This window comes from Cyanistes caeruleus, chromosome 5, assembly GCF_971803275.1.
Source record: "Cyanistes caeruleus chromosome 5, bCyaCae1.hap1.1, whole genome shotgun sequence".
NCBI lineage: Eukaryota > Metazoa > Chordata > Aves > Passeriformes > Paridae > Cyanistes > Cyanistes caeruleus.
The window spans coordinates 52,264,985-53,354,245 of record NC_141705.1 but is presented as its reverse complement, the minus strand read 5'-3'; the positions used below and the strand labels follow the sequence as shown (position 1 = coordinate 53,354,245).

General features: G+C 38.7%; 8 protein-coding genes and 5 long non-coding RNA genes across 69 annotated transcripts; 2 read left to right on the top strand and 11 right to left on the bottom strand.

Annotated features, from left to right (window-relative positions):
• Window positions 1-14,737: 14,737 nt before the first annotated feature.
• Window positions 14,738-26,866, bottom strand: LOC147653113 (uncharacterized). Of its 2 annotated transcripts, XR_015286770.1 has the most exons (4): window positions 24,304-26,866; window positions 18,869-18,913; window positions 17,944-18,065; window positions 14,738-17,439 (listed from the first exon to the last, which is right to left on the bottom strand). It is a non-coding gene; the product is annotated as an uncharacterized LOC147653113 (long non-coding RNA). The 2 variants fall into 2 exon arrangements; XR_015286769.1 differs by lacking the exon at window positions 18,869-18,913.
• A 3,562-nt stretch (window positions 26,867-30,428) lies between these two features.
• Window positions 30,429-92,696, bottom strand: GPRIN3 (GPRIN family member 3). Of its 7 annotated transcripts, XM_086888662.1 has the most exons (5): window positions 90,935-91,165; window positions 73,846-74,009; window positions 69,298-69,522; window positions 63,043-63,537; window positions 30,429-39,133 (listed from the first exon to the last, which is right to left on the bottom strand). In XM_086888662.1, the coding sequence occupies exon 5, from the start codon at window positions 39,039-39,041 to the stop codon at window positions 36,663-36,665; it is 2,379 nt and encodes a 792-aa protein (XP_086744788.1). In that variant the 5' UTR covers window positions 39,042-39,133; window positions 63,043-63,537; window positions 69,298-69,522; window positions 73,846-74,009; window positions 90,935-91,165; the 3' UTR covers window positions 30,429-36,662. The 7 variants fall into 7 exon arrangements, with proteins under 7 accessions (XP_086744788.1, XP_086744787.1, XP_086744785.1 ...); XM_086888661.1 differs by lacking the exons at window positions 69,298-69,522; window positions 73,846-74,009; window positions 90,935-91,165 and adding exons at window positions 92,127-92,318; window positions 92,657-92,696; XM_086888659.1 differs by lacking the exon at window positions 73,846-74,009 and having other exon boundaries at window positions 90,935-91,195.
• A 48,210-nt stretch (window positions 92,697-140,906) lies between these two features.
• Window positions 140,907-151,379, bottom strand: LOC111922499 (uncharacterized). 5 transcript variants are annotated; one of them, XM_086888653.1, is made up of 11 exons: window positions 150,202-151,379; window positions 149,616-149,727; window positions 148,768-148,838; window positions 147,793-147,887; window positions 147,197-147,361; window positions 146,760-146,814; window positions 146,261-146,352; window positions 145,898-145,952; window positions 143,101-143,266; window positions 141,517-141,571; window positions 140,907-141,200 (listed from the first exon to the last, which is right to left on the bottom strand). In XM_086888653.1, exons 1-9 carry the CDS (start codon window positions 150,208-150,210, stop codon window positions 143,261-143,263), a joined length of 660 nt encoding a protein of 219 aa, XP_086744779.1. In that variant the 5' UTR covers window positions 150,211-151,379; the 3' UTR covers window positions 140,907-141,200; window positions 141,517-141,571; window positions 143,101-143,260. The 5 variants fall into 5 exon arrangements, with proteins under 5 accessions (XP_086744779.1, XP_086744775.1, XP_086744778.1 ...); XM_086888649.1 differs by having other exon boundaries at window positions 143,101-143,245; window positions 145,189-145,952; window positions 150,202-151,079; XM_086888652.1 differs by having other exon boundaries at window positions 143,101-145,198; window positions 150,202-151,079.
• Window positions 151,380-155,935: 4,556 nt separating this feature from the next.
• LOC147653112 (uncharacterized) lies at window positions 155,936-165,712 on the bottom strand. Its single transcript, XM_086890441.1, has 11 exons — window positions 165,631-165,712; window positions 164,629-164,756; window positions 162,010-162,070; window positions 160,639-160,797; window positions 159,792-159,862; window positions 158,851-158,945; window positions 158,255-158,419; window positions 157,818-157,872; window positions 157,319-157,410; window positions 156,956-157,010; window positions 155,936-156,262 (listed from the first exon to the last, which is right to left on the bottom strand). The coding sequence occupies exons 1-11, from the start codon at window positions 165,710-165,712 to the stop codon at window positions 156,227-156,229; spliced, it is 999 nt and encodes a 332-aa protein (XP_086746567.1). The 3' UTR covers window positions 155,936-156,226.
• LOC111928948 (uncharacterized) lies at window positions 164,463-173,061 on the bottom strand. Of its 3 annotated transcripts, none has more exons than XM_086888647.1 (11): window positions 172,031-173,061; window positions 171,445-171,556; window positions 170,596-170,666; window positions 169,618-169,715; window positions 169,022-169,186; window positions 168,583-168,637; window positions 168,084-168,175; window positions 167,721-167,775; window positions 165,631-165,775; window positions 165,073-165,127; window positions 164,463-164,756 (listed from the first exon to the last, which is right to left on the bottom strand). In XM_086888647.1, exons 1-9 carry the CDS (start codon window positions 172,037-172,039, stop codon window positions 165,743-165,745), a joined length of 690 nt encoding a protein of 229 aa, XP_086744773.1. In that variant the 5' UTR covers window positions 172,040-173,061; the 3' UTR covers window positions 164,463-164,756; window positions 165,073-165,127; window positions 165,631-165,742. The 3 variants fall into 3 exon arrangements, with proteins under 3 accessions (XP_086744773.1, XP_086744772.1, XP_086744771.1); XM_086888646.1 differs by having other exon boundaries at window positions 165,631-167,027; window positions 172,031-172,276; XM_086888645.1 differs by having other exon boundaries at window positions 165,073-167,775; window positions 172,031-172,276.
• A 2,476-nt stretch (window positions 173,062-175,537) lies between these two features.
• Window positions 175,538-183,377, bottom strand: LOC111922500 (uncharacterized). Of its 2 annotated transcripts, none has more exons than XM_086888644.1 (11): window positions 183,102-183,377; window positions 182,490-182,631; window positions 181,641-181,711; window positions 180,693-180,790; window positions 180,097-180,261; window positions 179,658-179,712; window positions 179,159-179,250; window positions 178,796-178,850; window positions 176,706-176,850; window positions 176,148-176,202; window positions 175,538-175,831 (listed from the first exon to the last, which is right to left on the bottom strand). In XM_086888644.1, exons 1-9 carry the CDS (start codon window positions 183,108-183,110, stop codon window positions 176,818-176,820), a joined length of 720 nt encoding a protein of 239 aa, XP_086744770.1. In that variant the 5' UTR covers window positions 183,111-183,377; the 3' UTR covers window positions 175,538-175,831; window positions 176,148-176,202; window positions 176,706-176,817. The 2 variants fall into 2 exon arrangements, with proteins under 2 accessions (XP_086744770.1, XP_086744769.1); XM_086888643.1 differs by having other exon boundaries at window positions 176,706-178,102; window positions 183,102-183,348.
• A 3,281-nt stretch (window positions 183,378-186,658) lies between these two features.
• On the bottom strand, window positions 186,659-189,960 carry LOC147653111 (uncharacterized). Its single transcript, XR_015286767.1, has 2 exons — window positions 187,301-189,960; window positions 186,659-186,952 (listed from the first exon to the last, which is right to left on the bottom strand). It is a non-coding gene; the product is annotated as an uncharacterized LOC147653111 (long non-coding RNA).
• A 24,095-nt stretch (window positions 189,961-214,055) lies between these two features.
• Window positions 214,056-278,264, bottom strand: SNCA (synuclein alpha). 3 transcript variants are annotated; one of them, XM_086888641.1, is made up of 6 exons: window positions 278,015-278,264; window positions 276,432-276,577; window positions 270,348-270,389; window positions 263,051-263,196; window positions 215,646-215,735; window positions 214,056-214,688 (listed from the first exon to the last, which is right to left on the bottom strand). In XM_086888641.1, the coding sequence occupies exons 2-6, from the start codon at window positions 276,550-276,552 to the stop codon at window positions 214,656-214,658; spliced, it is 432 nt and encodes a 143-aa protein (XP_086744767.1). In that variant the 5' UTR covers window positions 276,553-276,577; window positions 278,015-278,264; the 3' UTR covers window positions 214,056-214,655. The 3 variants fall into 3 exon arrangements, with proteins under 3 accessions (XP_086744767.1, XP_023781960.2, XP_086744768.1); XM_023926192.2 differs by having other exon boundaries at window positions 277,794-278,025; XM_086888642.1 differs by lacking the exon at window positions 278,015-278,264 and adding an exon at window positions 277,348-277,509.
• A 10,226-nt stretch (window positions 278,265-288,490) lies between these two features.
• Window positions 288,491-308,437, bottom strand: LOC111928793 (uncharacterized). The gene is made up of 5 exons (XR_015286766.1): window positions 308,359-308,437; window positions 294,680-295,544; window positions 294,348-294,582; window positions 293,874-294,015; window positions 288,491-288,999 (listed from the first exon to the last, which is right to left on the bottom strand). It is a non-coding gene; the product is annotated as an uncharacterized LOC111928793 (long non-coding RNA).
• Window positions 300,663-340,531, top strand: MMRN1 (multimerin 1). 6 transcript variants are annotated; one of them, XM_086888639.1, is made up of 9 exons: window positions 308,568-309,132; window positions 310,634-310,926; window positions 314,123-314,242; window positions 316,364-316,470; window positions 321,649-321,747; window positions 325,648-325,821; window positions 330,280-332,259; window positions 337,885-338,031; window positions 339,166-340,531. In XM_086888639.1, exons 4-9 carry the CDS (start codon window positions 316,410-316,412, stop codon window positions 339,585-339,587), a joined length of 2,883 nt encoding a protein of 960 aa, XP_086744765.1. In that variant the 5' UTR covers window positions 308,568-309,132; window positions 310,634-310,926; window positions 314,123-314,242; window positions 316,364-316,409; the 3' UTR covers window positions 339,588-340,531. The 6 variants fall into 6 exon arrangements, with proteins under 6 accessions (XP_023781957.2, XP_023781959.2, XP_086744762.1 ...); XM_023926189.2 differs by lacking the exons at window positions 308,568-309,132; window positions 310,634-310,926 and adding an exon at window positions 300,663-301,357; XM_023926191.2 differs by lacking the exons at window positions 308,568-309,132; window positions 310,634-310,926 and adding an exon at window positions 308,340-308,501.
• A 14,546-nt stretch (window positions 340,532-355,077) lies between these two features.
• Window positions 355,078-1,003,641, top strand: CCSER1 (coiled-coil serine rich protein 1). 36 transcript variants are annotated; one of them, XM_086888622.1, is made up of 13 exons: window positions 376,721-377,255; window positions 399,496-399,640; window positions 469,569-470,927; window positions 473,517-473,704; window positions 515,986-516,079; window positions 555,680-555,800; window positions 640,953-641,163; window positions 692,651-692,728; window positions 733,515-733,598; window positions 777,143-777,220; window positions 872,440-872,456; window positions 886,560-886,605; window positions 1,003,050-1,003,641. In XM_086888622.1, the coding sequence occupies exons 1-13, from the start codon at window positions 377,253-377,255 to the stop codon at window positions 1,003,524-1,003,526; spliced, it is 2,901 nt and encodes a 966-aa protein (XP_086744748.1). In that variant the 5' UTR covers window positions 376,721-377,252; the 3' UTR covers window positions 1,003,527-1,003,641. The 36 variants fall into 36 exon arrangements, with proteins under 36 accessions (XP_086744733.1, XP_086744741.1, XP_086744734.1 ...); XM_086888607.1 differs by lacking the exons at window positions 376,721-377,255; window positions 872,440-872,456; window positions 886,560-886,605; window positions 1,003,050-1,003,641 and adding exons at window positions 355,078-355,272; window positions 781,581-781,689; window positions 781,784-784,689; XM_086888604.1 differs by lacking the exons at window positions 376,721-377,255; window positions 872,440-872,456; window positions 886,560-886,605; window positions 1,003,050-1,003,641 and adding exons at window positions 376,670-376,695; window positions 781,581-781,689; window positions 781,784-784,689.
• Window positions 366,273-372,451, bottom strand: LOC111928949 (uncharacterized). Its single transcript, XR_002864387.2, has 3 exons — window positions 372,332-372,451; window positions 370,199-370,266; window positions 366,273-370,011 (listed from the first exon to the last, which is right to left on the bottom strand). It is a non-coding gene; the product is annotated as an uncharacterized LOC111928949 (long non-coding RNA).
• LOC147653110 (uncharacterized) lies at window positions 661,821-671,201 on the bottom strand. Its single transcript, XR_015286758.1, has 3 exons — window positions 670,803-671,201; window positions 669,407-669,798; window positions 661,821-665,973 (listed from the first exon to the last, which is right to left on the bottom strand). It is a non-coding gene; the product is annotated as an uncharacterized LOC147653110 (long non-coding RNA).
• Window positions 1,003,642-1,089,261: the final 85,620 nt, after the last annotated feature.

Below are 1,089,261 nucleotides of genomic sequence, written 5' to 3'. Positions count from 1 at the left end.
CATCTCTGTACTTACACATAACTGATAAATGCTAATGTAAAAGCATTGCAAAGAACAGGCTAATCATGCAATGAATAAAAAAAGGAAAAAAAAATATTTCTTCCCTTCCACTTGTTTACAAATAAGGCATTTAACCTCAGATGTTGTAGCAACATTCCCAGAGGGGAAGAACAGCTGGGGTAGTGCTAGAAGTTCAAAGGAACTGCCTCGAAGCTCTTCTGTAAATGATGCAATATATTGCTTTAACCTGATTATTATTCATCATTTCCACAGTGACAGCAGAATTCAACACCCATTTCATAAGAGCCCACATAAAAACAGGTTTCTGTGAAATAAATGATTGCTGCCAGCCCTAGCATCCTTGACCATTACTCTGTTCCCTCCTGGCTAGCCCAAGTAGCCAGCCACAGGATACTTGCTCTGACCTTCAGGGCAGTCATGGGAAGGTCAGCCCAGTTAAACATGGGCCTTGCTCTGGTAAGACCTGGCAGCTACAGGTGAGAGCAAGAACCAAAACCATAATCCAGAAGCAGCTGGATATTGCCAGACCAACACATGAAAGAGAGTAGGTTTAGATTAGGTATTAGGATAAACTCTTTACCATGAGGGTGTTGATATGCTGAAATAGGGTGCTCAGAGAAGTTGTGGATGCTCTGTTCCTGCAAGTGTTTGAGGCCAGATTGGATGGAGTTGTGAGCAATCTGGTCAGTGAAAGGTGTCACTGCCTGTGGCAGGGGTGTTGAAACTATGTGATCCTTGAGGGCTCTTCCAATCCAGGACATTCTATGACTGAGTCACTAACTACTTCTCACCCAAAAAGCAGTAACAGGACACTATTTCTTATAGAAAAAAAAAAAAAAAAAAGGGCATGCAATTAAAAACATGTGATTCACTTCAATCAAGACATCTGTGGGAAGGTTTTTGGAGTCAAAATAAGGATGACTTTCCCCGGGATGTTGTTCTTGTAAATGAATCTAAAACTAGCATTAACAAGGGGTGGTGGTTTTCCTTTGTGAACAAATACATGGCCACCTTGCATTTCTGTATGTAAACCAGAAAGTGAAAGGGATTAGAAACTATCTTGTTTTCCCTTCATTGTGTTGTCTAAATGAAAAAAAACCCCACCAAAATCCACTGGGCAGCAAATGAAAAACAGAAAATTAAACCAAACATTTTTGTGAACTCTCTTACTGAAAGATGGGGCAGAGATTTATTGTGAGACTCTCTTCCAATATAAACCCTAAAAAAATGTCAGGCTGAATTTTTAATGTCTTCACCTTTGTCCTTCAAGGCAGGGGAAGGATGTAGAAGGAGAAATCTGATTTGATAGTTATGATTCTAAAGCAAGAAAACAAATTGCTCTTGAAATGCAATTTGCAATTTTATCAAGCCTGAATAACACTGTTCTGCAGCTCAGTATTATCTTGTTATTTATGACATCCCATTTTATTAATGCAAAATTTTCTTTAGAAAAGGCAGTATTTGTTGGAGACAGTCATTACAGGTGATGTCTGAATGTTCGAATACTCTGAACGATGAATCATCACCAACATCACTGCAAAAGGAATCAGTGGTGATAAATAGGAAAAGAGGATTTATGTATAAATTACTTTTTATTGTAGGTCAGCAATAAAAATACCTACATTTGGAAATAGTATTGGGGGCAGGGGAGAGTGATTAGAGCCACTCACAAAGATATCAGTGGTCCCAAGCTAGTGATAAAATGATGCATCACCTCATAACATGGATGATGAAAAAGGGAATTTTGTGGGCTCAGGTCCCTTTTATCTTCCCTTTATTTGTGCAAGACTGAGTAAATGCTGGCTAAATGAAGGGCTGAGCATGCTGAACACTTGTCTTTAGCTCAGAAAGGTTGGGAGGCTTCCTTACACCAACATACAGAAAAGAGGATATGTATGTGACATAATATTTCCTACCAAACCTTTCAGGGGCTGCCCATTGTTACGTTATGAAATGAAGTCTGTTAATCATTTCAGCCAAGCTGCTACCACTGCCAGCTAAACTTCAGACCTGCAGATCTGCAGGGGTCTTCCCTGGCCACATTTTAGCCTGGATTTCTTCCCTTGGCCACTTGGGACAGAACATTTGTAGATATTTGATGACTCTTGAAGTTGAAAACAGAAAATAAAGCAGCTTATAGAATTGATTTAACTGACTAAATCAATAGCCAGCTATTATCTGACTAATCATTAGCTCACTAATCTCTACTTAGTGACACACAGGTATTTTTAGAGAGAGGTTTGCCTCTTACTGTTGCTGTAATGATTTAAAATTTGTCATGGATTTGCAAAGAGTTCAAATTGTTTATGGCCAACCACATCACAAAGGTGTTTTGATTTCATCAAAGATAAGAAAGAGGTTTTTTCCCAGATCCCAGTATCATTCAATAATATAAAATTATTTAAGAATTAATATATCTTGCTAGTTTGCATGCTCTAAATAATAGCAACAAAAGGAGGTCCCTGAGCGGGCAAGGATTATGGAGATTCATCCCTGCGGGAGAAGAAGGGTGTTCATACATGGCCTAAACTCGGGCTTGCATCCCCATCTTGTGGCAGAAGGAGATGGGTACAAGGAGCAAAAGGAAAAGCACACTGCAGCAGGGAATGAATGCATAGGGAATATCATCAGCTCGGTAATTGCTGCCGCACCGTTTCTAATCTCACACCTCACCAGTACCCCTGCCTCATCAATAAAAGAGACTCAAGGAAAATCTTATCTTGGTACAAAAAACAAAACAACACAAAAAAACCAAAAAACAAAAACCAACCAACCAACAAAAAACAAAACAAAAACAGAGCAATAAAAAATCCCAGCCAACTAACAAACCCACAAAAACCCCCACCCCAAACCAACACCACACCACACACCAAAATACTTGTTTCTAAAATCTCAGCACAACTGCATTCTGAAGACTTTTTACTTGGTGTATAAAGTGTCTCCATTCCAGCACTGTGCCAGCCAGAAATGCGCTTGCCATACTTTAGGAACAGCATCCTCTACTCAATCCTGTTTTAGCAGGGGAAACCTGAACTTAATTCCACTAATTTTATGGACTGCTGGTAAATTTTGGGTCAGGTCTGTAAGTAAAAACCAAAAAAAACAAATAATAAAAAAAACAACAAGAAAACCAAACCAAAATCAGAAAAGCACAACAACAAGAAGAATAAAACCCCAACAAGACATGGGAAGATCAGAGGGGCAGATATTGTAACAAACCTACAGCAGAATAATAGCAATTCACTAGAAAGCCTGTGAGAATAATGACAAACTTTACAAGCAGATAAGAAATGGTTATTCCCTCTTTCTCTCCCCATCTCAGCCCCTACCTCAGGTTGTGAGTCAGCCTTAGCAATTAAATTGTTGAAGAGCAATAGTTGTAAAAGAAGAGAGAGCAGCATTTCTACCCTATCCCACAATGAGCTACACTATCCTAAAAATTATGTGGTGAAACCTGCACGTGTTTTTAAAACCAGGCAGATCCAGGCAGCAGCTGGCAGGACTGCAGCATGCTCAAATATATGTAGGATCTCCATGGGACAAGATGAATGTGGCAGCCTGTGATGCTTTTTAGACACACCTCTGGGAATATTAATGGGATTGCTACACTATTCAAAACCCTTAAAATTTTCTCTCTGCTTCTTGGCCTAGAACATCATCCAGTCTCTGTGTCTGGCTACACCTCTGTGCCCAGTGCACTCCAGGAACCCTAATTTAGATGGATTGACACCCCACTGGAATCTGGCTGTGTATGGGGCAATGTTGTGCGAGCTCAGCTGACAGACAGTAATGAGGCAGCCTTAGCCAGAAGTGAAGATTTAGGCTTAAGTCAACTACAAAGAAAATCTGAGCTCTTGAATCTGGGCTTGACTTCGTGAAAATGTTGCAACACAGGTCTCTGTGTCTGAGATGCTGCTGTTTGTAGAGTTCCAGTCACTCCAGGCAACTGTCAGAAAGCAGGGAAGAATTTCCAGCATTCCCCAGGGAGATAAATGAGGTAAAAGTAATAAAAACAAGAGGACAATAATTTATTTATTTATTTTCCTATCATATTCTGGTAAAGGAAATCTCTTCAATATTACACAGCAGAAAAGGTTAATCTTTGAGTGACCAGCTACACATGACAGCCCAAGTTTTCTCTTTTTTTTTTTCTGAAATATCATTTTTTTATGGTTATGAGCTTAATCTTGCAGCATGTTTCAGGAAGAGCTGGCAGCTGTATCCCCACTGCAGCCTGTCCAGGGCATGGCTGGCAGCAAAAGCAACACAAAGCAACTAGGGCCTACTGCTCAGAGAAGGCAAGATATTTTGCTTTTCAGTAACTCTCTGTTTCTCAGCGCCTCTCTGCACTACAGATTTAGTGGCAATTTTTGAAATGAGGGAAATACATCCACAAAACATAGACCTTTGCCATGATTGCTGCAGGTTAACTTGGTGGCCTGAAAGATGAAGTACCAGCTGTCAAATTACAGCTGTCATTCACCCCCTTTAAAAGGTAACTGTGAGGAAGAAGTACCTTGCACATGTCTCCCAGCTCAAAATATTGTGAAGTCCTACCCACAGTGGACCATGGCTATGAGCATTGATTCCTGTGTCAGAAAACTTTGTTTTTATTGGCTTTGAACATTGCAAAAGGTGCAATATGAGTAGAAGTTGCCTCTGAATCTCCAAGACAGAGAGGTAACTGAAATCATGTCTCTTATTGCTGGGTGAAATGAAGCATGATCAATAGGAGAGAAATGCGTAGGCTGGGACTAAATAAAACTGCTCTACATTTGGTGTTTTGTTGCCTTGACAGTACAAGTCTGTGTAAATAACAAAAAAAAAAAATATCTCTGAGTACCAGACTGGATGGAGCCACATCTGATGCTGGGAAAGGATCCTGCCCATTAATTTGTGTGAGCAGAGAAGACTACATGACAGGATTTGGGCATTGGAGACAAACCACTCGAGGGAATTTGCACTTAGGCTCCATAATGGAAACATAAAACACTTGCAAATCTGACCCTGCTTTAGGAATTTCTGCTCCATGAAGAGTTTGTCATTCCCCACAAGGAGGGCAAAAGGCATCCTGCACGGTAAAGCTCTGAGGCCACATTGTGGCCACCCAGCTGCTTGCAGAGGATAAGAAGAAAGATCTTGTGTCAGCTGTTACTGCTCAACAAGTTGGTTTTAATTATATTTTTAGTTTATCAGGCCTTTACCAAGTGTGTAAAAGAATCACTTTGGCAGTGAATGGCATTTTGCAAGTTGATTTACTGCAAAAATCAGCATCCCAGTTGAAGCCAGCTCAAATGGCCTTCAGAAAGCAACATGTAACAAAACCATTGATTACATGTTCTGGTTGGAAACTGTGCATCATGGAGCCAAGAAAAATTCAGTCACTCTACATTTTGTGAATCTTATTTTTTCCAGGTTTTACAGGACTATTTGACTGCCTGGAAGGCTTGTGCCAAGGAGAGATCTAGAGCTCAGCAGAGTCTCAGCAGGAAGAAACAAAGGAGAGTTCATCAGAATAAGTTTTTTTCAGTAACATATTAGCACACACCATTTTGGCTAAAAAGCTATTATTTCAAGTCTGAAATTTCCCTACCACATCTGACTTTCCAGCCAGATGATCCCTTCTCCTATCTTCTTCTTTAGCTCAAACTCCAGGATCTGTTTTGGCTGCAGCATGACAGTGAGCCCTGATGAAAATCCTAGGATCTGTAATATGCTGTGTTTCCAGCTGAATCAAAGAAATATCAGCTGTGCTGTTTGAGGTATGGCCATAAACTCGCTGTGTTCAGTCCTGCTTCATGAAAAGTTAATCTGGATGAAGACAAATGCAGAAAAGAACCAATAGGATCAGAGAGGAGAAAATTCAGTTTCATATTGGAAAATGAAGACTGGAAAATATGATTGTTTACTGCTACAGTACAATAAAAACTCCAGAGAGAGGAAAGAGTTGTAATTTATGGAACATTAACAAAAAGTGAAACTGGCCTATGTGGTTTGTGAATAACTTCAGGGTGGAAATAAAAAAAATATTTAAAACCTACCCAGGATCTGAAGTAGCCTTTTGTATGGAGGAATAAAGGCCAGAAACTTAATTAGGCTGAAGGTGGGTTATATGATGGGAATGTTGCTGCAGTCAGAAGCAATTCTGGAGATCCAGTAGATTTTTTCCCATCTGTGGTTCAAGGACAGGCCTGATAGGGAAAATACATGGTATGGCAAATTTGGGTCACACTGTTTTACAGGAACTGAGTTTCCAGATTGAATTTTTTTTTTTTTAGTTTGGGACTTTCCCATTTCCAGCAAAAGAAGACTTACTCAGGGGAAGCAGACACACTCCACAAACATGCTCATTTGGTCAAGAAGATGCTTCCCACTGAGAAATCCTTCATCTGGAAATTTACAAGTAGCCCCTGCACTAATATCTGCTTGGATTTAAACCCCTTGGGCAATGGCCTCCTCTCCTTCTTTCTTCAGTGTCAAAACACCCTTGGCAAGACAGATAAAGAATGTCCAGGTGAGGGAAGTAGGGAGTCCATCCAGCTTGTGCCATCTCCCCTTTCCATGGGCTGTCTGTGAGAGGAGAGGGCAGGGAGTGACCCTGATGCACTCAGCAGCTGGGTTGGAGCAGGAAATGCTGCAAAGATGTAAACCATACCATGAACCTGACCATACAAAACTCAAACATGACTTTGCAATGCACAAGCTCTTAATGAAATAAAGCTGAATGAAAGGGTAAAATAATAAATAACAATGAACAATTGCTTTCAATAAACCAGCCAAGTGTTGTGTTGGATGAAACAGGAGGCATCTCAGGAGCCCAGGCTATACTGAAAATCATGTAATTATTTGAAAAAATAATTATATTCCAAGAGGAGAAAAAGTAGGATTGAAAAGCTTGGGTTTTTTTTTTCAATGATTCCATTACAAAATTCTTCTATTTAAGAAGAAATCAAGTGTTATCCACTGCAGCTGAACCCTTCTGTCCTACCTGCCTGTTCTCTCATCCTGCGAGTTACAGAACTCTGTATATCTTATGTATGTGAAATAACAAATTTTCTTCCTGGAGAAGATGAATCCTTTGTCAGGTCTTCCACATTTTTGCCACCTACAAGTCTTTTGGGAAATGCTGTTCAACAAGCTTGAGTTAGCAGAGAATTCAGCTCAGCTCTTTCACAAAGCTTTTTAAGAGCTTGATTATCAGCAAGATGTGCAGGGCGTGCTCAGCCACATTCATTTCGTGATCTTACACTGCCCAGACCTCAGGAGTTCTGAGTACAGTGCATAATTTTGGTTTGTACCCCAGCTCCTTTGCAATGTCAGCTAGCCAAAAAAATAAAAGAATCATTCCTGCATGCATAGACACACACACACTGCGTTCTTCCTGCTGGAGAAAGAAAGGATTCTTCATGCCTGGGAGTTTCTGCGGAGAAGCAGTGGAGACAGCAGCCCTCCTCCAGTGTGTCCTTGCTTGTCACAGCCTGGCCAGTCAAAAAAGAATGCGCACAGATCTCACTCAGACATGATTGATTGCTCCGATTTACGCTTGTGGGTTTTGTTGAATTTTAGGTTTTTTGTTTGTTTGGGTTTTATGTTTTTGGGGTTTTTTTCCCACACCCTTCCTTTTCTGCTGTAGCTGCCAACTGGACAACTGATTTAGTGTTTTTGCTGGCTCAGAGGCTGTAAGGTCATTTTTACTGTATTGCTCCCACACAGTGCCTAATGATTTGGAGTCACAGCACCCTTGCCTATAACAGGGAACATAAAGCAGTGGGAATGACTGACACTTGCTGGGCCTGTCCTGAATGGAAACAGGATAGTCTCCATTAACTGATAATTGTGTTTACATTTCACGGCCCATAGGGGTATTAAGGGTCATACAGGCATCAGACAAGGTCAGTGAAAACAGCAGTTTGGAGTAAATGAAACAATTATAAAGCCCAGTTTGCTTGAGCAGTTGTATTAACCATGACAGGAGTGGAGCACAATCCCCATTTCCCAGTGAAGGGATAGACGCATCCTGCAGTGCCCTTCCGGCAAGGCCTTCATAAGCTTCTTTTGCAATTTTTGCTCCCCATAGTATGAATTCAAGTACCCTGTAGATACATATAACACAGCAGTTCTGGCACTGGGAATGCTAAATCAGCAGTGAAAAGCCAACACAGCATACAGAGGTACCTAACGGTGCAGGATCACAGTGCACTACTCACTCCAATGTGTGGACTCCACCTTCTTGGTATCTGTCTTCATCAGTCCCCTTAGAGTAGGGTCAGGATTCAGAGGAGGAGAAAGCAGCAACAAGGTGATTTTCTTGGCCCTGTCCTGCTGTTAGTACTTGCTAATAATTGCTTTCATTACAGAACACAGCACACACGGTGGCAGGTCTCATCTATCCAGCCTCATGGGTTTGCCCATACTCTGTTCTCTCCCTACCCAAACAACTTCTTCCTTTCCCACTGTTCAAAGTGGTGTGCCAAAAAAGGTCACTCCTCACTATCAGCACAGGGGTCTCAGAGAAAATTTACAGGTCGCTGCCAAAAGACTGAAGACATTTTCACCTGTCAGGAGTACAAAGTAGAGGTTTGGAGTTTGCCTTTGAGCAACTAAGCTGATCTTTGCTGTCAATTGCTTTTTACAGAGATTGGCAATGGGCAGAAACAGGCACCCATCAGGAACTGAAAGCAAACGCTCTCCTGAGGAGAGAAGCACCAGGGCTCTGCCTGCCAGCTCAGGGCCATAGGGAGGAAATCACCTTTACCAAGCCACCCTGATTCATGGGCAGCCAAATTAATGACGTGAAGGCTAACAGCTCCTATGATAATTCCAATTAAATGCATTTGTGTTTAAGGATCTCACAAGACAACAGCAGAGAGAGACTGGAGAAAGGTACTGAGGTGAAAAATAGGTTGTGTATGCTGGTGGGGAGGAAAGGAAGGTGCAAGATGGAGAAGCAGGAAGAGTGAGGTCTTGCCAAGCCCAGGAACTACTCAATGACAAACTTTCCTCCTGTTGCCTACAGTGAACATCCAAGTGCTTCAGAAGTGCTGAAATACTTCACAAGCACTTGCCAGTGGTTTAGACGTGTTGAATCATAGGTTAACCAGTTAATTGATGAGTACAAGTAGGATCCCTGACCTTCCCAAGGACTAAGGTGCTTGTTCACACCATCACTGCTGCCCCATCAGACTGTTGCTACAGTTAAGCCAGTAAAAACACTTCAGTTTTTCAGTCAGCTTCATAATTCATGTTCACATATAGTCCTGAGTGTCTTGTAAGCACAGAAATTTTCTTCTCCTATTTCATAGTAGATATGAAGCTGTCTAATCTTGAAATCCAGACAGAATTGATATGTTCTTCAACTGCTTGATGATTTGGCTTGGCTTTGCTTTTTCTTTTTTACTTTTCTGTTTAGCAGATCTTCAAACTGCTGTGACTTACTGACTTTCTTATGGCATAAATTTATACAACACCCCCAAATTCTGCAGCAAAAGTACACTGTTTAATCCGCATCACTCAGAACTGAGAAGGAGCTTTAAGAAGGGCTGTCTGTACGGCTTTAACTTGACCCCAAACGCAGATACATCATTATATAGTCCTTAATGACAAAATTACACAGTATTTTTCTTCAGAGAACCCCTTGGCAATTTACCACATGAGGAGTGTTTTCATCTTTGCTGCCGAGTGTCTCACCCTGAGCCTTCTGCTGGACAATCAGGCTGGCATATTTCCTGCAGAAGATTCAGTCAGGGGAGCAAAAGGGACAAACCCCTCTGTTCACCCCACCCCAGCCCTTGCCCTAACCACAATCACTGCTGAATTCAGGCATTTTTTTCTGCCAGATATCTCCCCAGAGTCTGGGGAGCTTGGGAGACATTAGGTTCCTATGACTTGGCTGAGGAAGGGAAAGAGGTAATTTTCATGCCCTCCTGCAGGGTTAATACACTTGTAGGCTCACACCAGTATCTCCCCCTTAAAATCTATGTCCATACCCTCAGATGTCCTTGACTCTGCACTACTGGAAACAACTGCTTGTTTCTGGTACTCATTCCCATGTTGATGCTGGCCACTTAGAATTATTCTGTTTCCTTGCCTATGATTTTTCTTTTTCTTTTAAATCTTTCAGTTCCCTGGGGCAGAGCAGTGGCTCTGTGAATGCTGGAGAGCAACTTGCAGCAGCGTGAGAAATTGAATTCCTTGTAAAAAAAAAAAAAAATTAGATTTCTAAGTGAGACATCCTGTCCTGGAACAACAGAAAAAAAAAAAAAAAAAAGAAAAAAAAAAAAGAAAAAAAAAAAAAAGAAAAAAAAAAAAAGCCAAACAGAGGAACAAGAAAAGTTTGTTCTTTTTAGCAAGAGGGTAAAGCTGGAGTGCATAATAAGGAGGTTCCTTTCCAAAATCAGGGGTGGGGCTGGAGCATCCGGGGACCTTGAAAACACTCTCTTTGGGATAAAACTCCCTTTCTGTGGACTAGAAAAGGGATTAGGACTCTGAAGAGCCAAGAGGTCCAGAGTCTCATGGTACCCTGGGAGGAGAAAAGAAATTAAAGATTGCATAGTTTGCAGATTGCCTTTAATCTGACCTGTGCAAAGGACAGGGATCTTGTCATCCCCCAAAGTTCAGGCTGCCATTCAGACTGTGCACTGTTATAGTCTCCTGTTTAAACACGTAAATTGCATTGTTAATAAAATGCACAAGGGCTTGTATCAGCTCACGATTATAGTCTGGGTTAGCTGAAGAAGAGATTAAATGCTCAGAGATCCATGTCTCTTTATCTGGCTTAGTATCCAGGAGCATCCACTGCTTGTATGTTGGGAATGGGAGGAAGGGAATGTTGTGGTTTTGCAGAGAGGCAGACGCAGTGGGTTGGCAGGGAAGATGACAAAGTGATACTGGCCCCCAAGTTGGCTTAAGGTCTAACAAAGGTAGGTGGAGAGGACTTGGCATAGCGCTGGAAGGAAGGGTATTCCTGGTATTTGTTACCAAATCAGATAGGATGCTTTGGTGACACACATCTGAAAAGAGGGCCCCAACAGCTTTGAAATAGACCTGCAGAGCACTAATGCCATGCGGACTCACAGCAGATTGCCTGCCTTGAAACACGGGTAGATGCAGTGCCTCTCTAGCATCACTGCTGCCAGGAGATGAGGAGAAAAACCTCTTTAGGTGCTCTTTTCTCATTTTACTAGTTACCTCTGCTGTTATAATGCAGATCTTGTGTCCTGCTACCCCAAAGGCAGTAGATGGTGCTATTGATAGCACTACTAATGCATATGTTAATCAAGTAAAAGTATCCCTAGATGAACAATGCTAAATGCTTGTGTTCTCCTCATATTCATCATCTCAAGGAACCTCAAGGCACTTGCCAAAATTTAAAACCTGGATTTTTATGTCAGTTCACATTCACCCTCAGTGCAGCCGCTCTTGTGTGAGTCCACAGACCCTGCTCCAGTCAGAAGACAGAAGACTGATGGTGAATGGCAAAGAGCCTTGCTACTTCAAGTCCCACTGAGGCTTGAAAGATAATTTCAGGAAGAAGGATGCAAACAAGTGAGGCTGGAATCTGGCAGGGCTAGTATAAATCAAACTAATCTCAGTTTTACAAGAGAGCCCTTAACAACTTGAGGTCAGGTTACCATCTCCATTATCTCTTGGGAAGAGATGTTCTCAAAAGCCAGCACTGATTACCCTGTTGGCACATGGTAGCTACTCTGCTGCTTCTCAGAATGGGAACCTGTGATCTTGGTCCCATTACAATAATTGACTGTTATTAGTCTCAAAGTAGCAGCTTAGGCAAAAGCCATGGTTCCCAGGGGAGAAGAGATGGTGCAAAGATACAGCTCTTGCCGGAAACAATTTACAAATGCAACTGTTCCACCCTGAGAAATTAAATTACATAAGCAGTATCACAAAGCTGGCAACACTGATTTCTGACTCCAGATCAGTCATATTTCCAGGAACAAACTAAACTCCTTTTGCACCCTGTACAAAGTTGTCATTACAGTCACAACCCATGCATCCTAACAGAGATGTTAACAAAGGAACTGGCCAAACACAAAGCAAAGTGTCCCCAAGGATGCTGAACTAGCCGACTTAACAAGACATTCAGCAGTGTGCTTTGTGTTATCAGGCTTTGTGGAAAACATCTGATGCCTCATAAAACCAAGAGTCAAATTTCTATAGCTGAAAGTGTCAGTGCTCATAGGAAAGACAGCTCCTTATCTGTGAAAAAGAGGTGCTCAGGGCCAAGAGGACTTTCAGCTTTTCTACATATTTTAAGTCTTCGTGCTTTAAAATCAATGTTTCAGGCTGTATACAGACCTTTTCTAAGTGCATACAAACACACATCCAACTCTACAAAACCCATGTCAAGCATGAGAACATCAGTCTGGTCCAGCTCCTGGTCCACTTTAAAATCTCCAGTATTTTCTATAATTTTCCTTTGTCAGCAGCAATTCTTTACATTGATCTTTTGAATGTGTAAAATTTTTTACTCTGTCGATGTCTCAGAGAAGATTTAAATAGCAGCAGATTGTGTTTGAAGCCTTCCATGTAGATGGAAATTAAAGGTCCATTTCCCAAAGCTTTTAAACACTTGCTTAACTTTGGGCATATAAGCAATGCTATTAAGCAAAGGGATATTCATGTGTCTTGCTGTACTGCTGCACAACAGCTGGATGACAATCCAAATTGCTCAAGTGACATTCATGAGATTACATGTTTTCTTAAAAAAATAAACCTACAAGAGGAACATTACTTGGCAACACATTTTAGGAAGGGAATGAGGACCTGGTGACAAAGAACACAGAACCCTGAGGAACAGAGTGTGTTTTGTCTCACTCTTTACAGGTTAGACCACCCTTAAATAATCCAAGACCCTGAGCCCTGGAAACTGGAGCAAGGAAGAATTAGCTGTGGTGGAATAGGATCAGGTTAGGGGATATTTAAACAAATTGGACATAGGTTAGATGGGTTGCACCCACAAGAACTGAATGCACTAGCAGGTAGTATGACAGCAAGGCTACTCTTGGTGATATTTGGAAGGCTGTGTTCCTTGGAGGAGGCTCCTGAGGATGGGAAGAAAGAAGATGTCATTTCTGTCTTCAAGAAAGGCCATAAAGGGGATCTGGGGAAGTACAAGCTAGTATCCCTCACTTTGACCCCTGGGAAAATGACAAAGAAATTTCTAAATACATGAAGGACGATAATGGAGTAGTCAGCAAGGATTTCTGAAGGGACAAGCACACCTGACCAACCCAATTATGAAGAGATGGCTGGTGAGGGGAGAGCAGAGTACACTGGTTGTTTGTTCCAAGGACTGAAGTAGACTTTCAGTACTGTTTCCCACAACACCTCTCAGAGACAAGCTGAAGAAGTCCAAGCTAGGCAGTCAATTGAAATTGGCCTGAACTGCCAGGCTCAGAGTCATGATCACAAAATCCAGCTGTGGCATGAAGCCTAGCTGGAGGCCAGTCACTGGTGCTGCATCCCAGGAGAGAGTGCTGAGGTCAGTACTGTTAAACATTTTAATGAATGATTTTCATGACAGGGCAGAATCTACCCTCAAGAAGTTTGCTGATGACCCAAAACTGAGAGGAGTGGCTGATACTCAGGAGGCTTGTGCTGCCATCCAGGGGGAACTCGACAGGCAGGCAAAATGGGCTGAACAAAACCTCATGCAGTTCAACAAGGCACAGTGCAGACTCCTCCTGCATCTGGGGAGAAACATTCCTACACATCAGTACCTGGTGGGGGCCAAGTGTTTGTAAAGCAGCTGTACAGCAAAGGACGTGGGGATCCTGGTGGACACCGAGCTGACCATAAGTTATCATCATGCCCTTGCAACAAGGAAGCCCACCAAATTCTTCAAGAGAAATTACAAGGAGCATTGCCAGCAGGATGTGATCCTTCCTCTAGCACTGGTGAGACACATATGGAGTGCTGAGTCCAGCCCTGGGCTCCCCATACAAGGAAAATATGGATTTGCTGGAGTGAAACCTCAGGATGGGCCAGAAGGTGATGAAGGGAATGGACTATCTGTCATACAAGGAGAAACTGTGAGCTAGGACTGTACAACCTCAAAAAGAGACAGCTGAGGGAGGAACTCATCAATGTGTAAAAATATCTGATATGGGGGGAAGGGATAGAGAAGGTGGAGCCCAACTCTACTCAGTGCTATCCAATAGGCACAAATGTAAGTACATAAAATCCCATTCAACCACAGAATGAAACATACTTTTTTCCCCTTTCTGTGAGAGAGTTCAAACACTGGCACAGGTTCCCCAGAGAGGTTCCTCCATCATTGCTGGTACTCAAAACCCAACTGGACATGGCCTTGAGAAACCTCCTCTAGCTGACTGTGCTCTGAGCTTGGGGGTTGATCTCAGCAGACAGTCCAGCAGCAGCTGCCACAGATCCCATGCTAAAATCAGATTTACATTAAGATTTTTCATCTTACTTTTCCTGGTGAGTAAAATAAAACTTTTAAAGTATAGCAGTGCAGCTGCCTTATTCTGCTCAACCATGAAATAATAGTCATTAAAATATACTCAAGCCAAAGGCACTAACAGCCAATTATCCTACAAGTGGTGGTTTCTGCAGAGCTAACCTTTTAGTCTTTACTCTTTTTCCAATGCTACTGTGCTTACATTGGAATCTAAATGGACAGTATTGGTTCAAGTCTAAAATGTCTAAATAAAAGATACAGCCTAGCACAATGGAGTTACATCTGCTTTCCCTTTATTAACTTCTGCCTCCAAGGTTACAGGAACACTAAAAACAACTGCTCTCCTGCAAAAGTCCTTTCTGTTGCCAACTAAATCGTTGCTCTAAGTAAGGCCTGCTCCATAGTTTCCTCTTTCGTCCCAAAAGCAGAAAATGCATTTTAAACTTGCAGAGTATGCCAGTGAACCTCCTGGAACACTTATGGTTCTTCTAGTGCGGGCCAAGCCATATTAGCACCAAGATGCTGGGAAGCCTAAACACTCTTAGAAATACTGACTCTGCTGGTGAATCAAAGACTGAGTTACACAGGTCTGACTAATCATCAGTCTTCTGCAGACCGAGGAGATTCGCTGACCTCTCTCACCATCCAGGGGAAGTGTTTAAATGATCAAGTAAACAAAAATTGCAGGAAAGGAAAAAAGGAAGATTGCTGTAGAAAAGAACCCAATATTTGACAGACTTCAATGACTACCATCAAACTCATTTCAGCCATATTCCAGTCACGCCAGTTCAGTTCAGATGTTAATTCTAAAATCTTCCTGGTTTAGTGGTGGTCTTAGAAGTACTAAGTTTACAGTTGGACTCTATGATCTTAAGGGGCTTTTTCAACCTAAATGACTCCATGATCTATAGTATAATAAATGCACACATACTTTGTTATTGTCAGTGCTAAAGTTTGCAGCAGCAGAAACGTCAAACTAGTATCTTGGCAACCTCCACATTGGCAAAAAATTACTTAAATCATTATTTACTTCTTCAAGAATCAAACCCAGGGAAAACAAGAAATGTTGGTAACATGTACAGAAAGGCCAGTCACTAGAGAACCATAAGAACAGTTTCATTTTCCCGTTAGGAGCTGGCACAGGAGTCATCCACCATTACTTGTTGCAGAGTTGCTCATGATTTTGCTATGCTACAGCCACAGAAACCAGACGCTCCAAACAGCAGCTCTCACTCCTACCATATGGAGGTGACCATTCTACAAGGAGGAGACTTCATCTGGTACCACCAACATTGCTTTCTTTTTTTGGAACCTCAAGCAGTATTGAGATCACGTCAGTAAAATTGGTTTTCTTCACCTTGGAACTTACAGGCCAAAATCTGTTGCTGTTTTAAGCTACCTTTCACTTTAGAAAGTATTCATTGTTGTGAACACTGTCCTCATTTTCCACTTAGTTCAAACAAGAGGTGAAAGTTTGGAAAAATTTCTGCCAGGTTTAGTTTGTCTTTTAAAAAATTTTTTCCTTCTGCGTTCCCAGCGATAGAAACAAACCAGAACAAAAGGAAGGGCCAGGCTGAGCCCCACTCTTACAATTGGCACACAAACATGCTCATTAACCAAATGCATTGTATCTGACTCTGCTGACAACACAGAGCAGAAGCTGAATCACAGCTGAGCAGGGCTAGACAGAGCCTGAATTTGATGTAGTAGATGTTTGTGGAGTCAGTCCAGGAACATAAAAACCTGTTTTCTAACTCTGTGTCAGGAGTTACAGTCTGAGAGGAGCAACCTGCCAGGTACTAAATGAGAGCAGTACTGAGGTTCACAATAGGAAACCAACAAAACTTCTGATCAGCACAAAAATATCAGTGGGGTGTTTTACCCCTTGTTGATTTGTCTTCGAAAGTTTTTACCTATTTTTCAGCTGGTAATTTCCATAGAAAGAAGGATAGGACTGAAGTTTCCTGCAGCAAATGAAGGAGAATTTGGAGAAGCATTACAGAGCCAACATGTCACCCTTTCACAAAATACAAATGATGATTTGACAGTATTTGAAGTGTTCAAAGCAGCTTTGCTGTTACATACAGTATTTTACCACATCCTAATTACAAGTTTCTGGATCACTTGGCTAGTTGCAAAAAATCCTAGAGGCATAAAAATCAGAAAACAGAGGTAAATAGTTTATATGTGTTGTCGTGAAGATGATGGCATTTTTGGTGATGTTTTAAATATTTCAGATAGGCAGTACTGACACAAAGTTACTCAATGGAAAACAAAAGAGGAATAGCTCAGATTATTACTTTATATACCCATTGGACACACTTTCCACTGAACCATGAAGTTAATCTCTTCTTATCAATGCTGATTTATTACCACTTTTGCTTGCAAGGGCATATGTATAAAACATTAAATCACAGTATTATTTGCTCTTTCAACAGCCAAACCAAAGGCCAAAATACCAGGTTTGGATGACACCGACCTCCCACAGCTGCTCCCAGGTATTGATGCTATGTGAACAAAATGAGAACGAGTTGGGAGTGAGCAGAACCTCTATAACCTTGGAGGGCTTTTGCATCAATCACTTCACAATTTTAAATGCCAAATATTTAAAAATCAGCAATGAAGGTGTTTACACTCCCAGCCCACTGCAGCCAGTGTCTCTCGTTTCCAGGATTGGAGAGAAAACTGAAGCACCGCCAGACTGCACCTGTAGAAAATTTTAGCAGTTCTTGATATCTTGCTAGCTGTTCAACATTTTCCTGGACTGAATGGTTTGGTAGCATTTGCATTCTGCAGTCAAATCATACTTCTCCCACTAAGAAACCCACCAACTTCTCTCTGCTTGGTTTGTGTAAGAGATTCTATTGCTAACATATATGGTCTAGTTCAAATAGAAGTAACAGGACTTCTAAGTCCTTCAAACCTTGGCATTAGAACTAAATGTGTCTTAAAATCCTTCTTGGACCAGACCTGAAAACCTGTGGAAAGATTTAGGAAAATCATGTTGACAGTAAAACAACCTAAGCCATCAGGAAGGAGTAAAGAGTCTGATTTGGTAATAATGAGAAAAGGTCTGAGCTCTATTTATACTATTTTACTCTGTTAAAATTATAAGAGACTTGTAATTTTGCTCTGGGTTCCTCTGTCACAGTAAAACACTTTGTCTGGTTTCAAAGGTACTTCAGATACAACAGTGGACAGGCAGTGCTGATAGATGGCTCCTGTGCTATTACAGGACATCTGTCACACATATGATTAATATGTTAAATAATATAATATTTTATATATATATAATATATAATACAACACAACGTATCATATATTATTTGTCAGGGCACTTATTTGTCACTCTGAGCTTCATGCTGAGGTCTCAGAGGTCCTCAGAGACCACAGTGATGGCTTTTTGCTCTGGGACCCATATATTGTCCAGCCTAGCCTGCTGCTGGAGGAATGTGTTATCCAGATGACGTGCTGCTGCCCACCTGCAAACACAGCAGGACAGACACCTGAAGACTGTCCCTGTAGGATGCTTCTGACAAGATATCCTGTTTTTTTGCTGGGCCTCAAAGTTGGCATAAACTTGTTTCTGATGGGTTTCTTTCTGCTGGGAATTTAGAGGGAAAAACAAAATGATCCTCAAGGAAAAAAATTTTGTGAAATCAATATATAAATATAAACACTGAGCAAAATGTTTGCTCCTCATGTATCCATTTCTGGCCTTTCAAGGCCCTACTTACCAGAAAGAATAACATTACAAATTAATCTAAATGCAGTTGTCTGAGACCTCAGTTTCAGCATAGTGAAAAGCTGCCTGGTGAAAATGATGGGCTTGCTGTTACTTATGCCCTCCTTAAAATTGCTATTTTCATAGTACATTTTCACTGCAAGACATTTATTCTTTATAAAGATTTGGCAGATATGAACAAAACTAGGTATTAAAGCACTGGGATAACTTCATTAATTCCCTGAAGGGAGTGGTGCAGAGCAGACCCTCATAGCTTATGCTTTAAATCCAACACTAAAAATACAGTCTCAGCTGGTCCTTTAAAAAAAAACTAAAAAAGCTAATCCATAATGACTTGTCAAGACTCGCAGGACTTCCTTTTGTTCTTCTCCTTTATCCCTGAATCTGGGTACGTCTGAGAAGGTAAAAATATGCTCTTAAAGCCTTAAACTAGCATATGTTCACTCATCTAATTATTTCTACATGTAACATAAGGTGCAGCTAACAATAAATTTAAGGAGAATTGAAGATACTGCTTAGAGCTAAGGCAGCAGTACACTTTTTCCTTGTCATTGAAACAAACCGCAAAAAATGGACACTGATGATCAAGTAACGTTTGATGATCAAGTAATGCCACTGCAGAGTGGCAGTATAGTTCAGCCATGAAATACTCTTCCACACACCATCATGGATGACAGCCACCTCCCCTGCAACAAGCTGAAGACCTGCTGTAAAAGACAGGAAGCTTTAGAAATCAGAAGGCAGAAACTAGGAGATACTGAAAAACTACAGAAGAAATGCTTGATCTTGAAACAATGATGACTTCTCCTGATGAGGAGCTCTCTTGCTTCCACATGCACAATCCTCTAATTGCTTTAACATCCAGACCCTGAGCACTCATGCCCTCAGAGCTGCCAAAAAGCCCATTACTCCCTGTATCTCAAGTCGGGTGTAAAAAATACCCAGGAGACAAAACTGGAGAAAAACAGGGGACAAAACTTTAACATCTCCTGACGATGTTGCATGCATAGAGACAAAAGACCCACTGATGTAAACTGAGTGTTTGCCCCATCCCTCCACCTGTTTTAAGTGACTATACAGGCAATGCCAGCTCTGTCTCCACAGCTGGGCTGTTTCTTATCAGTCCAGATGCCTCAAGCTGTTATTAGCTATGATATTATTGATCATCATTATCTCTCAGACACATCTTCAGAGAGAGGCTTGAATTTGCAGATGTTCTCTGCCTCTCAAACCATCTCTGCTTGAACAGACCCATGAAATTTGGAATGCTAAATGCCCATTACCATAGACTTTCACTGCAATTAACTCCCTGACAACACGTGGTGAAGGGAATGAGCTGCCCTCAAAGCACTGCTGGAGATGTAATGTGCTCACCCAGAGCAGTGGACTGCCAGCTGAAAAGTTAACCCAATCTACATTGATGAGAATGGGATGGAAAGGTCATTTGATGATGACTAGCAACACCCCAAGCCTTCTGTTCAGTGTTATTAGCAGCCCCATGCATAGTAGCTATGAGGAGCTTCCTGTGCCTTCCTGGTAAGACCACATTGCTGGACTGGGTTTACATGGAGAAGTGCATGCGTTAACCAGGCACAAAACTGACATCAGGGCTGCATGTAAGAGTGCAGCCTTTCCCAAAGCAGAGGGGAAGCAACAGGACCCCAAGGCACAGCCACGTGGCCACAGTAGTGTTTTTGGGCCCTGCACGTGCTGAGGAAGGAAACTCCCAAGAGACTCCAGGAACCAGAGGGAGCTGAGGTGACAGGCTCTGGCTCTGCCAGCTGGGGTTGTGAAAGTCATATCCAGATATGGAAACAGCTACAGCAAACTAGAAACTCCCCCAGTCACTCCTGAATATAGACACTATGACAAGAAAACAACTAACTAAATCAAGGGCACTTCAGCAGGGGGTGGCATTAACAGCTCTGTCAGCTTCTCACAGCTTCTCATGAGTGACTGTGTTCAGGTAACAACAAGGTCACTCAGGAGGAAAGGGCCCCTTTACACCAGGAACTGTACAGCCTGGGGTAGTTTCCCTACACCTCTCCAAATCTGCAGTCCCAGGAAGTCTGTAACAAAACACAACAGTGAAACAAACAACTTGAGGTGAAAAAATAGTCAATAAATTCAGCTCTGTTAACTCTGAACGTGGAATTTCTCACAAAGGCTTCAGTCTCAAGATGTATGCCTAACCTCCTCCAAAATGGACAAAGCTCACTCTACCTACGGGTCAGCGGTCAAGATTCAGACCTTAGGTGTATGGAGTTATTCAAAGTTAATTCACCAGCAGCTATAAAGGACTGATGGCTTTGTTGAAGTCAATAACACCATGTTCATTAACTCCAATTGATAATTTGGCCCTTAGGGCTTGATTCAGACACAAATCTTTAATCAACTAAAAGCCAACATGAGAAGCTGCAGATGCATTTGTGGACAGCCCATTGATTAGAACAGGAAGAAAGAGGTTATTTTTCCACATATGTTTGACAGCTATGCTTTTTTATTGTTTTCAAATCCAACTCAGTCAAACCCAATATGACTCTTCAGAGGAAGCTACATAAACCAGAGTCCCTGCCCTTTAATACAAAAGGACAATGCAGTGCAGCTGAGGAGTAAGATGTGAATTATTACTCTCAATACACTGCAGTCTCATTACATTCCAGGGCAGTCGTCCGAGTCGATTGCAATGCCCAGAGTGCTGGCAATTGCAGTCCAGGGGCTGGCTGAACTAAAAGCCAAATAGGATGCTGAAGAATAGGTATGTGCAGATTCTCTCTGCCTTTCAGAGGGGAATTAAAGCTCTTAATTTTGTTTCCTGGTAAGAATCTCCCTGCTGAGCAATGCTGCTGTGCTCTGGTGCCCAAGGTTCTCCTGGAGTGACCACAGTTCAGGAATTTCTTTCGTCTTATCAACTCTTAAGGTTAAGGAGCAGAGCTAGAGATAAGACTTGCAGAGAAAATTCTAACTGAAAGGGTAAAGTAGAGGTGGGATTAAGCCAAAAGCAAATCCATTCTCCATCCAAATCTCTACAAGTCCCACACGGGATCCGAGGAAGAGTACCACATTAACATAACATCACACCTGGCCTGGACATGAGGGAGCTGTGCTTTCTCAGGCAAGGCAAAAAATCCCAGGCAGAGCTGGCTGCTGGCCAGCTTCCAGGCTGTGTCCACCTTGCAAAGGGATAGCTTGGCCCAAAGGCCAACATGGAGGCAACAGGACATTTGCTCCAAGAGGCTTCCCACAACCTTGCTCTCTGTCAAGAAAAGTCACGGCCACCTCCTTTCCTAGTGATCCAGGCAGGAATGTAAGCTGACATTGAAAAGTAACCAAAGCATGAACGGCTTGAGGGCAGCCTGGGCTGTGCCTCACTCACCCTTCTGCAGAGGACACGCTGTGCAGTGTCCCCACACAGCACCAGAGATGTGGAGGTGCCACATCCACCACTGAGGTGTGTCACTGGGCTGTTGGTGATGCTACTGAAGGTTTGTACAGAAGGTGCTTGAGAAAATCGAAAGACAAACATTGGTTTACACATTCTTCCAAGGAAGCATCATTATTTAATGCATTTAATCAGCAGAGATTCCCCCTTCATTCATTCATTTTGTCTGCTTAGCAAAGGGATGCCAAGGCTGTCTGTCTCTACTGGAGATCAACCCCGAGGCCTTTGCTCCCTGTTGAGCTCTGTGGGAGGTGAGCAAGCTCAGCTTCTGGAAGGCATTATCTTCTGTAAGGTTGTGTCCTTTGAGACATGGCAAACCCCTGTGACAAGAAAGTCTTCTGCAGGTTTAATCATCAGAAGGCACTGTCTTAGCCACCTGAACAGATTGTTTGTCTAATATATGCCAGAAAAACATGTTAACTAATTTCTGCACCCGGCTGACTGAGCTGGAACTTACGGGACTTGTGTGAAACATTCCCAAATGATTAAAATTGAATAATATTCCTGGGATCTGACACTGACACTGTGATATCTGACAGCCAGCATTGTTGCATACATTGCACCTTGTCCAGGCCATGAGCTGATGAACAGCTCATGGCTTTAAAAACCCCAAACCTGAGCACTTCCCGCATTCAAAGGAATAAAGTTTTAATGCCTGGGCTCAGTATAGAAGCTATAAAACATCCTGCAGTGTGGCTGCAGCATTTCTGGCTCCCCTGCTATCAGCACATCTGAGAAAAATGTTCTCTTAGACTAAGAGGAACAAACGCTGCACCCTCTGTTACAAGCAACATGGAAGCAAAGACTTTTTCTAAACCTTGCAGGTAATTACAAGATTAAGAAGGCTGTCTGTCTCTCTCAGACATTAGGGGCAAGGCTTAGAAGACCCATGCTGGGGTGCATAAATCATGAGCTGAAACCTACCTACACAGTAGTCCCCAAGATTCCCTGATGTCCAATGGCTTCAGAATTGCCTACCATAAAAGTGGCATCTAAACAAGTGAAAATTAAAACTGCCTCCACAATTGACAGGTTGGCTGTTTTGAGGGGAATTCATACAAAGTGACACAGTCCTGAGACTAACCCCTCCCTTGCTGGTTCAGCAGGCAGAGACAGCATCGCTCACCGGAATGAGACATGTGAGAACTAAACCTTGGGCCAACACAGCTGCCCTCTTTACTATAAATTGTAGTGCAGTGCAAGAGTCCTGCCAAGATCAGCTGTTTCCTCTAGATTTCTGTCAAGCTTTGACAGCTCATTAAAAGTTAGGAGGGGAAAAGGGTTTGATTTGCTTCACTTAGAAGCAAAGCATAGAGGCTTACCCTTTTGCACAAACAATGAAGAAAAAATGACCTTCACTCTTCCCAGCTTTTCTGTGCTGCACCATAGCTAACAGCAGGGGAGGACCCAGCTCTGAGCACAATTATTGCCAAAAGTCTTTTAGAGCTTTAAAATTGAATCTCCAGTCAGATACTAATTTGCACTGCAAGAAAAGATTTAGAGCTACGTGCAGGTTTACGGCATACAGCCGCATCGATTATGCTGAAAGCACCATTTCAGGCAATCTTTGCAGCCTGGAGAGCCAAACCTCACATTTCCCCCCACCCAAATTTGTTCCCCCCATGGACTCTTGTAAGGGCAGATCCACTGCAGGCCCTGCATGCCAAAGGCACAGCGTGAGAAAGAGTTAAGTATCCATGTGACACCGTGGCTGGTGCTGCTGCTGCCAGGAGCTGTCATGGAGTTTGTGTGCAGTGTGTTAGTGCAACATTAAAATCGATGTGCGCTCTGTATACCTGCAGGCACTGCTCAGTCCCTGGTAAACACAGCAGGCAGGGCCATGATGAGAGCTACAAGACAGAGGACTCAGTAACTCTGCTCTGTTTAAAAGAGATCTCATTTAAAGTGTGTGGCAATTCCATACAGCTTGCCAAGAACATCTAAAATATCAGAGCGCCCTTTTGTTCTTCTGTTAGAGCTTTAATGCTAAAAAAAGTGCTGACAATACCTTTTTATACAGGAAAAAGCTTTTGTGTCACATTTCTCTAATACTCCAGGAAGCTACCCAATCAATCTACATCTGCCTTTTCTAACTCTCAAACTTCAGTCAAAGCATTCTTCTCCCATTAAAACCAATGCGAACAATCTACCAGTGATTTCTTACTTCTTTTTACAGCTGTGTCTTGTGGCAAGGAAAAGAGAGGGAAGCAGTAAAACTTCTGGGGTAAAGCCTGGCCTTACAGAGTTTTGTGTGCCTCTCTGGTAAGTCCACACAGTTGAGCCACTTTGCACTCCCTGGGCTGCTCAGGTTGGTGGGGGCACAGGCTCAACTGCTGCAATCTTAGCTCTTTGTCCCTCTTTTCTTTGGACCTTCCTCTACTTGTTCTTACTCTTGGCTTGCAAAGCAAGACCCTTAAATTCAGCCAAGCATTTCAAACCACCTTATTCCTGCACTGAGAATCAAAACCTCTCCCTGAAGCTTTAAATTGCTCTGTATTAATAACACCATACACTCCATACAGCACAATATCCCATGTCTGTGTCCCTCCTCTCAATCAGACCCTCCATCCTCTCCTCTTAACAAAGTTTCACAACCCTTTGAACCAACCTTGAATAAAGGCATCACAGAAACAAGAACTTCATGTTGCACCTTACCGGCAGCATCCCTGATTACCTCAGCTGTTCTGCAGCATAGACAGTCTTGTCTGGAAGCTTTCCCATCTCTTCTGAGGGGGATCTTTAGAGCCCACTGTAATACCTAAGTCTCTGCTACAACTCACTGCATCTTCATCAGCTGCCTTTAGGCTCCTGGCTCCTATCTCCTGCTCAAGTAATAAAGAACACTTGTGCCCCTGCTCTCTCCCCAGCTCTCAGAGCCTCTACTGCCACCTGAGCTCAATGCTCATCACCAACACACCTGGTGTTTGCAAAGATGAGGAAAGATGGGAACCTCCTTTCTCGCTGTCCTTGTAAAGTCCAGCCTGCCAAGACCACTGATTAGAAATCAATCTTACAGAAAAGCTGCTCAGAGGCTTTTCACCTAAATGGATGTTTTCCTTTTAATGAGCTGTAGATCATTTTCACATACATTGCAGCACCTTGGAAAACATGTCAATCACTTGATTTTTGAAAGCCAAACTGTTCTAACAGTGCTGAAATGCCTTTGCAAAACATAGCTCATCTGTCTGGAAGGAGCATCCCAGGAAAAGGAACATTTAAACTAGCCCATTCCTTTCTCCACAGATCTTTCTCTTTACTATCCAAGCAAAGCTCTGCACAATGGTTTTCTTTCTAATTACACTTACTTGTAATTAGAAAGAAATGTAATGTACATGCTACACTCTCAGGCAAGGACACTGAAACCAAGCGTCCTTTTTCTCCTAGCATGAGGAAATGTAGGAGTTTGTGGCAGTTTTGGTTGGGCAGATGACCTTTTAAGGAAATAGGTCACAGCCCTGAAAGACTCAAATAATTTATCCAAGCAAAACTTGCCAAACAAGTTAAAGAAGTATGAAAGCTCTTTCTGGGGCTGGTATTGAATGTCTCACAATAATAGAAAAATATGTGATCAGAGCAGACTGCCAGAAAAAAGCACTGTGTACACTGTGCCATTATATATGTGCTTGGACAAGTAGAAGAGACAAATATGCCCCAGTAGAGGGAGGATTCAATGAAGGTATTTTCCCATTTTCTATTTGAGCCTACACTGGAGATAGAAAGGACCAGTTGTGCTGAAGCTGGACACAACCTTCCTATGTGTAGCTATTAAAAAAAGCTGCATCTATACCACATAGCTCTCCTTTTGTCAGGGGTAGGTTCTACAAAAGCTTCAGCTTCTAGTTCAGAAGAAATTAGGATAATTTAGGGACTGCCTTCAATTTTGGAGGCTCTCTCTACAGTGCCATCAATTAGCTTGCAGTAGTTATTCCAGCCTGTATGTGAGCCAGGCTGGAAAGAAAATACACAAATGAAATGGCACAGATTTTCTTCCTGAAAGCAAAGGAATGGACATTATGAGATGGTTACTGCAGTTTGTACTTTTGGAAAGTGTGCCACCTCAGGGAAATATCCAGTGAAAAAAAGAATAAATAGGACTGCTTTCTGCTCCACCTGTGCTACCCAAAGGGAACAGGCCAGAGAACCTGGCTTTGGCTTTGCAAGGGCAGAGAGATGAGTGACAGATGGGGAAGAGGCTACCTACCCACATCCAGCCCAGGAAGGAGAAGCCATGTACTGTCCATGTAGCTTGGACTCGGTTTAGTGATATCAGGGTATGTCCCCAAAGCACAGGAATGTACCTTAGGAAATGCAAGGCAGCTGCCAGTATCACTCACAGCAATGTCCAACAAGCGAGGAGCAAACGAGAGTGGAAAACCAACAACTTCACTCTTGAGCTGTCCTTCATCATCAACTGAGCCAAGCTGGAAAGGCAAGTGAGTTTGGGAGGAGAGACAGCACTGTCAGCTCCCAGGATAATAAAGCCCAAGATGACAATGCAGAGGACAGTGCTTTCCAGAGAGCTTCAGCTACAGTGAGTGCATTATTCTTCTCTAAAATGAGAGCAGGAAGGAGCTATAGTCTGTCAATGCACAAGCTGCACTGCAGGAAAGTTAGGGTGAATACCAGGAAGACTTTCCCAGCAGGGAAATATGTAAGATGCAGTGAGGCCATGTCAGTGAAGGCAAAGAGATAAACCTGTAATAAAGGATATTTCATGAAACTAACCAAAATTAGAGCATATTTTGCATTTGCCTTATGTAGTTTGTAGGACTCATTACAGGGGGCTTACTTAGACTGCTCTACACATCTTAGCTTCCTTAGCCAGCATTTCTCCTTTAAATAGCCAAAGAAATCACACAGGGTGCAGGGAGATATTTGGATACAGCCTGAGCAAGTGTCAGCTGTATTTATTCCCCATTTTTTCTCTCCTGCAGCCAGAAAAAAAAGGAAATGCCTGTCCACCAGCGTCTGCCTACAGAGCAGGTACTCAGAGTGTCCAAAACCTTAAGGGGAGCCCAGGAGGAGGGTGAATAATCCAATGCATGGAGACAGTATTTTCCCCAGAGGCTTTTCCCTAGCTTAAGACTTACTAAACCTAAGCAATTTCTCTCATTGACTGGCAGCCCAGTAGCTTTAAGAAGTAAGAGACACAAGAAGGGAAGAAACATGAGGAGCTCCCAACCCCAGGAGGGGGATGGCCTCACCTCTGCCAGTTCCCAGGCAGACCTGGTCTCCCCTCCTTCTTGCAGCCAGGGTGATACAGTCCAGCAGTTCCTGGCTCAGGCCAGACGTGGGGGCTTTGCAGAACCCAGCAGACATTCCTGCACACCAGCCATTCTCCAACAAGTGCTGAGGGAAAGGTGGGTGCCGAGTGGTTGTGCTCCAGCTGCCAGGGTGTTTTTCACCAGCCCATGAGAAAAATGTCCTTAACTGCTCAGCTCACTTATGTCTGATGTTATGTAAGTGGATTGAGAGAAAAAACAGTGCCATGAGCAGGTTTCTAATTAGGAAAAGAAATAAAAAGCATTATGGAATTAAGGCAAAACCTCAGCATGAATGACCCAAATCCCTTCCTTGTGCTGCAGTCCACAGCAGGCTATTAGAAAACTTTTTTTAAAAAGAAAGTTAATTCATCACTAAGATGGCACAGCAAAGGCAAATGCTTTTGTAGGCTGGCACCCGCTCTCCCAAGCAGCTGATCCCACTTAATTTGTCTATTGTAAGTGCAAAGGACACTTTAGAAAAAGATGTGCCTTGTGACACAAGCACTCCACTGCTGAAATATAACGAATAACAATGGGGCATACCACAGAGTCTTAGAATCATCAAGGTTGGGAGACACCTTTAAGATCATCAAGTCCAACCATCTACCCAGCACTACCATGGTAACTCGTAAATCATCACCCAGCACCACATCCAGACACCTGTTGAGCACCTCCAGAGATGATGACCCCATCACCTCCCTGGCCAACCTATCCTAGTGCCTGACCACTCTAACAGTGGAAAATATTTTTCTGATATCTAATTTGAATCTCCTGTGTCTCAAAGCCATTTCCTCTGGTCCTCACACTGCAGGCATAGCAGAAGAAACCAGTGCCCACCTCACTACAGCCTCCTTTCAGGGAGTTGTAGAGAAGGATGAGGTGCCTCCTGAACCTCCTCTAGACAAAACAACCCAAGCTCCCTCAGATGCTGCTTATAAGACATAAAACATGTTCTCTGACCTTTCACGAGCCTTCTTGCCTTTCTCTGGACATGTTCCAGTGTAAGAGCCTGACAGAGAGATGGGGACTTCAGACAGCTCTTCTTTAAAATACTGTTTATTGCATAGACTAGGTTACAGCAGCTGGGGGTCATGGGTGAGCCTACAGCTGCTGGCTATAGGCAAGCTGTGTGCCCTGAAGCTCCCTTTAGTTCTGGTTACAATGCATTATATATTTTTCTTTGCTGAGCATCTTAATACATAACAACCAATCAGCATGACACACAATACCTTTACATTTACATATAACTTATCAAAACTTCTAAAATTACTGTATTATGTTAGTGACTAACCAATCATGTGAGTTAGTAATTACATGTTAAACACTGAAACTTGTTTTGCAGTCAAAAATTCTTCTTGCTTTGGTAAAAGACATCTTTCTATCTACCTATGCTTTTTTACATGGTAGAAAACATGCTTTGTTCAAAGACCACTTAACCTGTTGGACCTTAGCCTTAAAACCTCCTTCCAAATTGACTAAACCTTTGTTCTAAACCTTCCAACAGGACTAAACCTTTATTCTCTTAGCTGTTTCAGCAACAACTGGCCCCAAAACCATTTTTCATATATCAAAGCTTGCTTTCATTTCTAGAGAACCTTCTGCTAAGCGTTCATATCTGTAAAACTTTTCTATTAGATTTTCATCCTTCCCAACACTCCAGCACCTAGATGGACATTTTAAAGGCCAGAACTGAACACAGCACTTAAGGTGTGGCCTCACCAGCACTGAGTTCAGGGGAGTGATCACCTCCCTAGTCCTGCTAACCATCCATATAATCACCGTACAATCACCATTTCCTAATTTGCACTGGCAGCTTTCTGTTGGTTGTCTGCACTGTCATTACTACTGAAAGCTACCTACAATAAATTACCTACTGTCACACTGGATATAGGTGTCTCATCAACAGTGACTTGCTTTGTGAACATGTCAATCCACTGGTCTCCATGACCTGGCCTTAGTAGGAGATAAGAGCACCCTACACTTCTCACCAATGAGGTCGTATTTCTTTAAATACTCAAGTTGCAGATGTAAGTGCTTATGTTTTAAAATACTGGCTAGCCAAACTAGTAATTTTATAGTTCTTATAGGAGTAATTTCAAATTTGCTGAGGAAATCTTCTCTTCCCTCACAATAATGCCTATTGTGAGTGGAAACACCTGCCACAGATTTTGCTGACATTTGAATCCCTAAGGGCATGACGGTTTCTCTAGCAGGTTAAGTGAAATAGATACCCAGGGAAGTAGTGTGGCTGTTTGGAAAGCTCACATCCTCAGTAAATCAGTTGATGTTTGAACAAGAAGCCAGACTTATTCTCTGGTTTTGAAGGCACCATCTCCCTGAAACTGCCATGTTACATGACAAAGTCTGCATCAGCCAGAAAATGTGCACTGGTCATCATTGGTTTGATAGGATGGTAGCTTATTTCTGCACTCATCCTTTTTCTGCTGGGTCAGTCCCCTCAGGGTGAGGGATCTTTAGGCTTTCTCCTTACTGCAGCAAGGCTACAAGGATGAAGTACAAAAGGGAGACCTCAGCTTTCCTGCCTACTAGGAGACCTTAACAATGGCAACACAGAGCTGAATGAACCAGACTGCCACAGGGAAGCACCCCACTCTGGCAGCTTGGGGACTAATGTTTGGCAGACACTGGCATGCAGGAATCTGAACCACAGGACAAGGAATCCAGCGAAGCTCATTAATAAAATACCTTCTGCAATTGCCAGAAGGACTAGGCAATTAGTTGAAGCACCCTGACAACTACAAGGCACAAATAGAGAAACACAAACAACTATTTTTGGGAATAGTCTCCATCTTGGGGTGAGCAGACAGAACATCTGTGGTAGCAGAGGCACCATGCAACTGCATTATCTCAGTCTGTTCTGCTCCTGTCCTCTCATCATAGTAAAGGAAGTTGCCAAGGTGGGGTCCTCATGCCTTCTAGAAGATAGGTACATAGATACACCAGATCTGTTACAGCACTAGGTCAAAATACTTACATAACCTGCTGTCTTATGCTGTTTTGTACCACGAGACAAAACTTCCCCTTTTTTGGGTTGGAAAATAATTACGGTGATGCCGATGCTCTCGGCTTTGTGTGTGGTGTGCAGGCACTGCTGCAGCAGTGACATGGCAGGGTTAGCTGCCTTTTCCAGCGTGGCTCAGGGGTGGCTGTGCCGGGTGGGCAATGTGTTGTGTGGCAGGGGGCTGCTGAAAGGCTGAGTGAATTTGTGCGGAAGGGCGGAGCAGCAGCTGATGCAGAAGAGCCTGTGCTCGTGAGCAGCTGTGCAAAGGCGACTGCACTTACACAGAAGGAAGCAGACTGGTCTCTTCTCCGGCAGGGACTGCACGTGGAAGCTTCCACCAGCAGGCTGAGCTTTGCGAGGTGCCAGATCTCAGACCTGAATCCATAAAGCCCTTCGTAGCTGCTCTTACACACATTCATAAATTCAGGCAGAATGTTCATCCTTAAAAGTCCTTTCTTTTCCCATGTCAGCCTACAAACAGAGACCCAGAATAATTAAGACAGTGCTCATTTTATTGTACTCAGCATGGAAACCAGATGTAAAACAGCAAAACATTAAATTCCTAAGGGACTCAATCGGGTGGGTAACATTGCTTTAGTATCACTTTAAGACTTTTCACATGCAAACTTCTGTTGGTATGTCTCAAATGAATGCCATGGTACACCTGGTAGCCTAAGACTAGCTTTATTTTGTACAGTACATCACGTTCAATCAGTGTAACTATAAATTTAATAAAGCCACAATAACAGCTGTTGTTAGAAGCCTCCAAGTTGTTTTTTTTTTCTGATGCTGGCTGACTCATGGCCATAGTTTTTTGAAATTAAAAGTTCAGATACGCTCCCCACCTTTAATTCTGGGTAGAAACTCCCAATACTCTTCAGTGTCACTGAGACCTTTACTTCACAATGCAGACTCGGTGATTTTATGTGCCACAAACACACACAAATGGTTCTCTTCCATTTTATGGAAATTCTTCAGGGCAGTGTCTAAACTTGCTTTTGATGTACTTGAAACTATTGATTGTGAACTGAGCTAAGGGAACTGTCAGGAGGACCCTCCAGCAGAAGGATTGCCTCTTATAGCAGAGCTTCTGGGAAGTATCTGAGAGACTTGTATTCTGCAGCAGACAACTGCTGGAGACTTTGCAAGCAGATTTGTCTTTTATTTCTACTCCAAGGACTGTCAGTCTTAGCAGAAAGCTAACAAAAACTCAAGGTCTGATACTTCAAATGGGGATTAGTTGACATGATTCTGTTCCTAAGGAGATCAGATGCTTCCTATCACCCAGAGTCTGCTTTTTAGAGACCAGAGAAGGAGAAACATTTAAACTTGCCTCAAGGTTGTGGAAAATGCTAAGCCTCCAGCATTCAATCAGAAGGGCAAAGGGAAAAAAATCATATTAGAGCATGAGTGATGCTTAAGACCTGCACACATATACTTGCCTTTTAAACAGGGACACACACACATAAGCTTACCTACATCAGGAGTTTTCCTAGAGGAAAAAATATTTCCTCTCTGTGTGATTTGTCTCAGTAATAACATCACTTTTCTTTAAAGAAGCCTGAATGGTGAAAAGTAGGTTTCACTTTGCAAAATCTTCTTTGCCAGGATTTGATGCAAAATTCACACTATAAACTAGGAAGGAAGAGCTACTCAGAAAAACACAAAGCAGAAAAAACAATAAATCTCAGAGTTTAAAAGTTTTTGAGTTTGGCTCAATTCAGCTGTAATACTTCAGTCTTCCTTTTAAACATCTACTGTGACTCAAGTGGGATTTTAATCCCATTTATTAATTTAGGCCCCTAAGAGAATATTAAGCTAGTTCAAGTAACAGGACCTGACCTTTGGGTCACACCACAGCATCCAATGGCACCAGAGATATTTTGTAGTGTGCAGTATTTGGATCTACCTGCATATCTTTGGGACCACTGAACACTCATACAGGCATCACAGAGACTCCAAAAAATAAACCAACCAAGATGGGTTACCGAGACAGGGAGTTCAGGAAAAGGAGGGAAGAGTTTCCCTCCAACCAGAGCCCTTAACTTTCTAAGCCCTAAGAGTCTGACAATCAATTTTCTGTCATTCAGAGCAGCCATTCCCACAAGCTGTGTGAAAGTTACTCTGTTGTGGTAGTATTTTGTGTTAATTTTTAAAAATTGTAGAAGGATAGACACAGAACAAGTAATGGAGCTAATAAGTTAACAAAATTTGTACTTTCATACAAACCTTGCACATACTGAGCTACCTAATGAAACACTGGTATGGTAAATTCCATGAAGTTTCCAAACTGAAAACCAATCTGAATTCATCATCAAAACTGATTTTCATTTGAATTTCCACTTCTAACTTTAACACTTCAACATAGTAATGAAACTCAAGACAAAAGGTAGTGCTGTCTTTAGAGCATGTATTAATTTTGAATCCCTTCAATATACTTCAAACAGTGCATTTTACAAGCTCTTCTGTTTTAGTGGCAGTAATAAACAAGTTGACTGCTTAGAGGTTTTGTTGAATCCTATTTGGATATATCTATAAATACCAGCAAAATATACAGCCTTTGGAAATATTCATTTTCCTAAAAGACATGGGACACCAACTAATAAAAAAAGCCAGGTGAGGTCAGAAAACAAGTGGGCAAAACAAACATAGGAATGGGAATTCATTGTGAAGCACCTACACCAGCTTTATTTTATTTTTCTTTTTGTCCTTCCCTCCCCATATTTCTCAGCAATTTCCTCTTCTGTATTCAAAACAATGTTTTCTTCTCCTGAAATGGAGAAGACAGATATTCCCCTTCTTGTCCCTTCAGCTCCTTCTCCACTCTTTTTTGCCAAACCAAGTCAGCAGAAATGAGGCAGAACTTCAGCACTTGTGCCCAAACAACATAAAACTGGCAGATCTCAACCAAGTGCACACATGGTTGTCACACTCACATGGGTATCACAGCCTCACATGAAATCCAGGACTGTATTACAAACTGCCTGCAATGAGATGCTCCTTCAACTCAGGTATGTATTGGTAACACTGAAATGTGCTTATTCTCATCTTAGCTAGTGGAAAGCCCCCTAAGTGAAACTAGAAGCAAATCTTCCATTCTTATTCACTGTTTTTACTAATGGTTCTTACTAAATCAGCCTTCCTAGAAGATGCAACTGGCAGGGAGGGGTTTCCTGACAATGAGCTTGTTTCCCAAAGTCTCTCATCTTGCAAAGAAATGAATTTAAGAGTACTTCAACTGGCTAGGCAGGTTTGGTTTTTTTTTATATAGATTTGCTCCTGGGAATGACAAAGCATTTTCTGTTCTGAACCCTCTTTTTATTAGCCCAAATGGATATCCTTTGTTGTTACCCATCCAAATACAATGTGATTCTGAGTCATTGGGCAGAGAAAAATAATGGGGTGGTGGCACACGGATCATCTCCCCCTAACCTGCCACATCACTACTACAAGCACATTTTCATTTTTGAGACTGACACCCAGAAAAGCCTTTCTTGGCTGCTACAAGCCCACTCAAATGCGTAATTGCTATCAAATGCAATATTTGCTAATTGCTACCCCCAAATGTGGTTGTTTTGCTGTTGGTGAAAGATGTTGTCATCAGTGAGGATTCACACTGTCACCTAGACATTGTGTGCAAGAGAAAGCACTAATCACCAGTGTTAAACTAGTGAGTTGCCTACAGTCTGCCCTAGCAAGGCACAGTCAAAACCTAAAATATTTTCCATGAGATGTGCTGGTGATTATCGACTCATTTTTATGTGTTGGCTTTTGGCACTTTATTGCTTGGCTACCAACACACATCTGCAGGACTTCTGCAGCCACCAGACAGTGCCATGGACAATTTCCATCTTTGCACTCGTATTTGCCCAGAACACAGGCTGAGCACTTCATTTTGTTTCAGTCAGGCCCATGCAGCTGTTCAGATGAGCCCACTCAGTAACTTGTCCATCGGCGCTTTGTAGTATGAATGCACTGGTGAAATTTTCCTAGAAGGAAGGTCATTTGGTGTTGGGAAGGGAGGGTGGTCCAGCCACTGAAGACTCACAGCTGAAAGAAGCTGCAAGGAACCAGGGGATATCTCTCATTCCTTGCAAAAAAGCAGTAAGTCCAGTGCTGCCCCAGCTCATTCATTGCCAAGCCTAGTTTGGTCTCAATAAAGCAACACATACACATGTCCTAGAAATACTTTGCAGAGCTGAAGCTGAAGGATAAAATTTATGGAAATCAGTGAATGAATGACAGCTGTTTATTCTCCTCTGGAAGAAAAAAATAGGACAATCCATTTGCATATCCAGACTGAGCATATTTGTAAAGGGGCAGTTCAGAGTAAGCTGGCTCACAGCTACAGCAAGGGAAATGCAGAGGGGGACGCAAGCTGAGCCAAGGGACACAGCTTCAGAGGAAGACAGGCTGGGCAACAGCTAGCAAGGGAAGGGGCAGAAGGGAAGCAAAAGATGCAGCACAGAGCCTTGGACCTGGACAGGACACAGCAAAAACTGCAGACAACTTGGGGAACCTCGTCAGGGCTGACACGGACACAATGTGGGAAGAGACACTGAACTTGTCAATTAACCTGACCTAATGATACTGTCAATATTAATCCCACACAAAATTTCACATGAAACTCACATCTCAGACACTGCTAGGAAGGGGGTGGAAACTAACTAACAGGGCAGTACTAACAGAAAAAAGGTTGAAGACTTTCCTCCTGGTAGGCAGAGATGGGAAGACACTCTCATATGTGGTGCTTCAGAATTAAAAACTCAGCACCATAAGTAGGAGAGAACTTGAAACAACATACAGAAATTGAACAAGGATGTGACATAAAGCCCCCTGGTATATATCTGAGGAAAACTACAAGTCAATTCAGTCCTATGCTTAGGGGCAACACTTTTCATTGCAGTGGATTAAAATGTTGTATTTTACAGTATTTTACTTTTCTGCTGGGGAAAAATTGACCCCAAATAGCTACTATGAAAGCTTGGCAGTTGATATACTCAAGAAGTCTGGCCTCCTAAATAACTAGGGACCACTTCAGGTTGACAGAAAAAAAAAAAAAAGAAAATAAAAAAGATCCTAATACTCATTTACATGGTGTAAACCTGCAAGATTTAGAGTAAGTTGTAAGAGCTACAGAGCGAGTCAGGTGTGTGGTACTAGAAACAGAAATAAATTATCATCATGATTCATGAAAAATCTTTAATGGACTAAAAGTATCTCCTATTTAACTCTAGTACTCTGCAGGATTACAATATCCAAATCATCAGTGCTTTGCGGGATTAATAACTAAATTTTCTACAAACTGCAGGAGTTCCCCAGCCTCCCATAATGAACTTTAGTGGACAAAATACAAAGCTACTGGGAAACACATTTCCCAAGTTTAAAAGTATTGAGAAATGAGACCAACATATATTTGAGACATTATTGTATATCATACTTCTGGAGAAACAGTCACTAAGCTACCTTTTATTAGCAGTTTCTACACCTAAGTTCAGAAATACAGCAAAGATTGTCTCAAGATTTCAGTACTGCTGCAAATTTTTCAAGTTAACAGTGTAATGGTTCATAATATAGAGCATTAGGTAAAATTAAATAACACACAGACTAAATAAATGGTATTCAGGTTATGAAAGGCAGCAAGAAAAGCACCAAAATACTGAAAAAAACCCAGTAGAGTTGGCTAAGTACTTAAAAGGGAAAAATAATATCAGTGTAACACACTAGACATAGAGGCTCATGGACCCCAATTCACAGGAAAGCCTGCTGCTATAGGAAAACATTACTGTGCATCTCTGGAGAGAGAAGAAAGATCCACATCACTTTATTTGAAGAGTGATTTAGAAGAGAGGTGTTCAGCGCTGTGGGAGGCTGGGAGCAGGGGCTGCCCACTGTGCCTGAGGAGGCAGAATGACTCCCTGCTTTTTAAAGACTTGGCAGGAGTACCAGAGCAAGGGTGGGCACCATCCTGCTGGATGCAGGTCCATCTACTGATGTGCTCTCCCATGCCTCGAACGGCTTATACCTTAAGAGTGGCCACTGCAGGGGACAAAAAGCATCTCTCTCACCTCCCCTTCTGGCCATCAGCATCCCACTGACTTAGCTTTTCCCAAAGAGAATCCTTCAGTCTTGATCCTCATTCTTTGCCTGGTTCTGCATTTCAAAAGGAGGGGAAGACCGGGCTCCCTGGGGCTTGCCTGAGAACAGGAGCCCACAGTATCGACAGAAGGGAGGCTGCTCAGTGATCAGTGTCCATAGCCTGTTCGTGGACTTGCCTCAGCACATGTAACTTACAAACCAGAAAAGATGTCTTGTGTTAGGTCTTTACAGCTGTTGAACCTAAATTCCACCTCCCTCAGCTTCCCCAAGTCCATCCCATTGAGTAAGACCTCATAATGCACATAAATAAATTCCCATAATTCTGACAATCCCTCTGCTTCCTGTTTTATCAGAAGGTGCTGCTCTCCCTGCAGCAAGGTGGCAATTGAAATTTGTGCTTTTGCTAAGTGCCTAGCTTTTCATCTGACAGCAGTCAAGGTTGGGGCATAATGTGGAAATACACCAGCTGTGACAATAATAATGGCAGGATGGAGCATGTGGCTAGTCAGAAAACAAAGGGGAATAATTTTCCACTGTTGCATCACAACCCCAATTACACAACCAAACAGCAGGACTTGAGGGGAGGGATTCTCTCCACTGCAGGTATTTAGGCACCCCTGCAAACCATGTCAGTCTAACACAGAAGAGGGAGCAGGTCGGACGCAGCAATTAGGACGCCTAAAATTCTGCAGCATGGACTGGAACATGTTGTGCTGCCTCCCTTTCAGTTTTTTATTTGAGGATGTATCTGAGGAAATGGATTTCCGGGTCTGACTGTTCTGGGCCCGGATCAGTTTCTCGTGTTCCCGTATTTGTCTCTGTAAGTGGTTCTGGATGGCAATTCCCAGGGATTCTGGATCGAGGGAAGCGCCATAAACCTCCCACGTCATTCCTTGCTCATCCCAAACAACATCCCTGACGTGTTTGGACTGCTTCACCTGTACTTTCGCCTCCGTGGCTGGGGTGGAGTGCTTTTTGTTCTCCCCCAGGTTTGGCACAGCCTGAGAGGAAGCAGGAATCACTGCAGTGTGGAGATCGTGTCTGGACTCCCTGGCCTGGGGGCCCTGTTGCTGGGGAGCTGCTGATGCTGCCATGGGAGGGGCAAGAGTTGCAGAACTCACACTCAGCTCAGGCATCAGTCCTGCCTGTAGGCTCTGGCCACCAGCCATCTGAGACTGGCCGCTGTCTCCGTGGCCTCTGCTCTCCTCACCTGCATCCTGTGAGCACGCCTTTGCATGGACAGTGGCAGGATGGCTGCCAACATTCAGTCCTCCTTTAGAATCAAGCACCACCAAGTCTTCTTCCTTTGTTTTTACCACAGATTGATTAGGACTGGCCTGCCCTTGACTCGCACCATTGCTTTGCACAGGCTTTTGCTCAGAGCTGCCCAGGACCTCCTGCTGCTTGACTTCAGTGTCCTTGCCAGAGAGTAAAGGTGAGTGGCTGCTTCCTGCAGGAGGGACGAGATCTCGCACGTTGTTCTGGGTTTTTGGGACAGTATCAGTGGAAGTGGTGCTTGGCTCACCAGTGCCACTCACAGCCTGTGATGGAGTGTGATTACTGGAGTCAACTCCAAGCTGCTCAACTGGGGTGGGCTTTGGTGGGACTGGAGCATCCTTTGGCAGCTGAGCAGCATCCTTGACATCACGGGCTGTACTGGTCATTTCAGCATCACCCACAGATGTTCCTTGGGAGGTAACAGCTGCAGGGGAGCAGGGGAGAACAGGTTTTGCATTATCTGCTGATCCTAGAGATGCCACATCAGATGGGACCCCAGGCAGTTTGACAGGCTGGGTTTGGGCTGAAGCAGTCACAGCCACAAGAGTCGATTTTGATGTGATACCAGGAGAAGATGGGTACTTTTGTTGTGAGGATAAACTGTCAGTAAGTGCAGCCTGGCTCTGCCCCATACCTCCTTGGTAAATTACATGCAGTTCTTCCCTCTCCTCTGGAGGAGGATTCCCTTTTAAGAAGGCAGCAAAGATGCTGGGACTGGTGGAAGCTGATTTGCTCTCCACAGTAGCCACAGCCTGAACCTCAGCATCCCGCCATGTCCTGCTTACAGCTTCCTGAGTAAAAGGGCTGCTCTCTGGCTGAGCTGTCATTGTACCTGTTTCTCTGAATTTGGAAAGCTGGGTGGGGTTTGGACTCCCAGGCATGGGGTCCAGGTTGTGTACAGGATGTGGACTCCCGTGGCCAGACTGGGCTGGTGCCTCGCTGCTCTGCACTGCTTCAGTTTTATCTGGGGGATGCAACTGCGCCGTGTCTGCAGTCCCACTGTTTGCCTCCAGACTGGTCTGCGGGTCTCTCCCCAGGTCAGCTGTGGTTTGCCTTGCTGGCAAGGCTGACTGACACACAGCAGAACCATTATTTTCTGCTGCCCTGTCTTTTTCCCCTCTTTGCAGAAGGTTTGCCTGAGAAGTATGACAGAATCGATTAACCCCAACAGGATCATCGGGGGAAGAATAATTTAACACTTCAAGCGCTGGCTGATCATCAGCTCCCTGAGGTTTCAAAGCAGAGTCCTCGATCTGTGTCAGGGAGCTCGTTTTAGCCTGGCTGCCTTGCACAAACTGCCGGGAGCTCTGGGGGGCTGGCATCATCTCTGGTCCTTGCCCCACCAAGAGGGCTCCCACTGCAGCAAGGGCTGGCGCTGCCGATGCCTGAATGCCCGCTGGCTGGGAACAACCAGTAGGCTTTACATCTGCAGGATGCCCCTCTGCAGTTGTGCTGGCCACCCTGGGAGAAAAGGCTTCCTGCTGGCTGTCATCATCTGTGTGGCACTGCTGGCACCTCTGTGTGCTGGCAGCACCTGCGCAGTTCAGGTCGAACAAGCAAACCCCAGCTGAGCTGGACGGTGTGCAGGGGATGCCATTGCTGGCCCTCTCGCCACTGGGGGGCTGGGGCTGGTGCTTAGCAGGCTGCAGGTCTCCCAGGTGCTCCTCCTCTGCAGCAGTTGAGACCAGGGAAAGCTTGGCAGATCTCACAGGATCTGGTACAGTCCCCATGGACTGTCCTCGAGATGTTGTTTGTCCTCAGCTTCTCACTGAAGTTTTCTTGCTGTCAGGTTTCTCGATGACAGGTTTCCTGTGAAGTTAATCTGTTAATGAAACAAACACAGTGTTAGCAGCAGTCAGATTTAAGAAAAGTACCCAGAACTAATTAATTTTACAGTGTGAAGAGAAATACTTGCAGTCAGGGGGGAAAGTGAAGCACCCAATTCTGCCTGAAAGTCACAAAAAAGATACAGATTTCAAGGATCTCCCAGTTCTCAGGTCTGTGTGAAGAAAACAATACTGGGGACAAAGCAACAAAGCTCCTGTGTTGTTGATGCATTAATGAAAATACTGACATGCCAAGAGGGAGGAAAAAAAAAATAAAATAAATATGAAAGAAGACATACAGACTTTGTGTGGAAGTTTGAGTCACAAAATATAATCTCTGTGATAATATTCTCTAGCAAGCCACCTGTGGAAGGAAATGCCTATGTACAGAACAGATCCCTAGGTTTTGAGTGGATTCCACATCTTCAGTGAACACCAGTTCCCCCTTCTTCTCAAGGACAGCCTTTCCAGCTCTACTACCAACAAGGACAGTCACAGGGGGAAACAGGTCAATTCAGACTAATGTGGATGAACCCAAACCTCACTGGTAAAAGGAATATGGAGGGATCACAACCTGCTGGGTGATGCAGATAGAAACCAAGAGGAGATACTGCACACCAGGGCTGTGCACATACTTACTTACTGCTGTCACACTTAGATCCTTTGAAATAATTACAAGGAAGCCAGCTTGATTAATAAATGGGGGTACAGATGACCTAGAAATCAACTTACAAGTAGGTGGTATGAAATTGAAAGTGGAACATTGCAGCAATGCAGAACAGGAGGGGTTCATGCCATACCCAGGAAAATGTGGGGGAGGGATTTTAAGCAGGTAGAACAGAGTTATCCAGATTGGAATCATGCCATAACTGCAGCGAAACCATCCTTTCAAACAGGAGGTGATCTCCAAACGTGGTTGTTGGATTTCCAAAGGGCTTAGCACTGCCCAGCCTGGATACTGCTAGAGATCAAGGATGGGACCCATGTCAGCAGAGTGTTGGTGGCCAGTGATAAAATCCCACCCCCACTCTTCTTTTTAAACTGCAGACTAACTGTGCTTGTTTAAAAAGCTTTCACTGGCTTATGCTGCCAGCAAAACACAGGTGTGAGACCTGGGAGACACCAGAGTTTTGTTAACCTGATGATGAGAGCATTGCTGTACCTGTTTGTGTGCCCCTGTCTCTGCAGGCACACATTAGGGTCTCCTGTGCTACATTACTAAGGAGATGCTGCTGGAAGCAGTAGAGCAATCACTCATCTATTCCAGACCCTCCCTACCCACTAGCAAAATCCACAAAAGCTCTCTCCAGAAAAATCTCTGCTTTCCTTTTCTCAGCCTGGATGGCAGTGGTATAACTTCCTTAGTTTCTCTAAAATCAGTCCCAAATTTCAGCATTTTAGGATACTTTAAAAGAGCAACAGGAGAAAAATGCTCCATGAAGGAAAATTTTAAAAAATACAGCCAGTCTATTTTTTCTAAGAAAAGGAAAGTGCAGCAACTTATCACTTATTCATTAAGCTTTCTGTCTTCCAGGTATTAAAAATGTATTACTTTATATTGCCTCTTTGGGCTCTGTCCAAACAGAGAGATATAGTCTGCTGGGTTAAGCCAGCCCTGAGAAACGGTAATCCTGCCCCTGAAGGATCCCAAATTCCTTAGCTGTACTCTGTGACAGTAGCACAGCATCACCCCACAACAGCTTTCCAGGAGGGCTAAGGATTGCCAAGCTTTTTGGGAAGTACTGAGAGTATGTAAACTCGGCTACAAACCAGTGGAAGTTTGTGGCTGCCCGCAACATGTCTTGCCTTCATTTTGTTCTCACTTTAAGGACAGCAGATATAGTCCTGAAGGAAGGACAGACATTCCATGTTCACCCTGTCATGCTATAAAAATCTAAGGGCTGCGAGGAGAGGAGCAGATGGCTTTGGGTATCCACTGGACTAAATTCTGTTACACTCTTCTTTCCTTTCCCAAATATCAATGCAAACCAAACCAGGGTATACAACTGGGGAGGTCAGATATCTTTTTTCCTTATTCTTTAGATCCAGAGTTTATTTAAGAAAAATCAAGCAAACATTGGAACAAAATCAATCCACATTTTTAGGATGAGATGTTAGCAAAATGTGTCAGAAGAAATAAAGATTTCAGAGAAAAATCTGTTTGGTTCTTCACTATACAAAACCTGGGCAAGGTAATATGCATACTGGAGCATTATCTTTTAACTCATACCCACTCAACAGGGCAGTGATTCCTAAATTTTTCAATTAAATGAATTAGTTCTGGTCTGAATTTTGCATGAATTCTCCCCATCTGTTCGCCAGAGTTATCTGAAACACACAGTTCAATGTCTGCCTCATATGGTAATTAAAAGAGATTTTGCTACCAGTTCTTGACATAAAACATCAACAGAAGAAATTCTGCCCCAGAAAACCTGCCTGGACCTATTCTCTGATGTGGGACAACTGAGCATAGTCCAGACATTTTGCTTGACCCTTGAATTTGGGTGGAGGGTGGATCATTCTTCTGCCTGGAATGACTGCAAATGAGTTAGTTTATGAGAATAAGGTTTCTATGAAGACTTTGTTGTCAAACTCATGGGAACTATTTTCTAGACTGTCACTAAGCCATCCTAATGACAGAAGCCAAAGGCACTGAAGTAGTCTAAATAAGCATGGTAAATTAAGAAAATAGTCTAACTTATGAATGAATAAAAATCAGAAAAAAAGCAAAGCCTTATGAAAGAAAGCAGCAAGGAAGTCCTACAGATTACAGAATTGGAAAGATATTTTTATTATTGGAACCTCATTTATGATTATTGTCTCATTATTTGAGTCCTGTTATATAGGAAAGAAGAACAGTGTTGGGACTTGTGGGCAACACTACTCAACTGCTAAGACAGTGAGGATTCAAACAAACAAACAACATTGCCTGCAAGCAAATACTTAGGAAAAACAGAAATATAAAACTCAGTAGAAGGCAAAAAAACATGTCAAAACAAATCAAGATCGCTGATGAATTTTTCAAGTCTTGTATGCCAGACCTGGAGCAATCATCCAAAGTTTTATTTTAACAGGAGGTGAAATTAGTATCTCTACAAAGGTCAAAATCAATTTTTAGTAATAAGAACAGATTTGCTACAGAGTTCTCCTTACCCTTATTCTTGCAGATCAAATTAGCCTGCCTGTGTCAATCTCATCTCAACAAAGATTTATTCTGGACCTTTAACAACAAGAGGTTTCTAACTGGTAAAGTCTATGTTTGGCTTAAATGGCCTTGACGGTCCCTCTGCAGCCAGCAGACCTTCACAGACTCTTGCAACTGAGTAGGACCTTTTCATGTGCTATTAAAAAAAAACCCATATTCCAAGAAGTTTCCAGGCAACTCGAAGCTGACAATGTAAAGAAACTCCTATTTATTTATTTTTCCTATTTTTTTATTTTTTTCCTATTGGTAATATCCAACTCCTAATAAAACAATGCTGCAATTTTTACTCTTGCTGCTTATGAGAAAGTCAACAAAACCAGAAGGTCTGCATGTTTCATAATATAAACCAATAAATTTTCAGGAAATTCCTACATGATTCTGCCTTCTATTCTCTTGGAAGAGAGAAGAAATCTGAAAATCTGCAAAAGCACAAATAAGACTTTCAGCATCTCCACCTACCCTCAGCTGTAAAAACAACTAAAAAGCAGCTCCCAAACCAATCCAATTCCAGATTCTCATCACCTTTCCATTCCTTGAGTCTCATGCTCTTTGAGCCCTCTCTTCAACCTTGTCTCTGCAAATGGAAGAGCTGAACACTTGCTCTTAATAGTTCTAATCTTACAAGATCTCTCAGATCATCACAGAAATCATTATACAGCCACATTGCTTAAGAAGAGAGATAAACATCTGCTGAAGTGGGAATTCAGTCTCTGTTCTCATTTTCTGATCTGAGAAAAAAGACATCTGAACTCATGTTGGACCACTAAATATATAGAAAATAAAATGTATTTCTTTAAATTTTAAATATACAAATGCACTTGCATCATTCTAGTTCTGCAGCCAGTGGGTTTTTTATCCTCTTTTCAGTGTCAAAGGGTCTTGGTTATTCTGTTTTTTTGTGAAAAATTTGCTTTATGGGTTATTTTATCCGAATTATCCGTGGGATCAAAAAGATTGGCACTACAAATGAAAGGCAGTACAAAACAAGGACACATTCATTAAAATACATAAGAGATTGCCTGAAGAGGTAAGACACAAGACACAGACCATCCATCTTTCAGTGTGTTTTGGGATGCTGACAGGAGACAAATTATTCACTGTGATGACAGGGAGGGAAGAGGTGGTGGAGATGCCTATAGATACTTTGCATACCTGTGATTCCCACCAGAGATGGGGCTGACACTTCAAGCAGAGGGTGCCCCAAGTCCCAGTTCCCCTTCTACAGTCCAGGAATACACATGCTATTGCAGGTCAGACCTGCAGAGAAAGCAGGAACCTGTGCCAGAGACAGGCAAAGAGCTGGACAGCAGAAGCAACACGTTCAGCAGCACAGGGCTGCAGCACCCTTGGTCCAGACATGAAGCAAAGTGGGTGGTTGTACGCACACCACAGCACTAAATCAGCTGGAACTACCAACTAAACCACATGAACAGCCCTGAGGAGAAGCCAGATGCAGCCAGATCCTCACCAAACCTCAGAGCTCTTCCTCCTGGATGCTGACACACAACCAGCAATGTCCATCAGGTCTGCTCAGACAGGTGTCATGACACAATGAAAAATGGAAATGGCGAAGGTAAAATGGGAAATAACTCCAAACACAAAATCAGAGGCTAAGTGTTTGTCTTTGCTTTGTACTGGTAGTAAACAGAGGAAAGTCATGTGAAAATCAAGGGCAAGATGCACTACCATTTTCAGCCAAAAGGAGATAGCTGTCAATCAGCCTGATACCTACTGAAGATTTTTCTAGCAATATTTGTACATGCTGAAGAAACACATTTTTCTGGCTGTTGACTCCTCCCATCTCTCAGGTATAGAGGTTAACTCCACAGCATGCAGAGCATGGAAACTCCACTTTGGAAGGACAAAGCTCAGCTTAACCTGCTGCCCACAACCTACAGATGAGAAAATGTGTAAAGCCAGTCCTACAAATGGTACAGTAGCCTCTGGGACTAATACAAAGCAAAGCAAACTGCTTTGCACCTTCCTTCATTTCTCTCAGCTTCTGGCAAACCTTAAGTACAACCTGCCAAGAGCCCTGAGCAGGACCTTGCCCAAATATTTCAAAGCAGTCCAGGGACACATGGGTACCTCAGCGGTCACTCAGGGACAGATGTGTGAGAATATCTGCAATTGGCTTTTAACAGGCAGGCACGGAAAATGAAAACTGTGTGGTGATCAAGCATGATTCAGCTCTACCGTCCTGCTGGCAGTTACCCTACAATTAGAAAGATGTCCATCTAAAAGGAAATACAGCTCTGCTCCGAGACAGGATGTTCCAGCCTGTGTCCCATCTGTTCCCTATGGGCAGCACCCCCGTCTTGCCCTGGCCAAGAGACAGGCAGCAACTCCCACATCCAGCTCTGGCACCTGCTGATGAAGCTCTGGCAGGAGCCCGTGCACTGTTAGCGATGCCATGATGCAACTCAACCCCAAAAGCTGGGCTGCCCCTGCTGAAAATGTCACTGTCCCCTAGCCATGGCCAAAGGCAGCAGGCTGCTATGTGCTGTGGATGTGCAGCAAGAGCATCTTGTTTGTGTGGGAGTAGGAATCAATTGTTTATGGATTTAAAGGTGCAACATGGTTTAGCAAAATTCTTCCACATTTCCAGACAGAAAAGGGGTTTACCTTGCACTCCGACTTCTTAAAGCAAGAAAAAAAACAGTATTTAGAAGTTAAAGAAAATTCAGTATTGAGAAGGTTGCTAGAAGACAACATTTGGCAAGGAGATTGAAAATCCTGGTTTAAATTAAGAATTGTGGTATCATCTGCCGCCATTGAAGTTTTGAGTCTTCAAAGTTCACTCCATTCTCACAGATTAAAAGCCTTTTCCATGAAAAGTTCAGATCATATAATCACAGCCTCTAGAATCTCTCCAAAGAGCTTCACACATCATCAGAGGAGGGTGGCATGGGAAGGAACCACAGGAGGACTGGATGACAGCCTAAACATCCATCACCTCCACACTCTTCTCCTGTATCATCCTTCCCCTCTGCTTCCCCACCCAGCTCACCCTCCCAAGCATGCTCCCAGTTGCAGACAGGGGCCTTGGGCAGCAGCAGGGGCTACAAGGACAGGCTCTCTCCCCGCACACCTCCTCCCAGGGCTACAGCACCAGATAAAAAAAGCTTTCTTCGGTGAGGCATGTAAGCATGCAAAAACCCCTGCTGAACACTGGGCTTGCTGCAGAGCACTGCAAAGAGCCCATCAGTCTTTCTCCTCCAAGGTGAAAGGGAAGGATAAATGGCTTTATGAAAACAGCTAAATCAAACAACAACTACACCGACTGGCAGCCAGCTGTAACAGTTGCATAAGCTACAGCGATATTCCTGCCTCGTATCCTGGGCCACCCTGGAGGGGAGGCAACACATAGGTAAAACCCACCAGGACGTACCTTTTTTTTTATTTAACTGCATGTTATTATGTTTAGCCTCATTATTTATCAGCAGTTTTTTTTTTATTCCAGTGTCTGACCCTGGAAGTAATTTTTAAGGAAATGCAGCCTGACTTCCATGTTTCAGGAGGAAGTCTGCATGCACACTCCTGACACATGTGCGTGAGAGGAAACCAGCAACCTGCTGTTCACATCAGGCAGGTGACTCCACTTCACATAACTCACTGCCACTGCTTATTTTTCCTAAGCTTACTACTGGGTAAAAACAAGAAGTGGTTTTAGAGGAATGTGGACAGGAGGCTCATATGGACCTCTCAAACACCACTTTTGTACTTGGTGTCGAAAGCAACAGAATTTCTAATGACCAATGAGAATCTCACTCCTTACCTATTCTGCTATCTTTCTGATAAAAGCATAGTGAAATCTAACCCTTCATTAACATATATTATGCAGCTGACTGCATTTGAATGTTGACAGCTGACAGACAAAAGCCCTCTGTGAGCTTTTTGTGAGAGCAGCTTAGCAGTAACCAACAATAAATACCTTTTTCCTACACAGCAATGCCAACATGACTTCATAAAGCAGACTGATCATCTTTAGGGATGAAAGCATAATGCTGGCTTGTTGCCCATGCAATTCTTGCAATTCTTCTTTGTTGCCCAGACAACTTGCAAAAACCAGGATGATGTGGTTTACGTGGACATCCATCCCCTGGAAGCTGGACTAAGACCAAAATCACATTTCTGTGGTCAGGAAAACATAACCACTGCTGAGTAGGTGTGTCTTAGAAAGGGCGGGACAAAGGCTGTTATGTACTTCTAACATGCTTTCAGGTGCTCAAAAGGAAGTTTCCTGAATTTCATTATGACTTCCTTAAGAGCATTCCCCCCACAGCACTGAATACAAACATTCATCTTGCAGCTGAAGCATCCACAGGAGCAGAGTTACCACCCTAGACAATTAGGCCTGATTTGCTGCTGAATAACCATATTATCAGTGCCCAGAGAAATTTATCATAGCAGCACTTCTTATTTTAAAACCAACCTTGCAAGTAAGGAAATTCTGCCTTGGAAGAGCTGAAAGCAGGATCAATGTCTTTTGCATAAGGTAAAACCCAAAAATGATAATGTTTAACTCTCATGCACCGTCTGAAAAAATTAAGTTCTCCTCATAGATCATATTATTTTAATGAAGATGCTGGGCTCAGTATTAGAGAGGGGAATAGATTTTTACATAACAGGCACCTGGCAAGGGACGTATCCATTGTCATTTACAGGCGTTATCCTAACAGAAAAGAACTACTCCAAATGGCATGTAATTAGAGAAGAAGGATGCAGTGCCTACCCAGTCATTACTGTAACAGAAATTTGCTGTACCGTGTGATTAACCTAAGAAAGGCATGATGATGATCTCACCATGTCTGCTCTTGCCTCCTGGCTATCACAAAACACAACTCATGTGAATAGAGAGTCTGGCAGCTGAAACAGCTATCACCGTGTTTTTTGTTTTTTTTTTTTTATAAAAAAAAACCCCAACAGTTAAAAATATCTTGCCTTCTTCCTGCTGCCACCTCAGCAGTTGCTTCCTGTTTTTTCACATTGTCACTTTGCTCTGCTGCTGACTGTCATTGACAGTAAGAGCAGCAAAAAGAACAAAATAATCTCCTTAGCAAACTGCCTCCTGCTAAACACCTCAAAAAATCCACAAGAGGAAGTGCCATGTACTGGGCCACTTTTTGTCTGATGTATTGAGGCTCTGCAGGAAAGCAAATGGCTGCAGGTTGGAGGCCTTCGGTGTTCAGGGATAAAATCTGAGCAATTCTGTGGTATCTTTACAACGGTGGTAAATGCTCTTTTGAGGGCAATGACTCAAACCTGTGTGTCCAGCTAAGGACTCTAAGCTCCTCACCTCAGTCACTCAAGCTTATGATGTGACTTTACTGAGACCATTACACAAAAAGCTGTCATCTGAGCCTCTTCTTTTTCTTTACTTGAGGCTATACATTTTGTTGTGTTGAACGCTAACCCTAGTGGAACTGGACCACACCAGCGCCTCAGTCATGATTTGTTTAATGGTGCAGAACTATGTGTAGGATATGGGGGAACCGACACTTGTCGTGTACTGCAGATAATCAGTGAGACCGCTGTTCTTTATATCCAGAAATGATGGAACAGCCTAACAGCACCCAAAGTGCCGTAGGTGGGTGATGGCTTCCAGACACCTGACTCTAATGAAGGTCAACACCAGATGAGAAAATGGTGATAAAATATTACAGCTATAAACCACATCAGGTTTCCTTTGGTCTCCAAACAGAGCTGACAGAAGGCTTTGAAAGACACATCTGAGTAACCTCACAGATGACAGCAACTGCCACTATGGCAGAGCTGATCAGGTAAAATTGAGAGAAATTTACTGTTCTGGCTCTTGGCTTGAGCAAAAGGCAGTACAGGTGCTGATACCAACTCAGCATTGCTAAAAATCAACTCCCAAATCTTGCATCACCCTAACCTTGGGTCCTGACATTCTCTGGCTATGTAGCAGAGAGATCTTTGGGAGAAAGAAAAGCTCTTAAGTCTTTTCCATCCTGTACTTAGATGTGCTTGAATAAAGAGACTGCAATGCTTCCTCCAGATGAAGCAGCCAACTCAGTCACCAAGTCATTCTCTCAACACCTCCATCTTCCTACAGCAAAGAAAAACACCAACAGCTGTGCTGTATGATGGCATATTTTAGGAACAACTCATTATCTGCAGTCTATCCCACAGGTGTGTGATGGCAATAGCTTTTTAAAGTTGCCCTTGCAAGGAGCCCAGGGGTGCAAAAATCTCTCATGCTAACAATTGCAGGAACCATCTTCACTTCTGTTAGAATTGTTTCCTAACAATGGCCTCTACAAAATATGTATTTTTATCCCTACATTCAATGTGCTTCTATCCTTCTAGCCCCAAAAAGGGGGGCTAAGGTATCCAATTGTCTGCAGCATTTTATACTGTGATTCAAAAATTATTTTCACAGGCTTAAGAATAATTACATTCTCTGCTTTTGAATTCTTAAAAATCACAGTGCTCTTAAAATGAATCCTTTAATGTATGACCCGGGAAGTCCCATATGTATTGGAACAAAACTAAGCCCAAGATCACTTCCTCAAAACAGACAATATTTAAGAGGTAGCAGTGCAAAATCTGGAGACTAGTTCAATAAAACAGGCTGGAAACAGAGTCACAGCAGCTGTTGTAAGCCAAAGCTTTGCCCACTGCAGTATGGTACAGCCATATCCATACCCTAGACCTCTGCCTTATCCATACTAGGCTTATGGTCCACTCGACACCCTGCAAGTCTTATACCAAGCTAATGTGGCATCCCCACTCCTGCCAAAGGCTGGCATCTTCCCAGTTAAGAGTAGAAGCTTTACACTGAGCCCATTGCTGGGCACACCTCTTCTCCTCATTTCTTCTGCATTTAGGACAGGGAGAGTCACATTTGCATTTATCAGGTGACTGAAGCAATGCATGCAGTGATGAAGGCACTTGTAAAGAACATTTAACTTTGACTTGAATCACTGTCCTTTAGGATGATTGCCAAATTGGTTAATGAGAATAATTAGCATAAATTAAAATTACAGCTCAAAGAAGTTATATCACATCTGAGTTCAACTGAGTTTCAGGCTTACTGGAGCTGGCTGCCTCAACCACCTGGCCAAGCCCAAAGGAGACATCCCCATGGGCAGCGTGACTGGCACTCACCTGACAGCCATCACTCCAGCCCAGCTTCCAGCTTCTCAGGCTACACATTGCAAGCAAATCATGCCCCTAAGCATTCAAAAGAAAAAAAAAAAAAGTGGCACCCCCCAAGCAATTACTGAGTTTATTATCTAATGCCCAGCACCTCCATCATGCTGCACTTCTTTTTACTCCTCTTTGGAGCAGTTTTAGCTGTCCTTGCTCAAGCTGCCAGCATATTTAACCTGCAGATCTTAGAAGTGATCTAAGGTCAAGCTGTACCTTGCTAGAGCACAGCTGTGAGGGAGCAGGGCTGTGGGACAGCTTTGTCCTTGTTTCTAAGTCAGCTGGAGTGGAAGCTGGCAGGGCATGAAAAAGGATAATTCACGGCTTAGGGCTTAATCACTGGTCTTGCATTGAACATCAATGCCCCATGCACAGAGGCACACTTGAAAGAGTGAGAAAACACATGGCAACCTTAGAGCCAGTATGAAAATCCAGACAAGATGGTTTATTTCCACATAGGACCTTCTTCAAGATAAGTACTAGATACTTCAACCAGTCATCTGACAGCTGGGAATGCACAGCAGTCTTCTGACCACAATTTATTTTTATTGACATCCTGTTTATGGATACAATTTGAATTACCACAAATTCATACTTACATGATTGAAGACAGACATACACATACATATAAAATCTGCTCTATGCTAACAAAGATAGTCATCTAGCCTAATCTGGATGATTAAAGCTGGGCATTGAAATAAAAGAGGTCTGATGCTCAAAAGTGCTGAATAATCAGAAATACCAGTAAAGCTACTAGGATTCAAAAGTTGCTGAATATTTTTGAAAATACAATTTTTTTCTCCTGTTCTTATCCAAGAAATGCAAGGAGGTTCTAACATACTCTGCCATTTTGCTGGATGCTACATGTGAGCACAGAGATACTAAGCTTCCATCACTTAGGAAGAAAAGATACAGAGCAAAGGTAGGAACCTCTACTTTTTCTGCCTCTTCAATACAATCTAACACAGATAGAGATCACAGAGAAAGCTATGCAACACCCAGTGTCTAATGTCTAATCACTGGATTTAACTACAGAACACCATTCTTCTACATCTCATAATCTATTGCTAAAAGCTGCGCAATCACAAGCCCAGCAATTCTGGCTTTAATGATCCACCTCTGCAACATTACTGAAAAAGATATACAAATTAGTTCCTTCCCTTTCTAGATTCGAGTCCTGAATCTACAAAGAGGGAAAGAGACCTCTGCTAAATGAAAGACAGAAAACAAAAGAAGCATACAGAATATGCTGCTGCTAGCATTTGCAAAGAAAAAACCCAAACCCCGGAAAACCACCACCTTAAAGCTGAATAAGCAAAGGATGTTACAGACCCAGGAAAAGTACTTGCACATACTCCACTCAAGAAAAGTACTTGCAACCGCTGCAGATTCATAAGTGCTCATACAAGGAGGTAAGCACTTTTGGAAAGGGCTCTGTTATTGCTCTTGCTCTTCCAGAAAGCTCAGGCAGGGCATGGGATCAGATGGGGTATGAACATATGACAAGAGAGAACAGGACATCCAGTGTAAACAGGGAAGCAGTCAATGAGAGACTGAGCCAGCAACTCAATTATCTTTTCATCTTCTTACAGATGAGCTGCTTCTCTTGCAGAAAGCAAGGCTGGCAATTTGTTCTGAAACACCTCTCCCATAAACCTGTAGCCTGTGTGCCAGAGCAAGTGAACTCAGAACAGACCAAGAACAAATGGAAGTAACAAGTGGACAGTGGCAGATTGTGTCAGAGGATCAAGTAATGCCAGGCAACAGAGCTGGGAAACTAAGAGCAATTTATCAGGTGTTCGTTGTATAACCATATTACCAAACACCCAGGCCACACTCCAAGAAACTTGGCTGCCAGTAAGGTGGGAAGCCTTGTCCTCCATCCCTGCTCAGCTGCTGGTCAGCACAGTCCAGGTAATTACTGTCGCTTCATTTTCATTATCTCAGCTCTCTTCACTCTGGTCCCTCATCTATTTATTAACAATCCTGAGTCACAGGTGTGGGCAGCCACCGGAAAACTGTTAGGTTTGTTCTACTCCAAGTCAAGAGGACAAAAATATTTTTGCAAATGCAGACTGCCATGTGAGGTGGTTTGAGAGACAGATGTCTGATTAGTACTGCAGATGGGCTGCAAAATCCCCCATCACCACTTCAAAACTCTCACCCTTTTCCTTTTCCACGAGGACAGAAAATGTGTTCTTTTCCCCTCATGTGTGGGAACTTTGCCTTTATTTTAAGGGAGAAACTGCAACACCTAGAATTAATTAGGCCCCTGAACTTCCCTCTAGGCAGCAGCTAGATGAAATGCCTCAGCTGTTGAATTCCAAGGTTAGCATGCCTCAGTCCTAATTTTCTCCCACAGAACTAGTGTTAATGCTGACCTTGGGAAGACCAGCCTTCTTCCATACAAATTCAGTGACTTCATTCCATTTTTGAGGATGACATACCTCTACAACTGCTGAATGAAGTCTCTTTGGGAAAGAAGGCAGGAGGAGATAAGGGGTGAAGGGGAGACCTCCTCTTTCAGAAAAAAAAAAAAAGAGGATGTGCAGAGGAAGGTAAGCTGGTTGGTCCCTGTGATAAGAGACATGTCTTGGCCCTCTGCCTCCTGGACCTAGGCTTGAATGCTCTTCCAGCACCGATTCCCCATCTGTCTCTTACTGTGTACTCCTTGCCAGACCATTTTACAGCTTCATATCGCTCAAGGCCAGGAAACTGTTTATAAATGGTTATTTTTAATAATGGTTTTATTTTTAATTTAAAATTGTCTTTTGCATCATGGTATAGCATGATTTTTGAAAGACAGTTTAAAGTATTTGTGCTGTCAACCATGTTCCTATCTCTTGCTGCCTCATGTTTCATGTTCAAGTTGGACAGTGTAAACATTGCTTTGTCTTTCTAAGCCTCTGATGAGCACTGTTTCCCATTTTCTGGGGTTTTCTTGATAAAGTATTAGGTCTCTCTCATTTAATGGATGGCCAATATCAAACACAATTCAAACACTACTCTCTGATCATACAGAAAGTATTTTTCTGAGTATAGGGATATAAAAAGAAAAAAAAAATCCACACCAAAAATCTTCAGACAAACAAAAAAAAAACCAAATAGACTTGACTAAAAAAAATGTGTATATGCATAAGGGGAAAAAGGAAAAGCCCATTTTCCCAAAGACTGCCTCTTTTCAGTCACAAACAGAAAAACAGAGGTCTCTCAAAACAGAATCAGTCATAAAGTGTATTTAACCAATTGACACAAGTGTCAACAGTGCTAGATATTTATCCCACCTAAATTCTGGTCCTGGAGCTCAGAAGCCCATGAATGATATTCCCCACGCAATACACAAAGGTCAATCCTACATTAGTTCAAAGGGCAATGTATATAGTTTGTATATTGGTTTAATTCAATGGGTGATGCATATTGATGTATAATCATGTGCTTTTCTCCTTAAAAATGCTCTCCAAATGTAAGCCAACAGATTTACCCCAAAACAGATTTAACTGTGTCTTTAACTCCACAGTACAAAAGAGTCATCATATGGTCTACTAGAAAACAGACACTTCTCATTCATCTCTACCTCATCTGCCCTATATTCATTATGAATCAGCCATCTAAGACAGGATGACTGAAAGGATGATGTGGTTTGGCTTCCTGTCAGAATAGCAACTATGGTATTTGGAACAATTTCATATCCACTTAATATCTCTGGTTAGATACTTTGGTAAAAGGCCAGATTTATACCTCCTGTAAACGACAAAGGAATTACAGCCTTTAACTGCAAGGTCAAATTTCACCCATCTAATTAAGTTTCCTTCTCTGAGCAGCATGTTAGCTACTGACTCTGATACGACTTTGACAATAACAGGTGTGGCTCTGATTGCCAACTAGTTGAACTCATGTGGTCATTAAAGATTAATTTTGATTGAAGTCAAGATTATAGATCACATTGAAAAAGAAGAAGGGTTTTAACAGACAAATAAGAGACAAACTGAGGCTGAGTAGGTGGCATTCATTAGTCACTAGAAGGCGGGCTCTGCTCCTGGAGGAACACCACCACATGAATTGTCCTGGAGCATCCACACAGACGGAATTGATGAGTAACAGCAAATAACACCTCTTGCAGAGCTCCCTTCTTGGGATCATAATATTAGAGGCATAATGTAATTGAAGCTTGCTTTCCTGGTACATGCTTAACGAAACTATTATTAGCTTTGCTGTCCTTTTACTTAATTTTATTCTCCTAAGGCTTTTTAAGGAACGGCTCAGACATTGTGTGGGTTTTCTCCTTGTCAACTACATGTTTGAGCTGGCTGCTGGTAGGAAAGGTCTGCTCATATTCCCGCAGGCATGCCAATCTGGATACAGCAAACACATACAAATAGTCTGCATTCATGAATCTAGTAAAAAAAATAGTAAGAAAAAACCAAACCAAAACCCAACCCCAAACAAACAACAAAAAACCACCCTAAAACCCAAGGGTACTATCTCATGAACACATTCAATCCACTCATCTTCTCATTAGGGAGCAAGTGTGAGTGTGCTTACTGTCCACCTCTTTGGCAAGCATCCTGCAACCTTCCTGTCCCCTCCAGCATGGAAAACTGTAATTCTAAAATAGGTCATTTTATTATGAAAATTTGTTTTCCAAGCAGTATTCCCTTGAGGCCCTTCATATTAAGAGCATCTTCTGAACTGGATAAATACTGTTCTTCTATTTCCCAATATCAACTCACATGTTTATGTGATAATGGCCAAGCATGGTCCAGCTGGAAGCAATTCTCAAATAGACCATTTAATAGAAGAGTATTTCTGAGGAAAAGCTCCCAGGCTTTATGATAGGATATTATCTGCTTTTATTGCTCTGTGTCCCCACAAGCTGAGGTTTGGATTGTTCCTTTTAAGTTGATGTGTACCCTGAACCCAGAGAGGAAGTAAAAACCCCTTTTTTATCACCAAAGGAAAGACCATCTCTGAGTTTCCATGCCTGCTATATGCAGGAGGAAAGTGCTTGTCCCTTCCCCTTCCTAGGCATCAAGCTAATTGAGACTCAAAACAATCAATAAAGGCTGGATTAAATCCTGAGTGCCAAAAGCACAAGCAGCTAAATTAATGAAGCTAATCCTTTTGTAATACCCATTTGTTAAAACTTCTCTGCAGCTCCTGATGCAGCTTGCTTGACTTCTCAGGAAATGAATGAACCACTTTTATTCCTCAGTCAAACTTTGCAGTGCATCTGCGTGCATTTTTAGTACCACTAGCACGTGGCCAAAACTACAGGCTGAATTCAGCTGATGAACCCCATGCTGTCAGGCATGAGATAACAGCACAGATTCTACACAGTCCTGACCTGAAGTCATCACACACAGGTATGGTCTTCCATGTCTAAGCAGCTCTTGGCTGAGGTAGGTGAAAGCACATTTGCAGATACTAATGCTATCACTTATGCATGAATGAGTTTATTTGAATAATGGGGCAGCAGACAGGTACCTGAAAGCCTGGTCACTTTATTCTGCCATACCATGCACTTGAGGTGACCCTTTGAAACACCTCTTACCCTTTCTGTGAAAATGCCTTTGGTGCTGCAACTAAGAATAGTCAAATGTTACCACAGCTGACTTTGTAGATGGGATACCTACCCCTATGGACAGATGGAAACTGATGCTATTTTATGGAGTTCTGAAACAGCAGATCCTGTAAGGCTACTGCTTAGCTTGAGCAGAAATCTGGGTCCTCAAACTCATGCAAACCTTCACAGCCTTTTTAACAGATATTTCCTAACTATTAACCTCAAGGGCAAGATTAACATTTTTGTTTTAATTAACATGGAGAGGCTGTGGTGTGCAGCAGTATTATAAAGAGTTCTGAAATGCCAGCCTTTCGGAGTGGAATAATTCTGTCATCTTGTTTCCATACAGCTCTTCTCAAGACTATCATCTTTCTGACAAGTATTTTATCACTATTATTTCTATCCCTTACTACACTCCCCAGTGTGCTTATTATATTCCATAATTTTCTTAATGAGTCATCTCAACCTTAATCTTTCAATTGTGTGAAGTTTTTCATGAAACTGATACTTCAGAGGAAGGAGAGTGACTGTAATGAAAGTGACCCTTTAGTTTGTTAAACACTAGAGTGCGATTATTCTTCAGCATTTTCTAGCAAAAGGGCTGGCTAAGTCCTCAACAGCCAGACTGCTTCTAGGAGAGCTGAGCTGGGAAGATTTAGATGACTTTTATATCTCCCCACTTCCTGAAGTTGGGACCTGGTGATATCTAACTCATTCCTCAGTGCCCAAAGGCCATCTTAGAAGCTGCTCTGCATTGTAGGTCCAGTAGTCTAAGAAAACAAGGACTTGCTAAAATACAGTATCCACATCCCCTTCTTTGCTGGAAAACTTCTTACCTGCTCTGTTATACCAACTTTACAGACATAATCTGTTATTTGACCCTGGTTTTGGCGAATCTCCACAGAGTCTTGGGGCCCTGTGGAAGGGCAGGGACTGTTCCCTGAGCACTCAGCAGACACACTACTTTCTGGATTAAGATCTCACTGGCAATACACCGAAAGTAAAGCACTAGTCCTTGGACTTCAAAATATTTCACAATTTCTTTACTAAGACAAAATGACTGCCCACATATAGAAAATAACTTTCAGTCAGGCTGGCTTCAGGTTAAGGGACTCTGCTCACCCCAAAGCTCACATTTCCCTGACCAGAGAAACCACATGCCAGCTCTACTTGCTACCAAGAGGAACACTCATTTTTTCCCAAAACCATGTAAAATCAGATTAGTAACCAGTCTACTGTTCTTTTCCTTCTCTGTTTCACCCTGGAAAGGAAAAATCAATTCATCTGAAAATTATACCTAACCACGTAATTTATTTATTTTTTTCACATAAATGTTAGTGAATTGACTCCCATTCATGCAAATTTAAGGTAAACATCACATCCTTTGTTATCCTGTGTTGGAAATTCACGCTGTTTCCATGATAACATCTTGAATGATTTTCTTAGCTTTCTAGTGATTATTTCATGCGTGTAAAGAGGGGTCCTGGAGTCACCAGAAAATTCCTGAATTAATTCTTCACTGACTACACTGTCATCATTTGAGATAAGCCATTGCTTTTTATAGTATCCTTTTAAGATTAGTAATAATGTAGCATAGTATTCATGCCCTCTGTTTGAATCTGTTGGGTTTTTGCATAAAGAATATTAAAAATAATTGCACATCTCCTTGTTTCATTTTGCATTTTTTCTCATTTGACTTCTGTTTTAAAAACTGAACTTTGTTTGTTTGCACATTAGCATCAGTGGGAAAAAGATTTTCACCATTAGAATGCAGTCTGGGATTCCAACTGCAGTAGCCAATATTTGTTCAATGTTCTCCAAAAGAAGTAGGAAGGCACATGTGCATATAGAAAGCCATCCTGTTCATCCAGATAAAAATGCCAACTGGTGATAATTGCATGATGATTTTGAAGAGCTGACAATATTAATTACCATCACTGAGCTACAGGAGAATCTCAGGAGAGAGGTGTCACTGTGAGAATTCAAGCAAACATTGATTACTTCTCAATATTTTAGAAACATCTTGTCCATTTAGCAGAACCTCCCCCCCCCCAAAAAAAAAACAACAAAAAAACCAACAACAAATCAAAAACATAACAGAAAAAGGGAAAATAAGTTAGATCTGTCTTTCCAAAGCTGAATGTTTGGTCACTATGACTATGTTCTGCTTATGTTTGGTACAGGTTTCCTTCAGAAAACAGGAATACTCTCGGTTCCAGGCTCTCTAGGCAACCTGCCGTACACAAGTTACTTCAGTCCTGACCTATGCTGTAGTTCACAGTTGTAGGTAAGTGAAGCACTAAAATAACTTTGTTAGCTCTTGCCAGAATCATCCAGGCTACCAATGCTTCAGGGAATGCTGCTCTTCCCCCAACTTGTGTGTGTGCATGAATGCACAGGCACGCAAATGAGAGGGGAGGTGTTATTACTATGTAACTGTGTTCAATCCACACACAATATGAATGATTTTAAACTTAGCAATGCTGCTGCTTCCTGGATCAAGAGGTCACCACACCACAGTGAAGATTCCTGTCTAGCAAAGCTCTTCATATCTGTTTTATCATAGTTGAGTTTAACTGTGAGGGTTGCTTGAGAGGGAGATGATAAGTATCTCAGAACACATACTTCTTGTGATCTTCTAAAAAACTTTCCCTCCACTCCCTCAGCATAATATTTCTTCTCCAAAGCTAGACAACAGTGATATAACCTAGACTGGAAAATGAATTGCTACCACTTGCTAAGTGATACAAGCTTTCAGCATCAGCTTAGAGACAGACTCCACTATGTCAGACACAGACACCAGCAGTACGTAGCGATGCTGATAGCACAGATACTAACAGCTTAACACAGCACTGGGATGTCTTCATCCCCCTTGATTAACTCCTTGTTCTTCTAAAAGAAGGAGAGGGAGGAAACCAGCAAACTCAGCTGTTACCACCATGTTTTACTAATGTATAATAAGTACAGTAAAACAATCAGTAGAAGTAATGTGTTGCTAACAATTACTCTCAGAGATATAATAGATACAGGCACTTTTCCCTGGATAATTTAATAGATACTCTATCTTCCTGGATCTCTGGCTGACAGCGGCTGTGGTAATAGCTTCCATACCTGCCACCAAGCTTTGTTACACAGGATCATGGATTTAGAGGCATGGGGGAGATGAGGGGAAATAACTGAATCTCTCCTCTATTAATACACTGTAGAACTCTACCACAAAGCATGGCAATATTTGTCATTGTTGGCACTCGTCCCTCCACTTAATTATTCTCATCAAGTGTATGTGTCCACTGCTGACAAATAGGTTCCAAATGGTATTATGGTGGTCCCCAGTCATTGCTACGTAGGTGCCCACCTTTTCATTTGCCTTTCTCCCCCACAGCTTGCATGGAGTTGCAGGTGTTGGCACTGCTTTTTCTTCCCTATTTACTCAGCATCATGCTGACACCTCAACCCTCTAGGATCTGCTGCCAATTTACAAATGTGAGCTCCTAGCCACAGACTCCCAAGAGACAAATAACTCGATGTTAATAAGTAACTGATCATGTGTGATTAAATTTTTTATCGGTACCAGTCTTTGTTTCTATAGAACTGTTACTAAGTTCAAAGTCCATATATATAATAAAACAGATATATATAGACTTTTTCTACTTTTACTATTTGTAAAAATAATCTGCGTTTAGATATACTTTCAAAACCTTTTTCTATTGGACAGTAACTTAATTGTATTCAGAACACATCCAGAACTTGTTTTCCCCGAGTAAAATTATCCATCTTTTTTTCGTTCAAGAAGGTGATGTTGACCTAAATTAGGTAACATCAGGTCTTAATCCAGGATTGCTCCTATATCCACAAAGGCAGCAGATTCAGTCTATATCCTAACTCTGTTTTTAGTGTGTGAGTTATAAATGAAGGAGTGATGTGCTGCTAGGAGCATAATTCTCAGTTATGAAATTGGGTTCTGTCTGTAGCTGTGAGACTATGAGCAGATTGCCTGTACTCCCACAGCAGTGAGGATTTCACAAACTGGAGGCAGGATGTTGTTCCCCTTAGCTTTGTCTGAGTCTGACAGAGGGAGTTTATGTTCTTAAAAATAGCGGTATCAGTAACAGTTTTGGGACCCAAATCTGACAAATTTTACCACTGCCACAGTATTTTGATAGTGAAATCTGTTTAACCTAGAACTCACTGGACAGTCTTCAGCAAGTCTGAGACTGAAAAATACTATCTTCTCTCTGTTCTGGCCCTGTAAAATTAATTACCAACCACTATTCTTAATGCTGGGCTGACTCTGGATGGGCTTCATAATTCAGAAATGTGTCAATTTTGGAACCAGCCACCCTAAGGAAACACACATGTATCCTTCTGATTGCAAAAGGAGTTGAAGAAAAGGTGCAACCATGAGAAGGGAAAGCATATGTGGAAAAAACTCAGAGATATCAGCCCAATCTGGGGGACAGAAGCCGAGTTTGAATGGGTGAGGGAAAGATACCTCTCAGGTAGTAACACTTCAGGATTTCTTATCGGGGGGACGTACAATTGGACAAACAATTGAGAAACAATTCCAAAGATGCTGACACCAGCCTGTGGAAAATTCAGCAGAATTCTAGAGCTCTATTCAATCAGACATGGTATCTGAGCTCTGTGATGCTTTTTCAGACCGTTTAAGGGTCCATCACTGTTTATATATAGTGCATCACTGTCTATACTTTATGAAATCTTATGAATAGACATTTTCTGGGACTTGTAATAAAAAGAATCTTCATGAAATTTCAAGAACACTTTTTGTCATGACATTTAAGCTGTTACAGAGTCAGAACGTACTTTGCTTAATTTTAACACTTTGAAGACAACCAGGTCATTCCAAAGGCTGAAATCTGCTATCATTATTTGTGCAAACAAACCTTACTCACAGACATCATCATATCACTTACTCGATGGGATTCCAGGCCTCTTACATCACTCCACCTCACTGCGCATTAAGCTCATAGACAGGGCAAGTCAAGGTGGTTACAAACACACAGCCCCCAAACAAAAAAAACCCAAAACCCAAGAAAACTTCAACCCAACCTAAAAAAAAAAAAAGCAGCTAATTTCAAAGAACTTTGTTTTGTACCATCTCCCACAGAAGGTGTCTTTAGACTACTCAATCTCATCATTTTGTTGAAATTCAAGATGCTACATCCTGCTGGAAAAAATGTCAATTTTCTGTCAAAGCCACCTACCTCTGGCCCATACTCTCAGGTATTGTGCTTTCTAGAGAGATTTAAGTCCAGGCTTAACCACACTTTGTTGTGAGAGCGACTCACAACGTTCAAGTTAAAGACTCACAAAATAATGACACTTTATATGTCAGCCTAGACATCACAGCCAGCCGTGGGATTTACAGCTCTTTAAGACAGAAAAGCAATTCTCTTTTTCTCTCACCAATACTTGGAGGCATAACTGAACAAAAGCAGTTACAAAAGCAATTCACTGTAATAGGCACTTTCAGTTTGCAGTTTGTGTATTACTCAGTACAACTTCTTGGTACCATTTACTCCAGGTGACCTTAAACTTACTGGAAGTTGGCTGGGGGAGAAGACAGACCTTTAGGGGGGAGGTCCTGGAAAAAGAAACCCTTCTGACTTCTAGAGGACACCAGAGATCTACTGTGATTCCTGAGCTGCAGACTCACATGGAAATGAGGTGATCTGAGCTCTCTACCACAGGCAGATCCAAAGGTATAAATGTAGAAATATTTAATTCAAATGCTCCTTACAGGACAGCTTCTGAGAAAACCTTGGCTTGCACGAAGTGCAGGGATCACTGCCTGTAACTAATGGAACAGAAGTTCCCACCATGTAGTCGTGGGAAAGAAAAGTTTGTACCATTGGGTGAATAGACAGGGGAATACTGAGCACGAGGTTATTATCTCCACACGTGACATTAACAAGAGCCTTCCTGGAATTCACTGTGCAGCACCGGGGGAAAACAAGGACGGTGGTGGAGGCTCAGAGAAGAGCAGCCCAGACGTTTCTCTTGGGGAGCATCTGCATTCCAGAGAGAGACCAAGAGAGTCAGGTCTATTTATCTCATCAGAGACAACGTTAAGTGGCTATTTAATTACTGCCCTTAAATACTTGAGCAGAGAGAGATGATCTGAAACTAGATAGCTATTTAATCTGACAGGCAAAACATTACAAGATCCAGTAGCTGGAAGATGAAGTCAAAAAAGTTCAAAGAGGAAAAGAGATGCAAACGTTTAACAAAGCGATTAAAAATTGGAGCCAATTATCCAGGAATGTAGTCAATTCCCATCGTTGGAAGTCATTAAATCAAGACTGTTTGAAGAGGCTGTTGGGCCAGACCTTGGAATCACTGGGGAATAGTCTCTACTCTGTATTATGGAAGAGGTTAGGCTATGGGATCATACTAATATCTTATGACTAAAAATTCCACCACTTGCATTGTTATCTTCCTTGCCAAAAAAAAAGGATGAAAGAAAAAAGCATTAATGAAGCCAAGGCCTGTATGGGGCACAGAACACAAGATGAATATGGACAACACAAGCCACAGATCAGGAGCTGACATCATCAGTAGTTTTGTCACCAACTATAGCAAAAGAAAGAAAAGGCCGTGAGAGATTCGTGCCCAACCCCAACGCCCTGAGCCAGGCAAGGGACATCACCTGGCCGACCCTCACGGCGCGATGCTCCTCGCCCGTGACATCCCAGCTCACAGCCCTCACGGATCCTCCCGCTCTCGGCCGAGAGCCTCCCCACCACGATCTGGGGAGCACCCGGGGCTACACCCCAGCTCACCCTCCCCACTGCGCCCGCCCGGCTTCGGCCCGGGGGGCGCTCCTGGGCCACGAGCCCCACTCCGGGCGGCCGAAGGCGGCGGCTGGGGTCACCCCCGCGTCGGGGGCTGCCTCCGGGGCATCTTCCGCGCTGCGACATCGCGGCCCCGGGCACGTTGCCGTGGCGACCGCGCCGCGCATCTCCCCGGCCCGTCCCGGCGGTGGGGGGCATCTCATCATTATTCCCTCCACCTTTTTTATTTCTTTCCTTAAGTTTTCCGCTCTCCCGGACCACGCGCGAGCCAAAGTCTTTTACAAGCGCCGGTAAAAACGAGCAGAAGGTGAAAGAGGCGCCCTCGGGGCCGGCCCGGCCGCTGGTGCCCGCTCGGCGGGGCGGCCGCAGCCCCTCCCGCCGCGGAGCGGGGCACGGCTCAGCTGCCCGGGCTGCGCTCCCCGGGCGCGGCTCCGTCCGCCCGGCTCCGACCCCCGCGCCGGGCACGGCCGGCAGGGCGAGGCACGCCCGCCTGGCCCCGGCACCTGCCCACGCACCCACCCCGCTGCTCTCCGGCGCCGAACGCGGGTGCGTGTGCGTGTGTGTGTGTGTGTGTCTGTGTGTCTGTGTCTGTGTGTGTGTGTCTGTGTGTGTGTGTGTGTGTCTGTGGTGTAGGTGCTCACCGTGTAGGTGCCCGCTCCGCTCCCCCCGCCCCTTACCTCCGCGGCGGTGCCTGGGGAGCCGCGGGCACACCGCCGCCGCGGGCAGGGATGACCTTGCGGAGAAATCCATCATCCGGGCAGGAAAACAAGCCGTTCCTCGGGGTGTGCGGCGGCGGGAGGAGGGCTCCGCTTGGGCGGCCCTTCCCGCCGCGGGGGCAGGACGGAGGCGATCCGCGCCACCACCGACGAGGCGGCGGCGGCGGGAGGCGCGGGCAGCCCGCTCAGGCTCCGCCGCCGCCCGCGGAGCTGCCCCTCCGGCCGCTGCCAGCTGCGGCTCCCGGCCGGCTCGGGAGGCGGGGAGCGCCGGGGCTGCGGCGCCGGGCCGGGGCCGGGCTCCCCCCGCGGCCACAGCAGAGCGGGGCAGCTCCCGGGCCCCGCCGGCGGGGAGGGAGCGCAGCAGCCCCGGTGCGCTCGGCCCCGCACCCCGCCCCGAGCCCTCCCAAACGCGCAGGGCGAGGACACGTACCTGCTTCCAGGGAGACATTTCCCGCTGACGCCAGCCCCACCCTGGGCCTCTCCTGGCTTTTATAGCGCGGGAGCTGGCGGCTCCTGTCCTCCATCAGGCGCTCGGGGCTGAGCGGGGTGTCCTCGGCAGCCCCCCGGGAGACCTCGGCAGCCGTGCCAGAGCCCCGGGCTCCTTCTGTATTGCCACCTCTGCCAGCCGGCTTCTCTCCGGCTCCTAAACCAGAACTAGGCGCTGAGCTGCTTCACGGCAGAAGAGCTAGAACCTCACAGCCCGAATCCGCCAATTCCATCCAGCGGTGCTAGCCGTGCGTGTGTCCGCGGAGGAAGGGTTCAGCCAGCGAGGCAGCTCCTGAGCCCTCAGCTCGCGGGGTGGTGCCGGTTTGCGCGGGGAATCGCAGTGGATGCAAATGCGGTTCAGCTCCTGTCACGCTTTCAATTTGGATTGTTGTTTTTGATAGGCAAATTTGGCTTCCTGTGTGAAGCACAGTCCTGTTTGCTTGGGAAGAAAAAGGAGAGTCAAGCGAAAAGCAGCAAAAGAGGTTTTGGTTTGGAACTCTTAATTATCCGGAAATCTTTGATCTAATTTCGGTTTATTCCCACCACAGTGGAATTTTATGTCTCTGTGCTGCTGCAGTCACAGGAAATGGTTCTGCAGTGCCCGGAGACTCAAGTCAAGTACAGGTTTTCAACTGGGAAGATTTTAACTCCTCTGCAATCCTTTAGGGATGAATAGGAGCAGGATTTAAAAAAAAAAAAAAACCAAAAAACAACTGTAGGACAATCTGTGAGGAGAACTCTGTTGCAATATGGAAAAAAATGAGGAGAAAAAAGAACAGGTGGCTAGAGTATCTAAAAAAATAATTTTCATCCCTAAACATTGTAGGCATCAGTGAATCATATTCTCTTGATCCTTATGAATGGACCTGTATTTTATTTACTGCTTTACTAAACACCCTCTGCCTCAGTTATTGGTCCTAGATCTCCTCTACTCAGGAGATAAGTGATCATGAAAAACACCTTACATTTCCTACCATATCAAATGTAATTTTTTCCCCAACAGCAGCCACTAAAATCAGCTCATATTTGTGCAGTAGCCATTCCTGAATGTGGCTTTCTGACAGTTACTTAAGCATGGAAAATTTAAGATATGTTTTCAGTGTTCATATACAATAACCACTTTTTCTCATATGCCAAAGCCAAACCAACAGTACACTTAAGAGCCTGAACATCCCAAGCATCCATCACTCAAAGGTGATTGGAGGGAGCATCAGACTTCATCAGAAAAAGATTTACAGCACTGGCACATCCAAGGCTTCTCAGTAGCTCTTCTTTACTTTGCTCTCTTCACAACCTTGCTACTTTTTTTGGTGCTCTGGAGGGCTGAACAAAGCCTGGTCACCCCTGTGCCCTCATCTGAATCAGGAATACAAGGTCAGCTTGGCAAACTGAGTCAGTGTTCAACTGCTCTTCATTATTCTGCTAAATTACCTATTTTTAAAGAAACATTGCCAAACTTCCTAGAATTAATCCTCCTGCCATTAGCATTACTACAGTGGAACTTCCGCTTTTTTGATAAAGAGGGGAAAAAACGGGATGATGCAATTTCCTTTTTGTCAGCATAAAAATTACAATAAAAATTACACTTTCATGAAGAGATAGCTGTCAGCACTTACAGACCTTGCAGCTGCAAGGACTTTGTGGGACCTCACGGGCTACTCAGCAAGGGACAATTACAATTAGTGTTGTTTTCATAAACCTTCCTAAACATGAGACTCCTTATCTGGATTCTTGAGAGACTTTTCTGTTGACAATCCAGCCTTGAAAGTCACAGCAAGAAGAGCTATATACATTCAGCTGGAAAGACTAGGAAGCTTTTCAATGGGCTATTGTGTCCTTGCTATTTTAGGGTTGTGAAGCACCTTCAGAGCATGTGGAGGACTTAGGCCCCAAACCTGTGGGAAATTGACATTCTGAGGAAAAAAAGAGAACTGGGAGCTTTTTTTGCTCCAAGTCCCTGCATGTTCTTGTACCTCATAAACTAGTGTCCACATGTTTTCCTGCTGTGTTCAGATAAACTTTTATTTTGTCTGTACAAAATTTCTGGGAATCCCCACTCTGCTCTCAAGCAGTCATATCTGAGCACTGGGTCTACTAATATTGTGTCTGATGGACAAGGATTTCCAAGAGAATAGAAGACAGTAGTATGACTGAAATACTCAGTCATGCTCAGCTGATAATCTCTTTCCCATGCTCAGAAGGGCATGGATGTTTTAGCCTCCAGATGCAGTGATGATCTGGGAAAGCTGAGAAGAGGTATTAAAGAGATTCAGGTCATTGCAGAAGCCGGATGAGATGGTGCACTCAGGGCACGGCCACTTCGTTTATGAATTCTTCTCGCATACCTGTTTTTTCCCCAATGTCCCTTACTCTTCCCTGAACCACAGCCTACCATGTAATGGCTTCATTTGGTACATTAGGCAGTATTGGTTTTAAAGACCTCAAAAGGATTTTTCTAAATCCCGTTGTGAGCTCTGAAGTCTGCTTCAGCTGCTGTTCCAATTGTCAAGACAAATCATCACATTTCAACACATCAATGTGTCACCATATCAATGCAAACTAGAGATTTACATAATTCTGATTTATTTATCTGAATGTTTAACCCCATAACCACCTGTGAGTCATGGCCAATTTGCTACTACTTATCCATACTTTTTTCTGCTTCATTCTACAGCTATATGCATTTGGTTTATGTTCACTTTTTGTAGGTCTCAATGCAGAAAGTATTCATACTGAGGGCAGCATATAAATGGTTGGTTAGCTTTAGGCACTGTACTTAGCACTTTCAATAAAGTCAGAAGAACATGCTTAAAATTAAGTGTGTGCATAGGTCTTAATAATATTGAGAAGAAAAAAATTACTCTTTAACTTACTAGTATTGTCTGAGGTGAAAGCATAAATGTAGCTGCGGAGGGTTCAACTTTTGATATGTGTTCGACCAGAGCTCAGGGCAACAGGAGCCTGGGATTTTAGGAGCTGTCAAACTTCAATTAGCAATCAGAATGACAACCACACTTCTGCAGTGCCCTTGACTTTTGTAGAGTATTTTAAAATCTCATCTTCAAACTGTATCGCTATCTGGCTAAAAGAAATTCCTTACTGTGGCTGAAAAGAATTCCTTACGAGCTGAAAAAAAATATAGATTTGATGGTTTATCAAAATGAATAGTGCTATAACTTGTTGAGAAGATGTGCATGTTGGAGTCAGAGGCACAAAGTGTGTGCCCTTATCTTTGATACCTGGCCCTGACATCCAAGAAAGCACTAAATTTCATATAACATCATGAAAACAGCTGTTAAAGTTAAATAGAAAATTAGGAGTGTGAGTGTGTAAATTAAAGAGTTTTCTTAAGTCACTGGGTGAGAAAGTTAAAGGTTTAAGCTAGTTTAGAAAATAAGAGGCAAGATGGAGGAATTAGGGCATTGTCTCGTTTCCTTCTTCATCTTCTTCTAGAGGTTTTTGGGTAGTAGTAGGTGACTGGATAGAGAATGCCACAGTGCAGCACACAGGTGTTGGGTCATTGTGTCACTACAAAATATAATTTACTTGGCATTTGTTAATAGGGTAAATGGACATGTACAGTTGGCCTAAACTAGTGTGGCTTCATTTACTTCAGTAGTGCTAGGCAAAATATACATTGGTGTGGATTAGGCCTGTTTCTATTGTATTGCTTCTACCACATTTCTTAACATATTTTCATGAGCTTTGATGTCATTAATAGAAAATTTAAATTGTGTAGAAGCTTTTTTTTTATTATTTTAATGCAACATCTTTCATGTCTTCTTTAGGAAAAGGAGTTAAGAATACTTCAAAAAGTAAATAGAAGCATAATTTTTCCCCAGCAAAACTTCAGTTAGAGATTGGTCTGAAAAGGGCAATAAGAGCAAATTTGTGAATACAGTCATTTAACATTTATGTGAAGGCACTTACAAGTTTACTTTCCATTAGTGTAAAAAAGAAATTGAAATGACTGGATGAATATGTTTATTTGGGACCAGGAGCTGAGCCAAAAAAGGTGCAGGTCCTCTGGTGTGATAGCTGCAGCTGACAGCTGTATCATTAGAGACAAATTTATCAAGAAAGAAAACCGTACCATACACAAGGGGAAGTGGTGCAGGTGTTTTGTGATCATGCACTCTCCATCTGACCAGCAGAGCAGAGTAAATACTCATTGCATGTGTTACACAGCATCTCCCTCTCTCTCTCCCTCTCACACACCTAATGGGCTGTACCAGGCACCTCACAAATGGATGCACTGTTCAGCCACAGTAATAACTCTGCTGGATCATTAGTCTGGGACTGGTATCACAGTTTATGGCTAGAAATAATGGGTTCTGATGGTCATATTTAAGAATGTTCCCTTTAAACATTTTGGTCTTTATAAAAATAATAATAAAAGGGATATAAAGAAAACTGCATGAAACAAATAGTATGCCACTATGAAGTAACACAGTATTTGAGATGTTTTTCACAGTAGTCCCAAAGCCCTGTGCATCCATGAGTTAGTTGCTGTACCTCTGGCACTTATGCCAAATTTCAGTTAAAAATATGTGAAGGTGAACTTCTACAGCACTGTGAAAATGTTTTTGCATCTCGCCATACACGTCTTGACAGCTTTTGCTTCTGTCTAATCTGTGAAGGTCCTCATGGGGAACTTCAACCACCCCAGCATATAGAGGAGGGACACCACTGTAGGACATAGGACACAGGCAGTCCTGGAGGTCCTTGGGGTACATCAGCTTCTTCATCCAAGTGATAGGAGCAGAGGAGAGGTGCTCACTGGACCTCCTACTCGCCAACAAGGAGGGGCTCACTGGGGATGTGAGGGTTAAAGGCAGAATTAACAATGAGATGGTGGAATTTGGGGTCCTGAAAGGAGGTAGGAGGGTAAAAAGCGAATTCACAACCCTATACATCAGGATAGCAAATTTTGGCCTTTTCGAAGGGTAGAGTCCCATGGAATAAAGCCCTAGAGGAAAGAGCAGCCCAAGAAAGCTGGTTAATGTTCAAGCATCACCTCCTCCAAGCTCAGGAGCAATCTATCCCAGTGAGGAGGAAGCCAGGCAAAATTTCTGCATGAATGAACAGTGAGCTCCCAGACAATCTCAGGGACTAGAAGGGAGCATACAAGGAGATGAAGCAAGGACAGGTAACCTGAGAGGAACAGAGATACATCATCAGAGCATCCCAGGTTGAAGTTAAGGAAGATAAAAGCCCAACTGGAGTTTAATCTGTCTAGGAATGTCAAAGACAACAAGAAGGACTTCTGGGGGTACATGGGTAACAAAAAGAAGACAAGGGAAGAAGCGGATGAATTCATTGTTGAATGAGACAGGACATGGAAAAGGCAGTTAGAATCCCCTCTTCACCTCAGTCTTTACTAGCAAGACTGACCTTCAGAAATGCCAGGTCCCTGTAAACAGAGGAATCTCTGTATCAGAGAAGACATAGCATTGGTGGACAAGGACAGGTTAGACAAATATTTAAGACCAGACATGCACAAGAAAGGCAGAAAGAAGGACCCAGTAAGCCCCAGTTCAATCCTGGGAAAGTGATGGAGTAGTTAAACTTGGGAACTGTTTCCAGGCACATGAAGGATCAGACAGTTGTCCGGAGCAGTCAACATGGTTTCACCAAGGGGAAGACGAGCTTGACCAGCTTGATAAACTCCTATGATGAAATGAATGGCTTTGTATATGAGAACAGTGATTGTTGTCTACCCACATTTCAGGAAGGATTTTGGCACTGACTCCTCTAGGAGGAAATATGAGCTGGATGAACAGCAAGCTGGATTAAATAGTGGCTGAACAGATGTGTCCAGAGGGTTGTGATGAGCGGCAAGAAGTGTAATTGTAGGCCAGTCACTAGTAGTATATCCCAGGGGTGAAGACTGGGTTAATATGTTAACAGTATTAAATAATACTAAATAATAATATATGAAACATCTTTGTTCATGATCTGGATGATGGTGCAAAATGCACCCTCAGCAATTTTGGTGACGGCACAGATCTGGTAGGATGGCTGATGCACCAGAGGGTTGTGCTGCCATCCAGAGACACCTCAGGGGGCTGGAGATACAGGCCAACAGAAACCTGAGGCATTTCATCAAAGGAAGTACAGGGAGGAGTAACTCCAGGCATTGGTTCATGCTGGGGCTGCCTATCTGAAAGGTTGTGAGGGTGACCAAAGACTGACACACTTGTCCAGAGAAGCTGTGGAGTCTCCATCCTTGGAGGTATTCCAAAGCCATTTGGATGTAGTCCCAAGCAGCTTGATCTAGGTGGCTCTGCTTGAACACGGGTGTTGGACCAGATGACCTCCAGAGATCCCTCCCAACCTGTAGCAGTCTGTGATTCTGTGATTCCTTTGGTATGATGAACTTTTGGCCAATGTGCTGTGACACTTCTGTTTTCACCCTTTGACTCTGAGGAGGACAATTGGGTATGATATATTTCACACTCTGCTCTTCCCATTTAACACATTCTATGTATTCATTACTGTGCTTCTACATGTGAAGCAGGCCACACAAAAAAAATAACCTTCTCCCTTCTCAACAAATTAAAACAAACGATTTGATGAGTCAGTAATTTATACTGTTTACCTCCTTTTATGTCAACAATCCTGAGACCTGGAACAACACATAATCATAATGATTATAGACATAATGAGCTGATTTATTACGTAGTCACCACATGGTATTCTGGTGCATATTCAGCTGTAATGATGTCAAACAATATGACTGGAAAATCTATCTGCTCAGACAACCGCTGCCTACTGGGAACAATAAATTAAGCTAATGCAGTACCAGACACATGGGTTCTCTGGACTCAGTGCTCCATCTCTACTTAAATTATGTATATATCAAAAGCATTTGACATTTTCAGAATTTCAGGAAAAAAGAAAATCAGTCAGGGATCCTTTTAAGGAGTGGTTGTGAGTGCTGAAGGTCAATCTAAATGAAATACTCTCCCAGTACAGTTCTGTGATATGGAATCAGTCTTACAGTTGTACATTTCCACTGACTTTAAGAAACTGTTTGTTCTGATCACAGGTTAGTTCTTCTTTGGCTGTGTAAAATGCTATTCCAGAGGGGAACATCCTTTGACAGGGCTATCACAGCTAATTTCATACCCTTGCATTTCATTGCACAAGACAGAAACTTCTCCTCATGCTACCAAAAGAACCATTCCCTGGACCACTACAAAAGATGTGTATGGCTCACAGTTTCCCCCTACAATATGGATTTTTATGTTGATTTATACAACAGGTAAGATGAAAAGCAGATGTAATAGGTGCTGCAAGGTGAGTACATAAATGATGGATATGTACAAGCGTGGAGGGTAAGTACCACAAACAGTAAAGAGTGGAGATAAAAAGAAATAAAGAGAGAAGAGGCTCTTCTTTAAATATAAAGAATGTCAAAAACCCAAGAATAACTACATATACCATAAGTCAGTATATAATCTTATGTCCAAAAAGAAAAAAAATATAATCATATGATCTCTAAACATGTCAGTGCTCCATTGGGACAGAAAGCCTTACGTTAATTCCAGGCAGTTGAAGAAACATCAGGTGTTTCTGTTTCCTGGATATATTTACTAATTTTCACTAGAATCCCACTGATGTATGGTCTTCACTGTCCTGTGATGCAACTGTGCTTTGTGAAACAACATTCCTAGTTATCCTCTTTAAATTTGCCTGTGCATTATTCTTACACGTTATTCTTGTGTGCTGTATGAAAATGTCTGATTTACTTTCTTCTGGCCATTCTTCATGTTGTATCTATTATCATAAGGTATCTATTAGTCATATATCTACTATTTTTTAAAATCTAAAATGAGAAGTCAAACATTTTCAGATTGTTGCCTTTTCATGCATCTATTGCATCTCTTTCCCAGCCATGGTTCTAATAAAATTATTGGTATCACAAACAGGTAATAGCTCCTCTATTTATCTGAATACATAGAAATTATATCTTTGGCTGAAAATGCTTAGCTGTAGCTCAGTTGTACTCCATGTAGTTGTTTCTAGAAGCACAGCTTGATTTTTTTTTTAAAAAAGCCTGTTTTGTCTTTTTTCTTTTTTCTCCTTTTCTTACCATAGAAGTAATTACCTCCACTTGATCAATCCAACTGATTTTACAGTTTCTCAGTTTAAAGTAGGTCAGGCCATGTCTTGTGTTTAGACTACTTTCTGTTTGAGCTTTCATGCATGTTGTAAACAGCTCACCCCATCACACTGGACAGCCTCATCTGCAGACTCAGCCAGCCCCATGGAAATGGACACAAATGTGCCCAAATGGACACACTGCACCTGCCACATGGGCTTCTCTGGACCAGGCTGCACCACGGGGATTGCACTGGTTTAGTGCCACTTGAATGGACAAGGTCTGCCTGAGAGTTTCTCCCTCCCTCCCTCTTTGTCCTTGTAGCTCTTTCTGCTAGGCTGATTTTCCACTCTGCCTTGGTTATGCTCCCTTTACAGGCCTTCCTTGCTGCAGGGATCATCCAAACGCTGTTCCTAGCACCAAGAACGTGAATCATTCAAGCCAGGACTGAACTGATCCACTGGGATATGTGCAGGGCCCATTCTATATGATTTCATCATTTTTATGACCTGTGAACCTCAGGAAAGCGTTTTGAGACGCTTGCTGTGGCACAGACCATCACTGTTTCCCACTCCAGTTCTACCAAAACACATGTCCATTTTAGCTTTTGGTGAATGGCATTAGGAGTAGAAGCATGATTATCACAAGGTGTTTTGTAGGATGATGATTATTATTATTATTATTTCAATATAGTTTTTCCTCTGGAGTTTGAGACCTCCCTCCAGAATATGAGCTAGTCAAGGTTCAGTGGTTCACAGGCAGATTGGGAAGATTCCCGTCTCACAGCTGCAGAACAAGACATTTTTCTGTCAGTGCTAAGAAAATGTATTGTCGAAACATTGTCTCTGAGCTCAACACAACAGACACTGAAGTTTCTAGGTGACTTCTGATCTCAGTGGACAAGGCAAAAGTAATGGAATAAGTCACAGATGGCAGATGAACAAATGTTTCACTGTCCCTTTAAAGTCAACATCCCTTAATATAATTTCAGAAGAACTTGACCTTTTCTTTGAGCTAAAAAATTTTCAGACTCCTGTTAACCAGGGAAAAGGGCAGGGAGAAATAGCTGAAACTAATTCTAATAATTTTATATTATCTTGCCTACTGATAAGATATTTGAATAGTGCTCAGCATGGAAAAAGAAGGTAAATTTTCCATCTACATCTGATGTCACATTGCTTTATGACAGGAACTTTGATTAATTAGCAGCATTCTAAACTCAGAAACTAATCATCTGTGAGTTTAGCTTATCTCTAGAAGATGAATAATTTAAAAACTAGTAAGACTTTTCTTTTTAGAATCACAGACTCATTTAGGTTATAAAAGACATTTAAAACATCAAGGCCAAGCATTAACCTAACACTGAGTCACTCCCTCTGTCCTCTCCCTCTAGAATTGGTAGACCATGGTGCCTTCTACTAGTGAAGGTGTTCTAACCTGTTCTGAAAACAGTATCAAAGTTTTTCTCAGCTGATATTAATCTTCTCACCTGGCCATGAATACAAATGCACTTTACAGCATAGCTTGCCAGATGGAGCAAGAGCCACAACACCTCTCTGCTTCAGACAGAGGGGGAAGGCTATTTTTTTGGCTGTTCTGTTGAGTGTTTCAGGCATATTTCAGGTAATGGCACAAGAAGAAAAAGTATTTTACTATTGGATTTGTGAAATAAAGTTAGTATAGCTGACCAAATGATTTCATGGCTTTGGTTCCAGGTATAGCAGTAAGACAAAAAAATGTTAATTCTTATGATATACCTGAAAAAAAAACATCCCCATCATGTTGTAAATTTTATTATATTGGTCTCAGGAAGCATTGTAGAGGTGAAAGCTCCCCAGATTCCAGAAAGATATGATATTTTAGAAAATATACTGTATACACAAGCCTGGCTCTGTCTTTCATTTAATCCCTTACTATTGTTATTTGTCCTTCTTCTGAGCTGAATATAAAGTGCTACTCTGTGTAGCTAAAGAATGTTAAGATCAATGCTGTGTGTGTAGCCAGAGATATTAAAAGGCACTTGCTGACACCATCAATAGCGCTGAACCTCTTCCACCCCAAGAACTGTAAAGTAGAAACAAATTACCAAGATGACCATCTGAGAGGCTGAATATTTTAGAATAAATTTGTTAAAGATGCACTCATGGGTTTCACTACAGTTTACAGAGTAGGCACCAGAACATTCCTAATTGGCACAGAAATTTGAATGTTTTGGAGCTGTAGGACTCTAAGTGTCTCAGTGCGCTTTAGGGTGGTGTCCTGGTTTAGGGAATAATTTCTAGGCTAAGAAATGTTCAAGGCAGCCTCAAGCACTTTGGGAAAGATTTTTTTATTTCTTTTTTTTTTTATTTCTTTTTCTTTTACAAATATGAGAAAGACAGAAATGGTTCAGTGGTTGGAGCACTGGATGCTAACATGATTTAATATCCATTTAAGCATAACCCCAGGTCTCCTTCATGGTGCTAGTCAATCCCTTAGGGCCTTGGTTCTCTTTACAGTTCCTCAAGAATAGCACTGGTGAAGAATAACAGAACTGGGAGCTGTTTGGAGCAAAGGAGACAGCTCTCTATAAAATAGGGCTGCCAGGTTTTTAGAGATTTTTTCCCTTCTTCTCCAAACTTGCAGTGGAGTAGGACATACCTGAGTACTGTGATCATCAGAGCTGACAGGGAAGACTCAGTCTAGGTTTGCTTTTTCTGAGACAGTATTTTGTGAAACAGGAAGATGTGGAGAGGGCCCACAGTGGGCTGGGGGTCAGGTGAAAGTGTCGACAGAAAGAAGAAGCCAGCAGGGTTCCTGTGTGTCTGTGAGAAGAAGAGAAAGAAGATAAAGGTAGAACAAAACAGAAAACATCTGTTCTGTGAAAAACACCATGGAAAACCAGAATTTATCTGTATTTTGGATTTTTGAGGATGCTTTCTCAGAACAGTGTTTCCACCAATGGACTTGAGGGGTGGTGTGATGATGGCCAATGGGATGGGGTCAGAAGGGTATAAAAATGCTATGTATGGGCACAATAAAAAAACTTGGATGAAGTTTCTTAAGGATCTGCTTTGTGTAATACCTGCTCCCACAACAAGAAGAAGAGACAGAAAAATCAGTGGTAGGCATATTCTCAGTCAACAGCTTACAAAATTTGCAGATTTGATATTTGGGAATAGCGACTACCTGAAACCTGTATCATGTACAAAGTGGCACCTTTTTAAAGAATAACAGTGTTTGACAGATTCTCCTGGGCTTTGACATTTCTTCCCACAAGGCTCATATGACAGAAGCCGGGCAGCTCAGGCTGAGGATCTCACACACCTCTGTTGCACTAGAGCAGCTTTCTCTTCCCCTCATTCTTCCTGTGGAAGGTTGACTGATCTCCTTACATGTGAATCCTAAGGTGGTCCTAGGAAATAAATAATCTACTGTCTCCCAGAAAATAAAAATGTTAAAACCAAAATACTACAAGAGGGAAACTGTTTGGATTTTATATTGATAAAATCTTTTCCAGATTTGTTTGCTCTGTTGGCAGCCTGATGCTCTGGGACTTTGCAAAAGGAAATCACCCTTTTGGCAATAAAACAGAACAAGCATGACAAAATCTGTCCTGCTGTGCTCTGGTGAAGCAGCTGCTTGGTATTGTGGGTTACATATTGACACGGTGTTCCCTTGTCAAATGGCACAGAACTGTTTCCTGGCTGACAAAACGCTCGGGACAGCCTAGTGGCTTTCCCCAATCCAGTTGCTAATTCCTGCTGTATCCTACCTTTAGAATAGCCACAAAACCTTCTCTTCTCACTCCACTGTTGAACACAAAGGCACTCTCACCCTCATCAATCTCCACCAGATCACATTCCTCCACGATCCCATTGGGAATGACCTTGGCCCTTATGTGATGGCACCTTTCACCCTCCTAGCTTTTTCCTATTTGTGATAAATGGTTATGAGTCAGTTGCCATTTTTTCCCTCCTGTGATGGCATCCTGATGAGATGACTGCAAAATCAGGGACCTGGGACTAGTCCTGCCTTCCTGCTCATCATCAGATTTGGCTGACTTGAGATCCTGGATGTAGTCACTGAACAGGATGCCAAAGCAGTGAGAGTATAAAGCAAATAAAAATCCTCTTTCCTCTGTTGCTTCTATATAATAGATGTAAAACTGCAGAATTCTCAGCCACTATGACCAGTGTTTGTGGTTAGATACACAAACACACACACAGAGAAATATATAACCCAGGATAAGGTTTTCCATGCCTACATCATGCTGTATGACTGGTTGCTGCAAAGGAGCTGGAGTGCTCCATTTTTTTAATGCTTGGTCCCCTAGATATACCCAGGTTGGATTTAAATGAGCAAATTGTACCTGTTTTTCTTGCCAGAGTGCTCTGAGCCAGCACCCTGATCAAAGTGAGGCCAACTGGCAATACTGTAAGAAGCAATCATTATCAGTAAAATGAAATCAGTGAATCTCTGGCAATTTATAACAGGTAAGAATCTGCCTTTAGAAAGAGGGAAAGCCTTGATGCTTGTCAGAGGTACAGTAAGACAGAGCAATACTCAGCAGCCAGAAAGCTGACATAAGGAGTCTCAGCTAAAAGCTCAGGGTTAAGTGGGCATCCTGGGACTCACAGAATGGCACTGCCAGATACAGCAATTCCCTGTTTGATGCAACACCCCTGAGAAATGAAGTAGGTGGCTGCCACAAATAATTGTGAAACTGCTTTTGCTGGGCATTGGGAGCTGTAAAGAGCAGGGGAACAAGGTGCTGGCAGAAACCAGGCTGGGTCCTGGGAAGACACATGGAAGTCCAGTCAGAAAAATTCCTCAGTTTTCAAGAACAGTCGTAAATTAATTAACTCTCTCTGTGCATTACCTTTTGTAATATTCAGAGAGGGCATATTTCTTACTTCCAATAAAATATCATGTTTCTATGTCACTGGAATAACAAACTTTTTAAATTTATAGGGGTCTTTTTAGATCAGTCTTTGCTGAGTATAAATCACTTTTCCTTTTTATAGGGGAAGAAAAGCATAAATATGACTTGACATTCTTATCACCTATCCATTCCCCAACTAAAAGATTTACTGTGTTACTCTCTGGGAAACATTCCTGCAGCTAAGGGACTTGTGTAGAAAAGCTTAGCTGTGAGACAACCTTATGTGTCTGGGAGATGTAAGTCAAACTAAGGTAATCTCCATGAATCTGTAGTACATTAGCTGCCAGATTGCAAAGGGTGGATAAGCCTCTGCCTATTTTTTCACTTGACTTTGATGTAACTACCATACAAGCCATATACTCTACAGAACTTTGTGATGTATGAGAGGCTTGTGGACACTAAAATTTACCGGAGTATGGCTTACTATTCAAACCAGAATATCTTAAGGCAGTTCTTTGAGAATATCTTTGGGAGTTCTTTGCTAATATCTTCAGTGTAACTGAAAAAATTGATTTGTATATGGTGAATGTTATTTGAAGTTGTAGTCATCACAGATTTGCTCTAATTCCTTTTAACCTGAATGTATGTGCCAAAGTACCCTGCTTCCAGGAGAAACCAATACCCTCTTTCAGAAGTCACCAAAGAGACTTTTTTTTTTTCTTTTAGTGATGTCCCCAGTTTTCTAACAGTGTGCAATTACTTCACATGTTGCTGCTCTTCTGGAAAGGGTCCCTTTGCTCATTGGTACAGCAGCCTGAGAACTCTCTTCAGCATAGAAAATTAGTTCTTTGAGTGATTTATCCTAGTGGACACAAAGGCAGCAGCCAGTTTCAGATAGAGTACAGCTATGTTGATAACACAGCTTGTAATAAAGCCTCAACCTTGGTAGGCTTGGAAGAAACTCTGCCCCCATGTAACTCCTTTAGAACTCAGCACAGCATCAAACTTTACCATAGACAAAAATAAAAAGAAACTTCAGTAATTAATGAAGACAGTATTGATAAGCGTTCTTTTTATCATTTCCACTAAAGTGAATGAATTTGCTATTGATACTGATGACTGTAGGATTATCTTCCTGTACACTTAAACAGTTGTCCATTGTGCATATAAAGAATTCATATTTTAGATTATAAAAAATATATATGTTAAAAATCTGTTTATCTTAGCTGAAGAACAGTATCAGCTAGTCACACATGAAGAAAATTCACTTCAGATTCTGTTCACCTGACTCAGCCCATCTTTTTATTTTTTTGACTGAGCTGAATCCTTTGCGCTACAATAAATGGCAGGCTGCTGGGAGATTTTCTAAATGAGCCCTGGAAATCCTTGCTGAGTAATTGAAAGCTACTTCTTCCTGTGATCCATCCTTCCCTGCAGGAATTGCCATCCTCAGGTCTGAGAGAGCAAAGTATGTGATACTTAAAGCCGTCTTGTAATTTTAATAAAAATCTTTGGAGCCTCAGGCACTTAAGGAAACCTTTCTCAGTGTTTACTTCTTTCTACATACACTAAGCTATAGTAAGGGAGTGGAATAGGCAGAGGAGGAAGTGAAAAAAACCCAAAAGCAACAGAGAAGTGAATTCCTGCTTTACTTGCACCAGAAAGGGTTGCAAGTCCATTTTTGAGTTCCTTGAAAACATTTGTTGGGACTCTGCATGGGATCATGCTAAAAGACCTTTTGCACATGTTAAAGTGGCTCTTTTCTGCTAGAGATAAACCTATGCCAAGAACTTCTTAATTCATTCCTGCTAGACTCAGACATGCATTTATATATGCTAGTTTTAATGTAGGAGTAGTGATTATCTTGCTTAACTTTGAAATTTGTGCCTGTCTTGAGTGCTGGAGCTTTTCCTACTGGTTCCCTTTTCTATTCCTGCACCAATTCCCTGCATTTGCTTTTAGTTATGCCATTTACCTGTGTGTGAACACTGAATTTATCATCACTGCAGAATACTTCCGAGGACATCTTGGGTTGCCAAGGTTTCTAGCAAAGGTTACAGTGCATTCTACACTTTTGCAGAAGATCTCCTTCTCCCTATGATGCCATGCCAGGTTTTGAGCATAGAGCCCACTGCTGTTCCTTCCTTTCTCAGCTTAGGTTTGCCTTTCGCTGTCCCAGTGTATTCTCATCAGATGATTTTAGCAAGTCTTTTGACCCACAAACAAGCATCACTGTCACAAGGTGATGCTGACAAGAACTTCCTACATTGCCTGTTTTCTTAGGAGTGTGGCCTTCAGAAGCATTTCAACCAACACATAAGCAGAGCACATTCTGTACTTAGCCACTGGTGACTCTTCAGCATCCTTGCCCATGAGCTTGCACACATCCACAGCAGCTAAATAATTCAATGGCTGCTGAGGAATATATTGGAAAAATTCAATTGGTCTTCTAAAAAGTGTATATTAATGAAGTGTGTCTATTTAAGAAACCACTTTAAGAGGCAGCAGGAGAATTGTTGAGAATTCTGCCAAGGGCAATGGGTACAATTTATACTGCTAACAGAGGATATTACTCACATCTAGAAGAATAAATTGGATATCACCAATGCATTGAATTACTCTCTTGAAATAGAGGTGGGGAATAGAAGAAAAAATAATATCCCAAAAGCATTAAAGAATCCATCAAAGAGTTTAGACTTTTTATTAAAAATTGTAATCAAAGCTGGATTCCATTTGTCTCTCACTTAATGGTTGGCAATGCTCCTCTGATCTCACTGGCATTCCTAAGAAGGGAATCAGCAGAGTCAGAAACAGGTTCTTTTTAGTCTCATTTTCTTAAGTTAAAGGTGAACTGAAGAGAAAAACCTATTTATTTACCAAGACTGGTGAGGAGAGGCTAGAGAAATGAAAGCAATATTCCCTCCCGTGTTCAGCTGTATTTCAGAACTGCAGAGATTAACCATGTCACCTCCAGGACAGTCCCCTCCTTGTCACAGATGTGAGCCCTTCTGGCAGCAGGGCACAGGAGAATTTGCACACTCTGTGCCTGCCTGTTTGCCCCATGTGGCCTCCATTAAGTACCACCACACTGTTCACCAGGACTCAGATGTCAAGGCAACAATAGCCAAAGTTGAAGTTCAAATTTTTTTTAAAAGTTTTTTTGAGTGCTTGGTGCAGGCTAGAGTTGTGTAAAGGGAAAGCATCCAAGGGAAAAGAAGGTGCAAGATGCACCCTGTGCTACGGAGAGATAAGACAAAGTCATCTCCTTTTCTGAAACTTGCTGTGAGTTTTGTAATATTCCAGAAAGAGCAAAACTGAGTCCCTAATAAAAAATGTCATCACCTAAACCTCTGAAAAAACCTCAACCATTTGAAATGATTCACAACAATGTTAAAGCCCCTATGTTTTTCAAATGTTTAAAGTTCTGGAAAATTCAGCTTAGCCTCTCCCACGTACTGAGCACTGATATGCCAGCTTTAGGTTACTGATTCCTTAGAGGTTAAAGAAATTTGTGGAGGGAATGGACACAAATGAGTTAATTTCAAGTCTCTCACACAGAAGGGATGTGGTGTGTTTGTACAGTAACCAACATGTTGCTTTTCTGTATAAGTCAGCAGTGTGTGGATTTTTCTCTTGTGCTGCATGTGCTGTTTACTGACTCATTTTAATTGTCTCTCCACAGAGGATAACAATGTGCTTGCTATCTATAGCCACTGAACTCAGACTTGGCCCTTTCTCACCCAGGACTTTTCCCTGGCTGAATGATACAGAAGCAAAGATATCCATTTTGGACACATAAAATAAAGGTGTAGAGGGGGATTCAAGAGGGGCAAAAAGGCAGCCACCTGAGATGGTTTTCTTCCCTTACATGGTTTTTCTGATCCTCATGCAGCCCAGAAGGCTCATACAATACATGCAGCTGGACAACATTTTTTCTGGAGAACTAATGCTGATCAAAGTTCAGACTCCTGGAGGGTCCAGGAGGATGATGTAAGCTGCTAGACGAGGGCATTGTGCCTTGTATTTCATCACTTTACCAGGGTCAGCTAGCACTTTGCTGAGAAATTCCTGTGCTTGGCTGGCTGGCAGATCAGATGCTCCAAGTCCATGCCAAATCACCTCTTTGTGGAGGACACAAAAATTTACAAAATTTGATAGAGCTTGCTTGCTCCATGACATTTGGCTTCATCTTGCAGCAGAGGGGCTACAGACACAGTATTTGCTTGAGGACTGCCAGAAGGATGTGGTTGAATGTAGTTTCAGGGCAGTTTTCAGTGCCCTGCCTGCCTCCTCCTCACAGCTGCACTCTCCTGCCTCTCCTCAGACCAGCATAAACACTTCCCCGCCTCTATGGTGAGCTAGAAGAGAGGGCTAATAAAGGCAAAAAGTATCACTCTCCAAATTATTAATTTTATCTATACCAGCTCTCCAAACCATCTTACCACAGGTGTACAGGGACCTCTGGCCACCTCAAGGGAAAGGTAGGAAGAGAAGTGAAACCTCCAGATCATAGTCATGGCCTAAGTTGTTGTGGAACTGTATGTATGCTGTGGGTAAGGTCCCAGCACTCCTCTACCACTTCTCTTTACAATGCTGATATGAAAAGCAATTGTTTTTAATTCTGCTTCAGAAACAAGAAGTGGGCCTTTCAGTTTCTACAAATAAAAACCTACCCTTTTTAAAATAAGCTGTCATAGCCCAAGCTTTAATTAAAAAGGAAGAGTCACTTTTTCAAGGTTTGAAAGATTAAAATATACTTTAATGGATCTCACCTCATAGCGGTCACTAATGAAGCAAGCAATTTATGAAAAACTGGAGACAGAAACAGTTTGTCCTGGACAGGCTGCATAGTCCTGTACAAGTGAGTAACTTGAGGCAGGTACTGTTAACTCACTTGGTGTACAGCATTCCTCATTCCATATTTGCACAAGGCTTTACCAATGAAACCTCATTCTCTGTTGCTGCATAAGTAACACCATAATGTGACACAGAGCAGCTGAACAGGAAAAGTGAGAAAGTTTCCTGCAGAAATCAGGCAGATGGATCCAGGGCCCTGCCTTCTTTTCATTGGACTGCCACTGGAAGGCAAGTGTCTGTACAGAATTCACCAAAGCTTTTCCAGCTGGGAACTTCAAGTGGGTCAGGCATCCCTGCAGGACATCTTGATAAGCTGAACATACCATTCAAGTTTTACCCACAAAAGTAAAAGCTTTCAGATTCTTCCCTTGAGAGGAACTTCAGGTGATGCCTTGTTGGCAGCCCTCTAGGTGTTAACCTTAGAAGCCCTAAAATCTCCAATTCCACAAGCAGTACATCTGTAAAGCATGCCTATTATTCACTGCTGTGCTACTCCAGCTGAATTCCAAAGCAGCTCTGTAACTGGTGCAAAATCTGACTAATGAAGTGCTAAATCAAGCCCAGCAAGTAGAAGGGTTCAATTCTTTTTTAGTTCAAAGCTTTTGCAATTAAGGATAATTATGATCCAATATTTAAACTGCTTCTGTTTCAGTTTTCCTGCAGACGAGATTTGGGTTTTGCACACATAATACTACTTCGTTTCAGTAAATATTTCAGTAATAGTATAAGTGGTCTATTATCGTGTAGTAAAAATCTGTTGCAACATTTATTTACTAATAGCTATGAACTATTCAGAAATGGCCAAAAAAAAATATTAAAAAATAAAAAAGCAGCCCAGTCTGGAAATGCATGAATGGGTTTGCAAGAGAGCACTGTTTGCTTTTTCCCTGTAAGCTTCTATTGCTGCAGGGAAATTTGATTTATGAAGCCCTGAGTCCATGTCTGCTTCAGACCCTGGCCTGTTGCTTAATTTAGCAACAAGGCATCGGCTGTGGATTGGCTGCCTTGGAGCAGCACAGCAGTTGGGCTCACTCTCGCTTTCCCTTGTGTAAGGTCACTTTCTCCACCAGCTTGAACGTGTGATGTGCTGCATACAAATAGACAGGAAAAGGCAAAAGCCTGTTGTGAAAACTGTCTGGCTCTCTGGTACTCATCAACAACATTCAGCCTGTTGCAGCTGAAATAAAGCTGCCTTACGCTTCCCACCTTATACCTTAAGCCTCCCTTTAGCCCTACTCTCTTTCTGCAAGTGTTTTCCTTCAACTCCCTGTGCTTCTTGTTTGCTTTATTATTTTCTAGCACCTTTATCCAAGAGGCTTTATTTTGCAGACATTTGGAGTGGTGACAGACCATCTGAGCTCCAGGCTGTTCAGTTCAATAGACCAAAAGGAAAGTGACATGACAGCTGGAGTAAGTACTGTACCATTTAACACACATAGTGGGAGGCGAGGGACTCTTAAGTCTTACAGCTTCACATGCTGGCTGGCTGGAAGATGGAGGTGTAATAGGTAAAAAACAAATAACAAGAGTCCTAAACAGTTCAGCACCTAACTTTTAGCTTTATGTTTTTCCAGGTACGTCTCTGTGTTTTCAGAACATGAAGTAAAGTTCCTTTCTATTTTTGCCTTCTGGCCCCTTAAGTGGATATTCTTTATAAACCAGTTAGGGCTGGAACAGCTGCAGTTGGTCCTGCAGGAATCAAATGGAGGATACTGTCCATTGAAAAATTTGCATTTATCAGATGTCAAAGAACAGAGATAAAGGAATTTTTAATGTCCTCTCCCAGCACGTGGAGAGCTTATATCTCTAAAATTTGTTGACTACTTGGGCTGGACTAACCCTTCAGCTTTGACTTCAGGAGACGTTCTATTTGACTCTGCACCATGTACCTTTTTGGACATACATATTCCCATGGGTGAAAGCTGTACAGAGCTTCCTAAGCAAAGCAGAGACATTCTACCACCATGGGGCAGTCCTTCTGCCAAGCAGCAGGCTTACTCAAGCAAACAAAAAGTTTCAAGAACCCTTTCTAATGAAATTTTTCACAGAATATAAATATAGACATTTTTGTCTATTCCCTCATTAATAAATCACAAAGAAGAAAACACAATTGCTGTTTACACAGGAGAACAAACCAAATAATCTAACCTTTATTTAGCATTGGTTTCTGCTATGACTTTTTTCATAGCTGACCTTTTCTACTTCAAGAGAGATCTTTATAAAGAATAAGCATGGATGGGGGGAGGAAGAAATGAAATTATCTTGCTGAAGTGATAATTAAGCAAGACAAGGGGCATGAAAATAATATATTTTCAAAGGTCTGGTCACACGCAGTTGCCTTGGGCAACGTAAGTGACGCTCTGCCCCTCCTACAGCCCTTCCTGTCCCTGACATCAGCACATCACTGTCATTAAGACTGTCATAAAAAATAGACGGGGCTGATGGGCTGGCTGAGAGGAGCTGTGACAGCTGCTTCGTGTGTGTCACTGGGTTTTATCACTCCATTACAGGATAATGATAATGATTAGCCTTGCCTTGCTCTCAGAATGGAAAGAGGTATTTTTGATGAAAGGAACTAAAAACTTGGTTTGGGCATCATGGCAAGATTTCAAGAATCAACAGCATCTGTCAGCACAGCTCTGGGTTATTCTAATCTGCATTCCGATAACACCCGGATGGCAAGTGTATGAGACAGCCCCTGACCGGAAGGGCTCGTAGGTTTGTAGAAAAAGGCACATGGTGTGGAAGAGGAAGCCATTTTTGTGTGTGTCAATGTATAGTACAGACTGAAATACATGCATATGTGCATGGACATTTTGTATACAAATGTAGGGCAAGCCAGTTTCTAGCACTGCCTGTCAAGCAGCTCTTGCCTGTGGGACACTGAGCTACCTTGTACTAATGCCAGGTCGGTTTCCCACTCAGCAGGTGATGTGAGACAACTCATGCAGGTTCTCTGAGCTGTGTGACAGGCACCGAACTCTTCCTGTCACCTCTGTGTGAAACCCAGGTATCCTGAGTTAGCTCCTCTGATTTGATCTGTACTCTTCACAAATAGTGTTTGTTCTGGACTGAAAGCATTACAAAACGAGTCAAAGGTTCTGGGTTAATTGCAGGCTTCCTTGTTGATGCTAAGGATTTAATTCAAGAGATATACACAAGGACCTAATTGAACAGATAATCTCAATTCCTGTATTTTCTGAGAAAATAGTCCTCATGCTCATTAATATAGTGTTTTAAGCTCTCAAAAAAATGTAAAATGTTCCAGATTGTTATATCTGGTAACCACACAAACTAGTAGGTATTCTCACTGTTTCTAGCATTCCTCTCTTCCTCTTACAAAGGAAGTAGAAATCTGACTGCAAACATACCAACACTAAACGACCTGAAAATATATTTGGTACACCAACAAGTGTTTTGTGGCTCTTTTTGGGCCAGAGTCTACCATCTTTATTTAATTCAGAGTGTTTCTTGCTCAGGAGACAGTCCAAATGTAATTAGTTTTCCCTCTGATTTAAGCATAGGGGAAACAGACTCACAGATTTAATGAAGTGTCCTTTTCTATGAAGATGAAAATGGAAGTGCTCAGCAAAGCAAGCACTTTAAACTGTATCGTGGGACAGACAGGGATTCTGAAAATTGTTCAAATCATGTTCTCAACTTTCCTCACAGGGTAACATTGTAGGCTACTTTTTCCACAGCAATTATCTCTATTTTATTTTTTCCTACTTTTAGAATTTTGTCTCTTATTTCAATGGGACATTCCTTGGACATTAATGATTTTTCTCATTTTGTGAATCCTTGGGAGTCCTCTCTGTTGCACATGCAACAAAGCCGTGAGCTTTTAATGACTATTTGGAACAAAACAAAGCCAGTAAAAAAGGCAGACAGAAACACAGACATCTTTCCCTTTAATCAAATGTCCCCCAAATCTGAGATTGCTCTATGGTGCAAGAGACCCAGCTGTGCCACTGTCAGATGAAAATGCGATTTTTTGCAAATGTGACATTTGTTCACCCACTTCGTAGTAGGTTTGTTCCTCTCCTCATCTGGAGCTCTGTTGTGCTGGGTCAGCTCACACTTCACTGACCACAGGGATCACCATCAAGATGGACCCTGTGCCCTGTTGTTCTATCACTTGCTGGCATGCAGGCCACCAGAACCTCAAGCTCTTATCTCATTTACCTCATTTAAATCAGGTGTCAGTGATGACTGAACCACCTGTTGGTCTTGGGACAACGGATATTGTATCTCAGTATGTGCAAATGGAGCTTTCTTCATCTTGTGTTGTAAGTTATTTCTCCAGAAGAACTTTATTCGCTGTCTCCCAGACTCCTACACATGTTCCAGGGTGGATATGTTATATAAACCCCACATATGGGCCATGGGCAGAGAAATCTAAGGTGTCATCTCTTCTGAAAGATTCATTTCCTAACAAAGTGGCCCATAACTTTTCAGCCAAGAAAGAATTGTGGATGGGCCAAGCCAAAGAGCAGGTAACTTGTAAGAAGGAGAACAACTACAACTCCAGAATACACTAGCAATACAAGATCCTAGAAAGACCTGTTGTGATCCATGTGGTGAGTGTAGGATCTGTCTGCATGCTGCTGGTATCAGTGGAAGCAGCAGTCATTCCTCTGTGGGTGTGTAACGAAGTCAACTATAGTTTGGGAGTAATCCAAAGATATCAAGTTAATTGCTCAGTGCTACGTCTGCATGCTGTGCAGAGGAAGGAAATGGCAATTTCATTAAGCTTTTAGTGCAAACAACACACCTCTTTGTCTTGCTTAGTTCCTACATGTTACTCAGGATTTCTTGCCTTCATCGTATTTCATTTGTACAAACTGAACTGTCATTTTGCAAAGGGGATACTGGCTTTCATTTTACAATCAATAACATTATTTAATAGGCCTGGTTTTAGTCCTAACAAGAAAAAAATATATGTGGTCGTCATAATTGGCCTTTTGGCTTACAAGGTAAAGGTATGAAGTGCAAAAATATGGTACTTTATGAGTTCTGGATTGTAGTAGTCTTCAAAAAGCATCAGCAAAAAATAGCACAGTATCCTGACCTATAATTACTTGAACAATATAATTTGTGGTAGAAACACAGAACAGAGTGACATTTTAATACCTCAGATAAATTCCTTTAGGTACGCATTGAGGAACATCATTTTTAACAGCCAGACTCTCCCACCAGCAGAGTAGGCAGATGGTTCTGTCCCATGGAGATGTGGAGGAGAAGTCACAGCAGGCAGCAGAGGGACAACCTGCACATTTGGACAGTCTGCTTGGTTCAAGAGCCATGTAAACACCTCCATTCTTTCATCCCCTCTTTGCCATCCTCACTTAAGGGAATGCAGCTCTGGTTTGAGTCGCTGCTGCTGCTTGAGGGCTCAGTGGAATATTTTGAACCTTTAGATACACAGGTACCAGGAATGATCCATCTCCTCATCCTTGTCCATGGTGTTCCTCTACAGCACTGGGACCTTTGCTATCCCTTGCAGGCTGATTATCTCAGGGTGTCCCTAGCTGCCCAAGCTCTTCTCCTCTGTGCTGCACACCTGCAGTTGTTCCAAGTCTTTGCTGTCTCCATCAAGTGTCCTCTTCAGCCCTTTGCTTGGTGACTCCTGCCAAGGCATGCGAGGGCTTCAGGGTCACCTTAACTTTGGACCAGCACTGACACTCTGTGTCTGTCATTTACTTCATCCTTTCCTGCAATGGCACCCCCCCCGTATTTGTTTAGAGAGGCAGGAAAAAGCCTAAAGCAAAACTGCAAAAGCTGCCTCAGGGATTCCCAGTGCCTGTTCAAGTGGGTGGAACCAGGCAAAGCTATCTCCTAGATGTTTCCAAAACCTGCTAAAGAGCCCAATCTGTCAGGATTTCATGCACTTACACTGTCAAGAAGAGCATCAGGAGAACAAATTGAAATGAGTTTCTAACGTGAGAATATTTTTAGTTTCCAATCGAAGCGTTCTGGCATTCTGAATTGTAACTGCATGGAATGGGCTGCAATTTCCCTTTTCCATGTACTGATGTGATTTCTTGCTTCTTCAATCTTCCTAACAATTTTCAATAGAGGCTGCACATTTTCCATGTTTTTGAGCAGTCATCTTCATTCATTTAAAAGGGGAATCTTTTAATGTTTTCTAAGATAATTCAAAAATTTTAAATATATCATGTTAATAAAATTTGTTTTCAAAACTGTGTATTTTGGCCGGAAGAGGACCTTTGCAAGGTCTTTTTTGCTAAAATCTCCTCAGTTGGTTAAAGAGATGGTTAATATTTCAATGTTCAAACAATGATGTAAAGAGAAAAGAAAATACTATGCCTTCTCTGACTACCTCTATTACTTGCTGTAGGAAATCTTTAGTGAAGAGTACATGAAGTCTGACTTAGAAAACAAAATGTCTCTACATGCTTTACCGATCTAGTAAGCACCATATCAGTGCTGGGGGCTTGGCTGGCTGATTTCAGAACTGGTCTCTTGATTGGCAATTTGCCTTTTTCCTAAATACCTTACAAGGCAATTTTGAGAAAAAGGCCTAAATTGTTTTGATTGTTTGTTGGTTTGCTTTTTAAATTTTTCCTCAAATTGGTTTCTAGGCTGTGGTTCTACAATCCTTGATGCCATAGCTGTATAAATAGGAGCCAGCTAAATGAACGTAAACTGGATTGAGAGTTTACATGTGGTTGTGGCATTTTAAATCTGATTTACAATTGTTAGTTCCTTCAAAATTAGACTTAATTCATTGCAGCTGAACTAGTTTAAAACTAAACAATCTTATAGCCAGACAGAACTGTTTAACCAAATGAATAAAATTACGCCTTAACCAGGCTGTTGGTCCATGATAGGTTTTTCTAGATACCAAACACAGGTTAAGAGAATCTCAGAAAAGTTCATGATCCAAATCATGAAGGACCTGGATGGTTGTTCTGACCCTTCATGGTCTTTCTAAACACAGCCATGCCACTGCCCTCTCTCAGCTAACCCCATGCCAGTGGCCCTGAGCTATAGGACAGCTCCAGGCTGGAGGCACTCTTTAGGCCAGCTTCACTGCACTGCAGATGAAAAGGAGGCAGGCTCAGGTACAGCCAGAGCACACCTTCTGCAGCCACCAGAGCCTTTGTGACCAGCTGGGTGGGAAGGTTTGGACACCCACCCCTCTGCACCCCTACACAGGATGTTTGCAGCCCTGGCTGGCCATTTGTCCTCCTTTGGCGCAGCTGAGGCAGAGCCGGACATCCACATTTTGACCAGATGAAATTACAACTGTGGGTCCAGGGACACTGGGGAAGGAATGAAATAGGTGATTACATGTGTTGTCTCTATTGTATTTCAATTCCTTTAGCCCAAAGAATGTGAAAATGTTTTGTGATATCCTACATCACTGTGAGCAAATGAAATAGAAACAACAAGGATGTGTCTGATTGCGAATGCTAAAGGAAACTGTGGAATGTTTCCAGTCATATTAGATTTAATCTAATATAGATTTTTCCTTTTTTTTCCCCCATAAGCTAGCAGTCAATGTTCCTTTTTCGTACTTTAAAGTGAAAATAAATCACTGTTGAAATACATAACACTTGCTAGCATTCACCTGCAGGAAGTCCTGATGCTGACAAGCAATACATTAAAGCATGATGTAGAAGATGAAAATAAGGCAATGGATGCAAAATAATCACTGATGCAGTCTGCAAAAGGGGCTCCTGCTTTATGAATGAACACCCTGTTGCCAGCCTCCCATCTCTAGGCATAATAAGGGATATAAAAAAGGACATATTACTTTGTTTTCAACTTTTTTACTTTGTCAAGTATAAGGCTTTAACTTTTGCTCCACGTCAGTGGCCTGTTATTTTTTTGGCTTTGCACCAAAGTCTGTTAAAACAGAAGAAGAAAAACCTTTCAATCCTAAAGGTCCACAGGGAAAAATATCTTAGTTTGATCTCATTTTCCTTTAAAAATTAATTGCATGTTTAGTTTTTGTAGGCAGAGGGCCAAAACGCAAAATAACAGCTTCTGCCATGAGCATGACTAGGGCCAAGCAGCAGAATTTAAGGCCATTTTGTTCTTAGTGTTTCTGGCACTGAAAATCCCCGGCTCTGGCTCAGTCCTTCTACTACCATCTTAGATGTGTTACAGAATAACCCTGTGCATCTCAAAGTGCAGAATGAAACAAGAGTGTAGGTGACTGCAGAGCTTATCTACACAAACATAGCAGTTTGTAAATACTGCAGTTCACTCTCACTGCTCATCTGCTGTCTCTTCCCCTTAGCTCTTAAGCTGCACCAACCTCAGTCTTATTAAGAAATGCCACTGAAGACTTGCTATACTTATTTCTTAATCTGAAAATGTTTGTTCTTACCCTTTGCATGTTCCAGAAAATACAACCACTCCACTCAAAAAGAGAGCTAGTCATTTTAAAGAGAACATGCAGGGAAAGGAAGCACATTTTCATTTGGTTAGCTCTCAGCACAAAAGAGATTTGGTTTCTGTCAGTGGTACAACACAAACTGAGCCAAATAATCAGTTCTTCACATTTCAGGAGTTGGCCTTAAGTTCATAACTTGATGTGAACCCAGTTAGAGAGAGGAATCCTGATACATGATAGCCCAGGACAGCAGACCATGAAGGTATCAGGCTGGAGATGGAAATAAAAATTATCAGTGAGAAAAAATGGCTATGGTTCCTTTTCCCCAGAGCTGACCTGAGAATCCCAGAGCCTGTTGTGATTGCTTTCAGGGCCTTGATGAGTACAAGAAAATGCCCTGTCATTGCCTTGCTCATGCTGGAGATCTCTTTGCTCACAGATGAGCTCACCACAATGCCCAGGCAGGTTTGGAGCACCCTAAGCCTCAACCTGTGTTTTCAAAACAGGACAGAACCGGACCATTTACAGAAGGCCTGAGTTCACCTTGGTATGCCACAACCATAACTTCTAACGCAAACAGGAACAAGCTCATTCAGGGCTGTGTTTTTTCTTTTCAGTATATTTTGGGTACATGTATTACAGGATAAGCTCCTTTTGCTGCCGTAAGCATTCTAATAATTTAATCAGCTGTCGTCTACTGAATGATTTCCTTCCTTCTACCAACACTATCATTCTTAGGTCCAAGTTATTTAGAAATTTACCACAAACTTCATTTAGTTAACTAAAATGAGAGGAGATATTTTTATTTGTCTGTATTTGTTACTGCAATAGTAGCACCAATTTTGCTGGTTTGTTTTTGCAATGACTTAAGGGGCAGAAAACAAATTATTTTAAACATGTAATAAATACCTAGAGAAAAATAACAATAATTACACTTCCAATGTCAAATAAGTTTCACCTACTCTTATCCTGTGTTTCACAATTTTATGGTGTTTCCATTTTTAAAGACTGTTTTTAAAATTAATGTCAGTAAGTGTTCCCTAGAAAATAATGTGTTTGATGGCATTTCTTTTCTTCTGTGCCTGAATGGCTTAGGGACAACTGTTCAGTTTTCAGCTATAAATGCAAATGTAAACCTAACCCAGTTTACAGTTTGAATGTGTGCTATTTGCTCCAGCTGTTCTGTGTTTGCAAGGTGGTCTGATCCAATCCCCTCTATCAAATGACACTGTTTAAATTCTCTGGTTGTCTGAAAGAAACCACTGAAAGGTGAAGAAAAGGAAGTGATCTCAAGAGAGGCAAATACTGCTTTTCTGGTTAGATATGTAGGGAAACCACTACCTATCCAAAAATTTCATAGGGTTTTTGAGAACAGAAAGAAAACAGAAAAGAATGTTTGATCCCAATGAGATTTCTGTCACCTGTGGGAGAGTGGGCAGGGGAGGTTTGAGGCGCCTTATTCTACAGCTTCTGTGGAGCTACAGGCCTCTGTTTCTTCCTGGCCACTCTACCAGGGAGAAGTACATTTTATTTTCATGCCAGGAGTACGCTTGCTCAGCCATGAGCTCTCATGCTGCTCACTGTACACAGTCTGGGACTGAAGGCATTCCTTGTGGGAATAGGTGTCTCAGCATACTTACGCTTTGCAGGCCGAGAAATCCTGGTGGGAGAAGAGTGGGCCAGAATGATGAAAAATCAGTCCTGGGCTGGTAAGGCTCAAGGTAAAAGGCACTTACATGCTGGAGACAGGAATGTAGTGGCAAGCTTTAAAGGAAAATCACGAATTGCATAACCTTTTGGGGAGGGAACAGTGCTCTTCCTGGCTGTGCCTGTATGGCATCCACCACTTGTCAGATGATCTGTAATGTCACAATATGGCTACGTGGGAGCAGCGCCAAGGCTGCCAGAAGGGGTCTAACATACAGAGCATGGATCCTCCTCTGAATCTGCCCCAGGTTCCCTCAGGTTTTGATTATTGCTCATCCCAAAGGGTTTCATCATTTTGTTTACCTTCTCGGCTTGGAGCCGCTAATGTTGTTGCCACAGCAGTGCACATCTTGAGCTGAACACACCTCCGGTTCCCCTTGCATATCAGTTGAATTATGTAGGTCACGGTCACTGTGCTGAATTTGTCTTGGGGCAGAGAGCCTGTTTATTTGAAATGCTGCTGCATCTGTGCTCAGTCCACATTAGGGCTGTGCAGCCAATTAAAAAAATACAGGGAAATTGCTCTAAGTGCCAGTTTGGAGGCATAAATGAAATCTGGTTACATGCATTGTCAGATTGATAGGCTCTGCTGCAGGAAAGAATAACTTTCATTTTATGGCAGTATTTGCTTATGAATATTCTGGGAGACCATTTCTTTTTAACACAGTCTTTGTCAGCAGCCTTGTGAAGCTTTGTCATTCCCAGTGCTCTTTGTCTTTCTGGTCAAGCATGGTGACCAGCCAGGACTTGGGAATATGACTTTCTGTTTCTAGCTCTGCACAGGCTACAGAGGCACAACCTTACCCAACTGCAGCCAGATCAGCTGCAGAAGTGGGTAAATTCTACCTCCCTTACCCTTCTCTTTGTCTGATGTGACTTTAAACATTTGGATTTAGGAGCAGCCTCCAAAGGTACATCCCTGCTGCACCTTTGCAGTGGAGAGGAGAGGGAGATATCCAGGTTGCCCTGAAGAATCAGCACTAAGCAGCTCAACCCAGTCAGTGCCAAGTCCCACACCCTGCCTGGCATCATGTAGCCAGAAGCACAGCGCTTCTACAGCTCAGATATTACTAGAAAAGATCTCATCTAGTTCAGTTATTCCTACATTCTTCAGCATGCACTCACCTTTCAACATTTCTGCAGCCTGGTGGAACAAAGGGTTGATGTTTTACAGTGGCTTTGTGATGTGGGGATCAAGCTCCTCCAGGATACTGTGGTCTGCTTTAATGTAATTGAGGTCACTTTCAGCAATGTGACAAGCTGAAGTTTGTCTCATCAATACAGGCAGGAGATGGAGCAGTTTAAAAGCTTTGAAGGCTGAACAAAAAGAGTGCAGAATCAGTTACCCCTTTTTGGCAGCTCTTATAATAGAAGGTAAAAAATTATTGTCCTTGGCAAGCCCCTTTCCTAGCACACAGAAACATGCCCCAACCTCAAAGTAGCCCATAATAAAATAAAAAGAGCAACCAAAGAAGCCCGTTTTCAGGAACCAGCAAGGTTCCTTCATCAAGCCCTTTCTTCAACAGCAGCCAGCATTAAGGCAAGGAAAGCAACGGGATGAAGAGAAGTAAAAATTGTCTGCAGGAAGCCAGCCCATTGTCTGAAGGGCTGCTCCCCGCTTCCCTCCCCACAGCTTGTTTCTCCTTACAGCGTACCGTATGGCTTAGCAGCTCCGCAAATGCTGAGACAAGTGTGCTGGGGAGCAGAGAAATGTTTCCTTATAGCCATGCCAGGCTGTCACTCCTCTGCCTCCCCCACTGTTAGGAGCTGCTAGACTCTCTCAGCCATCTGGTGCAGGATTTGAAATTTCCTGCTGCTAACCCTGGCCAGTCCTGGCATTGCTGTGCACTTGCTGTATGGAGATGAGACAGGTTTTTGAAGTGTTTCTACAAAGCTGGAAAAGCAGTGGAAAGGCTGGAGGAAAATGAGTGGGAAGGTGTGAGCTGGAAACAAGACACACTGGTGATGGAGGCCTCAGCACATGTTTCCCTTTTGTGGGGGGTAAGGGAAAGAGCTTTGCCCTTAGATTTTAGTGGTCATAGTACACAGCCATGAAAGAATAAATTGTAGATAACATGTCCCTCTTTATTCCCTGCTGTGGAATGGAGATGCAGACAGATTTCCAGAGAAGCACAAGGACATGAAGCCTGTTGGATGAGGAAAGGTCTGAGAAGCCATCTGCCTCAGTTTCCTCTGCCAGCTCCTCACTGTGGGATGCCACTCCCGTGACAGTTGGGAAGCTGAAGAAGTCCTTATGAGGGGTATTTAGACCAGTGTGCCAGCAACTGGGATCAGGACCAAGCTGTGCCTGCATAGTGTGCATGGACAAGAGAGGAAGTCATTGCTGCTCTCGTGGCTCTCTCCCTGTTGGAATCTGCTCTGACCACAGCTTACTTGGAATTGCGAAGAGCTGTAAGACAGGTGTTAGACTGCTTTGTTTGTGCACTTTTTTCATTCCACTGGCATTCAGAAACCTGTCACACTTAATGCATGATTAATTTGGCCATGTTAGAAGATGTAGCTCTTTCCATACACTCAGTGCTAGCAGTGCTAGCAAAAGCAGAGAACATCCCTTTCCCTGACAGATAGGGGACATCCACAGCTGTCCCAAATCAGGCTCTGTGATCCCAAACTGCTTATTCATCACTGTGCATGTGTTCCTTGTAGTCACTGTGATGAGTTTTGAGCTGGTGCTAGAAGGCCCTGAAGATGCGCAGAAATTCATATGACTATTTAAAAAGTATTAAAGAAGTGCCACAACTTCAATAGGTGTTTTATCTGGGCAAGAGTCTCACAAGGTTGCAGCCTCTGGTGGGGTGGAGTGAATGTGTTAGGCTATCCTTAGCCAACATGAATACCCCAAATAAATACTGCCTTGAGTGAAGTATAGACTGGGTTTTCCTCTGAACATTGTTACACAGGAGATAGTTTCCGTGCAGAGTGACTTGACTTTTCCCCAGTAAGAATGATAGGATGGTCAAACAGTTATTTAGTTATCAATATCTGATTTTGGAAAATATGTTAGCTCCAGATAACAGGAGAAATATGTTAGAGTATATAGAAAAACTTTCAGTTCTCCTGTTTTAAGCAGCTCTCTCAAATATGTACTCTAATACTTGCAGGGTGTATGGTGGATGTAACAGTATTAATGTTATATCTTTTTCTTCAAAGAAAAATATCCCATCCTTCCACAGGCCAGCATGCAACTGCTTGAAAATAATGAACTGGAGATATTATTTTCTATTTTCTAGTGAATAGTTGCTGAAATTATTTACAGTCCTCCCACAATTCCAATTATGTTCCTGTGTGGCCTTACAGGCTCTCTCAATGTGCAAGATATTTTATTCCTGTATCTCCACACAGAGAAGAGAATTTATTGTCACAAGCTGGCATAGCCAAATTGACTTTAGCTACCAGCAGTGATTTTAAGTCATAATAATCGAGGATGCTTCTCACACTACATGCACCACCCAACTGTGTGCCCTGAAATTCAACTAAAGGGTGCCCATTAATTTGAATATTGTTTTGGTGAGGCTCTAACAAACACTCTACCTTGGTCTTGTTCAGGGAAACATTGCATGGACTTCAATGTGAATTCACTTTTTGAACAAGGAATAGATAAGATCTGCCCCATTAAATATACAGCTACAGTGCAGTGGGAAAGGCAAATGGTGGTGGTGATGAAGATGATAGTGAGGGTGATGACCATGGTGGTGCTGTGCTCCCCAGGTGTCACTCAATGTCTTTATCTCACTACTTAATGTGTCTTCCATTTTGCGGGCTAAATGCTGAACACAGCAGTTCACACTGCCATGCTCTTCAGATTGTCCTTAGGCTTACAGGCTTTGGAAAAGAGGAAGAGTTTCAGAGAAACTGTCAGTGCTCCTGTCATCAGCTGGCAGTCATCAAAGGAACATTATAACCATGGACACAACAAGGAGCAGCTTGGACCATAAACAAGCTGTCTAGGTTCCAACGTGTTATTCTCAAAGAAAACAGTTTTCTTGGATGTGTGCACAGCCTGCTGCTCTTTCGATCTTCAGAGCACTGAAAGCATGACATTTTCACCTAAACATCCACCTGAACCCATCCAGAGAAACAGAAGGCTTGGTTCCCCAAGCAGGGTCTGTTTCCTTTTTCCCCTACAACACACAAGTGGCCACAAGAGTGGCAAATCTTATGCCTTTAGCACTTTTTCCCCCAAATCAATGACTACAGTGGGATGAAAAGAACACATGCTTCTGACTGATCAAACCAAGACTGTCATTTTCACCTGCTAGAAGTCTGTCTACTAACAGTCTAACACAGTTGAGCAGACAGGCTTGACTATATTTAAATTAATAAGAACTTTGTTTATAATTAAGTTCAGGAAAAATGGAACCATATACAACAACAACTATATACATGAAGGAAGAAGTTTATATTGCCTAACCCCCAAAATCCACCTGAGTCTGTGCTGAGAAATAGAAGTACTCATCTATAAATGGGATCACATTCTTTGTGAGTGAGTTCTGTCCTGCAAGTTAGGCAAACACTGGCAGTCTCAAGGAAAGCAGAGAAGCACTGAATGCAGAAGGCACAGCCACAACAGGGTTGACAAAATCAGTCATTCACTTTGCACCACCTGGAAGTAAGGAAATCACAACATGTATTGGGAGGAAAAAATTTGAGTTTGCCCCCCCTATTGGCACCAGGTCTTTAGGACTTGGAGTATCTGAAATCAGTCTGTTACTGTTAGAATAATGAGGGACCCACATATCTGCTGGTGCCATCTTGGCAAAGGTTTCTCCCTCTACCTTCACCACCAAAAAATAATTCTGGAAGCTTCAAAGTGTCAGCTGTGCTCCAAGCCAGCTGCACAGGTCGTTCCAAATTATCTGAGTTGCACAGCTCCCTCTCGGTTCCATTTCCTGTCACAGAAAGAATGACAACATGTGAGTCCTCACCTCTGAGTTGTCATCCACCCAAACTGGGGAACTACCCAGACCAACTGACCATGCACTAGAGAGAGCTGAGCCAGAAGAACATGCAGGTATTCATTCTATTGTGCACTGAGGGTTACCGATAAACAAAATCTCAGAAATGGAAATGTTCCCTATCCTGAATTAGCAACATCCCAGCCCAGAAACACAGTATTTCCAAGAACTTTTATGTTCTGCATGCATTTCAGCATATCTCAAGCCACACTGTAAGATACATTCAATAAGGACTCCACAAACAGAGAAGAATGTTTTTGCTGGATGCTCCAATCCCACGGAGACGTGGAGGAGGAGTCACAGCAGGCAGCAGAGGGACAACCTGCACATTTGGACAGTCTGCTTGGTTCAAGAGCCATGTAAACACCTCCATTCTTTCATCCCCTCTTTGCCATCCTCACTTAAGGGAATGCAGCTCTGGTTTGAGTCGCTGCTGCTGCTTGAGGGCTCAGTGGAATATTTTGAACCTTTAGATACACAGGTACCAGGAATGATCCATCTCCTCATCCTTGTCCATGGTGTTCCTCTGCAGCACTGGGACCTTTGCTATCCCTTGCAGGCTGATTATCTCAGGGTGTCCCTAGCTGCCCAAGCTCTTCTCCTCTGTGCTGCACACCTGCAGCTGTTCCAAGTCTTTGCTGTCTCCATCAAGTGTCCTCTTCAGCCCTTTGCTTGGTGACTCCTGCCAAGGCATGCGAGGGCTTCAGGGTCACCTTAACTTTGGACCAGCACTGACACTCTGTGTCTGTCATTTACTTCATCCTTTCCTGCAATGGCAGCCCCCCCGTATTTGTTTAGAGAGGCAGGAAAAAGCCTAAAGCAAAACTGCAAAAGCTGCCTCAGGGATTCCCAGTGCCTGTTCAAGTGGGTGGAACCAGGCAAAGCTATCTCCTAGATGTTTCCAAAACCTGCTAAAGAGCCCAATCTGTCAGGATTTCATGCACTTACACTGTCAAGAAGAGCATCAGGAGAACAAATTGAAATGAGTTTCTAACGTGAGAATATTTTTAGTTTCCAATCGAAGCGTTCTGGCATTCTGAATTGTAACTGCATGGAATGGGCTGCAATTTCCCTTTTCCCTGTACTGATGTGATTTCTTGCTCCTTCAAACTTCCTAACAATTTTTAATGGAGGCTGCACATTTTCCATGTTTTTGAGCAGTCATCTTCATTCATTTAAAAGGGGAATCTCTTAATGTTTTCTAAGATAATTCAAAAATTTTAAATATATCATGTTAATGAAATTTGTTTTCAAAACTGTGTATTTTGGCCGGAAGAGGACCTTTGCAAGGTCTTTTTTGCTAAAATCTCTTCAGTTGCTTAAAGAAATGGTTAATATTTCAATGTTCAAACAATGATGTAAAGAAAAAAGAAAATACTATGCCTACTTTGGCTATCTCTACTACTTGCTGTAGGAAATTATTTCCTCAAACTGATTCCTAAGGTATAGTTACATGATCATTTATTCTGTAGCTCTTCAAATAGCAACCAGCTAAATGAACTTACACTGGATTGACAGTTTACATGTGGTTCTGGCATTTAAAAATCTCATTTACAATTGATAGTTCCTTCAAAATTAGACTTAATTCATTCCAGCCAAACTTGTTTGAAATAAAACAGTCACACAGCCAGACAAAAGTGTTTAACCAAATGAATTTTTGCCTTAACTGGACTCCCCTAGGCACCCACATGAGCCCCTGTTCACAAACAGTAACTAAAGGTTGCTTTTAAAGTTATCATTGGAAAATCTAGAAAGGGAGTCAGTAGAAAAAATATGTTTTGCCTTTTCTGTTGTTCCATCTAATTTCACATTTCTTTTAAAATTCACTTAGCTGTTGCTCTAAAAATAACAACTACAGTAGTATGTTGCCCTTTACCACCTTCATGTCTGGTGTTTAAGGTCAGAGGATCCAAAACTATGAGTGGAATTAAGCAAAGTGCAAACTTCATATCAAATCAGATTCAGATCTACAGAGCAGAGCTGATTCTAGCCCAGGTATTCATCACAGATGTGCTGAATTAAGAGATAAGGCAGAAGCTACACACTGAAAATCCAAATTTTTTCTGCAGAACTCTCTAAATTGGAAGAATAATGAACCTGTCTCTTCCAGAGGAGCATCTGTTTCTTGAGCTTGTCTTGAAACTGAACACAAAGAGTAATTTCAGAAAGAGTAATTTCAGCAGAAAAGAAAATAAGACATCCTTTCCATGACACGAAAATTAATTTCATTACTTCATACAGTTAATGTATAGGGAGTAGCCACCCTACCACAGCAGATAAACATAAATAAAGCAAAACTTTTCTCTCTCAGTTTCTTCTGTGAATTACTATGCTCAGTCTTTGGTTGTTTTTTTTTTTAGGCTACATTTCTTGTTAATATTCTTCCATCTCAGTAGTCATTTGCCAGTTTTGCCAGCAAATTGAGAAAATTCAGCTATACACTCAGCACCTTCAGAAGCTACCTGCTTAGCTGAAGATATGTCCAGATATCAAACAGAGGATTGTGACTGTTCTAGTACTGTGCCTATAATGTTGAAAGAAACATAATATTTGGATATTTTTAGGAGCTAAATAATCACCCAAGAGTATAGAAAAACCTTCAGATCCTGCAGAATTGCATGGTTGGAGATGACCTTATAAAAAATTCTCCATAATTTATAGAGATGAAAGTGAAATAGTCATCTCAATTCATCTCAATGCATTGTGAGAACTTGGCTACACTAAATTATTTAAATATATATTTTTATTGACTTTGGAAGGGACAGGGATCAATCTGTTGATATTTAGTATTTCTTAAAATGAATCCCCTGACTGACAGTGCTGGGATAAAAACTTCTGGGATTGAGGGTTAAGTGGCAAAAGGAGACCAAGAATTATTTGCCCCAGTGAGTCTCAGTCCCAGTTTCAATTCCCAAGTATGGTGGCAGCTTGGACCATGACCCAGAAATCCTTATTCATGCCCAGCTTGGACTAGCTGCTACTTTTTTCTTCCTAAACTATCAATATATCTAGAAACAGGTGCATTTGCTTTCTGTATTTTTTCTGGAACAGTGGTGACTTGTATATTTATTTATGTATTTATTTATTTATATTGCAGGAAGAAGATCAAGGAGTGTCTGAACTCCTAAAAACCCCACCACATCTGACAATTCCTCTAGAGAGCTTTCATTTCCTCAGAGTCCATGGAGACGGTGCTTTTACAGGTGGGGCTTGGGCCAGCCTGTTTTCACTTTTCATCTCACTCTTTGTCTCCCTGTGTGTATGAAAGCTCACACTTGACAGGTAGATCAATACCTATAAATGGCCATTTGTTATTTATGGTGATTAGAAAGTGTCCGTGCTCTCAGACCTATTACGTATGCAATGATGTAAGGCTTCTATTTTAAAGATAATATTTATTTATCATACCAGAAGGGGCTAATGTCTGGAAAGGTTATATCGGTAAAGTAAACATGGAGCACTACTGAACAAAGTATAACATAATGGCCTGTTTGCATTCAGTATTGAATTTTTAATCTCATTTCCCCATTTTGTTACAAACAGTCAGGGGAAAAACCGATACAGAATCCATAGGAAAAAAATCCAGGGCACTGTACACTGCATGTGAGAAAGAAGTCCCCCTGATATAATTCTGCTTTGTTATCGACAACAGTTTGCTCCCTGTCAATAACAGTATGAGCAGCAGAGCTTGCTTTAAATTCTGATTTTCCTGTTTGTAGCTAAGTAAGTTTATTAGGGATGAAAACAACAGGTGGAAAGTGGGACAGGAAGGAAAGAAGGCCTTTATGGTATGTAGGTTGCACACTATAGAATAAATATTTAACACCCTGGTACCCGATAAAGCCTGTGTTCCCAGGCAGCTCTGCTCTCTTGGGATGCAGCCAACAGATAAGAGAACATACTCCACCTTCAAGTCCCTTCTTATTACAGTTCTGAAGGTCAGGGTGAATGAGAATTAGAAGAGCCAAGAAAATGGTAGCGAGAAAGAAGATCTAAATCATTAGCTGATCTGGAAAGGCGTGGGAAGTCAGACAATTTCTGAGTCCTCTGTGGACTCAGTGCAAGATAAAAGAGTCCTATTTTCTTGGAAGAGATGTGAAAAGAGATCTACAAGTCATGCTGACTGTGCCACTTCAGGTTTTTAAAGCCTTTCCAGATGATCCTAGAGGGAGCCTAGGCTGTGTGAACAGCTGTATAAACAGCTCCATCTTCCACTTTGACATTGGCTTTACTCTTAAATCTTCCTCTGTTTTTGGACACCTGCTGCCACAGCAGTCTTAAAAGAAAAAAGAAAGTCTCATGTTGTATTATTGATTTTAGAATCAATAGAAAGTCAGAATTCTGATAAAATTTCTGTGATGGCACAAGGGAGATAATAATGGCAGCTTGCAATAGAAAGCTCAGGAAAGTGACGATAGGGTGAAATCCTGAAAGGATTCTCTGCTGTTTGTCAAAACCTCTCTGAACAAAGCAAACCTACTTGTTTTCATGCACTCAGTAGACACGACCCTCTTAGCCTCACTTTTCCAATGAGTCCATCAGCCAAACCTACAAACATTTTTATAAACAGTGAAATCAACACAAAGCAGAGTAGAACGAGGCAAATCAGAACTGACTTCTATTGATTTTGTGATAAAGACTCCATGGAGACCAGCTGTTAATTACCTTTTCAGAGGAGACACTTATTTAGCTTGTGGCCAGGGTTGGGGTTTTTTTGCCCCTTTCCTCTCAGGTACAATAGACTGTACTGCTAGGATTAGCATAGGATTGAAACTATAAATGTGTATTGGGACAAAGTTTTAATTGTCCATCCATTTTATTATGGTGCTGCTAAAGACCAGGCAAGGATGAGACTATACACAAAAAACACATGCCCCATTGCAACTGCTTTGCTAGTGAGTAATATTTTCAGCAGTTCAGCACCACTTTCTTTCTAGTCAAAGTTATGCCAAAGCAGCACATACCTGTCCATCTTGTTTTCCTTTCCACTGCTGTTTCTACATATGTTAGTGACTTATCCCTGCCAGGTAAATGGCATGAATGACTTAACCCTGACAGATACAGAGCTCTCCTGATGCCTTCGGGGTGGGGGCAGAGGGGAGACACAATGCTGTGTTTCTGTGCTTAGCTCCTCTCTGAATAAAACCAGCAAGTCCCAGCTGTACGATGGCTCTGAGCAGTGCATGGTGGAAGACAAGCAAGTAGGGGCAAATGAGGCTTGAAAACCATCTGTTCACTCACCAGAGCCTGACATGGGCTGATTCAGTGTTTGCTGCCCTGCCTGGGTGATGTGAGCTGTTCCTCACGGCAATAACAGGTGCAAGCTCTCTGGCAGTAGTGTTGATTTTAAACCCCTGAGTCCCTTTAATAATCCAGAGAAGCGGTGGGCTGAGCCTTCCAAAGCCGTAGGACCGACTTTGTACATGCAACCTGGGCAATTACAGATGCAAAACTAATCCTGCAAGTGAAGTCACACTGTTCTTCACTTCTCAGAATTACTGGGGATAGTATACACAGAGCAGGCTCATACACAACAGCAGGATGACATGGTTAGACTTTGCAAACTTATGCTTTTCCTCGAGAATCTTTCTTCTGCTACTAGGGCTGATGCAGTTTTGCTGGAAGTCCTGATGCAGAGGTCATGGAATCATAGAATTTCCAGTCTAGACTAGGCTAGACTCAGCCTCCTATCTGGCCTTGAACACTTCCATTGACGGGGCATCCACAGCATCCCTGGGAAACTGTGCCAGTGCCTCACCACCCTCACAGTAATGATTTTCATCATAACATCTAATCTAAATCTCTCTTCTTTTAGTTTAGGACTATTCTGCCTTGTTTGAAGGTAGAATATCTTTTTAAGACCCCTTTAAGTAGTGGAAGTCCTTCCATTTTTTTAGCCACCTTGAGGGAGAAGGTCAATGAGAAAGGACTTTGGTGACTGCAGCACACAAGAAGATGAGCATTTAAATTATTCATTTTATACAAAATCTCCCTATACATGATTGAAAACAGGTGGTGCCTGCAATGACAGCTCATAGCTGCTTTCTGATTACTAATACACCATCATTATGTGGTGTAAGGAAAAGTGCTATAGCAGATGGGGCTCTCTATAACCAGAGAGCAGCAGACCATACAGGAAAATGCATGACTCTGTTTTAGCTTACAAGCTGTAAGTATAAATGGTAATATGATTTGACTCAGAGGGGGGCCTTTGTGCAGTAAAACTTGGAAGTCTTCAAACACTGCAACCACTCAAAGTAGACAGACTTTGGTTAGTCACTCTTCTCCTGCCTATCTTGAATTTATTTTCTTTCTCTGTGCTTGTATAGCAGCACATCTAGTGCAAAACAAGCAAACTGAGTAAACTAGAAACAAGCAGCATGATGATCTTGGTTCACACTTCAGCTCACACATCAAGAGTCTGTACCTTAACAAGCTGCCACTCAAAAGGAAGCCAGCTCAATCACAAATTAAAAACCTCTGCTTGTTTTTGATTCCAGATTTATTGTGCCTTGAGAAATATTACATCTAAAGATACTCTGAGTTAAGGTTCTCCATGTGCTTGAAGCAGGGTGTTCTAGAAATGATCTATAACATTTTGCATGTTAAAGGACAGCAGTGGCCTTGGTGAAAAACACTCTTCTCATTTGTATTTATATACATTCCCAGGCTAGCAAAGTGGCCAAGGTGACTTTGGGAGGAAAAGGCTGCTAGAGTACAACCAGTGCAATTGGGGCCCACAACTTTCTGTGCATGTCAAAAGTCGTTTGCATATTCATTATCTTTTGATGAGCATTGTGTGGTCAAGGGAAATGTACTTTCCCCTTTGGTGCATATCTCAATTTGATCAGTCTTCTGTAAATCTCCCATGCTCTGTCTGTATCAGTGGAGGTATAATTTAGTCCATTTGCTGTATGGAAAGATCATTCTCCCAGATTACTGTGGCTTTAACTGTAAACAAAATATTTGGGAAGGCAGAGAGCCTGGCAGGGGGGCAAATATATAATTGCTCACTGTTTAATTAGGACCAGTCCCTAGAACTTTTCTGGGAGATAAAAGAAGTTACATGCTCACCAGTGTTAAGCAGCAGAGGTTCCAGGCAGGTTTACTAATAAAGCCAAGAAATTCTGGCACTGGGATCAGTCCTCAGCTCAGAGGTTATAAAAAACCCACAGCTATTCTGTCCTCACAAGAAAGGTGAGAATTGAAGCAATTCATGATCCACCCTTAGAGACAGAAGATACAGAAGAAAGAGCAGGGACTCAGCAGATGACCTGACCAGTGGAAGGGAATTTGGCATTGGAGAGGTCACGTTATTCATGTTATTGAAAGCTGGATGTGCTTGGTCTGACTGCTTTGCTTCAGCAACAAAAGGAGCAACCTGGCTTGCAGCTCTGTAGGAACAATCCCGTGTCTCTCTCTCAGGTCTACTCTTACAGGACAGCAATGCCACTTAGTGGCTTCATGGAATCTGTTTTCTCATGAAAAGATTGCCTGTATTAGAGAGCAAGGTGTTTGACCAAATAGCAGCTTTTTGCTGAACTCTGATTGTAGATGCAGAGTAAGGATGAGACACCACCCAAAATTTTTGTCTTCAACTTTTCCAGACATTACGCAAGACATAACCTCCAGTGGGATGTTACATCCCTGCCCTTTCCCTGCCTGAGTGCCCAGAGCTGGCAGCAAAAAGCCTGCATACCTGGGAGGCTGATGGGGAAGGCAGGACTTTGGGCACAAAATCTTACCTTGCCCTAAGAAGTGCCATCCTAACAGCAGAATTAGAACAAATAACCACAATTCAGAAGGAAAAGGCATTCTCTGGAAAGGAGAGGAGGCTGTATGGCTCTCACCATCTGCCAAGTGTGTTCACTCTCAGATTTGTCAAGGTGCTGTGCCATCTAGAGGAATCTGAAAGGCATTTTCCTGTGCCTCTCCAAAGAGCTCATGGCTGCCCCAGGCTGCCACTGAAGGAGCCAGGCATTGAGACCTGCTCCTGGGCCAAAAACCACTCCTGGCAGCCCCTGTGTCTGGTGTTCCTCCCAACACAGCACCAAGGCACAGAGGGGATTTGTGTGAGTTACACTAAATGCCTTTAAAATGTGCTGCTTTAACTACTTGAATGTGTTTTCTTTACGTGTTCAATTTACATCCAAGTGTGATTTACAGAAACAAGGGCACATCCCTACCCAAATATCAGGCTCCTGCTGACAGAGACACCTGTTATTAGATGAAACAGGGGCTTCATCCTTTTTTGTTGTTTGTTTTTATTGTTTGCTTTGTCATGTAGAGCATCACAAAGGAAACTGCTGTAATATCTAGCTACCAGTGACTACAGGCAGAGATGGTCTTCATGGCTTTTGGTGTGAGGTCAAAATGGAGCACACTAATACTAATTAACATGAAACAGAAGCTGCAGCCTGAAAAATAGAGTCATAGGGTAAAGAGTTGGTGAATATTGCTAGTGACTGAAACTACTTATTTAATCTTTAAAAGCGTTAAATTGATGCAAAATATTGCCTTCATTCCTTTCCTGCTCAGGAAAACACCTCAGGTTTTATTCACCCCCTGAACTGGCCAGCTCAGCCTTATATCCTCAGCTCTTTCCTGTCCCATGTGCCTGTCTGGTTCACATTTGTCTCCTCCAACTGAGAGCCACCCAAAGCTGATGGGCTGCCTATATCCTTCCTTTGCATTACCAGAGTAACACTGTGCTCTCAGCTGTGCACAATTCTTTTAGGCATCCTAATTCTTTATGTGATTCTGACCATCAAAGATGTGAGCCATAAATCAGTAGAGAAAATGTCTGTCCAATTTGCTGTAAGAAAAATGAAGGAATTTCCCAGGTTCTCACAAGTTTGAAATCATCAGATGAAAATGATACAGCCCACTTTTTTTTTGAATTGTCTTCAGTTTTGATGCCCTCTGCTCTTGATTTTGTCCCCACCAACCTGTGGAGCAGTGCTGAATGGCTCCAGAAAAACAGTCAATTTTTCTGGCAAGAGATGACTGTTACCAAGTGGGTTTCAGAGCAGGAAGTTTGCTGCCAGAACCATTATCCCACACTGTTTGTAGTCTAGCTACAAAAACCCCAAATCCAACCAAAAAAATAAAAAGAAGAGTAGAAGCAAAAAAAAAAAACCCTATTGTTACAAGAAGTAATCCATTAGCATCATATTCTGTGCTTTTAAATCAGCATGTGTTTGGGAGGCCCCTTTGTAAAGTTTACTCTGCTCGTTTTGCTCTACTTTCTAAGTTTTACTTTGCTTTCACAGCAAATCTAGAGAGCTCTTCCGTGTCACTCTTTAAAAAAAGAAGATGGTTTTGCACATCCAGAATGAATGTACTTTCTCCTGTTAATCCAGGGGGTGAGGTCAGGGTCTCACAGGCTTGCATTTGAGGTGCTGACATCCCCACCTTGCCCATGTGCTCCAGGTGTTGGGCCAAGATCTGACTGTCATTGACTTGCTCAGTAACTATTAGAACTTGGTTAAATCATTCTGTCTTTTCATCCATGTCCTGAGCAATAGGGCATACAGCATGCAGGAGAGAATTGTGTTTTCACTGTATTTTTTTCGTTATGGGATTTCTGCAATGTGCTCAGAACAAATGATTCGTTTTACCCCTTGTCCTCACAACCTGCCTGGCTCCCCACCTCAGCCTCCCCAGGAGAACAGAAATACTTCTGGGAATAAGTGAAACACTGCTGAAGTACCAAGGTTTTCATATTTTAGCCTAATCCTGTAGTATCTGAGGCCTGTAGAAAACAAGAGAACCTATTTTAAATTATAAAGGATTAGATCAGGCAAGTATTCCAACCACGATAACTTCAGAACCAAAGGACAGATGGTTTATACACATTCAGCTGAATTCTGACCTGAAAAAGATGATATAGCTCCTCTAGGTGTAGCTATTCCTGCCTTACCATGCCAAATCCAGCTCTGCTTATTCACTAGAATAGACTAGAAAAGCAGGTTCAGTCAGCACCTGGTAAGAAATGGCACCACTGGCTTGAAAGTCAAATCAGTGGACAAGACATACATACATTTTGATTCATGATATATTTATCAAAATTACCCTGTGTTCTGTGAAAGATGATTATGTGTATGTTGCAAAACAAGAAATTAAAATGTGGCTGAGTAACTGGGTAAATGAGTAGTAATAGAAAGAAAGTAATAATGATGTTGATGATGATGATTATAATGATCTAATATTTAGATATTTAGAATTAGAATTATCAGACAATATGTGTCAATGGTTCCTGTTTGAGATAGCCTATGGAAGTTAATTAATGCAGTGGGACCACAAGGTAGGAAGGATTTCTGGGCTGATTGGTGAATACAAAAATGTCAAGGGGTATAAAAGGGTTCATGCTTTGAGTCACACAGAAATTGTATGGTTTGAATCATCAGACAGATCTAATTGAGGGGCACAGAGAGGCTGCCCTACTTAGAGTATGGCTTTGAAAGCTGATCAAAATCTGGACAAGAATTACTACACTTTTATGTAGGAAAACCAGGAAAATTCTTACACAGTGCTATTAAACCAGGCCCTTTAGCACCTTGTAGGAGTATACATTTGTCCAAGCTGCTCTCAGAGAGGCCCTGCAGGTAAGCAATGTTTGACAGGGAATCTCACAACACAGATGGGGATAAGGGCTGTAGAATGCTGAGTGTTGTACAAACATGCAAGGTGTTGTTGACCTTTAGGGCTTTCAGGACAGGCAAGCAGCAGTGGAGAAGGCTTGAATGACATTCAACACAAGGGAAAGGTTTGCCAGTAAAGCCAGGAAGCATAACCAAGTTTCCCAAATCCCTATCTGTCACCTTACCCGCAACCTACTTTGGATGATACGAAAGTTTTTACTGCTTTGTGACTTGTCTTACAGAAGAAAATCATAGGAAGGAATTCTCATAGCAAATAACATGAAAATTAAAGAACTAGACTGTCTCTTGAAAGAAATTTGGGCAATTGCACAATGTAAATTGCATGTATTGTCCTGAAACATCTGTTTTGATGTCTTGATTTCTTCAGAGGATTTTTGGATTGATATATCTCTATTTCAGTTGTCTGAGGGTCCTGGTGGAGAACAAGCTGTCCATGAGCCAGCAGTGGCCTGTGTCCAATGCTGTCCTGGGGTGCACTAGGAAAAGCATTGACACCAGGTCAAGGAAGGTGATCCTGCCCCTCTACTCAGCTCTAGTGAGGTTCACCTGGAGTGCTGTGTCCATCTCTGGGCTCCTCAGGACAAGAGGCACATGGAGCTCCTGGAGTCCACATGGAAGGCAACAAAGATGATTAAGGGAGTGGAGCATCTCTCTTATGAGGATAGAGAGGGGATCTTGTCATTAAGTAGTTGAAGGGAGGGTGCCAAGAGGACAAAGCCAGGCTCTGCTTGGTGGTGCCAAGCAATAGGACAAGAGGTAACAGGCAGAGAATGGAACACAGGAAGTTCCACTTGAACATGAGGAAAAGCTCACTGTGGGGGTGACCGAGCAATGGAACAAGGTGACCAGAGAGGTTGCAAATTCTTTTTCCTTGGGGAGACAAAAAGCTGTCTGGAGACAATCCTGAGTAACATGCTCTTAGGAAGACCCTGCTTGAGCATGAAGGTTGGACTAGATGATCCCCATTGGGCCCCTACAACCTTATCTATTTTGTGATTCTGAAAGCTGAAATCCTTCAGGAAGGCTTCAAATCTTCACAAGATGTGATTTCCCCCTGTTCCAGAGAGTGGAGAGGTAAAATTGTGGCTTCCTTAGTAACACCAAGTAATCAGCCCGTGCTCTTAATCAAGTCCATAAATGAGCTTGTGGTGGACCTGTGCTTGGAAAGTATTTTCCAAGCCTGACATTGTGTGGTGCTGGATCACAGCCTGCCCTCAAAGCTAATCAGCATGTCTCTTAATGTGAAACAACTGAAGAGCACTGCTTTTGCTAGTAGCACTTTCCTCCTAACACTGCAGGTGTCACTGTGAAATAGAAAATCTGCTTGCAACAGACTCTGTTCTGGTGACTTTGCAGGGGGATGTACACAGCTAGAGTTTATGGGAAAATGTTTGTTCTCTGATGCTGGATTAGGTGTTATCCTATATTCTAATGCTGTTGCTTGATCTGTATCTGGTGAATCAAGCATCACAGCTCTCACAGGAAGACCAAAATGTTGATGTTGTAACGGCAGAGTTCCTCCTCTCCTATGATATTGCCATTTGTGAGAGAAAGGCAGAGCATCCTTGGTCTGCAAAGCCAGTGTTGCTTCATACAAATGTAGCAGAGCAGTGGAAGTTCAGCAAAATGTAAAAAAGAAATTTGTTTCTTGGGCATACGATTGTCTATGGAATTTTGTCTTTCAGAGATACCAGAGTAATTCTATGCAGAAGGAAGTTCAAATGCTTTAATTTGGGTAGGTATATCCAGTCTGCCAAGTGATTAGGATAATATAATGAGGAAATCCACAGCAGGCTCCTGTCTGTTATAGGTGAGCAGTATTTTAACTTTGCTGAAGAACAGTTCCATAAGACAGATTATGTCCTATCACAAGGATTGATAAATTGTGAGGATAAATGTATTAAAGAATGGAAATCACTTAGATATTTTAGGTGTGAAGGTCAGATCAGGTGCCAAATGAGATTCACATCTCACTCAGAAAAACTAGGTTTTGCCTGTTGTTTCACTGTTCTCACTCTCTGATAAAAAGACACGGTGTGAAAGCAAAAAAAAAAAAAATCACCCCAATGCATTGCCTTATTGCAAGCAAAATGATCTAATTTACCCACAATTATAAATATGTGTATAAAGGAAAAAATGAAGTGCAAAATCATGATTTTGGTTGTTTTTGTTTGTTTGTTTGTTTGTTTGGGCTTTTTTTTCATTAATTGCAAGCATTTATGCCTTTGAAACATTCCTAAGGATATATTTTAGTAATATGAATTTTGGTACATTTAGAAAAGTCTTTGAAGCCTCTTTTAAGAATGATGCAAGAATTTCCAGAAAACATGACCTTGTCAAATGACATGAAAGACTGTTTTAGTTGTGTGGATATATTAGACACATAAACTAGTATGCTAGCATTTATATATTAGTATCCATATATTTGAGTGTGTTTGGACATGTCAGCTCAGATATCCTGGAAGGAGAAAGATCCTAGCTGTCTAGGAAAATGACATCAGCACCCATGTAAACATCTGTATTTAGGCAATCCAGATGTTTGCCAGAATATCAACATCTCCACACTTTTTATCTCAGGCCAGGCAGTGGTTATTCACAGCTAACGGGATAATCACAATATTAACTTCTGCAACCTGAACTCTCCCGTAAACTCTTGACCACTGGAGTTCTGCCACTGAGCTACACAGCACTCAGTACAACAAAAGGATACCCAGAAACCCTGGCAGGGGACTAATTTCCCTTGACAGCTGTGTGTGAGGGTAACAACAGCATGTGTGCAGGATCTGGAAAGAACAAGGCTGTGAACCTGCAGGAAAAGCAGCAAAGTGCAGCCAAATTGTGTTGTGCCGATATTTCAGTAAGCTGTCTATGTGGGATAAAGGTTCTCACCTCTCCTGGTCTTTCGTGTTGATTCTTTTTCTATAACCAGGAACATGGAAAACTGTTGCTGCTGTTTTTCCACACTTCAAAGAAAATGTTTGCTTCAGGAAGATTTTTACCTTTGGCTTGTCCTGGCTAGTATTTTAACAGGTTCTAAGAAAATGAAAAAGATACGTCTTGATTTCATTATAATTCCTGTGCAGGGATTCATTCCACTGCTAGTGTGGATACAGTATTCCACTTCACATACTGTAGACATCTCACATAATCTTCTGTTTCCTTTACTCTTGCACTGGACATAAGGATAGATTATTTCAATTTCTTTTATTTCTGGTGGTGTGCTGTTCCTAGATACTACAGTAGAATTTTTTTGGTGACTTCCATTTACATTTAACATACCATTTTCACTTTCTTGTCATAAGTAGCATATTATTACAAGCCTGTGGAATGAAAATGGTTTTAGAGATTGCATTTAGGTTCAATGATTTATTATTATTATTATTATTATTATTATTATTATTATTATTATTATTTAGGTTGACACATGAAGACCAGATGGATATGTGTTAAAACAAATTATTAGCCTTAGAACAATTTACAGCCTTAGAAGTCAGTTATAAACTGTGTTGCATGCCAAAGAAATGAATGTAAAACTGAATGTTAAATATGGGTATAACAGCATATATCATATATGATATATATATTATATCATACACATAAATATGCATATGATATATATGATGCAATTCCCTTCAGGTCACAAACCTCAGAATTAATTATTTTCACTGTGTATTTCATCCTTCCAGTGTCCTGAAATGACAGCCTTGGTTCCTAGCCAGGGTTTTGGAGCAAGCACATGAATTCCAGGAGTATAAGGTAAGTAGCTCTTTTGTATTCCTGGATTACTTTTGATCCCTACAGTTCAACAAGAATTTATAGACCGTGCAATGCATTGCCAGAAAATTTCTATAGTCAGAGAGTTTATTATCCTTTCCCATCTCAGGTCCTGTGAAAAATCTATGAAAGAAAGATTTCAAATCCCAAAATCGTGCGTGACAGCTATTCTTATGTGCCCATATTAGAATTATTTATTATTAGGGTCAGGTGGGTTTGAAAGCAAGAGAAAGAGAAAAGGAGGAAGAGAATGGGGTGGAGTTTTTGGGTGACTTAAATGTTTTAATGAAGAAGAATGGAAAGCTTGAGTTTCTCTTCCTGGTACTCCCAATGGGTACTCACCCATTTGGAAAAATAGTGGCTGTTAAAAATGTCACCCTCTTGCAGCTCCTATTTCATCTAAGACAGCTGAGACTTTGGTACTGTGTTCTGTCATGAACACCTGCAATTCTGCAGAAAGAGGTGCAAAACTCAAGAATAGTTTTCTTTGCCATTAGCCCTGTTCTCTGGGAAAACACCTTGGTCTGCTTTCTATCCACGGATCAACCCTCTACATCTTAATATATTGTAGGATCATCTGATTAAAATCTGATTCCTTTCACTGCTCTTGAGTGGATGCCCAAAACCTGGATTTTCAATGCTCCTTTGCTGGACTGGGTACTTTGTTATCATTTGTACAACAAAATGCTGATAACTCTATCCTTGATCCTGCAAAACACTTAAATACATGCTTAAACTTACCTGCACACATGTTTTGATGCACAGCAGCCAGTGCTCAGCAGTTTTCAGGTCCATTAGCTGGGGGGAATAGTTTTGAAATATTCTGCGAGAACTCCACAAACCAAAATTCTTTCAAGCAGACCAGTGCAGAAGAAAATATTTCTGTTGGTTTTTCACTTCTGTTTTTTTCCTTAGGCAGGAAGGAAATGGAGTGGAAAGACAGCAAAAGACCTGATGCAGAAACAACATTCCTATTTCTTGCTGGCATAGCAAACTTAGGACACACATTTGGTTAATAAAGTATCCTGCACTGTGATCTTCTCACTATATTCAGGGTCATCCCATAGCTATATGAGAAGCAGGGAACTGTAAGAATTGCATAAAAGGAGAATTCACACATGCAATTTATTTATTTCCATCTTATCTAGGCCAAAAGTTTGGTTCCCTTTACAATAGGATAGGGTAATTGTTTGAGACATGCTCAGAAATGTGACTCTTTCCTCTGATCCTGGATAAGAAAATATACAAACAAACCTGATAAACACATTTACACAATGTACAGGGAAACCTGCAAGAATAAATATTACAGAAGAAAATTATAAAATAGATTATAGAGAAATATTACTCAGACATTATTTAGGAATGCACTAATTTACCGTCTTAGAAAATTTATTTGAATTAGAGACATATTTTTTTTACATCTACTTTGTGCAGAAATATATAATTTTGTCCAGTTTCATTATAGGAGGTAATTACTCTCACACTCATATATATGGGCATGTACTAACAGAATTTCATATTAATCTTTGCCTCTCTTTTCTCCCAGGGTAGACTTATTGACTGTGAGATTTTTCCTTTGATATTGTTGTTTTTTTAATGAAGTAGAGGTTGCCTCATTTAATTAGAAAAGTACATCTATTTATTTTTCTTGTTTGTTAACCTAGTTTTAAAACCAACACATTTAAGAAATTTTTTTCACACCCTTCTAAGGTAGGTAGAGATGAACTACTAATTTGAAGACCTTAATATTACACACAGTGGCAGACAGCATTTAATATTAAGGGCTGTAGTTTCCCTAAATCAATTGTAATAATGTGTCTATTATCCAAATAGGAATTAAAAACCCCATTTATACTATATTAATAATATTTAATTAAGCATTTTATCTACAAAAGCACATAGAAATTGTAGTACTGCCTAAAAGCCCAGTGTGAGCTGAGAAGTCATCGCTTCATTCTCCTGCTTGTTGACCACATGCCTCCCAAGGGTTTGTAAGGTTTCTGCAGATCAGGGCTGTCACCAGTGAAATCCCAGGGCAATTAAGATTCTAAAGTGCAGAGCAATGAGGTGCTCCACATCTAGATGTTTAATTTCCACCTGCCTAGTCTCTGGTGTCAAAACTGGCATGTATTCAAGAAGTTTCTGTGAACCCTACAGCAACACCTCTGTCTTTCAGCTACTGACTTAATAGTCTGGGATGCCAGAAGCTCAACTACTTTTCCTTCCACTTTTTGAGGTAGTTTCTCTCTTCATATTTCCCTATCTCACCCTGTAGCAGAATTGACTTAATTTCTCTTGCTGCTGCATTTTGTATATGGTAATTGCACAGTCATCAGACAGAGAGACTCACCACGTTTGTTACTTCCTCAGGCATTAGGCACGACGTGGGAATTACATGGTGACAGCAAGTCAAAGTGCCAGGAATGAATCATGTATCTTAACAACTCTGCATCAACAAGGGGTCCAATTGCAGAGTGTGTCCTTCTCATCCCATCAGCAGCCAATTGCCTACAGAGTCATTCTTGCTTTCCCCAGCCAATTTAAAAAAATGAATCAATGCTATTCATCATTTTTGGAAGTTGCCAAAAATCTTGGAGGCTTAGCACCTGAAGAACTATATTAGAGACAACTATTTGCATTTTCAATAATTCCCCTTTGAAAGTCTTGAGTTTTCATCTTGTACTGAGCTGGCACAGCTTCACTTAGTTTCCTCACTATTACAAGTTGCTATTATAAAAAAAACCAACAACCCAACTTCTAACATATTAAAAATATTGGTTAGCACACCTTCATACAAAAAACAGCAAGGAAGATGATTTCTTCTTCAAGTGAATGCTGCCTGTGGACTTGAGAATTTGATAATTTTAGCTATAATTAATCTGATGCAGAGATGGAAGGGCTAAGTCACAGTGCTTCTGCTTTCTTTCCACTAAATGAAGAACAGCTATCGACCTTTAGCCAGCAGCAAAAATAAATTGGTAATTTCAGCCCACTGTTTATGTGGAGGGGAGAATAGAAGTGCTCTATAAAACATGCTCACCAGCAAGTCCATCCATTCTAAGACTGTTGCCAATTTCTGCCCTTAAATGCTAAGCTTATCCAAAGGCCCCACAGTGATAGCATTTATTCACTAACATTGGTAAAGCTTGGAGCTGGACCTAGTTATTACACCAGTAAAATTATATCCAGTTTCTGGGATGTGGAGTCCTAGTCTGTTCATGGGAGTGGGTGAAAGGAAGGATGCGAGCTGTCAATCAGATGCTGGAACCCTTCCAGGGCACTGGAGGAAATCTGATCTGTGGGAGCCAGAGACATGCAGCAGACAAAATGCAGGTAGGAAGGGCACCCATGCAAGCAGGTGTACCCCTGTAATCTCTTTCAGGAAGGACAGCCTGAAGGAGAGACTTGGGGTGTAGAGGACATCTCATGGCCTTGTTATACTAATCCTTGATTTATGAGAGGACCCAGGACCTGATTACTTAGTTACAGCGAACAATCTAATTCATGGTTTGTTTCTCAATTCTGCATTTTTATGCTAGATACGGTCATGATTGAAATGACATATATGGTTTTATGTTCACTAAGCAATCTCTACTAGTTCACTAGGAGTTTCACTTCAAAATTGATTTCTTTATTTACTGTTGTTTTCCCTGACAAGAGGAGGAAACTAAATGTTGCTGTCATCATACTGCAGCAAAACTAAGGCCAGAAAATAGTTTGATTTGTGGATACATCCACCAAAAGACTGAGTATTGCATAAAGGAATAGCTTAACTGTTTTTCTGCACTTACAAAGAGTAGAGCTCAGTTAGGCAAGAGAATTATTAGTATTTAAGGTGTAAGATAGACACAAGCTCTTGGAAGGAGAAATATCTCTTCCCTTTTCCCCATAAAATAAGAAAGTCAGGGGATATGGATCAAATTTTTCAAAAGATGATGTTGATTTCTGGTAGAGTTGAAAAATAAGAGTTTTACCCATTTCTACATTAACTTAAATGATGGATGCTCTTTGTCAAGATCTATGAAGACAAGGCAGTCAGGCTCAGAAAAACTCTCACGGCATCTTCCCTTGCTTTGATCTCTAATGAGAGAACTGCTACAATGTTCATGACTCCTTACAGAAGGGTTCATATCAAAACCTATGTAAAATTTATTGTGCCGACCCCTGGAGGCCCTTTAAAATGCAGAAAAATCCATGAGATGTAATGAAAGAGAATGTGATGCCTTAGGTTTACAATTTGTACTTTCTTTTCAGTTCTTATGGCTTTGCTAAGATTAGAAACATGGGCCACTTTGTACAATTCCCAAGTCACTGTAGCATTACACTGAGGGAGTGTATACACAAGGTATATGTTATATGCTATTAAAAAACCAAACATATATATATATATTTAAAAAATATATAATCTCCCTGTATTATACAAACTATCTCTATATGTATATCTAAAATTAAAGTATCAATGGAAAATATATATTCCCAAAAAAATAACAAAAGGAAAATAAATAGGGAAAGAATTCAATTCATTGTAGGGAAACATGTTCACTTTCAGTTTTGAAAGGCTGGCTGATAGTTCATAAGGAAATTTAGACACATGTCACTAAACATGATGTTACTGAAAAATAACTTCTCTGAAGTACCTGCAAAACCCTCCCAAAATCTCAGTACATGACTCAAATAAGAGACATCCTAAATACTCATCTAAAATAAGACTAAGTGTCTCAAAATGGGTTTTTCTGAGTCAGCAGGTTTTTTTCATGTTTATATCTGATAACTGCAACATTACTTTCTTGCTTTCAAAAGCTGTGCAGAGTTTCTGTTTCTGAAACTGAATGAAACGCAGCCCTTTCCATTTTCTCTACCAGAATTATCAGCTAAATCATGAAATACTACTTTTCAGAGTTGTATCTGTGGAATCTCATTGAATGCTATGCTTCATCTGAGTAAATACATGCTGGCAAGATACAATTAATATCTGTGTGTGGTCAGCAGTAAAATAAATTTGGCAGGCACTGAAAGAAATTCATACCAGTTCTGAAGAGCTCTCAGAGAAAATATGACACATTTCGTAATGACTAAAAAGCATTTCCCCCCAAACACCTCTCCCTGTAGATCATGGGGAAAAGCTGTGGCAAGCTGCAGTTCTGACTCACAGATAAAAGTGTGAGAACAGGTGCTGTAAAGACTGATATTATTCTTCAGAAAGGTGAATTACTATTTGATGCTCTCACTACATAGATCTCAAAATGTTTTTTAAAAAGCTAGAGAGTAATTTACTGTCATTCTCCAGTGGTTTGATAATGGGCCCAGAAACAGCTTAAATTCATTTATCTGGTTTAATACTCACATGACAGTAGAGAGAGAAACATAATTTAGAATGTGCTTTTATTTTATTTTTTTTTTCCAGATGGCTAACTCCACATTTGTTGGTAATGATGGAGAGATAATAATACCAGAACAGAATAAATAGGAATTCAAAGAACTAAAAACCAGTGTTTACAGACATCAGCAAGAAAGACAGATTGGTATAAAATATCCAACTCTTCTGTCCACTGTCACAAGCCATTCTAAGACAGATTTTCATTCCTATTTCTCTATTAAGAAGCATCTATAGACCGAGTGGCATCTTTTTTTATAAAGCAAAATAACGTGTGTCTGGTTGCCATCTCTGGATTTGTATTCTATCACTCTGTTTCACAGCTTGAGCTCCTGAGCCAGTGGCAGTGGCAATCCACACACATCAGCCTCCTCCAGAGGCTTTGTTTACTGCCATTTGTGTTTCCCCACTCCCTGGAAGGCTACACGAGCTAAATCCTGCTCCCAGCCCTGCTTCTGTAACTCTGCAGTTGCCCACTGCGGGGACAATTTAAAATTCATATGCACCTCTGGCAATCTGTCCACCTTTGCTGGTCCAAGGCTGGTAATGAAAAATGCTGCAACCCCCCAAAGGAACAAGTAACAAGCATCAAGTCCTCATTAAACTCTAAATGTTTTCATGGATTCCTTTCCTTGCAGATGAAAATACACATAACTTTATATAAAGCCTTTAAGCTTTTTCTTTTTTTCTTTTTTCTTTTTTTTTTTTTTTTTTCCCCAGTGTTTATCTGGTGCTGTGAGTGCTGTGGGCACACCAAGAGGCTCCTTTGAAGACAGAAGGCTCAGCTGAAGAGCAGTTTAAGAACACATAGAGCTTTTTCATGACACAGGACACTGCACGTGTCCAAACACATGGCATTTTAATCACTGACTGATTATGCCAGCAACGTTCAAGGTTATATTAGGCCTTGTTCAAGTGTTAGAGCAGCTTTTCCACCACTGAACTTACACCTCTGCCACAGCATCATTATTGGGATCCTCTGTAAAGGCCTAAAATGGGAGACACGGTTTTCAGCTTACCACAGTTCAGGCACAGAGATCACTGTGCAAGGCAACAAACTGGGACTTGAGGCACCTCATTTTCCAGCCAGCAAATTCTCTGCCTTGGTAGCAAACTTCCCTGGGACTTCATGCTGTATCGTGCTGGTATCCTCCCAATGTCTTCCCCTGATCTGGGACATTGAGTTAAACCTGGAGATAGAAAATCATCCAAAATCCATTATCTCTGTCACATCTAGCACTGATATCTGGATTTAACTCTAAATCTAAATAGCATACAGAATCTTTCCAACTTCCTGGCATCATGTTGTGGCAATATTTTGAACATGGTAAGGATCTTCTGAGTTCTGTGTGCATATAATTTATTTCCTGCTTCCTGACTCACAACATGAGGAAATTTAATTATATTATTGAACACGTAATTTAGCTTTTAAAGGCTCAGCACTGGAGAGGTGTGAGCTCACAGCATCTGTCAGTGAACAAAATCAGTCATGGGTCATGCAAGTTCCTCTCCCCAGTGGCACCACATCAGCCACAGCCTGGAATTTCATGGAGAGCCTGGACACTCATGACAGCTTGCCAGACACAGAGGCTTGGGCAGATGGCTCTGAGAAAAAGCAGAAGCCAGGGTCACAGAATTGCTTGGGGTGCATTTAAATTAAATTGTCTATTGGCTCCCTGACAAAGGCTAGTTTTCTCCTTGGCTTACTCAAGCACAAAGAAATATACTCTGTAGGGACCTAAAGGAGTGAAAATCTGTAAGCTAGGATTTCATTAGGAGAAATTGCTGCCTCAAGAGTGTGTCCTCAAGACACTGTCTCAGGAAAGTAATTTAAAGCTGTAGAAAGCTGTCTAAAGTATCTGTTTATTTGGGCTATTACCAATCCAATGTTCTGCACTGGTAATTCTGTGTGAATGCAATGGACCACACTGACAATTAATAGCAACTGATTAACATTGCACATAGTTTGTAACAGCAGTCTGTGCAGGAATAGAGATTTTCCAAATGTAAGTTTTCAGGAGAAAGACAGCTTGTCTTATGCCCATCACTGTGTCAAATTTTCAGGAGACTACTGTTCTAGTTCCCAGTTTATGTAATTTTCTGTAATTGTTATCAAAATGAGGCTCATTATTACGTACACATTTTACCTCAACACTGAAGAGTGCACATAGCTATAAATTGTGTGCCTGAGATTTTTTCTGGTTTTCTCCTTTTTTTCTGGATTTTGGGACATAAAAACTTTAAAAAAACCACAAACAAAACCCCCAACAAAACAACACAGTTGAAAACAGCCTCAGCTGTAGTAACTGATAATTTCAGCCATTTTGGCTTTTCAACCATTTTAGCTTTCAAAGTCACTTTGAACACCAAAGTCTGCTAACATTCATGCAGCTGTCTCAAAAGATAGAAAATAATCTAAAATCATTCTAAGTAGATGAAGACAATCAGATTTATTAAAAGGACATGGGGTACAAGATTAATAGTAACTCTGATAATCTCTGCCATATTCAGTGCCTTTGTGGTATTAGATGCTCTTGGCTTTTCCCTGTTTATGAAGGTCTCACTTCACAAATAATACACTTTTATTTATTTATTTTCATGTTTGGTAGCAGGATTTCCAGGATTTTCCCCATGCTACTAAATATAATATCTTTTGGTCGCACTAAATTCCCTTCCTGGAGCAGATTTCCAGCAGAACATCAAATATAAACCAGCAACAGTGCAGGAAAACCTCTCCAAGCAGGCAAAAGAACATTGCAGCAGCTTGTCCGTGTGATCCTCCTCCTTTCTGTAACTGAGGATATTCATCATCTTGACAGCCACGCTTGAGAGAAGATCTATAACTTCTCTCTCAGCCACGTATCTCTGGAGAATGTAGACTCATAGAATGGTTTGGGTTGGAGGGGACCTTTTAAGGTCACCTAGTCAAATTCTCCTGTTGGATCAGTTTGCTCAGAGACTTGTCCAGCCTGACCTTGAATGTTTCTAGGGATGGGGCATTTACCATCTCCCAGGGCAACCTGTTCCAGGGTTTTACCACCCTCATTGTAAAAGATTTCTTCCTTATATCTTTGTCTGAATCTGCCCTCTTTTAGCTTAAAATCATTTAAAGCCAAACCTGCCCTATAGCAGCAGGCCCAGTTAAAAGGTCTGTGCACATGACAGCACAGTTCTCTTCTGCTGTCTGTCATATCACTGACGGATGGAATTGATGTGCACCTTTAGCCTGATGGCTGCTCCACTAAAAAACATCTCTCATCAACTTTATTCAAGGTGTTTCTACAGATGAGGATTTCCCAGAAAGAAGGGAAGGGCTCATATGTCCTTATTTGCACGGTGAGTGTACCAAAACACAGAACTGGAGTTGGAACTTTCACATAATCCCAGAGGGAGGACTTAAGTCATGTTTTCATTAGAAACCCAGGAAAGAATTCATGGGCATGCTCAACTGATACAAAAAACAGCTCAGGTGAGGCTGGATGTGCTGTGATCAGGATCTTAATTTCCCTTGAAAATGCATTTTTCTTGAAACTGAACTTCATGAGATTGTACTAATTTGGCAAAACTCTGCCTGAGAGGGAAAGAATTTTTACAGTAATACAACATGCCACTTTTCATAAGAATTTAGTTTTAGGTGTTTTATTTAGCAATTTCCTGTGGTATAAAGGAATACAGAGTGTTGAAATCTATGTGGTTTCAAGGTCATTCCTCTGTTTAGTATGAAACTTAATTTGGAAATCTGAAAAACCCCAGACAATCAGACTTTCCATTCCCTACCTCACTTTGCTTCAGATGATTTGTGTTATGTTTTTCTAGGCTGCTTGCTTTCTTTACGTTGATTGGTGAAAATGAGAATTTATAGAAATTGCCCATGTCATGGTTGATAGAAATCATCGTGTAAGAGGTGCTTAAAAGCCTTTGAAAAATCTGACTCCAAGTCTCTATGGTACAATGCAGAGATGCATGTAGATAAGATTAATGAACACAAGTTGGGCAGAGAGAAAAACATAATTAGGCTGCTTCTGATGTTTATCAGAGGGGAAGGAGCCATGAATGAAAAGCAGGCATTTAATCAGGGTGGAGAGACGTGCTCCTAGCTGTAGCTGGCTGCGAGCAGACCTTCCCTTGCTCCTGTTGGAAGCTGTTTGTCAGGAGCCAGTGTGGAGCAGTGGGAAGCCACGGGGACAGGAGGCATGTACGGAGCACACACTCAGCACTTCTGCGGCAGCACTGCCACGGGGCAGGAAATAGAAAACTTTGATGTGGCTGATAGTCCCATGAATGCACTTCTCTCCCATGGAGCATGGAAAGAGGATGTGGGAGCTGAAGCACCATCATGAACTGTTGTCCTTTTTTAATTGCTGCTGGCACCAAATCACATAAAGTTACATAAACTGGGAACTAGGACAGCAATTTTCCTGAAAATTTGACACAGTGATGGGCATGAGACAGGCTGTCTTTCTCCTGAAAACTTATGTTTGAAAAATCTCTATTCCTGCACAGGCTGCTGTTATAAACTATGTGCAAAGTTAATCAATTGCTGTTAATTGTCAGTGTGGTCCATTGCATTCACCACAGAACGCAGAGCAGAAGCAGAATGTTGGGCACTCTGGTTTCCCCACGTGGCACCACACTGTGCTACCCAGACTTTGGGTCATGATTTTTAGAGGGTTTTTTTTTCAAAAACATGTAGGAAGAAGGAGAAAAAAAAAACCCCATACAAATTCTCTTCCACTCTGAAAAAATTCATTCATCTTGTCAGCCTGGGGCAGTCCCTAACACCCCAAGAAGAGAATGGCAGATTCAGGGTCTTGAAAGGACTCAGTACAGAGCAGAAGAGTGGACTGCAGACTAAATCAACTGCAAGGATGATTCCAGTTAAGTATCTGACCCAGTACATAGAAGCCAAGTTTAATAGCTTTTTCAGTATGACAGTAACTGAGCGCTGGCACAGTGTTCCCAGAGGGCTTGTGGAGTCTCCATCATTGAAAATTCTCAAAAGCCATCTGGATGTGATCCCAGGCAGTCTGCTTAGCAGGAAGGATTGGACCAGATGACCTCCATGTGTCCCTTCTAGCCTCAGCTGCTCTGTGATTTGTTGTCCAACAAGCTTATTACTGTTATTGTTGTGTCCACTTGCTGTTTCTCTGTAGATAGCACAGCAGAAGCTCCTTCTTTCCAGCCTCTGGGCTGTCTGCTTACATCTGAAGCTGCTCCTACGGCACAGAGAACCTCTGGTTCAGCAAGAAACTGTGACCTCAGAGGCAGCTTATGTCTAATATCATAATACTACATTTGATCTAACAGCCTCCTCACTCAGGGAGAAGGAGATAGCATTTTCACTGAGTATCTATACAGGGTGGCCTAGAGATGGAAGCAAGGTTTGGCTGCTTATTGCCATCACCATTAGCTAGAAACAAAATTAGCCTGAGGGGGCTCACACAGATATTATGAAACTGTTTTTCAGCCTTTAGTGTAAGGCATCTGTTTTAACTACATGATAATTACAAGCAGTAAATTCAGGCAATTTTACGTCCTTTAGTTCCAGTTCTAGGTTTATACCACCTTAACAACAGCTGTAATGATTTTTGCCTTTTTGGTCACGCTCAATTTGATAGATGGATGGAAAAAAGTCTGAGCACTCGAAATGTGCATTAAGGCCACACAACCACTGTGCACAGGAGCACATCCTGGTGGTGCCAAATGTAGGTGTATGTTGACACACAGCATTTGGGCAGTTTTAGTGCTGCTAACACATGCCTCATCTCAGCAAGTGAGCAAGTGAGGGTGCACTGAGCATCACTCTGGCAGTGTTTCATAATCAAGATTCCCCTGAGATGTGAGGAAGCGCTGAGCAGTTTAGACCATCTCACACTGGTAGGTGGAGGTGGAGATTGAGGTAGAAAAACAGCCCATTTCCCCAAGTCCAAGTCCTTTCCTCATTTTCATTAACTGCAAACTGCCTTTTAACTGTTTAACTCTCCATCCCCTCAGTATCTTGAACAGCTTCATATGCAGCCTTACAGCAAATGCTGCTTCAAACACACAGGGAATAAACATCTGGAAAATGTGTGCAAGCATCGCTGCACACTCTAGATTCGCAACACTCTTCCCCCTCACAGAGACCTGCAAGGCTGAGCCTCATCTGGACAGGCTAGGGGCAAGTGTGTCCTTTCCAGGAAGATACGTTAGACCAGCAGTGAGGATGGCAGCAGAAAGATGGATACATTGCACTCTCCCAGCTCTCTGTGGTGTTGGATGCTGAGAGAGGGATGGCAAAAGATGTCACTCTCCATCTAATGTGCTTTCAAAAGGCTGTACCAAATACACTTTCTCTGATGAAGTACCAAATACTTACACTTTTTTTATTCTTCCCAGCTACAACTTGTTTCTTTGAAGAGAGCATGGCTCAATTCAACCCTGGTGTAATTACAGTGGCTTCTCTTGCAACCTCCTTATAACCAGGCTAAAATTGTTCTTTTGTTCGACATTTTCTTTTTCCTAACCAGCCACAGCTCCATTGTCCTGGCTTTTAACACTTGTAGCAAACCAGCCACTGCAGCCTGAAGTGTTTTTGTTGTCCATTTGCAAGGGATGACCTTCCTTTTCTCTCGGCACAAGTCTCCAGATGGAAATGTAATCTTTCACAGTTGAGTGGCTTTCAATACACAAGCAAAGGCTAAGTGAAAAAAACTTAGCACTGCTATTAAAGCTTCTCTCTATAAACAATTACTTGTCTTAATAGCGATTAATGTAAGAAATAAGCATTGAAAGAACGTGAAATCACTGCAAAGTCTGTCTTGCAGCTCTAATTTCTTTCTGCAAATAGAACTGCGAAGCTACTAAGTCAGGCGCTCTTCGTCGAGTGAGTAATCAACAGAGCGAGTGCAGAAACAAACCACCCTGGTATCCATGGAAAGAAAACCTGATTGTTTGTTTATTTGTTATTAATTATGAAGACTACAAATACATCCTGACATACAGAAAGCATGTGCTATATGGGAATTTGGTGCCTTTTTAGCAATAGAAAGTTTACATAAGACTCCAAATAAAGGAGAAACAACTAGTGTATGCAGAACACTAGAATAAAAAAAGGATAAGCTAGGTAGTAACTTTTTTTTGGTGAATTTTAATGCACAGTCAGTTCATTAGGAGCCACAGCAATAGAAAACTAACTATCAGAGATGCACTAGCATAATCAGCTAGATTAAATGTAACCTTCTGAACCACTAATAAGATTACATTTCAGTGAGCTAATCAATGCAATATTGTGATTACATGGAGTTAAAACAGATTTTCAGAATAGAAATCAAGCCAGTCATTTAGATGGAATTAATAGTCTGCCTTTCCTTATTTTTACATTTCTTCAAATTCAAACTCAGTGCTAGGAACTTTACAGAATCCTTTCTTTGTTATGCTTGTCTGTTTATTTGCCATTCACTGCAATCATCTTGTTCAGCCAAGTGAAGTGATTGGTAAAAATCTCATACTTTGTTGTAATGTGTGGAAAAGGGACAGCATCTGGGGAGATGCTTGTCTCATTTTGCTAAGGGACACCAGTCACACAAAAACGCTAGTAACTGAGCAGCACAAAGACTTCTTTAAATGCAGAGTGTGGACCCTGCAATCTGTCCAGCTCTGTGTTCTGGTGACAGTGCTGGCCTGCTCTGTTTCAGAGTCACCTGTGTCTCACCTGTCTTGAGACAGAGGCTGTTCACATTCCTCAGCTTTTCCACAGAGCTCAAGAAGTAGCTCTGAGCTAAAGAGCTTGGCTGTTTAGCGCAGCATTTGCTCTGGACTCAGCAAGTCCCACCGAGCTGTGTGGCTTCCCTGAAGGACATGCATGTGGCCAGTCATGGCACTGCCATCAGAGAAGCCACACATGCCACCTGCTACCAGAGCATCTCTGTGTCCTGAGCACTTGGAATGCACAAATACAGTCCATGTCATGCAGTGCCAGATACTTAGCAATCATTGTTAGCTTATGTGATAGCAGCTCATCTGAACAATCATGAAGACCCACACTCCTCATCCCCAATCCTGCTCCTTCTCCAGCCAGGCTGTCTCCTGACTGCTCACTGCCTTGTGTCCTTTGAGCAGTTTATCTGCTTTATATATCCATATCCATATCCATATCCATACCCATACCCATATCCATATGTTTTGTTGTTGTTGTTGTTGTTGTTGTTGTTAAATCTCGTCTCCCTCAGTTTAAATAATTTTTTTTCTGGTGGTACGAAATCAAATACTGTGCTCTAAGTGTATGTAGATGACACTACTTTCTACTTTCTCATCTCTAAAAAAAAATAATCATGTGTTTCATGGATTTTTCTTCAATCTGCCATAAGCCACTGCTCAAGGCTTTTATTTTTCTCTGTCAGGTTTCAAAATTTTGTGCATTCTGAGGTCAGATGACAGGATGCAATGTTTATGCAATTTGTTCTTTAAGGTTTCTCTTTAAAATGAAAAAAGCTATTCATTTGCTTTTTAATGGTCATGGTATTTATGGCATCTTGTTTCAGTGTTCATTTAAAATAAAAAAAATAAAATCTTTGACACCTTGGGCCAGAGCTCTGGTATGGAGCTCTATCCTATTTCCTCTTTTTTAACCTGTAGAATATTTTTTACCCAGTTCAATACTCAATTATTTATTTCTATAGGCCAGAGAAGCCTCTGCTGCAATCTTCATTGAAAACTGATGCCAACTGTGCTGAATTTGATCCACCTCTTTACACCATTGTCCCCTTTCTTTTTTTTTTCTCTGTGAGACTCTTCCAATTTCCTTTGCATGGCCTGAGCAGCAGCAATTTTTACTTTATCATTATTCTATAATCTCCTAATATCCTTTTTAATATCCCCCTAGTGCAGTTTTTATTATCCTTTCTTACTAAAATAAATAGCAATCAGAATATCATTATTATTAAAATTTAAAAAGATCATAAATTTATAAATTCTATAAAGAGAATAAGCAGACAAATACGATTGAAATAAAAGGTAAGTGCCATTTTACAGGCAGATTATTGTGACATTTTTGCCATCATCAGCCTGTTTTTCTCCAAATTACCAACCTCCTTCAACCAAGAGTTCAGGTTAGGAATTGTTCCCCCATATATGGATGGTCAAGGACTTTGTATTGTTCCTCAAAGCAGAAGGGTTGGAATGGCTTTCTTTGCTCTGCTTGACATGCATTTAAGTATATGTTAAACAAAAGCAGTTACTGGGTTTTCTGGTAAATCACAGAAGCTCAATATGCACTGGGAGCAAAATTCCCATCTATACCCAGCAAGCAGCTTCATGGTGGAATAAAACACTGTCTGAAAAAGGCATATTCAGATCATTTTGTTGTTCTCTTGTGAACTCTTCATAATAACTGCAGAGGAAAATAGCACATTTACAGAAAATAATGGTATTACATTGATGCTGTCTGAAGAGCTTCAAAAGATCTGACAAAGGTTGAATAAGCCATTGAAATGCAATTTTTCTTTCATGTTACCTGTTCAAAATGCAAATTGTACTTTGTTAGTTTTACATTTGTGACACACCTTCTGCCTGGAAATGTAATTTGCTTAAGAGGTAGTTAACTTCTGTGTGAAAAACAGAAATTTAAGTCTCAGAGTGAGATGAATCTATTTACATGATATATTTACTTCCAAATATGGACTTATTTTTCATTTTCCATTTGTGCAAGCATTTTAGATAGTGCTTATCTCTGTAAAAAATTTATTTAAAGAGCCCTCTTATTTTTTTTTAATGTCTTGTCTTCCAGACATTCATTTTAATGTTAGAAGGACCTCTATAACCTTTATTGCTTAATCAAAACACATTTAAAAAAAACCAAAAAAACCAAGCCTAAGTTTTCCTGAATACTCTTCTGGTTTTCAAGCAATGCTAAAACCCCCAGGTAATTCCTTCCTGTTGATCCAAGTACAATGCAGTGATGACAGAGCACAGCTTGAGTTCAGGACCATATCAACAATTTTGGAAGCATGATAGGCAAAAAACCAAGCAGGGTCTGAGTCCATAGCCCAGTCTGTCTGCTTTTAATTTGAGCCACACAAAGTTTTGCCACTTATCACTGTCAGACTTTGCAGCCCAAATGCACGAGTTCATGCACGTAGAACAAATTGCATTTTCAAAAATACTCGAGGGACCTGCTGCAGAGCAGTCTGGCCATAGCACAAATATGGAGAGGTCAACAAGCACTGGTACTGAATCAGCTTGCCATTTTGTTTCCTGCTTCTGAACAATGGAAAGAAATCAAGAAAGCACTTTTGGTTTTCTGTGGATGAAGAATAAATCTGGTATCACATCAGAAAAGACATCATCAGCTCCAGTAGGGTCTGCTTACACAAGTTTGTCATCAGCACATCTGGCTGGCAGGTGAGTACAAGAAGGATGGTGAAGAACAGGACAATAGTTTTCTATAAACAAACAGCAATCACTTCTAGTTACACCCATACCCATACCTTTCACTGCGGTCTTCTGAGCAAGTATTTGGAAATCTGCTTTTCTCAAAATGGTGCAGAAGGGGCAGATCATTCCTTCAAAGATGAAAAGCAGTTCTTCACAATTCTGCATCTATCAACTTTATGAAGAATGATTTATAGATCAACAAATTTCTTCTTTTTTATTTCTTTTTTTTTTTTTTTTCTTTTTTTTTAAACAGGTCACAAAGAAATCAGGTTAGAAGGTTTAGCCAAATTTGTCAGCTGCACATTGCCTTATAGAACTCTGTCCAGACGTTTTTGTTTCCTTTTCTCCTCTGTTCTTCCTTTGAAACAGCCCCTTCCATCCCTCTCTCACTGCATAGAAATTTTCTTTCTCAGTGTTTTCACTGTATTTTTGCTTGAAGTTTCGCATGCAAGCAGCCTATGAGCAAAAAAACTGAAAGAGCATAGCTTATCTAGCTACTAAAAGGAAACCTAGAAGAGGGTAGGATTTTTCCTCAGGAAAATTGCAGAATGGTAGCTGCTACAAATGGAGAATGCTGTTTAAACTACTGGACTGTACTGGCAGCAAATTGAACAGGCACCAAGCAGTTATAAATTAATTTCACTTGGATGTTTTGAGGGTTCAGTGCTGAGTCTGAGCTTCCAGAATAGTCTTCCAACAGGGGCATGAGGATAATTCACCAGAGTAGTATTAAAACAGTGTTTTCCACCACTATAGTAAAAGATTCATCCTGGAGAGTTGTAACCCCAAATGACTGGAGGACCTCTCTAGATTTATTAGCTCACATTACCAGTTGCCCAATTCCTTTTCCTGCGCTGACATTTCCTATGATTCCACATGAAAATTCATGAATTCAAACAGAAACGACAAATAAAAGGCTCCACACTTGCATTTCTCCATGCAGCCTTAGCCTGGCTACATGCACCAGCCATCTCAGTCACAAAGTGGAACTGGTGGTAATTCTCCACTGTAGCTACACTTCATTTTCCCCAAGTCTGCTTTCCAAAAAATAAAATGCATTATTTACACAAAAATGCAACAGACAGTAACACAGGTTTTGCAATGCTGTTGTTGTTACCTCACAATTTGCTGTCTCCTTTTGTGAGGTTCAGAACATCTGTGAGTCAGTTGCTTACAGAAGGTAATTAGCTCTTGATTAACACACCCAGTTTTATATATTTTCATATCTTCTAGTCTTCCCAGCTTAGCCTGCTCTGATTCTTTCTGTAATGGATGAACAACTTTGTCTTACCCTGTGCCCCTCTCAAGGGAAGCATTCTGGTGCTCTTCTGCAGCCTGGTTCTCAGACACATCCTTTTGCACTCTTCTGCATACCATGGTGACTCTTGCTAGGGCTGTATTTCTCCACATACACAGACAAACAAAAGCAGCTTTTCTAACATATTTTCAGTGAACTTCAAATTAAGGCAAGAGTAGCCCAAAACTGCCAAGTGCTCCGAGGACACAATGGGGGCTTGACTGAACGTGCATGAGGTGTTGTGCTTAAGGGTGACTAACCCAGCATAAAACAGGTAAGAATTCAGAGCTAAGCACATGTCTCATCTAATGGATGTTTCTTTTTTGTTCTTCATCTACCAGCCCAACATTTTCTGGCTTCTTAGATGTCACTTCACACCTATGTGTGAAAAGTAGAAAGCTCTTGGAAAGTCCACATCTATGAAAATACACCCTCCCTCCAAAGAAAGGAGTGAATATCTCTCTTCAGCATCAACCACTTTACCTGGCAGCAACATGTGTTTCATTTTTCATTAAAGCTCTATTACCTTTGGAAATCTGTAAAGCTCCTGAACAGGTTGTTTTGAAGGCAACTGAAGGTCATATATTTCGGTTGACAGCTGAAAGAATCAAGTGTCATATCAGACTCTGAAACATAAACTTAGTTTGAATTTTTGCTTTTTACTGAGAACATATGTTTGGGAAGAAGCCCTGAGGCTAAATCATGCCTAATCTTTAGATTTGTATGCTTGTATATATTCAGACAATTAAACCATAAACTCTCAAGGTAACAGGAAAATTATCACTATTGGACTAGAATATTAAATATCAATCTTGGTTAGTTGGTACCTGAGGATACAGCTCAAGCTTAGTCTTATGTGGGTACACTTCTGCCTATTGTCTCACTGTGTTTGTGTGTGCTTTATTATCCATTGGCTGCAATGCCCATCAACTTTTACAGGAGTTACCACTGTTAAGAGGTGAGTGATGATAAATTGTATAACTCTGTCACTTCTGATCATACTTTATCCTTTATAAATGTAGCTAATAAATGCTGACCTTGTAAGCCCTGTCCCTATTCATTGGCTCAAGGTAAACAGCCTTTTCCTTTCACACTTTTTGTCAAAGCATTTCTGACATGTTTCACACACAAAGTATTTTGCTGTTTTGCTGCCTTTCTTAAAACAAGAAAACCTTTGCTGCAAAGTTAGAATGACCTTGATTTTTTTTTTTCCTGCTGAGATTAGACTACACTATTTGCAGGTACTGCTTCCCTTTGGAATGGTTTGCTCTGACTTCTGATGTGATTTTACAAGGTCTTCTTTATCTCTTCATCCCAGACTAATTCATTATAAATGTCTACAGCCTGTCTCAGACATTGTCAGTGCTTGTACTGCAGTGGCTTTCCCAGCTGCTGCTGCTTCTGCTGCCATTGCAGTTTGCTGTATGTCAGGCAGCTGTTTCACACCCTCCACACCTCTGGCAATCTTTCTGCAATGATCTGCTAAATATTGCTGCCCATCAGGTCTGACTGGCTTCAGTTAACATCAGCCATGTTTTGCTTGACTCATTGCTGATACTTATTACAAGATAGCATGGATTAACATCAGCAGACACCTTTGGTCTGGTCACAATGTCATACAGTAAAACATTCCTAGCTCTATATTTTTCCTTCCATACTGGTAATCTCTCAGGCTGGACAGATGAGGTAGTGGGCACCCTTTAAAAATGACACTTTAAGGAGCTGTCTGTAAATGTGCACCTCTATAGCCTAAGCTAGAAAAAATACCTGCTTAGCTAAAGGAAGATATAAGCTTTTATCCCATCAGTACATCTGAAATAAGTTTTGTTTTTTGTTTTTTGTTTTTTGTTTTTTGTTTTTTGTTTTTTGTTTTTTGTTTTTTGTTTTTTGTTTTTTGTTTTTTGTTTTTTGTTTTTTGTTTTTTGTTTTTTGTTTTTTGTTTTTTGTTTTTTGTTTTTTGTTTTTTGTTTTTTGTGGTGGATAGACACCAACCCATTCACATTTTCAGTACCTCTGTGTTAATGACACAGTTAATATCACAGCTTTCCTGCAAGTATTTCACAAAGTCCTTGACATCAGAGCAGACCAATGTCTAGGTCTCAGTTCCTTCTCTTCAATGACAAAATGTCCATGTAAGCCTCTCCTAAGCATCACAGCAAGAGAAATGAGTCAAGATTTCATGGCCTTAAGAGCCAGCTGCCAAAAGCAAATCATGGTGTGCACAAACCTGCTCCCATTTCAGTGGCAGAAGCAGGCAAAGCCAAACCTCTCAAGGATCCTGTTTCCCTGTGTGCTAAATTGAAAAAGACTTTAACACAACCAACAATGATGGCATGTCACCCAGTCTGATTGTTTTCTCCCCAGATTTACTCAAGATTACTTCCCAAAGTAAGGATCTAGACAGGGGAAACATGGCAAATTTTAGATTCCTTAACAGCATTGACAGCCTGAGTTGTGTTTTCTAAAGGAGAGGGAATCAAGCTGGGCAGTGCAGTGGCTGAAACATTTTCAGATGAGTAGCCTTTAGCTGTACTTCAGATGACACATGCAGCCTACTGAAGCAAGCACAGCCACCAAAAGAGGCATTCCTGCCCTTCTCCCCTGTTGTTTGTTTCCACACTCCTTCATTCTGCTAGCACAAGCTTTTCTGTGAATATTCTGCAGGACTGAGAAGACTGAAAATTTAATCTTTTCATTGGTTGTGGAAAGGCTATTATTTAGCTCCAAGAGTGTCACCTGTCACCTGACTACACAAATATTTGCGCTAGCCCAAAGATGAGGCAGGTTTGAGGCCGCAGAAACTACAGCCTTCCTAGCTGTAGTAATCTGCACAGACTTTTTAAAGCCAGGCAATCCACTGTCCTTTGTCAGCAATGCTGTTTCTCCAGGTGAGGGTTGCAGGCCCTGTCCCAAGACCTGTGCCACACCACGACACTGCCATGCAATACTGTACCTTTGGTTTTTCCTAAAGAAAACTACCATGAGTGAATGATCTGCCAACAGCAAAGCAGCGAGAGTCATGGGGCTATGAACAGCTCAAAGGACAGTTTCTCTACACATTAAAATGAGATTTTCTAAGATGCATGTATTTTCAAAGAGTAGCCCTAATTGCTTTTTGTGCAGGCTGTTGTTGTTTCTTTTTGAAACTTTTCCTGGTAGGAACCCCTTTCAGGAGAGAACAGAAAAAAAGAAAAAGAAAAGGAACTTTGTAGTCTCATTCCTGAACAGCTATTTCATTCTGGTTTTTCTATGTCTTTTCCATGCCTTGGTGTTCCAGCAGTAAGAGAGCAAAACCCAATTACACTTAAAGTAAAGCTGTGAAATGACAACAACTGAGAAAGCAAAACAGAGAACAGCAAGCGGCCTAGGAGAGCACATCTGGCTCTGTCCAAGGAACAGAAGTACTCTGCCACTTTGTTAGGCTCATGATGACTGGGCAATTGAGCAGCCAAAACTACCTGAAAATGACAGACTGTGGGTACTGTTAAGAGCAGAAAGTGCCTTTCTGTGTGTAATCAATTTATCTTCTCCTGGAGGAGGTGGGAACATCTGCGTGCATGGACGCTTCAGTCACAGCTTGTGTGCCAGTGAAACCAAGGAATGGAAAGGACTCTGGTTACAGGGGAACACTAACAGGTGCTTCAGACTGGATGGGAAGCATTTTAGGGACCTGGCTTGCATTCTGTCTTAGTACAAATACAAGATGGTACCAAACAGTACAATGTGTCTAGTGAATTTAACTGCAGCTACTTGTAGCCTTACGAGCTTAACCTGCAGTAAGGGGAAGGCAATATTCTTTTGTTGAGTCTAGTGATCAGCTTGATCAGCTGTTTAAATAAACTAACTTGATGAATAAACTACATGCAGGAGTTTTTGGGGGTTTTTTGTTTTGTTTTTTAAACTTTTTTTGAAACTTTTTTTTTTTTTAATAATTTTTTCCTCAGCTACTAAACCTCTGTAATGTTTGGAGACAGGTCTTGAGAAATGTGTCCTGCTGCACGACAAGCTATGATGTGCTGGTGACCTTCACCCAGCTCCCTGGAGCCTCCCTGGATCTGTGATCATCCATTCACTTAGCAGATTCACTCTTCATCATGGACAGGGTTCATACCACTCACCTTTAATCTTCAAGGTATCTTACAGAAGCCATTTCTCTTGGCTTCTTCTGTATGGAGAAATAAAAAAAAGTAGTCTCCAATTAGTAATAAAACCAGAATTGTAAACAGAAACAAGTGAGAGTGTAGTTGCAAATACTTAAAGCTCTTTTAAGTCAGTAGAAGCTGTTTTGTAGTTATTCATCTTTGAAATGTAATGCTCTGATTACTTTAAGACTTGCAATTTATGGAATGAAAAATAATTTTGCTTTTTGTTACTTTCATAGATTGAGTTTATTATCTGCCATAAAAATAATGCAGGACTTACAGAATTAAGCAGTATATGTAAAAATTACAGTACTATGTATATTCCTTGAAATGCTGTGGCTCTTTCCTTACTGTTCCCTCTATGATTATTTTTATTTATCTAACCAGATTTTTGACCACCATTATTACTTGTTTGTACCTCTAGGCAATGAACGGATGCACCTCTCTTTCAAGCAATAATATTCCTTACAGGTGATGGTTTCTTAGTTCATTTGAGTCTAGAATAAATCTCCTCCAAGAGTATCTTTCTTTTGTTTGGCTCTGCACAATACAACTGTCTTCTATTGTAGCCTCATGCTTATACAACTACTCCAAATGGTCTTCCTTTGTTCTGATTTCCCAAAGGGTGTATGAAACACTGACCATTATTCTAAACTTCTATTATTCTGCAGTGGGCACTGAGCACTGTACTGGCAGGTGTTTACAGGACCTTCAGCCAGGTTAAAAGAAAGAAGATTTGCTAATGTTGCACTTCCAGGAAATCCTTTCAGCTAAACATCTATAGTCATAGCTAACTTTACCACATGTAAAGTTTTCCTGGGGCTCAGACCAAATTTTTTAAATGATTATTTATGTAATATAAAACTAATATTAAAAAATACTGTATTTTTAAAACATGTTGCTACTTGTTAATAAGACTTTTCATGCTGATTTTCTAATTAGCGTAATTAATGTGCTCAAACTGAAGTGCAATTAACATCAGGAGCTTTCATACTGCTCTTTATGTAGATAAAATCAATGTATAAATATATTTTATACCTATAGTTGGTCTTCTAACTATAGTAACTTTACCCCACATAGAGTTTTTCCTTCATTCTCAAAGATTAGATACTTTTGGCAAAAATAACCATTCAGCTACTGTATTTGAGGTCTTAGGTATCTTTTCTATGTATCCACAGTATCAAGAGTGTTTCCTGGTTCTAGTGATTCCTTTAGACTTCCCAAAGCTTAAATGATTTGTTCATCTTAATATGCTAAAGTCTGGGCTAGTTTTTAATTGTTTGTTAGTTTGCTTGTCTGTCTGAACAAAGAAAAGATATCCTGAGTATTTTTGGCAGTTAGAATGGGCCACCTCCCCCTGTCAGACAGAGCATCTTGCAGTTGGATTGTCTCAATTCACTTGGGCTCTGTCTCTCTCTGTTGTGCCGTCATCTGTGATGCATGAGCAGAATGACATAATTTTTTCTTAATTTCACTTAATTTCTTACATCATTTATGCCTTTTTGTACAAAGGAAAAGATCATGTATGTGAAAATAAGGGATTTGTTCCAACATTAAGCAATACTCCACCAAGTATATATATATATAAAATGTTTATACTTCTCAGATCACCAGCTTCACTTTTCCCCTACATTTTAAGGGAAAAACTAGATTTGGTGACACAGAATGAATGTGGAAAAGACCAACTTCAAAACTGACAGAAGAAAAAGATCCTCAAACTGGGAGGAGGACAGGACAGCAAACACAGCACCAGTTTTGAGCCCAAGAGCATCACCCTCCTTGGCCACAGCTAATACATGCAACACCCCTTGCAAAGCTATCGGCGGCATTTTAGCAGCATTTCCCGACTGCTCTCGCCCCGGCTGCGGGGCTTGGAGAGGGACTCGCGGCTGGCAGAGGGGGCACAGGGGAGGGAGGGATGCCCTGGCAGCGACCACGGTGCCAAAGACGGGTCCAAGGCTCCTCTCGCCGCCAGGCACCAGGTGGCGATGCACGGCCAGCGAAAGCCAGCGCTCCCGGCAGCTTCCCCACGGGAGATGCTCCCGGCCTGGAGAACATCCCCGGGGCCTGCAAGGTAAATCTCTATTTACCACTGTGAGAGCTGCTCAGAAAGGAGCAAGATTTATTCCTGACATTTGTCTCTCACTTTATTTTCCCACCTATTTCTAAAATTATATATATATATATATATATATATATATATATATATATATAAAATTAAAATCTTTAATAAATACAGCAAATTTTGCTGCACACACCCTATCTGAATATTTGCAATAAGTATGTATGGCTTCCTTGTGAGGGGAAGAGGAGGGTCAGGCACTGATCTCTTCTCTCTGGCCATCAGTGGAAGGGTGTAAGAGAATGGCCTGAAGTTGTGTCAGGAGAGGTTTAGGTTGCATATTAGTTAGGAAAAGGTTCTTCACCCTGAAGGTGTTTGGGCACTGGAACAGGATTTCCAGGGAAGTGGTCACAGAACCAAGCCTGACAGAGATCAAGAAGCCTTTGGGCTCTCAGGCGCAGGGTGTGATTCTTGGGACACTCCTGTGCAGGGCCAGGAGCTGGACTTGATGATCTTTGTGGGTCTCTTCCAACTCAGTTTATTCTATGACTCTGTGTAGTCCTTTGGGCCAGCTGAGATGTGGCAACAAGAATATTCAAGCCTAAGAATTCCTTTGGATGACTGTTCCATTCAGTCATCTGGAAGTGACTCACAACAACCAGAGATCTCCAGTACTCTCAGATGAACTGCTTAGATTGTATTGGGCCACCCTTCCTCTCCTATAAGGAGACTTTCTGTCTGTGTTCTAAAAGGCTTAGTAACCTCAGATCATATTCCCCGAGTTTGGAAGAGCTTTGAGCAATAAGGCCTGTTGAGAAAAGAATATATGAATTAAAAAATGTTAATGCAGTTTCCATCTCTGTCTACAATTGAGGACTCAATTAATTTTCTATAGTCTATCACTAAGATTTCTATAGTGTATTATCACTTGTGTCAACCCTTTCCATCTCTTAGAGCCCAGCAACTATTTGTAATTCAGTTAGAACACTCAGAGCTGTTTCTTCAGAGGGAAGTGAGAAGAAATTTTCATAATATCTAAAAGAAAATATTGTCTAAGTTAAATATAGGCTTTTTCTTGCATTCTCAGAGGCAGCATGGCTCTGCAGTACTTTTGTAACCATAAGCTCCCATCAAAACCATATGATGGGTGGAATTTCAGAGTTACAAGATGAAATATTTCTGTTAGTCATTTCAGTTTTTCTGGATATAGCTCTGCAAAGAAAAAATCACAAAAGATGCACAGTTTCTAAAGGTGCCCTGAAAAGATTTCATATTGAGCACAGCTCTGCAAAAATGTTACCTACCACTAATAAACAGTTGAGTGAAAAGGCACCTACAACTTTCACTGACCTCTCCTGGCCTCTCACACCCTGTAATGAACACCTTCTACCTGCAAGAAGAAGGGAAGAAAGGAGAAGGGATGAACTGCTCAAACAAAGAAAGTCAGAGAATTTCAGGGCACTCAGATATGATAACAATAAGAATGTAGGTAGGTTTATTTTGGCAGGAAGAAGCTGTGACTAATCATGCACAAAGGAAGCCTCTATAGAGTGGGAGTTTGAGGTGCAGGTGGGGAAAGAAAAGGATGACATCAGGAGAAAGAGCATTAACATCACAGAGAATTTATATTTTCGGTGTCTGTCTGGGTTTCCTTTCACGATGCCTCAGTCTGTGTCAGTAGTATTCATTAAATCCAGAAGTTGCCACAATGGCAAACTTGAAATTTTACAGAGTTCAAAGAAGAACGAGCAGATGCTCATCAGATGCTGAGAGTTTAGATTTGACTGAAGAGGAGGGAAACAAGCCCATTATCTGCCAAACCTACTAACAGAGCTGTGTTCACAATTACATCTCTACTTAAAAGCAAGCCCAAACTCTTCTCTAGGTCAACATCAAAGCAACTATTTCAGGAGTATGCATGAGCTCGTCCTGAAGTCTGTCCATGCCAGCATCTGGGACACCAGCAGGCACATCCAGTTCCTGGGCGCTGTAAATGCCATCATGGAGCATAAAAACACAGACCACTGCAACATTTCACCTCCTCAAGTTGTGACCCCCTGTTTCGGTCTTTAGATTAATTAGTTTTTGACTTATAAGTAGAAATTTGCTTATCAAATGTACAATAGTCTTGTTTGCTCTGCAGATGATAAAAATTCCCATGTCTATTTTACCTTAAAGAAATGAGTTTCATGTGCCTAAACAAAAGTAAGAGTCATCCCTAAAATTTCAAACCTGTCAGTGGTAGGTTTTGTTTTATTACTTTTTTATTATTAGGTTTTGTTTTGTTTTTTAAATTTTTTTTTTAACTTGCAACTGAAGAACCTGTCACTCTTTTAAGAGCAACTGGGTTTAAAACCAAGACCCAGTTGTATATTGGCCTGGTGATATTGTGATACCAAAGTGGCTGGCTTGGTACATAAGCAGCTAAAGGCAATTTGTCTCTAGATCACCTGTGCAGACTACTAGGGAGATGTTTCCAGGGCCTGGAAATCCCAGAAGAGTTGAAGAGAGCTTATTCTGTGAGCCTCATCTGCATCTGTTGAACACTCATATCACAATCCACTGTTGGTGCAACCTGAGTACCAACCCCCGAATTTCAGCATTCCCATGACTGAAATATAACAGAAAGGGCCAGAGCAGGCATGAGTGGGGGAAAAAAAAGTACTCAACTGTTAAACAACTGCTGGGAATTAGCTGAATACTGCATTCTTAAAAATAAACCAGACCTGACCTTCTAAGAACTCTCTGGAGGGGTTTCAGCTCAAAGAAGCAGCTTGAAAAGATAATAAGTAAAAGTGTCTCAGGAGAAAGAAGAAAATATTTAGCCTTTTCAGAGCAATGGGAAATCATCAACCAGGTAATAGTTGCAAAGATAAAACTGGATACTGTGTGCTGAACATCACAGAAGGACACATCAGTGAAGTGCAGAACTGTATATAAAGAACAGAAAAGGAGGGGACACCCATCCCCTGTAGATTATTGATTAGTTTCTTGACAATATCTGCTCTACATTGATAGCTTAGAAGCACAAGCCCAGCTCAGCTGGGAAAGCATACACAGGTGAGACAGGACTAGGTGTTCAAGTCCCTCCCTAGATTATATCAGACTCATCAGATTTTCTACTGGAAGACTGTTTCTTCATTTGTGCCTAGAACCAGAATGAAAACTACCAGAAGATGAAGAGAACAAATATGTCCTGAGCCATGAAATAAAAAATATGTGAAAGATGTTCCTGCAGGTCAGATCAATCTGAAGCAGGCTTGCTAGCTGTCTTATGAACATTCTAGTCTGAAAAATAAAATTATATATTCAATCATCATCATCTGAAGAATAAGAACATGCAGCAGTTTTACATCATGGAGCCAGTAGAATTCTTATCCTTAAGACTATGATTTTCCCATGAAATTTCCAGAACTATATGAATGGGTCCCAAATTATTCAGAGTTCAGTCCCATGACATTTTCAGGATTTCTCTTAACATCAACAGAGATCAGTACTGTTATATCTCTGAGTTTTACTGTGTAGTATAAATTCAACTTGGCTCTATAGCTGAATTTTTAACACACACAAAAAAAGATACGTTCAGAGACACGTGAATGTGTCCTGAGGCTTACAGACAAATTCCTCAGCTGGGGAAAAAAAATAAAAAAAATCTAAAACTGCAGTTCCTGTATCTTTGTAATTTTCAACAGAAAATTTGAATGGTGATCATCCATCCCTGCTGGCCAATTTCTAAGAAAGAATCTGTGTAAGTGTGTGGCTGTTACACTCCATATTGCATGCATCTAAATTAAAGTAGGAAAGTATGTAAGTTATAGTCCAAGCCAACTATTAGTCTAATCAATGTATCGTGCTTATTGTAACTCAGTATTGAGTTGTTGAAAATATTTCTGTAAGCTGTACAGAATGGCTTGGAAAAGATCCAGTCACTTTACACATCTGAGAATGTCACCAGGAAGAGAGGAATTAGATGTACAATGCTATTGTAAGAAAATGTTGATATCATTTCCAATGGTTTTTTACTACTCTCACAGTACACAAACATGAATAATTTTCAGTGACAATGTAGGGACTGTGAGTAGTAACATAACCTCAGGAATATTTTTTTGTCAAATACCTGCAGCGTAGCTACAGGAAGGAAAACAAAAATTAAACCATTCTTCAGAATTACCTTTTAAATCAAAGTCAAGCCTGCTAGGCATGAGTTGGAAGGATTCGGAGTCAGTACTGTTGTGTCATGTTTGGAGGTAATTGGTTTGTTTTATAAATCTCTCTGCAAATAAAAAGTTATGCCTGATATGTCTAAGGCTATGCAAACATTCCCCATTTGTGGCATCCAAATTCAAGCTAAATAATTTAAAATGCTGTCTGCAGGAACCTTACAACAAGTAATGAAGAATGTAAGTCTGACATTTCACTTTAGTCCAGTTACTCTGAGATTTTGATTTCTTCAGCACTCTTCTGGGTCCCTGGGTAGTGAGTTAATGAATTCAAGGCTCAGAATCTGACCACACTGCTCCTGCTTCCAGGGTAATAACATCCTAAAAGAGGTGGACATAGGGCTCCTAATAAATGCCAGTGTTCCCATGAAAGAGCTGGGATGGAGCAGCTGGAAGTTTTGGGCTGCTCTGAAGCAATTTATACAGCAGGGATGCCCATGGGACAAACACACCAGGGACACCCTTGCTGCTTCACAGAGCTCATAGCCAGCAACAAGAATATTATGGAGCAGCTTTGAGTAAAATATTTACTCAGCTCTGGAGCAGCTGCTGAGTAAAATATTTTACTTCAAATATGGTGCATTCAGGTCCTTCTGAAATGCAGTTCTCTTTGATTTCTGGTTCACAGATTTCTGCTAGAAATGGAAGAAATCAAATTAAAAGAATCAAATAATGTCTCATAAACAGTGGCTCCTGGCTGTTCAGTGATCTCCATATGGTACTGTTCTCTAGAATAAAAGTTTATTTGAGGACAGTTCCTGTTGCTTTTCTGCAGGTGGATAAAACCATAACAAGGATGTTTGGTACAGCTGTATTGCAGCGTGCCTTAGATCCAAAAGAGCATGATGTAACTTCATCCTTAACACCTGCACAAGATAGAACTATACAAAATTTGCCAAAAACAGTAAATACAAGAATCTTTAAAACAATATCTGAAGTGGGAGTAGAAAGAACTACAGCTCTGATCCATCACTGCTTTCACTCAAAAAATGTATTAACCAAAAAATGATCACCTGCAGCAATATTTAGCAAAGCAAAGAAGGACAAAGAGAATTAATTTAATCAATGGGTTTTCCCTTAAGAAGAGGTTTGGTAAACATCTAGAGGGAGCAACAACAGGCATGCTGCTTCTTTCCTTGCATTTTCTGAACTGTGCCCTAAAGAATTTCAGCTTCCTGCTTAGTTGCATCTCAGTGAAAACTGGCACTATGGGCACACAAAGGTGACTGGGGAATTTCTCACTTACTACAATTCATCTTTTTGGGTAATTAGGTAATCAAGTGTTGAGGAATGGGTGGGGATGACTCTTCCATCTTTTGAAAAAAGCCTAAAGGAGACTCAATGCTTTATAGAAAAATGCTAAGATGCTAAAGCAATTCCAAATGTACATTTAATAGATGAAAAATTAAGCTCCTTGTATGGGTCCCAAAGCACTGAATTGGAGAAATGGACAGTGCAAATATGCTGTCTCTCTGCTCTGGGCTTCTGAAGCTGAAAAAACCCCAATTCTTCTATGCCTATGGATCAATGATGGAATGAGCTGAAAATGTGCTTTTCCTTCTGCTGAGAACTATGCACCAAGATCAAAAACAAATTTTAAAACACCAAAAATTTGAAAAGAAAATTGCCTCAGCTGATGCTGTTGAGCCAAACCAACATCTGTTTCAACTTCTTATCAAATCAGCTGAGTGCCATTTCATTGTAGGTTAATTGAGATCAAATTTACTTGACCATAAATGCTTTCTTTAAATGCTCTTTCCAATGAAAATACCTAGCATAGCATGTCGCCTACAAATAAAGCTATTTAAAAAGACATTTCTGCTTACTGTCATTGCATCCACCAAGAAGTTCAAAGCCTAGCAATACCGAGAAACAGAAAACATTGGTCTAAACTTTATGGCTACCCTATAAGTAAATAATTTGATGTGTGTCTGTTGAAGTGTTATCTTGGAGTACTTTTGACAACTCAAGTAGTTGTCATGAACAGGAAAAATCAAAAGAGCACTTTATCAAGCTAATACTAATGTTTTGGGTTTTTTTATGAAGATCAAAACAAATCAAAAGTAGCAGATACAATGAACCTTGTTTATTACTACCTCTGCCTAAATATGGCAATACTCAGACATCTTGAAGTATGACTGAGCATGCAGGTAAATTACTCAATGAAGACAAGAATATAAAAACCCAACTTCAGGGTGCATGTCCACACAGATAACCCAATTTTAACACAGAGAGGACTTAGTTCAATTTGGTCATCTGACTTTTCTGTTTCATGGCACAACGAATTTACTGTTGCATTGTTGACCTGAGATCTGCCTTTGCCTCTTTTTTACTTTTATATAACACATGGCATTTTCTTTCCTCTCTTATGTCCAATTATTAGATCTCTGGACAATTGCATTTCTCTTCAATGTAACTTTGGATTAAATGCTGTAATTGAAGGAAATGGAGCTACAACACAGTGTGCTGCTAACAGCTCCAAGTCAGGAACCAACTCCATCCATTCAAACGCACATTCCTTCAAAAGCCTCCAGATTTGAACTCTGATGAAACCTTGCAAGACTAAATGCAGCAGTTTGTTAACATGCCAGTTATTCTCCAAGAAAATTGCTTTCTTTGGGTGTGTGCACAACCACATATCTCCATCTGCTCACCACTGAAATCATGACATTTGCACCTAAACATCCACCAGATGGTGGCCTGAGAAGTACAAGGCCTTGCATCCCAAGCAGCACCTGTTTCTTTTCCCTGTACAACACACACTTTGTTTGCCACAATTATTGTTCAATAATTATTCAATTTTTATTTGTTCTTGGCCACAAGAACTCCAAAGCCCATGGCTTTAGCACATTTCCCCCAAAACAGTGACTACAGTGTGAAGAAAAGAACGAGCTTCTGAATGCTCAAACCAAGAGCCTTATTTCCACCTTTTAAACAACATCACCATCAGCACAGTCCAACACAGAAGAGCACACAGACTAGATTTAAATCAATCAAAACTTTATTTATAACTGAACGCACCAAAAATGAAACTATGTACAGAAAGAACTATATACATAAAGAAACAGGCCTCTACTCCTCCTCTTCTCCAAGATACACGTGAGACTGCCCTGAGCAGCGGGAACTCTCATAAATAAATTGGAAAATACATTTCTGCATCGAGTTCCTCTCTGCAGGTTGGGCACATGCCGGTGGTCTCCAGGGCAACGGGGAGGCACGCGCTGCAGAACATGTGGCCACACATAGTTGCCACCATCAGTCGTCCACTTTGCACAATCTGGAAGAAAGAAAACAACAACCACATGTATTGGGAGGAAAGAATTGGAGTTTGCTGCTCTATTGGCACCAGGCAAATGAGACTTGAGAGCATCTGCAATCACTAAGAACAATGAGGGACCCACACATCTGCCAGTGTCATCCTGGCAAGGGCTTGTCCCTCTCCATTCACCAGCAAGAAGGGACTTGTGGAGCTTCCCAGCAAGGGCTGTGCTTCCAGCCAGCTGCCCACATCAGCCACCTGACTTGTGCAACTCCCCTTTTGGCTTCTTCCTCCTCCTACAAAGCACAAAGCATGACAAGAGGTGCATCCTTACCTCTGAGTAATAATCCATGCAAATTGGACAACTAATAACAACTCGTGGCTCTGCACTAGAGGGAACAGAAGTAGAAAGAATGTGCAGCTGTTAATGTCACTACACTTCAATGGTAATTGATAGGTAAAATCTCAAATAATCATGCAACTACACTGAGTAGCCCTGGCCCATTTCCTTTGAAGAAGCCTGCTGTTTTTAACTCTCTGTTTCCTGCATTTATTGAGGATTTGGGGTCTCCCTGCCTTGAGGGAAAGAGCATCCTGGTTTTCACTAGGAGAAAGGTGCAGTCAGTCACCCTGCTCTGGCATTTGAAGTAAGAGCAGTCTCTAGCGCTGGCCAGCTGGTGTTTGGAAACTTGGACTTGCAGCGGCTCATTAGGAACAGCTTTGGAACTACAGCATCCAGCTGTCCTCTGGGAACTATTCAGCCCGGAATATTCATTCCAGGAGCCAGTTCTAATGCTATAGAGTAACATGGCTCTGGCAAGATCCAGCCCCAGGAAGGAGCCTTTGGTCAATGTTGAATGCTGCAGCAATGAGTTCTTTCAGAGCAGTTCCATTCTGGAACAGAGAACTGAAGGAACAAAGTATTCCTTTTCTATATGAACCAAGTGGTGGGATTTGTTCACCTACAGTGGGAACAACCAAAACTTAAACATGTCCAAATTCATTGGCAAAAGGCATTAGGGTTAAGAATAGTGAAGGTCCTTTAGGTGGCATATTTAAGACTCGACACCTAAAAGTTCCATACTCAACTTCTCTCCTACATTGCCTTTCCCAAAGGCTCAAAACCACCAGCTTTGTTTAAACCTATGCCTTTCCCTTTCACCCCCAAAAAACACTTTAGAAAACCTTCCTTCATGATTCTCCTGTTCTTTGTCCTCCCTAGTGACACAGACACCTGGTTTAATTTAATCAGCCTAATGCATTGCATCTTTCTTATTCTGCTGGAGTGCTCCTAGAGCAGGACTTTGCTGTTTCTCTGCAGAACGGGGATTTTACTGTGCAGGCAGCCAACTTGAACTGCAAGATCTCCATGCCAGAAGCAAAGAAGTCAGGGCTTGTGACATCCGGCACTGGCCATAAAAGCAGGACCTCCACAGCTGCCTGTGTGCAAGTGTACCTTGGGAAGAATGGCTCCAGCTGCAGGAGAAAGGGAGCCAGCTGGCAGCGTTCCAGCAGGGAATTTCTGCTGGAATTTGCCCAGCTGCTGCCTGCTGGCCCCATGATGCCAAGCCTCATTGCTAGCAATGGAAGTATCTAACATGGCTACTAGAACTTGTCAGAAAAAGCAAATGCAATCCTGAGCTATGGCCTGTGACCAATGCCCTTCCTTGCCATAGCCCCACTCTCATCCCTAAGGTTCTGTGGCGTCTGCCTTGGGCTGCCTTTTTCTCCCTAAATGCAAATGGTATCATTTGATCATCATGTAACACAGGAGAAGTATGGAAATGAGTAGAGTAGGGAGAAGTAGAGTAGTGAAATCTTCAAAGATAAACCAGGCATAGCAGTATAACTTAGTCCTACTGAGAAAATAAAGAAAAGCACAAAGTTCCGTGTTTGGTAGGGCATGAGCCATACGTACGCTGAACTTCCAGCATGCTCCTCTGCTCCGTGTTCTGCAGGGGCTGCATCAGCCACAGGTGCATCATTAGCTCCTGTGCCATCAGCAGAGCCATCCACCTGGCTGTTCAGTGCAGCATTTCTCCTTTCTTCTCCATGCACTGTAACTGAATTTTCAGAAGTTACATCTATTATTCTCTCTCTCCCTGGAGCTACCCTTCAAATGAGTTCTAGAAATAGTCAGTAATGGTTCCTATTTTAAATGGACTCTGTTCATCTGGGTTAAAAACAACCTGAAATAAACAACTTTCCCAAAGAGTAAGGCTGAACCTTCCCAGACATTGGGACTACTTGTGGATGCTAAATGCAAAAAGCAAGCAGGAACACACAGTCTGTGTGAAAGTAAGTCACACAAAGCTTCTCACTCTGGCCTGAGAAATCATAATGAAAAATCCAAGTAGTCCTTGGTAAAGGACAGCAATCTTTGCAGGTGCTGTTTAGAATCCTTGTTGTTTCATTGCAAGAAACAGTCAAGGGGTGCTGTTCCAATTAACCAGTTATAGTGATGTGTAAGTTTAAGGACCAGTGAGAGTTTTACCTCTCAGACCTTCTGGAACAAATCTATAAAAGAAGATATGGAATAATAAACTTTGCTCTCTTGGACAAAGCAACTAAGAGAGTCATATCGTACTTCTGGTTGTTCCTAATACAGTACGACAACTACTCTGCTATGGACCAACACAAAACATTTGCATTCTTCACTCTACACCCAGCTAAAAAGGTGATTCTCAAGGACAGTCCCTGGAAACTACAAAATTACTTGGAGCATTATCCCCTTAAACATTGTGATCATGTCCCTCCTGACTTAAGGCAATTTGAAAATGGAGTTCTATATGATACTAACTGTAGAACATGTAAAAGAGCTCTTAAGGAAGGATGCTCTTTGTATTGATCTATTTCACCCTTGTATATTTTCAAGCTCAATCAAGCAGAAGGGAGATTTAATCCATGAAATAGACAGCAACTAACAACCAAACTCTCGGTGATGCCCATGGGTTAGAAAAACAAACTCCTTGTTGGTAGAATTGCCTTGTTAAGCTTCAGGCCTTGGCATGCTTCAAGGAGCTCAGAGCCAGGGACAGGTTCACAAAGCTTCAGGAGAAGGATGCTCACTGAGAGTGGGCACAAAGAATGCAGAACTGAGGGGCCAAAAGGACATCCAACACAACTCCCAAGATAAGGAAGACACTAAGATACCCAACTCTCCTGAAATCCGCTTTGTCTGGTAAAAAGTGATTGCTGCAGGGGGAGATTGTGACCACTGACTCAAGGAGCAGCAACTCCAGAAACTGCCCAGCCCAAAAGAAGAGAGAGACTTAGCAATGGACTGATTGGATTAATTCTAGGGAGAAGTGAGACAACTGGGAACCAAAAGAAGATGGAACACAAATTAAGAAGATGACCGTGTGACTTGTAACCAATCAATGCTAATTTCTTTGTTTGTTTAATTTTGTAAATAATAGAAATTTTTCTAGTGAGAATGTCTGATAGGTGAAATACCACTGAGCACCCAGACTGAAAGCACAATACTGAAAGAAACAATCAGTGTCTCTCCCAAGTGTACAACTATTGACCTGTTGCACCAAACCCAGTAACCAATCCAGGTTTTGTGGGCAACATCTTGACCAAATTCAAGAGAGATCAATTTTAAATGGCCTGGTCTGTCACAGCCAGAGGGTCAAGAAATGCTGCTTGCTTTTGAACTCTCAGAAAATGCAGGCACCCATGACTTCTGCAATTGCATTCTCCATGTGATACTAATCAATCACTAATCAATTCAAAGTGTAGGAAGTGTCACCAAATTCCAGTTCCTTCTGCATAAATATTCAGCCTCAACACTTATGGCAGGGATTTTCTACTGTGACTGATAGAGGCCACCACACACACATTGCATCCATTCCCTAAGACACTGGCTAGCAGCTTGAGCCTGTCCTCTGCCTTTTACTAAAAGCACTTTCAAGCCCTGCTGCTCCAGGTTCTTGGAAAAGAACAAAAGTCATGATTACATTCTAGATCAAAGTCCATTACCAAGTGTCAAACATCAACTCACCTTGAAGAAGCTTCCATTGATGCATAACATGAGAAGGGAAAGAAAAGAAGATACAATTAGATTGGGTGAGCCCCCTGTGCTGCATGCAAACCTCAGCTCAGAAAGCAGTTCTAGCAGAGGAGTGAGGAAGGCTAGGCTATCAGCCTCCAAGTTGGCTTCAGAACATTCAAAGCAGGAGCACAAACAGCTGCTGCCCTGAAAACAACCAAGTGGCTGCTGCTGATTCTGCTCGCATTGATGCAACAGGGTACAAAGAGAGGCAGCTTAGGAAGCACCTGAAAACCCTCCTCCCTCCTCCCCTCTTCCTGTGCCCTAATTCAATTTGGCCGGGAGCTGTTCCTTTCCCTTGTTCTCCCCCAAAACTGGAAAATTCTGCTATTTGAACTCAAAACACTTCATGTTAGATGAAAGAGCTGCTGAAGAAAGGAAACCACAACAGGCACTGGCAATAAAGAACTCTATCAGTCAATGCTAGAATTCCAAGGAACATCTGGATCTGACAGTGCCATCCTGGCAAGAGCTTCTCCCCCTATGGACACCAGCAAGGAGGGACTTGCAGGCATGGGCTGCAGGAACTTGGAGCTTCCCAGCAAGGGCTGTGCTGCCATCCAGCTGCCTGTAGCACCCACCTAAGACAACTGAGTTGTGCAGCTCCCCTTTTTTCCCCTCCCCTTCCACAAAGCAGAAAAAACAACTTGTGGATTCTTACCTGTGAGTAGCAACCCCTGCAAATAACACAGAGGAGACTACCAGAGGGCCTTGTTCTACAGAAAACAGATGCAGAAAAACATGCAGCCAATTAATTTCACCGGGCATGAGTGGTCACTGCTACAGAAGTGCCAGAAAATAAAACATCCCTTACTCTGATTTAGCAACATTCCAGCCCAACAGCACAATCATTTCAATTACTTTTACGTACTTCCGACTCTTCAGTGTCCCTCAAGTGTTACTGAAAGATACCTTCAATTAAGATTTCATCTACAGAGTAGAACTGTCATAAAGCTTGGCAGAAGCCTCTTTCTACCATCTAGCAGAGATTAGACTTTGGAGAGACTCTTTATCTGTCACATACGTTTCAATATCTTGTGGCTCCTCTTCATTCTCATTTGCCAGGACTTCAGCTGCATCCTCGGCTGGTCTGGAACCGAGTGGGTATGCCTGGCTCTGCTCCAGCAATGGGGTAAAAATGGACAGAGATTAGGAGGCGCCTGACAATTCCTGAACAGCCTGCTCTTGTGTATCAGCTCCTTAAATGGATTTGGCCTGGAGTCTTTCCTTTCCCTCTTTCTCCCCAAAAAGGCCCAAGGATCTGTCTAAACACTTCATGTGGGACGAGCAGCTTCTAAAGAACACAAAGAACAGCAGGAATTTGGAGCAAAGAATTCCAGTTTGCTGCTCTATTGGCACCAGGCAAACAGGACTTGGAGTATGTGCAATGCTAGAACTGTAAGGAACACACAGCTGTGCCAGTGCCATCCTGGCAAGGGCTTCTCCCTCTATGGACACCAGCAAGGAGGGACTTGGAGGGACGTGCAAGTTGGAGCTTCCCAGCAAGGGCTGTGCTTCCTCACCTCTGCGTTGTCATCCTCAGGAATTAGAGGACTAATGGGACTTGCTGTCCATGCACTAGAGGGAGAAGGACCAGAAGAACATGCAGCCATCAATTTCACAGTGCACAGAGACAGAAAATCACAGAAATTGTGAACAATCCCTTATTCTGATTTAGCAACACCCCTTCCCAGAAACACAGGCAGTGTGCAAGCATTTCAGTGTATCACAATCCATAATGTAAAGAAACATTCAATAATGACTTCCTGAATGGAGAAGGAAGGTTTCTCCTGGATTTTGCTGAGCTTTAGGGGCTGGGCTCCATTAGTTGCCTTCCAGACAGAACACTATGGTTCAAATCAGATTCCTTCCCACAGAATCAAGCAGAATCCAAATTTGGTAAAACCCTGTGTCTATGTCAGCAATGACACTTTGGGGAGACACATCATCTGTTACATACTCATCGTTGTCTCTTGCTTCCTCTTCATCCTCACTCAGCCAGAGCTCAGCTGAAGTCTCTGCCTTGCTGGAATCCTGTGGGTACAGCTGACTCTGCTCCCTGTCCTGCCCCTCTGAGTTGTCATCCTCCCTACTCAGAGGACTAGCAGGATCTGCTGGCTGTGCCCTAGAGGGAACAGAACCAGAAAGAACATACAGCCACTTCAACATGGAGCCAATCATTTCCCTGGGCACCAAGGGTTCCCAACAAAGAAAATGCTGACACTTGAAACATCCCCTATTCTGAATAAGAAACATTGTCACCCAGAAACACAACCATTGCAAGAATTTTTATGTGCTACAAGCATTTTGGTGTGCCATTCCCTGACCTTCTGATTTAGATGGACTGCTTCTAAGAAGCTAAGGCTTCACAAGGAGAGAAGGAAGGTTTCTGCTGGATTTTGATGGGTTTATTTTAATTCTCCTCCAGGCAGACCACTATATTCCCAGTCGGAAGTATTTGCACAGAGTTCTGCAGAACCCAACAGCTTGGCCAAAACCTCTTTCTACCACATATATGAAATCAGAGTTTCAATAGACACTTTCTCTCTCACATACCCATCATCTTCTCTTGCTTCCTCTGCACTGTTCCTTTCCAGTGGCTCAGCTGAATTCTCTGAGGCCCTGGAAAGACGTGGCTGCTGCTGGCTCTGCTGCAGGGGTAGAACGGGGTAGAAATGGACACACTTAGGAAGCAGCAGAACTTGACCCTTCCTGCTCCCCTATTTCAGTTCCCTAATTGGATTTGGGCCAGAGCTGTTTCTTTGTCTCTTTCTCCCTCCAACTGGCAAGTTCACCTGTGATAGCCTGAGCACTACTTTTTGGAGGAGCAGCTACTGAAGAGAAAAGAACCCCTCAACCCAAACCTGCTCTTGTGTTTAGTGTAAGTGGAGGTGGGTCATGCAAAGTGTGTTGTGAAATTGGAGGCCTTTGCTTTGCATGGGTTCAGGAACAACCCTGTCAGGATATAAGTGCCATGCAATGTTTGCTGCAAGTGTCTGCTTTGCACAGCAGTAGAGGCATCAGATATTTCAGCAGACATACTGCTCTGAGGCTTGCAAAATGGATCAAAGTATATTCTTTGAAAATAGTAGGGGAAAAAGAAAAAATCCCAAATGTGCCCCTTTTAAAGACTTAGAGGAATAAGAAACAGAATTAGTGTGTACCCCAGTCAGCTGCAGTTGCTTTTTACACCTCAGGGACAGGGGGACTTTAAACTGATGCTGCAGCTAAAGCACTTCTTCAAATCAAAGACTTCCTGTGCTCTCTTTTGAATCACTGAAGCAACAACCTCTTTTAGCTTGTTCATCCACTCTCTGCAACTGATTCTCAGTTGCAAACACAGATTCTCAGTTCTCCAAACACATGCTGATGTGTTTGGGAGTGTGTTTGGGGTTGACTGGGAACTGTTTCTGAAGTGGTAAATCAGAGCCATTGTTCAAATTTTGAGGCCAGGGGACTTAGTAAAATTGCAGAGGGCAAGAAAATTCCTATGGATGCAACATGGAGAGGAGTGTGCCAGTCACTACTTACCACAGGAGATTCATCGTCACTGGTAGTGATGACTTCAGGCTGTGGAGAATCTCCTGTGAGATCTATGACTTCTTCAGCAGTTGAAAAAGAGAAGGTTAGAAGTGAGGTCAGAGATTGCAGAGGAATGAAATGGGCTGCCACTGTGGAACAGACTGTGCTTGGATTCCCTGCTCCCAAGGTGTCTTTTTTTCAGGAATGTGTCCAACATTTCACTCAAGCTTTGCCCTCAGCAGTCTACAGGGAGCATTGTCCTCTGTGCATTGCCTCATGTGTCCTGGTGAGCATTGCCCTGTTCCCTGAAGGGGCAAAACAAGAGGAAGAGCACCTGAGCTCCTCACAAGTTCTGTTGGATGACAACAGCTTCTGGGAGGTGCACACCAACAGATCATTCCTCTTGCATAGGGGATAGTTTAGCACACAGGAGAAAAAAACAACCAAATGTAGAGTGGATCCTAATTTTACAGTACCATGCTGTCCGTGCTGCCCTGAAGAATGGGCCACAGCTAATGACTAAATTTTTTTCATCTTTCTCCAGCTTGGGAGATACCAAACTCAGCCTGCCACCTCCACTGTGGCAGCTGCAGTCACTGCCAGCTCATCAGAGCACCCATTCAGGTGTTTGAGCAGCACTTGGGGCCTTTGCTACACAGCTCATCTGCCACTAGAGGTCAATGGACAGAGTTCAGTAACAAACCAAAACAGCTGTCAGTGGGCTGGTTGTTTAGGGATGCCATACCAGGTGCTTCCTCAAGCCCAAGTTCCCTTCTTCCCAAGGAAAGGGCCTAGGAACTGGCAAAAGCACACGTTCAAATGAACTCCAAGCCTCCAGGAGCAGTTTCTCTTCTTACCAGGCTCTACTGGCTCTGTCTGCCAAGTTCCACCTGCTCTGGAGGCCAGCAGCCTGCTCCGTTTCTGAGCTGGACTGGAATCCAGCGCCTCTCCAGGGCGCTTTCGCTGACCCTGAGAGAGAACAAAGCCTTAGCATTTTCTGTGGCACTAATATGAACGTGGCACTTGGTTTTTGCCACCCCAATGACAGCACACAAGGATACACAAAACATTCCTGCAAAGGCTGCAATATGCATCCAATGGTGCTAAGGGCCATTCTCACTTAAGTGCATCTCCTCAGAGAAAAGACATCAGCCCTGAACTCCGACAAGCTGCCTCAGCAAGAAGGAGCCTGTCCCAATGGCTTGAAAATGTGGAGACCAGTTCCCAATTCTAGCAGGCTGCTGCTCACACTGTAAGCATTATTGAATTATTGCTAACACCCACAGAGATCCAAAACATTCAGGATTCCAGAACATCATGTTACATTAAGTTTTCAAAGGTTTCCATTCTTGTGCTTTTACTACAAACTCTTGAAATACTTCCTAGAAGTATCCTGTAGAATGTTTCAAGATTCAGATCAGCGTGGAGTAACAATGTACTTACAGAGCTCATGGTGTTTTGTGATCCAAAAGCAGCGGCAAAGAAAGTGGGACAAACACCAAAAAAAGGAACTTCAGGGATGGGATCAATCCCTTAGGTTCCTTTGGGTAGCCCACTGCAGGTGTTTTCGGAGTGACAGAAAGCTCCTCAACACACACCTCTCTCTTCCCAGCAGGGATGGAGAAGACGGACAATCCGCATCTGCTGCGCAGCAGAGAATCCGTCAACTGGCTCAAGAGACGCCGTGTCAACAGAACCTTGGGAGCAGGAGTGCCCATGGCAACCGCTGCCAACATTCCATGCCCAGGTAACGGGGATGCGCTTTGCTCACCCATGGAGTTCCAGAAGACCATGGTGTTGATATATTTTATATATTAGTAAAGGCCTGTGTGCACAAACCAGCCTTCGAAATAAGTCATGATATTAAAGGTAAAGTCCTTGAAACCTTTCTGCAGAAGAGAGAGTAAAGAAAAACAATATCCTTGTGTGTAGGAGAAAAAATGTAAACTTGTGTGTGTTAGCAAATAGTAGCTTGCTCTGCCCACGTGCCCTGTAAAACGCTATAAAAGGTGTGCCAACGATAGAAATAAACAGCGTTCACTTTTACTTCTGTGAAGGGTTGTGAATAAGCAGGCGGTCTCTCATTACCATGGAGGCACCACAGCCATGGCCTGGTTCTGCTGTCGCTGGCTCCATCACGGTGCTCAGGGCCCTGTCCTGCCTGGCCTGGAACCTTGCAGGGACAGGGCATCCACAGCTTCTCTGGGCAGCCTGTTGCACTGGCTCAGCACCCTCCTAGCTCTTGCAAACATCTCATCCCAACCTTCCCCTTCCCCCATGGCTCTCTGCCCCCTCTGGCCACTGGAAGGCCACAGTCAGGCCTCCCCGGCCCCAGCTCCTCTCCCGGCTGCACAACCCCGGCTCTCCCAGCCTGGCTGCAAAGGACAGCTGCCCCAGGCCTCCACACATCCCCAGGGCCGCCTCCAGCCCTGCTCCACAGGCACATCCCGCTCCTGCTGGGCCCAGCTGGACACAACTCCGCACGCGCGGCCTCACGGGCACAGCTGCGCCTCCCGCCACCTTCAGCCTCAGGCACCTGAGCATCACTGGAGCCTTCCTGTGCCCAAAGAACTCCCAGCAAACCACACCTCCCCAAAGCAAAAAGAAATTTAAACCCTTCCTTAACCCTACTCCACCAGGTTTCTTGGTCTCTGGCCAGTTTAACTCTTATGGGACAACTTTAACCTGAACACGAGTAAATAGCAATTAAAACACAATTCGAGTTTGTTGGAGTTTTTTTTTTTTCCTCAAACTGTTGCAACTATCTAAGCATTCAGATCCTTATTTCAAGTCTCTGAAATCTTGACATTGTCAGGTGTTGAACTACTCCTCTACTACAATTTCCCAACAGGCCTGAGGAGGTCTGCTCTGCTCCCAGGGACAGCACCTCCCTCCTGAGGCCCTGCTCTGCTCTCCAAGGTGACACAGCAAAAAAACCAGAATTAATAATCAGTCTTCCCTCTAGCCACTCTGTGACGGGTTCTGTGTTCAGAGGGATGGACTGGGGCTCCTGAGGGCACCAGGGAAGCCATCTGAGCCCTGCCAGATGCAGGAATGCTCCTCAGCCCCTGGTCCCTTTGGTTGGGTGCCCTCTGGTGTGGGGAGAAGGGTGGAAATTGATCCAGGGCTGTGGAGATGAGCACAAGGATATGTTCAGCTCGTGCTCTACACGTGGAGCCTCATTTCTTACAAAACTTTCTCACTTACTACAATTCATCCTTTTGGGCAATTAAGTAATCAAGTGTTGAGGAATGGGTGGGGATGACTCTTCCATCTTTTGAAAAAAGCCTAAAGGAGATTCAATGCTTTATAGAAAAATGCTAAGATGCTAAAGCAATTCCAAATGTACATTTAATAGATGAAAAATTAAGCTCCTTGTATGGGTCCCAAAGCACTGAATAGGAGAAATGGACAGTGCAAATATGCTGTCTCTCTCTTCTGGGCTTCTGAAGGTGAAAAAACCCCAATTCTTCCATGCCTACAGATCAATGATGGAATGAGCTGAAAATGAGCTTTTCCTTCTACTGACAACTATGCACCAAGATCAAAAACAAATTTTAAAACACCAAAAATTTGAAAAGAAAATTGCCTCAGCTGATGCTGTTGAGCCAAACCAACATCGGTTTCAACTTCTTATCAAATCAGCTGAGTGCCATTTCATTGCAGGTTAATTAAGATCAAATTTATTTGACCATAAATGCTTTCATTTAATGGTCTTTCCAATGAAAATACCTAGCATAGCATGTCACTTATGAATAAAGCTATTTAAAAAGACATTTCTGCTTACTGTCATTGCATCCACCAAGAAGTTCAAAGTCTAGCAATACCGAGAAACAGAAAACATTGGTCTAAACTTTAGGGCCACCCTATAAGTAAATCATTTGATGTATGTCTGTTGAAGTGTTATCTTGGAGTACTTTTGACAACTCAAGTAGTTTTCATGAATAGGAAAAATCAAAAGAGCACTTTATCAAGCTAATACTAATGTTTTAGGTTATTTTATGAAGTTCAAAACAAATCAAAAGTAGCAGATACAATGAACCTTGTTTATTACTACCTCTGCCTAAATATGGCAATACTCAGACATCTTGAAGTATGACTGAGCATGCAGGTAAATTACTCAATGAAGACAAAAATGAAAAACCCAAATTAAGGATGCGTGTCCACACAGATAACCCAATTTTAACACAGAGAGGACTTAGTTCAATTTGGTCATCTGAATTTTCTGTTTCATGGCACAACAAATTTACTGTTGCATTGTTGAACTGAGATCTGCCTTTGCCTCTTTTTTACTTTTATATAACACATGGCATTTTCTTTCCTCTCTTATGTCCAATTATTAGATCTCTGGACAATTGCATTTCTCTTCAGTGTAGCTTAGGATTAAACTGCTCTAATTGAAGGAAATGGAGCTACAACACAGTGTACTGCTAACAGCTCCAAGTCAGGAACCAACTCCATCCATTCAAACGCACATTCCTTCAAAAGCCTCCAGATTCGAACTCTGATGAAACCTTGCAAGACTAAATGCAGCAGTTTGTTAACATGCCAGTTATTCTCCAAGAAAATTGCTTTCTTTGGGTGTGTGCACAACCTGCTCCTCTCTCCATCTGCTCACCACTGAAATCATGACATTTGCACCTAAACATCCACCAGATGGTGGCCTGAGAAGTACAAGGCCTTGCATCCCAAGCAGCGCCTGCTTCTTTTCCCTGTACAACACACACTTTATTGGCCACAATTATTATTCAATTCTTATTTATTGGCCACAAGAACTCCAAAGCCCATGGCTTTAGCACATTTCCCCCAAAACAGTGACTATGGTGTGATGAAAAGAACAAGCTTCTGAATGCTCAAATCAAGAGCCTTATTTCCACCTGTTAAACAACATCTCTATCCATCAGCACAGTCCAACACAGAAGAGCAGACAGACTAGATTTAAATCAATCAAAACTTTATTTATAACTGAACGCACCAAAAATGAAACTATGTACAGAAAGAACTATATACATAAAGAAAGAAGCTTCTTCACTGCCTATTCTCCAAGATGCACCTGAGACTGCCCTGAGCAGCAGAAACTCTCATAAATAAATTGGATAATACATTTCTGCATCGAGTTCCTCTCTGCAGGTTGGGCACATGCCGGTGGTCTCCAGGGCAACGGGGAGGCACGCGCTGCAGAACATGTGGCCACACATAGTTGCCACCATCAATCGTCCGCTTTGCACAGTCTGGAAGAAAGAAAACAACAACCACATGTATTGGGAGGAAAGAATTGGAGTTTGCTGCTCTATTGGCACCAGGCAAATGAGACTTGAGAGCATCTGCAATCACTAAGAACAATGAGGGACCCACACATCTGCCAGTGCCATCCTGGCAAGGGCTTGTCCCTCTCCATTCACCAGCAAGAAGGGACTTGTGGAGCTTCCCAGCAAGGGCTGTGCTTCCAGCCAGCTGCCCACATCAGCCACCTGACTTGTGCAACTCCCCTTTTGGCTTCTTCCTCCTCCTACAAAGCACAAAGCATGACAAGAGGTGCATCCTTACCTCTGAGTAATAATCCATGCATATTGGACAACTAATAACAACTCCTGGCTCTGCACTAGAGAGAACAGAAGCAGAAAGAATGTGCAGCTGTTAATATCACTACACTTCAATGGTTATTGATACATAAAATCTCAAATAATCATGCAACTACATTGAGTAGCCCTGGCCCATTTCCTTTGAAGAAGCCTGCTGTCTTTAGCTCTCTGTTTCCTGCATTTATTGAGGATTTGGGGTCTCCCTGCACTGAAGGGTCCTGGTTGAAAAAAGGTGTAGCCAGTCACCCATCTCTGGGATTTGAAGCAAGTAATCCCAATTCACTGATATACCCCCACACTTGTCTCTAAGGCTCTTTGCAAAGTTGTACATCTCCCTTGGGCAGTTTTTTTCTCTCAAAATGTAAATAGGATCATTTCATCACCATGCAACTTGGGAGAAGGAGGGAAATAAGTAGAGCAGAGAAGGTGTCAAATATAAACCAAGCGCAGCAATATAACAGTTCTAGATTGAAAAGGAAAAAGGCAAAAATTCTGTTTTTGGTGGGGCATGAGCCATACATACTCTGAACATGCAATTCCCTCCTCTGCTCCATGTCCTGCAGGGCGTGTGTTAGCCACAGGTGCAGCATTAGCTCCAGTTCCATGACTGTAGCCATTCACCTCTTGGAATCTGCTCAGGGCAGAATTACTCCTTTGCTGGTCATAAACTGAAAATTAATTTTTGTGAGTTATATGGGATGCAAACTGTAGAACATATAAAAGAGCTCTTAAGGAAGGATGCTCTTTATATTGATCTGTTTCAGCCTTGTGTATTTTCAAGCCAAATCAAGCAGAAGGGAGATTTAATCCATGAAATAGACAGCAACTAACCACCAAGCTCTCAGTGATGCTCATGGGTTAGAAAAACAAATTCCTTGTTGGTAGAATTGCCTTGTTAAGCTTCAGGCCTTGGCATGCTTCAAGGAGCTCAGAGCCAGGGGAAGGTTCACAAAGCTTCAGGAGAAGGATGCTCACTGAGAGTGGGCACAAAGAATGCAGAACTGAGGGGCCAAAAGGACATCCAACACAACTCCCAAGATTAGGAAGACACTAAGATACCCAACACTCCTGAAATCCGCTTTGTCTGGTAAAAAGTGATTGCTGCAGGGGGAGATTGTGACCACTGACTCAAGGAGCAGCAACTCCAGAAACTGCCCAGCCCAAAAGAAGAGAGAGACTGAGCAATGGACTGATTGGACTAATTCTAGGGAGGAGTGAGACAACTGGGAACCAAAAGAAGATGGAACACAAATTAAGAAGATGACCGTGCGACTTGTAACCAATCAATGCTAATTTCTTTGTTTGTTCAATTTTGTAAATAATAGAAATTTTTCTAGTGAGCATGTCTGATAGGTGAAATAGCACTGAGCACCCAGACTGAAAGTGCAGCACTGAAAGAAACAATCAATGTCTCTCCCAAGTTTACAACTATTGACCTGTTGCACCAAACCCAGTAACCAATCCAGGTTTTGTGGGCAACATCTTGACCAGATTCAAGAGAGATCAATTTTAAATGGTCTGGTCTGTCACAGCCAGAGGGTCAAGAAATGCTGTTTGCTTTTGAACTCTCAGAAAATGCAGGCACCCATGACTTCTGCAATTGCATTCTTCATGTGATACTAATCAATCACTGATCAATTCGAAGTGTAGGAAGTGTCACCAAATTCCAGTTCCTTCTGCATAAATATTCAGCCTCAACACTTATGGCAGGGATTTTCTACTGTGACTGATAGAGGCCACCACACACACATTGCATCCATTCCCTAAGACACTGGCTAGCAGCTTGAGCCTGTCCTCTGCCTTTTACTAAAAGCACTTTCAAGCCCTGCTGCTCCAGGTTCTTGGAAAAGAACAAAAGTCATGATTACATTCTAGATCAAAGTCCATTACCAAGTGTCAAACATCAACTCACCTTGAAGAAGCTTCCATTGATGCATAACATGAGAAGGGAAAGAAAAGAAGATACAATTAGATTGGGTGAGCCCCCTGTGCTGCATGCAAACCTCAGCTCAGAAAGCAGTTCTAGCAGAGGAGTGAGGAAGGCTAGGCTATCAGCCTCCAAGTTGGCTTCAGAACATTCAAAGCAGGAGCACAAACAGCTGCTGCCCTGAAAACAACCAAGTGGCTGCTGCTGATTCTGCTCGCATTGATGCAACAGGGTACAAAGAGAGGCAGCTTAGGAAGCACCTGAAAACCCTCCTCCCTCCTCCCCTCTTCCTGTGCCCTAATTCAATTTGGCCTGGAGCTGTTCCTTTCCCTTGTTCTCCCCCAAAACTGGAAAATTCTGCTATTTGAACTCAAAACACTTCATGTTAGATGAAAGAGCTGCTGAAGAAAGGAAACCACAACAGGCACTGGCAATAAAGAACTCTATCAGTCAATGCTAGAATTCTAAGGAACACATGGATCTGCCAGTGCCATCCTAGCAAGGGCTTCTCCCTCTATGGACACCAGCAAGGAGGGACTTGCAGGAATGCGCAGCTTGGTGCTTCCCAGCAAGGGCTGTGCTGCCATCCAGCTGCCTGTAGCACCCACCTAAGACAACTGAGTTGTGCAGCTCCCCTTTTTTCCCCTCCCCTTCCACAAAGCAGAAAAAACAACTTGTGGATTCTTACCTGTGAGTAGCAACCCCTGCAAATAACACAGAGGAGACTACCAGAGGGCCTTGTTCTACAGAAAACAGATGCAGAAAAACATGCAGCCAATTAATTTCACCGTGCATGAGTGGTCACTGCTACAGAAGTGCCAGAAAATAAAACATCCCTTACTCTGATTTAGCAACATTCCAGCCCAACAGCACAATCATTTCAATTACTTTTACGTACTTCCGACTCTTCAGTGTCCCTCAAGTGTTACTGAAAGATACCTTCAATTAAGATTTCATCTACAGAGTAGAACTGTCATAAAGCTTGGCAGAAGCCTCTTTCTACCATCTAGCAGAGATTAGACTTTGGAGAGACTCTTTATCTGTCACATACGTTTCAATATCTTGTGGCTCCTCTTCATTCTCATTTGCCAGGACTTCAGCTGCATCCTCGGCTGGTCTGGAACCGAGTGGGTATGCCTGGCTCTGCTCCAGCAATGGGGTAAAAATGGACAGAGATTAGGAGGCGCCTGACAATTCCTGAACAGCCTGCTCTTGTGTATCAGCTCCTTAAATGGATTTGGCCTGGAGTCTTTCCTTTCCCTCTTTCTCCCCAAAAAGGCCCAAGGATCTGTCTAAACACTTCATGTGGGACGAGCAGCTTCTAAAGAACACAAAGAACAGCAGGAATTTGGAGCAAAGAATTCCAGTTTGCTGCTCTATTGGCACCAGGCAAACAGGACTTGGAGTATGTGCAATGCTAGAACTGTAAGGAACACACAGCTGTGCCAGTGCCATCCTGGCAAGGGCTTCTCCCTCTATGGACACCAGCAAGGAGGGACTTGGAGGGACGTGCAAGTTGGAGCTTCCCAGCAAGGGCTGTGCTTCCTCACCTCTGCGTTGTCATCCTCAGGAATTAGAGGACTAATGGGACTTGCTGTCCATGCACTAGAGGGAGAAGGACCAGAAGAACATGCAGCCATCAATTTCACAGTGCACAGAGACAGAAAATCACAGAAATTGTGAACAATCCCTTATTCTGATTTAGCAACACCCCTTCCCAGAAACACAGGCAGTGTGCAAGCATTTCAGTGTATCACAATCCATAATGTAAAGAAACATTCAATAATGACTTCCTGAATGGAGAAGGAAGGTTTCTCCTGGATTTTGCTGAGCTTTAGGGGCTGGGCTCCATTAGTTGCCTTCCAGACAGAACACTATGGTTCAAATCAGATTCCTTCCCACAGAATCAAGCAGAATCCAAATTTGGTAAAACCCTGTGTCTATGTCAGCAATGACACTTTGGGGAGACACATCATCTGTTACATACTCATCGTTGTCTCTTGCTTCCTCTTCATCCTCACTCAGCCAGAGCTCAGCTGAAGTCTCTGCCTCGCTGGAATCCTGTGCGTTCAGCTGACTCAGCTCCCTGTCCTGCCCCTCTGAGTTGTCATCCTCCCTACTCAGAGGACTAGCAGGATCTGCTGGCTGTGCCCTAGAGGGAACAGAACCAGAAAGAACATACAGCCACTTCAACATGGAGCCAATCATTTCCCTGGGCACCAAGGGTTCCCAACAAAGAAAATGCTGACACTTGAAACATCCCCTATTCTGAATAAGAAACATTGTCACCCAGAAACACAACCATTGCAAGAATTTTTATGTACTGCAAGCATTTTGGTGTGCCATTCCCTGACCTTCTGATTTAGATGGACTGCTTCTAAGAAGCTAAGGCTTCACAAGGAGAGAAGGAAAGTTTCTGCTGGATTTTGATGGGTTTATTTTAATTCTCCTCCAGGCAGACCACTATATTCCCAGTCGGAAGTATTTGCACAGAGTTCTGCAGAACCCAACAGCTTTGCCAAAACCTCTTTCTACCACATATATGAAATCAGAGTTTCAATAGACACTTTCTCTCTCACATACCCATCATCTTCTCTTGCTTCCTCTGCACTGTTCCTTTCCAGTGGCTCAGCTGAATTCTCTGAGGCCCTGGAAAGACGTGGCTGCTGCTGGCTCTGCTGCAGGGGTAGAACGGGGTAGAAATGGACACACTTAGGAAGCAGCAGAACTTGACCCTTCCTGCTCCCCTATTTCAGTTCCCTAATTGGATTTGGGCCAGAGCTGTTTCTTTGCCTCTTTCTCCCTCCAACTGGCAAGTTCACCTGTGATAGCCTGAGCACAACTTTTTATAGGAACTGCAACTGAAGAGGAAAAAACCCCTTGACCCAAACCTGCTCTTGTGTTTAGTGTAAGTGGAGGTGGGTCATGCAAAGTGTGTTGTGAAATTGGAGGCCTTTGCTTTGCATGGGTTCAGGAACAACCCTGTCAGGATATAAGTGCCATGCAATGTTTGCTGCAAGTGTCTGCTTTGCACAGCAGTAGAGGCATCAGATATTTCAGCAGACACACTGCTCTGAGGCTTGCAAAATGGATCAAAGTATATTCTTTGAAAATAGTAGGGGAAAAAGAAAAAATCCCAAATGTGCCCCTTTTAAAGACTTAGAGGAATAAGAAACAGAATTAGTGTGTACCCCAGTCAGCTGCAGTTGCTTTTTACACCTCAGGGACAGGGGGACCTTAAACTGATGCTGCAGCTAAAGCACTTCTTCAAATCAAAGACTTCCTGTGCTCTCTTTTGAATCACTGAAGCAACAACCTCTTTTAGCTTGTTCACTCTCTGCAACTGATTCTCAGGCATGCTGATGTGTTTGGGAGTGTGTTTGGGGTTGACTGGGAACTGTGTCTAAAGTGGTAAATCGGAGCCATCTTTCAAACTTTGAGGCCAGGGGACTTAGTAAAATTGCAGAGGGCAGGAAAATTCCTATGGATGCAACATGGAGAGGAGTGTGCCTGTCACTACTTACCACAGGAGATTCATCGTCACTGGTAGTGATGACTTCAGGCTGTGGAGAATCTCCTGTGAGATCTATGACTTCTTCAGCAGTTGAAAAAGAGAAGGTTAGAAGTGAGGTCAGAGATTGCAGAGGAATGAAATGGGCTGCCACTGTGGAACAGACTGTGCTTGGATTCCCTGCTCCCAAGGTGTCTTTTTTTCAGGAATGTGTCCAACATTTCACTCAAGATTTGCCCTCAACAGTCACAGGGAGCATTGTCCTCTGTGCATTGCCTCATGTGTCCTGGTGAGCATTGTCCTGTCCCCTGAAGGGGCAAAACAAGAGGAAGAGCACCTGAGCTCTTCACAAGTTCTGTTGGATGACAACAGCTTCTGGGAGGTGCACACCAACAGATCATTCCTCTTGCATAGGGGAATGTTTAGCACACAGGAGAAAAAAACAACCAAATGTAGAGTGGATCCTAATTTTACAGTACCATGCTGTCCATGCTGCCCTGAAGAATGGGCCACAGCTAATGACTAACTTTTCTTTATCTTTCTCCAGCTTGGGAGATGCCAAACTCAGCCTGCCACGTCTACTGTGGCAGCTGCAGTCACTGCCAGCTCATCAGAGCACCCATTCAGGTGTTTGAGCAGCACTTGGGGCCTTTGCTACACAGCTCATCTGCCACTAGAGGCCAATGGACAGAGTTCAGTAACAAACCAAAACAGCTGTCAGTGGGCTGGTTGTTTAGGGATGCCATACCAGGTGCTTCCTCAAGCCCAAGTTCCCTTCTTCCCAGGGAAAGGGCCTAGGAACTGGCAAAAGCACACGTTCAAATGAACTCCAAGCCTCCAGGAGCAGTTTCTCTTCTTACCAGGCTCTAAAGCAGGTGATGCACTTTCCTCACGATCTACTGGCTCTGTCTGCCAAGTTCCACCTGCTCTGCAGGGCAGCAGCCTGCTCTGTTTCTGAGCTGGACTGGAATCCAGCACCTCTCCAGGGCGCTTTCGCTGACCCTGAGAGAGAACAAAGCCTTAGCATTTTCTGTGGCACTAATATGAACGTGGCACTTGGTTTTTGCCACCCCAATGACAGCACACAAGGATACACAAAACATTCCTGCAAAGGCTGCAATATGCATCCAATGGTGCTAAGGGCCATTCTCACCGAAGTGCATCTCGTCAGAGACAAGACATCAGCCCTGAACTCTGACCAGCTGCTTCACCAAGAAGGAGCCTGTCCCAATGGTCTGAAAATGAGGAGACCAGTTCCCAATTCTAGCAGGCTGCTGCTCACACGGTAAGCATTTTTGAATTATTGCTAACACCCACAGAGATCCAAAACATTCAGGATTCCAGAACATATGTTACATTAAGTTTTCAAAGGTTTCCATTCTTGTGCTTTTACTACAAACTCTTGAAATACTTCAAGTATCCTGTAGAATGTTTCCAGATTCAGATCAGCATGGAGTAGCAATGTACTTACGGAGCTCATGGTGTTTAGTGATCTGATAGCAGCGGCAAAGGAAGTGGGACAAACACCAAAAAAGGAAGGTCAGGGATGGGATCAATCCCTTAGGTTCCTTTGGGTAGCCCACTGCAGGTTTTTTGGAGAGACAGAAAACTGCTCAACGGATGCCTCTCTCTTCCCAGCAGGGATGGAGAAGACGGACAATCCGCATCTGCTGCGCAGCAGAGAATCCGTCAACTGGCTGAACAGACGCCGTGTCAACAGAACCTTGGGAGCAGGAGTGCCCCTGGCAACCGCTGCCAACATTCCATGCCCAGGTAACAGGGCTGCGCTTTGCTCAAACATGGAGTTCCAGAAGACCATGGAGGCACACCAGCCATGGCCTGGTTCTGCTGGTTCTGCCAGCCCCTTCCATCACGGTGCTCAGGGCCCTGTCCTGCCTGGCCTGGAACCTTGCAGGGACAGGGTATCCACAGCTTCTCTGGGCAGCCTGTTGCACTGGCTCAGCACCCTCCTAGCTCTTGCAAACATCTCATCCCAACCTTCCCCTTCCCCCATGGCTCTCTGCCCCCTCTGGGCACTGGAAGGCCACAGTCAGGCCTCCCCAGCCCCTGCTCCTCTCCCGGCTGCACAGCCCCGGCTCTCCCAGCCTGGCTGCACGGGACAGCTGCCCCAGGCCTCCACACATCCCCAGGGCCGCCTCCAGCCCTGCTCCACAGGCACATCCCGCTCCTGCTGGGCCCAGCTGGACACAGCTCCGCACGCGCGGCCTCACGGGCACAGCTGCGCCTCCCGCCGCCTTCAGCCTCAGGCACCTGAGCATCACTGGAGCCTTCCTGTGCCCAAAGAACCCCCAGCAAAACACACCTCCCCAAACCTAAAGGAAAGTTAAACCCTTCCTTAACCCTCCTCCACCAGGTTTATTGGTCTCTGGTCGGTTTAACTCTTATGGGACAGCTTTAACTTGAACCCGAGTAAATAGCAATTAAAACAGAATCCAAGTTTGATGGAGTTTTTTTTTTTCTCAAACTGGTGAAACTTCCTCACCATTCAGATCCTTATTTCAAGTCTCTGAAATCTTGACATTGTCAGGTGTTGAACTACTACTCTACTACAATTTCCCAACACGGCCAATGAGGTCTGCTCTGCTCCCAGGGACAGCACCTCCCTCCTGAGGCCCTGCTCTGCTCTCCAAGGTGACACAGCAAAAAAACCAGAATTAATAATCAGTCTTCCCTCTAGCCACTCTGTGACGGGTTCTGTGTTCAGAGGGATGGGCTGGGGATCCTGAGAGCACCAGGGAAGCCATCTGAGCCCTGCCAGATGCAGGAATGCTCCTCAGCCCCTGGTCGCTTAGGTTGGGTGCCCTCTGGTGTGGGGAGAAGGGTGGAAATTGATCCAGGGCTGTGGAGATGAGCACAAGGATATGTTCAGCTCGTGCTCTACATGTGGAGCCTCATTTCTTACAAAACTTTCTCACTTACTACAATTCATCCTTTTGGGCAATTAGGTAATCAAGTGTTGAGGAATGGGTGGGGATGACTCTTCCATCTTTTGAAAAAAGCCTAAAGGAGATTCAATGCTTTATAGAAAAATGCTAAGATGCTAAAGCAATTCCAAATATACATTTAATAGATGAAAAATTAAGCTCCTTGTATGGGTCCCAAAGCACTGAATAGGAGAAATGGACAGTGCAAATATGCTGTCTCTCTGCTCTGGGCTTCTGAAGCTCAAAAAAACCCCAATTCTTCTATGCCTACAGATCAATGATGGAATGAGCTGAAAATGTGCTTTTCCTTCTGCTGACAACTATGCACCAAGATCAAAAACAAATTTTAAAACACCAGAAATTTGAAAAGAAAATTGCCTCAGCTGATGCTGTTGAGCCAAACCAACATCCATTTCAACTTCTTATCAAATCAGCTGAGTGCCATTTCATTGTAGGTTAATCGAGATCAAATTTACTTGACTATAAATGCTTTCTTTTAATGCTCTTTCCAATGAAAATACCTAGCATAGCATGTCACCTACAAATAAAGCTATTTAAAAAGACATTTCTGCTTACTGTCATTGCATCCACCAAGAAGTTCAAAGTCTAGCAATACCGAGAAACAGAAAACATTGGTCTAAACTTTATGGCTACCCTATAAGTAAATAATTTGATGTGTGTCTGTTGAAGTGTTATCTTGGAGTACTTTTGACAACTCAAGTAGTTGTCATGAACAGGAAAAATCAAAAGAGCACTTTATCAAGCTAATACTAATGTTTTAGGTTATTTTATGAAGATCAAACCAAATCAAAATTAGTGGATGCAATGAACCTTGTTTATTACTACCTCTGCCTAAATATGGCAATACTCAGACATCTTGAAGTATGACTGAGCATGCAGGTAAATTACTCAATGAAGACAAAAATGAAAAACCCAAATTAAGGATGCATGTCCACACAGATAACCCAATTTTAACACAGAGAGGACTTAGTTCAATTTGGTCATCTGACTTTTCTGTTTCATGGCACAACGAATTTACTGTTGCATTGTTGACCTGAGATCTGCCTTTGCCTCTTTTTTACTTTTATATAACAGAAGTCATTTTCTTTCCTCTCTTATGTCCAATTATTAGATCTCTGGACAATTGCATTTCTCTTCAGTGTAGCTTAGGATTAAACTGCTGTAATTGAAGGAAATGGAGCTACAACACAGTGTACTGCTAACAGCTCCAAGTCAGGAACCAACTCCATCCATTCAAACACACATTCCTTCAAAAGCCTCCAGATTCGAACTCTGATGAAACCTTGCAAGACTAAATGCAGCAGTTTGTTAACATGCCAGTTATTCTCCAAGAAAATTGCTTTCTTTAGGTGTGTGCACAACCTGCTCCTCTCTCATCATCTGCTCACCACTGAAATCATGACATTTGCACCTAAACATCCACCAGATGGTGGCCTGAGAAGTACAAGGCCTTGCATCCCAAGCAGCGCCTGTTTCTTTTCCCTGTACAACACACACTTTGTTTGCCACAATTATTATTCAATTATTATTCAATTTTTATTTATTGGCCACAAGAACTCCAAAGCCCATGGCTTTAGCACATTTCCCCCAAAACAGTGGCTATGGTGTGATGAAAAGAACGAACTTCTGAATGCTCAAACCAAGAGCCTTATTTCCACCTGTTAAACACCATCTCTATCCATCAGCACAGTACAACACAGAAGAGCACACAGACTAGATTTAAATCAATCAAAACTTTATTTATAACTGAACGCACCAAAAATGAAACTATGTACAAAAAGAACTATATACATAAAGAAACAGGCCTCTACTCCTCCTCTTCTCCAAGATACACCTGAGACTGCCCTGAGCAGCGGAAACTCTCATAAATAAATTGGAAAATACATTTCTGCATCGAGTTCCTCTCTGCAGGTTGGGCACATGCCGGTGGTCTCCAGGGCAACGGGGAGGCACGCGCTGCAGAACATGTGGCCACACATAGTTGCCACCATCAGTCGTCCACTTTGCACAATCTGGAAGAAAGAAAACAACAACCACATGTATTGGGAGGAAAGAATTGGAGTTTGCTGCTCTATTGGCACCAGGCAAATGAGACTTGAGAGCATCTGCAATCACTAAGAACAATGAGGAACCCACACATCTGCCAGTGCTATCCTGGCAAGGGCTTGTCCCTCTCCATTCACCAGCAAGAAGGGACTTGTGGAGCTTCCCAGCAAGGGCTGTGCTTCCAGCCAGCTGCCCACATCAGCCAGCTGACTTGGGCAACTCCCCTTTTGGCTTCTTCCTCCTCCTACAAAGCACAAAGCATGACAAGAGGTGCATCCTTACCTCTGAGTAATAATCCATGCATATTGGACAACTAATAACAACTCCTGGCTCTGCACTAGAGAGAACAGAAGCAGAAAGAATGTGCAGCTGTTAATATCACTACACTTCAATGGTTATTGATACATAAAATCTCAAATAATCAGGCAACTACACCGACTAGCCCTGGCCCATTTCCTTTGAAGAAGCCTGCTGTCTTTAGCTCTCTGTTTTCTGCATTTATTGAGGATTTGGGGTCTCCCTGCACTGAAGGGTCCTGGTTGAAAAAAGGTGTAGCCAGTCACCCATCTCTGGGATTTGAAGCAAGTAATCCCCATTCTCTGATATACCCCCACACTTGTCTCTAAGGCTCTTTGCAAAGTTGTACATCTGCCTTGGGCAGTTTTTTTCTCTCAAAATGTAAATGGGATCATTTCATCACCATGCAACATGGGAGAAGGAGGGAAATAAGTAGAGAAGAGAAGGCGTCAAACATAAACCAAGCACAGCAACATATCAGTCCTAGATTGAAAAGGAAAAAGGCAAAAATTCTGTTTTTGGTGGGGCATGAGCCATACATACTCTGAACGTGCAATTCCCTCCTCTGCTCCATGTCCTGCAGGGCGTGTGTTAGCCACAGGTGCAGCATTAGCTCCAGTTCCATGACTGTAGCCATTCACCTCTTGGAATCTGCTCAGGGCAGAATTACTCCTTTGCTGGTCATAAACTGAAATTTAATTTTTGTGAGTTATATGGGATGCAAACTGTAGAACATATAAAAGAGCTCTTAAGGAAGGATGCTCTTTATATTGATCTATTTCAGCCTTGTGTATTTTCAAGCCCAATCAAGCGGAAGGGAGATTTAATCCATGAAATAGACAGCAACTAACCACCAAGCTCTCAGTGATGCCCATGGGTTAGAAAAACAAATTCCTTGTTGGTAGAATTGCCTTGTTAAGCTTCAGGCCTTGGCATGCTTCAAGGAGCTCAGAGCCAGGGACAGGTTCACAAAGCTTCAGGAGAAGGATGCTCACTGAGAGTGGGCACAAAGAATGCAGAACTGAGGGGCCAAAAGGACATCCAACACAACTCCCAAGATTAGGAAGCCACTAAGATACCCAACTCTCCTGAAAGCACCTTTGACTGGTAAAAAGAAATTCCTGTAGGGGGAGATTGCGAGCACCGACTCAAGGAGCAGCAACTCCAGAAACTGCCCAGCCCAAAAGAAGAGAGAGACTTAGCAATGGACTGATTGGACTAATTCTAGGGAGGAGTGAGACAATTGGGAACCAAAAGAAGATGGAACACAAATTAAGAAGATGACCGTGCGACTTGTAACCAATCAATGCTAATTTCTTTGTTTGTTCAATTTTGTAAATAATAGAAGTTTGGAGTGAGCTTGTCTGATAGGTGAAATAGCACTGAGCAGCCAGACTGAAAGTGCAGCACTGAAAGAAACAATCAGCGTCTCTCCCAAGTGTACAACTATTGACCTGTTGCACCAAACCCAGTAACCAATCCAGGTTTTGTGGGCAACATCTTGACCAGATTCAAGAGAGATTAATTTTAAATGGTCTGGTCTGTCACAGCCAGAGGGTCAAGAAGTGCTGCTTACTTTTGAACTCTCAGAAAATGCAGGCACCCATGACTTCTGCAATTGCATTCTCCATGTGATACTAATCAATCACTGATCAATTCAAAGTGTAGGAAGTGTCACCAAATTCCAGTTCCTTCTGCCTGAGAATTCAGCCTCAACACTTATGGCAGGGATTTTCCACTGTGACTGATAGAGGCCACAACACACACATTGCATCCATTCCCTAAGACACTGGCTAGCAGCTTGAGCCTGTCCTCTGCCTTTTACTAAAAGCACTTTCAAGCCCTGCTGCTCCAGGTTCTTGGAAAAGAACAAAAGTCATGATTACATTCTAGATCAAAGTCCATTACCAAGTGTCAAACATCAACTCACCTTGAAGAAGCTTCCATTGATGCATAACATGAGAAGGGAAAGAAAAGAAGATACAATTAGATTGGGTGAGCCCCCTGTGCTGCATGCAAACCTCAGCTCAGAAAGCAGTTCTAGCAGAGGAGTGAGGAAGGCTAGGCTATCAGCCTCCAAGTTGGCTTCAGAACATTCAAAGCAGGAGCACAAACAGCTGCTGCCCTGAAAACAACCAAGTGGCTGCTGCTGATTCTGCTCGCATTGATGCAACAGGGTACAAAGAGAGGCAGCTTAGGAAGCACCTGAAAACCCTCCTCCCTCCTCCCCTCTTCCTGTGCCCTAATTCAATTTGGCCTGGAGCTGTTCCTTTCCCTTGTTCTCCCCCAAAACTGGAAAATTCTGCTATTTGAACTCAAAACACTTCATGTTAGATGAAAGAGCTGCTGAAGAAAGGAAACCACAACAGGCACTGGCAATAAAGAACTCTATCAGTCAATGCTAGAATTCCAAGGAACATCTGGATCTGACAGTGCCATCCTGGCAAGAGCTTCTCCCCCTATGGACACCAGCAAGGAGGGACTTGCAGGAATGCGCAGCTTGGTGCTTCCTAGCAAGAGCTGTGCTGCCATCCAGCTGCCTGTAGCACCCACCTAAGACAACTGAGTTGTGCAGCTCCCCTTTTTTCCCCTCCCCTTCCACAAAGCAGAAAAAACAACTTGTGGATTCTTACCTGTGAGTAGCAACCCCTGCAAATAACACAGAGGAGACTACCAGAGGGCCTTGTTCTACAGAAAACAGATGCAGAAAAACATGCAGCCAATTAATTTCACCGTGCATGAGTGGTCACTGCTACAGAAGTGCCAGAAAATAAAACATCCCTTATTCTGATTTAGCAACATTCCAGCCCAACAGCACAATCATTTCAATTACTTTTACATACTTCCGACTCTTCAGTGTCCCTCAAGAGTTACTGAAAGATACCTTCAATTAAGATTTCATCTACAGAGTAGAACTGTCATAAAGCTTGGCAGAAGCCTCTTTCTACCATCTAGCAGAGATTAGACTTTGGAGAGACTCTTTATCTGTCACATACGTTTCAATATCTTGTGGCTCCTCTTCATTCTCATTTGCCAGGACTTCAGCTGCATCCTCGGCTGGTCTGGAACCGAGTGGGTATGCCTGGCTCTGCTCCAGCAATGGGGTAAAAATGGACAGAGATTAGGAGGCGCCTGACAATTCCTGAACAGCCTGCTCTTGTGTATCAGCTCCTTAAATGGATTTGGCCTGGAGTCTTTCCTTTCCCTCTTTCTCCCCAAAAAGGCCCAAGGATCTGTCTAAACACTTCATGTGGGACGAGCAGCTTCTAAAGAACACAAAGAACAGCAGGAATTTGGAGCAAAGAATTCCAGTTTGCTGCTCTATTGGCACCAGGCAAACAGGACTTGGAGTATGTGTAATGCTAGAACTGTAAGGAACACACAGCTGTGCCAGTGCCATCCTGGCAAGGGCTTCTCCCTCTATGGACACCAGCAAGGAGGGACTTGGAGGGACATGCAAGTTGGAGCTTCCCAGCAAGGGCTGTGCTTCCTCACCTCTGCGTTGTCATCCTCAGGAATTAGAGGACTAATGACACTTGCTGTCCGTGCACTAGAGGGAGAAGAACCAGAAGAACATGCAGCCATCAATTTCACAGTGCACAGAGACAGAAAATCACAGAAATTGTGAACAATCCCTTATTCTGATTTAGCAACACCCCTTCCCAGAAACACAGGCAGTGTGCAAGCATTTCAGTGTACCACAATCCATAATGTAAAGAAACATTCAATAATGACTTCCTGAATGGAGAAGGAAGGTTTCTCCTGGATTTTGCTGAGCTTTAGGGGCTGGGCTCCATTAGTTCCCTTCCAGACAGAACACTATGGTTCAAATCAGATTCCTTCCCACAGAATCAAGCAGAATCCAACAGTTTGGCAAAACCCTGTGTCTATGTCAGCAATGACACTTTGGGGAGACACATCATCTGTTACATACTCATCGTTGTCTCTTGCTTCCTCTTCATCCTCACTCAGCCAGAGCTCAGCTGAAGTCTCTGCCTCGCTGGAATCCTGTGCGTTCAGCTGACTCAGCTCCCTGTCCTGCCCCTCTGAGTTGTCATCCTCCCTACTCAGAGGACTAGCAGGATCTGCTGGCTGTGCCCTAGAGAGAACAGAACCAGAAAGAACATACAGCCACTTCAACATGGAGCCAATCATTTCCCTGGGCACCAAGGGTTCCCAACAAAGAAAATGCTGACACTTGAAACATCCCCTATTCTGAATAAGAAACATTGTCACCCAGAAACACAACCACTGCAAGAATTTTTATGTGCTACAAGCATTTTGGTGTGCCATTCCCTGACCTTCTGATTTAGATGGACTGCTTCTAAGAAGCTAAGGCTTCACAAGGAGAGAAGGAAGGTTTCTGCTGGATTTTGATGGGTTTATTTTAATTCTCCTCCAGGCAGACCACTATATTCCCAGTTGGAAGTATTTGCACAGAGTTCTGCAGAACCCAACAGCTTGGCCAAAACCTCTTTCTACCACATATATGAAATCAGAGTTTCAATAGACACTTTCTCTCTCACATACCCATCATCTTCTCTTGCTTCCTCTGCACTGTTCCTTTCCAGTGGCTCAGCTGAATTCTCTGAGGCCCTGGAAAGACGTGGCTGCTGCTGCTGGCTCTGCTGCAGGGGTAGAACGGGGTAGAAATGGACACACTTAGGAAGCAGTGGAACTTGACACTTCCTGCTCCCCTATTTCAGTTCCCTAATTGGATTTGGGCCAGAGCTGTTTCTTTGCCTCTTTCTCCCTCCAACTGGCAAGTTCACCTGTGATAGCCTGAGCACTACTTTTTAGAGGAGCAGCTACTGAAGAGAAAAGAACCCCTCAACCCAAACCTGCTCTTGTGTTTAGTGTAAGTGGAGGTGAGTCATGCAAAGTGTGTTGTGAAATTGGAGGCCTTTGCTTTGCATGGGTTCAGGAACAACCCTGTCAGGATATAAGTGCCATGCAATGTTTGCTGCAAGTGTCTGCTTTGCACAGCAGTAGAGGCATCAGATATTTCAGCAGACATACTGCTCTGAGGCTTGCAAAATGGATCAAAGTATATTCTTTGAAAATAGTAGGGGAAAAAGAAAAAATCCCAAATGTGCCCCTTTTAAAGACTTAGAGGAATAAGAAACAGAATTAGTGTGTACCCCAGTCAGCTGCAGTTGCTTTTTACACCTCAGGGACAGGGGGACCTTAAACTGATGCTGCAGCTAAAGCACTTCTTCAAATCAAAGACTTCCTGTGCTCTCTTTTGAATCACTGAAGCAACAACCTCTTTTAGTTTGTTCATCCACTCTCTGCAACTGATTCTCAGTTGCAAACACAGATTCTCAGTTCTCCAAACACATGCTGATGTGTTTGGGAGTGTGGTTGGGGTTGACTGGGAACTGTTTCTAAAGTGGTAAATCAGAGCCATTGTTCAAATTTTGAGGCCAGGGGACTTAGTAAAATTGCAGAGGGCAAGAAAATTTCTAGGGATGCAACATGGAGAGGAGTGTGCCAGTCACTACTTACCACAGGAGATTCATCGTCACTGGTAGTGATGACTTCAGGCTGTGGAGAATCTCCTGTGAGATCTATGACTTCTTCAGCAGTTGAAAAAGAGAAGGTTAGAAGTGAGGTCAGAGATTGCAGAGGAATGAAATGGGCTGCCACTGTGGAACAGACTGTGCTTGGATTCCCTGCTCCCAAGGTGTCTTTTTTTCAGGAATGTGTCCAACATTTCACTCAAGCTTTGCCCTCAGCAGTCTACAGGGAGCATTGTCCTCTGTGCATTGCCTCATGTGTCCTGGTGAGCATTGCCCTGTTCCCTGAAGGGGCAAAACAAGAGGAAGAGCACCTGAGCTCCTCACAAGTTCTGTTGCATGACAACAGCTTCTGGGAGGTGCACACCAACAGATCATTCCTCTTGCATAGGGGAATGTTTAGCACACAGGAGAAAAAAACAACCAAATGTAGAGTGGATCCTAATTTTACAGTACCATGCTGTCCATGCTCCCCTGAAGAATGGGCCACAGCTAATGACTAAATTTTCTTCATCTTTCTCCAGCTTGGGAGATGCCAAACTCAGCCTGCCACGTCTACTGTGGCAGCTGCAGTCACTGCCAGCTCATCAGAGCACCCATTCAGGTGTTTGAGCAGCACTTGGGGCCTTTGCTACACAACTCATCTGCCACTAGAGGCCAATGGATAGAGTCCAGTAACAAACCAAAACAGCTGTCAGTGGGCTGGTTGTTTAGGGATGCCATACCAGGTGCTTCCTCAAGCCCAAGGTTCCCTTCTTCCCCAGGAAAGGGCCTAGGAACTGGCAAAAGCACACGTTCAAATGAACTCCAAGCCTCCAGGAGCAGTTTCTCTTCTTACCAGGCTCTACTGTCTCTGGCTGCCAAGTTCCACCTGCTCTGGAGGCCAGCAGCCTGCTCCGTTTCTGAGCTGGACTGGAATCCAGCGCCTCTCCAGGGCGCTTTCGCTGACCCTGAGAGAGAACAAAGCCTTAGCATTTTCTGTGGCACTAATATGAACGTGGCACTTGGTTTTTGCCACCCCAATGACAGCACACAAGGATACACAAAACATTCCTGCAAAGGCTGCAATATGCATCCAATGGTGCTAAGGGCCATTCTCACTAAAGTGCATCTCCTCAGAGCAAAGACATCAGCCCTGAACTCCAACAAGCTGCCTCAGCAAGAAGGAGCCTGTCCCAATGGCTTGAAAATGTGGCGACCAGTTCCCAATTCTAGCAGGCTGCTGCTCACACTGTAAGCATTTTTGAATTACTCATAATACCCACAGAGATCCAAAACATTCAGGATTCCAGAACATCATGTTACATTAAGTTTTCAAAGGTTTCCATTCTTGTGCTTTTACTACAAACTCTTGAAATACTTCCTAGAAGTATCCTGTAGAATGTTTCAAGATTCAGATCAGCGTGGAGTAACAATGTACTTACGGAGCTCATGGTGTTTTGTGATCTGAAAGCAGCGGCAAAGAAAGTGGGACAAACACCAAAAAAAGGAAGGTCAGGGATGGGATCAATCCCTTAGGTTCCTTTGGGTAGCCCACTGCAGGTTTTTTCGGAGTGACAGAAAGCTCCTCAACACACACCTCTCTCTTCCCAGCAAGGATGGAGAAGACGGACAATCCGCATCTGCTGCGCAGCAGAGAATCCGTCAACTGGCTGAACAGACTCCGTGTCAACAGAACCTTGGGAGCAGGAGTGCCCATGGCAACCGGTGCCAACATTCCATGCCCAGCTAACGGGGATGCGCTTTGCTCAAACATGGAGTTCCAGAAGGCCATGGTGTTGATATATTTTATATATTAGTAAAGGCCTGTGTGCACAAACCAGCCTTCGAAATAAGTCATGATATTAAAGGTAAAGTCCTTGAAACCTTTCTGCAGAAGAGAGAGTAAAGAAAAACAATATCCTTGTGTGTAGGAGAAATAACGTAAACTTGTGTGTGTTAGCAAATAGTAGTTTGCTCTGCCCACGCGCCCTGTAAAACCCTATAAAAGGTGTGCCAACGATAGAAATAAACAGCGTTCACTTTTACTTCTGTGAAGGGTCGTGAATAAGCAGGCGGTCTCTCATTACCATGGAGGCACCACAGCCATGGCCTGGTTCTGCTGCCACTGGCTCCATCACGGTGCTCAGGGCCCTGTCCTGCCTGGCCTGGAACCTTGCAGGGACAGGGCATCCACAGCTTCTCTGGGCAGCCTGTTGCACTGGCTCAGCACCCTCCTAGCTCTTGCAAACATCTCATCCCAACCTTCCCCTTCCCCCATGGCTCTCTGCCCCCTCTGGGCACTGGAAGGCCACAGTCAGGCCTCCCCAGCCCCTGCTCCTCTCCCGGCTGCACAGCCCCGGCTCTCCCAGCCTGGCTGCACGGGACAGCTGCCCCAGGCCTCCACACATCCCCAGGGCCGCCTCCAGCCCTGCTCCACAGGCACATCCCGCTCCTGCTGGGCCCAGCTGGACACAGCTCCGCACGCGCGGCCTCACGGGCACAGCTGCGCCTCCCGCCGCCTTCAGCCTCAGGCACCTGAGCATCACTGGAGCCTTCCTGTGCCCAAAGAACCCCCAGCAAAACACACCTCCCCAAACCTAAAGGAAAGTTAAACCCTTCCTTAACCCTCCTCCACCAGGTTTATTGGTCTCTGGTCGGTTTAACTCTTATGGGACAGCTTTAACTTGAACCCGAGTAAATAGCAATTAAAACAGAATCCAAGTTTGATGGAGTTTTTTTTTTTCTCAAACTGGTGAAACTTCCTCACCATTCAGATCCTTATTTCAAGTCTCTGAAATCTTGACATTGTCAGGTGTTGAACTACTACTCTACTACAATTTCCCAACACGGCCAATGAGGTCTGCTCTGCTCCCAGGGACAGCACCTCCCTCCTGAGGCCCTGCTCTGCTCTCCAAGGTGACACAGCAAAAAAACCAGAATTAATAATCAGTCTTCCCTCTAGCCACTCTGTGACGGGTTCTGTGTTCAGAGGGATGGGCTGGGGATCCTGAGAGCACCAGGGAAGCCATCTGAGCCCTGCCAGATGCAGGAATGCTCCTCAGCCCCTGGTCGCTTAGGTTGGGTGCCCTCTGGTGTGGGGAGAAGGGTGGAAATTGATCCAGGGCTGTGGAGATGAGCACAAGGATATGTTCAGCTCGTGCTCTACATGTGGAGCCTCATTTCTTACAAAACTTTCTCACTTACTACAATTCATCCTTTTGGGTAATTAGGTAATCAAGTGTTGAGGAATGGGTGGGGATGACTCTTCCATCTTTTGAAAAAAGCCTAAAGGAGATTCAATGCTTTATAGAAAAATGCTAAGATGCTAAAGCAATTCCAAATATACATTTAATAGATGAAAAATTAAGCTCCTTGTATGGGTCCCAAAGCACTGAATAGGAGAAATGGACAGTGCAAATATGCTGTCTCTCTGCTCTGGGCTTCTGAAGCTCAAAAAAACCCCAATTCTTCTATGCCTACAGATCAATGATGGAATGAGCTGAAAATGTGCTTTTCCTTCTGCTGACAACTATGCACCAAGATCAAAAACAAATTTTAAAACACCAGAAATTTGAAAAGAAAATTGCCTCAGCTGATGCTGTTGAGCCAAACCAACATCCATTTCAACTTCTTATCAAATCAGCTGAGTGCCATTTCATTGTAGGTTAATCGAGATCAAATTTACTTGACTATAAATGCTTTCTTTTAATGCTCTTTCCAATGAAAATACCTAGCATAGCATGTCACCTACAAATAAAGCTATTTAAAAAGACATTTCTGCTTACTGTCATTGCATCCACCAAGAAGTTCAAAGTCTAGCAATACCGAGAAACAGAAAACATTGGTCTAAACTTTATGGCTACCCTATAAGTAAATAATTTGATGTGTGTCTGTTGAAGTGTTATCTTGGAGTACTTTTGACAACTCAAGTAGTTGTCATGAACAGGAAAAATCAAAAGAGCACTTTATCAAGCTAATACTAATGTTTTAGGTTATTTTATGAAGATCAAACCAAATCAAAATTAGTGGATGCAATGAACCTTGTTTATTACTACCTCTGCCTAAATATGGCAATACTCAGACATCTTGAAGTATGACTGAGCATGCAGGTAAATTACTCAATGAAGACAAGAATATAAAAACCCAACTTCAGGGTGCATGTCCACACAGATAACACAATTTTGAATCAGAGAGGACTTAGTTCAATTTGGTCATCTGACTCTTCTGTTTCATGGCACAATGAATTTACTGTTGCATTGTTGACCTGAGATCTGCCTTTGCCTCTTTTTTACTTTTATATAACAGAAGTCATTTTCTTTCCTCTCTTATGTCCAATTATTAGATCTCTGGACAATTGCATTTCTCTTCAGTGTAGCTTAGGATTAAACTGCTGTAATTGAAGGAAATGGAGCTACAACACAGTGTACTGCTAACAGCTCCAAGTCAGGAACCAACTCCATCCATTCAAACACACATTCCTTCAAAAGCCTCCAGATTCGAACTCTGATGAAACCTTGCAAGACTAAATGCAGCAGTTTGTTAACATGCCAGTTATTCTCCAAGAAAATTGCTTTCTTTAGGTGTGTGCACAACCTGCTCCTCTCTCATCATCTGCTCACCACTGAAATCATGACATTTGCACCTAAACATCCACCAGATGGTGGCCTGAGAAGTACAAGGCCTTGCATCCCAAGCAGCGCCTGTTTCTTTTCCCTGTACAACACACACTTTGTTTGCCACAATTATTATTCAATTATTATTCAATTTTTATTTATTGGCCACAAGAACTCCAAAGCCCATGGCTTTAGCACATTTCCCCCAAAACAGTGGCTATGGTGTGATGAAAAGAACGAACTTCTGAATGCTCAAACCAAGAGCCTTATTTCCACCTGTTAAACACCATCTCTATCCATCAGCACAGTACAACACAGAAGAGCACACAGACTAGATTTAAATCAATCAAAACTTTATTTATAACTGAACGCACCAAAAATGAAACTATGTACAAAAAGAACTATATACATAAAGAAACAGGCCTCTACTCCTCCTCTTCTCCAAGATACACCTGAGACTGCCCTGAGCAGCGGAAACTCTCATAAATAAATTGGAAAATACATTTCTGCATCGAGTTCCTCTCTGCAGGTTGGGCACATGCCGGTGGTCTCCAGGGCAACGGGGAGGCACGCGCTGCAGAACATGTGGCCACACATAGTTGCCACCATCAGTCGTCCACTTTGCACAATCTGGAAGAAAGAAAACAACAACCACATGTATTGGGAGGAAAGAATTGGAGTTTGCTGCTCTATTGGCACCAGGCAAATGAGACTTGAGAGCATCTGCAATCACTAAGAACAATGAGGAACCCACACATCTGCCAGTGCTATCCTGGCAAGGGCTTGTCCCTCTCCATTCACCAGCAAGAAGGGACTTGTGGAGCTTCCCAGCAAGGGCTGTGCTTCCAGCCAGCTGCCCACATCAGCCAGCTGACTTGGGCAACTCCCCTTTTGGCTTCTTCCTCCTCCTACAAAGCACAAAGCATGACAAGAGGTGCATCCTTACCTCTGAGTAATAATCCATGCATATTGGACAACTAATAACAACTCCTGGCTCTGCACTAGAGAGAACAGAAGCAGAAAGAATGTGCAGCTGTTAATATCACTACACTTCAATGGTTATTGATACATAAAATCTCAAATAATCAGGCAACTACACCGACTAGCCCTGGCCCATTTCCTTTGAAGAAGCCTGCTGTCTTTAGCTCTCTGTTTTCTGCATTTATTGAGGATTTGGGGTCTCCCTGCACTGAAGGGTCCTGGTTGAAAAAAGGTGTAGCCAGTCACCCATCTCTGGGATTTGAAGCAAGTAATCCCCATTCTCTGATATACCCCCACACTTGTCTCTAAGGCTCTTTGCAAAGTTGTACATCTGCCTTGGGCAGTTTTTTTCTCTCAAAATGTAAATGGGATCATTTCATCACCATGCAACATGGGAGAAGGAGGGAAATAAGTAGAGAAGAGAAGGCGTCAAACATAAACCAAGCACAGCAACATATCAGTCCTAGATTGAAAAGGAAAAAGGCAAAAATTCTGTTTTTGGTGGGGCATGAGCCATACATACTCTGAACGTGCAATTCCCTCCTCTGCTCCATGTCCTGCAGGGCGTGTGTTAGCCACAGGTGCAGCATTAGCTCCAGTTCCATGACTGTAGCCATTCACCTCTTGGAATCTGCTCAGGGCAGAATTACTCCTTTGCTGGTCATAAACTGAAATTTAATTTTTGTGAGTTATATGGGATGCAAACTGTAGAACATATAAAAGAGCTCTTAAGGAAGGATGCTCTTTATATTGATCTATTTCAGCCTTGTGTATTTTCAAGCCCAATCAAGCGGAAGGGAGATTTAATCCATGAAATAGACAGCAACTAACCACCAAGCTCTCAGTGATGCCCATGGGTTAGAAAAACAAATTCCTTGTTGGTAGAATTGCCTTGTTAAGCTTCAGGCCTTGGCATGCTTCAAGGAGCTCAGAGCCAGGGACAGGTTCACAAAGCTTCAGGAGAAGGATGCTCACTGAGAGTGGGCACAAAGAATGCAGAACTGAGGGGCCAAAAGGACATCCAACACAACTCCCAAGATTAGGAAGCCACTAAGATACCCAACTCTCCTGAAAGCACCTTTGACTGGTAAAAAGAAATTCCTGTAGGGGGAGATTGCGAGCACCGACTCAAGGAGCAGCAACTCCAGAAACTGCCCAGCCCAAAAGAAGAGAGAGACTTAGCAATGGACTGATTGGACTAATTCTAGGGAGGAGTGAGACAATTGGGAACCAAAAGAAGATGGAACACAAATTAAGAAGATGACCGTGCGACTTGTAACCAATCAATGCTAATTTCTTTGTTTGTTCAATTTTGTAAATAATAGAAGTTTGGAGTGAGCTTGTCTGATAGGTGAAATAGCACTGAGCAGCCAGACTGAAAGTGCAGCACTGAAAGAAACAATCAGCGTCTCTCCCAAGTGTACAACTATTGACCTGTTGCACCAAACCCAGTAACCAATCCAGGTTTTGTGGGCAACATCTTGACCAGATTCAAGAGAGATTAATTTTAAATGGTCTGGTCTGTCACAGCCAGAGGGTCAAGAAGTGCTGCTTACTTTTGAACTCTCAGAAAATGCAGGCACCCATGACTTCTGCAATTGCATTCTCCATGTGATACTAATCAATCACTGATCAATTCAAAGTGTAGGAAGTGTCACCAAATTCCAGTTCCTTCTGCCTGAGAATTCAGCCTCAACACTTATGGCAGGGATTTTCCACTGTGACTGATAGAGGCCACAACACACACATTGCATCCATTCCCTAAGACACTGGCTAGCAGCTTGAGCCTGTCCTCTGCCTTTTACTAAAAGCACTTTCAAGCCCTGCTGCTCCAGGTTCTTGGAAAAGAACAAAAGTCATGATTACATTCTAGATCAAAGTCCATTACCAAGTGTCAAACATCAACTCACCTTGAAGAAGCTTCCATTGATGCATAACATGAGAAGGGAAAGAAAAGAAGATACAATTAGATTGGGTGAGCCCCCTGTGCTGCATGCAAACCTCAGCTCAGAAAGCAGTTTTAGCAGAGGAGTGAGGAAGGCTAGGCTATCAGCCTCCAAGTTGGCTTCAGAACATTCAAAGCAGGAGCACAAACAGCTGCTGCCCTGAAAACAACCAAGTGGCTGCTGCTGATTCTGCTCGCATTGATGCAACAGGGTACAAAGAGAGGCAGCTTAGGAAGCACCTGAAAACCCTCCTCCCTCCTCCCCTCTTCCTGTGCCCTAATTCAATTTGGCCTGGAGCTGTTCCTTTCCCATGTTCTCCCCCAAAACTGGAAAATTCTGCTATTTGAACTCAAAACACATCATGTTAGATGAAAGAGCTGCTGAAGAAAGGAAACCACAACAGGCACTGGCAATAAAGAACTCTATCAGTCAATGCTAGAATTCCAAGGAACACATGGATCTGCCAGTGCCATCCTGGCAAGGGCTTCTCCCTCTATGGACACCAGCAAGGAGGGACTTGCAGGAATGCGCAGCTTGGTGCTTCCTAGCAAGAGCTGTGCTGCCATCCAGCTGCCTGTAGCACCCACCTAAGACAACTGAGTTGTGCAGCTCCCCTTTTTTCCCCTCCCCCTCCACAAAGCAGAAAAAACAACTTGTGGATTCTTACCTGTGAGTAGCAACCCCTGCAAATAACACAGAGGAGACTACCAGAGGGCCTTGTTCTACAGAAAACAGATGCAGAAAAACATGCAGCCAATTAATTTCACCGTGCATGAGTGGTCACTGCTACAGAAGTGCCAGAAAATAAAACATCCCTTATTCTGATTTAGCAACATTCCAGCCCAACAGCACAATCATTTCAATTACTTTTACGTACTTCCGACTCTTCAGTGTCCCTCAAGTGTTACTGAAAGATACCTTCAATTAAGATTTCATCTACAGAGTAGAACTGTCATAAAGCTTGGCAGAAGCCTCTTTCTACCATCTAGCAGAGATTAGACTTTGGAGAGACTCTTTATCTGTCACATACGTTTCAATATCTTGTGGCTCCTCTTCATTCTCATTTGCCAGGACTTCAGCTGCATCCTCGGCTGGTCTGGAACCGAGTGGGTATGCCTGGCTCTGCTCCAGCAATGGGGTAAAAATGGACAGAGATTAGGAGGCGCCTGACAATTCCTGAACAGCCTGCTCTTGTGTATCAGCTCCTTAAATGGATTTGGCCTGGAGTCTTTCCTTTCCCTCTTTCTCCCCAAAAAGGCCCAAGGATCTGTCTAAACACTTCATGTGGGACGAGCAGCTTCTAAAGAACACAAAGAACAGCAGGAATTTGGAGCAAAGAATTCCAGTTTGCTGCTCTATTGGCACCAGGCAAACAGGACTTGGAGTATGTGTAATGCTAGAACTGTAAGGAACACACAGCTGTGCCAGTGCCATCCTGGCAAGGGCTTCTCCCTCTATGGACACCAGCAAGGAGGGACTTGGAGGGACGTGCAAGTTGGAGCTTCCCAGCAAGGGCTGTGCTTCCTCACCTCTGTGTTGTCATCCTCAGGAATTAGAGGACTAATGACACTTGCTGTCCGTGCACTAGAGGGAGAAGAACCAGAAGAACATGCAGCCATCAATTTCACAGTGCACAGAGACAGAAAATCACAGAAATTGTGAACAATCCCTTATTCTGATTTAGCAACACCCCTTCCCAGAAACACAGGCAGTGTGCAAGCATTTCAGTGTACCACAATCCATAATGTAAAGAAACATTCAATAATGACTTCCTGAATGGAGAAGGAAGGTTTCTCCTGGATTTTGCTGAGCTTTAGGGGCTGGGCTCCATTAGTTGCCTTCCAGACAGAACACTATGGTTCAAATCAGATTCCTTCCCACAGAATCAAGCAGAATCCAACAGTTTGGCAAAACCCTGTGTCTATGTCAGCAATGACACTTTGGGGAGACACATCATCTGTTACATACTCATCGTTGTCTCTTGCTTCCTCTTCATCCTCACTCAGCCAGAGCTCAGCTGAAGTCTCTGCCTCGCTGGAATCCTGTGCGTTCAGCTGACTCAGCTCCCTGTCCTGCCCCTCTGAGTTGTCATCCTCCCTACTCAGAGGACTAGCAGGATCTGCTGGCTGTGCCCTAGAGAGAACAGAACCAGAAAGAACATACAGCCACTTCAACATGGAGCCAATCATTTCCCTGGGCACCAAGGGTTCCCAACAAAGAAAATGCTGACACTTGAAACATCCCCTATTCTGAATAAGAAACATTGTCACCCAGAAACACAACCACTGCAAGAATTTTTATGTGCTACAAGCATTTTGGTGTGCCATTCCCTGACCTTCTGATTTAGATGGACTGCTTCTAAGAAGCTAAGGCTTCACAAGGAGAGAAGGAAGGTTTCTGCTGGATTTTGATGGGTTTATTTTAATTCTCCTCCAGGCAGACCACTATATTCCCAGTTGGAAGTATTTGCACAGAGTTCTGCAGAACCCAACAGCTTGGCCAAAACCTCTTTCTACCACATATATGAAATCAGAGTTTCAATAGACACTTTCTCTCTCACATACCCATCATCTTCTCTTGCTTCCTCTGCACTGTTCCTTTCCAGTGGCTCAGCTGAATTCTCTGAGGCCCTGGAAAGACGTGGCTGCTGCTGCTGGCTCTGCTGCAGGGGTAGAACGGGGTAGAAATGGACACACTTAGGAAGCAGTGGAACTTGACACTTCCTGCTCCCCTATTTCAGTTCCCTAATTGGATTTGGGCCAGAGCTGTTTCTTTGCCTCTTTCTCCCTCCAACTGGCAAGTTCACCTGTGATAGCCTGAGCACTACTTTTTAGAGGAGCAGCTACTGAAGAGAAAAGAACCCCTCAACCCAAACCTGCTCTTGTGTTTAGTGTAAGTGGAGGTGAGTCATGCAAAGTGTGTTGTGAAATTGGAGGCCTTTGCTTTGCATGGGTTCAGGAACAACCCTGTCAGGATATAAGTGCCATGCAATGTTTGCTGCAAGTGTCTGCTTTGCACAGCAGTAGAGGCATCAGATATTTCAGCAGACATACTGCTCTGAGGCTTGCAAAATGGATCAAAGTATATTCTTTGAAAATAGTAGGGGAAAAAGAAAAAATCCCAAATGTGCCCCTTTTAAAGACTTAGAGGAATAAGAAACAGAATTAGTGTGTACCCCAGTCAGCTGCAGTTGCTTTTTACACCTCAGGGACAGGGGGACCTTAAACTGATGCTGCAGCTAAAGCACTTCTTCAAATCAAAGACTTCCTGTGCTCTCTTTTGAATCACTGAAGCAAAACCCTCTTTTAGCTTGTTCATCCACTCTCTGCAACTGATTCTCAGGCATGCTGATGTGTTTGGGAGTGTGGTTGGGGTTGACTGGGAACTGTTTCTAAAGTGGTAAATCAGAGCCATTGTTCAAATTTTGAGGCCAGGGGACTTAGTAAAATTGCAGAGGGCAAGAAAATTTCTAGGGATGCAACATGGAGAGGAGTGTGCCAGTCACTACTTACCACAGGAGATTCATCGTCACTGGTAGTGATGACTTCAGGCTGTGGAGAATCTCCTGTGAGATCTATGACTTCTTCAGCAGTTGAAAAAGAGAAGGTTAGAAGTGAGGTCAGAGATTGCAGAGGAATGAAATGGGCTGCCACTGTGGAACAGACTGTGCTTGGATTCCCTGCTCCCAAGGTGTCTTTTTTTCAGGAATGTGTCCAACATTTCACTCAAGCTTTGCCCTCAGCAGTCCACAGGGAGCATGGTCCTCTGTGCATTGCCTCATGTGTTCTGGTGAGCATTGTCCTGTTCCCTGAAGGGGCAAAACAAGAGGAAGAGCACCTGAGCTCTTCACAAGTTCTGTTGCATGACAACAGCTTCTGGGAGGTGCACACCAACAGATCATTCCTCTTGCATAGGGGAATGTTTAGCACATAGGAGAAAAAAAAAATCAAATGTAGAGGGGATCCTAATTTTACAGTACCCTGCTGTCCATGCTCCCCTGAAGAATGAGCCCCTGCTAATGACTAAATTTTCTTCATCTTTCTCCAGCTTGGGAGATGCCAAACTCAGCCTGCCACGTCTACTGTGGCAGCTGCAGTCACTGCCAGCTCATCAGAGCACCCATTCAGGTGTTTGAGCAGCACTTGGGGCCTTTGCTACACAACTCATCTGCCACTAGAGGTCAATGGACAGAGTTCAGTAACAAATCAAAACAGCTGTCAGTGAGCTGGTTGTTTAGGGATGCCATACCAGGTGCTTCCTCAAGCCCAAGGTTCCCTTCTTCCCCAGGAAAGGGCCTAGGAACTGGCAAAAGCACACGTTCAAATGAACTCCAAGCCTCCAGGAGCAGTTTCTCTTCTTACCAGGCTCTAAAGCAGGTGATGCACTTTCCTCACGATCTACTGGCTCTGTCTGCCAAGTTCCACCTGCTCTGGAGGCCAGCAGCCTGCTCCGTTTCTGAGCTGGGGTAGAATCCAGCACCTCTCCAGGGCGCTTTCGCTGACCCTGAGAGAGAACAAAGCCTTAGCATTTTCTGTGGCACTAATATGAACGTGGCACTTGGTTTTTGCCACCCCAATGACAGCACACAAGGATACACAAAACACTCCTGCAAAGGCTGCAATATGCATCCAATGGTGCTATGGGCCATTCTCACCGAAGTGCATCTCGTCAGAGACAAGACATCAGTCCTGAACTCTGACAAGCTGCTTCACCAAGAAGGAGCCTGTCCCAATGGTCTGAAAATGAGGAGACCAGTTCCCAATTCTAGCAGGCTTCTGCTCACACTGTAAGCATTTTTGAATTATTGCTAACACCCACAGAGATCCAAAAATTTCAGGATTCCAGAACATCATGTTACATTAAGTTTTCAAAGGTTTCCATTCTTGTGCTTTTACTACAAACTCTTGAAATACTTCAAGTATCCTGTAGAATGTTTCAAGATTCAGATCAGCGTGGAGTAACAATGTACTTACAGAGCTCATGGTGTTTAGTGATCTGAAAGCAGCGGCAAAGGAAGTGGGACAAACACCAAAAAAGGAAGGTCAGGGATGGGATCAATCCCTTAGGTTCCTTTGGGTAGCCCACTGCAGGTTTTTTGGAGAGACAGAAAACTGCTCAACGGATGCCTCTCTCTTCCCAGCTGGGATTGAGAAGACGGACACTCCACGTCTGCTGCGCAGCAGAGAATCCGTCAACTGGCTGAACAGACTCCGTGTCAACAGAACCTCGGGAGCAGGAGTGCCCCTGGCAACCGGTGCCAACATTCCATGCCCAGGTAACAGGGCTGCGCTTTGCTCAAACATGGAGTTCCAGAAGACCATGGAGGCACAGCAGCCATGGCCTGGTTCTGCTGCCACTGGCTCCATCACGGTGCTCAGGGCCCTGTCCTGCCTGGCCTGGAACCTTGCAGGGACAGGGCATCCACAGCTTCTCTGGGCAGCCTGTTGCACTGGCTCAGCACCCTCCTAGCTCTTGCAAACATCTGATCCCAACCTTCCCCTTCCCCCATGGCTCTCTGCCCCCTCTGGCCACTGGAAGGCCACAGTCAGGCCTCCCCAGCCCCTGCTCCTCTCCCGGCTGCACAGCCCCGGCTCTCCCAGCCTGGCTGCACGGGACAGCTGCCCCAGGCCTCCACACATCCCCAGGGCCGCCTCCAGCCCTGCTCCACAGGCACATCACGCTCCTGCTGGGCCCAGCTGGACACAACTCCGCACGCGCGGCCTCACGGGCACAGCTGCGCCTCCCGCCGCCTTCAGCCTCAGGCACCTGAGCATCACTGGAGCCTTCTTGTGCCCAAAGAACCCACACCAAAACACACCACCCCAAACCTAAAGGAAAGTTAAACCCTTCCTTAACCCTCCTCCTCCAGCTTTATTGGTCTCTGGCCGGTTTAACTCTTATGGGACAACTTTAACTTGAACCTGAGTAAATAGCAATTAAAACACAACCCAAGTTTGATGGAGTGGTTTTTTTTCTCAAACTGGTGAAACTTCCTCACCGTTCAGATCCTTATTTCAAGTCTCTGAAATCTTGACATTGTCAGGTGTTGAACTACTACTCTACTACAATTTCCCAACACGGCCAATGAGGTCTGCTCTGCTCCCAGGGACAGCACCTCCCTCCTGAGGCCCTACTCTGCTCTCCAAGGTGACACAGCAAAAAAACCAGAATTAATAATCAGTCTTCCCTCTAGCCACTCTGTGACGGGTTCTGTGTTCAGAGGGATGGACTGGGGCTCCTGAGGGCACCAGGGAAGCCATCTGAGCCCTGCCAGATGCAGGAATGCTCCTCAGCCCCTGGTCGCTTAGGTTGGGTGCCCTCTGGTGTGGGGAGAAGGGTGGAAATTGATCCAGGGCTGTGGAGATGAGCACAAGGATATGTTCAGCTCGTGCTCTACACGTGGAGCCTCATTTCTTACAAAACTTTCTCACTTACTACAATTCATCCTTTTGGGTAATTAGGTAATCAAGTGTTGAGGAATGGGTGGGGATGACTCTTCCATCTTTTGAAAAAAGCCTAAAGGAGATTCAATGCTTTATAGAAAAATGCTAAGATGCTAAAGCAATTCCAAATATACATTTAATAGATGAAAAATTAAGCTCCTTGTATGGGTCCCAAAGCACTGAATAGGAGAAATGGACAGTGCAAATATGCTGTCTCTCTGCTCTGGGCTTCTGAAGCTGAAAAAACCCCAATTCTTCTATGCCTACAGATCAGTCATGGAATGAGCTGAAAATGTGCTTTTCCTTCTGCTGACAACTATGCACCAAGATCAAAAACAAATTTTAAAACACCAGAAATTTGAAAATTGCCTCAGCTGATGCTGTTGAGCCAAACCAACATCCATTTCAACTTCTTATCAAATCAGCTGAGTGCCATTTCATTGTAGGTTAATTGAGATCAAATTTACTTGACTATAAATGCTTTCTTTTAATGCTCTTTCCAATGAAAATACCTAGCATAGCATGTCACCTACAAATAAAGCTATTTAAAAAGACATTTCTGCTTACTGTCATTGCATCCACCAAGAAGTTCAAAGTCTAGCAATACCAAGAAACAGAAAACATTGGTCTAAATTTATGGCTACCCTATAAGTAAATCATTTGATGTGTGTCTGTTGAAGTGTTATCTTGGAGTACTTTTGACAACTCAAGTAGTTTTCATGAATAGGAAAAATCTAAAGAGCACTTTTATGGATGCTATCTTTGGAGCAGGCTGCAGGCCCCATGGCCTCTCAGTCTTGCCTGAGAGCTAGCCTGAGAAATTCATAGGAGGATTTCAAAACAATCCTCAGAGACAGAAAACAACTGCCAGGTGCTGTTTGTCTGTCCTCTTGTTTTCCTTGCAGGAGAAAGTCAGGAGGTGGTGTACACCACTGACCAATGATGTTGATGTAGCAGGTAACTAACCAGTAAGAGTTTCCTTTCTGTACTTTCTACAGAATGAGTCTAGACAAGCCTAGAGTAATAAACTAAGGAATTCTCCTGTTCTGAGTCCCTTGAGAGTCTGTGTCGTTCTTTTTGCCGTTCCCAATTAGAACAACACACTTTATCAGGCTAATACTAATGTTTTGGGTTTTTTTTTGAAGATCAAACCAAATCAAAATTAGTGGATACAATGAACCTTGTTTATTACTACCTCTGCCTAAATATGGCAATACTCAGACATCTTGAAGTATGACTGAGCATGCAGGTAAATTACTCAATGAAGACAAGAATATAAAAACCCAACTTCAGGGTGCATGTCCACACAGATAACACAATTTTGAATCAGAGAGGACTTAGTTCAATTTGGTCATCTGACTCTTCTGTTTCATGGCACAATGAATTTACTGTTGCATTGTTGACCTGAGATCTGCCTTTGCCTCTTTTTTACTTTTATATAACAGAAGTCATTTTCTTTCCTCTCTTATGTCCAATTATTAGATCTCTGGACAATTGCATTTCTCTTCAGTGTAGCTTAGGATTAAACTGCTGTAATTGAAGGAAATGGAGCTACAACACAGTGTACTGCTAACAGCTCCAAGTCAGGAACCAACTCCATCCATTCAAACACACATTCCTTCAAAAGCCTCCAGATTCGAACTCTGATGAAACTTTGCAAGACTAAATGCAGCAGTTTGTTAACATGCCAGTTATTCTCCAAGAAAATTGCTTTCTTTGGGTGTGTGCACAACCTGCTCCTCTCTCCATCTGCTCACCACTGAAATCATGACATTTGCACCTAAACATCCACCAGATGGTGGCCTGAGAAGTACAAGGCCTTGCATCCCAAGCAGCGACTGTTTCTTTTCCCTGTACAACACACACTTTATTGGCCACAATGATTATTCAATTATTATTCAATTTTTATTTATTGGCCACAAGAACTCCAAAGCCCATGGCTTTAGCACATTTCCCCTAAAACAGTGGCTATGGTGTGATGAAAAGAACGAACTTCTGAATGCTCAAACCAAGAGCCTTATTTCCACCTGTTAAACACCATCTCTATCCATCAGCACAGTACAACACAGAAGAGCACACAGACTAGATTTAAATCAATCAAAACTTTATTTATAACTGAACGCACCAAAAATGAAACTATGTACAAAAAGAACTATATACATAAAGAAACAGGCCTCTACACCTCCTCTTCTCCAAGATGCACCTGAGACTGCCCTGAGCAGCGGAAACTCTCATAAATAAATTGGAAAATACATTTCTGCATCGAGTTCCTCTCTGCAGGTTGGGCACATGCCGGTGGTCTCCAGGGCAACGGGGAGGCACGCGCTGCAGAACATGTGGCCACACATAGTTGCCACCATCAGTCGTCCACTTTGCACAATCTGGAAGAAAGAAAACAACAACCACATGTATTGGGAGGAAAGAATTGGAGTTTGCTGCTCTACTGGCACCAGGAAAATGAGACTTGAGAGCATCGGGAATCAGTTAGAACAATGAGGAACCCACACATCTGCCAGTGTCATCCTGGCCACAGTCAGGCCTCCCTGGCCATAATCCTGGCAAGGGCTTGTCCCTCTCCATTCACCAGCAAGAAGGGACTTGTGGAGCTTCCCAGCAAGGGCTGTGCTTCCAGCCAGCTGCCCACATCAGCCAGCTGACTTGGGCAACTCCCCTTTTGGCTTCTTCCTCCTCCCACAAAACACAAAGCATGACAAGAGGTGCATCCTTACCTCTGAGTAATAATCCATGCAAATTGGACAACTAATAACAACTCCTGGCTCTGCACTAGAGAGAACAGAAGCAGAAAGAATGTGCAGCTGTTAATATCACTACACTTCAATGGTAATTGATACCTAAAATCTCACCTAATCATGACACTGCACTGACTAGCCCTGGCCCATTTCCTTTGAAGAAGCCTGCTGTCTTTAACTCTCTGTTTCCTGCATTTATTGAGGATTTGGGGTCTCCCTGCCTTGAGGGAAAGAGCATCCTGGTTTTCACTAGGAGAAAGGTGCAGTCAGACACCCTGCTCTGGCATTTGAAGTAAGAGCAGTCTCTAGTGCTGGCCAGTTGGTGTTTGGAAACTTTGACTTGCAGCGGCTCATCAGGAACAGCTTTGGAACTACAGCATCCAGCTGTCCTCTGGGAACTATTCAGCCCGGAATATTCATTCCAGGAGCCAGTTCTAATGCTATAGAGTAACATGGCTCTGGCAAGATCCAGCCCCAGGAAGGAGCCTTTGGTCAGTGCTGAATATTGCAGCACTGAGTTCTTTCAGAGCAGTTCCATTCTGGAACAGAGAACTGAAGGAACAAAGTATTCCTTTTCTATATGAACCAAGTGGTGGGATTTGTTCACCTACAGACACAACAACCAAAACTTAAACATGTCCAAATTCATTAGCAAATGGCATTAGGGTTAAGAATAGTGAAGGTCCTTTAGGTGGCATATTTAAGACTCGACACCTAAAAGTTCCATACTCAACTTCTCTCCTACATTGCCTTTCCCAAAGGCTCAAAACCACCAGCTTTGTTTAAATCTATGCCTTTCTCTTTCACCCCCAAAAAACACTTTAGAAAACCTTCCTTCATGATTCTCATGTTCTTTGTTCTCCCTAGTGGCAGACACCTGGTTTAATTTAATCAGCCTAATGCATTGCATCTTTCTTATTCTGCTGGAGCACTCCTAGAGCAGGACTTTGCTGTCTCTCTGCAGAACGGGGATTTTACTGTGCAGGCAGCCAACTTGAACTGCAAGATCTCCATGCCAGAAGCAAAGAAATCAGGGCTTGTGATATCCGGCACTGGCCATAAAAGCAGGACCTCCACAGCTGCCTGTGTGCAAGTGTACCTTGGGAAGAATGGCTCCAGCTGCAGGAGAAAGGGAGCCAGCTGGCAGCATTCCAGCAGGGAATTTCAGCTGGAATTTGCCTAGCTGCTGCCTGCTGGCCCCATGATGCCAAGCCTCATCCTTGAGGCTGACTGAAGTGATGGGGAGAGTGGCACTGGGAAATCACTTTTCCCATGAAATGGCCAAGACTGTCCCAATACAAAGTGTGGTGCTCAGTCTCTCCTTACCTGATGAGAACTCCTGTGGCCTCAGAAACTCAGCACACTCTTCCTTGTTGCCAGCAAGTGAACAGGCTCCTACTGCTTGTACTTAACAACAGCCTTACTGATGAGCGCACCTGACTGTCTGACCCCAGCCTGTTCTCCAGAGAAAGCTTTAACAGTACAGTGCCCCCAAAACCACAAAATTACAAGTGACTAGAGAACGTCTGTGGTGAACACCATCAGTAATTGCTCAGAGATACTGGAGCCAGCAAAGGCTGCTGTGATGAAACACCCTTGAAGCCAGGGGGTGCCCAGACTCCCTAAGTAAGAACTTGATTCCAGCAGGAACATCAGCCAGTGCCTTTAGTGATGATTTCCTCCATATTTAGAGGCAATTTGGAGATGTTATTTTGAGTAGTGATACAACAAAAACAAAATAAAATATTCATCTTCAGTTGCTTTAGAAAATTAACTCCATAGGCATCTTTGACATGATTTACTAGATCTATTAAAACTCTAGTAAACATTTGTTAAATTATATAAATTAGAGGTAAGGAGAGAAGTTGCAAACACATATTTGCTCAGCCTTCCTTCCCTGTTGACAGATGTCTGTGGACTATGATTCATCAATACTGTTTTGGGGCTGGATTTACTTTTAAGCCCAGAAGCACTCTTACCTTAAATGAACAACTTTGCAATGCATTTGCTCCAGATTTTCCTGGAAAAATTAAACTTGGCAGTTCAAGTTACCCTGGCTGTCAGACAGCCTTTAAAATGTTTTTCTCAAAAGCCTTTGCACAGCTAGGAGTGGTCTTTGGGTCTGTTTACTACATTACAAAAGGCAGAGAGGGACTGATAACATCAGTCTCATACCAAAATGTTTCCAAGAAAGAGTAAATATAATTTAAAGAAAATGAATCCAAGAAGACATTGCTGTCATTGTTAATCCCTAAGCAGGAGCTAAAAGGCTGCAATAAACAGAAGGACATAAATATTCTGCCTATGTTTCCACTTGCTTGCTAAATATTTACTTACCAACATTGTGGGATATAAAAAGGGGTTTTAGGGTGCGGTAGTTTTTCTCCCATTTCATTATTCCTATTAATAGCTTAATTGAACATCTGGCTGTAATGTAATTGTATTAATCTTACTTAAGACATTTGCAATTTGCAATGCTTGCATGTAACTTCATTGGTTAAATTCACTAGATAATGTGTGTACCTTAGGCTGAAGATGGAAGGGAGAGGAATAGAGAACACTGGACTCACTGCAATGGGTGAAGTGAAAAATCACCGGATGCATAATTTCTAGGGAAAATTAAGAAACCTTAATATGTCACTGTTCTTGTGAACAAAGGCAAATACTGCAGACAAAGAAAATTATGAGTTTGAGAAAGAAAGCTCTTGGTTGGGAAAAAAAAAGATAAGAAATTCAGTTTTCAATAGAATGAATAACACTGTAAACGGCAGCAGGCTTGTCACTATGAAAAAAAGCAGCAATTGTGTTTAATTAAAAATGCTGCTTTTTCATGTAAGAACACGCAGTCTGGACTGTGTCAACATGCTGCTTGCCTAATCTGAGTACAAAAAGAGCTGGTAGCAGTGAGATAAAGTGCAAGCCAAAGCAATGGTTTGGTTGTTTGGATTTTTTTCTTATTTTCTTATTTTTTTCTTATTTTCTTATTTTTTTTCTTATTTTCTTTTTTCTTTCTTGTTATATTTATTGTATTTATTTATATCCACACTCTACCTTGTGGATTTTTATTTTTTTTTAATTCCCAGGCATTAAGCAGCCTCATCCTCTTTCTCAGATCCATAGCAAATTGGATCATTAAGTTAGGAACTGTAAAACACTAGAAGATGTATCTAAATGACAAAGGGAGCAAAGACACCCCTCTTGAATACTGAGATATGTTGGACCCAAGAAGCTTTGGAGTGCTCTTAGCCAAAAGACCTATGAACTTTTTTCAATTTATCATAAACTGGGTATTTGAAGAATACAAAGGAGGGTTGTGGCGGGGGCATGAAAACTCAGTAAGGCTCTCACATGCAATTGATACACAGAATACACTGAGTATTTTCCTCATCTGCAGAGTAAGTAAATTTCTATGTCATACCCAAGATTCTTACTAACCTTTAAAACATTAGGGGGAAAACAGAACACGACCTGAAGGTCTTTGAAAATGCTGGACTGGACTCTGATGAGTTTTGGCTCAGACTAAGAGGATTCTCACTGTACAGAATATACCAAAACATGGAATCGGTCAGACTAAGGGAAAAAAAGAAACAAAGGAACATTAAATTCCAGAACCTAAACACACACCTCCAGCATATTCTGACAAACCTTCTAATCATCTGGTAATTATCCATGAAACCTGAAAAGTATAAAAATCAGTCAAGCTCTATTCATTAAGCACCTTTTTAATTTCTCGGTTGGTACATTTGCATGCCAATGATGTTACAAATAGTTTTCAAGTTATAGTTACTGTTAGAAAATAAAGATCTCTATTGTTTGCACACTATAGTGTCCATGTTCTGAAAATTTCAGATTATAATTTTAGTACTATGATCTATTTTCTTTTCTGCATGTACCTACTTGTTAGGAATGAAAAAGCTAAAGTGAAAAATGGTATTAATACGAGCATGAGAGACTTCAATTCTCAAATGCAATTACAGCAACTCAAAGCTGAAGACCTGGAGCAGAACAAATTAAATGGTGTAAGTACTAATACTTTTTCACCTTCTATACAAAAAACAAAAAAAAATAAAAAAAAAAAAAATAAAAAAAAAGAAAAAGAAAAAAAAGAGAGAGGAGTTGAGGGAAGAAGTTTTGAAACCCCTGCTCAGTCTCCAATGAGCCACATTCAGCAGCCCAATGTCATCAGAGCCCAGAGCATTCCAATGGCACCAGAATCAATAGGCAGTGTAAAGACATGAATACAATTAATGTTAAAAGTTCTTAAATCTAAGAATAGAATAGTAATCTTTCTGGTGACCAAAAGACACAGAAAACTGCTAAAATGCATATATTTTCATCTGCAAAAATATCCTTAATTTTAAACAAACAGAATCCTTTTTCCTCTGCAGATTAAGGCACTACTGCTGACCCTACAGTGTCCCTGACTTTTTCCCTGCCAATATTTTATTCCTGGCAACTTCTGTCAAAGAACTACTTAAGAAAACAATATGGGCATACCAGAAAAATAACAAAATCAAGTGTTCAGCTAATGAAGACTTTAGTTTCTTTTCAGCTCCTACAAAGAATGCAATAAACTTTCTCCAGCAGATGTAGTTTTAAACAAATAATTAAACAAACATACCTCAATTGTTTTTTGACTACCAAGCAATTAATTAATAGTAAATTAAGTGTTAATTTATATCCATTTTCAGGAAAAGCAAGAAATAAACTGATGTCCCTAAGATTCATGTGAGTAATGTAAAAGCTTATACCTGGGACACCAGAAACTCAAAAAAAAAATTTTATACATTAATTCTGGCATGCAAATTTAGTGAATTTTCCCATCCAAAAATTCAAAGAAAAAGGAAGATGACCTAGGGAAATTAAGTTAATATCAGTCCCAAGCAAAATCATGGGGAAATTAATACAAGACTGAACTGATAGCCAGCAAAGGATGCAATTAATGCCATCAACCCAGTTTTATGGGAAACATCCTTAGGGATGTATGGTTTGTTTAATGGGGGAAAATACAAGTATAAAATTTAGTGTAATATAGTATAGTATACACAGACCTTGCTGAAGTGCTCAGTTAATCTTTGCAGTGTGTTCTGATAAAAACTGATATACATGGATTTGAAATACATGGATTTGATGAATTGACAGACTGGCAGACACAAATTTATTGAAAACCACAATTGAAATCACATTGTTTCTTGAGATTTGGTTTTTGGATTGAAGTAAATTAGAACTGATATAGCTCAATAGTTTTCATTAGCAATCCAGCAGTATTTTTAAAAACTTTGATGATCAGATTTTCAGATTACAATGATGAGTAGAAAGAAAATATTAACACAGACAAGCAGTCATAGAAAATGACAGAGACAATCTGAGAGGGATGAAATTTTCATTTTAACAGGTTTCAGTGCAAAGCACTATATTTAAACACACAAATTACAGACCAAATTTAGAAGATGACAATATCCATTCTGGAGCAGCAACTCAAGGAAGACTCTGCCACAATATTCAGAAATCCCACCCTGAAGTCTCTGTGTCATGGTATGAAAGAAAAACAGGTCCTGCAGCAGACTTCAAGGGCCTGAACACTTCATAACATACTGCTCCAGTGCTTCATAAACTCAGAACAAAAGGCAGCACCCCTTATCCCCAGAAATTAAATAGCACAGATGCAAGAGATGCAAATTTACTGGCAAGTAGAAAGAAGCATTCACATACTCCTGTGGCATTCACATTGATCTGCTAAGTGTCAATAAAAATAGCAAAACAGGTAATAAATCAAATATCACATGGGGAAAAGGGTAAGCATGACAGCCTAAACCCTGCTGCATTTCTCAAGATGAGCAAGAAAAGAGAAACTGTGCAGACACAAAGGTCCCTGAAACAAAGCCCAGCCCTGGAGCCAGCTGAGGCTGTGTGATTCATGGCATTAATGATCCTGGCTTCTGGGAAGGTCTGGGATCATGTGCATAAGCAGCAATAGCCAGCTGGACAAGGAACAACTGTGACAGCAACAGCAGCACATTTCACAGATGGAAATGTTGAATGCTGAGAGGAGGACTGTGGATTAAAAGCACTTATATTAACCTCCACTGCACTGCTTTTTATTTCTGCACCTCCAACCCCTTACCTAATCCCTCCTTGGCAAGGTTTCCCTGTGCTGTTCTCCAGGGGAAGGTTTAGGAGCTGGTTCTGATCCTGACTAAACAGCATCTTAGCATAAGTACAGTGGGAGTCTTCAAGGTCAGCTCTCAGCCACTGGCTCCAATCCTGGCTCTGGCAATAAGCCAGAGCAATCTAGGCTTGTGACAACCAATTAGGACCACCAAGGGACCCCTGACCAGCAGAGATTCGACATCAGTATGAGACACTTCCCCATCCCTTTCTTACTCATCTTCCTAACTCCCCTTGGAGTCCTACACTAGTAAGGATATGCTGGTGGTGCTCCAAAGCTCACCTTGATGAACATAAAGGACAAACAGGAATCAGGCATGAATACATTTTGCTATTTCAGGAATCCTGCCTGAGGCGTAGAAGGCAGCAATGGCCTCTTCCACAGACAAATTCACTGTGAAGTCTTGCCTACAGCACAGGGAAAGATTGGGAAAACTGCTGTCTCTGGAACACCTAGCAGAGTTCTGATTACACAAACTCAATTTTTGGTCAGTAGTTCTTTGCCAATGCAACAATTTTTCCTGTTGTGCCACACATACCTGTGCGAGTTTGTAGCACCTATACTCAAGCTGGAGAACAGAAAAAAGATACTCTTGCCACCTTATTTTACTGAAAAACCCACCAAAAGATAAGAGGCCAGCAAAATCCTTACCTTGGAAAGCAAGAATATTTGCAAATTCTTATTTAATATCTATACTCTTGTTTCACAAAGACCCAAGTTGTTACCTACTTCAGGCACTCATGATACATTCTGTGGACAGTAGAAGAAAGCTGCTGTACTGTAAATAGGTTGCCAGAAAATGCCTCCCAAACACCTGGCTCTAGCCTTCATTGGTGTCAGGGAAGTCAGCAGGGCAGCACTGTGTCAGGTTTGTTCGGAATAGTGTTTGAAGGTGCCTCATGCAATCTCCCCCCTGTCAGTGACAACCACTCAGGGGAGGCACAGTGCTGTCCATACTCATTTCTTGGCCCAGATATGGGAAGTGCAAAGACACCATGTCCTCCTGGAGAGAGCTGAACCCAGAGATCTTTGCTTCCACGTCTCTGCAGAGAACACCTCAGCCCTGCTCTATACATATGCCTCAGTGAGAGCCCCATATGTGACAAGTTAAGGACAGTGGCCAGTGATACAGACACCAGTCACTTAGATCTCACAATACCTGGACTTCTAAGCAGAAGACAGATCAGAAGCTATCAGTACTGATGTCAGATTTTTCTCCTCCACTGGAATTAACGAGGTTCACTGACACCAACCCAACGCCAAACCCGGGCCTCTGCCAGAACTGAAATATCAAGTGGGTTTGAGGCCTGTCCATAAATGTCACATGAATGTATTTTTCTCATCTGAAGTATGAAAAGCCTTAACCAGGCAACAATTACCCAGAGGGGCAGTGTCTGATGTAGGCAGAGAGCAGGAATGTTTTTCAGCAGGCAAGTGACCAGCACCTCCAAGGGAGGCATCACCAAGCTCTGCAGTGCCTCCCTCTTCCTCAGTGACACACTGAGCATTCAGCTTCCCAGGAGAGACAAAAACTTGTGTTCCTGAAGAAAATCTCTGCAGCTTTGTTTACACCTGACATTTAATATATCACATAAAACCTGTTGAGCTTCAATAAATGAAATAAATGATCATCCAACGTCTTGAACACTTCTCTTCACTGTGCACACAGACTGGTGTGACACATTTTTTCCTTTTCCAAGTGTTACAAGGCAACAGCAAGTGCTAACAGAGATTTGCCTTCAAATACTGTGAAAAGTAAACACCTGCCATTACCTGATTCCTGGTAATAGTGTAGCCTCTGGCTCTTCAAAAAATCTCTCTAATATAAAAAAAAAGCAATAAGTAAATTTAGGTATCACTCACCAGTACAATAACCCAAAGGAAATATTAGAAATAATCTGGGGCATGAAATGTATATTTATGACCCTAAAGCACCTAGCACAAGAGAATTTTGAAGCTTGATCAGGCTGAAACCCTTAGATACTTCCACCCAACAATTAATAACTATATTCACACTAAGAATTAAAACACAGGCTGACCATGTTGCTATGGAAATATGGTAAATATGCCCTCCTGAATAACAGTCAATAACTGTGAATGGCAGAAGGGAAATGAGCCTAAAACTAATTATTAAAAGAAATAGAATTTTTTCACAAATGGAAGGAAGAAAGGCTTGCTTAGTCAGGTATCAGGAAACACAGGTGCATTCATATTCGTACTGATATTTACCTCTAATAATAACATTTCCAACAGCATAGTTACAAAAGAGATGGGAAGAACAAAAAGAAGCAAACAAACAGAAGGCAGATAAATACAGTTATTAATCTAAAATCTTTTAAAAGCACAAGCTTTCTGTCTTACAAGAAATGATGTTGCATTCTTTTCTGGTTTGAAAAGGAAAGCTCTACTACAATATAGCAAGATAAAAAATTTGAGTGCCAAAAGACAACAAAATTGCTATTCTTCACTGAAAATTTATATACCATTCAATGCAGGGATACATCAAGAAGAGAAAGACCCTTTTTGGACTTCCTTTTATCGCCACATTTCCATCTGGTAACTTCAAATCAGAGCATGTATCCCTGTGCCTGAGACTGCATTTCTCTTACCCCTAAGGGAGGGCAACACCTTTCCCCAGGTCCTGAGTCTTTCCAAACTCTGTTCAAATCCAGCACATGGAGGCACTTGAGCTGGTAACAGAGTAGTAATAGTGCCTCTATGGATCACAGAAGGAGCAATTTAAACAATTTGTGGATAAACATAATAGAAGGGCAGTGAAGAGGCTCAGGAAATGACAGTGCTTGCTCAGGAAAGCAATGAGCAAAAGGGGACAGAAATGCTTTTGCTTTCCCCATAAAGCAGTCCATCTCCTGGGAGGTTTGCTTTCATCTGTTGACAGAAACTTGCATCCACAACTTCTCATAGGATTTCCTTCCTTGAGGTTCTGCTGTCCTCACACCTAAGAGATCTCTGCTGGTGTGTGTTTGTGCTGTTCTATTCTCACAGCTTCTGGAAATTCCCTCACATGTACTGGGAGTTATTCCTCAGAAGAGGTGATTGACTTTTCAGACACAAAACATCCTGGTGATTTTGAAGGCATTCAATTTTTTGTGCTCATATGCTCTTGTGTTGATTTTCCCTCAAAATCCTGGCTGAGAATATCATTCTGTCATCTTTGTGGAAGAAAACCCCGACACACAGGGACAAGGATCTACCTCTGTTATCTAAATCCTTTTAAAATACTGCCTTTTGAAATACTGATGTATCACTGCTTGAAGACACTTTTCTGAGCTGGATTCCCACTTCAGCAGGAGGAAGCAGGGAAGACATTCCCCCGCCTTGAAGCACACATTTTGGGCACAGGTACCCCCAGTCAGAGCAGTGGATTCACAAGCTCCACTCTTTCTGGATTGCCCTGGACAGCACCAGATGACACAGAACTTGTGCAGAGCAGAGGAGCAGGCTGGTCACACAGATTTAAAAAGTAGGTAGCAGGAAAATACACAAACAGCATCTATATACCAGCTCCCCACCTTGCCCTGAGTAGACTGCTGCACACAGCCAAATAAGATGTGCAAGCCCCCATGTGAGCAGTTTGGTTTTAAAAACAGATGCTTAATAAATCACATGCATATCTATTCACATCCCAGCAAAAATCTGTACTTTTCTTTGCCCACAGACAGTACACAGAAATACATTAATAATAATTTAAATGCCAGAAGTTATGGAAATTTTTCAATAGAATAAAGCCTTATATAGCACAAGAGACACAGAATTTATGGACAGAAAAGCTTTTCCACAACAGGTAGGGGAAGAAAATGGATTATTAAAAGCAACTTGTCATTTTTTGTTTGAAGACACCATCATCAATAAAACCAGTTCTTTGCCTTGATGCAAGTTCCCTTAGAGGCAGACTCCATCACTTCATGTTGGGCTTGGAGTTGTGTCTGAAGCACTAAAAGAAGATTGAAGACTTACCTGGAGTAAAATAAACAAATTGCAGTACAAAGCCTCTGGGTATCTAAATGCTGCCAGTTCCTTTGAAAAATGTTCTATTACTAGAATGGAAGGCAGGTCTGCTTCTCATTCCATTGCTCTGAATTGTCTAAGTATTTAAAGTCCATTGACTAAGAATATTTTTGACCCAGGACCAAAAAAGGAAGTATCAATGGGTTGTGATTATTGAGCACACAAGATATCATTAGTTCACAGAAAAACTCAAGCACTTCCAAAAAAACTGAAGCTGAGTATCATGAACAAACTTCTGATAAATGATTGGATCTTAATTAGAAAAAGGAAAAAGCCAACAATGAAATATATGTTTTTTAAAATAAAGGAAAGGAGAAGAATGATGACTGATGCTATTGCTCCCCATATTTCAACTGATTAAGGTCTCTCTCATGAAAAAAACAACACTAGGGAAAAACAGATCCAGAAAGAAAAAATACCAGCAGCCAAGACAGAACATCACATCAGCTAAAGAGGCAAGTAGGAGAACCCTGCCAGTGCTTTGAAAAGCAGGCTGTACTCCTCAGGGGCTTTGTCTGGAAAGCTGATTTACCATTTATACTTTATAGGCAATGTTCCAATAGCTGGCCTAATCACATCATTCTTTTTTTTTTTTTTTTTTCCTAATATTTTCAGGAAGCCACACAGGTTGGCAATGTAATACAGGGTCTGGTAGCTTGTGAAAGGTCTGTAAACATGAGAAGAAAGAAGGCATTTGTTCCCATCTTTTCTAAAATAAATTCCAGCCCAGGCATTGCTGGGAATTGGATACAATTCTAAGAAAATTTGTACTGCATTGACAAGGCAACAACCAGAACTGAGTTCTTACACTGAACTGGAACCCAGTTTGGACATGAGACATCAATGCTCTATCAGCAAATTTTAAATTGTGAAGTATTAAAAGGAAAATTTTTATTGCAACTCTCCAGCCCTCTGCACCTGCTCTAGATAGAAACAAACTTGTTCACTGAAACTGGAAATAGTGATAAAAATGTATAAAGGGGAAGGAGAACAACAGTGCACCCATAAACAGCATCTGTCTTCAGAAGGGAGACATAAAGAGCTGGGGAAGAAATAATGAGTTTTATGGAGGCAATGAGAAAACAAAGATAATTAAAACCAAAACTAAAACTCTTTACCATTATGATGCCCATATAATAGATTCCCCACAGGAAAATAAAGGAACTACATCTGAATATACATGTACCGGGGGAGAAAGTTCTCTTGGCACCAGAAAATCTTTTTTGCTTGTTTACTTGTTTTTTTTAAAATTCAAATGAGCACCAAAGGGACTTGACCTCAGCTCCTTTAATGCTAGAAACATCCTGGTGCCACTGGCCTCCAGTCACTGAAGAACAGTCAGCAGAGGTGCTACATCTACTGTAGCAATTAATTTCACTTGTATTAATCCTTTCTTACCAGTACTTAAAAGTGGACACATTGCCTGGCCCATGCAGCAGTGTTCTGCTCACCCTGCACTTCTCTAGCTCTCCTACCATCCATGCTCCAATACTCATTACTCACCACAAAACATCCCCTCCAGTCGTGCAATAACTGTATGTGGTGCAGACATCAAGCTATTTTGAGAGCTAAAATGAAAATAAATACCAAAAGTTACACCTTTCTTCCTGCCCATTGGGAACATTCTCCAATCTCCAGTCCTCACATGTTTTTTAGCTGCAGTTAAAAAACACTTTTCAGGAATAATACCACACCATAGCCAAAATTCTGGCAGACAGAATCCATTCCTTGGTCTTGTAGGCAGTGATGGACAGAACTGTACCTGTTTCTCCAGCTCTCCAGAAACATTTCTGGTAGGAGAGATGCAGGCAACCTTACCCAACACCCTGCCACCTCCTAGTGCAAGACAGAAAGGCAGCTGAAAGCACAGACTGCACATACATACAGCCACTGCTGTAGGGATAGCAAAGATCCCATTTCAAGGCTAATCTAAAAACCCTTCCATGGGAGTCTGCCAGGGCTTTAAGAACAGGAGGTGACAGTGTGCCAAAGGCCCATTTCAAAGTACATATAACCATGCATGACAGGATGTAAAGATTGCTTCCTCTTCTTTAACAGTCTGCTATTGTTAATAACACAGCTAAATTTAAAATACTGTGCACCCAAGGTCTCTGGTGGGAAGCAAAGCCGTTGCAGATGGAGCAGCTTAAGCCAAGAGCTTCCTTTCCTGCAAGCCCTGCTTGAACCACCAGCTGTGTCTGCCAGAGTGAGCCTTGCCTTAATTCCCTCTCCAGACAATAAGGTCAGGCTGGCAACAGGACAGTTTTCTCAGAACAATTTTTTTTTAAAAAAAGAAAACACAAAACCCAGCCCATTTACAGCTCCATGTAAGCTGGTGGAGCTTTAAAACCAAGAGTTTCAGCTCTGTCTCCACACTGCCTACGACTTCATGCCAGGGCCCACCCCTGCTGCTGCTTCTTCACCTCCCCTTCTTTGAACTCACCGAGCACATAGTGTACAGTAGATGTGCAGAGCTGCCTTTCCTCCTACCTTCCAGCCACCAGAGGAAGCCCTTAAGTCAAGTCTCTGTTGAAAATGTTCTCAGAGACTCAGTCATACCCTTGACCTTTTCTGCTGTGCTCATTTCTGTGCCTGTTTGTATCACTGAAATGCAATGTCCCAAACGTACTTTCTGTAGCATCTTTACCAGGCTTCATCTTCGCCCCTTTCCTTGCTCTCTCCATGGTAAAACTGATGAGCAAATCCCTGGAGGTCCCACCTGCCCACAGCACATTTGCCACACTGCTCTCTCACCTGGGCAAAGAAATACACTGCATTTATCCTCTGAGAAACAAGACTGACTATAACTCTGGTGCATAGTTGAGAAGTACATAATTCTATTTATTATTTGCAATAGGAGTCTGCAAGACATCAGTCAAAAATTTTAAGCTTTTGGGTGCTAACCAGAGCTGGCTGGCAGATATTTTATGAAGTTTCCTTCACATTTTTGACCAAACATTTAGCAAAGGATATTAAATAACGACAACAACAACCACCATCATCATCAAACACACAAACAAGCAAAACCCCAATACACACAAAAACAAATACACACAAAAAAGAATATTTTGGATTCTTCAAACTCTTAAAGAAGCAGTTTTTATGATTCCAGCAATGCAGGTCAGGTTAACATACTTGTTCAAAACAACTTAAAGTTGATGCAAAATGCAACAAAATCTCTTTCCCTCTGCTAAGGGCACCTATTAAACAGTTCATCGGTTTGAGCCATCTCAGTTTTTCTGATGGCATCAGAGGAGACAACAAGCCTACCTCCTCCAGACAAACCACTCAAGCTAGCAGATGAACACTAAATTTAAGCAGAACCCATTCTTCTTGGAAGGATTTGCTTGAGTTTCTCAATATTCTGTCTGCATCTGTATGCACAGAATCAGGCATTTACCATTTTCCTGGGTTGATTTTGCTTCTGTTTAAGGAATAATGCAGGGCTGAGGAAGTGTCAGAGTTTTATGCAGCCCTTGTTACTGTCAGTATTATTTCATACTGTTTTCTTAGCAGCTCCTGCTGAGATTCATAAACTGTTTGCACATAAGGATTACTAATGAAGTTCAACCCCATTCTTCAGCCCCCCTCCAGCCCACAGTGCAAAATATAGCTGTACTTTGGATTTAGAAGACTGACTAATCATGCAAGATACCTATCATTTATCTGTGGAGAAGGCAGCAGTTTCCACAAGAGGATTCCTGCCTTTTGTCCCTTTGCTCAGCTCTGTATCAAGAAAGAAGAACTATTCTGTGGACAGGGAGAAAACCAAGGCTTCTAATCACAGAATTTTGAATGGGAAAGTTTGGAAGGGAGCACTGGTGGGGTCATCTGGTCCAACCTACCTGCTCAAGCAGTGTGCCCTGGAGCAAATTGCACAGGATTGCACCCAGGTAGTTCTTGAATGTCTCCAGGGATAGAGACTCCATGACCTCCCTGGGCAGCCTGTTCCAGTGCAGGGTCACCCACACAGCAAATCACAGCCTTCAGTCCCAAGGGAAATACTAGCAGGTTTCAATACCCTACTCTTTAGGAAGACTGCCCACCATTAAGAGGTAAAGGATGATTGATCCAGTATTTATAGTATGAATCTGGGAGTAAAGATGCACCTTAAAGTGCTGCCTTAACCTAAATTTTCATATCTTGGTAGTGAGCAAATGCCCTAAAGTCCAATAAGACTGATAATGACACAGATCCCTTGGAAAAACTTGGCTAACACAAATAGCTTTTCACAGATCAGGTAGTTATCCCTTCCAGGCTGTATTTTATAGTCCCAAAATACTTGGTGTTAATATTAATCTTCCATTAACAATATCAAAGCATCATAAGAAAAGTCCTGAGGCATTTTCACACATTTTTCAGGTTTAGGATCTTTTTTCAAAAGCCTTTGTAGATAAGAAGAGACAGAAAGCTTCAAGATAGGAAATATTTTTCTGTGCATCAAATATTTGTCCATGCAGCCTTTATGAAGGACACATGTGGAATAGAGAAAGAAAGTCTTGCAGAAGAGCAGACCTCTAATAAATTGGTTGTATGTCAGAATCTGTCAGCAGTGTGACTCATTCTGTGCTTGTTTCTACTGTAACAAATTATTGCTTTTCCAGGTTTGAATTTTCTCACTTGCTCCTTTGCTACAGCACTGCACGAAATAACCCAGCACTGAGCACCTCACTGCAGGAGTGCCACATGCAGTTTATCATTAGCAATATAATTTTGGCAAAGGATGGATAAGAGTGGTGGTGCAATGCATGAATAAAGCAATATTAAACAAATAAACAACGTGCAGCAGCAGGTGGATTCAAAACAAACGGCAGGCCATAATTACAGTAGGCTATTTTACACCGAGGCATCAGCTTGAGTCCTGCCTCAGTTCATCAATGTTTTTGCTACCAAGCAGCTACTTATTTTTGTATTTCTAGACATGGTAGTGGCCACAGTTGTTCTGAGATGGAAGACCCAGATTTTCAAGCAAACAGAGCACACCTACCAGCACCTATGGGCAGAGAAGAAGGCAGAGTATCACTGTCTCCCTGTTCTCCCTTTCCTCACAACAGAACTTCTCAGCATTTCTGCATGTCACCTCTGTTCTAGCCTTTGCATGGTTGGTGCAAAAAATAAAAACCATTCCCTAGAAGCCCCAGCAATACTGTGAAGGATCAGTGAATGAATGCTGGGCTTTCCCCAAACACCCAAGACTGCCTTGAGTTGCCGCTGGGTAAGAAGAGAAACTGGGAGTACACAAGCAGACAAAAAAAACCCAGGAGGCTTCTGGGTGTGAATAGGACAAACTGGAGGATGCCCCTTGCTAAGCATTTCTATACTGTTTCCAGGGATTGAAGGAGAACAAACTGGCTTCACTCCCACACCTTCCTTGGGGACTTGCCACTGAGTTTTTAACTTGCCGAAAGAATAAATTAAAAACCCAATTAAAAATTGCATAGCAAAAGTATTCCCCACCTCAAAGCACATACCCTCTGTCCCCTGTAAAATGACTGCTGAGGTAGTCCAAGATGAGTGCAACAGGGAAGAGGCTTCCTGAAAGTCAGAGTTGATGCAAGAAATACAAATTCACTAATATGAAATGAGATATATCTAGTAAAAAAGTTAAATGTCTGGTTTTAGAACAGCTTAAACAGAACATATTAATTTTGCTTTACTTTTTATACTCTTTTCTTCCATTCTACTAGATGTTTCCCTCTGTGACACAGCCTACAAGAGACAAAAGGATGATGACTTCTAATCAACAGTAATTTAAAAATCAAGAGCAGTCTGTGTGTTATGACTGCCCAAAAGTACCAGGCAGGCTGCAAAGACAAGAACCTGCTCCCAAATAAAAGGAAAAACCAAGAAAATCTTCCTAGTCATGCCCATTGCACTGACTTCTATCCTGACATCTCTAAAGCTAAACACCTGTGAGGTCAGATTTTAAAAGTGTTTAGACAAAGCTGCTATTTAAATACAGAGGTGAAGCATTTTAGGTGTTAGCACAGTAACCCTGACTTCCTGGAAATATGCTCCGACAAAAGGTTGCATCTATCTGCAACCCTGATATTTGTATTTCTGTGTGTCCACTAAAGGCTTGACTTGGAAACTCCCCAGGCTTCATCAGCCTCTTCAGCTGCACAAGACAGCTCAGGCTGCATCTGCACATGTGCCAAAGGAAGGAGAAAATGGTAGAGCAGAATCAGCAGTCAGGCAGAGATAAGCAGGCACTGTGATTCAGATGCACTCACTGCCTTGCCTCACTTGGAATTAATTTTACACCCTTTTGTCACTGGAGTAGCTGGAATATAAACAGCATGCTATTATCTGGTGAATCAATTGTTCAAAGGTCTCAGCTCTAAACAGACTGAATGCTCCTCAGCTCCTTGTCTGACAGCCTGAATGGCAAATTGTGTTTAAGAAAAGAAAAAACCCAGGCATGTTGGTGCTACAAATCAGATGAGAGGACTCTGGTGGTTCTTTTAAGCCCTTTTCAATAAGCATTCATTTGAAAACAGAACATGAATGATAACACATGAAAAACATACTTGATAGGGCTTTTAAAGTATATTCAGACATGGCCCTGAAAGGTGATGATGGTTTTTCTAACTACAGCAAGGTTATACTCAGCATTTGGTGGGGGTTGTTCATCTAAAATAATAGTAGTGATAAATCTACAAATTAACAGAATTTGCTGGGGGAGGCAACTAAAGGGAGGAAGTCCTTGTGGTGGCATCCTAAAAAGTGAGGAGCATGCTGAGTGCTGGCTTATCTGAATACCTGATGTTTAGCTGCACACAGTACTCTTCAGTTTTCCCAGCCTTTCATCAGCAAATGCAAGAACATTTCATTGGAGGGTCAGAATGCAATCCCCTGCAGGTCAGCCTACAAGCCAGGGCATTTTTTCCCATTTGATTCTGAAAAACAATCTTCCTCACCTTCAAGTGTATGTGATTGGTGGCAAATAGGGGACTGCTGCCAGTTAAAACAATCGTATTCCACAGCCTTTCTCTGTAATGTTATTTGCATGGCACAGGGAATATGCCAGATGTTCTAAAAAGACACAAAAACTCACCTCTCTTTCTGCTTTGCAAACAGCAGCTAATGCATTTACATTCTTCGTCAGGTTTGTTTCTCCAGCCTGGTATTTTAGAGCCCCTCAGCCCAATCATGTCTAGGGCCTGAGGATGCTCTCCTCTCACCAGCAACAAATAGTAACTGAAGCCCCTGGGATTTATGCAACTACTGAGAGGTGAAATAGGCTGCCAACTTGTCCAGAGTATTTATGATCTCATAAAGCCCACAAAAATGACACCAGAAAGCTGGCTGATAAACTGTACGTGACAGTCACAAACACTGATCTTCCTACAGCCAGTATCATTAAAAATGGCACTGGAAATACACCACTCTGTGAAGCTGGGTGAAAGCCAACAGGAAAGTGATAGGTCCCTCTGTGCTTCAGCAAGCTTTTCTTAAGTGATAGGTGAAGCCTTGCATACCCACAAAAATTGTAGCAAGTTACTTTTAAAGGTAAATCTGATAAGCATCAGCAAAGAGAGAGGCAGAAATCTGAAGCCCAAAAGCAGAAATGTGAAGCAGGAGGAGGAAATGGCTTATTTTAAGATTTTTGAGTAGCAAAGTACTGTGCAAAGTGGGATTCAAAAGCAACAGCAAGGTGACTCCCCTTCTGGAAATCAGATTGACAAGTGCGGAAATAAACTTCTTGGATTTCAATGAGCACATTAATTAAATCTGGCCTCTGAGGTCTGGCTGACTTTTAATTGTCCCTATAGTTGAAAGTAGATTTTGCTCCTCTGGTGCATGTTCACACCTGGTTCTCACCTGGGCCATTTATTCCAAAGTTCCCTCTAGGCTCTGCACTACATTGTGATGTGTAACTAAAATCACTGACACAGAAAAATGCCTATGGAGAAGCCATTGCAGTGCTGGTTTCCATTCTCTATCTCTGTGGCTCAATTTCCCTTCAGACAACCAAGACTCCTACTTAATGTCTAGTAATGTGCCCAGAAAAATGAATATACTCATAACCATCTAGTTTTGAAATAATATAAATGGGAAAGAAAACCAAAAATAGAGCAGATTTCCTTTTAAAAAATCAGCACGTCCATTGTACTAACCCTGCACTTTCTGTCTCCAAAGAGATTCCACTGAGAATCGGGGATGTACAAGGTTGTGACCTGAGAGTCAACACATCTTGGGCTTTGTAATGCTGTAAGTGAACACTCTAAGATCAGCAGAAAGACAAGGATGGAAGTTAAGAGAGAATAGATTATTCTTTGGCAAGAGTGTGCTGGAAATAGTGTGTGAGTGAAATTCTTCCCAAATCCCGAAGGAAAACTCTAGGAAGGATGCACTCCTACTCCTGACACTTGGGCACACAGTACCAGAGCTCAGACTGGACTCTTCCTGTCCCAATCGACAAGTTCAGAGCTGATGACAGCAAGGCACAGCTTTCCCCTAGCCCAGGTGTCACTGGGGTACAAACCCCAGTCTTGGGATGAGCACGTGGCTGTGGAATGATCCCAAGCCAGGGAAGATGGAAAAACAATTATCTTCAGGTACCTTGCCTGGAAACTGATGTTGTGCAAATCAATGATGTCCATGTGAATATTCATGTTCCAGTTTATTTAATGAAAAAACTAGAGAACTGTTTGCATGTCACATCTAACTGAGCCTATTCCTTGTTTTCAATTTACATTAAGAAGTTGGAGGAAAAGACCTGCTGTTGCTCTTTTCCACCACAGAATGATAAGTGAGGTAATTAAAAAATACAAAGCAAAACACTTTGGCAATGTTTCCTTTTTTAAAAAAAACCCAGCTATCTATAAATAATATGGCTTGGTCATTTTAACAGGAATACCTGCACAACAACAGGGAAACCTGCAAACTCATTCTTTTACACTTTCTAGTCAATTTTGTCATGTGTTTCCTAAAGTCATGAGAACTGTTTAGCCTTGGTAAAAGACTAGTTACACAAAATGTGTAACAGGAGAAGAGAGGAAAAGAAACATTGAACTATGGCAACTAGCTACAAATTAATTTCCAGTTCCTAATCTTCTTCTGCTGTATTATGTCCACATTATTAAATGAGTCAGGGTAGTTTCAGAACTAGCAGTAACAACACCTCTTAGATCTGCAAGCACTTTGCAAGATCAGCTATTTCTGGTTTACAGTTGGGTTCTTAAGTTCAGTTGAGGTGATTTCCCTACCACAACATCATAAGCAAATAGCAGAATTTGAATTAAATTCTGCCTCTCTATCTTCCGTTACTGAAGGACACCCTTGTTGTCCCAGTGTTGTGGGATCTGTACTTGCCCATTGATTTAGTTTTCTGATTGAAACTCTTCATGCCCATCACAGACACAGAAAGCTGAAGGCACAGCCCTATATAGCTTCTGAGCTTCTGCAGGTGCTAAAGAAGCAGCAAAGCAATACTTCCCACTTACCTCTAGAAAACATCTGATTTTTGCAACATTGCAGTCACACACTCTGTTTCCTTTCCTTCCCTTCCTTTTTCAGTTTCTGAGCTAAAGTAAATCTCACTTCAAAGCCAGAATCTTCTCTGGAATCTACATCCCTGTCAGCCAGGTGGAGATGGAGCTGGTTCAGGCACTAAGCTGGAGATGGAGCTGGTAACACACAGATACATAATTTTAAACAATGCAAAATTCTTTGATATTGGGTAAACTCAAACTCTTTTCATGACAGTACCTGTGCTTTGTCTAATGAGAAACCTGGCAGGAACTTAGGCAACAATTTACAAAGGGTTGAAGTAGCCCACAGGGACTGAGAGCTGAACTCTGCTCCAACACCACTTGTACCATTTTGCTGAAGATTTCAAAAGGGTCTCCAGAGGCAACACACTTGACTCCATTCTCCTGAACTCCAGTTTAATACTATTATCCTTTTACATCACTTAAGTTTTAGTAATATTTGAGGTCCTGTTGAACAGTCGTGGAAGAGGCAATGACCTTTCCTTCCAGCAACCTTGTGACGTGTAAGACAAGAAAAAGTGATTAAAGAAAGAAAACAGATGGGCAATTGATCAACGTATTAAATGCAGCTTGTCCCCGAAAGCTCTCCTCTCTTCACCAGCTCTTGCTTTTTGCATCCTGAGGGAGTGAGCACTTGTGCTCTCACTTCTGGACTGACTTGCATTAGTCAGCTGACATCCTCCCAGAGCTGCCTTGCCATCAAGCTGCTCCATAGCAGAGCTGCTCTGCTGACCCTCATCTATTCAGCTGCATAGTCAAGCTCAGGATAATTCCCTTTATTTAAGCAGCATCATTTATCTCTTTATGACAGAGAGACAGACTACCTCGATTTAACGTGATTGTTTGCATGATGGCCTGACCTTGATGGGAAGAGCTTGTTGGCAGCCACACAGGAGCCAATGTCCTGCTGGCACTTGGGTTCAGAAAAGCCATGCTGTTCTTAGGAGCAGAAGATTGGCCAAAAAATTCCGTGTGTTACCAGGAATTGCCAGGGTGTCTGGGTAGGGTGCTTTTATTATCATGCTTATTTGAGTAGAACTGGAACTATGACAAGCGCTTCAGAAAGAGCACTAAGCACAATGTGGGGGAGAAAAAACATGAATCTCAACTGATGGAGCTGTACCATCAGGAACACCTAGTCCAGAGGTGTAGTAGCAACAGTGAATCTGTATTACACAGTGTATTTCAATATAAAGGAACAAATAATGCCAGTAATGCTGCACTGCAGGTAAGATAAACCACATATGGATTTATACAGTTACGTGGTTATACCTGCAAAACTCTGCTAATGCAGGTTTGGGCTGTTCATTGTGAGGCTTGAATTTGGCAGCTTTCAAGTATGCTACCTAGTATTTATATTAAATGCCTTAAAAATGGATTCCTTGGATTTGGGATAATCCCTCATCCTTGAAGACAATTATTAAAACAGTATCACCTACAGTATCTAATGATATCTAATGATACACATACTCAGGAATGTGTATCCTACTTCAGTATGTTCACATACTGAACAACAATTAACAGCAAGAAAAGACTCATCTGTCTGTGAAATGCAGAGTAGAGGAGAGTTGTCGCTCTAGTGAACAGCAACTGCCTTTGCACAGACTAACAGACTGGAATCATCATTTTATTTGAATTTGTTGAGCTTTCATAAAACTGAGAATGAAAATTGAAGGCTTTCAAAAGTCCATTTATTTCACACCTCAGAACACTCAGTTATTCAAATAAAAGATATCATTCTCTTGCTGCAAAAACCTGGGCCAGAAAGGAACTCAATTTTGGAATGAGGAAGCTGAATAAATAGTAGGAATTTTGTTTCAAGGGTTTTGTCAGAGATGCCGTCACCTTCCTCTGCTAAGCAAAGTTCACACTTACTTAGTGGACTGAGATCACAGATTTCATTTCTTTTTGGCCTTATTATGTTACTGCTTGAAAATCACTGTTCTTTATATTCTCACCATTAACATGTTTTCCTGCGTTACTCAACAGCACTGTTATGCCTGTGTGCTAAGGCTGCTTCTTTTGAGATTTTTCTGGTTTTGGGAAGTAGGCAATGCAGCCATTTCAGCAGGATGCTGTCTTAACAACTGCTAACATCAGATGACCATCTTTGTTATTTTTACAAGGATTCATGGAATTTTACAACTGAAATTAACATTAATAAAATGCCAGGCCAAAAAAAAAAGAGGATACAATCCTAAGGGCATTGTGCAGATTCCTCTTCTGTTCAGGAGACTGATAAAATCAGATTTCATACTTCATTTTTCATTTATTAATCTAGCGCACTCCTCGGTCAACTGCTTTTGTTTTCCTGGTACAGAGGATTTAAAAAACATAAAAATAGAAAAGGAAGTTCAGCATAGAAAGCCAGGTCTCCTCCGACAGGACAGGAATTCTGGCTCACAGAGAGTGAAGCATCCCTGTTCTGAATTCACCTGGCTCCTCGAGGTACCAGTCCCTGGAAGCACTGTAAAGCCATGGACTATTTTCTATCATTAGCCTCTGACACCAGAAGCAGTGCCCGGGGGAGGGAGGCAGGAAGAATGCCAGCCAGTTCTCAGCAAGGCTCTCATGCCTGGCTTTTTTTCTCCAGCCTCCTCGGCCATCCTTGAACAGCCTCCCCTTCGGGCACTGCCTCTGCCTTGCCGTGTCTTTGGCTGCAGTAGGGATGGAGCGCGGCAAGGAGGAGACAAGCTGTCCTCTTTTCAGAGAGAGGATGAAAGAGTAAAAACCCCAGCCCCCCAGGCATGCTTACAGCCTCATCACAATGTACTACACGCAATGGCTGGAGTAAAATTTTGCAATAAAATGGACACTCAGCAATAGGTAGAGGGTAAGATCTGACCTTCTGAAAACTTAGCAGATTAATGGAGATAAAGAAACCAGGGGACAGTGGTGAATAGAAAGAAAAAGTTGAGGTGTCTCAGCAGCTGCCTTTTCATAAAACACTATTCTAGTTAAATCTCACATTAATCATCAGAAGCACATGGGTGCTTTGGCTTCCTGTGAAGAGCTCTCCCATGCTGCAGCTGAAAAACACATACTTGTAATCTCAGACATTCACCTTTTCTGCAGAAATGTACCCTACAGATGTATCAGCTGCTGGTAGACTCTGACCTAGGCAGAGATGTGAATATTAGTGGAAAATCATGAAACCCCACTTTAATGCATCCACTGGAGGAAGCATTTGTGAAAGCATTTATTCCAACATGGGAGAAATCTCATCTGACCTAGTTTCCTACTCAGTTTGTTACCTCCTGGCTGTCTCATCTGAGGTTCCACCTGCTGTTTCACCATCTGCCAGTCTTTCTTATATCAGAAGAACCTTCTGAGTTAGACGTTAAATGTCAGGCAGGCTGGAGGAAAGTTGTTTGTGTCTGCATTTAAACAGATGATATTTCCATTAAAAGTGCATCATGGAGACACTAAGGGCTAAGATGTAATTTGCATTTGGTTATTGCAACTCACAGGTAGGCCCTGCTTGTGTGAAAACTCATGCTATTATTTCATGCTTTGTACATCCAAGCAGAATGACCATACCCTGTGAAGTTCATCATTAGTGTCTTTTCTAGTAATATTGAAAGCCTTAAGCTAGGGACCAGAAAAGTTACCAGGTAATTTAGGTAAAGTCACTGGAAACCAAAACCACTAACAGGGAACCATCTGTTTTCTCCCACTTACCTCCTAAGCTATTTCAGAGCAGCACACAAAGAGTTAGTTTGGATTAATGTGTGAATAAACATCAATTACCTGAAAGAGTAATTAACTCAAAGGTTGCAGTACTTAAGGGCAACTACCCCATTCAAACCCAGCATTTAAGGTATATTTTGCCAGCATACAGCACCACAGCTATGCTGAAAAAGTCTGGTAAGGGGTAAGATGTGGGATTATTAAGGTATCCATTCTTTCTTTTTTTTTTTTTTTTTTTTTCCTGCTACTTTTGCTATTTTTAGATATTTTGCAATGAACTTCCTTTCAGCAACTCAGGGAGCAGGGAGCATCACCTCCACCACATATTATCTCTCTGACAAAAAAAATGCTGTATAGCCAGTGCCTCAGGAAACTCTAGAATCAAGAGTTTCAGCAGCTATTTTCTCCCAAAAAAAGCATACAGAAAAAAACTGGAAACTCACCATGTCATTGCAGACAATTTGTATGAGAAGATCAAATGCATACAGGAGCTACAGCTGTCCTAACACATCCATGTGAAGCCAGTAGGAATCTTTTCACAGATTTCAGCGAACTTCGGATCGAATCTTAGGGGCAATTAAGTAGTCCGGTTTTGTTTATTAAGATTTTATGAATATGTGTAGGCAGCCTTTCTGTACCTGTCTTTCACTGTGCTCCTGGAATGATTTCAGCCATTAGAGGGCCAGCTATGGATCTTCCAGTCTCTCAGTTCTTGGAGGCAGAGGTCTCTGAGTTTGCTGCAGCTGTTTGAACCACTGTCCATGTCTGATTGTCCCATATGAGAATCCCTGGGCCTAAACCGCCCATTCTAAGAAAACCAGGATGAATAAAATCTGTGCTTCCCATAGAGATACAGGCACATTACTTTTCTTTGAGTTTATGACTTAGCAATTTACCTTAATTTGCCTACAACTGTCTTGAGGGAATGAAGGAAAGTCTTGGTGTGGAGAGGAAACTTTTGAAATTCATTATATGAAAGTCATGTAACACAAGTATTAACACCATGATTTACAGTAATAAAAACATTATTACAATGTGCTTAATTAGGAACCATTACAAGACCAATTAATTTGACAATTAAAGTTGTCAAAATAGAACAAAAAAGCAACGTGTGTTTTTCCCCTGGAGGAGTAGGATACGGTGAGGCTCATTATTAACTCTTAATTAGACAATAGAAGATTGCTTTTGCTTTGAGTTAAAATCCAAGCCCTTAGAAAAAAAGAGCTCCGAGTTATATTCCTCTCTGGCAGACATTGTTTAAAAAAAATTCTAGCACACCAGCAGAAGCATCTGAATTCAGCAGTAATATTTAGTTCAGCTTTAGCACCCAACACAGTTCTGACGTTTGCCACCTGCATGCCAGTGTCCATCTCACTGCAAGAAAGACACAGTGACACTTGGTTTACCTGGGAAGGATGGTCAGGCAGCCCTTAAAGGAATGTAATTAAAATGCAGCTTGTTACCAGAGCAGTGCATGACACTGTGTTGCCATAGTAACCAGGGTCCCATGGACTTTTGGGGCCATCTGAGGGCATGTTTGCAAGAGGCACACAAGAACCAAACCCATCACCTTTGGTACAATTTCAATGACCTAAAATCTCTGAATGATTTGCTGATATTACCAATAAAAAAAAATGAATTGTTACATGTTCAGACAACGGACCAGTCTCAGGAAGAAACTTATTACTGTTCCTTGTGATATAACGCTCCCCACAGCTTAGTTAAGATGTGCACGACTTATATGCAACATGTGAACAACCAGTTTAAATTGATTTCCTGATAAAGAAACAATAGAGAAATCAAGACCTGTGGGCTGTGGAAGTAAAGATGAGCAACAGAAATACATATTCTATTTAGACTGCTGTTTCCAGTGCTATTTTCTGAAGTACCAGGCACAAGACTCATCTCAGTTGCTGCTTTTGGTGGATGATTCCCTGCTGCCATAGTGGGGAAAAAAAATAAATCACACTATAGCACTGGGCTTTCCTTTCCAAATCCTTCTCCTAGAATAGAAAGATCCTTAAACAACACAAAGATATATATGAAAGCAGTACGTTACATTGTAATTTTATAATACAATGATGATATAAAACAATGTAATTTTCCAGGAATGCAATCAATAGATTTGTCACTGAGGCATTCATTTTTCACAGTAAAGATGTCCAGGTCAAGAAACTCCTTTGACACATCACCTGTGAAGGAGACTGCAAACTGTTGGTGGGTTGCTACAGATTACCATGAAAGATTTCTTCATGAAAAAAACCACAGGACTTCAGATTTCATCAAGCAATTAAACTACTGATGAAAACACCTGAAAAATGTTTAAAATGATCAAAGGGATTTTTCATTTCTTTGAAGAAAAAGAAAAAAGAGCTCGATAGCAATTCTTCTGAAATAAATGAAATTCCTGAGAAATACTGGGTAGGGACAGGGTGATGACATGGGAAATTAAGCACTGATTTTCTAAGCATCATGAAACCAGCGTGTTCATGTGATTTTGGTTCACAGTACTACATCATCCATTCCTACTGTCTACCTGATGGGATGGGCACACAATTGGAAAGATCTGTTTCATATTGGGCATGATGGCACCAGGAAGGTTACAGAAAGCCAGAAAGGAGCTGAGCTCCAACAAGTTGGAAAGCTCATCCTCCATGGCTCTGTGTCTCTTTTTGAGCATACCAGTAACACACATTATGTGGTTGTGCCTAAGTTTTCCCACTTTCAAAACTAGACAACGATATTTACCTATTTTAGAACACTGAAAAGAGCAGCTGCAAGTCAAGTTCAAAACCTTAAACACAAAACTACTTCAGGTTAGAGGTAACACTTGATCCAAGATAACAAATAATAAAACATGACAGAAGTAAAACCATCTCACATTAAATCTTTTTACTATATGGAAAAATATCCAGGCAGCACATGTCTAAAAATGGCCAGTAGATTGTACTTCTGCAAAATAGGACTTCATACAAGACAAATTCATTGCAACTAAGCCATCACTGTATATCCCAGCCTTTTAACAACCTTGCAACAGTAATTCTTCAAAGGGCCTCATGATTTCCTGATAATCTGCTGCAGCCCATTATTAATGGCTTCATTCACTTTCAGGTTGTCCTTACAACAGCAAGTTTATTAGCCCTACAAACAAATCTGTCAGCAAAGCTGCACCCAGCTGCAGTAGCAGCCCTGATTTTCTCATTTTTCACCATGTTTTTTGTACAGACTGGGCATACATTTTCTGATTTTGCTCCTCCAGTTCCTTCAAAAGAAGCAACACAGCTTAAATGCTTCAACAGGGGCTTTTGGAAGGGAAAGGTGCTGTTAGAAATCATCACTAATTTAGAAATTCATTTTTAATGAGTTATGTTTTATTTGCTTCAGTTGAACACCATTATTTACAGACACAAGTTAATAAAACACATCACAAAACAATAAAATTTCAACAGCTAATATTTATAGGTGCATAGTTCATGCTCAATTACTTTTTTTATATGTATAATACATACACATATATATAAAGCTCTCACAATAAGTCATCTCTGCACAGAAAGAATAGTCATAGGAAACAAATAAAAACTGTATCATAAACAATATCAAATTACTGACAGCCTATCAACAAAACATATACAGAATTAGAAATAAGCAGTAGACACTTAGGTGTTTTTACTTAATATTTTCTTTTTTAACTTTTAAACTTGAAGCCACAATATCCACAGCACAACAATGACCCTGCCAACCGGCTTTCATTTCAGCAGGAGGGAAATGCTGAAACAAGGTGGATGCAGTCACAGAAACTCCAATCATTGCTGATGGAAGACTTCAAAATACACCGTAAAAACTGTAAAAAAATTGAACGACTGGGCACATTGGAACTCAGCACTTGTACAGGATGGGACGTCTTTAGTAGTTAGTTGATTTCAGGTGATAGAAAGGGAGGAAAGGACTCTCATGCTTCAGGTTCATAGTCTTGATACTCTTCCTATTGAGGGGGAGAGAAATCAACACAAATGGTATTTTAGATAAAGACATCTTGTTTTCCACTCCTGGTGGAATCAATGCCCAAATATTATGGATTCTCATGTGACCAAGATATGAAACATATTTGGACTTTGTTACATTTTCCAGATTCTGTACTGTCATGATACTTGGAGAAGAATTAGACTTTTACAATGAATAACACGTCATTCAGCTGATGCAGACAGGAACTCCTCAGCCCACCCATGACAATTCAGTTGGAGAGGAAGGAGGAATACCTCTGGGCTGAACAGCACACCAGATGCTGCACATCCTCGTATGAGTCAGTAAATAATGTAAAAGAGTGTTTAACTATGGGCACATGAGAAGCATCCATAATTTCAGTGATAATCAAGATGTTGTACTCGAGCCTTTAAGTCTTTTATTGGATCATGGCCTAAATTATTTTATACCTCTCATTTCCAGTCTTATTATCTGCTCTACCATAAAACTGCTAGTGCAACTACCAGTGTATCATGCCAGACACTGTAGTAATATTTTAAATAGCCCTTTCATAAAAACCAACAAAATAATTTACTCCCATAACTGCATTAACTTAAGACCATGCTTCACAAAGCACGATGCATTGGTGAGTGGCCAAGCTATTAAAACAATCTATGAAGATTCAGCTTGTCCTGGATTCCCAATTAAACATACAAAATAGGATTCCTCAAAACTGAGAACAAGTGTTTTGAAACACTCAAAATATTTTCCCATTTAACTTCTTTACTATCAAAAAAGCAATTAATTTTCTGATTCCCAGCAATATACTTCTGGCAGATCTTGGCCAGAGAGACTGTTTCTTCTGTGCCCTTGCAGCTCCCAGCATCAGCCTGGACCAGGGTCATGTAACTCGAGCATGCAGCCTACTCCCGTGCCCTTCTCTTACATGCACTCACAGAAAACACCACAACAGATTTACCTCTGGAGGCATTTCATAAGCCTCGTTCTCAGGATCCACAGGAACACCTGTATTGTTCACCATTCCCTCCTGCAGGAAACCTTCTTCATTCTACATTTAAAACAGGGAAAGAAAAGTGACAGTGACTGTTTGCCTCATCATTTCCACCAGTGTGAGTTTCCTCCCCATCAGTGGTTGACTTCTTGGCCCGTCCTTTAGTTGTGGGATGCTGCCAAGGGTTGTGGGGAGTGAGGGGACATTAGTTGCAGAGAGATCTTCCCCATGTTTCACAGGGTTATCTCCATGGGAATGACAACTATCACCTTTTTGAAGAGCTGAGACCACATTTCTCCCTTGCCATGGACAGGCCAAGAAGTCAATCTGAATAAAAGAACAGTACCACCACCAACTTGCTGGATATCTTTGGAAAATATTTCAAGCCCACAGAAATGCTTCAATAGAGACATGAAAAGGTTCATTTTGTGAACCAAAACAAGGGGTTTTTGTGTCTTAAGAAACCGATCTGGGAAACAAAGTCCCACACAGACAGTTCAAGTATCACTTTAAGTTATCACCTATTAATTCATTTTCAACGGCTTTGGGGAACACAGTATGCAGAAATGCCTGTAAAAACAGGCCAATATCAAGACACACAAATGAAACAGCAATTCAATTATTTATTTTTTTAATGGTATGGACACATCCATCCTCTTGTAAACCATTGTTTATTTTAAAGTGTTAGTCTTACAGTTTTGCAATACATTGCAGAAAGGGGGAAATACGCTGATTTTTTTCTTCTGTTTTAGAACTTATCTGTATTGGAAAATGCTTTTTTCCTTTAATGGGTCATACCTTTACATGGTTTCTTATGTCAGCCATCATGTTACTCTATGCACTACTGGTATATGAAACATGGTATGATACCTTTTACCCAGCTTCTTGCATTTTTTTCTTTATTACAGGAACACTTCTATTTTACACAGCAATTTTAGTAAGAGATTCTTGGAATTAACAAGATGATAATGTTGTGAGGAATAACATGTTGAATAAGATTACTAAAGGAAGATTATTATTCTCCTAGAACTACGGATACTCTGCACCATATGAAACAAACACAAAGGAAAAAACCCACAACATTTTAATTGGGTCACTCCTCTTTGCAGTTGTTACTCCAGAAGGAGTAACACAGAGATTCACAGAGAAGAAACATGAGTGCTGCCAGAGCAGAGGCTTCTGGAGTTCATCCTGAACTGTAAGAAAATTGATATGGAAACAGGCAGAGTCTCTCAATGGCTCTTTTGTGACCATGCTGATTTATAACAGGTGTCAATCTAGACAGAAACACACTAAAAACCAATTACAGACACTCAGGAAGAAATTAATTTTAAAACCCCCACCTGGTAGAATAGACAGAAATACAAAATTAAGTAAATCATAAACCAGACTAATGAGGTAATTCTTCAAAATCTACAAATTACAGGATAGTGGTGCTAAATTAAATTTAGGATACAGACAAAATGAGGATAAGAGAAGTTAAACCTGAAATCCACCTCTGAAAGCTTAACACAAAATAGATTATAAAATGCAAAAGAGGTGGCACTAAACCCTCTTTACCTTCACACAGTATTTATTGTGCTTCTCCATTTGCCACATATTGGCTCCCTCTCTGGTTTAACCAGGTGACCTTAGTCAAAACACTCTGTTCCTCACTTTCTGCACCACCCCAAGCTCAAACTGTTACTTCATCTACTAGATACCAACCCTGGTCCTTCTTGGATCGGTCACCTTCCTGATACATGTGTAGGTACGCTTATTTTTCATCCTCATCATCAAAGTTTATGATGTGAAGACTTTATATCCATAATATAGATTCTTCTCTTCAGCTCTTATTTCAGACTTTAAAAAGGTTCAGTATGAAGAGATATCTGGTCCTATTACTTCTCTGTGGGGCCAGATGTGCTTTTTCCTTTGGAGATAAGCAGCAGAGTCTGTGTGGAGTCTGCTCTGCCAAGTTCCCTCCAGGCACACCCTTCTCTGAGTCAACACCCTGAGCTGCTCTATGGCAGAGACAATGTGGACAAATTCCAAAAAGCCAAAGGAGGCTGATGAATAACGTTGCAAGTACCTTTATTTAGATATTGAATAGGCACTGGTGTCTTCCAGGATTGCCAAAAATTTGGGGTGTTCAACATGAAAGGTAATTTTTCAGTCTTGAAATTATGAGGAAAAACTAGGCTCAATTACACTTCTGCCTCATCTTATTAAAACACTTGATCTCCTCATATTACTTGATCTCAGTATTTACTTACCTTAGCTTCTAAACAAATTTTTAATAGCATTTATGTCTGTTTGCTTTTATGAAAAGTAGCATCAGTCCCTATTAGTTTTGACTGAAATAGCCAAATAGAGTGTGCAATGCAAATTTTACAGCTGTTACTGTGCCCTTGATCTTACAGACCAGCTCTAAGGACCAAAAGCTCCCAGCACATACTCTTCTGCTTAATCCAAAATAAAATTTAATTCCCCCAATCATTAAGGAACAGCTTCAGCTAACAATCAGTTCATGAAGTAAACTGTGCCCAAAATAAGGCTTGAGGGTGCACAAGAAAGCATGCGTGCAAGCTTAATGTTATCTGTAGCAGGAAAAAAAAAACCACCCCAAAAAAAAGCAAATGAAACTGCCAGGACATTATTAACAAAAGGAAAAACACTTCCCAGCTGAAATTCAAATAAGAGCTTCAAAGTTTCTATGATGTTTTTTTGTTAGGACCTTCTGCAATGGATCTGGACTGCCCATCAGGATTACTGAGACACAAGGCCTAAAAGAGTGAATTTATCATCTTTCTAAGTCCCTTTAGTAAATTCAGGACAGAGATTTCTCTACAGCTTCAAATAAAACAATCAGCAGCACTAGAAAAACACAACACCAACCACAGCACCACTATTTTTTCAAAGGAAGTAAATCAAAACCTGTAACAAACCTCCAAGGGAACTCCTTGCCTGGGAAAGGTTTATCGCCTTTGCCCAGCTGCAAACAGCAACACAAACACCGCCTCTCAAGTTGATGTCACTGCAGTTCAGATGAGGATGACATTACTCAAGGTTGTTTGTTACATAAAAATGTATAGCAAATGTGACAACCTCATTTTAAATGATGGCTTCTGATGTACAGTCCCCCAAAGTAAGGGTATCACAAAACGAAACCACCCAGCAATGCAGAGCCATCTAAGGTACACCTTAAATCATAATCTACTTCCTATAAAACAAAGAAATGCAATTTTACATTGTCATGATCAGTAATTCCATATCCTAATTCAGTTATGCAAGAGGAAAACCACCCAAAAGGCCAATCCTTGTTTTAGTTTGAAAGATACATTTTTCTCTAGAAGCTGCAACCTCTCTCAACCACACTGAAGGGCATTTCCAGAGGGAAATATTTTTTTATATTAGATCATCTGAAAAGCTCAACTAAAGCTTCTCAGAGATGAAGGCAGTTTTTAACTGGGGAGACTGAATTCTTGCTGGGAAAACACTTTTAAAAGTGAAAATTACAACTCAACAACTCACCCAATAAACCCTGTGTTAGAAGAATGGTGAGGTGAGGACTTCTGCTTGTCCCCTAAGGTTTCCCTTGAAGAAAAATGAATACCCACCTATGTATCAGTTTGAAGCATGGTCACTCTGGGTAGGTCTTTGTCATGGAGTTACTTTACCTTTAAGAAAGTTGGAGTTGCTGGGAACTGCAACTGAGTCTTTTCTCCTGACCAATTATTGGTCATTGCTGAGAATTGACAGCAGTTTAGGCCATTAAAAAGTGGGATCAACTTGTGAACCCTACCTTAAAATGTAAAAGCAGAGTTCTCTGGGTTCTCTTTGTTTTCTGGCTGTGGAGGGTGGCTGAGCTCCAGGCCTCCCGTTCCCTGCCGGGCGGGGATGGGGCCGGGCCTGCCCCGTCTCCCGGCCGGGAGATGGGGGGCCTGGGGAAGGTTTTTCTCGGGCCCGGGCCGAGCCGATCTCTGGCTCGGCTGCAGGTTTTGCTGTAACTACATTCACTAGAAACTGCCCAGTGAAGGAAGAGGGAAGCCCTGGACTTGCAGCAGGTTAGAACAGCGACCACACGCTCCAGAGCAGCCATGAGGAACCTTCTATCGCAGTCGGCTCCAGCTCTTGTTCAGCAGAGATCTCCGAACCATCTACAAAAGCCTGGGCAAGATTTTAACTCTTTCATTACCCAGATGAGACTTGCGGATTAATCTTTTTATCCAGAGAGAGAAAAAGAGAGTGATCAACATGAAAAGAGACTTTATAAACTACCAGTGACAGGAAAGAAAAGAAGCTTCAGGAAAGGTAGAGAATTAAGAAGATGCTTTAATTAAGCTGAAATATCTCTCTGTTAAAACTATGGAGATGGACAATGAAGTCCTGAAAAGAACTCCTTTAATTCATGATACAGTATCTAGAGAGGAATAAAGTGTTCAAAGTGTACATTTGAGTAAAAAGTAGAGTAATTATGGTACAGTGAAGTGCTGGGAGATTTGAAGCCTTGAGAGGCAATGAGAAAACTGTTTTCTAGTGAAGCTCACAAAAACAGATGAAGAAGACTTTTTTTTGCCTTTGAATAACTTATCCTTAAAAATGCTATCTCTGGACTCATGGCCCATACACACTTCAGAGTGATGTGAAAATGGGAGGAGTGAACTCTAATAATAGCAGCTCTGGGCAGCTAACATTAGGGCAATGGAAAACTATAACAAAAATAGTTTTCTTGTGAGAACCTCCATAAATTAACAGGAAGAAACTTCTGTTTCTCTACAAAGACTGTAGCAAGAATTGGGACTGTTTTAACCATCAAAGTTCCAAAGTTTTTGTCTCTGTTGTCATGTGAACAAGGGAATAGTGGGTAGATAGGGGATGAAAAGGTTTTTCTGGAAGTTTATTCTGGTGTTCTTATTATTGTAGTTTGTCAATAAATTTTTTTCCTTTTAAGTTTTATGCCTGTTTTGCTCTTGTTCTAATCCATATCTCACAGCAAGAAGTAAGTAATTTTCTTAGTTATTGGTTTAAAACCACGACAGTCTTGCATTTCGACTCCAAAGAATCTCATGCCCTCAGACCCCATGTTACAGGAAAAAAGCTTCTGCACTATCCCAAGCAGAGTAGCCCACACTGCCATTCTCAGGCATTAACAGGAGTGTCACTTTGCACTATCAGCACTTCTGCTTGCACGTGCCCATCAGAGCTGCACAAAGCCCATGTGCCTCCAGGCCACCTGACAAGCCCACCCACCCTTTTCCCAGGAATCTGTGGCAACTTTACACAGTGTATACCCTCTCTTTCATGAGCTCTCATTTTACCAAGCAACTTGGGTCCTTTTATAAACAAAGGGGAGATGGTGTCCCACCATTGTGAAGTGACACTTTTGCATGACCCTGGGCACCAGATGTAACTCAAAGAACAGGTATGAATATAATTGTTCACAAGAGCATGAAGCAGAACTGCTGCAATGGCTCCAAAACATTGATTCCTCCTCTTTTACTATGGTAATGAATCCTGCTAAGGTCTGTGCACAACAGTGTGAAATGACACAGTTTTGCAATAAAACAGCAATCAAGCTAATTAAAAACTCCTCCAGAAGACCTGGCCCTGTTAAAATACAGAATATTTGACAAAACTTCAAGACTCTTCCTTTTACCATGTATGTGTCACCAAACAGGTTTTTCTCACCTCAGTGTTTTTGGTGAAAACTGCACCCCATTCTTTCCCTTCACTCTCTTTCCCACCTTGCTCGTAACACTCTTGGTGGAAGGGAAGAGACTGTTCAAGATCCCCTATCCATGGAAAACAGACCAAGTGGTCCACTCCTGATACTGCTCCTATGCCAGCACCTTGTAGTAAAAGGGTCACTTTAAGGAGAGTGCATTCTGTCCTTCTGGTGATGTGTTGGTGTTGTAATGCCAAGTTATTCCCATCAGGAAGAAGGTAATTTATCCCATGGCATAGACAAGAGCAACTTCAAAAGGAAGCATTGTAATTGCTATTTAGTGGCTGATCTAAACACTATACTTTGCCATCTCCCTGGTTAATCATGTTTCTTCTCTCCTTTATGAACACTGATGGACTCTTAGAGTCATGCATAATTCTCATGATTACTGGAGACTAATTCCTTCTGGAGTGATTCCACATCCGGAGATAAATAAACCAGGCTACCAAACTGTCTGCTCTTAAAACACTGACACTGGCAAGAGGCAATCACCCTGGAAGCCACAAGCCACAGAGGTCAGAAGAGACCTCCAGAAATCACCCACCTTGCTCAGGGCCACTCCTGATCGAGTTTTAACCATTCCCACAGAGACTCCACAACCTTGCTGGATAACCTCATCAAACATTCAACTCAATACGCAGTGAAAACCCTTTTTTTCTGCATTTAAGTGGAGCTTCTTGCATTTCATTTAGTGCCCACTGCTCCTTGCCATTTCACTGGGCACCTCTGAAGAGCCTGGTTCAATCTCCTTTATCTCCACCCCCACTCATTGATAAACTCCCCTCCCTCGCCTCGAAACTGACATTCATGTTTCACGGTTGCTGATTTTATGTATGGTATTTCCCCTACAGATACTGTGGGAGGACCTTGTCTGTAGTTGAAAACCCTACTACCTACAACAAATAAGGTGAGGCTTGCCTCAAACACCTAAAAGATTAATGTAACCCGAGAAGTCATAGTTCGTTTCAACAAAACAGATTATTAAAATTCGATGAGCACTGGTCACTCTACATCACTTGCCAGTTGGTTATTGAGTGTTTTATAATGTAAAACTGTGAACCAATTAAATCTGATTGAATTAAATCTGTGTAAATTAATCAAATTAAAACTGTGAATCAAAAAAAGCTATGAACCAAGACAAGAGGAATTATGGAAATAGCAGTGAACTAGAATAGGGAAAAAAGCTGGTTTACAAGGTAATCTTCTGGAAAGTCCTTTGAGACCCCAACAAAATGTTCCATGCAAAGCAAATTTAACACAGTCCAATCTGTTGTACATACACACCAGTTGGTAACTGTGGGAGCTCAAAATAAGAAAATACACATCTAAAAGCATGATTACCTTGAAAAATTATCACATACTGATAGAGTAACACCTGCCTGCCAGCCATTGGCATGTCCATCTTTGTAAGCCTAGATGTTAATTGCAGCCCAGTATTAGTGAATTATTGAATTTGCTGTTGTTACAGTCTGGATAATTGCACTAGTAATCTGTCTGTATTTATTTAGGGATAAAATTGTTTATCCCTAAAGCCATTGGTCTTGTGCCTGCTACTGCATCCCAAACCTACAACTGGCACGGGTCCCTCAAGCCGTTACAACTGGTAGCTCCATTTCCCTACAGCCTGACTAAGCCCATTTCATTTCAGTATTACCCACGTTGTGAGAGCTTTTGCCAGGAGCTGTCAGTCATTGTATGGTGGAGTTTAAAATTTTGGGATTCCTTTTTTATACCCCCAGTGCAGCTGTTATTGTTCCTGTGCAAATTTGCCTCCTGCTACAAGCTGAATATTTGCTGTGCTTATGGGCTTAAAATTCCCCTTTGAAAATAAAATAATTTGCACTCCTCCTCCTCCAAAATATACTCCTCCTGAATACTGTACTGAAGTGAAAAAATAACTGTCTTCCCCATTTTGTATCTCATTTTTTACAGATATTTTGACCATAAAGCCCAACTTCTCTGGACGGGAAAGAAACCCTTGAACAAAGAATCCAACAAGAGGAAAACCAAAGATTTCTTAAAATGTCCTCAATTCATTTACTTTCCTAGTCCTAAGATATTACATTCATGAGACTGACTGAGTTATACAGTTATAACTGAGTTGCCAGGTCAGCTTAGTATGCTTTAAAGCTCCTGCTCACTCATTGCAATAGTCAGCGCCTCCAAGACTCAGCTGTAAATGACAAAGCATCATCATCAGTCCAGTTGTTTCACTCCAGAGATAGAGATGTATCTGTGCACTAGCTAGAAATAAAGTTAACTGTTTTAATTATCCCTAAGCAGAACACCTAAGTGAAGGAAATGATGAGGAAGCATTATGTGTGAAAGAAGCTAGCTGTTCCAGTGCACAACTCATTTAGAGTACCAATAATGAAATGAGACTGTCTCCCTCCTTTTCCTCAAATGGAGAGTTGAAATGAAGAAGAGACATTTAATTAAACAAATAATTATCAACATTAGCACAATTCCAGTGAAAGGCTAAAATACTGCCTGCTAGTTCTACAGCTGCATTCTGATTTGCATTTTTATGCCTTTCAGTTGGCAATGACAAAAGTGAAAAGGAAAACAACAGAGGCTTACAGAGAGAGGAATAAAGTGTCTGTGGTAACCTGCAACCACAGTTCCACCTTGGTGTCTACAAATAGCTGGAAATAATTTCTGTTTACAACAATTTACAAACTGTTGTAAATGCCTTGAAAAACAAGTTTCAGTACAACATAGATTATATATATTTTTTTCTTTCTTTAAATTTCCCCAGTATTACTTGTACAGATAAGTTGCCTCCAGAGTACAACAGGAACATTTCTGTGAGAAATCAAATTTGCTGAAACTCAGATTCATATTTGCACTAACCAGTTCATAATTAGAGCTGCTGGAATGTTGCTACTTGTTGATAAATGAGGATTACATGGAGAACCTGCTCATTGCAGAGGGCAGACCAGAAGTTCTTATGAGTTCTACAGCGATGGACATGTGCATCAATTCCAGGTGACTTAAAGTAAGAGGCTGCCTAGGGCATGAGTCAATGTGACATCAGCAACACGTGTGAATGCATCCAGGACACACAGCCCTTTCAGCTTCATCCTTTTCTGCTTCCCAAATCTGTGGTGACACTGAAAACTCCATGGGAAAGAAAAACCTAGAGCACATAATTTGGAAAGACTGAAGTTATTTCTAATTGCAATATAGGGGGAGTGATGTTAACTAAATGTCACATCAGAGACGTGGCCCAGATCTGCCTCTCTTTCCATTCTCCTGAACAAGGTAATAACAACATTTTAGAGTAACAGACCTGCTCAAACTGTATCTGTTACTATTCACAACAAATAGCCACTATCAGCTTAATTATTTACGTTCTCAAGACTGAAATTTCAGACTGTAATTTTTAGTCTGTGTTTTGTTCCACTAAAATCTTCAGTCAAATAATACCACTAATTACAATAAGGATTTGGAAGAGGGGCCAAGGACTGCACTGAACTGTTTGCTTGATCTTATGCAGTAAGAAGGAACAATAAACAGCCCAAGTTTATTTTTATTGTTCTTACAATATAACTCAGAGACACCTTGCTAAAACTGAGTAAGTGACTGAAATAAATCAAGTGCACCTCAATAGGAAAATGTGTAAGTTAGTGTCACCTAGGCCCTTACCAAATCAAAGATGATGGGCAAACAGTGCACAGAAAAGAATTACAAAGTCAAAGAGTAACATTAGCCAAAAATGTCACCTTAGGGCAAAAAAAGGGAAGCCATTCTCTCGTGTATTAAAAAGGTCTATCCAGCCCCAGGGAGCCTTCTCCTGGACACAGAATTCAGTCTACACAATCCACTTGGCTGGGGATGTTGGGAGATCCCAAAGGAGAACAGCAGGAATGAACACATCCTTGAAGAGAGGAAAATGAAGGAATCTGTCAGATGCTATGTCTGTCAGGAGCTCCATGGAATTAGCTAAACCCATCTGTCCCTATCTGTAATGGAGGATTCTCCATTCTGTGTGAACCCATTACTAAGAACATCCTCCAAGGACAGTATCTGAATGTAACTTTCATTAAATAAAACTAGAACACAGCACATGACCTTGATGGATCACTTTAACTAGAAGAATGGTACACATCAGCTTGGAAGTCAGCATAGAAATGAGCAATATTGATCAGACTTGGCTCTACTAGGTCAGTAAAGATGATTTTAAATAGTGTGGTCTCAGCCAGAACTCCAATGTTATTTTACCATACTTTATTCAAAGTTTGAATATCATAATCAAATTTCAATGTTAATTCCAATTTTTAGTACAGATAAATTCCAGAAGCTATTGTATAGAGTCCATGAGCATATATTCTCTAAGAAAAAGTTAAAGGAGAAAAATTAATTTCCTCTTCAAGAATTCTCCAGTTACACAAACAGTTGAACCAAAGCTGTATTATCTAAAACAGCAACATCTAAACCATTGCTACTTCTTCTAATCTTAGAAAAAGTCCTGTACACAGAGCTGCAGACCCAGCCATCCTTTGGCATTATGAACAGCATGAGTTCCCACTCACATGGCCCCAGAGGGAGCACACATTCCAGCTCTGTATCCTGTCTCCTGTGACTGTAGTCACAAAGCACTGAAGCAACATCACTCACTCCAAAGGAAATTCTTAAAGAAAGGGGAAGACTCTCTCTTCAGGCAGTGGGAAGAGGGCAGGTTTTTCTCCCTTCTGCTTTTCCCTACAGTATGAGCAGACAAGCTAATTCAATGAGCACTTATTCTTTTGCTTGTACTCTCCAGTACACTGAGCTGTGGGCTCACAGGTGATCTAGAGGCAGGTAGGATGTCACCTTCAAAGGCTGGAATTGATTGACAGGACACGCTATGAATTAAGTGGTCACCCTTCAGTTATTATCAGTGAGCATCTTCTCTAAAGCATTCCTTCAATTCCAACCTATTAAAGCACTTTACCCAGCTGGGGAATTTTAAAATATATTTCTTCTACAGAGTAAACCAGCACTTACTTAAAAAAAAAGCCCTTGCAACAATTATTTGAACGACAAAAGTTTCAGGAGTATTTCCTGCAATTGTGATCTATTCAGCAGCAGATCAAACACCACAAAAGACTAGAGACACAGCCTGCATTTTAAATTTTATACTCCTGAAGCGACACTCTTCATCTAGAAGCAAGTACACAACTATTCTGAGCTTTCACTGGATTGGGAAAAGTTACTTCACAGTTCAGTGGCATGAAACACAAACATCACGAACATCTCTTCAGCTTATTCTTCTCCCATAGAAGAAGAAATAACTCCTTTTAACTGTGGTGTAGTGGAAAGAATTTTTTAATAAAGTCTACTTAGTAAGGTGTAGTATGCAAGGAGACTCTTAAAGTACCAATGCCTAAATACACAATGCATAAGTACTTGTGTTGTCTTTCCCTCCTACCCCAGCACTGCTTTTGTTATCTTTGCTTTCCACTTCTGGCTCAGATGCAAGAAAGCAGCAGACTGAAGTCTGCCATCCTCTACACTGCATGAGAGTAGATTTCAAAGCAACATTTTCCCAGGCCAAATTCTGCTCTTAGTCAGTATAAGTCTGGTGTAGTTCTCCCCCTCACTAAGCCATTTCCATACTTACACCTGTATGTCTGAGAGCAGCCTGGGTTTATGACCCCCTTTTCAGACCCCCTGCTGCTGTCCCAAAAGGGATGAACACCAGAAAAACCTTCACTACTGCTTCACATACAAGAAAGTCATAAAGAGTGCAAGTTTGGATAACCTCTGGGGAGTCACACAAGTTGCACCTCTGTTTTAGGCAGTTTTCCCCACATAGCTCCCAACAAATGTCTGGGAAAAGACGCTTAAAATAACAAACGTTTGATACTGGAAAAAAACCAATTTACCCTGACCCATTCCAATCTTCTCTGGGCTAACCCAGCTTTTTCTGTCCACACAACACAGTCAGGAAAATCCTGTGGAGCATCCACTACCCTGTACCTGTGGTACTCATTTATGAGAACTGCAGACAAGTTACACCTTGCTAGATGTAGCCGCTTGGTGTTGGAACAGAGTCAAGTGGGGCAGAGATGTTGCTCACCATGTTGCTGAGGAGAAAAAGAAGGGCAAGCCCCAATGGTGCCAAAAGTCCAAAAACTACCTGAACCAGCATCAACTGATGATGATTTCAGACACAGATGAAACTTCAAAGGGGAGCTACTGCTGCACTATTTTTACCAGAAGGAGCCTTCTATTAATAAACTCTGTTAAACCATTTGGCATTAAAATGCAGAGCTGCTTTTAAAGGATCAAAGCATTGAATGTTAGTTATTGGAATTGTTAAAATTACACTTTCCCTCTTGTCCTTATTATTAATCACAGTAGCTCCCCAAAGTTCACCAGCTAAGCAAGGGCTGCCCCTGGAATGCATTTAAGTCACAGTGAAGTTATCACCATAATCTGCTAGAATTCACAGGAAGCAGTCAGTCCCACAGACACCAGGAACAAAAGGGAAATATCACTTTTCACATCTACTCTTCTGATTTGAGAGAGGGGATTCTAATCATACTCCAGCCCTCATCCCATTTATATTTAAGCATACCAGAAGAAAAAATGATGCACTCACACCATAGTGGTAGCGCACAAAAAAGTAGTTGAGCTAAAATAATTTATTCTGTTCACAACATCCAGAATAGCAGGTAAAACCACAATTCTGCCAGGAAGTTTTGAGTGGAATATTGCTTAGTAATTGCACCCATTACTCATCTACTTTGGGGATAAATAGAAAAAACTAAACCACTTAGAACTCATGGCATAACAGTCAGCTACATGGGATTTATGGAAGCTTGGATCAAGCTGAGGAAGAACAATTTCATGTATGTCACATCAGTGAGATGGATTACCAACAATGCTTATTCTATGAGAGAGAAGAATGTTCAGTTAAAACACAGAAGGAGTGAGAGGACACATGTAGCAAATTAATTATAGTTGGTACAGTTCTTTCTCCTACAAGCCATACTTGCAGTTCCTGAACAACAATACATTGCCTGAAGCAATACAACATTTCCTCCATCACACTGAGAACCTAAATGCTGCTCTTTTGTATTTTCAGAACGGAGGATGAAACAAAACAACTGGCAGGATGAGTCCATGCTTCAGAAAAAGATGTGTACTTACAAAATGACTCCCTGTAGTTCAAAAACAACACAAAAACCTATCTGCTACCAGCCATAAAGATGTTTCTCTACACGTGCTGCCTGATGAACATTTGGATAAGAATCAGAGCCAGATCTTGAGAATGACCCATGCAGATCTGAACCCAAATGACCTGAAAGACTGCCACAGCTGGATGCCCAAGTGCTTCTAAATGCTCAAGCAGTATCAGTTAGGCCTTCAGCTGGTGAGTTTATGGACAAACACCATTTTAGAAGTAACACATAATAGAAAATATTCTATGGAATACAAGGCTAAGAATAAATGCACTTTGACATGAACAAACAAACTAAATGAAATTCAGCATTATGCTGTATTATCATCTTTTGATGACAGCCTCCAAATAATTTTGTTTCAGTTATCTGATAGGTATTTGTGCATTCCCTCAATAGGGGTATTGCAATGGCTCTCATTAAAGTATGATAATTTTCGTAGTTGTTTAGCATAAAGCCAAATTATGTGTTTACTGTTCCATGACAAGCATTGTTCAACAAACAGATTCAATGAGGAAACACTGCAGTGATTTCTCTTACACATGTGTATCATTTCTGATACAAGCAGGCAACAACCCAACTGGTCCTTGTCTGGTTCAGTTGCTCATCTGCCTGGAATTATCCAAGAAAGGCAGTAGCATTGGAAAAAGCAACAGCTGACTGCTCTAATGTTATTGATATTATGACCCCCTTTTCCCACACCTGTAACATTTCAAACAAACATGCAAAGTGTGGATGCTTAGTGGGCTACATTTACCTAAAGTCGCTTCTGCCAGGATGTGCTCTGGACTACTGATCATCCTCAAAATCTTTTCACAGAAGAAGAACTAGTGCCTCAAGTATTCAGAAGAATTTTTCTGAACAGATTATTGCAGAAAAGTTCAATGCATTCTTTGCAACAACAACAACTAAATCATATTGTGTGGCTGCATGGAACTTATTTGCCAGCTGGACTTATACCATGACAAATATGGAAGCAATCTGATAAGAGAAGCTTAAAATAACATTACTACTGAAAGCTTAAAAGCTGATCTACTTCAACTTAAATTATTTTTAAGCATTTAAATTCATTGTAAATTCATTAAATTAATTAATTTGATTCAGCAAAAGATTTTCAAGTCTACACTTAAGCAAGTAATAAGTTGTACAGAAGCCAAAGCTTTTTACACAGGTTTAATACTAACAGAACACTATAGCGAATCAAGAATGACCTTAAGATATCCAAAGTGTTTCAAGTGCCAAAAAGCAAAGAACTTAATCTGGTAAGGCAGGACATCTTGGAAATTTGATGCAAACCACTCTCATCCAGGAGACAGATTCAGCATGTATCCATCCCTCTGTAATCTCCCAGATTAAATCAGTTATAAGTGAGCTCTTCTACTGTACCCTCATCACAATAGGAGCATTAAGATTCAGATATAAAGAGACAGTATCCAAACAAAATGTGTTCCTAGCACCAGTTCCAACAACCCTGTGGAAACCAAGATTCAAGGCAAAGCAAACTTAGGAGACAACATTCCCCCAACGACTATTCACTGCAGGAACAGAATCCCTTCAGCACTTGAGGATTTTTTTTAACTGCTGCTGATTACCCTGTGCAGAGGGAAAATGCTCTAGTGCTTTGTGTTGTGTGGGTGATGCTCCCATTTCCCAGCTGAGTTTGGTTCAACATTTATAGAAGGGATAAAGTATTCTGAATTGGCTTCTATCAGTAAAATGACTCAGTGATCACTGTGCAAGTGGGAGGACTTCAAGGATTTGACATTGCTTCTCACATTCTTTCTGTCACAAATGCAAATGTTGGGGAATTTAAACTCGCTCCTATCTTGTCATTTTAAAATCCTAAAGGGACCTTTGATCAGTGGCCTGTTAAATATTTAGCAGTCAGGAAGAAAGGGGTTTTTTTTCCCTTCTGTGATGGTTTATCTGGTTTCAAATCTTATACTGCTTCCTTTATGTGAATACAATGTATCATCATTTGCCCAACATTTTCCTTAGAGAAAAAAAAAAATCCCTTCAATTAAAAATTGATCTGCCTTCTAAACTAATGAAAAAAGAAGACAGAAGTAATATAAACAGACAGAAGATAGGGCTGTGAACCCCACAAGCTACATAATCTGCATGCACAGAGCACATGTACATCTTAGGGGCTTTAAAAATAAATTTTAATTACTCTGTCCCCCTTCAAAACTAAGTGCCTTGCAAATATTGGCTGGGGACATGCTCAGCTTGTTGAAGGCAGCACTGCCACTACCCTCTTCAGAGGTGCAGGGCTTTGATCCTGAGGGCCCCAATACCTCTCTGCTGCACTTGAACCTGTTAATCCCACTGAAGTGCGCGTGATTGTTTTCATCGCAGTATTCCTCACGCTCCATAAGGAGATGTGTCTCTCTAACCTAGGAGCTGAAATTAAGCCCCAGGGAGCAGTGAGCTGTAAGCAGCCCTGTTGCTCTGGCTCAACTCTGCCAGCAGCCTGAGGAGAGATGGCTCCTGCAGCCTCCCACACCAACCTTCTCCCGTGTTTGTTAGCATGCCTGTTACATTAATGACTCATCTTCATCGTAAAGCACCAGCTCAGACTTCTCGTTAATCACCTTGAGTGCGCTGGCTTCTGCGGCTTGCTCAGAGTCCCCGCTAATTCAGGCTTCAGCATTACAAACACAAGGATGGAGCTTGTGGGTCAGGCCCTCAGCAAGGACTTTACAGCTTCACAGAAAATACCTTATGGTCAGAATCTGGTTTTTCCAACCCAGTGTTGGGTAATTCCTGGGTAATTTTTATGAGCCAAAATAACTGTGTTCGAAATGTGATTCTGAAATTGCGTGGGTGGCCAACAGGTCACTGCTGGTGCATTGCCAGTGATAGGCTCAGATAGAGAACTAGCCCTGTACCATAGTCCACCTTTCCTGCAGAAAAAACACTGACTTACCTTGTCCAACAGTATGAAAAACCTAAAGTACAAAATGAATGCACTGTACTGCAAATTGATTTATCCTTCAGGGGAAGAGAAAAAAATTCTCTCCAAATATGCTGAAAAGGGCTCTATACATGTTTTGAGAATGGGAAAGTCACTGATAATAACTGCAGGTTGTGACAAGGAAGCACTGACTTTTCATGGTCTGTGGGCACTTGTATCCCAGCCACCACTAGATTACATTCACAGTTCCTTTTTTACATCTCTTTGGATTTCAATTACTGTTTCTTAATTATTTCTGTACTGACTTCATTTTATTCCATTTTATAGATGACCTTTTTTAATGCTAACTACAAAGTAATACAACTTCCTACTCTAGCTTAAAATGGGTTTCACACAAATAAACTCCAGGGCAAAGTGTGCTGTTAGCAAAAACTAACAGCTAAACTAACTGATGTAAATTTATGTCCACCCACTGGTTAGCCCATCAATTTCTTCTCTTATAAAATGTCAAAGCACCTGTCAATCATGTAGACAATGTGAGAGGCTTCACCATAGGGACTAAAAGAACAGCTCTCTCTTCTAACTTGCCACACCATTCCATGGGTGAAACATTTGATACAGAGGTCAGATCCCAGACACAGTAGATATATATCAGAAACCTGACAGATATGTAAGCAATGCATCAAAGCTGTACCACTCCTTGACACATCACTACCTTAAAATACACACTAGATACTCCATATGGGGTATCCATCTAGAACCACATATTTGGCAGGTGTATACCAGAGCACTTGCACTGACTTCAGACCCCATGACTGATCACTTCTCCATCCCAACAGATTGCTTATCAACCAATTTGTATTATTGGAGCACCAATTCCCAGATAGCTGGTTAACATCGTCTCAAGAGATACGCTTCATCCAAGCCAAAAGCACCCATCTTCACAAGCAGCTCCCTCTACAAAGGAAGGGGACAGCTTCTTCCCTGACTGGGACTGCCAGATTGAACCTACAAAAGCCTGTGACAGCACTAAGGCTGGATGTAGCAGGCTATGTGGATAACTCCCCAGAATTTGTATCTTGAAAACACTACTCAGTTTCATTCCACAGGACAAGTGTCTGCAGCTACCCTAAAGGAAGTGTTCATTCCTTCTTCCCTTGCCTGCCAAAAATAAATACCTTTCTGGCACAGAAAAGACCCTACTTTTAGACATGCTACATATGAGCAATACATTTTGCTGTAAGACAACAGACTGAGACCTGAGCTCATGGCAGCAAAGGGGCAGCCCACAGCTGACAACACTCACAAATCAGCTGAGCTCATGTCATAGGCAGCATTGCTTTTATGCCTGAAATACATTTTGTTTCCCCGTCTGCTTTAGATTTTTTCTTTTTTTGGTTTTGCACTTTAAGATTACTAAGTGCAAGCCCAGCAGCCACGTGTTGTTGCCCCTCAAAGTCCCAGCTCCTCTGGTGAGTGGCCCCTCAGAGAGGACATCACCATCCTCATCTCACTGTGCTTTTCACCTTGGAAAGAGCAGTCCAAGGCCAGTGAGCACTGGCCTGTGTAAGGAATGCTCTCCTGTTACATGGGAAAATGTCCTGGCTCAAGGGGCCAGACTTTTCAAAGTGATGAAGCTTCTCTCCTCTACATCCCCAAAGGACTACCTGCCTTGCTCCAAGCCCTGCTCATTGCTGGATGGCTGTCAGTGCAATTCCATAACACTGGCCCAATAGTTGGAAACTGCTAAAATGCACTACTGACCAAACCTGTAACACCACTCAGCACTCCAGTGTGGGCGACACCAATGCTATGGCTTCATCAACTCTGCATTTGAATTGACTCAAAGACTTGAAGTATCAGTAAACTATCCAGTGGCTGTCAGAGTGTGCCAGCACAGTAAAAGTACTCATGAAATTACTGAAGGAGCTTTCCAGTTCAAATAAATCAACTTTTTATTTCCTTCCACAGCACAATGTTTTAAGTCAGGGCAATCTGACACTGTTCAAATGCCCAAATTGAATCAATGGCAGTTAAAAGTTGTCTTTCTACATGTCAACTTCACGTAACTAACTTCAGCTGCTGAGCTTGTTAAAGACACTTCCATGTCCAACACTCTCACCCCACCTGAGCTGGGACTGAGGCCCCCTGCACAGCAACACCCCCCACACTCACATAGAACAGCTTTCCTCACTGGCTGGACCCCAGGATTCCCACAGAACAGTTTCAGATGCCTCCATCTTTTAAGTACCTTAATCATGGTATAATGACAAAACTACAGCTCAAGCTGGTGCCTCTGAGGAGGGTCTCAGAACAAAGGAGTCCCTGGGATTTTGTAGCCTCACAGTCTAAGGGTGGGGAAGTAGGGAATCATCAGCTCCTGCTGTGCCCCTGAGTGTCTGGTCCCCTGGCTGGGCCACAGGTCCCAGGGCTCTCTGTTGTATCTATACCCACACCAATTCTTGCAATGCAGTTCTTTCACCAGCATATTCTGAAAAACTTTTTCCTTTTTTTTTTTTTTTTTTTTTTTACTATAAAAGCTTTGTTGACATTTGGGATGAAGTTCCTCAGAGAGCTCTACCAATATCTGTCTACCTTCTAAATATAATCTTTCTTCAGACATCTATCACATCCTCCCATGATACACACAGAATCTGTTCAAGCTTTTTGTACAGTCAGTGACAGATTTAACTCTGCATTTGCCAGACTGGGAATAGTATAGATGTGCCAGCACTTCTCTGACACCACTTACATCCTTTCCCATCAATTATTAGACTGTGTAGCTAATTATTGTCTCCCAGCACCACAACACTGCTGAGAAAGAGCCTATTTCAAAATTTGTAAAGTACAAACAATTAAAAATGGGGCAAAAAAAGCCCCTCTGATGATTTCTCTTTACAAACTACACAGCAGGAACCAGCTCCTAGTCCATTCCCTGGACAACCTCTCCATTTCCCAGACAGTTTCTTGAGGTTCACTTGGAAGTGTGATGTGCTTCACACTGCTACAAAGCAAAGTAATCCCAGAGGATTGCCATGAGAGGGTTTGAAGACAAGGGCGTGCCATGTTTACTTGTGATTTCTGTTTGCTTTGGGAAGCCTTAGAGAAAAGGCAGAAACTAAAATGCTCACTGCTGATACAAAGCAGTGCCTTCCAAGCACAAATGTCTGCACACATGCAGAGGCAATCTAGGTACCAGATGTGACCATAACAGCATCTCTGCTTTGAAAAAAATATGATCATTATAACTTTTTTTTCGGTGAGAGAAGGAAAAGGTTTGAATTCAGGTAATGTTCTTCAAAAGACTGCATTAGAGATGCAAAGATAAGCAAAGCACTCAGAAAATTATGAAACACCATCTGCTCTCTTTTATCTTCTAATGTCTATCAGCATCACCAGTGTTGCAAACATTAGTCACCCTCCTCATGATGTTGGGTGTTTTTCTTATGCTCTCAGCTCCCATAATAAAAATTATACAATAGCAGTTTATTTAAAATAAACTAAAAAAAAAAATCCAATACACTTGCTGCCTGAGAAAACTAGTGCAAGTCAGCAGCTCAGAAAAGCAGGAAAGTTTGCACTATTTAGATAGAATTTAACTGCTAAAATTTTTAATGATATTAAGCATACTCCAGGGGCTATCTTTCAGAGTAGCTCAGCTTCCACAGGGGTACCAAAGGGATAATAACCACACTTAAAACCCAGAGTAACACATTCCCAAAAAGTCTGCTTTTAACTGTGACCAGAATATCACAGAATATCCCAGAAATCCTGTTGCAAGCCACATTTTTACATGAGCATAGCTCATGACAGAGAAGTCAACCAAAGTCTGTGCCTTTGGAAGCCAGGCAATACTCAAACACCGAGCCCCATATTGATTACAGTCTCATTATCTCCTCATGTGGGCACCCAGGAGAAGAAGTGCAGCCTCTGCCTCTCTTGCCAGCTTTACACTGTCAGGATTACATCTTACTCAGCTGCTTCACACAGCTTTTATTTTTATATAAAGTGAAGAAAGCTTTTGCTATTCTGAAACACAAAGTATGTCACTGCCACTGCCTGCTGAGACCAGGGCAGCCAAGGAAATGCTGCTCACAGGTGTTTTTCAACAACTCAGCACAGCTGAGCTGGGACCCAAATGATTTGGGCTCCTTTGTATGTAGCCAGCAGCTGGGAAACACATCCATTACTGCCCTGCTCTCTCTCCCCAGTGCATCCTTAGCACAGGTGCCAGCCAAAACCTCAGCCTCATCCTTGGCATTTAGTAAGACCCCAAGTCTTTAACCTCATGGTCCTGCTCCTCCTGTTTGAACTGCAAAGTAGGGGCTGCACTGTGTGGACGAGCTCTGTTCTCTGCAGGCATGTTACAGCTGCATCTTTGCGGGAGGCTCTGTGACTCACGTCTGACTCATGCGAGACCTGTACCACCAGCAGCATCTATCACAGCCAGAAAACAGGGCACTTGCCCTCAGGTTAGGAGCTATTTTAATGCTGTGTGTGTTAAGGAAGAAATATGCACAAGCCAAGGTAGCTGGCACAAGGAGATTTAAAGGAAGATGATGCTGCCCTGATCCCCACAACCCTCACTCAGCCCAAGCACTGGGGGTCCCACCAGGAAGATTAAACTGAAAACAGTCACCCCCCTGAATTTAATTTAAGCACAGCACCCTGGCATCCAAATCCCACTCAGGACTTTTTGCATACACACACTTGAGTCCATATACATACACAGAAGAATGAACCAGAGCACACACTTGGTCCTCTACACAGTCAAGTCCTGGTCTTTCTGGCACTCTGATTTGTACCATGCATTTTTCAAAGTTTCATGTCTTTTCTGATCTGTATTTTTCAATGTGAAACAACAAAGTTTGTAATTTTCTTGTTATACTGTTACAGCTTCCCCCTGCCAAGAGAGAGGGGAAAACCAGGATTCAGAACATTTGAATGTTTCTTACAAAGTCACCTCCCTCTCTCCTTCCAGCCTCAATAAAGCACAGCCATTTCTCCCCCACATTTAAAACCACCCAGCTCATTAACTACTTAATGAGTTTTGTGCCTTCCTGCTGCAACAGCAACAAGCCTCAGTCTATTTTACAAGTTGCAACTTTTTTTTTTGTTGTCATTTCTAATAGACAGTTTTGTGCACAGAGGTTTCCCGAGAGCCATGTAGGCCAAGACATGTTTCTTCACAGCAGGAAATGCAGAAATTGGTAGAACAGCAGCACTAAAATTAAAACATTTATTTGATATGTCAAACAAAACCTACAGCACCAAACCCAGGAGTTCCTTATTATATTATACTAGATTAAGCACAGACAAAATGTGTAAAATATTGTGGAAATAGAAAATTTGAAATCTTACAGGGTATATTATATTTAGCAATATAATTTAACTGCACAGTAAAGCAAAACTGTTTAGGCATTGAACATGTATATCATTATAGTTTACCCACTGCAAGTAACTCTTGACAGTAGAGACAAGAAATTTTAAGTTGCCTGTAGGGAATTCTTTTTGGATGAATTATTAGAGGGTGGTTGAATATTAAAAACAAGACAAATTTTAGAAACTTATTTCTCAAATAATAACCTCTTCAGTTAGTCCTTCCAGAAACCAGGTCAGATTTTTAATTGTGTGTCTGCCAGTGCAGATCATCTAAATCAAACATTTAGATTATGGTCAGCTTTTAGACATTAGTTTTAAGAATGAGAGGAGAGAGAAGAGATCACAAGATGATCTGCTTAGCTGATCTCTGACCACTGCCATCAGTAGAGCTGTTAGGTGGAAGCAGACAGACATCCACCAGACAGACACATGCAGGAACCCGTCTTTTCAACCTCCTGCAAATCAAATCAAATGACCACCTGGGCAGCATTCAACAGCTGACATTAACAGTAGTCACCAATACAAGTCTAGAAGGCATCTTTGAACTAATTAGTCAGCTTCCAACATCTCTTTTATTGACACTTCAAGTTTATCTTTTACCTGATCAAAACCATATAGAGCTAACATACTTGGCATTAAGCAGAAGGCTCAGATCCAAATTCAGTGCCATAACTGCCAAAAACTTAGTTTTGTATTGAGCTGCCATTTGTATCGTAGGCTTAGCAGTCTTGGATGCTTAGAAATGATAACAAAAACCAAAATAGGATGCTGTTAACCCATCTGCATCATATGAACTGATCTAGCATTACCAGAATTCTTAACTTGAATGTTAGTGCAGGTGAAGGCAAGTAGGAAATAGAAGTAATATTAGAAAGTATCATAATTTCAGGAAGCATACAGTAGTTGAAGAAAAGGCCAGTGGCAGTATCTTCCTCCACATCCCAAATCCTTCAATTACCCTGTGGTGAACCATGGGGAAATCAGCCTTGGTCCCAGGAGGGAGAGGATATGTGGACAGCGAGGAGGAGCAGAGGAAGTGGTTTTTAAGAGTAACCATGTAAGCACAGTCCACAAATCACCAGCAAACAGCTACAGAAGAACTGTGAAAAAACCATGAAGGAGTCTCTGCCACAGGCAAAAAAGTATCTCTTTGTAGTAACTCTTCCTGATTGGAAAAGTCAAGCCAAGTGTCTTGTTGCCTGCAAAGTGAGAATAATTAGGGATCCTATATAACCATTTCCTAGCAACACCTGTACAAAGAGGAAAAGCAGCTGCTTCTTCTACCAATTGCAAAGTAATATTTTTTAGATGAAATTTATCCTGACATGCACAAGTTCACAGACTTATACCTTTTTCTTTCTTTAAAACAATTATGTACTTAAATATAGAAAATCATTCTATGCTATTTGGCATCCAATAACTTAGCATAAAATAAAAAAAAACATACATAAACAAAATATTTAAATAGCACAGGAAATATTTATTCTCTTAAGATCTTACTGGGTTAAATTGATATGAAAAAACAAATAAAATAGCAAAAGGTATCATTACTCATCCAATGGCCATTGTCTAATGAAAGGAAAAGTCTCACAGTAGTTTGATGAAACCATTACTCCATGCTTTTGAGTGCCCTCTTTCTCTAGAGATTCTGATAGAAAATATGCGAATGAAGTAAGGAAAGGGATCTCTCAACTACTCAAAACCCACAAAGAAATAAATAAAAGCAAAACCCCAAAGCCAGTAAGACAGCTTCAGACCCTTCTTACATTCAGTCCCTCACCCCATCACTTCCATGTAATGCTTCAATTTTTAATTTTTTCCATTGTGTTACCTATGAGCCCCAGCTATTGGAGGACTCCATCCTCACTTAATCAACTTCTGGCCAACAGATCACCTAGCACAAAATATCCAGACCTAACCTGTCTTGCACAGGAATGATTTTTGGGAAGAGTGGAGCTCAACCTCTGTCATGGAGTTAAAGGGAGATCAAACAAAGTCTAAAGACCTCTGTCAGCCACATACATGATTTTCAGCCTTATGATTGCTTTACTAAACACTGTGCTGATGTTCACCTCTGCAGAAGTTTTCCCCTTGCTTACAATGGCATGCCAAGTTCAAATTTTAGGCAGAAACAGCCTACTAGCTCTGCAGGTAGAGAAACAGACTTACTAGATAGTCAGTGATTAAATGCAAAGTTGCAGCCAGTTTATGATAGACCAGAAACGTTCCTCCTACTTCTCCAGCAGCCTCCGTCCATGGATCTAAATTTCAAAGAAGCTCAAAGTGCATCCAAGGCATTTTAAGCTCTGGAGTTAAAAATTAATTTTGCCTAGCAACATGCCCTTAAGTAATTGTACTTTCATAGAAGTTGCTTCAGTGATCCTTTTTGTTACAGAGGCAGCTTGGGCTTAGTATCAGCCATTTAATTTACAAATGGTACTGAAAGAGCCTGGAAAAAGCTTTATTTGATTAATCCAAACTTGAATTTTCTTCCCTGCTTCCTGCACTTATCCTTAACTGAGTATCACTGTCCCCATTTCCCTCAGAACAACAATTCAGGGAAATTACTTGTGTTTTTACAGTGCAACACAATATATTAATTTCTGATTTTCTCCTGACATCTGTGAGGATGCACAGAGTTCACTGTGGGGTCACCAGCTGCAAATGTCACCTCCCATATTTTTGTGGAGCTTCTCTTGACGACGTGCTTGTCTGCCATCAAGCAAGTTATCCTGCATTATTGCCAGTGTTTCCCAGGACAGAACATCTAATTGTTAATGATCACATGTCCAAAATCCACCAGCTTCATTAACTACACTCCAGCTCATCTAAAGATGCTTTGACAAAGCCTTCACATATTCTATCTTCCCCAGTTTCACCATATGAAAAATCGTCCTTATCCTTTGAATGCCTTATCTCTGAAGAAAACCCTCTTGGCATGTGCTTCACACACACACAGCTCCCTTCCCAGTCCTCAGCAGGGAAAAGGGACATAAATCCGTAATACAAAACGTAGAACAAAGTTTTCCTCATTTAAACAGGTTTTCAGTGGGAGCCACATGAAACTTTGTACCACCCAAATAATATGGTTCAGGATGAATGTTCCTTTTTTTTTATTATTATTGTTTTTGGCCAAAACTCCTATTGTTCCTGAAGAAAAAGGAAGCCTAAAATTGTTTTTCAGCCACATTCTCTGCATTGCATACCTTGCCAGATCTTTGCTGATTGCTTTGTATGCTGACACAACTTCAATTTTTTTTCCTGTTGAACTAATGTTTTTAAAATTATTTTCACATTATGTCGTTTGGAAAAAAACAGAGATTGTTTTCCCAATTATATAGCTCCCACCATTACCTTAGCCACAAGTTGTATCTCTGTTTTGGCTACATTCCCCTCATTACTTCATGTAATTTACAAATTCTGACATTCATTCAGCTCCCATGCTTTCAACCAGAGAAAACTAGCCAGTCACTAAATGCTTGCAGGAACTACACTACCTGTCATTCCTTCTGTAATCCCTGGCACTTCTGTTCGTTGTCCTTAGTTAGGAGAAGAAAAACGAAGGTGGAGAGCATGCAACATCCGTGGCTTCTCTTCTGCTGAAATGACTATGTGGGTTTATTTTCTGTTCCAGCAGGATCTGGAGTTGGGTCCTCAAGGTGTAGCTAAGCCTGTCACCTGTGAGCTGCATGTTCCTCCTTGGGACATTTGGTGGCCATGCCACGAAAGCAAAGCTCTAGGGCCAGGCTTCACCAGGTGGCTGATGCTCAGTTCAAATTGCTCACAGTAGGGTTATGATGGCTGGACATGCAGTCCCAGGTTTTAGTGGTGCAGGGATTGCTTTGCCAGTTTCCAGCAGGAGTCATAACTCATCACTAGGATCTTCACAAAAGAGATTTTTGATAAACATTGTGGCCATATTTTATTTCCCTGCTACCCCCACTCTAAACCTCAGTTTGTCTTGTTTCTTTTTGAGTCAGACTCTTTAAGAGTTTCTCAGGTCATTCAGAAAAATGAATAAGAAGCCTAATAAAACTTGCAGAATAATGTATCAAATTGTATTTTAACAGGGAATAGCTTAATTGAAACGTAAAAGATGCTGAACTGTAAGGGAAATTAAGCCAACAATAGTGAAAAGCTCACCTCCTCAACTTCCAAAATCACGATCATTCATTTTGCCCTAGTGGCTACAGTTACAGCCTTTAGAAAAATCTGAATTTTACATGTTCCTTGTTTTCTCTCAGTCACTCTGTGGTGGTGAAACCATTAGGATTTAAAACGGAATGGTCTGGCTATGAAGTTGATCTGACCTAAAAGAACATTCCTTTGGACTAAAAGCTAGCAGCCCACGATGGTTTCCAACTCCCCATTTGTGAGCTTGGGTAATACCAGAGAGGGGGAGATGCCACCTCAGTGCTCTCTCTCTAGGGCCACAGTAAATAAGGTTTGTGTCTGACTTGCCCTCATTTGTACTCGCACTGTTACACACTTGGAGTCCCCAGACCCCCTGACAACTCTGCACCACATTTGTTTTGAACACTACAAAATCCCATCTTTCTCAGAGGCCCAAACAAATGAAACCAGTGACCTTATTTCATTTCCTTTTCCCCAAAGGAGCACTAATTTCAGTGCTGTGCTGTAGCTGGCAAGAACAGTACGTCTTACAAATTAAGCAGTGAGAAACAGCATTCCCAACATCACATTGCATAATGCAAGACACTGAGATTTACTATGTTATTCACGAGTCTGAACTCATCTATTCACAGAGCACTGAACCCTCCTTTTTAGAAAAGGCTCCTACATGTCCCATGCTAACAAAGATGACATTTATGAGTTTTACCATGAGTCTTTTTTCTCCTCAACTAATTTTGTCATGGTAGGAGTATGTCACTTATTTATGGCACGCATTTGGGTGGAGTGTGGGGTTTTAATCACCAACTGGAAGAATTTTTGTTGTTGGACATTTTGGCCAAAGCTGTGCTCATTTAAGAGTGGTTCAGAATTAGTAACACTGAGAAGCCCTATTGGAAGGACTTTAGGAATACCTGTTTCAGAATAAGTAACCTCAGATTACACACCCTGAAGTCAGAATCCTAATTATGGGTCACTCAAAAGTTGCCTTGGACACTGACCTAATTTTTAATGCTCAAATGATATCATCTACTTTATTGCTGCTGAGAGGGAAACAAAGTAATTAGTTGGTTCTTTTGAACAGGACAACAAGAAATTTCAGTTTCTATCACAGGGAAAGTATCAAAATTGAAGTTATCTGCAAATAAATCTTCACTGAACTGCTTCTCCACTGCCAAAAATAGACCCCCATTGCACAGAAAGCAGAGGTTGATGGGAGAGAAATGCATCATTAAAAAGCTAAAATGTGTATGTTATTCCGTTTTCTCATGCAAACATTGCTTCTCTTTCACAGCCTTAGAGTAAGAGCATCACATTTGAAGGAAACCTTCCCCCTAGTTGCTTTGGAAGGAATAAAATAACTAGTACAAGCCTACACAAAGTTAAAAAAAAAAAAATCCCAATCTCCTAGAAGTAAAATACCTTAAGACTTTTTGAAAGTCTGGTTAGTCTCTGACCAAATATTCTACCAAACACTTGACCAGATGTTTAGGTGGTCCAAAACGAGCATTGATGAAAGTCAAGCGACAAGCACTGGCATTTCATGAACAGTCAGGGGATTTAAGAGCTGCACCAGAGGCACTAAAGCTACTCTCACAGGGAAAATCAGTAACTCTCACCCTGATTGTAAGGGCCAACAACTACACACAGCTGAAAATCCTGCTCCTGGACAGAAACAGAAGAACAGGCAATAATACACCAGAGCAAATCTTGCCCAACAAGATTGCTTCTTTTGCACAGAATCATAAAACTAGTCAATTATGGGTGCACAGTTAAATTAATCTAATTAGATTTTACCCAGGCAACTGGTGTTGTACCTCAAAAATCTTAATTTAAAAATTAACCCAAATTGATTTGAAAAAAAAAAAAGCAACAAAGCCTTTTGAATTCAAGCTGTAAAGAAAGAATAACAACAAATGACAGTGTTTCAGTTTGAAGGAAGGTGTCTCATCAGTTACTAAAAGGATTTTTTAAAAATATCTTCCTTAAAAGATCTGTGGTAGAAAAGACAGTGTACTAGTCACAGATTTAGAAGTGGTAATGAAGTTGAAGAAATTCTGATTACTGGCAGCAAAACAGGAACACAAAACTCTAAAAACTGCATCTCAAACATTAAACTTCCAGAATTTTTCCCAGAAATGATTTGTTCATAAGCTTAAAGTTCACTTAAAAAACCCCCAACTATTTGTAGCAGGAAATCTTGAAAACGTGAGCCAAGTGTGACTGTTACATACACGTGGTAAAATCCCAAAAATACCCAGATGACAGCTCAGAGATGCCACATCTCCCCTTCACTTCTGGCTGTTAGGTCAGAAAACAAAGAACAAAGTTTTAAAGGTCAGCAAAACTATCTCAGTAAGTCTTGCTACAAAACCAGCATCCAGCTAAAGCTCATAATACCCACAATTGAAGACACTGTCTTTACAATGCCTATTTTAATAAGTATCCATAAGAAGCCGCAGCCACACTAAGCCATTACGAAATATTTCAGAACACTCATGCAAACACAATTCTTGTAACCATTTCAACAGCATTCCTCGTTCCTTTTATTTACATTCCATTATCATACATATGAGAAGCCACTGCAAATATGCACACAGCAATGTATTTGCACAGTTCCTTCAAAAAGGGCTTTGTGAGCTTGGAAGACTTTCTACCCAAGAGCAAGAACATTCCGTGCAATCAGTGACCAAACGCACAGTGCAAATAACAGACAGAGCAACTGACAGCTTGAAACAGCCAAATAATTCTGAATAATGGGCAAATTAATGGAAATTGAAATCTGTTCACACATCATTTATGGACACAATAGCTAAAATCTCTGCATAACAAAGTTTTGAAGTAAGTATTAGAAGATACTACAGGAAAAAAGATAGCTACCTGGACCAAGACTGGAAGATTTTCTTTTTTTTTGCCCTTCCCTGTTTCTTATAATCATTCAGTCTAAGACAAAAACAGAGCAGCTCTACTGGATGAGGAAGTTATATAAAATGTAGGATAAAACATGTGTATAAAACCCTCTCCCATTTAATTGCACGGTGCATATTTTTCAAAAAGTGCAAATAAAAACTCAGTTAATGTCAAAAAATATCAGGATGAAGAGCATCTCAAAGAGCTCAGATTCGATATTTCTTTGATCATCAACTTAACCTTTGCCTGCTAAACAGCACAGAGATAAGGAATGATAGATCAGCTGTCTTCACAGATGAAAAAAAAAGGACATCAAATACAGCCACCAGTGCCACAATAAAAATCTTCAGGTGGGACACCAGCTGCAGAGGGTTACACAGATTCAAACAACTGCTAGACAAGTTGAGAGATACCACAATGAAAAACAGTACTTTTCATACAATGGTTCTGACATCTCTGGTTAGGAAGTCCCTTAATTGAAAATCCCTCCTGGCAAGGGAAGAGTGAGACCATGCCCTGCATGTCTTACATCTTCCAGATGAGATTTGCATGCTACATCAATTTTATAACTCTTCTTTTTTTTTTTTTTTACCTGATGCACTTTTAAACAAAAGAACTAAGGCATCTAATGCCCATTTTTTTCCTTCCAAAAATCAGCAAAATCATAACATCATAACAATCTTCAAACATTTCAGCAATGGTTGTAATTTCAAAAAGCACAATGGACAACTTAAATCTACACTGGAAATCTGGCCCAATGCTGAGCACTGAAGCAGCAATACCAAAAGATGTAGCTCTGAGTCCAAACAACTCAGTGTCACATTTGAATTTCATGCTGCTCTCTGCAACTCTCCCTTGCCTTGTATTAGAAGCTTTTAAACAAAAATGTTGTTCAAAGAGATGCTACCAAAATTTGTTTTCCTGTTACTACAAGAAACTTTATTTTAAAAAAAACAGGGACAGTCATCACCCAACTAAAATTTTAATTAGTTTAAATCTAAGAGGACAAGCAATTCCTCTGGGTTGGGCTGTGCCTGACTAGACAGATGGCATTAAGATTTTTTTCAGTGTTCAGAAACTGTAGAAAGCACAGTTTCTAAAATGCTTTAGGAGTGCTGGTGTGCATTAACCAGTAAATAGCTGTGGGTGAAGCCACAGAGGATGCTTTAATCAACATTTTAAACACTCCTGGAAGGTGCCTAAATCAATATTGTGGTAGTGAACCTGTGCTTACATGTCCATGTTTGGCAGACAGTCAACCAATTCAGGCTCATACCTCTGACATCAACACTACTAATAGGACTCAATGTAGCTCATATTCTTCTACTTCTCAAACAGCAAGAGAAATCCAAGCTTCCTGTCTTGCACTTCCAACAGAGTAGAAGCATCTGTTCTGAAGATGAAAAGTGACATTTGCTTTAAAGTTCTTTGAAATAATCCCCATGCTTTTCAGAGTGTAAGGACTAATGATTTTTGTCAGTTTGGATGCTTCAGGATCCTGTTCTAGTGAGCTACATTTCTGTCACATTTTTTTTCCTGGATAAAATACAACTAAATCCCAATGCAACAAAGCTTGTACAGCTGCAAAACCTTGAGAAGGGTATTCCACTCTTTGTATCCAAACTACACTCTTTTGGATACAGCGTGACTTCAGACAATCATCACAGGAGTCTTCACCCAAGGACTACAAAAAGCATTGTGTTCTGCTTACAGTTCAGACTGCATGTGAGGAGAGCACTGTGGCTGCTTAGAGGACGACCCCTGTGACTCAGAAACATGGTTTTTGTGGGTCTGGCCCACGCTTACAAGTACAAAAAGAAAAGTATCAACACAGAAGCTTCAGGCCAACACCAGTCTGTGTGTGTTCCTCTTCAATGCAATCCACTAAGGCACAAGGCATCCTCCTCCCCAGCCATACAAGAGGTGAGGTGATTTACTCTCCACAAGGATTGGACTCAAAGGTAATGTAGTTAATGCTGAGAGATCAACTAGGACACATGGGCTCTCCATCTTCTAAAATGGACTAGGGCCATGCAGATACAGCTATTTCTGCAGCACCTATGTCTATCATATCTGGACTGATGCCTGTTCAGGGAGTCTAAATACATATTGTTTAACTGTATCTTTGTATCAGTATCTGGCACTGAACGTTTAATTCAGTTTCCCACCTCTTTTCTCAAACAGAAATAGATATTTGTATGTGGCACTTGAGCCAATCCTGTCTAAATAATGTGACACAGAAGGAAGAGATTGTTGAGAAAAACAGGCACAGAATGGCACTGCTATCACATTTCATGCTACTGCATGTATGTTCCGGTAGGAAATACTTCAAATACAGCCCAACTACTAAGATGAGACTTAAATCACAAGGAGGAAGGAACTAGTACATGCACTAGAAGGCATGGTGAAAACAAGCAAGGCAAAATTCTTTCCCTGAAATTAAAAGTGTAATTACTTCGGTACAAAGTTTTACACATCCCACAGATATTTTAAGAGCTGCATGTCTACTCCTCTGAAAAGAACCCCTGTTGTAAACATCTCCATCCTTGATTACCATTAATAAGACTGAAAAAAAATAAAAAGAATCCAGACTCCATAGGAACCACAAAATTCCCCCTTTTCCATTTTCCACCTAAACACCTTTTTTCCCAGCGATGGACATGGGCAGGGACTAAAAGATAGGCTATTCTACCATTCTGGCTTCATAAAGTAACTGAAAGCTCAAAGGCCACCAGCCTTCTGATCGCTATCTCATATCAAATCAAAAACTGCCATCACCTCACAGTAATTGTCTGCTTCTGTGGCAGTGTGAAGAAGACTCTAATAGCTTACTGTATTTCAGAGTCTAAGGCAATGAAGAACCAAACTTCTTGGCTTGGAAAAGGTGGAAGGGAAAACAGTAAAAAGAAAAAGAAAAAAAAAAAAAGACAGCTGTAAATTATTACTAAACCTCAGAGTTAATATAGTGATCTTTCAGAAGGGAAAAAGAGTTAAAAGGCAGTATATACCATCACAATAGACTAATTGCATATAGATACAACAGTACTTCAGGAAAACAAACAGATGACAGTCTGGATGATCTGTCCAAGAGCATAGCTAACATCTGTGCTACATTTTTTAATTGCAAAGCACTTCTGTGCAATGCTCAACTGATCATTATTTTATATATTGACAGCTGAAGAAGCAGTCTCCCTGACATGAATATCCTGCTGCCTGGCATTTGTACTTTTTAATAATATCCCAATTACGTTACTACTGATAACCAAGAAATACAATAAAGTATTCAGTAAGAAATATGGCTATGCACCAAATCATCTCAGATTCTCAGATGTTCCGTCTACATAGTCTCGAAAAACAAAACTATTTATATGGCATAATGAAGTACTCAAAGACCAGAAGAATTTTGAATAGAAGGCAAAATAGAAATCAAACACCAAGTAAATGGAACAAGTTTTCTGTTGAGTAGGTTTGACTGACAAGATCATCCTTACTTGCTGTACTTGCTGTCAAAGAGTGACAGTCCACACTGAGGTGGCTGAACAAGCAGTGAAATAAAAACCTACTGTCAAAGGAAGTAAGAAAACTTAACTGCCACCAGCTGTCACTGTACCAGCCTTACCCTCTTGTTCTTAGTCAATTCTAGCTGCTTTCAAACCTTGCCAATCTAGAAGGCATATCAGGTTGATCAGGAGTACAAGACAGATCTGACAGCTGACAGGCTCGTAATCGCCCTTCTTCATGCAGCCCAACATAACAAATAGGAAGAAGGGATGAATTTAACAGACTCCAAAACCATTTTGCATGTTAAGACACTGATGTTATTTGCTGCTCTGTACTATCTGGATATTATCCACCCACTGCTTGATGCCTCTGGAAGAGCAGCTGCCCAGATGACTAATGCTGACTCCCACAATGGAGAAGATAACGCTCCAGATGCTGTGGAGAACAATACAAGGAACAATAAAGAACAAAACATTTTCATGTCACATTTAAAGCCAGAAAAATTACACATCCCATTTATTTCCACTCACTAGAGATTTATTTAATCATTACTCAATAAAACCTGGTGGCAAAACTCTCAGGGTTTTGGTTTTTTGTTTTGTCAAGCACAATTACTGTATTTTTTCTCTCATACACAACTTTACCAGATGATGGCTGAGATTTGCAAAAATCTGAACACTGCAGCATGCACTGCTCCAACAGTAGAAGATAAGCAGAAACAACTCAACTGTTCAAATACAAAGTTCAAAAAAGCCCAGATATGGCAACATCCCAAGGGCTGTCTTATTGAAACCACACACTCCTTTTAACCAGTTCTCTTAGAGACCTAACTGAGAAAGCCTACTACAGAATTACATACAGCATTGTTAAAATACATTAGAGTTCTACCTAACCAATTCTATAGATGCACATGTTATTTTATGTTATCAACATGCCCATTCACTTCTGCTTGTTTTTCCTGCAATCACCTGTCAAACCTTCCTGGCATTTCTGAGGGGCCTCAGTGGCTGCAGTTCTGATTACCTGCTCACCAAAGCACTGCTGGGTGGCTGAAGCACAGAAGAATCTTACCCTTGATGCACCTCTAGTTTTAATATAGATGTACTAAAGCACTTAATTGTGTTTAGCATTCCTGAACAAAGACAATCACAAGAATAATGCACTCAAGCATAAGCATGTTTTCTCAGTTAAGGATTCTCATGCACATCCCAAGTCTTCCCCATGCTAGTCCACAGAACAAGCAGGTGCTGCACTCCTGTCCTTTGATTTTGGAATTGAAGCAACCTGTGATTCTTGAGAGAAACCGATCAAGCCATCAGCCAAAACCAAAGCCAAAGGAGCTTCTTGGGCCATCTCCCCCACTCCTTGCATAGCTTGGATCCTACTAGCAGCAGCCCTTCCAAGCTTCTGTTAGCTACTCATCCAAGACAAGTGGGGAAAGAACATCCCTGCAATGTCTCACTGTGAGGAAGATAGCCCCTCTTAGTCAAAGATAACTTGTATTTCTGGACTTCTTTGCCCCCACTTCTCAAATCAGTCTCCAATGCTGGCCACACAGAATGACACTTTGTGAAAGCACAGTGTGTTCTTCAACAAAGAGACAGTGATCAACAGATATTTGGGTGTTTTGAAAGACAAGCCACAATGTCTGGGGATGAGCCAGCCAAATTCCTGCCTCCTCTCCAGAAAAGATTTAAAAAATGCCAAACAACCCAATGCATCTCAGATATCACAATCAGAAATTACATCATGGTCTTACAATAAAGGACATAACAGATGAGATACTGCAACACAGAAGCTCTTCATAAATTTGCTACATAATGTAGCTTGAAACACAGTCATGATTTCAACAGCTACATTGTTTTTTTGCAAGTATTCGACAGTCCATGTCAAAACAAAAAAATACAAATGATTTCAAGTTTTCTTCTGAAATATGTTTGGTAAATGCTGTGACAGGCTAGTTTCTCTCCTTGAACGCCAGATATGTTCAGCTAAATGTAAAGAAACCCCTAAAAGTCAACTTGAGCTCTTACTTCTCCTGGATCATTGCTATATTTTAATAAAGATGTGTCTAGCCAAGCTACATACTCAATTTCTCCTGCATAGCCACTGTGGATAAAAGTCTTGGACCTGTTTACTCATGGACAAGGTAGCCTTCATTTACAAAAATGGAGCATGAGCATGAGGGTAATAAAAAGCCTACCTTGACTTGCATATTGATGATTTGTAAGAAAAGCAGGAAAGCACCATTCCAGTTCTGATCTCCCACCAGTCTGCCTGGGAGATTGGGGCAGGAAGGGCCCATCACAAACACTCTGTGTAAATTCCATACTTTGTTGAAAGAGTTGGCATTCCCTCGAGTGTCAGTATCAGGCCCAATGACGGGCAGTCGCTCCCCTTACCATCCTGGCAAAAGGGATATTGGCGTCTATCAATACACAGCAGTCATCATTACCTCCACAGGACTGCTGCAGAGATCCTGGCAAAGGACCAGGAAAGATAATGGCAGGGGGGTTGGAAGCAGACAATCCTTAAGGTTGGTCCCTTCCAACCCAAGCCATTCCATGATTCTTTGATAGAGCAATATGATGTCGTACTGGGCTGATGGAATAGGTGGTCAAACACAGTGCACCTGAGGGAAACCAAAAGGCCAGGGCTCCTCTACAGGACACAAGAATGCTTGTAGGACAGATGGACCTAAGGCTCAGATTTTAACAGATTATAGAACTCACTGGACAGATTTTAACTCACTGGAAAATTTAGAACGTATTCTGATTTTATTTTAAACGTGGATAACCAATAAACACAAAGCTCATGGCTGTAGATTTTTCTTAAACTTAATAATCTTTGAAAATTCCTTTTGTCCTTCTTTCAAGCATACAAACCCATCCAAATTCAAGATCCTCAGAATCTGAGAAGTTTCTTTCTCCTTGGGGCAAGGGGTACTAATTAGGTGAGCTAGTGAGATGTCAGCATACACTCCAGGAACATTTGGGTGGGTATGATGGCTAGCACAGAGCTCAAAATATGCCTCAGGCATTGAATGGTGGAACATGCAAGCAGAAGTAGAGGACATGACATGATAGATCCTATACAGATCCATTCAGATAATTTGAAATCTTAGCTGAATCTATGTCCCTTTGAAACAACCACTCAAATGCCTCACTTTTCCAAACTACTCAAATTTTAGGGGCTGGGATAGGTATTCAAAAGCAGTCAGCACTTACAAAGCTCTAATACAAATAAGTTTCCTAGCAATTAGCAAATGGATCAACATTAGGACAGCTGCAGAGCACTTATATAAAAAAAAAAAAAATCTAAAATGCAATTTCTTCTTCCCAAAGGATTTGTGTTGGTTATCAATGCTCACCAAAAAGGCAAAAGATCAGGCTGAAATATTCAAGTTCCAGGGCAGCTCAACTTCCCAGACACTATTTTGCTGGCAAAAGCTTCTGGGTACAAGGCAAAGGTGGAATCCACTGCACATCCCATATCACAGTTTGAGCCCTTCTTCTGAGTTCTCAGAAGCAGAAAGAGATTTCTGGAGAGCGAGTTCTGTGCCAGCATCCCATACCCCAAGGAAACACAATTAGATGTGGCCTTATGGTGCTTGAACGCAAGGGGAGTCAAGAATTACCTTCTCTAATATAGGGCCACTCTTTTCTCCTCCCACTCATTCCCTAATGATCAAATATCCCCTACCCAGTCTTTTCATCCTTCACGAACCCAACTCATCCCCACCATTGCCTTTGATCCCGCAAACAGAGTTTTGCAAACTTGAAGATGCAGAGAAAGGTTGGGTTTGCCATCTGTCTCAGTCAAATCCGTTACTGTTTTCTTAGGCCAACTTTAAATCCAAGATAAACAGAGAAAACTTGAAGCAACTGAATATCCTTAAGTCTCTGTGGAACACATTAACCTGACACCTTGACCAGCTATGATCATCCATTTTACGTCAAGTACAACCAATAGGTCTCCAGGTTCTCTTCATGTAGCCTGCATACCAGGGATGAATTCCCAAGTCTGATTCTCCTTCAGGAGGCCTGCAAAGGCTTCCCTTCCCATAATGTACCACACACAATCTAGAGGCATAGAGCTGAGCTAAGGAACACAGGCTGGGAAAAGAAACAAAAACAAATCCACCACTACTCAACTGTCACCAAGATGTTTACATTACTCCAAATAGATTTCAGAGTAAGGTCTAAGATTTGCTTTTTGAAGTGGTTTCATTACTTCTCCCAGCCTCCCTTATTTCTCAGTTTGGACAACAGCTGGGATTTACAGCAGTCCAACCAGCCGGCTTATAAAGCGTACATCCGAAATGCAGCTCTGGGAAAAATCTACAGAGACAGCTAAGACTTAAAAACTCCATCTCATAGATGGTGTGTAGGAGGTGGAAAGAGGCACTGCTAAATCTGTTACCTTTCCTGTGAATGATGAGTACACCACCCCTTCCAAAAATAGACCACAGAGGAAACATTATGCTGGTGACTGTGAAAAAGCAAGCTCACTACTCTGGCTCAGACATCAGGTCAGCTCTATGTGAACACATGCCCTCCTTCAAAGCTACTGAAAGAGCTATTACTTAGGCTTTTTTTTTTAAAGTAAACACATGGAATCTATTGAAAATAATGGTGCTTTAAAAAAAAAGTACCTTCATTTCAATAAGCTGTTTTATAAATTTCAAAAGGTAACAAAGGTATAAATAACAAAAGGTAACAACTGACATGAGGCCCCTGGTAAAAGTTTCCATCTTCCACCTGTTGGTCTGACCACACTGCACTGCATATTATCACAACAGCCATCACTAATCCCTCCTTCCTGCCTTCACCTTTTAAACTTTTGCTATGCAAGAATATGCTTATAAAGCCTGTCTCCATGCTGTGGACAAGGAAGAGAGTTTAGCTTCTAAACACATAGTCCCAGCATCATCAAAGACAACAAACGCAATTCAGAATAAATTCTAAGACCACAGTAGGGGTGAAGAGAAGGGAAGAAATCTTTCTTCCATCTGAAGATCTGTACAAAGCCAGTGACTTCACTCTTGACCTGTTAGAAAATTTTTTCCAGAGAGGGAAATTAATTCAGCCTCCAGCTCTATTTGATCTCTGACCTTTCTCTACAAAAGAATTTGCATACAATATGTCTGAATTCCGTCAGCTGTCTCTTGAGGGACTTGTAAGATGATTTGCCACAGGCACAAAATTAAAAATGACCCAGCCATTAAAGCTGATGCTACTAGGAATCTGAACAGAATCATTTGTTCAGATCAACCATATTAATTATTAGCTAAGTCAGACAGGGGTCAAACAAGCATCTCTGAGTGCAGTTCTTACATGGCTAGGATATGTTGGTTGTTAAGTAATGAACTGAAGTGTCTGATGCCACCAGAGTAATGTTATTATTTTTAATTGACATAAGTATATTCATTAGGCAAATTATAAGTGTTTCATGCACACATTATCATCTCTAAACTGCATTATGGATATAAATTCTACCAAACTGGCCAGAAACTGCATACACACTTACAATTAAACCACACATTTCAATATCTTTAAAGTATTAACTTATTACAAATTATTAACTTAATATCTAAAACCACTTCAAATTAGAAGCAATCAGAAGCTCACAGCGAGTTCTCAACACCAGAGGTGCCAACAGGTTTTACAGCTTCCAGCCTCCTTCCTGAAGGCTCACACAGAATCAAGAGGACCTACAAGTCTTAAAAATGCTCTGTAACCCAGCTCAGTTGCTGTTGTCATTTCCTTCCCCAAGCACATTTTGCATTACAAGGTGTAAAAATAATTTTCTTTAGATGTGATAGCTTGTTTCAACCACTGCTTCTTGCCTTCTTCATCTTGAAAGGATATTCCCTCTTAGAAATACTGTCTCTATGGATAAGTAGAGATTTCTCATGACTGACACACAACCTGACACCTTAATTGAATTTTTCACCAGGGCACCACTCCAGGGCAGCGCATGTTCATTTAGACCACAATGAACCCTTTGGGCCTTAAAACTATCACAGAGAATTAGAAGGAAAAAAATAAAAAAAAAAATCCACATATCTCTCCTACATGTAGGAGCACATGAAGAAAGAACTAATTACACAATTAAAAGGTATAGCAGAGGTCAGCCAAAATGCCCAGAGCCTCTGCTTCATCCCACAGCCCCTGAGAAGAAATATGTATGGCTGACATAATACTGGCAGGGTATCAGCTGCTCTAGGTGATGCCCCTTCTACAGAGGATGGAGTGGGAGGTGGGACAGAGGGATTAGGTTGCTTCAAAGGCACAAATCCTGTTTTATGTGCTTCTGAAGGAGAGGCAATTACAGACAGCTCCTCTTTCTGTTCTAGCTAACCCACCAAGCAGGGTAAAAGTAGTTCTATACTGGCTGCACCTCCTCATCTTGAGCTTGGGTTTGACTTTTCTGACCCAAGCCTGGCAAACCTCCAGGGCATGTGCTAATAAAGCACAAGGAAATAGCTCTGAAAGCTAACACCAAAAGCTTGGAGGGCAATCAATATGTCCAATACACTTGAGAATCAGGCTTTCTGCCTGCTTCAGTCTTGCAAAAAGCATGTTTTTTTGAAGGACAACTTTAGCAGCTTACACCTCCAGTTTCCTCACAGGGAATATTTTGCATTAGATAAGCCACTGGCAAATAAGATGTTTGCAGTCTAAATGTTCAGACGCATTTCTGAGACATTCAAGGTAGCTTTGTCCAGTAAAAAATTCCAGTGTCCAGATATATCATGGAAACTTTTGAAACACTCAGACAAGTACTTAAAAACTGAATAATTATTACAAATCATCCTTACCCATGCCACTTAACTTCCTCTAACAAACACGTTAGCACAGTTGAAAGCAGGTGAGAGCCAGAGTTTAACAACAGTTTACTGTAAGAAAGATGGATCAGGATCATCTCTTTCATTATGTCCTAGCATCTTGAAAAAAAGTCACAGACATCTGCAGGCTATGTCCAGGCTTTTATCTATTACTCCACAGATTCTTTAGGAAGTTCTATCAGTGGTTAAAATAGCCACAAGAATTGCATATATCATATGACACTAATATTTGCTAATCATGACCAGTACTCTGATACAAACTTCCTTTCCTCTGAAAGTAACAACAGCACTGCCAGTAATAAGGTAGTCCCAATAAAGCATCCCACCTTACTTTCATCCTCCCTCTCAACCTAAAGGATTTCTATGGGAGGGAGACGACAAAGGATTGACATTCTGAAAATATAGATTAATCTCTATCTCCACAGAGAGGTATTTACTCCACATTTCAGTTCTTGAAGTTTATACAAACCTCATCATCACATCAATCCAAGACCCCAATTTGCTACTCATGCCTATTAAACATCCCTCTGCAGTGCGTTGCTGAACAGACTGGCAGACACAAACACACATTGCAGTGCTTTGCCAAAATGTCATTTCAGCACCATAAACTTTCACTGCTAGCTAAAAAAACCTGCCAGCTGCAGTCCTTGGCTTTTACAACATCAGCAACCAGCTACCATCACAAATTCTCTGGAGACAATGACTTCCAGATAGGCACAGAAGGAATCATGTTTAAGCTTCTTACCTTCCAAGGCTTACACTGTCCTTCTTGACCAGCAGAGGAAAGGAGCACTGAAATGTGGCAGAAGATGCTAGGAGACACTTACAGTAACCTGCTAATATTTGGAAGCTTGTAAAACTCTTACCTTAAGTTGCACAAAATTGCTGCATTACAGTTTTCCCAGCTATCATGGGTTACATGAAACTATTTCCCATCTGAAATTGCTGAATCTTTCTCACAAAGTGGGCAAGAACAGGAATAGTTGGCATGAATATATATATCATCCCCAAATGAACTAAAAAGCATTCCTCTCACCAAGTAGCACCTTCCTGAATATTTAGCATAGGATTGGCAACTATTTAGAACAGGGGAAAAAAAAAATAAAAATTCTGTGAGCTCTGCATGAAATCCCATAGATGGATGCATAGGAAAGACTGCAACACTATGAAATGGAACTGGTTCCATAGCTAGCCTGAGAGAATTCCATAATGCAATGTCCATACCTACACAGGGGAGATCAACACAGAAGACTGGGATGTACTGTGGGAGCATATTAGATAAATTACATGGAAACAGGAGATGGAGGATATAGGACATAGAAAGGAGACCAGATTAAAGAAGAGGGCGGAAACAGAGCAGACTGCAGACAAGCAAACCCTTGTAATAAATGCAAAAGGCAGACTCCTGGTAAAGGATGGGAAATACCTTTTGCTTCTTCCTCATAAGTCACATAAAAATAAATTAAAAATTATGTTCTATCTGTAGATTTTACAAATATTATCTTATTAGCATGACATGAACAGTTCCTAATGGAGAACTTGTTTACCCTCCTATCAGCTGGCAAACAATTCTTCTTTGAGACCAAGGGAGACAGGCATATTCAGTTTAAGATGGGGGTACTTAATTTCTCCACAGACAAAGATAAATCTGAGGTTAAGCAATTGCTAGAAAACAAGTAACAATATGATGCCACCCAAAAGCTCCTTAACTCCATCTCTCCACAGATAATTAGGAATCCATAATGGTCAGAAGTCATGAAGGCAGCAGGTAGACCATGAACATCAGACTGCACTAAAATGTTCTCTCAGCATGGAAGCCATTAGGAAACCAGGAAAACTCGCAAGACCTTTCTATTGCACTGACATTTGCTCCTGAATTAATGAAGAGCAATAACCTCCAGGATATTTTTATAACACCTTACAAGTTTTCTTTCCTCAGGTTCTGCTTAAGTCACAGATATGAATTCATGGAAATGCTCTCACAGAGAGAACATGGTCTTCCTTCAAATACTATTGTGCCCTCTGAGAAAAAATACTGGCAACATTCCCCAGAGTAGGAAAAGTATTTTCTCTTTCAACCAGGGAGGTCAAGCATAAGTTGCTATTCAGAATTCTACCAGCAATTCAACACACTCTTCAACAACCACAAAGACTCTAGCACTTCTACCTAGTCACCCATTTTCAACTTTTTTTTCCCCCCCAAGTATTGTTATTTTCTGTGCATATTCATTTCTATATTGCTCAGCCTAATTTTAAGTATTTCAAACAGTGGTGTTCAAACTGACATAAAATTAATCCCCTCACATCCAGAAGTGCTACCAAAATGTGTGCATACCTGCCAAGAGGGAAGTGACAGGTGAGAAAATATTATAAAGCAAAAGAAAGGTAGAAGAAAAACATTATATTTCCTTGCTGGCTTTGTGACTTCTGTACCCTTCCTATTAATCAGCATATTTTCTGTGGGCATCATTAACACATTTCATCAAATAAAACTTCCTGTAAACATTGGAGTCTGCTTCACACACTCCACACTGTTCTTTACCGTGCCAATAGGCAGTGTCAACATATACTAAACTACATATGGGAGGCTTGCCCATGTGGAAACACCAAAAGAAAACAGAACTTCATTAACAAAACTGCATTAAGGGGCCTCAGTTGCAACTGCAGTGTGCTTCCAAAATAAACTCAAACCACTAAATCAAAGCCTCTTGCATTCCAACACTCAGAATTCATATTGGATTGCAACACAATTTCACAGGTCTGCTGACATTCATATCTCTGTACAACCTAGATGATTCATGAGCTTTCCCATCAAAAATATACATGTGCTGTCATGAGGAGGAGATTGGACTGCGTACATAAAGCAGATTCAGAACTTTAATATCACCTGCCTATAAGTGCCTTAAAATTCATAACAAATCAGAGTTTGCTGTTTCTGGAATATGGATTAGCTTTATAGAATGAATTTGTTACAGATATTTTAGTACAACACGCCATCATCAATTCTGAGATCGGTAAGAAAAGCTCTACCAGAATAAATCAGACCAGCTATGCTACAACCAAAGAAGTATGTCAGCTCACTGACAGTTCCACTTCCTTCAAGAATTAAAAAAAACAGCTAACAAAGGCTTTCTCTTAAGAGGGTCTTCTGTGAATCACCTCCTGAGCAGTGTGGATCCCCTAATGGGAAATCTATCCCTCCTTCTTCCACTCTCAATCAATCTACAGACATTAAAAAAGGAAACATTGCTAATAGCTGCTAAAGATCCTCTTTGTTTTGCAGCAGTCACTCATACATTATGCATAGATCGAGAATAAAACAATAAGGGGAAAAGAACACCTGCCCCAGACGATATGCTCTGCACATTATGATGCAAATAGAAGTTTGAGAGCAAGTGTTGTCTGACTGATGTTCAGCTGTGACTGTCTGAGCAGGCCTTCTCCTAAAAAACACCTAAACCCCGTTGGTTTCCTTGTGGAAGACTGACTGTGTGCCAGTTACCCCACCAGAAACCACACCACACAATCTTGTAGGGCCATGTTGATGGCGCATGGAGCAGCCTGGCCCTGTGGAAAGTGTCCCTGCTTGTGGCAGTGGGTTTGATATTAGGTGATCTTAAAACTCCCTTCCAACCCAAATCATTTTATGTTTCCAAACTGCTGCTGTAATTGCTCCCGTGCACCAGCCAGGAGCGTCACATCAGCACAATGGTGAGGCCCACCCAGAACAACCAGAGAGCCCATCTCTCTACATTGCACAAGACAAGCTGGCACTGCCTTATGCCCAAGGCATAAAGGGTTAGACCTAAAACTGCCTGACAGGCCTGCTAGGGTCCTAGATTTTTTATTATATTTAATCAAACTTACCCATTCTCTACTGTGACTTTTATTAGAGCCATAAAAGGTAAGAAGTAGTTGAGGAGGGCAATTAGATATTGTACCACTAAAGCCTGCTTGCTCCACAGTATCCACAAAAAATATTTAACTCCAGAAGTTAATTGGGTGGAGGCTATTTCTGCATTTGGCACATCAGAATCTTACTGAAGTTTCCTTGCTTAAATCAAGGCTTGATATTTTGCTCGTACTAAATGTTCTGGGAAATCTGCTTATTCCAACTAAAGAACAACAGTTTAAGTCTCATGCAACTTGCACTTACCATCCTGCTTTTCATTGGGGTCTATTAGCCTTTTGGGACACACCTGGCAAATAGCAAAAAATGGAATGCAAAGGTGAAAAAATTCTCTAATTCTCTTTCTGAAGAAGGAAAGAGGACATTTGTGCTCCACAGCTTTTCCTCTGTGGTTTTAGCCAAGCTTTTCAAAATCAATTGACTAATGGATAGACTGGAAAGATGGGAAATGGTGATCCTTCAATAAGCCAAGCATCCTGTACAGTATTACTGAACAGTAAGATGGTCAGAGAACCAGCAGATCTTCTTTTTCCATCAAAATATGTGGTTCCACCTACACCCAAATTCTGCAATAATTAGACCTACTTCTAGAATCTTAGTTACAACAAAAAAGCACATTAAAATTAATTTTGAAAGTTTCAGGAATTTTCCATGTGTCATGTCAGTATTATGGCACTGTAGCAAATAAAATATACTAAACAGCTCTCAAAAAGATAAAAAGAGACAAAAGAAGAAAATCCCTGTTGAAGCTTTTCAATTACTAAGCTAGACATTTTTATTGTATGCAGGTAACAAGGAAAGGACTAGAGCAGTGTTGGAGACTTTAATGTTATTATTCATATTTTGGAAACTGATACCCAAGAAATAACTTAAGTTGAAGTCAAATGTCATCTCGAAGTTTTTTCTGCTTAAGATTTCTACAGAAGTGTTTCTAAAATGATTTCTGTTTGGAAAATCAATGTGTAAAGTGCAAAACTTCAAGATTTCATATTCAGCTGTTTTTTTTGTTTTTTAAACAACAGATGGTAATCAAAACTTCTATGGGAACACACAGGAATCTCAATTTGCAACCAGACAAATCAAATATTTGAAAGAAGTGGTAACACACTTAAGAAATTGGTACATAATAAAGTAGAAAAGTATCCTTCCTTTTGCCACTGAAAGACAAATTTTCAAAGATACTCACAGGGTTTGCATTCCTTCTACTAGTATGATTTCCCAAATGAACAAGTAACAGATGACTGGAGTACACTGTGATATTTGTTGTCTTACAACTGAGTTGCTCTCAGCAAAATTAAAAGGTGTTCCATCATGTCTTTAGTCTCATCACTGCACCATGTCTTATGGAGCTTCCCTGCAAGAAGGATCAAAAAGGCTTCTACATATTTTTATATTTGATTATGGTGATTCCCCAAAGTGGATTCATTCACCCTGGCTCTGAACAAAGCATAATGTCTGTGGAAAATTTTGGTTGTTCATAAGATGCACAAGATCAGCTGTTCTAGAAAAGAAATGTAGTAAGACATACTCTAAACCTCTGGCTTCCACTGCACTGAACGTTCATGCTATGACTGCTTGAATTCTAAGGAGTGCCAGGAAATGCAGGGGGTGGGAAGGGGAGATACAGCAAGCCTGCCACTGCTCTTCTATATTAATTTTCACATTAAATACAATTAGCAAGGGCTCCTGGTTAATTCATATTTTCTATAGAAAAAAATACCAAATGCATAAATCATCAGTCTTGATGCAGAGACTTTTTCACCGAAAGCTTCATAATTAAACCAACGAGTTGTTTTAACTGCTCTGGAAGTGTATTGCCTGTTACCTGCTACTGTAATTTTGTGTTTTCAGTGCTATTTACTGCAAATGCGCTAAATTAAGAGACAATAGAAACAAAAGGATTTAGAAATACCAAACGTGATCCATACATAACCCAAAAAATACTAAAGACAAGACCTGTTCATCTATTTACTTGAGTAAAATCTACAGCACATGAAATCCATATGACTATAGCATCATAGGGTACTCAAAGAACCTTGAGGTTTCAGCTTGACTGAGAATTTTGGTGCTAGAACAGTAAAAATAAAATTACTCAGCATGGAAATCATGGAAGTTGGCAACTGCTTATTCTTGAGATGCCAGGGAACCAAATGACATGGATGCAGTGAGGTTAAGAACTTCAATTTGTTAATTACCTATCTGAAAACAAACTTTGTAATCCATGTTTTGTTTTCACACAATATTACGCACTAGATACTCATTTGCTGGTACACTCCCTCCCATTTGTATCCATACATTCAGGCTGACTTGCAAATAGAACATTCATGTTCATCTCTGTATTAAATGCAACTATCAATAATTTTTACAATTTAAAAACTTTTTTAGAAGACACACTGTACACGGAAGTAAAAACACACAGGGATACAGTAAATGTTTTGCTATTCAGTAAAATACTACTTGCAGTGCATTAGCCCTTTTATAATTAATTTGAGCCTACTAAGCACCACTGCCCTGGCTTGTTTAGCAGTGAGCTTCTGCCAAAGCAGAACTCCCCCAGGCAGCCTCAGATGGGCACTCTCAAGTCATCCCTGTCTCTCACTGTCTCAGCTGTCACTCCACACTGCCTGCTTACACCAGCTGCAGGGCAGGTGGGTGACAGTGGGGTGTCACAGCAGCCCTCCAGCCTGGCCTCACTTGGCTGCTTAAGCTTGTGCTTCATGCTCCAAAGCACAAACTTCCATCATGGCACAAGAAAAATGCCAGCCACCAGGCAAGACTGCAGGCTTTCACACAGGCAGGCAGCCTTAATACACACATAACCTTCCAGAGATACTCTGAATGCCTGGTTGGCGCCTCCTGTTATCTCAGAAAGACTCACCCTGTTTCCTTCAAGGGACCTGTGTCCCACTGCTATTCTGGATTCCCACACCTGTCCTACCCAATTGTCAGTTTACCTGGAAAATCCAAGCAAAAAAAAATAAAAATATCTATCTCATGTGTCTCCAAGCCGCAAGGAATGCAAACCCACTAGGTTTTAAAATAGCTTTATGTGACTCAGTTTTGATCTTAACATTTTCAAAATGGCTACTCATCCCTTGCAAAACCAGTATAAGATAGAGATGATGCAAGGCAGTCCAGGAGCAGCCACAGATACTCATCAGCTACATGGCCATACTGCATAGATGACTGAGAATCTCAGTCTAAAAATATCGGTATCAAGTCTCAAATGAATGATTTTACATATCTAAAGAACAAAGCACCAGTTCAGAATAATATTGCTATTTATAGGAATAATATGCATGTACATTATGGATGTTCTTTCATTTCTCAGATGTGATTTTATTCTGTTACAGACATCACGACATATTTAAGCTTTACAATACAGAGAACAGATTTAAATCAAAGTCAGCAGACATTTGTCTTATGCTCTATAATTACAAGGATCTCTCTCTGTAGAGAGAGATAAAAAGGCATTAGTTATGGTCAATACTAAAGGGGGTAATTGTGCATTACAGCAGTGATGATCCATATTACACTGAGTTTCAAGAGCTGTGAACAGGAAAGAATATTCTCAGCACAAAAGTACGCAAGAGCTTGAGCAGAAACGGAGGGCAGAGACTACTGTGACCATGCTGTATTCATGTATCCCCTGGCAGTTCATTAGATTCTCCATTTTGCAAATCTTCCCACACAGCTTTTACAAAGGTCCATGACCACATCAAAAGCAATGTTTTACTTATAGCTGAATAAAAGAGGACTAAAAAAATCCCCTAGGAATATTGATTTGAAAGAGAATAAAATGGCTTGTGTAATGTTTTCAAGACAATCCACCACAGGGAAATGAATGCCCATCATAACGTAATATCCCTTTTTGCTCCCCATGGTAAAGCACCAGTAGGATTTGTCAGGCAGACAGGACTACACTTCAGGAAGGATAAAAAACTTCAGGTTTTAAGGAGTCAATTTTTACAGCTCCCCTGAACCCTAACTGCAAATAAGATACACAATAGAACTTCATGCTAAATTCCATGACAGCCATATTTTTGTGTAAATACTAAATACTCTTCCTAATCCTGTTTATGTCTGACTCTTAAATGTTCATACAGAAAACAGCACAAAAGGACGCATTTGTCTCTTCTGGGTTATTTTTGTCTCCAAAAAAACCACTATACACATTTTGGAAAGCATTGCTTCCACCAGCTGGGGTCACTTTTCACCTAGTGCCAGTGGAAGAATATAACTACAGTGCATGAATAAAAATACCTACAGTGTTTTATAGGCTGACCTAGGGCATATTTAGTCTGAATACTTGAGGCCATTTGGAGGCATTTTTGAGATAGTGTCACTGTATTAATGGAAGACAGTAACTCTCCAGCTAGACTTTGACTTTAGATGCAATGTGTCTAACCAGTCAATGTATTGGTAAACAAACCTCCTCTCTACAATCAGAGAGGATACAACTTGTGCTGTTAAACCTGAGATTTGCTGTTTAACCTTTCAGCACTAGCAGATTGCTTTTCAATTCTAAATTAGTGGGAAAACCAGTTTTATTTCCACAAAACTATACAGCTATCCCTACAGCAGCTGGCCTCCACTAGAGGCTGCTGAGTTCAGAACCACCACTAGATCACGCTTTTAAACCATGATCCAAATTAACTAAGACATTACAGAACAGTAAAGTTCCATGCCTAATCCTACTCAAGTTCCATGATCCTGGGAAGTCACTCAAAATACAAGCTATAAACAGCAGACATCTTCTTTGCTCTTCGTTTGGCATAACACAATTCATCCTGCATTCATACGGCTGAGAGACAGAAAGCACTCCATCTGCCTCTCAGCTCATGAGCCCCTTGCTGCTCACTTCTTCACCTGGAAAAGGCTGCAAATAAACAAACCTGTTTGGCCAACTGATCCTTCTTCACCAAGCCAGTGGCTGCAGCGATGTTCCCTGCTCCTTCCACCGTCTTTTGCGCCACTGCCGTCACTCCTGTCACCACAGCTCCCCCAACATTAGACACCTGCTCTTTGGTCTTCTCGGCCACTGAGGAGAAGCAGAAGATGGAAAAAAACATTATGCCTCTGGGAGCTGTAAGTTTCTCAGAGAATTCATCACTGACAGCCCAACATCATGAAAAGCCATAAGGCCATTATATTTTCTGTACCCCAAGTGGATCTTAAGAAATTAAACTATCCATCTGGTAACACTGGAGCAGCAGAGGTAAGAATAAGCCTCAGCTGGGGCTCAATTTCTTCTATGTGAAAGACATCTGACATTTTCATTCATGTCTAACTGCACTTTAGACATGCATCTCTCTGTATAATATATCCTAGTTTGGAAATGCGTTCCAATTAGTCCACCAAACACTTGCTGCATCATACAGGGCATGGAAGACAAGATTTTTTTGCATTAGACTAAAAAAAACCGATTAATCTTTTTATTTTCTAATATATATTTCATTAAAAAGCAGATCTGTCAATGCTCAACCAGAGAATTTCAAACAGAACCTATTATCTGACTCACTTGAGATTTTTGCCCCAATGCTGAAACATAATATACTAATTTATAAAAAGACTGAATGCCAAAGCAAACTGGATTAATAGCCAACTTCCAAGCCCCAGGGAAACAACAACTCATTTAGCCTACATATACATCAGCAGTTGCCATTCTACCTTTCAGAATATCACTGGGGATTTTCTGCTCATTCATCCCCAAGGGCTCTTTCTGACAGCAGCTTGAACTACAGTGAAACTGCTCTAAGAAAAGAGATGGGATGACTTCATGGCTTGAAGTCACATACCCAGATTTCTTGCAAAACACACATGAACTCCTCTAAACGAGGGAATGTTCTCCAAAAACATCCATTGTATGTTTTTGCCATTCTGACTAATCCTATACTCTCCCTCAGGCTAAATCCCCATCCGATCCATAAAATGGATAAAATAAAATGGATTGGATATAGCTTATCTGCATCCTTTATGAGTGTGGGATGGATTTTGCTTGAAAGTTAGGCCACCATTTGTGAGTCTTTTTTGAGAAAGCACATATGAAAATTAAACTTTCTGTGGATAAATTACATTTCTTTAATTCCTTACATAAAAGAGCATCAGTTGTCCATATTAAAGGGCATGCAGCATGCATTACTATGATTGATATTAAAAAGCAAAAAATTAGGAAAAAGCTAGAAAATTAAACAACATGACTAATATGCAATTTTTATTGAAGACCCAAATTATAAATACCTGCTGATCAGAAATGGAGGCAGATAATTTCATGCTCATTCTAGCTAATTTAGAGGAAAAAGTTAGTAACTAATTAAGTATTATCTCTATTATGACCAGGAGCTTTCATTAATGAGTAGAACAACAGACTACACATTGTCTGAAATTAGAAACAGAAAAAGTCTTTCAAATATCTCCCACAGTATACACACTAACAATCTAAAGGTTCATAACAAATTTCACTGTACACATCCACTACTCTACTGCCATGCTTTTTTTCAGGAAAAAAAAAAAAAAAAAGCTAATCTAAAGTCAGTTTTGCTGAAAAGCAAATGTTGCCCTCAGGGAAGGTTTGACTTAATGCTAGCAAGTGCAAAAAGACATCTGTTAAGATGCCCCATTTGATTATTACCAGCTACAGACAACAAAAAGCTTTGGATTCTATGCATGAAATTTATATAGGAAGCTTTCCACTAGTTCTTGCAAGCATATATCTTATGATGTGTGTCCTCATAACACTGTATCTTGCAAAGCCTAGTGAGACCCAGTTTTGCTTGGAGTCTTTCAGAAAGAAACTATGAAACAAACTCATTCATGTCGCTCCAAATGGCAGAAAGAATTCTAAGAAAATAAAGTAGCACCTTACAAAAGTAGATTCAAAAATCCAATTTCCCTATAAATATTTAAAACAATTTAAAAGAAGTGGGGGTATGTTTTGGGTATGTTTCAGTACTGCTTTTTGTTTTTCCTCTGTGTCATTCATTTTCTGGCAGAGTTCCTGGGCTGCATCCAAAGCAGCAAACCAGCAAGTCAAGGGAGGGGATTCTGCCCCTCTGCCCTGCTCTGCTGGGACCCCACCTGCAGGGCTGCATCAGCTCTGGGGTCCCAGCACAGGACAGACATGGGCCTGATGGAGTGAGTCCAGGGGATGCCACCAAGATGACCAGAGGGATGGAGCACCCCTCCTATGAAGACAGAGAGCTGGTGAGACTCTAATTGTGGCCTTCCAGTACCTAAAACCCTACAAGAAAGGTGAAGAGGGAATTTTTACAGGGCAGAAGTAGATGACTTGAAACTAAAAGAGAATTGGTTTAGATATGGAATAAATTCTTTACTATGAGAGTGGTGAAGCACTGGAACAGGTTGCCCCGAGAAGTTGGGGATGCCCCATACCTGGGCTCAAGGCCAGGGGGCCAGGAGCAACCTGATCTAGCAAAAGGCATTTCTGCCCATGTAAGGGGGCTAGTATCAGATAATCTTTAAGGTCTTTTCCAACTCAAACCATTTCTATGATCCTATAATTCAGGGTCCTTTCATCCTGTAAAATTTTCTCGTATGGAAGTGACACACTTTGTTTTGAAAACTGCCCTTTCCAAAAAAGGTTGAATGGCAGAACACGTAAAAGACAAATTCAGTAGACTTGATGCTGACAAGGGCTCAGTTGGCCTTGAACATCATCCTTTCTGATAAAATGATAAAGCATGGTTGTACAGTGCTGATTGTTACAGGCACAATTAATCTCATTACCTCAAGCTCTTAAAGCAACTGCACCCCAAAATACCAAGAAACAGAGTGGAATTGAGTGCACTGTGGATGCTGTAGTATAAGCCACCTGATTCTCAATGCCATCATTATACTCACATTTCTTACACTATGTTGTCAGGGCCAGTACAACCACCTACCAAGAGCAGCTCTCCAGTTGCTGCTGTTCCCAATACTACAGCATTTTGGGAAGGCACTGTCAGAAGTACATTTCCTCCTCCCAGAAACACATTATCCTAGGAGAGGATTAGTACATACAAACTCAAATGAAAAAGGAAAGAATCAGGCCACTAACACCACTACTTGCACAACAGCAAGATACTGGTAAAAGTAGTAACAAAAACAGCATACTTAAGATTGCTGCTATTTCAGACAGCCATGGTTTAACCCCAGCTGGCAACTAAGCACCACACAGCTTCTCAGTCACTTCTTTCCCCAGCAGGATGGGGAGAACATCTCCAGAACTCCCACACTGGAATGGGAATTGGAAAGGTAAAAGGAAGAGAACTCATAGGCTAAGTATGGTTGAATTTAAATAAAACAATAATAGTAATAAAAAGGAAAATAAAGAAAGACATAAATCCCACAGGTGATGCAAATTAAAACAATTGCTCACCACTAACCAATGCCCAGCCAGTCCCCAAGCAGATGACCCCCACCAACCCTCCCCATGGTTTTACTGCCCAGTATGATGCCATACAGTGTGGAATAACCTTATGGTCAGCTGTCCTGGCTGTGTCTTCCCCCAATTCCTCATGAAGCCTCAGCCTCCTCACTGAGGTATGAAGAAAATTACCTCCATCCCAGCCAAAACCAGCACACAGACAAAGCTGACACAGGAGTTACCATGGAAGATCTCTCACACACTGCTTCAGAAATCAGAGCCATGAAGATAAATTCAGTAAACTACATAAATAGCACAGATTGGCAAAAGCATTCATAGCAAGGAGAGAATTGTCTTTCCTGTCTCTAAGGAATAACTAGACAACATCATTACCAGAGTGATAATGAGCTCCAGCCTGGTGACCCTCCAGATCTGAAAATCCCGCAATAGGAGAAGAAAAACCAAAACAGATTTCCAGTCCCGTGTATTTTATTGCTTACACTAAGTAGTAATGGGGAAAGCATTAAGTGTGCACAAACAAATCAGTTCAGAATGCAGGGGGTTGATTCCAACATAGTAAATTTATCTGAATACCAGGTTGCTTAATGATTTTAAGACATAAGTCTTTGTAAAATTGATATCTGCTTTTCATGGTGTTGAGAACCAGAGCAAACCAGCTTCTGCAGAGCTTTGCTGTACTATGGCCTGATTACATCTTTTATCTATGCAGAGACTGTCCATTCCATTAAATGACCCTGGGACAATGAACAATCACCACACCAAGGCTAACTTTGAGTTTAAATTCTGTCTATAGAACTGTGCAAAAAGTATTGGCATCGCAGTTGCCTTTCCATTACGTATTACAGACAACTGGGTAGCATATCAATGTAAAACCTCTGGAGCAATTCAAAATAATAACTAGCTACTTTCAACCTTGAACAATAAAAGTAGATTCAAACCACAAAATTTCTCTGAATTAATGAACTTGCTCTCATTGTTCCAAATATGCTTTTGAGTATGTATATCAAACAGTGAGTTTGTCTTAAGTACTTGAAGAATTTATTTATGAAGATGCCATAAATATGATGGTTCTTTAATTTATTCAATTTTTTGTAAGATACCTTATGGAGTTAAAGAGCAGGAATTCCAGTGGCTAAGAATGTTAAGAAAAACGAGAATAATCAGATAAAAGAATTAAGCAAGACATATGACTGTGGTTACTACTATCAATATTGTGCCTTCACTCACATGATAGAAGGACTAAGAGCTTTTTTTGCCCTGAGTTTTTTACAAATAGTGCTTTATTTAGAATATCAGGAGATGGACTGTAAATATTTCATCTTTGATACTGTCCAATTCTGGAAGATAAGTAAAATAGGTGAATTTTGCATTTACAGTCAAAGGCCAGGAGACATTTTAATTAGGAAGGCAAATCTAAACACAAGCATATACCTCATAAAACCAATAAGCAAAGCTGCTTTATCATCAGAAGGTCAGAGAAAGGGTGACCTGACAAATAACACACTCACCATATTCCTGTGAATCGCAGCCTGGAATCCTCATTTCACAGTATCCTGATGTCATGGTACAATCAGGTCACATTTAAAACAAGAAACACCTCAGTCCAGTAATTCTGGGTTTGGAAGTTAACTGACTGAGGAATGCATTTAGGTTTCTTAGCTATTTAAGGTATGTCATTTCACCAGCATAGGGGGTTAAATCACAGCTTATTCAAAGATACCAAAACTATCAAGATTTCGGAACTCAGACATTAAGAAGACTGACTGCAAAACTATGAACACTCATTTTGACCCGTGATTCTAGTTTGTATCCTACTGTCTCCAACCTCTCAAACCATTTGTATTTACATAACAAAGTGTTTACTTCACCTGAGGTTTCAAATGATGCACTGGGGAGTTCATATCATAAGACCAGCACAACTTGTAAACTCCCAGTCATATGAAAAGAGACAAGCAAGTCTTTACAAGTGACTTAAAAGGCATTTTTGTCACATCAGCTTTAACAGTATTGATTTAAATGGATTTGACTTCTCTGGCAACTTCACTAGCATCTGTCTTCATGTTATACCTCAAAGAATCACTACAGTGAATCCAAATCTGTTTTTATCTACCTTCTCTTATTACCAGAACAACTATTTTTATTTTTTTATTCTTAAAATGTGTCCAAGCAGTTCCTCCTTTCTTACATTAGCAAGTCCATATTGTTTCATTTTGGAAGCCGTGATCGCTTAGATTTTGCTTGAAGTCTTACCGCTGCCACATTTCAACCTGTTCACTCCCTGATCATTTTCCATTTTCATTCAACAGCCAAACTCATCTCAAACAGCCTGAAAGGTTAGAAAGAAGCAAACTGCAGCACACAACCCATTATTCCCAAGTTTTGGGTGTTTCACTTTGTGTCACCCATTTCCTCAAGTCTGTGAGGAGCAGCTACTGTTTTGTTTAAAATCAACAATAACTTTTTCAAATTTTCTGTTTATAGGCACAGCACATAACAGACACATTCCCATTATGTTTGGGTTTACAGTCTGTTTTATACCTTCCAGAAGAAAATTTAACATATTTTCAAATCCATTAAAAATTCTATTTACCTACTGAAAATTTCCTGCCGAATTAAATATTTTGCCATCATATAAAGAGAGGTACAGCATTTGAAATCAGTAGTTTCTTCCAGGATGAGCAAGTCCCCTACTGAGCTAGCCCACTAGAATCCCACTGCTTCAGCAAATTTCATCCATGTGCAAAATGCCCTTGACTTCAATTCTGCCACATCCCAGCTTGGTGAACATCACCTCTATTAACTCGCTTCCTAGTGCTCTCAGATGCTGCTCCCACATCTGTGATGATATTGAGTATATGTGCCCCAAATCTCATTCTGCTGCAATCCTCTACTGGTCATAGCAATGATCCCTCTGAATATTTCTCTTAATTGAGGTCTAATGAGCTGATATTTCAAATCTCATAACAGCAGCACACATGCTGAGGCTAAACTCTGAAGGACTAGCCCTGATATTCTGCTCCATTTTCTTACTAGAAACACTCTTGACTCACTTTTCAACCATTTACGTGGGTTGTGTATTAAGTACTGACATTTGTTTACCTACCACTGTTTATCCTTTGCCTTGGCTTATGTGAGCATGACACACTGATATGTGAGCTGAATGACACACTGGCTGTACACTGAGGAAAAGAAATCCTTTTCTACTCTCTTATTTGTTTCTGAACGTGTTAGGGGAAAAAACAACTTAAATTTCTTGACCATGCATTCTCCTCACATCACCAGAACTCCCACATTCTACAGCAGAAAATTATACATTTTATTCAATGCCCTGTGGTCAACTAATGCTTTTCTGTACTCCATAGTTATCAAAGACTTTCATTCATTTTTCCCCTTAAAACAAATTATTGGTTACTGGTTTCAGTTCATACTTAAGATGAACCCTGAAAATCAATTTAAAATGCAAATTTACTCTTTCTTAGTGTAGAAATGTTATTGTAAAGATACATGCCTGGCATCAAATTCCAAGTTTGAAAGTGTTCTTGCTACTGAAAGATTAATCAGTGTAAAAAAAAGACATTTCAAAACACTCATAACTGTGACAAATTCCAATCAAAACTCTGAAATTTGTTTCTTTCCTGTAAGCCATTTCCATTCAGTCTTCCCACCCAACCAGATCTCTCAATTTTCCTATGCTTTTCCATCTTTTATAAACTGTAGTGCTCTCAAAAAACCAGAATTTTTAACAGCTAAATGGCTGGTTAATCTCATGGAGGAAGGAAGCTAAAATCAAGAGATGATTATCTTACCTGTTGTAACACCATGAACAACTCCCTCCTTGGTCCTGGAACCTAAACAAAGAAAAATATTAGGTTGAAAACACATATTCTTAAGTACTGGTCAAGACTAGATAGATGATAAAGAGGGATCAACATGTAGGCTGCATACCATTGCATACAGTATTTTCCAATGCCATTAAAAGAAATTAAAAGGGAATTCAGTCTAAGGGAAGAGACAGAACCATGCATGGATGGATATCAACTGTGGAAAGGTGAATAATACTGGAAACACTTCTGCAGTACATACTGACTTCCCTGCCATTTTCTGAATAGCTGTGTTAGGTCTCCCACATGGCAAACTCACACAAATGACTCTGCACAGAAATCATGTTAATGCCCTAAGGAGGATCGTGCACACATTTGTAGAAGCTCTGAGCCACAGTTTCCAGAAGATCATCAAAATTTCATCTTTGCCAGATCTCAGCTTGCAGGGCTTGACAATCACTACTGAACTACACAAAGAGGTTAAATTCACGGGGAGATAGAAATGCCAGCCAGATTTAGATATCAACTAATCCAAAAGAACAACTTTAAGCAATAGATAGGATTTCAACATGGAAATTCCCCCCAGGTCACACCCAAGGTCTGCTGCATCCACTGTTAGAGGCACATGCCACAGCTCACATATGATTTGCAGGCAGAAACCTGGAGCTTGTGCTAAACTGAGGCATAACACCAGAACTGTGTGTGCAATGTAACTCTGCCACGCTGAAGACCAAACTGATTTCTGCAACAACCCTGAAAAAAAACAACAACCCCATGACTTTTGACCATGCTGCATGAAAGGGAACAATCTCCTGTGTCTTTAAGGGGAAGGGAAACAAATTAGCACTGCTGTTTAAAACACAACCGGATGTCTTTTTCCCTACCTGCCCTCTACTTGCCCTTGACAGGAACCTTGTCAGGTTCCATAATTTGGCTACATTTCAGGGACTTGCATCCATCTGTGGACTGTGATGCTTAACAATGTGCAATTAACAGACTTCATGGCTCCTAGTTAATCATCTTACCTAGTCTGGCAGAGATAGGATGACATTTTATTTTTCTTACCAACACAGAAATGACCTTATTTGTAATGCAATTTTTTGGCTGTCGTTCAGTATTTGAGACATTATAATTTATACTTCTAACTTTACACTTCTAACATAACAGAAGAAAATGCATAAGCAGAAAAATATTAGAAAAAAAAATCCAACTTTTTGTCCAAAATTCTTTACAAAAATACAATTAAACATTCATCAATATGTCCTACTTGCTACTACTGCAAATTTATGGAATTAGCCATATAGTTCTGGCACTATTAGATTGATTACATGATTGAAAAGGCTCTCTTACCCATGAGCAAGAGTAGAATAATAACCCATGACAAATACAAGGGAAAAAATACTGCATGAAGTAAGATGAAATGTTCCTTTAGCTAATGATGAGGTTAAACAGCTGAGAAGTCTTTTTCCCTTTTTATTTCAATTTTATCTTTTAAAGAAGTTTGCTTTTTCTCACTGAAAAATATTTACCATTGAACAATGTGAAGTTTCATTAGATGTAAAGTGCTCCCACCTAAGGACTTGTTTTAGGACTTCGGTTCTCAATTTTGTACCACCATGAGACCTGAAGAAGCAAAGCACATGCTGGAATTCAAGCAGGTGATGGTTCTACTGACTTCTAGCAGCTAAACACCGCTTCAGGCTTACATTGTGTCTATTGGAATACTTAATATTAAGCACATGCATTTAAAGGAATTGTTAGACCTGGCCAGTTCATGTTTGACTGTTTGCAAGCCAAGCCATTAAAGACATGGAAACCTGTGAATTAGCAAGCACTCAGTTCCCTAAGGCCAGAAAGGAAGGATGCCATGCCAGAATTCCCTGAGGACCCGTGCAATGCACACATCTCCAGAGGGACCTATTCCAAGTCGATTCTCACCTCACTTGCCCAGACAAAACACTGCCATAAGCACAACTCAAACAGGAATGCCGGTCTCTTTAGTGGAAGACAGACTTTTCTTTTAAAAAAGAAAAGCTCACAGACCCATATGGAAGGGGGGTATGTATAGCCAGATCCATTAATTAGCAAACAACCAGCCAATTGGTGTTCCAGACCCTACAGCATATGTTAGAGCTCAAGAGCACTTGCCCCACTGCTGCACACTTGCATGCAAGTAGCTGTTCCTGCCATCGCAGCTACAACAGCATCTAGAAGCACATTAGGATCTGCCAGAACAGGCCTAAAAATAACAACAGCTGAATTCAGTAGGACGACTTCTGGCTGGCCATGAAGGAAAGCTGGTTGTTTCTGGGAGAAACTAGCTGTCTTTCATCCTGGCATTCCCAAAATACCAACAGTCTTGCTCATTATACCCCGCATAACAAGGGGAACAGAGGAATCCAAGTAGGGATAATATAAAGACCAAGGAACACGGCTCTAACTTAAACCAAGAAGCAATAGTAGTACATGGTAATGCTACTTTTCCTAGCTATAGTAGACATCTGTGTGAGGGGAGGGAGAATACTAAACAGCATTTTTGTGGGGTTTTTTTTCAATTATAAAAAGTACCATAAAGTCTCTTCATGATTTATTATCATTGCTGTCATTGTGCCAGAACGAAGGAGTGTATCAGCAGTTTGCAAATACACTCGTTTCTGGACTATTTGAGAGACCAATGGACTGTTCATATTGCTTAGTCAGAACTGGTTACAGACTGGGAGACATAAACCCAAATCAGAAGAAGGGGCCATCAACGTTTAAGGAAAACACTTGCTTCCAAGTGCTGAAGCCCATTATTCCACCAGACTGGCCTTGAGTCCCTCAACTGCTCTGCTGGCTTTTCTACTACCAAAGGAAAGTAAGAAAGATTATGAAAAGGGAGTGGAGGAATTTGGATGGCTTTGCCAAATAGGTCATGAGTGCTATGCTCTACTCTAAGGCCATGTGCCAGCACAGGGAGTAGTAAACAACTGTCAGCCACCCGGCTGACAAATAAACTATTCCTTTGTTCTGCGAGCTTATGACAAACCAAAAATGATCAGACTGGAAACTTCCATTCCTGGGCACAGAACATGCACTCAAGAGTCAACTGAGCAAAAACTCCAGCTCCCTGGAAGCACCACAGACATCTTGCACACTGCACTGCCAAGAGTGTGTGAGCACATCCTTCTTACTCAGTTCCTGGTTTCAAAGCGAGTGGGGATTAAGTAGTGCCACTCACTTCCTCTCTGCTTCACACTAACAGCTCTTGAAGGATACAGAAAGATGCAGCTTTAAATTTACAGCACACACAGGACTGCTGAGCCTCAGTCCTTTCTAAACAATGAAACTGGCTGACACCAAGAAAGGTCCTGATGCTGTGCTTGAAAGAGTTGAGAACCACCAATTTCAGCTAGCCAATGCTGAAGCCCATTGGCAGAGAAACTTAAGCAGACAAAAACCCCAATACTTGAAAGCAGAAAACCACATTGTAGACTGTATTGAAGGGATCTTGGGTACTCAAAAGGAGGCTCAACAGTGGACTGAGGGAAGAAATTAGACTTCAGCATGGACAGGGAAAAAAAAAATAAAAATCCTCAATTAATCCTCCAATATACTGCTCTCCTACATAACTCTAAGTTTCTCCCTTTGCCAAGAGAAATTTTCCTTGTGCCAAAAAAATTGCTAAAACCGAAACAAGAATAAAAGAATTACAGTGACCACATTTCATCCCAAACAGCAGCTGTTGTAAATAGGTAGAATAGGTTATTACCTATTCTATTATAGGTAATAGGTAATAGGAATAGGTAATAGGAATATAGGTAAATAGGTAGAATTAGGTTACAGTCTTTCACATAATAGTTAACAGCAGCCTGGACAGAAAAGTCCAGATGTTTTCCATATTTAAACTGCACTGATTTCAGTGGGAGACCACATCACCTAGGGGATCTGGACCAAAGACTCTGCATCTTCTTAATTCTCCAGCAGCAATTGGAGGCTGAATGTTATGAAACTGAAAATGATTAACAGGTCCCACTCAGCCCAGTGTTGTTAGGTTCTTCTTTGCAATATGTCAGGCAGCTTTCACAGTATAATCTGGCTGTGAATCTCAAATCTGAAAACCCAACTATATAAAAAAGGGAGTGAGAAGTCTTCATGAGCTCTAATGAATTGTGCTGCTCCTCTCCTCTGCTCATAAAGGGGCTTTACCACCTTCCTCAGTACAATCATTATCAGTCTGCAGAGCACAAGAGTATCACACTGGCCTTTGCCAGTGCTGCACAGGGGAAGAGACACCTCTGCTGTGTGCTTGGGAAGTAGATAGAAATATCCAGCTCCTCCTTTTCCTATCTGAACTTGCTGAAACCTCCTGCCTGTATGGGCAAGCACACAACTGGACACAAGCTGCCAGAGCTTCTGGAGACAGCTTCCAACCAAAGGCTCTTTTCCCTGCACAACACACTGCACACAGCCTGTGCCTCCTGAAAAGGAGGGATCTGGTGGGAGAAGGATCCTCCACTGTTACTACAGTCACATGCACAGGTTCCTATCATGGCTCAGGGCTCTGCTGTCCCCAGTAATTTCTTGAAAAAAATAGAAAGCCTGCCCTCCAAAGTTCAACCTCAGCAAAAGCATCTCTGAAGACAATAGGAAATCTGTTGCCTTTGGGAACAGAACTAGGTTCAAATGTTATTATGGTTTGGAGAACAGGTCAGACACAAAGATTAATTTAGCACACAATGCAGGTTTCTAATACAAAGAAATCGATGACCCCAGAAGCTTGGCCAGGACTACAAGAAAACAAAATAAAAGAAAGTCCTTCTGCTGGAAAATGATTCCAACATCAAGCACAATATACAGTGGAAGAACATCTATTTCAATATCTTGAAAATGAGCAGATGCTCCTTTTAAAATAGATTCATCCTACAATTAGTGCTCAAAATGACTGCCATCCCTGTTGGCAAGAGCACTGAGCTTTGCTATGGCTTAAAAGGGAGGGAAGCATATTCCAAATGAGTAGTCCACACTATCTGGAGCAGAAATAATTTCTTACAGACTGGCACTAGCCTGCAACAATAGAGGGAATCCAAAAAAGGCATTGGAATACCAGAGACCTCAGTACTCCCATTGAAAAGAAATGCCTATGGTTTTCAGCTCTGTTTAACTTCTCTCTGATACGTGTGCACATCTCCCTCAGTACACACAGAGCCCATTACAGAACTGACCTGCTACAAAATCAACAGAACAGAAGCTACCTAAAGAAAAGGCTATTTCCCCCCCCTCCATTTTTTTTATGGACTAGCTTTATTTGATGAATAAGAGAAACGGATCCATATAATTTTTTTATAAATAACCACTTGCTCATATAGTCTTGGCAGATTGTTTTTCTGTGAATTTTTCATGACAGCATTTGCAAGATACTCCTCTAAAGCCCACTATTTGCTAAATGAAGATGACTATCATGCATTGAAGTACCAGTCAGGGATTTGGAAAGAATTTTATCCCAGGCTTTCTATGCAAGACTTGTGTGGCCTAGAATAAGACACTAACAACTGCTTTGTTAGCCTGGGGTCTACCTGCCCTACCTCATCAACTGCAGAGGCTTTTCCTTGAGAGGTCGTAGAAAATATCTGCCATGAATTTGCAATAGTAATTACAGAACATGAAATTAATTTCAGAAGATAACACTTTGCCATACAAAACATTACTGTCAATGCACCAAGCAGTCGGCATGTCTACTACTCAACTCCTGAGCTAACCTCTCAAGTCTCTCTTCCTGAAATCCTATTCAAGCCCCACATGCTCTGTAGAATGCTGTGAAGCCACCTTCACCTCCAGCTTCTACATTTTTCCATATTAATTTTTACTGTGCCAACCACCCTTGAGCCTTGATCTAGAAAACTTCTTGCATGGAGTGCCAGCCAATGACCTGTACGGTAAGGCTTGGCTTCAAAGAACCGGAGCTCAGGAAGGCACAGCTTGCCTCTTGTTTCCTTTGCAATGGTCTCCTATGAACAATTACATATTTTTTTGCAGAAGAATAGGTCTGATGAGGATCCAGATGTGAACGTCTGGCTGCTGCCCACCTACCCACATAGAGGACTCCCTCTTTCGTCTTTCCTGCTGCCTCTGCCACACCCTGCTTGGTTTTTTCTGCTGCTGCTACGACTCCCTCCTTTGCCTTGGAAAGCCCTTTCATGAACACATCCATGGCTGAAGACTTTCTTCACACAGCTCTAGAGGGAAAAAAAAAAAAAAAAAAGTACACACTTTCAGTAAGGTTTTTTTTCAGCTTTTTATCCCAGAAAGGGAAAAAAATATTCTAACTGAATGGGATCACAATGACTTTAAATGATATTATTTATACCCCCAAATTGTATAGCTATATGAAACAGATATCCTATTTCCACAGAATCCTACGGAGAGGTTGTCAAAAATGCAGTTCTGACTGGAAGACAGTTCCATTGATATAAGTGACTTCTTGCCTATCAAGGCATCATTTCTCCCAAAGGACAGTTCTGCTCATGTGCTGAATGCAAGATTTAGCCCTGTGATTCTCATCCAGAGAAAAAAAGCCAACTTAAATAAACACCAGCAACTTAAAAAACCAAACAGACCAACCTGAAAACCAAACCACACAAACCAAATAAATGACAAATGTTCACGTGTTTTAAGAAAATGCCATTACAACTCAGGACTGGGAGAAATAAAAAATGCTGCATTTCCATTAGTCCAGCATTTTACACACAGTCCACATCATTCTTTTGGAAACTGAGTTTTCCTGAATGGGTTCCTTGCCTGCATCACAGCTAAGAAAATATTTTACTAAAAAGCAAAAGCAAGAACACAGGATTTTAAAAGCACTGCACTAAAGCTACCAAGAGAGTCCTCCGGCAGCAATTCAACCCAGTGCTACACCGAAACCACCGAAACAGTAATTAAAACCCAGAATCAGTGTCCCTTCAACAAATCCATTATCAGTAGTCCTTTCTCTTCTTCCACCCACACGGACAGAAGTGCTGCCTGTTATCTCCTCTCCTTTGCCAGAGGCTGAGTAGGAGGAATGGATGTCTAAGAAGGCATCTGGGCTGTCGCAGCTTTCCACGAACTCGTGACGAGCGTGCGAAGAAAGGCAGCGCTTGTGCTCCAGCCAAGCTGCCCACGGTACGGGCTGCCCTGGGGCTGGCTGGGGGCTTTACACACCCCGCCGGGGGAGGCAGCGCCGCCCGCGGGACCCTCCGCCTCCTCCACCGGCAGCGTCCCCCGGCCCGGGGGGGACCTGGGGCACCGGGCACCAAACTGATGGCCGTGCATCAAACCACACACGGGCACCTGCAGAGGGAGGAGAGAGGGAGCGGGGCGTCGCGCCCATATATACGCGCGTGTGTATGTAGCTGTACATATACAAACACAGACATACGTATAAATACATACACACAGCGAGGCACCTACCGAGGGAAGCAGAGCGGCGCGACCATATGGGCACCCACGGGCTCCCGCGGACACGCCGTCGGCACACGGCGCCCGGCTTCTCCTCCCTCCCCCGCGCCCACACGAGAAGGCTCAACGGGACGTATCCAGCCAGCTATCTCTGGCATCACACACACCCCCCTAATCCTCCGCAGGCACAGTCGCGCTGCCCCCCGAGCCGCCCCCGCCCCGCCCGCACTCACCGCCGGGCTCCTCCGCCGCCGGCCAGCCAGCCGTTCCGAGCAGGCGAGGGGCGGCGCGGGCTGCGGGCGGGCGAGGCTGGAGCGGCCCCGGGGAGCGGCCCCTGCTCAGCACATGCCGAGGAGCGGAGCCGGCCGGCTCTGCTGGCACCACCCCGGCGGCAGCCCCGCAGGCGGCGAGTGCCGGCGAGAGGCGAGGGCGGGAGGACGCGCCGCGGGAGGGAGGAGCGGAGGCTCCGGCTCCCCGTTGAGTGTGCGCCCCCCGCCCGGCCCCCTGCGCCCACCCTGCCGCGTCCTCCGCGGCAGCGAGCTGGGAGGCGTGACAAACGGGGAGCGCCTGTTCCCGGGGGGCAGGAGGCAGGCCGGGCGGCTCGGTCCCGCTGGGACTCCGCGCTGGCACCGCTCCCCACAAAGCCTGGAGCGCCTCATCTTAGAAGCGTAAGGGAGCTGTTGATGCGGCACACCCCTGAGTCACTTCACCAGAGCCCTAGAAAATTTCCCCCAGCTTCTAATTGGTTTTTCATCTACTTCCAAATCTTCCACCTTGAATGGCTGCAGTTCAATGTGACTGTTCTCACAAGATTCATGATTCCGGCTCATTTTAAGCGCGGGAGGTGGTGCTCTTGCAGGTGTAATTCGAGTCTTAACTCTGTTGCACACACATACGAGAATTTTCATCCCAAGTGAAGAGCAGTACGGCCAGATTTGCCCAACCCTTACTCCTGTGCTGGCGTCCTCCACCACACTGGTGGCCACTGCCACCTGAATCTTAAGCTCATGCAGAGAAGTCGCTTTCTCCCCAGAAAGGGAAACCTATCAAACTTCTCTATTTTGGTCACAGAATTTAAGCATGAAAAGCCAAGATCAGCAGGAGACAAGGCACTAGAACAGATGGACCTTCAGCTTCAGTACATCAATTCAAATCCTGCAAGACTTACAGAAACAGATTGGGTTTTATTGCACTCCAAAAGGAGAAACAGAACGTGGCATAGATGAGATACGAGGTTGTGAGCTGCAAGGAGCATCTTTCATCCATCATCCCATGCAGACAGCTGATGCATCTCTGGTTTTGTTTCCATGCTGAACATGTAGTGCAAGATCTTATTCTTGTCAGGTTTCTTTGTAAGTCATAATATTTCTGTATTGTTTGGTAAACTTGCTTTTGCTTCATTCTACTAGTAATTTTAATCAACCAAGCATTAGGCAGTAGATTTTACTTCTTTGTATAAGTACGTTCAGACTCTTAACACAAATCATTTTCTCATAATTCTGCAGTCAAGAAAACCATAAAAAAAAAGCCCAGAAATTAAATTACATAAGGTATCTCCCCTCATTCATCCTATGCAGCACATTCATAGATAGTAGAGCAACTGCTAGATGTGTTTTCCTATTTTCTTCCTGTTTTGGCAAGAGGACAATAGGTACAGTTCCAGACAATAAATAAAATTTAATCAAAATCATACTCCTTGCACATGCTAACTTGCCCAATTTATGTATCTTAGTATGTGATTTGGCTCATTGAAAACCCTTCTGTCAGTCATTCTCTAATACCTTGAGCAGTAAACTTAGACCCCAAATTAGAATTAAAGTGAATATTGCACTCCTTATGTATTATCTTCCAGATTTAAAGAAGGCTTTTGTTTTTCCAGCATGAAAATTACTATGAGTATGAAATGTTGGTTTTTTTCTGTTGATATAAATCTAGACAGACTTATTATACTTAATTATGTTAGGAGAAACAGATAATCCAGTATGATAAACAACCTTGTACATTCATGGCTCTATTTCTGAAAACTTTACAAAGAAGAGCTCAGATGTTTGCAGCTCCTAGCTTTTGCAAGCAGTCTTTTTTTTTGCCTTATGTTTATCAAAGGCAGGCATTATGTTCTGCTGTTAAACAAAGTAACAGCTTGTCCTTTAACAAAAATCATGCAGCTAGAAATAGAGAGGTAAAGGCAAGAGGGATCAGTTGCCACAGCAGAAGTAAAGCTTAAAATTTCAACTGTAGTATTCAAACTAGGCAGCTGCTAAATTCTAAATCATAGGGTAAGAGGCACAGTAAGAAACAATAGAGTACAAATGTTGACACAAGAAATTCTTCATTCTGAAAATGAATGGGACTTAAGTGGAAAACAGAATTAAATATGGTAGAGAATGGGCATTGTATCTCCAAGGCAATTCCTATTTAAACCACATTGTCTACAACAGCTGGCTGGGGCTTTTTTTAGGTTATCTCTTCAGTACCATTAGTATCACAGTAAGTTCTCCCCTGAAGCCTTTTCTGTCTGAAGAAAGGATAGTAGCAAACAGATTGCCCACTGATCACATTTAAAACAAATCTTTATTTAATGACACTGTTTATCTCACATGAGCATCTAGAGCAAAAATCAATTAAGTAGTACTAAAATCTTCTTTAATCCCTCTTGCCTTGAAGACTAACTTATTGGTTTAGTTGCTAGCGATCAAGTATATCTAATTAATCACTATGAAAAGAACAATTCTGGACAGTTGAAAAAAGTTGCAGAGTAAAATTGATCAGAATTTACTGGTTTTGGATTACTGGCTCACACAGGCTCCCTGTGTTACCACAGAATTCATAGGTGATGCTCCTCAGAGGAAAGATGCCTTTGAAAACCTGAAAGCTGCAGTATGAAGGGAAGCTGTTTTAGGGCAGTCTGTTCACAGTTAACATTGATTACTCAACTGCAAGGTCCTTCTGCTGATTGCAGATAATCTGAAAATGGTCTTAATTGGATAAATACATTAACTGTGAGAAACTGTGAACTCTTTATGCATATATAGTCCAGTCTTTGGCTTTCTTACGGATCAGTTTACTATGTGGATTGCTTTAGAGGCAACTGGGAGTTCAGATCAGGTTGCTAGACTCTTGCATCACAATGTCTGCATTTCTATTCCCACTCAGCTCCCTCTATGGATCGTTGCTGTCTTTACTGACCATGCTATAACTACCTGTGTACATGGCCCTTTCTGAGGACTCAAAAATAAGCTCAATTAAAAAAAAAAAAAAAAAAAAAGAAGACCTCATCTTTGCTAAGCCTGAGATTTAGCAAACCATTATCTTAATACTTACCATGCTCATAAGTGTTGTGATTTAACACTCTAGAGCATGCATGGTGTTCCCATGATGTTTACTCAACTGAAAGTTAAGCACATGTGTATTAAAGCCTTTATACAATCAAGATGCAACTCATATCAGAGTTAATTTCCCAGTGGAAGCATTCTGTTTATTAATTTAAAATTATTATTCATTATTATGCAGCAGTTGACATTTCCAATTCAGTCCCCCATTACAAAGATTTTTGTTTGTGAACTGTTTTGATAGATATAACTGGGTGCTCATTATGGGCTGGGCTATTGTATGTCCACTGTCATGTAACCATTGCCAAGAGATGCAAATAAAACTGTTGAAAAAAGTTTTAATTGATATAGACATGTATGACATATATACACCGTATTGGAGTACTTGGAAGGACGTACACATCTACACACGAAGATGTACATATACATATATTTCAGGAAGATTGATGTATGTCTCTCATTTGGTGGATTTCAGCTCAGCTGCATTTATCTTGACATGACTCTAACCACCATGCAGAAGGGTGCACAGCTTCATACCACCTCTGTTACAGGCAAAGCCTGCCAGACCTTTACCCCTCCTTCATTGCAGTCAATGGTGAAGTTAGAGCCATCACAGCTTTCATAAGCAATGGTAACATTTCTTAAAATAATTTACTTGTCTGGGCTAGAAATTCAGTCCTGAAGGGCACAGAAACTCTGACTGTTGCACCTGGAATGTTAAGCAAAGCTTTACTCTGAAAAGCACTATCTTGAGTGCCAAGGAAGCCATCTGGCAGCATGTTTCTACTCAGAGACAGCCAGTAGGTCAGATGAGGCTGACCTAAGGATGCCTGGCAAAATCAGTGTTGATTGTTCTTCAAGATGTTTCCCACAGAATTACAGACTATGCTGAGTTATAGGGGACCTCACTGAGTCCTTCTCTTAGCCCTGCACAGGAACATCCCCAAGAGTCACAGCATGTGCCTGAGAACATTGTCTGAGGGCTTCTTGATCTCTGTCAGGCTCTGTGCTGCAACCACTTCCCTGGGGAGCCTGTTCTGGTGCCAAACCCCTCTCTGGGTGAAGACCCTTTTCCTGATACCCATCCCAAATCTCCCTGATACTTCAGGGAGCCTCAGGGCATTCCCTCAGTCCTATCACTGGTCACCACAGAGAAGAGATCAGTGTTTACCCTTGCTCTTCCCCTCACAAGGAAGTTGTAAACTCCAATGTCTCCCCTCAGTCTCCTCTTCTCCAGTCTGAGCAGGCCAAGTTGCATAGTACCAACGAATTGATTTTACCTGAAAGAAAAATCACCTTCCTCACATGTGATGTGATGTGTTATCAGCTCCTCATATAACTGAAAATGCTAATGCTAAAAAAGTGGAAATCACAAACCAGAGTCAGGTCTGATGCCTGCCTTGTCCCAGGTTCTGTTTGATTGAGAAGCCAGCACCAGATGTCGCCAAGGTCAATGATAATTCAGCATGTTCTAAAGCAGCCTGCTGCAAATATAGGCATCTGAGCCAGTGCAGGCACAGCACATTAATTACCTGGATGGCAGTATTTCTCAAGAGGTGCACCAGGAAGGCTGCAGCTTTAATTAGATACCACAGTTAGTTACCAAAAAACTGTTTGAACAGGTGGAAAACCCAAACAGGAGCATACTTCATTCTATCAAACTGTCTTCTTTTTGTAATTTCTAAAGGAAAGTAAACATCACATAAAAGCACAGCAGAGATTTTCATTCAGATATTAACCCATAGGGAAAACCTAAAGTCTTCTCTAGTAACACATGATTCTCTTCTCAGTTCTCTGATTCCTACCTTCTAGCTTCCCAGTCTAGTTGTCCTTTGGATATTTTTGCTGGTGCCACTCCAATCACCATAAACTCGTAACATTGTTTTCAGTTGCCAGCACTTTTTTTGTAACACCAGCTACTGGTCCAATTCAACTCCCGTTCGTGCTGACACTAAACCAGAGATTGACTCAGGGGAACCAAAAATAGCAAAGGAAATATCACTATAAGCACATTATTATCTGTTCTGGTTTCTTTGGTTCCTTTATTTATTACATGGAAACACTTATTGAAATCCTGTTTTAGTGCATTCTCCAACCCACAGGCCTGTACCTTCTTGTTGATGTTTGTATTGCCACAAAACATATAGGAACTTTTCTTGATCTTAAGTTCTTAATTTTAAGGCAACACCCTGGGCTATTAACACCTATCCTATATGGAACACTAAGCAGGGCACAGAATAACTGTGGGAAGCCATTTCAGATTTCTTCACAAGGGGGTGTAGACTCAGACTTGGGCAATATAGACAATTCAAAAAAAAAAATAAAATTACTTTTCCTCATAATCACGCACAAAATAAATGTACTTGTAAATTTAATTTAAATTACCATTCCAGTTACAGCCTCAAGCTCAGACCTTGGAAAAAAAAAATCCCTACCTGAGAAACATTCAATTTCTGTTATGCTCTCCAATTTGTTTCAATTCACAAGCAGTTTGAAGCATTCACATTTGCAGTGATGCCCAAGAGGCAGGAGAAAAAGACTCAAAATATCACTTCAGTAAGAGACAGGACAGTTAGGTAAGAGACAAAAGGAAGACAAAGCAGCAAACAGGGTGGCAGTGGTCAAAATTAAAGGCCATAGTCAAACCCAAGTCAAATTTGTGTAGGTATCTCAATGAGAGATTTGTCCAGAAAGAGATTGCAGGTTGTCAGTGAGCTAAGTACAGATTTCTGGAGAATGACTTTTCATGTGTGAAGATTTCCTTTTGTGATGTGAAATAGAGATGTAGAATTTGTGCAGAATCAGTGTCTCGGGAATTCACCTTCTTCTCATGGTACCAATCTACAGGAAATATTCAAAATATTCAAAAAGTTAAATTTTTTTTCCCCCATCAATATATTTTGGTATTCACTTCACTCATAACTGCTGATGAATGCCCCATGCTTGATATTTTATAGCCACGATCAGACAATTTTCTTGGCTCAAAGGGGCTTATCTTATCTTAGTTTCATGACAAGATACCAACAAGGGAATAAAGCACAGATGAAGAATTTCAGAAGTAGTGAGAATGAAACAGGTGAACCATTCACAGTAACTGATAATCACAGATCACTGCCTTCCTAGGTACCAACTGCCCTGTGAAATGAGAGTTTGACATTTTTGTAGCTGTAAATCCTTTGTACCTGTGGTGCATATTCATCAATAGTACTTTCTGCTGGCATCCTCATAACCAGGTTACCAGGTGCTTATGAAGTTTCCTCCAAAAATTAAACTCTTGTAGAACTACTTGAAATAGGCATAAATCAGAATTTCCTCTTGCTCTCTACGATCCAAATGCAAAATTCATTATTCTATGACTAGTCTGAATGCTCTGGTGAAGAAAGGCATTTCCTATCATCAGCAAACCCGAGCTTCAATTTGAAATATGTCTGACTACATGTGTTTAAATGGAACATTCCAATTCCTAAATGAACTTAAATGTTCATCACTTAAAATCATTGTGCTGAACATCTTATAGAAATGTTGAGTATTATATATACATTCAGTGATTTTAAAAGATTGTGCTTCAGTTACTGCTACTTCTGTCTGTTGTGAGTAATACAGCATTTACTCTGCAGGGGTCATCTGTGCTGCAAAGTACTAAGAGCTTGAATGAGAAAATGAGACCTTGACACTTCATTAAGCCATCTCAGTCTGAGAACAGCCTTTTCAGTCTCTTTAACATTTTTCATAAGTCAGCTATGTTGCTCCCATCCAGTACCTTTTTATCACAATGTTACAGTTTTGCAGTTTTGACACATCTCATGTGTAGTCACCAAAAACCATCCTCTCCTATTTTTTATTTCCGTGATCTCTATTTGACTTTACCTGTCTGATTTGGGCTGCCATTTAGACCAGCTCTGTGGAAGACTGATTCCTCACTGGGACCACAGAACTTACTTTATATATGGCCTGGTATGAGATGCTGAGTCAGCCAAAGCTATGAGGTGGATCCATCTTGTCCCTGTCTCAATAGATCAAAACATTCAAACAGCTAGGTATTTTCTTAGATTCTGAGTAGAATCTTAGCAAATAAACCAAATTTTCTGAAGTCAGGTTAGATCAGACCAAGTAATTAGCCCAACTGAAAATAAAAATATTTATACCTGACTTTGTTCCATATTTCCGTGTTCTGGCAGCAGCTTGTGCTTCCAGACCAGCTCATTCTCTTTCTGAGTTGCAGCAAGCAAGCCCTGCATGTCGCCCTTTGGTCCCTGGAAAGTCTTTCAGCCCCACTTGAGGCCAGGGAGCTGCTCTGCTCCTCAGTGCCATTCCACAAGCTCTGTGAGCTATAGGCTTCTGGCTGCAGGTGGTGCTGTATGGCCCTGCCATAGGACCTTCCCTCCCTTCCCACTCTGCTAAAGAGGTTACATTCTCTTTCTGCCTTCTCAGAAGTCTTCCTGATCCAGTCTTCTTGGGCCATTTCTCACCCACCAAGAAAGCATTCACACCCTCTTAGGCTAGCCTGAGATCCAAAACATTTGTTCATTTAAATGTATCCTGTTCAGACAGAGCTTTGTTGCAGACACAGCTGTGTCATGCACCCTTGTAAATCTGGAGAGACTACATAGGTCAGATATTGAACTGAAATCCCACGCTGATGATGGTGATGGTCTGAGCATGTAGAAAGCAAATGACATTTTAGCATGGAGCATTGACCTTAGTGCTAGTGGCACAGTCTGTTTGAGATTTTGTGATTACAGACATGAGACAGACAGCCTACATATGACAGAGGGAGAAAACTGTAAGAGCCAGAGATGCTTGAAAGAAGCGAGCAATGCATTTAGTATCCATTGTAGAAACAGCAGAATAGTGTTAATCAATAGATCATCAGGATCTTGTTGCAGTATTCCTTTGCAATTGTAAGGAGAGAGAAAGATATTTCTTGCAATAAAACCCTATCTGTTTAAGTCCACAAAGACAGGCTTATTTTTTCTAGCTGAGAATATGGTGAAGATCAAATGTGTTTCTCTCAACAGCATGTCTGCATAGACACGTGTAGGAAGACCTCAGGCTGCTGGAAGAAAGTGAGATCATTCTGGGAGGCTGTAATAGCATAACTCAGCTCTGCTGAGAAGCTCAGTGTGATGTACAGCTTTACAGTCAATGTAATTCATGGAAACAAAAGGGCCCTCTCTAGCCAAGGGTATGCTGCCTCCGCAGGCTTAGCTAGCTCGTCTGTGTTGCTGCATCTTCTATAAAAATCTTAGTGAGTCTCATTTATAGAGTAGATCAATACTTCAACTCACATGCCTCCTGCATGTTTAGTCTTGTCCTCAAGCTTTGCCTTGTTCCATGGTTTAAGCTTGGTGATCAGTTTATCACTGTGCAGCCACTCTCTCCCTCCCCCACAGTGGGATGGGGGAAGAATCGCAAGGGTAAAAGTACAAAAATTTGTGCATCAGGATAAAAACACTTTAATAGGTAAAGGAAAAGCTGCACAAACAAGCAAAACAGACTTAAGGAATTCATTCACTAGCTCCCATCCACAAGCAGGTGTTCCATTTTCCGTTTTCCATTTCCAGAGCCATTTTCCAGAATAGCAGGTCTCCATCTCATGTAATGGGTATTTGGAATGTTAAAGACCATAATTAGGAATGTACCCTCTTTCTTCTTCTTTCCTGAGATTTTATTGCAGAACATGACACGATATGCTATGCAATACCCTTTGGGTCAGTTGTGCTCAGCTGTCCCAGTGTGTCCCCTCCCAGCTCCTTGTAGATCCCCAGCCTCTTTGCTGGTGGGGTGTGTGGCAGGCAGAAAAGGCCTTGAAGCTGTGTGAGAGCTGCTCAGCAATAACTAGAACATCCCTGTGTTATCAGCCCTGTTTCCAGCACAAATCCAAGCTACTATGAAGAAATTTAACTTTGTCCCAGATAAACCAGTACACTTAGTTTCAGTTGAATAGGCTTTCAGTGTGGTTTGCAGACTTCCAGACTTTCTCTCAACCATGTGAGCAGCCATTAACGTTAGAAGCTCAACTCTACACCTGTTTCTCTGAGATGCTCTGCTGTGTCACTAGCTCTCCTATCCTGCTTTACTTTGCGAGTTACACTCTCTCTTTTTAAGGTACAAGGCTCACATAGGGGGAGATGAAGAGCATGTCATTATGTTGTGGTTGAAGAAGAGGTTCAGTAACTCAAGCAGACTCATAAACTATTTCCTCCAAAGGATTAAAACATCTCTGTATTTGACCTTTTGCTATGTTCTTTCCAATTTTTAGATACTGAACTCTCTAGGCAGCCAGGGTGTGTTGAGCTCAATAAGAGTCAGTCTTTGATGAAAACTTCTGCTTGTTCCTTCTTCTGTTACCTTAACAACCAGTGTATGTACTTCTCAAGTTACATCTTCATCTGAAGTGCCTCCTTCTTCCACACACATTTCCACTCTGAATATTCACTGAAAAATTATGCTGGAAATCATATATTACACAGAATTTGTATATGCCTGTTTTCCAACAGTAATTGAAATTGTCAGATAGCAAGCAACTCTCCTGCCAAATTTCATGGGTTTTTCTTTTTAAATTTACCTCAATCAAAAAAGATAACTTCATGTTTAAGCTATTGAACACCAAAGCAGAATTGATAAGAGGTACCCAATTTCCTCCTAAGAAAAGATTCTGTCACATTCTACATTAACGTGGTGATAGTTTTCAGTGGAGGACTGCAGATTTTTAGATTTTTTAAGAAAAATTAAACTCTTCAAAATTCAGTTAAAGCAACAAGATTCTCAATGCTTAGACATGTTAAAGTCTCACCAAACTCTGCACTATCTTTCAATACAATAAGGCTTAAAAATTGTTACATTCCAATAATTTTTTATGGTGATCTGCCTGTATGAAAAATATTTTTTCTTTATGGGAGCACCGGTAGCTCAGACTCCTCAATTCAACAGTGTATATCAGCATGCTCTTAAATTAGAAGTATGCACAGCAGCAAGCCAGACTTCACACGTTTAATGCTCAATTTGTAGACAAGAGTCCTGACATATGACTCAATATATCAATATGACAATATGACTCATCATATTCTATACATTTTCTATAAATTACTGTCTCTAGGACTTTTGAGTTGTTGTAATACTAAGTTTTCTTTGAAGTCTATCATAAATGCACTTTGAGGAGGTAACTTGTATTATGGATGTTAGATTTTCATCCTTCAGTATCATATACACATATTCTTTGCTAGTAGTCCTTTTCTGACAAATCAGTTCCTCCAAGTCATCACATGAAAATGTCTTGCAATGACATCATACTTGTTAAGTTTTATCTCAAACTTTAAAAACTTCAGTCAAAGAGAGGTCTTAACCCTTCTTGAAGTACAAGTTCAAACACACTCTATCAAGGGAAAAAAATAATAGATTTATAATCCATTTGAAATGTGTCAGCAAGGTTTAAACCAGGGGGGAAAAAACCAACCCAACCAAAACCTAAAAAATTTTCTATTACATTTTATTTGAAAGGGCTACTGTTTAATTTTTATTTTATCAGCAGGATAAATTACTCTCCTTAAAATTCCAAGGAAATTTTACTTGGTAAGTGCTTAATAATGATTAGGTGTTGCTGGAAAGCCCTCGACTAAATTTGTAATGTTTAATATAATAAGGATGACTGTACTTGCTTTCTCCTCTACCCACTCTTCTCCATCATTTTGGGTCCCAGATTTGCTCATGGGCTGGAGTTTCTACTTTCATGTCTTGAGCTCACCACACTCGCCTCAGTCACCACATCAGATGAGACAAAATAAAGAAATAGAGCAATGTATATGCTCAGTTATAAGCTCTGATACCAGCTCATCTCCTGCCCAACTTCTTTTCTTCCTCTGTTCTTAGCAATTTCTTCAGCTCTACACCTGTAAGAGAGTAGATTGAGATTTTTGTCTTCAATGTAATTTCCACAAATTTTTATAGAGATTACATTTTTGGCAGGAAGTGTGCCTAAACATTTTATAGTTCAGGTATATACCTGACCCCTGTCTGCTCATTGAGTTGAACTCTTTAAACGTTCCTGAGCATCTTGCATAGAAAAAAGCAGAATACAAAAAAAAAAATGTCATTAACCTCCTCCTGTATTGCTGAAATCAACGAACTCCTCCTGTTTGTTGCCCATGCTTCATGCTTTGGTGTAAAGACACCTCAGCTCAGCTGCTGGCTGTGTCACCTTCTTAGGGAAACACCCCTTAATTCCTTTGAGGTTTTTCTCTGGTGTTTGGCTTTTTCTGTTTCCCTGTTGGTCCTTTACCTCAGGAATGCCTGACTCATTCCTGTGAGACAGGAAGTGTGCTCCAGTGTGGCTCACACATTTCAGAGTCCCTGGCAGAGGGGCTTCACTGGTACCCTGTCCCTCTAACCTTTGCATATCACCCCAGGAACAATCCTGACATTGCTGTGTGCCATGTCTGTCACTCCCCTATCACACACAGTTTAAAGCTCTGCCAGTTCCTGCTAGTTCCTTAGCAAAGACTTGCTGAGAAAGGTGACTCCCATCTGATGCCAGCTTGCTTGGTGCTATGCATTCCACTGTCAAAAACCCCAAAATACTGATCAGCCATGGAACCATGTATTAATAGACTCAGCCTGTCTGTTTCTTCCAGTGTTGCTACCTTCAACAGGAAATCTGAAAGAGAATATAACTTATGCCCCAGACTTCCTTACCAAATGTCCCAAAGCCCTGAAGTCCTGTTTTGATGGCCCTTGGACTACGTGTTGCCATTTCATTACCCCTGTGTAGGAGATCAGTACTGGGGTACTCTGAGGGCTGCACCGGGCTAGGATGTTTCTTGGTGATATCCTTAATGCAGGTCCCAGGGAGGCAGCAGACACTCCCATGGGCTGAGCCTGGCTGGCTTATTGGGCTCTCTGCTCTCTTTAGAAAGGAAATAACCTACAACTTTAACCCATCTTTTGTCCTCTTGCAAATGGCTGTAATACAGACCTTTCTGATTGTAACCTTTCTGATTGGTGTAATTGGGCCGTCATCCTCTTCATCCTTTGGCTGGCCTCCCATGTACAAAACCTCATAGCTATTCTGCAGAGGGTGAGTTTAAAATTCCCTTGGAAACATACTACTAATACACACCAGCTTGTCTTTCTGAGATTCCCCCTACTTCTTTTTGAGTAAACAGACTGTTCATTGGTTTTTTACCAAATTAAAGTCACAATGCAAAATGGGGGAAAAACCCATGGAAATATAACCTGGTCAGCCCAGAAAAGATGGTTCCTAGTCACCTCCCAGCCTCTCCACTAGTTTTCTGTGGCCCTAAGAAGGAGATTTGGCACTCAGGATGGGGAAACCATGGTTCTCTTACACCCCACACTTGATCTGGACAAGAGTGAGGCTGAATGTTGATGCACACTAAAGGGAGCATACATGGATCCTGTCTATTAAATAGATTTATTACACACTTGCCACTGTGGGTTACTCAACATCACAATGCACCTTCAGTCAAGTGCTCCCATATTCTTCTATATACCCTACAGTGCCTTGCTTAGTGGTTTTAGGAATGCTTTAGACTGTTGCTTGAAATATACATATTTTCTTGCACAGCAACTGCCACTATCCCAAACTAAAGCTGTCTTTTCCACCCCTCCAGCTCAGATATTTATCAGTTAGGACTGTTTGAAACTCAGTAGATGTAGCTGGCAGTGTCAAAAACACTGGAAACATGTGGAAATTGAAATGGGGCTCATAGAGAAAATTTTATTACTGCAGAGGGTAAGCACAGCTTGCACACAAACATAAGCACTCCTCTTAGACCCTACCCCCACATGACAGGAAAATGTGTTGCTCAGTTCTAGCAGTTTGAAAAGCCAGGAATAAGCCATTAATCATTTTATTTTACTGTGCCTCATAAATTTGTGAAGCCTGTATTTCCCAGCAAACCATACAACCCATTTTATAGAACCACAGAGCTTCATTGGAAGCCAGGCACACCCTGGCCTCCCCTGTTCTGTGACATTTTCTTTGTCTTTTCACCAGAATCGCATGTCATTGACAATGAGCCATTTTACAAAAATTAATCCAATGAAACTCTCCCTCCAGTTATTGGAAACATCCCTGATTAGTGGCCCAGGTTACTGGCAAGGCTTGTCCTGGACTGCAACACACACTGATGGGTTTTCCTCTGTTACCACCAGTCTGCTACTCACAGTACAGATTCTGCTCTGCAGTTTGATGCATCCATATCAAAGACTGCATTGCCTAAATTCTCCACCATTATACTCCAAAGTCATAAGCAAAAAAGGGGAACACCTTATATGCAAAATGAACAACTTATTTTTAGTTTAATGAAACTCTAAACCATGGAATTAAATAATTATTTTTGGTGCAGTTACAATGATAGTCACATAGTTCAGATGAAATACGGTTAGAAATGACGTATACACAAACTTCCTAGAACCTCTCCCCTTTCTCTGTTATTGTGCTCACCTTTGCACTGCCCCTCTGGGTATGAAGGCTGATACCTCCAGGCCATGGACAGGGAGTTATAGCACACTCAGCATCTCCTCCCTGGGAGGAATGGGATATTGCTTCTCCCTTCTCAAACCAGGACCAGTGGTTGAGATCAATATTATATTTGGTAAGAGCATCTACGCTCTGCACTTTTACCTTGGTCTGTGATACCATGCTACACCTTCATTTGTGAGCTTAGCTTATGTTATATAGTAATTTTTTGTTCCTTTCCTACTAGAACTGCTTATATATGTACTGCTGAGGCTGCTTTCCTTTGATAACTTATTTGTATCTTCTTTCTAACAACCGACCAGTGCTGAGTCATGGGTATGCTGACATGATCCTTTCCCTGTCCTTTAAAGCTCCTGCCAAAGAAGGCAATTTGGGAAGTAAGAAATCATGCTTACACACTCGGTACTAGGTTTTCCAGCTCTTCCAACTGGAATAATTTGCTGGTGGTCATTACGGCCTGCTCTGACCTCCTTCGACACTCTCTTAACCTCCAGTTTTCCTTTTACTGATACAGCTAAGAAATCCTTCCAATATCTTTCAAAATCCAAGCTCTCATTTGGCACTGATTTTGTCATGGCTGCTATACATGAGCACACATGCATGTACTTAGATTTAGTACTTGCTCCTAAAGCTCTTTATTTTCTAAATGAAGCCGCTTCAGGCTCCAGTCCAACTCTAAACTCCCAGCTGCAGCAACCATTGCATCACACATTACTCTACCCTCCTTCACTTTTTTGTTCCAAGGGAAAAATTAGTCGCTACAAATAACCCACATTTGCTCTAATAGAAGATTACACACTGAGGTTTGTGTTGCCTTCCCTTTGTTTTTCTCCCAGGGCATGTCAAGACTGCTAACTAATTTTCTAGGAATAGAACTAATCGCATGAGCCAGAGAAAACTCTCTCAAATTTATTTTCCGTACGATGGAAAAAGCTTCTTTGTAAATAGCAGAGAGCTTGCTCCTAGGGCTTGGAGCAACCTCCTTCTGTTGCAAGATCAGAGAATTTTGAGAAGCCTTCAATGTAGATTAGTTTTACATATTATCAAGCTTTCCAGGAAAACAAAATATGGCTCCATATAGTAGCAATCCACACAGTAGCTGAATGTGAGGTTTTAAATCTGAGTGAAAAGGATAATTTCAAAATTCTTGTGTTAAAGGCCACATTGAAGAGTAAATTTGAGTGGGTTTGGAATCTCTTTTCTGACAAATCCTTGGCTTCTCCCATGCTTATACACCATTTTCTGACTGGAGAATTAAAACACATCATCACCGGTCAATCTGGAGATAATTTGTCCTACCTTCAAAGGAGGTCTTAAGGAACATAAATCCCCAAGTATCTCTTTAAGTAGGGTAAAAGGGAGAACAACATGATCAAGCAATTCTGTAAGAGAAACTGAGCAGGTTAAATCAAAGTCAGTGTTGGAAATTGAGACCAACCAAACATTGTGAATCAGGTTATTCTCTTGTATAGATATTCCACATCCTTAGCTCTTCTACCAAACCTATTTGTATAAAAACCTGCTTGCAAACCCAAGACAAAACTGGCCATCAGACTGCCCCAGTCTTTGGAGAGATACTTTTACATCCTCCTGAGCTGGTTTAGGTCTATGACTTAACTTACCCCATAGTCATATCTGAAGGAAATAAGACACTACCATATCCTGACACAATACATTTCAAACCACAGAGATACCAGCTGGGAAACACCCAAAAAATCAAATTTCTTGTCCTAATGAACTAGAACACCATGGTCACTACAAAAACTAGAGACTGACATACTTATTCCTGTGCATTACATACACTCACCCTGTGAACAGCAACAAGCTCTAGTCATGTATCCAACCAAACCTGGACAAATTTCAAGCACAGCAGCAAAAATTAGGAGACAGAAATATGCATAAACTTAAATTTATGTGTACTGAAATGTCTACAGCTGTATTATCACCTTCCCTTTTAGGTTTCTGTCCCACTAAGCCTTTCCAAATGCCCCAGAGTTTGGCAACAGGCCATAGCTTATGAGTAATGGAAGAACTTCATGGCTATCTGCATACAGCCAGTTTCTGGGGGCTCATTGCTGGAAAAACAGAAAGAGGAATTCTGTGTATAAAATGGCAAAAATGAAATTGACCCAAAGATGTCTTGGAAGAGCAAAATGCAGAAAAACAAAACATCATGAGCAAAGCTCCTGTAGTCTTAGGAAATCACATGCAGCTTTTTAACCTTGATTGGCTCCATAAAGCCTTGTTCTTTGCATAACTTACACAACGTTCATTCTCCTTAGGAAGAAGCAAATGTGTTCTCACTGTCCTTTAAAGGATCTGTGACTCTCACTCCAGACTGAGTTGCTTGCAGGGAGTGGAAGAGGGAGGGGAGAAGACATATATTTTCCCATTAAATATATACCTACAAGAAAAGTGGTAAAAGACTGTGATTGTAGAAAGCTAAGTCTGTATATTTGCCATGGAAACAGTACTTTTAAGAAACACAGTGATGGGAGGAATATCAACTATCACTTCAGTCTGCATTTCTGCAGAATGCAGTCATAGCAAACTGGCTAAAAGTAGGCTGCTCCTCATGCAGCTTGACAGACCCTCTAGTTTTATTAGCTGGGTGATTATGGGTCATCTCTGGCTGCTACTTTTGAAATGTCCTAGGTATTATTTACAATATTCAGGAAATATAAGGAATTAAGTGGAAAGAGTGAAAAAGGCTCTGACCTTACTCTGGACACTCACCTCATTTTTTTGTGAGGCCAGCAGCCGCCTTGATGCATATTTCATTCATACCTCTGCCTGTTTCTTTACATCCTAGCAGAGGCACACACTTTAAGGAAAGAAAGGGACTTCTTTGGACACCTCCTGAAGACAAAGCAGTGCAGGCCTTGTTCTGGTATTCTGCTTTTGGAAGCTTTTTGTTTCACACATATCAGGAAAAACTTGACATTAAAAGCACTTCCAAGGTCTAAGAAAGCTTAAATTGAAGTAACAAACACAAATTTTAGCAGGGTTCCCTTTCCAGGGTTGTCACTACTTCTGTAATCATCATCTCTCTGGTTTTTGCCTCTTACCAGTTTCCTTTCCGTTTGATGCCCTCTTCCTCTTCAGTCACCTCTCTTTCCTGTCTTTATTCTTTTTGCTACCAAAGGTGTTGTGGAAACATCCCAGTTTCCCTTCTCATCCCTACTATAATGTGAACAAAATGAAGCAACTACTTCTGCCAAAGGAGAGAGATAAACATGGTCAATGCTGTCTCTTAGCCCTCGACTCTACAGAACAAGTATGGTACACACTCCAGAAGAATTCACAGCACCTGCCCTTAAGGAATGCCAAGGGGTTTGGCTGCTCCCAGAGTTCAGGGAAATGCTGCTCTTCCAGTCACGTGCAGCACTGCTGTTCAGGAGGGTTGATCACCTTGCAGAGTCGCCTTCAGCTGCAGGAGAGTAGCCCAGCACAGACATGGATGTGTGTTTCCAGAAGAGGAAATTTTTGCTGCTCTGGTCTTTTGTCACAGTCCTGGCTTCTTTCTAGTTTCCACAGAATATTATTGATGGATACTCTGGGGAATGAGCTGGCATGGGGGCTTGTCAGTAGCACAGGTTTGTTTTTCACAGATTGTTGCTAATGAAACTACCAGACAGATGAAAAGTGCATTCAGGAAGTTTCTGTCCTTCAGAATTACTTATTTCCCAGCTTGCCACATTTTCTTGAAGATAAAGCAATGCTTCTCTTAGTGTTGGATTTAAAGCCTCTCTAGGTAACTTGTTTTCCTAGGTCTCTTGCTGATTTCCTGGCTCTTGAGAATGGTTTGGTCTCCAGAACAGTGTGAGCATTACCTCAACTAAACTGGTTTATAGCACCATCACCTTGAGGCTGGTAAAAGAGGCTGCAATGGTCATCAAAGACTGGTGGCTTCATCACACCTGGGAGGCAGTGCTGTGAAAAAAAAGGCCAAAGTGAGATCTCTGCACCAAGAAGTTATTTCTTTTGTTCTAGGAAAAAAACAAAGTAGTGTTCTTTGGTTTATTTGCCTATCAAAATCATTTCTAGAAAGGAAATGCTAGGAACAGCTCACATAGGGTTTTTTTTAAAGTAACCAGATGATTGCCAGTTGCCACTTATCTGATGTCAGCCTTGCCCCAAGGATAGTCTGAAGCAGACAGCAATCTCCTTCATCAGCTGCCACTGCTCCCAAGTAAAAAGAATACATAAATGTCTCTGAAGGCTAAAAACATGCCCACAGGCAAAGGAAAAGAATATACTGGAATACACTTTAAAAACAAAGCTTTACATGATACTTCAGCAAAAGTATACTCAGATACTGTAGGGTATTTTGTTTGCTTAGTTTGATCAAGAGTGATGCTGGTGATGGAAAAGGACTCTTTGCCTTAGCTGGATCCAAATCACAGCTGAGCCTTTAGAAACACTAAGCGTTCATGCTGTAACCATGCAAACTTCATGTCCTGACCTTCAACTGGAAAATCCTTCTGCTGCTAGGTCTTTTTACATAAAGTAATGGTTTCTCCTGTTGCTACCATTCTAAGCAAACTAGGATTCAAAGGAATTATTTTATTATGTAATTAGGACAAACCTAAAGAAATCTTACTGATTCATGGAATCCTATTTTAGATGCAACATTTGAACTTCCTAGGTAGACATAGAGAAATATTTTTTTTTCTAAGTATGCAATGGTCACCTTAAGCATGATAGCATATTTTGTAATGTTTGCTTTTAATTCATGCTAGCCAGCCATCCTTAAATAAAAAACAAAAACTTAAAACAAACATAAATAAAAAACAAATCTCAAACCAAACCAAACAGTAAGTGTGGGTATTGCTCAGGAGTCTTCAGTAAGCTTTTGGACCTTACAGAGGAAAAATTATTATGAGAAAAAGATTCTTTTTCTTTTGATATAGAGCTATTTAGAGCTCTTCATAACCTGACAGGAATTTTCTGAATTATTGCAGAAGTGATTTCATCTTCCTTATCCTGAGGTGCCTATTTTGCTGTCTTAAGTGCTGCCCTGTGCGTCTGTATATGAGAAAGGAAAGCAAAGTGGCTTTTTCACTGGACCATTCAGCTGGTACCAAGAGGCACTGCAGGAAATGTGAGAATTTATGTCAAATACAAGTGTGTTTGATCTGGAGCAAGGGAAAGCAAAATTCTCCCAGCAGTAAGCACACTAGTGGAATAAAGAGCTATTCAGTAACATCTTTCTCACTGTGCTGGTTTTGGCTGGGGAGAGTTAAAATTCTCCCCAGTGGCTGGTATGTAGCTGTGGTTTGGATTTGTGCTGAACATAGGGTTGATAATATAGAGATGTTTGTGTTATTGCTGAGCAGGGCTTGCACAGAGCTAAAGCCTTTTCTGCTTTTTGCGCTGCAACACTAGCAGGGAATTTTGGGGTGGGAGGTTGGGAGGAGCTACAGCTGGGACGGTTGACCCCAAAATGACCAAAGGGCTATTCCACACCATATGGATTATGCTCAGTGTATAGAGTGGGGGGAAGAAGGAGGAAGGGGGTATGTTTGGAGTGACGGCAGCTGTCTTCCCAAGTAACCATTACATATGGTGAGGCCCTGCTTTCTGGAGATGGCTGAACACCTTCCTGCCCATGGAAGCACTGAATGAATTCCTTGTTCTTTGCTTTGCTTACATGTGTGGCTTTTGCTTTTCTTAGTGAACTGTCTGTATCTCAACACATGAGTTTTCTACCTTTTGCCTTTCTGATTTTCTTCCTGATCCTACTGGTGAAGGACTGAGAGAGAGGTTGTGTGAGGCTTGCTTGCTGGGGTTAAACCACAACACTCGCATAGAAACTCTCATTTTTTACCTTATCACTTGTGACCCCAGGTGCTAAGCAGACAGAGAGCCCATTGAATGAGCACTGTTTTACAGATGCTGTTGCTGCCAGCAGAGGTAGAGGAGATAATCTGGATGTGCAGTCCTTGGCCTGAATAGTTCTGGGTGACTAATCCTTATGGATTCAGACGACTCTGCCTAAGACTGGGAATAGTTTTTCTACTGGTAAATCCCGAGGAATGAGGATGGTGGACTGTGGCTGTGTAGCCATGGTGATCTTATTGAAGTTGTTAGATAATCTAGAGGATCAACAGTAACTCTGCCAAGGTGGCTATGAAGTCTGGTAACTGATGCTCCCCTTATAGTGCTTGGGGAGAGTTCTCGAAGATGGCTGAGGTTATGCAATGAGATGTTCAGGGATTTGTCTGAAATCACAGTGATGAGTGTGTGCTGCTAGCAGATGTAAAATATAAAAGTGTTTCTAAAATCACAGTCTTTGGTCAGCTCACTCAAGCATTAGTAAAGTATTTGCCTTGTCTGAAGAACCACAGATGCGACCCTGAAAATAAACGGTGCTCTTCTGCAGTACAGAACAGGGATAACTCTTCTGTGAGCAGGAGGATATTGCTTTTTTATATAATGTAGCCTGGTGACTTACATGACTCCCCCAGGAATGCATTTGCATCTTCACAATCAATTTCCACCTGCCAGAAAACATCTTATTTTACTATTTTGTGCTCTCATGGGTGATGAGAGGCTCTGCATGACTCCTGCTGAATGTGCTAATGCCTATAGAGTTAAACCTCATTGAGTGAAAAAATATGTGTTCAGCAGCATGCATGAGCGTAGACTCCAATATGGACACTTAATACTGATTGGAAATTGAGATCCAGCTTCTGCTCAACTTTAAAAGCTCAACTTTTAAAATTTCCGAGAAAAACCCATGAGGCCAGCCCAATATGCAGGGATTTCAGTAACATGAATATGCAACTGATACAAAAAAAGTGGCACCTATGGATTTATGCTTACTGGAGTGGGCAACATGTTGAGTGGGAGTTATCAGGATAATTTTGAATCTAGTTCTACCCAAGTTTCATCAAATGCATCCAAGTGCTGATCTTTTCCTGGGTTCAGTTTACACCAAGACAAGCAGCACTTGGATGTGAACTAGTGCTGAAACAAGACTTATAATGAGCTTGGGATTCAGATCCAATATACAACAATCTGAAAATAGAGATCATGAGTTTCTTACAGTGCCAAGATTGTTTTGCAGCCTTCAAACAATTTTATCTTTTAATCTAAAGCCCAGGCATGTGCTAATGAAGTGATATTAATAATAGAATTTCATTTTGGAGTATTCAGACAGGGAAATAAACACTGCTGTAGTGAAATCTACCAACCACCAAAAGCCAGACTCTTTTGCATTACTTTTCTTTGCAGTGGAAATCTGCAGTCACTTCTCTGAATTTAGAGGTAGAATTAACACTTGCAGTGGAGTGACATGAAGCAGAATCCAAAGGTTTTTTGCTATTAGGCACTCTTGTTGCATAAATAAACACAGTATGTAGCTGCTGTATATTATTTTTAAAGTCAGCTTGTGTTTAAGTTGCAAATACAGTCAACACTAATTTACCCTTCACTTTGTCTTGGAATTTCAAAAAAAAAAAAAATGGGATGCCATATGCTAATTCAGGTAGTGGTACTAATGGTACTAATTCAAAATCTCAAAAATCTTAAAAATAAAGCTCAAAAAGATAAGTGCTCACATGAAATTTCATGTGTTAGTCTTCAAACTAAATGGCTCATTAGATTGTCTCCTGTGTCCTACATTCAAAGGTCTTGTACAGATTTTACTATGAATAAGAAAAAAAGAGAGGGGAAATAGTCTCCAAAATAAAGCACAACCTCATATCTTTTCTAGTGTGTTGTATCACAAAATTGCATCTGGTTTCCTTACCCAGTAGAAGCCCGTGCTTTCCAAGACAATAAAACAGAAAAATGAATCATAAGAGAGGGAAAACCCAAACCTTTAGCACACCTGAACTTGTTCACCTGGAAACTGAAAGCAAGGCACTGTTATCCAAATCTTCTAAACAGGAACAATCATCACAGAGACTTATTTGAGTGCAACAAGAGCTGGTGGTTTATCCCCCATGTTTGGTGTTTTGCTCTTGGTTTTATTGGTTTGGTTTGGGGGGTTTTTTGAAAGTATTTTCTGAAAAAATATACAAGTAATTTACCAGCTTTTCCACTGTGTCCCTGTTAGTCATCAGATTTCAATGGAATGGGGATTTTGCATCTGTTTTTGAGAAAAGGTGATCCTCAAGTAATATAAAGTACACCAGAAGCTGCTGTTCTGTTTGCTGGTGTGTGATCTTACATTCAGGGATGTCTTGTCCATAGTACAGCACTTGTGTCAGTTGCCAGAGGCTTTTTGAACTGGTGTGCAATGGCCTCTCAGATCTATATGGTTCTTGACAGGTCTATTCTGTTGCTGCTTTGTACCCACTTTAAAATTTCATGTTGTATTTCTCTATGCAATTTCTTCAGCAATTACCTTTTCCCTTTCTTTTCCTTCAACAAGAAAGTAAGCAGAGCAGCCTTACTCTCAGAGAGCTGGAGAATGGCAGTAGAGGAGGAAAGCATTCATCTCCTCTTTCCTGGCTGCAGCATTCAACCTTGAATTTACTAAGCATAATTTCATAGAGTGATGTAGACTGGAAAAGACATCCAAAGGTCATCTGGTCCAAAACCCAACTCTGAGCAGGGCTGAGATCATATTGCTCAGGGTCTTGTCTTTGAGTTTTGAGTCAAGTTTTGAATATCTCCAGGCATGGAGATTAGTGGTGGATACAGTGTGAATCTCTTCCTTATCTCTGCACTGTTAGCTGAGTGTGCTTAAATGTTCAGAGAAAAAAGAGAAGACACAGCAAATGTTGAGCTTTGTGTAGCACACCAGTTTTGCCAATAACAAGGTCATAAGTTTGACCCATCCAAAGGGCACATGTGATAAGTCACTTGTCTGTCCATGTACATGTGAAAGGAAAATCAGCTAATAATTTCAGGTTTTATCCCTCAGGATTGCTTCACAGTACATATTTTTCCACATTTCTATCACACCATTAATCTTTATCCTGTGCCTTCTGTGGACTTCTTTTTTCCCTCCCACATAGGCTGCCAGGATCCTGCTCTCCAAGGGGTCACAGGTTGCAGAGGGATCCACAGAAACAGGAAGCCAGGCTTCCTCAGTCAGTTTTGAAACACCAAAACCTGTTTCCTTTCTACAGAAATAAAGCCTGTCAGGGCATCCTCTGGGTAGGCTCATTATCTGAGCAGCAGCCCAGGAGGAGGGAGAAACTACAGGATTTCTTGTTTAGGAAATAAATGTGAGATAACTTGTAGTATTTAAAAACCATCAGAATGAAAGAGATAATTTTCTTGCTGCTCCTATTGTACTTACACAGGGGCAGCACTGGATTTAACACTCTAGGAAAACTCTGGACCACAGGACAAGGCGATGAAACCCAGACACATCATTCAGACTCAACTCCATCTTTCACCACAATTAGGGGTTCACCTCATTCTGAAATCCAAACTGCCAAAGCAAGTGCCTCACAGGGACCTCCTTTTGCATCTGCAGGCGAGACACTGGGAATGACAACAGTGAAGAAAACTTCCAGCCCTACAATATCTACCCCTGCAAGTCAATCAAATGGACACAGTGAAGGTGACTCTGGCAGAGACAAGACGGGAAGCTCATCTTTCAGCAAAGGGACAACTCTACAAAGCACTGCTAGAGAGATCCTTCTCCAGAAAGGAGTCACTACAAGCCTGGATGCAGCTACAGGGAACAGATCTGTCAAGCAATCCTCTCGCAGCACCGGCATCATCAGGGGCCAGCAGGATGCCAACTCCAAAGCATCCAGCTTTGAAACTACAAAGGGAAAGTAAGCTACGTATTTTTTCTTGTCTCCTATGTACTGCTTATATTCCTGTTTCCAGTGACATAAATGGAAAAGGTCCTAGCAATTTCAATACAATTATTTTTTGACCTTAAAAAAGACCATCTAAAACAAGCAAGGGACCAAACTGGCAGCATTTACTCAGGCTTACCATGGTAACATTTCTAACAGAGTAAATGCAGCAATGTTTTATTCCTTAGGGTGGTTATCTCAAAATCAACAGGGAAGTCATTATCATATATGGGTAGGAAAGGACTACAATAGATGGCCCCCAGTTTTATACACAGTAAACTGCTGTTGACTTTTTTTTCTTCCTTCTTTTGCAAAGAAATTGCAAATGCACTGTTTTATTTTAAACCCATTAAAAAATATTGTGTTTGTAAACTTCTCCAGTAAATCGAAAATACAAGCAATTAAATGTATAAAATGCATCAATGTCTGACAATTTGAAACATCCTATTCTTAGGATTATACTACTTATGAAAATAATTATACTACATACTTATGCATAGTGATGTTGTAGGTGAATGTGCATTCAGAGCTCTATAACAATACACAATAGCTGTGCATAAAAGAGTATATCAAACTGCACTGTCTAGTTTTATAGTTCTGGAACGCTCAATTCTTTTCTTTTTTCCCAAATGTATTCAGTTCTTAATGGGGATATTAACTCTGACTTTGCAGATATTGCAAGTTTCCCTTAATTGCTGATATATAATCAGATACGGGTAAAAAATGAAAGACACAAGGGGTTGGTTGTTTTCCATAGTATTTATGGAGAGTGGGCTTTCAGAATATACATTTATACTTATGATAGTACTTTCCCATATGGTAGCATACAAATTCCTGGAAAGGAGAATAAATCATCACTCCTACAATTATCTTCCTTTGTTTGGCTGGGAGTTAATGTTCCTTCAAGTGAAAGAAAAGATTCCCATTAACCTGAGCATGTTTTGGGTGATTCATAAGCGAAGGAATGCATAAGGACCCAAAGCAAAGGAGTCCTTTGGCTCTGCTTGGAAGAGAGTGCCCAGTAAAGGAGCTGTGTTTCCCAGACAGCTTTCTCAGCATACTCCTTAAGTTCAGAAAGTCATCCCTTATACCACCTTACCACAGGGTTTGACAGAGTGTCTGAGTTCACCTGAGTTAAATGGAGTCTCTTTTCACATGGGTGCTGATATCTAAATCTCTACTGAAATAAATCCTAATACATGCTAACCTTGGTCTTTAACTTTCACAGCTTTCTTCAAGAACAGTATTCCAATTAAATTAATCTTCAGCAAAACTCTATGAATTAGCACAGTTCTGCCTTTTACACGAGATATAAATACAAATAGCAAATTGTCTCTGGTGAAGATGCTCACTTATTTTATCATAATGATACATAGTTGCAACTGCAGAGAGGCAAAAGAAGCAAATCTTGTATTTGCCAGCACCAAATTCTATGAGGGGTCAAGGAACAATCTGCTGTGCAACATGAATTTTGGGAGTCCACTGAGCCAGTTAGCAATAAAGCCAGGATTGCATATCAAATCTACAGGAATGTGTAGCAGCATGAAACCCCAGCATAAAATCCAATACTGAATCCCCACTCTCTTGCTCAAGCTGCTGAGCTACATACCTTTCCCTCTCTAGCAAATATCTACAGTTTTAGCTGTGCCTCAGTCCTTTCCACAGTAAGATTCTTGCGCTGCAAAGTTTGTCTTGCCACAGTGTATGAGTGTTTTTACAATCAGATGTGCTGTTTTGAACTTTCCTTCCACTTTTGCCATGAGCTGGACCACGACTTAAGTGACTTTGCTGTTCCATCTTCCTTTCCTTATGGATTAGACCTGGATGAATAATAAACTTGCTTGTGAATAATTTTTCTTTTTCAGCAAAGACATGAGAAAATACCTAGGGTGCTCACTGTTACCAATCACTGCTGTGAAACACCTGAAAAACTACTGCTGAGAAAATATGCATAAGAAGACAAAAAAATTTATTTATTAAGTGTAGGTGCCATTGACTACACCCTAAATAATTTGTACCATATAATTTCTTCTTTTTTTTTTTTTTAATATTTATCACAAATAAAGTGAAAAAGATACTGGAAGAATTCCATTAAAGACACAGCTTTCTTCAAGGTTTTATTCATTTGAAGCCTGAGCACAGCATGATTCAATAGCAGATTCCACAGCTGTAAAGTGTACTGTCTCTAAGGAAGTTTGGAAGAATGATTTGCTTTTTGAGTTTACTTTGAATTAGACAACCTCTTTGGTTATAGTCTGTACTCCAACCTAAATTTTTGAGTGACCTTGTAGGAACTGCATGACTCTCTAATCCTTTATGGCAACCCATTGTGCTCACATATGTGCAGAGATGCTGATGTTAGGAGGCTCCATACAGAAGGAACAATAGAGAGAGATCTGTGAGAGACAAGAGGAAGGAAAACAGACAAGAGCGAATATTTATTTTTAAACATATTTCTAATTTAAAAAATACCAGTGCATACACTTTGTTAGAGAGTCTGCAAGGCTGTCAGATTATCCACAAAGTACAATATGCATCCATTGTACAAACTTAATTGGCCAAATATCCCTTTCCAAAGGAGGCCATGTGCCTTAATGGCTTAATCACAAAGATAATTCCCTTACTACTGCTACCCTAGGTTATGTGAGGACAATATTATGCACCCATATCTTATCACATGCACTCTAGAACTAGGTTAGGCTTTGAACCTCTCTCTATCACATCCTGATGTGGTATTACAAGGGCTAAATATCAGACACATCCTTTTCTCTAAAAACATTAATCTCTTCCTTATTCTTCACTGGCACAGAAATGCAATTAAATCCTTTTCCTTCACATTGTAACAATTTTACAATTAACCTTAGAATAGGTACAAGAGAACACAATTTGTCACTGTCTGCTCTCCAACCAGTTAAGAAGAATGTTTTCTGTGGTGAGGTATCCCTGCTTCAGGCAGAGTCTACACCCAAGTTTTCATGAGGATATGTGCTTCATAGGAACCACATCTGGAATGGTCTGAGCTGAAGGAAAATTAATTTCTTCACTCCTAGGAATGAATTTGACCTATATTCTGAAATGTGAAACTTAATTTCTCTATAAATACGCTTTTTTTTCTTACTTTTCTATTTCTACCTATCTTCAAAGTTTTGTGCAATCCATATCAATGAATAAAGAAATAATGGAAACCTAGAGTGAGAGAATTTCTCCAAAATTCAGTGACATAAATCTGAGTGCAAATTTGGTGTGAAAGAAGAAAATTTATGATACATTCTTTTCAACTGACTTCATTTGATATACATGTTTTTCAGCCTGTGGAGAGAGACAATTGCAGTATTTCACTGTGTAAAGCAGCTTAAACAGCAGTGGTGCAATGGAGTCTCAGGTGGAGTCCTGAGACCAGCACACTCATCTTTTCATTCTGAACCTGATTTTATTAATTACTATCCAAGGAAGCTCCTGAATACATGAGACCTTCATTCAGGCTGTAAATTAAGCACAGTATCCCCACATTGCTGAGTGGCTATACATTACTCTTTTCTCTTATGTGTGCATTACACCTTTTCCAGTTATCTTGAAGCCACTGAGGGTTTTTATTGACTTCCTCTACCATTACCTTGGGTAGTGGTGAGGTGACAGTATTTTATTACTAAACACAGAAGGGTTTAATAGAGTCAGCATCAGGGACAGATTTGCTTAGCTGTCACATGTGATAGGAGTGCTGAAATATTTCATTCTCACGACCAGACGTCTGCACTTCTCCCTGGAAATTGCTTTTGCCTGTATCAGCTTGGTAGAAATCTAGTGTACTGACAAATTAAAATGAATGGTTAAGATCAGCAGACGGTTCAGATACATGAGACACATAGAAACCTGATTTAACTGCCTAGTTAATGTAAGGTTCACAGTCTCTTTTCATCATGTCACTTTTTAATGGAGCAGAGAGAACAATTCTTGAATCAATTTCCTAAGATTTTGCATCAGTGTGCATTTACAAAAAATACAGTCACACACGGCTTAGGTTTTTGCCTCACTAGGTATATTCACTGTGACCTGGAAGGAAGAAGCTCTTACACAGGCCTGAAGTTGCCTTGGTGGCTGTGTCAGGGTGTGTTTGACAATATTTGTCCCCAGAATGTTGTACTACAGCTATGCAGAAGGTGGTTGCAATAAGTCACTCTCATCCAGCAGCACTTTGAATAGATTTCTGATGCTCAGCTGTAAGCCCACAATCCAATTTTCCTACACATGCTCAGTGTTACTCCCATAGCAGTCCCAAAGCAATGATTGCTGGTAGAGCCATGACAGACTGTTTTCAGCAGGAAGCACAGCACCACAAAAAAAGAAAGATCACTTCTTCACCGAAGTTGTTTTTGAGACACTCGCAAAATACTTAGCCTCCTCAGAGTCTCATTGTTTAGTTTCTCTGTGATCAGATAAGGCACCACTATACAGATGATTTCTGAGGTTATTTTCAGGATGGTAAGGAAAGTTTCTCTTTGTCTCATTACACTAACTATTGCATTAATGCTCATGCTTATCTTGCTCTTGTTCTTTGTTTCATCTGCCATGGGAACAGCAAGGATTAGGAAGAGACTGTTTTCCATCCCTGCAGTGTCCTTTCGCCTTTCTGAATAGTTCAGGATTACTGTGCCAAACCAGACACAGTGTTAGGATTTTCCTCCTAGCCACTGCAAATAGTCAACCCTTCGTGGCATTTCATTTAAACATCTCCTTGGGTATGCACAGAAAATAGGCGTTCTTACAAATCTGAATATAATTAACATTTCAGAGAACTGACCCTAATTCTAGAATAGACTTGGCAAGGAGAGGACAGCAACAAGGTGTCCCATATGTTTTCCAAAGGCTTTATCTGTGTTGCAAGATAGAGAATGCAAGTATTTCAAATGTCAATTTTCCTGCCAAATCTGATACAGAGCATCTATTCTGCATCACATTCCTGGTAAGCAACACCATTGGTCATGAGGAAAAGCCTGTGGAAAAAATCACCTTGAATTTCATGGACTTTGGCTCAGATCCTTTCTGTTCAAGAGCCCCATAAGATCAGACAGTGACAGCATAAAGATATGTATCTGTATGATTAAGTGGCAATTCAGATACAAAGAAACTGTCAAGGCTTTTAATCATTTAATGAAAGGAAGCAAGAAAAGAGAAGTGGTCCAAAACAACACTATAAACAAGGACAAATTCCCCCCTGAAACAGTAATGGATCTTAATTTTTATATTTTAATTTTGTCACTTACAAAGGTTTTTTTTGAGTTGTTAGTATGTCTCAAAGTAGAGAAGCCATCACTGACATACTGAAATCTCCTTTTCTGTAGATCACAAAAGCACTAAAAAAGCAGTGAAAACCAATACCATTGAAGGTTACCTGAAAAGCACTGACAGTAAACTAAACCAGAACTTCCTTAATGAATTTTGTACTCTGGATTGATTAGAAGATGGAAAATAAATTTATATTCCAGAAGTAAAAAGGCAGAATTCAGACCTTTTTAAAGAGAACTTTGTCTGCATTTTCAGATGTGCTTTACTGGATAATTCTTAAAGATTTGAGATTAATAGATATCTTCTACAAAGTCTAAATTCTATCTGGAAAAGTTTGATTGTGTTAAAGGGCTCTGAACACGGAGTGGGAAATCGTGTATCAAAGAGGTGATCTTATTTGCAACTAGAGAACATTTAAAATGCTAAAACATATTGGTGAAGTGCTAGATAAGTGGAAATTGTGAATTAATTTTTGCAGCACTAGGGAGGACAAACAGTAAATAAAAATTCAGATGAAACAAAGAAGCTGTTTGCAGTCCAAGGCTTCAGCACTGCAATACAAAAAAAAAGGAAATGAATGATGAGAGCAGAATTTGTGTTTTGTAATAGACAGGACAAAATGTCAGGACACTGAGTCCTGAAAAAAAAACATTAAACAAATCTGTGACACCTATTGCTCCAGTCAGTGTCAACAAGTCAGCTGCTTCTCAGGGGTAAAAACATATCCTATGACATATTTTCACATACTGTTTTATATTACATGTCACAATATTTTATATTACATGTCACATACACCTTTTCATTTCTTCCATTCCAGCCGGCTCGTAAAACACATTTTCCAATTTGATTTGTTTATGGCCAGTCCCTAGTGAGTACTGAATTTTTATTGCAGCTGAGATTCATACATTTCAGAGCAAAGGAAGTTGGGTGAAGTTTAGTGAACCTAAAGAACTAACTGGTTTTGGTTCAAGCTTATAATTTCTCTTTGAAATAAAGCTTATCTCATTGAAAGATGACCGACATTCACTTAAAGATATAGACTTTACTATAGCACAGTGAGAAGCCTCTGTGGTCACCTAGTGGAATTCAAAGGAAGTTGCTAAAACCAGTCTCCCATGCAATAGCAAAAAAGAACCTTGTGAGGGTGCTTGCTATCCTTATAATCTGAGTGTTTACACTGTGTCAGTCAACATTATCTCTCCTCATCCAAACTTGGCAGGTTGTTTAAAGCAGATTGAAAAGACAGCATCTCGTCACTCTAGATGCTTGTAGTATCTTTCTACATCCCCTTTGCTCAGATGTGAAGGATAACATAAAATTAAAACTGCTGTAGAATCAAGATGAGTAACTCAGTAACTATGCTGTGAAATACAAATAAGCTGCATGCAACATAAACGAGGTACAACCACCAAGCTGGGCATTTACTTTGACAAGAGCCTCAGCTCTGGGTCCTTTTGTATTCCATCAACAACACAGTAATCTCATTTTCATGATTCAGTGATGTTCAGCTGGGCTGATTCAATAGCATTTCTATTAAAAGACGAGTAATCTAATTTACTCACAGACAAAAATCAGTCATTTTCAGATACGATATGAAGGGGCCAGAACTGATTCTGTATCCTTTGTGGTCGGACTAGCATTGGTGTTCCCGTGGGGTGGCTCTAGCACCACTTACAGGGATCTGTGCTTACCAGCCAGAGGAAGCAATCACGTACAGGCGTTGCCGACACTTTCTGCGAGGTTTTTTTTCCTCGGCAATGGACACAGAGGACATTTTACAAGGGAAACGTGCTGTGGAAGGGGGGCTGCAGGGACCCTGGAAGAACCGGAGCAGGTTGTAATTCGCTTTGCAGCAGCACCGGGCTCCCCAGCGCCGGCCCCTCCGCGGGCTGCGGCCGCCACCTGCCAGCCGAGCCCGGCACTGCCGGCGGGCGAGGCCCGGCCTGGGCCCGGCTGAGCGCTGACGGGAGAGGCTTTGACAGCGCAAAGGCGGCTTCAAGGGCTCTCACGTGTCCCCCGAGCCAGGAGGCAGGGATCCCAAAAGCTAAAGAGAGGCTTAAAGGCAGAGTCTGGGTGTCACTGGTGGGTCCGTGCCCGCTGGGCCCAGGCGGCTCTGGCTGCCGAGGCTGCCGAGCAGACAGGCGTGCTCACAGGTTCCAGCAGAAGCAAACGCTGCTCCTGCTACCGTGCCCTGCTTCCTCAGCCCTCACGGCGGAATGACACGTTTGGGTGCAGGCGCACCCCGCTGAGTGCAGAGCTGGGCTAGAAATAATTTGATTTAAGCTGGAAATACGGCAGCAAATACCACATCAAGGAGGCTGCTTCAAAGGCCTGACGGTTCTCCCACACACTGCCGTCAGTGCAGGTTCCTGGCCGAGACATGCAAGAGGAGGATGAAACCTGTCACTTGGGCTTTATGCCAGCTGGGGACTCGCTCTTTCCAGGCTGGATTTCTGTTGTGTGTTGTGAGGATTTTGTTTTGTTTTTAAATACAGCTTTCCTGATTGAAATCAGGCTCAATGCAAAAGAGACATTAGGCTCCTCCAGCTCTCATCAAAATCTGCATGTTAGAAGCCTGTGTTGATGATCTGGAATAAATTATTCCAGGGAGGGTAAAGAGGATTTTCAGGTTTAAAGTCCTGTTATGCAAATCAGTTGTCTTCTGTTCTGCCTTTGCATTAACACAGCCTGTCATAGTTCTTCCGCCACGCTTCATCTTCTATTTCCAAATCTACATTTTTTCAGACAATTTGATTTCAAAATTATATTTACATTCTTAACGTCTCTAAATGAGCTTATTTCATTGGTAGCGTAAACCTAATTACGAGTCACACCAGGGGCTCTTTTGCTGTGAATATTTCCTCCAATTTAGCCTGATCAAAGATTGCTGGGCTGTGTGAGAACCACAGCTTCAGACATCACACTCACGTACATTAAGAATGAGTTAAATATTTTAAATGGGAGCAATCTGCTCAAGTTTGTTACAGTTTTGATAGAGACCAGAGGCTGAGTTCAGACTGTCTTTAAAAAACAAGAATCACCCTTAACATTTGGGGTGTACTGTAACATTTTTGCCTTTGGAAGGCATCTCCAAATGGACAAGTTCCAATAGCTGTTCCTCAAAGCTAGGCACCCGTAATAATAATAATAATAACAACAATAACAACAAAAGTGTGAATTTTTTAAAGGCTTGTGGGGGGGGGTAGGGTTGTTTGTTTTCTTAACTGAAATCTATATTCCAGTGCTTTCATGTCTTCTGCAATTTTTTTAATGCCTGTTTTCATTCTTTTATCTTTTCATTGACTGCATTAGCTCAGGTGTAAAATGGCTCTCAGTTACTAGAATGCATACCCCAAGCATATGCACAGCAGAACAGGTTATCAATGACAGTATTGTTGTATGTCTTCTGCTTAAAATCCCTTTCTCTGGTGAGCTGTCAGATCTGCATGCAAGGGTAAAGTGCAGGCTAGGGAGCCACAGGCCCAGGTCCCCAACATCACCACACTGTGGAGGAGATTTTAAAATCTAACCCCTACATTTAACTTATTTTCCAAGGTGGGATGCTTAGCACCCAGCTGCCCAAAGCATTAGTTCCTCACTTCCTAGAGAGCTAATGTGCAACAGGAAAGCACATGTGCTACTGCATAACAGCTAGAGATGGCATTATTGCTTCAGAGGTTTTCTGAGCAGACTTTATATGCCATCAGTTAATTGCTGAGAATTATTTAGGAATTTAGATGTTTACATTCTCTATACTTAGTTTAAATCATAAGCAAATCCCCATGCTTAGTCAGAGCTCCTCCTGAATAGATCAGTGTCGGTCTGGCCCAGAATCACTTCCTGCATCTGTTAAGAAATATTTAGTATCCCATTCATATGCTGAGAGATTTTTTTTTTTTTTTAATCTCTGTGCTGCACTTCTGAGGATAAAAAAACCAGTTTTTAATCTTGGGTATGAATTTGCAGAACCCTCCCCACATCTGTGAAAAGGAAGAGCTTTCATGCCTGTACTGAGCAGGATAACAAGCTTTGATGGTCCTAAGCAACCCCACTCGTAGCCTCCACCTGCCCTGGGCTGGCACTCCACTTAAACCCAGGCTTGAGCTCATGTTATTTTCCTTATGAAGATGCTTGGCTCTAGCAGTCCTCTTGGACCTGGCTCCTTACTTGGTTCCTTCTGGGCTGCTCATTGACCTGTTCCTGCCACCCCACTGCTGCCTGCAGGTTCCTGTTGCTGTGCTAGCTCTGCTGCTGGTGAGGTCAGTGCCTGGCTTGTGTGACTGCGCCTTCTCCTAGGAAGAAACCCCACTCTTGTGCTCCCTGATGCTCAGTGAGGAAGCCCCCTGGAAGAGCTGTTTTCCTGGCAGTGCTTCCAAGGGCACCAAGTCCCCTCTGAGTCTGGCTCCTGTTGATCTCTTGGCGAGAGGGGATGCCTGTCCTCTCTTGCTGCTGCAGAGGTGTGCTGGAAGAGATGCAGCTATAAACTCTGTCTCTGGCTTACTGCTGCTGGTGTTAAACTCAAATATCATTATGATTTAATTACTACTGCCACTCTCTGTGGTACAGGAGACTGTAAAGGACCCACATGCCCCACCCAGAGGGGTGGGTAAGTAACTTCATTATTCCTCTGCAAAACTTGAGAGATTTAAATTTCCTCTTGTTTTTGCCAAATTTATGTGTCTCAAACTTGTATATAGTTGCTCCTGACTTCCCCAGAGAAAGTGAGCAGAGTATCTAATCTCTATGCTCGTGCTTGATAGCTACATTTAACTTTTAGCAAATATTCATGCAGTCTTTAATTAATACGCACAGATAAAAGGCAGTAACTAAAGGAGTGAGAACGTAAAGGAAACATCAAAAAAAGCACAGCCTTTTTATACCTAATTAAGAAGAAATACTATCTTAATGAAAACTCTCAAGCAAGTGGAGAGTGAGTGAGCAAAATCAGATCAAAGGCACTCAATAAGAGCCCATTTTATATGAGGCACATTATTCCTCAAATAAACAATGTGTGTTGTGAAAGGGAGTGCTGCAATATTGGCAGTAGAGATAATCTGTTAGTTTTAACATATTTCTGGCTTATCCTGCTTTTTTCTCAGGATTCCTGAGAATTCAGGACTATTGAGTATACACATAATGTGCATACACTGGTAGGATCTCAGTAGACAAAAACAATCACTTAAGGATAGATGCTGATGCTGTTTTGTGCTGTTGTTCATGTTTGAAGCACTGTAAATCTGTACTAATGCCACTTAAGTAAGTGGAACTAATCTGGTCTTAATTGTATTTTGATTTCCACTCTAAGGAGCCCATAGCAAGATATGACTTCTGGAGTAAATATGTATTCCCTTACTGGATCATGAAATATGAACAGAACTACTACAACTGGAAGAAAATGTTAGCAGAAAAGCACAACACACAAAGATGAACTTTAAGTTCTCATATGCAAATACTGTTTGGAAGTCCTTGCAGCTCCACAAATCCTACAACTGAAACAATGTCTAGTCACTAACTTGCCAAGTCAAAAATTAAATATGTTTCAGCATGCACAAGGGAATAGCATGATCCTGAGAAAGGCTGTACTAAGTTAAAGATGAAAGAAAAAAGCCAGCACTAGGCCAATTAAACATTTGTTCCACCAGCAGAAACACAGTAATACTTCAGGATGCCTTCCAGTCTGCAGCTGGAAGACTTCCTGAGACAAAGGTTATTGTTACAATTCAATGATTGTTACAAAAACCAAACTGATAATACCCTAATGACATGCTTTTTTCATGAAATAGTACTACTGCTTTTTAAAACCCTTTTGTCTTCCAAATTCAGCACAATCTATGGCTATGGAAATGCTGCATAACCCTTCATTTTTGTCTTCTTTAATTTAAACCAGTTTTGTTTTGATATCCATTTATCATAACAAGACCAACTGAATAATTAATGTCATGACTTCATATCTCTCCTGCTCTTCTATTTGTCTTTTTTCCCACCTCTCTTTAGGGTGTAGGATGAAACCTTAATTCTCTGCTCCAACAGTTTATAGACTCATGTACAGCAACAAAGAGCTGATGTCCTGAAACAGTGGTGATTCCTGTTTTTTCTTTAGTTCTTCTCTAATAATTTATAGTATTTGATTACCTAGCTTAGTGAAGGCAAACCAATAAATTGGCCTATTTAGAGAGCCATTAATGATTACTCAAATTTTTCCCCTGATGAAAGCTATGTAGTGATATTATCTCTGTAAGCCTGTCTTTGTGACTGATTCTGCATTACAAGATTCTTTTCTGACACACACTTAGTTGGAAATTCAGTATCATGAGACTTCTGCAATTCTTCAACTTCAGCTTTTTTTACTGGACAAAATGATTTTGTAAAATTCTGTATAAACCTTGCCATCCCCCTATTTACTTGCTTCTCCTCTAGTTAATGAATATAGTGCCTATTACAGATGAATGTGGGGTTGTGTTGATAAACTGCTTCTTGAAAAAGCAAACTAGTCTTTCATCTCTCTGATTTAATGCCTTATTTATTTATAATAGAATCTGTCTTCTTACTATGTAATAGATTGCTTCCACCCCCAATATCTTTTGGTGAGTGACCTTGTTAAAAGCCTCTGAAAATCACAAATTTATCTACTTGCTTCTGATTCAAGGAATACCAATATATCTCTGTGGCATAATTTCCCACTACAAATCTGTCCTGAGCCATTTTTCACATTATAACTCTGATTTAATTCTATTCTCTACTGTAGCCAAGTTTCAAAATCTGATTTAACAGTTTGCATTTGCTTTCAACCTCCTTAAAAACATTTTCAAAAAAACCCCAGCAAGCCTGCACTTGCACACACCAGCTCTGGTCCCCTGTGCTGCAGTGATCTAGAGTTTTTTTTTTTTTTATGTGACTGCCTCCTCTGGATGGGCATCCAGAGGTACAGGGAGTTGTAGAGCCATGTGTTTGCTCTGTGTGTCTTTGACCCCACAGTGCACTGGAAAGCAATACTGTACTCACAGTGCTGCCGAGGAAAGGGAGAAACACTAGAATAGCTGTCCATAAAGTAAAGGCTGTGGGTGACTAAAAACCTCAATGAACAGTCCTTTGAATTCTGGATAAACAGTTTCTGTAGTCTGAAATGTAGGTGTATTTTAAGACCTGTCATTGCTGCAATCTAGAAGAACTTCTTTGTCTTGGAGCTCCACAGATGTTTACAAATTAAAATTTAGATTTTGCAGTATGAATATATGTAGAGATGGAGAAATGATTATCTGTTTTCTTTGCTGAAGCACAGAGACTAAGTAATTGCCCAAGACATCATTGGCAGTTTGAGTGAAACAAATTTAATTTTTGTAACTTACTCCTATTTGTAAATTATGGGTTTAACTTTCACAGTTAAGTATCATGTATCATCATATGGTGGAAAATGTTATTTGTACTTTCAACCATTTTAACTTCTCTGTTCTACAGAAACTGGTGTGCTTATGTCCATACCAGACTCATACCTACAGTTGTGGTGGACAACCTGGAAACCTTCTCATCAGGCAGAGCAAAGCCTTGCACTTGGCAAATTGGATCCTGTGCTCAGAGGTATGGAGATCTGGGAAGAAAGAGTACTTTCAAGTACTTTAATTACAACCAAATACACCATCAATGTGAATGTAACTTTAAAAGGGAAACAAGAGGGAACATGCCCTCACACTGGCACCTTCCAGTCAGTTCAAAGTCTTCAAGTCAAAGAGAGGTGCTCAAGTACAAAGCTTTAAAGCACATGCAGGGAAGAAAATAATTTCTGTGCAGTATTCCAAGCTTATGCTCTGTTGAAGCAAAAGGTCTCCCCTGAGAGGCATAAATATTTCTGTTACTATCTCTCTGCTGAGTGCTTCTTTCTGGCACAGCTTTGGTCAGGCAGTGAACCTAGACAAGCAATTGGCCTGGATGGAACTTGTAAATAATACCTCTGTTAAACATTCAGGTTGTACTTTGTGGTTTGGGTGCCTCATTGTATTCTCCAAATGTTAGATTTCAGTCATAAGTGAAATTAGATTTTAATACATGAATTTGGAAAATGATAAACTGAAACGGCACCAACAAAATGGAGATTGTAATGTATTTTCCCCTTGACAAATTTTAAAAGCCTCTTAAAAGTCAGTGTGACTGTTCTGAGAATTGTCCTCTAGATGGTATGGCAGAACACGCTTAAAGCTTTGAGTTGAAACTGGGAATAGAGCTTCCTTAGCGTTTGGTGGCTCTGGAATGCAGTGGACTACATGGCAACACTGTGGAGTGGACCCTGTGGTTGAAATGTTACCAGTTTTGTTATTTTGCTTTAGCTTTTTCCTAAATCAATCACTTTAGGTCCTTGTACCGCTCCTATAAATAATGCTCTACCACATAAATTTCTAAATTAGACTCATTTATATGGATTTTTTTATGTGGATTATTTTTGAAATTGCTATTCCTGATTAACTCCTTTCATGGACACTTCATTTTTATAAGTAGTTTTAGAAATGGATTATGCTAATGCAGAATAAGGTGTTTTTATAAGACCATCCATACAGCAAAATAACTGAATCCTCTCTTGAATTCAGATCACCTTAATCTTTATTGAGTTCTTGCTGCTGAAAAAGCCATTTCTTAGAGCCAAAGCTGGCTGGGGACATATGTGAAGCTCCTGCCAGCTGCTATGAGAATTTTAATATATATTATATTGCGTCCCTTGTGAAGGGGTGACAACATTAACTGGAGTGTAAAATATGGTGGCATTTTTTAATGCATTGGGAAGATATTTTTTGGTGTGACAGCCTTTAAATTTGTCTCCTCTTCTGGAATGATTTATACAAGGATTGTGGGTACAAAACAATTGAGTAACTATTTCATCATCATGTCTTCCGAGATTTTAGGTGTTCTTTGTGTTAGTGTTTCGTAACTAGTAATAGTGTGTGGTATTATTTTTATTTGAACTTTTGTATTTCACATCTTAAAAGGGCAAGGAGATTTGCTGTAGTTTATTCTGTATGCCCTACTGCAGCATATTCATTCTAAACTGTGTTCTCTGTGACATTAAGAAACCTAGGAGAAGCAATGGGGTAGCCAGGACATGCAGAATCTGTTGGAACACAAATAAAATTGCTGCTGCCTCTGCAGTTGCATGCTGTAAAAGTGATAACAGAGGCCTCCCAATTGCATAGCTAGGCCCTCCTTTCCCTGAAGTCCAGAGTGGAATTTTTCACACTTTATTGGATTAATGTTTGTATTATCTTGTTTAAAATAATCAGAAGGGAAGGTTTCCAGTGTTCCCTTAATGTGTGCTGATGTGGCGTAAATTTATTGTGAATGCATTTTCCCAACAATTTCAAAGAAAAGCAGTATATGGCAATTGTATTTTTGGCTCACTTTTCAGTTTAGTCATTCTTTTATGGAAGACATTACAATTAATATTGCCTTATTTGAATCCTGAATAAGATATTCTAGGAAGAAATCTAAATAGGCATCAAGTGTCTTTAAAATCCATGCAGATAATCTGAAGGCTGCAATATGAATGCTGTGTTTTCTTGTGAAACCCCAAACCCTGGTTAGAATTCACTTTGAATTTCAAGCAGTAATGGAATGATAGATATGAAAAGTGAGATCATTTAATGTAGTTATGCAGGTATTTTACAGCTCCTCTTCGGTTACCTAAAATAGATTTAAATTGTTCTCTTTTCACAGGTCCCAGACAACAACACACCAGGCTTACAGAATCAAGCATAAAATAATGACATCACTGGAGTGGAAGTGCTGTCCTGGGTACAGTGGGCAAAACTGCCAACCCAAAGGTGAGTAGGATTGTAAGAGTCTGAGCTGTTCACTTCAGCAAAATAAAACAATGCAAGTTTGGTCTGTGAGCAAATGGCTCTGTCAAAAACCAATGCAGTGCTTTCTGTTAATTTAAATCCAGAAAAAATGCACAGTAAATTAAAATATTTTGGGGTGTTGACTCTTCCCTTCATGTGAATTTCCAGAACAGTTAAGAAAAATATCCTTTCCCCTCTTCCACTCTAAAGAAAGCTCATAAAATATGCCTCTCCAGCTATATTTCATTTTGCTAAAATATGGAGTTTGCATTTGGTGTGTCACTACTTTTGACCTTTTAGTTATTAAGTATTGCAGTGCTGGGGATATAAAATCCAGGTCCTCTACTGAATACTTGCTGTAATATTCCTCTACAGCACTGTTATTCATTTGCCTTTTGGTTTCAGGCTCTAAGAATATATTTTGTTTATGATAAAATAATGTATCAACTTTTTTTTTTTTTACTTCTCTGAATTTTGTGGTTCTTTTGCTGGTCAACAGTGACTGAATTTTTCTAGGTTTTACACATGATCCCTGTATAATTGTGCGCTTTTTTACAGAAGAGCCTTTTACCTCTGCCCTGGTGATCAAACATAATGTGGCATCATATTGTAGTTTTACATCTGTATAATAGCTATTTCCTTGCTGCTGGCCTTAAGCAAGCAGTCCTTGAAAAATTAGATATGGCATCAGCATACCGGTTTTAAATGAATGAATATTGCAAGAGAGGCTATTAGATGTGATAGGGAATTCAATCAGCAGTGGTAAAAGGCTGTGATTAAAAATTAATGTAGAGGAATGAAGAAAAATCACTATTGTTCACATCCAGGAGGGAAATTTTAGTGCCAAAGAGCCAGAACCTTGGCAGGCACAAAATTCTCCTCTGCACAGCAGAGTGTGGAGCCAGATATTAACAGATATAACAGAGCACAGTCAGTCAGCAGGGCTGTCCAGTAAGCACGGATCAAGTGGTTTATATGTTTCCTTACAGAAAAAAAGCAAACATTAGCAAAAATAGATTAAAAAAAATGTGAAGGGTAGCATTGAAGGGGGAGGTCACAGTTGCTAAAACTGAAATGGCATCAAAATAACAGGCAAACATTGACCAGGAAAAAAAGCTGTATAACTCAATTTGTAGTGGCATCTGTGTAAAAAACAAGAATAAAGGAAAGCGCTGTGAAGTGTTATAGGAGCGAGTGTTACATCTCCTGGGTTGTATTTTCAAACCTCTTCTGGCTTGCTGAATAACTCGGGGAAGCCACTTATAATCTGCATAACCAAGTTTACCCATCTAGAAAATTGAGATGACACTTATCTCACAGGGGCACTGGGATATTTAATTAATTAATGCTTATAGAAGTGCTTAAAGAGATTGGGATGAAAGGTGTTATGTCAGAGAAGCTTTTCTTCCTTGCTTCTGGAATCCTGCCTCCCATGAGGAGCAGACCACCAGCACAAGCCTGCCTGTATTATTCAATTCCCATGGAGGGATGGCAGCTAATGAACTTGAACAGCTGGGAGCCCAATGGCCTTGTCTTCCTGCGCTCTTCAACAGCAGGGGAGAGACACTGAGAGTGCTGAGTGGGGCTCTCCTGTGTCATTGAGCCTCCCACTTGGCCTCTCTGTTGTTCAACTACAGAACTGCTACTGAAGGGTTTCTGTGCCATGGGAACTGGGGTGTTCTGACAATCCTTCAGATCCTGGAAAGGCACTGTTAGTGTGACGTGGGTTGCTTGTAGTAAATGCTGATTTTAAATGCCTTCTGGTTTAACTTCTCTCTCAGGCAGAGTGAAGTCATATGTAGCAATTTCAGTCTGATAGGAGGCAGGAAGAACCACTTACCACCACCTGATAGTTATTACCAGACATCTGAAAGTCTCATTTGGTAGCCCTGTTGTAACTGCTTGGTTACAGATACTTCTCAAGATAGTGCAGTAGTGAGAGAGATGGAAGTGATGTGTTCAGATCACTGTTTCTAACCTTACCTTCCCTGTGGCAAGACACGACTAAATTGGCTAAGATGTGGATCCTATTCCGACATGGACAATGCAATTTTATTAGAAAATTTATAAGAATGAAAAAATGTAGACATGATTTATTATAAGTCTAAGGAGACAACTCAATATGGACAATTCAACAATTAAAGTATCATCATTTTGACCTGGGAATATCAAATGCTTAACTGGGAGCAAAACCCCTAAAACAAAAAAACACTTAAATTCTGAATTGCAGACTTCATGACACGTTACTTTTACTAAACACAGCTTTATTTTAACTTCATTTGTGTAGTAATGAAATCCTGGTTCCCTCATGTGCAATTCGGAACACCGAACCATGCGGTTCAGAGCCAGCAGCCGTCTCTGCCCCAGGCGCTGGCAGCACGGAATTCCCTGGCGTGGCAGGGATGCCATTCCTCCAGCAGATGGCCATGCGGTGAGAGGCACACAGAAAAGGTGGCAATTGGCCTTGAAACACAGGGAACGGCAGGAAACTACCTAACCCCATCTCTGGGAAAAAACCCTTCAGCCACTCCTGCTTCAATAAAGATGTATTGAGTCAAAAAGACCCAATCTCCATTTTTTAATATTCTCTGGAGTGATTTTGAGTGTTGTGTTTAAAAATACATGGGACAATAAATTATACATCTAGGCCAATATATTGGATGTTAGACACCTAATGTTAAATTTCTGTATGCATTGCCTGTTTTTCTGATACAACTAGAATAACCCATTGCTCAGGATTTTGTTTCTGTTTGTGGTGCTTTGTTATTGCAAATGGCACCTCTAAGGTGGGTCTAGCTGTCTAATTTAAATTTCATATTTTATTTTTTATGGTTTAAACTGATCATGACATACCTAATTTTTAAAAGATCTCAAATGTAACTCATTTGATGGCTATTTCTACCCTACAGAGTATGTGTATTAGGTTTTTGGTCTGGTGCTCCCATCACGCCTGCTGTTATCCAGCATCTACAATGGGAAATCTCAGCTGTGGGAATAAGGGGCACATAAATGTAATCACCATATGATGTCCTGGAGTGATTCCTTTGGAAAATGCCTGAGCCATGCTGGAAGAATGATGTAGGAGAAGCTATATTGCCAGTGACTCCTCTGAATGTTTCACAAATGAAAAGCCTGAATTTCTAATGCTACTTGCAGAGTACCTTTCCTGTACTGCTGTGAAATTTAATAAGTATACAATGTGTGATGGTCTGTGGGTGAGGTTTGTGCATGTGTACATCGCTGGCTCCAGTCCTTGCTGCTGTCAGAGGCAGTGCAGTGCACTTTGGACTTGCTCTATGGTTGGTTTGCTATGACAGAGGTGCTAGGTCCTTGGTCTTACAGCCATAATGTTACCTGAACAATTTTAAAGCATTAGTGAAACAAGAACTGGGGGAGTGGGATATGTATCCTTGGAACTTAAGGAGTGAATAAAACTGTAAGGGTTTGGGTATTCTAGAATGTGGGGCAACTGATTTATTAGGGAGGATGAAAGATAAGGTGGATAGTATACATATATAAAACAAGAAGAAAGTGATGTCTTTAGAACCAACCATATCAGTGAATGCATTTAGAGCAACAGAAAGACCAGTAAATGAAAGAATTAAAGGACATTGATCAGCTGGTCTTGTTCACAGGCAAGTAACCGACTCCCTTGCCATAGATTGTATTATCACAAGACCACCTGAGAAATCCTGTGTAATGAGTTGGGCTGATTGCAAGAGTTAAGCTTCTGTCAATAGCCATGCCACAGAAAGATAACAGAAGCTGTTGAAATTACAACCATTTAAGGATTTTGTATTTCTTATCAGGCGATTTCAAAAGGTTCTATCAAACTATTGGTCCACATGATAATTTCCTCTGAGCTCCTATCCTAATTTTTACAACACCCTTAATTTAGAATTTAAACACCTTATTTTGTCCTAATTGTAGTCTGTTTATCTGCAAATGAACTATGTGGAACAGGGAATTTCTTGACTGAGCATTTTAATCTGTTTCCCTGGAAACTCACATTATGGCTAAACTAGATTTTAATATTTGAGGTGTAAAATAATGTCACCATACCCAAGTTATTCTGCTTGTACTGTACTAGAGGTTGGTAATCTCATTAGTGGTATTCCTTAGATATGCTCCTCCTGGAATATTGACTTCAAAATGTTTCATGAACTGAGCAAGTACATAAAAATGTGTATCAATTTACACTAGAAAATTTGTTACCTAATTTGCACATATTTTGGTTTTTAAAAAAAAAAAAAAAAAATTAGATGAAAACAACAACATTAAGCCTGATGGCTAGAGAATGTATGTCAGGAATATGGAAATCTCAGTTCAGTTCCCAGTTATCTCATCAGTTCATTACTGTTTGTGAGTGAAGGCACTTAGCTTGCTAGACCTCGGTTTCCCCAGCTGTATTATTAAATTAATAGTAATGTTAGTCCAGTTATTTGAAAATTGCTTTCATATCTTTTGGGCTGAAATGTAAAATAAGCACAGATAATCCCATCTGCCATCACCAGAAATTGCCACCTTTGTGAATTTTTTTATATGTGTGGCAGTCATAAATCTCAGATGCTATTTGCTGGAACTTAGAATTTGATTATGTTTTGAAATTGTTTTTTATTTCTTAGGTGCTGCAAAAATGTAATATCACCATTGCCTTTAGTAATAAGATTTCTGTGGTTGAAGATCTGTGTAATCTGTTAAAACAAAAACAAAAACAAAAACAAAAACAAAAACAAAAACAAAGGAAAACCAACCCAAAAATCAGTTTCAACAAACCTGGTTAATTTTGTAACCACCAAAAATCCCTAAATAGTTTTACAGCTTACAATCTCTATATTGTCTTCGAACTGCTGCTTTATGTTGTTCTAATATATTCCTGGAGAATTTTTAGCCCTGGGCATTTAAAAATTCTCTTCATTATAAAGCAAATTTTGACATTTTAATATTAACACCAGCCCGTGCCAATCTTGAGAAGACTTTTATAAAGCCAGTCAACATCTTCAGCAATGTGGTCCCACACTGCATGAAGCAGATAAGAGTCACTGTGGATGATTAGGCTTTGGTACAGAATAAGGAAAAAAAAAAGTTGTGCAATCATCCCAATTATCATGTTCTGTGGTTCATTCACATCTTTTACTTTCCTTTTTCTCCCTTTTCTAGCTCAAGAGCAGCAATCTGTTATACACAGCAACCAGGCTGAAAGCAGCAGAAGTGATGGTGAGCAGACACCAGGAGCTCTGCAGGACCCCAGTGGGCCAGGTCAGTTGTTAAAACTGCTCTCACCTCTACCCAGTCACTGAGATCACTGCAAAAATAATTTGAGGAAAATCTCTGCTTACTGGAGGGACCTGAATGCAATGTCAATTTCTATCAGTCATGGTGCAGTGGTTTGCTCTTCTGATAAAGATGGGCAGAAGATACTGAATTTAAATGTACTAGAGGTTAGACATTACAGATGGCTTTGTGCCTAAATTAAAATCAGGGAAGTATTTGGTATAGAAATGTTTAAATATTATGTTATTGAATACAATAAATTAATTAACTGGAGGAAAACAAAAAGAAAATTAAGCTGATAAACAAAGCAAAAAGCCCAAGCCCAACTATAGGAGTAGTATAGACCAGCATTGTACATAGCAGAAAATGTAATGAAGTTATTGACTATCTGAATATGTGATTATTGCTATATATTTTCTTACCAAAATTGGTTCTTTATTCAATATCAGTACAAAGATGTTTCAAACCTTAACAAGAACAACTCAGGCATGTTTTAAACTACCGTGTCTAGGATGATCAAATAACTAAGAAACACAGCGAGAGTTTAAACTTTAATACCAGAGATGCTTGAGAGTATTTCTTATTGCCTTATACATTTGTTCATTATAGTGTTTACTTTATATAATTTAGATATTATATTTTTGGATATTATGTCAGCATTCTCTCACAGAAGTAAGTACATAAAAATTAGACTTGTAAGAGCTGATCAGTAACGGAAAAGATTTATTCAAATAGTGATCTATATCAAGAACCTATGTTAGATGACTGTTTTGTGAAAAAGTTCTCCACATTTTGGTTGCTAATTGCTGGCAGCTTTGTTCTGGGAGAAATCCTGCAATGTTTATGATCTTTGGAGGCAGCATGTGACCTGGGTCTCGATTGTCAGCCCTTTCCTACTTGAAAAATATACTATTCATGGTGAGGAGCCAAAAATGGCCCTGATGTGAAGGACTATTTAATGGGAGTATATTCCTTGAACTTTTTTACTACCTTCCTTTTCTTTTGAATCTATTGATGCTTCTGCTATTTTTGTCTACATTGGCTTTTTGTATAACCATCATCTGTTCCATGCTGTGGTGTTGTTGTCATTCACCTATTGGCCTATACCCAAAAACATTTTACTGAAGTAAATAAATAGATTGTATTCTCAGGTCTTTGTTTTGCAGTTTTAAATACTTTCTTGTGGGCTGAGAGAGCAGGATGTCATAATTAAGATTGCCACAGAGTTTTATGGAAATTTTACACATGCATGTGCTTATATGCACATATGTGCTTTATTTTAGATCTTTATAGACAGAAAGAAAAAGAGAGGGAAAGATTGAATCTGTCATGGAGATATAGAATGGTATTTTCAAAAGGGAGTTAGGCTGTTGTGCCTTGGTGAATACTGTGTGAGCAATCAAGTCTCTCAGGGCTGAAGGGAGGAGGATGTTTAGTAAATCAGACAGGAGCTATTATGAAAAAGTGAGCTTGATCAATAGAGCACTGAGACATGCCACTTCTGTTAGTAGGAATTCTGCTCTGAGAAATAAATCTGAAATTGGAATCTCTAACCTCTATGTTAATTGCTTTTCAGTTATTTTTAAATGAAATTGGGTAAGTGTAGAAAGAGAAAGATACCTGTTTGGGCCATCAACCTGGCAAACATGGCCTGGGGCCAGGACTGACTGCCTTGGTCCATCATTCCATCAGCACCTGCTGAGGCTCTACAAGCCAGATTCCAGCTCCCACGATGCAGCCATGCCACTTCCAGGCATAAAACTTCACCTTCAGGTTCATCTAACTTCTCTTCCTCCCTCAGTGGGAAAGGATAGAAACCAAGCTAAAAAAAGCATTACACCCTGCAGGTTATTTATCAGTTTGGGTGACTGTGCATGAGCAGCTAATGAATTCAAATCTCTTTTTCATAGTAACAATTCAACCAGAAGCAGAAGTGTCCAGACCTGTTTGTCTCTCGCAAAGTACTATGTAGACAAAGGTCTATCAATGGCCTGTGTCTTTGCATGGCCAGTCAGAAGAATTGCCAGAGTCTAAACTAGTTGAGCTAGAAACAGTTTAGTATCTGTGTAAGTAGATACCTTAGGCAGAGAGTACAGTTGGAGGTCCTAACTTACAAGTGCCTGACTCTCCAGGCTCTCACTGTTATGGCCTTTACAACCAACATGCTTCTACAGGAGAGCATTCTAATGGGTGTTGGCCTGCTTCATCTGCATCTGTCTGTATCTCTACATATTAGAATTTTAAGGAATACAAATCATCAGAAGAATATGCCCTTTTGCATGTTACTTGCTTGGGGTTTTTGAAGCCTTTAGGGCCCTGTACTTTGACAGGATTTCTGATTAGAGCTGTTTGCTGCCATAGCAGTAGACACTGATGCTGTAATGAAAAGTGACAAAGATCAATAGCAATACTGTAAACTTACACTAATAAATATTCATATACAATGCTAAAGAATCTCTTCCATAGCAGTTTGAGTCATAGTATAGCCCAGATCATATGCCTAACATAGGCCATTTAGGCTGAATTGTTGGAGGTTTTCTAGCTTTTCTTACAGCAATTCAAACATCTAATTTTATCAGCATCTTCTAAAACTCCCAGACTGTTGAAGGTTAATTTTTCACACGGGGGCTGTGACTGCTGGATGATGCATCACGAGCTTTTATTTCCGGCACCAGTCTCAGTTACAGACACAGGAGATGGCACAAGCTCACATCTGCCACAAGCAGCCAAAGATCTCTTTGTTACAGAACATTTTAAAAGTTTTTCAGCCAATAACATATTGCTAAAGCTTACAGACAATTGTTCTAGCCAATCACTAAATGCACACATACACCTGCTTCAAACAATGCTTGTTTGTGTGCTTTCTATTAACAATACACAATACTCTGTTGTTAAACTTAAAACTTTCTACTATCTTGGTAAGCATATTTTTCTGCAGCCATAAGGTCTATCTTAGCCAAGCCTAAAAACTCAACTATTGTTTCATGTCCTTGTGTATTGTATTATTGTATCTTCTTGACTTTCAGGCTTTGCAGCTGCAGCTAGCTCTAAGTTCTCTGTTTTTTTCTTTTCTGAGGCCTGTTTTCACAGCTTCTGAAAGTCTTCTTACTTTTACTGTTTCCCACACCAGACTAAGTTCGATACCTGTCACTCATCAAACTCAGTTGACTGGCTGAAGTCATGTGGAGTCCTAATTTTCAACATCAAGGCATTCTTCACCATTGCCTATCTTTAAAGCATCTATCTAGGCCTTTTTATTTCTGAGGAGACTATGGGTGTCAAGAACAATTTGGGTAGATTTTAAAAGAAACTTGATTTTGTAGGTTAGGCTTCTATTTTTAATGATAGACTAATCATTATTCCAAAATAATTTATCTATTAGCTGTTTTTCTGCCTTGCTGCTGTGTTGAACAAGGCTTTATTTTGAACCAAACAACTGAAAGATGATGTATTCCTTGAGACACAAGCCTTGCAAATTCATGAAGTTGTGTTATAAATGCTAAGTAAAAATTAATGCTTTTGTGATTGTGTTAAAGGAGATTGACTAAATGAGAGTTAACTGAATACCCTGTAGGGTGCTAGGTGAAGGAAGAATGGAATGATGTTGATTAAAATAAGCTAACTATTCAGAATACTCTTGTAGAATCATAAATACTTTATAATGGATACATATGCTTCAGTAATTAGTAACTGCTGTGCTGCTGAATCTCACTAATACATGATACATGACAAAAATCAAGATGATTCACTCAAAACTAAAAATTCAGAAACTTTTCACCCCACTTTTAGCTAATGTCTCTCAGTCAATTATACCTTCTTTTTTATTCGCTCCACAATGTTTAACAATACTTGTTGGGTTTTTTCTCATTTTGTTTCCTGACCAAGCCCTATTTCAGAAAATGAACGAGAAGATTAGCAGTCAGGAGATGAAACTGACTTTTCTACAGAAGAAGGTTGACAGCATTGCTGCTGCAATGAATGATGTGAGCAAGATGCTTTCTTCTCTGGAAGGCAAAATCAATGAAGATAAGGGCAGAGACTTCCAGTCCTTTCTAAAAGGTAAAAAAAAAAATAAATTAATGTAATCACTCACTCTGTTAGATGTGGCAGGGAACAAAAAAAAAAAAAAAGCTAAAAATATTCCTAGACTGTCCTATTCTATAACTGAACACTTGTGGGGAGAACTCATATAAAAAATTTCATTTTGTAAGAGGGGAATTGTTTATTTCAACATTTGCTATGGTGCCTTTCATAGTGACAAAAAAAATATATTCTTGGATGTTTCATCAACTATATGGTGGGTTAAGCCACTATCAAGGCATTTTCATTTACTTAGAGCATCTGCAAATATTCCTGTCTGGTTTTGTTTATCTGGCAGCCACTAAAGGATGTAGTATTTGCTTTGTTGCCAAGTCTAACTAACATACTTTAATACATAATTCACACACACAGGGCAAACTATAAGGAATTCTTTGATGGTTGTATTTATAATACAGCAAACATTCTGCTGAATAATTTGTCCCTGATTGTGTTAGGCTATCTTTGATAAACACCTGTACTCATGTTCAGTATATGAGAAAGACACAGCTAGGGATCAGGAGCCTGGGCAGATCCTCAGCAGCAGAATTATGCACCCATCCATTGTGAGTGCTGAAGCAAGATCTGTGTGTTACCCAGATAAAAGTGTTGCTTAACAAGCAGATTCAGACTGAAACTTTTATTTCCTCAATGTGCAATATTTTTCTCATTTTCAGGAATATTCCCCAAACCATATTTTACACTTGAGAATCCAGAGGACTTTTCTATTATTTAAAAATAGAACAGATGTTCTGGAGTTCTTTGCATTGAGATAAGACTTAATGAAACAATAAGTGGTTTTTTTATCTCCCCCAAATCTACAAAGTTGAGTCCCATGTTTGGTATTTTCAGTCTTCTGTCTCCTGAGCTGTTCCTACCACATGCTAGATGGCTCTCTTGTGTGCAGGTTTATTCCATCTCCTGATCAGTGACCTGCTTTCACCTCTCCACATATTGCTAGATGGCATTCTTGACCTTTGGATGCACATTTAATTTGTCTTTGAATATTTTCCATTTCCTTCCTTCTTTCTCCTCATTCTTATTTTATATTTCACTTGTTCTAGCTGTTATTTTCATGCTAGTCTAAGAGGTGTTTTTTAGCATCCTGTGTTTCTGCTTCTGCACTCCCTAACTCTATTTCAGGGTCGAAGTCTTAATTAAAATGTGCTGTTCAAAACGCCCCCTTCTTTGAAAATGTGCTTCAAGCCTTTATTGTTTCTCCAGCTCATGTCCCTTTTTTGATTTATTTTCTCAGTCTATCTCCTAATCAGGTAGCTCCAATGAAAAAGGTGCTATCAACTACATTTCTTGGCTCTAGTTTATGAGCATTCCAGCACAGGTACTTCTTGGTTTCTACATAGGTAAACAGCAGAAAAGGAGGGGAGAAAGGAAAGGTTAGTGTTTGTTGGCTTGACAAATGGCAAGTGCAGTTTCTGTCCAGGAAATATCAGTCTGTTGTACTCAAATGCGTAAACAGCGTCCCAAAGTAGCAGGACCTGAAAGGGTCTTCCATACTGTCCTCTAACACTGGCCTCTCTAACTTGCTAAAAGTTACTCTTAGAAGCTCACCTGAAGCAAACCACAACTTTCCCAGTACCAATGCCATCCTGAAGCAACCTGCTTTTGAAGCACAGTGAAGTCTGTTAAAACTAACAATAGCATGTTGCTTCATGCTATTCAGATATTTTCCTTCTTCACCTACTTTTCCACTTTCCTGCTGCTGTGCCAGGTCCTTTGCTCACATTCCATACATCACCTTTTTTCTTATCACAGAAATTCTAATATTCTGCCAAGCTTTTTATCAGGGTTTGTTTGGTGCAATTCTGTGACCAAACAATTTGATACAGTTTAAAAAGTCTTTAACTCTTGGTTTCATATATGACTTTGGTGACACAAACATGTCATCTGTTGCTAGAGAGCAGCACTCACTGGAGTAACTGATATGCTTCTCTATTTTGTTAATGAAAGCTGCAGGGCATTTTAAAAATTGCTTTCAGTACTCAGATGTTCCCATTTGTTACTTAGGGAAAATAATTTTGTGCTCTTTTTAATTTAAGAAACTCTGCTTAATTCCAGCTATTCTTTTCTTCCTCCTTTAACTCTGTATTTAATACACACCTTTCCTCTTCATTATTAAAATGTACACTCCTTTCAAAATGAACTCAATAATGGAGTGTTAATCACTTCCAAGTCAGAAATGTCATTTACCACTGCATATATAACCTCAGTTCAGTTTCCTGTGTACATACATTTATTTTTGCACATTATTCTTCAAATAATTGAAACTGCAAAGAGAATATATGTTGACACAGAGTAATTACACCCTTCAGTTTTCAGCCAGGAAGCTAACATTAAAATTTATTATCTCATAAAAAGTGCAAGAGATCTTTAACGTTCACAGGTAGTTTGTACCTTTCTATTTCAAAATGAGCAACAGAGAAATTGAGTTATATCCATGAGTGCACACATGGATTTGCAGCTCAAGCCTAACAATATACCCAGTTGTCACCAAGTCTGGGTCAGGTCTTTGTGTGGACGAGTGTGCTCACATAGCCTCTGCTGCACTTTGTTTATGAGCAACCCAGTTGTCCTAGCCAGAAAGCAGGGTAGAGACAAATCCAAAGCTGTCTGGTTTATCAGGCTCCACACTCCCCTGGGAACAGGAACACCTGAAAACCAGAGCTGAGCTCTGTGCTACACTCACTATCCAACTACATGGAGCTGGAATAGCAGAGAGTGAGGCTGGCACCTTCTTGGCTGTCGCAGAAAGAAAAGGTCGGTATAGACCCTCTGGGACACCTCTTTCAGATGAATGGTCTGTTATCAAGATTTGTTGCTGAGATGAACAAATTTAATTGATTCCTCACAGAAGGTTTAGAGTAATCTTGGTTCTTTCCACAGCCATTAAATTTTTCTTCACAGCTCATTGTGTGTCAGAGCACAGAACATTTTTCAGCATCATAAAATAATCTGACCAAATCGTCACTTGGAATGGTTTTCCTACATGTCAGGTTTTTACCTTGGTTCATATCTTGGTTTTTCCTCCCAGCTGCCAGGATGCCTTTATTCTCAGATATTTAAGTGTTCAGATACACGTCCATATTCATGTACATGTATTGACTTGCTCTTTAGGTAGATAAAAGGAAGATAATAAAGGTAATGTCAGTATTATCACTGTTGTTTATTACACTTCATGTAAAATTGCTGGGACATTTTGGACCTCAGTTGACAATAATGGAATTTAATTCTTAGGAAACTTCACGTTAGATGTCTGATGTGGCTCTTTCCTGGGCTAGCAAACTTGGGTCTGATTCCCTGATTTTTTTACTGTACTTGCTGAGAATGTACCTTCAAGTAAGTTTTCAAAACATGCCTCAGTGTTTTAGTTAAAGAAATATATTCCAGGATGTAGAATTAATTGAGGAAAAAAATGGAAGAAAGGAACATATAATTTCTGCCTATATCAATACAGTTTTAATGAGAGAACCTGTGGTCACTGAGACATTGTAGAGGTTGAAGAGCTGAATCGTTATATCACAGTCTGGCTGCAAATGTTCTTTGGGTTGATGAAAATTGTGCAAAGAATACTTCAGTGTTTTAGTTGGACAGAGGAGCTACCTTTGGAGAATAAATTAATAAAATTCCTTCTAATCTCACACCAGAGCAGAACTACTGCTCTAATTGATTGAAATATATTATGCAGAACACTTTTATGCTTGTCTTGACCTCTCTAAGGCTATATGGGAAACATATTTTCAAGTTGCTCATTGGGGCAGAGTTCACTTCTGCCTAGTGCTTTTTAGGATCAGAATTCCTAGGAGCTATTTAAGGAGTTGTAGTATGCAAGACTTTAAGTTTCTGCCTTTAAAATACCTGCATTTTGCAGCCATTGTGGTTTTAGCTGTTCAATAAACCTATTCTTTTTATTTTGCTTCCTTTTCACAATGGTGTGTTGCATCATCACCTAGGCTCATACAATACAGTAGGAATGTAATAATATCTGCTTTCATTTCTTGGCCATAATGTTGTATAGTAGATGTTTTTTTGACTTACTTTCCTAGTGGAGAAAGGACACGTCAGTCTTTATGAGCAAGCCACAAAAGCACACAGATCTCCTCCTTTCAGTGCTCAGAAAAAGCTTAGGTAGCAGGTCAAAGTTGATACCACATGGAGAGTTTGAGTTTGCCCTTTCAAAATAATAGAAAAAGACCCACTGATTTCAGTAGAAACAGGGATGAATCCTCAAACACTATAGCTGTATATGAGCTGTAAGCATCCTCTACATTCTTCAGCTGCATATTTTACTCATATGTGGGTAAATTGGGGCAGGAATGTGTTTCACCTCTGTGCAGCACTGTGGTTGCTCGCACTGTGGGAAAAACTTAGATGCTACTAACACAGTTGATTTGACTGTTTCCATATTTTTCTTTTCCCCTAAAGGTCTCAAATCCAGAAGTATTAGTGGCTTAATCAAAGACATAGTTGGAGAAAACTTTCAAGTATTTCAAAATGAAATGCAAGAGAGTATGGCTCAAATTTTCAAGACTGTGTCTAGTATGTCAGGTGACCTTGAAAATACGAAAGAATTAGTCAAGCAACTGAATGAAACCCAAAATAAATTTGCTCAGGAGAAAGATAGTGGGCCAACAGAGCTTGACATTCTGGAGCTGAGGAGTCATATGGTGCAGATTAGAGAGGAAATGGCCCTCACTTGTGACAAGCCTATAAAAGCTTTACAAGAAAAGCAGAAATCCTTGGAAGTTAACTTGGAGCATCAACAGTCCAGAAGTGCAATTTATTATCAATCTTTAAACAGGACACTTACTGAAATGAGAGATGCTCATGAACAACTGTTATCAGCTGAGCAGTCTTCAAGACAAAACCTTCCGTCAGTAGACAAAGTTAAGGAGTACAACATTTCAGAGTACATGATCACACTGCATGAGAAAGTGAAGAGACAAGGCATGATGGTGCTGGAGATCTATGATGACTTAAGAGTCCAAGATAGCAAGATCAGCAATCTCAGTGTTGCACTGGAAATTCAGAGAGACTCTGTTCTGGGGGTCTGCGATGACATGTTGTCAGAGAGCAGAACAGATTTCCAAGCACAGCTGGCAGCAGTTCAAGAGAGTGTGATTGCCCTAAACAAGAGTATCTCTGATATGTTCCTTCCATTGGGCAATAGGATGGACAGAATGAATGAGCAAATTAATGACTTGTGCTATGATATGGAGATCCTGCAACCCTTGATTGAACAAGGGATACCTTTTAGTCTGACTTCAGAGTATGAGCAACAAATCCAAGCTAAAGAATTCAAAGACAAACTTGAAAACCTTACTGTTGTCATTAACAGAATCAGCTCTGAAATGAAGGAACTTTCTAAAACTCAGGAAGGACTTAAAAATGAATCTCAGGCTTATCAGGAACTGTTTGAGAGTCGTGTTAATGAATGCTCCATGGAAATAGAAGATGGATTAAACAAGACCATGATAGTAATAAACAGTGCTATTGATTCTATTCAAGATAATTATGTACTGAAAGACATGCTACATGTTCTAAGAAATGAGACTGAAGTTTGCTGTGGCAGAGCTGAGGAACTGGACAGCCTCCTGGCCTTTGTTCCCCGGTTCCAACATTTGAATGAATCCCTCCAGTCACTGCTTTATAGCAAGAGACACCAAATTACATCACAAGTAGCATCATCTCTTTCTGATCTTCCTTACAAGGAGTCTGACAAAACTATCCTTCACAATTTCAGTAGAGTTTTCTATATTTTAAATGATACGTCATCAAAAGTGGAAAAGCAGCAACAAGATATCAGCCGCCTGGAAGAAAAACTACTTGACTCTGTGGAGGGTTCAAAGGACCATGAAGTTCGCCTTCTGAATGTAGAGTCAAAAATTTCCAAGTTTTTGGCAAACAACTGTGTTTCAATAAAAACAACCAAAGCTGCCTCAACAGAGAAAGAACAGCTGTTCTCACTTCAGCTCCAGGCACTGAGTTCCAGGATCAAGGCCCTGGAAGCCAAGTCGATCCGTTTCTCAAATGTCATTCCACTTGTGAACAAGACTTCTCATGAGGCCTGGGGGCTGTGCCAGGATGCCAACAGCAGCATCCAGAAAGTGAACGCGAGCATACCTGTGCTAATTAAATTGGCTCAGCCAGATATCCCCCTGCTGCAGAGAGGCCTCAAGGAGCTCATTGAAACTGTGCTTGAAGCAAAAGCAGGAACTATTTTGACAAATTTAACCCAGCATGTTGACACATCGATGGTAAATGCAATGAATAATATCACCAAACTTCAGAAGCAGCTGAAACCGGTTATAAAGAAACCCTCCCCAGCAAAAAAAGTGGCAGGAAATGCCACCACGAGCCTGGCAAGCCGGAGCCAGAGAAACACAGATAATGCAATAGATCCAGGTAATGCATTTTACTCTACTAAGAGTCAAGGTATGTTTTATAAAGACTTATGTAACCATTGTGATGAACTGAGTGGCAGAACTTGACTGAGTAAATAAAAAGTCTAAAGACTGCTGTAAAGGGTGTTTCAGAGGAACCTGAGATTAATCTCCTGCTTACAATAGAATTTATTTTGCTTTTGAGATTTTGCACTCCATTTAATTTTCCTTAATAGATTCCCATCTGGTCAGTTTGAGGTATATATACATGCTAACACATGTATATATACATGTTCTCAGCTGAGAACCTGACCTTTGAAAAGTTACTGATTGTTTGGACAAAATCTAAAGAACAATTCATCTCAATTAGAAATTTCAGTAGGAAAAAGAGTATGCAAGCTGGGAGAGAAATGTGAAGTTGTGTCAGTACTTTGCAGCATCAGCAGGGAAGAAAGGTATCAAAAACCTGAAGCAAGGGAACAAAAATGACAGTAACGAGGCTTTTGCTGGCTCCTTCAGGACTTCATTGAGAAGTGCAGTTACAGCAGTGTGTTCCTGAAAAAGCAGGAATCCAGCCAATAAAGTAAATTTGGCTCCAGTCCACCTGGAGAGCAGTTCAGCTAAGCAGGAACTGCCATTCTTAAAAAGAAACTTTTGAGTGTGATCTGCTTCTGAAGTTAAATTCAAATGCCATCATGTGAAATGAATTATGAATGAATTCACAGAAGTACAAAGTCTTTGAGTTGTGACTTCTGCAATCATACTTGAGTGAAAATCAATAGCACAAGACAATGTTTTATGGAAGTATAATTTCTGGCACAATACAGAAATGAAGGGTGGATGAGTAACTCAAAATACTGAGATGACTCTAATTCACACTAAAATTAGACAGATTTCTTAATGACAGAGGCATGTCCAGATATTCTTGAAGATCCAGACATTTTTGGTAAGATGCTCTTAAAGTTATGAACATTTCTAAACCAATATTTGGTCCCTATTGCAAGCAGATGTAGAGGTGGTAAAAGTTATTACTCTTTTTCATGGGCTAAGGCCATGGGAGATCTCCTTTTCCCTCTACATGTTTTTTTCTTTCCTTTTCATTTTGCTTCTTCATCTCTTCCTGTCTCAGGGACAGCATTTCTCAGTGATCAATGGAAAGGATCCTTTGTAAAGCCATAATCCCATGAGTAGCTTGGTTTCTGATGAGTCATTCCCATTGAAGGATTTCAGTCCTTGGTTATCCTTTCAGTTAGAGAGGGGACACAGCTGCTAGAAGAGGCAATCACACTTAAGAATGCATGAAGTAATTTGAATATTTTGCTATTCAGAATTGAAATTCTTCCTCAGTCATTTTTGTTTTATGTCTGTTACTGGCACTGCCCAGGATGGCAATTCAAAATCTTTGTTCAAATTTGAAATTAAGGGAAAATGAGAGATGACTTTTATCCTTGCCACACCACGTACTTTGTTGGAAAATATCACTAGTGCTACCTGCCTGGAGCACAGGAAAGTGCCACCTGCTCTGGTTTTCACTTCATATTGATGAATTAATGTCTTTCCCATTTATTATTTATACTCAATTTTAACAAATAACTTTCTTGATAGCATTGAGTATATGCTCACTTAGAGGAAGTGCAGCTCTTAGCAGATGTTGAGAAGCCTTATTTTTATATGAGGTTTCTACATAGCAATGTTTATGCTGACTTTTCCATTGGTAATGAGATTTTGTACTTAATAAATTTCATGCTTAGCAAAGCCATACATTATATTTCTGTAAGTTAAAGAAGCAAGACCATTACCCTAATTAACAAATATCCATCTTCTGCCTGGGTAGATTTTACTTCTCCATGAAAGCTTTTTTTCGCAAGTTCTAGGACACCACCAGAGATTTGTGCTGCCTCTGCTAAAATTTCTTGAAGAAATTCTAAGGCATAATTAGCTAATTATAAAATGAATTAAATCTTAGATTTCCTTTATCAGCTAAAAAAAAAAAATAATAAAATTTTAGAAAGAGGCGAATGACAATTTTTATTGACTCCAATATGTTCAATATTTGAACTTTAACACGTTAATGGTTTAATTTGCTTTAATATGCTCAGTATTTGACCCTGATGTAATACTTTCCAATGTAATTAGTTGAAATCAGAAGAAAGCAATGTGAGTTTGCATTGCATATGCAGGGATATAAAACCTTGCAGACTTCCCATATTGTGGAATGAACTAAAGAAAAGTTCCTCATGAGGTAGAGGCTGCAATACGTGTATGAGGGGTGAAAGCACCAACACTTCACCTGACACTGACTCTAACAGCAAGTCAGGGTGGATAAAAAAGTGATTTTCTTAAGACAGTTTAAATATCTAAGAGGAGATGACAACATTAAAGTAACTCTTAATTAGTCTTGAGTCTGGGTTATGGCTGGTCCTACTTTCCAATGCACTGCTCCTGCAGAAATGTGTGGTGCAGTGTGAGGGCAGTTTAGCTCAGTTCCTATTTTCCTGTTGCTATTAGTGCTGTTCTATAGTGAATCTAGAGGCTGCTGTGCTTTCCAAATGTGAATGTACTCTCTTGTTGCATGTCTTGTGTTAGTTGTGGGTTTTGCTTTATTCAGATTATGCCACCCTCCCATCAACATGAATAACTGAGAGTCAAGCTGTGTTATATTTATGTATTTTAAAGAGTGCACCTGTGTGAGAGGTAATTTCATTTCATTCTCACTTTCTTTGGGTCTTATTTCTGATTTTGTTTTCACAAGATTTTTAACTCCTAACAGAAATGCAAGCTCCCATTGTTGCTTTATCATTCAAGCATTAATTTCAAGTGAAATTAGCCTATTCAAATGTTTTCCATCTTGTGTTTTAACTGCACAAATGAGTTGGTTATTCCAGTTCAGCGTGGTGACATACACTTCAAATTTACATATTTACTTTTTAGGCTAATGGTTGATGAAACTGTTGTGTTGTTTTTAATTTGGTGAGCCTAAAATCATCACACTGGAATAATTAGATACCTCTGCTTAACAGAGAAACAGCATTGCTGAAGTCCAAGTAGCTCAGATAGGCCCTGACTCTCTGCCCCACCCAAAACTGGAGGGCAAGCCCTCTCCTTGCCTTTTGCCCACTGTCAGAGTGCTGAGACAGAGGTGATTAATTATAGGCTGGCAACCAGTTTGACCCTATGCAAGCAGGGTGGTTCAGTAGATTCCCCCACTCTTCCAGTCTCCTAGGGCTTCCTGAGAAGCAGGTACTGGTAACTGAATGCTGAGAATATGTTTTTAGGTTACCTTCTGGTCAGAAGAATTTCCACACTGAGCTACTGGAGTCAAACCTTTCCATAAGGAGACCATTAAATTGCTGAATATTTGTTTTGCTTCTAACAACACCCCAGTAGATACTGACAGAGCTTCATTATTTGTTTGAGATTTGTTTGCACAGCATTGGCAGTCTATTTCCCAAAAGAGCCTCTGGCTGTCTGCCCTCTCAAAGGGTAGCAAAACTGAGCATTAACTGGCTCTTCTCATTACTACCATACCAAGTGTAATTAACAACTACATTTTATTTTCTGCTAGTAATAGTGACAATTCAAGCCTTTAATTTATAGTCTCTCTCTTTTTTACTCATCTATACTACCAAGTTGTGAAACATTAATTAACAGTAAAATATTTGCTTTAGTGGGATATCCTTTCCTAACCTGAACCTTCTGGCCTTTTTACCCCAAGGAGATAGTTCAGATATAGTTTCTCAGGACACTCTTCAGCAAGAAAAGAGAAAATACTGGGCAGAGGAGAAGCCAGAAATGATAGCAGAAAGATGCTATTGTAGCATAGTTACAAAGAGATGATTGGTACAATGGAGACCTGCAGCATTTGCCTCTTGCGCTGAAAATCCTAATTTGACTCAAACCCCCACACAACTTCTTCTGTTCTAGGAAATGGAGGAGCTTCCCTGTTGCTGTTAAGCAGTGCTTCACCAGGAGGGTTAATTTAATGTAGATAAAGCTATGTCTGAATTTGAATTAACTGCAAGGTTAAGTTCGGGCAGAATCACTCCACAGCAGTGCTAGTCTCAATCTCATTATCATTTCCTTTAGTGATCTTTTTCCTGTTTCTTGGGTTTACTTCTTGTTTATGATAAGTAGAGGCCAATTAGCAGAGAGACTGCTGTGTTCTTACAGGAAGCTTTTGTATTTTGGGAGTATGATACAGTCAGCACAATCAGCTGTTTTCCTTCCTTTCTGCTTTTCTTTGACGCTTGGTAAATATCAGTGAAATGTTGTGGGTGCTTGGTAAATGTGAGTGAAAAATAACTTCCATGAAGGATGTAGCAAATCTGAGAAGGAAACCATTATTTTCTCATGTCCAGTTGCCTGTGCTGTGACCCCAGTCATGACAGTCCTAAATTGCTTTATTTCAGGCATTACAGAATAGACATAATTTTCTGTGAAAAGAATGACTGTTGTGTTTATAAATCCATATGCTATATCAGAGTAAATTCAAGTGTCACTGTACAATGTGCCTTGGCATTCTGCTCACTGAACAAAAATATCACACAGAAACAGTTTGTCTTAATGCAGCAGTCTGTGAAATATCTGGGAAAATGAAGATAACACTGGAATTACTGAACTATCTATGTGAAATCCAGGTCAGCATTTTCCTGGCAGTAACTAGATGCCTTTATGTAAGCCTTCTTCATTTCTGACCAACCAAAGTTAGATTTTCCCTAACAGGACTGTGTGGGGTTCTCTTTCCAGAGTTCTGCTGGTAATTCCTGGCAAAGGTTTGTTTTCGAAAATATCTGGCTTTTATTTGACCAAACCAAGAGAAAGCAAAAATAAATGTGTGGTTTGGGAATGCTTTGTGTTCAGAATTTTTCATAGCAATATTTAATTTTTAATGTGACCTGAATTTTCTCCCCCCCAAAAAACTGCTATGACAACACATTATTCAATTACACTCAGTAGTTATGTCTCAGAGCTCAGCAGCACTGGCCTGAAAGATTTCTCTGTATTGGTTAAGTGTAATTTGGCTATCTCATACCTGGCTGGGGACAGAGGCTAGGATATCCTCAGTCAGGGTGCTCTGCAAAGCCACCTGTTTGGTATAATTTTTCTTGCTTGCAATACAAAACTTCTGCATCAACCTTTGTAGATATACTGTAGGAATTAGGGACTTATTTATGGGCAAGCACTTGAAGTGTCTGGGATAGCATTTAGGACCCTTCATCACCAGGACCCTGACTCTCCTGAAATGTTTGTTACATGCCTGGATGAAAAATGTCATAGACAAAATGGTCCAACCTGTTTTGTACCAGCAGTACAAAATCTCTTCTAGTACAGCCAAGGATAAGATGGCTCAGTCCAGAAAGAGCAGCCTGATCTAACTTCTTTGGATGATCTTTTATGTACGTGATCCTCTGAGACCACCAGAACTCAGAATTTGCAGCTAATCTTGAATATCTTAGAGAACAGCTGAGGGTGTGCTGTGTTCAGATAAAGAGGGAAGCTGGGCTGGATCTGAAGTTGGCCTTCACAAAGAACTTCAGCAGAAATTGTGAATTGACAAAGAGCCTTTCCAAAATACTGCACACTTAGGAGGTGCCACTGTCACGACATTACAACTGAGGCTGTTGGTTTTCCTCGCTCTCTTTCACAGGGCAGTTTTCAGCGTGTGCCAGTTCTCCGTGCCAGAATGGAGGAACCTGTGTCAATGACAGACAGAGTTTTGTCTGTGCCTGTCGCCACCCCTTTGGAGGAGTCAACTGTAGTGTGAAGCTGGTGAATGACAACTCCCTGAGTGTTGGCAAGTACAGAATTTAGCTGTGCAATAGAGAATCAGTCCAGGCATCTGCCCCAAGGCCTAATTACAGAGCATTTGCTGGTCAGAGGTCTCACGTTTCACTTTGATGAGTGACAACTCAAGCAGCAGAGCCCTGTGTTTTGGTGCTGAAGACATCAGTCCCCATGGGTGATTCGTGATCTCTTTTTATAATATGACCAGATGATGGGATTAAATTGGTTTGGGACCTGCCATAATAGCTGGAAAGCTCCCTGATGAGATGTGCAGAGTTGGGAGGGCGTGCATTAGATGGATTTGAACACGATGTCATGGATTTTGAAGGGGGAGGTAAAATCACATCACTGGGAAATGCTAGCTTCAATGCAGCCATAAATGTTCTGTAAATACTAGTAGCTACCAGGATGTATGGGACTGTGCCCTCAAGGAATCATTTTAGGCCTGCCTCTGGCTTTCATCAACAAAGGATGCAACCCTTGAAAGATTTCAAAAGAAAAAGAAAAAAAAAAAAAGTGAAAATTATGCTTATTCAGTCCAGAAAACAAATAAATAATTTCCACCCAGGCCACATGGAATGTGAATTTTATGCATCTTTCAGCAGTCATTTGCCTGATTTTTACTCATGATGGCATATGAATAGTGAATGAAATCATTTTTACAGAAGCAGGGAATGATAGTGTACAGGCTCAGCTTGAAGAGAAGCCCATATACTTTTATCCCCTCATTTAACATCGTGAGTGCTAAACCTCCTCACTGTTTGTCTAAGATTTGTGCCAAAATTCTTGGCTTTAGCTCAATCACAAGAAAAATGAAAGAGATCCTGGGGTGTGAAAACTAGGAGGGGGTGTAGGGTGGAAAGAAAGCTCCCTTAATGATAACATAGTATATACTAACATAAAGTTCACTTGCTGTTGCTAAATTTTTCTCTGGTGGATACACCTAGCACTAATGGTGAAGAAAATTACTTTTTATACAATATAAGAAGATGTGTTTATGCAGAAATACTATGTTTCAGTTGCTCAAGTTCTGTCATCCACAAGATAATGTGACATCAGAAAATCTGCATTTGGTCTTCTGGCTAGTCCAAGTTGCCTTTCTACAATGTAACATCACTTAAAATTGTTCTTTGTTCCTTTCCAGATTTTTCAAAAGGTTCATACCGGTATGCACCTATGGTGGCTTTTTTTGCTTCTCATACATATGGAATGACAACTCCAGGACCCATCAGATTTAACAATCTGGATGTCAACTACGGTGCTTCATTTGCCCCAGCAACCGGGAAGTTCCACGTTCCATACCTGGGGGTCTATGTTTTTGAATATACCATTGAATCATTTAGTCCACGTGCCTCTGGCTATCTGGTCATTGATGGAATAGACAAACTCACTTTTCAGGCTGAAAATATTAATAACAACAAGTACACTGACAGAGTAATTACTGGAAATGCCTTATTAGAATTAAATTATGGTCAGGAAGTCTGGCTCAGACTGGCAGCTGGCTCTATACCAGCCAAGTATCCACCAGTAACTACATTTAGTGGTTACTTGTTGTATCGTACCTAAGTCCCAAATGTGAGCTGTTAGTCAAATGAAGCAACCTGTGGGTGAATTTAGCTTTGAATTTAAATGCTTTGCTTCTTTAACAGCAATAAGCTTCCCAATGTAATGGCTTTTCTAGTGCTGGTCCTCCAAGATGTTCTTTGATTGTAGCCATGTGCACAACCCCAAGGAGTCCACAGGTTGGAGATGGGGGAAAACAAAGCATCTGCCTCATATTAATATGACTGGGAAGCACAAATCTAATTCTGTTCTGCTGTTACATTGCATAGACAGACAAGATGGCTGAGAATCACTTCTCAAGAGAAAGCTTGTTTTGATCATTCCTTTACACCCTGACTGCAAATCACAAGTGATGGAAAGATTTTGATGACTCAGATGCCGGGTTACTACTTAGCTCATTATATCAATTGATAATCATGTGTATATATTCTGTTTGGAAAAAATATATTTCTTTTTCATTTTGCCTGCCATTATCCACCACATACTTTGATATGGCAGTATTTAATTGATTCATGATTTTTTTATGTAACCAATATGATGATGAACTAGGTTTTTTGAATCTGGCAGCAAAAAACCCAAGAGGAATACATTCAGATTAGAAATAAGGTCTTTTTAGCAGTTTAATTAGTCATAGAATAAACACCATAATGGATTTGGTAGATTCTCTCTGCTGCTTGAAATATTTAAACTACAGCTGGATTTTCCTTGGGTGATATGTTTTAAGAAAACATTGTTATATTGGCTTCACACAGATTTTAGCATTTGACCTATGAAGTACACAAGATTAAATGATATAATCAAAGTATTTTCTAAGTTTGAGTTCTATAAATCTATGATTTCATTTGTTTCTGCATTATATTCACTAACTACTATGGCAAGATTAAATGAACTTCAGTCTGTGTGTGATTTTTCAAGCACCAATCCAATAAACAAATATTTTTAACTGATGTCTGACTGTCTGAAAAAAACAAACCCTCAGGTTTTTATTCTTATTCTTTGCAAAGTCCCAGGCTGCTGCAGCTTATTGATATCCTGTTCCCTGCTGTGACTGGCCAGGTTTATTTCTGGTTATGCCTTTGTTAATGATATTTGACCAGGTTTTTCTGTGTCTCTGTGTTTGTCTCACTCCCTTTTCTTAACAGCTGGAAAAATCTAATTATGATCTATGCCAATCTACTGAAGCACAGAATGTTTTGGAGCTCCCTGAATTATTTTGTTTTCCACTATCAGGAACTTTTCTTGAAAAACACATGGGAATCTTCAGGTCTCTTCTTAGTATTATTTATGTACCTTACAAGATCTGAAGATGAATGTCCATGAAATGACTGAGTTCCTGCCATGCTGTATGTGGATAAGAGAATCCACAATATTTTCCCTCAGATGCACACATGTACATTTTGTTGTTCCAAATGGAAATGAGCATTCCCCGCCAGAAGCAGCAGTGCTGAAGTGTGTCCATGTGCCTCTGGGTGCTGGCTACCTGAACAACAGAAATATGCAGCACTGAGCAGCGTCCCTCCAACTTCAGGGGGCATCTTATCATTGCTTGTGGTTAAGGACCAACAGTTAAGAACTGATGAAGGTTTTCAATCCAAACCCACTTCTTTTTGAGGCTTTTTCTGAGGCCAGGAATCCTTTCTTCTCTGTAATTAATGGGTTCTTAATGTACCGTGGACCCTGAATGAGTGTGCTTACAGACCTTTCTCCTGTTGCATACCAATTTTTTTCTGTAAATACTCAGTATCTTTGATATGGCACTAACTCAGCTTACTGTATCACTAAATGTTACCAAATGAATATAAACCACAATCCCTCCTTGTATGACTTTGTCACTTTAATGTGTTTAGTCCCCTTTATTCCTGCTGTGGTTATGGCTAAATGGCATGAAAATTACTCTGAAGATGAAATTCAAATGACCCACCAGAGACTGCATCTCGCTTTTAATGTGACTTTCTTTGCCCTTGCTGCCCTTCCCACTAAATCCTTCAAGCTGGGTCCTCATCTTCACAGGCACTGTTTTCCTCCAGCAATCATATAATTTCTGTGTCGTTGTACTGGTTTTCTTTCCTCTTTTCTCCCCCCCTTTTTTTATTCTCCTCACAAACAACAGATTCTTTGGGGTAAAGTAAGAATTCTGATTAACACCACATATGTATGACTAACACTTAGAAGACTGATTTCCCTAATAGGAATACTACTGAAATGAGTTCTCATTGTATTTAAAATATGGGAAAAAATAATACTTGAAAATGGTATTAAAAGTATACTCTCATTTTTTTACTGTTTAACAATCCATTTGAATATTTCTTCAGATGTCTTCAAACTACTGTTGACTTTGTTTATTTTTAAAAACTGATTGTTCACTATGAAAATAGTTTTGTATGTCACTGAAGCTTATTTTATGGGCTTGTGGCTGTACCTGAGCTGGCTGGACTCACAATGCAAACCACTGAAAAATAATTGAGGATCAATAAAATCAGTCAGCCTACCCATTATGCAGAATAGGAAACAATCAGTCTGAAATCCCAGGAGAACTTTTTAGGCATCAACCAGGATAGGTGGCTCCTGAGGCACTTTGTCACCCCTCTGCTTTCATCTTCATGCTCTGAATTTGCATTCCCTAATAACAGCAGGCAGCAAATCTCAATGCTCATCTCTGCCCACAGCCCTTGTGAGGGACCACAAAGCCAGCCTGAGCCTTTGTAGTTCAGAGTGAACAGTGTTCTCTTTATTTGGGTGACTCGATAACCATGGCAACATTTTGTCTGGTCTGGCTCTGACAAGCCCATCCAATTTACTCCAGAGTTTGTATTATCATTTCCTCACCTATACCAAGTGAGTTATTGCTGAACCCAGCCCCTCGTACGCTTGGAATTCACGCTGAGGACAGCGACTGGTTTTCCGCACGTACCGTTTCTAGCTGCATAGCCAGCGCAGCTCGTGCCAAGCTCCCCTACTAACCCAGGCCTGCCTGGGTCTGTCTTGTGGGTATTGCTGTCTGTCCCTACATCTGGGATGTTTTTGTTCAATTCTTTTTCTCTGTGATAATAACATCAACATTGGCAGCAAGCAGGAAAGAAACCATTGTTTCTGAATTCAGGCAGTGACTGAAAACAGCTATTAGGAGCAACACTGCAGCTAAATCTCACCAAAATCAGTGTGTGCCTGGTGATTAAGTACCTTTGACTGTGGGATAATAAGTGCATTGAGGCAATTGCAAAACTGAATCTCCCTAGAAGCTCAATTGGGCAGGTGAGCAGGAGAGTGCAAAACAAAATAAGACAGCACACAAACAGTTTGGATGTTTCCAAAGAACCAAAGTTCACCATGGCTTTGCACATCTGTCACTGGTGGCTGCTACCTGGCTGCAGAAACAATTACCTAGCAGCTCCATGCCTTTCATTAATTCCTTCAGGCCATCAGGTGTTTCACAAAGAATTAACAATGTCTACATTTTTTAATTCAGTTTTAATTTTATTTATCCATACTTCTTCCTATCCTTAGTTGACTGCTGGAAAGCCTGAGACACATAACTCCTGTTCCCATGCTACAGTATTATCAACAGCAGAAGATGGAAACCTTCTTTAATTGTTGTGAAAGAAGTTTTTGTACTTAGCAAAGCATCTGGTGTAATCGTATTTTCAGCAGTTTTATAAGAAGCACAAATATTTATCACTACTTTGTTTCTAAAACATACAGTAGTTCCATTACAGTAATTTTCTCTTTGCAAGGCTGCCTTTGTATGATGGCCCCGACGGCAGAAGAGTTCTCAAGGGTGAGATAAAATAAAACACTCTGTTCAGATGGGGCTCCAGTCAAGAGTGCATGCTAGGAAAGCTTTATCAGCAAGCTGCTTCCTAGCTGAAGTTGCTATAGATATGTTACAACCAACACACTGGCTTGTAATGAACTTCCTTGCCCTGCTCCCCCATCCTCAGAAATCTGTGGTGGCTGTGAGCTGAAAACAGTCTTCTGCACTCACATGTTACATATAAACAAACCAAAGTGTTTCTGAAAACATTGATTGCCGTGTCTGCTGTTGAAAATTCTTATCTTAGAAAAAGCAAGTTGCAAATAAAACAGACCATGGCTGTTTACAAACAGTGAACAACTACTTCCAGAAAGCTTGCTGTTCAAATCTGCAGGAGTTGGGAGATGCCATAAAAATGATCTGAAGTTCCCAGAAGTCCTTTATAAATACTATAAGCTTTCTAAATTCTTCTTGAGCCATTGGAAACTAGTATGTCTCACATCCACACAGATTTAGTGTGATGAATGGCAAAGTCAAGAATGGTGGCAACCAAAACAAAATCCTAAAATGACAGACTTGTTTAGAAAAAAGAATTATCCTCAGCTCTATGTGATGTCTCTGAATTCTCTGTAAATTGCCTTGGAAGGAGAAAAAAAAGGTTCAGCCATCCATTGCTAGGCTACTTATTGCTACTTACTGAAGAGAAAAAATACACGTGAGAAAATTGTGTACTATTATTTCCTTTCAAAGAAAGGGCCATTACCAGCTTACTCAAGCAAAGACAATTTTCAGGCTTTGCATTTAGACACATTCTAGGGGAACACAGTAGGTTTCAAGTATAGTTTTCATCAATAATTTTTAGGGTCTAAGTTAATCGCTGTTACCTTGGCCTTAACACCTGGCATTATTACAGCTTCTTAATAGGTATACACTATCATAAAACATTTAATTCTGGAAAAGCAGAAACTATGCTTACAAAAAAAGGAGAGAGATTCACTAAGGGGTAAAATGTAGGAAAGGAAACTGGAATTCCATCAGCAATGAATGACAAAATCATTTAGGTTGGAAAAGACCTCTGAGGTCATCGTGTCCAGTCTTTGATCGCTACCTTGTCAATTGTCAGTTGTCACCTTGTTCATTTCTTGAACACTTCCAGGGATGGTGACTCCACCATCTCCCTGGGCAGTCTGTTCTAATGTTCCATGCAGAAATTCCTCCTGATGTTCAACCTGAACCTTCCATGGCACAGCTTGAGGCCTTGTCCTCTCATCCTGTTACCAGCTGCCTGGGAGGAGAGGCCAAATGTGCATTAAATACAGCCCACCTTGGCAAAAATTGCTGAAGTTCATTCCTTTATATGTGAAATTATTTGCATGAACTAAACTGAAGTATGATGAAAGCTATGAGAAACTCCTAGCTTCTAGAGCAGGAGATGCAGATCAAGGACAACCCTTCAATTTGTCTGTGGGCTTACCTTGTTTGTACAGTTTGGACTTTGACTTAGCTAGGATGTATGGTCATTATGGCCCCAAAGGAAGATCAGATGCTTAAATAATTGTGAGAGAAAGGTACAAATCAGGAAAATAATACAGGACATATTTGTAAGAAAATGCATAAGTAACAATACATTTGCTTTACTAAATAAGAATGAAGAGGAAAATAAACTAAGAGATGAGAGAGTGTTTGTCAACAGTTAAAATGTCCAGCTGAAAGGGATTGCTCTCCCAGCTCTCACAGCACCCATATGCATTCACTGGGACTGAAACACAGCCCTGCCTTTTCTCTGCCTTCCCTGTCTCCTACCCTGCATTTCTTTCTGCTTCCCTGCTGTTTGTTTGAATGACCAGACTGCAGTGACTTTGGAAATTGGTTGTGATGCAAAATCCTTGCACCACATTTTTTCTGAGCCATAAAATAAGGACAGATTTTTCTTTCCTTCTGTTACTTTCAGTTTGCTAACTGCTATGGGCACCCCAATTACTGCCATTTTAGTTCTGTTATAGTACAAAACAAAACTCCAAAAAGCTTGTTTGGAAGAAGGGATAGAGCATTCTTTGAATCTATTTCTACACAAACACAGTATTTCGTTGTTGCTCTTTGAGCATAAATATATATATGTGTGTGTGTGTGTGTATAGGTGTATAGGTGTATATATATATACACATTTTTTTTTTTTTTCAGGCAAGAACAGGAAAAGCTGGTGATTACTTTTCAACCAGGTGATATACACTTAAGTTAGAGAAAAAAGTGCACATGGGTAAGAAACTGTCTAGTGTCCCATTTTGAACTCCATGCCATGCTTTTCATTTTTTACAGGTGTATTTATAATCCCTTGACTCATTTGGTAGCCAGTTTCACAGCTCTGCCTGCAGGTTGTAGTACCTCAGGTCATTTTTCCAGTGTCTGTGAAAACATGTGTATGTCAAAGGCCCCGTATCAGCAGTGAAAAACAATCCATCTGCTATAAAAATACTTTCAGGTTAAGGTACACTGCTGGTCACCCAGCAATGCTGCCCAGCAGAAGACTGTAGCCATCAGGCAGACTTTGATCTATCTTTTGAAACAGGAATAGAAGCAGGTTCAAAGATACAAAGGTAGAAGAGGACAGTTAAAATCAGAGAATAGTTAAAAACATTGCAGAAAGAGGTAGTCAAGGGTTGGTGAATGAATTTATTGCTCAATGCATAAGGTAGGCTTGTAAGACTTTTTAACATTGCTCAGATCAGATGAGGAGGGAGATGAAAAATTCTCTTCTGTGCTGATCAGAAAACTTCCTGTTTACTGAAGAACGTATGAGACATAGAGAACATATGGCAAGACATAGATCTGTAAAAGGAGATTTCATTGAAGAATCTAAACACAAGGAAGGTCTTGATGCCCACCTAAGAGTGGAAGTGAGAATGAAGAATCATGCAGCTTCTGAAGCTCAGCAGGACAGCCATCGACAGGAGCAGCACAACTGAGGCTGAGTGGGTCTGAACAGTGTGCTGGCTTTCATATTGGGAAGAACTGAGTTAAGCTGGGGCCAGCTGGGGCACCTGGGACCATCTCAGGTGCTACTGTGCCACCTCCAAGTGTTAGAGGAAAACTGGGTAAAGGTATGTAACCAGCCCAACCCCAAGTGGTGCTTTGGTGTGTATGTACAGAGCTCCCCTTGGCTTATGAGCACTGATAGAAATAAACTCATGGAGTGAAGTGTCTATCTCATGTCAAATTACCTGGATGTCAGCTGTCTGTGATTCTGAGTACTCTTGCAACAACTTACTGTGGAAAAAGATTGAATCCTTATCTGAAGGAGAAATGCTCAGTTGAATTTAAGCCAAGTAATTACAAAATATTTGTTTAAGAAAATAGTGAGATTACATTTTGCATTTAAAAATCCCAAGATATACTTAAACACTACAGCAGAAGATGTCCAACATCTTTTTTCAGTATAAGTTTTTCGGTGTAAATTTGAGGGAAGATAAAAATGCAGAGTTGGTCTTGCAGCAGCCCTTTAGTTCTGCTAACAGCACTGAACATGCAGAAGGGAGGAGAGCAATTCCTCCTGCATACAGAGAACAGTGCTAGTGGCAGTATTATTGTGGCAATTCTTTTTTAAATCTCGGGCTTAGGTGGTTATAGCAATGAGTAAGTATCAAGCTGTGTGTGTGTCAGTCCTCCTACCTGATGGAATAGAGCTACATGGAGAATCATGTGCGCAGCAAGTTCTCTGCTGCAAGAATATAAAGAGAAATATTTGACAGAAGTAAATGAACACAACAGGCATATAAAAAGTTGAAGTAACAAAGAAGAATGCTTCACAGCATTAACAGGTTAAGGGCCAGGCTCCTGCTCAAGTCAAGATTTTTGCCAGTCTCCTGTTGTGTCTGTACCTTTTGGTCCTCAGGCCATTCTAAGGTGTGCTTGTGAGCCTCAGAGCCTGCAACCAGAGTGAATTTTAAGAACAGCAAAATCTGTTTGCCATCTCTGGAGAATATCACCAAACCAGTGAGGACTGGTACCTTGTCAAAACCGCTGTGAGAGTTAGGGTGGGTTGCTGATCTCAGGATGAACTGAAGGCTATAACCACTTATGGAGGTGTCTTTGTAAATTTGATAGATCTTGCTTCACAACTACTGACTAAAATATTGATGTCTGGTGGGAAAAGGTCTTTCCTGGAGTAGTCTTTCATCACCATCTGGTTTACTACTTCTCTTTACACAATTATTTTCCAAAGTGCCATCAATGACAACTCCTTTCCAGCTATCATCTTTAATGAGAAATTTTTGTTTGACTTTTGGTCTTCCCTCAGCATGGTGGCTCTCCTCCGCAGAGTTACAGCAGCAGCCCTGCGCTTGTGCGTGCTGAGAACAGCGTGCTGCGCGCGCTGATGATGTTGGGCTTGTCTCTCAAACCTGACAGGACTGATCACAGCAATTCACCTCTCAAGTGGTCAGTACTTCTGCAACATTTCAATCTTGCTGTAGTGAATCCCATACAGTTTCATGCTTTTAACTTACTTTTATTTCCTGCCAGTTGACTCCAGACACACTGGAGACTCACTGGGACTCAATTTTTACATCCATGCTGTTTTGAGTTTTTACATTTCTTTGGAGCAGGCAACATGTAATATATTTTCCACCATCATTGTTATGCTGATGATTCACTGTTTTATCTACCAAGTACTTGCTTTGGGAATTTGCATTCAAATCCGATTACTTCCATAATCCTGGAGTGTTAAAGAAATTGCCTTGGGAACAGCATCGCTCTTTCCCACGTCAGTACACCTCTGTGTTTGGTTTTAGGGAGGTGTGTTCTCTGAGCTGCTTTGTCTCATGAACTTTAAAAACATGGCTGGTTCTAATGCAGCTCTTTAGGGTCTGGTCTGGGCATTTACCACTTTGGTTGCTCTCAGAAAACTCATTCAGGTGGGCTTTAAAAAATTAAACTCTTCCTTAGAGGTAGCTTCCCTTCAAGGCTGTACTTCAATACATTTCCCTTCCCCATTTCTCAGGCAGTTGTGTCTCTTTCTGTGACACAGGGGTTGCAATTGAAAATTTCAGGTTTTCCTGCCTGGCCTGGGGACAACTGACTTGAGAGCGGGGTTTCACATGGAAGAAAAAAATGCCACAAACACCCACAGCTGAGAATGAATGAGTAAGTGCTGTGTCTCTCAGCATAAAAAATTAATTTCAATAAAAACTACACTTTCTGGTAACTGCAGAAGCTTTAGCTCCTTATTTGGCATCAAACATGACTTCATTCATTCTGATGGTGAAAAGTAATTTAAAATATATCGATTGATTCTGTTTTACCCTCCTCCTGGGATGACTTTGATGTCCAATACTTTCTTCTTGGAGAGGGACTATTTGTCACAGCATTTCAAACAGTTAGCTTGGAAATATGTGCTCTTCTGGAGTCCCCAAAACACTTGAAGAGAAGCACTTCAGAATGCAAAAAGAATTTGCTGAAGTATGTAGATACAAAAATGTTTTCACACAAACTGTTGCAACCCTTTTTAAAGTCCCCTCTGATTCATGCCCTGTTTCATTATGAGACTAACTCTCCTTTCAGCTGGCAGATCAAAATGGCACAGTTTGAAGTCACAAAGCTTCCCCATATTCTCCTAGGAGCTGAGAACCCAGTTTTCCACAAAACTATCCAGACTGTTGAGCTGTTATAATCTTTCAGAAAATAATGACATTTTGCTTTGGAAGCTTACTCTCATTTAATTGTATGTTGTCAGTATTACATGAATTACCAGATATTCCTCCTAACCTAGAATCCTCCAAATTAAATTTCTTTATTTCCCATGTGTCCTCATGATCCTTTTATCCAACCATATGGAATGAGTACTGATGGCAACTAATTTGATAATTATTGTATTTTGCAGATGTACAGAAGGGTAAAAATTCAAGTCTTAAAGACAAACCAAATGAAAAAAACAGGAAAGCATCTTGCTTTGTCTGGCCTCTCCTTCCTTGGTACCAATATCCTCTAAAACAGTTTTTCCCATAAAGATTAAAACAAGCCAGCTTGATTCTTAAGGATAGCAATTATTTTTGAGTGCTCTAGTGAGTATAATTACTCTGTCAGGAGTTCACTTATGTTCTGCTGGTAACTGCGTGGCTCTGTTTCAGATTTCCAATCTCTCTCCTACAGGATCTACATCCCTTGAGTGGTTTTAATGCTGTACCAGTCACATTTGTGTGTGTGCCGTGGTGAGTGGCACACCACTGCCCACAACCATAACAGCACTGAGCAGAGAAACACTGTAGTCCAGTCCCCAGAGGCTCCTGTTTTCTGCTTTCCAACAAGTGGCTGCACAACAGGATCCAACCCTGGGAATGCCACCATAAAACGGAAGTGGGAGAGGGAGAAAAGGAGGAACTGTGTTGAGAATATGCAACCCTGCAAAGCCTAGGTGTGAAATGAGTCCTGATAACAACAACAGGGATGATGTTCCTGGAGTGGGAGAAGTCAGCACTAGGGAAATACCTCATGGGGAAAGGAGACATGTACTGTAACCTGAAGGCTGCCATGCTGTTGAAGAGCATCCAAAACTGGAAAGCAGCAAGAAATAAAGGAACAGAGGTATTTGACAAGAGACATACTGAAGCAGCAGGATTAGAACAAAAGAAAATACAAGGGTAAAATAACAGTAGGCAGTGATTCATTAGTTAACACTCAAGGGGTCTCTGTGATTTCCAGAGGGCTGAAACTCTGCTCATGGTATGCTTCAGAATAGATTCAGATCACCTCAAGGTAGGCAGAATGAATCCATCTGGTGAGCAAGATAAAAAAAGAGCAGGAGAGACAATGAGAAAGTATTTTTGTCCTACTACTGATTTTCTTTCTGTGTGACTCAAACTGCACTTCAGGTAGGCAGCACCATTGTACCCAGTCAGCACACCCCTCGACCAAAATTCAGCATTTATATAAGGTTTGATGGTTTAATACCAGATGCCATATGTGGAAGAACACAAAGATTTTTACGATGAGCAGATCATGTTTTCATACACTACTGGCTCTTTTAAACTGGATCAATTTGTGATTGTGCTGTTCTGCAGAAATCTATTACAAATTGCTACTGCTTGGTTTCTTCCCCACCAATATATGTCATTATAGCTTTTGTTAAATGAAATAGGGATGGAAGAGACAAAGTAAGTCTTGGGGGATTCAGAATGGAAAATGGATGAGTTTTCTTTAAAGGTAAAGCTTGAAAAGTGATGAAACACCTTGGAGCCCATGACAGTTGTTCTGAAAAAGTGCCTTGACTCAAATGGTAAAACTTGGTAAGAGGATAAGGCCACCTGCTCTGCTTTGTGCCCTCCAATTTGCCATTTCCAAGGAAAGAACATCCCTTTGCTTGGGAGATGTGAGGGAGACTGATTGTTGATTAGGAATCAAGAACACTTTCTTGCTGCTTTGGAAGGAAGAGTTGATATCCTTTTTGGAGCTCAGAGTTGTCTGATCTCTCTCCACCTCTGCTAAATGCTTATTGCATTGTAAAATGCAAATCTGTCTGAGAAACCCTGAAACCAGCAAAGGAAATGTGAAGACCTAGTTAGAGCATGTCCTGCTCCCTGTTCCAAAGGGACAGGAAAGCCCTTGCTCAGGAGGTTCAGGAATGTTTGGCCTGGGAAGGAGCCAGTGACTGACATGCCCTGGAAATGCACCTGCTGTCAGTGTGTTAGCATTGAGAGATCCCTGGAGCCACAATTACTTGGCTATGGGTGTGTTGACTTTAATTGTTAAAGATATGGAAGGAATAGACAGGGCACAGGGATGAACACAAAATGTGTTTTGGACCATTTTTTTCATCTTAGTTTTTATCCCTTTTGTTGGTTGTCACTGTTGTTGCCACCTGCAATTTGTGGCTTAATCTTTCCCTGTGTGAAATTTTCTCTTTGTGCTCTGATTTAATTTTGTAATTTGTATTTTTATTGGTGCTACGATTGTCAACTATATAATGAATCCTTTTCTGCTGTATCTCCCAAAACCTGAAGAAAGCATCAGATGGTCTGAGTTGGCACTGCTCCACTGAATTCTAAACAGGTGAAGCAAAGCTGGCTTGAAGGGCTGATATTACAGTGCAGCAAAGTGAAGAGGAATTTCCCCCTAACATTACCACACAAAATTAATAGTGATAGATATTATTCTGTTTCTCATTTTTTGATCAATGCTGTAGAATGAGAATAGATATTATAAAAGCTTTCCATTTTGCAGTCTCCTGTGATATGGAGCTTTGTTGACAGAAGGATAATTTATTTGCTTTTTGAGTATCTCTGCACAGCTCATGCTGGTCACATGGTGACAAGCCTTCCTGATTCTTTGGGTCTCTGAGAAATATGCATCTCCTCTTCTTGTTTTTTGCAAGATCAATACATGGGTTCCTTCCAATCTGAGATATTCTATGATTCTATTCCTTCCCTCCATTCCAGTGCAAGCGATACAGGATAAGCATGGGATTAAGGATTAAAACAAACAAGTGGAAACATGTTTATTGATTGCCTGGTTGTGGTGACAAAAATCTTCTCAGACTCACTGTAAAAGTGCAGAGGTGCAGAGGTTGCAGCAAGGTGCATCCTCTGTGGATTTGGCTTGTCATGGGCAGCACAAGGGTGGAGTAAGTATCATCTGATTTTATCAGATTAAGCCAAAACCAAAGGAAGATGCAAAAGTCAGTGGGAAATTAAGGTGCATGTATGACTGCTTTTCCTTGTCAATTGTTGATTTAAAGCTGACAAACCAGTTCCTGCCTGTGATTTGACTCATTTCAGGAAATTGCTTTCACATTCAGGTGAGAATTCTCATGGGTTAGGAAATTAATTGCACTTGCATAAAAATCATTTACTTGGGGCTTTTTCATGGGGATTTTGTTTGCCTGATTTTCTGACTCACAGTTATTTTGGCAAAAAAATCAGGGAGAGAAAAGCGTGTGGAGTGGATTGGTGGGAAATGTCAGTTTTGAGTAAATGTCAAGGTTTTCATGTAAACCCTTGTTTTATGATCTGGATCTTCAAAAAAGGTCCTGTGAGACTGCTGGGAGTTTAACAGTGTGTTTACTTTTACTGGATGTCAGGTTCACGTTTCACATCTGGTGAGTTGTGATCTATATAAGCCATGTCTCAAATAGGCTCTCCCATGCCTCTTTGCTTGACACAGCATTCACAATTGTCCTGTTGCTATTTAGTGCGAGTGCAACAATTATCTATTATGAAATTCAGGGATATAGCAACAATAAACCATCAGAAGAAACAGTAAGTGTTCATGTGCAAACAATCATGTGCCACTTTTGTTACTGGAATTTAAATACTCAAAGCCCAGTGCTGTATCCCACCCAGCTAACACTTTACATTTAAATGTAACTCACAGTTAGTGACAGATGCTGAAATAAATATACAAATAGGGAGGTGAGGTTATTAGATTATATACAGTCATTTATCTTCTGATAGCACAAGCAAAGCTGAAGTCAGATACAGTTAAATGAACTGAAACTTTAACAGTGCCTCTTGAACTGCTTGAATTAACAAAATCAATCCTCATAAATTAAACTATCATTGATCTATGATACAATTAAGTTCTATAATCAAAATACACTATTGGTGCATGCAGCGTAACCATACTTGCTCCAACACTGAATTTTAACCACTGCTGGCTAACTGCTCCTGCCATGTTCTGTAAGGCTCCCATCTGGCATGGGAGATGCTAACATTATGATACAGTATTTCTTTTCCATCTTTCAATTTAGGCTGATATCTGCTGGTCTCCACAAATGGCAGGCAACCCTGCTGAATGCAAACCAATTTGAGGCTGCAGCTTTTCGTGTTTTCCCTTTGTCATTTTTCCAGAGCTGGGAACGGCAACCAAGCCACTTAATTACAAAGGAAATTCATGCAGAATAATAACTCTGTGGAAGAAGAAAGGCAGGAACAATACCATGTAGAAGAAAATGATTTTGACATGATAAATTACATGCATGCACGCCCAGCACACTGTGCAAGCACTCAGAGGAGCCAATGGCAGCCACTCTATATTGGCCAATTAGACCCACACAAAAAAGGTGCTATTTAAGGGCACCACACTGCAGGCTGTAATGAGGAGGCTGTGGATGGGAGTTCTCTCTTTTACACACTCAATGAGGCTAAAGAGAGGGGGAGTGGCACGGTATTGGGCAATCAGCACTTGATGTCTGCCCAGGCAGATGGCAGTGGTCACAAGGAGCTGGGCACTGGAGGGTGTGAGACATTCCAACAGGAGCTACAGACACTCCAGGTGATGTGACACACACACCTGGCCAGAAGCAGCAAGAAATAAGAGGCTGCTCTATGATTAAATAAAAGAAGAGGCACCTCCACAATCCCTGCTGGCTGTATATACCGTAGCTCTGTTTTTTAGGAAAACAAGCCTTACATTGACTGTAGCACCCCTCACCCCAGCAGCTAGCTGCAAGACCATTCAGGGCTATCTCCAGTGATCCAGCTTCCACCTGCATGGGCTTTCAGTTCAGTTGTTACCCAGCTGTTATTTTGGACAGGAATCCACTCACAACCACTTCTTTCCCACTGGTATTTTGAAGCCCTGAGTAAAACCAGTTACCTCTGAGTGAGTTGTGAATCTGTGGGGGTACTGATGCATGAGCTGCCATGCAGCTTTGGATAGGCAGCATTTACTGACTCCCCTGTGGTGGCTTGTCATGCCCTTTGAAGTACAATTTGTAAAATTTTTGCTCTTGCCACTTTTCATTTCCTTTTGGTCCAGCTCTTTGTTTGAAACAGCTGGTGTGCCCGCTTACCTCAGCAGCAGTATTTCCCACTTCAGCTGCACCGCTTTGTCCTTCCCAAGATACTTTGTAAGCAAGCGGAAGAGAGAAGGGAAGCATTAATTATGTGATGGCAGAGGTACTCCTCTAACTCCAGGGTGTTTCAGGCCCAGGTTGCTGACAGTGGGTGTTGTCCATGCCTCCCACAGGCTGCAGCCCTTCAGCATGATGCATGAGGGTTGGAGTATTATCCCACCCTTCCTTGCTTTTCCCGTGGTGGCTAACCCTGCTTTTCAGCGGGGTGATGACATTGTGTTGGCTGTCTGAGCTGACATGCTGAGACATTTCAACACTTAAGTCATTGCACAGGGCAGATTCACTTTAAATTCTGCACTGCAGATCCCTGTGTTGTTTTTTTGGATTTTTTTTATAGGGTGCTGAAAATACTTGGTGCTGGTTGTGATAATTCATGACGATAACATTTATCCTTGGGAAACTGGGTTGAAGTTTCTGCTGTAGCTTGGAGGAGCCAAGAAAGCCTGAGCCAGTGATAAAGGAGAGCACCTACAAAGTTGCCACCTCTGTGAGCTGCCGGGGCTGGTGCTGAGGTGCAGCCTTACAGCCCACGAAGAAAGAAAGAAAGGGTGGATAAGATCTAGGTCCTTACATCTCATGAGCACTAAGGTTCCTCCAGCTGATCCTGCCCAGAAAAGCAGAAAGCCTTGCTGTTTTGGGGTGTAAGGAGTAGTGAAATGTGTGCAGTTTATACATGCTTCTAGTATTTCAGCCAGGAATCTGAAGTCAAATTGGGCTTTGGCACAGGTTTAGTGATGGTTACCAATTACAATTAACTGTTATTGTGTGTTGAGTGCTGACAGACATGAAAGGAGGCAGTGCCACCCCCAAGCACGATAACAATCAAATGAATCAGCAGTTGTTACCAATAATCCTCATGCCCAGGTGCTAAGGTGCAGCTGAGTTACAGATTTGGGCTTGATGAAGATCCTACAGATGGTGCTTGGTTAGTGTTGATGCGATGTAGGGTTCAGGAGAGTCCCTCAGGCTTCTTTTGATAATACTAATATTATTAATAATAATATTTCTGTAAGAATAAATTACTCTTTCAAAGAGTTAGCCCTTTGGTCCTCACTAAAAATGTATTCAGGAAGACAGGCAAGCCAGCTAGCAAGGTGAGTTTCCTCTTAGACCTTCAAATCATACCAGTTACATGAAGTAGAAAACTGCAGTACTGAAGCTGACATAAAAGTTTGTCTTTTCTAACATAAATCATATGGGATTTTATCTGGTCGTTTGATTTTGGTTTGTAGGTTTTTTTCCTGAATTTAGGTTATTGTTTAGAGTTTTGAATCTTTATAAAAATTTTATCAAAAATATTAGCAAACTGTAAAGTAAGTGCTGTGGTAACATCAGTGTAACTATCAAGAAAATCCTTAAACTACCTTAAGCCCTTAAATGACTTGTTACAAAGCAGTTTGGACAGTTATGTAAGTAACTGTAGTGACATTTGGTGCTTCTTCAGGTTAAAGCCCTCTGAATGCTCCCAACAGCCCTGAACTGCAGTTCAGCTGGCTCTGTGTAGCTGCTTCCCAGTGAAAACACAGGCATTTACCACTGAATTGCTTTTTAAGTGCTGGTGTTCATTTCTCACTCTCCAGTTCTGCAGATACCCTGTTTCTCTCAGGTGTCTAATAGTGACACTAATATACTGACAGATACACCCAGCCATGTTGCAATTTACTGGAGCTGATGGGGAAATGTTCTCAGAGCTACACTTGCAAAATGGAGTTGTTTCATAACTTTTGTGATTGCTATTCTTGAAAACTTCACCTCTCTGAGAGTGCTGATAGACAATTTTCCCTTCCATTCACTCCTCTGCTTATTGTAATAGATACTTTAAGCACAGATCAGTGAACTGTAAATCTGAACAGACTCCTCAGCATTTCATACAGTAGGAGAGAAGCACCAGAGAATTCACGTTTGTTACAAAGCTAAAATAAATTATCGCACAGATATCTTGCTAGGATGGATTTCAAGTTCCAGATCTTCAAGATGAGAGCCAAAAAAAATTGAGGCCAAGTTTTCTATCTGCCTGCTGCTATGCTTTGTGTAATAGACTTTAAATGGAGCGATACACTAGATGGCTGAATGGACCTGTGAAAGCTTCATTTAAATGAATTCCTGTAAATGCAGAGTGAAGTTTAGTGGGTTGTGTATCCTGGATTCAGATAATGGCAGAGGGTAAAATCGCCAAGTGTGTACAAACAGAACATTTTTGTGGGTATAAGGCACATCAGACTAATGGTGTACCCCGAAATGTGCTCAGAATTCAGCCAAAAGCCAAACCAGCTATTCCTCAGCCACGTCACATCTTAGATAATTAATGAGAAACTTTATTGTGGCTTTGACTTTGCTGAAGTTTTAAGCCACAGAGCAAGATACACTTAAGATAGGGCTATGGTGAGTGGTCTTTTACTATTAGTTCACTGCTCTATTTTGTACTAGCCACTTTTGCAATTTGATGATATGGCAGCAATGGCTTTTACTGTGAAAGTGAAGGTAGGTAATTTTGTACTTGTGAAAACTTCATAGTACTGCCTAAGTGCTTAGGATATGCTGTGATAACATCTAATTTTGTGTCATTGCAGGCATTCAGCTTGCATATGTGCTGCACCCCTTTCACAATTTCTTTGACAATGGCATCACTGCTAATGAACAAGGCCTGTTGATGATAATTTTCCTGAACTTTTTGTGTAATCAGATCTTGAGGATTTCAGTTCATCAGGTTCTCATTCAAACTGGTGGGTACTTTTACACCCTGGAGTCTTACAGAAATGAGCACAGACATGATCCAGAACTGCAGTTCAGCTGTGTTGGGCTTGTTTTTTTAGCTATTCAGTTGACAAGAAGAATCATCTTTGTCATTTTAGTATTTCCTTATGAGACAATAATTTTTTTCTTCTTGGAGCTCATTAGCAGAAACCTTCACTGGTCTGAACTGAAGATAATAGTATCTGAAGGCTTTTCAAATTGCTGAGACAAGTAGAGTTGGTAACCCCTGAACCTGAAAAATGACAGATTGGAATTCCTGGACCAAACCACCTAGATGACCTTTCAGTCAAGTCAGAGAAAACTCTTCGAAGAGTTTGGGGAGAGGAAGAGAAAGTTCATATTTCACAGCAGTGTCATGAATAGAAGAGGTTCCAAAGCAGTAGTGTGATTTCCTGCCTCTGAATTCTTTTTTACAGACAATATAATCCTCTGGAGCAGCTTCTAACCACTTTAAAACTCCTGATCTAATTTCCTGCTGCCTTCTGCTTTGTGCCTTCGTGCCAGTAGAAGTAGCAGGGAGACATTTTAGAAGAGCTCACATGGTCACACTTCATGCCCAGTTTGCCTCTGGTGGAATTTAATGTAGAGGCAACAGGGCACAAACCATCAGAGATTGAAATATTGACTTGACAGAGGGATCCCAGAGGGGCAGCTGCAGCAGAGAGCAAGATGAGGGCCTCTTTGCACAACAGAGCTCAGGGCAGCACAGGCCACGTGAAGCCACTCCTGAGGCATCCAGCTGTGAGACAAGAGTGGGATGTAAATTGGTGGAGCTGGTCCAAGTTGTACTGGGATAGCTGATCACAGACTGCCTGGCTCAGGGGATTTGGGGGCTGCAGGGTGCATGCAAATCCTCTGTAAGACTCAGCAGTGAGGAGCTCTGGCCAAAAAGCTTCAGGGCTGCTCTATCGTCTCTGCCTCTGTCCTCATTCAGCTCCCTCAAGAGTGCTTAAGCAGCAAAGCTTAAGCTTAATCGAGTTATGTGATCCAATAAACTTCACTGCATTTCTTATTGCCCTACCACCTATATATGCTTCTATAATAATTTGTTTAAAATCAAGGCAAGGTTTTTTACAGATTTCTTCCAGCACAGTCTCTCCATCTCACCTCCTGAACTTGCTGCTCTGCAGCTCAGGTGGACTCAGGATTGCCTGGTGTGCATGTCTGTGAGGAACATTATGAACTGCACAGCTTTCACTTGACCTCAGGCTTCAGAAGGAACATCAGGATCAGACTCTGAATATCTGAATTAAAGGCTTATCTTTGAAAAGCGCACCATCAAAGTGGTCAGAAGGTCTGTGGGGTGCACAAAGCAGGCAATTGTTCACTTAGACCCCTGTGTTAGCCTTCCATCTGCTGCCAGCAACCAAGGCTGAAAGAAAGTGCTTGCAGGTAATGGCATGACAAATAATTGTTCTTGTTAAAGTTCAGTTTTGCAGAAGCTGGCCTTTCTACCTCCTCCACCCAGCTTCACAGGGATGAGGGAAACAGCGAGCTCTTCCCCTCATGATAACTGAGCTCACCCAGTTTCCTCCCTGTTGCAGTGTCTGCAATCCTTGCTGTATTTTAAAAGCTACTGCAAAGTCTTAAGAGAGGCAGGGCTTCAATTCTGTGGACACCAGTGACATTTTCAGGGGTGCATCTCTCTTGATCCCAGCCCGTGCTTCCCACCTCCTGGCGAGCGCAGGAGGAGCGGCTCGTGTCTCAAGACAATGCAGCTCCCAGGCATCTTTCTTCATGATTCACATAGAAACTTTTAATTTATAGAACTGACATATTAACTCCAGTGGCCTAAAAGAATAAATGAGTAATGCTGTGGGGTCTTCCATTCAACAGTTGGAATGTTTTCCCCGAGATCTCCTTTTAATTGAAGCTATTTGTCATTTTGAATGTAGAATGTATTCATTAGAAAGCGGCACCTTGGAGGGGGCTAGAGAGCTCAGGAGATTAGTAACAGGGTACAAAGCCTTTTGCCTCCAGGTTGCCAGTTTCAAATCTGGCCATGTCACTATTGATCAGAAGAAGTCATTACAGGCTGACAGATGTTTGGCTGCTTATATAGAAGTGACCTTGTCAGATTAGTTCAATTCTTTGTTAAGAGATAGATCCCTGCTCTCACACACACACAAAAATCCTCATTAGCACCTTGCTGGTAGTGCTCACAGCATCAGTAAGGACAGGGCATGCTTGTTTATGCAAAATCAGAACAGAGGGATTTTTAAGCTATGTGAGGGTTGATTGAAGCATTTTCAAAGCATCTCATGATGCACTTTGAAATTTCCAAGTTGATTCTGTGCTGCATAATTTAAAATGAACCCTTCTTAGAATATTTGCAGTGCTTTGATCAATAAAAAAATTATTTTTTTAGGAGTCTGGGAACTGAGTTTTTTCTATAGCATCAGCAATATGTGTATTAGCAGTAAAGCATATTCTTAGCAAAATAAAAGGGGGGGCCTCTGAAATATGTGGAAAGGAAAAAAAGAGAATGGCAATACTGCATACATTTTATTCAGTAACCTTCAGATTAAGGCTGAAAATTCTTCTAGTCCTGTGATGTATTCTGGAGACTGATACTTAGGGAACAGAAGAATATTACAAAATCACCCCAGACACTTCAGTCCAGCCTGCAGTAACTCATATCTCTAGTTTGGATTAAACTCTTGCTCCATGGACCACAGTGGCCACCTGTGGTGACACCAGACATCTCCTTTCACAAGGCTCTGCTTGTCTTGAGCATAACCCATGGTTTTCAAAATCACCTAGGACAGGCCCTTGGGAGTGTGCACATGCAGATTTTCAAACACAGGCTCTTAAAGAGGTCCCTTTCCTGTGTCCCTTTAAAGACCCCGAGAGGAAGACAATTCAACTTGGGATGAGGCTTCCTCCATGGACCCCCAACTGGGACTCAAGGGAAATTTACCCAAGTGAAGGAGCTCTGACAGAGATGAAAACCTCTACACAAATAACCTGTATGGGAGACCCCAATTCTTCTCTGAAACAGAGGGAAGAAAATGCCAGAAATCCAGTGGGAGCTCAGTTTGCCATAGGGAAGAAAATTTTTGTCAGCTTTGCAGCCCATGTTGCAAATTGAGTTTGAGACAGAAAAAAAATGCTTTGATGTGTTCATATTTTTTTACATCACCAGCAATAAATATTAAAGCTGGGCTGATAATGTTGGTGTGAAAAGTGCAGATAACTTTGGTCTGTATTGTGAACAGAACAGGTAAAGTGTGTCTTGATTACTGAGGTTGGTAGGCGACAGTTTGTAATGCTGTGTTTTTGATTCCAGTCCAAATTCTGTTTTTTAGAAGTCTAAATCAAATTTTTACCTGAGCTGAACTTTCCTCTAATACAGGTGTTTTTAAAACAATTATAATCTCTCTGCAAAGGGAGGGCGAAGGGATTATAGGGTGTGAAAGCAATAAATAATAGCTTTGGGCTGGTCTCAGTTGCTCTGAGAAATTCCAAATGACTGGCACACCTTATTATATCTTTTAAGCAACCACAGCATGTGACTCCTGCTCTTTCTGTGTCGAGAACATTTGTTGTTTAATGCCGCAAGGATATGGGAAGGTGTGCCAAGGCTTCTGTGCACCTTCAGTTGTTCTCAAGGTGATGACTTAAAAATGTCAATTTAGCCTTTGCAGAGCACAGAACAGCACATGCCATTCAAGTCTTGGGCAAAAAGATAAGATAAAATGTTGTATTTTAGAGTTGAGGATTATGAAATGGTGGGTGGGGGGAAGGGTGAACACTTCACCTACCAAACTTGGCTGATTCGATTTTTCTTATCAGTGAGGAGATTTAACCTGCCTGATGCACCATTTCTTTAAGGGCTAAGTAATATTGGTTCTGCAAGAAGTAATATTTCAGTACATGCAGCTTAAAACCTGGCGTGCCTTAAGGTCACATCAGCCATAAGTAATAGACACTGAGTACTCAGGACCCCACAAATGTGACCTTCTACTTGTGTCCCAGTAGTGCAGAAGACACCAGCCCAGAGCAGGTCTATGGGTTTCATAGGCATAGGAAAATAAAAAGACAGATGTTTCTAGGTATTGTAAGGGGGGTGGGGCGGCAGAATCAACAAGAAGCTCTAAATTAGTTATTGTGGTGATGAATGCTGTGTTATGGACCTGCATGTGTGCCTCAGGCTTTTATGGGCTTGTAATTATATTAGGAGATATTGCTTTGACCTAGACATAACTGTACAGGTTATTTACTACTATTCTTTTGCTTGAGAGAAATAAAACACAATACAAATTCTTTCAAATACTGTATGCCACACGTACATATGACAACATATAGAACAGATTCCCTGAAGAGAAAAGGAAGTACAATGGCAGTAGAAATCCATTTCAGGGTGGATCAGTGAATGGGAATATTGATAGTTTCATGAAGGTAATTTAACTTGTCTTTCTGTGGTGGTGTAGCTAAACTGAAGTTGGTTCTACCACTCTCTGTCACCACTCTTCCCAGGGGCAGCATGTCCTGATGGACTAAGGGAATGTGGCCTATTTGAAGATAATGGGACAAATTAAGTAGAATCACCACTGAAGGCATTTTAGAACAACCTGGCTAACTTTCCTCTGTAGCCTCAAATCCTTCACACAGGCCTAGAAAAGCTGCTTAGCTGGGAGGTTGCAATAAAGCACTGTTCTAAAATAATCATGAATGTTCATAAAGCAGATGAAAGCCTCCAAGTAGTACAGCCAAACTGTATCAAAGACTAAAGTAACAAGACACATGATTTGCTTAAGACTTTCCCTCTATTTGCACTATTTTTTTCTTTCTTGCATAAAAAGTGGGAAAAAAGCAACTTTAAAACAAAAGGCTAAAAATTTTCCAAGGTCAAAGTTAAGGACTTTAAAAGTCTTGCAAAAATGTAATATTACTGCTACGAAACACACATAGAAACAGAGGATATCAGGATAAAAGTTTTAAAACATAAGGAGTTAACAATACATCCTTTTTAATATAGTTTCAGTAAAGGTAGCCATGCAGCAAATTAAAAAACAATGGATATGAAGGATTCCAATTTCAAGGAAGAAAAGGAGAAACCTGTAACACATCCTGGAAAGCACAGGTATTAAAGCAGAGAGACTTTCTGAAGCCACAGGTAGATGCTATGCTTTAGGAGACACTGACACAAAGAAGGGAAAACTAAACCTTTTTTTCTTTTAAAAAAAAATTTGTCTCTTTTTTTTTTAAAAAAAATAAGGGGGGTGAAACCCTCAAAACCAATTGAGAATTTATGCAGTGGGTGGCTTTACTTGCATTTCTCATTTTCTTCCCGTCAGGTTTCTCTTTAATATCAATATATACTCTCCATATCCAAAGTGTAAAGGCCCGTATTTTTTTTTTTCTTGGCGATTTCTTTGCATTGCTGCAAGGTTTCCAAGCAGTGAGAAAGATGTAAAGTCTCTGTAGCATGAACTACAGCTTCTTGAGACATTGAAAGCTGTCAGTACAGCCGAGCTGGACTTGGCAGGGCAAGCAAAGGGAGAGGAAAAGAAAGTAATTATTGTGCCACCGCTGTAGTAGTTGCTGTGTATTGCTGCTTTGAGCAGTGCTGGTTTAGCCTGTTTCTACTCCAGCTGCTCCCAAGAGTCTGTAGTGTCCCGGGGAAGCTGCCCCTTTGCCACATGCTGTCCCCACTCCTCCAGCCTTCCCAGGGGGAAGTCAACAAAAAACCTTGGACTGGTTGTCTCTGGGACCTGAATGGTGAAGTGCTCTTTGCACACACAAACACTTTTTTGAACCATGGCTGTGAACAACTAATCACTCTTTAATCCTACTAACCTCTTTGCCTCAGCCGTATGGTGGGGTTAAAATTCCTGCTGATAAGATTAAGTGCTGTCTTGGATTGGGGCCTACATAAATAATATTGCTATTTCCACCATTGCACTCATTAGAATGAAATCTAAGAAAGGATGTTGGTCTTCCTGCTGAGGGATGTCAGCCAGCTGCTAATTGTGATCAGAAAGAAGTTCTCTTCTTGTTGTCCTTTAGGGGCCTATGTGTGTTGATATAATTGAGTTTTACACTTGCAGTGAACTCAAGTGTGTTCATCTACAGTGTTTGAACTAGATTTTTACCTTTAGAACACTGGATAGCTGTATGTAAGTCTAAGTTTTGTTAACCACAGGTTTTGTCTTCAGTTTTCTTATAAGGTTGTGTTTTTAATCTGAGTGATATCTACAGTAGAATCTTTCTCAGTGGTCAAGACAGGCACACCTCAGATTTAATCCCCTTGTTATAAAGCTGACGTGTTTTCCCCATTGTCAGATCAGTTGTGACTCACTGCTCCATTCTGCTAACAATAAATCCATTATATTAATGTGGGTTATTCCAGTAATCTTTTTATTTTAAAAATTCATCAGCAAACACCACAGAAACAGAGTGGCTAAGTCTGTTATTTTATTGAACAATCTAAAAAGAAACAGCTGCTAGAGACTGAACGATGGATCTGTGGCTTTAATGTTTAGAGGTGCTCTGTGCCCTGCCAAAAAAAAGCACAAATATATAATATAATAACAAATATGTAATATAATAATATATAATATAGGCACAAAAACCATGAAACATAATCCTAAATTTAGGCACACCTGCAGCTCTTCTGGAGTGACTAAATGCTTTGGTTGCATTAGCTGTATTTTGGCAGACCAAGGAGACCTTTGGGTACAACCAGTGAAGTCTGGAAAATCCTCTAAAGCAAGTCATGTGTCAAGAAAAAACAATCACTCATGCAGTATTTAAAAACTAAATGTTGGAACAAACTCATCTCATTTCCCTTGAAAAAAATAAGGGACACAAGAAAGACCAAAGAGTAGCTTTCCACCTAGCAAGCACCTCATGTAGAATAATACAGCTTAAACGTGGCTGAAACGATTCTTGACAGAAAGTGTACAATAATGTGTGTGATGGGGATATGTTGACATTCCCAGCACTTTTTTTCTGAATGCTTATTTTGAGCAAAATCTATTTCCTTGTAAATTTCTCTGCTGGGGTGCTGGAGAGTGTGGAGGGTAGGAGCGCTGATATCTCCCGTTTTGCTAGAGGTGTGTGGAGCTGTCTTTGAAAATGTGAGCTGAATGGCTCTTATCACAAGAGGAATCTGGCTGGCTGGGGAGCAGTGCTTTGCCAAAGGAGCTGTGTAGGGCACTCCTGCATGTATGTCAAATAACACTTGTCTGTGATGCCGTTCCCCGCTGCGTGTGTCAGGAGTTATCTTCGCTCTTCCTCAGTCTCGCACTGTTAAGAGGGAAATGCAAATTTCCCCATGTATTCTGGAGGGCTATGGAAGGAAGAAAGTGAGGAAGGGAATCAAAGGGAATATATTATTGGTGACAGCAAGTGTACCACGCGAGAGATGGAGGCAGAAACTGAAGATGCATAACGAGGGAATGTGAAGGGAAGCAGCCCACCACGCACACTAAACCCACAGCAGGGGGGAGGCTGGGGGGAGACACTGAGGGAAAAGGACAAAACAGAGCTTTTCTGCTGATATTTCTGATACTGCAACCCTGCCCTTCCAAGAAAGCAGCACCCATCTGATGGCACAGTCAGAAACCCTCTAATCTGATCCTCTTGATACATTCCCCATCTAGAACAGAGGCTCTTTCTCCCTTTCTCAAACCTCTGCAACCCTCCTGTTCTCCAATACTGATAGTAAAAGAAGCAAAGCTTGGTACCATTTTGACATTGCAAAATGAATTGCTTATAGCTGCAATGACTTCAGTCAGTTCTTTATTATTGTATCTTTTAATATTTTCAGAATTAAATGCCTTTGGTTTTCAAAAAAAAAAAAAGGATTTCCAAGTAAAATAATCGTATTCCCAGAATGTTTCTTTCTCAGGGATTTCAAAGCCACCATGTTTCATTATAACTCATCTTGAAACCAAGGCAGATTTTGAATTATATTAAGACTTTGACAAATAATATTTTCATTGCTTTTCCAGGGGTAGTGGTTTGGGCTCACCAATTTGAGTTTCCTGGCCAATGCACCAATAACCAGGTCTGGCTTAGACTTTTAGCAGGACAGCAGCAGGACAGACCTTGTATTATACATTCATCCCTACCACTCTTACACAAGACTTGTAAACACAAGCATGTGTCCTCATCTTGACCTGTACCTTCACTTTGCTGATGGTTTAGTTTATTTTTGTTGCATTGTTATCCCAGGCCTGCTTTTTCTCTTTCCCTAGAGGCACAAAAAGCACACAGAAGCAGCACAATATCACAATTCTGCAATTTTTATGGTAGGTACTTTTGGAAATGCTTGCTCCCCCTGCTCTGCAATTATTATCACACTAATGCAGAATTTCCAGACCTCTTGATTTATATATTTATGCAATATATATACAAAAGCACACGCATTACCCCAATCATTCTTTGAATTTAACTAGTATTGGCATTCTTTCATCTACAGTTAAGATGATCTTTCATGATCAATACAGTCTCTAGTGAACATTTTACACACACTGTCTTATTAGCTTCTCTCCTCAGAGGTCATGCCTTTGTATTCCCTGCTCCATTGCATTTAGGGCTCCTTCTGAAATTGTAAGATTTCCAACCTAGATTGCCAAAATTATCTTCATAAGAATTATTATCATGATGAAGATGGAAAGCTAGATGTATAGCACCCAGTACTTTTTTATGTATTAGGAATACTGCTTTAAATTTTGTGTTCTTTACAGAAACGATGACATTTGAATATCCTGAATGTATCACAAAGAAGGAGGACTCAAATATTATAGAATCAGGGCAGAAGCAATGCCTGGATGTGGGGATTATCCAAAACATGAATGGAAGTACCACATGCAGGGATGCTTTAGTTATTGCTGAGTGGCATGTGCACAGTGTCAAGGCCTCTTCTCCTCCTTGTACCACCCCACCAGTGAGGGGCTGGGGTGCACAAGGAGCTGGGAGGGGACATACCCAGGACAGCTGACCCCAGCTGACCCAAGGGATGCTCCATCCCATATGGTGTCATTCCAGTATATAAAGCTGGAGGAAGAAGGAAGGGGGCGATGTTTGGAGTGATGACTTTTGTTTTCCCAAGTCACCACTGAATGTGATGGGGCCCTGTCTTCCAGGGATGACTGAACACCTGCTTGCCCATGGGAAGTGGTGACTGAATGCCTTATTTTGCTTTGCTTGTGCACACAGCTTTTGCTTTATCTATTTGTCTTTATGTCAATCCATGAGTTTTCCCACTTTTATTCTTACATTTCTTTCCCCCATCCCACCAGTGGGACAGTGAGCAAGTGGCTGTCCGGTGCTCAGTTGCCATCTGGTGTTAAACCACAACAGTGTTGAGAAGAGTCAAATACATAAATCCTCTTTATATTTTATTTTAAAAATGTCTAGTGACACTTTGCTTTCAGATCAGGTAGCATATGTCAGTGAAAGCTCTTTATTTTTTCCCCCTCTAGTAAGAAATGTAATTTCTGAGATTGTGTTTGACAGCACTTCTGACAAAAAAAAAGAAGACGGGTCAGATGAAATGAGTTAGTATTTCAACAGAGAAATAATACAATCATTTTATCAGGAGACTGAAAAATAGAAGGCATGTTGAGAAGGAAGGAGTAACTGCTTAGATGAACAGATTTTTGAAGAGCAATCTTTCATTTGAAATATTACAGATTTAAATGAGCACACTTCTCTTAGTCTGATAAGAACTGAGTTAGTTCTTTGTAACATTTTTAACACATACAGAATGAAATTATTATATTATTTTTTAAAAAGGCTCAAGTAAAAAGAACTACATAATTTTTATCCACTTGTCCGATCCTAGAGAGTTCATATCTCACATAAAGCTAAGTTTAAACTAACCTGAGACTTCTAGGAAGATGAAATCTGTTTTCCCAATCACCCTCCTGCATTACAGGAAAATCCACACTTTAGGAAAAGCCAAAATCCAAAGACAAACCACCCTCCAATTCTAGCAGCCTTATCCTGCTGGGGGCAGGTGGTGCCTACATACACTTTCTTCCCTGTAAACACATAACTGGATTAGAAGGACTGTGAGGGTGATGATTTGATTTGCCTCTTGCCAACAGCAGAATTGCTGGCTGTCTTACTTTTAATAAAGTTTCTAAAAGAAAAAGCACTTATACAAATAATTTTCCAGGCAGCACATAAAAATATTTTAAATTTAAATATTGAGATGCTGGTATATATGATGGCTAACTGGAACATTAAAAAGTTAATAATTTTTTAATCCTCTTTTAATGCAGAAATACATGAATTTAAATAGAAATGTCTTCCTAACTAAGGAATTGGCCCCTTTCTAATTAGCAATCACAAATCTGTCTATCAATTCTACATGTATTTATCAAGTTAGAAAGCAGTCTTATCATTCCCACTTTCATTTGTGCATTTCTAATTTCAGTGCAGAAATCCCTTTGTGTGAAAACACCTTAAACCAGTATCAACATATTTTCTTTTTTTTACACAGTATAAACCTATGCCCACAGAAACTGCAGTTTTGGAATTCACTGATGATGTGTGTCAAGAACTGCAGCTGTTTTGCAGACTATTACCAAAAGAAATTATTACCAGTCACTTTCTACTTCTTTTACTGTGTTTTACCTTGATCAGAAGTTAATGGCTTCCACTGTGGACACAGGGGAGGATAAATCCTCTTCAAAAGAAATAACACTCATTTTAATTCCTCTGTTGTAACAACATATTTATGGATCTGGTTCACTCCTTCCCTTGTGGGAAATGCATGTTGCAAAACAGGGCAGCTCCTGCGCATTGGGTACCACCAAGTTCCAACTGCAGAGCTTGGAAAGGTGGAAACACCAAATTCAGAAGGGGTCAGTCTTAAAAACTGCAGAGTGATACAGTCCAGGCTGAGCAAAGCAAGTGCTTAACTAGGAGCAACTTCAGAATCACATGGCAGATAAGAGAACAACTTCTGTACTTTAAATTTTACTGCCCACTGAAGTGATTTTTTGACAAAGTCCAGTGTCTCCACTTTGCACAACTAAGCACCCCACATGACCTGTTCAGATTTGAATCCAATCCCATAAAGGACAAGAAAACAGTGTCTGTGTGTTTATGGACACTGTTATCTCCATCAGCCCTTAAACTGGACCCTGGCATAGCAGCAATTTTTTTAGCTTTACTGAAAATTTTGTAGCTAAAATTTGAACAGCTATGGAGATTTCAACACACTTTTATTGTTCCCATCACTTAACTAAAATGTCTTCCTAAAGTTTCCACAGCATGATTCCATTACTTGTCAACTTGTTTCTTCCCTATTATCTAGGTCCTCATTAATGCGTAATCTCTCATACCTCTTTATCATTTTCCTCTTCTGGGTGACTTATAAAAGACAACAGGTCATTAACCTCACTATTATAAAATTCTTTGTTTTTCAGTGCTGTTCTCTGGTTCTTCTTTTATGCCTGCTCCATTAAACAGGTGTTTATTATCACCCTTAGCTTTGTTAATCTAGCAATAGCCCATTGCCTTTCTCCACCTTGTCTCGTTCACTGCTGGTTATTTGCTGCTCTGTTCTTGTTTTCCCTCCTGTTTCAGGACTTTCTCTTCCTTGCAGCTCTCTATGAAGCAATAGCATGTGTATGTTTTTAGACACCCACATATGGTTTGGTAGTTCTTTCCCTTTCTTTGGTGGCTCTGAAAGTGTGGAGAAAAGATGAAGTGTGCCCATGACACATTCCTCTGCAGCTCTCCCTTGCTCTCCCACCTCTCCCTTTGGAGAGGTCCAGGGCACTTTAGCTTCAGGAGTAAGCTGTTTCTACTTCTGACAAAATATGTACTCAATTCATTATTTCTGCTGAAAATGAGTTCATGTCATAAATCAAACACTGCAAAGATGAAACTTCAGAAGAGGTGCATTTATGCTGGAAGGAGGAAAAAAGAAATTCCTATCAGTATCCTGTCACTTCTTTTGGCATATCATGTTTGGTGGCATATTTCATGCTGCTGCACAAGTTTCTTCTACAAAACGCCTGCTTCTCATTCAAATTAATGTGCAAAACTGCCCTTAGTTTCAACGTGACAGGAAGGCCTTGTGAGCTTTGCTGCTGGTGGAGTCACCACTGTGCTCTTCCTGAAGCTCTGCCACCACACCATCAAACAGGTATAAGGTTCTGTTTCCCTGCACCCTGTAATTTCACACACTTCCCTTGTAAGTGCATCTTTGAATTTTTGGCTTCCAATATGCTTTAACTGACTACCAGTGACAGGGGCTGCATAACACACACGGTGCAGAACGGCAGCTGCCAAAGCTTCCTGCCAGATTGGTCCCTTCAGTGCTGCTAATTCTTTGCTGTTCACCTGAGTGATCAGACTGAAATCTGGAAAAGGAGCCCAGCCTACATCACTCAAAAGAAATCTCCTTTACCCTCCCCTGGACTCCTACATCTGAAAGATTTCCAGCCAAGGTACTGCCATCTGTGCTCACAAGAGGGAGGAGATTCTGTAGCTTACCATCTTTTGTGTTCTTTCATGTAATCTCTATTTACGTGACCAAAACACTAGGATTAGAAGAAATACACAAAAGCATTCCCAAAAGAAATGGCATAAGCAATTTGATTGCTTATTTCCCAGGAGCTCTCATCATGTTAAAACCTCCCAGTCTCTAAAATTGTTAGCTGGGGAAGAACAGATCATAAAAGAGTGAACTAAGAAAAAAACCCACAACAGAAATGGAAGAAAAACCCACAATCAGCTGTATCAGCTGGATTTGTGCTCCAAATCAGCTTCTACTACTTAAATATGTATTACTGGCAAAGATTTCTTAGTGTTGTACTTATTCAGAGTTACTCTTAGTCAAATTACTGGCTAAAATCCAAATAGGTAAATTCTGGTTCCTTTAACTCTTGAATTTCATTCACCATTTCAAAGTGCTTACTCTACTTTCTACTGTAGTTTTCTCTGTTAATTAATACCTTTCTATGACAAGACCCTGAAAATCCAAAACGTGCTATACAACAAAATAAAAATCCACAGTTTACAGTCCTTGGCTCCAGGCCATGCCATCCCTCCATACAGATCCTGACAGGCACAGGTGTCCACCTTCACACACGTTGGGTTGTAACCTAAACCGAGGGAAGATTGCAAGAGGCTTTGACAAATGAGATAAAAATGTAACTTGGAGCTTGGGATTAATGATAAATAAACAAAGATCGGTTGCCTAAACTGAGGCAAGGATGCTACATGAATTTGTAGCTGGCATCTCATGCCAGAAGCCCATTTACAGGAAAGTATTGGCAAACACAGATTTACCTGATCTGTGGGTATGTGGATTGTAGAGGACAAGGAGCCACCCAGTTTTTCTCTGTAAATCTGTACACCTGGAAGCAGACATAGGAAACATGGCAACAATCTCCCAACCATACTCTGCCTCTTCTAAATGTTTCCATGCTGATGGCTGGAAACACAGAGCAAAGACACTCAGTTACACCTGGACTTTTCTTCACTGCAACAACTGCACATTTGCCTCCACCTGTTCAAGGATGCTGCAGTGAAACATGCACAAAATAAAGAATACACCTCTCCCAAAGCTTGAAAACACCCAGAAGTTGATGTTTCTGTAATATTTGTGTTCATCATTTACAGAGTACCATGATCAGAAGGGTAACCTGGACTACACAGACAGCTCATTAACACACTAGTTGTCATGGGGAACATAATTCTGGCTCCCATTTCTGGCAAATTAAATTTTATAATTAGTTATGCTCTTCAACACCCATCAGAATGCTCTTCAACATTCATCAGAGTCAGATAATAATTTTGTTTTGCATAGTCTTGTTAGTAGACCTCAACCATAAAGAGAAATTCTGTGTAGTGAAAAGTTTAGAGAAAATAAACTCCATAGAACACCGAACAGTTTTGGAGAAACTTTCCATATGAAAGATCTTGACCCAGAGCTCCCACACTCTGTTGTCTCTTATCAGAAACATGTCCTGCTCTTAATTTTTCTGCAGAGTACCGCAAACTATGACATGGCTTCTCCTTCTTATAACAGGATCATTATTTGCTTAATCCTCTCAGCGTGAATTTGTCCCCATTTCATTTTTTTTTTTAAAGGAGATTTTATTTGCAAATACAAGGTTTGAGGTTTCCTCTCAGACCTATTAACTACTTCCACATTGCTCCTTGACTTTCTCTCTCAGCATGAGTCTTAATCTGACCTAAGATACCATATCTTGCCATCATAGATAGGTGGCTAAGAAGCTATAACAACCTAGATATTTTAAGAGTTATGTATTGCTTCTGAACAGATGTGACAAGATAATATTTAATCACTGCAGCATTCTTGACATCCACTGGGCTAAATGTCTAAACCCCAGTGCTCGTATCAGAAATGCATGATTGCAAAAGGAAAAGGGAAATCAAAAGATTTTTTGCCTTTTCCTTTGACTGCTGTGGAAACAGATATGCAGCTGCTCTTTTTCATTAGTGTATAGCAGACTGAGCAGAGTATTCATTGTTGAGTAAAATAATTGCAGGAAAAAAGGAGAGATGAAGAGAGAAGAAAGACTTGCTTAATGAAGATAATTTGTTTGGAACTGAGGAATCTGTAATCCTTCCATCCATGCTTATTGTTCACTTGTGCTATATTTGCTTCCCCATAGATGAGAATAATCTTACAGGTTTTTTATTCTATTTATAGGAAAAAACTGGAATTTTTATTAATTTTGAATATATGGTGTGTATTCTTCTGTGCCCCCTCTCAGATGGCATTGGTGTGTAACTTGACTACTAAGAAGCAATATCTGACACAGAAATGGAGTGGGGGCAGGGCAGACAATTGACTTTTTCAGTCCCTGACCATGCAACCACATCTGGAATTGTGGGATATCTACAATAAATCCCATCTTCTTATCCTGCATATGAAATATAACTCAACTAATGACCATATGGAGCAGACTAAAGCAAGCAGTCTAATTTACTAAAGTCGAGGGGTGGGGGGAAGAAGGAAATTTCTTGCTTAATTAACAGGGGCAGAAATACAGCAACAGACAGTGTAACAGGAGGACCATATTTGAGGCACCTCCAATCAAATGTTTTAATGGCATATAAGACTCAAGGGAGCTCTAAAAATGCCTGGTACTGCTAACATACTTGTAACATGGTTTTGGTTTTAAAAGCACTTTGGTAACAGTTTTGAAAATGATCAGTTATTAGGAATATATTGATTTTTCCTGTCTGTCCAATTTGCAACGCCTACAAAGGGGATGATATTTATGACTCTGTAAAGCAATTACATAATTATGGCAAGACAGAGCAAGATACACTCTGAAAAAAATCAAGGCACCCTGGCCCTGATTGGCGGAAGATACTGCATGAGCCGAAGGACAAGGCAAATGCAGTGTCTGCTTGTTCCCGAGTGATACTCAAGAAACATTATCTCACCTGGGACAGCAGTCTGTCATCGTCTTAGCAGCTGTAAAAGCAACTTTCAAACATCATCCTTGGCCTGTGTGGGCAGTGCTCCATCATGTACTGTGTGTCCTTGCTTTTGATTCCCTATCCAACCCAGGCAATTCCTTTGATTATGACTGCAGCCCTCAGAAGCCTGTTGTTTTCTCATATATTCAAATTAGTCCCGTGGATGACTGCTGCATGAAAGGCTATGGAGTGTGTTTTTCCTGTTAAAGCAATAGTTTCTAACTGATTCTTTTTCCACAGCTGCTGTGAACCTTGTGAAGGATGCAGTACAGACACATAGGAAAAGGCATTTCTTTTTCAGAGAAAGCTTTCTGTCTAAGTATCAAAGCAGGAGAAAAGTGATTTGTATAAACCTAGAAAGACAGTGAATATAATTTAAAGAGTCTAAGAAATTTTAGATTTGAACGGCTGTTTGCTGATTTTTTTTTCTTTACAATGTAACAATGGGAAATTAATGAAAGCTAAAACACTTCTGATTTTTAATTTTGTTTTTACCTATGACCCTTGAATCTTTCAAAATGCAGGAAACAACACACTGTATTTCTTTGTATTCCTGACAGCCTTCCTTCAGCCTCACTGCCATCCCAGCTTCCAAACGATTTTCTATGTTGTTGCACATACAACCCTGGATGGCTTGGATTATGTGTAGCAAAATGTAATTAAAGACACATATTGCACGGGAGAGGTAGAGTCACCAAGGAAAAGAAGATTTGCCAGCCCTGAAATGGGGATTAAGGAAGAAGGAGGTTTGCAGAGACTTGAATACATTAATTTTCGTAACAGCTTACATAGCAATTCAGTGACTTCTATTGTGCAGAGTGTAGTTAGCACCTTCCCTGACCTGAAATCGAGAAGAAAGGATGTACCTGTGTGGAGTCAGATGAAAGAATATGCTATTGCAGAGTCAAAGAACAAATATCCTAGTCTTGAAAAGAAAAGCTGAAAGATTGTAACCAAGGATTAAAGTGGCTATGCCCCTGAGGACAAAACCATCCCATCTCATCCTTTGAGACTGTAGTTAAGTGACAATTAAATGGTCAAGGAGATTACTTTCCCAAATCGCATTGTTTCGCAGTGCTTGTTTGACTTTTCTTGCCTTGGACTCATGATGAACTAGATCTGGAAATAAGATAGAAATACCACTCCAGTGTTATTTCTGAGCTGTTCAGTCTCAGCCCTAAAACCAGCCTCAGTGGTTGTGCAAACAAAAATATTCTGTGTGAATATCTGTAACAGAAGAAAATGATGATTTAGGAGTTATGCTGGAATAGGAAGGTATGTTCTCTGTTATTCTCTGTTATTCTCCATTGTACGTGCCTGTCCATCAGTTTGCATATTTTATACATCTTTTAATCTTCTGTGTTTGTGTTATGCTATATATAGCAGGATAATGAAATACATGCAAAGGCACAAAAAATCACCGTGATGATTTTAATTATTTTAAGGATTAATTATTTACATCTCTGTTGCTTTACTTACAGTCATACTAAACCTGTGAACAAAAAACCAAAAGCAGAGATGACACTCTGATCAGAAGACTATGTGGCAGTACAAACATTTACCCCAGCCCAGAAGCTACTGAGCAAATGATATTGTTGAGCAACAGATACACAGAACAAGGCACAGACCACCATAAAATTGTGATATCTGCAATGGGAAACACTGTATTCCCCTCTGAGGTCACAAAGACATTGCTCTTATCAAATAAATACATAATCCAGCACAAAAAGGGCTCCAAAAGACAGCTGAGCTGTGGTAGAACTTCAGGATCTTGATGTGGTTCACTGGAATCAACTTCATTTAGTTTTAATATGAAAGGATTATTTCTTTGCAGCTGTGTTTCCCCAGACAGGCACAAGTCTGCTTCCAGCTCTGGCAGGAGCCTCTGCACACCCTCAGAGGGCTGATTCCTTCTGAAGCCTTTCCTGTGCTGCCCCCCCAAGAGCTGCCCAGGCCTTTCCCCATCTGCTTTTGATCAGTGGGGAATAGCTGTCCCAGTGGGGTGGGTGCAGAATTTCCTGCCAGTCACACAGAACAGTCCACAGTGGTTGTTCATGTGTTAAATGCAGTTTGTGTTGCACTGCTCAAGTGTCTCAGTCACAGGCCAGGTGTGTTTCCTACATGCCAAAAATCCTTGTCTTGATTCCATAGGAACCTGTGTGATGTAACACTGTTCCTCCTGGATATGTTGAAGTTTATTTGTGGAGCCTAAGGAGGGAAAAAGAAGTAAGTGCAGCCAGATTGAAGTTCAATGAAACTTCCATTTTGTCCTGTCAATTGTGCATGCATAAGGGATTACCTCTTGAATAATGATTAAGGGTTTTTCAAATTCACTGATTATTATGAGGGCTGAGCTTGCTTTCAGCATGCTGTTTGTTGGGAAAGAGAGAAATTCCTTCCAAACTTTGCACCCTGCTGTACAGCCCACATGGACTCATTTAATCTGATTCTAGAAACACAGGTCAGTGGGAGAGAATAGATGATTTCTCCTTTTCCTTTTTTTTTTTTTCCCCCTGAAGTTTTCAGTAGTGCTGGTGGGACAGTAACGTGAGACTCCATGGAAGGAAAAGTAATTGATTTAGCCAGAATTTCTGGTGTGGCCTGTGAGATATCTTCCCCTCAGCTTTGACCCTCTCCCAAGAAAGAGCCCAGCACCTGAAGTTTGATCCTGCTGCTGGTGCATCCTCTGGGATGCTGCAGGCACTGGGGAGTTTGGTGGTGCTCCCCAGACCTTGTACACTAACACCGGGCTCTTTTGCAGCAAGGGCTGAGGCCAACCCCAACCTCAGAAAGCAAAAGGTTCCTGTCTAGAACCAAGAAACTTGGATCCTCCCTGGTTTTGACTGTCTAATAGGAGAGATACCCAGGGCAGCCTTGCATACAACAAACCTTTCCAACACCTTTCTTTTCTCCACTGGCAGTTTTACCCTGACACACAGTCCTGTGGTCAAGCAGTTTAGAATGCATAGCTTTAACCTATGACACGGGTTTAAAGAGCATAAGTATGGCCTGTACTGGAAACTGCAGCATGTCTTCGCTGAAATGAATAGCCTGGGTGTCTTGATAGTACAGGAGATCATTATGCCTGGCTTATCAGAATAATTGCACTATCAATGACCTTGACTAAGAAGGTCAGATCCTTTCTGCTTATCTCCCAATTTAGCGGTTATCTTTTTCATACACCTTACGCTGGCACTTAAGTAATCCATACAATGCAATTAGCAGGGAATGGCCATGAGATTTACCTTCAGAAGTAGGGGAAAAAGGTGGGATGTCTCTAGTATTCTTGACTATTGACTATTCACTATTGACTATTCACTAATTAGCTCCTGTTGTATCACTAACATCAGATATGGGTCTCAGGAAATGAAGAGTAGCTGACACTGAAAATAGACCACTCCACATTAATTCCCATACACACACCCATGCAAACTGCAAAGGTTTCTGTCTGTTCTTATAATGATTTATTTTATAAAGTGCTAATAATCTCAGGTGTTACAGAAACTATGAGGGGATTCTTAAATTATTATTGTTGTTATTTTTTTTAACGTTCTACTACTAACTGTTAATTCACGATTCATACTCTAGAATGAGAATGCTAAGAACATGTTTCAAAGAGCTGACTGATGATGCTGCACTTTTTTTTTTTTTTTAGAGAAATTGTGTGGAAGTGCTGAACTTTAATCATGCCAAGTGCTATGCAATGCTGTGTGCTCTGAAACATCATGTACTACAGCAATCAAACCAGATCGCCACGATGAAGGTGTCTGTGTTTCAGTTCCTTTCTGTACAACAGAGATACTATCATCCCCTCAACTCACAAAAAATGCAATGAAAATTAATTAAATTTTTCAATGCACCCAGGTATTGGCATAATGAGATTCTAGTCCTCACCCCCCAGCTTGCTGTAATATCTGATTCCTTTCCCTTTTACTTATTCCTATTTTGATCTTAGAATCCACCCCTTTTAAAAAAGGCACTTGTTCAAATGTCTTTATAAAAATTAAGAATAAATGTGTTGTCTAATATAGAACAATTCTTTTATGCAGAATAAAGATTTCCACTTTCAGCTTAGTTAACCATTTTTGTAAATGAAATGAACATGCTATATCCATTTTAAATTGTATGAAAATTTCCACGTTTTCTAAAAAACTTCTCCTTCTCTACTTTACAGCAAATTATGTTAAATTCAGCTTCAGGGGGAAAAAAGCCACACCTGAAATGCACTAAAAATGGTCACTGCTGAGTAAGCAACCCTGCTTGGTAATAAAAATAAAAGCCCTTGTAAATCAGTTCAGCTGGGAGATTTAAACAGGGTCCTGCTTCAGGTGAGAAGAAGCCTCTGGGGCTTGCTTTTGGGCATAGAAGAATTTATATTTTACTATTCGAGGGCTCCTGTGGCCTGACCAAAGGAGGACAAGGAAAGGCTTGTTATTCTCTTTTTTTCTCTTTGTCTGCAGGTGCAGTTGTACTATTTTTATGTTTAAAATGTGGAGAAAATGTCTGGCTAAGTAGAACAGCTCTGGCATTTATTGTCCTGTGCTTGTTAAGTCCTGTAACAAATCTCAGGTGGAATGAAACAGAATGATGAGTCTTGGAAGAAATACACCACCTTTTTTTAGCTTGAGATGCCTGGAAAAAGTCAGGAGATCAGTTTGATTTCAGTTTCTAATGAGATTACTTTTCTGATTTGTCTTCTGTTATTTTTTAATGGAAATTGAGTTTCAGTATTGTTTCTTTAAGGGCTGTAATATGTCTATTACTGCCTTTACCAGCAACACATGTCTACATCATGAGTTTTCAACAATATATGCCAGCCAAAAGAGATCTTTCTCTTGTTCGTTGCCTCGTATCCTGAGCAAGAGAGCTGCCTTATGTGAGTTGTATGGTGAGTAGTCAGAGCAGGTACTTCTATTCACATGTGTTTTTGCCCTCTGAAAATGAGGTCCAAGGAGGAAATGTAACTGGGAAGAGGCCCCCTTGACTGCTCTCAGCATCCAGAAACTACAACTCCAAGCAGTCAAGTGCTTTGTCTCCCTGCTCTCAAAGTGTTTCTTTCAAAGGCTAAAGCAGCAGTGCAAAGGTAAGTCTAGAGTGATGAAGAGAAAATAGCTTCTTCAGCTGAGCAGAAAGGGAATAAGGGAGAGATGCTGAGTTTCGCTGTTTTGCCCGGACTGGATTGTAACTGCAACAAAATGATTACAGCAAATAGTCTTTCTGAAAGACAATTTTGCATTTATTTATCTGTGTAAAATTGTTTTCAGTTTGCAGCATTTGCACAGTTGCTATGCAGGCTTGTGCTTATTTTCTGACTAGCAGTTCAATTGGTAGACTGGAGAGAAGTGAAATTTCACGGTATATTTTTAACTAGATCCATAATATGCTAGTTATCATCATATCTAATTAGGAAAATACAAAATTAAAATGCATTCTTATCTAGGAGGACTGAAACAAGAACACAAAAGCAAGCTAGAAAAGAACCAGTGGGAAGTGTTTTCTATTAACATCCTAGCTCTACAAACTGCTTTTGAAATACAAGAGATAAATCTAGGTATTGGAAAGTCAGCTTAGAGAACAGCTGTGCATTAAGAGATGTCTAAGCTCCTTTCTCTGCAGAAGCAATTAGAAGCCTTTCCCATGAAGTTAATACTATTAATATAGCTATAGTAGATTTCAAAGTCTAGATCTAGAAGATGAAGTGCTTTGTGTCTATGCAGCTACTTGTTGAGCAAACAAATATCCCAAGAATTTGTTCCCCACAAAGTAGTGGGGAATTCATATGTTTTGGATCACGGGTATTTTAACTGTTCTCATAGCCTATAATGTAAAGGAATGAGAAGATAGCTATTCTTTGATTCAGATGTGTACCTATACAAAATATGTTTGCTGTGTACAATGTATGTATGTGTAGATTCTTGTATTTATTTATATGCATCAATAGACACAATATTCAAGCAAGGGTCTTTGCCCCAGGGTCTCCTTACCTAACTTGTCACTCCTTCCAGCAGAAGAGCTCTCCCAGCATTCAGGGGTTTGATGGATTTCCTTTCCCTTGCATGCTTCATTTGTTCTCCTTCCCCAGGGTGTATGCAGTGGGTGATGAAGTCTAAAATGAAGGATGTGCATGGCTTTCTGAACATGCTTGTGCAGAAAACTGACAATGAGAGGATGTTTGCTAGCTCTCTCTAAAACTTCCTCCTTACTGTTCCGTATTTCAGATGTGTAATGCTACCACCTATTAAGCTTTGTTTTAAAGATAGATTGTTTTGGATAATGAAGCTTCCTATTCCCCAAAATAAAGTGAACAATATGTGTATATATATATATATATATATATATATATATATATATATATATATATATCTCACACCCAGGGTAAAAAGGTGTGATTTCTGCTGAGATATGTGTATCATATGATAGTGATAAATTCTTATTTAGCAGATTCCACTTCTAGTAATGAAGGGGTCACTATTATCTATTATGTCTTTCCAGGAAATTATTGCTCTCTTCCAAGATGATTTCTGCAGAGATATTGTGAAATATAACTTACTGCCAAAGCAAAAACTGAACTTACAGAACACATGAAAACAGTTCCTCTGTGTCAGTGCTTACTAGAAGGTGCCAACATTTTTCTTTCCAAGGATAGATGAGGTCCAAGAAGTCAGCAAATAAAGTGTCACAGTGCATGTCTTCCCATATTCTGCCAAGGAGTCCTCAGACCTCAGAATTATTGTATTGCTGTGCTGTTGTTGCTCAAAGGCAAGGTTGCACTAGAGCCTACCAGGCAGGGAAGCTGGATTTTCTTTATTTTTCCTAGTGGTTTAAATTTTAGTTTATGAGCTGCTGCAGGAAATACTAACTTACCTAGAAATTCTGGGTAAGTTACTGTGTATGATGTTACCCACTTGCACCTGTTGTGCTACAGTCTACTTTCTACAGAAAAGTTTCTTCAGCCTAACAGATTGATTGATGATTGACACTTAAATATATACATGTGGGTATAGTTATTTCTTCTCACTATTTTAAGGTCAATTTCATGAGATGACATCTTCATTATAAAGAAAATACAGAGTTAAAAAAAAGAGACCAGTTGTTTTATTGTCTTCAATTGAAGCCTGTGAATCCACAGTCAGAAACAAAAAAAAAAATAAACCAATATATCAGGTATATCAGAGAGGTACCGAGGGAGTGATTACTTCAGCACTCCTGAAAATTGAGGGCTTGCCACAGGAATCCAAGGGGTTTCTGATACCAGTAAACTTGCCTCCCTGCCCCTCAGAGCACAGGGGACAGACATTGCCACTAAGTTGTCCTTTTGGAGGCTGGAAGGGAATTTAGGTAGGAGCTAAGCAGCAAACGTGAGATTTTCCTACCAGGTGGCTGGGCACTTTGATGATGCTGGCTCTAAAAATCAAACTCTTTGTTTCAGGTGATAAACAGTTCATAAAACTGAGTATCAAATATCTGTCTGTGATAGTGATGTGTTAGGGTAATATGTGAGAAGATATTCTCTGCAGGTACAGGAAAAGAGGAAATAAATTGTTAGAAAATGCTGGACTTGATTTATGGCTGTGAATGTATTTTGTGTATTCTGTATATGAAGAGCAAGAGTCTTTTGCCAATCTTAATGTAAAACTTTGACCTGGAGTGAATGTAAGTGGATCTTGGGAAATTCTCTCTGCAATCTATAAAACTATCACTGGAATGGGTTAAAGCTTTTCTTTAGACTCTGCTTAGATATTTTGTCCTTTGACTTGATAAGTCAACATAGAAGGATTTAAGCATTAAAAATAAGATTCCATTATCAACTAGACTTAATTGGTACAATTAATGAGCTCAGTGGAGCTCTCTAGGTTTTTACATTGTGAAAATTTTTCCATTCAGTGACGAATCTCTGTTTTCCTGGGGTTTTCTCATTTCCATCTCCTTTCTCCTGCAGAAATCATAGATTGCTTTCCCTCTCTAGCCCCCTGCCTATTGCTTATTAAATGTAACATGAAAGATGAATAACATAAAGGTCAAAGTATTCTGAGTAATCAAGAAAACTAATTATGAATTTTAGTATTTACTTTTAAGAGCAATTAGTCATTAGAACAAAAATGCCTGGAGAGAAAAAAAAAAGGTTTTCCTTCATTTGACATCTTTAGATCTGGATATATGTTTTACGCTTCAAGCAAAAGCTAATTCTAATGTAGACATTTCTAGATTAGGTTTTAATCTAGTCTAGTCAAGTAAGTGAGCTCATAAAAGGTATTTATAACAACACCTCTTATGTAGTGAATTTAGACCTATCAGTGGTAACATTTTGCTCTTTGATCAGTGAAGGTAACCACCAGATTGCCCTCTTGGAGAAGGATTAAATGCTGATTCCTGTTCTAATGAAAATAGTTGTCAGAAAGGTGTAGTCATCTACTATGGTCAGGAAAATCTCATAAAAAGCAGTTATCTGTATTCAAGATTCAACAGGAAAAAGTACCATGTGAGATGGCTTTGGCTAATGCAGGAGACTTTCCTGAGCTTGGGAACTAAAGGCTTTGTAACAAACTCTGCATTAGGTTTTGCAGTTCAGAAAAGCAGATTTAACTGTGTTGCCTAGTTGAAATATTTTACTTTTTCTGGACCCTATTTGAGCAATTTTTCTTATTTTTATTTGTTATTGTTATGAAATCCTGTTCATCAGTGAGTACCTGATGGCTCAGATGGGGTGACAGTAATTTTAAAGATACTTGGTGTTTGCCCCTGTGGAATGAGATGCAAAATCTCCTTTGTGTTATGTCAGCACCGCTGTGTGTCACGCTGTCACTATTTCATGTGCTGTTGACCTCTCTGAGAGCTGGCAGAGGAGATTCAGTGCTGAAATTCCCCATGTCCTCCAGTCTGTGCCAGTGCTGTGACAGCTTTGTGGAGAGGAAGGACTTGGGGAGTCGATCTTAAGCTACAGGATGTGAAAATTATTTAGTTTTCTTTTGTGTAGACCAAATGTGCAATTTCTCTGCACATTTTTATCCAGCAATGCAGCCAGGCTCAGGGTGATTATTTTTGTTCTTTTGTTCCTGTACTGAATACCATCTGCTACTGAATGAACTGTATTAAGAAAATTTTTGGTTTATCATATGTTTGTCTGATAGCATCTCTAGTTAGAGCTGACATGGTTCTTTGACTGGTAGATTGATTTCTGAATGTATCAGGTGAAATAAATCCAAGCCACTTAAATGCATATTTAGTGAGAGCTGGAAAAAAGTGCCTATTCCTGTATGATAGTCTGGAGCAGACTTGGGAAGAAGCTGAGTGTACTTTGGCAGAATGGATGTAGCAGGTGCCTAGAGCACTTCTTCCTTTTTGATCGGGTTCCCTGCAGCAGAGAATTATCTCAAGCACAACATAGGTTCTCACTGATGGAGCAGCTTGCCACTGGACCCAGGCATTTCTTACAAACCCAGTTATTCCCTGTTCCATGTATCTCAGCTGCAGACATAAAGCACCATCCCAAACCAATCCTCCCAGCTTTGGTCTCTAATATTAACGTGATTTCTGTAAAGCAAACAAAAACTTACACTTCTGTAAACACTGCTAATGGGTGTTATCTGAAGTACCTATGTGTGGGTACAGTGATTACAGGAAGAAGCAAGAAATGCTGTAGACCTGCATCTTCAGTGTCCAACCTCCTCCCATGCAGAGGGCTCTCTTGCAGCCTCCCAGCACCTTGTGCTGACAGTCTGTCTGCCAGTGTCTGTCTGTGTCCCTTTCAAGGTGCCTCATGTTGCTGGAGATCTGAGGGACAGCCTCTGGCTATGCCAGGGGTCATGCTTGAGGCAGAGCTGTTGTACAGTCTCCAAGCTTGGTCTCTGGGAGAGCCCTGGGGAAGTCTCATGTGCTACAGATGCAGTTTTAATTTCTCTTTTTTTTAATCTCCTTGGAGAGTGCTGGGAGTCAGCTTGCCCTGGGAAGTTCATGAATGACTGACATTGCTGAAGAGGAGAGTTCTGTTCATAATGTGAGGTTTTCTAGGCTCACTGTGATGTTCCCAGGCTGCTCTTGGGTAAGTCCAGAGTCAGGCAGCTCAGCATACCCTGAGCTTGCTCCTGTGGGTCAGTACTTTATCCAGCTCTCTGCATCTGACAGTGCAGTTGTTCACTTTGGTTTTCCCTACCAAACTGTCTTATAGCAGAGGTGGAGTAAGCACATCCAGAATTATCTCTCATTAATGGGTACAAGGACTTCCAGACCTCTTATGTCTCCTTTTGATAGATAAAAATGAAACTGCTCAGTAGTTCTCAATAGACAAAAATAAACTGGGGAAAAAAAAACCAAATTAGACTCCATTTCCCATCTTCCAGTTCTTTGTAATGCTTTAAAAGTGTTTTTGTACCATTTCTTCAACTTGTTCAGTCTGTATAGTGGGATATTTCCAACCCATGAGTGTGTGGGACTACCCGAGTTAGTAACATGGTGATCTAAACCTTGGCTGGTTTTCTTTTATGCAATTTCCCACCCAGAAAGAGAAAAACTGGAGGAATTCTGACTTTTTTTTCTGCTACTTTAATTCAATCAATGCAAAATTGCCTACCAGAAAAGTATGTTCAAATGTGAGGCAGTATTTTTGCCCATCTATAAACGGAGGTATGAGTACCCCCAGTCCATGAAAACCACTGCCAGTCCAGACCTCTGGACCATTTTTTGTGCTTGTAACCACAAATCACCCTGCAGCCATCTCTACACATCAGCTGATTTTTATAAGTATAAAATGGAGTGTAAATGGGTTAAGTGAGATGGAGGCCCATCTTCTTATGTGCTTAAAATAACAATAGAAGCAGTTGACTGCATTTTCTGTGGATACTTGGTCTCATTTGTGTGCATTCTCCATTGGCAATTGCTGCTCTGCTTTGCTAAAAAGATGAAATACAAAAATGCTCTGTCGAGTGCCGTCTGATTTGCAATGGATAGTTCATGAACAAAGACAAACTGAGCTTTATGAAAAGCCCAGAATATTGAGTGGAATGAATCCCAAGGATAAGCACTCATTTGTTTTGTGAATTTTATATCTAAATCATAAATAAGGCATAACAATTTAAATCTCCTTTCTGAATTAATCTGATATGGCTCTGTAACAGTACTAGTAGTTATGATCTTTTTCTTTCCCTTCAGTGCCTACATGAGCGCTGTCATTATAGCCCTTTGTGCTGTGCAATTATCTAGTGGCATTAATCACTGCACTTTTAAATAGTTTACCATGAATTCACATGTCCTGTGATTTGCTTATGTGGTAAATCCATGCACAGCTACAAGAAATATCTGAGTCTCTTTATGAGCCCTTAAGTACACACAGCTATTGACAGTACATTTTAATGCAGATATTACTGTTGCTGTTTATTCTATTACATTGTAATTAGGTTCCACAATTAATTTTAATTATTACTAACCTTACATTAACTTTCTAAATACCTCAGATATTTGCAAGATACATATGGATGGATAACGACCTGGAAAAAAATTAAGGATTGAGCTTTCAACAATGTGTCTTGAGAGGAATTATGGAAACACCTCCTCCTTCTCTTTTTTAAAAGAAACTAATGTGTGTGCAACATTTTACTACTGAACAGACATGCAGATTAAAAAGAAAATCCTGGCACAAGGTACAGCCTTGCTCATCATGAGCTGGTATTTGCGAGACTTTTTTTTTTTTAAATGTGGACAAAACACTAGATAGAAGCAGCTGCTATTTAAGATTATTTGAAGTTGGCTGAGCAATAAAGTTCACAGGGAAAGGAGTGATGTTAAGTTGTAAGGAAAATATGTCTGGTACTTGAACTTTGCTAATGATGCAGTTGTCTAAAGTGTGGAGGCCAACACTAAAGCAGCAGAAAATTGGGAAAGAAGATGGAAACAAAAACCAAGGCATTTAGCACAGCTTCTGTAAGTCAGAATACAAAGCAGGTCCTACTTTGCTCAGGAATGAGAGGAGATGCCAGGGCTTTGTTTTTTCTGCAGTCATTCCTTCTTGTTCCAGGCAGGCATAAAAGCTATTTCAGTGGGCTGGGAGTTGGTATGGGTAGAAATCACGCAGACTCTGAAACAACCATCACCTCCCGGGACCTGCAGCAGAAACCAAGGGCAGGTTTGTCTCTGAGAGCCTCAAATATCAGGAGAAACTGAAGGGAGGATGTCATCTCTCTTGCTCCTTCAAAGCACCAGCTGAGTCAGTCCAATTGGTACGGCACTGAAGGCACCGAGAATAATCCCAGTTGTTTAAACTATTCTTGTATAGGCTGAGGAAGCCAGCCCATGTATAATGTAATCATGCTGATGATTTAAAAAAAGAAAAAGATGAAACACTGTTCTGAGATTCTTCTTACATCTGCCTGAGCATCTTCTTCAAAAAAATTCTGCGGTGTATTTCTTAATTTCCTCAAGCTTCTTAATTTGCATGTCAAATAAAACCTCCCTGACTGATTTTGATGACACTGCAAGCGTTTAGCTCCGAAGACAATCAGTGTAAATTGTCACACGTTATCAGATAACCACTGACAAACTACCTAACCATGTGCCTCACAGCCTAATGTGTAATGATTTTTCTCATGAAATTAGGAAAAATCAAGATCACTACGAAACTGTGTCTTTTGTTTGGGAACACATTATGTGCAGTGCTGGAAAATGAGAGTCAGGTCAGGGAATGTGACTGAGCTTCCTTTTCCCTCTGCCCCTAAGGCCTATTTAGCCTTGAGACATTTACCATATGCCACAGATTATTTTAACCATGAGTGCTCCATATCTTTATGGGTATGGAGCTACCAATGGGCTTTCACTGTCACTGGACTTTCAAGGTTATTTTTCTGAACCAGTCAAACAATTATGCTGATATTGCAAACATGTCAGTCCTGATCTTAGCATTGTTTTTCTTTTTTTTTTTTTCACCAAGAATAAATTTAAGTGTCTATGAACAGCCATTTGTTACCTTGCAGTGTGAACTTGAGGCAGAGTGAGCAGAATGTGTGCATGTATATATTGCCTGGCAGGGGGTATGTCCTCCTTTAAACTATGGGGAATGTATATATTGCAATTTCATATTAGGCACATTGAGCTTTAGAGCTTAGTTCCCAGTCAGTTATCCTACTTGGTGAGGTGAAGTGATCCATACTAAAGGTATTTTTTCTGCAATATCTTTGTGAATGTCATGGAAACCTCTTTATTGTTCATAATTATTGTTCCCAGTGGAATGACATCCCAGTCTTATATGACAAAACAATAGGAAGGTGCAAAATTGGCCTTGTCAACTCTGATAGACTTGATTGAATGCACAGCAACAAAGAATAACTAAATATATATGCTTTCCTTTCCTAGGATATTTTTTGTTTGTATGATAAGACATAATTTTCTCTACATTGTGGTTAGCAGAAAGAAGGAAATATCTCAGATGTGCAATGCTATTATTAAAGGTTATCTATAAACATGGGTTTGCATTAGTTTGATGTGCTGATACAGTATTTGTTAGGAATTTTTTTCTCCTAAGAAAGACCCAGTCAGAAAGAACTTTTTTTTCATAAATTGGATTTACGGGTGTGTGTTCTATATCATTTAACAAGGAATGAGAAGATGAAAGGTCATGTACAAGTTTTACTTTGTTTGAAAGGTAAGCTTGAACTGCTTAAGTTTTGTTAACAAAAAAAACTACCAGAGCGAGAGTTTTTTCCTCTGGCCTGCTCCCAGGATTTTCTGAAGGGCCTCCTTGTCTTGCTCATCACTTCTCTGAGTGTGGGGTCACTTCCCCATGGCTGGAGCACTTGTGGAGAGCCCATCACATGAGGCAGGAATGCTCCTCAGCCATCCAGCTTCAGTACTCAGAGGGCCTTGTGGCCTTGATTCCTCAGCTGCTAAGGAGCCAGGGAACAACTGAAAAATAGAGTAAAATGTTTGCCAACACACTGCTGTCACAGTGTGAATAGAATGCTGAGCTTTGTGTTGCACACACACCGCTTCTCCCTGCTGATAAGAAATTATTTGGGTGCTAGCAATGTGATGGCTGACTGGTGTGAGAGCATTGCTTACCAGCTCCTACCTGCAGATGCTGGATTTGTGCCTTTTCCTTGGATGCAAATACACTTGAAATACTGCAGAGGACCACCCTGAAATTTTGTTTTGAGGGCTTGCCTCAGGTCCTGTCTTCAACCTGGGCCTCGGGGTGAAGGAAGAAGTGGGACAGTGAGAAACCGTGCTCAGACAGCCTGTGTCAGATGGGTGCTTAGAGGAGAGCAAACACTGGGAATCCATCAGGGCAAAGCAGCCCCTTGGGCTGAGCAGGACCCTTCTCTCCTCTCCCCAAGCACCTGGCTGTGCACTCAGCCTGGCCTCTCCCACGGGGATGGGAGGTGCGCCAGCCAGAGGGCTGGTGTTCGCTTTCCCAGCAGGTGGACAGACTTGAATGTCTGGTTCTGCCCTGGTTCACACGGTCTGTGTGCTAAGGAGATCAAAGCATGTTTATTTCTGGCACAAGACTTGATAGAGATTCCTGTGGCTGTATGTCAGCAGGGCATGGATGGGCGCTCTGACCATCGCAATAACCCCAGATCCACCCAGATGTCAACACTCCCCACCATACCTTTTGGGAAAAGAGTCTTTCTTTTACCTAGCAGACCAGCTTTCTCTACCAATTAGTTTGTAATGATCAAAGACATCTAATTCTCTTGAATATTGGTTATTTTTGAGGTTTTATGGATTAAATAATCTCAGATTTTCAGGCATCCATGTGAAATAGTTGTGAAACAAGATGATCAACTGACTCATTTAATGTTATGCCATACAGCATGGCTTGATTCAACTTTGAATTTTAGCTGTGTGTAGCTGTAGTTATAACTGAGAGGTGAATCACTACCCTTTGGTCACTGACCCTTTTGGTGTTCTTTGGGATCCCTGACTAGAAAAGAAAGGTTTGTTAAAGTTAGAAATTTCCCGTTGCTTGGTCCTAACCCATTGTAGTTAATTTTCTGTGTACCTACCATTTTAATGTTTGAATAGTTTTATTTATTCATTTTTCTTACTTTCCAAAGAATTTTTGCCAGCTTGTGAAGAGGCTGGTTAGTACACAGCCTATCCCCCACAGCTCTCTACCACATCACAAGCTCTGTCATGTGTTAGTTAGGGTGACTGGCACTGACTCATACTTTCTTTTACTGTACCTGTACTGTATTTTTTCTTCCATAATCAACTTTATTCATATGATTTCCTGCCTTTTCTTTATTCAGGTAATAATTCACATGCTAATGGGATTTTGTTTGAGCCTGTTTCTAGAAGAGTAGCTCTTAGATGAAGTTTGTCTATACTTTCCATTGTAAAGATCTTTTTAGATTTGAGATTTTATTTTTTTTCCAATAGCTGACATGGATAATCAGCAAGCAGTGGGCTTCTTAAAATCCCTTGTGAAAAACTGAGTAGGATGCCTGTACTATTTGCAGTAGTTTAGCAGAGATAAAAGCAATGTTAGAGCTCTCATGTTAAAGCCATTTTCCTCTCCTTTGCCTCGTGATTTTATGAGGCTATCCCTCTTTGGCAGGGGCTGATTTGATATTTTAGAGGGTCCACAGACAAATGTCTGTCACAGTAAAGATGTTCCAGGGTGCTGCAGGGCTTGCAGAGTAGCCAGGGCTCCCAGCACCATCATCTCATCAGGGATTTCCACCCGTGTCTGAACTGTTTCCACCATGTATTCAGCATTCAAGCCTCAGCTGGGCATCTGGACTCCTTGGAGAAAAGGTTAAGGAAGTCAGAGAAAGGAGTCCTCTCAAACCAGGAAAACCCATACTGCTTGTAACAGCTAAGAAGTGAATATTAAAAAGAGGAACTGGAGTTTGTATGTGCCACCCTCCTCTTCCTTTGGGGTCCCAAGTGTGACCCTTTTCTGGGGGTTTATTCCAAATGTGGCATTAGTTAGATGCATCTTTGAACAGTCCTGCTTCAAGCAGGGTTTGTACCAGGTGTCTTTCCGAGGTCACTTCTGAACTAAATAATTCCTGCCCAGGAGGAACTGGGTGGAGGGGCACACAACAACACTGCCCTGCTTCCCATGGCTTGTGATTAAAGCAGCTGCCTGTGAGAGACCCAAGTTCATAGTCCTGTCCTGCCTGTTTCCTGAAAACACAAATCCCTCTGTTCTACTCCTTGAGGGGCTATCCTGACAAACAGGTTAATAGATACTCTGGAGAGCTCAGGTCTCCTTTGGTTTCTTTGAAGGAGTTTACCTTGACAAAGAGACAGCTGGCTGTTGGCTCCATAGGTTACTGTAATTTCCTGCAGATGCAAAAGACTGGGCCAGTAAATGTGGAGTTTTTAATGAAGTGTACACAGGAGAGAACAGACAATAACTTTCTGGTTAGCATGCTTACCTGAATCAGGCAGCTGGGTTGGGGGCACCTGGATGTGGCTCGCTGGCTTCACTGCACTAGTAGACCTTTTGCTATTTGCTACACCTTCAAAAGCTCTTTAGCTCTTTGGGGAACATCCCTATATCTCCTGAAAACTGCTTATCGATGTCAAAACCATGTTTGCAAACCACAGTAGCAGCCATCCCAGTACCGAGGGATAGAAGCAATCCTTGAGTGAATCTAAAAAGTGCCCTCCTTCTTTCTGGCAAATCTCACCCTTGGCATGACCACCATGAGGTCCAGGAGGACTTCTGCCTGGTTTTGTTTTGTTTTTGTTTTTTTCAAGAAAGAAAGACTGACTCTATGGTATCAGGAGAGACTCCCTTCTGTAAATACTACAGTTATGGACAGATATGTGTTTTATGACCAGTGCTGAACACAAAATCTTTTCTTTAACTGCTGGGTAAATTCTAGAAAATCTGATTTTTTAGAAATGTATGCTGCAGTAGGTGAGAGCATATTCCCACAATATGGTAATATTGATCCAAATAATGCTATGTAAAACTCTGAACCTCTAGACAGGTGCATACATAAAAGTCCATTGATGTAATGGATTTTCTACAGCAAAGAAAAATGCTAGGTTTGGGGTTTTTTCCCCTCTGGTTTTCAGGAGTAAAATACTTCAGTATGCATTAAGAAGTATGCACTTTAATTGTAAATCAATTTACTAGTTTATATGAAAGGTAAAAACAATATTTTCAGGAATTTCATTACAATAAAAAGAACTCTTCTGCGAGAACAGCCCTCAGCCCAACTCACATGCTTAGCCAGATTAATATGAGTGGAATTCAAATAAGTGAGTCTGGATCAAGTCCAAGTCAGAATTAGACTGCAGCGAGCCCAATATTGAAGTCAAAGGTAATTTTCCAATTGATTTTGGTCAATACAGGATGTTAGAGCCAAGAAAGATGCTGAAAAACCTGATTTATATTAATAGTGCTGTGCTGAGGGTATACCTGCTTCAGCCACCTATTTTGTGCGCAGGGCATGGGGAAGGAGCAGGCAGCAGGCTGGAAGAAAATGGTTGAAGGCAGGATTTAAGGGCTAAAACTCTAAGGCAGCATTCTCTTTGTAGGCTAGTTAAGGAATTCAAGACTCTAGAGCCAAACTGGCTTCTCTAGGAATACCTGCTCACTCTTCTGATGAAACAGCCTAGGTATTTCTACACTAGAGAGCATCCAGTGGCATTATTTCCCTCACTGTGAAGAGAACCTGTGAGGTCCTTTTAGATAATTGGGTTGCTGGGCTTTTTCACACTAATTAAACAGAAAATGTTTTGAAGTGAAGTCAGTCACTCTCCCTGGCACGTTGCCATGCGGAATGGCACAGGGACAGACACACTCACAGCTCTTCACTGGCTGCAGCGCACAGAAATTGGTAGGAAAGAGACTCAGTGCAAAATGGCCTGTTCTGTGGAGATATAAGTAATAGCAACATTAGACCGATAAAATTCGACAGTGTGATTCTTGTGTGCAGCTGTAATTATTTCCCACTAAAGGAGGTGCGGGGGAAGCACAAAGCCCACGATTCCCATTGCTAGCAGCCTGCCTAGCAGAACGCTGCCTCCTCCTCACTGCCTCTCACAGACACACATCAAACAATTGCATTAGCACTTCTGCTGCCTTTCTTCTCCCACCCTCTTTTTTCACACTATTTAAGAGCTAAAGCAGAGTGGTGTTGATAGTTGAGCCTAACAGTGAGTTGTGTTTGAACACAGCTTATCCTATCAATGATAATTCAGAAATTTCTGCATGCATTTTGATGGCAAGTTTAAGTAATTTTTAAAGATGTGTTTCTCCATTCGCAAATAGTAAATAATTTGTTCTGTTTAGTGCTTCTGAAAGTGTGTCCTTGTGGAAAACCTTGCTGTGGAAAGTTGCAATAGGATAAAATTCTGCCTCTAATCACAGAAATGGGCTCTATGTGTTTGTGGATTTAGAATACATAGAGTTCTAAAGACATTTTTTATTTCTTTTATTTTAAAGACATTTTATTTATTTTATTATCTTTTATGCCTTTTTTAAAATTAAAAGGCCAGCATTACAGAAGAACAAATTTTAATACGTCATCTTTATTGCCACATTCACTACTGTGGGAGCAATTTGAAGGAACAGCAGCTCAGTAACTCTAGGTGCTTTCTATAGACAACTGTTTTTTTTTTTTCCTTGACATGTTTTCAACAGTTTTTGGATCAGGCCCCAAAATACGTGTAATTAGCTTTTTATAAAAGCTATTAAAGTGTAATCATCCTCCCATCTAGATTTTATGTTCTAGCTACTAATGCTATGGATGCTTTAAAATATACAGCTCCAAGCCCTGCTCTGATCCTATTAGCTAAGGCCTAAATGCCATTTTATTTTCAAAGAGGCATGGGGAAATTCTTGGGATTTTAAAAATGTACTCACCTTTTAAAAATGTACTCATCTTACATAGGGAATGTGTTTAGTACTGTAGTTATAGGTAATTCACCTAGTGATATGACTCCAGTGCTACTCCTACAAAAATTGTTAGGACCTTTGCTATCAAGTTCAGCATATGCATAAGTTTGTGTTCTCCACTTAGGTATTTGCAAAATACATGGATATTTGCTTATCAGCTTCCCTAGCAAGCTTTCTCTTTGACTTTCAAGTGTTGTGGTCTTACATAATCAGATGATGATCATAATTTCTAACTAAAATCTGTGGGCATAATTTTATTTTGAGCAGTCCCACTTTTGCAAGAGGAAATACAGACTTAAAAGAAAGTGTAGTCTTGAAAAGAACATTCATTTCAGGTGGAATATTTGTGGAAGTCTGTGGGAGTTAGTATCCAGTTCCTGGTATTTTAATAAGATTTAGGTCCCTAGCTCCTATATGCTCTCCAAAATCTCTGACTTATTTATTCCCCAAGATTTGCAATGAAGACCAGAATCCTGCTGGGCTAAACCACAGACCCAGTTAGAGTTTCTGCCTGAAAGAATCCTCTATATATTACTTCAAAGGTAGGGTCTGGTCAAAGCACAGAAACCACAGGATTGTGTAAAAATGTCCTACAACTACATTCTAGAAAAAAATATTTTGTCTTTCTATAGTGTTTTGTTTTGGTTTATTTAAATCCTCATTTAATGAATGAATTAATTAATTGAATTATCTAATACATTTTTTTTTTCAAAGATTAATTCAGTATCTTGGAATTAGCTAAAGGATATATGATTCGTCAGGTTTCATGGCAGGTACACAAATGTTTATTGAAGAGAGAAGCATTTAGGGACATAAATCCATGCTGCTTGTTGAGGCATAACTTACTGTTGCCCTTGGGAGGGAAAAACACACTGCACTCCTGTGTGTGTGTTAATGAACACATATTTAATATACTGGCATGTTTTACTTGCAACACTCAGGTTTTCGTTTTCCATTTTTAATACCAGCTCCAATGGCACTGGAATGTCTATGGCCTAGGTACTGATGTGTTAAAGTAATCTGAAAACCTGAAAACAAAATAGAGCTAGTGAGAATTATCTGTGTCTATTTCATAACTATTCTCTACATGTATCTCAGAAGGATCCTATTTATTGTCTGGATATGGTTCGAAGATTGTCATGATAAATATAGAAATATATTCAGGGAGGAGTAAATAGGGGCATGAAGGTCAGAAAACGTGCTGTGTGAATTATTGTCATTATATATTAGTGAAACAAGTTTTGTGTTTTAACCAGTTTTTCTTAATTATTTGCTTGTGAAGGGTATCTATTTGGTAATCTTTGGGCTCTACTGAACTCCACTAATTTCTGGTACCTTCCTACACGCATCTTCTATGCTTCTGCATTTGCTAAAGATTTTGAAATCCACACTACTGAAAATGTGTCTGTTTAATGGCAGTTATCACTTTTATGTGACTATAAATAGCATAAATTAAGAAATTACCCGGGGTAATGTTAACAGACCTTTCTGGTGTCATCCTTCAGGTCATTTAAACTTGTCACCAACTGAATAGGAAATTCCCTGGGAGTAGTGCAGCAGGGAGCTGGTGCCTTTCTCTGAACACCAGACCTGTTAACATAGATTCTCTTTTCCAGATGCATGTTTCCTAGGAAGGAATATGTGCTTTAGGGACCTGAGCCAAAATACAAGCCTGTTCAAACATTCAGTGCATGAAGCAACACTCAGCATTTCTATATTTGGGGAAGTGTGCTGATTTTTTTTTCTTACAGTCTAGGGTAGAGCTATACATCACGGGTGTTTGTGATGTTCATCAAAATAATATTGTGTAATAATAGAGTATGCAATGGAGTAATAAATATCCTTTAGGATTTAAGGCAAAGCCTAATAAATTCATTAAGCAGACTAGATTTCCAGCCCCTAGCAGCAGACCTTGCACTTACAGCAAAATCACAACATGCATTTGTCTTTGATGGAGACTTGGAAACAGACTTTAAAATGAGATGTCTGAATAAAGAAAATGCCCTTGCTTTCATAAATACTAAATATGAAGCTAAGTATAATAGACATGAATGTGGGAATGGAGGCATCTTAGCGTGTCTTTGTGTCTCAGTCTGATTGCACATTGTGAGGCCCGGTGGCTCGATGCCTTCTCTCCTTGAGCCTTGTGATCACACCAGACAGTGCAGTGGCAGATGAGGCAAACCCATCCCTGATGTAATAGAAACCTGAAGTGAAATGCAGGGCACCAACCTCTCTTAGACTTTGGTGCCAATTTGGAAATTTCCATGCAAATGGTGCTCTGTGAAAATGCAATCTCACATTTACATAGACCTGCCTCAGACTGCAGTGTGCATTGCAGCAAATACCAAGTAAGGGTGGTGCTGTGGAAAGGGCAATGAGGCCAGGCTGAGAAGGTGTTTTTGTTTGGTGGTTTTTTTTGGTTGTTGTTTTGTTTTTTATTTGGGTTTTTTGTGGGGTTTTTTATTTGGGGGGTGGGGTGTGTGTGTGTGTGTGTGTTTGTTTTTCTCTAGCCCCAGTTCAGCAAGGGACTGCCAATGCAATACTCTCAGTTCTTTTAGTCCCACAGGTCCATTCTCTAGCTGCAGCCTCAGATAGGACTCAGGAAAGTGCATGCTGATTATCCAGGCACACCATAATGCAATAGTTCATAAACAATATTTCTGCTGGACAAAAAAAATTCAAGGTTTTGGTTAAGTCTAAAATGCTTTAATTTTAACTTGGGCATATCTTTGCTGTTGTATTGCCATTTGAGGCCTACCACTGGTTGGTTTGCGTGACTACTAAAGATGTAAAAACTGTTTTTTCCTGTGCTTGGGGAAATATGGAGCTGGTGTTTTATGCAAAGACCAAATTCTTTGCCTCCCTGAAAAAACAATGGTGACCATCCAAGTTCAGATTGCTGAATTCTTGCTGATGTGACCACTGCATGGTAGATACAGTGCATGATAGAACCTAGAAGTTATTGAGTATCTATTTCTAGTCTTATTTTTTAGGTAGATTCCTATTCCTGAACACCAAGCTGAAAGACTTCATGGAAGAACATCAGTAAGTGAATGAGCTTACACATTTTTCTGCCTGTTGCCAAGATGCTGGTTATTGATCATACAAGCCAGTTGAATAATACAGAATTCATGACATGTTCTTCTGATTTTGACATTAACTATTATTAATGTTTGAAGGCTATCCAGATGTTCTTACTAGGAGACAATTTTTTTTTTTTAAATTTACTAAGCTAAAGGAGTAGATGAATGTTTTCTGTGAAGTCTGGATCGGTTGATAGGCATATGAAGAATATGGACATTTCAGAAGAGAAGTTAAAAGTACAGCAGTAGAAGTGAAAGGGAGAATTTGGGAAGGTAGTGCTGGAAAGCTGGCTTTGCTCTGCATGGGTGAATGGTACTGAGCAAATCCTGTGGAATGGATTGTCTGTAACAGCTGCAACAATAGAAGCCCACCTGTGCTGGTAACCTTTCCAGTAACTGGCCTTTTAGGTGCTACTCTACATAATATATATGTGCACCTTATATGTTTTGGTGTATTAATTTTTACTGCTGGATAGTCTACATTTTCTGCATAATCTCAGATGATGCCTACCTGATTTTTTTTATGGTTTTTTGTCTGGTCTTTTGTCTGCAGAGAAGGTGCTGCTCACTAAACACACAAGGAAAACTTTAATAATTCCATGCCAAATGAACAACTTGAGGTGCTATTTTGGCCCAAGGCAAACCGAATTAATGAGACTTAAATGCAGAATTTTCTCAGCCCCCCCAGGTTCACTGGTACTGAAGAAAGCTCCTGCTGTGATGATGTATTGGAGTCACAGACACCATAAAATGCAGCACATATTATTCTTTTTTAATCCTCTATTTTATGGTACAGAATACTACCCTCAGACAATGTTCTCAATGCTAGCACTCAATCTATTACAAATAGAAATATAGTTATTCCTTTCAGCAGGTTTCCTTCCTTTTCCTATTTTGTACAATGGATAAATTACAAGGCAGAAAAGAATGCTTGTTAACTTCAGTTTTGCCAAATATATTAATGTTATAAAAAATAATCTCAAAAAAAATTCCTAGACAAACCAAAATATTTCCACAATTTAAGTAAGATTAGAAAGATGAACAGATAATTTACAAATAAACCCTGGTAGCCTGCAGAACCAAAATATTTTGTCATGGGGATCCTCCAAGTGGAAGAGCTCAGAATGAAAAGTAAAACTGCATTCATGCAGACTTCCTTTGTTCAAATAAAAAGGCACAGAAACACACAAGGCAGCCATTGGAGGTTTTTCTTAGCTGCTGTTTGTGAAAATACAATGCTCAAGTCCTTTGGAGTCCTTCAGTTTTGTGTATCCATGTGGAGCTTTGGGGATTACAGTGGAGAACCAGAAGTTTGCTCACCTACTTCAGGATTAGATCCTCAGCCAGTGTACACAGATTTTACTGGGGAAATACACCTCTGAGTTAGAAGCATTATTTTCTTCACCAAGACAGCTTTGGCAGTGAAACACTGAATTAAATAAACAAAACTTCGTTCTCCAGTTATGGCATGTTTCTCTATGGACTTGTAAACAAACTTTACCACTAATCTAATTTATATGAATATCAAAGCCAATAAGATTTTTATGCTTTTGATTATACTGATAACGGTAAAGAAAGAAACTTGCATACTGAGTGTTTGAAATCAGATTAACTAGAAAAATATATTCACAAAGCTGTTTTGTTAAAGGGAAGCATTTTTGCTGTTCTTCCGTGGTAGTTATATATTCCTTGGCATCACAATTTCCAGCAATGAACAATGATGATATCTGCATTAACTGAAAGGACAAAGTAAAGCCAAAATAGATGAGCTGTTCTAACAGACTAAACATGGAGAAAAGTACAGGTATGGGGATTGATCCTTTTTTAATGCCAAACTGGAGATTTTTCATCAAAGATAAATCCGTGTCAGTTATCTCACAACTGGGAGACAAATAACCTTTCTTTGCTCAATTTACTAAACTGAATTTTGAAGTGTAAGGAGCATTTATCTTTTTGAATGAATAGAAATTCTATATTTTCTAGTTGTTATTGCTCTTTCTGGCTTCAGTAGTGAAGATGGTTATAGTTCTAGAAAGTGGTGTCTTTTTTGCCATTGGTGATGAGGGAGCCAAGAGTCAGAGTATAAATCAATTTACAGCCTGTTCAAAAGCAGGGAACAAAATGCATGAGCCTTAATTCAAAAACTGCCTTTGTATTATTATTATTTCATGATTAACTAAAGTGAACTTCAACTTCCTTGGAGGTTTCAGTGGTAGCATAATATTAACAAACTAGCTGGTTCCAGAATTCATTCAGTACATTATACATACACATACAACATACAATACAGGGAAGGTCACTCAATTAATCCTTGCTCCAAAGCTGTAAGTGGATATGATCATATGCAATACAAAACCAATACGTATTGATCAGTGTCACAATGCTTCACTGAGCAGATGTCTCTTGATAGGAGAGCAGAAGCAATTTGGTACGGGAGGTTTCCTTTCTCCTCTGATGGTAAGGTAAACCAGGACCTGACCAGAGTGCTCCATGCTCACCATGGTATGACAAAATCCCTAATGACAACCTGGCTCAAGCAGTACAGTGAGAGAAAAACATTTAGTGAAGCCCATACGTCCCCTAGACCTCCCAAAATTGTCTCTGTGTACCCCAGTGCCAAGGTGAGGTTGCTCTCCCAGCCTGTGGTCATGAAGCACTGCCTGGCATACTTAGCTGTCCTCCAAAACTGGTTCCTTTCAGGGTCATAAAATGTTCCTACAAAACAGAAATTAATCTGTTTTACCCCCAAGGACTGTTTATAGCTCTGGCCAGACTCAAAATTCATGCAATTAGGATCACTAAGGCAGACAACCACTGCATGTCTGGTCGACTGAATAAGACAGACTAGTGCTACTCTGTGCCCCAAGACTTCTCTCAAGAATAAAAAGGTGCTTGTTTGGTGAAGGACTGAGACCTTGATGAAGTTCACACAAAGATACATGTTCAACCCTGATGGACACAGCTTTTGAAACCAATTTGATCTTACATATTTCAGCTTCCCCTGTGCCTGCCTATGCTGGATCCATACATGTGGAAACAAAACCACAAAGGGATAAAAGTGCGAAAAACATGAATTCCTCTTATTTTTTGGAAGGAGACAGCATCAAGCACGGGGATTATGTGAAGTCCTTGCTCATGCAACAAGGAATGAATTCCAGAAGAGAAAATACGAAGTGCAGACAAATGATGCAAGGGAATTAGATGCATCAGCTGTATTGACTTTCACAGCACGTATCTCAATGAGAATGTCTTGATCCTGGTGAATCTGCACCTCTCAATCTGACATTTCCTTTTAAGGCTTCCTTGTGCTAGCAAAACCTAATGAAGATTTTGGTGAAACACCCTGTCATAGCCTCAAAGAGAAGCTTTCTGCTGAAGTCACCAGGGCCACACCAGAAGGAAACTTGGAGGGAAAAGATTAGGTTACACATGCTTGTAGAGATTTGGGGTGTGGTGACCACAAGTGTTCCTCCTCCAGTAACTCCCATAGCTATCTGCTGGGGCCTCAGGTAGTAAATCTATTTCAGCACAATTATTATATGCTCAAGGCTTAAGCTTAGGACCACGTTTAGGCATTTTTTTTGTCCCTCCTAATCCCTAAAATTTGGAAAAGGTGACAGTGTCCCATACAACCTCTTGCTGCTGTCTCTGCTGTTTGTCTGTCTGTGACACTGGACTGATCAAAGCCTTGACAGCTTCACTAGAAGCATCACTTGAGTGTGTCTGGAAATTCTGGTTAATCACAGGGGCTTTTTTACCCTTTCAGGGCAAGGGCAGGAAAGAGAACTGACAGAAACCGCAGAGTTAACCATTAGGAGGCTCTGTGAATCTTCTGCTGAGTACAAGGATGAGGGAGGGTGGGGAGATGGAGTTCAAAAACCACGCAACACTCTCAGGAGCAAAACACAGATACCTCTGCCTCTACAGTCAAGGCTGACTCAGCTTAACAAGGTGGCTAAGTAGGCCTATAATTTTACTTGTGACAAATACCCTCATCTTCATTGAGACAGCTCATGCCCATGCAGTTGCGTGAATACTTTGCAGGTGAAAATACTTTGTAAACCACCTCTCAGTAAAGTCATCTGGTTACTGCATACCCTTGTTTGAAATTCCCAAATTGTGAAGATAGGTACTTTCAATAATGAACACTCTTGGGACTGTGTCACATGAGATCTTTTGCCTTTTAAATGCAGATGATAGGTTACTAAAAATAGTTCTCTCCACATAGCATTTTTTGCGGTACTGCTTTGTGCTGCATATGCCAAACCTTCCTCTGTGACTGTAAAATATTTTATGTTTATTTTAGGTTTATTTTCCTGCCCAAGAAGAAACAGAAACGCCTTCAGATTTGGTTATCACATTTCATTGAAAAATCTTGTGAACGTGTTGAACAGATTGAAAGTTATATTTAAAAATAATTAGGTTTGGTGAACTCACTCGTTTGAAAGTTTAGTTTTGTAAAGATATTTATAAACATTCAGTTTCTTAATACTTTCATACCAAGTATGATACTGACTTTTGCCCTCTCACACAATTCTTATTCAGAATTTCAGTGGAACCACATTGTTGCTGTTAAGTTGAAGCTGTATTTTGTCAAAATCTGTTTTACCCAAAATTCTTCAAAACTCCCTTTGACTCCATTCTGGATCCATTTTTCTGTAGCATAACAGTTGAAAGTTCTTTGGGTTGCAGTTGCAGCATGAGCACTGATGTTACAGAATGAACACATTTTGCTCCTGTTCAGACTGAAGTCTGCAAAGTCAATGAGTTTCTTCAGTACCAGGAGTTTTATGCGTGTTACTTTTTGGCGTAAGAGGACACGGCACATATCTGCAGCCTGTCACTTTTGAGTCATCACTCATTTTACTCAATCGTTTTTAATGAGGCAAGGTAGCTCACTTCGGTGGGTGATACAGGAGAGATCCTGTGTACACTGGCCAAAAAAACCACAGGATATGAAAACTCATATTCCTTAAGTATTAGTCACAAAGAACACGGCTAGTTTTCTGCTTTCCCTTATCCTTCTGAATTAAATAAGGAACTTAATTCATTACATCTAAACGCCATGTAATTGACCTCTGCCCTCACCGGGTATTCCAGGGAAATCATTCCTGCTCCTAGACCGCTGCAGCCGAGAACTGTCCTTGGTGTGGAGCTGCTTCTTAAACCTCCTTTCCTTTTTCCCTGCCTAGGACCAGCAATGCACCGGGATGGCCACGGAGCAATTGGGAAATAATTACAAAACACATCTCTGGAAAAGAGAACGAGGAAGTGAAACCAGAGGACTCCGCCGCTCTTCGGGAAAGGGAAAACTAAGTAAGAACCCCATAGCAGATGGTGAGTGTAAACACACCGGAGCGGAGCCGAGTTCCTCCCGGGGGGCACTGGGACTTTCTCCTCTCCGCTGCTCGCCTTTCGCCCGAGGAGGCCGGGGGAGCTGCTCCAGCCGGGGGAGCTGCTCCAGCCGGGGGAGCTGCTCCCGGCGGGGACACACGGACACGGACGGGCCCGGGGCAGCGCACGCAGCCGGCCCAGGCGGGCCCAGGCTGATCATCCCTGGCACACGCAGAGAGCGCGGCAGCCCCGCTCCCGCCGCGGAACACGCGCCCCGCACCGGCACCCGCGCGAAGCGCCGCCCCGGCCCGCCCCCGCATCGCTCCCTCCTCCTGCCGCCCTCCCTCCTCCCTGCCCGCCGCGCACACACACACCGGCCGCAACATGACGGGCGGGCGGACAGGCTGACAGACCGGGGCACCGCCGCTCCGCACGGATTATTCTCCCCGCGCCGGGCGGACGCAGCGACCCAGCGGGGCGGGGGCGGTGCCGGTGCCGGTGCCGGTGCGGCGCTGCCAGGAGGGTCCCAGCCCCCGCCGGCAAACGGCGAGCGCGTCGGGCGCTGGAGGAGCCCGGCCAGGTAACGCGTCCCTTGCGGGGCGGTATCGCCGGGCAGAGCCGGGCCAGGCCGCGGGGCGCCGCCGGATCCCCGGCGTGCGGGTGCCCCGGGGCGGCGGGGCCGCCTCGCCCCGCTCGGCAGGTGCCGAGGTGCCCCGGCGGGTGTCGCCCCGGGGCGCGGGCGGCCCTCCCTGCCCTGGCCTCGCCTTCCCCGCCGGCGGGGCGGCGGCCGCCGGGCGCCCTGCGCCGACCCGCGGCTGCGGCGGTGGGGGCGGCGGAGGATCGGGGCTGCCGGTGCCGCAGCTCCGCGCTGATCCCCGGCAGCAGCGCTCCGGTAGCGCCGGGGATTTGCGAGCGAGGGCGGGCGGCGCGGGGCCAGCGGCAGCGGCGTCTTTGTGGCGGGGCGGCCGGGGCTGGGCGCCCGCAGGTGTCACCCGGGGGCCGGCCCGGGCCGGGGCACGGGCAGCGCCGGCGGGGCCGCGGTGCTGCCGGGCTGGCCTGGGGGCATCGCGGGGCTCGTCGGGCCCGGCCTGGGGGGGCACGGCGCGGGCAGCCGGCGGCTGAACCTCGCTGGCCATCGCTCCGGCCTCGCTGCTGCAGGTGACAGGGAAGAAATCGCATGCTTTTTTTTTTTTTTGTTTATTTTTTGGCGTTTGTTTTTTCCGTTTTCCCCGCTTTCCCTCCGTGTGTGTTAGACAATCTGCGGTTAACCTGTGAAAACGATAAGAAGTGGTTTCAGAAATGGGAACGGGTAGGGCCCGGCCACTGGCGGTCATGTGTGACCTTTGCCATGGATTTGGAGGCAGGAGCTGGAGGATGCTGCATGTGCTTTCCAAAATCGCATGGCAAGCTTAAAAAGTGGAGCAGATGGTGAGGGTAATGCTTATATTATGGAAGAGGTTCCTGGAAATCCTTTATTTCCTCTAGTTAGTTTTTGTGTTGCTTTTCCTAGCTAAGGAGGTTGTCTTTGATTTTTGGCAAGGAAAGGATGCTGCTGCAAGTTGACTCGCAAAGGAACAGGGTTATTTTGCTCTTCCACAGGGAAGGGATCCCCCCTCCCTCCTACCTTTATGTCTCTGTCTCTCTATTGGGATTGACAGCACTAAGTGTCTTGGCATATACAAACTGCAGCGTGCTTTATTTTCTTATTACACACCTTTCTAGTTGAATGTAACTAGAAAGGAGACTCAGAGTATCCTCTTATCCGTCTCTATGCCAGATGTGTTTTTCTATCTAGTATATATTGCAATTGAAGTGTTAAACTCTCGGGGGGCACGGAGGTGGGGATGTGAGGCAAGGTCTACTAGTTACTTCAAACAATCCTCCTTGCTCATACTTAAGAAGGAGAGAAAGAAACATGTTGTAAAAGCGGCTGAGGAATATATAAAAGTGAAATATTAATGAACTGAAAAAGCTCAGATAGCAAAGACATTGTGCCTAATCATTCAGGAGGGTTCTTGTCCTCTTTACAGCTCTTGTTGTATGTGTGCCTGTACTACAAATGCAGCTGGTATAAAGGATTTAACGTTTGTATTTAGCTGTAAGTAGCCGTAAAACATTTTGGGGTTTTTTTGGCTTTAATTATCATCTCTGAAGTAGCTTCCTTTAGCTGTGATTATAAAGGAATTATTTCAGAAACAGTAAAAACAGTAAAAAAATATTTCAAGAATGCTTTCTTGGAAATGTAAATGGAAAGGGCTGACTCAGACCTGGAATAACCCAGAGGAATAACTAGTCTTGGAAGGTCCTGTTAGGAACATCATGATGACGACTGAGATATTACTCATTTCTTGCATCCCAGAGAACAACATCCCATAAAGAGGCAGCACTGGCTCAGGAGAAGGTAATAATACCCAGCTGTCCAGGATCTGCTGAAAAAGAGACATAGAAGCAAGGGGTATTTTCTGCAAACTGAGGTTCCTTTACCTCTTGGAGTGTGGAGTGCAGTGCTCCCCGTAGTGTAACTTCCCCCGTTTGGCTTGTAAGAAAAGTAAGTACAGCAGCTTTCTGCCATAGTTTGGTGAGGGAATTTAGTTCAGTGGGAAAGTCAGCCCACAGGGTGAAGTCTTGTAACCCTGGCTCTCATCCTTGGCTCTGTTCCTTTTTGGAGTAGTAGCTGGTGGCTTGAGTGTGGCCTGCCTTCTGGAAAGCTCAATGCAGGCCTGAGCAGGGCAACTGATAAAGGGAGCTGTACCAGCAGGATGACCTGGAGCAGCACATAGGGCACATACCATGTCTGATGGGTTAATGTTTGGTTTTTAAGTCTGTTAGTCACAGAAGATGCTGAAAACGCATCTTGCATCCTCAGGTATGTGCACATGGTTGTGTGAGAGCACGATCTCTTGTGCTGTGTAAAGCTGTGTGTGGCTGGATTTCTCCTTTTTGATTCAAACCTAAGTCACATGAGCCTTTGAAGTTGACATTGAAGAAGTTAGATTTGGCAGCGTTTTGGAGTTTTTTTGCTAGTGTTTCATAAACCGAAAAAGAGATGTAGAGAAGTTGCTCCATGGGGAAAAATTCTCACTCTTCCATGAAAGTTCATGGAAGATACTATGGCTTTGTTGGATTAGCCCATCTGGATTTATATCCAGAAAGAATAACGCCACTGCATTTTTTATGATGTTGGGAATTACAGAGATACAAGTAAGTTACTGAGAAGAGCATTTTGTAAAATTAAACTCAATGATAGTTTTAAAGAATTGTAACTCTCATTACGTATTCTAGAACCATGAGACTTTAATTGTTTTTGCTGTACTTTTGGAGGCCTCCTAATAAAAGGAGGCTGCCTGTTTACCTTCCCTTGAGGCAAGGGAAGAAGTGAATGTTGCACTGTGGTTTGTCTGAAGTTGATTGATACTAGTAAAGCAAGACATGAAGTAACTTAACATGTGTCAGAGAACTTACCAATGGAAAAGAAATCTTTATGAACACTTAGTCAAATTAAATAGCTATCAGCTTGTTGTGATGAGGAACTGAACTTTATCTTCTATCTTGCAGAATTTACTCTTGATTATATGATTCAGTGCCTCAGGTCTTCCCCTTGAGAATAGTTTTGCTGTAGTTGGAGGGGCTCATCACCAGGTGGGAGGGAGGAAAACAAAAGGAAATACAGACATAAATAATGGCAAGTAGAGGCTGTGTTTGTTTCTTGAAAAATGACTGCAGTTTTGTCAGGCTTTTCTCTTAATATTGCCTCTATATGGTGGTTTTCTGCAGTGACAGTAAACTGGGTTACCTTGATAAAGTAAATAAGGGGTTACTTTGATAAAGTGCTTTTGTATTACACTTTACTGTTGAGCATACTGGCTGTGTGAGAGACCAGAGGAGAGATGGCATGTAAAATAACAACTTGCAAGTACCTAAAATGTCATTTATACTGTTAGGATTTCTTACACATGCCTGTGCTTTAGCAAGGGCCTGTTACTTTAAAAGTATGGAAGATCCAGCTGTATATTTTACAGGCATCAGTATTAAACTTCTATAGCTGTTTGCTAGTTAAATATGTGGTTACTTTTACTTACTGCTTCATGACTTGTTCTTACTCTATGTCATTTACATACATACATGGTGTATGTCATTTAGATAATATGAACTTACTCCATGACTGAAGGTTGTAGTATAATTTCTCTCTTGTATGGCAGTGAAATTATAATAATAGTAATGATAATAATAATAGTGGTAATAATAAGGTTGTCTGTGAAGTCTGCTGCTTTTACCTGAAATGTGACTGTCCTATGGAGGATAGTTGGTTTTATAGTAAGGGAAAAGAAGCTACAGACAGGCAATGAGTAAGAGCAGTAAAGTCCTAGATGTGGAAGAAGCAAGATTTTTGTTAAATGCACACTGCAGACTTGTTGAGTGTGTTTTGTAATTCTGCAAAAACTAAAACCTAAAAATTAAAGCCACTCTGTTAAGAGGGATTTCCAAATCTGAGTGATGATGGTTTTGTATGCAACCACTGTATGTTGCCTATACATGGTGCTATGTTTTTGCCCTGATTATTGCTTTGAAGTCTTACATGAGTGTTGAGGTATGGATGTGTAGTTCTTTTCCTCATACATGGGACATTGAAGCAGTGATATGGGGGAGTCACACAGCTGATTTGTGATAAAGGCAGCTTAACTGGAATATGCATCCCACGTCTGACAGTCTTATCTTAATGGATTAACTGTGTTTATATAGTTTGTTTGGTAACTTGGCATAGATGTGGAAACTTCTTACAGATCCAATTACAGGATTGTGTGTAAAGTTATGCAGCATTTTCTCAATATAGACTAATTACTGTCAGATGACTTTTTTCAGTCTAGGCAAAAGAGCTTTTCCTGGATTTCATTGTGTTGTTAAGTTTGAGAGAAAGCAGTTCTGCACTCGTAGAATGTAGTGATGCTTTTACATTATTTAAGGAAATACCACTTAATTTTTTATAATCATCTAGCATATCAGGAATTTGAGATCCAGCTCAGTCAGTAATGCTTCTGAGGACCATAGCTGTTTTCCAGTGTAAAAAAACAGTTGTGATAGACTGGTGGGAAGCTTTTAAAATCACTTCTTTATAAATTTTGGTAGTGCAAATCATTGCTCCTGAAAGCAAATTGGTTCCATTACATATTCAGGTCTCATTTTTTTTTGCTTATTTCATGCTTATTTTTGGACCTCTTTACCGATCCTACTTTGTGCCATCTTTATGTGATCTCTTTAAACATTTTAATAAGAAAATAACAGCTCTAAGTGATGTACTGATTTTGTATAGTACAGTGGGATTTAGATTTGGGTGAGAGTACAGAGGTACTGAACAGGTTTCTCACCTGTGTGTTGCTTGTGGCATAGTCCAAACCTTGTCATTTACCTAAGAAGCAATGACATCTGTTCAGATGTCACCTCCCAATGATGTTAAACTGTCACTGTATGCCATGCCAGCCAAATCTCATACTGGGAGAGAGATGGAGTCACCCAGTACATCTGAAATGTGGTCAGAGAGCTATGCTGAGCTCAGGTGGCAGTGGCAGTCTCTGCCTACTCTGCCAATATCCAAATTCACCAGCAGTTTGTGCTTTGTATTTTGTACAATTAAAAAGGAATTAGTAACTGTGTGCTGGGTACTAATTCCAAATTCTACAGTGTCTCCTAGCTTTAATTTAGTGCAGTGCCAATTTGTGAAATATATTTCAGAACTGCCCTGGCTCTTTTTTTTATTAATCTAAAGTGTTTTGTCTTCTTTTTGTTTTTACTAAATGATTGGCAAGGAGAGAGGAGAAGAGCAAAGTTTTACCATCTATTCTTGAAGAAGTATTGGCCAGTGGCAGAATTGCTACTGATTGCAATAGGAGCCTTGGTAACTGTTTTGTCAGGTTTTATGACATTAAAATATGCTGGCTAGATTCTGGATGACCAAATGAACATGTTGTGGCACAGAGGCAATGGAAATAGAGTTACAGTCCTGACAAGAATAGATTGCCTTTCATATTTTTTTATTAGTTGTCACCACACTTATTACTTTATTCTGTGCAAGAATATTTATTTCGTTGTTAACACAGAAACTTTAAATAAGAATACAGTGTATATATTGGAAGGATGAAAATGCTAAGAAGCTAATTTCATTTGGAGTATTCAGAAATATTAATAAACTGCCTTCAAAAGCAAATTCTGCAATAATATATTCATGTTTTTTTCTCTCGATTTTGCTGAAGGGAGGTGAGTGGGAGAAAATGGCAATAGGAAAAATGATGTGGCTTTCTCCGTATTTATTTAAAGGAATGTTGCAAGATGATGTACGTTCTTTCACATTCATTGAGACCTCTCAAATGCCTTGAGTGCAGATCATGTCTTCAGCTCTGAGTGTAAGGTATAAATTGTGCTTAAAGTGGCATGTTAAGCTTTTAATATTTCTTGATACTTAAACCAAGTATGTTTTAAATTGGGCCACCCAGCATCTGCAGGAAATGGCATGTCCAAGTTGATGTCAATTTGTGTGTGGAAGCACAAGCATTGTAGTGTAATAGATTATCAAATACCAAAATGCCCACTAAACCATATCACAAAGTGCCGTGTCTAATTTTTTCAATACTTCCAGGGATTGTGACTCCACCATTTTCATGGGCAGACTGTTCCAATGCTTAACCAGTCTTCCAGTGAAGAATTTTTTCTTAATATCCAGTCTGAACTTCCCTTGAAGTGCAACTTCAGTCTGTCTCAACTTTGTCCTGCTCCCACTTGCCTGGGAGAAGAGGCTGACCCACAGCCTCATTTTAGGTACTTGTAGAGAGTGAAAAGGTCTCCCCTGAGATTCATTTTCCCCATCCTTCATAACTCTTAGCCTGTCCTCATAGGTTTTATGTTCCAGACCCTTTAGTTGTTGCATGCCTACTTGGCTGTTTGGAAAACAGCCCACCCAGCATGTGAAGGCACAACTGCATGTCTTCCAGAGGCAGCCTTTGAAGGCATTCCAGTTGATTTCTTCTGTTGGAGGTTAATAAGCTGTCGGGGATCCTGGGCTGGGAGAGCCATATAGGTATCTTCTGTTTTCTTCTGGTTTTGCTGTTTCCCTATGTCAAAGTAGTTGTGGTATAAGGAATGTGATAGCAGGCTCTGCCATCTCTGTGAATAGCCAAATAAAATGGTTTTGTTTTATGGAAATGTAAATTTTGAATTATGTAAATATGTATTGTTTTTTAGCTAGTTAGTACAGAGATTATACTGTGAATAGGATACTCAAGCATCCTGGTTTGTTATGGTTTTGAACCCATTTTTTCAATGTAGTGGCTGTGAGCTCAGAGACAAATGTTGGCTCTGTAGACCAGTGGCAGAACTGCTACTGGTTTTAATGAGGCCTTGATTATACCCTTAAATAATATTTTATTGTCTGTCTGTTTGCTTTGTACAACATTTATTTTTATCAAGGACTGATTTTGAAAAGTTACTGAGCTTGTACTGTTTTGATGTTTTTTGTTACATCATTAAATTCTTAGTCCTTCTAAAAATTAGGTTATAAGAATGTTTCTTACAAAGTCCAAAAGAATAGGAATTTTAGAATGTTTAAGACTGCAAATACAATTGATGTGAATAAGTTCAGTGTCTGAAAACAAATGGCTTTGTAGCTGTAGGTACCTATTTTATACTAATGGTGATTATGCAAGGGGAAAACACAAGGCATTTTTAGTTTTTATGAAGTCCAGCTGGAGCAGAGATTCAAAAGACCAGGGTAGTTAAAACGATTGCCTAGATTTAAAATTTTCATAAATAGAGGAATAATGGGAAAGTAGAAGGACGAACATAAGATTTGGGAAAACTATTTCAAAATAATATTGTCCGGAGAGTTGTGAAAAACATGCATATGGAGTAGATAAGGAGGAAATAAAAGAAATATGAAGAAATCAGTTTGTCAAATGATAAGAGCTGACACCACAAATGACTTCTTTTTATCTGCTGATCTTTATTTTATAGCTAGCAAACTCTGAGGCATTTGCTGAGATGGGAAAGAAAAAGACACAGAGTAGAGGTGGTGGGGAATTAAGGGAAGATCAGTAGTTCTGTTCTTCCATGTCTGCCTCAACCATGGAAAGGGTATTAGAAGAAATTTAGGGATTAGTCACATGAGCTGCAAGGTAATCTCTATTGTCTCTAAATCCTCATCCCAGCAACCTGATCTTGGTCAATTATGGTTTTGGTGTCTGTCTGCGGAAGCACCTCAACAAATTTTACACCAGTCTTTAGTACTTGCTCATTAATACGTATTACATATTACAGTAATACATATTAAAATATTAATACATTACTCCTTAATAAGGGAGTAATGTACAGTTGTCTGTTAATGATAGGTTTTGTTACAGATTTAAACGTTTTACAAGCAGAAATCAGAACCAGAAGCTACAAGGCTGTTTTACACTGTTAGGTCTGCAGCTCTGCCACACTTATACTATTTCTAATAGTTTTGCTAGTTAGCTCTTTTCATTTAGTATTTGGCATGAGCTAAGAACCTGCAAATAACCACCTTACATGGCTTAGCTAAAGGCATAATAACTTAGGCATCTAAATCCTCTTTGTCAAGAGATGCATATCATTTTTACCTGTAATAGTTTCGTTGTCAGGGTGTTAGCAGGTGAAGAAGACTAGGATGTTATTATGCCTTTAATGAAGTTTTTAGCTAACCCATCCTGTGAGTTGCTTACAGGGATATGTAATATTCCTGAGGCACTGTGAGGATAAATTTTCTGGGGTGTATACTGCATATGTGTGTGTGTGTATAAAATACAAATGTTTTCAATGAAAGATGGTCAGCAGTGGTGGTTTCAGTTGAAAGCTACACGGTTTTTAATATGAAAGAGAGAATGGTTCAGAAAAAAAAGGGATTTCTTTCATTTATTGCTTTAGGAACAGCAAAATTGGAATAGAAGTCCACTCTCAGATATCCAGATAGTTAATAACTGGGGGCAGGGGTAGGCAGAAAATAACAAAAGCAAATAAAATGCTACTTATCCTGGTTTTAAGGAGTTTATTTTGTTGTGGGTGAGATGCTTCTCAAAGCTCTATTATTGCAATACGCACATTATTTGTAGCCTTGATTTGAGAGGGCCTTAGGATGGATGGTACTGTTTATTAAAGGTCAGCAAGAAGTTACGGTTGGAAAGGGGTGTGAAAATTTTAGATTTTTGTCTTTTTTCTCATGCTTTTATTTGAATTTTTTTGACATTCTGCATTTTAAATATTTCATTGTGATTCTGTGTGCTTTGAAAATAGTTTAAGGGGGGAAAAATGTATGTATAAAAGAAGCAATTCCCTAATCACAGTAACGATTCTTATAGTTTGCATAGGACAATGCATGTGACTTCCCAAATGCTGAATTTGAATACCAGAGAAACTGTACAACACTTCCACAGCACTATATCTTCTGCAGCATTTTCTAAATATAGACTAAATCCTTGTCATAAAGAGTTTGTATTGTTAAAACAAAACAAGACTTGACATGACACAGAACAGCTTGAGAGAGGCATGAGATCTATAGGTGAGGAACTGTGAGAAATTAAACAACTGTTTCAAGTGAAGGATTTTTGGAAGGCTTGGAAGGACAGTGAAGATGCCTACCCCCTTCAGTCAAAAAAAAAAAAAAGGAGTTTAAACTCCTTTTGTTGTCTAGTTTTTTTATTAGTAGGTTTTTAGAAACCACTATTTCTTTGTAATTTAGATAATAAAAACAGTAACTGTGTGAAATCTACAGAAGATTTTTTGGTAATAAATAAGAAAGGAATTTAAAGCTGTTGTTAAATGTATGCTTGTGGTTCTTGATCCTCAGCTACTGCTACAGAACTGCTTCCTTCAATGTAGCTCAACACATATATTGCTTGTAGCTCCTATTTGTATTTATTAGGCTGAGCAGTGGCTGCTGATGGCAGTGTAAGAAGGATGGAGTAGGCAGAAAATGCAATAGCTTTTGATCTACAGTGCCTCTAGCATCCCTTCCTTGGTATGTTGTTGGTTCTCCTCTGTTCCTCTTGAAACTGGTTTTCTGTCCTAGTAGTTAAAAATGAAGCTTGCAAACCTTAGGTAAATTATGCTGCTTGGACAAAAAATGAAAACACATTACAGAGAAAACAACTTATCCTCATTTTCTGTGGAAACAATACTTGTTTATACTACCTTCCAAGGATCCTACTGCACAAGCTGCACCAGATGTTTTTGAACTTCTAGTTGCTTTCAGCAGTATTTGACAAAAGATTGTAAGTATCAAAAATTAATTCAGGTTTTATTAAGTTTTGAGAAATTGGAGGAGAGACACTCATGTACATTCTCAGGCTGAGAGAAGGGCTGCATTTTATGATCAGTGTCAAAGAGTCCACCTAGGAGAGGAGTCTTGTATATGTCCTGGCTGGCTGCTCAGAGCTTCTTAGACATTGAAATGAACCAACCACAACATGCAAATCTGTAGGCAACTAGGCCTTGTTAGGTCTGGCATTTATAATGGCATATGAGGAAAAAAAAAATTGGAGTGCTTTTCTGAAGTTGTTGTTCATTTGGGGCTTGATCTGTTTTTCTTAATGGTCTTCCTCCCTTCCTCTGGGTTATTTTATATCACCTTTTTTGAAAGTGTGGGGTGGAGCACTTATTCAGGGTGTTGGACTGACGCCTGCTTGATGAGAATTGATTTGTTTAAGTCCTTATGTTGTATCCATTTACAACACCTGAAGATTAGCTTCTCTTTTTTTTTTTTTAATTACTTACTTAACCTGAAGTCCTCAAGCAAGCACATTACAGCCATGAACCTTTTATTTTATTCAGCTTTTGACTGGAAAGATAGCACGTATTGTGTGTTTTTAATTGTTCTGTTCACATTGGCTCTCAGCACATCTATTGGCAGAAGCAAAGAAGGCCAGACTTGGTTTTGTTCTGTGGTGTCAGAAAAGAATGGAAAGCTCAAACAAACCCCGCTGTGAAGAAGGTGCAGTTGAATTGGCTTTGCTTTGAACTAACCTGAGTGCTTGAAAGAATGGACAGAATCTGTGCCTGCTTAGTGAAGTGAGTATTGGGCTGGCTGGCCACAGTGTAATTGAGGGAAAGATCCCAGTTAGAGATACTCGCCTGAAGTGGGAAACCAGTAATTTATGCTCTGTTGCCATTCAGCTTCTCTCTGGTACCTTTGTTTTGAGAAGGTTTTTTAAAAATAGGGAAGTAGGAGAAAACTTCAGAGGCATCTGTTTTTCTGTGCAATAGCAAAATGCTTAGCAATTAGTCGTGAATGCAAAATCCAGATATTTGTATTCAAATAGAGTGCATTCCTACTGAGGTGTTTTAAGTAGTTTGTGAAAATGAGCTTAGAAAGAAAGCAAGGGAGTTTTTGTGTCATAAGAAACTTAAGGGAGTGTTATGTTTCAGTACTAAAGTCTTTATGCTAAGATTTAGAAAGCATATTACTTTTCTGAACTGTACCTGAGCACAAATTATGGTGAAGAACGCACAGAAAAATGTTGAGATAGTGACTGTGAAAAATAATGATATTGTGTAAGTGTTTGGCACATTAACAACATCAAAACCCCCCTCATGTGTTTGTTTATTTTGGAAAGCAGGGCAGTACTGTGATTATTCAAGTCATGTTTGGATATAAAATGAGCTTGGTTTGCTCTGTCAGGCAGGTGTTGCTGCGTTCAAATAAAAAACATTTACTGAGCTTGTGTGCAAAAAATGCACCTGTTTATGGGAATGACAATTTCAACTGAGATAAACTGCTATGAAGGGTACAGTAAAGTGACTCAAGGGTGAGCCATTCTATTTTAAGCTGGGATTCTTCCTTTGACACTGTGATAGTTCTGCTTTTGCTCCTGTTAGTTGTGCTTCAGACAGTGCTGCCTGGACTTGAGTAACTCTGGTTACTCTGTGTCTGTTAAAAAGACCTTTTGTATTTTATCTATTATGTATGATGGTTATTGAAGAAAGTTATTTCATGGGCTACTTTATTATCTTGAATACAGCAGCTTATAATACTTATGGATTTACCAGAGGGATTTAATGAATCTGTGACAATAGAAACAATTACAGGGGTGGTAGAAAGAATCCTTGACTGTATTATTTTTATTTCCCTGGAGTTAATCTTCACATATCAAAATAAATTAACCAGAATATGCTGCATGGATGTCTTCTGGATTCCCAAGTCAAAAGCTGTTATGAGCAAAATGTGATTCTCTTTATTCCCTGTCCTTCAATCCTTTCTCAAAGTATGCTCCTAGTGAAATCTATATAAGTGAACAAAGTAATATTCTGCGTATGTTCATGGCATTAAGGGAAGTCACTGGGATATGTACGGGTAAAATTATTTCAGGAGGTATTTTTGCTTTTCTTCCTCAATCTTAGGCTCCTGCTACCCTGTGTCTCCATCCAGCTGGCTGGTGTCACCAGTCTTCATGCTCTTTGTTATCCCAAGGGTTGGCAGTTCATGGCTCTTGTCTGGGTTTCCAGCCAGACCTCAATCTGCATTTCAGTCTTGCAGCTTGCAAGCCAAGCTACCTGCACCAGGTGTATCCTCAATGCTACAACAGAGTGTTTGCATGCCTCACTTTGTCCCTTCAGTGCCCTGAGGGATTGCCAGTGGAGTGGGATTTACTGAAGAGGTCAGGTTTGATGGAAACTGAAAGTGTAACCTGGCTGGAGATGAAATGGAATATGTTTTGTGCTTATTTGCTTAGGAGTAGATACATGCAGAGATGAATTTCAGTGTAATCCTCAAACTGTGTACAATGTTGTACTGAGCTGTACAGCTACATCTGATTACAAAAGAAAAAAAGGCCTCTGGTAGGCTTTAAAAGTTTCTGCCATCTGTCCTGGTGCTTACCCTTCGTTTACCATAAGGATGTATTGTGAGAGGCCAGACAGCCTCCCCGTGTGAGGTAAGCAGCCTCTTAGGGTGATTTTACCTTCTGTCTCTCTTTTGGACTCTGTTCAAATGGAGCAGCATCTGGGTCTTCTGTTGTACCAGAACAATGCAGATCCTCATATCCTATGCTTCAGTTGTTTAACCTAGCAGCTTTGAATTTGGGACCTTCTTTTTATTGTGTACCTCTTAACAACAGCTTGCAGTGGAGTTATCACAAGGAAGAGATCTTCTAGGTCTGTTCCAACAAGAGGAACGGTGTGCTTTCCTGCTCCTTCATCCTTGGGATTTTAGTGCCTGTGGAATGGTTTTACACAGCATCTTCTTGTTAGCTGAGTGCATCTCCAGATCCCCACTATGTAAATGACTGCACCCTTTGGGCACACTCTGCATCAGGCTCATCCTTTGTCCTCACCTGACACTTCACTGTTTCTGTCTGTGGAGGAGATCTGCCTGGATTTGAAACCACAGAAGGAGTGGGATAGCATATACTTCTAGCAGGACAATAGCTTTCCTGCAGCTCCTAGCCTGCTTTCTGGTGTGCATGGTTAGTGCAGTTGAAAGGGATATGATTGCTTGTGACTGTCTGGAGGAGCAGACTGATGTCTTTGGGAGAGCTGAGGAGGGTGCACGATTTACAATGATGTTGTTCATGCTGAAGTACTTCATTCATCTAAATCGCATTTTATCCATGCACTGAGTGTAATAAACATCATGTTATTAAACACAATATTATTAAAAGCTAGTAACAACCATCATGGCTTTTGAGGAGATACTGTCATTGCTGAAAAGCTGGGTCAAATTCTCCCTAAATCCAAAAGTAATTCAGGCTGCTAATGGCGTTTCGAGACTCTTCCCTAGAAAGCGCAGACCAGGAAAATGATGGAGGTCAGGAAAATAATATACAGATACCAAATTTGAGAGCGAATACCTGTATTTTTAAACATTCAATGAATAATTTAGCAAAATATTTTAAATATTTAAAGTGTATTTAAAACACCATTTCAGTGATTCCCTCATCTTTGGATTTTTCTTTCTAATATTTTTGGGTTATGATAGAGGTTTCAGGTATGCTGTTATTTCTACTCCTTAGGCTATAATGAAATTAAGTATTACTTCAAGATATGAAATTGTTGATGTCACTGCTTGGGCACAGTTAGGCATGGAGACCTAAAGGATTTTAATTTTATGATGAAAATCCATTATAATAAAGTTGTGGCTTTCAGAGAAAAGGCTGGGCTTTAGAGTTGTTCACACAGCTTAAAGGTAGGAAAGAGTGCTCTTAGGAAATATAATGATCAAGTTTTAAAGATTTTTGGCTTAAATAATTTTTGCCTCCACAATGTATACATTCTCTGGATCAGTTGTGGTGTGAAAAATGGTATTGATAATGTTTTTTTATGCTTCAAATACATTATTTTTGTTTATTGTTTGTCACTGTGGCAAATGAAAGTAGCTGTAGCCAGTTTAAAAAAAATGAATTTAACATGCTCTTCATGCGGAGGGTGTGTAAACTTGAAGCTTCGTGCCAAAATGTGTGTTGATTGTTAAAAGCCTGTGTGTTCTAAAGGGAATGCAGGACAAGCTGATGTGAAGTCCAGTTGGTGTTACCAAGTATGCAGAAATTCTGGCATGAAAATGGTAGGAAGACTATTTCAGGAGGGGTTGGTATCTTACATTATTCCCGAGGAGAAGATTTTGCATGTGTGTGGTCTGGCTGCATTGTAGGAATGGCTGCACCAGATCCAAGTTCTGCCTTCACAGTGCATCCTCAAAAGTGTGTAAAATTGTAGAAATTAAGAACTGAAAGTCTCCATGAGAGCTGGTTATGTGTGCAGTGCCCAAGGTAATGCAAATTGCATGAGCTGACAATCTTACTCTGTGAGCTCAGGGAATGCTGCTGATCTTTTTGTTTTTTGAACTTTGATAATCCACTGTCCCATGTGGCTAAACAAGGGAGAGAGATCTTGTTTTCTACGTGTCTAATGATAGCAGCAATTTCTTGGCAGCTGAATTAATTTCAGATTCTGTAACATGACTTCAGATTAACATTAGATTTCTCATAGCTAATGATATTTTAGCTTCTCAACTCTATTCACAGGAAGAAAAAAATCCTCACTCTAGAGGTCTTTGTGTTTTACATCTGATCTCCCTTACTTTCTTACATAGTGTGTGTGTCACACATTGACTTTAATTTGTTTTTTTTGACCCTTTAATAGAGGTGTGAAGAGCACTGCGGTCATGACTGGCATCGCTTCTTTTCAAAAATCAGTTCTTAAACTTTGAGATTCTACATGAACAAAAAGGTTGTTGGTGTATACATAATAAGAGGAATTCAATTGCTGAGTGATCTGTGCTGCATAATAAGATGAGCTCACTTGTACAGGGTTCATTTTAATAAGCTAAATGAAACATTGAACGAATAGAAAGCAAAGATTTAGGTCACTCTTAAACTACATTAGAAAAGCAGTGACTCAGTGGAATAGTGGGTTACCAATCCCCTTGTCATACAGGAGATGAGGCTGCAGTGGGGGACTACTGAGCAGAAATAAAGGAGGTGGTTTTTTTGTGGTGTGTTTTGTTAGCGAGGCTTGCTGGAACGAGTCAATTTGGTGTCTTACATTGAAAAATAGGATGTCCTTTTGTGGAGGATTTAAAGAAAAATGAGGGAAGCTTATTCAAAAATCAGAAAATGTTCTACCCTGAGGGGTTAAAAAGGGTCTGCTTGTTTGATTTAACAGGAGGAAAAAGAACTTGATGAATACAAATATGGAAGTACAAGTGTAGGTGAGAGGAAGGTTCCTGAAATAGAATGGTTTTTAGGAGTTGGAGTACAAAAAGTGCTTCTATAAAACCTGGAATATGAATATGAAGGAACTAATTTGTGTATACTGTTATATCAGAGGTCAGAAGCAATCCTCATTTTGGCTACTTCATCCCTAAAATCTGAGAATAATAGAACTATTGCTGGGATGCACACAATCACATGGTAAATTTTATTTTAAGACTCTGTGATGGATGGATTAAAAAAGTAATTACTTTAGGAGAGCCCAGGCATTTTCTGTTGAAAATATTTTAAAAATGGAAGCAGTTTTCACTCTACATGCTGATTACTCTATCCGTTAATTTATTTTTTTTTTACAGCTTAGAGTAGGGAAATGATCTAGCCTCTTCCATCTTCATGTTCTTACACATGAGGACAGACTTAATAGAAAATTTGATGGAGAGAGGTTAATTAATTTAATTGGTTTCCATGGGACTTATAAAAATAAATATGGATACAGCTCATTTTCTCATAGAAGGCTGTTTTCTATAAGCCTAATAGAGTGAGTTGAATTTGGCTTAAAATCTGTTTGGAGGAGTTTACTTTGATGTGGCCTAAGGGATAGGATGGCTCGTGTTTTTGGGACCTGAAAAATGTTTTGGACCTGAAAAGTTTGGGATGTGTTTTGGACCTGAAAAGTGCTTTCCTCCATCCTTGGCAGCAAATGTTATCCCCAGACCACTGCACAAGTGGCACCCATGTCGTGTGCCAGACCGTGCTGGAGAGGAGGTGTTCAGCTGCTATGTGTGCGATCACTGAGCAGCTGTTCCGTGTCTCCTGCAGGTGACAGGCCAGATGGAAATGTCTCCTGTGCCTGGTGTAGCCCACAGGCTGTTCTCTGGATGGTTCACATGGCTGGCCAGTGCTCATGGTGGCTTCTCCTGCTGGCATGAGTGGGTTTTCTAAAAGCTTACAATGCTGTTGGGGATGAGTAACTTAAAAGCCTTGCTTTGCTGAGAGTGCTGAATGAAAAAGATCAGGCATCTTTCTAACTTAGAAACTGACTGATTATGGATTTTTCTAACCAGAAACGTGTGTTTCTTCTCCCCCACTCATAACTAACTTCTTTCCATGTTACCTGCAAGAGTTTTGCCTTTTACATCTGTGGGTGCGTGCAGTTAGTCAGTCTCTATCCCACATTAGCATTCTGTGCCGGGAGGAGCCCTCGGAGACCATGGCTTAGCCCTGCTTAGGCTTTGCTGTACAAGCTTGTTGTTAGACAAAGCTTCACATTGAATTCACATTTTCATTATGAAAATGTGCATCTAATTGGTTCTTTCAGCTAACTGAAATGAAAGATGGGTGGCATCTGTTTAATGAAGTCCATTATCATCTGGAGATTAAAGAGGGAAATATTTATACTTTGCTGTATCTTAGTGTATTGACTCTGTTTCTGCAGGGGGTTCAGTGCTGACCTGGAGTTTCATAAGAAACTTCATGCAGTCAGTACATGTCTTGAAACTGTTATGAACATTGATATGGTATGTTATGACATACTGATATTTTCTTGGACTCCAGTGAATATCTAATTGTGGTACCTGTAAATCTGAATCCACGGAAAATGAAAGTGTGCATTACCAGTCTTTTATCTGAGCTATCCCATACAAACACCCTAATTTAGCCAGGTCTTTTTAATTTATTTCCACTATGATCCACTGTATTTTTAGGAACTTAGCATATGATATGTTTTCTTTATTTATTTCTTCATACTTGGAAAGAAATATTTGTGCTGAGAGTTATTGTTAAACATATTGACACAAACTTGAAAAAGCAGGTACTCGAGGAATACTGTTCATTGTCATCAACTTTGCTGCAGCTGCATATTTCAGAACTTTGTAATGGAAGCATTTCATGGGGTAAAGTTATGGAGGACATATGGCATGTTTGTTGGCAGGCTGTGGACTTGCGATGTTCTTGTGTATCAGCAAAGACATAATGCTTGCTTTATATAGGTGTTGCATGTTTGTGTGTGCGGATGTGTATATAAATATAGATGAGAGCTGATTTTATGCTACACTATTGCATAGTAAGTGGCGTAAGGTATAATTAGATAAGCTATCATTAAACTACTACTGAGTTATGTAGTTTAGGATTATACATTATTTCATTTTGGATTGAGGCCATTTCTCTCATGTGGTTTCCATGTCTGTGAGTTCTTGTTCTTCAGAATACAATTAAAGACTCAGCAGACATATACAGCTAATGACATAGAGAGAAATTCAATGTTTTAATGACTTGAAGTGTAAAGTGCCATCCATTTATTTATTAAAATATTATTTAATACTTAATCTGTGCTCATGAAATATGACAAAGATGAAACCACAAAATACAGCATCTGTGGCGAAGCTGAGCCTGAGATGTTTAGGAAATTGTAAGTAAAAGGGTGTGTTTAAGGGCTGCCCTTTGTACATCAGCTAAAACTGCTGTTACGCCATGATAGCAAGAGACTATAGGGTGGGAGCACTGGTTTCTGGTTAAGAGGTTGCTTGTAATTGTTTTGGCTGAGGGGTTTTGGTGGGGTTGCCCTGCTCCAAGGACTGTCCTTGTTTCTGCCCAGTCAGCTGCGGTGGATAAATTCCGGGACTGGTGTGGATCATCCTCTTTAATACCATAGCTCAGGTCATAGCAAAAGAGGAATTCTCAGGACATTGGTGGTGTCTGTGAGAGAAATGGAAATGTGCCCTTATGGAAAAGTGTGGACAATGAGTGATAAAGCTAGAGAGGGACAGAATTAAAGGGCTTGTGAGAAGGAAATGGAGCAATTTGGCCTCAAGGGAAGAGAGATGTTTTGGGTGTACATGTACAGGTTGTGTGCTAGGAGCTTGGTATTGTCTTTAGGGCATGACAGTAGAACTGCTGACCTTGAATGATGCTTCTTTTGCCACATCACAGCTGGACAGCTGTAGCTCTTTGAAATTAACTAGTTAAGCTGGACACCAGCAGAGGCTTTTGTAGAAAAGGCAGTGTCAGATGGACGTGAATGTTGCTTCCCTTCTCTTTTTATCAGGGAAAAATTCTGAACAAACATAACTCACGCTGTGTTTGTGCATATATGCTGTGCAAAATGTACATATTTACATAAGCTCCACTCCTTTTTCATAAAATGATTTCTATGATAAAGATACTTATTACTGCCTGGTGAAAATTTTATGTTTGGTGTGAATAAATGTTTTTGTCAGGATTTCTGCAGTGGTGATCTTAGAAATAGTTGTTTTTTTTTTTTAGATTTACTTTTCTCTGTGAACTGTGGTCTAGTTAAACGTGGCTTAAAACTTAAGAACAAGTACCTGTTCTGCTATAAGAATAAATAATGCTGTATTAAAAGAAAAAACATGTATTTTTAAGCTTCTTAAATCCTTTCCCATCTCCTTACCATCGGGATAACTTTTTAATGCTTACACAGTGCCTGAGTTTTCCAGAAGCACTTCAGAAATATTGTTTTCCTCTGTTGGAAAAGCTGCACTGTACAGACATGTGAGTGGGAGCAGTTGGGGACAGCCAGACCAGCAGAGCTGTGTGTCCTGCTACACCTCATTATTTCCTGTTGTAAAGATGGTGCCAGCCACCTTTCATTGTCCTTTCCTCTTGACAGCTCTTATCTGGAGAAGTCCACCCTGTATATTTCTTAATTAATCTCTCCTCCGAGAATACACCCTGAAGTCTTGCATCATGTATCATTTTAGGCCCACTAAGATTTTCACTGGAAAACAATTAGTACTGCTGTATTTACATAGTGTGCCTCAAACGAGCAGTGATTAGCATTTACGTGGTGCTTTCCAAATAGTGATCTCGAGGAGTCTAATGAAGTTGACATTTCCCTATTTTGGAGATGAAAAAAAAAAAATTAAAGTTCAGAGAAGACAGAATTGGAAATAACATATTGGACTTCTGGCAAATAGCTTCTGTTTAAGTGAATGAATAAGATTGTATTAATATGGAAAACAGAAGTGCTTTGAATTATGAAAAAGAGTAAGATTACAGGAGTTAAGAGATGGAATATATTTCACATCCCACGCTTAAGTCAGAGAAAAGGAAAAGCCAATATCCATGCATGTTGAATGGGGTTCTCAGTGAGATAGTGAGCGCATACACCTGAGAACTTTTGTAGAAATTAATTGCTATTAAGTTTCCTTAATAGATTAATTAGCAATGGCCTGGTAAGTTAACTGAGCAGCAACAGTCAAAACTATTGTCTCAGACCACACCCATGTACTGCAGTGGACTTTGTGTTGCATTTTGGCTGCAGAGGAGTCAGCACAAATCTCTTTAAATCCCAGTTTGTTACCAAGCACGTTAACCTGTGTTCCTCCTGAGCACTTCAGAAGCACTGAAATGCCTCTTTCCAGTGCTCTTTTTCCACTGGTACATCAAAAGCAGGACTGCTGCTGCTAGAGTCTCCTCACCTGCAGCTGCCAGTTGCAGGCATAGCCCTGCTGTTGTGCTTCTGTGTGTTTGGTGAGGTGTGGTTATTATGTGTGCCCTGGGTTCCCTCTGATCTGCCTTAGCTGCCTGGACTGCATCTTGCAGGGTTGAGTGTGCTGGTTTTGTTTGTGTCTTGCCCCATCCTGTCCAAGAACAGGATGTCGTTTCCAGTGATCCCACAGGAACGCAGAGTTAAAAGATTGAGTAGGGAAAGGAAGAAGGTGTCAAGAAAGGAGGAAATTAATTCAGATGAACTAAGGGAAGGCAATTAATATTCAAATGAGGCAGAGTTTTTTTTTGTTTTATTTTAATCTTGTATTAATGTGCTACTGGCTACAGGTAGTTTTTTTGTAGGAGAATGTCTGCTGCAGATTCAGGAAATCTTATTGGCATTTAAACAAAAAATTGCTTGGCTTCCTATTTAAGGACAATTTATCTTGATCTTTTAGAAACAGAAATTTGATAAGCTGATTATTATGACAAATGATTATTTATTGAGAATCATCTGAAATGGTCACAGGATAATAGAATACCAGGTTGTAAGGGACCTCAAGGATAATCTGATTCAGTCTTTTCTTATCAAAAGCACAGTCCAGGCAGGATGACCTAGCACCTGGTCCAGCTGATTCTTGGAAGTGTCCAATGTTGCATAGCTGTCCACTTCCCTGGGGAGGTTATTCTGGGGGCTGACAGTTCTCATTCTGAAAAATTTTCCACTTGTGTCCAGTGAGAATCTCCCTAGCCGTCTTCTGGTTCTTGAGAGGGAGCTAATGACCATTCACTGCTGCTCTTGTGGGCCTGGCATGTTCTCCAGTTGGGTGCACTGGCATGAGTATTGCCATTTGGGCCCTGCTCCCTGAGCCCACCAGTTTAGAGCCTGCCTCTCCAAGTTGGCCAGCCTGCTGCCAAACATTCCCTTGCTTTTCCTGGTCAGATGGATCCCATTCTTTTCTAATAGGCTGTAGCCATTGAAGATAACTATTGATGATAATTACTGTTGATTACAAAATCATAGAGTGGGTCAGGTTGCAGGGGTCAACAGTGTGGTCATCTAGTCCAACCTCCCTGCTTGGGCAGGGTCATCTTAGAGCACATGGCACAGGATTGCATTCAGATGGTTCTTGGAAATCTGCAGCAAGGGAGACTCCTGAGCCTCTCTGGGTGATCTGTTCCAGTGCACAGTCACACACATTAAAGAAGCTCTTCCTTGCTCAGTTTCTGCCCATTACCTTTTGCTCAGCGCAACTGAGAAGGGCCTAGATCCATCCTCTTGATATCCTCTCTTCAGACACTCACAGACATTGATAAAGTTCCCTCTCAGCTGTCTCTTCTCAAGGCTTAACAGGCCCAGCTTCCCTTGGCCTTGGAAAAAAAGATGCTCCAGCTCCTTAATCATCCTTGTCACTCTCTGCTGGGCCTGCTCCAGGAGCATTTGTCCCTTTGTGCAAGTCATAAATGACTTGCTAAAGGTCCTGAAAGTTGAGGTTTAACATATTTGGGCAGGATGTTGGCATTAAAGACTCCAGTCATCAGCGTTTTCTTGGAGTTGAACACAATTTTTGATTCATTCTGAATTCTGTCCTTTACAGCTGGTAATGGGCCAGGTATCTGCAATTCTTCGTACCCTCAAGAAATGGGAGTTGGGGACATAAATCACTGTGTTGTGAAGTACCTAAAAGTGTGTTAAAATCCAGTAGAATTGCAGATTTTGATCATTGTGTGCAGCAAAATGATGACCTTTAAATGACAGTGGGATTTTTTTTTTTTTTTCAATTGAAAAAGGCAGCTAGACTCTTAAACACCATAATTAGCACAGATTATCTTCAGTGTTGGTGTGTTTGTGCTTTTACTTCAAGGGGCACTTAAGGCTGGATGAATATTTGTTAGAGGCACCTTGTTGTAGTAAAGCCATAACCAGCTGGAAAGTTAACATACAGATACACAAGTTACTTGGACATAAAAGCTCACTTTGCTTTTTAGATTTAGTACTCTTCTTTCCTTAATGATGCTCTCCAGTTCTCTTCAAGTCCTCTCCGTTTTTATGTGCATAGCCTTCTCTACCATAGTACATACTAATATTTAGGAATTTTTTTTTTGAAAAAAGCTGAAGCAGCTGATATTTTTTTTAAAAAAAGACTGGTCTCAATAGGTGTAATTAAACACCCAATTTGTCACCTCAGTAGACAGCAATTCTACTCTTGTTCTGGTATCTTATTTCACTGTGTCTGGTCACACTTGGTTACATGTTACCTGAACGTTTTATCTCATCTGAGCAGTGAGCTGGTGAAGTTCTTAAGTAGATCTTTGGATTACAAAGTTCATGCATTGCTTATATGAATATAAGCAGTGCATTGTTACACATAGGCCTATACTTCTTGTCTTTATTCAGAGAAATAACTCTGCTTTGTTTTCTATCTGCTTACACTGAAAAACTTACCTTTGGAACATAGGATTTTCTCTTTTTTTTGGCAGCTGAGGTTCTTGCAAGAATGGTGAATCTTGTGATCAGGGAAGGAATGCTGAAGTTTTTTTTAAATGTGAGGCTCTAATTGCTGCTTATTAAGGAGGCTGAATTTCCATATTAGTTAGGAGTAATTAAAAAAAAAAATTGACATTATGCTGAAATCTCTTATTTGCAATCCTAAGCTTTTTAATTTCCTGAATATGAGATCCTATTTGTTTGTACCATTTTTTTGAAAATTATCAGAATAGTGTTGTGCATAGTAACCCTAGAAGATTAACAGAATCTTCATCTCTGCAGCCTAGAAATATACATAATATACATCCCTACTTACATAGGCTATATATATAATATACTCTATCTACATAGGATAGTAGATAGAGTATCAGATATCTCAAAAAACATGTTTGGGCTATTGCATATACAAGTCATATTATGATTTCTAGGATCAAAGTAGGTACAATGTGGTTGGTCAATGGTCAGTCAGGGCTTGGAACACCTCAGGTAGTGGGAAGACTGATAATGGGTGAAATTTGATCTCAAATTTAGGCTGAGCCTGCAGTAACTGGAAAGGACAGTAGGGTTTTTCTGTGTTTATGTCCAAATAGATGATTATCCAATTATTTCAGTAAAAGACTAGAAACCATTGAACTGAAAGATGTTTGCCTTTGTCAAGCGTGTTGATGTTCATGGTTAAGTACTAAAATATGAATGAATATAGGACAAAAAAAGAGTGATAAGAACAGCCAGTTTTTTCTAGCTCTCTGGATGTTACTATGAGCTTAATGGTGAGATAGGTGTTTTTGCATCTGTGATGGGACATTCGTTGTGGAAGCACTGAGCATAAACACTGCATACCCAGGCAATTTTTGCAATTTAAATCGTGGGATGTTTTCTAGCAGGAAATGTCATTGCACACTGCCTGCTTGAGGTCAGTGAGTTAAGTATGGGAGTTGGATTCTAGCAGGGCTGGATAATTTAATAACCCATAACAGCATTAGCAGTTAGGCATGCAAAGATAATCATGCTTTGCTCTATAAGCTGATTCCAGTGGGGACCTATGGGATCTCTTCCCTTCCCTGCACACTTCAGAGCAGCACAAGAGCTACTCTCTTAGAGCTGAATCAGCTTTTTAAAAAGAGAAATAGTAGATTTAAAAGTTCAGTGATCTCAGCTTATAGAGTGAATGTTTCATCACTCTTTCTGTTCCAATGAGATGCTTGAAATGCAGAGGTGTTGCAAGAGGGTTGGTGCAGCACCATGGAGAGATAAAGTGCTCTGGTGACTTGCCCAAAACATTATTTAGAGTAAAGGAATAGGAGCAGCTTTGTATGATTTAGAGAATTTACAAGTGGATTAAGAACTCTTAATCTCCATGTCAGTACAGATAGATACCTCAATAGAGGGAATCTGGTAAGCTTTTTGGAAAAGATGGGCAGAACTGAGACTATTACAGGAGCTAATCAGAGCTGAACAGCTTTAATCTGTTTGTTTACTGAAAAAGTTCATACAAGGAAACACAGAATAAAAATTGAACTTTAAAGTGAGTAAAATGTTGATTGTTTGTTGCTTTATCATACTTTTTAGATAAAATTTGCAGTCAGTGATATGAGAGGAGTCAGGGTACATGCACCTTGGGAGAAAAAAACATTCTACTTCTCAAGTATCTCCTTATTTAGGATTGGCTGCAATTTTTAAGCATCTTCTCTGTTGATCTAGGCTTTAGGAAAGACTACTGAGCAGAAGGTACCATGTTCTTTGGAAATTAATTGGTGCTGAAACACACTGATCCAGCAGCTGAGTATGTGCTGAAATGTGTTTTACTCTTATAACCAGTCTTGGTATATAGAGGATTTCCTTATAGTTAGGTTTTGAATGCTTAGGGGGAGAGCTATTGGCCTAAAATATAGTTAGCTTGTCACTCAAAATACTTAATCTCCTTATCTGTTCCTCTCCTCACATTTTGCTGGGAGTCTGTTTTCTTCTTTACATTTCCTTTTTTCTTCACATTTCCGTAATTGATGGGGTGATGAAGGAATATTGGAGGTGTTGAATCATTGTTTACTGTGTACTGACCTTGCAGTAAACTGAAATATGGGCTTTTTACTAAACCAAACGAAAACAATAATCAAAGAAACCCAACTATGTCTCAATGTCTCAAGCCATTTAGAATTGAACTTTATCCCTCTTTGCAAATTTAACTGTAAAATTGGAACCTGCCTAGGCTGAGATGCTTTATTGAAGACAATACCCTGCCATTTGTGGGCTATTGCTCTGCAGCATGTGTTGTAATCATTTGGTGCATTGAGGCTACAGGCCCACCTAACATTACTCACTGTCTTGATCAAGAGATAATTCAAGGAGACTTGATGTGTGAATAGGATAAGCTTTAATGCTGTGCACATTTAATGGTTAAGTTGAAAAAAATGCATAGGTTTTTTGTTACATTTTACAGAAGACTAATGAGTTAGAGGATTGCAGAGGACTTGGGGTTTCCCCTCTTTCCACCTCTTTTTGATCTTGTAGTCACAGAATAAGAGCTGGGGATGTGCAGATGTCTTAAGCTTGCCTGTAAGAGGGATTCCCTCCCTTCTTTTCAACTTTAAGCTGCAGAGAGAAAAACAGTGCACTCATTTAATTGAGTATCTAACTCCTTTTTCATGTTGGTGCTTACTGTAATTCTCATGTTGTGAAATTGGTCTAGCAGTCTGTTATGGGACACAGTAAATGACTCCATATATAGCTGTGATTGATCTCTCAGAGAGTATGTAGTTTGTCTGGTGCCGATGTGAAATGTCAGGAACGCTGCACAGAAATCAGCATTTCAGCAAGGTTTTTTACCTAAGTCTTTGAAATTGCAGAGACCTTTTAAATTTGATTGCTTAGATTAGAGGCATAGGAGACAGAAGGAATTCTTGGTTTTGAGCGTGACTGCATTGCTACACACCATCCTCTGATACTATAAATATTTGCACTTTCATTCTCTTTAATTGTGAGAGCTAGTTAGAAATGATGATTAAAAAAATGGCTTTAAAAATTGGAAAGTCTTTCATGCTCGTTATGGCTCCTCAGGAAGGGAGAAACTGATTTATCCAGGATTAGTGAAGTTACTCTAACAAAAGTATGGCATAGCTTTGGAAAGAGCAAAAGACAGGTGTATTTATGTATTTATGAAAATGTAACTCCTAAGCGTGCATCTTTTGCTCTTGCAGCTATGGTATTAATGTTGGAAAATACAAAGTAGAACTTCTGTTAATTGTTGCAATGGGTGATGACATTCTCGTTATTTATGCCAAATCTTCTTCCATGAAGAAGATTTAATCCAGTGTCTTAGGTACAGACTTGTGCAAGAGTTTATTTCGGTAGTAACTATCGGCAGTTTATTTAGAATTTGCTGAGGATGATTACTAAGCTTGTTATGTAAATTTTCCCTTGGAAATTATATTGGTGGCACATGGGCTAGAAGGTTCTCATCTCTTCTAACCTGACCAGGGACTAAAATGCAGGTGTGGTTGCCTCACTTAGAAGCCAGCCTAGTGTTCAAACAGTAAAACCTGTAATGCTTCTTTAAGTTCATTGCCAGGAAGGACTACCTGCTTTATAGTGGTTTGTATGATACATTAATGTAATCTACAGGAATTACCATTTCTGAAGAAACAAACTGGCTTCTAGAAATGTGTGCAGCTGGTAAAAACTCTGTAAATTACTAGCTCAGAGTCAACATGTAAGTTATAGTATGAACATCAGTTTGAAAAAAATCTTTGTTAGCTTGTGCTTCAGGTGAAATAAAAATAAGACACCAACTTTTCCCCTTTTCCTTTCCTATTAAAGTATCTGCTGTTATGTTTTTCTTTTAAATAAACTCAAAAAAATCAAGTGAAATTGTTGCTTGAAAATTGGCATGAAGTTCACTGTGTGTCATTTACACAGAAACAGCCCTGGAATGGAAACCTTACAATTTTCTACCAAGGAATTCTATTTCCTTGTATTTCTAAAGTTGTTACTTTAAATGTTCTGGCAGTAGCAATGTTTAATTTTAAAAACCTTACTGAAAATACTTTGTGTGGGCAACAATTCCAAACTTTGATTGATTGCATTGGGCATTGATGCAATGCCCAATTGCACCATTACATTTTTGCAAACAGAATTTTTTAAAAATTTATTTATTTATTTCATTTTAGACTGTGGTTTAATTTTTCCTATTGATTAAGAACAGATGGTTATCTTAATGCCAGCTAAGCTTAATATGGCCAAACTGGTTAATTTGCTGGGTTTAATCCTCTAATATGCATCAGGAAAACTTTGGAGTATTTTCTGCTACCCTCAAAATATGGTGGACCGTATTTGTAAGATTTCTAAGGTAATCTCTATTTCATTGTAGATAATAAATAATTTGGCATTAGTTGAACAAGCTCCTGGAAGTGATGTTTTCTCCATAACCCTTCCTAATCTCCCGTGTCAGTAAATAGAGGCACTGAGCTTGCACCTCTCCAGGGCTGTGGTGCTTTATTACAGCATTATCACAGCAATGGCAGTGAGCTTGCTGGTGGTGTTTCAGCTTTATTGACCTAAAACCAAGTGACTTCAGACAGAAAGTTTGTGGAGAAGAGGGGGCTTCTTCTTGTCTCTGCTGTGTGTTGGGGCCGGTGTGAAGTGAGGAACAGGTCTGAATGGTATTTCTGCCAGTGGTACTAGTGAGACATGAGTGTAGATAGTATAAAACTTATCCTGACTTACCTGCTTGCAGAAGAAAGCAGGGTTTTATGTGACAGCTGCTGTCCTGGCTTACAAGCCAGTGAGTGAACTGGTCTGTGAGTTATTTACAGTGTTGCATAGCAGAATTTTGTACCTGCAATTGCCACAGGTCCCATTAGCACCGATAGCAGTGGGGGATGCAACACCAGTTGGTTTCTTCTTCAGGGGAAGCAAGATGTGACATAGGGATTCATGTTTTCAAGATGTGTCTTCAGTTTTGCTAATCATGCAGTAAGAGTTATATTTCAGAATGTGTTTTGATTGTCAATATATGAGTTTTTGAGGGGAAGAAGCATCCACATCTTCTAACTTCAGCCACATAACTGAGATTCTTATATTAAAGGTCTGTTCTTTCTCTGTGGTTAGTGAACACCGAGAGTCTTGTCTGTAAAACAATTCAGAACATCTGAATTGGATTACTTCCTCGATTTGTTCCCTTATGGAGCCCACTGTTCTTTGCAGAGGATGCTTAGGGAAGCTAAACTCATGATATACTTTCTCAGGTATGGTAGAACTCCTCTACCCAACTTCACTAATATTTGCATTATGTGGTGGAAAACCGCCTGGAATTTGGTATCATTCCTTTACATTTTAGACAAACTTTTCCATAAAAGATTGGTGATAAAGAGCAAATATTGCAATTACTACAAAATGGTATTTTCAAAATGTGCTATATATGTCTTGGAAAGTGACAAACTCCAGATGCTTTCAAACATCTCATTCAAGATGGGATAATAAAGCAACGTGGTACACGCTTAGAAAAATTTATTACAATGCAGGCGGGGTGTGACAAAAAGAACTTAGTTGTAATGAATGTGTGATTTTATCTCTGCAAAAATAGTCTTAATGCTGTCTGGGAAAATTCAATTTTGGACATTTCACAAATGAGAAGTTTGGCGTTATGATCGGAGATAGTTTTTTAAGTATTATACATGTGCTTGGGGGTTGATACAAAGTAATTAGTTGAGTGACTTTGAGTAAAACTTCTCTTGTGTGTGGTACAAGTGTTTGGAGTGATCTGACTTGCTAATACATTAAAATGGTAACAATTGCAATGTGCAGAAGTACTGCTTTTGGATCTCCATCACTGACCTGCAGAACTGGCACACAATTGCAGGAATAATTGTGAGCAGTCAAGCTTTTTCTGTGGCTGGCAGGCAGATTTTTTAAATGGCTTGGTGAGAGCTGCATTAGGATCACTTTGTGTACTTGAAGTTAATCATTGGCAAAATGCTTTGTTGGATCAGGGTCAGTGTTCACTTCCTCAAGGGATCCCATCTCTACTTACCATTATCTGTTTTTCTGACTTTGTATAATTTTCAATTCAAGGGGGACTTGCTTTGTTGTCTGGTTTGGTTTTTTTGTTGTATTCTTTTTGTTTGTTTTCAAAAAGAAAAATCAGAAATAATTTATTAGCAAATGCCTGGCAATGAGGCGACTTCTCTCAAGTCTATGTTCCTTAAAGTACAAACAGCAAGTTCCTAGTCCTAGGGACTTTCAGCCTGATAGGAGGCCATGGGAAGCAGGGAGGCAGTGTTCAGTTGGCCAGGCCTGGGAAAGGAGCCCAAAGGTTGCTGCAGTGAGATCATAAAGTTGCTCAATTTATGAATATTTGCATCTTGATTCAGTTCCCTTGGTGTAAGAAATGAGTTTCTCACTCAGCTGAAATAAAACGTACTGAAATGCAAAAATATATTATTGGAGCTTCTTGCTTCAGTGATTTTCATATGAAAAAAGAAATGTTGAAAAGTAGTCCCAAGCTGACAGTGTTTATATACTATCTGTTGTTCCTATCTCTTGCAGTAGCATATTCTTAGTGCTCTTGATCAAACAGGGTGTTTTAATGCAAAAGAAATGTGCCATGCCAAGCAGCAGAGTGGCCAAAGATACTTTGGCTGACATTAGAAGACAACAGTATCAAATGAGAAAATGTTTAGAATGATGTTGTTGGTTTGAAATATGTATACGTATCGCTTTAAAATCCCATAATGAAAGTAAAATCAAACATATAAATCTGAGAGTGCTGCATTCAGTTGACAAATCAGGCTTGTCAGAAAGGACATAAACCAGAAAAATATTTTAATGATCTATAACTCTTTCTGGGGAATATTTGGGTTTACAGTAAAGGCAAACATAAATAAAATAGTCTTGGAATATTTATATGATGCTAGGCTAGTGAGTGCAGTGGACTTGCAAGGCTTCATCCCTTTGGAGAATAATAAATACATAAATCTGGAGATAAAAATACAGTATCTCAATGACTAAATTTAAGAACTGTTCCATTGTCAGAAGCACAGATTTGCAAATGTAGGGAATTCAAACCAGGAAAGCTACTGTCTGACTTAGAGGATGGAGTTAATTACAGACTGCACAGGCTTTAGCGTTGCTCTTTGCATCCTTCCAGTCTGTGAAATAACTTGACACCAAAAAAATGAGCTCAGAGAGCAGCATGGCAGTGACTTGTGGCATCCTCAGAGCTGGTGGGAGAGCCCTGCAGTGGGAGTGGGGCTTTATCTGGCCCTCAGTGCTCAGGGAGGCAGCAATGCCCCTGCGAGCTCAGCACAGCCTTGCTTGGCTCCATTTGGGGTTCAGCTCCAGCTGCTGTGGCTGCTGTGTGCTGCTTCCCACAGTCATAACAGCAGCTGTTAAAACGTCACAAAACCATGTTTTTTTTCAATGACTTGATAATACAGTTTGCTGTATTGAAACATGGAACAGGGTACAAGTTTGGGTTGCAGTGGTGTCTTTGTACAGAGTGTTTTGATGGAATCTATGTATTTCTATTTTTTTTTTTTGATAAAGTGTTTTATGGATATTTTCATCTTTTACCTGAGAATAAATTACTTTAGATTAAAATGAAAAACTGTTGTTTTAATAGAAATGAAGGCAGACTAGCAGCCGTCTCTGTCTTTAGAGTGTCAGTTTAAAACACTAGTATTTGCTTGGGAACAGGTATTTAATGCAAATAATTATATTTTGACTTTGAAACTCATTACTTTGAGAATATTTAAGTGGAAAATTTTATCCCACATGTGGAATATTATTTTCTGCTCATTATGAAAACATAGTCCATCTAGGATTCAATCATATAGACTGCTTCTTATTTTGTGCCAGTCTATGAAGACAGAACAGGGAACAACAGGGCTAATTATATTCTGTCATGCTTAGTCATCCACATATACTTCTGTTTTCAAGAGTAAAAATCAAACTGTTGTACGTGCCTCTCATTGCAATCAAGAAAGATATATTTTCTTGGAAATGTTAAATGTGTGCCAGAAATACTTGGGACATTAAAAAAAAAAAAAAACACAAGTAAAAATGAATTGCAAAGTCACCCAAGTTTCTCACTTGATTCTGTCTGTGGCAACTCTAAAAGGAAAAAGGAGGATGAAAAGAGTTCATGCTTTTTTATTGCTTTTAGTTTGAAGATCAGAGAGTTTTGAAAAGCTGGTGCTTTTTTTTTTTTTTTTTTTAATAAGAGTGTCACAATTTATAAGAAAGCATAATATTTTTATTGTATTATAGATTAGCTGTCAATAAGATTTTGGAATGCCCAGTTGACTGTTAATATTCACTGGCAGAGATATTGCTTGCCTACCAAGTTGTTGATTAGCAGAATTAATTACATCTAATTGGGTGATCATATCCTGGTGCTGTGTCTTGAGTTCAACACATTTTTACTGAACAAGCTGCTGAACAAATGTTTGCTCTCATGGAAGTTTTTTAATCCTTTTCTCCTCTGTGTGAGTATGCTATGTGAAGCCTCTGAACTGAACTCTGAACCGCAGAGAGACAGGCAGTGAGATGAGTCCAATCTCTACAAGCATGTTCTCTCTGCAGTGCAGGACCAGACCTTCCCAAAGCAATAGCTAGGTTCTGATAAAGCCTGAATTAGACTCAATGTGAATGTTTGTACCCTGAGGGCATCTGTCCCCTGCTTGAAGTGGCATATCAGATCACATCTGTGAACATATGTAGCCACTGTTGAGATTGAGAGAATTTAAAATGCAATTGAAAGTGATTTGTAATCCCCTTACTGGAATTATTTCTAAGTTTTTCTCATATTCATTTAGTTTAAAGCTGTGTCTATTAAATTAAGTTGCCTTTTCTTCAATGCTTTCTTTCTCAGCTTCTCAAGAAAATGAGTGAAAAACTAATGTCATGTTGTGACCTTCTAGATTTCTGTTTAGTGCTCCCAATCAATCACAAAGATGTATATGTTACAGCAATTTAACATGCAGTCTGAACACAGAGGTGTGATAGTGAAACGGTCCAGAATCAATAAAAATCAGCTCCAGACCTTGCTGTTCAGCTGCATTGTGTTTCAGCACTACAGGGAGAGAAAGCTCAGGTCCTGCCTTTCAAAGGAGAGGCGCTGCTAGCATGGGAGCTGTTAAAACATTGCTCCTGCAGAGCCCTGCTTGTTTTAAATATTCTGTTCAGTCCCTGTAACTCCAAATCCATTCCTTTACAGGATTCTTTCCCCCTCAAGAAGCATTTGCATCAAGCGATGTCAGTTCTGTTTGGTACACTACAGTGAGGTGTGGGGGTTGATCAAATGTAGTTAATGACACCTTTTACAGCCACTTGGTGGGAGCACTAGGCTTCTCAAACATCACTCTAATATGTTTATTTCAGTGAAATTTCTTGACACAATTGAAAGGTGATTGTTTGAAAGCAGGATCTCCAATTAGTGCAATTCTTTGGTGGGGTTAAACCAACTCTCAGTTTCCAGCTTCATAAAAAAGGCCATTGTGACAAACACTTCAGTCACAGGGCTACTAACTCTCCCTCAGAAAGAAGGTGAATGCTAAAATTAAAGGCACTGTCACAGTAGATGCTGTTTTTCTGTACAAAGAGAGAGTCTCAGGATGGAGTACTGTTAATTCGATATTGAAAACATTAATTTTAATTGATACATATTTTTAGAGGCATTCACAGATCTTATTTCATTATTCTGACAACTGGTGCCTTCCTGCATTCCCTGTTCAGAGGGAAATAGCTTCAAGTGTAATAAATGTATGTCTTCTTACAGCTACAAAAAGGAACTCCTAAGTAAGATAGAACATGCCTAAAGAAAAATTTACAAGAATCTTACATTTTATTGCAAACCTTGCCTGGATTTAGAATTTAAAAAAAAATAAAAGGAAAAGAAAGACCTGTAAAAAAAAAAAGGGCAATGCATTAAAGAGATTGTTGTAGGGCATGGAATTGTCTTTGTTTTGGTTCTGTTGCTCTAATTTATTGAAAGTACTGTGGAAAAAAGTATTCGAACCAATAAGTGTAAATATAAACAGTAAATAAACTGATTATCCTTAGAGATTCAGTAAAAGTGTAGAGAAGTTCTGTTAGATCTTCTATTCTTACTTATATTAGTAGCAATAGAACAGGAGGAGAAAGATGCATCCTCAGGATATTTTCTTTCAATTCTGGAGCGTTTTTTTGCCTTGCTTCTAACAGTAATGTGATAAAAGCTTCCAGAAATCTGTTTGACACAGATCTTTCTTTTGCCATCTTCCTGCCGTCCTCAGCATCAGCCAAGGGGAGCTGAAGCTCTGACAAGAACAGGTTTTTTTGCCCCCCACTACTTTCTCTGGCAGATGGCCCTCAAGAAAATAGCCTTCATTTGTACTTTAGACCCAGAGCCAGGACATAATTCATCAAATGTATCTCTTATCAAAGCTCAGTGGAAGGTTGAGAAGGAGGTAATTGTGTTTTGGAATATGTGTAAAAAAATGTTGTTTTTCTTTGTGGTGCCTCTTTTTCTCTAGAAAACTGATTTTCGTGGAGCACAAAAGTAGTTGTTTTGGAAAACTAACAGGTATCATGTAATAAACCAGTTTCTTCATCTGTTCTGACTAGTGGAAATTGCTGTTGCAAGATAAAAAAATGAAGGCTATGGATGGCTTAAAATTAAAGGCTATAGAGGAATGAACTTCCCTAAAAGCTTTCCAGAAATACACATTTTTCTATGAAATTTTATCTAGCATTAGACAATATATATCTCTTTCCTTCAAATCCTGGGAGTGGAACTACTCTGGAGAATCCTTCAGTTTCTTTCCATAGAGGGATCACAGGAAATGAGGCACAAAATCAGACTTGGAAGGTGGAAATTTGTCCTGTGTTCATCCCTAAAGGATAGAAGACGTGTGATAATTATCACAAAGCCTCACACATCGGTTCTTAATACTGTGTGCAAGGGGATACTGTTCTCTTGAGGTGGCATGAGAAGATACTGGCCTAAATAGGAAATGATGTGAAAATCTGTGGAGTCTTCCCCCTCCTTGGAACTAGTCAGAATGCTATTGAGGGTGCAAGGTGAATGTAGGATAGATTTGACAGCAGCTCAGATTAGGATGCTTGAGAAGTGGGAGGATGTGCATGTCCTAGGTTTGGCTGGTGCTGGCTGTACAGTTATTGTACCTGTAACACTATTTGTGGTGACAGGGTAGCCTTCCTGTCTGCAGAGAAGTTCTCTTGGCAAACCAGCATAGAATAGCTTGCAAAAGTCTCTCTGCTGCAGGATACATGTGAAGGAGAAGAGAGGTCTTTCTGCAGCCTTATGGTTACAGGAAGGAGATGGTGAGAGCAGTGTGAAAGCTTCCTGCAAAAATTTGGAAATGTGTAAAGGTTAAAATGTTATCCTTTAGTCAGCTCGCAGGAGAACAAATTTTAGCCACTCATTCAGAAAGGAAGGAAGGAATAATTTGTTTGAAACTCAGCGGAAATGGCTGAGTTCCCTTACATGTACACAGGTGTTTCCTGGATGGAATGTGAGCTATCCATATATTAGGGTATGGATTTGCATATCTTTGGGCATTTTCTGGGGCCAAATAGGAAAATGAGCTTTTCTTGGGCTTGAAGTTGGAGAAGTAATGATTACCTTTTCATCTATAGTGAATGATTTCTGACACTAGCATTATTAATTTTCTTACAAAGCTTTCCTTGGTCACTGGCTTAAGATGGATCAGGATGCATTCTATAAGGGTAGCAAATTAGAAGCAAAGAATACTGATGGTTAGTGCTTTTGATAAAGCCTTACTTTACTCAACCCCTAGAGGATCAGGGTGAATAAACCATTTGAGACATGTTGTAAAATTAAACTTTGCAAAAGTATATCAAGACAGTGTACTGCCACTTAATTTTTGACTACTAAACATTATTACATGTTGCAGCTATGGTTAGAATTACTTAAACTCCTCAGATGTCCATGCTGCCACCATAAGGATATTTCTACCATTGTTTTTGTCCCAGGCCTTAGCATTCATTGTGTGTCTGTTCTTCATCATAGCAGCATCATAATTAAGCTTATGGAGAAATCACTCTGCTTGTGTCTGATTAGATTTCAATGGTTAAATTCTCTAACTTGATTTATTCTGTGCTCTAACTGGACCCATCCCTGGAGGAAAGGGTGATGGTGCAGTGAGTCCCAGCTGCGTGGGAGAGGAAGCCAGAGCCTATTTGCAGTGGGAAGATGGCTTGAAGTGTCTCTCAGCTGTTTGTGGGGTAATTTGACAGGTCTGAAAACAAAAAAAAAACCAAAAAAACAAACAAACAAAATCAAAATAACTACAAAGGAGGAAAATTAAAGAAAAAATGCATTTCTTCCAATACTGAAAACAAAGATGAAATTTGTAGTGCTAGATTTGGTCTTCAATTACTATCCTTTTACTTTTGAATATTGCTGGGATACACACATTTATGATGGAGAGCTGTCTCAATGGAAAGCAGCATGTCCAGACAGCAGTGTGACAGCCAGGAGGAATTTCCAGCTGCTGCTGAACGTGCTGGTGCAGCAGCCAAGCAGCGTGAATTGCTCAGGATGCAGGTGGCACCTCCTGCCCCAGATGTTGTTCTGACTCCTTCTGCAGTTCAGACTGGACTGCACTTTCTACATGTCGGTCTTTATACCCCCTCCCTCAGCTGGCCTTGTGTGAAGGATTACGGCAGGGGATTTTGTGAGGCTCCATGGGGAATTTCCTTCTTTAACACCTAAGGGCCTGTCTGACCTGTGCTTTTGTGTTTTAGAGCATTGCCGAGTGCACGACTGTTCTGTGTGGCCAGTGCATTGCTGACAGGTAGAATTCCCATTGCTTAGTTTGAGAATTCTTTCCACAACCCAGTGAAGTTGTGTAAAATGTATTCAACACTTGGTAAACAAGTCCTTGAGCTAGCTCTTGTATTTTTCCAGTTAATGCAGTACTTTACAAAGCATAGCTACATGGTCCCATCTCTACATCTGGTGTGTATTCTTTGTCTTTTTCTGTCCATGCACATTTGAAAATTGTTTTGCTAATTACAGTTCAGTAGTTCAGACCTACTGCATGTTGAGATCACCCTGATTAAATTCTCAGAATGTGCATTATAAGCTTGGTGGTGATGCTTATGAATTTTTTTTTCATTAAAATTGCTACCTCTTGTCTCATTCATGGAAATGCTTTCTCTCTGAAACACAGCTGCATTATGATTTTCTGTGATTAATGTTAATTGATAAATGATAGTTGGAGTCTCTTGTTTCAACCTTATTAGAGATTCCAAATTAAAACTCCAAAAGCATGTTCCTGAATGCGTGAATGGTAAAAGGAATGAGGAAAAATAGCTTTTGGAAAACATGTAAAAGATTGCATAAATAGACAGGTAAAACTCTTAATGTCATTTTTTTAGCACATGGATGATTCTTAGATTAATCACAAAAGTGAATGCTAAAGTTCCTCCTTTTCTAATAGATTCAAATGATTCACTTAAGAATATGTATTTCTCGTTTGTTGATGTATGAAAAAAATCTTTGTTTCCAGCTTTTGTGAATATATCTAGGAAGGAGGTGATTTATGCTCCTGCTACATGCAGTTTTATTGTAACTGAAAGCTGCAGCTGCCATGTAAATTCAGCAAACAAAAATCTCTTAAGGTTAGAAGCAGTTTACATCTTTGGAAATACAGTAATTTCTAAACTAGGAGAAATCTAGGTCCTGATTCTAGAGAGCAGATCTCAAAATCATAACACTTTAGTCAGAAGTGGGATCTCTCTGAAGTAGATTTCTGGTTGTATTCTATATGTTAGCTAATATGCGTAATTTCATTTTTGACAGGATGATGTAGCTGATGAATGTGAGGTTCATCCTGTCTCCAAGACAGATCTTTACATGTACATTTCCTTAGGAACCTTGTAGTGGGAGTACAGTTGCACCATGATCAATTTGAAGACTTACAAAATTATATAGCACTTCTGAGATGTCAGTCCCCAGTTCATGATTTGTTTTCAGTGCAAGGCCTGCTGGCTTAGTGTGAAGGTATATTTTGAAGCCACATTTATTTAGGAAGGGTAGGAAGGTACATTTGTATATACATATATTGAAACTCTCCTGGTGCCAGACTCTTCTGTTCATTTAACTTACTTTCATGCCGTAATTCATTAGAACAAATTTCACGGTTACACATACATTAAGTGATACTTGCACTGAGAAATGGAAAAGATTGAGGATTGTTTTCTGTTTCTTTAATATGTCTACAGTACACACAGTTTTGCTAATCTCAGTATCAATCTATGTACATGTGACTAATTTAAGATTATCATATTTATCACATGAACATCTAACACTCTGCATATTGCAGCTGGTTGATTTAAGTGTAATTGCATATAAAAACATCATATGGCCCTTTCCACTTAATTTTATTTGAGATTTTTTCTCCTTTTTAGAAAACAGTCTTGCAGTAGAAAGGGAGCTTTATCCCAGCCTGTGTTTCAGCAATGCTGTTTTCTGTTTAATAGGACTGTACTTACTAAGTCTAATTTAGAATGTAATGCATGTATTTTTATGAATGTTGACAGTGCTTGTGTGTAATGAGGATTGTGTATTTTAAAAATTGCACAAGAGAACTGGTAGGTTTTAAGAATGAAGTGGAATTGTTTCTGTTACCATTTGGTGCAGCATTGTTGCTTATACTTCTTTACACTTCTTGCGTAATTGTATGTCTACCTGTTCTCTTTTCATTTATTATAGAATGTCTTTCTTGCAAAAATGCCTAAATCAAATTAAAAAAAAATGAATGGGCTGTTACACACGTGGGGGGTTTTCAAATTATTGATCTTTGGTTTCTAGATTCTTAATCCTTGAAAGCTATAGAAGTTGTACTGAGGTACTAAAAGGCTGAGATCTGAAATTTTTTGAGGTTTAGTTTGGAGGCTGAATTATAAAGTAAATTTAAAAAAAATCATTAGCTAGTCAAGATTATTGCTCCAGTATATGTCAGACTGAAGTAAACCAGGAAATACTGTTTTAAGACAGAAAAAGTAGTATTTTATTATGATTCTTGGCCACATTTGAGTAGAAGCAAAAGATTTAAGGTTCCAGGGGTTTGCAGGAAAAAAAAAATAGGACTGTTGATACTTTTCTTCTCTCTCGGGTGTCCTGATTTGACTTTTGCGAGCTAGGTGACTCTGGGATCACTCACTTTCTTTCTTTGCTCCTGCTGAGTGCATATTTGTATTTGGTGCAAAATGGAATCGGTTTGACAGGAGAGACTGATGCAGAGAGTCCCCAGGATCACTACACCCTGTCAGAGTGATAGTGCTTGGAAAACAGTCCTTGGTTTACATGTCTGTTCGGATTCATGCAGAGAGGGAAACTGTGGCCTTGGTTTTCTCTGTCCCTGACAGCTGGATTTGGCTCATGTTCATGGAAGGCACTTGGAACCTTGCCAAGGGCCAGCTGGTCCTTCACCCTGTCCCAACACCTTTCTGCCTGCTGTCTCCTTCTGTTACCTGAGCAGCTACACCTGCAGGATGACTGCATCCACCACGGACGATGCTGTGGGAAAAGCAAGAGGGAAGGGGTAGGAGGCTCAACACAGACTAAAGGTGAATTTTTATTGGTGTTGAAGAAAGTGGAAAATCTGTGAGGCGAGCAGTGCTTCCTGTTTTCCCTGCGAGGCAGTGGATAAGTTTTAAAAAAAGGAATTTTGATCTGATTTTACTTTAAAAGATTACAACCTCCACAGCCATGCAGTTGCTGGTAGAAAAATTGTGTCCAGAAGACCACTCAGAATATGAAATTAAAGGGCATAGGAAGGAAAGACTAATAAAAGTTATTGGGCTGTGGGGGTGTGGGCTTGTGATGAAGGGGAGGAAATTGGTATATGTAGGAAGTGAACAGGGAAGAGGTTGATGATACAGAATTATGAAGTAAGGTTACACTGTTTTAATAATGCTTTAATACAGTTTTAGTAATGCCTTTCATGTCCCTAAAATTGATCAAATTACTGTGCAATTTAGAAAATGAATCAGGCTTCATTTCTTTGGTCTAATCTGCCCAGATGCAAAAGTGCAGTGTTCAGTTAAATTAGTGCAAGCTCCATGTAAGTCCTGGGATCTGTGCACAGACAGCTGAAATGAGGCAGACTGAAGATAGCTGAGCTTCCAAAAATAGAATGAGGGAACCAAAATTCTGCCTCTGCACTTCTCTTAGCAGTAAGGGTTTGTTTTTTTTTTTTTATCTCTCAAATGTCACAGTCTTTGTCTCTTCTGACATTCCTCACTCTCCTCTTTGTAAGCTCACTTTCATCTACAAAACTCATTTTCCCTTATCTTTTCCCTAGTCCTTTTCCTCAGGGTTCTTGTAGAATTCTTAGCTGTAACCTTTCTTGCTAACTCTGCTGTTTTTTTGCCTGCTGACTTGTGATCGATGACTGTGCTTCAGATGCTTACCCTTCAATTTCTACAAACTTATCTGGCACCACCCAGAACTACCTTTGAATGTCTGGAGCTAAAACCTGGACGAACAGTTCTTAGCCTGCTTGCCTTAGGGTGGCCGTAAAGAGAACACTGCTGGTGCATCTTGTTCAAGAAATGCTGTATTTCATTGTAAAAAACCTCTAAGAAATGAAGCGTGTGAAGCAGAAATGCAGTAGCATAACTTTCCATGTCTTGCTTCTTCATTTACTTATATATTTAAAATTATATTTAAATTTAAAACTGATTATAGGAATTTTTCTCCCCATGACTATTGTTTAGATTCCAGTTAATTTACTTCATGTATGATCCTGTTCTGCTGAATTTTGCAGTAAATCCTATGACAGACAGTATGCTTAAGAAGTAAGGCCATGTAGTTCAAAAGTTATTTCCTTGTCTCACAAGACTTTAATTTTTAAGGGTATCATATGACAGTATTTTCAGTAAATCTTTGGGGGGCTTTGCTTTTTTTCTTATTTGAGGAAGAGTAAAATTTTGCTGTACAGAATTGGCTTCTTTGGGACAGTTGAGTAGTTACCATTTGTAACTAATTAGAATTATGCAGTTTACACATCTATATATTTACTAAGAGAGGGTGAAGCAGCGTACAAAATTTAGTAGCTGACTAATGCCAGTTACAACTCATTCTGCAAATAATTGGTTTATGTTCTTTCGGGCAAAAAATGAAGATGTAGTAATTTTTCACCTGGTTAAATCAACAGGGTATTAACTTTCTTTGCTGGTATGGATTTTCTTTGTCAATATTGATTTTGGAGAGATAAACCTCTTACCTTATTTGCTTATGGAAAAGGCAAAGCAGCACATATTGACTCATTTCTTCATTCCACCTCCAGTTGTAATTTCATAGTGAAGTTTGTAAGACTAAAGGAGCTGTCTGAACTTTGAGCACCCTCAGTAGGATTGAGAAGACTCTTACCTTTTTTTAGAAGAAGGAAGGTACTGAAAAATGGAGATTTTAATGTACTTTTCTGTACAAGGAGCAGATTTATTTGGAGGTCCACACAGACACGTACACATACTCTTCATTTAACAATGAACAAATTTCATTCTAAAACCTACCATGTTTGTGGGTTTTGATACTTGAGTGTCAGTGAGAACCTTGTATCCTTTGTCTGTGTTTATCCTTCCGTAATGTCGCTGTGTGTAGGACGGGTATGTGGCTTAGAGAACACCTACAAACCACCACAGTATTTGTATGAAAAGATTGACAGGTCTTTAAATGGATGAGGATTTTACAATGTAGTTGTAAAAACAGCACTTTGAGGTTTGAGTGTTGTGTTTTTGTTGATTTTGTTTGTTTCTTTTATATTTTTAATTTCTCTCTTCCTGAAACAATCTTTAAAACTGTGATAAAATGCGCTCCTGACCTCACACAGTTACTCCTAGGCAGGTTTTCTTGGTAGTAGTTTTTCTTGGAGGTTCTTTGGTGCTTGCCAACTTTTTTCTGCATCTAATTTCAGTTGTAAAACGTGAAACCTTTCTTGGTGGCTGTAAATTGCTGGGTCATCTTGTTTGATTATAATATGGGCTCCAGTGTTTGGTAAACTGTGTAAGCTAACTGCATTAGAGCAGGTAGAGAGAGACAAGACAGGCTGTTGGTACAGGCTCCTTGTGGACTAGACCTTTGGGAGTTGCTCTTCCTGTTCCTTTTCAGTGCTGGGTAAAGTGCTGAAGAGGCTCAAACAAGGTAACAGCTTCCCAGATACTGCAATGCAGTTCACACAGTCTAATTCTCATGATTGAAATGCCAAGCCTTTTCATACGGTCCTACTGACATCATTAGTGATGTCAGCAAGAAATTAATGTTGATAGTTTGAAATTGTGTTGGTGCCACTTACCTGCAGGAAAACAAGGCTTTTTTTTCTTATTTGGGTTTAGTTGAAGGAATATTAGAATTCTTGTAGTGATACAATGGCAATTTTTAATGTTACCTCAAGTTAAACCAATACTGTTAAAAACAAACACTGTGCTTTTATATCTAAAGAGAGAACATGTGTACATTATAAGTGGTACCGGTAAAACAAAGTGTTAATTTCAGCTATTTCACGTGTTCTGATTTCTGCTGTCATTTAGCTCATGCCTTAACTACTTATGGTACAGCTTTTTTAATGTTTTTAAGGGTGCTATTATAGTCTTAGAGAAGTAGCATTGGAAGTATTAAATGATTGTGAACGTAGTGTCTGAGGATTAAAGCCTAAAGCTCATTTTCCCTGTACAGCTATAAAAGTACTTTGTTCTGGTCAGTATTATGCCATGGATAGTGATACCACAATCCTCAATGACCGTGAATCAAGTCAAGCAGAGAAAATACAATATTGAAGAGACTGACAACTGCAATATCTCTGTTTGCAAACTGCTTTGAAATTCTATTGATGGTATGACTTGCAGCATCAGACTTGATGTCTCTTGATGTGAATCCTTCTGTTTAAAAAACATCAGCGAAGAGATACACCCATGCCTAGTAGAGTTAATTTGTTCAGAGTTTTGAAAGTAGGGCAGTTCTTCTAATGGTACTACTTCCAAAAGCTGTTCTGGTGTTGATTTACCCTTCACATATGAGAGATTCTGCTTTTGAGAGGTTCTTTAGAGTTCAAAAATATGAGTTTTTATAACACAGATTTCTGATCAGGTATATGGAGGGAGATGGCAAAAGGTAATACAAGCAGTAATAAGTGTTAACATCTTGGAGTAAGCTAAAGCTTCATTCACATTTTTTCATGGTTGATTATACAGCTTAGAAAAAATTTCTGCGTAGAGTAAATTAAGTGAGTACTTACAAGCAGTTAGACTATTGTAGTGTGCATGTTAAGCTCTCTAGACTCCTGCAGTTAAGCCTTCAACTTTCAGGTGTAGTCAGGATCTTGAAACTTTGATATTAGCCTTAACTGATTGTATGGGGACAAGTGTATTTATGAAATGGGCATCAGATGTCCATAGGTGGCCTGACTTGTTGTGTGCACAGGATCTGTGTGGATCCATGTGAAGGAAGAATATAAAGTCTGCAGATGTATAAGGGTCAGCAGTCATGTATTACATTAAAATAGACATGTCAGCTGCAGAGCGTGTTCCTGAGGTTTCAATGAGTGCATTTCATGTGCAGATCATTACGCCCATTATTCTCTTTCCAGAGACAGGGAAGAGACATCACCTGCCTAAAGACACAAGTGTGTCCACTGGCTGGACTCCATATCTCATAAACCTCTTATGTCCACAGAACCAAAATAAGACATTTTTTTGGAATCATTTTCTTTAAAATCTCTGGGAGGGCTTCTCTACTGTTATAGGCACTGTATTTCAGAATGCTTTTAAATGTTTTTAGGCATTATAATTATCCGTATTCAGAGAAAAGTGGAAAAATCCCAGATCCTTTTTTTTTCTTCATGGAATGAGAAAGGCATTCATACCTAGATGCAAAATTCCATCCCAAAGCAGATTTTACAGCTCAATTATTAACCCGTGGATAAAAATTCATAATGAAAGTGCTGTCAGTTCTTTAATTACAGTGATTATAATAGAACCTGTAATAATAAGGCAGCACCCAAGTTTTTGAGCTGCTGTGTCAGCTGTCAAACCCAGGCTCACAAAAATCCCTTTCTGAGTGGAAATGTGGTGTAATGCTGTTCAAGGGGGACTTGCATCTGCTCTTTTCAATGAGCACATCAGCTAATGTATGAAATTGTCTTCCTATCATTACAGCTGCACAAAAAGTATGTCTTAGTGCATTTGCAGTTATTTCTGCCTCTTTAAAACAAAAAAAGCATTTCATTCTTAGACTAGATAAAAACCACTGTTGTTCATGGCAATTGAGCAAGTATTAGCACTCTTAAGAATATTAATTACTATTTTTTTGCTAAAAATATCTTTACAGCAAACTTTACTTAGAAGCATTGGCATTTCATTTATGCATAGGTTATAGCAGCAAAGTCTTCCTAGCAATACTTGCCCACACAGCATGGAGGACGATGCACCAATGACCCAATTTATCGAGATACACCCATTTTCTATTCTACTCCGTCAGTACAAAACCACTTTCTCAACTTGCTTACTTCAGACTACAGAAAACAGTTCATGAAGTTTAACTTGTTGAGAACAAGGGCCATGAACTGGCATTGAATATCCAGTGCTGACAGTTGATCTGTGGAAGAAATCCTTTCCCAGGTGAGCGGCCTAGGAGTGAGCACCGTAGGTAGATGAACCACGGTTGAGTCTCCAGCAATTGCCCGTAATGGGAGATTTTTTTTTCTGGCTCGTGAATATGTTGCCAGTACAATACCTGATAATTAGCATGGATATATCTGGATTATGTTTGTTAGCACTTAAAAATGTATTCATGAGCAACTGGTACTTTTGTATACGATTATTAGCTATTCTGTTTCTCTGTTTTTCTGTTTCTAAAAATATTTCATGTTGGGCTAGTGATGAAACTTCAATTGTCATTGTCCATCTCAAAGTTGATTTAATTGGGCTTTAACTGTCAGGCTCATCTGCAACATGACTTTCAGGGTAGGAAAAAGATGAAAAAGATTGCTGCTGAAGACAAACTTATTTTTTGTTTGTCTGTGATTTTTTAAAAAGATACTTTCAATATGGTATGAAAATCTACCTTTTTGAATGATTTTGTATGGTAAAGGAATTTGAGATAAATCATGATAGTGTTTTGTGTGTGTTCAAGGAGGTAATTCTGTTAAAAATAACAGCTTTACAGAAAGTCTTCAACTGATATTGATATCTTTGCTACTGATACATGTACTGTGCTTCAGTAACACTTGGGGTAAGTCATCATATAAAATTAACTTCAGTTTTATTTTCAAGTATTGTAGTTTCAGCAAGAATAAAGAAGTCTTGAGCAGTATTATAAAAAACCAGTTTTATTATTCAGTAATTATAAGATTTTAATTTACATTACTTCATTAGTTAAAACCAAAGAAACAAAATTCTGTTTATTTTGTGAAAGTAAGCAGGTAAGTGCTAACTGAAACAATTCCTTTGGCTTTCTTGGAGGAGAAAGGAACTCACTGTTTTTTGCCATTGTTGTGCCATTTTCCCATTGTTGTTGGATTCATAAGCATGGCTCTAATGGCGCATAATGCAGTCTCCTCTTCTTTGTTACAAAGTGAGAAAAAGGCCACTATCTGGTTTTGATGCTACCACCTGTCATCTGCTGCTGACATTTGTTTGGGAGGAATAATGACTGGAAAATGCTTAATAAAGGTGCAAGGCCTGAAGTCATAGGCTGCATTCTCATAGACAGCTGGTTCTTCAGGTCAAGTCCTTGAGGAGCCCTCTGAAGTATCCACAAACTGCCTTTGACTCGCATCCATATTTATGCTGTTACAAAAAAACAGTGGGAAAGCAGTGGTTACCCTGGAGTCTGGCCTGGGGGCACAGTATGCAGCTCCTTGTTGCTAACCTAAATAACAGTACTAGTTTTTAGGTGCTAGGGACTGTGGGTGCCTGCACAATTTGATAGCAGTCAGTCATTTCTAGTGCTTTGATACCAGTGTCACCAAAATAACAGTTCAGAAAGAGACGTCGAAGTGAAAGCTGTGATGTGCCCTATAACCACTAACAGACAAGTGCTGTGTAGTTTTCTTACTGTTCCTGTGTTTGTCCTGTATTTACTGATGACTGTGTTGGGTGCTATTTGCAGCTTACTGATAAAACCAGCATTAAACAAAGATGTTGCAGAAACCCACTTCTTTTCTTACCTAATCAGCAGACAGGCTATTGTGGTAATGGATAATGAACATCTGTGTTTCAGGTGGAGTCCAGTAAAGACTGGACACAAAACAAAACTTTTCCAGATTTTGAAGTAGCAATGATATAATAACACATTAACATTAAATGAAGTGGGTAGATGGGCAAGCAAGATATAATTGGGTATAATCTGTCCTTCCTTGTATAATGTAGTATGAGTTGTGCAGTGTTATTGTGGGACCTGTTGTGCCTTGGGCAGTTCTGATTGTGAGCCATGTACTGTGTTTACAGGTGAAGCTTCACAGGACCCTTGCAGCTGAATCCTGTCAGGTTGATGTCATTTAGGCTGATGTGAGATGTCACCTTCTTGTGACTCAGCTGTGGCCATCCTCTCCTGGGAGCATTATAGCTGTTTATATCATTGTGCCATCACTGCACCTGGCTTGTTACATTCAGACGTTTATCAGGACAATAAATGTTTCCTCCTTCCTCATAGTGGGAAGGAGGAAATACATTCTCAGAAGTGGAATTGACTGTTCAGTAACCAAATCAGTTAAACACTTTCCATTTGGCTTTTCCCATGCACTTTAAACTGAATTTATCACAATGGGAGCTTGTCTTTGGGTTTTTATTTGTCTCAAGCATTTCTGTCTCCCTCAAATAAAGATACAGAATAATTCACGTAGCCCAAAAGAGAGCATCAGTGAATTGTTTCCAGCTACTCTTCCAGTTTTTGCTTTGGAAATGCTTCCTCTTTGGTATTGTACTCCTGTATAGCACATTCCTAAATGGGGGAATGACTCAAGTATGTATTCCTGACCAACCTTAAAAGCCTTTTCTTCTCTCATTCAGCATTGCCTTTTACTTATGTCTGGCAACAGTAGCTTTTGAAACTATTAAATGGTCTTAGTTGTGTAAAAAGATGGAGGAGACATTTTATAAAATCTAACTCTTTCACTTGATCTGCCTTAAGTATTTCAGCACTCTTGTTCACAGCATTGAGACTTGATATTCTCATAAGCTCCAGAGGAGTGATACAAGCATGGCATAATGTTATGTTATACTGCTGTCATCTGTACACAGTACACATTGCCCTGGAATTTGTGTCTCGAGGCATTGCTTTTGCCTTGGTACAGCACATTCTGCATTTACTGCTTTTCCAGAAGCTCACTGTGCTGCCTGGTATTCTCAGTTTTGGAAACGGCAGAGGGAAACCTGGATTTGTGCTCTTTGATCAGTTCTTCTGTCTTTTCTGTTTATCAGAGCTTGAGGATTATAGCTGTCACTTTGGCTATTCACTTGGGAAGCTTTTGGGGGTCTTTTAGATGTTAAAGGCTGAAGTTGGGGAATTTTGGAGCAGGTCCCTGGGCAAGTTGTGAGAGTTTGGGCAGGTGTCAGGGCCAGACCAGGGGCAGCCATGCAGCTGTGTGTCTTGTGCTGATGTCCCCAGCTTGGAACCTTTACACAACACAAGCTACTCTCCTAAAGAGAATAAGGCCAGAGCAGGAGTTGTGGGAACAGAGAGTAAAAAAAAAATACGGATTCACCTCTTCTTTCAAACAAGTTTATTCTTTCTCTACAGCTTTAGTGTTTGCAGATGACACATAGGAACTGGGTGATCAGGGACAGGGTTAGCACTTGATGATTTGCTTTTTTCATGTAACTTCAGCTGGTCTGGATTAAAGAACAGATTCATGTATTTCAAGTACATATACATACATATAATAGCTTAAAATTAGCTGCAGTAAAGCTGGCATTAGGCTTCTGGATTTTTTTTGCCAGTTTCTTTGGTGCGGATATTCTCAAGAATCCTTTGTTTTTTGTGGACTGAAAGTTTTGTGTTGGGCTGTAATGTGTTATCTGTAGTACTTTCTTCTGTTAAATGACTATAATTACATTTTCAGTACAATCTGAATTGTCTGTCCACACCTATCTCTTGTGTCTCTAGTACTTTGATAGTTCAGATCAATCTTCATTTTTAGTTAATATGTGCCTAAATCTCACTTTCCTTATATTTTCTGTTTACAATTCCTATGCATTTTGTTCTTGTATTCAAGCAGACATTTTCCTGATCAAAGTTTAAAGACTGAATCATTAGCTGTTTTCTTCATTTCATGGGTGTGTCAGCATTTTGTTTGTAATTTTCTTCAGATCCTCCTTAGAAATGGAGACTTAAAGCTGCAGTCAGAATCCATAAAGATGAGACCATAAATGGTTAATGTATTGGCCTGAATATTGCAAATATTTTTTTTGTGTATGGTATCCTCAAATCAGCCAGGAGTGAGTGTGTGAAAGTGCTGTGTGCACTGCATGCCTGTGAAGTATTTGTGTAAGAATGCAAATAGCTTTAAACAGGCACACCAGCATTTGAGCTTTGATCTGTTAATGACTTCCTCATACAATGAAGTATAGAATGCCAAATCCATGTGCTTGGCAAATTCAGACTGCTAATTTGTCAGAGCTGAATAAGAGGAAAACGTATTTTGCAATTCATCGTAAGAATGTAAGGAAAACAGAAGTCTTAGTAAAAGGAGCAGTAAGATGCTGAATATCCCTTTTATCTGTTGAAAGCAGATGAAAGACAGCAGGACTAACCCATAGTGTCCAATATTTACACTCTCCTTTGTGTCAAATTAGGCAATTCATCTGCTCAAATACACACAGGAGTGCTTTGCTTGGTGAAGAGTAGGTGGTGCTCCAGAACTGGAGTAATAACAAGTTCAAGTGAATATGAAATTGTTTACATTTACCTATATATTTTAAATTAGTTAATCTAACAGAAATTAGTTAGAAGGCTTTTGATGGGCTTATTTTACATGTAGAAGTTGTTGTAAACTTCCAGAACAGATTGTAAGTCTGATGCTGTCACCTGGAGACTCTTTAAAAAAAATAATTACTGAAACAAAGATAATTCTGAAAATACTTTTTTTCTCCAGAGTTTAGCTTGACTGAGGTGAGAGATATTTTTTTACTTTTGAATTATTTGATCTGTTGAGTGACTGTGTCCCAAGTACATATTTAGGAAAAAAAAAAATACAGATACGTAATATGTATCAAACTCAAAATTCAAAATGGGGCCATGCAAACATGTGCCCTAATCCTGATATGCAGTGAGTGGAGAATGGTCTGAGAGCAGCCCTGAAAGGAAGGATTTTGGGGTGCTGGTGCATGAGAGATTGGACATGACCTGTTAATGTGTGCTTGAAACACACAACTGGACTGTATCACAAGCAGTGTAACCAGGTGGGTGAAGGAGAAGATTCTGCCCCTCTGCTCAGGTGAGACCCCACCTGCAGTGCTGCATCAGCTCCAGGGCCTCAAACACCAGAGAGACCTGGTCCTGTTAAAACATGTTCAAAGAACGCCACAAAGGTGATCAGAGGGCTGGAGCTCCTCTCCTACTCAGGCTGAGTAAGCTGGGGGTTGTTCAGACTGGAGGAGAGAAAGCTCTGATTAGATGATAGACCACCTTCCAATATCTTGTAGGGAACTACAAGAAAGCCAGAGAGGGACTTTTTACAAGGACATGTAGGGGTAGGACAAGGGGGAAAAAAAAAGGCTTTAAACTGAAAGAGAGTAGCGTTAGATTAGATATTAGGAAGAAATCCTTCAATGTGAAGGTTGTGAGGCACTCTGCAGGAAGCTGAGCAGTTGTGGATGTGCCCCATCCCTGGAAATGTTCGAGGCCAGGCAGGCTGGGGCTCTGAGCAGCCTGGCTAGTGGAAGGTGTCCCTGCCATGGCAGAGGGTTGGAACTAGATGACGTAAAAAGGTGTTGTTTAATGCCATTCTGTGGCTTTATGAATAGCAGAGGAGTTTCTGTGTGGTTAGTGAAAGATGATGAACAACGATAGTGCTTCCAAATAAAGTGCTGTATTCCCTTAGACAGCAGTTCCATTAAAATTGCACCATATGTTCTCCTCAAGCAGCAGATGTACAGTCTAACATTTAGCAATGGAACTTTCCCATTTGAACGTTTGGGATAATACTAAAATAATGAATAATCAATCTTTGGCATTTCTAAGGCAGCTTCTTTTTTTTGCTATTTTTCCCTACTTTGCTGTGGTTATTTGTTTCAGAAGGTCCTGTCACTTAAAGATTTTAGAACTCTAATGTAGACATTTTCTTATAACTATCCAATAACCCTGAAAGCATTATCTATTTTAATGCTTGGATGACTAGGTGGCTTCCCCATGATCACACCAGGCACCACAGAAATGCAGGGGGCATCACTGGTGTCTTCAAGACTGATGTTTCTGACAAGACAGCCACAGCTGCAGGGTCGATGGGGAACAGCCAAGAGCGTGGCATCTGGTGAATGACAAAGTGCCACCTTGAAGGCAGTGCTCAAAGACATTGTCTTCTCACTCTCCTTACCTCTTTTGAATACTTTATATTTCATTAATAAAGGGAATTACATGAGTTGGATGGTAATTCTAGTATTCTCTACTCATAGAAGGAGCTTGCTTTCTAATACTGTGGAAGGTAGGTATAAAGTTATGTTGGACCAGGGTGCAAGATAATTAAACCAGGGGAAAATACCAAGTTTGCGCTGCAAGTTTTTATAGGTCAGTTTATGCTTTGAGTAGAATATAATCTGAATTAAAAGTTCACTAAATCAGCCTTGCTTTGGGAAGTGGAAGGGGATTGTCTGGCTGTAATAGGATATATTTTTTAAAGTGTCAGTTAAAATTGTTCCTGTCTGGTCATGTTCTTTAAGAGGGATCTTGTGTTGTTTGTTGTGAGTAGTAGGTTAACCTTTATAGCCTCCTGAGGAATGTATTGATTTACTTCCTTTTTTCAATTCAGCTTTACAGTTCTATGAAAAAATATCCCATATGAGTATAATGTGTAGAAATGTGTATAATATTTCCTTCATTGGAAAACTAATGATCTTGTAACCTTTTTGCATTGCCCTTGGCTAGAGAGACATGTAGTCTTATGGGACTGTGGTTCTTCTTGAAAATAGCTGCATAGCTGTAAGGAAAGCAAAACACTTTGTTTTTATTGACTGTTTTTTATTACACTTAAAAGCTTTTTTAGTACTTTTGTCAAGTGTGAAACTTGATCTGTTCCCTACAAAGTGTTGTTGTATCTTTCTACAGTTTATTTACAGCTCATTACAAGTTCATGACCTGTTTTGTTGGTGGTTTTTTTCCTTTAATTCTGCTTAAGCCAATCAATAATTGTCAGATCCTGTCTTAGTAGTAATTTTGCAGGCTGATGTTTGATCTCCATCCCTTACCTAATTGAGGATGAGTCAAAGCTGAAGACTCATTTCTTTGTTATGCAGAAAGTTATGAAGAGTGAAGTAAATGGGGGAAAATGGAAGGTGTTTTGTATACAGACAAACTTGTAATAGATTTATTTGTTGCCATTTGAATTATTTTGCCTTATTGGGTCACTACATTATTCAAAGTGTCTTCGGAGGGTAAAATACAAGGAAAAAAAATCCTTCCATTGTTCAGTGATATTTCTTAATGATCTGGATGAGTGATCAGAACAGTGAGTTAGTTGCATTAATATTCTGTTCTGTCCTGGGATATGGACTGTAGTTCTGGTGGTGAATACTGGGTATTGTTTTCTCTATGAAGACAGTCATTAAATTTGGCATTCAGCACATCTTATCAGTTGGACTTGCTTTTTGTAATGGAGCTGAAGGAGCAGCCTCTCAATCACTTTCAGTTTGTTGTAGTTCCTGATACCATTCCAGATATTTTCCGAAGGAAATACCATGCTGTTAGCTTTTTTTGCCCTGGACCTTCCTGAAACTGCCTCTAGGGATGTTGACCTCATTTTTGAGTTGTCCAGTTATAAGATTCACCTAAATTAAGGGATTTTTTTCTTCCTACCTCTGTTTTTCTACTATTTTCTACAGCTGCTTTCATAAAATGATCATTTTTTACTTCTGGAAAGGTTGTTTTTTTTTTTTCCTTGTCCAACCTCTGTGATCTTCCTCTGGGAGTTAAAAGTGCAGGAAATATACAAGCAATGTGCTGCTGCTCTAAGCTGACTTTCTATTAGATGCAAACCTGAAATTCTGGCCCTGCAGAGGTTTCAGTCTGACCATAGAAAAGAATGGAGTGTAATGAAGGTCTGTTTTGTTAAAAATTAAGGTGTTGTGAGGGTGAGAAAGTTGCTCTGTCATTAACTTTCCTCTCTCCTAAAGACACATGGTGTGATTCTTGGTCCTGTGCAGGCCAGGACCCATGGACTACTGATCCTTGTAGATTCTTTCAAATTTAGGATATTCCATGACTTTATGACAGGCATCTGTTCACTTTTGTCTTGTTCTATGTTTTTGCAGGACTGTCCGCTGTGGCTCTGAAGTACATCTCTTTTTCTTCCATGTCTTTTCTTCTGAGTCTAAATCACTTTATTTGATGAAAAAGTGAAACCCCCAGTCTTCAAATTTGAAAATTATCAGCTCTCTTACAGATACAAAACCATTTCTCTTTAAAGCTGTTTATTGAAGAATGGCATCCCATCTTTTCAGCAGGAGTAACCAGTTTTCATATACTTGAGTACTTTGCTTTCCTTATTATAAGTACAATATACTTTCCAAAACAGTTGGAAACTGTTTCCAAAACTTTTCAAAACAGTTTCTCTGGCAGTATTTCTTCATTTGGAGTATAGCAGGCCTCAGATCCTCTGTGCTCCTGACTCCAAGTCCCTAGCTGCTGACCTCAGGGCTCCCCTGGTGCTTTCTGCCAGGGACTCCAGGAAGGTTGGTTTTCCATGGCTGTTTTGTATGTTTTTTATATCTTGTACTGTCTAGACTGGTCTGTGGGCTGCTGCATGAGCTCTCACCTGTTTGATTTATTTGAAGGCTTGTTGTTGCTCAGAGCCCCGTGTGAAATTGTTCTTCTGGATCACTTGATAGAGAGAGCTGGCAATCAGTCGTTTGGAATGTGTGTTCTCCAGAAATGTACAGTGCCTAAGAAAGCTTGTGTGTGTTTCTTACTAATTGGTGGATATGCAGGTGTGCAATTTGTTGATCACACCCACTGGGGTCTAGTGAGCTCTGTCTTACCATATCATTCCTGTGCAGGTCAATTGACCTTACTTTGTATAACAGCAAAACCAATTTTCAGAAAGATTTGAGGTATTTTTGCTGTTTCTCAAAAGCTTCTTCAGCTGTATTATCCCACATGATGCTGTCATCAGTTTACTGCAGGTGTTCCTGAGCTTCTCCTTGTTCCAGTGCAGCCTGGATTGGTCCATGACAGATGGTAGAGCTGTGTCCCTCCCCCAGGGGTGGGGGATTCCAGGTGTAATGGGCACCTCTCCAAATGCAAGTGAGCTCTCTTGCCAAAGGGATTGAGAAAAACACATTAGTGGTACCAGTTTTTATATACCACTGGGCTGCCTTTGACTCAATTAAGGTTGAAGCATATCTAGTATAGCAGCAGGTTGATTTCAGTCATGTGGCAATAGTCTGCTGTTAATTGCCTTTCTCTGGTAGACTTTCCCATTGGCCATATGGGGCTGTTAAAGAGTGAGCAGTTCCTACTAATGACTCTTCGGTGATCCAGTTGGTGACTTAGGTTATGGATGAGAAGCATGGAGTCTTGGTAGATGTGACATTGCTGCTCATGCACTGTTAATGGTAATGATCAATACCTGTGGTCCTTCAGGAATCCTGTGAGAGGAGAGTCCTCGAGAGACCAGGCAAGATGGACAGCTGTTTAATTTCCTTTGTCAGCTGTGCAACAAGGCCACGGCATAGTTCAATGCCATCAGGGTACCCTTTGTGCTGATATCTGCTAGAGCCTTGTACTCCTGTGTTTCTGATGTTCCAAGCCACTGGATCCACACAGTCCAGTAAATCCAGTTGTCCATTGTTGTAGTCAGCCACTGCAGGATCATATCCAGGAAAGCTACAGTTACTGAGAACCAGCATGGGACACGAAGGAGAAGGGCCTCTGTTCATGAAATCGTTTATTCAGCATGGGAGCAAACTCCTTCAGAGACAGAGAGCCTCGAACAGAGGCAGGTGATGGGTTTTGAGGGACAGAACTAGGGTGGTGTTCAGGGTCAGGGACCACTAGGAACACAGCAAGGGAGAAACCCCCAGGGACTCAAACCCAATCAGAACTCCTGGGCTGCCCTTCACAAGGGGTTTGGGGTGGGACAACTTCATCCAGGGTTCACATGCCCATCCCCCAAAGCAGGAGGTCAAAATTCACTAGCTTGGTTTACACCCATGCCTCTCATGTTAACAATGCGTATCTGAAACTAAATCTTTGCCTCCCTGAGGCACCTCACTCACAACAATCCCTCATATCCTCTTGGCTGGAGGCAAGATCCCTCTAATACTCATTGTAGGATGCTTCACTTATATCTTAAATAATTTCTTTCCATTGGATCAAGAGTAAAGTCAGCTTTACCTCTGTGCCTGGGAGATTGCCTGCTGCAGACTGCAGCAGCAGCAGCTTTCCTGAAGGAACTCCCATTTGTGGTTGTTTTTCCTTGCAATTCATGTACCTTTATCTCTAGGGTTGAGAAATTTTCCATCCCAGTTGCTCACATCTCTGTGGTCTCACAGGTAAAACCATAGGGTACCTTATGGTTATAACTTCTCTGTCCTCTGTCTTGAACAGAAGGTGGATTAGTTTTCCTTATCCACAGTGGAAAGTCTCAGTGACAGGTTCCCACATCCCTGCATTGATTCATAGTAACACTTAAGTTGGCAAGAAGTTGGTCAAAGACACAGTTATAGTAACTGTTGCCTGCAGTATCCTTCCCCCTACCCCAGGCCTTGCTGTGAATGTATGTCAAGTAGAGAAATGTCTCTTTCTCTTCCAAGCCTTCCCATTGTTTGTTGTTTTTTTTTCCTATGGAGAATGTCTCTCTGCAGGTAGCAATGGTGCAGATGCCTTAAGTACCTCTTCATCAAGTCAGGGTTTTCCTAAAGCCAGTAGATAGCTCATAGTTCTTGCAGGAGCAGTCATCCTTGCAGCATGTTCCTGGAGAAGCTGAGGGTGTCTGGCCCATCTCATAGAAGGCACAAGGGAGGGATCAAAATGCAAGGGGCAGTGTGGTCTCAAGGGGCTGAGAGCTCTCTGTCTGGGCTTGGCCTCTCTGGGACGAACTCAGGCCTCGCTGGGGTGTCCCATGTGGAAAAGGCTTCAGGCAGGCTCTGTCTTGTTCCCCTTGTTTGTCAGCCTATCCTGGTTTCTTCTGCAGCAGCTGAGGCCCACCTCTACCTCCTGGGACTGGGCAAAGGAGGCAGAGCAGCTTTGGTGCCTGCCCAAGCTTATCCTCCACGTGGGCTCTCAGCCCTTGCCCTGCGTGTTGTTGGCCCAAGGCCGTGGCAGGTGCTGGCTCACAGCCGCCTGGCACCGTCCCACCTGGCTGAGCCCCATTGCTCAGCGCTCTCCAGTGTCTCCTGGCTTTCCTGCAAAGGCAGGGAGGAGCCAAAACCTCGCTGAGCTGCTCCAGCAGGCCACCTGCCAGGACCTCTGGGTGAAAGCCAGCTGGGCACAGCAGGACTGGCTCCCTGTGCCCGGGCCTTGATGCTCCAGGTCCCGGCGAGGCGCGTCCTACGTGAGCGTCACCCAGGCGGGACGGCTGCAGAGGTCAAAGCTGCTGGCAAGAGAGTGGCCATGGAGAGGGCTGTCCATCTTACCTGACTCGTGCGTGTCGTACCTGCCTGTTTTACCTTCTGTTGTGAAGAGCTCATAGAGTTCTGAGTCAAGGATGAGATAGAGCACGAAAGCAGTCAGCTGGAGTCTGGACATGAGAAAAGCCTGCCCCATTGCTTTAAATCAGAGATAAATCTAAGAGAGAAATTGAGCTTGACCGTAGGAATCTGAGAAAATACATGTATTTACTATTTCACAGGATGAAGAATTGTGTGGTTATGTTTATGCCAGGTACATAATGAAGGAAAAGTAACTTGTGAGGCTACTGTTGGATTTTACTGAAGCGACACCTGTTTTTCAGCTGGCTGTGTCTTCTGAAATTGTTTGTGATAGGATCCAGAAAAGAGACTGGAAGAGAATACACTGTAATATTTTGCAGGGTGGCCTTTGACTCACAGCCAAAAAATGTTATAACCCTTGACATAATTATTAGAGCAGTAATGACCTTAAACGATAATAGAGAGTGCAATCTATGCCCTTTTTGATGGGAATTTAGGACTAAAGGAGAGATGTTAATTTTATTGATATCATTAAGGGAAAAGTAATGCAGCCACTGTGTAGTTTTCCATATGGAATGAAAATTAAAGAGCTCCATCCTCTTTGCAGCTGGAGAAAAAAGACAGAAAGAGAGAGAGGCACAGATATGATACATGATCTTTCAAAAACATTAATAAAAATTTAAAATTTCATAAGTGTAAAACAACTACAATAATTTTTTAAAATTGATTTGATCATTGGGCATTAAATTAGCAGCGTAGAACCAATTTCTATTGACTTTCATCAGAGGTCTATGTAATGTGTAATCCATATTTTTAAGACTAATTTAGAACCATCGTAGAAAACTTTATACTATGACAAAATGACCAGTTTCTATACTGTCCTTTATATTCCATCCTTCACCTTTGCATATTTAGATTTGTGTTGTATTTGAATTGGAAGCTGAGTGAAGTATTGACCATATTTTCTTAAATGTGGGTATGATTAAATAAATAGGGTGACTGAGACAGGACCTACAAGCATTGATCTAGTCAAAATAATACATGGCTTCTGAAGTAAGGAGCTCCTTTTATTTTTAATACAAGGTATTTTTATCAGTTGAAGTAGAAAAACTATCTTGAAGCTTCTTGTAGCAGCATTTTCTTTTTAAAAAAAGACTTCATTTCTATTCAGTGTTTTACTCTACTAAAGTTGCACTGTCTGGTCGCTGTCAGATGCTGGAAGATTATTGCCTCGTTTCATAGACATCTCCTGCATGTGGTACTTGCCTTTGAGACATATGTTCTTGACAGAAGAAAATGAGGGAGATTTGCTGTTGTCATCGTCTGTCATCACTGAACATAAAGACATTGGATGTAACAGTCAGGGAAATTATCTCAAGAAGCTTGTGCATTATTTTGCTATTGTCTGTGTAAGCTGTAGTCAGATACAGTAGATTTTTAGAAGTCCTCTTTGTCCCTTTGCACAAAGGGACAAAGAGTCTTGATTTTTCAAGATAGAAAACTTTTTAAGAAGAAAAATCAAAGAGTTTTGATTTTTCAAAAGATACCAGCAAGACTGACTAGTTAAGACTGCTGTGCATCAGATGTTTTGGAGCATTTCATCCAAGCTGGTGGATGGCATGTGCTGTCAGTAGTTGAATTTCTTGGTAACAATTTTAAAGTTCTAGAACTTTCATGCAAAATATATCCTGCTCTGCTAAAGGAGAAGGTTTGATGGCACTGAATCTGTCAGTTTGCTGTCCAGGAACAGATCTCTTCTTTATTACTTCTGATTATATCCCCCCTGTGGACTTTAACTCCATCTCTCTGTGTTATTTTGTTACCAGTGTTTTTTTTACTCTGTGCAGAGACGGTCTGCTAGCAGGATGCTTGCTTAAAGGCATTTAAAAGTGCAAAGTAACTGCCTGTTGTCTAAGAAGAGCTACTAGATTAAGTATTAATATACTCACCATCCTGGTGAGACTTCTAGACAGAGTGTGCTTGCTCCTCATTCATGCTGTCTGTATTTTTGCCTATCTGTGTATGCCATCTATGTACATCCTCACAAGAATAACAAGTAGGTGTATTCTATCAGGGTTCAGAACATGCTTTAAGTTTTCAAAATAAGATTTCTTGATCTTACTACTGCTGTTGGAATTCAGGTGATGTTACTCTTTTCAGTTTTGGTTGCAGTTCCCATCTTCTCACAGAACATTCCGTGTTCGTGTTTACCAAGTAGCAGAGTGTTTTGGTTAGATAATTTTGTCTTTTCTTTTTTTCCTAAAGAAGAATAATCAAGGAACACGTACCATTTTTGGAAAATAAATACATGAAAATATGAGGAGAGCAAATATGCAAAGAGATTCACTGTTGCTCATTTTGTTCTGTAACAAGAGTTCTTATTCATAGAAGCTGGCAATATCAGTGGCTTAAAAGTCCCTTAACTTTTAACCAACAGGTGTTGGTTCCAGTTTGAAAGCTTCATTATGTAACAAATAAAAAGATCAAGGGAGATGTGAGAATTAGAGTATGTGGCTATCAGTAGATGTTTCTGTAATCAGATGTAAGTGGGCTGTGTTTTGGGAATACATTCACATGTTGTGCTGCAGTGTAGGAGGGCCTGGTTCAGCAGCTGTGTTAAGCAGTTCTAAACAGAAGATGTTTTTCCTCCTGGTGTGCAGAATCTGAATTGTGGTGCAGGCTGTGTTTTTTTATTTTCATGTTGCTCATTAAAGGACTTTTGTAGCACCACCCATCCCAAAATCACTTCTGAGGTGCCTCTGAGGAATTTACCTTTGTCATTAGTATGCATAGTCTCTTGCTTTAGAGAGTTGTTTTAGTAGGCTTTATGGAGCTGACAGCTTTTAGGTGCCTTTCAACACTGCAGCTTTGGCAGTTGGGCACACTCACAGAATGGTTTGGGTTGGATGGGACCTTTGAATATTACCTGGTTTAAACCCCACTGCCATGGGCAGGAATACTTACCACTCTGCCATGTTGTTCAAAGCCCAGCCCATCTTGGTGTTCAGCACTTCCAGGAATGGAGCATTTTTGAGCAACTTGTTCCAGTGTCTTACCACTCTCATCATAAAAAGTTTCTTCTTTATGTTCAATCTAAACCAACATAGTTCCACTTTAGAGCTGTTCTTGGTGTCATCCACAGACTTGTGGAGGGTGCACTTGCTTTCACTGTCTTTATTATTTATGAAGATATTCAGTAACACTGGTCCCAGTACAGACCTTTAGGGACATGAGTGGTTAGTGGTGTCCATGTGGACACTGAGTTATTGACTGTGATAAATCATTTGTTGGCTTCACTTTCAGGTGCAGTAAAGCTTTCTGACTGACATTTTTCACTTGAACAAGATACAGCTAAGCAGAAGGAGCTAAAATTATTGACTACGTCAAAGCAAGCCTTTAAAATGGGAAAGGCTAGTCTGTGTAAAACCAGCTGCAATAGGAGTAATATTTACAGCCAGGAGTGAGTTTTGTTATCTGATCATTGTGGGCAGTGGAGAAAGATGGGTCTTGAATTACTGCTTTTGTGAGCACTGTGAGACTACATGTGCATTCACAATATGCCCTCTGATATTCTTAGGCAACTTTGAGAGTGTGGCAGTTGTATTTCTATTTAATACTGAAGAGCTTAGATGTGATGGAGTAAGTCATGACTAGACACTGTCATGAGCTAAAACTTAAAGCTGTCCAAAACTTTCAGCTGTGAGCTTGTAATTACACAGTTTTAACTGCTGATGTAGTCACTGAGATTTCACAGCCTGATTTTCCGAATTTTCCCTTCTGTTATCTCTCCCCTGCAACTTTGTTCAGACTCACCCAGCACTACTAAAGCAGACAAAATATGCTTGTGTAAAATGAAATATGTGAAAACCTCTCATCTCACTTCCCTCAAAAGATCATAACCAAATCAGCAATATTTCAGATTTGTGTAGAATCAGAGGTCAGGGATTGTTATCTTGTAAGTATACATGCAGAAATGGGCTAATATGTCCCTCTGAATCCATCTTTTTAAACCTGATATTATTAGCCTTTAAATAATTACTGTGCAAACTGTTTACTTACTGAGGTAATTGGGAAATACCTGTACTTGTTTTTTTGACACCTCTTTAATACATTCAAGACTGGAGACCTGCTGCATTTAGCTGTCTTTTAATCTGAGTTTTGTGTTCACACACAAGTGTGTGAAATCTGCTCTTATGTCTCTGATTTTTGGAACTGAGAACCATATGGTATCTTGGTTTTGCATTTCTTAGATCTTCTTAATTGTGCCTGCATAGCAATTAGGCTTGTGCATAAATTTGAGAAAATAACGCCTTCATTTGTTCTTAGTATATAAAGTATACTGAGAATTCATTTCAGCTTTCACAATAACCATAAAAAGCATTCAGAATAGGACAATTTAGGTTAAAGTTACAACATAGTTAATTTGACCCATTAAGGTTTGTTTTGCATTTTTTTTTTTTTTTTTTTGTCTTTTATTATGAAATGGCAAGACACAGGATGTCCAATTCATCCAGTGAAGGGGGCTAAATTATGTCTTTGTGCACTGATCCGGCAAAGCGGTCGGCATTGTGCTTATGTCCCATTTGAAGTCAATGGGATCACTTATGTTTTAGAAGAAGTGTGTGCTATTAAGTGTTTTATTGAATAGGGGTGAGATTATTCTCAAAGTCAAGCATGTGCTTAAGTGCTTGGTAGAACTGAATTAGTTAACATCTATGAGTTAGCACAAGAATAACTGAACGTTTTTGTACATTCCAGTTTGAGATTGACTGGCTCTGAGAGAATGTCATTATGCACTAAGTCATATACTGTGATGTGGCTTTCAATGGAATTAAAAAAATACATTGGGATGACTTTAGGACTCCTCCTCATTCAGACATGGTTTTATCATCAAACTTCTTGTTTCAGCTTTTGTCTCTTGTTAACTTTTAAAATATATTTTGCATTTCTGCCATCTTTTTCTTAACCTCTCTGTTCTAGACATTTATCTTCTCTCTAGGTTGAGAGGTGAATTGAATTTCATGCTTGAGTTTCTGAGCAGTTGTGTATCTACATAGGCATCTCTCCTGTTGGCAGATGGGGCTCCTAATTGCTCACTCTAAATTGACATTAGAGGTTATTGCTACCATCATTGATATTGCTCCACTGATTGGCATCCTTGCTCACCAAATTTCTGTTTCTATCTATATGTTCATCCTTCGTATATGCTGAAATTGTTGGAGGCAAAATGTGATTTGTGTTGCTTAGTTATGAGGGAACATGTTGTAAAGAAATAGCAATTTGTCTTCCTACCAAACTTCTAGGCATGGTGTAGTTAATCTCTGCTTTCTGTCATCCCAACCAGGAGGCAGAAGACAAATGGAATGCACCCCTGTTAAGAAGTTAATTATTTGATTGGACTTGCAGGAATGGCATAAAGCACCCGCTCTTGTAAAAATACTGTCGCTTAATGTCCCTGATGTTTCCAGAAATCAGACTAGCTTTGAGAGTTAGGTTTGGTGATAAAAGGGAGCAAATGATACCAACTTGGACATAATGATGGATTCTGATTAAAGCCTTTTGGAAGCTGTACAGTGGTTAACAGTGACCAAGCACACCAGAGATACCCAGGAACATACAGTGAAAAAAATATTGTATCCAAGGACTCTAAACATGAAGTTAAAATACCTATTAGGTTAAAATATTCCTGTTATTCTGATGAGAGGGATATGGGTCCCTTGGTCACTGAGCAGGTCACTTCTAAGTAGGGGTAACACAGCTGATGGCATCCTTTACACTTCCACTTAACACCTGGATATTTATGTAATACCTGGGATATATGGAAACTGGGATATGCCATCTTTTTGTAGACTTTTCTGTGTTGAACTTAGGGTTGAATACTAACATTAGTGGAAGTTTGTGTTGAGTTGTGACTACAAGCTGTGAAGTGCCAGATAATTGGGCTCTTAAATCCAGAGAAACAATTAAGTGTTCATTTTTTTCTGGAATTTTTAAAACTTCTATGATGTTTTTGTTCTCTTTAGGCACTTGACTTTTCAAGTTGGTTTCTATTATTTCTTTCTTAAAGACTTTGTTAACCTTCAGTTTTCAGAACAAAATGCAGGTCTTCACTGTGTTTGTGTGAACTTGTACATGTGGTTCCAGTCATTACTATGGCACTTGGTTATCTTAAAGTGTGCTATGCTTAATGCTACAGAAATGTGAGCCATTGTGTTTTAATGTTTAATTAACAACTTCCAATTAGAGTTTGAGTATATTAATATATTGAGTTGTCTAGAGTGTTCTTCTCTTTCATTGTTTTTGTTGGCAACAAGAAACGTGGAAGTGAGTGTGATAAATTTAATCTAGAAATAATTATAATTTCAATATAACAAAAAGGGTCTTGCCTGAGTCTTCGCTGAGGTTCATGGAAGTCTTAGGTAGAACATAAGTATCATGATTTAGTTCTAAGCGTAGTATGATCGATTCCTAAAAATCTATTCTTATAAGCAGTGTCCAGTGGAGCACATCAGCATATAAATAAATGTAAGCAGTTAGTTTGCAATTAAAATAATGAAATTGCATAGTATTGAGGATGGTAATTATGAATGTATTTAATACTCATCCCCTTGAGGCACACATCATATGTGTGGTAAAAGCTGCAGGGAACAGGAATCATGTGGTTCCCATTCATTAGAGCTAGTAAGCTGTGAGTAGCTTGCTTGGAAGTTTTCAGTCAATCTGGATCCTCACTCTGAGTGTTATCAGTTCATTTTGCATCACCAGATTTCTTTCAAGGCATGAGTTGGGAATTGTTCTTTTCTATCGAGCTTAGAGGAGTTTGGAAAAGAGCATTGCTGTTACATTATTTTGTGGTAATGCAGTCAACAGCTGCAACAGTGATATACTGCAATTACCTTTTTATTAATTGAGGACGAGTCTATAAATTAAATGCCTAGTGTTAGGCAAAGTTTTCACAGTTTATTTCATGAATACTAATAGCCACAGATATGTTGTATTTTTAAAATCGCTTCCCTCAAAAGCACATACTTCTTTCAAGACATGAGTGGTCCTGTTGACTTCAATGGGACATAATTGCAGTGGATTCTTGTGAGAGTTTTTAGTGCTGTCTTTGTCTGTCTCAGTGCTCTGTTTTTAACACAGCTCTAAGCAGACACATAGGGAAAAGCTGGAATTGGAACAGGCTCTTCAGAACTGCATGATTAATTTGCTAGGGTTTTATTAATTTTCATTGTAATCCATTAAGGGATTCTGTCCTTGGTCAGCATTAAAAAAAAAAAAAGAAAAAAAAAAGAAAAAAAAAAAAAGGAGACAGAGAAATCCCTTCTTCCATCTACTTAAAATACGAGTCTGCACTGGGACTGATTGGATCATGCATGTCCAAGTGTTGCTTTTGCTAGAGTTAATGAAGAATTACAGATGGGGTGATAGAGGCTTATAAGGATGAAAGGCCAAATGGTTTAAATCAGCATGATTCACTTCACTGGAGCCTGTTGAATTTACAGCAGATGAGGATTTGGTCCTTTTTAATGCAGTTAAGGTCACACATTGAACCAGTGACAGGTAATAAATGACCCCAACCCTTGTTGTCACTGTGGTTGCCATATACACAGCAGAGGCAGGCGATATTTGAGACCAAAAAGGAGCCAGACTGGGAAATGTGCAGGGAGCTTTATCATAAAAAGTGAATTGCTGCTGACATTGGAGCTGTGATTCAGGAAGGTAAGAGGAATAGAGAGAGAGCACTGAACAAAGACTTGGAGCTCGGCTGGGACCGCACAGTGTTGTGAGGTGGTTGCTTGAAGTGGGCAAGAGAGAGAGATTTTAGAAGGAGCACATGAAAGCTGAACTTGAATGGACTACTAACTGTGCAAATCAAATGGATTATGCTTTAGAGACCCTTATGATGTCTTGTGGTCTTGTGAGACAGAAGAATTTTTTCAGGAAGCTTGTTTGTTTTTTTGGTGTGTGGCTGTTATTGTGGAGTTTTTTTTTTGGGGGGGAGACAGCGTTGATAGAGATGCTTTGAATACCTGTGGGACTAGTAGCCAATAGTGGTGCTTTGCTTCACTCTGCCAATGAATTTATGCACTGAACAGCACAGAGCTAGGGCTGTGTTATTCCTGGTATTTTCCTCTTGAGAATACCAACTGCCTTGTGCAATAGTGATCTGTTCCACTCGAATTCCAGAGCAAATGTCTGGCAAGAAGTCTCTTCCTCTTTTTATGTCCTGGGCTGAGGCAAATGCTAGATCTGCTGTTTTTCGATGTGCTCTAGTAGGCATCTTACAGCTATTTTTCATGCATGAAAGAAAAAAATACTCTTGATTGTCTGTAGGTTGCTTTTCCCTTTTATTTAAAATAAAGTGCAGCTAGAAGTCAAACTGCTGTCTATATAAAAGCACATCTTATGTTTATGACTAAATACTAATATTTACTGTGAAGTCCAAATGTAACTATTTTCCTTAAAATATTATTTGAACATGCTTTTCTTCTATCTCTAAGCACTGTAGAAACACAATTATGGGCATCAAGAATGGGGGTGAGAGGAGAGAAAGATATGAGGGAGGAAGGATGACATTTAATCCTATTGAATCCTTCCCAGTCCCCAAACTGCTATCTCTATGTCTACCCAAGATGTCTCAAAATTACTCAATTTTTCTGTCTCTTCATGGTATAATTCCCATGTGTACTTAGGGACCTGTGTAAGTCCACTTCACTTGTTAAAAGTGAATTATTCACTGCATGCAAGCATATTTGGGGAAGATAATTGGGGGAGTTGATGCCATGGCATTTGAATCACAAAGTAAGCTCATGCTCTTTGATGCTTGCATTTCCAGGTTATTACTTATACTTGTAAGTGTTTCTAATTAAACTTAAATATTGGGAATACCAGATACTGTAGGAAATCCGTCGTATACTTCTCCAGAATCCATATGAGCAACAGAGGTGCGAGAGGTGCTGTTTGTTCTCCATTAGAAAAGCAACACAACACCAAAACATGTGACTGCTTCTTCAATGTGGTATAGTCCTTACCCCATTTCTGTCCTTTTTTATGTCTGATTGTTGAATGTGTGAAATCAATCAGCTGGCTGCTGGGTGTATCTAAAGACTAACAATAAGATTGGTTCACTTCTGTTATTTTGTATATTATACTGAAGCACTTTGAGATAACCTTTGCTGTGACACAGACATTTGAAATAGGGAGGGGGTGGTTGAAATGTGAGAGAACCATGCCCTCTAGGTTTCTGAAAATGTTACCTTGGTTCTCCTTTAGCACAACTTCACTCACATGGTACAAGTGGGATAAATTTACATACCCAGTGATAATAAATGATAGAATGATTTGTGTGTTACTTCTCCTATGCTAATGTTTGCCTTCTGGCTAATTTAAAGTCAAAAGAAGATACATAGATAACTTACCTACAGTTGTTGTCTTTGAATTATTGTTGCACTTCTAATTTCATCACAACACTGAGAATAGAATTAATGGATATATGAAATCACTGTCTTCAACTGGTACAAGACCAGTCAAAATGGGAGGTGTGCTTTTGATGTATTTGTGTGGCTTCAGACTTCTTTATTGCAAATTTATCTGCTTGTATCCTCTCTCATTTCCTGAAAGCACAGAAGTATTTGAAAATAAAGATAGGCCTGGGCTGCAGAATGCAGGGAACTGAAAGAAATCTCATTTCTTGCCTTAGGGTAATTCAGTGTTTGGATTCTGTGATCATGTTGTTTTGTTTTTGGTTTTTTTTGTGTTTTTTTTTTTTCTTCCAGATATATAAAAGTTGTTCCTAGATACATAAAAGCTTTCTTTGCCCAATTAGTTTTTCAATACAGAGGGGAGTAAGAGGGTGGAGTTGTACATGTGTGCATGTATAGACATACATAACTTTTAAAGGTCTGGTGCCTTTTGTTAGGTACTCTACTGTTGTTTATAAAACCTGTTCAGGAAAACTGATGTCCAAGCAGATGTGGACGTGGTAGGAGCTTAGAAAAATTCACTGTGAGAATTGTGACTGTGGCTGCTGTTCCACAGAATACACTCTCTAGCTCTGTACCATGCTGCAAGGGTTACCTGCACAAGGAAGGAAAAGGGAAGAGTGTTATTCAGACAAGCAAGTGGAGCTGTTATGTATTAGAGGGAGCTCATTTAATTTGCAAACCTGGATTGTTTCAGGACCACAGTTTCATGATCTCAGTCTCCCCTTTCCTAGCTAGTGCCTTCTGTTGTTCAAGTCTTTGGCTTTGCTGGTGTTTTCAATAAGATCCTATTAATTTGGTTACGTTGTCCTTGGTAACTGTTAAAGCCCTGAGTATTTATCTGGTGTTTATTTGTTTGCTTTTGTTTTAAATGTAAACTGATTTTTAATGGCTTTTTTAGACTCTTACATTGTTCTCATGGACAGGCTTGATCACACATAGTGATCTCTGGGAGCTTGTGGGCAAAACCAAGTCACAAATGTACTAGAGAGACAAATAATGCTAGAATTGAACTAGAACTGTATTGAAGGCAGTAATGCTTAAATGCTGGGCAATACAGTGCTGCAATCCAAAAGATGGAAACAATTTGGGTGGGAGCCACAGGCATTGAGGTTACCCCATGGACCAAAGGACTGCTTCTTACAAGTGTATCAGCTGCATCAGGACTTCTGTTGACTCAATGACAATTAAAAATACTTATTTTCATGTCGTTTTGTGGGTATTTGTAGTATCCTGGGGCAAATTTAATTTCAATGTAAGGTTGGAGCCAGCTGATCTATAGAGACCGTATCTCCGATGTGATCCTTGCTTCCTGCTACATGGTGATGCTCATGTGAGGGATGGAATATTCACAGTGTAAATGCACATCTTAGTTCTGTGTGTTCTGCTTTATTGTATGGTTCCCAGTTCTAAGCAATAAAGAAAATGTATCATCATCATTCAGCTATGAGTGAAACCAAACAATCTTCCAGATCCTTATTGATATTCTGCTCTGATTTAAGGTTTGAGGCCTTTCAGCTATGTGTCACGTCATCTCCCAGTTTAAACTTTGATAGATAATTCAGTTTTGTTTTTTGTGTGGAAGTTTTTTTGTTTAGTATTTCTAGGAAGTGCATCTTTAAGGAGAATCACTTTAGGAAAGCTTTGTTTAGAAAGTGTTGAGAGATAGTAGCAGGTTGGTTTATTTATGAAGGGAGTGTTTGCACTCCCCTATACACTACAGCGTTGAATAAACATATATTATCTTTTGGTGTGTGCATGTAATTATGATAATGGTAAAGTTTACAAATAATTTCAATTATTTGAATTCCTAAATTCCTAAATTTTGCCTCAAAGGCAATAAGAAATTTAAAAGGCACAGACTGTTGCTTTTTCATCTTTGCAGTTACTGAGAAAGTAGATCCATGGCTCCATCTGCTGGGGTTCAAAACCAGAAGCACAAGAAATTGCTGTTTATTGAAAGCACTGAGTCCTGGCACACTTTTTATTTCAACTAGTCAAAAGTTGAAATAAAAAGTACTGCATTTTATTTTTAAGCTGGTGAATTGATAGATTTCTCTGGAGATACTGGTGTAATATTTTGAAAATATGGCCTATTTTAACACTTGTGGTTTTCCTCCTGCAGTTACATTCACTCTCTGAAAGTTGAGCAGTTTGTCTCTTTTGACAAGATACAATAATATATACAGTACGGAGCTGCTCGTATAATTTTTACCCAATGTGTTTTTTGTAGTCAGACAACTTCTGTAGGCAAGATATGTAATATTACAATATTATCTGGATTGTTCCTCCGAAGTTCTCCTGTGGGGAAAGAATAAAAAGTATAAAAAACTTGACTCCTTGGTTTTCTCTGGCAATTAAACATGTGACATTAAGATATTTTTGATGTTAATTTGCGTTTTGCAATATCTTGGTGCAGACCAACTTGAAAGGAGGCTATTTCCATCTGATTAACTTTTTAAATTTCTTTTGAGAGGGGAAATATTTTGTTCACACTTGGGTTTCTCATTTCCATTGGTCTGAGCACAGGAGTTCAGAAACTCTGAGCTGTAGCCAAGCTCTTGAGGAAGAGAAGATTCTGAAACAATCCACTATTACTCTGCCTGTAATTGTTTTCAAAGCAGCTTACTCATTTTCTGTCATTATATCAAACTCTGTCTTGTGTAATGCCAGCTGCAAAAATGTGCATCAAAAATCCATTCCATAAAAAGTAAAAATTGTCTTTTCCAGCACTGAGTAAACACTTCATTTTCAGCAGTAACTGAATTTTAGGATTCAAAAGTACTACAAAGTAATGGTTGTGTATTTGATCAAGATTCAGAACTCCATACAGACTAGTGTGACTGTTTTCTTGAGTATTCTCATTATGTGCTAATATATTTTGTACTAAGCAAGAAGCCTAAACAAAGGTGTCTTTCTCTGCCCTTTTCTTTTTCCTCTGTTGAAGATTTTAAGAGTGATGCCAGTAGGGACAAGAATTTTAGATAAAGAAAATTAATGGTTTTGTAGAGAAGGTGTAGCTGGAGTGAATTTCACTCTGTAAGGGTTACTGGTGTAAAGTTGTAGGTACAAATACGTTAAATGTGGAGACTGAAAGGAAACACCTCCTATGTTAATAAGACATATATGGCAGTTTACAACTCCTCTGCTGTAAGAAAAAAAATTAATGGAAGGTGAGGTTTCATTAGTATCTGAAAGTATTGGTACTTTGAAATACTAGTTATTTTTCCTTGTGTTGCAAGTAGAAAAGTTGTCATTTTAACTTTGTGCTAAACTTTGGCAGTTTAAGAATGCAAAATGTATGTGTGTTTTTAAGTGATATATAATTCTGTTAATATTAAAAATATTACTAGAACGTTTACAACATTCAAACAGTGCATGCACATGGACATGCATATATACAGGTATATTTGTACAACATTGTATGTTTTAAGACCGTTCTCTGGTGGCTGTTGTAGACCTAGGAAGAACAGTATATTGTGCTTAGTTGATATTTATGGGTGAGGATTTCTGCTGCTTAGACAATAAGAGGAATGCTGACAGTTTCTTTTCTTCCTTCAAGAGACAGGAAAGGAGGAATCAACTGAATAAATGCTACTTTGTTATCTGCTGTTAGAGGCAATGTATTATATTAAAATTTATTATCACCTGGAAGGCTAAGGCTATGTTTATTCGGGGTCAATCGTTAGGAATAACCTCTTCTTATTTAGGCACAGTCTTTGCATTCCCAGTGCTAGTTACATTGGGCTTTTTGCTCTTTTTTTTGCTTCTTTTTGCTCTCAGCTTGGAAAATTTTGTAGTTATAAACTAGGATGACTTGTTCTTCAGTGAAGTGACAATTTAAGCTCTGGGCAGGAGAGAGAACAGTGGCAGCAAATGTTTTATACAACCATAAAATGTCTATAGAGGTTTAATGTATTTCAAAAAATTACTTTATCTACTGCTATTGTTAAACTGCATTATAAAGTCTTTGTTTCAGCAATTATGATCTCTCCTTAAAATACCTTGTGAGGGAAGAGCCCTCACAATCTCTAAAAATCTTGTGTGTATGTGCTTATCCATACATACCAGTAAGCCTGCAGATAAGAGATTCACAACAGCAAAGAAACCCCGACACAGTTAGGGTCTTGTAGTGGTTAAAGAAGCCAGAGAAAGGGGAAGGATGAAGAGAGTTTCATGTGGCTTTCAAAAGGCAATTTTCTTTAGGTAGAGTTATGGAAAAGTGAACAAATTGGGATAACACCAGCTCCTGGGGGAGCTCACAGGGACTTGGATTTTCTGTGCTGTCCCCCCCCTGCAGTTGCTCTTACACAGTGGTCTGAATGCAAACTTTCACAGCTGTCAGTGGACTGGAGCAGCTGGCTGTGCTTCAGTTCCCAGTGGATGTAAAGTTATTATGGTAACTCCTATCCTGTATTCAGAGTTTCCCTCCAGTTAGACTGAATTCATGGAGGGTTTTCAATCAAAGAACCTGGGCATTGTCTAGGTCAGGCTTTAGCTTGCCATCAGAGATCACCAGTGACTTCTAGCAATTAGTAGCTATTCTCCATCTCTTTTTCTCATCCTGAACTACAAAATTGCTTATTGATTCCTGGTGTTTGTGAATAGTGTGGCTGCTTGGCACTGCATGTTCAGAGTGGAACTGTACTAGCATTTTTAAAAAAAATGTCAATTGCAGAAAAGTCCAGTCCTATCTCTAGTCAGAAACAGTCTTAGAACTTACTTGTTACCCTTTCTTTCACAGTTACTTAACATATATGTAGTTTTACTAATACTTAAAAATTCTGTTTCAATTTATATACATATATATGTGTGTATGTATACACTACCTAAATACATATACTGCTCACAGATACTTGCTTTAGCCACATAATACATATTAAATTGCTCATTAGATGAATTAATTTTTTTTTGAACTTGACATACAAACATAGTCCAGACAAATGACTTGGGGTTTATTTTTATGTGCTGAGCCACCAGCAGCTCATGAAGTTACATTGGGGCAAAATTCCTACAGCCTCTCGTGTTCTTGTGATTATAGATTACACGTTTTTATTGCTCTCTCTCTCTGTGGTCCTGTCTTTCACAGTGGCAGTTTATTATAATGAGAAGAAAAAGGAGATAGAACTGGTATATATTTCATAAAGATTAATATTCTTGCAGTACATCTGCAGTGCTGATCAAAATAAGTTTTGTTTAAATGTTTATAAAATAATGCCAAGTGCATGTGCATGGAAGCACTTCTCACTAATTTCAAAAAAAACATGAAAAATTAGCTAATTATAAGCAAATAAGCTATGAGAGGATTTCAGAGAAGTGTTCAAAGGAAACATTACAGCTCAAATCTAGAAATATGATCCCGTATTTTGACAGTAAATTCTTTGAACTTACAGTTCTTTAGGAAGATTTTTTGGTGTTGTATATTTTGGCTGGACTGCAATGCCATAATATTATGTACTGTGAAGCCTTTAACAGAAACACATAAAGTAATTAAAATACAACTGAAAGTTCAGTGAAGGTTGGAAAATTTAAATCCTCTTCTTTCATGCAAAAATCTCAGTATTTAGAAATACAAAATAATGAATTGTTCTACTCAGATAATGAAAAATCAACTATTTGCTGAGAGTGCTTACACTTTATAGTAACTTAACAACGAGGATGCTTGGGTGATATATTTGTATATCTTTTGGCATTTAGATTTTATACCATTACCCAATGTAACAGTATACAATACTGTTGTACAATACCATATATAAAATTTTATCTTTTGTTAGTAGAATATTTTAAGCCACATGTTGCTCAATTCTTAGTGCAGGGTGTTGAACATCACTTTGAAATGCTAAAAGTCTTCAGTAATGTGTATGCAACAAATTGATGTTGACATCTTGTGTATTCAGGCTGACTGACAAATCTGTTTGAGTAGTCTTTGAGGCTGAATAATTTATTTTCTTCCCCTTCTCCCCTTTATTTTTCTCTCATCCCAGATTATTTTATTGGCTGTGAAGAACCACGGACCCTTTGTGCCCTGATGGGGGACTCGGGATCCAGACGAGCGACTCTTGTGTCTCGGTTGCCAATATTCAGGAGAAGCGTTAGCCGGAGACACGACTCCCTGCCTTCCTCGCCTTCTTCTGCCAATGCCATTGGTGTCCACACCTCCTCTCCATCCAGCACTAACTCCAGCTCAGGGAGCACAGGAAAGCGCCGGAGTATTTTCCGCACTCCTTCCATTAGCTTCCATAACAAGAAAGGCAGTGAGCAGAAGCCTGACTCAGCGAGTCAGAATGTTAACATCTCAAATGGTGCCCAGTCCTCTCTTAGCACGTTTCAAAAACTCAGCTTAGACGAGCACATAAAAAGCAGAGGAAGGCATTCAGTTGGCTTTGGCAGCTCCCGTAACAAGAAGATAACAAGGTCTTTGACAGATGATTTTGAAAAGGGAAAGGAGCCCTCTGCTAATAAGAATGTCTTTATCAATTGCATAAGCTCTGGGAAGAATGAGGGTGACGATTCGGGCTTTGCAGAAGAGCGAAGCCGATATTCCGTCAAACAGTCCACACGAAAACTTCTTACTAAATCTTTTTCATCACACTACAAATTTTCCAAACCAGTTCCGGAGAGTCAGTCGGCTTCCTCCGTGCAGCAGCCCAGGTGCTTTCTGGAAGTTAAATCCTACGTGGAGAGCGAACCTGTGATGGCCAAGTCGTCTCCTCCATGCTCGGCTGAGACGACGGAGTGCATGGGCAGCTCCCTGCAGTCCCCGCTGCTCTCGGCCGACCTCACGGCTGCCCAGACCCCCTCGGACTTTGTCGCTCTGACCGAGGACTCTGTTTCAGAGGCTGATGCCCTGCCCAGCAGTGGGCCTGGGGCACTGCTTGCAGAGGATTTTGGCCACGATGTCTCTACCTCTCAGATCTTCTTTAATCCTGCTGCTGCTCCTGCGAGGGAGACGGATACTGTACAAAGCACTGGCCATTCTGCTGGTGTATCTCCTGTGAGTCATGCAAGCTCGTGCAGCGTGGAATCCAGTACCTTATTCAGAACCTCAGTTCCTAATCAAACAAAAGTGCTGTTGCAAGCCAATGGACTACATATAAATGATGCCAGGCATATAGAAAAAATTAACTCAGAAAATGCACATCTAGAAACCTTGAGGTTACAGTGTAGTGAAGAACCAGTGACACTCTCTCCAAAGGCACGGGCCTTAAGTGAGAGCAGAGATGAAAGCAGTCCATCCAAGCACATGAGAGACGCAATTCCTGTAGTGGAGTCGAAGTCTGTTCCATGTTCTGAACCTCAGTCCCTTAAAACCCAACAGGGTTATGAATCAAACCATCATAAAGGTATGTTTCATGGTCTTTTCATTTTTGAGTTTGGTGAGTTTTGGGGGTCTGGCCTCATTTCTTCTATAATGATTGTTTTGTCATGAAATGTTTATCAGAATTGCAAGTACTAGCTATGATATTCAGAAAGTAGAACTTTTTTTTTTATACATTAAATGCAAAGTTTATTAGTTTTTTGAGTTTGTGTTTTAGTGTTTGCAAACACACATCAGTGCTGTTTGTGGCTATGCTTTGTTTAATAGAAAATTAATTAGGAATGCAAGTATTGACTCCCAGCAAAGCTGTGGTTTCTTGAGACATGGCTATTTTGGACTTGGACCAAGGGATAGTATAATTTGGGATGGAAGCATCACCAGAGAAACAAACATTCCTGTAGTCTGATTATGGGAAATAATACAATTGAGTTTATATTGGTCTGGATTTAAACATTTCTAGAGTCTTGCTTTCTCTATTCAACTGATTTTATAGAGTAACTCAGGGTGGCTATCTTGTCAAAGTATGAGATACCCTGTTTCTGGTTCCATCTGAAATAAGTGTCCAAATTCTCATTTTGTCATCTGTGGAACTGAGGGAGCTAATTACCATCTAAATTTCACACTGAGTCTTTAGTTTATGAAGAGTGGTTTGGAAATACTAACAAGATTAAGTGGAAAGACTGTGCCTAGAAATCCCAATCTATAGAGATACAGATAAATAATGCACCAGGCCCTTGAGTGAAGGACACCTGTCAGAAGACATTTATCTCTGACAGTTTGTTTTCTTGAGCCAGCTTAATGACTGGTGCTTTCTTGCTTAATTCTGAGGCTGTATGTGGTGGGCCAAAATTTGAGGGTTAACAAGACAGTATTTGTAGTGATTGTATTAGAAGATGAATGATGGTAAGTATAAACTCATATAAATTCACACCCATCATTCTGCTTGGATATTTATCTAGGCATGTAGATTATATGCAGTCAAAAGCAATCTTGCTTTTTGAATTATTAGTCACTGCTAGGCTTAGTTGGAGATCTTGTACATAAATGGCAATAGAAAGTGAAATTAATCTACTGAATTAGCTTTCACTAGAGGGAACCTCTTTCACTTGGAGCCTCAGTCACTTTGGGGAAAAAAAATATTATTTATCTGTTCTATCCATTTATCTATATTACTGGTCCTGAGCACTCGGTTTGTCTTCCTTGCCACACTGTTTCATCTGTGAATGAGCTCTTACTCAGAATCTGCCTTGCTAGAGTACACTGCAGAACACCAAGTGAGCAGCTTGGGGGGATGTTTAGAAATACCCACTGTATTTCAGACTCATTCATTGGCAATTGGATATTTAATCTGTATTTCAGTAAGGCAGCCAAAGGAAGTTGAAATCATGACAGAGAGATTTTTGTAAATTGAATTCATGTTCACAGAAACACTAGAGCTAATACTGCACTATGTAAAAGCTGATGATTAATTGTTCTGTTTTTTTAGTGCAGTTCAAAATACTTTTTGTTTTTCTGGTGTTGTGAAGAATGTATTCCAAATTAGAAATTGGCCAAGTGTACAAGGGAACCACTGAAAATAAGATAAAATCCTACCATATGAAATGAGTCGAATACAGAAAAAGCTTACATGGCACTCAGTAAGATATGGTTATAAATACTTACACCTGCTGCAAACAGACTGGTTTGAACATTTGGTTTTCTAAAACAGTATTTAAATCTAGATTTGAACACAAAATATTTCTATGCATTTTCTTTGGTAATAGATATTTTCTCTTCTGTACCTGGTCTCATAGCAGATACCATTATAGATAGCATCGTGAATGTGACATTAATTTATGAGCAGGTTTGAAGTGCCATATATTTCTTAGTATATACCTTTATGCATTTTTATGTGATATGGATTTTTTTTTGAGAACTCTTAGAGAAAATGTCTCTTCTCTTGCAAAAGGCAAAAGAAGATAAGATTTTCTATATGTGTGACATTTATTATGCTATTATGCTTTTATTGCTTTTATGTTTCCCCATTTCTAAATCTGCCTTAACATGTCAAAATGTATTTTTTTCTCCTCTTTTCTGATGTTATTCTTTTAACTGGAGTGGGATTTTGCCCACTGACTGCAGGCTGAGTTTAGAGGGTGCAGGTGTAAGGCTAAACTAGGAATGCTGAACAGAAATGGAAACTGATTTGCATCCCTGTCTTATGCAGAGGTAACAAAGTTGTCACCTGGCCCTTCAAAAGCTGGACTTGCCTTTGGGCATTAAGGCAGGTTGTTTTTTGGCACCACTGGACAAATTTCTCTGGTAGGTTTTCAGCAATTTGGAAGTATCCATGGTGAGGGGAGAAAGAAAAGGATGGAGCAAAGAGTCCTGGATTCTATGGGGAGTCCTGGAGTGGGCTGTAGTGTGCTGAGCATGCCTGTCACTGGGGCTGAGCAGTGAGCTGAGGGCCCAGGTGACACCTTTATTTAGGTAAGCACGGTCTGCTTTCCACAGAACATTTCTCATGTGAACTCGTTTCAGTGTAATTTTTTCAAGCAAAGCAGTGTTCTGATTAGGAAAATATTTGTAGAGAGCAATTCCCTGTAACAACTGCTGGTTGCTTCTCCCTTTGTAGTTGATCTTGCCAATAGCCTGAGTCCGTACCGGGAAGGCAGATTTGTTGAGAAACGGCTGAGGTCCTCTTCAGAAGGTACAGCTGGGGGCAGCCGGCTGATCATAAAACCAAGGGATGGAAATGCAGAAGAGCTGAACAGCCTAAGGAAGCAGAGAGCAAGCTCATCCTCTTCCAAAATGAACAGCATGGTGAGTTTTATTCCCACATGCCTAAGCTGATGTTTTTCTCTGATTGGTGTAGCTATAGTGAGAAGCAGTGACTTCACAGATTTAACAGTAATAAAGAGGGCAGGAGCTGTCTCAGGCTTCCATAATGTGATCTAGGCTCAGCTTCAGATATTGGAAGCATTTTTTGCAGGATGTGGCGCTGTGAAAAGGTTTGTGTACTTTCTGGGAAGAGTTTCTTGGTGACATGTGTTGTGATTTGCTTGAGCTATTAAAGCATGGAGCTCTTCATGTTTCTCTGCTTTTGCAGGAAGCTTGCATCCAAGTATAAGTGAATAAAAAGTAATTTTTTAGAGCCAGAAAGAATGTGATAACCTGTAAAAATGCTGTTTCATGTAGGCATACAAAGCATTATACAAATGGATTTTATGCCCTAAAATACTGATTAATGGTTGCTCAGGCCTGTGAACTTTTTTGGCTTGTTAGACCCAAGCTGTTAGGCAGATCTTTGTGTTTATTTAAATACTAGGCTACACTGATGCTGTAGCACTTCATTCTGTTCAGCTCTGTATTAATGGTGGAAGTGGGAAGGTGACAATCTGGGAAAAACAGGAAGTAGAGAACGTGTGGATGGGATTAGGTGGTAATCTGATCCCTTCCTTGTGTTTTGTTTATAAAATCTATGAGCTTTTTCCCCCACTGCCATTGACAAAAAGCAAAATTGTCCAATTGTCCACAGATTGACATGATTTGCTTATGCTTATTGGCATTACAGTCACACACCAAGGACTTCTAAAACAGGATTAGAGAGCAGGCTCATGAGTGAAGGTAGAATTATTCTTGCTTTCCTCCCAGTACGTATGGATATTATCTTCTTATCTTAAGAAAACAGGAGATTTTTAGTAAAAAGTGAGGTTTAGGAAGTAAATCAAACGAAACCAAACCTAAAAACACCTTTTCCACCCTTTCCTCCCTACAAACAACCAGAAGACAAAAGAAAAAACCAGAGTTTTCTGGAAGCGAAAGAAAAAAAAATACTAAGAATTTGAACGTTCAGAGTAATACATGTTTGAATGGTAAAAGGCCTCTTCAAAATACTTGTCACAATCAATTAATGTTTGACACTACAGTAGCAGATTGCTACCAATGAATGATGCTAATGAAGAATAAATACTAGATAAAGAATTGGTGTTACTACACAAAGTATTGTGAAAAGCCTTAATCTAACTCTCGTACGTGGCTAGAGCAGCATGAGTCACATGGCTGTCTGTATTAATTTTGTTCAGTTCTGGAGAAAAATGAGCCACAAACATTTAAGGGATGTCAAATCTCTGGGGCAGAGTCAAGGCCCCCGGGGCAAGGGCAGCATTGCTGCGCAGTTCTGCTCTGTGGCTGTGGCTGCTGATGCAGGTTTTCTGGCATCACCCAGGTGTCTTGTTAAGCTGAAGAAACTGTGTACCTGTATATTTTCCCCAGCTGGTATTCTTTTCCTGTTGGCAGGCAGTGTGAGCTGCTTCTGCTTGAGGGACTGGGAGTGAGGAGCCAGAAAGTCTTGCTGAAGGGATGCAGGGTTTTTCACAGGAGACAGGAAGTAAAAAAAAAATTTAGCATCTGAGTTGTTCTTTATCCTAAACATCTTTCTCAGCAGAGTATGCTTGCATAATTGTCAGTTTTTTTTGAAGATGACAGGTAAAAGTTTGGTTCTCAGACCAATGCTGTTTGTAAATGAAAGTTAGTGAAGAGAAAAATCTTTTGAAATAACTCTGCAAACGTGCCAATTTCGTAGTACTGTAAATAATGATGTGGAACAAATGCTTGAGGTGTATTGGATTGCCAATTATGTGTTTACAAAGGTGCTCTTCTTGCAGTGGCCGATTTCTGCTACAAGAGGGCACCGTTTCACCAGAAATGGCTTTGGAGAGCGTTTTGGAATGACTTGTCATTCTAACGCTCCAGCAATGAACTCATGAGTTAACAAATTCAAATCTTTTGACATAACATATAGACTAGTTAACTATGTCTCAGAAGGTTGGTAGAAGTTATGTTTCACCTACTGTTTCTAACTAGGTGATTCTTCTTTTCCAATGTGTAACAGAGACGAGAAGAAAGAAAAATGTGAATCAGCACAGGCAAAAGACCTGAATGATCTGAAATATGTAGTCCTGCAAGACCAGTGAAAGGTGTTAACATGTAGTTGACTCAATGGGAATTAGATTTACCACACTGAAAAAAAAAAACCAAAAAACTATCAGACCATCAAGTTTGTTCTTTAACGGGATTAGGAGACGAAACAGCAGGGGAAAAAAACTTGATGTGTAACATTACTTGGAACTAAGAGAAAGTGAGATATGAGTGAGCAACAGAATTATCTATCACTTGTCATAGTTGTGGCTAATATGGAATATCACAATTATCAGTACAGAGACAAAAAGTTAAATTGTTTTTAATGTATGATAGAGATTTTTAAATGCTAGCAAATTAAAGTCATTAAGACCAGATAGTCATGAAGGATGATATGAATGGAAGTAACTGTGCAGTACTTCAAGTTTAAAAAAACCAAACTTGAGAGCATAGTGGGAGCACCTAGCTCACAATGCCCAATTTAAAGACATGAGTTACACTGTGCTGTATGCGTACATGTGTTTTCACTCTGCCTAGAAATATGGCTGCATATGTGCAGTGGATCAAGACTGCCCACTTATCTTTGGCTCTTGCAGATCTGCCATTCTGCCTTTTTGCTATTCTTTACAAGAAAAACAGTTATTTGTCTTTAAAACTGCACCCTTGCCCACACTTGTCTATCAGCATATGTACTACTCAACTAAAAAAAACCCCTTATTTTTCAACTTCTGGTCTGAGTGGGTGAACATTATGTTCTGCAGGACTGTGTTTCTCTGGCCACTCTTTAGCTGTTTTCTCTTCAGTTTCTCATACTTGCATCTTTTCTAAGTGTTCTCTGTTTCTTGCATCTTAAATTCAGCTTCAACTTTTCACCCTTGCAGGTAAAAACTTTTGTGCTTGCCCTCAGTGCTGCATCATCAGCTTCCTTTGCCTGGAGCAAAGCAGCCTTGCCGCCTGTGCCAGCCCAATTAGAGCAGCACAACTTATTTTTCTGGATTGTTGCTTTGAGTCTGCCATTTCTTTCTTTGATCTTTCCTGTGGTTCCTATCTATTAGATATAATACCAAGGACTTTTGAGGCCTAAGGACATCCCGGCCTTTTCCCCTTCAGCTTTAAGAGTGGCCCCGTTGCCAAGCTGTCAAATAATTGCATTTGTGTTTTCTCCCATACTGCCTATCATGCACTTGGGTAACTGCAGTTACTTCATTTCCTTTCTCAATTTTTACTTTATTTTTTTGCCTTGCCTAAAGATAAATTTTCAAGGTGCATGGTGAAAGGTTTTTAATAAGGTTTTTACTGAGCTTTTTTTGGCTTACCCATCCAGTGCTGATGCTTAGCCAAAATCCCCCTTCTCTCACAGTTGTCCTATGCTTGTTATGTGGGGATGCTCCAAGTACTGAACATCTTGGTAAAAGTACTTACAGCATAAATTACGAACAGTGAATGCTAAACCACGTGTCAGAATACAGGACAGTATTTAATGGGCAGGAATTCAATTTGATAATGGAATTAATTGAATATGTTAGTTAAACATTAAATTAAAAAAATAATAATTTACTAACTTAGTATTGAGGGGGCCATCTGACATTTTGGGAATATAGAATAAAGGTAAATGATTGACACAGGCATATGCTTTAAAAAGAGAGAATAACTGCAAATACTTGAGACTCCTAGTGTGTCTGGAGGGAGCAGAAAGTCAAAGCCAGAGGTCACTAATGAAAGTATGTTATGGCAAGAACATATGTGATAATTATCCAATTAGCAGCTGGTGTCTGAATTGTGGCTGGTGTCCTGGATATTGTGTGTGTGTGATGCTACCTCAGTTTTGTTACCTAAGTGATTTGGGGTGACTTAAAAGTTAATAGTCTGGTTTCTAGTATACTTCAGAAATAGTACTTGCAGTGTACTTGGAGCAGTTATCCAAACCACTGTACTAAAATCTCTTTCTGTGTTTGGTATTCTACTTTATCAGGCTACACCAAAACATGTAGCTCATGAAAGTGTGTTTATTGCTTCTCACAGCTAGATTTATTTTTAATGTTACCTGAGTACCCTTATTTATTATCAAGCACCAGTTTTAATCCAGTTGCTATATTATGACAGAAACAGCAGGATCCTTTGCCCCTATGGACTTCAGTGAATGTACATGAATAAGGGCTAAAATGTTTTTTATGTTCCTCTTGCCTATGCTGAGTTGTATATTTTGCTGATGTATTATTAAGCACAGAGTATGAATCAGACTAGGTTGGCTGCTAGTCTAGAGAGAATTGAAGTAATTGTCATATTTGCTTGAGGTTACTTCCACACTGACCTTCTGGAAGCTGTGATTTTTACAGTGTGTGGCTATTACATGAGGTGGAAGCTGCTATTGAAAATACTTGAGTTGAATGTATTTCAGAGGGTGACCAATGAGTAGATTTGAAGGTGGAGTTGAATGTGGCTGCTTTTTGTGACCCATAAATGTGACCTGGAAAGGCCTGATATAACCTTGTGGGATATGTTCTTCTTCTACAGGCTGGCGTTAATTATTAATGCCTGGAAAGGCAGTGAATGAAAGGTTAGAGCGAGGATATGAGTGCTCAGGGCTTCAGTTCAGGTTGAAAAAAACCCTTAAACAAAACAGCCTTTTTCAGATATGCCAAGACTGTTACAAAAATATGAACTAGATAAGCAAAATGCACACACTTCTTTACTGTCTTCTGTGCAACCTTCTTTAGAACTAGCAATGTTATGTGTGCTCTGAATTGCTGCAGCCTGTTTCTTTAACTTGCTAAAGGGTGTATTATCTCAGGTATCTGTGGTGTTCATGAAAGCTTTGTCATGATTAAAATAGATATGCCATTCTTTTTGTGTCACTGAATTACGGTATTTCTGCTTAATTCAAATTCATCTCTGCTATGCTGGGCTTCTTGAGGGAGAATATTTAGGAGCATCAATTGTTACTGAACTGTTCAAGCAAACCCTGTAAGGCAGTGGTTCACCCTTCATGGAAAGTGGACAGCATTAATTTATAACTAGATTTGTACTAACATAACAAAATTCCCCTTTTTGCAATGAATTTGGCATTTTGCTCCTCTGTGAAAAGAAACTGTTGAAGCCACTTAAAGCAAGAACTGTCAGGACTACTTTGATACTATAAGGCTGAACAGTGCTATCTAGATGGGAATAAACTGCTGACTATAGGTACTTAGCAATTTGAGCCTTATATTCCTAATTTAGCATGGAGCCTTCCACGTACTAATAGGATAAAGAAATGGAAATGGCAGATAGGGATTTAAGCATTTTGGCTGTGATTTTTAGGTCGACTCAACTAGAAGCTTTTTGGGTAACTACCCTGTGGGAAATTCATGTCTGTAGTGTAACGTGTGTTTCTTAACAAATGAAGGGCTTGTGAAAATCAGATTGCCGTTGTTAAACACTTTGAGTTAATTCTTGAGATCAACTAACTAACAGAAATTAATTTAGATGTGACTTAATGCTTATGCTGTAATGTTCTGTGATCTTCTTTAAGGACATAATCATGGCCCAGAAAAGGATAAGCTGTTACTCTAGCATTGGAGTAATGATTTAAATTGAATTTTATGTATTGTTACGTTAATACAGGTAGAAGGTAGAGCTGTTGGCAATTTTGCATCCAGAATCATCATGGCAGTGGGCGGATGTGTTTGTTGAGTAGCAAAAATAGAACAGAATTAGTTCTTTCCATGCTTTTATGGGTTAACTGCAGTGGGTGAACTGCACTCCTCAGCCACTGCCTAAACTCCCTCTGGCAGGATGAGAAGTGGAAAGGTAAAAGTGTGAAAACTTGCACGCTGAGGTAAGGATGATTTAACAGGGAAGGCAAAAGCTGCACACACAAACAAAGCACACAAAGGAATTAATTTAGTAGTTCCCAGGGGCAGACAGATATTCAGCCATCCATCCATCTGTCCATCCGTCACACCTAGTGGGTACTTTGGAGGATAAACGCCAAGAGCGCCCCTTCCATCGTCTTTCCCAACTTGAACTGCTGAACACAGTTCAGCATATGACCAGATCCCTTTGGTCAGGTGGGGTCAGCTGTACCAGCTGTGTCCCCTCCAGGTTCTAGCTCACTCCCAGTCTCTTCAGTGGCAGGGCAGTGTGAGGAGCAGAAAAGGCCTTGACAATTGTGCGAGCCCTGCTCAGCAATACCTAACGCATATATGGCTGTGTTGATAACACTGATTTGGTCAGAAATCCACAGCACAGCACCATAAAAATGTAATTCAGTTTTTATAATTACAAAAATGGTATTCTGTCCCATCCAAAACCAGTACAAATTTGGTATCAGATATTTTTTTCAGAAGACTTGTAGGAATACTTGCTCTAAGTGTTGTCTGAACTAATTTACAGAACACTGAACTTCTAAAACTGTAGGTGGATGTCCCCTGTAATGCACTGTGTTTAGTTTTCTGTTTTAATGTTTTTCAGAAAAAACATTTATTTATTTATTGAGACTCAAAATATAATTGTAAAGTACAGGCAGTTGATGGATTTTTCTAACAAAATACACTTTTGTGCTAGTCTTGTTGAATCCCACAAATAGTTTTGCCAGTTAATGTAAAAGATTGCTTGTTCTGAAACTGCTCATCATTTAGAGTTGATAATATTTTTATGGATTTCTTTTTCTACATGAAGGGAAAGACTTTTCTGCACAGAAATATCTGATAATATGTTAAAATGCACCCTAGGGATCAGTATTGTTTAAATAGATAGATATAATTGTCAAGCAAAAGCAGCTTGGTAATTTTTCTGTTTTATTATGACTTTTACATTTTACTTTCCTATTCATTACTGTGTTTTCCATATGCTGAGTAAAAACCTTCTGAATATAGGTGAGTGCTGCAGCAAAATTGTTATGCAGTCTTCTTGAAGTCAACCCCTCAGTCTGTTTGTGTATGTGGGCTACTAAAATCTTTGTCACCACCTATCATGCCATCACCAAAGAAGTAACTTGTTTGTGGTGAAGATACCTACCTTCTGCTCAGTGCCTGTCATGCTGTGGACCTGTGAAAGAGGTCAGGGATTTACCAAGGATGAAACAATCCTGTGAAAAATCTAATGGATGCTGCCAGCTCTCATGGTACGTTAATCAATATTAGGAGAGAAAGAATCACTTATGCATGAAGGCACCTTTGGGGATGATCTGGTCCAACACCTCTGCTCAAATCAGGGTCAGGGATGGCATCCCTTCACCAGGGACATGTGTAGTTGGATTTAGTGTGTTTCTGAGGGTAGAGGCTCCAGAGCCTCCCTTGGTATCCTGTCCAGGTGTTTATCCAGATTTATGGTTTAAAAAAAGAACAAAGTTATTTCTTGGTTTTTTTTTTTATATTTCAGTTTGCTCTTCTATTCCCTTGGCAGCGCTAAGAGGAGTCTGGCTCTGTCTTTGACACCCATGACCACCCTTGTATGTCAGATGCTCAAAGGCCTTGGATACTGGGAAGGGATGAGCCCAGTATTGAAGGATAGGGAGCCAAAAGGAATTCTAAACAGAACTCTCTTGACACCCCCTGCACTGTGCTACAAACTCATTTCCTGTACCTGTGGGCTCTGCCCAGTCATTCTGCCTGCAAATGTGCTGTGTTGGACAGAAATTATGAAGTCACAGGAACTGAGATCATAAGAGACACACAGTCTCTTATGTTTCACCCATCCTACTTTGTGGAGCAGGTGTGCCAGAGAAGGAGGTGGTTTATAGGGAGTTCCTGTGATATCCAGTGATGGCAGGTGGGAAGTAGAAGTATGAGAGAGTGGAGAGGCCACAAGGACTTTAACAAGTGTTTCTGAAAGAATTGTAAGAGGTGGCAAAACCTGATGCAACCTCCGCTTGCAAGCTGGGATCTCTTCCCTGCAGAAGGACAGAGGTGAGGGGAGCATGGAAGTTACCATTGGTGGAGACAGGTTAGAGAGTTATCTGAACTAGTGTGACTGATCTAATGTCTGTATTTTATTACACTTAATTTTTAAATAAAAGAGGAGCCTTGTGCAATGAGTAATACTTAAGTGGAAAAATCTTTCTATCCATTATTGGTAAGAGAAAGTACTTCCTCAGAAAAATAAAGTAAATTACTTTAATTGAATGTTTGCTATACCCTAGAAGATTAGTCATGTCTTTAATCTTGGGAGATGCCCTTAGCATGGGCAGTATTTTTGCAGCTGTGGTGTATCTTCTTTTGTTAACATATGCAAGTAATACATGCAGTAGGAAAACTGAAATTTTTAGAGGACTTTTCTAAGGTAGACAGTTGATGGGCAGCTAATTCACTGAACTTGTAATTTATGGCTAGTGTAAAGAAATCAGTATCTTGGGTTTATCATCCTGTAGGTCAGATGATTCATAGATAATTTGCGCTAACTTATTTTTTATGAAAATAAAAATGGAAAATTGCTCTGGCTTTGCTCTTAGAATGACTAATTTTGCCCTAGTCCTTTCTTATACATATCATTTCCTGCTGTGTGGGTCCCTCAAACAGTGTGTCCATAAACTGGCTATGTAGTGCCAGTTCTGGAATGCTTTCCTTTAATCTGCCTATTTGTACTCTTTTGTTTATGTGAGAATAAACTCAGAATAAATACAGTATTTTTTTCCCCAGGCTATAGCAATCCAGGGTTGGGTTCTTCTTCCAGGCCTTTGATCCCTTTGATTGATAAAAAGAAGGTAATGGGGTGAGAAATGGAAATTCTGTTGGGTCACTTGTTAGGTCATTTGTATTTGCAGTCCTTGTCTTGCCAGTGTGTTGCTGGAGACTATACTAGATGAATCCTGGATTAGCAGGGGCTGGAAAATTAGCTGTGGGCCCTGAGGCTTGCCATTTAGAACAGGAGATTTTTCTGGTTTAAAGTCAAGTGCGTGCTAGCCCATGAAAGACTCAGGATTGCACTTTGTGATTTGATGCATGGAAATCAGGATTGGAAATGTTTATCTAGATTCATTCACATTTTAATGAAGGAGTAGGAAACAGTGTATCATTCAGAAAAGGAATGAGATGCTAAACCACATTTTGTTGCCTCTGAGATAATTTTCTGTATTCATAGCCTTCATTCACTAGAACTAATTAAATTTATTGAAAAAACATAGACCTGGTGAATAACTTAGTATCTATCTCCGAAACTTTTCATAAGTTGCTGTGTAGATGTTTTCATGAGCAAATCGCGCACAACCCCCCAGACAACACAAACTTTCCAAAATTATTACACTTATAATGTGTGTTTTTTATTTGAAGTCTTGATAAAGTAACAAACATTCTGTGATTTTGTTCTATGAGAGGCTTTTTGGACTTTGAAGGGTATTAGTGTTGGATAAATGTGTAAGATTAATATTTGCATCAACAGTCTGGATAGCTGTTGTGATTTGGAGTTGACTGGTTATCAGAGGAACGCTGGTACTTGAGAAGTAGTTGTTAGTAGTAGGTGGAGCAATTCACTGCATGACACAAAATGCCTTGATACCAAAGAAAACCTGAGGAAGGAAGTTAAGGTGTTCAGTAACAGACTGCTTCAGGATCTTGAACATCTGCAACGGGATGGGGAGTTTTAATCAATTGAAAACTAATAGGAGGTTGTTCACTAAAGTCTCTTTCTGTTGCTTAGACAGATATCTTGCATAGAAAGGGCTTCAGTTTTTCTTTCTTAATTGTTTTTTATTCATACATGTTTTAAGTTACTCCCATATAACCACCCTGTTATGTCTGATGCTGTGGAACAGGCAGCACTGTAGTAGAACTCCTGTCTCCTAAAAATGACTCCTACAAGATTCTTCACTGAATAACTTCTTTTAGGATATCTAAGGAAATGAGATTAGTTTTGACTGCTCCAAAAATCAGAAGTCTCCTGTTATCTTTTTTTTTTGGCATCTTTTAGTTGATAAAAGTAAAACCCAGCAGTTTTGACTTAGTCACTCTAACCAAAATGATTAGATTGAAAGTGTTGGGAGTATATTTTGCAGAAACTATCCCAAAATAAGCATTGTGAAACTTGTGTTATGTGAAGCAACATGAGTAAATAGTGAGAGGGTACACTTTGCTAAATGAAATTGTCTTTATAAATCTGTTGCCTTGGCAGACAGTTATCCTGGAAGACTTTCATCTTTCTAAATTTGCCAATTTTGGAAATCTGTCTCCTTACTGGAGTGGAGGGTAGTACAGGAGGGAAAATGAGAACCTGATCCAGAGAGAAGCAAGGAAGATAAAGGGCAGGACTTAACTGAGACTGGGCTGTGTTCCCCTTAGAAAATGGGTGGGGTTATGAAGTGCTGATAAGAAAGGAAGAGTTAAATGTAAGAAAATTGTCATTAAGAATGGGATGGACTTCACTGCCAGTGCTATGGAAAAGGAAGGGATGAAGCATTGGGAAGGAAAAAAGTTCATGAGAAATTTTTGGCAAGGAGATCTGAAAGTTAAGAGGATGGGAAGTAGTTCAGTTTAAGAAGCTGGAAAGATGGGAGAGGTTGTCTATATTTTTATAAATCAGTTGGGAATTGAGGGAGAAACTGGGAGCTAAGGAGGTCAAGAGCTTACAGAACTGGTTGTCAAGAGAAATTTGTAATCCTTCTGTTACCTGAAACATTGAAATTCAGTAGTTAGTTTTATCTTCTTGGAATATTCCCTATAGGGGATGATATTCAGAAGAAAATACAGCAGCCTGTAAAATATGCATTGTTGGCACAAACCTGTCAGGCATTTTAGCTAGAAGAGGAAAGTAATGCAATTTTCCTGCAGAAAGTGTGGCAGTATGCACAATAGTTTAAGTATTTTCATTAGCCACATTTTAGCAGAGCTTTTCTCCAGATGAGAATAAAAAGTTGTCATTTTTGTCTTTATTCTTTAAGGACATATGTGACGTGGTGAAAGCAATTTGATCTTGTTATCAAAGCTCTGTCTTTCCTCTGTCTTTGCCTTCTCTCAGCCTGTAGAAAAAAGAAAAAAAAAAAGGAAAAGGAATATTTTTGCATCTTTATGAATAAAAATTAATGTCTGTAACTTCCGTTCATGTTGGCTCTGGTTAAAGTTAAATCACAAAGTTTTTCTGAGACGCCTGATTAACATGCCTTGTTCACTAGTCATCACAGATACAGAGTCAGGACAGTTTTTCCCTGTGTCTGAGATAAGGTAACTTTTGCTTTCCTCATAGCTTGCGATATCCTTTGTATTTCCCATTCCTAGGCTAGAGGAAGTGTGTGCAATTATTAAAGATTATGCAGAAAGAAAAATGAATAAGGGAACATAAGAAGAAATCATCATGGGGCTTCAGATTTTGCTTGCTCCTAGGCACATGCTAAGGGTGTGGTTTGATGTTGTAAAATGCCCAGCTAAAGTAAGTTAGTTCTCAGTCTGTCAAATTATGCATAGGTTAACTTGTTTTCACACTGAGTCGCTTCTAAAGTTTTTAAAAACAAAAACAAAAAAAGGATTATTTTCTGTGATATGATCACAGTGGGAAAATTTCTGTATCTTTGAAACAAACCCAAATAATCATCAGTGACAGAGAACTATCTCTATAGACAAGCTGTCAAGCTATTCATACTGCTTTCCAGGTTCTAAGAACAGAAGGGATGCAGAAATAAAGTTAATTCCTCAAAACAGTAGTTTAGTAAGAAGATATGACCAGATCTAATAAAAGAATGATAATAATAAATAACAGTAGAAAAGTAAAATGTCCTTCTTACTTTACTGTGCCCAGACACAAAATCAAGAATAAAATATTCCATTGAGAAGTAACCAACAAAGCTTATTTGTGCAAATGAAATTGTCAGAACAGACAGATTTAGAATGGGAGTTGTGGATGTCAGATTCTTCATTGCCACTATTAGGCACTGATAAGATGATACATTGAATCTCAGCGTGTTGGTGTCTTTGTGAGGTTTTTATTTCAAAGAGATACAGATACATGAATAAAAATCTTGAACCTAAGTGAAAGGAATAGTCAACCACTCAGCCATGGTTCATGAATCACAGTAGTTCGTTTTAATAACTTCAGTTGGGAAAGTGGATGCCAAACTATTCTATCTGGATTCTTCAAGTGGACTCAGCTGTCTACTGGAAGGACCTACAGGTGGAAGAGAATAGGACTGAATCAGGGATGCTATGCTGGCTAACACAAGAAAGAAAAGCCCTGTGAATGCATGGTTTTGCTCTCAGATAGCATTCACCCGTCTATACAGTCTGCATAACAAAAGCAATTGTGGCATTATTAAATGGTATGAAGACTGATTTCTTGAGGCATATTTATTGCTGCTCAGTGGGAGGCCTGTAAGGTCTATTAACCAGAGGAGTTCAAAGATATCTCTTGTTGTTCAATATTTATTTTTAAAAAAACTCCATGCAGCAGGGTGTCGGTTAAAAAGGTTTTAGGATGCTTTGTTGTCCCTCTAATATGCATTTCAGTTTGTTTAATGGAGCTCTCCATTTTGGAGCTAGCACATGGAACTGCCAAAACGAAATTGTTTGTGAGCAAAGAAAGAAAAGCCAATGTTCCTAATGGTAAATAAAAACTTTTTCACGATCAGATACTTTGATCATTGTTGCATATTTTAATAGGTGGTGAGCAAACTTAACACTTTTTTTCTGCCTCTGTGCTGTGATGGCAAACTATCTATTTTCCAAAAATAGTGCTAACCATGCAGAATCTGTCAAGGGCTTTGTTTATGATTAGAATTGTTTGGCAAATAAAATAAATTTCAATTTTTATTCATTCTGCATATTCTGCATAAGGTAGAGAGAGAACATTTTTGCATTGATGTATTGCGAGCTATTTTCATACTCAAGGTGACCAGAAGGGTTTTAGCAGATCTTAACATGAATTAGGATTTCATTTAAGATCAGAGTGCCATTTTGATAGTCTGTTGCTGCATACAAGGTTTTCCCACTAGCATTACAAAAGCCAATTAGCCTATTAATGTTAGTAGGTATTTATAGGGAATAGCCATAGGTCAAATACATCCATGGATATTGCCTAAGAAACCTTTTATTTTTGCTTTTTTTCCCCCTTAGACTCACTGTTGGAAATTATTTTACTAACACTATTTCTGGACCAAAACCAGGCTATTTTGTTTTCTGTACTTGTTTTTAAGTAGAGTTCTGGTGGTAAAGTGGCAGTGCTGTGTCCAAGCACTGTGTCCTCTGTGTGTTGAATTAAAAGAGATGTTGGGATCACAGAGTAGAGGAAAACAGAGCATTTGCTTGTGTGTGTGTGGATATCAAAGAAATGTCTGGCCTGTATGTGCCCACAGGTTTCAACAGGAAAAAAAGGTTACTAACTTTTTAGAACTGGAAAGGACCATTCTCTGGTAGACCTTTTGTATGGGAGTCATCAGAAAAGGCTACCAGTTACCTCTGGGCCAAGGACAATGAGTTCTGTTGGAATAAGGAATGAAAAATAGGAAAAAATGGAATAAGTGTGGCTTCACTTGGTAGGTTATTTCAAAGATGTGAGATTTTTAAAAAAAACCAGCAAAACAAACTAAACAACAGCCAATGGACCAAACCACCAAAAACAGACTGTGAGAAAACCAAGCCTGATTCCTAAATTAATGGTAGCTGTGTTTTTACTTCCATTAGGCTTCAGTTTGTCTTCTGTGTCTAGACTTAACTCCATCTTTTAGTAAGTGGAGTATTTCTGTCCATTAAAGCTACTTGTAAATGATAAAGCTACCTCCTTGGTATTTTCTTCTTTTTATTTGAGCAGATTGAGATCTTTACATATCTTACTTTGTAAAACATTTTGAGTAATTTTATTTGTTTTATGATTTTTACTTGGCTTCATAAATTTTTTTTAGGGAGGGTAGGTTAAGCAGAAGGAAAAAAATAAACCCTACTATTTGATTCTAAAAAAATAAATATTTGTGAAAATAACTGGTAAAGAAAGACAAAATTCACCATCTCATTCCTGTCCTACTCATATGCATAGTCAATAGCTACAGTAGCAATAAATAGCTTAATTTTGCACCTCCCAAGAAGATAAATTTGTTTGCTGCAAGGTGTATTGACTTCACTTGGATGTTAGCTCATGCAAATGATGTGAATATCTAGTCCCACATAAAGCATTTTGCTCTGTAAAGAAAATGGCTCTTTGTAAATTTGTGCAGAACTGATAATTTTCCACTGCTGTTTCCTGTGAGGGTGATGCAACTATATATGCGTTTAAGAAAATAAAGTGTAGGCAGTAACACACAATTTGTGTTATCAGTTGTATTCATTGAAGCAAGAGTCCTGTTGTAGCTCAGTAGGATGACACAGGGAATTATTCCAGTGTGCTATGGGAAATAATTTGCTTTGGATTTTCTTTGTTGCTGTTGTTCTTAATGGTTTTTATTTGCCTGAGGACTACATATATTTTTTATGGAAGGGCTGCTGATCATAACTGCTTGTGTCTGTCAGCCTTTAGGTGACTATTCTTCATCTATCATCCACTTGGACTGAATTCCGCAGATGCTGTGAAGGGATATTTGTTTTTGTCAGGAGATGTGCTGTAGCATAGTGCAGAAAGATGTGAGGAGTACAAGTAATGTAATTTATTAGTCTAATTGAAACAGGAAGAAAATGAACAAGCTTTTGTTACAGAAATCCTTTTTTAGGGCAAGTTCCTTAGGTAATAAGTAATTATCTTGGAAGAGGTGTTTGTGTCTAGGGAATAAGTCTATTTTTTTCTAGCTGTAAAACTGGCCTGGTAAAAGATACTGTTTCTTCTAGTAAACCTTGGTTTTCTTAGTTTTTCAGTCAATCGTGCTTGCAACAATTCTGCTAATGTAGCTTTTCAGTAGCCCATCTCCCTGGTATTACCTGCTTTCAACCAACACAAGTAGAATGTAAGCTGTCTGTCATTCACACATTGAAAAGTCTGGAAAAGTAGTAATAGATCAGAAAAATTAAATATATATATATATATGTGGTTTATCCACTTTTTCTGTATAGCTGCTTTTTATAAAGGTGATGCTGTTGCTTATCTACCACTGCAGCTATTCACTGCAAACTCTTATTTCTTTGTAGTTATTTTCTGGATTTAAAAGAAATAGTGCATTTCTTAATTTGTCAGCTTTCATCATTTACATTTGTAGGTGAAAGCTGCCAAGCCCTATTAGGGGGTTAAGCTCACCAGGGGGATACTTGTGTCATTTCCACCCGCTTGTCATGTTATTTTCTCTACACTTGTTAACTGGAACTGTCAACCTGTAAAGTGCTCTTACAACATTTGCTCATGAGGTGCTGCAGGAGGTGACATAAGCTAATAGAAGGAGTTGATGGTAACAGAAAATCTCATTTGTACGTAGTGGAAGTGATGAGCTCAGGGACTTGCACTTTGATTGCATTGTAATTAACAATGCTTTGTATATCTTAGTGTGATAGCTGCAGAGACTGCTGCTGTCTCCTTGGTCCTTTCTGACAGGGCTGTTTCTCCTAAGAGAAGTGGACAGGAGAGAACAACTGAGAGGTGTGTGATATAGCTGGACTGATTGCAAGTTTCTCTGCTAATCACAGGCCCATCCCTCATGATTAAGAACTGAAAGCCAGTCTTCAGCCTTATGTCCCAGTTGTGGATGTGATGGCTGCAGAACTGTATTTTGAAAGCATTTCTTTTATTTATCAACAGCTGAAATGTTATGTAGATATCCACAGGAATAAATGCTAAGGAAATGGAATGAAGAAAGAAAGTTACCTGATAGTGCCATGTAAAAGGATGGCAAGATAAACTCCTGATGCTGAAGCTCCTGAAGATTTCTGTACCTGATGTTGTTGAGAATCTGTGGGCTGTTTGGTTTCCTTGATCTGTTTCTGATTACCTCTATAGAGAACAAAGACATTATCAACTGAATTTCTTACTGTCCTGGGTTGCCATCTTTCCTTTCCTTAGAAAAAAAGAGCTTGTGAAGGGGATGAGTAGAGCTGTCCCTGTCTGGTAGCTGCCATAATCTGGAACTTGCTTTGGTTTGTCCTGGTGGCAGACTGGCTTAGTTCTCTCTTTGTGAGTCCAGAGGGGTCCCCACTTTTAAGATAAATACATTTGTGAACGCACAAGCCTTTTTAAGAGGGAGCCTATTTGCTATCTCTTCAAGTCTGTGTTGGCCCCACATATTTTCCTTCTGACTTTTAAATATCACTAACTACTGGTTCTTCCATGCTGAAGGACTGCTCATGCTTTTAACTTCTTGCAGGGCTTCAGACATTCAGTATTTCCCTGTCTGCTTTTCACTTGTCTTTTCTCAAGACTTAGTGAACCTGGCCTTGACCAAGTGTTTTGAGGAATGGGCATGAGCAGCTTTATTCCTTCTGGGCCATCTTGCAGTTAGCAAGCAAAGTTGATCATATTTTGCCTAACTGCCCAACATTTATCATTTATATACTGAAGATTTTTTAAAATATTTTAAAAGATCTGTTTTCTTACAGAGCAAGTATTTGAGCCTAGAGCTAAAGAAAGAGAAGCTTTAGCTAGCTCTTGAAAATGTTTTCTATTTACTCTAGTGTTAAAAATGAATTACTTACCTATTGCCTTATTTTGACTGCATCTCATCTCCCTACACTGGACATTTGTTCCCTATAATCTTGTATAGCAAGTACCTGTAGGACCTGTTTGTAAAACTTGACTTTTATTGGATGATTTATATTGGAGGTGGATTTTGTAGTCAGTGGAGAAAAAGGCTCCTCTAGGAGGTAAGGTAAGAGTAGCTAATGTTAGCCTCCTTTCTAAACCATGTGAAGATTTCCTCACTGCTCTCCCTTGCTGACTGTTGAGAGGACCTCCAGAGATTAACATCATTGGGCTGGTTCACTGCTAGAGCATTTGACTCAGTTTGGCTGCTTTTTTTCCTCTGAGCTGACAAATCCTCTGCTGTGTGGATCCAGCCAGCAGTTACCCATTTCAGCTGATAGATTTGTCCCTTTGTCTCTCTGTCATGTTGGGTTAGCTAGATTCTTAAATATCTGCAGGGGGTTTTGGTTAAGTTTTTAACTTGATTTGATCTGAGCTAGTTGATACCATTTAAGGTACCACTTGAGATTCTGTACACTCGTAGTTCCCTTTTCATTAAGTGGGAATTGATTTAATGTAGCTAAGTAAATACTCTGTCAGATTTTACAGTGGCCTTTTTCTTACACATACTGACTGATACTGCTATGTATAATAGATGTGAACCAACATTTTTTTATGCTGCCCTGCTTTGGATTTGTGTTTTCTTTGGAAATGTGTTCAGAATTGTTTTTCCTTGTTTTTGTTTGTTTGTGTTTGTCTTAGCCTTGTTGTTAAATAAAAAAATAAAATAAATCCAGAAACCCTGGCTACAAGGGTATCAGAGGGCATCCCTAACAGTTGCTGCCAATCAGTGAAAAGAATTCATTTGAGGTTTTGTTTTGATTTGCTGCACTTAGAAGTCTTTTGGTAAAGGGATTGACTTAGGGGGAGGAGATGGAATACAAATTTACTAAGGAGCATATTTCATCCAGATATTCTTGTGTCCAGCAGTAGGGTGTTATTCATCATTAACAGAAATGGTAGAAACATGATTTGGGTTAACCTTCAGCACAAATACTATAAGCCATGAAACAAACCACCAAGTTACACCAGTTAATTTTTAAGTACAACTTTCCTCCCTTAACTCAGTGTTCCTTGAAGTCAGGAAACCATATTCATACCTGAAAATGCATTTGAATATAACAGTCTGGACAGTCTGTGGTTACTACACATTTACATACTTTTCATCCTGGCCTCACCCATGTCAGTCAATCTCAATCAGAGATAAATATTTTGTTTCAGGCTTGCAAGATGAAACTGAGACTGACTTCTACAGCTATTGCTCTGAAACTCTTAGATTTGATTAGCATTTTTTTAATAACACTTCAAACTGCATGCCAAGGAGATTTAGTTCTTGGTGTTATCTGAAATAAGATTCTTATTACCTTGGGAAAAAATATATCCTTGCTCTTTAATTTCCTAGAACATCAGTGTATACAGAGTACATGACATTTTGTCTTATGATTGTATTTTTTATTAGACTAGAAGAAATGTATTGGGGAACTTCTAATAAAAATCAATTGAAATTTTTCATGAGGAAAGATATGGTGTAAATGGTTGGATATAGCCAAGATCATACCATTATTCTTCATGACATTAAAATATAAACTGCATTGTCAAAAAGTAGAAGATACCTGAAGTTTAGATTGCTTACTTTAGGATCCATTTAAACCCCTTTCTCGGTATGGCATTTTCATTTAAAGTCTGGAAAAAAATAGTACAAATTTAGTAAAAGACTTCTTTGTAATGAAGTTATATTTTTATGAATTCTTTCAAGAATTGACATGATACCATACTCTCTTATTTTATGATCCTGGAATTGAAGACCTGAGAAATGAGTGAAGGAGCACACTAGATTTTCTGGTGAGCAAATAAACCTTTAATATCATCAACACAGAAATGTCAATCATCAAGCAAGTAGACTACTTTTTGCCTGAGAAAATAAAAACATGCTTTCAAAACAGTACTTCAAGTCCCTTTTTTCTTAACCCACTATCTTGGAAAACATGGTCAGAAAAAACAAAAAGTAACATTGCTCTCAAAAATGCCTGTGGTAGTACAAGAATTTTCTCTTCTCATTTTTGCAAAAAGACTGACAAGTACTTGTTACAGTAAATGCACCTACTGCTGGAGAAAAAAACCAAACTGAGATGAAAAATGCTTGCTGTGTCAATGCCCCCTCATAGAGAGTTGAAAAAGCATGCAACAAGAATAGGAAAGAGATTACTGGGTTGTAAACAGGTATTAAAATATTCTAGTAAGGCAAAGCAAGTTTTAATCTCAGTTTAGCTGATAAGTTGACAATAGAGATGGAGGTAGAAACAATGAATATGAAAATAAGAGATCAGAGATAACAGGTTAAGATTTCAAGAGCAGACATTGCTCTTTCATTACCTGCTTCCCTCTGTTGATTGATGTATTATGGTAGTTTGGTTTGCTGCTCTCTTTGGGATTTATTTCTAAATGCATGCATATTACATAGCACTTTATCATCTACTTCAGTTCTCCTGCTTACTGATTCCAGGGTAAAATCTGCTTTAGGCTTGATGCACTACATTTCACTCATTACATTCCTAAGAAAGAAAAATGGTTGTAGGCCTTTGCATGTTGACAACTCATAAATAGGACCTTTAGGGATTAGAGGCTTCTTCCTTCTGTCCTTCCTTGCAATGATAGAAGCACTGTGTAAGAACAGTAGAAGGATCAACAGTGCGTTGTAATGACAAATAATGAAAAACAAACATACATTGATGGTGGTTGTGCATAGCTGGCTCCCCCAGTAGTACTCAGAGCACTGTGTGCAGTCACACTTCAATGTTATGTGCAGACATTTGGCTCTTTAACACAAATACATATGTTATAAATAGGGAGCTTAACATTGTGATAGGAAGTTATCACCTGATCATTAAATTGTCCCATTTCTTTCTGGAAAATCCTGCAGTCACTGTGACCTTGAATTCTTCCTATTCAGTCTTCTTGCTTGGAACCCTCCATCATGGTTATTAATGGATATGATCAGTCATGTTTGTTTTCCATTTCAGTTTTTTTTGTGTCCAGGACTGATGGAGAGCTCCGTGTGTCTGATCTGTTTAACTTGAATACTCTTTATGGTCACAGCTTTACTGTTATCTCTGTACAAATCTTGTGGTATGCTTGGAATGCTGTACAAACTTGAAAATATCTGTGATAATTTCATCCAGATCTTTGGGTAATGCAGGTTTGCTTGCCATAATAGAGAGTATTTCCTGTTAGTTATACCCTTTGTACATAAGGTGGAATATAGCATGAATGTATCTCGTTTTTCTCAGATAACACAGTGAAGGGATATAAAAGGGGTAGTAAAAGCTGGATAGTTTTTTTTTGAGTTTTATTTTTTGGGAAAGAACTTTGATTTGTGGTGCCTAGCTGTAAAAAGATGAGGAGATGGTAACTGTGAGGCTTTGTGGCAGGCTCACTGCATAGCCTGAGCTAAGTTGCCTTATTTTTTCCCCAGCTGGAAAAAAAATACACTCATCTTGCTGGTTGTGAAGATGCTGATGTAATGAGGGGTTATCTTCCCTAGGTGCATAAAAGATATTTTACTGAAGGGTTTTGCTGTCTCCTAATCTGTGCTTTTCAGTTTAGTGTCTGAACGTATGGCAGCGCTAAAGGCCTGTATGAGCCCTGGATTTTGCTGTAATGAATAGCGTTGGAAGCAGCTGTGCATATGTGCATGACAAAGGAAAGATAAAGATTTATGCTTGTAATTGTGAGGTAGCTACTTAATGTTACATTCTCCAGTTTATTATTGCTATAATTCCACTGGTGGTTTTGGGGCTGGAAATAGACTTTAAAATGTTGACTTAACTAACAACTTGCTATTATTTTGTTCAGAATTAATTTTCAATTCATTAAAAATGTCATAGGTAAAGTTATAGGTATCAATCTGTTTTATGGGGCTATTGACATTTCAGCCGTGTGATATTTGTCAAGAGGAAAGTAATTTCTTTTTTCCTGTAAGCATTACAAGCAGTAAACAAAAATCACCCTTTTATGTCAGTAAAACATTTATTTCAAGAATTACTATTCACGTGGGAAAAGGAGATACTTTGATGACTTGCTTAAGGAAAATCTTAGATTGCCTTAATCTGGGAAAAAAGTTGTCTTTGTGTCCTTCCTATTGCACTTAAAAGTCAACCAGCTATCTCCCCAGCCAACCTGTTCTCCTGGTTTTTACTGTAGTGCAAACCTCCATTAACTTCCCTGCCTTTATTGCGTTTATATTACTAGAGGAAAAAAATGAGGTTTGTGGTGCATTGACTGGCCAAGCGCATCCAATCTTAGGTTGAAAATGAAAACTCTGACTCCAGTTAGCCTGCAGGCATGGCTGAGCTGTTACGATGAACCTAAGCTGTTTATCTGGAGCAGAAAATTACATGTATGTAAAATACATTTGATAAGAGAGACCTGTAAGGGAAATTCAGCAAAGTATCGTGCAGATGAACTAATAATCTATTTGTTTGGCAATTAGAGGCTTTCACACTTTTGACAGAGGTACCCTTTGTGAGGGCACCAGTGTTTCAGTTTTTAGAGCTACCTCCTATTAGGTTTTGCATTTCTTTTGCTTTGTATAAACATAATGCTAAAATTTGCCATTAATTCTGCAAGTGCTGTAGAAGCACATGGTGGTCACCCTAGAGGATACAACAATTTGGATGCAAAAAACCTCAGCATAAGAATGAGTATTCTGGAAAAGCATATTGAAAATTGAAAACTGGACCTTACCAGAATGCTACCTCTTGAGAAACAATTTGAAGGGTGCATCTGAAGCTTACTGCGTTTTAAACTTAAGATGTGTTTTGACTGCAGTTCACTGGCGCACTAGGTACTGTGATCCGCAATGGAATCATTGGGAGTATTCAGTCAGACCTGGTTAAAGTATGAGTTTTGCTTTTCTGGAAACCTTGGAGTGTTACTTTGTATGTCAGGTAGGAGTAGGAAATCAGCTATGCATGGTAGAGGTCTAAAACTGTATTGCTTTATTAATGTAACCAGAAAACAAATTGCCCTCCACTTTCACTTTTGAACTTTTTAGTAGCCTGTGTGAAAAATGCTTAGTTTAGGCTGACTTGATTCTCTGGGTTCCAAGTGGAAAAGTGATTTTCTCCAGATTTTTTGGATTAAACCGTTTCTCCTTTTGACTTGTGACCAGTAGTGATCCTGTTGTAAGCAGTACTTCAGTGGCAAGTACAGGTTTTGCTTTTTCCTTTTCAAATACTGTATTTCATTTGTTTGTCTTTTGGCAATTTTACCTATGGACATGAAATAATGATGTCTAAATCATACTGTAAGGACAGTTAGGCAGAATAAAGCATTTAAATTTCTTATTGTATTGAATGTAAATATTTCATCTGTTGTGTACAGATACCCGTGGGTTGGTGTTCTTGATTTTTATGTATTTATTTATAAAAGGAAAGTGCATAAAATGTTAAAATATAGGAAAAAAAAATCCATTGAAGTTTTCTTTGGAGGAATGAGGAATAATCTGATGTTAATTCTGTGCATTCACTGAGATGTGCAATTTTATATTTTACTTGCTGTTGTGTGTTCATATGCTGTTTTTATTGATATGGTTGCCCATAGTAATACATTTTAGGAGTGTGAGTGTCTCTGCAAGAGCTGCAACAGGCAGTGATTTAAAGGTTTACTTAATGCTTTAATACAACCCTTGATCAAGTTAACAAAATTCTGTATCACCAGGGGAGCAATCGTCCCTGGCTGGGCTCTGCTCTTATCTTACAGATCAGCACAGCCTGCAGAACTGGGGATGAGAAACCCAAGTTTGAATTTGCAGTGCTGAGAGTACATTATACAGTGAGGTAGCTGGTCTCTCACTCACCAGCATGATAATAAAACACACTTTTATAGATTAAGAGATACTGATGCTGAGCTCCATATAGCCTGTCATGGATAAATAAAGTGCTACAAAAATATTGCTGCTTCAGGCTCAAGGCATGAAATAGTGTTTTTTAGAACACAATTTTTCAGTTATATTAAACTTGGCCCAGCAGAAAAAAACACATTGCTGGTGGGCAGTCTGAGCCATTGGAGGTTGTCTCCTCCACTGGAGGAGAAATTGTCCTGAATTTATATTCAGGAGAAGAGTCTGAAAAGCCAGGCCCAACTCTGCTTATTGCATAAGGGGAAGAGAGGGGTGGAAATAAGAAATAAGCTCCTCTGCTGGTATGTCCACCTGCATGCACTGCAGTCTCCTTTTGTATTGAAATGTATATGAGTTTTTACATAGTAATTTGTGTTCATTAGCAGGAGCAATTTTCCAGAACTAACAATGAGCTGGTTTGGTGTGTTATGCTAATTTGGGAAGAACTACCTATGCCTATGAAAGGCATGGGCAAGTACTAGTGGCAGGATAAAAGAGTTTAAAATGGAAGTAGTTAAAATTTGGCTTTCTCTAGTGTTGCTCATGTTACAGTCGTGATACAGATTCGTAGGGGGCAGCCCAGAAATACCCAGCAGAAGGCAAATAATTGGCCACCTTTCCATGGCTTTTTCCTTATGCATCTGGAGCTCATCTTTACCTTCCCCTTAATACCTCCATTTAAACTTAAGTGTACTCTAGCACATCTGGTTGTTGCCTTTGTTTCTTGATGAGGTTCCTCTTGATATTAATTTGATTTGCATTAAGGAAGGACAAGGAAGTGTATTAGGAAATAGTTTCTGATGGTAAGGGTGGTAAAAACCAGATAGCCTGACTAATAAGTGTATTGTGGAATCTACATCACTGTGAATCTCTCTAAGAACATTTTAGATGAGCAGTGGAGAGAAAGCACTATTAGATCACCATTAACTGAAGGTATTTTTTGTGTTTGGTCTGTTATCTTACTGGACCCGTATCTTGTGTCTGAGAGAGGTTCTGGAGGGCATATCTGTGTGTGACATTAATTGTTCTGTACTGGCTCATGTGTGCATATATGTGTGTGTAACTACAGGAATTTGTCATGATTTCAAATTTCCAGAAACTCACAGGATGTGTTTCTTTGCATCACAGTCACTCAGAAAAACCACATTACAAATATCTTAAAGGTTTTTTTCACTTTGGCAACCAGTATATTTCTATGAACATTTCTACAGTGACATGTTGCAAAATTCCTTTGGTTACACGTTCCAAGGAATGCTAGCATATCAGCAAGCTGCTGGAAGGATAACTGCCCATTTTGTCCACCAAACTGATGTAATTCCACTCTCTTTTCCAGGGGCAGCATTTTCTGTTCTGAGTCTTGAGATGTTTGAAGCATTTCAAGGATCAGTCATCTTAAATTCCACTAATTTCTTCTGTCTTTAGTGTTTCCTGTTGGCTACTGCAGATCCTTGAGACAATCAGCAACATCAAATACTTGGTAGAGTGACTTTGATGGAATTAAAGCAATCTGAAACCGAGACTCTGTATGAAAATATTCTTATATAGTTATATTAATGAGGGGAAAAGGGATAACTTGTCCTGTGTTCGGAAGTAGAATTGGCATTATTTTTCGTCCCCAAAAACAATGGGCAAACTTTTCAGGGAATGGAGTATTGTTTTAAACCCTCCCACCTGACCCTACACAAAAAATTGCTATGGTAGGCTGACATTCTCTTTATGTCACAGAATTGTCCTAAACTCCTGCAGCAATTAATTTATCCTGTAACTTATATTTTATGTAGTTAAAATGATATCTTAGTATTCACTGAATATATTAACTGTAGTTCAGAAGAAAAATATTCAGTATTTTAAGATGGAAGATAGCTCTGCTAAGGGTGTCCCGTCATTTTCCCCATTTACCACTTCATTTTCTATTCCCTTTCTCTTTCTACCCTTGATTAAATACTGTGCTATGGTGCTCATGAGAATAATTGGGATGAGCAGAAGCATTACTAACAGGAAAAAATTGCAGCCTCCAGCAAGTACTTTTTCTTATTAGTCAATGTGCCACCTTATAAGAATGTGATTAATTTCAGACAAGAACTTCACTTTAATGATGTGCTGATGTAATACTGTATGTAGGTCATTTGTTCTTGCAGCCCCCAAAAATCTGCTGGGCATTGAGGTAGTCCCTGTCTTATGTTTGTATCTGTGATGACCACTGATGAAAGAATAGCTTTTTATACTTATTCTGTGTCTTCACTGGAGGATTTATCTTGGTCTGAAGCCTAGCACTACAGAATTAGTAGTAATACAGTAGTTGGAGGTTTTACTTTATTGAAATAAAGAATTGCTGGTAGGCCCATTTTGATGGAACTGTACTCATGTGGAGAATTGGCTGTAGCACAGGAATGGTGACTGCATTTCTTTTTTAACTGTGTGAGGGCAGAAAGACATTTGAGAAATGCAGTTTTTGCCTAGTTGTTAATTGTAGTTCATATGCTGAATTATAAGGCAGGTATATCTCTCTGCAACATCCTTGGACACTGCTAAAAAGGTCAAAATTTCTGATTCCTGATACTACGGAATTGGTTTGTGTTCATGCAAGATTTGCCTAGTATTTCTATGATTTCTCCTGTAATTGTATCAGACTGTCAGGAACTTGGGGAAAGAAGGGTTGAAGGTCCAGCTAAAGTGAAATGTAGGTAGGAGGTTTCAAGATTTTGTTTGTTTTAAAAGAAATTATATTTCACTGAATTTGCATACTTTTAGCTTCTGGGACTTTATTAGAAGCATTCATTAGTTCTTCTTTCACAAAAAAATCTCTTTTGCTAAGCTTTTTAAATTTCAGGGTTTTTTTTTAAATTTCAAAGAATGAGAAGAGCATTTTGGCTTGCACGGCAAAGCTATTAAACAGCACTCCCATTCCATGTGAACCCATGTGAAGCCAGGGAGTAGACTTCCCTAAAACAGTAAGTAAAGGGCCCAGGTAAAACATCTAGGAGAGGCAGTGATGCTAAGATGCTCAGTTACAGACTTGCTTCAGAATAAGCACTTTGAAATAATCTCACTCATGCCCAGCTGTTAGTCACGCATTTCTGCTCACTTGCTCCTTAAAAGGTAGAAGTGTTTTTCACTGCAGACTGCACTGTTGGGGAAATAATTTCATTCATAAGTGAACAAATTCAGAAGTGCCGTTTCTTGGTCTTGTTCCTGGCTGCTTTTAGTCAATGCTTAGCTTTGCTTTTCAAGCTGGTAGAATGTAACCCTTTTTTCTGAGAACAGCTTCTGTCTGAAGGAGTATGAGATAAGGAATAGTTCAAAATGTTCTTAGGATGGTGTTTGATTAATTTGCAAGTCTGTGGGATCGAAGGACAGTCCAAGGGACAAAGCATATAAACTCATGGCTGCTTTGTTGTTTTTGCCAACCAGCTGATTCCATGAGGTATCACCTTTGGATAAAGGTGATACACTTTGAATTTATTGTGCTGCTATGCTGTGAACTTATTGTGGTGTGAGCTCTGAGTACACATGTGGACAGACCTCATGTTACTTAGATTTCGCATAGAGTTTTGCTGCTCATTAGAGTTTACTGTTCAGAGACTGGAATTAAGTATCAAAATTAATTTCAAAATCCTATCTTTATTTGCTAACTTTTATTATTAAAATTTGGTAGTAGTAATGACTGCCTTATCTGTCAGAATAAAACATAATCCTCGGATATTGTATCAGCAGATGCAAATGACTTAGAAATTTTTCTTCAGCAGTACTATAATAAGAAACTGTGGTGTCATAAAATAATTTCATAACTCAAAAATTTGGAGTCTGATTCAGAAGGGGAGACTGTTTTTTCACAATCATAGAAAAATATTCAGTGCATGAAACAGCCACAGAATGGAGAAGATGCTTTGGTTGCTGATTTGAATGCTGTGTGAATTAACCTCTCCTTCTGTACCATGTCCTCAGGGAAATAGTTATCATTTGTATTTATAATTGCTGTTGGTTGACCCCCAGCCATGAGCTGGGAACCAAGAACATTCACCAGCTGCCTGACTAGAAGTCAAGCTTTTACAGTATTTACACATAAGTAGAAAAGGAATGGCTTCTCTTAAATGTAAACACAGTATGTGACTGATGAGTAAAAGAGAAGTGTAACATAAGGAGTCTGGTGAGTGAAAGAATAGGATGAAATTTGATGTGCCGAAGACTGCAAATTCTTGGAGATCATTGAAAGTGCTATGTTATTTCATAAGAAATCTCATTTAATTTGCCCTAATAAATTCCAGAAAAGTCTCAGGGTTTCTACAAATGGGAACCTCTGCTGTTACATGTATTTAATGTGAGAGTTGTCTGAGAAAAAAACCTTATCACTACTGGAATATGATCACGTCAGAAACAGCAATATAATGTCAAGCAGTAACCACTGATGAAGGAATAGCATTTTGTACTAATACTGTCATTCAGGTTGGAAGGACCTTATGAGGTCTCTAGTCTGCCCCCCTGCTCACAGAAGGGCCACATATGAGAGCAGACCAAGTTGTTCCAGGCTTGATCCAGCTGGGTCTTGGAAGTCTTCAAGGCTGAGACCACACAGCCTCAAGGAAGTGTTTCAGTACCTGTCTGCCTTCCTGTGGAATGTGTTTCTCCATATGTCAGGTCTGAACCTCCTTTCAGTTTATGTCTCTCTTGTCCTCTGGGCCATGCACTACTGTGAAAAGCCTAATTCTGTGTTCTCCTTGACCATCCCAACACTAATGATGACTGCTTTTAGTTCCATTTGTATCACATTGTGTTAAAGGCTGTATTATCAGCTGAAGCGGCAAAGATTATTAGTTATCGTGTAGAGATTAAATTAATAGCTCTTTTCTGAGTGCACAGACAATCTATGAATAGATTTATCTTGATATGGAATTGCACTACCACCCAGTATTCAAAAAGAAATGCAATCTTTAGCAGCTTTTCTTCTTGCACGTTGCTGACTTAGAGTACAGTAAGAATGTGTATGTCAGAGGCTGTTATTTTCTCTGACCTGAGTAGAGGCAGTTTGAGATGTACAAAAATAAACCTAAAAAACATAATTTTTTTCTTTGTGCTTGGGTTGAAAGCATCAACTAGTTGTGTATATCACATGGAACAGAAAACAGTGTTCGCTACCCTGAACAGTTATTTTTATTGACAATGGAACAGAGAAATTTAGAATATCTACATGGTGTAATGTATTACATGATATGTAATGTAATTTATATGGATACAGAAAGCTGGTATGATTAGTATATTAGGTTGATTATTATACTAGGGCTTTTTTATGTCAGTAAGAGAAAATGACAAGTTGCCACTGAAGAAATTGTACCATGTTTTGTAGTTATTCAAATCACCAGGAGTGGGCCAGAGTCCCATAACAAGATTATACTCAGTTTAAGAACTCCCATGAAGAAATAAGGAGTGCGATAGATGATTGTCAATCACTAGTTGAAGTTTGTTTTTTTTTAAGGGGAACTTTCTTTGCAGGATTTTAGAAAAACAAACTGTTTGACATAACTTTTCTTCAATTCACTTTTTAGAAACTTTTTTTTTTTTTGCAGTGAAATTTTGAAGTATAAAATTCATATACATCAAGGGAAAAGGCAGTGAGTACTAAATCATCATGGTTTTAGTTTAAAAGGAAAAGCATGTGTGTGGTTGGTTGGAATACAAGTGTAACAGAGAATGCACTTGGATCTTCTGCACCCAAAGTTAATTTTACAGGATGCCAGCAAGTTATCAGGTCTGCCACTGATAACAGCACTTATGTTGTACTTCTTACATTCTGAGGAGCATTAATATTTAAATGTATAAACCTTTCCATTATACTCTAAATTTACAATCCAGAACTCTGATGCAAAAACTGAAGGCAATTCCTCTGTGGTGTCAGTAGCCCATTTGTCTCATTCACAGATCCATGAAGTTGTCTGTTGACTGTTTTGCCTAGAAATTAATTTTTGATTACCTGATTTTCTCAACACAAACTGACTGCCAACTGCAATTCTCAGTCGTTCTTTTGGGAAATGTGTCTGCTTTCTGCAGATGCAGTGCATTTTACCCAGGAGCTAATTTTTCCTCTCAGCCACTTGGTGGCACTAGGCTTCTTCAGAATGATGTCAAGCTGCTGTAAAACGTGCCGGCCTTCGGAGTAGAAGGCTGCTCGGTTTCTTGTGTAGTCTGATAGCTAAGCCTTTTGATTAAAACATGGTTTATGTTTTCCTTATTTTATACAAATAGCAGTCAGATAGTATTTGGAGCAGTGTGCCACTCTGCAGTGTAGAAAACCGTGTTGAGGCTTTGGGAAGAGAGCAAGCAGGGTTCTTTTGATTTCTCGGCAGGTAAGGCCCTCGGCAAGGTAACCTCTTTGAGCTTTTTATTTCTGATGGTGCCTCTGTCATAACCAGGGAGCTGTAACCCTGCAGTGCTAAGAAACTGGCAGTGCCTTGTCCTTGGGGTTGGGAAGGGTATGGGATCTCTCAGGAGTAAAGAATCCTGACGGATAGAAGAATACCATGGCAAGTGAAATCCTGATGCTGGAGCTCGGCAAGGTCACTTCAACTTCAGAGTTCCGTGGTGTTGCCTAAGGGGAAGAGATGCTTGAAGGCATTGGGCAGCTGGCAGGCTAAGGTGTTCTCTTGTGATGTGGAGGAGAGCTTTGAGCGAAGTGATGGACAGGCCAGCTCAGCATGCTTTTACTCTGCCTCTGTAAGCATCAACTGGCTGTAAAACAAATTTTGAGCTTTTTGAGTAGCAGAGTGAGAGTATCTAATTGTTCAGAGCTGTTGTTTAGTAGAAATGCAGGTATTGTATGGAGAGGAAAATAAAATCGTACTGAATTGATGCATAAGAGACTTTAGACTTGGTTTCCTTTTCACTATACATTGTCTCAAGACATTTCAGAAAAGAATGATTTAGTAATAGGCACTGCACCCAAATGAAAAAACTAAATTTCAGGCAATATGACATAATGGAAAAAAAGATACTATGTGAATTTTCTCTGCTTAACACTACATAGAGATACCAGTTAAAAGACACCTTTGTCATTCTGCATAGGCCCAGGATGCTGCAACTGAAGGAAGCCATTATGGCTGAGGTGGTTACAACTCTCGATTTTCCACCTGGCTTTTGATTGTAGCAGATGCAGTGCTTGTATCTTACTCTTCCAAATATCTGCTGTAGCTCAGCTTCTGCATTATGCTTTTGAGACTGTCACTTTCCAATTTAGTGAATGTTAGTAAAGAGGTTCAAAATTTCCCAGGGAAAGGACAAAAAAAAAAATGTGCTTAGACAATAGGATGGCATCAACCTTATTCTTTAGGAAAGTAGGCTAATAAGTTGTTGCTTGTAAATTTCCTGTACTCTTTCAGTGCAGAACTGGAAATAATAGTACTGCATAGTACTGAACTCCAGAACAGTCTTTACATGTGCTGGCTTTTTTTATTACAATGACTGTGTTTACGACTCCAGTAAGTGGAAAGAAAACAAAACCTAATTTTTGCTTAATATGGTCTACACATACAGAATTAAGGCTGCAGAAGGGATGGGCATTGATATTTGATCAGATTTTTTTGCTCAGCACATTTAGTAGTATCTAGTCTGTGTGTAGCTTCTGCTGCCTATTTCTGGAACCTCTTTACCTCTATGCTTTTATTTTGCACTAAAAGCAGCAGCAGCTAGGAGAAGGAGCTTAGACATAGAAAATCATCTTAAAAATAGGGATACTGACAAAGAAGCAACATGCCACTTTATTTTGGATGTGTAAAGATGTCTGCTAATCCTTGTAAAAAGTGGTGTTGGACTGAAGCAAGGTTAGAACCTGGTTGAGTAAGTAGTTTTAACATCAGTAGTAGTGATATAGTGCAATACTCCAGAATAAGATACTCAAAAGTATAGTACGAGTAGACTTCCTCAGTCTAGTAAGCATTTGAAAGTAATGCCAGTCTGTCAATTCTAAGACAACAAATATTTCTGTTTAAAACATCAGCTTATTGTCTAGTAAGTCCTGACTATATAAACATGGAAGACTGGTCTCACTCACTTAAGAGACTAAGCTCTTTTCAGTATAAATTTGAAAATTGTTATATGCTGAATAAGGTTTTGTGGCAAGTATTTTCTAAATAAGCTCATTGTGATGGGCCTACTGAAGCTTTGTCCGTGAGGATTCATGTCATTCATATTATGGGATAAAAACCTGATCAGCACTGAGCAAGTCTGGGATTTTTGTGGTGTTGCCTGCTTAGAGTGAGAATGAAACAGAAAGTTTGTTATCTGAACCTGTAAATGCCACTACCTCATTCAAATCAGAAGGCTCTGTTTTACTTAATTCTGAAAGAAAATTATAACTTACCTTGTGATCCTTTTAAAATCTAGACTATTGACCAGGAGGCTACCTTTTTTTAGGCTTCTTAACCATTTGCCCTGAGCTCCTAGCTGTTAACAAATAATAAGAACATTGATTTGATGAAAGGAAAAAAAACCCCAAACTGGAGCACATTAGACTATTAAATTAAAAATTTATTCCAATTAGTACTGGGGGGACTGCTTTCTACCATACTAAATTAGGCAGCTGGGAATTAATGGCAAGTAAAAATCATTATAATGACGGTCTTTTTTGGTTGAGGTTTGAGAAAGTTTCTGCCAGTGTCACTATGACCTCAAAGAGTTTAAATTGCTCTCTAGACTGAAGATGCATAAATGTTGATTAGTGAAAAATGTCTTTGGAGTACTTCCTAGCAGAGCTGAGCCTTTCTAGGCTGTCTGAGGTCTAACTCATCAGTGTAATAAGCCATCCTCTCCATTTGTTCAAACACCATGCTTGTCACATGCTCAGGATAAAGAATTCTGTGATTTCATGTATGATATTTAATAGCAAACCAGAGACCTTTAAATACAGAGTTGCTGATTCAGTGACTACATTTTTTCACTCATTGCCCTTCTAAGCCAAAAATGTGCTATTTCTTTGCTATTCTATATTGTATGCACATTATTTCTGTTAAATTTATTGGAAGAATGGGAATTGTCAAAGAATAATAATCTGTCAGAAGCAGATACCATTTAAAAAAACCAGTCACACAGTGAATGGAAAGAAATGGAAACAGAATTGGGGGTGAAAGACCTGTAAGCAGAGTGAAGAACAAGTTTTTTGCTTTGTTTTGTGATAAATCATATACCTAATGTTTTAGAATGTTGTGCTCTTCTAATCCAGACGCCGATCCAATCTCTACAATATTTGTATGACATTTGTGCTCCATATGCATATATATATAACACATATGTTTTATGTGACATTATTATTTGAATGCATCAAATTTGAATTATTGGAATACATCAGCAACTACATTTTCTCAGTCTGATAAGCCTGACATCAGTCTGATTTTAAATCTGCTGTATTGACTCAAATTACTGAAGGATTGAATTGTCCTGCAAGCATGTAACAGTGTGGTGAGGCAATTAGCATTGCTAAGGGTTATGTTGTACTTAAAATGAACTAAGTTCATTGCCTTATAAAGAGGATCTTCTTCAGCCTCATCTTTAGGCTCTGAAGCAGTGATAAAACTATCGCTGTTGTTGGGGTAGGCAGGACAGGCAGTGGTACCCAAAAGCTTTAAGCTAGCCTAATTATCTTCCCTGGCTCAAGATATGTTATACCTCTGCAAGAGTGTTGTGTTCTCTGGCCTTTCCCTTTTGCTCTGGCAAGGAGATCACCCTCTTAATTGCACACTGACTTCATCAACACGTGTTTTTGGGGATGCGAATGCTGCGACACAGCCATATTCTGTTTGCTGTCCCTTGTTGTGGTTGGCGAGGTGAGTGGCAGCTTTGGTAAAGTTTTGGTCATCTCTGAATTCGGACATAACAGCCAGGTGAACTCTGATACCCACATGCAGTGTTCTGTTCTTAAGATGGGATGCCTGGCATGCCAGATTTTTCTGTGCAGGTGAAGTACCTATGTAAATCATGGGAACAAATTGGACACTGTTTCATCATGGGAACAAATTGGACACTGTTTCATGGATATTGATGCTGTTCTTCCATTCTGTGGTCTAGAGCCAAATATTTGTTAGAAGATGATGCAGATGTGGATGCTGAAAGAGATTGATGTCTCAAGCATGAAATACTTTTGAAAGTACAAGGGAGAAGTAACAAAGCCAGTCAAATGGCTGCAATGCAGGATTTCTAGCAAGTGGTTGTGGTTTCTGTCTTCGTGATTTTGATAGCTCTCCAAGATGGGATGTTGGATTTTGTATTGCTGCTGTTAGTCAAAGCTTGTACAAGTTTACCTTACTTCAAGTTCCCAATTCACTGCCCACTCAACTGTGATAATAATAATAATTTAAAAAAAAAACAACACAAAAACGATTTTCTTCTGGACCAATAATTGACATTACACTTTTTTTTCCAATAAAAAAGAGATCTAAACAAAAATTAAACCAAAGAAAGTGGAGACAAGTTTGCAGTAGTGATAAAGTGCCATTTGAGCAGAAGAATTTCTCAAAGAATGCTCTAAATCCCTGTTTACCAGAGCAGCCATAGGCCAAAGTTGCCATGGAAACAGAAAGAATTCAAATAATATTAGCCATAGTGTATTGATTAAATATTGCATTAATGACACTATACCAAAGGGTCACTTGTGGATCCGTTTACAAGCCTCACTTTTCAGTGATTATCTACCAATATTGGAGGCTAGAATTTAAAATTAGAAATGGAAGGTTCAGCCTTAATTGGCTTATAATAGTATTAGGAAGGAAAAAAAATATTTATTTAATCATATGTCTAAACAAGTTTTAAGTTTTTGGTATGCAGAAAGTTCTTAGTCTTTTCTTAGAAATAAAATTATGCTCAAGCCATAAAAGAGATTATCCTCTTTTGGCATCCAAAAGTGCTGACTCCAACAGCATTCCTGATATAACTAGAACTGGAACATCCTTTTATTTGCAAGAAAAATCAATCAGTTCTTCAGCTTGGTATGTACCTGGTTGGGGAAAGGAGTTTGAATTCAACTGTGTCTGCCAGATTACTGTGGCTGGTGTGGATTGCAACAATAGGTGAATTGTTCTGATGTAGTTTGTCAGAATAGTGATACTGTTTAGGTAAGAGTTTCACACAGGAGTGGTAGGGGTTTGTCATGACTGTAAATACTGAGGTTCTCCCTCTTGTATCCCCTGATAATAAATTTTTCTTGTTATGGCACTCAGGTTCTCACTAGTTCTATAGTTATTATTTTTTCTTCCCTTCTCTGTACTACTGGTTGAGAAAAGGCAAAAATAGAATTCAAGATTCCTTAGAAGTCATAAAGCAAATTTGGATCCTTTAAATGTTGGCTAGAAGCACTGACTTGGGTGTTTTCAGGACATGGATGAAGAAGTTTCAATTGACAGAAGGTTTAGATCTTAGTTATGTTTGTAATTTGAGTGGTTTTGGAAAAAAGCAACTGACCAATCCATGTGTTGAATAACCTGTTGGACACTGTTTAGATGAACTCACATCTCTAAGATATATACAAATGAGCTTCACAGACTGGTCTAAATTATATCCTATATAAATGCAGGAGAGAGATGCTCAAGGAGCTTTTTCTGTGTTTGGCAGAAAAATCTGGCAAGAGAATAGAAAAAATTTCCCAAAGCTGTGTGCTGATAATGACTGCGCTAGAACGCTTGCATAACGCTTTGCCTATTACAAAAGCTGTAAAAACATTAACTAATCCACAAAGCAGATTACATGTTGCAGATGTATGCCTCTTCTGGGAGGAAAGCATATGTGTGTCTGAGTGAGGAGAAAAAAAAATGAAATCTGTTAAAGGAGGCTTTATTTGGTCCCTTTAAGCTTTATTACATTTCTTCGACTGTATTTTCGTACTTTCTTAAGAGTGGGTTGGTTTTTTTTTTTCCCTTGGATTCTGTTAATGAAATTGCAGGTTGATGTATGAAAAATGTATGTACCTTTTTGAACACACAAAATCCCATTGTCTTGATTCTCTTTACAACCAAAATGAATCTCAGCACTCTAAAATTTTTTGCAACAGTGGCAACCATTCAGCAGAGCACCTCTCTGTCTGAGAGTTTTTTCCTTTTTTTCACAGATACAGTTCTCAGGCTTCCTGCTGCACAGAAGCTTTGGCACATTTTCAGGGTGGGTTTTAATTTAAAATTCTTGACAAATAGTCAGTTCAGGGTTAGGTGACTGCTGTCTTTTATCAGGTCTGTCAAGAGCTGATCCTCATCTAGGATTGACTTGACCATGGATTTAGAATGCTTAAAATATAGATAGATGCTTGTAAGTAATTAATAATAACAAATAAATATGGATGCTTAAAAATTCTTAAAAATTGTTTAAATTTGCTTAAAATTGTTAAAAATTAAAACTTAAATGCTGAAGCCACATGTTGCCTCCAAGCTCTCTTCAGAGCTGTTTCTCTGTGCCTGTGTTGCAAGTGGCTGTGTGCACGTACACACGTGTATGAATTAAAGACAGCTGCTGAACTAAAAACGGGATTGTTTAGGAGATAAGGAGCAAGGCTAGTCTTGCTGGGCTGGTCCTTGCCATTGCCCTCACTGGGTCTGTGGAGGCCAGGCTCTGTTCTCTCAAGTACTGGAAGCTGGATCCAAAGTGTGCTACTTCCTTCCTCATCTTTGCACACCCATCCTTGATGGCTTTGTCCTTACCAGCCTCCACCCCAAAAAGGAAAGGGAAGGGACTTTATCCACCTCTCCTATAGGTTATCTAATTTTTGGAATGTGGACTAGTTCTGATTCCATCACTTGTCTCTCTCTTGCCTATCACACCTCCTTTGTTATCATATTTCTGAGGTTTTTTGTGGGTTTTCCTACACATGGTTGGTGCAAATATATCACTATTCTCTGTCTGAGTCTTTGGAACAGCGTGTTATTCATATTCCTGTGCTTAGCAGTGTTACAAAATACTTTTGTCTTGTTACCAGTTATACTGTCGGTGCCTTTCCTGTGCTACCAAAACACTGGCTATTGTCCCTCTATTTTTGACTGACTCTGTGGCAGGACAGGAGCCATGGGCAGGTCCTGTTCCTGCCACCAGCAGGGCTTGGGCTTGTCTGTGTTCCCCTTGTGTGGCTCCAGGGAGCTGGCCAGGTCTGTGGCACAATGAGCCCTGCATGGGTGAGTGCCAGCTTGAGTCCTGTTGGGAGAATCCATTAGTTATAATCACTCAGGCAAGAGGAGCATCATTGCAGACATTGATTTAATGCACAGAGAGAATCGAAAGGGCAGAAGCAGCAATCACATGGAAAGTACTGCTCTTCCCTTACGCGGCTGAAAGAGTGCATGCAGAAAATACTTTGAAGAATAGTATGATGGATCTGAGCTCTGTAGTTAGACTGTTCCCTCCACTGCTAATTTTCTGGTTTTGGTTCTTAAGGGCACGTTAATTGATTATATAACTGGATTTTCACATTCTAGCTACAGAAGATGTTCTTACCAACCATGGCAACATTTACTTTTCCTTTTCAAAAATCTTCCTTTTATTCGTGTAGGTAATAATACACTTTTTGGGTGGTGGCTTTCAGGAAAAAAGAAGTTTTAAGCTGCTCTTGGTATATGAAAGTAATCCATAAGCTTTACATTTGATGCAAAGATTTTGAGGCTGTTGGCAGAGATTCTATGTTTTTAAAGTTTTTCTGTTTGCTGGATTTCACGTACTTTCATTTTCCCTTTGAAGTGTGTGGGAGAGAGCAGAAGGGGAAATACTTCATTATGTCCATGAATTATTCAGGTACAGTTCTAGCAGCTAACATTACTTTAAATAGCTCAAGGTCTTTCTTTTTCCTTGAGTATGTCTCAGTTTTCATTCTTATGCTGATTGTATGCCATGTTCCTTTGTTGAATACAATTTTGATGAAGTACTATCCTTCGGCAATCTTCAGAAATCATTTCAGTCTTGAAATAAGTATTTAATTCTGTTCTTCTCCAGCATCAGATATTCAGTGACCCTCAGTTGATACAGGTGAATTTTCATACATGTGACTTTACAAAAAATAAATTATTCTCCCTAGAGTGTGTTTTCTATATACTCTTGCAAAGGCATTGATCTCAAATGGCCTCCTACATATATTTCTACAGTGAAGGAAAAAAGGAATCTATAATATTAAATATTAACATACTGTTATACTGTGAGAGGAATTTTACAAACCACATTTAGTACATCATTTCAATGGGGAGGCACGAACATTAAATCCTTACATTTTGGAAATGTCCTTCCCTCTCCTACTAATAATATATGAAAATCTGTATTTAGAAAATAGTTAAGAAGAGTAACACAGAGGAGGACAATTAGAAAGATGTCTAGAGGCCAGTATGAGAGGAAAGGAAAGCAAAATTGAACTCACTTGAGTTTAAAATACTGTTCTTGTAGTTCTAAAAATATCTTTGAAAATCCAGTGATCACTGTATAAGCATGCAAATGAGACCCTTGCTGTTATTTCTGGGGGAAAAATTATTCCCCTGATGTTTAGGGCTTACCTGACACAGTCTAAAGAGGCAGTGGGGCAGAATTACAGACAGTTGAGGAAAAATATCTGTGTGTGTGAGTGTGTGTATTAGACTCAGGTTTCCAAGAGGGATGCCCATGACCAAATCTCAACTGCTCAATTTAAGTTGCAGCAACAGTGAGAATTTTGCGAGGTAAGCATCAGAGTAACTGCAGTGACAAAAGTGTGTCAAACATTGCAAAGCTTGACCCAAAGATCCATTAAAGATTGAAATGTAGTTGATATGTTCATGTTCGTGACAGTAAGGTTATAGCAATGTATTTATAACCAGAATTAACTTGTGTATATTTTCTTCAGTCATGGATGTGTTTCAGGGAAATATTTTTGAACTGAGTAATTGCAGACATTCCAGTGCTTAAGTCTTGTAGTTTATAAGTTGTTTCCTGGGCCTCAGGTTTGCAAAGCCCTTGAGCAAGATTTTGTTGCAGTAACACAATACAGCAATGAAATGGAAATCTCAATCTGTGTAAAAAAAACTGGAAATCAACCTGTGTGTGGTAACCAAAAACACTAGGCAGAAAAAAAAAAATTGCACCCCCTTGCTCAGCAAAACAAGATTTATTAGGGCTGAATCTCTCTCAAGATTACCACTAGAGCACTTGAAAAATATACCAAAGTTGTTTGAATATCATGTTGATCAGGGACTGCATACTAATTAGAATAAAAATTACAAAATAACAGATTAAACATGCCAAAAATGCTGGTTATTACAGAGAATCTGTGTCTGCAGCCTTTGGGATCTGGCTGTTACTTGGTTGTTTTAATTGTTTAGAAGAACAAGAATTATAGAATAAAGATGTGTGAAAACGTGAAGAAATTATTCTTTTGATTGGTGCCACTGATTACTGGCTAGTTCAAATGGGGAGATTTGTTACTTAAACCGAATTATTAAACTTGGTTTTATCTATTAGTTGTAAATACTCAATTCTGCATGGGTTTAGCCTGCTTGGCATATATGTATTATGCAATTAATACAGTTTTACTTGGTCCATGTGGAATTGAATTCCATTGCTTAACAAAATAATATACATTAGTGTATTTGCATATTCATACGTGTGTTTTATTGCCATTTTTGAAGAGCAGAGTAGTCAATTTTTAGAGGACTATGCTGTAATTCCATAAACAGTAATTTGACTAGGTATTTATATGTATAAGCTAGTTATCTGGAATAATTAAAAAAAAAAAAAAAGCAATAGTAAAGAAGTCTTCATAAAGAGATGTTATCTACTTTTTATTACTTACTACCCAATGGTAGGTTTGAGACCTGTTATCTTAGACATTTTATATTTACTGCTAAAGCTGTTGTTATTTATTCCAGCTTTCAAACTTATTTTTAGTGTTTTCCTCTGAACTGAACAGCAATAAAAATAATTAAATACTTTGTTATTCTGGAAAGGGACTAAAATTTATGTATTATATACTAGATTTCTTTTGAATTTCTGTTCTTAGGAAGGGAAATTGGGAAGAGAGAAAGGAGATAGGGAGGAAGGTGTAGGAAGGAAATCCCCTTCAACAAGCCTGACTAAACTTCCTGGCTGGGGGAACTGTGTGCCTAGTACATCTTTATTAATAAAACCTTTCAGCTGTTTCTGAACTTTTCCTGTGTAAATCACTGGGTATCTTTTGATACTAGAACTATTTGTAGGTCATTTTTCTTAAGAATGTTAAGGAAGTTGTGACTAGGCCCAGACTAAGTTGAGTGCCATTGAATTCGGTGAGTCTGGTGTAAGATAGCCAGTTGGATGAAAATAGCGGTTTGTACTTCCTGTGGTTGCTGAAAGAATTTTATATAGGAAATTTGTTAATAAAAAGTTACTGATGCCTTGAAATATTCTTAGATTAGCAACCTGTTCTGCTTATAGACATTATTGGTTATCAAACACATCCTGAGAAGTTGTATGAATTGCTGTTGTTCATTCTGAGTTTTTAATGTTTAAATTATTATTGCTAAATCATTGTGTGAATAGAAACTTCTTAAAATAACAGAGGTAGTCCTCCAAATCAGAGGTGGAAAGTATGGCTGGAAAACTGAATTTATTAGTTCTTAAACTATTTGCAGGCTGTGTTGACCTGGAAGATCTGAGATGTGTGGGTAAAAGATTGATTGTGTTCACATGTTCTTGTCAGGGCTTATGATCAACTTGCAGATTGATTAGAAGAAAAAAACACCATCATGTTAATTTAGAGTCTGTTATAAAGTCAAAATGGTAGTAGAAGTCAAGCAGACCCTGGAAATAAGAAGTTTGTCTTAAGGCTTCTGTAGGGCTATGACAGGCTTAATAAAGAGGTTTTTTGCTGCAAAGTTGTGCCTTAACTAAATGGTTTGCCTCCTAAAATAAGTAAAAGCTATGCTGCCCTAAATAGACAACCAATGGTTCCTTAAGACCTTGATGGAAGATTTAATTTCTTTTTTCTTTATGTAGAAAAGCCTTGAAATTATTCACTTGGAATGCTCTTTAGGGCTCGATCTCTCTCTTATTTTATTTTTTTAATATTTAATTGTGTTATTCTTCAAAGACTGCCGTGGCAGTGGTGAGGGGAAGAACGGGCAAAGGGTCAAGAGATATTAAACTTTAAAGGAAATTAAATTTTTCGCTAATTGTCATAGCAACAGAGGAGTAATGAATCCTGGTGAGGAGGCAGAGGGGTGGAGGACGTTGGTGTGTACTCGCAGCAGTATCTCTGAGCTGTGCTGTGACATTAGGCAGGTCAGTCGGGGAGCTCGGCTCTCTTATTTTCTAATTATATGTTTTCAGAAAATATTACTTACTTAGAACAGCCCTGGGAATCTAGCTAATGCTCTCTGCTTGGGTGGGCTTTTATGCATTCATGAGTTCATTTGTGTTTTGCATCCATGGAAGAACACTGCCCACAGGTGAGCTGGCAGAGCAGAGAATCAGCTGGACACTGCCATCATTAACATCCTTGGAGGTGGAGCAACCCTGTCAAGCCCTTGTTCTTGCCATGATGGACAGTAGCTGCTCTGATTTGTTTGGTCCCAGTCCTATGATTTGTCCCTTTATAAAGAAAAAGTCAATTATTGGGAGCAGAGGGAGACTATTTCCCTGGAGGGGGTACTTAGGAAAGAATAAAAACGGAGTGGCTTTTCTCTGTCATTTTAGGTTGCCTGCTGTTGTTGGTGCAGTTGAAGGGGCTGTAGGAAAGGGAAGGCAAGGGGATCAGCAGCTGGGAGAGCCCTGAGCTCAGATGGACAAGAAGAGATGTTGCTGTATGGAGCAAGATGTACATCAGCCTTGCAGCACAGAGAGGATAGACAGACCATGGTTTGCCTCCACTTGGAGGGTTACTCAGGTAGTGAACATCTTCCCAAAAAGCAGTAATAAGCAGGAGAAGAGTTGAATACAGACTTTTTCTTTTGGTCCCTCTTACACAGTTCTTCAGCTCTTCAGTTCAGAAAGTTCTGTTTGTGTTTGTTAATTCCAAATCAAATGGAATTTGTTTTTTGATGAAGGCTGTGAGTCACTATGTTTTTGCAGGCAATCTCCCAGGATTTCAGACCACACATAAATTTCTGCACAAGATGTAGGAGATGCTCAGCATGAATTCATTGCTCCTTGCTAATTTAGCTTATCAAAGGATGCTCAGCATTGATATTGATGTGGATTCAGTTGGTCAGCTCTAGTATAGACAAAAATTTTAAGGTCAAGAACAAACCTGTGTACTCCAGCATTTTTACCTTTTGCCTCTACTGGCATGAAGAACTTCCAGCTATTGCTCAAAAATTGCAGGGATTGTTCTGGATATTTTCACCAATTTTTTTTTTTTTTTGTTACATTGTAAAAACAATATATAAACAAAGTATGTTTTACATTCTTTGAGTTTACCATTTGATTAAGCTTGCCTGCATAATAGCATCTAAATTTAAAAGGGAGCAAAAAATATTGTAATAGCCTGAGCAATGGGTTCTGTATGTCATGAAGGGTTTCTTGTGCTGATGGTAAGTCAGGGAAAGAATGCAAGAAAAAGTCCTTGTGTTGCCTAATCCTTTGCTTGTGTGAAAGAGCAGAAAACAGGGTTTGAAGAAATAATTATTCCAAAGGGTTGAATAGGTACAAGTGGTGAGTAGGAATGAGAGGTGACATCTATTGTGGTGGGAAAAAACTTTAAAGAATTAGAAGGAACCTAAAAAAATAAGGTTGGAACTGAAGTCAAGAAGGGCTTTTACTAGTTTAATGTACACTACTGTGGTATTTCCCTACTTTCTATAGAGCAGATTGCCATGCAGAGATCTCCCAGACAGTTGAATGCTTTGGGACAATAACCTGGCTTTTTTTACTGTGATTTGTTACGTTGCATTAGTGTTGGGAGCATGTGCAGTGGTGGGTGCCAGCATCCATCCCATGCAGCCTCTAATAAGTTACTTGCCTGTGGAGGGGCTGAAGAATTGAGCCCTACTTGTTGAGCAGCAAACAAAATGCCAGCTGGACAAGGAATTAAATTAGCTTGGATTATGTGTTAGTAACTGTGGAGAAAATCAATGTATTATTACCAGGTCAAAATAAATGACCATAGAATAAAATACACATGGGAAGAAGATGGAGAATTATTACTATCCCTGTCTGTAAACCTGCCTTTTCTGTCTGTGGTTAAGACTTGGCAAACAAAGGTAATGGGGTCATAAGCAGCTACATTTAAGAGTCAGAATTCTCAGTCTATGTAAGCCTTTGCCACTCACATGAATACTTAAAAATTCACAAGTTGATAATTCATGCCTGTATTTCCTCTTCATGCGAAATTTGTGTATCTTTATCCTTTGGCTCAATAGAACAGTCAGTCTCTCTTCAAAATATATTGGGAAGGGCAGGCAGTGTTTAGAATTCCAAAATTTAATAAAAAACACTCACTGATACTGTTGTGCTAAAAATAACATTTTTATTCTTCATAAAAAATTCTGGTTAAACTTACAAAGGCACAAAATCATCACTGAAAAGTGAAAAAAAAAAAAGGTAGGTGGTATTAGTTGCACTTCTGGGGTTTGTTGTTACATATTTGATACCCTCTAAAAACAGTGGCAACATTTCAGGTTAGGCAGTTGTTTCATACTGTTTCTCACTGGTCTGAAGTTAGCAGAAAACTTTTCTGTAGCTCCTCCTTAAACATATTTTCCAAATGTGATTAGAAATCATTTTGTGGTGAGCAATTTGTCTAAAACATCTGTCTAAATGCTTCTAATGCTTCTTTTCCTTTTTTAATCTGTACTAGGATGTTTTGAATAACTTGGGCTCCTGTGAGTTGGATGAAGATGACCTAATGCTTGACTTGGAGTTCCTGGAAGAGCAACATCACCATCGTTCTGGTAAGTCAGATAAATGCTGTCTGTCTTCAGTGATGTATTGTTGTTCTAGAAATATAAAGCAAACATGTTCAGTGCAATTACTTGGAAATAAAAAGAAGTAATTTTCTTGGAAGGAGGAGAGTGGTATGGTATTCCTTTTTTAGAGTTATTTCTGGATGTGTTTGTAATTAATCAGAAAAATGCTGTTTACACAGCACTTGGACTTCATATGGTCAGTTATGAAATGGAAGTGATTTTTACAGCTACAGAATTTCAGTACCAAGGGCAGACCCATCTGTTCTTCTAAATACTTAAAATGACTGCTGCCTACCCCAGGCACTTAACAAAAGAGCATTGGTGGAATAATTGTGATCACATTTTGTGTGTGGCAGAATAATATTCTTCAAATAAAGAAGGTTTGGTTTGAAACAGAAGTGTAACTTGATGGTTTCTGTCATGGTTGGTTGAAGTCTTATTGCACCACTTGGATTAATAGCAGTAAACTATTGCTATGTATTGTGTTTATGGCCATTTTATAATAGGATTATGCAAGGTAAGTTGTGTCTGCGATGAGGAATGCTGCAGTTCTCTCTGGCTGGGATGTGGGACAGCAGGGGTCTGTGAATTGAAGTCCTGCTAACTCAGCAGGGTTTGGAGAGTCTTCAGACCTATGTGGGACTTGTGCTTGATCCCAGGTAGAGTTCTGAGTTTGTTCTCTGCTGTGATGCTCTATTCTGACAGTGCTGTGCATTTAAGCAGAGTAATTCTCACCTTCTCTTTTACCTGCTCTGTTTCTGTTCCCTGATCTGTTTCTCCATTCACCCATGCAGGTGCACGTAGTGCACATCCTTGTAAACTCATATGGAAATGGGGTTTTAGAGACATGTGCTGGCTAGTGTGGATCATCTTCAGTTCTGATCCCTTCATAGATTCAAATTTAGGAATGGTTACAGAGAAACTTCTCGAACTGTGCTCCTGTTTGATATTTTCTATGTATGATTATTCTGTGAACATACCTGAATTATCTCTGATAATTCTGTGTAACCATTGTATTGTGCTTTTTAAACCTGTTTGCATATCTACTTTTAGGATAGAACATCTGTTTTCTTCGGTAGAGAGTATGGAGGGTTGCAGCAGAAATATGTGCATGATTATAATTTTCTAAATTATTGGAAGCTGGGATGCAGTAAATGAACTGCAGAGAAAAGGCCCTTTCAAACCCATTTTGAATAGTGCTATTAACAGTTAACAGAAAGTTAAATGATGGATAAAGAAATGTGGTTTCAAAAAGCTTCAAAAACAAACACTGCATTTTATAAGAAATCATACGGGGGTTCAGACTTATTTATTCCCTGGACTGGTTAGAAATGCATTAACTGGCAGAACTGCTTTCCATAAATAAACTTCTCTAATGTGTTGCACTTGGCCTGACCTTTGTTTTCCTTCTTTTTTTTTGGCAAATTACTGAATTAACAGCGAAAAAATGTTATGTCCAGCATCCTGGTTTAGGACAGATTTGGGAGGAAACTTTTGAAGGGATTCCTCTAGAAAGCAGATGCAAGTGGCCCCTCCCCCAGCTGGTTTGGGAAGATTTCTTTGGAGAGAAGTGGAAAAAAAAGGTGTAGAACTTAATATCCAGCATAAATAGGACAGATGATTGGGGATATAAGCATCATAAAGTCACCCTAGGACATGTATGTGATTACAAAGATTTTGTAGCAGCTTCTAGAACAGCTAAAATAATAAAGTCTGAATGACATACTTGATAGAGAAGTAATTAAGATGGAGATGTGATATGACACATAATCTTCCCACTCTTGGCTCATTATCCAGAGCAAATGAGATGCTTTTAAAACAGATATCTACATTGTCCTCTGAAGAATGGTGACCAGTTCTATTCTGAGTAATAATGTAGAGACGCACAGTGCAAGTATGCACATTGTCTTTAAACACAAATGTGTTTATTTTAGTAATATTTGCTCTTTGGTTTTATTTGTTTGGTGGTGAATCTAGCTGCAAAAAAATGTAGGCTTTTCCTAGCTGTCACTGTTTGTTTAAGTCATCCACGTGGAAGAAAGATTTGGAAGGATACAGTCACAGTATGGAGTTGACTCAATTTCACCAAATAAAGCTGATGTCTTTATATTGCATGAGGATCTGGCATAGAATGGTTAATATGGTTGTGAGTCATCATCTTAGTTTGCATTAAGATATTGAGGTAGTATGCTTGACTTTTATTGATTTAGCATTTAAATACCACTGAACTGCATAAAAGCCTTGAACTAGATACTGACATCTAAACACTTTAAACAACAACATTTCTGATTCCTCTGGTAAGTTTAAGTTGTGGCCAACTTCCAGGATTTAAGACTTTTCACCAAAAATTCTTTTCAGTAATTCCAAATCAATCCATTCTCTGTTTTCACTTCTGGGCTTGCTTGTTTTCGATTTTTTTTTTCCAAGAGGCATCTCTGTTCATACCTAAATAGAACTCTTCTAAATTTCTTCAATTAAATTATATTACCAAATATTTTTTATGCAATTTTTTCTTCAGGCACCAGAATACAAAATTGATCAGGTGATCATGTTGAAGACATACAGTTAATTTAATGCAGAGCTTTACACTTTTATAAACTCATATATAGTACTGTGACTATTTGTAGTACAGTAAAAATTCTGTTGATGTTCTATGCGTTGATGCTGATTACATCATTTATTTGGTTGAAGCCATCAGTCCTAGACCCTATATCCCCATATTCACTTATGCCCCATTTGGCTCTTGATAAACAATTCTGTGGGGAATTACTATGGGGAGAAATGTTCCAAGAGAAGCTCTGTTCTGTATCTTAACAAATAGATTGAATATGAAGAGGTATAATTGGAAAATTATTCAGTTCTTTCTTAAGTTGTTGCAGAGGGATAACTAAGGAAGAGCTAGAAATAACTATTCTTGAAAAAGCTATGAAAATTTCTAATGACGAATTACATGAGTGCAAGGGCTAACATCACATTTCTACCATGAATATCAAAAATTACGCCTTTTTGGTGAGGAGGCTGTATACACCAAGCTGTATTATTTAGACATAACGATTCTGAAGGGTACTGCCCCAGTTAATAAACACTCTTGATGAGCTGATTAATGGCAAATTGAGAAATTCTCTTAAATGCCATTAGGTGCTCCAGGTTTTTAGAGATTTGATAATTAAGACATTATTTTCCATAGTCTCTGCTTTTAGCTGTCATACTTTTAAAGAACAATATTTGTTAGTGTGAGGATATGTCTCCAACTTTGTACTGAAGCTTACAGTACAATACTAATTTAACAAATAATTGTATTGTACTGATCTACCATTGTTTTAGTGACCGTTTATGAATAGAAAATAAGATTATATTGGAAAGATTTCTGAGAGAATTCACTTTTAAGAAGCTTTCAAGAGGAGCTACAAGCCAGTTGGTAGGAAAGGAGACATTCCAGAAAGTGGTCTGCTGTGTTAATTAAAATAGAAAGGAGAAAGAGACAAAAATCTGTTACCTCTGTTGTTATTTGTGGTGGTTTTTATTTATTTATTTATTTATTACTCCAACTGATTTTTTACTGGTGTCCTTGTTCTGTCCTCTCAGCTTTTCCCTAATGAGCTGGTTGCCCTCCAGCAGCATCCTCATGAAATGAGGTTCCTCCAAAAAGGTGCTGTAAATGCTTTTGAGTACTAGAGAATTGAAAAATATCCCTAGCTTTTTCTCTAACCATGCAACAAAAGATAAGGGACATCTGCAAACCTCTGGCAGATGCTTTTACTTTGGACATAGATGTCTGTGCTTTGCTGGTCTTAACACAGCTTTAGAAGTCTGGAATTCCCTCATTTCCAACTTTCTCTCTGTAAGTAAATTTATGAGTTTACTACTTTTGCTTCTGTTTTAAAGGCTGTATTGTTGAGATAAAGGATGTCAGACAGGGACATTTTATTGTCCCACCTAACACAATTGCTTTGAAATTTAATAAAATAATATTTATATAGTACTTTGTGAGTGCAGTGCGCTGCTGCATACAAATTCAAAGTATTAATCAATGTGATTTGCAGAGAGTTTTGCACACTGTTCTTAAGCTGGAATGCTTAAAACAAAGCATAATATGACATAAATGATGAGTCTTGAGGGTGCCTTTTTATTAATCTGAGTAAATTAGGCTTTTAAAATATGCTGCATCTTTGATTTCCAGCTGTAAAATAATGAAGTCAGTGGTTTCTATAGTGGGAAATCATTGCAGGTTTATAGAAAGTGACAGCATTAATTTAACCTCATTCATTTTCCTTTTCCCTCATGAAACACAGTGTATTTGATTCCAAGTATTGATTAGTCAAATGTATGAGGAAGACCTTATATTCAGTGATACAAGCAGTGGGGAATTCATTCAAGTAATGCACATTAATGTGCGTGTGTTGTGTGCTGCTGTTGTGCCATAGCCTCTTGAAAAACAAATGGTTTTATGTGGTTGTCATTAAATCAGGACTGCAGTAAATAGTAGCCTTTTCTGAAAGTTCACTGAAGCACAGCTATCCAAAGGCTTTGGTAATTCCTTAACTGTTTGCCATGGGTGGCATAAACAGGTGCCCTGCATTCTCCTACAAAGATGTGTGTGTGTAGCTGGGATTTGCAGCGAGTGGTCTGGCTGGAAGTTGGGGGCCTGCTCCTGGTGCTGAATATTAAGCACAAGCTCCTGTCTCTTCCCCATCAGGCTCCACACTACATACTGACTATTCATGGGTTTGATATTGATTAGCTGTGTACCCATACTGGCCTGTGCATCCATCATGTTGCTGCTGGAATGCTTGCTGAATAGTTTTGAATAATGTAACTTGCTAAAATTTTTAGGAGAGATTTGTCTTCGGCTGGTGCTTTAGCCATTTTGGATTAAATGCCTCAGCCTCACCTGAAAAGCTGTGACCCAGTGTATACACGAAGCATAGGCACTTCACCCAACATATTTCAGAAGTGAAATTATTTATCTAAGTTGCTGGGAACAAAAAAGTGGAAATATGAAAATTTATATGAATATGAATATGAATATGAAACTTTACAATCCATCAAAATTCATCAGAATATCTTTTAGCTCTTAAAAAAACACACACTTTTAGAGATGAAATGGATTTTGATCAAACCTAAGTTAAGATCATGTCTGTTAGAAGCATTTTAAGTGTGTTCTAAAATGCCAGGGTAATGCATGTTTTGATTCTTGCTCAAGGTTTATGAATGAAATGATGGATTACAGCATGGGTTTTGCAGACTGAGGAGAAGGCAGAAAGGGTTTGAGGTGTACACATGGAAATACTTATATAAATATCAAATTAGAGTCATTCATTATATGGTCTTTTAGTAACATCACTACTGTTAGGTATTAGCAGCCTCACCAACAAAATCACAATTTACTTGTTTTTTTAGGGAGTAAAAGTCTGGCATTTGTGCTGTATTTCTTTTAAATCCAGCTAACCTGAAGATCAATTGCCATCAGTACCCAAACTGAACTGTTGTGTAATGATCCAGTGATATTAATTAGGTAGTTGCTGAGGTATTTTGAATGTGATGAATAAACTGTGTGAAAATTCTGTGGTGAGTTTGGAGTTCCTCCTGTGTCTTATTAATTCAATGTATTAATTATTTTTATTAATTTTTTTTAGTTGGTGGTAGGAGTGCTGAGCTGTGATGAAACTCCTTTGGTCTTTTGGTGGTTTTTTTTTGACCATAAGTTTGTCAGTGCAAGGAAAGCAAATTTTTCAAAGGTTCTAATTTGCTTTTAAATAGATAATAAGAAAAAAAGACTGGAACTATGCATTTTTATCAAACAGTTTCTTAGAACTAGAGAAGAAATACTTAAGTAATTTGAATGTATTGCTTTGCTCATGAATGTGTTTTTGGCAGCAGATTGTATTTCTGTGTTTACAAAGAATGACCTATTTTGATTTTTAACTGTAGCTGGACACTCAGCTCCTTGAGCATTTCTGAAACCCTCGTCATTGCCAAATGCCATCTTCTAGAGTTGTATGTGTTACAGGTCAGGCTAAACTGGAGGAGCATTTCTTTAGATTACTGTTTGGAATGTGTAATAAGCAGTTTGGTTTATACTTAAAGGTTTTGAACAGAATAAAGATTGTGACAGTAAAGTAGTGGAGAACTCTGTATCTCTGCCAAAGAGCAGGTTTAAAGATTATTTAGCTAACTAGCATCTTGCCTTGTCACTACACATTTTGGATAATAAGGTAATAAAAAAGTACACAGTACTAATAACAAACAAAACAAAAAGTGATGTGTGACTTCACTGCATTAATTATCTATTCTAACACCAGTTAAAAGGGAAAGTTCATGTTAGTTTTCAGTTTTGCAAGAGAAGAGGTCTTGCTGAATGAATGCCTACCATTCCTCCATCAAACTTCTTGCGTGGATTTGAAGTGTAGAGTGGAAAGTCACATGCCACTATACATATATATTCCATATATATGTATATATAGGAAAAGTTATAAGAGAGGACTTTTTTTATATTTTCAGAATGACCTGTTCTACTAAGCTGCATGTTTTCTCCTGAAGCAGTTTAATAAATACTGCCCAGTAATGGAGTAACCTAAGGTCTCCAGGGAATGAAATAAAAGTTGGCCTCTTCTAAACTCTTCTAACCATGATCTCCAGCTTCTGAAAGAGCACTGAGCATGGAGGAACGGGATTTTTGCTGGGTTTGCAAGTGGAAGTATGTGTGGCAGTATCAAATAGAAAGAGCATATTTGTGTTAGTTGCAAATAACTATTGCACACTTGTGGCTAGGCTTGCCTTGGGATGCTAGAAGTGTAAACTGTTGAGAGTAAGAAGGAGAAGAAATAGTGAAGTTAGTATTAAATGGGAATGGAACTAGTTAGAAATCCTAGGCTAATGTAAGGTTAGACTTCCAGCATCCTCGAGAACTCTTGCCCATATTCTTGAAAAGAAATACTCCATTGAATGCCCTGTTTCTGTTTCCTTATTTATGTAAATGAATGGTGCAATCTTATTTCAATTTTCATTTAGAAAATCAAAACACAGCCTAGAATTGCTACCAAATTAACTTTATCCTCAATCTCTTTTAGTGTATTTTACTTTTAAAGTTGAACTGTAACCAAACCTAGTTGATGAGCCACAGGAGGCATGTAAGACTAGTTTCTAGCTACACTTTCCTCAGAATATGCTTAAAATTTGTCTGGGATATAGGTAATCTGCCTGTGTTGTGTGTTCTCAGTGGATCAAGGAAAATACTCAGTTTCCTGAGCAAACTGGTATTTTTAGCTCTTTGTTTTGGTGTGAAGAGTGGTGAAGGACTGAGATATTCAAATGATGTGTGTATGTTAGATTCCTATCTGACTGTTACATATTTTATTAGTGATATGTACTTGTAAATCCTACTCAGTTAAGTGGAACAGTGTCACACAGCATCATGTTACAATTTAGATACCAAGAGATCTTTTCCTTAATGGACAAGAAGGGCAAAAGAGCACGGTCATGAACTTCAGGGTCATTAAAGAATACTTTTGAGTGAGATGCATTTGTATGATTATCATAGAACAGTTAGATTCAGAGTCTGTATCTCAGTTTCCTGTTCTTTCATAATTATAGTGTGACATTTAGTTACAAATCCTTATTCATATTGGTATGCTTAACCATCATTTACTGAAAGAACCAGGACAGTAATTAAATTAGGCGGATTGCCTTTCTTCATTCCTTTGATTTTATACATACATTGAGATGAAACATCATCTTTAATAATATCTGCAGGCAGAAAATAAATGCAATAATAAACATTATGACAAATCAAAGCATAGTGGCCTATTTAAAGCAATTCTTCACTTTTAGATGGCAAAGTTTAAGTAGGATGCCAAATACTGCTTTTCACTCCTGCTTTGTAAATTTACAAAGATCTGGACTGGATGTCTTGCTAAAATGAAAATGTGATGAGAACTTCAGAGGAGTATGGCCTGTCTTCTCACTTCTGTGAGGGATTTAGGAAGCAAGAGAAACAATTATGAGCTTATAATTATTTTACAGAGCAGCCATAACTCTGTTTATATAAAAAAACAATTGCTCCTTCCATACAACTTCTGCAGTGATCCTACTTCAAGGTCAGACTGAAACTGTGAGTTGGTGATGGCTTTTGACCTTTTGAGATATTTATCTCTGGGATCATTGTAGCTTCACTCTTAGGTAAAGGAAAGAAATAGTCTATAGTTAAAACTCGAGTGTAAGTCTCCTGGGTTGAGCTGGATTCTCTGATGCCGATTTCCAGCGTTACCATGGGCTCATCACTTAATTTATTTGTAGTACATAAGTGGTACTCCAGTAGTCATGGGGGTTTGGCATTAAAGTCTGAGAGATACTCATGATACCGATGGGATGGAGCTGCTGTAATAACTAGAGTAATTTCAGTCTTTAGAGGCCAATTATGTTCTGGTTTGTGCCTCTTCATGTGTCATTACAGGAAGTGGAATAGACACTGCCATTGCTGTAGCTGGTGTATCACTACTGTTACTGCTCCTGTGATTGTTTTATTTACTTCTGCAGAAAAAATGCCAAAGTGAACAAGTTTCTTTATACACCGGGAGGAAAAAATATTGCAGAAGCCTGTCATCAACTAAATCAACTAAAGCCTGGGCTCAAATATAAATTACTTTTTAAATCTTCCCAAAATCCATCATTACTCAAAGATTGGGTCAAATCTGTTGTACTGTTTGAAAATATTAGGTGACTTTATTTTTGTATGTCTTTACCTGAAACTCTCGTGGTGAGAGAGCCTTTTGTCTCTTCTTTCATCCCTGTGAGTGTTCTAGCAAATCCTTCATACTGCTTGTATTTTGTTGAATTTCATTTTTGTTTTCACCTCCAACTTCCCTTGAGGGGGAAGGAATTCAGAAATAAATGCTGTGCAGGTAGTAAACCCTGAAATTTATTGCAGCCTGGGTTTGGCTTCAGAAGAGGGGGGATCAAGAGGTAGCAAATGCTTTGGAGGTTGGTTGGGTATACAGGGTCTTCCTGAGAATGTTTTGTCCTCTCAGGGACTCCTAGAAGAAGGCTGTGCTTTTGGTTTGAATAGCCTAGCTAGTTTTCTGCAGTAAGAAGGACATTGTACACTTTTCTCTGCCAAGGGAACAATTTGAGATAAAACTCTAAAAGGTAACCTTGAAGAAATTTTCCGGTTGCACCTTCTCTACTTAGGCTTATGTTAGGAATGTTCCATCTGACCCAAAGTGAATAATGCCCAGCAATCTCCTTATCACATTCCAGTTCTCAAAATTCTTCCATGCAGTCCTTACTGAAGGGAACAGCTTTACAATGAAAGTTTGTCAAAGCTTCACCGTGAAAGTTTGTCAAAGCAAAGTTTGCCTGCCACTGCTCCAGCAGCTTCATCAAAGGACAGTGCATTCCTTGGGCCTCCTGAGGGTAACATCAGTGTTGTGGGTTTTTGGGGGTTCTTTTTCCCCTCCTATTTTTGTAATGTTGTGATGTCTTCAGGAAATAGAGTCTGTTTTCAGTTAAAATTTAAAGGAAAGTGTGGTTGCAGTGGGAGGTATTCCGAATGCACTTTCAAGAATAAAGAAACAAGTGCTCTGTTGCAGGATGGGTGACACATATATGTATGGATCTGCAAACAGCAAGTCATGCACAAACTGTTATTACACATTACATACTGCAGTGTTACTGAATCTATGGGTATCCCTATAATGGTTTTTTTTCCCTTTTTTTTTTTTTCTCCTTTGACAAAGAGCTAAGCATTTGTGAGTTTGATATTTGAGGAGTTGCTGATCCATACACTAAAAAGTGGCTGTGAAAAGTTGATTACTGGAGTCACTGGCCCCATGCAGCATCCCTCAGCCCACAGTGCTTTGTGTGCATGTACTTTAAACAACCTTTGCATAAATGTCTGTGCCTAAGGACTAGCATGTACACAAACATGGAAGAGACCTGAGAGACCAAAGGCATTCCTCTGAGCTGTTTCAGTGTTTAAAATACTTTAATTCCTTACATCCAGGTTTTGATAGTGATGCTTCTTTGTAACATAGTAGCTGCTGAATCTGGAATGGTGAGGAAGGAAACAGGAAATTGATGCTAAATAAGTGTAGTGCCTTTTGGTTGCAGGATGGATAATGCGCTCATTTTCTCTTCATATGTTTAAGGGAAAAAAAAAAGGATTACAGCAATGTCTTTGCAAAAGTTAAAGAAACCAGAGAGGCCCTAAGGACTGAGAAACTGTTACGAAAAAAAAAAAAAGTTGGTAGCAAACTTTTTATTATAATAAATTGATTTTGCTGACTGTCAAAAGCCAAGGCATCACGATTAACCTGTTTAAGATCTTCCTGACTTGACCAGTTTTTTCTCACAGAGATTTTTATTCATAAAAAAAAGCAATTTACTATAAAAATATACTTATTTGGAGGTTGAAAAGCAGGGTGTAGATAAAATGAAAGCACAGCTGTGTCGTAATATTATTTTTGTGCTTTTTTCCAAAGCTGTTAATTTCACAGAAAATAGTTTCGACAAGTCTCTGTATTTCTAATGTATTTTCTTCTTTAATAAAACATGAAATAACTCTGTTTCCAAAGTTCAGTTTCATTGTTTTCTTCCCTACTTAATCTTTAATTTGTTTGACTCATTTGGAGATTTTTGCAGGATTGGGAGTTCAGAAAAGAGTATTCTTTGTGCTACTTAATATAACATTACTGATGTGATGTACTTGTAAATTCCAGGGTTTAAGCTAGAATTACATAAATACATTACTTTAACCATCTTATTGTCAGCATGTGCTGGATTAAATGCAAATAGCTCCTGGTTCTGAGCGTATTCAGTCAAACCCCTCAGTTTGCAAATACAGCAGACCTGTGTTCACAGATGGGCTGTGCAGAGCTGTGTGAAGTTACACGGAGGAACTGTTGGTTGTGCCACTGAGCAACTGGAAGGGGTGGGTTTGGCTGGGGGATGAGGTTGACCAGGTAAAAGCCATTGCCTTGTAATGAATTTTTGTGGAAACCCACACTGTGATCCTTTGACACTGAGTTAACACAGGTAGTAAAGAGTAGAGGTAGGCAGGAAGGGGAGAAGGATTGAGGTAAGAAGGAAAACTGGTATGGAAAAAGCTCACCTTTAGCTCCTGGGAAGAGTAACATGGTTTGGAATGAAGTTTCTCTAAACTTCACTCAGAATAATATAGAACAAGCAGCTTAAAAGAATTCTTCAAACTCTCCCAGAAGTATTATTCTGTCCCTCTCTTCTGAAAAGAAGTCAAGAGGTTGAAAGAAACCCGGGTGATTTGTGTTTCTCAGGCTGCAGGGGCTCTCTGGAGCACGTGCGTTCCTCCTGCATGTGCTGCTCCCCCTCATCCCCACGGCAAACACAGAGGAAGGAGTGATGGAGAGTTGGATGTTAGCTAGTACATCTAGTTTCACAACAGCCTGCTCTCTTACCTCATCTGCAAGAAAAACTCCTGAGGATCTTTTCCCTTGGAATACAGGAATAATGAGCTGTTGAATCAGCTCAGTGGTATGTGCTTGGTGGGTCACAAAGGACACGCAGCAAGGCTGGAGGAGATGACAGGAAAGACTGCACTTTCTTCCAGTGGGAGAATTTATATTTCTTTATTTATATTTATATTTTCAAATTGAAGGTAAAGAAAGATGCTTCCAGTTCTGTCACTTTCTTCTTAACTAGAAGTGAGGTTGTTTTGCTTCCCCTTCCACAGTCACGTTTAACACATCTTTTCCTCTCTTACCTGCCAGGCTTTTTGTACTTTCCTGAAATAGTAGGAGCCTATGTCACCTTAGATGGCTTGTGGATTTTTTACGATTTATTACGATTACAGCTTTATAAAATCAGTTACTACTTTTGCACATTCAGCTCATTTTGGAGTTGTCATGCAAAAAAAACCCCATTACTTTTTCATCTTTAGTCTTTCTCTTGACCAAGTCCTGTTTGCTTTCTATTAAAGAATTGTGTTTTGATGGGCTTTTTCCCTACTGTACGTTCTTGTTTAAACCTCCTATTGAGGAGTGGGATGCAGACAGCCTCTATATTTTGTATATTTTCAACCTTTGATTAGTTCTTGATTTCAGTTAAGTTTATTCAGGTAACAGTAATATTTGAAACTGTAGGTTAAAGGTGGTGAGTTTTGCTTACTTTCAGGCTTAGAAGTCCAGACAGCTGAGATAAGTTTGACAGATTTTTATAGCTATAATAATGAAGACTTCAGCCTCCCAGTAGACTGTAGATGTAGAATAGAATTACCATGATTATTTAATAATGCTAGTTTTATTTATAAAATACAGTTTAGGCATTCTGGAGTCATCAGAAATCCTTGGAGATTAGAATACCTTCTAATTACATGTGGGAATAAATTGTCCTTACACTTACTGCTACAAAAACATATTTGAAATTCTGATACTTTATCAGGGCTTAGGTCATTGCATTTACTGTTATGTTCAACTTCCTATCTACATGAAGGATGATTCAGCATGTTTTACATTTACCACTTATCCCTTTGATCTATCTTTTTAGAGTTCATTATAGATTCAAATGTATTCTGTGTCTTAACTCATTTGTATAAATGCATGTTCTCTATTTTTGGGGAAAAACATTACTAGTGTATCAGCGATTTCTAGAAAAAACATGTTTTTCCTTTGGGAAACAGGAATTTTTTTGGTGCTTCAACAATTTGCTGTGAGAATATCTCAGTGGAGAATTGAGTATATTTAGCCTAAGGCATATAGGTAGCTCCACTGAAGACAGGGGGAACGTAGACTTCTGATTTAAGCTCATTTATAAGTGACCCTGGTCTTAGGAGCCTGGGCTTGGTACATCCAGTGCCTCCTGTGAGACTGATTTTTTTATAGCTACTCAGTTTCTGTCATTTGCCTTAAACACAATCATGCTGTGGCTAAAAGTGTATGTGAGAACAGTATTGCTAACATATGGTAAAAGAGTAAACTGTATTGGAAATTTGTAGTTATAGCTAATGCATGGACGGATTTATTAGCAACAGCAGCATCGTTCAGAGGAACAAAAGGTCATGTTGTGGGTAATGATTATTTTTTGGGGGTGCCATGTCTCTTTAATTTCAAATTTTTTCTAGGAATGGATTTGAAAGAAAGATTTGAAGATAGCACAGCATTTTTATTTATATTGCAAGGAAAATTAGAATCGGTAGCAAGGCACAGTGTGCTTCTTTAAATTAAAATGTTAATATCTTTTTGAGAAAAAAAGCCTTCAGAAAATACTCCTCCCTAGCGAGTCTTAGTCCATACAAACTCTGCTATTTTCCCAAAACAATGAGGACATAATTTCTGACTATTTCTTAATCATCCAAGCACTGTAGAAATAGGTAGTAAGAAGGCTTTCTTCCTAAAGAAAATTTTTATTAAAAAGATTTATTTCTTTTATAAGACTTGGTACACTCAATAGTCTGATCAGACCTTGGAAGCAATTATGAGGAGGAAAAAGAAAACCCACAGCAAAAATAACTTATTCAAGGTTAATTTAGATGATGTTAATTTAAAATCTCAGCATGCCTTTTAACCCACTACAGCCCTGTTTAGAAGTGATGTGAGACTTGTTCTTTAATATAAAGTAGAAAGAGGTAGGAAGCTGATTAGGTACTTTGCTATCTCTGATCTTAAAATAATTTTGTTCTTTTGCATAAATATGATGCCTTGGTATTTTCCATCTATCAGAAGAAATTAATATTTCACTTGTAGGTAATTTCCACAGTCAACCTAACAGGTTGAATGGTCTGGGTCTAACTTTGTTTTTCCTGGCAGCCTTGATCACATATGTAGCTTCCTAAAAAACTAAAGGAATAAAAAAAAATAATAAATTTGAATAGGAGATTCTTAATGAGGATATTTGATTTTCTTACCTAATCAAAGACCATCATCTCACAGTTTAATTTCTGATTTTTGTATCTTGAGCATGTATTTTCCAGTAGACTTTCCCAGTAGGTGACTAAAATTGCTCTCTTCCACACAAGATTTTTTGAGCACAGGATTTTTATAAGCTTTCCCATCTCTGACATGATATCATACTAACATCTAGAATACTCCCACTGGGAAAAATTAGTCAAAACCCAGGGAAAGACTTGGAGATTACTTTGTAAGAGTTTTTGTGTTGTGGAATCAAATCACAATTTCAGGAAAAGCAGGTTTTTTCTCAACAAGCAGAGGCTAAATCTAATGTGTTTTAATGGTGTCTTAACTCCTGCGAGAGTCTGTAGTCTGTGCCATTAAGTGATTTAACCTCTACTCCTTACCCTGCTGTTCAGGTACCAAGTAATCAAATAATTTATAGAGGTGTTGTGGTCTGATTAAAGTGGTTGTATGGAGTTATGGGGCACTGACAGCTCAAGTATAAGGTGTTATGATTTGGTGAAATGAAAACTCTGTCCATATTTTCTTTATCTGATACATTGCATGCATACAGTAAGTAGGATATGCCTGGATGCAAAAATAAAGGAGGTTAGGTACAGACTGCTTACAGGAAGGAGTTGGTCTATGAAGCCATTGTGTGGTTGTTAATAATGTGGTGAGCTGTAATTTCTCATGTGCTGGTGCAGTGCAGTTTGGCTTTCTGCTCCTTCGTGATCTCAGTAGTTATGGTGGCTTGTTTTTGTTTTTCTTCCTTCCTCTATCTTGCAATTCATACAGATGATTCTGTGTAGTACACCTGTTCAGATTGCAAAAATAAGCTAATAGCTTTTCCTGCATTTAGTGTACCTAATTATTTTAAAGCCAGTGTGCCATTTGAGCAGAGGATAGGATTTAGAAACATTTATTTCTTTGGGTTTTTTTCAGTCTTTCACTTTATGGTTTAGTGTATTAGCTTAAAAAGTTATAATTGTCTTTTCCATAGGAAGCACTATAATGAGTATTACAGTGTACATTACATTGTACAATGTACAGTATACATTGTACAGCTTTGGACTATTTTGTGTGATTTTTTTATTTCTCAAACCCTTTTCCTAAAGTACTACTATCTGTGAAGATCTAAGCATGTTTGTGTGAGGCAATATTAGAGAAACAGGACTTCCTGCATGCTGAAAATACTTAACACTCCTTGTTTATTTTCTTAATTCTTGAGGTAGCAGCCACACAACGCTGCTGACTCATTGTTGGGTATTACTTCCACAGTTTGTCACTTGCAAGTGGAAAGAAGCTGTCAGCTGTTGTGGAGGTGACAGAGCAGATGTTGTGAAAAGGGAATTCTCATGGACAGTGTGAGAGTTACAAAGAGTTTCCAGTGAAGGGTAACTGAATTTCAGTCATCTTCAAGGAGCAATTTTGGTCTTTCTGTTAATGTAGCAAATGAGATTTTGTGATTGTGATCTAGGGACCTCTACATGCCCTGTAGCACTTTCTCAGTATTTAGGGAATGGTTTGGAAAGGAATGTAATATTCAATATGTTTTTTACATTAGATTGTTTTTCTCAGCATTTTTGGTAAAATAAAGCATTGCTAAGATAGTGATAAACTTCTGGTTGCATATTGGCTTTGAGAACAGCAACAAGTGTTTTCTGTGGTCCCTATAATTTTATAAACACATTTACTTGAAAAAAAATTTGTGCTAGGAACTTGATTTCAGTTTCCAAATCAATGCGGAGGTTGGCTTTGCTTTTGAAAAGTAACCCTAGCAAATTGCTTGGTAAAAATGTAATTTTGCTCTAGTTAAAAAATGCAAACCACCTTAATTATGTTATATTTTCAGACTGTCTTCTTTAGTGTTTTATGATGTTAGGGTTGGTTCAGCTCTAAAGAAGCTGAGGAGGATCAAGGATAACCTGAGTTTCAAAGACTTATTTCTTCTAGTGTAGATTTGTTAACTTCCTTAGAGATACAGTGTGTTTTAAATGCTAAAACAAAGGAAAAGATAGTTGTGACAATTTATTGAATCAAGGACTATTACTTTAAATATGTGACTCTTGAGTCAGATGAAAGAATTTACTACAGTGACTTTGGGGAGAGTGACATTTGAGCAATGATCCTCTTCTCATTTGGACCCAATAGGGAACTGCCTGGTAACAAACCTGAGATCTCGTATATCTTTCACATAATTCAGAGGAATTCTAGCAGGGGCATCTAACACTCAAGGGTATTGTGCAGATTTGTGCGTTCTCTGCAGCCCTTCTGATCCAGAAGTCAATAATTAGGCTGTCACAGAAATGTTGTGGTTTACGTTGTTTGATTTCTGGTATTGGAGAAGGAAAAAAGGAGTCAGTGAGAATGGGAGAAATATTTTTCTTGTTAGTTTTGATTTTTTTTTTTTTTTTTTAAATAAACTGTGTACAGCTAAAGGCTGTGTAAACATTAACAAAGAATGAATATATTTTTAAACTAGTTTTACTTTATAAATAACATAAATCAAACCATCAGTAACTTCCCACTTATCTTTATATTTTGTATCCTGAACAGCTTTTTTAAGGTATGTTTTATGGCCTTCCCAGAAGCTTTAAAAGAATTACAGATGTACTGTGGGCAAGCAAAAATAAATCATACAGCTGACAGGAAAAGTGTGTAGTCTCACTTCAGGAAATTTGGGATCTGCTTCTGTCTGTGCCACAGGTTGTCTTGTATAATCCCCTACAAGATACTCTGCTCATCTGTATTTATCTCTTACATAAGGATCCTTTTGGGATGCATTCTTTTTTTCATAGGTGTTCATGTACTGTGATTCCAAGTGCTATAATGTATCCTGAAATTTAATAACTTGCAGTAAGTGTTTTGCAAATAAGATTCTGATACTGACTGGATTGTTTGAGGAATTTCTTTTTACACCTTCTCCTGCTGTAATTTTGCAAGTGAGGTTTACTCTCAACAAAAGAGAAAGTAAATAGCTTTCAAATTGACAGTGATGAAACAAATTGCTCCACAGGGAGCTTGGTGTCTTGATTGACAGTGAATAGAAGCAAACAGGAGATTCTGATGTGGAGTATCAGGAATGAAGAGCATCAAGTGCTGCATCCTCAGGCTGTGATAACGAGTCTGTACTGAGGAAGGGGCTGCTCCAAGGGCTCCAGTGCCCTGTGCTGTCACTGTCTTTGGAAGATCTATAGGTGTGCTCTCATCATACATAGCCTACCAATATGTGAAGTGTATTTCCTTCACAAGTATGTTTTCTGTTCATGCAGCCATATTTTAACTGAAGCACTGCATCCTGAAGAATCTCAAAGTATTTTATTTCAAAATAAAATTTTGAATTGCATTATGGAATTGTCTCATTAATTGTATTCTTGGTTTAAAGCACAATTTGGAGAACAAACAAGGCAAAAATACTATGAAACACCTGAGCCATTTTTGTAAACTGCACTTAACAGTATGCTCCATACCAAATCATGGATGGGATTGTTCTGTGACTTTCTGGATTCTGTGGGTATAAGACCTTCTCTGTACTGTTTTCTGGTATCCACTAGTATTGAGATTTTAGATGCTTCTAGTGTAAAACTTACTGATTATGATATTTCTAACATCTGTTTATTTGCAAAAGTAGAGAAATGCTTTCTTTCAAAATCAGATGATGAAATTTTGAAAGAACACATAATTGACCATCCATACTCTTGTGAAAATATTTTGACATCTTTCATCCAGCCAGTGAACACAGATTTTATGAGCCAATATGAATCGCTTTAGTTCTGGAAAAGAAACCCAGCAGTTTGGCTTGTGTTAACAAACTAAGCATCTGTCTCTCAATGCTGTAACTGTGAAAAGGCACTGTATGATCTTGTTTGCTATTGGGACAGGGAGCTAGTGCTCTTGTGGAAGAAACAACCCATCCCCAGGACACAGGTGTTTCCTGCTCTTCCAGTGCTTCCTCATCTAAATGCTGGTCAGCTCTGCCTGATGCAGTGTATGTTGTGGTGGGGAGGTTGCTGCCAGGAATACTATGCCTGAAAAATGATCACTTAAATGGAGTCATATCAATTTACAGGCAAATTGCCTGGTAATTGTTTTTTTAAGTTTCAAATATCATTGCTCAACAAAAATCGTTGGCAGAATGGTGTGGTTTTATACATAATTTAGCATCATGGGCAGAACATTTTAATGCATTATTCTCTTGGAGGAGGTCTTAGTTTCCTCACTGTGTCATGGACTTTGGTCAGGAAAGCTGAAGTTCAAAGTGCCTACTGAATGTTTTCTGAGCCTCAGGTTGAAGAACCAAATGTGTTTGTTTAAAATATAAACCAATTATTCCTGAATTACACTGATCGCCATAGTAACCTATATTCATTGTGTTTTCTATGAAGTAATTTAAAATCACTTAGCTGGAAGAAATAAGTAGTGTCAATTATTGATACATGAATGTAGCCTAATTATATTAATGTGAAACATTTTTGTAGGATGAATATTTCTTCATGCACTGGAGTTTCATGTCATTGTCATAAGTAGTGTCAGTCATTTACACGAACAGGAATCCTGAGATGTTTTTGGTTTTAGGTTTTTTTCTTGGTTTGTTTGTTTTCCTTCCGCATCCCTCTTACACCATGTGTTATATTCTGCATTTTAAAATGATTTCATTTGCTTGCTTTTGCTTACACATACAGCTGGATTGTATTTGAGAAGTACCAGATGCCTGTTAGCTTCTGTGGTAAAGCCGTATCTAGAGAATGTCACCGCTATTATTTGTCTTTTATTTATTTTCCTGACAGAACATTATTGATGTGATCTTGTAAAGAGTCTTGAAGTTGCTGGGAAAGTTTACTTGATCCTGATTTTTAATGGCTTTTTGGTTATATACTTGATTAATCAAACTGTTGCTTATTTGTTTAATTAATTAAATGCAGTGGTGTTTGAAGGCTCAAAAAGCAATGAAGTAAACAATCTATAATTGACTGAAATGGGAATTCCATTTGAAGAACTGCTGGAGAATCAAGTTCACCATGTAATCTTAAATGCAGAACACTTCTGTTGTTTATGTATGCAGCTCCTGTTCATTATGCTGAAATTGAGCTGAAAATTGTTTTCTTTTGCTGTCATTAATTTTAGTTTTTAAATTCAAAGCAAATTAAGTTGCTAACTTCAGCAACTATGGAGATGACTTCCTAAATATGAGATAAACTTATTCTCCAGCTATGTCTAACAAGCCTCATTTTGCTGGGTTATTTCCAAATACCTGCAGTGAAAGACAATGTGTTTGAAGAAGAATTTGTCGTTATTGCTCCAGCTAGGATAAACTGTCCATTGCCAACAGTAGGCAAATAACCCTCCAGCTTTACTGTTGAAATTTTACATGCCAGTTTTACCTCTTTCACTGCAAATCACCTCACCAGCATTCAGATCACCTAGTAGAGTTGGATAGCACAGAAGTTACAGATGGGAAGAGCTAATTACCTCATCTGGCACATTTGTTTTTGTTGGTTTTTTTTTGTTTTTCTTCTTTCTTTTTTTCTGCCAGTACAAGATTTTTCCTACAGTGCGTTTCCTATCAGCTTTCTGTTATCTAAGTTATGAAACTACAGCCAGCTGCCTTGAGAGTTTTCCATGTTTTTTTTGTTTTTATTTTGATTTTTATCTAGCATTCATAGATCTAAGTGATGTGCTAATCAACTGATAGCTTAAACCTCATTGAAAAAGAGATTGAGTTCAGTCTGTTAACACACACAGAGCTAAAAATACAGTCAGTTACCACATTATATTTGTTTTCATTCATCGTTTCCATGAAACAATATGATTTCTTCATTTTGGTAAGAAAAATGCCATCTTGTTAAGTAAGTTAGCTTCTGTAGCATATTCTTATTCTAATCTGCACACTTTCTGGCAAAACTGAATATCTAGACTTGTACGCTGCATTTCATCTTTGAAATAATTAGTGGAAGAAAGAGTATAAAAAGGAAAAAGCCAACTATTTTTCTCTTCTTGTTCCTAATCAACAGGTTTTTCAATCAACAGAACTGTGACTTGCTTTTGATTTTTATTAGCAATGGTTCATTAGCCTAAAAAGAAACCCAGAGGCCATGTTAAGCATTCTGATGTTCCCATGAGGGAAAAGAAAAGGTTTTGGTAATAAATGGAACATAGTTGCTCTGGAGTTGCTTTAAAAATAAATGCAGGGCATTGTGAGACTCTGCCACACAGAGTCACACTGGGGTTTTTTTTCCAGTGAGTACATACACCTGTTCCCAAAGTAATACAAATATTCTTGTGTCTGAAACCCTCCAAGAAGGCAAGTGGTTTCACTTTGGTCAGTTGAAGTTGCACTTGAACTTTCAGATCTGCACTTCATCTTTGTTTGACTGTGTTTGACCATCCATGAATGATTACAAGGTGCCTAAATACGGCCTTGAACACTACCAGTTTCAGTAGATTGATTTTGATGCTAATGTTGCTCTTGAAAGGTAACTTGTTATTCTCAGCCTTGGTGTCATTAAAGGAAGTATATTTCCCAAAATGTTCCATGTTTACATGGAAAACAAATAACAACAGAACTCAGTTTAGTTTCTCTGTCTGAGGGTTGAAGAAAAGCTTAGTCTCCTGAATACGTTATGACTGAGGAGATCCTGGAAGGTATTAAAGGTAGTGAGCAGGCTTCCAGGGTTAAAGGTGAAGATGGTGAAGATGTGTAGGATGTCAGGATCACACATTCCTCAGCAGCAGCTGCTCACTTGGACAGTGCTCTCAGCCAGGTGGTGTGATTCTTAGCTGTTGCCCTTTGCAGGGCCAGGAGTTGGACTGGATAATCCTCGTGAGTCCTTTCCAACTCAGGATATTCTGTGAAATAACTTTTGTTTCTTTACCATAATCCTTAGTATCTTCTGTTTGGTGTCAGTTGCTCTGAATGAATACAACAGCTATGAAATAATAAAATGATGACCTTTCGAAATAGGAACAAACTCCCTCTGTTTTACACGTTTCTCTTTGTACGATCTTTGTTGTAAAAGAGAATTGGGATGCAGCTTGAAGGATTTACATTGACAACTATAGTGTGAACAAGCTAAATTTTAGCAAACAATGAAATAAGATTCCTTTCAGATTATCCAGAGCTGTAGCTGTTAAGAGAGTTGTAGCTTTTAACTGCTTACGCAAAGTTCTTAGTGACAGAAGACTGAAGTTTTATCTGAGGCTCTGTCATACTGCTGTGTATGATAAGTTTTACCAGGCAGAATTTTAATTTAGAAACTGGAGGAGCATAACTGCTGCATAGAAGGACACACAGTTACCTCAGCATAACTGAACCTCACTTATTTTAAATTAACTATTGCTTCTGTTGCTGAAGCTCTTTTTCGTATATAAGTGTCAGCACAGTTTTATCCTTTCCTCCCTAGCAAAAGAGGTTGTGACTCCTTTCAATAAACTGCCTGAACAGCGCAGTGTGGGTTGATTCTTGTGGTGTTCAGGTCTCCAAAGTCACTAAATTTGAACTGTAAAGGCAGCCTCAGCCATCTAAGACTCTGTAATAGTCTCTGAAAACTTCAGAGTAGCTGGGAAATGAGTGATGTATCTCCACTATGTTCAGCATAAATGATGTTATGACAGTGTTCAGTTGTTTGAATGAGTACTCAATAAAGCCTCAGAGGCATTGAGGGAAGAGCTCTGGGGGTGTGTGGTCAGCTGCAGGTAGCTGCTTCTGTCGTGCCTGTCTCCGTGAGGTGTCTTCGTAGACTTTGTTACAGTGCCTTGAATTGGCAGGATGAGTGCGGAGGATGCCAGTCTAATTGGGAGGAGGAAGAAAGTCTCTGAACACTTTCATCTATGACAGTGTCTGTCAGAGAACATGAAAGACTATTCCTGTGGTACTTAATTAAGCCTTGGGTCTTTGCAACGAAAACAGCAAACAATTAATTAATGATTAAAATTAGCTGCGTGTCCTTTGTGCAGTGATTTATGTACATAATTAATGCTGTAGCATTTTAAGGTGTTAGCTGTCCTTAACTGAGCTGCGTAATAAATGGTGGCTTCAGAGTGTGATACTTAAAATTCAAATTAACATTTACTTCAAAAAATTCTCAGTGCTAAGAGGATGACTAGAAGCAGAGTAACCTCCCCCTGCTAATTTTCTATGTGTGTGAAGAGACATCAATCTTATGCAGGGACTCCATTATTGTTCATACCTGCTCCAACTAGCTAGGCTGGCTCTTGCTGGTTCTAGGAAGATGATTTCAACTGCTACCAAAATTACTGATTAGACAGCCCTGTTGAACTACAGGTATGGGTACTGATGGACTGTTGAAATCAGACTGAAGCATCCAAAGAGAGTGAAGTGAGGTGGCGTATTTTGCACTTGTTAAAACTTCTGCACCTACTGAAGCTTGGTTCAGTTAAGTCCTACAATCTCAGCAAAGCAACATGCACATCTGTGTTAAAAAGCTGTGCCTAAGCTTTACTTTTGCACACAATGGGAGGCTGAAATTCAGAAACCGTGTGCACATTTATCTGCTCACAGGAGTTTTGCTCTACTGGTGATGGATTTAGGAATTCTGGCCACTTTTTGTTGTGTCCAGCCTCTTCATCTGCACTCCAGTTTTACCTGAAGAAGGTTATTTCAAGGTTCACTCAAAATGTCCAGTTTGACTGTGATACCTTGTACGCCTAACTACTTTTACAAATCTTTAAGCTTAAAATAGTATTTCAAAACAGCTTATTACAATGCAGAGAAATATGCTTTTATGCTCCTGCAAATACAGTTTCAACTATGAGCATTGATTGGAAAATGAAGGTCTAAAGGAAAGCTGTGATTCAGTGGCTGTAAAATGCTTAAATTGAATATGTGAATTAAGGAAGAAGCAATTCACTGGCTATAAAGTACTTGAAATACCAGCATTAAGGCCACATTTGGTAGAAATTGATAATTCTTAATTATTTTATTTCTCACCCTACCTGTGACTGTTGTCTAGCTACATTTGGGATAATAAGGAGTTAGATATAAATAATTCAGTAAAGAGGTGATAATCCATTTCATAAAAATTGATTTGTAAGAACAGGGAATTCCTATATATAGAAATTATTATAAAAAGGCCAGAATAACATGGTAACTTGGGAGTTTCTGTTCTGGATTAGAACTATGTCTGTTCTCACTCATTCTCCTGTCTATACCTGTGAGACCTTAATAAAAAAGAAGAGAAACTCATCTTTTTGTAGAAAAGATATTGCAGAACTTAATATATTTCTATTATAACATGGCATATGCTCAAAACTTTTTACTCAAAACCAGAAAGAAACTAACAGCACAAAATGCCAAATTCATCTCTTGTATGATTTTTTGTACCCCAGTAGTATTCTTAAGCATTAGGGAAAATTTGTTCAGCTTGATTTTCTAATATATGGGAGAATGTGGAGAAATCGTATTTTGTCCTTCTGCATGTCCCATCTGATCCTTCCACCAAAATTGTTTTTGTATTGTTGTTACAATAATTAACAATTGTTACAAGAAAATAACAATTGTTATTGTATCTGATGCCAGCTAGTCCCAAAACCTGTTGGTGGGACAGTTTGTGGTCTTGGGCTGTGACCTTGGACACAAAGAGTGTTTCATAGGCAGAAGAATTCTGATAGTGTTTATTTGCTCATGTGTCAGTAAATTTAATCTTTACCTGCAATTTATATAATTATTTTAAAATCTTATATGACACTAGTAATTTCAGCAGTAATTAGCAACCTGGTGAGAAGGTAATTACATGTACAGAGACTGTGTTCTTACATGTTTAGCAGTCTGCCTAACAAGCCACACCAATGAAAACAAAAGCAAAAATAATATTTCATGTAGAGCAATTACAAATTTCCTCTTGTCACTGTAAAATCAACACAAGGTACTGAGAATTTGAATGGTAGTCCCTCTCTGTCCAATACCTAATTAATGAAGGTTAATCAGATTCTTAAACAGCAAATCCTTCTACAAAGTGTACCTCTGCCATTGTTCCCATTAAATATCAGGGTCATGGCCCTGCTTATTCCTTTGCATAAAACCTCCCTGTGGGGTATTTTAACAGTGTAAGGTCTTCATGGTACATGTATTTACTGTATGAGGAAGGCAGTGGTCTGTATCTGAAGTCCATAACAAATTTAGGCATTGAAAAGGTTTGAAAAGCAGTTGACATTTAAGGCGCGATTGTGTTTTTTCTCTTAGTGAACCGAAGGGCTTTTTGACATTAGCAGTAACATTGCTGATCAGATACTCTGTCAGCATGAAAATCTTAGAGGGTAGGGCTCTAACCCAGCACCTAGAACCTTCTTCCCTCCCAGAGCATCACTGCAGTGTGTGGTGGAGCCCATGGTCCCTTTCAGTCCTCCTTGTCTTCTGGGATTTCTGCTAGGATAAGTCTGGAGCAGTACAGTGCTGCACCAGGATTGTATCTGGTAGTGTTGCAATCCCTAAACTAGAGGGGGTTTTGCTTTGTTTTGGGTTTTTATTTACTGGTTTTTGTTTTGTTTTTTTTTTTAAGTGTGAGTAAAATAACACTTCTGAGTCGCTGTGTGAGAGCCTGAATAAATACACTATACTTAAAAAAGGGAAAAAATACTCCCTTTTTGAGTAAAAGTGATACTTAATTGGTATTAAGCCCTTAAGAAACAAAACAAAAGAATTATTTTTTCATACCTTATATTGACTAGCAAACCAGGCAGGGTGTAAATTTTTTTTTTGTGTTTCCTTTCATCGGCTCTGCAAACAAAACTGTTCTGTTGAGATTTCAAGATAAGAAGCTGGAGGCTGGAAGGCAGTATTAATGCAGAAATTTCTTGAGTCATGGTTAGCCTATCAAGGGAGCCCTTTCTCTCACATCAGTTCATAATCTCTTCAATTTTGTTTGTACTTGTTTAGAAGACATTGTGTAAGTATCGGTGTATGTTACCCAAACATTCCGACAAGATGGCAGTGTTTTTCCATCTTCCAAGGACATGTCACTGGGGATGTAGCTGTCTGACTGAGTGCCCTCCTGATGCTTCTAGTTGTAGTAGTGTCTTGGCCCACAAACTTGTGATGTTTCATTGTCCTGTGAGAAAGTATAAAACCCCAAATGGTTGTTACTTCCCTTGCTTTCAATGTGTCACCAAGGCAGAACCTGGAGATTGCCTAAATTTCAATTTGGTTGTGATGAGTTAATTTAGAAATAGTTCTTTGTTCTCTTTGTATTCATGGCAGTTTAGATATTCCACAACCCAGGAAGTGAGAACAGAGCTCAGTATGTATCATGATTGACTGCACAGTCTCTATACATCAGCAGGACCTCATGGATGCTTAAGTGCCACAGCAGGCCCCATATCTTCATGTTAGTCTTTAATTGAGGTGTGGGAAACTCCTATTGAGAATAGCTACAGGGCACATCAGCTGTATCCTGGATTTTACATAAAGTTTTAATTTGGATACACTCTGTAGACACCTTTTCACTGCAGTTTTGTTTATTTTTTTTTTGTTCAGAGACATAACTGGGTGATTTTAATCTAAACCTTTTTCTGAACAAAGAAGCTGAAGTAGAGATTGTATCAACTCACAATTTCTTTCTGTTTTGCTAACTCCTTGTAGTTTACTAACAGTTCTCGTGCTCTCAACTGGATTCTTCAGAGCTGTGTTCTTCAGAGCTATGTCAACAGAAAAAACAAAAAGGGTAACATAAGTGTTGAGAGCCCCAGAACTGATAGAAACTTCCTGCCCCACAGGTTTTAGCTGCTAACTCAGACACCAGGCTGAGGACTGTTAGTTCTTCTGGCTGACAGAGCCAGAAATCCTGATTTCCACCATCCTGAAAATACACCACTTGTTGACTGTTTTTTTTATTAATAGTTTAAATTAGTTATCTAAGAAGGAAACTTTCATGTATCCCACAGTAATGTGTGTCTTTGAGATCTCCATGGTCAGCCTTGATCCCACAGTCATCCTGACTCCTCTATTTGTTTTCAGCCTTTTGCTGCTTGTGACTTGAATTCCAAGGGATTGAGGAGTGCTGCTCCTCTCTCATTCTTGACCTTTCTTGTGGGATGAGGGACTTCACATATTCTTTGTGAGGCTGCAGTGAACCCATACCTTGCTGTGCAACCTTCACTTCCTGCTCTATCAGAAGGAATGATGGCTATGCAAAGAAATTACTCCTTCCTTTCATGTTTTATGTTTTGGCATCATTAAAACTGACAGTACAGCTCTGGGAATCATTTGGTAGTTAGACTGAACAGTCTTTCTGCTGTCTCAGCATTGACAAGTTGCAAAATGTTTAATGTATTGCTTCATCTAATAAACACATTTTGGTAACAAATCCATTAGCAGATCTAAAAATCAAAATAGATGCTGGGAATTCAGAAGTAGGATCAATCAAAAATTTTAATGTATTGGTCCTCCTTAGCATTTTCATATGTGGGTTCTGTACATAATCATTGCCATCCATAGTGCTGGAGCACTGGTATGGAGGCTGACAGGGAGATGTACTCAAATGAAACCTTGGTCATGTGTTTAATCCCAGGGGATTGCAGCTATTTCATAGCAGTACTTTATGTTTTATGTAGACTAGGCAGTACCTCTGACATCAAAGCCATTATTAAAGAGATAGTGAATATATGAAGAAAAAGTAAAAGCATACAGTGAGAAATCTTTGCTGGGTAGAAAATGTGTTGCCCACTTCTTAGATCTAAATGGGTGCTTTAGCACATTTTATGCATGACTTCTCACATAAGAGTACAGGAATTCCTTTTTCAAATGCAATAAAGATAATTTAGATAGCTGATTTCCCATCTTTTTTATGCTGTTGAGTGTATAAAGCATCTAGCTACTTCAAATGTCACTGGTGGATAGAAATTAATGGTATAGTACAATTATAAGGGGTGTTTTTAAGGAAGATGATGTGTTAATTGTGTTTCCTTCACCTTTTGGATCTTTGTATTTTGAGTATTTTTGTAGATTAACTGCAGTACATAACATTTATATTGAAGATTTTCACAGAAGTGAAGTTTTATTTTGATTAATACATATGATATTTAAAATATTGGGTGACTTCCAAATAATTCTTGTTTTTAAATTTGAGGGCTTCTAGCAAATGTCAAGTGTTAATCTTAGGCTTGCTCTTAAATTCTAATCAGCTAAGAGCATAATTGTTCAGTAGAGAGTGAAGTAAATTAACCTTCTTGTATGCATGGCTTTGAGAACTGGTGGGAAGGAGCTTCCAGAATTGGTGGCCATGTGCTCCGAAGTGCAAGGAAGCGCTCTGCATACTGAAGATCCCATTAGTCACCCTCCCTTTGAAGAGACAAGGGTAACCTTTGCGCCCTGGTGTCTGGAGTATTCTTGAAGTTAGTGGGACTCCTTCCAGTGAGTGCCAGGATTTTAAATTGCGTCGTGCAGGGGACGGCTGTTGACATTTGGATGAGAATGGAGCAGTGTCATTGAGTGCTCCACATTTTAGGAACTTTGGAGCCCATTTGTTCTGAGTCTCTATGTAGGTTACAACTTTTCTGGAGCCTGGACTTCTTTGTGCATGTGTTGTTTCTGTGTGCCACCCTTTAGGAGCCAGCTGCATAAATATGCAGTAAAGGAGAGTCTTGTCTCCCTTGAAAGCAAGCAGTGAAGGCTGATGGATATAGCTGAGTTTTTATGAGGCCACATCTCCTGATATGCAGTTGTATATAAAAAAAATCACTCCAGAATCACTGTGGATTAGGAAAAAAAAGTGGTTTGTCTTAATTTTTAGCTACCTCTAGAAATCTGGTCCACTTGCACTCAGCTAACTTTCAGCAGGATCTGTTGTACTTGACTGGTTCCTTGGATGCCTCTGGCATGACATCTGAAGTAAAGATCGAAGATTTCTCAAGGGAAAGTGAACGTGGGGCTGTGAATGTGTTGTCACTATTTAAATAGTCATTAGGCCAGATTTTGCTGGATTCACAGATGCCCAACCAGTCTTCCATATTCATGAACACTTCAGCTGCTTTGACAAATGGTGCTATTTGAGAATTGAGCTTTCTTCTTTTTGCTTCTATTTAACCAGTTCACCTTGGGTTCAGAAATTCTGGGGTTGGTGAATCCAGAGAAAGGTCCCAGTGAATCTGGCAATTTAGTTTTTATCTTCAGCTGGAGTGTTATTCAGTGAAAATCAGTAATGTAGATTTTACTCCTATTTTCTGTACATCTTTTGCTGGTTTAGGACATAATGACTTTTTCTGTGGAACAGGTTTTTGAGTTACCTTCCTGCCAGCTCCTACAGGATTTCCCAGTATCCTTTTCTGTATTCAGAAAATTTAGAATCTTGTTTGTCACCTGGTGGAGAGCAGGAGGAAAAGCGTGTAGTTCTTTGCTCTTGAGGGAGACAAGGCAAAAAGATTTAGTGCAGGTTCTAAATCATGCTTTGAATAAAACATCATACTTCTCAAAAAAACATTTACAGTATTTCCTCTAGTAAAAATAACAGTATTAGTGACTGTGCCAATGCTCAGCATTTGCAGTTCCCATGCTAATATTGTCAGTGTGCAGTACTGCATTCAGTTTAGAAAGTGCAGCAAATCTACCTGACCACTAAATGGCACTATTTACTTTTCAGAACCAAAAACCAGAGGAAAGGTGTTTAAATCAAAGTTGAGGAATAATATGCAAATGTTTATTTTCTTATTATCTTGTCTCCAAATTGTTGTTTGTCACTAACAGAAAACTGACTTATTTGTTCATTCTTTGCTTTGCATTTGGCATGACTGGTAGAATCTGAACAGAAGCTGATGAATTTGTAATGGCTTGGCTCTATCTGTTGCATTGCTTCAAAGGTTTGTATGACTCCTTCTGTGGAGAACTTCACCCATAACATGAAGAGAAGCAACCGAATTTCTTTGCAAGTTAAATTTTCATTTGATTCATGTTAGGAATTTGAATTACTCTTTGTTAATTTTTTTTGATGTTTAATGAGGTTAGAGCAAATCTAATACGAACCTGGGTGGTTGCCACTGAATTCTGGTTATTCTTTTTGCAGCATCAGTCTGTATGAATGATGCATCGTTGTCCTGTGGTGGTCTGCTCTCAAGTTTTTCAGGCATTTTCGTGTGGTTGTGTCAGTACATGGTCAGTTAACAGACATCTGCATGTTATTACCTATTCAGAGGAAAATAATTTTTGAAGAAATTAACCCCATGTAGTTTTATATCTCATTTCCTGATACATGATTCTTCTTTTCCTCCATCGAGTTCTGTGGGGCTGCAATGTAAATATCAATGTTAGATTTGAAAGTTAGGGCTAGGGGAAAATGGTTTAGATAATTTTCTTAAAGAAAACAGCCTCCAAAATGCTTCTATATATGCTAAGGCTATTTGCCTTGCCATGACTGCTTGTATAATTAAAAACACTGGCTAAACTGGTCGATACAACTGGAGCATCTATGTCACACCCTTGAAGTGTGACTTGGACCAGCCAACTCTTGTGACTCTAACAGAGGGAGACCTCAGTTCATAAAGTCCAGTCTCCCAAATAGCAAGGTGATTATACTTTGCCAAGTTGTGCTGTGCAACTTTAAAATACATACTTGACAAACACACATCTTGGTTTTAATCTTTAAATATGTGTAGACAGACAGTCACCGATTTTGTTTAGTGTGTGTGGTTTTTTTCCTCCAATAATTTAATTGCTTTTAATCATCCAGTTTGACTTCATCTTATTTAGGGAGGTCTGGAATTTTCACCCATACTGGATCACATACAGTGTAGTGTATCTTTCAGTCATCTTTTTGAGAAGTCGAAATGGTAACCAAGTTGAGCATGATTTCAGTGACTTTGGTTCACCAGTTCCATCTTTGTATAGCCAATAGACATTTTTGCAGTGGCAGCACACTGATTTGCTGGTTTGCTCTGAACCAAATCTGTACTTCAGAGGCATAGTGATAGTCTGCACTCTTTCTTTCTGTAATCCTGCATTGGTCTCCATTTAAACAGTGTTTGCTGTAATCATCTGGTTTAATGGCTCTTCAGGATTGCTGAGCTTGTCTCACATTCCTGTCAGTTTGATCCTGACCATTTTTGCCAAGCACAGTCTATTCCTTTTGCAATTTATTTGTCTTTAAGGTAAAATATATTGCTCTCAAAACTTAGTTGGATTTCAGGCCCTAGTGAATTTAGTTAGTTTTTTTTTTTTAGAATAATTGAAACTTTTAGGGAAGTGTGAGAAGGCATCAGCATAATGATTGATTGTTTTATTGCTTTTCAGAAAGATGCATATGTATTACTTGGCATATGCTTTATCTGCAGCATAGATGTATGGCTAGAAGTCTCTACTTCTGAAGATCAATTGGAAAAATTATGCTCTTATTTTGACTATTAATTGGAAGAACTCCTCAGATCATTTACAAACCTGGCATAGCAGTGACCTGTACTCTTCAAAGTTTTGCATCAGGGCTGTAATATTGAACTTTTAGAAGAACCTGTGCCACATGTCAGATCAGATGATCCCAGTAGTTTCATTTGGCCTTGAAATCTAGTAAATCATATGCAGTAAGTACAAAGCATAGAAAAATCTGCAAGCTATGCAAATGGGCAGACTTTTAAAACTGCAGGTACATCAAATAGTATTCTCTTTCCCAGTTTTCTCTGTGGCATGGGATGCTTTGTATCATTGTACAACTGCCACTAACCTTTCTTGTCACCTAGCCAACTTGTGAACGTGATTTCCCTGGTACTGCATGAAAAGCTGTGTGGACAGCCTGGGAAATTGCTGTACTGATTATCTTCTGGAGTCCATCCCTTGCTTGCTGTCTCAACCTACCTGTGAAGAGCTTTTACTTGGCCGCTCTTTGAACATCCAAGTGTTCTTTCTTCTCACCCAGGTTTGGTGGGTGCCTGTCATAGGTGCCCACAGGAGGAAGGTATTATATATTCTCTATATACCCCATTGTTAAACCTTCTCTTCCTTAAAACCCTTGCATTTCCCCTCTTGCTTCAGAAGTCTGTCACTAGGTGCTCCTGCTGACCTGTCCCTTTGCTGTGGGAATGCTGGGTGGTAAGACTGTGGGTGATGACCCACCCACTTTGCTCATTTCTCCCCTGCTTTGTGGTTACCCTGGAGCAGTAGCCAGCTGCTTGCTTATGCATGCTGGTTTACAGGATTGTTAAATGACTGCAGAGACACTTGGGCTGAATTTGCTTTCCTGTATGAGTGTATCGGCTTAAAGAGAGCAAAGATATAAAATAAATGGCTTGCATTTTATAACAAATATGGAAAATATCTGCCCAGAGAAAAGAGTGAGATCTTCTTTGTTACGGATCCTCTATTTGTTTCAATGTCTGGTGTAAATTTCTAATAGTTGGTATGTGAGTGACTTCTGTGAAGGCAGGAATGAGTCTGGAATGGCTATGACTGATGTGCTGCTATAGGGACTGAGTTGCTTGTCACTGGGGTTGACAAAGGCTGTCATTCTACAGCTGGAAAGATGTACAGCTCTAGTGGCAGCTGTACCTGGTGCTCCTGCTAGTGACTGCCAGCATGGCTATAATAGAAAACCAAGTAGCCTCATACTCCTGCAAAACAAAAATACCTTGTGTAATTTTCCTAGTGAGCTTTTAGAATCTGCAAGGAAACCTCATGTTGTGATTTTGTTTAATAATTTCTCTTGGGAAACTACTTTTGGAGGTTTATCTGTGTATTAATTGTTTAAGTAAATGTCTTGTGACTACAGCTATTGAATACAAACCACAATAAATTAATCTTGCTTGCCTGTCAGTCTTTATTTCAGCTAGACCAGGAATAATATTTGAAGCCAGGAGACTGTGCTTCTGAAAACACTTGCTATTGAGTTTTGACAGTTTTACTTGCAGTGAGTGACAGTCGAGGATATTGTTGTTAGAGTAGTCATTCCTTCAGGGGATTGTATTATGCCTACAGAAATGCCCTGCAGGCCTTTTTATATTCCTTCTTTTAAGATGCCAGTGTCACAGTCACTCCTTTTTCTCTCCTTTTCTTGAAGGCATCACATAACATAAATAGAAACCCAAATGTGATCAAAAGCAGAACTAAAACTATTATTCTTCTCTTGGCTGAAAAAGGAACTTTGAGGCAGATGGCTCTTGCAGCTGGTGGCATCCCTGTTGGGATTTCCTCCATGCCCTGTGGGAAGAGACAAAGGCTTCCCAGTTTATGGTACCTTCTGGCTATTGCCAGGGCATGGCTTTAGGCTTGCACCCGAAACTGGCACTTTCAGCACTACCTTTTCCATTCTTACTGGAAATCTGGAATTTTGGGCTGTTCTGTTTCCTTCCATCACCCACGTCCTGTGGTGTTTTTCTTTCTTACTACCCAGTGAGGCAGCCTTGCCAAGAATGGCAGAGGCTATGAGAACGGGAGGTCTGGGTGAGCCTTGCTTCCCCCATGAACCAACCTGCAGCTGCACTGTATGATAAATTAATTAATGAAATAACCAGTTGTCTTCAAAGGCTCTTTGGGAAGAAAGGGATGCACTTGGTTGGCCCACATGGTGATGAGCACCACACATCCTAGACTAAATGACTAAGCCTCCACTTCTTACTCTAATAGATGTTCATAATGTTCAATTATGAGACTTCCTGGAATTTGGCAGAATTAGATATGATTGGTAGGATTCAGATCACTAGTCTTTCATTATAACCTTTCCCTCACACCGTTATGTATTTATGCACACAGTTCTTATTCATGCTTGTGTCACAAAACAAGTCATAGGCTAGAGGGCTAAAAATACAAGCCTGTGACATCATCCTGACTCATAGTGTTGCCAAAAGCTAATGAAACTTAGTAGTCATTTTAAAAGTTCTATTAATAACACCAAGCCAATGCTTTTTGACATTGAGAAGCGAGATCTATGGATATGGTATATGTCTTTATTTCTAAAGGTTGATTTTTCAATTCCTGTGTAGGCTGGTTGGAACAATATTTGCTTTAAATACTTCACTGTGAATAAAAAAGTATCTCAGAAGCAGCCTCAAGCACAAATAGATGTACTTAGAATGTTTTAGGTGTACAGTAGTTACAGTGGAAAAACTAACCCACTTAATTTAATGCAAATGCAGTTAGAGTTTCCCCTGGCCTTGCTACAGTGATCCATCATTGCAGGAATTGCAGCAAGGAATGGTTGGTTTTGAAGAGGTCAGCAAGGTGAGACCAGATTTATGGAACAGGTTTTAAATAGGAACAAATGCAGATAATGAAGCCTGTAAAAGAAATGGCTGGCTAAGTATCCAGAAGAAGTCTGAAAAATCCAGAGTGGAAGATGAAGGGGGATTTGTGCATTGTCCTCTCCAAGACTAAAACTGGGGGAGTCAGATGAAACAAGCTGGTGGCAAGTTTAAAGTGGACTGGTAGGAGTATTTCTTCACATAACATATATTCAGCTTTGGAAGTCTACAGGACATTGTGGATGCTACAAGCTTATGCTAGAACATAAATAACTGAACAAATTCATAAAATCCCTGAGGGATTAGTAAATACAGGCACAACCACATTGTAGAAGAAAGTCTGCAAGTCACTGTAAGCTGGGAGAGGCTGCTTGAGAAATCTGATCAGGAGTTTAGGTACCTGTGTCATCTTTCTGTCTCAGGAGAAACCAAACTGCAGTCGATCTCTCAATACAGTGGAGCTAACAGGAAATATGCAAGAAGTGGGTCATCAGTTTTGTCATTGTGATTATTTTAGGAATTGGTGTTTCTATCACTTGCTGTGTCCGTAGGGTCTGTCCTTAGGTGATCAGGGCATACCCTTTCATTCAGCATTCCATTATGCATGAACATTGGAAAATTACAGTTTAATTTCTTATACCCGGAAATTAAGAGACACAGATTTCACTTGTGGCTCTTACTGTATTATCACAGTGGCTTGTGACAACAAACAAACTTAGGATACAGAAGCAAGGGTACAATCACTGCAGAACTGCTGGTGTGTTAGAGAAATTCCCTAGTTCCTGCTTAATGCTGCATTTTGTACCCCTCATGTTTGTGTGCCAGTGTAGATAGCACAAAGCAAATATGTATGTGCAGCCTTTGTATAAAAAAAGCCATGAAACGTAAGAACCTGATAGAAAGTAATTCATTTGCCCATAATGGGCTTGTAATTGTTGCTATTACAAAATTTCTGATTGTGACTATGTTGTGTTTAAGAACCAGGCCTGTGGTTTTATTGCAGAATTATTACAGCAAACCCTTTGGGGACTGTGAGCACATACACTCATTCTCTTAAGTATTCACTTGGCCAATATTGTGAAATGTAGCTGTTTCTAGGGAACAAGAGGCCCTAGAATAACTGTTGAACTAATAAAAAATAGAGATCCATTTAGTTTCTTTTTTTCTCCAAAGACCATAATCAAATCTAGGATCAAGCAGCAGGAAAATTAGGCCTTGTTATTATTATTTTTTAATATTGAGCTTTTTTTTAATATAAGTAGATGGGCAAAAATAGCTTTCACATAAAGTACCTTGACCTTTTGTGTTGCTTTAAAGAGACCAAAAGTCTCCTTGGGCTTTAGGGTTTAATAACAAAGTAGAAAACGATTTTATTGTGTTTCTGGATCTGAGAAAGAGGGTATGGAACTGAATTCCTACACTTGTTTTTGCTGCAGTGTTTCATGCAGGTGATGCTTAGGGTTGATGGAGTGACAAGTCAGAACGCTGGTTCTTTTCTGGGCTCTCTGAGTGGCCCAGGACTATCAGAGGCTGTATCTGTGCAGTCAGGAAGGGATTAACTTGCTGGTTAGTCACAGTTCTCCCTGGACATACCAGAATTAATAGACTGGATTTCAAGGTCCTTCTCTTATTTTCCGTTGCTAACGTCAGCAGCTCTCCTGGCAAAATAACTTGAGTTGCATATTATAAGTGTTCTTTTTCTTTCCTCAGCTCTTCACTTGTTCTAATATACTAAAGGAATTTACAGTGTATCCACTCTTCCTCTTTGGTTGGTTGGTGTGTTTGTGGTTTGGCTTAAGTTTATTTGTTTGTTTTAGCAAAAACTCTGTTTTAAGTGTAACAGTTCTTGGTCCTGAATTTTCCCTTGTCTGAAGAACCTGTATAAGGTTACATATTTTTCAGTTCTTTCTTGTCCTTTGTTCAGAGCTATTCAGAGGTTGACTCATTTCCTGAGCCTTTTAATGGCAGAAAGGTATTTAGGAAACCATGTGCCAGAATGTTCTCAGTGCCTGCAAGGAGAATTGGTGTTCAGGAGTTATTAAAACACAAGAGTTATTAAAACATAACATCTGGCCTTCAGTAGTAAAAGGGATGTGGGATTGGATGCTTGGGACCCAGATGTTGCTCCCTCATGCTCTAGTTGCCTGTCTCCTACAGTGGCAGCTGACTGATCTTTCAGAGTAATGCATTTAGGTGCCTTCCATGCTCCTGGCTCCTTGCCTAGTCTTTTACCAAAGCAGAAGGATTTTTGGTATAAAACAGCATCTGTTTCCAGACTTGATCTGTCTCTTGAATGATGAGAGCTGATAATTTTAAAGTTCATAGGCATAAATGTAAATACTTTGGATTGTCAGGATAAGTGCCCAGCTTTCTGAAATCCAGAAATACTTCACTGTTTTTGTGTCCCTGTGTCATGATTCCCTTATGCTTCATTGCACACTGCATATGAACATTTCCCTTCTGTTTTCTCTAAGCAGGTAGTACTTGTTGCTAATTTCATCTTGCATCTTGTATCAAGGGAGACTTTTTTTCGATATCAAGAAATGATAACCAGATTTTCTTTCTCCTCAATTAAAAAAAGGAGGGGGGGAGGAAGTGTGTACAATTAAGTGTTTGAAATATATGATGTAAATGACATCCCTGGAGCTTAAAAATCTCTTTATTCTCTGGAGAAACACATTCTATTCTGTAGCTGTTGAAGGCTTCCTACTGTCCTACTATTTAGGGAATTAAAAATTTTTCACTGATAGGTTCAAAGTAGAAGAAAAATGTTTAATTAGTCACTCTCATTGTTCTTGAAAGAAATGGCAAAGAAAAAAACCAAAACCTAATGTTTTTCTTCTCCAGATGTAAAGATCTGTTTTGATAGTGAATGATGTTCTGGGATTGCCTAAACCAGCTAGGGTAAATCCAAGCCAGCACTCCTAGTGATAAATATATGGGATACTTTTAAAACACTTGGCAATGGAAGAAAACAAGCTGCATGCATCATTAAACTGAAGGATCTGGGGAGAAACCATGCAGCTTCAAAAGTAGTACAGATCTTTTATAATAGTAGTCTATGAAGTTAAGACTGTTTTCCCTTTCTGTAGAGTTCTCCTTTACATGACTTCTAATTTGTAGGTGGTATCTTCTGTTTCACTAAGAAAAATATGTTTCTTTAATGATAACACGTAGATGTTCCTCTGGTTGTGTTGTTTCATTACAATTATTAGCTTGTTCGCGTAATGGTTGAATTGCGAATAAAGGACTGAAAAATACCATCTCACTTGCATTCAAATTGCTTTTTTTTTTTTTACTGCAGGTATTCAGAGTATAACACATCCTGAGATACTAAAGATACTAGTTTCTTAAAGAAACTGCTACAAGAAGTATAAAATTGGCTGATTGTTCCCCTTGTTGTTGATAACTTGTACAGTTTTTTCCACCATTCTGCATGTATGCATCAGGAATAATGTTGCAGGTTGAGACAGCTGATTACATTGACGGCTTTCCCAAACATTAACTCAGATGACTGAAAATACTGCTTTCCTTACCAGCTGATGTGAGAAGGCTAAATTTTTAAGTTCTTGCTGGATGTTAAGGAACAAGTGTGATGTGTGAGAGGATTTATGATTAAAAGGAGCGATCCCTTGGAGTAGTTGTGATATTTTGAGGCTTGAACAGATTTCAGTTCATTAAGAGTACAGCGTGTAGTCATCATGAATGATCTTTTTTGGGGTATGCTAGCCACTTGTAGATTAAAAAATGAAGTTGTAGAAATGAAGCTACACTTAAGAGTTGAGTTTGGAATGTAAAATGCAAACAATCTTAAGTGAACACGGCCCATCCCCATCAGTATTAAAGTTGAGAGTCCACATTCAAGCAAGTTCTCATTACTTCAATGCAAGTTATGAACAGATAGTAAGAGCATTCACTCCAGTAGGTGAAAATTACTTGCTGCTGTGCCATCTCCATTTCATGACAATTTAGTTAATTATACTGTCCAATAATGACTTATAACTGTGCACAGAGAATTGAGATAAAAAGGAGGAATTGTAGTGATTTTCAAAAGCAAGACCAAAGAGTATTGCTGCCTAAAATATGGGGATAATACATTCCATGAGCTCCAATCACTGGATGACCACTGGGTTTTTCTTCAGCTGTAAATTAGGGGATTATACAACTCCTGTATAGCATTAATTATTAAATAAAAGCAATTTCACAGTTTTATTCATTCATGAAATTCCTTTAAAGAGTGAGAGATATGCAGTGTCTTCTTTGTTACTTGTGATTACCTCTTTTATTTTTCTTTGTAACTGCTCTGATGGATGGTGCCTGATCTAGGGCAAACTCTCCCCTGTGATGCTTGTCATCAGACCTTTTATGAGTTCTAAAGTAATAACTTGATATTCTAGTAATAAGACAGGTCTTCTGAAGAAAAATATGTATTTGCTTCATCCTTTATGCTCCCTGTTTTATCAGTGTTTCTGGTTAAAATTCAGGTACTGAATATCACTGGTGCATTATGACAAGCCTGGTTTTTTTTTTTTTTTTCAATTCTTTGACTGTAAATAAAGAGACAAAGAGACATAAATGTTCTTATTTGCACATACTCATATTTGCTGGTTGTAATGAGAAAATACTGTTTCGTAAATTACTTGGTGCCTACCAAGTGGATGGTCTGCTGGTTGTACATAATACAGTAGGATGTAAAATCACCTAAAATTCCGTTTTTTCTTATGTTGTCTCTTTAGTTCAATGTATCCTGCATTAGTTTCATCTTAATTTGTTGTGCATCAGGCTATAACATAAATCCTACTTGCCTGCCTGCAGTCAATATAGCAAGTTTCTCTTGGTGTATAACTATCTGTTGGAGATGTGTGTCTATGACAGGGACAAAATACTGAGTAATGCTGGTTCCAAAGGAAAAAAAGTAAGGCTTCAATACCAAGCATCTTAGGTGGCTTAGCACAGTGTGCACATTAATATTTAATATTAATATTTAAAATAAGAACATGAACAATGCTGGACAACATCAGATGAATTCAATGCAATTACAAGCACTCCACGAAAGGTTTCCTTCCTGATAGAGCTGCCCATGCTCCAGCCATTTGTGCTGCTTGCTGAGTGGCTCAGAACTGCTCAGAAAGCAAGAAAAGACCTTTGCAGAAATACCCAGTCCCCACCTGACCTGTTCCTGTTAGTGTTTCAGGGTGTTTGTGGAGCACCAGCTGGTCCTGTTGGTCTGTGCTGAGTTTGGGCTGAAGGTAATTCATGCCCTTGGGGTAAAATGGTACAATTAGCTGTTCTTGACCCAGTCAGGTCAGTATGGGGCAAGTTTTACTCCAGTTTTCCTTCTTTTCTAAGGGGAGTGTAGTCTGTGCCAAAGGTGCGTTATCTGTGAGCAATAAGGATATGATAAGGGCATGATTGTGAAAAATGGAATAATAATAAATAAATGTCACAGTTCAACTTTCCCAGTACCAATCTTGCATGAGTGTGTGTACTTGTGAAATGTGTTCTTTCTGGTTTTGAATTGCTGAGAATTTGCCACAGTCATTCTGGTTTTACAGGCTGTGTTATTGGGTCTGTGGGCATGTGTTCACTCTTATGGAAGGGTTCTGTATGTTATAAAATACTGTGTGTCTTTCTGTTTAAATATTTCTTCTTGCTTATATATAATACATTACCAAATATAAAATAAGAAGCTGCCATGCTTTGTGCTATGAAACAAGCTCTTAATTTCAGGTCTTATTTGTTTCAGAAAGGTGTGCCTTAGCTGTAAAGGAAATCCATAGCTTCAAAATCAGTAGGAGGGGTTGCTAGTAAAAGCTGAATTACTAGTGACACTTAAAATTTAGAATTTAAGAATGTTTACGACTGGTAACATATATAATTGTCTGTTCAGAGGTCAGAAACTTTGGATATTCATTTATTAGTGCTAACTGAGCCAAATGCTCAGCTCAAATGTGTGATCATTCTTCTAGCTCTAAACACTGTCTTAAGTTGTAACATTTAGCACAGCAATACAGATACAGTTTTTATGAAAAGAAAGCATGAGTTAATATATCAGATATCACTTCTAGAGTTTTTGAGTAAAGTGAGTCATAGCAGTTAAAGGCGAAAAGTAATCACTAATTAGATTTTCTTAAATCTATTTTCTTACAAAGTGTGAAATTTTTGAAGGTGCAAGGTTTGCCTGGAAGCAACCCATTATTTTCACCCTTATTTTCACTCTGTGATGAAAAAGAACTAAGAAGTGAATCAAACTCTGATGTCATTTATGAAATACAAGTTTTTATAGGACTCAGACACACCAATGAGCTAGAGCAGACTGACAACAGATCCTGTGCCAGGTAAAACTTAGTGAATGATCAGTCAATGGCAAAAACGTGCAAAGTGAGCCCATTAGGAAGTGTGAAAAACAATGGCATTTTCATTGCATGTGACCACAATAAAGCCTGATTAATTATCTGCATTTGTGTTTATCACAGTATGAATAGTTTTATTTTTTTTTTCCCCCTTTCAAGTGCAAACTGAGTTCACTGTTTAACACTGATGCTTTTTATCTTTGCAGTGTGCCGGGAAGACTCATACCAGTCAATAGTGTCATGTGCTGCTGTAGTACTTACCCCTGTGGAGACAACAGTGGATACAAGGAAAAAAGAGCAGATGATAATGCCTGATGTGTCCAAACAGTGAGTTATTCAAATAACATGATCTTTTACAAGTGCAGTTTAAACACCAGGCCAGATTCCTTCTCATGGATATGCATATAGACCCTCCTTTCTCTTTCATCAGGGTTTCATAGGTGTTTCCAAAAGTAGAAACTGGCCTGAGGCTAAGCTGCTGCTTTTGTTCATTAGCCTACATTTTTTCCCAAGACTTTTGGTAATGACATTTATAGAGGGAATATAGAGGGCCTTTATATGCCAAGAAACTGACTTTTTAACAGATTTGATAAGGTGATTCTTTTTGTTTGAATAGTGCTTTCATTCGGGCAAGTAGTTGATTTTTATAGAGGAGGTGATTGGTAAATATTCAGCTCATTTGATATATTTCGGTATTTTTCAGTGATCATTTTACCTCTATGATGCAAGATACAATGGCATCTTCAAAAGTGTGGTAGTGTGTTCTTCCAGGGAAACTCTGTCTACTTAATTACAGTGTATGTTGGTGTCTTGCATTAAATAAAGATCATAACCACAGAGTGTACTGTAACATTTGCCTTGCAGTACCAGGCAGGATGGTTATTTCTTAATAATTGAGTCTTTGGAAAATAAAGGTAATTTTGTTTACATGAAAAGAAAGAAAACACAATTGTAAGGCTTTACCACAACACAGACTTGAGGTCTGTACTTTTTAAAGTGTGGAAGGTATTAAAAAACATGACAATGTATAACATCACTTGTGTATTTACCATTTCTGTTTAGTTTTCTGCTTCCCTTGGTATATACAAGTTTAAAATAATCTGTGGAGTCCTGGCTTGCATGCCTATTACTGTAAGAAAATTAAAACATTCCCTCACAGTCCCCAAAAATCCCTGAAACATCCAAAACACCACTGGTGGATTAGAGTAGATTAGGTAGGTTGTGATCTTGCTACAGATCTGTGACTTAAGTCTGTATCTGGCTGTGGTATCTTTTTCAAGGTGGTGATAAACCCTTTTCATCTCAATTACCTGTACTTAAAATTTAACACTGTGCATTACCTGTTGTCCAGGTGTTACTGCCATGGCCTTGTGTTTAAAGTGCTGTGAGTATCTAATTGTTGTAGTGCTTCCCTTGTGTGGCTCTCTGAATGCCAAGAGATTGGAAAGGCAATGGGCTGTAAAATACTGTGCTGAAATCCAGAATAATCTTGCTGGTTAGTTCAAAGCAGCATAGAACATTTTTTCTTGTCTTCACTAAAAGGGAAACCTGCACTGTTGTTTGATTGGCTTTTTCGTCTACTATGATGAGATTCAGCATTTAATAATCTCATATGAATTCAAAGTAGGAAACTGATATCTGTTTAGCATGTGCTGAATGAAGCCATCTCCCACATTTTTGGCATGTTTGGGTTTTTATTTTTTCTTTACAGCCTGATTAGTGTTATCTTCTAAGAGCACAGACATAACTTTTCCTAAACACTTGGGGGGTCTCAGAAACATGCTCTAACCTCTGTTACTCTTCTAATTCTCATGTTTAAAAATACAACCTGTGCCTCTGGAATTCTTTAAACTAGAAATAAGATTGTGCTTAAACAAATTAAACCTATTTGAACTTCTCTGTATGAAACTGTATCAGTGTATAAGTGTCTTTAAGCCAACATTTCTGACAAGTATATTTGAAATTAAAAAGAACCATCTTGCTGGAAAAGGTTTACATCTGGAATTTGGTAAATTTTGTAGAAACCTTAAGAGTAATTGTAGAGAGGTAAAAGCATGCAGCGTCAAGAAAATCTCCAGCATTATGAATGAAACATCAGCATACTGCTCTTGCATTTCACCCTGTGCTTTCTACATGCAGATAGTTTTCTTCATATCCAGTTAATGGAAGCAAAACAGATTCTAATTCCCGTGTCTAAGTATCCCAGTGTCATCTGTCTCCAATGCAGACGTGCCCTTGGCATTTGTTGAATTCCACTGACTGGAATGCAGACTCCATGTATGAGCTGGGATTATGTGCATGCGTGGATTATACTTGTTGGTATTCAATTCATGTGGAAAACAACATTGATGCTTTGATTTTTGTTCTTATCTTTGTGTATCTACATGGTTTTGACTTACATGTCCAAAAATTGTGCATATCACAGAGGGCTGAGCAGTAGCCAGCCATCCAGGTCCTGTAGGGAGAAGTTTCTGCCTTCAGGCCCTACAGGGACAGACTGTGTTTAGGATAACTAATGCTTTCTAAAGCTACATGAGAAAGTGTGTGATCCAAACCAGATAAAATGCATATTAATGATAATAAAATGTTAAACAGTTACAAATAGCTAAAAATAATTATCTTGTGTGCCACAGTAAAATTACATCCAAGACATTCAGGACACAAGCTGTGAAGACTGGTCAGAAAAAAAAAATAAAAGGCTTTCAATGCTACTTGTATAATATTTGATTAATGATGTTATTTTGTCCTAGAAAGAAACTGTTTAGTGGCTTTAAATAATGTATCTGCTTAATGTATTTTTTTTGTAAGCAGCAAATGGTGCCAGAAGTGGTAGCAGCAAATCTTAACGAGACTTTAAGTGTCCATGATTAGATCTTATCAGGACTGCAGGAGTAAAAGGCCAATTTTTTTTTTCCCCTCTGTATTTCTTCTTGGAAGCTCAAACCATTTCATCAGGGTGTAATTTCATAGTGATGCTCAGGTAATTGCTGACTCGTTGCTTGGGCACTGAGCAAAATCCCTACCTCAGTTATTCACCAGGAATGGATTTGGCAAGAGGAAGAGCACGCCTGTGCAGTTTTTGTCTTTCCACTCCACCGAGGCAGTGAAATGCATGGTCAGTGTGAGGTTGGGGTGAAAAATAGGAAATGTGAGCTCTGCTTTATTTTTCTTCTCAGTCTTCTAGTTTGTCTAGGATGTTGCATTAGCTTTGCTATATTTTGTAGAAATACAAGTCTTAAAAACCTCTTGCTGTCTTAATAGTTCAAGTTATAGAGGCCTCTTTGTGTTACCATAGTGATACATCAGTCAGTTGTTCTCAAAGGTGCCCAGATGCTAAAACAATTGGAACATTTTGAACAGTGAATTCTGCTTAGAATCCCAGTTTTAATCCTTCCTACTGAATTGAAATATAAATAAATCAGCTGCTGGCACAGAGCAATGGCATGAGGAATCCTCACTTCTATTTGAAGTTCTTAGGAGGCAGCATGGGAGAGGAAGTGTGGGCCAGGGAACTGTATGTTATGCTCTGAATCAACTTAGCTTCATCTTCACTGGGCAAACTCCTGGCTGAAAGGTCAGCCTACGAGGGGCAGTGTGGAAAAGAAGTGTCTAAAGACGCACGAGTCCCGGAGCAAACAGTGTTCTGCTGCTCTGTGATGTTCATAGATAAACACAGAAAACCATTCATGTGCTACTGGTGCATGAAAAAAGTATGGTGAAATTCAGGCACATCATTTTTTAATCAGATTTAAGGTTAAGCTGATAGTTGTGTGTTTCATTTGATGTGTTTCTTTGGGTATGGCTGCCCAGCAGTTCAGAGTGGTGATTGCAACCATCTGAGCTGGCTGATTTAAAGGTTGTATGTGCATAAGTATTTCAACTGCTGTCATATTTCTGATTTTGATTTTTACTTAAAGATATTATTTGCTGTTGAAGTGCTCTTAGAGCTACAGTTCTTGTTATGTCATGAAGCAGACACAGTAATTTGACAACTCTTTTTCATGTCAGAAATATTTTCCTGAGTTTTAGATGAGATTTACAGATGAAGACCCTAGAAAAATGACAGGACGAGTGGTAATGTTTTTAAACTGAAAGAAGGTAAATTCAGACTGGATCTAAGGAAGAAGGCTTTTACAGTGAGGGTGCTGAAACACCCTAGAAACATTCAAAGGGTGTTGGATGTGGCTCTGAGCAACCTCCAGCTGATACTGCTTATTGCAGTAGGATTGGATAAGGTGGCCTTTAAAGGTCCCTTCAAACTCAGACGTTTTCTGTGATTTTATTTTAAAATTCTAAATGTCACAGATCATTTGACAGTTTTTCAGGCTCTTAAGATCAAATCAGATTTTTTCTGATAAATGCCTGAATGAGCCTATGTAGTGAGTCTTTTTAATATTCTGTCTGTGCCAAAGCTGTTTCACTTGTACCTTGCAACTTGTACTTATCTGAGCAAGATTCTTTAGTGTGAGCTCAAATACATGAGAAAACTTCTTGAAATCACAGTGGCTACCTGGGTGCTTGCTGATGGAAACAGGTTGCTAAGGGGGAGAGTTACAGCTCTAATGTCATTTTGCACAGCACTGATTAGTGCAGATGCTAACCCAGGACTTTGGTACCAATGCAGATTGGAATCCATGAAGATTTTGGTACATATATGCACTAAATTTATTAGCTGCAGTAAGCATACTCCAAAATATAGGAGCTTTTTTTCCTCTCTCTGAGTTTCAAATTGTAAATGTATAATTGTTACATCAGAAGACTGGTAATCCTTTTTGACTCCTTCAGTCTTTCCTAATTCCTTTCAAAAGAAGTTCAAACCAAGCTGATTGTGTATTATTCTTCACTTATTCATTTGTGGATTTTCTTTTCATGTTTTTCCCTATGATTTTTCTTTTTTTTTTCATTTTTCATAAGTCCCAGGGAAGATTTTTTCCTCTTGAAGCAGCAGTGATGTTATTTTACCTCTGTAATTTTTGATGCTTCTGTTATGATCCTGTTATTGAGAGATGCCTCTGCATAATTAAGGTGTAAACAAAGGGTTGAGGTGATACCAGCAATATGTGTAGAAGCAGTTGCTGCGCCACAGTTTCCACAGAAGTGGGAACCCTTGTCTGGATGTGTTACCTAGGATGAGCCAGGCTAACCTGCCACTCCATCCCGTGCTTATCTCATGGCAAAATGCTTCTGTGGTGTTAAAATCACATTTCCCTGTCTCAAACAATGTTTAAGTCAATGTGAAGTGTGGTCTCTAAAGCAGCCAGGTTGTCAGGTGGTGGTGTCCACATCACAGTTCATGTCTGCTCTAACATCCTATTTAAAAAGGCATCTTTCAGTAATGTGAAACAGGAAGGGTTTTCACACTTGTTTGGAAAAGTGGATAAAAGATGGTTGTACTGTTTCAGTTTCTGGATGATGGGGCAATGGGCTATGGAAGCATATGTCACTCTTTGAGTGAGAGAATGCAGGGAGAATAGGGATGCCCAGTGTGTCTCTGGAATGACCATGCTTTGAAAGCTGTGGTTCCAGCTCAGCTGAAAAACCCGAGACATCAGCTAGATTGCAGTATACTCGCTGCTACTGCATTTTAGTGATGACAGGTAGGGGAGGTAGCATTTATATCCATTTCTTTAAAGCAGATACTTTGAAATGGAGTAAACATAAGCAAAGCATTTATGCTGTCAGTGGTCTACTTCTACATTCTTTTATCTATTTTGCTACTTAGTCTTTAAGCTCTATTTAGCGACTTCAAGAGGAACTGAAAATTTCTATTTTCTGTGTTGTCTGTCAGATGGTCTCCTTGTACATCCTGTATTGCTTTTTGCACATAATGGAAAAATAAGTTATTTTGATGTACTTATGTCTCTTTTGAAATCAGAATCTTTTCAGAAAATAGTAAAAATACAGTACTTATACACTTCTTCTATTGGCTGCTAACTAGTTGAAACTCCTACCTGACATTGCCTCTTGTCTAGGCTGCCCAAATAACTTCTTTCTTCTTCTTGCTTTGAGGAAAAACAAAACACTAAACCAGACTCAGTTGTTTCTATTTCTACCCTGTGTCCAGCCACTTCAAAAATGAGAATGAGTTTGTAAAATCAATTATAAGTAGCAGTTATGCAAAGGAAATAAAATTGCACTGCAGAGTGAGTATAGAAGAAACCTTATATCTGGTTATAGAATGGGAGTATTATCAGTTCTCATGTTCCTTCTCAGTCACTGTAACCATGAATTTATAGGAGAGATTGACAGGAAAGCAATCTACATATGTAATTTAAATATTTTAGGCAATTGCTTGCAGCCAAGGGATTAAGCAGCTTTTTACAGCTTAATTTGATCATGAGTTGCAAATGTTGAATGAGGTGGTTTTTGAGAACCACTAAATAATTGCAGTTACTGTACTTACTGTTTTCAATATTTTGTAGTTCAACTCCTGTCTTTTCCTCCTGTGTGGTGGTGAATAATGCAGGAGGCAGAGGAATGATGGCAGCTGTCCTGTGGAGGAAGGGTGCTACGTAGACTTATCTATAGCCCTACCAAGGAAGCTTTGATCCTTTGCAAGTATAATCATTGTTTGGAAAGCTTCCTCTTTCCTATGAGAGGAGATTTGGTTTCTAATACACAATCAGCTATGAATGCTTCAATCATTTCCCTTAAAGTATTACTGATGTGACTGAACTCAACTTGATAAAAAGAAACAGGGATGGAATCTTAAGCAAGGTACTTAATGAGGCCACTTTGAATCAAAATGTGGAGGATCAAGAAAGCTAAATAATTTTTTAGTTGAGATAATTGTAACTTCAAAATAAGGTTGAGTGCATTGTATCATTGTGTAGCTAGTCTTCATTAATAAAAGAAAACTGAGGAAATAAAAATGTATAGGGATAATACAGCTTTGCTGATGATGTTTCTGAGCACCAGATGGTGAAAATTTGGATAGAACTTTTTGAGTCAAAATAGTTATTGTAATGTACATTGGCAGAGTGTGGCCAAAACAGATTTAAAACACTGAACTGCACAAAGGACAGCGCAGTTATGGTAATTTGGAATACAAATTTCCTCTGCTTCAACAGCAAGCACTGGACAACGTAACTACATCTACAACTACAGTTTCTGAACCAGATCTGAGTTGTCGTAAGAAAAAACATTGTCACCAAATCACAGTGACATTTAGAAAACAGCTTTGCCTACAGCAAGATCACTTTGTTTCTTTTGACATGCGTTAAATTGTATACCTTTATGATACCATAATGTCATTCTGGTTTTGGCCATCACCCTAAAAAGAATGTCATTTGGAGTAAGACGATCAACTTATTTATCAAATCTGAGAATTTTTTTTAATTTTTAAATTAAATTAAAGTCTGTGCCTTCCCTTGCATCCTTCTATAAATCATCATGTTTTCCACTGGGCGTTTCTGCAATAGAGGAAGCTTTAATTACATGACTTGCTTCTCCTTCATGTCTGCAAATTTCCCCAAAAGAAATACATCTATATAAGTAATTTTACCCTATTCAGTTATAGAGATTATTTAAAAATATGCCTTTCTTACATACATATATGGGCAGGTGCTTAAGGTAGACTTGGTTCCAGAGTGCAAATTTTATCCTGTAGGCACTGCAGTGCCTGGAGGTGTCTGCTTTATTTGCATAACTGGAAATTATGAGTCAGACCACCAATATCAACTTAATTCCAAAGTGGCAATCTCAGACTTGGCAACTAAGAACTCTTCTAAACTGATAGCCTTGAGTAATCATTGCAAAATATTCTTGGCAAGTACATTTTAATTAGAACAATGAACCATAAGACACAGTTTTGAATATTAATTTTGGGCTGAGATTTTTGCTGTGCGATGAAATAGAAATTATTTTTTATATATATCAAAACTCCATCATGTCAGTAACAATTCATGCCATTCATTTGTATATATCATTCACTCTGTCATGTCAGTAAAAAAAGGAGATGTAGTTGAAGTTAATAAAATCTTATCTGATTCAATTACTGTAGGTAATGCAAGCAGAGACATGCTTAGGCAATTGAAAATAAATTGTTTTATCTGGACATCTCCATCTGAAGAGCCGCTGTTCTAAGTTGTAGTGCTGGTCACTCACAGCCTTTGTTATTCTAATAAAATTAGAGAGTTTTGCATAATCTTATGTGGCAGCTGCCTAAGCTCTGAAGAGCACACCCATCATCTGCAAAGCCACCCCAGCCTGATGTTCTTCAGAGGCAGGGCTGGGGTGGGACACGTGGAAAATGACTCACTCATTTACTTCGGATTTAAAAGAAAAAACAGACTTCAGTTTCATCCAGCCTAAATTCATGTGCAGTGTAGACACTCAGAACAAGCATTATTGTTACACCCTCAGTTTCAGGTGTTAAAGGAGATCCACAGTTTTTATTTACCAGGTACCTATTTAAGGGGCTGAAGGCACTTGATTTTGGGGCAGCACAAAGAATCCTCAAAATAACAGCTTTACTGGACTTTGCTTCATTTCAAAAAAGAAATTTTTTAGATAGGCTTAGAAAGTTAGATCATATAGCAGTTTCTGAATTTGTATTTCAATAACCAGTCCTTGTAACATCCTCTATCAGCTGGGAGGGCAGTGTTAGATCCTGCTGGTAAACTTGATGCCTGGTGTTGCCTAATGAGAATTTAGAGTTGCTGTGAAGCTTCACTGAGGGAAGATGCTTTTAAAATACAGAACCAAAGATTTGAGAGCAAGCCCACTTCACTCAAATGAGGAGAATGAAAGAAGTACTAGCTGTGCCCATTTTATTCCTTTTTCTTGTATGTCCAAAATCTTGAAAGTATACAGAAATTATTTTGCTGTAAAATTGGGACAAATATAGTTGCTAAATTTCTTTTACTCAAGCTTTCACTAACTTAAGTGGAAGTGCTCAGTCTTGGGAACCACTCAAGAAACAGAATTATACTTTCTAGTCTGTAAAAGCATAGGTTGTTGCTGAGCTGTAACTGAAGTTCTGTTTGAGACCAGTGGCTGTATTTTATCATCCCTCAAGGAAATTAAGGCAGTCTGTATACCTTTGTGCAGCAGAAACATCGGTCTGGGGCAGAATTACCTAAATGTTGAGGAGATGAGGGTGGGGTGGTGGGGGAGGAGGCACCAGGGGATCGTTTGTTTTTTAATTTAGAAGCCTTAATACTGTTTGTATTAAAGTGCAGCCTCAATTCTTACAAATTAGATTTCAAAACATAATTGCAGCATCAAATATAAAAATTAATCAACTATGTTATTACTTGTGAACAATTAAAGCACCGTAAAAAGAAAAAATATGAAGGAAATACACTTGTACATGTAATGCTAGGATTGCAAAGTACTTTATTTGGTTAGACAAATGTATTGTAGATTAAAACCAGAAGAAACAGTTCAAGTGTATAACAGAAATGTATTTGTTTCACTTTCACAGTAATTTAATAATTTCTCTGAAGCATAACAAAGAACAGCATTTGTTATTTCTTACTGTCACTGGAAGGTGGGAAAAGAAGGGATGTCACAGAAAAACTAGGTAGATTTGCATTTATAATTGCATGGTGTAGCTATTGGACTATTGTGCTGTGCTGTTTCACAGCTCATTGTATGATTCCAGTGAAAGTATTATCAGGTATTCTTTTGAATCTGATGGGTGAAAAAGAATGGTATTATTGTGGAATCATTACTGGCTTATTGAGGGGTTTTCTAAACCAGGTATTTTGCAGAACATTCCTGAAAGCCATCATCCTGTGCAGTGACTGTGTTAGGGTTAGCTTTGTTAGAAAATATACTACTCTTGAGTCATATTATCGTGACTTAAATAGGAATACCACTGCAGCACATGAAAGTTCAATCAGCATACTGCTTAAAAATATATAGAGTGCTTCATGGTGCTTAAGGTTGAGAGATTACCAGCATCCTAGAGGGAATGAATTATGTGAAAAAATATCCATACCTTCATGCTATGTTTCACATACTATCAGGAGGAGTTTGCTTTTTATTTAGCACAACTAAACATAGAGGGATGCTCCAGAAGAGAGCATCATTACGCACAGAAGTGTGCATAATCTAAATGTTAGTATTTTTAGGAGCAAGATTTGGTCTGTTTTACAGAGTAAAAAAGTGATATTAGAGAAGGACAGAAATAATTTTAAGAACAATCTCCTTAGCCCCACCTCTAGCTCAAGTTTGTTCTGTTCTTATCTATTTTTTCCTGGAAGTAACAAAAAAATAGAGGCAATATTTCTCTTTCTCTACCATATACATTTTTCTATATATCTGAATAGCCCTTGGAGCAGTAATTTTAATAACCTATCAAAATCTATGTTTCAGTGAATACTGAATACATTATTTTTACTTGCATGGATTTACTGATAGCAGAGGTGGAATACTATATCTAAAAAAGGAGAAGTAGTACTATTGCTCTTTCTTTATCTTGTCTTCACCCTCCTGTTTTTTTACTAGTCAATACATGGCTGCATTGGCCACCATATGGGATATATAAAACACCTACAGCATAAAAAACTCAATGAAAAGTAAGATGGGAAATGGGGAGGTGGGAAGCAGAGGAAATAAAAGTGAAAAGACTGTGCATCATCACACTAGGACACGGGCAGCTTTGGTGCAGTTGGATTAAGACATAAATTTGCAATTACATTGCGGTAGAGTTAAGCCATAAAGACAAAATATTGTACCAAATAAGAGTGAATTTAAAAAAGCCAAATGCTGCAAAAACTATTTGTACAGTTATGGAGTGAGTACAAATATAAGTTCTTCCTCCTGTGCTCCAGGAGAAGGATTAAGCTCTGTTAAACTGAGGACATTACTTAGCCCAGCTGCTTTTTATCAGCAATAGCTGTGTTAGCCACCATCTGAAAAGATGTTTGTGAGGGAAGAATATTTTTTGGTTTTCTTTTCCTGTGCTGAAGCTCAAAGTATTTCATGTGCTTCCAGGTCCATTTACTAGTTCTTTGTGAATATGTTAGGACTTCACTCCAATTGTTTTGGCTTTGGTATTTTAATCCTCTCTTAATCATTACATAAAGGAGTAGTATGTAGCTTTTGTTGCACATCAAAAAATACTCACTGCTACTACATTGATTAAATGTGTAGCAGCATGTATTGCAGATATATCCACCTAATATTAGTAATAATCCAGATTTAGAGCTTTCATCACAGCAGCCCACAACATCAGCTTGTGTACAGCTTTTATAAGTGTTTTCAAAAAATAGAAGCGGGGAAAAAAAGAGGCCAATGCTTTCATCGTATATGTGAGGTAGTGTTTTCAAAAGTGAGCAGATGTACATCAAAATATGATAGGTTACAACCCCTTTTTTCTCCCAGATCAGCTGTTTTGTGTGTTCACTACATCCTCCTAATACCAAGAGAGCTCCTGTGATGAGCAATACAAGTAGGAGAGAGGAATACATATAGGAGGTTACCAGGAGTGAACTACTGGGAAAAACCAAGGGAAGCACAGGTGGGGAGAAAAGTGAGGTAGCTTTGAGGTAAACTTCTCCATGTTTTAATTAGTCATGCTTATAAACTACACTCTTGATAAAACTCCTTTTCTATCTGTCAGTTTGTTAATTTGTTCATGCAGAAAGCCTATAGAGTATTCATCCAAAAACATGGTAATGTTGCTCTAATTTTTGTACTGATCTGCTGCTCTATCCCCAACCCTTCATTCAAACTTTTTAATACTGATTTTTCAGGAACATTCCAGCCTCACTTCCAGTTATTATGACCTTTTGTAAAATTGACATATTTGCATACAATTTTAATATATGCTCAGATTGCTGCTTTAGAACATACAAAGTTGAGCAGGGCTTATTTCTCCTGGCAGCCGTAGGTGCAAAATGACAGACCTCAAGTCAGAGCCACAAAGCAACCTGGAATAAACATTATGAGAACCAGGAATGAAAAACATCCTTTTATTTTAGAATACATTTCTTGATGGTTTAATTACATTTATCTAAAAGGTCACATGCACACAGTTTAAAGGCAGAGCAGAAGAAACAGAATTCCTTTTTAACAGATTAACTAAATGGTAAGGTGGTGTCAAGTTATTTTGTCCTACAAGAGCCCTCCATTAACAGGGCTGCCTTTTAGGCCCTTTCTTCATAATCCCTTTTAAAACTTAATCTAATGTTGCAATCTTATTTTTGTATTCTTTATCTAGACCTGTTTAAATAGAAGCTGTTGATACTTTTGACTGGAAAAATTTAAATGTTCTGTATAAACATTTTCAGAACTACAGTCTCGATAAACATTTCTATATTGATTATTTGTTGTTCTGACAAAGTGTGCTTCAGCACTCTAAAATGGATAAATAAAAACCTCCTCATTTTCTTGTCCAAGAAACAGTGCACTCTATTTGGGATAATTTATGGAGGAGATAGAAAATAACATTTATAGTTCAGTGAGAAAGCACAGGTGTTCAGAATTAAGATTACCTATTACTTTCTAAAGCCTGTGCTGGTGTTGTCAGAACAAATATACATAAAACTAGTGTTTGATACCTGATGGACTTGAAATGGAACATTGCAACTAAGGTGTGTAGTAGTAGTAACAAATGCTATCTGAAAGTTCTCTACTCTTAACTGTGCTGTAGATTCAAGTCAGAGAATAAATACAGTGCCAACACAAAACATTAAATTTAAGAAAACATAAGCAGGCAAATCATCATTCTGTGATTTATTCTCTGGGAAATTAGTTCAGTTTTTCGAAGATGTCACCTAAAACCACGAATGCATTCACAGGGCTTGGAATTCAGTCCATATATGTAACAGGAATGAATCACAAAGCTGAGCCACAATTCAAAAAGGAGTCGTATCTCTGTTCAGGTAGGGAATTTTGATATGAGCTTTAGCAAGTCTTGTTTTTCCTCATCTTTGAAGTTGAACTTAATAAAATTCACCTGTTCGAAACAATATTTGATGCTTCCAGCTTTGTGCTGTTATCTGCATTCTTCCTGAATTATTTTATTAATGTAATACTTCATACTTAAATGTAGTAAGTGCCTTAAATTTCAAATTAATGAAAGCAAACCTGAATTTATAATGAATGCCTGATTGACTTCAGGGAATCCATAATTTAGATGACAAAAGAACACACTGATTCTAGCTACAAAAACAGATAATATTTGAAAAGGCAACAATTAAATACAAAGAATGGTTTTGGTTACTATGGGAACAGATAAAGAAAGGTTTTTCAGCATTGCAAGCGACTGTGTGTATACAAGAGAAATTATGTTCTTCTGAGTCCAAGAAGCTATGAAAGCTTTTCAAGGAAAAGGCTAAATAATAAGAAATATTTAAAACAAAAGCTGTAAAATATCTCTATATAATATGTTGGTGGTTTTATATTATCTCTTCCTGCTTTTCCCCCGTTTTTCTACCACTAATTTTTTGAGTTAGAGGTTTTTTGAGTTGTGCAGCAAAAAGTGCTTTGCAAAGAGGATTAGTGAAAGAAAGAGCAACGTGGATGAGTTATTCTGTTTCTGGGTCTATTTATAAGAGATTTAATCCTTTTTCATAAATTTGCCTAGGTGAAGGCATTTGTACTATAGTTTCACACTTTCTCTCACATACTTTTCTGTTTATTCTTGTAATCTGGAAGTAATGAAGACACAAGTTAGACAAGGAAGAAGTGGGGAAAATTATCAGCTCTGTATTTCACTAAAGCTTTCTCATGGAGTTGCACAGTCATGTTATGTATGCTGTACTTAATATTCTTGCTCAGGCAGGTGTTAACACTTTCCTGTTTTGCCTTTTTTTTATTATTTATTATTGTTTCATCAGTTTTTTATATTTGCTAAAATATAAGAATATCAGACAGGTACTAATTACAGCATCAACTTTGCAGTAGACCAAATGTTAAAATATACAACATTTATTTATAATATAATTTAGATATTATTTATATATAATATAATTTAGATATTTTATACTTGATCTAAATCACAGGGTGTGTTTATCTATTGGTGAAACTTTAAAAGGTTAATAATCATGAATGCTGAGTCCTGCATGGAAGCTGGCATAATCTGCAAGGCTGGGAATCATCTGAAATGTGGTCCCTTGAAATAAAAAAAATAGTAGCTCAAGTGAATGAGCATATTTATTTTCATGACATGGCAGTGAATTTAACATGGAGAAGGTTCTTTGATTTCTTTTAAAAGATTTAAGCTGTCTAAAAGCTGTGTTATCAGCTACTATTTAAATATCTTTTAAACAATACTGTGCTATTTCTGTGTATCTTTCAAACTTCAGATGTGGGAATATGCTGACATTGAACTACAATCCAGCAGTTACATAAATTATGCTAAATTTGTCATCTAATTTTCTGTGCTTTACTTGTGAGTGCTTACCTTGTGATGCTAAGTACCACACAGCTCTTTTATTTTTAATACTGAAGCAAGAGTACTATATTTTGAGAAAAACATGTTAGGGGCATTAAGGAGGTACACTAAAAGTTGTGACTCTTTTTGGATACAATATTTTTTATGAAGTTGATGCACAGTATTTTTCACAGCTGTATATGAAAAAAAAAAGATTTTATTGTTGCAGGAAGTCAGTCCTGTATCCCTATTGAGAAACCTGGGATAACTGATGTGTGTGTGCAGTCATAGGTGAGGGAAAAGTCTCTAGATTTAGACCCATTTTTGTTTGTTTGAGACCTTTATTTTGCTTTGTTGTTTTCTTAAAAGTCATCATTAAAAAGGAAGGATGTGTTCTATATCTTGCAACACATTTCATTTACAGAATGAACCTTTCTGGATTCTGCATTTGGGGAAAACATACCTCTTCATAACTGATTTTCACTTTCAACCTCATTTGTTTAGATCATTTAATAACCTGTAACTTCAAATTGTTGTCAGGAACAAGAGAATACAAAACTACTAGGGTGAGGTAATGCTGGGTAGCTCAGTGACCTTGTCAACTTCCCAGATGTTCATTGGCCTTGACATCCTCCTCCATGAAGGAGGAGGCCAGGAAGTTGTGTTACAGGTGGTGTTGTGCTGACCTCTGTCAGTAGTCCTCTGTGGAATTCCCACTGAGCCCCACTGTGGGGGCATAGGCTCCAAATGTGTAGCTTCCACAATATTCATGTGCTGCTCCCCTGCCATCCTGAGCCTTTTCAAAGCCATATTGAAAAGGGGATGAAATTGCTTTTAATGGGGACTGAGACAAATCTGATGTGCTGTCTGCAGACAAGTTGTTGCCAGGACTGAAGTGAGTTTGGTGCTCAGCAGTACCTGTTTGAAATCCTTGCCTGAGCTGTGTTTCCCATCATCTAGGCTGGTGGTAATTCTGATAACCAAGGAAGAGAGCAGCAAGAGCAGGCACAGCCTGTGCATGGCTGGAAGGGGCACGGATGGGCTGGGCAATAACTTCTGTGCCACTGACACAAGGCAGGGGCTGTTTTTCTTGGCTTGTTGACGGCTGCTCCAAAGATGACCTCAGACCGTGTCAGGAAAAGTAATAAAAGACAGACAAGAAGCCTGGCTTTAGACAAGGAGAGGTAATGAGTACATTTTTATAGATTGCTTCCCTCACCTGGGCTGGAGGAAGCTGACTCAAGACTAGCCACTGCTGAGGCTTCATAAACAGGCTTACAGGTGCTCTGTGTTCGTATTTGGGGCAGTCAATACTTCATAAAATGATAAGTTTCTTTTCAATGAAGTAAGAGAGACCTTGTATCCCTTAATCTTACAGGTGGCATTGGCCTGATTTGCCACATTTACGTGTTTTATTAAATAACCTTTGCAAAGTTAGCAAAGGGCAAAATGGATCGTTCAGAAAGCTTTCTTTTGTGCCCTGTTTCTGCTGGCACTGGCTATAAAGAAAGCATAGTTCTGTGGAAAGTTTGGTAGAGTCATTCTTAATGGTCCAGGTAATTAATTTATTCTTTAAAATCTTGTCTTTAAAATAGTTATTTATGATTATCATACATGTTCTTGAGGAATAGGGTTACTTTTCTATGCTGCAATTTGCCTAAAGTTAGGTGAAGTAGGCAGTGTCCTTTAATTTCAAACTAATTTTCCCTAGGCTCTGAATAATTCCTAGAATATTTTCCAAATATAGCTTCCTTATTATATATAATGAAATAAAGTCAGTAGTAAACAGTCAAATGTAAGAGCAGAGATTATAAATGAGTTTACTTAATAATACATCACACTACCCTGTGATCATCCTCAGAGCACTAGCTTTTGGAGGCAGTAAGAATTTCAAATCTACAGGGAAGATACATAGGCAGTGCATCTTTGGGGGTCTTTAATTTGCCATATGTGGGATTCATAAAGGTCAGATGTGTTGCCTACTTTTTCTTTATATCAAGACAAAACCAGGATAAAGATGCAAGCTTAGGGAACCCCTGGTAATGCAGAAAGAATTTTATTTACTTGTTAGCTGCAGTTTTGTTGGGGTGAATGGGGAGAAATACTTCACGTGCAATGGGATGCCTGTGCCATCTGCATTGGATTCATATGTATCTTGCCAATAAATCAGGCTGTCCAAGGCACATCCACTGCTTATCCTCAGAGGTGTCTTGTCTCATAACAGGGAAGCTGCACAGATATTTCTTGAATTACTATGTGCAATTATGCCTGTAGGTGTCAGTGGTTCAATACAATGCCACGACAAGACGCCTAAAACAGGTGAGCAGCCTTCCTTGGATTGGAGAAACAGGAGTTAATTTATTCTTCACTTGTTAGATTTGCTGAAACATGGAGCATTGTACCTTGAATCAAATGCTACCTAAAGTGATTGGAATATGTCCAATAGTGGTATACTGTCAACTAGCTGCCTGGAAATAATCATGGATCAATTATTTTTAACAATTTATTTTTTGTTTGATAGAATAAATCAGTGTAAGAAATGGTTTTGTCAAGTATGGTTTAGATTTTTTAATTTTTTTTTCCTTTTTTTGTAACTTTTTAGATTCTGTAGGAAAGAACTTGATAGTTTAAGGTATATATAGACAGAAATAGATAGTTTATCTGTCATACTGAGTCATGTATCATGTAAATGCTCTTCATTGGTGGTGGTGAACAGTAAAACAAATGTTAATCTTTGTTCAGTCTTGCTTTTTTACAAGAGGAATTAGCATTTGATAATTTGGATAGAGCTGTTGTGTTTTGTGAGGCATCTAATCTTGAATCTGTACTTTCTTACATCAGGACATTGTTTTCTAACAATGCTGTGTATAATGTGGTCAGGAGTGCTGCTGAAAACATGCAGTTCAGCCCTGTGCATCCTATGAATGCCGATGAGCAGGGAACAGGTTTGCTGTCTTGCTGGCTGCTCCTCAGGTTTCTTGGGGCTGTGAATCCCATTGTAGATTGATGACACAGGGATAAACTTGTTCATTCAAGCACACCTATGAAAAATTCATGTCTGTCCTAAAGATCTGTCACTTCGGATGCCTATTGGTGGCTGTGTGAGCACATCACATCGTGTATTGGTCAAAGGCTCTGGCTCTTAGAAGTTTTTTCAGAATGACTTTACCCATCTAGCAAAACAGAAATGAAGGAAAACCTTTGGTCAGCCAAAATTTATTAGGAAAGTTTGATTCAAGAAGATCATGCCTGTCATGAAGTTGCTACTTCCTCCAGATCGTGATGAATTAAGATATTTAAAAGTAGAAATTTTAAACTGTGAGTTAAATAGCTGCATAAATATAAATGTGGCAGCTGCTTTACTGTCTTCAAAAGACTAATTACAACCTCCCTTTTCCTATATTAATGCACATACAGTGGTAAAGCAGTTGAATAGTTGAGATTTGCTATGTAAAATTTAATTTCCTGACATTAAAAGGTTTATGTATTTAATGATAAAATGCCGGATACTGCCTTATGCTGGATGATTTTGCCCAGTAATTTTTACTGGCCAGGAGTAGTGCTGCTGCTCTGCAAAAAAACAGCAGAGAACTTACCCTTATATGCATATGTGCTTGTAAAATGGGGGCCTTCAGCATGTTTGAATAGCACCTTTAGAAATCAAGTAGCTATTGATTTTTATTCTCTTTGTGGAAATAACAGAGGTTGTTTTGTTGGGTTTTGTTTGTTGTTTTTTGTTTGTTTGTTTGTTTGTTTTTGCTGAAATACAGCGGCTCTGTGTATTAGAACATTGTGAAATCAACAAAGTTCATGAGAATCGGTCAGGTTCATATGCACGATTCAGTGCTCAAACCCCCCTCAAACTGGCAAGACAGAAGTATAGGAGATGATTTGAAAATTCTTTTCTTATTATTTCTGTGTCTGAAAGTCATAGGTTATGATGTATTAAGTTTTGCAGAACCCAAGTAACTTACCACAAATGCACTTTTATTGGAAGTCTGAAACTGTCATAATGAAGTTAATATATGTTAAAAATTCAGCTACAGTACTGTGAAGATCTGCATAGTTATTCAAATTTAAGCAAATGACTGGTCCATTGAAATTTAAGCCTGTGCATAAGTCTTTGTGGCAAGCTTGTGCTGTTTTATCCAGTGTTCTTTCATTCAGCAAAGTAGCTGGGATGATATATGTCTGTGAAATGTAAATGTAAGTACATTTGCATGGCAATATTTAAAGAATTTTAGGAAAATAAGTACTGAAACACAGAAATTAGAGATAAAAGCATTCTTATTTCTAACAGAACTAGTCAGAAATTTTCAGCTATGGGAAAATACAAAGGACAAAGCTGTAATTCAAACAGATGAAGGTAGTGCCCTTGTAAAGAGTGGACTCTTTTCATTTTGAATATTTTAAACCATTTCTTTCTTTTGAGGTTGAACATTGTAGAGCGATAAAATCTCTTGTACCGTTTTGACCATTAAAAAGAAATTTGGTGATGTCTTACCTTTTCTGTCCTTCATTACATGTACATTTAAAATTCACTTTTGATATTAATCATACTTAGAATTCAATTTGCTACCCATAGTGATTTCACTAGGGAAGACTCAAATCTTTCAGGGTAATGGAGTTCTAAGTAAGTATTAGTTATTAGGTACTTAAGATCCTACTTTTTCCAGATGGTGATGCTTAATCTAGATCTTACACACTCTTGATGGATAAAGGTTCCAAATCATGTTCTGAAAGAGTCAAGAAGTTATTCCCATAGTCCAGTTAAATCAGGTGGTAGCTCTACACCTTGCACAGAAGCTTTCCCAAGCAAGTGTCACCTTCTGCAGGCTCCAAATGTTGTTCATGGTGATTGGCACTGCACTGAAACCTTCCAGGAGTGAGGCAGTTTTAACCTGCACTCTTACCCCTGAGCAGTTAGGTAGAGGTTTCTACATAGTGGCACAATTTGCTTGAACTGGAAACTGAAAACTGTCAGCAGTGTTCTGAGTTCATGCAGCGTTGGCTTGGGCCATAGTTACTCTCAGCTATGGATCATAAAAAGTAAAGTCCAAGCTTGTCTTATTGCAGCATGTCCTTCATCCCAGACCCACTTAGAAATTAGATGGGGCTGGGATGAGCACCTGCCTGCTTGCTTTCAGCATCACTTGGGAGCAGAAACCCAAAACAGACAACTGAGGGAGAAGAGTGAATGTGTGGAGAAAATTTAGTGTGCTGCAGTAGATATTAGCAGAAGTGGGACTTTTTGTAAAACCCATCCCAGTCAAAGTCACTGCCCTTGAATAACAAAATAGAATATCCAGTAGAGTGTACTGCTTTTCACATATTTTCTTTATACTTACTATGTAAAACTAATCCTTCTGTGGCAATCCTTGAAACAAATAGCAACTCATTAGGAACAACCATTAAAATAAATCTTAACTATGAACTAATCTCAATACTCATTAAAATAGGTCTCAGCTCATTAGGATTTTTAGTACACAGGTTGAAAACAGAAGATGAGATAATTTTTTTAAAAGAAAAATCAGGCATCAAAGCCTTTCCCGTTTCTCTTACTTCCTCAGCATTGAGGGGACTGGGGGTGCACAAGGAGCTGGGATAGGACACAGCCAGGACAGGTGACCCCAACTGTCCAAGGGGGTATCCCAGACCATATGGCATCTGCTCAGTCTGTACAGCTGGGGGAAGAACGAGGGATGTTTGGACCCTGATGGCATTTGTCTTCCCAAGCGACTGTTGCATGTGATGGAGCCCCACTCTTCTGGGAATGACTGAACACCTGCCTGCCCATGGGGAGCACTGAATGAATTCCTTGCTTTGCTTGCATGTGCAGCTTTTGCTTTACCCATTGAAGTGTCTTTATGTGAACCCACGAGTTTTGTAGCATTTGCTGTTCTGATTCTGTCGCCAGTCCCACTAGCAGGGCAGTGAGCAAGCAGCTGTGTGGTGCTTACTTGACAGCTGGGGTTAAACCACGACAGTCCTGTGGGAACTGCTGATAACACAGCTGTCCGTGAACACTGTGCCTTAGCTGATTTTCCATGATGCTGTTTGAAAGAGAACTGAGAAGTGTGAAGTCATACCAAAATCTTGGTGTAAGGCTACAGGTCCGGACAGTGGAAACTTTGAGCTACGTGTGTATTTTGCAATTATAGTGACAAATGTTTGTCTTTTCTATTCAAAAAATATACTAATGCTGACATAGTTTAGAGGTACATCTTTTATGACAGAAAATTCTTCACTTAAAAAAAGATTCTGTTGCATCAAAATACTAAAGCATCTTGTAGTCACTCTGGATCGAAATCTCAGAAGCAGTGTTCATATTCACTGCGTGTCATATTCCTTCACTTCTGCTTCATATGGACTTGTTCTTTGGTCATTGTTTTGTTCTTCAAATTAACAGAAATTGATCAATGGGAGTTGAAATCATTGGCTCAGCTGAATAGGAGTTACCCATGCATACCTGAGGTCTGAGTATGAACCATTTATGTTTAATTAAATGTAGTGGTCTGAGTGCAAACCACATCTAATCTGTTTGTTAAAATGCAAGAATGAGCAAATCTAGTTATATAAAAGAATAGCAGCACTCTGTTGGATGTCAGGGGCTGGAAGCATTGATAGAGGTCTAACCCTGGCTCTTTATCTATACCTGGAATAGATTGTAAAGAAGACTCTAATTAATGCTGACTTGTAGTTTCTGGTACTAATGAATTTCTAAAATTAATAGAATGCTGTTGTAGGAAAGAACAGCCCTGTTCAAAAAGTGTCAGCCAAAGACAGCATGCCTTTGTATTAACTAAGTTTTTAGATAGGCATTTGAAGCTAATATTTCTAAGGTTTTAAAAACTTGATATCTTCCTTTTAATATTTATCAAACTTTGTTGTGAGATTTTATTGGAAACTCACTTATTTGTGAGTACACTTACAAAAGCATGATATGTGGACTGTCTTTCTAAGGGATGCAACAAGGAATGTAATGCCATCTTTCTCTCTTAAAGTTATAGTGGTACCTTTTAACCCAAATAATGCAGCCTTTTTGAGCTGGTTAAGGCTGATTTTTGCTTCCAGAATAAAATCCAGATTTTATTCTGAAATCTAATGGTCTGTGTTTGGCATAGCCTAAGAACAGGACCTGAGGGAGTGTTTATTCCTCCTGAGCTCAGAGCGTATGGAAACTAATCTGCACCCTTAATGTTAGGGACAATCCTTCCACGTTTCCTCCAAAGACTCTTCTATGGAATCCTGTTAGGCAGATAATAAAATACCAATATCAGTCAAAACTATTTTGAGATTATTAAATATGCTTTTTTTAAAAAAAAAACCCAAAAGTTGCTAAAAGGTCACATTCAGTAGTTTCAAAATTCGTAAATCTTCATTTGTCTAGTGTAGTATATTCGACAAGACACAGATAAAAGCAGAAAACAATCTCAGAAGAGATGATTTGTTATTAGGGCAGAGACTTCTCTCTGCCCCCTTAGTTATTAGGCCATTGGTTACTTTCATTTACTGAACTCCATAGTGTATTTGATTTATACAAATAACTGCTTTGATTTATACAACTAACTCTTAACACTGAAAAATCAGTGTAATAGCATCTTGGGATTTTGCAAGGGTGAGATATGGCTGCCTTTTCTCTCAGCCTCCTGTGCAATGTATTTCACGCAAGTCTGCATTTCCACTTGTAAAATACCACTGGTTACAGGAGCTGTAGCTGTTACATTGTCTTTGCTTAGTGAAGGGTAGACCTCTCACTCTTATTAATGTTCCTTCTGTAGAGGTTCATTTCTGACAGCCTGGTCAAAGCTCCAGGTGATGTCCAGTGTTCCTGGAAGTAATTGAACAAGTAGAGTTTCTTAAAATATCACTGCACAAGGAGATAGAAATGTATAGTTCTGTTTATAGAATCAAAATGTGGTTGGGGAAAAGAAAAATACAAGAACATTGATTGTATGGGTTGTTTTTTTTGTTTTTTTTTTTTAAATACTCACTGTGATTGCCATCTAAAAATGAATGTGGGCTTTTGTGTTTGTTTGTTTTTGTTTGTTTGTTTTTTAATCCGAATTTATGAAGTGCTTGCTAAAGCAAAGTGATTAGGTTAAGATATTTTTTTCTGCTTGTTCCAGTGAACTCATGCTGTTTGAAGCCAAACAATATTGCTTTAAATCTCAATTTTCTCACTGTTGCAAGCATTTTATTATAAACACATTGAAGAAAAAGAATCTTACTTGAATTATATCATCGTGCAAGAGGAGATGTTAAAATGTTCCTTTGAAAGATATTAGTGTTGTTAGTACTGTGTAAGATCTGAGGAGCAGAGAAGTCGTTTACCAAATGTAGCAAAATATAAAAAACTTCATTAGTTTTGCACAAGATTTTTTAGATGGTGTATGATACATATAGAAATGATGTATTGGAAAAAAATGCTTTTGGATACTTTTTGTGCTCTCTGTCCCTCCACTGAAAGCTGGTTCTCACAATGCAATGCCTTTAGCTTGCTTACCTGCTTACATGAGGATTTTGTGCATTTGCTTTAGGGTTTGGTAATCTGAAATGCTCAGCTGTATAATCTAATCTAGCTCCAGAGAAAAATCCTGTCCTTTATCAAGAATTCTTTGTTTTCATTCTGAGCAGGGCAGACTATATTTAGGGTGTTCAAAGCCAATGTGGCAATGAGCAGTGTAAGCAGATGGAATCCATGGAAAACTGAAAATGTTCTGTTCTGATTTGCAACATCTAATTTAATGCAAGATTAAAATTTTCAGATTTGTATATCTTGAATTTAGAAGTTGTTGGGTGTATGATGAGAAGATACATCATGTGAAGAATGGCCTCTGCCTTTTGTCAGGCATGCACAGATACCTACACAGATAAAATTCCTTGGTGTAATATCCTTTGTTTGGATTTATACCATGCCTTGTAAACTGTTGAAGATTCACTTGAATGATTGAGAATTTGAAATGGGCTTCCTTTTTTCCTCCTTACGAATATAATGTAAAAGATCATCTCCTGTGCAATATTATAGTTTAATATAAAAACATAAGCTTGCGTGGATATATTTGACCTTGGGGAATATCAACAAATATTAACATCACAGAAGATAAATAAACCATTACTTTTTTTGCTGTCAAATCTGTGATTTGGCAAGAAGTTTTATTTTATTACTGAAACATTTTATTGCTCTTAAATTTGTATTTGTATCATATAATATGCTGCATTCTCATGTTGCCTCTGTATTTCAACAGTACTGCAAAGTTCTATAAATAAAAAAATATGAGATTTCCAGGCAATTTCATATTCCTTTAATGGATTATAGTGCAAATTGCCATGTGCAATTGATAATACTTGCTAGAGTGAAGCTAAAATGAATGAAAAATCCTAATCTTTATCATAAAATATATCACTGAGCCCTCGATATCCATCTCTAACATGGCTAATTGCAAGCTGCCTTCTCGCTGCAAGTACACAGCTGGATCTTTATCTCCAGATGGTAAAACCTTACTGAAGATGAGAATCAGCTTGATTTCCCATTGACTGGTTTCTCCTGTTTCTCATGATTACTTTGGCCCTAGATCCTGCCCACAGCCCTCTTTCTTGAACATTCAGCCAGTTCTAGATACAAGCTCTGTGTTTTTCCTCTTACGACTGTGCTAAACCAGAGTTTTGCCACCACACCACATTACTCACAACAGATGTAATTTGTGTGAATTCCTTGCTCACACCTTTGCCTGCTCACATCCAGAGTAACCAAAACCATTGCTGCCACCCATCAACCCCACGTTTAAAATCCAGTTTTAGAAGCCTGTCAAGGTGCCAAGCAACCTTACACAGTTGAGTATTGCCTTTGCCCAGCTTCACTGTCCCAGCCCTGCCTCTCAGCTCCTCCCCATCTGGCCAGGTCATATTGCTGATATTTAAGACTCCGAAATTAGTTTATTCCCAAAAGGGAATGAGGAAGACTTAGCTTGTGCAAGTCATCTTCATTTCACTGGACATGAAAGGCGTTACTGTGCGTGTTGGAGTGTGAAGGGTGGAAGTGAAGCACACACATGGAACCTGTGCTTTTGTTCTGGTAGAATCCCCCTTGGGGCAGCAGCACCTTCTTCTTCAGAGCTTCTGCCTTGGTGGGTGCCTGGAGGAGGCTGATGCTATGAAATTGCACCAACTGTTGTTATGTTTGCACTGAGGACCCCAGTTTCTAAAAGGTTTATGACTGTAGAATTTTGACCATTGATATTTATATGTTATTTTTTATACACTGATGTGTATGATTTGTAATGGCAATTAAATGTAATCCTTATTTACAGATATCTGTTTTCCCAACTTTGCAAAAACACTACCAATGGTGTTTTGCTTGAGGATCAACATAATGGCTTTGTTATTTCAAATCATTCTGTATGAAAGCATGAACTCTATTCCCTGCACTGTAATCTTGAGTCATGTTAGGAGTCAGATGGAAAGCGGCATTCCTTGCCAAGTGACAGGATGGTTTCCCAGAGAAGCCTAGGAAATTAATTACACTGGGCAGCAGCCATCCGTATGGTGCATGGAAGCTGAATGTAGCAAATGTCGAAGGGTGGATGCTGTGGATGAGTAGACAAGAGCAGCTGCAGTCGCTGAATGTGGTGATGTGGGAGATGTGTGGGGACAGCTCAGCTGGGGGTGGTGGCACATTAGGCACATGGGCAGGCCTTGGGGAGTGGTCTTGATACCCTGAAAATCCTAAAACTGTTGACTTGAACATACTGGATTGTTTTTCTCAGTGATCGTTTCTGTTGCAATTATTTTGAAATAGAACAAAACTACGCTGTACAGGTGGGGTAGCATTTCAGGAAACAACAGTTACTTTTGAAGTCAAACATTGATGCCACCCCTTTCCCCCATATAAAATGAAGTATTTTGTCTATGTCTTTACCAAATATATTTTTGTAGGCTTTGCCAGAAGGAATTAATGCTCTGCATCTGCAGTAATGTCAGATCTCCATGGTTTATTAATCTCACAGTAGGCTGGAATTTAAACAGTTTTCTTACGGTTCTCTCCTTCTTGTTGCCATGTAGTTCTTAATAGTAGAGAAGAAAGCGACAGTCTTTTAGTCTGGAAGGAAAAGAATATCGAAGGCCTCTGTTGTGTTTGTTTTAAGTACACTCTTCAGTTACATGAGCCTGACAAAAGGAAGGAGTAACAAAAATTATCTCGAAATCTGGGGAAGGCCCCACAGTTCAGCATTTCTTTCATCATTATTGTTCACTTGAACTGATGAACTTTGAACTTTTGTAAATTAAGTGCAGTCAACAGCTGGAGGGGAAAATCTGGAATGAAATCTGGTTAGTGTAGCTTTTTAAATCCCACTGTCCTATCTCTTCACATGATACTATGTTGTGTTTTATTCAGTACTTTGCATGGTGAAACACCAGTTTTGTGTCCGAGTTGCTGGCTGTGGTTATTCTTGTTCCCATCCCCATGTCATTCCTGGCACTGGCTGTATATCAGCAATACAGTTACATTTTTTTCTTGCTTCTACATCTAAAATACACCCATAAAATAGAATGAAGAATGCAGAAAACCAACCAAGCAAACCAGAACATGGGCAAAAAAAGGGAAAACTTTTGTTAATAGGGAGTTCTTTAAAAGTATGTGTCTTGGAGAATGAGAGTGCAGACTAGCTAACTTTGTTTTCTGCATGAATTAATGAGCAGTGGCTAGGCCAACTGAGGTGCTACAGAAAGTATTGACACTTTTTAATGTGTTCACAAGTTATTTGTATATATTGCTTTAAACTATTTGGTGTTCACATTCAAATTTCTGTGCCAAGTATGTCACAGGAATGATGTGCTGAGTATAGATAGAGTTTGGAATGCCAGTTCATCAGTTAATGTTCCTTCAGCTGTCTTGTCAGGATGAATGTGATACTGAAACTCTGCAAAAAGGGTGTTCTAGTCTACTCCAGTGCTCCTTTTGAAAGCCTCCACTTATACTGGAGTATAAAGTGATCATGGGGAAAGTATTTTGTCTTTATTAATGATGAGACAGCAAATTAAGATTTAGGAATCTGTCTCTCCTGGGAAATTGCCTGATGCCATCCTTTCAGAACAGGCTTTGGAGCTTCATGACGTGCATCCAAGATTACTCTCCAGTGATGGCCTGCCAAAGAGTCTTACTGCATTTCAGAGAGGGAGGGAGGAAAAAAACTCCTGCACAATTACAATGGAGAGGATCCTGTTCTCGTGATTATTTATTTTTTAATCAGATGACTAACTTTTTAGACCAATATATGCTGCATTCACTTAGTTGCATAGAGAAGAGTCAGAGTTAGTAATCAGAGTGCAGGTCGAGAGGTTAAAAAGCCAGAAGTCAGTTTCTGGATTTTGGTTCCCTGAATGACATAGATTTTCACCATACTTAGGGGAAATAATGGAGGCTTCAGGCCTGTCATGTCTGTGTTGACTTTTCTTATTGTATCCTTTGATAGAAGAAGTTAGGAAAGCTTTTGGGGTTTTCTGAGAATTCAGAATACAGAATGAGAATAAAGCACTGATATTACCACATTTCTTGCATTTTCTCCACAGAAATAAGTGTGATGGGTGTTTTTTTAATGGTCCTTAGATATTGCTCAGGCTAATGCATTCTTGAATATGTCTTCGTGGTGTAAGTGAGAGACTCATTAAACCTATCTATTTGCAGTTGCACACAAAAACCAGTCCTTAATTGCCTCCCTGGGTATGGACAAGAGCTTAAAAAGAAGCAAAATATAAAAGATTAAAAGAGCATAATGACATCTTCAAAAGATGAAAGATATGATCTAAATGTTAGAAAACTAAAAAAAAAAATAGAGGAGAAAAGCTTGAAACCTCTTTGTGTTTCCCCAAGTTAAGTAGGAAAACTTTGAAGATGACAGTAATTTTCCATTGTGTTTCATCTTTTTCATACTAACATTTTGAAATCTGGAATGACTGTATCACCTAATAGTGTTTTTTTAGGACTACGTAAGTTGTAGTATAAAACGCAATATGAGCAAGATTTTCTTCTACTTTTTGCCACAATAACTACAGATATTATGCTGTATGTTTTTAAATAATTCTGATTAGATGCATTCTTGGGTGAGGCATTCCTAAAGAAAAAGGAGATTGATGCTGGTGATTTATCAGGTGTTGTTCTGAACTTGATTGCAAACTCAGATCTTAAGGGATCAAAGTCATGAGGTCTTGTTTTTGAATAAAGTGTAAAAACATGATTCTGACCATTTGTGGCCATGAAAGATGCCACGGTGCTTTTGGGGATATACCCTCATGTCCTGGCCAAATTCAGTTTCTCTTAATTGCATGGTGATTACTTCATTCTTGCTGGATTTTTGGTTAGATGTGACATTCCTTGCTTCCCATTCTGAATCCCTGGTATGAGCTGCTTTGATGTTGCTTAGCCCATAGTTTTCAGCCTGAAGGAGATTGCTGTTCAGCACAGAGCTAAGTTGTTTGCTAGTTAGGTCAGAAGTTTCTGGATTCATCTGGAAAAGGATGCTTTTGCTAGGTAGAGATGACAAGTTCAACACCAGCACAGGCAGTGTGCATTTACATACGCTGGACAAATGTCTGACCTGTTGTAATAAACAATGATGATGTATTCAATAATGTGGTGATGGTGACTGGTGATGTATGTAATAATCTCTGTCAAGGAGATGAAAAGGGATTGCAATTTCCAAATGCCACGAGTTGCTGGAAAATTCCTGGCTAATGGTTCAAAACCAGTGTTCAGTTTTTTTATCTGAACAAAGAAGTGTAGATTTCTTGTGTAACAAATGCCAATGTTTATGCATGTGCCCACGTGCATAAAGGGATTGGTGTGCTATGTCTGTAGTAAATAGAATTACTACTTCTGTTTAGAATATAACAAGAGGTCCCCTGATTTTAGAACAAGGAATCTGAAGTTTTCCATTGATTTTGACACTGTCTCTTTGTGACAATGCAGTTTGTTTAATATTCCTGTGCATTATTTGAAAGGGGTGAGTGTGACTAGCATACCCGATGATCAAGATTCTCAACTCATTTGCAGAAAATATCTTTCTGGGTGAAGAGATGCCAAATTATTCAACACTGGAGTGAAACATTTCCATTATAGCTTCAGGGTCACACTTGTGTGTCAGATGGACTTTGATGGCTTTTAACAGAGAGAGTTTATGTATGGGTGCTTTGTATTACAAGAATATTTTTGCTGTACCTCTTACAGGAAAATAATAAATTTTTGTTATGGAGTAGAAACCCTTTTTCTTGATACTGCATCAGTATGAGGAGTTTCAATCAACAGCCTTGTATTTATAGGTTGCTTAGGAGGCCTGAGAAACCATCAGTCAATAACCTTTCCTAGTTATTAGGTGTGATTTTGTAATGCATGCTGTTGTGTGTTTGTGTGCTCATAGGAATGCCTGCATTAATATTGCATGCTGAATTTTTTGTGGAGTGATTTATATGTGATTTTGTGTCTGTCCTTGTAAACATGCAGGCAATGATGGATCTGCTTGTTTTCAAGGAGTTTGGTGACAGCGCTAATTTGGCCTTGGCAGGAAGAGCCTGAGCTTTATCTCACAGCCTGTGTCTAGGCAGTGGGGTGGAATAAAGTACAGTCCCTTGGCCATCATGACTGAAGACTGAAAGCTGGAGTCTATCCTAGCAGGTTCCAGCCATTGCATTGCTTTGCTTTCTGTGGAGACCTGGCTACAGCAGGTACATGGGATAGATGGCAGCTATAAAGTCTGTCACACAACACTCACACTAAAGGTGGTTTTAATAAATATGTCTCATTCATGTCTGAGAAGACAAAATGTTCTTTACCCTTCTGTTCTTGCAAAGTTGGGCTTAAAGATGGGGAGAAGTGATATGCTGTCTTGGGAACACTGCCTTCATCTGACTTAGGGTGAAGTCAGATGGTTGACCCAGCAAGAGGTCAAGGGAGGAATTTGCCTTATTGTGAACTGGCAGTTTTTGAGAGTTTAAGGATTCTCCCTAAGTTATGACACCATAGGACTTCAAACAAGATGTTCAGAATCCCCTCCTTGTAAATGGCATCTCTTTGTTTGTGACAAGCTAGGGAGCACAGGCACCTGTCTTGGGCCATCTGAACTGTGCTCATATGAGATCCCCAAACTATCCTGAGTCTCTGGCTTGCAGGAGGAGGCTGTAAGAGTGCAGCCTGAGCTGAGGGAATGTGCCCAACACTCCTGAGAGATATTTCCATTTAAGGAATTTAAAGGATGCACTTTAAACATGAGATTTTTGGGGTTGGTGTTTAAATTGCCTGTGATGGATAAGGTGTAGTGTGCTTCATTCGCTGCATATCCTGTGATCTGTCTCAGGTCCAGCTGACCTTCTTGCGTGTTGGGTGTGTGACATTTCACTGGACAGCCCAGTCCTTTCTGTCTTCCTCATGTTCTCCAGCTGGACTCCGGTAAGATGAAAGCTAGGAGAAAATTTGTGCATTAAAAAACATCAGGCTTTAAATGAGGAGTGAGCTTAAATCTTGTATTTGTCCAATGCACTTATCTTTGACCATCATGCTACAGAAGAGGAGCAAAGGCTTTGTGTCTCTAACAGTATTTCTGGCATGAGTTTCTTTTATCAATTTCATTAGCATCCCAATACAACTCTGCTTTTAAAGACACTGTGCTTGACTTAGAAAGATTTTAACAAACAGCAGATGAAAAATCCCACATTTAATCATATTGTTCTGTGAAACTGTTCAGCTCTTTTTTGCTATCACATGGACCTTTAACCTCTGTCTTAAACAAAAATAACTGCAGGTCTTCTGAAATGAGTTACATGAAGAAGTCATTATTATTTCATTCAGATGTTTAGAAGCCAGATTTTAGATGCTGTTTGAGGTGCTGACATGAGCACTTTCAGTGAGCTACAGCAGCTGTTGTGCAGTTACTGCTCCTTAGCTAATGCTCTGCGACCAACAGATTATTTATATTTCATTAACATTTAATTAGCTCACTGTACCTATGCCTGAATAATGACAGATGGATACAGTGAACTTGAGGACTATATGGCTTTTTAAAGTTTATAATTTTAAACCTTTTTTTTTTCTTTCTTCTTGCCTTCCTTTCACCAATCTGGCATTATGTCGATTTTATTTTATTTTAATCAACCTTTGGATACTTAAACTTGGAGAGGGAAGTAAGCATCATCATAGCACTAGCAATCACAGAATGCTGTGAGAGTGTGGCAATTTCATGTTCCTTAAAAGAATGTTTCAAAAACCCCTTTTCCAACAGATTATGGATACACATAGAATCATTTGAAGGACAAGAAATGCAAAAACAGTGTCATCCGTTTCAAAGGGATTGCTCCAAACATCAGGTTATCCTTGAACTACTGAAAAAAAATATGACCAATGTACTTGTTTAAAGGATTATTTTAGTTATTTCTGTAGTCCTTTAATGGCATGACAAAACTTTATGCTTTTGTGAGGATGAGTTTTAATTTTTTTTTCTTTGAATAACATTGAATTGAAGTTACAGAAAATTATATAGACTCTGCTTCTTTACATGGACCCTGTGCTGGAATATTAAAATGCAGAAAATGGCTACAGCATTAAATTCAGAAATACTAAAATATTTTCTACCATTTAGAGAGAAGTAGTAGAAAGGAAAAATAAAGGAAAAATTAATAAGGAGATAAAATAAAATAAGGAAAAACTGGTTATTGCTCTGAAATGCAGCTGGTTTGATGTGAGACTCTTCACTGATTTTAATATGGAAAAGTAACAGGGCACATTTCTTTTGTGTAATTCTCAGGAATCTAGTAAATATCCAGAAAACTAAAAGAACAAAAGCAACAAACAGTATTATTGACATCTGTCCACTTTTGGCTCTTTTCCTTGTGTCCTTTGTTCTCAGAGGAAAGTCTGGTTTTATTCTGCGTAGAAAAATATTTGTTGTGACTCCTGGATAGATGTAACTAGAAATACTAGGCTTACAGAGTCTAGAACAGAATTGAAAGCACTGTTCCTCAGAGTGCCAGGAAAATCTCTGGTAAATGTGCATTATATCCACACATACTCTGTTCACTTACTGTTGAGGTCTGTGAAGTCGGATAAGCCCAATGGGAATCATACTCGTTACCACAAATGCCTAAATACTAAATCTGATAGGATTTACAGGGACAATGAAAAAGAGGAGCCGTTGTAACATTTAATTTTTATTTTCAAGGCTTTGCTCAAGTTTATATTGGTGCCATCAATAAAAAACACCAATAAATTCAACAGTAAAAGATTACCTCTTCAGATAGGGTCAGTGGTATCTGCTTGGTTGAAGTGATGACTGGTGACTCCTTTGTGATGAAAACCTCTCCAGAGTCAGGTCAATATATCTTTCTCAGCATAACAGGAACACTGACCCTATCTGAGGAAGGAAGAAAATTTGTCAAAGAAAAGTTGGCTAAGAACTCTCTATCCTGTAAAGCTGAGGGATGCTGGAAGGACAAAAAGCAGTTTGAGCAAGTAAAGGTTGGGAAGACATATGTTGCCCTTAGCTCTGCCTGTTGGGATCTGTCAGTCAGTTCATTTAATGTTCTTCTTTCATGACTGAAATGGTTCACCTGGGAAGTTAGTAGTGAAAATGTCCTCATAAAGCCAGAGTCTGCCTGGCTGTCCTCTGCCATACATCACCTCCGGGCTGTGAGAAGGGAGAGCTTGTCTGAAGTGAAGGAAGGCATTGCAAGAAAAGCTGGTTTATAAACCTGCATCAGGTATAAAGCATTAGTGACAGTGAAGGTTTGCACCAAAACCAGTTGTCTATCATTTCCAAGTGCAGGTGTAAAAACCAGGTGTGAGATTTGGGAAATGATATTTGAAAAGAAGCTAACATGAAATAGCCATTTTCACCACCCCAGAACTCCCAGCTGGAGCAGCACAGGACATCACTGGTGTTTGTGCCTGCCATGGCAGCACTGAACTATCTTAATTTCTAAGGATGAAGCCAGACACAAAAACTTGTGTTTCAGAAAGATGAATATTTTCGTACTCCATAGCAGACCATTTTATTTGTTGAAAAATTGAAAGTAACATTTGTGGTTGAAAATTTCTATTTTCAACCATCAGAAAAGAGAGGAAATGAAGATTAATACATTCTGGATTAAATTTTTGTTTTCTTTTGTGTACATTTTTAAAAGGATGAGCTCTATTTCTTTGTAAGACTCTTACAGCTATTCTTCTATCTTCTAAAATATCATTATGCAAACTGATGACTGCATACCCCTGGGGATATTGTAATATAAAAATTCTGGTTTTGTGAAACTAATCTCTGTAAAATTGGATAGAAAACATAAGCAGCAAAGCTCTTGAAGAAAATCTGTTGATTTTAGCAATTACATATGCCGTTTCAATGCTGCCAAAGGGTGATCACAACTCAAAGATATTGTTTACCCGTAGAAATATATCATTCCCTCTGTTTAAAACTCTTGATCAACAAAATACCTTTGTATATTCTGAACCAATCTGAAGGGTTCCTTTACCTGTTTGCAATTTTCATTTCTTACTGTAATGAGTTTTGCACAGTTTTACTTTAAAAAGTATTTTTAGATTTAAAAATTATATTATTTAGGGAGATGGAAAAAATACCAGATTCTCCACTTCCAGTTCCTGCCATCCTTCATGATGTCATGGGAGAATGTGTAGAAGTAGAACTGTAGACAACTGAGCAAGACTTAATTTCTTACATTCAAATCTTATGTAGTCTGTCTGTCGAATTTTTACCCTTCAAATTTGCCATTCACTCAACAGTCTTTGCAGTTAATACTATTGTGATATTAGATGTGAAATCAGGAGTTCTTATGGCTCTGACAGAATTTTTGTTTTCAGGTACTCAGAGTAAAATCCATTAGGCTGATCTCTGTGCTCTTTCAAATGATGACATATTCAGCTTTGAATGCTAATTCTAATAAAATTATAAGAGACTGATTTTGTGATTCTACTTTAAACAATTTTGAAACATCCTGATAATAGACATTATTTCCAAACTAATTTTTTGTGCTATGTATGAGCGGGGAGAGGAAACTTTATGAAGTTATTTGTATCAAAGTTTGCAAAGAGATTATTATACATATATTACAATAAATTGGTGTCATTATTTGGACATGAACTAAGAAATAAAAGCACGACGCTTTTGAAACAGCTACACAAAATTACATAACTGCTCTAGAAAGTAAATCACACTTGTTTTCATGTATTTCTTTTTCACCATATTAAATCTCCTTTCTGACAGCTAAAAGGAAATTACTGTGATTTAGGGAGTGAATCTTTATCAGTAGCTGACAGGTAGGAAAAAAATGTTAAGTCCATATAAACAGTTATTTATAATAGCATTTAGCTGGAAAATGAAAATCACTGAGCATTTGATTTATGTAATTTTCCAGGACAGTAGAAATTCCTTCTGCAGTCCACCAGGCACTTTTTATGAGCCTGAAGCATGGAAGGTCTGCCTGCTTACTCCAGAGGGAACAAGATAAATGCAAAACTGAATACTGTTGTGTACCAAATAATGCATTTACAGATTCTTGTCCTGCTTAGAAATAATAATTCCTTAATAAAGTCAAGTTGGTATTTTACCATTTTGGCTGTTTTTTTTTTTTGAAGTGCACACAGTGCCCAAACTGTGCCTGCAGAGTTTAGTCTGCTACAATAAATGGCAGCTTGGCACAGCCACTGAGGATTTGCCTGGTAGAGCCAGACTAGTGGTATTAACTTCACTCTATTTTCCACTGCTTTTGTGTTTCTACTGTTCCAGAGGAGAAATGCTTTGTCATGTCACTAGATGCTTAGCTGGTGTTCAGGGTGGAGGAATGAGTCTCCTCTCTGTGTCATATGTTACTGAGAAACATTGGTAAAACTGATTATTTGAAGATTCTAAAACGGCTCTGTGCTATGCTATGTTGCTTTCTTGGACAGGATGACAATTGCAAAAGCCAAAATGTGGTGAGGCTGTATTTTCTTTTTTGTTGATGTTCCTGCCAAATACTGAGACAGAAAACACCAATGTGAGTCTTTACTAGAAATTCATCTTATGACGGAACTTTATGGTTTTGGAAAGATAGGAATAAGCAGCTATGTGCTCTCAGATTCAGCTAAAGAAGCTGTGATGCTTTGGGATCACCTCAGCTCTCTTTAGTTCCTCTCAGTTGGAATGTGACTGCACGAAACTAGTATTTTGCTCATGCTGTGCTTTTCCAGCTGTAGAACAAAACTGCTTCATTTTGCAGGTATCCAGTCAAAAGTGGGTGGACCAGGCAAATCTCTGGGTTTCTGGAGAGCTGTCAGAGTTAGCCCAGGATTACAGTAAACACATCCCTACGGAATCCTTTAAGGGGAAAATGTTTCAATGTTGATAGAATACAGTTTCAATTCCCATGATGGTGTGAATACACACAAGTCAGAGAGATGATTTCAAACTAATTCATAGAGGAGGTGTCCTGACCAGGATTAAATCCCTTGGAAAGAATTGATGAAAGTTGAAAACAAAAATTAATCATTCAGTGATCATAGCCAAAGATGAATCATTAGGAATTAGTTTTTCTGTCATCAAACCTGTTTCCCATTTTTTCCTGCAACTTCATGCCCTCCACCAACTGCTTTTGTCCATGAGCAGTGCCTTATAAAGTGGTGGTGAATTAATGTTGCCCAGAAAGGCTCACTGAAGAAGACAGCCTTTGCTTGAGGCCTTAGGGCAGCCTTATTATGCCCTCCAAGTAAACAGTAGCATCCTAAAAATCAATTGTTATTGCTGCATTAAGACTACAGGAGAAAATTGTATTTGACCTGTGCATGCAGATCTTGACGAAAAGTGGTAGCTCTGATTGCAGGTTTCTTTTGTCTGTTTGTTAAAGCCTTCCTCTGCTGTGCTATTGCAGTTGATGATTTTACAGTGCTTTCTCTAGCAAGCACCAGTTAATCATAAGGTGCTTAGATTTTTTCCTTAAGTCTCAGTACAGAAATTTAATAGGGTTTTCAGTGCTTCAAGGAAGAAAAGTTAAGTAGTCTGCTAGCTGAGCTTCCTCATTATATTACCTTATGCTTAGCTGCTCAGATGAAATGAATAATAATTTTCTTCCTTGGCAGGATTAGCTCTACAGAAGCACCATAAGCATCCAGTCAGGCAATTCTGCATGTTGAACTGTTTTTAACTCATCCATTTGAATACCAGTTTAATGCGGTTTACTGTGATTCTGCCATCACACATAAAATGGCATATCTTTTATCAATTTTTTTAAAATTAATTTTGAGCTCACTGTGTGTTAGGGTGTATATATGTAACTAATGATTGGTGGAGGTGTACATCTCTGTTGCACAATATGCATCGGTTGTTTGAGTAATTAGATGGAGGCGCTGAAAGTGGACTATGAAATAGAAATACTCAAGCAGGAATCCTAGTCTGCCACAATAATTTAATGAAAAGGTTTGTCATTGCCTCTTGTAAGTCTTGAACAGACTGTTATCTCACAAAGCCACAACAGCAGAAAATCTAGCTTAGTGAAATAGAAGTGCTTTTTTAATATCCTAGGGTTCATCAGCTATGGAAATAAGCATTTGGAAATAATACATAAAAAACACTGAAATTTTAATAATGGAGATGAGTTTTGTGTGAAATGGGTGGTGTTTTAAGTAGAGGGTTAAAGAGATCTAGCAGCTAGGTAATAAGGTGGCAAAGTACAAAATGTTTGGTCATTGGCAGTGCAGAAGATTTAGTATGCATAAAAATAATGAGGGGAAAAAAAAAATGATAGCTCCTCTTATTCTGCACACCTGTCACAATGTATTTCCTACCTCTCAGTTACATGACTTTTCTGAGAATGAATTTTTCAAGATTTTTCAAGATATTTTTTCCTCTAACAGTTCAGTGTCACATTTTGGCTTTAGCAGCCGTAGCTCAGAAAACAGAACTATCTGGACTGATGGAACAAACTCGTCCCATTGGGTCAAAACTGCAGAACTTTTTCATGTAAGTTATTTTTTGATCCCAGTGCAGAGTTGTGGGTGCACAGCCATGTGCTGGAGGCAATGCCCCTGTTTTTGTCATCAGTATGAGCTGACTCTGTAGCTATATTCTGTTTTCCATATTAATAGGTTACATCTTGTGCAAGACCGAGTTCCTTTGGACTTGAGACAGAGGGAAGTGTTTGTCATTTATTAACTTCTTAGCATGTTATTGTGTGCTCATCTCATCTCATGGCATCCTGTGATGGGATGGTGAAGATCAAACAGTGCTTGTCAGAGCCATGTGACAAACCAGTGCTAAATTATTGAGTCTCAGCTGACAGCAGTTAGTGGTGGAAAAGGTCTTTGAGTCATCAGTTTGAAAACCTAAAGGTGTTAAAAGAAGGCATTCCTTGCTAGGGAAAGCTGAAATAAATCACTTTGTACACTCAGCTGGCTTTTGTGACATGTTGATTTGCTTTTCTGCCTCTTCCCCTACCCCTGCCACCCACCCCCTTTATATCAGGATTTATTTAATTTATCAGTACTTTACCATTCTCAGATGAGTGTAAGTAAATTATCATGATAAAAACAGCATGATTCTTTTCAAGATTCTAATGCCTACAATTTCTGGTTTCCTTTTCTGTGATCAAAAGTCATGGTGGAAGGAGCTAAGTTAATAAATTATAGGATTTATAGGTGCTAGAAGAATCTAGGTTTGTGTCTCTTGAATGTTTTTGTGAGCTTGGTAGGGTTTTCAGTTCCTGTTGGAGAATGGCAAGGGATCTTGATTTTCATTTGTGGGGTTTATAATGGTGTGTTTCAGTTGTTCTTTGTCTTTATTTGGCTGTGTTAACATGGTATAATCCTGCTTTCTCAGAATTTCCTAAATATTTACTGGTTTTATTGAGTTGTCTTGTCATTAAACTCACTTGGAAGGAGATTTGGGAGAAACAACTGCATGAAGTATGCAGAGAAAAGCAAAGGGAGTTATGGTTTTATTTTCTGTTTGTTTCTTTCTATTTTTATGTATGTTGTGAAAGAATTTAAGATATGCCCCTGGGCTGGGAAAGCATTTTGTTTCTCTGAATGGGAGCAGTTGCTTGGAATCAATGAGAGCTCTGTCATTGATACCAGCTGGAGCATTAGTCAACTTGTTTGCAAGATTTGCCAACAAAACCTGGCCATGTTAAAATAAAATTTATATATCCAAATATTTCAGGTCTACAACTTGTCACATATATTTTTCAGTTCATACTGTTCATTTTTTGCTACTGTTTGCAAGCTACAGATTTACTTCACAGATTTTTTTCCAAAATGCTGTAGTTTGATTATTTATCTCTTCCTTGGGATGATATATTAAACTAATTTCTCCAAAAGCCTAAGCATTTTATTTTTCTTTAATTTAGTATTTTATCAAGGTTATGAAACAACACTGTAGATAAATAATTCAATCTTTCATATTGGGAATAATACTACTACATTGTATCTCTCTTAAACACATCCAGTATTTATCTGGCAGATAAATAAGATAAGAATGAAATTGTATTGGCACATAGAATTTTAAACCTGTAAAACAAATTAAGTATTACCTTATATATTTTATTACTTATTTTATTTTGGAAAGGATTCAGGTAATTGCAGATTTAGAAACCACAAACTGGGAAGTTTTATTCAGTTAGGTTTTTATGTCTTTGTTTTATTATATTTCTGTTATTATTTTAGGAGAGAGAAGAAGAATATTTTTCCAATGTAGTAGTATTTAAGTGTAAATTAATCTTTTTTTGACAGTCTGAACTTAGTTTGAGTGTCGTATTTTAGGAGTTGTCTGGGATTCTTAACATGTTTACATATGGTGTATATGTTCCTATTAATCAGTAAGCCAATCAAAATGATTCAGTGAATATTCACTGTTAGCAACTCTCTACCATGGGCAAACTATTGAGTGGTTAGCCCTTAATTTTTATCTGCTTTTATGTTCTCCCACAGTAGAAATCCTTAGAGGCACAAGGAAGTAAGGAAGACATGTTTTGACCACTCTTCACTTGTCCACCAGGAGTCTGAAGTTCTTTTGTGCAAAGCAGTTTTTTATCTTGTCTGCGCCCGCGCTGTGTTGGTGCCTGGTGTAATCTTGGGGACAGGAAAACAGCTCCATCCTTGCTTCCTTCTTCTGGCTTGCACTCATTTGGTAAAATAAGTGTGGAGCATGTTCTCATGGCTTAGATGCCTAAACACAATAAACAAAATCTGAGTCTCAGTCTGACGATTGCAATCTGTAACAGAGCAGGTGTTGGACAACGCAGGTTACAGTTTTCCAGTTTGGGATGTCTCTGACATCCACTTTAGTCATCGTAAATGGAAAAGATTTAAGAAGGTCTTCTGTGAATGTTTCTTGTGCATTGTTTATGTGTTTCTGTTCTGAGCCTGTTCTACTTTTAGGCAACTTCTCTACCCACTTTACAGTAACTTTAGGTGCCCAAGTTAGGGCTGTGCCTTCTGCTCCAAGGAGTTGGGTTCTCAGCATCTGTTGCCTTGTTCAGTGTCACAACCTTTAAGTGTCTTTTGTATCTTGCCACAAGTGACTGGATCACTCTGCATAATTTACTTGACATATTTAGCTTGTTTTTTTCTGGTTTAATGCTTGTGAAGAGAGTACATGTTAAATGAAGTATCTGAATAGCCCCAAAGAACGGCTTTGTCAAGTATTTTTAAAATCACAGTCTTAATTGCATGAAATTCATACCTCAGATTCAAAATATGTGCTATATCATCAAGTTGATCTTACTGCTTTTGCCATAGCTTTTATTCCTTTTCCTGCATTGAAGTACTTCCCATGATAGCAAGCTGAAGATCACAATCTAGCATAGTGTATTTCCTGTGAGATTTGGCTGACTCTTCATGAGAGTAAATGATTCTTTCTCTCTAGCAGGACACTATTCCTCACAAAAATAAGTCACCTATTTGTTTGCACATATCGCTGGATATTTTTTGCTCTTTACAATTAAGTCAATATGCAAGTGCATATGTAGAGCTGTCAAAAGAAAATAAATACATTTAAAACCCAGTTGATGACATTGCTAGTAGAAAATAAGACAAAGGTGACTGGCAGACTAATAAACTGATGTGACAAGAATTATTGTGCTTTTTAGATACTGACAAGTTAGACTGGATCACTATTTATGTGAATAAACTTTGACTACCTTAGATCAGGTTTGTTGGTGTGTTTGGTTTTTTTTTTGTTGTTTCCTGTTTAGAGTTACAGTGTCTTATAATCTGTGTGAGTGCCAAGGTTATAAAGTGATAGTAGAAAACAGATTTTGTAGGCACCTTGTTAGAACCTTCTTTTGCTGGGCATACTGAAATGTTGTGCTTTGCATTTTAAAATCTTGACTTTCAGATGATTTTTTGTTAGGATTCCTCACCTTTTTCTTTTTTCTTTTTTTTTTTTTTTTCTTTGATCTAAGCAAGGTGTTAGAATAGATCCAAAACAGAATCCATTAATTGCCCATATTTTCTAATGCTAGAAAGGGCTGAAGTACAAAAGGATCTCCAAGATTAATTTGGTTTAGGGAGTAGAGGAATAAGCAGAAGCAGTCTTTTGTGTAAAGAGAAAGGAAGAGTGTAGCATTAAGATCAAGTTTCTTAAAGAAGAAATAATGAAAAAATACATGAACAGTTACTGCTTCTCTTGTCCTCTAGAGCACAACCTAAACCAGATAAAGCCCTGAGGGAATGAAAAGCCTTTCAGCAACAAATGCCAAGAGGAGTGGTGTTATCTAAGCAGTCCCTGTTTTGAGTGTAATAGGCAACCCAGGCTTCTCAAAATGTCAGAATCCACGCCCAAGGGAGAGTCAGAGGTGAATGTTGGGGTTAGCTTGTCGAGGGAAGAAAGCTGTGCTTAAAAAAAGGTGCTTTCCTGGGAAGGCTGCTCTCCAGCTGTGTCCCATCTCTTTGTGGAGGTGGCAGACATGTACACATCACCCCTGTCCTCCTGAATGTGCCGTGGTTTTTGTGGAAATCAAACCTACGCACAAATGCTGCAGTGGTCCAGGACTGACTGCAAATGGCCTCTGGGATGCTATTTACATGTAACCTGTGCATCTCAGAGCAAACCTGAATGGCTTCCAGTTAGGATATAGTTCATATATCAGCTCCAGAATGCATTTGGTCTGTTTCTATGCTTTATTTCCATCTTTGGCTGCAGATTAAATGTATCACTGTGAACAATCTGAAAAAAAAAAATATAAAGGAGGTAGTCTAGCAGATCTGGAGGTCTATGCAGGTAAACTGTTAAGCTGGCAATAGGCGAAATGTCTTACCTTATAGTGGAGACTAAACCTCATTCAGAAGAGTTTGCTCAATGCAAATGCCACCCTTTTCTGTGCCATAGCTTTTCTAAAAAAACTTTAAGTAATGCTGTTTTATAATGCTGTCTACCAGGTCTTTTAGGAGCAAAAGAATTTATGAAGTTGGTATGTTTTGTTGTGACAGATCATAGCAGGATTGGCATTAATTGAAACAAATCTTGCGAAGAGGAGTGTTCAAAACTGGTAACCACAGGAAAATATTTTGATGAACATGTAACCTAGGTAAGAAAGACTGATTATAGTAGTAAAGATGCTTGTTACGTGATATTAGTGAAAATGGTGTTTGGTTTGTAGATCTCTTCCTAGTCTTCATAGTCTGGCCTTAGATATGTGTTACATGCAAGTATTACGTGCAAACTCCCTTTTATTAGTATCAGCCAGCTTTGTCTTTTCTGTATTACTAGCATTTTGTCCAAAAGAGAGTTGTGATTTCAAAATCAAATGCAGAAAGGTTTGGTGTAAGAATCTATTCCAAAAAGCTAATGTTAAAAATCCCTCTAAATTTCTAAAATACTACTACAATAAGATGTTGAAATAAAAGGATAAAATGTATATTACATTTGCTAGAAGGAATTGTTTTCTGAAGTGTCTGTAAGTACAAAGCACAACAAATGTTTCTGCTTCAAAAACTTGGGCTCTTAGATTTCACTGCACCCAGTGAAGTGTGCAGTGCACACATAGCCTAGATGACAGCTGACTGTAATTCTTCAATTACAAGAAAGTTTGGAATACGTATGATTAGGGTGCATACTAGCATGAATGTGTGTTGTGGCTGAATGGGAGGTTACAAAGGACCCAAGCTTCTAGGTGTGTGGAGATTCTGTTTACTACCCTACTTAAGTACTTTTGGAAACAGAAGATCTGTTTTCAAAGTTTTTAAAGATTGATTGTCCATTCAGTCTTACTGAAACTTTGTGGAATTTTGATTGATAAAAAGGCAAACTTCTAAAGAAAGAATAGGATTTTTTAAATGCTGTCATTTGCTGTTTTGATTGTGGGAAAGGAATTAGAATAATGGTTAGATTTTTACCTGGGATCTCTCTTATTTTAGACACCTTATATGAATGCCTAAAATTTTTAAAATGTTTTTATTATATTTATTATATTATTCAGCAAACATATATAAGGTTGTCCTAAGCCAGAGGAGACTTAGTGTCTCAACCACTTGACCTTTGCTCTTGAGCAGTTGATCAAATGGAGCAATGTCTGTCACTGTGCTCCACACTTCTTGGAGGGCTTTTGTCTTGATTCTGAAAACAAAAGCCTGTGAAATTGAAGGCTGAGCATATTCAGTAGAAATTTTTGGTTTATGAGTTCATTCAAGCCCCAGGTGGTTTAGGGGGAAGTGATTCTAGCCTGCCATGGGGGGCACAGTGTTTAGAGGCGTTTGTGTGGCATCTTGCTTAATGATCTCTTCATGGGACAGTGAGACTCCTGTCTGTAAATGTACTCTGAGCATGAGAAAGGGGCCTGATGATTCCTCATTGCAGCAGAAATATCAATTCTATAGGAATTCCATAGGATGGATCTCAAGAAAGACTGTAGAACATATCAAGCAGCCTTTTCAGCAAATGCTTACATTATGTATTCGATTTGAAAACGATGTTTTGGGTTGGAAGAGACCTTAAAGGCCATCTAGTTCCAGCCCTCCTGCTGTGGGCAGGGACACCTTCCATTAGACCAGGGCCCCATCCAACCTGGCCTGGACCACTTCCAGAGATGGGTCAGCCACAGCTTCTCTGGGCAGTCTGCTCCAGTGTCTCAGCAGTCTCAGTGATGATTTTCTTCCTGATATCTAACCTAAACCTACTCTTTCAGTCTGAAGCCATTGCCCCTTGTCCTGTCACTGCCTGCCCTTATACAAAGCCCCTCTCTGGCTTTCTTATAGGCTCCCTTTAACTACTGGAAGGCCACAAAGAGGTCTTCCTGTAGCCTTCTCTTCTCCACACTGAATAACCCCAGCTCTCTCAGCCTGTCTTTGGGGGAGAGTTGCTTCAGCCCTATACAACTTCCTCAAAATATGATAGGTAATGTAGTGTCTGTGGACTTTCTCTTGTTCCCCTTTTTTATATAGTGACACAATTTAAGATTGGCTGTCAGATCACATTCAGTTCTCTGAAATATTCTGTAGTGTAGATGAAAACAAGTCTTCACACAGAAGAGAGTGAGAAGAGCATTTATGCCAGTCAAGTTTATAGACATTGCTCTTTCTCTCACAAATTTTCTTCCCCTTTTCTCTCCCTATTGCTGGTAACAATTGCATCAATCATAGAAGAGCTATCAAGTTAAGCTTCATGCACCCCAGTTAAGTTGTTTTTATGCAAATATGGTTCACCTGTTTTAGTTTCTCATTTGAGAGAATTTTTAGTAGGAAACCTGATAAATCAAAACCGGAAAGCAAGTGGGTAGAGCAAGATAAAAAAACCCCAGAGCTCCTTCTTGAATAATGGCCTCGGGGCTTAATCTTTTTTTTTTCAATTTAAAGGACACTGATTAAGTTTAGAGTAACATAATTTTGTAACTGCAGTTTAAATGAAACCTGAAATGCTTTAGGATCACCAGCTATACTGGCATGGTTCAATTGAAGCACAGGCAACTGGATAGGCTTCTCCTACAGCTCCTCCTGGGCATTTCCTTTGAAGCCAAGCAGTGCCCTCAGGGTTACCCTTGATGAATTTGGAACATTGCATTTGTTCAGCAGAGGGGGGGTGTTCATTTGCATCTCTCTGCTTACTTGCACGTTCCCCTAAAAGCCTTTGTCTTAAAAGGACAGTTTCTATTACTTTAGAGAGAAATTTGCAGATACCAAATGGTGGTTTCAGCAAACAGAGCAGTGGGGCCATAGGGACAGACTGATAAAATGGGGAAAAGACCTACTAGCTGGCTGGCACCATCAGATCTTTTAATAGTTAAGTCTGACTTCTAACAATAATTTCTATGTGCCTATAGGTTTACATTTTCTGGTAAAGATGGTTTTAACAACATTTAAAAAGACAGTAAACTTCAACATATTCTGGAAAACACCAACACTTGGTGCAGTTCTAACAAGGATCTTACAGTGGTTTCTTTTCCAGCTTCACACCCATTTAAAGCTAAACTTTCATTTTTCATAGTTGCGTTTGTGAAATGTTTCATTTCTGCCCAGGAAACTGTAATGGGCTCAGGCATGTGATTCTGCACTTCTGAAGAATACAAATATTAACTGTTATGTATGCAGGTCAGCAATACTTAATGGTGAATTGATGGCTGACTTCTTACTGTTAAAAGTTTTTGCTAGAGAAAAAGTATAGAAAATCCAGTTATCAGTGAAAATAAGCTTTTCAAGTTCTTAGTGGGTGGTATTTCTTAATTAAGTTGAAGAAAGACTCTGAGAATCACAGAGTAAATCAGCTCTGCTATTTTATATTGCCAATCACACAGTGCTAAAGTCTGTGTCAGCAACATGATGGACCCTCATATCACTAAATGTGTTTGTTGGGCATGGAAGAAATTGTTTCTGTGTGTATAAATGGTCAGATTTGGCCTCTACATCTGGAGAAGTTTCAGTGAAGATGGTATTGGAAAGGGTACTGGCTGGCCTAACGCTCTGACCTGTTTTCCAGTAAAAGCCCTTGTTAGGTTCTGAAGATGGAGAAATCCCTTCTCCTTGTATCTTTGTCCCTATTTAAATCCAGAATCTTAGTATTTTGCATTCTTTGCATTGATAAAAATGACATCACTCTCTGTTACTTTGTGCCTGACAGTTTTAAAAGCAGAACAGCAGTGTGGACAGCACTCTGATGAAGACAGATGAGACGAGGCTAACATTTTATTAACACTGAGCGCTTTCTGTTTTAACCAGTAAGCTGGCAGGTTGTTTAGTTCTTTTTCTAGTTCTTTTCGGCATTAAAAGTTAGTATAAATTTAAATTTGCCTCTATTTGCCTTCATTGCCTATTCTTAGACTGAGAGAGTTCATAAGTGATGTTTTCCTGTAACTAATACAATTTTGTAACTTCCATATGATGAGCTGATACGTAGCTTGATTTGAACAACGATCTCAAATTTATTTTCACTTTAAGATCTTTAAATACTCAAGTTACCTAAATCTCATTGTTTTCTACAACATTTGGTGTTCTTCATAGTCAACTTGTAGCTTTTGAATAAGCAATTCAGAAAGCCTGAGTATAATGCAATTGCATTATTACGCTTTGGTTACTTGGCAGTTTAAAACTATTTTCTTCCAATTTGGAATTAAAGTCTTTATTGGCAAATGTGGAACTAAGTATAAGCTGGATAGCATCAAAATATTTTGCTCTGTTTCAAACTTTTAATGGCTTCTCTTGGCCTTTTTTTTAAAAAAAAGCTATTTTAGTAACAAGATTTCCTTCCAACTGAATATTGCATATTTTTTTAAATTATAAGGACTAGCTATTTCTATTTTTTCAAATAATTTCCAATAAAATTTGCTTGGAGCTGTAATTCTTTTTCCATTAGATAGAATCCATTTTGCGTTCATGTAAAACTAGAGCAGTTTCTTTGCCCTTTAATTTTTTGTTTTTAATGAAGGCTGAGGAGGTAAATTGAGTAGGCAAAGAATGTTTTCTTTGCAGTAGCTTTACAGTCTGCACCAAAGAGCCAAAATTTTGGCTCTTCTGTATGGTTAGAACGCCTAGATTTCATGTTCCTCCTTGGAATGTGTATGTGTGTCCATCTCTGTAACTTATTGGGTTACGTGGTCCCTTTCTGGGCATTGTACTGGCTCCAGGGGTTTTTCCATCAGTTCCTGGCCCCAGAGCAATCCCTTTTCTCTTCTTGCATCAACCTGCTCAGTTATTTGTGGTTACCTGCAGTAGCAATGGGAGCAATCATTGTATGCTCCTGTGGTGCTGTTAGAGCTGCAGCAGCTCCCCTGCCTATTCCATCTTTTTTTGTTTGAGGAACTTGTGGCAGCTCTTGAAAAAATGGAGAAAGTTCAAATTTTGCATGTGTTTCCTTTACTAGACTTTCCTTTGACTTGTGAATCTGGGAAGTGATTACACAGTAACCTGGGAGGGACCTTCTACAATGAATCCCACAATGTATTTCTACATAATTTCATATTTCTAAAGGAGGAACTGGCATGTCTCACTGGAGACACAAATACCTGTTGTTTTGTGATCAGGTGTCATCTCCTGAAGTTGCAATGTGTGTTAATAACTACTTGACTCAACAAAGTAAAAACTTCCTTCTTTCCCTGTTTCTGGATGACTCAATATTTATGCCTTATCAATAAAGTCCAGTGCTTGAACATTTTATTCCATATTATCCTAGAGAGAGAGAGCAGCTCTACATAATACAAACAATTATACTGGATTAATTTGTGAAGCCCATTAATAGCTCTGGGCTAAGACCAGACCCAGTGGTAATCAATTGCTTTGGGTTAATACTAAGTTTGTGACTGATTCTAAATCCCATCATGTGGTGTTTCAACTGCTGGAGAAAATAAAATATTGAATGTGACATTCTTTACAGCAGTGAAAGCATGAGGCTTCTTTTGATGAATTCAGAGTTCTGTAAGAACATACCAACTCTAATCAAGAGACATCTTTTCTTCTTAAGATTTTTGATATTTATTTTTTTTAAATTTTAAATATTTTACTACTCAGCACTCTCACTTACTTATTGCTGGGTCTTTTCTACCAATATAACATTTCTCAGACAGACTACTTTGTAAGATCTCGTAGGGTTTATTAGTAGTGGATCTGCTGATGAATAGAGTTCACCTGAACATGTGTTTGAAACGTTGATTACATTTAAAATCTTACATTTTCATTGCAGAAGAAAAAGTGTTGAATGTTTTGGGCTTTTTTTTAATTTCTACTTATTATTTAAAGTTCAGAGTGATGAATAAGCTTACAGAATTTCATGCTAGAAGGAGATAATTACTGAAATTGGTTTATAGAATTAAAAACCTGGTTGTACTGAATCATTGTTTTGCATACTAGAACTTCCATTGCTCTTTTGCATATGACATGGAAGATTTCACAGCTCTGCTCAAAGACTGCTGCTGCAAAAACTCACTTTCCAAAAGTGCACCTTGTCTGCCCCTAAATTCTGTTGTCTGGCATTGGAGGGCATCATCTGTCCTACTTGAGTACTGTGGGTCTTCTGTGCTCTGCACAAAATCCACATACACTGATTTATTTTGGTCAATAGTCCAGAAATCCTGGCCATGTTACCTTCTTCACCCAAACACCTCAGCCACTCAAAAACTGAGTTTTCAATAGGGAAAAGAGGGGTTATGTGCATTTGGTCTAGGTGGATTAATGTATAAGGTGGGAAACAGAACAAAAACCCTCCTTGCTGAGGGGCTTTTCTCCCTCTCCTATTACGCATTCTCACAGAAGTCAGCACAAGAGGTACAGAATTTTTTTGTGAAGAGAAAGAAAATCCTTGAAAGTTATGATTAAAGTCTTAAATAGAGCGAAGTATTATGAAATTTATAAAATAGCTGTCATGTAAATCTGTAATTCAGTAGAAATAATGTCAAAATCTTTTTGTATTCAATAAAGCCAGACTTCTAAACACTTTATAAAAACTTTCAAATGAAATTTTAGGCTTGAATTCAAAGAAATTGATTTAATGTATATATGCTTGAGTTCATGTACATATTTAAAACAGATTTTAAAACTGAATTACAAATTCCAAGTACATATACCACAGAAATGCATTTTTATCCTTTTTATGAGTCTGGATTTTCTCCCTGTTCCTTCATAGTATCAGGCCATCAGTCAGACAGGAAAAATGTCTTAGGAGAATTATTTTCACAGAAGAGCTGCTGTTGCTTAATCCACCAGACACAGCCCACTGTCAGAAAATCCCTTCATCTGTTTTTTCTTTTGTTAAGGTATAAAGAAAATAAAGGTATATAAAAAAGATGAATTTAGCAACCTTTTTTTTTTCTCCCCCCAAAGGCTTTGGTAATTGTTATTATTGTTAATTCATTATTACAGAAGATTCTATAATTCCTTGAAGCAGGGATTATCCTCATGTGTGGTGAGGTCAGCCATAGCAGTCTTTTAGTTAACACACCACCATCAGTAGCAGTAACTATTACTTAATTAAGTAATTATTAATTAATGTGTTCAATGCAGTGTTTGCACTCTTCAGTGTTATTACACACATGCACATTACGGTCCACATTCATTAAGATGCAAATTTGAGGGAGGGGGGAAAGGGGAACACAGTAATGTTCTATGAAGTTTAAATCTAGAAGAAAATTAAGCAACATCACTGAGAGAATATTTCAGTAAAAATTTAGATGTAGTATCTCTTGGGGAGGATTAGTTGGTAAATGTGACTTTTGGTCTCCCTCTGGCCTTTGCCCTGAGTCTTCAGTTAGCTATTGTTAAATTTAGATTTAAAGAATTGCAGTTTGCTTAAAAATGGCAGTATTTGTCTTTGTCAACTGGTAGACAAGGACTAACTTATTTCATAAGTGAATTATTTATTACATTTATGTGAAGGGCAAAAGTTCAATTAAATTAGTTGGAAGGTCTTTTCACTGTTCATTCATCTGAACTAGATCATATGAGAGAAACAAGAATTGTGTGATGTAAGATGCATTAGGCTACAGTAACATAAAGTAAAATAGTGCTTTATTTTTTATTTTACTTAGAAGCTTTTTTTAGGCATGGTGGCTCACAGGTTAATGTTGAACAAAAAGATGATATCTGGATGATAAAGCACAAGAGAATGAATATGACTTCAGTACCACTCTAAAGGTGGGAGGATATAATTCTCTTGGAATATTGAAGTTACCCACACAGAAAAAAAAAAAAGTTAAAATTAATACAAAAGTCAGACACAAGCAAGAAAACCGATAATGACTGACTATTAAAAGAGATGGGGAACATATCTGAAAGTAATTGCATGCAGAATAGAACTTATTCTGACATACCATATTAAACATGGTGCTTTGCCTAAACTAGAGATGATACATCACCCACTCTTTATGAAATAACAGTAGGCATGCTTGAAATAGTCAGGAATGGTAGGATGTTTATATAGGCAGTTTGAAATGAGGAAAAGTCAATACTGTAATGGATTATGTAAATAAAGAACTATAGATAGTATTTGAATATAGAGGGAGACTAAATCAGCCTAACAATCATAAAATGGTATTGATTTTCTTTGCAAAAGGACAGGTTTGAAAGGTAATTCTTCTTAGTTTGCTATATATGGTGGCTCTTGAGGTGAGATAGTTCTGTGGATTGTTCTTATATCAACTGAGCTCTGATGAAGCTGTAAAATTTATACCCCCATTTTTATTCTTAGCAGTGTACATAATAGCATTGGTACTTTAGTCCTTATATAACAAGCTCTTTTATAAATACAAGGATGGAGGAAATAATTGTTGTATTTTAATAAAGTGAGACTGATTACGTCATCAAAGTTACTTTTGACAAATTAGTTTTCACTTGAAAGCTATAATGAGGAAAATTGATGTCATCCATTTCTGCTTTGTGACCCTTCAGCTTCCCTTCACATTTACTCTCCTGTAATGCTGAATTTCTTGAAGATTTTGGAATCCAATATAGATACCGACAGTACTCTACTCAAAAATTTGGTATCAGACTTGGTTTTTGGGATCAGGTTGCCAGTCACTGATATAAATTGGTGGTTAATAGGTTATGCTGGACTAGAACTCAAGTGCATAGGTGTATCCGTAGTGCAGGGAATGGTTGCACACCTGTATCTTCTTGCCATGGATTTATAGATGTCTGAGACCTATACCTGTGAGGGGAAGACCTGGCAGGTACACACGCAATACCGTGTACTCCAGCTGTCCTATGAGGTCTTCTAGGTTCATATTTGGTTGTCACAGTTCACAAAAGGCTGTTTATAGCCCCATGCTGCTGAGAGCTTAATGATCCCCTACTACTTGTAATATTAGGGACTCTCAGCCACATTGATTTGCAGTTTCCAGTTCTCTTTGCTGAGGAGTAACCCTTGAGACTTTATAGTTGCACTGCAAGAAATACTCACATTGTTGTGCTGTCAGTTTGCTTTCTTTTATCTAAATAGTGAAAGACAGGCTGTGAGTACAGACTCGAATGTAAAATTCCCAGTGCACTAGAGTGAGGCCAAATACAAATGTGAGTCATTGGCTTGAGGGGAATTTGCCAAAGTTGCAAATAAGATCTGCTAGAAATGAAGTATTTCCTGTTGAAAAGATCTGTAGCTTTTTGCAGATGTCGATGATGGCTGCAAGCAGTGAATGTACTGGGATTCAATCAAAATATCTTAATAAATATGTCTTAGAGCAAAGGAAATTGTAAGAAGAATGAACTTCCCTTACTATTTTAATTCTCATAAAACTGTCTGTCTAACTAAATATCAATAGGAGGGCACACTTCCTGTTTATATTTCTGCATCTTTTCTAGAACTAAGAAGTTAGTTTTATGAAGCATGATGGGGATTTAATTTTATCAGTAACTCAGTTCACATAATTTTCAGTCAAAAGTCTTGGTTAGATCTTGTAATTCAAGAGGAAGCTGTTCTATTTTTTTTTATGCTATCTTGTCTGCTCTATCAGAACACAAATAGAAAAATCCTGACTAGATGAAGCTTCTTTGGAGATTTCTCACACACACACCACACCCTCTATGTGCATACACAAGATTAATGAATATTGATGAGATTTTAAGTTCTAGGTTATGACCTCAAATTACAGCAGGATTTAATTCCTGCTTAGAAACCTGGCATCTGACCTGTTTGCTTTCCAGTGTACAGATTTTTGTTTCATTATCTTTCTGCTCATGCCAGTATAAACCCCTGATACCTTGAGTTTCATTCTTACATATTTGGCATAAATAAGCCAAGGCCAACCATAGAACTTGTAAAAAATATGAATTCTGATCATACAGTAAAGATAGTAAATAATTAATAGATTCTCCTAGCTGGTTGGGATCAGCAGGTCCTCATGTGTGACCTCTTCCTTCAAATAAAAACAAGAATATCCTTCAAGTACTAAGAATATTATAGCAAGGTATACTTATAACCAAGTTCAGTGGATTTGCTAGTCCAGTCAAAGTGGATCTAGTCGTTTTTCCTTATGTAAGGATATTGCATGTGAGACAGATAGGAGTTTATTTCAACCATCACAAAAATTTAAACTGTAAGTTGGGTAACATACACACTATAGAGGGCCTGAGGAAGGCAAGAAAATTAGCAGTACCCTGGTTGAGGCAGAAAGGGTTGGTAGAGGTCACAGATAGGTAGTAACAGCATAAAGGGTCATAATTTCTGAAACCCGGAATTAAAACTTTTGGTTTCAGATATAACTTGTATATTTCATATTTTAGAAGCAATGATTCATGTTTTAGAAGCAGTCATTAATGAAGTTTAGGATAAGTATCTAGTTGTCTTAAGTTACAGAACACAGGAAAATTTTTGACTTCAAATAGCTTCTAAATTTCTCCCATGGTTTCTTCCAGCCTCTGCTCTGGGAATCTTGAACATCATAAGTGATCAGCTCCTCTGTTGATTGAAATGAAAAGGATAGAGAGTAAAAGTGTTCTTGAATTTTATTGTAGTGGTTCTGTCACAGGGGATTCCTCTTCCCAGCCTCCCAACACTTTTTCACCATTTCATGGGCAGCAAAGTGCTTTTCTATATTTCTGTATAAACTACAAGAGAAAACAGAAAGTTCAGAGTGGTGTTAAATATTGTGAATAGCACAGCATCAGTTATTAATTATTTTCTGGCTTGTACCCTCTAGGTTTAGCAAATGCAGTATTTTCATCCCGTTCCACTCATGCCTGTTTCCTGCCTGTCCCAAAGAAAGGCTGAAGAACACACCTTTTGGGATCTGATGGCTTGATTCCTCTGTTAACATCAACAAAGCAGCTATGGAATTTTCAAACTTTTTTGATAAGAAGGGACTTCTGGAATTTAAGGATATTAAAAGCCAACGCGGTTATCTTTTCATAGGTGATTAAATCCAAAGAAAACTTCTGTATTGTGGAAAGTAAAAAGTAAACAAGGAGATAATATGGAGAAACCCTCATATAAGAAATGCTTCTGCAACTTCTCTGTTTCTATATTTACTTCCCAGACTGAATTACTCCATGAATGTAGTTCTGACTCCAGGTGACCTGGTTTGGGTTGCCTCTCTGTGTCAGTGCCATTAAGAATATCTTGACTGTTCTCAGTAACACTCTTTTCTGAACAGATCCAAGAGTAAGGGCTTCACAGCATAAATTCATTCCGTCATGTGTCAACGACTTTATTTTGCAGCACAAGTCTTTCATCCTTGTATTTTTCAAAATTCTGCTAGCTAGAACTTATTTACTGTACTGACATGCTGTGGAGATAAGGGAAGCAGGAAGAACTATTTAGATCCTTAGTTCTGGTATGCCTCTGTTCAAATTTGAACATTTTTTTCCCTCTATATGATAGTGCTTCATGTTTTTGGAGGCAATAAGGGGACCAGGCATCTGACTCCAGTGAATAACACCACAAGTTGGATGCAGAATCCTAGAAAATTAGGGAGCATGTGAATTATAATTTGTTACTTAATTTTGCATTGATACTGTAAATAAATATTTTAACTTTGTCCTATAGCTCCTCTTACCAATTTCTCTTCAATTATTTACAAAGCCATTATTTTAATGTCTCACTTGTCTCACTGCTGTTCTTCAGTACTCTGTATTTCCTTTTTTTTTTTTAAGATACAGTTAATTCCTGTGTCTTCTGGCCTATATTTCCAACAAAGCCCTTTGATTTTCATTACTGTGAACATAGGGTTTAAGACAGTCTACTTATTGATCTCATAGAACAGGGGCTAAGGCTTTTCGTACCAGAAATAATGACTGAAGCAGTCATCCCTTTTTTCATGGGTATTAGATTTCATCTTGGGCTATCATTACATGAACAAGTAATGATAGTAGGTAACCATTTTTTCGTATGTAAGCAAATAGTCCCTGTGTATGCAAAATGTATTTTTTTTTAATTTTTCCTGTGGAAAGCTAGAATACATAAGATAGCAGTGATGTGTTCATATATTTTGGTGTTTATTCTCTCTACCCTCAACCTTATTTTCCTTGTTGTTACTCCTCTGTGGTGTACGTGCATTCAGTCCCTAATCCCATTGATTCAACAACTTTATTTACTTGTTTGGTTCCAGCCACATTTATATGTATTAAGAGCCATGTATGCCTAAAAATACAGCAATAATATCGTCTGTTCTGCCACACAGGTTAGAAAGGATAACATTGCACTGCCTGTTGCCTGTCACCTCTGTAAAATATTGTTCTGCCAGTAGCCATTGATTTTTGTGAATCATTCAGGGTTTATGGAGAGTAGTGATTTGGGAAATGTCAAGACACCAATCACAAGGTGTTATGGAATAGTTTTGTTCACAACTAGTAATCATTTTTACCAGTAAAACATTTTTATTGTATAGTCCTATACTCCTGTCAGCTGTTGAAAAGTGTGACTGTGGAACACAAGTCTGAATGTAGCCTAAGCACTCTATGTCAGGAAGCCAGCAGTTGCCACCACGTGGATTGTTGGGATTTTTCCTTTGAAAGGACCTACACTGTACATTGTGCATTTAAAAAGGCTGATGAAAATTGGGGAGCAAGTGAAGAAAGAATATGAAAGGATAATGCTGACATTTCAGTAGGTAATACAAATTTGAATTGTGGTGATACTGCTATTGACTTCATCCCAGCAATGTGAGCTTTAAGGACAGAGTGCTAAAGCATCATTAGTCCAGGAAAAAAAAAGAAACCACACTCATCATAGCAGTGTGGCACGACTTTTAAAGAAGCAAGAATGCAATATAATTTGTGAGTTAATAATTCTTACTATATATTTTTCCTTTGTATTTAATTTCTTTTTTGTGTGGTATTTCCATATTTTAAAGTGAGTGGTATTAAAGCAGAGTTCTAGGTATCTGAGGCCACTCTGCAGCACCTCTTTTCACTGTAAGTGCTATTGGGAGTATAAAGTTGCTTGTTCAAGCCCTCAAAGGAGAGAGTGCTTAAGTGGAACAATCCCTGTAGCAAAAGTGGATCACACTCAACCCTACTAGACTCATCACCTTGCATAGAGCTGTGAAAGAAATTAGCTTAATTTGTGGTTCTCTAGACACTATTAATTAGCTGATTGTTACTTTTTAATTGAATATTGTGGTACAGAGAAGATCAGTAAGTGATTTCCTTAAAACCATTTAGAATTTAAGTTCTTCAAGAGGAAACTGCATTTTTGAGTCCTAACTTTGTATGTAGGGTTGTGTATTTAAGAGGAAATGCTACTGGAGGTTTAATTTTTCTGTTTCTATTTCCAGGAGACAAAGAGCATAGAAACAGAAGGGTAGACAGGGAATAAAGATAGTACTAACTTCATTGTTTGTATGTATCCAGGAAAACACAGAAATGAATGGTGGAAGTTAAAATCAGGATATAATTTGTTATTTATGAGTGTTAATATTGTAGAAGTATTTTTAAATCCCTATATTATTAGTAGGTGTCTGGGGAAGTTATACAGTTTCATCTTTGAGAAAAAGAATTTGGTGTCTAAAGGTAACAGAAGCCTGAATAAGATAAGAGGGAGAAGTACTTGGCAATTAAATCAAAAGTGAGGTGGAATACATTTGCAATGGAATGAATTAGTTGTTGCTAAGGGTTTTCTGAATGCTGGAAACAACTCTTTTACAAGCACAGTATTTTCTGAATGTCTTTGAAAATCTCTTTTGGAACTTGACAACTCATTTGGTAGATGTCAGCTTCAAGGTTCAAAAAGCTTGGCATATAAAATTCAGCTTGGAATGGAAAATCTAGAGCAGCTTTCCTGGCAGATGCTCCCAGCAGCATCAAAGAAAACTTCCACAGTATAGGTGATGGGGTTTTAACACAGTTGTCTTAGTGCTAGATTAATTTGTAGACACTGTTCCATAGTTACTTGGCATTAGGGCAAGTTAATAAAGGAAGAATCAAGTTCATGTGAAGAGGTGTGTAAATCTTGACAAAAGCAGCTAAGTTAGAGCAGACACAGCACGAACGTACTCGTGCAGCAGCAATCTGGGCTGTTTTCTTGAGAAAAATATATAGAGCTCTATTGATTTTTAGCAGATAACCTCTTTTTTTCCTTTTTGTGAGGTGAGAACTGTTGGAAACAACTTGGTGTATGTCATTAAGTCAGTGATAATTTTTAGATAGAGATAAAAATGTTTAATTTTGATCATTCTTGTGGAGTGTTCCAGCCATTAGTGGAAGTAGAAAGCAAGGATTATGTGCCTTGTTCTTAATCTGAATCTCTCAGAGGCAGTTAATTATTCTGGATATATATCCTAAATATTACAGAGAATGAAAATACCTGATGGTTGTTTAAATAGAAATGTGTATGGCTTTTTAAAACTTTGCTTAACTTTTCCCACTGATTTCCATGTTCTTTATATGCTGACAGACCATTTGTCTCAGTGCTGCTATCTATAATATCATGTAATATTACGAAAGGGAAGCAGTTTGTTTTTTTTCTGTAGGACATAAGTTATTGAATTTCATGTTTGACTTTTTGTGTCTTTCTATGCTCCTGAAAAGAAGATACAAGATCTCTGCTGCTGTTCTCACTTCTAAATAGTGATTTATAATTCTTTTGGTCTGTCTTGAACAACAATTTTTGTTGTCTTTGTACCACAAGAGGTCACGGAGAGAACTCCTTATCAGAGATTAGGACCCAAGCTGTGCTGGCATGATACAAGCATGCAAGATAAAGGTGTAGGGCACATCACCGAAAGAGTTTGCAGTGGGTATAAGTGTGTGTCTGTATTCTGGGGCTGGGATAACTGCAGACTGCTCCTTTTGGTGGCTGTACCTGTGTAACTACCACACCTGGATTCTTATGGTAAGAGGAGGGGCAGCTGTGCCCTGGGGGCATCAGGTCCAGCAAGGCCAGCTGGGCAAGGGAGGGGATTGTCCTGCTCTGCTCTGGGGAAGCCTCACCTCGAGTGCTGGGGGCAGTTCTGGGTGCCACAATGCAAGATATTAAGTTATTAGAGAGCATCCAAAGGAGAGATAAAAAGGTAGTGCAGGTTCTTGAAGGGGAAGCCTTACAAGATGAGGATGAGGTGGCTTGGACTGTTCAGCTTGGAGAAGGCTGAGGGGAGACCTCATTGCAGTTACAGCTTCTTATGAGAGGAAGAGGAGGGGAAGGCACTGATTTTGTTTTTGTCACCAGTGACAGGACCTGAGGGAAAGGCCTGAAGTTGTGTCAGGGGAGGTTTAGGTTGGATATTAGGAAAAGGTTCTTCACCCAGAAGGTGGTTTAGCACTGGAGCACTGGGCACTGCTCCCCAGGGCACTGGTCACTGCACCAAACATGACAGAGCTCAAGAAGCTTTTAGACAGCAGACGTGGTTATGGCTGTGTGTGCACAGCCAGGAGTTGGACTTCAGTGATCCTTTCTGTTTGTTTCCAACTCAGGATGTTCTTGTGGTTCTGTGATTCTGCACAGCTATTTCATTGCGCATTCATGGAATTTCCCATTGAAACATTTATGTTAGCTGAACAGTACATGTGATGTATTCCTGCCATGCTGCTTCTAAGAGAAGTGATTTTTTGAACATTGTGCCAAAGGATTGAAACTCTTCTAAATTGGCATACATGACAATGGAGGCAACATGCATTTCAGTCTTTTCAGGCTTTGAATTGAGAAGCCTGTAGATACTGGTGCAATATTAGATATAAAATTAAGTAAAAATACTGCAAAATATGTTACAAATCTACTGATAATATTTTTCAGGTTTTAAAGAATGTTTAACATCTTGTACATTTGGGTGCATAATTCTGCAGAATTCAGACAAGCACTATGGCTTTCCTACAAAATTGAAAAAGCACCCATAGAACTAAATAATTTTTTTTGCAATATCAAAGTCAGAAGTAAATGTATAGAAAGAAATCCACTTGAGACAGTGGCTAGGGAAATGTAGGTAACCTAATAGCTTTAAAAATGTAAATAAGAACTTTCAGACACTTTCACTATTCACAAAATCTTTATGTAATTTGTGGTTACCAAGTGTATGCCTCTAGATATGCTCAAAGCCAGTTAATCTTGACATCTGCCTCCTTTTTTCATCTCCTTTGGGATTCACAGAATAAGCATTGCCCTGACTTCTTCACCTGTGGAACCAGATGTTAGAAGGATGCTAACAGTGTTCTTTCAAAAAGCCACTGAAAACACGTGGAGGATCAGTTTCTGGTTTTATCACCTCTCTCACATCTCTTTCAGCTTGACAAAAGTATTTCTACCAGTTTCTCAGTGATTTGATTCTCATGTATTTCTCCACTTAAACACTGTTTTTCTGCTGGAAAAGAAGAACCTAGCTGGCGTGACAGGAAATTTTGGAACAGGTGAATCATAGAGTTCTGCTTTATCCAGTAGGTCAGTGTCTTGAAAATTGGACTATATTTGAGAAGACTCTATTTCAGTCTTTCTAGCATAGAAGACATGAAGCCCTAGAACCAAGTAGAGCTCCTGAATTAAGTTAGTATTCTGAGGATATTTCCATCAGTTTTGCTGGAGCTCTTCTGTTTAAATTGGTCAGAAAATCAGTGAAGCATTCAACACTTCCTGAAAAACTCCCTGTAGTTTTGTGGTTGAAATATGAGGAGGAGTAGAAACATGTAGGTCAAAAGTCCCTGAGGCAGATGAGGGATTTGAGTCCAGGACATCTGAATGTTCTCCCAGATTCTTATTATCAGGCTGTGGAATAAAGAGGCTTAGCAGCTCATGGTTTCGTTTTCTGCTGATGTGTAAGAGTAGTTACCCTAATGTTTCTCTAATGCTTTTAAGGGCTTTCTACCTTAGCATGCTTTTCACTAAAGAAGCCATTGAAATGAGTGTTTTCCCAATAGAAGGAAGTGATTTTTACTGTTGCTGTGATATGTGCAACTTAGGATCACCATCTGCACTCCATTTCTACCTCACATAAATTACTGGTTGTTTAATTTAGCTTTTCTCTCATGTAATTTATTTTCACATACAGAGGTAGCAGCTTTACCAGTAGATAATAGGAAGTTATTAACTTGTTTCACCTTACATTCCCACAACCACATGCTGCTATTTCTTATAATAACCTTGGCTTCAGTAATGTGGCCCTTTGTGGGATCTTTCGAGAGTGCTGTGTAATTATATTGTGACTACCGAATGAATGCAGGCTGTCATTCCATTACCCTACTAATCTAATATGGTGATAGAGGTGTTGTTTGTATGATACTTTCCCACTTGTCTCATCTGATAAAATTCTGCTTGAAATTAACTGTTTCCTTTTTCTGCAACACTGATGTGTTCTGCTCCACAGTTCAGCCAGTGAAGGAGTAAGGAAATGTCTGTGAAAAACTGAATTGGTAAAATTGATGGAAATAATACTGATTTCCATGTTTTGCATTGCCAGCAGCAGACTCAACAAAATTTAAACTGTTTCTTGGATTTTTTTCAGTGGTTTTAATGGAGGAGCGTTGAATATTTTTTTTCTGAAATGTTTTAACCTGAAACAAATAATACTTGTCAGCACTGCAAAAGAAAATAAATATGTTTGTTGCATATTGCTTTCTGTTTTCTTATCATTGCAGTTTTTCTTGGTAAGTTCCAAAGTAAAATGAATAGAGCATAAATAACTTAAAAATGTAAGGGTGAGAGGCTGAGACTCTAAAACTAGGGAAGATATGTGGGCATTTAAATTCTCGTTACCGTTTAGTGCTGAGTTTGGCTCCTTTCGAGAATATTCCTGCAATTGGCAGACTGTGGGACTCTCTGCAAGATGATGTCAGGAAATGCAATTTCCCATCTGTGGGCAAATTTTTTGGGATTGTTTTTTTTTTGTTTTTGTTTATGGTTTTTTTTTTTTTTTTTTTTTTGGTGGCAGCATACCTGTATCAAGAATGATTGTTTATCATCATGCTGTGTTTTGAATTTAATGTCCAAAATTTTTAGTACTGCAGACCAGCCTCTTCAGATGAAAATTGACAGAATTTAGATAATTAAACCATGTGAGGTCTGACCCTGTTTTTCAAGATGTCCCCTATTGTTTATAAAACGACACATTGGTAATTTTTAAGAAGGACATGTTAGTGATTGTTAAAAATAAATGAGTTTCTGGAAGGTGAGAAGTTCAAAATGTAAGCTCTAGTTCCATTTACAGATGGAGACCTTTAAGTAGATACTAACTTTCTGATAACTGCAGTGGATGACAAGTAATGCATGGCCCCCACTCTGGTTTCCAGTATTTGAAGTGGTTACAAATTCTTTGGTATGTCTTAGAAAAGGTCATCATGTGGATTTCTTCCTGCTGCAAAGACACACATTTCATACCATGAAAAAAACGCCTTGATCTGCCCCCTCCTATGTTTTTCAGTAAAATGAAGATTGTTTCTGTTGGAGATGAAGAGGATAATTTGTGGATCATTGTAATAGATTAATTGGTTTATGAACCTGAAGTTCTTTAGAGGATGCCACAAATATTTATGACGTCCTTGAGCTTTACACCAGATCTGTAAATTAGCTGAAAGATGTGTAAAAATTCATACAGTCAGACAGCTCCCTCCTGGCTACGCACATAAAGTGGCTCAGGAGCATAAATTATTCCTGCTGAGGTCAATCATAATTTATGCTATTTTGCTTCTGCATCTGCTATTCTGAGAAAGAATAATATAAAGAACATCTGTATTTGAAGAAAGATTTCCCTCTTTGCATCAAATTTCATTCACTTTGGGAAATCTTCTGGTACAAATGATAATCTGAAGAGCTGCAGTTTGAATTGGCAGGTCACAAGGGAAAAGTGCTTCAGACTGTATTTATGAAAAAGCTGAAAACATTACCAAGCCTGGACAGTTGAACCTCAGAGATCTGTAGAGATGTTGTCAGTGAGGATGCATTCAGTCACATGCATATAAAAGCAGAATAATCCTTTAAAAAATTATGTCAGACCAACTCAAATTTCTGTTCTATAGCAGGTAGGTGAAACCTGGATTTCATGTTATCGATGTGTTTTGTAGGAAAGAATTGGTTCTGTCTTTGTGGTGACAGTGACCACATTTAAAACTTGTCTGTTTCCTTAGTTTCACATTTTATGTGTCCTTAGCTCCTTAAACATACTTTTTGTAATACACCTGAAGTATATTTTCTAGAGAAAACCTGAAGTAGTTTTAGTACATATGTTGATGATACCTTCAACAGATAAAAGGCTTTGATAGGGGTAATAATATCAGTGGCTTGTTGCCTGTAATTCTTTGGCTAACTGTCCTTATTTTATTTGGGTGTGTAAAGCTTGGGTTTTTAGATGTCTAAAATGAATAAAACTAGCAGATAAGAGTTATAGCAATGAAGGTAGAAGTCAACAAAGTGAAGAGAGTCAGACTATTCCTACTAAATAGTATTGCCTGTCTTCTGCATCTTTATGACTATCTGAAATTCTGTGCATTGCATGCTACGCATAATAATAGCTCAAACTGTAAATTAATTTCAGCATTTTTCTTAATTTCCGAATCTCTCTGATATATCTGAGTAAATAAAGATTGACTCCACAGCCATTACGAGCAAAAAAATCCAATTTTTCTTTATGTCACTTCCAAACAAAAGATATGTCTGTGAAAAAAGTGATCGATTTAGGCAAGTATGAACAGGTTATTGGCAAGACCTAGTGGTTGTCTTATCTCCAGCCCTTTTTTTGGGAAAAAGAAAAGAACAGGATGAAAAAATAATGTATCAGCTTATATGATTGAAGTTCACCCTTTCTGAGACACAGTAATACTTGTGGTTTATATTAGAAATGGGCCTTGCAAGTTGGAATTCACTATGAGATATATTTGTGTTATGTTGCCATTTAATTATCTAGCTCTAAAAGCTTATTTAATTTCATTCTAAGAAGGAAAAAATTAGACTTTAGCTTTTTCCCCCCCCTCTTACGTTCAGCTCATTTTTTCTGGTCTAGTTAGCTATCATAGGCAGCATATACCATATTTCATTTTCAAAACTATATTTGAACACGCTTCCTCTAGATTGTTGGGAAGCAAAATGAGTAATAACAACTTTTGTGGTATTCATTTTGTTGGGCAGATATAGTGTCTCAGGGTAAGGAAAGCTAGAAGCAGAGAACACAAACTGTTGGAAAGGCATCAGGATGCCAGTAATTTCATCTGTAATGAACAGGAATGAATGAATCAGCCTATATTTTTAATTTTGCATTTATAAATTGTTTCATATTAATACCTATTAGAGTCTCCCCTGCAGACAGGCTGAGTGAGCTGGGAGGAGGAGATAAGGCTCCAGGGAGAACTTAGAGCAGCCTTTCAGTTCCTAACAGGGGCATGAACGACTGCCAGAGAGGGATTTCACAAGGACACGTAGGGATTCAAGGGGGAGTTGCTTTAACTGGCACAGGGTAGGTTTAGGTTAGGTATCAGAAAGAAATTCTTTTTACTGTGAGGGTGGGGAGGCACTAGAACAGGCTGCCCAGAGGAGCTGTGAGTGCTCCATCCCTGGAAGTATTCCAGCTGGATCCAGGTTGGATGGGGCTCTTAGCAACTTCATCTAGTGGAAGGTGTCCCTGCCCATGGCATGGGTTTGGAACAAAATGATCTTTAAGATTCCCTTCCAACCCAAACCATTCTCTGAAATTCAGTGATAATCCTTAGAATGAGACACTGTGCCTAGTGCTTAATCTCCTTTTATGTAAAGTCAGGCAGCCTGACACCAGCACTGCAAAGTGCTAAACAACTCCAAGAAATTCTAAACTCCTTAAGCTGCAGAAACAAGCAGTGGTATAATTATAATTTCTGATGCCAGTACCATCTCTAATGAAGGATGTTTTTGTGCTGAGATAGAAAAAATTTGCATTTAAAATTCTCCTCTGTTTTATTTTTAAAAGACAGTTTATATCTGAAGAAGTGTCATTTACTGCATAACACCAAAACAAAAACATGCAAATGACACCAGAGTTTACCATTTTCATCATGAATGTTGTTACTGCTTGTAGAATGAAGATTTTGCTCCTATTTGCACTCTTTGTTATGTATATTTGTCATGTTCAGTGTGTTTGATCCTGGTTTTCTTCCAAATTTCGTTTTCTTCTGCCATAAATAATAAACAATGATAATGAAGCAAAGTGCCCTTTCTATCCTGTTCTCTAATTGATTATAGAATATGATAACATCTTTTACAATATATTACAGGAATTGCTTCAAATCATATATACTTTATTTCACTGTTTTAAGAGATGTTTTAAGGAATAAAAATCGTGTGTGCTACTAGCTTTAGGCTCTTCTATTTAATTTTTGGGGGAAAAAGAAGTGAAAAGTATCCATTTGAATAGCGCTGCCTGGAATAAGTTTTGCATTTTTCTTGCTACTTAGAGAAGAGAATTTAATTCACAAATGTAAATTGTCACATATTTTTTATTACGCTGCCTTAATTATAAGTTTTGATTTTGTTCTTGAGGGCTTCAGCTCTTAGTATTCAGTCTCTATCTGCATCATATTGATGCATTTCCTATTCTGAAGCTCAACCAAAATGGAATTCTAAGGACAAATGTATTTTATTATCCTCTATTGACAAGATTACTTGTACACCAAATACTAAAACCAAGTAGATTTTACTCTGGAATTGCCCTTTTCTGTTAAAATACTCTAGTACTTGCAGAAATTTAACAAAAGGCAAAAAACGAAAAATTTGAGGGGTTTTGGAAGATTGTTTCGGAGTAACTGTGGCATGTGACAACTTCTGTTATTTTTAAACATTTTCAGTCATGTAGGCCTACATTTTCACCATAAGAAAAAAATACCAAAAGCCCTCAGTCAGTCTTTTTAATGATTCATAGTCAATGATTATTTTTTTTATTATTTTTTTTTTTTTTTTTTTTTAACTAGGGAATGCCAAAATCCATATGGTGCTTTCCAGGCTGTTAATACTTCAAACTTGGAATGTGAAATGTGTTCTCTTTTAATTCACCCCAGGACAGATGGAGCAGAGTGATTCCAGCTTTGCAAAGCCATCATTTTTTATCATTTCTTTGAATGGTTGTATCTTAGGTACTTTCCTAAAGCAATAATTTTACTAATAGCAGCTGAAAATTACTGTATAATTTTAGCATTACATTTTGTGACCTTTTTAGTTGATAACACAGGAATTGTGGTACAGTGTCTTCTGCACAGTAGATTATCACATTACTGCCTGTGGTATTGGTCTCTTCCAATACCATTCCTCTTAGGATCGTTGCTATCCAAGTCTCATTTACCCCACGGCTTGTCAGCTCTACAAGGGGCTCAGTTACTGTTGGAAGTGGTGGGGGGCTGAGATATTTCCCAGTAGCTCTGGAGGCTTTTCTGAAGGGTTCAAAAGCTGCGCTGTACATTCTGTGACTTGGGACCAGGTGAAACCTCTTGCATCCATAAAGTTGGGCTGGGAGCAGAAAGACAAGGCTTTACCAGAGGTCTAGCAGAAATCTCTCATGGCAGATGAAGGGGAAGGAGAATAAATTGACTTCTGGTGAGTACTTATCTGTCAGGAGTGGACCTAGGGGCTGTAGGGCACTCCATGGATCTGATGGTGTCCTCACCCTTCTCACTGCAAAACAAAAGAGGTGAGCTTTGGCTCTGGATATCAAGAGCCAAGCTTCAAAGCACTTGAGCAATGTGAGCTCTTCCCTTCTTTGTGCTGCAGATATTTGAGACAGTTGTTGTGCTGTTCAGTTTTACTAAACCTCATAATGCCTTAGTAGTGGCACACAAATGAAGTGTGAAGGCACAGAAGTGAGCACAGAGATGGGGAAATAGTCTCCATAACCCTTCAGGTGCTCCACTCTTCAACTTCTGCTGTACATTTTATGGCTGGCCCCACATGTGGATGAGAAAGGAAGTACATGAAAGTTTTTGAGCCAAAGGAAGTCAGCAGTTATTCAAAAGCCAGCAAAAGACTGATTTTCATGGTTCTCAGTAGAGGAGGATAGACATTAAAAGGCAAATTGACACTTTATACACGGAGATGTTAATATGGCTGTAGCCTTTTACTGTGCCAATAAAATGATACATGGTCCTAAATTTCTAACTGTGAAACATTTGGCTTTATATCATCATTTGCATGAAGATTTTTGTAAAACAAAAGCCATTTGGTTTAATTCATATTGTTTGACTAAGACTGTGAAAAAAATCTAAATTAGATGGGCACTAAGCTTGCTTTTTAAAGGGTTTTTGTTGTCACACAGGCATGAGCCCAAAATAGTGTTAGGCAATGCAATTCAAATTTTTGTTGCTTCCTGATAAGCAGCTGAATAATTGAAACTGCTTCTGTAATATTGATTCTCAAGTAACTTTCCAGTGCTGTTTTCTCACAAACTGCTGATACAACTCACTTTATGCTTCTTGCTGTTTAATTTCTTTTCATTGTAGAAAGGCACATTTAAGAAACTAGCAGAGAGATCTGCCAAAAAAAAAAGCAGTTGCTGCAGTGTGAGGCACTTCACATCAAAATTGAGCACCATAATAAGTATGAGATCCTTCCTAGGTTAATTGTGCTCCTAGGTTAATTCCCCTGTGAGATGCAGTGTAATGAATTTTCTGTAGCTGAATTCTATTCTCAGTGCTAGTGGCTAGTAAACCTTTTCTATTTTCTATCAATAGATTGGTACGTAGACAATCAATATTTGAACCTACTTTTTCTCCTGTTCATAGAAAACAAAAGGAAGCAACTCCTCCCTGCCATCATCGGTATTAAAAATAAATAAATAAATAAATAAATAAATAAACAGCCTCTTCAAAACCTTCGTAAAATTACGTACCTTACCTACGTGTGCTGAATGAATGGCAGTTCATACCATGTTTGATTTGCTCTTGGAAGCATTCTCCAGCTTCACAAGGGTATACAAGCGTATTAGCTGAGGTGCATGCTTCACAGAAAATAAATATGCGGCCTACAGCCTGGGGCCTAGACATTAATAAACCACTTTACGTAGACAAGACTAACTGTCTGAAACCCCTGTCTTTTGACTGGTGACAGGGAGCAGATTGTGCTGATAATCCATGATGAAAGAGTTTCCTGTGCACGCATTTTGAGCTGTGCCTCTTAACCGGTGCACAAAACATAACGTTAGAATAATGCTGCATGCCGTGTCAGTAATTATGGACCCTGGTACAGTAACTGTGGAACCCAGCACAGCAAGATGTTAATTGCATTGCAGACCAGTGGTCTGCTAACATTAAAGCTGTCATCAGAAAGAAGCATAGCATTTGGATCTTAAAGGAGCTGCAGATTCTCTGTTCAAGAAATTTTGAGATAGGAGGTTCTCAGCAGAGTTGCTTTGCCAATCACTACATGACACTGTGTCATTCCCTCAGCCTCTTACAGTGCTGTGACAAGATCCTGCTGGCACTTGCTGTCCCCAGACAATTTGAAATTTATGGCTCTGATTTATTGCCGGTTTGCAGATTGCATCCAGAAAATCTATGCCGTACTCTCGTACTTCCTGAGGTGCTTCCTTCTGAGTGGTTGAGCTCTGTAGTGCTGAATTGCAAGCCTGTCATCTTGGAAAATAAAGGAGAAGCCTTTGGTAAGGGGAGTTTGGTAGTAGGAAAGGTGCAGGTTATCTCTGCAGGTAATTAGGAGGAAGGTGTTGGTCGGTCACTGCCACATTTGGGGTCTTATCAGGCATAGGGGAGGCTTTTCCCCCCCGTCACTGATAATTACATACATGTATACCAGGTGGAAAAGGCAGTGCAGTAAATGGCATACAAAGTCACCAAGTTGTATTTAAATAACGTACGTTTTTTGTAAATTTTGGAGTAGCAAAGCATGTGCAGAAGCTGAAGCAAGGAAACTAAATTAAAAGGAATGGGTATGCAGCCAGGGCATATTAAGATGCAGAGCAGGAGTTTTTGATTGAGTCTAGAATGGATGCAGTGATGAAAGAAGAGAGTTCAAGTTCAAATTGAAAAGTATCTGTAGACTTTAAAGGTGAAAGCTTTAGGTATGAGAAGAACAGCAGCAGAAGGTGAAATTAAAGGTTACAAAATCACTAGGTTTTACAGATTCAGTCAGGCCTAGGAAAATGTCAGAAACCTGATAGGAAGTCTGTAACAAATTAACAAATTTCTATGGTATGTTTTTTTTGAAAGATATGAGATGGCAAAAGATTGGCAATATAAGAGAAAATGCTGTTTTGTGAGGTGGAGATGAGGAAACAAAATGAAGGAAAAAATCAAAAGGATATTGATGAAAGTAGACAATGTAGGTTTGGTAGAAGAGGAAGGAACCTAAGGTAAAAGAAATAAAACCACAAAAGTACTTTAAAGCAGAGGTGATTAATCCAAACCTAAGGAACTAAGCCTAGAAATGGATTTTGAACTTGGAAAGATAAGGCTAGGGATTAACCTCTTCCCTGGCACAAATTCATCTTATTAATTTCTTCTTCAGAAGCCTCAAAATGGCAAATAGGATGCAACCAATTTGCTACCTCTCACTGGGCATTGTTTAGCTACGTTCTGACGTGTTCTCTTTCAAACCACTGTCTAATATCTCCTGTGAAAAAAACCCAGAATTTACGTGACAGGTATAATTTCAAAGCTATTGTTATGGTTTGTTTTTTAAAAGCACACAAACTCCAAACTTCTCTTTGTAATATTTTCACGTGATTCACTCATGTAGAAATTGATTTTTTTTTTAAAGAGAATTTTTTTTTTCTACCACAAACTAGTACCATAGTCTGGAAGGGAGCTGCTATAAATATGGCATGGAGTTCATAGGTTAACCTTTACTTTCTGGTTTTCTTTCAATACATTTCCCTGCACTGAATCAAACTTTTCAAATTCTCACCCATTAAAAAAAGCATTTGGATTGCAAAGTTTACAAGCACTGTGCTCTTCCGTTTACATAGACTCCTGTACAGAAAAAATAGTTCAAACAGCTGCAGTCATAAAAAGTCATCTCTCTCTCTTTTCTCTTGGGGATTTGTTGTTGTAATATCTGTCATTTTGTCTGTGTTTGAGTAAATGTTCAATTTCTTACTTTTCCATTGTCACAAGTGAGAAAATTACCCTTCCTGATATGTGATGCAAATGGATCCTTATTACTTTTATTGTTGGAGCATCACACATTGTGATGAAACTGTAGTAAGAAGTCCAAGGGCAATCAAAAGAGAAGGCAGGGCCTTGGGATGGCTGGTTAAGTGGTAAGGAGCACAAGCAGTAAAGCCTCTGTCCTACCAGCTGCAGAGAGTGATGCTGGAAGGAGCAGGCAGACCCTGCTGACCAGTAACAGGCTTGGTGGCTGCTGTCACCAAGATAATTTTGGGTTCTTTACTAATGGGTTGGTCTACATGACACCAGGCTGCTGGCAAGAGACAGGGTACACCAGTCTCAAAGGGGAAAAAGGATTTCATGTAAGATTTAACAGAGCTTAGTGAAATAGACTGAAACTAGATTTGAAGGGGGAAGGGGATAAAACTTGGTAGTGATAAGCAGTGGGATAGCATGTTACTGATCAAGGGGTAAAATACATGACTTTTGAACACTCTTGAGAGTCGTGAAACCAAGAGCAGCAAAATTCACTCTGAGAGAGCTAAATTCTTGTCCAAGTGTGAGTGTGTTTCTGATAGGATTTAGATGCTATAAATATATAGCCCATGCCATTGACTAAAATTTAGACTGTATGTGCAAACAGCCTCTAAAAATGTACTATCAAGGAGAGAGCTTTCCATTTAGAATATACCAACAGTTTTGTCAAGGAAAGAAAACACAGTCTCACTTTCTGCAACAAGCAGGAAAAAAAAGCTATGCAAAGAATTTCAAGCTCTGAAGCTGGTTCCTTACTTTGCTTTACAGTAATGGCTTTACTCTAGTCCAAAGCAGAAACTTAGATTACACACTGAAGTTACTGTTTCCATATCACCAGAGCACTGATGATAACAGGACACAGCAGATTCCATTCATGGGTTGCCTTGGATTTTTCAGTGTATGCTTTATTCTGATTCAATACTGAAATTTTTTTCTTTAACATTTCTAGTAAAAAAGAGGCTCTAAAAAGTTAGCTCTGTTTGTTTGCAAGTCAAACTGTAATGTTTGCTTTTACAGTGAAAAATTAGTTCATTCAAGTAGAATTAACAGTAGAATTAACAACTGAGCAATAAAAGAAGATCTAGTGTTTAATTTTTCTATTTCAGGTGTTCTGTATTTAACAGTGGTTCACAGTGTCATCCAGAAAGTATACAAAGATAATATTGACCTGACTGATAAAATTGACACAGAGATGAACTATTTATGTCAGAGATGAACCCTTTTATGTCAGTGTTTTAAGTGCAGCCAGCGTGGTAGATTTTTGGAGAGCTGAGGTCTCTCAGAATGTGTTGTGTTGAAAATAGTTGATATAAAGGTGTCTGTTCATGGAGTGTTGCTGAAGGAGGACAGGAGATCACCTTGAGGAAGCCATTTCTTGTGTTTTTCAAGCAGGTCATCCTGGCCATTGCCCCAATAGCCTCACTTTGGAAGAATTGCAGCTGCTTTCCCAAGCTTGCCTCATTTTCAGAGATACCTGCCACACCTGGTAGCTGCAGCAGTAGCTTACCTCATTCTTTGCCTTACTGATCTTCATATTTAAAATGTATTCTATACATCTTAGAGTAACACCAAATTCACATCTGACTTCCTGCTGTTTCCTTTCCCCCTGTCTGCTTTCCTGTTGGCATAACAAACCCTTCTGGCATGCAATACTGAGAAGGCAATTTAAATGCAGGAGAACAAAGGTTTCACAATTTGAATTTTTCAGCTATGTACTTTATACAGAAGAGCATGTTTGGCACATTTTCCATAGGGAGAGAACCAGAGCCTGCTGTCTGCTGTACATTCTTACAATGGGAAGTGTCCCTTTATGCGATCTTTAATATTTATTTTATAAGCTAACATCATGAAGGCTGAAACTCTGTCATTGCTATTTATACTGTATTTGTGCTTTGGGATAAAAAAGAAAAGCATCTGCATAGAAAAGGCTTATGGGAACATTCATACACGAAGATTTTTCATCCTGGGGTATGAAATGCGTTGCATAAAAAGCATCAAGAAATCTTAATCCTGTTTATGCTTCAGAAGTTCCCTCTGGGTTTTAAATTTTTCTGACAGTGGAGACTGAACTCTTTATGAAAACATTAATGGTTAGAAATGATTTTCACATTAAGTGAAATAAATCGTTAGATTTTATTCTGAATGAGATTGTATAGAGTGACTGGTTTCACCTATTGCTTTTATGCACTTTTGCTACAAGAATATAAACAGATAGGTGTAAATGTCAGGTCTGCAAAGGAACACTGTGTGGCAGAGAATCTTCCCTTAACTTCTTCATCAGATTAAAACATTTTACTGATCATACAATTAGAATTGCAGCAGCAATTAGGTAATACTTGAAATTTCTAAGATTATTATTGGGGATGGTCCTTTGCAGGGCCAAGCACTGGAGCCGACAAGTCTTGCAAGTCTCTTTCTACTCAGCATATTTTGTGTTATATATTTATTTCTTCTCTTCTTTCCCCATATTATTCTATTTTTAAAACTTCTCCTCAGCTGAGCTGCTACTTCTCTACTTCTGCCATTTTGTCCCATGTGTAAGAATGATGTGTAACATGTTATTTTTACTATGTAGGAAGGTATTTAAAGAAAAAAAAAAAAGACTATTTCTAGGTATGAGCTTAAAATACTATATTTAGAAGATTAATGTGATGGCTGTAACTTGAAAAAATTACAGCAAAGGAACATTAGACAAGGAATCAGTCGTGCTGAATTTTAAGTCTGTTTTTAATTTTGTTTTCTAGGCTCAAGCTAATATGTTTTGTAATCACTCTAGAATGTGTAGTGAAATCAAATAAATCTGAGAATGATGGTTTCATAGAAGTAATAAATCTCGATAAATTCGTTCTGAATTTCAGGATCTCATCAGGATTTATTTTTTCTTTTCTTTTTGTTAATAAAAATGCATTAAAATGCCAGTTAAACTCTCCCTTTGTTTCTGTTCATGCCCAAATACAAATGGACAAAAATTTGTTAAACAGCTTAACTTGTTTCTCACTGGAATGCTTTGGTTTTTGTTTTGAGATCTGATATAAAAGCTCTTGTGCTGGTTTTGGCTGGGGTAGAGTTAGTTTTTTTTCTCAGTAGCTGGTTTGGGACTATGTTTTGGGTTTGTGCTGGAAAGGGCGAGGAGGTGAGGGTGCACAAGGAGCTGGGAGGGGACACAGCCAGGACAGGTGACCCCAGCTGACCAAGGGGATGTCCCAGAGCATATGGCATCTGCTCAGCATATACAGCCAGGGGAAGAAGGAGGAACTGGAGATGTTTGGAGTGATGGCTTTTTTACATGTGATGGAGCCCTGCTCTCCTGGGAATGGCTGAACACCTGCCTGCCCATGGGAAGCACTGAATGAATGCCTTGCTTTGCTTTGCTTTGCTTGTGTGCACAGTTTTTGATTTACCCATTAAACTGTCTTTAGCTCAACCCACAAGGGTTTTTTTTCTTTCACTTCAAATTCTTCAATTACCTCTCCTGCCCCACTGGTGGGGGGTTAAGCATGGTGCTTAGGTGCCAGTTGGGGTTCAAGTATGGCACTGCTTAAGTCAGTTTTGATGAAAAACATAAATCTATGCCTGAGTTTTTCATTAGTGTGTGGGTGACAGTGATTCTTGGCTGTCAGTCAGGACTTACCTGCAGCTGTATTCTTACCTTATAGCTCATAGTCTGCTTGGAGCTATTTAATATCACAGGTGATGCTAAACCAAAGTGGAGCTTGAAATACTTCTATTTAGTATTTGTCCTGTCACATGTGCTTAGACTGTGTGACTAGGACATGTAGTTTGTAAAATAGGGTTCCCATTCTCTCTTTCTGGATTTTGGGGGTGTCCTGAGTGATAAAGTAAGGTACAACTGTGAGTGTTGTACCAGTTGTGTCTCATCACTGGGTACTCCAGATACTGTACATATTTACACTTTCTTTCTGTTGCTTTTCAGAGCCATCATTCTCTGTGTCAAATTGCACTTTCTGTAAATCTCATACTTAGGTATTGATTTTCTATTTTAGAGCTGGTTCATATTGTATTTATTTATTTGTTAGTGCTTCACTGAGACATTTTATTTCAGCTTCTACACTTCACTTCCTTATGAAATGCCTGTCTTGATGTTTATTTGTCTTTCCAATCATTACTTCTACTAGGAAACAGTCATGAGAAGTGGATTGGTAATCTGGTGTGGCTCTTGGGCTTTGATGCTTGGTAGGATTTTCAAAACAGAGCAATAACAGTTTGGCAAGAATATCCAGAACAGAAGTTCCTGTTTTTTCGCATTCAGGCAGCAAAAAACACTCTTTTGTTGTCCTTCTTTGCTTCCAAGCAGGTCTCCCTAAAGAGCAGGAAAAATCACTTAGACCTTCAAACAGTATTCCTATTTTCTTATGACTGTATTTCCTTAAATGAGTTCCAGTGCAGAAGCCACTCTGCCTATTTGCAAGGTGTTGTCTCTTGCAAGCAAGTGCAATAGGGGAAGTATAAAGAAATGTTAGAAAACACTAGCAAGGGAAATTGTTCTTGGATGTTTTTGGTAGAATCAAGGAAACAAATGAATAATAAGGCTTTTAGCCAGGTGTCTTCACCTGGAACCACTGAAATTACTCTTTGCCATCTGTCTGGTATTACTGGAATATGTTTGGAAGGATAGGCTGGGGGATTAGCAGCACAAAATGAGGTGATAATTTTTCTTCTATACCCTCTGCTTTCACACACAAGTCCTTGAGGAAGGGAGTATTTTTGATTTTATGTCCTTTCTCTCTTCTTGTGCCTGTTTTCACTTGAGCCCCTGCATCAATGCTGTGGCTGGGAGCTTCTTCCCGCTCTCCCCAACCTAAATGCAGTTTGTTCACCTCTGCTGGGAATCTTGGATCAGTCAAGGGTCAGCATTAATTACCTCATGCATTAAATCAAAGTAAATCAATTGAGATAGTTTGGATAAGATTCATACTTTCACATAAGTGAAAGTTGTTTTTTCATCTAAAATGTTCCCTTGATCAGCAGTAGCCTTTGCCACATCAGGTAGAGACCAGCATTTCTGCTACATGGAGCTCCTTCTTCTACATATCTAAATCTTCATTCTCATTTCTACAACCACAAAATAGAGGGAGGCAAAATACACTTCTGGTCGTGGTGTTCTGCAGTGTTGGGTTTGGCATTGCCATGTCCATTGTGCCTTTAATACAAGGGTAAAATGGTTGAGCAACACTTGACCAAGCTGACCTGTTCTGGTAATGATGGGCCCTACAGATCCCAGAGTAAGAGCTGCCCCTACTCTTCAGGTTTTTTTTGCAGAAGACTTTTTTCAAAAGTTCCCCTTTTAAACTCTGCTTTGTTACTCAAATACTGACAGCAAGTTACCTGAAAATAGACTTTTTTTTCCACTTAGATGTTGAAATTTGAGATGCAGTGGAGAGAGTCAGGAGAGACCTCACCAGAAGTTGCACAAATAGTGTGATAAGCTCTGAAATGCCTCAGCAGAATATGAAAGTGTGTTTGATCTCCTTCTAAGTTAGAACATACACAGAGGTAGACTGCAGGAACACAGGTGAAATAGTGTCCCCCAGGCTGGGAAGAGGAATGTCCTTCAGCAAGTACCAAATCCTTCTATGTGTTCACTCTGCATTATTTTTCTTCCTCTCTGAAAACTTCTCACGAAATATTTTATGTATTATTACCAGAGTTTAGTTGTAGGACTGCCATGAAATGACTGCCTCTGTAGCCAGCAGTGCTAATGAGAGGCTAAGTACTTTGTTTTCTTACTTAAGGAATAGTTTAGTGAGATGATAAAATGTGCCAGCTTAAGCAGTGATATAAAATAGAATTCTTGCCTATGTTATGTTACTAAGATCCCAAATATTTCTCATGTAAGAGTAATAGTCTCAGGTGTTATTTGTAATTGATGCTTCTAAATTTCTGCTTTTAAACTGGACAGTGCGCTGTTCAAAAACTTGAAGAGATTTTTCCTAGTTTAGAAAGAGAAATTTGTATTTCAGTGGCAAATAGGTTTTTATCTTTTAACTTAAGTGTCTGAAATAAGCAGTTAAGTGCACTTTCCAGGGCTTTCATTGTTTTTGCTGTGAATATCAAGAATAAAAGAGGGAGCATGTACAGATACTCACAAAAAGACAAAACTTCCAGCTACCAGACATCTCTAATACTCATTTTGCACCTGTTTCTATTGATAACCTTTGGCCTATAAACAAGAGCACTTGTGGTTTGGTTTAGTTGGCTAAATTCCAGGAATTTTGTGAATAATGAAGATGTATGTGTTTTCCAAACTTCCACAGTTTTAACTCTTCAGAGATGAAGATAGATATAAAGAGACAGGTGTAAATTTATCACACAAGGTGTGGAGTTGCTATTTTATCATATTTGTTATTCCTTGCCTTTTACAATTGTAGTTACCCAGTGAGTCTTGACGTACTGGAATCTAAAGCAAATTAAAATGCAGTCTTTTTTTTTTTTTTTCTAAAAAACTTGTAGCACACAAACAATTGAAAAGGAAGTAATTAAGTATAAAATGCTTGTTGTTTTAGATGATGCTGTGAGGAAAAGTGTTGTCTACACAAATAGCATTACCAGTTGTCTCACTTAGTCAGCCAAGCAGGATGAAAACAAAGAATGGTAGAGGCTAATAAAGATACACCATCTAAAACTTTCTTCCTTACAACTTTTATTTGTTTCAGTGGCTGCCTCAACACTTATATTGATACTGCAATGTCTGCGGTAAACATGCAAGTGAATTCTCTGGCTCATGTTCTGAAGGGATGATCGTTTATTCCTGTGTAATTTAATTGTCCTTGTAGGATCCACAGGGTTCCTCCCTGTTGGTAGTGAGCTGATCACAGTTTGGAAAATGCAAAGTCTAGTCTTTCACATGAAGGCGTGAGAATTGCAATTATTTCTTTGGTTGTCCTCACTTCATTTGTTCTGAAAATGAAGTTAATATTCCTGTTGCATTACATTTTCACATTTTCTCTTCTCTTTACTATTGCTGTGGCAAGAGAACATGGCTTGTACCATACAAGTTTTGCATGTCAAAACCTCTACTAGCTTATGCTAAGGAGGAAGAGTAAAGATCTCCTACCTTTTGTGAGAGTTTTACAAATGCCAGTCAGAGGTCCAGTAGGCTTGGATTATTTTGTCTGTGTTTTCTGGCACATGGATAAAAGTGTTAGTCATCTGTCTTTTGGCTTTCGCTGGCATTTTAGTGACTTGCTTCACTCATCTCTTAGTCATTCTTGTGACAGCCTTTATTCAGGAGAGAATAATCTGCTTTAGCTTAATTATTTCTTACTGTATTTTCTGTTTTCTAAAAACAATTAGTAATATTACAGGACTTAGAAAGTAATTTAGAAAGATTTTTGCTTAATCTGGGCTCTGATCTATGCATTTCTGTTTGTCTTTTTCCAACGTTGCATTTGTTCTTGAAAATGAAACAAGAAAACTTGATAAATGATGTTGTGTAAAAGAAATGCTGGCTTCTGCCCACCAGGGCTCATTTAGTCTGAAAAATGACAGTGAAATTTCAAAATTCTGCTTCTAGAACTAATAAAAATGTCTCTAAGGGAAAACTTAATTATTTAATTCTCTGCTGCCAGATTTTGCTGGCAAACTCTGTGTTTTGCCATATGACCCTGGCCAAGCTGAAAATGTATTTCAGCAAAAAATGGACAGTCGTTCTGCTGGGATGGAGAAAAACTTACGGATTATGCTTGGAGTTCTGTTGAATCCTCATGCTACTGATGGTCAACCACCCTGTTGTCAGTGTAGCTTGACTGTGCTCAGTTATGTCAGTTTATTATGCTGCCTGCATGAAACCTTTCATGGGAAAGCTGGTGGCCTGGTGTGTCTAAGGAGAGAATCTCCTTCCTTTGTGGAAACAGCTCCTTAGCAATTTTGAGAGCTTGCTGCCAGATGTTAAGTGTGGGACATGCAGGTACACAGGCTGTAGGCACACGAGCAGACCAACCAGGTGAGATGGAATAAAAAATTTGAAGCACAGATATCCCTACTCTTCAATATTGCCTCAGAGGAATATGAATAATTCCTGGCCACTCAAAGAAGTGACTAAAAATAGGCATTCTGCATTCCGTAGGACTTCAGTGCCCTCTTTCCTGTCTGAAGATTTGATCACACTTACATCAACTTGCTGTTATAACCAGTAAGAACAACTTTGGGTTAGGTGGTAAAAATCTTCATAACTGGCTTGATGCAAACTAAAAGATGACATTGAGATTTTTGTGGCCTAAGAACTATGTATTTAAGTGAAGGCTACTGGTTTATCTATTTTTTTGCAACATCAAGAGTTCCCTTAAGAATGGTGGGACAGAATTTTTAGCAGGATCTGTTGTGATAGGACAAGGTTTAATGTTAAATAAAAGGAAGAAGTATTTTAGAATAAGGGTGGTGAGGCCCTGAAACAGTTGCCCAGAGGTGATGGATGTCCCATCCCTTGAGTAGAAACATTCAGGGTCTGGCTTAGTGAGGCTCTGACCAACCTGATCTAGTTGAAGATGTTCCTGCATGTTGCAGGGAGATAGGTGTAGATGACTACTCAACATTCCTTACAACCCAAAACAATCTATGATTTGATGGCTATCCTCAAAATATTTCATTGCATGTTCAAATTTATGTTTTTTTTTTTTTCTAAAACAAGCAACCAACCAAACAAAACCCAAACAACCCGCACCAAACCTCACAAACAAACAAAAAAACAAACAAACCCCCTCCAAAATTAAAAAAAAAAAACAAAACCACAAACCCAACAACAGCAAAAAAACCCCTTCAGAAAAAGAAAAAGTTACTCAAGTCAAAGAAAAAACCACAACATTCAGGTAATAGCAGGCAAATTCCTGTTCATCCTTCCATTACCACTTGACCATGAGTTGTGACTCTTCTCTTCTTGTCTGTCCATGTCCAATTTGTAATTTTATAACAATTTCCCCTATTAATACACTCACATCCTAGCATGTTCCTTAGGTTTGCTGTGTGAGATTTAGGCAACAATAGCCTGGCCAGTAATATGCATGCCAATCCAAGTGGCTGATGGATCTCTGGTCCCTGAAAGCAAAGGTAGGAGAGTGGCCTTGCCACAAAAGACTCATAAGTCAAGCAGTATTGAACCTCAAAGAAGCATATGTGCACATATGCTTTGTATGTGCACATACAAAGGTGTATCCTTTGAGTGCTTTGTTTCCTGGGTCCAAAATCTATAGGGTGAGCTTAGATCAAAATATTAAGCTGTATCTGGCAACAGTGTGGGCCAGAAGTTGACATTTTGTGCATTTTATTTTTAAAAATGGAATTTATTCCAAAAGCTGGACTGGTACTGCGAGGTGCTCTGAAAATAAATGAGTTGGCAAGTCCCATTTTAATCTCAGTCTAGATGGAGCTGCGGAGAGCAAGTTTTAACATGCGCTCCAACAATTATTAGGGCTGCTCTCCTGATAAATAGTTTGCAAAATCAGAAGCTAAAAATATTAATTATGCTATTATGTAATGTACATTTAGTGTTTCACAGAAGAAATGCTACAAATTCTATTATAAATTAATAATCATACTAAATTTTTAATGACTTCCTTACAGCAACTCTTACAAGTGTGTTTTTTACCATATTTGTTGCAAGCTTTAATAAATTAATGGCACAAGTTAGAGCAGTAATGTTAAATTAAGAGAAATTGTGTTCTAAATTTAATAGTCATTTACTGCTTAAAATTTGAAGATGTGCAGTGTAAAACAATTCAGACATGAGACATCAAACTGAAATCACAGGCTGTATGTTTTCAGTGAGTGCAACCTTTCTAGATTTGTGTAGTTTTGCACAATATTGCTCTTCATGTTATTCTGAGCCTTAAAGTGCAAACTGGCACTGTAAACTAGAAACTGCTGCAGTAACCCCAAATATTCAGGTAATTCAAGCAGAATCCCCAAACTAGAGATTGTAGCAGCCAGACACTAAACAGTTGAAATAAACATCAAATTTTAGTATGACAGTCTCAAAACCCTGTCTTAAAAGGCAGTAGAGCTGATGCCCTCAAAGTGAAGAGAGGCAGGAGGCACTGCAGAGAGAATAAAGCTTCTGATGGGACATAGTTTGTAGGTACTTACCTGTCAAACAAAAATATTGTAACCATGAAGAGCTGAGCTAGTATTGAAGGTTTAGCATGCTTATTTCCTCCTCTGCGCTGCTGTACAAATAATATTTGGAGAAATTTCAGTATGATTCAGAGGTCTGAGCTTAGGTCGTTCATAATCAACCAAACCAAAAACCATTGTCTTTTTCATGTGTCTCTGGCCTCAGTTTGAGAATTCATTAGATTTCCTTTTTCACAGCAGGCCCCATTATGGGGGAGAGAAGGGACAAGAAAGTTTTCTTCTGTAAAAGAACAGTATGGAAGCATTACTGCAATGCTGTACTCAAATGAAATTAAATATTCTCATTATTTTTAATGAGTTATTTACAATCAAAAATAAAACCACTGAAGACCATACTGGCAAAGTCAAAGAAATCTCCTGTAGGTGGGCTAATTTCACCATATGATAAAATAACATGTTTCTGCTGTGGCACTTAGTGATTGATAACCTCATGTGAGAACAAAGCAATTAGGCTAATTTACACATTAATTAGTTTATTTCTTTCTTTTTGTTTGGTCTCTTAATGCCTTTGTTTAAAAAATTGAGCATGTGCTGTTGCAGGGCTTTAATTTCACTAATTAGGTTCCAAGTGCAGACATTGCAAACACCTGCCTTGTAAGTGAAACTATTCCGAGTTAATTTAAGCCCTCTGGTTGTCTGAGAGGACATTCCCAAGGAAAGAACACCAGGGGTCCCACAACATAAAGGCTTTCATTCCTGTATGTAGCTGGGAATTTTTCTGAAGTTTTTGGCGTTTGTTTGTGCTGGGAGCAATTTTTGTAAGGTGGTGTCTGGAGCTGTGCAGTGCTCAGGGGAGGAGGAGAGGTTTTGAGCCTTTGGAAGGTCAGTGGTTCTGGAGAAATCTTGGTGCTTGTGAAGCTCTCAGACTCTTATTTCAAGATGATGGAGTGTGAGCTGTTTGCACTGGAGCAATAAACTAGCACTGGTGCTGGAATTCTTGTGTTGTTTTGTTACTCTTGTGTGGATCAGGCTTCCACAATGTTTCCCAATAACTTCTCAAAAGAACACAATATAACCTTGAAAAAAAAAAAAATGCTGGGAGATTGATATCTTCAAGAAAGGATATGTAGTTACATACATGGTCTGGTCATAAATTATGTTCCTGAATCTATTACATGCTTTCATTTATTGGTCATAAAAGAGGATTTAGCATAAAAGCTCTTTTAGTGTTAACATTAGGTTCCAGCTGTTGTGTGTGATAACGACATGGATTTGTTTCAAAGTTGCAGTTTGCTCCTGACATATTTATAAGTTTGCTACATACTATAGATGGATAGTATCCTCTGAATTTAGATGACACTGTTTTCTACTCCTTATTCTAATACTATTAGAGGGCAGGGAGAAGGGATGCATTGGTTTAATCTTATATTTTCACGAAAATTAAAGTCTGCTGTGTTGATTCCATTGGAGAGTATTGAAAGGTATTATCACTCAGAAAGCTGTGTTTGTAATTAGTGAGTATTTTGGAGTTAATGTTCTATTACTGACTTTATGTTTGACTATATGAAAATGTAGAGTTAGTGCTAAATTTTAGGGTCACTAGTTGGAATTTCCTGAACACCCACACAGTTCTAACTACTTAATTGTTTTACAGGGCATCCCTTAACTGCTCAGCTCCTCTGACATTTTATTCTTTAAGTCTCTGCCATCTAATCCTGTAGGCATGTGCATTTTTTCTAATGGAGGAATGTGTGTGGCTGTGGCATGATAACCTGCAGGATGATTATTTAGATGTCTGTATCTGATTTTAAGTACTGGCATGGTTAGAAACCTAGATGTTTTTATAATTGAACCCAAACCAGGAAGAGTTCCTTGAGTGACCTGATGAGTGGGGAGTCAGGCAGGGTTTGGGATGTAGGGGAAGTTAGCAGAATGCTGAAGGTATTTTAGTAAATATTAATTAGATGTTTTTAAAATCTGTTATATATCTTAGATGAACTTCTTGGCCAATATGAGGTATAATGAATTGCTTGCTTGCTTCACAGAAGTGTTCTTAATGCTAATAGCTCGTCAAAAGATAATATCTTGGGTTAGACAATAATAATATGATTAGGTGCTTCCCAGGTATTTAAAAACCAATTCAGATGGGTCTTGAAGTGAGTGGCTTGTCTCCTTTACAAAGAATATGAATTTTTCACTTAATTTTCTGTCTTACTGGAAGTCTATCTTTGTCTGTCTTAGCCATGTCTGTGAATTCTGCTTCTCATTAAGCAAATATTCTTGCAGTCCTTTTGTCTTCTAGTGGATTTAACCTTTCCCATTAGCATACATGTCTTCCCACTAAAGACTATAGTAACAGTTCAGTACCTTCTTATTGAGCCCTGAAAATTATTTGCCTCTTTTTTTTCTTGTTTCATTTAAAATACAGATAATTTTGATCAGGACTTCATAAAGTTTTGGTAGCAAAAAATACTACTTGGAGTAGGAAGCATTTGACAATTAATTTTTAAGTAATGAAACCTAGTTTGGTAACTGAATGGAGGGAATGTACTACTTGTGCTTGAAATCCAGTATCCATTGTGATTTTACAAGAGGTTTTTTTTACCTAGTAAAAGCTTGAAAGTTTTGTTGCATCTGCACATATTCTAAAGGAAAGACTGAAGCATTTAGAGCAAACATGAAGGGAAATGTCGTTCTGATCTAGAAGATGACAGTGACAAAATGGATTTCCCCCTCATTTTTTTTTTCAATTTCCTCCAGTAGTATCAAACTTTCTGGACACATTTCAGTGCCTCTCATTAATAGGTTAGATAAATATGTTGTGGTTCTACTGCCAGATGAGCCGTAGAGTTCCACTCCACTTCTGTGGAGTGCATTTGGAGTGAGATTCAGAGGGAACACCAAGTGTCTCTATCCTGGTCTGTACCGAGGCAGCAGCCAGTCAGAAGTGTGTGGTTTTTACAAACACTGCAGTGTCTGCAGGGAAATGTAGCCTTTGTCCAAATAAAAGAATTACAGGGTTGGAAAGGAGCTTAAAGTTCATCTAGTTCCAACTCCACTGCCATGGACAGGAACAGGAAAGATTGGGTTTTTTTTTAATATCCTGAACAGAGACATAATGTTAATTAATAGCAATAAAATGGTTTCAAGAATGATCTCCAGCTGACTTTTTTTTTTTGGGAGGAGTGAGGGGGTCTGAAGCTAACAAAGTCTTAGTGCCAAGCCAGCCTCATTTACTTTTGCTGGTTTGTCTTTAATACTTTACTTACTACTGCACTGTTAATATTTGAAAGTGAAAAAGCCCCACTGGTCTTTTCCAAGTAGCTATTTTTTGCACTTGATCTGATTATTCATTGCATAATCTTTTTTTATCACATTTAAATTTTCCTAATAGGTTCCAGGAGGAAGAAAAGGGCTGAAGTTTGAAGTGTTGTGTGATAGATGAGGGGATATAAACGGAGCTCTTAATTCCTGTGGAGTTTGGAGAAAGGAAAGAAATGCTTGACAGGCCCTTAACAGCTGTACTTTACCAGCAGCTGAAAGATGGAGAGCTCTTTTACATTTTTTTTTTTTTTAATTTGATTCTGTATTTCTTGATCACCATGTTCTAGCCCAAAGGATGCCTTTGTGATATAAACCTTGGAAAGAAAAGCAGCTTTAATGAAAAGGGTTGACAGTCTCTTAACTTAGAGCAGCCACAGCCATTAGAGTGTGGGTGGAGAGTTTGATAGTGACAGATACTGGACATCATTTCTCTAAAAGGCTGACCTTGAAAAATCATAACATCAATAAAGGATACACAGCTCTAAAAGCTGTAAGATGTCAAACAGCATGTACCTTATGACACACTGATGTACAAGATTCCAAAATCTTACCCCTACAACTTCTGAAGCACTCTGTTAGAACAGAAGCCATGTTGAGAAATTGTGAGACACAGGTAGAAATTTTGATGCCAAAGAATGCTAATATGGGTAATCAGCCAAGTGTTTAAGTTCTGGTTAGCTTTTTGTCTTAGTATTGCAAAGCCTGTGTTTTAAGAACTGAGTGAATTTGCCAGTTTTTTTTATCCTTCTTGATTAGATCTTGAGAACAGTTAGGCACCTAGTAGGGAATTATTTTATATGTTCACTGTAATATTTAGGAATATGCTTTTTAAAGTCTGTGCCTTAATTCTGTTAAATATTATGAGGGGCCTTTCTTTTTTTCCAGAAGATGTCCCTGTATTTCAGTTGTCCACTGTTTGGGATAGAACATGTCTCTTTACTAGATGAGATTGGTAGAAGACCACTCAGCAATTGAGATTCAGTATGGGATGATAGTAGGGCTTCACGAGTTATGTACTTCATTTTAGTGGTGCCACAGAGTGCTTCAAGCTAGATTATGGAAGTATTTGAGGTAGGCAGCTTTTCCTCTAAAAATCAGAAGCAATTGCTCTTGTGTGTCTTAGGTGGTCCAGTTGGGGGATCTTCATCAGAATAGTAACTAGTTAATTTTCTGATGGAGGAAAATTTATTTACTGTGAAGGAAAATAAATATGACTTGAAGGCTTTCTAGATGAATGGGAAATAGCATTTCAGGACATAACACCTGTATGAAACTAAAAACATTTTTCTTCAAATGTAAAAGGATGGGCCAGGCAATGGACAAATAAGAACTACTTGTTTTTCTGAAAAATTTATGAAGACCAAATTTTTATGAGTTTATATATAAATATATAGGAGTTCTACAACCATACACATATATACAGCTATAAAAGTGTGTGTGTATATATATGGTACCTTTATTTATGAATATATATACAGAGAGCTGCATTCTGAAACACTGAAAATTAGAGATTTAAGGCTCTTTCTAAGACCCTGCTTTAGAAGATAAGCCCTCAGGGAAGAAAGGAGGTGTGTTCAGCTCTTCTCATAGAGCCTGGGGTCCTTTGCTCTGCTTTCAGAGCCTTCCTGATGCCAACAGTGTTACACAGGTTCTCCTCTGTTAAGCTGATATCAAGAGAAACAGACTCAGGGGAACCAATTGTGTTAGTTTAGGCTAATTCTGCTTTAGCAACATCTTGAGCACTGCTGATGAAAACTAAGAAGATTAAAGTCCACATAATCTGGGGATCTTTATGTAAGTGAAGTTCAAATTACCATAAGCTGTTTAAATCATTGATCTGAGGATCAGTAAGAAGGGAAGAATAACTTAAGCTCAAGCTGCAAATCCATGTCTTTGGGTCCTTTTTTTTTTTTTAACTTTCACTTTTCCTTTTTTTTTTTTCCTTCCCCCCCCCCCTTTTTTTTTTTCCTATTTCTTTTTAATAAAATACTTCAAGAATTCTTTAGTTTAAGAAAATTGGTTTTGTTATACCTTCCTAGGGAAAAGGAGCTTTCAAAGGAGCTGCACAACTGTGTCTCTTACTCACTTAACATGTGGTTGCATTGGATTGATGGAGGCTATTAAATGCTGAAAGCCACTGATTATTTTAATGCTAGCATACTATTTCAATAAAGATTGCTTTTGAAATAGAAATCTGCATTAATGGCACTACCATTTTACTGACTGTGGATATTGCAGCTTCTGATTCTCAGTATCAATTAGAAATGGGGAAATAGATTTGTGGTGCTCAGTAGATATGCCCAGATCAGGAACGAGCCAGCAGGCTGGAAGTACCTTTGAGTTGCACAAGTTTTCACCCTATTTAATGGTTACAGACTTGTCACAATGTTTCTGTGGATTTTCTGACCATATGATGGCAGTAATTCTACTAACATTGTGTCCCTTTCTCTGTTGTCATTCACGGCTCCATGGCCAGGCTCAGGGATTTGAGGAGACATCTCTATGGGATGGGGTTTCAGTGCACATCTGCACTACTGACATCCTCCAGAATGGAGTGGTGCCATCCAATTTGCCTGTAGTGATAACCAAACCATGCCAGGGAATCATTGAAAAGAGTGGTGAAGCCATTTTAGAAGTGTTTTGAGACTGACTTGCAGTGCTCAGAACATTTTCAGGTATGGTTTTGTTAAAGTAGGAACTTAGCCTGAGCATATGGCAGGTGAATTTAGAGCTCAGGCCATAGCCATGTATTTAAAAGTGGCCAAATTGGTTTTCTGAAATACTGGATGTTGATAATATATTTAATACTGTCACTCAGAGGAAATACATTGTTTTTCGTCATTAAAGTAGACCTTTTGAGGCTTTTTTCCAAGGGCTTAAGTTTGTCACAGATAATATTTGCCTGTGAAATGTTTTTATTACAATGAATGCATGCTGGGAAGGTGGAGGGGTCTGGCCATCTGTAAGGACCTCCTGCACTACCAGCCAAGGGACCAGCCCCTACTCCAACTTTGCAGGCTGAGATGTTTTACTAATAAAGTGAAACTTCTAATTTAGGAAGAATGGGGTTTGTTTTTTTCCTTTCTAGATCTTGACTGCTGCTTTGAGATGAATTGCAGTGGATTACCATAATAATAATGTAACAGACCACCTAGATGTTGTTAATAAGGAACTTAATGAAATACTATTTCTGGAATGAATTTTAAATGAGCTCCTTTTTTCTGCAGCAAGTAGGATGAGTTGTATCAGGAAGTGCAGAGTTTTTCTGTCATAGATCAGTTAAAGCACCTCTGAACTATCAGGAAGGACGGTATAGTCTGATTACTCTCTGTATACCAACTAACTCTGAGTCACCATTTTCAAGTAGCAGTTGAATCAGCTTTTAAACTCTTAAGACTGTGAGTGGTAATATGTTATTACGGTGCTTTTCATACTTTAGTACAAGATTCTGTGTTTGAAAAAATGGTAATTTTGTGTGTTGAGTGCTGTGATATCAATGTAAAGCCCACTGATGTAACTGAAAATATTTTCTTTATTTGAAATTCAGAATTGCTGTATTTCCAGTACATGCATAGCCTATACATAAGCACTGTATCTCTTCCAGAGAGGAGGGTAGTTTTCCAAGAATACCACTTATTTCCTCCTCTCTGGGGAGCAGGGCGTGGCTGGTGGTACCAGGTGCTTCTTCCTGATAGTGGGCAGCAAAAGACTTGTGGGAGACAGTTCATCTCAAATTGGTCCTTTCTCAGGGTCAGGGTGGGACCCTCACAGGATGCCTGTACAGGAGTATGGGGAAGATGAAACTTCAGTGAGACTTACAAAGTGAATGTGCAGAATATTCTAAATAATCCATCTTCTAGTCTGCAGGCACTGGGTGGGAGAAAAAAGGGAATCTTGTTGTTTCATCTTAATTTAAATAATGTGCTTTTCTGGGTACATAAATCATATGCAAGTGTAGATTCCAATAGTTTGAATGTGGCTTCTTTTATAAACCTTTAAAAGTGGCCTATGTTATGATACTTCAGTTTCCTAAGTTGTTATTTTTTTGCATGATTTATACCTGGGTTTTGTTTAAAGGCTATAAAACAGCAGTGGTTTAACATCCTTCAATCAAAAGCAACTTTACCATCCACCTCATATTTTTATTTTAAAGGATGTAAAATATTTTATGCAAAGATGTTTAAACACATTTTAAAATTAAAACAGACTAATTTTTGTTGTTTTATGAATCTTGAAGAGTCTGAAATTTTAGTTCCACTGGCCATGATGAGGATCTGTCCATGTGTGTAATCTGTGGTACTTTGCTTGATCTAACATGTTTTATTTACTGCATATTGAATAACTTTCAAAATATAAAAATGAACCCTCCATAAAATATAGTATCTTAATTTCCATTTTTTTTAGTATGGCAGTGGGAGTTATTTATCTAAAGAAATATTAATCTGGTTTTATCTGTGGATCCTATAAACCAAAGCTAAGGAAAAATTTTATGTGGGAAAATTCTTTGTCCTTCCAAACTATGGCAGAATCAGTTTGTGTTGCATAAAAATTCAAATGGAACAGTAAATTGAAATAATATTTTAAAAGAATAATAATAATAGTTGTGATTTTTTTCACTGCTTATGCTAGCAACTTTAATTGTACTGAGTTAATTTTGTATGCCTTTCTTCATCATGGGAAAAGTGGTTAGATAGCTTGCTCTGATATTAAAGGAAGATAGTGTGTATGCAGCAAAATAATGGTCTTTCATTGCCTTTAAGGCCCATCAAAATATTTGTGTCTTGAATGCATTCTCAGCCACAACATACTGTTGTTTTGTTTCATGCTCTGCTTATATAGCTTCAATAGTAACTAAACCTAAGCGTTAGTGCAGTTTAATTAAATTCCATATTCTCTTTTATACGACAGGTTCATCTTATGTCACTGGGCCAGCCCAGAAGGGAGTCTTTTTTTTTGCAGTTTTCTTTCTGAGTTCTAAGTCAAAGCACATGGAAGACTGTGATTTGATTTAGCTTCTGAAAGTGCATGACAGATTCTTTTGTTTGTAAAACTGAAATAAAATAGACCTGTAGAAGTTTTGCCCATAGGATATTTTGTTTTAAGAAAATGGCTTTCTTTTGTAGGGTGTGAGCTAGAGCATGGCTTTAGTTCCTGTAGAATGTGTTCCTTATATAAATGTGTATTTTATCGCCAACGCCATACGCTACATGGGTGTTATAAAGGCTGTTCATGCTAGTAGGCTCAGAAAGCAAATGCACAAGTGTCTAAGCCCAGAGGAATTACCACCCCCCATCTTATTAGTTCCTTTTCATATTTTAGTGTTGACCTTTCTGTTTTCTCTCACAAGGAATCTATCCCTGAAGCTGTCGAAGGAGGTGGAGCAAGGAGAAGCCAGGTACCCGCGTGTCAGCCAGCTGGCTGGCAGCCCATCTGTGGAGTGGCCTTTCACTGGTCTGGAAGAAGGTGGAGGCATTGAGTCTCTGCCCTTCAGACTGATGCTCCAAGACTGCACGGCTGTGAAGACATTGCTTCTGAAAATGAAGAGGGTTCTTCAAGAGGTAATCACCCACTTATTTGTCAGATTAATATATTGAAGCATTAATGAGCTAAGCAGCAGAAAAGGGTCAGCAAAGTTTATGGACTTGATGTCTTTTAATATGTCTTGAATACAAGAAATTGATGCAGAAGTATAAATAGTCATGCCTCAACATGGTGAAGGTCAGAAAGTTTCTGCTTCAGCAGAATTTAAATGATCCTGCTATCTTGGTGTCCAGAGTGTAATGCTTTTTTCTTGAGCTTTTACTGAAAAGGGGGACAGGGGAGGCCAGCTGCTTCAGGTCAAAAATACACTGTATTGTTTTCTTCCAGTATTTTAGAGCTTTTCAGTTTTCTTACTACAATTGTTACACATTATGAAGTTGCATGCAATTCATTTAGAGGAGAAATACAGAGATTAAAAAAAAACAACTGTTAAGTAACAGTTCTAAAAGGTTACCAATGTGAGTTTGTAAATGATTGCTGAAATCAGATTTTGTATGCCATTCACTGGGCCATTCCTAACAATTTCAAGAGTCCTAGCTTGTCCTGTCATGCTGTATTCTCTCTTGCTTCCCCTATAGACTGCTGGTGTTGCTTTGAAAATTTTCTTTTGTGTCTGTCTCAAGAATTTTAGAGACAGACAAAGTTTGGAAACTTTGTTTTATATTTTCCAGCTGTGGAGCCTTTACTCAGGTATACGCTGTGAACTTTCATCCTCGTTGTTAACGAATTGCAGTTTTCATTACTTTGATCTACAAGAAATTTTGTTTGTTTTTATCTATATAGTTCATAGAAATACAGAATAATTTATGGTCAGAGGACTCTCCGGAGGTCCATCTTCTCTACTCAAAGCAAGACCGCCTCAGAAGAGGTTGTTCAGATCCTTGTGCACTTAAACTTTTGGTACCTTGATGGGGTCTCCATATCATCTCTGGGTAACCATTCCAATATGTGACTACGTCATTGTAACTTCTTTCCTGAAGATGGAAACAGAATTTCTCCTCTTGAAGCTTCATATAATAAAGACTAAAAATAAATAGGGGGGCTTTTATTGCTCATTTCCTGATGATCTGTATCTAAATTCAACTGACTGTTGTCCTATCTGAGAAGGTTTATCAAAGGTTTACCCATGGTAGCTTGCAATTAGTGTTCCTAAACAGTGTGTTTTTTGCTCATTGGCAAGCCCCAGGCTTTCCAGTTTGCTTCAGTTCACTGAAGCTTCATCAGAAGCTTGATTTGTGCTGTATGGATCCTTAATGCACTTCTGGGTTACTGAATCCAGAACTGGAATCATTAATTCTCCATTAGTTGCTTTTTATATAATGTGAGAATATAGAGTGAATTTAAAGGATTTGTAACTTAATTTTACTGGAAATAAATAACAAATATTACATGACATAGCAGTTCTAACATTCATGTGGTGATATTGGCAGCATTCTCTATTGCTTCTAGTGTGGATAAGTCTATAATGCTCAGAAAAGGTCTTTTAACTTAGAGTTCCATTAAACTTGTGTAAGAAACTACTGCTATTTTCTGTTTGGAAATACATTGTACCTTTCAGTACTTCATCTTTAAAAGCATTCACCAGGTGATCTCCACAAAAGGAACATGAGGTATTTCATGTGACTCATTGGAATTTCATGTCCAGTTACTAATACCTCCTTATGTAGCTCATTGATCTTATTTTTTCATCGCAATCATTCACTCTTTTACTTATTTGTTCCTTTGTACTGTATCATTTTCCTCTCCCCAGCTGGCTGGGACACAGTGTGTGTCTGTAGTTTTGTTCTCTTGCCCTATGACATCAAAATGGCCTTTTCCTAATCCTACATTTGGATGTCCATATGTGCTGTAACTTACCTCAAAAGAACCCAGGTGGCTAATTGGAACAACCAAGGACATGACCTTAAAATATGTTGGAAATTTATATTGAAATGGCATCACTTGATTATCTTCAGAAATTCAGATATTTATACGTTTGTCACTTTCAACTTATTTGTGAAAGATTACAGGAAAATGTAATTCCATAAAACTGAAATTTTGCATTGAAGAATCTGATAAATAAGTCATGTGAGCATATTTAGCAGACAGTTTCCATGGAGAGGATCCCTTACTTCCATTGCAACTAGGTGTAATTTTTTCATCCAAAAATCACTTCTGCCCCAACCAATATTATAAATCAAACTCAGAACAGTACAGAACAAAAGACATAAAAGTTCTTTCCTTACCATGGAAAGCTCAGGCATTTTTAGGTGTAGTCAAACATAGTCTCTGGCAGTCTTTTATAGAATGGAAGTATTTTATGCTTGCAAGTGTGTAAAATAAGATTATATATTTATAATAGTAATATGTCATGTATTTTCATCCACTTCAACAATATAAACTTCAAACTTCATGGGGAAAATTACACAGGTTACCAGAAAAAGAAGTTACAGTTTTATAGCTGATATTACCTATAGAAGAAGGAATTATAGTAGTGTGTACCTTTTTATTGAAAAATAACATGCTAATTGAGTTAAAATATTAGCCCTGTTATTCAATGTAATCCTTCTTCTTAAGCACTGAGCACTGCTTCTAAGGAATAATTTAATTATGATCTGCCAAAATTTAATACTAGCTAGTAAAATATGGGGTTTTTTTGCTGCAGTTGCTTGTAATTGAAGAATCTAAATGGAAAAACTGCATACAATGTATGCTGTACTGTGCTGCAGACTTAGAGGCTTGTTATTAGTCTTATCTTGAAAAGGGAAATAGAAGGCATGGCAGTAACTCTCAAGATTGAGAATGTTATTTAGTAAAAAGCTAATGAATGATCGTTCAATTAAGAGAATTAATTACCATTTCACTTTCAGTGAAAAAGCCTTGAAAATGTCTACTGATAATTCTTTATGGGTTTGGCCATGCAAGGCTCATAAGGCAGATTGTTCCCCAATGCTTTGGAAAACCTCACTGAACAAAGCTGAATAGTCTGGAGGGTCGTGGCATGTGAGGAAATTCAGTCATTTTCCAAGTGCTCTGGAAGATCTCTCTCAATCTCATCTGCAACTTTTTCTCATGGATTTTTCCATTTCTGACAGACAAATCTGCCATGAATTGTGTAACCAAGGCTTGTGGGATGCATAATTTCACAAACAAGTACTACCAGAGTGTTACCCATATTACCCAGCATGGGCAGCTTGATAAAAGCCACTTCAGCACAGCAGACAATGCAAGATGTTTTGCAGCCTGTCCATGATGTCTTGGTCTCCCTTTTCTCTGCAGAGATGTTTATTTTGACTGTTTGGGTTTTGGTTTTTTCTTTTCTCACAGTCTTTGTAGTACTGATCTTTTTGCCAGTAGTAACCCCTCTCATTTGAAAGAGGGAAGACAAGAAAATTAGGAGGTGGATGGATGAAATTTGGGAGCTTTGTCTACTGCTAAGAAATTGATTCTTTACCTTTTGACTTGAGACTGGCCTCTCTGCTCTGAATGCTTCTTCAATTAATCTGTCATTTGTTTTCTCCCCCATTGCAGGAGGAAAGTATCGAGTAATTGATGTTCTATACTTTCTATGTTTTATAATGTTTCTGGTAACTGACTGTGTTCAGCCAATGAGCTTCTGGAAACTAGACTAGCTTCACTCTCACTCATTACTATCAGCAATAATGAGTGTATAATGCCTCTTAACCAAGCAATATGTTGGCTATCCTGTACTCTTCCAGATGAGAATTAAATTATTTCCATCTGTTAACTTTTTTATGGCTTGAGTTATAGCTGGCTTAGGCAATATTGAAGTCTGGGTAATCGAGGGGACATTTAAGGGTTTTGCCTTTTCTAAAATCTTTGATTGAACGTTTCAGGCACAAACATATGAGCAAAACTTGTATGGTTTTGGCTTTGTTCCTAGCAAGAGAAGGTCTTTATGCTGAAATAAACATAATGGAAAAATACAGTTGTATTGGGAAGGAATCCATTTAGTCAGTGATAATGGGGTTTTGTTCAACCCTTAGTTGTTGAGCTTGTTGATTAATTTTACTGAGCACCATAATAAAAAGAAAATCTTCAGGCTTGTGGAAGGAAATAAGGTCACATTTTCCATGTATTCTTTATGAAATATACAGTTTACCAGCTGCATAATTCTACTTTTAGGGATTTTTATGGGGCTATCAGAAGTGACCTTACTGGTTGCTAATCTAGAAAATTAAGATATGTTGTCTATGTTTGTGTAATTTGGAATATAAATTATTCAGCCCGTGCTTTTTTTTGGAGCTCTGCAAAACACTATGCAGGCTATGGAGCTGTAGCTAATTGCTACAATTAGCAATAGGACTAAGTCACTTTGGACATATATTGCATACTGTGTTTTACTAATTAATCATTTATTTTACTGAGAGAAATTGCAGCTGCCTGTGGCTGTCATTAAAAGTTAATGTGTCCGATACAGTGTCTTTCGATTACAATTGGAAAAAAAACCAACCTCAAAAAAAAAGAGAAATGTGGAAAATTATGTCAAAATTGCTGTGAGACTGGCCATTAAGGTTGCCTGAGATTAGAGGGGCAGAGTGATACCACTCAGGCTGCAATTAGTCTGTCAGATATCCCTGGCTGCATTACTTCTCCCCATGCATCTTTCACCTCATCAGTAAAATAAGCATAATTATAGAGTCCCCTTTTATACACTTGCAGTCCACTGATGGAAAGTACTGAGAAAAAGCTAATTGCTGTTAGGATATTTTGTAGTCTGATTGCTGGTCAATATGGACTTGGCCTTAAACTATGGTTTTTACAGACATTAAAGCATTTCCTTCATGAAATGTATTAGATTTCTAATATTGTGTTAGCCACACTAGGAACCAATTGCAAATTTAATACACTGTAAAATACTGCAGGTTTTCTTCCTTTAAGTAACTTTGTAATTAACCACTGTAGCATTGCTGATTTATTCAACAACTCTGCATCTAGCACAATCCCTTTTTTCAAGTAATTCATGCTGGAAATTGGTAATTCCTTCATTTCATGGTATGTTGACACTGCATATACTCATAAATTTAACTAACTAATAATAAAAATGTACTAGATTTAGTAATAGGATTTAAATTTATCATGTTAAATTGGCTTTTTCACTAGGAAATATACATTGCCATACCCATGCCCAGCTGGTTGCAAAGCCACGCATGACACCCCATTGTTGCACTTTGTGTGTTTTATTTTCCTAGGAGTGTGTGCCAGAGTAGTAGAGAATATTTGGAACAAGCGGATATAATCAGGTATTCACTTTGTTAGTCAAGATGTTTTATTCTAAGATTATCCATTATATTTAATAACAACGAGCAAACCCAGTTATTTAGTTATTCATCCTTCATGTACAGGAGCAATTCTGTCCATTCCATGTGATGGGCTCTTCCACCAGCTCCGTTAGTGTACCCTTGGGTGGATCCTGTCTGGCCCTGTAGATTTGTGCATGTCTAGCAGGCTGCTGGCCATTTCCACTTGGATTATGTGGTTTCATTCTCCTCCCCGTCCCTGTCTTCCAGCTCTGAGTTGTCCCCTGAGGACAACTTATCTTACTACCAAAGATGGATGATGAAACAGCACTAAGTTCCTTATCCTTTGTCACTTTGTTTTTCCCTGCATCCAGTAAAGGATAGAGAGTCTTCTGGACCCTTCTTTTGTTTCTTATGTGCTTATAGAAGCTCTTTTTGTTATTTTATATGGCAGCAGACAAATTAAGTTCTAGTTGGGTTTCGTCCCTTCTAATTTTCTCCGAGCATAACCTCATGAAGTCTTTTTAGTCCTCCTGAGTTTCTTACCTCTTCTTGCAAAGATCTCAAATTCTCTTTTTATTTTTGTTTTCCTAAAGTTCTGGTCAAAGCTCGCTGTTCAGCCATGCTGGTTATCTTCCCTGCAGCTTGTCTTTTGGCATATGGGGATGGGCTTCTCCTGTGCCATTAAGATTACTTTCCTGAAGAATATCCAACCTTCCTGGACTCCTTTTCTCTTAAGGATCTTTGTACCTTAAAACAGATGATCCTAGAGAGTGTTTTCATTTGCTGATAGAGTACTTCAGAGTGTGAGCTTACAGGTTGGGATAGATGCACAGCTCTGGGCCCCTGTGGAGGCACACTGATCCTGGCTCAATAAAAAGACCTTTTGAATTGGTTCAGCTCAATTATCAGTTTGTTGTTGTCCATGATCACATCAAAGTTCTCTTGAAGGCTACATTCAGAATGTTTTTAATACTGAAAATGGAAAATTTCTGTTCTGTTTGTTCTGCCACTGGTTTAGTGGCTTAGTCTTTGTAGATTACATGTGTGACTACATGAGTGTGCTGCAGCCTCACTCAAACCAGTTTTACCATGAAACAAATTCTCTTCCACATGTAGAGATGGTGGTGATAGAAGTGTCTACTCCAAGTATTCAGAAAGCAAGTGAAGAGTTCTTTATTATTTCTCCTGTGGTTGTCTGAGTGAAACATTTTCATTTGGCAGGGCAGCTTGCTCCAGGTCAGCAAAAATTTGCATAGATTGTGCCCCAGCCTCCTCAACAAGCCAGGTCTTAGCAGCACCTTGCAGACAGGCATTAAAAATAGTAACCCTGTTAACATGTAATGTCGCTACATCAGCACTTCTGTGCAATTGGCTGTGATTAACCTGTGGCTGAACGCCATAAAATTATAACTGTTGCAAAACTGAAACCATTTTCTCATTTAGTTCTTCCATGGTTTTGATCAGGTGCTGCAGGTCAGTCAGGTAAATCCCACCAATGGAGCTGATCGCACCAATTGCATTTTGTGATAAATTGGAAAATACCGAAAAGTGCATTGCACAACAATGAGCAAGCAGGGGAGGAAATCCAGAATGTCTGCAAGAGTCTATAGAAGAAATTGATTATACTAAGTTATTAGGGCTCATGAGTAATTTGAGTTAAATAACAGGAGGTAGATGGAAGAATTTCTGATTAAAAAATGCATAATGCTGCCAGGTCTAAAAAAAATTCCCAATCAGTTATCCAATTACCCAGTTTTTAAAGAGAAAAAAAAAAAAAATAGGACTGGGTTGAAGATAAGTGCATAGCACCAAAGCTTCATTATAATTTATTTCCCTGCAAATTTATTGTTATGAAAATACCAACTCATCAAACTGTTTTGTAATTTATAAAGAGCATTTCATATGAGTTTTGTAGCTGGTGCCATTACCTTCAAGTCCAGTAGGTTAAAACCAGAAAGAATTGTGTTCATCTAAGTAGTCTCTCAACTTCTGAAGCCATACACTGTATTCCCTCTACACGTTAGGATTTTTTTATTCCTCATGATAGGTTTCAGAGTTTTCCTGACACTGAAAAATGACTGGTTCTCTAGGTAAAGCAGTAAAACTGGCAATATGCAACTGTTGCTGCTGTAAATGGATGTCCAAGAAGAATAAAAGGTAACAGATAAAAATGTAGGTCTAATACTCAGGCAGTGGTGTGCCAACTGTACATATAGTTACCCATTTCAATATTTGTGTCCATATATGACCATATGAATGCTTCTGCAGAATTTAAATTAGATCTCTTAATTACATCTAGTGCCTTGATAATCCAGAATTTCTGAAGCAAGTGCTAGTGTAGTCACAGGAGAAATTCTCCCAGTTTGTAGCATAGCTGGATCCTGGCATTGCTCTGTGCTGTAGATTTGTTCAATGTTTTCTCTGCACCCTGAATTCTATTACTTTGCAGCCCAGTTATCAGAACAGTCCTGATCATTTTTCTAGTGGAAGAAAGAAAAGATAGGAGAAATGCTGATACAGCATGCTTACAACTGAGCACCCTGATCTAGTAGATGTCATCCCTGTCACTGCAGAGCAGTTGGACTGTTATGATTTTATGGTTTTGACAGAAAATAATGGTGCTGTTTCTGTGCAGTCTGGTGCCACTTGAATTTATGAAGATTAAATGGTTTGTTTCACAGCTTACATGATGAATCCCAGTGACAGAAAAATACATGTTTTTTGGAAAAGGACTTAGAAATTGCACATCAGGGACATATCCTGCACCTGGTTATGTAATTGTCCAGAGCCAGTTGGTAGACACATGTGTTTTTCATGAACATGTAGTGTATCTAAAGAAATATTCAATATGTCCAATTGTCTGTATTTCACTCCCTTATGTACCTTAATATTACAGATATAGCAGTTCTCTGCCTCTGGTCAGAGCCTCAGCTGGGTGGAAAATAGCACAGGTACATTTAATCCAGCTGGTACTGGGTGCCTTGTCAGAATGCTGCTCTCTTCATCTTTCTTTCTCCATGCATGTTTGGGTTCATGGTGAGTTTCTTTGAGAGACAATAATCATCCACGTAATGAAGAGCTCATGGGTTTTTCATGTGAAGTTACTCATGCTAGGAATTGTTTTTAAATTTTAATTGAAAACTCTCCTCTGTTTTCCCTCCTGGACTCAACAAAAAGTACTGCAGAGTTGTCAGGTAAAAGCAATATCCTCATTTGCAAGCTAAAGAGAGAGATTATTCTTTTCATGAATAGCTCTTGTGTCAGATCTCTGTGAAGATAATCTAAATAGGAACAAATACATGTTCAGAGATAACTGATGTTGTCTCAGTAGAAATTCAGCATGTCATAAAGCAGCCAAGAAAGTTGTCAGACTGTATCCTTACACCTCTTTCAAGCAGAATAAATAGAATAAATGACTAGCCAAAGATCACTTATACCCTAGGACTTTTATTTCTCTTATGTGGCACAGTTTTCCCTGTCCCTTCTGGGCAAATAAGTGTGGTGTTTTTTTTGGTTTTGTTTTTTGTTGTGTTTTTTTTGGGGGGTGTTTATTTTTGTTCTTAAACTCTTTATTTTGCTTTATTATATGAAGAAAACAAATCTCTGGTCGCATCTAAAAACTGCCACTCTAGAAATAGACAAGCAGTTTCCATTACTTGCCACCCCATGCAGAAATCTCTTCTGAAGATTGTTCTTCACATTTTATTTAAACTATGGTATTAAATTATATCAGTGGTGAAATAAGTTCTTATAACTCCAGTGTACAGCCATGCTAGCCTTGCTCATTTGTGTAAGACCTCTGCTGCTAATAAACTTCTGATAGTAAGACAGAGAAAGAAGGCAGTGTTTGGGCCAGTCATTTTGCTATGAAAATGAGCATTTTCCTCACCAGTCCCCAGCCCCTTTTTGTTTTCTGCCTCTACACTTTGTGATGCAGCTTTGAATCCGTCGGTGTCTTAAACTTGTACTCCTACCCTCAAGCACAGTGATATGGAACAACAATTGCTTTCAAAATTAAGACTGGCAGGGTGCATGTAGAGAGAAACTGTTGAGTGGGTCTGGATGTTTTACAACTAACTAAAAGATTTAACCACAATCATCACTTGTAAGTGTGCAAATCTCCCACTTGAGCAGGACCTTTCCTCATTTGCCCCATCAGAAAGAAGAACTTTTTATTCCTTTGGTGTAGGTTGCTTTTATGTTGAAACAGAGATTAGCCTCTTTGGAGTACTCAAACTGAACATTCAAGGTAGAGTTTTAGAAAACCCATGATAAAAATATTGTAGATCATACTGACTTCTGTAAAACCAGTCAACTATCATAAGTTTTGCTGTCTAGTTTTTTATTTCAGCAAAGCTCTCTCTCAAAGTTCATTGAGGCAGTGGAGAGCTCTGCCTTGCTATTAGTGAGCTCTGGACCTCCTGAATGAGTACAACAATGACATTGAAATGGGTGCACACTCACAGGTTCTGTTTGAGTGTGGTTGTGATTATAATTCACATTCTGGTGGGCCTGACAGCCTTTTTCATTGTGATTGTGTATGAGTCTGTGGGTATATAGCTGTGTAGTATTTATACATTTTTACAATAAATTACTCAGGGTGATACATGTGCTTTTTTTAATGCATGTAATAACAGTTCTCGTGGATATACCTAAAATACACCACTGTCTCTTGCTAGTGACACTGATGGTTGCATTGAATTTGCTGCTAAAAAGTGAACCCATACCAAAAATCTGTTAGGTAACTTACAGTAGAAAACATTTTTAAAATATGTTTCTTAGGCTGTTTTTAAGATGCTGAGCTTTCCTAACCTCCGTCATTCTGTCATTGCATTGTTCTTTCACAAGTGATTTTTTAATGAATATGAACTTTTAATGTATTTCTTTTGACTTTGGTGATTAAGCTTTTTCTAAGTTGTGTCTGTCTTTATTAAGATGCTGTTATGTTTTGACAGTGCAAGATTCATCATTATATTTTGTAGGCCATATTCTACCATATGCTGTAGTTTGCTGATACAACACAGTATTTGGCTCTTGGTTTGTTTATTCATATAATCCATTTTTTTTTTCACAACTTAAGCATCTTTCTGATTATCTTGTGTTTATGGCATCTTTTTCCAGCTTCTTGAACAATTTATTAGGGCGATTTACTGGCTCAAAATACAATTTGTCACTATTTATATCCCAGCTTTTACGAAAATATAATTACTTAGTATTATTTGGATAAATTATTTTCTCACATTCTAGTCACTTCAGGATTTGCATTATGTGCAGCTTAATTGGCTAGGATTTGTAAGAATTAGTATAAAATAGAATACTAGTATTAGAATTAGTACAGAATATTCTTATTATTTCTTCTCATTATTTTGAAAATTTTGATGTTCTTCAGTTTCCTTCCCCTATGTATTTGTATCTGAATGCTGCAGAGGATCTTACAGAAGCATTTCAAAATATTTTGACAGTATTTTAAATCATAGAAAAAAATAAGTTTTGTATGAACTTTGGTCCTATAATATTGTCATTGCATAATGCTGTCCTTAGTTTTTAAATGGGTACTATTTATAAGTGATATTCTGTGGACCTGATAAATGAAATGCAGTGTGGTCTTCCAGAGCCTATTGGAAAAAAAAAGAGATTTTTAGTAGTTGGATACAGTGTCTTCTGGAATGTTTCCATTAGAGTTCAAGAACATGTAGTAGGGTGATAATTTCAAAGCTAGTGCTTACTTTTATTCATGTAGTGGAATCAATGTATAGATAGATATATGATGAGTCTTCAAGAGCATATTATTCTTGTGCTGATTTTTATTTTTTTAAGATTTCATTTAGTTTTGTCTGTGCCATGGTTCCATTGCAGAACATGATTCTATTTTTTATGGAATACAGATAGGAATGAACCTTTTTGGACATGCTGGAAACTGAAAATACTTTTTCTTATAGAACTGTTTCAGTGTGTCAGGATAATAAAAACTTACATACCTTTAAACTACTTTTGCATTCATATCTTTTGGAGAAATGCAATACTAGCAGTGATAGCTTTACTCCTGTGTGTCATTCAGAAAGGATTCTCTGTGCAAGTTACACCCCAAAAAAACCCCCTTCACTTATTCCATCTTGGTTTTAATGTCAAATTACAAATTCCTGCCATTATCTGGAATATAGCTGCAAAAGGGAGAGGGAATGAAGCACAGATGCAAAAACAGGAACAGGAGAAAAGTGTCATAATATGAACTAAATGTAGAAATGCTTTGCTGGGAGGGGGGGTGGTTGTTTGATCTAGTCTGGCACCCTGGCAGGCCTGCCTCTGTGTTTGGTATTTGCTGAAGCAACTCATTTATCCTGACAGTAACTTTGCCAGTACTGCAAGCATTCTGTTTCACCAAGATTAACACTTTGTCTCTTGTTTCTAAGGACAAATATGCTTAATTTCTTGGTTCTGATCTTCTCATCATCTGTCTCTTCTGTGGTTTGTGTGTGTGCACTTTAGCAAGTGTTACACATGAAATCCAGAAGTAAGATCAAGCAGCTGAGCTCTTTAGCTGTCTTAAGGTGGTGGAGTTCTTTGGTTTTTTTTGTTGGTTGGTTTGTTCTAGGGTTTTTTCATTGGTTTTTTTGGTGTGATGAGGGTGTTAATACAGTTTGCTGTCACAAGATTGAGCTCCAACCACAAGGGAAAATAAGAGGACTAAGGTTTTGGGGTAGCCATTATTCCAGATAGCTTTTGGAGCAGTAACATAAAATATTCATGTATTGTCTGATGAAAGAAATCCTCATGTCTTTGGCCCATGACATTTTTCAGGGCCTTCTTGCTCACTGCCACTATGGTAAGAAGTTCACTCAGCTGCTTTGGAAGGAAAAAACATTAGGAGTGAAAGGACGGAGAAAAAAAAAGTGTTTATAATTGTATAATGCACAGCATTTCTTCTGACTTAGAAGGGTGTTGGTAGTGAGATTGTGAGACTTAGCTTTTTTATTCCTGTATTAAGGCTTAAGTCAGAGCTTTATTTAGAAAGGTTTCTGCCCAGCAAAAAACACTGATAGCTTGTCAAGCTTGGCAGTTTGAGAAGATATATTGAACCCTGGATAGCAGCAAACAGGGGGCTTGTACCAAAGCACTGTTCAGTTATATACCATGATTGGCAAAGTACAATTGAAATTAAAATAATGATATTAATGAAAGTAGGGCTAATTTTTTAAGTCAACTCAAGCATGAAGTGTAGTTTGTGTATTTTTCTGGTTTTTATGTGGACTCATTTCAACAATTTAATTTTGACTGCGAACAAATCTGAAATCTGCCATTCTTTTCAGTTTCAAGTGCTGATCCTGCTTCAAGTCATAGTCTTGCAGCAGAAATAATCAGATAATCCCTAGCACAGTTTTTGCCATGGGTGCCTGAATTCCAGTTTTCTACTTGACTCCAGTGCACAGCAGCTCAGTTGCATCTTGATACACAGACCTTGATGAAACACGTGAAGTCAGTCTGTCAGCTTGAATTTAAAATAACCTCTACACAGGCACTCCTCATGCACTGACCATCTAGAAAGACTCAGCCTGGATCAGCTGTCCATGGATCAGGCCAGTTGACGTGAAATAATTGTCATTATTATTGTCATTTGTTGCACAGTGGCCACTTCTAGGGTAAAAAAACCTCCCACTTCTATTCTTGTAAAGCAAAATGCAGGCACTAAAACTAACTTGTGGAAACAGGCACTTTTTCCTACACAGATTCTGTGTAGAAACTAATGTTTTTAAGCACATCCTTAGATTTCAGTAACATTGAATGGTGGACTTACACTGGTGATTGTGATACTTCTGTTGCAGTAAGGAAAATGATGGCAGTATGATTTTGCAGTTACATTTAGGGTTTAGAGGGGAAGCTGTAGGAAGAGAGGTTGAGGTCACTTGGTTTGTTCAGCCAGGAGAAGATGAGTATGAGGGGGGAGATCTCATCATGGTCTGCAGCTTCCTCATGAGGGGGAGCAGGGGGACAGGTACTGATCTCTTCACTCTCCTGACCCAAGGCAGCAACATGAAGATGTGACCCGAGAGGTTTAATTTGGGTATCAGCAAAAGGTTTTTCACCTACAGGGTGGGGAAAAAAAAAGAAAAAAGAAAGAAAGCACTGAAGACCTAGTTTAATTTTTAAGAGCCAGGGGTCTGAACAGCTTGACAGAGTTTTCACATACAAGGCCTTTGTGGGCACCGAGAAGCTTCTGTGTCTCTGTGCAGCACAGATGTATTCTGATCAGTGCTAGGTTTGTCACTCTGTTCTTCTGCATACTAATGGGGATTTGTGCAGCCATCAGTTTTATTTTTAACGTCTGCTTATTGCAGTTGTTTTGTCTTTGACTAGGCAGGGAAAAGATCCTTGGCTGTGGAAATTAAAAAGCTTTGTTGTTATTATTGTCATTTGATTGATTACAACACAGAAGAGTTACGGTATAGGTTAGTGCAGACTAAATCTGTTTACAAAACAAGTCTTTACCTGTAACTAGAATATTGTCATGCTTTAATGTAACATTAAGACTTCTTAAAGCCAATTCAATTTCAGAAGTTAGGTGTTAGCAAAGGTGTGTTCATGATTGTTTCACCTGTACGTCCAGTGTGCCATCCCATTCCAGCTAGGAGTTGAACAAAAGGCTGTTCACACCTACTTCTAGAGAATGGGGATGACACTGTTCTTGATCTGCATTTGTCACTTGTGTTTTAAGCATTTGTGTCTTGTGAATGTTGCAAGATACCAGTATTTCCCTTGTTCCTTACTCCATCCAGGAGTAAGCTGATTAATTCATAGCAGATTTCTGCTGCTGTCACTGGCCTCTTGCTCCATACATTCATATTACTTTTTCTAATATCCACCTTTCAGTGGCCATCTGACATGCAAAAGGTTAGTTAAATAGGTGCCAATTGAGAAGATATTCCAATTTTTTCCAGTTCCTTTTAAATAAATTCTACGGGGTTTGATATAGAAAGATAAGTGTTTGTTAAGGGGTTTTTCATCTATCCTCTAAAATTGAATAGATTACGGTACAGTTACTATAGAATTTTTTAGGACCCAAAAGGCCAATTAAAAATTTATTATTTTCTGTGGAATCCTATACATTTGCTTTGTTGTGTTTTCACTTTCATTTGTTAAAAGACAGATATAAATCACTGAGGTCATACAGTTCTCTGTTATGGGCACATACATGCTTAGTACATCCTGTACAGAATTTATGATTTTTAGATTTTGCAAGCCCTGTTGCTGAAATGTTTACATGTTTTTGTTACACAAATGTAGTGTTGATGGCTTTCAGAAATGTAACTGAAGTGATTTTGAAATATATGCATTTTTATATAGATAGATACAAGCTTTTGGAAGTAGAAACAAGGTCATCTTAAGTTCCAGTAAAAGCAGAATGAAAGTTTGTAAATATATTCTGAATCAATACATAGTTTCAAATGAAATCATATGCTCATCATATGCTTATGTTCAATCTTCAAGAATTTTAGTAGCACCTGAAAAATCTGCAGTTGTTATTTGTCTTTGTGTGTGGTAGGGTTTTGGGGTTTTCTTAATAAATAAGGTGGCCTAATCAGCTTATCAGAAGCAGTAAACCTGGGAAGAAAGGGCAAATACAGCTTTGGAAAGAAGGATTTAAGATTGATGGCATGCAGAGAAAAGCCTCCTTGGGGTACCTGAGATTACCTCTGAACTGTTTCTAGCTGGGAATAGATTTTATTTTTTTTATTATTAAATGTGTTCGCGTGGAAGATGAACAAGTTGTGTGGAAAAATTTGAAGAGGCATTTTAAAGTAGATAGTTTTACATGCTTAGCAGCTGTTAAGCTGTGACCACTGTTCAGGGAGCAGAAGACAATTTTTGTCTGTTTTACAGACAGTATATGGATTGGCAAGAACTTGGTGGTGTATTCTGCTTCTTTCCATTTCAAAACCTCTAGCAAATGTTTCCAGTAGTCTTAGTTTTTCATTCTGAAAAATGTGATAGAAATCCAGGAGATTTTAATCTGGTGCTTTCTCATTGCCTCATGTGGAATAGATTTTGCTCTGTAGCAAGGCTACAATGCATGGATTGGGGTAGCATCAGTCTGTCAGCACACGTCAGCACCAGGAGCAGCTGGTAACTGCTGCTCTTAGTTAGAGGAGGCCAGAGAAGAAATGATGTTTTATTTCCTGCCTTGCTGTTCTTTCAGGCAAGATCAGGAGAGATAAAGGAACTAGTACAGCTGTTCCAAGAGGGCATCTCATTTCCTTCCTCGTGCCTGCTCTGCTGCACTGACTGCAACTCAGGACAACTAAACCTCTGTGTTCTTTCGATGGGCATCTTCAACACTCCAGTGGTAGGAAGGGAGAGTCCACTGGGCAGTCAGCAAGGGAGTCACTAGCCCAGAGAAATTTCTGGATAGAAGTAAAGTTTGGAGGAAGAGGCAGTTTGTGTGGCTGAGAGCACACTGGTAAATTCTGGCTTCCTTCTGCAGTTTCCATGTACCAAAAAACCCCTGCCTTTGTTTTCAAATTAAGCAGTATTTACTGGCATTTTGCAAACACACAGAGCAAGAAATGAGTTGTGTTTTGTAGTTTCCCATTGAATGTGTAATATAAGTATGCACGTGTGTTTTACAGTGCCTCTGTGAATGTTCTCATATTTGTCATGTGCAGGTTTACCTTTAAATATTGAAGAATAAATGAGCTTGAACAGACAACTAACGAGACATTTCTTCCTACAAGGAAGGCTTGCATTTATGAGCCAAATATGTCCTACTTGTATTTTCAAATGACAAGCCTTATCAAATGGTGAACTTGTTTTCTGCCTGATGTTCACAGAGATGTTTTTTGGTATTTAGAAGTACATTTGCAGATTGCAGATCCAAGCCAGTTTCACAGAATGACAGACCAAACTCTAAACACTGTTTCTGAATGTAAGAAAAGATTAAATTATCCTTTTTTAAATTTCTGTCAGTCATTATAAGTGATAGCAAGCTTCTATTTAAAATTGGAATGTAGTGGAATAAAAATAGCTGGGAATAAAATTAAAAGAGAATGCAGTGAATCTAACCTCTGCATGGAATGCTGCTTTTAAAAAGCTTTAAGGTAAAACCTCGAGGTGGCAAAAAATATAATTTTCAGTTTCGAAAAAGATTGATAGCCTTAAAATGTGGCTTCTCAGGCCAAAAATAATCTTTACGCTAATGGACATTTCTTATATTACATATAGGTAATTAGAAATTATGAAAGGGGGCAGGAGACCTTGAGTTCACATTAATAAAGAAGTACAGGGAGGGAGGAGGGAGAAGGGCTAATGTGTACTGCTGTCTGGAAGACAACGTGAAAGATCATTGAAAGGATATTTAATTTTGATACTAAATCAAAGTTGTGGTAGGAAATGGGAGATGAACATTTTCCTAAAAGACCCCAAATATGTAAAATTGGATCTTCATTGACTACTTTTTAACAGTAAAGGCTGTTGTTGCAGCTGTTACCTCATTGAGAAGAATCTCCCAAAGATAAAAAAGCATTTGGGTGTGGTCTTGAGTATAATACTGTCCCTTTGTCAGACAGACTAGAGAAGAAAATGCAGGTGTGTGTATGTGAGAGGAAAGAGAGTGTTATGGGCACTGGATATGAGTGGTAATGTGTGGGAAACAGAAAATTAGGTAATTCCATCAGTAACAGAATATAAGGAATAGCATCCTTCCTGAATCTGTTTGCTAATATGTACACAAGGAAGGACATGAGAATAAAAGAATGGAAAGAGATTTCTTTAAAACAGTGTAAAGGTATAATAGGAACCTAGGAAATGCTTGCTTATTTTCAGACATACTACACTGAATTCTAAGGAAGGACAAGATTAGGGGTGTAAGTAAAAAGTAACATCTTATAGGATAGAGTTAGAATGCCATTCAGAGTTCATTGGGGAGAAGTGTTGTGCTAGTACCTCTTTCACTATATGGTCATGCTGGGACTCAGGTTTGGCTGGAATTATCATGGTTTACTGTTAAGAAAACTATATAGACTTGAACAAACACCATGGTGGTTCATTCAGCTGCCTTCAGTTTCATCCAGAAAATCCAGAGAGCCTTCAGTGGCTTATGGAGTGCAATGTGAGCCTTACATGAGACAGATGAGATTTTTATGCTGTATTTTCATAATTCCATATATATCAAGAAGTAAAAAAGGAACAGGTGAAGACAAATAATAGATAAATAATTCAATAGAAACCTCAGCAAAGATTATTCTTTTGGATAAACTATTCTTAAGGTTCCACTTGAAGGTCAGCAGTTTTGATGAGAGCTTCAAAAGTTGCACTTCCTGAAGTGGCAAAACCTCATTTCATGCTCAGGGGAAGGGGAAGAATCCAGTCTTCTTACAGACTTCTACCTTACTAGGAACTTCACTCTTCAAAGTACACTAGCAAGGCATAAAGTAAATGTTTAAGTATTGAAGTGCTCATTTCACTTCCCTTACTGTAGATGTTGAGTGCCAGTGAATATGCTGTATGGTAATCTCATCCAGCTTCTAGCTCCAGCTCTAGGAGGGTCTCCTCCATGTCCTGTGTCATATTTCCTGCCCTCTACTTGAGTACTTCAGGATATTCTCAGAGATACTTACATTTAGGAAACTGACCTGCTCCTGCAATCTCAAATCAGAAACCAAACAGGTTAAAGGAACTGCACCCTACTGGAAGGGATTTTTTATAATGAAGGTGATGGAGCAGGTTGCCCAGAGAGGTGGAGGATGCCCCATCCCTGAAAACATTCAAGGTTAGGTTGGATGGAGCGCTGAGCAACGTGATCTGGATGTAGAAATCCCTGGTCATTGCAGGGATTGAACAAGATGACTTTAAAGGTCCCTCCCAACCCAAACCATTCTATGATTCTGTTGTTGCCTTTTTGTGATACTTTAGAGAACAATAGAATATAAAGCATGAATGATGATAGTTCTAAATGTGTTTGCTATGCTAGGGCTACTCATGTGTGGGGGTGTGCATTCTGTTTTCCCTATTAAAAAATAAGATAAGCTACTTTAATTCTTGCAGCATGTTTTTAAGAACAAGATCATGACCAGGTATGTGAAAAAGCCAACAAAAAGCCCCAAACAAAACAAAAAAATCAATCCACAAGCAAAAACCATTACATTTGGTTTATGTGGAAGTCTTCTTGCCCTTTAGACAAGAAAACCTAAATCTCCATTTTTCAGCATTGTTAAGCATGCAATGAAATAATGCTGTTACAAGACTTAATAGCAGTATCAAGCCCACACAGCTTGGCTCTATCTTTCAGAAGAAACTTTTCATGTGAGGCAAGAACGACACTAAAATAGCACATCTAAGAGTGCCATCAGTGCTTTTCTGCTAGGTTTAATTTCTGAAGTTATGGGCTGTTGCTTTTGAAGCTCAAATTCCAGCTAGAGTGTGTATTAGATTTAGTGAGCTGTTTGATTTCATTATAAGGCAGAGGTCTGCTGCGTTTCTCTGATGGCACAATCCACCTGCCTTTGCTGAGAGCGCTCCCGTGGGAATCAGAGTGTTCGTGTGATGATGAAAAATTAAACCTTCTGTTTGATGCTCCTTTTATTGAGGTTCTGCAAGAGGATGTTGAAATGCCTTCTGTGTAATAGGCAGCTGGAGTAAAGTATTATCCATCAGCGTGGGCATAATGATTTATGTGAATACATATTTGTCACTGTATGTGGTGACAAACTCCAGTGAAGCTCAGAGCATTCCTTGTGATTATCCAAGGAGTGTTATTACATTTCCTGTTAGACTTTGATGCTTTTTTTATTTTGGTTGGTTTATTTTTTTTATCTAGTGCTTGTTTTTTATCAGTTTCTCTGTATGCAAGAGCAGGAGCACTACTCTTGGCTGTTAATCTTTCCCTCTGTAGAGGAGGCTTAACCTCCTCAGAGCGCCTCTCTACACATCCCAAAGACACAAACCTGTCTAAAGGAGCTGTCAACACTGAGCTAAAAAAGGAGCAAGTGCAGTTTGCACAAATATCTGCACTGCAGTGGCTGCAGCTAGTATGGATAAACTTGGACTAATGTGATGTGGCTGCCACACCAATAATTTCAAATTTCAAAAGCCACTGGTGTCTTTGAGTAAGGCTCTAAAGCTCTTAGTGCCAGTGTGAACTCCAGGCTGCTCCAGCTTCCTTGCTGGCAGTGCCCAGTTTAGCTGGTTGAGTGCTGGGTGTGGAGGTGTCCTGATTTTCGTGCATCCTTCACTATGGCTTCAATGCTGTATTGGCTTAAGGAGCTGCTCTTTTAAATTTTGGAAAGAAATATGAAGGCGAGTACTACAAATTCATTGCAGTTGCTTCAATTCTGTTATTTCTTTGTGTTTTGGGTGGTGTTACTTGAAAGGCAGCAGGTGCTTCCCACCTCCCTACCTTTGGTCTGGGTTTCTGCAGAATGTTGTTGTTTCTTCTACTGAAAAGACATTTTTTATTTAGTTATTTAGCTATTTATGCAAAGAACATTAAGTCAGGTTTTAACTTGAACAGACTGCTATTAAAAATTTCCTATGTAGTGGTACAAAGATCATTAAAAAGATCTTGTTCATAAACTCTCTGGCCTCTGAAGCTATTAATTCTTTAATGAGCAAATTGCCTCATCATTTCTTTCTGAGGTAACAGTGTTGTCCCAGCTGTGTGATCTTTTCAGGGTATTCCCGAAGAGGAAAAAAAAAAATTAGCAACAAGGTCAAAAACCCTGAAGGATTTCCTACTAGCAATTACATTCATCACGTGCAGCTCTCTGGTGGCTTCTTGGCCTCACTAATTGCCTGTAGTGTGAAGTAATTTTATGTCTAAAATAGCTTATGTGCCTCTAGCTTGGGTGAAGGCCAGAAACCAGGCTAAAAACTACAACTGATAAATCAAAACAGAATTCAAGCTATTGAAGAAGTAAATTGGCCTGTCCCATCCTCTGTCTCGTCATAGTTGAGGTCAGGTCCTTTTGCCATTATTTTCTTATGGTGAATTAGTGGTTTTAAACCAACCAGTTGGCATTCTGCAAAGGCACGAGGTTTGTCAGCTGCTCTCTGTGAGCTGGGACTGTTTCTGAGTTGTGGTAACATCCAGGGGGCTCCAGGAGACCTTCCCTCCTCCAGCTGCTGCAGCTTAGCAAGGAACCATCAGTCTGGGGTGTGGGACATACTGATGTGCTGTCACCAAGAGTCTGAAGACTGGAACATTTCCCAACAAAGTTCTCTTTTCCAGAATGCTCTGCTTCCCAGCTGGAGAGGCAGGCTAGGTTGTCACACAGTGGGGCTGTCAGGCAGTGGGAATCCACATCCCATCTCCTGAGTACATCCATGCACGTGCCCACACAATGTGCTCTGCCACTCCAATTCCATAGGCAATACTGGAACCAAAACTGCTTTTTGGCAGTGATTTTTTACACTGTTTAAAATACTGAAAGAATTTGTGTTCCGGTTTTCATTCTATTTTATTGATAAAGAGACAAGTACAGACCACAGTCTTCCTTTCTAGTTTCCTCTTATCCCTTCTCTTTCCCACTGCCTGATAAGTACCTAGGAAGAATTAGCAATCTGAGGAGTAACACTTGGAATGATGCAGATCATTTGTTTTCCCTTAATTCAGTTCATCCCCTACAGAGGTTTTGCTCCTTGACTTTTTTATTTTTTTCCCCCCATTCTTGTTAACTAAATTTGCCTCATGGCTTATACTATGCATGTAGACAAGATAGATACCCTGGACAGTTTATTTTTTTAAAGTTTCAGGATAGCAGATCCTGGAGGATAATAGAGTGTTTCCCCATAAATCAAATTAAATTGGAAGCACTTGGCAACAGTATTTTCCGGTATATGTGTACAGAAAAGCTTTTTCATCCTCCATCTGGATGTTGTGGGTAGAAATTACTATAAATTAGAAGGTGCTGTATTTCTGTGATGACATCTTTTATTCTTGATCCTGAACAATCAAAATCATTTTCATTCATTTCTGGTGTTATGTTAGGATATCACATTTTCTTCACTAAAAAAGGTTTGTTTGCTGAAATGAAGGATTCATTTTATGTTCAGCTTTCCAGAGTGCCCTTTGCTATAATTCAGTGTGACACAGTAATAGCTTGGGTGTCTTTTTCTTTGCCTCTATCATTTTCAGTATGGGAAAATTAAGAAATCATGGCTTCAGTTTTGCTTGTCAGGAAGCCCTGAAACTGTCTCTTACCTTATACTTTCACTTTTCATCTTGTGCAGTTTACTAAAAGAGAGAAAAAGTGGTTTACATTTTGAGTGACAATGTGGCATCAAAGAGCACATAGAAAAATGCCAGCAAAGCTTCTCAAATAGAAGCATTGTGAAATAATATATACAGTTTTCATGCTAAAGAAGGTTTCTGTCTTAGTTGCCTCCTTGATTATAATTTAGGAGTCTTTAAATTTGGATTCTGAAAGAGCAAACACAGTTCAGTGGTGGTTTATAGTTACTAACCAGGAGGAGGTTCTAACTTTCTTCTGGCTGTATGGAACATGTAGATGTAGATTTTCAGCTTCTGTCCATAAACTCACCCTGTGTGCCTCTGAGCTTCCTAGCTACCTCTTCTCTTGCGTTGTCTTTTAAATCTCTTTGCTTACTTACTCTTCCTTAATATTCTGCAGAATTGTGAATTTAGGCTCTTCTGTTGAAAATATAGTCTATGTAGTGGAGGTTTAAGTACCAAAGACCCTTTTAGTTTGCTTCCTGAATTACTGACAGAGCTGAATGTCATACTGAATTTAACTTACAACAATCTATTTCATTGTCTTGTTGGGGTGAGAGAATTAAAAGTCAGTGCAGCTGTGATAGTGAGCAAGTCTTGGAATAACTACTCAAACCCTGATTTGTTCTCTTAGGTCTTCTCTGGAATTCATGGAGTTATGTAGGGCATGATCTAAATACTACAGAAGTCAATTAAATGTCCTTTACCAGCTGTATAGCCACATGTATATTCCATGCAATCTCAAAAAAAAGCTTTACCTCAAAGGAGCATCTAAGCACATTTTAAAATATTTTGAAAGTCCGTGGAATGCAAATGCCTGCATAGATTGAATGCGTTTGTCTAAAGAGGGAGCAGTGGAAGTGATTTTTCTTTACTCTTATTCTGAAACAGGGGCCTCAGTTCCTGATTTTGTGCAGGAAAGGCCTGCCTAGAAACCAAGAATCTGTTTATGTGAACATCAATACTGTAAGCATCTCGCTTCAGCTGCAGCCTATAAGGATCAATATAATACAAGGAGGAGAGGAAGGACTGCTTATTGGCCTAATTATCTACCTAGAGCCTCATATTTTCTTTTTCCCGTAGTGTTCAGAAAGTCAGTAGTGAAGCATCTTTTGTGAGAAAACATTGTTTGAAATCAAGGTAAATGTGTTAATACGGGCAAATCTGCCCATGTCTAAAAATTTAGAGTGCTGTCTGAAGATGTCAGAACATGACATTGCAGTTACACCAGTGACTGCAGTTTACTGTTAGGAGTTTGTAAGTATAGCATGTGAAGAGGTACCTGATGGAAAATTGATTTGCTTGGAAGTGGAGGGCATTACAGATGCATTGTGAAATCCCCCAGAGAAGCAGGAAAAATTTGTACCAGCTGGTCACTCTTTACAACAGTCTTTCTTTCAAGAAAGAAACCAAACCCTATCCTGTCTACCTTGTGGTTAATCTTTGAAGGTGATGAAAGGTATTTGTAATTGTGATGCTAATATTCAGGCTAAAAGTGACTCTTCCTTTTTTAGCCCTGAAATGCTTCTAATTTTTGTTTCTCAAGTAACTACTATTTACATCATAGATTAATGACTGTTAAGTAACAGCCCTGCGGAAAAGGAGGCAGATTTCAAGGCCTTTCTCTTTTCCCAGAAGTGTGTAAAAGTGATCTTTGCTACCTTGTTCTCTGCAGAGCTTGATGCATCACTCTGTTAATCCAGCTTGGAGAATGCCTTGATCATGTTGTGGACTACCCTGTGCTCACTTCCTTCTGAACCATCCTGCCAAAACACTGACAGTTCTAAAGCCTTTCAAATAAGCCAGGCTGATCTTCCATCAGCTCACAACCAGGTCTCCATACTACTGTGGTGCCCTGTGGTGGCATGGAGATCAAGTTACCTTGACATTGCCCTCCAGGAGAGTGTCATTTTTGTGAAGTTAGTTTTAGCTGTGGCTTGTATGAATGATATGAACATGATGTTCTGATTCCCTCTTATCATTAGAAAGAAGACTTAACTTCATTTCAGGTTTTGTTTTAAAGAATATAGGGTTTGGATCGACCCAGGCTATTGATCACTGATCAGCAAAAGAATAAAGTCAAAATGTGTCTGAAAAAGGTACCACAGAAGTTTGATGCAGGTATGTAAGTAGGTAGTTACTTATTTAAAGGCATATCTACTGACCTAAGAATAAATTATTTTAATCTGAACTTCTTTCCATCAAATTAAATGCAAAGCACAAAATCTGTCTCTTGAGATCTAATTGAGTGACATTCAAAAGAGTTTAACTACATAATTATTGTTGACAAAAAGAAAAAAACAGATGCAATCAAAGTTATTAGATGTAACTTCAAGAAGTATTTCAAGTTTCTGAAATGTGTTAAAATAAAGGAACATGCATTTTTGGCTTATAAATGGCATATATGTTGAAGTATGCAAAACATAGTTTAAGCATCTATGTGTATTTGTGTGTGAATATGTGTATTAACATGCATTATCTATATGTGTGTGTGCAAAATTAATCATGTTCTTACAAATTATGGTAAAAAGCAATGTAGTGATGGTGATATTGCTTGTACAGCGGGAATATTAGAAAATTCCATTTTGGCTCTAAGTGTATTATCCATTTTAAGAGGGTAACTCTGCAACTGGGAGCATTACTAAACTTATTTTTATTGCATACTTGTGTTTGGATTATGTAGGCATATTTTGAATCAAGCATGTGCCCTGCCAAATGGCTGATGCATTTTGCCAGTGATGTGGAAAAGCAAAAATCTCTATTTGATTAGGTGCTGACAGATATTTACATATATATTTCACCATTTTCAAACATGTTGATATAGTTGTAAGCACTTCTATTTTTATAAAGCTAACTCTTACTGTTCATGCAAAACTTTTAATGGTCTGGATTCAAAGAAACTTCAATCATTTAAAAGTGACTTGGGAATGTTGTTGCTGAAGTGCTAAACTGGAGTCTAGCAAATGCTGTCTATTGTGAGGTTGCCAGAATGCTGTCCTTACTCATACAGGGTCTGGCTCAAGGCTGGGAACCGTCTCTTCATCCACCTGCACTCAAGGGACTCTCCTGTATGTGTTTTTGTGGTTGTGTTTGCTGAATGTCAGTAAAGCCAGGTGTCCTCACCAGTCCCACTGATTTTTAGCAAGCAGCCGTAGAAAGTGGGAGCAGCAGCACCTCCTTTTTCACAACAGCAGGGTGGGAGGGATGTCGGATTATGTTAGGGAGGGATTACATTCTTCTTGCACCCAAGTAAATTCAGACCCACTTCTGGCAATTGGGCAAGCAGCTCATGAAGGCAGAAGGTAAATGCTCTCTCTTTCTTCTTCCAATATTGTGTCTCTGTGCAGAAATGTATCTAAGATTGTCTTGGGGAGAGAGGAAAAAAAACAATTATCATTATATGAGTATCAGTGAGGGTGATTTTGCATTGGTCTTTGTTCAACACTTGTCTAGGAAGGAAATGTCCTTTTTTCTCCCCCCACTGGATCCTGGGAGTATCTCTGTGTTTAATGCAGTGCTTTTTGAATGAAAATTCATTCAAGTCATTCTTGGGAATGACTAACATAGCCAGAACAGTTATATAAAAAAATGCTGAAGTAATTTAAAGCATTGCAGAAATTATTTTGGATCACTGTGCTAATGTGGAAAGCAGACAGCTGGCTTTAAGGAAAGTATTAATATATTGGTATTATGAATATATACATATTAATATACTGGTATTGGAAGTTAAAAAGCCTTCTTCAGTCAGCTGAATAACAAGAAGGCAAAAAATACCACATAAATCAAATTCTTTGGAGAGCAGTTGTAAGTTCTGTGTTTCCTAAGCCAGGGATCTTGGAAAATATTATTTTGGTCTGCCTCTCCTTTTGGTTTTTCCCTTGGCACTTAGCAAACTGCAGGTCATGTATTATGAATATAGTCTAATACCAAAGTCAGGATCTTGGCTTCATTAACTTCCACCTAAGGAGAGATGCCTCTAGCTGATATGCATTCATTTGGCAGTTTCATCAATTCTGGGAGAATTACTGTTTTTTCTTCTGGCCTGAAGCATTAAATTGGTCACTGAAATTGAATCTCAGGTTTCTAAAGAAGTGAAAAATATCACATAGCGTGCAGTTTCTGTATTAACCAGCAGAAATCTTGTCGTAGGCTTTGTTTTGATGTAATAGTGATATACAGGTTTTAGAAAATGGGCAGCCTACAGGACTAAAGGTTTCATGACAATTTGAAGAAGATAAAGTAATGTATGCATACAAATTTATTGAAAAGTATTTTCGCTTTCCCTCACAAGGGAAAGGGAGTATCTGTCTTCTATGGACAACTTGGCATTTTCAGGATCAATTCTCCCCTTCTTTGTAATCCACATGAGCTTTTACTTGATGAAATGTGAATCTCCACAGTTTGGGGAACTTTGTTGCCCAATGCACACGACTTTTGTGGGCAGGTTATAGGAAACCCACAAATACTGTCTGGAAACCATCTTGCAATGCATCAACTACAAACATAGAGACTGCCTGTGGAAATTCCAGGAGTGCTTGGCATTAAGCAGAACTGAAAAGAACCAGAAAGCCTCCCTTTTATAGTCTGCCTCTTGTGCTAAACCCTGTGATTTGAAGCTCATGGTTTGTCTTACTAAGATGATGTGTCCTGCCAAGGGAACCTTTATAGTCCACAATTCCTAGGAGTGCTTTTTATGGAAGTATTTGTTCCTAATTTTATTGATTTCCCTCTCCTATTATCAAGCAGGTAAGTTTTAAGGTCATTTCCTGCATATTTATGTCCCTCAAAGCCACTGGCAGCTGCTTGACTCTTTCCTTCCTTCCTTTCCTCCCTCACACCCTCCCTCTTTTGTTCCTATAACCTAGAGGCATTTTCTTTTCTGTTGTGTAGTTTTCCCCTCTTCTATCAATCTTTGATAATGTTGTTGATCATGGTTAAGGTCACTGTTCTTCACCAAATAGTGACATGAATAAGTGGGTGTAGATGTCCACTTAAAAAATCCTTATGTGGAAGAAAAAAAATTGCATTTTGTTCTGTTGGAAAATTGTGTCTTTCCTCCAAGTAAGTTTCTGGTGAAGAAATAAAGTGTTTTTGTTAAGTGAGTTAAGGAATATTTGGGGCATTTGCACAATTAATACTGCTCCACAGTTAGAATATGTTTAGATGTCTTTAGAAAAATAGCTTAATTATAATTGCATCAGTCGCTTCCCAATCTTCTTTGCAGGACATGAGGCTGTAGTATTGACAGCTTAAGAGTCAGAGGGAATGAAAGCTGACCTGCCTAGGACTTGGGCTCTATTGCTAGGACCAGTAAATACTGGGAAGTCTTCCAGGTGTATTGTACTTGAACAGAAAAATCAAAAAATAATAACCATAAGCTATATACCCTAAGATAAACACTATGTAGCAGAAGTATGGCAATAAGAGATCAATGTGTAGAAGCTGGATTTCAAATACGCTGTGAATGTGGTTATGTGAAAGAAAAATTAACTGGAATTTTCATTATTCTTTTAAGGCAGAGTCAGGGTAATGTCACATTATACAGTAGCTTGGTCCCAGTATTTGTTGGTATATGATTTATGGAAGTTACATGACATGCAGCTTCATTTTGTCATACATTTTGATGATGTGCTTTTTTAATGTTTGTATATATTGTATGTATTCTATAAATTCTGTGTAAGAAGTAGTTGTCTGAGAACACTTTTCTGGGCTCAGATTGTTCTAAAATTGAAATGGTTGTAGTTGCTAATAAAGTTGATGTGGAAAATGCAGGATTATTTTACTCATTATTAAAGCAATGAATTTCTGAAATAAGACAATTTAAAAGCCTTCATTCCTTTTTTATCTTTGTGTGCACAGTATTTTAGTTAACTACTTGAGGGCCTGATCTTTTTATTCCATTATTATAGATTGCTATAATAATATTGTTGTTCATTCCTACAGTCAATACTTGTTGCCTCTCCAGTGATTCTAACAAAGGAGCCTTGTGAACATGCATTTGAGGGTCTGAGTTCTAAAAGTAGTTATGAAGAGTGGTGTCCTGAAGTCTGCTGGTGGAAATGAGTTCTGATTCAGTTGATGAGTTATGAAGGTACACATTTGCACTTGGATTCAAACTTCATCATTTTAATGTTCAGTTTTCACACATGATGCTTCTTAAATAGTGCCTTTAATTTTCATTTTTCATGAGGAACGGTATCTCAAGTCTTTGGAATTTTATCTGTATTATTTTTATGTTCCTCTTTATGATATCAGGTTGTCAGTCCATTTCACTCATGCATACTTGGCCATCTGTCCAGATAATCTCCCTTGGAAGGATGCTCAATATTGCATCCACTTTGGTCACAGTTCCTTTCAAATATTATTTTGTTGTTATCTACTGTGTAGCTGATGGTGAAAGCAGACACCTGTCATTTGTAGCTTTGTCAAAGAGATTTCCAAATAAAGAGGGCCTCTTCTAATCTTTTCACAGCACATCAGAATTCTTTCTGCTCTACAGGTTCTTAATGCTGATGCTTTTGCCATGGTGCCTTATTCCTTTGTGTTAACCTTAGCTGACTGCTAATTGCCCACCACCACTCTTGGTGGAGCTTCGTGGACATGACATGGGGGAGCAATATGCATTGAAAAGCTCATGGATACCATTAAAGGCAAGGCGATTTCTTACTCATTACTGAAGGGGGCAAACCAGGCTTGGCTTGAGAAAATGAATTTAACTCCTTTTATTTCATTGCTAATTAATTGTAATAGAGTAGGATAGAGAAAAACATGGAAAAACTAGGAATACCTTACCCCTACCTTTCCCTTCTTCACAGGCTCAGAGTCCTCTCATCTTCTGTTCCCCCTGCACATGCCCTGAGTGACACAGGGATCGGGGAATAGGGGTTGTGTGATCAGTACGTAACACTTGATCTCTGCTGCTCCTTTCTCCCCATGCTCTTCCCTCTCTCCAGCATGGAGTCTGTCCTAAAAGATATAAGCTTCATAAAATTCTCTATCCTGAGTCCTTCTCAGTAGCTGCAGTGCTTCAAGAATTGCTCCAGTGTGGGTTCTGGTCATAGGGTTCAATCCTGCAAGAGTGGAGTGCTCAGTGTGAACTCACTGTAGGCTTCAGCTTCCTTCAGGGAACTTCCACATAGTCCAGTGTGGACTTGCAGGTGCAACTCTTCGCTGATGTGAACCTCTCTGGGCTGCAGGGGCACAATAGCATCACAAGGTTGGGAAGGACCTTCAAGATCTTCGAGTCCAACCCGTGCCCTAATACCTCAACTAAACCATGGCACCAATTGCCATATCCAGTCTTTATCTGAACACATCCAGGGATGGTGACTCCACCACCTCCACAGGCAGACACATTCCAGTATTTTATCACTCTTTCCATGAAAAACTTTTTCCTAATATCCAACCTATATTTCCCCTGGTGCAGCTTAAGGCTGTGTCCTCTCATTCTGTCAGTTGCTGCCTGGTGAAAGAGACTGATCCCACCTGCCCACAGCCACCTTTCAGGGCGTTGTAGAGTGACAAGATCACTCCTGAGTCTCCTTTTCTCCAGGCTGAACACCCCCAGCTCCCTCAGCCATTCCCCACAGGGTTTGTGTTCCCAGCCCCTCACCAGCCTCGTTGCCCTCTCTGGATGTGCTCAAGTGTCTCAATGTCCTTCCCAAACTGAGGGGCCAGAACTGGACACAGCACTCCAGGTGTGGCCTCACCAGTGCCCAGTACAGGGGGAGAATGACCTCCCTGCTCCTGCTGGCCACACTATTCCTGACACAGGCCAGGGGCCATTGGCCTTCTTGGCCCCCAGGGCACACTGCTGGCTCATGTTCAGCTGCTGTCACCAGCACCCCCAGTCCCTTTCTGCCTGGGCACTGTCCAGCCACACCATCCCCAGCCTGTAACATTGCAGGGGGTTATTGTGGCCAAAATACAGGATTCAACACTTGGATTTGTTAAACTTCATCCCACTGGACTCTGCCCATCCATCCAACCGTTCCAGGTCTCTCTGCAGAGCCCTCCTCCCTTCCAACAGATCAACACACATTCCCAGCTTAGTGTCATCTGCAAACTTAGTAATGAAAGACTCAGTACTCTCATCCATGTCATCAGTAAAAATATTGAACAGGACTGGCCCCAGCACAGCCCCCTGAGGGACACCACTGGTGCCTGTCCCCCAGCTGGATGCAGCCCCACTCACCACCACTCTCTGGGCCTGGCCATCCAGCCAGTTCCTAACCCAGCACCGAGTGCTCCTGTCCAGGCCAAGGGCTGCCAGCTGCTCCAGGAGTGTGCTGTGGGAGACAGTGTCAAAGGCCTTGCTGAAGTCCAGGTACACAATTTCCACAGCCTCCTGTCCAGGCCAAGGGCTGCCAGCTGCTCCAGGAGTGTGCTGTGGGAGACAGTGTCAAAGGCCTTGCTGAAGTCCAGGTACACAACATCCACAGCCTTTCCAGCATCCACCTCGTGGGTCACCTGTTCATAAAAGGAGACCAGGCAGGTCAAACACAACCTACCCCTCCTAAACCTTTGCTAAGGGCTTCACGACAGGCTGTCGGGGAATCTCTGCTCCTGCACCTGGAGCACCTCCTGCCTTTCCTTCTACACTGATGTTGGTGTCTGAAGAGCTGTTTCTCTCAGATATTCTCACTCCTCTTTCTGCATGCTGCACAGCCTTTTTTACTCTTTCCTAAATCTGTTACCCAAAGGTGCCACCTCCATTTCTGATGAGTTCTGCTGTGGGCAGCAGTGGGTCTGTCTGGGAGCTGGCTGGCATTGGCTCTTCTTTCCACAGAAGCCTCCTTAAAGTGCCATTCCCTTCTACCAAAACCTTGCCATCTAATTCCAGTACAAATATTAAAAATTGGGATGTATGATATAGGGAAATAAAATCTTAATAACAATATGAACAGCTACAAATAGTTGGGAGCCAAGCTGTTTAATTAAAGAAATAAATGCTTTGCTTCCTTCTGGAAGTCTGTGTTTTTGTAAGGAACTTTGTTGTAAGATATAAAATATCTGGAACTTGGTTTCCTTTCTTCTATTCTGCCTTTCTCTTCAGGTCTTTCTCTTCTGTAGTAATTTATTGTGAAGTTTTGCCTTTAAGGACTTCGTTCACACTGTTTCTCCTGAGCTTGTATCCTGAGTATCCCTAAACATGAGACAGGGATGGAATGACTTATGTAAATCTTCAGACTAAGTACTCCCAACTGTGGGGTTTTATTGCATTTGATATGGCACTCCTTGTGCGTGCATGTATACTGAATTTTATTGCATTTATTCCTGATAAACTAGTGTCACATCTAGAGCAGAAAATTTTGGTGAAAGAGAAGTTTATAACTGGCTTTAACATTGCTGAGAAAAGAGTTTTTTAATGAGATACATGTTAAAATTCTGAGAGAAAGCATCTGTCCTAAATATTTGTACTTTCGATTTGCATCAAAGGCACCTAAATCCTAAATTGATGTGCCTCTTGGGCCATTCTTGAAATTCAAAACAATAAATGCTTAAGACCAGCATCAGAAATTGAAAGCACTAGAGAGTGAGCCTCTAGGGCATCAGGACTTCCCATAGTGAAAGGTATTTGCTTTTATTTTTTCCTCTTTGTGTCCTTACATTTTTCAGACCTACTTGTGTTGTGTTAAGAAGTTAGTAGAGTTCACGGTTTTTATGTATTGTAGTGTGTTTGTGTAAGTCTTTATTTGGGCTTTTTGGATTGGTTCTGCTCTAATGGTTAAGTACTGTTAGTGTGTAAACAAAGAGGGATTTTAAAAAAATCAGAACTGCTTGTGAATAAGGAGAGAGTATGAGAAAAGGCTCTGCTACGTCTGTGACATGGAATGCTGGGAACAGGGTTCTGTCTTCAGAGAGAGGAGAACAGGAGTTTTACAATTTACTAGAAACAGGTGCTGGAGAAGAGATTGCCAAGCCCTGGGAGGAACCATGCAGAATGTCATGCCAAAGCCTGACAAAATTAGTGTGTGATTGTGATATTGTGCAATAATAATTTGGAGAGAGCCTAGGCTAACTAATCACCCTTTTCAAATTAAGGCTGCACAATTCATGTTAGCTTTACAAGTATCTGGATTTGCTGAGATGAGAATCAGCATGGTCCTCTTTTTACTGCTTGTAGGGTTATGTCTTTTGAGTTTGGAAGCTCAAAATTTGTCACTCTTTAAAACTTCTTCACCATATGTGGTGCAGAAAAATGCAACATATCATTCCCTAACTGCTTGTTGAGCAAGCTGCTTTGTGAGCTGAGCAGGAGATGAAGGGCTTACAGTGCTTTCTAGTCCCTTCCATTTTGGTTCTTTTTGTTCCATGACAAATCAGGGATAGATAGCAGTAATTTAGTTTTTCCATTCAGAGAGTGCCAAACAATAATTTTAGTTTTCACTTTAAAATTTTGAAAATGCAGTAAAAACCATCCCAATATCTTACAGAAGACTGATGCCATGTGGAGATAGTAGGATATGAAAGTATGTTATCATCATAGTGCCTTGTTAACATGTACTGTTTCTGTATTTCTCTTTTTTTTCACCCAGCTTTGTAGAATTTGTTTCAACTCTCTTTGATTGTTTCTTAATTTAGCCTGTAACCTCTGTGAAATAAGTTGCTTTCAGGAAGAAAGTGTTTATATTGCAATGATGTGTTTACATTGCTCTTATGGTTCATTTTGCTTCATAAGCTCTTTGTTTGTGGTCTGTGAGCAAATGATTAAAGCCAGTAATGGTGTAAAAAGATGGTGTGGGTGAAGCTCTGATTTGAGACACTGGCAAATATGAGATGAGTACTGCATCAGCGATGGGGTCTTGGATTCTTGGGCCATTTTTTTGCTTTTTGCATGATAGACCTTTGGCAAAATGAATTCATTTGTCAATTTGGGTTTAATTATCACTGTGATATAACACGATACATGTCTGTGTTACTGTCTTTACCATAGCGGTAAGGGGGCTGTTGGTTTTGAGTCTGATTTGCAGACACAAATCAGGAAGTGCTGGTTAGCTAAGCAGCAGAATGAAGGTGTTTGCACAATCAGTTTCAGCTGAAGCAGCTGTTTTTCAGTTTGTTTGAGTTGATCTGCACTGATGAGAATAATAACCAGTTTGGCATATCCTCTTTATTTCCCTGGCACTAGCCAAAAGTGCTTGAATAACATGATTGATATTTGAGTCTAAATCTTATTTTAGCAAATCTGAAGGGCTGCTAGACATACTGGAGGAATCAGTCAAAAGTAGAGATTTGCAGGTCTTTGGGCTCTGTTTGCTTCTAAACTTGCCACATTTACACTTAATTGTTCCCTGCAATTTTTATAGGCCAAAAATACTAGAGCATCAAAACCTCTTCTGAAACCAGTGATTTGTGTTGGTTCACTTGAGGCTGCTTGCTTTGAAGGCTTACTGTACTAACTTGGATGTTTTTCCCTTTGACCTCTTTTGGTTCTGAAGAAATCCCCAGAACTTCTGAGAAGCATGAAAAAAAAGGGAAAAGTTACACATTGCATATACTTTAATTTTGATTTCAGACTGCTGTTAATGCTTTCAGTTTCTTTCATTCCCTGTAGTTACCACTACCGGGGAAGTTCATCTGGAATGCTTGTTGCTTAAGTGGAATTATAATTTCAAGGTAGTGAACTTTCAGCTTCAAAAAAAAATCAATTGAAAAATTGTTGATTAGTATTCTGCACATCTGTTTTACAGACCAGCTTACAGACACCTGCACTTAAAAATACATATGCATAAAGGGTGTATATTCTAGCCTAGTCTTCACAGATTCAAGGATGATGGTTAGAGTAGGCAATGTGAAGTATTAATCAGATGAAATGCCATTGCCAAGACTGTCCTGGTGCCAATAACCATTTCTAGCCTCCTTTGCAGTGAGGGAAGCCATGGCTTTAGCGTACCTGTTGCACACAGACTGAATGCTTACACGTTGCTGAGTTTGTTTGTGCAAATGAGCATGTGAACCACGTCAGTCTGCGTGGTCTGTCGGTAGCAGCCTCCATCCATCTCCATCACTTTGCTGGTGCAGGCTTCCTTTCTGTGCTCCTGTGTCCTGCCCTCTTCTCACTGATGCTTCCAGAAAGCTGGTCACTTGAGATGAAAAATACTGGATTGGATGAAGCTTGCTTTTCAGCCAGCACAGAGCTGAGTCTTACTCTCTGGCTTCAGATGGACAGACTTTCACCTTGAAAAGGAGCCATAGTTAATCTCTTTAGTTTGTCCCAGCAGCACAGGAAGAACATTCATGGTGCTGAATAAACAAGCCTGCTAATGATTGCTGAGTAATGCTAAATTGTAATAAGAAAGCTCCATGGTTCTTTTTTGTTTTCACGACATTAATCTATGTTATGTGAGATCTCTTGAGTCTTTATTTTGCCCGCATTTTGAGACTGAACAACATTATCAGGTAGTTGAGGTGTCTGACTTTCAAACACTTTATTTGTGAAATGATGGCCTTGTAGTAGAGCAGGGGCATTAAGACAAAACTGCTCTGTTTGCTGCTGTTGATCTGAGGGTCACCAGTATTAAGGCACAGAGAGCTTCCATGCATGGCTGTCTTTTCCTGGGCTGGCCTTCAAACCAAAGCAACTTGTGTATCTTCCCTTGCCAGCCCACAAGGAACTGCTGTAGCACTTCCTCTTCAGAGAATTTGCTCCCATGTTCCCAGATGTGCATCAGAAAATATATTATATATCCCACCAGATGAGGACTGGTAACTCTGCTGGCAGATACAGTGGGCACATTTTGCTTCCACCGTCCTGTACATGTCATGTGCAATTCTCAGGAACTTCCTGCATCTCCTGCCTGCTCTCACAGCAGCTGCCCACACGTCTGTGATTGTCAGCTACATCAGCACAACTGAAATGTAAACAGTTTGGCAGGTTGAACCTGATGGAATGACTATCCTGAACAGTTTCCTTGTAAGTAGGTGTTGCATCTGGTATGTGCTACTACACTTCTAGGTGATAAAGATCACATGTCAAACCATATAATCTCGTGTGGTGTCTTAAAATTTCATTTTAAGGATTTTTTTTTTTGTGTGTGTGTCCATAGATTTCACTTTATGGTTCAATTCAAGTGGAAAGTTCTTTATTTCCTGGTAGAAACTGGTTTGTATGATACAGCAGATGGATAGTTTCCTCCCACTGACAGCTCACAGCTATTCCCTTAGGGAATCAGTAGCACACAGTAGTATTTCAGTAGTGCAGTGAGCTAAGTTTTTCGGGTTTTGTTTTGATGGGCTAGTGTTTTAGGTAAACTGCCAACATTTTCCCAGGGAATGTGAAAAAAGTGTGGTGAAACTGTACTTTTAAGTGGTTTATACCTCAGCAATATTTCTTGAGACAAAAGTCACTTCTTCGGTTCAAGGCTGTTTTCTGAACTAAGTATAAAAGACCTGCAGAGAAGAGTGGTGCATGAAAGCTTTGAAGAAAAGGTCAGAGGAGTTCTTTAACATGAAAAACATTTGGCAGGCTGCCTGTAGGTGTCATTACAAGCTGTCTTGTGTGTACCCGGGGGCCTTAATATTGGAAACAATTAAGTGTTTCCAAGGCAGACATTTCTTGAAACTTAACTTAAAACATAACTTAAAACTTAAAGCATAACTTTGTGTGCCTGCCAAATCAGTAAGGCAAACTGAAATCTTTCAGCATTTCTAAGATCTTTAGTTTGCATGCTTCCCCTTCAGGTGTCAGAACAAAACCATCTAAATGAAACATGGGAAGTGGTCTGATATAAGTTTAGTGTTATATTGCAAGATGATGAAGAATTTTACATGATACTTGTGGGTAGTTTCGTTTTTTGTCCTCTTACTAGGTTTATTTTGTTAAATACATCAATAACTATTATGGTTTCTGCTTTCCATTTCCTTCACTGATAGACTTCTTGATCTTTAATTGACATTTCAGTTCCTTTTAGGTTTTTGAGAAAATATTGTGTTCCAGGCCCATATGTGTTACAAACTAGGTGGTTTTCATATAATATCAATGAATTATCTGAGAATAAAAAACAAATGGTGAGCTCTTCTGGGAAAAGAAGTCAGTCTAATTACATGGTTAATTGCATTTGTATCACACTATATATTGCACTGGACACTGTAAAGTGTCTCACAAGACATCATAGCTTGTCTCTGTTTTCATGTGTCTTTTAAGGGTGCTTCTGCAGGAAAGTAAAAACACTCCTTTTGTTTTGTTTAAACATTGTTGGAGAATGAAGCCTAAGTACTTGAGTATGTGTATTAAGGATGGATGAATAGATAGAGACACAACCACAGTATTTTTTTTCTTAGTCAAAAATTGTTAAACAAGCTGACAAATACTTGCATTAATATAGCCTGCTCTAATATAGTTTGGTTTGATTTTCTTTGTAAGCACATGAAATGATTTTATCCTTTTTCCTGGCTAGTGTCTCGGACTGATTTTAGTGCTTAATCTTTATTTTGTCACTTTTTTGCTATTTTATTCTATTTTCAGATGTAGCAGTACTATGGTTACATGCAAAAACCATAATACAATACACGCATGAAATGGTACAAGAAATCTGTTACTGGGATAAGAATAGGAAGACTTTTCACTGTGAAACTGAAGAAGAACAAACCAAGTATTGAGGATGCTGTGTTGCTTTATTTCTTTGTGTTCTTTGCCCTCTTTAGAGATAAGAAATTGGGCAATACCTTTTTCTACTTTCCTCTTCTATAGAATTCCTGTCCTTTGTAGCTTCCATCGGGCTGTATGTTGAGGCCATACCAAGATTCTCACTTGTTCTTGCTCTCCAGTCTCCCCACTTGCCCTGGTCAGACCCTGGATTTTGATTAGCTTTCTACAGGAAACATATTGCAAGTGTGTACTCCTACTTGTTCTCCCCAGCCTTACTTGTCAAAACACAGGTCTGTTTTAATGTCTTCTGAGGTAACTGCAGATAACCTTGGGACCACTTTATTGTCTTCTTTCAGATTTATGGAGAATCCTGTGCTTAGACTTCTGCTTCTCCCGTCAGCTTTTCCTTAAGTCCTTCCATCATCTCTTTCACGTAAAAACCTTTGCTACATCCCCACTATTTTAGAGCTGCCAACCACATATGTCAGGACATTCTTCTTCAAGTCTTGTCCTTTTTGGCGTCACTGGGTGTTTGTCTCTCTTGCTTCTGACTCTTGAGTGGTTTCTGCAGTACAGAATGCCCTGGCTCTCTCACCAGCACACTGTCGGATGCCATCAATCACATCAGTGTCCTTTTCTGCTTCATTCACACCTCACTGAATTATCTCATCTGACTACATTAATCTGTCAAATAAAAGGTTAACTTGGGGATTTCATAATCTTCTACAGCCAGTTCTTGTTTTGTTGAAAATAGATCTGAGTGGGCTCAGAGATAAACCCCCTGTATAGCCACATGTAATGTTGTTGTTGCCCTGATACCAATCCATCCTAACTTTATCTTGCAACATACTTCTGAAATTAATTATGTGCACTGCTCTGGAATCAATTACACCATTAGGATGCCATTGTATTCAGCTTCCTGGGTTTTTTCACCTTCTTACAAGAATGTGCCAGTAAAACGCTTTAGTTCTCAGTTCTTCTGGGTGATTCTTCATGTCAGGAGCACATCACAGTAAGCAGTTCAGGTATCAGCTGAACAGATAAAGATATAATAATGACTTTTCTATTATTTTTTGCATTCTGAAATTTATTATTTGGCTTTATTAAAACAAAATATAAAAAATTTACAGAATTACTGATGAAAGATACAAAACTTGTTGGTGGTATGCCGCTGAGATGTTTTTCAGGAGCTGTCTTATTGACACAATCCTTTAGTAAGCAGCAAAGTCTATTTTTGGCCTGACATAGTTCTTTTCATGACAGAAATTATCTTTTGAAGGCTTCCCTTCCCTCCTCCAAGTTTCTGTTGCTCAGTGGAAATTAACTGCAGCTGATGTTGCTTTTTATGGCAGTCCCCATATGTGGTGTGCAAGTGGATTTGCACAAAACCTACACATCAGAATTTTGACTGAAACCACTGGAGTAGAGTAAATTGTCAGACACTGCTGTCCCACTGTTTGTGAAGTCGTGTGTTGTCATTTAACTAGGTGAAAATTATCTCATATGAGACTTCAATCATATCAAATATTACTCTGCATGTATACATTATTAGAGAATTGAATAGGTTGTGAATTGCACAACTTGTTGTTCCAGAGAAGTGTTTCAGCCCCTGTATAATCACGCTTCTAAGTTTTGGGTGTACTAATGGCAGTATATTCTTTGTAAAGGCCATGGGGATAGATAATTATTGAATATTAAAACCCCCTCATCCTGCAGGACTGTAGGTCGCTGCAGTCTCACTGAAGGTGAGAAGGAGAACGAGACATCGGCACATCAGTGAAATTTCTGCTAACGCCATTTTTCAAAAGCAGCGATGATGCACTGTGTGAAAACGGTCTTCTGTATCCCCTGGCAACCAGAAACAAAATGTCTCTGTTCTTGTCTGCTGGCCTTCAAAAAACACATCTGAAGAGTGATTTGTTTTCACAAGGCAATCATGCAGCATTAGAAGCCTGATGCCACCCATTCTTCATAAAGAGTAAACAAAAAGTAGACAATTCATTCCAGCTCTTGATTGAGTTGTAGGGCAGATGTTTGTTTTTTTTTTTATGCGTGGTTTTTGAGATTTGTTCTGTGACTTTCTTAATGCATGAAAAATAATACTGTATTTTATAGAAATTACTGTCAGTATTTAATATACTCCTGGAATCTGATTTTCATCCTCAATTTCTGAAATTTCTATAGCAACTCAGTATTTTATTATTTTCACTCAGCATGCTGTTGAATTTTATTTTTTGGTATGCTTAGGATAAAATACCTGAGACTCCATATTTCACAAAACACGTAAAAATAAGGGAATTTTTCTTTAAACATAATATATTGGATGAGTGGTGTATCTTTGTGTAGGCAGCTGAAATTCAGCAAGTCAAATGCTGAAAAGATTGTGTCAAAATAAGCACAAAAGGCATAAGTTCTCTTTTTTCAGGCTTATTTTTCAGCAATCACACCCTTTTCTCTTTCCTCCCAGCATCTAGCAATTGATGCTATTTTTAGAAATTATTCTGATAATAATCACTCAGCAAACCTTAGGCTGAGTTGTTAAGAATACTGTACTCTTAGCTGGAGAATTGCATGATGATGTACAAAAGGCTTTGACCTTTTCGGATCTCCAGATTCCCTATTTTGCTTTACAAAAGCTTGGGGTGGGGAAATTGGTTTTTATCCAGAGGAGGTGCTTATTGCACAGTTACAATTTACATTTACAGAGAAGTGTGTTTCTTCCAGTTTTAAAATAGTTCAGTTGTATTTCACGCTGGCAGTTGTGTGAAGAGTTCTCTTGTGGAAAGTTAGATCAGAACAGATCATTCCCTATGTGTGTTCATGTCCTGACCAACTGCAGTAGTAGCTCCCTACTTGTGCAGTCCATGGGGAGAAGATACTTCTCTCCTGGAAGAACTGCCTGGCTTTGGCTCACAGATTAATTTAGCCTTGCATATACAAGTGCTGTAAGATAAAGGTTAAATTTGTGCACCTGAGGCACAGATTTAAATGAGAAGCAGCTGAAGAAAAACATGTTTCTCTTGAAAAGTATTTAAATTATCATAAGAATTGAAACTTGAATTCATTTTATACTATAAAGCATTAATCAGCTTTATTTATAAATAAATTCAAATTACACTGCAGAAGTGATCATACTGCTTGAAATAGAAAATAGAAAATAAAGTTATCAATGCTATTTTGATGTTCATGCATTTTTGCATTTTTACATTTTTTTCCTGCATAATTTTTTCCTTGTATTTTTCCACTGCTGTTGATTCCATAAATTGAGCTTTTATTCACTATTTCAGGCCCCATTTATACAGGACACTCCATGCAGGCAATATCCTTCATCTGCTTGAAATGGCTTGAAAAACAGGAACATCAGTAACTTAAATTTGTGACTATTGGGCATAAGTCACTGCTGCATAAATCTGTCGAAGGCCCATGCTTGCCTCTTTGAACATTTGGAATTCTGTGATACCTTGTGTTCAAGGAAACAAAATTTTTAAAAAAATCAAACCCTTTGAAGGTCATTTAGTCGTGCACTGAGTTGAAGGGACATCTTCCACTAGATCAGGTTGCTCAGAGCCCTGTCCAACCTGACCTTGAATGTTTTCAGGGATGGAGCACCACATCTCAGTGCAGCCTGTTCCAGTGGTTCACCACCTGCACAGTAAGAAACTTCCTCCTTTTATCTAAGCTAAATCGACTTTCTTTTAGTTGAAAACCATTACTCCTTGTACTAGTGCAGCACCCCCTTCCCCCATTTTTCTTACAGGCCCCCTTCAAGTCTTGAAAGGCTTCAGTGAGGTCTCCCTGGAGCCTTCCCTAGGCTGAACAAACCCACTTCTCCCAGCCTCTCTGTTTTCTGTTGCTTCATCCCCCAGCCTGTGTTGGGGCTGTCCCAGTCCAGCTGCAGCACCTTGCATGTGGCCTTCTTGAACCTCATGAGGTTCCCACCTCGAGCTTGTCCAGGTCCCTTTGGATGGCATCCTGTCCTTCCAGTGGGTCTATCACACCTTGCAGCATGGAGCTAGTGGCATTGTAAAAACACTAGTGACATGGTGAAAACAAATGACTTCTGTTTTAGGAAACTTGAGTAAACAGATGGAAATTAATAATATTAATTTTAATAATTAATTAATTAATATTTTGTGTGATTTTGTAGAAATCCTCTGAAAAATATGTACCTGCAAGTATCTTCCTTGAACATAGTATTTTTACTTCAGTTACCTGCCTGAAAGCTTTTTAAAGCAATGAGAATCCTATGAGAATTTTTGTTTTCCCTCAGGAAAACCGTACTTAAACGATGAGGATTTTTCTGTTGGATTTTTACTTGCATCTGTTAAAAAGCTACAACACGGCTTTTTTTTCCCCTGCATTCTAGCTATGACACACTTATTTGCAGCTAACAAACAAGGAAAAGTGATGTAAAAGTCATTTGTATTCACTGTTAATATCTCAGTTTTAAGAGCTATTAGTAAAAGTTGAAAATTCTTTTTAAAAAATATGTATTGATGGGGTTTTGTTTAATGTAAGGCTTTTTCAGAGCTGCTGGCACTAAACTCTACCTCTCTGCTGAGAACAAGGATTAAAACTGCTTCTGGGCAGCTGTCCATTGCCCTTTAATGCAAGAGCCATTTAGACTTTATACTACTGAAGAGTAATCAGAACTGAGTGAAAGAAATGGAGGCATTAGACTAGAAAAGATTGAAACATGGAAGCAGAATTTTTGTCTGATCACATGTGGGCCGCTTCCAGACCCTTTGCAATATCCTGGTGCTGCAATATGAGTCCTGTATGTTAAAAAAAGTACTGAGAAGCTTTTAAAGGCCATCATCATGTGCTCTGATTGATGCAGGACTTGGGGCAAAAAAGGTCCATGGCTATTAAATGGAAGTTACAATGAAATAGATAGGTATGGGTGATATTGCTTTTACTATTTCCTCAGTATTGATTTCTTCTGTTGAAAATGCAGTGTTCCACAAGTATGTTTTTGCATCTTTGGTGTATGTGCTTCAAGTTTCTTATATTTTATCTGTTTCCTGTATTCCAGTGCAAAAATACCCCACTATTCTCAGGGCAACCTCCTTCTTTTCAAGATTCTTCATTGTATGCAATATCTGATGCAGACATAGTAAATTGCCCCAACTTTAAGAGGCATGAAAAAGCAGACTGGTGAAATTTTTGTACTGAACTTCTCACTCCTGAAATGTTGAGAGCAGCAGCAGGGTAAGAGCTAGAGTTCAACAGGAATAATTGTAAGCCAGGCTTTTCAGGCCAGCTCTGCTGGTGGACATTATTTAAATCCAGGATATTTCTGCTACCTGCGATCTCTCAGGGGATTGTTTTATGTACTTTTGGATGTTAGTTTCTTTCGGAGTTCTTGAGGGTTTTAGGAAGAAGAGAGGGGACCAGCTTTTGCTTGTAGGTGGGATGGCAGCAGAGACACCCACAGGGCCTCCATGCAGCAGCCAGGAGGTGTTAGCACCTGCCATCACCTCTGTGGTGCCGAGCAGGGAAAGATCCAACGACTCTGCCAAGGAAAGCTTCTGTTTTCACCATAACTGAGCCTACAGAGATTCTTGTGTAAGCAGTGGCAGCTGCTGAGAGCTAAAATCATGGTGGTGGAAGGGAAGGGAAAAGGATCTCTGGATCCATGCAGAGAGGCTGCCATCAGATAAGCCAGAATGCCAATTGCTCCATGGCATAAAGCAGCTACGGATAAACTCCTAGCCTGTAGTGTGAGTCTAGGAGTTAACATGTCTCCTCATTTCCTTTGCCTCTTGCTGATTTAATTTTGTAGTTTTACCAAAGCTGTTTCAAGGAATACTGATGTATCACACATTGATGGAGCCAGTACCTTAACCTTGTCTTGTGGAATTACATAACTAGAAAAAAAGAATAAAATATATTAATAAAATATATTACTAAAATAGTGGAGATGCCTGTAACAGTATCTACAAAGAAAATAGTATTATTTTTAGGATTTTTTTTCATCTTAAAGGCCCTTTATGTTTTATTGTAGTTAAATGAATGTGAAAGGTGAGTTCAATTTTTCTCCTTGGTTTCCCTATTAATGTTGAAGGGTAGGAAGAAATTATGCTCATTTGTATTCCTGGACATAATATAAATGAAAAATGAATATTTTATTGCTAATGGCTTTATAAAATGCTATTTAGATATCTCAGCAAATTTAGTATATAATTCTATTGCAAAACATAAAAATGAAAAAAATGCTCAGCTGAGGGCTCTAAAAATAACAATAATGCAATGCCTAAGTACTAGTACAGCAGCTTTGAACTCCTCTGTTTCTTTGCAAATGGTATCAGTTTCTTAAACAGCATAGCTTGGCCTCCCCAGACTTCACAGAGCTTGAGGCTGAGTTGTATCAAAATTACGGTTCTCTGTAGCAAAATCCTACAACTTTTTCACACATTTGTTACTTTACCAGCTTCACTGTGTATTTATCTTTTCAGCAGCAAGCTAATTGTATGGCAGCTACAGAAAGATTCCTTTAGTCAATTTTGTGTGTATATATGTATACACTGTATTAGATATCATATATGTATTAGCCTCCATTCAGACTGAAAGGGACAGGTGTTGGCCGAAGGGAGAAAGGTAGAGAAGGTGGGAATACTTTCAGGTTCAGCTGGATGGCACAAGTGGGCTAATGTTGGTGATGGAATGGGTGCAGGAGTGGGAGAAATAGGAGATGCTGTGCAAGTAAACTAAGAAGTAAGAAAGAGCAGACAGTCTTGAAGATGGTTTTGGGGGTGCTGAGGGATGAGAGGCTGGACATGAGCTGGCAATGGTCACTCCCAGCCCAGAAAGCCAAATGTGTCCTGGGCTGCATCCCAAGCAGTGTGGCCAGCAGGGGAGGGAGGGAGGGGATTCTGCCCCTCTGCTCTGCTCTGCTGGAACCCCACCTGTAGGGTTGCACCAGCTCTGGGGTCCCTGCACAAGAAGATGTCATTTAGCACTGGAAAGTAGAAAGGAGTACAAGTGGAGCTGGAAGGACTGTGGAGAGATTACTTTAGTTTTGTCAGAACCTATACTGAACCTTCTGACAGTGGGTGGGAGTCAAAGTTCCTGTTCTGTGTTACCCTTAATTTTTCCCTTAAGAATGAAAGCTGGTGTGTAAAGGCAAAAACTCAGGCATTTTTACAAAATTCAGGAATTTTTGTTCTGCTTTGACCAACTCCACCGTGGAATCTGCTTCTTAAACTAAAAAAGTGGGCTTAGCATTCTAGAAACTGTCTGTGGTAATCAGAATTTCTACATTTCAGGAGATGAAATATTGCCTTATATATATATATGCCACATAGATTCAACTTTCAAAAGTCATTAGAGAACATTACTATTGAAAACACCGTGAAGCAAATAACATAGTGCAACTCACTAATTTTTTAGCTTTTACTTCTATCAACATTAACCAGAACAAGTTTCCTGCAGCCAGGAAAAATATATTTCAGATTGTGAAATGTCACTTGTTTCTTTTCATGTAGCATGGAAAAAACACCCAGCCTGTCTTCCTTCATTTAGTAGCAGATACATACAGATGTTTAAAATGTTTCTTTTAAGCTCTAACTGGGTAATTCAAGACAGTTTTTTGAGAATGAAGCTACTGCATCTAAATAAGTTTAAATACCCTGTCAGGAGTTGGTTCCATACTGAAATTGTAAAAACCCTTCTGAGGACTGATGAAGAAGTGAGAATAATTGCAATCACAACATTTAGGAAGTGCAAAATAGCTTGTTAAAACCTCAATGAAATGCATAGAAATTGAAGTCATATGAATCTTCTTTGGGAATCACAGAAAAATAAAACCTAGCCTCAGACTGAAGCACAGTTGTGAAACTCTGGCAAAGTTGTTCATGGATGCTTACAAAGTAAAATAAATTTAGGAAACAACTGGACAATTTAGCAGAAAATTGTTAATGAAAGTCAGGTTGGCTTCATTGTGTTTAAATTGAAAAAATCAGTTTTGTCAATATTATGAAACATTGTGTTCATTTAGATGAAAGCACTGTAAGTCAGTGAAACTGTGGTCAGTTAACTAACCAAAATATTGGAGGGGATACCACCTATATCTCTGTTATGGGCAAAGGGATATACTGGACAATAAAGCATGTGTAGTTTTTAGATGTGAGTTTGATGTATGCTAAAATGCATGCCTTAAAGAAAGATATTCATTAATAGCAAGTAGAAATAGATTCTGTCTTGAAGGAATCGTGTCTTTTGTAGACTAAAAAAAGACATTACACTGGCTGTAAGGAGATTACAAACTTCTTTCAGAGCTTCATGGAGAGCAGTGAATTGTGAGCATAGGAACTGTTGTGCTGAAACTGGCACCTAAATCCATGTCTGGCTTCCAAAAGTGGCTGTCTGTGGGTAATTCAGAGGAACCTGGAGAACAACCTGGTTTGGGGAGCATTTTCTTCCTAACCCATCAAGCCAGTTGCTTCCCCATATCCAGCACCAAATAAATGTATATTCTATTTATATTTTTGTCCTCTTTAATGTAATTGTAGGTGCATTTATTCTTTGTACTGGTATCTAATCCTTTTTAATTTCACCTTGTATCTTGGTCCCAGTATGTTATATAATAATGCATAACTTGCTTGTGAGTGAAAGGGAGGGAGAGGAGTCAATTATTTTCTGTGATTTGACCCTTCTCAGTTTGATTAATTGACTGGTTCTGTTCTAAGTGTTTTATTTGGAAGTGCAGGAAAACAGTGAATCTCTGTGCAGAAAGATGTAGAAGTTTGAGGGAGCTGAGATATTCTCTGCTGATAGCCTCTTCTTTGAGTGGATGCAGACCAGACATTTTCTTTCAGGTTCAGATTATGACTGTGCTGTGGAGTATCAGGTGGTTACTGTGAGTGCTGTGATGCAGGCTTTGGAGAAAGAGTCTTTGTGATTAGAGTTAAAAAAAAACAACACACTGAACCTACTGTGAGAGACAACAGCCATATTTTCTACAAAGCTGAAAGCAGTTTGAGAAAAAAAATGTGTACATTTGAACCTGAAAGATCTCCTGCAAGGAGAGAAAAGCAATTGAAATAGGCAGCCTGCAGATTAAAATCCCAGGAGAGCACTTGGTTCTCTCAATTGCCTGCTGAAAGAGCAGAAAAAGCAGATTTTATAGGATATTATTAGGGAGGAATATACAATAACAAAATGTCAAGGCTGGATAGTACAGTCAATGAAGTATGAAAGAAACAATAGAAACTGAAGAGGGAGTAGAGTTTTGCTTAAGGAAATCAGTTCTCCACTGTGTTGTCAACAAAGCATTTGCATCTGTGAAAGCAACCCCCTGGATTTCACTAGGATAAAAATATGACTGGAGTTGCATTTAATATCTTGTGTCATGGAAGCAGTCCCAACTGAGAGAGTGACAGTCATTGATGATCCCACAGGTCTCCCCTCTAAGAGATGTTAACCCCAAAGTCATTGTCCAAATTAGTTCTGAAATTGGATTCTGCTTACAGTAGAAGTGAAGGAGGTTTTTAGAGATTAACTTGCAGTGAATTTGCTGTTGGAAAGGTAAAAATGGTTTTCTCCTACATATTAATGGGCCCTTGGTGTAACCTTTCTGTGGCAGGAGGTTGTCTGACAAGGAAACTTGTGCCTCTGTTTATTATGAGTTTTGTGGAGGAAAGCAGGGAGAAAAGGCAGAGTGGGAGGATGAGCAAGATAAAAATCCAGGTGAAAATAAAGAGCAGAAAGGGAAGATATATTTGCTGTTAAATAAATGTGTTAGTTATGTAATGACATGTATGTCACTGTCTATTGTAAGAAATGTGGTATTTCTGTGCTTATAAAAACAGACTTTTTCCCCCACTCTGTATGTACTCAATTGTAAACCAGCAATCTGCCATTCTCAATAGTTCAGCTTTCTACTTCCTTTACAAATCTCAAAATGTTTATGAAGGTGTTGTCCTTGTCCTGCCTACCAACATATTTTTATGTTAAGGAATTGCATATTGCCATTTTAGAAAGTGAAAAACAGATAATAATAGTAATTTGTGCTTTGGTGTTCTTGCACTTCCACAATTAATATAAGGAGAAGAGGGATAGGTAACTTAGTAAATTTAAATATTTGAGTAAATTAAGTTTATGTTAAATATAAAACAGTGTGAAAATATAGTCTAAGTCTAAACTATTTCAAACATAGTAGCCTTTCAACAAACCATGTACGCTTTATTACTTGCTGGGTAAGGGCTTTATAATTGATTTAGCCTAATTAGAAAGTTGAAAGAGCATCTTTTCAGCTATTTTTCCAAGTGGAATTAAATATCAGTCAACAAAATATTCTTCATACTAACCCCTCCTCAGTGGAAGAAAAATAATTGTGCTAAGTGTTAGATTTAAAAGACATCCTGAAAACTCAGACTCTTCTAGAATAAACAGTACTGGACATACAAATACTGCTAAGTGACAGATCAGTATCTTATCTTTCATGAGGTGAGATTTCCCAGCTTCCCCAGGTGACTGCCTTTGCTTAGATTGTGAGAGGAATCAGGACTAATCTGTGTGCCTGTATACTAATTGCTGATTGAGAATCAGTGGGTAATTGAACCGCTGAAAACCTACTTGGCCGTCTGTACCTCATGTAGCATAAAAAGAGGTAGCAAGACAACAGTAGCTGTAATTTATGCTTCACCCCTGCAATGGGAGCTACAATAACTCAGGTCAGATGCAAGACCCATGCAGCCTTCCTAGCTATGGGAGCAGCCAGCTCCAGGCAGGTACTGGAAAATAATACTTAAATGTCTCAGCTGTTAATTGCATGCATTAGTAATTAGAATATTTAACTATATCTTCTAAGGAAGGAGACATGACATGGATTTATAAATAACACCTGAACTGTATTCGTAGATATTAAAAAATACATTTTAAGGAGGCTCTCACTCCATTCTTAGTAAGAGAGATGGGAGATGTTGGAGGATGTTGCTCAAACCTGATGGAGGGTGGGAAGTGAAAGCTTTTATTGTGTCTCTACCATTTTTTTTAATCTAAACTAGTTTTCATTTTTCTGGCCTCAGTTGTTTATAGAAAATTTATTTGCAGGAAGTATGTGTATGACCAAAACCTCCCCATGACATTAAATAATACAGAAATTACAGAAATCAGAGCACTCCAAAAGTGTGTAGGAGAGCATTGCACACCCTGGATGAATAACTGGATGATTCTGTCTTTGTTTTTAACCTCCCTTCATAGCTGTGAGCAAATCACTATTCCTTCTTTTTCACTTTCATGGATAAAATGGGATAATGATATTTAAGTACAATATTTCATAAAGATGCTGTGCAGACCCATTAATAAATCCATTTGCAGGTCTTTGATTACCCTCAGTATATCAAAATGTCACTACTGAGCTTGCTGACTGCACTTATTTAATTTCCTAGTTCTACTCAACTTCTAGATTATAAAATGATATTTTCTGACATAACTTATGATACAACTAAAACTATCACTCTGAAAGTCACTTCAACACTCATCCACTACCCCTTAGAAAAAGCTATAAAGTACACAGATTGTCTTTTCTTCAGTTATTATAAAGATTTATTGGATCTCTAGCTCTAATATCCACTGAAGGTTTTCTCTGTCAGTATTAACTCCTCAGATCAATAAATTGCTGTACTGATCTCCTGAGAAGGCAGTGTGTGCCAGCTACCACTGCCGTGTTTACCCGTCGAGAGGCACTTGTAGCAAATTAAATTGGCTTCTCTTGGTGGATGGTCCTTATTTTATGGCACAGTTAACGAAGGTTGATAGATAGGCCACTTCCTAAAGAACATCAGATTAAAGGCAAAGATTTGGAGCAAGAAAAATCTGAATTTAAGAGGTGAATCTGCTTTCATTTATAGAAGAGTTGCTGAAGATTGGAAGATGATTCTTCAAAAAAAAAAAGAGTCCTTTTCAAGAGTTTCAGAGTGTTTTTAACACTCTGCACATACCTTCTTGTGGAGAACCACAGACTACATTCTCTAATCTTCTGTTAGACAGTTTACATTGTAACATAGCTTTGTGAAACGTTCTGCTTTTGAGGAAGGTAGAGATGAGTGGAATAAAACAAAACCAAGCCTGTAACTACGTTAAAAGAGCTCTGGAAACAGCTGTTTTCATTTTGATCTAGCTCAAATGGTGAGAATGTGTCGTCAGACAGGATCCTGACCTTGGATCTCTAAAATGGATGTAGAAATGGGAAAAATTTGTATTCTTAGACTTGTTTTCTTCCTTTGCCTCATTGCCAGGAAGCTTCCTGATCAATGTCTTAACGTTGCTCTCCAAGGATGAATGATTAGCATGGCCTATCAGTGACTCCAAGGTACCTGTTCAGCTGCACAATAAGGATGATGTATATTTAGACTGATTCTAGGAATTAGAATAAGACTCGAGCATTGATCTTTGCAATCATGGAAGAATTATTGACAAAATTCTAATAATGTCAGTTTTCTGGATATTAACAGCCCGTTCCAAACAAACAAAAAAAATTACCTAGAAGGAAGCACTGAGAGAAATGGTCCCAGGGTTTTTTTTGGTGTGAGACAAAGACAGTATTTTTCTAAAATGTTGTTCTGAGAAATACTTGAATTGCTTGGTATTCAGATATTTTGAAAATGTAGTTTAGGTGATTAAAGCTGTGCAAATTTTCTGCCCTCTGGTAAACTGAGAGATTTCCAGTGACACATGGAAAAGGCTCAGTCAACAAAACCCAGCTGTGCATTTTGTGTGTAAAAAATACATATTAAAATTATAGTTGCACAGCAAAGTACTGCAAAATGAGATGTCCTAATTTTGCCTAATATTTTGAATTAAGATACAGATTATGTTTATTTAGCATTTGCAGTGACTTACTAGATATAATTATAGCCTAATGGTATAGCATCTTGTTAATTTATAACCAAAACCTATCAAGTTTATGCTGGACTTGAAGAGAGTGGCTGCTTTTATGAGAACACAATTGATTTAGACAAGATCAAATAAAAAGTCTCCATTGAGTAAATTCCTCACAGTGATATTTTTTTTTTTTTTTAATAAATGTATGGGGAGCTTTAGACTGCAAAGTGTGATTATGATAAACACACCATAGAAAGGAAATTTAAGCAGGGAGTGTGGTGTTGTTTGAAATTCTTAGTATATTGCTTCAGGAGGGCAAGCTATCAACATCTTTCATAGCAGTGATTAGTTTGTAAGGGTTTGGGTTTTTTAATAGCTGGAGAAACAACCCTTTTGGTACTGTCTCACTCAATTCTCCACTATAATAAACTGTGTTAGTGCCACTGGGTTTAATTAATTTACACAGGCAAAGATACTGCTCTGCTTCCCTTGGAGAGGAAAATTACTGAAGGTGTTGAAGGGGCCACTGAGAGTATGTACATGTGGATAGCTCTAGGCAGACACAGGCTCTTCTGCCAGTGCTCCTGTCTGGCCAGACTCAAATTATTTTCAGTCCAGAAGCCAGTCTGGTCGTGGTGCCCCTCCTAATGCACACAACCTCCCTCCCCCCCAGTCCTTTTGGTGCAGTGTGACATCAGACCGGTGCTGGCTCCTGTCCAGCCAGCACAGAAGAGCAGATGCTTTTCTGAGGCCACCCTGTGGATGTGCCCTGAGATGTTCTGTGACAACACCAGCGTCATCCTCAGGGCTGTTAAACCTTCCTTAGACTCCAGCTATCCCTCAACAGCGTGCAGCTCGTATTTTGCAGATTTTCGTACAGTGATGCTGTTTCAATGCTTAAAGATGGGTCTGCACACTTCTGATTACGAATTAGGGCATTTGATTTGGCTTGGAAATCAGATGCTTGATTTTTCTTTCCCATGTTATTTTTTTTTTTTTTTTCTATTCTATGTAAATTAAAAGGAAAATTTCTGCTGAGCTGCTGGCATTTGTGGCAAAACATTCCCACAGAAGTGTCTAGTTTTGTCTGCACTCTGTGTTTAATGTAGAACATCTAAGTTCCACTTCATTTTGTAAATATTATTGTTCAGTTTTCTTGATGATCCAGGTGCAGGAGTCCAAGTTAAAATTCATAATGTTTCTGAATACAGTGGATTCTACAAAGATACTGGCCTTCTGACATGCTGTAATCTTTATTCCTCAACATCATCTCTGTGTTCTGTAGGTTATAAATTACCTGTCTCTTTCTTAAGATGTAATTACCGTGGCCCGCTTCTTTCTCATTTACTTGCATCCCTATTATTTAGCAGATAACTGTTGTCTTTTCTTTCAGCTATGGTGTAACTGATAGCCATCTAATTTAATTCACATTTTCTCAGAGGATGTTAACTTTGAAGTCTCTGTGCCCTGTCTTGGATTTGACACAGAGATTTCGTACCCAAAATTTTGTCTTTTATCATCCCCTACCAGTTGGCTAAGTAAAATGCAGTGTCTCTCCATAAACATCTTCTGATGAATGAGCTGTTAGAAATTACTGGGTGGAGTGGTGCGCTTCACTTGCAGAATTTGCATTTATCAAAGGATTTAGAATTGATTCATAGCTATGCAAAAAGAGGTATTGGATTAGTCAAGTGCACAAGATGAATTTATTAAGTCGTTCTGCATTGCAATGCTACATTGTGAAAAGGAATACACTACTAGGTCGTGCAAACTTGTTGACTTCTTTTTAAAATATTCTTAATTTCTTTTTTATTGGTGGTCATGGTAGATTTTTTTTCATTTTAGCGCTTATGGACTTTTTTCCCCAAGAAGTAGCCTTATTCTAGTTGTCTCTGGAACAATTGTGATATTGTTTATATATGTTTTTAAACTCCAGATTTTGTTCTTCTGTTATTATCATTCTGTATTGTTAAGAGTCACATACTCTGTTTTAATATGTCACATCTGTAAAAATAATGACTATGCTAGCCAATGAGTTACTGAAATATGATCTGAAGAGGGTGGGGATTCTAGGTCAATCTTTCAGGCATTTTGACTTGACAGATCCATTGAAGTATACTGAACTATTTTTATTAACTTTGGTCTTCACTGTTTCTTTTCTTGTATTAGTGCTTGTTTGTAAGGTGTATTGACTCATGTGAATAGGATCTTTTTTTAATCATCGAACAGAATATTTTTCTGAAATACATTGCTTTCCTCTTAATTTTTCCTTCTAAATATACTATTGAGCCATCCCAAAAGTAATTTAAAATTTTGTCATACTTTCTTTCGAGAAGAATAATTTTTTCTATATGAACAAATATGAACTGTGTGTTTGTGTACTTGTGCATGTGTTTTCATCTTTGAGTGGGGAGTTAATTCAAAATAAAATGCAAGTACTTACCCATTAGTGAAATACTTGAACTAATTACAAGTAAATAAAGTACAGGTTGCAGTTGTCAGTCTAATTCTATTGACTTTTCAGTGCTGTTTCCAAGCTCTTTCATTCACCCTCCCCCAAAATGTAAAAAAGTTGTCCACAGAACTTGATTGAAAATGCAAACTCCTGTGTGTTTTTCTTTCAGAGTACGGACATGAGTCCAGCCAGTAGCACAACCTCCCTCCCTGTTAGCCCCCTTCCTGAGGAGCCATTGTTTTTCAAGGTACAGTTAATTAATTTAATCATAAATATTGTCTATTAATCTTGGCTTATCATGTTACCTGCTATACTGTGAAGTGCTATTATTACTTTTTCCTTTTCTTCAAGTTACTGTGATGTCACAAGATGTTCTGTGTCCATACAACTTTCAAGAAATACCTAGAATACAATGTTGGTTTTGAATACTTTTCCAGCTGACTACAGCTGTGAACTGTTATTTGTAAGACTGTATTGTTATCCATTATCCCATTTGGATATGTGCATTCCTGTGTAAGTGTGTGTCATCAACAGATTTTCTCTTTATTTTGTATTTCATGTATATCTTTTAACAAAACGATGATTAGTTTCTCCAAGGATTCAGGAGACATTAAAGGTCTGTTCAAGAACAGTTTTGGCATAAGTTCAGTGTAAGCCACAGGCCTGGAGTTTTAGTTAATAATAAATGTTGGGACAATGTCCACAACTTCATGAGGTTTAAGCTGTGACGAGTGAGTTGCCGTGTGTCAGTTTTTCAGCTGACACCATGGTATCCATCCCTGGGACACAGAATAGCCTTAGGCAGATCCTAACTTGTGGGAGAGGTCTCCTGAGGCCACCCAGGTACTCAGAGCAGTGATGCATCATCTAGCAAAGAGGTCACCTTGCCAGGTGTTTGCTTAGATAAGAGGAACTTTGGTTTTCAGCACCATTGACTCGGTAGGTGTCATAATATGGACGAAGTTACACTCACAAGAATATCCCTTTTGAAGTTTTTCCCTCTCCCAAGTAAGTTTGCACATTTTGTGTGCATACAATCAGTTGACTGGATTGAGCTTTAGTCACTTTGTGATGATGCTAAGTTAAAGCTGAGTAACTGGAATTAAAGAAGTTTGATGATGGAAAGTTTTTTTCTGCCCTGAACTTCTTCCAGCACAAAAAATAACAGTGTCCTTCAGACCTGGCCAAGCCCAGAAAAGAAACTCCGTCTTTTCCCCCCATATTTTCAGTGTTTGTGCAACAGTTGTACAACCAGCTAACTGATTCTTGCTATTAGAAGGGTTAAGGATTGTGCTTGCTCAGTTGTTTCATCAGTGGAGGTACAGATTGGATATCAGTGATTAGCTATTCACTGATTCTTATTCCTCTTTTGGATTTAATGCTCTTAAGACCCATCTCAGTCGGATTTGGCTGAAATTGGCCAATTTTGTGCCAAGATACCGGGGTACACATCTTTATTTCTTTGGAACACCACTTTAAATGTGCATTGAAGTCTGCTCAGCATTCTAAGTCAGATTCAGTAGTTGAGTCTCCCAGTGCCTGGAAAACCACTAAGATATGACATGTACAAAGAAATGGGCTGCTCAGCTCAGATAAAGGTGTAAGAGGTAAGAAAATCTAACTTAATAATTCTCATGCTGAGGTAATCAAACATTGCTCTGTCTGTGTTGCTACAGTACACTGTAGTGCCTTTATTTTTGAAGGAAATGGTGCTCCTAGAACCCAAAATGGGTTGTAAATTACTTATTTGAAGTGGAATAGTTGCTCTAGCAAAGAAATAAAGATTTTTTTTTATATTAAAACTCTGGTAGAAATGGTAAAAGAAACAGAAAAATAGGGCAGAGAGCATTACTTAATCTTTCATTTTCAGTCACTTTTCAAACCAGGAAACATTTTCCTTTGCAATTCAAGTAAAATGGGGGTCAGACCAGGAAAAAGTTAAGTGCATTTCACAGCATTTAGTAGAAATAAAAATAATGTAAAATGTAACATTTTCTGTTATTTCTCCTTCACTCACTCCAAGAGAGAGCACTATTGTTCCAGTTGTAATGTGAATGACTGGTTTTACAAGCCATAGCCCTCTCCGAATACTGTCAGTCAATAATATTGGCTTTTGATGATGTGATGGTGCATTTCCCTTAGCAACATGATAATAACCTTTCCTACATCCTTGCTGTTGAGAGGGAGATTGAAAAAGAAATTCCATTCTGTGGTTCTGAAAACACAGGTGTAACGAAGCAGGGCCCTATAAACTGCCTCTCTTTGGGACAGTTGAAGTTCTCTGAGCTAATGAGCTTCTATATTAGACTCTGAAATGAAACCAGGCCTGTGTTCTCAATCGTATCTCATTTTATACCAAGAAAGGGAACTGTCCTTCCTTGGGTTTTAACAATTCTCCTTCAAAAGAAAGTCTGCATTTCTGCATAAGGAAAGAATGCAAATCCTGTCACCGTAGTCTTCTTGTACATCTAACTTCACCAAAGCAGATGCCTGTCATTCTTAGTCTCACAGGATATGTGCTGGAAAAATATGGAGAACCTAAGCTTGCACAAAACCATTGTAAGATTTTGAATTTAATCTAATGAAAGTTAGAAACCAGATTTCCCTGGAACTATTTGTAAGTTGCATCTCAGCTCTGCTAACACCAATCTCAGCTACCATTCTCCCAGTATATGTGACTTGTAGCAGAAAGATCCAAATCATATAAGACCCTGCTCAGGAGTGTTTGGAGGAAGATATTTTCCAGCGCAGCAAGAGGTAGTCCATGTGAATCCATCGTACATCATTACTTTAATTGAGTCATTGGGCTTTACTTACATCAAGACAGCACCTTTAAAAGTTTATCACTGATAGCCAGCAAAAGGAGTACAAAACAATTGGGTAAGAAGTAAAGGTAGCCAACTCCAGAGCTGTTGAATCCTAAACCAACCATGAGAATATTACCAGATAAACATATAGGAAATGCCATTCAGCAACCTATCCCCTGTAAGTGTTGTAAATAGTAGATTTGGTTTTCTTTGAGGAAGGAACAACTTAGCACAGCAGCCAGTACAGCCAATTTCTGTGTGGCTTTGGGTTCCTTCTCCCTGTGCAGGTAGCAATACCCAGATGTTCAGAGCAGTCTTCCTTAGCTGTGCTCTTCAGAATCTTAGGGAAAAACCCAGTTCAGCCATGTACATAGACACTTTGGCAAAACTTTTCTACAACCATTTTTGATAAAACCATCATAGGCATTTCTTTTTAGTGAGTGTTATTTTTATGTCACATTCCAGCTTTCAGTTCTCTGCTCTTTTTCATGGCTAAAACTCTTTAGAAAAGAGTTTAGGAAGATCTTCTCCTATATTGTGGAAGAAGTTTGTTTCTCCTCTCAGAAAAGAACACTGTTGGTGGTTTTGCACTTAAATTTCCATGTAGGTAGGATCTTCTTTTGAACAGAAGTTTTTTTTTCTTCTGTTCCTTTATAATATTGCTTGAATAATTAGGTCTCTGTCTTGTGGGAAAAAGTTATGTCACAATTTAAATACTTCAGAACGAAGAACTTGGAATATAACGGAGAAGAATGGTATTTGTCATGCGATCTTAACTCAAGTGTTATTCTATGTTATAATAGCAAAACTGTAGCTGGCTCAAATGTGAGTGACTTTTAATTATGAGCACTTATATCTGCTCTCATTAACTGGAATTAAAATAATCCTGCCTTTCGTTTAGAAGATAAGTGAAGGAGTGGGTATTTCTAAAAGGTCAACTTACCAAGCAATGTCTCATCCATTTTTTAGAACCTGTTCTTTTCTCCTACTCATTATGCTGTACTTTATTATAATAGTATTTTATTATTTTTAAGTGACTTTAAAATGTAGTGGCAGTCTTTTAAGAAGAGATCTATGACAGCCATTTAGTACATCAAATATCTAATATTAGCTAATTATACATTATCTGTTGTAATGAGCATCAGTCTCACTGGTTATTAGCCACAGCCAAGTTGTAAATAATAACCATAATAGTAATTTATTGTAGCGATGTTTAATTGTGTTTCAGTTCTATGATTAATCTCAACCATGCTTTGCTAATTGGCATTAAATGAAAGAAGAAAATTCTTACATTATTTCCTTTCTCCTTTGAGGGAGCTGAGAATTTCCATCAGTGTTCATTGTTTCACTGTGTTCTGACTTCTGTAATTAATACCCTTGATGCAAATTCTTTGAGTAAGAAAACAGAAGTGGCAGGTCAAGTAGCAAAAGCTGGCATTCCTCAGTAGTGTTACGACTGGTGTAGGTCTAGTGAAGTGCAGTCTATACTAAATAATGTCTATACTTAGAGTTTTGCCATTCATCCTGCAGCTTTACAGGCTCTGGAAATGCAAATCATTGCAGTCACTTATGCACATGACTCTGGCAGCTCATTACATTTGTGCCTACAATTAGCAAGAGATACATTTTCCATTTGCTCTGTAATCACAATTTAATTTTACTGCAGATATTTGGAATAATCAATACGAAAGTCACCGTAATGATCGCTCGTTAGCTCAGGGAACTCATCTTTGAGTGTGACTTTATATTTCTAGGTGTAGAATGAGGTCTTTTCCTAACTTATTCAACAATGATGGCAGCAAGCTGGGCCTGTAGTTCCAAAGGCTTCCTATGTTGCTTGATACAGCCAGCTTACTTACCCTGTCTACTTTAAATGCACTATTTCCAATATTTAAAGTATTTGCTGACACTTGCTTAAATAAGAAGACTTTAATGCACTGCTTTGTTTTCAGAACAGACTGAAATGATCACATTGGCATTGTGACCCCACGGCAGGTACAGTGGGTTAGGGTTCAGTGATGCTCTTTAGTGGGCTGGAGGCCTCATTAGCTCTCGTCCCTCTCATTCCACCCTCCAGCTGAATTGCTGCTTCTGCTGAGAAGCATCTGAAGCCTCTGTGGTTTTGGCTTTTTGTTTGTTTTGGAGATGTTTTTGATATTTCTAGTAAAGTGAGTAGAGTTGTAGAAGTATGACTCACACAACCCCACCTTTACTGTTCTGCTGCCTCAATCTCCAGGCTGTTTTAAACCAGTCTGTCACCATTCTTCAGTGGTTTAATCGATTCCTCCCACTCTCAGTTGTTATTTCCCATGTCAGTATTTCCTTTCTTTGACTCCTTATGTCTTACTGGTATAGCACAGACTTTTAAAAGTCATGCCAGCACAGCAGCTTTCTGCCTTTGGTGCAAGCCTTCCATTTTGTCATTTCTCAAAAAAGTTTATACATCTGATTTGTTTCACAGTCTTTATCATCATAGGATATGAGATCTTGAAAAGCACTGAATTTATTTTGGAGGAGTGTGAAGTAGGTATTATGGACCCTATTACAAGAAGCTTCTGTGCCTTTATTCACTGTCATTTCCTTTTTCTCAGTAACTCTATGCACATTTTTCCTAAGAAAAAGAGCTCTGCCCGGAAGTCTGTCTGAATAGAACCACATCACCTGTTTAATGAATAAATAAAACATTATTTTTATTCTGGAGAGTGTAGGTACAATATCGGTAATTTCTGAATGTCACTGATATATTTACTAAATACTAACATATTTACTAATGACTGAAAGGATCAGAAATGAGACTGGGAACTACACACGTATTGTCTAATTTCTTTGTGCCTCTATGCCTTGATCGCGGTTTCCGTTCCAATTTTTTTGTACAGGCATTTTTTAGTGTATTCACCCTTATTTTATTGAAGCTTTCATCATAGATTAATGGCTAATGCAATATTTTAAAATTACAATTCCTATCTTAGGCAAAACTGAGGCTTTTAATGCTATAAATTCAGTTATTTACTTAGTGAGCCACATAGAGGAAAATGATTAATGTATGTCCTATCAAAATCTTTAAAAGTGACCAGAAACACAAGTGATGCTTCAACAAAGATATGCAAAAGGATCATCATCACTTTTTTTCAGATAACAGGGTTTCCAACATAACCTAATGTTTTATATAATCAGCACTGCAAGGGTAAATACTGGGTTCATTCCAGTTCCCTCCCTCAGGCAGACACATGCTCACACAATGAATTCTGATGTGTACCTACAAAGTAAGCTTTTCCTGCTGAGTACTCTATATCCAAGATTTAAAAGTCATAAAACTTGTAACATTACAGGTTGCTGACAAGATTTGATCACTAAGACTATGAAAAAAGATTTTCTTGAAACTCCGTGGGAGGATTCTGATAGACCCAGTAAGAGCACTTACAGTGCTTATCTAATCATCTCAATACAGACCGTAAATCCTCTTAATTTCCCTGTCTTGGGGCTGATAGGCATCAGTAAATCTGGGGGAGTGCATTGGTGTGTTGAGGAATCCATTCAGCACAGGCAGCTCAGGGTGCAGCTGCAGGTTCAGCTCTGGGGCAGCAGCCCAAACCCTGGGCAAGAGACACACAAAGGTCCCTGGCCCAGCCAGGGGATCTGGCACTCAGGAGCTGGTGTCTCCAGACTTGGCTGACCTCAGACTCTGAGGGTGTAAAAACCCAGGGTGTTTTTTATTTGGGGCTGCTCCTTGGAGGTACCAGTTGGAGCTGTTATTTGTTATTTTGTTATTGCAGCATGATTAAATGGTATTGAGGGTCTGGAAGTCTGAGACTGCTCTGGAAAACCTGGTGGAGGGTGTAGCTGCAAAAGCTCCTAACTTCCAGCTCAGGTAGTGCCAGAGGGGCACCTGGATGGTCAGACAGGGAAGTTTTCTTTTCAGGCATTTGTGAAATACGATGAATGGGTTTTATTTTTACCTTGGGGATTTTTTAGGGTTTTTTTGTTTGTTTGGTTTTTTTTTTTTGAGAAGAATCATTATAAAGTGTTTGGAGTAAAATATCATCTAAATCAATGGCACAATGTCCACTGACTGTAGTGGCATGTGCCATCAGGCCATGGATGGCATGGCTTATGTCAGAGGCATCAATTATTTTAGAAGTGAAAATGCTCATCTATGTTGACCATTTTAACCCTATCAACTATTTTAAAGGTGAAAATGTATATCCATTTTGACCATTTCAACCCAAGAGTACTTTCTGCTGTTGTAAATGACATAAAATTCAAGTGCTTTCATAAATTATGGTCAGTGAAAATGTAAAACTGTTTGCAATGCAGGAGTTTATTTAATAATAATTATTCACTTTCCAGTATGTGTTAGAGCAATGAATGTTTTCTTCCTAGGATAAATTAAACTGGGGACTTGAAAATGGGTTTTATACATATTAGATGTGTATTTTCACTGTAGCAGGTCCTCTCTCTCTCTCCTTTTCTGGCCATGGACTGCTGTTTTTTCATCAAGAAAGCCTCTGAAAATCATATGTGTGGAGACTTGACATGTTTTTTGACCAAAAGTTTTGACTTAGTCAAATTAATGATTTTAAATGGAAAGCATCTGATACTTGACTCTTCCATTAGAACATTTATAAACAACTTTGCTAGTACTGACTGATGTTAATGACCCAGCCACGTGTTTTCAGACATAATCCATTACAGTAAGAAATTGAGGGTTGGCATTTTGAAATCCTTATCAAGTTAAATGTCTCAAAAGCATGACACTAGAAATAACTGACTGATTTTGAAAATGTTTGCCGAGAGTTTAAAGAAACATATTTTTGTGAGCAATTTAGACAGCTATTAACTGAAATGAAAGGCAAGATCTAATTGCTGACACATAGACACACCTTGAGGCACTTCTGAAAGGTCTATTCTGCCTTTCCTCTGGCTAACTTTCTGGCAGAGGCAAGTACTGAGAGGTGATGAAAGCTGTTGTGCTGTACTTTGATTTTTGTTGTGTTCCTGGTTTCATTTAAGTTGGTCACTTGGCCATGCTCTTCCTCTTGGTAAGTTATGAACTCCTTTGTGAACCACATGTTAATAATGAGCTGTTTAATTTTACTGGGGAATGTGTCTTGTCTGGGAGGCTTTGATTGCCTGATGCAATGGTGACTTATATTGTTAGGCAGAGACTTCTGAAGTGCAGCTCCTGTTTCCACCAATCTTTGCATTGTTGTATAACATTAAAGCTAATTCTGTTAGGAAAAAAATGCTTTCCCCTGCATTTAACGATTATAACATCATTATGGTAGTACTGGAGTAAATTTCTTGTTTTTGAAAGGTATGGTGTACTCTGATTTTAAACCTTAGTATGCGCATTCAGTTTCTTCTCTGCCCTTCTCCTTGCTCCTGTAATGGTTCAATGCTTTGATTATTGGTAGTGAAAGATATTTTTATGATTAAGGTGACTTTCTGGTGACTTACCATTTTTAAAAGAACCATAAAGTTTCTTCTTCTTCACACTTTTTAAAAAATAGGACAGGTAGGCAAAAGAATATCTTTGCTGATTGAAATGTTCTTAAATGTGGCTGTATTAACTGGCTCTTAATAGTAGTACAGAAAAGTTATGTCTCTTTGTGTGTGCAGAATAAGAAACCTTTATTCAGGCTTCTTCATTTATCAGAGGTTTTAACAAGAGTCATGAAATGCAGTGGGGAGGGAAACAATGGGAAGTGTTGGTTTTAATTATTTTTAAAATGTTGGAAACCCAGTCTCAAGGCTGAGGATTTGTTGCATTGTTGTCATAAGGAACACCTGGTAGAAAATTCTGTTCCTACTGTATCTCACAGATAACTTTGACAGTTTAAGAAAACCTTGCTAAGTTTTGGACAAGTTAAATTTCTAAACCATTTCTTAATAAATGATTCACTTAAAAAAAATATGGGAAAAAAAAGGCGGCCCAAGGGAAAAAGCACAACCTTTGTGGTTGAAGGAGTGATAAAAGGGGGAAAAGACCCACAACAGACTTAATCACTTCATTTTGTGTTGGTGAATAATGAGCTAAGTAATCAGCAGTTTTATTAGATTTGATATTTTCAAGCAGAGCTGAATGCTACAGATGAGAAGGAATAGCAAATTTTTAATTTGTATAATATTTTCTTAGCATTTTAAACTTGTACAGCTGTGTGGTACACTTTTATGGGTAGCCTTGTGAAAATTGTATCATTAGAGTTATCATCTGTCATCAGAGTTCTGAAAGATTAAATTAAGATTAAGGAGGGCACAGTGGAAAAAAGTTTTCTTTAGGTACATATCTGATTACAATTTGTTATAATCATCACATTGCTGGATGTTGTCAGTAACCAAGAAAGGACTGAACAAGTGTGACTGATTGTTCTTTATTTGGGGTTTTTCTACACAGATTCATATTTAAGTGAACAGGTGAAGCACATCATCTTCCACATGACTGTACAGAGTAATATTTATTTCTGGTTTTTCTAATAATTTGCCAGTTTTTTTCAATAAATCAGTAAAAAGAGGTGAAGTTCCGGGGGGGGGAGAAATGTTTCTCTACAGCTGAACCAAGGGAAAATCTAGGAATGAAGATGAAATAGTTTTTACAAGCAACATGAAACAAAGATGTTTCCTGAAGTTTTTTGTTTGCTGTTCAGTAAAATGCCTAAAGCCTTACCATTTTCAGTATGGTATGGTATGTCTGCATCAAATTTAAAATGCTTAGGAAACGTAGTCTAAGTGGAAATCTGCAGGGTATAATTATGTATCATAGAAGAACAGCTGCAATGGAAACCAAGGGAAAAAACAAATAAGAAAACTGGTGACAGTGAAGTTTAAAATAACGTAGTTAGTTTGGCATGCCAGTGTTACTGAATGTAGGAGATTTTCACACACAAATTATCAATTTTTTAGTGCTATGAGAGAAAGTTTTTAAAGCTGTTGAATATTGGTTTCATTCTGGTATTGCAGATGTGAAGTAGGATGAAGTTGGGACACTGTGTGAGAGGGGAACTTGGACTATAAAGTTGACTTATTAATATTTCTCAGGGATTGTTTGGATTCCTCTAGGTAAGTTTTCTTTGATCAAAACTTCAGTCTCTTTGGATATAAACGTTTCCTGCAGTTGCAAGCCTTAAAGGTTGGCATCTTTGTGTAGGAAATTCTGGGTTTGCTACTTTGTCCATAGTAAGCTTTGCTGGGCAGCACTGGAAAGAGGGATTTTGTACAACTTGATCACTTAAATAAGAGTTGTCATATCAATACACAATTAAATTTGGACAAGAAACAGTTTTCCTCTACCATGGAAATGCCAAATATTTCAGGACCTGGAATGAATGCCAATATTTTCTTGTGGCCTGGAATGACACAAGCAGATCATAATGTGTGTCATTTGGTCACCACAGCTCTAAGCAGCAAAGTCTTTAGCTGTGATAGGGAGGTATTTGTCAGAATCAGAAATGGCCAGAATGCTACTTGTGGCTTCTTCTATCTTCAATATTTTGCTTTATGCTTTGCTGTATTCTTAAGGATGATCCTTCAGTTGCAAATTTGTGTATTTGATATTTATTGCCATGTTTATAAACATTTTGAATTAATAATATATATAGGCTTTTAAGTTACGAATTCTTTAGACCTTTTGCTTTCATCTCCTCTTCTGAATATCTTTATCCTCTTCCCTTCTACAACTGCAGAATGGATGATTCCAGTACTCTTAATTTCCATAATTATCCTTAGTGATGTGTGAAGATGAATGCAAATTTGTTAGCAAAATGATAATTCCTTATCATAACAAGAAAAAAAATCCCATAGAAATAGCTGTCCATAAATTAAGTCAGCATTATATTGGGTTTAATCTATTTTATAAAGCGTTGCTCACCTCTTAGACAGAGAGAGGTCCTTAGAGTAAATGAAATTAATTGGGGAAAAATTAACAAATGTTATGAAGCTGTCATTTTTTTATGTGTCAGTACCACAGTCAAATAAATGCTACTCACATGTTAACTAGATGTCTTCAGTATGCAAATTTGATGGGACTGATCATCATAAATATTAATTAATTCTGAGGTGCAGTGGCTTTTGCAAACACTAATCCTTGTAACACTCCTATAGGGTGGAGAGGTGTTATCTTCCTTTCACAGAAAGAGGCTTCAGGTATCTGTATCAGTGATCCTGCATGCTGTCCTGGTCTTGGGCTGGGGAACTGATTCTGCTTCTCCAGGCTTCAGTTTCCAGTTGTTTGTAATTCCTCACTGACCTGTGTCTTACTCAAAGAGCTAATATTCCCACTCAGAAGAAGAATTCTGCAATTCCTTTGCTGCAGCTCTGGGAAGTGAAGCCCATGCTGCAAACAGATTTCCCCATTCACAGTCTGGTGCAGGGAAAGATAATTTCTCTTTAAATAAAGAAGTGGCATCTGAGAAATATATATTATTATTTTTTATATAGCTTTCATTTCATTAGAGTGTTAAACAGAGAAGTCACTGGTATTGTGTGATGTTTCAGTTCTCTGTATTATAATGAAACTTCTTTGCTTATAGGAACAGAAAGGTAACATGAAAAATAATTCATATATACAAACATAGAAACACACAAATATGTAACATATTATTTTATGAAAGAAACTTCTTTGCTTATAGGAACAGAAAGGTAACATGAAAAATAATTCATATATACAAACATAGAAACACACAAATATGTAACATATTATTTGATGGGAAATGTAGAGTGTTAAATACTCCTTCATGTAGTTCTTTATTTTTTATCTATGGAGTCCTCATCTCATAAAGAAGTGAGTTCTTTTATTTTCTGTTTTAATTTTTTTTTCCCCACTGGATATTTGCATGCCAAGGGCTTGAAGTGTGGAAACATAAATGGCAGACTAAGAATTTAGTGGCTCAAGGAGGTGTAAGTGTCTGTCATTATTTAATCCCTCTTCTTGTGTATTCATGCATTTATTTTGTGGCTTATGGAAATCATGCTTACTTGTACATACAAATGTCCTGCAGCCTCTGTGAATCATTCAAAGCAACAGTGCAAGCAGGCTTTGTGCTGCAATTACCTTGAAAGAGGATTCAGAAGGGTCCAAGAAGGCAAAACTGAATCCAAGTAAGTGCTTCTCTCACCAGCTTTAATTTAAATTGGCTTTTGATAGTGATGTTAAGGACATCAGATATTCTTCTGTGATGCATCTACATTTGACTGCCCAATTGCAGCAGCTTCATCCCTTCAGGCTCTTAAACTTCAGGCAGTTTAAAAAAAATAACTAAATGTGGGGATGTGAACTGGAGTGCACTTGATCACTTTTTCAGGTGCCTTTGTGCCTCTGACTGTGGATAGTTTGTCAGGAGAAAGGTAAGAAAGAGGTGACTGCTAGCAAAGCTGGCATTTAATGGCAGTGTGAGCCTAATGGCAGAGAAAGAAGTAGTCAAGAAACAGTCACTTTACTTAAAGAAAAGGTCAGAAGCAAATGAAGCACCTGCTCTGTGTGTCTGGTGATTCTGTAGATTCTTGTGGGCCAGAGTTTGGGGCTTATTATGTCACACAGCAAGAGTGAAAGGGAGCATGAGCCCTGCAATTCCAGGTTTTCTGAGGTGTCCAATTAAAAATGGATGAATGGCTGGACAGATGGATGAATAATGTCAGATGGACTTGTCTCCCTGTTAATGAAGGATTAACTCTTCCTCAGGTCCATTCCAAAGCATCCTGTGTGCACATAGAGGACTGACCTATAGTTCAGTCCAGTGACTGAAGTATTAATTTGAAATTACCATCCTAATCAATGTGACTAATACTGTTCTTTGTGCCTGCCTTAGTCTAAAGGCAGATTAATGTAGATGAGATACTTGCAACCTGACTTCTCTACATTCCAAAACTTAAAGTGCTGCCAGGGAAATTCATCAAAGGGTTCATCTGGAAAGATACCCCTGCAGGTATATAATGTACATAAGCTGTGCTGTGCTACTTCTTGTAGTCTTCAGCCATGCCAGCCTCATCAGTTTTGGGGTTTTTTTTTGTTTTCTTTTCCAGTTGGGATATAGTTTTCATTAAATGAAGTTAGGCTTAAGAATGGCTAAAGGAACTTGGGTTAAGGAAGTTCTGTTCCTTTAAATGAATCAAGTAACACCTTCATTTCTTGGTGTGTGGCTGCCATGAGGGTGGAAGAAACCCACCTGACTGTCACACTGTGGTTAATGCAGCATTATACTGTGGAGCAAAACAGCATTTGGCAGCAAAACCAAAATGTTTACAACAAAGATGTTTCAAGAAGTGGTCAGTTGTTAGGTTCAATCAACAGAAGCCTTCTTCCTTTGCCCTGCAAAAATTCAGTTTATCAAGCAGCTCTTTCCATCTGGTTGCATGGTAGTTTGGGTGTTGGTTTTTTTCTTGGTTGTTTCCTTCCTTAAATAACAGCATGTTCATAATTTTGTCTTCTTGAGTCAATTTTTGTCTCTGTGATATCAACTCCTACAGAACAACTCCTACAGAACAACGGTACTGCACAAAATATCACATGGCTAACACTGGAAAAATCTCTCCTCTATAAATATTTTACCTAAGAGAGGGTTCAAATACAGTTAATGTTAATCCTGTTTTTAAATTAAAATCCTTCTGTGGTACATGATGAGAAACCCTGCTAGTATGAATTGGAGATTCCTCTTGTGCCATTGCAAAAAGATGTGAAAAAGATGAGCATCGTGGGGAAATTTACTGTGTCAAACAAGCTTCTTGTAGATTGACTCTTACTCCTTCACAGTCCTTTAGGCAATTGAATTTTTAAAAATAAGGATTTGGAGGCTTGTTGGGATTTTTACAGTGAGCTGATTGTATTTCCTACTGTGATTAGGAAATACAGCAGTACAGCTTTGTCCCCAGTGGTGTTATTAGGAGCCTCTTGCAGATTAGGTTGATTGCCCCTTGTTACACTGTTGATCAAAGAAGAACTGTCTCAGCACTCTTAACAAATGGTGATAACCATTTCTGATGTTAAATACATTTGGCATGAAAATTAATGTTTACAGGTATCATGGTGATAGAAACAAATGCAATTCAAAGAAACACAGAAATTGCTGACACTTACTTAAGCTACAACTTTAAGTGTAAATTTATTTAAAAGCACTGTAAAAGTCTAATTGGTAAAACGACTACAAAATAGATATTAAAAGATCCGAGCTCCTAGTCACTTACCTAAAAATATGATAATGTTGCAGCCTTAGCAGAACAATTTACTTGTAAAGATAATATTATTTGTATGACAGCTGTCATCTCAGTGAGTCTCTGTAACACCTGATTCTTGGTATTTGAGCAAGGATCCACAGTTTTGTAAAAGGCCTGTGCAGTCTTCCCACAGAGGTGGAATATGGCTACTTTCTTTGTTTAATTTTTGAGTTGTGTGAAAAACGTTGCAAACACATAAATAGATGAGAGGATCATGGATGGGTTATAATTTCAGCTGAGAAGATTTGGTAATACAGAATAGCGTCTGATAATCCAAACTGACCTTGTTTTAACAAAGGAAAGTTGTCCAGAGAAGGGATGGAAAACATATCTGTGTAGCAGATGACCTGCAGAATGAATTGTATGCTTGTCAGTCTTTATTAAATGTGTGAAATTCTTTAAGAGTATTTAAAAACCCACTGCAGCAATGTATCTACAGTGCAGATAGGCTGCCATGCTCTGTTGTGCAGACATGAAATTGTTGGGTGGTTTTCTCAAGGTCATAAATCCCCCAGGAGGTGTGAACCTCCCTGGTTCTTTTCTATAAAAAGTTGATTATTATTTTTATTTTTTTAAAAAAAAGATTTTTTTCTAATTTAAATAAAAAAGAAGGGAAGAGTGCAGCACTGAGCTGTGACTTCAACAAAAAGTTTGTCAGTGACAGATCCAGATCTCATGATCTTCCAGTTTGTTACCTGTTACTCCTCTGGCTTAATCTCTTTTCAGACTTGGTATAGTGATAGGTTTCCAGAAGTAGTCACATTCCAGCCTTGCTTCTCGTTTGTCATCACATTTGTATGAGAGATCTCTGTTTTGGTTTTACTCTGCTTGCTTGCATACAGGTGGGAAATGAGGTGGGGTTGAGGAAAGGGCAGAGACCCGGTCTCTTGGCAAAGCACACGCTGATTTTGATTAATTATTAATTGAACTATAAGATCAAAACAATTTACTTGCAGTAAGTTCTATAATTAGTTTAATAATATCAAAACCATAAAGCCAACCAAGCCCAAAACCCATGACAACTTTTTTCCTTGTGTGAAAAGCAGGAGCAAAATTATGTGAATGAAACAGCATTCAGTGTATCTATGGGTGACCATGATCTGGTCTGATCAAGAACATGTTAGCATACAGCTTCAGCTAGAATATGCTCCCACTGGAAGGATAACCAATGGAAATCAAAGGTGCCTGGAATGAGGGCATAGTTTCTTGGGTGGTGGCACTTTGGTTCACAGAGAAGCTCCACAAGACATAGCCAAGATGTGTTACAGATGACAGGAGTGGAATAGAAGAGAGAATTCAATTTTTCATGACTGTGTGCTGGTTTTATCTTGGTGTAAAGTTAATTTTCTTCCCAGTGGCTGGTATGTAGCTGTGGTTTGGATTTGTGCTGTGCACAGGGCTAATAATATAGAGTTGTTTGTGTTATTGCTGAGCAGGGCTTGCACAGGGCCAAGGCCTTTTCTGCTTTTTGTACTGGCAGGGAATTTAGGGGTGTGTGGGAGGTGGGAGGAGACTGATCCAGGCCAGGTGACCCAAACTCATCCAAGGGATATTCCAGACCATATGATGTCATGCTCAGTGTATAAAATGGAGGTGGAAAGGAGAACATGGAGAAAATTTGGAGTGAAGCTGTTTGTCGTCTTAAATAACTGTTATCTGTAATGGGGCCCTGCTGTCTTGGAGGTGGCTGAACACCTGAATCGGAAGCACTGAATGAATTCCTTGTTTTCTTTGCTTGTGTATGTGGATTTTGCATTCCCTATTAAACTGGTGTTTCTTGCAACCCAAAAGTTTCATAGCTTTTTCCCTTGTGACCCTCTCTTTTCTCCTGCTGCTGAGGGACTGAGTGGCTGTGTGTGTGGCTGGGGTAAACCCAGCAACACACGGGTTGCTCTTGTCACAGAAAAAAATTCAGTTTAATGACAGAATGTAGAAGGTAGTGGAGTGTTATGGGACATGCTGAAGCCAGGCAGAACAAGACAATTCCCATGGCAAAGGGGGGCAGCTGAGGAGTTACTGTGGTTCTCTTCAGTTATCCCTAGAAAACTCAAAAGTTTCCTCTGCTTGAAAAGTTACATGTTTTTGTTTCAATCCTAGCAGACCTTCTGAGCTGTGTGAATTAGAGACTATTTTGACTTCATGGAGTTTTAAGGAAGTTTATTATATAGTGTATTTAATATAAGGTTTACTAGCAGGCTTCCTGGGGAATTGATTTCACCCTGATACCTACCCACCCACAGACTCAGGTATACGTTTCTTACAGACACACTTACTGTAAACATGTTGTCGTTTTTTGGTTGTTTTTTTTTTTTAATTACAGCTGCTTTTGTTCGGAGCTGTATCTGTGTAGCTCTTGACAGCAGCCTACTCATCCTCTCTTTCTCCTTTGTTTCATGAGAAAAAAAGGCATTAAAAGAAAATGGGAGGAAAAGTAAATCAAATGCCAATCAAAGGTTCTTATCAAGAGCCCCAGGAGAAGAAAGGGTTGAATATACCTGTGATTGTCCAAAAGGAATGCTGGATTTTTCTTTCTCTTTCTGGGTGTACAAAAGGCAGAAGATTGGAGGGGTGGAAATTTCCATTTGTGAATTACAAAAAATGTGTTTAAATTGCAACTAGTACAAGCTTTGTGCTGTATTAGTGGTTTATAGAGAAAGATGGCCTTGGGTTTAAGATACAAAATTGAAAATCGGAGGATACAGAACTTGTGGCCCAGAAACAGCATATCTTCCTGGGGGAAATTAGGTGATTTAAATTCTATCTGCACAACTGCCAGAGTACATTTATTCTTTTTAGTGGCATAGTCAGACTAATTGTATTAATCCTTTTAAGTGTTCAGAAGGCTGCCATGGTATATGTGCAAAATACTGGTTCTTGCAAGTGTTCTAGATGCCAAAAAATGTGAAAATAGGGCATTGAACATGATCCTAGAGGCTGCATTCTGAAAACCAGGGAGAGCTAATCGGTAATAAGAGTATTCATTCACATAAATAGTCCACACTGGCATCTGACTTTTTGACTTTTATGAATGCTGTGAATTAATTACTGCTTTGTGGCATGTCTGAGGATGTTTCATTGAGCTGGTAAGATTAGATCTGGTATCCATAAAAGGAATGGACAGTATCTTCCCTATAAGAACTATCTGCTGTGCTGTGTCTTAATTAGTTTCTTTTCCTGCTATGAACATAACAGAGCTTCAGAAAGATTGACATCTTACATTACAGGAAACATGTTAAAATCACCTTGCTCTAGTGTTTTTTAATCTCATGCATATGATGAGATTAGAAAACATTATATTTGACAGTTTCAGTGAAAATCAGGTTCCCCTCTAAGTCACATTGCCCCTAATAAATAAGTTTGGATCAAGAGAGCTGTCGTAAAAAATATAAGATTGAATATATTTTACAAATGGCTGCTGGTCTTAAAAGTTTGTTTATTAAGTTCATAGTAGTCATCTATTTCATAATTTACATAATGTCATAAAGTTTAGGATAAGAATCTTTATCATTGCATTCTAAGCAATATTTCCAAACCGATTATTCTCTCTTCTAGAGTCTCTTTCCCCTTCCCTTATATCACAAGAGGAACCAAATACTTACTTAATGTTAAACAGATAATGAAATCAAAATTCTAATAATGATTAAAATTCCTTTAAAAAAATAACCGGCTTTATTCTTCCATTTCCTGCCATGCAGGTGGATGAGAGACTAGGAACAGGTAGATGAGTAAAAATGTCATGTAATTATAACTATGACACTACTGTTTCATCTTTCCAATTATGTAATTTAAAACAAAAAGAGCTACTCAAAGCCACAAGATTTGGTCCTGTTTGTTTTGGTAGAAAATAAGCTCAGAGATGATTGTTCACTCATTAGGGAAAGGAAGATAGAATTTGTGAATGAAAAACAAGAATACAATTTCAGTAGACACTGCCTTTGAAGACAGATTCACGTTCAATTCTGTTACAGCACTAATTTATTACTCCTAAATATATCTATCAAATTTTTGTAGCTATTAGAGTATGATAGCAGTGTTTCAATTAGCTGCAATTAAATTTTAGCAAAGCAATTAACGGAATGCAGATAAAAGAAAACCTTAAATGCCATAATGGAAAGATTAAAGGTGTCATGTGATCATACACCTCATAAAGCATGAACGTTTTTTGAGAACAGCAGAAACGTAAGTAGTAAGAAAACCACAAAGCAAAGAGTAGTAGAAGATGCCTAAATTAGGGATGGCCACCAAATGTCTGATGGGCCATACCCTGCCTTCAGGAAGAGAAGTCAAGGGCTTGATGCCTTCTCTACCTTGTTGACCAATCTATATCCAAATGTCCTGGCTTAGCAGTTCCGTAGTGCCAGCTTGTCCTGGTGGACTCACGGTAACAAGTTAGTTATCATGGTTAGTTTTCTGATGCAAAGGTTATAATGAGAGGTAGATGGCTTTCTGCTGCTAGATTCCCATCTGTTCAGACTCTGTTTATAGGGGCAGGAGGAGGCTGGAGAGCTGGGAAGCTCCTGCCAAGGACCACATTTGGAGAAGGGAGGAAGTATGAGACTGCTGGATGGATTGGAGGACAGCATCCCTCACAATGGTGGAGGCAGTTTTACTCTGGTAATTTCTGTGGGAAAGGCTTTGGCTATGGAAGAGGATCATTCCAGGTGGGATCTGTGCTAGCATGAGAATTTACTCATGGGCAGAGGCTTGAGCAGGGTTTCTGTGACTTCACTGGCCTGCAGGCACTCTCATTGGTGGGTCTTGTAGCTGCCACTACTTTCTCCATTATTTGGAGTATGCCACCTGCTTGGTATTTTGGGAAATTATAGGTTTCCCAAAATCCACTTGAACAGAAGTTGCCAACCCTGTTTGCAGCAATGAAGGTTAAAGGACAAAGAGCATTTGAAGTGGGGGTTTCAGCTTTTCCTGGGTCATTCAACAGCATACTGCAGCTATCTTTCCTGTTCTGTGTGGTGATGGAAAGGGAGGAAAAATTCTGTCGTTCCTTTATAATCACATCAGTCATTTTCTGTTAAATCTTTCCAACACTGCATGATGCCAAATAATCTCTCCTCAGCTTTTTGTCCAGTTCCTCTTAAATTGCTTGGAATATTTTTTCTGTACTAAGGTAAAGATCCCACTTAAACTATCTTACGTATTCAGAAAGATTAATGAATTCAGTGTACCTTTCCAGGAGCTCTTACAGTAAGCTTCTGCAGAAACATTTTTTCTCTTGCTCTTTGGAAAGCATTGTATTTGATTTGTGAAATTTCACCTGTGCAAGAAAGAATGCATCAGCAATGTCTAAGAAAAAAATAGTTCTGCCTGATCAAATGAAAATCACTAAATTTTTTTTTTTTCTAATGTGAAAATGCACTTTTCCATCATTGGAGTTTCCATGGGGGAGGAAGGGGCAGAGAGACAGGAGATTAATTGGATATTTAGAGTCAAGTGTGCAGTTCAGTGCTAAAATAAATCAGGACAATATAGCTGTGGCTGAAGTTTCAGAGGTTTCAAGGTTGTCAGAAGTAAACAAAATAGTTGTTTTTCTTGTTTGGTTCTTCTTCTTCCCTCATCCACCCCTAAGAGTCTGTAAAGCGAAGAAGCCTAAGCATAAATGGTGTGATTTCAGGAAAGACATTATTTATTAAATGTAGTCCTTTGAAATGTAGTTATGTTGTTGCTCAGATCTGGCTGGTTTTAGCTGAGGTTTACAGGAGCGCCTAGTGATGTAAGCTCCTTAGGTTTTATACTGTTAGCATAACACCTGAAAAGGAATAGTTTCTTGCACTCAAATACCCAGTAGTTTCTTCAAGGCAAGTCTCTTTAGGGTTGCTGTTACCTAAAATTAAAGATTACTTAAGAGCCACTGGTAAACATCATCTGTACAAAAAAGAAATCTGCTCTTCTGAGCGGTTTGTGCCTGGTACGTCACAGAACTTAGTGCAGTTTAATGTTTGGAAATTACAAACAGAGTACTCATCTATGGTGTTTAAGCTTAAACTGACAGTAGTTTGTTTTAGGTAGCTTATGACTTTGAGGGCTGTCTGCAAACACATTCTCAAAGTCTTCCAAAATATTTATAGTAGTTACTGTCAGATCCATTGCTGATTCATTTGAATATGCAAAAGTGCTTAATATTAGATAGAAGCATTCATGTGATCAATGTGATCTTTGATGATGATTAAAATAGAAGAAAGCTTACTCTGGTCATGGTTGCTATTTATATAAATGAAGTCTTCCTTATAAAAAGTAGCTGTGTCATTTACACAGCATGTGGAGAAATAAAATTGTCTGAAAATAGAATTTGGGAATTGTACACTGTTTGTAAAATGCACACCCAAATATACATCCAAAGTGGTATACAAGGCACCTACTTATTTTAGTACTTTAAATATATTTCTAAAGAAGTAAGGTTATAAAACTCTCCCTTCTGTTTGGAAAGCTTATTCAAGTCCATATTCACTGTAGTACATATATTTTTCCTGTTGTTTAAAGTGCAATCTCTAAATTGCTCTCAACTTTTTATTTAATAAATTTATCAACTGAATTTTAAGGTGCTGCAAGAAATGTCCATATAACTTTGATGCCTCTGTCAATATATTGATTTTTACAGTAGTTCTCCCAAAAGTATCTTTCAGTTTTCATGAAAAGTTTTTTTCTATACCTCACATGTCTTGCTTATGACATAGGATTTCTGCATGTGGTCTTTCAAGACACTTTACCATACTGCACTCCTTGAAGTAAAAAATATTTTGAGAAACGTAACTAACTGCAACAGCTTCCTTCAAAGAGGGTGTAATAGCATATGTTTTTCTTTGCATGGGTGCTTGGGTTCATTAATGCACATCTCTGGTATTTTCAGTGCTGGAGAAATGAAATTCAAGAGTCATTAAAAGTGTGCTTTTCAAAAAGAAAGCAGCCATACTGAACAGGAACATTTCCTTAAGCAGTGGTCTCAGCTGTTGGAACTCAATATGTAAAAGCAGAATTCAACAGCGCTCAAGCAAGTCAACTGAAAATCTTTTGCATATTCATAATATAATAGTATTCTGTTTCAAGTGATGTTGTGATAGCAATTCTTTCCTTTTAAAAAAAACCAAAAAAACCTCAGGATTTATCTAGCATTCCTTTATTATGTGGGCATGTCAAATTCAGAATGATATGTGATAATCTGCTACCTTTACTGCCAATGTCTTTGTGTGGGAGTGCTATTGTACAAACAGCTTAAAAATACCGGAGCAGAAGTGGTGTCATGCCCTCAGATATGTAGGGAAATCATTCCAGCAAACCTGATGCTGGGGATGAATTGCCATCACATGGCAACGAGGCAGTTTGGGTATTGTGCATCTGCCAAGTGAGTGCACAGTAATCAGTGTCTGCTGAAAGAAAGCACAGCCCTGTGATCCCACGAGGAATGTTTGATGAATCTCAAGACCATCCGATCTGTACCTGAGAGATAAATCTCTTTAACCTTTCTGGTAGGGATATAGCTGCAGCCTGATATTTCAAAATAGATACGTGTTGCTTTTTTGTTTGGTGCAAAGTTACACAAGTACCAGGGCGCTGGGTTAGCCATTTATCAAATAATATTAAGTGTTTCATGCCTTAAGAATATAGTTGTACAGATGAAATTCTGTCAAATTATTATTAATTTTGAAAGATTTTTCAAGCCAAAAAATATATTCAGAAAATGCTTGCAATGACAGTCTAAATGAGCACAATTTCTTTTCATTAGTTACCTGATGAGAGTCAGATAACTTTGACTAAGTAGACTTAGTAAATATTCTGATTTTTACAAAGCCTCTTAGTAGAGGCTAGGAAAAGATAATTTCTGGGTTTTTTTGTTCACATACAGCCTACTGGCATCTCCCTGGTTTGATCATGTGTTTATTACAGCTTTATTAGCTAAGGTTGCATAGCATTAGCATTTCTGAGAAGTTGTAATTGCATATTGAAATTATATATTTTAATCTAATTTTAATTTAAAATATTTTATTGAGCAACTGAATTAGAAAGTGTTTTTTACATGTACTTTAGCTGTAGCTCATGTAATGAAAGATCCAAGTTTTATGCCTGATCATAAACTTGTAAATTTTAGAAATTATTTGACATATTTTATGTCTGGCTGTGGCAGGGTGTAAACCAGAGCATTCCTCACTTTGAAATTGTCCTGTACTTCATCTGATCTGTGTAATATTCTCTCTTAGAAGTTTACAGAAAGCCACTCCACCTTCAGTATGTTTCAAGCCTATACATCCTCCCCACCTTCTCTCAAGGGGTGCCTTCCTGACTCAGTGGGCTTTATGAAGCAAAAGCCCCACATTGGCTTTCAGATCCATGCTGAAACAATCAAACTTCCTTGTCTTGTCTTTCTGGACCCAAATTCCATATCTTTCCACATCTCTTATCCTTTCAATTACTGTAAAAGTCGTGACATTTTTAGTGTGAGTCTCTCACACTTGCTGTGTTTGGGGTTGTTTCTATTTTAGAAACCTGAATTCTCATTGCATTTCTTTTTGGGCAGAGTAACAGTAGCCTTTTTTAATAAGTTCTCTCATGAAAGAGGAAGTCACTCTTTGGATTAATGTCTTCTTCCACCCCATTCTTAGTTGCTGTACATTTTTATGACTGTGCACCCTTTCATTGCCCTCCCTGTAGGCTGTGCTCTGGACTGCAGTATTCCCTTTACTGGCTCTCCTGTGACTCTAACAAGCTCTTGCTGAGCTTTCTAGTCATGGTTCTCAGCTCTGATATATGCAATTTGAGTTCAGCAGCTCAAGTGGGACTTCTTCTAGCCCATAAAAGCTATGAGATTAATCTCACCATCTTGCCCAGCAGCCTGGTTGAAACCCCGCAGACCCCACAAGGAAAGTGTTGCCTTTTTTTGCAGGTGGGAGTGTTTTGTTCTCTGTATATAAATTAACCAGTTTTTCAAAGTGCTCTTGTCCTCTTACACTTATCCTTTAGCAAATTACTGATGCAAGTTATTGATTGGTCAATTTAGAAGACCTCTGTAATAAACAAATTGTTAGTTAATTATTTATTTTTTTTTGTACTGTGCTTTTACTGTCAAAATCATTGGTGAACAGTAAGATCATGACTATTCTGGCTTTCCTTGGTGGAAAGCTTAAAAAGGGAATAAAATGAGGTATAGTTTCTTTCTTGGTCCTTAAGCTGTGGATCTTGGTACTATCCTCTGATTAGTTAGGTGTCTCTTCAGTCATTCTGTGTTTAAAAATAAGCCAGATACCTTCTTATAATAGTTTTCTGTGCATTAAAGGAGAGGGGGAGTAATCAATATGTTAACTCATTTTCTATCACAGAGAATTTTATAGTGCCATAAAGCACGGAGAGAATGTTTCTGTCAGTGCAAAAACAATGCCATCTGGTATTTAATTTTGATTATTATATGAAGCTTAGAGTAAATTTGTATGATTTTCTGTCAATTCTGTCTAGTGATGTACACATTCCTCCATTAAATCACATTCATTATGATTACCATTCTGTTGATACTGGAATAGTTGCTATATAAAGTCATAAACCATTTATGAAATCTTAACTAGTGAAGCATGCATGAGTTGGTGATCCATCCTTTCTGTCTGAGGAGAATGAGCCCAGTATGTGGCTATTTAAGATACAGGTTGAATCGAAGAGGCAGAAATCAAGTGCTCTGCCAGCCACGTGTGAGGTGACTTTTATCTGAATCCAGAGACTGAAAACTATACCAAAATACTATATAGTTACCGTAGCATTTCTCAGGGAACAGGAAAAAAATAAAAGACTGGAAACTATGAGGCATATTTTCCTTTCTGTCAAGCCCCACACTTCTCACCAAGCATCCAGAGGTTCTCCTCTGCCATGTCATTTGTTCTGGCCCTTTATTTTCTGTCTGTATTTCTCAGCTTCTCCTGATGGGAAATGATCCTTAGCTTATGTTCCTGTCCAGATGCACTGTCTTCTCAAGATCCAGTTGATCTTTGTGGGTTTTTACCTAACTCAAAAATGTTGCCTCTTAGGGTCTGTAACATCGAACTCTTCTCTTTGCCCTTTTCTCCCTTTTCATTGTCTCTTTTTCTGCTGGAACAGCAATTTTTCAATGGGTCTGCCTCTAAAAATTGTTGAATACATAGAATTTCTCAACTCCTGGCATTTTTTCATGTAACCCTGACTTCCTTCCTTAAGCCATTATTTTTTCTAGATGATTTCTGCAGGAGTGCATGCCTTTTCAAGGCAAGAATGAAAGATGGATACTGCACCAAGTCTTTCAGCAAATTACTTTCTTAGCACATCAAAAGTTCAGACACTTCCTAAAACATTCATTTGAAATTCTTGTACAAGAAAATTAGATTCTGCTTATACATGATGTGAAACTGTTCTGATGTTGATTAATGCAAATTGTAGCAGAAAAAAAAAAGAAGTTTCAGGTTTTCTGTGGCATTTATTCTGTTTATCTTTCATTTTAATCATATTTTGTTATCAAAACCTGTAAACTTTTCTTCCATTATTTTTGACAACTTCCTCTAGCTTAATTTTTCTTTCATTTTTTTCCTTATTTGTTCTTTCATGTAATCTTCTTTTCGTGGTGTTTTATTTAATCATTTACCCTTCTTTCACAGATTGGAGGGTTTGTTTTTGCCATCACATACACAAGCCTGGACACTTATTAGGCTTTCTGGTGTTCTGCATCTGATAAGCAGAGGAGAAAACATCACTTTGAAAATAAGATTAATCCTTTCCCAGCCCAGTTTCAGCCAGCAGGTTTTCTGCATAAGAAACTGTGTTTGAACTGGGATTGAGCTTTTCTGTGAATGTAGCCTTTGGCAGCTGTTCATGAACCTGTCACGGGACAGGTTTCTACACCTCACATCAGCATCCAAATCTATCAATTTCTGTTGTGCATAACAGGCTGCTCTCTCAGAAATCAGCTGGTTTATATAAATTTTCTCGCTCAGTTGTGTCCATATTGTATTGAATTTTAGCATTGAGGAAGTCAGAATAAATTCGGCCAGCAAACTTCTTGTGTAGAAAATGATGAGCAAATAGCTCTTTTTCTAATAGACTAAGATTTTACTTTTGGTGAGTAGTTTTAATGCCTTTTGATGTCATTTGTGCTTAATTCATATAGACTACTTTGCTTTTAATGGACTGGATTACAAAGGCTAATAGCATTTGTAAAGATTATACAATAGCTGATTAGTACCTGCGCAAAAGGATTTTTGTTGCTGTGAGGTTTAGTAGAACACTGAAAATAGGGTTAAAGGCTAAATAATTCATCTGATACTTCATGAAGAGTGAAATAATTTCATCATTTTGTCAACAGGTTTGAGTACATATCAACAATGTTAAAAGTTAAAGGGATCCGAATAAAAAAAATTATAATTTAGCTGGGCAGTAAGATACCTAAGAGAACACATATTGCTCTTGTGGATGGAAAAATGGGGGTTTCCCAGATTGATCTTCATGATACCATAAACCAAGGTGTTTCTTTCCACTGAATCAAAAAAAAAAATCTATGCCTCTGTTTTAATGAAAAATTCTCCTTTGGGGTTTTCATTCTGTTTGACACCTCTGTGAAATCAGTCTGGGTTTTTTAGTTTTCTGAAAACTGTACTCATCTCTCTGCAGGATATAAAAAGTTGCTGTTCACTCCTGTAGGTGTATAACACAGGCTTTCTAATTTTCATAGCTCCATTAATTTTCCTAACACCTAGTAGTAAGTGTTAAGCCCATTCTTACGGGTTGGGAAAATACGTAGGGAGAATCATCATCTGTCTTTGTACAGCTGTGGAGATATATAGAAGATGATAATCTGATTACATGAATATTGTGACAGGAGCCTTTTGGTGAAGAGCCAGAGGGCGAATTTTGTGCAAAAAGTAATTGTTTTGTTGGTGATAATGCTTGCAGCAGTGTTCACCTGGGCATGATCTGCTTCTGTGTACATGGAAAAAAGGCTGTGCTGCTGCTTCAGTGGTGTTATGTCTGGATGCTACATTTGTATCTGTTAAATATACAGGTAAACTTGTTTACCCTTGAAAATTCTCAAGTTTTCAACAACAACAAAAGATTAAGTTCATCACCTTGGCTTGGTTCTGTTTTACCTAAGCCTGTTAAAATGGCAGTAAGTGTTCCAGTGCTTTGCAGTTTGCTTCAAGGTGTGAGCATGCCCCACACTGAATGTGGCTGGTTTCTTTGGTTTAAGTCACAGCTGTGGTGTTAAGGTTTTCAAAGCTTTTTACATGAGTTCTTGTTTTATATATGGCAGACAGGAAAAACAAAGCTGTGTCTCAGTATAGCATAAAGGAGGTTTCTTTGGAGATACCTTTTAATGGGAGGGAAACTTCTGTGAAAATGAGTTATTTAATCAACAATGAAAGTTAATTTTACTATTTGCTTCAGAGGTTTAACCGCTAAGACTGAGAGTGCTGAATACCATTTTTAAAGACCAGGACCTCACTGGGATATGATGTTATATCCTATATAGTGGATATGGAAGTCATCCCTCTCTCTAGTTTATAGCCTTAATTAAACTACTCGTCCACTGTGTGAAAGGTGCTGAAGGAGAGTCTCCAGGACTTAAATAATTTTCTAAGTCATTCTGTTACTGTTGTCATAGGATTTTCACACGTCTGAGTTTTGAGTTGGGGGTGAAGGCAGTCAGATGAAACCATGCGTATTATTACCACAGCAAATTTCACACTTCAATGATTTTTTTTTCTATTAATTTTAGCAAAAACTTCTGCCTTTTTACTGCAAAATCAGCCATTTTCTATTTCCATGGATAGCATTTGACTTTTCTAGGACAAAGTTACTACAAATGGTGTATAAATATAGCAGCAGCTAATAGTTGGGCCTAAATTCCACTTTTTTTTTCTGTCAAACTGGGAATCTTTGAATGACAAATGTTTAAAGCATTGACAAAGACACATAAGCTTCACTGGAGCTTACCAGTACTCTGGGTCTACCAGCTAGAGTGAGAGCCATCAGCTTCTTTCATTCACATTTGCATTTCATCTCCAATCAAGAGGTGTAACTGAGGAGAAAATAACCCTTTCTTCTCTTCCTGACATAAGCTAATTGTTCTGTGTAATTTGAATTCAGCAAGAAGACAAAGAATTTTGAAACATAAAAACACACAATTAGCTAAATGGGAGGGACTGTACTCAGTGCTAACAGTTATTAAACATATATGTGCTAAGAAAATCAGGGTCCAGGTTAGTAGGCAGAATCTGCTTTTTATTTTAAGCACGTAAAAATGTGATCTTTAATATTCTAGCCTTGTTTTGCAGATACTTTTTATTTAGTTCCCTTAATTTTTTTTTCTCTACCTCATTATTTCTTTTTATGAATGGGGCTGATGCTTGGGTTCAAGCTTTTTTAAAAATGCATGCAGGAAGAGTATGAACTATAGGACAGTAAATACTTTTTTAAAAAAAGGAAAAAAAAGAATAGAGGTGAATGAATGATATCTTGTACATTTTTGAAGTGGGAGGCCTGAAGACTGAGTTCTAGTATAGATTGATAAACATCAGTGATGTTATTTGCATAAGTCATTTGTCATGAATGAGTTATACTGATGAAAAATTTAGGTAGTGTTCTAAAGAAGTATTCTCTTCACACATAACGAGATCATTTTCCTACTATGTCTTTATTGTGTACAGCATAGTAATTTGCAAAACATCTAAACAGGTTTGTCACAAGAATTTTATGTATTAAAGGCACGAATGGTTGTGTAGCCTTATAAAAATAAAATGTGTCCAATTGTCAGATGACTCTGCTGACATCAGCTCAAATCCTCCCACCTGGATGTGAAAGGGGCTTGTATGGTGGGCTGTGGCTCTTTTGTTTCTATTTTCACTGTTTCTCATCTCAAACTGCAGAAAATGTTTCTCCTTACTTTGCATTATTAAAATATAAAATGTTTCCCTGTTCACATGTTAACTAGGTACTCACAGTATAGTTGCTAGGGATACTGTTGACCTTCTAAAAGATTATGTGCAAGAGGGAGAAGTATACAAATTCTAACTGGTTGGGAAATCAGTATTAATCAATCCTAAAACAGGACATGCCAAAATCCTTCCATCTATTTCAATGATTTAAAGTAGAGCCAGGAATTCTCTAGTAAATAATTTGAATTTTAGGTTCACCCTACCCACTCTCAAGTGCCTGGAAAACCTCTGGGAGTATAAAGTCCTGACTCAAAACCAGCACGGCTTAGGAAAACTAAAAAGTCCTTAATTATGCCTGATGCAGGTGTAATACAGGATAAAGAGGATTAAGGGGCCTGAGAACCATAACAAGCAAAAGAGAGTCAAGTTATGGTCATGGCAGAAAATGGAAGAGAAAAACCTGAGTCTTAGTCTGAGATCTTTTTCACTGTCCTTTTGTTCAGCTTGTTCTCTGAGATCATGACAATGACCTATGTCAGAAGGCTTTTGTGAGGCTTATTTCATTAGTTCTGAGCCACAGTGCAGTAGCAACAACTGCCTTTAGGATAACAGCACACAGAACTGTAAAGAATTCATACCAAAATCTGTGTGTTGGCTTGCTTTGTTTTTGTTAGCCCTGTCAGTCCCAGTAGTATCATACTCAACTAATAGCTGGTGGAGTCACTTCCTGAGGGGAATGTTGCACAGGACGAGGTACTAGGAACACCGATTTTCATACAAGAGGCAAAATAACAATGGACAGTTGCTCTGATGTGAAGTCAGAAAGATAACCTGTTTTTCTGCACTAGAAAATTCAAGAGTAACTAGTGTTTTGCTTGCGAAAATTTGAGATGAAAGAATTGCTTTGAGGTAGTGGGTGTTTGGAGTGGCTCAACAACATAAGGCATGAAAATATAATGGTATGTTTGGGAGCTGGGAAGCAGTTTTTTTGTATGTTGTTTAATTACCTCACATAGTGGAAGGTTGGGAGTCTTCCAATATGCCACTCTGAAACCACCCAAAAATTATCTTAAAATGGAAAGAATTCCTATCACTAAAGATATGCTTATCCATAATTTGCCATGCTTCATTACAATATGCTGTTGAAAAATGTGATCATCTACGATCTTATAAATTATTAATTTATGCTATAGTCTCATGACTTTCTCTGCTCATGAATAGAACGGGTACTTACAGGTATTTCCTTAGCATTTGTATTAAAACAAATGCCAAACTCTTGATTAGTTATAGAACCTGATAATACTAAGCAATTTATTCAAAATGCAACTAATCATGAAGGTAGGGCTTAGGAATGTTTACTGTTGCTTAGAGTGAAAGAGTGTGTAATTAAAATGATAAGGTAGCCATGATTGGAGTAAATTATTGAAGTTACAGAGATGATACCTTAAACCATTTGATTAATGTTGAGAGACCTTGATTGTGAGTATGTTCTAGGCCTTTAAACATTGAAAATATGGATCCTTGAACATAATCCTTTCTTCAGTGGGGCTTTTGCAGACTGAACTAAACTCATGCTATTTTTCTGTTTCTTCCAAATCTTCTACAATTTGATCTGCATATTTTTATCTGTCTTTGTCTACAAATATTTTTTACCTGTTTACCTGCAACTTAAAATTGTCAGAAAATGATTGGAAATGTGTTTGCTAATCTGAGGCATGGCTAGGAAAAGAGGCTCATGTATTCCTGAGGAAAATCCAATTGCCAATTAAGATTTTCATTAAAGTATTTGAGTCATAGTTAATTTGCATTAGGATTTATTATCTGAGCAAACCTGACCTATTAAACCTTCTAAATCTATTACTGTCAGTTAATGTCATGATTACAGGAAGATCACATGTGCTCTGGAAATACAGCTGTTCCACCAAATTTTTAACTTGAAATCACCGTTGTGAAGTTTATCACTGAATTATTAGACACAATAAATTATTTTATGCTAGCCACTCTCATGTCCATCTTCTTAATGTTTTCCTTGTCATGATAAGTGCCTTTAGCCTTGCAGGGTAATGAAAGGTTCTCGTATCAAGTCTGATTACTACTCTAACATTTTCCAGGCATGCTTGGTGATGAGCTTGGCATATGAAACAATTTCCTACAGTAATAAAACTAATTAAAGTGGGCAGTCATCCCCACATCACTCTTTAATGAATTATAATGAGCTCATTAATCTATCCAGTCTTGCTCACCACATCTCTTGACTAAGCTTCTCTGGCAGTATACGATAGAACACATGCCCAGGAAAAAAATGGACACTGAAATGCATCTATTTTCCTATTTTTTACATAAAAACAGGAGGAAGCAGAAGGATGCTCAAACTGGAATATGCTTTTTAATAATCAGAATTGGAAAGGCTGAGCAGCTAAGTCCCTCTAATGGTGGTGAAGGAAGAATCATGCAGGAACTTAATGAGGTCCAGTATTGCACTGCAAGTGATAGAATAATTAATGCTTCTGTGGCACATACACATCATATAAAATATGACTTTAAAAAAAATCTCTTAGTAACTGGCTCTCTGGGGAAACTGCCTAAGGAAAATAACATCAAACTCATTTTTGGCTGAGTTTCTTGGCATTTTTCTTTGTTTGCTCCAAATGAGCAGAGAAGAGCTTGCAAGGTTATTTCATAACCAATTTCATAATGACAAATATTGGAGAATTAAGTTGTAAGATTTATGAGTGGAAAAAGATGATTCATGCAAATATACATCTAGAAAAAACACCTATTTTTCTTTGATTCTAACCCCACAACTTTCTCCATCTGTAACAGATAAAGTCTCGTAATAGCAAATCACAGCTAACTAATGGAGTTACCTGGTTCTCTAGTAGCATTCCAATGCTCTTAAGTCAAATCCCACAGGCATATTTTTATATTAGTTTATGCATGGAATTTTATCTCTATTTGGCTTAGTGCATTTATATGTTTCTTGACAGGGTAGCTCAGAAACAAGGAGAGCAGTTCTTATTGTGTATTAGCATATTCATTATGCTGGTGAGTGGTGTATTAATTAGACTGTACTGTTTTCTATACTTGCCAAACTAGGTGTTTATACTTGGTATTTATTGTCTGAAGAGACTTAAATTTTGTAGTATCATTGTAGTTATGCTGTCATAGGACAATTATCTTATGATCGCTGAATTTTGTTTTCTCTGTTATTTGACACAGCCTTATTTTTCTCAAAAGCCTTTTTTTTCCTCAGGAAATCATTAAGACAAACAAGTCTTGTCTTTTGCAATGACCATAATGCTAGTCCAGAAATTTGATTTTCTGTATGTATGCAAAGTGGAAGGTATTTGAAGATTGATATATCTGCATAAACTTGCATCAAAATGTCCTATTGGTTGAACAAGAGTTTATTCTCAGCTGAAAAAATGTGTTTCCATTTAAGGTCAGTAGGTAATTGAATATGCAGTAGAGGAGGGAGTCCTACTGACTGTACAGTCTAGTTGACTAGCTCAGTTGACTTCACTGCAGTGGAGTACATACACTCTAATTTGGAATCTGTTCTTGACTACTGATAAGAAGAGATAAAACCTCAGTGGTTCTTGAGAAGCACTGTGTGTCAGAGCTCAGTCAACTAATTGGCTGTAGGTGAAAGAGGAGATAAAAATGTTTTTATGTGGAGAAACAAATCCGACTGTGCTTGGCAAGTGTGATAAAGCAGGAAAAAATCTTCACGTTTTATATGTGTAAATTTTACATAAAGTGTAGCAAGGTGTTCTGAAAATGATTTGCTGATTTGCTCACCAGCTGTGAATCTTTTTGCTATTCATTCATATTTCCTTTAAAGGGTCAGTAATATTACATATATACAAGTATAGAGGACCTCATGTTCTCTCAATACACCTTCATGATATATATATATATGTATATATATATAAACAGAGTCAGTGAAACATCTGAGGTTTCATTTTATCTAAATATGAGGGTTTCTTTCTTTTCTGTGTCACCATGGTGGATCTAGGGAACATTTTGGAATAAATTAGTTAGGCTGGTGTACTCAAAGATGGTCAAAGAAAAGTTACTTGTACTTTGCACATGATATCCATGCATGCAAGCATTTGTGTATGTGATCCTAGACTTTCCTGGAATGACACATTATTTTCAGATTTATAACTTCAAGCAGAGCTGGCTGGATCTCTTCTCCTTTCTTACTCTCTTGAGAGCATTTAATAAGATTACTTCTGTTAATTCTAATGTACTTGGAAGATCTAAAAACATATTCATCACTTTCTTCCCTGAATCATCCTCATCAATCTAAAGTTATTTTTATATGTTTTTATTCAGATCCTAAAGAAAAATTTGATTTTGGCTTTAAAAGCAGTAATAGTAAAATAAAAAAAAAAAACAACATATATTCTGTCCTTTTTGTGCACAAGATGTTGTTTTGTCCCATTTTTCCTCACAACTGGAAGAACCAAAGTCATTATTTTATAACACTTCCCTTTCCTCCTCTCTGAAATTTTCTTGTGATTCCAGGAGGCGAGACAAAGAATATTTTAAAGCTGATATATTGAATTCAGCATAAAATGGTGAAAATTGTATCACATATACAAGCTGATAGTAGAATACTACGGTGGATTCAGGAGATACTTGAGTTTAGTGGCCTGTGCCGTGTTGGAGCTAAGAGAAACTTTTCTATTGATTGCCTCACAGGGCAGCCAGGATCCAATTTGGACTTGTCTCCTTCTGTTTAGACAAATGAGGTTTTGTTTAGGTAATTTTCTCCAAATATGAAGAAATACATTTACTGGTAAATGGAAATAATGAAACTTCTGCAAAATTCTGCAGGTTGGCAGATATTTTTACTTTATTTTTTTGGCCTGAATATTTTCTGTCATGCTGCTTGGCAGAAAGAAACTGACATACAAATTGAAAAGTGGCTGCATTTCCATTGTAAATTAAATTATATTTGCACAAAGTTATCGATTTTATGAGTATTTTTTCATGTAACACAGGCTATGTGTATTACATGATTAATAAGGTTGTTTGTCTGTAAAAGTGTGAAGAGGTTTTGGTTTTGCTGATTTGGTATTAGGGAAAAAAATAGATATGAATATTTTATCCCTGATGATAATGAGAGTTGATAGGACAATATTAAAATTCTAAACATATGATTACAAACAAACAAAACCCCACCCTGATTACAGAAGCCTTTTGTCAAATTAGTCAGTGCAATGAGGTCTTCCAGAGAATTTGCAATGCTGGAAGAAAAACGGTGGTTAAGGAAGCACTTTTTGGCAAAAAATACTATAGTGAAGAAAAAGTATAATGAAAAATGTGGTGTTTGTTTCCACATCAATAGATGCATTGCAGCACTGGGGGAACTAATCCAAGGAATGAGTCTTGAGATGCCAGTTTGATATCTGAGAATATAGTAATGGAACAGCAGAAAATAGGAAATCTCTTGCACCAGCTACTCATTCTGAGTATGAGGCTGATCTGAGTTCTGTTGAACTGCTGACTCCTGCCTACTCTCTATTGCTCTGATCTTTGTTGCTGAATGTCAGATGGAAATAGACGGCATTTTGTTTGGTGGGGGTTTTTTTGTTTGTTGGGTTATTTAAAACAGTTCTTTTGTTTTGAGTTTGTTATGGTTGAACTAGTAGAAAGTGTTCTGGAAAATAGATTTGCTTGGACCATGAATGAATGTAATAATGGGGGAAGAGCAGAGCTGACTACCTGAGATTTTAGTCAGACCTCAGAAGTCTGCTGGAAGAGTCATACATGCGAGTAAGGGTGATCTGTTTTGTGTAATTAACTCAATTAACAAAAACCTTTCAACAAAGCCTTTCATCAAGGGCTTCTAAAAACTAAGATGATGAGTAGAAAAGTCTTCTTTTGGATTAATGGCAGATTAGGTGTACAGTACAAAAGACAAAGGAAGAATTATGCTTCTAGAAGGTCCAGAATAATCAGAATTCAAATGGAGTTTGAAATGCTGCAGAAAGATTTCATCACACTACATTTATTCTTAGTAGAATCCTGATCACCTGGTTTAAAGGAACAACACAATCCAATTGGGAAGAGTGGAGGAGAGGTTTTGATCAGAGATACAGGATGTCCTATGTAAGGAATAAGATATTTGTTAGCTTCAAACAAAGATGACAGTAGTTAGGCAGTACACATATGGATTTATAAAACAATGGAAGTCATGGAGGGGATGAATAGGAAATACACCTGTCTTGTCTTAAGGAAACAGGAGCAATGACATTGTTCCACAGCAGGCTGAAAACCAGAAAAAGTTTAAGGGGTTTTGTTCCACTTGTTTTCTCTACATGAATGTAGAATTTATTTAGGGATATCACCAAAGGAGACATTGTACTGTGTATGTGAATTCTGGCCATAAAGGGAGAATAGGTGGATTGATTATATTGGGAAGAATTCATTCATATCCTTTGTTATACTCTTGGCTGCTATTCATGATTAGGTTATTTCTTGGGCTTCACCTGGTATAATCATTCAGTTTTTATGTTCTACAGTTTATTAATCAAGCTTCATTCTTTTAAACTTAATGTTTTTTATTATCACTCAGAAAGAGAGAAAATTTCAACTGGAGTAAAAAAAGAATCCAAATCAATTTGCTCAATCTGTATTTCAGAGTTAACAGAATTGGCTCACTATGAAGAAAACACTGTTAATTTGGCTTTTTACTCATAAATGTCTGAAGTTAAAGTAGCATAGTTTATATAGCTTCTTTGAGTGTTACCTTCACAGTAGGCTGTCAATTGAATTCCAGTATTTAAATTGGTATAACTGCCCTAATTCACCCAGTAAAATATTTATTGACATGTAACTGAACTTATGTTATAGTATTGCATAGGTCTTTTTATAGGGTTAATCACCCTTATTTACCATTAGAAGATCAGATCCTTTGATCCCCAAACTCCATTTGATTTCCTGATCAAGAAAGGAAGTAGAGAGTTGTTCCTTTAGAAGTGTCATTTAAATACTGGAGCTGTGTGGAATGATGTCTTTTTCTGATATCATTACGGTTTACAAAGTTGATTAAGGATTTTATTTATTTGTGGTTTTCCTAATGGAAGGGTAACTTGGAGTGAGACTGCATATGCTGGGTCAAGGTGGTCGTGGGAGATGGCTCTGGGATGTTGTGTTATGTTTTAATGGGAATTTCTGAAGCAAGGACTTGCTCTCACCCTTGTTCTGGGTTTCAGCAACAGCTGGCAGGGCAGTGTGACATGAGAAGCAGGCGAGTTAAGTGTGACCATTGCCTGCAGTCAGCAGGGATACTCTTTGGGAGCGTCGCTGGGACTCCAGCCAAGACTAACTGGTCTGGCAAGGCACCAAAACAGCAGATGAGCCAAAGGAAAAAAATCAGTGTGCCTTGCACATGTGAAGAAATGCAGCCAGCCAAATCATTTCTCTCCTGGTGTGATTGAAAGGAATTGATACAACAGATATGAAGTGATCTGTAGGTAGAGCTAGAAGAGAGCACAGAAAGGGAAAAGACACGCTTGTGTACGTGAGGTGCCATGGTGTACTTACAGCAGGGAGCAGAGCAGTGACTTCATTTTGACACTTGAAACAAATAATACAGACTTGGTCTCTCTGCTAATCTTAGGGTCTTTAAGACTCATTAAAACAAGAGTAACAATGAACACTGCAAGTACTCAGGGTCTGACTGAAAACTAATTTCTGAAAACATGGTCTGTAATATCCAGCAGTCTGCTTATGTAATCTCAAATAGGTAGATGCTCTTCCTTTTGTAAAACATGTTAACACAAGTGGTGTCTTAGTTAGGAGAAAGACACTAGCACTCCTCTGCAAATTTCATGTAAGGTCCACAAAACTACTTGTAGCTTTTCAGGTGGTATAAAGTGAACCATAGAAGATACCCACAATACCGAGTCTAGATTCCTGTGCTGTTCACAGAAGAATACTGTGCATGTTAAACCTTGTGTTTTCTCTGAATGTTCTAGACAGTTACCCAGAATTTTTTTAATTTTAATGCATACATCTGCTTAATGCATAACTTGGAGGAAGCTTCAACTGTTGCAGCATTTGTGTACCTTTCTGGACCTGATGTTCAGTTTTAAATTTCTTAGTTTTATTTATTCCAGGGTTATTTCTTAAGACACTATATTCTAAGTGTTTGTTGTTTTTTGCAGTACCAAGTTGGTAAACAATCTATTTAGCATCTGAAATCCAGCACATTTATCAAATGAGTTTTATTATATTCTAATTTTATGATATTTCTTTGGAAATATATTCTGTTTAGTATCAGAGGAAAAGCACTAAATTTATCTTCCAGAGTACTTGGTTAGTTCTGTTTATAGCACTTTGATTACAGTAAGCACGTCATGCCTCTTTGTTCCAAAGCATGAAGAAATATAACGTAAGTTTTCAAATTAAAATGATTATTCTTTTTGGCACTTATGCATAACCTGCTGCAGCTGTCTTCACACATAGAACAATTTTTCATCTTGTGACCTGATCTGAGGAGAAACAGATTTGCTATTATTTTCCCAAATGAGCAGAATTAAACTAATGGCGCTGAGAGGTAGCAATCACTGTCATAGCTGGCAGCTGAAAATAACTAAAGGGGTGATAATCTGAAGAATATTCTGACCACAAATGTATGCAATAATAACAGCAGATCTATCATGAACTTGCACCTAAATAGTGGATTTTTTAAGTATCAGGGGATGCAAGTGAGGAAAATGATAGATAGCTTTTTGCACACAGCTACTTCTGCATTTTTATGAAATACACTGGGAATTTAGTCTGCAAGACTTGTTTTGATTATCTATATTTAATAAAATAAAAATAGTTTGAAGATGTACTATTTACAGATTATACTGTCTGACAGTTCTCTTTAACAATGAGGTGTTAATTGACTTTTTATCAAGCATTTCCAGAGTCATGGACATGATTATTACAATTGAAAGCAGAATTCTTATCCTTTTTTTCTTAATAAAATAATGAACAGCATTCATAAAAAACAATGAGAATAATAATGACAATGTAATATGTAGTATATATAATTTATTAAGCTCTGCAAAATGGCCTGAAAGCTAAAGGGTATACAAGTAGCTTATGAAAACATGCCTAGAGTGTAAATTGAATTATTTGGACTGATAATTCCATAGCATTCATGTTCTTATTGGACTGGTAGCCTTGATAAAATATTGGCATAAACTCATTTTGCAGAAACATAAGGAATCAAAGTGGCAGAGGATATTGGTTCAGTAAATACAAAAGTAAATGTCACCTGGCAGACTTTCATATCTGTGGGCATTTAATTGCTTTTAGTTGGCTTCTGAACTCCACTTATATGACAGTCTGCTCTTTTACACTCTATAAATATTGTAAGGAGGAGACATATTTTGCAAATGTGGTCATGCCTGCATTATAATTGGGCTTATTTTTCTAAACAAAGGAATACACGGGTCAGATATCTATTAGAATGTGGAGGTAGCTAAGAGGCCAGCTCTCACAGCCCCAGAGTATTCAAATCGTATTTAGAAAGCCCTGCTTTATGAGGGAAATGTTTTTTTTTTCAGCTTAGTAGTTGCAGTGTAGATTTAGCATACACTGAGTGCATGCTTTCCTAAAAGCAGGCCATCCTTTTCAAGTTATTTCCTCTTCAAGATCTGTTGCTGTTACAATTCATTAGGTGGCATTACTGGGTTTTTGGGAGGTTTGGGTTTGGACTTTATTTTGTTGTTGTTTTTTTTAGTAAAAATCCCCATCAGACTGTGTCTGCTATTTCTCATTCACCTTGAGAAGCTTTTCTCAAAAAAATATTTGGTCTTTCCACAGCAGCTTTGCCCTGTATTGTAGTTTCTCAGCAGATAATGAAGCATTTCAGACCTCCTAAGGAGTAGAAATGATCCATTCCTGAATTCACACTATCAGATATACATTGCTGTTTGCCCACAGACTAATGAATAGCGCAGCATTCCACCAGTTTTTGCTGCCTTCCACACCTTTCAATAACGTGATTTCTTCGATATCATTCACACAATCCTTCACTGAAATATTTTGGTTCATGCATGACAAAAGGATTTTCCGAGCCTCTTCTCCTGCTATAGCTTTCAGTAGTTATTTTCTGGAGGGTCTATATTCAGTGTTTTGGCAGCAGTTTTTTCCACAGCATTTTTTATTCTGTTAGTGCTACATTCAGACAGGTGTACGGGATATTGAAATTGCCCAAACCTTTTTGCAGTCAACTGCTTGACAATGTGTTTTTCTTTCTTTTATTCACGCTTTTGCATTTGAAGAAAGATTGATGCTTTTGCAGATACTGTGCAGCAAAATGAGATTATAAAATCCTAATTCTGCTCTGCATTCAACAACAAACAGCTATCTGCTGCTCCAAGAAAGCAGGGCTCTATTGTGTGTAGCGGTGACTTGGGGAGATGACCACCATCACTCCTTCCTCTTTCTTTCCCTTGCTTTATGTACCCATCATGATGCCATTTTTTATGGAATGTTCCTTGGATCAGTTGGCTGTCTTGGCTGTGTCCCCTCCCAGCTCCTTTGTGCCGCCCCTCTCTCCTCACTGCAGCAGCAGCACGGGGAGCAGAAAAGGCTTTGACGCTGTGTAATTGCTGCTTGGAAAAACCAAAATCATCTCTGTGTTATCAACACTGCTTCCAGACCAAATCAAATCCACAGCGCCATACAAGCTGCTGTGACGAAAGTTAACTCTACCTCAGCCAAAATCATCGTGGAGTCCAAACCTAAGAGTCTCAAGTACCCCAGAAATTGCGGAGTGCTCTTTTACAAGGCTGTGGTAGCCTGCACATTGATAACAAGGAGTTGATAATGCTGGGCACTGATTTCCAAGCACCACGTCCCACTGGAAGTGTGCATCAGAATTTTGCTGAAATGAGGCAATGCAAGGGAAAAACCTTAGCCCTACATGCTTTTCTCCAAGCTCTGAAGATAGTTATGGTCTGAATTTTATGTGACAATTGTTGCACGGAATATGGAAGTTAAGTGCCTGGAGAACTGTGCCTTGCACACGTGAGGAAGATCCAGCTGGCTGCTCGACTGCTTTTTGCCAGGAGAGATTTTAAGTCTTTGGAAGCTCCATGGGGCAGAATCTTTCTTCAAGCTCTCACTAGTCCAAGGGAGTTCTACTTCGCCTTTTAGACAAAACCTAGTAACAAAGCTCATCTCAAAAATCTTTCCTGCTGTGGTTGAGGCATGCTGTTACGAGGCCTCATTGCTGCATTTGCTTGGGTATGCTTTCCAGAAGATGTTTTTGAAATAGTCTTGGCTATGGGACCTTGATGCTTTTCTTTCTCCGCTGTGTATTGAACTATTTTATGCTGTTAAAAAGTAGAAATTCAAAAGGTAGCAACAGTGTAAAGCTGTGCTGGCAAAAAGAACTCAGAACAATGTAACAAAAATTTGAGGTACCGTAGCTAATGCCACACTGTTTTTAAAACCATTTTGTTAGATAAAGACCTCATTTTGATAAAATAATAGTTGCTGATACTCAAAACCATATTTTTTTAGAAGCAGATATTTTGGCTAACAGTAATGTTAAACATGTACTAATATCATATTCAGTGCTGCGGGCTGTATTCTGGCACGCACTAAAATTTTATTTTCAGCTAATGTGCCTAAACATCAATCTCCTAGTAGATGGTAAAATGCTGCTATTGCATGTAATGAAGAAAACTTCCATGAGTTTTTCCCTAACAGAAGTAATGTGAGTTCTGGCTTTTTTATGAATTTGTTTCTTTCAGAAGGTCTATAGTAGCACTGAAGTAGTGTGTAAGTGGCCAGAAATGGTGTAACTCTTTCTATTGCAGTTGTTTTAAATATTTGCAATATTGATGTATATGTGTCTTGTTTCTTCTTCCAGTTCTGTTAGAGGAGATGATGAGTAACATAATTACTTTGAAAGATAATAATTATAACTTTTTATGTGATGAAAATGGGATCACACTCTACTTTTTTTGTCCTGTATTTCTGTGCTTATTTGGATTTACAAACACATTAGTACTGGCAGAGTGCAAGTTTATCACACTGGCTATACCCTTTACACCTCTTAACTCTATACAATCAAAATAATTTCTGCACTCTTACACTGTTGTTAGCTGATAACTAGAGGTCAAATTTTTTTATTTTCACAGTAAGTGTTTTGAATATACCACCAGATTTCCAAAAGTTTTCTTGTCATATATGTCTTGTGGGTTTACGTTGTTTTTTTTAATTTCAGTAATAATACTCTAAATTAATAAAGTTCCCAAACTAAATGTTACCATGCTAGAAGGATGTGAAAATAGAGTTCTTCAGTTACAGCTGTATAACCAGCTAGATGGCTGGTTAGTTTGCTAGGTTTTTAGTTTATAACAGTTCTGTTTGTGAATTGAGTTTATTATCTGGGATGTCTATCAGAACAACAGAAAACTACATGATTGATATTTCTTCTTCAAATACGATGCTGAGACTTGCATGAACTCATGAGATTTCCTGGGGACAACTTGCAGCCTATCTCCTGGACATGGGTTTGGCTAAAGTTTTAGCTATTAGGGTCACTTTCCTGCAGGTCAAATTGAGTTACAGTGATTATTTCACTAAGTGGTAACTGTATTCTTTCCTCCCCCAGTTAATACCAGAACTGCTGCTGGTTTACCTGATGTGGGACAAAAGATGGAGAGGGTGCTTTCCTTTGCCTCTGGATGTCTGTTGTGCTCTTTTTCATCTCTCCAAAATCAAGATCTCTGCAATAATGCTCTAAATTGATATTTCTCTAATGTTGTTTTGTATGATTAAAATTACAACATTTCATAGCTGTTTCTCAAATGAGGAGGAATGACCTGATAGGATCTTCAATAAAAAGAGTTAAAAGATTCAGAAAACAATGAAATGGACTTCTGTGCAGGGAGCTATTCAAATTTCTATGCAATGTCTTTGGATACATTAATTTGTTTATGCTGCAACTTAGAAAATGTTATTGAAAATACCACACATGACAAAGGAAAATTGAGTTTCATTATTTGAATGTAATTATCTCACACTATGTGAAACAGCCTTTTCTTGTCATGAGCAAAGTAGAAGCGTTAAGCCTATTATAACATCTCTTTTGATGTTTTTCTAGGATGGAATAAAAGATGAATGCTCACTGCTGAAGCTGCAGCTGAAGGAGAGAGACGAACTCATAGCCCAGCTTCGTGAGGAGCTGGTAAGCAGGAGAGGCAATGGGGGGAGTTTTGTAGGTGGTTTTGGGTTCATTTACCTGATAATGTCACGCCAAGACCAGAAATTAAAGATACACAGTTTCACACCTGCTATAGAATTACTAGCCTAAGGCTGTGTTAATCATTCAGCTAAACACTGATAACACTGACTGTACTTTTCTAGGGACTTGTCAGCCTCTGAAGTGGCTACTGTCTAGGTTCACTGCTTGTAAAGGCTTCTTTGAAGAAATTGTGTTGACAGTTGTCTGATCAGAAGCAGATAAGCACATGTGCCAGCAATCTTGAAGGGCCATGCACATGCCTGATAAACTGTCACTACTTTTTCCATGAGCTGCTTCTCGCATCTTTGAGATTCTTTAGTAGAAAAGGAAATACATTTTTTTTTCTCCATAATAGATGTCTTTACATAAAATAAGAAATATTCTTACACTTGCTGGACCTTTCCTTAGCATATGAGCTACTAATGCTTGGCTACTGCTGCTTTAAGGATTGGCAAAATACTTTCCAGTGACTGAAGTTAAATAAGTGATACAGTGATTAAAAAAAAACTAAGCACATGAAAATGCGTTTTATTGTATTGTTAAGGCTGTTTGTTATAACAGACTTTTAAGATTCTTTTTCTGATGGAATGTGATTAAAGCACACTGTCTTCAGTATTTTTAAATAGAGAGGGAGTTTCCACCTCCTCTCTCACAGCAGAGAACTTAAGCACTGCATTGAAATCCTATAGGGTCACCACATTCAGGAGGATATTCAGCACATACATTCCTTCCATGAAAGCTGCAGCTGTGTGGGCACCTAAGATTTTGTCTAAGCACCCTTTGGGACAAGGGATTGTTTCCCTAATTAGACCTTAATTAGCTGATCTACCTCAGGGTTTTCTGTGCCTTTCTGTCTTGTGCCTCTCCTGCCAGCTCAGAACTCAAACAGAATTAATTCAGGTCTAGCTGCTACTGCGTTTTTTGATACTCACTAAAAGCAGGAGTACACTTTTAAGCCAAATAACTGAATTTCAGGTTCTGTGGGAAAAATGTAATCCTGCCCAAGAGTGAAAGATTTCTTTGCTGTATTAGCATCTGCAAAATAAATACACATCATCAATATTCTTTGCTTTGTATTTGGCTACATTAAGAAATGATGTATTGTGTAATTATTATCTAAAATTAAATGACAAAATGGGACACGGGGTGCATCAAGCTTCTCCACAGTCCTGGAGCATTAATTTTATATCTGTCTAGTTCAGAACATATGCTATTTAACTGGTGGACAATTTTGTCAGTGTAAAATTACCCACATTGATACAGGGAGCTGTAGCTCATTTGCTGTTAACTGTTGCCAAAGTTCATCTGTACATACGACATTTGAAGAAAAAATAACCCACAGGGAACTGTCTATTATAATAGACAAAAAGTATAACTCCCCAGGGCTGTGAAATAATGATTTCTGTTTGATTGAAAGTATCATGGATATAATCCATGATACAAATTTTGTATCCATGATTGACTTCAGTTTTGACACTCTTAAATCTTGTAAAGGAGTGCAGGTGGGATTATTGAGACCATGTTTAGTCATTTGAAATGGAGCTTTGAAAGGACTCAGTAGAACTGGTTTACTCCTAATTGAACTGAATAAAGCCTGGTTGGGAAGTGAACACGACAGAAACTATTTTAGTTTATGAAACCTAGAAAAAAATGAGTGGGTACCCACAACATAGGAAAAAAAGTGTGTGTTGGTTTTTTGTAGTGTGGGTTTTTTTGGGGGGTTTGGTTTTTGTTGGGTTTTTTTGAGCTGTCGAAGTACAGTCATAGATATACTTTTTTAATCTCTACTGCATCAATACTGCACATCCAGTGCCCCTTTTCTGGAGGTGCCCTGGGTTCTGCCACCAAGGCACTTCATGAAGTTGGCTCCTGATTGTGTGAGATGCTCTTAGAAACTTTTTGCAGTGGTCTCTTGAAGGAAAGTAAGCTGTCTCTCAGAGCTGTTAAAATTAAATTAAATTTGTAATGATTTCCAGGAAATTCTGATAATGTTTTCCTTGCTTGCATAAAATTCACCTAAAATTGATGTGAAACATGCTTTAGTATACTGCGATTGCTATGTTTACTTATGTTTGTAAGACTTATTTATTAAGACTAAATATTTTGGAAGTGATTGTTTACACAACCTAAGAGCAGTCATTTTTGGCTAATGAAACTGTGCATGATTTCATATAGCTGCAGTTTATTACAGGCATAGACTATTTTCACTTAATAGAAAATGAGAACTTTTGTTCTCGTGTCCTGGGGCAGCCTATGTTCCCTTTGTCACTCTGAATATGGAAATATAAAATTTGTAAATGCAACTTGCCTGTCTTGAAATCGTGGCATCAGGATGCTAATTCAAAAATAGCACATAAAAATTGATTTGAGTAGGAGTCAGTTTTGTGCTTCTTGAGAAGTACATGAAAATCTGTACTTTGCAGCATTCAAGTTGAATGTTTGCATGTAGATGTAAAACCCTTGCTTAGCTGGTTTTACAGCTAAACTCTTCAGCTAACGGAAAGTGAGCTTCAGTAAATCTTGGTTCTCTGGGAGCTTTTGCTTCTTGTTTTCCTCTAGATTTTCTAGACTTTTCTAGTAGTTTTCCCCTCTGCTGTTTTTTTTTCCTGATTTTTAAATACTTTTTAAAAAAGCATTTCTATCTCATTAGAGTGCATTATGAAGGAAACCTTGAGTTGAGCTGTGGGAGCTTCAGAACATGTAATTGTTATGTAGCTTTTTAAGGGAGAAAAGGCTAAATACTACAGAAATTAATATAGGGGTTTAGATGCTCAGCTACAATACTCAGGTAGAAAGGATAAAATGGAAGGAGCCATCATCTACCTCCTAGTAAACAAAGAAGAATAGAATAGTCTCAGATTTTTTGTTTGTTCTCTTTTTTAGTGATTAATTTATGTTGTCTCCCTTTGTCATCAGAAGTGTGTCTGTCTTTGGAGAAATAAATACATGTTGGTAAGGAAGTGGAATTAATTCTTCCACGCTTCCACTATCTCCTGAAAAATCCCTGCTTTGGAAATGTCAGGCACCCAAACCTGTTCTAAAGGTACCTGGAAATGGTAAACCTCAGGAAAAATTGAAAATTTGGCTTCAGACTATCATTTGTCTCAAAACTGTACTCATTTGTGAAAATATTATCCAAGAAATCAAATTAAGCATATCCATTCTACAAGGAATGTGCTCTTCTTTTCTCTTTTCTTCTTTTTTTTCCCCTAAAATAACCAAAATAAATGAATAATTTAGTTTTCATTGGGCATGAAGATGTTTGAAACCTCAGCTGTCTCATACCCGAGTCAGCTTGCAACTGCATCTTTACATATATTTTCCCAAATCGATCTTTTTCCGCTGCAGTGTGAGCACTTAGAATGACTTAAGCAGAAAATATTTTCATGCTGTATTGGCAAAAATAACTGACTGCTATTTACAGTAACATTTATTCCATTGCTGTCATTGGTACAGAAACATTCATGCTGAAAAATGAGTCTTAACAACATTATCCTTTCAACCTTGATTCCCTGTGTGACTTAAGTCGTATGTTGTACCACCAAAATGAAAAATGGAGTGAGGCAGTTGGGATGGATTCTGAGTGGAACTGGAGGCAAAGTTAGGTCAGGAAATTAATCCCCCTTACAGCCAGCTGTTGGGGATATTTTTCTGCTGTGGAGGTGGCTCTTTATCAAATGTTGGACTTGGTGCATTTATGGAATAGCGAGGTACAGTGCTACCTAAATGGGCTTTACCTCAAGTAGAAGTTGCTGCTTTAGGACTAGATCCTCTGGAGTCAGCTCAACAAAACACAGCTACCCTATTTTTATTTTTTAAACTTTTTTCCTCATCTTTTCAAATCATAAATAAGCTCTATCTCCCTGCCCAAAACTTAAATTATTTGAGAGGGCATGGGACTTGTGATGTGGTTTGGGGGGAAGGGGTTGGTGGGTGGTTATTTTTGGTGAGGAGATTTTTATAATTGTTGATTTATTTGCTGTATCCTAAATACAGTGTATTCCTGGAGGGCAAGGGTGATGGCAAGCTTAGTTGTTTCCTGTAGGTTGGTTTCAGTAATGGTGGGCAATTAGCCAATTGCTCAATTTTTGAAGTATGGTGAAGATGAGTACTTGTTATTCAGCTTTGAAGTGTAACAGAAAACCTTAGATGCATTTGAATCCTGCTGATGAACTACTTATGAAAGACACTTAGGTTAAGTGTAAAAATCACCTCAAAATGTAGTTATGCCAGTGCAGATCCCTTGAATTTTACAGTCTTAACATCACAACTTCTTTTGGCAGGCAAAGAATGAGATCAATAAATAATGTGGATAAAAACGTCATGAACACATGGTGAAAATAATTCTTTGAATTGTTGTGAAAAAGAGAAATTTTCATTAGTCCAGGCTACTTTCAACATTTTAAAAACAGCTGTCCTTGGAATTTTAAAGGTATTAGATAGTTCCCATTTGAAAAGGATAATAGTCCTTATTTCTGGAAAAAGAAATCTAGATTAATCTTTACACTAATTACCCATTTGCTTTACAGTCTGTCAGTTTTTAGTATTGTTTCATGTTGGCTGTTTTTATGAGAGGATATTACAGACCCATGGATAATTTACATGAGAACCAGCATTTGTAAGTAGTTCCAAATCCTCTTCACCATATTTAGGAAAAATTAGGAGTAGAAAAGAAATAGATTAGGTGTACTTAAACATTATTAAAGTGTCAGGCATCTTCCCCCTTTTTTGCAGGAGAATTAATTGCATGTATTCCAGAAGAGGCTTATCTGAGCAGTAATTACTCTCTGAATCAGTTCTGCAAGACAGACATGGAATGTGAAAATGGCAATATCCTATAACCCACAATGGGGATTAGGCTCCAACTCTTTGTCTACACCAGTCCCTTGATGAAAAGCTGCCAGTCAGATAGGATCTTTAATATTCTTGGATGCTTTTAGAGGTGATTCTGCGTATGAGTTTAAGTTCATACTACAAAACATTGTATCATGGCGTTTGGCATAGATAAAAAAATATGTCACAAGCACAGAGTGAGTTCCTGGTCTTACTGAGGCTCTTCTCTGGAGTATTTTATAAAAATAACACTGCAGAATGAGCAGACCTGAAATACAAAATTTGTCCGAAGTCTCCCTTAAGACATGGTGCCAAGGCTTGCCCTCCTTCAATAATAATGCACCTTGTGTGCTTATCTTTGGCAGGAGTGTCACTTGTAGACAGCTGCCTTCATGAGATGTACAATGTTTTACTGATGGGCCTTCTAGTATAAGCAGGCAATTCTGATCTGGCCTTAGGCCAAAATTTAGGAAAACTTTAGTTTTTGATCTATCTGAAAAGGACAAAATGTACGTCTCAGTGTCACCTCTCCTTTCTTTTTCACTTAATATTTTTAACCAATTTTTTACTCTAGTGGAGATGTAAAGACAGCTGACAACAGGTGACTTTCAGGACAAATGGAAATGGCATCTTGGGGATGTATAGGGAAGGAAGACTTCTGTGTGTTGCAGTTCAGCTTTGTAGATGTTTTCCTTTGTAGGATGAAAGTTGGCTTAACAGTATTGAAATTCATTGTTGCTTGATTGCAAGTTTGTGATATGAGATAAATGCTCAAAGAAGTACTCAAGTCTGAGCTGGCCTGAAAATGACTGCTGTTGGTATCATCTAGTGAAATACTGTTGTGTATGTGCTTATAAGAGAACAGAGAAAAGTAATATTGATTAAAAGCAAATGCAGGTATGCTGGGAAACTTGTTTTGCTTCTGAAGATCAACAGTTTAATTTCTATGACTTAACACCTTTAGTATGTGGCTAAAAGCATGTGTGTGATGCATTTTAATTGTAATTGTCTGATATGGATGACTTTCAGATTGATAAATGCATTATCCTCACCTCTGCACTACAGTGTTTAATGAATCAATTGGTAGTGTTTTGTCTTCTAATAATTAATTTTCTGATTGGGGAAATATTTTTGCTCTTCATGATGTGGGGATGTCTGTCTGTGCAATTTTCTAAAGATCTGATAGAAAAAGAATGTTTTGTTTGGTTTTTCTTTTCTCCCCTCAATCTTAGTTTAGTGTCATGCCCAGTTTTCTTTGCCACAGCTGGCCATAATTAACACAAAAGTCTGTACATACACACTAGTATAGCAGTCATCAAAAATGAAGAATCATCTGCATTTTAATACCAAAATATATTTTTTCTTTGCATGCTAGTGAAGTTTTTTGAGGAAGGGTGTAATGCAGTTTTCATTCTCAATGAAAATTTTTTCATTCATTTTCAGTATATTCCAGAATTTAAAGACATTTTATATTTTTGTCTGTAAATAACACATTGTTGTTCACACATGAGCATTTTTAGGAAAAAAAAATAAAATTAAATACTTGGATGTTAGAATTGAGAAACTGTTCCTAAGACACCAAAAAGCTGAACTACAGTATCTGTTCTTTTCCTAAAGTAAGTAACCTAACAAGAAATGAGTTGTATTAAAGTATTTCTTGCATTCTCTAATATTGCTTCTCAAAGACTGACTCTGTAGATCCTCTCCAAGTTTTGTATATTTTTTGTTGTTCCATTATCCATTTGTTTGTTATATGAAATGAACAAGATTTAAGAGAGTCAACAAAGAATCCATTTCAAATTCTTTTTCAAAGACTGAGCACTTTCTCACTGAAGATATCTTCTGTACTTTGGCATCATGAATGTTGCATGGTTCAAAGGATGCTCCAGCACTTCCTCAGGTGCTCTGCCTTCTTTGAAACACATTCTTTAGTGACTGAGTTCTGTGTAGAGCTGGGGTGGGTATGTGGAGTTTTAGTAGAACTCCCACAGAAGAGTTCTGATTCCTACCTAATTCATCCATGTGAGGTTTTAGCTCTGAAATTGGGAAAGTTGCCCCTTCCAGTTTCTGGAGAGCAAAAATGCCTTTTACCATAGCTGTTTCCCAGGGTTTGGAGAAGTGAATTAAATAGAATACAGTACTACTGAGCTTCTAAATTTGAGCAGCTAATCATTATACTGCAAGCCCTCTCTTACCTCTGTTATTAGCCTAGGATGGGTGGGACTGATGCTGGGGCTGGAGAGCTGCTGAAGTGGCCATTTATTTCAGAGATGTTAGATAAATGCTTTTTTTTTTTTTTTTTTACTTTTTTAATCAGAATAGCAATCTTACAAGAGGTAGGTTTTGGTCACAGTGTCAAGCCTCTTTCTTCCATCCAGGTCTCTAATGCTCCCCATGGATTCTTTCTTCTGCTGTTCTGATTTCATGCATCTTTCTTCATCTTTTGAAATACTGTTCCCCTCTTTCTTTCTATAAAAACCACATGCAGTCAGCACATCTTTTAATGTCCTGTGCATGTTTTATCAATTCTTTATCCAGAAGCTTATTGATGCCTGCTTCTGGTTTTTGTGTGGAGACTTTTTTCAAGCTTAGGCATTTGTAATGCTGCACAGCTGTAATATTTTTGGCTCTGATGAGATTTTATCAGTATCCCAGTGCACCAAGAAGGGAAGGGGTTCTGTAGCAAAGCTTTCAGCAATTACCTGCTGGTTACCCTGTATTTAGGCTGGGTGTTTGCTGAGATAGGCAGTAGGCTGTACAAATGCCCTTCATCACCCTGCAGGGAGGAGGCAGATGACTGAAGAGCTGTAATGCATTCATGCCAAGTGGTAGTAAAAACCCCCTTGTGGGGATATCATTGATACAAAAGTGTGTTACAAGACTATGTACAAAAGCCTGAGTAGTGTCCTAGCAGAGAGCTAGCTGGCTTGCAAATTTCTGCTTTCATTGGTAAGCTGTTTCCAAAAATTATTGCTCAAGTAATCTCCTTTCCTGTTTTGTCTCCTCTGAGTGTAATGGAATGAACATTTTATATTCCTTTGTATCTTGATTAGAAGAAAATAAAACAATAGTATATGGTCATCATCAAAAAATCAAATAAAACACCAATCTTACTGACTTTTAGCCGCATATTAGAGTTAAATTACAAGGAGAAAATAAGGTACTGGTTAATATTAGGTCAGCTTAATCTCACTTGTACATTTATTTGGTTTGTCTGCATTCTCAGTACTCAATTCTGGCTGTTTTTTCATTAGATTGCTCTGTATGGCTAGGAAAATAAAAGCAATGAACTGTTTCTTAATATTCTTTGTTGACTTCAGAATATAGAGTGAAAATATATCTTTTTTGGCTTGATTGGTGAGGTTTTTTCAGAGCTGTTCTTCATGAATAATTCAGTACGTTTGAAATGTACTTAACGTATTTTAGCGTTTTCTGGTAATAATGGAAGACATTTATCTTACAGTTCCCAATTTGACTTACAGATGATATTGTTTTTCTCAAAGGGAGCTCTTGTGACTTGCCAGAAGAGTAATAGAGTTTGCAGGCTGTGGTATTTATCAGAATTCACTGATTATTAGCACAGGGATTTATAAAACCAGACTTTCTCCAAGTGTGATATTTGTGTTTCAGCTTACAGATGAGGAGGGTTTCACTCAACTAAGCTAGTTGAGAAATAGGATGCTCTATTATTATGGCTTTAGAAAAAACAAGTGGAGCTATTGTGCTGGTAGTATGGTGATGGGAAGGAATAAAACTGTGTAAACTTGCACCCGTCTGGTGGGGCTGCTTGCGGTGGAGCTCAGGTTAACAGGCTTGAAAAGTACGAAGTGGTGCAATTAAAGGATGATCTGAAGCAGCTGAACAACTTGTTCTGTTTTTTAGCTGAACTGTGTGTTTCTCATACTGCTTTCAAGAGCAGGGTGTTGGGCTCTGAATGGTGGGAAGGGTGGTAGACAGAGGACAGGATTTTTGGATTGTCCCTGGATATATACCTTGTAAGAACACTGCGGACGGAGGCATGGTTAGAAAATTGCTGTGCAAATAAATAGAAAATGCTGTGCAAAGGATCCTCATTAAGCCAGTGTGAATAAGAAAGTTTTGACCATTTTCTGCAATTTTTTTAGAAGTCATCTTATTGCAACTCGTTCAATTTATGGAAATAGAATTCAGTTCTTAAGGGACAAAGATATTTGCTTCTTTTTGTCCCTCCAGTTCAAAGCCACTGGGGTGATGAGGCTATAGAGAAAGGAGCTAATGAACCACAAGTAGCTTAAGAGATCTGCTCTAGTACTATTTTGTCTTTATTTGTCAAATCACAGCTAGTGATGTATGTATCTGTTTGTCTTGACTTTAACCTAAAAATTGATGGACCATTCTGCTTAGCCAGCAAAATTAAAGGAGTATCCAGGCAGAGAACTTCTTTCACATATGTTATTCTGCAGAAAAATGTTTATTGGTAAAGAATGTTAGAGAAGTGTCAAACCAGATTTTTGTAATCATGTAAGCAGATTGAGGGGGAGAGAGAGAGAGAAAGAGTGAGAAAATGACTTTCTAAACTGTAAGGTGACAATTAAATGCTAAGTGCAATTGCTCTTAACCTGTAAGATCCTGGGCATCAGGAAGCTTCAAGTTGCGTTCATGCCTGTTTGTCTGCATAGAAAGAACCCTAAAAGTGTGGCAAAAACAAGGCTAAGACTTGGAAAATTGCCAGAATCAGTAATGAAACAGGTCAGTAGAATTTTTATCTTACTTCCATTTCAGCTTTGTTTTTCCTTTTTAAATTAATTTTGATAATTTATTTTATTTATTTTTCATGAGTTATTAAAACCTTCCATACATATGAAGGCCCTAACTTTATGGAAGGCTGGTCTGATAAGGAATACATAGAATTTGGCATGAGAAGTATTAGAAACAGCAAAGGCCTAGCAGTGACAGTGTTGCCAGAGAGTTGTTGATACAGGCAGTTTTGATATTTTATTTTTTTTAGAACCTAAGCAGGTAACTTAAGACAATGGGTAAATTAGGAGTGAAGAACCTTAGAGGGTGCCATCTCGACTCCAAGTATCCTGAGAAGGCATATATTTACATAGAATCTCTACATGACCACTGACATTTGGGATAATCACCACTGTCTCAGTAGAAGATAATCCATAGAGCTGAGAACTCAGCATTGCCTCTGTTAAACTGAATCCTTAGGAATGCCTGAGAAACTACACTTAAATGGGATATATCTTTAGGGAAATAGTGTGTGGGAAAACATTTTTCTTGTCAAGGGAAGTATAAAGCTAAAATAGATGAAATGATGGAATACAGGTGGGTAGGGTGATTACAGCTCACAATTTCGGTTCTGCATGGAACCGAGTATCAGATGAGCACCAGGTGCACCAACTAGATGTTGCTGTGCTTTGTCTCAGTAAGAACAGGATACAATTACTCCATAATGAGTCTTTCTTCCTCAGATAAGGTACTGAAGGCATTGAAGGACCACTTTTCAAAGCAGACTTCTCACTTTCTTTTCTCACAGCTTTGACCAATACAGTTTATAAAATTTGTTGTCATAGCTTTTAGTTTTACCAGTTTATTCAGTATGCATAGATAGGCATTCAAGCACTGCTCAAAAAAACCCCCCATGTTTTTAATGGTTATGTCTTGCTGTTCTAATTTAGTCTCCTTCTTTTGCACAGAATGCTTTGTACTTTAATTATTTTCTGACTTAGTATAATATAATTAATAGAAAGGACATCCCAGGCTAATAGGCTTCACCAAGTTTGTTTAGAAGGGTGAGGAATCTATTTGCTTTTCCCTGGAGAGCTGCTGCCTAGATAGCTGCTCTACACAGGAGAGGGGTTTGTGTGAGGTGACTTCTGGAATGCTTTTCAGGCTCTTTTGTCTACTTAGACTGGTGTACACCAAAAATATCAACATAAAATGTTGATGGCAGTTTGCTCATTTAGTTTGCTGACCATCTCTTCACAGCTGTATTGCACCATACATCAAACCTACGGGACAGCATCTTTAAAGGGCTCTCATGGGCCTCACATCTACAGGCTACAGGAGTTTAGCCCTATGAATGCCTTAGTGTTTCTTGATCAGCTTTCTTAGTCATTACATCAGGCTGCAGAATTAAAAATGTTTATTGGTGAAGAATGTTACAGACGTGTCAAACCCTATTATATTACTTGACATTTCATCATGATTTTCACTTTTCCTTTAGCAGAGCTCTATTAGCATCCCTCTTTGTGTTTTGTGGTGCTGGAGTCCTTGTACCTGTAATGGAATGATGTCAATAAATAAAACATAGAATATTCCAGAGTCCAGTAATGTTGCTAGTCTTCTACACTGGGTGAAGTAGGTCCTGAATTGTACTATAAATAGTATTATGTTTTCAGAAGGTAAGGGAGTAGAATTTTATAATTATGACTAATTCAAGCTATTGAGAATGATCATGTACAAGGTGACATCTTTCACAGCTCCTCTGTTTTTATGCTAAAATAAGTGAAAGTAGCTATCTTTCCTTTATCTGTGAAACATCTGCTTTGGTTTTTCATATGTAATAATTGTGAGAGATTTGCATGGACAGGCTTATGCATGGTTCTTTGCTGTTAAAAGCAGAAAAAAGTGTTTATTAATCCCAGCTCTCAGCCATACATGAACATCTACCTTGGACTTGATTCTCTATTGTGTCCGCCTTGAACATAAATGCACAAACGTTAATGGCATCCCATTCATGTCTTAGGGCTACAACCAGGTAATCTCTTATTCCACTGGAGTAATAACTGAAGAAATAACTCAGCCTTTTTCTCATTCACTTATGCCAGCCCCAGAGTACTGTTTTCTATTTCTTACACAAGGTTGGAAAGTGCCTTAAATCATGCCATGAAAGCTCTCATGTGTAGGCTTCATTTCTGGCAGCTGTCTTTGTTTGCATTAATACCCACGTATGTTGTTTAGCAGAGGCAAAAACTCTTCAAAAAAAAAAAACAAGAACCAAATAAGCAAAACAAATTCAAAGTGAAATCTTGTGTACCATAAGCACAATTAAGCCATTTTATCATGTAAGAAAAAAAAAAAAAGATATTTTTTGTGACTTAAGCTTTTTTTCTGCAAGATTTCAGTGTGAAGTAAGAGGAAAGAAAGCTCTAATTTCTGCTCATGGTGATTTATTTTTCAGTAAGAGGTAAGTCTATAGAGGCCATGTGGAAGCATAGCTACATGGTGTGCTGATGGGCTGTGCTGATTTACATCAAGGTCTGTCATTGTAAGCCTAGAGGGGAACATTGTAAATATCCATTTTGTAAGAGAATGATAGAACGGTTCATTTGCTTAACATGCTTTTGGTGGACAGGTATATTAATGTAGCACCTCCCATGTAAAGATTGTTGGCAACTTACTTTGCCATTGATTAGATCAGGTTGTGCCTTTTGATTTAAAGATGATTTGTGCACTGCATTGGAAATAGAAAAGTGCAAGAAGGGCCAGTGTTAATGAAGTTGACTGCCTCCCTTCATGATTTATGGTGTGACCTCCTTAATTAAATACCCAAAAAGAACAAGGTGTTATTTTTAACATCAGGATGGAAATGAAGAAAGGAAAGAGTTGACAGGACCATATGGTATCCCACACAAACACCCACACACCCTTATCTCTATAGAAAATTGAAAGCTAATCTTTCTAAAGCGAAATAGCGAGTTTTTCATAGACTTGCTGTGATAAAAACAAAGAAAACAAGAGAATAACTTTGAAGGTCTAGTAATTTCTTTTGTTTTCTGAGACTTCCCTGGTTTATAGTGGCTGAAGGACACAATTACAGCTCTAAGAGTGCAATGTCAAAATCAACCAGAATGGTTCCTTGTTAGGAAAGATTTGAAAAAAATTGTGCGCTAGAATGCTCTAGAAAATCTCTGTTGACAAGGTCGGCTGTTGGAGGTGATCATTACTGTTCTTTTCACTTCAACTGCTGTGAATCCTGTAATTTTTTTGCCCCCAAGGGGAATCAGAAACACATTAGAACATGTCTAAGCCTTAATGAAGCATAGGCAGGAACTGGCTTTGAGAGGGGTTTAGGCACTAGCGTCAGCTTAAATGAGTATTTTGGTTGTCCTAGGGAAAAAAAAAAAAAAAATAGGTTTTCCAAATCAGAATTAAGTTAACCCTGACAAAGGAGTTACCAAAATCTACATATTATATGAATGGGGTTTTTTTTTTGTGAAAAGAAATTGGACACTGCTGTTACTGCAGACTCTCTTAGTGATGAAATAGCAGAATTAAATATATTTAAGTCTACCCCTATTGGGGGAGATTTACCAAGAACAGAAGAAAGAATGTTTGTGCTCTTAGGTATCTCACACCTTCCTTGGTCATCCAAAGGGAGCTTAACAGAACTAAATTATTCTCTTTATTACTTTGGTAAACCACAACTTTATTGGAGGGAAAAAAAATAGGGCATTTTTTGTACATATATAGATTATAGTGTGCTGAGTACCTAGAGAGATATGAAGGTAGTTTTTAAGGTGAGATATGCAATATGGTGTTGCAGAGGTTTAAAACAGTACATTACCCTTTAAGCTTTAGAGGATGGGGTTCCATCTGAGAACCCCTTACAGTCTATTTAACACAGTTTTTTTTTATTTGTTCCTAAAGTATGGCTGAACATACAGTGCCATGCATGCTAAGTTTTTTTTAAATGCTGTTTAAAATAATGATGAACTCTGTTTAAATCACTGTGTGGACCTCTCTTCATGAGGAGTAAAAATTCAGCAGTATAAAGCTTTCTGTGTACAATTCCAGCAAGGATTAATAATTTTTTGCAGGTTACTTCTGAAAGTGAAAAGTTTTTTCACTTCCTGTTGTCAGGATACTGTAATTCTAAAAATTTTACCACGACCTTTTATGTAGTACAAAATTTTTATTAAAAATAATGTTGGCTTTGTTGTTAGTTTTAGGGTTTTGGAAGAGCTTGTTTTCATTTCAGATACAGTAAGTATTGATGCTTTTCTGGGCATGCTTTAAAAAGCCATCCATTACAAACCAGGTTTTCTTTTCTGATTGTTTTTGTGGTTTTGTTTTTTTTTTTAATTGGAGTTCTGCAACACTTCTGGGTGTAGGCACACACATGTGCCAGTAAGCACTAAAAATTTTATTTGATGTTTGAAAAAAGTACCATGAAATGATCATAGTTTTTTGAAGTCTTCTTCTTTCTCTAAGAAATTACTGAAATTCACAAAAATTCCATGTTTTTCTGCTTTTTTGGTGACTGTGAGTTCCTTTAAAGATGCACAGATTGTAAGTGGACGAATTATCTGTCCCTTTCAGTTCCTAAACAGTTTATAAAAATCCTGCTATTTCCATTCTTGTAACATTCATGCCAGAGTGATATTTTCTGGGTCGATCTAAAGAGAGAATGAGATTTTGAATACAGGGTGATAGCATAAAATTTTGCAGTTTATGAATGAAGCAGTACAGAATTCATTTAATTATCTCTGATTATCTCTGAGTGTTTCATCATATTAAAAACCTCTGCAGTTCTACAATTTCAGACAAGCAGATACCAGTCACTTCCATAAGTTGATGTCAGAATTTCTGTTATGTTTGATTAGATCAGATTTTTTCCATGTGATTATGGATACAAAGAAATTGAATTTGCTGGGGAAGAGGTCTATGCTTCATTATTGGGCTTCGCTCACATTTAACCTCAATTTCCTGTTGTTATCTGTTTTCTCTCTGGATGGTGTGTCTCACTATACATTTCCCTTAAGTTTATTGATTAAAACATCTTTTATACCCCTGTTGTGTTTAGTTCTCCAAAAATTTCAATTTCCATATTTACAGGAAGTGATGCTCACTTCCAGAATTGATAATATGTGTAGAGTGTGTTGCTATACAGAATGAATTTTTAGATCTCTGCATCCATATTTTAAGCAAAACATAATGGAAAACCCCACAAACATTAAAACCTTGAATAGGTTTATTCCATCCGGATAACTTGGGCTCTTAGTGTGGCTCTTAGTGTATTTTTCACAGCTTTGGAATGAGAGGTCACACCCTAGAAAGATTTATCCTTGACCACATTATCTCAAGCATTAGAAACCTTAAATTATGGAGAAAGTAAAATCACTTTTGTGTTAGCAGTGAACAGGACAACCTTGTCCTAAATGCTGTGCATATTTCTTCTAAGTCCTTATTGATAATTTGAGAAAGACTCGGTGTTTTGGGAAGTGCTTCCGGACAAAGTCACTTCACACATGGATTAATAACACTGGCATAATTCTGATCACCTTATGTTTGAAGTGCTCTTATGAGAAGTCTTACTACCCTTCAGAAGATTCAACAAAATCTTAAAAAATGTCCTTTGGGTAAGGTGTTTCTTGTCCCAAGGTTTTGCAGTTTTCTTGTCAGAATACTTGTGTAGTTACACAAGTTGTTTCTTTTTATAAAAAGTGAAGGAAATTTAAAGTTTTTTCCCTTAATCTGAAGTAAGTTCCAGAATGTTTTAGGATTATTTTTTTTATACTATGCAGGATTCTTAATTGCCTATTTGTTCTTACATTTTAAGTGCGATTATAAAGGCATTATCACTGTATCAGTTATCAATTTATCATCACTATATCAATTATCACTATCTAGTGCTTTTGTCAGTCCTGTTTTTTTGAAGCTATTGTTTTCCAGTCCATCACTGAAACAACTTTGAATGAAACCATAAATGGATGGCATATATTTTAATGAAAGATTGAAAAAAGGTATCTGTGTGACATGTAGTACCTGACATTAACTGCTGTCACAGGCAGGAAGTTCAGTTTTTCAATTGACATTAAATAGGGAACTGTTTATGTAAATTGACATTAAATAGGTACAGGGGTCCTGAATTACTGAAAAAAATGAGTTGGTGGGGTAGAAAATTGTCTTCCCATTAAGTGAGACTTTCCATTAAGCCACCTGTTAAAAAACAGAGCTTTCTCTCCTCACTGTTTCAGTGTTTAGTTTAATATGTGAAGCATAAGGTGGTTGCTTTGCGGTTACAAGCATGTTTCTTTTTCTTTATATGAGTGGGAAGCAGCTCTTTTGAAAGCTGTGAATGGACTATTTCATTAAGAGTCAGCACTACCAGGATGTACCTATACTTTGGTCAAATTCCCTGAGCTGAAAGGCTATGATTATGGAATTAAGAATAGCAAGGGCATTAGAGTATAATCTAACTCTTCATGCATTGTGCTGATCTACTCAGCTGGTGCAGTCAATTTAAGCCAAATCAGATGTGTTTTGCAAGATAGAGGTGGCTGTTGCTTTGAAAATTTGTTGTGCTCCTACAGTTTCTTCTTTAAAATCATTAAGTGTAATTTTATGTAATGCAAGTCCTGGTTTGGATCTATTTACCGCTGCTCAAAAGCTCTTATGCCAGCTGAGATTGCTCTGTGAGCGATGCAGCGTTCGTAGCAGAGTTTATTTGTTGCACTGTGAGCATGCAGAAGTCTCTGAAGAGTAGGTCTGAAAGATGGAGCAATCTACAGCCTCTGTTCTGAGGAACCATTTGGCTCTGTCAGGGTATTCTATGTATTTTTCAATTACTGTGTTAAAGATTTACCTGATGTTGGAAGTTTAATAAATTACCAAGTGCTATCATTAGTAGGATCAAATTGATTTTTCTAGAGAGGTATTTCGACATCTCCTTTTTGTCCTATGAGCATAACAAAGGTACTGCCATGTAGGACAGTGTATAAGATCATAAATGAGAGAAAAATGTATTTTGCCACAAAGATGTTGGTACAGAAACACACTGAAATTGTTTAAGTGTATTTTCTGGGTACAGTTTTCTCACATCTCCATAACTCTGTTTCTATTTTGTAATGTTAAGGGAAATAATTTTAATATTCAATCAATAATATTAATATCCAATATTAAATTTAATATTCAGTGCCTGTTTTGTAACACACAAAAGGGAACATTTTGCTTCAGTAGCTTATTTCTGTTGTGAAGTGGAAGCACCTACTTCCAAATACACATACATTATATATTGAAAGTAAGACTTCATTTTCATTAGGTTACATATGAGGTACTACAAATGAACAGCCTAACACTGACATCTTTTAAATTACTATTTTAACCATATTTAACCAAAATTATGCCTTTCATGGTCTCATTTAATGACTTCAATGATCCAGCTTTATTAAAACATTGGAGATATTTGATTCAGTTTTCAAATGCATTAGTGGTGATGTCAGTATGTAAAGGTGTATCCAAACTCTTAAGACACTCATCAAGTCAAATGTATGCAGAAACTCTTCTTTATAATAAACTGGAGATGAGCCTAAAGCTAAAAAGTTAGGCAGGGTATGAGCAATTCTCTACCATCCTCTGGGTTTCTTGCTGCTGCAGCAAAGCATTGGAGTAGTATGTGTGATTTAAATACTTAGGGGTTTTTTAAAGTGACTTGAATTCTTCATGACCTTAAAATTAGGCATGTGTTTAACTGCTTGGCCAAAAGTGAGGCTTTAATTTTTCTAAGATTTCACTGTGAGCTGCATTGCCTCTTCCATTGTAATGCTTGCAGATTTCTCTGTAAGGCCATAAAAATATAAGGAGTGTAAGAACATTCACATATTTCTAAAATTATGAGAAACATCATCCTTTGGTTCAGCTGAACTATTAATCTCATACCAAGCCTTATCTCTAATAGTCAGTAGCAGATGTCTTGGGAAAGATACTGCACTACTGTTTTGCTAACAAAGCTTCACATTTTAACATAATTTTCTGTCTTTGAGCAGTTGAGTTAAGTTCTATCTTTGTCTTATCAACACTGATGGTGTTTTTATTCTCTTCTCCAATTCCACTAAATAAATTTCTAAAACACTCTACATTTTCTGCATCCACAGTATGTTCTATCTGTGAGAGACATTATTTAGCAACATAGAATATCCCCAAGTTGGAAGATAAAAAAAAGAAAAAAAATGGGTTGTTACTAACTAATTTATTTTTCAATATTTTGAGCATAATAGAATTAAATATGAACAAAATGCATTTACTTAAATATTACTGAGGTGTTAATAATTTATAAGCTGTATAAAAATTTAATTAGTTGCTTCATTTTGGATCATTTTATCTAATACACTAGATGAGAATATTTATTCATTTACATACATATACAAATGTTTTTAATATTACTTCATATTCCTACCCAAAATCCATCAATATTCAACATGACTAATTTGTGTCACTTTCCATTTCCTTGCTTCCCTTAATGCAGAATTAAGAAACTAACACTGGTTCCATGGGTAATGATATGTACTCTAAGTCTCATAAGTATTCATCTAATAAATAAATTTTAAGTCTTCCTTCACATCTGTGGATGAGAATAAAGTCAGCACCTCAGTATCAGCAATTCACTGTGATACAGCTCTCACAGGCTGATGAGGCTGTGCAGTTACATTGGGCTTGGAAATGTCTGTGATCCTTTGGCGTGGCACTGTTGGGTGTGTAAACCCAACACTGCTCATAAGGAATTTGTGGCTTCTGTTGCTCTCTCTCCCCAGAAGCTTGTGGAGGTCTCCTGTGCAGTCCCTGGCAGCACAGGTAGCTCATTCCTCCTCCTTTCAGGACATTCCTGTTCTCCTTGCACTATGGAAGGAGCAAGTGTGGCATCTTTGCACCCTTTTCCTCATGGACAATAGCACCTTCTGTGTTTTGCTGAGCCAGAGGTGCCGTGGCTTGCAAGTGACTGACTCGATGTCTGGAAGGGCTGTCCAACCATGGAAATCAAACTTAACACAACAACAACACTGTTCTTCCAAAAACATTTCCATACCCATAAAACTGTAGTCTTCCTTGTAATTATAAAGTAATTTATTAATCTCTTCAATGCAAGGAGAAGTCTAAGGATGAGCAGAGCTTTTATTTTGGAAGGGAGAAAGTGTGTTTTCTTCATTCCATTAGAGTCTTTAGTGAATGTACTGCTGAAGTAGTTTCGCTCTTGGTAGTGTCCTGAAACTTTAGGATCAAAGGGGATTTTCCTCACAGGAATCTACTCTGTAACATACAATTCTAAAGCTGTAAATCTATGATTGTGTCTTTAAAAAGCTTATTGACTAGTTTTAGATGAGAGCTGTTAGGAATTTCTAGTTTTCTTAAGATTGTCTGGGAAAAATTTCAATGTGAAAAATATAATACTTTGAATACATTGCTAGTGTGTTTTAGAAAGATTGCATAGGTTTTGACATGTATTTCCATCCTGATTGTAGTATAGTCCATGGTGGAAAAATTAAATACTTTCCATATGTGTTTAACCTGGAATCTTTGGCAATATAATTCTTGGTATAACCAGAACTTGCATTTCCATGAGCCATCCTTGTTGTTTCCTGTAAAGCTGATAAATTCTGATTAGTAGAAAAACACAGGAATTACTACCCTCATTCCCCTGCTCCTTTTGCCTCCAAAAGGGCTCAGATCTTAACTGTTGATATTTAACAGTTGTCTTTGCAAAATATAACAACTTTTTTTCCTCACTGATTTGTCAAAAAAAGAAAACTTCTAAGGAATTATACACATATCCTTAGGAAAAATAAACATCAAGTTTTAAGAATTACAAAAAGGATTGTTTTCTTCTGAAATTTTTAATCTATCAGAAAATAATGTGTGGGAAACCTGTAGTCAGCAAAGCTGCTGTAGTATAGAATACAGAACATTACTATTGTTTGATAGGTAATACTTCAGCAAAATATTACAGTAAGAGTTGCAGAATAGAAACTTTTTCTGGAAAGCTTCCTTGCCTGTTTTTTTCCTGTTCCACAAGACAAAATAACAAACAACACTATTTTTCATATTAAGATTCTTGAAGGCGTATTACTTCCACTGCACTGTCCAGACTTTGACACATGCATCTATCAATGCTGGCAGGTCTGAATGTCTTCTGACAGAAAATACCATTTTGTGTACTATAATGTTGCTACAAAATGCAAATTCAGGTGATATTCAACCAAGTCCAACATTTGTAAGCAGCATTTCAAAGTTACACACTGCATGTATAAATTTGATTACAGTAGTGAGATAGTTTTACATTTTTAGATGCTTATTCCTGCAAGTTACACCGGTTTTGGTGATCAGCACTTTAGGAGAAGATAAAATGAACTCCAGAATAAAATTCAAGTGGGATTCTGGCATATGTTTCTTGTTAAACATGAACTTCTAACCTGAAATAATAAAGAAGTAATATTTGTAGGAATTTTATTGATAAAAAAAAAGAGCAAACATCTGTGCAAAGCAGCATTGGGTTCCCCTCCCTGCAAGGATTCCAAAAGAATTTTGAAGATGCCAGTGACTCCAGGAAGACTCGACACAGCTGATTTTTAGAGAAAAATCAGATTTTTTTTTTCAGTACATTTTCCTAGTGTTTACAAGACCACTAAGGAAAGTGCTACTGAGGTTGAAATACACTTTGTTGGCTATTAATCATTCATTATTAAAATTTTATTGGTGTTTTTAAGCGTAATGACAAAATGCTTCAACTCAGGACTTGTTTTACCTTGAAAGTTATAAGTTAAGGAGTAACTTTTCGCAGTTTGGGTTTTTGAGGTTTTTTGGGGGTAGGCTGTTGTGTTGTTGTTTCCTAGATCACAGATCTTGATCTACTGTATTCTTATTACAAAATTTAAAGCCTGCTTTTATGGACACTTGATCTATTTTGCAGTTACCAGAGAAACATAACATTCTGACTTCAGTATTGGCAGGCAAACAAAGGACTGTCAAGTGTTTTGTGTTTAAATATAATTATTATGGATCTTTATTTTGCAGTTGGGTTTATTTTGTTCCTGTCTGAGTTCTAGCTGGTGTCTGTTTGAATGACAGACTCTAATCTTTTGAAAATGCTGTCTATATTAATGACTTCCAATATCCTGTATATTAAAAGCACTTTGTTTTTTCATGGTTTGTAGTACTCTCTAGCAAATTATTGCATTGTTTGAGATTGTATGGATGTTACAGGGTTTGCCTAAACCTTTATGTGAGTGTTTTAATGGTTGTTGTGTTATCATTGTGTTAATAAGGATCAAGCCAGGAATTTTCACTTTAAAAATCCTCTAAATAATTGTTGTCAACATTATAAACCATTCTAAGGCTTAGCTTGGCTTTCTTAATTTTTAGATTTTTAGTGGTTTTTTTTTTTTTCTGAATCTAAAGGAAAGATTCTGAAATAATATTTCAAATTTATGTTTATACCAGGTAATCCCAAATTTTTGTAATCTTAGTACAGGAGACTTCTGAGTCCAGAGGGATATCAAACAGAATATAGTAGTGAAAGTAACAGATTCCACCCTTCCCTAGAAGTTAATAGTTTTGTCATGAACATGTTGATATTGTAATCAGCTTTCAAACAGCCTTTCTCGATTGCGTGATGCTTTGATGAAACTGCCCACTGCAATCATGCACTAGTGTAATATGGAGGGGAAGCAGAGTGGTGATTCAAAGGAATTTAGAGAAATAAAAATGGACATCTGTTATATTAAAATGTATTTAAAATTACTGTGAGTATCTGGGTGTTAAAGGTGAAGAGTTTCTCATTGTTCTTGCAGTAACAAGAATAACAAGTATTTTTTTCCCTTTTTAGTTGTGGTGAGTTTGAATAGATTTCACTAAACTAGTAGTAATTTTCCAGTTTCCAAAAAGGGAAGCTGCACTAACCCAAATAAAATGAATCCACAAAACAGTTGATTTAATTATTCTTTTATAGCTTCCTGCCTTCATATGGACTTGGTGCTAGTTAAAAAATAGCCAGAGGCTCCAATGCACCCCTGTACTGGAGCTGCATCCATTATGGACCATCCCTATCTTTGAATCTCTTTGCCCATGACACAGCTTCTTTCCAGAAGGCTGCAGTAAGCATTAAGATGGTTTTATTTTTTGTTTGTTTGGTTTGATTTTTGTTGGTTTTTTTTTTCCTTTGGTTGTTTTTGTTTTTTGTTTGGGTTTTGTTTTATGGTTTTATTTTGGATTTTGTTTTGTGGTTTTTTATTTCGTGGTTTTCTTGTGGGTTTTTTGTTTGGGTTTTTTTTTTTGTTGTTAGTTTTACTGGCATTTTCTGTGTGCCTTGGCTCTGCAAAAGATTTCTGAAGTGAAAGAGCTACCAAGAACACCGCAGAATCAGTGAGAATCATGTTTCTAAACCACATTGGAAGGCACATTGTCAGAAAGTTTTCAGTGTCTTTCTAGTTACAGTGTGTGTTATGTGTCCTGTATTTATAAGCCATGACATCTGTAGGTTAAACCTTTAAAAAGAATAGCTAGCCACCCATAGAACAAAGTAGTGAGCTGGTTACTATGCATGATGGTTTTGCCATATATCAATATTTTCGCTGAATCAGTTCCTTTCTAAATGGTTAACCCGAAGTTTCAACTTTCATTGCATTGATTTTCACACTTTTTGCATGTGATAAATATACATGTCATAGTTTTTATCTCCTTTATTAATCTCAGAAGACATTCCAAAAGGTATTGTTATTTAATCATCCAGAAAGTGTTGTTCCTTTCTGCTTTTATACATTGCCATTGTCAAGAAAATAGTTTAACCACTGTTGGGAGGGGATTTTCTTTCACAAGCGCTTCATAGTTAGAAAATGCTTGGCTTTGGGGTTTTTTAATTGTTTCGTTCTAACTGTTCAGCTCTATGTACTGTGTTTGTTTGAACAAAATATCTGCTAAAAATGCATTGTGACAAAATAGTTAATGACTTTTCCTAATTCTCTTGCTCACAAATGGAGAAACTCCATTACACACAATAAAGGATAAAATATAGCCATAATCGAACAACACATTAGACAGAAGGCTTTGAAACTGTGTTTTCAGCAAAGGCTAGAACTGTTTGTTCATTTATTCTCCATAATATGCAGCTTTGACTGAATGCCTGTGCTGTTTACAGACCCAAAGCTTAAATGACAATGTGCTCTGTGTAAAACGTGGTGAAGATTGTAACAATTTTGAAGTGCATTTAGCTTAGTAACATGAAATATCAGTTATTCCCCAAGGTATTGTGTAGTTGTAGATCATAAACTTTTAGCCTAAATTAAACATCACAGCTGGTTGCTTTAATTTGATGCATTATAGCACAAATGTTTCAACAGCTTGACTAAAATGAACCATACTGCAAATTCAAAAGTAGAGCGAAGGTCAACGCACATGATGCCTAGTGATTTGCAAATTTCCTTTATTTGGATATATTAAATGTATTTTGTGGAATTTAGCACAGAGGAATGGAATTTGGCAGGGTAGGACCGATAGCAAAGTATGTTCAATGAGTTTTGCTTCAGAGTGCTGCAGTACAATACGTGAGTCAAACTTGTACTGTCTCAGATTTTCAGAAGGCAGTAAAACTAGAATATCTTCTGGATAGTTAAAACTCTTGGATTCTTTTGCATGTGTTTACATGTAAATATGTCTTTTATAATTCTGATTTCTAATCTATCTATACTTTTAAACTTAATTGTTTTTTAAGAACACAGTATGGCTGCTACCTCATTCACATTTAGGGGATTGCTTAGTTGAACAAGAGGTATCTAGAGATAGATATTTAATCTGTGGCTGTGTTTCTGGTTGTCTAAGAAAGTGCATCATTCAATATTCAAAAAGGTCTGGAATGCAAAGCAGCTGCCATTGCTCCCTATCTCTTCAGTGAGAGTGTAGTGTTAAGAATTCATATTTGTGCAATTTGGATTGAACTGCCAGAAAGGAAATGAAGGTAGGCTGGGCATATTGCCAAATATAGTATGTTTCATACTGAATGCTCTAATTCTCTGCAGAATTTCTTTTCAGTATACCTCAAAAGTTCATATAGCTGGTAATTAATCTGTAACTGCACTTGGTATACATATATATGTTGATCCAGCAGTTTTCACTCACATAAGTAGTAGGTAATTCTAAGTTCTGTGTGCTTGAGGAGTTTGAACTGGTTTATACCAAAGATAATGACTTGCACTTTGAGGAGCAAGCCCTCCCAAGGCTTTAAATTGAAAAGAAATGCTGGCAGAAATGTGTTGGTTCAGTTTGGTTCTCTGCAGTGCTTTCCAACTCCTGCCTTGCTTTGTCTCAGGATTGTGCTGGTGGTATTTCTTGTAAGAAATGTATTCTTACATGATTATGTAATTCCAGAAGTTTAGAAAATCTAGTTAAGTTACTCTATGTTCTTTCTTCACCAAAATAAACAAGTTTGAACCATGCCTTTCTCATCATTTGGTGTTCTGATCTAAATTGTCAGTGTTCTGGCATCTGTGGAACCTGTGTTGACCCAGTGACATATCCCAGTGCATACAGGAGCCTCTTGTTACAAAGCAAGGTCCCTACAAGTCCTGTTGCTGGGAGGTGCAGCCACCAGCTGGTGTTCTTGGTAGAATGCTTTTATGTATGCTGTTAATAAGCAGTGACTGTATCTCCATTACCATCTTTCATGGCTTCCTAAACTGCCAGATACTTATTTTAATAATTTTTTCAAGTTTTTTTCCCCGTTATATTAGAGCAACTTTTTTAGTTTGCTGCTTCTGTACTTAATTTCTGCATGCCTGTTTCTTTGCTCTTTGATAAGTAAGTATGGGTTTTATTTTTCCCCAGATATGCCATTTTAGGTGAAACTTAAGAAAATATTAAAATCTCATGACTATCACTGTGTAACAATGCATAGCAAGAATAATTACTGAGAAACTAAAACCTTCTGACTGCAAAGTAAGCCTCTGCTTAAACTGCAAGTGCTTGCAAGCTTCTCTTTCCACATTAATACTGAAATGGTATTAGGAATATGGTGATGAATTGCTTATGTCAGATTAAATACAGGTTTTTGTCCTGTTTTATACCTGAAGCTACGATGGTGATGATGTAGCAATTTTGATTGATGGTGTTTGGATTCACACTGCGATGCTCAAGCTGAAATGTGGTGCAAATTCAGTATTTATAATATATCAACCTTAATTGGCTTCAACCTTTGTAAATTCAAGACTTGTTGCCATAACTTGAATTAATGACCAAAGGCAGTACAGCACTGAAACATTTTTCAATCTGATTTTTTTAACAATTTTAATCATTGAGAGTGTAATTGAAAGTTACTGTATTGATAAGAAATGCAAGGTAGATTAAGTAGTTATTTGATTGACTATTTCAGTCTACAAAATAGAAGAAATAATACCTGCTAAATTTTTCCAAACTGGTATGTTCTCTGGAATTAGTTTCATTCTCAAGATACCCATTCTTCAATCCCCAGGATCTAGTATTATATAGTGTACAATATATATATATATGTAAAATATATATATTATTATAGTAAATACTATATTTCATAGTATTTTTTGAAATATTTTTTGAAATATTTTGAAATATTCTTCATTTTCTGCAACTTATTTTCCTTCTATTTACATTTATTTTTAAATGCCTTTACTTGTGTGCTGATGCTTCAGGTTTTCATTAAATTTAGTTTTGCTTGACAAGTTGACAGGAACAATTGTTGCTCACTGGCCGTTCAAAACTTAATTCAGTTGGTGAAATAATTTTGTGTTGTTAATATATAAAAATTAGTTTAGTTAGACGCTGTAGTAAGAAAAGTGCTTAGTTCCTTTTTTCTGCTTTTCTGGTGTAAGAGCATGAATTTATCGTACAGCCAAGTTTTGGAGACTAAGTGCTTACCTTGTATTTTTTTTATTCTTATGAAATTTTGGTTTCTGGGTCCTTACCTTGAAAATTGCATAAGTCTTCAAATACAGCTGGTATTTGAGAGCCTCATGTAAGCTAATACAGATAATTGTGTGCTTCTAGCATTTGAAAAACTGATTATTTATGGATTTAACAGCTTAATCCAGAACTGCATTGTAATAAAAACCTAACAAATGAAATCCCCAAACAAAAACAAAAATCTATACTCACCCTTCCAAAAACCCACCCCAGAACTTGACAATTTTGTTTCACAAGGAAGACCATCAACCAGCTACATGAATTTCATTTTGATAGAGTCACTTTACAGTGAAGAAAGCCATATTGTTCAAGTACCTCTATTCCAAGGACTATTATTGTAATATATTATATTAATATATATATTACATATATTATATATATATGTAATATATATATATATATTGTATAACAGTAAAAGTTATTTCTAAAAGAAATATTGGAAAGCAAGGATATCCTATTATCACTTAACTCTGCTGCATGTTTTTAATAAGTTGGCCATTACAGTGATAAGTGGAAAATTCAAACTTGCTCTTTTTGTTGGATAAAATTAAGAAGTACCTAAGACATAATATTGTTTATGTGGCTAAGTTATGGAAATATAATTACAAAGCCTTGAAGGAAAATGAAGGCTGCAAAGCAAAGCACTCCTTTGGGAAGTATGGAAGACTGGCTTTGTTTCTGCTCATGTTCCTGCTGGCAGTGATAAAATTTAAAGTTACATGAGCTACCTTCCTGCTTCCCCCCTCCTCACCCCAGCCCCTAAAAGAGGAAGAAATTAATCTTCTGATGAGAGTTTATTGTGTTTAATATAGTCATTGTATGCTTTGCAGTTCAGATTTTGTTTTTTTCTTTTCTGCCAAATACAAAGTGTAATTCCTTGTGAGCTCTAAGCCTTGGAAATTTTCCCATTTATGCCAGTAATTGCTGCTGGAAGATGGAGGCCTTAGAAATCAATTAAAAAGTTGTGTTTCACGTGGATTAAGTTTTTGATAACAAATTAAACACTTAACCCCAAAACAACAACAACAAAAAAATCCCAAGATAAAATAACTATTAATAAAAAAAACCCAAAAACTGAGAGTTGTTTTGGGAAAACTATCCCTTTCAAGAAAGTAAATGTTGCCCAGTGTTTTGTAAGGTTTTTTACTATTAACAAACAAATAAGAGGACAATATGCTTATATGCTGGTATTCTATTAAAAGAAATGAGCTCAAAAACTCAAAACGAAACAAAAAAGCCACCTAGGACTTGGAAAGCAGTGATCTTTATAATACTGCAAGTTGTGTCTGTGACATATAAAACAAACATTTTGACAACTTCCTGCTATATAACTGATCTTACTTTTTTTTTGTTTTTGTGGTTTGGGGTGTTGGTTTTTTGGTTTTTTATTTGTTTCATCTTTGGAATCTGATTCACTGGAATATTTTGAAGTAATGTCTGACTGTACTTGATTTCCCACTAGTCCCAAAGCATTTTAAGATATATGTTTCTGCTACCACATTGTTTCACATGAAGAAGATAGTTTCATGGTAGATTACAAGGTCTAGACAAGTAATTCTGTGACATTCTGAATTATATAAATAATATTTGCTCAAGCATGCAGGAGGATCTTACTGTTGTTCTCCAGATTTTCCACAAAGTTTAGTTTGATATTACACTGATGTATTCTGTCATTGTGCTTGTGAGTAAAACATGATGATGTGCTCATGGTTTACTTTTGCAAAAAAGTCTAAAGGGTATACATTATTTTGGAGCTTCTTTTTTGGATGAGGAATGAAGTGATAAGCTGGATATGCTAACCTGACAGATTATAGTAACACAGTACACTTGAGAAAATCAGAATTACTGTTCTTTCAGAGTAGCATCCGAGACTACCACTCAGTAACTACAGGGAATAGAAATTCAGATATGGATAAAGAAACCACCTGTCTAAAGCAGTCAGCTGAAACACATGAACAGACAGAACAGAGGGGAGTATATGAACTGTGTGACCTGTACTGCAAGGCAATTTGGTGAGAATCATTGATATAGAACATTGAATTTCTGGTGACTACCTTTCTGAACTGCAAAATGAATGAAAATAGAAGAGGAAAGGGTATCTCAGAGAGAAGTATGGTATATCACATCTCCTTTCCCTTTTGACCTTGGATCTCTCATTATGTCTAATTTAAAGATTTCCCTGAAAGGGTAGCATCAAAGGCAGTGCTATTTAGGTTTTTTTTTTTTCCTGCCTGAAAATTAATTGCTAAAAATGTGTGTTAAATTAAATTCAAAATATTTGGGTTTTTTCTAGAATGCAAAGCAGCTATTTACACTCTACGAGGTACAACTTCAGTAGTTCAAAACTGTTGTAATACCGATGTATTATGAGATACATGATGAGATTCTGCAACATTTCTTTTGGACACTGTAACGGAGTTTTCAGTCATTTTGCCCTCTAGCAGTAAAGGCCCAGTGCAGTGATACACTTCTGTGCTGCTGGTACGTGTAAAATTTTATTCTGCTTGTCTGGGAGCACATCAGCTGCAGAGCACATCTCCTGTAGGCTCACAGTTAACCAAGTGTGGTGGGCTGGCCCTGGCTGGGTGCCAGGTGCCACCAAAGCTGCTCCATCAGTCCCCCTCCACAGCTGGACAGGGGAGAGAAAGTGTAGTTAGAGGCTCCATGGGCTGAGATAAGGACAGGGAGAGGTCTTGTATCCCTTACTGACACAGACTTGACTTGTGGAAGTCAGTTTAATTCATTGCCAATCAAACCAGGATAAAGACAAAATCAAATCTTTAAAAAAGCCTTTCACTCACCCCTCCCTTCTTTCCAGCCTTAACTTTGCTCTGGATTTTCTCGATCCCCCTGTGACAGCATTGCAGGGGGGAAGGGAATGGGGCTGTGCACAGTTCATCACATGCTGTCTCTGTGGCTCCTTCCTTGCCATGGGGAAGCTTCCTCACACTCAGAATCAGGTCCCACCCACAGGGGACCTGTTCTCTGGGTCAGTCCCATGAGCTGCAGTTCTTCACAAACTGTTCCAGCACGGATCCCTTTCACAGGGGTTCAGTCTTTCAGGAACAGACTGTTCCAGGGTCAGTGCCCCATAGGGTCACAGGTCCTGCCAGCAGACCTGTTCTAGTGTGGTCTCCTCTCTCCATGGGGCCACAGGTCCTGCTGGGAGTCTCTCCTCTAAGCACAGGCTTCAGACAGAGTAAGAGACTCCTTTGCCCATCCACCTGCTCCATCATGGAGTGTTCCAGAGGCTGCAGGTGGATGTCTCTCCACCATGGACCTCCATGGGCTGCAGGGGCACAGTTGCTTCACTACAGGCTTTACCTCAGGCTGCAGGGGAATCTCTGCTCCAGCAGCTGGAGCATCTCCAGCCCCTCCTTCACTGACTCTGGCATCTGTGCATAAACATATATTTAATGAAAGTTTTAAAAAACGTATTCTTTTTCTACTTTGAACCATGTAAGGTCAGCATGTAAGGCCTCTATTTTTTCGTGCCACAATAAGCTAAGGAATCAATATCAACTAGCTCCTAGGGCAAGATCCATAAAAGATTCCATTTCATTAAAAGCATTCTTACCTGTCTCTCATGAAGCCCAATATGATAAATGTGCCAGCTCTGGGTACAGCAAATTAATGAAAAGGGTGGTCTTGGTTTCTCTACTGAGAACTTGGTATTGCAGGAGTGTGTATTGAGCAGGGGCATCGGCTGCATCCTCCACATTGACCTATTTAATGTCCCAGTTGGCTCAGTTTTTTCTGTGATATCTGAGCTGTGCAGGCTGTTTTGCTGAAGGCAGAAGAGTTCTGGGAGTGGGTAAGGTGTGGGAAAATAGGGTGAAGAGTGGCACTGTGCAGTGTGGTGGAGGCTGTGCTGCTCTGCCATTAGTGTAACTGGGCAGTCTGTAGTCAGGATGATGCTGTGGAGTCCCAGCTACACACTCAGCTGTAGCTCCACTCTTGGTTGCAGGGTAACTTCCCTGGAGCTTGGCCAGATGGAGGAACAAAAAGATCCCATGTGAGGCAGTGGTTGGAAGAGGAAGCAGAAGGTGAGGGACATCACCCTGCCCTCTGAAGGGCTCTTAGTATCGATCCACATTTAGGACATAATATAAAGCAAATATGCTCAGTTTGCAAATTATCCTCTGATGGAGAAAACAGGTGCTCTCCTTGCTGAGAAAAAAAAGAAAAAAGGTAAGGAGAGTAACAGAGATGTTGTGTTTATATTTTCATGCCTTGGGATGTTCTAATGCCATGAAAGTGTCAGTTCAGAGAGAACTTCTGCAGTGAAGTGAGCTCCATTTTTTGTCCCTTCTCCAACACCTTTACTACTTTAGAAAGAACTCAGCAGAAGGTGGCAGCCCTGGCACTTCAGAAGCCAATTGTTGTGGCTGCCCCTGAACTGAAGTTATAGCAATGGGGAGAGACCTTGCATTTCAGGGTCGCACCTATCAGAGACTGAAGTCTAAAGGGAAGAGCAAAGTGTGTCAGTGGCAGCAAAAGAACAAAGTTTATCAGCCATTTCGTGGCAAGGAAAGAAAGGACCAGGAAAAGTTACAAAGGAAGGAACAGGTCTACTAGGAGATAATATGAGTGGAAAGCAAGGAATACAAGAGATGATCATCTCAAATCTAGTGCAGATGAAAAGAGAAAAGAGGACTTGAACTCAGATGAATAGAGCTGAGAATTTTGTGTCAGAATTTTAGTTTTGTAGCATTTGAGTCCAATTCTTAACTATCCTGATCACTAATAATGAGGAAGCTGCATGTGTAATTTTAGATGGGGGGCTGTGTTGCTTTTTTTTTCCTTTTCCCTGTTTTTTATCAGTGGAGTAAAGTGTGTTATTTGGTCTCTTTAACTATGTAAAGTTTACACAAATTACACCAGCCTTAGAAAGCTGAGCTTGAATAGTAGCACCTGAGCTGATGAGAGACCAGCTGTAGGACTAAAGATGGTCATCTGAAGTTCTCTTATAATCCCAGTTTATAGATCCACTGGCAAACAAATGATTTGTTTGTGTTGCCCATTCCATGTGGTGTGTGTAGGTTCTTGGACTACGTCTCTGCATGACTTCATTTCCTTCTAGTTGAGAGTCTATGTAGTGACCTCCACCAGGACCAGTAAATAAGCAAAACAAACAAAGAATGAAACGTGATATTCTGAGCAGCAGGTAAAGCTTTGCATATGAATGGGGCTGAGCTGAATATATAGGATTAATTGTCATGGAAGATCTCTAGAATGCCTCAGGAAAACAAGCTAAGGCTAGGATAGAAATGAAATGCACTCAGAAGAATAGAAAAAAGGAAAATTCTCCTGATTATAATGTCTACCATAGTTACTGTGGTAGAATTAGAGACTTAGGCTGCCAAAATCAATTTATTCTTTCACAGGTTGGGTGCAATTTGGGCACTTCAAAAAATAGGTGCTTTCTTTACTTCTGCTTGTATGCATATTGTGACAGGAAAGCAAATACTGTCTCTGTAAGTGATGCTAGAAAAGCCAGTGTAAACAGAATAAACTGAACTTCTCTTCTTAGGAATACCAAGCACTGCATTACTTTTCAAGCTTTCTACTCTTGATATGGAGTGGTGCTTATAAATAACAAGTCCATTTATTTCTGCAGTATTACTTGAACAAATAGCTAGAAGAACTTGAAAGCTTAAGACAATCTGCTTGAGAAATTCTGTAGAATTCATGAAAAACTCGGCTAATTTTCCGTAGAAGACAAGATATATCTACCATATCTGTGCTTTAAAAATGATGTTTGCTCAAGTAATTCTGTTTTATTTTCTGCTTTTGTATTTCATTTTTTATGCAATTTGGAAAGAGACGTGTGACAGCCTTTTGTAGATGAGTCGGATTTGGAGGAATGGAACTCTTGGTTGCTGTGAATGGAATAACATGCCATGAATGCTCAAGACATGAAGATGTCAAACCTTCTGTAATCATCAAATAGGCAGCAATCTGAACCAGTTTATTCATGTACATCTGACTTTGAGAGTTCAGTGATGTTTTGAGTTGTTGGTCTGTTGAACCAGTTCGAGTTTCAATACCAGAAAATCAGGAGACAAATGGATTGACTAATTGGATAAGGAAAAAAGTAAAACAAACCAAAACAAAAACCCAAAAAGACGTAGTCTAATTTGGGTTCTGCAAAACCCATTTAAGGAACAGAGCAAAATCAAGATTTTTACCTTTCTTGACTTTGTTAAATCAACAGTGAACAAAAATGAAAAATGGGCTTAGCTTTTTGCACAGTGTTCACTTAATAGTTCCAGGTGATACTTGATTCCTAAATCCACAGATATCTTAGAGGGGACAGTGCAGGAAGTTTCTGAGGAAAACAGAAATCTGAACCAAATAGCAATAGTAGGGTGTAGAGGCAGGGTCTCACAGGTAAATTCTTTCCCCACTAGCTTTTTGATTCACCTTTTGAGGGTCCTTTAGAGTCTCTTTTCACTTCCATGTTAATAGGTCACTTGTTTCTTTTGATTTGGTTTTTTTTTTATTTGTTTGATAATTTCCATTCAGCTTGAAATTTTGGAAGTTGATAGAGAGCTGCCATATGGCTCCTGAAGAGTTACAGGTTGAAATAGGTTGTCTGGATTTCTTACAGATTAAAAAGGTGGGTTTTATTGTGTCTACTCAAAGTATCTTTTGGTTATTGAGGAACAAGGAACAACTGGATGAAAAACAGAGGAAACCAATTTTCTTGTCCATTGAAACAATATGACCTGGGTTCTTGTGAGTCTGATATTGCAGTATTACAAAACAGAGTGGATTTGGGTTAGTCCTTCAAATATGAAGTGAGAAAAACTGTTCTGGGTCAGTTCAAGGGTTTATCCAGCCCTTCAGCTGTCTCCAGTGGTGGCCACAAGCAGCTGCTTTCAGAAAAGCTGGCATTTGAAGAAATTCAGTATTTTCTTCAATGTTCTCCCAGTCCATCACTTTGCAGCTCAAGGGATCTCCTGAAATGCTTTTTGCCTGGTTGTTTATTAACCCCTTAAAGGATTTCTGCTGCTCACTGGTGCAATCCAACTGAACAGTGTTTGTAGTTTTATAGCTCCATCTACTACTGCAGCCATTCACTGCATCTTCTAACCTGCCTGGATTGAAAGTGCTTTTCTTTCCAAGCTGTTTTTTTTGTTTACACTTGGATACAAGAGGGAGTCCCTGGTTTTTGGCCAACGGACAGAATTCATCTTCCTTCTGCATGTGTTGAGAAATGAGGTGTCTTCCTAGGCAACACTGACTTATCAAAAAGCAGCATTTGCAAACAAATCCCTTTTTGATAATAGGTGTACACAATGAGCTCTCAGACCGCACTGGGACAGCATTAAAAAGCACTTGTAAAAATTTTAGCAGAACAATTGTTACCAGCAGAAGTGTACCAACAGGCTGATTATGAGACAATAAAGATGCTTTATTTGGTAGAGTGAGTTTATGTTACAGCATAAACTGACTACTAATGATTTTCAAACGCTGTAGATTCACCTTCATATCTTTTTCACTTATTTTCTGAGGCAAAATGAGAATTTATTCTTCTTTTGTCTGAAATACACTATAAGAAGTATCAGGGTGTCTCTTCAGACATGTATAATGTAATTCTCATGCTTTTATGAATATATCATAGTTTCAGTTGAGATTTCCCTCTTTGAATAGTTTTAAGTGACAGCTGCTTTATGGTCATGATTATAAGTCATCCTTTTTGGTTTGATTGCAGCAGCAATCTGGGTACCATAGCAACATGTTTTGCTTATGAAATATGTCAGTGGGAAATAAAGGTCTAGTAACCATTTCCTTAAATGATGACAAATTATATTTTAAAAAGGAAGAAAAAATGATGGATCTTTATTCAGTACTCTTTCCTAAAGATCCTATAATTCTTCTGGAAATAGTAAGAAAAATCCTATTTCAATTCTCTGTGCAATGGTTGCCTTTTTGCATAGCCATCACAGCAAAAATCTGAATGTAATTGTTACTTTCCTTGTACAATATAATACTTGTTATTATCATTTGCAGGTGCTTGGAAAGCTCCAATTTTTATATGATAATGAAAACACTTTGCTATGAATTTTGTTAGTTTCACCAGTTGAAGTCAAAATGTCATTGCTAAAATGCTTGGCTAAGTCACGGCATTCAAATGGTTTGCTGTAGAATTTGTAACAGTCTCACAGCTCTCTCAAAGTCAAACTCATATTATTGGGGAAGTTTCTGAATTAATTAAAGACCTGTCTGAAAGAAGAGGAGATTGATACGCTCCTCTCTTCTGGATTGCTTTGGTATTGTAAAAGTGAAAGAAAATTTTCTTGTCTGGTCACAACTATTCTGCTTCGGCTAAGTAATACAAAGCTGCTGAAAATTACTTGTGGGCCTGCAATACTATTTGGAATACCTGATAATGCATATTAAAGTGTGTTGGTTTTGTCTTAGCGAATTGAAGATGATGTGCTTCATACTCAATTTTCAGTGTCTCAGTTGAGGTGACTGTGTAAAAATGGAGGGCATGAATGATGAACCTGAACTCACAGTAAAAAGCTATCTAATAACATTCCAGTGTCAATTACTGGCAAAAACCATGCTGTGACTTCCCCTGAGAGAAGGTTCACAAAGGGTAAAAGTGCCTTTTGGTCCTTGCTTAAGCAGTTAATTGCCCAGGAAAAAGTCTTTGCAGTGTGAGTGCCTGGTGTAGTGACTGAAGCTTTTTCCTGAGCTGTACCACTAAATCCTGTTCTGAGTATGTCTCCTTAGTCTTTTATTCAAGCTCTCTGTTTCCCTATAATTCTCCATGCCTCACTTTTCCATAAAATCCCTACAAACCCTTCTGGGCTCCAAAGGGTTGCCTGGGCAGAAGGTGCTGTGCAGCTCTCTGCTGGTTGCCTCTGGGCTGACTTTCAGGTTGAAGCTCCTGCTGAAGCCCCTCGCCAGCTGAGGCCCTTCTCATCTGTCCAGAGAGTGATTTTCATGAAAAACTCACTCTGTTGCTTGGACCACTGCAAATCAGTTAGTATTGACCACTGTAAAAAAGTAATTTTGAAGGACAAGGCAGCATGATCACTTCCAGTGTGTGCATTTGAATGTGTACATTTAATGGGCTGCACACGAGTGCAGGACAAAAGCAAGTCAGAGTTGTCCTGTTCTGGCCATGCTAAACCCAAACTGATAGTTCTGTCCAAAACACCTGCCAAAATTTATTGAGTAATTGACATAATGTCACAGGGACAACAGCTCAGAGTGGCAGCTGTGGGTTGTTTTCAATATTGCTGGGTATATTTACAATGATGCAGGGATTATGTGTTGTTGATATCAGTGAATAAAACTGCAGCCTTATTTAGCACAGAGATTGGTCCAGGGATTTGTTGATTTCAGTGGTGGCAGCAATTATTTGATTTATGTGATTATTCTTTATTCATTTGACCAACAAATGATCAAAATCTGCCTGCCTCATGCAGTTGCTGCTGAGACAACTCAAAAATGACCCTTTCATTTCATTTGTACTGTATGCTCCTAATGCCACAATCATGAATCTCATTCCTCAGGACATCAATCTGTAAAATTATTGTAAATACTTAGCTGTGTGAGGTTTAATTAATGCCAGAAGCCTTCAATAAACAACAGTTGCAATTTGGACTGTGATGATTTAATGATTCTTGCACTCTGTTTAATGCATGTTCTGTTAAATCTCTGTCAAGCGACTGGCACTGACGTGAATCACGTCCCACCAATGTCCCTGTGTGCACAGAGGCAGAGGAAACCTCAAACCAACTGAAATATTTGAAATATCTGGCAGACAATGAACATAAATATCTCCTCTTAGATGCCTAAAGGATGTTAGCATTTCATGTGGTGGGTAGGGAAGAAAAACATAACAAAAAGTTAACGAATGCCTTTGATAATTTCAAAAGTTAATTAAACAGCTTCTCCAAGTAAAAACTTACATTGAATGTTTTGTAGCATCATCTGCTAGTAATGCTACAGGATTTTCATAATGTTGTTATGTTGTACTGTATTCGTTTAAGCAGAGAGTTCCTCCTTTGATGAATAGTGATCATCACCAAGAAAACCCATGAGAAAAATTACAAAAAAATAACTCCAACCTTTCCAAAACGAATGTTCTGGACAGACTGAAATTCTGTTTGTGTACCCATGCAGAACCTGGCAGCATTTAAAGTCATGTACACCATAAAAGTGGTAAATGTGGTTGTTCTGGAAAGGGATAAAGGAAGAAAAAACCTCAAAGTTATAAATGGTGCTTCCTTTCTTAACTAAATTTAGTAGGTTTGTGTCCATTTACATGTTAGCTTTGTGTGTGTGTTTGTGTGAGCACAACTGCCAGCCTGAATCATGAGCATACCACCCAGAGGTGATGTTGTGGCAGTATATTGCAATGAAAGCAAAAGGGCAGAAATAATCTAATTAATTTTTCCTACTCCAGGTTCTTAGTTCATGCTAGACTATGAGAAAAGTACTGTGCTGCCCCATGAGACAAATACTTGAAATAAATATGTTTATACCCTTGTTCAAGACTTATTATTTTCTAAGTTGCAGTTATTTCTGAAAAACCTGAACATGAGTTTGCAAGCAGTTTAATTAGAGAGTTTGTCTCATCTCTATTTTCAGCTAGTAAATATAAGAAAAGCATAACTTACGTGGATTTAAACTTGCTTCTTTTTGATGATTAAGTTCTTTAAAGGTCAAAAATTGGTGTATATAAAACCAGTAAGTTTGTTTGGTATCTTAAGAGGGGGTATTTAATACTGTTCAGTTAAGTAAATGAGAGCACGAATTGGAGAGCATTCCACTGCCTTAACTGTGATGTCCATTTAGATAAAAACGCTGTGTAAAAGTACTGTGAATCAATGGTGTGCAAGTTGGATCTTCGAATCTGAATGTGTAACTCTTCTTTGCAGTGATTTTCCAATTCAGTGTTGTACTGAATGCTGCTCTGTTGAGGGCTCTGAGACTCTAACTGAGCCCAGAAATTCCCAGCTAAAGTGACTGTGTTGAATTTAATGGTGTGAGGAAGTCTGCTTTACAAGGACACGAGATTTGGACTATATATTTATGCAGCACGCTGTAACTCTTCATGTAGCTTCACATGACATTGAAAAATAAATCACTTCTTGACTATTTTTCTTCAAATATTTGTGGAATGATCAAGTCAATGGCGCTAATGTGAGGGGTTTTTGTGTTTTGCTGCTGTAAGTCTTGGTGTCCCAATATCACCATTTCTGAGTTATTAAACTGGGGTAATACTGCCTCCTCATCTTGTCTGTTGGGTGTTTTATATTTTGGGACAGGATTTTGTTTGTCTAGATGGTCCTAGCAGTCGGTGTAGCAGTGATAACCAAAGGATATATGGGTTGAAAGAGATGGTTAACTCACATCATCCTCTCCATTAGGTGAGTTACTATAAGACTTAGTAATAACACCTTGGACATCTGGGTGCAACCACAACACAAATTAAAACTAACAACAATGCTTATTAAAGCTTCAAGACTGTTTGTAGAGATAATTTCTACATGCACTCCTGTGCTTGATGTGTCAGCCTTTTGAAGGGTTATGACTGCACAGCTGCTTGTTTTTCCTTTCCTTCCAGTAACTTTCTCAGGTCTTGGTTTTTGTTGTTGGGGTGTTAAGATTGGCATCACTTGTTATGGCCATATTATTCACAGAGTGTGACCATATAAAATTTTTATTGCATTGCATTATTCAGAGCACGCATGGCCATGTCTGGGCCATATGTATGCGATTTTTTCTTTTTTTTTGGGATGTGATCACTAGAAAAGGTTCTTCTATTTTTTAGTGACATGTTTACATAGGTGTACATCTAAAAGTAGCTATGAGAGCCATAATCAGTAAGGAAATGACAGCTGGCTATTCAGATTTACTGAATGACTGAATGATAGAAATAAATAATATTTCATATATGGCTTTAAAATTTAAATCATAAATTCTAATAGCAATTTAGCATTCTGTTGATGCAACATCTAAAACAGTAAATAATTAATCAAAATACATCTACTGTCAAGAAATTCTCCTGATCCAAGAAATGCAGTAGGGTTTTTTTCCACATGGAATGAACAGATACCTCCCACTGTTTAATGCTATATTTTAAAACATCTTCCCAGGATGCTTTTGAAAAATAACTTAAAAACTCAGGTACATTTGCAGAATCCTTGTTCTGAAATTCTGAGATGGTGTCACATACCTGTAAACATTTATTTTTAATTTTGCAGCACATACACGAGTGGTAATGGCAATTTTTACAGTACAGCACTGTCCAGTCAAATAAATGAGTCAGAAAATACCATTTTTGAGACTGTTTTCCTGTCTGACATTTGTCAGCTCAGTGGACTAGGAGATTCACTCTTTGTGTGTTTTCTCTTTCTAATTAGATAGACTGGGCTCTCAAAGTTTGAAGTCATGTTTTATTGGTAAGGTCATACAGCACTCAGTGAAAGAGGAAAGTTGTTATATTACAGAACTTAGAGATGAAAAGTTTAAGACAAAACTTGGGATTATAAGGATTGTAAAACTTGAAACAGCAATAAACCCTCTGTGGTTAGGCTCTAGTAAACCTTTGCAGTACTGGAAGGTTAGCTGCCATGTCTACAGCAGGACTTGTAACTCTGTTAGAGATTTTAAACCTTGCTAGGTATTGTTGATCTTCAAAGACCTATCATGAAGTGATTGCATTTTTAGAAACTGTCTTTTTTCATTAGATGTGTTAAATCTCAGCAGTAGCTAATTATTGAGGTGTTGCAAACTGCTTGGAGACAGGCTTGTCTTAGCCTTTCTTGATTCATACCTGGATATGGTGTTCTGATGGAAATCAAAGCAGAAGGTGTGCTGTCTTTGATTCCAGATGCCATAATGACCATATGCATAGAAATCTGCCTTGTGTTTCACTAAAGTCTTAAAATGTAAAAGCTGAAAAACTGTCTTGCTTTGTGTAAGAGTCCTATGTGAAAGCTGTAACTTTTCTCTAAAAAATTCTTTTTCTGTTTCTCTGATTCTGCTGCATTTCTTCTGTATTCTTCTTTCTCTTTCTGGTTTTCTCAGCCTCCTTTGGACTGAATTCTTTAGGGATCCTTCCTTGTGGGGAGCCCTGCTTATATCAGTTCTTTAGGTTTGAAGAAAACTCCAGAGCTCTTGTTAGAATCTTGTTTCTCATGTTTATTAGAAGGTCATCACAAAACTTGGCAGGTCTCTCCAGACTAACTCAAGGTTATATCTTCACAATCGGGTACATTTGGTACAACAAGGTCTTGTGGCTCACCCTGTGCTTGATGCACAAAATGGCCCTGAAATATGCAGTTCTTTTATCTTTATACCTATTTTTACTCAATTAACAATAGACACATATATTATTTTTCTTAATGACCCAATGACCCATCACCTCTGTGCTGCACTGCGGCGTTCTCTGTCCAGTCACTTACTACTACCCAAAAACCTCTAGGAGAAGAACATGAAGAAGAGAGAAGAAAGACAAGAGACAACACCCTAAATCCTCCATCTTGTCGCTTGTTCTCTAAACTTTTTCACCCAGTCATTTAAGAAAACTTTCTAATCTACACACTTAAACTTTTAGCTTTTTCTGTCTAACTTGAACATTTGTTTTCATGTATCACCATGAAAACATGCTCATGAATTTCATGTTATATGAAATCCAGTGTTTTTCTGGATCTTAGAACTAAGTATCAGAAACAAGGACACACACTCTGTATTTCAGACTCCAACAAAAGTAATGAAATGTTCTCTGAAATTCCATGTAGTTTTGGTGTTGTTTACAGTGATTTGACAGGACTATAACCCTCAGTGAAACCTGCATTTGTACATACTTGGATGCATTCCCACCAAGTTTTCTCATGTTTTTCTCTTGATCAATGGGATAGTTCCCTTGGGGATGGTCACACCCGTTTGTTACTGTGGTTGCAGAATAATGCCTCTAAATTTATTGTGGCTATTTAGCACCTCAGTTCTTAGTACATTTATGTATGGATATCTGAACCAGGTTGTAGCTGTTTTCTCATGCTGTGCTCAAGAGACAGCTGGGCTTTTTGCTGGGCTTCACAAAGTGTTTTCAAGTGTGATGTGACTCAGCTGTACTGCAGCTGATCACTGGAGCTATGCTGTATATGATATGTTTTCTTCCCAAACTGAGACTGAAACCAATAGGGACTCAATTTCTATGGAAATAGCTGTCATAAAGTCAATTTTGTAGCTCATTGTAGTCTGTGAATTAGGTAGAATAGATGGTGGAAAGCGGGTTTTTTCCTTCTTGTTATCCCTTTGCTGTCTGCCTAACTGCTGCTGTTGATTAAGTTTAATCCCAAATCACATTGGAATTAAAAGACTTTACATTTTTATAACTCTCCTGAAAAACTGGTTTTTTGCCCCAGTTCTATGGTGAACATAAGTTGTTATTCACAGTGGGGCTCATGCCTGAAGCAAGGGAAACAATCACATGTGAGTTGCAAATCTGACTGCAATGTTGGTGGCTACTGAAGGCTGTTCTGGATGTATGCTGAGACAAAACACCACATTTATCTTCAAAAGGTTTTAGAATAATCTGTAAAGACTATGGAAGATAGAGGTAAAAGGTTAATTTATGAGATTTTATATTTTTTAATCTAAGTAACAATAAAGGTGAAACAGCCATTAAGGGAAAAAAAAAAAAATCTTTAATATGCTATCGGTTACACAAAATACATTCTTTAGGGATGAAGGCCACAGCTGTACTGGACAATAAAGTTTTGAGTCCTCCAAAACACCTGAGGCAGTAAGTTTTACTCCTTGATTTGAGCATTCAAAGTAATTTTCAAGCATTTTCTTTTTGGAATTTGCAATTAAACAAAGCACCACAAGTGGTCACCATGGTGTCACTGGTAGGGAATGGGATAAGAAAACAGTCACAAAAAATAACTTTGACCTGTGCAGTCAAAGCTTTGAAAATTGTTTTAATGCTCATCTGTCAGAAAACCAGTGTAGTGTTTCAAGATGTATCAGGCTTTACTGACTGCCTAAATCTAAGTAACTGACTACTTTTTTCCTACTATCTGTCTTTCAGTAGTGAAGACTAAGTAATTTTCTCACTTTTTTGTCTCACATTTCACTTCTCTTTTTTATTTGTACTATTTTTCCTTGCATCAGTTTTCAGCTGATGTCTGTTGTCTTCCTATTTCAGCACCTTTTGATGACTTATTACAAGCATAGTAATAAAATCTAAGTATTCAAACCATGACACTGTTGTATCAGAGCTGGTTTGAGATACAAACTATGTGTGAACTTATTCCCATGTGAAGAAATAGACAGGAACATGATCTTTATTGGTCATGGTCTAATGCTTTGCACTATGGTTGTTGAAATACCACAGTCAGTAATCTCAGTAATTGGAGCAACTGCAATGACTGAGAAAATGTCCTTCCATGTAGTTTCTCTTTCTCTGTCCTTTCAAAACACACACTGTGATACACACACATGGGTACATCAGAGAGAGGGCTGCACTTGAATATTCCTGGCAGTGTTGCTATTAAAAAGGGCAACAGCTCTTTCTGCCTTTTCACTGATTAGGATGAACCCAGGAAATAAAAGTTTTTCATGCTCTTATCTGTGTCACCTGCAAATGTACTTTTGTGCTGTTTATTTTAATAAGAGGCAATAACAGCATACAGAATGGTAAGAAAAGATGCTCATTAATGCTCTCACTTTAAAAAAGTCACCTCGGAGTACTTTGGCTGATCCTAAAAATATTTTTAAATAAATTATTTGGTCCCTTCTTGGTCTTTAGAGAGGCAAAGGTACCTATTTTGTTTACCCTGTAAAGAAAAAGAATAAGGAAAGATCTATTTGCAGTCTTTTTACTAGTTAGTGTGTTAGAGGAGGGGGAGTTGACTCCTCTCAGATACACAGAGAAAGGGCAGAAAGCAGGACTGGGTCACATATGGAAGAAGTTAATAATTATTCAATTTCATTGGAAAGCCTCTGAAAGAAGGTAATTTTTGTCTTGTAGAATGGCAAGAATGTCTCAAGGAAGTTTCAGGACTTGAAAAAACTTGAAAAATTTCTTTACAATGTTACCTTATAATAGTAATCATTCCTAGGCGTAATGCTGTGAGGGTAGTAGAAGGCTGCTGTGGGAATAGATGTCCAGGTAACTTCTTTGTTATGAATCAAGGTTAAAGCATGCTGCCTGGCTTGTAAAGATCTTCCATTTTCTCTTTTGCTATACTTGAGAAAAAAGAAGAGGGTTTTAGTTTCAAACTTTCTTTTCCAGTACCTGGACATCTAGAAATTTCAATTTTTCCCATTTTATTAGTTAGCTCACTAAAAGTAAATAAAAAATATTACCATGTTAATGTAGAATCAGAGCTTGGATATGTTAAAAATGGATCTCACTGCATATACCTAGTTAAATGAGCAGCTCTGGGAAAAGGAAAGGGTTTTGTTATTCCAACCTTTCTAGCTTTCACAGTTAATTTTTTGCCTTAATGAATATTTGGCTTTATTCTGGTTGGGTTTTTTTCCCTGCTTTTCAATCTCTTTTTTTTTTTTTTAAACCATGTATTTGTGAATCCATCCAATGTTAAATTTGATTAGATACACAGTTTAATGATGATTTTGCTCCAATCACTACATCACTTGAACACCCAATATCTGTCAGTATCAGTTTATAGCTAGAAAATGGAACTTAAGAGCAGTAAAATATGGTTAAATAAGATAGATGTATAATAATGCTTATTTTTTGAACATGTAAAAGTCCATTGGACAGTGGACTAATAAATTCAGATCTCAAGAGGACAAAGCATTTCTGTCAGAACTAGGATTTCCTTTTCTATGAGTTCAATTTTAACTTGGTTGTTACATCAGCAAATTTGGGCTCAAGAGTTTTGTACAAGTGAAGAGATCAGTCTGAATTCTGTTTCCCCAGCCCTTACTTGGAGAGTTGAAATAGTGGAGATGAGAATCACTGAGGGGTTGACTTCTTTCTGCTGTTTACTCAATGAAGTGATGTGCATACCTTTCCTTGAATCAAATAATATGAGAACTTGAGAGTCAATTAACTTGAAATTCAATTTAAACGAATTCTGTTTTGTTGCAATACATGCCTGTCAGTAACATTCAATAATATTTTGTAGATGTTGAAGAATTTGAGTTCAAGGTAAGTATTTTTTACAGATACAACTGAAATATTAAACTGAATCAGTAAGCAGGAAAACATAAATCAATGAAGTAAATAACTTTGCGTTTTCCTTCCCCTCCTGTGTGCTGTTTCATGCCTTACCTACATATTTACAGTTGTTTCATAAAATATGTTCTCCTGGAAACTAAAGTAGTATGCTCAAGGCCTTGATGAGGATTAGCATGTTTAGTGATGAGATTCAAATGAAGTATCAGAATCCAGTTTTTTTTTGTGTCAAAGCAGCCGGATATCTTTGCTCAAGCCTGTTCATTGATTCCATGCCACACTTCTAAAAATTACTGAGGTACAGAGGGACAAGGATGGGAAAAGCAGAAACCAGTGTAGTACCCAAGAAATGCTTAGGATTTGCTAACATGTGTGCATTAGGGGAGGGCAGAAGTCATCTCAGTGTTGTGATCTGCAATTTTCTTAATGTTTAAAAAAAAATAAATTATTTGTTTGCTGTTGGAGTGGTGCTGGTGTTCCCCACAGCTGCTTGGTGGTTTGTAGCTCTGTGTCTGCCTCAGTGACATGCTTCTTGTGGGTCCCTTTGTATCACAAAGTTAAACTGGCTGAGTCTACTCTGTGTAAGGCAGAGACAAATTTATAAAAGCATATAATAGGAAGGAAATCAACCTCCCAGTGTGAATAGTGCCATAATAAATCTATTTCATACCAGCTCATACCATACTCATGCATGAGTTTTGAATTTCTCTGGATGTTTGGAGCTGCAAAGCCCAGTGAGGAAAAACATGACTCACCTATGCAATGTTATTTTGTTTTACAGGAAAAGGCTCAGTGCTTTCAGAAGGCTCTTGCTTCCCAAGCAGATAAATCCACACAGACAGAACTCGTAGGACATGATGTAAGTAGCTGTATCAAACAGTATTTTTTATCATCTTTGTGGGTGTTCAGACTTCTGTCAGCTGGTTTGCCTCTGCTGTTGTTGTGTCCGTGCATGGATTTGGCGATTCTAAAGTACCCTCAGAAACATGAGAAGATAATTACAGCTACCTGCCAGCACACCAATGCCCTGTTAATTTTAGGCTTTATGAAGAGCTGAGAATTTGCATAAATGAATGCGAATGGTATGTATTAGTGTTTTGTAAGTTGGTTTTTTTTTCCAGTATTTATTTGCACACTTACTGACAGTTAATGAGGTCATTATGTTTAGAATTGTCATGTGCTGTCCAAACAGGATTTGAAATTTGAAAGATAATGGAATAAGTACAGTTTTGCCAAGTGATGCTGAAATTCTGTTCCCTAAAGAGCATCTGCCAGAATTTCTCCTAGAATTTGTATTGATTGTATGTATCCTCATGCAGTAATACAGTCAAGGAAGATTCCTTAACTGTAGAAATACTATTTCCCCACTTCTTCTAACTGCAGGTGTTCTGTCTGTGGAATGTTGCTTGAATGTATGTAAGAGATTCTTGTGCCTACATGAGCCTCTTGAATAATCTTTGTGGAACATTTAGCACAGTTCCATTCTGTGACCTGTGCAAAGTCTAACAATAATTCCTAAAAACTGTTCTGCAAAGTAGTGCTATGGTTGTGCGTTGGTATAGATCAACATGCTGTTTTAAATTTATGGAAAGAACTCTGGAATTAAAGCAGGCTTTGAAGGCTTCCTTTTAGTTTTGTGTCTGGAGCCTTAAAATTTTGTCTTCTGAGGATAGAAACATCAAAATTTCACATTCTAGTATGAACAGTTTTATCTGCACTTACTACTTTTTGTGGGTTACCAAACATGAACCCTTATGTTCTACTGTGTCTGTGAAGGCATGTCTGGTGGAATTTACTGGAATTCTGAGGTGTGTGTATATATTACCGATGAAAAATCCATAATATTCAAAAATACTAAATCATTTTCCTATGTTGCAATCTCTATCCATGTCTTCTGTGACAATTATCCTTCACAATACTTTCTTATACATTAGATGTTAAATAAAATTCTTCCACTGAAAATGGCAACAGGAAATATGTAAAATTTGGGGGATTTTTTATGTTGCTTAATTTATTTTGGGGTTATGTTGTTTGCTTGAGGTTTTTTTAAGCAGATGTGACTTGTGCATTAGGTTGTTTTCTCCCAAATCAAATATGTAGTATTCATGCTGCAGGAGTTCACACTGTCAGTAGATTACATATTTTTTCCTTTTTCCAGTGTGTGTTCCCTTGGAGTTTGGTGGGGAGTAAAAAATAGCATTAGAACCTCCTCCCCCAGACAGGTACAGTTTTCTGGCTGAGATTTGACTGTTACATGTCATAATAACAACAATAAGTTAAATAAATCCTTTTCTTTAGCAGCATTCTCTTCAATTAGTGGAACTAATACTTTGGAGACTTCCCTGGTAAAGTGTCCCCACCTTGTCACGGTTGCAATAATGTATTATCTCATACAGGCTTTTGTAATGCAAGAACAGAAGGAAATGTTGAATGCTTTTTCTATGGAAGAACACTTCACCTGTATTTATGTGGTACAGAGTTCTTGTGAAAATTCCATTGCAAGGGATTGATTGCAGAGAAATTTGAAGGAGTTTACAGAAATAACACAAGCCTGCTGTGATCACAATGAGGGAAACTCAGCACGAAGGAATGTGCAAATAAATAGTATTAACACTTGTAATGTTGTTTAAACTTTTTTCTCTTTTATTTATCAGATTGTGTAGCTTTTCTGTGAAGGATAACTATTAATGATTGGTTGAGCTGTGTTTCTGTTGAATCCAAGTGGCAATTACATTTACATTCTTTGCTTTTGCGTGAGATTTTAAAGAGCAAGTTACAACTGTGGCTAGTATCTGTACATCATTTTATTCAGGATGTCAGTAAGTGCATACAACTACAAGAATGTTGTGCTAATATGAAATTCGATTAAATAGAATAATAGAAAACAGATCAGACAATACAAGATGTATTTTTCACCCCATTAGTCACATTCTGAGAATAGTATACATTGAATACTATAGATCTGGTTTAAGAGATAAGCAAAAAATTTAACTTCATTTCATCATTACAAACTTGCTGCTTTCATTTAAAACAAACAACAACAAACAAAACCCCTCACATTTTTATTTTTCCTTAATTCAAATTTAGAAGCTACTAATAGTTGGATAAAAGTGCTCCCAGGAATTTGCATAGCATTATTTCATAAATGTAATACAAATATTGATATACACTATACAGTGTAATAATTCAGAAATGCTTAAAACGGTGCCTCTATGATTAGTTTGGTTTATATTCTCATATATTCTTGTGTTCCATTGTGCAATCTTAAGTTACCTGTTTTGCAGTTGAAAAAACTTGAAAAAAGGTTAGTCCCCAAAATAAAGCACTGCTTGGCTTTATTTTTTTGTTTCTGGACATCTCCAATAGTTGAGACAGTTCTTTAGCCTTGGAGTTCATTTTGATATGTCATTAAAAGTAAATGGAAGTTCTGGCTTTGACTTAGATGAGGAATTAAGCCTTTTGTCCGTAGGGTGTACAGTAATGAAAAAAAGCTGGAGGCGAGTCTATATTTAGGAAGGAATGGGTGAAGAAGGAGGAAATGCAGTGTTTCACAGAGAGGAAATGTTCCTGTTCTTGTGGACTGCTCTGAAAAAGCATAAACAGTATTGAATGAGCATTTTGGTAAGTGTGTAAGCAGTTACCAGAATGGAAGTTGTTACAGCCTATTTTAGGCTAGTGGCTATAATGTAATTACAGTCAGATTCTGACTGTCAAGGTGATCAGTAAAATTTGGATGATGCAATCTCCTGCAATACCTTTGAATTGTTAGATAATACTTCTGATAAGCTCTGGTTTTTTTTCCCCATACAGCACAGAGATTTTTCAGCAGAAATTGCTTTAGAGTACTGTTTCAGTAAGCATGTAGAAGATAAAGTCTGTAGCAGTAAAGATAATGTTTCTCATAAAGAACTGTTTGAACTGGATAGCAAACTGCTTAATGTCTTTTCTGTATTAAAATGGTCTAATGCAAAACTTAATTATGGAATTAAAACATAAAGTTTAAAATAATTTTGGATAAGGAAAAAAGAGGGTCTTCCATGATGAGAAATGCTTCAGTGTCCTTAAGTGATTAACTTGATGACTTTGCTACTTGAGGAAATTGAAAGTAAAATATCGACACAACTGCTGTATTCCAGGGAAGACATTGGAAGGGACTCATGGTTTCCATAAAGGCTAGTTGCTTTCTAGTGCATCATGTGCGAGATTCTTCGTCTTATGATTGACCTGAATTTATTCTGGTTTTCAGTATGTGTACTGGGAATCATTTAGAACATGTTGGGAGTCTTGCAGAAAGAGCCATGTGCACAACAAATTGATGTCAAGGCTGCTAAATAATAGATTATTAATATGTCTTCAACGATCAATGCCAGTTTTAACCTCTTTCACCTTCCTGTGCTTTCAAAGTCTTCCTTTATTGAGAGATCAAGGAATAATTTCTTTCATGTCAATCAGGTTGCTAAGGTGGACCGGAAGAGGAACAGATGCAATCAGCTGGCACTGGGACTGATTACAAGATTTTGTTAATGGGTACAAATCTGATAATGGCTGCCAGCTAAATAGGTAGTCCAAAGTATCATGCAGGCATCACACAAGCACTCTGCAGCATCTGCCACTGCTGGTTAGTTTTCATTAAAATGTGTCTCAAAACAGAATTAAGCAATCACAGGACAATTCTTATTTCTGTCAGCAAGGGAAGTACAACTCAGCACCACTTTGTCAATCTTTATCAGCCTTTGGATTGAAAGAGTTTGTACGTAATTTTATTCTCCACAAAATGGAACTTCCTAAGACCTGATGTGATTTCTCCAATGTCTTTTCTATGTTTGCCTTCTGCTGGTGTTACAGATTTCATATCTGAGAACTGCTATCCTGTTTGCTCTTTGTCCTTCATACTGGGAGTAAAGCTGATGTAAACAAGTTTTGGACTGGTCCTAAATTCATTCCCCATTTAATGAACATCCTTTCCAGTGTAGTGGTCCTTACATTTTGTATGATGCTTCTGATGTCTCAGACAACAAACTTGTGTACTGCTGCTGTCAGTCTGCTGCAGTTTGGTTTGCACAGCTACAGACAAAACTTAACCTTTCTTTGGTGATCACCAGCACTGTGTTTACAGTGGTGCTGTGAGACAGATAAGAAGGCACTGACTTTTATCACCTGTACAATCATGCAATATTAAAATCCGTACTGATACATATTTTACGGTATTTGTTTTGTAGCTCGCTCTGCATTACCTTGGACAGCATGCCTCCCTTAACCTCTCAAAACCTGGGTGCTGCCTCCTGCAGAGCCTCTGTGTTTGATTAGGAGGAAGTGGAAGACAGGGAGGTGGGTACTCTAACTGTTCTCCTCCACCTCCCTGCTGTGCTCCTGCTCCTCCCCAGCAGCCAGCCAGCACAGATTGTGGATACTGTCTTTGCAGGGAACAGAATACTGAAGTACTTGAACTTATTGAACTTTCCAGTCTAAACATGTTCCTGTCCAAAGTGTTTGTGTGGTTGGCTACAGCATGAAGTGTGTTGTGTTTTGCTGCCTAAACTGGAAAATACATCCTACTTCTGCCTTTGCTCCTTCCCTTGGAGGCTGATGGACGTCCGCTGTTGTATTTTACTACTAGGTTATTTTTCTCCATTTATTTATTTCCTTTCTGAGTTTGTTGTCTCATGTATACAGGGAAATAATAAAAACTTGTGCATAATATACCCTTTGCTCATGAAAAATTACTTTTTTTTCAAAAATACCTTTAGAAATCAAACCAGCCATTAACCATTTCAGTATTTGCTTTGATTTTATGTCTGTGTACTTATTCATATCTGGATGTCCCAGTTGTTCTTAATATGCTACATCCACTCCTACAATTTCCTTTATCATTCATTTTCTCTTCTTCTCATGTCCAGTTTCCATTTTTTACTATACAACTTCAAAATATCATTTCAAAATCTATGATACTTTCTTTATTCTTTATTATTCTTTTTGGTGTTATGTGTGCAAATTATCAAGCTTTGATGATGTCAAACTGGGATGATAATTCTTTTAGTTTTAATGATTGCCTTCCACCAACCTTTATGAAACATATTGTTTCACCATCAACCCATACATACTTGGTGTTTGAATTATTTAACCACCAAGTCATGAACAGGAATGAATTGTTGTGCCTGCTTGTGACAAAGAAAAACAGTTCAAATTATTGGTGCCAAATTCGCTGGAGGCTAAATGCTTGTGATGAGGGTTTGGTGTATGTGGTACTAAATAAAAAACAGGTTTTCACATAAACTTCAGCAATAAATGGATTATGGAACTGAAACTGAGGTGTGCCATATGAAAAAAAGAGACTTTCATTCTGTGGCTGGTTATCAACAGGGTGTTCTGAATTTAATTTTGCCATCTCTAGGAGTAAAGAACAATAAAATTTGCATTCTGCAGTGATGCTTAGTTGGTATGAATGACTTCAGTTTTGATTTGTGGCATGCAGGTTAGCTTCTGGATGCTTGTACAGATAAGCTGTGTGCTCTTTATATATTTGTAGAAATACGATGATGATATAACTGAGTTTCCTCACAGATCTGGAATGATTATAGTACTAGTAGTCTCTGGATCTTTAAAAAACACTGCTTTCCTTTGATATAATATTCATTAACAGTACAGTGTTTTAAATCTTTCTACTTACTCTACATTTTTCTGTCATAACCCTCTGTCTTTGTATCTGCAGTTATTCTGCTGCTATCTTGTTTTGAAAGTGCAATAAAATATGAGGTACTTTGAAGTATTTCCCAAACTTAGTAATTTTTTGCTTAGATGTCTTGGGGTAGGGGAGAGGAGTAGGAGGAGAAGCAAAGAAAGGTGTTTAGATATTCCTAATTTTTCATTCTAGAAGTTCTGTTGGGTTCAGATAGAACTCTTCTCACTTTTTCTGCTTTAGCTCCATCACTGTCTCCTCCTTAGAGTTCTCCAGAAGGTTGCTTTTTCACTTAAATTGTCCATCTAGCCTTTTTGTCTTATTTCTTACTTTACTTTAATTTTTGTGCTATACTTATATGACTTACCTAAGTTTATTTGCAGTAGTGTATTTTCAGTATGTTCTAGTTGTGTTATTTCTATTGTAAAGGTGCTACCAAGAAGTTCATGATTGCTCTCAGTAGGAACTGAGTGAACAGCTATCCCTAGAATTAATACCATGTTCTTTCTATAGCCACTCTGACCTGTTTCATTAAGAATAGAAAGAAATAGGACACTGACAAACAGGATATTTGAATAGGTTTATTTGATTGAAATAAAAAAGCTGCCCACCAGATTATACCTTGCTGACTCTGTTCAGGCATTATGTTGAATACTAGCAGTGTCTTACTTGTAAGGGCAGAAAATAACAGTACTAAACCTTTTAGTAATATACCTTCAATAACAATCAAAATATTCTGAGAAATAGCAGCATTTTGCAATAGGCCTTGAGTATATTTTCTTAAAATGGAGAAAAATTTGATTTCGCCTTGAAGAAAAGATCAACAAACAAAATTGAGAGATGAAGCATGGATAACCTCAGCATTATAAGCAATGTGTAGGGGTTTTGCTACATTAGTACACTTAGGGTGACTGTTTTTTATTACAGAATTATTTACTTACACAGTTTTATTGTAACGTGGAAATGTTTTAATGTTTTGTGCATGTTGCATGTAGATTTCCTCTGTTAGCATAGTTCAGTCTGGTGACCTTTTTCTAGTAAAAACATAACATCTGTTGTACATAAGGATTTTCTGACTAGAACGGTGTCACACACAAGCTGACCAGCCATATTCCTGGTTTTCTCTGCATTTTCACTTAATTCATTGTTGTGTTGATCATTAGTGTGAAAGAAGCTTTATTATTATGTGCTGCCTGCATGACTGCATACAGCAGAAACAGTCATTTTTCATTTGCTTTGTGTTGCCATCAAACCATACATCACTAACATTTCATTTAATTTCATTTTTTTTTTCTTCTTTCTTTTTTCTTTTTTTTGTTTGTTTGTTTGTTTTTAAAGGCCCTGTGGAACTCTCCATGTTCTGAAGGCTTAGTTTACAAACCTATCAGCATCTCATTGGTTCCATCATTATTAAATTAAAAAGCAACATCTGGACACTCTGCACTTACGGATATAATTAAATACTGCTGTATATGAAATGAGCTGCAAGTTACCATTGCTGGCAGAATTCTACTACTTAAAGATAATATTTGTATTATGAACAGTCAAATATAATTTTTTGGAGGAATATCTTCATTATTAAGTGTATCTATGAATAAATTATTAGTAAGCTATGACAAAGTTATTATTTGAAATAAAAATTATTCTTACCATTTTGTGCACTTAGTCATCCATTGGTGATTCACTTCAAGTAAGAAAATAAGAAAATCCTTCATTCATGCTTGTCTCTTGAGATGGAAAAAATATGTCTTCAGGAGCTGGAAACCTGAGGAAACCATTATTTTTTAAAATGTGTATTTTACCTTTTCTAGGAATAACACTGTGAATACAGGGTCAGGACCTTTCAATATGTGGTGGTCTTATAAATGTTCATAATGATGTACATAATTCTTACATGGGATTCAAGAAACGTTTCTGTAAGGTATTTGGTAAGCTTGTAGAAGGCCAGAATTTACCCAGCTTTATCCCAGGAAACAGAAGAGCTGAACCTAAAAACATACACTCTGATTTTTTAATACATTAGAATCATAGTTTTACTCTGTTTTCTATCTAACTTTCCTGCTTCTAAGAGACATTGCTAAGAGAGCATCCACGGGGGCAAAGGAAGCATCGTGTTTGCTGGAATTGACCGTGCTGCTTGAGTGGATCGTAATTGTTATCCAGAGGGGGTGGGATAGGGGTGAGGGGAGAAGGGTGATTCCAAGTTTAGGGTTTTATTAAGCAAGAAACCAATGAAATTCAACACTGTCTGTTGCTTCAGTATAACCTTACTCAGGAAGGACTTCATTCACCAGGAGGTACTTTACACCCACCCTTACCAGGTAAGATAAGAAAGTGCTTGTGCCAGCAGTATTCTTTTACCCTTTTCTCCTAACATATTTTCTTACTGATAATAAACAATGCTTGACTCTTTTTATTCTGCCATTTCAATCAGGCCTCATGAACAGTTACTCAACTGGAGCAACAGTTTAGCACCTGTAACTTTAGTTTCAAACAGAGGATGTGCTGCATTAATTCAAAAGTAACATTTTACTGAAACTGAAAATAAAAGTATTCAGAACTGAAAATAAAATTATTCAGCTAAATATTCATGCCAGTCTTTAAAGTGAATGAACCTTCTTCACAGGGGATGTTGCATTATGTTGGCTGATTCTGCACCACTTAACATGGTATTACTGTTTCTCAGTCTTACATTGTTATCTCTTTGATCCTAACAGTCATCCTTCAGCATCCTCTCTTGCCCTCTTGGTCAGGCTGCCTGGAATTTCTTTGTGTGTATAATTGCATAGTTCTTACTGTATTGTTGGAAGTATCTTGTAAAAGCAATTAAGTAGCAAGTGTGTAATCTGAAGAAATAACGGAAGCAAGCATGTGCATATTATCCTTTTGAACTTCACCTTCCTTTTTGAACTTCACCATTCTTCCTCCATTCCTTGCACAAAAATCCTTTTTGTAATCACTGATAAGCGTAGAAATGCCAACCTATTGCTTCTGTCTGTCATGCTTTCTTTTTTCATCACTCTCTTTATTATAGTAATATTTTCAGTCTTTGTCAGGTACTGTTCTTTGGAAGAGGATAGAGAGAACGTTTTTCATTGTGATTTTTTGGCACAGAGATCTGTATTTCACTTAAAGAAATATATATATGGGTAATGGAGAGGGTTGTGAAAAATTGTGTAAGTTAATGAAAGAAGAATAGTGGAATTAAAAAAATGTTTTCAGGATTCCACTGTGGAGGAAGTAAGTTTCACTTTCTAAATAAAGAAGTTTTTTTGCCTGTTCCTCCAAAGTCTGTGAAAGAACACTTTAAAATACTCAAAGAGCTAGTTTATTTCTGTATTTGTTCTATCATAGAGATGTTGCAAGCAGCCATCATTTCAATGCAAAACTGAACCCAGCCCTTTGGCTTTTGGGATAGAGTGTAAGAGTCGGATTTTTCACTTTCCTGTTAAATTACCCATAACTTACAGTAACTTCTTTTTTTTTTTTTTAAATTTCTTTGGTTTCCTTTCATTTCTGTATATCTTTACAAAGTAGTATCAACTGATAAAAATTTCTCAGTTTGATGTTTTGCTCACCTAGCATTTAAATTATATGAAAAAATCATGACTGACAGGTACTGTTTAGACTTCAAGGACACACAATCAGTAGTTTGTATGCATAGGCAAGAACTTAATGCTAGTTTAATTAAAGTCTTAACAGTCTGATCAAAGATTTTTTTAAAAAAAATATTATTACAGTGATACAGCACATCTAGTTTGAACAGTCAAAAATTAAATCTCTATAATGTTCTTAGTACCTATCTCTTTCTATGATGTATTTTACTGCTCATTCTTGCACAGCCATTTGGGATCTGAAGGTCAGTGGTTTCTGGTCAGTTGTGGGAGCATTGCAGTAAATCCGCTATTAGGATTGCTTGTAGGAGTCTGATAGTAACATTGATTTCTTTTTCCTCACTCTGCAATCCCCTTGGGATCTCTCTTATATGTTTGTTAACATGCTGTACACCTTGCTCTTACCATTGATATCAAGTGCATGTGACTTTCTTGTAACCCTTACAACTGGTTTTACCCTGCTCCAAAGATTTCTTTGTGAAAATCTTGGTGAATAACTTCATAGCCATGGAGCCTCTGCTGTCATCCACTGCCTGTAATTAGCTGGACTGCTTGTTACTGGAAGAGCATTCACAGAGTAAGTGCTTGTTACTGGTACCTGTAAGACACAAACATCTAGCTGACAAAGCCAAACCTGCCCCCCTCCCCACCACCAAAACTCTGCCAGGTAAATTCTGTAAGAGGTGTTACACCACATAGCTATAAAATACTGAACAGCTGGTGCAAAAAGAGTAATAGTAACCTGGTCATTTGGTAACTGCCCTTTAGAGCTTAAGTAAATTATCCTGTAAATATTCAAACATAGTCTTCTGTAAATATCCAAGTGGGCCAGGCAAAAACAAATTATTCCCATGTCGTTAGCTTGATCCAAAGGCTGTGTCTTTTTCCAAACAATGGTAACACTGAGTTAACAGAGATAGAGCACAGCAGTATTAGCAGAATACTTTGTTTTCATTCTGAGAATTGGCATTTAACAGGTGCAGAGATTTGTTATTTTACCTAGCACAGTGTTTATCTCCATTTGATGCTTTGCAAGTGGTACCAGACAACCTGAGTTTGCTTTCTGCAATTTCCTCCAGGGACTTCTGAATGCGGGAGTGCAAGGCTGTTTCGTGCAGCACAGGAGGGGGAAAAGTAGAAGTTGAGTGAATGGACGCTTAACACAGTAACAGGTGCAAGAATGTTACAGCTAGAGCAAGTATTCTGTGATAAATGTTGAAAGGCTGAGAAGGAACAGGAATGATTTTAACACTTATGAGCAGTCAAAAGGCAGACAAGCCTCAAAAAACCTGGGGTACTGTAGAGAGGCAGAAAGGTTACATCCTGCTTGAACTGAAGGCTGATTTTTATTTTTTTTTTCAGTCAGAGTTTTATTTTTGGGGTTTTTTTTAAAATAATTTTCTGAAGCAGTTTCAATATGAAAACACAGAACAGTATGAATACTGGCATAGGAATTATTCTGTTGTAACTCAATTGCATTTGGAGCAATAAAGAATTCCTGTAGCTTGTTATGTTTATAAAATGCATTGAAAATAATTTGTAATGTGATCATTAAGACTTTTCATGGGTGTGGGTACTGTGTGAATGGTGAAAGAGCTGGAAATTTTGTTGGTTTTGAATATACAGGAGATTAGTGGCTTTTCTTCTGAAACTGAGTTTACCCCGTTTTAACCAGTGGCTTTTAGGTATATTTACACAATTTGGCCACTTCACTAGTTTAAACTGCTCAGTATGCTTTAGAATTTCAGCTAAGTGTTAAAACTTAGGAGGCTAAAGCCAGTATATAATAGATATTTTACTAAAGAAACAGTAAATGCCATTTCTGTCCTTGACCTATTACTATTTCTTCCTCAATAGAACTGCAGTGAGGACTATTTCCAGGCTGTGTACTCGACCTTCATTTCAAAACAGTGCTCTCTTAGTATTCATTTTTTAGTAATGTAAGCTTCTGCTTCTTAAGAGCCAACAGAACATTAACATTAATGATAAAACAGCAAGAAGGAGCATGAAGGGAAAGGATTATAAATGAGATTTGGGAAGTAGTAATATGTTTCTTTTGTATTGTACAAAAAGGCATGCAATTGATGGCAGAATCTACTGGATACCAGCAATAAAAGGAAAAAAAAAAGTTCTGTTTGGTTGCTAGCAAATGCATTACCAAAAAAAACCTTGCAAAGATATATTTTTGTATGTGCACCTATTAAATCATGCTGGAGTTGAAAGTGCATGAATTAGATACCATATTACAACTTTATATTCAGTACCAGCTTCATTACTTTCAGGGAGAATTTAATTCATCTAAAAATACCAAGGAAAAGCTGTTAATGATAAGCTTAATGGTGAAATTAAGTGGTAGCTTTGTATTTGATAGTAAAATAGAGGGGCTTGATCTATATTGAGTAATGATGCATGCATACTATTGACTATTTGGGAGAGAAATGCCAACACCTGCACTGACATATTACATTTTAAGAAAAGAATGGGGAAAGCACAACTGCATGAAACAGGTGATGGAGACAGTAGGATCTTCATATCTCAAACATATTAAACAATTTTAAGTGCACACATCAAAGACAAGAACTTCCCAATGTGCAAGTATTGAAAAGCATCTGTGTGAATATAACTTTCTGTAAGTGTGTATGTCTATTATTTCATTTTCCAGTCTGTGAAATGGTTCAGGAGAAAAAAATGCAGAGACAAATCTACTACTGGAGTCCTGTTGTGTTACAAATAAATTCTGCCAAGAAAACTTCTAAGAAATTGCCAAATTTCAGATATTACAGAAACAAAGAACGTGAAAAAAGGAGTTTCACTGGTTAGAGGCAAAATTACAAAGTGGACCAATTCAGTGGTTCTATCAGGCTTCAATGATGTTAGCTTTTGAGATCATGTATGTTTTGCAAGCATCCAGATAGCCTGAAAAACACTCAAGTAACTGAACAGAAATTGAATGTGAACAAAAATTGTGAGACCAATGATCAGCAGTTTGGCTTTTCAGACATTTTCATGTATCTGCTCGTGCTCACACCATCACAAGTTTCTTTGAAGGTTTGTGGAACTGTCCTCTGACACTAGTTGATACATATATATGTAGCAAAGTAAATACAGGAATTTTTAATCATTCTGACATTCTGATACCTGGACAGAAGTGACCCCATTTTTTTCTGTGTCAAAAGCTTGCTGTGTTGCAAATCTAAATATAAAATGAGCTGAAGCCATAGGTAATGTTACTTTTGGGACTCAGGAAATGATGAGAGCATTCAATGAATTCAAGGCAGCGGTAAGAGATTGTGTCATTTGTGCTTTCCTGGTTTTAATTTGGATCTGGGACTGAGTGTCTTACTGTGCTTCAGGAAATGCTCCAGTGTGGGCTCTCCATGGGCTGTAGTTCCTTCAGGGCAGATCCATCTGCTCCAGTCCAGTTCTCTCCAGAGGCCACAGCGTGTATGTCTTCTTCTGCCCCTGGAACACCATCTTGTCCTTCTTCACTAGTTTGGAGGCTCACAGTCTTCCTCACCTTTTTTTCCTTCACTTCTCTGCATCCTGGTGGTTTTTTCTTGCTTTTCTGTATGTTTTCAGAGAGGTGACACCAGCTTTAGTGACGCTCACTGTGCCCTGTGCATGGGTTCATTGTGGAGCTGCCTGGCAGCGTATTTGTGTCTGATCTTTTCCCACAGAGGCCATCCTGCAACCCTCCCACTGCCAGCACCTTGCCACATAAACTCATGGAAAAGCAAACAAAAGCAAAGCATAACCCTACAGCTGACCTGAATGGGATGAACATTAATAATATTAAAATTGTTTTTTATGTTCGGAAAACACTTGCATGGAGTTACAGATCTGTTAACATGTGAGAGATGAGTATTATCAAGTGGCTGATTAGAGGTGGGAGTTTACATCCATAACAAATTCAGGAACAAGTGGAACTACATAACTTCTGTTCCAAAATGCCTGGATCCACTGAGATTGGTGTGTTGGTGATGACTGCGGTGCATACATCCATTGACTTCCATTGGTGCTCCAGGCCAAGAGACTTAGTTTTTTGCTGCAGGAATTGGGCATTGCATCACTTTAGAAGGAAGGGAAGAAATTACTTGGTTGATTCCATTCCTAAACATCAGGTTTTTCTGTTTTCCTTTCTCTTGTTTCCATGTCTGCAAATTTCTCTTGCTGTTGGAAATATTTGCAAACTCTGTTAGTGGTGGGGCTTTTGTTCTGGCTCATTATTTTCTCCTGCTGTTACTCCTTTGCTCATTTCCTTTTATCTTGCTGTATTGTTTTTATTCTCTCTCCACATTACAGTCCCATTTGGCTCATCCTCTCCTTTCTTTTCTATAAAACATGATTTTTATCACCCATAAAGCATGCTTCTAAAACTTCAACAATACTAAAAACTGGAAAGTCACAGTTTTCCTTGTAAATTCTGTTTTGCCTCAGTCTTTTTCTTCTTTTTAGGCAGAAGGAAAGAGAGAAAAATACATTTAAAGCAAAACTACCCATACAGAATAATTTCTGGGGACTAGGAGGTGATACCTTTTCTGTAGTTCTTAATGCTAGTTTCTATGTTCAAAATCTATGAAAAGAAAATAATGCCATTTTCAATTCTTTGGAGGTTAAGATAATTCTATTTATCTATTTTTAACTGTCTAGAAAATGATATTGGTTTACTCTGTCTTATTCCAAAAAATAAATTCCTGTAAACTTGTTTATCCACCATTCGGTTTTCTTGAACTATTTGTAACATACTCTGAAAGGAATACCAGGGAAGTTGTACTATGTGCTGTCAGTTTGGATTCCATAAAGAAAAAAACATTTTTAGCTGACCATGAAGATGTACAAATAAATCAAAATGCTTTTAGATTCTTTTTGGGATCTACAGAAAACTTTTTAGAGTCCCAGAAGGCTTATTTTACAATACATTATTACCCATAATTGGATTTTCAGCCACTGTTCTGGCTAAATACAGAATGATTTATTCATGTTGGCCATACCACACATTTGTGGAAGATTCCAGGGCAGTAAATTGGAGGATGCAAAGAGGACAAACGTGAGATATTTGATGTCCATATTGCTGGCCTGGACCAGAAAAGATCTCACATCTTCAGGCATCAGATTTTATTGTTGCACAACAAGAAGATTGCTTCAATTCTAGAAGCTCTTTAGAAGTCTGGATGAGTTACTTCATGTTACGGTCAAGATGGGCAAATTTAATATCTTAACAACATTGGGCAGCTTTCCTTCTGAGGACACTCATTTCTGCTTCATTTCTATCCTGCACTGTTCCAGCTGTTGCTCCTCTTGCCTTTCAGTTGTAAGTAGTGGATATAATATGCTCCTTTACTTATGATAAAATTAATTAATCTGTGATTAGTACCAGTATTTCTCCATTAGCATAAAAAAACATGCTCAAAGACTTGGGGCCATGTGTTCATAAAATATTCATCTTTATTCTTATATTAATTTGAGCAGATTATTGCAGGACCAAATAAAAATCTCATTAAATGTACCTGGTAAATCATATCTGATCAATATTTTGCATGGCAGGATTTCACCTCCTTTTCACAGGAGCCCTTTTAAAGGCCAGGTTATAGAACTGTCCTGTTCTCTAGGTCGTTCTTGCCCAGGGGAAGCCTGCTGCTGCTTCAGACTTTCCTAGCTATCAGACTGAGAAAACTACAGAAATATTTACAGTGTACAGCTCAATACCTGTAGCCAGAGGAAGCTCTGTTTTGATTGACAGAGAAGGAAACGTAAGCAGCCTGACTCAATTTCCTTGTTCAGTTTGGGATGCCAAAACATTATATTGAACTACCCCAAGGCTTTAGGGTGAGTCTTTCGAAATCTCTTCTGCACATTTTCTTAGTTACCTGGAGTTTCTTTTGCACGTAGTAAGCTTTTTTTTTTTTCCCTCCTTTTTGCTAAAACTCATTAAATATAACCTCAACAGTAATGTGAAAGGTTATTCTCCAACCCTTATTTTCATAAATTTGTTCCACTCTGTGTGTGTGTGTGTGTGTAAGAGCTGATGTTGGTATTTCAAGTAAACAGCAGGGAAAGCTCCCACAGCACATGACATTTTTTCTCTCTTACAGCTCTCCCAAGACTGAAGTCTAGGTCAGTTCTCACAGGTTAACAAATGCATTATTGCTGAAAGAGGTCTGCTGCCTACAGGAAACTATTTTCTTTTGGAAGGTGCAAGTGTGAAAGGCATTGGGGAGGGAATCCGGGATGAAAACTTTACAATATATTTCATGGAGTGTTCAATTTTTTCTTAATATTTTTTCTATCTTTCTCTGAAATGTTCTCTGGAAACTTCCAGTGCTTTCACTTCCTTGTCTTGTAAGCTTGCCTCGTTGACCCATTACAATTCTCTAATTCCCTGGTCTCTATTCCTCCCTCTATCCCTTTTCCTTTCCTCCAAAACTTTTTCTTTGTCAGCACTTTGGTTTCCATGCTACTTCTGTGCTCATTTGTGAAGTCATCTTCCCCATCTGCAGTTCTATTTTTGCTCAGCATCTCTCCTTGAAATACGTCTTTTTTATTTTCTTCAGTCATATTGATACTGCAGAACCAATAGTTTCAAGTCTTGAAATTCAAGTTTATATGGAAGTACCAGTGAAACCAGGAGGGAAAGCTTTTGACTGTAGAATGAAATTTCCAATTGGAAAAAGTTACTGTGTAAATTTTACTAACACTTCTTTGCCTTACTCAGCATCTCTATCAGTTATTGCAAAGTAGGTTGTGTGGCCATGTTATGAAAATAAGTTACAGCAAAGATTGTCACAAAATCCTTATTTATTTACTTACTTATTTTTCCCCTGCAATTCTCCAAGCTCTTGGTTAGTGCTGAGTTACTGCATCTGGTGTGGGTTTCCTGAATGCATATTGAATTAGCACATCAGTATTACTGATGCAAGTAAGCTTTGACTGGTGCACAGGCACTCCAGAAATAATAATGAGGATATTTAAATATTCTGACTCTTCCTCCTCTGTTTGCTATCATTTTCATCTGTTTTGACTTTAAAAGCCGCTATCTGACTACAGAGTCAGTATCTGTGGCAAGTTTCAGCTGCAGCTGACAACTGGAGGACCTACATGATGGGCTCTGCACTTTAATCATAATCTTTGCTAGAGATGTTTCTGTGTCTAAATCAGTGTTGCTTTGGTCCTTGCACTGTGGGGAAAAGCTCTGCTAGTTAGGCCTGGTTTTGATATCTGCAGAGCTGTCAGAGAATGGCAGTGACCCTTGGAAGTGCAGGAGCTTATACCACTTCCTTTCCTGCTAATCTCTATTATTTTGCTTACCTTTAGTCAGAACTAAAATAATCAAGAAAACCAACATGTAGCGTTTCTTTTAAAATGTTCCTTTAAAATTACTTTGCTGAGCTCTGTGGGGATAGGAGAAGTTTTGGGAGAGAGAATGTTTAATCCACAGGCCACTTTAGATTCTCATCCTTAGATTCAAACTGTTGCCTGGTTAGAAGAAGACCGCAGAATGTGTTTCTAGCTAGATTGCTCTATTTAATCACCAACTGCTATTGTTCCGTGTTAAAGATGGCACACAGGCATTAGACATACCATAATATACAAGAGCTGCCTTGTTGTAACTGCTTTGAATTCAGTGCAACCTTTCCAAAATAGTTGATCAAGCGATACATGATTATAAGAAGCAGTGTGCTGGTGTTGACACCTCTTAATTTCAATTAACCAAGGTAGGAATTGGCCAGTAGCAACTCTGGCTTTTACAGGTAGACGAATAGCCGTGCTTGAAAACTTTCGGTTTTGTTGTTTAAATTATTTATGAGACCTGAGGTTAGGCAAAGTTGGCAAACCATTTTGTGATTGTACATGATTATACTACCTACATAAGGACTACAATTTCATCTCTAGCCCTGAATGGAAACAAAATCCAAATCACAGCATAAAGTGTCAAAGGATATCTAAAGCTTATATAAAGTAAGATATCCAAAGGGCTTTTTTCTTGGGTTTCTCTTAATAACATACTTTAAGAAGAGTAAAGTAGCTTGCTGCAATAAATATTAACTTTGATAACTCAACATCTAACTGTAGTTTTCTTGTTTCAGAAGAACAGTTAGTTTTAGCAATGTAATATGCCACTGGGCTCTAAGGTGCCTCTAAATTATATTTAAGATCTAGGGCCTTCTTTCAGCAAAATATAAACTTCCATTTTGAACAGTATCTTTGTAGGTGAGCTAGGTCAGATGAGTACACAGATCCTTACCTGGAACTTACAAGCAGATGCCTTTACATACTGAATTTTGTTGCACATTGGCCTGAGTGCAAAACCGTTTTTAGCTACCTGCTGTAGTCAACATCCTCCAAAAACCTTAATGTTGATTGTGGATTCGTATTAAGATAGCTGTTGGAATTTTAAGTATCTTTGTAATGTCAGTGACCCAGGCACAACTTTTTATAAAAATATGAGGAGCTGTAGGTTTGTAGAGGAAACAATTATTATTTGTAAGTCCGGAGAATGGTATTTGGTATTTGATTTGGGTTTTTTTTCATTTGTTTTTGTATTTTTTACTTAAAAGAGCTCTTTTTCATTAGTGCTACTCCTTTTGTCCGTCATTGTATTCTCAATTAGCACAATGGAGGTTTTCCAGTGTGGACCTTTTGTACATGAAAGGTGCTAAAATTTCCGTCTTGTACTGATGTGTATAAATTGCTGTGTCACTTTGTATGGATGCATGAAACTGTCATGTCCTACACATAGGGATTTGTCACTGTGTTTGCCTGAAAGAGGGTTCACCATTACTAGAATAAAAATATGCTTTGCCTTTAAAAGGCTGCTATAAAGGGTGCCAGAGATGGGAACCATCCTTTTTTTCCTTTTTTTTCTTGTAATGGGATCTGAAATTGAACATGATAGTCATTTATTTGCGTGAACATAAATAGAATAGTATGATTTTTTAATTTATTTTTTACAGTTCCTGTGAATGCATATGCAAAGATGGAAGTAAAAGCTATTTGCAGGTTGCAAGAAATGTGGACAGAAATTTCTTGTTGCTTTATTTCTTTGGCTCTCCAAATTCAAAAATTACTTATAATTTATGCCTTGCTCTGGCTTTGTATGGCTTTTGTGCTGTATTGAATGTTCTGGTCAGACCTCATTTTGTGATGAAACCATGCCTTACATGGAGGGACACAGTGTGAGCGTTCAGCTCTGTCACTTTTGGGGCAAAGGGAAGTGAATATTCCTTTTCTCAGCTGTCACACTGAACCCTGGGATCCTGGTCTGTGCAAAATGGGAGCACTCCACCAAGGAATTCTGCTCCATCATAAGCAACGTGCATTGCACTGCCTTTTCTATGGGCACGATCACATGCCTGTTGTGTGTTTCTGCTGTGAAAGTTTCTGAAATGGTACTGAAGTACATGGTTCTCTTTGTTTAAAAATTTATTTTTTTAAAAAGTGATGCTGATTCATTTAGTCCATTACTTGAGCAAGTGTGATTCGTGGTTAATCTTCACTTGCACGTGCTTATTGCAAACACTAATTAATCCTATTTGCAAAGACAAATTATAATTAATGCATATCCTTAAAATTTACACCTAATTAGACAGAATATAATCTCTAATTTTGTATAAATAGAACTTAACATTTTGAAATAATTGTAGATAATAAGCAATTTTCTGAACTTACATTTGCATGTGCTAATTAACGGCTGCTTCATTGTATTTGCATTTGCAAACAGTTTTTTTCTAATTACTCATCTTAGTGCTCTGTGAACAGAGAAAAATAACATAAACATTACACTCCTGATTTTTTACCTAGGTTCATCTTTTGATGAATTGAAATAGTGGCATTAACAATTGCTATAGATTTAATTGAATTTGCCTATTCTTAAAAAGGAAGGAAAATCTGAACCTTTATCCTTTAAATATTTTGATTCATTTTATTCTTGGAAAGCTAAACCTTTATGTAGTAATAAACTTAATCACAGCATGCTAAAAATGCATGGGTCCATGTGCAATATAACCAATTTCTTGTGATAATAAATATCTTAGTAATAATAAATATCTTAGATTTTTTTTTTTATATGTACACTTTTTGTCCATTCATAAATACAAGAATCTAAAATTCTCAAGGAGAAAAAAAATTCTCAGGGGCCTTAATTTTTGGTTCTGTTTCCAGAGTCAGATTAAAAAGTATATATACATGTTGTGATGAAATGGGTAATTTGTACAATGTGGTAGTTAAAGCAAAGTATTAATTTTCAACTATGATATGCTAAATATAAAAGCTAGCAGATATTATTTTTGCAGCTGGTCTTTTACAAACTACCTCTTTCTAAACTAAAGTAAAACCTATAGCTGAAACCCAATCATTATCTTGTATTTGAATCTGTTCACTGCTTTTGAAGAATTTTAACTTTTTTTGGTTCCCTACCATGAGTCAAAAAATGTTTTTTATAAACATTTACTATCAGTAGGTAGAAAGTACACTTCAACCATCTCATAAAATCATAGCTATTAACAGTAATTGGTGATTATATGCTGCTTAGTAAATTATTTGTTGGTTTTGGCTATGTTGTTGTTGTGGTTATTGGATATGCCAGCTATAGTATAAATAAGTAAACCTTAAATTATTGGTAAAGACGTTAAATATTTATTTAAATTTAATTTTGATCTCAGACATCTCAATCATTTTATTATTTTGGTTGCTGTATTTTCTACACTACTAGTGTAAGTTCCTAATTTAAATAAATGGAGGATTCCAGAGTAGGTCTTGACCTTGCTGCCAGCTTTAACATTGGGCTTTATAATGTGAGACATAATGTAAGTCAGAGATGTAGCCTATTTTTTACCTCTGGTCACATAATTCAATGCTGTGGTAGTGGGTAAATTATCTGTATTCAGTATGTGGAAAGCTTCAATACAGACTGGTGAAAAGTTACATTTATAAAAACTCACTGAAACACCTCAGTAAGCCTAACTTGGATGTTATTAAAATAAGCTAGTGATAGCTTTTGTTAGACTATCCAGTGTCATTTCTCTTTGGACCATTTTTCTGTCTGTTAGTAAGTCCATGAATTTCACTTTTGGGGCTTGTAATTACACTTGGTAGTATTTTAAAAATGACCAGCTTTATTATCTTTATTTTTTTCAGGTTATGGTGGGTTTTACTGATTCTTGTGAGTCAAAAATGGACATCAGTCTTAAGGAACAGTTTTGTGATTTTTTTCATGAATGTTGTAGCTTTTTACATGCATATGCCTTTGAGTTTTTTATTAATTGCTAGAAAAAAAGTCTCCAAGGAAAGCTTCTGACATGCTTTCATTGGAGGGAGATCCTTTGCACGTCAAACAGATTGGACAGAAAAAAAAATTGAGTGGAGAACAATAAAAGCTCTTTTACTTCCTGGGGCGTAGCTGGTATTTGAAGATCTGATTACTCAGTAGTGCATGATCCATCTGTGACTGTTGAGACTCAACCACACTCTTTAATGCATCTTATATTTTTTTTTTAATTGTGATATTTTGTTTGGGGTTTTTTTGGCCAGAAAAAGACCAGTATTCTATATTCAACAACAAAGCATTATTAGGATCAAAGTAGGAAGACAAGGTCCTCTCAAATGTTTTAATTAAATGTTTTCATTTACTTCAGAAAACTTGAACCCAATCCTCTTTATGCAAGTTTTCATTGCTAGTTACAGCTATTTAACCTTCCACAAACTGTTGCTTCCCTTCTTTTAAGTTCTGAAACCAAGCTCTTTGCTCTTAACCTCCTGTTAATTCTCCAGGTGTACAAAAAGCAGTTTAATTCATATTCATATGCTGTCACACTGCTGTGTCACTGAAATTTTGGCAGTTTTCTGTACATTTGCCTATCTCACATTACGTGTGTAATTTCCTCCAAGTTTTATCTTTAAAAGAGACAGATCTTATTCACACGTACAGATCTGATCTTTGAGTTCTAACAGTTGTTACTCTAAAATTTGTGTGCTTCTTTCTGTGTAAGGATTTTTCTTGGACAAAAGTCTTCAAAATCAAAATACCCTGTAATATAAATAGAACAACTTTCCCTTCACTGGGGTTCAGTTAAGATAGTTTACAGTTATTCAGTAGGTCCCTGTTTCACAATTATTTTTAAACCTTGAACTGCATTATTTATGTGTTGTTGTTCTTAAAATAAAGTCACTGTTGAACTTCAAGAGCTGTCCACAAATTGTGATCCAACAGTAATTTATGTAGTGTTTGCCAGGGACTTGCAAGAGCTGGAAGTAATCACTGCTAAGGTAATTTTTAGTCTCCACATGTGTCCTCATTTAGGTATTCACTTACACTGTAATAATTACTTAAATGTGATGTTTAAACATTTCATCTTTTTCAATGCCTTAAGAATGCCAAGTGATTACGGTGGCAACACCAGTTACCTGCCAGGAGGGAGGGCTATGTTTTGTATATATCTAAATACACACAAGTGCATCAGAAATTTGGCCCAAAGACGCCCAAAATAATTATTTTTGTCAGCTGGGTGCTGGTAAAGTTTCCTAGGAATGTTGCTGTGTTTTGGGGCAGCATTTCGAGACTGGAAATTAATCATTTGTGGAAGTCCAAAGGAACTAGAAGCAGATGAGCAAAAGACAAGAAACCATCTCTTGTTCAGAGAATTAGCTGGAATCTGAATAGCTTAAGGAAAGCCATACTAGAGACTGACATGGATCTCTAAGCTTAGAGTTTCTGCAAAAATTGTGTCAGATCTTTTGCAGCTTTAATGTTGCATATAAATGATAGTGAAGTTGAGACAGTGAAAGCTAAGTGGGAAAGAGGAAAATGTCAATAATTCTTTATTAATAGAAACCTGGGAATGAAAAAAAAAAAAAATTATTAGCAAAAGCAGCCTTCAGTGATACAGATCTGAGGTTACCTGAGATGGATCACCCTGGGGTTCAGTTCCATCACAGAGTGAACGTCTGACTTCCTGCTGCCCATTTCAGTCATGCTGAAAGTCATCACCTCCCTTATGAATTTACATCTTCACTTCAAAAAGTGAGCAGTTTTCTATTAGCTGCCTCAGTTTGAGAACTGTTTAAAGCCAGATGTGCCAGTGTGAAGAGCAATATCATGAAATTGGGAAGAGTAGGTGATCATAGGGAAGACTAGCACCTCCCCGAAGATGTGAGTCACTCCAGCTAAACCTGTTATTGACAGTTTGACACTGAATTTTCACTAGCTCTCCCCAGATAACCTTGAGAGGCAATCCAGGACTGCACTCGATTCTCTGTCAGGTTTTGGTGCCACTGCCTGAGGTCCTGCCCAGGCTCCCTAGGGTGTAAGACCAGCGGTGCTTTTAAGAAAAGAACAGCAGGAGGCCCAATGATACCATTGCTGCAGGCTACAGCTGGTTGGTGTAGCACTTAAAGGTCTCCATGAAAGCAGAAGGCCTAGGGACAAGAGAGGATGGCTTTTTCCATTTTCCCCATAGTGGACAGTGATTTTCAGGTGTTTTCGTGGCCCCTTGTCTGGGAGAGCTCACCACAAGAGGGATCTGTGATGCCATTGCTACTGCCTGGGTTAGAATGGTTAGGGCTGCAGGACAAGATCATGGAGTCCAAACTTTGACTTTTTGTGTTCTGTAAGAGTAATATCTCTCACTGGTGTAAAGAATTGAACTAAAAGTTAACCCAATACTCAGTTGATCCAACAAGTTTTTCAACATGGGATCAGAGAAGCCATGACTCAGGCTTGAGAGTTCAAAGGGATAAGTGGAAATCGGTGTAAAGTTTAAATGGGGTGGAATTAGCTGGAGTTCAAGCCATAACAAGAGTGTGGGTATACTCAGGGTTGTGCCTGCAGTATAGATTCTCTCCAGTCTTCATAAATGTTTTAAATTGTGAGTAATCAATCTCAAACTTCCACATAATGCAGTAAGTTGATGGACTTGCTTTTCTGAATAAATGGAAGTAAAAATACTAATTTTGTTAACTGTGTTCTCAATTGGGTCATTAAAAGTAGTTCAGTTACCATATGCACCATAATGTTGAAACCCTGAAGCTATTGAAAGGGAAGCCTGAAAGATGGAGTTTTATGTTTGCTAGAAAAACTCAATGCTATTAATGTAAGGCTGGTGAGAAATAAATATCTGTTCATCAATATTTCATCTAGACAAATTTATCATAATGTTTTCAGAAGCACCCACCCTTAAATATATTCCCCAAACTCAGCTGAAGTATCTTTGTGCTTTATCCTTAATCTAGCATCCTGCAACCCCTGGAGTATAGGAGTGAGAAGACGTTTACATAGTATATTAGCTCCCAATGTTGATTTCTTTATTTTTTTGATGGCTGTTCAGTCAGCTGTTACTAGATCTTCTGGGACAAGATGAATATTTTTCTTGTAGGCTGGAGGAGGGAAGGAAGGAAGAAAAGCAGTGACTAATAATGTAGTTCTGCACTGCTTACAGTGCTCTGACAACAAGGTGCTGACTGGAGTGGGTTCAGCTTTCTTTGTAGCATTGGGTTTGGTCATCGTGGAGCCACTGTGCAGGTCAGTGTGCATGGTCAGAGGGCTCCATCTGCACCAGCTTGTCCTGCAGCACCCTGAGCTTTACAGCTGGCATAAATGAGTGAAGGCATGTAAGAACCCACTGAGTGCTTTCAGTGCAGCTTGCCCCTGCAGCAGCAGCTTGGTTCTTGGCAAAATGCACCACTTTGTAGTTGTGAGAGGGAAAACTTGGTGAGACAAGCTGGCGCTTGGCTTCCCCCACTGTCTGTGGGCTGTGACTATCACTGGAAGCACACACAGGTGCTTCTTGGTGATCTCATCTTTTATGGGCAGCTACTGAAGGTATGGGATGGTGACATGATGATTCCTTCTGAGAAATGGAAACATTTAAACATGATACTGAAAAGTGGTGCTTAAAAAACCATTTACACACCACCCAAATAAACATGCGCAGTATTATTTTAAAAAGATTATGTATCAGAATGAGGGATTCTGATAGTCATAGGATGGTGCAGCTGAAGCTGAGAGCATTTCTCTTCATCTTAAAATGGTACATGAGTCTAAATTAGTCTATCATAACAGAAATAGTTCATGCCTGAGTTGTAGGTGCTGTGACTAAAGCATGCCGTACATGAAAATTATACTTTCTACACATTCACCACTCAAACCAATTCATAGCATTTGAAAAAAATACAATAGCAGTTCTAGGTAATTAGGTACTTGTTGAAGATAAAATGCTTTAATATCTTTTAGACCTCTGAAAGTGATGAATTAATGATGCATTAATATTGGTATTTTTGCTTTATCTTCATTGCTGTCTTACGCTATATATGTAATTGTAATGTCAGTGTTTTAAGTATTGTTCTGGAATTTCAGTTTTATCTTTCTGTACCTGCACCTTTTTATTTATTTATTTTTTTCTTATCACAGCATGATTTAGCAGTGAGGCTCTCAAATTTAATTTTTAGAAAACCTGTTTTCTGACCTTATTCTTCCACTGAAGTCATGTGTGATCTCACCTTGGACATTTTTCCTTCCTCTACCTTAGTTTTCCTGACTTGCCATTTAAGTGCTTTGAATTCTCTGAATGTTCAAAATTACTCTTTATTATGAAAAGGTAATTTATGAATTTATAATAATTTATGAAAAGCTTTTTTCAATTGATACTTGCATAAAATATTTATATTTGTCTTACTGCAATCCTCTCATTTCAGTAGAGGTAACAGCTATGATGGCTTTGTGTCAGCATTTCAAAGTAAAAATGATTGTTCACGATGCAAAATTTATTCAGCTTGTTATTAGCAGTTAAAATAGGTAATTTTAAAACCCTTTCCTGTCTTTACCTGACTTGAAAAGTAGTGCAGCGAGATATGTAGTGAATCATAAATTTTCAACAATCCAGGAATGGAAGCATCAAAATTATTCTTTTTTTTCCTTGTTTGAACTGGAATACTTACCAGAGACTCACATGCTTTTACCCAAAAAGTTTTTGTTGGGTAATTTTTCTGCCATTTGTTATTTGCTTGTTTTTCAGGAGGAGAGGGGCTAAAATTTGGATACTTTGCAATATGGTTTGTTGTTTTACTGCTACTGAGGTAAAATACTTTTTAATAAATCTGGAGGATTTTAATCTGAAAATAAATTCTATGGTATTGAGATTAATGCTGATTTTTAAGATATAATTCATCTGTCATTACTGAAAAAATGACAGGTTTCTAAAACTAGAACTTAGTCTGGTGAAGATTATTGCCTATGTGGGTTTGGATGCTTAATTTTGAAACTTTTGATTACTAAATAAGGTTTTTCATTGCAAAACAAACAAACAAATAAAAAGTCCCTTCATATTTGTCTTCTGTAAGTACCTGTGCAGAAATACCTTTTGCACGCTTCCCCAAGAAGCTCCCTTGATATCTGTAATACCTGTCCCTTGATTTAGCACAAATCACAGTTCAGCACATGTGAAGGATTCTCCAGTGGTGTGTGTGGTGTTATTTTACAGAAGGTGTGTGGGAGCATGACATGGAGCCTTGTTCTGCTTTACTGTGCCATGATGGGATTAACTTCTACTGTAGTCGATGCACTTTTGATTAATGAATTACAAAATATGGCCCAGCTGGACAGCAACCTATCCCATGAGCCTTGTGATGTTCCCAAATCCATCATTCTTGAAGTGTCTAATTTTCCCTGTGGGCTGCCATAGCCTTCTATTCCACAGCAAGGTTGAGCTTCTAAATTATCACACTTAGATGAAAAGGTGAAATACAATTCAAAAATTCAGAATTCTCTTGTAATCAGTGAGTCTTACTGTCTATTTTTTTTTTTTTTATCGATGATCACTCAACTGACTTGCAATTTTATATTCCGCTTTTCTGGTGGATTTGATGTAGGGATTGCTATTTTCTTTCAGTAACATATCAGCAAAATAAGGTGGCATGTTAATTAAATACTTTCTGATTGCAGATTCACATGTCTGTGGGTTACTTTGTAAGGACTTCAGACCAAGTTCAATTTTGCAAGCCATTCAGTAGTGCTACTTTGGGTTTCTTTTATTCCTCTTGAAGTGCAGAAGAAATTGGTGTCTCCAAACACAGCCAATTCAGGCTGCACCTTCCTTGGCTACTCTGAATACCATTACTTCAGTAAAATGCAAGCATTGTAAACCCTAGTACCTGCACTTATGTCTTACTGACCACATGCTTTCAAGAAGTCATTATACAGAAAACTGTAGAGGATTCGGTCCCAAGGAAAATATTGTCTGTTATGACAAAGCTATTTATACTTGTGTATTTTAAAAACATTTTGTAGTCGTACATGTCTTAATGTAACAGCCAGTTTAGTGAGAATTGTATCATTTGCTTGAAATATTATCCATCAAAGAGTTTCACTCAGGCAAGTTGTGACTCCAAAATTGACCTTTGCAGCAGAATTGCTAGGGATAAAGAAAATGGAAAATGCTATGGGAGGCAGCAATCTATTTATCTTTTTTCACTTTTCCTCTGAGTTTTCTGTTGCTTTTTCAAGGATCTCTGCTTTTCCAGTAGGATACAGATCCCATGATGGAAAACATGAGCTGCTCTGTGAAAGCCAGCCTGTAAGCTGCAAACCAACCATTTGCTGAGGCAGCAGATTGTTTAAATTGTGGGAGATGTGCTGAATGATAGATAACATGAGTATTTTTTTTTTAAAAAAAGCATTGCAAACATGTCAGTCTTTTAAAAATCTCATTCTGTTGTGAAAGAATAGGAGAAAATATGCCAACAGGAGAGTAAGCTTCGGCTTATATACAACTGTAAGTGGTACATAAGTCATTTCTGTATCATCTTTATATAAGTATTAATTCCTGTAAAGTATTTCCTGTAAAGTATTTTCAGTTATTTTTCTCATCTGATTTACTGTGTAACCAGGAATGGCTGAAAATATAAACATGAATGTGGTTTCTTGGTTAATTATTTCGAAGAGACAAAGTAAAATAGTAGCAGTTAACTAACAGTATAAAATTTATTTTGCAGAAAAACTGATATATTTCATGTCTGTCTTCAAGTTTGTACATCTGAAAATGCACTCAGAATTTATGCCAGCATACCACATCATTAATGTTTAATAGGGAAATAAATCAAGGTATCATCAGCATAACAATGCTATAATCTTTGGATCTGAGTAATGTGTCTCATGTGGGTGGGCATCAATGGCAAGGAAGATTAAGTAAAATATGCAACTTTATGTAAGGTACTGTGAGGGATTGCTGAAGATCTGGATGCTATTCCTGAGTCACAGCATAGTAATGTTTATGTATAAAAACACTATAAAATCAGAGTTAGGCCATAAAAGAGACAGCAATATTAACATAAAATAAAAGGAAAGAAATCTTTGCTTTAAGAGACACACAAAAAAAAGGTACAATGAAAACTCCACTATAAACAGAAAACTTAAGCTTAGGATTATTTTCTGTGCTACGGTAATTTGTTTACTTAGATCCAGTAGCTTGTATTCCATAAAGGACAAAACCAAACACTTAACTGATTTCCCATATGGAAAGACAGCAATTTTGGTTCATGGTTGTTTATATTAGATCTGTAGATTGTATGGAGATCAACAGAGAGCCTGTCCATATATCAAAATAGTTCACTTTTTCCTCAGAAAAAAATGCCACTGCAATCCTATTAGTATCCAGCACAGTGTAAGCAGCAGCAGGGTTTTCATAAAGCTTCGTTAGCTGATGATAGCAGTAACAATTTTTGGTGAAGACAGAAATTTGAGGGCTGAACTACTCCTCCCCACCATTTGTATTTGACTATACCCTATGTGTCTTGAGACCTCCCAGGGACTGATTATCAGAAGTCAGTCTGTCTGAGTCTGTTAGAGGTGAAGTTAGAGGAGGGCAACCAATGTTTTTCTAAACTATTGTTCCTCAGGCAACCTGTGAAATACAACCAAATTTTGTAGGGAAGCTTGTTAACGTATTCCAAGCTACAACAAAGGAGCAGTCTGCTAGAGAGTTTCAATTTAAGTTTTTGGAACTGCTGTTGCAGATTTTGCAGTTTTTAATATTTAGGAGAGAGGTAGGGTAGGTGTTGGTTTTATCTTCAATCTTATGTCTTTCAATGCATTGCTAGTGCTATTGTACATTTATATAGAAACATAAATCTAATACCTTTTATATACATAAAATTTAACTTATCTACCTTAGAAGTACTAAGTAGCATTTTTTTTATTCTCAATTTGGTAATTCTTATTAACATAGGCCCACTTTTTCTTTTCATCTGTCTAGCACTTAAAAATCTTCCCACATATTGCATCATTTGCAGGTTTAATTAATGGCTTCTTCATTTAATGACTATTAGTAGAAGTCTGGTGAAGCTTTAACACTCATCTAGCTGCTCCTGGAGTAGGCTGTGTTCCATCTACACTTGGTGAAATTCTGTTACCATCAGTTTTACATATTAGTTGGCACTGGTTGTGATTCATCTAGTGATACATTAAAGCCAAATTAGTTCAATCTTGCTGTTAAACTTCCGGACATGATTTACCAGCTGCATTGCATTGCTTTATTAAATGTAATAAAATGTCTCAGAACAAGAACATGAGTAGTTCCAGAGATTTTTGCATTGCTTTAAGTGACTTGTGAAAATTAAACATTTTACAAACATCAAGTTAGAAAGCGAATACAAAAATCTGGTTTTGTAGATAGAAGTCTTCCAAAAAAGTCTAAAGTCTAGTGTCCCTGATTACTGCCTTAGAAGTATTTGAAGTCAAAAATTTTCCAGGCTGTTTTTGTTGTCTTAATACTGGTAATCTAAGTATGTACTTGAGGAAATACAGGAAAATGGAGAATCTCACTGAAATGCTTCTTTTGTAAATATTGTGCATTGGTGCAGCCTGTGCAGGTTCCCAGAATTTGTAGGACCTTTTTTTCTCTTCTGACTAAAAGAAATCTGATTCGAACAAACAAGGACAGTTGATCCCACATCTATGTCTATATCCTCTATTTAGTTGTTCCTCAAATATTTTCTCTTCTGTTTTTTTTTAACAGGTACAGCTTACTAAATTTGAAACAGCATTTTTTCCTCTGTCTTGCAGATATGTTAAATGCTTGTTTTTTCTCTAAGAAAATGATTATTCAGTTAGGTATGTATGAACACTTGGGTGGGTTGAGGGTGTTCATGTATCCTGGCTCATTAAACACTTAAAAGGCCCAGAGAGGTAGGAGAGGTCTCTGAGAAACAGTCTGTAATTCAGTAACATATTTGATATATTTATAACCCATTTTCATTTGGTAGAAACTTAAGCTAGGCAGAAGTACACACACTGGAGTTTTGTTGAGTTGGAATGGAAACACTAAACTCCATCCTCAGGCAGGAATGGAAATTTATAGCAGAGCTAGAAATGGGGCCATAATACTTTAGAACGTTATCTTGGCTCTTAAGAGATAACCATCATCCCTCACATTTACTTTATTTATGGTTAACCAAGATGTACTATCCAAAGAAGAGAAGAGATGTACTTTTTAATTTTTTTCAGTCACTGTGTGTTTTTATCTTCCACTTGCATATAGTGAACTTCTCTCCCAAAAACATAGTTTGATTTTGAACTATCTAGCTTTGACTATGTCATACTGCACCAGTAGTAGATTATTTGGGATTTGCCAGTGGAGAAATTTTATTAATTATATATATTTTTCATACTGCACATATTCTCTTCAACATATTGAAATGGTGGTAGTTGCTTAAACACTCGCAGTAAAATCACTGTGTCCTTCTGACCTCACAATCCATAACCCTAAAGCATTGCTAGCACAACAGCCTGGGATTGCAGGGCTTCAGATTCTATAGCTGCCTTTATTCAAGTAGTTGTAAAAAAAAGACCAACAGAAACCAGCAACAAATATACTGACTGGTCATTTTTTTTTATTTTGCCTCTGTTGTACCCGATTGTAAAAATTTAAAACTTTGTAAGTACTTCCTGAGTTAATACCTATCATAAAGTTCTAAAGGCTATTAAACAGATTTAAACTCTCCTGTTCTAAGTGAGAAGCCATGTTTTTGCACACCATTAGCTGGAAGATATGTGTAATAAAAAGAATAGTTTATTGGGCAATAATGATGAAAGTTGAAGATATTTCGTTTCCTGGAGGAAGTGTTCAAGCATGTGTTTGGCTTTTACCTGGAGCCCAGCTTGTGTGAACCTGATCTCAGATCATCATCCCTTCCCTGTGCTTTTGATGTCCCTACAATTTCCTTGTCACACCTTTTCCGTGGGTGGGTTTGTCATCACAATATATCCTAAAACCCCCCAGCATAGATGTAGGACTTAGTGCAATTCTTGACATCGCCTGCAGTGAAGTGGTAAATATCCATTGGTACAGGTACAATGGTACTGCAGTCTTTTAGTGCAGTGCATCCAAACAGTGCTGTCTTTCATAACAGAAATCCCTATAATTGCATTTTCACATGTGTCCTTTTAACCTACTGTGAAATGTGCTGGCAGTGATGCATCAAGCATGAGAAGTCATGGAAATGACATTCCTTCAGCACGGTTTTGGGAAAGGGTCTTTATTTCATTGCATTTTGTCCCATTTCATGAATAGATTTCAAAGAAAAAGGCAGAATAGAATACAAGCTAACCTCTAGAGAGGGATTTGAAATTAACAGAAAGGTTGTTTTTTTGTTTTGTTTTGTTGGGAGGAAAAAAGTAGTGCTTCTTTTTCTATTTGCATTTGAGCCACAAATTTTTTAGCAACTACTAATAGTTTGTAAAAAATTTACCACGCAGAGGGAAAGCTTATAAATACTATTTATTTATCTAGTTACTTATTTATATTATTTGCACTGCAGAAATCACATTTGGTATTGCAGTAGTATAAAATCCTTTTTCTTTTTTTTTTTTTTTTTTGTATTCTTCATGCTCGTAATAGTTCTCTAATTATTTCTGTGTGCACAGCAAATGGATGCAGAAAGCTCCAGTTCTGGTGAATGTAATGGGGATTGTCTCCCAAAAGATCTGATCTTGAAATTACCAACTTTGGAAAGATAAGAGTTTGGTCTAGAAGGAATGAATTTAAAGTAGCACTGTCAGTCATTTCATCATTTTTAATACACATTTTAGTGTGTCAGAAACACATTATTAGCTTAAGGAATGGGAAGATCAAGATGCAGGTAATAGTAACTCATGGCAAGGCTTTCTTTGCAGTTACTCTGGAATGGAAAAAATTGAAATGCAGTATTTTCAAAAACAGGGGGACTTAATTACTTGTATTGTAGACCTTGCAATGAAAGGAATGATCAGATGATTAATATGTTTTGCAGGAAGAAAAATAGTAACAAAAACATTTTCTTTGCATGACTCAGTTTAATTTGAAATTTATTGATGAGTGAGATTAAAAGAATTATTTATTCTTTCAGTTTGGTTTCTGCAGCTTTTTTTTTTTCCCCCCCAGGTCAGATAATGCTAGCAGATAAACACACTATCTAGTGCTCCATTTTACCTCACTATACATACTGCAATGTTGTTATAATTTAATGTGGTTGTTAGGTGGCAGGATGTTTATAAAATTTATGTTTGAGCTATAAACACAGAGAAATAATGTACAAGCAGTGACGATGGAGAAGGACTGAATTTTCCACTCATGAGCACAGGAGTGATAATTAAAACCCTGAACAGGGAAAGAACTGAAGAGCAGGAGGTCACAAATAAATCTGTGTGACTCTGTTGTAGGCAGCAATGCAGTGCCAGCCTCTGGCAGCCTCCGTGCCTATCTGCAGGGCAAGGACAAGGACAGAAGAGTATGAGGAACCATAAAACTGTCCTTCACTTGAAGGGATATGAAGGAGGTTTCTAATTTTTTTAATTATGTTAGACTTTCCAAAATGAGATTTTTTTTTACCCTGTCATTCTCATGCAGATTTGGTCTGTCTGTCCCCTAGTGGGGATGTGTGGGTGTATATATGCACATGTGTGCATCTAAATATTCCCTGTATCACAAATACTGTGTGTTTGTAAAGGACTGTATCCCCCAATGCTGAAAATTATGGTTAGGAGATAAATTAGGCAGTAATTTCATTTCGGACCTGTTTCAAAATAAATTGGCACAGAACAGTTGTGAGCTTAGCAAACATTATTTTTATTCTTCAAGATGTACTACAACACAGAAATAAAAATAAACCTCAGTCTCTAAAAGGGAGCGTTTCACAGGCTGGTACATGTCTTGTTCTGCTTGAAGACAGCAGCATAAACAGTTGTATAAACATCATTTTGCAGAACACACTGTACTTCTGCATCTTAGTTTTCCCCATTTGAGGGCTGAAGCCTAAAGTCTGTACACAATTGGTGTGATCCCATTAACTTCATGTTTTTATTAAATAATGCTTTCTGGAAATGATAGACTTCATGGCCTGTCATTGGATTGCATTGACTTTTGACACATGTAAGTAAAGGAAGGTTTGTAACCCAGGTACTACAGTGTAAGAAAGCACTAAAGTATTAGTTTGAGTGACTTGATGAATCCTTTCCTAGTCCTATTCTTAAACAAGGCAAAGAAAACTTATTTAACATGGAAACTTTCATGCATTTTTTTTTTTATTTTTGTGTGTTCCATTCAAGTACAAGTTGTTTTTTTTTCCCCCCGGTATTTCAAAGATATTTTGTCAATTTGTACAGTTTATAGGCCTGGGGGAGGAAATCAGTTGTTAGAAGTATCTCCAAATTATGTCAAGGAAAACACAGAAGGGATTTACAAAACTAAGGTTAGATGAAAGGAAATTTGTGAATACATACAGACAAACATTATTACAGATGGTTAAATAGTGGTAGAGATAAAGTAAATTACTTATCCTAGATCAATGACAGATGAAGAGAGTTCTTAATTTCTAATAAATTCTTATCTTTAGCCTATGGATCTTGTGACATTCTCTATTTCTCATCCTATAATCAGAATTGTCATTCAGAAGCATGTAATGAAAGCTTAATCAAAGTTATAAACATTTCATTTAATCTGATCAAGAAATCAGGATTCTTTAGAAAAAGTAGATCTGTAATAAATTACTAATGAGGCTGGCAGTGAATCAGATTACTACTTTGAGAACAAAATCCATACTGAGAGCTCTGCAAAAAGAGCATGAAAATTAAATATTTAGCTATGTTACTATAGTTCGAGTAGGTTCAACATTACTTTGATTTTTTTTGATAACATACATTTAACCTTTTCATTAATGATTGTGCATAGTATAACTAAATATTGTCTGAATTTTTTTTTACTCATTTAAATGCAATTTATATTGTGCCAAGATTAATAATCAATTGTGGCATAAGACAGAAACAATTTGAAATATAAAAGAAAATATTTTTTTTATCCTTTTTTTCCAGAGCCTGTGCAGGAGAGGGTAGCCCCAGCAGTGTTACTCAGTCTTCATAAGTGTAGATAAATCTCATGATCTTGTCAGATCATGTATCTATCGATGAACCACAGATACTCTTAGTGTAGGATGCTGCCCTCTTTGTTTATTTTCTACCCTCTGTCTCCTTTGCTTGAAATAAAAGGCTGCTATAACATAACAAAATGCCATCTCTCATTCCACTGTCCCATAAGAAATTTTGCCACTTTTAAATAACAGTGTTGTGAAGCAAATGGGAGAAACACTGGCTAAACTTTTCAATGTTAGTTAGAGCCACCTGCTAAAGAAAGACTGATACATGTGTTAGTGAGAGAATTTCATTAAACTTCCTTTTCGACGCAGTCATCAATTTTAAGAAAGCTCCCTTTTCCTCTCAACTAAATGAGGTCTCCCTTGTTGGGAATATACAGTACTTTACATAGCTGTCCTTGACCATGTCTTCAGTTCCTGGAAAAAATAAAAATATAATGAATGTATCTCATAATTTAAATATTTCATGTAGCGGTGTGATATCTGTTATAGAAAAGGAGTGCATAGCCGAAGCAGCATCATGGGATCTTATATCAATCAAGCTTTTTTTGTGCTTACAGATGCAATGTGTTCCCTTATTAAGCTGATGATGGTGTTGGATTTTACAGTGGGTTTGTGTTGGGAAATTTGCCCCAGTAAGGTCATGAGGCTAAAGTGCATCTGTATTACAAATGCACACAGTGGGTCAGGAATACACAGGAATTCCTGAAAGTTTAATCTCCTGAGCAGAGAGTATTTCTTTTAAGGGTTTATAAAGTAAAAGAAAGTAGGGTAGTTCATGTATGGATTGATTGAGGATTTTTTTAATCAGTTCTGTCAAAATTATGGGATAATAAGGTAGGTTAAATTGTCTGGGTTTTTCTGACAGAGTATCAGTCAAATGATTGATGTTCTCAAGAGAGAGCATTGTTCCAGGTACTTCATCAAGGAACTCAGCAGAGGGTTAGAAGCAGTATTTCCTCTGTTTCATCTGTTGCATGTTGGATTAAGGAAATCATATGTGCCAAAGGCAGGGGAGAGAGGAGTTTGAAATTCAGCAATGAGTGAAACGTTTATTGTGTTAGATGCTAATTGTATTGGCATCAGAGCAAGAAGAGCATGGGAGGGAACATTAGAGTGGTGTCATGCTGAAGTGAGAATGATTTGTGTTGCTGATGCCTCTAAACATAAGAATGAATTCAGATGATAATTCTGATTTTTGAGGTCTGATTCTTTATTTTCTGTACTGTGTTTTGTTCTTTGCCCTATGCAAACACATTTTAAGATACTGTCTCTGCGCATGGGGGAAATATCAGTGAGAGAATGTATGAAACAAAGAGAACTAGGAATTCAAATTCTTGCTGAAAGATCCATTAATGTGGCTCAGAATTTCCTTGCACACTTTAATGTCAGACTGTATTGTCCTAGTACTGAACAAAGTAATATCACTTGGTTCTTTTCAATTGTATTTTAACTTCTAAATTGCATTTAACAATTGGAGCTGCCGATTTCTTTCAAAAGGTCAGGAGGGTACCTTTTGGGTACCTTTCAGGTGTGTTTGCAGTTATCCCTAAGAGCCTGGTGAAGGAATTTGTCTTTCAGCATTCTAGAGTCATCTAAGTAGTTTTCAGTGTTAAGGTCTATGTTACTAGTTTTTTCTTGATGTTCTCCTTTGGGAGAACCTTGAGATGGTTTTCATGTTCTCCCAGAGGTAATTAAGGGCATGGATGCCCAGAGGGGGCAATGTGGTGTTACCTTGGGGAAGATTGGTTGGAGTGTGGAGAAATATGATTAAGGCAAATAGCAGCGGGAAGCTGTGTCATCAGGAAAGAATAATGAGGACTGGGGTAGTTCTCTGCCTTATCTTCAAAATCTGCACTCTAATACAGGGCCAGCTGCAAGTCTTTTGTATTCCTGTCTTCCGGGAGGGGGAAAACAGGGAGATACTGTTCCTGCACCCCCACCCCTCCCTGGGCCATTGTGGAGCCAGGGTGGAGGATTTGGGTTTGTCGGCTTGCTACCCGGGACGGAAGGGGGATTCTCTCAGGTGAGGAGTGCCAAGGCCAGGTGTGAGAGCTCGGGACCAGCAGTGTGGGCTGGGACTGTGGGAGATGCAGGCCCGAGCCGGGGAGCGGCCTTGGTGCGCAGTGTGAGGTACAGCGTGTGTAAGGGACAATGTGTCACCAGTGTGCCTGGCCTGACAGAGGAAGGGATGTTGTTTGAGGCACGCTTGCTCTAAATTTAGCTTTCTGATTTCTTAGGTGGAGCTTTCCTGCACCCCTAAGTGGTGGCTTGGGTTTTTCTGGGGCCTAGAAGTTGTATGTAGGAACGTGTTCTAAACAGTTTTTACGAACTTTGTAAAAACAAAAATTGAGAGGTATAGGAGACAATTCCTTTTTTTGTTAAGAGTTGCAAGCATCTGACTCAATGGAACAGTTTTTCTCTAGTGTTTGTTAATAGATGAAAATCCAGAATGGCTTAATAGTGGGGCAATAATGTATAAAATATGAGCAGTAGACTATTACAATCCTCTTGCAGGAGAAGGCTAGAACTGAAGAGTTCCCATGTCATTATGCAAGAAGTCCCTAGGTATGGAGGTTGCCATAGGCTGCAATACATTGTTTTGACAATGACATGCTGCCAGGTGTTCCATTTTCATTGTTTTCATAGGAGAAAAATAAAAACTCTGGGTCTGTCACAAATGAAGCAGAACTGATGGTGCCAGCATAAAATTTCTGTTTAGAAAAGTAAATCCCAGCTGCTGTGTAACTAAGGGTTAGGTAATTTGCTTCACTACAGAGGAAATATACCACAGGTTGAAAATATTTGGCTTTTTTTATTAAAAGTATGTTGCATCTGCTCACTTACAACAGAGAAATTCATCTAAGTTTGTGAATGTGAACAGATTTAGTTAATTTAAAAATAAGAAACTTAGTGTTAACTCAAGATAAATGTCAGTATCTTCTTAAAATGGATACTTAATACAGTATTTTAACTATGTAAGATGTTTATTTTTTTTCTGAGTCAATTGTTCCTTAGAACAAGTAATTGAATATTTCTTTTGTTCCCTAATTTTGCTGTGAATCTACAATCCTGCTTTTAGTAAACTTTATACAGAGAGAAGCCACGTAATTTATTTCATTTTTTAAATGCTTACCGCAAAATTAATGCTAAAACGTGAGCAGTTACTGAATGCATCATTATAGTACAACAGCAATCATGCATGTATATTCCTAGTAATACTGTATTTTATTTTTCATGATCTTCTTGAATTACTGTATTTTAAAAGGAGGCATTGCTCCCTGTAGGTTACACCAGTTCCATGCTGTTGTGATTTCTTCAACTTTGTTGAAGACCTATGAGCCCATAGCTGTTACTACTGTGAGGTTTTTCAGGGCTTTTTACACAGTATGATATTCTAATAGTTTATGACACAGAAATCCCGCAAATTTCAGTTAATTGCTGAGTTATGAGACTGAGAGACAAAGCACACTGAAAACAAATTGCATCTGCAAGTTGTACCAGCGTGTTCTTATTACTGATCTCTGGGAGAACATGGCACACACCTGCTGAGCTCCGCTTCTGTCCCTTTGAATATCTCCTGCATTTTTAGTTCCTTCCTGTGTGTAGCAGAATCTACCCAAACCAAACTCTGCCAAGTACCTGCATCTAAGAAGGGCCTTCAAGCTGGCAAAATCTGACCCTGTCCCATCAGACTCTTTAGCAGAGAAAGAGTGGTCTTCACAAAGAGCTTCATTTTAGGACCATGGAAATGGCTACATAAATATGATTGTTTGCATTTATTTGTATAAGAGAGCTTTGTCTGGAACTGTAGCACAACCTCATGAAGATTAAAAGCACTATAGTTTTTCTGCCATCTCTAAAGCAACATCAAATCACATCTCAGTGGCCAGATCTGTTGTTTTGTTCACTTGAAAGCAGCAAAATTTCATGGAGATGAAAGGCTTGCTATCAAAATAAGTGTTGGTTCAAGGCCTAATTTTTGGTTATTGCAGGTATTTTTTGCTGACGTGGGCCTTAAGTGCTACTTACCTATCCCTTCCAGGACGTGTTTTGTCCTTTGGCACTGATGATCTAAAGGGCATAAAGCAAATAAAGCTCTTGTGGAGCTCTGCTGGGGGTTTTAGTCTTCTGGGCCTGGCAAGATAGCAATGGCAACACAAAATTGTTAGGAGTCTCATCCCTGCTCGGATGAGCTCCCTGTCCTTGTTGAGGAGCAGGAGGCAGACACTTCACAGCCGCTGTGACCACCTGTAGCTGCCTCCCCCCTCAGAAACTCCTGAAGAGAGGCAGGCAGTGCTCCCATCTCATCCTTGTATTGTGATTTTTGTGGAATCGTATAAGCAATAGGCAGGATATCTCCTCTTGATTGTTGATAATTGTCTAACTTTAACAAGGATTTTAATAAAGAATTGTGATTGGAATTATGGTCCCCTAACACCACTTTTGTTTAAATTTATTACAGTAATTGCCATGTGATTAATAAAATGTTAGTGCATTCATTGAAATCACCACTCTGCTATCACACAGTGTGGTAGTTAAACACAGTAAATGCTTCTAATTAGTTAGTAATTGAATATCGAGCATTAATTTTTATTATATTACCCATAGGATGTTTAATTGTATAGTTGGCTATTAGCTGCTGTGAAATATATGGGAAGGGTTAAGTTGTATAATTTTCATAATTCAGGCCTTTCAACTACTTCCCAGCTCCAAATATCAGAATGAAATATTTTTATTTCCTAAACTTACCTAAACATGAATTAAAATTCAAAATGTTAATACCTAGAATACCTTTTCTGCACTTCTAAAAGACATATTCATAAATGGAAGCATAAGGATATCTAGGAAATGGACTTAAGTAGGATGAGTTTGTCATGGGTAGAATGCCATCTGTTGATAATGCAACAGTCAACACTTGACAGTAAAGAACTTTTCTATCACAGCAGCATTACTTTTGTATATTTTGTGCTCTTTTCCTCCCTCCCCTGAGCCAGTTTGCTTTCTATTGCATGTGTAATTTAAAGGAAGTTCACATTATCAAATTTCATTAAGCTTCTGGGTCCAGAAGGAGCACATGAGACAAGGGAGTGCTGGGGTTTTCTTTTAGAGGCATTGTTTTCTATCCAAAGACTTAAAAATTTTTTATTTTTACAAATTATGTAAAAATTAAAACTTAATTATGTATAAGAGAAGTATTACAATGTAATCATATAAATATCATAATAATAGCAGGAATTTTTTTTTTTTTTTTTTTTTTTTTTTTTTTTTACTATTTGTCCTTTCGCATTTTTCATTATCTTCCACAGAAAAGAAATAAATTATGACATCTGGTCTCTGTGAGAATCCCCAGTTAGCTGTTTCCAGCTTGGCAATACATCAAAGCAGTTCTATCTCACTGTCTCTGATTTTTCACAAGCAAATATTTCAAGAATATTTTTAAAAGAAAAATATTAACACCAAATAAATAAAAATAAAATAAGAAAGGAGTAACTTGATAGATATGATACTTTCTTGATCAAAAGAGGAGTAAAAGTTGAGAATAGAGAAAAAAAATTTTGAATTTCTTTTTTTACAAAAAAAAAAGGTACTGACTGGAGACATTCAGGGTAGAAGGAACCTGTTCACATCTGAGTGTCAATTGTATGGGAGAGGAATATCTTCCAGTAGTCTTTTCAAATCACCAGGATGCTGGGTCCAGCTCTACATCTGAAATGTAAATGGTAGCAGGCAAACCAGCAAAGAGTGGGTTCCAAAGAACATCCTCCAGCTTCTGGAACCATTTGTAGGCAAATGTGTGGTTTTTGAAGACCCCTTTTCCCATCTGCAGTCTCTCAGTGGCTGACAAAATCTAGCCACTGCTCCCAGGTCCCACAGGTTATTTCTAAGATATAAAGATCAGTAAGGATCAGCTGGTGGATTGTTCTTGTTATCACCAGTCCTCAACTTTCGTGTTTATCATTGCAATATACTCAACTCAGGGCTGGTTTCATTAAAGACGCTTTCTTCAGAACTCGGAGTCTGAGATACAGGGATGAGATCTCAGTTCCAGCTGAGCCATGATTTCAGTAAAGCTGTGTTTCTTCTTGGCCATAAAGGACTACTGAGAATATTGATCAAAAACCACAAACAAATGAACAAACACACCACAGATCTGATGATGGGAGAATCTTACCACTCTTCTATTTTTTAGGCATGTAAAAGTTTTTTAAAGATGCTTTTGAAATATGTCTCTTTATATTAACATTTCTTCAAAGTGATCTTTGAAAATACTATTGTGGACCTCTACAGAATATTTAATGAGAAAATTACACATACACACCCAATTCTCTTTTGTTTACAGCCAATTTTAATTGCTGAGATTAATTGGTTTTTTCCTTTGTTCTCACCCCAATTCAGTTCTTAAAGGTTTTTAAGAAAGCACTCTTGCAGTGCTTTTAATTGGAGTATGAGGGTATATAAAGGTAAAAACTTAGCTGAAAAACTTCTTCAAGTGATTCCAAGTTGGGCACATTGCAGAAGTGTAGGTAATTGAGTTTTGGGGCTTTTGTTTTGTTTTTTGGTTTCTTTTTGTTATAGTCTTCCATACAGTATTCCTTCTGCAGTCTCCACCTACCTTTGCAAGAACTAATTATTTGAAGGTTTAAAGGCTGCTGCTGCCAAATGGTCTCACAGTTAGTGACCGGGTATAGAAATGAAACAGAACTCTGAACCTTGGGGATTCACCTGGCCTCCTTTGCAAGCCAGATTGGTTCCTGCAGTGTTGAATGACAATTAAAGGAGTTCAAGTTTGAAAGTGACTCTTCAGATGTCAAACTACAAAGCAAGTTTCCCTTTCTTGGCATAGAAAAAGAAAATAACACAAAACAGGAAAAGCAGAGCAAAAATATGAGTACATGGAGTGATGTTTCAAAGTATTTCACTATATGTTTACATAGTGTTTGCTTATTATTTAAGAGATGTTAGTAGTGAATGTTAGTAGTTAATACTTGTATGTTTTAGTTCCCCTAGGGCCACGCACATGTGTGTGTCTGCATAATCCAGGCCTGTCAGAAGGGCTGTAAGATGAGAACCCTGGTTTTGCTTTTGTAAACATGTAGTATGCAAAGTTGCCTTTTGAAACACAAAAGGTCATTGGCATTTATGCATCAGTGTTATGAGTGCAAATGACTCCTTTTATCGTCAATCAAAAGATGTCAAAACATTCCTGTATTCTTGGCTATGCAATCCCTAACTAAAAAATTCAGACATTCATATCCAAGGATAGCAAAGATTCAGGAAACCAAGTATCTGTGCACCTTTCTATTTAAGGAGCTGCAGAAAATGATCTACCCACCAGCCTATGCGCTGTCCCTGACACTCCCAACCACATCCTGTGTTGAAGCAGTTGTAGAGAATTCATGGATTTTCAGACTAGATATAAGGAAGGGATCTTTTACAGTAAGGGTTTTGAAACTGCCCAGAAAGGTGTTTAGTGCCTGATCCCTGGAAACATTGAAGGATTTATTGTTTGGGGGCTCTGAGCAACTTGATCTACTTGAAGATTTTCCTGCTTGCTGCAGGAAACGACTGTAGAAGGTCCCTTTTAACCCAAACTTTTCTGTGATTCTGTCACTACAGCCATTGAGACACGTGCCTGGGAGAGGAAATGAGAGATGTGGTTTATACTTTAATGCATTTCAGGTGCACTGAGCAGCCATTGGAGCAGGGTCAGGGACTCTTGTGTCTCTGCACAGTGCAGCTGCAGCATTCCTGCTCTCTGAAAAGTCAAGTAGCTTCAGTGGGAAAGATTAAAGCTTCCCACTCCGCATTAGGGGACAGCTTGCTAATTAGAGCATCCTGCTGGGAGAATCAAATCTCCTGAGTCTGAATAGGGAAATCAAACTGTTTTCTCACGCTCTGGGTGCATGTTCTAGCAACTTAAATTTTGGTTATGACTTCTTAGGGCTCAGGCTAATGCCTCCCAGTTTCTGCTGGAAGAACCATTTTATTCAGCACCCCGCCTTTTGTGAATTCCATCCTGATATTTGTCCTATTTCACATTCTCAGTAAAAAGCCTATAGGCTTACCCCGTTAGATTGCTGGCAACCACATACATCCTCAAAGGCCTTCTGAGCACTACTGTGATCTCTGATTTTACTGGGAGCAAAGTACTTAAACATCAGAAGTGAGGCCTTGTTACATGAAAGGTGAGATTAATTTCAAAGAGCTGAGCTTGTCTGTCCTGTGCAGCTTAAATGTGGCTTGCAGTCTATCCAAACAATGTGTTGACATTCTCCAAGTTCTCCTTTGCATAGGCTGTGACATTCTGCTTTTCCTTACCCTTGCTTTGCTCTGCTTAGTAAGATTCCAGATCTCACATTGTTCGTCAGCCTATGGAAGGGGGAAATAATTGGGAGTATAATAAAATTTAAGTCCAGACTGGATTCAAAGTGTGTGATGTTTGAGAAATAGTTTAATCTAGTGTATTTTCTTACTTATTTCTACTTATGTTCTGGAAACACCAGTTGGACGAGATGTTCATTTCAGGATAGGAGATATTTAGGATTGGGGCAGCACTAAATGTAGGGTGAATAAGGTTGGTGCACATACTACTGAGACCAAAATTGTTGTTAAGCACTGCATGTTGTCCACTTGGTTCTTCTGCTCTGTTTAAATATTCAGAACTTTTTGTAAAGCATTTAGACATAAAAGTTCAATGTATAGGGAAGACAGATAGATAGCCTTGAGAGAGCTGCCATAAGAAGCTGTAAAGGTTTTCATGACAAAACCTGGTTTTTAAGTAGTCCATTGTCCAAAGTGAGAAATCTACTTTTAAGGTTTTGGTGGAGAGGGTTGTGAAGCTGGGCTAATTTAATTCTTAAGTTGCTTTCCATATGCAAGGGAAAATTATATGAGATATTCTATACTAATGTTTCCAAAATGCTTTGGTTATCTGCTATTAAAATAAGTGGACTTTATTTTAAAGTGAACAGGTATTATCTACTTCCACCAGTAAGAGGTTTTAACTTTATAACTTTGAGAGATCTTTTCTACCTGGCCAAAGTAATCGTGGCTGATGTTTGTCTGTGCACCTGCATTGCTCCATTCCTGCATTTCCACTTCCAAAAAGAAACATTACTTTAAAACAGGCTGTTACTGTCTGTGATGGCCACCACTGATGCACACCCTGTTTGCTGCCTTTGAAAAAAAGAGATTCGAAGTCTAATGCTACTCTTTACTGCATCGTTCATAGTTCTTTCAACAATATTACTTGCTCACAGTTCCAGAAAGCTTCTCAGTTCTGTAGAGCATGTTGTTTTGTATTGACTGCAGGCCAGACACTGTCAACTCTAACTCAGACCCTCAGTACAGAAGAGGTCAAAACTTGCAAGCTAAAAGGTTTCTTGAATTAAATAAATTCCTGTCCAGGATCTTACTCAGTGAAAAGTTCTCAGCCTCTTGATTATCTTCTATCTCTGGACAGGGCAACAGAAATTGACCCAGATGTCTTCAAAGAAAGTCAGAGCTAAACAAAAATATTCCTTAATCTGTTAAATCCCAAATGATGAGTTAAGAGGTGTATTTTTTTTTATTTCTTGCTGCTGTTTTCAAAGTAAATGCTAATAAGAAGGCACTGAGGGATCCTAGTTCAGCCAGCAGATGCCAGGGGACAAGCACACACATCAAGTACATTATACGTTGTTTCTCACAGCATGAAATCTTTAGTATGATGCAATAAGTAACAATTTAAAACCTCAACACACATCTGGTTTCTAGGGAGATCTGCTGAAGAGCATCACAGCCTTCTTCAGCAGTGCTATGATAAGATATGCAGAAAAGCATTGAAAACACTTTAATTTTAACATTTCATACTGTGATAGCCCTCAAGTGCTTCTAGGGAATGGGACTGGGGTGTTGTCTGGTGCTCCACAGATGCAGTTCTGTGCTTCAAGTATATCATCGTGCAATTTATACATAACTAGGAAATAAAATAAAGGAGGGGATAAACGGGAAGATCAAAGCTGAACTTGATTTGGGAAAAATACTTCTAAGTATTTTCTGCCACATTCTTTCTGGGTTTTGATATTTTATTTTATTTTATTTTATTTTATTTTATTTTATTTTATTTTATTTTATTTATTTTTTTTCCCCAAAGGGTTTGCATTTCAAATGAAAAATGGTCATGCTGGAGTACAGACTGAATTTAAAAGCAAGTATATAAGCTGTAAGTGCTGATTTAATAAACCATTAGCCTATTCATCTTGTAAACATCTTTGGAGAAAAACTAATGAACTCATTCTGGACAAAATTGCTTGGTGATAGAACATCAGTGCTGAGCACCAGTAGATGATTTGGTGCTCTGAGGCTGTGTCTACCCTGCAGGACTGATGCCTGCTGCTGTGCCACCCTTGTCCCCGTTTGCCTGAGTGGAGAACCTCTTACAATGATTTGTAGCTCTCTTCCAGCCTGTGTGCCCTGCTTACCTCCCATGGGAATGAGCTGACAGCTCATTCAGACAGATGGTATGTTCCTAATCCTGTCCTCCAAGGCCAGGAGTTTATATGTGCTTCAGGGCCAAAAAAAGCCCCTCCCTGCTTTTCATATTACCTAGAGAGAAAGGGCACAAGAGCTTATGTGGCTGAGCAAAAGAAGCATCCCTCCTGGTTTTGTAGCGTAGCTGTAATGTTTTATAGTCTGTATTTTTAACAATGGTTGGATTGTTCACTTTTATGCCAAGAATAATTTAGTTATTTTAACAATTTATATCACAAAATGTCAATGGCTTCAGAGATTTGTTACTCACAGAAAACTATCAGGCCCTGCAAGATTAGAAGCAAGCTAGCAATTGGGTACATGCTAATTACAAGCAACAGTATATTTCTTTTCTTCTGTGTATTTTTGGGGGGATTGCTTCTGAATTATATGTCATGTAAAATGTAAGCAGAATTCTATATAGGACATGAATTACAGAATTTATGAACAGGGGAGAAAGGGAGATGAAGAGAATTCCTCCTGAAGTGAGTAGTGATGACATGGTGAATTTGGGTTGAAAGAAGTAGAGCAGACCAAAGAATAATGTTTAGGACAAAAGTTATTCATTATGCCGTACATGTTTTAATAGTTCCCAGTTGCTCCACAGATATAGTTAATGGGAATAAGTGGTTGAATTTTGATTTTAAATTACTGTAGACAAATGTCCTTCTTGCAGACAAATTTAAGGATCCCTTGCAAAATAAATTCTGCACAATTTTATGATAGTTTGAAAGTATTGGGCATAAATAAGGATAAAGGTCAATGTGCTCAAAAGACAGCAGCTAAAGGGCAAGTGAGATTACCTGTGGGAGAATTCAGAGGCTGCTGTATAAGAGATCTGTGTAAATGAAGTATCTTCAGCATCTCTTGGGGGAAAAAACTCCTCAAATCAAACAGGTTATCTAACCTTTTGATACCTAAATGTAGAGGTTTTGGTATGGGCTGAAATAGTAGGACTTTAAAGAGTTGCAGCTCTTTGCTCATTGGTGGAAAGGAATTTATTTAGCCAACAAGGAGTAAAAGCAACTGCATATCATATGTTCAAACTTCTACTCAGACTTAATATTTCATTTAGCCTTCAGCTATGATAACCACAGACATACCCTATGAAATGTTATTTGTGCCCATAGAGTACCATTAATTTTCTTTTAATCTTTTTTTGCCTCAGGAAATGTTTCAATTGAATTTTGCTCTTCATGCAAGGCATCAAGAGTACTGAGAACCGAACTAATTTCCTTTCATTTTTCCCTTTATTTCCATATTTTTAATAGATTCATGACCCATGATGCTAATACTCTAGCTTTTGTAAAAACATGTTAAATTAAAAATATGTATTTGTTGTATCCATCTGCTAAATTCACAACATCTTTCTAGAACTTACTGAGTCTCTTGTCATCAGATCTCAGTTTCACAGTTTGGTCCAGTAGCATTTTCCTGACTAGGCAGTTCCATCTTCTCTGCCTTTCCCATTGCTGCTCTCTTTCTTGCGTGGTTTTACTCATCGTCTCAGGTTTCCATGGATTCCTTACACTGCACTCCCTATCTTTATTGGCCAAGAACTATTTTCTGTTCCCCTTTTAAATTTATCAAATTGTCCTAACCTTCTCTCCAGGTTTGTTCTAATTTTATTTTATATACTTTTGCCTTTACCCCAGGTAGAGCAAAGCTGTTGTATTGGCAAGAACGTGCAGAAACGTGGGTGTCATTTGTGTGAGAGAGAGAGGGGGTATTTTATTCAATTGCAAATAGTGAACAACTCTGCATATAATATCCTATTTCACTCAGCATTCTGGTGGCATATTTCTCTTAGATGCATTGAAGCAGCTGTTTGACACAGAATAATGCCACAGCAGAGCTTGACAACTTTTTTTTTAAGCTGACTTTGGATGGGTAATGATTATAAAATCAGGATCTCTGCTGAAAGATAACACCTCTAGCAATTTCAACCCTGAGATACTGGTTCAGAATTAACTCAGAGGGAAGTGTACCATCTGTTGCTAAAACCTCATACTAAGAGCTCAGGCAATTTCTAGCTTAAAGGGAAAACGTGGACATGAACCCAGCTAATTAAGGGAAGCAAAAAGAGGGACGGAAGCAAAAACTTTAAAATAGCTTCTGGTCCTCTGCTTGTGCCTGGGACTGTCTGACTGTAGAGACAGCAGAGAGAATTGACACTGCAGAGAAAACAATCTGCACAGAAAGTTCTGTCATATGCCCAAAGCAAACAAGTGGGATGCAAATATTGTTTCATTGCTATTTGATTGAGAATAACTGTATTGTATTATGTAAAGCTTCTCCAGGCTCACTTAGGATGTTTAAACGGTTACTGTTCCTTCAATGCTTGATAATCAGGACTAATTTCTGTGCCAAAAATGTATCTCCAGATAGCTTGTTTATTTCAAGACTGCTCATCAGCCAAACCTAGCAAAAGAATCAAAATTTCTTGTTGGTGCTTCTTCACATGAATAGCTTATTTTATCCCTTAATTATTTAATTGAATGGTTTAGGTGACCTGGAAGACAAGCCAAAATGTTCTGTTGAGCTTTGTTTTCAGTTCTGCTAAGAGGGAAAAAAAAAGAATATCAAAAAAGGCAAAATAAGAGCTGGAGGCCTCGTCTGCTTGAAATGAAATACAGTGCTCCAGCTTGCTTGCCCATGCCATATCTTCAGATAATGCAGTGATAAATCTCCCATAACTGTGGAACCTGGGTAAATGCAGATCTGACCTTTTGTTTACAGGGTATCAAGGGAAATCTTTATGAGACCACAGAAGTAATTCAAAAGGTTTAGAAACATTATGAGATGGCAGAATGTGTCCCCTGTGGATAATTCTGACAGCAAAGATCAGACACTGTTTCTCAATGAGCAGTGCCCTTTCTGTAGAGCTTTGAACAAGCCATTTGGTAGTGATGTTTGAGAAACATTTTTGGTAATCCAATTCAGGAAAAATCTGATCTTCGCTGCTATAATTAGGTGAGATTTTAATGTTACTAAAATATTGACATGAAAATATTTTCTGGGTGTGCAGATGTCGAGGCTGGTACAATGCAAGATAAAATAGAAAAGATAACATTTTTGATTTAGGAAGAAAATTAGTCAGATTAAGCTTTTGTACTTCTTCTAACTTCCACTGGTTGCAATGGTTTATCTGCTTATAATTTAAAGCAGGGACTTAAACTAACTTGATTAAAAGTCCAGAATGTGTTTTGTTACATAAAATGAATCTATTGATTAAATAAATACAGAACAAAAATGGTGTGAGTGAGAAAGGAGCCATGCTGCTGAATCCCAGATTAAAGTCTGTTCTGTTGCTCAAAAAGAGCTACCTTAAAGAACAGAATAGCAGCAGAAGGTTGGGATGCATTTTTTGGGTTAAAACACCACTTCTGGTTTTGGTTTGGTTTTGTTTTGAATTAAGGCATCTTCGTATCCCGTGGTTTGGTTTCTGATCTGTATAAAGGAACTTGTTATGAATGCATCCACTAGTTAGCCCTGTGCGACATTGGTTCTCCTGGAAGTGGAGAATGGTTGGACTCAATCATCCAAGAGGTCATTTCCAGCCTTAACAATTCGTGAACCCTTGTGTGTGGTGTGCACATGCAGCTGTGGTCACTTCAGCATTCCAGGTATTCCAAGAGGCTTCTGCAGGGAGATGATCTGCTGAACAGTACTGTGCATGTTTACTGGGGAGCTGTGGAAACACTTAAAAAAACTTTCAACACTGTAAGTAAGCAAGCATCTGGAGTTGCTGTCTCTGTCACCCTGCAGCATCAGGGTGATATTGTATTATATAAAATAGCCATAAAATACTATTACCTGACACCAGAATGCTTCTGAAAGGGTTACTTAGTTTTTGCAACACAGGTTGCTTGTTTGCAGATTTTTTATGTTTGCTTACAATCTTACCTGTTGTTCGCCTCAGGTCAGTAAATAAATACATAAAAATATTCTAAAGAGAAACATAATAGATCAACAAAAAGTGTAACTCCCGCACCGTAGTTATTAAAAACAAAAGGCAATTTAAGAAAAAAAATAAATCTGTGCTTTTATATCACCTGTCAGCCTCATTTGCCCTAACTTATGATCTCAGAAATTAGATCATCTGAAAATGAAACAGATGGAGTCTCCTTTAGACTGGGTAGGTGTGGGAATGGGAGGGAGGGACACAGCCGAAGGCACCTTCCAGGGTGAGCAGTGCTACTTTAGCACCTGCTTTGGCTCTGTGTTGTTGTCTGGTGACATCAGCCTCACGGATATGTTTGCTGTGATTCACCAACTTTGCTGTGGTTTGGCTGCATGAGGGGAGAGAGGAGAGTGACAGATAGAAGAATAAAGACCATCTCAGTATATTGGTCTGACCCTTCTGCCAATATTGATTCATTCCTGAGCAAAACAGCTGGCATAGTGCAGTTCCCATCTTCTGTCATGCAAGCAGTGTGCAGAAAGGGTTCCTGCCTGCCATCCCCTTTTTCCCAAGAAAGTGGGCTAAAGCCTGGTACTATTCAGGCCATTAAAAACATAGAAGATTTCTATTACATAGGCCTGTACTTTGTATTTACAGACTGCTTTTCTAATAAGTGAAACTATAATACTAAACTACAAAAACTCTCAGCTACACGGCATAGCTTTTTTTTGGGAGCTGTATTCTCTATATTTACCTAGAAAATAATTTTGGTCATGTAGAAATGCTTCATATACCAGTCAAAAATAAACCCAAACCAAAAAATCCACTGTTGTGTTAATATGTTTCGCTGGAAACAAAACTTGTTTTAACCCTGTCACATGTTGCATTCATTGTTTAATTAGCATTTTTGAGTGCATTTCTTAGTTCTTTCATTGGTTTCAGTTCCCAGTTTTCTTTTTGGCTCTGTAGGTGTTTTTGGCAACCACGTATGTGCTTTTTTTAGATCATCCATTATCCACACCAGTGTTTACCTTTTTAATGTTCACAGTGAATATGCCAGCTAGAAACAAGGTTTATTTTGTGTATATATACATAAGGTTTTAAACACTATCATTCTCAAATTGGCTGGATCTCTTCATATAACTGACATACTGCATCTTTGATATTGATTACAGAAATAACTGCATAGTAAATAATAGACAAAGGTTTTTTCTGTGACAGTGGAACAAGATAAAAAGGACTTTTATTTTCAGGATTAAATGAGAGGAGAGACAAGAAACATCTCAGTATCTGTCATTTCATCTAGGTAATGTTTCTGTCTCAGAATGATCAGAACTGGTGTTGTTCATAGACAAGACCTATAAGTCATTTAAACATAAGCAAACACCAGTTTGCAGCTTTCATCATGAAGATTTAACTGTCACGCATGCTGGATTACAAAAGTCAGTCTGTTGTATATTCATTTTCCCTCTGTGACATATTTTTATAGCGAAGAAAAAGCATTTTAAGGAACAGAAGAAAAATCTAACCCACTTTAAAATTCGGTGTTCAGAAGCATGTACTTCTGAGCTGATGTAAATTCATAACACTTAAAAAGATCTGGCGCAAGTTAGCATTCTTCTCTTTTTCCCACTGAATAACAAGTATGAGCAGTTCTTTCTGTCTGCCTGTTTAAACAAGGAGCTAACAGTATCAGCTCAGGCTGAGTAATGTATGATTTTATTTTTTTCCACACTTAGTGTTATTTAATAAAGCCCCTTCCTGATCTGATTGGTTGCAGTGGAAATAGACTCTCCTTGAAATGGGTGTTTTAAAGCAAAATAAAAGGAGTATTCAAGCAAAGCAGCATAAGCTGTATCTAATATACTCTCCAGGCTGAACAATTTAGTGTACAATTTTTGCATGTCCTCTTAATTTAAACCACTTTTGTCAAGATCTGCACAAGTATAAACTTAGAGATAGGAAAGTTACACATGGTGGGGTACCAAACTGGGATTTGGCGCGTCTGTATTAACATCTCAGACTTGCCAAAGGCTCCCCATGTGACCTTGTCATGTAATTTATGGTTTTGGGACCTCATTAGTTAATTATGTTTATAAAAATGCAATGTTAATGATTTTTTCTTCTGTTCTTTGCATGTCTCATTTATTGTCACTACTCTCTCAACTTTGCTGAGATGTGGTTTCTTTCTGTGGACTGAGTGCACTTTGTGAAATTACATGGGAATACCACAGTCTGTGTGGAACAGTGAAAATAGTTACTTAATTGTTGGACATTAAGGTTTTGGTTTTTTATTAAGAAAATACTCTGCTTTTCAAATTGCACGAGCACTACCACATATGTGGTATCAAGATGCTGTATTTTAATATGCAGTGTCACACAAGCTTTTCTTAGGTTACCCTTAGTAGAATCTAGCTGCCCCAAAAGGCCACACAAATCATTATTTTTTTTTTTTTTAACTTGGTGCTTCCAAAGCTTAGATTGTTTAAAATTGTTCTTGTTCACCTTAAAATATGCTGTGAAAAATTCTCTGCTCCCTTTATATTTTTATTTCTAGATGTTGTCACAAAAGCCTTGAAAAAGATCTTGAGGTTTTCAAATATTTTTTTCCTACATGGGCTTTAAAATATGACACTGGGTAATATCACGACAGTCTGTGTCGTGTAAACAGAGACCAGTTGAGTTCTGTTCTGTTTTATGTGACAGACCAGACATCTCTGATTGACAGATTTGGAGCAGGGAGAACAGAGGAACTGACATTATAGCGTTCCTTATTGTTCAGCTGTGCATGTACTTCTTGTATTTTTATTTTTTTGTCTTTTTTTTTTCTGCTAAGTTTACCCAAATGTCTTGAGGTGAGATTAGGTTGCTTCTGATGAAACAACTTCAATATTTAGGTGGGCCTAGTTTGTCATGTGTCTTTCATGAAAGATGGCTGAAACGATGTATGGAATCCACGTACATGAGAGTTAACGTGTGGTAATGTTGATGCTGTCATAAAGAGATGGTTTCAAATGTATTCAGGCTTTTGACATTTTCTGGATTCATTTTTTATGCAACTGAAATATGGACTGTCATTGTTCTGCTGAAAGGTGCTTGCTTACAGGAGATAGATATTTACAAGTTACACTTTTGTTCAAAGTGTCTCAGTATCTCAGGTCAGGTGAGTTAAAAACCCAGGAGGTCCTGCAGGTGCTGCTTCTCCCTCGTCTAAATATCCTTTTTGTGCCACTGATAAAGTGTACAAATGCCTGTGGTACATATCTTGGTAATAGATTATGCATAGCTATACAGGTAACTGAAACTTTATGGCAAAAAAAGCCAAAAATGGGTCAGGACAAAAGAAGAAAAACAAATGTTTTGTTTGGTTGGTGTTTTGAGCACATAGAAGCCTTTTATATTATGGATATGATTTTTTCATCATAAAACTGTAATTCAAAAGGTACCACAAATGAGTATTTCCATTTTAAAATTTCCTTTTATATTAACCATAACATCCTCATGACTGGTAATTATTTCATAGATTGATTTTTGAATTTGATTGGGAAAAGACATTAATGGAACAGCAGCTCTGAAGAAGATACAGGACTCAATTATGGGAAATTAGCAATGATTACTCTGATATGTAACATGAAGAAATTGCATAGTGTCTGGGTAGATTTGCTGAAGGGAGTCAGAAAAGCAAATTACTCTGTTGCTCAGCTGGTAGAATCCTGAGAATTCCTGTCAATTCTGAGCCTCATCAAGGAGTAGCCATTAGTCAGATGTACCTTACTGCTTACATAAACCGGCTGTGATTTGTAATCGCGGTAGCTGACAGTGTGGCTCTCAGTGTGAGTGGCGTGTGACACTCAAAAGACAAACTGGCCAAAGTCTTTCCAGGAGAAGCCTTGGCTGCCCATGGCCTGCTCTGAGCAAGGTCTGTCTGAGGGTTTCCTTCAAGGACCATGACGACTGACTCGTCGGGTAGGTTTGTAGCTTGCCATGTGGATGTGCCCCAGGAGAAAGCCTGCTGGAGGCATCCTGAGCTGAGCAGTGCCTCTGGCCCGACACTTGGGCTGGCTCTCACCCTGCAGAACTCTGTGTTTCAGACTCAGGACTCTGCAGGAATAATTGCCTGTTACTGTCACTGACGTGCTCCAGTTTAACCTGCAGTGTTTCCCTGGGTGTGTTCCGAAGCATCTTTCACCAGGTGCTCTTGAGGCGAGCGCTGGCTGTGTCAGCACAAGAGGTTCAGTTTGTTTATTGGAGGGAATGGCAATAGCTGAAGTGTGCTCAGGTAATAAAAGCAGGCAGTTCACTATCAGCTAAACAGGTAATAAATACTCCTGCAGAACCAATTGCTAGACAGCAAATCAAATGCTGCATGCTGAGTAAAAACATATATGAAGAAGAAAAGATTAAAATGTAATTTCATTTACTTTAAAAGCAGATACTGATCTTAGTAACCTTAAATAGTGCTTTCCATGTCACTTGCATTAAGCTCCTAAGCATAAAGATATAACCACATATTACCAATTCCTTCTACTAATAAGTATTACCAATAATGTCATAAGGATCTGAGAGGAATTCTGTTGTTAGTCCATTATTGTACCTTCAAATGTTATTTGTTAAAATCACATCATTTATATTGTGATCTAACTTCCCTTTTCATCACCATAAAACTGAGTGATATTATACTGCTGAATGCTGTCATTTTCCTCATCTTTATGAGATATGTTGTCCTTTTGCAGGGCTAATATATAGTCTACAGAAAATGTCTTCATATATCCTGTGCTTAAATTTGCAACCTATAAAAGGGAAAAATGTAAATTTATGTCCAGACTTAAATGCAAGTAGCTTGCACAGAAAACATATGGATAAATCAGAAAGTAACTTCTAGTCCATTTCCTTGCTCATCTCAGCACTGTTTCTCATCTGAGCTTCATTAAGTGGTGCAGACTGCATGTCTAGAGAATTAGAATGTGCTCTTCCAAAGGGTTTGCATGATTTTTTTTTTCTTTAAGAAGCTGTAAGAATTAACACTGATTTGAGTATCCAAATCCATAGAAAGCTTTTAAAGTCTCAGCTATAAGATAATTTTCTTCTACCATTGCCTACATCAACCTTCTTTCTTCCTCCTTTCTTCACCCCAAAAACTTTCCATGAGCTCTGGACACTAAATGAATCTGTTACAAGTGAGTAAACCAAAGAGACAGTACCAGTTACGAACTCCAGTCTTGCAGGGGAGGGTAGAGGCACTGACTTGAAACTGATAGCAGTATTCTGATAAAGCTTTTTAAAATTCCTTTCAAACTATTTATGTATAAAGGAACAGCTAGGGCAGTGGAGAAAGACATGATTCTCTTTGGCTGTATGCATTTGTCTCTCATGAAGTGGGAGATCAAGATACAGTTATCTGTTCTCATTTACATGTTCAACAAGGTCTTAGGAGGAAGGAGTACTCACCTTGTAGTATCTACAGCTGCCTCCCAAGGGGCGCCTGTGCAATGTGGGTGGCAGAAAAGCCAAGGTCCACGTCAAGAAAGTAGATCTGGAACTGTGCTATCTTTAGCAAGGATGTAGTGGACCTTCACGTCTTGCCTTTCCAGATTTTGGATCCTGAGAAGGACTTGATGCTGGACATGAGCTGGCAATGGTCACTCCCAGCCCAGAAAGCCAAATGTGTCCTGAGCTGCATCCCAAGCAGCGTGGCCAGCAGGGGAGGGAGGGAGAGAGGGGATTCTGCCCCTCTGCTCTGCTCTGCTCTGCTGGGACCCCACCTGCAGGGCTGCACCAGCTCTGGGGTCCCAGCACAGGACAGACATGGGCCTGATGGATCAGATCCTGAGGAGGGTCACCAAGATGATGAGTGGTGTGGAGCACCTTTCCTGTGAGGGAAGGCTGAGAGATTTGAGCTTGTCCAGCCTGGGAAATGGGAAGCTTTGGTTTGACTTAACTGTTGCCTTCCAGTACCAGATGGGAGCCTACAAGAAAAATGGAGAGGGGATTTTAGCAGGCCAATAGTGACAGGACAAGGGGGAAAGTTTTCAAACTGGAAAGAGAATAGGTTTTGATTAGATGTTAATAAATTCTTTACTGTGAGGGTGGTGACATACTGAATAGGTTGCTCAGAGAGGTTGTGAATGTCCCATGCCTGGAAATGTTCAAGGACAGGTTGGATGAAGCTCTGAGCACCCTGCTCTAATGGAAGGTGTCCCTGCCCACGGCAGAAGGGTTGGAACTAGATGGTCTTTAAGAACCCTTCCAATCCAAGCCATTCTATGATTCTGAAAGGTCTTTCTTGGAGGCCATCTGAGTCAGGGCAGTACAGCTGGGTGAGATCAGAGCCAGGGTCCTTGTTACACAGGCAGCGAAGCCCCTGGGTGCAGGTGTAGAAGGCATTTCCAGCAGAGTTACAGAGAGAAGGGATCACACAGGTTTGTGAAGGTAACTTCGTTTCAAATCAGTCTGCCACACATTCTCTCTTGAGGTTTAAAAAAATAACCAAGATGGGATTAAATCATCCGTAGTTTTAGCAGCTGGATACTTTATTCTTTATAGGACACATCAACTTTCTGTTCCCTTGGGAAAAATACAACTGTTCACTTCTTATCATACAGAGTTTGTAGTTCCTAAGAGTATATGATTTCAGTTCTCTAAATAAAACATTAGTTATTATATGAAAAAATCACTATTTACAAGTATCCCAGTGCCATTATGCAAATAGGAACATCCCAGGGTGAGACTGTGCACCTGTTCCTGTGGTATCAGAAATAAACGGGTGTACTGTGAAACTACATAGATGCTTCCAGTTTATGTCCTAGGGCCAGCTGCTGTGCCTTTTGCCAAAGTCCCTTCAGAAAGGAAGGAAAGAGAATGCATTCATGCTGGGGATTCTCTAAGAGTTGAGCAGGAATAATTATTCTCCAGTGTCATTCTCAGGTGTATGTAGGAAGAGGAACCTTGCTATATGTTTGTTGTGTGCAATGAGATGTGTTGCTTTTGTAGTGGCTTTGGATGTGTTTTTCATGCTCAGGCAATGCAGTTTTATTCTCTCCTTAGGCCACTTTAGGTTTCTGAGTATTTTACCTTTCATATTTTGAATTTTAAATAAGTTCAGGACTAATATTAGTGGTTTTGCTTTTAGGCAGTGCAAGAGGGGAAAAAAAAAAAAAAACAGGGTAAAATTTAAGCTACAGTTGTCAAAACAAAACAAAGTAATAACAGAAAATTTTATTCTAAGCCCTTTCTTGATGATTAATAGAGAGTGATTGCCCATTTACTAATTTGGGTTACAGTATCCTTCAGAAACTTCACAGCGTACCATGTTCCCATTGCCACAGCAGAGGTGAGAGCCGCAGGAATGGGTACAACTCTGCCAGGTGAGCCAGAACAAAGCCTGCCTCTGGCAAAACCAGCGGGGATGCTGCTGAGCTTGTCTCAACTTGGAAGTCATTCTGCATAACTTACTGTAAACACAGGGGGATAATTTAGGGATGAAAATTAATGCAGACTTGAAAAATGATAAATGAGAATCCAGTGCTTTGGTCATATTTGACCTTCAAGTTTGGGTTTCTACACACAGAGAAATATCTGCACATAGTTTATTAAATCAGATTACACAGCCTAATGGTGGTCTCCGTGGCAAGCTTAGTGGCTTTTTTCTTTTTTCTTGATTTGTAGATGTTCATTGTCTCTGATTTGCAAGCTTTCAGTAGTTAATTAGAAATTTGAATTAATGAAAGGTGTTCTGTTAAAGAGTCTCATTCGTACATTACTTGCTAGTTCCATTTTTTCTTTTCCCACTCTTTTTTTAGATCTGATTGATATTAGTGAATTACCCTCAATGAAATTATCTCAGAATTATGAGATTGTAAGTGTGCCATTAAAGTTTTAAGTTCAAGTATCAGCTCTTGTGGTAAATCTCAGAAGATATTCAGAGCTCCAGCCATTTAGCAGATCACATACATTTTAACAAATACTTCACAAGTGAGAAGAGAAGGCAAGAGTGTCAGGCGTAGAGGAACAAACTAGAGGGAAAACCAATTAATTGTTTTCCTAGCACTGAGGCTCATATTAGATGAATGAGCTGAGGAAGCAAGACATTAGAAAGCCTAGGCATTACCTAGGCTTTTAACTAGATGTTAAACTCAGCAAGTAGCACAAAGCTGAAAATAATTAATTTTAATAGAGGAAGTTTTTTAATCCAAAATACAGTTTTTGGAACACTGTGTATTTGTATTATATAATTTGTGGACAAGTAAAAGTGCAATTTTAAGTAGAGCTTTTAAAAGTCCTCAGAAAATTGAATATATGGAAAATTTTATATTTATCCTCTTGTATCAGCATTTGGGGGTATATGGGCTTCCCAGAAAAAGTGATAAATGCAGGCAAATTCTATATTCTCCTGCCAATAATTATAATAGTAATAATAATGATAATAATAATAAATCATTTAAGTGGACTTGCTTTCTTTAAAACTCACACCTTCCTCTGACAATTGTTGGGCTGTAAGAGAAAGTGTTTGCTTGTACTGTTTCTAGGAGCTGCAGTGATTTAGAAGATTTTTTGTTCCCTGGAAGTTGTATTGTCGCATTCAGATGGATTAAGCTGAAAGTTTCCTGGGTAGCCTGTATATTCTGGCCTAATGACCTCTGAATATTGCCAGTAACTTGCAGTGTAATTGCATGATAAAGTAGCCCAGACAGAGGAATGACTAGAGTCTTTGGAGGAAGAGTTCAAAGCTAGCCCTGGCAGCCATCCCCATTCAGCAGAGGCAGTAGACAATATCAGTGTGCTTCCTGGTATGGTCCTGGGAGCTGATACAAAAAATCAAATTTTTTGTATTCCTTCCAACTAGTAAAAGATCATAAGAACTGTTGGCTCATACTTGTGCTTTAAAGAGATCTCTTTCCATATAAAAGACTTACTTGGACTATTTGCAGAGCATCTGATGCCCTTCCCTGGAGAGGAACCAAACTTAAGATATATTTCGGGTTGGGACTGTCTGTTGTTATAACAATTACTTTTTTTCTATATCAACTCAAACTAAAAGCAATTTTAGAAATAAAACTGATGTAAAATAACTTTTAGGTTCTAAATAGCTGACCTTCTACACTATAAATGCACAATGATATCATTTGGAAATAGAAATTCTACAGCTTCGAACAGTGTAATATTTCAAACTGAAGGAAAGGTGTGATGTTCATATTTTATATTAAGTAAGAGGACAGCAGTAGTAAAAGTGTCAGCTATTTACATGAATCCTTCTTTACCTAATGTCATGTTGGCTATGTTTGAAGTAGTGTGGTGATTTCAGAAGTTGGGCAGATTCCTGAGAGATTAAAATATTGAATAGGTAATAAAATTTTGGGGCACAACTGGTGCTTTTCATGACCATCTATCTTAGCCCTTCTTTAGTTATCATGTCTTTATCCAATTCAGGATATCAATCCCTAATTATACTACATTGATGTTCTAAGTGATCTGCCATCTCAAAGACACTTTGAAAGGTAATAACATCATACCCATAGTTAGTGGAAGACTCAGCAGTTTCTTGGTAGCAGCTGTGTGAGATTGTTAATTGTGTATTTAGGAAGGGGATTATGCAAACAATCTCCATACATAAAAGCCACAGACTTCCATGATCTATAGTACTTCCCATCAACACCAAGATTCTGATTATAGTGGTCACATTGGTGTTTTTTTAGATTTTAGATTTTTTAAATTTTCTGAGTTTAATGACAAATACTAGCTCATCCAAAAATCCTTTTGTATTTTAATTAGTATGTTGTCATTTTTGTCATTTTTGACAAGCATGAATGAAAATCTTTCCTGGAGTTCTTGTCAGAGGTACAAAATATCTTCATCTACCATCCAGGAATGTTCCAAGGCTTAGGCTGTACTGAACAGCTCTGTCTAGCAGCAGTAGTGTGGGAAATAGTTGTTTTTCCATAGCTGGGGAAGCTCCTTAGCTGCCAGTCCTTGGGGAATTATGTGAGGAAGATTTCAGACTTCGCCTGTCTCTTCTACTCAAAAAATACTTTCTGTTGGAGGAAACACAAAGTTTGATGAGCTGTGATCATCTAAAGCAGATGTCTATCCATAACCTTTAGAGAGGCTGCTGGGTCATGTGAATTTTGCTCTTCAGGGTGAGTGGTTCCAGAGAATGGGATTACTGCCTCTGCTCAAACTTGAACACAGTCTGATCTTTTAGTGGCCTGAGGTTGTAACATTAATTTTTTAAGAGGATAACAATTAACTTTATAGCAATGTTGAGTCACTTTGTACCGGTCTGAATATTAATGTTCTATGTGTTATTGCAGTTTTCTTTCTCATCACCTTAAGTAGAGCACACCTGATGCTCCAGCTGAATTTGCAAATTCATTTTTAAAATTGTATTTAAAATGTCCATTTTAAATTTATTTGATTTCTCTGATTTTAACTTACACTTTGATATGCCTTTAAGAAAGAAAACACCCCGCAAGTTTATCTTGATTGATCAGAATATTCTGAATTGGCAGTTTTCTGACTGGTTTCTCTGTTGCTTCATTAATTGTTGTTGTCTTTTTTTACCCCCCTTGCCCATCTGCAATAAAAACAGTCAAGATTAGTTTTCAAAGTTTGTACTTTTGGACTTGAAACTGTATCCCCCTAAGGGACTGTTATCTAGGTTTATAGTAGAGCAAACGTATCTTAAAACAAGCAAAAAATCTACCCTCTCTATAAAAAGGCTTAATGCAATCTCACATGAATGACTAACCCTTATTTCTATATAGGGTTAAAGTCAAACTTCATCTAAAAAGCAAACAAAATGAAACTTTGAGGAAAAATAAATGCAGAGTCAAAATGTATGTTCAGGACCACCATTGATAAAGGAGATGTTTTGGACATGGCATTAATGCAGAATGAGTTGGATATTGAGCAAACTGAGGAAGTTGGATATTGAGGAAGTCTAAGTTTTACTTAGGTATTTATATCAAGCCTTGAATTTGAATTGTTTAGATCCCCATTTGTTTGTCTCACATTTGAATGAAAATCAAGCTCAATGTTTTATCTTTCTATGTTATCATTAACTAAAACCATAAGGTGATTTTAAAATGTGGCTAATTGTTTGCCCTTCCCCACCAGCCCTAGGATTTCTTTCATCATAGTTTTATTATGATGATTATTGCTGTAAGAAAAGACTAGTTTTTTCTGGGGCATTCTCTCTCATTTTGACCTTTGTCTGTCACTTGAAACATTGCTCCCTGGCTAAGAGATTAGCAAAGGGCCACTATATTCCACCTTCATCTCCCTTCATTAGGACAGTGAAAAAATCCATTAATTTTCTTCTCATACAGAGGTGATACTCTGTAAAGGCAGGGCAAGGAATTTTTTCTTAGAACCTCTGACATTTTGTCATTTATGCAGTGCTAAGTTTGGTGTTCTTGGGTTATTTGTCCTTCCACACAGCTCTTGTGGAATGTAGTCAATGTTAGAAGCTGATGCTATGAAGGCAATTTGTGTGTGCAGTTTGTGACAGTTAAAGGAGCTATTAATTGTATTGCCATTTCGTACTTTAGCAGAAGTTGCAGCCAGCTAAATGATCTCATTCTTATCAGCTTTTGGAAAAGCACATGAGAAAACTAATTTTTATTATTTTCCCTTTATAGGAATTAGAGGCAAGATGGATATTTTTCTCTTTTTTCTCAGTTAAGTAGAAATCATATGCATTTGTGCATGCATAATCTCATTAAATTTCTAATCAGATTACATCAGCCTTTTTCCTCTCCTAAGCAGTCCTGAAAGCATGTTGGTTTGTATAAAATTCAGTTTGCCAAAAGATAAACAATCACTTTGCTTCTATTCTGAGGCCTCAGAAGCAACCACGCAGTGTTTTGAAAATGTTAGGTAGAGATGTCCCATATGCATTGAAAACCTGTTGCAAAAAGGAATGAATTTTCATAGGTTTATGGTGGTAAAATGTTGGCAAGGGGGATGTTGTTTTTAGGTACTCTCTTAAATTCTTGTCTGCAGATTCCAGGAATATATAATGATGGTCATATGAGGGGACATTATTAGAATATGCATGTATATCTAATGTGCCTGGATTCCAAAGGTTAATGGCGCATTATTGTGTTTGGTATGCTGATGTGTTCAGAAACTGCATTTCAACAGCTATACTAAAAGATTATTACAGCTTGAAATTTGGTTAGAACTAGTAGAATTAAAATTCTTGCAGCCTCAACTGAGTCCCGTAGTGCTATTCTGTAGTAAATGCACCCAAACAGAATGGCTTTGTCATAACAATGTTGTATGATTATTTCATGTGTGCAAAACTGAGGCAAAGGGATGCTAAGAGTTCAAGTGGTCAAAAATGTGCAGTCGTTTGGTGGCTTTTTTAATCTGTATTGTTTTTTTACTATTCTTTATTTTTATTTTTGTGATTTTTAAAACTTGGTTTCAGATAAGCTAATTTGCAATCCTGGCCTTTCTGTACTTTATCAAGTAAACCCTAAATATCTCACATAACCCTGCAAATATAGAATAAAGAGGCTTGTGGATAGCTATGAAAGCTTGGGGATTATTGGCTTTGCTTCATTTAGAAACTTAATGGTGGAAGCAAGGATCTGATTCCATAGGTATTTTTCTGTAACTTCATTGATCTGTTATTTAACATCCTCCAGTTCCATATCAAGGGTATGTATAGCTAGCAGGATCAGTCACCAGGCAGTACTTACCTTGGGCACTGAATCAGAGAGGCACTCTAGGGGAAAATGTGTGATTATCAGGTTCTGATCTCTCTTGACAATGTTTGAATTTGTTACTTCAGTGAATTCTGATGAAACCTCTTTTTTTTCTTTTCTTTTTTTTTTTTTTTCACCAAGGAACACGATAAAGATTTGTGTTGGAGAAATTCCACAGGTTTTTCTGAGACTAAGGAAAGTTGGTTTTGTCCCAGAACAGAGTCTAGCAGTTGTAGCCTTTTCTTTTCATAATCTGTGAAATTTAGCAGCTTTAGCCTGCATCTGATTTCCTAATGTCCTCATTTACTGTGTCTGCATGCATATACCTCTGCTTTTATTCTTGCCTTCTCTTTCTTTTTTCTGCTCTCACTCTGGGTCCTGTGGCCTTTCTTCTGACTTTCCTCTCAATTTCTTGTCTTTAAAACAATTGCTTTTTCATTTTCCACACAGCTTAAGCATCTGCCAAGTGGATAATTGGGAGTTAGGGAAGGGATTGAAAGCCCATTAGGAACTGCAGACAAAAACCTGGACATGTGGTGGGAGGAGTGAGTGCCAGTGAAGTCCTGCTCTGCTGCCTGCAGCATTGTATGCACATTTGGGACTTGAGGAAGTCGGGGTTTTTTTGCACATAGAAACAAACAAAAAAATAAAAAAATGTAGATGCCAAATGCCAACATAACATGTCTTCCATGAAGCTCTGTGAAGAAGGCTTTTCAGTGGCTTGTTATTTTCCCATATTTAGTTTCCTTTCTGTAAGAAAAACAAAGGATGTATCCAAAAAACAGACAAAAAGATTCTCTAACCTTATAACTCTGAGGAAATAAAATTGTGGAGTGAATGGTGTCATTTTGGGAACTCTACCATAGAGTGTTCTGTATTGCCACCATTCTCAAACTTTGTCAACTTATTTCAAGTTCAAATTTTTAAGAGTCCATTTTTTAAAGAGTTGCAGTTGAGTTTCAGGAATTACCAGCCCAGACTATTAAAAAATCAGCAAGTGATAAGCAATTTTAAAAAGTTCTATCTAGAGAAGAATTCAGTAACCGGAATAATACAAAGAACTGAGCTATCAGCTCAGCCTATAATCTTTTTATCCTGTGCATTACCGAAAAGATTAGAAAATAAAAATGAAAAGCCTGTGTTGACTACAAATAACTGTACAGTTGCAGTAATTCCAGAAGGAAAGTGTAAAAAAAATACTTCTCTCTCTTTTTTTTTTTTTTGTGTGTGAATACTATTGAGATCTTTAGGATATTCCTATGCAAGATAAGTGGTTTTGACTAACAGTCTTTTTCACTGTTTCACTTTTGTTTGTGATTGAAGCTGGGCTCTGCTCTTTCCCAAAGTCTTCTAAAGGAACATCATGATCATTCTTCCTCTGTTTCAATGACAGGTAGAGAATGGTTTGAGATCACAGGCACACTTCTGTGAAGCCTGTTGACATCTGAATCTACCCCTTTGTTTTGACTCACACTCAGCATTATAAAACTCTCCTGAACTCAGTGGAAGTCAAGAATGCTCATAATGACCCCAAATCAGACCATAATTGATGCCAGTCTGTATGGAAAAGTGTTTCAATATTTCACACTTCCGTAATGGTGCTACTGTGCTTGGATATTCTCAGTCTGACAGATGTTTAAGAAAGATAAGGGTAACCAGGAAAAGCAGAGATGATTTAAAAAAAAAAAATAAAAAATCAATCTTTGAGCCTGAAGGCTGTTTGGGTTTGGTACATGACATTGGGCATCTCTGTGGGAATGTTAATATCAGTGACAATGTTTTTGGCAATTTAACCACTTTCTTTGACCCTTGCTTTGACACCTTTGTATGCCAGCAATACTCTCAAGCATTTAGCAAAAGGAGAATATCAAGCATGGGAGAGAGAGACGTTACCAAATAAAAGTCAGCCAGTGAAGGTTGAGTAGGGCCACTTTTTATTTCACATATGCAACAAGAGTCTTGAACATTATCAACTCCATAATAGAAAAAAAAAAAATAAAAAAAAATAGGTGAGTCTTTCTCTGATAGAACAGTGAGATTATCTTGCTCAAGCAAGGTCAAGAACCTCTCCAATGCTTGGCAAGAAGAACCATACCAAATGCATGTCAAGAAGATCCATAGCAATTTACACCTTTACTTGGGGTTATCAGCCATGAAGTCAGTGTTCAAAGGAAAAAAATGCACAACTGTTGATGCTAATTTCAAATGTGTACGTAATTTGTAGTTCTGAGGAGTACTTTCTGTCATGGTAGATTGGCTTCTTTATCTGCTAATTAGGGCGCTTCAGTTCCTCTGCACAGACACCTAGAGTTACATCAGTGGTAAAGAAAACAGCTCATTATTAATCTAGCGATGAGGATGTAAAAGCTGAATCAAAGCACTTTGAATCAATCCTGTTGACTTTCATATCTGCCTAAGCCTGCAGTTTAATCATTAAAGTGAAACTTATTTTGATTCAAAATCTTTGCACTTACAGACAAAGCTCTCTGAGTTCACAGAGCTTATTCAGAGGAAGAAGCTGAGAAAAATGTTTTCTTAGAGTCCTAAATGGTCGATCAGACACATCTGTTTATTTAGGCTGAATTCTCTGTATATTGAATACTCACTGTAATCAGTGTACAGTCTGAATTATCATTTCTTATTTCAAAGGGAATTGACAAGCTGTGGTGGTGAAGTAGTAAATGTCATTTTCATATCCATGCCCCAGACTGCCACTGAAAGTCTCCTGTTCCTTTTTTGTAGCCAACTCTGAGCTTCTTTCCAAAAGTGTGCTGTGAATATTATATTCAGTGTCTCCACAGAGATAATCAACTAACTCCCATATGCAGAGAATTTTGTTCCAGTTTGTGTTTGGGATTTTGTGGTCCCTTAAGAAAAAAAAAATAATAATAGTTTCAAACAAATGCATCTTTTGCTCTTGTCGGAATGTGACTAATTACTGTGACTTCCAGCTCTTTTGCCACAGTATTCTGCTGGGACCAAGTGAGAGGTATGATCCAGATGCAGTCTGTAATTAGGGCAGAGCAAGTTAGCAAACAGTTTATGTGTTGCTGTACTGTGTGCAAATCGGATTCCTGTAATACACCTGGAGAAATTGCAAAAAAAGAGAAAAAGAAACAGAAATAAAAATAAAAATGCTGTCAGAAAACCATATTCAACATTGAATATGCATAGTGATGTGTGAAATTATATTCTGTACTAGAAGGAAGGAGAAGGCTGTTGTTCTTACTCTCAGGAGTATGTGTGGCTTTAAATATATTTTGCTGCATAATGGCATACTGAATTCAGTGCTTAAATATATTCAAGTAGCAGCCTAACCTGAAAGGAATGTGTATCATATACTCAGTTCAAAGTTGTTTTTCATTGGTCTTTGAAGTATTCATGTAGAACTCATGAACATATGCCATCAAAATTTGGCCACTGGAGAAAACAAGGATTATTTTGTTGGGGTTTTTTTGCTATTGTTTTTTGTGGTTTTTTGTGTTGTTTTTTTTTTTTCCTTATGTAGTGCTCTGTATAGAATAAATAACACTAAAAATACCTAGTGAGCTGAGTTGGCTTGTGTTTGCTTGAGAGAACTCTGCAAGTGTGTAGGTGAGCGTGCTTTGCCTGTACTTTTTAAATTACAAGCATTTAAACACAGTCACTTGCTCTTTCAAGTCATTTGCAATCATCTGCTTTTGTTTTAATATTCAGTCTTTATGCATGCTTTGGAAAGATTGCTTTCTCTCACATACATAATTATACTTGAATGATATCATGGTTATTACACAAATCAGAAAAACAGCATTGTGTTTAGGGAAGTATAAAAATGGGGGAGGTAGGTCAGACTGTCATCATGCCGTCTTTGACAAGCAGTCCCTTTAATTAGTCATTAGCGAACTTTCCCAGACAGTTTTCCAGCAATTACTGTGTCACTAACATTATAGAAGAAGGCATTGCATGGCAAAAAGGCAAGTTTAGCCAATAGTGTCATTCAGAGCTGTTTTTAAATGGATGATTTACAGTCTCATGTCTCTTGTGGGATTCTTCAGCCAGTTTTTTTCCCTCTTGGCTAAGACTTTACCCTTAGCAATGAATTAGTGGCTGTATTGTTATTTGCCTGTTGCTTTTTGGTTGATTTGTTTCTCAGCAAGTACAAATGTTGTCTTAGCATACAGAATATGCAAACCTGACTACCAAATGCAAACCATACAATTCTGGACTATTCACTGATTCAGTTTTTCATTCTAGTGTATTGTCTTGGTCTACGAAATTATATACGTGTGTGTATGTCTCCATATAGCTGCATTAAATGTCATCTTAAGAATTATGCTGGATTACAGTCTTAAGCAATGTGTTCTACAGCTTTTTAAGTGTCCAAGAAGTATATAAAACATTATACTTGTAGTTTGGTAGGAAGAAGTTTCTCTGTGTATTTGTATCATCTGGGCGTGCTGATTGACTGAATTGTGCCTCCTAGAAATGTCAAGGCTCTAGCCTAAGCTCTAAAGCAGTATCCTTGATATCCTTCCTCTCTCGTTATCAATACTGAATTTTTTGATTGTATTCTTCAGATAAGCAAGAAATTGGGGTTAACAGAGGAGTTGCTTTGCCATAGTTGTACTGTTGTATCTTACAGACTCACAGATGACTGCAGACTGGCACTGCCTTTCTCTCTGCTTCATAGGGTAAAGGGTAAACCACCCCTTCTCCTTGAGGAGCTCTTAATGTCTTAAGAGCCCCTTCACAAGTTCTGAAGCCTTGATACCATGTTTTTTTCCTTTTCATCTTCCTCTATTTTTTGATCAAGTTTTTGTTTTCTCTTTCCACGGGTAAAATTGTTTAATTGTTCACTCACAGGTTATGATGCTAATATCTTAAATTTCTTGGAATCTCTCATTCTTTGTAGCATCAGATCCCAGTAGCTCTGTGATGAAAGTGAGCATAGTCTTTATGTTGAACACAGCATCGTGATACTGTTGTAATCATCTTTGAATTCCTGAAGTGTTACTCTGGCTCTCTTTCTCCATAACCAAACCAAGATAGCCATTTCCAAGATGCACTGGTTATGCTCTGAAGCACCAATATTAGAGATAATATTACATATTTGTGGCTAGAGATTGGGTTCTTAACCCTTTTATCTGGTTCAGACTCCTTGAAAGCACGAGGGAATGGCAGACATGAGCAGCAGTTTACCTCATTCTGCTCATGTCTATGTTATGCCCTCAAAAGTACTCCGATAATTGCTGCTGCCAAAGCAAATGCCAGTTTATTGTTGGAGAAACCAATGATTTCTCTGGAAGGAGTGGAATTTCTCACAAAAAAAAGATCACTTTTCTCTGTGCTGTGGCTGTTGTCATTTTTAAGAACATTGGCATCTAATTGATATGAACTTAATTCTGCAAACAATAGTTGTCTCACAGTAGGGAATACCTCTAGCTGACTGTGGAAACTACCAGATGAAAGCCTCAGAAGATAATTTAATTAATTTCTTTGTCTTTGAAGCCTTGTAAAACAGTCAACACTTTGACTTTTAAAGCAGAGCAAACACTCAAACTGGCATCTTTTTAGTAGTGTATCCTTCATGTACATTCTATAATTTAATGGTAAAAAATGTCAACAAATGTTCTTTCATGCTTTCTCAATCTCATACATCAGTTTGTCTAGGAACTGGCAAAGACTGAAATTACTAAGTCTAAAATAAATATATTTGACTTGACACTCATTTAGTCTCTGTGGGTTAATACAGAGGATTAGTTAAGTGTCCACATCAGTACATTTTTACTTTGTTTATCTGTTTACTTTAGACTTCATCCAGAATATTCCATCTCAGTATAAAATTTTTAGTTTTTGGTGTTTGTTACATTCTATATTGCATTTTTATTTTTATTTTTTTATGGATTATGGGATTTGGTAGATTTTTTTTTCAACAATAGGCTATTATACAGTTCATTTCAATGTTTTATATACCTCATGTTAAGAAAATGATACTAAAATATAGCATAAAAATTTAAAATCTAGCTATTTTTCTCTTTTTCTGAATTAACAGAATCTAATCATCTGTGACTGTCTTGAGGGAAGACAATGGTTTTGAGTCATAAAAAAATTTCCATTATTTTCCATATTCCTTACCCGTATTTGGATATTCTTTCCAACATCCAAAAGAAATAGGAAGATGAGGTGATAGCTATTCCTAGTCTGTCATCAGATTAAAAAACATTTTTGGAGGTTAATCCAGAAAAATATTTTGCTTCATTTGAAGTCAAAATGTTTTTATATTTATGGGTTCACAAAAAAGTTACCAAATTGTTGTTAGACATGGATAATAGATTTAATTATGTTGTTAAATACTATTTCTCTCCTCATTTATGCAGTTAGTGTCTTTCCTTCATCTACAAGGATAATGAAATAGGTTTGTTGATTTCACATTCTTCTGTACAATGCTGAAATTTTGGAGTTGTCTATGGCTAAAGATATATTTATTTATAAATAGATAGAACTGCTTCCTTTGGATTTTATGAACACATCTCACCAAAGAGAGGGCAATCTTCATGCATTTACACTGATCTTAAGCAATTTTTTTAAAAATCAAGCTTGGAAACAAATTTGCAATAAGATTCTCCTGAGAAGCTAGTTGTGGAATGGTCAAATCATCTTACAGTAGAAAAACAAATTTAAATATTCTGGAGCCTGGGAGTGTTATGAAGCTTGAATAATGCATGTGTTGAATATAATGTCAGATGAGAGGTGATATAGAGGAAAGAAGTATTGTAGCTGCGTTGTTGATCCTTTTATTCACAGTGCAGATATGGTCCCTGTGGCTTTGGGCTGGTTTCATTAATTTGTTTACTCTCTGTATGTGCTTTGTGGAAGAAGCCTCCCATAACATTGCATTTTAGAGCCAAATGTTTGCAAAAGATAGAATTGTTCATCTGGCAAAGCGTGAGATGACCAGTGGTGGAATGTTGCTCTTGATTCCACTGTCTGTGTCACCAACAGCGATGTTAAACAAGGCTGGTCCCAACACCCACCCCTGAGGTCACCACTGGTCACTGAGCTCCACCTGGACACTGAGCCATTGACCACAACGCTTTGAGTGTGAACACCCAGCCAGCTCCTTATCCACCAGGTGATCCATCCATCACATCTATTTCTCTCCAGTTTAGGGACAAAGATGTCATGTGGGACAGTGAAACACTTTACATAATTCCAAGTATGGTATTTCAGTTGCTGTTCCCTCACTCACCACCACTGTAACTCCACTGTAGAAGACCACAAAATTTGTCAGCTGTGATTTTCTTGTAGTGAAGCCCTGGTGGCTGTCACAAATCATGTCCTTACTTTCCATGTGCCTTACCAAAGTTTACAGGACGATCTGCTTCATGATCTTGGTGGGCACTGGGGTGAGACTCACCAGCCCATAGGTACCTGGGTCTTGCTTTATTTTTCTTTTTAAAAATGGGGGTTATGTTTTTCCTTTTCCAGTCAGTGGGAACTTCAAGAGACTGTCATGACTTCTCAAATATGATGAATAGTGGCTTAGGTCTACATTCTGCTGATATCTGTTGGTATTCTGAAGCTGTTTTGTTAGGGTTTTTTTTTTTTTTTTTTGTGGATTTGGATATTTTTGGTTTTGGGGTTTTGTTTGTTTATGTTGCTGTTTTGGTTTTGTTTTTTGTTTGTTTTTTTATTACATTCCTGTGTGATTAGAAACTTTTCCTTTTATTCTACCTGAAGGCTTAAAAAAGCTTTATTGGCAGTTATTGAAGATGTCACTGATACGAATTCAGGATTAAGGGACTAATTGTCTTCAGTCTCTATGTGCAATGTGCTGGGAGTCCTGAAATGATTATTGGTCTTAGAGCCCTGAGTGTCTGCGTCAGGATTGTGTTTCTGCAGCTTTTTCAAGATAGAAACCAACTGTTCAGGTATTTTGTAGATGATTTCTGATGTGGGATTTGCTTGAGCTTTCCAAGTATGTCGCAGTTGTGATCAATGCTTCCTTCCAATGCCCTGGAAAGCAGTCCATTAAGACTAGTGAACAGCACAGTCTAAAAATTATGAGCCTAATTTTGGCCAGATTAGCCTTGCTTCTAAATCAACAAGTTTGCAACAGATAGCCGTGCTTGTAGATCAGCATCCAAGACAGCACAATTTTCTCTTTTTTTTGGAGATTGTTTCACATTTCAGTGTCTTCCCAGTCCCCTAAATTCATCCCTCATCTGTGCCTCATAATTTCTGTCTCTGTTCCTGGAGAAACACAGACTGTACTAGCCAGAATAAGCTACACTTTCAAATAGTTCTCTTAGATATTTTCCTGTTATTTCCTAGAACACTGTTGGTATTCTCTGTGGTACACCTTATCTCTTGCTGCTCCCATGGTTATCTTTCATGAGAGATACCATCTCAAGAGAATCAGGAAAATAACAAGTATTTTCAGTATGGTCTGTAAGATTTTACAACCCCACACCCTTTTTTTCCTCTTACCCCAGAATCCAGCTGGCTTCAAAGTACATTAATTAGTTCAGAGAGATGACTTCACGCTGTCAGGTAATCCTACCCCTTTGGGAGACCTGGTAAGTTTTGCAGTGTGGCAGATTTGTCAGTGTATCATAGAGTGAGCTCCACCCCAAGCCTGAGCTTTTGCAGGGCAAATTCAAATGGAGAGTTTTTCAGCGTGTGGAAGGTCCAGGTACTGTTGAAAGCAATTTCCAAGGGAAAGCAAACTCAGCAGCTAGGCTTGCATTTTTTGGCCCTGGAATGCAAGGTATTCATACCTACATCATAAGGTCCTTTTATTTCTTAATTTAAATTGGAGACTGTGGTTATAACATTTTTGTTGATCACGGGTTGTTGGGTTTTTTGGACAGCATAAAATGCAGTAGCTGGCTTCTGGGTAAGTAGTTTGAATGTAGCAATAGAAACACGCCTTCAAAATTGTCCTGGTGATAGAAAAAAGTCAATATACTTCAATTCCATTTCTCTTGGAAAGGAAAAATATGTCTTCCCCAGTAATTGTTTTTGTCACCATTCAATGCTTTTTTCAGAAGGAAATCTGTAAATACCCTGGAATAAGTAAGTTTGGAACCCACAGAGGAATCAAAATTGCCTGATACAAGGGTGAGACAGGTACTATCATACTGTAGTAAAATATTCAGAAATAATGAAATAAATGTATGGAAAAAGAACTGATCTATTATTAATTGCATTTTCCATAGGCATTCCCATAATATGATGCAATCAGTACTAATTTTGAATAGGTATTACCAATCTATTATAAATGTTATTTACATACATATATTGGTACAGTTTCAAAAGCAAAACTGCAGAAAAATCCTGATTGTGGTGAAACTTCAGTGATAGATTTCACCTACATCCTTAAAAAATCAGGAATAATTTATGATAATACCTCTTTTTAAGGGAAATTAAGAAAGCATATTTTACCTTGTTTGTTTATTCCAAATAAACTTCAATACTTACTTTCCATGTTTTCAGGCAAATAAAAAACCATGATACACATAGAATAATAATCTCCTGCTTTCAGACTATCAGTAGAGGAATGTAAATTTGAAATAAATTCACCAAATTCGTGTGCTAGATAAATTCAGTAGGATGTCAAAGAGCAAATTCTCAAAGTATTGATGAAAAAAAGGACTTAGTGGCAGAGTGGATTAATTTTTGTACAAGGGCCAAAGCCCTGACCAAAAAAAAGAAAAATTAACATTTCACTATTCTATCTCTCCATCCTTTGCCCCAAATGTCAGGTCTGTGGGTCTCACATGCACTTACATTCATAGGAGTAGAGGGACTGGGTAGTCTTGGATGTTTCTTGTTTCATCCAGGCTATGGATTAAAAGGAAGATAATAACTCATAGCAGAGATTCCTTGGAAAGCACAGGTTGCACAGGTGATAGTGTAGCTGTCTCACACTGCACAGCAGCTGATGCTGTAGGTGTTCCTGCACGTTGCTTGTGCAGAAGTGCACACACACCCAGAGCCGCATATCCTGCCACGTTTCCCAAGTGCAGAGTGTTCAGCAGCCCCGAGGGCGGCCCCAGGGAGTGCATCATTTAACCAAACACGGCCTTGGGCTTGACCTCGGTGGCTGGGGCTGTGTCAGGCTGCTCCAGGGAGAGGCATAAGTGCAGGGAGAGAAGCAGAGGTGAGCAAGGTCATCAAACTGTGGCTCCCTTTCAGCAGCAGGGCTGAAGGCAGAGCTGCAGGTGGCTCCAGGGAAATTCACATCCATGATCTCCCTGTAGTGATAGTACAGCATATTAAGTGGGGCAGGGAGCTGCTTTTTCTTATCTGTGCATCTTTTGTTTCTTATTCCTAGGAAGTGTACAGGATCTGCTGTGGTAAATCTGCATTGTCAATTACTAGGCACTACCTGGGGACTTCAAGGTATCATTTCAGTATCATTTTACATTTTAGGGCTTATCTACACAGCATTGTCTAAGTATACAGGCACTTGAATGGGCTTGGGTAGCCTGTGTGGGACTTAAAACGCTGCTGAGGTACCTCTGCTATTCATTTCAAGCTAGCTTGAGTGGAAATGAGCTTCAATTAAAGCACTGGGTGCTGAGGGGTTTATATTGTTAGCTTGGCAATGAAACTGCTTTCCTTCTTTCCTCCCTCAGAAAACCCCCAACAACTAACCATCAATTGACAATAGAGTTCCTGATTAAAGCTCCCAGAAAAAGCTTCCTCTATAAGTGAAATATGTGGATGTCTAAGAGAACAGTGTGTACAAAAGCACAGAGATTATTTAACAAGGAGTAGTTTTCATGTGTAATCTTGGGTACTGGCTTTTCATACCTGGGAAATGACTGGAATCTAACTACAGAGAAATCACTGATAACCAGGTCCTCTTACCCTTACGTATGCTGTCTAGTATCTCCTCACATTTAAATTCTTTCAGATTTCATTATGTTTGCTCAGTACAGATTGAGCAGAGCAATGATTTGGTCAGTGGTGTCATACATGCTAGTGCTTTTATGTTTGTGTTAGGGAATGGAGTATATCCTCATGTTACTTTAATCAAAGCAGAGAGCAAGTTATGTTACATTATTTCCTGTACATGTAGTGTTTAATTATTAGTAGGACTGTGAAAGTTTACTGTCTTCATAGAATGCCTGTAAAACCATTCATAGGAAAAAAAGAATATTTCAACTTGGGCAGGAATCATATACACAGTATATGGGGTTTTTTTCTTCATTCTCTGCATTTTCTAACACCATTGTCTCTAGATTTTTAGGTTAAATTGTGTGTTTGACTAAGGTTTTATTCTGGCACGTTACCCTTTATGAGGAGCATTGCACAGTCGGTACCTTAGCAGGCAAAGGGTTGCTCGCAGTGTGTTTGGAGTACTGGTCTGTTGCAGCAATGCAAGAGGAGAAAACACCTCAAGTATTCTTTCCTTTGTTCCTACCCTCCCTTTTTTCTTTCTTCCCTGTCAAGGCTGCTAGTCCTTTCAGCCTTGACACCCGAGCTCAGAACTGAGAAGTATAGCTGTTGACCAAGTGTGGAAGAAACAAGTACCAATCCATTTGTTCATACAGTCTAATTTATATGAGGAAAAGTCATTTTGAATTGACAGTTTTCATTTACCTTTTATTCCCAGTGCCGTTACGAACCTCTGTGTTCTGTGATAAAGCTGGCTAACAGACTTGAGGCATTTGCCATGTTGTCAGCAAGCATTTGGAAACACATTTGTAACCATGTTGGCCCTAGCAGACTAATGCATTGAGTCTAACTTCTGCCCAAGTGCTGAACTGAACCATTACTTAACTTGGAGGGGTTGGAAGGGTGTGCTGATGGGGTGTTACAAAAGCAAATGAACTCTGACAAAGTCCCAGTGGTGGTTGACAAAAGTGTATGAGACTGCTTGACGTGCAGCTAAGAACTGCCATTAGTTGGAAACCTAATTTTGAATTATTGACCAAGAATTAGTGAATCATTCATGTGTTGAAATATTATTATATCACTCATGTGACATCCTCCCACCATGTTTCTTCAAATTGGAGGGAAGGGAAGAATTAAAAGGGATTTTTAGTTAAGACAGCAGCAAATAGCAAAGTCTTGCATTTAAAGTTATTAAAACAATGAACAAGGATTCAAATTGACTATCTAATTAGTTCTTGGAATTCACTGCTGGGTACTACGCAGAAAATCTAAGGTGTAGTTAGAATATTAGATTGCCAGCTTAATTGGGCAGTATAATTTTGCAGCAGTGTAATGAGAATTCAAGCCAACAATTAATTCAGTAGTTCAACTGGTAGAATTCTTGAGTCGCAGCCAGCTTTGCTTATAACCTCAGTTACAGCCTTTCTTTCCATCCCACCTTTCTCCTGACCACAGTCAGCTTGCTTTTCTACTGCTTATTTTAAAAGGAAGTTATCGTGAAATATCAAAAGTTAGATGACTTGAAAATCCAATTCCATTCTTGGACAAATATTGAGTACTCCATGAGGCAAGAGGAAATGACGAGCAATATGTTAATAGATGATTTAGATTAAGTAAAACACTTCAATCTAAATGCTATGCTCTGCTAAGAAAAGACTTTTTTTCCAAGTTATATGTAATAGATATATTCTTTGTGTCATGATTGTAGAATCCTTCACTGTTTTTCAAACTATTGATCCTGAAGTGTGTGCATGAAAACCAAAAGGTAGTAAGTATTCTGCATATTCTACAGTGCTCATAAATTTGCTTCTGTTGGTTTCAAAATGCAGGCAGCATCCTTACCTCCTAATCCCCTTCTAATGTATTTTAGATCTGTGTTCTTTGAGGAAGGATGATAGAAGATATTCATATGTAAAATGTACATAAAATTAATCACATATTCAGGAATTACTTCTAGTTCAAGTCTCATTTACTTTTGTATAAAGATGAACAGAATTGCCAAGTCTACAAACTGTTTTCTTATTTGAGAAACACTGAAGGGTACTTCAGTTTGCTGTAATTACTTGAGAGAATAAGCCAGTGCTGAGGCAATTTAAATTATCAGTTTATATTACAGAAAACTTTAAATCCAAGTGACTACTTCTGAGAGCTAGAATTCAGGAGCAATTGTAGAATTATGATTTAGGAACCTTTCAGTTCCTTTTAGGACTTATTTATATGGGATTTTTAAGTCTTTCTTTCATATATAAACCTTATGGTTTTCCCACTCCCAAAATACATATTTTCGTTATTTTTTTGGATGCCCTAGTTAAGAAGGCGAATGAGTATTCAAAGAAGTTGAGTAGAAACTGTTACTTGAAACAATGAAGATCATTTATTAACTGATCCTTTTCAATTTTTGGTTGTACTTTCAGTAAACATGCTTTATGTTACAGGAGTCACAGTGCTGAAATGCCTTTTTAGAGATCAAAGCAGTATGCTGCATGGCACTAAGACATGCTGTAATATTTTCTGCTTTTAAAACTTTAAAACTGCCTTGTGCTAATGTAATTTGTCCTGAAGAAATTAGTTTAGGCAGTCCCATTACAGTTTAGTATTGTTATAGATTAGTAAAATAGCTGGAAAGGAGACTTTGTAAATGAGACAGATACCATAAACAGAAAGCAGTGAAAGATATTTGCAAAAAATCAAAATGGGGAATTGCTTTAAAAATACGAAACCACCTGGAAATTCACCAGATGTAAGCAGGCTTGGGACAGGAGAAGCAAATTTTAACACTAATGGAAACCCTGCCAGGATGCAAATTCCCCAGCCTTCTACTACATTAAATTGGTTAGTCCTGTATTCTGCAAGCTGCCTATGTACTATGTCTAAAATCACTTAATTTTCCCACCTTCTTCTTTGATCATCTATGGGAGGGACAGGAAGGGGAGAAAAGGTGGAGCAGTAGCATCCCACTGCAGCTGTCAAAGGTACACCAAACTGTCCTGCTCTAGGAGAGACCAAAAGCCTCACAGATACTCTGTCTTCTGATGGTGAAGGAAAAAACCCAACAAACCCAAATGAATGTACTTAAAAGATAATAGAATGCAAGTGTGTGTTTCTCTTGGTATTATCCAGCAAAGACAGATGAATTCTGAGACGAAGCTGAGATACTTATTTTTGAAGCAGTTGCAAACTATTTTCAGCAGGAAAGTTCACATCCCATTAGCGTAGTCACTATCCAAGCAAATGTTAAGCTTTTAAAGAAGATAGTTCAGCCTGTCACTTGGATTGAATCCAAAAGTCTTTGCTGCTGGCATTATCATGGTGACACCCAAAATTTTCAGTGCCATGCAAACAAACACATACACTTTGCTTCTCCAGAAGGCTTGTGGTGTCACAAGTTGTAAAATCTCACTATTGAAAGCCATTGGGAAGTTGATTTACTTTGTGTGGCTGCCATTGCACCATTGCTAATGCTGCAGCGTCCTGAAGAGCTAGTTCAAGATTTATCCTATAAAATGTGGTATTTATTGATGTGGAAGTAGGCTATACCAGAATAGCTGAGTCTCAGATACTACTCAACACCCTCAGAATTTTGACTCACAAATTAAGGCATTTTCTTAGCTTTAGTAGCCATTCCTTATTGTTAATAAAATCTATTAACAAAATGTACTATAAATGGTAAAATATGCAGGCTGCTTACATTAATAATTATTTTAAAATTTGAGTTCTGTTTTAGAAATTAAGGTATTTGCAGTTGTCTCTTGCACTGTAACTTGTGAAATACAGCTTTGTTTTTCTCAGCAGGTCTTTTTTCTCTTGTCTTTTTTTTTTCCTAATAATAATAAAAATCCATCATTTGTGAAATGCAAATATGTAGTAATCCAGCATTTTGATGGTAGATCCAGGTACTGTGGTTGCTCTCTTGTGCCTCTTCCTTGAAGTAATTTATTATTTGGGCAACAAGAGGGTGAACTGCTGATCATGCTATTGCACTTTAAGCTTTTGATGGGTTCTTCCCTTCAAGTAAACTCCATTCCTAATGGTGTGCTTCATAACCTGTTATTGATTAAGCAATCTAAATCCCATTTTAGTCCTCACAGATGTGCCACAGAAAATAAAAGAAAAAGCCAGCATTTCAAGTAATAGTTAGACACACTCAGCCTGGAAAACATATTTTCTGTTAGAACAGATGCAGTTCAGTCGAAGACAGAACTACAATTTTGGATGGAGAGACATATAAAATTTTTACAGGTGTATCAAGCTCGAAGGGAGAAATGCATAATCAATCTTGTTAGTTTTATAATAAAAAGTACAGTTCATGGTTGCAGGTGGGGTTATATCAAAGAACACCTCATACCAGAATAAGCTTCAGCCAGAATAAGCTTCCTGGAAAAAACAGCTGTTTATTTATTTATGTTTTGGGGGTTTGTTTGTTTGTTTGGTGTTTGGTTTTGTTGTTTGTTTGTTTATTGTTGTTTTGGTGACATGTTTTTTTCTCAGAATCCAGAATGCTGAGTTTTTCTTAGAAAATTCACTTTAAAGTGTTTTCTTAAGAGAGATATAATACTGTTTGGTCTCCTCAGAAATTTTACACAAAGCATGGTCCTAGAGTAAGCATTCCTAACTTCCTTAGGATTTTTCAGACTGGTTTGATACCTTTCTAGTGGTTATTCTTTGCTATTTATTTGCATGTTATGCCAGCACTGAGAATCTCCCAGAAATGGTCAGATGTAGTTGATGTGGCTGCTGCCTGTGTGATGTGTCTTCTCTGTGTTTTCAGAAGGCATTTTTCAGAATCTAGAAATGAGAGAATTGTTCCTTTGTAGCATTAGTAGATTTGGCAAGTGCCTTTCTGCCACAGAAGCAGCTTCAATATTTTATTCATAAATGCATTTATGTTTTTCTCACAACCTACTACTGTATACAACTCATGCCATTATCTTGGTTTAATTAGTTTGCTTATAGTGCAAACGCCTTCTGATGATTTGCACTGTCATTTTTGAAGGTCAGGAATCATGTAATATTTCATGGGCTAATTGTTTCATTTTCTCTACCAGATTTCAAATTTTGTGTTTCCATTAAGTTTACAGTTGTCATTCAGAGTATTGGGAGAAATAACATTTGTTTGCCCGTTATTCCTATGATAATTCTGAATATTATTAAAACTTTTACATTCTGTCCCTATCACATAAATTCAGAGTTTAGCTCTTTCTGCTACCTGTACAAGGACTTGGAATTGAGACACTGAGATGATCTGAAATAGTGTATAAATCCCTCCCACTCTCTTTCAGAAGAGATTAGGGTAAAGGACAAATGCAGAAAATTCTATTAAACCTGTAAATCATTATTATGGCCTTATGTGGAATACTCTAACATTGATGCTTACAGATATAAGGATCAAAAAGATGACTGAAGAATGGAGGTCACAGAGGTGACATTATCATCCAGCTCTAATGAAAGATAGAAAACTCACAAAGTAAAGAATTTGATCATTGAAAATAATCACATTATAAAATGCTATTTTTATAGCATGTATTGAAGCTAAAGTTTCAAAAAAGGCATTGCAAGCATTTTTTTATTTTATATATGACATGCATTTTTTGGCTTTTAGCAAATTTTTGAAACTTGTTAAAAATGGCATATTTGAAACTTTATTTCAGAAATTAAAAAAAAAAATCACTTTCAAAACTATAAAGCACTGAGTGATCATTTCTTTCAAAACGTTAATCTCTCCAGCTGTTAGTAAATCTATTTACATGATCTGTGTGATACCATTGATTAGATAAAGTTCATCTTAATGTTGCTTTGTAAAATAATACTGGGCTTATGTATCAGAATTATTCTGTTCTTCAGCAAGTAATGTCAAGAAATATTCACATTTTCAAGTTCTTTTGTTTGATATTGTTAAGATGTAAGGGGGGTCTGATCAGAGATTATTTTATATACTTTCAGAGCAAGTGCCTGTTTGCTTTGACTCCGACATCTATTGCGCTGTTTCCAGTAGCACAGTCCAAGTTGTCTAAACATAAATGGGTTCTGTTAAAAAAAAATTATAGTGATTCATTTCTACTTCTATCTCAACCTACGTGGCAACATCACAAACCACTTTTACAGGTTGTGAACTGGTCTTTTCCAGTCTGTGTAACATTTATTGCAAATGAAATGCCAGGCTTGATGACCAGCACGTGGCGCCCAGAACAAGGCTGCTGTCTATTATCCATGTGGCTCTTCTCCAGATGATAAAAATCAGCATCTTCCTAGAAGATAAAATCCTGCTTGTAGTTGTAATGCCTTTTAACTCTTGTCTTTTCCAGGGCTCTTCTATCTCCAGTAGAAATTGTAAAGACCAGTTGTTAAGTGGGTTAAAGTCATGCCTGGTGTGACTTAGCTGGTAGGCTGGTTGTATACAGATTATTTGTATTTATTTTATAGATATATTTATTGATATTTATTTTTATATATATAAATATAAAAAGTATTAGTATATAATATATAAATATAAAATAAATATATAAATAGAGTAAAATATAAATCTAAAATAAATATATAAATAGAGTAAAATATAAATCTAAAATAAATATATAAATTTTGTATTTGTTCATTTATTTATATATTTATATTTATTTCATATATATATATCTCTAATTATATACAGACATATAATTTCATGTTCTTTGAAGGTACTTAGGAAACTCCAGGAAATTGATTTTTTTTTTTTCAAGGTAAGGTTGTACAGTCTTAGAAATGCAGTTAATTAACATTTATTGTTCCCAATTCTGTGTAGATATATTAAGAGTCAATATAAATATTAATATATTAATAAATACACTAATATAAATAATAATAAAATAAATTTTATGTTAATAAGTATTAATATATCTTTCAATAGTGTAAAGTATTTAAATGTGTATGTATACATACATATGATACATAAGACAATTGGAAATGTATCTCAAATGTTGCATAGGCAGACATCCATAAGGCAGGATGAATGAAACATCTCTGTGCCACAGACTGACTTTTTCTTCCACAACCCGCTCCAATTCAGAATTAAGTGACCCCACATTACTGAAGCTTATTAACCAAGATATTTCTGGTTCTGGAAAGTGAAATGGTTCTGCTCAAAAACTTTCCGGTCAGAATGATGTTTAATTAGCTTACACATTTTTAGAAATCATATTAATAACAGTTAAAAATTTGAAGATAAAAATTGTCACTTGTCTAAGTGTGCCAAAATTTGAGAACCCAATTTCTTTTATGAGAAGTAAGTAGTTTACACTATCTGAAATCCAGCCCACTTAAATTTAGCTGTAAAATAGAAATACACATTGTCTTTGTTTACATATATTTTTAATGCCTACATATGAATATATTTGTAGTCTAGAGTATGTACACACATAAAAATAACGTGAAATACTGTAAAAATAATTGCGTAGACAAAAAAAAATCGCCTGCAAATGTCCTTATGTTAATATTTAAGTAAGCTGTGTATCTAAAGCCATAGAAATGTAAATATTCTGTTGTAAATTGTTTCTTCTTGCAGACAATTACACAGAATTAATACTGTGTATTTTAGCTTCCCTGACAAGTACTAGTATGGCTTAGTATTATGTATGGGCCCATTCAGCTATATGTGTGTGTGTATTTATTCATATAAAAATGCCTTTCTGTAATAGTGAAGTTTCAATAGTTAAATTACAAACCCTTCCTGTTATTAACTTGACCAATTTTCTGCTTAATATATCACTTTCTTGGCAAATGTTAGCAGAGTCTGTAGTGTGTATCATTAAATATACAGAAGCCATGATGTTGCTCCGCAAATGTCATTTATCTTTTCCACTTTGGAATCTTAGTATCGCATTATTATAGCTTCTGTTCAGCCTCCTCAGCTTAAAGTATGAATAAATAATGGATTAAATTGTGTTCAGTAACATTGTCATAACTAACTCTCAATGTTTAGGGCCCTTCAAGGTGAACATAGGGCTATCCATGGATCAGCTCACTTTTATATTGTTGTGGAGATGCAAAGGCCAGTTAAACTTTCTCCTGAAAATTAATTAATTACTGAATATTGTGGGGTCTACAGAATTTTTTTTTTTTTTTTTCCAGACATAAAGTTATCAGTATCATGGTATTTATCACTGTCATGATTTCTTCTAGGGAAATGAGCTGTGGTACCAGGAGACAAACTGAGTTTAGAGGTTTCATGTAAACAATCTTTCATATTTTCTAGGCTGATTCCTGTTTGATTTGGGAGTAAAATAATGAAAATGTCAGAAAGGCTGGGGAGTTTCCATCACTGAGTGATGGCATTGCCACAGCTTAGCAGTTCAGTAATAAAGGCCCTCACTCAGCCTGCTTGTCCACCACCTCCTAAGCTCAAGTGTAGAACAGCAACGTTTTAAAATGCAGTGTACCTCCCAAGATGCATAGCAGGAATATTGCTCAGTGATGAAGGAGTCCCTGAATATATCTGAATATAGTTAATTACTTGATTTCTTTGTTGAGGTGATAATCACTTCAAAGACTTTTACAGTTTATTACCTCTAAATTACATTGCATTAGGTTATTCCCTGAAAAACAGGACATATGCTAACAGATGAAACTAAGAGGTAGAATCTCAAATTAGTTTATGGTACTCTGCTTAGCACAGCTGGGTGATACAGTCATATTTCCTACCCTGCTTGACACAGATGCCTTGTGATACACTTCTCAGAGGATTTTATTTTCTTTCTACCTCTTTATCTTTCAAAGGAAATGTAATGGATTTTATACCAGTCAAAGCTTCACCTGTTTATCTCCACCAGAGTGGCCCCTTTGTGGGGTTCAGATGAAAAGTGAGAGTAGAACAAATAAAAAATAATTAAAGGGGGAAAAAGGGCCTGAAGTCTTTTCATATATGAAACTTCAAACTTTTATGTTCACAGTGAAAAATCAATGTTTCTGTTTAATTCCATTTCTTCTGCATTTAGTACAAAGAGAAATAAGTAATTGCCTTGCTTGTAGAGCTGCTTTGTTCATTTTGCTATGTAAAATTGATGGTTTGAAATTTTTATAGAACTGGTACTTCTAAGAGTATCATTTTTCATTTCACCCTTTCTATTATCTCAAATAACATACATTTTGTATTGCCACATTTTGCTCTGTTTATTCTTCACACTTTTGGTTTTGCACAATTCAGTAGCTCTGAAAAATAGCATAGATGTATTCTTAAAAACAATAACAGTGCTAGGTGAGTGTTCTTTAGAAAAATAAACTTTCTTTTGTCAGTTTAAAGCTCTGCTGGAATAAATGTAAAGCTGTGTGTTTTAACTACGTGGTATTGTAAAAATGATGGAATGCATAGTAAAATTGCAAATTAGTACTGGATGAGACCCAGACCCAGATACAGTAAAGGAAGATTAGAAATTATTTGTTTGGTCTCTGTGGGGAGGTGTGCCAGATGTCCCTCTGTTCAAACAATCCCTGGTGATTAACCCCTGAAGCAGTATTCTTTGTAGCTGAGGGGAGCTGCTCTCAACATCAGGTTAGGCGTTGCCTCAGGTATAAAAGATATTGCCCCCATAAAAGAGAACTTCCCACAATACGTATCACGTGCAAAAACATCAGGTTTAGGTGAAGGGCATGGCTTTCTATGGGTTAAAGTGTCTTACTTCCAGACTGTGTAATGGTGCAGTCCAAGACAATCAAGTTGCATTTTACTATGGAAGACCTGCATTTTGTTGGCTAATGGGCCAATTACATCAAAAGGGGAACTGTTTGCAGGTAAGGGAGGGCAATTTTGAACACATTACAAATTAAGTTTCTCTAACATGTCTTTACATGGATGTGCTTGTATGCATACACATCAAATGTATGTAGCTTTTTCACAGAGTAGAATAATAATCTGAAAGTAGTGTTGAGATTATGCATTAGTGATTTAAAGGAAGTGTCATAGCAGAGTCCTTGAAATGCTGCTGGTGAAAATTGGTTAAACCTGGTAAAGTCAGATGGTAGGCTATCTTTAAGAGCTGGGTTTAGTTTTGTCCTCTTGCTCTGTATAAACTTGCTGAGGACAGTAGTTGCATAGGCAAAGTTTTTCTTAGTAATTAATAAATCACCATCTTTTTTGGCAGCTAGCAGGGTTAGAGCTTTGCTTTCTTTGTAATGTTCTTTTTTATTTTAAGTAGTACTGAACAACTGAAAATCAACAGCTAATAATGTCTTCACTGTTTTAGTGTGCAAAATGCGAATACCCACCGACTATGGATGGTTTGGAACTCAGGATATGCCAGTGAGACTCACCTGCTTAACTCCCAAATTTAGCTGGCATAACATCCTGCTCTTCAGTACAGTTGAGCAATTCCTGTTAAGTGTTGTGTGTCTGACTCTTCCTTGCAAGTGGTCTTTTACCTGAAAACATTATGTATCTTAGTTAAAGTAGCATATTTGGCTGAAAGAGCAGTGCCTTGGCTTTGCTGTGGTTCCAATGCAGAAGTGTTTCTGTGCAGATTAGCTGCATCCCAGCAGGAGTCACGATTGTAAAGGGCCTTTTTATGGAACAGGAGCTATTGTGCAGAGGGCACAAGAGCAACTGGAGACTAGTGCAGAGGAGACAAGTGCAGTGTGTCTTTCCTGATGCTCAGTTTCCTGAGGAGGTGTACCAAAGTGTGAGTATACTCTTCCCTTTGTGGCAGTTGTCAGGAGGCTGTGCCCCACGGTCAGCGTCTGGAGTCCCTCATGCTGCACAAATACTCATTATGGCCGTTCCAGAGATCACGAGTGGCAATGACTTGGACCTAAGCCGAGTTGACATTTTGACCCAGATTTAGCTGATTAGGGAAATATTTCCATTTCAAATTTGGCATGTGCTGTAGGCTACCAGGAAACTAGGGCACAGATTCCCAGAGGGTGGGGGTTTTTGAATTGGACGTGTGTTCAAATGTATGCTTATGTAACTATGGCACTGCTAAATTACACACCCCTTCGTGCTTGACTGTTAAATAATCAAAAGAAGACATTGCTCCCTGATTTTATTATTTTCCCTGCCAAATTTGAAAATTTTGTATGAGTAAGAATTTGTGACCAACATTACAGTTGTGATTTTCTATGCCTAGAGGTTAGTGTGTCTGGGGACACAGTAAAGTGTGTAAAGTTCTTTATGGATGGTAAAGGGTGGAACTGTGGTATTTGTCAACCCATCTTAGTCAGGTAAGCATGAAATTTCCTCAGCATCTGTGAGTTTTGGGATTGGACAGCACGAGACTGAAGGTCAGGAAAGTACTTCCAAAAGTGGGGTTGTACTGCCTTGGCAACTTTATTGCTGCATAGGATAATGATTAAAAAACTGTGAATGGAAACCAATAGTTTTTCTTGTAAAAATTAATCAGGGCTTTGTGTATAACTCTGTGTAGGAATGTAAATGCTTGAAATGCTGCTTACATTTTATTTCCTAGCTGTTTGGTGTAAACAATTGTGCAGTACAAGGTAGCTTTTGGCTACCAGCTGCTTGCTTGTTTTTGTAAGGATTTGTCTGCAAGAGAACCAAACAAAAAGGAGTCTTTATTAAAGAATATAATTACCAAATTGTTTAGCTCATCCCAGCTTAAATGATTGTCAGCTTAACAAATTAGTCTCATTAGGCTAGCAGCATAAAATATAATAAATATGATACCCTGACAAGCTTCTGTGGAACTATTTTAGTTGTTTAATTGCTAAAAGTTCCTTTCTCTTCTTCAGAAAAAATAAAATTTTTGTTGCATATATATTCACAAAATATAGACATGATGGACTTGGAAGGAAGAAGAAATATTATGACAAGATTCGAATGTGATCTGTTGTTTCAAATTGAATAACCTTTTTTTAAAGTATTTTTATTATAAATACCTCACAAAGCTGTCAGTATTGGAAAAAGAATTAAACCAAAAGAACTGTACTGTATTTTAATATATCTTTGTTATTTAGATTTATCTTGCTTCCATAATGATAACTTTTCTGTCCTTTCAAGTAATTCAGCAAGATTTAGATTTGATTTTTTTTTTCTCCAGCATCAGTGTTTGGCTGGCTTCCTATAAAGCCCTTTTGCATTTTTTTGTAGTTCTTTATCCAGTCATCCATCTCTAGAGTATAATGCAGTGGTAACTATTCCAATATTGAAGCTTGAATTGAACTTTCCATTATATCACTTGTTATTATTTTTTTTAAATCCAAGATCCTCCTGCAATAAATCTGCCTCTGCAATTGTAAATGATACATCATGGCCAAAGTTTCCTTTCTGGATAAAGTAAATTTATGGAAAATGGTTTTAACAAGGAATGCCAAAGCACAAGGGTGCCTTGTACCTGCCTTTTTTATACCACTTTTCTTACATGATATCGTGGTTGAAATCACACTCTTATAGCAGATATCATCAAGCTATTTTTGACATAAAAAGCAATTCTCATATCTGGAAAACATCCTGCCAAAAATGAATGTTTATAAATTGTGTATATCAACTGGTCCTTTGGGAATTTGTACTTCTGAAATTAGAATCAGTAGTGGTGAATCCGTGGGTGCCACTCATGTCTGTACAGATGATTGTTCCATTTAAGGGCTCCTATGTTTTAAGCAGCTCTGTTTCCTGCAGCAGAATTTGCTTTTCAGGGTAAACTAGAAGTGTAAAGTAAAACTATAGGAAATTCTTTCCTCTGCTACTAAAGAAATTGAAAATATTTTTACTTCTTTGTTCCCTGTTTCTGGGGAGTCTCTCCTGCTGAGCTGTAGAACAAACATCATTTATATGAAGAGAACACTTACAGACAGGGAGCCAGGTGTCACGGTTGAAAGCTCCTCTCAAGAAAGCAGCAGTGGCAGGTTCAGAGGTATAGCCTGTAGTCATAAAATTCACACCTACATGTGAGAGTACATATTTACTCTAGCAGCACCTACGATGTGCTAACTAGCTTTGGAAATTACATGCAGGAGTTATTCCACAGAAATGTTTAAAATTAATTTGAGTGTTGTGGCTGCTTCATGAGGTTTACTTCCCTTCCCCCTCCGCACTTCAATTCACTGTTTTCTTCAGTTTAAGCTTCAGTCTGTGCTGAAGTTTGATTCACCATCTTTGCTCACTCTGCAATTTTGTAAGCCTTTGAATCATGTGAATGGTATTGTACTGCACATCTTTGGGTTTCCTCCTTTTCCAGACACTGTAATCATGGGATAACAGGCATCAGCAGCATACTTGACAAAATGGGAGACTTTCTGTTCAATTCTGATGCAGTACAGACAGCTAAAGAGGTGGAGGAGCACCAGGAAGCTCTGCTGGGATTAAAGGACTTGGTCTTTATGCAGACCAGTGAATTGCAAGGGTCGTTGGTTGCAGTGGCTGGTGTCAGCATTTTGGCAGGAGCCACCACAATGTGGTCACTGTCCTTCACAGGTGGAGAATGTCCTTCCTCCTCCTCTTTCCTCAGGCAAACATTATTGTATTCCTCTGTGTCCATACTACACTGATCCCTTCTGCCTCACCTCTGGCTCACTTGCCATCCTAGTGCTTCTCCAAGAAGAGGAGACATGACATGAGCAAGAAAGCCAGCATCCTAACTTAGCAGTAAGATAACATATTTGGGTAAACTTTGAAATCTCTTTAAATTCCTGTGCAAGAAGAATATTTGGTCTTTGAAAAGAAAGCTCTTGAATTGTAGCTTTTTTTTCATGTAATTTTTTATTTTCATGTAATATTTTCTTGAATATACAGCTGTATACCTGTATTTACTTTTTTAAGTTATTACTAATTTCTCTTCCCCACTCAAAGAGTCTTCACAGTCTGCTTTCCCTTCCTTAGGTCCTGATCTGCTTTCCTCTGTTACTTAGACTATAACACGATGACATGACGCCTTGTGACCTGCAGAGTGTGTCAGAGAGTTTTAGAAACAGAAAGGAAGCATGTACTCCAGTCCTGGTATATTTTTCAGTGCTTGAGAAAGCACTTAATGTGGTTTTCTTTGCAAAATGGGATTGGGGGACAGTTATTTCTGCTTCCAGTACAGAGTGATGGCTTGTGACTATGATCTTCTTTTTTCCACTTTTGCTGGCAATTCACTTGGAAAAAATGCTGTTCAGATTAATTTGTTGTGATTATGCTGATTTTTATTAAGATATTTTTTTCCTGCTTGTCATGTTCAGTTGAGAGAAAAAGGAAAAAAAAAAGTATCATCAGTAGTTCTAATAGACTGGCAAAAAACCCTGCAGACATTAGTGCTGCAGGAAGATGCAGCTATATGCTGGAAGAAACTGAAGAGAAGCCAAAAGGTTTAGCAAGGAAGTTGATAGAAAAATTAAAGAAATGGGAGATTAGAATTTAAATCAGATCAGTTACAGGTTTTTCATCAGAGAGGATCTAAGAGCAGTATCTCAGAAAGCTTTCACTGGGGAGTGAGGAGAGGCTTGCCATCCCAGGCCTTCTGATAGCATAAAGCAACATTAAGTCTGGGTAAGGTATGTGAAGCCTGAAACAAGGGGAATTCTCAGCATTAACAAGAGCTGAGACATAGATTTGAGGACAAAGCATTAATATATAATAAAAAAATTAAATATATAAAATTAATATATAATTAAAATATTAAAAGCATAATACTGGTGACATGAAAGTTGCAGAAAAACATGGGAGGGAGGAAAGAAGGGAAGGAAGGAGAGATGAGCAGTTTATGAGAAATACTGGTCTAGAGTCAGCTTTAGGAAATGTGTCCAGAGCTTAGAGTCAGGTAAGGAGACTTGTTTCTTCCATTATGATATGGATATGGAATTTGAGGTGTTTCCACTGGCCATTGTGATTGCATTGGTGTGTTTCATTACTTTTAAATGTTTTAATATTTGAATAGTAACTGATCTGTGGAATTGACAGCAGCTGTAGTGAACATGTATATAGCGTAAATACAATTGGCACAAAATCCAGCTAGCCTGTTGGATTCTGCTCTCAGAGGAAAAAGTACTTGGAAACTGAACTAATTCACATATATCTAGTCTAGTTTCATTTTGTCTTAATGAGATGGTTCTCAGGATATATAAAGAAAGTGGAGGAGTAGGGAGGAAACTACGATTAATAACCAACAGTTTGGTTGTGCTCAGAACTGGAGTTTCTATTTCAGTTAAATGTATCCACATCATTAAGGTGGCCTTAAATTAATAAAATAAGAGGAAAGAGAGCAATTGTCTACATTCTGTTTCCATTAGAATAAGTCAGCAGACTAGTTTGCTTGCAGGTGTTTTATTCAGTTTGTCAAGAGGTCTCTAGATTTGTTTCGCCTTTCTTCTTGATGAGTTTCCCCATAAAGTGTTTGTCCATTTGTTTTTTGTTTTGTTTTGGTTTTGTTATCATTAAAAGCAAGATCCAGGTCCTGCTATGATTCTGTCTTCATTTTTGCTTTTGAATTGGAGGAAAGATCACTGAGCTGTAATCCTGATCTATGGAAAATACTGCAGGAAAGGTCTAAATGTAATATCTAGAGTCCTGATTTCAGCAGGAAGGGGTGAGTTTCTTTATTAGTTACTAGGGGTCTTTTTTTTAAAAAAAGTGCCACCTTCCACATATCTGAATGTGAGCAAGAGCTGAAAGCACAATCTCTTGGAGACTCAGCATTTGTCATACTAACCATCTCCAAAGTGCTGAAAAACCTGCTAAAGAAAATTGTGCAGCCAAGTGCAGTGAACCGCCAAAATATAAATGTGAGTTTAAAAGATCTGCAGAGTTTCAATTTAAGAATTAGTTTAAGTTTTATTGATCTGAGATTCGTTTAAGTTTTTAACATACGTTATAGACAGAGACAGTTTGCACTCTAAATTGGATATTTTTATTCCATCTTTGGTAAGTACAATTACTCTGTTTGAGGCAGAGTGCACTTCTTAAACAGTGAACAAACCAAACTATGGATTATGGGAAATAAAAACACCATACTCAGTAAGAAGTAGGAGTAAATTAGTAACTCTAACTAATTTGTCGTACAGTTGTCAGTTTACATTCACCTGTTCTCAATTTTCATACTCCAGTTTTTATACAAATCAAAATGCTACTCAAATATTGTACCAAATTAGACACTTGCACAGTTTTGAAGGGCAGAACCATGTATAAGGCAGAGACTAATGAAGCAGTCTGTTTTGTCTCCCAGAAAATGTGTGGTTGATTGGTAGATGGTTGAATGTGTTGTGGATTCTTATTCTACACCAGTACTCAGATTTTAAATTGATATAATCCCTTCCAGTTATTACAAATTAATCCTTTTTCTGAATAATGACATTTTAAAAACTCAGGTTGAGCCTTTGTGTTTCATCTAGGAGTTTAACTAACATGCTGATTAATGGCACCAGCAACTAGTTAATGCTAACACCTCTTTTAAGACAAATGGCAGAAATTCCCTGTTTAGCGAGGGATTTTTCAAAGAATCTAGTCACAGACTGGGAAGAAAAGCAAGAGGCTGAACATATGTTTTCTATGCAGTCTCTGACTGGAATGAGGAGCAGGTCAGGTTCTGGAACTTTCTAGGATAAGGGTAGGGAATCTGGGGCCAGTTGATTAGCACCTCACAAATGATATTAGACTGAAAGAGAAAAGGTGCTACTAAACACTGGTGCACGACGAGGGAGAGGAATCTGCAGCACATGCTTTATCCTGATATTCAATAATCATGCATGTTAGTTTCTCTGAAAAACGTAGTTTATGATATGCTGTGGTGTTGAGTATTTGAGATTAATTTCTGCATAGGTATAGATTTTTACTTCTGTTGAGCTGTATGCAAGTAAACTTGCTCTGTAAATTGCACATTAGAATCATCATTGGTCTAGAAATCTAGATAATGGTCCCTCTCCATTTTTCTTTTTCTGATTTCTTGTTTACCTCTTCTTTTGAAACTAACAAGTCTGTTCAGGAAGGCAGATTTTTTTCTCTTATTTGCAAGGGATTTGAAAATGCAAGATCCAAGTACATGTAGCTGTAATCAATATTCAGTACTGTTGTGAAAGACTACAAATCCTGTTCATCTGAGCCGAACAAGTTTTCATCTGGAAGCCTCTAATCCCACTTCCAGTTGCTACCAGCCGTGAATATACCCTCAGTCTGTATTATACTGTTTGTCCATGAGGTGGCAAACAGTGTTGGTCCTTGGCTTGCCACATGGAGCTATAACATGTCAGTGTTGCTGACATTTTTTACTATCAGAATGGTAGTCGCAGCAACCTTCCTGATGTTCTGCAATGAAAGTGTTGTATATTTGCCAGCACATAGCAGTATCATGATTTCTCTTCTAAAAAGCTGGTCAAAAAGGTTATGATCCTTTCCTTTTTCCTCTGCTCTTTGCCAGGCTCTGGCTCAGCTACAGTGGCAATTACTGCCTGTGATTTAAATGATCCAGTGCAGGGAGCAGGGAGGAACTAGAACAGGGTGGAGACAGGCGTACCTTTCAGCAGACTTTGAAAAAAAAAAAAATTTGTAAAAGAAATTCTTGTGTGGATTTCTACCTTAGTTTCCATGGGGAAAAAGTTTAGCTCTTGATGAGTTCATTTTTTTTGTCCTGCGTGGACAGGGCACCTGAGCCTTCTGAGTGGACCTTGCAGGATTAAAGTCCTGCTGGCAAACAATTAGAAACCAAACTGTATTAGTTTTTAGGAGAAGCTCCAGAAGTAGTTTCTGTGTTTCAGATATATATATATGAGGATGCTTAGCTCTACTTCACAGATCTCCCCAACAGAACGTACACAAAAAAGCCTTTTCCAGTTTTTTGCATTTATAGAATTTAGAAATCTGTGGTGGTTATTCTTCGCAGGTATTCAACTGTGAACTCTCTTAGATTCTGAATATTACTAAAACAAAGTCTTCCTCTAATTAAGTTTGAACACTCAGGAGTCTCTGACATTTAGCCTACTTACTAGCATTTCTTTCATTTTTCTAATTTAAAGCAGGTCTGCTACAGACATTTATATAAGGTCCATTTCTTCTTGTATGTGCTTTGTTAATTCCTGAAGCAGCTCCATATTCAAAGAGTGTCAAGGTAATAAAGTGATACGAACCCTATAAAAATCAATAATTATAAAAGTAGACAATCACTTTCCTCCCAGATTCTCCTGCTTACTAGCTCTGGGATACAGTGTTCTTAAGTTGAGTTCTGTACTGTTGCCTTTTATAAGGCAAAAATCAATAATCATGCTTAGCTATTTTATGGCAGTGTACATTTGCCAGATTCGTTATCTGTGTGTTACAGACGAGAATATTGAGAGCAGCTGTGTGACTTGCTCGAGGTCATACCTGAAATCTGGCAGTTCTGCACATTTTCTGACTTAAGCTGAAACCATTAGACCACTTTACCTCTCTCTGGGGAATTGCCTAGAAACGATGCAGTGGTCACACAGAAACAGAAGTTTTGCGGCTGGCATCATTGGATCAGAATTTCTCTCATGTTGCTTGGATTTTCTTCCACCTTGTTTGTCTTTAATAAGTCTTGGTGTTGATTGATAGAGAACATGTACCCAAAAGCTTATTGAAACAAAGGACAGCTGCTAGCAGCTGCATTATGAAAAGAAGGAGAAAGCAAAAGGTGAAGCCAAAACCCAAATTACTTTGATCAGGGCCATGTATTGATGTCCAAGTATTTTGTGATTTTTGAAGACTGCATCAAAAAGTATTTTTCTAGCATTGATTGAATAGAATTAGGGGAGTTTAATTCACTTGATAGTATGTGTCCTGAGTAGAAAAGAAGTATAAGAATGTTCTTGTTACTGGGATGGTATCATTTTAAGGGGGGGGGGGCGGGTTCTTTGCTATTGTATCCCCATGTATCTCATGGGGATCTCAAACTCTTAACTTACTGACCATGGTTCTCATAGAAAATAAAAGTGAGCATTTTTTTCAGGGCATGGTTAAAAACTCCTGCGACTTCCATCAACTCATGGGGAAAACACTAATGCTTCTCATCAGGTTTATGCCTCTGGCCTTGCCTTTGAGTATGACCCTAGTTACAAGAATTAAGTTCTTTGACATTTCTTGCCTTTCTGTAGAGAACTTTTTGTCCTGCACTTTTACAGAAGAACATTGAGTCTCTTAAAGAGAGTAAAATTGCTATTTTTGCTGTTATTTTATGAAATGTACAGTAGTCAATGAGCTCTTTCAGAAGACATTGGATCACACTTTTTCTCCTTAGTAGCTGTGCTCTTAGTCAGCAGTTATGGCACTTGAAATCTGGACTGTGATTATGCCTTACATGGATGACTTCAGTTTTTTGGGAAGAAAATGTTCCCCACTGTTCTCTGTGTCAATTTATGTCTAATATAGAATAAAAACTGTTGAAAAATGTTCTCAAATTTATGATTTTAAAACCTCTAGTTCCTAGCTCCACAAATAATTTACCATCAATTACATTTAAAATTATCATCAGTTGGAAATAGGAAATGGAATTACTTCTATGACAAACTGAAATGTTTTGTCCAAATGACCACTTTATGCCTATGATAAATCTGCACCAATCCAGAAACTCTATTTGCTCTATTTGTCCTGTAAACCAATTCCACAGTGTAGTTATCAAAGGAAAAAAATCACTTCATGCACTGAACTCTTACCATCATTTAGATAGTTATTCTTGATAGTGGTATTTGTGTGTTGGATGTGATATGATGCCCACTTAATTAAAGATTACTGTCTCTATGAGGTAATAAGGAAAAACAAGGGAGAGTCTATTAAAATTTTTGTACATTTCATTGATTATTATACTTGTTTTAGAAAACTGTTCCTCTTTTTTAACCTTTCCATAAAGAAAAAAAGCATATTTGCAATCTCTTGTTATCAGAAAACGCCTATTACAGATATGCCCCTCTGATTTGGCAATACTCTTACAGTGTAGTTTTATTTTCATTGCAGCCAATTCATCATTACACTGAAATAACCGAATACTTTACCTCCTGATGGCTGGTGCTGGAGCTAAGTGTTCAAGGTCACTCTGTCTTGGATAGATTTTATTTTTAACATACGTAGCATTTTCATTTAGCTAATCCATGATCAAGCAGTTTTCAGTTTTTCCCTCTTTAATTTCTTTGATAAAACTTGCCCAGGGACTCATTAAATCTTAATTCACAGTGCAAACCTTAGCTCATCTCATTCCCTGCAGTGTAGCCTGTTGTCAATTCTTTGTCGATCTGTCCTTTTGTGAAGTAATTGCATATCTTCTACCCTCTTCAATTTCCATGCTAGCCTGGGCTAGCCTGGGAGCGCCATACTTGTCCCCCTGAAAGAAATTCTGAACACGTTCAGAAATACCAGAGATAAACAGTATGCTTGTCTTACTGAGCTGTTTTAGAACAGAGTCCATCATGTAAAAGCTGGGTACAGCCTGTTCAGTGTTTTAAGCCTCTTACCTAGAGGTCCAGTCCAGGAAAAAAAATGTAAGAACATGCTTAATCACTTAATTTCCAAAGCATGAGCAATTTTATCGGTGTCAATGATGTTACCAATGCTTAAAGCAAGTGGCTTTATGTCCTGCACCAGTGTGAATGTTAAGAAAACATTTCTGTTCTTTTACAGACAGAAATAATCTCATAAATACAATGGTTTTAAAAACTGCCCCAAAAAAGTTGGGTTGAAGGAGTTCTTCTGGCATTTCAAGCACACTGAATTTCCTGCCTGATTTAGAAATACAGGAAAGAGGCCTTCTATGGAAAGCTGGTCATTAACTGTGATTACAGTGCATTTTGTTGCTGTGTAATAACAAATAGGATGGTTTTGGTTAGTTGGCTGTTCAGAGGTTGGTTTGTTCTTTAGTCTGCGTGTTATCTTGGCTTATGGAAGTCCTAGAAGGTGGTGTAAGGATGAAAAACCAGTTCTGCAGAGGCTGAAATAAATCAAGGGAAAAAACAACCCCTTATGCTGTTTAATGAAACTGCTAACTTTTAATGAAACTTTTCTTCAACCTTGACACAATTTTGCATTCATTTAAATGGTAAGATTTTCAGTAATTTCCATGGCACTTTATGTGCCTTAGTATGGTTTAAGCATATAAAAGGGGCTTATCTTATTTCTAAGCATTTGGAGTGTGAGCATAATTCATAATGCTGGAAGAACCTTTATCACAAACTGTTATCTCAAAATGTATTTGTTGTTGTGGCAGCACCTTTCAGAGATGATGGGAAAGTGACTTGCTTAATGAAATAGTCATTTTTAGATAAGTTACTCTATCCAAAGATGCCCCTTTGGAGTTCAGGAATAAGAACTGGGCGAGCAGCATGATTTTATGTAAATTATTGAAGCTAACATGTTATTTTAAACTCTGAAGCACGATACACTAGCATGTAATTGAGAGAGCACTTCTGTAAAAAGTTACTTAGATCATTTTATTAAAATAAAAAAAATAGCTTATTTTTGATAAACTAAAAAGTCCCTGGGGGAAAAAAAAAGAGTCTACAAATTGTTTCTGTTGGTCCCAACAGATGGCATAACCAGTTTACAAATGTAAATGCAATGAGCAGTGTACATTGCTAAAAGTGTAAATTTGTCATTTATCACTGTTGTTCTCCTTTCCTGTTCAAATAATAATTAAAAAAAAAAAAAGTTTACATTCCGTTGTGGTACAGAAATAAAACATTTCTGAGCCGTGTCTTTAAGTGTTTGTTAAAAACTTATCTGTGTGAAACAACAACATCTGTTTACTGCTGCTGTTTCAAGAAGCACTGCTGGGCTTGGCCATTTGGGAATTTCTTACATTTGTTGGGAAACTTGCCTTTCTGATTAACTGCTTATGTTCACTCTGATTAGGGTCTCTGAAGAGGCTTAAGTGGGAATCCTTATGGGTGATTTTAGGCTCTTACAAGCAGGGAATTAGTATGTGGCTGGTCTTTTACAGTTTGCATTGCTGAATTGCTCTGCTGTTGTATGATAAATCATTTCACTGCAGAGGAAAAAGTGGCACACTTTCTTCTACCTCACTGAAACCTGTAAGTACTTGATTGTATAGTTGCCCTGGTGTTTAGTATCTCCACAGGTGGAGAGCGAGGGTAAATGTTTGAATCACGGAAAACTGAAGTACTGCAAGACCATGTGCACTCTCATGCAGTGCTGTCTAAGAGTGGAAATCAGCATTAGATTACTGACTTCAGTCCAATGTGTGGGTGGGTGGTGGCTGATTCAAAAGGGTGCTAAAAATCTCTGAGATGTAACACAGAGCAAATGTGAGTCCCATTTCCATTGCCTGACCCCACAATTGTTTACTGTAGCACTGATGCATTCCATAGCACTAAGTGTGCTGTGGCATTGCTGCTACTGCTTTGCCTTGACCTCTGTGAATCAGAGCACTTCTATCCTACAGGTGGAATTGCAATATTGCATTCATTGCACTGCTCTGCTTTGTAAACTGAGTGCCATCTGGATTTTTTTTTTTTTTTTCCCTTGCCTGGGACTATCTAAGTGTAGTTAATTAGTTTAAGACTTTAGGACATGTTCTTGGGGCTCCCTTAAAAATAAATAATACTTTGTCTATTTGTATTGTGTTACAGCAAAAATAGAAGTGGCACTTTATTCTCTTCCATTATCATGATACAGGTCAAGTTAAAAAAAGAAAGAAAAGGAACTTAAAAGCAAAGTTTCTTTCAGAGACCCCCAATCCAAATGTATTTATGTTTTATGGCAGGTGTTTCAGCAATTATTACTAATTGGAAAATTAGATGCCGTTGCTATAGCAGCATCTTTATTCACTAATTGGTTTTGGCACATTTTAACTAGCACTAGCTCAGCTAGCTCAAATGAGACCTGTGAACATATGTGTGGAAGTGGTGAGCTAGTGGTGCAAGTCACTACATTAACCTTCCACCTCTTGGTCCTGGGCACAGCCCAGGTTCTCTGTGGGAGCACAAGAAGGACCTTGGTGGCCTCATCTATATTTGTAAAGCACAAGAAAACAGGAAATTGCTGACATTCTGATCTGCAGCTCTTCAGTTCTCATCCTTTATGTCCATTTTGACTGTATCAATTGCTAGAGGGTCAACAAACCCATGTGCTTCTCCTTTTCAGATTGCTTTTTGGCTGGTTTTCTTGCTTATATTTGAGTGGGTGATGTGTTTCTTTGCTGACCTCCAGAACCTCTGAATTCATCTTTTCTTCACCTGTCTTGCGCTTTTTTCCTTTGGTTCCTGCAGTGAATATTAACTGGGGCTTTGGTGCTTTTGTCACTGAAGTTACCTCCCTGTGCCATGTAACACTTATTTTCTGGGCAATCCTGGTTGCTGTTTGAGTATATCTTTGCATGTGCTTCACAGTAGGATGGAGCTCCACTGACATGCTGCATACTGGAGGATTTTCATATTTTGTTCACCTTAATTCCTTCTTGAGGTTTCAGAGGTACAGCTTGCTAAAAAAAAAAAAATAAAAAAATATATATATTCTCTTCTCTACCTCTCCTGGATTTTGTGAAGATTTTAAAGTCTTGGAGGTTAGTAGAATTTGAAAGTGAACAGCACTTTCAAATCTACTGTCTTGCCCCTGCCCTGTCCATACGCTGTAGATGATCTTCCCATCCACCCTTCCTTCTGTGACTGCAGGTACCATGTGAAGGGCAGAGAAGGGTTGCTTAATAGTAACTCTGGTTTCTTGGCAAGTGTTACCTCTTCACCATTCATTCTCTGCCTTTTCTCTGTCAGAGTCTTCTTGAGTTAATGAAAAAGAATTTGAAGAGCTTTTCAAGGCAAGGATAGTGAATTTTTTTCCTGCTGTATGTCTGACTCAGGAAGGCATAGTGGCAGTGTGAGCAGGCATTATATATTCTTTTAGAGAAAAAGAAGATTCCCATTTGGGAGGCATAGGAGCATGAGTTACATTGAGAAGTTGTGTGTGTGTGTGTGTGTGTGTACAAATATTTCAAGTTATTCAAAGTGCAGTTAGAGCTGTGCCTCTTTTCCCTGCAAGCTAATGACAGGGTTATGTGCCAAAATATTGAAGTGCTGTGTGCCATAAAATTGTCAATAATCTTTCATTCTCAAAAATGTTTTTTTAGTGGGTAGTGAAATAAACGATTTTAATCATAAGACTTTAACTTCAAAAAAAGCAATTCTATTGAAAAGGGGTCTGTATTTGAAGATGGATCATTAGGACAGTGGATAATATGTAAATGAGAGTTTGATTTCTAAATGTAACATTAGTTGTTGTTAATCATGTCTTGACAGCTTTTAAATAGTTGTTGCAGTGATAATATTTTTTTTGTTTATAATAGTAAACCATTTGTTTTTTTTGAGATGCATACTGATAAGAAATACTCAGAGGTACAAGCTCTTTGATGGGGTGAAAAATATACTGTTAGTGCTAGAATGAGAAACTTCGGAGTTCTAAGGCATAGAGCATATTGAAAGTTGAAGGATGAGTAGGGTTTTTTTCCTTTAATTTCTTTTTATTAATTTATATGTTTGTTAATTTGCGAGACACAAGAAATATGCCCTGAACCTCCAGACAAGTGGCTGCGTTTATTCTTTGTGTTCTTGGTAATACCTCTTTCTCATTGTAGCAGACATTGTCTAAAAGGGAGAGGGAAAACATTTTCAAAACACATGTTTGTTATAATAACACTCACTCTAGGACAGTTTTGTTCATCATAGCTGATACTCTGTTCTTAATAGCTGGTGGACTTTCCTTGACAGTGGCCTCAAGGCTAAAAAAATTAAAAATCAAAATAAAAAAATCACAAAATAATAATGAAAAGTCAAGGTGACTCTCATCAGTGATATAGAAAACAAAGAGATGTTGTTCTGATTTTTGTTGTACTTCTGAAAACTGATATGGTATCAAATCCTGCATGTATTTAAATGTGTAAGTAACACTACCCTCACAAAAGACCCCTTGTAACTTCTTGTCTTCTCATTCAGGTTTGAATTCTACAGTGTTTAATAATCTCGTTTCCAATAGTTGCTTTTTTTTTTTTTTTTTTCCATATCTAGTCTCTGTTTTGTAGTGGTTATCCCTGTGATTTGGGAAGTTATGAAATTTCAGTTAAAAGGCTCAACACAGCTTGAGTGTGTCTCTGGCTGCACAGACTTCTAATCAAATGAGAATTGCAAAGATCCCCAAACCTAAACCCAGAATGTGTGCAGCAGTTTGGAGTTCAAAGTAGAAATGTCATCTGCCTTATTTTCAGTCATGTTGCAACCTACATTTATTAGAAGTAATTTCCACACATCATCATCCATAAGCTGCAGCTGAGATCTTGACTTGGCATTGTTAATGATTCTAATAAGCGAAGCAGACTCTTAGGCCATCACCTCCTCCCAGGTTTGTCCATTTCTTCTGATTCCTCATTTCTGTCCCCACCTATAGTATTCTCTTGTTTTATGCTTCATTGATAAATGAATAAATTGACAAAATAGGTACTCTTTTTCTCTTCATATCCTACTGTCCATTCAGTAAAATGTTGGAATTTATTACTGCATATACGCTAGCAGTAGATCTAATGAAAGTAGTGAATTTTAATATATTAAGTGCTAAAAAGACTTTTCTGTTTTGGGACTGCATAAAAATATTAGTTCAATTGCAGAGTGTGGGAGGAAAGAAATGTTTTGTGCCAGATTAGGTTTTGTTGTGCCACACATGCTTTGTGTGAAGCATGCAGCATGGTATTCTTAGGAAAATATGCATTAACAAGATATCAGGGCATCTGACAAGCAACAGAGGCAAGGGATTGTGTTCAAAATGTTTTAATGTAGTTACAAGGCATTCACTTGTTTTGAAAATGCCTTTTTATAAGAGGTTGGAAAAAACAGTGCTCAGCTGATTATTTTTAGATAAACGTTGGGGAAGGGGCAGACCCAAATGGAATAGAGAGTGTGTCTGAAAGGTGTGCCAGCCCTCACACTGAAAGAACTATAAAATCAAGTAGGAACAGAAAAAATAGTAATAGCACCACAAAGGCTGGTAACAGAATAATTCCCTGAATTTGTGTTGCGGGTTTGTGTGGTTTTTACAATAAATTCCTTAAACAGATACCATTGAAACACTGTGCTAAAATGTTTCTGTAAAAAGCTGATGGTAGCCCTGTATTATGCAGAATCATAGAGTGGTTTGGGTTGGAAGGGACCTTTAAAGACCACCTAATCCTGTTCCCCTGCAATGAGCAGGAGAATCTTCAACAGGTTGCTCAGAATCCCATCTGACCTAGTCAAGAATGTTTCCAGGCATGAGACATGCGCAACTTCTTTAGGCAACTTGTGCCAATGTTTTACCACCATAATTGTAAAAAAGACATCTTCCTTGTATCTTACCTAACCCTAACTGGCCCTCCTTCAGTTTAAAACCATTGTCCCTTGTCCTATTGCAACAGGCCATGCTGTGATCTGTTCCCATCTTTCTTGCAGGCCCTCCTTAGGTACTTGAAGGTTGCTATTAGGTCTCCCTGAAGTCTTCTCCAGGCTGATCAACCTGAACTCTCTCAGCCTTTGAGAGGTGCTTCACACCACTCATCATCTTGGTGACCCTCCTCAGGAGCTGATCCATCAGGCCCGTGTCTGTCCTGTGCTGGGACCCCAGAGCTGGTGCAGCCCTGCAGGTGGGGTCCCAGCAGAGCAGAGCAGAGGGGCAGAATCCCCTCTCTCCCTCCCTCCCCTGCTGGCCACGCTGCTTGGGATGCAGCCCAGGACACATTTGGCTTTCTGGGCTGGGAGTGACCATTGCCAGCTCATGTCCAGCCTCTCATCCCTCAGCACCCCTGAGTCCTTCTGGGCAGGGCTGCTCTGGATCTGTTCATTCTCCAGGATGATACTGGGGGTTGATTTCACCCAAGTGCAGGACCTGATACTTGGCCTTGTTAAAGTGAGATTTCAATGGGCCTGCTTCTCAAGTTTGTCCAGGTCCTTCTGGGTGGTGTCCTGTCCCTCAGGCATGTCAAACACACCACTCACCTTGGTGTCCTCTACAGACCTGCTGGAGGTGCACTCCATCCCATATTAAAGATATTAAACAGTACTCCATAAAGATATTAAACAGTACTTGTCCCAGTAGATCCCTGAGGGGTGCCTCTCATCACTGATGTGCATCTGGACGTGCTGAAAAAAAGTGAAACACTGTAATATTGCTCAGGTGAACATAGGTCCAACTAACTCATATATCTATATGTATAAAAGTACATGAAAACAAAGACAAGAAACAGCAAAGCTAAATCTAAAGCAAACTTTTATGACTGACCATCCATTCAACAAAGAATCACTTTTTATTGTTTCAATTCAAAAGCTCAGATGTTGAAAAAAGTGGATCAAAGCATAAACACATTAGTCAGACTGTGGTTTAGATACAGGAATCATAAAAACTTTTGTGGTTTTAATTTTCCTGATGGGATTTTTATAATTATTATTATCTGTAAGATTTAACTGGCAGGACACTCCCATCTACATAATTTGGAAAAGAAAAAAGAAAGATTTTTTTTTTAAGGGAAAAGAATAGTCAGAAAAGATAGCTGTCTTCGGGAGCTGAGAAATTAAGATGTTTACTTCCAGGCAATTGGAAATTAAATTCTGAGAGCTTGTCATATTGCCTGTAAAAGGAAAATCAAAATGAGATGTATCCAGAATCATGTCGCTTTTCTTGTGTAGACTGTGTTTTATTTATATTTTAATTTGCTTTTGAAAAGAAGCTGAATCAACAGACTAAAAAAAAAAAAAAAAAAGTCTTGTGTTTGACGGTGATACAAATCATACACTGTCTTGGGGTAGCTCGACATACACTCAGCAACAAAATCTTTCTCAGTTTTCTTCAGCTTTGGGCATAAGAGAAGAACTTGCATCCAATTTTATTTTTTTTTTTAATTTTTTTTTTTTTTTTTTCTACTGAGTAAGAATGATAATGTTTTTTACCTCCTTGCCTACCTCATCCCCACACCCCTGCAACAGTGCTTTGTTGTAGTGTGAGCGTGAGCTTTTACCTGTTTGGTCTAGGAGTCCTGACATGGGGACCATCAAACGTTGATCAATGGCGATTGCCATCATAATGGATGAGATAGTTCATCTTGTAACAACCCTTCCTTTTCTTCCTTGCCAGTTAGTCATTTGTGTATAGTCATATGATTTCTTTTATTTGTAGATAATTATTTTTTAACAATAATCCACACTCCTAATAGAGACATTCAATTAGTTTAATAACTCATTTATATTAATGAGTTACTGGTGTTAGCTACATACATCATTTGCTACAAATAACATTTAAATTAATTTAATTAAACAGGTTCTTTTACAACTATTCTTCTGCCTGGATTGTGAGTACCTACTTTCATATGGACAACTAATTGATACAGAAAACACTCTATACTGTACTTGAGCTTACACAAGAAGAATATACTTTGGGATGAGAAAAACTTCCCGTGATTTCTGGTCAGACCTGTAATGTAATCACATCAAAACTGGCACTGGTAATCACATTTATGGTAATTTGTACAAGTTTCACCCCTTAAAAATAGGAAAATTAGTTTGACTTGCTGGGATATTTCTGGCAGTGACAATTACAGAAACTAGTATACAGAACCTTGGAAGTATTTATGTAAAGTATGTGGAAGGATTTATGTAATATGGCAAAGCAAACACAGCAGATCTGCATTTTCTAGGCATGTGAATAGATTTGCAGTTTGAAAGAGGGAGAAAAATTTCAAAGGTTGTTATCATGTTTTAACCCCAGCCAACAACCACACAGCTACTCACCCACTCCCTCACTAGTGAGATCAGGGAGAGAATCAGAAGGGCAAAGATAGAAAGCTCAGGGGTTGAGACAAAGACAGTTTAATAGGTAAAGCAAAAGCCACACATGCAAGCAAAGTAAACTAAGGAATTAATTCAGTGCTTCCCACGGGCAGGCAGGTGTTCAGCCATCCCCAGGAGAGCAGGGTCTCAGCACATGTAATGGTGACTTGGGATGACAAACATCATCCCTCCAAATGTCCTTCCCTTTCTTCTTCTTCCTCCCTCTTTATATACTGAGCATGATTTCATAGGATATGGAATAGCCCTTTGGTCAGTTTGGATCGCCAGTCATGTCTGGGTCTCCTTCCAGCTTCCTGTGGACCCCAAAATTCCCTTCCAGCATGGAACAAGAACCAAAAAAGGCCTTGGGTCTGTTTAAGCCCTGCTCAGCATTAGCAAAAACATCTCTATATTAATGAACCTGTGTTCAGCAGAAGTCCAAAAAGTAGCCCCATACCAGCCACTGTGAAAAAAATTAACTCTTGCCAAAACCAGCACTGTTGTTCATTGTCATATATTTCTTTTTAGCATTAACATTATTTTTCATGAAACCATGGAGGGAATTTTTTAGAAATAAATGAGTTCTAGTCAAAATATGAGCTGAGCTGGAAAGGTAGCTGTAAATGTATGCTTCAGCATTATCTTCTGATTAAATTAAAATTGGAATATGAATCCCTAGGCATTTAGTTAAGCTTTGTACAAACATTTATTGCAGCATTATATTCTGATCTAGATATAATCATCCAATGGTCTCTGCCCTTACCTTTACTGAATTTTTAATTTAGGGTTGGTGAAGTCAGAATTCACTGTTGACAAGGGTCTTTGAGCAGGAGGGGGAACTATGTGACCAGCAAAGGTTTCTTTCAACTAGAATGGTGTGGGTTGTGTATCAATAAATCAATACGATGTGCATACATCTATACCATATGTAATTTTGAAATGGTTTCTGAATGTTCTGTATGCACTTCTAATGCACATGTTATATCTGAAGATAGTTGTATAGACAAAAACAATAGCTAAATTTGGAATGTGAAAATAATTAACTTCACAAAGAGAATCATTTGTCTTTTTGCCTCCCTTGGACTCTAGGGGAAAAAAGTTTCCTATAGTTGATGCAGCGAGTAACTTAGTAACGTAGTGGTAAATTAGAGCAGCCTTCAAAACAACCCAACAACCCAGCCCAGCATAGCCATGTCTCAGAATCACCATGTCTGCTCCTGGGGAATATCAGATTCCCCACAGGGGTTGCTTCCAGGTAGAGTTCACATAAGGAATGCCATGTGCTCCACCTGGAAAGGTAATGTGCACTGAGAGGCAGTGAGGTATCCAGGACTCCTTAAGCCATCCAGAGCCCTGTACTAAACATAGACCATCAAAAAGTATTTTTCTGACATGAAATAAATTTAAATGGTGAGAAGATTTGGTCTTCCGTGACACACTGTCTAATGAATGTGGTAATTTAAAGCAGTGAAGGTCTCTAATTGTCCTTAAAATAGATGCCAAATTGACTTGCTATATAATGCAATGAATTACTTCGTTGTTGTTGTTGTTGTTATTGTTGTTGTCTTTCATGAGATCATATATGTTCTGCCAAACAGTGGCTGAACTTCATTTTGCAGGTTATGAACCAGGTGCAAGACAAATAAGTGGCCATCTGTGGTACTCTTGGTTCACGTCAGAGGACCTAAACACATGGGATCAGCCTAGATCAGACTGTCAGCAGAAGGGTGGCTTTTGGCAGGAGCAAGGGGCTTAGAAGAATAGGAGAAGGGGTGGAAGTTGGCTAGGTACTGAGGCTGCCCATTGGAAATTCATTCTGAATCAGCCGTAAAATAGGAACACTTCTACTGAACTGTTTACAGAGGATATGCTTTAAACAAAAGACGTCATAGGCATTAGTGCCTAAAAGACCTGAAAAATCAAGTTCACAAAAGGCTTAAATGAGCAAAGCAGGGTGGCTTTAAAACAACTTGTGTAAAACTGAAGGCGGGGATAGCAAAATTCAAGTTCTCTTAAATCAAGATTCCCAGAAGGAGAAGGAATCAGGAGATCGAGTGAACAAGCAATTAATGTAACAAAACATCTACAGCGTGAATGAGATGTCTGCAAATGAGTTAATATTCTCCTATTTACTTTTTTTTTTTTTTTTATGTTTACAAAAACTTTTCTTTAAATGTAGGAACAGTCTTTCAGCAGATGTTGGGACATACAGGGGTCCACAATTTATTAGAAATTTCTACCTAAGCAACTTGAGCAGGTTTTTGTTTCTCAGGAGGTAGTACAAGGAAACATGCAAGTTGGAGGGAAGCTAGTTGAAACATTCCTTGGACTATCCATTTGAAACAGGCATCCTCTCAGTATCAGGTAAGTACCCAGAAAGACTCTTACTGCCTTGTCTGATTAGATCTAAGGTAGTATTGTAGTTTGGCCTCATGAGATTGCAATCCAAACTCTGGTGTTAAAGTGTATTTTAGGATCCTTCACTTATATGTGGAAGCAGATTGCTGAAAAGTGTATGTAAATGTTGAGTCAGAGTTGAAAAAGTGCCAGGAGACTTCTAGTAAAATATTTACTGATAACTTTAAGATGGAAATATGTCTTCCTTATTGAGCTATAAGTTCAGTTTGGAATGTGTTTTGAGGAGGAATATATTTATATTAATACATCTATAGTCTACAGAGCCACATTTGTTCTTGGGGATATTTTCTTTTAGTAATTTTGTTCATGCCTGGCATAGCTTTCAAAAAAATGAAAATAAATGTATGTGATTATGTGCAATCATCTTCAATTGCATATACATTTAAATATTTTGGAATTGTATGAAGGCCTTACGTTATTTTACGCCACCACAGGAACAAAACATTTTTTTCTTCTTTCTTTGTTAAAGGTAAAGCATATTGTGATCTGAAATCTAATAGAAGAAAAAGGCACAAATGATAAGCAGTATTTCATGAGGGGGAATGTAAAGACTAAATGTTAGCCATTATTAAAGTTGGATAATGCTATGGAAGAGAATAAGTTGTAAACAGTTGTCAATGAAAAATAATGGGGAGGGGGGGGTTGATTGAGGGTTCTTTTAGCATTTTCTAATCCTTTCTTCAAAAAGAAAGTTTCTGTCCTGCTTGAGCTTGGCTTTAAAACACTCGTGTTCCTCTTCAATACTACTGCTTTGACTCTGATTTTTCATTTATGTTTATGCAGATGATTTATCTTCCAAAGTCTCAAGATCTCCCCCTCTCTGTATTCAACTTGTCAAAATAAGCCTCAAGGATGGGGGGTTTCTACATAAGTAGAAGTTGTCTCAACATTTAAAATTTTAAACGGGAATTTTTTTAAATAAAATTTTTAATGGGATTTTTTTTTTTTTATTAGAAATGGAGTTTAGACTAAAAGGTTGTGTATGAATTTCAGGCAGAAAACAGGACAAAGCTGTTCTAACTGACATAGTCCCATTGAGTCAGCTCACACAAAAAATAGGTCATGTGACAAAAAGCAGATTTTTCTGTCAAGATGGTAAAAATTTTGAAACCAAAATGAGTGCAGGTTGAGTGTGCACAGTAAAAGTCAACGATCAAGAAGGTGTTCATTAATAAGTTTGTTGCACCAGAATTGAAACTTTGAAGAAAGAACCTGCAGTTTGATAGAAGTCTGCGTCTCTTAGAATGTGGTAGCACCATATCTGAAGACATGCTCATGTCAATCTATTGAATTAACTAACACATACAAAACCTTTCAAGAGATACTGCATTGGAAAAGCAGTAGATCCAAGGCAGCCTTTACTGAACTCACCCCAGAGCTCAGAGTAGCAGCAGAGTACTTTGTGTGTCACTTCATTGTCGCGCTCTGCTGGTAAAGTGCTGTGTAATGCAAGTGGAAGCCATCACACCAAAGCACATCTCACCACTTTAATATTTACTGTCTTTGTGAAAGTAACGTATTCTGCTGTTACAGGAGAATGTGGGAGTGATACAGCAAGTTCTTCTGTCTCTACTAAATCTTATAGAGGTATTTTGTCATCGTGTACTGATGTGAAATTATCTTTCTTGACAGTTATGAGATCAGTTGACTTTTTTTTTTAATGTGGTATAAGACTTCAGTATAGCCTGTCTCCTAAGACTGTGCTTTTTAGTTCTTAGCAGCATTCTGAAACATTTGTGGTACTGGTCTGATTTCTGTGATGAGAAAAAAGGGATATGTTAATTTTCTAAGTTCATGTCAAACTACTATGGGCTAGGGAAACTTCTAGGGGAAATACTGTATCATGAGTTAGCCTCTTTTAAAATCATAACATGAGGTTGGAATGGTTGAGAAGTTTTGGGTTGTTTGGGGGGATGTATCTTTTTTTTTGTTAATCTGCCTTTTAATCATGTACTAGATAGGTTTGTGCTCTAAGGGAAGAGAGGGCATTTATTGGAAAAACACTCATTTGATGAGTAGCGAGCTCTTCCATTTATTTCTGACATTGATTGGTCTGTTGTCAATACACATCTTTGTGGAGATTCCTCGTAGAAAGTGACAAAAAAAGAACAGCAATATTTGTGTAGTTATGCTGCAGAGGGGGTATTTAGCTGTATTATTTGATTGTTTCATATATTGCAATACTCAAATTTTCAAGTTGCTCAAGGTGAACCCAGAGGACTTCAGTCACTATATTCAGTTGATAACAAGTGAAATCATAACTCTAGAGTTCAGGCAGATGTAGGAAACATATAAAATTGGTAAAGTATTTTTAGTGAAAAGCTTCCTTTGAACAGCAAACTAATACTTGGATGTTTTGCTTTGTTGAAGAGGTGGAATTATGAACCCTTTTCACTTGGACTTCCTTGCTTCTGTTGTCCCAGAATAGCTACAGTCATAAATATTTAGAGTGGTTGGTGTTTTCAGTCATTACACTGAAAAGCTGACAGTAACTTTTGTTCAACGTGAGGATGTGAGAAGCAAAACAACAGTGGGAGCTAAATGCCATATTCCCTTACAGAGTTCATTGGAGTTTTCAGTGAATACTTAACTGTGACTTCTGACAGAAACAGTGTCATACTCTCACCTTGACAAGATTAAAAATTGATAGTGTTTTCAAAAAGAACTGAGTTTTGTAATGTTCTGATTGCATTTCTGAAAACTAAGTGAAAAGAAATTAGGAATGACTGACTGAAGGAATGTAAACGGAACAACTGTATATCTGCTTGTTTGGTGCATAAAATCCACATTCGCTTTAGAGCTGTCTTGGGTAATCAAACATTCCTGCAGTAGCAATGAGGGGATGCTGCAGAAATGTTACATGAAGGCAGGAAAGATAAAATAAAAGCCTCTCTTATTTTTCCCTTTTGAGGAACAGAGACTGTAGCACTGTCTCTGTAGCACAGCATGGCACAGGAACATAAAGAAATATTAGTCTGTGCCCTTCTTTCACTGGGAACATAGGAATCTATGCTAAGCATGAGTTAATTAGGTGATTACTGTTTAGTTCAGCATCTGATTCTATGGTAAATATTAAATAAAAGAATCTGATTGCACATCAGATGCATCTGATTAAGCCACTCTGGCCCTCCCAGGCCAGCAAGCACTTCAGACTGAAATCTCAATATATTTTATGACAAAGGCTATGATGTAGGCAGGAATCAAGACCTGAGCAGGTGTATTTTCTTGTCATTCTGTGTTCATGTGCAAAGCAGTCCTAAAAAACTGCCTTCATTGGCCTTCTGAATAGGCCAGGTGTTATAAATGAGTCATCCTGACACTTTTAGAGGCTTCCAGATCTTGATGGGAACCTGAGCTCCAGCTTGTCAGGTACTCCTGTCTATTTTCTTCTCACATGTATATTCAAAAATACATTTAAAGTGTATAAAAATCAGTGTTATTTGAGAGATGCTGTTGTGTATTTGATCTCTTAGTTAAAATTGCAAAGCAAAAATGTGGGGAAGGGTTCACCACTTAAAACTTCAGATGAATGTGCTAACTTTTGTAAACCATTTTCTTAGCAACTACAGGGTAACAAGTCATCTACTATGCCTCTACATTATTGATGTATTATTTTCTTTGTGTAAGGCTCTGAATTTCTATAAATCACACTTGGAAAACTTAGCACAGTATTGACCACTGACAGTCCTAGGCACTTTCAGGATTAAGTGAATAGACATAGAGAGGACAGAAAAGAAGTTGTATGTGACTGAGAGAGTTGAACTGCCATAAGTTCTAGCAAAGCCTGAATTTCCTATAGAGAATATCTGAAAACTGTCTATAAACACTATTATTGGGCCAGATAATACTGAAGGAAAACATTTATTTCTGGAGTATGCACAAAAAAGGAAAGGAAGGCCCAGTTAAAAGGTACAGGTATATATTCTTTCCCTTGAGAAGGCAAATTACGCTGGAAATCAGAAATGTGAGAAAGTAAATTCTCAGTCAAATTCATTGGCATCTTGCTTTTCAGAGGAGGGTTATGTAATTAGAGATACAGAATTTGTGTCAGGAGCGATGATAGTAACCAGCAATGAATAATTAAGTTCCCAATTCTTTGGCTGATGGATCTGTGTAAGTTGAGGCTGTGTAAAGGTTTTCTTTCTGATTCATGGAGGGTACAATGCAGATGCTACACATTCAAATTACAGAAAAAAAATCCCCAAAACCCTTTTGGTTAAATAAGCAAACAGTTTTTTAACCATTGTCAGACCAATTTACTTTTGCTTTTTGGTTTGTGTATATGATTTCACAAATAATTTCAATGTCCTTAAATGATGATCTGGAAACTACTTTTAGGGGGTACCTTAGCTTTTCTAGAAAGCTGCCTTTTAGCATCCCAGAATAACTTAGAATTTGGAGAATGGGGAGACAGTAGTACTGCCCTCGTGCGGTGTGTTTTCTTCAGTATTTCTAGCTTTGGTTTAGGTAAATATACTTAGTATCTAAAATAACTGTATTTTGCTTTCAAAAAATTTAAAGACAGTACTGGAAGTAGTAGGTAAAGCCTTAGCAGCCACTGAAGAACTCGTCTTAAGTCCTAAATGTGCAACTGAATTTGGTACCCAAACCAATTCGTCCTTTGGCTACTCTGAGAAGTCAACTGGAGACGAAGGTGGGCCTTGGCAGTGCTGAAATAATCCCATAAAAAACTGTGGGGCTGGGGGATAGGGCACTTGTAGGACACTGTCTGCCCTGGAGGAAAGAGCTTTGAGCACACTGCCCACTGGCATGTTTTTCTGACAAACAGGAGAGCTTACTGCCTTTTCCTGGCAGCCTGTCAACCTTGAAAACAGGGGATGCAGCTGGTGGGTTTTTTGCTGCCCCAGCACAATTTAGTCCCTGCTTGCCCCTTTGATTCTTTGTTGCTGTGACTGTGGCCTCCTACTGCAGTTTAGGAGGGGATCTTGGAGTGACAAGCTTGGGGTGTAGTGAGATAAATGGTTTCTGCAGAGTTAGCCTGCACTGCATATGGCCACAGCGTGGCAAGCTGTGGTCTCAGCGGCACAGCTGTGGTATTTATTATTCTGGTTTTCCTTAAAAATGTGGTATGGGAATCAGTCATGTAAAGGTGGCTCTTCTAGATCCGTCTCTCTAGATATGCATATATATGCTTTACTCCTCCTAGGCAAAGGAAAATGGAATTTCACAAGACCTGAAAGAGAAAATTATCTCCAAAAACCAGGGCCTAGCCCTGTCAAAATGTCTGGTAAATCAGTTCCCAGTCTTGTCTTCAAAAAGGTGATGGAAGTCAAAATGGAAACCAAGATCCACTCAAGACTCATAAGTTACAGGTGTATGATCACTTATATTTTTAAGGCAATTCTTCCAATATAAATATTACTGTAATTAGTTATGCTTGGCTACCTAGTCCAAATGATCAGTAGGCCCTTGAACATTGGGAAGGAGGATGCAATCTTGGACATCAACTCAAAATAAAGCTCTGATTTATGATCTAGATTCAAAATGAGACAACATTGTTTTAACAGTACTTTTAAAATTTTATATACTAGATTTTCTCTTTACCTAGTCATGTTCTCTCTTTCTGCTGTTATTTTTCTGGGATTGATTTGTTGGTTTTGGGGGGGAGTGGGCTTTTGAGGGATATTGTGGTAATAGGGGATCACACTGGGAAGAGATTTGCTTACAGATCCTGACTGGTGTGGCTTGTTTGGTATTTGGTTCATGTTTTGTTCACATGCACAGTTGGTATTTCAGAGATATGTGGTAATTGCTGGCATTATACACAAAAGATGAAGCATTCTATCTATTGGAAGAGCGTACCACGTGTATTTATCGGGGATTTAATAGAGCTGTTTCTTGTCAGCTGGCATTAAACTGATTCAGTGAGGATGTGTAAAAGAATTACGGAGACAAGATGAAGTGGCAGGAACCAAACAGTACTGCGCACACTCTCCTTCCTACCTGTTTGAAATGTACCTTCAAGCAGTGACAGTATCAGCTAAGACATTGGTGTCATTGAGCCTTATTATTATTGTAAAGGAATTCATCTTAATATATACTCTGTACATTGTCCTTTCCATCAAATTTAGTTTCTTGACAAGTGTGAGCATGCCTGTCTTATGCTGATACTTTTTTCTGTCTTCTTTCTTTCTCTCTCTTTTCTCTCTTTTTGGTTCATTGTGTTCACTGATGGGTGGATTACTCAGAGAACATTCTCCACTATAATTTATGTTTATCTGAAAATAGGAACTTCACTTCTTCTGAAAATAATAAACTTCTTTATCTAAACAGTCTCTATTTCAATTCACTGCCTTCATTTTCTTCATGTCCTGTCATTTTTTCATTTGCTGCTGCTGTTACTCTGACATCCTTTGCTCCAAAAAAAAAAAAAAAATGTGTTTTATTTACAGGGCACAGCTTTTGGAAGTGCTCCTGTACCTTCTCGCAGGCAATTATGTGAGTCTCTTAAATTCCGCTCTGTGTTGTAAAGATGACTATGTGTTCATGTGCTGTAGCATGGCATGCCAATCTAGAGTTAATGCCCTGAGGTCAATATTCAACCGCTGGTGTTGTATATTGCCTGTAATGTGTTTGTAGCTAACAGCTTCTATTGACCCCTTCTTTATTTCTTCGTTGTGTTTTGTTCAACACATCATGAAATGGGGCTGCGCTGTGCACTATAGACTTGCAAGCAGGGAAGAAAATACCATAATGACTCAAAGTCTGGAGGGGAATAAGAATAACAATACCAGATCATGTGTGCAACATAGTAATCACTAGTATTGTTAAAACTAAAGCATCTCTTTTTCCTGTTGTTCAAATTAATCTCTCCATTGCGCAGACAAAAAAAAATAATAATCTGGACCTCAAAAAACAAAGAAATGGAAAAATCAAACAATGTAGTGTAAGGCAGACATTACTGAGACCAGTTGTATTCCTTATAGGACTTTACTTCTAATTAATTTGAAGAACAAGTCCATCTGCTGAGTTGAGGAGAAAAGGGAACTTTTAGAAAGAGATTTCATTCATTTTTTTTCTTAAATCCATTGGAATTATTGACAATAAATAATCTTTCTTTTAAATTAAAATAAATTCCCCCATCGTCCACCAAAACTCCAAGAAATCACAAACAAAATGTGCTATATATTTTAAAAAAAGAAAAAAAAAGAAGATAAAGGCTTGCATTCCAATTCCAGATGATCTCTCTGCTGCATTAACAGTCTTCATGTGTGAGTGTGTATATTGAATATATAGATCCTGAGAATACCATCAGACTTTGAGATGAGGACTTCCTTACATTCCTTATTTCTGTCTTTCTCCTCCTACCTTGCGTTAATGTCCATCCTAAAGGCATTGGTGTCTTCCATGTGCATATAAAGAGCTACAGCCATGCACTGCATTACTATAATTACTGTGTACTGCATCACACCGCTGAATGTGAAACAGATTCATTATGATATAACATTACAGGCTTATTCATAAATACAGTGCAGTTTGACGCTTCATTGTTGGCGGTCTTGAAACATGTTGCTTGCGTAAATTCACTGGCGCTGCTCTTGTGTATTCCTAGGAAAGCATACGGCATTTGTCTATGAGTGTGGGTCTTGCAAAAGTAACAAAAAATATGATCTGTATATGACTGTCCTTTCTTTTGTGCAATTGCCTAAGATGTTCCTATCCCACTGGGTATATCTAAGGGAAGAAAAAAATACTAAGATGTAACACTCTTCATGAAATATAATTGTGCTCCTGTTACAGTTATTTAAGGTATCGTGGAAGGAATTAATATTCTCATTGCGTCCTTCAGGAAAACAATGCTGAAGTTATTTTTCATCCAGTATGTATGTCACTTAGCAGTCTGCTAAAAGGAAAATTTAAATTTCTGGCTGACTTACCCTCATTTAAATTAGTCCTGCCACTGATTTATATGATTAACAACCCCAGCAAAGACTTTGGAAACACACTGAAACAATAACATGGTATAACATGTTTAGTTGTAAATAACCAGCATGTCCACTGTTGACAGCTTCCTTCCTTGTATGGAGCCCCTGTTTGAGGTGAATGATGAACTGTCACAGAATGAAATGTCAGGGATTTGAACATAAGGGAAGGTGTGGGAAGCACAGAATGTTTTATCTGGCAAAGACAGGTTAAAATTTGTGTAACAAAATGAAGATGCAGAACTCTGAAGTACACAGAGGAACGGATAATGGTTGGGTTAAATATGTGAATGGGTAGGCTGGAAGAAGTGGTCAGAATTTCCACTCTTTTGATGAAATAACAGTAAAACTAACATCACTGAAATGGTGAGATGTGAGAAGTATGTTTAAAGCAGCATGTATAGAATGCATAACTGGGAAGCAAAAGGAAACAAAGAGCCCCATGTCATAATAGGGAAGTCATAATATCCAGGTGAACTAATTCAGCCAGCTGTTTTCTTCTTTTATATGTTTTGATAGGCAAAGATTATATAGAACCATGAGTATGTTGTGGTGAAGGTCTAACAGGAAGCTAAAATTAGAGCTTGAACATCCTGAGCTTGTCTTTTACTTGTTGGGGATAACTTTTCTGGTCCTTGCAAAGCATTGGAGGTTACTGTTCATGTACCAAAATGAGAAACGAGGATGTGAGGCAATCCAGAGGAGCAATGCTACTGAACGAGTGCTGTGTCTTATTACTGAAAAGTAGCAGGAATGTTTTCTTCCAGGTGGAGTGACCAGTGATCCTACAGTAACTCTACTGCAGTGGAAGAGGCAAGAGTGATCTATCTCAGTTCATGTGATGTGTTTTAGACTACAGAGCACTTGTGGCTGCTTCACCTGCAGAGTGAGCAGGGGGGGCTCAGTGGTGCTGTTGGAAGTCACTGGGACGTCATCTCAGGGCATCCAAAGCTGTTGTGGACATGGAGTGGTGTCTGTGCCAGTGCTGTGTTAGGACATTTGCTCCTGGAGCTCAGGGTCCAGAGGAGCTGCTGGTGAAATGTGGAAAAGCAGTGAATGGTTGAGACTGAGATGCTGTTTATAAGCCATTTCAAAATAAATATCTTCTGCTCATAGGACACTTTAACACTGTGGCTATAAATTCTGAGACACTGAGTATAATGATAGCAAATAAATTACAGTATGGGAGTTATGACTCCTTTCGACAAGATAAAAACTTGTTTTCTGAATTTGAATGGATTGCAACTTTGTTTCTGTTTTACAATAAAAACACCACCAGGAATGGGGAAAAAAGGAATGGACAATTAAAACTAACAAAAAATACGAGAGCATCTGTAATTAGCAACAAAATATGATGCAAGGACAGAGGATAAACTCAATGGGAGTCCAAGGTCAATATAGATGTCCTCAGAAGTCTAATGATAGCTGTCTGACAGAGCTTTGGTCATTGGAGTACTGCTGACCTAAAGGCAAAACACAGATTTACAAAATAGAGTTATGACTAAATAAAATGTAGTATCAAAACGAAATGTTGCTGGAGAATTGCACCATTTTCTCCTTAGGGAGAAAAAAGCTCTCATGTTTTCTCCTGTCGCTTGTTCATCACATGGAGTGGAAGCACAAATGCGCCAGTGAAATACATGGAGTAGAGTAAACCCCACAATTCTAAAAGCACATATGTTTGTTGCAAGATTTCCTTTAAACTCCACCCTTGTCCTGCAAAAGTACATGTTAGAGTCAGGACTGTAGGTTTATATCGTGTGTTAAAGCATTGTGGATCTTGCACCAGATGACAGCGCTTTAACATTTTTATATCTGTGGTCCTTTTTGTAAAGACTTTATTCCAAACATTTTTTCTTATTTGACCTGAAATGTTCTCAGACTGAAAATAATTGCTAATTGAGTGTGACATCGGTAGTAGTTTTTAAAAATATATATTATGGTTTACATGTAGCTGGGGAAATGAAAAATGCTTACCTGTTTTGGTTAGCACTATTTAGAGGAATTCAATGGGAAGAAATAGAATAGAAAGAGCCTTGCTATAATAGATGTTCCTGAAACAGAGTAGGATGGCATCAAAAATCAATACAGTTATGTGGTATCTGACAATTAACTTTACAAACAGGTAAAAAAATGGATCAGATGCTGGAAATAGCCATATAATATCCAAAGAATTTCATACCATCTAATGGTAAGAAAAGCACAGGAAGTTGAGTGCAGCTAAACTAACCTCCTAGGCTTGTCATTTCATACAATAGAAAATTAAAAATAAAACAAGCTAGCATCAAAAATAAGAGATTCTTGGTTGGTTCAGAAATGGCATTTTAATGTTGCAATTTCACAAAGTTTAATTTCTTAGGACAAATACATATACATGAGAGTTTTAAGTTGTGGCGATTTTAATTACAGCAGAAAATTGATGAAATGGAAATAGAAGAGTAAAGTTTGTAAGGTAGACAGTTGTTCTTGTCCTCTGTCAAGTTATTTCAAAGCACTAGACAGCTTCTTTGTAGGAAGGAGAAAACTTCCAGAAGGAGAAAACAAGGAAATAAGAAAATGCTGAGAAGTTAACCGCTTTTTTGGTTCATGGTGCATTGCAGAGGAAGAAGCCTTTTTCAATGGAGTGGTTTTCTGATGAAGGGAAAATTCAAGGTGGTTGTGGTAAATGAATAAGTTGTGAATGAAAAGATTTAAAATGTTTTATTTCAGAGTTTTAATGAAACTCATAATGAATAGGCTAGCATACTAGTGAAAACAGTCTCTTAGGAGAAAGTAGTGGCAGTCATTTTCTTGTAGAGTTGGTCAGAGGATCTGGAGCTGAGATGTAAGTCGTAGTTTGGTTAAACCAGTGATTTATAAAAGCTCATTAAAATACCTGCATGTTTGTAAAGTCATACCATGGTAATAAAGTTTTATCTATCAGAATTCTCTTCTGTGTAGAATAAAAATTTTAAGCATTGGAAAATAGATCAGTGTATTTTGAGTTTTATGAGGAAGTTTTACACTCACAGAAGGATGCAAAACCCTCCTTCCAACCACAGGCCAGATGTAAATTCTCCAGAGTGAAAATCTGACTTATAAAAAATGCTACAGAATATTAAGCTCAGATATATTCCATTAGTGTTTGGCTAGGGCATAGAAGTGTATCTGACTAATTGTAAAAAAATTCCCATCAGGTTTTAATTCACTTTCAAGAAAATTAAACAACAGTATTAGAATTAAATTATGTAAATAGAAATAATCCTTAGTATATATTGGTTTACATCTTTGGCTTGTAATTCTTCCATGTGCTATTTCCAAAAAAGGCCTCATATGACAGTCACCTCCTAAATTTAATTTAAAAATGCATCTGAAAATTATCTATTTAACTGAATAATCTTTTGATCAGGTTTTTTTACCTGAGTAATATGTTCTTAGTGATTTAGGCTAATTGTAATATAATCAAAAGTTACAGCCCTATTAACTCCAGTGAATGTAAGATCATGCTTTGCTTTTGCAAAATGAGAAAATGTATATTCTGACAATTGTTTTATTAATATGTTATTATTTTTAAGTCTTTCATTTGTGGGAGAGAATTCTAATTCTTTTAACAGTACCTTCTGCTTTCATTCCTGTTTCCATGGGAACAAACATTAGCACAATGAAAATTTTTAAAAAGTGATTATTTTAAAACATTGAAGACTGGAGATTTCATTTAGCAAATTTGGAACCCACTCATAAAAACCATAGAACTTAGATATAAAATAGAAATAAAAGGCTTTTATGTGACAGCTTAACATGTGGGTTTTATTTGCCTTTGTTTCTTCATCCCATGATTGAAAAGAAGGATAATTCTGTTATTCATCGGTTTGTGCTTGAAGAGGGAGAGTAGTATTTATTGGACTGCTTTGTACAGTGCTATGTTAAAAGACAGTTTGGTTTGCATACTTTGAATATGGAAGAAGAAAGCAAATACACTGTTGCTGTCTTACTGTGGCATTGTCCTTCTTGGCTGACTTATCACTGAGCAAGGAAAAAGGCTGTGGCCGTAATTTGATTAAAAAACAGATACTGTGTCTGGTTTAGGTAGAATAGCTCTTCAAAAACTTAGTCTTTCATCTTTGGAATAAATAGTCTGTCAGGGCGAGATTCCTGCTTTGAATTCATAGACTTGATTACACTTCAGTCAAGGAAGAGTATGGAAGCCATGAGCTTGAAGAGCTCCTTTTTCTGCTTGTTGCCCTTTTTTCACTGCCATTTATGGTGTGTAAAAATGAGATACATTGTTTTGCACTTATTTGGAAAGTTAAAAGATGAAAACTGAAGTAATCCATTGAAATTAGGGAGGTTCTTGCTAAATAAATTTTAAACCACTAGGAGGTTTTCAAAAGAAAGCTTTCTCTGGGCTTCTTGAGCTGCCTCAAGTTTCTGTAATTGAATGTTTCTGAAAATATTCCCTTCAAAACCTCCATAAAATATAGTTCATTAGTAAAGATTTATTTTGAAGTAATTTCTGTATGAAACCCTTTAATACTGTGGTGGTTTGTAAACTCTTTGTTCCCATGAAAATAAGCAGAAATGACAGCTTCCAACAGATGCAGTTTACACTCTCAAGTTGTTTTGTTTTGTTGGGGTTTTTTTATTATTTTTATTAGTATTTTCTGTGCTTAATACAAAATGGAAGAAAGTCTGTAGGACCTCTTTCCCTCTAAGCATCTCAGAAAAAAATATTTAATTAAATATATTAATAACTCCTTTCCTAAAAAGACTGAGCTCTGTATTTTCCACAGAAATTCATTCAACTTTTCCATGAATAGGGAACTGACAATTCCATATGTCTAATGCTGGAATTTGTGTCTGTCACAAACAGAAAGTAGTGAAGGAAAACCTCCACAAACCCCTCCTGGCCAAGGCTTCTCTCAGTCTGTAATTTGGGAAGCACTTTTGTGGATGGAAAGAAGGAAAAAAATGCACAGTCTCTGAAGCTGCATCTTTCTTTCAAGTTTATTTGCTGTTTTCCAATTCATGTGCAGTTAATCTAAGAAACTTTAGCTACTAAACCTGGCAATTTATCTTTTTAAGTGGATAATGATTGCTTTCAGGTTTTCCAAATGAGATTGACTTTTCCAAGTGGTGATACTTTTTTAATTCTAAAAATAAGGTTAACGCAGTAAATAATTCTTCAATTAGAGTAATATTTAATTTTAGGCCTAACAAAATATTTCTGATTGATCTGATCACTTTAATTCAGGCATCAAACTGAAGAGTCCCTTATTCACCTAACTCAATTTTGAGTAATGAAATTGAATCTCTGATAGATCTCCCTCAGGAGTAAATTCAGGGTTTCATTTATTCTGAATAAATTACATCTCAAAGTAATCCTATTTCTGATTAGTCAGTTATCTAAAATCAGTGATTTTTTTTTTCTTTAGAGTTATATTTGAATTGTAATGACTTGTCAGTGTAGCCATATGTTAACTTGTGCTTCTTCAGTGGAGTAATTTCCCTCATTCAGTGATTCCCCTTTGCCCACTGTAATGTTACTGCAGTTCCTGGACTTTCACACACATGCACAAAAATCATTCTCTTTCTCCAGTGACCATCTAACATGCTGTAATAATAGTGATACATGCTTTCAGATTACTTATTGATACATTTTGCTGTGAAAAACTTGTCCTGCTACCAGATTAGCTGTTTGTTTTTTATAAATGTTCTGTTGCTTACATAGTTACAGATTTTTATATAAGAAAAGCATCAGGAAAATGAAGAAAAATTACTTGCTTTATTCTCCTTAATGAGAATAATAGTAGAAAAATACATAGAGATAGAATATAGAAATAGAATAGTGGAAGAGTACATAGAAATTCAAAAGAAAGCTTCCAGTGAAAGAAACTGATAGAGAAAGGATATGATAGAATAAATGTGAAGAAGAGTGAGCATTTCTGCTCAGAAAATATGAAACCTGAGGCTAAAAGACTCTTTCTCAAGACCTTTGAGTGTCAGAGACTTCATGGCTTCAGGTACCAGTCTTCTCATTGATGTTGGAGCAGACTTGAGCAAAGCAGTCTCAGGCAGAATTTAAACTAAGAAACATATTTACCCATGTTTTTCTGATTTATATGTGCAGTCATAAAAAATAATTATTCCAAGATGTGAGGAGTTACAAAATCAGTTTATGATGACTTATAGCCTAGACACTTGTATTTTAGTTACCTTGGGTGACATTCAGCATTTACAATTATGGAGACTGCATTTGCTTTTTGAATAATCATTATAATGGATAGTGCTTTTCTCTCATGTGAAAAACTTTTATTCGCTGTTTTGGTCAGTAGTTCTGTCTTCTGAAGATTAATGAAATTTGGGAGTGCTGAAGATGGTTTCTTAAATTACTGGAAAGCTTAATTAGGCAAGTCAGTGCTCAAAAGTTTCCAAGTCATTCCCAGTAGCATCCATTAAATGCTGTCGAGAAATCCCATGGAATGACACTTCCTACCACACTGCTGGTTGTTACATATGTGACCAGAGGTACCATGAGTATGTTTTGCTTGGCATTCCTACAGATGTGTATAGGCTGAATAATGAATGATGGCATTGTTATTCTTCTCCTACAGCTATTGAATGATTTAACAGTTTTCTATATAGTATTTAAATCCATTGACTAGATTAAAAAAACACTGCCTTTAATCAACATGGCATGAATTTTTTTCAGATTTCCCTTCTGAGATTTTGCAAGTGTTATTATTGCAATCTCTTTTGCATTTTATCAGTAGTGGAAAAAACAAACAGACAAGACATTTTGCTTCAGATGGTTGAAAAGGGGTAAATGTTGGAGTAAAAATATTCACCATTTCTCTGTGTCACACAAGTGTGTGTGTGAATGCCCCCTTTGCTGTTCTCTTCCTCACAGACAAGAGACAGCCTGTACCTTTCTAGAGAGAAGCTACACAAATGATCCAGTCCGTTGTTTTCCCATAAACACCATGGATTTTACATGTTTCATAGACCCCCTAATCAGAATTACTTGTTTTTAAGGTGATGGAGCAAGACATTGCTTATGTTTGAATTATCTATAGGTATTTATCAAGTTCATCCATAGGAACTATAAATACAATTAATGTGGTATGGTTTGCTAAAAATGAATATTTGGCATCATACAGTTTTAAGCAGCATTATATGTATATTTTCACCTCAATTTATTCCTCATCCAGTTATTTTTCTAAGAAGATTTCCTCCTTTTCATCCATTCATTTCTAATATCTGCAAAGTATCTGCTGCTTTGCTTTTATAGAGAAATCAATTCATTATTGTCATTTGGTCATACTGCTGAAGTTGAAACACACAGGAAAAGAATGAGAGGCTTTTATATGCTTTGTTAGAGTCATCTATTGTTGGGAAATAAATATCTCCTGAATGTTTTCTGGAGGCTATTTCAAGCATTTGTTATAAAAAAATACAATAAAAGCAGTATAGAAAACCTCGTTAAGCTTTTCTATAGAGTAACAATAATTTTTAGATCCCTTCTCTTCAAAATGCTAATAATTGTCTCCATTTGGTTGTTAAAATAGGATATTATGTGAACTTTACTTCTTTCAGAACTTTTTTAAAGAAAGGAGTAATGTTGTTACTGTTACTATAAATGTTGACATTTTCCTGTATATCTGATCTTTGGGGTTTTAAAAGACCAAAGAAAAGAGATGAAAAAAGGAAGTCTTCCATAGATAATAAAAATGTTTGAGGGTTTTATTAGTTATTTTAAAATTACATGTTTTGGCACTGAAAAATCTTATCCTCTGTACTAAGAGTATAGCTGAAGAAACCCACTGGTAATTCCCAAGTTGAAAGAATTGTTCAGTTTCTCTTGTGGGGATTTGTCATACTTCTACCACAGTCTTCTGCTAGCTCTCTGGGAATGACCCTAGACCTAGGCTAGCAAACCAGAAAGTAGAAATGCTCCATGAGTTGTATCGTGTAAGTTTCCCTCTTTCCCCTCTCTAGCAAAAGGATGTGGTATTCCATGTTTTTACAGGTAAAAGCTGTAAGAAGAGTCAACAGAGACCTTCATTTGTTAGGATAATGAGTATATGCATAAAGTTGGCCTCATGCTAGCTAGCATCTACTGTTTTACTCATTAGATTATCATCATTACCCCTGGGCTGCTTATATTTAGTTTTTATGTGTAGGCTCAGACATTGAAATTTAGGGATCAGGCACTTAAGCTTACTGAAGCATGACTCCAAACAAGCAAAATGCCATCATGCACGCAAACAGAGGTGTTTGAGAGACAATCATAGGCAGTGGTACAAAGGTGTGATTCACTAGCTAGACACAGAAACAGTCCAGAAGCACGAGTTCATGTTCTTGTGTATTTCTCCCAGGAAGACTGAGGTTGGATTGGCCTGCAGTAGTCGTGGGTTTATGTACAGAACACTCCCTACTGTTCCAGTGTCATCGTGTCACCCTGCCTGCTTCAGGGCTGTCCTTTCAACACAACCAGTTCTTGCTGACTGTATTTTATCTCCTGTAACATCAAAAATAGTTCCTGATGTGAAAAGCCTTATTATTCTATTTATTCATAGTGGTTTTTTTCAAACAGAAATAAAAATCTGTGGAGGTTGAGCAAAGAGACAGTACTACTGTGGGATCAGCTTGGTCTGTACTTGTAACTAGCTACTGTTTCGTAATCCTCACTTGCTTACAGCTTGTGTCTGAATTTCCACTCTGAGCTACTGTTTTTGTAGACAAAACTTTGACAGAGATGATCAGTGTGTTGTGATTTTTTTCACTGGGGCTTGGAGAAAGCTGTTGAAGTTTGAGTTCTTTCAAATGGGTTTTGGCTATCTTGTCCATGTGCAGTGTATCTGCTACTGTCAGTTTTGCCTACTCACCTGAATGAATTATAATCAGTATCATAAAAGCTATTTCTTATTTCTTCATTAGAAAGGGTTAAAGAGTCCTCCCATGAAGAACACAGAGGCTGATGCCAAACAGGCCTTTTTTTGTTGTTTTTTCTTTATTTTTTTGCAGGCAGCCAGGGCCAATCTTGATAAGGCAGAGTTCTCAGGTAATGAGCTTTTGTGGAGAAGATCTCATGTCACCTCACCTTGTTTGGTAGCTCTCAGCTATGGCATGTATGGTGGTGCCTGCACATGGATGGTGGTCTTGCCTACCAGCTTATGACTGTAACTTAGTTTTCCTTGCAGTGTAGTTGTTATTTTACCTTCAATGACTGTGTGAAACTTTCCTTGGGCAATGGCATGTGAGCATATACTGGATTCAGCTAAAGATTTCTGTTGGTCTGTTCATGTTCTTTTGCTGGGAAATTTTAAAGAATGACATTTATTTGGACCACACAAAAGATGGTAAAACTGGGCTGCTGTCACCTAGCTGAAACCCCTGTGGTTTTGTCTTTCAGTAACAGTGATAGAAAAAATTTTCAACGTACAAACTTAATGAAACAAGCTAAGAGTCACTTCTCTAAGCTGCGTTAATTAAAACAAAGCAACTGCTACTGTAGGTTGGGAACACTATGGCTGTCCTTTAGCATAGCATGAAAGACAGAACATAAACCACCCTTTCTTCTTTTTCTGTCTTCTTTTGTCTCATGTGGCAGGAATTTATGATGCAGGTGTGCCATAACTGGATGACAATAGTAGTCATAGGTTTGTGGCACCCCTTGACTCAACCACAGGCATCCTGTGTGAGTAGGACACCAAGGTGTGGAAGGTGGGATACTCTGTGTGTGAAGTGTGTGTCCCACTTGTCACCTAAAAAAATTTAGAAGATGTATTTTTTTTTTCCCCTAATGTGCCTTTCAGCCAGACAGGCTGTTGTACGTGCTTAACTTCGGGGGTGTGAATAGGAGAAAGTGAGATTGTTCCTATGTAGGAATAAATGTTTCTGTTCTTGGAGCAGGGCTGGATGTGTTTCCATCCCATGGCTGATGGTGTGTTCTCTTGCCTCAGAGAACCACACAGCAAGAGGATCAGGGCATTTAGGCAGCTTTCATGTGATGGAGTGAAGGAGTTTCATTAATTTATAAAACACTTAGAAAACCTTGGAAGATCTCACATCCAGCTGTGAAACTTGACAGCAAGTTGCTGATCCAAGTTTTCTGTTAGGAGTAACGGAGCTGTTGCTCTACTGAAAGCTTTGAGGAAGCAGTAATTCCATCCATTCAGTTTTTGCTGTCCAGGTCAAGTATGAGCATGGGTCTCAAGATTTGAAAAATGATTTCTCTACTCATCTTTGTGAAGTAGAATCTGATTTTAGATACAAAGACTAAAAGAATACAAAGAATAAAAGATACTTCTATTATTTACTGAGCATGATATTAAATATTATGTTTATGGTGCTATAAATACTTCAAATATTTTTTAAATGAACTGTCTGATGCAGCCACTGACTAAAATGGGAGTCACATCTGGACATTTTACTGTTCACTTTTACTTCAGTGCTAAAATTTAAATGCAATTAGTGTAATAAGTCACATAGAATAAAACAATAATGTGGAAAATACCCTGCAGTATTAATTTGTCTGCAAATTAATTTGAAGGAAAATTACTGAGTCTGAGTACTTCTGTCTGCCAAACGTGTGCTTCATGGCCGTAAGCACAGGATGCCTCACTCCAGATTCAGCATTTACTTTTACACTGAGCTATTAAGTACAAAAGCAACCACTACAGGAAGATTTCTTTTCCTAATGGATTTATAATGACATGGAACAAACATTCCCTAAAAATACCTAACTAAATAATTACAGGATGAGGTGCTATATTGTTACAGTTTTTCAGATGTATTGTGTAACCATTTGCTCTGCTTCTGAATTAGCTGGAAAATAAAGCAAGACAAATATGAAGTAATTCTTCATATTTCCTATTTAGTAACTGTTTGACAACTGATTTGGAATTTTTTTCCCCTTTGAAAAACGACAAGCATAAGGCAATTTAAATACTGTAATTTATCTTTGATGGATGATGTATTTAAAGTAGCTGAAAGCAAATAATTCGAGCATGTAGCAATTAACATTCTAATCCCGCTGAGGGAGCTGCATATGCTGACCCTCACCATCCAAATGTGGCTCTTAGCAGGTATGAGGTCTAGTGCTAGTTTGCAAAGGGAAGTTATTGCACTTTCCTGTGCTGATTTGAAATGAATAGCCAAATGAATCTACAAAGGTGTTTCTAGTCTGTCCAGATTAAGGTGGCCAAGTCTTGTGCTGCAAGAAAAATCCACAAGCCTTTGGGAAGGCATGAGTCATGAGTCAGTGACATGTGAAACCCTGCCCTTCCTTAGTCTAAACAGTATGAACTGAGTATTATCTAAACCATGATGTATGTAAATCCTTCTCATTGTTGATGTGGAGTCCTAACACAGTTACCTCGTGTTTTCCCTATCCTGTTTTTATTAATGCTTGGTGGAGAAGCACCAGTGGCAGCAGTGGGACTCTGCTGATTCCTTAAATGATTTACTTGAAGGCAATACAGCTGTACTACAAGTTTGTGGTGCAGAATGGCATTTTAGCTCCCCTGGAATCAGCCAGTGCCAAGGAAACAATGCAGGTCCTCTCAGGTAAAGAGAATATTTCACAATCAGACCTCTGAAGTAAAACACAAAATGCATCATGTAGTTCTACACTCCCAGTTGAAATCAGTGATAAGAATGCAAATCTGTAAAACCAGACAGAGTTGTTACAATCCTATTTCCAACACATACTTTGCAAAGGCTTCAGGGTGATTCACATTACAAAATTTTGCATGCTGTTTTAACCTTGAGATCCTGACGTCAAAAGTATTAAATGCTCATTTGTGCTTCAAGCAAACATTATGAGCTATTTTCAGACTTAGCTTAAATTTTCCTTATTCTTTACTGTCAGGTAGCCTTGGAGATTTTCATTTTGCCTTAAATTTGATTATAAACTATAAATTTCTCAATGAGAAAATTTAAGTGTTTGTCTTTGTTACTTTACCTAGACAGTGGAATGCTGATCCACTGATATCAATTATTTTAGTATTTGGTCCACTGAAATTCATGATTTCAGCTCTACCAGCATTTTAAGTTTTGGGGGTTTGTTTCTTTTTTTGTTTCTTTTTTTTTTTTTTTTTCTTTTTTGCTAGTTAAATTTTGTCCTTGGTTGTTTGCATTTGTGTGAGTAATTTTGAAATGCTTGATGTTTATAAATATATATTTCACAGGTTTGAAGTTACTTACCTTCTTAAGACCAGAAGCTCAGAATGATTAGACATTGTTATCTTCTCATAATTTGGGATAGCTTATGATTTTAATTAAATATTGATGTATAGGATTGGTGTTAATACACATTTTATGTAATGACAGCACTGGGGAAGAACTATTCTCTACCCAGATCAGTGAATTGCTAAATTGAAGGAGAGATATAGGTGTTCCTGTCCTTCCGATTTAGTTGAAGAGCTTCATCAAATCCTACACAAAGCAGGGTTGTAAATAATTCCTTTTAAGTATGGAGAGTAACACATTTTAAATAATGTAACAGATATAATTCTATTTGAAGCTTAACATCCTCAATGTACGTTACTAGGTGGTGCCCAGCCTTAGGTCAGGCCAAAAAGTGAGACTATTTGTATGAATTTTCTGGAAAATCTTGGATATCAGAAATAATTTTGGTCATTTCCCGCTATTTATAAATCACTCTTTATAATTAGATGCCATTAAGCATACATTAACCTGTAGTTTTTTAATGGGATGAAAAGGCAGAAAAAAGGTGAAAGAACATCTTTCATACCCTTGGTGCAGATCTGTCTGAGATAAGAGTCTGCATACAATTTTTGTGTTGGCAGTAGTGGTGTCACATTGAATAAAATGAAATCTTACATTGAGTGTTCCAATTAAACTAATTCTATGAAGTTAACTTAAGCCTTTGGTGGAAGAAATATTTCTGTTTGTCAGTGAAGCTTAAATAATTGACCTGAGGTCTAAGTGTTTTTAGTTTTCTTGGTAATTCATCATAACTTTCAAGCCACAGACATCTTATTCTCATGAAAGTTCTGCTTCTTGCTTATTTCAAGACAGACTTTCTATTCTACACAGCAATGTATTAAAGAATGCAGAATGAATATATATATAAAAATAATGGATTCCTTAATTGCAGTCTAAATTGCACTACATAAATATTTTTGAAATATGCATTCATCTGTAATTTTAACCTTTTTAGCCCTATCAGTACCTTTGTTGCCATTATTATTATTAGAAAATAGAGCATTGCTTGGAGGACTGCATTCTCAGATTGAGACACCAGGCAAATATCAAAACCTTAAGCGATTATTTATGCTCAACTACTTCTATTTGGACTTGTCTGGATGGGTGTTAATTCCTGTGCAGATCTATTCTGGCTCATTGAGATCAGCATTAACTATTTGCTGACTGACTTCAAGTCATCTGGTTAATTCCAACAGTTGCAGGCTGGAAATTACCAGAGTATTCATATTTTTAGACCAAAGATACTATTTTTATACTACTACAAATATTCATATGCTACTATACTAGATAATATTTTTATACTACTACAAAACCCTTTGCCTCCTTTCTTAAGTCATTTTTGTATGTCTGAGCATAAGGCAAATACAGCAAAATCAGAAATAGCTTGTCTTCTGAGTCACCTCCCAACTTCCACTTCCTCTTTGAGGTCTTATCCTTAGTTTCTCAGGCATGTAGTGTTTTTTACCTACTCCCTTGAAAAACCCAAGAAAGGGAGTACATGCATTTTTATTCAAACATAACAGACCTCACAGACACAGTATTACTTTGACCATTCGTCTGTTTTCTTACATTTGCTTTGGTTTATTGTTTTTAATTTTATTTTATTTATTTGTGGTTTAAACCAGAAACTCCTCAAGGTTCAAGTTCTATGAAAAACTGTAAAATATCTAGACTATACTAGTGTGTTAAATCCGTAATGGTTTAGGTATCATTTATTTATAATAAATAACCAAATCTCTCACAGCATTCCCTTTAAGTGAAGCACACAGGAGGTTGTGTCTCTCAGGAGGTGATCTTGGAAGAATTTGCCTATTTAAAAAGATATTGTTTGCATTCTTTCTTGTAAGAGCTGTAATACAAGAAGACTATAGGATAAAAGGAGGAAAAAAATGTTGAAGTGGCATATTTTATTGTTTTTTTTAAAGTTGCCTCCTAAGAAATAGCTCTATTTTATATTTAGAATACCTCAGTGTCTGTGGAACGTTATTATATGACATATATGAACTTTAATACAAGAAAATTGTGAGTTCAGATATAATACAGTCATTAGGTTATATTCAGATAACATTGCCTAAGTGCTCAAAGGCTTCAAAGTCAATGCCAATCAGTGGATCCTGGAGTGAACTTACTTGATAAACTGCTGTGTTCTTTGTCTGTGCAAAGCAATAGAGATTGCTGGCACTATTGATTTCCATGCTGGAAAACAAAAATATGATCTCTCAGGGGAGCTTGCCCTTTTAAATAGCAACCTGAGCATTAAAATTACACCTTTATTTAATATTAGTTCTTGAAGGGAAACTTCAGAAGAGAAGTAGCATTTATTCACTGTTTGAATCAAAGTACCGTCAAGTGAATCAAAGTGTCATCATATTCAACAACAGTTTTATAAGTCCATGAAAGGCTCCACAGACACAGCAAATTTCTAACCAAAACCAAGAGCTATGGGTTTTAGACATGCATCCATGTATTTATGTGGGTGGAACACTAACTGATACTTCTGAAGTAGAGAAGATGTAGTAGCAAAAGGGTGCAGTAAAATGGTGTGTAAGGAGAAAAGACAAATAAATATGTTTCATTCACTGTGGAGACAAGAAGCAAATAATTACTTTATAATTGTGTGTTACTATATATAATTGAGATTCTTCTAGGAGAAAAGTAAATAAGAATATCTGGGAAGTACTTATGCCAGTAATTGATTAAAAGGGTCAACAAATTATGCACATATTGTTTTACACACAGGCAGCACTCATGATGAAACTCTTCCTGAGGCATTGGTTGTCACAGAAGAGGTTTTTGATGGTGAGCTTAGTCAGGATAATTAACTGCTTGAATTATAGAAGATACATCTCTGGGAAGATTTCTTTGAATACTGATCATCTTCTGGTGCTAGGTGTACCTGTTTAGTGACTTTTGGTATAGGTGCCACAGTAGGATAGCAAGTGACATCCAAGATGTACAGTCACCAACAGTCTTTTACAGTAAATTCCTGTATGTTATTCAGGTAGTTCTTAAAAAGTGTGACCTGTTTCACTACAGGTGAAGGTAGCACCTCCAGGAACAGAAGTACTTAATCATGTGTGTTTATTTGCATAAGAGTACCTAATTTGCAGGTTTTAGTTTGAGCTGTAGGGTGGCAAAAAAGTAATTGGCACCTGAAGTTTTACATATTTTTCTCCACCACCAAATTTTAGTTTGTTCAGCTGGGGGTTAAATATGGATTTTAATTTCATTTTGTTGTAGCTTTTATCAGTGCTCAGCTGGTGAATGCAGCAAATGCTCTTAATTGGAAAAGGATGTTTTGTTCTAGGCCGATCAGGGTAACATGATTTGTACTTCTCTCCTTTCACAGAGGAATTCCTGTGAAGGATTAAGCATCTCTACCGAGCTGTTAAGCCTGAAGAGTTCAGGATATTCCTTACCCCTCAGTATTAATCCAATTAGTCTATCCGTAGCAGAGACACACAAATGAATAGCTGTGTGCTCTGCTCCTGCTGTGCTGTAGGATGCAGTTCTGCAGCTTCATATGTAGACACTGTGTGTGTCTATAAAGCATCCCTAATATTGTTTCCTTTGTTTCACGGTCTTCCTAGCCCCATTATGAAAATCTGTCATCATAGAGACTGCAATTGCAGGAGAAAGTTATTCCCAGACAGGTTGTAGCCTTGTCATTATTGCATCTGATGAATAAAGCAAAGCACATGGGGAGGATAAGGTACCGTGGGAGCCAGCAGCTGAGTCAGTGCATGTGCAGAAATAATACAACTCAACAACTTGTTCAACTGAGCATTAAAGTGTTAAAGTAACAGGCACCTGAACGTGCACAGTGCCAGACACTGCCTGAACGTGAAGGAGGAATACAGGAGGAGCAAATGGTACAGTCAGGGCCCAGAGCTGAGCTGGCTCACTTTGAGCCTCAGTCTTTGTGCATGTGCTGGATTGTGTCTGACTCACAAAGGGCTCAGTCCAGCCCTGTACCATTATAAAGCAATGATGATTTTGTAGTCTCTAACTTTCAGAATGTTGTGGCCTTTTGGAAGGTGCTTTTCATTATATTCCAGCAAATTTACTATTGGTGGTGGTAGTGTTAAGACATGAAAAACTTAGACTACAAAATACAAAATTTGGGGATGAGATACTGCAATATAATGAGCAATGAGAAACAAACTTCTCAGCTGTCTTTTAAGTTAATTTAAACTGTAGTACCTTATCAAACAAAAGAAAGATTCTGCAATATATTTTTATAAAAAATTAGAGGCCTCTTGGATTTTTACATTGACTGGAGAGTGCTAGGACCAGGTTTCTCAGAGGTCGCACAAGGAAACAGAAATTAACATTTGCTGAAATCAGTCCTGAGAGGCAATCAAGACAAAGGCCAGGGAGCTGAGCTGATGGACTGCCTGATGCCAGGACATGAGCTGGTTTCTGCTCCCCACACAGTGCTCTCAGAAATGGAAACAGAGCCTGTGCTTGTGTCTCCTGGCACAAGTTGGTTTCAGGGGGTGCTGCTGTCCTCACTGCTTCTTCTGGGGAGATTAGGAGCGCGACCATTTATTTTACTTCATGGTCATCAAACACTCAGTCTTGTTTTTTCTCTCCACAAGTGGAGTGAGAGTCTGGAAACACCTGGTGTGTTTGAGACTCAAATAAACATCACTTCTGAATGTCATGGTGTTCATAAGAACACAGCTGGGAAATTTTGCCTTCTATTATTTGTGGTGTGATTAATTAATCCCTAGGAATAATTTCATGATTTTTGGTCCAGCTCTGCACAAAACCATCAATCTATTTGTTTAAAATAAGATCATGGGCATGGAATTACGTGCTAGTATCTTCCCGTAAAAAAAAAAAAAAAAAAAAAAAGAAACTTCCAGGTCCCTAATCAAATTCTGAATACAAATATGAGCTAAATACTAACATGCAGTATGTATTTCAGTTTTGCCACCTGAATATTCAAGCCTTGCAGAAATACTAGCAGCTTAGCTTTTTTTCCTGGAAGTTGAGAACTTTTTGGATAAAGATTCAATTTCAAAGCCACATAATAACTTCATCATAAATGCAAAAAGTAATGTGATAAAGTAATGGTTATATTTACAAACCAATATTTTTCAGTGACAGCATTTCTTTGATTTGTTAAAAAATCCATTATTTTCAGGAAGAGTATAATAAATTTCTTTTAAAATATTGAAAATACTAATTAATAACTGCAATAAATTGCTATCAAACTTACTGATAGAAGCAGTTATTGTAATGAGTTTTGCATCTTGAACTATAAATAATCTTTCCATACAGTATGAAAAAAGCCCAAAAAGATAACTTTTTTGATTGAATACCCTTAAAAGAAGCTTATAAGTGTATCTTATACAAAAAAGTCAGGAGTGCAAAAAAAGCATTCTGTACAAGATCTCTGTATTTCATCATGTCTCAGCTACTTTTTGTGAGGAACTTAGTGACCTTTCTTTATTTGGATCCCTGTAGTTCTCTCACACTCTTGGGTTTTTTTTTGGTCCTGTTATTTTGTGAATAATTATGGGCTCTCTAAAAGCCATCAAGTGAAGTAATCTAAGTTGCACCCACAATATCCAAATTACTGAATAACATTTTGTTTCTGTGCTTGCCCAGCATGCGCATTTGCTACCAACACACTGCACCTGTCAGGCAGGTAGATCACCCCAGTCATTTCCTGCCCATAGTCAGTAAATATTTGCACTGTAGATTGCAAATAATCAAAGTTATCATTGATGTCTCTCAATGTCAGCACTCTGCAATTCCCCGCCTGTCTAGAACAACGCCGTGGGAGAGCATGAAGCAGACACTACTGCGCCCTGTGCCACATGGACCAAATTTGAATAAACCCACTGCTGAAAAGTTTGACAGATCTGTATTATCCCAGACACACAATGGAGTGTGTTTTCCAAGTATGTGTCTGTTCAACAGGGTTCTTAATTTTCCCCCATCACTCTCAAAAAAAACCAGCTAGGGTCACCACAGGACAGAGAAGAGGGATGGTCATAGTCGTGCTGTTCCCACACTTATTATCAGTGTATCAGTGTATGGCTGATTCGTTATGGCTCAGCAAAAAACCTAACCTGTATCTGGTGTAGTTCCCTTAGATACAGAAGCGGGCATTTTGGGTTTTTTCTTCTCTCTACTGCCACACAGCAGTTTGCTATTCTAATACGCCTGAGGAAAGGAAAATATTAGTAATTACAATTCTGAGCACCTATCATGTGAGTGAAACACAAAGGAAGGTAGAGAAGGTAGAGGCTTCTTCTCACACAACTTGTTAAATCTGACAATTATTTCAGGTTTCAGCATTTCCATCCTTATCTTTCCTAGCAGTGGAAGATACTTTAAGAATTACAGTTTGGACTTTAAATATTAAGACACTTAAACACTGTTCAAGTATGTTTAGTATTTAGTTTTGGTTCCAGAACTTCCTCACTGTTTTGCTAATAAAATTGTTCCTTTATAAGCATTTGAGACCTAATGAGAACCTCCTTATAGATAAATAATATTTCATTTGTACAATTCACTTTTCAGTATTTTAAATACGAGACACAGCAATATATGTCAGTGAGTTTGGTTAAAAGAGAAACAGCAACAGATAGATCAATGGTTTGCTTAAAATAGAAACTACCGGTGCACAGTGTTTAGGGCAACTTGCAGAGACACATCCAAAGTTTACCTGCCAGTTGTCTTACTCTTTTTATTGCTCTTACTGTGCAGGTATTCAGAGTAGCTTGACTTGCTGAAACCTGATTTCATTTCACTGACACACCAGAGATCAAGTGCTCCTTAAGTCCTTTTGATCCACCTGATTGCTTCTTTCTATCCAGCCAGCTCCTTTACAGGAGCCTTATGAGGCATAACCACTTCAGTGGAGAAGCTTTTTCAGATGTTCTGTAGGTCATGACATAGTGAAGCCATGGCTTAACTCACAAATATTTTGTATATGCTACATTTCTCTGTCTTGGAGAGAAAAGTGAAAGCTTATCCACCAAGCTATTGACTGGTCCATGATGGCCCTGTCCAGATATTTTCTCAGGCCCCAAGAGTAATTATTTCCTAGTGATGTGAATGAAAACAGATGGAGTCTAGACAGCAGAGCATTTAAAAAAACAAGAAGTGAGGCTACAGGGATATGTTCATGAACTGCTGCTTTTGGTTTACTGTACTCTTGGAAGACAGGGTTATTTTCTGAGGAATAAACTATACCCCAAGTATATTTAAAACTGAGTTTACTGGGGTGCACTGTCACATTAACTTTGAGGTGCTGGGATGGGCCATGCTGCTTGACCTCCTGCTAAAATGTAAAGTTCTGTTATAGCAACAAAGCATCAAAAACAGCCCACAGAAATTCATGATGCTTTAGATATATTGTCAATCTTTTTATTCAGTTAACTCTCTGTGCTGCTTCTTATGCCACCTTTTTAAATATGGGGGCAGTGAAGACAGTCTCTTTTATTGTCAACTTTATGAGACATTCAAAAGACCACAAGTAAAAATTTTTTTTTGGCCAAGGTTGCTTTCAATGTAGTTAGCATTCTGCAGAAAAGCACTGATTAAAGCATGTGGCACAGCCTTGTAGTGTGATGTCTCAAATCAGACTTGTGGTCTCACCCATTTTTTGTAGTGAGCGTTGCTTACTTGCATTGCCAGCATTCTCTATGGTTAATGCATGAGCCAATTCACAGATCTTTCTTCTTTTATTACTTTTTCTGTGCTAGAAATAATGTGCCCACACATCCTTAGTGCTTTGCACTGTTATGTTTCTCTTTCGATCCTAGGCAAGAAAAATGGACTGAAATCATAATTAAATATTAATAGCTTAGAATACTGAGGGTTTGAAAATTACCCATTACTTTTATCTTGGAAAAATAGAGATGTTTATTCATCAGTCATAACTTTATGAATCAGTTGTTTAGTGGAACATTAATATTTTTTTTTTCTATTTGCAAGAGTAATTGCTTGACTTTCCTTTTGTTTCTGGTGAAATTTTCTTTGTGTGTATTACATGCTAACATGGCTCTATAACAGCTTCTCACTGAAGTTATTCTTGGCCTAATTTGCTGCCTTCTTAGAGGAAGAGCTTTGCAGCAGGATTAAAATGGTATATGTGGCTGTGGGCTGCAGAACTAAGGATCCTGATCTTGGAATCCACACTCTTTCTAAGAAAAGATGCTCCAACTACAGCTGCTTTCTTTGGATTTTTTCTTTAAACAGTGATACTCATATTTGCACTGGCTCTCAGGTGCAATAAGGGGTATTTGTGTCTCATAAAAGAGGGGCATGAGGAGAACCATATTTTATCCTTCTACCTACAAAAAACTTTAAATACCTATCCAGTCCTGCTGTTTCCATAGGAAATTCAAAACTTCTTGTTCTTATGAGTTCCTAAAAGTAAGCAGACATGCCTGGGGCTATCTGATATACAGTATAACTAGCAATGGAAGGCAAAAAAGAAAAGAAAACAACAAAAGAACTGTAATATAAAAAATTACATCATAACCTCACAAAGACAGCCGATATTTTTTGGCCACAAGTGAAAAGCCAATTCAAAAGAGAAAGTCTGCTTGGGTTAGAAAAACTGGAAAAATGCTGAAAAAGAATTATTACTTCTCATCAAATAGATACTTCTCATGACAGAATTGACATTTCAGATGGTTAGAATGCTTCTCATAAGGATTTTTGCTTGGTATAGATTCATAACTTTGTGTTTCTCACCAGGAGATAGAAAGATTATTGTTTGATGTATAATTGGGTATATATAAAAAACTTGTTTTAAAGATGGCATGAGTTTAAAAAAAAAAAAAGATAATGTATGTGAAAGATGCTAACTAAAGATCCTACCATAATGTTCTCTCAATTATAGCAGTTCATCTTTTATTCATTTGTCACCCTTGGCACTCGATTACATCAAATTCTCATTGGAAATACAAAGAGTGGATTCCCACTCACTTTCTTTTTTTTTCTGGCTTTATTGTGGATGTGCTTGAAGAGAGAAGCATGTGTGCAGGTTGGTCTGAAGGTTGTGAACTTCAGAGCTCTCCAGACCTGTTCTGAAAATTAGTCACATTATGCCATGTGAAGTCACCCATCTTCTGTGCTGGGGGCAATGTTCCTCTGTGCTTTTCTCCTTTTAAGGATGAGCACTTAGGAAATGAAAAGCATATCCAGTAATTGTCTCAGTGATTCTTATAAAGATCTTACAAGTTTCAGACTGAAAGGTAGACGTGGAGCTGGAATACATTAGGAGCTCCAAGAGATGGAAGAATGTTGTGGGTTTGGACAGTTGGTTTTCCTGGGTGATACTCTGCCTGCTTGGACAGAGGGATCAGCTGTATGGCAGGGTTGCTGTGGCTTCTGTAATGTGAGATCCTGCTGGGGCTGTACATCTGTCATGGTTTTAAAATAACACTGCTGAGCATGCTCTAAGTGTACAATATATTCTGTGTGTGCCACAGCTCATAAAACTGACAGCATCATCCAGGATGGAAATGACATTTAGTTCAAACTCTTGGACATTGCCAATTTCTGAAACTTTCATGTTGAAAACTCTTCTGCCTAGCCATGAGGCTGAACAGAAGAATTAGCAAGATGGTACAAATCACAGTATACATGTTGCCATAATTCTTGGATGATTTTCAGTAGGAACACTAGAAGTAAAAACTCGACCGTCTTTCAAAGTGTTTGCACATGCGTTTCTGCAAGTATGTGCCACCTATTATTCCATAAGTGAAATTCTACTTAGCCTTCAAAAGACTTTGCAAACCCAGATAACCTTTTTGGAGCTCAGACAGGGAAAATAAAGTCAAAGAAAGTGAAAAAAAAAATAAAGGTGTCCAATATGACTTTCTAGGTCAGTGAAATAACTGAGCCAATAGCAGGGCATGCTCTTATACATAAGAAGACCATGCAGTTTGACAGACTTAACTGATTGTCATGTTCTGACCTCCTCTGAGGAGGACATGGATGGGGTGTGTACATGTAAATTGAAATGTCATAGCAATTATGGAATTATTTAAAATATATATGCATGAAATTTCCATTTTAAAATTGAGTAGTAGTATTTTGTCTTACACTATTTCATGGTCTTCTTGAAGATATCTGCAAAAACTTCTTTTCACTTTTGCCAGTAAATCACTCTTGCTTTTCTTTCTGATACAATTGTTCTTTTTTTTGTACAGTTATAGAACTATATAAGTCATACATAACCATCCTTATTCTAAATGATTTATGCAAGATCAATGACCAATACAATATCAAAAAATACTGACAAATTTTTATAACTTAAAAATCATAAGTAGGGTTTTAATCTATAGCAAAGATGAATAAGTCTGGGAAGGGGAAAGCTTTCCAGAAGGAATTACATAAATTAAGCTAAATGTTCCGAGTAAGATTGGTTTTTTTCTTTTTTTTTTTTTTTTGTCTTGGTACCCTCAGAGAGAAGCATGAGATACATTTGATTTCTTGGCAATATATTTTTATTTACATCCACTCAACTCATTAGCACTGGGAATTAAAAAAAAAAAGAAAAAAATTTGTACTAGAGCTGATGAAATAATTGCTGCAAGCTGCATGTTGAGACACATTGTACAAGTTAAATGTACAAAATTCACCCATTAGGATCCCTCATGCCCCCAGTTTGTCATTCACCCCCAATTAGGATTTTTCTGTAGAGCAAACAAACAAAAATCCCTCAAGGACCAATTCTTCAAAGTGTTGAGTGTACAGAAAAGGCAAATGTCCCTTGCTCCTACTGAAGTCATCTCTCAGAAGTTCACACATTCATTCAGGCTGATGTGCTGGAGTATCCTATACCTGCTATAATCATTGAGGAGTTTTGATATTTTTCCGCTCTCCTCATTCTCACCACCCCCATTTTATTTTTTAAAATGTGTTTCCATTACATGAGACCATCTTTCTGTGGCACAGAGTTGGTTTCTTTTTATATATTTACACCTGGTCAACTAATGGTCTACAAGCTCTGATGAATTTTTGGAGTCTATTAAAAAAGTTCAGGTTTCTCATAAGTAGATCTGCAGTAGGTCCACACCAGTGTGGATCCTGGAAAAGGTGTGTTGTCCTCCATCTTCCCCTTTACCTCCAGAGTAGCTTAGAATAAGACACAAGTATATTAACTTTGTAACAGCTTCTCTAGCTTAGGGTATTGAGGGTACCTAACTGCGTGTTTAATGATTTTCTGCATGTTTTTATTGCTGAAAATTGTAAAGAATTTGATTTCATTAACACTGATGAGTGTCTAGCCACACTGTAAAATTCTGAGCTTCTGCAGGAAATGGTATTCAAATCCCTTTCAGTGTAAGGAGGTTTTGGCATATGCTGTGCTCCATACGGAATCATAATAGCAATTTTCTTAGCCCTCTGTTCTTCAATCAGTCTTATTTTTGGTAGGATAGCTTCTTTTTTTTTCCTTTTAAATTATAAAAGTTACAGTTTGGGATGGGCCAGTGGTAGATATGATTCTACATGTCTGTCCCCTGGGCTGGTGGAACATGAAATATTAGATACCATTTTGCAATTATGCTGCTGTTGAGGTTAGGTTTTATATGGTGAGAAGTGATACAATATTTCAATTGAAAAGTATGTACTACTGTTAAGTGGGTGCAAGGGATAATTCTGACAAAATGAAATCCCTACAAAAGTCTGTTTAAAACTAATTCATCCTTGTGAATAGCAGTAGCTGTGTACCAATGAATTTGGGTAGCAGCCTTGGTGCTTCAAGAGGAAAGAAGTTTGTTCTTTGCTCAGAGAAATCCCAGGGTAACATTGATAAAGCAGTTAAGCAAACTAAGTTTCAGATATTGTTTTAGCACACCAATGTCAGAATACTCTGGCTTCCAACTGGGCCTTGCAGAAGATGTGAGATCCAGGCACTGGCCAAAATAGTATGTAGAGGACAATATTTGTATTCTTCTCTTGCCATTTATTGACAATACCTGGCACCCAACTCTTGTTTTGCTGTTGTGTTTTGCCAAGGACAAGACTGTGCATAGCTGAAGGGTATCATGCATCTCGATGGCCCAAAGTGCTCCTACTTCTATGAAGTAAAGCAAATTAAAGTAGGAAGTCAGTGAGTTTGGAAAGGAGGATTTTTTTCTAGTCACTAGAATGACTGGAAATAAATGGTTTGATTAATTAAAATCAGTATATCTACTTACGGAGTGAGGTACTTGAGCATGATTTATGTGAGGAGTTATTGCACTGGACTCTTTGATCCCTTGCTTTGAGAATTAAATGTAAAAGTCTCATTCTCAGTTTCAAGGTTGAATACAAATGCTTGTGAGCCAGCCCCTGTTAAATTGTGTCCTGTCACTCTCAAGCATTCAAAGCTTCCATCGAGGCCAAACTCACAAATCCCTTCCTTAACCTCCAGCTTCTTTGCTGTTGCTACATGTGGAGTTAACCCCCATGAAAATTTACTAAAGTGACTTTTTTTCCAGTCTTGCTATAAATCTCTCTCTCTCTCTTACATTGCCATATAAAATTTGTTGTTGAAAGATTAAATGTGCAGTACTTGCATGCTGGTTAACCATCATAGGAATAATTAATTGTAACTATTCCCTTTCATGCCAAAAGACTTATTAGGCATGCTCCACTGAAGAGATAATACAAAATGCTTTACCAAATGTTAGATATTTACTTAGGGCTATATCTTCAATTTGGAGCTTTATTATAAAGTGTCAGGAAATCTATTCATATCAAGGAAGTATTTATAAACGTTCACTTTGCAACTATTCTTATGGAAAGTTTCCAAGTGGTTATGGGATGGCTCCAGACAGAAACATTTTTCTTCCTCAGTAAAGAAACTCTGATAAGACAATTGTGAACCCTTCAAATAAAGACGTACCTAGAAGTGTAATACTGATGATATTCATGAAGGGAATTGCATGAAAAAAATACAGAAAATAACTAATTTGCTTCCTAAAATAGGAAACTAAACTTTTGAGGCAAACAGATTTTATGTTTTCTGCTGGGAATAGTTCATAGTATGAGACAGTAGTAACAAGGATTCTGAATAAAATCCATAGGCAAACCCATGGGAATCAGGGCAAGGGAAGGGAAAATGACATTCAGAAGAATAGAGTTTAATCAGAAGAAATTAATGAAAGAAATTGCTATTTGATGCACTGAATGAGCTGAAAGAATGTCACCAAAAAACATCCAAGCAACCAACCAACCAGCACCTAAAAAACAATACTCAGAGAAACCTGTCTCCTACTGTTTTCAGTCCCCGTTGGCCAGCTGAATGGGGAAATGTCCCACAGTTGCACCTGGAGCTGATCCTGCTGCTGGGTAGCTTTACCTTGATCCTCTCGGTTTTGGGGGTTTTGGTTGTTTTTAGTTCGGTTGGTTGGTTAATTTGGTTTATTTTTATTTTAGTTATAGGGGGTTTCCCACCTTAGGATTTTCTACCTTTTCACATCAGTGTTTACTTTTAGATCTTACAGCTGCTAACTCTGCCTACATCAGCAGTGAGAACAGGTGTTGAGTCTTGAGACTGTGTAGGGCTGTGGGGAAAGAGGAAAAAATGTCTTCCGGGTCTTCTTCTGGACTACCACACTCAGTAATGAGTGACACAACATCTGTTTGAGTGGATTTCAACAGCAGACGAATCCCACCCCCTCTAAAGTACTGATATATCCATGTGGGAAGATGAGATCTATCTCCATGCAAAGGATAGAGGAGTAGGGCAATTAGTGGGCATTTCTTATACCTTGATCTAATCTTTTTATTGAATTGCATTAACATGTAAGGTGAAAACAAAAGCTTAGGAATGGGATGAGTATTTAAATGATTGTGGGTTTGCATGTGGAATTCCAGGAATGAAGCCCAGTGGTTGAGGTGTGCAAGAGCTTTGTGTGGCTTCAGCAGGACCACTTGCATTCAGCAGTTTGAATTTGAATCTTGATTCTGGTAGTCTTCTGCATTTAGGATTACTTTTATTCATGGCATGGGATCACCTCTGTTACCAATCCTCAGCAGATTTCTTGACAATAGTTTTTAGTTTCAGTTACAGGCAACTTGGTTAAACACCATTTGTTTTGGGTCTTCCTTCAGATCTTAGTGTAGCCAATTAGTAATAGAAGATGTTTAACCTCTATCAGTTAACCATGGCTTTGCTGACCTACCATCAAAATTTTAGCAAAGTCTCTATTTGAAACTACTGAAAAGTTTCCCAATTTTAATGAAAATATTAGGAGGAGGTGGGATAACACGGTGACTTTGCTTCCTGCATCAGTGGATTCAACTGCTGTTTCATCCTGGTGCCTTGAACTTCGTACGTTATTACAATGGCTTTCACTTCTTTGATTTATATGTGACTTTAGAACATAACTTTTTGCGTTTTACTTCTGTGGTTTATTTTTAGATGTATTTTCTCAGTAATTGAAAGCTGTGATGGTGCACTAAGGAGAATGGTAGCATAAAAGAATCAGCCTGCCTTGATTCCAACATTTCACTTTGAACCATCAGTTGGCTCCATGATATGTAGCAGTTTTGCTTTGAAACATGGGATTTCAGTCTATAATCTAATTATTGCTGATTTATAAGGTAATTTAAATTAATTTAAGTATAGTATTAATGATTTCTCAGATAAATCAACTGAATAACAGGAAAAAATCATGCTATTTTTCATCATTATATGGTTGCTTTTGTTGTATTTGATTTCTCAGTTTTATTCATTTGTCATGCTTTTCCAATTACACTAGTCAAATATATAAACCAAAACCCCTAAGAGCACGTAACCTGAAGTTTCCAAGAAAAAAAAAATGCATAAGGTGAATGCCAGCTCAGTTCTTAGTAAACAGAATTGTTTAATTGTTTATAATTAATTTATTGTTCTTTTGCTTATCATCTTAGAAGACATTGCATTTATTTCCAAATTGTCATGGTTAGGTAGTGTTCAGAAAATGAGCATGATCTGTGTACACATGAAATACATACAATTTTTTTAGTGTATACATACAATAATGTAAATCAGCAGTCCCTTAGCTCCTTCCATCCTGAGCACTGTCTATGCATAAGAGGCAATTGCAGTTAAACCTTTCCTTCTCCCACATTCAGTAATCTGGCTATTTATTCTTACAGAAAGGAAAACCCCAAACCATACAAGAAGTAACAACAGAAGATCCTTCTGTAGTAATTTCTTTTGTATCTCTCTCTGTGAATGGCTTTCAGCAGTGATTACATCTTGCAATAGACTCTATTCCATTAGTGGACCAACATATGAGAAAATTTGTAATTCCGATTTTAGTGTAACAAGGTAATTAAAACACTAGATATAAATGTCAGGTGAGTCTAAGGTTATCTGTAGTTTTATTTTTCTGATCATGTATCACTTGAAAGGCTGAATACAGGAGTTGTGAGCAATCTTGCTGCTACTTAATGTTGCCTTGCTTTGTTGCCAGCAGAGGTTAGAGAGGTCCCATCCCTTCGCTGCCGTCCATCTGCGCTCCCTCAAACCACAGCACATCCCTTCTGTTATGTGATGGCCTCACTCAGGAGGGGAGAGCCTAAACACAGCAGTGAAGGAACAAAAACAGGAACCTCCTAAGTGATGTTTCAGCACTTAAAAAATTATGGGGAACCAAATTCACAAAAAGTCAAATAATGCCTGGACTGAGCTTTAGCAAGTGGATCACACCACGTTGTTTAGCTCCCCTTGGGTACCCCGCTGAAGCTTAGAGCCACAGCTTGGTGTGATCTGTACTTCTCTAACCCTACATTTGTTTCTTCTTGTGGATATATCAAAAACTGAAGATACAGTCACAGGGTGAAGTCTTAGTGGAGGTGGTTGTTATATATTTTGATATGTGTATTTTATATGTATATTTTATAACCTTCTTTATAATCATCTAACTCTCTTTGGAATATGTCAAAATAAATTTTAAGTGCTTCTTCTTTTGTTAATTTAGCCAAGATTTTTCCCCTGTGGTTGAAAAGATGTTAAACACCTTACTCCATGTGTTCATAACCTAATATAACATGTAAGGTCAAGGTGCTCAACAACAAAAACCCAGTTACACTCTGGTGACAGAGTGTTTTGTTTCCAGTCTGTAATACCCTAATAGTGGAGGAAATGTTACATTCAGAGAGGACCAGTCCTTCTTTATTGCCGCTTCAAGCAGAAAGTAAGCAAAAATCAACATGAGGTCTCTAAAGATGATCAGTTTAGTTTAGAGATCTCAAGTGAGTTGAAGGGGGTACTTCAGTATGTCCATGAAGTTGTTCATTTTTGTTATATGTGTTTGAATATCATTCTCATTCCTTCTCTCTTTTTTTTTCCTCTTACATTCCATCTATCCATTGTCACGCATTGCATTCTTGATTACAGTCTGTGTAATCGTCACCACCGTGTGAAGGCATTTTCCCACGTCACCAGGTATGGTGTCACATGTCAAAAAACATGTTTGTGTGTTCCCAACCCTATTCAGTGTTGTGCTTAGTAAATTTCTCCTACGTTAACCTCTTTTCTTCCTGTCTTCCTTTCCCATTCAATATGAAATAACATTGCTGCAGGAAAGTGACTTTTAAAATTAATGTATTTTTTTTAAAAAAAGTTTAATTTTCTGGATCAAAGAGGTACTGTCTTTCTTAGGGACTAAAAAGAAGTACTATACAGGTTTTTGGTTGTCCACAGGTTATGGCCTGGAACCTGTGATCTTTTTAATGGATTAATATCTGCTAAATTCCACTTTTGTAAAATCCCTGAACTGCATTGTTCTGTTTTATTCTGATTGTTGCTGGTTTATGTTAGAACCCCGATACTTTCACTTCTGTAATGGCAAACACAGATGGATAAATTAGTGCTTTTGTCAATCCTTATTGTTCTAGTTTTTTTCTAGTATCTAAACTTTCATTCCTTAGGATTTATGTGGCCTTTAGAAACATGTTATTTGCAGATTGCTACATGGGTAGCTTATTTTTTTAAGAAAGTAGTAAGATCCTGAAGATGCTCATTTACATGCAGATTTTTATGACTTTTAATGATGTTTCTGAACATCACTGACTCGTAGCTTGATTACTTTTGCACTTGGCAGAAGAAAATTTCATTAAAGAGCTGTTGCAAGAAACTGTTTTTAGCAATAGTGGGAAAGCATGTCTTACAACCTGCATTTCAGGGATTAAAATTAATATCATTATTGTGAGTTCATGAGCTTATGCACATTTATTATACCAAGACGTGGAACATGAATCATGTCTTTCTAAGCATTCTTCTTACAAGATATAAAAAGGAACAAGCGTTCCTTCTAAATGCAAATTACGAAATCCAGAGCTGGTAAAAATTAATGTAACCCAGTTGCTTCTGATGGTGACACATCTCATACACCATTTCTAATGTCAGTCCTTTCAGTTCAATACTTATTTTGGATCAACTTCCAGTCCTTATGGGTCTCTAAGCTGCAATGTACCTAGAGGTATAACTTTTTCTGAAATAGTCAAAAACAAGTGTTGAAAATTACACAGTGACTATTTCTAGGCTTTTTAGTTGTATCTCAGCTTTTTCATTCTGACATCCAGTGTCTCTGCAACAATTTTAACAGCATAATCATTTTCCAATGTAAATATATTTAACTTACGGTGTCAGTTCCTCTATAGGTAGGACACTAGTTATTTAGCCTTTAGTCTGTCCCTTCAACTTCAGACTGTAAAATGGTAGCAAATTAGGTAAATGGTAATAAATTAGGAAAAGAGAAGTGGCAAGTACTTCTTTTTAAAGTAATACTCTGGAACACCTGGATTGAGGTGTACAACTTTTTCTTGTATTGAGTGAGAACAGCACTTGGAGCTGCTGAGATCCATCTCAGTACCTCATTGACAAGCTGGAGGTATTCAGGATGTTTACTGGCATAAATAGGACACCGTTCTAAACAGATGCAAGCTGCAGCTTTGTAGCATGCAAACTGCTAGGTGCATTGTTGTGAGGTCAAGGCTAAATGAACTATTGTTGCTCCCTTGTTGTGTTCCAACCTTGCATAATTACGTTAATGGATTTTCCTTACTTATTAGTAAGGCAAAATATGTGGGATGTAAAATAATCTAGTAATTGGCACAGTTAAGCCATTGGATAAGGATCGTGGTTCAGTTGTTGTAATCGCATGAGGTAATGGCTTTATTATGGTACCTGCTGTAGAACCATTTGCAAAAGCACAAATTTAACTTCAAATAATTAAAAATTGATTTGTTTTGAACAGTGAGCTTCCGAGAGAAGGAACAGCTGGAAACATTGAGATAACTAGAGACGTATGTAATGGATGGATGAATAGTTGTATAACTGAGTCTAATTCCACTGGTGGGCTCAGTCATTTTGCAGCATTTTTGGACTCAGATTACTAGACACAATTCCACATTATAAACAGTACTTTTGGGTCACAGAAGCACACAGTATGCCTGTCATGCTTCAAATAAGACTTAAATCTGTTTGCAGATTTAAATATTCCACTTCTACTAAGGTTTTGTAATCTCAAGATCATTCCTGCAGTTCAAAGACCTCTTTCGGTATTTGAGGACCATATAATCCTAGCAGCTCTTTTCTTACATTTTTTTAGCATAACCTTAGTCTAGTGGTCAAAGTTCAGTAACTGTAGTCATTCAAAATCATTTTTAGAGTGAATGTCGCTGATAAGGGAGGAGAACAGGACCTGAATAAAATATGCAAGTCTGTATTTTGCTTCTGGGAGCAGTCTGAGAACAGACAGGAAACCCTCATTTTTAGCACTGCTCACAACAGTGCTAATATAAAATCTACCAAATAATTCTGCCTATTTTCTGCATTGTATGTTGCTGGTAAGAAAGTAGGGCAGTTCACACAAAAGCATTCTTAAAGCATATGGATCATGAATTTGCAGTAAGTTGAGGAAAAAGAAAAGATGTATTTAGCTACTGCTATTAAAATTGCAGTCCTGGTAATCTAAGCCTTCTGTGATTACATTGTTTGTATTACATTACTAATCACAAATATCCCTTAAATGATTGCACAGTTTTTAGATGTAATCAGTACTAAATGAAGCTAAGCAAGGAGTACTACTTGTATCTGGCTTGTGCTACTGAACTTTATGTTCTGTGTATTTTGTAAAGACTTTTTTTCTTTTTGTCATGGCAATCTGAAATACCTCAATGACCTTGTATGTCTATGGTAATTGACATTTAAATACTTTATATTTTTTGTAATTTTAAATTTTGCTTCTATGACATATAGTAAAGGTAATGTGGAATTGCCATGTAATTATGCACAAGTACTATGCTTTTACATTAGACAATGAATAATTGATATTTCAGGTTATATCCAGATGCTATTCTGAGATGAAATTGTGAGATTTCAAAGTATTCTTTCACCCAGATCATTAAAAATCTGCTGGAGGATTTTCTTCTGAGTCTGTTTTGGTTTTATGCAGAACATATTAAATGCTGAAAAAAACTCTAATCCCCCAAAGACTCAAGTTAAAGGAAATCTCTGTAGTTCCACTCTTGAAGAGGCTGAAATTATAGACTGTTAAAATTTTGTGTAAAAGCAAGAAATCAAATCTATCTGTAATTTTATTTTATAAAGAAAATACTATTACAGTTTCTCTGAAATGTGCTTCTGGGTGTATTTGAAATGCACTGGGAATATGAATGCTTGATGGAATTCAGTGCAGACAATGAATCATGGTGATCAGATGTTCTCTATTGACAAATACTATTTTTTAAAAAGACTAATTTTTGTAACTCAAAACATCAGTCCCTTTTGTTTCAGATTTTAATGAAACAACTCACTTTTGGCACACAGCTTTAATGGACAAATGCCAGAGAATGGAAGCAAAGGGCAGCGTGTTTCTGTAAATCTAAATAGATTAATGATATTCAAACTCAATTTAAATGTCATTCTTCTTGTTTTCAAGTCTAGCCAGAGTACTTCAGAGATGTTAGTTGGTGTTTTTTGGCACAGACTGGGTAGATGAGTGTGTCCCAGTTTGCTTGGTACCTGCTGCTGTCCTGTGCCACTGCAGTGAGGTCAGCTGAACTTCTCACAGCTTTTGACTCTCCTGCTGTTTTTCAGTGCTAATTTTAAGCAGTTTATTAAGTGAGAGTGAATTTCTCATGGCTCAATGTATTCCTGTGAGGCTTTGATAATTGGAATAATCACTTTATTTCCGCTTCCACTCATCTAAGCTACTTAAGTAGATAGTACAGTAGGCTGAGGCAATGAATGATTTCTTCTTTCCAGCCGTATGTTGGTCATGCAATATAACTGCAAATCAGAGCTAGACAGTGTGCCAATTACTACTTCCAAAATGTGTCTCTCCCACAGAAGTTATTTATGCACACTGCTAATTAGCCACCGAGATTTTTGTTCACTGGAGAACAGACACCACAGGAAGCCTTAAAGTATGGGCAAGGATATCTGTGTCCAAGGCCCCAGGCCTCCTGCTTCTCAGCAGGACATTCTGACTTTCAGTAATAATTTACATTTTAAGATAAAATACTGCCACAGGTGTTGGTGGCTCATAATTTCAGACCTTACCTGAAGAAGAGCACAAGCAAATTTAGGCACGATCAATATGAACAAAAATTTATTCCAGGAAATGTCCTGCCTTTTCCCTTTTCATCACTCAAAATTTTCTCACATTGCTGAGGAGCCTTTGAAACTCTGTATATTTAGGGCTTTCCAAAGTAGCAATTCACTCTTACTTTTATTTCTTTTGCTTCACTTCTTAAGCACAATTTATTTATTTTTTGTTTCAGATACTTCACCCAGGAAAACACGTGCTTCTGCTGTCTTGTCTAACCAAGCCTTCTCATTTTCACCACTTACACATAAACATCCCATATAGAAATAATGTAACAGAGACATATCTCTGCTCAGAGGTATAGAACTTGTTTCAAATAAATAGCAAGTTGGTGAGAAATGGATGAGAGGTGTAACAGTGCAATGCAGTCAACCATACTTGGGGAAAAATACAGAGGCTAACTGAGGAATGAGACAGAGAGCAACCATGATGGAGAAGTTGTAATCAATGTAACCTGCACAGGATGCAAGAAAACTGAAAGCATGAGGAGCAAAAGAAAAGTTTTCATTAAATCAGTTATAGATAATTTAATGAGTATTTGAGTATTTTAGGTAGAATCAAGATTTCAACCTGTTACTGAACAGGTCCCTTTCCCCTTCCAGTTCTTCTGTCCTTGTTTGCTCTGGGGGCAGCCTTACCTTAAATGCGGTTTCTGGTTTTAGTCGGTTGCTGTTCTTTGTGATGTCAGTTTAGAAATAATGTCTACTGAGTGCCCTAGCCCCAAAGATCCTCAGTTATGCTCTATACCACTTGTGTTCTTTCCGAGCCCATAAATCTCCCCTTTTACAGTGGCACAGCATCATTAGGATGAGCAGTGAGTACTCTGCTCTCCGTGATCCTCTGCCACTGCAGCAGCCCCTTAGAAGGAGCTTAGAGGTAAATTACTTTGGCCACGCAGCTGAGGAGGGGATGAGAACAAAATCGTTTAAAAAGATTACCCCCTAAGTGCCTACCTTCCCCTTCTGCCCCTGTTTTGCACCAAGAGTGAGAGGCTTCTGCCTTTCTCTTTGAGATGGGATGGGGCCTCCTTGCCAGAGAGGATGCCATGCCCTGGGGTACACTAATAGGTGCAAATGTTGCAGCCCTGAGTCAGCAGCATAAAGATAATAGGTGTATTTATGTACTAATTTAGGAAGCTCCAGCTCTGTGGAAACTTCATAGCGTGTTTAAGGGACAATGATTTATTAGCCACTGTCAGGAAAATCTCTATAAGCAGAAAGGAAAAATTGCAGAAGTTGTGAAGTAGATGAGGCAATAGAAGAGAAAAAGAAAGCACTCAATCTCACAAGTGCATGTTTTATTCCAGATGTTGGAGGCACAGAAATTATAGTCAGGGTAAATCGATGCATTCACATAACAGGGTGAAACTCAGAATGTAATCTAAACTTGTGATAATAGTATCATCTATGATAATTGTATGGTTTCAGGTTGTTTTTATATATTTTCCAGTGTAGAATGAACAAAACCAATAAATTCACATTTCTACTCTTAGGAAAAGGAGAAGCATGGCATTTTAATAGCTGTACAAGTTAGCTTTGAAAAGCCTACAGCTGAATATCTAATAGTTGGCAGTAATGCTCCTCTTCATTCTCTGACCAATGTGGGAAATTTTAAATATGAGTTATTATCCGTATGAAACCTTTCAAGAGAAGATGTAAGTAAAGGTAAATGATAGTCACTCATTTATTATTGGCCATAGTAGAAAGTGGCAGACAGAAGCTTATTAATTTTGATCTTAAAAAAATGCTGTCACACTGTCAAACATGCCAAAGCAGTGCTTTCTGGATCATTTTTCATATGTTTCATAGAAATGGCACAGATTGAATGGGTTAACTTTTAAATAAATTTCAAGTTTATTTTTAATCAATAGCAAATTAGGGATTTAGTTTACTGAGCAGCTGTGCCATAAATTATAACAGCACAGCTCAGGTAGAGATTTTGACACTCTGAAGACAGGAATGAGCAGTCAAGGGACAGATAGGTGGGAAGACTCATTTGAGCAGCTTCATTGTCAGTCACAAAACCAAAGTGATTTTACATCTCCTCAGAGGGGAAGAAAAAGCATTCCTTTAGTATGTTTATACCAACTTAGAATAAGATTGTACAAAAGACCATGGAGGTAGGTGATCTGGGTCTAAATGAGACTTTAGACAAGGTGCCAAGATTAAAACATGCTAAATAAGATGGAAATAAGTGGGTGCCAGTGCAAATCTGTCTAGCTGGGCTTGGTAGTCAAGACCAGTTGTGGGTTTGTTTCCTCTTACCAGAGTTGTAAGGCAGTTCCTGGAGAGAAGCAGAAAAGAAGGGCGAACATAATGGTATAAAGATTCATGGAACTACAATTTTGTGGTAAAAGCTGTAGATTTATAAGACAGTCAGCAGTAGAGAATGCAGTGGAAATGGCCAGGTGTTTCAAATAGTCAACATTTTTTAGGCTGATCAGTCAGCCAAGTTCTTAAGAAAATCTACTGAGCTCTTACAAGAACAGTGAAAATACTATTTTTATGTGAAGTAAAATATGCTGAGATACAAACAAAAATGTAATATGCAACAACTACAATAGTCTATTTATTAGAAAAATGGTTAAGAATAACTTTTGCTGTGAAGGAAATGCGTTATACACAGCAGTGGTGCTGAAGCTGTACACTTCTCAAATTAGGTTTACACTTTCAGATTACAAAAATGAGTTGAAAATGTGTTGGGAAATGTGAAATTTTCCTTGCGAGCTTAATGGATTATTTGCATAAACCACAAAATAATCAAACAAACCTGGGGCTGGCTTTTAAAGTACACACGAAGGAAATCATATCCTCCATTCCTGTGTTATTTTAACAAAAACTTTAATTGACCTCACAGTGTGGAGGTGTAAAATGTGTGTGATATAGTTAGGTAATGAGATAGGCTGTTTAATAAGACATTAAGAAATAAATAACAGATGTGGTAATAAACAGAATCAGTGTAAAACAGGTGAAGAAGTGTCCTTAATGACGGATGCACTACAGCATGTCATTTTATACTTAAATTAATGATGCAGTTTCAGAAAAATGCTAATATACTAGTAGAAGTCATATCAATTGTATTGCTAACATAAAATTTTATTAAAACATGTGTGAGTAATAAAACATTTTATTATTAAAATCTGGTTTTTGTGTTCTTGGGGACAATTTGGATTCGCAGAGGTTGATGGCACACTAATCTTTTACCAATTTCAATCCAAATGAAATTGTGCTTGTCTGTTGTTGTTTAGATATGTCATGAAGTCAGATAATCTAAAGCTGAAGGCAAAGATTTCATAACATAACATTGTTCCAAAATCAGTCTGTTAGGAACAATCATCTACCTTTTTTCCCTATCTTTAGTGAAAGACACATTCCTCATGCCGTGCTCTCACTTTTGGCTCTTTTTACTTGTATCTTTTTTCTTTTAAATCAGCTGGTGGCATGAGTCATAATTGAGCACAGTTCAAATTTCACTTTGCCCGTTTGCCATATTGTAAAAGGAATGGAGGTCTTGTCATGTATGATTGCAAAAGAGCTCAGAAGGGTTTCTCACCCTTACAGGAATAAATAATTTGTAAATAATTACATAATAATATATATAATATTTTATATATACACAAATATATCATATATAATAATATATATATTATAATTATGTATTGTGCTGTGTTTCTGAATGCTCTAAGACGTGACACAGCAATACACACTCTAAATTTTCTACCTCTTCACTACTGAGTTGCAGTGAATTGTTTTTTTCTTGTCTTGAGCTAACATTGATGTGTTCACAAAACTGCCATATCTATTGGTGCAATTTCCAGCTTCAATAGCAAGTAGCGTCTAGGAGTAAAAACAAATTAATAAATTATTACCAGAAGCAAGAGGCAGAGCTTTTTTGTTGAAAAGATACCTGGGAAAGTTTCATCCAGTTTTTAAACAGTGCTGATGCCAAAATGTCCAACAAGAAAACTATGTCAAGTATAGTGCACAAGTTAAGCACCTATTCAAAATAAGTCTTGATGGTAACTCTGTGAAGACCTAGGGGAATAATTCTGTAGCCATATAAAATTGTTTATGAGTCTGTAATTAAACTGTAATCAGTCAGTGTTTGACATTTTAGCACTTCAGCCGGCTGCAATGCAAAAGTACCAATTTCAACTACAAATCCCTCATTAAACTTCCAGTAAAATAGGATTACTGACTGCTATGACTGTCAACATGCATTTTATTTTAAATAGTAATCAGAGAAATTATTGTAGTTCATTTTATAAACATGCATATTTTCTCTATCCATTTTTTTAAGTTTTTAGCTGTGACAAATTAAGTAGGATGAGGTCATTGAGAGTTTTCCTTAGAAATAGTGCACACTTCTGTGCCAGCTTAAATCTTTAGCTTCAATTATAAAGAAAAATTAAGATGTGCTGTGGAGTGAAACTACAATGGTGAAAGATTAATTAGCTAATATTTGTGAAGCTCCGAAGATAAATCAGGCTATGCAGTGTGTGTTTGTTAAGTACTACTGTGACAGGGTTGCTAAGTGCACGGTTGAGAGTTAGTTGGAGGGATGAATTTTTTCCCAATTCACTCACTTGTTCCCAAAGCTTCCATATTGTGAGGACTTGTAGGCGCTCATGATAATCTCGCTGGCACTGGTGGATCAATACTACTCAATTAGTTCAGCCCACACTTCTTTCACAGTCTATTAGTGCCTCTACATGTCTCATCTCACTAAATCCTTTGGGGGGAACTGAATGATGAATCATTCCTCGTTTGCAGTTCCTTGTCTATGGAAGAGAATTTAGCAAATTGGTTGTTTTGGGGGCAGCAGTGACCGATGAAAAAAATTCCTTTTGTAAAGTGAATGATGCCTGGACCTAAATGTTCCTGCCAAAGCAGAACCCAAACTCTGGACTCCTCGGTAGAAGAGAGCAGTGTAACAGTGTGTGCAGACCTCTTAGTATACAAATCAGAAATGTCACAGTCATATCAAATGAAGTGCCAGTCCAGAACAAACTCACTCTTTGGCTCAAATAATCTTGACAGGTCTGTTTTGTCTGGAAGGACTTAGGTTGGATCAGGACTAGCCTGGCCTTAAGTACCATAAAGCCAGCATAAAGGCATTTCTTTTATTCAGATATGAGGTGTTGCCTCTTTTGCTGCCATTGGTTAATCTGTAAAAGCAAGGTTTGATTTAATAATAATAACAACAGTGGTAATAGTATTAATAGTAATAACTGGATGTAGGATCTGTCCTCCCACCTACTAAGAAATAGTAGTCTGAACCACAACTCAAAGAAGCTGTAAAAGGAACATGCAGTTCTCAGTATTAATCCAGTGATAGTTTCCTCTCTTAAAACCCACTAACATAGTATTTTCAGTATTTTAATGTAATTTGTCATTAAATTTGACATGCTGTTCACAACTTTTTAATGAGTCTTTCCCATAACTCTGAAGAATATGTTCTCTGAATTTTTCACTTAATTACATCTAAGTAGCAATCTATTTTGACAGTGATAACACCATTTTTTCATACTAATTTCACTAGTGTATCTTGTAGCCTTTTACTGGACTGTTCAACATTGTCCTGGTAGGCACATTTGTAGCATTAACTTCATTGTCTTCAAGCCTCTATATTTACTTTATATTTCAGTATCGGAGTCTCTTTCCTGTTTAGCAGAAATCTCTCTCTCATCTCTCCCACACAGGTTGGGAAGTTTAGCTGGTTTTCTGCTTTATGCAGAAGTAGGAAAAAATTGATCGTGCTTCCTGGTTTTGCTTAGCCCAATGACAGTGTCACACTACCTGGTGAGGCAGCAGAGGAACTGGAAAACAGCTGGGCACTGGTTCCTTTGTGGAGAACACCCTGGTTCCAACCCTGCCTTGCTCCTCTCTGAGGAAACCAGCTAAGACTTCTATGTGAAACCAGCAGAGCTTGGCTGCAGTTGTAGTTACTCACTAACAGTTGTAGTGAATATTGAAAACTAGGACGCTTGTGAATATTTTAGTTACTTTTCTGTAGACGTCAGAAGGAAGTTCCAGGTTGCTGCATGATAAATAATAGAGACTGTGATTTATTTACTATTTATACACTCTGTGTTTGTCAGAAGTAAGAGCGCAAGTGACAAGTCCTGTGTCACCAAAAAATTTTCCTTACCTCATCACAGTTAAGGTGTAGCTGCAGCTTTTTGCTCAAGAAAGGTTTGCAGAATTTTAGTCTCTAGTTCACTTAACCTCTGTAGAGCTGTGCAGAGCTGTCACACTTAAAAATGCAGGAATTAAGATATCAAGCTCCTTTTGTGAAACAGCTTGGAGAGTTGTGTTTTAGTTCTGCTGTAAGGCCTGGAAGTGCCTTCAAATGCAATGTAAATTAGTATGCCCAGTATGAGTTACAGTCTTTGATTTTTACATTCTTAAGAACTCTGGTTCTGATGTACAGTAAAAAAATAGGAATAATTTATCTGCTCTTTAATTATTGGTGAGATGGATGGTGTAGTCTGATGTTATGGGAGGATGTGTTCGACTTTTCTGCTGGCAGAAAGGCAGTGGGATAGTTGAAGGATAAATGTTGATAAATTCTGGTTTTGTCACATCATAAAGGGAGTAGACTTCTTTTCTGCTGAAAGCATGCCTCTGTCTTCGTGGAGCTGTGTCATTTCACTTAAATAAGCTCCTGAAACTCCTAAATTTTAAATATGCTCCATACCATCCACGTGTAAGTGGCCATAACAGGCAAGTTTGGGTGTGATTATAGATTTTCTAATTTTAAAACATTGTGTGTTGATTTACTGCATATTTATTCCTGTTGCTGGAACCCTGAAGGTATCTTTTTCAAACTCAGAAACACTAAGAAAAGTTTCCTGAGTTTTTTTTCCTAAATAAATTAAATAAGTTAATTCCAAATCAACATTTCTATAGATTCCAGTTTCATACTGTTAAAGACAGCATTTGCTATTTCCCTCTGGAATTTAATAATAATTTTAATGTTCATTAGTAAGAATGTTTCTTTTTCACTTCTTGATATTCTCATGCATTTGCAACTACTTTGAGGGAGTAATGCATGACCACAATGTACACCAGCAAGTTCTCTTATCTACTGGGTTGAATGTTTCATTTGTATTTATGGATTTTGTTGTTGTTGTTGTTAAGAGATGTAATGTTGTAGGAATGTGTTTGGAGCATGCTTCTTTTAATCTGCAATTATTTGGATTTTCCAGTTTCTGTATTTTGTATCAAATTTTCTCATGAGCAACTTTATTCATCGTTAGGTACTTGGATTCTATAAGAATGAAAACTTTGATATTTTTTTGCTTAAGTTTGTATCGTGCCACTTAGTCTTCAGGTTAGGCAATTTCTGGTAGGAAATAACAGCAATCCTGCTTCAGCTGAGTGTCTTGGGACTGGATCTGAGCTCGTGAAAGTTTTTGCTTATTTTTGCCTCATTGAAGTTCATTACAAGTAGCAAGTTACCAGTCAACAGCAGCAAAATGTCTCGGAAACAAGAACTCATTAAGGTTCTTGTTTTCAAGCTATTTTGCTGCTGCTGACTGGTCTGCAGTCTGTGATAGAACAGGCAACTTACTATCGCCTGGAACATCTTTGTCACATGTTTCCAACACTTCTCAGGTATACATTTGTTATTGTTGTCACAATTACTACATGCTGGTGTTTCTTCTGGATTAAATGAAGCTGTAGCTTATATTGATCTAAAGCTACAGTGCATGCACGTACTGCCATTCTGCAAAGTGATGACTTTGTAAAGTGTGTTTTAATGCAGTCACTTGAACTACACCTTTATTTCCTAATAGATTTAAAAGTGCATTTAGATTTACCACCTTATCTGTTTGTGCAGCCCAGAGCCCAGGGCCCACCACGCAGCAGTGATGGGGGGCTGGAGTCGAAACAGGGTCACCTGGGAGGTAGCAAGGCTTGTGTGGCATTCAGGGAGGTGTTTGACACACACCAGTGGCACCCGCTGGGCAGAGATGGTGGCAGATGAGAAGGGGCCAACAAAGTCTTGCTCACATGGAGCCTCTCTCTGAGGAGGGTGGCTGGCCTTGTCTTCATCACTTGCCATTAGCCCAAGAGAACATTGTTTTCTCCACATCAAATATTCTCTTTATTTCTAATGTAATTCCGTTGCTGTTGAATTCCCATCTAATTCACACTTGCTGTATTCCCTTTGTCCCTAAATCTGCATGACATTATACCATAAATGCTTCAGCCTCTGTTAAATCTTAATGAGAAGAAAACTGGCTTGAATTAACCAGGTCTGGCTGTATCAATATTTTACCAACGTAATTTAAAACTATATGTAAAACGTGATTTGTAATTCAGAGGATTATCTACTGTTGTATAATGAGGGGAGGGAAAAAAGATAACATTTTAATGCCTTTTAAGGCTTTTTGAAATTAAGTTCTCCCTTGGTTGTACTTGCAATCAAAAGGATTTTTATATTTTTATTTTATTTCTGTTTCATCTCCAAGCTTTATAGAAAAGCCCTCCAGACCAGTGGAATTAAACTAGGATAAAATAGTAGGTTATTGCTGAAATTAAGACCAAATTGTCATGCTTCCTCTAGAAGGAACTAAGTGTCTGTTAAGGCTCCCTTGTTCCCTGAGATTTACATTTAATGGTGGAACTGCTTCTGTTTCTTCTCTTACTGATAAGGTTTTGTAGCTTAGCAAGAGTGATGTAATCACTGTAGTCTCATTCTTGGGAGGGTCATGGCTAAGCTGTTTTGAGCCATATTTTTTTATCTTCCTTCAACCCTTTGCTCAGGGATTATGACAAAAACCCCCAACCCAGCAATCACAAACGAATTTGTGTTTATGTGACAGCTGCTGCCACTTATAATCTACCTTTTAAATAAATAGTGTATCACAAGTATAATACTTACCTGACAACAAGTGTGACATATTTAGTAGTACCTGTAGCTTTTCTTTAATATTTATTTGCCTAGAGCTGGTTTGGAAAATACTTTCTTACCCTAATGCAATCTCTCCAGAATTTTCCCTAGTGTTATTGAAAAATAATAGCCAAGTCTAGGCTTGATTGCAGCCAGTTTTCCAAAATCTGATGAACTAGCAAAGAGGGAGAACAAAGTCTCTCTATTTTCTTCTCAGGAAATGTCAGCTACACACGCTGTCGAGTGCACACTGGTTGAGTTTACAGACTACCCAGAGCAAAAGTCATGAATTCAAATGTTGAAAACAAAAAAATAATTCCTTTCTTGTTTGTTTTCATCCAGTTATTTCCCAATATTAAGCAAGTTTTTAGAAGAGAGCTGTTCCACCCCTGTTAACTCTAAGTGACTCCTGAAGGCACGTGGAAAGCACTGTGTCCCATTAGTAGTGTAGCAGTGTTTCCAAGCCATGAACAAGGAAACTGGTACTGCTGATGACAACTGTGACATCATGTCACCTTCTCTTGGCTTTCACCTTCATGGCTGAGTGTCCTGGGGTGACTTTATGATGTTTGTATACAATGCCTTTGACCATTTGAGTCTTTGTCAAAGTACAGTAGTCCTTACAAAGCAGAAATTTTACTCTCAAACTAATAAAAGTCTCTTTTTCAAACTGGACCTAGGCAGAAGTTTTGAGGTGTCTACAGCACTGGTTTTCCATTTGGCACTTGGCAGGGAGCTGGGCCAAGTGTGTGAAAAGCTTTTTGAAAGGCTGATTTCCTCACTGACCTTCACAGTGTATAACTGATAAAATGGACCAAGTCTCATGAAGCCTGCTGACAAACTTTGCAGATTCTCACACTCAGGTCTCTATCTCCATGCAACCACAAGCAAAAAATAAATAAATAAATAAATAAATAAATAAATAAAAATAATATTAAAATAAAAAAGTATAGCACAAGTGCAATTATCATCAAGCATCATCTGCAATCCTATTTAGAATGAGAAGCATCACAGTTTTTGCATACAGTTTGACAAAACAATATAAATTACTATTGATTTGAAATTTTTCTAAGTATTGCCATTTGCATCAGGTGTTTACAAAGGAAGGGTGTGATCTGAGCTCAGCAAGAAAAATCCAATCCTGTCTGTTAAGCTTTTCCTCCAGAGTAAATAAAAAGAACTTATGTGAATAGGTTTCTCAGGAGGTCTGTGGAACTTTGTCTGTTTTTGTCTCTTTGGAAGTGCTTTGTTTTCATGCAGTGAAAGCCTGAGTCAGTAGACAGTCATACACATGGCCATAAAATGCATGAAATTCTGGTTTCTGGTCCCAGAGACTCAGTCATTCATTTGCCATCTTTTGTTCACAATGTATTGCTTCTACTGCCTTTTCATTCTTAAATTCCAACTTAAAACATCACAGTTTGGCTGAATACATGAGATCTATTAGCCAGAATCACTACTTTTCCAAACTTCTTCTGGGGGCTTGCAAAATCTCTTTTTGGGCCTGCTCCCTTTTCCCATCTCTGTGTTTGTGCACTCTTTACCTTTCTTAGCTGCTAACATGTCAGGTAAGCAAAAGTATTAAGAATGTCAGCTTTTAATAAGTTCATTATATCTGCCTGAATCAGGACCAAAAATTTTCCACATTATCATGCTGCAGTTGAAATTACTATTTTAGGAGTTAATGTTGTTTCGTGGTCTACCAAATGAAGCTGCATTATTTTCTTTTATGATTTTAACTCTCTTGAGTTTCTGAACACCCACTTCTTGTTTATTGACCTATTCATTTTGTAGAACTACTGTCACTTCATAAAATTGCCCAAACAATTCTGTTCCATGAGTGTTAACAGTATTACTAATTAATATCTTTTTATGAACTGAAAATCTACTGTCTTGCCACTTAGTGTATTAGAAAAATTTATAATACAATTGGCCATCTGCTAGTTATATTCTATGATATTGGCTCGCTCTATCAATAGAGGTAAATATTGCCTTAAATTGAAAAGGCTGTTGTTGATGGTATTATTAAATTTTTGTTGTTTGTGCTCTCTGTACAGCCCCACAGCTTCTTTTATAACTTCTATTAAGAATATAAGATCAATTACTTGGTATAAGTTCTCTTACTTTTATTAAGAGAATGTGAATCTATGAATCTTATATGCTGACAACTCTGCTTTAGTATCTTGGCTCTCCAGTAGTTTAATTAATAAACATACATTTGTTCATTTTGTTGGAGCAACTTTATTGGTATAATGTAATAATGTTTTACTGGTGAATGAAACTATCCAAATCTTCAGCTTGATTAATTTCTTACCATGAAAATGAAGTGTATTTCTTAAAAGGGTTATTCCAACATGAATATAGCTGCTTGGTTTTTTTTCCCCCATTAATACATTTCCATGGAATTGTTTTCTTTCATTTTGTCTTTCAATTAGGCCTTTGGAATATTGCAATTAGAAACTTTTTTACATTTTTCAAATGAGATGATCACATTTTTTATTTCCAATTTTATATTAATTTATTCCATTCTGTTCACAGACTGAAATGTTGCCCAGATTTGTAGATGTGTAGTTAAGTTACCTTTACACCAAAATGTCTTTGCTGCAGATAGCTTGTAAATGTTGATTAAAAAAAAAACTTAAGAATATTATTTAGAAATACTGCATTTTGTCCTCTGGATGATACTATTTTCCCAGGTTAGATGAACTCCTTTAACACAGAGCTAAAACAAAAGTGAGAATAAAATGTTTCAGAAGTCTCAGTGTGTACAGATAAACTATGAACGCGTTATTTTCTAGTCTAAATATATATTGAATTACATTAAATTGTAATTCATATTAGTGTTATTCCTCTGTATTCCTCATTTTCTTTCTCTGATTTCCAATCCATTTGGTGTATGGACACCTAAAAAAGCTAAAGAAGTATTATTTTTTTTTTTTTCAGAAGCCTAAAGGGGAGTTTGATTTTGTTACTCATTTCTGGGAACACCTGTGCACTGTTGAGTTTAATTGGGCTACAGCTGGTGCCACTGATGTGTGGAGCGAGCAGGGCTTTGCAGCCCGACTGGAAATCTTGACATTGTGTGTCATTGTCTGGTTCCTAAGCTATTACTGTGCTCAGGTAAGATAGAAGGTGTTCTAAGTTTTAGGGAATTGCATTTTCTCTGGACTGGCGCAGCTGGTTTAGGAAGATCATTGCTGTGAACTGTGAGTGCATTGCACACTCAGGCAGAACAAGTCTGCTGGACACCCACAAGGCTGGGTTTCTGTTTGCACAAGTTAGGTGCTCATCTTGCATTTTGAAAGTACTGAGGAGAGTTCTATTAAAAAAAAAAAAAAGAGAGGAGCTACACATTTTACGGCTTTAAAAGTGTGATGGAAAGCAAGCTACCCATCTCCTGTCCCAAAGAGATTCTAGAGTACTGCTACAGAGCAAGAAAGGAGGAAATAAGAATGAACTAATGCACCAAAAATGCTGATCAGAAATAGGAGAAATTTGAAAACAGAATCTTTTTATCATTAATTTTTATCTATGGAATATATTAAGTTTAGAAATGGTAATAAAACAAGTAATATTCAACTTAAATTTAGAAGAATTCATTTGCTAAAGGGCTGAATAAAACCATCAAGTGAGAAAATTAGGGTATCATTCCCTGCATGTGAGAGACGACCTAATGTTCATTTCCTTACACTCCTTATTTCCATTGGTTTGGTGGCTGTTTCACGCAGGCAGTAGCACATCACTGCATGAAGAAGTTGCAGACAGTGGCTTGACTAATAAATCAGCTTGACCAACTTCTGTGGTTATGTTAGAATTGGTTCAAAGCACGCAGTACCCCCATGTGCCCCCTCACAGAGAAGAGATGGAGGGGCTGTGTGATAGAGCAGTGGATCTGTGATAGAGCTACTGGTTCTGGTCTGCTGAAGAGCAAAAGTTTGGCTTGTACAGCTGAAATAATTTCAGCACAAAATTCCTGTGGTGGCCTTGAATTACCACAGACAGACTTAGCCATTGGCACTTCTTGAGGACATGCTGCCAAAGGACCAGCTGCTTCCTGTAGGAGACCTGCCATCTGGAGCTTAGAGAGTGATCCCTTTGATAGACATCTCTGGCAGTGGATGGTTTGCCACATGCAATTTTTCCTCTTCCCTCCTCCCCCCCCCCAAAGTTTTGGAGGATTTCATACAGTAAACTTTGTGGAGAGATGTTAAAACATTTCTCTTCTCTCTGGGTTGACAGTGGGGAAAGTTAATTGAATAATTGGTCAGAATTCCGCCTTAAATAACTACAGTTCAAAGTCAGGAAGTGTGGCAGAGGACTGAGGGTCATATCAGAGAGTAGCAGCCAGATATGTGAGTGGATGCAGTTTGATACCAGGGGGGTGAAACGATTGTGTTCCTGACAGGAACCTATTAAGTAGCATTTTGTTTGGTATGTGATTAAAGATTTAAGAGAAAGAACTTGAAACATGATGAAATCCTCTGTTGAGCTGGAACTGCTGAAGAAAGCAATGAAGTAGGGAGTGATTTAGACAAGCTTGGCTTCAAGTTGGATAGATGGATTTCCAGTTACATGTAGAGAAATACAAAATAACAATCACACAGGGTAAAGGACGTAAAAGGGAACATGCACTTGCTAGCCAGAAGTTAATAAATATTGTACAGGATGTCAGTCTGGAGACAGGACTAGGTGGAAGTGTAAAATCTCTTTGATAGACAGCAAAGAGTAATGAGGCTACATTCTCCTTATGGGGTCTAATTGCTTCCTCAAATGATGTAAAAATAAAAGATATAAAAAAACCAAATCTGATGCAGATTGTGGATCTGTTTCTTCCTAGCAGAGCAGTGCTTGATAGATTTTGATATTCAACCTTTTCCTGGAGTTTAGTTCCAGCTCAGTTTATTCTGGAAGTGTTCCTGAGGCAAAGCAAGGTCCAAAGCACGGTGACCACGAGCTGTGTGCTGTGGTGGTGGGCCATTCACACCCCTCTGCAAAAGTAGAGTTTGTCCCTGAGAGTTTCTGCTCCAGTTCTCTTAGTTATTAATATGAATTCTTAATAAATATTTTCAATAATTATCAATCTTAATACAGTCCTGAACCATCTTCTTGAGCAGAAGGCAGATGTCTAGGGAGAGCTGGTCCTTTCAGCTCTGGGCTTACTAGTGAGGACTAGAAACATCCACCATTCTAGTGGGTGCAATGGTACATCAACTGTGAATATTTTGCCCCAATTTACTTTATGATTTAGCTTTACATTGTACATCTATCATCTTGTCTTCCAAAGTGGAAGTTTTTCAGATAGTAATGGTCCTTGTCATGACTTACACAAGTCCTACAATAACAGGACCCTGCTCTTGCTCGAGGTGTCTGTGTTCTACTCACATACACAGAATCATTCAGCTGTTTGTTTCCACAGTGGTATCAAGGAGGTCACAAAACTTGTGCCAAAGGTGTAACATTGAATGAAATGAAAAGCTTTATTTTATTTGTATTTCATTTCATACATAGCTCTCATTCTTTGTAGTGCAGCAAAATAATAAATAGTTGCTGCAGATAATTAAAAGTGGAAATGCAATTTAATTATTCCACTTTCTAGAAAGACTATTTGTTTTGTGAGGACAAGTCATTTCTTTTACGTAAGGGTTATATTATTAAGAAATAAGAGGAGAATTCATCACAATCTAGTTTTACTCTGAGAGCTTCAAACTGTAAACTATTACTTTTTGATGGTACATGGGCCTGGCATAGGTAAAGCACACGTGGATGTTTGCAAGTGGTAACTCTGTAAGGAAATTATTTTTGTCACATGCAGGAAGCTGTGCCATGCTGGAATACAGGTGATGGTTTTGGAAGTGTTTTTATGAAGTGATGCAATAGTCTTACTGCCATGTCAAATGTCACCATTATTCTTTCTGCTGTGATTGCTGCAGCTATGAGAGATTACCAACACGTGTTGCCCACCCTCTGTGGAAGGATTAGTGAGGCCACAGCAGGAGCAGTGAATAGCAGTGTGTGTCTGGACAGCTGTGCCAGTTCTGTGCTCCCAACACTGAGCTGCACTTGCTGGGCCTGGGACACGCTTTTGTTTCTGCTGCAGGTGCATTGGCCAGTGTACTCGAGCATCTTTGTGGTATTTCGATGTGGTCCGCAGGAAAGAAAATTCCCAGGCCTTGCTGTCTTGCTTTTGTTAAGAGCAGCAGTTCCTAACTCATTCATATGACATTCTTGAAGAATCACAAAGAAAAGCCAAGTTGGAAATCTGTGTGCTCCCTTCTGAAGGCTGGTGGAGCAAATTTGGGAATTTTGAATGTGTGATTGCCCAGAGTCTTTAGCCCTGCCCTGGGCATTAGTTCTTGGCTGCAGTCAGAGGTAGGATGCTGGGCTGCCACAATTTTAGCTATTTCCTTCTGTGTTCTCCATTTCATGAGCAGCAGGCAGGAGACTTGGAAAATCTTTATGATGAAGCAATGGCAATCAAAATTAAAAGAAAAAGGCTAAGATTTTAACTCATTTATGTACAAAAAGGTAATAGAATAGATTTTACAATGTTATTTTCTTTTCTCCCAAACGATACTGCAAGTGGTCCTTTGGAAGATAAAGCAGTGATCTGTTAGGATTAGGCCTGCAGCAGATGAAATAAAAAAAAAAAAAAAAAATCAAAGCATCAGAAGCATGAACACTGAAAGATAGTTGAGGATGAGAAATGTTAATGTTACTGGATCTATCAAAAATACCAAATGGTAGAACTGCAATATAAATATCTTTGGTCAAAAGTTAATTCAATCTGAAAACAATATTGCCTCTTTTTGTGTAATATCAGGCTTCCATTTGCATTGTTAAAAAGTTTTGCAGCCATCTGACTTGATCAACTGAATGTTTCAGATTTATCAATTAATTGAATGGCTCTCCCCATAAAATGTGATGCAAGTAAAATACAGATGTGAGCATAGAGGAAAAAACATATATTCTTTCAAAATTTAAATACCTGAAAAATTAGAAAATAATAACATTTTAGCTCAAAGATAATTTTTGACTGAAAGGATCTGTTTGGAAAGATCAGAGAAGTGGAGTTAGGTATGGAAGCTGGAACCTAAAAACAACTTGTTTGTGTTATATATTGTGTTATATATGTAGTTTGTTAGGTGTTGTTCACACATTTTCATTGCTTATACTAAGTTTAAGCTAATAACAGCTGGTTTATGCTAATACTGTAGTTGCTTGATGAGAAAGGCTTTTCCTTATATCAGTTTTCATCAGTTTTTCTTTTCCCTCGAAGCTGATACAGTAGGTACAGGATTCAAGATGTTTTCATAAGTAAAACTAAAAAAAAACAAAATCATGCTGTGGCTGTGTACCTCCTGTAAATAACTTGGTAGTCTTATTTCCCCTCCAAATTACTAATAAGAGAAAGATTCAATGGTTGAATTCTGAAAGGACAGGTTTTGTAACATCCATTTTCTTTTATGTGTACACTTCACACCTACTCTTGCAAAACAGGAATTCTTCACTGTGTTATTTGTTGATGCTTAAAGGTTCAATGAATAATTCAGCCCCCTTACCCTTCTTGCTTTGCTGCACACCTATTGAGCTCCCAGAGCAGAGTTGTATCAATAAATTCTGACTTACTTTACAGCTCCAATTTCATGCCTGGCCTTTCCTAAGATACATACAATCAAAAATAAACAACAGAAAGAAAGAAAATATCTGTACAAATCATTTTATGAAATCTCATGTGCATGCAATAAGCCCATCTCTCCTGAATTGAAATGGATTGTTAAAATGAGTTTGCAGTCCTTTGATCAGGCAAATACTTGTGTTACAACTCTGTCCACCAGTGTGAGGGTGAGAGTTTAGAAATAAAATGAAGTTGCAGAGCAGTGTGGGTGCAGACTTTAAAGGCCATGAGCACATCCGTGTGTATGTGCATTAATAAAGGCCATAATGTGGTGGGAAATGGAACCACTGAATCCTGCATTTAGGAAGATTCATGTCTTCATGGGTGCATGAAGTAGGTTCAGGGTGGTTGCAAGCAGGTAGATCATCTGCATGTGTTTCTGACTTTTCCATTGTGAAAAAATGCAAACAAACTCACGCTACCTTAGCTTTCAGTTTTTTCAACTTGTTCATTCACATATTCTTTATGCGAAAAAAAAAAAAAGCTAATTATGTTCTGGAGGGCCAGCAGGGGAAACAATGGGTTTTTAACCTTCATTGTGGAGGTATTGTCTGTATTGGAAAAGTGAGGACTTTTTCAATAATCATAATGTGGGAAGTGATTCATTCCTTAGTGTAGGCAAGATAATCAGAGGCTGTCTTACAATAGAAGGCAGAGGTTTCTCCTCACGAGTCAGAAACATTTGGGAACCTTGCAGTCAGGGGGATTTAGGGATCATTATGACCCCACATTTAGTTTTTCTAGAAAGGTGAATGATAGGATTAACCACAGTTATTTAAAACAAACCCCATTGAAGGGTTTTGTTGTCCTCAACAACTCAAAGGTGTTTATTATCATGCTACTGAACCCTGCCTTAATTACGAGTGTTTCTTAGGAGTTAATGCCTACGATGATTAAATAGAAAAATGAAATGTACTCATATGCTTGAAGAGATTATTTAAAACTTATTTCTTGAGAGCTTCCTTCCTATGCATTTGTTTCAGTGAAGTAATCATCTGGACTCTTCTGAAAATGAAAATCTTTCAACATTTAAATTAGAATTTCCACTTTTGCTCAGTCACCAACTTGTGAGACAGATACCTTAACAGGGAAAGAAGAGAATGTCCCATTCAGAAAGGCTGATTGTCTGTGAAAAATAAATTGTAACAATAATTGAAGAGAAAATATGACATAAAGTACTCAAAGTATCATTTGAAGTTATATTTTTCTTTGTGAGGAAACAAAGGGATTTGATTCTCCTAAAGAAACAAAATCTCTGGCTTTTGTTATGGGCATTATGGACAGCTTTATGGATGAGCTGTCCATAATGTCTGCAGATTTGTGAGTTCTGTTTTTTCTGAGTAGTACTAGAAGACCTTAATAAAGCTAAATTATTTGCTAGACCTCAAGGCATATTTTAATATAATTTTGTTTCTCCTCTTCCACCTGAAAAAAAAAAAAAAATTGTTGACAAAAGTTTCTTGGAAAAATCTTTTCTGAAGAACATTTATAATTTTAACACTAGCATTGCAACTTCCCCCAAAATGCCCCAAGTGACAAGTCTTTAGGAATTTCCTAAATGGAGTGATTCACTCGGGGTAAGATAAAGTGAGAAGCTCATTTATTTAGTGTATTTTTTCACAAACTTTAGATGTGCTCATTTGGGAGTAAAGTGCATTTAATATTTCTGGAAATGATGAGATGCTTTAGTTTGCCAGTTGTTATTTTCAGTGAGATCTTCATTTGACAGCAGTGTCTCTACTGGCTATTACAAAGGATAATTGAATTGTTATTTAGATTTAAAAAAAAACACGGTTACACGAAAAATAGATGGTTCTATCAGGTATCACATAAACACTTTAAAAAGTTTTAATTTTTGTTGCTCAGACACTTCAGGCTACAAATGAGAACAGCTGTACTCTCATCTTGTGTCTTTTTCCCCAGACTCTTAGTATCATTGTCTAAATATTATCTATTATTAAACTAGCTTGCTGCTTGTCTTAGTAATATACTCATTTGTGGATGGCAATGCTGAGATATTAGTCCCCTAGAGCTCTCCAAAGAGGAAGAATATTCCAGATAATATTCCAAAATTTTTTCAAGTCTTCTCTGGGTATACCTAGCACATACTGTCGGGTTGGCATATTAGTATTCTTTGTTTCAAAGAGTATTTTAGTGAAAAGTGACCGTACATCACTCACATTACCTAATTATATTCTGCTCTTCGTATCTCATCAAGCACGCAAGTTGTTGGGACAGCAGTTCCAAGTTATAGCAGATGGAAGTCACTATTTTTATAAACATAAATAGTTAATTTACTGTCATTCTTTATTCCTCCAGAGGCAGAGGAAAAAAAGGAAAGTCGGTTGATAGAGTAATAAAAAGACATTTGCAAGGTCTTTACTCTGGCTTTTACTACTGGTTTTGTGCGATTAATCTTTTTAGATGTTTTGTTGTTGAATGACAGCAGTGGAAGCATAATGCAATTTCTATTATAAGAGTTGTTTAAAAGTACTACCCTTTAAATAATGCTATCTTTTTGGAGAATGACATTATCACAATGATCCTCTCGTAGTTTGTGTCATGTTACTGACCTTAGTGCCTGCCCTGCATGTGGGTCAGTGGGAAGCACATGCCTGCAATGGAAAATGCAAACACATGGATGTGGCGACAGTCTGAAGTGATTCACTGCAATGAGTGCATGAATTCCATTTGTGCTCATGCCTTTTTTCTCTCTAAAACTTTGTATACATGTCTTAAGTGTAACTTTCAGCAGAGTTTCACTCCTGCTGATTGCAAAACACAATGTGGGCAGATGTGGCATCCCTGCAGCAGTGAGCACACATCCACAAATTACCAAATGTATTGTTGCATCCTCTGCACTGTCATCCAAACTTCACACACAGGTGTAGTAGCCAGGAAGCCTATGGCATGATCACTGTTGAAAGGAAGAATTGATTTTCATATATTTTCAGCTGTTTTTCATATGCAAACAGACCTTGATTTTATTCTTTTCTTCCTAATTTAAGAATCTGAAATAGCTTCTCAGCTACAGGAAGAAGGCAGTGACCAGTACATACTATTTTTTTTTAACACTTAGAAGTATTGCAATTACTTTTTGTTTTCATAGCTTTTCTGTATTTGTTGGTTGTATTACTTACAGGAAGGGATGTCTCTAGCCTGAACAAGTGGTCATTCAGATATTCTTCTTTGCAAATAAAAGATGGAAGGATTGCTTTTAGACTCAGTCAAAGTTCTAGTTTTGGTCCTCGTTGCCTGCTCTGGGATACAGGGTAGCTGCTTCTGCTGGACCAGATTCTTACACCTGTCATCACATGATGTGAAGGATTTCACTCCACACCAGTCAGGTGTACAAATTTGATCCTTGGTGTGTGTATCAGTTTCCTGCCTGTAACAAGCTGGCATCTGCACATTCCTACAGATTTTTCTGTATCTTTCCTTCTAGGTCTTGTTTAATATAAAGCAATGCACAAATAAATGGTCTAAGAGCAGAGTCATACTCGGCTCCTGTACTCTGAGAAAAAGATTTCTCATTAATTTATCAGACTTAACATTCTTCATCCCACTCACAAGCTGCTTGCTTGTTGCACCAAGTTATTGAAGAAGTCCAAAATTTATTGCATCTGTTTTCCTGTGTAAACCCTGCAAGTCTAAAGACAATCTCCTGAGTTAAAAAAATTCTGATGGATATTCACAAATTTGCTGCAGATTCAGTAAGAGGTGCTTTACTGTCTCAGTTGATGCCTTTACTTAACTAGGTACAATAAAATCTGTGGCCAAGTACTGCAGCAATAGGAGGCTGCAATGGAAAAAATCTCTCATGGTATGTTAAACTCTACATATAAGAGAACATCAGCATATAAAATCAGAATTTTTTTTTTTCATGTTTTCTCACAACTACCGATTTTAATTTAAGTGATTAAAGCACTTGTGATATTTCGCTCCTTGGGTTGACAATGAACAGAGTAATTTAAGCTGCACTGAAGGGCAGATTTTAAAGGTTAATGTCTTCTGCATGTGGTTGTGATGAAAGCTTTGATGAAGATACAGTATTCAAAGAAATGAATGTTTATTAATTAGGAAGATTCATTGGCAGGTGTAATGGGATTTTTAAAAAAGGGAGAAATTTTTTTCTTCCTTTTTTTTAGCTGTTACAATTTGTACTGAATCTGATGATGAGTAATTGAGGTCAGATTTCCAAATTTCAGCATTGACCTAAATCAGCTCCTACTGAAATCACTACAAATTCTAACCATGTTTTGAGACAAAGGTGGCTTTTTTCAATCTTGTGTGTATAGTTTGGGGTGGAGGTGGGGAGTGTGTCCATGAATGAACTAAGTGACCTTTATTTTTTTTTTTAATTCCTCAAGTTGATTTAAACCACTGAAAAATATTCAGAATATAATTTTAATGAGACAAAAGACAATTAAATTCCAGTTAGAAAGAAGTATGCATTCTTAGCAGCATCTTAGGATAAATCTTCCCATGTTAACAGCTTTAAAGCAGTAAGAGCTGGTTGTTTGAAACTGCATTCATTGTCAGAGGTCATCGCTTACAATAGAAACACTTCACTTACAATTAAAAATGCAGATAATACTGTAAAAGCAAGTGTTGGAGATATTAAAGCCCACTTACCTAAAAGGCAAATATTCATATGCTTCACTGTCTGCCCTCTCTCTGAATTACACAGTATGACCTAATTTCCGTCTAGAAAAATTATCTGCGTTTGGAATAATTAATATTCCCTGTTGAGACCTCTACTAAGTTAGTGTACTAGAAGAAACAAAATTATTTATTTATCTCTTCCCTCATGCCTAGCCTGATCTCTAACTGCAAATAGCAGTTGACTCAACTTTTGTTTTTCCATGTGATAGTGATCTGCACTGCTATCAACTCTTGGGGGAAATGAGTTGTAATGGGTCACTGAAGTGCACTAGAAAAAATCTTTTGTGTCTTCTGTCACTCACTGTTTTGATTTTCTGACAGGGTTTTTGAAGGATGCCATGGAAGTTTGGTATAGTTGCTGTTTGTTTCATTGAGATTAGGATGTGTTGATCACCAGGCTGCTTTGAAAATCTAGCCTTTAGCAAGGATTTGCAAAAGCAGTTAAGTGACCTGGAAGCATTACTTCTCTTATAATTCATGGACAACAGAATACAAGTGAAGGGGGGGAAAATGGGGGGGAAATAGATAAGCATTTAGACATGTGAGTGACTTTGAAAATTTCCCTATATTTAGGATCAAAGATTAGACTGATCTGATAGTTCTTCTGGGTTTCTTCTCCTGTCTTTGAATTGCTTTGGGCTGTTCGAGCAAATCCTGGGGATTTCTACTGCTCCTTGTTGCTTGTGAATGTACACTAGTTAAGATGGACTGGAATGAGTAATTCTTCATGAAGTTTAATGTTTTGAATTATATCTTTATTTACAGTGCATATTATCTTTCTTGAAAATAATCCTAATAAATTCAGTAGAAATCAACCTGAGAAATAGTCTGCTGTTACTCCACTAAGAATTTCTGGTTTGAATCTGATACAGAACTACAGCAGCTTTACACATTGTAAAACATTCAAAAGCTGTTCAACCCAAGGAAGTCAAAGTAAGAAATGGCATTTGATTGCCTAGTTGTCCGCAGTTCTCCAGATAAGTCTGTTGTTTAAAAAAAATATATATTTACTTTTTCTGTTTTGTATTAAAAGAAGGATGTCTGCCTTTCTTTGATTTCAGATTATTAATGATGATTTTACATTGTGATTTCCAAAAAGATTCCCATCAGGCATCAAGCCTGGCAGTCTCCTCTTGGGTTGAGCAGGCTTTTTCATTCACACGCCGCATTTGCTCAGCTCTCAAGCTTATGGGTTGTTTTTGAAACATGGAAATAGGTGAAAATACAGCAGCAGTCAGTATTCAAAAGAAAAGGTATTTGGCTATTGGGTGTGTTTATGCATTTTATTGAGGGATCTCTAGTTCAAACTTTGTGAACGTGCAGCAGCAGCTGGAGTGTTGAACTGCAAGTCTAAACATGGCTGGGCAGAAAATATCTCCATATTCATGACACAGCAGAAAATTGTGCCACCTCATTTAAAAAAATTGAGCTGAAAATTGAAAGCACATATTGTTTTCAGAAGAAACAACTTTATTTCAGTCCTTTAAGAAAAGCTTAAAGGAAATATTTTTCTTCTAAAAAAGATAAGCCTAAGTTTTTGTTTAAAAAAAGTTTCCAAAGTATTCATTTATCTTAATTTTTATGTATCTGTTCCTACTGACAGTGCCTTAAGATATCACTTAATTTTGTCTTTTTTCCCCTTCTTTAAAGGCAGAGTAATGAGATTTAATTGCATCAAAGTATTGTGAAGAATCAGAAAACAGCTGAAAGGAAGGATCTTAAAAAGTAGTAAATAGTATAACTTAGTTTTAAATGTCTTCATGAAGTGAAAAGCTCAAGTTTCAAAATGACATTAATTGTTTAATTGATTTTTTTTTTTCCTGAAGGCATAGGCTCAGGTAAATCATGTACCAAAGAAAGCAGTGTAACAATGGTATGGAAATAAAAAAAAATAATTCAAATAATAAGGCACATGAGCAGAGTGAATCCATAGAGGGGCAAATTAATGAATGCCTTCCAGTGGCACAGCCTGAAACTGTGTCATGGCATTGGGCTGTATTAATGTAAATGGTAAATGGTATGACAGCATGATTCTAGCAGTTGTAGTTCTGTTAATTGTTTGTGTTCATGGCTTAATGACGCTCGAAAGAAATGGTGCATTTCTTAGTAAAATGCATCTCACTGACACTTAAGCCAGCATTATGTTCAGCACTGAACCGAGTGACTGTGAGCTGTATGTAGCTTCTTTGCAAGTGTTTGAAGCAATGGTAACCTTTGAAATTCCCTGAGGGAAGGAGAGTGTTATTCTCTTGATTTAAAATGTATTACAACTGTTCACATGCTAAGCAACATGTGCATTAGAGAGATTGCTGTAGGCTTGCAGGAAAGTTTGCATCTCTTACATGATAATAATACCAAGTGCCTTTCTGAGCATACCTGTGCATTTTGTCCTCGTTGCAGGACTTCTTGTCTAACTGGGCTTAGCTTAATGGGAAGAAGAAAGCTTTAAAGATTAAATTTGCTAATATGGATCAGGATTTATATTTCAAATGTCCTTTTTAGAAAAGAATGTAAACATTCAGGAGCAGCACACACATAATTACCTTATATAATTACGTAAAGGACCCAAAAAATGGTGTATCTGTAATTGAACATAGTGCCATGGAAAAAGGCTGGTGATACCCACAAAATCCTAACCCCAAGCATGGAACAGGTGCAGCAGTCCCTGGCAGTCTCAAAACCTGTTGGAAAAGGTTCCAACAAGGCAGAACCTTTAACATGTCCCTAGGTGAGATGCTGATGTCCCAGGTCTCTGCGGCATTGGTGTCAGCATTAAGTAAAACTCCCTTATATAAGCCCACAGCACATACCAAAGCCCCAGTGATCATAATGACCCAATGGGAGCAGAGTGTCCATAACATGCTGTGTCCAAAACATTGATCTACTCAAGTGTGAGAGCTGATACATACCAAGTACCTCGGACATGTTGGTACCACTAAATTATGCTACTTTGCCTTGGTTTACATCCTACTTGCAATTGTAGATGTTGCAGGGTTGCAGCACTATCAGCACATACAATACAACATAAGTTATCCCCCTGATTTTCCAACACCAAGATACTGTGTGCAGACCAAGAGATGAAGAGCACTTTTTTCCCCTCCATTTGTTCTTGGATTTTGGGGTGGTTTTTTTTTTTTGGTAGATTTTCAAGTTGGAGGCAGTGTTTATTGTAGGTGTGCACTGACAGACTTTTGAAATCTTCTCACTTAATACCATGAAAATGGAACCAAGGACCAGTTTCTTAAGATTTAAATTCTCACTGAGTCACATGGAAAGATTTTAGGACAGGGATTATTGCTGATACTGGCTCACCTTGTCTTGCATAGAGTTTTTAGCTTTATGTGTGGTTTTGACAGTCGTTTTGAAGGGTGAGAAATGGCTCCATATTTGCATTTTTAACATTCATTATGGAGAAGCTAGAAGCCTGTGGTTTTCAATTGCCTTTCTAACAGTGGTCAGATGATGAAGACAATCTGTTTAACAAACTGGCATATAAGATAGCTCTCTCCGTATGTCACACATTTGCCATTCCATCTGCTGGGTAATAAAGCCAGCAAAAACCCAGCCTGACCAGCCCCTTAGGTGATCTTATTGTCTTCCAGAAAACACCAGAAAAAGTGACAAACTCATTTCAACTTTAAGATATTTTATTTTATTTACTGCTTCCGGTTGTTCTTGATACTAAATAATATAGTAAATGTGTAATAAGTATAAATCAAATATTTGAAGTAAGCAGTACTTTTTGACCTTAAAGAAGGAAATATGGGGAGTTGTGAGAAAATGGTGCTCCTCACCAATTATTTATAATGGGAACAATAAGCTAGTGCTTAATTTTTTTAGGTCAATTAATGTTAGTAAGAAGAGTCAGACTCACAGTATTGGGAGAGGATGACTGTGGTAGGTCATTGCATAAGCAGAAACTGGGCCAGACAAAGGGACAGTTGTCTGTGTGACAAGGAGAAATTCAGCAAAACTCTAGTTTGCCAAACCATATTTTTAATATGCACTTTGGACGTAGTGAAAAATAGAAAACCTTTTCAAGAATTGATTGGAACCAGGTGTTTTACCTGTAGTCCAGCTACAAGGCTGGACAAGCACAGCAGTTAAGGGCAAGTTCGGTTATAGCATTATTAGGAAGTAAATATTCTCAGAATGCACCACAGAAACTTGAGCTTTAACAAAAAGTATTTGTTAGGCAGAAGTCTGCCAGAAAACCCCTTCAATTTTTGAGAATTATTTGGGAAGTTAGTGGTGATAGTAGCAGAAGTTGATGATTTATTAGATGTTAGGCTATAAGAGGTTCTCAAGTCAAAGATGTGATCACTAGCTGAAAAATTATTACTCCCATCCTTACTGGAGTTGGTCTTCTCTAACATTTCAGTTTTTTGATGCAATTAGAAAGGGGTGTACAAACACCACACAGATTTGCTTTGAACTTTTTCAATTAGCTCTTGCAGAAGTCTTCAAGCACTGCACACAAAATTGTGCGTCATTGCAGTGTGCGTGATGCTGCCAAAGCTCTTATCTCAAGTGACAAGCAGGCAGGTACTGAGAAGTCCTTGGTGGATGCACTGTCCTTTGAGGGGACATCTGTGTGTGGCATTGCTACCATGCCCTGATCTAATGTCAGAAATCCAGGTACGTGCTGGGGAAGTTCACTTTTCTGCCTGGTGAAGCTCCTTTCTGCAGACACTGAGTGGGACAGCCATTTATTCTCAGTTCATGGCTCCATAAAAGGATACTGCTTCTATAGCCCAAATTTTTATATATTTTTTTAATATGATAATAAATACATTATTCTTGAGCCAAAATTTATCCTTTGACAGGCACAGTTGTGCAGCATATGTTAGCCACTCAAATCTTAGTGCCATGAAGACCACATAAGAGCTTCAAGAAAGAACAGCGCTGCCAGAAAATGAAGTATTGCAATTTCCTTCTGTTGAAGCAAAGGAACTTCCCATGCCTACATCCCTGCACTGATATCCTGGAACTGAACTTCAGTTTCTGTGCTGTTTCCAGTTTTTATCAGTGCTTGCAGAAATCTTCAAGTAGTAAGAGCTTCTCTTCTGTCCCTGACTAAACTACTTGAAACTAACTCTTATGAAGCACTGGAGAAACTGGAGAGATGCCTTCTATTTTTTCCAGAAAAGAAGGTGTTGCTGAAAAAGAATGTAAATATGGATGGATACTGCTGTGATGAGAGCTTTATAAAAGTACGTATGACACAGTGAAGGGCTACTCCTGCAGGAAAGACTGGAATATGTTCATAGTTCATATGGCAAAAAGAAGAGAGTTCAGCTTTTGATTACATTTTGGTTTGGTTTGTTTATTTTTTTTTTGTTAACTCAGCATAAAACGACATGGCAGGCTGTTCTAGGAGTGCTTATTATCTACTGATTGTGTTATACAAAGTATTATATTATGTTATCAATGATTATATTATCTTGAGTATTACCCCAGAGGAGAGAATTTTCATTCTCTCTCTGTAGATCCCTAAGTGACTGAACTCAGCATATCTTAGCACTTTCATAGTCCTCATTAAAAATAGATTGTTTGAAGATCATTTTAAGGTTTTGGGAGTAAGAAACTGAACCGAAGAATCCACTGTGGATCACAATTCAAGTTCCATTTAAGCTGTGGAAACAAGTTTGATTAATCATATTTTAATTTGGATTGAAGTTTGTATAGGAGAGATTGTTGGTTTAGGACATGAAATTTAAATACTACATTGTTCACTCCTTTACAAAATAGAGATTGCATTTTTTAAATTTGCTGTATTTTTTCTTACTCTCAAGGTTTGCTTAAAATCTCATATTTCTGTATATGTTTTTGCATGTGTAATTATTGTTTTTTTATATATACATCTCTGTAGTGACCTGTCTTTATATGTTGTAAAATTATGTCCTTGCAGTTCAGTTCGGAAATTGTTCCAATGCTTCTCAGTTGCCTTTGTAGCCTAACGTGAACTCTTCCTCCTCTGGGAGAAAACCTGGATTGAATTTTTGCCTTGATTGAAGAATTTGAAATCCCAGTTTCTATCTCCTGTCCCAGACATAGAGTTATCACGTATCAAGAGGTGACTTACTTTCAGATTTCCTGTTGGTTCTTTTCTGTGTTTTCTTTCAAACACATTATGGGCTTGTTTTTAGTGGAGGAATTAAAAAGAGTGTATATAGGTGGCTGTGAACATTTGGGAAGGTAATGCCTGTATTTTAGTCCCTATTTCAGCACATTTTCAAGTTTTTCATAAAGAATACGAACAGGAAAAGTGATGGGTGTTATCTCAGAATGTTGTTTAGCCCTGTGATTATGACCCTTGCTTAGATAAGGGGTTTCACATTCATTCTTTTTAACATAAAGATTCAAATCTTTTTTGTCTTGAGCTGGACATATTTAATACTCTCCACCATTCTCCGAATGAGTACACTGTGAACTGAACAGAAGGAAGTGTATGAAAGTTGCCTTCTCCTAAAGGGATACATAGGGTTGTTTTATTTGGTTTTAACTTTAAACCAGTTTTTTCCCTTTTCCAAGGTTGAAGGATGAGCATTGTCTCTGATCGGGACCCTCAAGGCTGCTGTTTCTCAGATAAAAAAGGCTACCATAAAAATACATTCTTTATAGTGTTCAGCATTTTCTGTGGTGGGTATGCCTCTTTCCACCAGTGTATGACTACATTTGTTTTGTGTTTGGAAATTCTAATGGAGAATGGGAGAAGTTAAAGAGCTCCTAACATAAGTTTAACTAGATAGAAAAGATGAAATCAAAGTGAAGGGTGGGTGACAAGTCTTTGACAGATTCTGGGGTACATTCTGTGGTAATAAATATTTGAAGCATTTCCTTTCAGAAGTTCTTTAGGTTATTAGAAAATTTTTTCATTTTCTGATACATTATTATTTCTTTTGCTTATTGCAGTTATTTTTTCACAGTTAGTGCAAAAGAAATTATTCCACTATATTGGGTCTTCTTCCTGGAAGAAAGGAAGCTTGGCTTTGTGCATTGATCCATCCATACAAAATGTACTTGTGTACTTTTGTAGTGCTCTGCTGCAAGTTCAAATGCCTAAAGCTGCACACAGGAATAGATTATATATAATATATTGCATACTGTAATATAATAAAATATGTGCATAAGCACCTTTTATGCCAGAAAATGTATTTTTAGATATTGCAGGGATTCTTTTTGTCATTTTCATCTCTTCACCAGTGGCTCAAAATTGATTCTAGCATTTATGCAAATTCCATATTCAGTACTTTCTCTGCGATCATAACTTGTGACCTTAGGCTTTAATCTTCATATGCAGTCCTCACATACTTAGTGTGCACATTATTCATGTCTACCGTCATTGCAAAGTCATCCAAATTGTATTTATGGAATTTATATGTGCCATGGTGTACTGACAGTTTTATGGGGGAAATTAATCAGAGCATCTAGAGATAAGTTTGTTACTTGCCACTTTCTTCTCATCTCTCTGCCTCATTATAATTAATCAGCTTTTTTTTCTTTTTTTATAGCAGGCTGACATAATTTTAATGATGTTTCTTCTGTGCAGGCTTTAATTATATTTTATAATCTATGCTACATTATACTTTCTCCTTCCTTGTGCTAACAGGGTGATAATCTGTAAAATGATGCTTGTCTTGAGGCTTGTGGAGACAAGGAGTGATGAACAATATAGACACAAGCTGTTTTTCTCTTAAAAGGAATGTCAGCCATCAATGTGGTTTTACTTGCTCTCAAGCTGATGATATTCTTGATGAAATTGAATTCTTCTTTTCAAATAACATGGCCAGAAGTGAAAGGGAAACAGTATACAAAGGCTTATAATGTTTAATTATTGCAACTATGCCACATGAAGTAGAAGACACTAGAGCGTTCCTGATTTGCCATGCTGCGTGTTTTCAGTAGTAGGATTTTAGCACTCATGTTGCTCTGAACTCCAAATGTTTTCCAGCATGATGACATGAGAAGGCACCTCCGTTGATGCAGTGTTAAAATGGATTTACAAAAGCCAGTGATGTAGGTTCAGTGCTGAATATAGTAGATTTTTAGTTTAATTCTAGACAGCTTGAGTGTATTTAGTCAAAGCTCACAGGTATAAATGACGTTTTTATAGTAGTGTAAGATAAGATTTTGCTAAATCAGTGGTCTCACCATCACTGCAGTATTCACAAGAATTTGGGGTTAATACCCTTTTTCAATCTCACCTGGTTTTGGGAAGCAAGATTTTGCTGTCAGTGTACAGCAGCATCAATACTTAACAATCTGTGGTGGCTCAAATACGTTGGATACTGTGATTCACAAGCCAAAGTTAAATCTCTGCTGTCTAATGCCCAGCTGAGCAGTCCAGTTGCAGAATGCCTATTATTTGCTAAATGAGAAGTAGACTACACTTGAGGGAAGGTCAGCTTCTTTTGGCCTTCTAAAGGAATACAGCTCAAATGGAAATCCTACTCAAAAGTAGGTAATTAATCCTACTCAAAAGTAGGTAAGTAAAAGTGCTGCTAGGATTTGATTTCTTTTCAGAAAATAGGCACTTTGTGAACAATGCATCTAAGTTCTGCAGTGTCTTTTGCCTTGAGGGATATGCAGAAATGTGTCAAACCAGGCCACTTCTACCTATTTATCTATTTAAAATCAGCACGTTTGTGTTCACCAGGGTTGTGAGAGCAAAAATATGTCAAACTTCACATAAAGGTTTTAAAATAAAGGTGGGGCAGTAATCCAGAGAAATGTAGTTTAACTTTCTATTCATAAATGCAGAGTTATATTTTTACAATTCTGCCTTGAGATTTCAGTAAGGTAATCTCATTACATAGCCTGGCATGAAAAGTCTCGTCTTACTTAGGCTAACATAAACGAAGAGAAACAAAAGTGGTTGCCTCTCTATCACAAAAAGCAGATGCATAGTTTCTGATAAATTACTAGACCTCAGATTTTTAATGAGTGATAAAATAGGAAGTTTTTTTTTTTTGTCAGTGCTGGCTATATCCATTTTTTAACTTCCTTTTCTCTCACCTCATGTATGAGTCATCTTACCCTGCCCTTTCTTTTTCCATTTCCCCTTTCCTCTTTAATTCTTTCTCACAGACATGTAGCTTGGGTTCATCTTTTGTTATTTATTTGCACTCACTCCTCTTGCCTATACTTTCTACTTTTCTTGCACCAATTTATGTAACCATTTGCATTCCTTGCAAGGAAGAAGTGGTGCTTTCTATATGCCTGGAATATCAAATGCAGAAAACTTTACTTCCCATTCCAAACTTGATGAATAAGATTAAATTTTCTGAAGAATAAAACTTCTGCATATTTTAATATAAAGCAAAAATGTTAAAATTATCTGGTTTTTTATGTTTTTAACAAGTGTTTTAAAAAAGTGTTTGTTCACATTTACATTATGCTAAAACCAACATAGTGTTATACATAAATACCCTTTTTTGATAGCTGTAAAAATATCTGAATGATAATTTAAATTATCAGATGTCAGGGCAGCATCACTTCTTTTACTATTTTGTCTGAGGATTTAGACTGTTCCTAAAATTGATCTTACTTTCCTACAGCAATCAGCAAGATTTAGTTGCAAGCAGTTCAGTCAGTCTTTCCTTAAACTCTTCACAGAACGTTAAGGGATGATGAGTGAAAACCACAAACCTTCTGCAGCTGATATTTTCTCTTGGTTTGTTATTTTTTTTCTTTTGTTGCTTTATGCAGGTTTGGTTTTTTTTCCTTCTCCTGTATATAAAGCACTGAAAATGTTTCTGTGCTTGAAATGAAGTTGAATTACAGTGTTATTTAAAACTTGTGGACAGGATTAAAAAATAGACCGGAGAGTCTCATAGCCGTTGGCTGTGCATGTCTGTGAGATATGAACACAGCTTTAATTGCCATGTTTGTGACCATCAGGGGGATGGGAGCAGCTCAAATTGTGATTCAGGAATAGTGAATCAGGCTAGGCAACTACTGATACTCATTCCAATCAAAGGTACATTGACTGTATTAAAGCAAGATGTACTCAGCAGTGTTTCAGTTGGGCATTCCATAGGAATTCCACAGGAAGGACCACACTCTGGAATACTTGAGTCAGTTGGAAATAGTTATCAATGTGAAAGTTGGAGGGGTATGTGTGTGCGGCTCTCTGCTGGTTAATAACTGGCAGAAATAAGATAATCTCATTTTTGGTACCTTTCAGATTTTCTTTTGAAGATGACTTTCATTGTTTCTCCATAAGTCTTTTTGTCATGGATGCAGTGGCATACTTCACTCTTAAGAGAGAAGTAGCAATATGTTTATTGGTGTAAAACAGTGATTAAACATGGTTTGATAGTAAAATGTGGCTGTGGTCTAACAAGATTGGATAGCTTCTTGGAGGACAGAGTCACACAAAACTGCCAGGGAGACTCTCCTGTTGAGTCAAGGGGTTCAGAAAAGAGCCCCTTGCATTCTTACTTCTTTTCTGGGGAGATTTTAGGTGTGTTTGGATCCACATTTGGTCAGTGATTTATGCCTGAAGGATTATATGTGCACAGTCAATCCTACATCTCACTTAGCTGAGATTTCAAAGTCTCAGTGAACTTATTCCCAATTCACTTAACAAGTACCAATTCACTTACTTGTCACAAATAAGGATTCTCTCAGCCTCAAGGACCAACCTGGAGGGGTGTTTCTCTTCCAGGGGAGATCCTTGTGTGCAGCCCACCGGCATGCAGGAGAGTCCAGCAGGTTGTGGGCTGCTCAGTATTTATGGAGTGAGATGATTGAATTATATTTGTGTACCAGTTGTAGTTTGGCTGGTGCATCGTCAACCAACTTTAGCTGTTGATAAAGATTTACAGCCCTCAGCTTAAGCCAGATGTGACCATCCTGACTGCCACAGGTGGCAATTGCTAAAGCAGAACCAGCTGGGGGGACACACGGCCACACTCTTTTCTTACAACAGTTAAAATTTTCACTTTACTGCACGCTTTCTTGTGAAACCTATCACCTGCATATTAGGATAGTTAAGAAGAGGCATTCAGTTCACCTCTTAACCATGCCTTGCTGATGAAGATACTTCATCCCCATCTTGAAAGTACTTCCTTTGTTCCATTGTACTTGGAAAATATTCATGGCCCTGAATACTCATACATAAAAAATAAAATCCTGAGACCAAGAGTAAGCTTTGTGGCACAGGTAGGTTCACCTTTTATCTTCCTCCATTTTTAATAATTAATTCTTGCTAAGAATTAATACAGCTTTTATTTTAGCTGTAAGTGGGCTTTAATTCATTTTAATAATGCTTTTCTCCTGTGACACTCTGACACAAGCAAGCAAACCTCACGGCAGGCATGAATCTTACACTGCGAGACAGTTTCTCACTTCAGACAAATCACATCCATTACTTCACAATTTTGCTTCCCAGTTCACTAGTGTGCTTGGAGGATCTCAGGGATGTCTGACAGGTGCAATCCTCTTTTCATGGATGTGGGCTGGCTGGCCCTTCGCTGCATGTAATCTTTCTCTCTTATAAATGTGTCCTCACAGCTGAAGACAGAACCATTTCTTCATCTTGTTGGTTTTTTACCTATGGGGGTGTCTGCACATATTTGAGATCTCCTGGAGTTTGTTTAGGATGGTGTGTATGACAAATCCACTTGCCAAAGGTTTTCCTCTTTTCCTCATTAATTTCTGGGCCTGTGACCTTCTAATTGTTTCAGTGCATCCTTCAGGTCTTGGCTACCAGCACAATGAACTCTCTAATTGATTCCAGGATATTAAATATTTAGTCCATGCCTAAAGTCATATCCCATTATCAAGTGTTCTTTTACCTTGTGGTAATCAAAATAGTAAGTAAAGCACTTCTCCATCAGAAAGATATCTCTCTCAGGGGATCACCTCCAGCTTTCACTGTTTAAAAAATAGGCAGAGAGACTTCAACCTGTCTGCAATTTGATTTCATCTGTCACCACAATGTCACTCTTGTCCCTTAATGGTCCTACTGTCTCTTCATCATGCTTATATCCTGGATTTTTAAAGACTTGCTTGCAATTCATCTTTATTTTCTGTGCTATTTTTATTTCACTGGCTGCTTTTATATCTGTTCATCCATGCTGAGATTCTAATTTAATTTCTGTTTGTATGTCTTTCACTCAGCCTCCTTCACTAATATTCATACATTCCAGTAAGGTATTTTCTTTTGTCAATCTGCTTTTCCAGGCAAATATCACAGAGCTGTGGCATTGCAGCAATGTATTATTTACTTTCTAACTCCTGTAGTCAGTGTCAATACTATCTTGTATGTTCTGTTAATCTTTCTCAGTTCCTCTCTTTTCACTTATTCTTACTTTCGTGCCTCAATCTGTTTGCTTCCACATGGTTTTAGCTGTACCCAGCTTTGACAATATATGTCTTCTTCCTGTCCTGGCTGCTACTTTAATAAAATTTGTGTTGCTGAGATTCCTCTCTGCCTTAAAACACACTGTTATTTTCATTTTACTCCCTTGAAGTTTGATGCACATGTTGAATTTAGCCACATTTCAGCTATTCTGCCTGCTTGTCTTATTATTTCAAATAGAGTCTAGTCTCTTATGTCTTTGGTTAATTCAAATTTTACACTGCTATCATTTCAACCTTTTAAAATGCTATTTTTCTATAATTTTGTAGGCCAGTTGTTCTTTCTTCTGAGAACAGGGCCAACAGTCTATCCCCATCTATCTCACCATCTGAAGCTTTTTCAGCTACCATCCATACTAGTTCTTTTCCGTCCACATTTCTCTCCTGGTCATTTCTTGAGGAATTCTAGGTTGTCCTTGGTAAATCAAACTCTGTCTTTCTCTTTGTTGTTAGTAATGGAGCACATATCCGTATTCTCATTTTCTGGAATCTAGCAACAAATATTTTCCAGATGTTTTTTGTCATTATATGATAAAGAGAACTCCTTGCAGTTTTTCATTGGGAAGTCAACAGGGGTAGGAATTCAAGTATCAACTGTTCTTCAGAAGACCTAGACTGATGGTGATGACTGGAATGAGTGGAAACACAGATCATCTTTCACTCTATGGTGTACTAGAGTAACCCTCAAGTCATTGTCCAACAGTTTATTTTCACATAGAAAATATAATGTAAAGCAGAGTGACCCATTTAGATGTTCCCATCTGTGATATTCACTTAGAACACCTTCCAGACACCTGAGTGTTGGGACTTCATTGAACCTGCAGCTGTCCCAGCTGTGTCCCCTCCCAGCTCCTTGTGCACCCCTAGCCCACTCATTGTTGGGGTGCTGTGAGGAGCAGAAAAGGCCTTGATGCCGTGCAAGTACCGCTCAGCAAGAGTTCAAACATCCCTCTGGGTCTTACTGGCACTGCTTTGGTCACAAATCCAAAGCTCAGCACAGTACAAGCTACTGTGAAGAAGTTAAACTCTCTTCTAGCCAAACCAATAGAACTGGGGTAAATATTTGCAGTACTTGAATAAGGTCCTGGCTCCAGAACTGTGGCCCAACCATTATGTATGAGCTGCATGCTGTAGTCTCCGAAGGGACAATGGAAATAAAAGAGAAATTGAGCACATAGATTTCTGGAGCTCAGAGACGAGCATCTTCTGTAGCAAAGCTGTAGCATCTGATGCTTCCATTAAAGAATAAATATAATTATATACTGTCAAGTTTGAAATGACTTTTGATTGATTCACTTAAAAGCGTAAATTTAAGAATTGACACTTGATATTTACTGCGTATTAGCACTTCTTCTAAGTATGGTTGCACCAGCAGGCATAATGTGAAGCCCTATGAGGAAAATTTGTGCTTGACAAGACTCAGAATGGGCTTATTGTTAGTAAGGCTGTATTTCATAAATGTTTCATGCTGACCCAAGGATATGCTTGTGTACGAACAGAATGCGAACACTTCTGTCTAAATAGGTTTCCTTGTGATTTTTTAATAGCCTTTTATTTTGTGTAACCCAGACAGAAGGTTTAAAGAACCAAACGTGCCGTGTTTTGGGACGGGGTTTTTTTTTATGTTTTATTTTACTAATTATGTTTTCACGTTTGCTACATGCTGTCTATTCCTCTGTAACCACACACAACACTTGCCTAGTGCCGCATTTACCTGTGTTCATTGCCCTGCTGTTAGTGCTTAAGATGATGTGGGTGTTCAGCACTATCAGAGAGCTAATCAGGGTCTACCCTTAGTTTGGTGGCAGCAAGTAAGGGGTGTAACTCTTGGAAACAGTGATTGAATTTATTTCTAGAGTCAGAAATGGTTTATAATGTTTCCAGTTTGGTGTATCTGCAATGCAGTGTCACCTCTACTCTCTTGTTATTTTCACCTCTCTGTTCAAGTTGCAATTTCTATTTTTTTCTGGGAAGCTAAGTGTGATGTTTTAGTATATTTGTTTTGATTTATAAAGCTCAGCACATGGATTTTCTTTACTCATTTTTTAACAAAAATTGAAAATGGGTCCGCTTTTCATCCGGTCGGTGGGACACATTAGTCTTGGGGATTGGGAAAAAATAACAGAATGGTTTTATCATCATTTTTAATTATGGTAAATTTCTTAAATTAAATTCTTAATTTTTTGTATCAAAATTACCCTCTGAGTTGCAAAAATGTAGCTTTCTAATTGTTTGCCCATTCTGTCCTTCCATGGAAGTGCCATGGAAGTGGTATGTAGGCTCCTAGAAGGTTTTTTTTCATTTTGTTGCAGGGAACATGGACTAAAATAAACTCAGTACTGACGCACGCAACTACTTTTTGCATGAGCAGCATTAAATCTATCCATTGGATAGATCAATCTGAGTCTGAATCAATCTGCCCAAGCTCAACATACCTTTTTTTTCCAGAGTATATTATGCTAGAGAGAAAAGGCCAGAAAAATTGTGTTTTAATGGAACACACTAGAACAGTGCATTGAAGAGAAACCTTTTTTGGGAGAGAGGGGGCAAATCTAAGCTTTGTGTTGTGGTAGCATGAGAAGTGGATGTCATCTTCTTCTCTCTGTACAGTGGAAGCAGTGCTGCATATGTAAATAAAATGTTCAGCTTACTTTGTAGCAGAGAAGTAAAACACATTGAAATTCAATATGTGTTTAAGATGAAGTGTTACTGCATGTGGGCCATTGCACAGCATGCCTTTGAGAGATTGCTGAGAGTAAAGAAGGATACTGCCTAAGTGACAGGTCAGAAGAATTGTCAGGTTGCAGCAAGTCATCATTTAGAATAAATGAATTTGGCATGTATATTTTATATAGCTTTAAAGCAATAGAGAAAGGAAATTATGTTCCATATACAAGATTTCCCAGTCAGCTTAAATAGCCCTGCCTTTGTTATAGGCATAATAAATTTGCTGAATTGCAATTAATTTAACTTTCCACAGAAGGAAATTGTTCATCTGAGCTATTCTTTGTACTTAACACTTACCTGCCTCATTTTTTATAACAAAAAAACCTGACTCGGTGGGAATTTACTTGCAGCTCAAAGGCAAAATTGGATATTTGTTTATGTCTCACATCTGGTTTGGTAAAATAAAACCTTAAGGAAGCTCTTATTGAGAAAATGAAAATTTTTTTTTAATGTTTCAACCAATATTAGTAGGAATAAACATGTGTGTGTGTGTGAGTCAGATAATATGTGGAATAAAAATGGTAAAGAATCACATTTTGGTGCCTCCAAAGTTAAGGGTGGTAGCTGTATCATTGGTTCCACAAACCGTACAAGATCAGGTAGAGCATCTGTTGTTGTTTTTCTGTTTTGCTTTATCATACAAATGACTTAACATTTTATAGATTATTCATTTAGAGAAATCTGCCTGCAAGAAAGCTCACTTTTAAGACAACCTGACACCTCAGAGTTAATTTTACACACACTTCACTTCAGCATTATTAAAATAGACTAGCTTTCTGCATGTGAGTGTATTATTATTCTGACTGGATTTAATATGCATTTGTTTTATTTTTGCAAGTCTCTTGCAAGAAACAGAATTATGATATTCAAGCATCAATTCTTGTTTATCAATAGCTTCATTTTCTATTTGTCCATGCGGCAATATTGGATTGGAGATAATGAACAGGATTCATTTCTCATTTGACAAACCTAACACTAAAAAAAGATATTGTATATAATTGCTTTAAAAATTGCTGTTTCTTACTGTGTACAACTTAAACAATTTCTTCCATATTTATGGCCAAAGCTTACTTGTGACCAATAAGACAGCAGAAAAATAATATAAAAATAGTATTTATGATTGCCGTGTTTGTGAACAATCTTTGCACATCAAAATATACCAAGCATTCAATTATTTTCAAAATAAAGATAGAAATGATTGCTAATTAGATAAAATACTTCATGGGTTGTTGAGAATTCTTTTCCTTTGAAACCCTTATTGAAAACGTAATAAAATATTTCTGAGTCTTAGATTATTAAAAAAACCCTCTTTTTCTTATTATCTCTAAATTTTAAAATTTTAATTCAAATTTACCTTTGAAAGCATGTCAGATATACATCTTCAAATCACCATAAAGGCAATTACTACTAATACTTGCAATAAATTAGAAAAATTATGTTTTTTAGCAGCGAGACTCATTAACTTTTAAAGTCTTTGGCATGTTATCAGCATTGAGAGAAATTGCATTCAACTGGCATGAATACAGAAGCAACCACAGAAATAGCTGTATATAGCTAAAAAAAGACCGTGGCTTCAGACAGGTGTTGGTGCAAACGTGCTTTTCTCAGCCTTGTAAGTATCTGTGTAGAAAATCTTTCCTTTCTGTACTTTGTCGCTTATCTTGCAGCAACTTTTTACCTTTCTGGGCACAACTGTAGAGGCCAGGTTTTGTGAAAGTTCATTTAGGTCTTTTTCCCAACTTAGAGTGTCTTTAGACAAGATGCAAATTCCTCTTTTCCTGAATCAGCATTGTATAAATTGTTTCTTCTCTACCCTTCCCCATACTCTCACCCACCATTGTTCTACTCCCCAGATCATTTTGTGGTACAGAAGTGTTTCTATAACTTTTGAGCTTTGTGAAAAAAAAAAAAAATAGTTTGCAGGCATAGGAAAACTTTCCTAATGCACCTGAAACATAACATTATGGCAGTTCATCCAACTGGATTCTCCCTTGTCTTCCCAGAGAACAAAAATCCATAGTCTGTTACTGTAATCGTCGTTATTCATGTAAGCAGTTCCCCAAGAAATTACCCATAAAGTGACTTTACACTGGCAAGTAGATAATTTTTTCATCAGTGTTTGGGGCATTAAAAGAACCAGCAAAGTTAAATGGTGGGGATATCTCAGAGGGGCTGGTATGCACTGTGGTGGGATGTGAAGTCACTTGCCAGGGATTCTTAGATTATTTTCAAGGGAGAAGAAAGCTCCCAAATTTCAAGCAGTTTGATTTAATAGTAGAAGTTCCGGGATAGATAGCGGGGTAATTTTTTTTATTTTCATTCTGTCCTTTGTAAAATAATGCAGAAGTATTTGTTTTTTTCATTGGGGGGTTTCTTTTCCTGGTATATCTCTTTTTCACTGGTACTAGAGATGCAGTGTTTCTCTTAGTTGGGGTTTTAATGTATACAGCATGATTGGTTTGGGGTTTTGTATCAGGTTTGTATGCCTGAAATACAGGAGTCATGCTCTGGCTTGGTAAGGAGGAATAATATCTTGTAAGGTTGGAGGGAAAATGAGTGAAAGCTATTCTGCTATCCATTGACAAAAATGATGGAAGCAATGTCCTGAATCCACCTGAAATTAGGTGAAAAAAAGTGGAGGTACTAGTGAGAAAAGTCTAGCATCTTGGTGGAGCAGGCTGATGTGATAAATATGTTCAGAGATCTTCTGGCAAGTTTCCTGCGTTGCTCAGGTAACAGCATCAAGCCTAAGAGAGCGTCTCCATGTTAGAAAGAGACATCTTTTACTAATGGACATGAAACATTTAGATTGGTTCAGGGAATAAAAATTTTCTGTGCTCTCTTACCTCTAATTTTATAATGGCTTCCATTTGTGCCCTGAACCAAGCCCATCATAATAACGAATGCACAGAAAAAATGGAACACGTCTCAATCATTGCGCTAAATCCCACCCTCAGTCAGAGCTGCATCCTGCAAATCCTAATTCCAGACTGAGTTTAGCAGTGAGGTACTGCAGTGTCAAACACACCACCAGAACACTCAGCTCATGTTTGTGGCAGGAGCCTTCCCAAGGGCCTGGCAGACGGAGCCTCCCCCGTGCATCCAGCACAAACCTGCCAAGAGCAGCAGCTCGGGGTGCTCAGGGAGGTAGGGAAGCTCTCGTGGATCTGCTGCCACCTCTTAGAAACTGGACACTGTGAGGGAAGCCTCAAAACAGAGACAGTTAAGGGAGTATTAAAGTACACCAGGAAGCTCCAGGCCTAAAAGGTAATATGGATAAAGAATGTTTTAAAAGAGGGGGACCTTACCTGAAGGAGAGAGCCATCACTGTGTTGGAGATGGAAGGAATACAGAAGCTTCTGGAAAGCTGCTCAGCTCCTTGGTGGGAGACAAGGCCATAAACTAACAGAAAGATTTGAGAGAATAAGTAATGTACACAGCAGCAACATTTATTTTCACATTGAGGAAGGAAATTCTTGGAGATAGGATTATTTTAAATACTGTCTGTTACGCATAAAAGCAGTTCAAACAGTCAGCAGTAATGGTAATTATTGTGCCATGGTTTAATACTGAGTAATAAAAGACTGTATAATTTTATAAACATCTTCACACAAATACTATTTCAGGATTTACAGTAAAGTCTATATGTATTTAGGAATTCTACTTTTTAAGAAGCTGTATTTATTCACTTAGCTAATTTTCATAATATTTTGACAACTTTTGTCTTTAAAACTTGTGTATTTTTAACCTCAGGGTTTCTCACAGTCTATCTTGAGGCAAATTGTTAAATTGAACTTACTGTTGGACTATGTTGCCACAGGTTTTCAAAGATGCAGTGAAACAACTGCTAAAAGATTGACAGTGAACAAAAAATCCTCTTCCCTTCCTCTCGGAAGTTAAATGCTTAATCCAGATCTGCTGACAATGTGTTCAGGAGAGAACACTGATAAATCAGTATAAACATGAAATGCTGGCCCTATGAAGAGATAAATGGATGCCAAATTTTTGATGGAAAATTTCTTATGTCTGTAGTGACACAGTTTTTGAGGGTTACCTGACCCACAGTTGTGTAAAGAATGTGAGGGTGGGGGTCCCAGGATTCTGCAATACACAAAGACATGTGGCTCCAGGTTTGTAGTAATTATTACAAATTACTACAAAACTACCATTAGTAAAGATATAAACACACTAGTGTTGCCAAACACCCACTGCAAAATTACCACTAGAGAGGCAAATTACCTCTATGTACCAAAACTCATTACAGAATTCCAACTAGTGAAAGAAGTATATCATTGCAAACCTTTACCTGTGCACACCTATAAATTATGTATTATGTGAGGTGTTACCGCTGTGATATTCAGCAAACCATTCCCAGCAGTGGAGCAAATCAGTGACAGAAAAGTCTCATCTCAAATCTGACCCACATTGTGGAGTCCAGAGTCAGTCAGGTGTCCCCAGCCAGGGCCCCAGGCTGCCCAGGAGATCTTGTGCAGAGAAGTACATTTTGGGCACATAGCAGTTCACTTTTTATCACTTTTGGTGTAACTGAATGTCAGACCTCAGTTCCCAGGGTTACTCTTGCTGCTTTGTGTTTTCCTGAAAGGTCAGTTCCTTATCATGGTTTCTTTGTCCTGTACCCTTCCAGGTTTTTGTCCTACACCCATCAGGTTTTCTTTTTTTGTTCTGCACCCATCAAGATCTCTGCCTTACACCTATCAAGGTTTCTTTGTCCTGCAACTGGTCTCTATCAGGGTTTCAGCAGAGCTTATCAGGGATGTCTCAGGGCTCCCACTAAGGAGATGTCCTTTGTCAGTTTGTTTACCAGTCTTTGTGGCAGCTCAAGATATTACACTTTGAGATAGGAGTAAAATTTACAGTTCAAAAATAAAACATAACTGCTGTTTTTAGGGAAATATTTTACTTAGTTGAAATATTTGCTTTTAATGTTAATTACTGGTCTTTCTGACCTGCAAATTTACCTGTAGTAAAACCTACCCTAGGCCTTCTGAAGCACCTGCTCCCCCAGAGTCCTGTGTGATTGAGAAAGGTGGTAATTGAATATCCACAAACCATGCCCAGTACACCCTTCTGTCTCTAAACTAATTAATCTTATACTTGCAATACTTCGTATTTTTCCTGCTGGTTTTTTTCCTTCTTCTTGGCTTTTATTTTTTTTTTTTTTTTAATCATTTAGATTAATGCATTCACCTTTTCTGTGGAAGCGTAATTATTCAACATTTGAACTACCATATAAAGCCTTTTCTGCAAGAGTTAATAGAAGCACTACAGAATGAGTGGTGCTGAGTAATACTGGCATTAGGTGGGCATGGAGAAGGCTACTTGCTCCCCTAGCAGAGAGCTCAGTCATCTCACTACCAGAACAGTGACTCATTTGCTGTGATCATTGCTGAAAAGGCACGTGTGAGAAAACGAGATTCAAGGCCCTTTTGTTCCCTCAACCATTCCCATCTCAACTTCTGGTACTTCAGAAAGTCTGCCTATTGAGTCACTGTGCACTTTGTAGAGCATTCAGTTGTCAAGGTCACGCAGCAAACAACGGCTTGATGAAGAATCTGATTCTCTTTTATGTTCAGCTTCTTTCTCTGCTCTCTAAACAGGAATGACAGATCTACCCTTTTCAGGATGCTTTCCCTTCTTCAAACATTTTTGAGTAGCTGGGTATAGGTTGTGGTAAAATAATGTTATTGGATTATAATTTGCTTGCATTCTTATACCTCCTTAGTCTCTGTGCTGTGGTAGATTTTATTTTTATTTTATTGAAGTGTTGTTAAAATGGGTTGGATTGTCTAGAGATAAATGCTGAGGTCTTAATCTAGTGTCTGATGTTGTCAATGAATGCTGTAAAGAGGTAAATTTTAAAAGGCTGCAAATATTTCCAGAATAGCTCTGTTTTGATTCTAGTCACTTTTCACAAAGTAGTTGCAAGATTGTAGCTTTTTTGTTCTTTTTTTGTCTTTTTTGCTTTGTGGGTTTATTTTGTTTCTGTTTTTTTTGTTTTGTGGGTTTATTTTGGGTTTTTTGCCATAAAGTAATATGTCTGGCAGTGTGAATTTTATTTTGCAGATATAGGCATCACACCACTTGTCATTTATATCGCTCAATCTATTAGACAGAGAGAGGGAAGGAATAAGAACAATTCTCATTCAAAGTCATTTTGCTTGGTTGGAGGATGTAAAGCAGGTGGAACACATCAAGTTTACAAGAATTAATGGAGGATCTTTCAGTCATTAGACTAGTAGTCCAGTTCACTCAAAGAAAAGCACAATTCTCAGAAAACAAAATTCTCTGTATATTGATTATGAAATGTGGAATACTAAAAACTGCTGGGAAATTGTTTGGATGCTGGAGGAAGTAAGAAGGGACTTTAGGAGAAATGAAGTATAACAAAAATAGGGGGGAGATTTTTGCATTTTCATGGATGTGTAAAAAGACATTTAGGGTTTCACTTATGCTTGTGTGTTTGCATCATCTTTCATGTTTTGTTTAAAAAGGGGAATAGAGCTTAAAGAGGTGGGAGTTTTACTGACACACAGACTGAAGTTCTGAGAAACAGAATATATTCTATTATTTGTCAAAAGAAAAGAATCTTAGGGGAAACATTATCAGCATTGATTCCTTTTTTAGAAAAAAGGGAACTTGTTGGAAATCTTAAGTGAGACAACTTCCAGAAGGCTGAAGTGGGATGGCAGGACACAGTACATGCAGGAAACTCCATTTTTATCAAAGCCTGGACTATATGTTGAAAGCTATTTGCAGTTTTGACCACTCAGTGCTCACTCAGATGGACAAACCCTAATGGTTCACCTTTGACAGGGGAAGCACGTTTTACTCTACTGGTTTTGTTGTACGAGAAAGAAGTAGAACATTGCTGCCATTTCCTAAGTGCAAAGTTGATCAAAACTACATTATAAAATTTTACAGCGTTTTTGAAATGGAGGAGCTGCTAAAGTGGATAGTTACAATATCTGTCAGAGGCATTAAATATGAAGCAGATTTAATATCCTGACTTATAGTTAGCATTATCTTATTCTGCAGAAGTTAATAGCGATACAGAAACAAGAGTTGATGGTGACAAAGACAAAAATACTGTATTCTTTTCACATGGCGATCTTGATCTGCCTTCACAGAAGGCAAGACATAGAGGCTTAACTTCCATGAATTCACAACTGATATCCCATTGCATAAACAGAGATCTCATTCTAATTAGGATTCTTGCCATGAGCAAACACAGAAGACTTCTTTTTCTGTTTAAGCTCCAGGACTGGACTAGAAGCTGATAGAAATTGATGTGTTTTCATTAGCGAGCACAGGTAGGCACTGACCGAGAAGACCGTGGAGTCAGGCTGCTGGAACTGCTCACGAGAAACACTGTCTTCTGACGAGGGAGAGGACAGTGCCAAGTAGCAGGAAGGTTCTCTTAGCCAAAGCTTGAGTGCCTTCACCCAGATGGAGCAAGGGGAAGATTTGATTAAGTCTCCTCCTGCATATGCACTCATTAATCAAATGCTTTGAAAGTACAGGTAACGAGTGCATTATGTAGTAGACTGGAAACAACGGGGAGTTAGGATTAATTTGTTCTGTTTCTAGATAATCAAGACTTGCAGGCTACTCTGAGTTGGATTCTCCTTCTGTCTGCATTTCTCTAATGAAGAGTAACAATATCTACCCAATTATTAGAAACATGGTAAGATACTCTCTCAAATACTTTTTGCCAGATTTTAACTTGACTTTAAAATATGGATTGCAACCTGCTATACCTAATTGTTTGTGAACAAAGTGAAACTTGAGCTTAGTAGGAAAAAAAAGTAACATTTACAAATACGAAGCTAAACAGTCTTTAGGCAGAAATCAATTGTAGTTGGCTTGCATATTCCTATATCTGTTTTAAGGATACTTGTCAAAGATAGGAAGATAAGTACATGCAAAAAGATACACAAACTTCGTTTTCACGGGGTACACAGAAGGATTTTGAAGGGAAGACTAGTTAATGGAAAGTATTCTGGACATAGGCATAAAAAAGGAGAGAGGAGTGACTGGAGAGCAGCCCTGCAGAAAGGGATGGGGGTTTTCAGGTTGGCAGCAGAGTCAGTGTGGGTCAGCTGCATCCTGGGGTGCATCAAACACCAGCTGGTCAAACGAGGACATTTTATCCTGTTGTATTCAGTGTTGGTGCAGCATCACCTCGAGCACCGTGTGCAGCTCTGGGCTCCACAATTTAAGAAGCACGTGAAGGGCACTTAAATGTGTCCAGAGGAGGGCAGGTGAGCTGGTGAAAGGGCTGAGAGCTCTGTGAGGACTGGCTGAGGATTCTGTGTTTGTCTAGTTTGAAGAGAAGGGGGCTGAGGGGAGACCTCATTGCTCTGCACAGCTTGCTGAGGAGGGGACCTGGAGAAGGAGGTGCTGAACTCTTCTCCCCAGTGCCCCGTTCCCCTCTGTTCCATTCCATTCAAATGAAGTTGCAGCATTGAGAGGGTCTCTTCCTCGGCAACCAAGATAACCAACATGTACATGTTAAATAGCAGAATCAGCTACAAATCTCTTGCTCATAAATATAATAGTAGCAGCACAATGTTTTCGTTAATATAATGTGGACATGAGTGTACTTTTGTAAGGACAAGAAACAACAGTTCACATTAGCCTCATTTTTCTTCAATCTGCAGGTGGCTCAGCTTCACAGGGAAGGCTAAAAGAACCAGTTAATGCAGTGCAGGTAGAGGACTTTTTTTTATATTCTAGTTTTATAGAAAGGGGGGAGGAGAATAGGAAATGATATCAACCCAATAATCAGTTTATCAGCTCTACTGTCATCACTAAATGTCACTGTCATCAGAAGATATTGTTCTGGAGTACTTCAGAGGACAAAAGGATGATTTGACAAGCTCAGAAAAGCTGTGGATTGTGGAGGAAATGGGAGAATATTAGAAGGAGTCAATTTACATACCTGAATCATGACAGGTTTATAGTTTAAATATTTCTGCATAGTAACTAATAAATGTGTCCCCTTTTTGTTTGCTTCTTTGTTACAAAATGATAGGGAAAAGTGAAACCATATTTTCATGAAGTCATGGGCAACTCTAACAAATCCATTTTTAATGCATGTGGAAGGAGAAAATACAGTCCACTAAGCAGGATGGTGTACTATGCTGTGTTACTCTACAGTGACTCTTTAGGAGTACAGTAGCAAGTAGTATCTTTGCCTTTTATTTGGTGCTTTGGAAGCAGTTTTACTTGCCACAATGGTTTTCATCAACTCCAATATATATAGCAATTAATACATTAAATAATTTTATTTCACCACAAATCCACATTGTGTCTTTTTCCAAATATAATTCACTGAAAAGTTAATTTTCATTTTCCTCTACTGTTCTAATATTTATTTATTTATTATGATTTATTTATGTGTCTCCTCTTTAAATAATGGTGAGGATTCTGTTTAGCAAGGAGACAAGGGAGACTGGCAAGAGCTTTGTAATATATAAATGTGTAAACTGTAGTCCAGATGGTAGTGGGGCTACTGAACAAAATGTTAGATATGGCATTTCAGGTGTGATTATGAGGTTTTCAATTGCAGAGAAAAGTTTTCAGTGTCTTTGCTATCTTCTTGAGCTGGGGCTCCTAGACTTTGAAAGAGTAAAGGATCACCAGGGAAGGAACTTTGCTCCAAAATTCCTATGTCTCTCTGCAAGAGCACTAGAATAATGGAATTTGCTATGTCATTTGGAGTTATTCTGCTCTAAAATGTTGTGCCATGAATGAATGCTGTGCCACTGAAGTTGAAACAAGTCACAGCTGTATTCAAAGGAGAGCACATCAGGCAGTTTTTAATTAAACTCCATTAGAAATAGCTCTTTGAGCGAGAGACACTATTGTTTTTGCGGACTTCCACTATCTTTGCACTGAAAATTATTTGGCTATTAATGGGGCTTTTATTCTCATAGTTTGCTTTTTTCCTTTGAGATTTCTTTCACTTTGTAGCAGCATTAAAAACATTCTACCTTGACTTCTCATAGCTCCTTTCTAGTAGTGCATTAGGGAGTTTTGCTTGCTAGCAACAGCAGCTTTTAAAAATGCCAGGGGGAGGCTGTGGTACCAAGGGCATAATAATGGTACAGCTACTGCAATCATTAGATACCAAAATTGCTACAGGATATTCTTCTCTGGTGAATAGGACAGGAAAATGCTCCTATGAAATGTACATGCAGACCAATAAATATGAAAGGGAATGGTAAAAGCCATAGGTGCACTGTTCTGGCATGGTAATTGAGTGGTTTATTATACAAGTAAATGTTAACAAAGAGTTTTAGTACTTTTGATCCATGGCTGTTTTTCAGCTGACTTTTCTGGTGTGGAATTCAGTTAATTTATAGAAACAACTTAAAGAATTAGCAATATGAAGGACAGGATATTTCAGGGTTTTTTTCCTGTATTACAGAGGAATCAAAGGATTTTGCCTTCTTTATGAGCTGTCACTGACAGAAGTTTAATTTAGGAAGAGCTGAACTACTCTAGGGCAATAACAGTGGTTTAGCACAGGGATAAGTCCTAGACAAGCTGTAGGTTTTCTCTATCAATTTCTGACTTTTTTTCCTCTGTCAATTAGAAGCAATAACAGGAGTTTCCAATTTCAAAATGAGTTTTAAGAAAAAAATACATTTTTTCTATTTTCTGTGAAGGAAAAAAGTTCCCAAAAGTTCGCAGTTCTTCCATTCTTTATACCACTGTAATACTGAGCACATAAGTAGTCTGGCTGAAGTCAATGACAGTTGCTAAAAAGCTTCAATTTCAGACTGTTGTTTAAGCGCTTTTCTAGATGAGAACAAGTCATTACTAAATTTCATCACATTATATCCATCAAACAAACTGTAAATCTTAATAGTTTTTATGCCATGGGACACCTGAAATAAATGACCCTGGTTGGCCAATAAAAAGCAATAAGCAGTTGATAATTGCCATACTTTCAGGAGCTAGAGATGGGGTGGCAACAATATTCAACCTTTATTTTGATTTGCCTTTACTTGAAAAGTTCCTCATTTTCAGTACTAAGTACTCGTGGACAAATATTTGTATATGTATTCAATTTTAGTAATTCATTAAAACTAATTATTTTAATTATTGTTATTTATAATATCAGGAAGGAACTGGTTAAACAGATGTGTTTTAAGAAGAATGGAACCAAAAGAGGCTACAAGAAGCATGCTACTTTCTCAGTAAATGATCCAACTTAATATAAAAGCCTTATAAGAAGTAGAACTTAACAAAATGTCAGTGAACAAGATCAGCAAATGTTCAGTTCATGAAGTTAGATCAAATTCAATGAATACAGTAAGGTCAAAGAGAAAAGCCACCATGGTATGCAAATAAGATTATTATACTTGATATTTTATTTAAAAATTAGGTGTCAGGCAACTTTTTTATTATTTAAACAAAAAAAACCAACTTAATTTTGCATTTTTTTTTTTCTGTCTTTTACTGCCCTCTGCACACAAGAAATAAATGCCTTAGGACAGATCTAATGAATGTGTTGTAAAAGACAGTAATAAATCATAAACTAAAGGGAAACACAAAGTTGGGTTTTTTTCTCAGAAATATTCTCTGAACCTGATTATCTTACAGTTAAATCTCAGGTATTGAAATTTGGGATAAAATTATATCACACTTTTAACTCCATCCTGCTCCGCCAGTCCCCCTTCTCTTTGTAAAAAGATGTAATGCCACAGTAGGTTGAACCACAGAACTTTACATACTTTACATGTGTATGTGGTGTGCCTGTGAAACCCTGTCCTTGCTGTGCCAAACATAATGCATACATTGTCCTACACACTCAGTATTTTGCCCTTTGGTTGTTGCTGTTGTCCTTCTCTTTTTGGGGGGGAGAGGGTTGGGGTTTTTGGCCTTTTTTCAGGGTTTTTTTCCCTTTTTTTTGTCCCAGCTGAGGAGGTGGATTCTATTTCTAAGTGTTGTGGCCTTCTCTATTAAATAGGGTGCAGATGTGTTTTTTTTAATTCTGCATTCCAAATGCTGCTTTTAGTTCCAGAATTGGATGATCACAGAATCATTTATAAAACCACTCAGACAAACCAGTATCTATATTTAGTTACTTAATGACCTGTTTATTTCTTAAAAGAAAATGGATCCCTTTTCCATGTTTTCAGTGTTCATTACCTTTGAGAAGATAATAATTTAGCAGATGCCTGAGATAATTGTAAATATGAATGTTGCAGTTATGTATATGGATATCTCCATAAAATCTATGAAACTCATTGGCTTTATTCTGGCTTGTTATAAATTTTGCTTATTTGCACACCTTGCAGATTTAAATTTGCTGCCAGGAGTTTGCCAGCTCTTTCACCTTGCTCGTAATGTTTTTGTTCCAAATGGTGAAAGACTCCATTTAGTCTTCCCATTAAGCAGATGGTTTATTATGTCATGTTATTTTTCTTCAGCAATAGTCTGTTGATTCTCTAGCATTATGAGGTTAGCAGATGTTATCACATCTACTCTATGTCCGACTAAGTTGTCTGGATTTTCTCTCCCTCACCCATTTGCAGTATTCCTTGTCCAACAACATGTCCCTAGCGCAGCATTTTTTATATGACACTCAGAAGCTGCAGTGACCTGGTGTTTTGAAGTCATAAATGTGTGTTTTCCTTTTTCTGTATCAACTCTATTTTTGCTAACTTTTAACAGGAAGGGTATGTCTGGCAAGCAGACAGTGGTTTGACTTGAAACTTTTCCTCTGCACCAAAGGCTCCCATCTTTCTAGGTAATATTCAGTCTTCATTTTCCACCAAGCCACTTTTGGCTGTTTCTAGAGCTCCAGAAATGTCTTCCTCCTGATTTGCAGACTAAATCAGATTTGAAAATCAAGCATTTTGTTTGACCACCAGCTCAGGGGTTATGTACTTCCAATTTCCAATCTCATGCTACAGTACTCCTGGTCTTGTTTTTCTAATCATTTTACCTCTGTTCTTTGGAAGCAAGACTGAGCTGGTTGGAAGAAGCAGTTAGAGGATACCAATTCTCTGAGAAAACTGCTAACAAGAGAGCCCTTTTTTCTCAGTCTTGGCCCTTTTTTCCCCTAGGTTACTCAATCAGCTCTTCAGGCATTTGCTTAATTCCCAGATCGATACATTTCTGCCCATACATAAAGCTACATGGAATTGAAAATAGCTTGAAACTTTAATACTCTATTATAATGAAACAAGGTAAAGAAAAACAGTTGTTTGTGCAATTATATTTACATAGACAAAGTAACAGGCAAATTTTCATCCTGTTAGTTTTGAGTGAGGCTGGAACCTGGACTGGGTACTAATAGGAATCCCTGCATGGCAGCAATTGATTATTGCTCTTGATCTTGTGGTTAATCAAGCTGCCAAGGCAGCATGTTAGGCCTTCGTTGCAGTCCACTGCTTTTCTTCTGAAAATCCATTCCCCAACAGTCATGCCCCTGCAACAAAATAGTGCCTTTGAACTGATGAATCCAGCTGCTGTCTTTTAACACAACCTGTTTGCAGGGCAAAACCAGGTTTGAGTTGAAGCGTAGAGCTCAGTTTTTGGGTTGACATGAGGATTTAAATGTAGCACCTCTAACACAGAATGCAATTTTCACTAAAAATCTCTTATTAACTCAATCTCATCTTTAATCCCAGTTGCACTGCAAATTTGATGTTACCACTCTAAAAAAGTGTGAGGGTTTTTTTCCTGCATTCATTTCTGTCATTTTAACATCTGTTTAATAATTCATTTACCTAGCATTCTGCTGGGCTCTTCTCTGAGTCGCAGAATCCCTTTAAAATAAGTAACATCTGGTAATCGTGCAGATTAGCCGTGCAGGAGGCTCAGCATCTGTTGATGTTTGCCCCAATTTTACGCATTCTGAAGGACAGTCCAAGAAAAAACCTATCTGTGGATTTCTAAGCAGCACTTTACAACAGCAGTGGACATTTGCCAGGGTATGTTAAAAACAAAATGCAGCTTTTGCTGTGTGAAGAATACAGTATCTGTACTGCACAATTCAATGTACCAGGCAGTGTAACTGGTGATAATTTGCTGTCACACTGATCTTCACAGAGAAACTCTCTATTCCAAACTCAGTGAAGAACTTGAAGGATAATGGATGGAACTGTGCTGTCTGCATAGTTGCAGCTCCTGGCACACAATGCAGATGCAGTCCTTTTCTTACAACACATAAAGATTTTAATCTAAAATCACATCTAGTCCCTGAACAGCACCAATGCATTGTTCCTAAAACTTGATTGTAGCTAGGTAATACCCAGGGAATGATGTGATTTTCAAGTTTCCCCCAAAATGAACTTTTATGATTGGTAAAACTCAGCTCTGTACCTTGAAGCTGTGATTTTCTTGTCTTGCTCTCGTTCCTGTTTTCTGTTCATTCACTTTTTCCTGATTGTCAGTACCAGATCCCCTCCTGGCATAAGTCCATTATGATGTCCCCAAGTGTTTCTTCATGAGTTCTCCTTGTCTTACCCTCTACAAATGCTGCCTTAGCAGTACTCACACACTTTTCTATATGATATATCCACTATACAAGTGCCATTCTAAAACACCCACTAGTTTTTCACTCTCCTGACCAATCCTTTATTGTCTGCATCTCATCTTCTTAGTTACGTTCCTGTTGCTTTTAATTTGCACTCATCACACACAATATATGAAATCACATCCTCACTTGAGTCTTCCCATTTATGCCACCCTTCTGAAAATGAATTCAAAATTAAAGTATCTTGTCTCCTAGTCTGGCTTTTGTGATGTATATAATGGGAGAATCTACTATTTTAAGTTTTTACAAGGTGGTTATTCAAATATGCATCATCCACTTTTGGAGGAGGTGAAAATGAAGAAAAACCTTGTTTAAGTTTCAAGTGAAAGAAAAAATCCACAAAGAGCTATAGCATCAAAAAGGCTGTGAGTAGTGTGCTGGAGCTTGCTGTGGGGAAAAGCCCTGGTCATGGCAGTGTCACTGAAGCTGCTTGGTGGTCAGAGGTCACAGATCTCAGTTGCCAGAAGCCTCTTGCTGCTGAGTGTTCTTATGGAAATACCTACAGAAAGGATTTTTACCAAAGGTTTATAGCATAGGAAGCTGAGATGTACCTGTAGATATGATGGACTCTTGTGCAGTCTGCCTGGTAGAACTTTAAGATTTTTTAAGTCAAAATTTTCTTTATAAGAATAAACAGGAAGAAGTCTGGCGCTTTTCTCAGCTAGTACTGTAACATCATACAATGATTATTTCCAGATCTGTGATGATTACTGTGAATGCATATACAATAAGGTCTCTTTCGTGTGTAGATATATAAAAGATACATATATACATGCACACATGCATAGAATATAAATATAACATTTTGAGCAGCATATTTGTGTTCCCATGTGTAGGTCTCCTGCAGTTTGTCAGCTTGTTCTCATGCTTGCATCTGAAATGTGCTACTTCAGTGCCACCCTACTGGGATAATTCCCTGTTTGCAGTACTTAACATCAAAGATTATATTCCTTTTTCAGCTGGCACTCTTTTTTGGGTCTTTTGAGTAATAATAATAAATAAACAACTGAACACAGAATAATGGAGGGAGGAAAGTGATGGTTGTTACTGGAACAAAAAACTTATCTGACAATTGTTAATGATCTTGCCCTCAGGAGTACAAAAATGTTCACAACATTTGAAGAGCTGATGTAACTTTAGCAGCTTGACTATATCATTGTCAGTGTTGATCCCATGAAATGTATCAGATCATAGGTGGCATCCCCATCTGTAAAGCTTTTTGTGTGATGAATCTTCTCCTTCGTGTCTTCGTGAGCTGCTAGTACAGTTGTCTGCCTCCCTGTATATTACAGGAGTGCACACACATTCCTCTGTGTGAACATCCATCTTAGAACATTAAAACAAAACCCGAACAGAAAAGAGAAAAATAAGGAGGAAACCTTCATTTATATAATGCTGTACAAATCACCGTGTCAGTGGCTGACTTGTTTGTCGATAGTATTAGGTAGGACATTAGAGAAAAAACAATTTAATACAAATCAAGAGAACTATAGCAACATTTAGAGTAATAGATTCAGTGAGTGAAACTAATTCATATGTAGCATGGTGGTCTGTATGGAGAGTATTAATGGCTTCTATCATCGTATTTCTCATTTCAGTTGTTAAGGTGGCATATTTAGTTGTAGCTGTACAGATGGCTGGGTATGAAGTACAGGGTAGCAATTCAAGGAGTTTTCCATAGATATGAAATGAAGAAGTATTGCTAGAGACTCATGTTTCAGTTGTCAAACAGCTGTGGCTCTCTATTTTTTTTTTCCCCTCTTTCTGCTGGTTCATATATAGTTTTGTGGGGTCATATGTCCCATGACAAAGGTCCCATGTACCAGAAAGGAAATCCTAGTGCAGAAAACCTTTCTGCAAGGGGTTCCTGTTTAAGGAATTAACATTACAGGATTAATTACTAAGTTGAGACAAAATTCTACCTGCTTGTCAGGAATCCTTTTTCTTCATAATTTGCCTTGAATATCACCGTCTTTATTTCTTCTCAGAGGCCATTTCCTTATTCCATTTTAGTGAAGGAGAGAAATTCTGTGGATGTGAGTCTAGCATTTGAGCATATGGTGGTCAACATGTTGATATATGACAAGACTGAGCAGTTTTTTCTGCAAAATAAAAATGTGTGTGTATCTGTAATGCTCATTACTGGCTACTATGAAGGGCCTTGATTCAAGACTCTCAGATATGACAGGTAGGATGAATAAACTCCTTCCTCAGAATGTCTACACTGTCAAAAGCCAGGCAGTATCCTAACCTTCTGTGTTTTTGGAAGCCTGATAAAATTTTTGAATTATTAAAAATTTTCATATGCTTCTGTCTTCAGATTGTAAGCAATGTTGGCAAAAAATTGTGACCCAGATAGATGCTCCTCTGTGCAACTTTGATGGAGCACCATGAAATCACTGGACCTTTTTGAGACTATTTCTTGTGAGACTTTTAGAAGGATCGAGAAATGAAAATAAAGATTTCATCGAAGAAAGTACCTCTAGTCCACAAATTACTCTTGAAGGTGGCATCAAACTGTTAAACGCTCTTTTTTTTTGAAATGTGAAATTATTAAATGGCTTTGATCTGTTTTATATCTGATGCCCAAGCATATACTATATTTTGCTTTTTGATGCCTCTGTAATTGATCTCAGTCATGAAAGAAATCTGTTGTTCAGGTATTGTATTTCAAGAGAGAAGTAGCTAGTCTTTGTGTGATATGCCTAAGCAGTTTTGGGGAAGAGGAGTACAGAAGAAGGGTAATGGCTTCCTATTACCTTACTTCCAAAGACTAGAAAATTTAGTTGTTACTGGTACCTGTAGGTTACCAAAGGTAAAAGAAGAACTGCTGGTGGTGGGGAGCTGTAGTGGCAGCATCTTCTTCTTAAGATAAAATTTGTAAAGTGCAAACTTTGTGGGTATTCTGGGAAGTAAGAGAGAAAGTCTTTATTCAGAAAAGCTTTCAGTAAAAAAATGGTAGTTCAAATGCTGAATGTTCCCAGCAACAAAAATACATATTTACTACACTAGGTAATTCCTACCAGGATATGGGAGGAGTCACTCAAGCTATACAGTTGTCCACTGAGAGCTTGCATGAAAAAAATAAGAAGTATTGAGTGTGACTTAAGCACCAATCGACATTCCTAGGTGCATAGGTCAAATGCTTTCTCAAAGTCTTGCCATTTCTCTTTCCTCTGCTGTCTTAGGGTCATATTATTAATGTACACATGAAGTGGAATTTATATGATTTCCATTGGATTTGTTCCTATATCTAGTCAGAGGACAGTGAATGCAGGTAGAAATTATGCTGAAACTTCAGAAGTGATCATTTTGTTGTAACCTTACCACTAAACAGAGTGCAGAGCTTGAAGTACTCCATGTGCACTAATGCAAATTTTTCATAAAAATCCTTCATGATAAATCATTATTTGCTGTAGGCAAAACCCCAGTCTGCTGGGTTTATCTCACTTTCCCCACAAACGTTAGAATATGAAAATGTGTTCATCCTGTCCAATCCAGCCCCATATATTTCAGCCTAGTCCCAAATAAACTCAAGGTATAATCTCCCAAAATAAGCATTGCTTTGCACAGAAAATGCAGAATTTTATTAATCTCTCCAATAAAAAAAAAAAAAGAGTACTTGTATTCAAGACATTGCTTTGAATTTAGGATGTTAAAACTACAACTAAAATATATGAAATGAGTATTTCTAATTCTACTGAATATGAAGAATCTGCGCCACACTGATATTAGAAGTTATTGTTTTTAGTGCACAAAACATTTCTTGCTCAGCAGCTTTGTGTTATATAGGGAAGAGCTGTTTCAGGTTTTCTTATCTGTAGCATTATTACTGTGTTGTTATGTGTTACCACTTGAGCAGCTCTTTCTGCAGGTTCTGAATTTGTACCTTGCTGTCACCCTGCAGAAAACCCTGGGAGTTTTTTATCTTTGTGCTCACAACAAGTGTTTGAGATTTTACCGCTCTCTGCCATTGGAACTTTTTCACATGGTTGAGAGTCAGAGCAGCATGGAGCAGAAAAACCACTGACATTTGTGCAAGTTGTTGCAATCAGCCTTTGCAGAATACAGGTTTTCGGTTTTCTTTTTTGGGAGGATTATGTGGTGTTTCAGATGAGAAGCTGAAGAATTTTATATAGGATAGATGCTCCTCTCTTTCACCCTTCTGAAAGTTTGAATCAGCAGATTTATCCATAGATCAAAAAGTAATTTGTCAACCTGTTTAGTTGCTGCTTTCTCTTTTGATAGTATGAATTCTTATAATGCACATTCTGCAGTGCAAATGTCATCAGCTGTGTTTCCAAATAACCTATTTCATGATTCCTTATTAATGAGCTTTTTTTGTATATCAATATATAAATGCTGGTGCTGCATGGTAATGCAATACTATTTTCTCTGCTAGGTTTTGGTTTATAAATGCTGTTACCACTGCTCTTGATGTATTATGCCTTTTCCAGGGTGATTTCTTATATAAGTCTATGATACGTATTTTTTTAAAGTAAAAGAAAGGAAAAAGAAAAAAAGAACCAAAACTTCCTAGTATCCCTGTGACTATTATTGAATGCTAGACTTAGGGTTTTTTTCTCTAGAAATAGATAGTGAAGAAAAGTCTGTGTGCAGTTTAATTTTTGTTAAGGAAATGCTGTAGCTCATACACATTGACAATTGAATGGGATGAATCAATTCACTATTAGAAACTTGGAGAGAAAATTCTGAGAAACACCAGAAAAGCTGTTCCAGGCACCCCATCTCCCTTTGTGGCATTTAAAAAGCAGAATTCAAACACTTTTTAAAGCAAGATTATGTAACACCTCTGTCACTAAGCTAAAGTAACCCCCAAGTCTTGTTCCAAAGAGTTTCATCCTTCAGGGGCTGTTCTGCCTCGTGTGTCTGAGTGTCACCTCTGAGCTTTGGTGTGAGTTTGAGGGTTTCTTTGAGCTGCCTTTCCTCCTGGTGTAGCTGCATCCAGCTTTGCCCACAAGAACTGTTTGCCATGAAAAGACAGAGTCCCTCGTGCTCCCTCTGTGTGTACACAGCTGAGCAGAACCAACATCTGGTGTGAAGCTCACTGCCTGTTCCATGTGTGACATGGACACATGGGTCCCTAGCACAGCACAGCAAATCAAATCCTGTTGAAAAGAAAGAGGGGAAAACCATAAATGCTTACTGATTGTGGCAAATGAAATGTTATCTGAAATAAAATCAGTCTTACTGTTCTTAACCCATCAGTTTAAAAAACTTTCTAGTGAGTTTACTTGCTGCTATAAGCATGCACTACAGTTCTTCTGGTTTTAAAACATTTTCCCTTGGAGTCCAGGGAACAAGAAAGGAGGAAAGTAACATAAATAAGATAAAAATCAGATCTTGTTGAACACAGTATGTGGAGAGAAATGAGGAGAATCCCAAGCTGGAGCCTAGTATACTGTTTGCACAAAATAAAACTTTACTGAATGTGTGGGGTCTCATTGAAATAAATAACACTCATTGAAACAGGAAAGAAATTAAAAATTCCTATAAAAAGGAATTTTACATAGGGAAGAATTGATATAATAAAAAAGTTATTGATGTGTGAATGATGCCAGCCCATAAAAGCCCGTCCAGATGATGGTGGCTAAAAAGCAAAATAAGTGAAGACAGCTTTGAATGTAATAATTTAGAATTTATTTAGGACCATGAATAATAAGTCACATTAGTAGTAATTCATGTCTGTGCTGTTATGGGTCACTAAAACTGTCTTATCTTTTTATGTATTTATCTCCAGTAAGAAATATATGTTAATGTGCCACATATGTAAGTGATAAAAATCTAAAAATTGAAAGGGGAAGGTTTGACTTTTCTTGAATAGACATTTATGATAGAACAGATGGATTTGATTCATTATTCCATGAATCTTTAAAAAGCTTTTCGTCTTCAGACCAATCATAAGGCATAGTTGGCATCAAGCACAAGTCATAGTTCTGTGAGGTGAGCAAAATGTGAAAAGGAATTTCTCAGGTTTTTCCTCACCTTTCTATCATGTGCACTTTTTATTTTTGGCCTTATTGGTGTCCTTGGTTTACAGGAGAAGGGGAAGTATATGAAGTTAAACTTTTATGGCATAGAGAGTAGAAAATCACTTTTCTTCTACAAGAGATCTAGAGTAGTTACACAAATCAGCTTAGAGGAGATTTTCAGCTGCAGAAAACGCTCCTATCAGTGAGCTAACCCAGCCAGGACAATGCAGATAGGGGCTATGCCCTACTGTTTCAATTAATCATGCTGTGCTAGTTTCTTACGGCAGGGGCTTCAAGCACGACAGGTTTGCTTATCAACACTCTCTAAGCCTTTTGTGGCTTTCCTCCACCAACCTCCAGTGGAACAGGTGCCAGAAAAACTGAGAAAAAATGTCCATAGTCAAGGAATCACATGCTAAACCAGAAATAAATAAGTAAACAAAAGCAGAAAATGATAGCAAAGCTTTCACTGATGTACTATTCAAGCATATAAGGGGTAGTTTATCTCCTTCAAGGGAATGATTGCATGTTATGCAGTCAGAATTGGAGAACTTCAATTATGCAAATCAGGATTCCTCACATGAGGAAAAGATACATTTTCCAGACTGGTGAGAAGACAAAAGCTTACCACTAAAATTAAAACCCAGTGAAACTCAAGTCTCTCTTCTGTTTTACCCTTTCCTACTTTATACAACCTCCTCCCTTCCCACTTTGATTTCTTTTCCTTTCAATGTTCAATATCAACAATACTTCCCCTCTGACTTCCAAAGGAGTATTCTCCACATTATGCAGATCAAGAAAAAGCAAGTGCAGAGCTCTAGATGCACATTAGATAGTTCTTTCTAAAAATAGGTGGTCTCTATGGCAATATTTCACAGTGCCCTTGAAGGTGAAAATTCAGTTTTGCTAAGCAGAAGTCTTTCAGCAAAAATGACAGATCTCACTTCTATAAGGAGATTGCTATTGTCAAAGCTGTATATTCAAAAAGTCAGAAGATTTTTTTAAAAGTCAGGAACTAGACAACCTCTTCCTCTAGAAACTGTTGCATGTTCCTGTTTTATTACATTGATACTATTTTTGTCTCCTTTTGTTCAGCTCTACATAATTTCATAGTTTGATTTTCTCAATTTATGAAAAGACCTTTATAAACTGTCTCATTTATTATAGAAATCAAACACTCAACTCTCCTCATCACTTAAAGAATTATTTGTGTTTGCAGAAGGTGCCTAAATACTGACTATAACTGACTAATATTTCTCTGTAGTATAGCCTTCTCTGAAGTTTGATCAGCTAACTTCATTCCTAGAGCTATAAAGTCATTTAAAATAGTGGACATATACCATGAAAAATCAGGACCCCTGCTTTTGGCAAATAACATTACAAGGATAAGGCAAAACATTTCTTCTGCTCAGTTCTTAAGTTATGAGAATTGCTCAGATCAGTACTGGTGGAATTCTAAATTACCCTTCTGTCCTCCTGGAGTTTTGTAGCCAGTAGTTTGGCATTTGTGTGCATTAAACACCAAAGTGACAGATCCATGGACATTGGCAGATACATGCATGTGGATTCTGTTGTGAGTTTCATACAGTCAGTAAACAGGAGATTTTATATCACCTTGTCAACTGTTTATCCCCTAGTGTTTCTCATTAGAATACACTAAGAGCACTGTGAAATATAAAGGAACCAGAGAGGGCAATAAAGAAACCCTCAATTTTAGTGATGTACTGATTTTCAGTGTGCAGTACATATCTACATATATGTAGAACAGATGTAAAGTTACAATGTTCTATACCCAAATTCTTGGATGCTTTCCTAATAGTAAACATGGAATTAGAAGCTTAGGGAAAGCCCTGAGTGTCACACGTAGGATTTTCAGTGTCAGGTCATGTCACATCACTACCTGATGTATGAGACCCTCATAACATCAGAAATCATCTGTATTTGCATATGGTCCTGCTGTACTGAATTAATTTAGCAAAAGTGCCTTAAGAATCTGTCTAATCTGTTAAGAATCTGTCGTTATTTAATAAAACTTCTTGGGGATATGCTATTGAAGTGAATGTGAAGCCCCATAGAATCATACAAAAACTAACATAAAAACAAATGTGACTAACTAATGTGAATTATTTTTATTGCATTTGTGTTAATTTAGGTTTATTTTCCATGAGCATTAGATGATTAGACGTTGTGATGGGACTTACCATGATAATATTAGAACCTGCAATGTTGATAATTTGCAGTGCTGCTCCTGTCATTTCTTTATATTCAAAACAGAATTGAAAATAATCTATAATGTGACTCTACTTAGCAAGTTTATTTTTTGCAGAGGATTAGAAAACCCCTCTTGGAATGTGAATCTGCCAGAGCAGTGTGAGAATTATTTTATCTATTACTGAGAAAGCCATCTCTTGATTTTCCTGGTCTAGGCTAAAAAAAAAAAGATACTTTTTAATGAGTTTTTCTTGTGTTCCCTTTCCCATGTCACATGTTTGAAACATGTTCTGAACATTAGTATTGACAGAATGTGTTGTAGATAGTTATAAAAAAAAACACATCAGAGGGCAGTGAGAGGGAATTTGTTTACTTTTTGTATGTGTATTGCATCTCTTCCCTGAAGCACTTCATATCCCAAGAGCATTTTCCTCTCGATTATGAATCATTTTCATATCCACTGAACACTGAAACTGCTTTTCAGATTAATAATAAAAATACATTTTTAAGGCAACAAATCTGGAAAACAAAAGCCTATGCACAGTACTTACATTGCTGCAAGACTTTCTGTAACTATGAGGAAAAACCCCACCAAGTCAGGAATAGAAGGCTTATGAAAAGCTTATTTGTTCTTTTGTTATTCACCCTGATAAAGCAACCGTGAGGTTTGAAATGCTGCTATCCTAAAAGATATTAGTTGTTGAGGTGCTAAAATACACTTCAGGTTGTACTGAATGGCTCTGGTAATAAATCTGAAGGTAATAGTCATCAGTAAAATACAGTCTAAAAATACTTCTAAAGGAATTATTTCATGCTAATTGTTTGCTAACTTCTTCAATTTCAAGGAGTATATGAGCCAGTTTCTTCTCTGAATGTTTTTTTGTGTCCAAGTAAAAGAAATAGAATTAAAGACACACCAAAAATTACATCTCATTATTCATTACAAGTGCTCAACCTGCCCAGCTGATCAGCTTTCAGCATATTTTTGTGCACCATGTAAACAGCAAAGATATGCTGAGCACGTTAATTGATGGCTTCATGAACAAGAGATGGAAAAAAAGTTCTGTTGAATCTTAATGTTCACATTGGGTGCCTCCCTCCCTCCCTCCCTCCCTCCCTCCCTCCCTCCCTCCCTCCCTCCCTCCCTCCCTCCCTCCCTCCCTCCCTCCCTCCCTCCCTCCCTCCCTCCCTCCTTTTCCTCCCTCCCTCCCTCCCTCCCTCCCTCCTTTTCCTCCCTCCCTCCCTCCCTCCTTTTCCTCCCTCCCTCCTTTTCCTCCCTCCCTCCCTCCCTCCCTCCCTCCCTCCCTCCCTCCCTCCCTCCCTCCCTCCCTCCCTCCCTCCCTCCCTCCCTCCCTCCCTCCCTCCCTCCCTCCCTTTCCTCCCTTTCCTCCTTTTCCTCCTTTTCCTCCCTTTCCTCCTTTTCCTCCTTTTCCTCCTTTTCCTATTCCTCCCTTCCTCCCTTCCCTCCCTCCAGGTTATTGAAGTTTGTATCATAGACTGTGTATGTGGTTTTTCCCCTCATCCTGTCTCTGCCCAGCATCTTCTGCCCCTTCTCAAACACACTTTTCCCAAGGCACTGAGGGGCTCAGCTGTGCCCTGTGGTGTGTTGGTTGGAGCTTCACTGCCCTCTCCTTTGCTTCCCCCCGGGGAAGTTTCACTTTATTATTAATCTGAAAATAAAGTTAGGTCAAGCCCTGCATGCAGGGGTCCAGCAAGCCCTTTACACTTCACAGTGGTGTAGCATTCTTAGTTAGAATAAAAATTTGTCACCTGGTGAAAAGCATAAAACCTGGGGGTGCTGAGTCATAGACAGATGTTCCCTAATTAAATTCCAGAATGCAGTGTAATCTTTACTACTGCTTTGCTAGTAATGCATTATTATAAGACTGAGGATGGAGAATAGTGTGCATTGTGTAAAGTGACCATTTTATTACACAGCATAAAATAAGTAGGGCTTCTGTTTCTTCTTGAGAATTGTTCTGAACAAGATCATTGCAGAATATTGATTAGTCATAAGAATTACAGTGTTTCTTATTACTATTTGACTGTGCAAAATTAATAAAACAACAAAATAAATTCCTGTCGGTTATCACCTATCTTCTTGTTACCTTGAAAACACGGAGCTTGCGTTTCAGTCTTTCCCCTGGCAAATTTGAACCACAGTGTTAGAGTGGAAATTTGAATGTTGCTTTTCACAGAGCTCTATGAGCTCCAAGCTGTCAGTTTTAAACAAGTTTGGATCCAGATCTGATTTTGGCTCCTTCAAGATGATAGGTTTGCCGCTTTACTGTTTAAAATAGAGTAAAATTGCTTACAAACTGTCATTAGAATCCATGTTGTTTCCTATTGCTGACTGTTGACTGTGCTGCTGTACAGTAGCCTACCAATAGAATGAGACACTTCGCTTGCTGAGAAAGAAATGGGCTGAAAATATTCTATGGTGGTTTCAGAAAAGAATCTTAAAGTATCACCTGCAATTCAATGTGCACTGTAATGCTAACTATATTAGTATTTGATAAATCAGAATATTTGATAAATATTTCAAAAGATAAGACGTCATATGCCTTTGAAGTTTGTCATAGGAGTGCTCCACATTCTTCTGTCTGCATTTTTCTGTTTTCCAATTTTTTGTTACTATTACCAGCATTTTGTAGTCTGAGCAGTTTCAGAGTGAAAATTCTCACGTTAAATCACTTGACAGTTTTAATGCTAATAAATTTTGCATCTTCAAGAGGGAAAAAGGGTGAATTTTGATTTCTGTCTGTAAGAGAGCGTGTTGAACACAGGGAACTGGTCATAAACCACAGCAATCCAAACAACTCCCCATCCTATGTAATGTGAGTGACAAAGAATGGCTAATATTGACATTATTCAGACACTGCATAATTTCAGTCCTAGGACGAGCAGCTCTTTTTAGCTTTAACAGAACCTCTGAGGCAGGTAGGTGTCCCTTCCTTGAGAGCACAAACAAGTTTTAGCATCTGAAATATCTAGACATGTCTAATTTTAACATAATGATATCCCAACTCCGCCTGCCTTGCATCCTAAAGATTTAATGTGTTCTTTATGAAACTGGTTTTCCATGTAAAACATAGTGAACTGGCTGTCAGGTGCAGTAAAACTAGAGAACTCTGCCAATTTTCAGTGAGCTGACAATCCCAAATTTATATTGAGAGTACAAAAGATTATTTTCTTCTAAATTATATACAGTTTTTCCAGTTAATTTTCCTGTGCTGAAGGAGAAGGAAGAAGCAAAGACCACAGAATTACAGCAATCCATTGATATTCTTACCCAAAGAGGAGTGAAATAAAATGGCAGTTTTGGCCATTTGTTTCAGTGAAGACTGAGTTAGCTTGACTCTGAGGAAGCAACTTCAGGAATAAAGTTAATAAAAAATAATACAGAAATAGCTTTCTGTTAAAAAAGAATTAGCTTCCTTTTCTTTTTTTCTTTATCAAAACAACAGGGAAAAATAACGTAGAATACCCTCTTTGCTTAAATACTCCCTCGTTTCTAGTCTTCAGACTGAATTTAAATACTACATCATTACATTTTATTGTGATTTTTCGGAAAACTAAATACCATGCTCTATCTTTCAAAGAAGGTCAGACAACTGAAATTGCAGAAGGTCCTATATATTTCCTTTGGACATTTTTTTAAGGATTAGTCAAAACATTAACAAAGCTCAAACCTCAGTCATTAGGAAATTTTTTTGAGTTTTTTCTCCTTTTCTGTAATTAGTTTTAGTAGGGATTTTATTGAAATTCAGTCTGCTGTTCTGCTGCATGATAATGGTACATTTTGGTCAAACTAATGGAGTTAATTTGAGAAGAGGAATGATGTTTTGGTTATTTCCATTTAAGCACTCAGTCTTACTTGGGATATATCACTCATGATCAGAGTAGCATTATGAGCTCCTCTTCTAAAATGTCTGATATATTAATATAGTATTAGGGAGCTCTCTTTCCAGCAGGGTCCTAATGTACTACCCCTGCACATTAAAACATTCAGAAGTAAATTCCAATTATGAAAGGCCTAATTTGGAGCTCTCTAAAGTTAGTGGATTAATTTGTAAATTCCTTGGTAAGAAACCACTGAGTTCTATCATTTAAGGGCTGAATTGAAGCCCTTAAGAATTTTATATAAGTGCACCTGGGAATATAAATTAGATTCTTTCTACCTAATTTTTAAAGTTAATATATATGATGCAGTTAGCAATGCTGGGGAAGAAGGTCAGAAGTTACCCTTTTCAGACAGGAAAGCAATCCCAAATGAGTGAGGTGACAGTAAAAGTAGCAGTGAATTTATATGAATCATCAAAAGAAAGGCAGGAGGAGGAAATAAAAAAATACGAAAAAAAAATACAGAAAAAAATAATTTTAAAGAAGTGGAAAAAATAAGATAAGTATCAAGAAGACCAGAAATGTGAGGTAGGATTAAAGATGTTTTCAACAAATATGTTCAGACTACTGAGGGATGTATGCACTGTCTTCAGAGAGCTTTAATTTAAACCTCAAGTAAGGTTTTCAGAAAACTCATAGCTTAAACTTGTGGCATCAAAATAAATCTGTTGGATTGTTTTGAAAACATTATGTGCAATGGATGGAGGGATATAGGCATGGAATACATGTACCTTATGCAATTGTTCCTGGCCTCAGGATACCTCTCCAGCACCTTCTGGGCAGAGTTCAGAGACTTGACAGAAAAATGAAGAGCAAAGGATTCTTATATTGCAACAAATTTGCTATTGCAATGTCTGAGTTTCCATTATAATAGAGAAAGGGGAGGTAAAGGTGGATTTCCCTTTTGCATTCTTGCTCTAAAATCTTAAAAAAGGATTGTGTCTTTTATGGTCTTTAAAAAATATTTAAAATACATCCTTAAAAAATACTCTGATAGCAATATCTGCCTCTAAAATCTGATCATACACATTTCACCATATACATAACAAAGAAGAAAAGCAGTTTCTTCCTTCTCACTTATCTGGTATGCTATCTGTAAAGTCAGGGACAATAAGTTCTCACTTGATACATCTGGGAGTTACTAGCTCTCATATTTCCAGTTACTAAGAAGATATCAGAAAGGGGGAAAAACCAAACAGCCAACCAAAAGAGCTTTTTAAGTATATTCCTTTAAGCCCCAAACCTTCAGTAAGAGTCACGTTGGTGTGTGCTCAGAGCCACTGAGCAAGTGCTCTTTGTAAGCAGCGGGCATAAGTGCATACAAAAGACTTAAATCATAGCGAAGTTCTATTTTCAGCAACAAAATGTTCTGGAGACCTTACAAGGGCTCTGCATAAAACAGCTTCACCCAAAAGCCACAGCTACATTTGTCTTCTGTATGGCTTTATATCCCCATCTGCAGTCATTTGTCTAAATTCAGGATCTCCTCCCAGAAATCTGTAAAGAGAAAAAAGGTTTAATTATGAAAAAGGCTTTGTCTGGGTCATTACATCACTTGGTTATGAGCAGTGTGGATAAGCAAAAACCTTATTACCTTCACTCTCAGTATAGAAATATCACAGTAATTCAAAGTTGCAAAATTTTTGGGAACTCCTTTTTCAATATATGTAACAGGGCATAGAAGTGATGCTGATTTATTTATCCTATATTGAATAGTGTGTCTGAAAATAGCAGCAATGGTGATAAATAATAATCTGATAAAGAGTCTGTCACATTTTAAAAAAAAAAAAGCCTGCCAGACCAGAACAGATGGACTTTGGGTGTTGCAGGATAAGACTGCATTGAGAATTTTATTATCTCTTCTGTAGAAACAAACTATGAACCTTTTATTTGCTCTGTGTAAAAGCAGGTACATTTTACAAGCAGTGAAGGTGTAAGAACAATGTTCTTCTGGACTGGAATCCAGAATGCTGGAGTCAGTCCTGGGGTAGAAGGATTCTTGTGTAAAATTAGGAAATCCTCCTCTCTTTGTCATGTGTCTATTAGCTGATATTTCATCCTTTTCTCCCTTGATTATAATCAGAATAATTGTATTAATAGTTTTTGTATGAGTGGACACATTAAAATGAAAAATAATTATTTAAGCTGAACTTTTGAGAGATGAAGCACTCAAGTACTTTATACCTGGCATCATCCTTCAACTGGTACTTCCATAATATGGACAAGGATGTTTTACATCCTTCTCAGACCAGTAGGCTTTCACAGAGGCATTTACTGAATCATTTTATCTCCCAAATTTAGTAATACATTTTGTCTTTACAGCTTCTTTTTAAAACCTGGAAAATATACATACTTTACACTTTTTCATGTAGTTTTTTAGAAATGTCATCACAGACCAATATATTATGTCCAGTTTTAAACAAATCCAACCTCAGTGGAAGTCAGTTGACAGCTAGTGCTTTAGGATGATGTAGAGCCCATGCAAATCCCATGTAAATGTGTTTATTCCAATACAATTTTTATCAATAATTTACATCCTAGAAAGAATAACGAAGGGCTCTGTATATATTTTAGGTTTTGCTTTGGGTTTTGTCATCATTTACTTGAAGACATGACATTTACCCTGATGAGGGCTTTCATTTAACAGCCTAATAGGAACCAAGATAGTTGGATGTTTATGGCTTTTTCCTCCTGAAGCAGTGAATATGAAGTATCTTAACAGCAAAGTCAGGTTAGATTGTACCCTTGGGAAATTCCACAGTTGATGACTCCCACTGATGTCACATAGAGAAAAGTCCAGGCATTCTTAGTAGACTGTGCTAATAATAGTTGAATTCTGGTTCTTACAAATTTTCTGGGGAAGACAAGGAAATGAGGTATGAGAATGAAATAATTTAGAGAAAGTTCAACCACTACTTGCAGCTGCTTCCATGCCTGGACAAACCAGAACTGGGAATAAGTCTCAGAGATGAATGTGGAAGATCCAATAGCCATGGTGGCTGGATAGAGGCGGCAGTGGTTTAGGACAAGGAGCAGGAGGACTGTAGTTATGAACAGGAAAAACTCTGGCACTGCAGGTGGCTGGGATCCTTTAGAATGCCCTGTGTCTGCAGGAGTCTTGCTTCCCTTCAGGAGCAAATGCCACTGGTGCATCGCAGCACGAGAGAGGCAGAAGTGCTCTGCATCTGGCAGCAGAGCTCAGGCAGGGGAGGAGGTGGATCTCAACCAAACTTCCTTTGCATAACTTGCTTTCACTTTCCACATCACTGCCCTCTTGGGCAAAAAAAACCATCTTGGTCTCCCTCCTTCTCTTCAGCTGATTGTTCTGGCTGCTTTTCTTGTGTGACTGAAAAGCATTTGATCAGTGAACTGTTTTTGTTGAAAAATAACTTTGCGCATAGAGATTTGAAGGATGTAGTTTTCATCCACGCCAGCGTCCTTATTTAATTCACTGCATAGCTGCTCAAACCCTGACTCTGGCACAAGGGAATTAGCAGGGATGGCTGCAGAAAGTTAAACAGTAAAGATGGCAAAAGTACAAAACTTAATACAGTGGGGTAGGTTTTGCACACAAAAGGTTCTGCCCCATGTTAGCAGGGACTGTTTTAGTTGCTGCAGTTTTAAAAGGTGTGGTTCCCAAGAGAAGTATCCTGTAGAGAACCCCAAGTCCCCATGGTGGAAGTTTAAATACTGCTCTGTGGATGCTATACCCTGCTTGAGGTGATTCCCTACTTGGTAGACATCCTGTTACAGCCTCATGTCTGAGAACAAAGCAATAACCACAGTTAAAGGCAGCAAACACAGTCTGAACAGAGTCAGCTCTGTGTGGGGCATTTCTGAAACAGGCTTTGGAGCTTTGGCAAGATTGGGACATAAGGGTTTTTTTAATACCACACCCCTATAAATTATTTCATTCTCATACCTCAATTCCTTTTCTTCCCCTGATAATTTGTAAGAACCAGGACTCACCTCTGATTACTGATACCCTACTAAGAATGCCTAGTTAAAGACTTTGCTGACACAGTACAAATGGGAACCTGCATATGTTTTTCTTTCATGTGTCTTTTTCAGATTATGCATTTTGCATGCTAAAAAGTCAAGTTGTTGTTGCCTTCTACCAGTAATAGCCATAAATGTTAAGAATAAAGTGAAAATAGCTTAGCAAATTACCATATATTTCTTTCCCAAGAGAATGAAGTAACATATAGTAGGTATTGTTTATGGCATTGTAGACTAGTTAGATTTAATGTGCTTTTTATTTCACATCTACACTGGCTATACATATATATGTATATAGATAGATACATACATGCATACATACATACATAAAATATTATATTTCACATCTACACTGGTCAAATTCAGCCAGTACATCATTTCAGCATTTCTAGCAACATTATAGAAAATATTACCTGTGCAATGTAACCTGACCTGTTCTTACACTTCTTGTGGGTAAGAAATTCATCATTTTTTTCACTAGGGTAAAGGATTCTTTCCTTTCTCCATTTTGATATCTCTGTGAGTTTTTTCCTTCTCTACATTCATGAGATTTGTTCAAGGCAACATTGTTTGAACACTATTTAATATTAAAAGCTCCAAGAGGGAAGTAAAATATTTTTATTGAGCAGAATCTTAAATAACAATCAATAATATTTTTTTCCATATAAACATCTACTAAACATAGAGAAGTCTGTACTGTAGATATCATTTTTAATTGTATTTCTGAATGTTAAGATGAAAATCTGCTTCATCTTATTTTAAGGTGATATTGTGATATTTAATTTTTATTAAAATAAAGCTTAGTGACTGCTACCAAGTTAAAAAAAGAAAAAGAAAATATTATATGTCCTTATTAGAGCTTTCAGGGGGATGTGTTTTAATATTAATGAAAACTTACAGCTGGTCATTTTGGTTATAGATTCTCATAAGAGTTTGTTGTTGAATGTACAGCATAAATTTAGATAAATCCACCATCATGATTTCAAAGCAATGGTGCTCTTATCTCGAAATCAAATTTTTTGAATGCAGACTATTTTTCAAAGAAATAATTTCTGAAGTGAAGGGATAGCCTTCGTTTCTGCCATTTAAAAGCAGTTTCATTTTTGCATTGGCAAGGGATGTATTTTTCTTCACCTATAAAGATTTATATTCACATACTCCTTCAGCATTGCTCTTCAGGTACTAAAAGGAGAGTGTTTTTCTTTCTCCACAGCAGCTGCTTATTACTTATTTTCCTTCACATGCTTTTCTGAATTTAAAGGGAAGCGGTTGGAAAAGTTAAGATTCCTATTTCAGTTCAAACCCAGTTTGCAAAAGAGTCAGACTGAGGGTTTTTTTGCAGCCCCAATTTACTCCATAGATCACAGCATCTCATTAAAAGATTTCAAGTGTCTGTGTGTTTCCCACATTTCTAGAGAGGATAGTTCATGGAAAGGGAATCGCGGTGTCATGTCCTTGGTCAAGCTTGCAGAAAGAGCATGACTCCAGCTTTGATAGTCTGCTCCTCTTCTGGCAGGGTTGTTCAAATTCTTTGGAGCTCAGGGCAGGAGCAGCTCTCTGCACTGCAGCCTGGCACTCAGGCACATTCAGCATTTTCTGTTGTCATTACTCGACATATTGTCACTGTTACTGTTGGACAGATTGATTTTTGGCGTAGAAGCAACTGCAAGCTGTAAGTTCTTCCTTGCATCTCTACCTCCAGAAAAATGAGGAAATGGAAAAGGAGAAGGACAAGGAAGAGAAAGATGAAACAGGGATGCTTCTTGAACCTGAGTTTTCCCAAAGCAGCAATGTATTGTGCATTAAGGGATAACTGGTCAAGGTGGCTGGGCTGTGTTGCCAGGGCTGTGTTGCACATTTGGGATAATCAGGATTCATGTAGAGCTTCTGCATTTAATTTCCTTCCCTAGCTCTACGCAGGCAGATGTCAGCACGGGAGTTTGTCTGCTGAGAAGTGTGTAATTATTCCTATGTGGAAAGCCAGGAGCTGGCTGTTAACCTGTTTGGCCTGTGGAGGTGAGCTGTTGAGACTGCTCTGACAGGGTGCCTGGGAGCTGTTTATTGCACGTGGCAGGTACCAGTTGGTGGGTGTCCTACTGCTTGCCAAACTTCCTGAGGTTACTCGTACCTCTCCTTGAAATTGCTCAGCCAGTCAAAGGGAAATGCAGTCTTGGGACTATCCTGGCAGCCATAAACTAGATATATGTTAGGACAAATTGGCTGAGTTGGGTTCCAGTGTGCTCCAGTGCCCCAAAATTGATTCATCATATTCACTTCTGGTTAATAGGAAAATGTGTGTGAATTACATTTTCAAAAATTTCTATGTGAGATCCCTAATAAGACAAGGGTGCTTTTTCAGCACACCTAGCAGTATAGTCATCAGCATATTTGTTTTTACTCCAGGACACCTGCTTAATCAATCTCTCTTTCCACAGCTGAGGAAGGATTTCACTTTGGGACCAGAGCAAAGAACTGTCAAACTAGTGTCTAAGCATCTTTCAGATCACAACAGAGATTGTGTTGAAGAGACCAAAATGTAGGTGACATGCACTAGCTGAATGTCTGGAGGCAGCAGAGTGGGTGTGTGCCCTGAATTAGAGAGTATTCCCTGTTTCCTGCAAGGTTTACAAAAGTGAGGGGAGCAATTTGCCAGTGGCTGAGAGGCAGAAGTCCAGAGGTGAGATAGGCAGCTTGTAAAATATCCCCTCCCAAATAATGATCACCTATGCGTGGTAAGCACAGCCTGCAGAGCCTGCTTTGGGTTGGAATATTCTGGGAGTTGTTTGTGCGTGTTTTTTAGGCTTTTAGGAGTTGGTGGATGTCAGTCAAATATGAGACTATCTTTTATCAGTCCTCAGGGTGTGTGTGAGTGTGTGCACTCACATTGTTCTCCTCCATGAATTCCAAACATGGCTCAATCTTTTATGTCTCACTGTACAGTTAATTGGAGTGTCTGGGTTATTGCCTTAGACAGCTTTGCTGTCTGTGTACAAAGTTTTCTTTTCCAGCTTGTTGCTTTCCTGAGTTGAAGCACAGTTTTGGCTGTACTGGCTGAATTTTTAGCCAGTTTCAGTGTTGTTGGTACCTCTCAACCAGAAGGCAGGTTCATTGCCTGTGGATTATGTTAAATGGATCTGTTGTAGGTAAGCAGCCATTTAACAATGTTCAGTTTTGGCTGGTGAGGGAAAACTCTGAGAAGATCTGCAGCGGTAATAACACTGCGAAATTGAGGAATTCAGATTCAAAGGGATTTCAGTTTGCAGCAGAAAATCGGATGGTCAGGTCACAGATCTCTCCTCTGGAGACTGCTTTGAGAGCTATTTGTTGCTTGAGTGGCTTGACTGCAAACCATGCAGGTCATGCCACTTAAGCTGGTGAAAGGACTCACCCCTTGGAAAAGTCTGTATTCCTTACCAGATTTAGCTATAAATTCTTCTGGTCTTATTTAGGACCAAGCACTAATTCAGACCTTTAGCCCTAGTGACAGTGGTGAGCAAATAATCTACGTTGTTTTTTTTCAAGTGAGAAACTGATATTATGGGCTGTAAAGAAAAGAAAGAGTGAACTTTTTACAGAGAAAGGTTTTGCTGTAACAGGCAGTAGGTAAGTGCCTTCCTATGTGCTTTATTACAGAAAATTGGAGGTATAATATGAAATATAATCTTGCTCACTTTCCCTAAGCTAGGCATAGGAATAGGAAAGCAGAAACCAACAGAAGGATTCCAGTATTTTTGCCATATTTTTTATGTTGGTTCTCATAGAAGGAAAGGCAAAAAATAAAATGTCAGTGGATGTTTGGTTTTTTCTTTTGTTTATTTTCCCTTGCTAAGTTTGTGTAATATAGTTTTGCTGAAGGAAATAAGGAGCTTTTATGCTGAATATTGTTAAAAACTGTCCTTTTTTTAAACACACACACACACAATATTCCCTTCCCCAATGTTTCCAGGAAAATAAGATAGAAAGGAAGGATACTTTTCTACATAACATGATCTTGGTACTGTAGGCTTGGGGTTTTTTGAAGTTTTGGGTTCTTTCTCATTTGAAAGCTGTACTGGCTTCCTCATGGTCACTCATCCTGTATAATCATTTATGTAAGACAATAGGGCCTTCAAATCATACATCAGACTATTTAAATGACCAAAACTTTCTCCAGACTGGTTTGGCTCCAAATCCAACCAGCACTTTCTACAAGAATTCCATATTCCTAAATGTCTTAGTTTCCTCTGCTCTGTAGGGACACTGTCTCCTAGCAGCAGTTTTGTCAGCAGCAATATTCTTACTTTTTCCTGTTCAAATACTAATGTAGGATTTGTCACCAGAATATAGCAACATTTCCAGTAAGGACCTGGATAGCATTGTTCTAAAAATATTTTAGTGGATTAAGAAGAAATAAAATGCATTTTCCATAACTTCTAAATTATGCTGTAATTCCACTCCCTCTTCTGGATTACCTGATTCACCAAGAGAAATCTATGGCTTCCAGTGCAGAGAAGGGCAAACAAGATGATTATAATGACATTTTCTGGCGTTAAAATGCATGAAATACATGAAATAGTTCTACCTTGTTAGAGTTCATTTTCCTGGACACTGAGTAGTGTGTCTCATAATGAACACTGTCCTGCCCTAGCTGGGTTAAAGAGAGCTGGACTGAATGGATCCTTAGAGAGGTACAGTAAAAATGCTATGAAATATTTTTCTTCTTTTGTGTAAGCTGCTAGAGTAGGCAGAAAGAGGTTATTTCATGTACTTATCTGATGGGTTTTTTTACCTATGTGAAACTTGGTTTGTCTGAAATTACACAGTAAGGAAAATTTTCTATCTCCACCATCTACTGACAATTTAGAAATTTTAAGGAAATAAGGTTTTGGATATTTTTAAAACATAATGGATTAATGACAGCCAGCATGGCTCTGCTAAGGGCCTGACAAATCTGGTGGCCTTCTGTGGCAGAGTTGCAGGTGGTTTAGGGAAGAGCAAGTGACATAATCTACCTGGGCTTGTGCAAAGCATCTCACACTGTCCCACATGACATCCTTGTCTCTGAACTGCAGACACATGGATATGATGGGTGGACCCCTCAGGGGATAAGGAGCTGGCTGGGTGTTCACACTCAAAGTGTTGTGGTCAATGGCTCAGTGTCCAGGTGGAGCTCAGTGACCAGTGGTGACCCCAGGGTCAGTGTTGGGACCAGCCCTGTTTAACATCACTGTCCCACATGGACAGTGGGACTGGGAGCACCCTCAGCAAGTTTGGTGATGACACCAAGCTGTGTGGTGTGGCTGCCACGCTGGAGGGGAGGGACGGCATCCAGAGGGACCTGGACAGGCTGGAGAGGGGAGCCCATGGGAACCTCAGGAATTTCAGTGAGGCCAAGTGCAAGGTGCAGCCTGTGGGTCAGGACAATCCCAAACAAACACAGGCTGGGCAGAGATGGATTGAGAGCAGCCCTGCCCAGAAGGACATGTGGAAGTGGATGAGAGGCTGGACATGACCCAGCAATGGTCACTCACAGCCCAGAAAGCCAAACACGTCCTGGATCATGTCCTGCATCCAGAGCAGTGTGGCCAGCAGGGGAGGGAGGGGATTCTGCCCCTCTGCTCTGCTCTGCTCTGCTCTGCTGAGACCCCACCTGCAGGGCTGCATCAGCTCTGGGGTCCCCAGCTTGGGAAGGATATGGACCTGTGGCAGCAAGCCCAGAGGAGGGCCACAAAGATGAACAGAGGGCTGGAGCACCTCTCCCATGAAGACAGGCTGAGAGAGCTGTGTCTGATCAGCCTGGAGAAGGGAACACTCTGGGGACACCTTACAGCTCATTCCAGTACTTAAAGAGGGCTTAGAAAAAAAAGGAAGCATGACTTTTTACACAGAGAGAGATAGTGACAGGGCAAGGATGAATGGTTTTAAACTAAAAGAGGAGAGATTTAGACTAGATATTGGGAAGAAGTTCTTTACTCAGGGGGTAATGAGGCACTGGAACAGATGGCCCAGAGATATGGATGTCCCATCCCTGGAAGTGTTAAGTACCAACAGTTGGATAGGGCTTTGAGCAACCTGGTCTAGAAGACGATGTCTCTGGCTGTGGCAGGGAGTTGGAACAATGATGAACCATTGCTCAATGAATTGATGTTTAAGGTCCCTTCCAATCCAAATCATTCTGTGGTTCTGTGACTACTGCAAACACTGTTTTGTTAAAGCAAGTTTTCTTTCACATAAATCAGTTGTGTGGAATCCTTATGGAGGTCACATTTCCTTTACAGTTACTTATACCTCTTGTCTGGGAATCCCTTTCCTCTCTCTGACAAGATTTTCTTGCTGTAAATATATTTGATACTAACAGATGGAGATTAGAGAACAGAATTTATATGAAGCAATTCCATACCAACAAGGCCAAAACATTCTTGGGTCATTGGTTTAACAGAAAAGAAGAAAAGGAGAGAAAAAAAAAAAAAAAAGGTACAGATATTCCCTATTCCAAGAGAATCCTATTTGTTCTTTTTCTGTTTCTTAGATTGCCAATACCTTAAAAAAAAAACAGGCATGGAATGATTCACTTAGCATAAATTTATAACCATTATAGTAAGATCTTCAGAGAAAATATTTTAAGTTATGAATGGAGTCTGATTCACTGAGTATTGTCTTGTGGTGCAAAGTTCATACAGTTCTTTTTTCCTGACTCAATCCTACACAGAGATTCAGTATCTTTCTGGCACAGTAATGCTTCATCCTGTCATAGGAATCTATTTCTTCATCTTGTTCAACACACTAAACCAAACAAGGCTTGAGATTAATTATAGTTATGTTATAATTTTTTGGTCCAGCCACAAGGAAAGGCTTAATTATAAAAATATAGTTTTGGGATAAAAAAAAATATGACTACTTCATGATATTTCATTCCTAAAACAGGTGCCTTCATATATAGATATTAAAATAAAATGAATATTTTCCCTTTCCCTTCAAGACTATCTTGATCTCATTAGTCTCATCATAAAAATAAGAAGTCAAGTCAATTTAAGGGCAGATAGGATTTCTTTCCTTGTCATCTGGATAAAATTTGCCCTTTGTATTGGTCTACTGATTTCTCCTTTGCAGACTGTATATTGACCTAAGGGGACAATGTCACTGATTAATATGATATTAGCTGATCGTCGTTTGCCAGTGTAAGCAATTTTCCCCACTGTAGTTATAAGTTCAGCCCTTATGGCTTTCAACAGTAAGGATGCTAATTTACGGAACTCATTTATGAAAATTTAATAGAAGGATTTTTTTTTGTTGTTAAATAATGTAATGAAAAAAGATGAGTGTTGGCTAGGTATAATCCATCTGGGGTTTTGTGTGGTTTTTTTATGAAAAAGCAAGCAGTGCTTATTTCAGAAGGAACACATTCATTTGAAATCTGATTTGTGGCATTCACTAATTGAAAGCTAGGTGAGAAAGTGTTGAACTCAAAGATAGACATATATGATTATTATCTTCATAGAAGGTAAGATACAAAAAATACACAGAGACACAATCTGAGACCCTATAATATGCCCAGCTATTAAAGCAAAAGCTTCACATGCCAAACTATTAAGATTCTTATCCTAAACATAACATCTGTAAGCATAATATCTATAGTTTTACTTTCTTCTCCTAGAAGTATTTTTCAGATATAGAGCAATATAGGATATAAGCAACTGTACAGTGCGTTTTAAAAGCTTCCTGAGACTACCACTTCTAAGGCTGCTGTCTGCTGGTATATTCTCTAAGGGAATACATCATCATACGAATTTCATTTCATATATGAAATTTCTAATACTCTGGGAAATCATGCTAGGTGGTATTAGATTAAGAAAACACGTAAGTGTATAACTGGAAACTTAGTAAAGACTAAGTATTCACACACTTAGTCTTTACTAAGTTTCCAATTAGTAGTTGTTAAAGGTACTTGCCACCTACAAGTCAGTTTTCATTCAGATGATCTACAGGTACAATAATCAGGTTTTGGTGACCACATGTCAGTCCTGAGGCTAGAAGTGGACTTCACAGCTTTCAGACAGCTGTTCATCAATAAAATAGGCAAGGCACAAGGCAGAGATCCTTGAACAACCTATTATGTCTACATGGCACATCAAATGCTGTACAGAAACACTGGCTTAGCTTGCAAAGCCAGGGCTCCCTGTCAGCATAGCAGTAAATGTCAGCTGAGTAGCACACACTTTCAGAAGAGCTAATTAGCACTTGTGCAGTTTTCCTGCTTGTAAGTGTCCAGAGCAAACTCCCTTAGTGTTTCCTTAGGACATCTGTGTTTTACTTCACTGACCACATTGCACAAACTGTGGCCTTTTGAAGTGACCCTCATGTTCCCATGGGTCCACTTCTCCTTTCCTATCAGTTCATTTTACATCAGTTATGCCAAAGAGGACCTTGACTGTACACACCTATGGCTTTCCGTATGGCTGTAGCTAAAAGCATGGCATAAGTGGCCCTAATTTCTCTTGGGCTGCACAGAGATAGTGAGACCCAAAGTGCTGGGTGATCGTGGGACCTATCCAGTCTCCTGGAATGCAGCCTGGGAGGCCCAAGGGCAAGTTTGACTTGGCATCTTATTCTAGACTCTGCTGCCTGTAACCAAAGATGGAGCCTGTGTATAAAAAGAGCTTAATGAAGAGATTTTCCTCGTTGGCTGCAGTAGTCTGCCCAGAGAACCTGAGGGGGTACAAGATCAGTAGAAAGATGCTGAAGGCTTCTGTAGAAACAGAGGTGGTGTGAGAATTGCTGGAGATTGGGAACCTAGTATTTGCTAAAGACAGGATGTTTCTGAGATTAGGGATTTAATAGATCTTTTAAATGTGTGTAAAAGTCCATTGCATCTTTTTTACTGTTTTTTTCTCCAACTGCAGCAAAAGAAAGGTTCGTTACCTTTTCTGTTTTGACCTTCTGATCTTAGGGAAGACTTAGACTTCCCTAGACGTGCAGACTGAGAAACTTAAGATTTGTTATTTCACATAGTATGTCCTGCTGTTTGGTAGTTCTGTCATTGAAGGATCCACACAACTTAGTGGCTTTCATTTTCCTAAGTATTTTTGGAGTTATTTAAAATTTTAAAGCATAAGGTATTACAAGGTGTTAGTATCATCTAAATAAATTTTGTATTATTTTTGAGGAATGCAATCAACAGCTCCAAAGTTACAATTGTTTTATTTGGGAGGTGTGGCAAACAGCTGTAAAATGCAGAATCTTCTCAGCTTTACTAATGAGCAAAATCCTCCACTTAACCCTTGAAATGCAGTATTGAGAATGCAGGGCAGTGATTTACTGTTATTTACAGTTATTTGTTTTCTTCCTGCTTTATAAAACAGTACTACATCTTTTACATCTTGTTGTCTTAACTGTGCATTATTACTCAGATAAATTGTCAAGAATAATTCCATGTTGCGAGAAGATGATGATCCTTTTTAAGCACTCAGTCTGTTACTTACCACATTGCATCATCACTACCATAAAATTCTTTTAGGACATTAACTCACCACTATGGTTAACTTTTATTCAGTTTGCCTGTTTGTTTAAATGGCCTTATGGAAAAGAGACAGCATTTTAGCATCTCATAATTTTTGCTTTCCGTAAGAAAATGAAGTGTTTGAAAGGCAGAAAGAAAAATGTTTGTGACTTAGGTTGACTGCATTTGTCTTGTAAAGGACGACAGTAGAGCTGACAAATTGATCAGCAGCTGGTTCTTACCCATAACCTGTTGATGCAAGTCCATGCTTTATTTTGCCATGCTGGACTTTATTTCCTTCATTTGTCCCCTGTTGCCAGAGGGCAGCATCAGATGTTCGATAGATGCAGGTCTGGATTGTAAAAGCTACTCTCTCAGTCCAGGTGCTACTGAAATCAATAAGAGTGAGTGATTTTTAAGAGACTTGAATGAAGAACAATTACCTGCTGCAACTAAATTACATTTTGTGTTGGATCATCTCTAGCCTGGAAGCTGGTAAGCACAAAAGTGAGGAGGTGTAGAAATTAAGAGGCTGACATAGTGACAGATGTGGCATATCAAAGCACTGAGTTAACCTGTGTTTTGGTAAATTAGATCTGCAGTTATATAAACTGTCAGAACTGCAAAAGGCATCTGAAGGTGTATAAATTCAAAAGCATCATGAAGGGCTTCATCCTTCCCATCCTTAAAAGAAATACAGAGCTATAGAACCTTGTTTTGTGTCTGGACTCCTTTATGTTCCTCTATATTTTCTGGGTTCTGGGCCAGCCTGCAAATGGAGACAGCTCTGCAGAAGGTGCTGCAATCCAGCTGAGACCTGACAGGGCCCAAGGGAGCCATGCTGGGCCATGCAGTAAATATTACATTGGAGAATACATTTTACATTCCTTGTGCATTAGCAAACAAAAAATAATTAAGCAGTAGAAAACATGATGGAATCCAGAAAGTCTTCAAGTTCCTGTCAGAATAATTGCTATCTACAGAGTGCTTCCATTAACACCTCTGAAAGTGTAAAATCCTTTGGGGTGGTAAAACCATGTTCTTGAACTACACCATTGTTTGGTTGTCAGGGTGCAGCAGGTACACTGATGAGAGCGTGTTTTGTTTGGTTTTATTCTCTATGCCTCATGTCAGAATGATGGATTTAAGAAAGTTGCTATACTTCGAATAATTACATTATAGGCATCTAAGACTCCCAAATGCCTCTGGGCACAGACATCTTAAAAATCTGCACACTTTTTGGGGCGTTTTTGTAATTCATGTCTTTTCCCATCATTTTTTATTAGCACTTTATCACCAGACAGTCAGAAACAATATTCATTTTCAAATGTCCTGCAGCAGTGTTGTCTTGTTGTTAACTCTTGTCATATTTCACTCATTGGCTTTGAAAATGGAAAGTGATGAATGGCTGCAGTGTTTTGTTTATAACTTCTCATTCTGGAGCTTTCTATAAAAGTAGTACATTTTCATTATTTAACACTGAGTCATTGAAGGGACTTAGGTTTTTATTATAAGAAAAAGTTATTAGACTTACAATCACAAAAATGAACCCTCAAAAAAAATTATGGAAAGAATATTTTAAGAATATTAAGTTCCCATTTTGATTCAAGACTAATTTATTTAGCACTAGTGTGGAATAATGAAATCTAAAGTATTTTGACCTTTGTCACTCTTATGTACCTTAAAACAGAAGTGATCACGATACAAACTGACTAAAATTTTACAGCCAATCAGATTTTAATAATTTTTTTTCTTTTTCCTTTTTGAGAAATAGACTCAAGCATGAAGGCCTGCACTTCTTGTGAGTGTGTTTAATACGATCAGGAAATTAAAATCCAGATGTTTGCTTAAAGGTTAAGACATATTTGAAACAACAAAGGAGGTCTTTTCTTTCTGCTGCATATATTTAAAATGGGCTACTTTTGAAAGAAATTTCAGAACCCCATTTGCATCCTAATTGCAACCCATTTCCTGAGTCCACAGTTAGGCAGACTATAGCGTGGCATTGGGGATTTCTGGGGCAGAGAAATTGTTGGTTCTAGCTGAGCTACTGAAAAATAAAAGGGAAAAAGATGAATGGATTTTTTGGTTCAGCAGTCACCAGCTGGCAGATCGACTCCTTGGAGCTCCGCCAAGCAGCAGTTTACAGCAGCCCTGCAGCTGCTCTAGGCTGGGCTGGAGCACGACTGGCACGAAGCCACCTTCAGCTTTGGACAAGGACTCAGCCTTCGAATTGGCCAACAGATGCGCTGGGACTGTGGCTTTGCTCGCTCGTGGCTAATGCTCAGAGAGCGCAGTTGGTACCTGAAAGCTCAGCGCTGGAAAATTTGCGCTAATCGCTTACAGGAAGATAAGGAGAAAGAAGTTACAAATAAATGTTTAAGTTTGTCCAAAGTCAGGTTGGTTTGGGAGTTTTTTGGTATGGCATGTGTGGCTTGTACTTTTGTGCATCTCGTTCTGGGACATTTTTCTTATTTTGACCTCTTCAGGAGGATCCTAAATAAAATGGACCAGCAAGAAAATTTGGTTGCACTGCATTCTTTCAAACTAAATTATCTGAATTCATCGAAAGAAAAATTAATTCATTTCAATTATTGTGTGTTGCCATTTTTGTAAAAATGTTAGAATCATACCAAAAAATAACTTGCATGAAAATCAAAGCAGCACTGGACTTACTGACAATATTTTGGAGAGAGAATAGTGTTACTTGGATGAGCAGAGGAGAGAGGATTTCTTGTTGATTTTGACTCCCATCTGACACCTGTTCTCTCTTTTCCTAATTAAAAGCTATTCTTCAGTAATTTATCATAGATAACAACAATAGTATTGGGTTTTGGCAATGTTTCATAAAACTCTCTGTTTATTTTATGTGTAACTATGCATCTGATAGAATGAGCCTGTCTTTCCTTGTTAACCATCTTATTATCTTATTGGCAGGGACAGGGCCAAACCAATTCCTTAAAATTGTGATGGCATATTCTGAATTTCTATTGGTGTTTTAATGTAGGTAAATTAGCTCTTAATTTGTCACCACCTGGTATTTGTTTAATTATTCAGTAGGTGAGGAATTTCAGCAAGTTACAGTTTCATGAAACTAAGACCATCGCTAACCACATATGTATTATTAAATATTTGTTGATACATGTACACACAGTCTCCCCCCATCAGAAGCCAATATTTTGTAGACCTAAAGAATTTAGAACTTATTTTATTTTAGAATTTAGAATTTATTTTCTAAATTGAAAATATTTTATGTGAAATATAACCTTGATAAGGAAGAGGAAAGGAACACCCCAGTGCTAGATAGTCATAACAGTGTTTCATCAGGTTAAAAAGCAATAGGTGACAATAACCAGCTGAACTTAGATACAATTTTGCATTAAAAAATTGTGAAACTGTTGTGGACAGCTAGATGAACATGGATGAACAATTTCATGCTGTTGCTAAATAAAATTACTAGCCTCCTACTGGTGTAATTAATAAGAAGCAGATGAAGAAGTCTTTCATAGGATTAATAGTGTTTGCTCTGTTTTATAATGGTGGCAGGCTACCTTGAGTACTGTACTCCTGAGCCTTCTACTTCAAGAAAAAAACAGTGGAATTACTGAAGGGGATGTATATAGAAGACAAGTGTGAATGACTCAGAGTCTAGCAGATGAGTCCTGTGAGAAAAGATCAATGTGGTATTTTTTATTCTAGAGTAGAGAGGATTAAGGGGTTGCTTGACAGCATTCTTTGAAGACATAAATAAGTATCTGAGATTGAACAGTAATTCTTTCTTCATTTTCACAAGAGAGAGAGAAGGAATGGTCTTGAAGCTGGAAAGACACTAAAGTTTAGACATTAGGAAGACCTTTTCTAAAAGTAATGTATTGAAAAAATCTTGGAGGAGAAGGCTGTACAGGTTACATCGATGAAGGTCCTTAAAAGATGGTTAAGGACCATAAATGTCCAGAGGGATAAACTGGAGTTAACCAGAAGTCACATGGAGGTCCCACCATGAAGTTCCTCTAAGGTTCCATATCGACCTTCAGGTTTTCAAAGATACAGAGTGACATATGGTAACTCCAGAAACATTCCCTTAAAATAAAGGCTTGGATTTTTGAAAGGGCATTAAATTTGACTCTTGTCCTGTTGGGGAGCTTATATTTACTGGCATGGAAGTAAATAATTAATAATAGATTAAATAAATATAAATATATTTATATTTATATAATTTATATATATATTTATATATATAAATATATATTTTAATATATATTTATATATATTTATATAAATATAATTAAAAAATAGATTAAATAAATGTAAAGGAAAATGTTTGAACTTACAGACAGGTCCTCCCAAGAATGATACCCTAGGAATTAAATTGAATTTCATTTCAACACCTATGTGCTGTAGATGTAGAAAGTAAAGTGATGTTTTCCAGAAGTGTTCTACTCCCATTTATAAATCTGTGTGCAATCACCACTGAATAAAGTGGGGAAAAAATGATGTTCCAGTCCTAGTATTTTTTTTTTTTTTAAATATCATCTCTGATGCCTAAAATACACTGCAGTCCTTATACTCAAATCTACATATGGCTCTGCATGGAATCATGACCATTATCCTGCATTAAAAAAAGGATATAAGCTATGAATACTGACAATATCATTCTTCTATGCTGTTTAAAATAGAAATGCATGTGAAGTGATACAATTCATTCTGAAACAATATATCTGAGTTTCCTGTGGAATCATGGAAACACCCTGAAATATTTTTAGCCAAATATTGTTGTAAGGCTTGGTAGTATTTTTTATTCTCTCAGCTTTGTTCTGCAACATCAGAGCCCATATGTCAATGTAAATGTCAAGAAACTGCTCCTGTGTCCTTTCAGAGTTCTGTTGAAGAAAACCTGTAAGGAGCCAAATTGGACTTTTAAGTTAACCAGTTGCTTTAACCATTCCCTGGGAATGGTTAAATCATCTCTCCTCCCCAGTCAGGTGTTCTAGGGACAGTACAAAGCATCACACCAGGTACACACTGGAAGTCTGCAGTGATCTGATTTGCCATGCACAGATAAATGACCAACATCTCAACAGAAGCAGAGGCATGCATGCTTGCACAGCTTCGGGATTTGGTAACATGCTGGAATCCTTCTTACATTGTATTTTTTCCAGGTAGCTGAAATAAAATTTGTGTTCTTCTCTAGCATGTACTTGACTTGTAAATACACAACAAAACACCTGGATTCAAGGGACAGTGAAAATTGAATATGTTCTGAGCTTAACTGAGACATGAAGATATTTACAAAATATGTTAAGTTTTGCTAGGATTTGAGAGTATTAAGTGTTGAACTCTATGCAGTCAAAATTCTCTTTGTTTCATTATGTGAAATGCTTTTGAAAATCTGCTTACAATTCATGGAAACTTTTTATCCATTTATTATGTTCTTTAAAAAAATTCTCCTTTGATCTGAACTATTTTTTTAAGGAAAGTGCCTAAATCGTTACCTCTAGCAAGCATTTTTCAACCCTAGTGCTATTAAATGTCAATGAAGTTGGCAATCAGAGTTGTCTTTTATTTTAATCTGCCATACCCATGTTCATGTGTAGTGAGGAGTGGTTTATGTACTGCATGCCATTTCTCTACTGTGTTCTATTACTAATACTTTTTTGGCTTGTCTTGTTGTGTTTCCCCAGACTACATATCCAGTCAGAATGGTGAGCCAAAATCTCAGCACAAGGGACAGAAAGTCAGCACATACTCCCACCGAGGACCCTTTTAGACACCCACCAGGCAACCAAGCAGCAGCGTACGAAAGCAAGAGCTGTCAGCTGTCTAATTTGTGTCTGAGCAGCCTCCTGAAGGAGAAGGAGATCGTGGAAGTCATCAAGCACACGCGAGGCACGTACGAAAGCCTGGCTTCAGAGGTGACGCAGAACGGTTTGGCCCCCAGCGCGGCGAAGCCGGCATCCGCGGCCGACGGCTTCCCCGTGTTCCCAGGAGCTGCGAAGGACCAAAGCGCTGTGCCTCGGCAGCACACCACCTTCACAGGGAGACTGGGACAGCCCCCCAGGGGACCCATCTCTTTACACATGTACAGCAGGAAAAACGTTTTCCTCCACCACAATTTACACACGGCAGAGCTGCAGACTTTAGGTCAACAGGATGGCTAACGAGGTGCTTATTTTCTTGCCGTGGAAGGAGAGTTGATTAAAGAGGGATGTAAGCTCACCTAGAGCTCTTCTTCAGTTCTCATCTGCTGCTACTTTCACGTGAAAAAAAAAGAAATTAAATTTGAACATTGTGTGTAGGTTCCGTATTTTCCCACCTTGGACTGAGGCAAAAGGATGAACGAGATTGTTAAATAACTGGGCTGATTTGTCTTGCAGAAGTCAATGGTTTAATAAGTGGGACCATTGGCTGGCACTGCTAGTCCAATATTGGCTAAATATATTTTTTCCCCTCTATAAATCACTATCATTCCCTGGAGTTCTAGAAGATGATCTTAAATAAAACCTGTATGTTTAATAATATTACCGTTAAAGTAGATGTGAGGAATAAATAGATAAGTAATTAGTAAACCCTCATTAGGGAAATTAGGAGTCAGAAACCTTTCAGGACCCTCTTTTTACACTTCTATTTTTTAATACAGTGAAATTTGGTCACTTACAGAGTGTTACCACTTCCTGCTGTATGTGTTTCATGAGTGCCTCATGCCACAAGTGGAGGAAGTGATTGATTTTCCTCTAACAGGTTCATAGAGATTCACCAGGTATTTGAGTCAGTAAATTAGGTCCCAGACTGAGGATGTCAGCTTGTTTCCTCAACCTTCCCTCTTCAACACTTTTATTTAACTACATTTTTTTGACTGTTTCTGTTCTATAAGGGCATGTCAAATTGTGGTGATCTTTGTGCTTTACAGGCACTGTAGCACTCATGATGCAATGTGACATTCTGCTGTGTAATTCATCCTGTAATTTCATTTCACTTCCCAAACCAAAAAATGTGTGAAAGACTAAAGTAACGTAATAATAATAAGGCAAAATAATCTTTTTCCCCATGCCAACCAACCTGTCATAATTTCTGTGGGTTGTGTCATCTGCATTTAAGGACCTGTTGGTTTACACCAGTTCAGTGGGTTTGTTAGTCTTGACAGGTTACAAACAAGTGAGATTAATTTTTTACCTGGTCTCACAGGAGTGTGAAGTCATCTGACCATGCCACAGAGACCTGTCAGCAGCAAAATATCTGGTTTTACCCTCTCAGAGGTTTGGAAACCTCTGAGTCCAGTTACTCCAAACATGTGTCATGTGTGAAACATGACACTTCATTTACAACCTCTCTGATGCAGGGTAATCTGTTTGAGTTGCAATGGCACATGCAGTTAGTAGTTTAAAAATAATTTGGCATATTTAAGTACAATTGAGTCAGATCTGAGACAGGTCACCTCTCTCGTTAACTGGTGATTAATAGGGAAAGACAAGGGTGTAACATGTTCTCACACACAGAAACAAGCCATTGTGACTTAACATGTAAAATAAAGCTTCTGCAGCCACTTAAAATCTGCAACTTTTAAATGTTAAGTCACATGGAGTATATGAAATGAAGACAAAAATTTGCTTAGTGTTAAATCTAAGTATCTGCTTCACTGCTTAATATTTGGATTAATACAAGGAAATTGCATTAACAAGTCTTGCTTAGACTAAGAAAAAAAAATAGACTATGAGCTTGGCAGATATTCAGTAAAGTAATTTCAGCAGCCTGAAATTTCAGGCTTCTGTTTATTGAGGATTTTATTTTGATTAAAGCTGATTTTATTACATTATCTGATGTTGAAGAGAGCAGGTTTTGTCTAAATATTCTGCAGTGATCATTTTTGGTACCCAGAGATGGATGCATAAGCACCAAGACAAACATTTGCCAAAATTCTTTGTGTTCATGTGTGCATTGCTACTGCCAAAACAGAATGTGCAAAAATTGCAAACACAGCTTTACCAAATTAACTGTGGGTATTCAAGACTCCCAGTCCTGCATTGAGACTCATAATTTAAAGTCTATCAAACAAGATAAAAATAGTAATAAGATAATTTCACTACTCAAAATCAATTTTTCTTCTCAGCAATATCTTAAAGTCATGGTAGATTGAAAGGACAATTAATTCTTACTAACGATTCTTTTCAGTGTTGCTCATCTCAAGAGCTGATGTATGCAATTCAATTTGTGATCTGTAAATAAGTTAAACATACACTGTAATCAAGGAATTTTATTTTTTTTTCCAGGATACAAATGTACTCTACTGTTACAAAAAAAAAAAAAACAAAAAAACAAAAAAACCTCAAAACTAAACAAACCAATACCCTCTTCAGTTTTAGGTTAGGTACTGTATCTATAGTTGTTTTTTTCCTGGGAAAATGGACTTTTGGATTACACTTCATTTAAAAAAAATCCCATCTACAAACTTCAAAAATAGCATTTTAAATGCTACTATTTTCTTGGAGAATCTTTTATAGAGCTGAAACTTAAAAAAAAAATTGAAAAAAACAGTTCAATGAAAGTGATGGTTATTTTTAAAATGTCATCTTGAAGCTGTTTTGTATCAGTATTTTCAGCATTATTTGTAATACTAAGTGTAAATCTCGCCCAGAGAAGGGTATTAGCCACATGTTAATGTACAGTACAGCAGTAACTGTAAAAGAGGACCTTTCTTTGATCCTCTTGTGTATATAGGAAATCATAAAGCAACAGCATGTGGACATTCTTGCAGTGAATTGATTCCTTTGTACTAAAAATCTCTAGTTTTTTAAGAGTTCCATATACAAAATGATTTATACATTTCTCCAAGGCTGTACATATCCAAAGACATGACACCAGGGGAAAAGGCATTTATTATTTTTTTTTCCATGGATGTACCTTTCTTCCCTTCTTTTTTTTTTTTTTTTTCTCTCTTTCTGTACAACAAAGCATAACTGCAAAGTTTCTGCTTAAAAATACTTGTTAGTTCCATGTCTTTCAGTGTGATAGAGGGCATTTTAAGGAGGAGGAAATCCCTGAAGAAAAACTGTTTCCATTTGAAGCAGAGTCCGTCCCACTTTTTTAGAGCAATCACTTCGCAAAAGAAACCTTAGATCTGTGCCCTAAATATTTTTTTAATAATTTAACAGAGCCACACCTGAAATGTGCTTATCATCATCTCTAGACTTAACCCCAACTAGGACATGTTCATAAAATACAATAACATGCTAGGGCCAGCCCTGGTCATAAATTGTTGAGATGGAAGGAAAACATTTGTCCAATACTGTTTTTATCTTTGGCTTTCTGAGCAGTGGAAAGGGGTTTTTGTATGTGCATGTGGATGAAGCTCAAGCTGTGTGCTTGTGCACACTGGAAAAAGAAATCTTGCTACAAAGCTCTCCTCTATTTAGGCTATTTATCAGCATTTGAAAGCGTCCAGCAACAGAAATTTCTGCCACCTTTCCAGACAGCCCAGCCCTCTGTATGTAAAATGAAACAGCCAGAAAAGATTCCTTTACTTCAGTCCAGACTCTTACTGGTTTCTATTCCACACAACTCCACATAAATGTTAGAAGGGCTTTATTTATGTGGCTTTTTTCCTGGGTATTATGAAAGGAGGGTGTATATCCAGACTAAGATGCTCAAATAATGTTTAGATAAGCATTTGAAAGCTTACCAAAGCGTTCATGTTTGTCCTACAGGTTCATTTCAGTCATTACAAGTTCATTACCAATAAAAATTGGTGGTTTTCTCTTTCAAAAAGCCAGTTTGAAAGTAATGATTTCTGTCTGTGCTGATTCACTTTATACTGTTAAATACACAGTGCACTCTTCAGAGTAATAAAAATGAGGTGTTTACAAATCAGTACTGGACTTTATATGCCCTGAGAGTTGTGCCATATCTTCACTGGTTTGATTGGTATGACACTGACTTCCATTAGGTTATACCAAGTTGAGTCACCTGATGACTGAGATTGTGGCCTTTAATCCAGCCAATCTCAGTTTATGCACAGGAGATCTCTAAATCTGGAAATCTTTCCTGGGTCACAAAAAAAAAGACAAGAAAATACTTACTCTAACAAAAACATCAGATCGAGACCTATGGTGAGTGCACTTTTTTTCCCCCCTTCACGTTCAAAATCAAAAAAACCCCTTGTACATCTACATAATTCACAAGTGAAGCAGAGTAACATCTAACAAAATGAAAAATCTTGAAATAAAAACCTGGAGAAAAAAAATACAGGGGAGTCTTCTCACAGATGTTTGTAAAGTTGATAAGTTTGTAAAGATGTTGGTAACTTCTGTATCTGAGGGCAGTAATGAAATATGTTCTGTGGCCTCTACCACTCTCTGCTGAATTTTTTCAGAGGGAGAATTTTCTGTTTGAAGCTTGTTCTAGACAAAGCAGAGAGTACAGCCTGAGAAAGTAGATTGAAAATATCTGTGCAGGTCTTCTTCCAACTGGGAGAAACACACAGCAGCATCCTTTCCTTTCCACGATGTATCTTAGTGTTCTTCAGCCAGCAAGAAGCTGACAGAGACTCCTCAGGAGAAAAGCCTCAAATCACACAGGCCACAGCTGTCTTTAAATGGGCTTGACTTTAACATGTCCCATAGAAGGCACTTCTAAAATAATGTGGAAATTTCAGCAGCTGCAGAGCACACCTTGCTGGGTTGTTGGGGCTTTGTTTTTGAGACAAGAATGCCATGTGCTGGTTTTAACCTTGTAAACTCTGTTTGGAGCTGGCTTGCTCGCTGGTGATCTACCCAGGATGTGAGAGTTTATCCACTGTAATGGATATGATACTAACTCCTCACAGTTTAAAGACCTTGGATATCCTCCCTGAGGAGCTTGGGATTTGCAATGTATTTTCAGTCTAGGAGAACTATCTGGATTTAATTATCTTCTTCTTCAAGGATCTTCAGTTGTTGCAAAGTAGAAAAGAAACTTACTTATTGAAGTATTTTGGAAAGATTTTTTGATTATTTTTATTTTAAAATACACTTTAACAGTATCTCCCTGTATCTAAACACAAGAAAAAAAAAAAAAAAAGGAACAAAACCCCAACTTTTATCAGGATATATTTCCCATAAATCTGTGATTCTCACTAGCCACAGCTGTCACTTGCATTCTGTACAGCTGTGAAATATTTTTGGATTTGCTGTTTTTGTTGCCTTCATTACCTCTAGTTCTGGGGTTTTTTGCCATCAATCCAGTACTTGAAACACACAGGGAGGGCTGTTGAGGATTTCTGTGGAAGTAATCCTAGTACTCTGAAAGCAGTGCAACAGAAAACTTACCTGGAGGTCATTGTGTGTTTCCTGGATGGTGGATGATGGAAAACCTATTCTGAGTGATCATAGCTATGAAGGATTTGTGAGAATCTGATGGATGTGGTAAATATCATATCTTCTGGCTTCTACATCCACTTAAAGGTTACAGAACAGAAAATACTCCACTGAGAAGAATTTTCTAGTGGGCAAACAGTATCTCCTTATATTCTGTATCATGACCCTTTCTGCCTCTCTGGATTTCAGGAACATTTCCCTGAGGTATGGAGTTGTGATGACTCTGTATAGAAGTGGCACCACAGTCTTATTTTTGCTACGAGAAGGCTCCACTGCATTTTTTTTTATTATTTTTTTAATTTAAAATATCACATCATTAAAATAAATGTTTTAACATTCTCCCCCAGAACTGCTGTGCTGCTGGGGTAGTAGAAAGCAGTGCATTCACAGAAAATGTCCCTTTCCTGTCTGGGTAGGCTGTTGGTGAGCTGAGGTCACAGCTGATTTACATCTACCCAAAAACTCTCAAACTTACTTAGGCACCTACATAGACAAATACATTGCCAGGGTTGATCCTGCTTTTGTCACATTGAAAAGACCCTAATAATGTAATTTTAAAATGCATATGGTAATCAGCAGTAGTAGGAGAATTTTAATTTATTTTCAATTTTCCATTATGTCAATGCACTTTATATAATGGTTTAATATGAATTACAGAGGGACTTTTATTTTTTTCCTAACCTAAACTTGATTTCAACAGGGTTCAGAATTCTCTGCTTAAATTTAAGCATGTAAGCAATCCCATAAAAGTAAAACAGTAAAATCCTTCTTCTTTAAAAAGCTGACACACAAATAAATAATATTTTTTCTGACATAAACAATTTCATTTGTGTTTATTGTTTGAAAGGTATGATGTATAAAAAGTATTTTTACTTATATCTTAATATAGCTACTTTTCAAACACTCCACATAAGTAGAAAAGATAAAATGCGGCCTTCATACTAAAATCACTTGTCCAACTATACCATTAGGCTTTGTTTGCCAAAACATTAATATTTTTAAAAAAATCTGTTTTCCATGGTTAAGAGTGTGAAAAAAAATAAACTGTTTTAGTACATGCTCTACAGAATGTGTGGCAAGATGATCAATATCACAAGGAGGATGTAAGCAAAGTCCTTAATCAGTGATGCATCTGATGTTTTTTAAGCAAGAGGATATAAAGATCTGTGTAAAAGGAGAATAGATGTTTTGTGGCTCAGAGAAGTCTAATGGAAGGGTGAAGGCTGACAGATTAGCAGCTCTTTTTCTGTTCCAGGGCTGGTGATGCAGAGCCATTTGCTGTGAAATAACACTAAAGCAATGTATTTATAAAGTAAATCTATTGGAATAACAAGAAATGAGATTAAATGGTCACATAACACCCCAAAGCATGGTTAAGGGTATTTCCATAATTTGATCAAACAGCATCTGAGTGAATTTATATCTTTTTATTGCCAAGGTATTGTCTTTATCTCAAGTATTAAGTGTAAGCAGAACAGTGCAATTTGCACTGTAACATAGAAACAATTCAGACAAAAAGAATAAATTAAAAGATTCTGTCTCTAAAGCCTTGCACTTTGTACAGTCTTCTCTAGCTATCTGAAGTAGTTTTATGTAATTTTATTTCATGCAGCTGTGATAATGCCCTTATGTTGGGCAACCAGGAGAACACATTGAAGAGAGTCATGACCCCAACCCTACATCAAGAGCTGCACTTGGTTAACAGGGTCACACTTTTGGTTTTCCTTTCCAGTAAAAGGACCAGGGATCTTGTGAGAAGACCTTTATACATTACATAAACATACCCACAAACAGCTTGGCCTATGTGAATTTCAGACTGGTTAGGGGAAAATTAAAATTTTAATTAAAAATAATTGATTTAAACTCTGACTATTTTTGAAAATATGTTCTTTGCTACTGCTGAGACCCATGAGAGAGCTTTGGGCATTTTTCTATAAACAAAAGTGTTCTGTTTCATGTATTAAAATTGGACATTTTATGTGATCATTTCCTAATTGTGAACTTGTCTGTGAGTATCCTGCTGTCCAGGATGATATTTTTTAAAACTACAGACCAATATAAAAATTTAATAACTAATAAGACATTAAATTTTCTATTCTGTGCTGCTAAACACCCATGTAATTTTAATAACAGTACACAGCAAGGCTATTTGATATATACTGTTGAAATTATTTTTTTTAATATAATTGGCAATACTATGGAGATTACTTGAATTAGAGAATTGAAAATAATAACACAGATGAGAAAAGGGGAAAAATATTAACTGGAAGGTAAAGCATATGTAATGCACTGCTCAAGAGTGTTGAAGAATAAATTTCTGTGGGAGACAAGGTTAAGCTTTTTCACTGAACACACTCCAGTCAGTCCAGGATCCCTTTGCTGATTTAGATGATATCTTAGATTTTAAAGGAAAGAAATGAAAGGAAGGAAATATTTTTGCTAAGAGATAACACACTTAAAAATCAGCTTGGAGCAGAATTTGCAATAGTGATGGTATTTGCCTCAAGGTATAGTCTGAAAAGAAAGCTGTAAAATATCTTTAAATTCTGATGAAACAAGTTCATTAGTGATTTTAGTGGTTTTTTTACTCTACAAAGCTATAAATTGGTTAAACTCATTCTTGTTTAACAGGCAAACACTTTTTAATAGTTGAGAATTGCCAAGGCATAACCCTAACCTTTGCCTTTAGTACCACACATCTTCTAATTTTTTTTTTTCTTTTCTGTTCTATTTTTAATTGTTTCGAGGTTTTGTAACTTCTGTGCAATAAGAATCTGATTGTTTCAAATTTGGTCATTTTGCACTGACTGAAAACAGATATGTAGCCTTTAGATGAGAGCACTGTTATCTCTGAAGAATATCAATCAGCATTCTGTTGGGTTTTTTTAAATCAGATTATTGGGTAAATAATTTCTGTGGATTAGTCGGAAGAGTTATGGCAGTTTGTAAAACAGCACTGTGGGATTCTATGGGTATTATTTAATGGTCATTTCTTTGTTCCTGGTTTTAGTTGACATTATTTTTCCTACTATGTTTTATGGAAAGAAATATTATTTTTGAATATTTGTACGGACTTTAAACCTTATTGCAGAGGTTCACATTCATATATTTCCATATTTAAAATTAACATAAAGGGCTCTTACAGGTCTTTTTCTTTTCATCCTGCCGAAATTTTATTTGTTAATAAAAATCTTGTGTTCTAAAATGAGCCTGTGTTGGTTTTGTCTTTGAAATAGTTCATATTTCTTTGACATTTCTTCATACTTCTGCTGGGAAATACATACTACACTTTAATAAACACTAATTCTTTTATGGCTGAATATCTGTCACATTCAAAAGATGTATCATTTTTTCTTGAGGTTCTTTAATCACTTAATGAGAACTCTAGGTTAAAGATATTTGATACTGTGCTAATAATAAAGTACAAACACCTGTGCAGAACACTTTATAAAATCTAGAGGTTATATACAAAAATTCTACTGTCTTGCAGAAAAAAACCAATATTCTGCCTTTGTCTTTTGCAAATTCCTTATTACACTATTTCCTGAGTGTCCAAATTTTGCTTATATAACATTTTTCAATTCTCAATTCAATTAAGTTGTACTTAGTGTGAAAATAGTCATTTCCATAAATAAAATTAGGCTTTACTTTTGTTTTTCTTCTCTTTAGCATTTCAGTATATTCTTTTGCTTTTATAGTATGTGTGTATTTTTGCGTTGTCCATCCCAGGTTTCAACTAAGGATTTTATAAAGCACTTCTCCACTTTGCTCCATTTCCCCCACAGCATATCTAAATGATACGTCTTCACCTTCAAAGGCCAAAATCATTAATACTACTTTAATTTATATGTAGAAGAAATAAGCAAACTTTCACATTTGTAAGGCCAAAAAGTATTTGTCATCACTAACAGCAGAATATAAATAAGTGTGAAGACCAAAGTGATTGCTCATCATGTCATAACTGAGTTCCATTTCAGCTTTTCCCTGCAGGTAAATAATTCTTACAGGCTGCATTCTCAGACCACGAGGTTTATTTGTTTGGGGTGGGCTTCTGGTTATTGGTTTGGGTTTGGGGTTTTTGGGGGTTTTCTTTGCATCACTACCATTGCACCATTTTCAGTGCCTGCTTTGAATGCCTCAGCTCAGCTTCCAGTTCTTCATCCAGAAATGGCTGTAGCTCATTTCACAGTACTTAGATGCCTACTACTCTCTCAGTAATACTGTTTAAAATACATGTCCCACGCTAAGCTGTTTCTTCCTGCTGCTATCCACTCTTGAATAGCTGCTCCATTTCAGTGCTGTTTATAGGAGTTCTTTGGAGCATTTGGGTCCCTGGCAGAAATATGAAGCTTAATAGGTTATTTGACTTTATAACTTTATATATAATCTTCTAAGGAAAAATAAAGCTGAAATAGAAGAAAAGTTTTTAATCTGATATTTTTCTGTGAATTTAAATTACTGTATTATCAGCCTTCTACTAAATGAAGCTAAAGAAACATCAAATTAGATGCAAGTGCTGGAAAGTGGAAGATTCTTTGAAATTAGCCCAGGTTATGCAAAGCACTTGGGAGCTAAGGAAGCTCTCCCACAAAAAAATATCACTTCTATGAAACTTGAGTGTGTCCAAAATAATGGACACCTTAGTCTTTGTGTTGTGATGGTCTTTAAAGTGCCTGAGAATGTTTTCATATTAACATTATATATGTTTTCTTACTTCCTTGTAAAGCGTTCGCTTCCTTTATGAAACAACAGGTCAGGAATATTCCGTATTACAAAAATACCTCAAAAGCTACTGATTACTGAGAGTGAAACAATATTCATCAGACAGCAAAGTAATTCCTCAATTAGCTTGCATGTAAAGGCCTGTGAGCAGCGTATTCTGATTTATTTGGATTTTTTGTTGTTTGCTTTGTTGAGTTTAAGACTGTATTACTTAAAGCTCTTTACTTGATCCAAATACACAAATTCTAGACTTGTCTGTACAAAAGAGGCTGCAAGCAACCAGCTGACAAAGTGCTTTGGTAGGTCCATGCATCCCTATGGTTTAGTGTTCTGAAATATTTAAGTGGAGATAGTTGTGCTGTGTAGTCCAGTGTTTTTGCACCCATTAAATAATACAGGTTTGGTTTTTTTAATCCCTTAATTTGTTATGCTTATGGGCCTATTAGTCATGCCAGTCTAACATTATTTGCCTGTTTTATTTCTTTTTCTAATAAATTGATTTTCATTTAGAAACATGAATGGTGCCTGCTAAAGTCAATGTGATAATTTTTCTGTTACTTAATATGGCCTAGTGGAGAGAGCTCTGACTACAAATAAAGATTGTGTGAACCCCTGCTCCTAATTCTGCTAGGTGTGTGTGATAACTTGGTGTGTAATCCTGGGGTGGGTATTTCTTCTGTGCTACTGCATTTGATTTTAGCCTTTTTCTTTTTTTTTCAGACTGTAACAGCTTCAGGCTCAAGACTCTTGATCTTTAAGACACAAGTGTAAAAACATCTAGACTTGTGGTCTGTTCTAACCCATGGGCATGCACACACACAAAATCTAATGTAAAATTTTATAGGTAAGCCTACTGTAAACTATCCCTCCTTGAAGCCTTTCTGCTTACTTGTTGCAGAGGTACAATTCTTCCTGTGTCTGTTTGATTCTAAGTTAAGGTTTTTAAGCAGACCAAACTAGGCAAGAAGATGGGAAGAAAAATACTGTGATAGGATCTTGGAGTAGGAGGGAAGGGAGTGAAAAGTAGCTCTTATGGGCAAACAGGAAAGCACTGATTCCAACAGGGGAACCTAACTCTGGAATCTTCTATGCACTCCATCAACAGTAAGAGGAGCTAAGGCACCTCAGTGTCTTAGCTGCCCCAAGACTTAAAAAAGCATGAACTAGAGAAGCATCAGACAGTGTGTATATGAAGTCAGCAAATTTATTAGTTTCTGTGGTAACACGCCACTACATAAAGCTAAAGAAATACTCCACAAAATGCAGCATTAATTCAACCATGTGAACAGTGTCACTGTTTGTCTGATGTCAAAAGGCATAAGAAAACTGTAATATGTAATGGGAACATTCTAACTCCTAAATTTAGAGTCTGAGTCTTGGAACCATAGCACTGCAATATATTGCTGTGATAAAGCAATTTGTATGGACTGGGAGGTGGCACTGCTAAATATTGACCCACATTGTTTCTCAAAAGGCTTATACCCTGTAACAGGATTAATGAAAGCAAAATGGAAATCATCTTTTGCTGTGAAAGGAAGGTCTTTAACTCATAAGCAGTGGAAAAGCTGCTAGAATGGAAAAGGCAGCGCATCTGCAGAGTAACTGGGGTCCTTTGTAAAGGTTTTCACACATCCAAATTAAGTTCAGTGGGACTTTGGCAGCTCTGATATTGCTCTCAGGTTCCAGAACTGAAAGCCAGACTCCAAGGAAAAAAATTCAGAGCTAAAATCTGGTGTATCTGTTTCAACTATTTGAAAAACACTAAAACCCTCCCAGGTTATGCCTTGATAAAGAACTTCATCTGGAAGCTCCAGAAGGCAGTGATGCCTCAGTGACCAGGTGACTTCTGACACCGACACTGAGGCTGAATTGTCTGCTCAGGGATTGCTTGCCCTTCTGCTTTCTGCCAGTGGTACAGGCATTTTTATATATTAACTTCATCCCTTTATGGCTAATATCCTGCCTCTATTTTTAGCTGGTTTATAATAGTCATCTCAAAAGCCTGGTGTCTTATTTCAGTTTTGTTGAATTGCCCCGCTGTTTCATGGAATCCCAACTCTTTTCCTGCCCCACTCCCCACCTGGGCTGTTTGCTTGTACCAAGTGTCTGGCTGGCCCAAACAGCTCTGCCCCTGGATCTATACAAGATAAGGAGGCAAAAAAATAAAAGTAAAAACCAACACTTGAGCTACTTCAGAACAACTGGACATGGTACACTAGGACATCTAAATTAACAGTGGGCAGCTTTGAGCAAATTACTGTTATACTCTATTTCAAAAGTGATTATAAGTTAATTAGAAATTCATTTATAAATTTAACGTTCTTGTCCTACCCTTTCAGATATAATTAACCTTCTAATTGTACTAGAATGTGGAGATTTAAGGCTGATATTAATAAACATTTGTATATACTTAGTAAAGGAAATCTCATACCCAGCAACCTGCTGACATTTTTTTTTCCCCCTTTGGAAGTTCCTGGGTGTATATTCTAGTGACTGTTATTTCTGTCTGGATTGGAAGAACAGAAAAACCTCAGAGAATGGGCATGTGTATTGGTGTACCATTTTCTTAGGTCTCTCCTGTGAGATCTTCCCTTATGAAGATCAGCTGACACCTGATGGAATGCACTTTTCCCAGAAGGGAAAAAAGAATTTATTCAAGGAGCTAGCAGGGCTCTTTCAACTAGTTTGAAAGGGGGAAATGGACACAACCAGGTTTGTCAGTGGTAAGTAAAGGGATGGCATATCAAAACTCTGGGAACTGAGTGCTAGTGAGATCCCTAAATCTTGCTTACATGAGGTCTTGGTGTAGTTATCTGATTAATAATTGGGGAATAACCTCTCCTGTCAGCAACCTTTGCTATGAGGGGTACTTGAAAAAATTTTTTGTGACTCATGCATGTGACAGGCATGAAAGATTTGAGAAAATGCAGATGTTTGCAGTGTATGGCTCAGAAGTGGGTAAAAAAATAGTGACTTCAGGATGCTGATGGGTGAAAGAAGAAAGCACCTTAACAAGTATCTTTTCCCCCTGAATCCAGTATTCTCAGATTTAGGTGTGATTGTATAAATTGGTATTAGTAGAGCTGTGTTGAAAGGAAGCTGTAGGTTATGGCAGATCTTAGGGAGGTACAGGGAGTGCTTGGTTTGTCTGTGTTACCTTGGGAGCAGTGGCCCACACTGCTCTGCTCAGTTCCCCACTTTTTTACATGCTGGTGTTTGCTGGCAACAGCTAATGTATTTTTGTTGCCTTTATAAGGGATTATTCTATTCCAAACATCAAGTTGTAATCTACTGGAAAATGTGTGCGACAGTACTGGCTGATGACATGGTTCAGCTAATCCAGTGGTCAATAGGAAACTAAAAACTGAAGAACTTCTGATTCTACCCCCATCAGCTTTTGGATGGTTTGTACTAAAATGGCCTTCCTGTGCTGGCCTGGGGACAGATAGGTTCAACCAACCAGTAAATGTCTTTCACTTGAGGAGGAGCTCTATATCTTGGTAGTTTTCAGAGAAAATTCCCTGTGTTAACTGTTTTGTGCTCTGCATATTAAATCCCTTGAGGGACTGTTTCTGTAGCCTGTTCTCTAGAAGTTACACTGCTGAGGATCCTTGTCATGCAATCTTTCCTCCATCTCAGAAAACCTTGCCAGGGCTGGACATGGGTTGCCTTCTGCAGTAGCTAGCTTATAAAATCAGCAAAGAACTTGGACAGTGCAGGCTGACCATCAGGAGACACAATAAGTGCTTTTTTTCTTAGAAATGGAAGCTGAATCTTATTTTCTTTATGTGTAATTTGGAGCTAAATTGTATATGGGGACACAATCAGCTGGCCCTTAATGCTAATTGTCCCAGTGAGGAATACTTTTCGATTTCTAAGAAATCAAAATTGCAGTGTTTTAGGCAGGCTGCTTCAGGACAAATCTATTATTTCCTTCACTCATATTTCTACTATGCATGGGTGTGGTTCTAAAGCCTTTCCAAGAGGTCACCTCCATACAAACTGGAGGACTGTTCTTTAAACTAGACACAAAACATCCCAGGTTTAAAATTTGCCCTCCCCCCTTTCTTTAAGGGTCTCTCTTATATACATGTCACTCCAGTCTAACTTAAATAACTGCTGTAGAAGTGTTGCTGAGCAAATAGGTAGTAAAGCCACAGGAGCACATAGGGAACATATGTCCTGACCCACATGGAATGCATGATCTGACCTTGGTGCTGTGGTATCAGGTCATGTCAAATCTGCCTTCTGAAATAGCTGCAGCTCATTCCACAGCAGCACAGGCATGTGGCCACTGGGTCACATCTTATTATTTGGACCTGCCATATGGGAATCTAATTTATCCAGGTAGTTTTAGCCTTCTGTCTTCTGACATAATGAAAGATCATTGCAGACTCTGTGCAGCTCCCAAACCACACTTGTACCTATGTCACAACTTCACAGACACCAAGCCTTTAGCCCATAAAGGATCAAACTCACTTTATGCTGTATCACAGAAACTGAGATGTGCTCCCCAGTGCAAAACCTGCTGGTGGTAAATACATCATGGCTTGAGTTTACAAATGTATCATTAAAATCTGGCTCATAGGAAAAAAAGAGCCACAGCAGCTTCCTGTTTGGAAGGAATATCCATGATGTGTACTAAGTCCTTATTTTGTTTTCTGTTGTCATTGTGGCCAACTAAGAAAGTGAATTATTTAAGGCGCTTTTAAAGCAGAAAAATATTCATAGAAATTGCTTAAGGTCCTTTAAATATTTATACAAATAATGACAATTTCCATCTGTCACCCTAAAAATGATGCTGATGATTGTTCAAGATCTGTGATACTTGAAAAACTGTCTGGCACCCTGAGAAGGGCAGGGAAAGAAGACATTTGTTTCTCTCCTATGTAGGTAAAGAAAATTGTGCATACAATTGTACATATATATATAGCAAACCGAGAAGTAGTGTCTTTGGCTTAGGAAAGCAAGCTTTTCTTTTTTTTTTTTTTAGCAAAAAAAGCAAATCCTACCTTAAGCTCAGTAAGTCTTTCAAACATGCCTCTTGCATTTTCATAATGTAGAGTCAAAATAATCACTATGCAAGACAATGTGGGTGAGCCTGTTAATGCCTAATCTTCTGGGGAAGGGATGTGATGTGTGTAGAGAAATGCAAGAGTATTTTTTTCAATTTGGAAACAGCGCCCTGTGGTGCAAAGCTGCTGTCACAGAAATGCTTTATCACAACCCCTTCTTGTCACACACTGAGTCATCTCCCCCATTATCAGTGGTATGGGATGGGGCATCCTGAGTCTCTCTGAGCAGTTTCTGATGTATCAGACAAGCAGTGGACCTCAGCAATCCCTGGACAAGATGCCCTGAGGGTTCCAATTACAGCCGTTCTGTCAGGGGCTGTGTTGCTCCCCTGGAAATGCATCCTGATGGACTGGCAGATACATCTGTGCTTGGATTTACTTTAGCTGTGGACTTGTGCTGCTTTTGGTGCTAATAGCAAAAAAATGGTCTCATCCTTCAGAGCAAGTACCTGGCATTCACTTCTGTAACCTCTGCAGATGCCTGGGGCTCTCCACATTTCTGTGGGGCCCCACATTTCTCTTCTAAGAAAAAGTGTATTTTCCTTGATAAATTGGTATCATTGAAGTGGATTCTATAGTCTTAAGGCTGTGAGCACTGCTCTTCTAGTATGCTGCTCTTGCACTTTTAGGAAAGATGGTTGCTTTTTCTGGGCAGTCTAGAGACCTTTCTTCAGCAGATTTAAGAATTTGGCACTGTATTATTGCCTGTATATTGAGGACCAACATGGTGAAGGTCCTATTGTTATTAATTAAACTATGAGGGATACTTTTTTAAGCAACTGAGAATTTGACTTTGAAAAATCCTGTGTAGCATCCAACAACAGTACCCTTTTTACAGTACAATAAATTTTTTGAGGCACCATAGCTCAGTCAAACTGCTAATACTCACGGCTAAGAATGAAGTTTGTTTAACATCATGACCACGCTTTCCTAAAACAGGGAGAAAAAAGAAAGCTTGATTTCAGTAAGTAAGCAGGCATCTTAAACAAAACAAGGACTCATAATACTTTTAGTCAAAATTACTATGTGTTTGTGCTTATTTTTGACTAAATACAAACTCTAGCACAAAAATGTCGCTGTGGTACTTCTCTATTCTCTCTCGTCAGCCTCCTTCCCAGGTTTTGGCTAGATTTTTAGGTTTATCCAGAAAACCTAAAAAGGTTACCTAGGCTGGGTAAGCTGAGGGAAGTAAGTTTCAACATGGGAAAAGGTAAAGTTTATTTTAAGGACACCAGGCTTGGAGCCAGGTATTGATCTGTATGATTTTTCCTCTTTCTGCTCCCGTTATTCGCATCAATTGGCAGGATAGAGGAAAACACAGCTTGTGCTCCAGATGCCTCAACGAGTCATCCCAAGGTCTTGAGGCTGCTCCTGATGGTCCTTGTTCTTGTTGGGAGAAGCACATTTCGCTATGGGTTGTCTGGTGGTTCTGTTGTGCCCTCTGTCCCTCTCAGAAGGGAGTCACCAATGACAAATGCTCGTGTCCTTCTCTTAACGAGGGGGTCATGACCTAGGAGATAGAACTGACTCATCCTAGGCAATTCCTCCAGCCTTCATGGTGGATCTTCCTGCCCATTGTCGTCTGCCTGGTCCCCAAGTGCCAGCTGTGTCAGAGCACCTGGGTGGGCGGGGTAAGCTGGAGGTATTTGCCAACCCCCCTCCCCAGCTGAATCCTCTTTGCATTCCCCTTGGTCCTGCCTGGTGGTGAGAGGGCATCCCTGGCTATTGGTGCATTTGTCCCAGGGATAGTGGACTGGGGGAGGCATATTAGACCTCCTCAGGGTCCTTGAGGCTCCTCAGCCTTTCCATCCTCCCTCAGCTCTGCCACCAGGCTGGGCAGATTGTCCCCCTGGTCACACCTGGGCAGCTGCTGTCTCTGCTGACCTCTGACACCACTGATGGGCTCTGGCCCTGGCTGCAGCCTGAGGCCAGGGCAGCCCCATGTTCCCATGGGACCTTTGCCTGGGGCACCATGTCCCTTCCAGTGAGAGCAGAGGATGGATCTCCTGCTTGCCCCACTCTGAAGGGGCTGCTTTTCTGTCTCTGTGTGGCCACCATCACTCCCTTTATCAGCGTAATTGTAAAATACGATCAATATCTAATGACAGAATTTGGCTTGTGATTTCCAAATATTAGGCTGGAGCAATTCTTGATCCTGCACTGTCAGTTTTAATCTTTGATGGTGAAGAACTTTTCAAAGTATGTCCCTAATGGAAGTAATGGTCACTGTGTAAAAATAAAAGCAGGTTGCTATATTGAGAGGTAAAAGAGACAGAGTTGTACTTGCCCTTGTCTCTTACACTTTGCTGTTTAGAATTACAAGGATGTTGCTTGCCAATAATCTGGCTGACAGTCACCTTTTGAAGGTTACTGCTTCCCAAAAGCCAGCAGAAAGCCCAATCAGGAAGGAGAAATATATAAGCTTCCTTCTTAATTTGGAAGGACATCTGCCGAATTTCCAGCTTTGGAGAAGAAAACTGAGAAAAGGAGTGCATGGGAACAAGGGCTGAGTACTAGGCATTAAAATATCAGCCAAGGTTTTGGGGCTGGGGGGGAAAGGATAGATGCTTTGAGATGCTGAGAAGATAAGGTGTCTTTGACCCTTCATTAGCCTATCAGTGGTGTTGACAAGTGCTTTCTGCCTGTGTCAGGAGCATTATTACGCTTTTCCTTTCATCTTTCTAGGTATCGATAAATACCATTAAAATACTCTCTGCTCTGTGCCACTATATATGTGATTATGGTGTCAGCATGTCGGCCTGCAGGACAGGCCAAGGAGTAATAGATTGCTGAAAATTACATGTATTACTGGAAAAAAAAGTAACCTTTTCTGCATGATGTGGCAGCACAGGACCCTGTTACCTCTGCCTGCTTTGAGTTAGGGTGGTGTGTGCTCTAAGTAACCAAACTTTCTTGGTTACCTACTCCATGCAAGGTTGTTGTGAACTAAAAGCTAAATGACTACATTAAACCATGACAAAGGGCCATCTGGAATGGAGTTGTTCCTGCTCCAAGCATGGGAATAAGGCACTGTAGTAGCACATCCTTCTGTCTCAGGGAACAAAACTACATTATACAGGAAAAAGAAAAGCCTTTGAAGTTTTAAATGTATCCTAAGTGATGTACCACAGCACATCTCATTTTGGATATTGAGCTGTGCAAGCAATGTTGCAAGATCAGTTTGGGCTAACCTCTCAAATACTTGAAGATTTCTTTTTTTCCCTAATTTGATATTTGAACCAGTTCATAGTGAGTTTTTGCAATTTTCCCAGTCCATATAAAGTCTGAAACTTTTAAATGTCTGTATTGGTGTTGTAGGCAAGGGTGTTGACTTGATCCTTTTAAACTTATTTTTGCCATGAGTAAAAAGTGCAATCTAATTCTACTCAGGTTAATGACAGCTTGTTTCTGATTTGAGTGACCAAAACCACAAAAGACAATTTTAATACTCAGGCTTGCATTTCTTTTATTTAAGAAAAACTTCACCTGTTATTTAATATGTTTTTGATTTCTGACCCAGTTTTGTCCTGCTTTTCTTGGCTGCTAGAAATTCAAAAAGGAAAAGCTACATGTTTTCAGGAAAAATTATCAAAGATCAAAGGGGTTTTTTGTCAGTAAGACAACCCTGGAAAATAGACATTTCCATGATAGAGGAATTGGAAATTTTTGGTGGCACTTTAAATCACAAAAAGGGTTGTAAGACATATGACCATTCAGTTAGCTAAGTGCTAACTTTTCTTGTGAGGAAATAAAGTTATTTGATCCAGGGCTTCAATAATGATCCCAATTATAAATGGTATGGCCTTTACCCATTGATAAGCATGCCATGGCTAAAATGCTCTGGTAAGAAGGATCTCTATTTTTATAAAAAAATATTTATTTTTATTTTGCAAGGTTGCTTATGGTACTGATTGTATTTAGGAGTTTGTTTATTTCCTTTACTTGGCTCTTCCAAGTACAACTGCTTGATTCTTGATACGCATTCTGATTAATTAGATAAGGTCTATTGTTTCTTTGTCTGGCTACCTCTTGCTTCAGAGAGGCAAGAACATCTTACCTTTATCTTCTGTACACATGATAATTTTGCAAACCAAGAAAAAAGTGAAGAAAACCATCTTATAAATCCTGATTGACTTGTTTTAGGATGAAAGAAAAATTTGCTTTTTAGTTAATTTATTTTCCAAGACCATTCTAGGGATTAAGTTTTTCTCACAGCCGATTGCTCTTAAGCAGTTCTAGGATATGTTCAACTTCTATTTTAGAACTTTTTCATTTTCAGCTATTTGTTCACAGATGAAATAAACAGCCATATTATTAAATCAGCAGATCTTGCTTAAAGATTTCCCAGCAAGCTCAATGCATGCAGAGGGCAGGACTGATTTGCAGAAACAGAGCTGCATGCTGGACACTTCATTGTTTATATGTGACCAGTTGTCTTATTTCACTGGAAACGTCACATGAGTTTCCCCCCTTGTTCAGACCTGTTGAAAATGAATTTATTTTGATGAAACTTTCATTTCTAACTTCAGGTGAGAAAGAGAGTAGCTCAAGCAAAATGGAGGAAAACAAACAGTGAAATTGGAAAGGCACATTTTGATGTCTTCAACAGTTTTTCGTAAAAGTAATTGCCAAAGTTGTATTGTGAGATTGTGATATGTGGGGGAGGGTTGTGCCAGTTAAAAGTTACACAAAACCAGATTACAAAGAAGCCTGAATTGTAAAACATGTAGTTCAGAGACAATGATAATCTAAAAAACTACTAATTTGTCAAGGTTACAACAACGAGCGAGTAGGGCAGCCACACACATAATAATATATTAAAATTACTTAGTTATTTAGGTCAAACCTATCAAGAGAATAAATGCAGTACCATGCCAAGCAGTTTAAATAGATCTCCATATTTCAGGTCCAGGAGGGACAGTTGACTGACTTAGAGTAATTCAGCTCCAATACAAACCTAGCACCTCTTGGCAACCAGTTTGTGTATCCCATACAGCCATTATTTGCAACCCACCCATATAGCGCGGGTTTTTTTACTGGTGCATATCAATGACAGCAAGTCTTCAACAACTGAGTGATACTTTTAAGCCTTATCTAAGAATTTAGTCCTGTCTAAAAAGTAAAATACAAATTGTAATGTAGGTATGAAGTAGTAAATGTTAATTCTCCTGCGATGAAGGCAAGCTGTTAATGGAGGCAAAGGAAGCTCAAAATACACAAGGAAACTCCTGGAGGTCTAAATAGTACAGATGTAAATAATGCATTTCCTGAAATGTACTCAGATCAGCATGGAAAAAGGTACTCAGTTGTCACTCAAATCTCAATTGTGTTTATTTTATTTTTAATTAAATTAATGGGTTTAATTTCAAAGACGGTTTAATATCAGGAAGGAGTCTGAATGTGAGAGAGGTAACATTATCTTCAGTGGGACAGTTGAAATGAGTACATGATTGTTGAAGGAACTTAAGGTCATTGTTCCTTTTTTTTTACGGTGAAAAAACCCCACCCCAAAGACCCAAATTCCAGCATGCAATTTAAACATAAATCTTGCCATCTGGGAAATCGGAAGTTCTCCAGCAGTGCCATGGCACCACAGAGGGATCTGGAGAGCAAACTGCTTTCTGATTAACTTCCATGCCTCCAGGGCTTAACTTATTTTGTCTCTGTCGAGGACAGGACTCGGAGACAGCTCCTGGGAGAGGCTGTCCCCTGACTTCAACAAAGACTGCACTTCATACAGTGCTTAAACTGATCATCTTTAGCAGGCTTCTTCAGTAAGAATGTTTTAGGAACAGCCAGGAGGTATTCTACAGGCAGTGTTAGCCTCTAAGCAAGGTGGTAATTGAAGTGCACCTTCTCATGGGTTTTTATATGAGTAAAGATAGAGGCTTTTGCATTGTTTTTAATGAGATGTTAAATGTGAACCAATTTTCATTGCCAGAAGCTACTGTTCACTTGGAGAAGAGTGCTGCGTGCAGAAGCCAAGGGTAAAACTCTAATTACGTGTGACATGGCTTCAGTTGCCCACAATGTGCTTTGAAGATTAGAATGCCAAGGTTGGGGCTACAAATATATGACCCCGAATGTTTAAGTGTTTTTACCGACTTTAACCTGCCAAACAATGACAGGAAATCTCAGCAGCAGCAGCAGCAGCAGCAGCAGCAGGGGTCCAGCAGTGTTCTTCTGCTACGGTGCTAACAAAAATGATACTATTTAGTTTGTCATTGTAAAGTTTGTTTTGCCACCAATGTGAGTCTCAGGGGAAAGAGAGAGGAAAAATCATCTTCACTGCATTAAAAAGGCCTGTAAATTAGTTAAATCAACAATAACTGTAAATTACCCACAAATGTTCTACAAACAGCTTTTTTTCAGTGGGTCTATAAACATTAAACCTATTAATGTCTAACTTGTCTTTTCAACCAAAAGAAAAATAGTTGAAGCATCTTATTTTTTTATTATATTTCAGTGAAGGAATTTGCTACTGGTTGCAGGAGATGAATACTTCACTCATCTACCTAGTGCCATTTCATATTTTGTAAGAACATCATTTGTGCCACTTCCATGGCTTTTTCTTATACTCTGGTGATAAGACATGGAAAAAGAAGCAACAGCAGTATGTGATATTGTCATCACACCTGAATTCACATTGATGAGCCCATAACTCCCCAGACATTCAAGCAGAGCTAATTTAGGAAGGAGGATGTTCCAGTCTGAGCTTGGACGATTTCTTGGTTTACATCAATTTAAGTTCATGGAAATATATCTGAGGAAGTTCTACTTCTTAAGCAATGCTGCAATCAAGTTTATTCCAAGCTTGTGCTCCTGAAGGCCTGTTTTCCATGGATGTGCTTTTGTGTGTACATTCCAAGCAGAGGCCAAAGCAGGGAAGTTTTTGGTGAACCTTGAGCTCATTGAAAGAACTGACACACATACCTACCATGTGTGTGTTATTACTATGGTACTAATTATGGTACAAATGCTGTTTGAGAAAGACTGGTTTTAACGAGCTCAGATTTTGTTAATTCATACAGTTTTCATATTCTCCTAACATTAAACTGAACTTATACTTTTCCTCTAACAAAAAACCCCTTTTGTCTATAAACAGAATGCAAACAGCTCTATGGGTAAAGAGAACAGGACAATTTTGTGTTGCCTCAAGGAGATGAGGATTTTATTCTACTTCCTTTCCTCTAAAACACCACATTCACCCATACAATTTATCTTCAATAAAGATAATCAATAATCTTCAAGTAACCACAGGGGAAGCTCTCACCACAAAGTCTCTGTGGATGGTCTAAAAAAAACTAATAAGAATTTGGGTTCTACCTTGTCATGCAAGAATGAGCCTACATTCAGCAGTGATTGTTGGTGACTACTGATTTGCCAGACACTTGAGCTCCTTTTGCTGGTCACTGTGATTGGAAGGTGCTTACCCTGGTGGGAATGGCTAAATAAGGCTGTCAGAGCTGTGAGGCTTTACCAGCATGTTTCTGCTCCATTGATCATATAACCCTTACTGGTGTTCCCAGTGTGTCTTTGAGCAAATGACAAAAGGCAGAATGCAGATATTCCATCAAAATCTCTTGAGTCACTTTCTCCTCATAGAAAGAAGCTTCAATACAGAGGCAAGAAATCTGATTGGAAAAGTAACCTACAACTGACTTTTTATGAAATGTCTCTGGGATTTTCAGTCTGTATCATAGTGTGAGTTGCTAATCTCCTGTCTTTCCAGCACTCACTTAGAATAGTTTATTGCTTTAATGAAGTTTACATAATGAACAGCATAATCCTGCTTGGATATTTGTATCAAGTATGTTTGTTAATGTTCAGATTTACAGAAAGTTCAGTAGATGGAATTGCTTCACTCTTCATTGGACTGTTATCTCAGGGTGACTTAGCATTTGGGAGGTAGAAGGGTAAAATTGTTGATTAGACAGCCAGGTATGTGAGATTGTCTAACGAAAACAGACTTTTCTACCTTGGAAGTGTAAAACCATCAGTTTAAAAACCTGACAATTTGAAGGATTCTTGTAAGGTAAAGGCAAATAATTTTCCAATGAAGAGGAATGATGACATTTGATAAGTCAATTTTTAGCCCCTGAAGGCACTCAGAAGTGCAGAAAAGCAATGAAATAGGTTGTGATAGGTGGTGATTTTTCTGATGGATGCAGCCAAACAACAGGTTCCCATTATGAGAGAGACAGAAGTTCTGAGGTATTTTCCTAATGTTATTAGGCTGGCTTAAGGTAGAGAACAGATCTTCAGATTTATCCTGAGATATGTTTGAGACCACTGAGCCAAACTCAGCATTGTACAAAGGGATGATCTAGGTTCTGACATATATAAAAATATAATAGAGAGAATGGTAGATAATCCTGTTGGAAAAAAAATAACATGTGAAGGTACCAGAGGTTCAATAAGGCTTCCAAGAGATGGTCTGAAGTAATTATAATAAGTGGTAGAATCATATTGATAAAGGTTAAGATTAATGAAATATGACAATTTAAATCAACAACTTTGGATTCAAATTTTAGTCCAGGAACTTTGTTTTATGCTTCCTTCTCCCTTCAACCCCGCTTTGGATCTCCTCAATATTTACCAGAAATATAAGCTCCAATTCCCATGTCAGAGAGAGAAACATACTTTGGTTTTTCACTATTTTTCTTTTTTATAGGTTATGCTTGAAGGAGAACCAACATTAATCAGTCTAATCATCTTACAATTATTCATCCTTATTTTCACTGCATTTTCTTCCCTTAGTTGTGGTTTATCCTTGGCAGACATCAGCCATTGATGCAAAAGGGGGCAATCACTTCACTCCATCCTGCTTTTTTAGTTTGTTTGTTGGTGTATTATAGGACAAGACTCATGAAAACATAAGGAGAGAATTTGATCCTGTTCTTTGCATGTGGACTCTAGGTGTACTTGTATCTCACTATTTGAGATGACTTTCTATTCATTGTCATGATTTAATTTGCCATAAAAAGAAGCATTCTCTTGTCAAGGAATAATATCAGAGTATTGTTTTCTTATTTCAGTCTTCCCTTTTCTTTCCCTGCAGGAACACAAGGATTGGCCATTGGTTATGTGTCCAGTTAGTTTTCCTGGTTTTTTAAGCAGACAATGGTGGACATTATAAATTTTTTTACTGTTTCTTCCCAAACTTAGGAGTTTGCATTATTGCATGTTGCTCTGCAAGTCTTAACAACAAAATATAAAAACATTGAACTCTGACACTAATTCTGTAGTCTTCTCGTGAACTGATTATCTGTTAATAATGGCCTCTTCCCTTCTGGAGTTCTCTCCCTAAGGATTGTTGCTCCCTTTTCCCTCAGGTTCCAATCACTTGGTGAATGAGCTTCAACGCCAAGGTCCCCATTTCTCAGTCCTCCTACAAATTATAATTACAATGGGACACTGCAGTCCCTGCTCCTACACAAAGCTGTTCAACAAAGCTGGCTTAGCTGATCCTTCACCACTTACTCTGTTTGCTAAATCAACACTCCCCCAGTCGTTCACCACACAAAATACAAAATGTGCCCCTCTTTCTGTGAGCCACCTTCTGACCACCTTCTCTTCTAAGTGGTTTTTATCACTCTTCTGTCACTCACCTTCTGCCTGCCCTTGCTCTCCTTCCCACTCTGATCAAACTCTGGCAGAATTTATATTACTTCTCTATTTGCTGCCCCGTTGTTCCTTTGAATGCTTAAGTCTCTGAAGATAAACCTGAAAAGACAACAGAGAAAATGAGAGGAGTGTGTAGAAGCAAATAAAAAACCCTCTAAAAGCAGTAACCAGGCAAGGTGAAGTCCCTTAGAATATGTAATAAGTCAGAAAAACATAATGTAGGGAGTTTTTATTTTTTCAGAGTTTTTATACTGTATAAATGGAATATTATACAATATTATACAATTATATGATAATTTATATGTATAATAAAATTATACAATATTATACAATTATACAATATTAGTAGAAACACATTTCTTAGAGCTGCAATTGATCTGTGGACCTCTATTAATTTTGTGCTAAAAATATGGAATTTTTTTATATAACATATAAGCTTCTTCCAATTCATTATATTTCACTTAAAAATCTTCAACCCTACATTAACTTTTAATTATGATCCCTTTCTGTGGAATGTTATTCACTGCAACAGCTCTTCAGACTTTCCAGATTAGTTTTAAGCTAACAATTAGTTTTAAAGCTAAAATTAATTTCAAGCTAACAAATAACATGTGAGAAGTGTTTTCTTTATGCTTATGAAATGTAATCTCCATTTGGTACCTTGAGACAGAAAAGGGCATTTCTTTTCCAGCCATTAATATCCTTCTGGATGACTTCCCCACTATTTAGATTCCCAGATTATTTCTTCAGCATCATCTGCTTTCTAACACCATTCTGAATGAGTACGTGAAGAATGTTTTCTTTAAACTGATCATTAATTTCTCTGTAAATTATTTCAAATGTTGTCAAATCCTTTCTACTAATACAAAGATGACCACTAGCCATAGGAAGGAATGTTAATTTTACTGCAATACGTCTGGAATAGAAAAATGAGATTAATATGCTTAAAAAAGTGTATACTTGCAGAATTATTGAAAGGAAGAAAAACTTCAAGGAAAAGGATACATCATTGGGAAAAAAACACTACTCTTTGTTAAAATGGGTTAGAATTAATTGGTTCATAAAATTAATAAAATGCATTTGAATAAATGTTGAAGTTTTAGAGGAATTTCACATGGGAAAGGACACTTGAAAAACTTGGAGAGCTACCTTGGGGACCAGTGAAGCAAAATAACACATTAGAATTGAAGCAAAATAAGTAGAAGAAAAGGTATTTATGCAGAGACCGCAGCTGGTCAAAATAATCCTGTTTTAAATTTGCAGGGAACTACTTCTATCTTTTTTTTTTTTCTCCAAACTGAAAAGACATTCCTGTCTGTATATACACATTTATTATTTTGAATGCTAAAATTCCTGAAGTGGATGGATCTTGAGAAGAACTATAAGGGTCAGTAAGTGAACTATTCTGTTTTATCAGTGTTCTTTTAGCTCTTGTAAATTTGTTATCAGAAAATTATTTGCCAAAAGAAAAACTTTTCAAAATTTCTAATTGGGAAAACATTTTGCAGAACGTGACAGTGGTTAAGAGAAAGTTTCAGAAGAGGGTGGCATCATATGCTACTCTGCTTGGCTTTGTGAAGCTTAATTTTTAAGATGTTGGGGAAAACTAGAGCAATTGACTCTAAAAGTGCAGATCAGTGAGCGGGCTGACATTTATTAGCATAGCCCATGTGTGACAGGAAAGTGGGTAAATATCTTTAAGCCTTTTATTACAAAGAAAGCCAAGGGTTAAAAATTTCACTTGAACAGGGGCTTTGTCATTTGAAGACATTGATACATTAGTTATGCCACAGTAGATGTGAGTGGCAGCGGTTGCAGTGATGCTTTTAGCTCACTCACACTCCAGTTGCTGTGCAGCTCATCAGCTGCAGTCTCCAGAATGCAAGTGGGACATCACACCATGCACTCGCTCAGTGCAAAATTTTCCAACATGCACCATTAACAAACCCTTTAATGCATCTCATGTGTTCTTCTAGAAAAGGCTATTTCTAGTCATTTGCATTTTTGGAAACAATACAAAAAAGCTGATTTGCTGTGGTACGCTTTATGTGTAAAGCATTGAGAATATTTGTTAATGGGTGTGTCAGCCATGTGAGCATCCTAACATGGAAAGATCAGTTTCACTGTTTACATCTGCAGCATTGGATGTGGACACATCTTAAATTGGTCCATGTTCAATCCTACACTGGCACTTAATGTGTTAGCACCCAGCTGAGATTTCAGGGAATATTTGCTTCTTACCTGTGCTGTTCTTGGCTAACAGGACTCTGTTTAGAATTAAGTCATCTGCTCTGCATCTCTTTATTAAGCAACCTGAAGCATTCCTCATTTTGTGAAGATAATGGCACTGGATCACTCTACCACTCTACTGGATCATTCTAATTTCTTGTATCTTACCTAATTCCGTGTATTCTCTGTATTTAAGCAGTCTTTACAGCAATCGTGTAGAATGCTGTAGAATTCCTGTTCTTGCAGTAGATTAGTTGTGAATTTTTAAAACATTGCAAAAACATTGCTGGTGGATTTATTTTTTGGTAAGGAACTGTATTTAATAACTTAAAATTTTTCATTACACTATTTTTTTTAAATTTTTTTTATATATGTTTTTGGGGTGATTATCTTAATATTTGTTTCATGTGTTTACCAACAAGACAGAATTCATTACACAAAGTGACCTCAGGAAGGAGAGATACAGGTGCTGCTGTTAATGTCTCTAGCAGTAGTGAGGGTACACTGCAATTTTAAGGCATAAAAAGGATGGATATTGATGTGGCATGTAAACTCATTGTGTCTGCTGACATTTGTTTGGTACAGCTTTACATTTATTTGTACCACTACATAGACAAAGACATGCTGAATAAACGATAACATGCAAATAAATGAACTGCAGGGAAAAATATCCTGAGTCAAGACCAAAAGAAAATACATCTCAGTAGATACTTGATAATCAAGATCAATCACACAATGTTTTGAATGTAAATATTTGAAAATGAATATTTATTACTGTGTATTTTGCCAACTAGTATGGAATGGTTCAAATTAACAGAACAGTTTGCTTAACTAGGAGTAATTTGAAATAATTATAAATGTGCTCAATTATTTCTAGAAATATCAATTATTTAGGAGGAGGCATAAGAGAATACGTTCAAATTAACAACTAAATATTCACAAATAGCAGCCATGGAAAAACAGAGAAACTCAGTCATTGTTCATGTAAGAAGGAAGGATGAGAACAGAGGAACACTAGGACATGTGGTTTTAGATACTTCTGTAATAATGAATTTTTTATGTGACTAATGCACAATAACCTCATCTCAAATGTGTGCATAATTGAAAATGGCTAAGTGCTATTTAAAGAATGATGTCTCCGTATTACGCATCTAAATCGCACTCAAATCCTTCAAAATCTTGTGGATGTTTTAGAAAGGATGTTGACCTGCTTCAAAAGCAAGGTGACTAAATTTAATTGGGCATTTCATTGCTTTTTGACACTCACTCATGAGATTATGGGCCCTTCACCAAAAAGTGATATCACATGAACTGAAATGTTCAAGTTTCATGTAAAAGGATTAAGTGAATGTGAGGTGTGGGGGAAGAGAGGAAACTACATGTTGTTGAAGGTTACATGAAAGAGACTGCATTAAAATAAAATGGTTTTCCCCCATAGTTTGGAAATGAAAAGTTGTATAAGCAAAGAATTTGATCTTTTAGGAACAGAACTATTTCTGACCCCTTAAACTAATAATTTATTTTCATCTATTGCCCACTTGCACTTTTTAACATGGAAGTTTAAGGCAACTACTGTAACTAGGGTAGCCAATATTTTTTTATTTTCCTTCGACATCTCTTCTATAAGTCTTGGAAGATTTTATTCCTCTTTAGCCACTGCAGATGTAGTGGCATTTCAATTTCTGCTCCTTGTTCTGGAAAAAGCCTTAATAGCTAAAAGGATGGCAGAACTGTGTCCTTGAGGGTCACCCAGGGGCCTACTGGCTCTTTATTGCTCTTTATTGCTGGTGGAGGTGCACAAGAAGAAAAATATGCAGATTTCAGGGCATTAATGGTATCCTTCCAAGTAACAAATAATGATGGAAACAAAATCTAACACCCACCACAATATTTCAGAAGTTGTATCCTATGAGTGGCACCAAGATGCAGTAAAAGTAAAAATTGCTCTTTCCATAACACAAGGCCACTTTATTTAATGCTTCCGTGGATAAAGCTATCTTGAGCCTTACACCTATTCCATAAAAAAATTTAAAAGGCTTATAAAGAGTGTTTTTCCATGATGAATCTGACGCTTGCAGCCTCATATTGAATTTTAATTGATTCAGCTTTAACATCCTGTTGTTGATTTGAGACAGTTTCATTACAATTATTTGGACTATAACACTCAAGTATGTGTTGAGATGGATTTACTCTGTCAATTACTTTTCTGTACAGAATGCAGCACAAAAGGTATCTCACAGCGTTACAAGTGTTTTATTGTATCATGTGATTTGTATAAGAAACAGAAAGTCAATTTAAATGAACTGTAACAAAGGTTATTCCAATAAATTCAGTACATATTTCAATGAATAATGCATTGCTGAAGGTGTTTATAGATATAGAACATCAGCTAATTTTACTCACTGACACTTACTTATAAAGCAGTGTTTGTTTTTCACAAAAGAAACCCACCAGTTGTCTCCTGTGAATGTGTTCAGGCAGAGTAAGATCCAGCTGCCAGATTCAGTCTGAATCAAACAAGTTATAACTTCTTGCAGCCATCATGCATCAGATAGTCCACATTTTAGATCAGTATGTGCATATTTGATACTCACAGTCCCTTTTAAATAGTCAATATCGTGCCTTTTCTGAGGTGATTCAATTGGATTACATATCCCTTCACTGAAATAGATGCACACAAAATAACATTAATCTGCTGTTTTCTACTGTTCTAACAAGCCTTAAAAAAAATCTAAAATAAATTTCATATTGTAAGCTTTGAGCTCTTGTCCATCTTAACAAAATCATGTGAACTGGCCAGGTAGATTTTAACTACAGTGAAACCTAATACTGAAAAATCCACTGTGCCTTGGGAGGAAGGGGTTGAGTCTTACTGTGCAACTGGTCCATTGTATATTTTACCAGTTAGGAGGACGAGAGACAGGAACTTAGTACAGCATGGAGAGTGCTTGAATGAAATAGTCCTGCCTGACAAATCAGGGCCTAATCATCTGAAGTGTTCCTTGAAAGAAAATACACTTCACAGGACATACCTCAAGGTTCCAGCATGAAGCTGTGGGGAGCTGAGTTCAAACTGGCAAACAGATTTTGGCTGCATATGAATAGAGAGCTTCCAGCTTCCATGGCCAACTTCAGCAGGGACAAGCTGTCTGGTCTGTTGGAAGTAGGATGAGAACAAAAGAAATTTTCTAATTTTTTTAAATGCTAAAAACCAAAACCAGACTGAAAATCTTGTCTGGATCTATTGCAGAGTACCCTCACTACTGCTAGGGACATTAACAGCAGCACCTGTATCTCTCCTTCCTAAGGTCACTTCTGAAAAAATGCTGACTGAATTGATCTAATGCTGCAGTCTGCATTCTTCTGGCCTTGAGTACTTGCAGTCCCAATATGCTTTGCATTTACTGCTCCTAGACAGCATTTCCCTCCCACTATTCCCAGTACAGAATGCACTTGGGTAGCTCTTTCTTTGTCCCTTCTGCAGGGAAAGATGAAAGCACCACTGAGGAAATGTTTTCTTCTCTGAATGTTTTTGCTCTCTTGTGCCACCTCTGGAAAAAGGATGCCATTTTTTGAACACTGAGCATAAAATCAGCATTATTTTTTTCCTCAGGTTTCACAAACAAGCAAAAATAATCCCCCAAGACCTAATGATTGCTTCCTTTTCTTTAACTCCTGTGGCAGATTGCCATATCAAGTTTTTATTAGTAGACATTAGTAAAATGTCAAATACGTATTTTAGCACAGCAGATGCATGTTGCTTGCTGGACTGTAACTCTGCCAATAATAACATTTTGATTTACCAAATATTCAAACAAATTATTATTTTTTACTGTTTGTTCACTTAATGACGCAGCAGGTAGAGTAGCTGATTGAAATTTGACTTGAAAGATGCTTTAGTGGTGAGTTCTGGGTGAGGCACTTGTTTGAACTATAAAACATCAAATGCTATTAAGACTATTTAATGCCTAGCACCTTTAATAAAGTAACTCTTCAGTACTTTTATTCAATTGAGTTTTTCCATCTAATGCCTAGAGAATGAGATCTAAATTCCATGTGTGATGAGCACATGGACTAATGAGAATAAATATGTAAAACAGTTATTTAGTGTAAGTGCAGCTTTGAACTCCTCAGGAAACATCAACTGCATATTCAAGATAATATTTATCACTATTGAATTAAAAATCATATTTCATACACCTTTCCATTGAGAACAACTTCCTATTCCTGAGGCTCAACAGTAAAAAAATTGCAAAACTTCGAGTATAGAGAATTATGTTGTTGGTATACTGTAAGATGAAAACTACAAGGTCATGACTTATCTAAAAGTATATAAATGACTTGCAAAATTATTAAAATATTCAAACTTAGATAAGAAAAGATAGATTCATATCTTTGATGGTTTATCTGATTTCATTTCTGTAATTTCCATTTTTGATTCTAATAATACCACATTCTGTTCTAAAATTTTTAAAATTTTGAGTATATTTTCTATATCTTTTTTTGTAATGAGCATATGTATTTATTTTTTTTTTCTTATTGGCTTTCATTTACCTATTGTTTGCACCATTTTCTTCCACCTAGAATGGAAATATTTCTTATATATGGCATTCACAATCACCATCTTCATTATTAACCCTGGGAATAGCATTACTAATGGGCTCATTATCATTTTTGTCACTTGAAAACAAGTTCATTATCTGATGAGATAAAATTCTCTTCATATGCATTTTAAGATCCTTCTTTACAATCTTTTATAGACAATACTTCCTCATGATCAGTAAAGAAGAAAATTTATGAATAGATTAAGATTCTCATTATTCCTTGGGTACTTTTTCTCTGTTACTTGTCTGTCTATATATGCTTGTGAAAAAAACTTTCTCTAGCACTTTTCAATTAATTTTTTTTTTTTAGAATTTGAATTGTTAATGGCTTAGGCTCTCTGTGTTGAGCTGGAAATCTCATTTAAAGGTCTTTGAGGTCAACAAGAGAGGTTCTACCAAAAATAAATATTTATTTTACACTGAGCACTCCCTCTTATCTGAAACACACACTCATATGTAGTTCACCCATTTTAAGGTATCTTTAGAAGTGCCTTCTGTAAAATCTAAATATTTACCTCTTTTCTATTGGTGCAGTTCTATTGACTTGGAGTAACTTGTATCAGTTAATCTGACCAGATGCTTTTTGAGTCCACGTGCACTTTGTTTAGTACTTATAAATAGATCCATTATAGGTGTTTCAAAAGAAGAATAATTTCAGCTTTATGACCTGGTCCTCACTTGGTGACAGCACAACTGTGGATGGAGGTGCATATATATGCACTTACACATTAAACAAATTAAACAAATTAAAGAAAACCACCCAAATGCTTGTCTGTAGTCTTCTGAAGGAAAGTTCCAGTTTCTTCTGGGCCAAGTCAGACAGCTGACATTTTAAAAAATTTGGATTTTAAGTATGCATCATAAAATCAAAGATTTTGCTCGGTGTGATTTGGCTGCTAAGTTAAATGAGAGGGAATTAAAGACACAATTTCACTAATAAGGTGTTAGCTAAGCTCCCCCCAAACTCTTGTGAATTTTTTACATACAGGCTTGTAAATTTTTAAATTTTGACATTGTAATGCTGGATAGAAATACATGTATGACTTAAGGTATTTCAAATTTATTAATATAACTTAATCACTAAGGAAATACTCTCAAGTCCAAAAAGTATTGAATGTAGTCAAATAAAATAACTTTTTATTGCAAAGAATTATTGGGAATGTGAGCCTCTGTTCTAGTAGAACTTGAGATATATAAAGACATTCTGTCAGCCTAACACAAATATAATTTCATTAATTGACTAGCATCACATATTTGTAGAATATCTGTCTGGAAAATAGTTCTAGATGATTTGTATAAAATGAGATTTATCTTAAACCCTCATTAATCAATCATTCTCATAAAAGTATATGCTTGGCTTTGAATATTTGCAAGGAGCAGAGTCAAATGGTGTTCTGTGAAGTGCTCTAATTTTACTTAAGATTAAACATTTTACTTCTAACTTACTTAATTTAAAAAGACATTTTGCAGAAACCTATGATGATTTTTCAATCAATCCAAATCCTGAAAACTGACAGAACAGATACTTTTCTGCTCTGCTAGCCTGTAATAATCATGAAGAGTTCAGAAGACTGACTTGTTAGTTTGTCTTAATGTGTTAGCATGGCAGTTAAAAGAAGAAATTTGGGAAAGAAATGCCCTAAAAGGAGAAAATAAAACCTTTTTGTTTGATATGAAATAGCATCTAAAATGAATTCATCTATTCAACAAGTTTTTGAAGACATCAGATGCTTTTTTTTTTTTTTTTAACAATTGTCTCATCCTTGTTTTTCCCCTTCCACGGAAGAGTAAGACTATGCTAAAAGCCTTCAATGGGTGACTGTCAGCAATTGGCTCTAAAACACCCCTAATTTTCAGTGGGGCTGTTGCAAAGAGACCTGTAAGGAAGCTGAAGTTTTAAGACTGTGAATTGTTTTTCCCCAACCCCACCCTCAGTTTAACAAAAATAACCACAAATGCTTGGGTTTGGAGAAAAGAAGTAAACACAGGATGAGGTACTCCAGTTCTGTCTTCCTATTTGTTTGCTTGTTGGCAACTTCTTCCTCTGTTAGCAGCTAACAGAGTAACAGGGGACATCAGATCTGGGTTTTTTTCCCATTTTCTGGACAGAATTTTTGCTTCCCGCTGAAGAGATGATTTTTATTTTTTTTTTTTCCACTCTGTTGGAAAGGAGTTTGTGGTCCTTGGTAGATTTTTTTTGCCTGTTTTGGTTTGCTGTTTTGAGGTGGGTTTGTTTGTTTGGATTGGTTCTGGGTTTTTTGGCTTTGCTTCTTTGCTCAGCAAATGTTGGGGAGGCTGAGTAATCCTCATGGGTTGTTTGTCAACCTGTGGTCTTCAAGCAAATGCCAGGCAATGTTAAATGTGTAAAGACCAAACACTTCAACCTGTGCAAGGACTTTTATGGCAGGAACCGTGAGAAGACACCAGCAATGCATGAGATTAGCAACAAGAATGAGTAATGAGGCTCTTGCCTCTTTTTCTTCTAGATTTAGACCTTGTTAAGTCACAGCCTCTCAGCTGTAGTCACTGATCACGAAAAGTCAGCTTTTTGGCCCTCCCATGTGTCATATTTTGTAGTTTTCTATGTTAGGTTTAGTTTGTGATGTTTCATTTACTTTCTGTATATGAATTTTGATTCAAGTTAGAATTTATCCAGTTATATGGGTTAAATTCAGATCAAGATGATGTGACACACTGTAGGAAGATGATTGATTGCTTCCCTTTCACTTCCTGCTGTCTGTGCTATGAACAAATTTTGCTTACAGAACAAGTTCCCAAACTGAATTCATTCTGACACCAAGAGTAGACCTACAATAAATTCAATAAATCTGAATTGACCTTTTCTACATTTGGTAAAAATTCCAGGTCAAACACCTTTATGTGCTACTTCTCCCCTCTCTCTTCCCCCATGTACACAGACACTCACACACACACACACACACATATATATATATATATTTACATAAATTTTTGTATGCAGATTTCACCATCACTAACATTGCTGATTCTACAATATAGCTTCTGATTTATTCTTAATGCCACATTTATCTTAGATTCCAACCAGACTGTATTTCTTTCTCCTTATTACTTTCTTATATTAAATCCTGAGTTATTCAGGAAATAGTCAAGTATTATCCCTAATCCAGTTGTTTTTATTGTTTTTATTAGCTCACACTTATTTATTTCATCTGAGGTTATATGATTCAAAGCTTGCCTTCTCCTCATAAAGTGGAAATGTGTGCTTACACATGTGCTTGGTCACTCTTAAAACTTGGAGGGGATGACAAATCTTTTATTACTGTGTCCATTCATGCAGAAAAAATAATGTGGACCATTGAAGTCAGTGCCACTTCATAGCTGACTTCACACTGCTTGTAGCTGTTAGAGTTGTCCTTTGAACAGGTTTTTGGTAGGTTTTTTCCCCTCCAAAACTAGAAGTAGATATACATATATAAATCTCATATCCTCTAGAGGTGTAAACTATCCACTGACTTCAGTAATACCATGAAAGTTAATATTCATAAACCATGAAGGATTAAAAGAGTAGGGAAGGGCATAAAGGAAGTCAAGACTTTGTGCTAAATGGTCAGCACCTTTTCCAGAATGATCTTAAAAAGAGGCACAAAGAATGAGAAGAAAATATACTCAAAATAAGATTCTATCAGTAAAAGTATACAAAAATAGCCTGTGCAAAGCACTGCACTCAGCTGGTAATACACACTTTATGGTCAGGAATTCCAAAACTTTGCATAGCAGATAGCTTCATACAGCAAGATATTTCTATTGTCAAAAAAAAAGAAAGAAGTGTTTTCAGTCCACAAATGTATCCTCTTAACAAGAGAAATTAATTAGAATACAGATAAAAAATATAAATTAATTAACTGTCATGGGATCTAGAATTCCAAAGCAAATTGCAATGATTACTTGGAGATATATTGGAGATTGTGATGGAACAAATAAGGGTCATGGTCTTAACTATTCCAAGTAAAAATTAATTCTGAACCATGATGCAGCTCTAGTTAATATGAGTAGTTAAAAACAATACTCTCAAATTAAAGATAAAAATGGAGGAAAAAGTATTCTAAGAGAAAAAGTGGATCTGTAAAATATTAATCTTAACACCCCTCTTGGAATCAGATTTCTTCAGTTCACGGAGAAGTTCCCATAACTTAGCCATGTGTTTTTCTACTCACATCAGATCCCAAATGACCAATTTTGTGCCATAGTCTTGTTTGAAACTGAACTTTCTATTTTACTCTCTTAACTGGCAAAGTAGGACTTTCCAAAAATCACAGTAGAAAAAGAAACATACTGCTTATCCTTGTGTGAGTCAAACAGCTGGATGGCACTTGTGCATTTCAAACCATCCTGTATTCAAATGGTTTAACAAGAGGCTGAGGGATTGATTATATACCTGTATTTTGCCAAAAGATATGTGTAGAAAATAACCTTTTCTCCCAGTCTACAAAAGGTGTCTCAGAAACACTTAGTAGAAGCCTGCTAAATGATATTTTCTTTTTGAAAGCCTTTCATATTCTAGCTGAATCCCAGTATTACTATTGATAAGCTATTGTACTGTGCAAAATGAAATATAAGTAATTTTAGACTATTTACGTCAGTATATAATACCCTAGTCAGCTCATGTTGCAGTGTAATAAAAAAAACCACCTAGATATTTACATGAAACTTATTTTAATAAATACATTATTGAGTAAAATATATTTTACCTTATTAGTTTCACGGTGAGCTGGAAGTGTATTGGCAGCACAATTAAGCATTTATAAGGTGCAGCTTTCTGGAATTAATCACTTTTATCTGTATGTTCTTAAACAGCTTTGGCCAGGGGGGTGGATACCATGCATCACTCTGAAATACTGTATTGCTGTCGTTCTCCTGGGCACTATTCAAACGTGGTGTACGTGGCATGCCTTTTAAACAATTATCTCCTGATCTTAGAAGGAGACATTATCATCCAAATAAAATCAAATCATCCTGTATGGCTCTAACTCCAGAGCACAGAGCTGGAGTTTTGACAGGGTGCAGATACCTGATGCTGAAACCCTGCGGTTTAGTGAACCATTTGCTGTGCTGTCACTGCCCGGGTCAGCCCAGATTCCAAAGCTTTTCTCACAGCAAAGGAGGTGCTGGCAGGGGTGTCCTTGCCATCTAGAGTGGTGTGAAGTTATTGACCTCAGGTGTCTACACATGGGGCTTCCTCTGGGGTGCTGACAAGGTGTCCACCGGTGCTTGGGAGAAAGGTAGTAGTCGTGTCATTCCCAGAAGGTGTGGCAAAGAAAATGACTGTGTTAATTTTATAACACTCATAAAATTCACAACAAATATTTGGGTTTGGTTCACAACAAACAGACAAAGCTCAGGAGAATTGTTTTTGCATGATTGGAGCAGTTTTTTCCCTAATTTCCTTTCCTCTTACGCAGCACCAGAGAATGATCAGGGTTATATAATGACAGGAAGTGGGCTGGTATCTCTTTAGTAGCTTTTGTCTTGTTTCAGAAGCCTACCACAGTAGTGACAGGCAGGTTGGCTTTGTTTCCTTTCCGTCTACCAGATATCACTTGCTTCAGCATGTCCAAATGGTCTCTTCATAAAATCTGTGCTCAAGAGCAAAAAAGACCAAGTTATTTGTATTTCTACAGAAGCTGCTAAGCATGGTGATACAGCTCTAGAAGAACTCCTGGCTTCACAAAACAAAACCATTGCCAGAAACATTCAAAAGTAAGCACCAATTTACTTCTAGCAGGAAATAAGTAACTGTTGGAGTCTAACAGTGGTTTTACATTTAAAAATCTTGGTTAAAATTTCCAGACTTAGCGCCAGAGAGAGAGATTTGTGCCTATGAAAAATCAACTTTGGACCAACACTTTGGTCCTATGTGCTCTGAATAAAAATAATGTATGTGGTAGCAACAGTGCTCTGTAGGTGAGTGGGGGTGGGGGAAACAATAATAACCTGTTGCAAAAATTAGAAGTGAACTGAAATGACAAGTGTCCAGTGTGGGGGACTTGACTTTTTTGAACTAGCAGCTAGACATCCAGAAGAGAGAGTCTGCTTCTCCTGAAGTCACAGTAGTACCAGTGAATTTACTGCCATGAAAACCAAGAAAGAAAAGCCAAAGCAAAGTACAGTTAGCCTAGTGCAAATTTGAATTTCTAATGAGGTGGATGACAGATCTTTGCCACAGTGTTGATCAAATTGTTTACTTTGTAATTAATCTAAACATTAGAATTTAATTTTGTCCCCATAAATTTATTGTGAAGCTTTAACCCACAAAAAGCAAAATTTGTCCAAGTGAAGTGCATTACTGATATTGTGATATTGTGCAACATGTCTGCAAGCACTTCTCCCTGCTATTCAGACCTTCATATAAAATCAACTATTTTCGATTATATGGTCAGATTTTGGCATGAAATAGAGGGGATCTTTAAAAAGCCCCCTATATTTTCCCTTGAGACTTAAAAGGACCAGAGTCTTTCAACATAAAAGGAAAACAAAGAAGAAAAAAATTCCTGGATTTAGATATCTAGGCATTCCAAATCTGCAATTAAGATTTGATCACTGGGCTAGAGGCTGAAGCAGTTGTGAGAAGCCTTAGCTCTTTTGAAGTGTCACAGACCTAACAGTTGGCATGGTAGACAGCCTATATTCAAAATCTGGAAGGCATCTGACAGCACATCACATAAACTATAGCTGCAAAACTGTGAATAAATAATATTCATATAGTTTACAATGTGTTCATGTAAAGCAAGTTGATACTGTTCTGAGACTGTGAATAAGAGATATTTGTAAATAATCAGTACAATAAAATTATTAATCACATGGAAGAAGTGTTACTACTTCCATCTAGAAAGGCAGGTCAAAAAGTGCTGATAATGGCCACAGTAAAGATTGGATCTGTGAACTTGTATCAAACTTTCAAGCAGCTATTTTTACCTATATTTTGCTTTGATCTGGCAAGCACTAGACAAAGACCTGTGACTTAAATTCTGGTTTTTTTCCTCTCTGAGCTTTTTCCTTTCCTAGAAGACTTGATAGTTAGTGCCATCTTTCTTGACCCATTTTATTACTTCTGGTATTGATACAGTTATTCACAATTATCTGTATTGCAGATCTCTAAATATGCTCCCTATAATTTGCCTATCACTTACCTTGGAAGTACAAAAAACAGAAGCTGAAGAAAATTTGCCTTAAAGAGAATCTCTTCCAGTTGCTTATTGCTCAGTCAGTGAAAACAGAAAAATATACATCATATAGATTGTGAGAATTAACCAAATCTCTGGCAGAAGCAGCAAGAAATGAGGAGGCAGAAGAAATGGTGTGAGGTCCAGGATGGGAATGGCTTTTAAAATGAGAGTGAAGCTTTGTCACCAGCGCCTGCTCTTGTGCTCCTGGGTTATGCAAAGCATAATCATAAATCATAATTTATACATGATCAAAAAAGAAGAGCCAGTGGAGTGGCAACACAGAAATGAGGACCTCAGCAGAGAGTTCCATCCCCCTGCCTACACCTAGATCCAGCTGCAGCAGGAGCCCCAGCCTGTATTAAATCTGCAGCAGCAGTGGCCACCACACTAAGAAGGCACCCCCTAATTCTGGGACACCCTGTAACAGTTCATGTCCCACTTGAGGTGGAAGTGCTGCTGGAACAGTGAGCAGCACAAACATGAAACAGCCTTTGGGGGTCAGTCTGAGGGAAGAATCCAGAAGCGTGATGTTATTTGTGCCAAAATCAACATTTGCACTACCAGAATCACCACTCAGTAGGGGTGACAAAAGCTAAGAGGTGACAAAAGTTACTGTCTTCCCTTTGACATTGATAAGAAGCTCCATAAGGAATTACATATGGAGAACTGCAATACAGCTGCATCATTGATGATTCTTTGATCTATGATCAATTTTTATAGCCTACTGTTCACCTGCACCATACTTTTTCTCGTTGCAGCCAATATTTGATAGCTACACTATCTGAAAAAGCCTCACCCTCAATTATTCCTGTTTTCCTTTTTTTTCTTTTTTTTTTTTTTTCCCCTGTGCTGAACTTTTCCTCTGTTAGCTTTTTCTTAAAATCTTGCTATCTCCATGGGAGCTCTGTATTGGTCAGTTCTAGTGTTTTAAGTCAGACAACAAATGAATGACTAACACAAGGATGCAAGTTTGAATTACAGTAAAACCAGGCAGCAGGATTACTATTTTTCAGTAGATTGTGGAGGGAATTAAATTCTTAAAAAGTTGTATGCTATTCTTTTTCCTGATATTTCTATTGTGTTGCATGTTTTGTTTTTTTCCCTTCAGCCTCTCAGATAGAGAAACCCTAGCTTGTGCCTCAATGGAAAAGAAAAGGAGGGAGAAGGACCATTTAAATTTCTTTGTTACCCCCTTAGCATTTCTGACAGCAGAGGAAAAACAATATAACCTGCTTGTAACCTGTGGCCTAAGGTCAAGTTTAGGCCCTTTTCCCCTTTTAAAAGTAAGGTCTGTATCACCTTCCTTTACACCTATCTACAAATATGCATAAAGGCTGAAAATAGAGGGCAAATTACGTATTTCCTACGAAGCAACACAATAGGAAAATGTTTGATTCCACAACCCGAATAACTAAAGGAAAACAGTTGCCTGAATATGAAATGCAAAAATTGTAGAATTTGAGGAGGTTTGAACAATCTTTAGTGAGATTTTTGGATGGATGAAACAAATTCTAAGCAGAAAATTGATTCTGTTTCTATTGTTAAAATGCTTATTACAGCATTTATTACTGCATTACATTTATTACAGCAAACTTATAATTCATGATATTTATAATTCATGAAATTTATTCGCAGTGTGATATCCAGAAGAAGTCCTGGTTTGTGTGTGTGAATCTAGAGAGAAATACACACATGACTTGAGTTAATTTGAATTATTAGGCTGTATTTTAGGCTGAGAAGTGTAGCAGATGCTTACTCTTAATGGCACGAACACAGAACTGAGTGGCTTGTGCATGGATAAGTGGAGTACACTTAGATAAACTAGCAGCAGAACATTAAGGCTCTCTATTTCCCTCTTTAGTGGAAGGAAAGTGCTGCTGTATTTTGTAACGTAAAAAAGCTTGAAATAATATCCTTGTCTTGTTTTCATGAGTGCCAATACTCTCAAATATTCTTTTGCAATATTCAGTACTACCAAGAACACGTAATTTTTTTAATCATGATAATTACAGTACTCTTTTTGATATCTGCATTTATTTTTTACTTTCTGAAATAGAACTAACTCCTTTTTTTATTCTAAGAAGGCATTTTAGCATGGATCTCAAAATGTGTAGCTTATCTTCTCCATGTGCTGTTACCACATTTGTCATTGGTGTTAAGTGGATTTAAAATTACCTGCGAAGACAAATTTCTATTTTTCTATCTTGACCTGCAATTGAAATGTAGATAAAATAATTCCAGGAAGTGCAAGCATAATGACATTAGTGGCAAACTGTGGTTTGGTCTTCCCTCTCAGGTTGTATTGCTCTTAAATGCTTCCTTTCAGGTCAGTGTGCTCCTTTTTAGAGGAATGCATTCTACCATTCTCGTTATTCATTTGGCCACTGAAGGACAAACCATGATTTTGTGTCACTCTAAGACAAACATTATACAAAACTTATTTTTTTTTGTAAAAAATCTACCTTTTTAAAAAGCAGTACCTCTTCAGTTGAGATGGCTGAAGGAAGCAATGCACATGCCAGTAGGGAGAGCTCTTTAAAGACCATTATTTCTAGAGATAGCTAATCTGAGAACCACAGGGACACTAAAAGGACAAAATGTGTGGTCCTTGACTGTAATTATCTTCAGACAGTGATGATAGATGAAAGTGTTGAGAATGTGCAGAACACTTCAGAACCCAAAGTCCTTGAGTATCCTCAAAAATCCTAATACAAAATCAGATTGTTGCTTTCAATATCCTTATTGACTTGCCTCAGACTATGTTTTAAAATGTGCAATGAGAATTGTAGAAGGCATATTTTCCACGAGTTTTCCAGAGCAAACCTTCAAGATGAAAATTTGTTCATGTTTACATACAGGCATGGTAAAAAGGGAAGCAACAGGCTCACTCCTCGTGTGAAAGCATCTTTGTTACTTTATTTGCATTTTACCCTTGTAAATGCATATTTCTTGTAATAAAGATATCTCCCTGCACCTTGAAAATAGTGATCATTCATCTAAAGTTGGCTCAATGCTATTCTACCACTTTCTAGACTTGACTAACTGCCAGAATATTTTCCTGGTTTTCTCCATTCCCCCAGCTGGGATCTGTTATATGTTGGTTATAAAGGAAAACAGAAAAGTTGCTAATATGTTCTCCATCTGGATATTTAAATTAACCAATATGTGCTGGGAAAAATGATATGATACTTTTGCTTTTGAGGGTTAGGAAGAAATGAAATTCAAACTTTGCATGGGGTAACAGAAGTCTGGGACCCTATTCATCATGTTTGTCCTCAGGAAGAGAGCAGTCCAACACAGACAGTTTGCAAGGAGACAAATTGCATGGAAGGGCAACCCCAGGCAGGAATGGATGGATAGAAGCTCATCTTCCATGCCTGCCCCTTGCTGCTCTCCTTAGTAAGCAGCTTTGTTTTCCATGGGTCTTCTGGGAAGAGCGCAGAATTATCAATAATACTCCAGCGTAATTCCCCAAGGAATTGAGGATTGGAGGGACAGAAATGCTCATCCATTGATTTGTCACTATGCCTCGTGTTCAACTAGAGTACAAATATTTAGGGTCTGCAAGCTTTGAAGATTTAATTCCTATCTGCATTTGAACCACAATCTTTTGCATTCATCAATTGCTTCATAAAGTGCTTTAAGCTGTGGATCTCTTCATCTGTTTATTCTAAAATTTCTAACAGTTACTTGTCTTTAAGAGGAAATGTGCTGTTGCCTGAGGTTTTTAAAAAATAAGTGCTTTCCTGAAAGCTGCAACCCAAACACATTTTCCCTACTTCCTATAGAAATGAGGATATAATAGATTAAAACCTGTTCTTCATCAAGGTTGCCTCAGACTATGATGTTAGAAGTGAAAGCCACAATTTTTTCCCGGTTCTTAATGCACTATATATACATGCACATTTGGGTTCTTCTGTATACAAATACTTATCTTCATGCACACCTCTCTGTGTACTGTATCTCCATGGCCTTTCAGCTGGAAAGGTCTGATTCCTGACAAAAATATGTGAAAAGATTCATTATTTGCTTTCCAAAGATTACTGTGGTTTGACCTTGCCCTATCAGTTCTCAGGCAGATTTGACTTCAATGCTCAGAAAATACGTGTCCCTGCCAAAACCATATTCTAAAACATAACTGACAGCTGCTTTCTTTCCAAATCTTGCCTATGAAAGAACCCTTGAGAAAAAAAATAAACAAATTTAAACCTAAAATGTAAGAGAAATTTACTTATCTTGGCAGAAACTGGGAGATTATTAATAAGGTGTAAAGTGAAGAGATTGTCTGTACTCAACAAGGGACAGCAGGAATAGTGATTTCTCTTGAAGAGTATTACAAAATGGAATGTTGGTTTGAAAAGTTTATTTTAATTTTTTATATACAAGGTGTTAATGACTAACTTTATTATCTCAACTGACATTGGAGCTCTGGTGCCTCTGCAATGAGTCTTTCTTCTGGGAGAGCCCAACCAGTTTTGTTTGTTTAGTTTGTCTAGGTGGTTTTGAAAGTCGGTATTTTGAGGGGGTTTTATGGTCATATGGTATAGCTACAAGCTACATAATTTTTTGTGTGTGTGTGGTTTTGTTTTTTTTGTTTTAATTTAATTAAGGGAAGGTTTTTTGTTGTTCATTGGTTCAAAGCCCCTATACCATCCTGAAGAAGTCTAAGGGCAAGCCTCAGGACTGTCTACCAAACCTCACAAAGTTTGCCTTGCAAAAAGAATAAATGGCCTGAAATTGCCTTTCTCACTTCCAACATCCTCACACTTACATAAGAGGAATTAAGTTTTATTTGTTACATGGGCACTTTCCATTTCCTCCAGTGTCCTTCCCCATCCAGAGACAGGAAAATTACTATGTAGATTAGGGTGAGAAAAATCCTCAGAGGAGTGAGGGAATATACCTTTGTGGCATCACTGAGCATAACTGCAGAAACATGACCTTGTTTATTCCCACCCTTCTTTCTTTCCCCTAATTTTGTGTGAATATTTGCCCAATAATTAAATTATTTCTGTTTATCTGATACCTCATAATTAAACTGATTTTAAAAATGATATCAAAGACATGTCTGCTCTGCTTGGATGCAGTTTAGCACCATCCATGCTGCTTCTAGGTCTGAGAAGCAGTGTGGGTGCAGGGGGAGTGATTCCAGGTCATGAGTTGATATTTTCTCCAGATGCATATGATGGAAATATATCCAGAGTATGATGTGGATATAACAGCTGAATAAGTGGAATTTTAAAATTAGTCCCTTTTGCAGCACATATGGTGGTGTAAGACCAATTTTGAAAGCAGGAGTACAGTGACTAAAATGCCTGTCTCTCCCAGTGCTCTCCCAGTGACTATGAGTGCATTTGTCAGTAGGATTAAGCTATATGCTGCTTGAAAGTAGGATTGAAGTTCTTACTTTTATACTTGCTTTATGAGAATATTATCTAGGGCTCAAGTAACAAACTTTAGAATCAAAGAAGCTTGATAGAAACACTAATCTCTAAAAGTTTGGATGACCTCTCTTCCAGCACTTGGAAGCAAGAGTCAGTATATTTTAAAACACATCACATATTTCAAGCCCATTAAAACTTCAGATAAAAACATTAATAAATCCCAAATTTCAACCCTAAACGTTTTCAAACAGCTTCAGCCTAACTCTTTTAATGCTGTCATACTTTTTTTATCTCGTTTTTCCACAAGCACATGGAAGACTGCTTCTCTTCGTGCCTAAAAGAGCTTCAGCTTTGATAGGATTGGGTAGCATAGTTGATGCTTAAAAAGAGTCGCTATCCAGAAAAGGGCAATTTTCTCCTCTTGCCACTTTCTGCCTCATGGATCTTGACACAGTAGTCATTACTAGAGGATACAGGTCATTTAAGAGGGAAATAGGGATATCTGCTTTCTCTGCTCACACAGTTGCCATGCCTAATGTCTTTGTACATTACTATGAGAGATTGAGTTTATCTTTATTCCCTACCTGAGGTCATTCTCATGGCCCTGTTGGGTTGATTGTAGTGATTTTTATGTAAGACATTTTACATAATTTCTTTAATATTAAGAGAAAAGGGGAAAACTATGAGTAGATAAAAGGGAGATTAAGATATCATAATCTTGTGCACATCACTGGGCAGGAGAATCCTATCTTTCATTTACTACTCCAAAGTTAATTCAGAAATTTTGCTCAAGTCACTTAACTTTAAACTCCTCTTGCACAAATTTGAGTTCATTTTTCTATTTTCCTCTACAAATAAAGCTTTTAATCACAAAACACATTGTGTGAGCTCTTCTCTCACGCAGACAAGATTAAAAGAGATTCATTATCAACATCACTTCCACCTTTTTTCTTCCCCTAAACCTGCACTTTTTAATGAGCCTTTAGACCCACTATGAAACTTATGGTCTTGCTCTGTTTTATAATTATGACTTATGGATTTTATCTTGATGCTTTTGTCAGTGTTGCTGGCAAATTTCTGACTTGCGTCTTTTAGTCCAACTTGAAATTAATGAGTATTTCCAGAGGGAAAAAATCCATTTACATTTGCCTGAAGCACCGTACCAATCTCAGGAAGAAATCCTTGGAGAAAGCAGAGCTCTTTTCCTCTTCTTTGTCAGAAAAGGAACACCACACATACTCAAGCAGAGGGTAGTTCTTTCATTTCTTTGCAAGCACCAAATACCACCACCGTGAGACTGGTGTGTTTAGGATTGTAGGGCTTGGGTTTAGGGTTTGGGTTTTTTGTTTTGTAGGCTTTATTGTTGGTTGGTTTGTTTTGTAAGATGTCCAGCAGGACTTGGATGGCTGTTCTAGTGATTTTTGCAGTCCTACATCTCCCAAGAAGTGCTAGCTGAGTAAGGATGAACAGCAAAGCCCAGGAGATGAGGGAATGCTGTGGGTCTGGCAGCAGGTGAATCTGGGGCTGAGTGGTCTCGGCTGCAGATCAAATGCCATCCCCAGCCTGAAGAGAAAGCGAGACACATCTCCCCAGACTATGCCCACTGGAAAAGGAAACTGCTTAAACTCTTACTTTATGTTTAAGGGAAAAGGGCAGTTTGCATGTTCTGTGTGAACAGCAGCATTTCTCCAAATACAGGAATTTTACCAGTGCTGCGTTCTGTGAATACTAAGATCCAACCCAGAGAAGGCTCAGATATATAACTGTAGGCTGTGACAAGGTAATTACCTATCTAAAAAAATAAAAATAAATAAAAGGAAAGGTGATCCATTTGACAGAAGACGTAAGATAGTAGCATGATTTTTAAAGGATTCAGGTTTAATGGAAGATCTGAGCTGAGGCATTTTGATAGTGACTTATACAGTTTCACAGCTTGTCCAGTTTGAGTAGATGTCTGTGGAAATTTGGAAATCTGTGGAATTGGTTGTAACTAAGCTTCTTTGTTTCTTAGCCTTTCCTAACACCAAATTTAATTCTACACATCATTTAAAGGCTCTCACCCCAGGCAGGAGATTTGCTTGCAGCCCATGATTCTCTTCTCACCAAGGCTGCAACCCTGCAACCCACTCTCCCCATCCCAAGAAAAATCATTGCAACATAGAGACGATTCAGTGATTTTTGGTTTTCTTTGGTGCTTGATTACCTGATAATGGCCTTTTCTTGCAGTAACCATCACGGGTGTGAAGGAGAGGGGCAGATCAGAGGCAGTGCTTAGCTAGCAGACACTGCCTGAAATTCAGGGGTGTCTTGTCTGCTTTAGTCCTTGCTTCTTTACTGAGTCTCAGGGAAAGCAGGATCTTAGTAATTTTAATGATCTGAGGACGTGAGGCAGGAAAAAGAACATCTTTGTCCAGTAACTTTAAGGCATCATCTTACCCCTGAAAGGGTGTAGATACAAGATATTTTTACCTATGAATATCGAGGCCTGTTCATGTCATTACTTGTTTCTTTCAGTGTTTACAATAGTATTTAACAGTTGCTGTATCTGTTTAATGTTTTTATTCATGTTTGGATGGTAAACAGATTCACAAGCCAATCTTGTGGATAAGTTAATTTCCAAACACCCTTGATGAACTCTCTTTAGAATTCCATTTAACAGTACCATAATTACTCCTGTGAGCATATACAGCACCTGACAGGCTGCTGAGGCTCTGATGTAAGCCAAGGACACAGGAAGAGCTGAGAGGTTTTATTCCTTGTGAAGTATTACTGTGCAGTTTTCCAATGAGGCAATTTCTGAGCAGAAAAGAAAAATGAATTATAGTGGTAGCCATGGTTTACTGCTGTAAGGAGGGAATATGGCACATAGCTTAAAGGAGTGCAAGGACCCTGGGACTTGAATAAAAAAGGAAATATAACAGTTGCCTTGCTTTCTTACTGTTCTTTGGCAAAACTCTCCCGTTTTCTTATCTGGAAGATGTGGATAGCAACACTTTTGTTCTTTAGTGGTATTTTGAGAGCTGCAGATCAACAGCCTGGATACAGACTCTTAGGTTGGTAATATTTTCCTGTTCTTGTTTTTCTCGAGCTCTTGGTCACAACACATGAGAAATAAGCTTCTGATCCATCACCACCAAGCCCTCTGAAAGGACAATTCATAATCAGCAGGGACATGTCTGTGCCAGCTGCTCTCCTTCTGGAGTTTGAGTTCATAGAGTGTCCTCACCCAGAGTAGAAGTCACCGTTTTTGCTGATGCTGGCACCAGAACTTGTGATTGCCATTCCATGTGATCTTAATGATCTTGAGTCAAGCGCTGACTTACAAAAACATACTCAAGCATCTAATTATATTTTAGACAACTGGATACTTTCAAAAGTCATGTTAACCAATTTTATTTGAACCTGTACAGTTTAGATCACCTCAGTATCATATAAGGGAGACTGCTTTAAACTTTCATTTTCAATTTTATTCAGACAAACGCAAAGAAACCACAAAAATAGCCCTGTAAGGACTGCATAACAAGTTTTATTTCTTGTAATCAATAGCTATTCACACATCCAAAGGAACAACTGTAGAAAATTTCCAAGGAGCCAATTATACACCGCCTCCACCCCACCTCCCTCCACCCCCCAGGTTTAACTCCATCAGCTGCTAGGTTGACTTAAGGGATCTAATTTAGTGCTTTTGCACTAATGCTAATTCAGGAGGCAGCGGTTCTGTGAAGAGGTCTTAGTGTAAATGGCAGTCAGATTTGACAAGACCCAGCACCTGGAGTTTAGTCTTGTTTTTGGTAGTAGAAATAGAAAGCACCTCTATGAAATTGAATGTGCCACATTCTCTGTTACATTAAGGCCACACCAAGGACGTTTCATCACTTCCCAAAGTAGTAAAATGGGGATTGGTTGCTGTCAGTATGGTCAGATTTTTAAGGAAAGAGACTACAAATTTAGGAAAACACAGAATTATTTTGTCTACTACGTCTTTAAAAGTATTTATTAGAACCAACTACATTGTTACAAAATAGATTAAACCAAGACATTCAGCTACACCGTGAGAGCATATTTGCAAATCAAATAATAAATGACTAATGTGAAACATCTGTAGTCAATTTAAAAATGACCAGAAAATTATTAGTATTGTCTGAAATAGTTACAAAAACTTTTCACTTACAAATTTCTTGTTTTGAATATAATTTTTAATGGAATGCATTTGAATATAATATATAATGCATTATGTTTATAATTCTTTTGGATTTGCATTTGCCTTCTTTGTTTATAAAAGTGTCTGGAAAGGGAAAATAAGGATGCAGGGGAATTATTGTCTGGAGAGGAAAGTGAATCACAAAGCAAAACATCACTTGTAGTCTTCACTGTGAGAAGAAAGGTAGGAGGGAGTTATTTCAGGAATTCTGGCTAGCTCATGCTCTTACAAAGCAACCCATAAACCGTGCTTTTGTGCACATTCTTTGCCATTAAATATTTTATTATGAAGATGTCGATATTCCTTTCCCCAATCTGAAAATTAGAAAGCTAAAATGGAAAGTGCACTTGTAGCTTGAATTGTAACATTTTATCTGGATTCACTTCTACCTTTGCAATGGGACTGCAACCCTATGAAGAATCTTCATTTATACAGAAATTCTTATTGTGCTTGTATTAATGAATAAATTTCTTGCAAACTATGCAAAACTGGGTCTTCATCTTGAAAAAAAACACAGTTTTAAATGTTATTCTGATATGCAGGTGCTATTCTGTAAAAAGTTCTTAATTGGCAGTATCTCAGTGGACAGTTTAGGTCCAGTTCAACAGCTTTCCCAAAATGGAGCCAATTCTTCTTCTAAGTATGAAAATACTAAATTACATAAAATACTCCACTATATAAAGATGCAGGAAAAAAAAATAATCAGATTTAACCTGTTTTATCTTTATTTGATCTTGGCTTCTTTAAATTTTTAGTTTGCAGCTTCATTATTAATAGACTAACTCAAAGTTTCACACCTAATTAGTGCTTGGTTAAACACCATTTAAAATATTTTTTTTTTCTTTTTCTTCCTTAGAAGTCGGTTCTAATCCTGTAATTCCATCTTCACTTAAACTGGCATGAAATGCTTGTCTGCCTAGGAGGAGGAGTTTTTTGGAGGTTAGGTCTGCACAAATAAATCTGGCTGGTTAAGCTTTGAGCACAGATCATTTCCTGACCCATTTCATTGGGCAGGCACAGCAGTATTAATGTCAGTATTAATGCTCAGAGGCAGAGCAGGGCTGCCTCTTTAGGAGACATTTTCATGGGCAACACATCTCAGGGAAGTGTGGGAATTTTACTTGAACCGCCGCCAATCAACGCAAATTTCTCATTGCTGATTTTAATATTGCTGAACAGGACAGAAACTCTTAGACAAAGCACTTGAGTGAAAACCAATTCTCCCCCTTCCCCTGCTCATATTTGTGCCACGTAGAGACCAGAACTGGGATATTTTTTGACTCCCACATGCCTGTGTCGTTCTTCTCCGAGTTCCAGAGTAAGCAGCTCAATCAGCTGAGCGGAAGAATGGAAGGGTATTATTGAACTGCCACCTTTTTTTAAATGTTTTTTTCCCCCCTTGGATTCTTCATAGGGATTGCAAAAGACATATTCTTGACACCCAGGCATTTCACATTCTGATTTCAAGCCTGCACTTCAAAGCACAGAAGCTTTCCAGCATAGTGTAAAGCACTGTATTTTTGTCCCCTAAAAGTAGGCTGAACTATTTTAAATGAAACTTAAATGAAAAAGAAATCAGCCTGAGGTAGACATGCAACATAGAAAATTTCAGTCTGAGCAGCTTAAAATTTGTCTGCTGTTGTTTCTAGGCTAATTTAGGCCACAAAGGATGCAATCTGTGCATGGAAAATAAATTTAGGGGGAAACACAGACTTTTTATAAACTTTCCATGTTCTTACACATAATGAATTTAGTGTACTGAAATGTAGTTCTTACTGTGGGAAGTTTCCAGCAACATTAGTTAGGGCTAACCTTGTTCTAAGTGGATCTGATACTGATCAGACCAATTGTAGTCCCAGTTCACATTTGAATATAATTTAAGACTTCTGTTTTTTTCATGATTGCCTCTGCTTATGTAAGGGCATAATTTTCTTTTTTTTTTTAAAGTATGAAAAGGTTTTATTCACTACTATGTACTATAAATGGTACAGCATTTACAACAACAGCTTAATTATGTGCAATTAGAAAGATATAATAATTTTTTATGGGTATACTAAAAAGTGAAAAACTATTATCAGAACTTCAGCCTGTTTCTTTATATCACAAAATTTACAAAATCTAATTGAAAAAAAAAAACCCATGGAAATGCTTTAGCCAAAGTAACAGAAAGAGATTAAATGTTAAGTATTCTGCATCAGACACCTAAAGGGAGTACTTAACATTATCATATTGTACTTGTTTGAACAAGGTTATAGCTCCCACAGCAATTTTAATTAATTTTTTGGTGTATACAGGTAACATTTCTAAACTACTGTACTTGTCATTGTGTGTGTCTTCGAATGATCAAGCAAGGCAATATTGAAGTTAACTGGCAATCAATGTGAGATGGAGGACTAAACCGAGGAACCAGAATAAATGTTGTCTATGCAATTATTACGCATAGAATCATAAAATCATTAAGGTTGCAAAAGACCTCCAAGATCGTCAAGTCCAATCTTTGACTGAACATCAACATGTCAACTAAGCCAGAGCACTTTCAAGGAAACTGTAGCACCAGGTGCTGTGTTTAGTTGTTTCTTGAATACTCCTGGGGAAGGTAACTCCACCGCTTCTCTGGGCAGTCCATCCCATTGCTGAAACACCTCTTCAGTAATGAAATCCTTCCTCCTGTCCATCCTGAGTCTCCTCTGATACAGCTTGAGGCCATTTCCTCTTGTCCTGTCAATGGTTGCCTGGGAAAAGCAGCTGACCCTCGCCTTGCTGCAATCTCCTTTCAGGCAGTCATAAAGAGTCATAAGGTCTCCCCTGAGCCTCCTTTTCTCCAGGCTAAATAACTGCAGTTCCCTCAGCTGCTCATCATAAAACTTGTGCTCCAGACCCTTCACCAGCTTTGTTGTCTTTGTCTGGTCTTGCTCCAGTACCTTAATATCGTTTTTTGTCATGAGGGGCCCAAAACTGAACACAGGACTCAAGGTGCAGCCTCACCAGTGTCAGAGGGATAATCACTTCCTAGTTCCGCTGGCCACACGGTTTTTTTCTGATATGAGCCAGGGTGCCATGGTCCCTCTTGGCCACCTGGACACACTGACAGCTCATGTTCAGCTGGCTGTCACCCAACATTGGTATCTCCTGAAGTCACATGAACCGATGATAATCTCCCTTTTTCCCTCCCATTACTTCTACTTACATGTTATTAGATTCAATCAAAGTATTGTATAGTATGACCTACACAGCTTTTAGAATTCTTTGGGATCTGTGAAAATATTGACTAAAATTATCTCAAGAAAACATTAAGCAAAGAAGCAGTTAGAATCCTTATCCTAATGTGCTTGTTTTCCCTAGAGCTGGTTCCAGTTTCGTAAAAGACACTTTGATTTTTCTTGTTTCTTGACAATTTCAACTTGATACCTAGTTAAAAGTAAAGAAGCTCATTAAATAAATCTCTAGACCTCAGTTTTCTAAAGAAAGCTGAAAACTTTGAACCTTGAAAACTCTTTTAAGCATAGCTATGTGGATACAGTAGTACCTGTATGTTGATATAGAAATATGTTGTGATATGTAATGGATATTGTGTGTAAATATATTTTCTAATATTTGAATGTTCATGGTACCTCAGAGTGATTAATAACCACTGGATTTTGCATAGTATGTAGCAGGTGTAGAAAAGGGAAAAGTTTAAAAGGGGACTAATAGTCTCTTCTTTGGGTCCTATTTCTCTGCTAATAGGCAATTCCATTTTCACTGGCTTGCTTATCATTTTCTTCCTAACACCTTAATTGTTTAACTTGAAATTAATGGGCTTTTAAAGACTCTCTTAAATATCATTCTGTGCACCAAGTTTCTGAAAACACGTTACAAGAAAAGTAATCTTCAGTCTGCAAGGCTCTGACTAACCTTTTCACTTTTGTGGCTTTCCCTAAGCCTTGCTGTTGGCACTTCTTAGTAATTGCAACTTTTTAAACTTAATTTTAAAACACCTAGAAGGGCAGGTACTGAAAACATGCTAATTCCTGACTAGTCTTAAGGGAGCTGAACTTCAGTGCAATATATAATATTCCTAATAGGCCTTACTTGCAGTGGTTTGTTGGGACTCTGAGAAAAAGAATTCTCAAGATCTCTACCCATCCTCATGAAGTATTCGTTTTACAGCAATTCTCTGAATTTCTAGTGTCCAACTGATGGAATATGACTATTAGGAGAGTTGGTCAATACTCAACATGTGACTTGTGGTTTATTACTGTCCCTGAGATCACAAAGGGATAAGCTGCCCTGCTGAAGTGCTCTTTCTAATGAAAAAAGGAGCAGGAACATATTCAGGCTGGAAAAAGGTACTTGAACCTTTTGTTTTTGAACCCATTTGTTGTCAAAACAATAGGAAACTCTTTGAGTAGATGGGTTTCTCTTGTTGGTACTTCTGAGCAAGCAGTACCTTTATCTGATCAAAGCAAGCTGCAGTTATTGCAATGTAGATTGCTTTGGAAAGCTGCTAACTTTAACAGCTTATTTTTAGAGATAACACAAGATGTTTCCGTTCATTAAACCGTGGAAGACTCACTAAAGTTAATAGTTGTAGTTACCTCTGCTGAAGTCATTATGTAAATTCAGTGACAGGGATGCAATTTACCGATTATGACAAACTGATATTGTCCTAGGATATGTTAAAAACTGTTCTTACTGTAAAAGCTGCACTAAATCTGTAAGAAGCAATTTCGTGTTGCCTACTGCAATAACAATACTTGCAAATTGGTTTTATTGTAATGTAACTGTGTGTGTTATTTAAAGAGGTAAATAGCTACTAGTAAGGTAAGGAAAATCTAAGGTGCAGAGCTAAGTAAAGTGCAATTGGCATGAGGTGAAGAGATTAAGGGTTTCTGTCATAAATAATAACAGTGCTAATACAACAATATTAAGTTTTGTTCTCTCTTGCTATTAGTCTGAAGATAGATAAAGATCAGGGGATTAGTATATTCTTACATTATCAGTCTTTGAGCCTTAAAAGATTAATCTTCAGATGACATTAACTGGAGCAAAAGCTGGGCCCTTATCAGCAGGGGCTGTGCAGGAGCAAAGTAAATCAGGAGTTGGTTCATTGCTGTTATGAATTTCCTGAATGAGGAGAGGAATTCAGTCCTTAAAGAACTCGTGCTTTGCTAACACATAAACAGTGCTTTAATTCTATTTATATCCTCTTCTGTCCCTGTCCACAGACATTTCAAGCCTACCTGGTGACCAGCTGTCCATCTTTATAATCTATTCAACATCAGTCCATGCACACACTTAACCTCTTGGCTTGGAAAGTACGAGTGACTTTGTAACCCCACAATAGTGGGACATGACTGTGGAAAACTGGAGAGAGGGGCTGCCTGGTGGAACGTTTAGTTGTTAGCAGCTGAGATTTCAGTATGCATTTAAGATCAGAGCATTTGCCCTGCAGTCAACCTGTACCTCGACAGTGTGTGCAGCAGGCTTGTTGCTGGCTTTACTGCCACTAACAGTTCCTGGCTTTACTCTGGTGACGGAGAGGTGAACCAGATTTATGTCTCAATGTCTTTTTTTTTTAGGTGACATGCTTATGTCTGAATTTTAGAAGTAGGAAATTATGTTCCCTCCCTCCCTCCCTTTGAATTTCCTTATTTTCCAGCTAACTCTGAATGTCTGATACTGTTGCATGCACCTACTTTTCTTCTTGTCTTTGATCCTTTTATATTTGCTCCATTAAAGTTATCTTTAGATTTGTTTGTTTGTCTCTGACTCAGACATCAGGCAGCAGCACTGCCTTTGATGGCTGGATCAGGCTGACATTTGTGAAGATACAGTAATTTTTCCACAGGGAGGCACCAGTCTTCTGGTTTGCTTTTCTAAATTATATGGCCTCTCTGCTGGGCAATGTTACAGAGGACATGCAGCAATCTCTGGCTGCAGCTCTGGTTTCTGGGCTTATGGAAAAATAGAACTCGCATTTCAGAAGCTCTGCACTTGTTGGAAAGAGGCATGAAAATTTAATAAGTGACTTTTTTCTTCCTCCTCTGATATTCTTGAATGTTGAAGTATTACTATGTTAGCAGCTAAGATGTGGGGACTTTGGATAAATATTTCTTGCAGATAGCTGTTCCAAGTGAATGTTATCCACCGAGTTCCAGACAATGAGTTACTAAAAAATAAACAAATAATTTGAATATTTTTATTCAAAATGGAAAGGAACCTTGACTGCTTTCTATTGTGCATTTATGCCAACTTGTGTAGATGTAACCCATAGATATATCAAAAAGATATATTAGGGTTGGAAACAAAATGAGCAAAAAGCATTTCCTAGTTGGTTTTAAAAAATTTAGTTGTATCTCAGCAACAGTCTTTGTGTTCATGCTTCACTAAGACAGTAAGTGCTGTATGTAATAAACTTACCTACTTAAAATCATAACGAGAGCATAAAAAGGATTGTTCTATCATGGTGTAACAATATCTCATTGCACGGCTCGCTTTTAAAAAAATCATCTGCATTTTTGTGGTATGCAGATGAGTATTTTAAACAGTCAAAAAAGTCTTCAACATATTCTGCTATTTTAGCTTGTTCTTTATAGTCCAGAAAAAAAAAAAGAGTGGGGGTGAGTAGACGGAGTGATACAATCAGTTTTGGAGAATAAAATAATATCTTCTTGCTAAGTTTCAGGAACAGATAATTTCTCATTTACAAATCTACGCTTCAGGCATAATTCAATAAAATATATAAAGCTTTTGTGGCCTTGTGAGATTTAGTAGTGAAGAAACTGGATATATTTTTATTGAATCTCTCTTTCAGAAAATTACTGAGTAACAGCCATGAGCTTTTCTTTTCTCTTCAGAGCAGTGTTGCAGTTTTATTATAGTAACATCCAATTGCAATGCTGTTTAAGGCTGTTGAGCCTAATTTTGCTCTATTCCCCCTATTCAAATGCTTTGTTACTAAGTCAAGCTGTTGTCTGAAATTTGTGATAAAAAGGGATTTTAAAAAAGATCTCTGAGCATGAGCAAATGTTGATGTATTATGAAAAGGACAGATTATCCATCTTTCTTCCCTCTTTTATAATTTTAACATTGTAATTCATCCATCAATTTATATACACCTAGGGTGTGTATCTTTGCACATTTCTCTATGTCATTTAGTCTTTGTTCCCAACCATTAAAGCATCATCTCAAATTTTCTTGATCTTCTTGAATAAATCGGATGTTTAGGACTATGGGGTTTGGTTTTGTTGTTTTGTTGTTTGTTTTTGTTTTATCCTGTGTTGGTTTTTTTTTTTGGGTTGCCGTTCTTGGTTTGGGTGGGTATGTTTGTTTGCTTTGTTTTGTTTGGCTTTTTAACTATCCTTGCTCAATTACCAGTGAATAAGCAGTAAAATGCATTGAGGGACAGGAGATGAATAAGACCAGAAATTTCTACATTTCTGAAGACCATTCCTTAGGGATCTGATGTTGGAATTGCAGGCAACAGAAATGGAGTTGCTTCTGCTGTCATTTCTTTTTAGAGATGGGTAATGTTTGGTCTTGGAAATTCTTGCCACTGATATTAAAATCATTAAAATGATTTTTTTTTAAAATCACATATATTCTGAAGAACATATCAAAAGATTGTTGATTGTTGTTGGCAGTTCTGTTTTTTGGGGTGTTTTGAGGGGTTTTTTGTTGTTGTTGTTTGGGTTTTTTGGTTTTTTCCTCCTCTGTAAAATCCTCTTTTTTATTATTTATTTTTTTATTATGATACACAGAAAGTTTGTCACATGTTATAAAAAAGCTGCAAAACACTTTTTGAAAAGACCAGTACTCCTTTGGGTATATTTCTGTCTTGGGGAAAAGAAGGCATAGTAAGAACATGCATAACAGGACCACTTATAAGAAAATTATACTCATGGAATGCATTTGCAAAGAAAAAAATATCCAGAGATATTTTTTCTAAGTTGAGCATTAGTGCACAGGAATTTATGACCAGTAGTTGAGAAAGAAACACAAGATAAGAATGTGCCATATTATTGTAATTTTAACACTGAATAATTTTTTGATCATTTCTAATTTAGAAGTATTCTGATTTTGATTCATGGCAAATTCTTTTGCTTAAGACACACCCTGAACCAATATTAGTCCAAGAATTTTATTTTAAAATTACACTCTTTTCAGGTATTATTTTGTTAATTTTTTACACATTTAGCAGACAAGAGTAAGTCATTTAAAGGCAAGATTTTAAACTGTTGGTATTTAACTCATGGTTTATTAAAAGGCAACATTGCCATTGCCATTTCTTGAAAGCTCCATGCACTGGGTAGTGCCTTTGATACCTCAGTGCAAACTGACATTTTGATGCTATGTGTTAAGTCCTCCTCTCCTTCTGGGATGAGCACTAAGACACAAGAGATAGACTGACACTGAGAATGAATGGCTGTCTCATAAAGCTGTGAAGAAAACCTGTCAATACTTGGCTAGTCTAATGGCAGAGCTATTAGAAAATAACTGGTCTAAATCATGTGCATTGGCCAGTTAGGCTGTCCAGAGGCATCCTTATATACAAAGGAATTCCAAACAAATATGGCCATGATCTCTCTGCTGGAAACAAAATCCTTGAACCAGTTCTCTTGTCCAGCTGGAAAGGAATTTGTAATTTGCCCACATAAGTAGGCACACATGTTGATTTTGGAAATCTGCCTCCAATTAGCAGGTGTTTAATATTCCAAGTGTATTTGCTCAGGTATCCACAGGCAGGCAACTTTCCACTGTTACTCTCCATGAAAGGGAATTCTCATCCATAGGTTAGTAATGGAAAATGAACTGAATTACAAACAGATGCTGAAGTCTTGAAGCTACCTGGGGCTTGTGAAGAGTCTAAAAAACATGACTCATGTAGTGTGGCTGAGGGAGCTGAGTTTATTTAGTCTTGAGGAGGGTCAGGGGGGATTCATCATTCTCTACATCTCCCTGAATGGAGGCTGTAGTGATGTGGAGACTGGTCTTTGCTGGGCCTGCACTGACAGGAGCAAAGGAATTCTCTTTGAGACAGTGGAGATTCAGATTAGATTTTAGAAAAGCTTTTCACTGAATAGGTACCCTAGGGAGATGGTGGAGTCACCATCCCTGGAGGTGTTTGGGAGTTGTCTGGATCTGGTGCTGGGTGATGTGGTTTAGGGGTTAGAGTGGTAACCTGTGTGGATGGTTGAACTGGATAGCCTTGCGGTTCTCTTCCAGCCTTGATGATCCTATGACTTTGATTCTATTCCCCAGTCTTTTTAATTAAAAAAAAAAAAATGGTTTGTGCCCATAGGACAAAGGAAATCACAGCTAACTATAGAGCTGGTCCCTGGTGATGTAATGTCAGAGCTGCTACTCTGATGTAGGCAGACCACTGGTGGAACAAAAGGAGAGAACAGGGAGGCAGTGGCTTAGTATTACACAGACTGAGCTTTTGGTACCCTGCCTCTCTCCCTAAGGCAGTGTAGTGTGTTCTATCAAAGGTATTTTAAATTTACAGTGTTAGATTCTAGATTTGCAGTGCCAGGTAATCTAGTGGGGCATAGATATGTGTGCTCTTCATCCAAATTCCAGCAGAGGAATAATGCAAAGTGTATTAAGGAATATAATCTATGTTCTATGAATCATGCTTCAGTAGCTACAACAGGCTATACAGTTGCTGAAAATTGGGGAAAAAAAGGAGAAACCCAACCATCAGAAATGCAACTTAATATTTACTGTGGCATAGCATATTGCTTCACTGTTACATCATAAATCTGCAGTTTAGAAGCAATCTGCACCACTGTGCAAAATACTTCTGAGAAGAGGAAAGGGGAGAACATAACTTTAAAGTTACATAATTTTAAAGACCAAATCAGCAACTGCTAATCACTGCATTTGCATTAATATTTTGGTGGAAAATAGTTACAATCCATCCTTTACATTTACTAATTATTTTAAATAACATTACTCATGAGAAAAATCTCTGGACTTTCAAATAAATTAGCCACAGGTAAAATCTTTTGGTGTCTGTGACTTGTTTCATGGTGTCTTATTTGAGTCTTCAGTGTCTCATTTAGCTATTTTTTATAGGTTTTACCTGATAATACAGGTCAAACACCAAGATTAGTTTTAATTCTGAGCGTTCCATACCATTTCATATACTTTCTAGGCACAAGGTAATTTTGGGCACAAAAAATGGAGAGAGGAGATTATTGTAAGAGAGGAAAATTAGCAGTAAGCTAGATAAACTTGGAGAAAGGTATTTGTTCTTATTTCTATATTATATATAAAAGATGTCTTCTGCACCCACAGTTGATCCAGTCTCCTTTTGCTGAGATAAGATCCTCCACATCATACCTGAAATTTTTTCTATGTTATTTGTATCAGTTGAGATTTGTTAAAAATTTGATTTTTGGTGAAAAGTGGATAAAACCTTACAGGTGACTTGCTACCATCAGGCAGAGGTTTCAACAGAAAAAGCTCCATTCATCTGTTCTCATTCCCAAATCTCCTCAAGTAACTCTGTTTGTAAGCTTTTCTTTAAGTGAAAGTCAACTGTGTGTGAAATGCTCTATAATATTGACAGCTATGACTTAGAGCTAAATAAGTAAGTGTAGTATTGTGCGTCTTCTCCATTTGCTAAACGTGGCAGAGATCTTCTGCAACATCCAAAGAGGTTATTATCATGCAAACAATCTTCTGCTCATCTTGAAGCAGATGGATCCTGTCTTATTTAAATCGCCTCACTTTCTGCAAATGACAGAGCCCTCATGTTTCCACATGTTGGATTGCTCCCGAAGGAGGAAGGCAAACAGATTCTGTGGCTGCCGATGCTGGCACTGCTTCTGTTCCCTTTTGCATGGAACATAATAGCAGATATGTTGTGCTTGGAAGTACCAGGACCTGTCCCTCACACCCCCCCTTTAAAAAGGAAGTGGTGTTTGGAAGAAAGGAACAAATAATAGCAATTAACTTCGATTTAGAAAGTTGAAAGTGCTGGATTTGCTTTATTAATGCAAGGAGGTGGTGTTGGGGAAACAGAAAATGTTCTAGCACATCAATACTATTATCAGGAATTTGTGTCATTTCTGCACATGGGATAAGGCATAATCTGTAGACAGAGGATTTATGTAAGGAGGTAAGTCAGGAGTTTTTAAGAACAGGTCACGCAAACATCTGCTTGGAGTGTCCTCGGTATGCACTTCATCTTGCCTCAAAGAAAGATGAACTAGGTAATCCCACTGGATGCCTTTGAACTCAGCACATCTTTGATTTTCACATCGATAGGTACTTCCCAGGAAACAGTTTCTTGTTTGAAAGAATAGCTTAATAAAACACAAAGGAAGGTGTTACCACCTCAATCATAGATACATTTGAAGGACGGACTGCTTCGCTGGAAAAGATTTTTGGAAGGTCTCCAGTTCTTTACTTTTGCCCATCACAGTACTACTCTGCTAATTTGTACAAGCTGTTTTTGATGCTATTTTTTCTTGAGTACTATGTGAACAGAAATGCAGTTATAATCTCAATCATGTGGGTGGTTGCTATGTCAAAAAGTTTATTTCTTTATAGGCAGCAGGTGACAATGTCTTTTGGGACAGTCATAAAAGTTACCTTCTAAAAGTCAGTGGCAGTCTTCCTCGGTATACAAGCATTCTGTTTTGTTTAGGAAAGTTGCATTTTCATAAAAGCAAGTTGGAAAATGATTTCAGTAGTGCTGGGAACTTTTTTGGTTTGCTTTCAGTCTTCTAAAATGAATGGAGCACTAACTCAGAGTTTTCCTGTCCCTTATGTTGTATGTCTGTGATTTACAAATACAAGTTTGAAACAGAACATAGTTTTGAATCCAATACCATTTTCTGCTAGGCAAGGACTAAAAGAAGTCTCTAGTTTATGAATCTTTAGGAAGATTCTTTATTATGTTTGATTTTGGTCGTAATTTTATCATCTTTTCAGTAACCCCACAGGTTTGAGGAAAGTCAGGAGTTCTGATATTTATTCTGCTATAACCTAATAAAGTCAGTATTTTCAGACAGTTAGCTTCAGCCTTTATTTCAGAAGAGTAGTGCAACTGCCCTGGGAAATTTCCAGGCCCTCTATCATCCCTGAGTTTGACTTGACTCATTTGGTATGAACCTTGCAGATTTTGGGAGATTTTCTTTTAATTACCCTATTGAGGAACTGAGCTCTTCACCCAACCTTTTTTTTTTTTTTTTTTTTTTTTTTTAAGGTGTGTTTGTGTGCACACATTTTGGTTTGGTTTTGTTTAAGGGGTCTGTTTTAATTACTTTCCATTCCTGATGAAGATTGGTGGATGCTAGGTCCATTACACAGCAACTGGCCTTGAAAAGTATTGCTACACTTCTAATTAGAACAACTGATGTAGCCTAATATGAAGGGTCCCAGGAGATTTTTCCTCTGTCCAAGCTCAGCTCAAAAGAAGAACAGGGTTGAAGTTAAGTATTATTTAAGCCACCTGCATCTTTTCTACATTTCAGGCCATTTGTAAGCAGCCTGTAAGGAATAACTTCAGCAAACAGGGACTAGACTCTCACAGCTGTCTTGCATCCGTGTGTAAGAGGAATGATAATGCAAGAGAGGATGCAAAGGCCACTGTAATCAGAATATTCAGGTGTAATCTTTGTCAGTCTTCTTAGCCAGGTTTATTGATGTTTATAGAGAGGAAATTAAGGCTGTGTGAAGAATGACAGAGTCAGCAAGGGAAGAGTTCATGTGAGGTGATAAAAATAAGATGTGGTACCTGGATATCTCAAAACTTAACAGTGGTCAAGCTTAGCAATGAAACCTGAATTTCTTTATCTCCTTCATGCTTACTGTTTTCAGCATCCTTTGTGGCCAATCCTTTGGAAACAAATAAAGAAGTATAAGAGAACAGTCTCTGGCTGCAGAGGTAGTGTGTATTAATAGTTAAAAGCCATTCTAGCAAATAGAAAAAGTAGGTTCTATTTCCACATGTCCTGTAAAGGCAATACATGTCCTGGTAGATCACATCATTCTATTCTCAAACTAAAACCTTCCATGTTGTGTTATCTTGTCTGAAATAATTAATAATCTCTTAGAATTATGATTTCTATTGTGGTATTCCATTCTTTCCCCTAATTTTTGTAATTATTACATTCTTAAGGAACAGTTTTATCTCTTAGCTGAGACTCCCAAGGGCATAGTTTTGTCAGTGCTGTGGCAAGAGATAATAAAGCCAAAGGCTCAAGCCCATATTTATTTTTATTTTCTCAGATATGGTGCTACTCCAGAATATGCAAGATTTAAGCTGGTATTACTGAGGTGAGAGGTTGAATGTTGGTTTCTCCTTATGCATCTCACCATCTGCTTGCAGTTGCTTTATTTTCCCCCCTCGTTCTTGGTGTTCTGCCTCTGAGAAGCATTTAATAACATGTCTTCCTTCATTAACATGTCAGGGGGTGCAACTGCCAGGATTAGGCAGGCATTGTGTGTGGTTCACTGGGAACTGTAATTAGTGAGAGGGCAGGCACCCCATAGTCCTGAGGATGTGCCTTTGCACACTGTCACTGCCAGTGCCATCTCGTGGCGGCACAAGCTGGTGATGATGGAGGGTTTGTCTCTACCTGGGCACGGTGGGTGCCCTTGGCAGGAAGATTTGTCTGACTTGGTTGTTGCCATGAAAACTGATTTTGGAGGGCCTTGTTACACCTTTTGTTTCCATATGTATTTCATATAATGTTTGTACCCAAATGTTACTAGAGCAAGAATGATAGTGCTTTCTCTTTTCGGATGTGGATGGCTCGTCAATGCTTTATCTGAAGCAGACGATATCCTCACACTATACCTTTTTTCTAATGTCAGACTGTAAAATCAAAAGCTTTCTTCCCTCTCCTTGTCCATTTTATATATTGCTAGACTTTGCCAGATGTAGCTTTTCAGAAAGTTCGAACCAGTTTGATTTGAGCTTCTTTTTAAACTGTTTTCCTTATGCATTAGATTTGCCAAAAGCAAGTTATCAACTCGGAAACTTCGTGGTAAAATGGTCAGAATCCTATTGCTCTTTGCATTATGTGTGCTTTGTGACCCACTAAGGATTTTATCCTTTGTTTTTATACTTCATGACTGTTGTCAGTTTATATCTCTGCGAGGCTCCACTGACACTTTAAGCCTGAGTCATAGCTGGAATCCCTGATTTCTTTGTGTTCTCTGGGGCTCTGTTTGAGTCATGCAGTAAAGACTTTGTTCCACTAGTAACACAGCTTTAGCAACAGAGAGCATTGCTGGCCTGGAAATGGCAGGAGCCTTTTCTCCTCAAAGGAATTGGTTTTGCCCTTGGTTGCCTCATAGTAAAAGCAAAGTTTGTATAAAAATATTTGGTTTGGCAGGGTTTTTTTTAAGTTAACAATTCTTTTGTCGGTTTATGAAATTCATTTGCTCGCAGAAAAAAAAATTCAAGCTAACACAGAAGTGTCATCCTTTTCTTCTGAATAAGGGTAAAAATAGATCTATACTAATAGATACAGTTTAAAAGTCTATTTGGTTTTATAGCATGTAAGTAAACTAACAGGCAGATGAACTTAGTTTTCTCAAATAAATTGTCATCAGTGTTTCAGAGGGATACATGAATAAATTATGCCTAATTAACATCACATTTATTAAGCATGTTACTTAATATTAAACACCAGAACTAAGTAATTTTAAATAACCATCTGTTTTCATACATTAAATCACAGTATTACTTCTGTAACTAATGCTACTCTGATAGTCTCCCAGGCAAGATAATAAAGCACAAAAATGAATGTCTACATATGAATCCATCGCCAAAGAAAAACAAAATGCTAATGAGTATCGGGGAAATAGGTTATTAATGAGTCTTGTAAGTGATAGGATATTCAGCCTTTCAAAGGCTGAACAAACAAAAATTTAAGGATATACAAATATTGAGGTAAGCTTGCCCCTGTTGGTAGATAACCTCCCATATCTGTTATGCCAAATATTTCCTACGTGGCTTTTTAGTAATATATAAATAGCATTAATTTCCCTGACAGGTTGTAAATTATCCTGAATAGAGAATCACAGAATCATTCAGGTTGGAAAAGACTTCTTTGAGATCACTGAGTCCAACCATTAACCCAGCTCTGCCAAGGCCACCACTAAACCATGTCCTGAAGTGCCACATCCACATGTCTTTTAAATATCTCCAAGGATTGTGGTCACTCCTAAGCTTGACTGTTTTAATCATATTTATCTTGCATGCTTTCTTTCCTGCTCTTAAGTAGTTTAATTTGATTAATTTTTAAAGGTTTTGAATGGGCTAGGTTATAGTCAAGATCCTCTTTATTCAAAATACTTATGGACAATCTCTGGGAGCAAAAAATGCATTGGCACTGAGAAGATCTAATTCCCTGCATGCCCTTTCCTCATTTCACTTCCCAATTTCACTTCTCAATACAACCTGTGTTAAGCAGCATGTCAAGGAAACCTTTAATGTATATAAGTAATCACCGTTTGTTTGTTTTTTAAACACCTTTACATCTTAGGTTTAATCTAATTGAGGTTCATGTGTACAAGGCAGTTCAGTACCATTGCTAGAGCTGTATTGCAGGCATCTCACTTATAAAAATATACAGTAAAAAAACTTACAAAACCCTTAATACTTTTGAAAAGAAATGCAAAACCTTTGACATCATTGCTGTGAACTCATTCTCTGCAAAGAGAGTAGTTTCTCACTGGACTTCAGTAAAGAGAATTTTACCCCACACCTTTTCTTTCCTGCACAAAAGAAGGAGGAGGTGCTTTAGTCAGAAAAGAGCAAGTTTAGAATTAGGAATTGGTATATTAATTAGCTCAATGGATTGCAACACTGAAATTCTAGCTTGTAACAACTTAAGGACTTGTAACTTTTTAAAGAAGCCTGTTATTCAACTACAACCTCAGGCTGGGAAAGTCATTGGATTTCTCTCCATCCCCTATTGATAAACCCATAAGATAACAAGGTAAAGCTGAAAAGACCTGTCAGCTCATATTGTTCATCTCTCTGCACATTCAATGCTCCCCCTTACTCTCTGCATTTTTAACACTTTCCAAAGGCCAGGATTCACTGTCTCACTGAGCTCTATTGAAAAAATATTGTGGAATCTAAGACATATAATTGGTTGTGTGGCTGCAGTTCAGTGTCAAGGGCTTGATTCTGACCTGTCTCTAGTTTAACAATGAACCCCTTCTTTGAGGTGTTTTTTTTTAATCAGTCTTCATGCAAGGAGAGCCAGAGCAATGCAAATGCGTCACTTATTTTAAAATAAGATCAAAGTGTATATAATTCAATAATGTTGTTATATTTATTCATTCCAAAACTTGATTTGATTGTGGCATCAGTAGGCAAGTACTTCACAATATGCTTAGCTCTTCCCTTTACCTCTTGTCTCTTGTTTTTTGGTTGTTTTGGTTTTTATTCCTTTAATTTTTGTGGGGGGAAGATGGGTTTAAAGAAAAAAAATCACTTGAAATTTTATTGATTATATACTAGAGAGATCCTTTGAGAATTAACAGCTCATTTTTGCTTTTTAGTCAGGTTTCAGGGCACATTTATCCTCATTATTCTGAGTAGCCAAAATCAGCAAGCGTTGTCATTGTTGCCATCATTATCATTATTATTTCACAGTAAAGATCACATTGAATAGCATAATAAAAGGTCAACTACTTCATTTCCTCTACAGTTATGCTCCAAGTGCTTCCATAATTTTCCTTCAAAACAAAGTGGGTGTTAGTTTGAAACCTCCACGCTCTGCAGGTCATTCTGTATAAACATGAATCGTTGTTTCAGAAGAATGCTATATATGTCTTGATGTTTTTACAGTAAGTGTAAATAAATAAACATTCTAAAATGCTTTTGCCTTGACTATATCTGCAATAAAAAGTCAGACCTGGTAGGAGATGGCCCACATGAATACATAGATGGTTAGAGAAATTGGCTTCATGAAAACAAAGTAATGGTGTCTCTCCTTCTTTGATATTGAGGAGATAAGCTGAAAATATAGGATTTGTTTTAAATGTAAATGCACTTTCTGAGTAATCTGAGACTTAAACCTGAAGTAAAATGAAATTATTTTAGCAGAGATCTTAGGAAAAATTAGATGCTCTGAGAGCCAAAAGGGTCCTGCAACACGAGGAGGAGAAAAAAAATTGAATACTACCAGTCTGTCAGTCTTGAAATCAGCTTGAGAGGGTTTGAGAGACCCAAGCAGCCTTTCTGCATTTAGATTTGATTTAGCAGGGCAGCCAGCAAGGCAGGGAGCTCTCATTGCTTTGGCCACTCAGGGCCACTCCAGGATCTTGCTGACAACAAACACACCTGTGAGACATTTATTGCACGCCAAGTCTTGCCTGGGATGTGGCACTGGAAGTTTGATTGGTTACAGTTGATTGATCGTGCTGCTCTGCACACATTGCTGTTGTTTCTTCAGTCTGCTGCAACCTCACAATTCCTCCTTGCTTTTTAATGCTGACAACAAAACCACTGAATAAAACTTAATTATATCTGTTTTGATCAAAATCAAAGGAGTTGCTCACACAATCTGAAATGCTGCGAGTAGTACAGCCAGTTTGGGGATATTGCTATCCTTAACACCTAAATCGTGCTCCTTTTTTTGAAGATGGAGTATCTGAAAGATCAATACAAGAACTAAAATGCAGAAAAACTTTTAATTTCTATTTACCTTTTTCACCCCCCTATGCTGTCTCTGTAGGTTTGTAAAGGTCATGCAGCTCATTTTGCAGCAGGGTGAAGGAAAGGGAGTCATTGTGTTGAAGGCATTTGGACTAGTATAGCACACAAAAGGAAATGAAGATGAATAGGGTATTTGTGGTAGGTGGTGGATGTCATAGATTGCTCTGGTAACACCTTAGTGTTACTTTACTGAAGCATTCAGTTAAATTTAGAACATCAGGCCAAGCTATAAGGAAATATTAACCCAAAGAGGTCTAGAATATGGTATCCATGTTGCTTATGTAAAGAGGATGGGGTTCAATTACAGAGCTGGTGCTGTAGCAGACATTATCTTTTTATTTAATACTTTATAAATATCTTCATAAACCCCTCAAAGTTTCCAAAAGGCAGAAGCACCTTTTAAATTTGTGGTAAATGCAGAAAGTGTCAGAGTTTCAATACAAGCCAAGGTCAGGACATTTCTATTTTTCTTTTAGAGAATACCCAGCATAACCACCTTGCTGTGACGAGCCTTGGTGAGAGAACTGAGTCTTTCCCAAATAACATTTGCCCATCTTTTGGAAGCAAAATGTTCCAGAAGACTTGCACCGTACCGTGGCTAGTCAACAAGTCCTAATTTCAAGCTATTTTGTTTTCAAATTCAGGCGTTTGGTGTAGTAGGGTTACTAAAACCCATAATATAAGGTATTATATAATGGGATTTCTTTCTTCATTTTTCCTCCACCAGTTATTTGTTAGAAAAGTGATTTGTGTGTACATAACCTGATATCTCTGAAAAAATATTTGAAATCTTCAGCTAGAGCAACCGAGAAGATTTTTAACCTTGGAGTCTTTTTACAGGTCCCAGATTGTAAAAAGGTAAAAACAAAACAAAACAAAACAAACCCCAAAACACCAAAAAACCTGAAAATGCTAACAAAAAACCCCCCAAAACCAACCAGAACAGAACAACCAAAAAAAAAAAAAAACGAGGCCAGAACTTTATAGGATCTTTTGCTGGTTTGGATTAAAACAAAAAAGAATTTTTCCCCTTTTCTTTAATCCTTAAATTACACAGATATGCACACGGGTTTAATGCTTAAACTGCAGTTTCCAAATGGTACCATTTCTTACACAGGGCTAAGACCCTCAGAGATGTTAAAAAATAGATGGAGTTACACAGAAATGCATCTAAGGATCTGTGTCAAGGTGCCTTGAAATACTGAGACCAAAACACCATCTGGTTCTATCAAAAACTAATGTGTTAGACAAGTCAAGCAGCTCTGAAAAATCAGGCCACTTAGTGCTCTATATGTAACATGCTGAGCAACTCCTGCCCTTCAGGATCAAGCTGCTTCTAAAAAACTTAAGTTTCAAATGTTGGACATAATTAATTTTCTGCTACAATTAGTTTGAGGCCAAACAATAGAATGCAGCCTCAGATCCAGGCTTAACTGGATGCTGAGGACATCCTTGCTTTGAAATGTAATATGCCTGAAGAAAGAGAGAGTCCCACACTCTTTGTTCCTTATGAGAATTTAAATATTTAATGTGTGAGAATGTAGAATTACATTTTAAATCTATGTACTGAGTATGGCTATCTAAGCTGCTCTTATTACATATTTCTTTGCTAAATTTGTTCTTCATAAATCCTTTTGATGATTTATTCCCCATGTCAACAGCCATTACAGGGAACATTACTGAAACATTTAATGTTATTGTTAATTTTTCATTAGGCTTTATTATTTTAAATTGGTACACTGTTGCTAAACCTCTCCCCCCCACTTTGTTAATCGAAGTTCCTAATGTAGTAAAACCACATGGTATAATTTCTTCTGAGCTGTTTGTTTGTCAGTGTTTGTTTACATTTATCCAAGGTCATAAATAATGAATACTTCTCTCAGTAGGCCTTTGCAGCCGAGTCCTGAAATCCCTGAGGTCTGTTGGGATCCTAAACCTGATACCACCCAGCCCACTGCTTCTGTTGAAAGATTTTATTTATACCATGAGCATCCTCAGCATCACTGTTTGTGCCTTTCAACGGGCCACAGTGTGGGTTTTCCAAGCAAGGCAAACACCCTAGTTCAGAAGCCAGCACGGTGGCCCTCCCCTTGGCCACTGGGGCCAATCTACCCACAAGACATCAATGTGATGGATGGCGAAGCAATGGCATTTATTGCAGGAGAATTTGACCTTTTATAACCTAGGGTCATTGTGTTACTCCCATCTGCTCACGTCACACTTGAGTGCTATTGGCTAATTGCAGAAGGTTTTACTATCCTAGCAGAGAGGGGTTTTTGCTAACTTTCTGTTACATCCCGAAATCTCCAGATTGCCAGGCCTTAAACTACAACACCACAGGACTCATGTTTGCATACACCCTCTAAAACAAAGCCAGAGGGAAATGGAAACAGTGCTCTGCTGGCAGTCACCTGTCCTTTCATCACACACATCACATTTCTGAGTTATGCTCATTTTTGTTCCTCCTTGTCTTTCCTACAAAAAAAAAAAAGGCATTTCATGATATAAATCCAAATGCAAGGATGATGATTTCCAGCTGTGATTAATGCTTGTTTGCAGAGCTTGCAAAACAGCCACTGTGGCCACTCATAGCTTTGGTACATTTACCTATTTGCCAGAAATAGCTGTTTCCCACCTCTTTGCTGGGGGCCCAGAAACTTTTCAAACCATAATTCATTGAAACACTTCTACCAGTTTGAAAAAGGAGGAGAAAGAAAAGAATGAACCCCCGCTCCTGCACACACAGCACCACCTCTGGGATCTGTCAGATATACACAAGACCGCAGATATTTACTATTAGGAGCATTTCCTTGTTGTTAAGGGTTCCTAATACATACAGCTTAAAAAACAGGTTCCTTTTTCTGGACACAAAAGTTTTCTGTGAGCTGCTCAGCACCTGCTACAGCTGCACTCATCTCTATCATGCTCAGCCAGGCGTGAAAAGTTGCACAGATCAATTATTGTAATTTCCTACTGTCCAGGAAGAGTGTTAACTCCAGCCCAGGTTCAGATACAGGAGTGCAATAAGAGCTGGCAATGAGGGACATCCATAGTGGCCATTAATAGTGTTGCTACTAATGTGTGCACTAAACAGTAAAGATTTTCAAGTTCTTTTGGCATCTGAAACTGATGTCATCATCTTATTTACTGATGGCATAAAATAATCTAACTACCAACCTCTTTTATGGCAAATTGTTCATCACAGTGAACATACCCGTTGAAATACCTTATGTATTAATGTCATTCACTCAAAATACCCACAAAAAATATAGAAAAAATACAGAAGAAAAAACTCTCAAAGTAAAAATCAGTTTCTGAAATGTCTCCCTTGGAGAAACTTAGTTTTCCCTGGAAAGTTTACAGTAGCTTAACAAGTTAGAGCTTGTGGTTTGGCTTTTCTTCTTAGCCTTAAGAATTTTTTCCCATGCTTTCCCTAATTCAGCTGCAGTCTCATACCATTGGGGAACAAATGCTACAAAGGTGTGAGGACTGTGCCAGGATCCAGCATTCATTATGCCTGCTACAAATGGAGCACATCATCATTAATTAAAACTACTAGAGCAATAAGCTGGTCCGATCTGCACAGGTCAAACAAGCAGCGTTCATCCTAGCAAGAGCAGGTCAGCTCTGGATCAGGTGGTGGTGGTGGTCACTTCCTCTTAGGACCAGGATGCATACTAGACCTGGGAAGGAACAAAAAAAGAACAAAATATGTTATAGGTGATAACAGAAGCACCGCTTTTGCTTCAGTACTGGCTGTAAAAATAACTCCTTTGCAAACACTGAGATGCTTGAAAAATGCACTGATTATTAGAGCGTAATTTCTAATTACCACATAGCTGAGTGAAACATGTTTCAGATTCCAGTAATAGAGAGAAAATCTCCTAACACTGAAGAAAAAAAAGAAAAAAATGAAGTAAGGAATGCCTTGGACTTGCTTCTTAGGCAGATGGGTGAATAAACTCATCGCTACCTCTGGCACGGCGCAGCTACGCAGGAGCACCGCGGCTGCTGCTGTGCGCTGATCCCAAGTGGTGTGTTGAAAGTGAAACAGATGAAAAGGAGTGTGGGGTGGATGGAGAAGAAAAGGAGAGACAAATACCAAAGAACTTAGCTCGGAGGGACAGGAATGCTTGACTAGAATTTTTCTCTAGCTGTCTTGTTTACTGAATGTAAATGCCTAAAGTTGTTCAAAGGAACTTCCCTCCTTTTCAAAGGATTTTAATGTATCTCACACCATGCTTTAAAAAACACCTTTGAACACAGTTTGTTTTCTCTGTGTGTTTTAGGAAGTGATTGATGCTGCTTACAGGACTTCATTAACCTCCTCCCTGTTTCTGCTTGTGTTTTGTTCAGTTTTATTATAAATGTTTGGACTTTAAGTAACTTGCTCCAGGTTATTTTGAAATGTTGCTCCCTGCCAACGGCACCTTCATTCTGTTGCCTCCAAGCAGGTTCATTAAAATCTCTGTGGAGTAGCACGCATTTTATTTGGCATTAACTCCAGCACAGCTCCTGAAACAGCAGTTTCTGATTGATCTTGAAAAGTACTTTGGTTTTGGCTTTCTTGCAAACCCCTCTGGTGCACCTTGTACCTTCTAACAGTGTTCACCACAGACAGCTTTTCAAACAGTTTAAACCCTTGGAAAGTTATTGCTACTTTAAGCTTTAGTGAGGGATTTTTTTTTTCCTTTTTTTTTTCTTTAAAATCTGAGGATAGAATGGTATAAAATTCTAGCAAGCAGTCGTTTTTCCCTCTGTTAGTCACCTCATTTTACCATAACATCGTTCCTGTTCCTATAGCTCTAATACTTCTTTTTCCTGAAAATTAATATGATTTGGCACTTATTTTCCTTTAAGCCATACCAGTTTTCAGAACTTTTTAAAATTCCGTGTTAATGTCCAACATCTGATTAGTTATGAATCAGGGAAAAAAATATCAGTTTACTCTTTTTAGACAGAGTACAATTGCAATTACTTTCTCACCCACTCCTCCCCCGACACTGGAAATTTATTAAAACAACTGCAAGTAAAATCTCTAAATCATTAGTATCTTCTTGTATTTACAGGGAAATGAGTGATCATATTTCTGTCTGGCCATAAGTCTTAAATTACAGCCATTTTCCAGCAATAAGATGCTTCATCTCTTTTATGGCTTTCTCTCAAGTATGTGAAGTACTGCCTGGCTCTGTATTCTTTCTACTGATGAAATCAAAGGTATTCAGAAAACCCAACAACTGCTTTGGTAATGTCTTCTCCAAGTGCCATGGCATTACTGAAGAACCGCTCCTTTATTCCAGTCACTCTCATTCTTATTATTAATTACAGCCATATCTAAAATCCTTAACCTAGGCTAGGACTAAAACTAGAACTAAAAAAAAAACCTACTAGGTTTGTAGAAGTATTTACAAAATATATTACAAAACAAGGTATTCCTGCCTGAATGGCTCCTGATCTAAAATTAAGCAGAGGGCAGCAAAGAAATATTTGTGGAGTCAGGCAAACAAAGACAGTGTTGACTGGTTTAGAAGAAAGATGTCTCACTACCACGAAGCTTACAGTGCTTCAACATTTTAAGGATCTTAAAGTTATAAAAGCAGCCTTAGAGTGTTTTTGAAGGAGTATAAGAGGATGAAAAAGTTTTTGAGAAGGATCTGTGGTTTAGTCTGACCCTCTTCCTCCTCCAGAAGGATAAGGCGGTGACTGAGACTTTCAGACAGATAAAAATGTTTGTTTAAGCACACAGGTACACTTTACCAGATTGTCATCCTGAAACTACAAAGACTTTCCACCTGAATGTGTATTTGTCTCTACACAGAAGGGCACTAATAGTTAGACTTCACTGCTTTCTGCATATGTTTTATATGCTATGTTTTTATCTGTTAGGGAATCCACTCTGCCTATGATTTCCACCTAGTAGATGTCCATTTTAAAGAACTGAGATGAAAATATTTTCATTTGGCCTTCTCTCAGGGATTTACACAGAAAAATAGAAGTTATTGGGAAATACTTTCTGCTGCCCAGGGTTTTTCTATGTTCAGTTATACTGCATGACTTTTAATATAAGATAGCCTCGAACCAACCTTTATAATAACATTACCCTCCCCTTTTTCCTTTGATGTCACACTAAGACATTCACCATGTTTTTGAGTAGGAATATGGTATAATATCAGTTTTAAAAAATGTTTGATGTTGCATTTGCAGTGCCTCCTTTTCTGCCACTTTGGAATGGCACTCAGCTTTCAGCAACAAGGGAATTAATCCCCATCTCTCAGTTCCAATACACTGTTTAAATTTTTCAGACTGCCATGTGTTAGTGCTCTATTTTGCTTCAGAGTTCTGCATTCTGTGAGTTTTTAAGCTGTGAAACTCGATACTAATGTTCTCAAAGACCATCTTACTGCCTGTCTCTTTCCCCTTTTCTGTTTCCTTTGCACCTTTCCACTTCACTTGGCTATTTTTTGAGCCTCTTTCTCTGTGTATGAGTCTGGGATCATGCAGAGAAGCATTATGAGCCCCAAACACCCCCAATGAGGTCACTAAGGATCCTGCAGATTGCCAGGCAGAGTGTTCCAAGACTGGCTGAGCTCAGCCCCTCTTCCCCATGCCTATAAAGTAGTTATGTACTTCAATTTCACCAGGACTCTGATAGGATTAAGGATTATTGATATTCTCTGAAACTATGTCCTCACTTAAGACCCTTTTCAGCCTCCTCTCCTTCTCCTTCTTGCCTTAAAGCCCTTCCCTTTGCCATTTCCCTGCAAGCTCCGCTTCCCTATCCGCTGCACACTGGCCTCTGTTCCCTGGGACTGCTCAGCCCCACAGTGAAGCCACCCCTGTCCCTACAGAGCACATTTGTGAGCCCATGGTCATAGCTCAGGTGTGCTCACACACACGGAAGCAGGGCTGCTTTATCTCCCTTTTCTGATGATGCTTGCTTCAACACTGAATACAGTGTTGAAACTCTTGCTCTCTCTTGCTCTGCTTCCACGTTTCTTTACTTTTCTGTGATGTTGCTTTTGACTAAAATAAAGCTTTTGTAAGTTCTGAAAGGGCAGAAATATTACAACACAAAGGAAGCTAAGATAACATAATTGATCCTTTCAAAAATCTTATTTGTGTGGTTAAACAATGGATGTTCAAAGGCTGTCCATATCAGTGCTACATAATGCCATTTAGGTTTGTTATTTTTCACCCTTTTAGAACAGAAACTTAGGGCTTTATCTACTGTATATCTGCACATTAATGCACATACCATGCATAATAATGTAAACACATGTGGTGGTATTTCAAAAAAATCATATATCTATCACGTGCTGAGAACCCAACCAAGAAATGCTTGCACCTCACAGAAAAAGGCACTCATATTCCAACTCTCTTTACAGGCTCTTCAGAGTGTAATAGAATTATAAATGAAGGAACATATTTTTTAATCAATAACTTGATGTAGACTAGCAATTGCAACAGAAAAGACAGAATAAGTTCTTATTCCTCCAATTGCTTGAATCGCTTCTAATGATAAAAAGACAAACAACGCACATTCACAGAATTACCTTATTTAAGGAGAAGAGTTTCACACATTCAGGCACAACATGCAGAATTAGTAAAGTGCAATAAAGCTAAAAGGAAGTTAAGAAACATTCTCTTTTTTTTGGCTTCGTGGTGCAGCATACCCTCCTGTCTGAAAAAGAGCCTTTTCAGCTGGCTTTAATGTGAAGAAGTAAAGAGCTGCTCTCCATCCCAATGCAGGTGCTACAAGTGGTGACAATTCATTTTCTAGATAGCAGAGTGATGGAAGGAAACTGGAAGGAAGGTGAAACCCCTTCTGATTTGGTCTTGGTATAACATCATCTCCTGGCAAAATCTCTGATAAATGTTTTTTTTTAATTCTATAATTAAATATATATATTATATTTTAATTAAATATATATTATATTTATACATAATATAATATTATTTTTATATTTTGCCATTAACCTGGCAAAATATCTGATAAACACAAAAGAAAGCAAAATATCACACAATCCTTTCAAATGTGTTTCATTGGCTGTGATCTGCACCTAGCTCTGTGATGTCCATTTTTGAGCAGATGTTTCAAAAACCCATTGCTACTTCTGAATGTCAGCATATTTATCCATTATAGCATATATGTGAAATATGAAAGCAGAGATGAAGATATTTATGGATTTTTATAGCACACTATGACTTTTTGGCAGCAGTAAGATCATTTGCACGTACTATTGAAATTAGAAAATCTAATTTTAACATCTAATGTCTATTTAAATATAGTTAGCACATAAGTAAACAGCTGTGCTTATTATACGATCCAGGATTTAATAATAATAATAAAATAATCTAATTTGAAGTTCACCCTTCCCAAGTGTTCCTCTGAGATGAATTCTCATGGCTCTCAGCAAAGGAAGTGGGACTCATCTCCATGAACCAGCCCCTATGAGAACAACATGTTTGTTCTTTAACATTTTTCAGTAATATTTAATACCCAGAAAATGCAGATTCCCAGCTGTTGCACATCATCTCACAGCAATAACACACTGTGATAGTTAAATCTTACAGTTATTTTTGTATAAGTGATAATCAATATAGTTGAAAGTTGTCAGTAAATAAATATTTGAGTGTTTGGCTTAACTTGTCTATTGGTCAATCTACTTGGGAACTTGGTAATAGTGATCAATACCTCAGAAAATTAAGCTAGCAAAAGTGATTGGAAAAGAGTTTTCTACATGTTTGTGCAAGTAACTGTGCAAGGTCTGTTCTGCTCTGATGGAGCTGCAATAGGAAATTAGGAGACAGCCCCAGCTTGGGCACAAGCTGCGGGAGCTGCCTGAACCTGGCGATGCTACAATCCCCTGTGGTCTTGCCTGAGCTGAGCAAGTCTGAACTGTGATGGATCCTTGCTTTGCCACTCCTGATTTTATCTTTTTTTTTTTTTTTTTCCTGTTTGTGTAATCTGCTCTGTGTGCGTTTAGGATTTTTGTTTTGAGGGTTTTTTTTATAGTTTCATCCTGAGTGGACATAAAGTGGCAAGAAAGCCTATTCCAGCTGGCAGTGCATAGGCACGAAACAGCAGAGTTTCCATATTTTTTTTCCCCTCCCCACCTGCCAAAGAGACAAAAACCCCAGAGCAGTTACAAATGCAGTTGTCTGTCCCCATAAATGCAATGAGCTCCTAGAGGGACAACTGCTGGATGCAGAGGCACTGGAAGTGCCAGACAGCCGGGCTTTCCTCAGGCAGCACTCATGGCTTCAGCCAGGCTGAACCAAGCACTCCCCTCTGCAGACTCAGAGGATGCCATTTGGAGAGTGTGCCTTCAAATGATGTTGTTGTACAGTATTTAAAGGGAAAGAGTAAGAATCCCATGAAGGTTGGCACTCCATCTGGACCAGGAAAAGTGGATTGCTTAGCAACTAGCACTTACTGTTCTTCTCAATTATTTCTTTCTGTTGCAAGTATATCTCTAGACAAGTCTGTCTGGGGTTTTTTAACCCATTTAAAATGCAAACAAACAAATGAGAAAGACTCCAAAACTTGGAGATGCCTTGTAACAGAATGCATTTTAATTCCTATGGGCCGATGCCCAAAATCAAGATTACAATCTTGCATTACCTTCATACACTCTCATACAAAAAGACAGACATTTCTGTAAGGTCCTGCTATCCTTGTATATCTGAATACTGCTTCTCCTTGTTCACTGGATGTGATTTTACATCTCCTAAAATGAGTGATGTATTTGAGTTAGGCGCTTCCTTTGCTTCCTACACTAATTAAGTATTTTTCTTCTATTTGGATTTCTAACATCTGCAGTATTTGAACTTAGAAAACATAAAGGATGAATGCACACAAATGTAAATAAACATATATCCATGTGTATTTCTGCAAAACTGTTGATGTGTCCCCATTTATGTGAGAACAGCATATCACTTTGAAAGTATTTATTCAGTTCTCTTGTTGGATGATCAAGAATCAGCAAACATAGGTGGAAAGGTGAAGATCCAACAACTTCTTAAAACTATACAGTAGTACAGGAAAACATTATGACTCCTGAATTTGATACAGATACTTTGCCCCTAGACAACAGTTATTTTACACAGCTGGCTTGTAGGAATCAGTTGGCTCTTATACTGTGAATAGGGCATTTTTTGCTAGGAAAGCTATTATGGGGAAATAAATTGGTGTAAAATCATAATAGCATAAAAATAATTCTAGAAGCTGTAGGTTATTTTCTACATTTTCAAGGAGTTTATAAATCCTGTTTATTATATAGTGGAAATGTTCACAGATTATTGGAAGCATTTTTCACTTACCCTGATAGGGTACAGGGTTAGGATATGCTGTGCATGAAGTACTTGCCTCACACTCTGCATTCTTCTGGAAAAACTCTCATACTTGAGCCTTTATGAGAATATCTTTAACACACATTTTAAAATGTCTGATTAATATTTGAACTACACTAATTGGAAGGGAACCTGTTTTTTCCCTCAGAGTTTGCAAAGAACCAGCAGGAATAAAGGTCTGACTAGATGATCAGTTCTGGTATTCATTATAAAGATGATGAAACCATTACAATGTGAGCCCTTCCCCTTCCCCTCTCAGCATTGTCACTTTTTCTTTAACATGCGAAACAGCTACTCCAGCACAGACATAAAATTAGTTTTGCTCAATGGATTTCTTGTCATGCATGTGCAAAAAGCTTCATTTACCTCCAATTTAAATTTTTGTTTTCCTCTGGTGACTCATTTGCTGCATCTGTGTTTATTCTATAACCTGTGGATAAGGCATGTTTTCCTAGCTGGGAGCTGGCTGGGCTTTTGCTGATGTCTGCCATGTGTTGGTTTACTCTTGCATGCAGTTCTCTCTTGATTTCTCTAAAGCTCTCACAGTCAGCATTTTCCCAAGGTGCTCCACAAAGGTCTTCTGGGAAAGCCTTCAGGTAAAGTTCTTCTTCAGGCTTATGTAAGATATCACAGATTCTTTGTCCTTTGTAACAAAGTTTATTTCCCTCCTATAAATATGTATACTTCACTAGTCTTGATAGACGATTTATTATTGTAGTTCACCTCTTGCTTTATAGGTTCTGTTTTGATCACAGCGACTTGATCTGTTTGAGTTTTCTTGCATTTTACACTTTTTTCTTGGTATCATTTAATTCTGTATCTTTTCAGTGAGCTGCAGCTTGAGTCACCCTGCTTTGTGGATGACAGGAAGAAACTTACACACCAGAAAGGTTAATGACAAGAAAGAGGTCAAGTAACTGTTTTCCAAGATAATCTTCTAGTCAATAGTGAGGGTTCGGGAGTTGCTGTTTATCTATGAGAGACTAAACTTCGTTCAAGTACTCCTGTTGGAATGTTTGCCTTCCATTTACAGTATAAAGCCTGTCTATATATTTTATCTGTTCTTATTATTACTGTAGAAATGGTCAGGTAGGTTCTCGAATATATTTAGGCTTTCTGAGGTATTGTCTCAGCCCCTCCCTAAGTACCCCGTTGTCTAAGTGCCTGATCTTTCCTGAGAAGGTGCAGCCCTTCTAGAAGATAAAGAGAGCTTTACCCAAGTGAAGACTGTGAAACTGACCCATTGTCTTGCAAAGATTTACATCAAGTTGTAAATAACTACCTAGGGCTTCATCTTGTTGATGTCCAGATCTGTGATTTTCGCTGTTAATTTGCTTTTGGGTGGTGATTAGCAGAGTATTAACCTCTGTTATGTTAGGAAGTGTTGTATTTGTGGTGTTTAAGATAAAACAGCTCTTGTATCACGTACCAAATGACTTGTGGGATGTAAAGTTCTTTAACTTTTAAGAGTTGCTTAGGAATAGCTATGTTTCTGTCCTCTAGGAATACTGCAGTGGCAGGATTATCCTGAAAATTATTTTTACATCGTTCATAAAAATGAATAGTATTTTTTTAAAAAATAAAATTCTATCTTCCTTTTATGTGGCTATTTGTGTCATTCAGATTTTTTTTCTACTCAGCAGGACATCACACAATGTTACAAACTTAATGTCACGGTAGACTGCTTTACTTACCTCTTACCTAGCACTTGCTACTTTATTAGAGGCTGCTTGTGGCTCTGTCTCTTCCTTTGTTACTGGAGTGTTTGTGTGCGTAAATAACAGCTCACTCCACGCTGTTATAACTCAATGGGATGATAGGGATGATGGATTGCTTGCTGAAATGAAATACCAGCTTTATTTATGACCTCCACTCCAGAGGTTCTGATTAAGATACTTCAGTACAAATCCATTTCTTCAGAGCCCTTACGTTCCTCCATTTAAAACTGCCTTGATAATGCTGTGTGCAATAAGAACTTGTGTCAGTGCTGATGCAAATCTTTGGCTTAAAGGACTGCACGTATGCATGGACTCCTTAAGCAGGCATGGTTCACATAAGGTTTTGGAACAAGAGGAATGCTATCTGTCTTCTTCACTGCAGTGTGCATATGAAATATTATTTGGGGATCCAAAGCGCCTCTGGCTCTCCGTGGCTGCAGTGGAGTGACTGTGGCTGCAATGCAGCCAGACAGTTCTCTGTGGGTTTATGAATGTATCATCCCTCTCCCATGACAACGTGCACAGATCCCATTTCTGCTGTACATTTGGTACTTCTAACAACTGAATGAGTTCTTAAATGATAGTAACTACTTTAAAATGCCTGCTGTTTAAAATGCCTCCCACCAAATTGCTTGTCTGTCACTGTAAAAAAAGCAGTTACTTCAGCTACTACCAAACCCTTTCCATGTACAAAGACTGCCTCTTTCCCAGTCTGCACATTCCTTTTCAGTGCACAGACCCAATCAGGCAGGCTAATTTGAAAAATGAGAGGAAAAAGGCAATTCTGGTTACTTTTGCTTTCACATTTTCAATTCAGACTTTCTCATAGGCTTTTGGGCTGGAAACAAATTGGATTAAGCGGATTCTACTGCATACAGTACCAAGTCTGAGTATTGCTGATAGGGATATATTCTAAAAAGTGAATCAGCTACCACTGGGTAAAAGACTGAACATTGTGCTGGAGTTTATTCCTGCCAACTGATTCTACTGAATAGAAACTTGTGTTGAAAGTAGGCATAAGATCTAAAAGAGATTTACAATTAAACTATTTTTATTTAGTAATAAATCTTGAGGACACTGTTAACCTTTGCTATGTGGTAGGACATCATCTGTTGGGTACAGTCTAAGCAACTGGTATCAAACCTAATTAAATTTTTGGAGTCTTTCATAGCTCTTTTTACTGTCAATGCTGTCAGTGATCACTTTTTCTGAAAGACCTTGCCATGTAAACGATCAGAAAAGATCATGTGTGAACCCTGAGTCTGTTCCTGAAGGTGATAGAGAGATGGATTAAAATGCAAAGTATTCATGTGCTTGGCATCTAAATCCAGTTTGTGTTTCCTGCCAAAGGTATAGGTACAGCTGTTGGCTTGGCTTGGCAAGCATAAAGATAAGACAAGTCAAGAACAATGGAAAGTGTCAGGGCCAAATAGTTCTCACAAAATAATTTTCTATACAACAGTCTCAATTTTGGAGCATTTTTATGGCAAGGGTACAAGACCTATTCTGATTAATTACATTTTATAATATATTCCTTTGAAGGCACTTTCCAGCAGATGATAAAGGATTGGGTCAGATTTGGGTTATACACTGTATTTTCCCTGTTGAAGTAGGGAGACTTGAAAACCCCAAACCTCTAAACTTGAGCCCTAGTGAATTCTCATATTTCTGTCTACAGGTCATATCCTGGGGTTGTCATAATCTGTAATACAAAGCCTTTCTGATGTGTATAGCTTGGCCACAGCAGGCAGTTCATAACCTGAAAGGCAAGGATATTCCCAGTGAGAGCTGTGTAGCTGTGCAGCGAAATTCTCTAGAGTTTATAGAGAAGCACTTACGTGTTGCCACATTTAAGCTCTTATATTTTGCTACTGTTCCCGGGATAAATAGGATGATTTTGCAGAGACTGTGCATTAGGAGATTATACTTTACTTGAAGGGAAAGCAAGCTAGGTTTCTATATAACAGAGTCCCCAAAGAATGCCCCAAGGAAGGCAATGACAAATGCTGCTGGCATGAAAACTGAGGACACACACCATTTGGGAAGGGTAAACCTGCAGGCTTTTTTTCCTCTCAGCCTTGCCTGAAGTTGGAAGAAGATCTGTTAAGTGGCTCTTGCCCATAGAGAGATGTGAAGACCCTAAAAATGTTTGGAAACTGAGAAAATCTGACACCTGCAATGTGAGACAGCACCTAGCAAAAGAAACTTTTAAATTTGAAGGCGGTGGACAATTCTTACTTGTATGAAAAAGTGCCTTTTCCTTCAACAAGAGAAATATTATGTACAGTTTTGAAAACATCATGAATTTGGAAAGCAGTTAATTATCGGTAACTACTTTGGGCACAGGTTTATTCAACATAGTGAAAAATGTTCAGGTGTACTTTTCGACAGTTTTAAACAGCCTGAGCAACCTGTATAACTTATAAAGCCATAGAGAAAAATTTCTAGTCTTTAACTTCCCTAGATATCATGAACTGTTGCAACAGGTGTCTCTAAGTAGCATTTTCAGCAGCAGGAATTCATTAAAACCTTGATTTCAGGATCGACACACATACCCCAATTCCACCCATCGTTTCCTTTGCTCTATGGCTGCAGAAGCCCTGGTATTGAAGATATGATGCAGAATATTGGTAAGGTAAAGCCTCTATAATTTCTAGGCAGGGAAAATAGCAAGTTTTGATACATAAGCATTGACTGAGGACCTTTCTAAGGTTGTGAGCTAAATTGTGGAATTGTGGATTTGAATGTCCTGTGCAGGTTAGTACCTACACCCCTTTTCAGAATAGGGAAAACTCAGGTGATGCCGTGCATTTCTTTGAAGCCCTCAGTAAATGAAATCATTTGGTGGGAGCTGCTCTAGAAACGAGAGAACTTTCACAGAGACTTGCTATAAAAGAATTACAGTCAGATTTGGGTAAAGTTAAGCTAAATGCTGATCAGACTGCTGATAACTGCTCAAAGCATAAGCATGAGCAGCAGTGGGAAGGGGATGGAGAATGAGAGGGAATACCTGGGCTCCTTTCACCCTTATTTTCTGTGCCTTTTGACTGTAAACAACCTTCATATTATTGGATGAATTTCATTAATTTTAAATCTCTTCTTAAGAGGCCAAATTTTTTTTCTATTCCTGATGAAAAGCATTTCAAGGATCTCAGAACTAGGTGCTGAGTAATCAGGTCATAGGCATTTGTGTGTATGCCTAGAGAACAAATCATATATTGAGGTGACTACTGGAAACATTTATGTTTGGCAGGATTGGGGTAGTTTTGAGCTGTTTGTCTCTGCCTGCTTAACTTCAAAAGGTTAGGCTGAGTTAATTTTGGCTTTTTGCAGTGCTGCTGAGGATACAGATGTGGTCCCCACCGAGGTATTAGACTGCTATAAAGATTAGATTTCACAGTCTGTCTGTACTTGACAGCAACTGATATCTTTAAAGAATTTCTTTGGAAGATGCTGTTTGTGTTGTTTTGACACAATGTCAATTTTATATATATATTTATATATTTTTTTACTATGCATCAAATGCACCCAAAACCAGTAACGCAAAAAACCTCAGGAAAGTAGGAGGAAAGCTTTTGATGTTCCTTTATAACTCTGAGATAAATTGGGGTATCAGAAGTGTTTGATAGTTGTAGATGAGACTTTGTTTTTGATGGTCCCCCTGCACCAAGTTAAGATAACTTACATAGAATTATCTCTGTCTACTATCAGTAGTATTTGAAATTTAGAGAAATGAGACAAAATGTAAGATACAAGATAATTTTTCTACCTTAACGTCAGGAATAACAGTAGAGAAAAAAGAAAATGTTGTAAAACTTGCAGTTGCCTTTAGGATTTATAGCAAACATGTGATGATATGACTATTTAAGTGCAACAGTATGGATTATGTGATAACCTATGGTCCTGGCTGAAACCTACTGGACACTCCTCTGTCATCAGGAATTGTTAGTACAGATTTTCTGTTTTAACTATGATTGTTTTATTAGTAAACAGTATAAAATATCCTTTAACAGGACATGGTATCTGCTTTCAGACACAATGTCTTTTCCTTAGTTTTGTTCATTTGATTTATGAGAAGTTTGCAGAAAGACATTAGTATGCTGGTCCCAGCACAAGAATTTGGTACCAAATATTTGCTCAGACACTTTTCAGTAAATCTGTAGTCATTTGGGAGTTAGAGACAGGATAAAGGTTTGCAAAGAAACTGAGGACCCAATAGTAACACAAGAAGCTGCTGACAGTAGCTTTATTTCCCAATGAGGTACATCTGTCTTCCCTCTCTATCTTTCTACCCTTCCTTGGCCTCTCTACATTTTGTGAATAAAATGAAGGCTAATAGTCTGCTGATAAAAGAAGCTGAAGTCTTATCAGAAGTGGCTGCATGCATTTAAGATAGTCTCCTTACTGTACAGTAACTCTAGGAAACCTTTAGCTGTTGCAGCTTTTTCCAGAGGTGCAGATTTGTTTGTGGTGACTCTGACCATTCTGATTGCTCATGCTTTTACTTTAGAAAGAGGGAATTAGCTGAAATTGTGTTGTAATTTAGTTTTGCTGCAGCTATATCCTGTTCTTCTCAAAATTTTCAAACAGCATTTCAGCAAGAAAAGGGTATTTACTAGCAATGGGGTTAATGCGGTATTTGGAGTGAGTGGTCTTCTCACCCTTTAATCATCTTTACATTTAAAAAAAGCAGGTAACTTTTATTTATTAATTTATCAAAATAGAGTATGATGAGGAAGCTCAAAGAAAAATGTCTTCCAGGTTGTTATGTCTTGTCATGCAGTAGAGATAGGTGCTGCAGATGAGCAAGACAAATGCTCTATTTTTTAATTTGCCCCCTTTTTTTAATTGAAGTGACTAAGTGCATATAGCTAATAACATGAAATAACGTATCAGTATTTCCTGGTATGATGAACTGATCTATTTTAATTAGCAGTTGCTAATCCAGCTGGGATGAGACTTCAGCTCAAGCAAATCTAAATCAAGCAGTGCCTGTGATGATGATGGCCCCTGGCCCATCGTCAAAACTACTTCTGTCTCTGTTGCTGCGTGTAGACATACTGTGACAATACAAAATTGAGGAAATTGCTTGCAATAGATTGCTGAGGAGCTGTGAATTGTTTTATATCTAGAGCTCTGCATCTTTTAAAATCAGATTGCTTAGTACCTGGTGAAAGAATTACTTGAGCCTGTCTATTTCCAGAATTATTATGAAGGAAAATTTAAAATCAAGGAGGTGTGAGGGACTAATACCTTCCAGAAGCCTGAAGGCATAAGACAAAATAAAAAAAATATGAGCTTTTCTACTCGGTTCATTATAGCACCGTGGGAGATCAGTATCAGGGAAGTTTAAATGCGGAGGATAATAGGAGCATTACATGAAGTTTGAGAGAAGAGAATAATTTCCAGTGCCCTCTGCTGACTGCAGGCTGTGCAGTGATGCGGCTCCGCTCAGCCGTGTGGAGCTGTGAGAGCTTTCCTCACAGCCCTGCCCTGAGCAGTAGCTGTGAGCCACTTCATGAATGGAACTGGGAGTGAGTCATACTTGGAGGATAATGTTTTGCTGCAGGTGCTGCTATAATATCTAAGAGCTTTTCTTTATGCTCACCTGCAATGAGCCATGATATATTGGCAGATGTGAAAAGGTTTTTCAAGTCCATTTTTACTGCCAGGTTACACACGCTACTTAACTTTGGTGTGCTGTCTTTGCCCCTCCTCTGCTTGAAACTCTGAATTTTGGGCTCCTAGAGAGGCCTGAAATGCTGCTCTGGACTATTTTGTGTTGCACAATGTCAATGTCATGCCGGCCATCGAAGAAAAAATGAAAACAAAATAAAAATAAACAAAAACCCCAAAACAAAGAAAAAATACATAGGTGAAATGTTGGCCCTGTCTTTCCCAGAAGAGCATGAAAAAACTTTAGAAGGGAAATTAAGCTTTAGTGTTACAGCACCTTCAAGCATTCTCTTAACCCCTGATGATTTTGGGGTCAAAACAGTCTTTGGGGGCTACCTTAGGATGAAGAGGCTGCAACTTTCCTTTAGGGTCAGGGTTATCATTAAACAGGCTTAAGACACGGTGTGAGAGCAACACAGCTCCAGTTTGCTTACTGTGCTGTGGGTTACTTGGGAGCCTGGATTTACCCATCCAAAGGTTAAATCATTTCCCTAAAACTGTTTGTAGAGTGGATCTAGTAGCAGGTTAGGACAGGCTGAAATGCTAAAAATCAGATCAAGAAAATAGGGTAATTTTGAGTAGTATAAGAATTATGTCCCTATATAATATTTCTAAGAATCGATTAAGACCTTTCTAATGCTATTCTGGTATCTTTTTCCCCTTCAATTTCTGTAACATCTCTGTGCTTTAGTATTCCAATATTCCTCCTCAGCTTCTGTAGTGCCTTGATGCTCTGACTTAAACTGGAAATGTGAATGAACTAGTTTCCTGTACTGGTTTCTCTGAAGCAATTTCTTTGGATGTTATGTGCAGGTATTGATGTGGTCAAGCATCAGACACCTTCTACATTTTCTAAACATAAGGAAAGGCAGCTCTTCAAGGCTAGGCTACTATTACAGGGCAAGTAATTACTCTGGGTCAGTAGATGTATTTCAGTAAATACCACTTGGTTAGATCAGGTCCCAGGAAGAGACTAAAAAGATCAAGACTCTTCCCAGGTAAGTCTTTTTATCTCTCCCTGGGCTCTGTGCAGAGTGGATGAATGTTACTTTGTAGGCTTAGAGTAGGTCAAGTGAAACTACATGGATGAATAATGTGTGGGTAGGGTCAGGTCTGAAAATCTTGAGGGTGTATTAGATATGCTTATATATCATGAGGAAAGCAAAATGTAAGGTAGAGCCTCAATTTTGTAAAATTTTGTAAATTTTTTCATCAAGATACTGTAATGTGTGGTTGTGCTTCCACTCAGAGTTCTTCCAGGCTGCAGTTTCCTCTTTCACGTTCGATATCACAAGTGGTCTTCGGGGTTTCTTGGATGCTGCTGCAGTGCAACCTGTCCTGTTGGCAGCCAGAGCTGCCTCTGAATCCTGTTTCTTCCTCTCCTGTAGATTTGAAGTACTCTTGGCACTTTAACATGAACACGTGGGACCTGCTGCAAGAAAGTATGTGCCCCTGATCTGCTGCTTTCAGATGCCTGTGCATCCAAGGAAGGGTTTGGAAGGTTATGTGCCTGCCCAGTGTGAATGCACCCGAGGGTCAGGACATGGATGGATACTGTAGGTACTTAGCTTATCACACCTGCAGTGTCCAGTATGTTCATTTCACTGGCTGAAGGCGTAGTTCTGCATGAAATGGCTGTCTAGCCTCTGCATCCTTAAATCAGGTCAGTGATCACAGTTAAATGTAGCTTGGAGGAAGGCAGCATATGAAAGTCTGTCTTTCTCTTTAGCAAGAAACTTGGTAGCAAGAGCCGTGCCAACATTAAAACCTGTACAGTTCTGAATGCTTCCATAGATGGAGCACTTGCAAAATTCCAATTATCATTAGTTATAAAAGATGACCTTGTGAAGGAAGGTAAACCCTAAGGATGCACTTGTAAAATAATGTTTGGTTGACCTATTCCAGGAGGTGAAAAAACCTCACTATGGTTTCCTTGTGTGTTGAAAACACCTTTCAATTGGTTCCTTCATGTTGTATAATGAGATAAATCAATTGTTGCTTTTTCTTGAAAGAGAAGCCCTTTAGAGGAAGGTGCATGAGATTTTATCAAATTTAACTTTGGCTACTTCTTGTCTGT

Excerpts from the sequence above, each read along its gene's own strand:
- GPRIN3 (XM_086888661.1), bottom strand. The coding sequence starts at position 39,041 with ATGGGGACTGTACCAGATCCTGTGAGATCTGCCAAGCTTTCCCTGGTC.
- MMRN1 (XM_023926189.2), top strand. The coding sequence starts at position 300,831 with ATGAAAGAGATAATTTTCTTGCTGCTCCTATTGTACTTACACAGGGGC. Across the intron at positions 301,358-314,122 it reads TTTGAAACTACAAAGGGAAA|AAACTGGTGTGCTTATGTCC; the intron begins GTAAGCTACGTA and ends TCTGTTCTACAG. Across the intron at positions 332,260-337,884 it reads AGATAATGCAATAGATCCAG|GGCAGTTTTCAGCGTGTGCC; the intron begins GTAATGCATTTT and ends TCTCTTTCACAG.
- LOC111928948 (XM_086888645.1), bottom strand. Across the intron at positions 170,667-171,444 it reads GCCAGAGACAGTAGAGCCTG|AAGTCATAGATCTCACAGGA; the intron begins GTAAGAAGAGAA and ends CAACTGCTGAAG. Across the intron at positions 169,187-169,617 it reads GAAGCAAGAGAAGATGATGG|GGCACAGCCAGCAGATCCTG; the intron begins GTATGTGAGAGA and ends TGTTCTCTCTAG.
- LOC111922500 (XM_086888643.1), bottom strand. Across the intron at positions 181,712-182,489 it reads ATCACCTGCTTTAGAGCCTG|AAGTCATAGATCTCACAGGA; the intron begins GTAAGAAGAGAA and ends CAACTGCTGAAG. Across the intron at positions 180,262-180,692 it reads GAAGCAAGAGAAGATGATGG|GGCACAGCCAGCAGATCCTG; the intron begins GTATGTGAGAGA and ends TGTTCTCTCTAG.
- SNCA (XM_086888641.1), bottom strand. The coding sequence starts at position 276,552 with ATGGATGTGTTCATGAAAGGGCTTTCCAAGGCAAAGGAGGGAGTCGTA. Across the intron at positions 270,390-276,431 it reads AGAGGGAGTCCTCTATGTGG|GTTCCAGGACCAAGGAGGGA; the intron begins GTAGGTGGGCAG and ends TTCTTTGTTTAG. Across the intron at positions 214,689-215,645 it reads CTTATGAAATGCCTCCAGAG|GAAGAGTATCAAGACTATGA; the intron begins GTAAATCTGTTG and ends CCCCCTCAATAG.
- LOC111922499 (XM_086888648.1), bottom strand. Across the intron at positions 147,362-147,792 it reads GAAGCAAGAGAAGATGATGG|GGCACAGCCAGCAGATCCTG; the intron begins GTATGTGAGAGA and ends TGTTCCCTCTAG. Across the intron at positions 146,353-146,759 it reads CTGAGGATGACAACGCAGAG|AGCCAGGCATACCCACTCGG; the intron begins GTGAGGAAGCAC and ends TTGCTGGAGCAG.
- LOC147653112 (XM_086890441.1), bottom strand. The coding sequence starts at position 165,712 with ATGGAACTGGAGCTAATGCTGCACCTGTGGCTAACACACGCCCTGCAG. Across the intron at positions 162,071-164,628 it reads GAGGAACTCGATGCAGAAAT|GAAGGCTCCAGTGATGCTCA; the intron begins GTATTTTCCAAT and ends CTTTGGGCACAG. Across the intron at positions 157,011-157,318 it reads GAGCCACAAGATATTGAAAC|AACAAGGCCCTCTGGTAGTC; the intron begins GTATGTGACAGA and ends TGTTTTCTGTAG.
- CCSER1 (XM_086888622.1), top strand. Across the intron at positions 470,928-473,516 it reads TGAATCAAACCATCATAAAG|TTGATCTTGCCAATAGCCTG; the intron begins GTATGTTTCATG and ends CTCCCTTTGTAG. Across the intron at positions 733,599-777,142 it reads CCCAGCTTCGTGAGGAGCTG|GAAAAGGCTCAGTGCTTTCA; the intron begins GTAAGCAGGAGA and ends TTTGTTTTACAG.